This window comes from Acinonyx jubatus, chromosome B4, assembly GCF_027475565.1.
Source record: "Acinonyx jubatus isolate Ajub_Pintada_27869175 chromosome B4, VMU_Ajub_asm_v1.0, whole genome shotgun sequence".
Classification (NCBI taxonomy): domain Eukaryota; kingdom Metazoa; phylum Chordata; class Mammalia; order Carnivora; family Felidae; genus Acinonyx; species Acinonyx jubatus.
In genome coordinates, this window is record NC_069387.1 from 30,127,454 (window position 1) to 31,225,195 (window position 1,097,742).

General features: G+C 39.1%; 1 protein-coding gene and 1 non-coding gene across 30 annotated transcripts; both read right to left on the minus strand.

Annotated features, from left to right (window-relative positions):
• Positions 1 to 269,094: 269,094 nt before the first annotated feature.
• PARD3 (par-3 family cell polarity regulator) lies at positions 269,095 to 934,627 on the minus strand. Of its 29 annotated transcripts, none has more exons than XM_027073787.2 (25): positions 934,377 to 934,627; positions 815,594 to 815,695; positions 667,092 to 667,272; positions 626,223 to 626,401; positions 606,296 to 606,427; positions 564,896 to 564,987; positions 562,334 to 562,417; positions 538,117 to 538,242; positions 536,629 to 537,014; positions 531,684 to 531,823; positions 529,069 to 529,197; positions 526,653 to 526,691; positions 511,170 to 511,358; positions 509,634 to 509,804; positions 500,594 to 500,753; positions 493,698 to 493,887; positions 488,365 to 488,516; positions 487,268 to 487,312; positions 481,425 to 481,652; positions 467,233 to 467,464; positions 437,965 to 438,075; positions 423,416 to 423,658; positions 290,803 to 290,923; positions 277,403 to 277,530; positions 269,095 to 271,113 (listed from the first exon to the last, which is right to left on the minus strand). In XM_027073787.2, the coding sequence occupies exons 1-25, from the start codon at positions 934,494 to 934,496 to the stop codon at positions 270,717 to 270,719; spliced, it is 4,077 nt and encodes a 1,358-aa protein (XP_026929588.1). In that variant the 5' UTR covers positions 934,497 to 934,627; the 3' UTR covers positions 269,095 to 270,716. The 29 variants fall into 29 exon arrangements, with proteins under 29 accessions (XP_026929588.1, XP_026929597.1, XP_026929591.1 ...); XM_027073796.2 differs by having other exon boundaries at positions 488,455 to 488,516; positions 500,603 to 500,753; positions 934,377 to 934,626; XM_027073790.2 differs by having other exon boundaries at positions 488,368 to 488,516; positions 500,603 to 500,753; positions 934,377 to 934,626.
• LOC113603769 (U6 spliceosomal RNA) lies at positions 284,724 to 284,829 on the minus strand. Its single transcript, XR_003425456.1, has one exon. It is a non-coding gene; the product is annotated as a U6 spliceosomal RNA (small nuclear RNA).
• Positions 934,628 to 1,097,742: the final 163,115 nt, after the last annotated feature.

The window sequence follows — 1,097,742 nt, forward strand, 5'->3', positions numbered from 1 at the left end:
GCTAAAAGGAATCAGAAGGCAGGAGACAGTCCATGAAAGGTGCCCATTTGGTTAGCACATCATGTTAGAGAGGTAGAGCTCTTAAATATGTTAGACTAGTGGTTCCCACTGGATCTGAGAGATTAACAGAGTTGCCTGGATAACCTTTTCAAAGTCTGCCTTCCAGCCTTCTCACTTGCCTTCTTCAATTCTGATACGTCTCTATATGACCAAGCTAGTGTGTGTGTGTGTGTGTGTGTGTGTGTGTGTGTGTGTGTATGCCGGTCATACTTCCATCATTTTTATTGTTTTCTCCAGAATTACAAAGTACCTGTGTGGACCCAAATGAAAAGCTGCTTCTTTATTCATGGCTGGATGAACTGATTTATCCATACATTCAATGGTATTTATTGAGACATTGTTTTAGGTGTTGGGAAATAAACAGGACATACAAAGGAACCAAATAAATGAAGGATATTTCATTCCAGTCTAAATGTAGATTTATCTGGAACCTAAGCTAGGACATAAAGAAAGGTAAGGATCATGCCTAAAATAATCTATATGATGGGATATGGGAAATGATGATAATGCTCATCACTAATAATAACATCTTATTAGTGCCCTAACGTTTATAAGATTTCAATTGTTTTGAACTATTATCATGAGGAATACCATCTGCCTCCATTATATGCATCAGTTTATAATGACATGAATGACTAATTATCTTACACGTGTATATGTGTGATCTTCCTGTGCAGGTTATAAATCCTACAAAGGCAGGTACTGCATCTTTTATTTCTTCATCTTTTATAATGACCATCAGTGTGGTCAGGTCAAAGTAGGTACTAAAATATTGCCTCCCATTTATCCAGGTCTTACTTAATAGCTTGCAAATACTTTTTATAATGATCTCATTTGATTTTTATAATATTTTGTTTCTGGATTTTAATGGTGAGAAGGGAGAGGTTCACAGAGGACACATCATTTATTTACGCAAAATCACACAATTAGTGGGAAGCAAAGTCCTACATTTTTTTGTTTTTTTTCTTTTTGCCTAATGCCTCTTTTCATCGTACCATGTGGCTCCTCATATGCTGTGTATGTGTATCAGACTTCTCAGGCATATGATATGTCAGATGTACATCAAATATCTATTTATATACTGTGAGAAATGAACTCATTTTGGGGAATTAGGGATGAAAACAGAGATTAGATTGCTTGATACACATGTCAAACTGCTTATCTTTGGGTAACCAAGATGGTCTGAGAACTGTGTGAGCAAAGGCAGAGACGTACCTGTAGCACAGCTGCAGATTAGAAGACATAGTGAACTGCATGCATCCGTAAAGTAAGTCATGGGAACCCCGAATTGAAATGAAGACAGAGTTCTAGCATCAAACACTACATCTGAGCGTGTGTCAGCATAGTGCTGTGAAGGATGATAACAAGGTGAAGTAAAGAAGTTATTCCAGGGTCACCTGGTTGAATAGATTGGTAGAACACGTGACACTTGATCCCAGGGTTGTAAGTTCAAGCCCCACATTGGGTATAGAGATTACTTAAAAATAAAACCTTAAAAAAAAAAAAAAAGAAGCTACTCCATCCCAGCATGCTCTTTTTCCCTTCTCCTTGCTTTTCTGAAAATGACATGCCAATACCAGTATAGGGCTTTCTTCTTCTTTCATGCTGGAAGCCCCCAAGGCTTGACAGAATATGTCAATATGTCTACAGAACACATAGTCTGTGTCTGATTATCAAGCAAGAGATGTATAAACAGCTAAAGCTACCACCGACTCTAGAACTCACAATGGGGGACAGAACACAAACAGACTATGTTTCCATTGCTTCTGAACACCACACGGTTCCAGCTAGACTGAGCCTTATTTGTTGGCAAACGCACGCACAGAAAGTCACTCAGGGATTCATGTCTTGCTTTTCTACAATTTGACAGCAAGCATCAAACAGCAGCAATGTCAGCCATGGGACATAACTTTTATGCCAATTTCAGCTATGCCCTATAAAGTTTTTTTCTCAAATCAATAAGGTCACAAAGACCTTCGCCTTCAATAGCATGGCTTAGATGTACAAATTAAAATTCCATTTCCTGCATTCCCTCCATTCATAAGGAGCAATTAAAGTAAAGTATCTAATATACTCTATGATGCTGGCAAGGACATTAGTTTTCATTTGCCTCAATGGGCTATGCCAAAATATCTCTTTCATTTATTAAAGCCATTTGCAATTGCCACCAACTTTGAGCTGAATGGCATCCCAAGGCCAAATTTGTTCATTCATCCACTTGTTTAAAGAAATACAAACCATTAGAGGAGCCACTGTTTGATAAATCAGTGGCAGTTCCTTATATTAAGCATCTTTATCTGCATATTGAAACAAAATGCAGAGTAAGCCTCTGTAGAATATGCAAAGCTGTGCCAGCAGCTGTGGGAATATTGTTCTGTAGTTTTAGCTTATGCTCAGGATACTGAGAGTATGACTACCCCTGGCCATACACCCTCAGAAGTCACTGGAGAGCATCGAGCCAGTGATCTCAGGAGTAATAGGAGCCCACCCTGCCCCCCTCCTGGACTGCTGGTTATCACAGGATAGGAGACAAAAGAGAACAGCCACAGTATGAAGCTGGCCAGGAAGAAGGCTCATGGTTTTACCTTGTTGGAGGCAAGGAAATAAATGTACGTTGATTGGTCTGCTACGTGTCAAGCCCTTTCACATATATGATCTCATTTATTTCCCATGACAACTATATCAAGCAGATATTATTACCCCATTTTGCTGATGAAGAAACCAAGTGTCAGAAAGTAATTTGCCCAAAGCCATAATGCATGTAAGCTATAAAACCAGGCTTTAAACCTGAGTGTGGCTTACTCTGGAGCCTCTTTCTACTGTAACAGTTTTCATGTAAACTCAGTAAGTCATAGAGAAGCACTTAACATAGTACCAGAGTAGCATAACAACTCTAGAATAACACCTATGAACACAATGTGAAAATGTGGGTAACAAAGTGGAGAAATATACATGGCTTTCCAATGTCATCTTAGATAGAGGAAAAAAATAACATTTTTTTGTATATTTCTTTTAGCTCCAAATGGCAGTTTTGGTGGATGATAACCAAACACACTATTTTAAGGGTAGAAGCTGGGAAAGAGGATCTATCAAAAACCTGTACTTTATGGTGATTATCCGAATGGTTGCCTGAAATAAAATCCGTGTGATAGACCAGATAGAAACTGCCCAGCTTCTGGGAACCCTTAAGATGGATCTGATATGATTTGTTTAAAGTATTTGTTAGTTAAAATCATATAGAAAACCTACTAGGTTATATTTCTTAAGAACAGCGGTCATGTCTAATTTATCTTAAATACTCAATGCCTCTCATGCACCTTGGTGTATATTGGGTGTTTATTAAGTACTAGGTTTAGGGAAAGAATGTTAGCCAAGTTAAACTTACCATCTGAGAGTTGGCATGGTCTTAGCTGGCTTGGCTAATCAGGCCTATACTGGAAACTCACCAGTTGAGTAAGACGAGAAGCAAGGACACATAGCCCCATTTCACCATGGAAGAACTTAACATTCCAGCCCAGGAAAGACATACTTTTTAAAAACTATATACTATAAAAAGCAGATAATAATAAAGTATGGCTGAGAACTAGCTATATAAAGAACTTATTATGCTTTTCAGCTCACATTCTTCTTTCTTAGAGAAAGAGGTCTCTGATGCCCAGACCCTTCTCCAGAGAAAGTGGGTAAGTTTCTATGATATGCCCTGTCCTCCTGACTACTAGTATTTCATTCAGGATAGGGAAATTGGGTGACCAAAGCCAAACTGGGCCAGTCAGATTCTTCTCTGTGGGAAATGAGAATTTTCAATCAAATCTCTAATGGGGTAGGAGTCCTTGCAGCTCAATAACAAAAGTGACACTCTAATGAGGACATTTACATTGTCTTGTCGCTGAAGTCACTAGAGCTGCCCTTCTTTCTTCCCTTCTGAAGTTTTACTTGCCTGGTTCTTTCTGGAATTCTGTGATAAATCCCACCATCTTTCCAATAAATTTCTTCTTTTGCTTGAGCTACTCAGAAGTGGTCTCTATTACTTGCAAAAGAAACTCAACTGATTCCGAAGTACAGATAGATGGCTCTAAGAATTGGTGTGGCCAGAACTGAGTTAGTTGAAACTGGAAAGAAAACAATATGCAAAGTTGGGCATAAGAAGGAACATTTCTGAAGTACAACAGAGTCAGGAAAGCAAGCCAAAGTGGACCAAGTGGCTTGTATAACAGCACAGAGTCAATTGGGAGTCAGCAGCAGAGCTCCCTTACTGGGAGAAACACAGGATCCATGCCAATATTCAAGAGAAGGTAACAGTGATGGAGGAAGCTGGTCAGATATTTAGGTTAAATTAAAGGGTATTTGGGGGTGGGGCGTCTAAGGCTTTATGAGGTAACATCTGTTTCTACAGGTAGATACAGTGGCAACTTTATGCTATAGCTTGATATCTCAGAATATTGCTGGTTTTGCTATATGAAAGGATATTTAATAAGGAAAGTCTTGACTACAACTTTAAAGTCAGTAGACTTTGAGGGATGAGTGGGCCTGGTGTCTGTCACCAGGCAACTGAACTCCTCTGGCAACATGGGATTGCTTGGTGCTCTGACAAGGCCTTCCATGCCATGGCTCCAGACCTCCAGATCCCCCTCGAAGCTGGAACTGGTCAAGGTCTGGATGGGGCAGTCATGTTCAAACCCAGCACCTCTCCAGGGAAGAGAGGTCACCTTGAGCCACATACCAGCAATGTGGGGAAATGACTTGATGTTTAGTTTTCTTTTGAGAGGTGCAGACCAAGCATTGGTGTGCCCTGAATGATGGGTGGGTCTAGCCAATTTCGGTGTCAGGGTCAGGGAGTTATGCACATGGGGACAGCTTCTGTGGGTCTGGCTTCTTGAGGTCTTCATCCATGGCTGCAGTTTTGGGGCTCAGCTCTCTAGTGCTGTCAGCTGAGAAGAGTATGAAGATATTGTCACTTTTACCTATTAAATCTAGTGGAAACCTAGTGGAAGCAAATTTAGTATATTTCATATAAGACAAATTTGGTTCCAAGGCCCATTTTTCATGAACCAAGTTAGTACATGTCACAAGCCCAAGAAATATATATAGTGTGGCTCTTACATCATATCTGTTCCTGGTGTACCTTCTATTCAGTAAAGTCTCCCAATAAGACTTTTGAACTCTGCTAGTAAACTTTCTTAACCTAAGAAGTTGGAGGACAGAAAGGAATTTTGAGATTGACAGCTGAGTATATTTGACCAGTCGTATCCTATGCAATTAAAAGTTGAGTTTGATGTAGAACATTGCTCATGATTTTAAAAGCACTAAAAGAAATGATCAGTAACTATTCTTCAAATGATGAACAATTATTTTCCTTTCACTGGTTTTCAGTGACTACAATTTTTGCTAAGAACTAAAGATTTGTTCTATAAAGTTAAGTGCTAAATAAATCAAATCAGGCTCAGTTCCTGCTCAAAGGAATTTGATTAACAAGTTTTCATTTACACAACTCTCTACCTTTTTTTTTTAGGTCAGAATCAGAGGTGGAGTGCAGAAATACCCCCAGAAAGTCTCCTGTCTTGGTATTTGCAAGTTGCCACGAAGCTCTTAAAGTATCCTGAGAGAGGGTTCAATACATTCCGTGACGTTTCCAGTGTACTGTAGGTTATTAATCCCAACTTAAGTCTTATTTTTAAAAAAAGATTCATTTATTCCTAGTCTCAAGTTTCACACTGGGCTTTTCCATTGACCACAGAAATGTAGCAATAATCTTTGCCTAAGCCTCTGAAGAAAATATTAGGCATCTGAAGCAGAACTATGAATAATAATAGCTCTTAAGCAACAAGTTCATCTTCATAACACATCTCCCACCCCCCCCACCATCAGCTTTCCCAAATCCTTCCAAGGCATTTGGAGCCTGTCTTTTATAATTGTTGCTCTGAGAAACAAAATTCATCCAAGTTGCTCTTGTAAAATTAATTAAAACGGACATGCTGTGGAAAGCATAGACAAGACTAGAATTTCTTTAATATAAATGCTTGTCATGATAACATTTTCTATCATGCCATTATGACATCTTCCTTTACTTCTTTAAATATTAAAAACTAACTAAAGGAAGTAGGCTTTTAGTGGAAAAAAAAAAAAACAAATCATACCAGCTATGTTTCTTATCACTAAGATAAAGGAGGTGGTGGGCTGAAATTTTCTCACCTCTGTCTGATGGGATAAAAATAGCACTAAATAGAAAAGACAAATCTCTATTTAATAAAAGAGGATTATTAGTAGCAATCAATACAAAAGAAATTATTCCTGAAGACCAATGTTAGGCAAATCATGGTGAGCAATACAGAATAAGTGCTTCTACTAATTTACCTGGGGAGTAAGAGCTAAGAATATGGCACATTAACTATGCAATCAAAAACATACAATACTTTCTGAAAGTGGGCATTATTCTTTAGGTTAAGATAATTGGGAAAGGATTAAGGAAGAGAGGAGTAGGTCTTCACATTTGAATGTTATGTTCAGAGTCAGGGAGAAATGGAGGGGACATTCAAGAAAAGTGCAAGACCCATTTAGTAGAGAGTGAATAAACCATATGGATTCATTTATTCACTTGATGAATATTTACATAAATGCCAGCTTCTTGCCAGGATTGAGCTAAGCATGCAATAACGAGGACAGTCATAAACCTCAAGTAGCTTCCAGTTTAATGGTGGGAAACACACATGCACAGAAAATTACAGAATAATGTAGAAAATGCTGATAGGACGGAAGAGCTAGGGCATTAGGGGGGCACAGAGCAGGGGAAAAGTAAGCCTATTTTAGGCAGAGCAAACCACACCACAAAGGTACTTCCATCTTCCTGGAGCAAGGGATAGATTGGGGAAAAGGAGACAGTCCCAATCACAAAGGGTCTTGTATGTCAAGGCAAGTACATGAGACTCTGTCTTGTAGGCTATGATGACTGAAAAACTGTGGAAGGGAGGGGGTTTGGTGACATGTCATCTTGCAGAAATGACATTGCCAGGAAGTTGGAAGGACGTAAATGTTGGCAGCTTCCCTCAAGTGAAGGAAACTAGTCAGGAGACATGACAGTGACCCGAACCAGGATGTTCACTCTGGGGTTGGAGGAGAGATCACAGAGTAGTGGTCAGGGCTGAGCTCCTTCAGGAAACTGAGCTGGGGACACTTCCATCAATACTAAAGGGTGGAAAAGAGGAAGCATTATGTGACAAAGAGACAAAAAGGAAACATCAGAGTAACAGAAAGAAAATTAGGAGGAAGAAATATCATGAAAACCAAGAGACGAAAGGATCTAAAGAGAGGGTATAGTCAACAGCGTAGAACACTATGGAAAAGCAGGGAGCCTGAATGTGTAGCATCTTAGAAATCACGAGGTCCCACTCCTCCAGTGTGCTTAGGATGAAACAGAGACCCAGAGAAGTTAAGGCACTTGCCCAAAATTACACAGCTAATTAGGAGAGAGCTGAGCCCAGAACTCAGAAGTCCTGACCCTTGCTATGCTGTTTCTGCTCATCAGGCTATACCTCTGGTCTGATTGAGCCCAGTCTTCACAGAATGGAAGTAAGGCTTAGAAACTAACTCAAGGCTACATGGAAAGAGTTTGAATGGGAAGGTTAAATATTATTCTGAGGAATGAGACTCACTGAAGAGTTCTGAGCAAGAGAGGCTTCATCATGAAAGATGGATTGGGGGAAATTTTATGCAGTACTGTTTAGGTTCAATGTCCATATTTTTCCCAGACCAGTCATAGATTAGGCAATTATGAAATAATTGCTTTCCTAAATAATTGTGTTTTGTTGAATCAAACTCCTTAATTCTATCAGAAATTAATAACCAATAAGTAAGTAGAATCACAATTATAAATTGAGTTGTCTCTTGCTTAGGTCCATCATACCATCTTAAAAATATCTGGAAATATGAGAATAGATCCAATGATATCTGGAACCACTGAGGCTTTAGGTCAAGCCCTAGTGTGGTCTGAGTACACTATGACCCATCCATCCATACTTCCATATTTCTGTTAAGATCAACAATTAGTGCCATATGGAGATGCATTATTTTAGACAAGTCCTTCTTTTTCTGATTTTTCTTCTTTACCTATACATCTTTTAGAAAGATGAATTAAAAATGGGATGCCTGGGTGACTCAGTCAGTTAAGCGCCCAACTCTTGCTCTTGGCTCAGGTCATGGTCTCAACGTTTGTGAGATCAAGCCCCGTGTTGGGCTCTGCTCTGGCAGTGTGGAGTCAGCTTGGGATTCTTTCTCTCTCTCTCTCTCTCCCTCTCCTCACTCTCTCTCTCACTCTCAAAATAAGTAGACTTATAAAAAAAGAGAGAGAAGAAAAGGAAGATGAATAAAAAAAAAAATGACATCTTGGGCTTAGGAAGAAAGCCATAGGAGAAATGTCCATGACTGGGGGCAGGCTTTCTCCTAGGGAGTTGCCATTGCATGGGCTGGTCGCACTGGGTCCAGCCTAAGCCATGGGCTGAGGTACATCAGGGTCTGCCAGAAGGCACAGGAGCTCCAGCAACTCCATCCTCTCTCTTGGCTCTGAGCTTCACACTTTTGAGATTCTTAACAGCCTAGATAATGGTCTGTCTCATAGGTGACAGTACACTGGTGGGTAGAAATTGACCTGACACTACTAAAGCCCCAAGGTCCCATGGTCCCCAAAGTCTGATTAGGTGGTTCATTGGAAGACTAACATCAAGTGACGGAACACAGAAAAATGTCACACTTAGTGCTTGAAATTGATTTTAGGGTCAGAGCAACCTGTACTCTTGACCCTGACTTTTAACCCCCTTACATCTTGCTCTCCATCTCTGCTGTTATTATGATTGTGCAGACTCGGAGCAGAAAAGACAGCTTCACTTTGCATGGGCCCAGGCAGAATACTACAGTGGGACTGTTGCCCGGCAACAGCAGCCAGAACAATTTGTTTGGGGAGCATTTTGAGAATGATTACACTTGCAGGGGTGGGGTGGGTTGGTCGTGTGTCATCTTCTTTTTTTTCTTCCTGTGCTACCTATTCCTGGATGTCGTAAATATTCATCTGAATTTTGCATATATGAGGGGAAAACGTTATTTAAATGAGCTTGGGAGGGTAATTTGCTTGGGTGCATCACCGCACTCCTTTATGTGTTGCAGGCAGACTGCTGCTGAAGGAGAAAAAGCAATTCTGTGACCATTATTGACACAGATGACAATGCCGTGCTGGTTTGTTTCAGTTATGTAGAACAATGAGAGGAGAAAAAGATGCAGTTTAGCTAAGGCATTTAGTAAATTGTTGGTAAATGGTGAGGACAAAAGCTCCAGCTAAGTCATCAGGCACATTTCCTCTCTAATGTGGCTGCAGTTACTCTTCTGGCCTCCTCTGTCCCCCAATCAGAGAAGAAAACTTCCTCTTCCTCTCCTTTGGTGATATCAACACATTGAAATACAGCACTTGGCTAAACCCTGGAGAACTGACTTTGAAAGGTAATGGGAAGAAACATTTCCTTTCAAAAGGAATCTGGCAGCCTTGAAGGATTTACAGCACGCCAATTTCAGATGAGTCAGAGTTGGGTAGGAATTGCAAATACTTAAAAAATCGCCGGTGTCAATATTGCCCACACCCCTGGAATATTAATATATACACACACCCACGCACCCCCCTGGAGATGTGTTTATTTCACAATTCACAAATGGTAAAGGGACCTTTTTTGAATTGTTTCTTAGGGACTTGGGAGCCAGCATTAAAATTGTGATTCTTCCAAATGCTTTCCCATATGCCTTAAATATTCTCATTCAAGTCAATTTCTTAAGTGCACACACATTCTCTGGGTCTTAGTGACCACCTCCCTGCCTCACTAAAGAGAAGCTTTTCCTGAGGCTGTTGTGTCCTCTCTTGGCTATGACTTGGTCAGGAGCCTCTGGCACCATATGGCAGAATTCGAGGCTGTATTGCCAGCCAAACACAACAGTTGTTTATAGGGCACAGTTAGTTATGGTTTCTATCTCTTCACCCTCAGGGAGATGTCTATGGATATATAATAGGTCTCTGGGCCATCTGACAATATGGGTCCCAACGCTATGGGACTTCTCGTCCAAAATTGCATTCAAATAGATATCCCATGTAAAGGATTCCCAACCCTGGTCTGTAACCCCAGATCCTCAGGTTAATTTGGGAGGCTGTCCTGCAACAGGAGGCAGCCTTTGGCACAGAATCCTGTAAAGCTCTTTCTGTTTTCTGGCTTCACTCAGGAACATGAATTAATTACAGACTTTCATTTTTAGGTGAGGCCACTTCAATATCCAGGATTAACATGTGGGTAGAAGGGTAAACAGTAAGGAGGTTAGAGACGTACAGGAGAGGGTATTCCGAAGTGAACTTGTTCTTCACCTTTCATCATTGGACCTGGTACTGGGTTAGAACAATAAGCCCCTCAAAGTTTCAGACTGGACATACCCTTCAGGATGGCCGTATTTGCATCAGCAAATTTTCGTTTATTGAAAACCTGTTACATGCATATATAACCCAGGTCTTGCATATGCTACGGGAAGCATAAAATGCAGACTCCTTCCTCAAGATTGCAGCACACAGGACTTCTCCTGGCTTAGAGGAGAGAATGTCAGCCTCAGGCAATTGTATCTGCACTCACCCAAACACTGCAATAGCAACTTCAGGCTCCATGATGAGAAAAGGTACTTCAGATCGGAGAGAGTATCTCACTCCCTTGAAAACACGCAGCTTCATTTGCTTTTACTTCCCCTTGAAAAATGACCTATGTCTTTTGATTCAAAGTTTACATCCAAGAACAACCCTTTTCTTTTGCTACACCTCTAGGCAAAGAACATATGTCACAAATGCCATAGCCATATTTAGACGTTGTCTGCCGTTCAGCTTCACTGAGTCCGCCGCCAAGTTACCTTTTACATGGCAATTACTCATGAAATCTGAACGCTTCTGCAAATTAGTGTTAGGTTGCTTTCATTTCCCAATTAACTGCCCACCTGCTATTATAAGATTCAAGTTAGTCATAGTCAGCCTTTTCCCCTTCAGCCCTTAGGAAGAAGAAAAAAAAGTACCTAACTTCTTTATGCAGAGAATAATTAATGTGTGAAATGGTCCACCAAAGGCAACAATGAAACATGCAACTGTGAGTATATTCAAAGAAGAGCCAGACAAGGAAGAAAAAAATTCCATGATACAAACATTAGACAGACAGGTGGATGGGTTTGGATAGACCATATGGCCTCCTTCTGTCTTGAAATGTACTGTGAGATTATATTTTGCAAAATCCCTTCAAGAACCAAGTTGATTTCTAAACAGTAAATTATGGCAATGAAAATGCTTATGACACCTTAGCTATGTCCATTATTTCAATGTCAATTTTGTATTTCTGGGGATATGTTTTCAAGACCGTACTAACACACTTGTCATACAGTAAATGAGGTGGCAGAGGGTAAGGTGGAAAGACAGGGAAGAAGAATTTAGTCTTGTTTTCTTTTCTCAAGAGAAATGGATATGTACTTTCCAAACTCACAGCAGAGGAAAACACCAGTGCCCCATTGCAGCCTGTGGAGACAACACCGTGATGCGAATCCAACGCATTGAGCTGAACAAGACATGAAATGCACCAGATAATGAAAAACAGTGTCATTTCTGGAAAACATTTAGAGAATAGTTTTCTCCCCCTCAGGAAGGGAGAGCATATGATTCCCATTCTCACATTATGACAGAAATTCTGTGTGCACTGTATGGAGAGGATTGCTGTCTGAAATTCCAAGAAACCATACATGACGGGGGAGCTACAAACATGCTTCTTCAAGCCCAGTGTAATTGACACCCTGGTTGACAAGATAACAGAGTTTCGACAGCATTTCTGCACTGAAAGAGTTTCTCTTCAAATTTTCAAAAAGCAATTCTTGCCAACAGGTTGGGATACAAGAAATCCACAGCCTTACAGAGCAACTTAGTCTAAGCCTTTGAAGCGTGGTCCATGTTCAGCAACACCACACCAGCCTAGGAACAACAATAGGGTCATTCTCATTGTAGCAAAATGGTACCGCTCAACCACAGAATGTCCTGTCCCCACAAATACTGAGTTCCCTACTAGGGTAGACTCTGGAGTTTATTTCCTGGATGTTGAGCCCTCCCAGATACCATGTAGCACCTGCCATTATCTTTTATTCTTGCTGTCTGCTGCTGTGCCACCATGTCATGCCATGCCAAAGCATGAAAAAGTTGCTTTACATGAAAAGCTGCCCATGATAAGGTGGTTTAGGGTGACTGATCTTTCCACCAGCATCTGAAGACACTACTGATACCATGACATTTCTGACTTGGTACCAAAGACTGCAGTGGTCACCAGAAATGCAACTAACTGAAGGCACCTGCAAGGTGCTACTGTGCCATAGCAAAGACACAGCAAAGGCCCTTTTGCTGGAATTGTTTCATGTCCCAACAATAAGCTTAAAGGGAAAAAGTGTCCTCCATCCACACGGGTTCTGTGCTACCATGTAGGCCACAAGGCCAGATCTCTCTTAGGAAACAGTTCTTTCCTTTGTCACTCAATTCCTACTGTAGCTTCCTCTTCCTAGGACTGATATTTGAACCCTTGGGGGCTTAGATGAGTGAAATTAGAGTGACAGATATTACGGTGCACATAAAAATGCTCTTCCATGTGCCAACACTCTGTCTCTCTCTCTGCCTCTCAAAAATAAAGAAAACTAATAAAATTTTTTTTTTTTAAAATGGGGCACCTGGGTGGTTCAGTCGGTTGAGCATCCGACTTTGGATCAGGTCATGATCTCATGGTTCGTGAGTTAGGGCCCCACATTGGGCTTTGTGATGACAGCTCAGAGCCTTGAGCCTGCTTCCATTTCTGTGTCTCCCTCTCTTTCTGCCCCTCCCCTGCTCACATTCTGTCTCTCTCTGCCTCTCAAAACTAAAGAAAACTAATAATTTTTTTTAAATGTTCTTCCATGTGCCTCAATACATACTCTGCTTAGGCCAAGACTTTTCCTGGGTGATTCCTGCCCATCACGTGGCTAGATGCCTGGCGGTCACATCAGGAGATCTCTGAACATGGTCACCTGTAGAGCCAAACTGGGGCCCCATATTGCAGCTTTAATAGCTGAACAGAGTAATATTTCTACATTCTACATTCTTTGATTTTCAGTGTTATGTAAACCAATACTAAGTATACAAGTAAGCAGGTGTTTAGATGATCATACCACAAGTGCAAGCAGAATTCATGAATCTATAAAGTGGGATTTCACTTTTTCTCTGTTCTCATCTTGTAGATAAGATTATGGAAGAGTGTTGGGAGGTAACATTCCTCCTGCACTTGGGAGAATCACATTGTCCTCAGCAGAGAGAAAAGCAAGGAACATGATACTAAACATAGAAAAAAAGCAGGGAGATAGTCAGATGGTCTTATCTATCCTTTGTCTATTCTCTACCCGAAACTAATTTGGACTATAACTACATCACGACAACATATTGGCTACAAAACATTAGGTCATTTAAGCAATCATTTTAGCTATATCGGGCCAAACAACTGGCTTGACCCACTTTTTTTTCCCCCACTAAACGACTGATTCATAGATTTGCTTGGTTCGTTGGCATGTGATAAACACACACTAAAGTAGATTCCAGAAGGAAGTCATCACCAGTCTCAACTTAAAAATATCCTCTTTCTTTTTTAATGCATCGAATACAATATAAATAATTTTGTAGGCACTGTTATATGTTTTCTCAGTGCATTTAATCATGCATTCCATATGGCTGAAGAAATAGGAAGCATGTTTATAATCTTTCAATGAATATGATAGTCTTCTAAACTTATAAAAAATTTTCTTCTAAACTTATAAAAACAAGTTCAAATCTGGATAAAAGACAAATCTCTTAAACTGTATCCCATTATGAAAATGTCAACAGTATAAACCTTCTTGTTTTACTTTATAGCTTAGAGTTACTGCAGCTACCCAAGATGATTGCAATCAATATTTGGTAGAACATCAACATAGGAAAGTCGGCCATCCTTCAGACCCAGAAAACTGAAAAAAAGTGCTACGTACCCCTCCCAACTAAAAAAACAACCTGAAGTGTTACACTTCCGGGTTCATCCTGAGGTTAGAAACCTGGAGATAAGCAACTCTTCTGAAGTATTTATAGCCTCTCCAACATTTCCTTGCATCACTTTACAAAACAAATTCAATAACCAATACATCCCCAGAAAGAATATCTATGTATTGCTTTTTTGGTTTCTTATGAATTCCAGGCCTTTAAGGATATAATTAAAACACTTCCACAAAAAGAAAGCCCAAACTGAGGCAGCTCCAACCCACAGCGGCCTGTCTCCTCGGAACCTTTAATTACTCTGTTTAACTCAGTGCATTAAACAACAGCCGCCTGTTATTTGGGAACTGTACTGTTTGGTGTGTGTACAAAGACGCACCTGTGTTAAACAATACTGGGTTTTAGGGAATGGCAGCTCTTCCCACACTACAAACATGACAGATCAGCACTTCGCCACCTTGGTGGTGTCCCAGGATGTGAAGATTTCAGTGATTGGAGCACAGAAAACTCCCACATTTTTATAAACTACCTCAAGAAGTAACAATAATTTTAATTCTCTTAGCATTCTAGCTCATGGGTCTAAAATACAAGCTTTTAGAAAACAGGGAGAGTTGATGCTAGCACAGTCCTGATAACAAAGTGTGCCAATTCCCAAAAGATTGGGAATCCCTGTAATGAGCCATCTATCAAAAAGTAGCAACTTTATTTGGGAGGCCTGCACCAAACAGTGGTTTCTCAAATCCTCCATCATTTCTGATTTACCCAGAGATATGGGCTGCCCTGGGTTACAGAACATAGTTTGACTATGTCAGCTAGGTGTCTGGAAAAGTCCAGAGGTTGTGGGGATAGATTTCACATAGAGATCCCTCTGTGTGCATCCTGACAGAGTGAAGGCCTTGGAGGAAAAAATAATTGTACTAAAACATAATCATTTGCATTTTTCCACTCCCCTTAAAACACTGAAAGCACCAACCAGAGTGCTGTCTTCATGCTAAACACTGCGAGAGACGCTTGAGATGAGAAGCCTTCAAATGTGCATTACAACCAGGGGCTGGCACATATCCATCATTGGTTGAATCTTTCATTTCTCAGCTACTCTCTGATGCCTAAGTGTGAAAAAGTCAGTATGCCTGAATTGAATTTTTAGATTGCTTTACGTCAATACACATTTGTTTGTTTTCAAAATCAACAACAAATGCAACACTAAATACTTCTGGCTGCTCAATTGTGCAGCTTTGCCTACGGCCGTGTGCTAACATTCCCCTGCGATCAGGGGGCTCCTGAGTGGAGCCAATGGCGCATATAGAATTTCAATCCAATGAAGTGAATTAACTGATAAAATATACCTGCTCTCCAGTGACTTACCATCTTCCCTACAGAATAGAAGCATCGATGTCTGCACATGTCTCTGGTGTGCATGTGTGTGTCTGTACACCCAGGCCAGAGTTTCCACATTGCTCAGAACCAGATAAGGAGACAGTCGTAAAGAGGAATGGATACACAGCTGGTGCACCCAGGTCCGTCCACGGCTGCCCGGTTGAACTGAAACCCAGTGTGTTTCAATTCAAACTTCCGATTTTGAAGTTAAGTTGCAGTTTGTACTACCCGCAAGCTGGAGAAAGTTCTAACCCCTCTGAAAAAGCAAGCATGTGGGAAAAGGTTGACTGGATTGAATATCAGAATTTTGTTTCCAATTAGTTCCACAAATCCCATGGATATAGCATAGAGTTAAAAAAAAAAAAAAACTAGAAATATGCAAATGTAAAAAAAAAATCTATCACTTAATGAAGACAAAATCCTTCATGATTTCTGAAAAGAATTTCTTCCTAACCGAACAGTGAAAGAAGTACCAGCTGTTCTTACTGAGTGAGGAAAAGTTGCTGTCCTCGGATCCTGGGGAGCACGCCCACTCCCATGGGAACACCATAATGGACGCAACTGCCCTTCCTGCTAGTTTGCCCTGGGAAAGATATCAGGATGACAGACTTCAGCGTATTAATTTAGGTTTTAAAGACTTCCATTCACTCCCTCATTCAGTCAGTCGACTATTCTTTCTTTCTCTGTGTGTGTATCTATAGATGCCTCCTAAGTGCCACCAGCACAACAAATAAGGGGAGGGGTGAGATTTAAAAAAAACTTTCCATTATTTTCTTGAACTAAAGTCAGGGAAAGTTACTGCCTATAGATAGCTGAAGAGAGAAAAAGAAAGAAACTAAAAGCAGAAATGCAAATGTATTCCAATTTCCTGTAGTTTCATTACAGCTAGAAAAATCTGACCTTCAAGTTTGAAGCCCTAACATTTGACCATGGACTTGGTCATAGTCCACATGGTCAAATAGTGAGAAGTTACCTAATATGAGTGTTTCCTACGTCCTACATGTCAGTGATTCCACTCTTAGATAATAACCTGACTAGGGACAGTCTTCAGGGGACACCTTTCCTTTGGGGCACCCAACTTTATGATACTCACACTCTCTCATTTTCCCTGCATACGATATTGGCCACAAACATTTAAATTTTGTGGGGAGGAGCACCTAGGTGGTTCAGTAGGTTATACATCCGACTCTTGGTTTCGGCTCAGGTTGTGATCTCACAGTTTTGTGAGTTCAATTCCTACATCGTGCTCTGTGCTGACAGCATGGAGCCTGCTTGGGATTCTCTCTCCCTCCCTTTCTTCCCCTCCCCTGCACATGTGTGTGTGTGGACCCACACGTGTGCTCTCCCTCTCTCAAAATAAATAAGTAAACTGTACGGGGAAAGACTGTATGGATGTCATGTTAGATAATCTGCACTTATCTATTTTATATTATGAATCTTTTCCTGACCAACTAAGGTTCTACACCCAGGAAGTAAATCCTCATTAGTCAGAGGTCATTGTGGTCCAAGAGAATTTGACTGCCTTTTTTTCTGAGAGTACATTCTCTGTGGTCTCCAATGTTTGATCATGAACATACAAAAACTCCTGGTGAGACACAGGTAGCTGATGAGAGGCTGGTGTGTGCAGAGGTCAGTGGAGTATCCTGATGCGTTCAGGATGGGGAAGGAGGGGAAGGTGGGGCTTGCAACATTAGTTTCCTATAGCAAAGTACCATAAACTGGGTAATTTAAAATAACATAAATTTATCTCCTCACAGTTCTGGAAGTCAGAAGTCCAAAATCAAAGTGGAAGCAGGGTTAATTCCTTCTGGGAGTTCTGAGGAATAATTTGCTCTGTGTTGTCTCCTAGCCTCTGGTGGCTCCTGGTGGCCCCTGGCAATCTCTAGTGTCCTTGATTTTATATTTTAAGTTTATTATTTATTTGGGGGGGGGGGAGAAAGAGAGAGTGCAGGAGGGGCAGAGAGAGAGGGAGACAGAGAATCCCTAGCAGGCTCTACACTGTCAGTATGGATCCAGACTCAGGGTTCAAACTCACGAACTGTGAGATCATGACCTGAACCTAAACCAAGAGTCAGACACTTAACCAACTGAGCCACCCAGGTGCCCCTAGTGTCCCTTGATTTGCAACTGCATCACACCAATCTCTGTCTCTGTAGTCACATGGACTTCCTCCCTCTGAGTGGGTATCTCTGTGACTCTTTTTCTAAAATGTTTTTTAATGTTTATTTATTTTAGAGAAAGAGAGAGAGATAAAGTGAGAGCAGGGGAGGAGCATAGAGAGGGAGACACAGAATCTGAAGCAGAATCTAGACTCTGAGCTGTCAGCACAGAGTCCAATGCAGGGCTCGAACTCATGGACCACATGATCATGACCTGAGCTGAAGTCAGACCCTTAACAGACTGAGCCACCCAGGTGCCCCACTGTAACTTGTTTTCTAACAAGACTATCAGTCACGTTGGATTAGGAGCCTGCCCTACTGTCCAGTATGACCTCATCTCAACTAATCACAATTGGAAGTCCCCTATTCCAAACAAGGTCATATCACAGGTAGCAGAAATGGGATGTGAATCTTTTTGGAGGACACATTCGTCCCACAACAGCTGGCAAGGTAGATTGTAGTAAAGGATCTCTGTTTACAAGTATTAGGTATAATGTTAATACAATTCAGTAGGCAACACAAGGGAACTAGGGAAAGACTCAGGACAGGTAACAAGAGAGGTGAAGCCCAGAAACTTAGAAGGAGGCCACTGAGGCAGTCCAACAGAGGAGGTGTGGTTGAAGCAGAGGCTCACCATAGGGAGTGGAGGAGAGGCTGTTCCCGCCAAAGTTTCAGTCCTATTTGCCAGCTTCACAGAAAGGACATTCCACACAGAGCCACTGGCGATGGTTTGGACCTAATGGTCTGCTCATCACACTTCCAAAGTGTAAAGCTTGGGCATCCTTAACTCTCCTGTCAGACATATAGTTTCACAAGATCACTGGACAGGCTGGACCTACAATTGTCTACATGTTTATATGGTATCTTAAAAGACACAGACAAAATAACAGTAATATTTTCAATTAATAGAAGGAAGAATATGGCTTGTTAGTAACTCTGGGGTCTTGAGAAACTCCAGGCAGAAGGGGCCCTTCAGAGATGAGATGACCCTGACTTGGGAAAAAGTATGCTTGTGTCTTCTCAAGGCCACCCTGGGATGGAGGAAGGCACAGGGAGTGAGAAAGGGGATCCCATCTGGCTGGTCCCAGTCTGGAGGTGGCCTTTGCTCTTCAGCAGGAAGGAGGAAACAGTATCCATGGGCGGGGGAGTGGCCTCTGGGGGTGGAGCTTCCACTGGAGACCCACAGATTTGCAGTTGGTAGAGAGGGGGATGGGCCACAAGTACATGTAGACTGAAGACAGTCTGAGGCAAAGGGCCAGAAGAGGGAATGTTTTATTCACAAGAACTCCTGTCTCCTCTGTTACTCTCCAGTACTGCACTCTATTCAGCATATGCTTTTCATCAATTTGTGTGGGTGGAAACCACCGAAGAAAGACATTTTTTTAAAGTTAGGAAATTATCCAGGAAGGGAAAGCTTCTAGAACTTGTCGGTGCTGGCTATCATTTGAACATCATGCTGGGGTTTAATTGGTGGGGACAAGGGTGAGACTAACATCATTATTTGATGTGAGGAATTCAACAGGGCCAAATAGTGGTATTAAACACCAGAGCACATTACCTTCGCGATGAATACCTTCCTGTAGATTCATCCTGCTCCTGTGCCTTCTTGCCACAAACTAGAGATGGAATCTTCCTTGTCTCTCATCATAAAGCACATTGTTTTTCTTTTAATTGTGTTAAATTTGATTCAGGTAACAGAATTCTGCAGGCTGCCGACTTGTGTGAAAAGTAAGACAGCTGTTTTTATGTGTTAAAAAGAACTTGGATCGACAGTTAACATAATGTACTGTGAACATTTTTCCCCACTGTGGGTAGATAAATATGTTTGGCTTGAGCTTTTATATCTCTAAATTTGCACATATGTATCGATATGCAATGAGCTGCAGAGACCTAATTGTCCACAGAGTAGTTTGACAGCTCACTGTTCAGTAGTAGGACGCTCTTCCCCTGGGTCAATCACCTCCAGAAAGAAAAAATAAATCTTAATTCTTTTTCCTTTCAGCCAATAGGGACCACTCCTGTGTTCTGTTGATAAGATGTGGACAGACCCTGTCCATGAAAGCTCATGTCAGGACTGAGCACGAGTCAATGCTCATGGCCACCAGAGAGCACAATGGTGATCCAATAGCAGGGAGATCCAGAAACACAACTCTCTCCCCACCATGGGGGAGGGGCAGCTGGCAGACTGGAAAGCAGGCCTAGGAGAGGGCTGGCAATAGGCAGGAAACTGACCACACTCTTTGAATTTTCAAAATGCCCAATGGGAGGGCAAAAACAGAAGAAATAAGCATCTGCTAAGATCAAATGGAAAAAAAAAAACTTCAGCTTTAAGACAAAGGTCTGCCATATGTAAGGATCAAACAAACTAAATGGCGCACTGCGGAAGAACCACTCACCCATTTAACAATATCTGTAACAACATGTATTGATCGCTTGCTGTGCCCCTTGCTCTGGAGAAACTTTTCTTTACCTTTCTTTCAAAATATATAAATAACAAATAAATACTGTAATGAAGTAATAGCAAAAAGTAGTAAAAATTAAAAGTAATGAAATTGAAAGTAATGCATACATAAGTAAAATATATAGGTAATAAATATTTTATCCAAATTTTAAACATAGCAAATAAAGCTAAACTTCCCTAAACCCACCCTCCCCCACTACCCCTAATTTCTGACTCAAAAAACTGCATAAAACACTAGTCAATTTTCTCTCTTTTTTTTTTTCCAGAACTTTTCCTTATAAACACACACACATACACACACACACCACCAGGACATATATCTGGTGGGTAGCATTCAATATATATGATAGATGCTATCCTACTATGCATATTATTCTATCCTTATAATTTTTCGTTCCAAAAATATACATTTCTTCTATCTTTCCATTTCAGTATATATTGATCTAACTTCTGCAAAGTATTCCATAATGTGGATCCAAATAGTTTATTCAACTATTCCCTTATTGTAGATGTTTACGCTGCTTTTAACTTTTGCTATCACAGGCGATGCTGAAGGCACCAACTTCCAGCTGTGGTGTATTAGAGGCCCACTACTTCTGTGCTTGCCAATACTTGATACTGTCTCAGGGCCTTCACGAACAAACTAGATAGCCTCATCTGTGCTGGGTGATTTGGTCATTCACTTACTAAAAGGCAAAGAACAGAAAAGAAGACGTCCCAGGGTCCACACAACTCTGACTCAATGACAAAGAGTAAGCATGTTCTCGGTGATGTTTTACAGAAAGATCACCTGGGGTAGGCATATTTTTAGAAAATATATTCTCAGGGATCAGTGACCCACTTCAGAATTAGTCGGGAAATTCACCTCTCCCAAGTTTTTTTGTTTGTTCGTTTTTGTTTTTGTTTTTGTTTTTTTCTAGTATAAATCTGAGTACCATGGGAAACTCTTGTTATTTTAAGGCTCTTTCCCAAGGATGCCTGGTCATAACGTGGGCCTGGCCAAGTGCTGGGCTCCAGGGAAAGAGAGAGATGAAAGAGACACTGGCTGTCCCTTGACAGAGTGACCAGCCAGAATCAATTACCTCCCAACATAAGCCACAGAGAGAGAGACAATGGAGTCCATCTTGCTGAGGAGAAACAGTGCTGTTCATGTGGACACCTCCCATGCAAGTTCTGAGTGCAATTATATTAGTAAATGCCTAAAGTTTTCTTATCACTAACATTGCCAACTGTTTCACCCTCAAATACCTCCTTTTCCTAGTTTGTCTTACCAAGTATACCTGGATTCCACAGCACCTACCTTTTCAGATGTTTTGTTTGAGGGCAGCCAGGGGAACCAGCAGCTGTAGGAGTGGGGGGGCTCCCTCCAGCTCTGAGAATACTGAAATAATTAAAAACAGAAAAGCAATGTTCATTTGTGACCCAGAGGAAAACAGATATATGCACAAAGTGACCAATAACTCTAAGTCACTGCCCTCCTTTAAGCTTTAAACTAGCCTAGACTAAGATATCCACTGTTTAAACTATGAAAATCAAAAGAAAACCAACTATCTCTTGTTGTAAGGAGAAATCACAGGCACCAACTTTATAAATGAGCATATTACTTAAACTGGTACTTAGGTACTGACTCAATTAAATTCACAGGTGGTAAAATCTGGATGTTCTGTAGACAGAGCAATTTATCTATAGATGTTCACGTTTTGCCAAAAATAGAAAACAGCATCTTCTACAGACGCTCTTCCCATGTTAGTTCTCATTTTTGTAAAGATTAATTGCTTCATCTAGTAGACATTCATTATCCTTCTCCCCCCATTCCGATAAGGGATCCCCTCCCGACGTTGGAGGGGAGAGCAAGCAGTTCACTTGAACCTCCAGGGGCAGCTGGGGAAATGAATGAGAGACTCAATGAGAGACACAGCCGTCTGCATAAAGTTGATATATCCAGCCAGCATCTCAACTGCCACCATTGTTTCTTTTGCCCACTAGAAGCTCATTGTGGATGAATGGGCCTTTCTCCAGGGTCCATAATGAACTCTGGGCAGGTGGAGGTAAAATGAGCTCTGGATAGAACCCATGGCTGCCACACTCACAGAGTCTTGTGGGTGCCAATTGGGACGATACCCATCATAAATTGCAATTGCCCATTATGATAGTCCACCCTCGCCAAAGGAAACTGGCTACAAATCAGCAGCTCCTGGCATGTATGACTTTGAAAAACTGACCTAGGATCCAAACTTGGATTGCAAAAACTCTCATAATCTTTGACCTAGTAATTCTACTACTACACAATATTCCAAGAAAATGGTCTATTTGTCTACACACAAACACATCTTTATACAAGCATAAAGATAAATAAATATAGTAAGATTGCCCGTTAAGGGTTATTTTATACTAACAATTGAAAAACAGTCAGACAATGGAGTATTAGTAATATTAATTTTGAGATATCCATAACATAATAATCTGTTCAGTCTTCAAAAATCATGTTTCTGACATCTAGTTAATGTATGGTAAATGCTCAAAATAGAAACTAAGTGGAAGGAGGTGGGCATATAACTGAACATTTAATATGCTGCTAATGAACTTTGTTTACATGGATGTGTATTTATCTGTCAACTGCCCAAAATGTTTAAAGGTGGTAGAATTATACAAAATTCTACCAAAATGTTCCTCTTTATATTCTGTATTTTTCCAATTTTCTGATTATATTTAAGTAGAAAATAAATATGCCTTTAAAAAGATTTCAGTTTTACAGATGAAGATTTGCTTTTATCTCTCAGCATCCCCTGCAGACATTTACTCAACTCCTAATTACATTATTTTAAAAAGTGTAAACTCCAATGGTCTCAAACTAGCCTAAGTCTTTCGTGAGTCTATCATAAGGATACTTCAAGATCTATGGAATTTTGAATTTCACTTTATTAATCCCTTAATATTACTCTTGAAACATTTAGCAGGGTCAAACATCCCTTTACCTAGAAAGCCAGCAAATGAAAACAGTCTGGTTCCCTCAAGTTCAGATAATAAAAGTAGTAGTCTCAACGAGTTACAGCTTTCAAATGTTTTACTTATGTCCACGTATTTGTACTCTTCATAAAAATACCTGCAAAGCCAGCAAGAGGAACATCTTAAAACAGGAGGAGTTTGGGGCGCCTGGGTGGCTCAGTCGGTTAAGCCTCTGACTTCGGCTCAGGTCACGATCTCGCGGTCTGTGGGTTCAAGCCCCGCGTCGGGCTCTGTGCTGACAGCTCAGAGCCTGGAGCCTGTTTCAGATTCTGTGTCTCCCTCTTTCTCTGACCCTCCCCTGTTCATGCTCTCTCTCTGTCTCAAAAATAAATAAACATTAAAAAAAACAACAGGAGGAATTGCTTTAATGTTACCCAAATTGGGGAAAATTCAGCTGCAGACTTTTGCAAACATATCCAAGGGCCATCGACTGTATTTGTGACTATAAGTTGCTTTTCAATTTAATAAGTTGTTACCTATTTTAAAACTGCCTCTGGGATGTACATTGATTGGTAAATTAATTAATATTTAAATTCCAAGCTTACACAGTAAGAAAATGGTTAAAAAAAAAAACACTTGTCATTTCTGAAGGAAAAAACAAAGTTTCTAAATTTATTACCTAAATGTTCTCTGGTTTCTTTTTTCCCCCTCTTCTTGTTTTTGCTTCTCAAATATCAGTGTTAAGTTCAATAGTGGATCCAAGAAAAAGCATCCACTTTTTTCTGGAACAAAGCTGCCCTCAACAGAGTGGGGAAAGACTACACACTTTCTCTACAGAGTCCACAGCTCTAACCCTCCTTCCCTACCCTTGGTACCTCTGGCCCTGCTTAATTCAAGCTTCTAGCCTTTACCATTTCTTTCCCCAAAACCCATGAAAACTCTGCTTTCAGAAAAGCCAAAGCAAACAAACAAAACCCTGAAACAAATTCACTGTAAGTACAATGATGAAGGAGGGACAGTTAAATTCAAGAATCGACTGATGAGTAGGGGGCAGTTTTGAGAGGAGTAGGGGAGGGGAAGGGTAGAGGGGGTTGGAAAAGAACGTAGGCAGTGGCTGTCCTAAAACTGCACTGTCTAATGGGGACAGCCTCCCGTGACTCCAGGCAGGTCTAGCAGAAGCATGGTAAGGCAGGGTACTTGTGCTTTCATGCCCGGAGCCCTCGTTTGGATCTTTGGGAACCTTGAACAAGCGAAACTCTTTGAGCCTCTGTTTCCTCATCTGTAAAATGGGGAGATTAAGCAGAATTCTGTTCCAAGAACCTTTGCCCAGCACCTGGCACACAAATAAGTGCTCAAAACAGCTAGTGTCATGATGATGCTAATTATGGCTATTTTATATTTGCAGTTACAAAGGGGAAGAAAGGAATTTTCTCTATTCCTATGGAGAAAGTGAATTCTAAACCCCCAGGCCACTGCTTTGAAAGTTATGAGAAAAATAAATATTTTTATGCTTGCAAATAAACCTTTCTTGTTGCAAGAAAACTGTATCTATTAATAAAATAAAAAGCATGCATATCTTTTACCTTCTAAGGGAAAGGCCTAAACAAAGCAAGAATGAAAATAAAATTGGGGCCACTCCCAAGAAGAGTACTGTGATTCTTTTTTTTTTCTTCTGTTGCCCAAAATCTGCCACTGGTAGCTAATCTTAGGATGTTGAGCCCTTGGAGCCAACACCTAATTTTCTGTCACCATACTTTTAAAATTCCACAGAATGTGGCCTTGTTCTCTTCTGAACACGGCAGCTTTGGCTTTGTGCATAATTTATGACAATGATCACATCCAGCCTTTACTTAGGGCTGTGGTCTTTGTAGCTCTGCTCCCAGTCGCTAACTTGGTCACCTGTCTGGCCCGCCTCATGGGCCAGATAGGCTTAGTCCAAACCAGACTTTGGTCCCTGACAATCTTCTGTACCTAGAAGGGGCTTTGGTCCTCAAAGTAAATACATGAGAAGAGATCGGGGAGGGGAAGTAAAAGGAACTGATGAAAGAGAGTGAAGAGTGGATATGTGACATCTAACTTCCCATTTATAGATCTAAAATAAGCTTTCTGGATGGTTAGATCCTAAAAAAGATGACACAGTTACTGACTGAATTTTATTTGTAGTCAGGTGACACTGGAACTACTCATTTCATTCCATTCCCTTCTTTCCTAGGACCCTTTGGAAGCAAAGGAGTGAGGCATGAAGCAAACGCTGAGAGAATGCTGTCTCTCGTTGTCTTTTATACAGGCTGGGAACCCTTCAGCTCAGATGCCACTTCCCAGAGCCCATCAATGATGAGCTCATGTCAGACAAGCAGTTTACTCTGGGGTTAACGTAGCATTTGTAGCAACTCCAAACATTTACAATAGGCTGGAGGCCTTCATATAAAGCACCTTGTCATTTTTATTGCCTCTCTTTAAAAAAAAATATTTGCACAACAATTTTTATTTTATAAATAGATATATTTTGCTTGTAGCAAGAAAGGATTATTTGCAGACACTAAAGTATTTATTTTTCCCATAACCTTCAAAATATTGGCCTTGGGTTTGGAATTCACTTTCCCTATTGGGAAAGCAGGATAGAGAAAATTCCTCAAACTCCACCCGTGAAGATAAACAGGCCAGTCTGGGAGCCTGCTTTTAGCACCACAGGTCATGCTGGTGTCTCGGCCTTGCCAGAGTGGAAAGGGCACATTCTTCATTCTGTACATTACCCTCTCTCATTACCATGCTTCCCTTCTGAAAGAGCCCAGGATGCCCACATGTACTGAGGGTGAGAAAAGAATCCGAAAAGACTAGCTGAAAACTCTCCCAAGTTGATGCAAAAAGATAAAGCAAATCAAAAGGAATCAAAAAGCTAAGCATGTTACTGTTAGACTTTTAAATATGCTATTGATATCAGAAGGGTTTTATTGCAATTGTCTCCTTAAACTTGGCAGGGAAATATTAATCATTTGATGCTAAATTGGTACAGATTGTTGAACAAATGAATGATACTAGGCCCACATGGTGGTGAATCAAGACAGAAAAAGAGAGATGAGGGATAGAGAAGGAAAGGAGAAATTTCCTTTTCACAGGCCATTTAAAAAGCAAATCCAGGAGCACCTGGGTGGCTCAGCCAGTTGGGCGTCCAGCTTCAGCTCAGGTCACGATCTCACGGTTTGTGGGTTCGAGCCCCACATCAGGCTCTGTGCTGACAGCTCAGAGCCTGGAGCCTGCTTCAGATTCTGTGTCTCCCTCTCTCTCTGCCCCTCCCCTGCTTGTGTTCTGTCTTTCTCTCTCTCTCTCCAAAATAAGTAAACATTAAAAAAAAAAAAAAAAAAAAGCAAATCCAGTAGGTCCTGGTTATTTCAAGCCTCAATCTTTGGACTCTTGCCTCCCTAAGTGGCAAGTAGTTTTAAGAGCTTAAAAACGCTCGCCAGACCCAAAGATAGAACTTACTCTGGTATCAAGCAGCTTTTAATAGAGGTAAATTCAGGGAAGATTATGACCATTGCATAACGTCAGGGCTTTCGGTATCCACTTGGTTGTCATTTGACGAGCTGCCAGGCTTCCCTATCATCACTGGGCACCAGCAATCACAGTCCAGATGTGGAATGGTGTGCATGGGAGACCATGGCTCTGTTTGAATGAGGCTTCATGAGTGAGACTTTACAATTTTCAATCCATATGCTTCCCAGGTGAAATGGTTTCTCTCCTACCTCCCAACACAGACTTACCAATCCAGGTCTAGAGACACTGTGTTCTGCTTTCTTGGGCTGTTAGCCTAATGGTGGAGTGAGGGAAAGCCAGAAACCCATACATACACAGACAAGCAGATCGAGTGGGCCAGAGAAATAGAAGTCTGTTTGAGAAAAATGTGCCTTGGAACATGCTGTTTTTGCACATCTTCTATTATCTGGTCATCTTACATAGTTGAGATTGTCAGTTGTGTAAATTTTAAATAGCAAAATCCTGAACCAACTATCCTGGACCTGTTTTGCCTTATGATTATACTGTTCAAATGTTCCCTTGTCACTCAGTCAGTTCCCCATTAAATTTTTTAATTGAACATCTATGCACTCAGGTCAAAACATAAAATACTACAGGGCCCCTAAGGATTGATGAGATATGGCCCCTGCCATCACAGACCATGGCCTTACCAAGCTTGCTGTTTATTCTCTAGAAGAAATCCCTAAATTCCCTCTCCCTCCAGTCAAAGACCACTTGTATTATTTTCTTAAGCAGTCTGAGACTTTTGTAGTCATCTTATTCAGTGTGAGTATTAAGCCATCACCAACCTTCTTTATCCACCCATGACCCCTAGATGGGTTTTTCTTTCAGATCTCCAGGCCATCATTCCCAGTCCACACACTCACTGCTTCAATAACAATGGCCTCCTCACATGTCTCCAGATCTCAGGAACCACCAGTTACCCTGCCCAGATCTAACGGATTCATTTTGCAAAACTTCCAATTCCATCATACCACCTTCCTGAAGAACTCGCCAAAATTCTTTGCTGCCTACAAGATCAAATCTAGATTTCTCTGTGGGCACTGATGTCAAATTAAGAGATGTGGCATAACTAAAATAATTTAGCCAGCAGAATTCCCAGCCAGGTCTGGATGTGTTAAGTGAGAATCACATTTGAACTGGCCTCACCTGCAGTATTTGGGGCTGCATTAATTTTTGTGAGTGGCAGCCCACCTTTGTGCATATAAATTGGGTAATTACACTAGTAAATTGGAATTTTTGCATTTAGAATCAGCACCTGTAAATAACAGAAGGCTGGAGAAAGAAGGCCAATTGAATCCTTGGCCCTTAATATTTGAAAGCAGAGCCTTGTAGACAGCTTGCAGACTGAGAGGTTTGAAGGGACCTCACAGGAAAAGAGTGGGAATAAAAAAAAAGAGTACCTAACCATTTTGTTTGTACATTATTTTCTATTTAAAGATAATAATGTAGTGCAGAAAAGTTGAAACAGGAAAATTATATATTTGGTTGTCTCATCTCAACTTCCAGCAGAGTAACAATTGTCAAAATTACCATACTTGTGTTGGACATAATTTGTTAGAAGTTGATGACCTGAAAGCTCACATCTACCCCAAGACCTGAGAGTAACGCTCTGTAGAGCAAAGCAAGCTTTCTGTCTCTCTGGAAGGAGCATGGATGGCAAAAGGACTTTGTTGACAATCAACTTTGTCAATGAGCTATATTTGTAAAACGCCATCAACAGATATGTAGAAATATCTTTGTGCTGATCTGGAGTCTCTCACTTCACCTCCCAGAAACTCCTCTCTGCCATGAAGAAATTGACTTATGTTGGCAATGAAACTGACAATGCCAGAGTGCCTACAGTGCACTGGTGATTTACCTGTTTGTATCATCTCATCCTCATGACATTGCAGGTTAGACATTATCATCCCTGTTTCCCTGTTTCACAGATTTAGGAAACTAAGAGAGATCAAATAACCTATCCAAAGTCCTTTAGCCTGTGAGTGGCTTAACTGGGACTCAAAGTCAGTTGGTCTAGGTAAATGATCCTTAACCAGAGATGAAGAGCTAGAAGGAGGCCTATGATGTCTTCCAACTATGCCCCTGGGTTGGATGCCTAGGGGAAGGGAGGTGGCAGGCAGGACAGCACAGCCACTGTTACCATGGGGAACATGTCTCATTCCTCAGTGATGTTACTGGGCAAAGAAGATGGGAAGCCCTTCAAAACTCTGGCGCTATATGTCTCCCCACCATCTTTGAGGTCTCTTTCAACAATAAAACATTACAGTGTTTTAATCAATAGTCATGAAGTTTAGGTCATTCGGGGTCTGTGGACTTGGTGTATGCAGCATTGGATCTCTAATGTTGTTTCCAAAGCCAGCACTCATAGCAGTGTCACTGGACTGAGAGAGTAGAAACAACTTCTTGAACAAGATTCCCCTACTCACCCGGACATTGTGCTCTTCTACATGATTCTCTTTTTTAGATTAAGGCATCACTGACATTTGCTAAAATGTAAATTCAATCTGGAGCTTAACAAGCTCAACCATTAACATCCTTTGCAAGCTTTGTGCTTCTACATACACACATGCACACATGCACATACACACAGTCCATGGCAACTAGATTTAGCTGATTGGATTATTTTTAATCGAGTGCAGAGTCCTAAGGGGGCAGGCAAGAAAGCAAGTCAGTTTTGATGGAAAATGAGATCAGAGGAGAAACAGAGCCCTGGGCACTTCCTGAGGTGCCATCAGGGTGGGGGCCCCTGGGCAGCCAAGAATGAGAGTGGAGGGAGGGGAACCGGAGCCAGGAGTCCTGAAGGAGAGAGCACACCCTTCCATATCCCAGCCCTCCCCAGAGCTGCTTCTGAGGAAGTTCCGGTCACCTATTCTATGACCTGACAGACTGAGCTTTCAGGAGTTGGGCTTCTATAATCCATTCTCTAGACAGCTGGTTCTCTGCCAAGAAAGAAAGAAATGTGGTCACTGTAACACCTATGTGAGGGCTGTGGCTTGTGATCCAATTGCTCAAGAAAGTTTACTTATATGCTCTTCCAGCTCTTAAAAGCCATCTCCCACATGTGAGTGGGGCTGAGTGTGTTTACAAATATCCCAGTTCTGACTTAGCCATGTTTTGTCAGTGAAATCCTTATTAATGGCACTGAAGAGCAAAATTCGGCCCTGGCAGGGGAATTTTGACCAACTATTTATTGGAATAGTTAATGCTACAAGTGTTTGATTGTTTGTGGGCCTTGAAGGTATATTTAATTTCAGTAGTCACGCTTATTTTCTGCACAACACACTCTCCCAAGGAAAATAAAACAAGACATAGACCAAAAAGCTACTCCAGAGCTCCAGAAAATTACTGGAAGAGATGCCATAAATATAAATCAGTAGTTAAGTGAGACACTAATGATATTTAAAATTATGGCAAAGAGTGCCATGAACTCAGCCACACTAGTGCCCATGCACTGGTTAACTCTTTTGACTTTCCCAACAACCAAAGGGGTAGGCACCAATATTATCCCTGTTCTATGGATGAAGACACTCAGGTACAGAAAGACTAAGTCTATGGATGAAGAGGCCGACGTCCACACTCACACATTGAGTCAGAGGTGGAACCGAAATTAAAACCCAGGCAGCAGCCTCTGTGTCCTTACCTTCTCAAGGTCCAAGTAACACATGGCGAATCTGAGCTAAGTCATCTCTTTGGGGTCCTGCAGCTCTGATGTTCCACAGCAGAACATCCATTCTAGCAGGAGTGGGGACAGATGTATAAAATTAGACGATAATGTCAGTGGTCCAGATCTGTGTTATTCTATGTCAAATAATGATATTAAAAACTTCCAGAAGATCTAATTTTTCACTTTTGTTCCACTTGTTTGGTATGTTAGAGAAAATTGTTCTTAAATTGTGGGCTTATAGCTGATGGAAGCCCTTTTGTCATAAATAGCCTAAAAAAACAACCAAAGGGGTCAAAAAAAAATAAAGACAAAAACTTATGAATGGTTTTAAGGTTTATCTCTGGGAATGGAATTTTAATATATGCAAGATTTCTGATATGTCTGGGATATTTTTTATATAATTAACAAGAGATCTTCTTTCTTCTCCCCAGAGAGTAAATGAGTGCTGGAAGTACCAGCTATCTTCGGAGAGGTTTATTCTACCAAGGATCTATTTTTCTATGAAAGTGAGCTGTTCTCACCTGTAAGAAGTGGTATTGCCCTGAATGTACCTGACAGACTTTGAGATGGGTCAAGCAAGTAGTCACTTAACACAGACCTCAATACATATTATTCACATAGAATTGTAGATAGGGTATGAGTTGGGAAAGATGAGAAGCCTAAACTGTATCTGAAAACTCACTTAAAATAATAACAATGCTATCTTCCTTTATAATCAGGCAGTATTATTTTCTAAAGAGGTTTTGAAATAATCTTGTGTTTGACTATACTCAAAGTTTGTGCTCAAAAACGGCAATAACATTTAGTTACTGTGTTACTGCGAAATGGAATCCAATTTTGACAATAGCCCTTACTGGCACAGTGGCCTTTCCATAAACCATTAACACTGCCCCCAGGCTTCCATGGACTAAAAGGCATCATTTGTTCTTTTAAGTACTGGCACTTTGCCATATTTTCTTTCTCAAACTTCAGATTCACATGTCTGTCTGGTGATGGGTTTTCCCATTTTCTTCTCCTTGCTCCACACTGATGTGCCTTGTCCTATGGCAAGCTTTTTTTAATTGACTCTCAAATGATCTTTAAGGTAGCTTATGAAGTGAGATCCTGGGACTTTACATGTGACCTCCATCTCTTATAGCTGTGTATGAATTTTTAAACAGCTTTGGAAAAGATGTGTATCTGTGTGCGTGTGTGTGTGTGTGTGTGTGTGTGTGTGTGTGTATAAACTAATTCCAGCATCACCCAGAGACCTTGTATTCCCCAGGCCTCCAGCAGCCTCAGGGTATGTTTCCTATTAAGGATTTATTTGCCTCTGAGAAGTGATCTTTCTGGCCCCTGAAAGAGGTTCTATGCCCATTTAATGCCTGTTAGAAGCTCCCTAAGATTGGATTGAGCAGGTGGTCTCAGAATACAGGTTTCAATGCACATTATTCATACAGAAAATAAGATCAGAGCTGAGAAAGTCTAGTTTTTAAGATAGGTAAAAACGAGTCAAGTTGTCATTCTGGGTTGACCTTGGACGACTCATTTACCCTATGTCTTCACCCCTCAAGATAATATAGGGAAACAGTTCCTGCCCCCTTCCTACCACATTAGAGCATTGTGTAGGCTTTTGGAGTTTTTCTGTATACTTGCCTTGGAAATGTAAGAATTACTGACGTTATCATGATTCAACATTTACCAGTGGCCGTGTGGGAGATGGGCATTTTCTGGCTGACATGCAAATAATAATGGATCCAATTTGTCCCACGTGCATCAAGTCACCTCCTGCTGATAAATAGAAGTCCAGGAGTTCACACACAAGCTAGCTTCAGGTAAACCATGGATTGAACTCTATTTTTAGCAAATAGAACTCTGCCAAAATGTGTCATCAAGTGAAAACCTCTTCCAGACTTTCTCACCCGTGGCTCCTTTGTGCTCACATGCAATAGCAGTACAGATTAAGAAGGTCACTTTGAGCCACATTAAGTTATAAAAGAAAACTCCAGCCCATGTGCCAATGGCCATACAAATCCAAAAGTCAGTGTCTCCTCCTGGGCAGTAATCTATCCAACTGTCTCCTGGGCTTTCTCACCAGGAGGCCTCACCAGCTGCTCAAAGCTAACACAGGGACAACTAAGCTGATGCTTCTTTCTGCTAGGCACCCCACTTTCCCCACACAGGCACACACTCAGTCTGAGGCAATTACAGGCAATTTTACTTTCTTCAGCAAATTGTCTCAATTTGGTTGTTTCATGTTTCCTGCCACAGCCAAGCTCCCGCCTATTGATTCTGATATATGTTTCACAGAACCTCATTTTCATGCCTGTCACTAGAGTCCAAATCCAACATACAGATTGTTCTCACTGTGAAGAAGACAGTGTCTCTTCAGCAACCTCTTCAGGTCTTGATTTCCTGAGAAAACAGCCCCTTTTCTCCAGATTACATGCTAAAATCACCACTGTCTCCTTTCAATCCCTCCATAAGCTCATCTGGGACATTTTTCATATCAGTGCTGAAATGGCATCTTTTTCCTATGTTTCTTGACTATCTGTATGTCTCTGGGCAGCCTCTCTGTCAGCCAGACAAATCCTCCTGCCCTTGCAGGCTGTCGCCAAGCTTAATTTTAGCATTTCACAAATTACAGTAAGTCCTGCTAATGAGATCAAAGCATTCATCCCTGCATGCTGGCCAGACTTGAGATGATTCTTCTTGACATAGCAAACAACCTCAAAAATTTCTTATGAGTCAGCTAAGGAGCAGTGAGTCATGCGAAATCATAGGACAAGTTCACACATTCAAACATAATGACTCGGAGGATCACTTAACATGAAAGTCATGTTCATACTTTGGCTGCCAACTCAGGCAGGGCTGAAGGACAGACTTCTGCAGAAATACCTTTTCAGAGAGTATTATATTTAGGCCATCCCTAAACACTTTCAACTGGGCAACTGTGGCCTTTGTCATGTTAGTAAATTTGGTCCTTTTGATAAAGAAGCCCAGCATCTCCAAAGCCCAAACTGTCTGGTCAGTCCCTGTCACCTGTTACTACAGAAATTATTTTCTCAAGCTCCTTGATTGAAAAACAATCAATTGAATTTTTCTATAAATCTATATAATCTTATCTCTTTCTGCTTTATTTATGCCACTAATCTCTTTAGCAAAGAAATTATTTCTTTGTATCACCTTTTTATTGCCCTACTTTGCAGTTAAAAAGTGGTTGAGAAGGCTTCTTGCCTCTTCCCAACAGCATTTGGGAGAGTAACATGTATGCACAATTCCTTCCTGGCTCTTCTCTTTGAGTATCTCTGGTATCCCAAGAATTTAAATGTTAGGGATGTTGACAAGAGGGCTGACATTTCCCATCCAAAGTCTGGAAGGAGATCAGTCCTGTGAAATAGACAGGCTGATCTTCAACGTTCACTGGAGTTATGATTAAGGGAAAGTCTCAGAGGCCAAGTATTATCAGGTAACAGAGGTGACCTCAAGGACCAATATGGGCAGTGAAAAAATCAGAGAAGTTGGTTTAGTTCTTTTTTCCACATTCTCTTCCTTCATGTAGAAATGTGGAGAAGGTGGATCATTTGCTTTTCTTCCTTCCACCTTATCTCCTACATATTTTATTTATTGTCTTCTTATAGATTAACTTTATTACAGAAATACTTTAAAACTCCAAATTAATTAAAATTGGATTAAAGTCATATGAATGATGATTTCATCAGGTAACAGAGGTGACCTCAAGGTCCAATATGGGGCTAAGGTTTGAGAAGACAAGAACCATCACATTCCAGCACTTTGCACAGTACTCAGTATGTAGTCATTAAATATTTGTGTATTAAATGAATAAACAAAGGAATGGAAGAAATCTACTTCACAAAGTTGAGGTAAGAATTAAATGGGATGACTGTTCTTGACACAGAGTAAATATTCAGTACTTTCTCCCTTTTTCTCCACAAAATAGCTAGAGACAATTCCCTCTATCCCATACCTCCAAGAAGTTTTTATAGGTAGCAGGTCAAAATGTTCAATTCATTACTCTACTGGTCCACCAAAAATATTCAGCAAGCAAGGTCCAAAATGTCCTTGAGGAGAGTCTGAACTCAGGTTACAAAATCGGATAGTACTCCATCCTTAGCTCTGGAACCCCCCAGAATTGTCTTAGCAAATACCTCCATGTAGGAAGGATGTTTTCAAGATAAGTCTCCCTCCCTGATGAGTGAGTGGTCACAGCTAAGCACCACTCAGCATCTCTTCCCATGGCTGCTTCTGCACTCACTGCCTCATGTTCCAGAGAGAACTCTGAAGAAAGAATACATTTCTGGTTTATCTGGTCAGTAACAAAAGTTGAGAAAGAGAACGATATTGGATAATTCCAGGTTACACTATATTTTTATATTAACTATAAACTGATATCTTCCTGAGATGGTCTGAGTACAATCCTTATCAAAGATGTGACAAGAAACTTTGGACCTTTTGAGTTCTTTCCATCCCTAGAGATTTTTGAACAAATTTTTAAAATCCTCACATTAAAAAAAAAAAAAAGAAAAAAGTAATAGCAGGGCCTACTTCATTCCTCCACTGGAAAGCTTTCTCATTTGGTAGGACACAGATTATTATCTAGCATACATTAATATAGTTTGGCCAAAAGAAACGACTGTTAGAAAAACCTTTTCCATTGAACACCTTAAAACAATCCCAACCAATCTCATAATTTTCCTCAAATAAAATACCAAGACCAATTGAAAGTTTTCTTTAAGTAAATGACAATTCATTAAAAAGTAAATGTGGAAGATTTAATATTTTTATTCTAAATATTGGAATCAGTATTTGTATTTAGAAATTAAAAAGAAATGAAACTATTATATAACAACTTTATTTTTTTCCAATTGAAGTTTCACTGATAGATTATATTTGTAATACATATATATGCATAATTCATATCTGTATATATAATATATACTATTCATCTTACATGCTCAAATATTAACATTCTTAGTTGAAACTTTGTCATCAGATTTAAGTATCATTATATACTATATGTCACATCCTTCTCTAAAAGCCTATTCAGATACCAGTTGCTATAATACAATTCAATTCTGGAGCTCACCATCTGGAGTTAAAAGACACAGTATGCAAGACAGCCCTTACTTCAGATGCCAGACACAAGTGGTATCCCCACGCCACCTGTACTTTTGTCCAACTGACAAACCCAGGGGGTTCCCATGACCACCCCTCAGGTTTGATAAGTCACTAGAACAATTCACAGAACTCAGAAAAGCACTACACTTACAATTAATAGTTTTCTTATAAAGGATAACCAACAGGACCAGCTGGATGAAGAATCACACAGGGAAAGGTCCGAGAGGGTCTTTAATGCAGAGCTTGCATGTCCTTTCCGTATGGAATTTGAGTGTGTCACCATTCTAACACATTCATGTATCCACCAACCAGGAAGCTCTACTGAGCTTCAGTGTCCAAAGTTTGTAATGGAGGTTATATTACATAGGCACGACTGATAACTTGATCTCCTGCCTGTCTTCCCTCCCTGGAGGTCAGGCTGCCTCAAAGCCCCAACCCTCTAATCACATGGTCTTTCTGGTGACCAGCCCTCATCCTGAGCCATCTCATTAGCATAAATTCAGGTGTGATCCAAGGGAGTCATGAATAACAAAGATCCTCCTCTCCACTGGGAAATTCCAAGGGTTTTAGAAGCTCTGTGTTAGGATCTATGGACAAAGACCAAACAAAGTCTTTACTATACAACAGAGCCCAATGACACAAAATCAAACACAGTCAAGTAAAGCAATTCTATACATAGCCAGGTACATGGTTTTCTTATGATCTGGCATGAAAGAAGTGTCAGTTTTAGATCATCTATAAAGGCAAAATGAGTTACTTATCTCCCTAGATGTGCTTCATAATTATCGACTCCCTCAGCTATATCTTTAAAATTTACATTACCTAATTAAGACCCCTAAAAAGCTACATGTGAAAAGAAACTTGGCAGCCATCAGCATAACCAAGTCATGCAACTTACCATCACTAATACTGGGACAGTATACATCATGAGACTTCTTATATGCTGCACTAAGAAGGATACAACATCATTTCTGTAGCATTGGTACTCAAAATTCATAACTTGAATCTATTCATGAGGAAACATCAGTTAAACATATACTGAAGGATGTTTTACAAAATAAGTGGCCTGTACTCTTCACTAATGTCAAGGTCATGAAAAACAAAGACAGACTGAGGAATGGTTCCAGAAAAAAGAGATTAGGACAAGATAATGAAAGAAAAAGTAGTCCTGTGACATTATCACATCAATTGATGCAATATGTATATGGACTGTGAATCAAATATTATTGCAATGCTATATTTCCTGATTTTGGTAATTGTATTGTACAGTGAGATGTACACATGTAACAGGATTTGCTTATTCTTATAAAACATACATCAACATGTTTAAGAGTCACCATGATGTGTCTGTACCTCTTTTGCAAATGATTCTCCCTGAGAAATAGGAGGGAGTTTTGGTAAATGATAAGACAAAAGGGGTAAAATGTAAGCAATAGTGATTTTCTTGGTATAGGGTATATAGAAGTTCTTTGGACCATATTTATAACATTTCATTAAGCTTAAAACTATATCAAAGTAAAAAAGTAAAACAAGACATGTGTGAAAATGGAAAAGATGTGTAATATTGCAGAGAAAACACATAACTAGACTAAAAGAAATACAGAAAGAGATGCTATGATTTTGGTACCTACTTTTTTAATTCTAACTTTGGAGATCTTGATAAAAAGATATTCTCATTTATTATCTTCATTCTTAAGATTTTTTTTGAAACCTTTTCTCAACTTGAATTTCTGTGTCCCCATTCTCACCAAATGGGGAGTATTTTTTTTTTCTTTTCATCTTTCTTTTTTCTTTTTTACTGGTTTTCATTTGGAATCCTGTACTTTGCACTGAAGGAAACACAACATTGAACAAAGCATGTTTCCTACTCGATAAGCCTATAATTTCATATAGCAGATAGGCTTTCTCATATTCAACTGTTTACATGTGATAAGAATTGAAATATTAAAAGTGATACAAAGTGTTATAAGAGCACGTGAGTCTGAGGTCCTGCTGAGTTTTGAGATGAAGGGAATTGATAAGGGAAGAAGAAGGTGGAAAGCCATCCCAAGGCATCTGGTCTCCCCCAGCTCTGGGCAGCCCTAACAAACCCTATCACTACCTTTTGCTACAAAGGAATGTTCATATTATTTCCACAATATTTCTTTCAAAAGCAATTGTTGATAACTTAAAGTTGAAAGAAAGTTTCATAATCATTTCCTCTTCTATTTTTTCCTCCTATGTTCTTCTTTCCTCTCTGCCCCATGCCTTGGCAGAGTAAATACTAATTATTCACTCAACAACCAGTGGGCAAGAATTGGAATTTAGCTTTGACTTCCAATGAGCTTGGGCAGTACAATCCAGGTTTCAGTTTGGCTAGAATCATAAGCAGAGAGAAGCAAATCCCGGCTCAGGTAAGAATGAAATTTGGTGGAATCAAGAGGAGATTCTTCACTGGTTTGGTTGAAGAAATTTTCATGCACCAAAAGTGAGCACCATTTGCTATTTTTCCATATATCAAAGTAGAGTCCCTGGAAATGAACTGAGAAGTCAGAGATGGTCGGAATAATTCTCTTTTTTTTGAGAGAGAGAGAGAGAGAGAGAGAGAGAGAGCATGAGCAGGGGAAGGACAAAGGGAGAGGGAGACAGAAAATCTTAAGCAGGCTCCACACTCAGCACAGAGCCCAATACAGGGCTTGATCTCATGACCTAAGCTGAAATCAAGAGCCAAATGCTTAACCAGCTAAACCACCCAGGCAACCCAGAATAATTTTTGATGTATAAGTTTTAATGCCATAAAATCTGACCCAGAGAAAAATGTTACATTAGTTATATTGTTTAAATGGGAGACTCCAAATGGATCCCCATAATATATAGTCTACAAATCCACTCTAATCCTTACCATTCCTCTCTTTGAGAAACTACAGAGAAACAATAAATGACTGTGATATGTCAAAAGAGCCCTTGTTCATCCTGTTCTACGAGCTTGAGGGTCCATATATTTTTCAATAGTAGATGTGATCTTTAGAAATCATGATGCCTCTATGTGATTTTTCCACACCCATTGAGATAGCTCCGACCAACTGATATAGATTACTTGAAAAAGATATAAAAGAAGTAGAAGTAGTACTTTTATTTTGTCAAGATGGATGAAATCAGACTCCTTACATTTGGTACTATCATGACACAAAAGGAACAATTTCAGCTTCACTATATTGCAGAAAGATTTACGTCTGGAAAGCATTCTTCCTTCCCTTGGGCAAGAACACTTGGAATTATTAACAAAAATTCTGTGACTATTTCTTGGCCAGAATGTTTTTTAATACCATTGGTCTGGTTCAATTGATTAAGGGGAAGAAAAAGCACTTTCATTTAGATGGATAGGTAGATAGATAGATAGATGATAGATAGATGATTGATTGATAGATAGATAGACAGATAGACCCAGATACCAAGAAAGGGAGGGAGAGAGAGAGAGACAGAGAGAGAGAGAGAGAAAGAGAGATGAAGGGAGATTTTTTATAATTTAACCCCAAAGGGGCTTTACATGCATATTATTATACTTTTTGCCATTACATGCTTGGAGTAATTAAAAACAATAGTTTCTCATTGTAAATATTGCAAAGTTCCAATGTAATTTCGTGCACTTGGAAATTGTGTACTTACAACTATCCAAGAAAGACACCTAAAGGTAATATGAGCAGTGTGACTCTGTGTTTATTTGCAGTTAAGATGACCAGGAAAATTGAGGTGAAATATTAATCACACTCTTTTGACACACAGTAAATTCAGTTATAGCACAGTCAAGCATTCAAGAGATTAAGTTGGCTAGTTGTTGACCTAAATATATTCTTTTTCATGGGAGTCTTCAAAGGATATTAATTATCTGAATTCAACTGGCTTGGAAGCCCCTTTTTATAGCCCTTGCTTTCCCTTTCTCTATCAAAAGCCAAATTGAAAAGGGAGATGAAGGAAGTTAAGCACACTAATCCAGTTTAAAGGCCCTGAAATCAATGAAGGAAATCATTAAGCAAAAAAACAGTCTTTTGGGGGGCATACTAGAGGTGCTACTTAAATATATAAATTGAACTCACTAAGAACTTGTGCTTCTGGACTAACATCTTCACCTAAGGAATACCCATCAATATCCTATTGCTTCTAGCCTTGAAGTGCATGGGTCCCTTGTCCCAGTTTGGATGCCTTGCCATTCCACCCAACACCAGCCCCTCCCTCTTCAAATTAATAGCCTGATGAACTTTTCTTATTATTCCAGACATTAACTGTTGATTAATTTTGACCATCTTTCATATCTGATTTAAGTCCTCTCTCTATACCCTTTTGTTGTTGTTGTTGTTTTTCTTACCTCTTAATGCTTGACCTTTTCAAGACCCTGTATAAAAAGACATATCACCTCTAATACAGTGATTCTTGAGTAATGCTAGGGGTAGGGGCGCTGACTCTCCTTACCGTGGTCAAAAATCTGCCATATAACTTTCGACTCTCAAAATCTTAACTACTAATAGCCTACTGTTGATTAGAAGCCTTACCGATAACATAAGCAATTGATCAGCACATATTCTGTATGTTATATGTATGATATACTGCATTTTTACAATAAAGTAAATTAGAAAAAAGAAAATGTTACTAAGAAAATCATAAGGAAGAGAAAATACATTTACAGTGCCATACTGTATTTATCAAAAAAAAAAAAAAGCAGATATAAGTGGGCCCGTACAGTTCAATCCACATTGTTTTAGAGTCACCTATACTTTAACCTTCTTAGTTTACTCCCCTGAAAGCCTTACCACACTTTTCTTGCCTTTTTGGCTTTGCTTCAACTATCATTGTTTACAGTGAGTGTTTTCCTTCTCTGATACTTCTTTTCCATTTTTTTTCTCATCTATTGTGACTTATAACTCTATGACCATATTAAAACCGTGGTATATTTGAATGCAGGTTGTATGAAGAGAGATGGATAAAAGAAATTGCTTTATGGCATAGTATGGGGTTTGGCCTCCATGTATGCTCTTCCCAATGGGCTAGCTTGAAAGAGGCATCTCCTTTCTACCATTTTCCTCACTTGATTAGTTTATTCTGAGTCCAAAACCACAAAGTTGGTTAGACACACCCCAGAAAGAAATTTTATGAATTATTACAATTTTAAAAACCCAACATTTTATGTTTTTTATTTTTGTTTTTGCAGGGGAGTGAAAGATAATAAACCTTAAATTAAAGACCATTAAAAAATGATTTCTCCAATTAGGCAAATTGGTAGTGCCTATTCCTATTAAATATCCTTTGGGTCCCAACTTTAATGGCATTACAAGAGACAGCAAAATGAGGCACTTCTTTTCCACCCACTCAAGCTGAGAGCAGGAAGAATGTATTTTGTTAGTAGAACTTGTTGTAAGTCACTGCTAAAGGGAGAAACTTCTTGGAAGTTTGTCATGGTAAATCAATGTATTTGTCATGGGTTAAATAATGGCAGAAGATACATGAAAACCTGATGCTGATCGCTAGGTTACAAATGACTTGCAGATGTTAAAATGTGTTTCCCAGTAAAAAAATAAGACAAAATGCCAGGCTGCCTGGCAAAAAGGGACTAGACACCTGCCTAAAAACAATGAGAATGAAAATAAGCAGCAACAAGCGAGATATTCCTGAAACTTCCTTCCTAACAGCTAACAATAGCCCCTTCCATATTCTTTTTTACGTGAACTACAAATTCCTAGACTGAATGCATATAAAGTGTGTACTTGTAATTTTTTTCTCAGCACATATGATATGTACTTGTTTGTGCAACTTTTATGACATTGTGATTTGTAAGGGACCTGTTTCTAATGGTCTCATTTCTATACCAATGCAAAGCCTTTCTTCAGAGCAGCCTCAAAGGGCCTAGCATCAGGCTCCAGGTGATTAGCTGCTGCCTGTTGGCTCTTCAAGTTCATCATGCAGATTCAGGAGGATTTTTATAATGTGATAAATGGTATTGTGATAGAACCTCCGGTTCTCTTCCAGTTTGAGATACAGATCAATTTTTAAGTTGGATCATTTCTCAAAAACAGGCCACAGAATTTTTTTAGGAGGCATCTAGCCCAAGATTAAGGAGGTACAGGTCACCCACTGCCAAAATTAAGTTTATTTCTCAGGTCAAGAGGCAAATACCCATTACCTTCCAGAATAATCAGACCTCTCTGAGACCCAAGTTTCATTTTTATAGGCTAGTCTAATGAATGGATTAGTCAAAGGATTTGCAGACTCTGGGAGCACACACAGGAGAGAAAATGGATTATGAAAATCCACAAGGATTAATCAAACATTCTGAATTTATTTTACTCTGAATGTTGTAAAGACATCACTGTGACATGGTTCAAGATGCACTGAAGTTACACTGTGTGAATGTGCAATTTTGACTCAGAGACCAAAACAAAGAATCCTTTTTAAAGTCCTTTTAAAATAAATTTAGGAAAATACCAATGTCAGTAAACTATCCAGAGATGGAGATTATAGTTAAGCATTAACTATTAAAAGAAATAACCCTTCCGCACCCAAATAATGGGAAGTGGCATTTCTTTATTCATATGTGTATACCTTATTTGTGCTTTGAAAGGATTTCAATTTCTAGTAGCAACTGATGTGGGGACTTTTGTAGTTTGGGTTAATATTTATTCTTGAAAGATTTGTTTTGGTTAAATGTGAGTTAACCGTATTTAAACCTATTTAAAAGATATAATTAAAATAGGATGTTGAGGCCAAACATTTTTAGAGTCTATTGCTTGGGCAGTTTAATTTTATGCAAAAAAAACCCACAAAAAACAAAAATAAAGCCCATTTAAATACATACCTGCTCAAAGAATAGCCTTGTACAAAAGATCATATCTGAAATCAAATATAAGTTTAAAAAAACATGATAAAATGATACATCATTCATTACTCTTGGTATACCTATAATGAAATAATGAATATTTATACAATAAAATGATGAAACAGAATAGAGATAAGCATGTGGTCATTTTTACTTCCAGCCTCAATTAATCACAATCATTCTTAGTAAAGCAATTTTCAGGTGAAAATATAAACAGATATAAAAAACATTAAAATGAAGATATCCATAAATTTGTTCATATTCTCCTATGGTGCACAATGCATAATAAAAGTACACATGCAAAAATGAAACCAGCAACTGAAAATTTTCTAGAGAATTGTCTTATTAAAATAGTCTTCATTTACCACATTTTCAAAATTGAGTGAAGGGGTAGGTTGTTTATTTTTTATGTATCATTTGTAAGGAATTTTGTGTCATTTGCTTCTATCAACTCAAAAATTCAGAAAAGCTATGGCTTGTCTGGGATATTCTATGGCTTGTCTGGGATATTCTTTAGACCCATTTCCTCAAATCGCATTCTCTAATAGCTCTTCAAAACATTGTCTTTTTCAGATTATCTATTTTACATTATTTTTGCTTAACATAAGATACAAATTATATTTAAGACACTAAGATAAGAAAAGATTTTACTTTCTCCTTAAGTGTAATGATGGGATCATACTTCAAATTTTTCTCAAAACAGAACCAAAGTTTTGGGCAGAGTCCATGCATGAAAATTGGTACTTATTTCATCGCAGAAATTTTTTTATTCAGTGTAGCACATGTAAGCAAAATCACTGTTGTGTGGCACTTGACTCTATTTTGTCTTCAATTCTTGGTAGAAGATTCCTAAGTTGGCATTTCCATCAAGAGAAAACTACAGAAGCATTCTGACCAACATTTTCAGGAGTCCCATCAGCTGTGGTTTCTACAGAGCAATGTTCTTGGGAAATGTTCTCTTGGAACATGCTTATAGTCTTAAAGAACTGGCATGGTTCCTGAGGTGGCTTAACGAGTTTATGGCCCAATCTTACAGAAGAGGAAGTCTTGATAAGATTTTGATATTAGTGGAATAAAAAGCAAAACAAGCTTTTCCTGTGATCAGTCCAATGGAAACATAAGACTATTTTTATTTATTCCATTTTATTAACAAAGACTTTAAAAGGTTTTGTGTACTCTAATTCCCCTAGAAACACTGTGAGATTGATAAGAATTTCCATTAGGTTTTATAAATACTGAAGTGGAAGTAGAATGTCTGGCGTAGGGGGTCCACTCACACTTAAAGGATCCTCATGAACTAGAACAGCCCTGGAGACGTGTGCTAACCTAATGGCTGTGTTTTCATAGGAACACACTAAGCAGAAGGAAGAGCAGCTTGAGAGCCATAGGCAGTGGCTTCTCGTGTAATCCGTGCAATTCCTTGCTGCCTAGAAGGAAGCGGATTGGCCTGGAGAAGAGACTGGCTTCTGAAAAGTAAAAGAAAATGAGAGGGGAAATCGATAACCAGAAATCAGAAATGTCTCTTTGGGCTACTCCTAGTCCCCACTCCTGGTTAGATGATGCATCCTCTTCTTAATTACTAATGACCAATCCTGGTTAAGGTGTTAATCATGGCTCAAACACTGACCTCTTCCAAACCTTTTAAGTAGTGGCCTTTGTGGACCAAATGGCCATCAGAGCTCAAGGCAATAAATTAATAACAACAACATGTGCTGAGTACCTACTATAGGTCAGAAACTTCACATACTCTCTCCCTTAAACTTCATAATAACCCTACTGTCAGGGAGGAAGACCTTCCTCTGTCCTACTGTCCTTTGAATCAAACTGACACAAGACAGTAATAGGAGAAAATCAGATTTAATAGCTGGAAGTACATATGGGAATTCACACAGACATGGAATTCCAAAGACGATGAGACAACCGCAAGCTTATTATGTGAGCTAAGGAGAGGGTTTGGGTCTGAGGACACATAGGGAAGGAAGGCCATTAGCCAGAAGATGAAAAGAGAGGTTTGAAAAACAAAGCTTGCCCTATTATGCAGATAAGTTTCTTAGGTAAAGGAGAATCTCTATTAGTAGCTCTCTTCTTGGTACAGGCTCTCCTTTCCAATATAAATTTAGGCAGTGTAGGGGAAGGGAGAGAGCTTTTCCTGAATCTGCTGGGTTTGGGTCACTTTTAGCTCAAAATGATCTTTATACCAAAGTGTCCTATCTTGGGGGAGCCTGCCCTGGGCCCCTATACTACTACATAAGAATATTCTCAAATGTTCCCTGTTATGGTTTAGAGAGGTAAGGACTTTGTCCAAGGTCACATAGCATGTAAGTGGCAAACCTGGGATTTGGAATTAAGTAGGTCTGATGCCAAATCCAATGTTCATTCCACTTCACTATGCTGCTCCATGATAAATCTTCAGAATATGGAGGAGAAATTTTTTATAAAGGGGTCCTCTTAATACACCTGCATTTTCATCACATAGATAAGAGCCTACATGGCTGACTGTGAGGCCAAATTTCTTATGAGTGCTACTCAGCTTGTTTTCATATTGCTTTACCAAATCCAAGTAGAGGCTATTAAGCCATACGTGACCTAGAACACATCCCTGGATAAAAACAACTTTATAATCACCACTAGATTAAAGTGGGAGTTTATAAGACTCAGGTTGCCCCAAACAGGGAGTTTATTTGGGTCAGTTTGGTAATGCAGGGACTTGCTGCACTACAATAGATTTTAACTCCCCTGGCCTGTATTGGCTATGACCAGGAAAGTCATTTATGGCTTTTCCCCTCCCACTATAGTGTATGAGAGACTTCCCACAGGAGATAACCTTTGTCTCATCTTCTAATTCCTTGCATTTAGTACATTGTATAAGCTTCTGTTACCTTGATTGTGTATTCTGCCCTACTACCCCACCACAAGCTTCTCCTTGTGTATAGCACTTGCTGGGTCTGTAACACTCTTGTTTATCTATTAATTCATCCAGTAAATATTTATTTTCTACTAAGTTCTTGGTACCAAGGACACAGGCAATGATGAAGACTTGGTTCTGCCCCCAAGTTTTTATCTCGTATTCCTGACCATCTTGGATGGTCAAAATCTGACATAGAGCCCATTACACATAACCAGCATTATGGGTCCCCACCAACCATAGGCTTGGATGTGGGTTTAGGTATGTAAATTGATAAAAGGTTAGTGGTCATTTCCAAAGCTGTAAAGTGCTATAGGAAATAACAGACTTCCTATTCCAAGAAAGGCCAGTCTCTCTCGAAGAATGTGGTTTCCTCTAAACATCTGGGCTTAGATGATTAAAGAATTTCCCTAATCTTGATAAATTGCTCCTTGGTCCTGGATATTCTATACATGGTTTTGATAGCATCTTTTTGTCTGACAGTAGAAGGGCTTCTGATTCAGAATGGCTTGGATTCACATGGTGGATGATTTTCTCTGGAAAATGAAGAAAGGTGATCTGCTTGGTTTCCTTTGATGCTTTTGGACAAGACAGATGATTATCCCGGGTCCAGTGATTCACATGTGTGGGAGGCTTTCCTTTGTAGTGAGGAGTTTCTTCCAATGTTTTCCCTGAATCAAGTTTTATCTTACAGTTCCATCTCTAAGCTGAAATTCCTTGTGAATGAAATGAAGAAACCCATGGCTCCTGAACTGTATGATCCTGTTGGCTACTTTAGTATTAAAATTAGTTCTTGAGCAAGAGCTTTAGGATGACAATTTGCATTAATTATCACATCTGAGATTCTTATCTTGACCATTTACTAAGTCTAATTATTCCCATTTTTGTATTCAACCCAAAACAGAAGGAAATGATATAGCAGATATAAAAGTTTCATACAAATTACTTAGACCAGATAAATGATTTTTGAAATATGCTTTCTTTTTTTTTTTTTGCAGTACAATTCTTTCTTCTAGTAATACTAAAAATCAGTATATAAAACACATAATAGAATTGTTCTTATTGAAATGGAGAAATATTTTTCTTCCATTTTGTCCCTGCTTTCTTTCCACTATCTATGTTCCCCCCTCATCATGTAGACACCTAGAAGGGTATGCATGGACATCCAGAAGCTGAATTTGAAAATCATAGCACTAGACTATCTACTTCTTCAATTGCTTCTAGCTCTAAAATTAATGCACTGATTCCTAGGTCAGCCACAGGCTTCTGACAATCATGTCTTTCTAATTCTGCAATTTTCCAGATATTTGGAATCTGCATTTTTGTGTAGAGTATAATTGCCATTCCCTACACAATGTCAGTTGTTCTTTTATCATATCACGTTAGGTGTCCTGTCTCCTGACCTGCCTTCATAAGACTGTATCTTTCACAGAACTAAGCATAAATTTAGATATAGCATACATTTTTCAGTTTATAGATAGTTGGGCCCCTACAGTTGAAATGCTGGTAAAGTCTGGGAGGGCAAGATCATGTCTGTCTCCCTCACCTTTATGGCCCCAATGGCATAATAGGTGCTCAATAAATGTTTGTAGGAAGAATAGATTAGTTTACATTAATGTGCTAAAAATGTTAATTTTACCTAGTTGTTTTTCTAATGTGTGTCACCTTATGCTTTGATATTTTCATCTGGAAAATGGTATCTATTCCATGAGGTTACCGAAGAGATTAAATGTGAGGGATGCATAGCCTTTGGCACAAAACAAGCACTTAGTCAATGTTTGTAAATAAATGAAGAAAGTCACCTTTTACATAGGCTAAGTGTTTGAATTTACTGAATTTTTCATTTGCTTTGTTATCTTAATATGGTAGAGTTGTTTTGTTTTATTGTACCTGGAAATCAAAATAATCAGAAAGCAGTAATAAATTTGCCTTTTATGTAATTATAAGTGTTAAGAGGGTTTCTGTGGGAATAACTTTTACTGGTGGAGTTGTGCAGAGATTATAAAATAAAGTGTTTTACAATGGAAATAGCCTTTTTTTTTATTTAATTCACCAACAACTCAAAAGCAGCTGCAGGCAATTTTCTTATGCCCCCCCCCCAAAAAAAAAGAATTGGCCTCAAACGAACCAAGGAAAATTTTAACCCCAAAGGATAATGTTTTGGAAAGTTTCAATGGAGTGAAACTTGGGGTTACAATAGAAATTTCATACAAACCTAACTGCAGCTTACACTAAAGTGAATAACATAATGCATACTGTGGTACCAACTTAATTTACTCTGTAATTCTACCAGACAGCAAACAGGATACAAACAAAAAGAACGGTGACGCCTTTTTAAATGAATAGCTGGTAAGAGAATATTGACAAAGGGTATTTATCAGCAAAAAACAAGAAGTGGGACCTATATGTATCTAGTTCTTTCCTGTATTCCTTTACAAGGTATTCATTTAAAAGGAATTTGCTATTCTCTCATGTAGTTTACTTGTCAGATGGTACAATTACAGTTATTTCACAGAGTCGATTTTCTGTTACATAATCACATAGACTTGTGTCTAATGCAACAGAAAATTGCCAGGGTGGAATAACTTTCAGGTGTTAGTTGACTCTAGGGGTTTGGAGTTTGCTTTTTGGCCACAAAGTTTTATTTTTGTTCAAATCTCAACCAGAAGTCTTGGTCCCAACACCACTCAGGAGAAGCACTCTACGTAGCTGTTAAGAGAGTTAGCATTATAGTCAGAAGAAGTTGGTGTTGAAATCCAGTGCCACCGATTACCCACCATTTATTTGTGTTCTGCTGCTGACACACTTCTTGATGAGACAAAGCTGCCTTTTATTGCTTACTGTGGCGAGGGAGAATGCTACCTTCGAAGAGCTCTATTAAGGTCTTGGAAGAGAAGGTCAAGATTGGATGTTATTGAGAATTTAAAGTTTGGCTTAAAGGTGAGCTTTTCAAAGCTGGTCCTTGATAAGAAGCAGGAAAGATCACAAAACAAAAGTCCAGGATTAGTGAAAACAGTGAAATGAAGGTTTTAAGATGAAGGATTCAAAGAATTTTATAGCACAAACTGTGGACATTTTCCACTGAAGAGGTGATAGATCTTGTTGGTAAATTCCTGAAATGAACAACCCAAACCTTTGCCTGACAAGAGGTGCCTCAGAAGAGTAAAATAATGCTAATTCTACACTGTTAATAAACTTCTTGAAAATAGCACCATGCCTCAATAATGGTCTGTGCCACAGAACCGAACACATGGCATGAGCTCAAGGAGTAGCTGTTGAACAGAATGAGCTCCCCTTTCCCTCCCTAACCCCCCTTATTCACAGGCAGAGGGTAGAGCCGCAGCTTAGAAGACACCGTGTTTCCAAGGACACGGTGAAGCTGTATCTGCTTGACATTTAAACAATTTAGTCAAATTCAATCTAAAACTGAATCAGTCCAGATGTCTTTAATTGGGGAGACAATGCCTAAGCCTTCTAACAATATGGGTTTGGGAAACATGCCTTCAAGACTTGTTTTCCTTATATCAGTCCCACTAAAATAGTAGGGAACTGGGGGAAGGGAGTTCAAGTCACCACCAAGTACAGAAGACTCAGGTAGTCCTGCCCAGAAAGAGGCCTTACTGTGGATCAGAATTTCAACAAGAGTCGAATTGACTGCCCATTAGACTTATTTGCAAAGGATTTCCTGTCATTGCACATTCTCCCTGAAAGGCAGGTCCTTGATGGGGCTGTGGTGTAAGCAGGATGGAGTTGTTCCCCTCATTAGAATCTAAAATGTCCTGGGAGAAGAAAAGAGCCATTGTGTCCAGCACACCTTAGTCCTATCTGGTCTCTGTTCATTCCTGCCTATTTATTTCTCATGCTTTCACTTTCTTTTTTTGAGGCTCCTTGGTATTATTCCAGCTCTTAATAGGCTACCTTTTGATGTTTTCCCAAACAAAGCATCCTTTGTGTCAACTGTCAAATACTTACATTTGACTTTGCTTTTTGGACAAATATGAAGAGACCGTTTGAAATTTTTTTAGTTCTTTTCATTATTTTAAAACAGCAATTAAGACAGCAACCAGAACTCTCTTGTGCTCTATTGGAAGCAAACCCATCATACTCAGCCTTCCCTATAATTGAATTATTGAAGCTTGATGTCATTTTGGTTTCCATGCAAGTATAACCCTTTAAGAGCAATTTCATCATTTCTTAGGCCTGATAACTAGTCCTGGTGCCAATTCTCTAAGGTACCTGAGATCAAATCTTACAAGTCCATAATTTCATTTTCCTTATCTGTATTATATCATTTCTTGCTACATAACTGCTTTTAACATTGTTTGTATTGTCTTTATTATATCTGCAAGTGAAGTTAATAAAACTTACACCATTAAAAATTCTTGGAAGATTTTAAAATCATTTTTGTAAAACAATTTTAGCATGTCTGGTGGAGTTGATTTGGCTCTCCCAAGTGGTATTATAATCACACCATTCCAAAGCATAATATTAATTCTTTACATGTTTCTTATTAATTAGTTTGTCTTGTGATCAAATTTGTTACTTGCTCTCTATATTTCTGTAAATCTAAGCCTATCAACAACCATGTTCTTGACATATTTCCTGTACTAACCCTTTGGAAGAGTCCTCGGGGTTGAAAAATCCATCTGTTGTCTTCTAGGTAACCAATTTTCATTATAATGGAAAAATACTAATTATTTTAATTGTACTAGTCCTCTGATGGAAACACCAATCAGTGGCTCTGGAAGTAGTCTGACCTTCTTGGCTGGCTGTTGGACTAACAGTCCTGTTATTATAGAGAAAAACAGAATCTGGGCTATCATTTTAACTCAATCTAAAAGGCAGAAAAAATGTTCTGCAAATAATGGAAGAAGATTGTACTGTCTTGTGACTAGTTTCCAGGAAACCAAAATGCACATCTGTTCCTGAAGACTTTCTCTTTAACTTTCCCTGAGCTCTCAGAAGCCCCATGCAAGAGGACAGGGGCAAGAACCTCACATTATGCACAAGCTGCTTCTGTTATCTACCACTGTATTAGCATTTAGGGGAGCCAATTAAGTGACCAGTTGAGCTATGGCAAATTATTGAATGAACTCTGCTATAGCCACAAGTGTTTTATGAATTCAATTCAGGCAATTGTTGTGATCTGAGTTCGTGAGGGATGAGCTTGATCTGAGTTCGTGAGGGATGAGCTATACTCAGTCTTCAAACTAATTGTTTAAGTGCAGAATTAATAACTTGTGGGACATTCACTGCCTTGCAAATCAAATCACAGCACTCCATCTCTATTTGGGATTTAATGAAAAATTCCATCCTTTTCCGCCAGTGCACTCAACCTCCAACAATTTTCACATATCACAAATTAACTTTTTTTTTAATTTCTGAACAAATCTGTTTCTAATCTTTAAGACTTGCATTCTGACAAAAAGAAATTTTTCTCTGATTTTCAGTGGAATAGTAATATTCCAACTGAGTGGAGGTCTTTCTATTACATAAAAAGAAGTTTCTCACCACTTAGTGAAATGTAGAGTCAAATGACAGTTCTCCAAATATCACCAGTACTATGTTAAACGAACAAAGCTGAGTTTATTGCTGTGAAGAAAGAATACCACCTCCACAGGGCTTTGATAGCATCTTGGATGGGAGAGACAAGTTTGGATTTTACTGAGATTTTTTAGTTTGGTTTTGTTGGGGAGGGAAAATTTTCCCTCTATACACTTAAGTTTAGAAATGGAGGTATGCAAACTAAACTGATAAAAGGTAGATTCGCAATTAAAAAGACGGAGTTTTATCCACATAAGTAAGTAAGAGTTCAAACAAATTTTGACTACAAAAGATGGCTAGAATTTGGGACTTATACACCATCTTAATAGGGGATGAGGAGGGAAAGAAAAGGCATTTATTGGAAAGCAAATATCCATTAGGAAAGATGAATGAGCTTTCCTCATTCATAGATGTGAGAAGTAGTAGTTTTGCGACTGTCTGTCTAGGTGGTTTCTTATACCAGTACCGATTTCTGACTTCTTGTGTCTAGTGATAAGTCAATCTTTTAGTTGCAAAACTCCCAGTGAAGGGCTTTATGATGGTGGAATTATTCGGGGAAGCTCTGCTTTTAGACAGATAAGGAGAGTTCAGAAAACAACATAAAACAAAAACAAAACAAAACTCTCTACAGTGGTGTATTCTGGATCCCTTCAGGTTTAAGGTAAGTCTGTCTGTGAGGGGGCAGCAAAGGGGAATACATGATGATGACTGAGTAAAGCTCATGATGTTTAGGGTTAGCAGGAAAGACAAAGAGAGGAATTTTAGGTGAAGGATTCCAACTTGGTATGAAAACTACGCTTTCTGTAGAAGAGCTGATAAGTCCTGTAAATTGTTCCTAGAGCAAACAATTATGTGATGTGCCTGGAGAAGACTCTCCCACAATAATAAAGTTATGCTAATAAATACAATGAAATATTAAACTCAGGTTAATGTGGACCGTAGGCTGCATGAGAGTAGGTGGTTTCTGTTCTCACCAGTTGGCATGCTGGACTCCTGCAATTTCTTTGGCTTATATACCAGCTGGTATAGTCTTTGTGTCTGCCTGCCTTTGGCAAGAACCTTTCAATCAGTATTAATTGCTTCTGATAATAATTCCATTTGTATTTTGAAAAGGTTGACCTTCCATCCCTTTATTCTGATCTGGAAATGTTCAGACCACTTAAGCTACTTTTTACACTAAACCTTCAGGATTTTACTGAGATCCAGCACAGAAAATATAAAACCACCTCAATGTGTGCAGTCTCTCACTGATCTAAGACTCTGTTGTCTTCAGTTATGTCTCCCGGCCTCTCACATAGTGGGTACCCCAGAAATATTTCATAATTTCCACTTCATGTACTTCTAAACCCCAAGAGCGTTACCCTTTCCAGTTTATAAAACTTTGAACCATATCAACATTCCATCAAAATAATTCTAAAGAGGTACAGTCTTCTGGAAACAGTAAAGAGGAACAGGCTGGGCATTGCTGGCTCACAGGACCCAGGCCAAATTCTAAAAGAAGGAAGTCTGATTCTAGCAATATGAAGTGTATCTTTCTCCCTCTTCTGACTTCTCCCGGTTGCAGACTTGATCCGTGTTACCCCTCGTCTCCTCACGATCTTCCAACCTGAAGCTAGATTCAGATCCTCCTTTCTCAGCTTGATTTTACCTCCTTCAGAAGCAGAATTACCTTCCAGTACTCAGGAATTTGCTCCGGGATAAGTTACTAATAAACCAGTTGACTGTTCCTCTAAGAGAACACATTCGTATTGTATTGGGGGGGAAAGGCCCATTTCCCCCTCCTGTCATGTACTTGTAACACCTTGACACCATGTCTGGGGATTCCTCACACCAAGCAACTCTGTGACACCATCTGGGTGTCCTACAATTTAACTCCGTTCTGACACTAAATGCCTGCAGATAGTGTCAGATCCCATAGGTTAGGGGTTCACCCCCACTTCAAGTGCTAATCACAGTTAGTAGGTCCCCAGGTTGCCCATAACTCTGTCCACTTGGCTACAAATCAGAGATTCCCACAACCCTCTCCTTGAGTTCTAGTGATTCACTAGACCACCTGATAGAACTTGAGGAAACACTTAAGTTACTTCACTTCAGTTTACCAGTTTATTACAAGGTATGATGGAGGGATACATACATAGGGTAGGGTCTGGGGGCAAGTGAAATGCAGGAGCTTCTGTCCCTGTAGAGTTGGGGTGCACCACCCTCCTGGTATATGGATGTGTTCACCATCCTGGAAACTCCTAAAATCCCATACCATCAGGATTTTATGAAGGCTTCATCATGTACCTACCATCAATGAGTAACTCCTCTCTCCCCTCTCTGGAGAATGGGAATAGGGCTGAAACTTCCCAGCTTCTAATCATGGGTTGATCTCTCTGGTGACCAGCATCCATTCAGGAGTCATCCAGGAGCCCACTCAGAGTTGCCTCATTAGACAAAAGACAGTCCTGTCACTGGGGAAATTCAGAGGGATTTAGGGGCTCTGGGTCAGGAACTAGCATCAAAGAGCAAAGAATAAAAGGTGCTCATAGTGCTCTTATCACTTAGGAAATTACAAGGGTTTCAGGAGCTCTGTGCCAGGAACCAGGAGCAGAGGCCAATATATATATATATATATATATATATATATATATATATATATATATATGTATATATATATGTATATACATATATATATTTTTTTCTATTATCTGACACATATGAAAACAAACACCCTCAATATCTTCATCAGACAGAAACTCAGATACTTTCAGAGACCTGAGCTGGAGCTACTATAAGTACAAGCAGGACTGCTGTATATAGGTGTATGAATTGTGCACTGCATAATATAAATTGCATGGTACCCCACAGAGTTGCTCAGAGACTCTGTCCCAACAAATATTTCGGTGGTCCCTCAAATGACATGGTATAGATGAGTCCACGTAGCCTTGAATTCACCATAAACAGAACACATGCTTTGCTTTTCTACTAGTGAAGCTGGATGCAAATGCACTGATTTCCACTCCCTTTGTCATTTTGAAAGATAACTGGCTGGCTTCTAGGGCTCAGAACCAAAATCTTCTGTATGAAATGCTCATGTGAGGGAGAAGGAACTTTTTATATTATCTGTTACCTTATATTATCAATAATATTCTATATATGTCTCAATCCATATGAGTTGGGAGTAGGCAGGAAGAGGCTTCTCAAAATTCTATGTAGAATGGGGAATTATGTGTGATTTCAAAAAGCTATAAGATAGCTTTTTACATATTCGGGAAAAATTATTTTTGGTAACATAATCTGAAGAGAGCAAAGGTTGACAAAATCTTCCTTGAGGGTGATAGACAGAAGTGATTCTCAGGCAGGTGGGATGTTCTCCTTCGGGGAACATACCCTTCACAGGGAAGATAACACTTTTTTTTTTTTTTTTAAGCAAGATGAAGCATGGGTTACAGAAGAAACACTCTGTAAGCTTTCATGTGTAAATTAACCTCCAGCAGGACTAGAGCTCATATTTGCAAACATTTCAAAATTCTATCAGAACATAGTAATAAAAAATAGGAAAGAAAGCAGATTTGCAATCAGACAAAACTTTGACCCCTACCATTCTTTTGCTGTGTGGTCTTGGACAAATAGCTTAACTTCTCTGAGACTCAGTTTTATTATTTTAAACTGGGATTAATTAGTAGTCATTATCACCTAGAAAAAATGCTATGTAAAAATAATGCACATAAAAAGCAAACCCCAGAAAACACTCACTAGATGGTAGCTATTATTATTATGGCCATCCTGAACATTTTAAACCCCCTTTTGATTTCATAAGGGTTACCTGAACTGTGCCCATTCCGAAGGAAATCAGAGATCCTGAATCTGTCTTCTGTGTTTTAGTATTTTAATTTGAAATGCAAGGGACATTTACCTCTCTCCATTGTGAGAGAAAAATCACCAGCAGCTTAGCCTCCCACCAAACCAGACAAAAGAGACAAGTAAGAATCGCTGTGCTTCCCAGATGCCCTCATGGTCTTTGTAGGCCAGAGAGTGAATTTCTGAAGAGAGAGATTACTGGAAGCCCTGGAGTAGAGAAGAGCCACTGGGCAGAAGAACCAACAGGGTGCAGTTATGCCCATATTCAAGGTGCTACCTGTAGGACATAGCTGTGGAGCATTTTCCAAATCCAGACAAAAGGGAAAGATACTAAGCCAGCTCAGGCTCTATCTGTTTGACTCTCAACGCCCACCCATATTCAAAGACAGCCAAAAATCTGGGAGTTTTGGCATGATAGAGATAAAATACTCATTTTTAAATTGAATATTTCACATTTTTATTTGGATGTTTGACAGCATGTACTTATTTATTTATGTATGCCCTACCTACTTCCCCAAAGGGTTCGAAATGGCAACATCATAAAGACAGCCTTAGGTTATAATTTGCTCTAAAAAACCGCCAGCACAAGCCTTACGAAAACAGGGTTTGGAGAGAAGGAGTTATGGGGCTTATGTAAACATAACAGCATTAATTTAAGTAGTAAACTAAAATAATAAACAATATATTAGGCATAAAATTGAATCTGCAATTGTATCTTAAAGTACCAGCATAAAAACAATAATTTTAACCAGATGAGCACACTCTTCATTATAATAAAATTAATCTGCAAGCCTATTTGCATTATTCTACATGTTCAACACCAGCACAATTTCAAAAGCAGGCTTCCTAAAACTGAGGTTATTAGCACACTACTCTGGTCAAATTTGGCCAGAACACAAACTCAGTGGGTCCTTAGTAAGAAAAGAAAGAACCCATTTTATGCCACACTCAGTCTAAGGTTCCATTCCTTCACATAATTTGTATATAGAGCCAGAAAAGGAAATCACCAAATAAGAAATGGCAACCATAGCAGTGACAGTCACCAACACCTGTGCAGTTACCACAGGCCTGACACTTTAAATACATGGAACCTAGTGGCCCTGAGAAAGGGCCTGGCCCCGGCCTAGTCTGGGCTGGGAACTCAGTGTCATTAGATCTTCATGATCATTATTATACTTCATTAATAATAAGTTAAAAACGAGGAGGTGGATGAGGCTACAAACTACGCAAGCATGAATTCCAGCCTGCAGTGTAAGTAGCACCTTGGCAAGAATGCATTTTCTCAGGCTAGCACACCCAGCCCTTCATCTGATTGTGAGTTTGTACACAGTGGCCGCCTTGCCACAATGCCACCAAACTCTCCTGGCTCACATACCTCTAGCTGCCTTTATCGAACACGTCTCGTGACACGCCAGGCACTGCGTGAACTCTTCTGTCTTCACCACAAGCCTGTGAGGGAGACATGGGTGTGCTTGCCTTGAAGGGGGAGAAGCTGAGGTTCTGTTCCTCAGACCACATGCAGCATAGCCAAGTGCCTTCCTCTGGGCCCCAGACACCGTGCTCATAATCGCCCCACTGTCCCACCCTGTTGTAACATTCTCGTGTGTTCTTAAATTCTTACTATTCCTTCATGCAGCTTCTTATTCCCCATACCAAGGGTCTGTAATGAAGTAAAACTCACTGTCAGATTTTATTATTTGTCTTGTAAATAGAATAAAAACACTAAAATCTTGGGCCTGATGTTCAGTTCTCTGGTATGTACCCCTGGGGGAGGCCAAGCCAGTCACTACCCAAATGACTCAGAAAAATTATCTGACAACTGCCAGGCCAGATTTTGGTGACCAGAATGTAAGCACCCTCTTTCATTCATTGGTAGGCCCCATTATGCTTCTAAGAGATTTTAAAGACAGTACCTTACACTATAATTCTTCCAACAGAAGCTAAAACATGTGCATATCCCTGTGCTTCGATATAGTAAGTATGTATGTTTTACAAATATTAACGGAACAGACTCTGACTTGATTGCATCGAGGCTATGAGAATGTTGGTCACAGCCTTCCTCTTCATCACAAGCCAGCTCAGTGCCTCATGAAATGGAGAGGGAATGACAACACATATGAGCCTCAGGGTCACTTGAATTGAAGTTCAGTTACACTCTAGAAGCCCGTTCTCAGCACCAAATGCATTATTTGTAATAATCACACAGAACGCATTCAGTGTTAAACCCCTTCCTGATCTTCCTTCTAGTTTTCCAAAGTCCTCTGTATTAATGTAGTCAATCATTCAGCAAAACTTTGAGGATCTGCTAATGTTGGGCAACATGGTAGGGAGAGTGGGTACAGAGATGAAAACTGACTGTGCTCACCTTCAGGGGCTACCCCATCTGGTGGGGAAAAAGATGAGAAAAACATGAGTTGTGATCTGATAAGGAACGAGCCAGGTGCTATGGGGCCACAGTCAGGGAGTGTCTTTCTGAGAAAGGCAGTGCAGTCCCTCCTCACCCCACCAACAACCCGAGTCAGCCCAGGCATCTGCCTCCTCCCTTTCTATCCTACGTGCCAGGAGCAAGACCAAGGGGACTAGTGCTTCCACAATCTGAGCATCTACATAAGCACTCGGCTCAGCCTCCTCAATGCCAGAAAAATAGGCCACGGGACACAAATCCTTCAACTTCTTACACCTTACATACATTTGTCACATTCTGGACTCTTCTTCCCCTGGGCCCCTCCATGGAGCCCTGGGCTAGCATGCTCTCCACCTCCTCAGGGCACCAGCTGCATTCATAGTGCCCCATCCCAGTTACCCAGCCAGAAGACCCCTCCCCCAAGATCTCGCTTTCACAACCTCCCATTGAATCAACCACAATGTTTGGTTAAATTCCTCTCTTTTCAGACATTTCTCTTGACTACCTCTTGAAACTGCCCCTTCATCTGCGAAGGAGTAACCACATGAAGTCAGACCACATGACTCTTCTTCTTAACGTATTTCAGTGATGCCCGTTGTTTTTGTATTGGCTTTCAAGGCTTTTCATCATGTAAGTCCTGCGTATTTCCAAGGCTTCAAGCCTGCCTATTTTCATTCAATGGTTTTCATTTGACCTGGCCTTCTTCTCACCACTTCCCTTTCCAAAAGCTATGTTCCAGAAACCCCAAAACGACAATGGCCCCCTTTTATCCATGGTTTCACATTTTGCCATTTCAGTTACTTCAGCCAACCCACGACAGGAAGCAGATGACAGACTGTCAGAAGGCCAATAGCCCAATGGGGTGCCTGGGTGTCTCAGTTGGTTAAGTGTCTCACTTGGGCTGAGGTCATGATCTCAGGTGGGTTCGAGCCCCACATTGGGCTGTGTGCTGACAGCTCGAAGCCTGGAGCCTGCTTCAAATTCTGTGTCTCCCACTCTGTCTGCCCCTCCCCCACTCACACTTTGTCTCTCTCTGCCTCTTAAAAATGAAAAAATGTTTAAAAAAACTGTTTAAAGAAATAGCCTAAGGCTCTGTCACTCACCTCACTTCGCCTCATCATGTGGGCATGTTACCATCTCACATCATCACAAGAAGAAGAATAAGCACAATAATATATTTTGAAAAAGAGAGAAACCAGATTCACATAACTTTTCTTATAGTATATTGTTACAATTGTTTCATTTTATTATGTTGCTGTTAATTAATCTCTTACTGTGCCTAATTTATAAATTAGATTTTATCATAGGTATGCACGTATAGGAAAAAACCTAGTATAGACAAGGTACTGTCTGAGGTTCCGGGCACCCACCGGGGGTCTTGGAACATACCCCACTTTGGACTAGGGGCACCACTGTATTTATAATGCCTTAGACACATGATGCTTTTCCACATTCTTGAAGCATTGTTTCAAGTTTTTTGTCCGAATTATCCTAGACTCCTCCCTCTCTTTCACTTTCATGACCCCTTGGTCACCACGTCCCACAAATTCTGTGTCTAAAAAGGTCTTGTAACATGGCACTTCTATATCCGACCAAGTCCTGTTTGCCTGCAAAATTTCCCTTGCAGCACCCACTCCTCTGGGAACTCTCCCCTGGAAGCTTTCTTACAAAGCTGCCTTAGGTGGCTGTTCTTGGTCTTTATTTTCACAAAGAATGACCTCGGCCTGGTTAAGTCCAGCAATGGGCTCTTTGGGGAAGTGGTGACCTTTCTGATCGGCAATCTCTGTGTCTAGGGTCTACTGTGGTATCTGGGACATAGTAAACCTTCAAATTGCTGCAGAGTGGCTGGGTGAGGTAGAATTAGGAGAAATAATGGAATGAAATGGGGAAATTTTGGTTCTGCTGACTTTCTGTGTGCCGCCAGCCAACTTGTGGGTTTTTAGCTTCTGTTCTCAGGCAAGAAACATAAAAGGCCCACACTCACCCAAGGTCTCACCCAACCTCTCCTTGGCTTCTATAGCACGTTTTTTGTGTGTCCCTCACTGACCACTGAAACACTACTTAACTCAAAATTATAAAGTAAGAGAGGCAGACAAATTGCATACGGTGGAGAGAAACTAACATGGTTTCATATTTTCAGTGTGATAGTTTCAAGTAACTATCAAAGCAAAGTAACTAAGCCAGTTACCTCCTGATCCCAGTTGCCTGGATCTCCCCTAGGTTCTGGAGGTGTTTGGGCTGCTGACAGAATCCCTCCATTCACACTCAGTTCTAGTCTTGTTTATACTGCAAGCGTGTTTCCTCAGCTTCTCTCCTCTCACCCTGTTCTCCTTCTAACTTGTCTACCTCACACCACATTGGTACCTTGCTCTCATTTTGAAAACATGTTGATCCCAATGCCTTTCTATCATTTTCCCTCACAGACTCTGTCTATCAGACCATACTCCTGTGCATCATCTCTTTGAGGTCTTCAAAATACTTGGAAAATACTCCTTATAAAACATAACTCACAGTGATGTTGGCTATTTCTTTCAAAACATTCATGCTCTACTGTTTACATTTTATTTCAGATACTTATGTCTAAGGGTGGAGGAGACCACTTCTAAATTCAATCGACTTTTAAGGAAATTGTTTTAATAATCTCTCACTCCATTGGTGAGGGTGGGATTCCTTTCCCCAGGTGATGGGGATGACCAAACACAGGACACCTGACATTGGACAGACCAGATCAATAACAATTTACCAGCCATGTAACCTTACAGCCCAGAGAAAGAGACACCATGTGGCACACAGGGACACACAGGGGTTGCCACTTGGGAACCCAGTGAACAACTAGGGTGCTGTGGGAGGCAGGATTTGAAGTATCAAGAGGGTGAAGTGACCCCTGGTTCCTGCACGTGGATGTGACTGGCTTGTTTGAATATTTCCTCAGGCCACCAGGGAACTGAAACTCACTGTTCAGGAATAAGCAGGAACTTGCATGACCCCATGACATGGAGATTTGTTTGGCTAGGGGACCTTAACCCCAGGAACAGGGTGAGGAAAGGAATTTGATGTTAGGCCATTTGATGCCCTCCTGGTTTCCTCAGATGACAAAGTATACATAATATTGGGCCTTCATTTTAGACCTTACACACAAGAATGGACATATTACCTAAAGAGAAGAGGAAGCTAATCTGGTACCATCAGGATCCAGCATCTGCAAAGTTGCAGATGCAATGGGAATGCTGCCTACCCTCTACCAAGAATGATGGGGCTGCATGCAATCACGGCCCCCTCATCCTCACATCCTCTTTGTCTCCAAAAACACCATGAGACCATAATACGGGTGGATTCTCTGTTGGTGAAGCTGACCTGTCTAAGTGTAGATAGGTACTAATTGTCATGCTCCATTTGTACAAGAGACTTGTCTCTTGTACATTTTTACGTGTTTTTTCTCCAACTATTCCAGAATTTGTTTTTCAGATATTTTTACTGCCTGGAAAACTCAGCTCTCTAATATTGGGAGTGAGCATCCTCACTACTTTGATTCCTTCTTGCTCTCATCCTGGATGTGTCAGTCTTGCCTTTGCAAGCAGTGGATAAGTGTGAGCCAGCGGATACTACGTGAATGCAGAGGGAGCAGTTGGTTCCATGCACATGGGCCGATTTGTGTTCTTAGGCACGGTAATCTGCATTTATTTTCCTTTCAAAGAATACAGGCTTTTTTAAGCATTAGTCCTTTTCCATGGATTTTTCTTTGGGAATCTGAAAAGACAATGAAAAGCTGCAGCTGAACTGTGGGAACATGTAGGTTATGCTGTAGAAACATGTGCCATTTCCTTCCTGCCATTTTCTCCCCTTCTAAAGAATAGCAGCTTTTCCCATTGTTGTTTTTGAACGTGGTTGCAAGGGTTATCCTGAAGTACCATTTATGGTGGCCTCCCGGCTGGCCGAAGACTTGTGGTAACCACTATTCTTATAGGCCATATCCTGTCATTGATTTTTACATAGAACTCCCCATTGATTTCAGTAGGGAGCTTTTCCCTTAGATCGATGGCAGGATATAGCTAGTGACATTAAGCATAGATAAAAGACCCTTGAGTTAACTGTCAACAGAGTTAAAATTTAGATGTAAACTCATTTAACAAAAACTGGCTTTCAAAGCTTCATTTCGAAATGCCTTTTTCTACCCTTAAGGCCAATGTAGATAAGATTTCTTATTCCCAAATCATCATTTCCTTACATTTGTCTTTTTGCTTTTCATATTTATCAAAATCACATTCTCATTAGTACCTGTAATAGATTTTTAAAAATTTGATTAAAAAAATTTTTTTAAGAAATGTGGTTTTTGCTCTCAAACAATATAATATGTAGTAGGAAGAAAAGATGGAGATGCATATAATTCTAATACAAAGTGGGAGAAAAACAGAGAAAGAACAGAGAAGGGCAAAAGTATTTCAAACTCTGGGGTATTAAGAAAGATTGTATGATGGATACAGGTTCTTAGGTAATGGAGGTTAAAAATTAAAAATTTGACTATCCAAATTTTCTGACAATATGTGATACTACATATTTATCAGCCCTATTGGTATCACTTATATTTCAGGCCAGAAGTAGGAAATCACCTATAGGCAGAATGGGCTCTTTCTGGGGTAACCTCACTCCCCAGTATTCCTGGGAGATCACAGTTGCCCCTGAGTCTCCATAGTAATTATTAAGGACACCCCCTTATAGTCTCAGAAATGACCCTGTTTGGTTGATGAACTCCACGAGCACACTGTAAGCAACGCTGATGTCAGAATCATGCTTAGTTGTAGCAAATCAATAAATAAGAATGGAAAAGGGGATGTGGGGGACACTGATGTGCCCATCTAGGGTTTAGAGCCATGGGGGCCCCAGGCTCTGAGTCCAAGATTAAGGACAGGGCAGGCAGTAAGTACTTGGCAGTGTGATACCCAAAGTCATCTGAAGTGGTGGAGATGGGCATTCTGCTCTGCTCCATGATCCTGTGTTCTTTCCATTCTTTTCTCTCCTCCCTTCCTCCCTTCCTTCCTTCCTTCCTTCCATTCTTTCTTCTTTCTTTCTTTCTTTCTTTCTTTCTTTCTTTCTTTCTTTCTTTCTTTCTTTTTCTTTCTTTCTTTCTTTCTTCTCTGTCTTTTCCCCCCATTCTCTGTTTTTCCCTCCATCCCAGAGCTATCAGCTGCTGGATGGTTATTCCTTACGACATCTCTTCTGTGTGCCTGAACTCCAAGAGCATTCAGAATCCGGACAGATACCACATAAATGTGATTTCCAATTTTCTGACAAACTTCTCATTTTCGGTGCAGCAGGTAAGAAGTCTGGAAGTCATCACTCCATCCTAGCAACAAGTAAAAGGCTGAACCAAGAGCAAAGAATCAACAACTCTTCTTAGAGCCATTAGAGGCATGAGGTCACAGGACAAAGCCCTCCCCCCCAGATTAGAGTTAATGACAGGCAAATAAGAACCACAGTGCATGGGAGCAGAGACCCGCCAATCAGCAGCTCCAGTGGGAACCAGTGCCTGGTCAGGGAAACCTGAGCTGTAATTGGCTGGGCTTGAACTGAATTGCTGGAGGGTCAGTGTGGACAAGTCTGAGTTGAAAACTCCAGGGAGGCCTGGTCAGAGAAGGGTCTCCACACTTTTGTGAGTTTTACCTCCCAGAGCTCTACTAGGTCCTCACAGTGAATGGCAGAGTAAAGTGCCCTTGGCTTTCCACCATGGAGGGGAGGGGGGGGACATTCTGCAATATTCCAGAGCCCTCTGTTCTATTAACAAGGTCTGGCCTCTGGGGAAGCTGGTTTCCCAGAGCTTATGTGTCCAGGCTTCATCAGGACCTAACTCACCTGACCAAACACCAACTCCATCTCCAACCCATCAGCCTATTCCATCTAAGGGGAGGAGATAGAGACTGAGAAGCACCTGTGAAGTTCACAGTCTGGAGGCTCAGGTTCACTACAAGACTGAAACCTAATCCTAGCCTGTAGAACTGCTCCCCCACCTCCCACCTCCCCACCACACCACTGAAGACCGACTTACAAGCAGTTCCTTTTACTTAGTACATGAGTCCAGCTGTCAAGTGACATCTGACAAATTTGCTGACAAATTTCTGAATGTAACCATATAAAATTGTCTTGAAGTTTTCATCATTCTGAACAACTTAGGTTGTAGCCAGTAACTCTGAAACATTTTTCTAATTATGTGGGGGATCATGTCGGGTTGATTCATGCATATTTGAAATTGACATTAATCTCATTCAAACATGTTTAATGAACAATCATTAAAATTTGATATAAGTAGACTTCACAAACCTATTCCATTTTTAACAAAGGAATAGTGTAGATAAAATGTAACACAAAATAGAGTAGCTTTGCTCTTTGGACCCAACAACATCTGATTGACAGATTAAAAAGATTCTATCACCCTAGTGTTTAGAATTTTTTCTTTTTTTAGTTTTAGGTGGTTTCTTTATTTCCCCCATGTTCATACACGCAAGTAATGAACCTCAGATTTTACACAAAATAAACTGCTTATGCTGATATTCTGCAAGTGAAATCTTAATTTTGAGGAAACAGCTATGAACACAGGCAAACTTCTACTTAATATATTTCAGACATTTGGCTTCCAGAAGCTTCAGATAGTAAAGGGAAGTTTATAACTCTTAAAGTTTATTTTTCAAGAAACTGAATTGTATGGCTCTTCTGTCTCCTTATACTCACTGTCTCTGCCCACCAAGTCTCTCTTTTGTACATCCAGCAATTAGGAATGGGCCTGGATCTGGACATTCAGATGCAAGTGTGGCATTTGGATTTAGCCTTATTTGTAAACAGCATGATTCACAAAAACCCATGTGAATAACAAAAGGAAGCAGACAGAGCTGTGTGAAGCTTTAATTAATGTGAAGCTAACCCGAGGATGTGCAAACTGTCAATTTTTTCCTGGCTGCTTGGGAGGCAGTGGCTGATGTGTCAGGCCTGATTCAAGAACACTTTGCAATTTCAATAAAGCAACAATCATGCAAAAGATTGGTAGATCTGAGAAAAGGTATCACAAATGATCACTCTCTTCTTAAGAATTACCCTCTGGGTGAAGACTGAAGAAAACATGCTCATTTCCCCCAATTCCTTCTGTGCCAGATAAAATCATTAGACAAGATTAAAAACCCAGAGGGTGGGAATTGCTTCCCTACGAGAAAAGTCTTTCCATTTCTCTCCCAACCACCATGCTTCCTGCTGGTGTCCTGAGTGGGCAGCAGCCTTCCCGCCTCCTGAATAATCCAGTTCGATACCTGTCTCCTTCAGTCTGGCTCAGAAAAGCTCTTCAGTCATATCCAAGCTGTCCCAGCTTGTTTTCAGCCCAGCAGACAGGGGTTCTTAAAACATGAATTAAACAGTTCTATTATAAGTAAGCCCCTGCATAAGCAGTTTACTGAGGGGCTGAGGTGGGGAGGGTATAGCTTTTTTATCTTTCCTTCCAGTTGTCTGTATTCAGCCTTAGATCTTCACTTTCATGTGCACACACATACACACCCATAACACACTCACAAGAAATGAGAAAGGGCTATCTGGAGTTTTGCCATCACCTCAACTGGCTGCCTCTATGCATTACTTACATCTGTGAGCCATGGGTGCTATCTGGCACATCTTTCTTGATTTTCTTCGGAGCATATGTTAAGATGGCCATACCTTGCCCTCTCAGCCAGATGTGGCCCTGTGATTCGCTCTGGCCAGTAAAAAGAATAAGAGTGCTGGAGTTCCTTCCAGAGGGAAGCTTTGAAAGCCAGTACACACACTGCCACTGTCTCTTTTTTCCCTCTGCCACAATGACCAGCGATTTGTGGCTGTTTTATCAGACAGAGTCCTGGAGATAGGACAATGCAGAAGATTCAAGGGCACAAACAGGAAATATACCTTGTTTTTTTAAACTACTAAGACTTAGGGGTCACTTGTCACTATAGTTTAACCTTGCCTCTATGGCTGATATACAAACCTGACAAATCTTATGGATTTCTAAGAAATTCTCATGCTTGCACAACCTAGCTTGTTACAAAGTCCCAGAGACCAACACTTTCCTTGTGTTCTGTCTTTGAACAGCATTGATGGAAGAATCCTGACATGCTAGAGCTAACACGAACTCCCGCTGGTTTCCATAACTGCAAAATGTTTTTCAAAAGCTGCCCAAAGCTTTTGACATAAGATCTGGGCTGCGCACCTCTGCAAAGAAAAAAGGTCACTTTAAATGTCCATACCTTTTGTTTTTTGAAACCAACTCTTGGTCTTTACCCCTCTCCTACCTGAACTTACTCCCTCATAAATTCAAATAAGATAACTAGCCCATTGGACATTAATAAAGACATAAGGCAGCCTATCCATTTTGGGAAATACACACTTAGTCATCCATTTCTGCACCTAACTCTTCATCTGCCCCCACTTCCAGGAATTATTTCTGTTGAGAACAGCAGTTATTCATTCTCCATCCCCCGATCTTCCTTGGCTGAGCCATCTCTCAGCTCCTAACAGGGTGATTTGAAACACAAACCCACTCAGGAAGTGGACCAGCTCTGAGCACATGCATTGCTGCCTGGTTTCTTCCACGTGCCCTCTGCTGGGGCTGCTCTGTCAGCATCATCAGCTACTGGTTTAGGATTCTCGCCTTCCATCAGCTCACAAATAATAAGGATAGTGTCTCCAAATGCGGTTTTCTGCAAACTTTAGATATATTAACCTAAAGTAAAAATAACAAAAACAAACAAACAAACAAAAACAATCCAATTGATTATGCCAGAACCTACCCTCTCCCACAGGCTGAAAAAAAAAAATCAAAAACTTAAGGGCAAAAACATATAGTGACATGGAAATATGGCATTTACATGATAATGCAGGAATAGATTACATTTTTCACCGTTTTACCTGCTAAGGATTACAGAGCGGGATAATCATTTGCACAGCAAAAGAGAATCATATTTAGATTAAATATGGAAGTTCAAAAGATTGATGGAAATCTTTTGCTCATTTCAAAAACAAAGACAACAAAAGATACCAGAACATACCCTTGATGACTGGTGAACATTTCCCACCTAAATAACTGCTTTTCATCTCATGTCAGGGCCTTCTCTGCTGAGACCATCTGTAGAATGGATTAGATTATGCCAACTTGTTCTGCAGACATTTCTGCTCAGGAAAAGTAACCCCACACTTCTGGTGAGGTGCCTCTTCTTTATGCGTCTTTATGCTTCATGGTAAGTAAATGCTCACTACATCCATCTCTTGTATGCTGTTCACGGGGTATAAGGCCCGTCTGACACCCTTATCAGACTGCGCATTCCTTAAGGGAGGGACCATGTAGGATTTCATTGTTGTGTCCTTGGCAACGAGCATCGTGCCTGACACAGAGCAGATATTAGGGCTTCTTAATGATGCCCCTTTTGAGCATCCCAGGCTCTCCTGCTAGCAAGGACAGGTGTCAGGGCAGGCTTACAGTCCCCTCACTGAGCTCTCCTCCCAAGTAGGAACATGTCAGGAATGGGGAAGAAACCTTACCTTAGTTCTCACCATTTAGGGGTAAGTCAGGAGAACAGCCTATCTACTCATCACCTTATTTGTTGTTTTTTTTTTTAAGTTTTATTTGTATTTCTTTATTTAGAGAGAGAGAGAGGAAGGCACAGAGAGAGAATCTCAAACATGCTACACATTATCATTGTAGAGCCCAACGTGGGGCTTAAACCCACAAACTGTGAGGTTAGTTGAAGTTAAGAGTCCAATGCTTAAATGACTGAGCCACCCAAGTGATTAGGCCTCAAGCCTAATCTAATCATCATCTTAAAAAGTTCTACAGTAATCACAGCAAGGAGTTCCATTCCTTTATCTTAAATCCTGACCTCTAGGGGAAAAAAAAAAGAAATATATGTATCTTAAATATATCTTATATGTATCTTATACACACACACACACACACACACATTTGTTCTGCATTTAACAGATTAGAATCAAAAATACACATGCATACCGCTTATCAAAGGCTTCCCATGAACTATTATAAGTGTTAAGGCCTTCATGATTTGAGCCTTAGGGCCCAGCTCTCTGAACCCATCCTCTATTCCCTTTCCCCATCCATCTCACCCCATTTGCTCATTCTATTCCACCTCCTTCCTTTCCAGCTTCCCAGCCTTTTTTCTACTCTCAGCTCACACTGAGCACATTCCAAGTCCAAAGCCTTTAAAACACAATGTTCCCTCTGCCTAGCACACACTTTCACTAGAACTTTGCATGGCTCACTCTTTCCCCATATTCTTGATGCTTCCTCAGAGAGGCCTTTCCAAATCACCCCGTCTCTCTCACTTTCTCACTCTTGATCCCCATCCTGGTTTGCTTTTACTCACAATATTCACGACTCCAGACCAGTCAATTCTCCAATTCTCTGTACACCAACTGGGTGTCCTACAATTCAAATCTGTTTTGACACTAAAGACCCAGAGTTAGCATCAGACTCCATAGGTTGAAAGGCTCAGTTCTACAAGACTGCCCTCACTTCAGGTGCCAGTTGCTAGTCTTGTGTTCCTAGGTTACCCACACTTCTGTCCAACCTGTCTACAAAGTCTGGGGGTTCCCAGAACCCCTCCCTCCTTTCAGGTTTGATAATTTCCTAGAATAGCTCATGGAACTCAGGAAGGCAGCTTACTTACTACTGCCAGTTGATTATCAAGGATACAACTCAGGAACAGCCAAATGGAAGACACACATTGGGCAAGCCATTGGGGGGAGAGGTACAGAGCTTCCATGCCCTTTCCAGGTGCATTACTCTCTCATAACCTTAGTGTGGTCACCAATCTGTAGGGGGGTTTTACGGGGATGGGGGGGGCAGTATTATGTAAGCACAATTGATTAAATCATTGGCTGTTGGTGATCAACTCGATTACCAACCCCTCTTCCCTCCCCAGTTAGGGATTGGAGCTGAAAGTTCCAACCCTCTAATCACTCCTTGGTCTTTTGGGATTTACCTCCATCCTACAGTTCTCTAGGGGTTCTCAGTCACTAGTCATCCCATGAGCACACAAGAGATACTCTTACTCTGAAAAGCCCAAAGATTTTAGAAGCTATACCAGGAACCAGGGACACTATTTTCCCTGACACTGAATGCAATGACATTCATTATTTTTTGTTACCCATTTCCCTGTTAATTGTCAGCCTTCTCCTACTAGAATGAACACCCATTAAGGGCCAGGACTCAGGCAATACTCAACAGAACACTTGCTGCCTGAGGGAGTGAGTGAGCAAGTGAGTGAGTTGAATAAACCCAAGGCTCGCAGAGTAAGTGGTTGCTCAGAGCCACAAGACCTGATATTTTGACACTTCCTTCCAGGTTCTGCCTCTAATATGGAAGGTAGGCAAACAAGAGTTCCAAGTTATTTCATTTTTAGTCCAAGAAAACTGAAAGTCCTTTATCAGTACTTTATTCATTTTCTAGGACTGTCATATAACAAAGCATCACAAATTGGTGGCTTAACACAACAGATTATTCTCCCACAGTTATGGAGGCAAGAAGTCCAAAATCAAGGTGTCACCAAGACCATGCCTCCTCTTAAGGCCCTTGGGAAGAATTCTTTCCTGACTCTTTCCAGCTTTTGGTGGTGCCAGCATCCTTGGTGTCTTTTGGTTTGTATCTGCATGCTCCAATCTCTGCCTCCATCTTCATATGTACTTCTTCCCTGTGTCTGTCTGCATATCCCTTCTCTTCTTTTTGCCTTTTCTAATGACACCAGTCATTAGATTAGGACCCATGTCATAATCCAATATGGCCAGGCTGACCTCATCTTAACCTGACTGCATGTGTGAATGTATCTATTTCCAATAAGGTCACATTCACAGCTACTGGGGTTAGGACTTCACATCTCTATTTGAGGAAGACAGTTCACCCCAAAGTGTTGACTATGTTATTCACAGAGAGCATATGGATGAAACTTTAAGAATAAACTAGTCATTCTGCCTGTGTCTTGAATTCAGGCCATGGAGTCCTTTGCCCGGGTCCACAGGCAAAGGAGCCTCCACATTGTATCTTTCTATCAAGAAGCTCATCAACCTCAGGCACAAGGAGTTTTAGAAGGAACTGCAGTAGAGTCTGTGAAATCTTTATTAAGTACCAAGGAAGGGGATAAACAGAATACAAAGATGTATTACATGATAGAAAACTGTAAACATTGGTGAGGAAACTAGTGTTTTTAAGAAGGCTAGGATTTTAGAAAAGCAATGGGTCCAAATTTTTAACAGAAGAACAAGCCAATTTAGTCTTAGCAGTAACAATATATTTCCCAAGTGCACACATTTCTGGAGCATAAATGTGAGAAATGACCCCGGAAGCTCAGATAGCAAGTGGCTATCCCCTACACACACACACACACACACACACACCTAAAACTGCATCCCAGTAATGCCAAAATCACCAGATGATAGTGTAAATTCAGTGAACAGATATTTTTTCTATATGATACCAAATGTCTAACTGTCATGTGTTTGTTGTTGCTGTTTTTCTGCAGAACTAATAGTTTGACCTGGTGTCATGCAGAGTATATGAGAAATTAGGGTTGTGGCTGTGTTTTCTGGCTGTCCCATAGGATGAACAGGCTCAGGTTCAGTGCAGCCAGTGTTTGAGGTTCCACCTTGACCCTACTCAGGACTGCAGAAGGCTCGCTTTTGTCCCTTCCCTGCACTGACTGCCATGGAAGGGTCATGTGAACAGCACCACAAAGACTGCTCAATTATCAGGGGAGTTGTGGATCTGCTGAAAGACCAAATTCAGCAGAGGGTGTAAAGTCCATGATTATTAAATGTGAGAATGTGTTGTACTCCTAAGCAAACTGGCAGCTTGAGTTGAGGCTCATGAGAAGTTACTGAGAAAGGACATGCCATCTATCTCTAAGATTCCTGTAACTGGAAGACCTTAGGAAGAGAAATGCATTACATTTGGCTCAAACGTGCATTCTCCAAAAATAAAGTGTGCTTCCACATAAGGTAATGAGTGTCTAATTTTTTTTAAATATCCAAGCATCAACTGTCTAAGATACTATAAAATGAATTCCCGTAAAATTGTGGAAGACAATCTCTCATGCTCCTTCCAACTCTAAAAATACTGTAACATTGAAGACTTATTTCAGTCCCAGAAGATTTCAGATACACAGATATTTCAAATTCATTGAAAGATCAGAAGAGAATAACATTATAAATGAGATGGAGGGAATTTAATCATGGATATAGCATACAAAATGAGCAGCTGATTCTCTGAAGCAAGGATAGTAGGGAAGGAATGGTTGTTTTCACCTTCAGAAGCTGATCTGTCTGAACAGATCAATTAAGAGAGATCAATTTCAGAGGGTGGCCATAGGGCGGTGTGTCAGAGAAATCAAGGCATTCTTCCTCTGAAGGAGGCATAAGAAGCTGAACTTTCTTCAAGCATTTATATACTATAGCACTGGTTCTAAAACTAAGGAAGGCAGTGTCTGAATGGGGTGGAGACAGCAAACTGGGTTTAATTCAGGAGTCTTTTCAAATGCCATGTGCTTATCCTATGGAAGAGGAGGACAGGAAGCAGATGGTAGGAATGGTGATCAGGCAGTACCATGTCTGAAAAGGCTCCTCAGGTGACTGTAATTATCTTACCTGTTTCAGAATCATATCACATGAACTGGAGTCAAAATAATTCTCTTTCTTTTCCATCTACTATTGTTAATGATTTTTCCTCCAAACTTGGCTTCACTTTTCATATTGCCTGACTTTTCTTCTGCGTGGTAGGCTATTACAGAAATCACAGTAACAATTTACTCAGTAAAACTGTCTTGGCCAAGTAAAAAGGTTTTTTTTCCCCCCTCAATTTTAAAAACTCTACTAATTTGTGGTGATAACAATCTTTCACATCTTGAGAGTTTGGAGAAGAAATTCAAAAATATATGATTGCCAAAAAATGTGGTAAATTCCCTGTTGTGTTGCTGCACAAGTATGAATTTACCCCAACCAGACCTCCCATGTTTAGGGACTTTCCTCAAACCCCTTGACTTTTTAAGATTATGAAATGTGCTCTGGGTACAACTCCCTTAAGTATCCACACCCTCCCACTCCATGAAAGAGACAGAACATCTGCTCCTCAGCTCTCTGGGAAAGTATATTTAATTATTAGATGCTTTCCTTTTCAAAATGGTGCTGGTTCACTTTTCTTTTCTTTTCGTTTCTTTTCTTTTCTTTCTTTTCTTTTCCTTTTTTCTTTTCTTTCTTTTCTTTTCTTTTCTTTTCTTTTCTTTTCTTTTCTTTTCTTTTCTTTCTTTTGCTTCCAGGGCAAAAGCAAAATAAAATCAGCCCTTTGATGTTTAAATCAGATAATAACATCTGTATCAATGTAAATTACAGCTAATAGCATAAAAGTATGTCTTATATACTTGCTGAGAAGCAAGAGTCAATATCAGGCTGTTGTTTTCTCAGTATCCATGCAATGAATTTACTTTAGGAGACTTCTAGAAGCAAGGGATGCTGAAAATGGGACGGTGGGGGAGCAGAGAAAGATTATGAAATCTTACAGACTCGATTATGGAAACTTGCAGAATCTTATCCACATGATCTGCTTTTGTTTCTCAACCCTAGCAAAATCTATCAGAAAAGTGTGCACGTGTGTGTGTGTGTGTGAGAGAGAGAGAGACAGAGACAGAGACAAGACATGATATTGAGGGAGACAGGGAAAGAAAATAAGCATGCGAGTCTTCCTGAAAAAACTTAGTGCCTTACATATCATGTTATAAAAAGACTGATAAAAATGCGAAGTAGAGGTTTCACTGGAATAAGGAGGAGAAGGAGAAGGAGAAAAGTGAAGCAAGTGTGGGTCTGGCATCATTCACACTTGAGCAACAACCAAGGACCAGTATTACCAGCTTTTGTTAGGAACAAAAGTTTTTGCAGTTTTGTAATTTTCCTAGTGTCTTATTTGTTTTAAATCCTCCTCCTTTAAAAACAAACAAAAAAGAGCGAAAAAGAAGTTTGCTTTTGTTTTAGCAAGAGCAGGAGAGGACAAAATTTTCAACTCAGTTCAATCAAATGAGTATCTTGCGAGCCACTTCAAAGCCAGACAAGAGTTCCTGCCCTCACGAAGTGGACATTTCCTTGAGAGACATAATTGAAGTGCTGGAAAAACGCGGAGTCGGGTATGATAGGAAAAGATAGGATTCAGTAGGCAGAGAGGGAAAGGTTAGGACCTGAGGTCCTTGGGTGGAGAAAAACACATATTTTGGAACAATGCTGGGAGCCTCAGGCCACAGCAAACCCTCTCTAGCTTAAGGTTCCTCTTAAGAATGTATCAGACACCACCTACTCCCCCTCAGGTTTCCCTCAGGAATCTGACAGAAGATCTAACTAAAAATAAGCAGTAGACCATACAAGGTCTGACCCACAAGAATTGATATGTCTGGAGGCCACCTCTCATGCAATGGAATGGAGCCAGTCAGGAATGGACAACCCAGAACCTAGAGTTATCCAGCCAATAAGGGTAGAACCTGAGAAGGAACAAAGGGGAATGTGGGGGGAGGGTGACCAGAACCTTATAAAACATGGACCCTTGTTTATTGTCTGCAGGTATTCACTTTCCAATGCCCCCTCTCTGCAAAGAGAGCTCTCCTACTATTCTTACTTTCTAATCATATACTCCAATGAACTTTTGTCTGCTGCTCATTTTGTGTCCACCTCTTCATGCCTGGAAGCCTTGAGACCAGGAACCCCAGGTAGTGAGTTAAAGAAGCCTGCAACAGGACGGGCTGATCAGGGATGCTTCCCAGAGAAGGGATGGCCACAGGGGCTTCCCAAACTCAGCTGCTCTTCAGAATTTCCAGGGGAGCCTTGGAAAGGGCAGATCCCAAGACTGCTCTCTGGATCTGGGGAACTGGAATCTTAAGAGAGCACTGTGTGTTTACAAGTTTCCCAGGGTGACAGCACAGCCTGCAGCAGCTGGGCTCTTGCGGGAGGATGGAGCCAGAAGGGGAGGGGAAGTGAGAGGAGCACTATGCAAGAGGAACCCAAACCCACTCTGCATGTGACTGGAGCTCAGGGATGGAGGCGAGAAAGCAGCCAAACTAGGAGGGGTGCTGTGCGTCCAGCTGTGGAGGCTCAGGTGGTGCTAGGAAAGGGAGGTGGCACCTGGGAAGGAGGAGGGGGGAGCCTGAGGTCTGTGGGAACAGAGAGGAGAGGTGTCATGGAGCCCTCCCGGAACCACATCCCTCTCCAGGGGTGGTAAACAGCCCAGAACCAGTTCTGTGACCCTGGTTGCCTTTTTTTTCATCTTCCACACCCACTTTCCCTTTTATCTGTGCCCCCACCATTCACCACTGGAGAAAAGAGGGGAGGTGCTAACAAACGTGTTGTTGATGTTCAGCTGGTCACCCCCACTTTTTCACCTGTGCAAAGAGATATGGACACAGCTTCACCAAGGAAGAAAGTGAGTCAGCCCACACTCTTTTCCTCTTTCCACTGGACATCTCTCAGGCTGCCCTGCATGACTTCTTGCTCTACTTAAGGCTACTTTAGATACTGTCACTTGTAAGTAAATATTATGGGTTTTTTTAACCCCCTTCCCTCTGACAATGGTGGTACCCACATACCTAAAACATACCACGTGACCATATACATACTGTCCTCCCTTGTAACATGACCATATCCTCAGGTTGCAGATCTCCCTGCCTCTATCAGAGGTAAAATGTCGTAACAATCTGAGAACATGCAACAGTAAAGGATTGTCATACCAGAGAGAGAAGGTCGAATGTTCAGTCTCCCCATTGCAGCCAGCCTCACCTACCTGCAAACATTCATGGTCACTTAGTCCAACTAACGAAACTGACAGTCAGGAACAGACGTCAGTGGGAAGATTTAATAAAAACATTTAGTGGTAACAGGTCAAGAATAGATCTTTAAAAACCACAAATTTCTCCCCAAGCCTCTGTTTAAATGACTACACTTGCACTAATAAGAAGTGAGGTTTCCCTAAGCAGAGGAAGTGAGAGAAAACCAAGCCCTCAATAAGAAAGGTGATTGTCTTTACCAGTAACCACATGTAAACTAAACTGCACTGGGGGGACGTCGTAAAGGCATTTCATTTCATCCAACAGGTTTTTAAACAGGACTGTCATTGAAAGAATTATCCAGTGAGCAGAATCTCAACTTAAACATACGTATAGAAATTGGCCAGCAGATCACTTCATTTTCCACGCAGATTCCTGTAGCTGTTTCTGGTGTTCCCAATTTTAATAAGCCTCCATGCGTTTCTGTAAAGAGAATCAGGGACCCAAGATAAAGTGGAGAGGGATCAAAGAATGACCCAAAACTTTGTTTCCTACTCTGTGTCAAACCTAAACAAACGATTTGAACCCCGAATCAAAAGATAGCAGAGTGTCAGTATCCCCTGCTCAGATTAGTATTTTCTCTTAAAGCCATGTCAGTATGTTGGAAAGAGCATTCATAGGTTGAAAACATCTCAAAATCGAGAAATTTATTTTGGTGAAAGAAAGCTTTATAAAACAAAGGATCCCAAGGGATATGCAGAAGTGTCTTTGCATTAGAATCTTGTTTTGGAAAAAAATAAAAACTTAAATGTGACTTGAGTTGCTACTCTAAGGCTGTCGCTTAATTTGTTGAATGAAGCCGGATCCAGATTAAAAATGAAGCAATTCAAAATACAAATCTAAAAGATGGGCTTCTAACTGAACTCTCTAAAAAAGACAAAGCCTAACACCTAACAAGTTATTCTTCCTAGGAGATGGAAAGAAAAACTGAGCAATAAACAGAAACAGAGACATATAGGAGAGAGTAGGAAGCCAGAATATTCTGTTACCCATGGGCAGGTAGCTTGTCTGTGTCTCACACTTCAACTGAATCCAAATTCTGAATGTATAAGTGAAATAGAATAAGAACTCTTCACTTGGGTGTTTGATATCATCTAAAGCTTGTGAATATGGATTCAGAAACATCTGTCTTCCACATCATCTGTCTATGGCTTGCCTTAGACTAAAATCTTGGGTGGAACTAATGGCTCCAGTCATGCAAGCTGATGCCTCCAGGGGTAGGAGGTGAGAACACAGAAATATTAATACAGCCATCAGAGAAACGACTTTAAGCCAGCAGCTGACACTGTTTAGTCTCATTGACTTACAAGGACTGGCTAGTTTTAAAAGTGAATTATGAAAGTGGTTAAGGGCTAGCTTGAAGAGAATGTTGGCAGGTATCAAAACCAGACTGCTTGTGGCCACTTCTAAGATTTCAGTTGACATGAGTTTGTGGTTGAGAAGTCAAGAGGGCTCCTGAGGAGTGAGAGTTCAGCCCTTTCTAGTCTGGTGCCAAATCCAAGCAAGGCATGAAAACCAATTTTTATACAGTCAAAGGCACCGCCAGTATATAAAGTTTTATAATCCGATGTGTACTACATGATCCTTGCTGTTTAAATTTCCATCATGCTGAGAATTGCAGAATGGAAGTCACTGAATGAGGGGGGCAAGTCTAGACCTGCTCAGGGCCCAGGGGTTAGAAAGTTTATGTGAGTAATTACTTAGGCTTTAAGCCTGAATAATTCAATATCAAAATTGGGGCTGGTCCTAAAGACAGAAGCCAGGGGACCAGGAAGGCCAGAAAGAGAGGATGGCATATGGCTGTTTTCCGGGCTCCAACACCTCAGTGCTGTGAGGACTCACCACATTCTGTACAAATCAAAGGAGCGACAGCTATGTGTGGCCTGTCTGTCCACACTCTCCTTAGAGCAGACATTCTGTGCCATCAATGCAATAATCTTCACTCTTTTAGCTCTAAAGGCAACTTAAGTAGATGTGGCTAAAATCAAAAGCATTTATATTGTGTTTACTAGAATTGTGCTTTTATGAAACACTGATATGCTAAAGCATGCCAGTTTAAGCTCCCCAACCATTGCATCAACAGAGCCTGAACAGTCAGAATGCTGTAATGGTTAAATGCACAGCTCTGGAGTCAGCTGCCTGAGATCATAGCCCATATACAACACCCACATAGCCATGTGACCTTGAACAAGTTTCCAAACCTCTCTCTGACTGAAGTTTTCCAAGATCTGCCTTATAACATTCAATGAGGAAAATAAGGTATGTATCTCATGCAGTAATTATGTGAGCATTAAAAGCAATAATTCATGTAAAGTTTTTCCTCATGCATGGGATAGTGTTGGATGGTCTGTTTTTATGAGATCCTATTTGTGCAGAATATAAAAAGTGAAACGGTACCAGAGTTGGTTGTGAATAACAGGACTCCTCTTTGCCTCTTTCCACCCTCTGAGTCCTGCTCTGAGCGCCAACAGCTTTCAGCTTTTTAGCTGATTCTTTTGACACTGCTTCCATTTTCCCAAATACTATGATTCAATTCAGACCTGATATGCCAATTCCTTATTAAAATAGGTGAGAATTTAACTCTATTATATTAACACACACACACACACACACACACACACACACTCTCTACCTTTCTATTCCTCACCCGGCTCTAATGTTATACAACAACTCTGTCTACATGCAATTATTGTTCACAGCTGAACCACAGAGTGAACTATAACATTTCCATATATATATAATAATTGCCTCAGTTGAGTTAGTTGGCTGGACTTGTTTTCTATGCCTTATCACTAAATTGTTCCTTGACAGGAATGGAGGGGAAGCTTCCTAATATGGCCACATACGTCAAGAATACTAATATATTTTTGAGTCATCGCTACTGAAGCCTTCTGTCTTCCACACTAATCTGTTTTAGTTTTACTTTGTGCACAACTGCAGTTTTGTGCCTTCTCTTCATCCACCTGGGAACCTATTTTTTCCTCTTTTCTGTACAAGATGCAGTTTCCTCCTTTTTCTTGATTTATTCTTTTGTATTACTAGAACAATCCTTCAGTAACTTCCATAGAAAGGATGTATGATTTAAAATTTTCATATGTTTTTAAACATCCTCACTTTTATTTGTTAATTTGGCTTGATAAAGAATTCCACGTTGGAAAATATTCTAACAGAATTTTAAAGATATTGTTATAGTTTTTCCAGCTTACATTGTTATAACTAGTCTGATTCAATTCTAAAACTTGTGTGTGTGTGTGCTTTTATGTGTGTACATTTGCATATGCGCATGCATGGCGCCGTTTGGTTTGGTTTTTAATCTGTAGAAACTTCTCTGTATTCCTCTGTATTTCTCTTGCTCTGAAATTTCATAACACTGAGGCTTGGGTGTTTTGTTTTGTTTGTTTGTTTGTGTTTATAATTTATTACTTTGGAACCTCAGTGTAGAAACTCACGTCCTTCAGCTTTGAAAATTTTTCTTGAATTATATCTTTGGTAATTTTCTCCTTTATTCTTTTTCTTACTAATTCTTACTAATTAGAACTCTAACTAATACTATGTTTTACTTACTGGATTGAGCTTCTGTTTTTCTTATCTTCTCCTCTTATAGGAATAATTTTTGTACTTTTTGAACAATTTTCAAACTCAGTTTTTGCCTTTGTATGAAATGTCTTATTTTAATTTTGCTATACTTAATTTCCAACAGCTCTTTTAAGATTTCCTGTTGCATACTGTTCTTGTTTCATAAATGCAGTGCCTTCTGGGACACCTGTGTGGCTCAGTCAGTTAAGTGTCCAACTCTTGATCTCAGCTCAGGTCTTGATCTCAGGGTCATGAGGTCAAGCCCCACATTGAGCTCTGTGCAGTTGGGAAACTTACTCAAAAAAAAAATATATATATATATAAAAATATAAAAAATACAAATTAAAAAATAATAATAATGCAGTATCTTCCATGTTTCTCTGAGGATCATATTTATTGAACCCTTTGCTTTGTTTTAGTTTGAGTTTCCCTTTCTTTTTCTTGTTTGTTTTTGAAACTTTTCCTTTTTTTCTTTTCTTTGCTTTGGGTTTTACCTTTCATGTTGGAGTCTCTCCTAGAGAACTGGTGATGCTTAGCTGTCACTCATATTTAAGAGAGAGGAGCTCGAGAGCTAATTATAAGCTCAGTGTGCCTCAGTGGGTTTTATGCGCTTTGTATTCAAGTGCCAAACAGGGACCAGTCTTTCCACTGGATGGTTCCAAATATCAATATCAACAGATCTTGTTTTCTTGGGCTACTTTCTCCTAAAAGAAATCTTCCAATGTCCAGTTACTACATGGGTGCTGGGGACCCCTTTAAGGGAGGGAGCTGGGGGAGGGAGGTGCATCTCTCAGGAAGACATACTCGCCAAATACCGTCAGCACTACTGCAACATACTGTGCTTTTAGCTGCCTTTGGCAAACAAGAATCTAGGTTCTTTGCTCCAGTTTCTTTGAGAATTTTTTTTAAGTTTACTTAGTCTGAGAAAGAGAGTGTGAGTCAGGGAGAGGCAGGGAGAGTGAGAGAGAGAATCCCAAGCAGGCTCTGAACCGTCAGCACAGAGCCTGACACAGTGCTTAAATTCATGAACCCGTGAGATCATGACATGAGCTGAAATCCAGAGTCAGACTCTTAACTGACTGAGCCTCCCACGTGGCCTCTCTGCTCAAGTTTGTCTACAGAGACTGCCCCTACCTCCTGCTCAGGTTGCCAGGAATAGTTACCCAGCTGGGTGTGAGTAGGGGAGACAGGTTTCCAACTACTCCATAAACAGAATTTCCAAGCCTGCTGACATACCTTTCCTGCCAACTCTAGAACCTGTTCCAGATTCTATGAAATAATAAAAGGACTCATTGTCACCCCTCTCTGATAAGTCTCCTTCTGAGTCCCTCTCTGCTTCCCATCTTCTGGAATTTCATTGATACTTCTAGTCCGCTCTTTGACCTCTCTCAGTCTGTTTTTCCCTTTGGTCTTAAATCTTTTAAAATTATTTATGGTCAGCTTTGGAACACTTAGGAGGGAAAACAGTCAACCATGTGTATTCAGTCTACCATGACATTTAATGATGTTAAATATTTTACATTCATTTTTATCAAGGCATAATCATATTATTAGCTAACATAGCTATCATAATAACTATTGTTCAGGTCCTCTGGTCACTGTGAATATAAACAAATTAAATGAAGGAAACACTATTGGTGAAAAGTACAAACATGGGCATGTTTTGTGTATCTCAGCCTGGCTTTTAATAGCTCAGCAACAGAAAATTCTTTCTCCTCCCTCTCAACTAAATTGTGTCTCTTTAGTGGCTTTTCCCAAACTTTCTGGGTTCCTTTCCTGCAGTAACATTTCAATAGGCCTCCTGATGACATTGTGACCTCCCACTGACCCTCTTGCTTCTTGCAAGTCCCTTCTCTCACAAACCTATCTTGGTATGTCCACATTTCTTTTCACTTCTTACTGTTTCCAAGTGCTCTGGTTGGCTTTCCCTTTGTTCAGGTCATCAATAGGTCTTGATAATTCAGTTCACAGATCACTGACCCAGCAAGGTCATAACTGAACTTCAAATGAAATCCTTTTAATTGTGGCATGTGCTCCTGAGCTCCTCAGAGAAAAGGCTCTGTGTGGGGGTGAAATAATGCAAGAAGTAAGAACAAACTACTGCTTTTCTAAACATTTCCAATAATTCCACAAGCAAGCAGTGAAGGAAAAATTGGTATATTAACTCTGGAGGGATGTGAACCCAGAGTGTTCTATGATGACCTGAGGCTGTTAGATAAAGTGCTGGAGCAAGGTCTAATGGACCTCATGGTCTGTGTTGGATTGTACAATTGGTAGAAGGAAGGATGACCTCTCCTCTTCGTAACTTGGAGTTGTTCAGAGGGACAAGCCAAATTCCTTTCTTTGCCTGGAATATGAATTATTGGCAATTCTCCCTTAGACCTTTGGATACAAAGACTCAAATTCCTGAAGAAATCTTCAATTTCCATTCCTGTTTCTTTCCATCTTTCTCTCTAAGTACCTGCCTAATCATCCTGCAGAGAGAACTGGAATTCTGACTGCAAGTGAAACCTCTGCTCTGCTGAATGTTCCCCTTGACTTAGGATTCTTCAGCTTATTTATTTATGTGTATTATAATACAGAGATGTAAGTGCCCTTACCAAGAATGCCATGCACTGAAACCTCTGGTTTTACGCAGAAACTTTCAGCCCTCAAGTGAAAGGGCAGGGGGGAAAAATGTAAGAAAATAACAAAGGCACAACACCACCACAAAGCAAAAGTACAGGGCGTTGAGGTGACATGTGCAAAAGGATGATTGTTTGGAAACTTCCTTTCTACCAAGAAACAATTTCCTATAAGACCAAGCTAGGGAAAATATGCAGTTAATCATCCAGCATGTGAATAAGGTTAAATAATGGAATAACTTAGGTAAAGATGCTATAGTTGGCTGAAAACCTCTGAATGGCAATTGTTTAATACAAAAGAAATACTGGCAAAGTCTTGAGTCAGAAATTCCTGGTTGATTGAACTCTCCATTCCCACTGTCCCTTAGCAAACCTCCCAGTAAGCTGAGGAGGTTTGCCAGTGCCATGAAATATTTTGGTTTCATGGAAGATTGTTTATCTTGGCTGCTAAAACTTTACATGTCATCCCTTACCTTCTCTTGGGTTGAAAAACACTCAACTCACAGAAGAGATAAGAGAAGTTGCCCTTTGGAATAAAAACAAAGAAAATACATTTGGATTTACCAGATACTTCCTAGAATGAGTGAAGACTTGCATGCTCCTTAAATGTCCCCTCACCATCTGTCGCTTTCCCCAACTTTAACCTCCTCCAAGACAGGTTTTCTTAAGACTGAATGATGGGAATTTATACCAGCCTCAGACCACTCAGGATATGACCCATTTTTTTTTTAAATAGAACAGACTCCTTTGCCCAATCACAATACTGAGTTCATTATAATTTCCACCATCAATACCCAATTGTGAATAAAATAATAAAAATAACAGAGTAGTTTATCACAGAACTGACTTCCAAATAATTCTTTCATCCACATTTTTTTTTTCTGGTAAATACAGGACCTTTGTAATTTCTGTAGGAAAATTGAAGTGATTTATGTAAAATAAAACATGAGAGGTTTAATAAGTTAGGAGGAATCATAACCAATGAAACAAAAAAAGTGACAATGTGGGGGAAGGCATTTAACTAACTAGCCCTGGTTAAATATGCCAATATGACTGAAGGTTCTACATCTTTCCATAAGTGATGATTTTAGGATATTTTAAAGCTTGCACCACCCTCACAACGATGCAGCTGCTGTGCTGTTTTTCTTGGCAAGCATCAGGATCCTTTGTGGGGACTGAACAAACCTGAGCTTCGAAGCAGAGCAGCTCTAGAACCAGACTGCTGGATGGTTCTCCTGAGAGTTCAAATATTTGAGTAAAAAATATGTGTAAAACTCACTTCTTGTTTGGATGCAAGGAAATATGGACACTTAACCAGGTGTGAAAACATGGCTGAGCTTCTGTAAATGTGGTGTTGGGTATCTCTCATCTCAAGGGATGATGGGAAATGAGCCTTCCCAGGCCACAGACTCTTGGCAGAACAGTTCAGTTCTACAACACTCACAAAGAAGTGTCCATCTCTACTTTGTTGACCTGGTTTCCTTAGGACTTTCAATTAGGAGTGCATTCCTTTTCTCCCTTTACTGTTTTCTGGTTTAGTCCAGGTCAATAAGCACCTGAAGCTTTTTGGACAGCAAATAATAAGCTTAATCAGCCTCCTGATGAGTGAAAATGCTCTCGGAGTCTTACAGCACTTGAGCCTTTGGCATTTTCCTATTCAAGATAAGCCTAGATAATATCTGGGATCAAATGTAGTTGATGAGGTTTGAAGTGCCCAAATGCATACTCCTTTTTTTTTTTTCTTTTAAAGAGAACTTAGCCCAATTACACTAAAAAAAAAAGTAGACTATTAAGTACATGGTTTCCTCACCAAAAACTTCTCTATTTAAAAAAAAAAATGTTTTCTTTAGAACTAAAATATAAAAGTGGCAAGAAGTTTCTTCAGGAAAATTCGTTGCTTATGGGATGCAGAGAGGCTAGGAAAAGAATATTTTAACCTGGCAAACAGCCGAAGCACACAATCTTAATATCTGTAGAAGTTACTAAAGTCCTTAATTTGAAGAGGACTGAGAGAGAGAAAAAAAAGAATAGTTTTATAGGAATAAACAATCCATAAGCAATGCTAGGTGACCTTTTCAGAAACATAACATCCATGACTTTCTTTGGTAAATTAACTTTGTTCGAGTTACTCTTCATAAACAAGAGAATGCCTTAACCATTCATTTTAACTTACTGTTGTTAAAATTAAATCCATATTTCTAGGGTGTTCCCTGCCCCCCATCTATCCTTCTGTAGCCTAAGTAGTCCCAGGCACTCTGCAGGATTCCTCATGCAGGTGACTTGCAGGAGACCATCACTTTTCCTGATTACTACATCATCATTCAGTGCACTGAGGTTATTGTCCTTTCAACACGTATTTTACTCCATCACTCATCATGAACAGATAGATGAAAACAAACACAAGTCAAATACATTCCTCATGAAAGAACTAAGAGTTCCCTTTTTCTAGATATGGTCTCCAAGCCCCTGGATGGAACCAAAAGGAAAGATCTGAGTCATCCTGTAAAAGGGGAACTTGTTTCAGTAAACTTGGCAACAAAGCCATCTGCCCGGAAGATCCACTTTCTGTGGCACCTGACTTGCGTTGTCCTTGCCTAGCTACCCCTTTCAACTTCTGTTGCAGGCTTGCAAGGATGACTTCCTCCCAAGCCAGTTTCCTCTGCCTCTGAGCCCCACCCAGCCCATGACCCACTGTCTGGTCTACACATGGCCGAGGCTCGCCCAGAAGTATGGTTGCCTCATAACTACTTCATAATGATGTTAAAAGTATGTTGCCATAACGTAGTGGTTAATCGGGACAAAGTGTAAATCATCTCTGTGGCACCGTGGGGAAACCAGGGAATGACACACATCCTTGTCAAAGGTCTGCCAACAGACCCTGGAGATAATATAAAATGAGTTTGAGTTTTAGACAAAGCGAGTGCTGGTTTGAGAAACAATGCAGTGTCATGAAGTCCCTGTCAAATAATGTTTCAATTCAAATAAATTTGACTTATTCAGTATTAGATATCATAGGAACCCAGAGAGAAAAAGGTCATTTCTGACTAGAAAATTTGGAAGGACTGTATGAAGAAGGTAGCACTTGAGCAAGATTTTGAAAATTGTGCCGAATGTGGGTTCCTCACAAAGGGGTGTGGGAAGGAACACGTGTGAGCCAGAAGGAACAGTACCAGCAAAGGCATGGGGCAGAAATGGGAACTGGTGTAGCAAAGAGGGTAGGAGAGAAGCTGGAGAAGCAGCCTGAGGGCCCTATCTTGGTTGGTCTGACTTCCATGCCCAGGTAGGTAGACTATTCTCTACAAAAAAGACTGTCCTTGATGGTTTCTGGGCAGGAGATTGTCATAATCAGAGCACTGTTCTTAGAAAAAAATGAAACTGACCAGGCAAGTGGCTTGGGTTGAAGAGAGGAAAGACAGAAAGCAGACAGCAGCTGGAAGGCTGATGCAGTAATCCTCAAGTGAAGTGAAGGACTGAGTCATGGATGACAGTGGTGTTAGAAGTAAGGGGAAGACGGGAGAAACAACAACAAAAAAAGCATGAGTCAAAGACCCGGATGTAAGCTGGACCTGAAGGGTGAACAAGAAGAAAACTACAAGGTCACATCGAGGTTGCAAGCCCATGTGACCGGGATGGCTATGTCACTAAGAATGGTCACAGGAACTTGTCTGAGATATAGTTCACTTAAAGGAACATGCAGATATCTAAGTCCAGCTAGCATATGGGGGACTGCAGGAGAAAAGAGAGCTAAGAGCCAGAAATGGTGATGGGGCAGGGTCTGCATAAGGTGGGACCCCAAGACAATTAGCATACCATTGCTCACTTAATCAGTATCAATTAATAAATATCAACTAATAAGAGTGGAGAAGGGGATAAATATATCAATATATATTTATAAGCCCCACTTGTAGCAAAGATTGAACTCACTGAAATTCAGATACAGATAAAGGCTGGGAAGTATAAAAGACCTGAGGAAGTAGGAGCTCTAAAAAGCTTAAATTGAGAACATTTCAGCAGTCTAGAATTTACTTAATAAAACGGCATCTAGGTGGCTCAGTCAGTTAAGCATCCAACCCTTGGCTTAGGTTCAGGTCATGATCTCACAGTCACGATCTCATGGTTGTGAGCTCAAGCCCCAGGTTGCACACATGCACTCTCTCTCTCTCCCTCTCAAAAAGCAAAAAATTAAATTAAATTTAAAAAATAAAATAAAATACACATACCAGGATGTAATTGTATCATAGAACATAACTTGCATTAATGAACTATAGCAACCACTCACAAAATCCAAGAATATTTTTTAAAGTACCAAGAGTACTGCTTTACTCAATAAATTATGTAATCAAAATGAATCTATGGCATTCTTCTAAAGTAGTGGAATTTCTGAATCCAAGAATCCAGGCACCCTGCCGCCAGAAGTGGCTCATTACACAGGAAATCCAATAGTTTGAATCTCTCATTGAGAACAATGCTTCCGTTCATCAACTGTTGTACATAGTTTTTTTGGGGGTTTGTTTGTTTGTTTTCCTCCTAAACTAGCAACATGTTGTAGCAGCTAAGTTAGAGACAATGGTTGTTTCTCCAGACACTTAATTTCTTTGTCTCTCTCATTTCTTGAGAGGTTGGGTGCTAGTGGAAGATAAGTATGTGTACTTGTCCAAAAATTTTTCAGTAGCAGGAAAGAAATGGGAAGGGGTGCCTGGGTAGCTTAGTTGGTTGAGCATCGGACTTTGGCTCAGGTCATGACCTCACAGTTCATGAGTTCAAGCCCTGCATCAGCACGCTGCTGTCAGCACAGAGCCCACTTCGAGTCCTCTGTTCCTCTCTCTCTTTGCAGCTCCCCTGCTTGCATTCTCTCTCTCAAAAATAAAGAAACATTTTTAAAAATCTTAAAATAAAGAAAAGAAATGGGGAACAGTGATAATATCACCAACGTTGTTTATGTAGCATCCTTACTTGATAGAGCTGAGAATGGTCTTAGAATTATTTCATTACACCACTATACATGGAAAATATTATAGTGTTCGTGTTATAGATATTTTAGCTTGGCCAATAAAACTTTCTGTACTCTACCAATAAAGCATGTTACTAAGATGTCAACTTTTTTTTTTTAATTTTAATTTTTTTAAATGTTTATTTTTGAGAGAGACAGAGACAGGCTGTGAGTGAGTTAGGGGTAGAGAGAGAGAGGGAGACACAGAATCCAAAGCAGGCTCTGGGCTCCGAGCCATCAGCACAGAGCCCAATGCGGGGCTCAAACTCACGAGCTGTGAGATGACCTGAGCCTGAGTTGGAGGCTCAATTGACTGAACCACCCAGGCACCCCTAAGATGTCAACTTTTAAACCTGAGTCTCCTTTGGTCAGTTCTTTCTAAACTTTTTTGTTAACATTTATTTTTGAGAGAAAGATAAAGTGTCAATGGGGGAGGGGTAGAGAGAGAGAGAGGGAGACACAGGATCCGAACCAGGCTCCAGACTCTGAACTGTCAGCACAGAGCCTGACATGGGGCTCGAACTCGTGGACCGTGAGATCATAACTTGAGCTGAAGTTGGATGCTTAACTGACTGAGCCACCCAGGTGCCCCTGGTCAGTTCTTTCTAAACCCCCATACCAAATATATCATCTGAGATGATTTTCACCAAAGTTCCCTTGGTCGCAGAACTAAACAGAATTAATAATTTGACGAATCCCAGCCTTTCGTTTTCAAAGAAAATAATTTTGGTACAGGAGTGATAGCGGTGGGGGTGGATGGAGGTACAAAGGAGGGAGTGAGCTGGGTAAGCAGAGATGGGAGGTGCATTGCCATATGCAAAATTTAGCTCTTAACTATAAATAAATAAACACACAACTAAAAAGAAAAAGGATATTCTAGTTCTTTCAGTGGAGTCCAGAAATTTGAGTTACTCCTCACCTTTTCTCAAACCAGCTGCCAAAGATAAGGTAAAATGAGTTCCAACTAATGGAATTCATAAATCATTTGTTAACTATGAACATCATTCCATTTCAAAATTCTTTTGTGTGTGGTTCTCAAACAAGTTGGAAGCTAAGGCATTTAAAATACCTCCCAAACAAGTTGGAAGCTAATGCATTTAAAATACCTCTCAGGAAATACTGTCCTTTCTTCACGGCCATAAACCCTTGAAGGAAGGAGGAGATGAGGGTCTAACCATTCTGCCTTCCTGGTCCACCAAGGGGCTTTCCCACAGGCAGACGGTAGCAGAGACAGGATCGGTCCCTGTTTTGAAAAGGGAGTTAGCAAAGGTGAAAAAGCATAGTTCAGACACCCTTACAGTTGGTCCTCATGTATTCATGGAGACCTAGTTTTGTGAGGGATTCAGAAATGAATAAAACGCAGTCCCTTCCCTCAGAAGACTGGCTCAAGGGAGGCACTTGGAAACTGCCCATTTGTTGCCACTGTTGGAAATGGTGGGGCCAAGGGACTTCTGCTCTGGGCGCCCTGGGCTATTGCAATGTTCCTACTACATCCTCTTCTCAGCCTAGGTGGAGTGACTGCGCAGAAGTATGAATTGCTTAGTTCGTCTTGGCCCCTCCCCTTTCTCTCCTTCCCGGTGTTGCTTGCTGTCCCTGCCCCAGCCATGTCAGAAATCCTGGCATCTGGCTCAAACCATCCCCCTCTACCCCCAGGAAATGGTCTGAAGTCAGTCATTCAACAAGAACCGTCATGTATTTCTCCTGTGACTAGAGCACAGCAATGCATCTTTAAGAGGAAATTGTCACTCTAAAGTAAGGCGGCTGCTTTTCTTATATGACTTCTTGAAAGCCATGTCCTCCATTTCTATAGAGCCAACACCACCTCCACCCATGGCAAGAATTTAAGTCCCAGTGATGCTTTCACTCAAGACTTTTGTCTTAGCTTGGGCTGCTATAACAAATCACCACACTGAGTTGCTTGAACAACAAACATTGATTTCTCACTGTTCTGAAGGTTGAGAAGTCTGAGATCAAGGTGCCAGCATGGTCAAGTTCTGGTGAGGGCCCTCCTCCTGGTTTGCAGAGAGCCACCTTCTTCCTGTGTCCTCCTGTGGTGCACAGCATGTCTCTTCTTATAAGAGCACTAATCCCATTCATGAGGGCTCCACCCTCATGACCTGCTTACCTTCCAAAAGTCCCACCTTCTAATACTATGGCATGTGGGGAGGGGGTTAGGATTTCAACATATGATTGGGGCAGAAGGATACAGGCAGGGCATAAGCAGATTTGTTGCCACTTAATCTCATTCACAATTGTGAGTTGGTGAGTGGGGCAAGGATTTTGGAGACAACGCCCTTCTGGATCCTTGAGAAATCACTCCATTCACTTGATCTCATCCACTGTTCAACCTCTGAGCCTGCACTATCTCACACTATTGTTATGGTAAGCAGTAGCCACTGTGGTTGTTTTTATTTAAATTATTTAAAATCAAATAAAATTTCAGATTTCAAATCTCAATCACTTTAGGCACATTTCAAGGGCTCACTGCCTGGAACAACAAAGAACATTTCCATCTTTGCAGAAATTTCTAATGGACAGCACTGCTGTGAACCTATATTCAAACCATGGCTGAGGATCACTTTCAGAGGTGAAGTTCATGTAACAGCAATTTATTTATATAAAAAATTGGCCACAATAAAAAATTTAAACTATAATTATGCAAGACAATTTACTCTTCCACACATAAAAGGAGCAGAGACAAGGTTTCCATTATACACCAAAGAAAGAACATAAAGACTTCCTAGATACAGTTAGGACTGGACTGAAATGAGTTAGAAAACAAAAAAGCTGATCTTTCAACAGACTTAGTCTTTGGAGATCTATGTAAAGAGGTACTTCATAATTATAATAATCCTCACACAATACTTGGAAATTCACATAACTATTTTAATCTGTATATTGTTGCTTCAGTGTCTAATAAAAACGCATATGGAAAGCCTGTGGTGTTAAAATTTTATATATCACACACAAAGCACAAGAAAACGTCTACCCAATCAGTTACAGGGCTCTGAAGTACAGAAACCAGGAGTGAAAAGACTAGCATTCAGTACAAAGAAACATCATATGACAGCCACTCATGAAGACCCTCCCAGTATTCTAGCAGCTGGGGAACCTTGTCTTGCCTCTTAAAGCCCTAGTTGGTGCTCTCTTTCTCCTTAGCAGCAGAGTAGTGGCTTTTCCAGACCGAGAATGTTCTTGGCCCTTTGCTTTCTGCGGGCCTTCTCTGCAGCTTGCCAATAACCCGGGGAGTGTAGGCTAAAGCAGCTGTGAAGGTGGCAGCAAGGTAGAGCTGTGAATTGCAAGCCAATGAGATTTTGAGAATAACCAGCTTGGTGGCTGAACTTCAGAAAGAAACATTTCCATTCCTGAAACTCCTCAGCCCAACCCCAGTCTGGATCCCTCTCTATGTGTAATCCATCCCTTCATAAATGACAAAATGCAGAAGGCATAAAGGAGGAAGCCAAACATGAATTCTAGAGGACTTCTCTGCCTCTTCCTCCCTGTTTCACCTAATTCCCAAAACTAACTCCCCTTCCCCAGGAAAGCTCACACTGAGGGCAGCTTACCACTCATGGACACAGAGAATCAGTCCTCCATTTTGAGCATGAGCATGAGCAAGGATCCCGAAGATCCTTGGTCTGTCCTACCTACAGGCCCGCATCACACTAACTGTCCTGGTACCCCAACATGAAACCTGACGACTGACCTTTTACAGCTGTAGCAATCAGTCAACACATACTTATTGGCACCAGTTATGGACCCAAACTCCTTGCCTTCATGAAGCCTCCAGACAGAAGTACTTTCTTCTTAAAATGAAAAAAATCTGAGAACAAAAAGTGATATACAGTCACCGAGGCTTTAGCCACTGATGGCTGGGTGTTTAAAGTGGACAGTGCAGGGAGATTTTTGAGGGGCACAGGAGGCCATACTTGAGTGGAATGGCCATGGTGTTAGAGACAGGGAAAGGAGAGGGAAAAGTACCCTGAAGGTCAAACTTGGCATAGCTGTCATTAAGTTCCTGGCTTGGGCCCTCCTCCATTTCATCAAGAAGTTTCTGGGAGTTAGTTACAAGCATCTTTCCCTTCCTTTGTTTTCTCCTTAATTTTGTTCATGGTTTCCTCAAATACTTTTACTGAAAGGGTTACACTGAGAGCATCCATTAATTCTCTAGAATTCTCATGTTAATATACAACTTCTATAAATGTAATATTTGTGCCTTTCTGAAATTCATGTTACAACCTGGCTTCAATGGGATGGTGTTAGGAGGTAGGGTCTCTAGGAGGTGGAATAGGTCCTGAGGGTAGAGTCATAATGAATGGGATTAGTTTCTTTATAAAAAAGGCCTCAGGGAGCACCCTTGCCCCTGTCTGCCATGTAAAGACACCAAGAAAAAGCAGCTTTCTATGAACCAGAAAGCAGGCTTTCACCAGACACCAAATCTGTCAACACCTTGATCTTGCACTTTCCAGCCTCCAGAACTGTGAGAAATAAATTTCTGTTGTTTTATAAGCAACCCAGTATATAGTATTTTGTTACAATGGCCTGAACAGACTAAGACCATAGCCCTAAAACAATACACCTTTCTCCTTATCATACTCTACTCAGGACAAGAAGTAGCATATCGTCTGTGGTATCAGCTTTAAGATGGCTCTCATGCTTACAGGGAGAAGGGTCAGAATAAAGCCGACTGGTTGGGAGGTACCCCCAAGCACCTTCTTGTCTTCCAGACTGGATGGGAACATCGTATTGGAAACTATAAGCAAGTCTGAACATGTTTCAAAGCTTGCAGGCAGAGGTAGGTTGGATCAGCTACAGAGCTGCTCTATGACACCAGTAAGATGACAGTTTTAATTGCACTTGGTGGATGAGCTAATTATGGTCAGAAAGTTAGCACTGGGGTTGCAATGAATGTCACATTTTTTTTCTGGGAAACACAGCACACAGGTGACATCCTTCTGCAATTCAAGTGTTTCTTCAAGAGTTTGGAAAGATATTTAAACCAAAAGAGTTCAAGATAAAGGGGAAGGGCGAAAAAAGAGTATCTGTGTGTGACTGTGAAGGTTGAGTGGTGAGCAGGAAGTGGAGTTCAAAAGAGGTAGAATAATGGCTCACAAAAGGCAGCAATAAGTGGGAAGAAGCAATTAATTGGATCAGTCTGTTAAGGCTCAAAACAGTCTGATAGAAAGACGACGTAATATCCTGATTCCCAAGTCAGGATCCCAAATCTTCCATATGACTAATAATTAAAGCCAGCTCTTGGGAAATAAATTCTTGAATTTGTATATTCAAAAGGGAGGATGCAGTTAGCCCTTTGACCTTACTCCAAACTTTCTTGTAGGGGGTAAATTCTGTAAGATCCTCCAGAAACTGTTTGGAAGCACTCTATATAACCGTGACGAATTTGAGGTCCTCATGAAAGGTCCAGGAAACAGCCTTCACTTCCAAATGTCCAGCCACATCCTACACAACCCCCAGAGTTTGCTTTTGAAGACTCAACTGCTAGCCTCAGCATGGACGTCAGGAAGGTTTACTGACGATATTGTTGGTTTTTGTATTTCTTTCTCCATTTTTTTTTTTTTTTTACCCAACATTTATACTTGCAGGGACACATATACATACACTAACGCCACCAAGAATCTTGGCAGAAACAGGAAAGCTAGTTCCACTATGGTGAGCAGTGGTGAAAAACAGGCCAGGGGTTTGGACGTCAGAATGAAAAGCAGATGCACTCCCAGCCAGCTCTCCCTGACCACTCTCACCTGGGCAGAACCCCAGGCTGCTAGGGGAAGGAATGACCCTGGTCTCTGTCAAGAGTTACCAGTGTAATTGTGCTCAATGTAGATTATTTTCATGTTGTTTTTAACCTGGATAATGACCCTGCCTTCACCTTTGGGGAGGCTAGTTATCCAAATCTGTGACTAAGAATAAAGTAAGTGACAAAAAAACCATTGAAGTGCTTGGCACTGACAGTTGAGGAATAAATAGAAAAAAGTCAAGGGTTCTTCTCTCTCCTAAGGATGAAAAAGGGAAGCATAAAGTGGCCCCAATGTTAGGAACAGTGGAGGATGAATTGCACCGTTGGTAAGGTGGCAGAAAATAGGCCAGCAGGAGCTGAATGCCATCACCAAGGGCAGTATGAATGAGGGTTCCATGTAGAGAACAGCGAGAAGCAAGGCACCAGCAGAGACCAAACCAAAGGTTTAAAGAGCACAGGGAGCAAAAGGCGGCTTCTGGTCAGTGCTCAACATCCTTTGGAATCACCTGTGATCACACCTGGGGCAGTGGTGGGGGAGAAGGGCCTCTAGCCCCAGAGACTGATTTAGTAGGTCTGGGCTGGGGCCAGTTAATTTGCATGTCTAACAAACTACCAAGTGGTGCCAACACTTCTGGTACTATAGATAGACACATTTCTGTAAAACAGCTGGATTGAGGGGCACCTGGGTGGCTCAGTCAGTTAAGTGTTCGACTCCAGCTCAGGTCATGATCTCATGGTTCGTGAGTTCAAGCCCTGCATCGGGCTCTGTGCTGATAGCCTAAAGCCTGCTTTGTATTCTTTGTCTCCCTCTCTCTCTGTCCCTCCCCAACTCACACATTGTCTTTCTGTCAAAAATAAATAAACGTTAAAAATTTTTTTAAAAACAGCTTTATTGATATTCAAGACTGAAATATTACAGGAAACTCAGTCTCCATGTTCCTTTAGCAGGCAGTGCAAAGGCATATTCGGTTAGGTGTCCTGGTAGAAAATAATGTTGACTTGCTTACAGGTGAGAAGCATCAAATCTGTCCAGTGGAGCCCATGTTCCCACGAACCAGGGGAGAGGGTTCACTACCAGGTGTTGGCTCTCTGTAATGGAACCATCTCTGTCATCAGGGTCCTACTGGGAAAAGTTTGGTTCAAATATACACACAGCTTTTTGAACACTTCTATAAATTAATGGAAGCTCGTTGTTATTCTATTATTGTTTCTTCGTGTTCTCAGTCTTTAAGACAAATCGAGATATCCCTGCATGTTATACCAGAGATTTTTCTCCCCTTCTTTGCAACAATGGTTTATATCTAGGCCTATTAAAAGCCCTTGGAGACTTCTGCACACCTGTCAAGAGAACCAAGAATCACATTAGCTCCGGAAAGAGAGCTGAGATTGTTCAACGCATTGGCTTTCTTTGGTGTTGGACTTGATTTGGTGGTGATGGAATGAGGCGCTCTCAAAGGGAAATTGCAGGGATATACACAGTACTTTCAACTGAAAAAGTCAATGACTCCCAGACAGGTATATTCTGTTTGGCCATCTAAAAACTGTGTCCCCGGGTGATCTGAGCAAAACAGCCACTTCAGCTATTGGTTGAAAAGCCTCACTTCCACTGTAAAACCATTTCAGCACTTGTTCATTAAATTTAAAACATCAAAGAGGATTTGCAAATCTGGAAAACATTTATGAAAAATTTAAATGGGGTGTCACTTTGGCAGTGTAAGTGGCATGAACTGTTTGATTTTCAACTATTTACAGATGTATCTGACTCTGGGATTAATACATATATTTTCTAAGAGAAATTGGGTATGCAAAGTTTTGACCAAATTGACCTAAAAAACAAAAAATTAGTTTAAATATATATAATGTGGACCTATTCTCTTGTACATTAGTGTGTCTTTCTGTGTGTGAGAAAAGAGACACATTTTTTCCAAATTTGTAATTTTTTGTAGCTCTTGATTACCAGAGATTCTGCATCAGAAAATTTAAGAACATAATGTTCTATCCTCATTTTTGTTTGGAATTCCTAAGTTCCAAATTTGCCAAATCCTTTCTTCCCTAGTTGATATTTATGTTTGGGAACTTTCTTTAAATAACTATCTGGACACTGGTCACATAAGACAATGCCAAAAGACAATATGAACTGGGAACGTATCTGGCCCTCTACAAGTCTAGAAGTTTTCTTAAATACTGTTTTTCTGCTACAGATTCCAGTAAATCAAAGATTCTATGACTCAGAGCTTCAACCCTTGGGTGGGGGGGAGGGGAAAAGGGAGACAGTTCAACTCTTAGCCTAGAATATTTTGGAAGATTGTTTTCTGTAATTCATATTTTAGTTGTTATTTATGTCACTTCTTACCCTTAAAATGATTTGATGTGATTTACGTAAGCACATACAATACTTGTAAAATGAAGCCGAGAACATGAGGAAAAAGAAAAAAAAAAATAATTGCCGTAAGTACACTTCACTAGAAGTCTGCATATTGGGATCTGCACTTTCTAGCAGCCAATCCAGAGAAAGAAACACTCTTTGAAACTATTTTCAAAAAAAGCAGTTGCTCGGGAAAAGTATAGTTGGTCCTGGTATTGGTACTAGTAAGACTTGAGTGAAAATTTTTTACATGGGACAGTGCAGGGCAAATACTGTATAATTTTCTCAATAACTTTCCTCCACAATATATTTATGACTTTTTAAAAACTTGAGTTTTATACATTCCTCAGTGTAGGCCAATGGCTCAACCCTAGAGAAGAACTCAGCAGAGAATGGCATGAGATGGTAGCATAATGCGTTCCAGAAAATCAGGGTACCCTCATCTGGCTTTATCAATGAAGAACATTTCGTGCATTTAACAAAATGAACAGGCTGCACGTCCTTCAGGCAGTTTTCCTGAAATACTATTGTCTCAAAAACAAGCCTTTGAAAAATGTTGAACAATATCACACAATCCTCCTCCTGCATTCCACTTAGGGAACTTTTAAAAAATCCTCTTTAATGGTATTTCTCAAATCTCAATCCCATGTCTCAGTCTTCACAAAGCTTCTCCCTTCTCACTGACCTTGGTTGGTCATCATCACTTCTCAATCTCCTTCAGTCCAGAAACACCTTGGGAAGATATCTCAGGACAAGTTGGAATAGTTTAGATAGAATAAAGTTTTAGATTCCTAAAGCATACCTCCGACTTTAAAAGTGTTGTTTTGGGGGCTTCTGGGTGACTCAGCTGGTTTAGCATCTGAGTGCAGCTCAGGTCATGAATTCATGGTTCATGAGTTCGAGTCCCACATCAGGCTCTCTGCTGTCAGCACAGAGCCTGCTTTGAATCATCTGTCCCCTTCTCTCTGCCCTTCCCCCACTCTCTCTCTCTCTTAAAAATAAATGAACATTAAAAAGAAAATGTTACTTTCTTTTTCCTACCGAAATAAGTTGTGATATCTTTGGATCTCAACCTGCTTTTACAAACATCCTTGCCCCTTGCAAATTCTGCACTTTCCCAGAGCTTTTTCAATGCTTGAACTGTTTCCTCTTGTGAGATCTCTCTCAGATCCCACCTCATGTTCAAGGCCAGTCAACTGTGTATCCCTCATATCGATTAGAACAATGTGTTTCTCAAAGTTGGAGATCAATTAATATTGAATGAATGACTGAACAAGTGAATGAATCATGTCAGAATTTTCTCTTGGCTTCATTACGCAGGAAAGTAAGGGTTGTTTTGGGTTTTTTTTCTTTTTTTTTTCATTATTTTTCATTTATTTGACTTAATCCTTTCAGGGGAAAACAGACTTTATGACCAGCCTTGTCACTCCTTAAAAACCAAAGAGAAAAGCTTTCCTATGTGATCCTTCCCAGGAAACAGAAAACCTTTCAAGTGAGCCACGCATTGTATTCTCTTAAGGAAGCCTTGTTTCACACCACCAATCAGAGCATCTGTGAGGGCAAGCCTAGTCGTGACACAGGGAAATCCACAGGTTAGGAATTTGCTCAAGAACTTGAGACCAGGCAGCTTCAGCATGGGAGCTATAGCTCAGTTAGGAAAGAGGCACGGGCGCTCAGGAGCATCATTCACTCTTCACCTGCCTGCTATTACAGGTGCAATGACACCACAGGACACTGTGATTTATCAGAGGAAAATAGCCTGGTAATAGGAGGAGAACTAGGCCTCATTAAGATGAAGCAGTGTCTGATATCCTTGAGTCAGACAAAAGAGAATATGAAATTGATGTGGTCAGCACTACCGCCAAGCTGCATTTGAAAAGAATCAAACGAAGTGGCAATTGACAGCACTTTAGGAGGAAAATACCCACAAATGAAACATAAGCTTGTGGAATGTAAACCTCTCGTTTTAAATGCGTTAAAATATGACTCTGCATTTGATTTCCTTCCACAGTGAGATCATTCTGAGCAAATCTATAAAAGGAACAAGGTGTGTACATTTAATATGCTCCTGTCAGAGCCCTACAGCAAAGGGTAGTGGTAGGATTAATTTAATTACCAAACTCTCATCATCTTAAAATAAGTATGGGCATGTTTCTAGTGCTGGAAAGACAAAAATGTTTCATGAAAGAAGGACAAGAGAGAACTCCTGACTTGGACAGCACTGCGGCCCTGGCCACAGCCCTCGAAGATCCTCAGCCATTAAAGAAAGGGGATATCAGTTAGCCAATGTCGCTTCACTTTCTGCCACCTCCCAAACCGCAGGTAAGACGAGGTATTTGTTTGAGGCACCCCTAAGCTAGGGAGCCACGCAGTCTGTAAATATGAATAGCTTTTATTCAGGTGAAAGTTGATGTTCTGGAGTTGCTTCAAAAGAAGACGGTCAACATGGTTTTGTTTGAGAAACAAATGACCACTAGGAGTCTTTCTTCTATATGGTATTGCTTGCTTTTGTTTCTTGTTATTTACTGATTGACAGGAGAAAAGTTGATTTTTTTTTTACCCCAAAAAATGTCTTTATTCATGTTTTCCATGCAAATCTTCCAAAGACACTTTACCTTATCTCCCACTCAGGAGACCATCTCCAGCCTTTTAAAATCCAGTCTTTGATGTTTGCCCCTACCACTACTATATTTCTAAAATAGCCAAAAAGCAGCATTGGGCTATGGAGACTTGCAGCTCCTTGGAGGTGCCCCCAGGGTCCAGTCCATACTGGAGACCCAACCTTGAGGTGCTGCCACAACCTTAGGTCTTGTGCTCCCTCCTGGTTACGATGTTCCTTCTTCCTTACCCTAGTTGTTATTTTTAATTTTTTTTAATTTCTTAATGTTTATTCATTTTTGAGAGACAGAGTTTGAGCAGGGGAGGGGCAGAGAGACAGGGAGACACAGAATCTGAACCAGGCTCCAGGCTCTGAGCTGTCAGCACAGAGCCTGATGCGGGGCTCAAACCCATGAACCATGAGATCATGACCTAAGCCGAAGTCAGACGCTTAACCGACTGAGCCACCCAGGTGCCCCAGTTGTTAATTATTTCTAAAGTAAGAAATTTACGGACTTGAAATAAAGTGAGGCCACATTTTAAAAAGCATGAACACATAGCCTACTTCTTAATTTTAAAAATATCAAGTTAGATACATCTATATGTGATAGATATTACAGTTTTTAAAAATAATTTTAAAAAATAAAAATAAATTTCTTGTGGTTAGACTATTTCTCTAAAAAACAATATTTCTGTATAGAATAAATATTTGGAGAGCATCATCTTATTGGACATACAGCTCTTCCTCAGTCAACTGTGACAATAATAATAAAGGGTGCAGTCTGTGCTGTGGGAAAGGCAAAGTAAACCAAAAAGTGCAATATGTTCCTGGCAGAGATTTGCTTTGAAACATGACCTTACATAATTGCAAAAGAGAGAAATACTTTCCCATAATTCTTTAGAAACCTACCTCATCTGAATGGTTGATTTAAAATTAAGAAACAATAGATTTTTCTAATTTGAATCCTACTTCTTAAAATAAATAAGTTCTTCCAACAGGGCATGTGGCAGTGTGGTTAAGGGTAAAACAACGAATGGACCATGCAGAATTTCAGTTCTCTTTTTATGTTTATTTATTTTTGAGAGAGACAAAGAAAGAGAGCAAGCAGGGGAAAGGCAGGGAAAGAGGGAGACACAGAATCCGAAGCAGGCTCCAGGGTCTGAGCTGTCAGCATAGAGCCTGACGTGGGACTTGAACCCACGAACTATGAAATCATGACCTGAGCTGAAGTCAGATGCTTAACAGACTGAACAACTCAGGTGCCCTCAGAGTTTCAGTTCTGTTTTGCGTGATCAGGAGTTACTTCCTGAAACTTTCTGATCCAGCTATCCCCACTTACCAGGTGAGATTCAACAACTGACTTCTCACAGACTGAGAAAATTTCGCAATAATAATAAGAAAAAAGCTTCTCTTGAGAGATTCTGAATGTTGTGAATACTGAATTCAAGTCACAGCATTTACACCTTTTTAAAGAATCTTCTTAAGGGATTTACCTTCCCAGCCTCGACCCTCCTGGCAATTTTTTTCTAAGGAGAATTGCAATAAGCAAGAAGGTTAATTTTTTTTTTCCAGATCCTAGGAACAAAATAAATATGGTATATGTGATGTATAACAGGATGGGAGGAAAAGAGCGAGGAACCCCACATTGCCCTGCTCCAGACCCCTCTGCAAATGCACCCCTATAAGATTCCTGTAGCAGGCAAGGCAAAAAGGCAGAGTTTACTCCAAAAGCGATTCTAGGCTTAGAAAACAAACAAGCACTGCAAAAAATCACAGCCCTTTAATTTTCATGAAGAAATATGAACATTCCATTGTCTCTCTGTTTAGCATACAGCAAAGACTTATTTGTTAATGAGTTCTGTTTGTGAAGGAGATTTTGTATGCAATTTAGAAAAAAAATGTGAAAACCCCACAAATAGAAGAACCATCATTTCAACATTAATATAATTCTCTTTCCCACCCATTTCTCACAATCATGTACTCTTGATATATTTAATCTTTTGCGATGGTTCCCATAGCAACTCCTCCTGGTAGTGGCTGAGCTGAAGGCTACTGGAGTCTTGAAACCCAGCCCTGCCCTGGGCACTTTTTTTTTTTTTTTTTCTTTTCTTTTCTTTTCTCTCTCTTTCATTTATTTGTTTATATTAAACCTTGGGTATCTTAGAACTGTCCTTGTGTTGGCCATCAGAATCCTGTCAGAGATGAGAACATAAGGCCTTTTAAGGACAAAAGATGTGTTATTTTTGTTGTGTTTCATTTTTTGGTTTTCAAAGCAGAGGCCCTGATTCGTTTAAATCTGCTCTCCATCACCACTTGCAAATTTCCTAACAGCACTTCCAAACAGGAGGAGAGGCTCCTCAAAGAGGCATTAATTAAAATGCATCCCTAAAGAGTGAAAACATCACCTCTGCTCTGCCCTCAGTTCTAGGGTGACCAGGAAAACAAGATGCTGAAAATCCTGTATAAAAATTCATGGGGTGACACAAGCTGGGTGTGCAATGGCAGCATTGGGACCGTGTAATGCTCAAGAATTCAAATGGTAGGACATACTTCTCATTTCCTTCCTGCAATTTGTTTCTCTGCCCCCAGATAATACCAGCTCTGAGGAGTGGGCTTGGGGACTTGAAAATCAAATATTATTATTAATCACTGTAATTACTTTTCTTGGCCCAACTGTGGGGCTGGAAAGCAAATGAAATTCTCTTGAGTGCTGTCTTAACTGAAACATGTTGCTGAGCCATGATTACCTCATCCTTAGTCATCTTAAACTAGAAAGAGTGTTACTGCAAAAAAATTTCTTCTAAAATGTAACTGAGTCTGCTTATTTACATACTCAACTTATAAAAGACACAGCACTTTTTCCTAAAGATGAAGATAAGTCTTGCCCCTGACTCCCAAATGTCCAAAAGATGTCAAGTCAATAAAATGAGTTTAAAAGTTACTTAGACACCTCTGCGGGAGAATACATTTCTGTTTACCAGTTGAGCAAGATTAAAAGTTCAAAGTTAATAATACTTAAACATCTTGTTTGAAATTAGAACAATGATACTTCTAATAACTTGGTGGTAAATTCTCTTTTCTGATAAATGTACATCTGGGCCTCAATCGTTGCAAAACTCTGTAGGGTGCCATTCACATTGGAAAAGTCGTGGTATTTATTACGACCATTCTCCAGCAGATGGAATTAAAGTCTTTTGATCTGAAACAAACCAAAAACAGCATATTATGACAATTTTCTGTGAGTGGAAGGTAAAAAATCCTGAGGAAAGTATACCTTTTTCTAATTTACACAGAAGCAAATACTAACTATATTAAACGCATTCCATTTAAAGCCATCAGTATGGGCTACAGTGCATACCACAATATTTTGACTGAGATTTATGGTCAGATGAAACTATTAGTTATTTTTGTGCTATACTCAACAATGATTTGAAATTGTTTAAATTTTTCAACCAGCAGATTTACTATTAGCCAGTCAAGTTTCAGACCACATGAATGCAGTATTTTGGCCATTTATTAAAATGTCGCTGTGACTTAGCCTTATGGGTGGCACAAAACCCCAACTTTCATTTTGTGGTCTAGTTTAGACACCCTGCATTCTTATGTAATTTGGAGCACATCCTTACCCATCCAGTCTAGTTTCTTCACCTAAAAAAAATTATTACAGAATTCCTAAGATCTCGAATATATAATTGCATTGTAGTTAAAGACACACAGCCTTAAAAAAAATAAAAAGACTTGTATTTTATAGGACAAATGGTAGCATATGCAACACTCAAATCAGTCAAACACTATTTTTTGGGGGGGAGATATATATTGAGGTATAACTGACATATAATAAACTGCACATAATTAAAGTGCACAATTTGATAAGTTTTGATTTATGTAATACCCATCATCACCACAATCAAGGTAATGAACGTATCCATGACCCAGATAAATTCCTCATGTTCCTTTGTCATCCCTTCTTCCTGTCCTACCCCTCCTCCATCCCCATTCCAATTCCCAGGCAAACACTGATCTGCTTTATTTCACTATAGAATTGCCCATATTTTCTAGAATTTTATAGAAATACAGTTACATAATATGAACTCTTTTTTTCATCGAGCTTTTTTCACTCAGAATAATTGTTTTTTCTATTTCCATGAGAAACTCATTACTAGAAATGTTGGATTTGAATCCATGAAGACCACCATGTGTCTTAAGACATCTGAAGTATACCCTCATCGATTATTAACAATGTATTTTTCTGTTGATTTTGAGAAACGCAGTATCAGAATTGTCTGAATTTTAATAAAGAACAATATTATGGGAGCACCTGGGTGACTCAGTTGGTTGAGAGTCCAACTCAGTTTCGGCCTCAGGTCATGATCTCAAGGTGGTGAGATTGAGCCCCATGTTGAGCTTCACACTGAGGGTGGCGCCTGCTTAAGATTCTTTCCCTCTCTCCCTCTCTCTCTGCCCCTGCCCTGCTCACACACACTCTAAATAAATAAATAAGAACCATATTATGAAATCAAGTGAGAAGACCTCAACTACTAGAAGGTAAGGACTCTTAGATTTCTTCTGTCTCTAACGCCTTAGTATTTGTTTTACTTAACAAGCAATAGTCACTGTTTTTTTAATTAAGATTTAAAAAATCTTGGGGCACCTGGGTGGCTCAGTCTGTTAAGCGTCCGACTTCAGCTCAGGTCATGATCTCGCGGTCCGTGAGTTCGATCCCCACGTCGGGCTCTGGGTTGATGGCTCAGAGCCTGGAGCCTGCTTCCAATTCTGTGTCTCCCTCTCTCTCTGCCCTCCCCCGTTCATGCTCTGTCTCTCTCTGTCTCAAAAATAAATAAACGTTAAAAAAATAAAATAAATAAATAAATAAAAACCTTTAATTCCAGTGTAGTTAACATACAGTGTGATATTTGTTTCAGGTGTATATAGTGATTCAACGATTCCATACATTACTCAGTGCTCATAATGCTAAGTGTACCCTTAATTGTCTTCACCTGTTTCACCATCCCCTACCCACCTCCCTCTGGTAATCATCAGTTTGTTCTTTATAATTGAGAGTCTGTTTCTTGGTTTGTCTCTCTCTTTCTTTCTCTTTTTTCTTTCTTTCTTTCTTTTTCTTTCTTTCTCTTTTTTTTTCCTTTGCACATTTGTTTTGTTTCTTAAATTCCACATATGAGTGAAATCATATAGTGTTTATCTTTTCATATAGCATAATTCTCTCTATCTCCATCCACATGGTTGCAAATGGCAAAATTTCATTCTTTTTTGTGGCTGAATAATATTCCATTATATATATAATATTCCATATATATATATATTCCACATCTTCATATATATGTAATATTCCACTTATTCATATATATATATATATGTGTGTGTGTGTGTGTGTGTATATATATATATATATATATATATATATATATATCACTTCTTCTTTATCCATTCATCTATCAATGGATACTTGGGCTTTCCATAATTTGGCTATTGTAAATAATGCTGTAATAAACATTGGGGTGCATGTGTCCTTTTGAATTAGTGTTTTGTATTTTTTTTAATGTTTGTTTATTTTTGAGAGAGAGAGAGGAGGGACAGAGAGAGGGAGAGACCAAGGATCCAAATTAGGCTCTGTGCTGACAGTATGAAGTCCAGTGCAGGCTCAAACTCATGAACAATGAGATCATGACCTGAGCCGAAGTGGGACACTTAACCAACTGAGCCACCCAGATGTGCCAGTGTTTTTGTATGTTTTGGGTAAATACCCACTAGTGTGATTACTAAATCATAGGGAAGTTCTATTTTTAACTTTTTGAGGAATCTCCCTACTGTTTTCCACAGTGGCTGCACCAGTTTGCATTCTCACCAATAGTGCATGAGTGTTCTTTTTTCTCTATATTCTCACCAACACTTGTTATTTCTTGTGTTTTTTGATTTTACTCATTCTGACAGGTGTGAGTGATATCTCATTATGGTGTTGATTTGAATTTCTTTGATTATGAGTGATGTTGAGCATCTTTTCTTGTGTCCATTGGCCATCTGGATGTCTTTGGAGAAATATTTATTCATGTCTTCTGCCCATTTTCAATTGGATTATTTGTTTCTTTGGGTGTTGAGTTGTGTCAGTTCTTTGTATATTTTGGATATAACCCTTTAATGGATATGTCATTTGTAAATATCTTCTCCCATTCAGTTTTGATTGTTTTCTTTTCTGTGAAGAAGGCTTTTATTTTGATGTAGTACGAATAGTTTATTTTTGTTTTAATTTCTCTTGCCTCAGGAGACATATCTAGGAAAATGTTGCTACTGTTGATGTCAAAGAAGTTACTGCTTATTTTTTATGATTCTTATGATTTCTAGGTTTCACATTTATGTCTTTAATCCATTTTGAATTTATTTCTGTGTATGATGTAAGAAAGTGGTCCAGTTTCTTTTTTTTGCATGTAGCTGTACAGTTTTCCTAGCACCATTTGTCGAAGAGACTATCTTTTCCCCATTGGATATTCTTTCCTGCTTTGTCGAAGATCAATTGTGGGTTTATTTCTGAGTTTTCTATTCTGTTCTATTGACTTATGTGTCTTTTTTTGTGCCAGGAATATACTGTTTTGATTACTATAGCTTTATAATATAACTTGAAGTCTGGGATTGTGATGCCTCCAGCTTTGTTTTTCTTTGTCAAAGTTGCTTTGGCTATTTGGGGTCTTTTGTGGTTCCATACAAATTTCAGGATTGTTTATTACAGTTTTGTGAAAATGATGTTAGTATTTTGGTAGGGATTGCATTAAATCTGCAGAGTGCTTTAGATAGTATAGAAATTTTAACAATATTTGTTTTTCCAATCTATTAGTATGGAATGTCTTCCCATTTCTGTGTGTCATCTTCAATTTCTTTCATCAATGTTTTATAGTTTTCAGAGTACAGGTCTTTCACCTCTTGGACTAAGTTTATCCTACATATTACTTTCTGGTGCAATTGTAAATGGGATTGTCTTCTTAATTTCTCTTTCTGCTGCTTCATTATTAGAGTATAAAACTGCAACAGATTTCTGTACACTGATTTTGTATCCTATGACTGTACCAAATTCATTTATCAGTTCTAGTAGTTTTTTGGCAGAGTCTTTAGGGTTTTATATCAGTCCCTGGTAGGTTTTGGTGGAGTCTGCATATAGTGAAAGTTTTACTTCTTCTTTACTAATTTGGATGCCTTTTGTTTCTTTTTGTTCTTTGATTGCTGTGGTCAGGGTTTCCAGTATTATATTGAATAAAATTGTTGGGAATTTACATCCTTGTCTTGTTTCTTAGTATAATGTTTGCTGTGGGTTTTCGTATAAGGTCTCTATTATGTTGAGGTATATTCCCTATAAACCTACTTTGTTGGGGATCATGAATGGATGATGTACTCTGTCGGATGCTTTTTATCTGATCTTTGGAAATGATCATATGGCTTTTACCCTTTCTCATAATGATGTCATGTATCACCTTGATTGATTTGCAAATATTGAATCATCCTTACAGCTCAGGAATAAATCCCACTTGATCATGGTGAATGAGTTTACTTAATGTATTGTTGGACTCAGTTTGCTAGTATTTTGTTGAGGATTTTTGCATATATGTTCATCAGAGATATTGACCTGTAGTTCTCTTTTTTGTGGTGTCTTTATTTGGTTTTGGTGTCAATGTAATTCTGTCCTCATGGAATAAATTTGGAAGTTTTTCTTCCCCTTCTATTTTTTTGGAGTAGTTTGAGACTAGCTATTAACTCTTCTTTAAATGTTTGGTAGAATTTACCTTTGAAGCTGTCTAGTCCTGGACTTTTGTTTGTTGGTAGTTTTTGGTACTTATTCAGTTTCATCACTAGTAATCAGTCTGTTCAAAGTTTCTATTTCTCCCTCCTTCAGTTTTGGTTGTTGTTTTTTTTTTGTTTCTAGGAATTTACGCATTTCTTCTAAGTTGTCCAAATCATTGGCTTATAATTTTTTATAATATTCTCTTACAATTGTTTGTATTTCTGTGGTATTGGTTGTTCTTTCTCCTCTCATTTGTGACTTTTAGTTCTCTTTTTCTTTTTTTTTTCTTTCTTTTTTTTATGAGCCTGGCTAGAGATTTATCAATTTTATCGATCTTTTCAAATAACCAGCTCCTGGTTTCATCGATCTGTTCTATTGGGTTTGGGGTTGTTTTTTTGTTTTGTTTTGTTTTTTTGTTATTGTTGCCATTGTTGTTTTTTGTTTCTTTGGGTTTTTTGGATTTTTTATTTTATTTTTTTTTGTTTTGTTTTCTTTTTGTTTGTTTTATTTCAGTTTCTATATCATTTATTTCTGCTCTAATCTTTATTTTATTCCTTCTGCTGGTTTGGGATTTCATTTGTTCTTTCTTTTTCCTTTAGATATAAAATTAGGTTGTTTATTTGTGACTTTTCATGTTTCCTGAGGTAGACCTGTATTGGCATAAACTTCCCTCTTAGAACAGCTTATGCTGGGGCGCCTGGGTGGGTCAGTTGCTTAAGGCTCCAACTTTGGCCCAGGTCATGATCTCACAGTTCATGAGTTCGAGCCCTGTGTTGGGCTCTGTGCTGACAGCTCAGAGCCTGGAGCCTGCTTCAGATTCTGTGTGTCTCTCTCTCTGCTTCTCCCCCCACCCCTTCTCTCTCTCAAAAATAAATAAACGTTAAAAAAAAAAAAATAAGAACAGCTTGTGCTGCATCCCAAAGATTTTGGATCACTGTGTTTTCATTTCCATTTGTTTACATGTAATTTTTTTTTCTTCTTTGATTTCTTGACTGACCCATTCATTGTTTAGTAGCATATTTAACCTCCAGGAATTTGTGCCTTTTCTTGATTTTTATTTGTAGTTGATTTCTAGTTTCATAGCCTTGCCATCAGAAAAGATGCATGGCATGACTTCAATTTTTTGAATTTATTGAGACCAATATCTAATCTATTTTGGAGAATGTTCTTTGGGGTGGAATGTTCTGAATATATGTTAAATCCACCTGGTCCAGTGTGTCATTCAAAGCCACTGTTTCCTTCTTGATTTTGTTTGGATGATCTGTCCGTGGGTATAAATCGGGTGTTAAATCCCCTTTTATTATTGTATTATTATAGATTGGTTCCTTTATGCTTGTTATTAACTGTTTTATGCATTTGAGTGCTTTCATATTGGGTGCATAAATATTTACAATTGTTATATCTTCTTGTTGGATTATACCCTCTATTATTATATAGTCTCCTTCCTTGTCTCCATTAAAAATCTTTGCTTTAAAGTCTATTTTGTCCAACATAAGTATTTCGGCATAATTATATTGAGTTTTATCCATGTTCTTACAAATATTGATCATCTATTTTTTTTATTGCTGAGCACTATTTGATTTCATGGAGATTCTAGAGTTTATTTATTCATTAACCTGTTGAACATTGCAGTTGTTTCTAGTTTGAGATTATTACAAATAAAGCTCTAGGAACATTTGTGTATAAATCTTTGCCTGATATATATTTTCATTTCTAGGAGTGGCTGAATCATCTAGAGTAAGTGTATCTTTAACTTCTTAGGAAACTGACAGATTTTTTCCAAAAGTGTTGTATGCACCTACATTCCCACCAGCAGAATTGAGAGCTCCAATTGCTCCACGTCTTTGTCAACATTGGTATCATCAGTCTCTTTACTTTTGGACATGCTAATCAGTGTGTTGTGAAATGTCATTGTGGTTTTAATTTTCATTTCCTTATGTTCAGCATATTTCCATGAGCTTACCTACCACCCATATATCTCCTTTGGTGAAATGTCTATTCACAATTTTTCTTCATTTTGTTTTTGGCATTTTATCCTCTTATCATTGAGTCTTGAAGCTTCTTATGTTCCAAATATAAGTTCCTTAGCTGATTTGTGATTTACAAATATTTTTCCTATTGATGGCTGTCTTTGCATTCTCTTTGCAGCCCTTTTAAAGAGCAGAGCTCTAATGGGGTGCCTGAGTGGCTCAGTTGGTTAAGCATCCAACTTTGGCTCAGGTCATAATCTCACAGTTTGTGAGTTCGAGCCCCACATCAGACTCTGTGCAGACAGCTTGGAGCCTGGAGCCTACTTCAGACTCTGTGTCTCCTTCTGTCTCTTCCCTTCCCCTGTTTGCTCTCTCTCTCTCTCTTTCTCAAAAATAAATAAACATTAAAAAGCAGAGTTCTTGAGTTTATGAAATCTAACTTTTCAAACTACTTTCTTGTATGGATTACATTTTTGATATCATATGTAAGAAATTTTTGCCTGACCAAACATCACAAAGATTTTCTTCTATGAATATAATAATTTTCTTATAGAAGTTCCATGTTTTTATGTTTTATATTTAGGTTATATGATCCATTTAGTGTTGATTTTTGTAAATGATGCAAGATGTGAACTTGTTCATTTTTGCACATATGGTTGTCCAATTGCTCCAGTAAAATTAGTTTGAAAGACTATCCTTGTTTTCACTGAATTGCCTTTGCAATCTTGTCAAAACTTCATTGACCATATATGTACGGTTCTGTTTATGTACACTCCTCAAGATTTGTCTATTTTTTCATATTTTTTAAAATTTATATCCCAAGTTGTTATCATATAGTGCAATAATGATTTTAGAAGTAGAATCCAATGAGTCATCCCTTACATATAACACCCAGTGCTCATATCAATAAATGTTCTCCTTTATGCCCCATGCCCATTTAGCCCATCCCCCCCACCCACAACCCCTCCAGCAACCCTCAGTTTGTTCTCTATATTTAAGAGTCTCTTATACTTTGTCCCTCTCCCTGCTTTATATTATTTTTGCTTCCCTTCCCTTATGTTCATCTATTTTGTATCTTAAATTCCACATATGAGTGAATTCATATGATATTTGTCTTTCTCTGACTGACTCATTTCGCTTGGCATAATACACTCTAGTTCCTTCCATGTCATTGCAAATGGCAAGATTTCATTCTTTTTGATTGCCAAGTAATATTCCACTGTATATATATATATGCCACATCTTCTTTATCCATTCACAAGATTTGTCTATTTATCTTTGCAGTTCCATCAGGTTTTTTTTCCCTATAATTTGAAATTCTGTTATTAAATGGATTAATACTTACAATGGGTGTATTCTATAATGAATTGACCCTGTTATCATTATGAAATGACCTTCTATATCACTACTAATATCCTTTACTTTAAAAATGCTTTGGCTGATACTAATATAGCCATCGAAACTTTCTTATGATTAGTGTTAGTGTGATATATCTTTTTCCATACTATTACTTTTAACATAATTGTGTCTTTATAGTTAAACTGTATTTCTTTCATGCAGTATGTAGTGATTCTTATTTTTTGTTTGTATTTCTTTTTTTGTTGTTGTTGTTGTGTTATGTTTTGTTTCTCCATCCAACAATTTCTGCCTTTTAATTGGAGTGTTAGGCCATTGTGTTTTAATGTAATTACAGATATTGTTAAATTATGTCTACCATCTCATTATTTATTTTTATTTGTCCCATCTACTTCTTTCTCCTTTGTCCCTTTTTCTTTGTTTCCTTTTTGATTCAGTATTTTAAAAATTTACTCATTTATTTAAGAATTGTTAATTGAAATCTACTCTGTGTCAGGCATTACTCTAGGCTCTGGAAATACAACAGTGAGTAAAAGAGAAGAAATCCCTGCCCTCTGAGACCTCTTCTTCGGCTGGAGAGATAACAAGGTGACCAGCATGGCTGGACAAGATGTGCAAGGAGAGAGTGGACAAAACTGAAGAGAGAGTTTCAATCAAGGGTCAGATCACATAGGGCCTTATATCATGATAGGGTATTTGGATTTTATTTTCGTTGTGATGACAAGCTACTGACAGGTTTTGAGCATGAAAGTAACATGATCCTGTTTACATTTTAAAATAATCACTCTGGCTGCCTTTTGGCAAAGCTAGAGTAGAAGCAGGAAGTATAATTAGGAGGCTATTGCAGTTTTCCAAGAGAGAGAAGGATGGCTTCGAGGAGGATAAAGTTGTTCAGATGGTGAGTGGTTGCATTCTGCCTATATTTTTAAGGTAAAACTGACAGAACTTCCTGAGCAATTGGATTGGGGAAAGGAAAAAGAGAAACCAGGGATGATTTCTAGGGTTTTATATTAACAACTACATGAAAGCTGGTGCTATTTACTGCAGACGATTAGGTTTTGTTCTGGACATAGTAAGTTTGAGATGTTTATTAGATATTCAAATGGAGAGATCAAGTAAGAAGTTGGATAGGAGCCTGGAAGATGAGGTGGAAGATCATGCTAGAGACAAATTTTTCAGTCACCAGTGGGCTTGTGTAAACTTTTAAGAAAATGTTTCAATTGTGATACTCCAAGGGGTAAAATTCATGTTCTTCTGCTGCAAATACGGTATGTTTCTTTGCACTCAAGTCCAACACACAGACTCTGTTAGTGACGGTTCTTTTGATCACATGCAACAGAAACCAACTCTGGATAGCTACAGCAAAAAAGGATATTAATTGAAAAAGATTTTTCAATACAGTCTCAGAATCTAAGGAATATTAAAAACTATGACACAGAAAAGGCAGCAACCAAAGCCAGACCAATGATCTCTGTGATAAAAGTTTGAGGCATTATTATTAATAAAACTCAGGTCCAATGGCTTTAGGCCCAGTAGAGTCATTGCAATGCTCTAAAAAGCCAGGAGAAGGGCCATCTATTCTCCATCTGTTAGAAAAAGGGATTGAACAAATTCTTGCTACTCAAAGCATGGTTCTTGGATCAGAGCTTTTTGGAAAGCAGAATATTAGGTCCCACCCAAGACCTAATCGATCATAATTTGCATTGCAACAAGATTATCAAGCGATTAAAATACATGTTAATGATTAGGAAACACTGAACTAAATCATCTTCCAGCCATAAAATTCTCTGATTGTCTGAATTGGGCATACGTGTTCATACAGTAGCTATATCATGGAAGGTCTTTTGGATTCTTATCCAATATAACTTTAGAATTCCTTGTTAATTTGTTCATAGTGTTTTTTAGTGCTTTCTGTATAGCTTTCTTGTTAGTTGCTCTGAGTATATATGACATATCTACGTTATGCTCATCTATTCATGCCAACATTTTTATCTACTTCCAGTGAAGTTTAGAAAATTTAGGCCCCTTGAGCTTCCTTGCTTTTAAATATTATTATCTTAAGTATCAGATGACGTTTCAGTTTTTGTTTAAGTCATCAAATTTGATTTCTTTTTTTTTAATTTTTTTTTAACATTTATTTATTTTTGAGACAGGGAGAGACAGAGCATGAACAGGGGAGGGTCAGGAGAGGGTGACACAGAATCTGAAACAGGCTCCAGGCTCCGAGCTGTCAGCACAGAGCCCGACGCGGGGCTCACGGACCGCGAGATCATGACCTGAGCCGAAGTCGCCGCTTAAGCGACTGAGCCACCCAGGTGCCCCAAATTTGGTTTCTAAAATTCATGAACAGAAGGATGGTATATTGTATGGCCATCTATTTCTGTTGTTCCCATTGTTCTTGCTGATGATTCCAAATTTTTTTTTTATCATTTCCTTTTTGTTTACAGAACTTCCTTTAGTTATACCTTAAGGGTAGGCCTGCTAGTGACAAATTATTTTAGTTTTTCTTCATCTGAGAATATCTTTATTGCCCCTTCATTCCTGAAGGATAGTTTCACCCACAGAATAATCATGGTTGACAGTTCTTTTCTTTCAACACTTGAAAAATGTCGGACTGCTTTTTTCTGGCCTCCATGTTTTCAGATTAGAAATCAACTGTCATTCAAATTGGCATTTCCCTTGTAGGTAATGTTTTGTTTCTTTCTGCTTGTTTTCAAGATTTTTTTCTTTGTTTTTAGCTTTCTGAAATTTAATTATGATATCCTTAATGTGGATTTTTTTTTTTTTTACTTTATCCTGTTTGCAGTTTGCTCAACTTCTTGAATCTGTAGGTTTATTTCTTTTGCCACAACTTTTAGCCATTATTTCATGGCATGGTCATACTTGCTTTTTCTTCTCCGTCATATCCACTCTACTATTGATCTTGTCCAACTAGTTTTTGTTTCTCTTTTTGCATTGTTTAGCTCTACATTTTTCATTTGGCTCTTTTTTTCAATCACTTTAATTTATTTTTTTTTTTTTTTGCTGAAATTTTTTATTTTTTCATTTGTTTCCAGAGAATTTATAATACTTTGGTGAAGCATTTTTATGACGACTATCTTAAAATCCTGGTGCTTTGTATGTAGGTGATTTTTTTCTTTTATCTTGGACATTTTGACTTTTATGTTAGCAGACTCTGGGCCTTATTTAGATCTTTTATGATGGCAGGCAGTCACCATATTTAGGTTTAGCACACAGGCCCTGGCCTGATTGTGTAATCTATGGTTCCAAAGACAACTTAATTTTCAGAGCCATAAGGTTCTATTTTGTCTGCTGTTTTCTACTGGTACTGCTTAGAATGATGGGGTATAGTTTACCCAAACCCACTATAGTTTATCTAGTGTGTCTGGCAGGGAGAAAGGGATTACCTGTCCAGGAGAACAAGGAGACTTCCTAAACCAAGTCCTTATTGTGGTGGGTCCACTTTCATAGTGCCACCCAGCCACTCAGGGTCTTTGGTGGAAGGTGAGAGGGAGTCTCTGGCTTAGAGAGGAATAAGAATGCCTCCTGGGCTAGCCACTTTTTGCAGTGGGATCTCCCTTGCTAATGCCTTCCAGCATCTTTGGTTAGAGAAAGGAGGCTTGGGTCCCCAGTGAGGAAGGTGAGCACTTCCCCTGAACACTTATCATTAGCAGGGCTCTCAGTTAATCTTCTTTGCTGGTGTTCTGAGCTTGCCTATTGTTGCTGGCAGGATTCTCACTAAGTCTAGGAGATGAATTAGCCTTCCTAAAGCTAGTTACCTGAAGTTGTGGTTCAGAAAAATGCCAAGCCTGAGTCCACTTCTTCTGTTAGGCAAGACGATTGTAAGATACCTCGATGCTACTTTTCCTGTAGCCCTGAGGTCCCTAATCAGTTGCCTTCCTTTTTCTGCCATTCAGAGTTCTCCTTTGGTTGCCTCTTACATTGTCTCCAGGGTTTATATTTGTACCTAAGAGGGACAAAAGAGTCTATATCATTTTGCCTGGACCAGAAGTCTTTGAATTGTGTATTTTTTAATTGATTCTATTTACCCCCATGTTTTCTTATTAGTTATAACTCTCTGCAGCATTATTTTTGTAATTATTTTAGAGCTCATAGTATAGCATACATACATCTTTACCGTATCACAGTCTACACTTCCCGTGTAGTATAACCTTACAACAGTATACTTCCATTTCTCCCTCCCAGCCTTCATGCTATTGCCATCATACATTTCATTCCTACATATGACATACACTCCACAATACACTGTTATTGCTTTAAGCAATTGATTATCTTTTCAAAAGATATAAATTATAAGAAAAATCTTTAGTATCCAAAAAGTTGCCATTTCCTGGGCTCCTCATTTCTTTGTGTGGATACAGATCTCCATTCGGAGTCACTTTCATCTGCTTAACAAACTTCATCATTTGTTGTAGTGTAGGTGTGTTGCTAATAAATGTTTTTACCTTTAACTGTCTGAATAAGTTTTTATGTGCCTTTATCTGGCAAAGATGTTGTTTTCACTGGTGAAGACTCTAAGTTGAGTCCTAGTCTTTGAGAATTTTAAAGATGTTACCCCACTGTCCTCTCATTTGCTTTGTTTCTGGGGAGAAAACTGCTTTTCTTTGTTCTTTGCATTTAATGTGTCTTTCTACTCTTACTGTTTTTTAATATATTCTCTTTTTTAATGTTTTATTTTACTTTTGAGAGTGAGAGAGAGAGAGAGAGACAGCATGCACACGAGCAGAAGAGGGGTAGAGAGAGGGGGGGACACGTACTGACAGCAGAGAGCCCGATGAGCTCAAACTCATGAACCATGAGATCATGACCTGAGCCGAAGTCAGACTCTTAACTGACTGATCCACCTGGTGCTCCTAGTATATTCTCTTTATCACTGGTTTTAAAATATTTGATTATGATGGAACTTGGTATTGTTTTCTTCATGTTTCTTGTTTTTTTTTAAGTTTATTTATTTTTTAGAGAGAGAGAGCATGAGTGGGGTAGGGGCAAAGAGAGAGGGAGAGAGGGTATCCCAAGCAGGCTGCACTCTCCGCACTCAGTCTGACACAGGGCTCAATCACACGACTGCAAGATCATGACCTGAGCTGAAATCAAGAGTCAGATACTTAACTGACTTAGCCACCCAGGTGTCCCCATGTTTCTTGTTTTTAAAGTTGCTTGGATCCATTTGCTTATATTTTTCTTCAAGTTTGGAAATATTTTGGCCATTATTTCTACAAACAACATTTCTGTGCTACACCAATTACACAATATTAGACCTACTAAAATTGTCCCAGAGCTCATTAATGGTCTCATTTTTTTCTTGCACTGTTTTCTCTTTGTTTCATTTTAAATAGTTTCTACTGCTTTGTTTCCATGCGTACTAATCTTTTATTATGCAATGCCTAATCTGCTGCTTGCCATATCCTGTGTATTTTCATCTCACACATGTAAGCTTCATCTCTAGAAGTTTGATTTGGTTGTTTTTAAAAATATTTTGGGGGCACCTGGGTGGCTCAGTCAGTTAAGCATCTGACTTCAGTTCAGGTCATGATCTCAAGGTCTGTGAGTTCAAGCCCCACATCAGGCTATTTGCTGACAGCCCAGAGCCTGGAGCTTGCTTCAGATTCTGTGTCTCCTTCCCTCTCTGCCCCTCCCGTGCTCATGCTCTGTCTCTCTGTCTTTCAAAATAATAAACATTAAAAATTTTTTCAAAATATTTTCTATACCTCTACTTAATACATTCATTCTCTAGTTTTTGATCACATTAAATAGAGTTATGATAACCATTTTAATATCCTTGTCTACTAATTCTATCATCTTTATTAACTCTGAGTCCGTTTTGATTTTTATCTTCTTTATATTTTGTACCACACTGTTTTGTTTTCTTTTTCCTAATGCCTGGTAATTTATGATTGGATACCAGATATTGTAATTCTTACCTTATTGGCTGCAAAATTTTTCTATAATCTTATAAATTGTCTTTTTTTTCCTGGGATGTGGTCAAATTAGAAATAGTTTGATTCTCTTGGGTATTGCTTTTAAGCATTGTTAGGCAGAAACAGTGGAGCATTATGTCCAGGGAGAATTTTCCTCACTACTTAGACAATACCCTTCTGAATACTCTACTCAATGAACCATAAATTATGAGGTTTTCCACTCTGACTGCTGGGAATGGGCATTATTGTAGGCCCTAATTGAGCTCTGTGCATTTTTCATTCATATCCTTTTGACTAGATCTTCACCAAGCATGGGTAGTTTCCTCATGGACATGCACTGATCACTATTCAACTGGATACTTTTGGAGAACATGAAGCAGCTCTCCAGAGCTCTTTCTCTGCAACTCTCTTCTCTGACACTCTGTCCTATTAAATCCAACCCCCTCAATCTTCCTATGCTTCTAGGCCCCCCTTACTTAACCCAGAGAGTCTACTAGGCTCAGGTGTGGCTTCTCTTCCTTGCATCATAGCCTGGAAACTTTCTCCACACAATAAGCTAGGTCATTTTGGGATTCATCTTATTTGCTTCCTATGTTTCAATTGTCTCTTTTATTACCTGATGGCCTGATGTCCAATGTCTCATGAACTTTTCTTTGATATATTCTTATGTAGAAAAGTAACTAGAAATGAACAAGAGTAACTGGGGGGATAATATTTAGGAGGTATGTCCAGTAAGACTGGGATGGTACAGTAATGATGGGGAGAAGTGGATAGATTTGAGAGATATTTAGGATGTAGAACAACAATATTTGGTGACTGATGGTCTGTGCAGGCATGGCAGAGGAGGGAGAAAAAAGTGTTACCAGGTGCCACTGGATGTGTGGTGCCACTAACTCGCTGATGCAGGGAACTCTGGAGGGGGAGCTGTTTCGGCGTGAAATAAATTCAGTTTGGAAAATGTTCACCTTTATTGTGCTGGCAAGAGTGTTTATGAAATGAGGAGGAACCTATTAAAATATAAAGTTAAGGGAAGAAATAGTGAAAAGGAAACTAGATTATAAAAAATAGAAGTAGAAGAAAAGAATAATTATCATGCCATTCTATGGGACTTTATGGATCATTTCTACTTTTATTTGTAAGGCCACTAACTTGACAATTAGAAATGTAGAAGTTTCCCAATACTACATTATATGCTAACTAACTTGAATTTAAATAATATCTTGGAAGAAAAAAAAAGAAACATAGAAGTTTCACTGACAATACTATTTCTAATGTGTCAGTAAAAAATAAAAATGTCTTCAACTTCTGGTTTTAGAAGAATGTTAAAGATGCATATTAATGAGGATATTTCATAATGAATTCCTTACATGTTGTTACTTTTACATAACTGAAAAATCTGGATTCTCACCCTCAGGTTTCTGTGTAATAAACTGCCAAATTCTATCAAGAAAACACTGACTTCAAATGTGGATGGCAAACTGATGTCTGGAGAGGGGAAAGCATTGAGCCAGATTGACAAAGCAAGGTATGAGAATTCATCTCAGCACTCAGAGAAAATGGTGGGCTCGGTTGTAACACATCAAAGAGAAAAAAAGGAATCTTATGGTATAAACTGAGAATTTCCAAATAGGTGAAAAATAATTATTTATACAGAATTCCCTACAAAATATTCACTCCACTAATAGTAATAATAAAACTAACATTCCTAATTCTAAAATCAGAAGTTGAAACCATTTTTATTTTTTATTGACATGTTAAAAGCAGACAATTGTTTCAGGCTGTGTCTAAATGATCTGATTATGAGCCAACATCATAAGTGCAGACAGTTTTAGGCAGGAATAGCAAACACCTGCTGAACTCACCATCATGTTTAATATTGTACTGAATTTTGAGATATAAGATCACAGTTTAAGTACTTGTCTAACAAAGCAGCATCAGGCTTAAGACATTGACCTTTATTTGCCTAAAACACATAGAACACTCTCTCTCCTGTCAATGAGCATAGCTGTCAAATGCTCTGTGCGCAGCCACTAAACACTTCCAAGATTGCAAGTTGAGGCATGGATATTAAGTATACATTTAATCAGCTGGAGAAGGTGAGAAGAAGCATTACACTGACTAATTTCAGTAGTAACTGTAATGGGCTCTTAATTATATTTAGTGTCTGGTAGATTCATTCAGTTGCTGATTGCAAGACATAGTGGCAAATATTGAGCAGTTTACTTCCCTTTCTAGATGGTGCACATTTTAAAAAGAAATCCACATTCTCAAATCACGTTACTGTGGGTGTAAATTGGGAAACATCTTTGGAGGGCAATTTGGCAACACCTATCAAAACTAAAGTGTGCTTATATTCCCTTTGACCAAGCAATCTGAATATGAAACTTTAGTCTAGAGATAATTTCACATGAGTGCACAAAGTATGAACAAAGATAGTCATTGCAGAATGGAGGACAATAGCAAAATATTAGCAACAGCCTAAATGTTCATCAGCAGGAAATTGGTTGGATAAATTATGGCATTTCCATGCAATAAAGTGCAGCTATAAAAATGAGACAGTACCTCTATATAAACTGATTTTGAACATTTTCTGAGATACATAGATATGTGCAGAAAATCAAATAGAGAGCAGTGTGTAATACACTACTATTTGTATAAAGGAGGAGGAGTGTAAATACTCTGCATATATACATGTATGTTTGTTGAAAGTTTACACAAGAAGTGAGTAATCATGGTTGTCCATGGAAAGAAGTGGAAATGGGAAATGGAGGGGCAAGGATGGGGAAAACTTTACTTTACATGTGTATCCATATATTCTTTATATGCTTTGAATATTTTACTATGTAATATATAAACTATTGAAAAATTAAAAATTAAAAATCCATCAAATATTTAAAATTACATCAAAATCCATTATAAATTTTAACATAGCTTCAGGAAAAAAAATGCTTGCTAGAAGATAGAGTAGAGGTACTTAAGAATGCACCAAATCCTGTTAAAATGGCATATTTAAAGGAAATTAGAAGTTTCTGATAAAACTAATGATCACTAAAAAGAAATTGGAAATATAGAAACGAAGGAGTTAGGATATTTTCCTTGCTGGGCACATTAGCTTCAAATTCTGAGGGAAAAATTATGATAGCTTCCTGACAAGGAAAGACAAACCTGAAAGTCATTCTTCTTCTGTTGCACAGCTCAGACCCTCTGGTTAGCCAACATTTTATCAATAAACAGGTTGGCCTAACCAATAAGAGAAGGAGAATCAAGAAAATGAGAAAGGAAACAATGTGAAATGAAATTGTACATGCACAAAGGAGTATGTTTACTGGAATAAAATATTTTACCAGAATAATACCAGTCTATTTTAAAAATATTTTGTCGATTTTTCTATGAAATGAACTATAACTATCTATCAAAAATGACCTTCCTTTGCATTATGTTTAAGTTTGTGGAAGAAGTTAGGGTATACACAGTATATGCGATAAAATAGATTATGGGTGTAGCCACCCCTAAACATCCATACAAAGTTTTGTAGCCAAGGGGAAGAATATCTAGGCTACAGAGTGTACTTCTTTGTTAATTTTATTTGAAGATATAAAATCTAAATTTATAATTATTGTTTTGCATTTATAAATATTAGAAACTTTGTTAAAACTTCACTTTATATCTTGTAAAATATTTTTTTAGTGATCCTGTCTTTCCATGTCTTAATGTATCAAGGGAGTGTTTTGTTTCGTTTGTTTTGTTTTGTTTTTAATTAGACCAAAAACATGGTGTTTTGTTTTCCCTTTTTGGCCACTTTTAACAATTATAAGCTGATGGATTAAAAGACCTGAGGAGAGTGGCCATCAGTTAAAGAAGCAAATCACCAGATTGAGGACATACTTCAAACATCAAATTGGCCTGGTCATGAATTGTCAGGGAGAAAGTCACTTCTCAGATCAACAATTGTCTTCATCATAGTTTGATCAAATTCCACGGTTGTTGGATATTTTCTTGGGCGGATTCCACTCTGGTAGAACTTAACTCACTCTAAATGCAACTTATGAGAAGATTAAAAGCATATGCTCTGTAACACTCACAGGTGGCTGCATCTTAAAAAATGGATGCTGATGCCAAAGACAAACAGCAATTTCCATGGAAGAAATACAAGGACAGAAGAAAAATAAAAGCAAGACAAAATAAAAGGAGAGCATACATCAGATGATAAAAAAAATGTTCATATCTGCTGTCGGAACAAAGTCCTTTCCTTCTTGCCCTCTTCCCAGCCCCGACAAGGATAGCTCTCCTGCAGACCACAGACTCAAGTCCCCCTTCCAGTCACCTAATAAAAACCATTCTTGGGGTGCTTGGGTGGCTCAGTTGGTTTGGCATCAGACTCTTGATTTCGGCTCAGGTCATGATCCTAGAGTTGTGGGTTGGAGCCCCATATTGGGCTCCACGCTGAGTGGGGAACCTGCTGGGGATTCTCTCACTCTCTCTCGTTCTGCCCCTCTCCCCAACTCATGCTCTGTCTCTAAAAAATAAATGAATAAATAAAAAGAAACAGTCTTTAACACTTTGCTCCCCTTTTGGGTATGTCTCAAGCATTCTACCCTGATCTTGAGAAATTCTTCACCCCACCTGGTAGCCATTTATGGAACATCTCCATACATGTGGTTTGTAAGACAGAAGATGAGTAATACATGATTCATCATCAAGCTCACTGTCGAGTAAATGTTTTGCAGCTCTTGACTCTGAAGCTAGAGCTCAATAAAGTAGAGCAGGCTTCAACACAATCATCTTTACTCAAAGGTCCTACCTGTTCTACTAACTAGCACTTTGACAAACTGCTACACTGAAGGATCTCCTCTTACTTTAGTTTTTTTTTGTTGTTGTTGTTCACAGATTTTCGGCAGCTCCAAATAGGGGGTATCTGGTATTTGTGTTGCTTTCTGTGATTCAACTAGGAAATGCTTTATCAGTGACATGAGGAATTAGAAGTATTCTTGCAAAACTCTCTCAGCCCTACAGTTGCATAAATGTATGACTCTGTCTATTGGGTAATGTCAGAGTGAAGCCATACTAAATTAATCATTCATTGATTCTACCACATATTTATTGAGTGTTTACTACATGTCAGATGCTGAACAAGGCCCTACAGATAAAAATGTGAATAAAAAATAGATACAGCATTAAAATTGCAAATGACATTGAATATAAGTTGAATGTTGAATGGAACTAACAGGTATAGAAAGAAGATCATGTAAGTAAATAACTGGCTAAAATAAGGATGACTATTGCTATGGCAGAGATATGCCTTCAATGGTGGAGTAGCGCAATGGAAGGAAACCTAAGACTCAGGGTCAGGGAAGACTTCTGGGAGCAGGTGGATCTTAAGAGAAATCATGTAGGACATATGTGAGTCTTCATCACAGAAGAGAGGGCAGATAAGAGAGCAATCAGAAGTAGTGCGCCTGTTCTAGAGAGAACAGAACAATGTGACCAGTTTGTCCCCTGCTTTGCCCCACTTTTAACACACAGCCTGCCATATCCTGTGCCATCAGTGACACTGATTGAATAAATAAGTGTACGATGAATAATGTAGTTGTTTCATATATCTGTAACTGAGTCAAAGAGCAGGGGAATGTTAAAGGATAAGGATTTTTTAATAATAAGAAAGTCATAAAGGGACCTACACATCTCTTGGAAAGAATTTGTAGTTTATTCTACAGGCAACAAGAACCTATAAAGAATTCTCTGCAGAAACAGACATGGCAACATTCATCATCATTTTTCCTAAGCATTAAATGCCACATAGTGCCTGCTCTTGCTTCAGTCCTCAAGACTATGTATGACAGCCCCTGGATGTATAGCTCTCGGGCACTACTGTGCTGGCACATCCTTGTTTAATGGAATCTTTCTGGAAGGAAACTCAAAAGAATGAGTATCAGACCATATGGGTTGGTACTGAGTGCAGACATATTCTCGATATAATACCTTGGGAAAGGAGAGGCATGGGGTCTGGGATTTTACCTTATGCACAAGCCAATCAGCTTATTACTATGTCATGGATGTTCACAGAAAGCACTTTCCTGGGTCAAAGACAGTAGACCTTATTACAGCACAGCAAGTAGCATTAGTACCATGTATTTTCATTGGTTCCCGTGCCTCCCTAAGTCTCATGGACCCTGATGGATACTGCGCACACAGCAGGATACTTTATAACACAGCTGAGGGACACAGTTTGGAGAACTCAGCCAGCCTGCTCACTGTCTAGTGAAAGATGTAACCTTATGACTTAAGGTTGCCAGCCTCACATGCAACACTGAGCACTGGCCCAGTTAAAGAGCCATTAGAGTCTTCTGTCCAGCAGGATGTGTCAGAGCATGAGAAACCCAAGAATGGTGGTCTTTCTTTCCAGGAGACATACATTTCACACCTTGGGGGAAAAATGAAAACAATTTAACTAAAATTAGTAATTTGGGGTTTTCTTATACCTTCTGTAGGTATCCCTCTCTTCAATGACAGGCTGAGGGAGCAGCACAGTCTGCTGTGTATTTTGTTCTTCTTGACTTAGTAACAGTAATAGCATAACATGTTGTATTTATGGAGCACTGTGCATGTACCTCATGTGAATCATCTCATTTACTCTTCAAGCCCCATGTGATAAGTTCTATTGACTATCATTCCCATTTCACAGACAGGGCAAGTGAGGTACAGAGGTGCTAAGTGCTTGTCTAAGGTCACTTACATAGCAGAGCTGGGTTTTTAGTGCAAATCTGACTAATGGAAGTCTATCCAGAAGCTAGAAAGAAAAGTGTACATTTCAATATTATAATTTTTTTATAGATCTTAAAAGACCTGGCCAGCGACTAAAGGAGATTAGTAGCATGCATGATGTCTGGCAGAAAGGGAGCAGACTAATGATTCATGACTCCAGGGTCACAGAAATTCCAAAGAGGATGTTATTTGGACATAGCAAAAACTCCTTCAAATCAAGTACCACCTCCTTCAGGGCATATGAGACCATATTAAATTTAATTTTAATTCATTATGTTTTGAATTTATTTTTCAGTCAGTAATTATTATTAATCATAATAATGATTATTGCCATTAAGTCTTTATTTTTTTAATGTTTATTTTTTGAGAGAGAGAGAGTCAGAGTGCAAGCAGGGGAGGGGCAGCAAGAAAGGGAGACAGAGAATCCCAAGCAGGATCCAGGCTCCAAGCTGTCAGCACGGAGCCTGGCACGGGTCTTGAATGCAAGATCATGGCCTGAACTGAAGTCAGAAGCTTAACCAACTGAGCCACCCAGGAGCCCCACCATGAATGCTTTAAACTCTAAACAAAATGTAATCCATTTATTCAGGAGTTAGATTTGATTGTGCAATGGCATAAATCTCAAGCCCTTCTGTAAAATATGAAGAAATGTGCCTTTAGCATTCTGTGTAAAAGTGTTTGGTTAAATATATGTGTATGAGAAAAAAAAAAAAGGTTGATCCCTAAATAAAATCAAAGTTCTTAAAGGAAAAAAAAATGAGAGCCCACTCATTGTTTGGAAAATATTCTAAAGTACCAAATTGTTATTTCAGGACCTGTAAGCACATATTTCTGGTTCTGTTAATTTTAATGCATTTAGTCCTATAAATAACAAAACAAAACAAAACAAAACAAAACCTTCTCTTTAAGTAACCAAGGTGGTCCTGAGGATAGTCATGCTTTTGCCACATAGGAATTGCAAGTCAAGTTCTCATGCTTGAGAACTCAGGGTGGTGAGTAGGATAGAGATTCTCAGAATGGAGAGGTGAGAACCACAAGTGGATGAAAAAGTCTAATTTTGTTAGAGGTTATGTTCAAGGAATACACTGAACATATCTCACAATAAAGATGTGCCTCAACCAGGGACGTGACTGTCTAGGCCTACCTGTGACTAGGGCCTGGCCTGAGTGAGCTTCTCATGAGGACAGGTCACAGGTGAGGGTGGTTTGACCCCTGTGAGACAAGAGGCATTCCTCAAACGATTGTGCATTACCTAGGACAGGAATCAGATTCATTATCAAAAATGGGATTGGGGAGCCTAGGTGGCTCAGTCAGCTAAGTGTCCGACTTCCACTCAGGTCATGATCTTACGGTTTGTGAGTTCAAGCCTCCCATTGGGCTCTATGCTGACAGCTCAGAGCCTAGAGCCTCTTTCAGATTCTGTGTCTCCCTCTCTCTCTGCCCCTCCCCTCCTTCTCTCAAATAAATAAATATTTTAAAAAATGGGATTGGTGTGAAGACAGGGAAGTAGCAGCTTGGTGCTTCTCTATTCAGGGGTGAAGCGGAGGGTTATAAAAGGATCTTGGGGACAGCAACAGAGTAAGACGGTATAAAATGTCCATTGCATGGGTTCAGCACCTGTGTATCTGGGCATCTTTCAAGGGCTAAGCAGTTCTCCTCCCAATACGAGAGCCTAAAAACCAGAAACACCATACTTGGCAAAATAGAAAGACCCAAAGCAGGAAAACATGAAAGAGGGAGACAGATTTTTAAAAGGCTGTTCACCAAGGTTCTCAGTTTCCACACCTAACCCACTGGATTTGTCATTATTTATAACTTTTTTAAAATGAAACTCTGTACCACTGCGTTTGGGAGGACAAAGTGTGTGCCCTGGAGGGGAGGATAAGAGGCACGGTCTACTACATGTACTTCAAGAGGTTATGCTCAGGGTGCCTGGGTAGCTCAGTCAGCTGAGCATCTGACTCTTGGTTTTGGCTCAGGTCGTGATCTCAAAATTCATGAGATCCAGCCTCTGGTCAGGCTTTGCACTGACAGCATGGAGCCCACTTGAGATCCTCTCTCTCCCTCTCACTCTTTCCCTCTCTCTGCCCCTCCCCTGCTCATGCACACTCTGTCTCCTTCTCTCTCTCTCTCTCTCTCTCTCTCTCTCTCTCAAAATAAGTAAATAAACAATAAAAAAAAATAGTTATGCTCAGTGACAAAGATCTGATTCCAACTAAAGAAGGCTTCTCCAGGAAGGGTGTAACCAAAACCTTGAGTACACATACAGTTGTTTAGGCACTGAGATACATGCAGGTCAAAAAGGACACACATGTATCTACTGATATCCAATAATGTGAAATCTTTGGAAAGAACTTCCTCATCTCAGGTGAAGCCACCATGCTATCACTTCTTCACTACCCCACCTTAACTGTGAAGCCCTTCTTGTCTGGATTCTTCATTCAATCTCCTTTATAGTTCCCTGGTTTCTTAGGTGAGGACCTTGACAGTCTCTAGTTACTTTAGAAGTACCATTGTAAAATCACAGGGAACAAAGCTAGCGTATGAAGCCATGTAGATCTTTGGGGGAATTTTTAGTTGCTTCTTTGTCTTTCTTTCTTTCTTTCTTTCTTTCTTTCTTTCTTTCTTTCTTCTGTTATTTTTCTTTTTTTTTTTCTTTTGAGAGAGAGGGAAAAAGCATGAGCAAGGAAGGGGCAGAGAGAGAGGAAGAGATGATGGAATCCCAAGCAGTCTCCACAACCCACCAGATGCAGGGCTCAACCCCACATCAGTGAGATCATGACCTGAGCCAAAATCAAGAGTCAAACACTTAACTGACTGAGTCACCCAGGTGCCCCTAGTGGCTTTCTTTTCTCTTTTTCTTTTCTTTTCTTTTTTTTTTGTTTACATTTCATAACATGAAAAATAGATTAGGCTCTTAGTTTAAAGTATTCAGGACCAAAATAGGAGATAGGTACCTTTCCTCACCTTTAGTTGGACTCACTGCCATTTATGGACAGTACTTAGCATTAAGAATCAGTGAATTATATAATTAACACCCCAGAAAAGCATTCTTATGGCTGAGAGGATTCTCACTGTATGGAACACCACATATTTTTAGACTATTCTCACATGCACATGTCAATGAAAGAAAACAATCACTGGTAACATACCACAGGACAGCTCAAGGGCAAATCAGAAACAAAACAGAGGCACAGGATTTTATAACCAGGGGCTGTCACCTTATTATTAGTTGTACATGTTGCTGCCTACCATAGAATCCATTTCAGAGGCTTTATTCCAAATTCCACATTCTAATTAGCCAATTATTTATCACCTGGTCCAGGGATCATCGGCAAAGAAACTTTGGATGATGAAGTAACACCTAGAACACCTGTCTTAGAAATCTATTTTTTCCTATTTAAGAAAAGAGAAAAATATCTACAAGTATGAAGGGGAGAAAACCCAGAATATGTTAATGACTAGCTTCCAAGTCAAATCACTTAATTTGGTGTTACATGTGAAGTTAATTTCAGTTTTCTTATGGAAGAATAAGGCTAATGGAAGGTTTACCTGACATTTCTCTCAGTGCTGCGAGTTCTTTCCCTTGCCATTTCTCTCTGGCAAACGGCTGTACACCATTGCTTTCTGAGCACACGTGGAGGCAGTTGCTTCAGCACAAAGTTACCTTTTGCTGAATGTAAGCAGCTATCCATTAGAAAAGACAGATTTGGCCCTGCAATGCTGAAGATGGGTGTCTAGCCTCAGCTTCTCTAGCAGCTTGCTGGGTGACCTTGAAGAAGTCATCCCTTCTCTGGGGCCTGATTCTTGATATCTAATTGAAGGGGTTTGCTCTTAACCCCCAAGCCCCATCCTAATACTATGTTCTGTGGTTATGGGAAAGTACCAGCCATGGTGAGAATAGAGAACAGAGATAAGAGGCTGTGGCCAGAAAGGAAAGTAGCTCAAGCTAAAAACCCAGGCCAGCAATTTGATCCAAACAAATGGCAGGTGGTAGGATTGCAAGAGCCTAGGATTTCAGCTTCACAGTTCCCATCCCAGATCTTGAAGAGCCAACATCTCTAGTCTTTCCTCCATTTTGGCATCTCTGACTCCCAGTTGGCCCTGAGACCAACCATTAGCTCATGTGCCCTTTCTTCCCGTGTTGCTTTTCTTTCATGTTGACATATCAATAGCATGGTGAGTGAAAGGGCCAAGAAAAAAAATAAAGATAATTTACAGATATGCAACAATGAAATAATGAGGGGGGACAAGAGCTCATGTCACACAGACATCAAAATCCAGGAAGCACAGAGGACCACCATTAGATTCAACAAAAACCGACATTCAACAAGGTATATCACGGTCAAATTCACAAAATACTCAGGCAAGGAGAGAATCATGAAAGCAGCAAGGGAAAAAAAGTCAAGGGAAGACAGATCAGGTTTCCAGCACACCTATCCACAGAAACTTGGCAGCTAGAAAGGAGTGGTGGGATATATTCAAGGTGCTGAATCGGAAAAATATGCAGCCAAGAATTCTTTATCCAGCAAGGCTGTCATTCAGAATAGGAGGAGAGATCAAAAGTTTCCCAGAAAAACAAAAATTAAAGGAGTTTGTGACCACTAAACCAGCACTGCAAGAAATTTTAATGGGGACTCTCTGAGGGGAGAAAAGATGAAATATATATATATATATATATATATATAATGACCAAAAGCAACAGAAAGGATCAGAGAACACCGCTAGAAACTCCAACTCTACAATCATCATAATGGCAATAAATTCATATCTTTCAGTACTCACTCTAAACGTCAATGGACTCAATGCTCCAATCAAAAGACATAGGATAACAGAATGGATAAGAAAATGAAATCTATCTATATGCTGTTTACAAGAGACCCACTTTAGACCTAAAGACACCTTCAGATTGAAAATAAGGGGATGGAGAACCATCTATCATGCTAATGGTCAACAAAAGAAATCCAGAGTAGCCATACTTATATCAGACACTCTAGACTTTAAAATAAACACTGTATCAAGAGATGCAGAAGGGCATTATATCATAATCAAGGGGTCTATCCACCAAGAAGACCTAACAATTGTAAACATTTATGCGCCAAATGAGAAAACACCCAAATATATAAATCAACTAATCACAAACATAAAGAAACTCATCAATAGTAATACCATAATAGTAGGAGACTTCAACACCCCACTCACAGCAATGGACAGATCATCTAATCAAAAAATCAACAAGGAAACAATGGCTTTGAATGACACACTGGACCAGATGGACTTAACAGATATATTCAGAACATTTCATCCTAAGGTAGCAGAATATACATTCTTCTCCAGTGCACATTGAACGTTCTCCAGAATAGACCACATACTGGGACACAAATCAACTCTAAGTAAGTACAAAAAGATCAAGATCATACCATGCATATTTTCAGACCACAATGCTATGAAACTTGAAATCAACCACAAGAAAAAGTTTGGAAAAGTAACAAATACTTGGAGACTGAAGAACATCCTACTAAAGAATGAATGGGCTAACCAAGAAGTTAAAGAGGAAATTTAAAAGTATATGGAAGTCAATGAAAATGATAACACCACAACCCAAAACCTCTGGGACGCAGCAAAGGCGATCATAAGAGGAAAGTATATAGCAATCCAGGCCTTCCTAAAGAAGGAAGAAAGATCTCACATACACAACCTAACCTTACACCTTAAGGAGCTGGAAAAAGAATAGCAAATAAAACCCAAAACCAGAAGCAGACAGGAAATAATAAAGATTAGAGCAGAAATTAATGCTATCGAAACCAAAAGAAAAAAAAACAAACAAACAGTAGAACAGATCAATGAAACCAGAAGCTGGTTCTTTGAAACAATTAACAAAATTGATAAACCACTAACCAGTTTGATCAAAAAGAAAAAGGAAAGGACCCAAATAAATAAAATCAAGAATGAAAGAGGAGAGATCACAACCAACACAGCAGAAATAAAAACAATAATAAGAGAATAGTATGAGTAATTATATGCCAATAAAATGGGCAATCTGGAAGAAATGCACAAATTCCTAGAAACATATACACTACCAAAACTGGAACAGGAAGGACGAAATAGAAAATTTGAACAGACCCGTAACCAGTAAGGAAATCGAAGTAGCAATCAAAAATCTCCCAAGAAACAAGAGTCCAGGGCCAGATGGCTTTCCAGGGGAATTCTACCAAATATTTAAGGAAGAGTTAACACCTATTCTCTTGAAGCTGTTTCATAAAATAGAAATAGAAGGAAAACTTACAGACTCTTTCTAAGAAACCAGCATTACCTTGATTCCAAAACCAGAGACCCCACTAAAAAGAAGAACTATAGACCAATTTTCCTGATTAACATGGATGTAAAAATCCTCAACAAGATATTAGCTAACCGGATCAAACAAAACATTAAAAAAATTATTCACCAAAACCAAGCAGGATTTATACCTGGGATGCAGGGCTGGATCAATATCCTCAAAACAATTAACGTGATTCATCACATCAATAAAAGACAGGACAAGAACCATATGATCCTCTCAATAGATGCAGAGAAAGCATTTGACAAAATACAGCATCCTTTCTTGATAAAACCCTCAAGACAGTAGGGGTGGAAGGAGCATACCTCGAGATCATAAAAGACATATATGAATGACCCCACACTAATATCATCCTCAATGGGGAAAAACTGAGAGCTTTCCCCCTAAGATCTGGAACAAGACAGGGATGTCCACTCTCACCTCTGTTATTCAACATAGTATTGGAAGTCTTAGCCTCTGCAATCAGACAACACAAAGAAATAAAAGGCATCCAAATCAGCCAGGAGGAGGTCAAACTTTCACTCTTTGCAGATGACATGATACTGTATAGGGAAACCCAAAAGATTCCACCAAAAAACTGGTAGAATTGATTCATGAATTCAGCAAAGTTGCAGGATATACAATCAACACACAGAAATTGGTTGCATTCTGATACACCAACAATGAAGTGACAGGAAAAGAAATCAAGGAATTGATCCCACTTACAGTTGCACAAAAAACCATAAAATACCTAGGAATAAATCTAACCAAAAAGGTGAAAAATCTATACACTGAATACTCTAGAAAGCTTATGAAAGAAATTGAAGAAGACATAAAAACATGGAAAAAGATTCCATGCTCCTGGAGAGGAAGAACAAATATTGTTAAAATGTTGATACTACCCAAAGCAATCTTCACATTCAATGCAATCCCTATAAACATAACACCAGCATTCTTCACAGAGCTAGAACAAATAATCCTAAAATTTGTATGGAACCAGAAAAGACCCCGAATAGCCAAAGCAATCTTGAAAAAGAAAACCAAAGCAGGATGCATCACAATCCCAGACTTCAAGCTATACTACAAACCTGTAATCATCAAGAAAGTATGGTACTGGCACAAGAACAGACACTCAGATCAATGGAACAGAATAGAGAACCCAGAAATGGACCCACAAACATATGGCCAACTAATCTTTGACAAAGCAGGAAAGAATATGCAATGGAATAAACACAGTCTCTTCAGCAAGTGGTGCTGGGAAAACTGGACAGTGACATGCAGAAGAATGCACCTGGACCACTTTGTTACACCATACACAAAAATAAACTCAAAATGGATGAAAGACCTCAATGTAAGACAGGAAGCCATCAAAATCCTCAAGGAGAAAGCAGGCAAAAACCTCTTTGATCTTGGCCGCAGCAACTTCTTATTCAATACATCTCCGGAGGCAAGTGAAACAAAAACAAAAATGAACTATTGGGACCTCATCAAAATAAAAAGCTTCTGCACAGCAAAGGAAACAATCAGCAAAACTAAAAGGCAACTGACAGAATGGGAGAAGATATTGGCAAATGACATATCAGATAAAGGGTTAGTATCCAAAATCTATAAAGAACTTATCAAACTCAACACTCAAAAAACAAATAATCCAGTGAAGAAATGGGCAAAAAACATGAATAGACACTTCTCCAAAGAAGACATCCAGATGGCCAACTGACACATGAAAAAATGCTCAACATCACTCATCATCAGGGAAATACAATTCAAAACCACAATGAGGTATCACCTGACACCTGTCAGAATGACTAACATTAACAACTCAGGCAACAACAGATGTTGGCGAGGATGCAGAGAAAGAGGATCTCTTTTGCATTATTGGTGGGAATTCAAGCTGGTGCAGCCGCTCTGGAAAACAGTATGGAGGTTCCTCAAAAAACTAAAAATAGAACTACCCTATGACCCAGCAATTGCACTACTAGGCATTTATCCACGGGATACATGGTGTATCCATGGGATACCACGGGTGTGCTGTTTTGAAGGAACACATGCACCCCCATGTTTATAGAAGCACTATCAACAATAGCCAAAGTATGGAAAAAGCCCAAATGTCCATCGACGGATGAATGGATAAGGAAGATGTGGTATATGTATACAATGGAGTATTAGTCGGCAATCAAAAAGAATGAAATCTTGCCATTTGTAACTACATTGATGGAACTGGAGGATATTATGCTAAGTGTAGTCAGAGAAAGACAAAACTCATATGACTTCACTCATATGAGGATTTTAAGAGACAAAACAGGTGAACATAAGGGAAGGGAAATAAAAATAATATAAAAACAGGGAAAGAACAAAACAGAAGAGACTCATAAATATGGAGAACAAACTGAGGGTTACTGGAGGCGTTGTGGGAGGGGGGATGGGCTAAATGGGTAAGGGGCACTAAGGAATCTACTCCTGAAATCATTGTTGCACTATATGCTAACTAATTTGGAGGTCAAGTTAAAAAAATACAAAATAAAATTTAAAAAACGAGCTCGTGTCATAAAGGAATCCAAAGCAGACAGCGTTTAGACAAAGCACAACTATGAAGCAGAGCTATAAGATGCCCTCCATCTTTCTGATGTGTAAATCTCAGGAAATACCAAGAGGAGAATGAGTGAGGGTGCCCTAAGCAGAGAGCCAGCTCAGGCATTCCCAAGAATGATTGAATAAATCAAGAAATGAAGGGGGTGGGGGAATGCCAAAATCAAGAAGAGAATATATTACCAATTCCCATGGGAAGAAGCTGAAGTCTGGTGCTGGCATTATTCAAATGCAGGCGAGTCAGGGCCTCAGAAAGACATACCAGAGGGAATATCCACCAGAGTCAGATGACTAGGCTGCATGACTTAACAAGTCTTTCCTTGTTTGTCTATTTCTGTGCATGGATTAAAGCCCCTGTGAGGGTCCTAGAGCTCCAAGAACAAGAACAAAATCGGTGAAATTATTTCAGTTGATAGCGATTGGACGTTGGTTTACGGGGATGGGTTAACAAATTGTTAGTGTGGGCAAACAATGTAGTCAGTTGTGAGTGTATTCTGTCTGCTCACACTCAAGTTGTTCATTGCCATAAAAGCAAACTGCTTCTTCCCAATCAACACAAATTTCATAAGAACATTTGGGTCCTTGTGGGATATCCAGGTGGTTATGTTTGGGGAAGGAATGCATTTTACATCCTGTCCATCTAGCTAAACATAAGAATGTAACAGGATTTTTCTGGCCTAGATAACAGAAGGAGAATATTCTGACAAAGACCACAGCTCAGGACAACTGAAGGTGGTGACAGTCTGTGGGCAGTGCAGCTCTGGTCCCCTCCATTGTAAACAGCTCCTGGGTGCCCTGCTATGAAAGACACTGGCAGCTTCATTCATAGTATCAGAGAACAGAGATGAACGCTGGAGCTCATCCAAATGTATTCCTATTTCTCCCAGAGGACAGTATTCTGTGACAGGACAGTCTCCGCCTGTCCTCTGCGGGGAACTCCCACAGCGATATAAAACAGGTTTGCAAGTGAATTTTGCTTTGAAACTGAAGCACCAAAGAAAATAGCTATCGAAGCAAAACAACACAAGCAACAACCCTGAGCCCTAGGTCACCTGCTCCCCACTTCCCAGAATGGATTTTTTTGCTTCAGTTGTGAAACAAGTTGGTTTCTAGTTAACAAGGATTCTGGATTCATTTTCCTTCCAGGTTCAAACCAAGCTTCACCGGATGGAGTTCTTAAATTCTAACAACTTTTCTGCGGGAATAGGGTATCCTCCAGGATAAAACCTGACCTCTTTCTTAAACAGCATGGATCCTAATGAAAGGTTATAAGAGACTATAAAAATAAAGTTCCCTCCCTAGAAATTCAAACTTTTTGCCCAGTAATAAAATCAAAAGGAATCAGACTGGCTATTTAAAGTTTTCCCTGGGTTCATTAGAGCTTCAATATCATACCTACTGCTGAGCTGATGACAGGTGGGGATTTTACAGAAATCAGTGGATCCAATTAGCACCAGGGGTCCACAAGTCAAGCACTTCCAGGCTACAAATTATTGGTGACACTTCTAAACACGATTGACAGCTGAAGCCAGGACAGCCTTCTCTACACCTTTGGAACATGATTAGGGAGCAAATACCCTACCCAACTTTTCTAGTCTACTGTATAAAAAAAAAGAGCTTATAAATTTTGTTGTTACGCCCATATGCCCAGAAGACTGGTGTATCTTTATTCTTCTGCACTTACATTTTGCACTTTCAGGAATGTATTTATCCAGGCACCTAGACTGTGTAAAATGCATCATTGTGATAAAATTATATAGCTGTTGATTGATGACAGAGTCACTTCTAGACTCTCCTCACTCTGTAAAATTTCAGATACATGTCTTTCAATAAAGGCATTAGCATCTGCCACTGTTTTAAACTGGTCATTCTTAAACTTTCCATAAAATAGTTGTGCTCCATAAGCTGGGCTAAATATCCCACAAGTAATAACCAATGTCCAACACAAACCATCTAGGAAAAAGTTGTAGTGAATGACTGTCAAGTTAACAATAATCATGGTTTTCTCCATATATTTTTCTGATACCCTTGGCAATTTCTCCCCACGTGTCTGTTAGAATACATTGGCAGCTGACAAATGGATGAACAAATAGCAGATAGTCAAAGGGAAATTCAGTAATGACTGATCCTGCTGGCTCAACAGCCTGTTTCTTTTCCCATGCACGTGTGGGTTCATGGTTGTGGTTTTATATCACAAATATATAACATGTTCCCATTAAGTCTTCCAACTTTCAAAAGAGGGGTGACATCACCAGATGTGTCTGATAACAGCTCAACTGTTTAAAACTGTGTGTCTACCTTAATAGGAGGAAAAAATAGCATAAGCACACTCTATATACTTGTCAGGGACTTGAACTTTTTTTTAATGTTTATTTATTTATTTTGAGAGAGTGTGTGTATGAGCAGGGTAGGGGAAGAAAGAGGGGGGAGAGAGAGGATCCCAAGCAGGCTCCCCACTGTCAGCGCAGAGCCTGACATGGGGCTCAAACTCACAAACCGTGAGATCGTGACCTGAGCCAAAACCAAGAATCAAATATTCAACTGACTGAACCACCCAGGCACTCCAGGGACTTGAACTTTTAACTCATTGCCTCTCAGAGGTGAGCAAAATTCAGTTGAGAAAAACAAGACTAAAGGATATGTAGTCTATCCCTTTCTCAAGAATCTAAAGCAGGGGCAAACTTTATCTGTAAAGGACTGGCTAGTAAATATTTTAGGCTTTGTGGGCCATATGGTCTCTGTCACAACAATGTAACTCTGCTGTTGTAGCACAAAAGCAGGCATAGAAAATACTGTATATGAATAAATGAGTATGATGTGTTCCAACAAAATTATATTTATGGACACTGAAATTCAAATTTTATGTGATTCTCACATGTCATGAAATATTCTTCTTTTTCAACCACTTATAAATGCCAAAAAAATTCACATTTGACCCACAAGCCATAGTTCGCCAACCCCATCCTAAAGTCTAGCTGGTTTAAAATGCATTCTTCCCCAGTGGAGAATGGGGTACCTGACTTCCTCATTTTGGCCCTTGGATAGATTACATTTACTGAATTGGCTTTGCCACAGGTTCATGAAACTACACAAAGGAAAGCATAAGACATGGCAGATGAACTTCAAGATTGGGTTTCCCAAGAAGATGCTGCCCAGAGCATCATACACTGTCCTATTACAGGAGGTATCACTTCTCTGGGGTTCTGATCATAGAAATGACTGGACTCCTTTGAGGGGCAAGTGGCTTATTGCAAAGCATCATAACACTGATAAATTTTCCTCTTTAACTGCTAGCAATTTCACAGGCCAACATATGCTGTATGTCCCACCTTTATCTTATTTTTTTAACCATTTTTTTTTGTTATATTGCATTCCTCACATTTAAAACACTATTGTATCATACAGCTTTTGATAATTAGTCCAATACGGTAGGGTACAAATAAAATAATACACATAACACATGCACATTATACTCATATTGCTGTACTTAAAATTATTGACAATTTATTAATCAAAAATAATTTGTCATAATGTTCCCCAAATAAACACTGTGACAGGTGTGTAATCAATGAGACCAGAGGTATTCTGACATGTCACAGCTGAAGAATTCTCTCTTTGAAAGCAATTTTAGGCAATAACCCAACAATGCAACAGATAACACGTGGCATTGCTTTGAGTAAAATACTATCTAGCACTGAGGGCAAGGAGGTACAGGACTGCTTGTTCGAATGACAGATTTCTGGGCTCCACTTAGAACCTCTGGATCTTCCTCTCCATGCATAGAACATGAAAATCTGCTTTTTAAATGAGATCCTTGGGGAATTCTTTGAAATGCCAAAAGTTGAATGACATCACCCAAGCTCTGCTAAGAACAATTTGAAAAACATTGTTCTGGGCAGTAATGCCAACTCCTGGAGAATTTAAAGAGAGGGCTAGGGAAAGAAAGCTATCTGGAGGACCTGGTCAGGTTCTTGGTGTGAAAACAGAAGGTCCATGATGAACATGGCCTACCGGACCAATTTGTCTGTGTTTAAATTCTGGTTCCACAAGGTTTGACCTGTGTAACCTTGGGCAAATGACTTAATCTCCTTATCAGCACATTCTTCATAATCTATATCCTTCCCTCCTTGGAAAATGAGGGTTTTGGTGACAAGCAAGTCTTGTTGGGAAGATTTTGTGAGTGTCTATAAAGTATTTAGAATAATACCCAAAATTTTCCTTTTTTCTGTTACCTCTCATCAGACACTTTACTATGACTTTCCTAATGCCTCCTCCTATTTCTCTTGCCCTCTTCTCTCCTCTTGTATTCCTACTCTTCATCTCTGTCCTCTTTGACACCAAAACTCAACATTGTAGCAGTGGACAAAGGGAAACTGTATCTTTATGGTTGAAGGTATCAGGATCCAGTTGAAAACATTAGGAGGAAGACTGCAGGGGAGAAAATCTTTGTTACCTCAAAGCCATGGTGGAGACCCCACAAAATGGAGTGCAGTGTGCAGACTAGGATTAATTGAAGGCACTTTCACTTCCACAGTGGGTTGAGCTAAATTCTGACGATACCTTAGGCCAAGAGCAGTCATGTGACATACAGTTTGCATCCGGCCATATCCTCACTGCCCCTAACAGCCCAACAGCCATGGTGCCAATGTTACCAGGAAGAGGTACACGCTCAACGTGCATCATCTTTTAATGCAAATATACATTAAATATTATAAGCACATTTCAGTTAGTAGCTAATCAGTTCAAAAGGTTTTACTCACATAGAGTGTCTTAAAATGTAGTATTTACATGGTAGTATTGTGTGTATATTTTTGTACATGTAGTGAGAGGGAGTGACAGTGCCCCAAGGTGATAAAAATTGGTTCTTGGGAGGCAACACAATCTTAGTTATTATAATCACTTGTGGTCAGACAGAGGGCCACACTATAAAAACAGATGTACAGTATATCTGAGGTATTACAATTTCATGGGGAAAGGGAGCAACCAAGAAAAATGCCTAAAAAAGCTCGGGAGAGGGGAGGGAGGTTATTAATGGGGAAAAAAAGATTGAGAAACACTATTTCAGTGGAATAAACAGATGCTAACTTGGTGGCAGGAAAAACTCAGGATGTTCAGATGAAAGAGGCTTTAAGGCCGAGCATTAGAATGATACTGATGCCTGCTAAAGATTCTGGAGGGCCTCAGAGCTTCTGGAAGACATCATAATTGGCAAAAGTTTCCAGATTAGCTGCAGGATGGGGTTAAATTGAATCAGTGCATAGTTAAGTGTAGTCCATTGTGTTCTCAGTTAGATCCCAGCCTGATTCTGAAAAGCCTTATCACTGGAAACAGAGATCACTTCTTAAAAGAGAGAAATCCACTGTGTATTCTTGAATTAAAAATGATGCCCATGAATTCTAAACTATAACAAGAGCCACAATAAAAATGACTGAGATGCCCAAATTCACCTAATCACACATTCTGGCAGGACTTTGCAAGCACACACACTACACAAAAAAATGAGTGTGGAAGCCTTACTTCTCTCTGCTATCCGTAAATAGGAAAGAATGTATGAAAGGTCATGATCAAGTTGTCGTAATTTTTTTTCTGTTTCATATTTTCACAAAATGTACATTGCACTCTAGAGAGATCAGCTAAAAAGTTAGTTTATTAAAATAAGATAAAAAACAGAAGTTTAAAAGAACATTATTAATATTCTGTTCAAATCATCTCTTGATTTCTATTTTGAAGGGCACTGCAAGACAGCTTGATTTTTATTTTGGTGAAGAAAAATAAAATGACTCCTTTCCATTAATCAAAAGGAAACGTAAAAATAGGTTTCACTAGAAGCCACTGAAAAGTTTGATTTTGTGGAAAGATAAAGAATATCATGAGAAATATCGCAATCAATTCTGAAAAACTTAATTTTGTTCCTCCATAGCTTTTCAGCTACTGTGATCTGCAATCCCAAATGCTTCTTTGAGTGATTTTGTTTCATCCCACAGAAGAAAATGAACTATTTAGCTCCACACTTAATGGCAAACTCCATTTCAGCATACGCATTTAGTCTCGACTCCAGCAGGCCCTGATCAATACATTTGGTTATGAACCAGAGGCCCCTTTTTGCAGCCCGAGATCCTCACTGGAGATAAAGAACTGAGAGCTGTCACTGATTTATGCTCTCTCAGCAGGACACTGACAGGCGATGCCCCAGGAAACAGAGTAGAAAACCATATGAAGGCCACCAACGGGTCCTTGGGGACATGCTGACCAGCATAGACCGCGGAGCAGACCTAAAGGCCAACACAAGAGCTCCCTGCGGTAGCGCTGTAGTGCTCCGCGTGAAGTGTGCACTCTGCATTGAGCCAGAGCGCTTCTGGGAACCACGACTTCTCTTGAACTCAGGCTGAGGAGCTGGCTCCCGAGATGGATCATGGAGGTGCTAATCAAATAGGCCGCTGCCCTTGTGCCTCTTGGCAACACCCTCCAGCTTGCTTGGACCGGCAGCCGTGATCTGAGGAGTCACTGCAGCTGCATCCCTTCTAGTATTTGGGCCCAGCCTAAGATACCCTACAGATGGAACACGGAGCAGGGTACGTGACAACAGAGAAGTATTGGTGGCAGAGTCCTTATCACAGGCAGCCCTCCAGTGTGACAGTTCTGCAGCTTAAGGCTCAGCTGTATCTCACCAGACAGGTATGGGATAACGCAGAAACACTTCCATCTTCCGAACAACAAAGAGAACAGGCCTTACAAATATTGTGCAATTTTGCTGGCGAATTTAAAGCACGTTAAAAGTTTTGAGAGTAGCGACAGTGGATCAACCAGATACCTGAAGCAATAGGAAAGAAAAAAGAATGAGAGAAGTAGCAGTCGGTGACATTTTCTCAGCTAGGCATGGATGAGCCACTCAGGTCTAGAGGGTGAAGGAATCTGAGTTCCTGAATTTATACTTTTGTATCTTCTGAAGAGAAACCACAAATAGTTTTTAAAAATAAATATGTATGCACAATACTTCATAGAGGATTGGAACAGAGAAGTCAAGCATCCAGAAGCTTTAAGTTAATACTTGGCTGATAAACAGAAAGAAAATAATTAAGGGAAATGACATGTCTCCAGGAAAAGCTGACATGAACCACTGACATTTGAGTTCAAAAGGAACTCAAGAGAGACAGGCATCGAGCATCCGAGACAAAATGACCACAACTCTCTGAGGCACCTGCCCATCATTTGTTAACATGAGCACACAGAAGCCATGTTTCTCTTGGCAATTTCATACAATATAAACTCTCAGGGAAAAACAATACTGTTTAAATTAGATAATCCATGTGAGAGTGGCCTGCACACAGTAGGCAGTTGATCAAAGTTCCTTTCCTTCCTGATACTGGATAGGTCAGCTTGATTATTTTAGACTGTATCCATCCTGCATACACAGGCACTATTCTATAGGGAAAAGATGGCCAACAACAAAATCTCCCTCAGCTCTCCCAGAAGATCTGCACGTATTTACTCCAACACAGAGGCCCAAACATTGCCCCTCTAGTTTTGAGATGAATTCTGAGGAGAAGCATTATTCATTTGCTGCTGTTCCAGATAAGCCATTTGAGATGATATTTCACAGTTTTTCCTTGCCTTGTTGTTCTGGTTTTGTTTTTAATAACAACAGCTGTGCTCTGAATCAGCTTCTTTTTGTTCCTTTTAAAGTGACTGGAATCTGGGGGATTTGAAAGATTCTTCTTCCTACCATTGATCAAAGATTCTTTTCCCTGAGAACTGGTTTACTCCCTCGCTGTACATTAATCAAATCCTCCCCTTTTCTCAAGCGCCAGAAGTGTTTTTCTTCCCTCCCTCCAGCTTTCAGTCTGACTCCACATCAGGAAAGTTGATGAAGTGGCTCTGTTGTGAGGGAGACCCAGAAGAGCTTTCATCTCAAAGACCACAGATTCCACGTCCTCAGTCAGACCCGTTTACTAAACCGTCAGGCTTCCAGCCCCTCCATTGTGGGCTTGGAACCAGCACCTGAGAACTGGCAGCGACCAACCTTGTGTGTCTGTGAAGTGATGACCTAAAGAGGGACAGTCTCCTGTGGGACATGACCCTTGAACACACATCCAGGGTCTTTTTCCAAAGGACAACTCTTCACTTTCTTGGCTGTCAGCCTGTCTGCCATTTGTCTTCAGTGCGTCATTTTATCTTTTGCAGTAAATTTTTATTGGTCATCTATAATTCTCTTAGACTTGAAGCTCTAATTAGGAATCATTTTGGTCATATAAAGCTTTTTCTGTCTGAGTAGCATTAGGTAGCCATTATTTCACCTCCACAGCGAATGCCTTATTGGATGCCCAACATTAACATTCGGCTTCCTAATCGTATTTGAATTGCCTGCATTTGTGCTCTTTCTGGCTGAGCCAGTCTTATTCTGAGAACAGTCATTCTAATTCACAATGAATAAGTAAATAAATAGCTAGTATTTGTAAAACCAAAACAGTGTGCTGGTCCTTTAAGAAGAACGCGGCTCAGAAGTCTGTTGCCTAGCAACACCAACTAACTTTGCTCTCCATTTTCCAAACCAGTTGATAGCCTCCTGTTGGTTTGTCAGCCTTCCAATGTAAAACTTTCCCCTCCTTTTTAAAATTAAGAAGGAATGTTAGGCTTTTCAGTTTTCAGGGAATTGACTTTAACCATCACTTTTTTCTGAATTCCGTAGTAACCCTGACTTCCTGGTTCTCAGTAGGTTCCAATTTGTTATCCTTCCTGGATAAAACTATGTATTCTCCATTTAAGCACTATATCTAAGAACAATTTGCATAGTTCCCATGAAAAGACACAAGCCTCAAATAGAAGTTTAATTGATTTTACTTAATAATAATAATACCAGGCAATTAAATGGCACTTTATACTCTGCAAGGTGCTTACCTTGTCCATCAAGTCATTTAATTAAAATGTTACATGCTTATCCAAACTTCTCTGGCTTATGACAACATGCTCAAAAATTTTCGAACTATGGTGAAGAGGTTCGTGGTGCTGTCTTTGCTATTTTGCTTTAAAGGAGGAGACAGTATCTGGCGACTAGGCTTTCACATGGTAATTGTGGCTTTTCCATCTCTAGTCTGGTCAAAAATCTAGAGGAAAATCAAAACCAAATCTTTCATCTGTTCCTTTTTTTTCCCCTCCATCACTGAGCTCCATTTCACAGGTGATAAGCCTTGCTCAGAAGACCCCCATTTCTCTCTCTTCTTCAAGCACCACCTCCTCTGGGTCTTTGCAGGGAAGCAATGTCACCAGCTGCAGGGAGAGCTGCCTAGCTGAGGAGGCTCCTGTGCTCACACTTACCTTGATGCCTTTTTCTGGCTATTCAAGGTCTTTGAAACTTCTCTAGACAGAAAGTAAAGAGACTCTGACAAAGCATCTCTTTATATTTTACAGCACAATCGCTTTCAGTGCCACAATGACCATGTCAGCTGTGTTTACTGGTTCATGAGTCTTAGTTTTAACTCTGGCCCTTCTCAGCAACAACATTCACTTCGCGTTGGCTTCACTTTGACTCCCAAATCGGGGGCTAGTGTTAGGATTTCAAAAGCACAGTGATTTCCAGTATTTGTTAGATGAGTCAGGGAACACTTTTCTATGAGGCTGGCCCAGGTAAGGCAAAAGAAATGGCCAAGTTTAATGAAATCACTCATGTCTTGTCTCCGGTAAAAATACTCTACAGAGCCTTGGTCTTTGCTTTTAGAAATTGGAAATAACTTCAGCATCACCCGTCATAAAAGCCACTCAAATAGTCAATATAAAAATGTGAATACATTAAATTAGATGAGGGAATTTTCACTTCGAAGGACTGTGTTTAGACATCAACAAAATGTAAGAGAAACAAATGAGTCCTAAAATATCTACATCCTTTGGCAGCTGTATTATTTGGTTTGTGTTTAAGGATATGTGAATATGTAATTTTTAGGCTACAAATATGGAATATAAAGAAGTAGAGAAGGAATATACCTAAATATGCATCCTGACTTTGCAGAGTGCTTTCACTGACCAAGTAAATCTTAATAGAAAGTATGTTTCTTTTTCATTTCTTTTTTTTTTATTCTTTCATACCAGAAAAAGGATTTCCCAAGAGTGTTTCTCATCCTCCTCCCTTGTTTTCACCACAAAAGGTAGTTAGTCTAGTCATCACCTCTGAGGGGTTCATATTGTTGGAAAATGAAGTCAAAAAGTGCCCATACATATACAGAGGACAGGACTATGCCCCCAAGTGAATGTCCTCTGGCCAGAACATAATGTGTGGGATACAAACTGACATGAAACACTAAGGCCCTATTTCAAAAGTACTAACAATTTCCAGGTAACCACAGTGGAAGATGAAACCCAGCCCAGGGCTCCTGTCAACATGGGGTCCTAGGTAACTAGTCAGCTCACACACCCATGAAGCCCACCTTGCCTGTGGCAAAGGAAGCCCCTGTCATATGGGGCTGGAACTTCAAGAGACACACAGACCAGGCAGCCAAGGAGAGGCTTTTTGATGGGAACAGAGGTGAAAAAAGTGACCTGCTACTCTCCCTCAGCCTCCTCACTGGCTGCTCTTTAGTAGTAGGTAAGGCTTTGGGGGCCAAAAGGAAAGGAAAAGAACACTGATCAGCATCAAGCTTTACATGGGATGGTTGTATTTAATAGCTACCATTGGATTTAACTATGTGACAACATTCTGAGGAAGATATGCAATTTAACAGATAGAAGAAACCAAAGAACATTAGCAAAATTCCCAAATTTTGCAACTTGAAGATGTTAGTGATTGTATTTGAATCCCGCTCTGGCTTCTCCCACAGCTTGGCCCCAGTGTTGTCCTCTGTAAGTTCAGGAAAACCCATTCCTAGTAACCCTTCTTAGCACTAGAGGTACACCTATTCAGTAAAGTGAAGGAGGAAAATGAATGAGTGGATATGTATGTTGATTGAAATAGCATGCCTGTGCTGCCCTAATCTCTTGCCTGCATATTCCTGGCTTTCAACATTCAGCCTTTCTCCAGGAGCCCAGTGTCTTCTCTCTCTTCTGGTTCCCCCATACCCCCACCTTGGTGCTCACAACCTGCCCTTCCAGACAACATCCCAAACCCTGGACCTTTCCCAGACTTTCTTTCCGTCAAAATCTCACTATCCCACATCCCACTCATGGAAGGAAATGTTGTGTGTCAAGTTAACTAATCGTATCAACACATTCATGAGTCAATACCTTAACTTGACCTCCCCCAAAATGTGAATAATGTGTGAATTTTGAGGCTTTACACCTAGGTTAATGAGGTGAACTTTTTTTCCCTGAAGGATCATTTTATGAACCCCTCAGATTATATCTCCTATAGTGGGCCAGTAGTCAACAGCATTTTTATCCATATAATGCAAGGTAAATGGTTTAGCCATGATTATCAGATTTATAGGTTAGGTAACAGGTTGTAGGAAATAACCTCAGGTATCACAGAGCTTTCTCAGACAGCAGCGATAAAACACTTTACATCTGATCTGTAATATCCTGTATCCTGTTAAAGCTAGCCCTGCAGTGAACAAAATTGTCACTTCTGCCAAATTTCATGGTCAGTGATTCTGTGATATAGAGAAATTTTCAGTATAGATTAAAATGAAATCATCAAAGGCCTTACACTGATGACCTATGACAGACTTGAACCGTCTCTCACAAAAAGTACATTCATAACTCAAACCACTTCACTATGGAGTCCACTAAAACAGTGTAAAACTACTTGGGAAAACATTCATATAAAAACATACACAGTATCGTCAAACCCTCAGTATTGTCCTTATTGGATACCACATACTTTTATCCCAGGGTTCCTTGATTTTAATATTTCAAATGTTCATCTTAGCCAAGAAAGAAGCTACACTGTGTATTGAATCTGGTACATGCATGAATTTCCAACCATTTGAAAAGAATAAGCTATTTAGTTATAATTTGATTTGGGAATTTGTGTTTATATTTGGATTGGGAATATAATCTAATCCTTAAATTGAAACATAGTTGTGTGTTCTGTTCTAGGAAATGACTTCTAACAAGATGACCAAGCTATACTCTGAAGATCTGATCCAGATGAATCCAGGAGGAGTTTTCTGGTCTTGTTCTTTCTACTCATCCTCTGCAGGATTTGACATTATTTGCCCTCTTTCGAAACTCTTTTTTCCTGACTTCCATGACACTGTACTTTATATACAGTAGTTAATTTTTATTTCTTTTGTCTCTTTCCCCTTTGAAGTTCCTTTTCCATCCTTCTTTCTTCCAAAGGCCAGCCATAGGTCTCTCTCCACCTCTTCTCTCCATCCACCACAGACTAACTACTTGTCACAATGTTACCTCATTTCCTTGACATCAAATCTTTATCTCTAACTCTAATCTCTACTAACTTAAAATCTTACATTTCCAATAATCTGAACAGCCTCTCTTCACCATGAACTCAAGAACTCTGAAACAAATCTCCAAATGTAGAATATACTGTTTAGGAGATAGAATGTTCCCTGTTATTGGAGATATCTATCCTTGTGTTGAATGTTCTCTTGGCAAGATGATGTAGAGTGGACCTGAACACTAGAAGTAAGGTTGGACTAAATAAGCTTTAACTAAGGTCCCATCAACAGTGATATTCTATAATTTATTACTCTTTTCTCCAAACAAGTTTCTTCTCTTGAAATTTTTTCTTGTCTCCCATACTCAAAATCATGGGATCACCATGTGCCTTATTTCCCTTTTCCCTCCATCTTGAATTAGTTGCTAAGCTCTATTGATCTCCTACATAACATTGTTGGATCTCCCCTACTGTCCATTCCCCTCACCCCCAGAGCCATATAGCCGCAAAATTAGGTTGATGCAACTGATGTCTTTGAGCTGAATCTGGGATGACACTGGAACCAAAACTTGTGTAGCGTTGTTTGTTTATGTTTGTTTTTTACCAGCAGGTAAAGACTCTTAGAGTGGGTTGGAACAATTTTTTTTTTATTCAAAATGAACATTAACAAGGAGGAGAAAAGAGAAAATATGGGGGAGGAAAGCAAGGGGGAAGGTGGCCTCACAGCCTCTCCTCGGTCCCCAGCTGGCTGTTCTGTCTTCAGAACAGGGGCTGGACTCTGCCTCTGAGTCTACAGCTCCCTGCCTCAGAAGCAGAGAGTCAGCTTTGGTAGGTTTCCTCCCACTCCCTAAAAAAACTAAACTCTCCAACTTGCCCTCACCATCCCCAAACTTCTTGCATATTTAACCAGATTCAGTTCCCCTTCTCACCAGAAGAAAGGGAAATATCTTTTCATTGTACTTGGGAGCCTCATATAAAACTCTACATCAGATTTCATTTTCACTCATTATCCCACCAGACTGTTTATCTCACTCTTAGGATACTGCAATTGCCTTCCAGTCTCTTTGAATTCTTAGCCATAGTGTACACTGATACCCGATTAATCTTTATAAAATATTTGTTTGTGTTTATTTCCAACTCAAAAAGTCTCCATGAATGATTTCCCTTTTCCCACCGAACAGAGTCCAAAATCTTAAGCCTCCTAGTTAAAGCCCTCCAAAATATCTTTAACTGCTTTTCTCCAACAAACTCTCTGCCTACTCCAGTTTCTCTCATGATCCCTGACTACCATGATGTTTCACTCACTCTAACTTGGCCACAATCCATCTCAATGAATGGAAGCCTTGCTGCCACCTCCCGTTATCAAGATTCTGTGCATTCTTAAAGACCCAACCAAATTTATCCTTGTTTCCTAAGCTTCTTCCCCAGTTTCAATCAGAAATAGTCCCTTTCTCTTTATCTCCTAAAATTGTTACATTAAGTATATGATGGTGTTTCATGCTCACAGTATTATAATTACCATGTTTGTTTGATTTTAGCACATTTCTTAGCTTTTCCGGTAGTTTACTTCCTGGAGCTCTAACTAATATTACTTTCTGTACATCACAGTATTAAATACTATCTCAGACACAGTAGGCTTTTGAAAGCTTCATTGGTGAACTAAATTAATGAATGAATAAATCTTCCCTGGCAACAACTCTTGCTAATAATAGACTTCTTTCTTAAACAGCTACAAATTTTGTTCTGTCAATATTCCTAGAGAGAGGCAAGTATTTTGGTTTCAAAAGACTTCTATACATAAACAAATAGAGTTGAGATGTGGCAATTAATTATAATTATAATCAATATTAGTTACTATCAATGGTGAGTGCACAGTTCTTGGTTTTTTAAGTATAGTACTTAGGTAGACTGGGTGAAAGCAAGGTTTTCCTTAGATAAATTCATTCACAATTATACCAGGGTAGCTATATATGTATACTCCTATCCTACCATTTTTAGGTGCAATTAGCAAGCTTCTCTGCAACAAAATTTTTATACCACCACTAAGTTTAAAATGTCAACTTAAGTCTAGGCAAAACAAGACACATGAAAACACATAAACTATAAATGAAACAAGATCTTCACAATCAACTCTACCAAATGCTCATGTGACTTTTATTCCACCTTTGGAAGATTCACCATTTCTGTTTTTTGGCTCTGGCATACTGATAAGAGAAGTAGGTGTTCCCTGAGAAATTCCTAGGTACCCATCTCAAAGATATGGAAGTTTATCCACTGTGATAATACCAATTTGAAAAGAGATTTTTTTAGATGCTACTTGTGCTTGATGAGTAAAGAACCATCCATCTGGCATCAAAGTTGGTATGTTCAAAATGCCAAAATGTTTCTATACATTTAAGACACAAATGACATCCAGACCAATCATATTGCTTGATTTTTTTGGAACAACAGTGTGAATGATGCCATTCCAGAAGCAATTCAGCCACACCTGGACACTTTTAGCATCCAGGGTAGGAGACTGGTTATTTGTCCAAGCATCTGACAACAGCCAGATACTGCAGTAAATTTTATGAATAAAAAGATGGACAAGACATGGCACTAAGTAAATTCTCAATCTAGGCTGAGAAATAGACATCTAAACTAGCATTTCACATGAGGTAGATATTTAACAGACGCATGCTCTAGGTGTGATAGCAAGACACAAAGGAGGTGGCCCCAAACTCTGCCAGGGAAGCAGTGAGAGAAAAAGAGTTGAAGAGAGGAGAAGAGATTACAGATTGCTTCCCCCAAGAGGAAACACAGAGTTGGATTGTGAAAAATGAGTAAGATTTTGTCAAATGAAAAGAAAGCCGTTACAGGTCAAGTGACTAACATGTCTAAAGCATGGGGAAAAAGAGAATGCTTTAATATGTACTTTCTAAATCATCCAAAATTAAATCGTGTTTAGTATACCTGTAACATCAAATGAATTACATTTTAGTTATTTAGAATTTTTCAATAGTGGTATTCCCAGATAAAGAGATTTTTTTTTAATTTGTTGTTTTATTTATTTTTAACCAGAAAGCTCTAGCGGTTTTCTATGAAGACATGGATTCACTATGACCTGGAATGTCATTGGTGTAACCTTTACTTTTCATATCTAGAGCAATCATAAGGTTGCTGGGGGAGAGGTGAACCAATGTCCATATATCCCAGTGAATAGGCATTGTGTGTGAGTTAACTGAATGAGCTCTGTCAATAGATATGCCAGGAGACTATGCTTATTTTACATGAAGAACCCTGACTGTGGCTTGACCCTGGGGAGAGCACCTGGTGTGGCATTAGTCACTCTGAATACGGCTGCAAAGAATATGCCTTGGTACAACCTCTCAGGAAAGAAATCTGGCAAGGTGTATCAGAAGTTCAAAAAGAGTGGTTCATTCGTTTGGCCCAACAATCAAATTTCTACATTCAAAATGATTCTTGTGGACTAAGTTATCAACAAAAAGATTATTAATGAGGAATTCTTTGTTATAATAAAACAATATAAAAACAACTAGGAAAAACTCTATGGTTCAACAGTTAGGTTATGATTGTATAAATTATGAAACATCTATAAATAAAATCAGCCTTATTTTAAAGTGGTGCCTATGAAGAGCTTAAGGCAAGAGAAAATGTTCATGATATCATCCTGAATCAAGAAAAAATAAGTACACGACTGTGTGTGGAGGGCATGATCTCTATTGGCCAGTGATGGCTCCTGCTGGCTTTGCTATTCCTGCATTCTCTCACTCTGTGCCCAGCTCTTGACAGCAGTTAAACGCCCGGTCTAGTCTGTGTGTCAGTTACAAGTGACTCACGTGGAGTAAGCACGGCATGAGTATTTTTCGATGAACAAATTAACTGTGTAAGCAGCACATAGGTACTCCCTTACTAGGCATTTAACATGTGGATGGATTAAAGGTACAACCCGTTAAGAGATAGCTCTGATTATTAGTTTCTCAAGCACACAGTAGAATTTAGAGAATGATGTACACAAGATTGTTTATTTCCTTCACTACCTACAAGTCCCTACAAAGAACTCCTAGGGGCAGGGAGTGTGAGCACAAGCCAAGACTCCCTCTCTTCCCCCACTACACGCCCCACCCCCAATTCCCTTAGGGAGTCACTTAAACAAGGCACTATTCCCCAGGTTCTTTCTTCCAGCTGGGCTTTCCCATTCCAATCGAGCCTTAGGTAAAATATTTACAAGGTAACAAAAAAAGCTTCTATTATGAAGTGGACCATCTTTTAGCATAACTACAATGTGCTAAGAGTCACTGATTTTTCTCAGCCTTATGAAAGATCTCTTTTTTTGTGTAATAACTTATAACCTATATGGCTGAGTGCCCATATGGGATTGAGCATGTGAAGAAGGAAGAAAACCCTGTACTATGATGAATACTAATACCTTGTGAAATGACTAGGTGATTTCTATACCAAGATATCAAGAGTGCTTTTCTCTGGGCAGTTATGTAACAAATAATTTTCTATTGTATTTACACATACACCTTTGCTTTCCATTTCCTATAGTTGGCATATAAAAATTTTAAAAACATGAGCATTTTAAAGCTACTTGACTGCATTCACTAACAGTTTTCATCATCTTCCTTTATTGGTCCACAGGCCATAATTTAAAGAAGAAAATTAAGTAGCAATTAAGACAAACCCTACAGAACAGTGTTTTGTTTGAAACCACACCAAACCTAAATGGAATATCACATCATACTACTCCATGTGCTTCAATCAGATCAATCCTCCTGGATTATTTTGAGGTAGCACACAGTTTGTACACTGTTTTTCAAGCATTTGCTTTGTAAAGATTCCTCCCAATCTCCTTTGATTTCCTGCAAATTAACTCCTCTGGAACAGTGAGTCTAAAAGCTCACCACAGCCCCTCTCCTTGAAATTGCAGTTCAGTATTTATTAAGAGATCTGGATCTCAACACTAGGAAAGGAAATCGGAATCTCAGGCTCAATGATGAAATTGAAATTGATAATTACTATGGGAAGCAAGGTTAGATCTTTATGCATTTTGCTGGTTACTAGCCATTGAATATACACCACTTTGGGAAAGCAGAAACACTTTAGGAGGCCATTTATATATTTGTTTACTTACTTTATTTAGTTATTTATGTTACTAAATACAAGTCAGTTAAGCTTTGATCATGTTGCTGACCACTATGAGAGAATCAACAAATAAATTCAAAAAAGAGCAAATGCAGGGGCATCTGGGTGGCTCAGTCGGTTACGCATCCAACTTCAGCTCGGGTTGTGATCTAATGGTTTGTGAGTTCAAGTCCCACATCCAGCTCTGTCTGCTGTCAGAACAGAGCCTGCTTTGGATCCTCTGTCCCACTCTGTCTCCCTCTCTCTCAAAAATAAACATAGAAAAAATAAAAAAGAGGAAATGCATATTCTCTCAGTGTACAGTTCTTTGTATCTTATGTGCTGTCATTGTGCACTGCCTATCAGTCACAACCATCTTCCTTAGCTGCTCCCACCTCTTCAGATGCTCACTTTACCACAATCCCCGCATTTTCCGGTTCCCAAGGACAGGCTCATTGAGAGAGTGCACTGTGTTAGAAAGTACGATTTGCCTAAAAATGAGATTGCCATCTTGCTCATTAATTTTACATTACCATACTGTGCTTCCATTGATGTTATCACAATGCTTTCTAGAGCTACTTACTGCGATGACAAAAATACACAGATTGTTCTGTCATTAAGAAGAGTAAACGGTTTTCTGAGTGATGCAAGGAAAGGAAAACTTCTATGATGATTTTCTCTGGCTATCGCAAACAGTTCCGTGCTTACAGTATGTGTTTGCAGGTAAACAGTCCTGTGCACTATACATTGATGTATTAGAGCTACTTCATTGCTCTTGTACTATTGAACTGTTTAAGATGTCTTCCTGTCTTTCAGACTGTTGGCTTAATGGCATATAAATAAAGGAAGCTATTTACATTGTTATAAAGATGCAACACCATCTCTATTTGCTCTCTTATTCTTAGATCATTAAAAAATGGGTGAGAGGGACACTGGGTGGCTCAGTCAGTTATGTCTGATTTTGGCTCAGGCCCTGATCTCACAGTTTATGGGTTCGAACCCTGTCTGCTGTGCTGACAGCTCAGATCCTGGAGCCTGCTTCGGATTCTCTGTCTGCCTCTCTCTCTCTGCCCCTCCCCTGCTCGCACTCTGTCTTTCTCTCAAAAATAAATAAACATTAAAAAATGGATGAGAAAGGATGGCCATAGTATACTTACTAGCATGGTTGTTTACATGTAGGACTTACTAAATCTATAAATGTCAATATACAAAAAAATAAAATCACCATAGAACTCATTTTGGAAACAAAAATACTAATTTTCTGTGGAAAAAGCATTGGACTGGAAATCGGAAAAAGGGCTTCAGTTCCTAATATGTCACTTACTTACAAAACTCTATGGGCAAGGGCAGCATGTTCAGTTTTTAAGAGCCTGGGCTTAATAAATAAGATAGGCCTTGGTTTGACCAGAGACTTCACCACTTACACCTGTGCGACCTTGAGTGAATTACTAGCTTCACGTTTCTTTCATCTATAAAAGAGAGAGAGTAATAGTATGCCACTCATGAGGCTGTTATAAATATTACATGCGATAATACATGTAACATGCTTAGCATAATATTTAGTATATAGATAATAATATTCAATTAAAAATTGGTATTATTATTATCATTATTATTTTAAAGACATTATTTCTGGGCAGCAAATTCCTCAGATCTGTAAGATAACTCTATGAGACATATCTGAGGGCCCATCCAGTATAACAGTCTATGATTGAGTGGAGTCTGGGTGGCTCAGTTGGTTAAGCATCTGACTTCAGGTCATGATCTCATGGTTCATGAGTTCAAGCCCTGTGTCAGACTCTGTGCTGACAGCTCGGAGCCTGGAGCCTGCTTCAGATTCTGTGTCTCCCTCTCTCTCTGTTCCTCCTCCACTTGCACTCTGTCTCTTTCTCTCTCTCTCAAAAATAAATAAAGATTAAAAAAGATTTTAAAAAAAGTCTATGATTTAACTAGAGAATGACTATATTTACAAGATAATTCCTCACAAAAAAGATTCAAATGACAAAAATAACACCAATTTATTCACAATCATATTAACCTCTATTTTAGAAATAGAAGATAGGTGAAGATCTGATAGGATAGTGTGTGAGGAGTGAGATCATGCTTCTCTGTATTTATTTGTTACTCTTTCTCGGTAGACTTTAAAGTTTTTGGAGGCAGGGATTGTGTCTTATTTATCTTTGAAATCCCATGTTCAACTCATTGAGGGATTTAAAACATATAAGTGAAGGAATGATTTGATGAAAAGAACAAGCTGCCTAACATGTCTAACTTTGTGAAGAATATAGTCAAGTATTGACACTTAGAAAAAAGTGAGATGGAAGAGGAAAAAAAAAACCTCGGCTGAAACTTGTCATTTTAGTTGAAATAGCCCAAGAAAGCCTCACTGAGGATGTGACCCATGAAGAAAGAGAAGAACGCGAGGGAATGACCCACTTTGATGTGTGAGGGAAGAACTTTACAGACAGAGGGAAAGCCGGTGCAAAGGCTCTGATCCAGGAGTCTGATCACTGTGTTAAAGGAGTTAGAAGAAACCAGTGTGGTTGAAATGGGGCAAGCAGCAGGGAGACAGGCAGGAGATGAAGTTGAGGAGATAATAGGGAGGAGGGACAGGGCATGTAGTCTTCCAGGGCCTTTCAAACACTTTGGCTTTTACTCTGCGTGAACAAAAAAGATTGGGGAGCTTGAGCAGAGATGCGGCATGAGAGGATTTGTTGATTACTTTGGCTGCTGTGTTGAGTGTAGTTGGGGTGTGCAAGTAGAGGAGGGATATAAAGGATATCAGTTAGGAAGCTATTGCTCTTAGAAAAGCGATAGTGGTGGCTTGGACCATCACAGTAGAACTGATGAAAAACAGTCACAGCCACGATCAATGGTGAAAGTAGAACTGTAAGATTTTCTTGCAGATAAGATTTGGAATAACAGAGGAAGAGAAGAATTAAAGATGAGCAACAGGAAGGAAGTAGTGTCCATTGGATGGGATGTTAAGACTATGAGGAGAACAGGTTTGAAGGGAAGTAGCGAGACCTTTGGTTTTCACTTGTTTGGTTTTATGTACACAGCAGACATCTAAGTAGAATGCTACACAGAGAGCCAGATGCAGAGTCTGGAGTTCACAGTAGAGGTTACAGCCAAAGGTATAAATTGGGAATGATCAGTGAATAGATGGTATTTAAAGCTATGAAACTGAATGAGATTATAAAGCCAATATACACATGTAAAGAAAAGAATGATCTGGGGTCTGAGCCTGAAAATACTTTAATGTTTAACCCTAGAAATGTTTGCACCTAAAGAGGAACCAGTGAAAGAGTCTAAGAACTGGCTAATAAGGAAGGGAAAAAAGTAAAGTGCAGAGGATTAAAGTCAAGTCAAAAAATACATCAAGAAAAAGAGTATCGACAACTGTGTCGAATGCTGCTTGTTGGTCCAGTAAAATGATGACCAAGAATTGGCTGTTGGGATTAGCAACATGCAGGTCATTGGTGACCTTGATAATGCAAGCTTTGGCCAAGTGGTGTGTACACGAGCCTGATGAAGAGAGTACAAGAGAGAATGAGTAGAGGGAAACTGGAGTGTGTATGGGGAACTGTCAGTTTCTTTTTTAAAGAAAAGGTGAGAAACAGAGTGGTCCAATAAAGGAAGTGGTCTCTAAAGAAAGGTTTGTTTGTTTTTTTTTGTTTTGTTTTGTTTTTTTCTAAGATGAGAGAAATAGTCACATATTTGTGTGCTGACAAGAATAATCCACTGGACAGGAGAAAATGATGATGCAGGGGAGGAAGACCAATTCTTAGACCAATTTCCTAGTTTGAGAGAGGATAAGCTTTAGTGGACAAGTGAGGGAGTTGGCTTTAACTAAAGATCAGTGACAGGTCCTCTATAATCTTCAGCCATAAAGATGAAAGAGAAATGTGCAAGTTTAATCATGTGGTTCTGTATTTTCATTTTTCTCTAATGATGAAAATAGATTGACTTTTTTTTAAGTTTACATATGACTACTAGAATATCCCTGGAGTTATTATTCTAAATTACTGATGTTATGGAAATAATTTTAATTCATCAAATAACACTTTCACCTGACTTTTTAGGAATGTATCTATTGCCTGAAGTAAATTACTCCTAGACAATATAGCTCACTTGTGGAATCAGCCATAGAACAGTGATTTTTGAGAATAGACTTCTAAATATAGATTTACCATATAGCTTATGCTCTGTTTATAACAGAAATTTGAGTTATATTTGTATATTATCAAACAATAGTCTTTAAAGTCTCTTTTGATTGCTTTCCTCAGAATGCTAATAGTCCCTATTGCATATGTCATTTATTTAACACTTTATCAACTGGAACCTTGTATTGTTTATTTCATTTTTGTGTGATATACATGTGTTTGTACACATATCAATGAACATATTATTATAACTAAGTGTAGAATATGGGCCACATTTGCTTATATATCTGCTTTACTGGTGATGACTGGAGCAGTGACCTAAAGCAAAACCAGGAAATTTCTGAAGAAGCATCCATTGTCATATAGTTATAAAATCAGAGGTATAAAATAAATATAAGCTTGAGTCTATGGAGAAGTAAGTCTCCTGGACTCCTAGAAACAAACAAGCCTATACGCATTCTTCAAAGGAGAAGGAAATTTCCAAAAACTAGTATCAGATCATTTTTAAAAACAGTATCTTTCTTTTAAACATTGGGCAAAAAATGTTTGCTGGGGAAGAGAGAACCTGAAAATAAAATTTCTAGAACTATAGATCTTTCATTATAAACCTCACATAGAGAAACCACCCTCCCGTGAGTGTGAACAATGAAAGGTTTTCATTGGCATACTACTGCAGGTAAAACTTGTATCAACTTTTTTCTTTTCCATAAGGCTGATCTTCCTCTGCATAGTAGATCTTCTCTCTCTGCTGTAGGTTTCTCCAGGGAGTCATACACCACCTTACATGATGGTATTAGGCTCATGAAAACACTTGAAATATCCCTGTTAAATTCAATTTTCACATAGAAATCTTCTAGGGATAACAAATATTTTTGTGGATTGCAATTCCTAATTACTGGAGAGTGCATGTTAAAGCAAACCTGTGGGAAATATTATTTGCATTAATAAACTATACAGTAAAAATTACTATGTTAATATATAGCTTCTTAAAATGTACTAAAAGTGATACATTTTATTAACATTTATTAGGCATTGCTTTATTGGCAAAAGTTACCATTATCGAACAGCTGAGAAATAAGGAAAAACAGAAAGAAAAACTTTTATGTCTTCATCCAAAGTCCATGTCCCAAAATAAATTCATTACCATTTTATTATATCAGCAGAGTAAACAATTTTCTATCTAGCTGGGATTTTATAGTACCTGTTTTATCACATAGTTTTTTTGGCATAATTAATAATATAACTTAAACAGTCTTTCATGTCATAAATAGTTTCCTAAAACATCATTTCTAATTGCTGCATCAGCATACAGATAAACCATAATTTATTTTACAAATCCTCTATCATTGACCATTAATTTTATTTCTGATTTTTCATTATTATACATGATGCAGAAATATTTCTATGAATAAATCACCTAAATCTAAGGCTATTTCCTCAGATTAATTTTATCAAAGTGGAATAAAGAGTCTAAGCACTATTATTCACATCATATATGTATGCCATATATATACATACCATATACATAAATATATACATATATATATAGTATAAATTACTCGTTCTCTCTATAGATTCTGCATATATGTTCCGTACATAGATTCCGAACTCTATGTTTCATCATAGAGTGTGAGAAAAATACTGTTCTGTCTGTAATCTGATTATAGTCAGGAAAAGTTTCCTCTAAAAAACAGAACAGAATTAATTCTGAAAAATTTGACAGCTAAAGATACTTCATTGCTTTAATTCACATTTCTTTGAATACTGGTCAATTAAACTTCCTTTTTTCAAATGTTCTGGCTATTTACAGTTCATATTTTGGAAGTTCTTGTTTATATTTTTTCTTTGCATGGTTCTCTTTCTATTGAAAGAGTCTCCTTTTACTTTTCATTTGTATATTTATATTTTTAGGGTATCAGTCTTTGCCTCTCTCACAGGTGCTAAATAATTTTTAATTTCCCTTTAATTGTATCAAAAGGTGTTTCTTGATGTACTCGTTTTTTTTAATGGTCAAATCTATTGGTTTTCAGGTTAGCAAATATTTGTATCTTGACTTCCTGGCATCCATTTCCTTTTCTTGGCAGCCGTCCAATTTTCTTTCTCCTCTCCCAATGGATAGAGTCAGGTGGGACTGTAATTAGAAGCCTCACCTCTCTTAGCCAAACGGTGGATATGTGATTTAAATTTAAATTTAAATATGTGAATTAAAATTCAAATTTTTAGCTGAGGAACAAAGAAACTGAAAAAGGTTAGAAATCATCCAACTCTAGGGGAAGTGCCCTGACCATACTGCTTCCTGCTACAAAATCATTCCTGTAATATGGATATCCTAGTCTCCAAGTTCTTATGGTAACCACCATCCCCAAGCTTGCTTGTTCCCAACCATCCACTCTGTGAGCTCCTGATGTTAATGCAATGACTATCTTTATCCTTAATGAACCAGTCAGTGTAAGCAGGGCTATGCCAAGGTAACAAAGACTCCGACAAACCTCACCCGGTTCATTTCTCACTCAAGGTCTTGCTGGCAAGAAAGTTCTGCTCCTCAGAGCCACTTAGGACCCTAGCTAACAGAATTTAAATGTTTGTCCATACCTCTGGGCCAGGGAAAATAGTTAAATCCCTCTGAAATATTCTGCCTAGATGTGGTACACATCACTTTGTCATTGGTCAAAGCAAGTCACATGGCCAAGGCAGGTGTTACAGAGGCAAAAAAGTATTAACTTTCCCAAAGGAGAGATAGAAAACATTTGGAAACAAAATTACAGTCTCCTATACTCAATTAATCAGAGAGGTTTCCTGCTGTTTATAATCAAAGGACCCTTAATGATACATTTTGAAGTTCTACCTTTGATATTATGTTCAGAAAGACTTTCCTACCACTAAAATTATAAAAATATTCCTTGAAATTATACTCTAGATTTTGAGAATTTGGAATCCAAATTTCCCTAATTGGTGCTGTATTTGAAAATTAAAATAATTCTACATAAGGGTGCCTGGGCATCTGGATGGCTCGGTCAGTTAAGTGACCAACTCTTGATTTTGATTTTAACTCAGGTCATGATCTCATGGTTCATGAGCTCAAGACCCACAACCATGCCGGGATTCTCTTCTCCATCTCTCTCTGCCTCTCTCTGCCTCCCCTCTCTCAAAATAAATACATAAACTTAAAAAAATAGTTCTACATGGTGATGCCAAATGCTGCATTATAATACAGCTTGTAAATTCACAATACACATTAACATCATTTTTAGAATTTTTGCAGTAAGGAAACCGGTTTAATTTCATTCAGTTTGACACCTCCCAAACTTATGTAGCCATAGAACTACTTTTTTTCTTGTTAACCATATTAATAGCCCACTGGTTAGTGTGTTTGTTTGTTTTTTAACACATTTAGAAAATGCTGTTTTCTCTCATTTGGAATTTATTTTGTTATCTGGGAGGTAGAGTCCTATATTTTTAATCCAGAGTTAACCAACTATTTTAGCATCATATATTAAATAAATTTCACTTTACCTAGTAATATGTTAACTCTATTAGATACCTAATTTACCCAATACTAGGGTTTGTTTCTGTGGTTCATATTCTGTTTCAGTGATGTTTCTTTCGGTTCTAATACAGGCAATATATTATAATCTTCAAAATTCTGTTGCGTTTACCTGTTACTGCAGTTCCTCTGCTACTCTGTAGTAATTTTTCCCCTTATTTTCATTCACCATTCCACAAAACTGCTAATATAAGGGATTGTGATGAGCAAAATAATATATAGGTGAGTAAGACAAGAGTCTCTGCACACTTAAGCCTTATATTTTAGGAGGATGTACAGTCATTAAGTGGTTAATTACACCATTACAACATCATTAACTAGGATTGTGATACATTCCGGAAGGAAGTATTCAGCCATAAAATTAAACAAAAGGAGTGTACTGAAATCTTCCTTGAAATACATGATGTTGAACTTGTGCTTAGAGAGAGGGAAGACTTAACCAGGTGAAGAGGAAGAGAAAGAGAGATTCAAACAGAAGGGCTAACAAAGACCTTGCTTGAGGTGCAAACACACTAGCATTCTGTGAACTAAAATCCCCTTCCCTGGAGCATGGTATGTGTCAGGCAAAGGAGCCAAGATGCAACTGGTGAGGTCAGACAAAGAGGGCTACGTTACAGCACCATGAGAAGAGAGCTTCTATTTTAATAGCAGTAAGAAGCTATGGAAGAATTTTAAGCAGTGGAGCTGTAAGAGCAGATATTTCTCCTGTTATTGGTTAAAAAATAAAGGAGGCAGTAGTCAAAAGGTGGACCTTTTAGGAGGCAATCCCAGAAATCGCAGTTGCCTGAGTTGCAGAAGAGATGATATGATGTGGAGAGACACAGAAAATATTTAAGAGAGAAAATCAATTGGATTTGATAATTTATGAGATTTTCCCAGTTCAGTTCAGAATTCAAACCCCATGGGGATTTGATTAGGATTGAATTCAATCTGTAAGTAGATCTGTGGACAAGTGATATTTTATACAACATTTATTGTCTCTAACCAGGAACATGGTTTGGTTTTTCATTTATTCACATTTGCCTTTCTGTTCCCTCAGCAATATTTGCTTGTCTTCTTCATGTAAATCACACATATTTCTTGCAAGGCTACCTTTCAGAAGTTGGGTTTTCTTGTTGCTGTTATGAGTTAGAATCTTTTCCCAAATGTATATATTTTTTTACCTGATTGTCACTTTCGTACACAAGGAAGATTTTGGCTTTAGTGATTATTTTGTATCTCACTACCTTGTAATCATTTTCATATTACATCTATTTTTTTCCTAGTTGATTATCTTGGGGTTTCTGCAGATAATGATTACTTAATTTCTCCTTTCCAGTGGCTATACCTCCTTCTGCCAAACTCCTTCTCCAACTTACTGCATAAGGAAGAAGTTCTAGAGAGGATAGAAAATATTCTTGTCTTATTCCTGGCTTTAAGTGAAATACAAAGTGGATTAGTTTCCGAAGAACATTCCACAGGATTCTAATATATGGTTACACAAATAAAGGATTCCAGGGTCGAATAAGCTTGGGAAATGACATCTTGAACAAAATAAAACTGATTCCTTGATTGCATTTGATTTCTCAGGAGCTTTCACATGTTAGTGTTAATTTTGAATATCAAAAAAGAACCTAGTATATAGCAGTTTCCAACTTTATTTGGATATAGATACCCCCAGTATCTTTCAGGACCCCTAGTATCTTTCAGGACCCATAATTGTAAAACACAGATTTTTTAAATGCTGCCCAAGTATTTCATCACTGCTTTTTTCTAGACTGCTTTGGTTGGAAGTGAGGACTGCTCAAAGGAGTTCATTTCCCCAGTCTCGGTCCCAAAATCTTGGGACGGGCAATCTTTTGGCCCAACTAAGGCACAGGAATTCACTCCACCCCCAGACATGGGACAAATCCTACACACATGTTCTACAGGGCCTATCCTGAGATTGAGAAGGGTCAATCCTCAGTCCTCCAAATTCTGTGAAGTCAGGCCACCAGGCAAATCATCTTTGTCCTCCAATCATGGACAAATGAGGGTTATTCAAGAGATGTCTAGAAAAATCCCCGATGGATTGCCTGGATATGTCCTAGATACCTCCAAACCCTTAGACATACTTAAAAACTAAGGATTAAGTACTTTAACCTCCATTTTATTCAGTGATCTATGCCTCCAGCATTATCTAACCACGTGATACATGTCTGGGGCTGAGTGACAATTGTATAATTGGGAATAATAAATATTGGTCTCTGTAGTGATGGCACAATTCTAAGTGTAGTCCCTGTCCACGTATGACAGTTTTCCAAAAATTCAACCTTGGTCTTTTAGAATTAAAAACACATCATCGTCCTTCACTTAAGATGACATTTTAAAAATCGCCTATCAAAGTAATCCATCTACAGTATGAAGTATAACACAAGTTGAATCGATGTGCTAGGAGAAAAATATATACCTCCACCATTGCCTGATGAGGAAACCTACAGGTAAGTTGATGGACTGGCGAGCTTCACAAACGCACCCTTCATCTACAAACGGGTGTGCTTTTTAAGACATTAACCATCTGCAACAGTGTTACAACAGCAGCCCTGGTCTTTTTTTCCTAGCTCCTAGCGACTTCCCTATGGTGCATGTTCCTGCAATTACACTCGGAACTCAAATTGTTTCACATCCAGAAAGCCACAAAATATGAATACATATATATACTATATGAATAACCAAAGACATTGCTTGAATAAAGATATTTTTATTGCCACTCATTAAATTGCTATGTTTGAAATGTCTCAAACAAATGCTTTGGAACAGTGTCATGCCAAACGTTACCCACACAAACAGAAAGGCAACTCAGCTTAAAAAAACAAAGTGCTAACAGCCACCATGCTCTGATTGGAGCCACATGGTACTCCGGGATGCCATGTGCTGCCTTTTCCACCCAAATTAACTTGGAACATTTCCTCCTGAGGGCCCCCCTCTCCCATTTCCTTCCCCCTCTGATTTAGAACACATTCCAAGAAACTTGAATGCTCTTTATCCTTTACCCAAGCATAAAGGACAATGCAAAATGACTATAATCAAATACAAAAAGCTGGTTTATTTAGAATCCCTGAGCTATCAAGACTACATTTTACCTGTTCGAATAAAGACCCACCTAACTACCAGCCACAATGGTGTAGTTAATTGGCAGGAAGATTATTTGCCCACCTGAGGGCATATAGCCCAGGTGGTGGCTGCCCAGAGCCCTGGGTGTGGGGGTGCAGCCCTCACTAGGAATTCTTGGGCTGCCGGAGGCTGCCGAAGCAGGAAGCCTGGGGATACTTCTTACTAGAAACACAGTTTGGGATAACACAGCCCTGGCACCCAGGGTAAAAAGATGAAATGATGAAAACACATTTTACAGAGGAAGAAACTGAGATATGAAGTTGATTTAGCTTGTCCAAGAACCCACAGCTCCTAAGAGGTGGAAGAAAGAGTAAGATTGAGGCCTAACAGACCTGGAAGCCCAAACTATGTCTGCTCCACCACTGGGGATCCCGAGGGCTGCTCACAGTGAGCTTTCACTGTAGCATAAGAAAATATCAGATCTCAGTCACAAAACAATAAAACATTTATTTCCTTGGATGTCAAATTTGCAATACTTAATAGTTTAAAAACAGAGTTTTACTTTAAAAATAAAACCCCTTTGCCTTCCACTTGACTTAGAGAAAGCCCCTGTTTGTTTCACTACAGCAGTGCCTCCTAAGTGCCACTACGTGGACCATGACGACATCCCTGGAAGGTATTTTCCCCATGGAATAGATGAAAAAAGTGTCTGAGGATAACCAGGACACTCATTTAAATGCCCCCGTAGTTGGTAGCATTCGCTGCAAATGAGCATCCTGTAAGGATGATGCCCTGCTCTTGCAACTTCTGAGTGTAGATCACAAAGCTCTGAGATGCAGTAAACCAGGGCCATATACTGAACGCTCACAGGAGCACGTGTGACATTTGCACGTCAATTCTCACCATATTGCGTCCCTGCCCCTTGGCCTCCTGCAAATGCCTGGACCTTTCCTGCACTTCAAGCAAAGTTAGAGGCTGCTCATCTGTTGCGAAAGAGAACTCAAGGATAGCTACTCCAAGCCAAGAAAACATATGGTCTAATTTCCTGGAAGAAAGAATGGAAGGAAAGGGTTCAAAGAGTTCTCGATTTATTTTTAGAGGAAAAATGTATTGAACAGGGTAGTGAGTTGGCCAAATTGTTTTAAAGGATAATTTTAAAAGACAGGTGTGCTTGACCAGGTGCAATGTTTCCGGAAACCAGATCTCACCTAAAAAAAAAAAAAAATCTTACAAAGGAAATGCATGTCAATATGTCATTCCCTTGACATTGGAAGCGATAAGGTTAACCACTCGCCTCACCACCTCCTTTTCCTCACTCGCCTCCATCCCCCCACCCCTGCTGAAACCAGACACAATGTGGGACAGAGGTCTATAAAATGAATAACCCTTCTCCCTATCCACTCAAAGGTACAAGCATTTCAAACCCTTCCCATTACCAAAACATAACATAAAAACACAAAAGCTGTGTGTGTGTGTTGGGGGTGGGGGGGAAGCCTAGAGAATACTCAGAGAGAAAGAGCCAGCTGCAGGACCAAACAAATAGAGAAATAAGTTCCCAGGCCATAATCACTGATGGCAGGGATATGAAGAGTAGATGGGGAAGGCAAAGCCTCCTTGAGAATGTTCATTAAAGATTTGGTCCTTAAGGTGAACTTGGAGTAAGAGCAGGGGCAAAGGATGAGGATTTCCTCCAGCTGGTTAAAGACCATGCCTCCCAGAGTCAAAAGCAGAATTGTGAGACCTACAGAAAAACAAATCTGGGGGGGGGCTCAAACCGGAGAAACATGGGTTGGATGCTAAAAGAAATTGTTCTCATACTCAAACTAGGCTCAGCATTCCTACCAATTCAAGGTAAGAAGAAACTGGATTTGGGGTGGGGGGCAACCAAAATCCTGATAAATGGTAGTATATGGATTGGAACACAGAGCAGTCCATTTGTTGTACAATGACGCTTGACTAGCTATACAGAAACTGTATAGAATCCTCATTCCCCTAGTGGGTTCAGTCATCAATTGTTGCTGGTATTGTTGTCTGGAATCAAGATGGCTATCTTACTTGGGAGGGCTGGCTCTCATAATAAGGATTCTATGACCCCAGTGGGGAGACCAAGTGGGTAGCTTTCCTGATGAATAGCCCAGGCTGACTTCAGTCTGCATGTGCTACACCTGACACGTAGACAAATGAGAAATGTGCATTTTTAATAACTACATTACATGTTTATTGCATTTTTAAACACAGTCTTAGATCATGGCCTTTCTGCCTCAGCTGTCACCCCACAAGGGCCTGACGCCCTTTGCAATGGCCGCTACATGCCAACCACAGTTCTCAGAGAAAGACCTCTCTGGGGGCAGAGACCATGGCTTGTTCATCTTTGTAGCTCAGATCCTCCCCCCGGGCTACTCCCCCAATTCCCAGAATGGTGGCTTACACAAGACTGGCGCTCAATAAATATTTATTGAAGTCAATCTGCCATAACCTTCTTCATGCTAGCACTTTGACAGTGCTAAACATCTAAGCCAGTCATCTTGAGAATAACAAAACTGTTTTCCTAAGGAGGAAGCATATTTTCAATTGACACTTGTGAAGGTTTTTTTTCTGATTATAAAAGTAATACATATTCATTATAGAAATTTGGAAAATTCAGAAAAGCATAAATAAAAAGTAAAATAATAATCGCATCATCTACAAAAGAACCACTGTTAACAATTTGGTGCTTATTCCTCCAGGTTTCTTAATGTTATGCCTCTATACACATATATTACAAAACTGAGATCATAGGGATTACTATTTTTAATCTTTTTAACATAACTTATGAGCTTTATCATGCATGTCCTTAAATATTCTTGAAGAATGTGATTTCTAATGTTTGCAATGTGTTCTACCATATGGATGTTCCAGTATTCTATAATTTAACCAATTTCCTTTGTTAGGTATTTTGGTTGTTTTTAATTTTCCACTATTATAAATAAAGCTTCAGTGAACATCCTAGTACATAAATCTTTGCATCCATTTTAATTATTTCCATACGTGAAATTTCTACAAGTGGAATTGTTCAGTCAAAGACTAAAAAGCAAGACTATTTTGAAGATGAAAAATGATATGCAGGCCAGGATCTAACTTTATTTATTTAAGGAGATAAGGCCCAGGTAACAACCTCTTGGTCTCATGGCACAACCCCTTTGAACCCTGATTTTTTTGGTTCGTGGACCAAAAAAGTCCATTTTATGAGAAAACTATCTTCTGTTGAGAGTTGCTACCACATCATGAAAAGAGACTTGGCCTGAAACCAGACAGGCCTCTGTCCTAATCCTGATATCTCCATTTGTTAGCCACATGACTTTGGCCAATGCACTGAGAATGAAGTCTCAATGCTATTTAGCTACCCAATATTTGTTTTCTCCTTCATTCTTCTGTCAGAACCCTGTTTTTTATTTGGGGAAATATTGTTCTTTAGTGAATTTATGACAAATTTCCCTTGCAGCTGGGTGTGGCTTTATATATGAGTACTTAAACATAAGATGTAAGGGAAAATTGGAGTCTTCTGGGAAGATTTCTTTTTGTCCAGCTTTATCAATATCTAGTGGTCATATAACATTGTATAAGTTTAAGGTGTACGATCTGATGATTTGATGCAAGTATCTATTGCAAAATAATTACTGTAATAAGATTAGTTAATACAAACATGCCTGTGTGGCTCAGTCAGTTAAGCACCCAACTCTTGGTTTTGGCTCAGGTCATATCTCACCGTTCATAGGTTTGAGCCCCTCATCAGTCTCTGTGTACAGAGCCTGCTTGGGATTCTCTCTGTCTGCACCTCCCCTGCTCACTTGCTCTCTCTCTCTCTCAAAATAAAAAAAAAAATAATAATAAGCACTAAAAAATATATTAGTTAGCACATTCATCACTTACCCTTTTTTGAATTTATGGTAAGAACAATTAAGATCTACTCTAGCAACTTTCAATAGAACACGGTATTGTTAACTATATTCATCATGCTTTCCATCCTCTGATAACTGGCAGTTTGTGCCTTTTGACCAGCATCCCTTTCCCCCCCAGCCTCTACTCCTCACCTCTGGCAACCACCAATTCGTTCTCTGTTTCAATGAGTTTGGAATTTATAGATTCCACATACAAGTGATATTGTATCTATTTGTCATTCTTTGTCTGACTTATTTTACTTAGTATAATGCCTTCAAGTTTCATCCATGATGTTGTATGCAGTAGGGTTTCCTCTTTTAATACATTTGTCCATGGATGGACACAGCCTGTTTCCATGTCTTGGCTATTGTGAATAATGCTGCAATACCTTTTCTAATGACTGGATAATATTTTTCTATGTGCATGTGTATATGCACACACAAATGTGGCATTTGTATGATTTTATATATATACATATATATGTTTTTTAATATTTATTTATTTTTGAGAGACAGAGGCAGAGTGTGAGCAAGGGAGGGGAGAGAGACAGAGAAACACAGAATCCGAAGCAGGATCCAGGCCCTGAGTTATCAACACAGAGCCCGATGCAGGGCTCGAATTCATGAGCTGTGAGATCATGACCTGAGCTGAAGTTGGCCACCCAACCAAGTGAGCCATCCAGGCGCCCCTATATATAATTTTTTTTACCATTCATCCATGGATATACACCTAGACTGTTTCTATGTTTTGGCTATTGTGAATAATGCTGCAATGAACACAAGAATGTACATGTCACTCTCTCTCTTTTTTTTTTTTTTTTTGGTTGAGGTACGATTAGCATTCAACATTATATTAGTTTCAGGTATACAACCAAATGATTCAGTATTTGTATTTATCAAAAAAATCACCACAATAAGTCTAGTTAACATATGTCACCATACAAAATCTTTTTTCTTATAATGAGAAGTTTTAAGGTCTACTATCTTAGCAGCTTTCAAATATATAATACAATATTATTGACTATAGTCACCATGCTGTACATCACATCCCCATGACTTATTTATTTTATAACTAGAAGTTTGTACCTTTTGACTCTCTTCACCCATTTTACCCACCCCCCCACCTCCCAGATACCTCCTTGAGACAGTGATTTCATTTCTTTCAGCTATATATCCAGAATTGCGATTGCTGGATTATATGGTAGTTCTACTTTTAATTTTTTAAGGAACCTCCATACTGTTTTCCATAGTGGCTACACCAAATTACATTCTGCGAAGACTTCTTAAAAGCAGGGATAGTTGGAGAAAAAACCTTTTACATCCCTTCTTTCTGATGCTTGGAACTCAGATGTGATGGCTGGAGCTGAAACAGTCATCTTGGAATCTTAAAAATGAAGTCACACTCTAAGAATATTGGAGAAGAAAAACTGGTTCCTGAATTAGTTGTTATACCATGAAGTTGCTACATCTGCCCTGGACTGACTCATTCACACTACTTTAACTGAGAGAATAAGCCCCATTTGATTAAGTCTGCATTGTTTTTAGCTTTCTCTTACAGGCAGCCAAGCCTAATGCTAATTGATGAGAGTACCTCTACTACATAGTCATTGTGAGAATAAAACAAAGTGATTTATTAACACGTCTGACATACAGCAGGCCCTCAATAAAGGCTAGGCCCTTTTTTATATAGTAATATCCAGTTTCTATTCCTGGAATATGCTAACCTTGTGCTGACCCTCTCTCCTTTTCCCTCTTCTTTCCCAGTATGAAACCACCAAGGACGTCCTCCTGACTTCAGGTTGAGAATTTTTCCCTTGTAATCTCAGCAGTCTACCTTCTGCCATAAATTTCTCCTTCTCTCACCACTTTCTGCCTCCTTCCTTAAAGCCTAGCTTTCCATTGATTTACTGGGATTTCTGGACTCACACACCTCTCTTAAAAATACAGAACCAATTCTGATTTTCCAGCAAGTAACCCAAAAATTTACTTCATATTTCTCATCAAGACATAATCATTAATCATACATTGCTCCAAATAGCTATCACGTACTTGTGCCTGAAGTTCTAATTTATAGTTTGGATTACTTCACAGATCAGATCTGACAGATTCCCTGGTCAGAAGAAAGTCAGAAAATTGTCTTCTCAATTTGGAAACCAGAAAGATAACTAATTGTGCCTTTGAAGTACTAAGGATTCATCCACCTCTCTATCTACAACTTTCTGTTGGTGAACTGGGGATCTGAAACTATAACCGGGGGAGGGCTTAGCTCCTGAATGGTTGGAATTAAATTAATTTAAGCAGGCAACAAAGTGACTTGACCAAATTTGACTAGTTGTTAAAAAGCAAAACAACTGTTTGAATTCAAAGACAGACTTCAAATTTGTTTGCCAATGTGTGCACAATTAGAAAAAGTACTACATTATATTTACCATGGCATAGTGAAGAATTAAAAACAATTTAAATGCAGCAAGGGATCAATAAATTACATTATAACCATAGCTATCACCACCAGTTATAAAATTTATGTTTATAGAGTAGAAAACAACAAGGATAACTTTTCTAATATTAGGAGGAAATGAAATACACAGATGGCATAAGCCATATGACCATTCTGTCCATCCTTGTTACTGTTATCTGCTGATTTTTTCAGTTAGTCTCACACATTCACAGAGCATGCTGGCACCTGTACTGCCACATTTCTCTCCACCTTCATTCTATTCAATCTTCCTGGATGGCATGATTGCCCTAGGATAACATACATCCACTAATCTGATATATGGTATTTCAATTTCTGGAATTCCAATGACCTTCTGTCCTACTTAGCAGCCTACTTTCACCATCACTCTGGATATTATTTACAAAAATTCTTTTGTCTTCTAAATATGATACCTTATCTATTGACTAAAATCTCCTATTATTATGGTTTTCTTACATTCTCACTACCCACACACCTATCCTTTAAACTGATTTTTCCTCTAATCCCCTAACCATGCCATTTTACACCCTGATCAACTCTTTTCCAACTTCTCTTTTCCCTTTCCAGGCATTCTACCTATTATTCTCCAGAGATCCTTCAATTTTCTGGTCCCTTTTCCACCATCCCTCCTGTCCTGTGAAACTCCAACATTGGACTCACCTAAATATCAGAATCCTTTGATTCTATTCCTGGACTGTGAAGCACTACTGGAGACATCTGCCCATTCATACAGACTTGTATCCACTCGTGGTCCAATCTCTCCTGAGCCCAGTGTTGTCATTCTGAAATGCTCCTACTCCTAATTCCTTCAGGAAAAAAAAAAAAAGGAGAGGGGAGGGGAGGGAAGGGAAAAGAAAAGAAGAAAAGAAAAGAAAAGAAAAGAAAAGAAAAGAAAAGAAAAGAAAAGAAAAGAAAAGAAAAAAGAAAAGTTCCTACATTATTGGTGCTTTCTTTTTCCCCTCTCTTGCTGGCTTCACTGGCAGCAGAGTGTTTCCTCTGTCTAAGCTCATCCCTCTCTCCTTCAAGCCATCTTGTTCCACTCCTGGGACGTTTTTCTACCAATTACTATTAATCTTTGGAGCTTTAGCCTTTTTTGTTGGCATTAAAACCACTCAGTTTCTTCTATCTCAAAAAATATGTTTATATTTTATATCCATTTCAGCTGCCATCATTTGTTTCCTTTCAGAGCCAAGATTTTAAAAGAATGATCAACACTTGGCCTCAGTTTTTACCTTTTTTTGCTTACCAACATCCCAAATCTGCTTTTTACCCCCAAAACTGTTCTTTCCAAGATGACTAAGTGAACAACTTCTTGTTAAAATTAGTGGGAAAATTCTCATTTTATTCACTACCATGTAGATATTGATTATTTTTTTGATTGGTTGTTCCCTTGTTTTTGTTTCTTTTTGTAACAGCTTTATTGAGATAAAGTTCACATACCATGTAATTTGTCCATTTAAAGTGTAGAGTGCGTTTTGGTTTACTCCCATAGCACAATGTCTGGCATGTGGCACATCTAAATTCCTTTGTTTATTTAACTAATATACCTTGAGTAACTACCGTGTGCCAGAAACTGTGCATCATGCTGGAGAATATAAAAACAAGAGAAACATAATCTCTGCTGTCATAGGCTATTGTGCAGTTAAAGTATGGAATAGATTACTATGGACCAAAATTAAATCTGTGTTCTTCCCACGTTGTCTTAAAATTTTTAATTATAATGACAATATATTTCAAACAGTTTTTAAGAAAGTTGAAGAAAAAATTAAATATAGTTAGACCTTTATAGAGCACTTACTGAGGATGAACAACCCTAGAATCTGTGAGGAATAAAAAACATGTGTGAGACCTGGCTCGCACTGTGTGAAAGTGTAAAGGTTGGTTGAGAAAGGGGTAGACAGACATATACACAGATAGCTCTAATTCAAGGCAGTCCATGAGAAATGCCGTTATAGAGGATCACACAGAATACTGAGGTAATTTAGGGTAGGGCAGGATTACAAAGAGAACATCATGTTACCTTAAAGAGGTTTCTGCTCGTGCCCACCTGTCTGGCAACTTGGGCTGGGACAGCCTCCCAGATTCAAATATCTGTGCACCCACGAAGCATTTTCATGTGCCTGCCCACACTTATGGGAAGATAGTGGCTTTAAGAGTGATTTGAATGCTGGGCTTCTATGAATATGCAAAACCTGGGGATGGATGGGTTTTCCATTTCTGATGATGGGTAGGTTTTCTACTTCTTCTGGAATATATGAGATCAGCACCCCATGGCAGGAAAAGAAGCTGGGAACCATCTATTTCAAACTTCCACTCAGGGCATCATTTGTTTGGTTTTTCAATCTCTGAGCTTATGTCAGTGCTCAAGGACAAGTGTCCTTTCAACTCTACCTTCCAGTAGATCCTTGGATTTTTGAAGTTACCCACACTTAAAGGAGAAGTAGAAGAAATGAACATTCAATTAAATGTAACTCAAACAATCTGTTTTACCAAAGCAAGTTGGTCATAAATCAGAAGAATAGGTGCAGTCCAAATTACATAAATGAGACAGGAACTTGGCAACAGCCCCATCTTGGCAAGCTGTCATCCCAGGTCCACACAAGGTCAATATGGTAATTCATTTCCTGAAATTACTTAATTCCGCTGTCTGTAACCAAACTGTTATTTATCTTCAAGTACAGAAGCATGTCATTTCAGGTAAAATTGATATTTGGAAATCCAAGTTTACACTCGGGTGAATTATTACTATACCATAAGGCTGATTCCTTTGCAGAGGAACATTTATTAAACATTCTAAAATAGGATTCCATTTACGAAAGAAAAAAAAATATTTTACACCACCTTTCCCGGATCATAACAATTACATGGAGGTGGGTATATCTCTAAAGAAAAACTTCCCACTCTGGTCAGCAGATAATATTTGTGCTAAGGCAAGTTCCAAAGATTTGAGCGGCTAAAGTCTTGATGCTGCCAAAACAGATTGCTGGAGGTCAATTTTAACTTCCTTTCAAATTATAGTAATTAATAACAGATTTTTTCCTGTTATTGACCCAGGCATAAATGCAGTCTTGAAAAATAGCCAAAACAGATCTACAGGATGCCCTAAAAGAAAGCTTCCCTCTGTGGTACCAATATAAGCCTTATTCCAGATTTCTGGCAAAGCTTGGCTCAGTTGCCTTCCTCCAGCAAAGTGGGCCTACGCACACTATAAAATAAACTCAGAGAATGTTCAGCAATCTGCTGGTGGAGGTGCTTGTGAAGTGAGCATCTCTCCCCTCCGTAAGCTGAAGTGTGATCATTTCTCTGTTCACCTCATTTGCATTATCTAATGAAAAATGCACTATGTTGCACTATATTTGAAACTATGAATTTATTAGGCCATTGCAATAAAAAGTCAGACCCAGTCTGGATGTCTTCAGCTCTATGCATGTTGAATGAAACAGTATAACTAACATACACCTTATTTAAAGATGTTGATGTAATGCTTTATCTACTTACAAAAGTCCATGCATTTATTCAATAAACAACACTACGAAGATAAGGTAAAGACCTTACACTTCAGTAGAAAGAGAGAAACTTGGAGTAGAATGGAGGGCCAAACATGCTCTAAGACAAATGGATGGAACCTCAGGAGAGAGATTGATTTTATCTTGGGCCAGAGGATGGATGAACTCTCAGTATATTTAATGTAAAAAGTTGGAAAGATAATCTAAACAGGTTGACTCTATGAATGTCATTCCTTCCTCATTCAAACATGAAAGCTTTCAAATGATGATATCTATAGTAGAGATACAAATATGTTTTCCCCCCTATAATTGAAAGTATGTTTGGAAAACTCAAGTGATGAGTTACACTGAAAAATCATTTTTCCAAAAAAGAAAAGGAGATCTTATTTTGTGCAGATGCATTACATGGGACAGACTTCCTATCCGCATAGTGCTCGCCTTTTCTAACGTAAGTTACATGCTGCAGGTGAGCTGATGACACTTTCCCCTTTTCTCTTTTGAGGATGAAAATGGCAGCTGTACCTAGCACAAGGCATTTCCATCTGTATGCATTAAACTAAGCCAATTTAATTTTTAGGATAATAGGACTTTCCAAGCCTTTAAAGCTAAAGAAGAGGGAAAAAGACCATCTTAGGCTCACTGAGATTCTGGAAGTGATTTTTCTCTCTTATGTGAACTATTAAGGTAATGGAAACTATCGATATCACTGTATTTACTCCATAAGATCCTGTCTTATAATTGCATCTGAATGCATATTATAAGAAAGGAATAATAAAAAGTAAAGTGGGATGATCTGTCAGTGTTGGAGCTAAAGAAAACACACACTTCACTGCAGACTGGGCTTCTGTGTGGAGGGTTGTGAACATCAGAACATATCAAAGGGATCAGGAGCAGTCAGCAAATCCAACATGTTGAGTATGTGGGAAGTTGTTCTGTGTTTCCTATGGAAAGGCACAAGCAGAATCAATCAAATTGGGCTTTAATTAGGACACGAGTCAATCAGGAGACTAAATTCTAAGGCTAATTCTAGCACTGTCCAAAACAAAAACACCAAAAAAAAGCTCAATTAGACATTGTCTTCTGGTCCTCAGCTAAAACTAAAGCATCTGCCTAATTAGAAAAAGACATCATTCATCCAACACAAATTAGGAGATTCGTCCATGAAGGTTGCATGCAAAATTATGTGAGGATGGGTAAGAATTTCTATGACTCTCAAGAACATGTTTACAGAATTATACAGCCTTTGATGAAATTCTCATTGCATCCTGCTTGCAGGGCTGTGTGAAGGGAGTTATCCTTATCTTTAAATGAACAAATGCCAAGAATATCCCACCCCAATAGCCTCTCTCAGCAGAGCAAGAAAATGTGTAATTTTTTTGACTGAATGCACATTTAGCTTCCTTTTTTCTGAGCTGATTATATTTTCAAAATTCATTTTTTATTGAATTGGTCCAGCTTAAAATTTAATTGGCTTCATATAAGACAAAAATAGGTCTTAGAACAGTTGTGCTGAATTTAAAAATGCAAAATTAGAAAAATAAAATAATATAAGCACATTTATTCAAGGGTGTGAATTCTTTCCCACATCTTACTCTACATGTACGTGGTTTGATCCAGACTTCACACCTATCGTTTTAAAGGTGTCCAGAAAATTGTTACACATGTGACCATCTTAAGCATCTTATCATTTGTTTTAGAGGCAGTAAGGTTATCTACCTTACAATTCTGCATTTTAATATGAAGAAGGCCAGTGCATACAGTCACACATTTACCAAGAAGTCATCAACTAAGAACATCTATTAAGGATCCACCTGCACATATGGCTGTATAAAGTGCTAAACAGAGTCACCTGTGTCTGAGGAAACTGAAATGTCAGTGCCTGCAAACAATATAACACGCAAAGATCATATTTTGTTCACATGGAATTCAGTTTTCATGTGTAGACTAAATTTGTAATGCAATATTTTACTTTTTCTTACCAGAATATTATTCCCAGAATATCCTTAAGGGGCAAAAAGGCATGTAATATTCAGACTCGTCCTTTTTTTTTCAGCTCAAATTGCACTCTTATATTAAGATCCTAATAGAATGACTATGTGAGCAATTATGTCTCTAGTTACCTATGATGGGTTGGTTAAAGCTCTTGTACTCCTTAATTATGAAAGATCTGTCCTTATTTGAGAGGAAGTCAGGATACTTCATGTGAATCACAGCCTCAACCTAGAGAAGGGCCCATCAGGTGAAAGGTCATGGGAATGACTCAATCCCCGACACAAAAAAAAATGGTAAAAATGGCCCACCCATGACATCTTCCTACCTTGGGGTGCCTGGGTGGCTCAGTTGGTTAAGCATCCAACTCTTGGTTTTGGCTCAGGTCATGATTTCATGGGTTCGAGCCCTGCATCAGGCTATGTGCTGACAGTGTGAAGCCTGGGATTTTCTCTCTCCCTTTCCCTCTCTGACCTCCCCTGCTCATGCTGTCTCTGTCTCTCTCAAAATAAATAAATAAACTTAAATTAAAAAAAAAATCCCTCCTGCCTCTTTGCCAATTTCCCTTATAGAATGCAGCCATAAGCCCTTGAGATACTTGGAAAGGAAAATATTCTTTCTCCAATATTTCTGTGAAAGATTGTTACAGGGCAAGAAATAGCTGCCCTTGTAGGCACTCCTGGCAGAGAATTTGGTGTAGGCCAACTTCACATGGAGAAGTTGTGACATCCTTCTTCACTCCTCATCTCCAAGTGTCTTTCTTGCTCTAAGCACCTCTCTTTTCTTAGATTCTAAAGTATACCTCAAATCCCCTCCTTCAGCATGGTCTAAAATCTAGAATGCGATTCAAGCATTCCAACCGTCTTTATCCCTTCCAGAATAAGCCTCAATAGAATTTCTCACCTTTTTCATTGTCAAAATTTCCAGTGTTTGCCCCTTTGCCAAAAAAATGCCGTAATGCTTGTATTCTGTCCATTCTTTTTTGTTTGTGAGACATTGAACATCCACACTGAATCAGCAGTGTTGACATGTTGATAAAGCCAATCAAAGCTATATTCCACCTGCGACTAACTGCCCCACCCTCTGCTACTGTTCAGCAGCACAGGATTTGAGCTGCTTTTTATCTAGAGATGTCCAGTGATAGGACAAGTGGAGGCATCCCACAGATAGTCCATCCAGGGTTCAGCTTTGTGTCCTCAATAACCCTGAAGAACAGGGTCTACAGTAAATAGCTACAGGAATTGTTCAATTGGTATGGATAGTAAAATTGAACAAACAGAAGGAGATGCATCATGACAAAAAATAATGTGCATATCTCAAGAGGCACCTGATCTGTCTCTATTTCTGTAGCTTCAATACTAGCCAACATCCATCTTGAGTGAGTCAGTTGCTTAAAATAGAAAATGCCTAATTAAATATGCACTAACCCATCCACTTTGCTTTACATTTTCATCCTTCTCCCCTTCTCCTACATCAAAAAATCCCAACACTGTCGCTGATGATTCTAGAACCTTCTTCCCCTCACTCTACCCCTGCTCCTTCAGCGATGCATCCACCCTCACCAACCATGGACCTTGTCAGAGACAGCTAAAGGCAACAGTTGTATTCCATCTGCTGAATATACAAGAAATGTTCTAAAGACACTTCAGTTAAAAGGCATTGGCTAGCTGAATATATGTGAGAACAGTTGGGAAAGTTGTATATGAAATATAGCAGGGAAGCAGTTTGGAGAGGCCGAACCTAGAAAGGTTCTCTGGTGAGAACCAGAACAAGTAGACATGTATTAGCTCAACCAGTTCCAGAAGGCAGTCTAAGCAAATGAAGAAGATTGGGGGTAAGAACCATGATTAAAATTTGGTTCAAAGTAGTCTTTGCAGGCTGGTGGTAAATAGGAACGATAATTTAAGTACCATTTGGGAAATGTGATATGAACATGAGTGAAGACAGTTTTAAATGATGACAATTTTCACCTCACTAGTTTAAGTGGCAGATATTTCTTTCCTGGAAATCGTATTTTTATGTCTATTCCTAGTTCCTGGTATCTGATTAAGAGCAATGAAATCAACCAATCTTAAATTGTGCTAAGTACTGTTTAGCACTATGTTGCTGTGCAATTTATTATCTGGGTCCTCTTTACCACACTGGTGACAGAAATGCAGCTTGCTTTGCTGTTAACATTGTAGTCTAGTCCATTTTGATAAAGGATAGAGCCTGTAATGAACTCCAAAAAAGGAATGAAATTCATGTTTTTATGGTAAAATAAATGCCTTTTTATCTTTTAAGCCAAAAAGACTCTTTCCCAAAAACCTTTTAATTTCATTCAACTCTGAAAAATTATCCCATTTCCTTGTTCTCACTGGAAGATGGTATTTTTATTTAAAAGCTAATGTAGGCACTTTGATATCTCAACCCAAGTCTCTATATCCTGTGTCCCAGCAAGCGCTACAGTGCAGTTGTGATGGTTACAAGGCAGCTCTTCATCTCTTCCCCATCTACTACATGACTCGTCAGCTCCTCCAAACAGCCCATTCTCAGCAAAATTCAAGGATACCAGGAAGATCCCACAGACTAAAATTTCATTCACTATAGAATGTGAGTTGAAGGGAACCAAAGTGTCATTAAAATCCCCATAAAGGAGTAAACCCTATCTACTGATATTTACTTTGTGGTAGAAAATGTTCCTAGAAATCAATCAAAAAACAACAGTAACTATTTGATGATGCCTGAACTAAATGGAAACATCATTGGCTCTACTTAAATTTTGTCATTATCTCAAATCTCTCTGGACAGATTAATTTTAATTTGTGTGTGTGTGTGTGTGTGTGTACAACTATAGATTTCACAAAGCACCTGATGAAAAAAGAATGGCATGAAAAGCATCATGAAGCCAAAGAATACTAGAAACTTCTTAAAAATTTTGAAGTTCCTGGACTAGACAATGTGCTCAAATTTTCCCCTTTACTTTTTAAACAAAATGCCACTCTGTCCGCATAATACCCAGTTCTCTTATTTCTCCAGCTCTCACACAATCGCCTCATACTTAGCAGAATACACTTTCAATATGAACGAGAGCAAAATAAGATGCAGATCATTCTGGCTCTCTCTAAAGATTGCCACAAGCACAGGACTTTAGGGTCAATGCCTGGCCAAGAGGGAGGGGTCTTCTCAGGTTCAGACATCAGGACACAGCGGGTGGCCCTGCTGCCTCTCTGGCCACTACAATCCCTGTGAAATAGAGTTATCCTGGAGAATGACAGATTAGCAGCCCTAGAGGCTACAGCCCAATGCTGCCTCCAACAGACAGCGGGGACCACGCAGAGGTAAAGGAAGCCACAGCACCTAATCTGTGACCCAGAGAAGCTACTCTAGGGAAAAGGAGCAGCCACATTTCAATTGGGTCAATATTTGGTCTTCGTTTTCAAAGGTGCTCTCAGGCTACAATAGTTTTAATTCATCTTTACTTTTGTGTGGGCTTTGGTGGAATAAAATGTGAGGCCATTTCCTGCAAACTGGCTTAAAATGATAGGCAATTTCAGACCATCTCAGCTGGCATCAGTTGAATAAACATTTCCCTCATAAGAAACTTTTGCCTTCCTATTCCATGTCATGAGTTGTGTTCATTTTAGAATTGAATCCCTTTTAAGGAATACACTATCTGTCTTAGGATCCATTTACCCTGACAGAAAAATGACAAAAATGTCAGTAAAAGTGTGTTATCCTTCTCCAATCATGTTTTTGGGTCTCTTAAGTATGAAGGGTTCTGATAGCTGATACATAATGATTATTTATAAGGAGAACAGAATCTGGCCCCTGGGTCCAAGTAACATATACAAAATTAGATGACCTTATCAACTATTTGCATCTAGAATCAACAGTTCTCCCAATTGGGCCTCCTTCCCAGTCTGGTTACCTGGTCTGTTAATTGACAAACACTGTCAACATTACCATCCCCTTGTTAATATCCTGCCTTCAATATATAAGATGAAACAAGGTGCTCTTTTTTAATTCTTACTGCTCTAAGGCAATCCATGCACTTGTATTTTGACTAAAAATGTCCTCCAAAACACTTATCTAAAGAATCTTCTTCTCACTTAGACACTAATATGTTAAGAAACAAAAAGTCAAATCTTTGCATCAAATATTTATCTGAGTTACACTACGTGAATCACTGAGGCATGACACCATGCGTTATTCATTGATTGCATGCAACTTGGGAAGGGTCTAAATGACACAAAGACAAATTGTTAGTGTTATTTGGGAGAAAGAAAAGTGATACACATCTAAATGTCTAGAACATAAAAAATACCTGACAAAATGTTCCTTTGTATCCCGATTTTTGTCCCAATTTTACCTAAGTAAAGTTGATTTACTGAGTAAAGAACAAAGCAGTTCACCACTTTCCTCCCCCACAAGGGATACACAAGCACAGGGACAATTACTTTGGTTTTCAAGTTTTGTACATTTTGGCAAATGGATCACAGAAAACCCTTATTTATTCCATTTCCATTATCTAGTTAGCTAGTGCTGGGTCCCTTTAGGAAAGGAAGTATTGAGAAAAGTCATAGAAAATGAGCACTGCCAGGGAGGACATTTGGCCATCTGCCTATTAAATTACATTGCAGAAAGAAACAAAAGAAAGAAAGAAAGAAAGAAAGAAAGAAAGAAAGAAAGAAAGAAAGAATAAAGAGAGAAAGAAAACATGTCCAATATTTTTGCCATAAGCATCTTTGTATAGACATCTTTACTGCAAGCATTTTTGCCACAGACATTTTCACTGCATAGCTAATTGGCCATTTTGCCAATCAATGGAAGATTAAAATAATAATAACTGGTTGTCTGTTCCATTTGATAGTTTGGTTTCATCAAACTGGTTGACAGTTTGGTTCTATTTCTCCACTGACGAGGTACACCCCATTTGTATATTATATAAACTCTAGCCCTCACCATAGTCTATACAGTGGCTCAGACATTTGAACCCACATTTCCCACAGAACTTTGGAAAGTCTATCAATGAACATGCTACAATACTCCAAGGCCAAACAGCGTAAAAAAGGCTTTCACAGCACAATACAAAGCTCAGTTACAAATCTGCATCTCCATATTTGGGAACTGATGGGAGGTATCTTCATTAATGAAGAAAGAAATTTTAGGGAAAAAATAAAAAGTGCAACGCCAGATGAGGAGACAAATCTGCAACCATAAAAAATAAAGTATAATACTATAATGAGAGACTTTGAGTGCTCATGTACAATCTACAAAATAAAATCAATTATTTGCAGTTTTGCCATGAATTTACACTACACATTTTGAATGTATTTAAATATTTCACAATAAATTCTTATTATTCATTTTTCACATTTCATTATGTCCTTTTTAATGAATGTCTCTCTTATTTTTCATGATTTTACCTTTTACAGTAAAATTGCCTTACGGCCAATTAGTTATGCAGCAAAAATGTATGCCACAAAAATGCTTGTGGCACAGATGCTTATGGTAAAACTCCCTAGAACCGAAATAAACACCTTTGAATGAAATAAGCCACTTCCGATATGTCAGACAAACATAATGCATTTTGTTCACACCTTTTCTTATAACAGGTTTCTTTCAAAGGTAAGGTATATTTTTACACAAGCAATTCTTTTTAAGATCAGTAAATGCTGAGTTAAAAAAAATCTGCAAAGTACCTAATTCACATATGGACATTTTAGGAGGGGATGGAGTTGGTTAGACTCAGAAGACATTCAGCATTTTCTAAATGCATACCAGTTCATCACTTCCCTCAGGAGGAAAGGTGAAAGCTGGCTTGCATTTTCCCTTGCTGTAAACATCGGTGTATTCATTTTCTGAACATAAAATAATAATGATTTATAATAGCATCCCCTCCTGGTGTAGAATCTATTGGCTAGAATCATGTTACTAATGGAATTTAAGCTATTTTCACTTATTATTCATAGTAATACTCAAGTTCAGCTCCAGGCAAAATTGTTAAGTAGGCAAAACTTATCTTTGGTGACTTCCTCTTCAGTAGAAATTTCCCCTGGTGAAGAGAGCTAGACCCATACTTACTAAGGAGTTTACAGCTAATACAGCAAAATATTCAGTATTACCTCTTCTGGGAATATTTGCACACTAATAAGGGATTTTTAACATTCCAGGAAAAAAGTGACTGTAAATTTAAGATTTTAGGTCCTAATGGCCAGCCAGAGAAGAAGTATTTGGTCCAAAAGAGCTCTGTGTAGCACTCTTCATTGTCTACCATGCTTTCCTGTCAATATGGAGGCTGACTTTTGTAAAAACAGCAAAGCACTCAATTTTAAGCATAAATCTAGCTATTACTTATAAGTATATATTATTTTGATTCAACATTGTAGAATAGCACTTTGCAAAATGTTATAGAATCTGGTTATGAATGTTCATTCCTGTTCTCTATGCTTTCTCAAAATACAGAAAGCAAGACGCTTAACACATTTTGTTCTTTGTTTATCTTAAAGGAAATTTCCATTAACTAAGGAAGAGAAAAAAAGCAATCTCACTAGTCTCTTACTTACCTTATCTACAGATGTCTCATTGGTGAGAAAGAACAATACAATTTCCATGGGTCTGATGAACAAGTCAGATTCTCCATTTTCAGAATCATGCTTGGAGAAAAAAAAAAAAGCATTAGAATGAAATGAATTTGGGACTAAAAACAAGAGTTCCAAGTTCTACTTGTGGAACTCCCACCGTGAGATCTTGAGCAAATCACACCTTCCTGGGCTTTGGGTTTTCAACTAGATGAAGGACTAGATTTCAAAAATTCCTACCAGGACTAAAAAGCGTCTTAAATTTAAGAACACCGCAATAGACAAACACAAATAAGAATCCATTTGAAACCTCAACTTGGAGTTACAAAATATGACTTTAAATATTTGACTTACTGAGCTTAGATGACTCAATTGGTTAAGTGTCCAACTCTTTTTTATTATTATTTATTATTATTATTTATTTTTGAGAGAGAGAGAGACAGAGTGCAAGCAGAAGAGGGGCAGAGAGAATGGGAGACACGGAATCCAAAGCAGGCTCCAGGCTCTGAGCAGTCAGCACAGAGCCCGACATGGAGCTTGAACTCACAAACCTCAAGATCACGACCTGAGCCAACGTCAGATGTTCAACTGACTTAGCCACCCAGGTGCCCAAGCATCCAACTCTTGATCTCAGCTCAGGTCATGATCTCACAGTTTGTGAGATCAAGCCCCTAATCCAGCTCTATGCTGACTGTGCGGAGCTTGCTTGGGATTCTTTCTCTCTCCCCCTCCCCCTCCCACAGTCGTTCTCTCTCTCTCTCCCTCTCCCTCTCCCTCTCCCTCTCCCTCTCCTTCTCCCTCCCTCTCTCTCTCTCCCTCTCAAAATAAATAAATAAACGTTAAAAAATAACAAGTATTTGAATTACATAGAATAATGAATGGCATCCTATTTCCTCTTCCACAACTTCACACTTGCACCTATTACATACAGCCTTCCTATTATGATTCATTAAGAAGGAAAAAATCTTTCTTCCTGATTTCGTGAAAGGCCCATTTTAAATGTAATTCAGATCAAAGTTTTCTTTTCTGTGTTGGGTGAAATTACGTAACTAACTCAGAAATAGGATTACAGAATGGGTAAGATAATAGCATTTCCAATAATTAATGAGTCTGGTTGTCTTGGTCTATGCAATAAACATTTCATACAGATCTGTATTTATTCTGTAGTCAAATATAGGCCAAAATGAGACAGAAGCTGAATAACAATTTTGATTTGTACATCATAGTGGGGGGAAAGCCCTGCCAATAGCACTGCTTAGCCTTGTTTCTATGAATTGCTTAATAACACTTAAGTGGCTTTTGAGAAATCGGATTTTCCCCACTTCTCCTCGGGCAGGAACCAGAAACAGGAAAAGCTCTAAATACAGTTAACAGAACACTTTCCTCCAGACTATTTCCTGAAGCTGAATACAGATCATAGGCCAGGTTGGTTCCTTTATTTTAATTTAACATCATCTTCAGATGAACACTTTTTAATAACAGACTACTGTTTGAGTCTCTGACTTAAGTAGTGACTATTGATTGACTAGTTAGAACTTCCGTGTGTTATGAATTGTTCTCTAGAGGTGATGAAATGAGGAAATCAATGTTCTTATTTGTGTTTATAGTCAGTCTACAGAGTGAATTGGATCTTCAAACCAAAGGATATTTTAGAATGCCATTAGTTAAGGAATAAAGTTTTTTAAAAGCTAATCATATCAAGGCAAATGTTTCTCAAAATATTCCTAAATGTTCTGAAATCGGTGATGAATGTGAAGAGAGTCAGCCTTCAACCTGTTAAAGATAACTTTCTTTAAAACAGGAATTGTCGTATTGGTCATTGTTTCCTTGCTACCAAACATTTGCAAAGCAAAAGCCATCTGATGAGTAAAAGCATGGGCTTGGAGTCATATAGACTGGTTTAGTCCTCTCTGTGTGATCTTGGGCAGGTGGCTTAGTTTATCTAAATATTAGTTCCTTTTTTTTAGAAAGTGGAATAATAATAGTTCTTCTTCCTAGGATTGTAAGGAGGATTAGATAAGGTAATGTACAACATGATGTCTGGCTTACAAAAGGTAGCATCATAAATGTTGGATTACTACTGCGACTACCTCCACGACTATTAGTAGCACATAGGAGGTAGATACTCAATAAATGTGGATGAAGTGAACTTTGGAAACAAGTTTACAGACGTCTGCTGCTCCCTGGCCTGTCCCTGGTGTCTCTTCCATGTCCCATCCTCACCCCCACTACTCCATCTTCAATCATTTACAAGTCGGTAGTCCAAGCCAAGCCGTTGTCTCTTGCATTTGGACCTTTGGTATTAGTTAACTGGATATGTTCCTCCAACTGGATTCACCTGAGCCTTTCTTTGTACTCGTCCCATGAAACTAACACTTGTCAGCTGACCTCATTTCTGTGATCCATGACCATCAATTCCCTGGATTTAAACCCTACTTTGATGTGAATTCCTTTTGTGTTTAAATCCTAATCATGCTCAGCTTTAATCCTCTGTAGGCTCATTCTGTCTATAGTGGCTAAATCTTGGGACGCACTTCTACCTTTGATCTTCTAGTTCACTATCATCCATTCTCTTCCTCAAACACAGCCAGTGACAACTCCTCAGTTCTTCAACATTCTTAACCCTAGCAATATTTGTTCACACTCCACTATCCAGATTGGGACCACATCAGTACTCCGAAACACTCCCATTTCTACAAGTCTCCAACTATGAAATCCTATGCCTTCCTGTCCTTTAAAGTGAGGTAAAGAGTCCTTTACTCATGAACACTTGTATCTAGACTTCTCCCTTTTCTTTCTGGCCTTATGGTCCTTCTATCCTCCCTTACCTCCTTCTCTTCTTCCCTCCCCAATCATTTCAGTGAATTTCTTTGCAGAATCTTCAGCTCACTTGTTTACTTGTCCATCTTCTCACATTGTGAATTTCTAACTTTAGGTAGACCGCCATAGCCCTGCTTTTTATATTTTGATCAGAGGAATCCATGGAGTGAATCCCTGAAAACATATATGATTTCCCTTTATTTGATACTCTGCTTTTCTCGGAAGTGTTTTTATTTATCTTTAATTTATTTCTTATCACCATTCCTAAAGTTGTCATTTATGTCTTTAAAACCTACCTTCGTCCTGACTTTCATAGGAATACTTGAACCTCTCCTTAACATACATACACACGCATGCACACATTCACACACATTTCTTTAATGCTTATTTCAAAAGAAGTATCTCTTCTTCTTTGCAAAACCAACCCATCTCTCATGTCCCTAAGCAATTCTTTCTGCTTGTTGTTGATTCTATGTAAATTCATTATTTCTTTCCCTTTCTATAATTTTTTCTTGCCAGAATCAGTTTCCTTACTCTTTGCAAAGTATGCTCAAATCTGCCCATTACATAACTTTTCTTTATTTTTTAAATTTTGTTAATGTTTATTTTTGAGGGAGAGTGACAGAGTGCAAGCAGGGGAGGGGCAGACAGACGCACACACACAGAATCCCAAGCAGACTCCAGGCTTCAAACTTTCAGCACAGAGCCCGACTCAGGGCTCAAACTCATGAACCATGAGATCATGACCTGAGCTGAAGTTAGACACTTAACCAACTGAGCCACCCAGGCACCCCTATATAACTTTTCAAAAGTTTAAAACATCATCTCCTCTTATGACTACTCTATTTATCTGCCATCATCTCTACCTTTCTAACAAGAGAAGTCTACATCTACCAATCACTCATTCTTCTACTCTTCCTAAAACTGCCTACACCTTCCGTTCCAGAATCATCTTCCGTCTCAGAGATAATGAGCCATGAGTTCTCCAATTTCCAGTTCCCATCCCCTTGATTTCTCTACAGCATTTGAAAATATATATCGTTCCCCTTGCTCCCACAGTGCTTCTTTGCCCCTTGCTCCCACAGTGCTTCTTTCTTCTCTGTCTACACTTAGATGATTTCTATTTCTTGGCATTCTCCAAAAATTTTATTCTTGCTCCTCTTATTTCTCTTATTCTTTCTTTTGGCCATTTTATCTACTTCCACCACATCTTTGAGGGTACTGAATATATGCCTCAAGCCCACACCCAAGCTCCTGATCATAAGGCATAGCCACCTGGGTGTCCCCAAACCTCCTTATTTACAACAAATCAAAGAGCTTTATTCATATATCTATTTGGGAAAGCTGATAAGAAAGCCCAGATGTTTCTCCTTTGGTGCTGGTGAGTTCAAATTACATGCAAAAATCCTTTCAATGGTCTTACCCTTTAATCACCATAAAAACTTCAAGTCACGTTCACACATCCTTGAGAACTGCCTTGTTCTCCCTCATAAAGCTTCATTATGTGAGTAATTACATTTCTTATACCTCTTGGTGTGTGTGTGTGTGTGCACGCGCGTGCATGTGGCATCATCAGTCTCGACATCAAAACCAAATTTTGGGGGGCACTTGGGTGGTCTAGTCACTTGAGCATCTGACTCTTGATTTCAGCTCAGGTTATGATGCCACGATTGTGGGATCAAGTCCCATGTCAGGCTCCATGCTGAGCATGGAGACTTCTTAAGATTCTTTCTCTCTCTCTCTCTCTCTCTGCCCTGCCCTCCCTACTTGTGTGCTCTCTCTCTCTCTCTCTCTCTCTCTCTCTGTCTTTCTCAAATAAAAAAATAAATAAGTGGAGCGAAGATCCATCCTGGTTCTGCAGAGATGTCATGACATTTACTTTATTAACTTTCTATGTCTTATTACAAATGTCTAATTATTCTGCCACCCCCAAGTATTACCTCATTAAATTCGTCCAACATTCACCATGAAGCTCAGATACATTTTCTTCTCACTTAGAATATTTCATTTTTGTCTGTTTCCTCCCAAATAAAATTTTTGATCAAGAATTCAAAACCTCCCATGACTGAATCTCAACCAAAATATATATATTTTCTATTCTCCTTAAGGTACTATAAAATTCTACTAAATGGTACCATCTACCTTTCCTCAATAATCCCTGCATTTTCTACAGTTGGCACCTTGTTTTCATTCTATCCTGCAGATTAGATTGTCCTCATCCCTTTGCTTCCTGTCCAAATCCTAACTGAATAGATTAGCTAGGATATTTTTGGTTGCAAGAGATATGGACTCTGTCTCAGAATGGCAAAATGACAACATAATTTATTGGCTCAGATAATTTTAAAAATCCAGGAGTATTTCAGGCTTTGGGTGAGGCTTGATTCAGAGGCTCATACAACATCCTCAGGATCCAGTTTTGTCCCTCCAACTCCAAGTTCTGTAATAAATCTAGCCCTATGACTTCACAATACTCAGACCAGGGAGAAAGTGGAAGGTCTTTTCCCAAAGTTCCTGAAAAGCTCTTGAATTTATTCTGATTGGATCATCCTAGGTGACTTGTTAACCCTGGAACCAATAAGAGCTAAAAGGAAGAAAAGTATTGAATAGCTCTAGCTGGGGTTACATGTTCCATCTGTGGAACAGGAGGCAGAAGGCCACCCAGACCACAGGCACCAAGAGTGGGAAAAGCCTGGATTCCTCCAGGAATCTATAGATGTTACAGGAAGAAAGGGAAATGTGTGCTGGGAAGGAAAACAATAAATGTCCACTAGATTATCTGTCCAGACCCAGCTCACAGGAGGGAAAAAAAATTCCAACTATGTATGGTGATGGATATTAACTAGACTTATTGTGGTGATTAGTTTGCAAAATATGCCCATATTAAATTGTTATGTTGTACACCTGAAACTAATATAATGTTATATGTCAATTATACCTCAATAAAAAAAGACACAGCTCAAATTTCACTTCCTTAATGTATAATTCAACCATCAACACTGAAAATAATTTCTTTCTCTTCTAAACTCCTATCATATTCTTGTATCTACCTTTTTGATAATATCTGATAACACTGTGCTTTGTACATGACATTTCTGCAAACTCCAAGGGCAGAGATCTTTGTACTTGCCACTCTGTGCCCATTATAAATAGCAGGTGTTTCATAAATGTTTATTAAAAGATAAAACTCCCCAATGAAAGTATTAGAATCAATAATAATTTTCATTATAATAATGGTTATTCCATATTCTTTTTTATAATTTTACTAGTTATTCAACTTTGCAATTAGTCACTCCCTCTGAGAAAAGAATAAATAATCACCTGCAAAAGCTTGAAAGGTTTGACTAAAGTGCAGGTGAGCTTATAATATTCTCACCTAAGGGTATATATCAAACTAGAAGTGGTTTTCTTTCTCTTTTTCTCACTGTATTCTCCAAAGGAAAATGGAGTCATTTTAATGGACATACTCATAAGCAAAAGCATACTGCTATAGGCTTACAAATAACAGTAACTGCAAATATACCCTTAAAAACTTCTTGGACATCTTCTGATCTTAGCCAAGTGAAAGCAGCAGAATGTTAATGAGAAACTACCTGCATAGTACTTCTGGTAGGCAAAATTTCTTCCTGGGAACAAAATCTCTCCCACACTCCAAACTCTACTGAGTGTAGGGCAGACCAGGGAGGGAAGCTGAAAGAGATGGCTTCAAGGGAAGACAGAGGGAGCACCAGGGAACTGAGGCTGGACGTGCTATCTCCCAACTGACTGCTGTTCCTCTTTCCATCGTGAGCAGTCATGTCTCAAAAGGTTGGTTGGGTGAGCAAGAGCCATGGTGGGAAAGAACGCAGAATGTGTGGAAGAGAAATGACCAAAGGAAACAAGTTTGTGTAACTAAAGGTTATCTTCTTTAATTATTGTTACAATTAAAAGTATAAAACATGCCAAATTAAATTATGAAATGTCCAAAAGATCTAAAAAATCATTGGTGTATCTCCCCCACAAAGCTAAAATAGCCACTAAACTTTTATTTTTCTCTGTAAAATAAACATCATTACTATACCCATTAATAGGATAGTGGCTGGTTTTAGCTCTTGAGGTAAATATTTAATCACAAAGGTGTATTTTCCATTCCATCTTGCCTTATAGTTGATCAGAGTAACACCACTTAAAAGTGTGTTTGAATTCCTCATGTGACCATTAACACACTCAAACACATTTTCTAATTTTCATTACAAATTATCACAAACACTTTAAGTGGGTTTTCTTCCCAACTGGAAACTCTATACATGATATTTTAAGGTCCTTCCCTTATATCAACTAGCCTAGGAGCTAGCTGTAAACAATGTGAACAAGAAACAGACTCATCAAAATCTTTAAAAAGTTACTATTTTGGTTAACAACCTGTGTTCCCCTCCTTTACCACAACAGACCCTCCAGGTCTCTGATGACATTTGTTATTCTTTGAATTACTGGGAGTGTGAGGTAGCATTCTGTTAATATTCTTTATTAACTATTTTGAGGTTATACATGTTATCAGTTTAAATGACTAAATGAGTTCCAGCGAGGAGAGAAGAGAATAAGACTTTTATGGGCCATTTTGTGGTGTTCTTTGTTTTTAATTATTTATAAGGCTAGTAAAATATATGCTCAATGTTGTGATTTCAATCAGAAATACAAGTTTCCTCTCATTGCTGCATGCCATTACTTCTTAGTTCAGTGAGCTTTACAGAATTTCATTCCATTTAAAATAATCTTATCTTACAAGTAAAAGTGACAGCTCTGAGTGAAAGAAAGACATTTCCTTGAGTATAAGCAGTAATTATTTCCATTTTTCATTAAAGTAACCCATTCTGTAATAAGGATCAGAGGAAATAATTTAAATTATAAAATAAAATTGCCATTAAAGTAGAAATGAGCTAATAGAAGGAAATATATAAACAAGATGAATACACTTGAAAATTTAAAAACAAGCAAAAATAAACATAAATAACAAACAGTTTGCATTTCTAAAATACCTTGTATCTAGAAACCCTAGATATTCAAGATTCTAAGATTCAAAAGGAAATGAACAAATATTTATAATCCATGGGGAGAATGGCAAAAGAAGATAGTATTCCCTCCAATCTTCCACAAAGGGAAATAGAATCAAAAAGGAAAACAAAAATTCAAGGAGTTTTTTCTGCTGTGCTCTTCAAACTTTAACATTCTTCTGAGAAGTGAGTTTTCTTTGAAGATATTTTTCTCTCAGTGGGTTTTCTATACTCCAAGAGCTCCCTTGGATTGAAGAGTAAGATAGGCTGGGTGTGGGGGCCAAAATGGTAATGTGTGTGTATTTTGGAAGGAATACACTCTTTTCTTACTCTGATTCATTTTTCTTCCTGCTACAGTGTTTCTGAGAGGCGGTCAAAGGCGGAATGGGGAGGCAGGAAGTAAAATCCCTCCAGTCTAGCTATGGACACCTCCCATGAGTGACTTCAACCCATGCCAAGCTCATCTGAAAACGGAGAGGAGACCTGGAAACTAGAGCATTGCCTGGCTGTGCCAGGTGGTAGCTCTATAATAACTCAGTCTCCCCGTGGCATTTTATCCCCATAGGCCATGACATACCTTTATTACCAGAATAAATTGTGAGTGTACTTTTTCCCACAAAGTAGAAACTCTGGAAATATCTGAATCCCAGGTTAATTTTATTTAAAAAAAATAGGAATCTGTTTAAAAAAAAATCTCAAAATCCTCATTCAGGATTATGGAAATTTTATCTGTTGTTCTGGGTATACACACTTCCTAGGGGAAAAAATGTTAAAGAAAACAGTTCTCCAAACAAAAATGAAGGCTGATTTTGAGCATTCCGACCATATGTGGCAAGTGCTGTCACATCACAAAGCACTGCCTCTGCCTGTAAGGATAGAGCTGAAATGCCCTGTCAGGCACCAATTCAGACTTGAGGGTCATATTTCTCACATGCGAGCTTGGAAAAGTCACTTAACTTCTCTAGGCTTTAAGTTCCTCATCTATGAAATGGAATTAAATTAGATAATGTAGCCTGGCACATAGTCAGTGCTCGCAACTGTTCTATATTAATTATTAATCCTAGCCAGCAATCATTAAGAAAAACGGAGGAACACAGGAATTAAGGTTAAAAACTTAATGAAAGAAAAAAGAAAAATGGAGGAAAGAGGGGACATATTAGTAATAAAGAAGCAAGTCTCTCTAGAAACAATTTTAAACTCACAACAAATTTAAATTGTATAATGAGTAGTTGATCTTCCTCAGCTCAAAAGGAACTGAATGTAACCCTTCTAACTGCAGTATCAAGTACAGGGGGCATGATAGATAACAGGCATAGGCTCAAATGCTTTTTTAATTTTTTAATGTTTATTTACTTTTGAGAGAGAGAGAGGCAGAGAGAGAGAGAGGGAGACACAGAATCTGAAGCAGGCTCCAGGCTCTGCGCTGTCAGTACAGAGCCCAAGGCGGGGCTTGAACTCACAAATGGTGAGATCTGAGACCTGAGCCAAAGTCGGATACTTCACCGACTAAACCACCCAGGCACCCCAAATGCTTTTTTTATTCTCATTATGAATTCCTCCAGATTCTCATTAACTAATAGAAAAGGCAATCTACAGAATGGAAGATAATATTTGCAAATCATATATCTGATAAGTAGTTACTATCCAAAATGTATAAAGAAGTCATACAACTCAATTTCCAAAAAAGATGATATAGAAAATCCAATTAAAAAATGGCAGAGGACATTTGCAACAACATGGATGGAACTAGGGTGTATTGTGCTAAGCAAAATAAGTCAGTCAAAGAAAGACAACTCTCATATGATTTCACTCATATGTGGAATTCAAGAAACAAAACAGATGAACATAGGGAAAGGGAAGCAAAAATAAGATTAAAACAGAGAGGGAGGCAAACCATAAGAGACTCTTAAATACAGAGAACAAACTGAGGGCTGCTGGTATGGTGTTAGGTGGGGGATGGGCTAAATGGTGATGGGCATTAAGAAAGGCACTTGTTTGGATGAGCACTGGGTGTTATATGTAAGTGTTGAATTACTAAATTCTATTCCTGAAATCATTATTTCACTATATGTTAACTGACTGGGATTTAATTTTTTTTTCTAAAAAGATAGATTTAAAAAAATGGCAGAGGAACTACATAAACATCTTTTCAAAGAAGACACACAAACAATCAGCCAGAACATGAAAAGATGCTTACCATCACTAACCATCAGGAAAAAGCAAATCAAAACCACCATAACAGATCACCTGTTAGAACGGCTGTCAAAAAAAGACAAGAGATAACAAGTGTTGGTGAGGATATAGATAAAAGGGAATCTCATGCACTGTTGGTGAGAATGTAAATTGGCAAAGCCTTATGGAAAGTGGTATGGAGGTTGTCCAAAAAATTAAAAAATAGAACTACCATATATTCCAGCAATCCACTTTCTGGGTATGTATCCAAAGAGAATGAAAACAGTATCTCAAAGAGATATCTGCACTCCCATGTTTATTGCAGTATTATTTATAATGGCCAAGATATGGAGACAACTTAAGTGTCTACCAACAGATGAATGGATAAAGAAGATATGATATAAAGAAGATATGATTTCATACACACACACACACACACACACACACACACATATATATATATGTCACAAATATAATGGGATATTATTGAGTGATTAAAAAATAAAAAAGAAATCCTTCCACTTACAACAACATGGATGGACCTTGAGGGAATTATGTGAAATAAGTCAGACAAAGAAAGATAAATACTGTATGATATAACTTAGAATGTAAAAAAGACAAACTCACAGAGAGTCAACTGGTGATTACCAGGGGCTGGGGAGTTGGGGAGGAGGGGGAGATGTCAGTCCAAGAGTACAAACTTCCAGTTATAAGATGAATAAATCCTGGGGATATAATGTACAGTGTGGTGATTATAGTTAATAATAATAATACTGTAAGTCAGACAGAGAAAGATAAATACCATATGGTTTCACTTGCATATGGAACCTAAAAAAACAAAACAAAACAAATGAACTAACAAAGCAGAAACAGACCCATGAATACAGAGAACAAACTGATGGTTGCCAGAAGGGAGGGAGTGGGAAGATGGGCAAAATGGGAAAGGGGAGTGGGAAATACAGACTTCCAGTTATGAAAAGGCAAGGCACCGGGAATATAGTCAATGGTATTGTAATAGTGTTGTATGATGATGGGGTGCCTGGGTGGCTCAGTTGGTTAAGTGTCCGACTTTGGCTCAGGTCATGATCTTACAGTTTGTGAGTTTGAGCCCCGTGTCAGGCTCTGTGCTGACAGCTCAGAGCCTGAAGCCTGTTTCAGATTCTGTGTCTCCCTCTCACTCTTTCCCTGCCCTGCTCACTCTCTGTCAAAATAAATAAACATTAAAAAATAAAAATTAAAAAAATAGTGTTGTATGATTACAGATGGAGGCTACACTCATGAGCATAGCATAGAGTACTCCAATCACTGTATTATACACCTGAAACTAATGTAATATTGTGTGTCAATGGTGCTTCAATAAAAAATACTGTATTGTCAGCTTGAAATTTGAGTAGATCTTAAATGATGTCACCACACAAAAGAAATGGCAATTATGTGATATGTGGGTGTTAGATAATGAATGCTATGGTGGTAATCATTTTACAATATATATCAAATCAACATGTACACCTTAAACTTACACAGTGTTATGTGTCAATTATATCTCAATAAAACAGGGCAGAAGGAACCCTGTGAGTCAATCCCCTAGATTCCCCTATTGCCTATGGAAGGCTGTGGTTAGAAGGGACATTACCTCTTCTGACAAGGGAGGGTACCCAAAGAGAAACCCAGAGAAAAGCCCGAGGATTGTAGGCATTCCAACTCATCTCTCTTATACATGTCTGCAGCCTTGGGCATGTCACTTCTTTTTTTAAGCAAGGCTCTGCTTCATCATCTATTAAATGGTGATTTTAGCAGGCTCTACTTCATTGGTTATTTCAAAGAGTAATATAAACTCTAATGCTTGGCAAATAGTGGGCTTTCAATAAATATTAGCTGTTATTTAGTAATATTGCTTCTCTCCTAAATTAGAAAATCTAGACAGACTAAAAAAATATTTTTTCCTAATAAGGTCACTTCAAGGATGCTGATCTTGGCCCCAAGCCTCCCCATTCCTGGACCTACCACAGCACAAGCCCTATACCAGAGTGGCTACGTTTCACACTACTTTCTTTTTAATGTTTATTTATTTTTGAGAGAGAGAGAGAGACAAAGTGTAAGCAGGGGAGGGGCAGAGAGAGAAGGAGACAAAAAATCCAAAGCAGGCTCCAGGCTCTGATCTGTCAGCACAGAGACTTGAACCCATGAACCATGAGATCATGACCTGAACTGAAGTCCGACTCTTAACCAAGTGAGCCACCCAGGTGCCCCAGACACTTTCAAGTGAGACATCACTTGCCTTGTCTGAAATTTGAACAAGGAGTGAGCTCCTGGCCTTTGGTTATAAAACAGTACTCACCCTGTTCATTTTAGTACCACCTTGACCCTTCCCACAAATCCTTTCCCTCTCTGGCTTGCATGCTAACAAGGATGTTCCACTGTCTGGCAATACCTAGAGCCACCATGACTTCAAAGTGAGGAGGAAAGCACTGTAGCTTGAAGCTGTGTTATCTTTTAGCAGATGACTAGAGTCCAGAGGCAATAATCATTTCAAACTAGCCAGGAGAGGGAGAGCGAGAGAACTATAATAACATAGTCAGGTAGCGGTTTCTACCTTATCAGCCTCAGCAGATGTAAACATGCGCTGACAATACCACACCAGAGGGTAGGATAAACGTGGAATTAGAAAATAACCACCTTCAGGAGATAGTGGGCTTCCAAATTCGATATGCAATTGTAATATAGATAACATGGAAAAACAGATAATAAATACAGCTTTTAATTCAAACATGACCTTCAAAGAGCTTTTCCCTTAGAAACACAAATGAAAGGCCCCGAACCTTTGAAAGAGCAGATCCAAACAATAAGTATCCTCCCTAGTCCCCCCCACCACAACCTCATCCCCCGATGCAGGGCACATGGTAGACCACTCTTCTCAATAATGGCCTCGCAGCATGCTTTTATCACATTTTATCACATATTCTAAAGTTCTTTATCACATTGGAAAGATATGCTTTCTTTACCACATTTTATCTCATTCCAAAGGTATCTTATCAATATTCACTGGGCGAGCCTGCGAGTATTTCTAAATGACAGCACAGACCAGTATATGATAAAACGGGAACATTGCTGTCACCCTGATGAGCTGGTGAGATACACGGAATGTGGCCAGCCAGAAACATTGGCTGGGCTTGAATGAAGTGTCAGGATCATCTGTAACGTGGCAGGGGATGATGCATCACTGAGCCCAGAGACCCTCCCAAAGATGAAGAGGACCAAGCAGTACAAGGTCAGAATGGTCAAAGCCCCTGTAGGAGTGGCTTCTAATGGCAGCCAGTGTGTGCTACCCACTCTCCTTGAGAGGTGAGTGAGCCTCCACATTGACGGTTTCTCTCCTAATGCCATATTTTATGGGTGCCAGAGCATTTTATTTGAGCTGAACTACAGAGTGCGGGCCTCTCAAGGATCATGTGGGTTCTTCCCACTATGACATTGAAACATAAACTGTTTCTGTTCCCTAACAGTTTGTAAATCACATAGAAAATCCTTCCATAGAAGCCCCTTCGGTGTCCTTGATGTCTCAATCACTCTCTCTTCTCTGTCCCATCTCTGGTTTCCATTCTGGGATTGAGCATTTGTGTCTTCTGTAGAAAGCTCTCCATGGGATAAGAAGGGCAAATATGTAGCTTGCTTTCTCGAACAGGCATTCAAACATTCAACCGCTTTACTAATTTCCAACAGCACTGTCAAACATAATTTTTAAACAAAATCATATGCATGGTCTGGTTAAGAAGGACTGTTACACAAAGGACTTAAATTCCAGCAAATGTAACAAGATACACATTCTCATTTCTGAAGTTAAGACCTAAAAAGAATTCTGTGATTAATAGAAAACCATAAACTCGATCTGTAAAAAATAATAAGAATTTGAGAGTAATAATGAATATATTAATTGATAGAAATGCAGAGAAAGTGATACTGTTTGGAAAACTTCCTAATCTGATCAGTCAAGTGCTTGTAGACCAGGTGCAAAACCAGCCAAAACGTTGTAATGTTACAGATGACCTAGAAGGCAGGTCAGTGACCCCAATAGACACCAGGATCCCTTTTGCTGGACAGAGGAATAGCAATTCACAACCAATTGAGCGGAAATTATTTCCTCTCTGGGGCAGTTGAACTAGCATAACAAAATCACGAATGCCATGACTGGGTTAGCTTAGATGTTTCAAAAACAATGCTAATGATGTCAGGGTTGCAGGGTCAAACCCCATATGGGCTCATTGTCTTTGGGGAAGGAGAAATGATGTTCCATGGCCAGGGTGGCTTCAGGAGCAAATGTCTCTGTTCAAATGGGGACCCAACACCAGGACTTCACCAAACCCATCAGGACTTCTAGAAAGGCAAGCAGTTCAAAGGACAATGTCTCTCTTCCTAATCATGCCCACTAAGTATGATCCCTGAAACAAAGACACAGGCTGTGATAGAGTCTTATCAAAAAGAATACAAAAGGACAGGGCAATGATATGTTTTTACCTTATATTATCAAAGAAATCAGAGGGAAGAAAATTGAAAAATCAGGGCCAGAAGCCTGATTGCTTTAGGAAAAGGGTCTCCCAAAAATAAACATCTGATAGAATGATCACTAATGATCCCTAAGAGGAGAACAAGAACAATTTTAAAAGGCCAGTGTGGTCATACAATTTGCTCCAAAGAAAGGAAAGTCTCTCACAGGTGCTTCTGACATTCAGTGAAACTCACTATGAGGGGCCCATAACTGAACTCCAAAACCTTAACACAGTCTCCCCATTCCACCATTGACTTGCACAACCACTTTGCAAGATAAGGCAATTTTAAGAAACATGGCCCTTTCTTTTTGGATATGATGCATTCTAAGTATAAAGCACAATTGCCATTCAACATATGACTGGACATAATGAATAAGCACAAAATTGTAAAGTAACTTACTTATCCTATTTTTCAGTTCTTTCTCTGCATCATTACTAATTAAAGATTAACTACCACTTCTAAATAGAAGTTTGGTGAGTCAGCTCCCGGAAAACAAATTATTTCAACAGCAGCAACATCAAAGAGCTGACAGTTTAGAATCACCACCAGTTCAGAATTCAACTCTTTTCTATAAGTATGTTTAGACCATGCTTTCCTGCCAGGCTGCTGAATGTGCCAAAAACAATCCTTAATTCTATTTAAAAAAAAAATGAGAATATGGAAAGGGACGTGTTGGCTGCCCAGGCATTAAAAATGGCTAGGTTGGATTCTGAATGCTAGCTTTCCTCCAATACAACATTTACCAGCAAAAGGCCATTCTTAAAAATGTGAGATAGAACTGATGGGGATGTCAGAACAAGCAATGGATATAAGGGAACAGAATAAGATTTGATAGCGAAGCATGAGAAATCTGTTAATTATGTCTGTGAAAAAGTCAATAATTCAAACCTCAGTTCCCCTAAAGGATTACCCCTATCTTCAGACCTACAAATAAATTCTCTGATATTTTGCATAGCCTTGATGATCAAGATGTACTATGGGAAACAACACAAGCCCTCTCTCAGTCCTGGGCCATCTGATGGTACTCCAATCAGAAACTGGTTGGGGGAACACTACTTCCAAATTAAAGAGACCTTCAAGACATAGGCCCAGAAAGCAAAGCCAACAGAGAAATTCAGACACATACCTTTATAAATCAAAACTATAATTTGATGAATATTCTTCAAATTGTTTTCCTTGATAACATAGTTCTAACTCTAATGAGGAGAGAAAAGGTCAACAGCCAAAAAGATAGTGCTGACATGTCAGAGGCTCCAAATAATCAACCTAAAAACAAACAAAAAAAAGCCTAGGTTTAATAAGGAAAATGAGAAATGTACTTAAGCTTCTCCTGTTTTATTGTAAACTGAACAATTCACTCTCTTAGCATCTTACTGACTGTCTGCTAGATACCTGGACAGAGTGAGGCTTTCTACAAAGGACTCAAGCCAGGAAACTTTACTCTATGCATGCTGACCCATCTTGTCCATCAAGCCCTTCTGACTCATTGTGTCCCTGCCATCTGACTTCTGCCTCAGCTTTACTCCAGTCCCTTCTAGGAATGTGTGATTGTTGACCTGATGTTCAGGGAAGACAGATAAGGAGCAGAAGGGTTGATTCTGGGTCTGGCATCCTACACAATGAAGTCTCCTAATAATCTTCAAGTCTTTTTCCTGACCAGCCCAGCCCAAAGTCACTGCTCTCTTCCTTCCTTCCCACCAGCTCTTATCTCTAACATTCACTTGTACCCTAACTGGTAGACTAAGCTGGCTGCTTATGTAAATGTATCATTCTTTTAGTGTGGACAGTAATCTAGTTGACACAGGTACCATTAAAATGCGAAAACATAAGTGATTAATGTCACTCTCCCAACTCCACCCAGAAAAATACCTTGTATAGTAAAGAATCAACAAATATCTGCTAACTAAATATATATATGTAAGGCATTTTGTTAGATAGCCAAAACTTCATTACTCAACTACAAAGTCAGGTATTGAAATTAGTTGATCTTTAAATTCCTTTTGAACTTTAATTGTCTATGATTCTTGTTCATTAATTTGCAATCAAATTTATACTAAGGTTTATCTTTGCACAATATATAAGAAAAAAGAGTTTGCTGGGGTGCCTGGGTGACTTAGTCAGTTAAGTATCCAACTCTGGATGTAAGGGCTCAGGTCATGATCTCACAGAGATCAAGCCCCATGTCAGGGTCTGTGCTAACAGCACGGAGCCTTCTTGGATATCTCTCTCTCTCCCTCTCTCCCTGCCCCTACCAAAAAACAAACAAATAAACTTTAAATAAAAAAAGAAAAAAAGTGTTTACTGATGAACTAATAGAGTCTAACAAACAACACTTGGAGACAATAGTTAAGCGAAAGTTTTTGGTTTTGGTTTTGTGCTTCAGGTCCATCTGTTTGGTTCAAATTGATAAGTTCATTATAAATCCTTCTTACTCACTTTAACAACTGTTGCCTATGATGCTTTAAAACAATAAAACTATATTTATTAAAAATATAACCTATGGCTCCGTGTCTGGATTCCTGAAATGGATTTTACCCCACCTAATTAGTGGCAAAGTCAAGCTTCAGTCACTGATTCATTTCCCCAAGCCCTACAGCATTTAAAAAATACTAGAAGGGGGAAATATCCAAACCATCTCACTAAATTGGTTATTCAAGTTGCCATTTTTTTATCTGCAAAATCTAATTGTTCATTCATAGCCAATTTAATAAGTACCAACTAAGAGGCTATTACTTTTTCAGGCATCGTACTACACACTAGAGCCAAGAAAAATTTGTGTCTAGATAACAATTCAGGAAAGGTAGGCAGAATTATGCAAGCAGCTATGATTCAGTGTCCACATGATACAGAAGACTAGAATGCTCTCCTGGCATCAGGAAAATCTCGTGAAAGAGAAGCTATCCCAGGTGAAGTCAGAAGAAATAGTAGCAAGTAGTAAGAAGTGATAGTTTTGTCAAGGCATACTTTCTAGGCAGTAGGAACTGGTCATATAACACTGAGGAGGTAAGAAAGAATATGTTGTTAGAGCAACAGTTTTAAGTTTTAAGCTGACCTGGAGTACAAGGGTATAGAGAGGGGAGAAGTGAAGTAAAAAAAAAAAGAAAGAAAGAAAGAAACCAACACACCAGAGAGATGAGCAGTCATAAGATCATGCCAAGATCTTGTAAGCTATATAATTTACCTTCTGGGTAATGGAAAAACCCACCAAAATAAATGATGAAAATGGTATAAAGTTGTAGTGTGGAGAATAAATGGAAGGTGGTCAAGACTTGGCACAAAGAGAAAAGTTAGGGCACAAGAAGTTGGTATTCTGGGCCAGAACAGTTCTGGAAATAGAGAGAAGTGGTTGGACTTCCCAGATATTGAAGAAACATATTCGGAGTCAGTGATTGGTTGAATAGGGGGTTAGCAGGTGGAGAAGTGGAGGATGATGGTCAGTGTTCTAACTTAGGTAATGGGTATATAGCAGCAGTCAATGAATGAGAAGAAAGAAGATGGTGGTTTTGTGGGGGCATGAAGGGGATGAGTAGAAAGGGCAAGAAGATAATATACTGAGCTTTCATGTTGTTGAGTTTGATATACCTGTGGAACAACCATTTGGAGAGGTCCAGCAATTGGCCATGTGCTTGTGAAAACCAGACAAGATCTCAGACTTAGAGGTTGGATGTCATTGGTGGATAGAAACAGAAACCTCAGAGAAGGAGAGAACAGAGACAAAAACCTACTTAAACAATAATATTTAGTATTGGAAATAATACTAAATATTGGAATAATATTTAGATTGGAAAAAGAGGAAGTCAGAAAGAGGACTGAGTGGGAAGAGTTTGAGAAGTAGAATGAAAACCAAGTGAGTACAGTCCCATAAAAGCAAATGAAGAGAATATTTCAAGGAGAAAACTATTGATAGTGCCAAGTACTACTGATAAATGAAGATTAAAATATTACCATTGTTTTTTTTAATTTGTTTTAAGTTTATTTACTTATTTTGAAAGAGAGAGAGAGAGAGAGAGAGAGAGAGAGAGAGAGAGAATGAGTGAGGGAGGGAGGGAGGGCAGAGAAAGGGAGAAAGAGAGAATTACAAGCAGGCTCCACACTGTCAGTGCAGAGCCTGATGCAGCACTTGTGTGACCTGAGCCAAGCTCAAGAGTCAGACGCTTAACTGACTGAGCCACCGAGGGGCCTCAGGACCATTAAAGGACAAAGAGATCATTGACAGCCTGGCTGAGAACAACTTAGCAGAATGATGGTTGAAGGTCAAGTTGTAGAGACCTCCAGACCTCTCTGCAGTGCTATAAGCAGCCAACCATGGTTGCCCCCACTAATTTCCATTAGTATCTGGGTTCTGGCATTCTGCTGGCTTCCTTCTTCCATCCCAGATGGATCATTTCTTCAATCTTTTTGCTTCCGCTCACATCCACTGAGCATGAGCACCCTCCAAACTCCAGCTCCAGACTGCTCTGCTCCTTGGCAACCCCCCCACCCCGCCCTGTTCCTCTCTTTTCCTCAACCTCAGTCAGGAATGCCATCTTCATACCTCTATGGCTTCCATGGTCAAACCTTAGCTCCTATAGCTACCTCCCAAGTCTCTGGATCTCCTTCCCTCCCTTCCTCCCCTTCACCTCCCTCCCTCTCTGTCTCTGGCAGAGACCTCTGTGCCTCACACCACAACCACAGTTATCTGTGTCCTTTGCTTCACCTCCCTCCCTCTCTGTCTCTGGCAGAGACCTCTGTGCCTCACACCACAACCACAGTTATCTGTGTCCTTTGCTTCTGTACTTTCATCAACTGAAAGCATATTAAACTCAAGATCACCCAACTGAACTCCTTCTTCACTGGCCTCCTCCTCTTCCCCACCCCTCAGATCCTCTATTCTCCCATTTCCCCATTTCAAAACAGGGAAATAATTTTTCACTTCCTTCTGGTCCATGCATGCAATTTTTTGAGAAATCACATCTACCTTATTTTCCCAATTTTACTAACATCTTTCCCTCCTTCCATTATATATCTGCCATTCTAGTTCAGGCCGTTCTTATCCTTTCCAATAGTAAAACAGTTTTCTAATTAGTCTTTTTACATTCTGCCTCTTGAATATGCTATACATTTTGGTCTAAGGTTCAACTCCAATCATGTTTATCCTGCTTAGAAACTTAATGTCTCCCCATTGCCTGGTGAATTAAGTATACACTTTTCTGATGTGCCTTCAGAGCCCTCCATAACTTGACATTTTATATCCTACCTTTCCATGTACTGTTCTGCTACCTTCTCTGTAAGTTCCAAGCCATGAGACTACTCACCCTTCAGCAAATTAAACCCACATTTCTCACCTGGCTTCTGTCATCTTGCTCCTCTCTGGAAATCCTTCCTTTCCATGAGGCCCATGTCCAATGTTATCCCCACCCACCGTGAACTCCCTTTTAACAATACCCCAAAAGATTCCCCCATAAAAAAAAAAAATCCTCACAGTATTTTTATTGTACATTTCTTGTGGTACTCACTGCTTCTATTTTAATTACAATAATTTGTATCTTGAAATTATCACCCTCTACTCAACCCCAAATCCCTATAGGTCAAATCTACGTCTGCTAACCTGGCAGGTTTGGTGGGAAGTAATTGTCTGTTGGCAGTAATAAATGGGATTCCATTGCATATGGGTAAGCATTTGTTAATAAGAGTTAATTTTTCCTTTTCTAGTGGGCATCTAGAACAGAGGTCCCAAATTGGCAGCTGGAGGCTGAATCTGGCCCACAGATGTGTTTTGTTGAATCTGCAGTTATTTTTTTAATTGAGTCAACATTTTTAAATGGAATATTTTATATAAAATGCCAGATTCCAGCTTCTCTGAAAGTAGAGTATTCTGGCAACAGTGAGCATCCATGTTCACTTCTGACAGTAAGCAACTGAAACTGGGGCTGGGGCCTACCTGCTCCCCTTAGATCCATGTGTACTGCTCACTTCATTTCACTCCCCAGCTCTCCCTGATCCAGCCTCTTCATTGATGTTTCTATTGTGTCCCATGAAAGCATCTGAGATTGCAACCCCTGGTCTAGAGTCCTTGCATGGGCAATCTGTACACCCTATGTTGAACCATGTTTCTAGTTTAGGACTGTTTCTGGAATCAAATTTGAGGGGTAAATGAATAGAATCACGGCATTCATTTTCCCTTCGGTGACAGCCCCCATCCTTGTCTGTACCCTATAATGCTCTCGGGTTTCCAGCTGGAAAACTCTTCTGTGTAATGTGCTATGCTCTTTTCTCATCAAAATGTACCTGCTTTCTAATGCAAGCTGGGTGATTAACATGTGTTCCAATGTTAATGAATTAATAATGATATTTCCTGCATGAGTATAAGTATGACAAATCTGTGTCAAGAAAGATGTGCTACACACACACACACACACACACACACACACACACCATGGCAGACATCACAAATCACAGTTCCCTTTCCAGCTATTCCAGACAGGTCCTCAGAAATTATCTCAGTACAGCACTTCAGGAAGCTGCCACCAATGGCTTAGAGCTTGCACTAAAGCAGGCACCCTGCATCCTTCACATATATCACATCTTTACTCACACAGCAGGAATGAGTGGTGGACAGAAGAGGTATCATCATTTTCATTTTGGAGATTAAAAAAAAAACTGATTCCAAGAAATCTGTTGCTTGTTCAACATGAAGTAAGATAAAGGTATTTGAGATAAATTTAAAATCCTGCCCTAGGAGGATTTTTCAAAATCAGTTCCCCTACAGGAAAGGAGAAGAATGACATCATCTCACCAGGAAAAGATTTAGAGATTTTAGTTGATTTTAACTCGAAAGGAATAAAATCATGATGTGGCTCCCCAAAATTTCATGCAAACTTGGACACTCACATAGCAAAGGCAGTGATGTTTCTGCCCTTTCAATATTCTTAGAGCACCTGTGGTGACCACTGTAAATATCCTGGTTGCTTTTAACAGAAATAAATACATTGGAGACAGACAACAGGGCATGAGAAGAAAGGTTGAAGGGATTGGGGGTGTTTCAGGAAAGAGAAGAAGCAGTAATCACATAAAAGATACATGAAAGTTGACCTGGACTCAATAAAAGAAGGACATGAAAATGAATACTGTTGCTCACTTTGTGATCCTAGTTATTAGAAATATTCAAAGTTTTAGGAAAATTTCATACACTGGGTACATAGCCTTAACATTCCTTTCATTGCTAGCATTCTGGGCTTCCATGTAAGGGTCACTTAGCTAGGAAGGGCTGAAGCCAAATTTGCTGATTCTTGGTCTGGCACACTTTCGTCCATACTATAAGCCTTCTCAGATAATATATTTGCATTTTAACAAAGAACATCAATGCCTCAGAGCAAAGGAATGTGTATGTGGTGAATTTGAACAACATGACAAGCCAGAGCAATACAATTTCTGCTCCTTTATTTTACAGGGTAAGTTATCCTTAGTCCTCATATCATACCTCACATCTTTGTGTCTTAACCTATACATAAGCTCAATCCTGCCAACAAAACTATAAAATGCCAGGATATTTGCCTTCCAAAGAACTCACAAAGTTTCAGGGTAAATTTAGCCACTAACTGTAATCTTCGGGTGCCTGGTCCTTGGCTTTGTGTCAATAAATAATCCACATTGGGGGGTTTTGGCCTACCTTTGTGGTGTCTGGGTTTGTAGGAGTAAATCCACAGACTAGGGGGCGCTGTGCCAGGGTGGGAGTGAATCCCATAACAGAAAGTTATTACAGTGAATGGGGCCTGTGGACAGAGAAGCAAGACCAGGGCTCTCCCCAGATGGACAGGCCTAGATCTGAAAAAAGCTGAGCCAGAGGGCAAGCAAAAGAGCACATCACTGGAAGCACCAATGAGAGTACAGTGTTATTTGCTTCTTTTACTACAATTTGTTGTGGTTGGACTTTTACTGAGATATAACTGACATATAACATTGTTTTACACAACATAATGATTTGATACACATATATACTGCCAAAAAAATTACTGCAATTAATTAACATCCATCTCAGTGGTTACATTTTTTTTCTTGGGATGACAACTTCTCAGATCTACTCTCTTACCAACTTTCAAATACATAATACTGTATTGTTAATTATAGTCACCATTACCTCCCCAGAGCTTACTTATCTTAAATTGGAAGTTTGTAGCTTTTAACTACTGTTACCCATTTCCCCCACCCTACCCCACACACATCTCTGGAAACCACCAATCTGTTGTTTGTTTCTATGAGCTTGTTTTTTGTTTTTTTATTCCACATGTTAGTAAGATCATACAGAACTCATCTTTTTCTGACTTATTTCATTTAGCATCATGTCCTCAAGGTCCATCCATGCTATCACAAATGACAGGGTTTCCTTCCTTTTAAGGCTGAATTATTTCTAATATATATATATACATATAAATATATATACATATATATATGTGTATATATAAATATATATACATATATATGTATATATAAATATATATACATATATATATATGTGTATATATATATATAACATTTTCTTTACCCATTCATCCTTCAGTGGATAATTAGGTTGCTTCCAAGGCTTGGCTATAGTAAACAATGCTGCAATGAACATGGTGGTACAGATTCTTTTCCAGACAGAGATTTCATTTCCTTCAGATATACATCCAGAAATGGAACTGCTGGATCATATGGTTATTCTCCTTTTAATTTTTTGAGGACCCTCCATACTTTTTTCCACAGGGGCTGCACCAGTTTATATTCCCACCAATAGTGCACAGGTTTCCCTTTCCTCCACGTCCTCGCCAACACTTTATATTTCTTGTCCTTTTGATGACAGCTGTTCTAACACGTGTGAGGCAATATCTCACTGTGGTTTTGGTCTGCCTTGCCCTGATAAACAGTGTTGTTGATCACCTTTTCATGTACCTGTTGGCCATCTGTATGTCTGTGCCTTTGGAAAATGTCTATTCAGATCATCGGCCATTTTTTAATTAGATTATTTGGGGATTTTTGCTATTGTGTTGCATACGTTCTTTATATATTTTGGATATATATCCTTTATTAAAATATTTTCTCCCATTATGTAGGTTGCCTTTCCATTGTGTTGATAATTTCCTTTGCTGTCCATATTTTTAGGTTGCTATAGTCTCACTTGTTTATTTTTGACTTGTTGCTTTTCCTTTTCAGTGTCAAACCAAAAAATCATTGCCAAACCATTTTCAAGTTTCCTCTACAATTTTTATGGCTTCAGGTGTTATATACAAGCTTTATGTTCATTTTGAGTTGATTTTTGTGCATGGTGTAAAATAAGGGTCCAGATTCATTTTTTGGTATGTGACTGCTGGTTTTCCCAGTACAGTTTACTGAAGAAATTATTTTTCCCCATTGTACATTCTTGGCCCCTTTGTCATAAACCAATCAACCATATATACATGGGTTTACTTCTGGGGTCTTTATTCTGTTCCATTGATCTGTGTGTCTGTTTTTATGCCAATACTATAGCTTTGCAATATAGTTTGAAATCAAGAAGTGTGATGCCTCCATCTTTCTTCTTTTTCAAAAATTCTTTGGCTATTTTTATAGTACCAGAAAAATTTGGAATTCTTTTCTACATCTGTGAAAAATGCCATTGGAATTTTGATAGGTTTGGTTTGAAATTGTACATCACTTTGGGTAGTATAAACATTTTAAAATATTAATTATTTTGATCCATTAGTACAAAAAATCTTTCCATTTACTTGTGTTTTCTTCAGTTTCTTCCATCAATAGCTTATGGTTCTCAGTGTACAGATCTTTTACCTCCTTGGTTAAATTTATTCTCAGTTATGTTATTATTTTTGATGAATTGTCAATGGGATTATTTTCTTAATTTCTTTTTGTGATAGTTGATTTTTAGTGCATAAAAATCAACTGATTCTTCTATGTTGATTTTGTATCCTCCTGCAACTTAATTGAATTTGTTTTTTGGTTCTAACACTTTTGGTAGAAACTTTAGGGTTTTCTTCATATAATACTATGTCACCTGCAAATAGAGACAGTTTTGCTTTTTCTAATTCAAATTGGATGCCTTTTATTCCTTTTTCTTGTGTAATTGCTCTGACAAGGACTTCCAATATTATATTGAATATAATCATTGAGAATGTTTCTGATATTAAAAAAACTTTCAGCTTTTCAGTAATATCTATATTAGCTGTGGGCTTATCATATATATGACCTTTATTATGTTGAGGTATCGTCTCTCTATAGCCAATTTGTTGAGAGTATTATCATGAAAGGATGTTGAACTTTGTCAAATGCTTTTTTTGCACATATTAAAATGATCATATGATTTTATTCTTCATTTTGTTGATGTAGTGTATCATATTGATTTGTGGATGCTACACCATCCTTGTATCCTTCAAATAAAACCCACTTGATCATGGTGTACAATCTTTTTAATGTATCATTGAATTCAGCTTACTAATATTTGATTGAGGATTTTTACATCTATGTTTATGAAGATATTGGCCTATAATTTTCTTTCCTTGTAGTTTTCCTGTCTGCTTTTGGTATCAGGGTAATGCTGGCCTTATAAAATGAGTTTGGAAATATTCCCTCCTCTTCTACTTTTTGGAAGAGTTTAAGGAAAATTGGTATTAATTCTTTAAATGTTTAGTCCTGGAATTTTCTTTGTTGGTAAAGTTTTGATTACTGACCCAATCTCCTTACAAGTAGTTGGTCTGTTACAGATTTTCTTTTTCTTTATGATTTGGTCTTTGTAAGTTATACATTTCTAGAAATTATCCATTTCTTCTAGGTTCCAATTTTTGACATATAATTAATTGTTCATAGTAATTTCTTAGATTTTTTTGTATATGTGTGGTATTAGTTATAACATCTTCTCTTTCATATCTAATTTTATTTATTTGACTCATCTCTTTTTTCTTGGTAAGTCTACCTACAGGACTGTATATTTTGTTTATCTTTTCAAAAAAATCAGTTTTTAGTTTCATTGATCTTTTCTGTTAGCTTTTTAGTCTCTACTTCATTTATTTTCACTGTGATCTTTGTCATTTCCTTCCTTCTACTAACTCTGGGCTTAATTTGTTTCTCTATTTTCTAGTTCCTTGAGGTATGAAGTTGTTTATTTTAACTCTTTCCTTTTTTTAATGTGGTACTTATTGCTATGAACTTCCCTTGTGGAACTGCTCTTGCTGAATCCCATAAGTTTCAGTATGTTGTATTTTCATCTTCATTTGTCTTCTTATTTTTTTTATTTCTCTTTTGATTCTCATTTGACCCAATGGTTATTATAGGCATGCTGTTTATTCTCTACATATTTGTGAATTTCCAGTTTTTTCTTGTAATCTATTTCTAATTTTATACCTTTGTAGTCAGAAAGATCCTTTATATGATTTCAATCTTCTTAAATTTATTAAGAGCTGTTTTGTGGCCTAAGGTGATCTATCTGGAGAATGTTCACATGTACTTCAGAAGAATGTGTATTCTGCAGCAGTTGGATAGAATGTTCTGTAAATGTCTGGTAAGTCCATTTAAGCCCAATGTTTCCTTATTTATTTTCTGTCTGGATGATCTATTGTTGAAAGTAGGGTGTTGAAGTCACCTACTGTTATTGCATTGCTCTCTATTTCTCCCTTTGGGTCTGCTTATACTTGTTTTATATATTTAGGTGGTCCTATGTTAGGTGCTTAAATATTTACAAAAGTTATGACCCGTTTATTATTATATAATGACCTGACCTTCTTTGTCTCTTTATTACAGTCTTCATCTTAAAGTATATTTTATCTGATATAAGTACAGCTACTACCCTGTTTTCTTTTGGTTTCCATTTGTATGGAATATCTTTTTCCATACCTACATTTTCTGTGTGTATCCTTGCATCTGAAAGTGAGTCTGTTATATACATTTCTGTCGTACATAACAAGCTGTATTTCTTTTACTTTTATGATTCTCTCCTTGTCTTAAACTTTAAGTTTAATTTTATTGTGTCTCAGGTTGGGTTTCTGGATTCATCTTTTTAAAATTATTTTTTATTGAAGTAAAATTAACATAGCGTTATATTAGTTTCAGATGTACAATATAATGATTCAACAATTCTATACATTACTCAGTGCTCATCAATATAAATGTACTCTTAATCCCCTTTATCTATTTCATCCACCTCCTCCCCAGTCACCTTCCCTCTGGCAATAACCAGTTTGTTCTCTGGCAACCACCATTTTATTCTCTGTATTTAAGCATTTGCTTTTTTTGTTTGTTTTTTTTTTCTGTTTGTTTTGACTTTTAAATTCCACGTACAAGTAAATTCATATGGTATGGTACTTGCCTTTCTCTGACTGATTTATTTCACTTAGTATTATATGTTCTAGGCCCATTCATATTGTTGCAAATGACAAGATTTTATTCTTTTTTCTGGCTGGGTAATATTGCATTGTATGTATATACCACATTTTCTTTATCCATTCAACTATCAATGGACACTTGGGTTACTCCATATTTTGGCTGTTGTAAATAGAGATGCAATAAATATGGGGAGGCATATAGCTTTTCAAATTAGTACTTTCATTTCCTTTGGGATGCTCAGTAGTAGAACTACTGGATCATATGGTAATTCTATTTTTTAATTTTTTGAGGAACCTCCATACTTTTTTCCACAGTGGCTGCACCAATTTGCATTCCCAATAGTGCACAAGGGTTCCTTTTTCTCCACATCCTTGCCAACATTTGTTACTTTTCTTGTTTTGATTTTAGCCATTCTGACAGGTGTAAAATGTTATCTCATTGTGGTGTGATTTGCATTTCCCTGATGATTAGTGATATTGCCTATTTGCCATGTGTATGTATTCTTTTTAAAAAAAATGTCTACTCATGTCCTCTGCTCACTTTTTGATAGAGTTATTTGAGATTTGGTGGACTTTTTTCGGTATTGAGTTGTATAATTCTTTATATATTTTGGACATCATCCCCTTATTGGATATATCATTTGCAAATATCTTCTCCTAGTCAATAGATTGTCTTTTTGTTTTGTTGATAGTTTATTTTGCTGTGCAAAAGCTTTTCATTTTGGTATATTCCCAATAGTATAATTTTACTTTTGTTTTTCTTGCCAGAGGAGACATATCTAAAAAATATTTCTAGAGCCAATGTCAAAGATTGCTGCCTGTGTTTTCTTCTAGGAGTTTTATGGTTTCAGGTCTCACATTTGAGTCTTTAATCCATTTTGAGTTTATTTTCATGTATGGTGTAAGAAAGTGGTCCAGTTTCTTTTCTTTTTTTTTTTTTTTTCTTTTTTTTTTTTTTTTTTTTTTTTTTTTTTGCATGTGACTGTCTGGTTTTCCTAGCATGATTTATTGTAGAAATTGTCTTCTCCCCACTGTATATTCTTGCCTCCTTTGTCATAAATTAATTAAACATCTATGCATGTGTTTATTTCTGGGGTTTCTATTCTGTTCTATTAATCTATGGATCTATTTTTATGCCAGTCTCATACTATTTTGATTACTACAACTTTGTAGTATATTTTGAAATCTAAAATTATGATACCTCCACTTTTGTTTTTCTTTCTAAAGATTGCTTTGGCTATTTAGGTTGTTTTGTGGTTCCATACAAATTTTAGGATTATTTGTTCTAATTCTGTGAAAAGTGTTGTTGATATTTTAATGGGGGTTGCATTAAATCCCCATTGCTTTGGTAGTGTGAACATTTTAACAATGTTGGGTCTTTCAGTCTATGAGCATGGAATATCCTTACATTTATTTGTGCCATCTTCAATTTCTTTTATCAACATTTTAGGTTTGGAGTACAGGTCTTTCACCTCCTTGGTTAAATTTATTCCTAGGTATATATTATTTTTGGTGCAATTGTAAATAGATTATTTTCTTAATTTATTTTACTGTCACTTCATTATTAATGTATAGTAATGTAACAGATTTATGTATATTAATTTTATATCCTGCAACTTTACTGAATTCATTTATCAGTTCTAGTAGTTTTTTGGTGGAATCATTAGGGTTTTCTAAATATAGTATCACATCACCTGCAAATAGTGAAAGTTTTACTACTTCCTTACCAATTTGGATGCCTTTTGTTTCTTCTTCTTTTTTTTTTAATCTGATTGCTCTGGCTTGAACTTCCAGTACTATGTTGAATAAGAGTGGTGAGTATGTATATCCTTGTCTTCTTCCTGATCTTAGAAGAAAAGTTCTCAGTTTTTTACCAGTGAGTATGATGTTAGCTATGGGTTTTTTGTATATGGCCTTTATCGTATTGAGGTATATTCCCTCTAAACCTTCTTGTTGAGAGTTTTTACCATGAATAGATGTTGTACTTTGTCAAATGCTTTTTCTGCATCTAATGGGATGATTCTATTATTTTTATCCTTTCTCTTGTTAATGGGATGTATCACATTCATTGATTTGCCAATATTGAACTACACTTGCACCCTGAAATACATCCCACTTGATCATGGTAAATGATTTTTAAAAATGTGTTGTTATATTCAGTTTGCTGGCATTTTGTTGAGGATTTTTGCATCAATGTTTATCAGAGATACTGGTCTGCAGTTTTCTTTTTCTTTTTCTTTTCCTTTTTCTTCCTCTTTTTGTAGTGTATCTGTTTTTGCTATCAGAGCAATGCTGGCCTTGTACAATAAATTTAGAAGCTTTACTCCCTCTTCTATTTTCTGTAATATTTTGAGAAGAATGAGTATAAATTCTTCTTTAAGTACTTATGTACTTCTTTGTATTTATGTACTTATTGCCATTTTTTTTACTTGTTTTATAGTTGCATTTATAGTCCTCTCTATTCCTTTCTTCTTCTCTTGCTCTCTTCCCTTTCATGAAGTCATCTCATTTGGAACCCTCTGGGATCCCTGGGTCTGGATGTGTGCTTCCCCAGGTTCACTGTTATTTTTTTAAATAAGCTTTCTGTCCTTTTCTCTCTCTTTTCTCCTTCTGGATGCCTATAATGCAAATATTGGTCCACTTGCTGGTACCCCATAAGTTCCTTAGGCTATCTTCACTTTTTTCATTCCTTTTTCTTTTTTGCCTCTGACTGGAAAAATTCTATGGCCCTGTCTTCAAGTTCATTAATCCTTTCTTCCATTTTATCCAGGCTGATGTGGAACTACTCCATTGAATTTCACATTTCAGTTATTATATTTTTCAGCTCTGTTATTTCTGTTTGATACTCTCTTGTGTTTTCTATCTCTTTATTGAAATTCTCACTTTGTTAATGCATTGTTTTCCTGACATCAGTAAGCACCTTTATGATCATTATTTCGAACTCTTTATCAGGTAAATCACCTATCTCCATTTCATTAAGATCTGTTTCTGTAGTTTTATCTTATTCTTTTGTTTGGAACATATTCTTCTTTTTCTTTGACTCATCTCCTGAGATAAACCTTATTGTTCATTCCATCTCTAGCTCTTGGTTGTCGCTCACATTTTTTGTGATTATCCAAGCTCTCTTCTTTGTTGTTCCTAGTAGTTGAAGGTATGTCAAAATATGGCAGTGTCCCAAAGGAGAGAATCCCTATCAGCACTTGGATGTAAGCTGATTAGAAAATAGACCCACAGGCAGTAGCATTTAAAATATGAAATTATGCTTCCTTCAGGTAAAACTGGGAGATTGGTGTTCTGTCTGTTCCCTCTGCATTATGCCCTGATGGGGAATGGTATTAGCCAGTAAGGAACTTTTTCTTTGTTACAGTCCTGTGGGGCCCATGAATTGAATACAAGCCCCACTGGGTACCAGAGCCATGTAATCAAGGGCTGTGTCACTTGGATGACAGCCACAAAAGCCAAGGCACAAAATGTGTGCACAAGCTCCTTGCCGGGAGATACCAGCTACCTGAAGCAGGGAAAAGGGAGAACATGGAGATGGCTCTCCCTGGCCTCCTTGGTCTTTCAGGAGGATCACTAGATGTGTACTTAAAATAGTATCCTAACACTTAGGACACAGCTTTTAAGTTATACAAATAGGCATCATTCAGAGAAAGACTGATAGATGGGCATTTCTTTCTGCTTCCTCCGCACTGCACCCTGGAAAGACATCCATGGCAAGAACTTGCAAACCTGTTAAGAACTATTTCTTTGTTTGCTATAGTCTGGTGGATTTCCTGAGTGCAAAGCTTTCACATCTAGGTGCATCTTAAAACTCTTGCTTAAACATTCACTAGATGTTGTGTTCAAACCCTTCTTTTTTTAGGGAGAAGTTGGGAATTAGGAGTTTGTTTCAGACTGTATGCCACTGTGTCAAGAATGGGGTTTATGGTGAGAGTTGTATTTCAGTTTTTTCTACCCATTTCAAAGTGTTTTTTTTTCTCATTCAGTTGATGTGTAGGAATCACTTAGCTAGTTTCTGGATTTCTTTCAGAGAAAATTGTTCCATATATAGCTACAGATTTGGTGTGTCCATGGGAAGATGGGAGTTCAGGAGCCTGCTGTTTCCATCTTGGATCAGAGCTCACAGGCACATTTTAGAAACCATGGTCCCAAAGTCATTTTAATATCTTAGAGGAATAGAATTACTCCATTAAAAATATGTTGTTTGAGTTGCCCGTGGCAGTCCTATGCTATCTTTGTACTGCTTGGTCCTTCCTCACAGCCAAGGTACATGATGGTACATAAATGATGAAGCTGGGGCCTGGGAAGGCTCAGAAGGGCCCTAGAGATAAACTATCATGCAGCTTGCACCTGCAGCCTAAAAGGATACTCCAAGAAATCAGACAGTAAATAATGTAACATGTCACTCAGGAAGACCCCACAGAAAACGACACTTCACAAAAACAAGATAACTAGATAACTAACTGTAGCCCAAAAGAAGCATAACCAGGGGCTATAGAAAAGAAGCTTTAGTGAAGCAAGACAGCAAAGGAGGAAACATTAATGGGATATTATTGCTTTTGTATTAACATTGGGAATGGAGTTAGGGGATGGTCAAATGTATAGAGTTTTCTGAAATAAGATATGGCAGGCAGACCTGACAGTCATCCTGAGGAATCAACACTGATCTGCATATGGAGGCAAAGTTCTGAGTCAACCAGGAGGTTTGGGTGTGCTTCCTGTGGGGTCAGAAGCCAAACCCATAGCAATTGTAGTCCAAAGTTTAAAGGGAGGAGTTAGAGAATATGTCTGCCAGGATTGGAAAGAATGTGACAGCTCAAGGACAATTCTGACCTATCATAATGGAAACCATCCCTCAGATTCAAGGACCTTCTTTACAAATTCCTAGTCACAAAATATGTTGTCTAAGTTCTCTAGAACTTAATTTGAAAATGAGCAATTACTTTTTACCTTTCCAGAACTGAGATGTAATAAGTACATCATGGCTAGTGTATATGCACATGTTCACATGGGTCCCCATGCATGTGCGTGAACACACACACACACACACACACACACACATACACACACACACATTCACATCAATACCTTTTTACTTCCTGGTATTCTAAACCAAAATATGGCTCAACTCCATAGCTTGACAGAAACGCAAAGAGGGGAAATTAGAAAAGATATTCCCACATATCATAATCTGGCAATACTAATCTTACTCCAGTCTACCTTTCTAGTGGAGTCTAAGTCTCACCTTCTGATACATTTTCAAAAGTGGTAAAAAGCACACATCCCCAGAAAGCAGATACTTCTTTGTTTCTTATGTGGCCATGTCCTACAAAGAACCATATGCAAGGGGTTGCCTATTCATGTCTTTTAATGATTCTGGTGAGATACCAAGTATCATACAATCAGTGCAGAGATAGCAGATTTTCTGGTCTGTGTTCTAAGATGTGCTGCATCCCTTTAGCATTTTAGGCTTAATCCACAGAAGGAAACGGGCTAATGGCATCTACTTTCACTTAAATATTAAGCAAATAACTTTGTCCAAAAGCAAACTATAACTGAAAAATAAAAGAAAAAAATGTTGCTTGTAAAAAAATTTAAAAATAGTGATTAATGGACATACTTAACAGGGTATTGCCTACATTCATCTCTGTCATAAGTTGCCTTGATAGCTCTTAGAGACCTTTATCTGTGTTAATTTTGAAAGAGATTATCATGAGAAGTATGTTTTGAGACGTCACCTTTCATTTCTTAGGACTGGGTGGTAAGCTCTCTAGGAGTGTAGCCTGAAGCTTAATGAAGATGCCACCTCTGTGTCACTGCAGCCCAGAGGATTGGAAAACATTGCTTTCTCTTCTCTGAACAGAAAATGCCACTGTTTCTTCCAGTGCCACATTCAGGGGCAAGATCAATGTCTAAGAGTCAGGCTTGGGTAGTAACTCCATATTAAATGCTTGACTGAATAGGGATCTTTCTAATCAGCTACAGTAGATTAAAAATCCCCTTCTAAGGATACATAGAAAAACAGAACTGGGTCTCAAACAATCCATACACTGTCTAAAGAAGGGACATGAAGTCAGCTCTGAGTAATCTGGTTGGATTAGCTGGCATGACCCTAGAACCCTAGAACTCTAATGAAGCTCTGTCATACTTTGGAGAACTGCTATGAGTGACAGAGAACTTAGGTTTAGAAGCGTGTAATCTTGATTTTCTTTCTGAGTGTCTTCTAAAGTAATGCAGATTTTTGTATACCACTATTCAGCTTATCTAATAGAAGTAATCTTATGGACCAAAATGTTCAAGTGAGATGCATGGGCCCACTACAACCTATAAGAAAGTTATAGGAAACAAGATACAATTTTAAAGAAAGAACCAGAAAGAAAAGGAAAGGACCCAGCGTGTCCAATACCCTCCTGATGCTTGGCATCGATGTTTGCTTCCATTGTGCTCTTTGGTTGATGGAACCAACCAAAGTTTCTACTGGAACTTCCAGTAGGCCTATCCACACACATCTATCACCACACTTACAGTCACCATGCTGTTCAGACCAAATCCCTGAGTCATCATCTAAGATGGCTTTGTTAGAAGCAGAGATGGATCCTTTCCCTAAATGGGACATTTAGGAAGTGGTAGCATTTTCCATCCAAACAGCAAATAGCTATTATACAAATCTTGATTCAACATGAACATCACAGTTATCTTTTCCCTGTTGGTTCATAGATTCAGGCCTGTAATGACATTTTACCGACTATTGATCCAATCCCCTGATGGAAAGGCATGGTCATGTGTTGCCTACTACAAGTCAAGTGCACTGGTAAGCACTATGACAGAACTAAGGTTTTTGTGACTTTACCTATGATAGAACTGGGACTCCAATGGGTATACATAACTTATATAGTGTCCCAGGGCAAGTAAATGTCTGAACTAGGGTTCAATTCTGGGTCTGCATGATTGCAAAGTTCATGCTCTTTCCACGTAATACTCATTGCCAACTGGTTCACTCTAACTTCACTCTGAATGGAGAAAAGGCTAGGAAAAGAGAATGGAGAAGAGGAAGGAAGATCAGGAAGACCTGAGACTGAACAAGCAAACAATGTTCAAGACGGGAGTTAGGGAACTTAAGACAAGAAATCCAGAATCCAAACAAAGATTGTCAGGGACTGTTGAGCAGAGTGGGTCATGGAAAAAACATGGCAGACAAAGTGTCAGAATCCCTGCCCCAGGGCAGGATTAGTTGGTAACTGGACACACAGCACAAGGGAGAGACATAACCCTGATGCCGAGACAACAGACTGCCCCTGAGACCAGATGCTTTCATTCTCTTCTCACCTTGGTCACACCAATCCTCAGTAAGTCTGGCCTAAAGCCCTACAGGTGAGAAAAATGGGAAACAGCTGACAGGCTAGTGCGTGAAGGAGCAGGGAGCAGACCCTCTTCTCTGGCAAAGCCATTCCCCTGACAGGTGGCAAGAGAAGAGCCTGTTCCCAATCAAACCGAGTTGGATGGAAATAGCTAAGATGAAAAACAAACTCGATGTCATCCCTTCAAAATCTCCACATGCGGCGGGAAGCTGCTGCTGAGCTGGACCTTGGTGGGAGAGAAGGAAACCTTCCCAGTTGAAAACTGACACATAAATACCCATGGCCAGCTCCCTACAGGTAGGAGAGTCCTAGATCCAGATGAAATCCTGGCTCATAGAATAGTTATGATAATGATAGCAGCAACATTTATTGGAAACTCCTTATGGCCATACACTTGGCACACATGTCTTTATTTTGGGCCCCCAACAATGCTGGGGTCTCCTCATTTTACAGGTGAGGACCCAGTGGTCCTCAATGGTTAAGTGATTCACCCATTATAAGGAGAAGCACACACTTCTATAGAAGAAAGTCCCAACGTGTGACTAGAATATCAAATTCCAAAGCCTATGCCCTTCCAACTGCAGCCTATGATGGTATTCTTCCCTAACCAAACAGCAAAACCTGGGGTGCAGAGCAAGAGGGGCACAGACCCTATGAGTGCCAACTGTGTACTCACTGAGAAGCCTCCCCTCCACCACACACACGATTTTTATATCAAACTTTACAAGATTTCCAAATCTTTTTATTTTTTTTAAGTTTATTTAATCATTTTGAAAGAGAGAGCAGGGGAGGAAGAGAGAGAGAAAGAATCCCAAGCAGGCTCTGCACTGTCAGCTCAGAGTCCCTCACAGGGCTCAAATTTACTAACTGTGAGATCATGACCTGAGCTGAAATCAAGAGTCAGATGCTTAAACAACTGAGCCACCCAGGCATTCCTTCTTTTTATTTTTAAAGTGACCATATACATCCCTGTCCTCCCAAAAGATATATTCTAAAACAAATTTAACTGGAAACACAATTTTTAAACAAGAATATAAGGTAGTTCCTTCACACATAGCTTGCTTAATAATCTTTTCTCAGAATTTAAGATTTTTAAAAATGGAAATGTTTTTTAACTTCAAAAAATAACACATCCATTTTTTTTTAATTTAGACAATGTATTTACAGTTACTAGATCCAAATTTTTGAACCAATATTTCTCCATTATTCTAGTTGAATTCCATAATAGTTATGGAATAGTTATGGGCAAATTTTACAGAAATATTCCCAGCTAACACATTTAATCCCCTGATTTGGGGCTAGGAATTGTGGGATCCACCAGTCAAAATATGTTACTTCTGTGCCAGAGAAAAAATTAAAAGACATTTCCCCATACCATTAACCAGAATGTAGACTATTTAGTACATTGGCCCTATCAACAAAACAAGAATTAGAAAGCTTCACATGAAAAAATAAATGTATTTCACTAGTTTATCTAAAAAGCTCTATTTTCAATTCTAAGTACACTGTATCTTTCAAAAATCTGTTTTATTGAAGTTGCTTTAAGGGTACATACACATTAGTTGGTCATTCTTATCAGTAATTTTACTACCAACACCAGTAAGACTCTTCAAAGAAACTCCCAGAGACTTTTGTGCCTAAAAGAGCTTCATTTACTCAACTGAACTGTCTTTGTTCCCAAATTCTCTTCCAAATAAGCACAGAAGCTGAAAACAACATCAGAAAAATATCCTGGAAAAATGGTTCACAACATTCTAATGGGTTACAGATGGGTTGGGAACCTTCCTGCCATTTTTATTGTTTGCTAGCTTCCTTTCTTCTGTCCGGAGTTTTATTGCTTGCTTTCCTTGTTAGCCCCCTTGATGCTTGAATTAACCCACTGAATCTTTCCACACCAGTGGGCAGGACCAACAACCCTTTGCCCTCCAGCTGACTGAGAAGGTCCTCAGGCTTTGGATTGTATTTCCACAATCTGGAACAGAGGATATTTATATTAGTCAGGCCTAGAGAGGTGGTTAGAAAGTATATTTCTGTAAAGATATTAAACTTACTTTAACAACAACAAAAAAATTTTAAGTCTCCACAGTTAGAATAATGTCCTTGGAGACCAGGGAAGCTTATCCAGATCAGCTTTATTAGGTCGAATATCAATCAGTAAAGCTCAGGCTGCCAGAGGATTATTATGTTAGGAAAGTAAGTCAGCATGTTAATGGTTCTGCCTGTTAGCAGTGTTAACTGGTTCACAAGACTGAGAAGGCTTATTATCTGACACTTGTGTATCCTTGCTGAATTTGGAATGCGACAGCTCAAATCCAACCTAAATTAACTACGTCAGGTGTCGTGGACTTGGAAATAAAAATTGATGAACCCAAACAACAGAAGACAAGATGGAGTTTGGGAAGTATACTGGATCAGGAACCAGAAAACTTGGATTCAGTCTCAGTGGCCACCTCCAGGTCTGCAGGAGGCACCTACATTGTGTTTGCCCAGCCTTCATCCCAGTTTCTACCAGGAAATGCTCATCTTTACCATTCCACCAAGTGCTTCTGGTGGGGCTGTTGATGAGATGCTTGCTGTGTGTGACACAAGCCACCAGAGTTCTGCCCTAGGACGTCTTACTTTGAACTAAGTGACCGTGGCTTTCTGTCCTATGCAGCAGGATCTGGGAGCCACCATTGGTCCTAATTCATCCACATGCAAGCAGCAGTACGGTAGGAGGAAAATAGGGTGCTGATGCACCGAGAGCTACAGATGAGAATCAGAAAATCGAAAAACTGTCCAGCTCCAGGTCCATCGTTCTGAGACCTCAATCTGAAGTTGCTCATCCCATAGTTTGAGTTCATGAGCCACTACATTTCTCTCACACCTGAGCCTACTTGATATGGGTTTCTTTCACTTGAAATTAAAAAAAAAATGACTGATGGACAAGAATGCTATGAATTAATCTCTCTGGGCCTCAGCATCTTTGAAAAATTTTAAAAGCACTATATTGCTGGGGATGTAGGTTTCTCTGTTGTAAAAAGGACCTGAAATAAAAGTTTCTTGCTCACAGATAAAACTTCAAAGCTTGGCTTGCCACTCTGCTCTGTGCATTTGTCAGGTGCTCAGTCTCTTTCTCTCCAAGGGTGCCTACCAAGGAAATTATTGCACAACCAGGGCAGGGATTTGTTGCTATTTCTTCTTGGCAGGATTTGATCATAGTAAGGGACTGATGACCATGTGTGTTTCTCATTCTTCCCTCTTGTGAATGGGAGTTCTTACTGTCATTAATCTACACTCACTATCACTATATGATAAGTGTAAGGAAGAAACAGATGACTTGTCTTTACTATGTAAAGAAACCTCATTTAGATGTGATGGAGATGACTACACATCCCCCCCCAGAGATCTTAGACTTTGAGCTGGGTGCAGGGACTCAATGGTACATTGGGATGGTCTCTCATGCACAAGGGCTGGGTGTGGTCTATGAGGGACAAAATATGCATGTGAATATTTGAGCAGCCAAAATGTATATGTTGATAGAAATGGCTAATAATTCCCAAATATTTCCTTATTAAGAGAATATCCAGTTTTTATCTGGGTGGACCATTGCAAAATAAATAGTGCATATCCCTGGCTCCTTGCATCTAGGATGCCATGTGATCAAGTTCTGGTTAATGGGATACAGCAGAAGTGACATGCTCACCTCTGGATCATGCTCCAAAAGAGAGAAGTATGCCTTACTCTCCCTCTTATCCTCACTCCTGATAGCAGATATTCTGATGGGTGGTAAACCATCTTGGACAGTGTAGATGCTAGCAACCCTTTATGGACAGTGAGCAATTAAAACAGGAGGATCCTGGGCTCCCAATACAGTAAATCTGCCATATCAGACATGGACTGATAGGAGAAATACTTCTGTCTTGTTTAAGCCACTTTCCATTGGTCTCTGTGAAGGCAACTAGATGCTATTTCCTAATATCACAACTATGTAAATACATATCCAAGTAGGTACTCATTTCAACTTGAAGTTTCTAAAAGTCAAGGACTGGGGCCAATTTCCAATGTGAATAGGAAACTGTGATGCATGCTGGAGGCAAAATTTTGAGGGTAAAGATGGGTAACAATGCTTTTGTCTGTCCTTCCTTAGTTCCTTGGGGCAGCCATGCACTTGCCTTCTTCTTGGAAACATCCCCTTCCCAGGATCCCCCTCAGTCTTGCCATGCGTGAAAGGCACTTGTTGCCTTGGTCTCACTGAGGCCAAGCAAAATTTGAAGTAAGCCTTCTCCCATAGAATCAGATCACTAAGGACATAGGTGTGCTGCTGGTACACAGCAAACTGATAGGGCCTCTGCACCACTGTGACAGAAATAAGCCGGGGGTAGTCCTAGGAGCAGGACTGATCTTCATGTCCCTACACCCCCTGTCCTACCCCATAGTCCCATTGTGCACCAACTAAAGGATTAGCACCTAACTCACTTGGTTAGCAACCCTGACTCACAGGGTTACCAGGATCCTGCTTCAAGGATAAATCTAGTGTCAGTTCTGATTTATTGGGCCCCAGGTACATAAAGAACTAATTGCTTTGAATCATCTTTGCCTATATGCCTATATTTTTCCATCCACCTGCATGATCAGGCCATTCAAATGAGTTTCCACAACTGAGTGTCTGCTTAGTTCCCCTGCCTGTTATTCCTTATTCCCACTGGAATTGGAGCTCTGTCGTCAAGCCCATGTCCTGATACCCTGCCACATTCTTGAAAATTTCCTTCCTCTTTGGCACTAGATGGGTCTTACCATGAATGGAAGAGACTATTAATACCATTTCCCTGCCTTCCACTTTGACTCCTATGGCCAAGCATAACTCACCATATGAGAGCCCATTCACAGACACCTACCTAACGACACTTGGGGATGTTATATAGATTGTATTTGAAAGCCTTGGAATCAGGAGACTTGGGTTCAAATCCTAGTTCCAACACTTAAAGTAATGAATGTGGCCCTGGAAAAATTAATCTAAGTTTCAGTACCCTTATCCTCAAAATGAAAAGTATATTGCTTATTTCATAAGCTTGTAATTAAGAATTGAATGCTACATAGTAAGCAGTCGAGAAATGGTAGTTGATCTGTGTACCACCATATCTGTGCTCGTCATCCACCAGGATATTACTCTTCAGCTATCAAGCTGCCTCTCAACAGTCAGCCTTCACAGGTGAAATATTCTCCTTGATCCATCTGGTCCATCCTTATCATACCTGACAGTTTTGCCAACCCCCAGATAAGTGTGCTCAATCCCACCAAAAGCATGATGAACTTGTTTATTGTAGGTCCTCAGCACATGTTTATGGAATCAATGAATGAGTGAGAACATGAATTAAATATGGTGCCAATATCTATTTTTTTCTAAATACATGCGAAATATTTACTATAAGCAAAGACCTGCTCCAATTGTTGTGGGGAGTACATGAAGTTGGGTACCCCCAAGGCATTCATCATCCTCTGTCCCTCAGTGTCATCATCAGGAAGGATAGGATGAGTCAGTTGACATATCCTCTCTTCATCCTCCACACTCCCATCAACATCCTAGAAGTCACAGGAAGAGAACCACTACAAAGGACATTCATACCCGCTTCTGAGTTCCTAGGATTAACCCATCTCTTATGCTCTGGTGGCCTCTGTGGTAGACATGAGTCAGTCAGAGCAATCTGTGCTCCCTCTCCACAGAGGGACTGACTACCTCACTCCCTGCACTCATGGAGGCCTGCCCCACTGAGGGGCCAGTCAGCAGGGAAGAAGGAGGTAAAAAGAATATGAGTGCCACCATGAGCTCCCCTGCAGGGAAGGAATTTCCAGGCTCTGGCACAAAATCTAAGAGCAGCTGCTCCTGCCCTGGGAACAGCGCTGGCCTCTGGTAGAGATAGAACTGAGAAAATATCAGAAGGGGAACATTCCCTGCTTTTGGACTTACAAATATGCCACCTGTTCCATGAACTGGGACAGGTCCCATTCCATCACCTCAGAGCCTCACCCCTCAGCACAGCCCTAGAATTTAGAACAAAGAAAAATGTTTATTTGGCTTTGCTCCAATGATTATCTCAACCTTGCCTTGAGGATCTGCATGCATAGATAAAAACCATCTCTTTCCCTTTGTTCTCCATTCTCAAGTGTAAGTATCAAGTTCTGAAGACTATTTACATCATTTTGGAAAGGGGTGGTAACCAAAGTAAAGTTGTGAAAGGCTGGAGTAACCAAGGAAAAAAAAGCAATGTGATGAAAGAGTGAATATTGAGATAAATAGAAGCATTAATCCTGAAAGAACCGGTTGGTGGTCTTACATAACAAGCAAAACACAGGCCAAAGACACCCTGTCGGGCCTATGGTTCCAAGAACCCTTCTTCCTATAGACCTACAGATGACTGAACTTGGATCTGAGTACATCATGGAAAAGTCAGAAATGCTATCAAAATATTCCACAATGATTTTCCTCCTCAGTGGCTACAAGTACAAGCAGTATCCATGGAGAGGCTCCAACCCATCAGGCCTGTGGCTGCTAGTTCAGAATTTCCCTGTGGATGTTCTCTCCCCTCTTCTTGCTCACACAGCCTCCAGCCACTGGGTTTGCTCCAGGCAGAGCCATGTTCAGCAGACTGTGTCCAGCAACTTGGCCCTCCAATTTGGCCTAGAGGGCAAGCATGTCTGGTGGGAAGATAGGAGATTAGTTGTAGCTAAGGAATCAAGGCTTCCCTAGAGCTCTGTCCACCTTAGGCCCAGACCTGCATTTCAGTATATTCTATAAGTCAACTGAGTGATAAAACAGAAGAAGGGACAGCCATGATTCGGGCACTTAACTTTATTCATTGTAATAATCGATTAATTGCTATTGCATATTAGCCTTTTTCTCTGCACCAGTTACATTGATTTTTTAAGGATAAAGATCATGTCCTAGTCATGGTGACTTTCTGCACAGTGTTGACCAGAGTGGCAGCTATGTGTTCGAATATGAGTTTGAAGATGGACACACAGATTTTGAGTCTCTCTTTTCAGTCTAGTTCACCATCCTAATTGTCCTCTATGTATGGAAATATGACTTCCATTTGTGGCAAAGGAGCATGAAAGATTGCCAAAATTTTCCCTGCTGCAGAGCTTCTCTCTGGCCAAAAATGACTCAATCAGGTCTTAAGCAAAAGACCTGGAACGTCTGTCACTTCTAGGGGCCTCATGCCAAGCACAGGATGTAAAAAGCTTGCTTCTTATTCTTGCTGCCCATTTCTTATTCTGCAAAACATAAAACTCCTTTCCACTCTCAGATGACCTTCCTCTCAGAAGCACAAAGGCACTAGCTCACTTTGGGCTCAGCTTTGCCAATAGTCACAGATTTCTGCACCATGGTGTCTCCTCTCTTTCCCTGGAGAGCATCCCAAACTTCCTCTCACCTTGGAATATTTTGGGCACTGGGAACCGGATAGGGATGACAAAAGGAAGGACTCAAAGTAGCTGAGCTTCCTACTTTCCCTTCTTCCTTGCTACCACTTAACTTTTCTTTGGCACAGTAAAAGTAGAACCTAGGGTAATCATGGCAGTATCTAGCACATAGAAGATGTTCTATAAATGGCTACTGAACTATTTGGCACAAAAACACAAACTGGGATTGATTTTCAAGCATTACTGAAAGACTGTTAGGAAACTACCTTCCTTATAGGATACCTCCTGGAATCATGTTAAGTCAGTAATCATCAAAGAATTATTTTCCTATTAGTTCAGTTAAACTCAGAAAACATCCATTGAGTGACCACCATGTACAAATCTCTGTGCCAAGCATAAGACCAGGATGAGAAGGATGCAGTGTTCACCCTCACAGAGCACAACTCTATTAAAAAGGTGTGTTGAGACCCACTGCCATGATTCTCCACAGACGTGGGGTTGGTGGATGGAGGCAGGGCAAAGTTGATTTAAAAAGTGATGTTTTCCTGAGTTTTGAGTGAGGCTAAAGATTTTCTTAACTCTTGGATGTGTGCACGGTGTGGCTAGGGGTGTTGGGGTGGAGATTGGTGGGGGCTGAGTAGGGTAAGTGAGGGTAAGAAAGAACCAGTGCTCCCAGCAGAGGAATACCATGAGAAAAGGCATGGAGGGTGGAGACACATGGACTTCAGTGGATGGTGAGAAGAGGCCAAAAGCGCTGAAATGATGCTATGGTTTGAACAGTAAAGGGCACCGCACTCTGCACTTGGGAGACATCCTGGAGGCCCCTAACTGATTTTACATTGGAAATGACCTGATTACAACTGTGTTACAGAAAAACTAACCCTAGCAGAGGAGTCTATTTCCCCTGTTGATGAACTACAAGAGACTGAGTATCTACTCTCACCTCCAATACCAATGTATAGGCATAAAAATGGCATTGTGACAAAGAAAATTAAAGTGCCTACAAATGTGCCTATGTAAAGGTGTGTGAACTGTCCTGGCTGAAGAGGCCCCTTAGCCATGTATGGGGGTGTAAACAGCGTCCCTTTCCCCTTTATTGCCCAGCTAGATGTCCAGAGCCCCACATCTTTCGCTTAAACATGTTCAGGGACATTTTAGGGAAGCACTCCACCTGGGGTTAATTAACCTGGAAGACACTGGGGAGGGGGCACAAGCCAGACCTCCATCAGCCGAGCAGCTGTGGGAGGGCAGGCGGCTGGGGCTTGTTCCAGGTGAGGCTGGGTCATGAGTGCACTGCTTGCGCTGATGTCTGCTTGCTCTCTTCTGCTCGTGGGCCCTCCAGCCCTTCATCCATCCATTGCCTCTCAGGGCACAGACATCTGTCCTTATGCAGGAGGCTGAGGGACAGAGGGACGAGATGGAGACCTTGCTCTTTCTCATGAGGTTCTCACACAATTTTACCTAGGTCACCTCCTTGCTTTGCTCATGAAAAGAAAAACAATCCAAACAAAGGTTTATTTTTCTCTGCTTTCCTCTTTTATTTCCCCTTCAAGAGCTCCTGGTCACAGAATAATCCAACAGCCTCAATGGGGGACAGGCCAAAGTAGAAAAAAGAAAGCTAGAGAAAAAATGTTTCATTGTTTCATATCTCAGAAATATCCTATAGCAAAGGGATTCTTTTAATGTTGTTGGGTTTTATTAATATATTCACTATATGCATGAAATGCAAAATCCTTGAAATGCATCAAATACCTTCCAATAGGCTTATAAACTTAACCCAAGTTACCAGAGCATAGGTATTTATAGACCAGTAGATACTAGTAAATCCATGTGAATCTTAATTAATACAGTTACATTTTCACACAGACAAAACTTCAGAGTGCTTATTACAATCATTCAACCAGCTGGCTGGTTCCTCCTCAACGACATCACTACTCTGAATAATTGTACATATAAAATATTTTAGCAAATCATTAAAAAAAAAAGATCTTGAGATACAGATAAAATTCACTTCATCCCTCATCTGTAAATCCTAATCCAGTCTAAGTATATTCACATCTTTTAAATAGTCTCTTTAGGCCCTTTAAGCTTTCTAATCTCTTCTTTCAAAAATTTACTCAGTTCTGAAAAATGTTTCTCCTGGCATAATACCTGGTCCTGTGATTCTTGCCCTGGACTTCTACCAACTCTGGAGGCCCCACCTCTGGAAACCATATCCCTAAGGAGCCAAATCTGTTGGTAAAGTCTCTGGGATGCCGTAATACTGTTCTCGCACTATATTTCACCTCCTGAAAAAATGCCAGAAGGTTTTATTTCTGTTCTGCTAAATGACATGGTTCAAAATGTTTGAACAGGATCACCCTAAGTGTGGTCTACCCAGGAACCTACCTCCGACAGTGACACAAATGCATTCACAGCATGACAGAGGTTGGGTTTTTTGTGTTTGTTTTTGTTTTTGTTTTTGCCTTTCGATAGATCATTTTTAGATAGACTTTGGATCCTCTCCAGGTTCAGAAGAAACTTTTTTCAGGAGTAAGTGGGAGATAGTGAAGTCATCTATTGAAGATTTTTGCCCTGGCTTTATTTTTCTAAAATGAATACATATATTTTAACAACTTCTTCTGCCTGGTCGCCCAATCCAGGCTTTTTTTCTGATGATTAGAGGAGAATGGTCTGAGAAAGACACCTTTGACTTGGTCTCTTTTCATTAATTGAAATTAAAGAATGCTGTATGTCTTGCCATTTTTTAGTATGCTTGATTTTCATCTTACACTGGTCTTTCCAAAATGATACATAAGTGTAGTTATTCACATGGTATGGTGACAGGTAAGAAAGCCCATATTCACTTAAAAACATTTATGCACAAGTAAGTGTTTGTGTGTGTGTGTGTGTGTGTGTGAGAGAGAGAGAGAGAGAGAGAAAGAGAGAGAGAGGGAAATTTTTTTTTTGCCTCAAAGCCCATAATTAATGAATCACTCACTTGAAATTAAAAAATGTATATTCTTGACTGTGAAAGAAAAACTTTCGAAGTATACTTCTAATAGGCCTAACTGATAAGGTTATTTTTTTCTACAAGTATCAGAATCCCCTGGGATGGTCTTTAATACTACAGCTTTGGGTCCCTACCCCAGGCCTACAAAAGCAGAGTCTCTGATGGAAAAGGCCAAGGATCTGGGCTTTTAACAAACACTCTATTTTTAAGAACCCTAAAGTCCGAGAGACATTAAGATTAAATATTAAGAATAGCTATTATTATCCTAGTCTATGTAATCTCTCCATACACACACACACACACACAAAAAAAAATCCTGGGGTCTCCCAAGACTTACTCTTTATGTGGACTTGCATTCAAAAAACAGTCTGATTCCAGAATCCACAAAAATATTTTACAACAGACATCATGACGATGGCAGGGTGTGAGCCTCACAGAATAATTTACACCAAAAATATTCCCAACTATCCTCTTTAGGAACCTCTCACGTTCCTCCAATTTTTCTACTCTCAAAAAATATATGTATCTGTTAAAAATCTTTCCCTCTCATGCACTGAAAAACAAAAGTTACAAGAGAAATCTCTGGGTAGTTGAAGACATGTGAATATGAACTATGTATAGCTCATCTTATGTTATTACAGAATTATTAGTTTAGTTAAGTGTGATAATAGTGTGATTGAGCAAGTGATGTCTGTAGTCTTAGGAGATATATTTAGGGGTGAGGCACCATGGCATCTTCAACTTACTTTAAAATGGTTCAGAAAAGAAAAAGCATATATCTGTGTATCTGTGTATATATGCGCACACACACACACACACACACACACACATATATATACACACATACACATGTGAGTATACATACATATGCACGTGTGTGTGACTGAAAGCAAATGTGGCTAAATGCTAATGATTGGTTAATCCAAGGTAGTTATATTATCTTCTATTTTGTAGATTTTAGAATTTTCAAAATAAAAAGTTGGGGGGAAAAATCTCCTTCTGTTTTTCTTGCTGTGCTGTCCCGCCTCCGACACCCCATCACACACACTGCCCACCTTCCACCTGGAAGTGACTACCACTTCCATGACCACATCAAACCACACAGTCCGAGGGCACCATACATTTCAGGCTTCCCTCACAAGCTGTGGAAGCAAGTGGAAGGATATTTGTCTGCTCTCACTCTGATTGTTTTCAAGAAATTCCAGCATATAAGATTCTCCACCTACAAAAGCCCATGCTTTTGGTATGCTTATCATTTAGTTTCCAACTAACAGCTAAGTGAAAAATTCCAGAGCGCATAGGAGTCCTAAGGGCATGGAGAACTAAAATCCTGCACATAGTACAGGATACTATTGGATCTGATTGCATTTTTAGATGGCTGTGTAGAGGGCACATTGGTATCTCTGGTCTAGACTGGCCATAAGAATTCTCAAGAACAAATATCTTTCATTTACCACAAAACCTACTCATCACTGAAATCCTTTTTCTTCCAACAACTGTTCTCCAGTACATTCTTAGCATGATATGACTAAGTATAACTGTCTTTGAAAGGCCAGAGAGGCAGTTTAACAGTGTTCTAGAAGGCATCCTGTCATTTACACCTGTCAATTGCTGCACTTTAGAGATCTCGGGAACGACAGGCCCAGAGCCCTCAAAATCAAGGGGGAAAGTGAGACATCGCATCCAGCAGCCATTCTGGGATAGTACATTACAGACAAAATTCTAGCTAGAATTTTGTGGAGTTTTTTGGAGCTAAGCCAAGCCTCATCAGCAATACCGTGATAAATGTCACTATAGTTAAATGCACTCTGATTATGTGTGTGATACCAGAAAGCAGCACCTCAATGTAGAACCTCACAGGAGGGGTTGGGTTGGGGGAAGGGGGGCTAAGAGGGCTGCAGTTTGCAGTTTGCACTGGGGGGTGAACTAGATGACAAGAAGCAAGAATTAAAATGAGACATAAAAACTAAAAGAGATGCTGCACCTGGGAGAACAGACACTGCCCTGAGCCCTCCCGCCAGCGGCATTTCCGGATTCCTTGTGAGGAGGAGTTTAGAAATAAACACCAGAAACTACTGGCAGCATGAAAAACTGCCCCCCAAAGATATCCAAGTCCTAATTCCCAGAGTCTGTGAATATTACTTTTTACAGCTAAAGAGACTTTGAAGGTGTGACCAATCAAGGATCCTGAGATGGGAGGATTACCCTGGATTATCTTGGTGGGCCCTAAATGTTATCACAAGGCTCCTTATAAGAGAAAGGCAAGAAGATCAAAAGAGAGAGGAGGCTCATGTGATGATAGTAGAAGAGATTGGAGTGTTGCAGCCACAAGCCAAGGCTAAGGAATGTCCGCAGCCTCTAGAAGCTGCAAGTGGCCGGGAACAAATTCTCCTCTGGAGCCTCCTGAAGGGACCAGCCCTACTCATGCCTTGATTTTAGATCTCTGACCTCCAAAACTATAAGAGAATAAATTTATGTTGTCATTAAATCTGTGGTTCATTTGTCACAGTGGCATCAAGAAACTAGTGTATTAGTCCTACACATGTTTACTCTGTGTGGTTAGCTAATGGTGGCTAAATAGCAAACTGCAGCTCTCATGTCACAGTGTAGGCCAGCATTTCCCATAAACTCCCCACACTCAGTGTCTTCATAAAATTTTGCCTTAAGAAATTCTATCAAGAATTGGTATAGACTACAGAGCACTCTCTGGGGGTGTAGGCTCTCCCCACTATCGCAACCAAGGCAGCTCCAGCAGCAGGAGGAAAGAGCTCTGTCAGGGCTCCCTTCTGTAGGGGTCACCATTGTGACTTCCTTTCCTGGCTCCCACCTGACCCCACCGCTGAGGACATCATGGGATACTGGAACTGGGGATGGGTGGGGACTTAGGGTTGTTTAACAACAGGGCTCTTAACAAGCCAGTGAGAGACAGTCCATCTAATAGAAATGGAACAGACACACGTGCATTTGAATCGTAGTTTCACAGGGACTGTCTATAAATTCTGAGCTTCTTTTTTATCTGAAAATCAAAAAAAATACTTCTTTCTGACTAGCTTTCTTGTGCGGATGAAATCATATTATGAAAAGGCCCTGGCATGGTAGCTCTTCGGAATGTTGTTATTAATAACAGGTGATGACTTCTTTGAGCTCATACAGACTGTTACTGCCAGGAAGAGGGCTGCTTCTCATGTCCCTCACCTAACACGAAACCATTTCAGGAGGCCCAGGCTGCTTTGGACTACTTTGGAGCAGCTAGGTGCATCACCTCCCATCAGTTTCTCCGGCTACCCTCAACTGCTGCCTGGACAGCCCTCAGTCAGCCCTGAGTCAATGTTTGCTCAGCACCAGCTGTGTAACACAGGAGGACAATTCAGGCTGGGCTAGGGGATGGAGGCACTTGGATGAGCCAAACAATGCTCTGTCCTCAAGGAAATTATATAGTGTCTGGATAAGAACAGAAGTGACATTTACGGTGTAGAGTGACTGGAGAGCCAGAAGAGGGGCAGCACGAGGTACCATGACCAGTTCATGGACAGATGAAAAGCTTCAAGAGGGCTGTGGTTTATGTGGGCCCTGGAGTTGGGCAGGACTGTGACAGATGATAGAGAGACAAGGAAGAAAAGGGAACATCTGGGGCCCACTTAGACAATGGCAAGCAGTCTGCCATGGGTGGCACTTAGGATAGTAGACATGCTTATACCCACCCTACTCCAAATACAAATGTCATTCCTCAGTCAAGAGAGTCCTGCTTTATTCTTGGTGGTCAATGCAGTGCACTGAGAAGGGCAGAGTGCTTAAACCAATGCTCAGCTGCTCCTCTAGATTGAGCCAACAGATAAATGTGGGGCTGATTTTCACTCTTAGGGGAGGAACAGCCTTATCTCCTTCTCTTAAACAAATTGTAGAGCCAGCAGGTGCCCACTAGCATGAGGAAAGCCCACAAGAGACACGTGTGGCTGGAAGAAGTCATCCGCAGGAATGCCTTGATGTAGAGTTCTACAGAGGGGCTATGCCAATTTCTGGGGCAAACCTAGACTCTTGTTTCCCAATTCTGGGAATTAGAGAGGCCTGCTGACATGGACTAGGGTCTTTTGGCTATCATCTGAGACAAGAACAGAAGCCACAGATGCCAACAGGAAGTTTACAAGAGGGAAGCATACCTGTGCTGGTAACTAAAGCTTAGTCAAGGGCCTGAGGGTCCTGGGAGATGACTGGTCCCAGCAAGGCAGGAGCCTAATGAAGGCAGGAGCCTTTCAACTTAAGAGGCTAGCACAGTGCACTGTTTCAGAAAAAATGCCTGCGGGTGTAAGTATGAACTAAAGGGGCAGTAATCTTGGAGCCAACTCAATATGGAATATACCACTGAGGCATAATCAGGGATCCAGACTGGGAGGCCTCCCCCAAGCCCTACCAACAGAAGAGGAGCATCCACCAGACAGTGCAGGACCATTCTTCTGGATGGAAACAACTTTCTCCTGAGCAGGAAAGAGGCTGTACTAGCTTAGTTAGAAAAAGAAAAGAGTGTTTATTACATTAGTATGTGTTGGTCAGAAGGGTGTTCAAATACAATTTCAGCACACCACTATTTACATGCAGACCTGTATCAATGAGATCACATTCACATGCTAAATTCCTAGCAAGTGTTCATCATGGAGGGTGGGAGCCACCCAGGTTCTGGGATGCTTTTTGATGAGGACATTGATGAGCAAGTTCTTGTTAAACATCTTAAAAGTCTTTTCTAGAACAGGTTCTATGTAGATTATATTAAATTCATAAGTGAAATCCTTGTCAATTTGTCTCATTTATATTCAATCCTGATAAAGGTCCCTTTTCTCCACAGCTTCCTGTCATATTTTTTAATCAGATAATTTAACATCAAATTACACTGGTGTGGAAGAAAGCAGATGAATATAAGGGAGACTGGGCTAATTTCAGTTGGTCTTCTGAAGTTCAAAACAGGGCACTGGATGGAGCATCTGGGAGTCTCAAATTCACCGAGATCAATAACTGTACTTTCTCACTAGCGCTTCTTATCTCCAATCTGTCTCCCCAACTGAACCACTTAGTGTGATCACAGAGTGAAGGATGGCTTCCCGGACCTTTCAAGTAAGGTCCTTGTGGGACTTCTACTGTGAGCATTGCTGTCAGAAGGAACTTCAGGGGAAGCAGTGGCAATGACCTGGGGCTGCTGACATAGGGGGCTCTGTCTCCCCATTTTGCCAGGGAGACACAAGGACAAACAGCTGTTCTGGCCATGTCTGTGTATATGTAAATATCGATATACTCACACTTAACTCTGAGAGAGCAGTCGGGCCATCTGCCACAAATTCATCGTGTGTCTCAACTGTATAGTCAGGGTCACAGATGGAGATGGAGTAAGCACCGGGCATCTTTACCCCAGTCTCAAGCATGCAGACAATCCCAGAGCTGAATTTTTGAGCCTTTGAGGTTTTCTCATCACACTACTACAATAAATGGCACAATTCAAATGAAATGTTGTGTTACTATTCCATTGTTCTAAATGGGGCGAGGAAGTGCCAAAGTGTTATTAACAAGACAAGGTTGAAAATGCCCAGACAATAGGACATCCAGAAACTCTTTCCCTCTCTTGTCCAAAGCTGTTCTCTGAACACAACCACTAACTCTCCCTCTCAGATCCAAATCAACAGCCCATTGAAAAGATTCAGAACTCAAAGACAAAAGTGAAGAGCCAAGTATAGTCCCAAAGAAATCCTATTATGCCTCCTCCTGCTCTCCCTCCCTCCCCCACCTCAAAGCTTTGCTGTCTTAGCTCGTCTGTCTTTCCCTGGATTCTCAGCACTGCTGCCTCGTTTCCATAGAATCACAGAAACCAAAGCTAAAGACTTTGCATGATTTTTTCCTTTACACAAACCCCAAAGGGCAAAATGTTACCAAGCTCATACTCTTATATCTACAACAGACTTTCCTGAGGAAGTTGGAGCTGAGCACAGAGTCACATGTGATTATTGAGTCCTGTCATAGATATTGGAAAAAGGCATCAAGGTTGGCAGGTATAAGATGGCCATGGTAATGTTTTCTCCTTCCAAAGGAGCTTTCATGCCTCTATTCAGTTCTCATTTTCTGCTCAGGATAAGAAACCTCATGTTCATGTACATTTCTGAGCACTCTCATGATATACTCTATCTATTACTAATACATAGAGCATACTCCAAGCAAAGAAGCATTCAGAGAGATGGATGGGGCAGAAGCCAGGGAAGTAGGCAAAGTGCATGAAACTTTGCCCTGTCTGTTCCACAAGGTGACCTTGGAAGGGGACTCCAAGTACAGTTCCTAGACACATGCAAGCAAGCAGAAAGCCAAATGTTCAGAAAATGATGATACTTCAGAGCACCTGCCTTGGAGCATTGGCCTCCTGTGACCCAGTTATAGGCCTTACCTTCCTTTCCCCAGACCAAAAAGCATCTACTTCTTGTGCCATTATTTTGGGGTCTGCCTTGATTGGCTTTACGGTATTAGAAGAGACCTTGGTTGCATTTGAACACCTTTAATACCTTAACAATAAGAGAATTGCTTAATGATATAAATGTAGGGCACTGAAAGCTGGCCAGTGTGAGAAATATTTAAAAACTCAAAATAATTATGGTAGATGACCATCAACTGCCTGGTGCATTCTTGTGCTTATTCGTAAGCAATAGAGAAATATTAAATTGATTTTCTCTATGTCTTCCCATTACATTATTTATCTTTCAGAGATAGGAATGACAAGTCTTTAGGAGGTGCATCAACTACGTAGAAGATAGCAATAAGAAATTGTCCCCAGACCCTTCCATCTATCAGTCTAGCCATGTGTGTATGTCACATGGCTAAAGACAAGTCCTTCCTGCTGGACCAGCTCACTAGGGCAGCTTGGCCCACTGATCCTGTCCACCAACAGGGAGCAGATTTACACACGAAGAAGGAACACTTATCATGAGCTGTCCAGTTTCAAAACTAGGAGTTTGCTTTTCACACCCGTCCAAAAATCACGATCAGACCATATTGATCGCTTCTCTAAGGATCTCTTCAAGTGATTCTCTAGACACACTTCACTGAGCTGGATTTAATTTAAGCACTTTGCTATCTACAGATCCTATCAACTTAGTTTTGTGAAAATTATGACATTAAGGACCAGCTTCCCTAAGGAGTTTTGAGTGCTGATGTTTCTGATGTCTTGAATTTCCCCAGCTCGAGGAAGGATTTGGGTAAGTCTGCCCCTCCTTTTGAGGTGAACCCTGCATTGCTGTCACCTTCCTCATCATGCCATATTGCCACCCAGATTTCTCTTCTTGACAAGCCTGAGACTACATACCCAATATTAACATATTCCATTCAAGTAGGAAAAGCAACTCCCCTGTCTACAGAGAGAAAGAAATGAAGCGATTTGAAGGAGCCATACACCTTTCCTACTGTTTTTTTTTTTTAAATCATCTTTGACACCTCTGGAGAAGGTCATTGTAGCTAACATCTGCTGGCCTGATTCTTTGATTCGTTGACAGTGGGGCAGAGTGGGAATTATAGGTGTGCAGAGAAGATATATTTTCAACCCCTTTATTTTCCTGAAACTATTTCCTCTTATCGTGTGAATGGAATTTTAAAAATGATATCTAAAGCACAGCAGGAAAATAATGTAAATCTAGTGCTGGGAAATTCTTCCCTCCAGGTACCATTCAAAAGCCACGCTCATCTCAGTGAAGTTCCGGGGGTTAGGGACAGTTGAGAAGCCACTTGCTCTGCCTTATCTGATGACAGCAAGGAGAGAGAAGAGAGTGTGTGGGAATGAGCACTGAGACCATGAGCTCTGAGCATGGAGCTGTGAGTCAGCCCTGGAGCCACCCACTGAAAACAAGCATTCAGCCTTGTTGAGATGATATCTGGAGGTGTGTGTAGGTGGATCTTGTGTTTCAGATGCTTTCAGAGTATTTTGTCATGTCATTTGTTCCATTAAGAATTGCTTAAAAGAAAAAAATAATCCAGGAAGCTAACGTCAACAACTAAGAGGATTTTGTTAATACCCTTCCTTCCATTTCAAGTGGCAGTGCCTACATCAACACTTACCATACATCAGTAATGCTTTTGAAAGGAATTATGCAAAAACAACCGTCAAAGTTCCTATTATTTCGGAAGCTTTTTCAAACATCTACTTTGATTTCACACTTCCGAACACAAGTAGCCATGACCATATTTTGAAGTGGAAGCCCTGTTCTGACATGGATGAATAATATTGCCATGAAACAAGAAGCTGGTATGCAACAAAGCATAAATGGGACCTGGGAAAGTGACTTCTGTAAGAGGCCGTCTTCACTCTAATATAATATGTAATGTGGGGCAAGCCTGGATGACTCTATAACCCACCCAAAAGGGATGTAAAGCTCTTAGGTACCGATAGGGGCTGAAAGTTCCCTTAGGGATGGGATGGCTGTAGTAAGACATAGAAAACACCAGAGGTGAAAATGAGGTTGAATCAAATGGTAGTCTTTTGGATGACACTTACACTTTTTTTTTTCTCACCAAAAACTATAGTGTTATAGTCTTTCCACACTGCATCAGCAGAAGGCATTGAAGGGTGTGAGTTTTATTTGTTTGTTGGATCTGAGAAGTGAAGACCAGAGAATAGTAACAAGCAATAAAAATGCAACTGATGAACAAGGTGAAGCTGGGAAAGGAAATCTTTGCTCCTGATGGTCATCTCAGAGAAAATGCAGAGGGTGTTTCTCCACTAGTACCAAAACAAGAGCACCCTACTGTAGGTCTGTTGTGGTTTCTGTCTCATCCTAGGGATGGGTTTGAAACTAACTAATCATTGGGGCTGATTTAAACTAATTGGGACAATCTTTCAAACTAAAGAATGGTTTGTATTCCAAATCATAAAAACCTGGTATGGTCTTTCCCATCTCTTCCTTTTACTTAACTATCAGTCGTAGAGTTATCAGATGAAGCAGAGCAAGGGATGGAAAGAAGGAACCACAGTGGCCCAACATGGGTTGAGGAAGCCAAATAAATAAATAAATAAATAAAAATAAAAACAAAAACAAAAACAAAACAAAACTAAACAAAAGCCAAGGAGAGAATATCTGCATATAAGAGTTGCCTGCAAGTGATGTCAGAGTTCAAGCAGACCAGGAGGTCATCCACATGAGGGTGGGGGAAGGGGCAGCAACAGTGGCCCAGCTCAGGGGATTAGAGCCCTAGTGGGGTAAGGGGTACCCATGTGAGGATAGCATCAGTGGATCTCACAAAGAGATTGATCAAGTAAGCAAATGTGTTAAGGACAATAAGATTCAGGTTTTTCACTGCCTGAGAAGGGAGTTACAAATAAGGAAAGAGAGGAAACTAGAGTGAACCCCATGGTATTGGATTGGAATTAGAGGTATTGATATTGGGGTTTTCAGAAATTATGAATACATAAATACATGTAAAGACATGGATGTAGCTATAGAAGTAAATGTGTGTATACACATATATGTATTTTTATATATGTGTGTAGTTATATGCACACATATATATTCTATCTTTGTTCATGGAGAGAGCAACATTCCAAGAGCAATAAGTACACCTAGAACCCAGATATTGGCTTCTAAATACTCTTCTCCACTAAAAGGAACCAGAGTTCCTTGGAGAAATAGGTAATCCCATGGCCGGGGAAGGGAAAGTAATAATGACTCAGGAAAATCTAATTATGCCAGAAAAGAAGGAAGTGTTCAAATAATGACTGGGGACATGATAAAGTGTAACAGAAACCAGTTTAAAAATCCAGGAAAATTAGAGAATGAAAGTAAATAATGTTAGTAATAGATCATAAGCCAATCAATAAATAAAAACATGAATCTATATTGATACAAAGAGGCATCAATTGGAAGTTTATAGAATAACAAGGTATTCACATAGTTTCAAATTGCTGTCTTCAAAATACTAATTGCAAAGAGTAAAGGAACAAGTTTGATGTGGAGAAGACTGGCAGACACCATGATCAAATATCTAAATGAATCATATCATTAATGGGACAATCTGAAGTTGTGTAACTCCTGGTAGGGTGCATTGAGAAGAATACAGCATCACCTTTGATATTTCTAACAAAAATGCATGACCAAAATCTAATTATGAGGACATATCAGACAAACCCAAACTGAGGGGCATTCTACATTATACTAGGTTGTCATCCTCAAAAATGTCAAGATCTTAGTGGGTGATGGGCATTGAGGAGGGCACCTGTTGGGATGAGCACTGGGTGCTGTACGGAAACCAATTTGACAATAAATTTCATATTTAAAAAACAAACAAACAAACAAACAAACAAACAAACAAACAAAATGTCAAGATCTTGAATGTCAAGCAAAGACTGAGAAACTGAGACTGAGAGATTAATGTGGCATAACAATTAAATGCAGTATATGATTTTGGGTTGGATCCTTTTGCTATACAGGCCATTACTGGGACAATAGATGAAACTGTAATGAGGTTGGAGGATTAGATTGTAGAAATGTATTGTTGTTAATATATTAATTTTGATGGTTGCATTGTGGTTTTATAGGAGAATGTCCTTTGTTTGTAGGAAACACACGCTGAAATATTCAGAAATGATGGAGTATTAAGTTGGTAAATCTATCTCAAATAGTTCCAGAAAAATAAAATACTGCATTTGCAAATTTTCTCTAAGTTTGACATTCTTTCAAAAAAATGTTCAAGAATCTTTCAGGGAAAATAAATTCTACAAAGATTTTTGCATAAATTAATAAAGCAGTGGGGGCTTTCTGAATAGTAATTCTAAGCTTTACAACAAGTATAACAGAATTATCTAAAGAATTTTTCAAAGCATCTATATACACACACAAATACCACATGCACACACACACACAAGGAATCATTCAAATTTAGTCACTGATCCTAGATGAGTAAGAAGACACTGATGCCAAACCAAAAAACTGGCCTGTGGTTATATGTCCACTATTGTGACACAAATAAAGAGTTCAAACCTTTCGAGTTAGTGAAGAAAAGCAATGACTATTTTCCTGTTGATATGATACCCAGATTAGTACATGAGAATGATAACCTCTTTTGTAATTTACATGGTTAATTCTCAAAGTTTAGGTCAGCAAGTATCAGGTGCTTAATAAATGGCAGAATAGACATTACTATATGCCAGAAGCTGTTGTCCCAAATATGTACAACAACATAGCAAGGCATATATTAATGGAAATATAATTACCCTCTAAGTGATAATAACCTATCCACCTAAGGCCCAGTGAGGCTGAGACTCTTGCTCAGTGTCACACAGCTAGGAATATTGTTAGTGCTTTCTCTTCCCAACCCTGGATAGAGGCCAGATTGCCCTCCTTCTCTAGTACCTTTCACTCAGTTCGACAAGCCCTACTCCCTAGGTAGAAAAGACATAGAGAAAAAACATAGAGGGATTCTCAGTGTGCCATCAGTTAAAAAGAAATCCTTTCTCCCAACAGAAAACTTTTGAATTGAGTAAAGTCACTTCAGTGTCAAGACACATTGCTGTTACTCCAACCTGGGAAAGAGACTGAGAGTATGGGTCTACCCTTCCCTGCAAATGGAATCACACAACAGCTCTGGGTGGGAAGCTGAGTTCTGTCTGCTTCCCAGCCTAGAAGAAGAGGGAAGAGACACACTTGTCCCCACTGCCCATTCTGGATTCACTCTGCTTTCCCTCTAACTCCTGCCATCAGTCCCAGTCACTGCTGAAGCTCAGAGTAAACGTGATTGGACAGATTTTCAAGACCTTACTCTCACCTGGCTTCTTTATCCAAGCAATTCTAAAGCCTCAACACATCAGATCTTTCTATAGCATCTGTAGCTAGGTTACATCATTTGCAATTTTATGAGATGTACTTACATTAGCTATCAGCAAATTTCCAAAGGAAAACCCCAATTGCTGTTATTTAAAAGAAGTCTGTAAACTGGATACAACTGGATTTCAGCCCATATCCTCAGGTCCCGATTTGATAGACACTATCCCTTAACAAACTAGTAATTCTTGGATCTGCTCAGGTTTTAGAGGATCCCATCAAGTAAACAGGGGAAAGAAGTGTTGGGGCTTTGTAGGCAATGTGAAATTGGAAGAAGTGCAAAAGGTTAAGTGATGCCAAATGGGCTCAGTTTCAGTGGTTACCTCCCAGAAATGAATGGTCCGATTCATACATTCAACAAGTATGAATCAAGAATCTGCTACATATCAACACTGGTCTTGCTTCTGGTCTTGCATACACAGAGAAGAACATGACAAGCAAAATCTCTGTCTTATGGAGAATCAATTGTTCAGTCATTCACTCAACTAAATGGTTATTAGCTCATACAATATTCCAAGCACTGGGATAACATAGTTTGCTTACTTCTGGCTCTCTCATCTGTAGTTCCATCCAGCTGCGTAGCTTTTGAGGCTGTGTTTGTCACCCAGGATCACCTCCTCTTGTGTGATATGGCAACAGTACAGCAATAGTACAGAAGTCAGGAGTTGACAATTTTGATTTCTAGCTCGAAGAAAAGCACAGTGATACCAGATGCCAGAATCATGTAAAGCTTTCGAGGATTTCTTTCATGAAGAGCAACTACAGAGGAGTTGTACAGGGTCACTTATGAAAATCAGGCAGTCTCATTTACTCTATATGGATACTAGCATCACCTAAATGTAAAGCTTCTAACGCTCTGGTAAGCAAAGCTAAGATTGGACTCCCTTCTGCAGTTTGAATAGAGTGAAACCCACCACCAGCTGGTTCCCATGGCCAATTAACTGGCCAGCCTGTATCCTGTCTGGGTGCAGTGAGGCAGCTCTCAATGAATTCCACTATTTTTATGGCAAAGGCAAACTTCTAGAGTTGTCTGGGATTTATTTCAGACCTTCTTTATGATGGGAAAGTAAAGCCTCCCTATTTGTACAAGCTACTGCGTGTTTACAGAGGGATTCTAAACATACTGCCAACTGGACAGCATGGGGTTGGCCTAGTTTCGAAGAGAATCTTAATTAGTAACACCAGCAAAAATCCCATTTGGACCAAAATTTCATGTTCCAAAAGTTTTCATCTCAATTCCCCTAAGGCTTATGGATGACTATTTCTGGAACGGTCTAGTGAAGAGAAAGAGAATCCAAAACCATATATTTATCTCATTATCAAAGTAAAAAATTCAGGCAACTCCAAATTCACAAGTTGTAGCATGAGAATGAATTCATATAATCACTGTGGAACCCAAAGAGCTTTGGGTTTCTTTGAGAGGTCCTTCTACCTTAGGAAAGAGTTTACCAAGAACTTCTGTCTACTTCCTGGAGACTCCACGGGATCATTTCTCCAAACCCGCCTGAAGAAAGGCATCTTCAGTTAGAACAACTTATTTGCTCTCTAGGTCAACATTTTTCAAACATTAACGTACATCTGAAATATCAGGATGTCCTGTTAAATTTCACATTTTGATTTAGGAGGCCTGGGATGAAGCCTGAAAACCTACATGCATAAGAAACCCCCAGATTATGCTGATGCTTCTGGTTCATGGACCACGATTTGAGTAGCAAGGTTCTTAGTTAATGACTATGAGTGTGAAAACTTGGTACCACTTCACTCAGAAGTAAACTAAGGTGGAGCATGCAGTGCTAGAGAGCACAGTGATTAGACTGAGCAGACTGGAGGAAGAATGTACCCTGGCTCCTGAAACAGCCTATCTATGGCTTCTCCCAGCCTCTCATGAGAGATGTCTACCAACAACATGCCACCTACTCCCCAGCAGTATCACTTCCAACATCTTTTCCCCACACCCATCTAGGGCTGCTTAAACCTATGATGCTGAAAAATAGGGGATCCCATGTGTAACTTAGCTTTACCAGTTAGAGTCCTACTTTAGGGATTTTCCTCAAAAAATCAAACAAAAAATCAGCAAACTTGCTGACTTGTCTCACTCTTCATTGAACTGATCTGCTTTGAAGAAGGGACCTGTTCTATTTAGCAGGGCCTGTATGAAGAGTCCTCACCTAAGACTTGAGGCTGTTGGTATCTGTGGCTTGAAGATTTCCAGTACCTTTTCTGTTCCCTACATGTGACTGACTTGCAGGTTGTTGATTGGGCAGCCTTGCAAGTGGCAGATCTGACTTTGTACATGAAGGAATTGCTCTTCATCTTCACCCCTCATTCTCCTCCACATATAACTATTTACTAACTAAAAGATGAAGCTCTTCAAGTAAATGTTTTCTTTTTTTTTATTTTTTTTTTAACGTTTATTTATTTTTGAGACAGAGACAGACAGACCACGAACAGGGGAGGGGCAGAGAGAGAGGGAGACACAGAATCGGAAGCAGGCTCCAGGCTCTGAACCATCAGCCCAGAGCCTGACGCGGGGCTTGAACTCACGGACTGCGGGATCATGACCTGAGCTGAAGTCAGATGCTTAACCAACTGAGCCACCCAGGTGCCCCTAAATGTGTTTTCTTAAAGGAAGCAAGGATTAAAACAAAAATAAAACGATGGATCTAGGGGAAAAAAAGAAAAGAAAATTAAATTAAATAAGAGCAACCATTCATTAGTGTGTTCAATGAAGTGAAATGTAAAACTGCTGACTGATTTTGGTTTGGGGTTCTGCTTCCATAGGGGAGTCATGATGCATTTTGCTTTACTCACATTGCTGGGCACCAAGGAGATAATTCCAGTTGTGAGGACATGAACCTGCTGTGCAGCTATGAACACCTAATTGCATTGCCAATTGAGACGACTCCTCTTTGGATGTTTCAGAGATGTATATTCTTTAACTTTTTTTAATGTTTGTATTTATTTTTGAGACAGAGAGAGATAGAGCTTGAGCAGGGGAGGGGCAGAGAGAGAGGGAGACACAGAAACTGAAGCAGGCTCCAGGCTCTGATCTGTCAGCACAGAACCCGACGCAGGTCTCGAACCCACGAACCATGAGATCACGACCTGAGCCAAAGTCTGATGCTCAACTGACTGACGCACCCAGGCACCCCCAGAGATGTGTATATTCAAAATTAGTTTTTCCTGTGTGTGAAAGCCTGATATATAGAAATAATACAGATCCATGTTCACTGGGAAATATTCTGAGCTATAGACCTTGCTACTCAAAGTGTAGTTTGGGGATCAGCAACAGTGTTATCATCTGAGAGCTTGGTAAAAAAATCAGTATGTCTGGCCTACTCTTACACCTACTGAATCAGAATCTTCATGTTAACAAGTACTCCACGTGAGTGGCAAATGCATTAATCTTTGCAAAACAATGCTATAGAGTTTCAGTGTTTACATAACATGATGTTTGGGCAACTCTCATTTGAGGCAAATTTGCTTGCTCAAGGAAGCAATTCTGGAACTGCAAATGAATGGGCCTCATAGCTTGCAATGCCAGCCCACAATCTCCAATATGGGAAATAAGACCCAGATGCCCCTTTCAGATAGATTCTTCTAAAGAAAATGAAAGTTTTGTTTTTATTGGCACAGAAATTCTAAATTATCTTTTAAAATACTTTCTATGTTATGGAGCAACAAAGTGTAAAAAAGTTTATCTTTCACATAACTGCCTCTTGTCTTAGTGCAATAGTCTTCCTCTCCTGCTGACCATTCCTGAAGCACTTCTTACATTGGTCATTTCCCTGCTCCAAACTATGAAAATAGAAGTGCATTCCTATTTTGAAGAATGATAATGCAGGTTATTTGGACCAATAATTCTGCTGCAAACAACTAAAATGTGCTAAAATTTACTAAAATAAACTGTATTCTTAATGATATGATAAGATAGAAATCTGCAGGCCAAAGAGGCAGGTAAAGACAGAAGCACTTTTTCCTGGAAAGCATTTGCCAATCTGGGCAGATAATTTTTATTTTGATATTTTGTGATAAAGGAGAACACAAATCATAATTCAGACTTTACAAAAGGTATGGTGGCCCCCAAATGGTGGTGGCCAAAAGAGGTATTTTAGGGTAAGAGTGAACCAGAAGTAAACAAAACCTAAATATTTTCATCCAGGTTCATACTACCTCAAGCTTTACCTTTGGTTTAAATGTCATACTGGTAATGCCTCAGGGCACTTTGCTGAAGCAAACACAAGCTCTTTATGGAGGAAAATACCATCATGGTAGACCTCAAATGATTCAAAAAAATAATTTTCATGGGCAATGACTAGTACTCAGTCAGAGATAACCTGGCAAACAGGAAAGCAAGACACCATAAGCAGGGACCAAGAGAAGCAAGAGACTTCAGATATTGGGATAATCAGAACATAATTATCAAAAGAATGTTAATTATATTTTAAAAAATAAAATAGAAAATGTTATCTAGAATGTGGCACAGGAAAACAAAAATATGGAGAAAAGGACAGAAGTAAGGTTAAGATGCATAGAAAACAGACATAATATCTAATATCCATTGTATTTGGTATTTCAAAAGGGTAAAACAAAGAGAAGGGGGAAGAATCAATATTAGAAGAAATAATAACTGAAAAGTTTCCAGAATAATAAAAGATGCCAAATTATCAATTTAAGAACAGTAGATCCCAAGTAGAGTAAATAAAAAGACTCACATCTGCATACATCACAGTAAAACTTCAGAAAAATTAAAGGCAAAGAGAACATCTGAAAACAAATAAAAAATGAAAAGGATGCAGTTAGATTGACAGCTGACTTCTCAAAAGTAACATTAAAAACGGAAAGCCGATGGAAAATATGTTCATATACTAAAGAAAATTATTGTTAATGTAGAATTCTATAGCCAGTGCAACAATCTTCCAGACATGCAGGTAAAATAAAAATGAATAACTTGTCACCAGCATACCTTCATTAAAGGACATCCTAAAGCAGTACTTCTCAAGTTTTCTGTGGCAAAGGACCAGGTTTTTTATTTTGTATCTTTTTAAATGTCCAATCTGTCATAGACTTGGTCCTTTGGTTTATACCTTGTTCAACAAGTCCAGTACAATAATCACATACTTGGATATTGCAGCAATATCAAATCACTATACAAGTTTTAGATTTTCACTTTCTGTACTTGTCTTGTGGTGGACTGGTAACTGACAGTTTGCAGACTGGCAACCATTCTGTGGACCACACTTTCAGTAGTATAATTTTAAAGAATGAGCTGTAGGCAGAAAGAAAATGTTCCCATATGGGGTTGTCTAAAATACAAGAAAGAATAAAGAGCCAGGAAAATGATCTGGTTGAGGACACACTAGTAAGAAATCTGAATGTCAAGTTTTACATGGGAACAATTTTACATCTCCTTTTAAGTTAAATGAAACTGAGCTGAGGGGGCTCTTTAAAGCAGTTTGCAACCCTGCTTTGTATGACAGGAAAGAGTGAATCCCATTGCAAAGAGAAAGGGGTGGGGTGACTTCTTCCTCTTGTTAAAACCAAATACATTATATAATCATGCACGATCTCTTAAGTCTTATTACATTTTCCCAACAATATAGGTAACTGTGAAAAACCACTTGAGAAAATTACCCCAGAAAAGCCTACTAAAACAAACTTTAAAATCAACTATATTGTCTCTCTTATATTGTCATGAATAGCAAGCTCAACTAAACTGTGGCTACAGTGTTTTCAGGTAGAGATCCAGTTGGGACATGGCTAGATCAGGAGAAAAGCTTCTTTTTTGATTGCTTTCATAAATAATAATGTCAACATGTAAAGGAAACATTTATAACTCAAGTCTAGTATACTTTAAAATACCTAGAATTTAAAAATAAGATTCCTGGGGTGCCTGAGTGGTTCAGTTGGTTAAGTGTCCGACTTCAGCTCAGGTCATGATTTCATGGTTCATGGGTTCCAGCCCCACATTGGGCTCTGTGTTGACAGCTCAGAGCCTGGAGCCTCTTTTGGATTCTGTGTCTTACTTCTCTTTCTGCCCCTTTCTCACTCACACCCTGTCTCTGTCTCTCAAAAATGATTTTTATTCATTAAAAATTTAAGGGGTGCCTGGGTGGCTCAGTTAAGCATCCGACTTCAGCTCAGGTCATGATCTCATGACTCATGAGTTTGAGCCCTGTGTCTAGCTCTTTGCTGACAGCTCAGAAACCAGAGCCTGCTTCAGATTCTGTGTTTCCCTCTCTGCCCCTCCCCTGCTCAGACACTGTTTCTCTCTCTTTTCTCTCTCTCAAAGATAAAATAAACATTAAAAATGTTTTTTAATTAAAAAATAAAAGATTTCCACTGTTGAGTACTGAGGAGTTTTTTACTCCCAAATAAATCAGAAATTGCATTCCACTATTTCATGTCTTTTATATGAGTATCAAAAAATATATATTTGAATCTCATTTTTTCTTTTCCCTATCTCAACTAGTTAATTTATTTCTTCTTTTTTATCCTCATACACCACCCCTACTTCCCTACCACTCCACACTGAAAGCCATTCAGTTGTATTTCATGAGTATGTAATCTTATAAAATGTGTAGTCTTACAAAATTCATATTGTTGTTTTGTCACAGGTATTTTTATTATATGCAAATAGTGTTGTTACGCATTTCAAAAATCTGGATGCCTCATTTAATTGACTCATAGATCCACAAAAGTTAAGTTTGACCTTTGAAATCAAATCCATCCTTCCTTCCAGGATGCCCTTGCCCTTACATCCTCCATATGAAAGACAGGATGGATGTCCAGCATGGCTCACTCTTGAGTAATGAGGATTTCCACCTTGTAAGGGGGCCAATTTCATGGTGATGGTCAAATCCATTAAAGGTGTCTTCCTTCTGGGCTAACATGTCAACCTAAAAGCCGCCCATCATATGGACTCTGAAAGAGGACCCACTACAACACTGTAACACAGTGGCTATATCACCAGGTCATCATTCTGCCATCTAGTTTACCATGCTGAGATGTAGGAATTGGGTTTTTAAAGACCTACTGTGTGACTTATCTTTATTAGCTTTATTTCCCTCATGTCATTTCCAATTCAGAAACCTTCCTCAATTCCTCTGTTTCTGCTATGCTACAGTGCCATTTCTATCCTGGCCCCTTACACACAATCCCTTTCTCTCACACCTCCCTTATGCATACCTGCTGCTAGACTCAGGCACTCTCTTCCATGTGTCACATGTTCACTTTGCTTGTTCCTGCCATCACAGCTTTGTTCACACTGCTTGTTTCTCCTGGCACCTTTTTTTCCCCTTTCCTCCAAGACTCAGGGCAACTTCCATTTCCCCTCTGAAGTGTTAGAAACACACTGAGGGAAGAAAAAATCCATGGAGAAAAGCAGGTGAAAAAAAATAGCTCCAATATAAGAAGCCTAATGTAGTATGTGCCCATGACTGCTCTGTATTGGAAGTGACAGACTTAAGCTATAAAAAAATGTAATATTAAACTACCAAGTAGCTCATAGAATCTACGTTCACAACTAGAGAACATGATTTGGCAAATGAACTGGAGGGTAGAGAGTGGGAGAAAGAGCCAAAATGGCATCATTGGATGCCACCATCACCACCATATCCCTGCCACTGGTAGGTACTCAGCACCATTGCTGGCTCCCAAGTGAGACTGGTGCCATTGGACTTCTTCCATAGATGCTTTTTCAACTGTTAGTCTCTTTTTAACTCACTTCCTGAAAGTTCAGGATCCAGACAACAGCGTCTGATTCCCAGGCCTGGGTCTTCTACCTATACCCCATTTGTCAGGAAGTGGGGAGAGGGAATAAATGGTCTTTGGAAACCTCCTAGTTAGAAATGAGGTTCTACCTCCCACCAAACTTCACACAGTTGGACTCTAGGCAGCCAGAAACTAAATGTTCACAACGGCAGTTAGAAAATTAACTTATTCTTTTTGAGGTGGGTCCACATTTCCCAGCCCAATGTATAATACACAATTGGGGGAACTTGGGAAAACAATCTCACATAGGATTCTTGGTTATAGAGGGAAAGCCAAAGATCTGCAGCTTCTTGAAAATATCTTAATTCCCTCAAAAAGAAACTTAAAATATTTACTGTTTGATGATTATAAACAAGAAGTATCAGCAGCTATGTGAGAACAGGGACTGTAGTTACTATTTCTCTTATGTTTATTGATATCAGATCAGAGTGGAGCAGATTGACTTTCAAGTCAATCACACAGAAGTTTCCATTGCAAAGATGGTTTCTTATTTTTCTAGCTCAACCTACATGAACATCTATTATCATTTCAGACCTTTTGCATGATCCTCTCTGGGAACCTAAGTAGTTAAGACCCACTTGGTTTCTAGTGAAGTGAAGTTCTCAAGGCCCTCCTTGAACAAAACCAAATGTCACTCTTGGGAGAACACCCAGAAATACCTCCTGCCACTGTTTACATAGTCTGGTGCTAGTAAGGCGTAAGATGCTCAGGGATCTATCTTGGTCAAATGGCTGGGGGGTTGGGGGTAGCCCAATGAGCTGCTATTGGAGGGGTCATTTAGGAGGAACTGGACTGTGGAACTAGTTCTTCCCACTGCACTGCGGCAGGCTCCAGGGGATGCATTATCGGCTGGAGGAGGAAGGAAAGCAAACTGGCACAGGGTCCACAGGGTTATACCAAGAGAGCACAGGGGGTTCTCCAACCAGTGGTCAGCCTCAGTCTCAACAGGTGAGAAGAGTAAGATGTTGCTGAGAGTGTTGTGTGCTTAACCAGCACCAAACTCCCTGTTTCCCTGGTATCAGCATGCCCACTCTAGTCGGTGCAAACATGTGCCCAGGTGAGGGTCTATACGGTCTCACCACTCTTGCAGTTAGAAGTGAGCAAAGGAAATATAAACGGAGACCACTCCATAGGATCTCTGTGAGAGCCCCCCTAGAGCTGCTTGTCCTTTCCTTTTTTGTTTAGAATACAGACATAATGGTTAGAGTTCCTGCAGCTATCTTTTAAAGCTGAAGATCTGAGTCATCCTAAAGTAAGCCACACAGAAAGATTGAAGGAGCTTGAGTTTCAGTGACTTGAAACCCACCACAGGAGTCCTGGACTGCTTACCTTCAAACTGGTTTGTTTGTTTTATGTAAGTGAATGAGTACTTAATTTTATTATGTCATGTATTTAGGTCTCTGTTAGTCTGACAATCCTCATTCATACTGTGAACAGAAAAAAGCAGGGGACAAGAGAAAGTCAGAAGCCCAAGCAGGGCGGCAGTTGCAAATGGCAAGAGAAGGTTAGTAAGAAGCAGGGCTTTAGCCATCACCCTGTGTGAAATGGGAGGCTCTCCCCCCCCCAGGGTCCCAGGGAACTGGGCTGCCAGTCATGTCACCCAGATGCAACTTAATCTAAGGAGCTAAACAACATCCAGTTTCCAGAATTTGTATACACAATGGGAACTGAGTTCCAGGAACAAATAAAAGTACAGTTATCAGGACCAGATGCGGCCCACAGTTAAAGCTGCATGAGTAGCAAAAGGGATTTGATGCCAAGTTCTTAAACCCCTCCCATCTCGAGTCAGAACTGGTCCAGAGACCAGAGTGAGGGCCAGCGTGAGGGCAGATGACAAGTGGCTTCACCCACGATGAGGCCCAGAGATCATTCGTTTCAGGCTTGGTTAATTCAGGGCAGTAAGTCACCAAGGACTGAGGTCTTTCATGCCCAGCTCAGTGGCACTCCACCTCAGCCTGGTCCCCATGGCCCCAAAATGGCTGCCGCAGTTTGTAGCATTATATTTGTATTAGTGTTTTTCTCTTTGACTTCTTCTTGTATCTAATTTGGCCAGAATTAGGTCATATGAGCTGGCTGCAGGCAAGAATGCCAAAATAAATATTTGCCATTTTTTGAGCCTTTTGTGAGAAGTGGCTTCTGCCAGCAAAGGAGGGGTTGGAAATCGATGTTGAGTAGATAAGCAATTGTATCATCATGAGGAGAGTAGCACTGCTCTAGAAAAAAGGAATAGCTGTAATTTGAAGCCTGAAAAACTATCCAGACACCTATGTCATGAGATTTGCCAATATGTTTTAAAAAGGTGGGATAGAAAGAATCTGGTGTTTTCCTTTCCTAATCTTGAAGGAATCGTCAGTCAAAGTGCACTCCGCTATTGTCAGCCAAGGGGTGGCCATGTAGTCTTAGCACTTAGAAGTGACTTCAGGTGTTACAAGTCACTCAGAAAATCTTCCATCAGCCCCCCACCTCCCCCCTCCACAAAATACCCCCAACATGTGCTTGCCATTGTACATTCTGACCATATAACCCCCATAAGTCTCTCATACACAGAAATTCTGGATCTGCCATTTACAGCAATGGAACAAATTTATCTCTCCTAATGTTTGAATCTCAAACAAATAATTAAAATGTAGCAAATGGTTGAAGCTACTACATTCAGATTTAGGTGTCTTTTAGGTACCCTAGCACATGTTCTTCTGGATCCTTGGTTATTCAGACATTTTTTTTAAGATATATGAGTCACTCAATATCATTTTAATAAACTCCTTTTCAGATTAAGGTCAGCAGAGTTGCTGTTGCTTGTAGTAAAGAACCTTGACTGTCACAGATGGAATACCACCTGCTAGCCAGGCAACAGAGAGGGGATATAACCCTCACTTTAAAAAACAAAAAACAAAAAACAAAAAACAACTCTAGTTCTAACCACTAAAAGATTTTTAAAAGCCAACTTTTGAACTATTATCATGTTATTCAAGCCACTCTTTTCACACAACAATCAGCCCACCAAGGTGAGAAACAAAACATCTGCTTAAGGTCTTGCACTAATCGACATCTTAAACTTGACTATGCTTATATCTGATTTCTTAGCAAATAGGTACGCACCCAATCTTGCAGCCCACTATACCCGTGTGCTAGAAAATTGCCTGGCAAACAATGCATGAACCTCCTTCTGTCTCTAAAGTAAAAGAACACATTAATTTTATCAGGGCATTCAGAGCCAAGATTATTTGTTCGCTTCTCTCCCCTCCCCTTAGAGATTTGGCCAAACAATGACTCTGGGTTGTGAAAAAGAAAACAGAGAGCAATTACTGTTAGGAATATTAAACTTTAATCTTAGCTTTTTAAATGACTAAAGTCCTTTCTCCAAAGAGATCTTCAATCAGGTACTTGTTCTGTTACAAAAGGAACCAAGGATGCCTCTGTTAAGCAGGGATTATGAGATAAGGTCCACAATAGACAGCCAGCCCTATTGAGGTAACAATATTTCATTACCCTGCATCAAACTAATGCCCCATTATAATGATCCGATCATTAGGATAGTGGCTCATTCAGACTAATAGCCCACAGAATATCAGTCTATAAAACAAAGCCAAGGTCGGTTACAGGCATAGATAGCACACTACAGGGCCATGTCACAGCTATAAGGAGGGAATCTGGCATTTGCAATCACAAATCAATGCCTCAGCACCTTGTGAGGAAAATCTGGAAAGGCACTTGCGTATTATGACACGCTTGTTTTGAGAAATGGTCTGATTGTCACTTGGGCACGGTGCTATCCCCCCGACATCTGCATGGTCTATTATCATACTAGAGACACTCAACCCAGTATTCAATTAAAAGAGGGTCTCTTAGCAACCAAAACAATATTATTGTGCAGCCGAAGGAAAAGCATCAGATTAGCAGAAAATCCAGATTTCAAGTTCTGAATCAGGACTTCCCTTCCTGCCAAACATGGGTTCTGTCCTTGATGCAAAGAGTTCTCCAACATTCCACATGGGCTTTCCTCCCTGGCCACAGCATGGCTGGTATTCTTCAGTGGGTGGGTGCTGGTGCAGTGCCAGCACCAATACTGGAAAACAGCCCAAGGCCCACAAGTGGCCAGATGGCCAGTGTAGTGGTGTAAGTGACCCAGAAGTCACTGTCCCAGAAAGACCTGCAATGCACTCACTGTCACAGAGAAATATTCAAGGTTCAGATTGTCCCAGCACAATCCCAGGCCTCCTTGTACTGTCTATTTCTGTAGGCACACCCAGCCCCTTGTGCTTCTCGACACCATTTTAGTGGATGTAACATGATGTCCTCAGAGTTCTGCTCTTTCCACAACTTGAATCCCTCCCCCAGGGAGCTGGCATCCATCCTTATCCCAACGGAAACTTGCTGGGACTGAATTGGAATGACTGTCTGGAAGGAGGGACTTGGCCCAGTGTAATTCTTCTGCATGAGGGTCTGCGGGGGCTCTGAGTGGGCTCTGGGTGTAGGGAAATGATGGGAAGGACTCCTCGTGTCCTTGTCTCCACCTGCCACTCTAAACTCAAGGGTAGGGGACAAAATAGCAGAAAGGCACTCCCAGATCCTTCCCTGAGCACTGAGTTTGGTGAGACATCACCCATCACATGTTTTCAGAACAACCTGTGCTTATTTTTGTTATTTCTTGCTGTGGTAGCACCAACCACATCTTTGGGTATTGAAAATGCCCAGAATCTGTGCTTTGTGAGAATAAGAACTTTCCTTAGTCACAGTCTATCCCCTCTGTGTTATACAATGCCTGGCAAGGAAAAAAAGGAAAAAAATTAATTCACTTCATCCAGGGCTCAGTAAGGCTGTGTTGAAGGGGACACAGTGGTGTTCTCACCCTCTAAGAGCTTGCAACCTAGGAGAAAGTGGGTTGTGCCTGAGTACAGAGGTGGGGACTCAGGCACCCACCATGGGGGGCCAGAGATGCCAAGGCCAAGGAAGAAAGGGCTTGGCCAAGACCCTGAGCTGTTGTTTACATGTACTCACAAGTTGAGGAAAGAAAGCAGTGCCTCCAAAAGAGGGAAAAATAAAGTGTGCTTCTTTCTTCCCTCCAGAAGAGCCCTGTAAACACTGATTGCTTAAATATTCACTTCTGACATTTTATGTCTTTCTCTCTAGGATGCCTTTGAAAACGTCAACTCAAACTAAATTAACAAATGAGGGAATTGGCCATTCCCCTTGGCAGGGGGCAGAACAGTACAGGGAGCTCAGGCCTCTGGCTCTCTGACTCTGCTCTTCTCCTGCTCAAACTTGGGCTCACCCTGGGGCTGTTGCAACATGGCTGGTGCAATTCCAGGTTTCATGCCAGACAGGGAGGGTAGACTGAATTGTGTCCCCCAGACTCACATGTTGACTCCTTAGCTCCTAATACCTCAGAATGCCACTGGATTTGGAGATATGTCTTTACAGAGGTACTTAAGGCAAAACAAAGTCATTAGGGTTGGCCCTAACCAGACTAGTGTCCATATGAGTTGAGACTGGGACACAGACACAGAAAGCAGACCATGTAAGAACACAGAAGAACATGGCCAATGACAAGCCAAGGAGAGAGGTCTCCTCCTGCTGACACCTTGACCTTGGAATTCTGGCCTCCAGAATTGTGAGAAATAAATTTCTGTTGTTTAGGCCAGTCTGGTACTTTGTTATGGCAGCCCTAGCAAACCAATACACATGGCTGCATCCAGAAACACAAAGGGCACACTCTCTCTTCCTTGAAATTCTACCCCCAACAGACTTTGCTTCATGTCTCATTGGCCAGGATCAAGTCTCAGACCCTGTCCTGGTCAATCTGACAAGACAAATAGGATTGCCATCACCAGATTACAATGCTCAACTGAGATGGAATAGATGCAGGAATGTAAACCCCCAGGGTCACTGCACAGCCCCAGGAAGAGCAATTCTCTCTCTGCTTCTCTGTCCTTTACCACTTATACCTAGGAAATAGCAGGATAGAAAGACTCCAAATGTGGGGAATAGACCATAGTACTACTTATTATGGTTGAGTGTATTTCCTTTTTAAGTTCTTAAAGTCTATTTGATTTGTGTAGCAACCAACAATTACCTTTTGTAATCAAATCTGATTTATAAAGAAAGATATCGCCTCTACAAAAAAAAAAAAAGAATCACTCAACATTTGTCCTTTGAGATCACATGGCAAAACATTCTTTGTCATCTGTTAAGTAAGGATCACCTGGGCTGTTCGCAGTGTCTTGAACATACTTGGTACTTAATAGTTGAATGAATATTCCTGGTTACTTTAAGCACCTTGGTTTTATGAGAAAAAGGAAGACTTGAATGAAAATCTGGGCAATGTTTGGGAACCAAACAGAGCCAACCAAAGCTAACCAACAGAATGAAATATTCAATTTTATTCCTCAGCAATAACTATATCCAGAATTTGGTTTGTCCCTCTGCCCAGAGGTGACTATATAATTTCTTTGCAAACGGGTTGGGAATTTTGTAAATTTGAGGGAAGACATCAGTTATGTTGTCCTGCTATCACCACATACATCAGTGCTAGAGTTATCTACCCCAGAGCCTGCCTCACCTATAACACTCACTAAAAGGAAGTCCATAAGGAACCACCTTTTAAGTAATACATCCCTTCTCCACAGCCCCATTATATGGTGTTATCAATAGACAACAAATCCACAGGCAAGCCAATATCTCTGCTGGTAAATTATGTCCACCTTGGATGTGCTAACCAGATTTTTTGAGGGAGAAATCTGAACTTTTAAGCTGAATCAAGTTAGCAGCAAGAACAGTATCTGAAAGGACATGAAGAGACTGCTCCCAGAACAGCAGATTCATTGAAAGGGTGAAAGGAGCTGGGAGGTAGAGTTGGGCTCATGGCAAGCCTAGTTCTGAAGACGCAGGAACCAGAAGGTTCAGATCAGGTGGACAACATGGTGGCCCCGTTCCAAAATCAGCTCCAAATGCCACACTCTGACAAAAATGTTGCTGCTGCTTACACTATTGTGGGAAACCTTCAGGGATTTTTCTTTAGGGCAGTATGTTCTTTTGGGTAGCCCCAAATGTGCCATGTTTTTCTCTTGGTAATGGATTTACCTTTACCCCAGAGTTATATACAGCCAAGTTTTATGCATGTCGTTTGTGAATCAACTGGCTAGAGAAAATGATTATGTCCCTGAGCTTCAGTTTTCAGATCTGTGGAATAGGAGTGTGGACACAGATCACCAAGGTCTATTCAAGTGCTAACATTCTGTCACCATGATTTTCACCAATATTTTCTCTTTCTCCCTATGTCTAGACATGAAGAAATCCAAGAAAATCTTCCAGGAGGATGTGACCCTTTAAAAGGCAGATATTGGGAAACTTGATGGAAAACACAAAATTTAGAAATCACAGCTACTCCCAGCAATATCAGCCAGATTATTTTCTTCCTCTGCTTCCCTGCCCCACCCCTGAGCTTCTGGTCTTGATCCAGCATTGCAGGCCACTCTTCTCTCGTGTCCTTGGCTCTCTTCTGGGCATGAGATGGTTGGAATTACTTTCCTCAACATCTCCAACATGGGCTGTGGGACAACATGCCAGATTTCAAAAGGACATCTCACCACGGGAATGTGTGATTACAAACATAAACTTTCAATTTTCCGATTTCCTCTGTTAGGATATTTCCCATAAACCTAATCCCATGAGTACAAATACAAACTCACAAATTGAACCAAAATTCTCCCGAAGAAGGAAGCCAGGGAACTACGGAGAAAATAACAAAGAGAATGGTGGCTGTGCAAAAAGAAAGCAGAATACTGCTCTTGGTTCAGTGCTTGGAAAACTCATGCCCAGTTCCTTGGCAAATCAGACCTCAGTATTTTCTGAACAGACACATCTGGCATGCCTGTGTTTTCTTCCTAATCTTCTTTGGTGTTGGCTGCTCCTGTCGTTCGGGTCCAAGGCTGAGGGTGGGGATTAGACATAACAATCTGCCCTGTTTTGGAGGCATGTTGTGGGGCACACATTTGCTCTCTCAATCACCACATTTTCAAATGCCTATAGAAATGTCAGGAAAAACGAGGTTAAAAAGGTCTCAGAAGTAAAGGCTGGTCAAAGGGAAATAGCAGGAGTTCTTTATTTCCCTGTCTGCTTTGCTGGGCCACTGGAGTATAATTATGCAGTCGGATGCAGGACAAAGCAAGGTGGGTGGCTGGCCAGCTTAAAGAGGAAAATGTATGCAAGGCAGGCTTTGGGACATGATGTGAGCTGTTTTCTGTAATCCTCCTCACTGACAGATGCATACATTTGGGAAGGATTTGGTCTTGCAAGGTAGATAGAATTGAAACCTCTCATGAGGAAAAATGATAAAGGAGCAGTGTCTATAGCTCACCACCTTTTCTAAGAAGAACCGTTTAACAAAAGCACCAGCCTGGCCTCCATATTATGTGACTACATGGCCGCCAGTGGGCTCAGCGAAGCTTCCCAGCATGAGCCATCAAGGCTACTCTTGCTCTTACCATGCCCACGCTGAGCTGGTGGCCTGGTGACTGGGCAGAGGTGGCAGTCAGGGGCTTCTGTGACTGACTGCTCCACTCAGCTCTCAAGACCTTGGGGTCCCTTACACTCAATGGCAGACAAAATACATATACCTTTTATGAGGATGTAGAAGAAATGGAACTCCCCTACCCTGCTGGTAGGGATGTAAAATGGTTAAATCACTTTGGAAACAGTATGGCAGTTTCTTAAAAAGCTAAACACACACTTACCATAAGATCCAGCCTTCCCATCCACAGGTATTTAACCAAGAGAAAAGAAAGCTACTTCCATGCCAAGATTTGTACATGAATGTTCACAGCAGGTCTCTTTATAATAGCCCAAACCTGGAAACATCCCAAATTTACATAAACAGGGGAATAAACAAATGGTAAATCCATACAGTGGAATAGCACTCAGCCAAAAAAGGGAATGAACCATTCATATATACAACAATACGGATGAATCTCAAAATAATGATGCTGAGTGAAAGAAGCCAGACCAAAAAAAAAAAACAAAGCATGCTATATAATTTCACTTATGTAAATTATAGAAAATGCAAACTCATTCATAATTAAAAGAAAGTATATCAGTGGTTGCCTGGGGATGGAGTGGATGGCAGGAGGGCATTACCAAAGGGTGTGAGGAAAGTTTGGGGATGACGATGATGGTGATTTCACAGATGTATACACATGACAAAACATATCAGTTATATCCTTTAAATATGTGCAATTTATCGTACATCAATTATGCCTCAAAAAAGCCATTTTAAAAATATACATGTCTTTTACACTTTTCTGCAATCACCTCTGTTTTTTTTAATGTTTATTTATTTTTGAGAAAGAGAGAGAAACAGAGTGCAAATGGGGGAGGGGCAGAGAGAGAAGAAGACACAGAACTTGAAGCAGGCTCCACGATCTGAGCTGTCAGCACAGAGCCTGACGTGGGGCTCGGACTCCCCAACTGTGAAATCATGACCTGAGCCAAAGTCGGTTGCTTAACCAACTGAGCCACCCAGGCGCCCTATCCTGTTTATCTTTTAAGATGCAACTTAAGCAACCATCAGCTTCTCCTTTCTTGGCCACTGCCACACACAATCGGTCTAGGCCAACTCTGTGTTCCTTGTTGCTCTACAGTAACACTCATTAGGGCATTTTTAAAAAGGATTGATTAGCTTGTGTGGTATTAAACATCAGGGCTCCATCTTTCACATTTGTGTCCTTGGCACCTACCATGATACCAGGCACATAGATATTCAGTGACTGTTGAATAATGAATAAATAAAAGAATTTAAAATATTTACCGTGCATCTTCTAAAACACTAAATACCAAAGTTGGGATATAATACATGCTTATCATTAAATAAAGAATGGATGGATGGATGGATGGATGGAGATGCACTGGCATGACAATCCCTGAGCCTATAGCATCTGAAGCTGTATTTCCCCATAACCTGGAGTTAGCCTCTTCTGACATCTCCCCTTAAAACCTTCTCAGTAGATGTAGTGTCCCAGATAAGCATCCCAGATTCCCTACTTTCTCCATATCAGGCATCAGTAGATCCAGTCCACTCCAGAGCTTTGTTTCAATCTCTCTTGTGACACCAAGACTTTTTCCAGGACTTTCCAAATCAATATGTCACCTGGAGAGTGTTCTACTTTGTCATGGTGCTAAGTGGGGGGAAATGGAATAAATTATTCCAGTCGGATGCCTTCTTTTCTTCCTAATAAACCCCAATTTCCCAAATTATAATTAAAAGGAAAATATTAGAGCACAAACAGAATTAGAACATTGAATTGCTGTATTCGGTGGAGTTTCTTCTCTAAATCCACATCAATAGGCAATTTAACAATAGGAGAAATCTCAATGGGAGTTCAACAGATGAAATTAACACAGCACACAGCTCTGGACTAAAATATTTCTTTGCCCATGTAATTGCTTGCAGCCACCCTTGTGTAAAAGCCCCCATCAGATTACAGGATTTGTTGTATGTAAATTTAAGACTAAATGGCTGGTAGCACCTTTCAGCTCTGCGATGCTGGAAATGAGTTTTTTAATAGGAAATTAGATTAGTAATATTTTAGTCAACAAAAATGTGGAAAAATTCTGCATAAAGATGAGAAAATCATTCATGCAAGGAGACTTTTAGAATCAAGAGTGAACAATTGTTGAAATTTGTGAATGGTTATTCACAAAAGGATTCCTCTGCACTTCTTCTGGCCAAAGTCCAGGGCAGAAAAAAAAATGATTTTCTTCATACCTTTATCACCAGATTCCAGTACAATTAGTGTTCTGGATAATGGCAGGATAGTCCCTTCCTCCACAGCTCCCTACAGTTTGCCTATAACCTGGGAACTTAAATCAGCTGCAGGGCAAATAGAGTGCCTTCTGCATGTGAATGTATGGGATATGGGCAGGGATGCATCCTAGAAACATTAGCATGTGGCCCCTGCAAGGCTGAGTGGGGACACAAAGTGGGAAGGGTGATAGGGGGAGGGAAGTGGAATCTGTGTGTTTGGTCTCCTTGCTCCAGCAAATGTACCTGGCTGGGAATGGACCTGGTTCCTAGAACCAGGTCCAGGCAGGCCTTACCTCTGGTTCTAGGCCAGCAGTAAAGGAAATTTGACACCAGGGTCTCTCTCACCCCCGGAAAAGTGGACTTGGAAATTTAGTACAGAGCCTGCAATCCCAGTGAGGAGTACAAAACCAAGGCAGAGAGAATCGTACTTAAGGGCCAGGCACAAAAGCCCCAAGTGCCATGTTAAGGAGGAAGACCAGAGGTTTCTTTTTTGGAGACAATGCCTAGAAAGATCACTTGAGCAGGGGAAAATCTAGGTTTTTTGGAGTATGAAACTCATACAATTAAAGGAGTTCTCTTTATAAAAGAATAGAAAATTGTGAATATCCCACTGGGCACAAGGTCTTGGAAGGGTCCTTGCAAGAGAGCAGCCCTGGAGCTTAAGCTTCATGAGTTCTCCTGTTAATCTGCCTCCGCCCACAATACATACATGCAAAAAGCGGGAGAAACTGTTTATGAGTCTGTGACCCATGGCTGGGGAGAAAACTACAGCAAGAGATTGGTTGTTTTTCTGCACTGAGGTTGGGTGATGTGGGAGTGAGTGTGCAGAGCACTGGTGTTGGGGTCTGGTCCCAGACAAGGAACATTAAACTAGCTGGAAGTAGCCTGTCCAGCCCTCCTCCACTGGAAGCAGGGAACACATGGTGTGTGTCCTGCCAATAGGCACAGGCCTGAAAAATGCTGTGACCCTCTCTTCAAAATGGCCTTTCAGAGAGCTTCTTAGAGGGAGCATGACAGCAGAGGACTAGGTCGAATCAAAGGGCCAGAGGAGCCTGAAGAAGGGGTTTTTGGTCTCCCCTGCTTCAACTGTGCAACTCTAAGGACCAAAATAGAATATTGCTGCATGTGATGTGCTTCTATAAATTCAGACTTCCTAGCTACTTTCCAGAATTTCTGATAGTGGAAAATAGCCTTAGAATTCCCACCTTCCCAAACATAAGCACCTACTAGGGACCAAGCATGATGAGAGATACACTACAAACATATAGATTGGCATGTCATTCAGGTAATGTTTTCTAATTTTTTAATGTTTATTTATTATTGACAGAGAGAGAGAGAGAGAGAGAGAGAGAGAGAAAGACGGAGCATGAGTGGGGGAGGGGCAGAGACAGGGAGACACAGAATCTGAAACAGGCTCCAGGCTCTGTCAGCACAGAGACCAACATGGGATTCGAACTCACAGACAGCAAGATCATGACCTGACCCAAAGTTGGATACTCAACCAACTGAGCCACCAGTCACCCCCAGGTAATGTTTTTTAAATTATGTAATTCACTTGAAGGGAATAATGCTTCAGGCACCTAATGGCAGGTCAGATTTCAACCATAGGAGAAACCACATTTGAAAGGGGTCCATAATTTAAATAGTGCTCCATAACAAATTACTCCCCAAATGGTATTTGCTCTCATAGTTTCTGTGAGTCAGGAATCTAGGTGAGACTTCACTGGGCTCTCTGTTTCAGGCTCTCTCAAGGCTCCAGCCATGATGTCAGCTGAGCTGGGATATCATCTGAGAGCTCATCTGGGGAAGACCTCTCCCTCACACTGTCGCTGGCAGCATTCAGCTCCTCACATGCTGGATAGAAAAGGCCCTTGGTTCCTTGACAAATGGGCCTCTCAATACGGTAGCTTGTCTTCTCAGAACATGCAAGGAGAGCCGAAGAGAAAGTGCCAGCGTGATGGAAGCCACAGTCTCTGATAACTGAATTGTGGAGTAGACAACCCATCACTTTTGCTGTAATTTATTCATTAGAAACAGGTAGGTGGGGATCATGGGATGCCATTATAGAAGTAGCCTAGAACAGGTCTCTTTCCTAAGTTGAACACTTCTTCCCTTTCAAACTGCATCTTAAGAGAGGAAGAAAGTGGTCCCTGGCTGCCTGGGGACTGCTCTAGTGAGGTTCTTCTCTGCCCTGATGCACCAGCTGCTCTGAAGGACAGTGCGTGGCCTGGGCTGGGAACTGCCTATGGATAAGCCACTGAACCTCTCCTAGTGAATCTTCCTCTGTGATAGGAAGATAAGGTATGCCTTGCAGAAACTATGAGGAACAAATGAGTTTGCGTCTACATAATGCCTGATCAGTAACTAGTATTCAATCATTTTATTTCCCTTACACATGTTTTAAGGTATTTCTTGTCCCTCTGACAGAAAACATCACCCATCCTGTCCTCTACCTTAAAACTGTTCTGGGCTCCCTCCTGTGGCTACCTCCCTCACCTTGGAACCCACACCACTTTCCACCTATTCCACACATCTCAACTTTGGAGTTCAATCAATTAACACTCTAATGGAATATGGTCTTTTATTTTGGGCAAATAATGTTCCCTAATGTTTTCATGTTTAAAATGACATCTCCTCCTAAACAGTTGGCTGTTTGAAGGTAGGAACTGTGCCCAAGATATTTTGTTGTTTTTTTAATGTTTGGCACAGAATTCAGTCCATGATGCCTGCCCAATTGCTGAACTGACTTATCCCTCAATCAGAATGAAATTGATCCTATCATGTTGACTTTCTGCACTGCTGTTAGGTGAGGAATTATGCGATTGACAAGCTGACAGCTCCCCAAAGAGTCTGGACTTGCTTTAAGTTAATCAATGAATCAAGAACATTTCAGGGAAACCACCATAAGAAAAGGCCCTTAGGGGGATACAAAAACACACAAATACAGTCTTGGCCTCCAGGAAGCCAAGAGACCAATGAGAGCAATAAGATGCCAGCACACAAAATCATTACCAAGAATGAAGAATTAAGCATAAGAAGTGCTCAATGGAATATGTAATTGAAGAGCTCTGTGTGGAGAGAAATCATAAGCCTAGAGCAGCTGGAAGGAATTTTATATCAGGAGATGGAAACTGAGTTGGACTTTGAAAGGTGAGTAGGATTCAAGAAGGAGAATGGCTGATGGTGAGGGGTGGTGGTGGGAGATCTTCTGGTCCAGAGTGACATAGACCCAAAAGTCAGATAGGAATGCAGGATGTGATGATAGGAGGTAAAGTTTAGAGGTGGGATATAATGAGAGAGAAGTCTGGAAAGGTAAGTCTGGGTCATAGCTTCAAAGCCAGACTAAGAAAGTTGGACATCTTTTCATAGACCATGAGGATCTGCGAGCTCCTTGAACTGCAGAATGGCTTGATAATGTTGGCCCTGAAGAAGGATGGCTGGCTTCAAGGTACTGGAAACTATTCAGATGGCTCTGAATAGTCTAGAAAGTCACCCCTTGGTCAAACTGGTCCTAACCACCAGGGACTATTAGGGCTCAGAATGTTTGTGTTCCTCAGTGCTTGTGTGTCTGCCTAAGTTGGACACTGCTTGCTCACAGTTGGGCATTACTTCTACATGCTGGTCTATTTTCATGCAGGGAGCCCTTCTTGTTGCAAAAGAAACAAAACAAAAACAAAAGCAAGAAGGAGTCATTTGAGAATTCTTGCAACATCTGTGCAAGCTGGGTAATGGACAAATATTCTTACCTGGGACCATACCCTCACTGAGCTGCAGAATCAGGAAAATTAAAGAATGAGTAGATTTAATAGGTTTTTTTAGTGTGTCCCCCCAGATAGTACCCAATTGTTCCCCATAGTATAGAATTAAATTACTCTGAAACACTACTACTTCCCAAGAAACCAGATAATCTTAATAATTTAAGAAACTTAAAGAGAATAATAAGCTTCAAAAAACAAATTATGATTTTATAGTTATTTATGAAACTACCATACAAACATGTGGGGAAATCCCTTAGAAGCATAACAAACCCAAAAAATGAGTCAAAGTAAATATCCTGAATGCATTCATCTAATCCTCAGAAAGCAACAGTGCTATCAGTCATCAGCAGGCCCGGCCAGATGAGCAAGCTCTTCTGGGAACAACAGTGGTGGTTTCTGCTCATAGAGTAAAAGTCAAATCCTTAATCCTGGAAAGATTATTGGGAACAGGGTCCCAGCCAGTGCAGGCACTCTGAGTGCATGATAAATTGGAGACAAAAACTTCCAACAGTAAGTTTGTGTAAAAGTCTTCTGCTGGAGAAAAGGAGGAAACAGGAAAGAAGGACCAGTGGATGGGGGATGAAGAGCATAGAAATGATCTGTTCAGGATATAGTTTTCTGAGCATCCATGTAAAATCCCTTTTGAGCCCCTTGGATAGAAGTGACGACCATAGGAAAAACCTAAGGAGATAATTTCACAAAGGAATAATCTGTGAAGAATAAAAACTAACATTTGGGGGGCACTTACTATGTTCTAAGCATGGAAATAAGCCATTGCATTACAAGTTAATCCTTTAAGCAACCCTGTGAGGTAGGTACTCTTACTGTCCTTATTTCACAGAGAAGGATACTAAAGTTTGGAGGGATTAAAGTCCAAGATCACCTAGTACTAAGTGGCAAAGCTGGGATTCAAACCCAGATCACCTAACTCAAGTCCAGTCTCTTTGACATTGCAGTAAATTGTATCACAAGCAAGGCTAAGAACAATTCCACTCAGATCAGGGCAATCAGAGGGGAACAGTGAGCCTCAGTGGGTCATTGAGGGCTCCAGAAAACCAGATTTTGGGCACAAGCATTGGTGAATTCACAGAGGGCACTAGCAGCAGAGGCAGTGGCTCCCTGGGTAACAGACAGGAGCAAGGCAGGCTAAATGCAGACCTTGAGAGAGCAGAGGGTCACAGAGATCCTGGGGCTGGGAGCCCTCAACATTAGATGGCAGGGGAAGAGACTGTGCAGGGAGGTGACAGAACAATAGAAGAGAAGAGGGTCCAGGACAGATCCTGGAGGAATACCACTATATCAGGGATGAACAAAGGGATCCCAAAATCAAAACTGAGAAGGAGGGGGGTCAAAATTCCACCAACCCAATTCTATTAAAACATGTTGAATTTCATTTAGGGATAACTCTCAAATACAGTCACTGAAGTTCAGGATTTTATTTATTTATTTATTTATTTATGTATTTATTTATTTTTGAGAGAGAGAGAGAGAGGTTTCCAAACAGGTGCCAAGCTCAGTGCATAGCTCAACATGGGGCTCGATGCCCTGACCCTGGGATCATGACCTAAGCCGAAATCAAGAGTCGAGCAACCAACTGAGCCAGCCAGGCTCCCCAGGAGTATTTGTCTTTTTAAGTTTCTCTTTAGAGTCATACCAATATCTCTTTTCTTATAACTTCCTCTCCTGCTCTATTATCGTTTACAGAAAATACTACATAATTGCTTTAATTGAAAAAAGGAAAATTAAAAAGTCACTACAGGAAGAACATTTTTAAAATTCCTTTATTTATTTATTTTTTAACGTTTATTTATTTTTTGAGACAGAGAGAGACAGAGCATGAACAGGGGAGGGGCAGAGAGAGAGGGAGACACAGAATCTGAAACAGGCTCCAGGCTCTGAGCTGTCAGCACTGAGCCCGACGCGGGGCTTAAACTCACGGATCATGAGATCATGACCTGGGCTGAAGTCGGACACATAACGGACCAAGCCACCCAGGCGCCCCCTAAAATTCCTTTAAATAAAGTTTCATACAAAGCATTCACTCAACAAACATTGAGTGCCTACTACAAGAAAAAAGCCAGGAGCAACCAGGTTAATTTCATGGTCAATTAATTTCCCAAAGTCAACCTATCAGAAGTGATGGATGTAGTGCCCTTGGGTGCCATCTGGGGACAGCAGAGTGTCATCCCAGCCTGGGGTTCATTTGGAAAGAGGCAATCTGAGCTGTTGGGTCAAACCAAAAGATAATGGAGCATGGGTCACCAAAGAAGGACCTGCTCAGGGTAGAAGTAAAGCCAAAGCCAGAAACAAGCCTAGAATACATACGAGGATTAAGCAAATCCTGATGTTAACTGGATGAAAAGAACAATATGGAGATCAAGGCATCAGAATCATGTCTTGGAGCTAGCCTAAGATCAAGAATACAGGATGCTCTAATGGGGTATCAAAGGGCTCCAACTATTTTTAAGACAATGGCCCAAAGTATCTGCATTTGAATGGACCTGATTCTGCTGTGGCATGTGGATGAATCACTTTATAAAGTGTTGCAACATGCCTTTGGGAATTTCACTTTCAGATTCACCAAAATGGGATTTAACATGTGTGTCGCTAAAACCCCTAGTATTCGTGGGTTTTTTTTTCCCAGCTGATGGTCTCATTTGCACAGTAAAAGCCACAGATCTTAGTAAAAAAAAAAAACAACAAAAACAAAAAAAAGTTTATTTAAAAAAATGGGCAAAGAGAAGATGCATGATGATTAAGTCGGACTAAAGGATACAGCATCTGAAAGGACAAAAACAAACAAAAAACCAGTAATGGATCCATTAAAGTTACACTGTGACAACAACCAGAATGTGGATTCTGGCAACAGATACTCCTTAATGTAGAGATTTCTTTAATGTAGGCTATTTAGCATGCCAACGACCTTAGGCCTTTGTTCTCCTTTGTAAGAAACTTTTAATCAGAGAGGGAGTAGCATTTCTGACCATTCAAGTATGATCAATACATCCACCTGTGCCAAGAGGCCATCTGCCAAAGCCAGCATTTTTGCCAGTCTCTCCAAGACTCGAGTGGAAATTTGGCACTCCTCACCAGAACATGACTTTTTGACGGTCTCCTAATGGCCAACATTATTAAATAGTAATCATATGGCTCTAGACTCCTAGGCTTCTGGTTATCTCAAGATTCAAAGGGCTGCATAAGGGCCAGGTGCCTGTTCTTTGTCCCATCTCCATTTTTCTCCCAAGGATGAGCTGGGAAACTTATACCCCAAATGTCCATTGTGTTACACAAGTTCTCTATATCTCTGGCTCACTCTCTATTTGAACTCTAGTGAAAAACAGTCATCATGTGGACACATGTTAAAAAAGTTGTGATTTGAGGCATAAATGGGAGGAGAGAGACCCTGGGCTGATCTTTGCCCTGTAGAGAACATCTGTAGCCTACAGGTATCTCCAATGTTCCTTCTTCACTACAGTGTGACTCTTTAGCCTAGAAATCAATCACAGCTAAGTGAGAGCTCTTATTTCTGGGATTTGTAAAAGCTGAACTTTTAAACAATTCTTTTTCTGATTAAACTTTAAAATCTTTCAATAAAGGCCACTCAGAAAAGATCAAGCCAAGAGTTCATCATAGCAAGGGAACTTTCACTTATTCTAGCTACTGAACCAGTGATTAAGAAAAGGAGTTTCCAGGAGCAGCTGGATGGCTCAGTCAGTTGAGCATCAGACTTTGGCTCAGGTCATGATCTCACAGTTCATGGGTCCGAACCCTGCATCAGGCTCTGTGCTTGACAGCCTGGAGCCTGCTTCAGATTCTCTCTCTCTCTCTCTCTCTCTCTCTCTGCCTCTCCCCCACTTGTGCTCTGTCTCTCAAAAATAAATAAATGTTAACAAAATTTTTTTAAGTAAAGGGGTTACTGAACCAACCTGAGGATTTAGAAACTTTGGGCTCCTCCTTTTTGCACTTAGCTTTTTTCAGAAAAGGGAAACAAGAACCTCTTCCAAACCTCTCCCACACATACTAAGTTGCAGGTAGTTTCTCTATTACTTTCTGCAGTCTAGGTCGCTGGTCAATTACAACAAATTCCCACTGACCAAGGGGGTTTGGAGAGCAGCCAGACTAATTTTGATCAGTTATGCTTACCCATAGAGCACGGAATGGTTACCAGTTAGGAAGAGAGAGTTTTTTCCTAGACAGGAGCCAATCTAAATATTGGCTTTAAATTGGCAATAACTTGGGGGTGGGGAGGAGCAGCCATTTCAGATACAGAGTAGACTATTTGCTACTCCCAATCTGTAGGTAAGGAAACTCAAAATTTTGTCAAAAGTCACCCAGTTGGAGATGGTTTTAGAGCACATCTTCTTTCTCTGGGGCTTCTTGCAACATACCACAAAACAATAAGACTTTATGAAAAGAGAATGGTGAAATGTGGCGCTTTTTATCATTCTATATCAACATTTCCAACTTCAGTTATTACTCTTAATAGTAAGCAATATCAGAAAAAACATCTTCACTTCTTAGAACTTTCATGATCTGCACAGTGTTTTATTGAGAAAAAATGAACCAGATAGTACCCCTCTGTCTTGCCATTCAGTCTCAACTATGTTCTAAGACACACGAACTGGGTAGGAAGATATCCCAGGCAAGAGGAGGTTAGATCAACACAAAGTCTAGTGAATGATAGATAGAATGCAGATGGTTCTGGAAATCATCATGAATGGAGAGTTAACCTCAGATCTGCAACCCTAAAGGTGAGCATCTAGGATTCTCTACTAATTCCCCAGTGTAGTTGACTGAGGGCCCTTGCTCCAAGTCCCCTTGAAATCCACCCATGTCTCTGTAACAAGACCATGCTTTCCATGAGCTTCTCCCAGTCAACAGTGCAGCATAGACACTAAGCAGACTTGTTCTGGGTCTCTTCTGATGGGTGACTTTGGCACAAAGACTCCCCATGGGCCTCATCAAACATTCCCAGAACTTCATGTAGTCTACGGCCTTTCTTTCTCCCCTCTCTTCCTCACAGCAATACATCATGGTCTGATGTCTCTCTCAAGTTCCCTTGGCTCCCTCCCCATCACCCCCCACCAGCATCCCCCTCTAATTCATCTATTGTACATCCAAGCTCATCTTGATGTCTGCCCCTCAGAGACCCAGACTAAGGCACACACTAATCCACTGAAAGAGGATCATGTCAATACACCAAAGACAAAGTACATAAATGTCATCACCACCACCAAATATTCTGAGCAAGTCATTCATTAATCTCAAGACAAACCAAGTTGCCCTCCAAGAAATTCAGTTGCATTTCTTTGGGTTTCTGCAATATCTGATACTGTACAGCCTTCCATCTTTTAGTTAATCTTTCTATCCATCCACCTGCATATGTTGTGCAGTTAATTTTCCTGAGATGTTGCTCTTATCCTACCTCTTCCCTGCTTGTTCTTCATGATGGCTTCCCCAGACATCCTCAAATCCATCCACTGGGAGCATTCCTCATGAGTCAAAAGTGACCCTGGTGTCCTGGTGTGAAGACCATGCCTTCTTTCCTTCAATGGGAGTCAAGAGGAGGCATAGGCTCAGAGTATGTCATAGCTTCCCCAGATCTCTTCACATCCATTTATAGGGGCTAAGAGAGGGCCACAGACACCTTCCCATCTATACCCCAAGTCATGGCTTTGCCACCACAATGGTCCATTTTTGCTGTTTATGGCAGTCATTGCAAGAGGCCCTAGATTCCCAGGGCACCCCTCACCCCTCACATTCTAATCCCTAGAAAACTCTGTACATCTGCTATTTTGTTCTCAATTCCACCTTTTTCATTTTAGACACCATCCCCAGTGCTTCAGGAATTCACTGAATGCAAAATCTGCATTCTCAACCTCTGCTCTGAATCCCAACTATCTGGGGCCCGGCTTCCCTACAGCCAGCACAAGAAGAAGCAGTTCACCTCATGCACCTCGCAGTCCTGGATTTAGAGCAAGAGTAGGCCTCTTCTGGGGTGCCTTGGTGGCTCAGATTCTTGATTTTGGCTCAGGTCATGTTCTCATGGTTAGTGATATGGAGCCCTGTGTTGGACTCTATGCTGACAGCAAGAGGTTGCTTGGGATTCTCTCTTTCCCCCTCTCTCTCTCTGCTCCTCCCCTACTGACAGTCTCTCCTCTCTCTCTCTTTCTCTCTCTCTATTTCAAAATAAATAAACATTAAAAAATAAGTGTAGGCCTCTTCCTTTACTCCCATTACACTGCAAGCCTGCATTTTCTCCTCAAAACTCATGTCTTTGGACTCCACCTCCAACCCAATCACCCTACATGGGTCTTATCGCATCCTGCCTCACTGCCACTTTCACTGGTGCTGCTCCTGCCATCCTTTGTGTTGATGTCAGTATTCACAGTGATAACATCTGTGCTTCTCTGTGCCTTACACACCAGTCTTCCAGTTATCACTCATGTACCTTAACCACTCTCTCTGGGATTCTTCACTACCAACAACTTCAGCCCGGCCTCCATCTGTCTCTATAAGACTCAGCACCCCTGCTTTCCAGCCTTTGCACAAGTGAGACCTTGTGAGGCCTGCCATGACCCCCAATCAGTATGGCGACCAGCCCCACCCTCTACATACATACCTGCTCATCATATGCGGCTCATTTCCCCTCGACCACGCATCACTTTTCTTACACTCTTAACATTTACTTATTGAGTCGGTTGTTTATTGTCTGTCTCCTCTCACCGCCCACCCCACTCCCCCAACATACACTCAAACGTAAGCCAGATGAGGGCAGAGGTTTTTATCTAATGTATCCCAAGCTCCATAAACGGTGCCTGACACACTCAACAAGTGTGTGGTGAATTAATGAGTAACTGAATGCTCAAGAGTCTACCATTTCCCCGCTATGGGCCCCTGGTGTCTACACCTCTCTGCAGCTGGCTCCACCCTGCCTCGTCCAGCTCAGGTGCCCATGCCTGTCTCCACAGAGCTGCTCACACAGGCTAAGCCCCACTTCTGCAAGTTGCACATGGTGGTTTTTCTTACACAAGTCCTCCTCCCTCCTCTCCCCTCCTCAATGCCACCCTTTCATGGAAACACAAGCCCATTACCCACCTCCCCCCTGAGTCACCCTGACTCACCTCAAGCCAGGTGACCTTCCCTGTTTTGACCTTAAATGTCCTCCCACAGCCGTGGAGAAGGCCCGGGTGCCCTGGGGGTTCAATAAACACTTGCTGACTATTGCCATCACATGTGACCAACTCCAAAGCCAAAGAGTGAAAAGACAAAAGCTAACTACAAAGTTTTGAAAATTTTTTTAAATTTAAGAATAATTGTTAAAGTGATTATCTTTATTTCAATGGAGACACAGAAAAAGAAGTAAATACAAATCCTGGTCCAAACACTCAGTGAAAACTCTTATTAATATCAGGCGTATTGTTTCCCTTCTTTCACATGTACACATATGCACACACTTGTGCGTACATACATGCAGATGTGTGCAGTCAGGCTGGGGCACAACCTCACGTCCCACTTTCTTTTATTGAGCATTATGTTGTCATCTTATTTCTGTGTTGGTGAAATGTATTTAGAAGCATTGGAGAAACTGATAACATAGCGCCACATTTTATACCATAATTTACTTAGCTTTTTCCCTATTTTTACATGGTTAAGTCCCATTTTCCTTTTATAAACAATGTTTGTTTTTTTAAAAAAAATCTCTGTCCACTTTTTGGGCTGTTTCATTAGCTAGATTCTAATTAACATGCCTAATCTAGCTAGCTAGATTCTAGAAAATGAAACCTCAATGTCACAGGGGATGAAGTTTCCAGGTTCTTGATATATTGTCAAATTCTCATTCAGCCTTCAGAACCCTTCAGGTCTCAGCTTACATGTCACTGTCCCAACCTTTTGCTGTCCTCAGCTTAACTACCTACCCTGCCCCCACCTCTTGCTCCCAGCAAATTTGTTTTGAGAGCTCTTGTCACAGTTTAACATACTACATTTATTAGTGTGTTTATTTAATTAACGTTGGCTTCTGCCTTTGAACTGCAGTTTTTATAAGAATATCAATGTCTTGTTAGTTCACCAGTGAACACACAGTGACACACATTGGTATACATTCACCTCTGAATGAGTGAATGAATGCGTGAATACATGTATCGTCAAGACACAGGTGCACATGGCGTGAAGCGAGTTTGGGGATTTGGACTGCAGAGAAGCGGGAAGATACAGCATTGCCCTCAGGCAAGGGGGCCCATAATGTTCCTTGCAAGACTCTTCCCTCTCAGCATCTGAGAAGTAGGTGATAATTAGAATTGAATGTCTACCACCCCTCAGACCTCAGCTTTGCTTCCCTTTTTCTTCAGACCTCAGCAGCAGCCAAAGACTTCTAGGATTCCCTTATTGTGTAGTCTGAAGTCCCTAAAGAGCTTTGCCCAGTGTCCACCTGCTTCTTGTCCTAATCAACATGCCCAGCCTTTTCAGAGGCGGTTGGTTTTTGTTCACACAGCACATATTTTGGGCTTGGAAATGGGATAGGTGTCTCACTCCTTACTGACACTTCCAGGTCATGATTCCTCCTTTCTCCATAACCTCCCACCCCACCCCCAACACACACACACTCCTTTGAAGCTGTTAATTAGATATAATATGTGTTATTTCACTCTTGGTGATGGTTTTCTATCAATCTCCATTCTGTGAAGATTTTAGCACCGGAATTGCTGTCTCACAACCATATTTATTGTTGCTGATTTCAACACCCACGAAGAAGATCCTACTAACATATTGGTCTCTCTGTTCCTTGACTGCCTCACCTCCATTGATCTCGTCTTCTGCCTCACAGTCACACCTATCAGTATTCCCTCCAAAACTCTCAAAGTGCCCACTCACTGCTGACTCCAATTCCCCAGCTCCAACCATTCCTTGACCGGAATCCATTGACCAACATTGTTTTGTGTCCTTACCTGACTCCTGTCCTCACTTTTCTCCTTGTCCAGCTCTGATCACGACTGTGGAAACTCTCTTGCTTCTCTCTTAGCCACCCTCCCCTGACAGAACACTAAGCCTGGCCCCCTTACCGTGCCATGAGTGTACCAGGCACTCTGCTGCCTCAGGAGTTTGCACTTGCGGTTCCTTCTGGGCATGCTCTTCCTTCAAACAGCCACGTGGCTCCCTCACCTCTTCAGATCCCTGCTCAACTGAGATCCCTGTCTGCTTGAAGTAGCAGCCCCCTCGCTCCCTTTTCATTTTCCATCCCACAATCCTCCTTTACTTTCTTCCTGCCAAGTTTCACGCTCTGTTATATAGCTATTCCCCACTAGAACGCAACTGTAACATTTACTGGCGTATTCTCAGCATCTAGCACAGCACTTGGCGGACTACGGGAGCTATAAATGAATGAATGAATATGAGATAATTATCTTTCCTAAACTGACTCCACATTCTACATTGCACATTTCAGGCCATATAAAGTGGCATCTTCCTTAAAAATCAATATTGGGCTCTTCATGGCCTTACAATTACCTTGAACGAATCACACAAACAGGATATCCGCGATTTTCAATTAATCCAGAGGGAACACCTAAAAGGACTGAAGATAGGCAGCAGAGATACTAGCATAGTATATGAAGTAGCCAATCAGAGATAAGAAATCCCTGATGAGCCATCCCCTACAGAATGGAGAGAACATTTCCTGGCTTACGGGAAGGAGAGCCGGAGCCAAGGGAAGTGCCTCATTCAGCTGGATTAGTTATTGGAAACTCGTTTCCTTAGGCCAGCCAGTTCTTCCAGACACTGAGTCTGTGGCTGTCTATGTCTCTTCTCTAGGGGCAGGGGATCAGAGGAGAGGGGACTGGAGCATTGGCCGCTGGCTCCTGCCTCACAACCCAACTGTTCATTTAAAGGAGCAAGGAACTGAGGCTAGACAGGGCCCTCTCAGGGGAACCCCAGGGAGCGTCCCCGGCAGCACTGGGCCTGGGATGCTGCACAAAATGCCTGCTGCTCTGAAACATCTCAGTGGCTGCCAGTGTTTCTCTCTGAGATGCTGAACTGTGTTTGATTAGGATCTTGATTGAAATAAGCCACTCGTTTCCTTGGGAATGTTTCAGAGCTAAAAGTTTCTTTCCATGCATAATTAATATTCTACCTCTTTGAAGATAAATTTTATCTATCCAACTCTATAAATGGATCATTTCCCCCTGGCTATTACTATGTCGTCTCCTTAACAAAAATAAGATAAAATACAAAGAATAATGATATGTAAAGAAAAAAAAATCATCACTAAAAATGATTTACATTTTTATTCCCAATGCGAAAGCTTAAGAATGTTTTTAATGCATGTCCAGCTTGAAACCCACTGCACATGTCTTACAACATTTCGTAACAGGCTTTTCCCATCTGTGCTGAAAACAGCTGATGATTTAATGCAAATTGTTATTGTTTCACAATCTCCCAGTGATCTTTTCTATTTTGTTTCAGGATTTGGGGTCTCTTTTGCATCTGCTTCAGAAATGCGGCTGCTAGGATTGGCTTTTTGTCGTGGCCACTCTGTGCTCCACTATATCCTCTTTTCTTCCTATTTCAGATACTAATTTTATCATTTTTTGAAATTGCGCTGTCTTCAATTTCATGTGACTCTTTTCTGAACGTTAAAACCTGGCTTAGTTAGGAATGAATATCTTCTGGTCTAAGAGATTTAAATAGTGAAGCAGAGGACCCAAAGCATGGAACAGTGGTTATCAACAAGGGAACCAGTGGGGTCTGCAAATCCACATGGAAGCCTGGCATGATCTATTTCAGTAAATATTTGAAATTTAAAACACACTGGCCCTACAATGTGAATAAACCATTTTGTTTATGTCATGTAATGTATATGTTTACAATATGTGATATATGCATATGGAATTTTCAAGTATATGTAAATGGCATGGTGGTTACCAAATTTATTTTCAAGACATTACTACCTTCATCACTCTTTATACATTATATGGTGTTTCTTTTCCCAATCAATGAGTTATCATTAAGTAAGGACCTTAAAATTGTTAAAAACAAACAAACCTCTACTTTTGATACAACTTTACACCGCAAAGGTGGGCTGCTGTCAGAACAATGGGTTTTATGTTCTGATGGAGCTGCTCACCAACTGGCAAGCCATGAACTCTGGGAGTCTCAGTTTCCTCATGTGTAGAACTGGGCTCTCATTTCTCTAACCTGCTTCACGGGGTTTGGAGACTCAGAGAAGATGAGAAAGTTGTGCAAAATTGTAAAGTGCTACATGAACAAATCAAGCAAACAAAGTGGAAGCCAGGGGTGGCCTGTGTACTCTCATTGCAGGTTCAGATTTTGTGGAATCTGAATCTGTAGAATCTGGTTGCCTGAATTAGAGTGGGAGTTCCTTGGGCTCAGATGGGAGTCAAGCCAAGCAGATAAAAGGAAGGAAAGTTTGGAAATGGAGTTGAAGGTTGGGGCACGTGTAGGACAAATTCACTCTGAGGCTTCACAAGGCAAGTTCAAAGGTTTGCATTACTCCAAAATACCCCCCATTCATTGGCGAGCCCTAATCTGACCTGTCTCTGGTTGTTATGTTAATGTCTTCACCCATTTCATCCCAACATAAACAGCGGTGATAGTATGTTGCCACTGACAACTAGAGCTAAATAAAAGCAAGTCAGATATGAACTGAACCCTGAAACCAGATCATTAGCCAAGGTCACGACTGGTTTAGAAATTTGTGTTGTTTTCCTTCCTGTCACTTGCCAGCAATATATGGCACTTTTCCCCCTTGTAGTTTGCAGTCGGCTGGGCCCTGAGCCATGGAGACTGTTTTTAATGGCAAAATCTTCAAAGTTGTACTTAAAATATTTGCATCATAAAATCCTTCATGGGAGCCAAACTTCAGCTTCGGGAGGAGCCTCCTAGCAAGTGGCAAACTTGCCTTCAGAGACCGGAGAAGGGCTCCTGCCACCAGCACCACCTTCCAGCCGTTGATCTGCTGGGGCCGACGACACCCCGGGAATAGAGTCGGAGCATCATGAGACATCCACAGTGTCTGGGAACAAACTCCAAATGGCTTTTCTAAGCCAACAACAGTGTGAGGTGACTCAGCAGTTAGTTGAGCAATTCAGAAAAACGTGTTTTTCACACATTTAATTGATCCTGTGAGCAAATAAGCGCTGAGGATGAAAGATGAGTAATTGTTCAGTCTCGCCGTGGGAGGGCTCTATCCTCGTTTCTTGTACTTTCCTCCTGTGTCCAGTACGGAATGGATCTTCCTGGGGAGTGACAGGCCAATGCACATATTATTTGCTTTAAAAAATTTAAAATCAGAAAATAAAAACTTATATTTACATCTGAATTCAGAAAGGAAGAAAAAAAAATCTTGTCTTCAGCAAAGGATGCCTGATCTTATAGGACTCATAATGGCAGCCTTTCAAAATGAAATTCTCTAATATGGGGTTTAGCCTACAGAAATGAGACGTATGAACACAGGACACCCATGTATTTTTTACTTTGCTGAATGGGATATGAAAACTCGAGGAAGAGGAAGAACAGGGGATGAGCACTGGCTGGGAAGATGGTGAATTTTGGAGAAAAGCACCCATCTAATGGGAAATAAGTCCCTTCTACATGGAGTTCAATGACACTCTCCCCCCTTCCCCATGAGATTTAAGGTAAAATATCAGTTTCTTGTTAAAAAAAAAAAAAGCTTATGCTCAAAATTATAACCCTCATCCTCCACACATTAAAAAAAAATTAAATTTAATTCAACCAGCATTGTGATCTAATCATTACTCAGAGCTGAAGGTGGCTTTCCATTATAGCATCTCCGTCACTCTCACTTTCTGACCTGTGAACGTTCTTATTAGCTGCCTTATTAAGATGATATCCTGTGTCTGAAGTAAGAAAAGAGGATTATCTCCTTACCTGACATGTCACCAGTGGAGTAATCTTTGTTAAAAAGAAAAGGAAAGGAAAGGAAAGGAAAGAAGAGGAGAGGAGAGGAGAGGAGAGGAGAGGAGAGGAGAGGAGAGGAGAGGAGAGAAAAAAGAAGAAGAAAAGAAGAAAGAACTGAGTTACATAGACATTTACATTTTTGGCACACTATATGATCCACAGAAGACATCCATAATGGGATATACTTAGAGGTAATTAGATGAACCTTAGTGACTTATTCTTCCAGGACGAGCAAACAAAACCAGAAGCAAAGTACTATCTGCTTCATCTTAGGTTGATTTTAACTGGGGCAAGACCTGGGTGTCAAGGACTCATAGGATGAAATAAAGAACACATTAAACTAACCAGAAAAATATAGAATTACATACGCGTTTTACATGTGCTATATATGCCCATTACACTCACATGCAAACACGTGTACTTTCTAATAAAAACTATTGGAGAAAGGAGGGAAGTTTGGAAGATGGTGGCCCTATTTGGGTTAATCACCAGCAATGATGTGAACAGAGAAGCCTTGTCCCTTCCCTCTGGCCTTGTTTTCAGACTCATGTGGGAACAGGATCACAAAAGCACACTGCTGGCCAAGTGGTCAGCTCTGTTCACTTATTTGCTGCCCTTCTTCAAAATGGGTTTGCAGTTAAATCAATTGCCCCCACTCAAAGAAACAGAAAATTCGTTTGGTTTATGGTCCTTTATTGGATACATTTGACTTCTGTGGCAGAAGTGAGAAGCCAAGGTGCCACTTTCCTTCCTATTAGTGGGACAGCCCTATCAGCCATGGGATGCTTTGACTTCTGAACTGTCTTTGGTCTAACCAGCCACAGGGAGAAGAGATGGGTGATAGTGTTTAACTTACATATGATACAGAGGTCTTATATCATATTATCTTATAAACTAATTATAAGTATTTATAAGACTTTATATAACCTTGATGGACTGAGTGGTGATAATGTAACCGTGGGACCATCTTTACTGAGGGACAACAGAGTCACTCCGCTCCCATCCTCATCTGAGTGTGGGCCTTGGTGGTGCCACTGACCCCCTTTTGTGACTTGGGACTACCCCCCCCCCCCCCCAAGGCCATAGATCCCAGTGCCCATGCTGACTACCCTTGGCCTGGCTCTTGCTGTAGATATGCTCTTCCCGTGATCCTGCCGGGGCCTTTGGAATTGCTCTGGAGCCAGAGGTCAGCCATTTGGACAAGACTGCTCTGTAGAGCATGTCCCCCTTCTGTGCTGACTCATATCTAGTCCTACTTCTCTCAGTGTAGCTCAAATTGTCAGTTTTAATCTACAAATCCCTTTGTGATTGGGGTCCCCCAACATACAATATTACCTCTCCTGCTCCACTTCTCACTGTCTGTTGAGATAAACAACCTGTGAGTTTTGGCATTTGCAATGGGCCTCCTGGTCAGTGAGAAAATTAACAAATCTGTCCATCTTCTCTTTTCTACTTCCCCACACCTCGCATGCATATAAGAACCAAAGACGTGCCATTTTTTTGGCTTGCTACACACCTCTCATAACTAATCCTGAGGTGACAGAATTGGATTTAGTGACAGGCCGAAGGCTGCTATGACAACCAGCTGATGCAGGCACCCCACACGGAGGGAATTTGCAACAGGTCTGTGCAAAGCTTGCCCTTTGCGGGAGGCGGGGGGGTGGTGGTGGTGGTGGGGGTGCGCACAGGGATATTTGTGCGCAAGACGCATCTAGGGTAGATCTAGTGCCCTTTATGCCTTCAAAGTACCGTATACATATTAATGCATCTAAAAGATATAGCAAAGCCTCATTGTGTAATTTGGAAATAAGAACTGGCTGGTATTGAAAGTGGAAAAGAATCTGGACTTTTCTCTGGGCTCATGGTACGCAAGGCTAGGACTCCCTCAAAATGTTTGGCTTGCTGAAATGATCCAGAGGGAGCAAAGGAAAATAATGGGAATATTATGTAGCTTTCTGAATAATTTTTCTTTTATTTAGCTGTAGAGTATTGGCTCCTTCAATTCCAAATTCCCCAGGCTTCTTTTGGCAGCCTGGGCCTTCCAGTAAACTCATTAAGCAGGTCCTTTTCTCTTTCTTGTGCCCTCCTCAGGTGTTCAAGTAAGCAGTCAATCATGCACTTCCATCTCTGCACACAGATATAAGGAAACTTTCAACTTTTTCTAAATACGAAAAAAGAAATCACATCTGCTAATATACTTAAAAAAAAAATAAATGAACAACCCAAAACCCAGCTAGGAGTTTCCACAGGAGCACTAGAGACACCACAAAGAACAGGAAGAAATATGCCTTTTATTAGAAGTCTCATATGTACAGGGAAAGCTGTTTCTCACAGCTCAAGGAAGGCTGTAAGAAAAAGCTGCTGTCATCCAAGGTCACTGTGCTTACATTGGTAACACCATTTAAACATTGCCACACATTATGAACACATAGAACCATATAACAGAAATGCAAAAGAGACACAGGTACGTGTGGACACTTCACATATTTTCTAAAAACAAGTGGACACAAAAATACAATGTGCCAGTAAAAAAAAAAAAAGGCATATCGGTACATGTCTTTTTTTGTTTGTTTTCTCTTTTTTTGTTAATACATGGTGTGCTGAGCTTTCATCTCAAGCTTTCTTCACATCGGGATTTGCAGGCACTTTAGCAACCCAGCCATGGTTCACAACACATGACGTTCAGACGGACAGCTGAAAACACAGGAGCAATCGAGGTCCTTGTGACCCCCACACACATTACAATATTGACATGAGAGCAATCTTTTGTTACCACTGTTTGGTGATATAACAGCTTTCCCCTTATCTGTCTTCGTTTTGTGGCAGAATTATCTAGTAGCATGGATGGCATCACCAGGCAGAGATACAGCATCTGGGTGTGCTAGACAAACGTGATTTCCAACTGACTTTAAAAACTGTAGCAAGCCGATGAGTTTTTAGAATCCCAAAACGACCGTCTGATTTATCTTTGTCTCACTCTATGCCCTTCCTGCCAACCTGTCAAACGAAAACTAATTAAAATAATTACTGGGATGTTGTGGGCCAGAAGCTCATCCTGGGAGAATTCTTTTCTTAGCTACCACCTCCCACGTCATGATATGCACAGGGCCGGTGGGCAGGCTCCATTCTTCCCCAACCAGAAGTCACTCCCTGTCCCTCGTCCCCCACACAGAGCTGCACTGACTCAACACACGTGTCAGGAACATGACCGAACAAGTGTATTTATAAACACAGACTACAATGATCGCTTTATTGGTAATGTCGAGTTATAAGGCAGTTGCAAAAGGACCCCCATGATAACCAGACAGTGTTGGATATGGCTTAGCTTCTTTACTAGGATGAAGGAACTTTCCTGTTGCAAGGAGCTGGGAGAGAACAGGGAAAACCACACTGATTACAAAGTACCATAAATGACTGTGCTGTGAAGTACCATAAAGCCCCAATTTCTGGTGTATGTCACCCACTTTGATCCACCAGAGATTGGGATGTCGCCTCACATCAAAGAAAACCGAAAGGGGAGAAGGAGGGATCAATATCACCTTCAACTTCAAGGTAATTTGTCACAAGTTGTAGGGGGCTGTAACATAAAGCCATGAACATCTCATGGGGGAGGTGAACATTCCTGGTACTCCAGAGAGGTGCAGAGCATGTGAATGCCTCAAACAGATGATTGTCAGATGGTGGGAAATCCTTCCATGAAATAGACACTTGAGACATAGTGGCAAAGACATTAAGGCCTTCCATTTCTTCGCCCATACTGCTTAAAGGCACTGATACCAACAAACAGAAAAATTCCATAGTACCATCAAGGTTTTAAAAAAACTCCCAAAATACAAGTCTTCATAAGAAAATGTCCTTTATTGCATGACATGAAGTCTCCACTCTTCTCCTGTTCAGGAATAGAAGGGTTTCCCTTTCTCAGGAGTCTGGAGTCTGTTCAGCCTAGCGACCTGAGAAGGGGAGGGGGGCACGTCCTGCCGGAAGGGCCCCTTGGGAGGGGTGTAATTGGGGTCCTGGACTTTCTTGTATGAGTCATAGTTGTTAAGCCCCTCGGGAGGAGGAGGCTGCTTCTTCATCTGTTGCTCTTTCCGCCTCTGTTCCTGGCGAAGGAGCTCCTGGGTCTCCAGCATCACCCTGGCGTTGAAGCCGTGCCCGCCCAGATAGCCGTTCCTGGAGCCCTGGTAGCTGGAGTATCTGGGGTTCTCCTTGGCACTCTGGAAGCCTTCCCCAGGGGGGTAGTTCTGCTCCCAGGAATCCTGGGACACAGAGCTGGCGTTTTTCCTGCTTTGCCTAGAAAAGCAAATCCCAAAGGTTAGTGTGAGGCTTGGGAGAAGGGGAGAGAGAGAAAGGAAAGGGAGAAAGGAGGTGGGGGAGGGGGGAAGTGGAATATGCATTTGAACCTCTCAACCAATAGTGCTGCACTGCATTCGTGTGTTAGCCACAGTGATGCGGGCTGGAGGATTAACACAGGACTGTCCTCAGCAAACAATGGCTAAACAGGACAGAGCACTGAGGGCTTGGGTGGCTATCCAAAAGTAAGGGTCCTCCTTCTGTGTCTCCGTAGGTACTACTGATTCTGCATAGGGTAACAGTACCTCCTGCAATTCAGACACACTGGCAAGACTCTGTACGGGGGTATTAGTGATCTGGCAGCTTCTACCCCAGCAGGAATTGCTCGTTTTAGAATGTTACAATTCAATCCTAAACAAGCAAAACAAATATTTTACACAGCTGCCACCATAATGCCCGAGACACTAGCTAATAGGAAGTACATGTAATGGATTACAATATGAGTTCAGTTATGAAAGATTTAAGTCTAGACTCCTATATGATTAAAAATGCAACAGGCAGTCCCTTAAAGTCCTGGCTTTCGAGATGTATACGTCAGCAACCGACACTCTCCAGCATATATGCTCATCAGGCCTGTAGAACCTGGGAAGTCTGTAAAGTAAGCACTATTTTCCTACACACCATACCCTCCCTGAAGGCAGGGATAACCTACTTAACTCCCATTCTGTCACTCCAGGATAGGGAAATAAATCAGAGCCATATAGAAATTTCCAAGTCTTAGCACTTCTGCAATAAAGTTGCACATCATTTCAGGAAACATTATTGTTTTGAAACATCTTTAATTTACTATCAAGTCTCTAGATGCTTTTATGAATTTACAATAAGATTGGCTATGATAAAATAAAACAATTTGTGCCAGAAAGGAAGACATGTCCTAATTTTTCGCCTTAAAAATGGAAGAGAGGAAGAGAGAATTGAGTAATAAAACAAAATATATTGCTCCATTTATCAATAAGAAAATCATTTGGCGACAGTATGTATTGCTCAGGCTTTCACATCAACACACACAACATGACAGGATGTTCAGAAAGACTCTGAAGGGAAAATGCGATCTATGCAGACACTGGGGCTCTCACAGGAATGAAGCATTTGCATTTTTGAACATTGAGAAGTGCCATCAGTATGGTTTGGGATGAAATCTCCCCATTTTCCACATGGCCTTAAATGTAGTTGGGGGTGTCCAGCATCATCTCTGGATATGACTGTGATTAACTGAACAGTGTCCAGTATCTTTATCTGGTTCTCTTTTAATGGGAATCAGACCATTCGTACAATCAGCCCAGGCAAGAATCCTTAGATTTGATGGAATAGTTTATTTGCCTAAAGCACTGATTATCTTCACTTAAAAAGTCATAAATTAATCTGCCCAGGGACATGAATGATGGAAAGTGCCAGCACGAAACCAGGGATTTGACATTAATCATGAAACTTTAATTAAAACAACGAACTTGTTACTGATGTTACAGCAACAAAAGTGGAATTCCTTCATGGGTTAGTAATCAATTTAAAGATAACCAGAAGTAGGCCACAGAAATTTCACCTCTTTTTCATCCTTAGCCTACTGAGATCCACTAACCCTCTCCAGCCCCCAACCCCCAACTCTATAAAGCCCAAGGCTTCGCTCTATGGCTCTCATGCACCGTAAGCTGAGTTTTGAATCATTTCAGGAAGACAGAGTCTTTTTTTATTTAAACACATCAAGAAGTCACTAAAGGTTTGTTAGGGACAGAAATTATGATGATGTGAAAGAAGAATTTCTTGTAGCTAAAATTTTCTTCAAACTAAGCCGTCTAGAGGGAAGAAAGAAGACCTCACAGAGGGTTGAAGTAAGATATGTGGGGAAAGAACATATACATAGATACAGGCACACAAACACATATATACACATGTTTCCGTGGTAAGTGTGGTATCAACAAGCTCTCAATTAAGGAGAGGACAAGAAATGATCAGATCATAGAGAAACTCGAGAAAAGAGCAGACAATGAAAGTTTTCTACATGATGCTTAGGTTCAGGTAGATAGAGATTCCAATCCTGTCTGCCACTTGCCGGCTGTGTGACCCCAGGAGGGTTATACTGTTTGGGCCCAAGTTGTCTCATCTGTGAAACAGGCCAGATATCTAACCTCAGAGGATACAGGGAAAAATAAGTGAAATAACACATGTAAAATACTTAGAAAAGTGTGTCACACAGTAAATGGCTGACTAATGGGTGCTGGAAGAGTAGTTTGAAGGCAAAGTCACTTTGTCATCAAAGATTAGCCTCTGGGTTTTGGGAGACATCTTTGTGACCAACGGAAAACAATAAACAAAATATTAGCTTTCCAGGGTGCCTGGGAGGCTCAGCCATTAAGTGTCCGGCTTCAGCTCGGGTCATGATCTTGTGGTTCGTGGGTTCGAGCCCCATGTGAGGCTCTGTGCTGACAGCTCAGAGCCTGGAGCCTGCTTCGGGTTCTGTGTCTCCCTCTCTCTCTGCCCCTCCCCTGCTCATGTTCTCTCTCTCTCTCTCTCTCTCTCTCTCTCTCTCTCTCTCTCTCTCAAAAATAAATAAATATTAAAAATTTTTAAATAAAAATTTAAAAAAATATTAGCTTTCCATCCTTTGTGAGAAGGATTGGGTAGAAATCAAGAAGCAGGGAGAGGCACCAAAGAATAACTGAAGAAGCTTCTCTAAGTGAAGACAACTCCACTTTCTGAGAGACTGGAAAGAAGCTTTTTACTGTCCCATGATTGCTTAGTCAAAGGCCACAAATAACAACAGCAGCAATCTCTGTTCACTGAATTTCTTTATAACCAACAGACAGGTGTGTCTGGTCCTAGAATGAGCCTACTAGAGTTTTCTGAATCCACTCAGGGCAAATGCCCTGGTTTGGCAATAGCTATCACTTAATGATTGTAACTGCTTCCAGTATGGCTTGAAGACCACCATCATGTAGACCATCATCTTACACCAAAGACCCAATGCCTCAGGAAAGCAATTTAGTCACTAAGGTGAGGAGGACATAGAAGGATGAAGAAAGATATAAATACCAAGGCTGACAAGTTGACAAGCAGCTGAGAGACATAATAAATGGCCCTGGTGGGGAGACCATGTCTAGGTGCGGAAGACAGAGGGGAAGTGAGGTGTACAGAGCAGAGAAGTCTACCACCAACAGATGGGAAGCCATGGAGAAGGAAAGATGAAGAGCAAATGGAGAGTCAGCAGGAGAAGAAAAAATACATATATTTCATAAAGGATCTTCAGTAAGTCTTTCTATCAGTGACTGTAACTGAACATGCTTCTACTCAGTTTTAGAGTTGCCTTTTGAACACTAAGACAGTAATCTAGAAATTTTAAAAGGATTAAAGAAAAGAGAGTAAAGAAGAAAAAAGAATAAGTAGTTTAGGAATAAAAAAAAATTTTAAATGAGATTTAAGTGTGGGTCCTCTCAGGTCTCCTTTCCTCCCGAACTAGTGATACGACTTGACTAGCATCCCTTACCGACATTTCAAAATATAATTTGAATTCCGTCTATAAGTTGGTTATTCACAGTGAGAATTTACACACCACTTCGGCTTGTGTACGTCCCTTCAGTTCAGACCCCTTTCTCTAGTGCTACTGGTACAAAGTCTTGACCATTTGTTTTATTTTACGCTCCACTTTTCAAGAGAACTTCTGTTGTGTGTGAAGTCTTTTTGGTATTGAATGCCATACCAACTTGTTTAGACAAAACTCTGCTGTCAACATCTGAAAAGCAGAGGTCAAGGGTCTTTGAAGAATATCACATGTCAGAAATCTGGTTTTGACTCAAGCCCATGTAGGTTCTTGCTATCTCCCTCTGAGCTCCTCTTTGGTCTTGTTACCTTCCTCCGGATCTCCGCACACAGCCTTTGTCAAGTGGTGCCTAAGCTGGGTGTGGCTCAGCATTCCTAAATCTTCCCACAAATATACACTCCCATCCAGAAACTGTTCTCTAAAGGCAGAGAACAGGCTGTAGGGACCTCCCAGACCTCTTGCCTGAAACAACTTTTTCATCGTGGGATTTCTGCTTTTGTCATATCAACACAGAATAAAATGCCTAGTAGTAATAAGGGGGCTACGCTGAACCCAGAGGGAGTTTTTATTATTTAGGGAAACACTCCAGACGGCAGCAGTACCAGCAGCAGCAACCCTCCCTTCCATGAATTAGATCCTTCTACCAGGTGCTTCAGAAGGGAGAAGGGGAGCGAGGAAGGGCAGCCTAGAGGAGGAGGTGGAAAAGACAGCGGAGCATCAGTTTGGAATATGGAGCTACCTGGGAACACGACCAGGAGAAAGTCAGTGATCCCTCTTTGCCCTCTTCCCCAGGACTGGGACCCTGGCGGTTCTTCTCACGCCAGGCTGTGTACACTTCTGGGCCCTCACCCACCATCTCTCCCACTTCCCTTCCTCAGCCTTGTGCATTTCCCACCTCACTCCACCTCTTACATGTGCTTTCTGATATTTCTCCTCCATTTCTTATACTCTCAAACACAACTAAAATTTATGAAGTCAAACAATTTGCCAATCAAATAAGATCACAGCCCCTGCACAGGCAATGTCATTCGCATAGGCCGTGATGTGCTACTGACCGTCAGGTATGTCAATCCATCGACCTGATCACACTCATCCATCTGATGGAAAGCAAGCCAAATAGGCAGGGTGGAGGGATTTTATACAGAAGAACCTTTATGTATAATCCTGGAATGTTTCACATTTGATGCATGGGGCTGGTTCATACAGCGGCCATCTTCCATATGCTAAGGGAAGTAGAACGCAGAGAGGAACTTTGCACCTACACCCACTGACATTCCAGACTTGGGAACCAAAACCCTCAGTAGCAATGAGCCTTATGAAATCAGGGTTTAGGGAACGGGCAGGTATGGGTTTGAATTCTGGCAGAAATTATGGACCAGCTGTGGGACCTTGGGGGAAGTTACTTAATTTCTCTGAGCTGCTTCCTTGTAAGATAACATGTTCAAGGTCCTGTCCAGACCTAAATTTCAGTGACTCTTACCCAGAGTGGGCTAAATAAATATTCTCCTATGTGAAAGAAAAAAAGCAATTCTCTTATTTAAAAGAAAAAAATAATTTAGTTTTCAAAGGAGATAGAGCTTTCTAGATGAAAAAAGAACAACTGAATGAACAATACTACAATACTAGTAAACTACCATCAGGAGAATGACGCTACTCATCCTGGTAGATTTTCATTCACACCCTCATTCCCTTGTCTGATCCACGTCAATGTAGCCAAGTCCCTCGCTGTTATTATAGGGATTATTTAACATTTACAGGGACTCATCCTTATTAAAAATTAGAAGCAAATCAAGACCACTTTTGTATAGGTCAGTCAAGTTTACACAGAGAAACATTGCCTCCACACTGCTCTGCTCAAAATCAAAGCAATCTACTTGATACAAACATGGTAAGTGGATTTTTTCCACCAAAATGTTTTTGTCACCTGGTTTTGAAATAGAACAAATGCCTGTAAGAATTGTGATTATAGGAGTGAATCATAGGAAGTTTGGGAAGATGAGTATTTTTAAATAGGTACTTTTATTCTTCACTGTGCAGGGAGGAAATACTCAGATGGGAAAAGGGCTATCATTTCAGGGTATTAGGGCTCGGTCACCTGAGTGCTCTCCAGGCCTTTGGCAGAGAACCCGTGGGGCTGAGGTACCTCCTTGGGGGGAGCACGGCAGACACCCCCCCCCCCCGGGCTAGTCTGCTCATGAGGTGGGCATCCCTGGGACTCTGAGGATCCGCACTGAACAAGTGTAAGGATGGCAGGAGAGCAAGAGAGATCCTACCTGGGCACAGACCGTGGAGCACCGTCCCCCCCCCCTCCCCCCCCCGCCCCGTTTCACGGAGCTCTGGGTTTACACAGCATCAGACACTCTAGTCACCCCACCAGCCAGGCAAAATAAGCGTTAGCTTTCCATTTTTCAGATGAAGAACCCGTCCGGTCCGCGGCCACCTGGGAAGTAGAAGAACCAGTACCAGAGCCCGGGTGTGACCCCTCAGCCCGATGCTCCTATGGCAGATCATCTCGCTCGCGGTTAGGGAACTTGGGGGTGACAATGCCGGCCTCTCCTGCCACACTTTTCTTTCTTCCGGGGGGCTTCTTTCCAGGGGTCAGATGGGGGGCAGGCTGAGCAGCGCCCTCTGCCTGCCGGCTCCCGCAGGACGAGCGCGTGGAGGAGGGGCTTCCCGCGGGGCCGGGCTGGGACTTACCGGGGCAGGGAGCTGTACTGGCGCTGGGCCTGCTGGAACCCCTCGCGCTCCTCCTGCCGCTGGCGCTGCATCTGCACCTCCACCGACACCGAGTGCCTGCCGCTCTGCGCCGCCGCTCTGGAGTTGGGCTGAAGGGCAAAAATGCGACACGCTTAGCGAGAGAGGCAGTCTGGCTATCATGTGGCCGGCCGGTGGGCCTCATTCCGATTCTTAAGGATTGACCTAGAAACATGTTACAGATGTGGTGAGTTTTTAAAAAGCCAACTGCAGTTTTCCCAAGTGTGAGAAAAGAGGTTATCTATTTGCTTTTATGAGCCCCAAATAAGCATCTTAAATTTTGATTATGGCTTCAGAATGGTCTGAAATTGAGAGGCCAACTTTTCTTTCTCTTTTATTTAATGTTTATTTTTGAGAGAGAGAGAGCGAGCGAGCACAGGGGAGGGGTAGAGAAAGAAGTAAGGGACAGAGGATCAGAAGCAGGCTCTGTGCTGAGAGCCGTGAGCCCGATGTGGGGGCTCAAACTCACCAGAAGATCATGACCTCAGCTGAAATCAGACCCTTAAGACTGAGCCACCCAGGTGCCCTGAGGGGTCAACTTTTCCAGTCTTCCTGATGGTTTGGTAAATACCAACATTAGACACCAGTTTGCATCCCCTGTATATCCAGCAAGTACAGGGGAGCAAGGCTCCTCAGGAGAGCATAAGATGCCAATGTCAAAAATAAATAAGTAAATAAATTTTGCTACAATAATTCACAGAAGTGGGAAAGTCCATGGGTGTGCACTTGCAAGTTGGCTGTGCTGGTGAATTTTCTCAGCGGTTACCTATTTTAGGCTAGCAGTAGGGCTACAATAGAACTCATTCCCCTTCTCCTAAGGGGTGATGGCTAAATTCTGAATGGAGATTCGTTGACATTAGGCACCGTTCGCCATGTATAGGTCTCCTCCAACCCAGGGGTGGCAGTCAAATGGAAACACTCATCAAAAGAATAAACCCTAACAGCTAACAGCTAACAGCTCCTTGAATTGGTTATGAGACAATACATTTTCCCTTACTTATTAGGAAATGGCATTTTTACCTAGGTTAATTATACCCTATAGAGAAATTTCTACTCCTTCTGGCTAAATACTTTGGTCAGCAGGTCATCCACTGATTGCTGCCTCTCAGCAAACTCAGATATTTGGTTGTGTATATTGTGCCATGCAGATCAAGCCCCTGTGGATGCTTCAGCTTCTCACTGACAGTTTTTAGCTTACCTTCTAGATCTGCCCTTTGAAAATGAAAGTTGGTCTGCTCAAAATAGACAACGATGCCTCTAACTCTACAAAACACCCAACAGTGGTTTATCGTAGCATCAGTGACATTCACTAAGTAATCCTTTTTGGCACTTGCTAACCTCTGCTCCCCTTTGTGTGACGCAACATTGTGCAATAGGCATATTCTGAATGAAGAATGCCTCTTAAAAACAAGCTATCGATTTTCTCTCGTAGACACCAATGGCAGACTTTGACTTGATAATAGTTTCCTAAAATAACAGTCTTTGCTTTCATTTGGAGAGTTGTAAGGTAGCATGTGGGCTTGTTACTTAAGGAGTGGCTCCTGTGGTTGGCTTTTGTGTGAACAGAAAGAAAGCATCATCTATTGTTCTCTTTCTGCCTGGCCAGCATTATCTTATTTGTAGGTAAGCAATAATAAGGATTATATGGGGCAAAAATTTCAAAGCATATGGGCATAGTCAGTGGGCATATTAAAAATATCCCGATACAAAAATAATGTGTGAAGAGATTAGGCTTTACAATACCCCAGTCTCTACTAGTGGATGTTTATAACCACACTCACTGGAACAAATGTGTGTTCTGAGACCCGCTCCACAACACCGTTCAAATAACACATCAGTGGTGCCTTGAGCGAGGAAAACACTTTGCCGAGTGAGTTCTGCTTATGTAAACAAAGCGTCAACCAATTGTTCATCAACTACATTAAAGAAGACAGACATTTTCTTCTATTACACTTGATGAGGCTGGCCAAAAAGAAAACTGAGCGGCTCTATTGTTCAGGGTGAGGCTTGGGAAGCTTGAGAGAAGCCACTGGACAGAGGGAAAGCAAAGCAAGAAAATACTACACAATTTTCTTTCCACCCTCAAAAAGAACCACGTTTCCCTTTCCTTTTCACTCAGTATAAGCTATATACATGTGTCAAGCAGTCTTGAGAGATCTGGCATTCTGCAGCAGGATTTAGTAATGGGCTTCTTAAGCTCATGCTGTTCTGTGACACACTGCTTGTGGAGATGTGAAAAGAAAATGCAAGGTCTTGTAGACATTTCAGGTGTATTTTTAAGTTGTTTCTCCCAGAGGCCTGAAAATTTGATTGACAGAAAAAAAAAAAGTTGAAAGGCTTTTGTTTCCTCAACTGTGTGTTTTCTGACACTGTGCACCTCAAACCTTATCCATGGCAAGGACCCAGTTGGATCTTGATGAACTCCAATAATAAAATTATCATCACACAGGATCTGAAAACTTAACATGAGTGAATGAGTTTGGTATTGGCAAACTGACATATTTCATACTAGTCTGCCCACTACGATGACTTTTATTCCATTTCTTTTTTCAAAGCATGCAGAAGGGTAGGTTCTTAAGAAGAATTCCCCTTATCTTTAAGATGAAATGTTACTGAGCCACAGATCTCAAGGAAGATTGTATACATGACCAGCCTAGAGCAACACTGACGTAAGTTTATCCTGGCAAGTTTTATACTTGGCCCGAATCAAAAATAACCTGATTCATGACTTCAATGACGTTCTCATAAAAATGTAAATTGTGGGAGCAGTATTATAATCGACAATCCTGACTTTTAAATACAGTGGTTTCCATCTCTATGGCAGAAATAGAATAATGTGTCTGGAGTCCAAAATAATAAAAATAAAGAAATGAAGAAAGGTAATTTGTAACCCCAGGGAGAAGTTCATGTTTTCAAAAAGAACAGCATTAACAGCTACAACCACAAAGTAACATATATACAGGGAAACACACAGGTAAATTATAATTGTAATAATTCTGGAGATCAAGGGGTGCCTGGGTGCCCAGTCAGTTAAGCGTCTGACTTCAGTTCAGGTCATGATCTCACAGTGTGTGAGTTCGAGCCCTGCGTTGGACTCTGTGCTGACAGCCCAGAGCCTGGAGCCTGCTTCAGATGCTGTGTCTCCCTCTCTCTGTCCCTCCCCCATTTGCATTTTGTCTTTCTCTCTCAAAAATAAATAAACATTAAAAAAAATTTTTTAAATATTAATTCTGGATATCTTCCAGGCAATAATAGCTCTGTTTTCAGAATACAAATCTCAGATGACCTGGCCTTGTTTATGATGAAATTTGTGACAAGCAATGACCTTTTAAGTAAAAAAATTGCCAAGGCTGGCAGGGCCATAATAATGTAGAGGTAGTAAATAGAAATAAATACATGGTTATCTGTTACACAGTACACTGGAGGACCATGATATGTAAATTTCTTCATGGCTTATGTTTAAAGCCACAAGCGAAAACTATGCATGTTGCTTTTATAAATGAGCTGCAAAGTATTGGTCTCTATCATGATTATGGAGAGATAGTATTTATACAATACAAAAAATTATATAAAGTTTGGGAAAGCTACACAATTTGGCTATCACTTATTAGTGTAAAACAAAATATCAAAAATCAGATTTCATTAACTAAACATTTTTCTCAGTTAAATAAAATCATTCTTATTTTTCCAAAATAAGAATATAAAACAAAACCGTTAAGACTAAAGAACAAAAATAACTATACAGCATACAAAGTGTCAGTACCATTTAGAGCCAGGAATATTGGAAGACTTTTAGAGCTTAATCTATGAGTGCATGTGTCACTTATGAAATAAAATTCATTACTCTTTTATTAGCATTTATAGAAAATAATTTTTAAATACTCTAATTTTTCTTCACATAGTGTGTAAGCATATGTGTGTGTGCACCTGTATATCTTCACATATACACACATATATGTACTATTCTTACAAATGATACTTTTGAGTTTTCTATTCAAAATGAATAAAATTTTCAAATTTTCACCTATGTTCAAGGGCACATATGGAAAACAAAAATAAGATACAAGTTCAACTGCTTCAGAGGAAAAGTGATGATAAAGATAATGATGGTGACAATAACTAAAAGGACACATCCACCTGAGATTTGGAATTCCTATGTTGGCAATTCAAACTTGCTGTAACCCTAATATAAATTCCACATTCTGATAAAATGGTAATTTAAAGATTTGGTAGAGGGTAGGAAGACTTTTATGCCATTGAATCATGTAAAAAGCATAAACTGTTCACTCTGTTTAGAAGTGGCAACTGCTGGGGCGCCTGGGTGGCTCAGTCAGTTCAGCGTCCAACTCTTGGTTTTGGCTCAGGTCATGACCTCACAGTTCACAGACAGAGCCCCGATCTGGGCTCTACGCTTACAGCATGGAGCCTGCTTGGGATTCTCTCTCTCCCTCTTTCAAAATAAATAAATAAACTTAAAAAAAAAAAGTGGCAACCACTAAGCTTGGTAATTATTCTGTATAGTAGATTCATTTACAACTTTTAATCAAAACAAAATTAACTTTTGTCTATACATCCTGCCTTCACAACCTTCCACCTCTATCCCATCACACAAGATACTGTTACAACTATTGATCGAACTCTTGTGGGTTCTGAATGTTGAAAAGCCTAATTGCTACTAATGATGTGAGTAATGCTTGAAAAATCTGCAGAGCAAACCAGTTTCCCTCATAAAATTTTCATAAATACATGTTTGTTTTTTACACACCGTTTGTCTTTCTCTCGTCTTTGCCAACCAGTGTTTGGATCTACTTTTCCCCCTCCTTAAACAGCAGGTATACTGAAAATTGCAGCTCTAAAAATAAGCCAGCCTTCTAGTGTCCCATGCTAATGATGACCAAAGGCAACTTCATTCATTTCTACTACCTGAGGTCTCTGCCGGTAGCACAGCCCATGGGTCATGGAGCCTTCAGCTGGGAGATGGGTCATTGGAGCTAGAAGAAAGGGGTCTACTTTGCAGCAGCACAGAGGCTTTTGCCATGAGTAAAGGGTCCCTGTTTGCTTGCAGGAATGGCTTTCTCCAGGTTGATTTCCAAGGGAGGTGATTTCCACCCAGTTTGAACTGCAAAGCTATCAACCGAGAAGGCATTTTTTGAGTAAAGGCATGGAGCCCCAATATAAGGAAATTACAGGAGATATCCTTGAAGTCTTAGGAGAGATGAAAACAAAAGGATAAGCATCATTTTCTCAAACTTCCCAGGTACAGGGAAGGCAATCCAGGGTTTCAGGGTGGCTGTGTACTACAGACTGGCTCTCTAATTAAAGCAGACAAAACCCTAAAAAAGGGAAGAGGAGCCATTAAAAGTCCCAGACAGAAAAATGGAAAAAAGGACAGACCTTTTTTTTTGTTGTTGTTTAAAGACAGACAGCTGGGAAGAAAGCTTGGGGGAGAAGAGGGTATTCACATCGCAGAGGATCAATTTTCCATCTGAAGGACTAAACTACTTTGAGTCACTACCAACCTGGGATGGAAAGGATTTAGCAATATAGCTATTAAAGGCTCCATTATCCCATCTATCAACCGCCTCAGCCAGCAAGTCTCCTTGTGGGCAACACTCAGGTATCTGCAAAGTTTTAACAGCATACTGTACTTATGTCTGCAGCGTGCAATTTAATTCTTTTAAAAGCAACACTAAGTTCTGTCCATATCTGAGCTCTGTGATAATAACCCTAACCTCAGCTATTGTTCCATTATCTTAAGAAAGATTTAAAGCAACTTGCTGCTTTATTTATGCTGCACCTGGCATTACATGGTGAAGAAGTTGCTTTTTCTCCCCTCCTCCTCCTCCTCCTCCTCCTCCTCCTCCTCCCCCTCCTCCCCCTCCTCCTCCTCCTTGTCATCTTCGTCCTCCTCCTCCTCTTCTTAACCAACTTGGGAGAGAATGCACTTCAGTTATGGAGCTAAGGGAATTTCCTGGGCCTCTGCTCATCTAAAGACCCTTTGTGCCACAAATCAGCTCCCTCAGGCCCAAACATTATTTTGAACAAAAGCCCAGGAACAGGTGCATTCCACACTGCTAGGGTTTAGGGAGAACATTTTGAAAATGGATGAACTGAAAAGGGCTACTTGGATGAATTTTCTGCAGCATCCCTCTCTGTATGTAAAGTAATTGGCTCGGATCTTCTATATGATACATCTGGTCACACTTTGTGTGTGGCATTTCCAACAAGCATGACAATTTCAACTAATATGGACTAAGAGGGACACACAGCTTGAAGACAAATATCTGGTTCCTTACAACTAAAATGACTGCAAACCATTCCAATGGGTGAGATCATAGTCTCATCCTTTCCAAACAGACTGACCTTTTAAGGTCAGAATACACACAGAAAAAGAAAAAAAAAAAAAACTAAGATACTCAAAGCTCATTTTGTAAAACAGATAATAAAAACCATAGGCTCAGCTACATTTTGAGGCTCTTATTGAGGCAGACAAAACCTTATTAAGGCAACAAGGAGAATTAGTATGAAAGTTAATACACTAAGAATTATAGTCACTTCAAGCTCATTTATATGATCAGTAGAAAGGAGAAAAAACAGCAAGATCCCAATTGTTTGAAAATTAAAAAAAAAAAGAAGAAAGAAAAAGAAAAGGTCAACTTCTGACCCACAATTTAGGAAATTATTCCATTCCTAAAGTAATCAGCCTGTCATCCAAATAATTCCCTGCTCACTCATTACAGGAAATGATAATACAAGCCAAGTGCTCAGTCTAAAGTTGCTATGGCATTTTGATATACAACACTTTGGCCTATGACCTTTTGTAGGTGAGTTTCTGGATGTGTAAGATTTTCTCAAACATTTTTCCTAACATGATTGTTCATATTAAGTAGCTGGCATGGGAATGTATGCCAACATATTCACCACCCCCATTAGGAAAAAAAAATCATATAAGGGGACCAAAATGGATATCAAATCATTTCTACATCTCCCAATGAACAATATCTACAGCTAAGAAGTAGGAAATGCTCATTTAGTCTCAAACTTGGACATTTCACATGTAGATACAATGTCACCAGCCAGAAAAAAATCCCATCAATCTTAGTTCCCAAATATATGTTTCTCTCTTTCTCAAAGTTATGTATTTAAAATATATTCCAAATTTAACGAGGTGTTCTTTCCTTTCCTTTCTTTTTCTTTCCTTTCCTTTCCTTTCCTTTCCTTTCCTTTCCTTTCCTTTCCTTTCCTTTCCTTTCCTTTTCTTTCTCTCTATATGGAATGCTTCATGAATTTACATGCATCCTTGTGCAGGAGCCATGTTAGTCTTCTTTGTATCCCTCCAATTTTAGGATATGTGCTCCCAAAGCAAGCACTGAGGTCTTCTTTCAGGCCTTTCCTAACCACCCACAATTTATTTGGGCATGGTTCCTCTGTGTTTAATACTCCATGCATACCTGTATCATAAACTGTACAAAATATTCTTTTCTGTTGTATCAGTTCGACTGTAGGGCTCTAAGGATATTCTTTCTTCCCCATCTTTGTTCTCTAGCACCAGACACACTGACTGAACATAGTAAGCACCCAATACATCTGATCAATTAAATAACTAACTAAACAGCAATGCTGCAAATATGCTGGTTTGAAATCCACATTCCCAGGCAAAGTCAGGTGGCATTCCACTGCTCCTCATGGTATGGTATGGAGACTGAGAAAACCCCTGCAGGGCCTTGCAGGCTAGAACTCTGTGTTTGAGAACCATTTTCATATATACTTGCTTTTCTCCTTCTGGTAGCCACTGTACTCTTTCCTCTTTTCAGCCTTTCTGTGCAAAAATACATTGCTAGGGATGTTTACCACACATCAAAAAAGAATCCTGCTTCAAGTCAATCAACATGATATATCATATCAATAAGAAAAATGATAAAAAACATATGATCATTTCAATAGATACAGAAAAAGCATCTGATGAAGTACAACACCCATTCATGATAAAAAACCCTCAACAAAGTAGGTTTAGAGGGAACATACCCTAATATAATAAAAACATTCTATGAACAACCCACAGCAAACATCATATTCAATGGGGGAAAACTGACACCTTTTCCCCTAAGGTCAGGAACAAGACAAGGATGGCCATTTTTATTCAGCATAGTACTGGAAGTCCTAGCTACAACAATCAGACAACAAAAAGAAATAAAAGCATCCCAGTTGGTAAGTCAGAAATACAACTTTCACTACTTTCAGATGACATGATACTATGTATGGAAAACCCAAGATTCTCTCCCTCTGTCCCTCCCTACTCACGCTCTCACGCACACTCTCTCTTTCTCTCTCTCAAGAAAAAAAAAAAAGAAAGAAAAAGAAAAAAAGAGAAGAAAAAAGAAAATCCAATAGACCCTTCCCAAAAGCTATGAGAACTGATAAATGAATTCAGTAAAGTCACAGTATACAAAATCAATGTATAGAAATATGCTGCATTTGTAAACACTAATAATGAAGTCACAGAAAGAGAAATTAAGAATACAATCCCATTTGCAATTGCACCAAAAACAATACCTAGGAATAAACTTAATTAACCAAACAGGTAAAAGACCCGTACTCCAAAACTATAAAACATCGATAAAAGAGATTGACGATAATACAAAGAAATGGAAAGACATTCCATGCTCATGGATTGGAAGAACAAATATTGTTAAAATGTCCATACTACCCAAAGCAATCTACACATTTAATGCAAACCCTGTCAAAATACCAATAACATTTTTCATAGAATGAGAACAAATAATCCTTAAATTTGTATGGAACCACAAAAGATCCTGAATGGTCAAAACAAGCTTGAAAAAGAAAAGTACAACTGGAGGTATTACAATTCCAGACATCAACTTATATTATAAAACTGTAGTAATCAAAACAGTATGGTACTGGCACAAAAATAGACACATAGAAATGTAACAGAATAGAAAACCTGGATGTAAATCCACAATTATGTGATCAATTAATCTTCAATGAAGCAGTAAAGAATATCCAATGGGGAAAAAGACAGTCTCTTCAACAAATGGTGTTGGGTAAACTGGACAGCAACATGCAGAAGAATGAAACTGGACCATTTTCTTTCACCATACACAAAAATAAACTCAAAAGGGATTAAAGACCTAAATGTGAAAACTGAAACCATAAAAATCATAGAAGAGAGCTCAAGCAGTAATTTCTCTGATATTGGTCATAGCAACATTTTTCTAGATATGTGTCCTGAGGCTAGGGAAATAAAAGCAAAAATAAACTACTGGAACTATAAAAACTATTTTATCAAAATAAAAAGTTTCTGCACAGCAAAGGAATCAACAAAACTAAAAGGCAATCTACAGAATGGGAGAAGATATTTGCAAATGACATATCTGATAAAGGGTTAGAATCTAAAATATAAAAAGAACTGATGCAATTCAACATCCCCAAACCAAATAATCCATTTAAAAAATGGGCAGAAGACATGAACATTTGGCCAAAGAAGACATCCAGATGGCCAACAGACACATGAAAAGATGCTCAACATCACTTATCATCAGGAAAAATGAAAACCAAAACTCAGACCTGTCAGAATGGCTAACATCAACAACACAAGAAACAAGTGTTGGCAAGGATGTGGAGAGAAAGGAACCTTGTTACTGTCGGTGGGAATGCAAACTGGTACAGCCACTGTGGAAAATAATATGGAGATTCTTCAAAAAGTTAAAAATAGAACCACCTTATGATCCAGTAATCACATTACTGGGTATTTACCCAAAAAATACAAAAACACTAATTCAAAGGGATACATGCACCCCAATGTATCTATTGCAGCATTATTTACAATAGCCATATAATGGAAGCAGTCTAAGTGTCTATCAACTGATGAATGGATAAAGATGTGGTATATGTATAATGGAATATTACTCAGCCATAAAAAGGAATGAAATCTTGCCATTTGCAACAACATGGATAGAGCTAGAGAGTACAATGCTAAGCAAAATAAGTCAGAGAAAGATAAATGCCATATGATTTCATTCCTATGTGGAATTTAAGAAGCATAACAGTTTAAGAAACATAACAAATGAGCAAAGGGGAAAAAAGAGACAAACTAAGAAACAGACTCTTAACTACAGAGAACATCCTGATGGTTACCAGAGAGGAGGTAGGTGAGGAGATGGGTGAAATAGGTGATAGGGATTAGGAGGGCACTTATTGTGATGAGCACTTGGTGTTGTATGAAGGTGTTGAATCTCTGTCTTGTACACCTGAAACTAATATAACACTGTTTGTTAACTATACTGGATTTAAAATAAAAAACTTAATTAAAAAAAAAAAGAATCCTGCTTTAGGAAAGCTGGTAGGAAGAGATTAAGTCAATTATGGCAAACAATATAAGTAGATTAACATAATTCTGTCATGTTGTTACATGGGAATGACTCAATTTACTTGATCATCTAAAAATAAATGTTTTAGGGGCACGTGGGTGGCTCAGTCGGTTGCGTGTCCGACTTCGGCTCAGGTCATGATCTCATGGCTTGTGAGTTCTAGCCTCGCGTTGGGCTCTGTGTTGACAGCTCAGAGCCTGGAGCCTCTTCAGATTCTATGTCTTTTTCTCTCTCTCTCTGCCCCTCCCCTGCTCACACTCTGTCTCTGTCTCTGTCTCTGTCTCTGTCTCTGTCTCTGTCTCTCTCTTTCTCAAAAATAAATAAACATAAAAAAAAATTTTAACTAAATAAATAAAAATAAAAATAAATGTTTTAGAAAAACAATACCTTTAACAGTAATGTTGTTGCAGAAACACAATTAGAGATTTTTTAAGGTATTATATCTGCTGAAGTTCTTATATAACATCTGAAAGTTAGGCTAGGATCGACTTCATGGGGAGTTTTTACTCTTGGATGGTGGTTTCATATGGCCAGTTGGCTGCTCTAGGCTCCTCCTTCCTTACCTGAACAGAGGCAAAGTCCTTCAAACTAGTACTGCTTTTCCCATTTTTCTATCTTCTCCTTTCTCAAAATTATCTTCCACAGACCCCAATTTGGTCACTAAGCCCCTTAATCAAAACGTTTATAGGTTTCTGCCCTTGTATAGAGTATATTGAGGTGTTGGATTTTAGGAGTAAAAAGGACCTCAGAGATGATTTAACTCTAGATCACTGCTTCTCAAAGTAACATGCTTCAGAATCACCCCTCCAGGGCTTGTTAAAATACAGATTCCTGGGCCTCACCCAGATCCAGGAGGTCTGAAGGGAGCTCCAGGTGATGCTGATGGTGCTGGTCTGTGGACCACATTTGGAGAAGCTCTACTTGTATTGCTTTACCTGACACATTCAGCTTTCTCTTAAATTTTCATTATAACAAAGGGTTTAATAACTGACACTCAACCATCTGCTCTAAGTCTCTTGGTTTACCATACAAGAAAACAGTCCTGAAGAGCTAGGTTGCTTGGCCAGTGGGCCAGTGTTCTGTCCTCATACCATCTTTCTTCAGCCTTCCAATCTAGCATTGAAGGCTCTGACTACATTTCTACCTTTATCTCTCCTTCCCTACAATATAACCGACCTCTCAGTTCTGTGGCAGTTGGGTCCATACCCTTTCCAAAATAAATCAGGATCTTTTTTTTTTTTTTAACTGTAAGCCTTTTCTAACACCACTCTTCCTTCTAACCTACCTTCCCATATACCTAATGTAATTATAATCCCAACATTTTGAACTGAACTCATTAACTCTTTGGACCTTAATCTCTGTTCTCTCAGGAACTCACATGGATGGCATATCTTTGACCTCAAATCATCATGAACTGTCCCACCTCCAAGATCCAGGAGTCCAAAAAATATATTGTTTTGACCACAGCCCCTAGGCTTTCGAACCCCTAGAGTACTGACCCTTCTTGCATCCTCCCAGGCAATTAGGATATACGTCCCTGAGCTGTACTCACCATCCTACCCAGAGTGGGTGATGCTCCACCTGCCTCTTCCCCAGGCCTCCAGAGTACCTTCCTTGACTTTCTGCCATGTCTGACTCATTAATCCCCATTGCAGAAGTAATCAAAAATTATTTTTCTATTCCCTCTAAGCATTTTTAGCTATGGTCACATTACCATGTTGATCACTAATACTCTCAGCTAGAATTTCCTATCTCAAGTAGCCTGTATGTTCATGTCTAATTGAGTCTCCCTCAAGTTTCCAAAGATATTCTTCAAAATTCCCATCATCGGGGGCACCTGGGTGGCTCAGTCGATTAAGTGTCTGACTTTGGCTCAGGTCCCGATCTTGCAGTTTGTGGGCTTGAGCCCCATGTTGGGCTCTGTGCTGACAGCTCAGAGGCTAGAGATTCTGTGTCTCCCTCTCTCTCTGCTACCTTGCTCATGCTCTGTCTCTCTCTCTCAAAAGTAAATAAACAATATTTTTTTTAATTCCCATCATCTCTAACACCCCCAAACCTACCCCAATGCCTCTCATTCTCAGCAGTGCCATCATCTCCAAGACAAAACACAAGAACAGAGAGAGCACAAGTCCGGGGCTGGACTGGGGAGGATTAGCAAGCCACACTGTGGAATTTGGACTCTCTCTCTCTCGGGCATTGAGAAGCCATTCAGAGTTCTGTTTTAGAAAAATCACTCTGGGGAGCCTGGGTGGCTCAGTCGGTTAAGCATCCGACTTTGGCTCAGGTCACAATCTTACATTTTGTGAATTCAAGTCCCACGTCAGGCTCTGTGCTGACAGCTGAGAGCCTGGAGCCTGCTTTGGATTCTGTGTCTCTGTCTGCCCTTCCCCTGATCTCTCTCTCTCTCTCTCTCTCTCTCTTAAAAATGAATAAACTCTAAAAAAAAAAAAAATCACTCTGATGGCTGTGAGGAGGATAAACCAGAACAGGGATATGGGCAGATAAATAAGAGGGATTCAACAAATACACAAAGGGGATAAGGGAGAATAAAGAATCAAGAATTGCTTAATACTGTACTTTGTGTATAGTAGATACACAATAGACATGTGTTGAACTAATTTATTCTGGCTCCAATTCTGAGGAAAATGTATATAGAAAAATATTTACTAAACTTAAAAAAAAAGTGCATAGCTGAGAGCAAGAATCCTTTTGCTATGTCTTGTCATAAGGCGAATAAAACTGATTATGCAATGGACAGATGGTGCAACAAGATATAAAATGAAATTAGCAATGATGCAACCCAGATGGAAATGAGGGAAAGGTCAATATGTTAAAGGTCAAAGGAATTTGGCTCCATCTTGTCTTGTTTCATAAAGGGCTAAGGTCACAGCTTGGGGGCTCTTACTGCAGGGAAGTTGTCAGACTATTCGCTGTGCTGAAGAACCAAATACTCACCCAGGGTTGTTCAAAGCTATAGGTACGTCGCCGATCTTCTACATCTTCATCCTGCTTTGCTTGCTGAAATTCTTGCCGTAGACGCTGTATCCGATCATGGTTGCTAGGAGTTGATCTGTTGCTAAAAGAGAGAAGGGGCAAGAATGAACACCCTTCAGAGATACAATCTGTGAATGGCAGTTGCTAGGGAAAAAAAAATGGCAGCTTGCTGTGAGAGGACACTGTTTAAGAGGAAGTGAATTTATAAAACAATATTTGGGCATTTAAAAGAAGTTTTCATTTTGTTCTTATGATTAAGACTTACTGAAGTTATTTCAGGCAGATATTCAAGAGGGCAAGCGGTATTTTTAGACATTCCTTTTTTATGCGGTATTTTAAAAGCCTCATTTCCTTTCTGTAATCTGACAAGGTGTTGGCAGCCAAATTTTTTTGGAAAGGACATTGCATTACAAATCAGAAATACCAGGGTCCTGTCCTAGCTCCTCCACCTTCTTAGACGAAGGCACTTAATTTGAGTTGTGGGATTTTTTCATACATATGAAGTGGACATAATAATCACTTTTTCTCTGAATATCATACATGTAACAATCAAGTAAGGTGACAGCATACACTGTAGCCGTACAAATGTGCAGTATTGTTTTCCTAATGCCATGATACAAAGTTCCTATTTAGGAGTTATCAAAGGTCTATACACAAAATGCAGTTTCTTACAGCATAAATGAAAAGCATTTTAAAAATAACTTTGGATGGTAGTTGGATTTCATCAGTTATTTAATAGTAATGTTGCCGTTTTTTTTTTTTTTTTTTTTTAAAGTAGGCTCTGCCCCCAGCATGGAGCCCAATGCCAGGCTTGAACTCATGACCCTGAGACCAAGAACTGAGCTGATATTAAGAGTCAGATGCTTAACCGACTGAGCCACCCAGGTGCCCCTGCCTTCTTCTTCTTCTTCTTTTTTTTTTTTATAGTGTTAATCTGTTTTATCCTCACCAAAAGCTTGTAAGATAGGTACAGATGGTAGTATTTCTCTCTCTTCCACACACACGTGTGCGCACATACACATGTAGAAACTGACATCCAAAGAAAATAAGTGACTTGTTTGAAGTCTCTCAGCTGACCAATGGGGAGGCGAGGCTGGAATTCAGATTATTCTGGTGTCCAGTCCAGCCCTCATTTCACTATGCCATGTTGTATCACTTAGTAAAACATATATCAGACTCCAAAGCCCCTGTTTTATAAAATCATACAGATTTTAAACACAGTATTTTGCAAGAGTTGTAGAGATGGCCAAAATCAATCTTAAATCTCATGGCACTTTTGGTCTATGTTACTCCCTGAGGACTAAGGCGTATCCTATCAGGGGATTTATTCAAGCGTATTAGGCACATGCTGTCTCCCCAAGAAAACATCAGATTCCTTGAGGACAAGAATCAAGCCTTATATTTATCATATATGCTCTCCAAACTGCTAGCAGAATGGGGAGCTGTAAGCTATTAGAAGACCAAGTCTCTTCATTGAAAACATGTTGCCCTGGTTATTTGGTGTGAATCTGAATTTTTCTGGCTGCCCACCCTCCTGGGTAATGTAATTTGAGAGATGTAGCTTGTAAAGAGAAAGTCTGTCATAGTAGAGTATACAAAAATCTCAAATTCATATATGTCTTGACATAATTCTATGCCTTTTGAAGAATTCCAAAGACTTAAAAATCGCAAATTGAAAATATTTGCATATAGAACCACAATATTAATATCTTCCAAGAATATGGGATAATCATTTAAACTATGGGGTAGATCCCTGTCACCTTTATGTTTCTATTAATTTCATTAGAGCTTCTGGAACATCCTGTCAATACTTTCAATTTGATTATTTTCCCAGTCAATAAAAGCTTGCCTTCCCTTTGTTCTTCCGACAAATATTTTGAACTGATTGCCCTAAGAACATTAAAGGTTAATGGGCCTATAAAATGTGCTACTTGGCATGATGCTTCAGTCTACATTTGTATACAGCTTAAAAGTGCCCCACCATACTCTTAAGCAGGTTGTTACTGGCTTTTACTTTTTAAAATTTTTTGTTTATTTATTTTTGAGACAGAGAGAAACAGAGCATGAGTGGGGGAGGAACAGAGAGAGAGGGAGACACAGAATCTGAAGCAGGCTCCAGGCTTTGAGCTGTCAGCACAGATCCCGATGCAGGGCTTGAACCCACAAACCATGAGATCATGACCTGAGCCGAAGTTGGACGCTTAACCAACCGAGCCACTCAGGCGCCCCAAGATTGTTAATTGGCTTTTAAAAAACATATATGGCAGCTTATAGTTTTGAACACAATGATTTTCAATAAAGGCTTCTCAATGTTAACACCCAATCTCTGGAACTCCTTGCTCTCCATGTGAAACAGTGGTAGTATAGGCATGAAGACAGTTCATAAGACAGGAAAGTGAGCATTCATTAACCTCATCGCCATTTCTCCAACTGTGCCTTTTTTGTTCCTGGAATACTTCTTCATAGCTTCTAATAGAAGGATTATAGGAGGCTTGACTGAAGAAGTATTTTATAGGTCTAACCAGAAATATTTCCTATTATTTTCATGTACCATTGCGAATTTTAACCCTATAATTATTAAGTTCATGAAGTCCAAGCCATTGATGAAAATTGATGTCCTACTATTTGTAGTTAATTGAAAGTGCAAATCTCCCAACAAGGGAAGTTGACCCAGTGTCCTTAATTCTAAATTCTGGTGACCTTGATGTTTTTCACAGTATAAGCCAAGTTCTGGAAGTCACTTTTGCCCTTATTTCAAATCTCAGCAGCTGGTGATACACTGCTTCACTCTCTTTTCTTTTGCTTCCTTTCTTCCTCTGCTCTAGAGAATGGCAACCAACTTGCCTAAGACTAGCAAAGCCACCCTAAGGGCTGAAATTGAAAAACAGGCTGCAATGGTTTTCATGATTGATGATGACTTCCAAAGACTGGGAGACCATCAAGCATCCTTGGGGGACACCAGTTGGCAGTCTGAAGGTGAAATCCTGGCTTCAAGAATGAAACCATTGCAACTGCTCACTCTGTTTCTCAGGCCAGTGTACAACAGGCCAATAATTCACACTTGGACTTCTAAAGTTCTTGGTTAGCTCTTCTGCCAAGACAGCCAAAGGAAATTTTAAATATTCATTAGCATTAGTGGCTAATCCCTACACATCCCAATCAACTTATATTTAGGTTCGTTGCCAACTTCCAGTTGCTCATTATTTTTCTGTGTGTGATGAATATAATAAAGATACCATGAATCGATCAGATGAGTGAGAGAGACTAAATCATAATTTCTACAGAAAGGAGGGATGAAGACAGGAATTATAGAGATGCTTTATTTTTTATAAAGAATCCACACAGACAGACATAAGACAATTTAAGTCTAACACTAATTCAGCCTTCCCTTGCACATTGTTTTTTTTAGTTTTAGTCCAGCTGGAATTTTCTTTTATACTTTTATGCGTGTGTGTGTGTGTTATGTGTGTGTGTGTGTGTGTGTTTATATATAAATTTTACACTAAGTGCAGAGGGTTTGTTTTGGTTCAGTGATATCTGGGAGTCTTTCTGACAGCACTGGCTCACACACTACAGAGATTCCTAATCCGGCATGCACAGTGCAGCCCTAAATGATATGGAACTCAAATCTTTCTCATCCATAATTACCATGGTGATTGTACCCTCTCCTGGTAGAGGTAGATCACACAGAGGACTAGGCTCTGCAGCCTTCAGAATGGACCACTGCAATGTGCTTTGCAAAAGTAGCTGAGGATACCAGTTCATGCTAACTGCAGCAAGGATCCTATTTGCAGGTAAGGGCCAAATCCTGTCCTGCACCTGTGCTCCACAGGCCATGCTATCCAACCATCTCCTTAGGTACAGTGAATGAGAAGAGAAACGTCAACAGTCGTGCTCGTGTATACATAGTATGTGTATGAGACTCATCCAGAGTGCTTGTTTAAACCTGCTGATCGACTGAGACTCACCTAGAGAGATTCTGATTCAGGCAGTCTTGTGCAGGTCCTGGGCATCGGTATATTTTTAAAAGCACTGCAGGTGGTATACGGACAGTACTTTGAAAACAGTTCAGCCTGCAAACTTCATGGCTGGGACAAATTCCAATGCCTATGGGGCAGTTAACTAAAGAGTGAACGAAATTTGATGGCTGTGGCAGTACCCATGTACATTCTGTAACAAATGGGAGTAATATGCTAGGTCTAGAAAGGGAGACCCTTACTCGGTCCCAGTAGATTGCTGTCCTGAAGGGATGTGAGCCTGGTGTTGCCTTCTAATTTTTTTTTTAAAGAGAAGTCAGAACTATAGTTTTCTCCCCTGCTGCCCAAATTTTTAATGTTGGCTTACTTTATTTTTTTGGTCCTATGCGAGACAAAACAAAAACCAAATACCAAACAGGTCTGTGGCCAGCTAACTTGCAACCTCTATTTTGTATTCTGTAGATGTTGCCTGTTTTATATGTTGCTTTTCTAGGCTATTTACTTCCACTGCACCAAGATAAGGCCAGTGATCCCCTAGTAACAGGCCCAAGAAACAACTATTTTTTAAAAAAGACAACTCAGCATTGTCCATACAGTCCTGCCTCTCTTAAATTGTTTGCTCCTTCTGATCTAAGCTTGGGTGTATTGCCCTACAGGCTTGAATTCTGACCTATCTTTCCAGATGAGCATATGCTGAAAGAGAAGAGTTTGTGATGTGACTGATTAATTCTTTATGGACTAAAAATACCTTAACATTTGCATTTTTAATTATGCAAAAGGAATCTGGAAAACTGGAACAGAGGCCATAGCTTGAAGAGCCAGAATTCAATAGTAGGGATAACCAGAAGGTATCATCTTGGTATACACTATCTTTTCTGCACAAAGAAGAAAAACATGAAAGGGAAAGGAGAAGGTAGACAGAAGGGAGAGAACGAACTGAGCCAGGCTTTCCATGGTGCCCAGAAGGGAGAAATGATTAAGATCTCTAGTATAAGAAAAGAGAGGAAGGTAAATTCACTCATATCTTTCTTCCTGTAATATCCTCTCGTTTCCTTTCCATCTTCTGATTCTTCCAGCAAACACTGTTTCAGAGTGTTTATAACTTACCTCCACATGTGTTTCTCTTTCTTAAGCTCATGCCTTCATCACAATCATTTAACACATATATATTCTGTATGTCACGTCCCTGTGGCAGGGTAAGCGGATCTGCAAATGTTTGTAATGGACAGATTTCAAAGTGGCCCCATGATCTCCGCCTCCAGGTATTTGCATCTTTGTCCAACGCCCTCCCCGCCCCATACCTGGCCCCCACCACTGAGTGTGGGCAAGGCCTGTGACTTGCTTCTATCCAGTGAACTGTGGCAAAGGTCAAGGAATGGATATGATTACATTTGTGTGATTATATAAGAATGCAGTGTCCATCTTGCAAGTCCTTATCTCTCTTTTCTGGCTTTGAAGAAGAGAGCCACCCTGAATCCTACAGCTGTAAAGAACAGAATACTGTCAACAACTCCAGGAGCAGGGAAGCAAGTGCTTCCCTAGTGGAGCCCTCCAGTGAGAACCCAGCCTGGCTCACCCTTTGATTGCACCTGGATGAGACCCTGAGCACAGGATTCAGCTGAGCCATTGCTGGATCATAGAAACTGATCCATAGGATCTGATATAATAAGCTGTTAAGCCTGTGTTAACTTGTTATGCATTAATTGAACTAATACCCATTGATGTTGGCCTTGGCCATGTGTCTTGATTTGGCCCACAGGATGTTAGTGGATGTGATGCAAATGGGGGTTTGAAATGTGATTGCACAGTGGGTCTGCTTTCTTGTGTTCCACTGCAACAAAAGACAACAGAAAGATAACTCTAAACCTCCTTCCCTTAAACACGCACATGCACACACCCCCCCCCCCCCACCACTATCACATCACCTTAGATAATGTTGGGGGAGGGAGGTTGTACATACTTATTAAATGAAATAAAGTAGCCTAGAAGCACAAAGACCTATGCCTTACCCACTGTTGCAAAAACATGTTGGTTAGAAGAGCAGAATGTAAGAGAGGAATCATATTTTATGAATGAGCTTTACCACTACCATTTATATGGTTAGTCACTCCAAAGTTCTAGCCTCTGAGAAAAATTGCAGAAAGTAAATACTATTGCAGAAGATGTCCCTGAAAGATGGTTACTGCCAGATCTTAACACATGAAACCAATCAAATGTGCTTTGCACTGAGCACCAGTATATAGCCAAGAATGCTCCAATAGAAATCTACCCAATTGCTTAGAGTGACTCCTTAGGTCAATCTCCCCATCACTTCACTCAAAATGCCCGTTCTGGCTCTGTGATCTCCAAAAATTAGTCCTCATGAAACCGAAAGCAGCAATGTGGGTGTTTTCTTAGGGTCTGGTGAAAATAGACCTGCCAACCAGGTCATTCGGTAAAACTGAACTCAAGGGCTCACTCCTTGTTTCTCTTCCTGGTAGAGATTGGTGACCTGCCAGGATCTGACACGACTTATGAGGAGATATTCCTGGTTCAAAACTGGCTTTACTTAGCCTACCCAGAGTTCAGGACTTAGCACATGTCCCTCATATCCCCATTTACTAAAGAACAGGCACACAAGGTAAAGATTTTGTTAACCATATCAGCTTTTATCCTCAGCCTTTTCATTTTTGCTACATACCTCTCAGCCATAGCAATTTACTTTTTGGCCTAAGTACAAAATTCTATCCCAAATGCTACTGAATTTCACACCTGCACTTGGCATCCAATTACCAGAAATGCAGAAGGACATTATTCTTTTCCCAATTAAAAAAAATAAAGAGTTAATTTCCAAATTCTATCTGAGATCCTGGATATCATGCAACTCCACACTCGCAGCTTATTCCCGTTGAGGTATTTCCAGCACTCCCCCAGGTGTCACATGTGTACACCAGAGGGGGACCCTAGAGCTTTGCTGCTTAAGGAACTATTTCTTCTCCACCTGCTAGCGCTTCAATGTCCTACCGTCTCCCAGACTCTGGGATTTTGCAATCAAGACGTCTGAAACATCAGTATGGTCTGCATCCCAGCACACTTAGGAAGGAGAAGATAGTAAGTTAAAGCTTCCAGGACACCGCTTATTACAAGTAGAGACCATGTTTTCCTGAACTCTGGCTCTTCTGAGCCTTTGATGATGTCTTTAGATAACTCAACCTTCACAGGATGTCCCTATGTTTTGGTCCACTTATTTCAGGGAAATGTATCTCTTTTTTGATTTCCTTGGTAGGTCCACAAACAAAAAAACTAAAGATCTACTACATTGTATAAACAACCCTTCAAGTTTAGCATTACTTTTCAAAATATTTTCACTAGAGAAAAATTAAAGCACCTTTCCCTTCTTTGTCCAATTCCTTATTCTCCTTGCATCCCTAGAAAAGGGCAGACTTTTCGTCCCTTTATTCATATCAACGGCAAGTCTACAATTCAGCCATTTCATGGATGTCACTTGAAACAGACACCAGGGCTGGAGAAGGCAAAAAGTGACACTGGAGAAAACATATGTAGGGCAGAACTGTCACATAGTTTTAGAAACAGGCAGCCAGCAATGACCACAAGCGTCTCAGATCATTAAGCAATGTCTTACTGTGATGTCATGCACGGATGTACAGAGTTGTAATCCTTTCAAAACAGACAGATTGTCAGCATGATAAAGTGGATACAAACAAGTTCCTGAACAGTGTTGGGGGGAGAAATGTCACTGAACGAGAAAGGGATGGTAGCACGACTACTAGGGGCTGGTGTCATTTAGAGACTACAGGTACACCACATTCTTCTCCCTTAGTGATTTCTCTCTACTGATTAGCAATTCCATAAACTATTCCTGATCTTGTAATCGCCAGACAAATAGTTATAATCTACAGATGTCAGAACTGAGTTCTTAATTGCTGTAAATTAGTGAGCAAACACAGGTTTCTCATTAAACCCATTACACCCCGTATGTTAAAATGGAAAACTTGTCATGTGTTTTCTTTCTTGGCACTCAAATCAGGAGCATTCTTCGTAAAACCCTAGGTGCAGAGAAGCAGAGTGATATTGCCAGGGAGTGTGTGGCAGGATCCTGTTCCTGAAGGTGTATTTATTCCTGGGGTAAAAACCTTCCAATGGCAATGGCTTTGTTGACTCAGTTTTAATGATGAGCTACATTGCACCTCTATCTTTGTTTTCTTAAGATGGAGTAAAGTGGTGTCACCCCTCCGTGAAGGCTTTTGCTTTTCTAGGAGGAACCTAGAGTGCTTCCTCCCACAGCACTTGGGTTTGCCTCCTGTTACTTGTGCAGGTGAAAAAGCACAAATTGATAGATTAAAAGGGATGGGAGGAAGGAGCAGACCGAAATACTGTGAAAAAGCATAGCTGAATTTTCATATTAGGCAAGCATTAGTCTTCTGGCTAAGAAGACTAGGGCTTTCTACTCTGGCTCTCTCTCTCATACTGGAAGATTTACAAGAAATGGGGGAAAGGCTGGGAGGGTTAAACCAAGAAATGTATCAATTACTAAACTACAAATAAAAATAGCTCCTCTGCACAAGCTTCATTAAGTTTTATCAGCAAGTATCTTGGGGTTTTACACTCAAACCACAGGTCATAAATTCACAGTAAATCCCCCATATGTTCACCAAACACCTGAATTCAATTTCTCTTCTGGTTGTGAAGCAGGAATATGGTGCCCCAATTAATTATGCATGCAAAGTTAGTTTCTAACAAGGGGAGATTTTTTTTTTCAATGCTGATGGGTATTTATAACATCTGAAATTTTGGGATAGAGGTTTCTTCAATCTTAGCAATTTTATACTGGCACATAGGTATAAATTCTCTTCTGGGTTTGAACAGTGAAGAAATAAAGTTGGTAAACACTTTGTTATAATGTTTGCAGTTTTCTATAGATAATCTCAGACATTTGTGAGATGTGACGATGATCTTAATATTTACTTTAATGTTTTTAGATAAATGTCGCTGTGGGTATGTACAAATCACTATGAATTATAGAGAAAGTCTAAAGTGAGGCTAACTGGCTATATTTATATGTGTCTATACGTACATGTGAAATTAGCTACTTAGGAAATATCATGTCATTTTCAGTTTATTTTCACAGTTTTGCTCATCATCTGTAATATGGAAAGAATTATGAGAAACTTATGCAAATCCCAAAGGCACTCACTTTCCTCAGCTGATAAAATTCATTTTCAGATTTTGACACCCATGATTTGTTGTCCATTTCACACCAATTTCAGTGTAATAAATCATAACAAATTAAAAACATACAGCTATGTTCTCTGGGTTAAAAAGGTAGTCACCAAAGCTGTTAAGACAGCATTTGCTTCTGATGTGATGAGTCACACAGAGGGTCACCTCTCTGCATCAGAAAGACTCAAGCCTGGATCTCACCCTGGGTCCCAGTGTGGTCATTTGGTAACAGGGCTATCATTTTATAAGCAGCAAAATCTCAGGAATGTACCCCTCGCCCCATTTTATTACTATCATCACTCTTCCTTATTAGCCTGTCACTGGTCTCAGGCAGGAGTGAGAAAAATTTAGCTTTACTCTTTCGAGGGGAGTTCCTCCAGCTACAAAGAACACACACGTGCACAGACATACATAATTTCAGGACCCAACAATAAATACACAGAAAAAGACATTCTATTGTGAGGCCGAGGTCATGTTTCCTGACTAGTAAATTTCACAGAAATAATCCAAGCTGTTTTCTACCCCAAAAGATTGCAAAATCTATTGCAGTCACACCTTCAGTGAGGCATTTGCTTAAAACTTGGCACAAAGTAATACTGTTTCACAGGCTTTAAAAGACTACCAAAGAAAAACTAATTATCAAAGTTTTCGTTTCAGAAATCACGTTCTCATAAAACTTCCCAACAAATGAACTTTGAGTATCATGAGCCCAAATGTTAGAGCCTAATACCCCAGAGATGGTTGGAGAAGCCAGACTAAACCTCCCGAGGCCCCTAGAGGAGAGTGGGCGAGGGCAGTGGAGAGCAGTGAGTCTTCCTCACTCCCTAGTAAGCTACTCTACGTGCCTTGAAAGGAATAAATGTTTTCCAGGTAAACTCACGAATTTAAACACATTCTTGAAAATCAAATGTTATTGCCTATAAGAAAACACATATGTCATTTCTCTGCACAATGCAAGACGCTGTTGTAATTTGGGGCTAATGCCCCAAGTGTACTTACTTTTCGTAGATCGTGTGATTTTCAGAAACTGTCTAATAAACGGCAAGGACATATATAAGGTATTCTAATAGGTTAGAGAGTTGAAGGAAGTTTATGGATTATGCTATTCTTTCAATAAAACCACTGGGGATATAAAGGTTAGCTAGTTGTGACCCACAGCTGAAGCCTGTGTTTCTAACTAAAATATACATTTGTGTGTCTGAATAAAGAGCAAAGGAATTCAACATTATAAGTGAAAATTCTGGAGAATGAAAAGAAGAATGAAAATCAGGAGTACATTATGAAAATTTGAAATAAAACAGCAATGGAAATTCAATTACAAAACCTGATGGGTTTTGATGACAAAATAAAACGATTATCATGTTCCTTTTCATATTAGAGAGATTTTATCATACAAGCATAGAAACTAATTATAGAACCATTATTTTAATTCTTTAATCATGAAATGATTACATAGAATTCAAGGATAACATTCTTTTGGTTTTTGCATTCTCTGTCTTTAATGACAGCATAATTGCAAAATACTATACGAAACTAAGCTATGTTTTTTTTTTTGAAGATAAAAATTCCAATGCAATACAGTGCTTAATGCTCAAGTCAATTCTAAATTATGGATAAATTCTATATGGCTTTCCTGAAATGATTTAAAATGGAAAATAACGTAATAGGAGATATAGTGCCTGTGATTTCGTGACTGGCTAACTCTGAAAGGTTTTTGAAAACTAGAATAAAAGCAGAAACATATACTTACTGGTTTTCTAAAAAAACAGACATTGAATGTGCCCAAATGAAGAGTTTATACATATCATTGATTTTAAAACATTTTCAAAGATCATTGGAATACTTCTACTGACTGATAGTTTTTTTACATCTATTTATGTTCTTAATTAACATCATAATTATTAGCTAATAATTTTCTAGGTTTTTATTAAATTCACGATTTGGCCATGTCCCAACTTACAAATAATTTATCTGGATAAAGGAAATAAATGAGATGGAAACATCAATCAGTTTGACTTCCCATTTCATGTTTAGTTAAACTGTTATGAGAAACACAAAAAGTGTGACCATATTGATTTGGAATTATTGACAAATTCCGAAAATTGCTTGCATCATTGTTTTGTAAATTACACTTTTTCAAAGTAAAACTTGCATATACATAGTTGATGTTTTTAAACACTAAAAGTCTTAAAAGATTCTTCTGCTTCCTCACCTCTTGTCCCTCTGTCTACCCAGTCCCAAGATAAACACTTTTAAAGCTTTTCACTGTTTTCTACAATAATCCTTTTTAATTCAACCTGAGATACTCAGCCCAGATCAATCATAATTCCTGGTTTGTGATACAGTTTGCTGATGATTCTTGCATGGATCACTTTCTTCCATATAGTTAGTGATTTTTAATACTGTACTCAATATTATTAAAAGTAAATTACACAAAAAGTTTTATTACACAAAACAAAAGCTAGGGATTTAACAAACTCTCATATCTAACTAAATACCTCTGGTATTTCACTACATATTTCTTTTTTTAAATTATTTTAAATGTTTATTTATTTTGAGAGAAAGAGAGAGAGTGAGGAGGAGTGGGGAAGAGAGAGGGAGAGACAGAGAATCCCAAGCAGGCTCCATGCTGCCAGCACAGAGCCCAATGTGGGGCTTGAACCCACAACCTGTGAGATCAGGACAAGAGCCACAATCAAGAGTTGGACACTTAACCAACTGAGCCACCCAGGTGCGCTGCTGTTTTTTTTTTTTTAATTTAAATTCAAGTAGTTTACCATATACTTAATAATAGTTTCGGGAATAGCATTTAGTGATTCATCACTCACATATAACATCCAGTGTTCATCCCAACAAGTGCCCTCCTTAATGCGCATCACCCATTTAGCCCATCCTCCCACCCAACACCCCTCCAGCACCCTCAGTTTGTTCTCTGTATTTAAGAGTCTCTGATGGTTTGCCTCCCCCCCTCTTTTTTTTAATCTTATTTTTTCCCATCCCCTATGTTCATCTGTTGTGTTTCTTAAATTTTACATATGAGTGAAATCATATATTTGTCTTTCTCTGGCTGGCTTATTTTGCTTAGCATAATACTCTCTAGTTCCATCCACGTTGTTGCAAATGGCAAGATTTCATTTTTCTTTTTGATCACTGAGCAATATTCCAGTGTGTGTGTGTGTGTGTGTGTGTGTGTGTGTGTGTGTGTGTATTCATTCATCAGTTGATGGATATTCACTACATATTTCTGAACAATTTTAAACATTATCTGTTGACTTCCTATGAAGGTAGAGAAAGCATTTGCTTCCTTGCAAATTGCAATCCCAATGTTATCTCCCACATCCTCCTGAGTAATAGCACAGTTTTTAAATAAATTATTTGTATTAACACTATTTATATAAATATTGTTCATTACTAATTCAAATGGAGCACTATGATTATATTTCCTTTCTTCTATGACATTCTTGGTTTTTCTTTTGCTTCATTTTCTTAGAGCCTAATTTTTTCCACCCTTGAGAGTCAAGCAGTTTTAAGTTCACAGCAAAATTGAGAGGAAGGTATAGAGATTTCCCATAGACGACCTGCCCCCACACGTGTGTAGCCTCCCCCATGATGAACATCCCCCACTAATGTAGTACACTGGTTACAACTCATGAACCTACATTGATCCAACATTATTTCTCAAAGTCCATAGTTTACATTAGGGTCTGATCTTGTTGCTGTGTATTCTATGGGTTTGGACAAATGTATAATCACATCTATTTATCATTATAGTAACATACAGAGTATTTTCTCCATCCTAAAATCCTCTGTGCTCTGCCTATTCATCCCTTCCTCTCCCACCTGGCCTGGAAACTACTGATCTTTCTACTGTCTCCATAGTTTTGCCTTTTCTAGAATGTCACATAATAGGAATCACATAGTAGAAACCTTTCCAGGTTGGTTTCTTTCATTTAGTAATATGTATTTAAGTTCCCTCCTGTCTTTTTATGGTTTGACGACTCATTTATTTTTAGCTCTAAATACTATTCCATTGTGTGGATATAACACAGTTTATATCCATTCACCTACTGAAGGACATCTTGATTGCTTCCAAATTTGGGTAGTTATGAATAAAACTGCTATAAGCATTTGTATGCAGGGTTTTGTGCTGACATAAATTTTTAGCTCTTTGGGGTAAATACAAAGGATCACAAGCGCTAGATTTGTAAGTTGTGTTTAGTTTTGTAAGAAATTTACAAATTTCTGTCTTCATTTTTGCATTCCCACCAGCAATGATTGAGTTCCTGTTGCTGCACATCCTCACCAGCATTTGATGTTGTCAGATTTTGGTCATCCTCCTAGGTACGTAGTAGCATCACACGGGAGTTTTAGTTGGCGTTTCCCTGATGACACGTGATGTGAAGCATCTTTTCACATGCTTACCTGCCATCTGTGTACCTTTTCTGGTGAGGTAACTCTTAAAGGCTTCAGTCCATTTGTAAAATTGGGTTGTTGGTTTTCTTATTGTTAAGTTTTAAGAGCTCTTCGTATATTTGGGATGAAAGCCTTTTATTAGATATGTCGTTTGCTAATATCCTCTCCCTCTTTATAGCCTCTTAATACAAATTTCCACATAATCAAACCTATCATAGTTTATCCATTCCAATTTTTTTCCTGGAGCCCTTCAACTCAAGTGTTCCTTCCATGCTCCAATCTGCACTGGCTCTCTAGTTTTCTACACAGTGGAAGTTCTGGCACCTCCCTTCATCATCATCCTGGGATTTGTTAGAGGATACATTCTGTAGCTCTCTAAAAGAAGATGTATTGGAAGCAAAAAACAAAACAAACAAACAAAAACCAAAAACATGTATTTTTACATGCTTAAACTATCACCACTTATTGACAGTTTGGTTAGATATAGAATTGCAGTTTGGAAACATTACCCTTCAATGTTTGAAGGTGTGGCTTCATGGTCCTTCTAGGTTCCAATGTTGCTGTTGAGAAATCTAACATTCTGATTCCCAACTCTTTATTGCATATGTTTTAAAAGGATCATCTCTTTATTTCTGTTATTCTGAAACTTCACAATGCTGCTTCCTTTTAAAATGGATTTTTCAGGGCACTAGTTAATTCTTCAACTTAGAATCTTAAGTTCTCCAGTTCTGGAAAACTTTCTTCTGTTATTTTTCTGATAATATCTCCATCATTATACCTCTTTTCTCTTTCTAGAAAACATATTAGTTATATGCTGGACCTCCCAGAATGAAATTTTGATTTTTTTCTCTCTTTCCCACTATATTAGTTTTTTCTTATGTCTCCTGTTCCCCAATAAACCTTAGAATTATTTCTGTTATTCTTTTAGAATTTATACATATAAATTACTTTTTAAGAATATTTATATATTAACACATTACATTTATATATTTTATATACAGTAATATATATGTAAATATGCATATATATGTGTGTATGTATATACTTTAAAAAATATTTCTATATATATTAACTTGAAGACTAAATTTTTAAAGCATTGGGTTTGTAATCTACAAAGCTCCAAATGTAGAGTAAATCTTATTTTTATGATTTAGCCAATTCCTCCAAACTTTTCTTCCCCAAACACATGTGCTGGCATTATACACCAAGTAGTTTTCCTTTCTTTGACATGTAATGAAATTCACAGTTTGACTTTAGATGTTTACTATACAAGTTTACTCCCACTGCTCAAAGTGGTGATTATGATTTATAATTTTTAATCCTCTGTTTCAATATTTGCTGGCCTCTACTCTTAATTCTCCTGCCAAATACTGACCAGCTGCCACTTGAATCTCTTAAAAATTATCCCACTGGTGCTCATGGTAGAATGTTTCATGACTTTTCGCACAGTGCAGTCCTCACCATAGCTACTGAAGCATAATTTGAGAATATAGGCTGAGGTTCCAGCCATCCCCACCACACACAGAGCTGATGCCATTTTCTAAGACAGAGCATAGTTCTATAGCTAATGCGTATGAATTAATATAAGCAAACTGAACCTAGTATAAGATCCTGGAGAATCACAGTCTTAGAAGAACCAACTGATGTTCTGATTAACTAAGAGTTTGCCAAAGGTCTTTTTTGTGCGTTTGTTTTAATCCTTGAGTTTAAATATCCTTCTAGAAAGCACTAAAGTGTCTTCCATTTTGGAGAAAAGGAATAATGGATACCACTTAAGTTTTTTAGGAAGTTTTAAGATTCTCATGACCTTTAGTTCTCATTATTGAGTATTTGACTAGAAAAAGGAAACAACTAAGCTGAATCTTATTCCATCAACTACAGGATAATACCCAAAAGCTCTTTTGTTTTCTCGCTGATTTTTTTTTTTTTTCCTACAAACTCCCATAGCAGCACTTTGTAGGCATCTACCTCTTTCTCTTAAGAGTGTAACTTGCAGGGGTGCCTGCGTGGCTCAGTGGTTTGGGCATCTGACTTTGGCCCAGGTCATGATTTTGCTGGTCCCAGGTTCTAGGCCCACATTAGGCTCTGTGTTGACAGCTCAGAGCCTGGAGCCTGTTTCGGATTCTGTGTCTCCCTCTCTCTCTCTCTCTCTCTCTCTCTCTCTCTCTCTGCTCCTCCCCCACTCACACTCTGCCTCTCTCTCTCTCAAGGATGAATAAACGTTAAAAAAAATTAAAAAAAAAAGTGTAACTTGCAAACACATTGGCTAATTGTGGATCTGTCTGGTAGACTTCTAGTTAATTGAGACTTTTTGTATCATATTGCTTACACATGATTTTAAAATTATACTGCAGCGGCAACAAATGAGAAGATCTTTATTTATTTTGGGGCATAGGATTTACAGAAGAGTTTCCCTTCTCTAGTTTGACTTTTTCTCTATTTGAGGCATTTTCACATAAAAGTGTGAAAAAAATCAATAATACTGACTTCCAGATACAAGCTGTTTAAAATATGAATGAAAAAACCCTTTGACCTTTATAAGTTGATTCATACAGTCAAATTTTCACTTCTTTCTGTCTAAAATGTTGTTCAAATACTTTGACACTTCACTTTTAAAATTTTTATTTTTATTCTTTTATTCAAGTATGTATTAACATACCATGTTATATTAGTTTCAGGTATATAATATAATAAGCTTCAATTTTTAATGCTTCTCTTTAATTTTTAAAATTTTATATTAAGTCAAGGTAGTTAGCATACAGTGTAATATTAATTTTAGGTGTACAACATAGTGATTCAACACTTCCATACAGCACCTGGTGCTCATCACAAGTGCCCTCCTTAATCCCCACCACCTATTTCACCCTCCCATCAGTTCTCTATAGTTAAGAGTTTCTTAGGTTGCCTCTCCCTCTCTCTTCTCTTTTTTTTCCTTTGCTCATTTGTCTTGTTTCTTAAATTCCACATATGAGTGAAATCATATGGTATTTGTCTTTCTCAGACTGACTTATTTTGCTTAGCATAATACACTCTAGCTCCATCATTCTTTTTTATGATTTTCATTCTTTTTTATGACTGAAAAATATTCCATTATATATATTGAATCTGTAATCTACAAAGCCATATATATATATATATATATATATATATATATATATATATATATATGGCTGCTTCTATAATTTGACTATTGTAAATGCTACTATAAACATCAAGGTGCAGATATCCCTTTGAATTATTATTTTGTATTCTTTGGGTAAATACCTAGTAGTGTAACTGGTAGATCATAGGGTAGTTCTATTTTTAACTTACTGAGAAACCTCCATACTGTTTTCCACAGTGGTTGCACCAGTTTGCATTCCCATCATCAGTGCAAGAGGGTTCCCCTTTCTCCACATGCTTGCCAGCATCTGTTGTTTCTTGTGTTGCTGATTTTAGCCATTCTGACAGGTGTGAGGTGATATCTTATTGTAGTTTTGATTTGCATTTCTGAATAAGTGATGATGAGCATATTTTCATGCGTCCGCTACCTATCTGGATGCCTTCTTCAGAAACATGTCTGTTCATGTCTTCTGCCCATTTTTTAATTGGATTATTCATATTTTGGGTGTTGAGTTTTATAACTTCTTTATATATTTTGGACACTAATCAGATATGTCATTTGCAAATATCTGCTCCTATTCCATAGGTCCCTTCGTAGTTTTGTTGACTGCTGTGCAGAAGCTTTTCATTTTGATGTAATCTCAATAGTTTATTTTTGCTTTTATTTCCCTTGCCTTAGGAAACCTATTTAGAAAAAAGTTGCTATGGCTGATGTCAGAGAAATTCCTGACTGTGCTTTTTTCATTGTTTCAGGTCTCACATTTAGGTCTTTAATCTCTTTTGAGTTTATTTTTGTGTATGGTGAAAGAGAATGGTCATGTTTCATTCTTTTGTATGCTGCTGTTCAGTTTACTCAACACCATTTGTTGAAGAGACTATCTTTTTCCCATTGGATATTCTTTCCTGCTTTGTTGAAGATTAACCACATAATTATGGGTTCATGTCTGGGTTTTCTATTCTGTTCCATTGATCTATGTGTCTATTTTTATGCCAGTACCATACCGTTTTGATCACTAAAGCTTTGTAACATAACTTGGAGTCTGGAATTATAATGCTTCCTGCTTTGCTTTTCTTTGTCAAGGTTGTTTTGTCTATTTGGGGTCTCTTGTGGTTCCATAAAAATTTTAGGATTATTTGTTCTAGTTCTGTGAAAAATGCTGTTGGCATTTTGATAGTGATTGCACTAAATGTGTTGACAGCTTTGGGTAGTATAGATGGTTTAATAATATTTGTTAGAACAACAAATAAAGTCTAAAGCCAACAGAAGGAAGGAAATAATAAAGATTAGAGCAGAAATAAATAATACAGAAACTTAAAAAAAAGAACAGATCAATGAAACCAGGAGCTAGTTCTTTGGAAAAAAATAATAAAATTAATAAACCTGTAGCAAGACTTATCAGAAAGAAAAGGGAAAGGACCCCAATAAATAAAATCACAAGTGAGAGAGAAGAAATAACAACAAATACCACAGAAATACAAACACCTGTAAGAGATTGTTATGAAAAACTGTATGGCAACAAATTGGACAACCTGGAAGAAATGGATACGTTCCTAAAAATATATAAACTACCAAAACTGAAATAAGAAGAAATGGAAAACTTGAACAGACCACTAACCACAAAGAAATTGAAACAGTAATCAAAAACCTCCCAGCAAACAGAAGTCCAGGGACAGATGGCTTTACAGGCAAATTCTACCAAACATTTAAAGAACAGTTAACATCTATTCTTCCCAAACTATTCCAAAAAAACAGAAAAGGAAGGAAAACTTCCAAATTCATTCTATGAGGTCAGCATTACCCTGATACCAAAACTGGATAGACACCACACAAAAAAAGAGAAATACAGGCCAATACCTCTGATGAATATAGACACAAAAATCTTCAACAAAACACAAGCAAACTGAATCCAACAATACATTTAAAAAAATCATTTACCACGATCAAGTGGGATTTATTCCTGTGTTGCGGGGGCGGGGGGGTTCGATATCTGCAAATTAATCAACATGATACATCACATTAACAAGAGAAAGGATAAAAACCACAGGATCATTTCAATAGAAGCAGAAACAACATTTGACAAAGTACAACCTCCATTCATGATAAAAACCCTCAAGAAAGTAGTTTTAGAGGGAACATCCCTCAACACATTAAAGGCCATATATGAAAAACTCACATCCAAGATCATCCTCGATGGGCAAACGCTGAGAACAAGATGAGGATGTCCACCCTTACCACTATTACTCAGCACAGTACTAAGAGTCGTAGCCACAACAACCAGACACAAAAAGAAACAAACGCCATTCGAATTGGTAAGGAAAAGGTGACACTTTCACTCTATGCAGATGAGATTATACTACTCATAGAAAGCCTGAAAGACTGCAACAAAAAACTGCTAGAACTGATAAATGAATTCCGTAACGTCACAGGATATAAAACCAATGTGCAGAAATCGGTGACATTTCTATACACCAATAACAAAGCAGCGGAAAGAGAAATTAAGGAATCAGTCCCATTTAGAATTGCACCAAAATAATAAGATACCCAGGAATAAACCTAACCAAAGAGGTGAAAGACCTGTACTCTCAAAACTATAAAACGCTGATGAAAGAAACTGAAGATGACCCAAAGAAATGGAAAGACAGTCCATGCTCATGGACTAGAAGGACACTTTACTAACTTAAATAACTTTGTTGGGGAAAATAACTCAATTTAACATGATTACAGATTATAATAAAGATTTATTTTTCTTCAACAAACATAGGATTTTTGATCTTTCAATTACTATCAAAGTGCTGGGAAATAGGTAGAGTAACTGCCTAGCCAGGGTGCTACTGAATCATGAGCAGAAGGGGTAAAGGTCACAGGAATTCAGGTGCACATATCAAAACCAGCTTTGATGCCTGAACGCTCACCAAGGCAGGGGTAGTGCCAGCTTATACCTGAGAAAAGAGGAGAAAGGAATGGAGCAAAGCATCTGTTAAAACTCAGTATGATCCTTTACCAGCAGATTGCAACACTGTCTTTCCTGTATTTTTACGTTCAATTGATGTCCAAATACTAGTGTGCAGGGAAGCTAAGCCAAGACCAAATAGAACTAATTATGTGTGCAGCAGCAACAGAAGCCCAGAAGGAATCTAGTCAGAGATAGACATGGACATTGATTTAGATCTAGACACAGGCAGAGATGTAGATATAAATATCAGCAATAACATAGATATTTATACCATAGAAGCAGTTCTGGATATTTTCTGGAGTTGTGCAAAAAAAAAAAAAAAAGAAAAAGAAAAAAAAAGATTTAGGAAATATATACAGACATCCCCTGACTTATGATGGTTTGACTTTAATGATTTTTTCTTTTTTTTTTTACTTTATGATGGTGTGAAAATGATAAGCATTCAGTAGAAACTGTATTTTGAATTTTGAATGTAGATCTTTTCTCAGGCTAACAATATGTAGTGCGATGGTCCCTTGAGATGCTGGGCAGTGACAGGGAATGCAGTTCCCAGCCAGCCACGTGATCACGAGGACAAACAATGGAGAACGGCCATCGTGCGCCCTTACACCATTCTGGTTTTCACCTTTAGTACAGTATTCAATGAACTGCACAGGATATTCAGCACTTTATTATAAAATAGGCTTTCTGTTGGGTGATTTTGCCCAACTACACACTAATGTAAATGTTCTGAGCACAGTTAAGGTAGGCTGGGTGAAGTCTGAGGTTTGGTAAGTTAGGTGTATTAAATACATTTTTGGCTTACAATATTTTGAACTTAAAATAGGTTTATCTGGACATAGTTCCACTGTAAGTAAAGGAAGATCTGTACTGAAATATTACCCGTGTGTGTCACAAGCCAATTATCTGACATGAAGGTATATTGAGACTCAGAAGTCACAGGCCTCAGTAGATATCATTTTGTTTTGTCTTTTCTCATATTGTAATGTCTCTACAGACTGGCACAGATATTGTTTCATTTTGATATCATAATAGTGTCTCCATGGATTTTGGCTGACATTTTGTTTTGACATTATGCTACAATAGACCTCCATTGACATTTCATTTTGTCACTGCAACATTGTTTCTATAGGTTCCTGCTACATTATTTTGTTTTGACATCAAAAATGTCATCTCCACAGTCTTGGCATGACATTATCTAGAGAACTTTATGAAGAAGTATGGAATCTATGGAATAGATGGATAAAATGCAGAACATCTAATGACCTTGAAAGTGTATTTGATTAACACAAATCTACATGAAACAATGCAAATTTGCCAAATTATTTCCATAAAGTCAGTAAGGTTTCTTATAACATGGATTCAATTAAGGTGTTGATTTTCCATTTTTCCAATAAAACGAAACCATACAATTCCTTTTTATGTCAAAACTTTCAGAGAAGTAATCCTGTATACTTTTGTTGGCAGAATCAAGATTTTTTTTTTTAAATTAATATGGTCTGGGTTTGTGTGTGTGTGTGTGTGTGTGTGTTGTAAAAGGAACTAAAATATAAGAAATATGTATGAAGTATATTTCATTGAATTCAGTATTCATTGATGGTGACACATTTGACAAATCTCTAAGAAAGGAAGAAAATGCTGCCAATTAAACTGGCCTTGGTTGTAAGAAATATCTTGATATTAAAGATTTTAAATTGGGAAAAATTGTGTGTCTTACAATTGATAAAAAATGGTAGTACTATGGAATTTGATAATATCAATTTGCCAAAATGGCAATAAAAATAATTGATGATAGTTTGAATATTCTTAAAAACCCTGAACCTTGAACTGGTTTGGCAGTTTTAGGTATAAATTGTTGGTGACTTCCCCGAGAGAAATCGAAACAGAATTGTTCCTTTATGTCTTCCCTTTCCTTTGGGGATTTACAAAATTCTTTATGAACATTTTACTATTCATAATAAGACCAAGAATATTGATCAGAAAGCTAAATACCTATAGGTTATATTAAATTCCCAGGAAAACATTTTTATAAAAAATAAAAAGTTCAGAAGTCTGTATGACAAATGGTTATAATGTGAACATTTATGTTTTTGGCAACCCTATATTTGCAAACATTATTCAATTTGTTATGCAATTTCTATTTTAGAAAGTATATATGTAAGATATTACTACTAACATATAATGCCAGAGAAGGTATTATATAGACTCTCTCCTGTATTTCCATTTTTCACACAGTTGATCATAATAAGAACACTCGTGAATCTTACATAAACCATTTGAAAATGGTCATTTTGTTACACAATTTCCCTTATACAAGTATGTAAGTTGAAAATGACTTGGAAGTTAGTGAAAACATTTCTCCAGATGAACATATATTTTCTTTAGTTACAGAGTAAGGACTTATGTTATACTTTTTGCCTTGGCTACAGGAACCTCTGAGGTAATGTTCAAGTATAATTACTCAAACCAATTTCCTAGTATACCTTTTATCTTTTTGTGTCCTTTTAAACTTTGACAGCTACTTTTACAAACTGCTTCAAACAATTTTTGGAAATTAGATGGTTGTAACTCCTACATGAATAAACTTTATGTCCTAGAGGGTCACAATGACCACTCTACTAAGTATGGAATATAAAGCTTAGGATTCCTTCCTTCCTTCCTTCCTTCCTTCCTTCCTTCCTTCCTTCCTTCCTTCCTCCCTCCCTCCCTCCCTCCCTTCCTTCCTTCCTTTTTACAGAGAGGAAAAGAGAGAGAGAGAATCTTAAACAGGCTCCACACTTAAGCATGGAGCTTGGCTCCACCTTAAACAAGGTGGGTCTCGATCTCATGACCCGAGCCAAAATCAAGAGTAGGACATTAAACTGACTGAGCCACCCAGGCACCACCATACTTCTCTATTTTGAGTAGTTACTTCTGATTCTTCTAATAGAAATAATAATATTCATGTCATGTGTATGTAAATAGTATGAGATCTGGTATAAGAAAGCCTCTAACCCAGTGCTGAGCACAGAATAGACACTTCATCAACTCTGAATACAATGAATTAAAATGATACCTCTACAGAGACACAGAATAGGTTGTTACAAATCCATGCCTGCAGTTCAGGAGAGAAGTGAAATTGAAGATATAGCTTCAGTGGTCATCAACATACATACAGGCATAATCTAGGTTGTGGGAGTGGATCAGATCACATGGAGCAAGCATATAGAAGAAGAGGGATGAGACTCTGTGATAAATCCAACCAATACCCTTACAAAAGAACTGTTCTTACTTTTCACAGTGGTTATACAATAGCAATAGAGAAGCAAAAAAGAAGACTGGGTTGCTTATGATGTGGGGATCCCACGGGATATAAAAATGTGCTGTTTGAGAACGGGCTATGCTGCTAAAGGCTCACTGCAGGGAATCCCTTCGAGGTCCCAACACAAACTTCTCTGCTCCCTCCAGGCTGGGCCTCAGGCTTGTGATACCTGGGCTGCTGGCAGGCAGCATCTCTTTTACTGGTGACAGAGTCTTTCCTGAGGGGCTGTTGATCTGATTCCTTTCATGAGCTCTAAGGTTTCGCTAACTGAAAAAACTTTAAAGAAAATTAAAATTTTAAATGAACTAAATATGACAGCTGTGATGGAACGTTGTCATGATTACCCTAAGTCTAACACTCGAAGATTAACCTTCCCATTTTCCTGATGTTAGATTAATATTGTGACTGAATATGTTCCTTATCCCACCTGTAGTTTGGCTAACTGTTCTCATGAAAAGAATAGAAGAGACAGTACAGGGTGTGTCCCTCTCTGGACCAAGACATGTGCTCACTTTTATAGTCTTTTTGTAGATGAGCTACTTAGTGTATGTGGTTTCTAAGTCCCAATGGATACTAGAATGAAAGAGAGATTTTTTTTAAAGCTGATTGGACATCTTCAATTAATTTAATAGCAACATCAAAAAACTTTGAGGAGCTTTACTTTTTGTTCTTGTAACTTAGAACCATGATTCTCTGCAGGATCTTAGAAGTACTTAAAATATTAGCAAAGGTTTCACCAATAATACAAGTCTGATTAATGACAAAATGGGGCACAAAAAGACAACAAGCTTTTGAATTTTTCAGAGAAATAACGGGATTTATTAGTAACTGGGACTGCAGACTACGTTTGGAATATCAAGATGTTTGGCCTTGCTTTGAAGAGATGCCTGCCATTTTGCAACATTTTAAATAAAATTCTCATTCCAAAAACATGAATAGCAAAATTTCCAGCTAAGGCTTCAGTTTGACTTACACATTTACTATCCTTTTTGAATGGCCCTGGGGTGGGGGACTGAAATCCTACTCAAATCCATGAACCAACTTCAGACTGAGACACGCTGTTCACATCTTGCCAAGTCATAACTGACAGTATAGTGAGTTGAAAAACTTAACCTTTAAAAAATGCAGGCATTCTCTACTTTTCACCACAATGTGAAACCACAATATAAAGTGGATCACATTCTCCCATAGGAGCAATGTTATAATTGGAGGTTATGTTTCTGACCAAGGAGCTGGCTCAAGATGACTTCATGATATAGCAACAATGGAGCACATAAACAAAGACATAATAACTCTAAATCTTTATAGTAATGCTGGTAGTAAAAGTAGACTGCTAGTACTATAAAATAAGTTTAAATATAGTCTATGTGCAACTTATACAAGATTCTTCACAACATATATATAGTACGAAGAAGTTTTTAGAAATTGCCAAGAAAAGAACATGCCAACTAAACATCATGATACTTTTGCTTTCTTTTCTTTTAAACTTAAAATGGCTTTGTGGAAAACTACGACCAGATTTTTCTGAAGAGAAAGAGGCCCATCTTCTAGTTAAACCCTTTAATTTTACCCTGGAGACCCAACATGCATTTTACTAGACTTTTCACAGGATGGTCCTTTTACTTTGAGAAAAATTCCCTGTAGCTAGCAGACTTTCAAAAAAAAAAAAAAATCATGCCATCAACTTTAGAACTATTCTGAAATGCTGGAGCCAGGACACCACAGATTGTTTAATTATGTGTTTGAGGGTGTGTTGATCTCCATCATGGCATTTAATATTTTATTCAAATGCCATTTTAAAAAAATGCTGGCTTTAAAAAAGGAATATTTAATCATTCCCCAGATAATTGATAGAACTGGCATAGAACAATATCCAATCTGTACTTGGACTATTTGCCCTTCTGTCTTCCAGCTCAGACGTGGCTAGGGAAAGCACTGAATGGAAGGTTAAAGGCAAAGAAAAGGAAAATTTAAGAGTTAACTACACAGTATGGAAGGAATGACTGGCCACTCAAAATCTCATGCTATAGACGATACTCAGTGATCACAAGGGTCATTGCTTTTAGAATTAACGAACATTCAAATTATAAAGTAGCTTTGAAATCATTGAGACCAACTCCTCCACTTTATTGATGAGGAAACTGAGGCCCGGGGGAGTAAATGACAGGTAACAAGCTAGAATGACAGACCTAGGAGAATGTAGATATGTGGATATTTAACCCAGAGCCATTCCAGGCTAGCTCATGTTTTAACATTCTATTGCTCAAATCTTCTGATACAAAGACATTGGGGGGAAAGCTTTCTAATCTGTACCACACTTGAATTAAGAGATCTCTCTCTCCTTCTCTCTCTAACACATACATGTATATATAATAAACTTTCAGTTCATAATATGAATATAAAGTAACATGATACTTTTTCATATTTATTCCACATGGGATCAGTCAATTGATGTGTTTAATGTATACCATTTCTAAAAGAGTACCATATTTGCTGTATAATAAACACAGAAATAAGAAGAAAACTAGCATTTGGCCAATGTAATTCAAACCTTCTAAAGTCAGTCAAATTTATACAAATCCTTTGTCTAAGATGTATTTTTGTTGGTAATCAGTTCAGCTCAAAGTCTTGCAGAAAAGAAAAATTAAATATTAATCAAAGTCCAGAGAATTTTAAGTGTCTATTCCATTATCTTAAATGCAACACTAGACAAACCACCAAAGCAAATCTCCTTCCCCCCTTATCTTTCAACATAAATAAGCTTTTTAGTCTTTTCCCTGATGGTATAACTCATAGCAAATGATGACACTATTTACAGTATCTGCTTTAAAAGGGCATAGCTTCTATTCCTATTTCAATTAAAGCCATTGTGCAATTATGCTTTCAAGAAACAATTAACAGAGGAAGAAATCATTTCCCTCACTCTAGCCTTTTTAGAGTTGGGTGGTGAGTACCCTTTCTTACCACTAGTGGCTTTGAAGCAAGTATTTAATGTTAAGGTTCACTTCCTTGGATGTAAATTTTGGTTTTAGTTGACACTAAAAAGAAACATCAATTTATTAGGAGATAAAACTTGTTCTCTAGTAATGGAGCAGCTGCGTACATAAATTTATTGCAGTTTAATGTTCTCACACATAAAGCAATTAGAGTTTTCTGACAGACAGACTTGCCACAGAAATGACAGTGTAGACTGTGGTGGGGACGGTCTGCAGGATGGGAAACTATAACAGGAGTCTGTGATGACAAACTCTCTGCGGAAACATAAGATACTAATATGCTTTGGGCAAATTCAAGTGAAAGTTTCTCCTCGGTGAGTGAGTGAGAAGAGATGCTGCAAATCTTGTAGCCATGGAGAATCCCCTCAGCACCCACACACTGTGGCTTTCCTGACAAGGGGCTCACGGAACAACGCCTGGAATGAAGGCTGCACGGATTCTGAGCCAACGGATGGAACAGACAATCCAAGCTGGCATCACCTCATCAGGAAGGCACCACCGTGGACAGGGGAGCATTAAGGTTACTTCCAAGTGCTGAACATCTGGGCCACACCTATATTGTAAGAAACTAAAGCACATTTGCTCAAGAGTCTGTGCACCTCAGACGGCGTCCCCGTCTTTCATTTTTAATGTGCGAGAGACAGGGTGGCAGAAGTGGGGGGGACATCCTCCCGGCATCCCAACTACACACACAACACCCTGCCTGCCAGTGTAGTGGCTACCCTCAGGTGTTGGTCCTCACTGGTTCTGGTTGAGAATGAGTCTTCCCAGTTACTATGGGAAGATTAGTTAAGACTTAAAACCACTATAATATACTTCTGTAATTTGTAGTTTTTAGTGACAGTTACCATGGTTATTTATGAAGCACCTATTAAATGCCAGGTAATATGCAAATTGTTGAGAATATGTAGATGTGGAAAACTATTCCTAAATTCAACAGTCAGCTAATGTAATAATAGATAAAGTCTTAAGGGAAAGTAAATTTGTGTGCATATGAAGATAAGAGAAGGTAGGGACCAACTCTGAAGGGAAAGTGGAGGCCTAGGCCAGATGCATTTCCAAAATCCCTGCATTTGGGCTGGGCTTGGAGTGAGGAATCAGTGTGGGCTGTGCTGAGATATCAGACCACATGAAGGGGAGGCAGCAAGTGGTTCGGGGTCCCGGTCTGGATGGAGCTGCTGTGGTGTCCAATCAAACATGACAGACTGAACTCCTACATGAGGCCAGATCGCTTCTAAACCCCCTCTAAAATGACAACAAAGAAATGAAAGTCTTACAACCACAAGGCTAAAAGAGGATGACAATAGAGGAGGCCACAATAAATAAGATTTTAGAATCTTAAGCATCTGACTCTTGATTTTGGCTCAGGTTATGATCTCACGGTTCGTCAGTTTGAGCCCTGGTCGGGTTCTGCGCTGACAGGACGGAGGCTGCATGGGATTCTCTCTCTCCCCCACTCTCTCTGCCCCTCCCCTGCTCACGTGCTTTCCCTCTCAAAAATAATAAACATTAAAAAAAAAATAAAAATGTGTGTGCATACACATAGGTATGTGTATATTTATAGTTATGTTTTGGACTCCCATGGCAGCAGCAAAGAGCCAAAGAAAGGAGTCCTGTGGAGTCATGGCAGCCACTGGTGGACAAACAGGTCCTCTGGGAATTGAACATCTACATGCTGACCATCCTATTCAGAATTACAAAGCAGATGCAACACTGTTCATCCAAGGCGATTGTTTTACAAAAGCAGGACAACAAAATACAGCCATTCAGCACAGTCTAAAAAGGGTTGCAGCTCACACCTCTGACCTGCTTCCCACTCTGATAACTGTGCCCATGACCAAGATGCAATAAACAGGCAAGAAACTAAATGATTACATTTCATATTTTATAGAGCAGCCACAAGTCTTCAATTCTGCTGAAAATCCACAATTTCAAATATTCTACGTCCACAAACAGACTGCATGTGGTCAAGCTAGATGTCCCAGCTTGTAAGTGGGAACTAACGGTCAAAAGGGGGTAAGGGGTTAAAAGGAAAGGGCTTCTTTGTAAGTGCTCCTTCAAGAAAACTCAGACGTGATGGCTGAGAGTTGCCAGTCAAGGTTCTGCATGAGGAGGTCCTGCTCCTGGCTCCCACACAAGTCCCCAGCAGGAGCTGGCTGCTTCTAGCCTGTGAGGAACAACCTCCCGGAAGCCCCACTGGGCTCCAGCTCACCCAGCTGCCATTTCGATGCTCTTCTCATTAGACCAAACCACCACCCAGGCACTTACTAAATTCCTCGTATCTTGGGTTTACATGAATGGGAAGAACAGCTTCTGCACATTTAATCTTCTTACTATAAATACTTAAGTGAAGAAAAAAGGTGACAATGAAGGCTCATCCCACTCAATTTATTCCTGTTAGCATTCTTTCAGCGAAAAAAAAAAAGGAGGAAAAAAAAAGCAGCCCTTGAGTCCTTGAGTATGAATGTAACATGAAAAAAACCTGTGCTGAATCATGAACATGATTATTATATGAAAAGACTCAAACTGAATTTTAAAATCTCATTTTATAGCTACTTATAAATCCTGTGAATGGTTGTGCATTGATCTTCAGTGAACTTTACACAAGAACATACATTATCAAGGGCAGAGATTTTCAACTTGGTGGGGAAGATGAGGGTGACGTGGGGCAGAAAATTCTGGTTTGGACAAGGCAAGGTCCCAAGAATGAAAATACCCCTTTTCTGCCTGCGTAAGATGCATCTACTCCCACCAGCCCTCTGTGCTGTCTTATACTCATGCTACGTTGCAGGTGCCTGTGCACTGGACCGGTCTCTCTCGAAAGACACAACAAGCTTTTCAAGGGGAGGGACCTCATCATATTCATCTTTGTGTCCTTAGCCCTGATCCCAATGCCAGTCAAGTAAATACTCCATGAATTTGTTGAACGAATGAGGGCCTCTGATCTATGTTTTCCAGGGATGAAAATAGATCCCATTTTCCTTAATTATCTTTTACAAGTAGTTATAGTCTGTGTGTGCAACACAGAACATTATGAGCACATATACAGCATTTCCCCCTGTAAAACCAACCAGAAAGGATTCCTTCCACTCAAATCTGCAGATTTCACAATAAAACTATTTCCATCATATATTTCCAAGATTTCCAAACTTGTGGCTCATACTTAAAGATTTGAGACCATAATATGGCTTCTATGTAGGATTTTTCATGGTTCTGATACCCATAAAAGGATGACATAAAACATGACGAAGCAAGTGTAGTGCTACCATGGAAATAGGCATTGGAAAATTAGAAAAAGAATTCTATTTATTGTGCTAACTATAATTCTAACCCAGTATTATTCAGACTTGAACACAACCCACAGTATTTTACATAGCAACCAGTGCAAATGTACATAAATATATATATGTATAAATATACATATATATAACTAAAGTAGAGATTATGAAAAAAAAATTTCTGTATCTAGTATACTCTGACATTATCTATTCTACCTCACTCTCTTTAAAAATTGTTGATGTCAACCTGCTAAGATGATTTCATAACCTGACAATGGGAGGTGACTCATGGCTTAAACCTAAAAGTTGTCCATCTCTCATTTCTTTTCAAGAAAGAAATTGTGGAATGATTCAAAGGCAAAATGGAATCATTAAGACCCAAAGGTAGACAATAACTTCCATGGGAGAAGCTAAAGACCCTAGAATCTTATGGATAATCTCTCTTGGGTTTCTTCTCTCTCTGGCTTCTCCACTCCTGTGGATCTCTTGGACAGCTTCCAATCTCTTCTATGTCATACTGCCCACATGCTTAAGAACAGGCAAGATGCAGGTGGGGCCCAGGAGAAACAGAAAAGTAGCCTCTGCTCAGGCCTGACTCTGGTCAGTCCAGGTTTCATTCTGAAAAGCAAAAGGAAGCCTAGAAACTCTCCTGAGATCCTGTCCTATGTGCCACAGTGAACTTAAAACGAAACCAGGTCCCAAACCTTGGCTAATAATACTGTGTAGGTGCTATGTGTCCCTGTGAATATCCCTCTACAACACTGTCCAACAGAACTTTCTGTCATGATGGAAGTATTCTACATTGGTGCTGTACAGTATGGTTACCACTAGCTACATGTATCTATTGAGCACTTGATTTGGCTAATTCAACAGAGGAACTGAATTTTTTATTTCAATTAATTACTTGAAATTTAAAGAGTCAATTTCAGCTGGTGGCTTTTATATTGGATGGTGTAGCCCTTGAACCTATTAAAGATGTGTAGAGTTGGTGAGGTTGAAAGACTTATGGGGAGGTAAGAATTTGGAGATACTGATTATGATCGTATCATTCCATCTGATACTTCCAAAATTCAGGATGGAATTGTGGCCTTTGGCATTCTCAAATCTTGAAAGAGAAACAAGAGTATATGGAACCAAACAACCATAGAGTTTCAAGTGTGGGATTCTGTCACTGGTAATAAGCAATCCCTTCCAACTAGACCCATGGGAATAGGTGCTATACAAACAGCTGCATGTTCTTTGAGGGGTAGGAGAGGCAAGAATCTAGTTCATTGTATGGTTTTAGAAAGACCCAAGTTTAGATTCTTCTCTGTCACTGGCTGGAGGACCTGGAGCAAGTTAAAAATGTTCTTTTTAGTCTCTACAGCTGGTGATGGGCTGTTCTGAGTAGTAATAATTTGGTGTAAGGGAAGCACTCAGTGCCATGGTTTAGGGTAGGTGATTGGCTATTCAGTGTATCCAATAGTGTACGCACACAGGCATATATGCAAATAACCCTCACTCTAGGATAACTACCAATTAGATTACATAGGTAGAAACAAGGCTTCTACATCTGTGTAACTTCTAGAAAAGGGTAGGGTAATCTGAAAATTGTGGGAGATAGGATAATAAATCCACACTGTGAGTAAATTGTCAAACCTCCAATCTGGCTGGCCAAAATCCGAAGGTCTCTGAGGTACCTTATCCATTAGTTACCCACAACAAAAACAGCTAATACAGCTATTTAGCTCCTTCCATACACTAGACACTCTCCTATGCACCTAATCCTCATAGTTCTAGAAAGTGAGTACTATCATGTCCATTTAATAGATAAGTGAGGAGAGAAAAGGAAAGATTAAGTAACTTGTCCAAGATCAACAGCTACTAGGTAGCAGGACTGGGATTAAAATGGAGTACACACTTATAATCAGTATACAATGCTGCTTTCACGTGAGGAGTGGGTTCTCTACGGACTATAGTCAGTCATCTTAACATACTCACCCTGGAATTGTATTTAACATAAGATAGCATATTAATAGCATCAAGGATACAAGAGTAGGAGTGAAAAATCATAGATGGCTACATGAAGTCTTATAAAAACAAAGTAAAATAGTTTAACAACCTGAAGTTATTGGATACAAGTGCAATCAGTTCTTTACATCTTAATAACCCAGCGAAATAATCAATACAAATAGATGACCTAGAACCATCAAGTAAGGTTTAATTATCATTTGAATACATTGCTGAAGAAGTTAAGGAATCATTAAATATACTTTAAAAGAATCCCCATTAAATACTAAAGATAGCATAGAAAAATATTTCGGTTTTTAAAAGTAGCAAGCTTTGATTATTTGGAGGATTCACTATATTCAATGCATGATATAGTACTGCAAATTAACAAGACTTCAATCAACAAAAAAATTGATCTCTGTGTTCTCTAAGTGCTTATACTGAAAAAAGTGTGTACAGCTTGCTGCAATCAGTAGGCACCGACACAACAGTCTTCAAGAGAAATGCAGTTTCAACATTGCTGTTGGGTACATTTTTAAAAATGTGCTAAAATAATGGGCAATTGAGGCATTCTGAAATTAGATCTAACAAGGTGAGTAATTGCTGTGCAAGTCACACTACATTTTGCAGACTGTGTTCTCACACTGCACAAGATGCAGAGATTGCCTTTAAAAGGTATAATCTTTTGTAATCGTTTTGTGGTGTTCAAAGCAATTGCTTTCCAGTGGTAAAAGAACACAAGAGAACAATGGTGCATACCCCCAGACTTCTTGCTGACATGTAAACTCTGACCATTCACACTCTGCCATTATTGACCAGCTGGACTAAAGGATGATATAGCCATTAACTTACTACAAAACTCGTCAGAAAAGGAGTAAAATGCGTTTGGGACCTGTTTCTAGTATAGAGGCCCAAGTGAGGGAGCATGTGGAGGACGACTTAATCATCCAGGTGAGGTTCATTTCTGGGCCAGTGCAAACTAAGGAGAAACATCATAACAGAGAGAATTGAGTTAGCATGAATTGAGAAGTAATACTCAATCGAAATTCAATGCCAAGAGGGTAAGGAATGGATCCATTCAAACATTTCTGTAGTGTACAGTGAGTGAAAGGCACTGTGCTACCCTGATGGGGATAAAAAGATGAATAAGACATGGCCCCTAGAGAAAGAAAGATACGAGATTTTATATATATAAAAATATGTGCTGATGATTAACTAGCATTGTATGATGTGCTAGGAAGAAGAACGAGGTGTACCTGGATTGAGTTAAAAGTTTGCAACACTCACCTGAATTCTGACTTCGTGAAATAAGTTGTAGTGATTAGTAAGGAAATTCCAAGAAAAGTTGACAGAGAGGCTAGAAGGACCCCACAAGTAACGGAAGTGCCCTCTGATGAGTGTTGAAAGCCAGTCACATACTACTGGCAGGACTGTGAGAATTCAGACTCATCCCCCAAATCTGGGGTGAGCTGCTCAGTTAGGGGCCACGACCACATGGGAGTCTGAAACCCCATCATTTCAGAGCTGGAAACATTTCCCAAAACCAGCAGGTAGAGTTCTAAGGAAATGAGGGGCACAGAAAAATAAGAACTGCCTAAGACTCCATTAGTGTAAGTTAATTGAAATGCTTTTGTGATTATCGGGTGATTTCATGTGACTTCAGAAACAAATGATTTGTCACCCACTAGACTCAAGATGGTGGGGTTTAAGCCCAACAGCCCAAACTGCGTGGGACTCAGAGCAGATGCACCTGGAGGGCCAACCCCTTATCTTGGAGGTTAAGTCTGGGGAGAAGACTGTGTTCATGGACACTCTATGGACTGGGATAGGAAATACCCACAAAATGCAGGATTGCCAATTACATTAAAAATAGAGTAATCCATGCTAGTGGAATCAGTAAGATTTCTTGGGTAAGAAAGCATGTGTGTAGGATCTTAAAAGAGAAGAAGACCTTGAAAAGGTCAGAAAGGGCATGAGACCACAGATAACACAGGCAAGATGCTGTGGATAGATTTTTTTTTTTTTTAAAGGAAGGTCAGTTTGGCTGGGACACAAGATGCCCAACTGAAGAAGAGTGAGACAAGAGTGGGAGACAAAACTAAAAAAGACATGGGGCCCAAATAATTTACAGTGGGATGGAGAACAGCTAGCAATCTTTTTCTATCAGTGGCCAAATAGCAAATATTTTCAGCTTTCTGAGTCAAACAGCCTGTGTCAACTATTCAACTATACTTCTGTCATGCAAGAGCGCCACACACAAAGGCTAAACAGATGGTGGGGAAGTACCTGGGTCTGTGGGCCATGGCTTGCAGACCTCTGTGTTACAGGACTTCAGAAAGCTGTGATCTGCACATGCACTGCTTGAGCTGCCAACCATGCATGCGCTGCAGTGAGCCCCCACCCCCACCCCTGCAACCCCACCCCTGCCACTGGGACAGGGATCACTTAAAAAGTGAACCTGTACTGAGAAGTGATTAATGAAAGCACCACAGACTTTGGTCAACTTGAGGAAGGCAGTGAAGAGCAAATCACTCATACAGCCTCTGCCTAAAGCAGAGACATAAACAGCCTTTTACTCAAACAAAGAGCAACCAAATAATGAAGAAAAGGATGGATGGCCATAAAAAACATTCCTTCCATTTCTGACTAAATGGTGGCAGATTAGAGGAAAAGTTTCTGTTTGTCTCAAATGTGGACTTTTTTCACTGAGTTGTTAGCAGTATTAAACACGTGGAAGCATGATCAGTTTACTCTTGCAAGGGGCAAGTGCATACAGCCTCTGCCCGCGAGTGCCAGGATTCCTGTGACCTCCAGGAATGAACACAAAATGGGTAACTCCAGGTCATCCAATACCATTGGAATACACTTCTAACAACCTGTACTCTATCTGAATATTCTAAAGCTTTTAATGAATAGCCCTTGTTGAATTATTCTCACCAGAATATAAGACAATGCAATACAACAGAATCAAGGTCACAAGTAGAGGTCTGAATGAACTATAGACTTTTTTTCTTTAATACTTTGAGAAACATTTAAGCAAATTCCAATGACAACTTCTGCGGATGTGTTTTACAGCCACGGCTGAAGACAACCTGTATTTTAACTGTATGCAAACAATCTAACACTAACATGTAAAAGTGGTTTTTCTTTTTTCAAAATTCATAAAGTATGACTTTAATGTCCCTCCTGGTTGGACAGAGATGTCACAGATACACACACAGTACTTTATTTCCACAGTTTTTTGGTATGGGTTAAAAAAAAGCAACTAGACTGCTCCTGGATAGGAAGAACAAATATTGTTAAAATGTCGATACTACCCAAAGCAATCTACATATTCAATGCAATCCCTATCAAAATAATACCAGCATTCTTCACAGAGCTAGAACAAATACTCCTAAAATTTATATGGAACCAGAAAAGACCCCGAATAGCCAAAGCAATCTTGAAAAAGAAAACCAAAGCAGAAAGCATCACAATCCCAGACTTCAAGCTACACTACAAAGCTGTAATCATCAAGACAGTATAGTACTGGCACAAGAACAGACACTCAGATCAATGGAACAGAATAGAGAACCCAGAAATAGACCTACAAACGTATGGCCACCTAATCTTTGACAAAGCAGGAAAGAATATCCAATGGAATAAAGAAAATCTCTTCAGCAAGTGGTGCTGGGAAAACTGGATAGCGACATGCAGAAGAATGCACCTGGACCACTTTCTTACACCATACACAAAAATAAACTCAAAATGGATGAAAGACCTCAATGTAAGACAGGAAGCCATCAAAATCCTGGAGGAGCAAGCAGGCAAAAACCTCTTTGATCTTGCCTGCAGGAACTTCCTACTCAACACGTCTCCAAAGGCAAGTGAAACAAAAGCAAAAATGAACTCCTGGGACCTCATCAAAATAAAAAGCTTCTGCACAGCAAAGGAAACAATCAGCAAAACTAAAAGGCAACTGACAGAATGGGAGAAGATGACATATCTTCTTGCAAATGACATATCAGATAAAGGGTTAGTATCCAAAATCTATAAAGAACTTATTAAACTCAACACCAAAAAACAAATAATCCAGTGAAGAAATGGGCAAAGACATGAATAGACACTTCTCAAAGGAAGACATCCAGATGGTCAACCAACACAAGAAAAAATGCTCAACATTACGCATAATCAGGGAAATACAAATCAAAACCACAATGAGATACCACCTGACACCTGTCAGAATGGCTAACATTAACAACTCAGGCAACAACAGATGTTGGTGAGGATGAGGAGAAAGAGGATCTCTTTTGGAATGCTGGTGGGAATGCAAGCTGGTGCAGCCACTTTGGAAAACAGTATGGAGGTTCCTCAAAAAACTAAAAATAGAACTACCCTACGACCCAGCAATTGGACTACTAGGCATTTATCCACAGGATACAGGTGTGCTGTTTCGAAGGGACACATGCACCCCCATGTTTATAGCAGCACTATCAGCAATAGCCAAAGTATGGAAAGAGCCCAAATGTCCACTGATGGATGAATGGATAAAGAAAGTGTGGTATATATATACAATGGAGTATTACTCAGCACTCAAAAAGAATGAAATCTTGCCATTTGCAACTACATGGATGGAACCGGAGGGTATTATGCTAAGTGAAATGAGTCAGTCAGAGAAAGACAAAACTCATATGACTTCACTCATATGAGGATTTTAAGAGACAAAACAGATGAACATAAGGGAAGGGAAACAAAAATAATGCAAAAACAGGGAGGGGGACAAAACAGAAGAGACTCATAAATATGGAGAACAAACTGAGGGTTGCTGAAGGGGTTGTGGGAGGGGGGATGGGCTAAACGGGTAAGGGGCATTAAGGAATCTACTCATGAAATCATTGTTTCACTATATGCTAACTAATTTGGATGTAAATTTTAAAAAATAAAAAATAAAATTAAAAAAAAAACCAAGTAGTAGCATTTCTATGACAGACTGATTGAATTCACCCATTGTGAAGTTATCAAGTCACTAGCTGGAAAGTTTTCAAGAAACTGCTGACCCTTGACTTCAACCAACTGGATGTACGTTATTTAAAACAGATAACTTTTTTTTTTCTTTAAAGATTCACCATAGCTCATTGATATCCCATCCTACAGTTCTTCAAGTTCTTTCCGAACACAGACAAAAGAATCACCTTTAATTTAAACTCATTTCCCCTGATTTTGGCCTTCATAAGAGTAGGAGAAAACTAGTCAGACTCATCCTTATAACACCCTTGTGTTTCTGAGAATAAGAACAAGGTCTTCACCCAGTTTTCTTTTTTATAAGCAGAGTAAATCTCTGTTCTGTCACTTTTACATGGAGCCTCTCTCCCATCTCTCCGGTGCTGCCCGTTAAGCTTGCCAGCTCTTCCCCCTTTGCTATGCAGACACCAAATTTTACTTTGGCCTTCCTTCATACCTGCAGCATGCCAGAACATCTTTACATTAAAATCAGCAAAATTAGAAATGTTAAAAGCCAGATTCATGTGTTCACTGAAATCTTACTGAACAGCTCACATTTTATAAAATGCTGTGTGGGGGACAAACTTTATCAAGGCCCAAGAGGAAGAACTGTTGTGGTTGATAACCCTGTCTTTGTGTCTGTGATTTCACAGTCTCCTCCTCCCACCTGCCAACACACCTCCCTCTCTACCTTTGCTCATTCTGGATGAGTAATTAGGACTTCACTGCCTGAGTTACTTCCCTCTTGTATCATTCAATGCCTCCTTCATTGCTGGTTGATTTATCTCAGCTTAATGACCTTTCCTTGACCTTCCTATTCAACTGAGTCATAAATACCAAGTTCCATTTCTACTCTTCTATACCCAACATCGCACGAGGGTCACTGACACTCCACTCTCACTTATACCGTCTTCTTAACATCCAGAATTTGGCTTCAGTGGCTCCCACTGCAATCCCAAATGATTTTCTAAAAGTTTAATGCCATGAGTGGCTTCTTTTTGGTCTTCATATTTCTTGCAAACATCGACCCTGCCAACACTCTTTCTCTTGGCTAAAATGTGAATTCTCTATATCTTGGGGAGAAAACCCCAAACTATGACTCATCTGTCATCTCTTCAGCCATCCGTAGACTGGTCCATCCTGTGACAATTTTCATGCAGGGGAATCTACCTCTCCAGCTCTGACTGCTCTTAAAAATCACATCCATTAACATAATTGCCTGATGGGTATCTCACCTGGATATGCTGACAACAGTTTCAACCTGTTAAATATAAAAAGGAAATCTTTCTCCCCAAGCCTTCCCTACTTCTATTATCCCTAGATTGGTAAATGCTCTCACTTTGTCTTTAAAAATCAGCCACTTTTCTCTTTCTTTCCCTAATCCTTCCCTTAAATTCAATGAGCTGGACTCAATGGCATGTAAGTAGGAGTAAGGGATTTTACTTTATTGCTGATAAAATATTAGCTTTGAAAACAGTTGTTCTATTGGATAACATTAATTGGAAAACAAAATTAAATTTAGTAATAAAGCTTAGTGTGTGCCAAAGCATGGACTGTGCTCTTTCTTAAGAAGTATTGATGAATGTTAATTCTTTCCCTGAGTCTCAAGATAAAATTCCATTTTGAACTGCCAGATGGAAATATCAGAAATTTCACTTGCATTAAAAAGAGCTCAGTAAGCCTTAAGGACTCTAAGCCCATGGCTGGGACAGAAGAGAGGCCACTTACAAAACACTATGCAAACCCTTTCCTCACCCCCACAATACACAATCTCTAATTCTCCCCGAAACACTTCTCTTTTAAAAACACAAAGTAAAAATAAATCTTAAAGATCTTGGTAACCTGTGTTTTTCTCCATCTCTAGTTAAGGAAAGGTGGCTGGTATGATGCAATATCAACATTCTGCATATTCCATCTGAAATGATACACTCTGTCTGGGTCACTATTTGCAAAACAAAACTATCAAGATAGTTAAGAGAGTGATTTGTGAGAATAAAAAAGCATGACCAATTTGTCTGGGCATTAATGATGTAAACCTGGTGTACCACTAAAGATTTATACCCACTGCAGTGCGGGTTCAGTTTCTTCACTGTCTTTAAATCTGTTGCCAGCAGGCCCGTGTCTGTGTGTCTGTCTGAGAAGATGGGCGACAGGTAAACTTGGCTGTCGAAATCTCCCACTTATCCACAATGGCCAATTATATATTGTTCACTGATAATTATTCGTATATCTTACTTCCAAAATGTCTGACTATCATAAAGTATCCTTAACTCAAAATTATACTGAACAACTCAGGGTCATTATGAACATCAACCACCATTGCTCGAGTCCGCCAGCATTCACGTTCTGGTGTGTGATGGGTTACAATGCTGGGCTGCATGGTGTGCCACACACAATTAGGCTCTCAGAAATGCCTTTTCATTATAACAGTCTATGTGAGGAACACTACGGAGTGATTTTCATGAAAAGGTGCTCCATAAATGACAAGACTTTTTCATTCTCGAAAGAAATACTAAAAAACAAAAACAAAAACAAAACAAAAAACCTCAAGAAATTACTCCTATGTTTGTAGAAAATGGAAAAAAGTAATATTCAGGTAAATGGAAAGAAGTACATCTTCTGAGATGAAAAAAAATTAGAAAGCACATAGCAAGCAGAACTGACTAAACTACAAAAATGTCTTAAGGGCAGTTTTTCCTTGATATATTCTAAACTTATTCTACCAACTTCAAATAGAATAACTTGTTTATACTTAAACAGGTCTCCAGTCATGGAAGACCTGTCATAAGACCTATTAATTTCTAATTTGTTTTCTAATCTGATCATTTTTATAGCTACTTATTTGTGTCCTCTGGTACAATAATAGACTCTTGGTACTAATTGAAATATCCACTGACCCTGTGTCCTAAAATCACGTAGCACCATTAACAGAAAGGGCTGCCCTTTGGCCTTTACCCCTCCCAGGGGTGCAAGAGTGTTATGTTGAAACATGGATCTTTTGAGCAAAGGTCATGCCACTAGTAATGGCTTGATGTGGGGTTTTTCTTTTCTTCTTTTTTTCCTTAATGAAAAGGCCGGGTATCTGACAGCACTGTAACATGTAAGCTATCTTCATTTTATAGCTTTGGTGTCAGTTACCAAAATAGAGTTCTGAGATGTATAGCTTACATATTGAATAAAAGATGTCCCCTCCAACGAAAAATGTTAATAATTTAATACATGATGCACTAAGTTTTGGAAATATTTAGCATTATTTTTATATTTGTCATGGGAGTTTAGTAGGCAATTGTCTTGCTGTGAACTTTGATTTAAAATGGGGTGGTTATTTATTTTTTTTCTGCAAAATTATGTCAGTATAAAACATGTCATATTGAACTCTAATTTTAAAATGAGTTTCTGACTTGGGTTTTTTTTTCTTTAATCCAGAGAGCTGAGAGTATGTTTTTGGGTTATGCCAACATATCTTGCCAAAGCGTGGTTTTGATGTTAAATATTCAAGCCCACACATAGCTATGTGGTTCCACTTAGCCAAACACTTCCTAGGACATCAGGGGAAATCTCCAGGACAGGCATACAATTTGGTAAGTCATCACAAGGGTGATGTGCTTTACTCTGATTATCCTGACAGGCTCTTCCCTGCACAGGGGTCCCTGGCTCTGAAAAGAGCATCTCAAATCAACAGCTGTGTCCTGATGTTTTGCCACCCTGTGTTCATAAAACATGATGTTTGCTTTTGTCTTTTCAACACCCAAACTCCCACTTCTGAATCTTCTTTCATCCAAGAATTCCTAACTAGTTTGGGGCATTCATTATGCCATACAAAATCCTTTCACGGTAATTCTGGGTGTTACTGTTATCCTAATTATCTGTAATACCGACAAATCCACTTTCTATATTGGATTGCACCATGGAAATGCACTTCACAGAACATGCTTTAATGCTACCTAGAAATGTCCACTGCCTTGTTGATGAATAAAAGACTCTGAAATGTATATATGCTGCAGAATCTTCTCTGTTCTGCATTGTGCTTTTCACATTAAATTTTGGTGCAGAGCTTCTCTTTCTAAAATGCCTCTGCTGTCTACAGACTTTTTCCTATGAGTCAGAATTAAGTTCACCAGCTATGTGTTTTGATCAATTTCAGAAAAACTGGGGTGAGGTGTGTCAGAGAAAAGAGTAGCTGCTGAAAATTCTGTTTCTACATATGAGGCACTGCAGACAATGCAAAGAAGAGCCGTGCAATCTTTGCTTTCAAGAAGCTTACAACTGCGGGGGAAGACCAAATGCAGAACAGAGTGCAGGAATAAGTTTGGTTTCCCATGATGTTCACAGAAGGACACAGAACACAGCATGGGAGAAGACCCAGAGGAGAGCGGAAGGTGAGAAAGGAAGCTGAATACTCTGGTGATAAACTCAGGAGTTGAAAGTTCAAGTTTTATTTTTACTCACAAATATAATGAGAAACTTTTGGAAACCCTAAGGAGATGACACATGATCCAAGGGATGGATAGAGAACACTTTGAGGTGGCCAGCTGTTCCCCCTCTCTACTGGGGACCAAATGGAGGAAAATGGGCATTTTGGGATTTAGATTAGAGCAAAAGAATACATTTCTGACAGCGAGACTTATTAAACAAATAATGGAATAGGTTACAGAAGGAAACTGTGAAAATGTCATCTGTGAAAGTCTTTAAAACTGGGATGTGTTTTCAACAAGCTAAAGAATGGAGTGAGGTATGGAGCATACCGGTCTAATGGAAACCACACAGCATTACCTTCCAATGACTGAACAAAGCCCCTTTGGAGACATCTGCTTGGGATTCTTTTTCTAGTCATGATGGCCACAGTGAGCCACCATATTCCTTGACACAGCCTCCTCAAACCACTGTGGGTTTGTGCCAAGTGGCCAGTGGAGAGGAGCCCCTACTATACTCAGAGAAGCAAGGTTCGGCTTCCACATGACATGAATCGACAACACTAGATTCATTTGCAGAATGCTTAACAAATTCAGTCCACAAGCTCAGATTTTAAGTTGGGCATCACTAGAAGGTATTTAGCATTTAAGAGCTGGTTTCAGGCACTGCTTGAGTCCCAGGTTTATACATTCAACAACTTTACTGAGTATTTCCTTTGCCATAGGTGGTGGGCCTAGTGGTACAGAAGGCATAGTCCCTGCCCTGGGGAAGACAGGCACAGAAACAGTTAATTATACACCAGAAACACAAATGTTAGGATAGGGGTAAGCCCAGGATATGTGGGAAGCACAGATGGTGGCTGCCGCCAGAGACAGAGGGCAAGGGAAGGCTCACAGAATAACGTCGGGGGATCCTGGAAGGAAAGAGTCAGGGAGCTGATGACAGAGGAGGAAAGCTTTCTTTCTAGAAAAAGGGCATGGCATGTTTGAAGGTATTACATGCCACAACAAAAGATGATCATGTGAATGCCTACAGCAATGGGGAAGCTGGCAAAATCACCATCTTGGCTAGCATTTGCTTTCCCTTCTGGCACCAAGGTTGCTTTTTAAAATATTTAAGTAAGACCTTCAGCCTTGATTAGAGCATCTGTCATATGAATATGTATTTACTGGTTCCCAGGAATAATGTGTTAGACATGGAATTCAAATGCCCTTTCGTTTATCAATGGCCATTAAAGAACCATAATCAAGCCAAGTCCTCTTACCTAAACAAACTCACTACACGTAGGGACAGAGGTCTAAATAGAAAACATGATTCATTTGATCATTGTTTTCTCTCACCATAAACCCTCACTCTTTACTCATGACATATATTCTCATGTGTACACATACAAAAAAGGTGTCACAATGAATAGGAGTCAATGAGGCTCGAAGGCAAGCTTTACCAAGAGGCAAAAAGAAGCTTAATGAATTTTCAAGATTCTCTGGTTATACATCAGCTCAAACTATAATACTTGAAGTAGAGGTTTTTAATCCTGTCACCCACGGAGGCTTTCCTAGCAACCACGGGCAGCACTTTGTCCTCTTATCCTTTGTCAGTGTCACTAAGAGATTGGCTAACACTAAATATGGACAAAGTCTGCAGGGGTCACAACCCAGATATCTCACAAATGCAACTGGAAGAAGAAAGGGAGAGAAATGTTAAGGTATGGTTAGTAAAAATATGGATTCTGTCTATGCTGTGTGACATACACATGTCCCTGTTTCTTTGCAGCATGCGAGACCACACAGTCACCACCCTTTACTCCTGTCAAAGATGTGTAAAACAGAAGCTGTCTACTCCTGGAATCTGCACAGATCCTCTTCCAGCTTGAGTGCTGAACCCAAACCCTGACTTCTCTGGGGTCTTTCTAATGCCTTCTTCCCATTTCTCTTTTCCCCATCTCTCTACCCATATGAAGGATTTACTAAAAGACTGAGATTTTTTGGACAGGCAATTGCTGTTCTAACACAACCTTCTCAAGGGTTAAGTGTAAATGAATCAGAAACATGTGGCTTAAATTTCCCACAAAATTGAATTCATATGGACTTAGATATAAAAGGGAAAATGGGTGTCTTTCAAAGCATGGTTTGAGTTTTGAAAGACTCCAAGTGCTGGGAAAATAGTTTAGGTATTCACTTAACTTAGAGCTATGGCCAGGATCATTCATCCATAATACTACAGAACTTTGTTCTATCAAGTAATGTGTCACACTCAGAGAAAATTACATATAGAGCAATTAAACACCCACGTTCACAATTTTGTAACGAGCTCCAACAGAATTAGATGACAATGGAACACTAAATGCTTAGTAAGAATAACTGAGGAAAGTGACGCATTGAATGTGCATGTGTGTTATTTGGGGATCTTGTGAAAATGCAGATTCTGGTTCAGCAGGTCTTAGGCGGGGCCTGAAACTCTGCACTTACAACAAGCTCCCAGGTGATGCCCGTGCTGCAGGTCCATAGACCACATTTGAGTAGCAAGGACTTGGGTCACCCATGCTGCGTGTCACCGCTCACCACATAAGTCATTTTACATTGTATTACATATCTCCAGGCTTCTGGAGATTCCTATTTGTTTGGTGACAAATAAATAAATATTCAAGCAAAATTACATAAATGGGAATTAAAACATGCTGCTAAAAAGGTATAGATAATTGCTGTGAAATTTACATAACAATATCCACTGATTAGAAGTAATGAGTAATGTATTCATTATTACACATGAACAATGAAAAAACAAACACGAAACAGTAAATATTCATCATTACCAGCTCTGCTACTACTTTATATCCCATTCCAACTGGGAATCCTTTCATAAAATCTTCCAAGTCACTTCAGACATCAGAGATACAGCCTGTTTTGAATTCAAGCACTTTTTTGTTTACCACATGACTAATTAGTAAGGAATCATCTAGCCCTTTTGCATGCATTAATCTTGCACATATGGATGCCTTATTTTCACAAGGAGATTTTAATCTCTGTGAGGGTGTGGCCTTTTTCCTTTCTGAACACCCCAGAGTCCCTCAACATGCTTTCTTAGTGGACTATGGAACAAACTGCATGCCCTTTATAGGTAGAGAGTACTAGCAAACCTCAGCTTAAACTGTTTCAAGGCTGATCGCCATACCCATCTCCACAATGTTGGAATTCATGCTGTTCATGTCGTAATAAATCCAGTTCCATTTGTCAACTGGAGGTAGGGGTTGAAGGCAGGGGATGGATGTTGGAGGTGGGTAAGGAAACATCCGATGTTCTGAGAAAACATTCAATACTCATCCACAAAGTTTGATGAAAAATTTGTAACTTCTTTCCTCCCCCAGGGGTTGAATGAGCCCATTTTTCATATATGCAGCATTACAGGAAACTTGTTAAGATGAAGAATGTTATCATTTTCCTCTTGGGTAAACTTAGCAGAAAAGCAGCTTACTTTTACGTATACCACACACACACCACCACAATGGAAAAGCTAAAAAAAGTGTTTATCAAACCCTCCAACTTCCAAACCATTATTCTCCCTCTCCTAGCAGGAAGGCATATATTTAACTGCTTCCCTAAGGGCAAGGTCATTCCCAGGTTCTGGAAAAGCCACTCATACACCCTGCCACTAAAGGAGCCACTGGGTCACTGTTCTTCATTCTCCACATTAGAGCACCTGGGCTCCAAATATAGGAAGGTCTTGGTCACAGCAGAGGAAGAAGGGCAACAAGTTGGCATGGCCCAAAGAATCCTAGCTATCAACTCTCATCCCTGCACTGAGTTCTTCTGCAGCCAAAGCCCCAAGGCCATAAGCCCCCATCATGAAGGCAGCAGCACAGAGATTCTGATGACCCTCTCTGGCCAGAACAGGAAGCATTTCCTCCAATCAACACATTACATATGGTTGGTTCTGGAAGCAATGTCATATGTGGCATTGGCTGGGTGGGTGGACCATTAGATCTCCATATCAGGTATGTCACCAAGCGTAATGAAGGTCTCCAGGAGAGTGGAGGCCAGCTTACACAGGCCCAAATAGAAATAAACTTGTGCTATCTACTCAAGAAGGATACCTCAAAATGAATTTTTTGAAAGAAATGGCTGTCATAAATTCCTCCTTCAAATATTAGGTAAACAGCAAGTGCATGCACAGCACATGCTAGGTTAAGTTTGGGGAGAGTGTTATGATTTTTTTCTTATTTTTTAACCAAAGGAAATTTGCAATCATGATGGGAAGACAACACATACACATATAAGCAGTTAAACAGCTTTACAGAGCCAAGAATATTAATACAAGACATGTTATGAAATGGTGTTAATTATAAGAAAAAAGAGCTTGAGCTGTGTCCTGAAGGTTGAGAAAAATGTGTAAAGAAAGGGGAGAGGAATAGGAGTCCAGACTGGCGATGTGTAGTTACGAAACCCTGAGGCTCAGGACACAGGGAGTCAACCCATCTGGCTGGTATGAAATGGACAACATCAGGTGGAGATTTAGGTGATGGTTCAAGTAAAAATATTATCAAATGAAAGAATTTGGATACCATTTGGTAGGTGGCTGTTTTTCAAATGATGTTTCTCCGAATCCTAAGATTCTACAAACATGACTAGATATTCTCAATGATTAATTGTAAGAACATATAAATGTAATACTTCTGACCTTAAAATGAAATGTTTCCTAATAAAGTAAAATTGTTTTGATTAGTCTTATATACTAAAATTCTGTGTACAACTTTATTGAGAAAAAAGGAATGACCTTGATAATAGACAGCTACCTTTTCAGTTATCACAGAAATGAATGGCACTAGTTAATTTGAAGCATTTTATTTATAATGCAAATTCACCTCAAGATTAATTTAAAATTCATCGTATTTAGAAAATAATACAAATGCTTAAAATGTAATGCTGGAGTTCCCAGTATCTATAATGGTAAAGTTACTAGCAATATCATTATTAAACGTATCAATCTGGCGTCATTGCCTTAGCTGATGAGGACTAACTGATCAGAGCATGTGTTGTTAATGGGAATTAACAGCACATGGTCAAAAAGAATTGCTTGCTTCCCCCCACCATGCATCCTTGTATATACAAAATCCACATTAACTTCATGGAGAGCTAAGCATCAAGCAGGGCTGGCAGATGATGGGCTTTGGTCCTTGATGACTCTAAAGAAAGATATTAAATTCAGTTTTGCAGCTCATTCAGAAAATTGCCCTAATAACTTGGAAAAGCCCCGTTGATGCTTTCTGCTGGTGGGGGGTGGGGGTGGGGGGGGGGGTCTGTGGGCCTCCGCGCATGCGTGCATGTAAGCGGATGTGCGTTGTGTCTGAACCAAAAGAAACCATGCCAGCCATAAAGGAAATTAAAAACAAACTTAAATATGCTTCCATATGCCAGTGCAGGGGCCTCCAGAGACTTGATCATAAACTTGCACATTTAAATTGTCTACATGAATTTTTGATTCAAAAAGTGCACTAAGCAATTTTATCAGCACAATCACATAAAATAAAATATATTTTCACTTGGGGAAAAATATTCCTCAGGCAAGAAATGGGATTTTTTATTTAGACATCCAAATATCAATTTATAATAAATGAATGTTCTGGATTTTAAAAAGCCTAATAAAGCTACTACTTTCCCTTGTATTAGAAGGTAATATAGAGTGAATAATACAGGAGATACAAGAAAGGGAATTTAAAACAATCAATTTTATGGGATGATTGAGAATTTTAAAGTAAAATTATATTAACAATTTAAGTGTTAAATCCCCATGTGTCAATTCATTTAAATCCCCTTATATTGTTAAACAGAAAACATGTGTTTAAGCTACTCTATTCCTCATACTTACACTGTTCTCTTCCTCTCACTCCATTAAGATAATTTTCAAATAGTGACTTCAGTTACTGAGCATCCTTCATACACTAGTGGAGAACAGTCCACAAATACATAGTATGTGATTCAAATATTTAACAAATATGTCTCTCTGAAACTTTATTTCATCTTTTTGGACAAAAGTGATCTATTTGGCAGGATTTTAAACCAAGGTGTCATTATAAAAAAGGAGGCTCTTCCCATGCTCCTAAAATGACTAGGTCTTGCGTGCATATGGACTTCAGTGGCCGCCACTTCCCTTCCTTGATTTATTAGAGCCAGGAAAATAAAAAGAGTTAAATCGATTTCATTTTAATTCCAATTAAAAAATGCACGAGGCAATCAAATGGAAGCCACAGACTTCTATGCCAAGAGGATGCAAAAATAGAGACATAAAGTATTACTAATATGTAATGTTGTTAAGAAAAAGTTTAGTGAGCGTAAATAACATGGGGGAAGGGCAGAAAAACAGAAAAGCATTGGTGATTAAGTTCATAAAAGTGCTTGTTAGCAGGAAGTCCACTTGTTTATTGAGAGACAGCCTCAATTAGCTGATTGTGGAAGTGGATAATTTGTTTATTGTTTCCACTTTGAGGAAAGGTTTTCTTACGTATTTCCAACCAAAATAATGGGCCCAGTGGTGTTGTGTTTTGTCTCTGGGGCAACTCTTGCCACCTGTACCCGTCACTGCAGCCCCCACCCCCACCTCCTCTCAGGCTTGCCAATCAGTCTCTCTAACACCCTGGGAAAAGCCTTGGAAGGGGGCTGGACTTCTGGGGTAAGGGACTTAGGTGTCGAAGAGGCTGGTGCAATCAGATCCGGAAATGACTACAATTAAAAGACAAAACCAAAAAAAAAAGGCGGGTGGAGGTGGTAAGCCCTGATAGAGGGATGAAAGTCAGCCAATCATAAAACCCTACATGACAAAGGAACTGAATTCACAGGGCTTTCCCAGGTTACAAGATTGTCAGTGGAAAGAGATTTGTTTTTTGCTGTCAAAACCCCGTCCTAGTTGGATTGGCCTTGAAACATGCCCATGCCACTCTTAGCTCTTATTATCAAGGTCCTGATCTTAAAATCCAAGGTTAGTATATATAGGTGTGCTGAAGACAATAAAGTAGCAAAAGGACTTATAGTATTTTAAAAAAAAACAAAAACACAACAAATATTTAAAATTGCCCTCGGCAGAGCAGAGGTTGAAGGATGCAGCAGGAGATAACAGCAGCGATGTGCACTGTCTGACCCTGGACCTAGTCCACTCCCCCCACCTCCCCAGGCAGCCCTGTGCTGTTATTCTTTAGGGGGGGTGGGGAGCATACTTGGTCTCAACCTCCTTTAGAGATGGGCTTTTCATTCATGATCTGATGGAACAAGAAAAAAGAGAAGACAAATACCGCAAATCAACTTGACAAGTATTCATCAACCAGATTTCAAAATGTTGAAGAAATGTCCTTTCTTAGACATTTTGTCCTATCTTAGACAAAATAATTAAAAAAAAAAAAAAAGAAGAAGAAGAAGAAGAAAGAAGAAGAAGCCATCCTTCATTCTCTTGCGTTTGGTCTGCTCACTGGGTTGCCAGCTTTCAAGCCTGACCCTTCCCTGATATCCACTTATTGTCCCCAGACCTCAGCCCACTGGGCAATTAGAACACAAGAACTGCTTTCCAACTGCCTGGATTTAGTCGAATGCATGATCAAGGAGTTCCCTTGAAAGGGCGGTAAGCCTGCACCAGTCTCGGTAACATCACAGACGCTTTAAAGATCCTGCGACATCGCCCTTGCAGTTAACAGAGCGACACCAGAAAGAGGGAGTTCTTGCTTCCTTGGCCCTCGCCCCTCAATCTGCTGCACGCCACATTTCTTTCCCCTAGTGGGAATTTCTAGCCTTCAGCCATTTTACTTTCTTCAAGTGCTTCCGACCTCATCAAGTTATTTACACGAGTTTCTATCCTTGGTCCTGGGATGCACTATAATTAAAAAACATAACCTAAACCATACACACCAATGACTGAGAAGCTACTTTCTACTGGCTCTGCAATACAAAATAACATAAATAAATTTTTTATGCTTGACAAAAGTGACCTAATTAGAACAATCCATTTTTGGCTGCAAATCTCTGTAAATTGCGCGTTTACCGAGACAAGGAGATAAAAGATGCACTGCAAATAAGCCAAGCCTTCTCTCATAAAGTAACTATAGGAAAGTTGGTTTCTTTTATTCATAAATCCAAGTTCAGCAAATGGAAATCCTAAGAATTCAGTAACAAAAGGGGAGATTAAGTCAAAGCGTTCCAGGGAACAAGTCAGCTCAGTCAATGGGCCACAGCATACTTTCCACCAGACCAGAAAGACATGAGTGCCAACATTTTTTTTTCTTTTTAACAAGATAATGAATTTTAATCTCTTTGTGAAAAAACAAAATCCATGAGAGATAGCATGCTTCATAAGTACTGACCTTCCCTGTGAGAATTCCTCCTAAGGAAAAACAGGAATTAAAAGAAACCTCACGAGGGCACCTGGGTGTCTCGGTCGGTTTAGCATCTGACTTCGGCCTAGGTCATGGTCTCACAGTCCATGAGTTCAAGCCCCACATCGGGCTCTCTGTTGTCAATGCAGAGCCCACATCAGATCCTGTCCCCCTCTCTCTGCCCCTCCCCCACTTGCACACTAATGCGTGCGTGCATTCTCTCAAAAATAAACAAACAAAAAATCCACACATACACACACACAGGAAAAAAAAAAAAAAAACCTCACATCTCCTCCTTAATGGTTTCTACTGACTTATCTGCAATCACAGTGTAGAATGGATTGGTCTACACTCATCATGAAATGTTAAACCTTGAAGCACAGGGGTTGGGGTTTACAAAGAGATGGACATTAGCCAAACCGAAAAAGAACACTTTGTGGTACAATGAAGGGAAAAACGGTTTGGTGATAATGGATATAGCAATTTTAACTTTCCATGCTTTGTACAGCAGTCCACGGATGCAGTGCTTTTGAAATTTTAACAAGAACCGACTACATTATTGCAACTATTCTACTAATGATGGAATGGAGGGTCACAAAAGACAAATGATTTGGTGAGGATGTAAAAGGAAAGAGGCACTGGGGTCAGACAGCCAGGCAAATACAGAGGCCCTGCCCGCAAGGCCTCACCTCCCCAGGAACTAAAGACGAGAGAAAGCAAGGAAAAACACGAGAGAAAGCAAGGGAAAACACCAAGAAGAGGAGAAAAGAGGTTGCTATTTCTTCCAGACTTCTAACACAGAAATAACACATAGGAAACTCATTTTCAGCAAGTATGCATGCACATACCACATAGTTTGGGGACTGTATTTTTAAATTTACTGCAGGTCACAGAGGCCCTAAGTAGAGGTATCTATAAATAGCATGGAGATCTGGAAGGATAGCCCTCTGGTGGAACATTCTAGCTGTGTGACTACTGCTGTTTCACAAAATATGTGTGGATATGCTGCCATTCTTCAACTTGAGAAAGCAAAGCCTCTGAACGCGGAAGGCAAGGGGCAGAGAGAGTGGTTTCTATCACTGTGGTAACATGAGAAACCAGAGTGTTTCAGTGGAGGAAACGCAAAGCTTCATATAAATCAACTCAAAATGTAAACATACCACTTAAATATTAATCAAGGTAATTATAGAAAAACAATCCAGAAAATCTCTGTAACAATCCAAGATAAATAAATGTCCCCAGACTGAAATGAAATTCAGAACTCATTTGTTCCTAACATAACTTGACTTTCTTCACTAACTCCTACCAAATACCATATGCTTCGCTACAGCAGTCCTAAATGAAATTATCCTGTAGTTGTTATCAAATTCTAACCCAGCAAACCTACACAAAACCCATATTCAAGTTTATGAAAGGGGAAGACTAAGTCCAAGGCAAAAAAGCAATGAAAGCAATCACAATATCCCTCAAACAGAACCACATTATATTTGTAATAAAGTCTGTTTCTCAACTGCTTCCTTTAGGAATGTGTAAAAGAAGAACAGGCACGCGTGCAGGTGAAACGGCGCATTTTAGCCAGACTGTGCTTAAAACTCCTTCATAATACAGAATGCCAGTAACATAGGCAGGTAATCAGGAAGGGTAGTTCTCAGCATTTACAGGGAGTAGAGTCTCTCTTGGGTGTTTGAGATGCAATTTTGTTGAGGGAGCGTGGTCAGAGTGGGCTCTCACAAGACGAGAAAGTTGAGTTCTAAACAACAAAAAGTACATTATATGGTGCGTTGTGGAAACAGAAGGGCAGAAGAAACAGCAAATGCAAAGGCCCTGGGGCAACAACAAATGTGCATATGGAACAAAAGAAAAGTCTCTGTGGCAGAAGCATCATTAGCAAGGGGAAGACTGTCCAGCTCAGTGCTTGATACTCCACTCTGCACACTCAAGATTACCAGCTTCCTTTCTTCTCCTGAACTCTTTAAAATTGGAGGAAGGGGGGCTAGGCTAAATTATCCAAGATTATCACCTAGGCTCTAATATATTTTTGGTCACCAGGGAGGCAACTAACACAGGAATGTACTTGCTGTGTAACCTGGGCCAGCCACTTCACCTCTCTGAGCCTCTATGTCGCATGAGGTAATTACTACCATCTTGATTGGATTATTGTGCTATTATATTGTGTATATATACATACATATACACACACATACACATACACACCTGGCACACAACTGGTGTACAAAATTACTCCTGACACAATATAAATACTCCTGGCTTTTACCAGTCTGTTTCAAGACTTTCTCTAGTGGATTTTGTTTTAACAGGTCATTAACTTCTTGAGACACTTCAAGCTAAAGCAGTAGGACCAATGACAAGAGCGACCAATTATAAACACTGATCAGTCAGCTCTGAAGTCTTAACTCAGTGGGAAGCCATGATCCAATTAACAAACATTTGGTTTGTGTATCGCTGTTCGAAAATATGCATCTGTACAATGTCCATTTAATAAGTTAAAAACATTGGTCTGCTAAAATTCAGACACAGATCCAGACTGAGCGCCTCACCATCTCCCCACCTCTTCTTCATGCAGAAGAAATACCTTGCTGTCAAAAGGTCAACACAACCAAAGTCCATCACCTTAATTTGTCCTTGTTTGTCAGTATGTATCCAGTAGATAAATACAAACTTTTCTACCATTTACAGATTTTCCTTCCATTATTGCCTCAGAAATCAGGTAACACCAGAAGTCGACGGCTCTTAACAGCAACAGGTAACAAGTCATGTTTTGGAACCTGCTGACATCTGGTTACAAGCGATTGCTCTAACTTCATAACTCAGGAAGTTCCTACAGGAAACATGGTGTTTGACCTCTATGCAAATGACTCTGGGTACTTTCAGAACTCAGGATTGACATTGCATTTGAAAGCCTCAAATAGAGGCACAGGCTCCAAATTTTAAAACTAGGATTCTTCCAAAGGCAGGTTAAGGAGAGAAAAGTTGCACAGCTGGAAACAAGATTCATCCTTAGAAATCACCGCAACTTATCACATTAGGGTCAACTCAGTGTGTCAGATAAGAATTTGGTGAATTTACTTCAGCTAACACTACTCTCCTTCTGAGTACACATGGCTGGTGAAAAGCCAGATGTTTTCAATCTGTAAAGCTTAACACTACCGCACAGCAAAACCAGCTGGCAACAGCCTGGAAAAAAGTGTGCGTCTTGCTGGGAGAAATCCCAGCTCTGGAGTGTTTGATCTTTCACACACACCAGAGCTCTCCCCTTCCTGAGTCCACTCCTATGTCACTGTCCTGACAGCCAGCTCCTGCAAGGATGTTGGGAGCAATAGCATCATCTCATTCTTTTTCTAGAGCTCAAAACTACTTGAAAAATATATATACATTTTTACCCCAAATAATATTCTCCCTCTATACTAGTTAACTGGAAGGTAACATAAAAATGATTTAACCACCCGCACCGAAATCATTTCATTTCATCCGAGTTACACCTTAGTAGAGACACATGTGTGTGAACAGAGAATACTTGGCAATAATGCACATTCCATTAATTCTTATAAGTTGGAAAGAGCTAGATTGAAGGTGGCATTGGCACTAATCTATAAAGGGCATAAGCACAAATGATCTGCATTTTCTGAAAATCTCATATAGTGGGAATCTATTCTAGGAAACAAGTGTTCTAACCAATTCCTAGCACTTCCAAAGTACCCATCTGTTCCAGGTGATACAGGCCAGAAGATCACAAGCACATTTTGTCTACTCAGGACATGCATTTGAGTGTCACCAACAAGCAGCACTTTGGCTAGCTTCAAACTACACTTCTAATGAAGGAAGGAAGGAAGGAAGGAAGGAAGGAAGGAAGGAAGGAAGGAAGAGAAAACTGCCACATTTCTTTAAAAAAAAAGGTTAAAATTTGAACTTTTCACAATTTCCAACAGTCCTTCTAAGAGGCCACAATTAATAAAATTTAACTATATACATCAATGGGTTATTTTATGACACAGCATTACTATCTTCTATGCATAGTGTGTCTTTCTCATAAGAAATTCAAGTACATAATGTTTATTGGCAAATTACATCCAAATTGCAGAAACATTCCAATGATCCTAACATCTATGTCAAATAAGCAAACTGGGGAAATGAAAATATTTACATGCCATGGAGAGAATAAAGAAAATAGCACTGAGCCGCTAGACCATGAACAGGCAGTTGTTTTTCTCTTATACAAGTCCTCAGGGATAATCCCAATATCTAACAGGGAACAAAAATTCAAAAACATGTGTTTATCAAATAAAGTAGTGATTGAGTGAATCAATCAGTCAATCAATCAATCAATGAATCTTTGAATTGACTATTCGAACAGCTACACGAGTACTGACTTCCAGTATGTTCCAGCTGCTGCATGTGCTCATCTACTGGGCACAGGTGAACTGAGCCCTGATCTTTCCTCTGGGCTCAAAGTACAAGCAGAGCTCTGAAAATGAAGAGAGCACAGCAGGAGGCAAAGCCGTCACAGAGCCCGCTTCATCACAAATGCCTGGAATCACAGGAGAGAAACAAAACTATTGTTGATAGACCTCTATCCCCGGTCATAATATCCAGGTTTATTTCCCACACACAGGCTGATCAACATTCTACCTTTGTTGTTCTTTCTCATAAAAATTCCACTCCACATCCTCGGCTCCCAAGCCCGCAGTGTTCTCTAACTTGCATATCCACTCTGGCAAGAATCACTGGCCCTCCTTCATGATTAGTTACCGATGGCACCCCCTGGCTCACGGGGGGCTTAGAGAATTAATTAATGTTTGCAAAGTGCTTGTAGATCCACAAGCCAAGGGGTATTATATAAATGCAAATTATTAGCATTATTCTGTTCTCCAAAGGGGCAGACTGCCCAGAGCACTTATTCATGCCTTATAAGAAAACCAAAGTCTCCTTAACTAGGTCTTCCTACGTTAAAGGGACTGTCGATTTACAACCCCAGATCACCATGTCTGCATATCAGCCTGTGTTCCAGGCCCTGAGGCTGTGGGTTGTTTTTTTTTTTTTTTTTTTTTTCTTTCAAGGAGCTATTTTTGGACCCTTGGTTCTTCTGCTCAAAGCCTGCAAAAGAGATCAGAACCTATCATTAAAACAAATCTCACCTCCAGAAAGGAGTTTCACATCTCACTTTCTCATCTTTGGAAGAAGATAAGACAGAGGTCTTGACTTTTTAGAAAGTTCACTGTGTCCCTTGGTGGGACCCCAGAGGCCCCGGCTGAACACCACTTTGAGTGATTACATTCTGCTCACCTCAGGGTCTCCTGCTGCTCCAACCGCATGTAGTATTTATTGCTGCTTCCTGCCCTTGAATGTTTTGCAGTCTTCCCCTGTTCTGTTTAAACAAATGCTGTGTTTCACCTGTCATAGCCCTATCCTTGGGAATGAACGGGAACAGGACATTCGACACCATGGCTATCACTTCTAGGGCCTAGAATCCTGGTTTATTTTGTTAATGGAGATTGGATGAGCTATTAGTATATCACGTTTACACATGTAGCTTCTGCCTTTATCTCTGTTATTTTCACTTTAAACCTGAGAAAACAGTTGGAGGTTATGTAAGCATTACCCTGGGTCCTAATCCGCAAATATCTTTGGCAACTTTTATTGGTCTTTGAGAATTCCATTCCTTTGTACTAAAGACCATGGTCTTTCATATCACGTCATTAGTATTACACAATATTAGGAGCAAAGCTGTCAAAGAGATCTCCAAACACATTTAGAGGAAGGAGAAATGGCTTTAAATTAGTCTTCCTGTATATTAAATATGGAAACAAAAACAAAACACAAAAGGAAAAGAAAGAACAAATAATTTCAAGTAATTCCTTCATTTTCTGGATGTTTACTGAACTAGTACATGCAATACAGACATGGCATTGATTTTCAGGATATTTTTTACCTTTCACATTTCTGCTCTAGGACATAACTTTGGTAGGAAGGGGATAGGGTGAGCAAGGACTACAACCTACTCAGGGCTTCATCTCAGAACCAGAACAGCTACAGGGAACACGACAAGCCCTGAGCAGGCAGCAGGTAAGGAGGAATAATAGAACTGAAAAGTAAAACGACACCTTACATATTATATTACATGTGTACCTATGTGCATATACATAGATATCATGTAATAGTTTTCCAGTTTAGAAAGTGCTTTAATATCTCATTTAATGCTCACAGAAACCCCATGAGTGAAGTATTGTACTCCTTTTACAGATAGGAAAACTTTGCCCCAAGGAGCTGGGTGACTGCCTAAGAGTGCACAGCCAGTCAAGGTGCATATCCCAGGAAGCTGCCAAGAACTGGAGAAGGGTTAGCCTGCACACACTAACTCCAAGGATGGGCAAGGTGTGAGAAAAGAGAGAGAAGAAACACAGGAGGAGTGTGCTGGATGAAGGTTCAAGTATAGATGACACAACTTTCATAGAAACCATCCAGCTTCTAGAGTGCCCCAATCAGAAAGGTCTCCAAACACTGGGACTTGCCATGTACAAGTTGACTATGAGCTGGGAGTCCCATAACTGTTGTGACCTTCAGCCACAACTCACTGTTGTAAGGTCCCCTGGACTCTGACAGCTGCTCTGAGAGTCCTTTTGAAAGAAGTCATCACAGAGACCATGGCTGACCTCAGATTTTATGCCTCAGTTTCCCTCTCATCAGCCTAGAATGAGCTCGTGCTCCCAGAGAGCACTGAGTGAAGCAGTGGAGGAGGGTATAAACAGAGACCGCCTTAAGGGTCCTTGTAGATCCACCAATCTGTGACCCATCAGCCTCTCCTTCCTCTTTGCTGGAAGACCTCGCCACCTCCCTTCTCACCCTTAGCCCTTCTGGGGCCAGTCCCTTCCCTGCTGTGTTCCCACGTCTGATGTCTCACCTCTCTACTCCAACCCTTCCCAACGGGGCTGCGACTGTCTGTGGACAGAGGCAGGGCTTCATTTTTCTTGGTCTTCCCCGTAGTGCTAATTCTAAGCCAGACATTTCAAGAATGTCTCAACTAGCTCCTGAAAAAAAAACAAACAAACACAAACCATGTCCTTTTCAAACTCATCTTTCCTCTCTCCCACTGTTTAATTGATAGTGTGAACTCTATTCAATGCTCAAGAACATTACCTTCTGGAGACAGGGCACTGGGCAGGCTGATAACAACGAGTTGGGGTTTCAGTTTGTTGGTGTGGGAAGTCTTGGGCCCAGGCTTTGGGTGTTCTGTGAGTGGAGGCGGTTGAAGAGCTGGCCTGGAAAAAGCTGCTGAACGCCTTAACATTTTGCCATTTGGATGTGCTACAACAACAGCAAGAGGCACCACATTGGGCAAGAAGCGTAACACAACATCTCAATGTTAGTTGAAGGGCTTCTACGATGACAATTCAGGGAACTGTCGTTTAAAATTCCCATCTGTTAGAATCATGTCTTAAAGTCCCAGGCCAAGGCCCACACATTCCTGTACCCTCCACAAGTACAACAAAAACAGATGCTTGGAAGCTCCACTGGGGAACAAAGGCAAGGCTCATTCCTGGTGCTGATTATTTTCTTCTGCATCTCTTCTCACAGAAAAAAAATATCAAACCACAACATTCATCAGGACATTGCCTGAAAGGGCAAAACAACAAATCCCAGGTTGGAAAGCCTTAGCATAGGGAAGCCACAAAGCATCTCCAAAAACTGCAACAATTGGGGGAGTACTATAAGCCTTGCCTCTGAAATGCTTCACACCTTTATGTCCTTTCAACGATTCTGGTGTCCCCATGTTTGCAGGGGAAATTGACTCACGACATTCACTATCTGCTATAGCAAACTGCTTTCCAACTGAATGGTAATTGACAGTATGTTCCTTCTTTTTCCAGGGCAATGCTAACTATACTCTCCAAAGTAAAGCCATATGCTTTGTTTTTCAGGTATTTAAATCACTTTAAATCAACTTAGCCAATCAAAGATGAACCATATATTATCTTTGTACCATGGTAATGAACAACTTCCTGTCACCCTTGCCGGAATGGGAAAGCCTGTTACCTGGGTAAATTCGGCTAAGAAAGGAATACAGAGCTGAAGATAATTAAAGTGCTTTAGACCAGTCGCCAATTGATTTTCCTCTTGTAAAGGTAGCTCAATTGAAATGTTCAGAATAAATCATGTGTTAGAATTATCTTCTGAAGTAAGAGCTGAGAGCATATTGATTAATAATTATTTGCACTAACAGACTCAACTAAGGCAATATCATCAATTACCTTAAAAATTGGCTCAGATCAATCACAATGGAATCATTTGAGTTTGAAGATTCATTGTCTTCTGCTTAGTATTTTTAAAGAAATCAACAGAGAGGCAGGGCTCCTGAATGGAGTCCTAAGCAAACACTGCTAGCCTGTTTAGAATGATTTGTGATTATTCTGAATATCATATTGACCTAGACCTTTTAACTGAGTAATGAGTCTCCCACGCTTCCACTGAGTAGGAGGTCTCCATGGTAAACAAATGTTTTCCACATATGAAACAGGATAGATGTGTACAGTGCAAGAAATGTACTGCTGATGATAAAACACAAAGTGGGTCAGAAAGTAATGATCCGGGAGGCCAACGAGCCAGTGATGTGCACACATCCAAGTTTTACCTACCAGATCCACGCATATATATGCCCAATATATGCCCATTTACTGAATGACACCTACAGAGCAGAAATAAGAGCACCGAGAAGTACCTTCAACCTAGTACATTCATGCAACTGAATGTGATTTGAATAACGACACCACTCCAAAAGTGTTTAAACACAATCGGGCTTACTCAATCTTACTGGCTAGTTTTTGGCAATAATGTCCAGTTCCCACTCCCTGACTCCCCAGAAATGCTCCACTCTGCTGCCAACACAGGGACTCCAAAGTCCCAATGTGACCTGCCACTCGTCCCCTCACAGCCTTCCTGGCACAGCACTAACTTCTGTAGTCCCTGTCAAGCGCCTCTGCCTGACTGATGACCCTGGTGCTCAGTGTGGTCTGTAGACTTCTGGGGGTCTCCAAGATCCTCTCAAAGGGTCCATAAGGTCAGAACTACTTTATAATGATACTAAGACGTTATTTCCCTTCTTCACTGGATTAACATTTGCATGGATGGTATGCAGTGGGCAAGGGAGCTGATAAAACAGCTGGAAGTTTGGCACCAATCAAGGCAGTAGCACCAATAATCCTGGTGGTCATTGTATTCTTCCCCTCGAAGCACTTGAAGGGAGATAAATGCAGGTTTCACTTGGGCATACCCTTGATGAAGCAGTAAATATTAATTTTAGTAAATCTTGCCCCTGAGTACATACCTTTTTTTTTAATGTTTATTTTATTTTTGAGAGAGGGAGAGAGAGAGCAAGCACGAGCAGGGGAGGGGAAGAGAGAGAGGGAGACGCAAAATCTGAAGTAGGCCCCAGGCTCTGAGCTGTCAGCACAGAGCCTGACATGGGGCTCAAACTCACAAAACGTGAGATAGTGACCTAAGCCGAAGTCGAACGCATAACTGACTGAGCCACCCAGGCACCTCTGAATCTTTCTAATGTTTTGTCAGGAGAAACCAAGTACACATAAAGCTGTTGTGTTATACACCAAAGTATGTTGTCTGACTCAAGGAAAAGCACGTGTGTGACTGAACTGTGAGCCGAACTAGTCATTTCTTTTCACAGAGTACCATTTTGACTTAAAAAGAACAACTGACAAAAACCTGTTACTCAGACTTAGGTACTTAAAAGGCATTTTGAATAGCAGAACAAAAAGTTTATCCCTGAAAGTTTTAGTTTTCACATCACAATGGCATGTAAGAAACTATCACTTTTCAAGTTTGGATGTAGGAAACACAATCAAGGTGGACTGTCTTCATAGGCTTTAAACAAAACAACCCAATGAACCACATCAAATACAGAAGCAGTTATGAGAATCCAGCTGTCCTCTCTCAATGAGCCAGACATCAAGAGCTTTCTAAAAATGCAAGATGATGATCTTCTCACTTTTTTTAATGTTGAAGAATAGTTATTTTATATAAACATGTATCATTTATAGTAGCATGTAATAGGTTTATTTCTGTTGATTTTTAAAGGTCTTAGTAAGTAATTTTTAAATCCCTCAATTTAAATTTCAAATACAGTAAATATCAATAGGTATTTACCCACAAAATAAACAAAAAGCTCTTTGAGGCCCTCAATAATTTTTCAGAGTGTAAAGGGATCCTGAGACCAGAGAGCTTGAGAATCACTGATCTGGTCTTATCCCTGGGCACCTTCTCAGCCAGTGCAATTCCTGCCCTCAGGAGCTCACAGCCTAATACTGAGGCATGCCAGGGAACAACAATTTACAGTGCTGTTTGATGAATGCTGTAACCAGAGGCCCTACATGCAAGCAAAGAGAGCATGACAAATTCAGGCCTGGAGGAGGGAGAGGAGAGGCCCCGCTCCCCCACCCCACCCCACCCCACCCGAGGAGCAGGAGGCAGGGGAGGAGGCTCCCAGGCAGACACAGAGGATGCCGGTGGGCAAGGAGCATTTCAGGCAGAGAGACAGCAGAAGCAACGGCATACACATAGGCATGGCCCCTCACAAGCCCTATAGTGCAGCCAGCCAGAGCAGAGACTGTGGGCAGAAGAGAGTGAAATGGCTAGCAGGGCAAGTAGAGTCCAGACCATTCCAGATCAACAAAGTTGATGATGGACCACCAGAAAAGCCTTTAATCAGGGATGTGAGAGAGGTGTCAGGTTTCAAGCAAAAAAAAGTTTTGTCAATGATGTAAAAAAGAAAGGAGTGAAGAGGCACGTGATGACGAGAGGCAGGAGAGCAGGTAGGAGGCTACCATAATAAGTTCAGGTGAAAAATAAAGCTTTATCTGGGGCACTAGTGATTTGGGAGCAGATGGGGGCAGGTCATAGCATCATTACCCAGGAGAGACCTAGAATTGGGAAGGAGCCTGTCTGGAGGAAAGTTTTCGAATTGAATTGGGGTGCGCTGATGGTGCTGAAACATGGGACCTCCAGGAAAAATACGAAGTGGGCAGCTAGGTATATTCCGTGTGGAGGATACGGCCATCACACCAATCACTGGCTGAGACTGCCACTTAAAGTACCAAGGAATCAGAGAGACAGAGGAAGAAGGGCTCCAGCAGACAGGAAGGTATAATCCAAGGTCAACACAGAAAACATCCCCTGGCCCAAGGAAGACACAACTATGACTCTTTAGATTGAACTTGAACCAACTTGTTGGAGATTCAAAAACAGACCAGCCAGAAGATGCTTTCCAATTCACAATATCAGTGGCTCAGTATGTGGTCCAGGCTCAGTGGCAGTGATGAGCATGGGGACTGAGGCACAAGGGGAAGAGAGGGTAAATGCAGATAGGCACTGATTTGGAAGGATTTCTGCCCCTGCTTGAAAGAGACAGCCAACCTTCCAAATGAACAACGACAGTATCAGCTTCACCTCCTGGTTCCCATGTCAGACGCAGACAGAGGAAGTTTGGATGAGAGGACCCAAGACTGAGAGAGTTTTATATATTACATGTGATGAAAACTGTTTCCCAACAATGAACTAATTTTATATCTGAAGCCAGGAAACAGATACTCTGGGCTAAAACTTGGATGCGTTTGAAATCTGAGGACTTGGTCTAAGCACACAATCTGGTGGAAAGTAAGAGCTCTTACCATGTGAATGGGACTTAGCAGAACGCTTCAAACTCAAGCATTCAAAATCTAGCACGAACTACTTTCCTGTTTTTCCATCTGCCCTTTAGGTTGTTGCATCTGGAGCAGGAACAGCGCTACTCTTACAAGATAGTTTATGTCTTCTCAACACAGATCTTCAACTTTTCAATAATTTCATTGCTGCTTTATGCTTTGCAAAGAGATCTTCCATTTATTTAAACCAAAGGCTTTTTTAAAGGTTTTTTATTTATTTTGAGAGAGAGAGAGAGAGAGAGAGAGAGAGAGAGAGAGAGAGAGAGAATCCCAAGTGGGGATTCTGTGCTGACAGCACTGAGGCCAACATGGAGCTCATTGTCATGAACTGCGAGATCATGAGCTGAGCTGAAATCAAGAGTCGGAGGCTTAACTGACAGAGCCACTCTGGCTCCCCTAAACTAATTCCTTTCTTCTGTCCCAGGCAGGACTGGAAGATGCCTGAAACTGCCAAAAGAATCAAGAATGTGTCCACCTGAGTGGGGTAACTGCATGGCAGGGGGTTGTTGATGGAGTGCACCTGCATCCTTCCCATCTTGCACAGAAAATCTTCGGATCCAGGAAGCACTAGCTGGCTCTTGTCTGCGTGTCTCAAGGCTTTGGATGAAGCCATTACACGGAAGTACCACAGGGGCTCCATGTGAATGGGACAGAAACAGCCACATCACTACCATCCTCATTCTCAAATGATGACCACCCCTGCCTCTCCATCTGGGTTAGAGGCATTAAAACTAGAACATATTGTTGTAGCATTCGAACTTTTAGGTTAAACTCAGTTTTAAAATATAACTGAACCAGCGTGAGCCCCTAAAACTGATTTTTGAAGGAAATGGGAATACCGCTAAGGACAAGCCTTCCCTGAATCATACAAAACACCTTTTGAATTAAACAAGTAATTCTTTCCACTGAAGTATCTAATTTGAATTTAAACATTTCTTTACATGCTACCTTAATTAGATGCACGTTTCTCCCAGCATCTTAATTTTATGCATTTTACACTTCTAAGCAGCTTGCTAGTGAGGATTGCTTATTTGCATTCATTTACATACAATTTGCAAGAAATGTTGAAAAACCTAGAAAGGGAGAGATTGTAAATTCATGGATTTTTTTCCCTAAATAAAAATGTCAATTCTATGAGGAAACAAACAGTGCATTTTTCCCTTGCTTACCTAAAGTGCTTTCAAGACTACTTTTAATATTTGTACACACAAAGAGATCCATTTAATGAATACTGGAGTAGGAAGATTTTCCCCTGCAAGTTAATAACAATGATGAAAAAGGCTCCAAACTTCTAATCGCCTTCTTAATAAGAACATGAAACATTCTCAAGCAGATGATGCCTCCTGAAAAATATTATTTGCAAAGTGCATCTTCTCATACAATAAGGACATATTTTATCAATTCTACTCTAAAGATTCATCCAATTTAAAAACTATTTCTTTTAGCAGTGGGTAGTTTATTCTGTATGACATTCACTCTAGTTAATTGGATTTTCCCCACATCCCTCTCCTCTCTTGAGCTTGAATTTATATTCACAATAATTCTGCCTTCCTTACAGAAGTGCTAACTGAAGCTAGAGGACCAGTTTGGGACACTCTTTGTGTCAGAAAATTTAGTCGGTTATTTTTTTGGAGATGGAAGTTCTTGATACTTTCCTGGGTTGCAATGCCTTGTATTTCTACTAACATCACAAAATATGGGGTGCTCCTCTCCTTGTGATCTTGAACATGAGCTTAAACAGGGCTCTGGGAATAGGTCTCCTACAGCAGCCATTTCTGCAAGAACAGTAGAGGGAGTAAAATGGTGGAAAACGCTTAAAATATAAGTGCTTTCAACATTAAAATTTTATCTCCCTGATTTCTTTGGAACATGATCGGGAGCTCCCCCACCCAAGCTTCATAAATAACTACTGCACTTACAGAAGGCTCTCCCCTCTGCATATTGAAAGTAATTTTAGGTTACTGATCTTCGCTTCATGAAAGAAAGCCGCCTGCCCAAAATAAGACATGCCTAGGCAAAATTAGAGTTTTGACATTCTTCAAGTTGTAAAATAATGTTATCTGGCAGATGGAGCTTATCCTTGAAAAACAGTGGAAAGACTAGGCATAGAAGTTGCCTCTCTGAAGCGGTAAGGGAGGCAAGGGGCAATCCTGGGAGGTGCAAGTTCCATCAGACTCCAGGAGCTTCCTGTGTGGGCTCCGGCTGGTCACGTGACTTCCCCGTGCCTCCGTCCTCCTGATGTAAAACCAAGATCGCACAGAAAAAGCAAAAACAGATGCTGCACTTGAGACGATCTCTCTAAAGTAAACAAATTAGGGAATTTATACATCAACTGTGGTCTCTGGAAATCAGTGAGAACTGAGTTTCCTAAAATAATTCAAGAAATCACGATGAATACCCTATAACATGCGAAAGCTATTTTTTTTTAAGCAAACACTTTTTTCCCTCCATTCTCAAGCCACTGTGAGGTGGATGATGGAGGACACACTGTGGATTGAGGATGATATGTATCTAAATTAGCACCTGTAGTCCCTGAAGAGTACCAGTGGGACTGTAGCACAAGAAACACTATTTTTATCTAAATGCTTAGGAAAAGTCTGTCTTTGTAAACTTCACTTTTATAGCAGGAGTGATTACATATATTAGAGAAAGGTCTGGTGAACTTATCCATTAAGTTATAATTCAACATATGCTTATTTATAAAACAGACTTGCTACTTTTGCTGTAGCAGAATAGAATAATTGAATAATGAAATGATCCTCCATCCTAATATTATAACACCCTAAATTGTCTTCAAATATCTCTAGATGTGCCAAAACGATTTCTCTATGCTAACAGGAGACTCCAAATTGCTTTATGGTACAAATAATATGCCAAACAGTGTTTTAAGGAAAAAACAGGTCGATAATTAATCCAACAGAAGAACTGCAAAAAGGTTGAACACAATTGATCCAATGTTTGTGGTTTCTACTTTAAATTTTCATCTTATTTAATCCCAATCTTAAAATAAACTTGATTTTTTTTATGTGCCCATTTTTATTTAGTCTTAGACAAATAAGATCCTCAGCACTGACGGTGGACTTTCTTTATCCCACTGAGCAAGGTGTCTGGCTCTTTTCCGTTCAAGCCCTGTCTGGCACTTGGAACAGGCATTCTGTGACTATAATGTATATAGTAAGCAGTGCACAGAATGCTTGCTATGAATACACACACACACACACACACACACACACACATTAAGATACAAAGTGAGTATTAACTGACAGTACATGGTGACATGCTAGGTGCTTGTCAGAGAAAAATTCTTTAAAAGAGACAAATGATAAGCATAGACTTCAAAAGCAAACATTTATAGTGTGTTTATGTTCTGGGACAGGAGACACATTTACCATTCTCAAGAAATTAGCTCCATTTAGACAGGATATATTTATATAACTAAGAATATCAGACATCATATGTTACATAAAAAATGAGAAGGGACAGAAGGTGCCATAAGAAGCAACACTTAGAAATGTATTTAGAGTCATGTAGATGGGCGCAAACACCCCAAATGGAATTTGAGGAAGAGGTGTGTGATGTCAGCAAATGGAAGAGGGCGGGCTCTATGTATGCACACAAATGAATACATATTTGCATCACCCACGAGCAGAAAGCTTGCCACTCATTAGCTACAAAATCTTGGGCATGCTCATTCACCATCTCTTTAAACCTTAGTTTCCTGATTTATGAAATGTGGATAATAATAGTAACTCACTGTGAAAGAGAAATGTAAAAACCGACGGAATGCACGCAAGGCGCTTACGTGGTACTTGGTGCACAGACTATGCTTTCAAGAAATATGAGCTATAATAGAGCTGATTTACATTAAACTTACCTCACCCCCTCTTAGCCCAATTATTCATTCTTATGTCATTTAATTTGTTCTCATAATGACTTTTCCCATCCCTTTAATCAGTCTTGTTGCTGGCCTGGGAGGCCCCTTGTCTACACTTTCTAGAAATAAGTGACCCAGACGGAGTTCAGCATTGAAGTGCTCCATGGGGTTACAGACTATACAGTGACTCCATCTCAGCTTTGTGACATAATGCTGTATCTAGAGTGCATTGAATTGTGCTAGTCTCTACCCCATCAAATCTAATCTAGGAGCACCGTAATTGGGAGTCACTTTTACAATCACCTTTATTCTTACTATTTCTGCATCTCCTTATATTGTGTCCTAGCTCTTGTGTTTTTGACGACTTTGGATAAAATACAGGATGGTCCTAACTCCCACCTTATGTTGAACAATGTATGAAATACACAGACTTTCCAGGGAAGCTTTGAACTCATTCTGTCACATGACTTTCATGATAGTGGCATTTCTTGTTACTTACTTTTGACCTGTAGTATCTTTTAAGTTAATACTTTGTAATACTTAAGTTAAATACTTCGTACACTTCCTGTTCTGATTGCTAATGAAGATAAGAGGAAGACCAGAGCTAAAGCCAATTATCTGTGTAACATCCTATGAAGTGCCTCTGTCAGCTAAGTCTTTTGTTTTTGAGGTTACCATGTAATGTGAGCTCTGTTCATCCACCTTATGAAATGGCTTCTTGTATCTGGAAACAGGTAGACATTACACTTTATGACCTTGTGCTTTCCCAACTGCACTCCCTAGATGAGAAAATATTCAGCTCCGAACTAAGTTAAATTAATTTGAATAGTGCAGTATCTTCAAACAATGTATTCTATTCCAAATTTAAAGTGTGTGTATATGTATAGGGCATGCATCCGCAAACACACACACACACACACACACACACACACACACACACACACACACACACCCCTACATAGCTCATAACTTGGACAATTTTTTGCAGTGACCATATACTATGTATATATTCTTAGGAAAAACACTTGCTTGTTTTTAAGATTCAGTTGGCTTCTGAGTATTCACAGATGGTCTGAATGTTGTAATTACTCAGTCTGAGGGACTGATTGGCCCAGGGCTGGAATGAACCCTCAGCCTCCTGGTTTTTGTCCCACTGGCACTCAGTTCAGACTGAACTTTTAGGACGATACATTGTTTTCCTCTAAGAAAAAAATAGAGACCACCTGTCTGCCTACACCAAACAAATAAAAGCAACAAAAACAACAACAACAAAACCAACCTCCAAGTTCCTGGTGTGTACATACTCCTTTGTGGAACCTTCAACAATGCAAAAATCATTAGTTTGTGTTTAACTACTTTAGGATATCAAAGTTGCTCTAGCCTTCACTCTTACTCAGACCAGATACTTACTGAGTGAATACCAAATCCAGGACTCCAGGTTAACACATCAAGGTACTTTTTTTTTTTTTTAATATAAATCATCTAGTTGTCTCCTTGAATTCTCCCCGCAGTTTACTGTGTAACCCTACCTCCTACCACGAAGAATATGAATTTGTTATTATGTAATGAGATGGATGAGACATTATCTTGGACCTTGATGTCCACATTATTCCTCTTCACATTAGCAATGACGGCAGCAAGTTTTTAGAAGATGATGCAGTAATTAAAATTGTGAAAAAATTCTATAAGCATAATTACTGACCAAATTAAAATTTTCTCAATGTTCTTTTTTTTTTTATTTTTGAAAGAAAGAGTGCAAGTGGAAAAGGGGTAGAGGGAGAGGGGGCAGAAGATCCAAAGCAGGTTCCGTGCTGATAGCAGCAAGCCCAATGTGGGGCTCGAACACACAAAGCATGAGATCATGACCTGAGCTGAAGTCGAATGCTGAGCCACCCAGGCATCCCCAAATTAAAATTTTAGATCACTTTATTTCTTCATTATCAAAGAACGCTAATAAATTCAGATTATAAACAGAAGATAAAAATCACTGGTAATCCTGACAATCATGATTTTAATGTTTTGGTCTTTTGTTCTTATAGTCAATATTTAGTGGAAGGTTTATCATATTTCAGTAAGTTTTACCAATTTACCAATTTTTAACTAAAATTAATTTGCAATCTAGAAGAACAACCATTTGAAATCACTGGTGGGCATGTGCATATACACAGGAATATCTGGAGATCTGTCCTGGAGGCATCTTGATAGACCATGGTATCATCTTTATTTTTCTTTATGCTTTTCTACGATTTTGAATTTTTATAATGAACACAATTCCCTTTATTATTTAAAAAAAAAGAACTATTCTATTTTTTGTTGAAAATTTTCACTGGCTGTTATTTTGTTTTATGACAGTCAACTGAACAACAAATACACCCTGATACTCCTTTATAGATTACAAAATTGTCAAAAGCAGTTAATTCCCTCAAAAGGTGTCACAAAGTAGGCAATTACAAAGGGAAAGCAAAATTGCCAGATTAAACCCAGACCAAGGATTTATTTGGGCAGTGACCTGATAGCTACGAACTCACCCTAATATGTGTGTCCCCTACTCCACGCGCAGAGGGGCTCCCTTAATAAAGACTGACCTGCAGAAGCCACAGACAAGCCACACACAGAACTGGAGAGAGAAGCACTGCGTGAGGACCAAGAGGTAATAACAAGTGCTCTGAGCAGGTGGTCCCCTGTGGCTGGTTAGCTCAGGCAGAGCTGAGTTAACAAAGCCAAAGTCATGGTTTCAAGCGGGTGACCAGGGAGCTTTGCTTGGCTCCAAGGCCATTGAGGGCAGTCCTAACTTCAGTTACCTGTCAGCAAGGGCGGGTCTGTTGCCTTGAGGAAATACGAATAATAACATGAACAGAAGAAAGCATTCACAGTTTTCAAAATTCACCTTTGGACCAGGTGTATAGAACAACAGCATCTTCCTTCTTCCTTTTTTTCATTTTTATTTTTTTTTAAGTTTTATATATTTGTTTTGAGAGAGAGCATAAGCAGGGGAGGGGAAGAGAGAGGGAGAGAATCCCAGGCAGGCTCTGCACTGTCTGCACAGAGCCTGATGTGGGGCTCGAACTCACAAAACGTGAGATCAGGACCTGAGCTGAAATCAGGAGTCAGATGCTTAACCGACTGAGCCACCCAGGCACCCCCTCCTCCTACTTTTGAACACAGAAGATGCAACCGTTCTCTTCTGAGTGACTAATCAGAACGGGTGAATCAACTGGGTGCAAAGAAGGGTGTGAGCTTTTAGTTACAACCTCCTAGGTTCTGTACCAAAGAGTATTCTTCAAGTGCGAGGAGCAATCGCATAGCCCAACAAAAAGTCGAATATTATATCCATGAAAAAATGGTCCAGTGATGCCAGGAGATTACGTGTATATCCTGAATTGCGCTGAGGCAAGGAAGTAATCAAGACAGCCAATGGTAAGTAAAGGCCTGCTCAAAAAAAGCAGAATTGTATATATAAACTATCCTTGAGGCTATGATCATGTAGATCTTTGTTATGAATGGTGATGATAATGGTAACTAATTGATCTCTAGCTACGTTATCAGCTTATATTCCTTGTCTCACTTAGTACCCCAAGCCCATGGGACAGGGAGAACCACGACTCTTTTTCACAGCTTAGAGAGGCTAAAGACCTGGCCTAACGCCACCCAGACAGTTAGAGCCCCTGTGAGTGCTGGCTTCCAGATCCCCCTAACAACAAAAAGGAAATCATACATTTCCTGTAGACAGTTAATACATTTAGGGATGCGTGGTATTTGCTGATGTGGAGAAGAGGTTAGAGGAAGCTGGCTGCTGCCCTGTGGAATGCTTTTTTTTTTTAAGTTTTTATTTATTTATTTTGAGAGAGAGAGAGAGAGAGAGAGAGAGAGAGAGAAAGAGCACAAGCAAGTGGAGAGGGGCAGAGACAGAGAGGGGGAGAAAGAATCCCAAGCAGGCTCCGCATTGTCAGCACAGAGCCCAACATGGGGCTCGAACTCACGAACCGTGAGATCATGAACTGAGCCGAGATCAAGAGTCAGCTGCTCAATTGACTGGGCCACCCAGGCACCCCCGCCCCATGGAACTTCTGCCAGAAACTGAGGGAGTTAAAACCTCACAAGAGTGAAGAAATGGGTCAGGAAATGCATTTGTGGCAACACATGGGATCTATCTACTTATTTGTTCATCTCTGGTTGAGGAGTCTTGGTCTGTATCAGAAAAAGGAAACTGTTAACAGCCTTCCGTCACAGGGCTTAGTACTTATTGTCCGAGAAGGTATCAGTCGCCCATCAGGTATCAGGTGCTGGTCCGACTGCTTGGCTTGATGTATAATAAGGAACCGGGGCTAGCTGGGCACTGAACATCAAGAGATACCAAGTAGTAACAACAGGAAGAAGGGGACAAAGCATTGGTCACCAGGCCGCTGGCTCTTCCCACACTAGGCCTACTGCCGCGTCATGGAACAAAAGCTCACACGTAGACACCAGGGCTCCAATAGCAGATGGTTTTTCAGCTGGCTGCCGTGGTCAACACAGGCATGTAGATGAGTGTGGCTGTCCCTGCACCCGCCTCTGCTATTTCATGAACAGGGTAGACGTGCAACAAACTCTTTGGCAGCTTCTTGGCAAATCTCCCCTTTCCCTCCCTCCAGGACACGTGTGGGTGCCTGTGTGTGCATGCGAACACACACACACACCTGCCACATCATCTTTATAAATGGTATCTGTTCACAGGGAGGCAGCCTGGAATGGGAACGGGGCAGGATTGAAGACAGAGTCCTGTCTCTGTCCTCATGTACTATGCAATCGTTCCAAGTCTCTCATTTCTCATCTGTCAAAGAAGGATGTCCACTCATCTACTCTGAGGGGGCTCCTGGGATGAAGTAAAGGAACCTGTGTTACATACAGCGAGCAGTGTTTGGCACACAGTACACTAAAAGAAAGCAATTCACTAATATTATTGTTAGTAGCTGCTCCTCAGGAAATGCTGATAAATCAGATCTTATGTCCACTGTGAGAACCTTCTTGAAAGAAAACAGGTATTCTCTCATTTTTTAAAAATAACACTTTATAACAGAGGAAGATCCTTATCTCAGCATACATACAAGTTGACTTAAATAAATTAGTAGAAAATCAAAGAGAAATTAAAATTGAGTTTTTGGAGGCTCTGAATGTTAAAATTCATAGTTATATATGCCAAAAAATGTCAATTATATTGTAAAAAAAATGAAATGAGTGTTGATACATGAAGAGATTAAACAAAAAAGAAAAGGAAAAAATTAAAATGAATTAAAAATAAAAATAAGAGAAATTTAAACAATAATTTAAAAAGCAAATGAATTTAATAATTTTAGAAGTAAAATGCATTTTACTACAGCAAGAATGAATTTAAAAATAAAATGACCTGATTTTTAAAGAATGAAATTTAATATATTTAAGAGACTCATGTAAGCATCCCATCAGGATACAGAGCTCTCGATACCCTAAAAATCAAATGAGGAGACATGGGGTCTCATCTAGCAACTGAGTGCTGAGTGCTTACTTCTGCTGATAACTGCCCTGGGTGCAAGAGAGACAAAGTTGAACGACAGGATCCCTACCCCAGAACATCATTGTGTTTGGAGAGAAGGATCAGAGAGCTTCTAAAATATTTTAGACTTTTCAAGCATGTTTGGTACACATCCTCTTTTCATCTGACAGATGAGAGGTGTGAAGAACTTACTAAGATTGAGATCCACTCTTTGGAAGAAGAAAACATCATTTCTTGCCCAAACATCATAGAGTATAAGTGAGGATGAAAACAGAGGTACAGAGAAGTTAAGTGACTTCACACAGCAGATCCAGAACCAGGGCCACGGCCTGTGACCCAAACCACTTCCCAATGTATCTGCGAACTCAGTAAGATAAACCTCCTCTTCCTTGTATTTCAAGTGATGCTTTTGCATATTGCGGCATTCATCAAATTTCATTGTAGAATCCATTCTTTTTATGAGTTTATACTCAACTTAATAGGAGAAGAAAAAAAGAAAAATAGGTCTAAATATGTTTAACATGTCTCCTGGTAATAGTTAAGGCACAATACATGGATCTTTTTCTCCTATTGTTATTCACACACGAGAGACAAGTGGCTTAGATCCAGAAAAAAATAAGATTAGCAAATCCACTCAGTGACAATGGCCACCTGAGCTGGCAGTAATTGAGAATGCCTGGCATTCTGAGGGTCCAGAGTTTGTATCCACTGAGGTCTGCATTTGAATACAACCCAGTGGGCATGGCTCCCTTTCTCTAGTGTCACCTTCCCCACCACCCAGGCCCTGCTGCCAGCTTCAGTTCCAGTGACACATCTCTAGTTTCTCCCTCTGCCTGTGCCAAGACACCATGGCAGTTTAATGTCTAAGGTCATTTTTGGGATGGGTATAATGCAAAAGAGGGCTCTGTTTCTTTCTGCCTCTACCAAGAGATAGAACGACAGAACCCTCCAATGTGAAGCAAGTGTTCCCAGAGTCAGAGAAATCACTGCCCCCAGTCCACTCACTTGAGTTCTGCTGATATATCAGTGACTGGGTTTGCTATAGTATAAAATATAATCAAGTTATTAAATAGGGATGGTGTGAAAGTGCTGTGCTCATATGCAAGAGAAGTTTGGGAGATAGCTGATCTATTTTGGAGAATGCTTTGAAAGAGTTCAAGATTTCTCTCATGTTCTAATTAAAAGTCAGTGGCAGCTCGATTACAGTTGGAATATTCATGAATTGAAGTTCTATTCCATCCCTTGATTAGAGCTCTCTTTATAGTAAATGTATTGACTAAGCCTAGATCTCACTTGGGAAATGGAAGGTTGATGCTATTGATAGTATTGATTTCAATGATGGATGAAAGTTAGAAGAGAAATCTGAATTAATTTTCCAATTACCTTTTTTAATGTGGACATTAGCCAGAATATGATTTTTCTTCATAAGTAGAACAACTGTTTGTTTAGCAAACTTTGGATTTGCTTCTCTTATATCTAATTACAAGCTCATTAATTTTTATGATCATATTAAAGAACTCCAATAAAACTTTCAGTGACTCAAGGGAAAGGTAGCTTTAGACAGTCAGCCATAATGAAGCAAAACAATTGTACTGGCATCATTAGGACAAATGTAAGGCATAATTTGAGTCTGGGGACAATAATCTGCCAAAAAAAATTAAAATAACACACTGTAAATGTTTGCATCATAAGCACATTTCGTCAACAGCAACCTCAGAGCTCCAGTGAAATCAGTTTGATGTGTTATGTATTTAACAATGGAAAAAGTCTTTGATTTTGTATTTCTCAACTAGGAGACATCTGATGCTGGAGTTATTGGAACTTTCAGGTGCAAATCAGCAGGAGCTGAGATCTTGAATACCTGCTTATTGAACTTGCCTGATCTGACTATATTGAGTCTGTTATACTGATATCTGAACTTGAGTTTAAAAATACTCTTGAGCTGACCTAATCTCTAATAAAATGCTATATTTGGCCAAGTTTAATGAGCAAAAAATTTTCAATGTATCAGTAAAGAAATTAAATATTCAAATACTTTTGTAGTGTTTAAAAAGGTTTTTTAAACATAAACTCCCTTCCAACTCTATTCTCTTGATCAGTTTTCAAAAGTAAATCCATGAACTATAATCACACATGACTCTTACGAGGTATCAGACACAAAGACAAGGACACAGGCTTGGATTTTGGAGAAGGATGCCAAGCCCTGAGGAACTGAGGCGAGAGGGCAGGAAAAGAGGGCACGGTGATAGAAAAGGTAAAAGTGGGGGCAAGAATGGAAACAGAGACCAGGTCCTCAAGAAATGCAAAGACTCACCTCCTGATACTATTCCTCAGGGCTCCTCACTTTTTGAACCTCATCTGGGGCCCAGGAAATGCAACAGATCCCAAGGATTCTCTGGCTTGTTTCTGCTGTGGCTGTCTCGACTGGGAGGAAGCAGCACACTGTGGTGTGTACTGTGTATAGAGTCCCCTCCACCCCCTGGGGCTAGGTATCTGAGGGCTGCTGTCACCAAACCCCACTGGGTCATGGCTGAGGACCAATGTGAAGGTGGGGGTAGGCAGGGAGGGAGGAATGGAGGTGAAAAATCCCTTGCTCGGGTATACAACCTGATAGTCAATCACATACATATTTCACTGGATTCTTACTTCATTCTCACGAAGACAGAAGGAGGGTTGGAGGGTCCAGAAGCAGGTGTGAGAGGAGGCTGCTGGGTGACAAGGAGCAAGCACTCTGCCAGATACAATGGCGCAGAGACAGCAAGTGAAAAGAACAGGGCTGGACAAGAGACCCATCACTGCTGGCTACTAATGCCAGATCTGTAGTACGTTGGGGTAGGAAACGAGACTTAAAAGATCTCAGGTGTCACTGGTCACCATGACAATGTTCCAGCAAACCCAGCACTGTCAGAAAATAGGAAATGGTTACCTTTGCCTTGGGTGAGCCCCAAATGGCCCCCTTATGCCCTTCCTTGTGCTACTGAGATTTGTCAAGCTCCTACTGGATCCAGGCTTTGTCCTGTTTGTATGCTTCTGGAGGAAGTTCTCTTGAATGTAGTCAGAAAAAATAGTGGTACCACCCTATAATTCAAAAGGCTCAATAGCGGACTCTACAAGGTTTCATCAACCAACAGGCACCCAGGTGCCACTTCCTTTGTGCCCAGCATGAAGCCATCATCTGTCATGGTGTGTGCATGACTGCAGGTATGTTAGTCTGTGTATTTGGTGAGTCTGAGGCAGGTAATGCCTCCCTGTTTGTAATTTAATCAGATAAACAAGATTTATTAACCTTATACCCGCAATTTGCTCCAAAAATATATTTCCTCTTTATATTATACAGAGACTCATGATTCATTAAGATTCAGTCTTCTGATTATCTCCCATTCAAATGGCTGTTTTGCAACTCTTGGGTTAAAAAAAAAGTAATAAATAAAAATAAGCACAGCAGCCATGGTTTTCAGTAACAGCCTTACACTAAGTGCTGGAGGATATAGCTGATGTCCCGCAAGCTAATTTAATGTAAACAAATCAGCGTGGAGCAGAAGTGAAACCCCAGCCCTGGGGTTCCTGGTAAAAGCATTTCCAAGGTGGGTGAAGAACAACTGCCCTCTGCCCCCAGAGGTAGTGTCAGAGGTCACTGCTTCTGGGACACCATGGATTGAGTTTCACTTACTCAGGGCAAAGCTGCTTACATAAATAATGCCTGCAGGCGCTGAAGGGTTAAACGCACATACCACCTTCCTTCAACCAAGAAAAGATGATTTTCCCTTTTTTTTGTAACAAGTCCCCCAAAACATGCACTAATAAAGACACAGTAAACCTAATGGGGATTCTCAATTGCTATTTTTCAAAAGTGTTTCTTTCATTTTAAATTTCTTAATCCCAACTTGAAATAAAAATAACCAGTATAATTCTAGTTCTTAAGGTGATTTAAATTCCCTTCAGAGTGGACACGGAAGCATTATTAGTAAACTCTGAATGGCTGATGTAAAAAGAAAAAAGTGTGCCTCCTGTCCTTTTTCAGAAAGTAAAAATTTTATGTCAAAAGAGGCCATGGTCTAACTTTGTATAAGAGAGGAAAAAGTAATGAGCTCTCTCTGGACAAAATATGCCTGGGATTCTCACGGAAAGAACATACTTCTCCAATTTTTCAATGCTTAAATATTCTCTATGGTGTAAAACAATTCTAAGTACTTTTGCTAATTAATGAGCTGCTTTTAGCTATAAGTCAGCAGAACTGCATTTTTTAGAGACACATAGCCATGAACATAAAATTTACCTTTTTTCTTACATGTATCATCTTTTTAAGAATTCAGTCGCCATCATGGACACAAGTCAAATCAGGAATAATGAGCCGTTCTCTAAAGTGCAAATAATAGCATTCATTAAAGAAGTATTTTAGCAAAGAAAAGTAACTGACAATAAGGATGACGTATAAGTGAAGATTGCCTGCAGGTGGCCCCAATGTGGGAGGCTGAGCTGAATTACAGAGGTTTTGCATATGACTGTTCAGTTGTTCAAGATGAGAACAGTAATATTAGTGAGTTCTCATAAAAATAATGCTAATGATATCCCTCTGTCCTCTACCTTCAAATCCTTGCCAACACCACTGGGGTGTGCCAGGCCTTTAAATTCATTTTTAACAAGACTGTTTACTAATATACCACACCTAGTGGCACAGGCACATTGACAGAGGATTTCCTGGGAGTCTCATTTTGCACAGGGTGAAAGATAACGGATAAGGCAGTTAAGAGTCATAGCAAGGGTGGCAACAGGAATGCGTGGTGCATGGCAGGCCTGTTCCCTAGTACTCCTCCCTCAGGGCAACAGAGCAGTGAGCAGGAGCAGTGAGCCCATCTCCAGCAATCAGACCTTTACTGCCTCGATGCTTCAACAGCATCCACCTTAGAGCTTCACATACAAACCCCAAGGAGCCAAAGGCCACCAGAATGCCAGGCTGCTCTGTAGCTACCAGCGGGGTTCAGGACACGCTCTCTGGGCGCCTTTCAGATGCTGACAGACATAGGTTTTGATATCTTAAAATTGTAGGGGCGCCTGGGTGGCTCAGTTGGCTGAGTGTCTGACTTTGGCTCAGGTCATGATCTCACAGTTCATGGGTTTGAGCCCCGCATCAGGCTCTGTGCTGACAGTGCAGAGCCTGCTTGGAATTTTCTCTTTCTCCTTCCCTGTCTGCTCTTCCCCTGCTTGTGCTCTCTCTCTCACTCTCTCAAATCTAAATAAATAAACAGTTAAAAAATTGTAAAGGGATTCTGTACTTTTTTTAATGAACAGTGACGGTTTGAAACCTCTGTAAAAAACAGACCCTTTAGCACTTCTCCAAGAACTTAAATATCTCAAGTTCCTTAAACTTTCAGAAACATGAATATTTTGACCAAAGGACAAAATTAATATTATTTGAGGATAACCACTTTAATGCACCCCCCCCGCAAAACAAAGGTAAAACCTTAATTCTGTCATTTAAAATGAACTAGAAGAGGGGGATAATGACTTCAAATGTTCTTTCCACATCAGTAACCTAAGAATCCCTGATTCTTTTAAATTTCATTTCTCGGGTCAAGAGATGAACAGCATATGAATGTCCTGGTTGTTTTAATGAAAAACAAACTTCAGTTCGTAGGAAACATCTTCTCATCAAGAAGTCTAGCAGAATATTGGTTGGGCGATTATTTGTCAGGATTCAATATTACTTCTCTCAATGTCATGCTATTAAACGTTCCAGAAATGAAGAAGGGGTAGAAGTCACATGGAAGCATGATCAGTGCCAGTGTTAGAACTTGGGCAAGGAAGCGTTCTGAGCAGCAAAGCATAGCTGATTCTGTCCTTTGTGAAATAATATTAATATTAATGTTAAATACTAACAGGGAGGAGCTGCCCTGGGAGTAAAAATTTAACACCTTTTATAAACAGGGAAAATATTTTTCAACTCCATTTTCTTAACTAGGAACAAAGATGCTGGAGTCCGAGAGACATGGGTTCCAATGGGTTCAAATGCTAACTCCACTGCTTGGTAGCTCCGGGGGCTTGGCTAAGCCATTTCTCTAGGTCTGTAAACATGCTGTGTACTGCAAAGTGTTTTTGTTGTTGTTGTTGTTGTTGTTGTTGTTGTTTATAGTGTCCACTTCACAAGGGTGCTGTGAAATCTGAGGGAATGTATACAAATTCTTGCAAGAGAAAGCACTTAATAAATGTTAGTTATCATAATTAGTTATCATTAACATTATCATTTTAATCACAGAGTTGTGGTAATGATAAAAACTGTATGGGGTAAGATGTTTATAGACAGAAATCCAAAACAGGTAACCAGTTTATCATTCGTGCGTAACCTTCACCCTCAGTTGCCAAAAATCCTACTTAGCGCAGATTAGATTCACTGACTTTTTAACATGTATCTTTCTAAAAGTATCCACATATTGCAAGGATAGGAAGAATTTTTTTAGAAGTTATGTCAAATTGTGAACATTCGCATGATATTGTCTTGGTGTGATATGTGCAAGGCCAGGACTGAGGATTTCCCAACACATAACATAAGAAACTATCTTGCATATCTCCTCTGTTACCACGATCAATGTAAATATGAGTTGTGTGTGCATCTGTCCATATGCGTACATGTTGTGCATATGTGTGTTCGTGTTGTGAGTGGGAAAGAGAGGAGAAGCTGGAGAAATAGCAGTAGAGTTGACCCTTAAATAATGTGGGGTTAGGGTGCTGACCCTGTGTGGTTGAAAAATCCATGTATAACTTTTGATTCCCCCAAATCTTAACTACTACTAGCCTACTATTGACCAGAAGCCTTACTGATAACATAAACAATTAACACACATTTTGGGTGTTGTATGTAGGATATACTGTATTCTTAAAGTAATCTAGAGAAAATAAAATGTAATTAAGAGAATCATAAGGAAAATACAGTTATAGTCCTGTACTGCACCCCAAAAAATCCACATGCAAGTGGATCCACACCAGTTCAAACCATGTTGTTCAAGGGTCAGCTGTACTCAGGTTTTATTTCTTTCCTCTGTTCATCAAGGCTGTGGTTTAATCTCTCAGTGATATGTTAACATAAATCAGAACTGTTCTCTCATAGGTGGATTGCCCCATATATGTTGCATGTAAATGTTGGATAAGAATTTGATGAGACCAGTGGAGATGGAAAGATTTCTTGTAGGATACCATCCCTGCATTGAAGCCTATGACTTCTGTAGCATCTGGAACAGCTCAAATTGTTACAGCTTTTCTATATACAAGGAAGAAAGTTATACCCATTGGTAGCAAACAAATAATTTATCATTCTCTCTTGCCTGACATAATAGATATTAATTATCACAAACCTGCTACCTGAGAAGATGCTGTTACTGTGAAACAGGAGTGACCTCACCTCTGCATCCTACCTCATTGCCATTACAGCCACAGCCTGGATTCATTTCCCGGGACATGCAGTGGGCTGGGATGATCTCAACCATCTGATTCCTAAGAAAACTACAATTCAGCCCACAATACTATTCAGAAACAGACAATTGCTTTTTGGCCTAATTTTTCAACATAGTGTGACAGTATGGGGTATGGTGCCAATCCCTGCTGTGATCTGGCTCCCCCCCAATTTTAGGAGGTGACAATGTACTGTTCCCTACTTGCTATACCAAGGTCTTTACATGTGTTATCTCGTTTAATCATGCCTACTTCACCCGGTTGTCATGAGAACTGAGAATGCATACGTAGCTCTTCAGCCTTTGACCTATGACTGGCACATTATAAATACTGATAAATGTTCATTCTCTTCCCTTGACCCTTAATTCTTACACTTCTGTGAGGTCAGTGTAATTGCCCCCAACCAATAGATATGGAAACATGTCGAGGGCCCTAAAGACAGGAAGTGGCTGAGTAAAGCTGTAGGCCCAGTCTGGCCCATCTGACCCCAAAGTGTGGGCAGGTCCTTTCCTCTCTACCAAGACACCTTCTACAAAGTAGGTGTTTCCTCTTTAAGTTCAGAGTCATGATATCGGGAAATGACTGTACACTTAGAAATGCTCAGAATCTGGGGAGGGCGTGTAAGCAGACAGGAGAGAGGACAATGGCAAAGCCAAAAAAAAGAGGCAGTAATAAGAAAAAAAGAGCAGGGAACATTGCATTTCCTCCTTTCCATCAACGGGAAAGGCCACTTTGTGTTATATCATGTAGCATGTTATTTATTTAGAGTTTATAAAAAAAATTCTTTTTTGCTCCTACGTATTTTTGGCCTATATTTTGCTCCCATGCATATTTCTGCCCATTCTACTTAAGTGTGCTCAAATCACTATCACCTACCTTAATTTATGATGCTATCTGTTGAGCCATACTGGGAAATCAGACAATTGTAATTAGTATTCCTTCCCCATACTTTTATTTCCCTACATTCCTACAACTTCACCAATATATATTAAAAGTATCTCAATAAACTCATGCCAGGATTTGAAGTCCTGTTAACCTTGGCCCATTCTTCTGGATCTTGTGGCTGTCAACACCTCCCTAAGCCGCCTTCTGTCTTTTCCATTGTTTTAGCCTGATCCCTGGTGGCAGTCTCTTTTAGCCCAAATTGGCATCATGATTTTGTTTTCTGTTTTCTTTTTTCCAGCTTTGTTTCCATCATTTAGAAGTGAGAATACTCTGCTTGGCTATGAGGACTACAACGATATTCAGAAATGAACCTCACTTAGGGAAATAACTCCCAATGTAAAACCATAAAATGTTAAAACCATAAGGCAGACAAGGCCAAGACATGCCTTGTATGTCCTTTAGCCCCTCATGCAATAGGGGATGGTGGAAAGTCGGTGGGAGAGTTTACAGGGGGTGCCAGGGAGAGGCTGCAGCAGTGGGGTGACAGCGCTACGTTCACAGTAAGAGTTTAAGACGCCTGGATACAATCCTTTAGCTAATGGGCTAAGAAAGGCTGTTCATGAATCAAGAGTGACACCATACGGAGGATGGACTGGAGAGAGGAGAAATTGGTGACTAAAACCAACTAAGAAGCTCTTAGCAGAGTCCAGGAGAGAGGTCTTCAACAACACTCCCACCAAACGGTAGGTTCACAAGAATCCTGAAAGCCCTGTCGTTCCTCTTCTATTCCACCCTTAATTAAATTAACCTAAAACTTCAATCAATGGCTTCTCTTATGCTCTTCACTCCACTTTAGGCCCTTACAATCTGTCCCATTCCCCTACCAAGTCTTCCATCAGACGAAGTCAACCTTTATTTTGTCCTCACTCCCTACATTCTACCCAGACATAGAAAACTTACTGGCCTAACTTGATTCAAGTCAATGATTAAATAAGTGTTTACTGAGGATTCTAAGTATATGGTCTCCTGTTTGGTTAGGTTCTGTGGGGGATATGAAGAGGTCCTCAAAGGATTCACCATCCTGGAGTAGAGATAAGATGGGTATGTAAATAAAAGAGATGAGGACAAGGTACCAGCCCTTGGGTAGCTCACAGGGTGAGAGGTGAAGCAGCCAGTTCAACCCCACATTTTCGGACTGTTTCATTTGACAATGACAAACCACCGGCTTTCTTCTGTTACACATTTTTCAGCTTATTTTGACTTTTTACAGGGTAACTTTTCATGCTGATTTTTACATATAGACTTTTTTGATTAAGTAGAGTGCCTTAATTTATACCTCTTTGGGGTCTACAAGTTGGGAGCAGGTGGGTGTTTATGATTTCAGAGAATCATACTAAAGTCACTGGCATTATCAATGTGGCTACACATGCAATTCCTATGAAAACGGTTGGTAATTCTTCCTTCCACATCACAGTGACAAGGTAAATTGACCACAAAGACCTCTACAGCATCACACAATGTGAGTTGGGGGTACCTGTTCTGTGCACACAGGAGAGAATGGCTCATGAGCCTCCTCCCATCAGCCCTCCTCCTTGTTGCCACCACCACTATGTAAATGGGAAAAAATGTTTATATTTGGTCTGTCATATAATGAATGCCTAAAAGTACCCTCCCTATATGGAGGGCCTTTCACGAGTCTTTCTTAGGATAAGTCTAATATCAGAAAGTGGTATTTTGAAGGTAATTGGGACCTTCATATGATCAGGACTTTTCAATTAAAAGAAGACTATGACATGAGTCTTCAGCATTTCAAACAGTCTAGGCAACTCCCCAAACCTAAAATGATCAGGCCTGGTTTCCTTTAAGTATCAGGCCCAGTCAGGAAGTTAACCCACTCGCTTTGCTAACAGATGTCATATTAGCATTAATTGTAATGGCCCATTTTACTTATTAGGTCCCTCTCGCCTATTGGCATTCCAGGCACCTTGCATAAATCCTGCAATAAAGCCAATTAAAATCCCATTAAAAGATAAAACCTAAAACTATGCCAATAAATGCTAAATACATTTTAAATACATTCATTTTGTATCACTCTTGGAAGATATAAAATGGAAAAGTACGGTGTAAATGTTGCAAAGCCTTATTGAGGACAGTACCAATCTCAGGAGGTCAACCTGGAAAATACAATTAAATTAGTAAAATGTGCCCTGACTTGTTACATTTCCAAGTCTGGTTTTCATCAGCGCTGTATTTAAGGGATTTCCTAAGTTTTATATGAAACTCTGTTTCTACCTGTAATAAAGTAAGGAAGATATTTCTGAGATAAATGTGTATTGAAAAATACATAAAATGCCATGATAGGCAAGCTGAAATGTCACTTTCAAAAATGTATCCTTTCATCCAATTCATACCACATAGGTCTTAGCAGAGAGCATAGAACTTGCTTTCTGAATATTTCTTATAGGAATAGGGAGTTACATTTCACATATGAAACAACTTGTATGAACAGATGTAAAGAGCTGATCCATCAAGAATTTTTTAAGATTTCCACCTCCATGGATTAAAAAACATCTTTGTTACTCTCTACAGAAGTATGTAAACGTAGGCTCAACTTGTATCCTTTCTGTAATGTTTGAAGTAAAGTAAGAGGTAAGAACCTTCTAAGAAAAGTGATACCTCCTTTAACTAAGAAGAAAGAAAAGAAAAACAAATTATATTCTAACTGTAAATAAGTGCTTAGTAAAGACATGGCGGGGGGAGAGAAGGCGAGTCACATATTTTAAAATAATACCTGAAATACTAGTATCCAAGAACAAAATAATTATCATTGGGTGATGACATTTGTGTTTTCCACTGTGCTTTTCTGTATTCTCCATGCTTTTTGCATTATAGATGTAATATTTAGCATTAGGAAAGTAAGTACTCTCTAAAAACATACGAGTGGGTATTAGAAATACAAGAAGGCAGTTGACTAAATCTATTCAGTTGGTCCCAGAAAAAAGAAAACAAAATATTCGCATCAGATGGCTGACATTTATTTCTTACATTAACTACATTCTCTCATTTGGGCACAGCTGATGGTCTAAGATGGCTCCATACCATTGTTGACGTCCTGCCACCCAGTTCAATACCTTGATGTAAATATTTAAGAAACACACATGAAATTGAGTAAGTGGGTTACACTGCTTTAACAATAAGCATTCATAATGCTATTTGTACTACTACCTGCAGAGAATAACACTGGATGATCTCTTTGGAAATTTTATAAATGGAACACTGTCAAATTTATAAGCAACATTTTAGACAGCAAATATGTTGCTTGGATTTTAGCAGTCTTAAACACTGCAAGCAGCTTAACCTTATCTCCCAGTGCCACTGCCTTCCTGGAGTAATTGATGCTTGGAGTCCCCAATTTCACATAAACCAGGCCACTGTGTTATTGTATACAGCAATCTGACTGCTGGCAGAGACAGGAAACTGCACTGAACCCAGATCAATAGACATGTCAACAGTAAGCTGCTTAATCTAATTCGGCCTATCTCATCTCAGGGCACAGAGTTTGCAATTTTGCTGTTGGGTCCCTCTGGCAGGAAATGGTTTGGAAAGTTTAGTCTTACGAAGTTTAAGTGATATGCTTATCCTTCAGACTCTTGAATGTTTATTCAGCAGAATAGCTGTTTTAAATGTTTTATAAATGGCAGTAATGTAAACAAGGCACGTCTGACTTCCCTCACATGTGAAAACTATAATGGTGATCTCTTTGACTATGGACATAGAGATTAACACTACAGCCAATTACACTTTAGAGGAAATTGCTTTGGTTCACATGTTCTGGGTTAATGTCTTCTTTAAAGTCTATCCCCACCTTAACCACTGGCATTTTTCTGAGAAAAAGAAACTATTTGTTTTGAATAAATACTTGTTTCTTCTTTAACTATATATTGGGCAAATGGCTTCTTTAGTTATGATTACCCATCAAAGCATCATTCTTGTTCCTTAGACTCGTGTGGGTGATCAGGAATTATTTCCAGCATGGAAGATCAGAGTCTGAAATCCAGGAATTCTGGTCCTCCTTCAGACATCACCCTCGAGGGCTGGCATAAGCCACCTCACTGCTGTCCCCTCCCTGGGCGCTCGCTGGCTCTCTCCAGCAAGGCAGAGCTAGATACTACTGTCATCACTTGGAAGACAGTGAGTGCTAAGTACTTGATACTGCCTGTAGCACTGGTTCATGCTGTCCTTGATTTATCAAAATAAGAAGGGCACAGATCGTTTTCCACACTCGTAAAAAGACTCCATTTGTATAAGACCAATACTTCTATAAACCTTTGGAAATAACAATTTATTATCACTGTCATCCTTAAAGTGACTTTTGTAATAGGTGATATAATCCTACCTTATGGAAGGAGAGGACAGGGAGTATGGGATGGAGAAGGAAGGCATGGAGGGCAGGGAGGAGGGTAGAGGGCATGGTGGATGGGGATGAGGAGGACAGGGAGGATTAGGGATGCAGAAGGAGAAAGACGATGGGGATGAGAAAAAATGAATTTGTTCTCTAATCAGTGGCATCTGAGAATAACACATCATAAAGATATTTTAAGATTAGGTCTCTGCTTTTGGATCTTGTACTTAACTAAACTAACCCAACATTTTCTAAGGCCAGTGAGGAAGCCATGCCAAATATGGGCTGAAAGGGAAGCTCACAGAAGATGTGAAGCATTCAAGAAATTTCCAACCAAAAGACATGAGAGTTCAATTGGAAGAAATCAAGTCAATGCTGGTGGCCAGTACTAAGAGCCCTGAAAAGTAACAATTCATGATGCTTATGAGATTCAGTAACAGTGCAGTGAGGGCCCAACATTTGGAATGCCTTCTTCAGGGGGGAGACAAGGTGGACAAGGGGACATGTGAACAAGCTAGTTCCCAAATTCTAGTCTCCTGAGGCCTTATGTGAAGCTAACACACAAGACCACTTATCAGGGTAACACATGCTAGTCCATCAAGGACAAAATAACTTATTAAATACTAGACACTGATGTTGAACAATTTGCTTCATTGGTAGGTGCCTGAATTTCAGCACTGTAAGACAATTTTTATCAAAATTTCATTTGTTAAACCTCACTTTTTATTAATCTAAAAGAAAATGGTGACAAGCTAGGATTTGTAATGATGAACTTTTCTGCCTTATAGAAAGCATTCAGAGTAACACCCCCCCCCCAAAACAGACATTAGAAATATCAACAGCAAAAATATAAAAGAGTTATAAATGTAAAACAGTTATTTTCAGTGGAGCCCATCACAATCTGAAGTGATTCTCTCTCCAATCAAGAGTATTTTGGTAGGGGGGCACCTGGGTGGCTCAGTCAGATAAGCGTCCAATTCATGATTTCAGCTCGGGTCATGATCCCAGGGTCGTGGGATGGAGTCCTGCATCACACTCTGTGCTGACAGTGCAGAGCCTGCTTGGGATTCTCTCTCTCCCTCTCTCTCTGCCCCTTCCCCTGCTCCCCCCCTCCTTTCTCTCTCTCAAAATAAATAAACATTAAAAAAAGAGTACTCTGATAGGAAAATTTGTAAAGCAAGTATCAAAATTCTCTCTTCATGTAGTGAGTACTGAAAGCCCTGACAACAGAGAAGACAGAAGCTAATGTTGCTGTGTGTGTGCATGTGGCACACTCATACTTACCTGGCCGGGAAGTGCTGTTCTTATTTCTAACAGATAAGCAAACAGTCCCAGAGGCTAAACAGTTTGCTCAAGGCTGCATGGCTAGTGAGCAGCAGACCCAGGATTTTTATTCTGAAGGTTTTTTCATAATTTCTTTATTCTTATCTCATACAGATGCCCAGGCTGCGCACTGCATAAGCATGCCATACTAAGTGGGCGCCATTTGCATCACAGACAATGTCAATGTGCAACTGTGGTGACGATTTTATGGCAGGTGACAATAAGTATGCTGTTTTAGTAAAATGCCACACAGAGAGGAAATAATGATTCTGGAGGAAGGGGTGTCTTTTCTAACAGGTGCAAAAAGGGGTCCTGGAGGCCCTGACTGTAGGGGTATCCAGTTGAGAAGGTGAAAGAACAGAACTGGACCAGATAACACACCAGAAAGCTTTGGCTGTCTGCCCAAGTTCTTGCTGCACTTCAGCTCTCCCGACTCCCAAGCCCATCAGTGAACACTGAAGAAGCAGTTGGTATTACGGCAGTAGGAAATGGCAGAGGTGGGCCAAAAAAAGTAGCTATAGCATTCACAGACCTAAAGAAGGAGGCCAAGCCCACTTTAAATGTTCACCTAAAAAATCAAAATCCACTGGGGGCACCTGGGTGGCTCAGTTGGCGAAGCATCCAACTTCAGCTCAGGTCATGATCTCACGGTTCGTGGATTTGAGCCCCGCATTGGGCTCTGTGCTGACAGCTCAGAGCCTGGAGCCTGCGTTGGATTCTGTCTCTCCCTGTGTCCCTCCGCTGCTCGTACTCTGTCTCTCTCTCTCCCTCTCTCAAAAATAAACATTAAAAAAAATTTTCTTAAAAGCAAAATACACTCTGAAGGTTTAGGAATTATTAGTTCCCCTTTTCAGTTGGGTCTGCCCATTTAAAACAGTAAGGTCAAAATGAAAGGATCTAGTAACCTTTCTTCTGGATCTCTAGATAATCTCAGCCTCTCTTGTTCTTCAAGGTTAATCATACAAGGCAATGCTAGGAGACTTATCTCCCAACTGTCGGGAAGGCAAGGCAGGAGGAAGTGTTGTACAATACTTCCTGAGAAACTGAGAAATAATATAATGACAAATCCTATTATACCAGAAAAATAAGAATTCTAGGAAAAAAAAACTGGTTCCATTTATTTATGGTACATGTTCTTAATTAAAGAGGAGAAAGAACCCTGAAGAACTATGCCGTTAGCTCTTTCACTTTAGCTGGAACATGCATCCCCCCTAATTATGAAACAAAGCGCACCTTTATGCACCTGGTGACTTTCTGTGCCACAGTGTAGTGTAATGTACAAGGGGGATTGTTTTAATAGGGCTGGTAATGAGATCTGGGTGGAAAGTCTCTCTGTTAATTTAGCAGTCCTCCTGAGATGTTAGAATTCTAGTTTGCAGGTGTTTTAAAGTTCCTCACCAAGCATGACCCCAGCCTGCCCCCTACTTTTGACATCAGGTGTTAAATATCACCTGAAAATCTCTTCCTCAATTTTTCCTCCTCAAAAATCACTTCTATGCTCTTCTTGCCTCTTTGACAGCTGAGTTTCTTTTGATTTGCCCAGTACTATCTAAAATGTTATTAAATTAATAACTTGATGCTGTAATAATCCATAAACCTTGAAAACAAGGCTCTACAGACTTTAAACCTGTCCCATCAAAGGCATCTCAAATAGCCAGAACCGCGTCAAGCAGCTGCTGTCACTTCTTGACCTTTTTGTTTAAGGAATACATCAGTCCCTGTAAGCATACTTAAATAAATGACTTGCAAATTAAAAGAAACATTTTTATGATTCACTGCAGTAGCTTGCTTTTTGGGATACAAGGTTAAAAGTGAACAGTAAACCTTTTAAGGTTATTGAAACTAAATTATTAACGCTGTGTTTCACCTTCCTTTTGTCCTCTTTATGGCGCTCTCCCTGATTACTCACTGCGACTCCACTCCTACAAGTTGTAAATCAAGTGAAAAATCTTTAAAGCACAAAAACAGCTGATTAAAATGTTCAGCCACAGGGGAACTACAGAGATGATGGGGAGGGACACACTGCACTTTTTTTTTTTTTTTTAATATGAAGCTTCTGATAGCTTTTGAAGAAATACGTTGTGAAAAATGCGCACTTTCATGTCCAGAAGTGAGCGAAAGGGACAGTCCCGCTTTTGAAATCCATTTGCAACCTTCAAAATAATGAGTACGTTCTTCCACTTGGATTGCACCTGGTACCTCACACCAGCGTGCCTTTCACCTGCATGGTTTGATGCTCAAACGTGAACTGCCTCTAATGGGGCTGGTGACTCGTGGCAGACGAAGGGATTCTCTTCATCCTCTGATTAGGGATGACTGACAAAGCTCTGAAACCAGAATACGGGTGGGGTGGGAGAGTTGTAATGTAACTGAGGAATGCCGAACTCCATTCTACCTATGTGGGGCCTCGATCTCCTCAGTTGTAAAATGGGTTGATGACACTTTCTTCTCAGGTCATAGTTGTGAATATTATTTGCACCTCCCATCACACACTCAATAAAATATTCATCGGGTAACTAATGCTTTCCACGTCTTATAAACAGTTTGGGTTCGTTAAGTGTATTCTGATGAATACAGCAAGTCCAGTCCTGTCCTAGGCACTTAGCACATCACATCTGGGATTCTAGGAGGTAGCTCCCAGCAGGGAGAAATGGAGTGGAGTGAAAGCAGGGCCAGGGGGCACCTGGGTGGCTCAGTCAGTTAAGCATCTGACTGTTGATTTTGGCTCAGGTCGTGATCTCAAGCCTTCTTGGGATTCTCTGTCTCCCTTTCTCTCTGCCCCTCCCCTTCTTGTGCACTCTCTCCCTCTCTCTCTCAAAATGTGCTCTCAAAATACATAAAAAGTAAACATTAAAAAAAAGAAAGAGAAAGAAAGAAAGAAAGAAAGAAAGAAAGAAAGGAAGAAAGAAAGAAAGGAAGAAAGAAAGAAAGAAAAAGAAAGGCAGGCAGGCCAGACTTTAGGGGACAGACCACAGGACTCCACGTGGTCTGACTGAAGGGGCATGTGGAGTCCCTTAGTATCCTTCCTTCCTGAAATGCTGTGTAAAACATCTACCATGAGCAGGGCCAAGCCCCTGGTGCAGCCTGGGCAGAGGGCTCTGCTGTCACTGTCCTGAAATCCTTACTAATTTATCTGAACTTGTGTTGTAGAAGTGGAGTCTGATGGGACCACGGAGTGCGTGAGGAGCAGAGATCCTGCAACGCACATGTGCTGTGTGGTTTCTCTGCGCCCCATCAGCCCTTACCATTCTCGATGGATGGTAGGCCTGTGACATGTGGGAGTCCAGCCGAGGTGCTACCACCCCAAGGGGCTGCTCTTCCCAGAACCTACTTTGGATGCAGAAGGAAGGCAGTGGTGTTCCGAGAAACAGAAATGAGCAAGGAGCCCTATCATATCCTTTCTGACTTGTGTTCATTTCCATAATTAGCCAAACACACTGTAAAGGATGGCACAGACGGAAAGGGAAAGATGGAGTGACCTTTCACTCCTTCCTTACTCGACAGTAAGTCAAGGGTAGAGAATGAGTGGAGTGTGGGCTTATCAAGAAGAGAGTATCATCAGTTGAGTTAGTTTTGTGTGACGTTTCACTACTTGGTTGACAAGGCAGTACGTATGCATGTATGAGCTATGAAGCACAAATTAGGTCATTTCAGTGATTCGGCATGCAAGTTAAATGCTTTTGCATTTGTATTTAAAAGTGGCATTAATCCCAACAATGTGAATGCGCTTAGGACTACTGAGCTTAAAAATGGTTAAGATTGGCAAATTTTATGTTACGTGGATTTTACCATAACAAAGAGAATGGCATTGCATGCTACAAAGATGAACGGTAAAATCCATGCTGATAATTTAAAACTTCAATGTTTCTCTACTTAGAACAACATTCCATAGTGAATTAGAAACCTCATGACAGGCCAGAAAAGAAACTGTAAAAGAAAAGAAAAAGCTTTCTATTTTTATACCTTTAACAGCACTTTTTTCTTGCATTTTAAACAAAGGACCTAGAGTTTTCATTTTGCACTGGGCCTCACAAAGTACGTAGCTCAAATTGAGCATGAGTCAGTGATCTGAGTGGAAGTCTTTGTCCCTGGCGTGACCTAGGCAAACTGAGGCTTGCCCAGGAAGGACCAGGAGCTGCCCTTCTTGCTGAACGCGGCAGAAATAGAGCACACGGCCCCTCCTCCAGGAGACTGACAACATTGGGCTCCGACAGGGGAGACACCGTAAAGATTTGGAACCCTCTATATATGCTAGTGCTCTGGCAATAAATGTGATAACAGAAGCAACAGCCACAGCAGCAGCTTTCTGGCATAACTAGGATAATAATATATTGAGAGAGGGAGAGATCCATCTGGTGGTGGTGAAGGGAGAGAGTTGTTCCTTACCTTCCCGAAAGCTATCCCAGGTCTGCGAGCATCTGGGGTGTCCAGAAGGAGCTTGCCAGAGGCCCAGGATGGACAGCATTTGAGCTCTGGGGACAGAAGCCACCAGCAAGGCCCTTACCTAACTTTTAATCCTGAAGAGAGCTCTTCTGCTCACACAAGCATTCAGAATCCATTGCCTCAGTCTACTGCTCCAGTGTCTCAGCTGCACCGCTCCTTCTGGACTCCAAATCACACAGGATAAATCCAAGAAAGTGAAACAAGACACCTAGCCCTCCAAAGCACCTGCTACCCTGGACAGCTCTCATTTAGGATCCTCTCCACTCCCATCCTCTGTGGTCCTGCTAGGCTCTCCTCTCCCCTATCTGACCAACAGCTCTCTGCTATTCAGATGCTGAAAGCCTTTTGGGGGCTCTACCATGTGCCTAGAATTACTGACCTTTGTCTAAATCATCTCACTGGGAACTCCTAACCATCCCCCATAGTGTATGTTATAGGTCTCCTGTTTTAGATGAGAAGCAGGTTCCCAAAGATTGGGGAGTGCATGTGATGTCGAAGAGAAGCAAGGGGCAGAGTAGCACATGCACCCACACCTGCAGACCAGACTCCCATCATCTCACAGTTCTCCTGGGTCATGAGGAAACACCCAGGCACATCTGCACTATGAAACACTATAAAACAACTGGCTCAGACTCTATACCAGCAGCACCGTCAAAAGAAATAAAAAGAGGGTGAGGAGAGAAAGAATATTTTATTTTATTTCAAAAAAAAATTTTTAGCGTTTGACTTTATTTTTTTGAGAGACAAAGAGAGAGCATGAGCAGGGGAGGGGCAGAGAGAGAGGGAGACACAGAATCCGAAGCAGGCTCCAGGCTCCGAGCTGTCAGCACAGAGCCCGACGCGGGGCTCGAACCCATGAATGCGGGATCATGACCGGAGCTGAAGTTGGACGCTCAACCAACTGAGCCACCCAGGCACCTCAAGAAGAAATATTTTAGATGACAAGAAACTGAAAAACACATTGCAATGATATGCATAAAACTTAACTGTATCTTCGATCCCAAACTATACTAGCTGGGGGAAATTGAATATGGATTATATATTCTATATTATTGAATCAATATTAATTTATTGGGAGTTATTTTTTTAAATTTTTTTAATGTTTATTTACTTTTGAGGGAGAGGGAGACAGACAAAGTGTGAGCAGGGGAGGAGCAGAGAAAGGGAGATACAGAATCTGAAGCAGGCTCTGAGCTGTCAGCACAGAGCCTGATGTGGGGCTCGAACTCACAAACTGTGAGATTATGACCTAAGCCGAAGTCAGATGCTCAACTGACTGAGCCACCCATGCACCCCAATTTATTGGGAGTTAGTTTTTTAAAAAATGGACCAGAGGAGGAGAAGGCTTAAGGGGGAAAGATGAATGGAATGGGAGACAAATCTGACTGTATCTGTAATGTTATTTGTCTAATAAGAAATGTAAAGCATACATACAAAAAACTCAAAGCAAGGAACACTATATGAGGCACATAAAGCTATGGAGAGATCATACAGGCTTAACATGATCAATTTCAAGTCAGCACAGAAGTAGTTAAAAACATTAACAACGACAGCCATTTATTAGCTTATTATGCACTAGGCTCAGATCTACACAACTCCTCCATATTCTTTAGTTAGCCTTTAAACCTCTCTGCGACAGACGTGAACCCCATTTCCACAAAACAGGAAATTGGGGCTCAGAGATACCATGTAACATGCACAAGGGCACACAGCCCAAGATTCCAACCCAGGACTTTATGGCTCCAAATCCCAGCCTCATCGTTATTCTAAACTGCATATTTTAAAGTAGATGAAAGGTGAGGAAATAAAGGTGGATATTAAAGAGCTTGTTCTGAAACCTTGAGAATATACTTGATCCCTACAGTTTGATAGGATCAAACCTCTGAGTCGGTCAGCCTCAGGAGGGAGAAGTCTCATTCTGAGAGCCTATGCCAAATCCTAGGATCATTACTGCCCTTATATTCCTGTCTCGAGACAACAAACCTTAAGAGATTGATAAAAGCTTTTCATAAGACATAGTTAAGAAGATCAATATCCAAATACATTGCTCACTGAATCCTGCTTAAGTTGACAATATGGAAAGATTATTTCTCAGCTGGATTTGGGAAAATCTCACAAGATTTTGCAGAGGCACATGGGGAATTGGAGCAATATTACCAGTATTTCTTCTTCTTTCATCAATGTTTTAAACACATTGAAAACTCCCCTTGGGGGAAGAACCAGGCTGTGTGTGTGTGTGTGTGTGTGTGTGTGTGTGTGTGTGTGTGTGTATCTTCCACAGGACACAGGGCAAAGAGCATAATACATACTGAATCCTCAATAAATATCTGTGAAGAAAGTCATTAGAATCTCTCTCACCTGATTATAAAGAAATATAAACAATCTCTTATTGCAGAAAATTGAGGATAAATCCCTGAGGCACTGGCTGTGTGGTCACCCTGTGAGTAGAAACACTGTGCTTCAAGGTGCCACAACAGGAAGTATAAAGGACAGGGAGATGGAAGCGGGTGCATCTTTGCAATCAGTAGGGACGATGAAAGCCCTCAGCAGAACAGAGAGCAGAAGGACTGCGAGTAAATAATAGAGATGGAACCGGCCGTGCGTCTGCTGTCATCTGACGGTTTCCAGGTTTTCATAGATATGCTATTTCATTAGGGCTGTAGCAGTTATCCATCACCCTGTTCAAGCCCCATCAAATCACTGTCCCTTTGCATGTGTCTATCTCCAAAAGCTACAAAGCAGCCCTGTAGAAATCTGGGTACTGTCAGCTAGAATGATTTATTCCTTTTCCTGAACAAGCTGGTTCCCTGGACTCTTTTCACGGTGGTTGTTGTTTCAAATGCTAGCGGGTTTAAAATTTGGAAAGACACACACACACACACACACACACACACACACACACACACACAAATGGAGAGGAAGAGGGAGATTTTCAAGTTTCACAGAAGGGGATATTTAATTAAATTCAACCCAAAATATTTTAGGTTCTACTATGTTTCGAGCACTGAGGATAAAGAGATAAAGAAGCTCATATTCTGGTGAGGGAGACAAACATAAGTAGATCATGACAGTAGAGGGTTCTACGTTTAACACTAGACAGAAGAACAAAGAGATAGGGAAGGAACAAGTTCTATCAGAGTAGAGAAGTGAGAACACAGAAAACATCACAAAAAACCTTAAGTATCCAAGACAGGTTCCATAGGAGGAATGGAACTTTGTCATGCAGTCTTAAGTATTTTGACTTCATTATTATCTAGGACATCCATGTGTACACGAGGTGACTTCAGCTCCTTACTCCTCACACCATACACAAAAATCATCTCAAAATGGACCACATACCTGAATGTAAAAGCTAAAACTGAAACTTTTGGAAGAAAGTTTCCTGGAAGAAAACATAAGAAGAAATCTTCATGGCCTTGGGTGGAGGAAAGAGGTCTTAGATATGACACATAAGTATAATCGTACAAAGAAAAACTGATAAATTGGATTCATCAAAATTGAGGGCTTTTGTACTTCAAAAGACATCATTAAGGAAACTGACAAGTATCCACCAAAGGAGGTAAGGTAAAGAAAATGTGGTGTGTGTATATACACACACACAACAAATTTATTCAATCATAAGAAAGAAGGAAATCCTGTCATTTGTGACAGCATGGATGGCCTTGGAGGGCATTATACTCAATGAAGTAAGTCAGAAAGAGAAAGACAAGTACCATGTGATCTCACTTATATATTGAATCTAAAAAACAAACAAACAAAAACCTGAACTCATAGATACAGAGAACAGATGGGTGGTGGCCAGAGGTGGGGGCGGGGGGATTGGCAAAGTGAGTGAAGGTGGTCAAAAGGTACAAACTTCCAGTTATATAAATAAGTCAGAGGGATGTAATGTACAGCATGATGACTATACTGTGTGATAATTTTGAAATTTGCTAAAAGAGTAAATCTTAGAAATCCTCATCACAAGAACAAAAGTGTAACTGTGTGAGGTGATGGACACTACTAAATATGTTGCGGTGATCGTTCTGCAACAGATACATAAACTGTTATACTGTATACCTGGAATTAATAAAATGTTATATGTCAATTATATCCCAATTAAAAAAAATGCTAATTGTAGACTGTAGGGTGGATATTTGGGTATTAAAAAAAAAAGAAAGAAAAGGGGAGCCTCAGTGGCTCAGTCAGGTAAGTGTCCGACTTCAGCTCAGGTCATGATCTCACAATTCGTGAGCCCGTGTCAGGCTCTGTGCTGACACCTCAGAGCTGGGAGCCTGCTTTGGATTCTGCATCTCCCTCTCTCTCTCTGCTCCTCTCCCACTTGTGCTCTGTCTCTTTCTCTCAAAGATAAACATTAGAAGTTTTTTCTAAAAGAAAAAATTGACAAGCCATAGATAGAATGGGAAAACTATTGGTAAATCACATCCCTCTTAAATGATTTATATCAAGAATACATAAAGGACTCTTAACAACTAAATAATAAAAAGCAGGGGCGCCTGGGTGGCTCAGTTGGTTAAGCATCCATCCAACTCTTAATTTCGACTCAGATCATGATCTCACAGTCATGAGACTGAGTCCCACATTGAGCTCCATGCAGAGTGGAGCCTGCTTAGGACTCTCTCTCTCCCTCTCTGCCCCTCCTCTGCTTTCTTGCTCTCTCTCTCTCTCTCAACAAATAAATATTTTTTTAAAAATAATAAGAAACCAAGTCAACCAGCCTTATTAAATCAGAGTCAAAATTTATGAATAGTTTACCAAAAAAAGGTACACAAATGGCTAATAAACAAAGGTGTTCAACATCTTTAGTCACTAGGAAAATGCAAATAATTAAAGTCATAATAAGATAGTATTTCACACCCATTAGGATGACTATAATTAAAAAAAAAAGACAATAACAACTGTTGATGAGGATATGAATACATTGGAACTCTCCTATACTGCTGGTGGGAATGTAAAATGGTACAATCATTTTGAACAATGGTGTGGTAGTTTCTTATCAAGTTAAACATAAACTTACTTTGCAACCCAATAATCCCACTCCTGGGTATGTGCCCAAGATAAATGTGATGTGTCCACATAAAAACTTCCATGAAAAAATTCATAAGAGCATTATTCACAATAGCCCCACACTGGAAAGATCCAAATATCCATCTGCTGGTGAAACAAAATGTGGTCTATCCACACAGTGAAATATTATGGAGGAATAAAAAGAAGGAATTATTGATATATACTACAATACAGATAAACCCAAAAACATTCTGCTAAGTTAAAGAAACCGAATGAAAAGAGATACATATTTATTTTATAGTTCTATTTGCATGAAATTTGAAATGTCCAGAAAGAGCAAATTTAAAAAGACAGAAAGCAGGTAAATGTCTGCTGGAGTTACGGGGTGAGAACAGGAACAAGGAATCTTTAGGGGATGCTGGAGATGTTCTAAAACTAGATTACCATGATGGCTGCACAACTCTATAAATTTACTAAAAATAATTCAATTGTACAATTAAATCAAGTGAATTTTATGGGGTGTAAGTTATCCTTCAATAAAACTGTTAAAATTACTGGTTAGGATGAAGATAGGAAAAGGCAAAGATTTTTAGAGAGCTTAACAGTGGAATAGTCTGGTGTGTGCTAAATATTTTTAAACAAATGAGTACAAAACAAAAGAATGAATAAACACCACGTCCCTGATTTATGCCAATACTGTCCATTATGTGAAACTCTTTTCACCTTTTCCTCTGTTATCCTCATGGGCTTTTGCACCTAGAGGGTAAATCTGGGATTATTTTGAATTCCCTCTTCTGTTTTTCTTTTCTACATTCACCTTACCCTGTCTGGGATTGCTTGTTTTTCTTTTTATATCCAAACTACCCAAGTCTCCTGGTGTCTGATTCTCTTGAACCAGATAAGACGAAGGGGTCTACCAGCTGTGTTTCCTAAGCACCTTTGTCAGCCACAAAACCTCCAGACCCCTGTACCCTCTGGTCTGTTGCCTCAACCCCCAAACAGCTACTCCGATCCAAGTGAGTGGGCACCCAACGTTCAGCCTCTCACATCAGCTACAAGACTCTTTCCATTAGGCATGCCTCTGCTTCTCACTGGAGCTGTTTGTGTCTGTTCCTCCAAATATGGCTTCACACTATTCTTTTTAAACACATCCCACGACTAGTAAGCTTAAGTATAAGGCCCCTTAATGGTATTATTTTGCTCTTACTAATATCTCCCTTTGTTATTCTTCTCTAGTTGGGGTGTGTGTGTGTGTGTGTGTGTGTGTGTGTGTACGCACATGGGCATGTGTGTGTCTGCAACCATATTAAAAACTCTAGATCACAAACAATGTCCTGCCCCATCTTTCTTATGTTCTTAACATACCTAACTCAACTTTGTGTTATTTTTGTTGTTGGGCAATAAACAAATAACCAAAGGAAGGAAGGAATGGGGTACTATTGCAATAAGAAATACTTCTCTTATTGGAAAATCGTTGGTCACCTACAAAAAGTTTAAGCAGGAACTACTCAATCACTACTCATTACTCATCATGTGGCTCTCATGTTCATTCCTACTCACATTTGGGCAGTCTGAAAAGACCACAGCTTTAGTTCAGATTTATGCTTTTGGCCAGCTATGAGGCAAGATAGAAAACTCAAATGCATTAATGGGAAATATGAATAACCTTTCTTTGGCAGGCTCTGGGTAGGCCCTGAGCTGAGGAAACAACTTGGCCTTTTGGCACTATTTAATACATTGAGCAACCACAAATCAAAGACTGTAACCAATGAGGAAACACATAAAATAGAACATAAACCAACCCAGCCACAGAAACCAGGAGAGCCTCAACCTGTCCGTTTCCTGAACTAAGAGAAATACATGAGGCGCAATCCAGTACAGACCACAGCACCGCCCGGTACCAGAAGTGCTGTATACCTGCTCCATCTTGCCCTCTGTCTCCACCCCAGACTTGCTCTATTAAGACAGACTTCTTTCAAATCCGTGTTGGTGAAGCGAGGCCTTCTGTTTACGTTTATCAAGGACAATAGTAAACAGACACTTTGATATAGCTAAGATCAAGGTATTCACTTAGGGAAGAACAGATCGGAAACCCTCCATGTCTAGCAATTCCCTCTGGGCACTTGAATACAGACCTGGAATATCTGTATCTCCTCCAAATGATGCTCTTTTAGTCAATTTCATACTGGAGATGTCTTGTCCTATTTTGGCCTTTTACGTTTCAATGCAAACCAGCCACCTGGAAAATAAGAACCCTATCTTCTGTTCTCCTTAAAATGACAAGTTTAGAAAGCAGAAGGGCAAGTGTGCAAGCAAAAACTTAAAGAACAAAACAGAACACATACACACCAACTCTTGCAAGGTTGCTTGCTCCTCATTCTTAGGTTACTCTAGCTATACCCAAAAGGAGATGCTCATTCCTGCCATGAAAATCTGTCAAAGTTTGCCAAACTAGATTTAGAAATCCATATACATACATACACACAACAACATTTCTTGAAGTGAAATTACAAACTTTACTCTTACAGGAAAAAAAATATATATGTTACATGAGTTTTTTCCCTTTCACTTGACATATATTTTAGCATTATGATCCTAAAAGACAAAAAAAAAAGTATTTATTCAGGAACTATTTGTTATGAAGAATCAGCTTTCAGTTGCTGAACTTTATTATTTCCAGAAGTCACACCAGCTGGAAATGTATTAGTTACCTCTGAAGGTCATAAAATTTCAATCAATTTTAGAATGTCAGGGCTGTCTGCAGCATATTCCAAAACTCAACATTCAAAGTGGCAGTTGCGGCTTAAAGATGATCATCTTTCAGGTCCATCACTGACTTACACACTTTTCACAGGGCGGAGATACACAGAAAACTTGTCTATATCAAGTGCCTCCTCTGGAAAGTCTCCACCACTCTCTCTAAACAGCCGCCCATTGTTCTCTGACTTGGGCAGACTTTGCTTTAAATCTTCATTTTTTTTTTTTTTTGAGCCTCTCTTGCTTGTTAATGCCCTGACCTTGGCATCTGTGCTCAAACGACAGCTAATGTGATCTGCTCCAACAATGCTGACTATTGGCAAGGAACATAAGCATGCTCAGTGATGTCATTGAACTCATTAGGGATATATTTGACATTTTGGCCCAAGAGAACATACTTATTAAACACAACCTTAGTGAACAGCAGTGTGGCCTGTTGATAAGTAAAGTAAGACAATGCATGTTTTGTCTTGCTATAAAAATAGCACTTTGACCAAGAAATAGGATTTCTGCTCTTGTCTCTCTAATTATGGTAGCAAAGCAAACTAAAAGGTAACTTATGTAAGGACAGATGATAATCTGAAATTCCCAGTGTTATGTTAGACATTTTACAGAATCTAATAAAGGTCCCAATATTAATCAATCATTTAGCAAGCAATCCCTTTTCCAATCCTGACCCAAGAGCAGAAGCAGATGTTACTGTTGCTGAGACAATATTACTTGAGAAAACACCTTATATGTATACAAAGCAACATCTCAATTATGATTTGAGCATAGATGGGATATTTATGGACTGATAAAGCTCAAGATGTTGGCTTCCAGCAACTCCAATCCATTGCAGTTTTATCACCCTATCTATTCGGTGAAGATGGCTTGACCAGGACATGACAGACAGGAAGGACAGCTGGAAAAGGTGCCAGGAACACTGCTAAGCTTTGGCACCAGAGAGGAGACCTACAAAGCTTAGGAAACCTGCTAAAATGCAGCACTGTAGGCCTCGCCTTTTGGCACTAAGGAAAGGCAAGCCTTTGATTAGATCCTAAAAGAACAAATATTTCCTGAGATTTTTTTCAAACAAGATTACTTTCAGACATGCGAGTGGAGTCTTCCTCATTTACTGAGCTGTGTGACTTGAGGAGGTTGATGATGAAAATCACAGAGTAATGGATGCCGTGCAATGTAAACAACTACTTGTTCCTCAAATTATAATGTTGAGAAAGCAACGTGGAAGAATGGTTGGGATCTTTGTCTCATGGCAAGTATAGAATAAATGCTAGGAACAAACACTCTCCAAACTCTAATACGTTAGCGTCAAGTAGGAATAAGCATTTTTTGCCTAGCTCTGCTTTGGGCCCTGAGCTGAGGAGATAATTTGGTCTTTCTGTCCCCTCAGGAGACTCTCTGTTATGATGGAGTGTGCTTGCCTTCTGTAAACTCTTCCGTCTTCTACTCCATCAGGTATGTAGCCAAATGTCTTCATGTGGCTAAATCCACAGTCATCACTCTGTCCACATCTTCCTCCTCTCAAAACACCACTGAAAACAGCTGACCACTGCCTCCTTCCTGTCACAGTTTACACTATTACACTCTCTCAACTTCCCTTCTACTATTCTTTCTATCCTGTGTTAGTTTCCTTTGCTCTCTCCCACTCCTGACTGATCTCTCAGCACTGGAGAATCCCCAGGGCTCAGAATAGACTTTCTCTCTCTTTATCCTCTTCCTACATGGCACATCCATTTCCATAGTCTTAAAAACCATCTGAAAGTTGATGATTCCCACATTTGTGTCTCCTCTGACCACCATACTCACATATCCAATGGTTTATTTGACATCCCACACTTCACATGCTCTAAATTCAACACTTCCATTTCTCCCCACACCTGCCCCTTCTTGATCTATCTACCTCAATAAGTGGTGCCACCCTACACTAAGTTGTTCAAGTCAGAAGCTTGGGAGTTCATCTTGACTTCCTACTCAGAGAAATCAACCCACAACAGCAAGTCTTCTTGGTTCCAGCTCCAAAATCTCTCTCAAATCCATTCATTTGCCATCCTACTACCTATTCTAAGCCCCCATTTGTTTCATCCCCTGACCAGTGCAACAGGTTTCCTGCACCTGCTACTGCCCATGGTGCAGGGCATTAATCCACTGTCTCTGCTCCACAGCCACCGTTTTATGCTTGGCTGTGTGTTGTCAGAGCTGCTTTCTGCACTTACTGTCTCTAGATACTTCCGTTATCTTTTTCCTTTTCTAACCACTGCATAACCAAGCCCCTTTACTAAATCCCACCTGTTTGAAATACCCAATATAGTTTGTATTCCTGGATGACATACCCACCTTATGATCCATTTTCCACATAGCAGCCATCAAGATATTTTAAAATTATAAAGCAGACTATGCTCACAATCTAAAAAACACTATAATGGCTCCCCCATAGCGCTTTGAATAAAACTTATCTTGTAAGCTTTGCCTAGGTAGGTTTGATTTCCACATACCTCTTTGATTTCATCCCATACCACACTGGCTTCCTTCCAGCTTCTGAAACAGGATGAACTCTTCCCTGCCTTTCACTTTGTTCATGTAGCTCCGCCTGCTAGTCCCATGTCTGACTTCCTTGTGTCCTTCAGGATTCAGCCCAAATGGCATTTTCTCAAGAAATCTCTTTCCTCCTAAAGAGGAGGAAAGCACCCTAAGTCCCTATCACAATTTATAGTTGAATATGTATGCAGTATGCATTATTACAATTATATGATATATATACATACATATATATATATGTGTGTGTGTGTGTGTGTGTGTGTGTGTGTATTTAGTTAATTCCAACCCCCATGATTATAAAAGGCAGGGACTTTGTTGAACTCACCAATGTGTACCCAGCACCATAATCTCAATATATATTTGTTCAATGAACAATGAATGTAAAAGTAAATGAATGACCAGCATTCCTACTATGTTTCTATAAATGAATGATTTCCAAATACCACAAATAATTTAAAAACCAGAAATATCTCTATTTTTTATAAAGAATGATTTGCAAGATAAATTAATAACATACACACACTTTAGGGAGAAAACCACTTAAAACATACTAGTCCATGGTGGATTCTTCAGAAACACTGCTTTATTTACTCACTGATGTACTATATGTAAATTTTTATTTACCAAAGCAATTTCTCCAAGGAACTCCATGAATCTGAAAGTAATTAAATTACTATTAATTTTTTTTAAGATTCTATAATTTAGACCACTAATTTAGTTTGGTCTTTTTCCTACTTAATGTGAATTTATTGAGTTTTGCTGAATTTTCTGCATTCATTTTTTTAAAAGATTATTATGTTATAGAAATATAAAAATTCCTTGAATTCCATTGGTTGAAATATCACGAGTTTTTCTAATAGTATCAAGTCTAGTGTTTGGTGCAACAGGGAAGAAGCAGACAAGAGAGCCACAAAGTCAGCCCAATGCTGCACTAAGCATGAAGATGACTTGGGTTAGAGTCAGCTCAAGAGCGAGGAAGATTCTAGGCATTCTTCCATAGTCTCCCACTTTGACTTTTGAAAAAAACTTGTTCAAACTGTTTGCTTTTGTCATGTTGTCTCCTACTCACAGATATTTTTGTGATGGATATTTATATATTGGGTATTTGCACAATATTACTTACACCTGGTCACTATTCGTGGATAATATGCTTTTTTCCAATTCATCTATGTGTTTATAAAATGCCACATTAACCACCACTGCTGTTTAGTTACTGAGTTCTAATGATTGATATAAACAAACAAATGTGCGTGTGTGTGTGGATGTGACTGGCATGAAAGCAGATTGTGCCGAGTTCTGACTAATGATATTCGCCTGTGATCTTATTGGTCTAAATCTGAGTCAGTGATGCATATTTACAACAGTGACGGTCACCATCACTGCTTTTACATTTACATGTCTTTGATATTTTACATAGTATTAAATGATTTTGATTTGTTTTAAGAAAACGTCTGACAATATCCATTTCAATGTATTTTCCAGCTGAAGTGCTTCCAAACACAATATTTCCCTCTAAAAGTATTCAACCATGTAAGAACATTCATATACTTTTACAGGTGTTTACATTAGTGGAGACTTGATACCAAGAATATCCTGCACAACTGAAGGTTGCTAGTAGGACAATGTCATCTATTTCATAGTTGGTGAAATAGTAAATACTAGAATCTTGGAGATTATGCCCAATCCAACCATCTACTGAAGTATGAGGCCAGTTTTAGGGTGTGTGACGGCTATGATAGGAATAATCTATAGTTCATGATGTAGGGAAACAGGGTGAGAGACACAGACTGGAAGGTTAATGACTAAGTTCCACAATCTAACACCTACTGTCCAGTGACACAATATCCATCAAAGAAAACCTATCTATCGAGCAATAGATACTATACTTTTTTTAGTACCCACTTTGCCTCCCTACCTCTAACCCCTCTTCAGTTTCCAGGGATGCCTGATCAGTATAGTTTTAATGTCATTTTTACTAGAGTTTTCCCTCAATTATAATAAAGAACTGGTCATTTATTTAACTATGTCAAATAAAGACTAAAAATAATGACATTTTCCTATAATGACTATATTATAGATAATTAAAAGATTAATTATTAAAAATATTCTCTCACCTCTAGTAAAGTAGACGCCTTTTTTTTGTGTGTGTTGGTTGTTTTTTTCTGTTTTGCATTATGTAAAAATTGTCTCAAACTTTGACTGCGTTTGGAACACTAGCTCATAGGAAAAAGTGGTTCTAAGACCCGTGGTGATGCTCAAAGACTGAAAATGTTAACAAATACCAAAATTTCTGAACCAAGGTAAAATATTCAAAAGTTTTAGTGGGATTCTAGAAGGAATGATGTGGGACAGACTTTCACTATTCCTTTAGCACCGATCAAATCTATTCTCCAACAGGTCTGAATGATTTCCATTATGCAAACATGTTATTGGCACATGTCTGTGGCTCTTTTCAGCAAGAGGGTTATAGGGGTGGGCTGAGAATTAGGAGTCTTCAAGCACTGGGAAACTTGAACAATAATTTAGCTCCTGGAAAACAGTATTCCCAGTATTTATCATAGCTGATGTTAAAATAATGTAGAATTAAATGTTCTACGAAAAGAATTTTTAAATTCCTATTAAGAACAGAGAAGTTGTAGCTGACAGATGTTGAGGTCAAGCCACGCAGCCTTTTACAGCTAATACAAAACCTATTACAGCACTCAGTACATAGTGTTGGTTGTCAGAACGAGCATGTGTCTTTAAACTCTTAACCACAGATTAGAGGCTTGCTTCCTGAGGGTTTTTAGTTTCTTTAAACAGATGGTCCAAAGTGAAGATGAAGGAAGCTGTTTTGATCCATTGTGTAGGTACAGAATGTTATCTTTGTTTTGTTTAAGCATTACACTACCTAGAGTTAAATAATTGGGTGACAATTCTCAGCTTTACTTTGAAGTTAGAGCACATGTGGATGGAATGTTTGGTAATTTTCTTAGCGTATTTGCATAAATGTTTACTCTCCTGCAAATATGAATGTAAATACAACTATTCTCAGTGCTTATGCAGTTATTTAAGGGATCGGCATACTTCTATACACATTGTTTATTTATATACTTTTTCATATAACTGTGATCTTTTATAGAAAAGAGAAAAGCTGCTGTTTTGCAAAGTTTACAGATAGGACAGTGCCTTATTCAAGTTTCCATACAAGATCTCAAACAGCTTTCAAAAGGTATAAAGTAAATCCTCCTGATACATCTTTTGATCTTACAATGAACACATGAATGTGAATTTAACTCTGAATTTTTGTTATTATGAGCATGTGCATATGACATTATTCTGATATACATTATAATCTGAAATTACATTGCTAAGATAAGAAGGCTCAAAGTAGTCCTTCTCCATGAACATAGGATTAGGAATAAAGAACACTGTCTTTCTAAGCTTAGCATTTGAATGCAGTATTTGATATGCCTCTCCTAGCTTGGCTTCACAGGGGTAAATGGTGTTTCATCAGCCCAAATGATTGGGAAGATGGTTCATGAATTTAGTTTATGAATACTGACACATCTCAACCCACAAATAGGGATGTAACACTGCATCAAAATGGAACTAAAAGAGGAAAAAGAATACAGCAGCCAATGAAAAAAATCTAGATGAGTTGAACAAAGGCACTTAATTTAATAATGAAAACCACTCCAACGCACAGTGTACTGTACTATACCTCTAGCCATTTAATTATTAAAATAAATGCATATTCAGATGTTTCCCAAAGATGCTTTCTTTCTCTTTCAGATTCAAAAGAACGTCTTTCTAATCCAATACAATTCTTTTCACTCTGCATTTCAGCAGCTGTCTTTCCTGATTTCTAATCAAAGCTGATGATAACTGGCTTTGGCAACAGACTGTAGTATCCCAAATGAGTAATTAAAGCTATAAATGTGCTCACTTCTTCCTCAAAACCCAGGGTGCATTTCATAGCCTAACAGATTCAGGCTCAACAAGGCTCTCCTGGTTTTTAAATTCGGTCGGGATCTTTAGTGCATTAATAAAGGAAAGGCCGAGGTTTTGTGTGAGCATTTTTCAATAGCCAGTTCCACTTAGACAATACAAATGTCAGTAGCATGAACAAACTCCTTCGGTCTGCAATATCTCCCACACATATGGGCCCAGGAGGAAGAAGCTGGCAGCCAATAATAGGCTTATACTAAGAAAGAGAAATATGGAAAAAAAGAGGATATGGCATTTTAAAGAAAAACATAAGAAAATATTTTCAAAATTAGAGAAAACTCTTAAATTATGCAGAACAGAACATTTTAAATCTCTACCTGAGAAACAGTGGTCAAGGGAAGAGATATATTCACTCTGAAATGGACTCTACCTTGAAAGGATATATTCATTTCTAACTTACCTCATCCCCTATAAGAAATATGAACTCATAAAGCGTAGAAAAAAGTAACAGATAGATACACTGGGTCAATGTAAAGCCTAAACGGCATTTTCTTTCCAGCTCTTAATAAGTGCATGTTACAACCATGAAAAAATGTAGGTTTTTAAATATATGTAATTCAGAAGATAAATTTGACATATCTTAAAAGGGGAAGAGACCTTCATCAGAAACAGAGATGGGTATTTTTTTTTAAATCCAAAATACCAGAAACTGTTCCACATTTCTACATGTTTTTACTTATATGCTTAACTGAATGAAAGGGAAGACTCAAAATAAGAAAGGTTTACTTTAAATTAAATCGAACAACTTTTTATTGAAGGTCATATGCACTCTTAAAGTACCCTGGTAAACTACTCAACTCTGAAAACAATTTCTTTATCTCATACCACCCTGAGGCCAGCAGCCCAATGAGCCCTGAAAGGGGATAAAAAATACGAAAATCTAGAAGAGTAAAGCTAGCCACAAAGAAGGAGCACTCTGCTCCTGGGCTTCTTTTTGAAACAGCCGGCTGGAACATCAACCTTTAGCAGAAGGTCAGATCGAAGAGGTGGGAGAGGCCAAGGATGAGATGGGCTAAGGGAAATAGAAGCAACTTTTACTTTCAGGTGGAAACTCCTAAACCACCTTTTATAAAACCAAAAAGTTCTTAATTTGGGATTTGTCTTAAATAGAAATGCCCTACCATCTGCTGGTACTATTATTTTAAAATAGAGAAAATGTGCATTTTTAGAGTTTAAAAATGTTTTATTGATAAAATACAATTACTTTTGTAATTTGCAAAAAATCGCAGTAAGAGAGAGCATAGTGCATTTTAGGTTGTTAAAAGATCCTGGAAAATGGATAAATATAAGCAGCAGCTAATAATCATTGAGTCCTTACTATATACAGGTGCTCTTTTTGGTTCTTTATGTGCATTATCTCAATTAATTTTGTGACACTATTTAAGGCAATATTACTGTTCCCTTTTACAGATGAGAAAACTGAGGCTCACGCTGTGAACCCCAAATTGGTCTGACCAAGATAAATACATAAAATGAAATATTGTAGCCATTTAAAAAAATACTTTTGTAAGAGAATATTTACTGGCATGGAATGATGTTTGTGACATAGTAAGTAAAAAGGCAGGTTATTGAAGAGTCATGTATAATATGATTCTATTTTTAGCTCTGAATAAGTACACATTTGTAAATATCGACCTGTGTGTGTGCCCCTAAGAATATACTCTAAAATGTTAACAATTATTATTTTGGGATGAGATCTTTTCCTTTTTTGCATTTTCTAAGCTTTATACAAAAAAGTATTACTTTAATATTAAAATAATTTTAAGATTTAGTGAAAGGAAGGCCACTATTAATGTAGTTAATTCATTGGTAAGAGTTTCCAGAAGCTCTTCAACGCATATTAAAGAACTTTTAGAAGGCATGCAAGAAGGGTTAAAAGCAAAATCTTTGATAAGTATTTATTTATTTATTTAGATAGTGTGAGTAGGGGAGGGGCAGAGAGAGAGGGAGAGAGAAGGAAATCCCAAGCAGGCTCTGCACTGTCAGCATGGAGCCTGATGCAGGGCTTGAATCTATGAACCATGAGATCATGACCTGAGCCGTAACAGAGTCAGATGCTTAACTGATGGAGCCACCCAGGTGCCCCTGATAAAGAGGTTTTTAAATACAGCTGAGGCAAGGTAGGATTTTTGAATTTGGTGAAAAGGAGGTACGTACTTTAAAAATCTGGAACAGAAAGCACCATAAGGAGAGGACTCATTCTTGCTCCTGGTAAGGACCTTCTCTTGGTGGCACACCTCATAGTCAGATAACTGCCAGCCAGCATGATTTTCTGAGAGTAGGTAAGAGTACTCACCATGCAAGGGGAGGGAAGCCCACACTCTACATACATACATGCATACATACATGCATACCTATAAACACATAAACATCCATTCATTCATGTATTAATGTAAATATACATACATAAACATATATGTATGTTATGTATATTACGTATGTACATGCATAAAACAAGAATCAGCTAGCACCCACTGCAGCCAGCCACCACACAGGCAGACAGGACAGGTAGACAGGACAGATGGGGTCTCTGAGCTTATAGAGCTATATTCAGTAGGGCAGAATTAGAAATAATAAAACACATAAATGAATAGGGCAAAATGAGATAGGGATATATGTATGCAAGCATTAAAGAAGGGTCACAGGCTAGGGAGGGACTGGGGGGTGGGGCAGCCTGAGGCTTTCGACTGGGCATACGAAAAGACCACTCTGAAGAGTGAGCCTGTCTCATGTCAAGGTCCAGGGCAGGGCATGCAGCAAACGAAATGCCAGGTGCACAGGAACGAGCTTGGGAATACTCTCCTTGGCCAGTGTGGCTGGATGAAGGGAGTGCTGGGGAGCAGCAGCCCAGGGCAGTGGTGTCCCTGGCCGCAGTGAGTTCCGCCAGGCAGGCCTCAGGAGAAACAGAGCAGAGCATCCAAAGTGCACAGAAGTGAAAAGGCGAGGCTGCATCAACAACAGCAGAAATAAAGAAAAGAATAAAAGAGGAGTGGAAAGCAGCACCGAAGTAGATGAGGACCAAAGAAGCAGGCAAACGGAGTGAGTGCTTAATGCAGAACAGGGTCAACGTGTCTCAGTCATAATTGCAATGAAGAGACATTAGGATGTCTAATAAGACTCTGCAACAGTCACACAGCTCAGCCACAACCACCGGGGCCAGTGGAGTGATAAGGGCGACATGGAATTCAGGGATAAGGGCGAAATGGACCTCCATGTCTGGCCAAGAGCATCCTTACCAACCTCTAAATAAGACAGGATGGTCAACAGTGCAATTGCGCTGGCACTGTCTTCTCACAGATAGCTGTAACTACCTAATGTAACTGTGAAATCAACAGGTTATAACTATACAGTACTTATTGAGCTATTATTAAAAACAAATCTTTTTTCACTTGAAGTCCAATTAGATCCTTACCTGGGTATTGCCTATAACAGAAATATCTAAGTCCAGGAATATCCACAAAACCACCAGTACAGTAAGGTGTACTCTACTTTTCAAAGTTGTTGCATCTTCGAATTAATGCATTTCCTCAACATCACTCTAGCAGTCACAGAAGAAGTCACAGGACAGGGGTAATTATAACAGTATGAGACACACAGGTAGACCTTTATATCTTTAAGTATGCTTTCACAAATAGACTTTATTTCATCAGTATAGCTTCCTTTTTGCAACTGGCAGACAAAGTGTGATTCTGTCTGTTTTATAAATTTGTAAAAGACTACTGATAATCAGGTGACTCACACCGGGCAGCACACCTATGTGAGGGCAGTGGTTTCTGGACTCCACATCGGGTGTTTCTGCCACAGGAAAGATAATGATACGCAGCAACCACCTTCGTCTACACCCCCATCCCTCAGCTCCCACTTCTGTAAAAGAAGAGGCTGTTACACCAGGTCCTCCTAGCTCTACAATGGTAGAAACCTATGATTCTAAATAAGTATTTTTTAACATAAAATTTAATGAAAACCGGTATTTCATCACCAACAAAAGCAACATTACAGCTGTCAAGCCATTACTACCCCTCGACGTTGGAAACTGAGAAATGATTACCACTTTAAGGACCTTGTTGAAAAGTGAGCACATTAAAAATAATTTACAGAACCAATTCTCTGTTTGCAGCCACAGTTTAAGAAACAAGAAAATGTATTTGCATTTCTATCTTGTTAATTCCCGTGTTACGCTGGTGTTACTAATAACATAAAATATTTAAAATTTGTGTTACACACAGAGCCAATTATAATTATCTAGTGAGAAAACGATTTTATATGGGAATCTAAAAATAATCTATTTTACCACTGCAACAGATCACACACATTATGAAATAAATTCTATTGCCAATTAATGTTACAGTGGTTCATCCACTGACAGTCCAAGTTTGAAATGCTCTCATCCCAGCTGATGCCCACATTCACAACACATTACTCAGAAAACACTGGATAGATACAAAACTGTTATTATGCATATGCAACATATATTAAGTATGTTGCTCAATAGGTCATGTTCAGGGATTATCTCATTTTATTTACTCCATAGTTTGGCCAGTAGTTGATATAGATTAAATTCCATCTAAAATTAAGCCCAAGATTTTATAATGTGCTAAAACTAAATGCTTCTTTACATAATTGTAACTCTCATTGAATTTTCAAAAGGGTTGATTTATTATATTTTTGTCATAGTTTTTAAAAAACTTTTTAGTGTTTACTTATTTTTGAGACAAAGAGAGAGACAGAGAGAGAGAGAGAGAGAGACAGAGAGAGAGAGAGGAGTGGGGGAGGAGCAGAGAGAGATTCACATTCAGAATGTGAAGCAGGCCCCAGGCTCTGAGCTGTCGGCACAGAGCCCAACATGGGGCTCGAACTCTCGAACCATGAGATCATGACCTGAGTTGAAGTCAGACACTTAACCGACTGAGCCACCCAGGCGTCCCTATTTCTGTCATATTTTTTACCTACACCACAATTAAGTATATCTAATACTGCAAGCAGGCATTATGCCAAATGTTTTATCTATCTTATCTCATTTATCCTACACATATCTACAAGTTAGTGATCATTACTATTTATTTGTATACAGTTACTTCACTGTACAGATGAAGGAATAGAGGTAGTTTCCCAAATTCACAGTGTTTAACTTTGAGAGAAACTTATGTCAGTATATAGTCCTTCTTTGTGGCTGACCAGTTAAATTGATAAACGTGCTAGTAAGTTTAATATTGTTTCTCCTGCACCTGGACTTTAATATTGGAATACAGGAACAGGACACTCCTTCAGACAATGTTTAATTACCAGCGCCTTGCTTAGAATTTGAAACTAATTGGAATAGGACTTTGTTTAGTGTAAACAGACATCTCAAAAGACGCTGATTAAGGAATAATGTGTTTCTTACTCAGGAAACATTTAAAGGAAATCAGCAAAATGTTGTGCCTAGCTAAAGGTAGGGCCCAGTAGTGCCTGAATATCTGCACAGGAAGAAACACAGACAAGAGTAGAGATATTGAAGGGTCCTAAAATAACCTGTACTCTTTGTTTCCTTGGGATGCCTCGCCTTGAATCCAGCATCATCAGCAGAAGGATATATCACGGTCACTGACTTAAGAAATGTATCGAGAAAAAAGATTTGCATATATTATAAAATACACATATGCACACCTCTTTATCAATAGTGAATTAGAGTTATTTTGTCCTCGCAAAAAAAAAAAGTATAATAATGGATTTGTAAGGTGATTTATTCTATTCCATCATTGATATGTTACTGCAAAGTAATATATAACTAACTTGTATAAATTAAATCATCTTTACATGCCATAAGTCACATGCCATATAATCACCTCAAATCAAATCATTCAATAACTTTAAGACAAATTTTTTTCATTTATTCATCCTACATACCACATTTAAATTCTCCAAAAATGTGCAAAAGCATTTGCAGGGTATAAGAGTGAATAAGGCCCTTATCCTTATCTTCTTATAGGAGAAGTCACCCACAGACAGAGTGATCACAACATCCCTATGCATGAGCCGGCTTTCTATCTGCAGTGTGAGTCCTAAAAGCAGCTCTCAGGGAATGCCTTAATGATTTCCCACCATCACTAAAGAAGACATCCAGAACATGAGAAAAAATGGAAATCATGAAAAGGGTACAGGGGATACAGATAGCTTCTGACACTACTATACAAACACTTAAGGACATCTTAGTAGGCAAGAAAATTGTTTTGAATCCAAGGAAAAGGAGAGGTTCATTCTAACTAGATGTACTGAATTTGCAGAGGAAATGGCATCTAGAGAATTCGGGTTTTAACAATGGGAATAAAGAGAGCTGTATGCATCAGTTTCAGACTGTTTATTTTTTTAAGCTTATGTGATGGAGAATATGACAGAGAAATGCTAGACATATTCTGGGATAGCAAAGAGCCTAGTATGATTAGAGTTTTAACAAGGACAAACACAGAAGATTAAGACTGTGGTGGTTCACCAGGAGGAGAATGCCACTCTAGAAAGTTTGGACTTGATTCTGCAGTGAGTCTTTTTGAGCAGGAGCAATGCCACCCAAATTAGACTTTAGGAAGGTGACAGGACAGGACTGTGTAAGACAGATCACAGATCATTGAGAGGGGCATGGAAATGTAAGTGCTGCTACTTCACTATACCAGACAACGGATAATATATCCCTGAGTAAGGATAATGAAATAAGTGGGGACGAATTGGTTAGACAGACAGTACAGAAACAGAATCAATAAAACCTCATCACTAGATATGGGGATGAAGGAAAGGGGTGGGGAAGAGCACAGGAGATACGGAGGATGATGGTAAAAACAGCAGAGAAAGAGGGAACACCGTGGTGACTATGGTTTTGATGACACAGATGACACTAGATCTGTTAACCGTTGAGTTTGTGCTACTGTCAGGATACGCAGAGAGGCATGTAGGAAGTAGGGCTGGTACTCAGAAATAGATCAACTCCACTTCCAATGACCTTGGGAATCCACTACATAAAAGTGACAGCTGAAGGCATGATAGGAAGAAAACTGGATCAGACAGTAGGTACTTGAGAATTACAACATGTTGGGGATAAAAGAACCACCCCCAAAGGGGGTGGTCAACAACAAAAACATGAATTAGAGCATATGAGACAAAGGAAGAGCGTCCTGTTAAATCCAATGTGAACACCTTTCCAAGATGGTGTGGAGGAGTGGTCATCAATACTAAATATTTCAGAAAGAACAAGTAGGAGAAAGACTACACTATGGTCTCCAGGTTTGGCAATTTGGTCATTTGCAAAGAGTCTTAATCAAGTGGGACTGAAGCCAACTGTGAGTGGTTTAGAAGTAGGACTGACATGAGTAGAATGAAGATACTCTCGGAAGAAAAAATTTTTAAATATGTTTTAAGAATTTCTTGGGGCTCCTGGGTGGCTCAGTTGGTTAAGTGTCAAACTTCTGCTCAGGTCTTAATCTCATGGTTCATGAGTTCAAGTCCCACATTGGCTCTTGCACTGACAGCTCAGAGCCTGGAGCTTACTTCAGATTCTGTGTCTCTCTCTCTCCTTGCCCCTGTCCCACTGTCTCTCTCTCAAAAATAAATAAAACACTAAAAAATTAAAAAAAAAGAATTTCCATTTCTGGGGGTGCCTGGGTAGCTCAGTTGGTTGTGTCTGACTTTTGATTTCGGCTCAGATCATGATCTCAGGGTTCATGAGTTCGAGCCCCACATCAGGCTCTGTGCTGACAGTGTGCAGTTTGCTTGGGATATTCTCTCTCTCTCTCTCTCTCTCTCTCTCTCTTTTCTCTCTGCCCCTCCCTACCCCTCTCTCTTTCTCTCAAAATAAATGCATAAACTTAAAAAAAAAAAGAATTTCCATCTCTGGAAATAAGAGTATAAGTGGTGTAGTTACCTTCTTATTTTAAGCAACTGGAAACAACTATTTTCAGAAACTGGGGATCACAAAGACTAGAACTAGAACTAGAACTGTTTTTAAGAAAAGGAAACAAGTGAGGTGAGCCCTACCCAGCCTCTCTGTCTGGCAGCCATTCCCACACTACAGTGCAGGGAGAGGAAAACAAATTGTACCGTAGTCACACAGACAGAATATTGAATTGGGGGAGGCTAAGGTGGTCAGAATTTGTGGGACAGATTTTCTGAGAAGAGAGATCTATGCTAAGAAAGAGCTGCAGAAATCTGCTTGAGAACACCAAACTGTGCATGTGTCAGGTAAAACCCACAAGCCCAGACAGGAACAACTTCTGTGAAAAAAATAATTCCCAGTAAGATGAACAATTTTGAGCTCGCTCTCTCTTTTTTTAATGTGTTTTGTTGTTGTTGTTGTTGTTGTTGTTGTTCACTTTGAGAGAGCATGAGTGGGGAAGGAGTAGGGGGTTGGGGGGAGAAGAGAGAATCCCAAGCAGTCTTCATGCTCAGCATGGAGCCCAACACAGGGCTTGATCACACGACCATGAGATTATGACCTGAGCTGAAATCAAGCATCAGATGCTTAACCAACGGAGCCATCTAGCCACCCTTTGGGTATTGGGAGAGTTTTCTCCAGCTGAAGGAAGAGACCTCATGGCATACCTTGGCTGAACACACTGAGTAGTCAGTCAAGAAGGGCCACATCTTGGAAATCAGGCTAAATTAGGCCTCAGCAAGAAGGCTACTTTGGACACAGCCTAAAAGAGATTTTAAAGCAACCTAAAAACAAGAAACAATCAGTAAGTAATTTAACTGCCTGCCAGGAAAGATCCAACACTCTTAAAAAATAGAACAAATCCAGCCCTCAATATAATAAAATTCAACATGTCTAACATCTGATTAAAAAAAATTATTAGACATAAAAGGAGGAAAAGGTGATTTACGAACAGGAGAATAATCAGTCAATAGAAACAGACCCAGAATATATAGTGATGGTGGAGTTAGAGGAAAAAAGGCTTTTCAGAAGCTAATTTAAATATAATGCATATGCTCAAGGACATAAAGGAAAGCACAAACACTATGAGGAGAAAAATGAAAGATGGAAATCTTTTGATGGTACCAAGGAAGCTAGGGATACAATGAATACCTAAGAATGGATTAGGTGAGAAGACCATCTGATACTGTTATTTCATTGCTGTACACAGGAATTAGTGGTATCATGACTCAGAATGATTTGTACACTGAGCCTTTTATACAAATGAGAAAAGCACAAAGCCATCCTATTTAAAACATTATGTTACTGCTGAGTATGACTCAACTCCCCTGTTTTACGTTTTTCAAGGGTTAGAAGACCATTCAAAGCCTGTAACCATGTATCCACAATCAACTGATTTAGGGTAGTTTTATAACATTTTTAGGCACCCCTCAACCACACAGAATACATTCTTTTCTAGACCATTTCACATACTCATTGCCTACAGTGCTTTGATGCAACAAATTTCCAGTGACTGGTGAATGATAATCTGCACTCTATCTTTTAAGAAGGGTATTTATATCACTAAGAGCTTGGAAAATGGATCAGTTCAAAATAAAACATTTTGCTAACAACTTTCATGGTTCACTGGCAGAGAAAAGAAGGCTTATTAGCTTGGCACTCTAGATATGGCCTTGTCCATATGGTAAAAAACATACCAGATTTTTAAAAAGTCAATCAAACCATTCTGGTCTAGCTATTAAAATAAACAGCATGGTCAATAAAACTGGTTGTGTTATTTAAATCCGTCTGTTATTCTCCCAAAAGACTAGGAGAGCATTACCATCAGAGATTGGATCTGTATTTCTCTTTTAGCCCCAATAGCTTCTAACACGGATCATGATGCTTGGTTATGAAGAACATATTTTCTAAATATAAAAACCGGGACACAGCTGACATATGGTCTAACAATGGGACAAAAAATTTAAAATACAGATGAATTTAACGAGGCCCACAGAGGTTAAATAACTTGCCAAACATCCGAGTAAGTGGCAGAGCCAAGACCTGAATCTAGAGCCACACGGGTCTACTACATCACCCCGCTGCACTTGCTCATGCCTGCTTTCACATGTCGAACAAAAGCTGAAAAGCAGGACAGGCAGGCTGAGAAGATCACGAAGATAAAGTCCAGTAAAGAGACACTGTACATTCTATCTTCAAGCTTCGTCCCAGAATCTTGAACAGTCTCATATGCAAAGAATAGAATTCTTGAAATACACATCCTCACACCAAGCAAGTCATGTTAACATTAATATGTAAGGATAAAAAGTATTTGATGGAAAGAGTTATCAACAAACATTCCAAAGGTAAGCAAAGGGTAAGGAAGAGCTCTGGGTAAACAAGGATTAATAATTTTTCATGGGGGCTAAAATCTCTTAATACATACGCATTCTTTTAATGAATTCTCCATAAGTAGATATTTAGAGATCAATTGGTAGCTCATTAATTTTTTACAAATATTTCTGGAAAAAAATCAATCTGGGACACAAGGAAAGTCAGCATTAAGTTTTCTGGGAAATATTAAAAAGGGAAGGTCCCAATCCAATGAAAATATTTATAATTCTGTACACATATACATTTTACCAAATTTTTAAGTGCACAAGTTTTTATTTCTTAACATTTAGCAATTTTTGCTCAGTATACAAACTGTTACAGATCGTGAAAGTTAATAATATGTACTTCATACAAAATTGCTTAATGTTGCTATAGAAGACAAACATATACTATTTCATAATTAATCTGAAAAAAATGAAAGTACCTATCCATCTACTTATTTTTTTCATTGCTAGCATTAGCTTGTCAGAATCTGTGCTAGGCACGTTTCAATGTTTTAGGTTAGTTACTTCCAAAAAACCTAGGACCTATCTATGCATTTAAGAAGAGGTACTTGGAATTTGGGGTTTTAAGAGGTTCCAATCAGATTCCCATGCTCTGTGTGAGCTGTGTCTAACTGTGATCAGTCACATACAGTCAATGAACAATTTAAGAGGAAAGAAGGGCTCTTTTCTGCACATGTATCATATTCACATGAGGGCCCATCTCTTAGTTTCACTGTATCAGAGCAGTGCTCCCTAGGTGGCAGCACAGAAGCCTGGGACAGTGCCACTACCTGAAGACATAAGCACACTGAGCATCTGAGGACAAGTGCAAGTCTGCCTCTAAAGCAACCAGAGAAATGTTTTTGAAAATAAGGTATATGCACAGATCGTGATCTCATCTGCTGAGTATGCCACACACAGGATTCTTTGTTCTTTCAAATTGATGGCATAGTCTAAGAATGTGTCCAAATTATTTACTTCCTGACTTTTGCATATGATAAATCAGTCCTTGGTCTCAGAACATAACAGAAACAGAAGAGAAAATTTGCACGTTATTATCAGCTGTTCAAATGATGAAAGAAAACTGTCTAAAAACATGTGTGTTCACAAGCGTGCACGTGAGTGTGTGCACGTATGGCACTCCACAGCCTAGAACTCTTAGCTTTAAGTACAGTTAAAAAAAAAGTGGGAACAATTAGCAGCCTTGTGAAGAATGTTGGAAACATCTTAACAGTGTCTCAGAGATGAAAGAGTATAATACAGAATGAGAAAAAGAGGGAAAGTTAAATTATGTCTGCAGTCATAATGAATCAAAGCCCAGAAGGAGGTCTGCAAATCAGCGGGTTCTAATGAAATATTAAGGTAAGTGATTATTGATGAAAAATGAATAAGCCTTTTTGATTTCGGCAACCTTTAAATCACACCTAGCTAATTAAAACAACTCAAACGCATTCATTTATTCCTTGATGGGCATTTAGCTATCCTTGGATATAATGAGACCTCATTTTGTGAGGTATGTGTGTAGCTAATCCCAGGTAAATGGACAAAATGTGCCAGAAAAAAACATATCATAAAGGAAAAAATCTATCCCCTTCTCATATCTGATTGATTGTTTCCAAGATGGGAATAAAAAAAATAAATAAATCACAAGGGACATTTCCTGTTTACCATAAATAAAACATCAGTAATATTCTCTACTACATATTTATTAACATTGAACCTTATTTTAATTAATTATCATATAATTAATACAAGACATTTATAATACTAATATTATGCAATTACACGGTAGTTTTTATTTAAATGTATCACGGAGCTATTTAAAATGGCCTTATCATGCCACCCCACATTCTAGGAAGAAAACAGTAAGTAGCCTCTGCAAAGGGAGGGGGATAGAATCACCCACGAGGTGCATCACAAGCTATAGGAGAATCTGACTCCAGCCCCAGGCCTGTGCCGTCTTCATTCATGTTCTCAAATACCATAACCCTCGTTTACTTTAGTCTCCTGCTTTGGAAATGAATTTGTGGCTATTCAAGTTAAACACTGCACCACATTAGTGTAGATTAAGTTGCTTCCTAATTACAGAAATCAATCAAATGTCCACAGCAATGCACATTTCAGCACCAGCGTGTAATGCAAAAAGCTGCAGACATCAATGGTACCATCAGAACAAAAAGTTGAGAAGCCTACAATAAATTTTTACGCACAAAAGACGCTTAAAAAATACAGAAGCATCATATATCATGCTCACACAAAACAATTTGTGCAGCAAACTTTTTAGCTTCTAAATGTCCTTAGAAATCAAGAATAGATGATGACGGTGCTGGCCGGTAGTGGCAGTAGCATAATAATGATGATGTTGATGACAGTAATAATAACTGCAACACGCACTTACTGGACTTTTTCTCTGCGCAGGCAGTGTTCAAAGTGCCTCGCATGTAGTCATTCATTTAATCCTCACACACATATACAGAAAAACCCCAATGGGGTAAGTGCTATAATCATCCCCATTTTTCAGGTGCAAAAAGGGAGGCACAGAAGGTTAGCTGGGAGAGCTGGTGGGAGAACTTGACCTGGCCTGAACCATACCTAGATCATATCTACCTTAGTGTATCATACTGCATAGTATCGTATCACATCACCTCTCTCTCTCAAAATTATGTAAGCTGTAGCAAACCTGTCAGAATTATGGATCTAGCATAAGCAAAGTGACTTTAACAATTAAAATGTTTAACTACATTGTCCCAAAAGAAATTCCACACTTCTTTCCTAAAGCAGGCCCTCTCGACTCGGCATACAGTTTACAGTTTTCCTTCTCATACGCCACGTCCCACAAAGTGCCTCTGCTGTGCTGATGAGGAGTGTGGTTTTATTCATTCATTCATTCATTCAGCGTATTTGAATGGCTGTGTGCCAGGCCTTGGAGTACAGCCATGCACAAAATAGACAAAGAATCCCACCTGAAAGCAGAATGTCATGCTAGTTGTTAGAGATGGATGACAAACAGCATTTTTAGCATATGCCTATGCCCTATCATAACATCATAAGCACTAGTAAGAAAAATAAAGCAGAAAAGGTAATTAGGAAGTACAGGCAAGGAGGGGAGAGCGTGGCAATTTTAAAGTATTTGTATTTCCTCATATTAGCCACTTTAGTCGCTGCTGGTGGCACTGCCTGCTCCCAGCCCCCAGCCACAGCTGCTGCGGGGACAGAGCCAGGACCCCTCGGACGCAGCTGAGCCCCTCACAGGTGAGTGCTCCTGAGTGTGGCATTCCACACAGAAGCACCTGTGACTCACTGCAGCGCCTCCGATGCCCCAGAATTTGCCTGGAATGGTAAACCAACTTGTTGTCAACAGGCCTGGCTTCCTTGCCCTGACTAAATGTCTTCCCAGATGTCTGGTTGGTAGTAAAAGTTCAAGCATGAAGGCCACATGGGAAAACTCACCCTGGTGGCCATATGCGAGCATGGAGAGTCCAGGAAGCACTCAAAAAAAACATCAGCCCATGAGAAAGGGTGATGCCTGGTCCTGTGTGCCTGTCATTTCACTTGTAAACGTTTTCAAGAATGCGCTAGATGTAAAAGTGGGGACCTGATGCTCTTATGCAATTGCTGTAAAGGATGTCCCGGTAAAAACCCAGAGTACCTGCCCTTCAGCCAGCACATCATTTCAGTTATGAGTGAGACTGTAAACCCCTCGGTCAGCAGGAATAACACTATGCCTCCATCCAGTTTGCCCTAATCTAGTATAAAAGCTGAAGATCTTATGGAAAGACCAAGGGAACTCAAAGATGTGCTAATCTTTTAATTTTTTTAACATTTATTTATTATTGAGAGACAGAAAGAGACAGAGCATGAGCAGGGGAGGGGCCGAGAGATGGGGAGACACAGAATCCGAAGCAGGCTCCAAGCTCTGAGCTGTCAGCACAGAGCCCGACACGGGGCTCGAACTCACAAACCGCAAGATCATGACCTGAGCTGAAGTCGGACGCTTAACCGACGGAGCCACCCAGGCGCCCCAAAAATGTGCTAATCTTTAAAAGAAACAAGGGTAGCACATTTTTGGATCATCTATTTCAAGGATGGATTACTGGGACTTTCCCAGATGCAAATAAAATTCCTTAAAAATAATATCAGAAGGAAAATATTGACTAAATCATGACTTGACGAGATCTGCCAGTGTTTCTGAACTGGTCTAGCAAGGTACTCCAGGTCTAGTAGGTGCTCAGCAGATACTGCAAGGGACTAATGATCCCATCTCCCGTGATGGTCCAGAAAAGTCTAAAAGCCTGGCGATATTGCAAACCACAAGCCAGTCACAGTCAAGAATGGCCAAAACAAGAATTTTAGATTCCTCAAATGTTTAAAGAGATACTATATGAAAGGCATATTCTCGCAAACCTACTTTGGATCCATAAGGTCAGTATCACCAACCACAGCTCCCACTCATCGCACCTGAATCCTGGACCCACGCTCAAAGAAACGACTAGGTGACAACCTAACAGGGGCAGAGCTTAACTTTGTTATCCTGTAAGGCCTTAAGGCCCTACCTAATTCAAGGTTCATGACACCAAGGGCATGCTTTACTTGCTGAAATCTATAAACATTTCCAAAGAATCAAACCAGAGAGAAAAGCCACAACAATTCTGCCAGTGGCTTTTTAAAAAATGTTTATTTATTTTGAGAGACAGAGACAGAGAGAGACAGAGAGCGAGTGCAGGGGTGGGGCAGAGAGAGAGAGAGAGAGAGAGAGAGAGAGAGAGAGAATCCCAAGCAGGCTCCATGCTGTCAGCACAGAGCGCAATGTGGGGCTCGATCTCACAAACCAAGAGATCATGACCTGAGCTGAAATCAAGAGTTGGTCGCTTAACCAACTGAGACACCCAGGTGCCCCTGCCAGGGGCTTTTAGGGGCAGAAGGTATTAAAGAGTTTACACAGTAAATGTTGACCATATTTATTATTTACCAGGAGTATATATATAAATTCAGCACCTTAACTACACTGTCAGTCAAAACTATATATATACACACATATATATGTATGTGTGTGTGTGTATATACATATGTGTGTGTGTGTGTGTGTATATACACACACACACACATATATTTTAAATATATATATTATTTATCAAAATCTTACAATATTTTCTATTCATTTACTTTTATATTTTTATTTACCTTTATATTTTTATGTAGAATATACAGGCTCTGACCCACTTAGAATGCAACACAAGCACACTACCTCTTAGAAGCCCCTCCTTCCCTTAATTTAGTCTATCTTCTCAGCATCCCATTTAATTCATAGCACTCTATGTGCAACATATTGTGTGCAGTCTGTCAGGTAACACCGAAAGGGAGGAACCTGGGAGGTAAATTACAAATGTCTGTATCCCAAACATTTCCACAATTCTCAGCACCCAGGGGCGTCCAGAATAACTGCTGGGGAGGGGCATGAACAGCCACAGAAGTGTAAGATGAATATGGACAAAATCTTTGGGCTTGTTCAAAGAGTTCAAGCCCTTGAATATTTCACAAGGCTTAAACATACAAACAAAAGGAAAAAAGGAAATGGAAGAAAAAGAGAATAATTAGAAACAAGTATTTATCCTCAGCTTTAGTTTCTGTTAAAACTAGGGTGATTTTTAAAAGTTATGCTAATGCAGCTTGCAAAACCCAAAACAAAACTCTTCTGTACCAGAATTATAATTATACAGAATTTAAGTCATTTTAGTGGATCCTCCCTTCCCCCACAGGCCACATGAGGACTTTGTGAAATTTAGAGAAAACCCTCATTCCTCAAGTCTCTGACTGCCAACTGCCAGCAAATCACCATAATTGTCCACGTCCATAATCACTACTTTGATGGTACTTCTAGGAATTGCATAGTCCCTAATTCGTACAACTGATACCCTGAGTCCCACAGTACCCCCTAATTCTACTTGCATTTCTCCCATCCCCTCCTCAATCATGTTTAAGAACTCTAAGTGACATTAGACTTAAAACATTAGACTTTAGATTTGGAGTGAAAATTTTACTTTACCATTTCTCTGCCTAAGTGCCTGATGCAGATCCAATTTATTACATAACCTTCCAAAGACTAAGCAACTATTGCTATTCAAACTTTGTACCTGGTATTAAATGACCTATTAAGTAGCAAAGCAGAGACCAGAAAAGAGAGGCAAAAGATAACTGTTATTTGGTTGTTATGCAGATTTATTTGGGAGGAACCGTATTCCAGTCATGATAATCAGTAAGTTCTGGAATGACAAACTTTTCCTTTTAAATCACATTTTTCTTCATGAAAGACAAAAATATACTTCTATTTTTTAAAATATATTTCAAGGACACCTGGGTAGTTCAGGCAGCTAAGCATCCAAATCTTGACTTAAGCTCAGGTCATGATCTCACAGTTCCTGAGTTCAAACCCTGCATCACGCTTCACACTGTCAGTGCAGAGCCTGCTTGGGATTCTCACTCTCCTCTCTCTGCCCCTGACTCTTAAAATAAATAAACTTATATTAATTAATTAATTTACAATTCCAGAATTATATGAAGCCAACATGAAACTATAGCAGTATTTTTTGTTGATGGGTGGTTTACAATTATGTTGGATACCACTATTAATAACCTTTGAAAATCTATAAAGGTATTTGAAGGGAATTTAGAATAATCATTTTCTATTCTGATTGTGTTTAAATCAGCAAATGAATCTCATCTAAACAAAATTTAGGCAAATTTGATTTATTTGATTTTAGAATTTAAAAACTCCATGGTAAAGTTTACCTAAAACTGTTAGTCCTTCATCTGAGTTGTTGGATGTGCTTTAAAGTTCAAAGTATGGTATCTTTGAACACACTCTTTAATTCAGACTTCATCCTATTTCCTCTATTTGGACTGACATTACTCGTCACTTCTAAGTCACTACATTTTAGTCTGAATTCATGCACACCCAGGAAGTCCTCCAGACTCTTGAAGGTAGTATTCATTTCATTTAGATAACCTGAGTTTTTGTTATGAGCTGGGTTCAGTGGCCTGCTGGTGTTTCCTTTGCCCCACGTGCAGTTGGGCACCAACCTGGGAAGGTTAACATCACCTGAGGCTGGGCTAAGCAAACCTCTCTAAAGGGTAACCAAGAATTTCAGTTAAAACAAGGGTAAGAAAATTCAGGCTAAGGTTAGTTTTTTTTGCCCAATGATATCTGTTCAACTTTTAAAATTATAGCAAATTTTTAAAAAGCTAAACTGAAAAGCACCCACCATCCTGAGACGTCACCAAAAGGAATTACGAACGAGACAATTACCAAAGTATTTTCTTTTGAGAACAAAAGTTTTCAAAGCTCTGTATTCCTAAGGATTCAATCATGTAACCCCTGTACAGTCTATTAGGTAGGACTAATAATAAAAGACATACACTGATACAGAAAATTTAGTTTTAAAAATATTTGTATTACAGAAATGTATATAATATACACTCATTCATTGATTCATTCATTCTATGAACATTTATTGAGTCCTTTGTATGCAGTTTCAAATATATATTCAAGTAATTACTACACATTCATAGACCATATGAATTATCTACTTATTTTCTGTTCTGTAACAATACAGTAAGTTTAGAATTTCCACATTTCCATATATTCATCTATGTTAGTGGAAGACACTAAGGATTTCCCAAACACTTCCTTGGGTGGAAAATACAACTAACACATTTTTTTTTTAGGTTTTATTTATATAAGTAACTTTTACACCCAATGTGGGGCTCAAGCTCACGACTCTGAGATCAAGTCACATGCTCTTCTGACTGAGCCAGTCAAGCACCCCCAACAAACATATTTTTCAATCAACTCCTGCTGCTGCCTAAATTACACAAAATCAACCAATGAAGAACTAATGGAAAGAGAGGAATGAAGCAGCAAATAGAGACTAATCAAACACTTAGTCTGGGGGTTGAGAGCTGGGGGTGCCTGAGGAAAAGCTCTAGAACATCTGGGAAGTTAATTTAAAAATGGCTTTTGGATTCAGGCCTTGATAAAGTCTTCCAAAAAGTTGAAAATGCATCTCACAACAGGGCTCCACATAAATCCTCATGAATTTGTATTAATAGTTGACTGATATTCCATCACTGTTCAGGAGCAAGAAAGAAAATAATACCAATCTAAGACCACTCTACACCAGTAAAATTGGTACTTGAATCCATGGGTTTGGACTGTCTACAGGACAGAAGAGCCAGGTGGTTGGGACAAAATTAAAAGATGAGTTATCATGCCAAGTTGCATTTAAAGCAGGATTTGGAGCTTCTGTTAGAAGGCTAAAATCAAATGAAATACCAAACAGCTCAAGCAGATTTTGACCACAGTGTGGCTAGCTCGTCATCAAAGACACAAAAGTTCAGTGCCTTGTGAAGGGAAAGACATTAAAACAAAAGCAAACACACTGTGCTGGAAGATTATTTGTTCGATAACTACCAAGGTCTAACATAGTTTTCCCTTATCCTCATATTTCTGCAGAATATTTAAACTTTCTCTAAGGCTAAAATAAATATATAAATAAACAACCCCCATTACACATTACTTCTACAAACAAATTGTGGTTTCAGGCAATGTTAATCAACAAAAAGAATTAAACAAGAAGTCTTTAAAATTAGCCATGACCTTATTTATGGCTTCATTAGTTTCAAGATTTCATTTGTTGGGTTGTTTATGTCACCTCAGCCTTTAATTTAATTGCTGCATCTCTAACTATATTAGAATAGCTTAATGAATGGTGATTGCTTGTTTTTACCCACCAAAATTTAACATTTGCAGAACATAGAACAACCAAAGAACCATTTAATTCACCCATGTATTTCATGAAGTTAGATTTATACTTTTAGCAGATCTTCTGTTAGAAAAGTCAGATGTGAACGAGTATGACACAGTCTGATGTAATTAGGAATGAGGCTGAAATGGGAGGTCTTAGAGGTCCATAGACACCATGCCAAGGGCTCAGATGCATCATGGGGACAATGAACAGCAATAAAATAATTTTAACCAAGGGAATGAGATGTCAGCTCTTTATTTTACATAGAAAACTCCAGGTATTGGGAAAAGCAGGGATTTGAGGAGAATAGGACTGGAGTGGAAGCAGGGAGATGAGTTAGCAGACTCAGAGAAAAGATGTGGAATTATTTAGAATGTAAAATTGGTAGGCCTTGGTCACTGAATGGGGGGAAGGGTAAGGAGGCTGGCTGCAAAAGAATGGTTTATGTGTTGAGGAAATATATGGATGGTGATGATATTCTTTGAGATTAGGCCCATGAAACTAGAAGAGGTGAATTTGGTTTTGGATAGGTTGGGTTTAGGTGCTTGAGAGACACAGGAAGATCTGCTCCTAGCTGGTAGTTAGCTCCAAGGATCTGGGGCTTAAAGAAGAGGACTGGGCTAGTGCAGATTACCCATCACCAGTCCCATCCAGTAGTTAAAACTCTATCCCAAAGAACCACATAGGGAATAGCAGTGGTCCAGAGCTATTTCCATTAGCAGGCAAGGAGAAGAGAATCTTAAGATAAAAAGAGAAATGGAGGCAAACCATTAAGAGACTCTTAAATATAGAGAACTGAGGGTGCTGGAGAGGTGTTGTGTGGGGGGATGGGCTAATAAGGAGGGCACTTGTTGGGACAGGCACTAGGTATTATATGAAGTGATAAATCACTAAATTCTACTCCTAAAATCATTATTACACTATACATTAACTAACTTGGGTTAAAATAAAATTAAAAAAAATAAAGATATTCTGTCTTCTTGAACACAGTCAGTAATGTCTCTTACATTGGCTGTAGCAATGTTATTCTAGACATGTCTCCTGAGGCAAGGGAAATAAAAGCAAAAATAAACTATTGGGACTACATCAAGATAAAAAGCTTCTGCACAGTGAAGAAAACAATCAAAAAAACTAAAAGACAACCCATAGAATGGGAGATGATATTTGCAAATGACATCCGATAAGGGGTTGGTACCTAAAATATATAAAGAACTTTTACAACTCAATACCCCAAAAATAATCTGATTAAAAATGGGCAGAATATATGAACAGACATTTCCCCAAAGAAGATATCATGATGGCCAACAGATGAGAAGATGCTCATCATCACTCATCACCAGGGAAATTCAAATCAAAACTACAATGAGATATCACCTCACACCAGTCAGAAAGGCCAAAATCAACAACACAAGAAACAACACAAGATGTGGAGAAAGGGGAACCCTCTTACACTGTTGGTGGGAATGCAAACTGGTACAGCTACTCTAGAAAACTGTAAGGAGGTTCTTCAAAAAGTTAAAAATAGAACTACCCTACGATCCAGTAATTGCACTACTGAGTATTTACCTTCAAAATACAGAAACGTTAATTCAAAAGGATATATGCACCCCTAAGTTTATTACAGCATTATTTACAATAACCAGATTTTTAAAGCAGTCCAAATGCCCAATAGATGAATGGATAAAGAAGATGTGATATAATATACAAAATGGAATATTATTCAGCCATAAAAAAGAATGAAAGCTTGCCATTTGCAATGACATGGATGTAGCTACAGTGTGTAATGCTGAGCTAAATAAGTCAGTCAGAGAAAGACAAATACCATGTGATTTCACGCATATGTGGAATTTAAGAAAAAAAAAACAAATACACAAAGGATAAAAGAGACAAAACCAAGAAACAGACTCTTAAGTACAGAGAATATACTGATGGTTACCAGCAAGGAGATGGGTGGGGGATGGGTGAAACAGCTGATGGGGATTAAGAGTACACTTATCATGATGAGCACCATGTAATGTACAGAATTGTTGAATCAGTATATTGTACACCTGAAACTAATATAACACTGTGTTAACTACACTGGAATTAAAATTAAAGGCTAAAAAAAAAGAAAAAAAAAAGAAAAAGAAAGGAAGGAAGTCAGAAAGGAAGAAAAAAGCCAGAGAGGAAGTAGGAAGCAAGAGGTAGTAGTACGATACACAGAAACTCAGAGGACAGAGTTCCAGGAATGCCACCGAGTGATCCCAGGTGGAAAGAAGAGGAGTGTTTATTGGCTCTAGGAGGCCATTAGGAAACTATAATTATATTGTAGTTCTGGAGGTCAGAAGTCCGAATGAGATGGGTTTCACTGGGCTAAAATCAAGGTGTCAGCAGTGTTATGTTCCTTTTGGAGTCTCTAGGGGAGACTGTTTCTTGCCTTTTCTAGCTCCTAGAATCCACTTGCTTTCCTTGTCTGGTGGCACCTTCCTGTCTTCAAAGCCAGCAGCACAGCATCTTCAGATCTCTCTGACTCTCCTGCCCCCTCCTTTCACTTATAAAAACTCTTATGATTCTATTGAGCCCATTGGGATAATCTGGGAAAATCTCCCCACTTTATGATCCTTAACTCAATCAGATCTGCAATGTTCTTTTTGTTGTACAGAGCAACACATTCAGAGGTTCCAGGAATTAGGGCATGGGCATCATGGAGGGGGAGGGTAGACTGCAGTGTCTACCACATGAAATGCAGGTGGTAAAGAAATGTGGGAAGGAAGACACAGCCGTCTATATCAAATCTAGATTAATCTTTCAAGAAGTTTGGATTAGAAGAGGAAAAATAGGGCAGAAAATAGCTAGAGGGTAAAAAATGATTTTTTTTTAACGGCATGATAAAGATATCTGCATGTTAACCCACTGTGTGGGAGAGTGAGCGGAGAGGCACAGGCTGAAGAAGGGGCTGAGGAGGACTGATGGAGCAGGCTCCTTGCAACGTAGGGCTGGGGCTGGAAGAAGGAGAGTGACCTACAACAAGCAGGGAGAGAGAAGGAGCCTGGGCTTGGATGCAGGTATGTGGTAGTTTTACAGGAGAGGCATGTTGAAGGGAACAACAAAGTTTGGGACATTTCCTGAGGTGAATGGAGCTGGCCAAGGTCAGAAATGGATAGCTTAAGGGCCCTGAGAAGGGGCCACGGTAGAGCACATTAATTAGCAATGGCACCAACATGCAAAACTCATGATGACAGGAAGATTTACCACCTTTGAGCACTGCTTTCTCACATTTCAAGAAAAGCAAAGGTGAATAATACAAAGCAAATGTAAGTAAATAAAGTGGTATTGACTTTCTGAAGAGCAAATACAACTTTGTGATGTGACCCAACATTTTAAAAAGAGCACGTGTTTAATAATTACCTATATCTAAGAAAATTCATTTTGTTCTATGTTTGTCAGACTTCCCTTTTGACACAACTGGATTTCAGTTTTAATGGGGGGAAAAAAACAAGTTCACAAAGGTCTTTTCTTTTAAAATCCACATTTTCTTTTTAGTGGTAAAATGCATGCAAAAAGCATATGATTATGGTATTTATGTTTCCATTAAGGTGTCCTGAACAAGCTGGGGGAGTCTAGCCTGCTATTTCCCTGCTATTTAGATTTACAGCGGCACAGTACCTATTTTATTTCAATTATACTTGAGGACAATGCACTCTTGGTGGCAAATGATTGCATGGTGACAGTCAGCAAATGCCCATTAGAGTTGCCTTTCTGTGGAGTTTTAACTACAGATTCCGGCATCTGGATATAAAAGTATGAATTGCCTGGTGTCCTCAAGTAAATAAAAATACTATTGACCAACATTTCATCATTTCTTTATTAGAATTCAAAGCATACTAAACTTTTAAATGGGAGTTGTTGAACTCCCATGAAACTTTTGGTAAGTGTCAAGAAACCCTGATTAAAGTTTATGAATATCACACCTGTAAGTTGACCTTTTAAATAAAATGACTATTTAACCATAGGTTAACAATGGACATAAATGATTGCCAAGATAAAGTGGTGCCCATGGGGTGCGTCGGTGGCTCAGTCAGTTAAGCATCCAACTCTTGCTCTTGGCTTGGGTCATGATCTCAGAGTCTTGAGATCCCTGCTTGGGATTTTCTCTCTCCTTCTCTCTCTGCCCCTTCCTTGCTCATGTGTACACACACACACATACACGCTCTCCCTCAAAATAAATAAATAAACATTTTTTTAAAAAACTGTGCCCAATACAGAAATTATAAATTAGTTCACAGCTTTACTGTTAATAGACCTTAATATACTAACTTATATTAGAGTTCCAATTTCATTTTATTTGTTTGTTTTCATTAGCTCAAGAAAAGTGCTTTCCAGGGGCGCCTGGGTGGCTCAGTCAGTTGAGCATCCAACTTCAACTCAGGTCATGATCTCGCAGTTTGTGAGTCCGAGACCCATGTCGGGCTCTGTGCTGACAGCTCAGAGCCTGGAGCCTGCTTCAAGTTCTGTGTGTGTGTGTCTCTCTCTCTGCCCCTCCCCTGCTCACACTGTGTCTCTCTCTCTCAAAAATAAATAAACATAAAAAAAAAAAAAAAAAGAATAGTGCTTTCCAAAGGGTGAATGGACTAACGGTTGCTTTACAGTCAATTGAGGTGCTTGTTGAAAATCTGGGTTCTTAGCCCTCAACCAGACCTACTGACTCTAAATATCTATGAAGGGAGGGCCACAAAACTGCATTTGTGAGAAGTATTCCAGGTTCTTTGTATACATGCTGAAATGTGAAAAATCACTGTTCTAGAATGCAGTCTGTGACAGTTCTTAAGATCATGATTCCTGCCTGCCTGCCTTGCCTGAAGATACCTTAGTGTAAGTAGAAATGCTAACATTTTAGACAAGGTTTTAGAAATTCAAGCCTCCACACCTCCATGGAGCTTTGCAAGCTTGGAATCAGCAAGAATTTCATGAAAGTAGAACACAAAGAACTTCAAAGAATTCCAGGAAAGCGCAAAATGAAGTCCTTCAAACTGTCAAAGGGCTGAAATCAGTTGAGAGATCACATTCTTACAGGACTATCCCCTGACGTACTCTCAAATAAGCCATTTTTACAGTACCCAGCACTTATAAGTACTTACATTGAAGAAGGACTCATTCAGCAATGGCTTATACTGAACCCAGGAAGTCCTAATTTAAGGAGAAACTGTTCATGATGTGATGTATAGAGAATACTTAGAGACCAAGCTACTCAATGACTAAAGTGGTATAAGCAGAGGTACGTGCACACACTTTTGCACGTATGTTACGTATAAGGAATAAAACTTAGGTCAATTCATTTCAGTGACATTCTTTGCTTGTTCCTGCAACCAGGAGGGGATGCTGTGCTTTCCTGAGGAAACGCCCATTTCCTAAAAGCAATAGCAACATTAAACATTTAAATAGGGCTTACAGTGGAGTAGGCATAGTGCTAAATGCTTTATATGCATTAACAGACTTAGTCCTCCATAAGCCTGGTAAAGTAAGTGTCATTATTATCCCCACTTCACAGATGAGGAGAATGAAGCATAGAGTTTATACAGCTGATGGTAGATGAACCAGAACCAAACTTGGGCAGTGTGCCCCATAGTTCAGGCTCTTATATGTTACATTCTACCACCTCCTACTCTATAATAGGATTGTTGATAGAGGTTAGGAGTTGCCAGGAGATAATGGTGTATCAGAGTGAAGAAGGATGTCTGCCAGCAGACATTTGATTGATAAAGTTTATTTAAGTAGAGGCTAAATAAAATGAAAAGTAGAAGAGCTAATTGAGCATCAGTGGACACTTTTGCCCACTACTTATTTTCACAAAGTACTATGGAAATGAATTGACCAGGGGATAGTCCTCCAATAGATAGCCTTGATCTAAGGGTGATCATTCCCTTTGGGCTCTTGTGTGTAACTTACTAGACTCAGAATGCTATTTGGCTCCATGAAACAGAACCTTGATGGAGGGTGACTTAAATGAGGGGCTCAGTTATACAGGTGACAAAAAGGGTGGGCATGCTAGGACTAGAACAGTGTTTCAAGGGGCCAGGTTGCGTCTCTCTTCCTCCACATGGCCATCATCCTCAAGAGTGTTAGATAAACCCCACTTTGGAGCGTTCATTCAAGTTCTAGGCAGGAAGAAGGGAAAATGGCAAAGGGAAAAAGCTGAGTTGATTCCACTTTTTTCCAAAAAAAAAACCAAAAAACCAAAAAACTGCTTTATAGAAAGTTCCAGCTTAGATCCACTTCGAACTCATTTGCCAGAATGTCACATGATCACCTTTCACTGCAAAGGAGCCTGGGAAATTGAATTCTTATCTGGGCACACTGCCAGCCTGAACAAAATTGGGATTCTATTAAGTAAAGAGGAGGGGAAGAATAGGTATTGGTGAGGCAGGTAGAATGTCTTCCACAGTGGAGAGAAATGTATCAGAAAGCACTGGATCGGACTCTCAAGTACTCTAGCCAGCTGAAGATACAATGACCAACAGGAAATACAATCTTGCCAAACAAATAAAGCATCATGAATCATTTACATGGCTAAATCTTTGAGGCCCCTGGTTATAATCAGGATAAAATGTAACTACACCACTGTTTTTGTGATTTTAAGCCTTGTTATTCATATAAAACAGAAGGGAGGGGTTGGCTTCTCTTTAGCAGCAATCCAATATGAAAAGGCCATTAATAAAAAGGCATTTATAAAAAGTAGTAAAAATGACACTGTAACCAACACATATAGTCAGATGATAGTTCATGTGTGAATCAAATTAAACAAGCATAGAAATATTTCCAGATGTAGTATGAAGGTACCTTGTAAAAGAAGCATTTTATAAATAATATGTGGAAATTGAAAAAATATCCTATTTTGTCATCAAATTCACAGCATTTAATGAATTATCCCTGGCTATTTCCATGCAGAACTATCAGATCCACATTTCTGACTATAAGATCAAAACAAAATGATTAAGCAATGAAACTCAGAATACTGCTTTCTTACTGAACAATCAAAATCCCAGAAATACATGCAGGCTACACTTCAGATTGTCGACTGACTACTATACTCCCACAAAATCCAAAAATTTGAATAGTAAAGTTGCACCGGTTCACCAATTGGATATTTTGGTGAAATCCAGTGAACTGATGGGAGTTTCTTTATTGGCTATATTCTTTGTACAGGAAATACACTCTGAAGAGTTTCAAGTTTTATGATTTCATTCAAATGATTATTTTTAAATTAATATAATCATTTCTAGATCGTCTTATAAGTGTATTATTTCACTGTCTGGATTTAAGTCAACAAACGTGAAGGCACCAAGAGATGGTTTTTTCACTGTCTCAAATTACTGATACTTAAAAGAAGGTTGGACTTCAGGCGTAATTGATTCAATGATGCACCATACAGGCCAAAGGTAGCTGGGTACACACACGCATAAGAACTGCAGAAATTTTGCTGAGGAAAGAGACAGGGGAATGGAGTCAGCCCTGGGCTTGTGGGGGTAGACAAGCAAACCCAAATGAACCTGCCATGGAGCAGCCACGACCGTATTAATGATTTGTGCAAGAGTTTGGATTTTAAAACACATTATTGGTCACATTAAATTAATGTTGTTCATTTGAATGTAATGGTTTTGCTGTTTTGTTTGTATTTAATTTGTAAAGATGTTTGGTTTTATAGTTGTATAATGGCTGTAAACAGAAGGAGTTTAGTCCTATTTTATTTTTATACATATTTAAGTAACATTATAATCAAAACTATTTAATTCTGTACTGCAGAATGAAGAGATTGTCCTTTAAAAAGAGTCTCTATACTACTCAAGTCTGGGAAACACTTTTAAACCACTTTATTTCTGACAGAAAAAGACAATGGAGGTGATACCATTATTTCCAAGCCAAATTCATACTCTGTGACTGGTTGGTAAAGATGTACTTTACAGGTGCAGTAAGTCCCAAGTTCTTGTATTACTAATATAATTTCATAATGGTGTTTGATGGACATCTTGTCCTCTGCAAAAATAAGAATTGCAGAAAACTAAAAAGTTTCTGTGATCCTTTTTAAAGAAAACAATAAGTATATCTCTCCTGAGTTGGCAGTGCCTTAGAAATTCTCTAGTCCAATCACCATTTGGGGGCACAGATGCAGAGAACTTAAGGTCCCCAGTGGTACACAGCTGTCAAGGCCATGCATGAGTGAGGCCGAAAGGGGCTTTTGAATATAGTGATATCTATGATGTGATTTCTGAACTGCTCACTGTCTGGTCTGACTCATCCCCAAGACAAAGCGTCCTCTGAAATGTTTTGCCAAGAGGCTTTTTGTTTTTGTTTTTAAAGTTTATTTAGTTATTTTGAGAGAGAAAGTGAGAACATGTGTATCAGTGGGGAAGGCGCAGAGAGAGAGGGAGAGAGAGAATCCTAAGCAGGTTCTGTGCTGTTAGCATGAAGCCCTATGCAGGGCTCAAACTCATGAATCTTGAGATCATGACCTGAGCAGAAAACAAGAGTTGGACACTTAACCAAATGAGCCACCCAGGTGTTCCCCAGTGGCTTTTTGATGGAAATTAGTGAGGAGGCTGAGTTTTAGTGTGGGGTCAGCACGGTGCAGAGCCGAGACCACAGGCAGGGATGCTGAAGCACAGTAGCAAATGGTGCTCTGAGCACATAAGCTCTTTTGAAAATTTGCAGACATCTTCAAGGGAGATTTAGACTCTTGCAGGGCACTGGATTTTAGACTGGGGTTTAAACAATCGTTTCCGGCCCTCAGGGACTGAAGAGATCCCTCCTGACTCCCATCTTCCATGGCAGGTGGGACTCCAAAGCCATGTGAACAAACCACTATAAGAACATCCCCTACTTTACCAGATTTTTAAACTAGATGCAGAAGCTGTTGGGAATGATTCATATTTTTATCAATGATCAATACAACATTAATTTTCTTTCAATTCTTTCGAAAGTTACCAATAAGCAATGCCAGTGTTTCTGCTGCCCTTTCTCCCAAGAAAACACACTCGATGGGACATTCATGGCCTTCAAGTGTGATCTGCCCTTCTACACACAGCTTTTACAAGTACAGCAAAAAAAAAGTAAGAAATTTCTTAAGAAAATGTTACTGTTACTGATAATGAACTTATTCTTTGAATCTTGACACATCAATGTTAGTTAACAAGCACTTTGAATCTTCAAAGTGACAACACCAATGTGGTTTAAATAAACCATAACCTTCCATGTTCACTTATATTACTTACTCATCAGGGTCAACATCAAATAGATTTTCATAAAACAATGAAGAAAACCTAAAATCCAGCCAAAAGAAAGAAAGAGAGAGAAGAGAGAAAGAAAGAAAGAAGGAAAGAAGGAAAGAAGGAAAGAAAGAAAGAAAGAAAAAAAGAAAGAAAGAAAGAAAACAAAAATAATCTGACTAGATAGAGTTTTACCTTAACATCTGCTTCCCCTTTTGCTACTCTTTAAAATGCTTCCTTCTGGGTTTGCTGGAAGCTTACCTGTTATGTTTGCAAACCTCTATTAAAAATAGCTGGAAGTAAATAACTAAAACATAGGCTGCTTGCAAAATGTAGCAGCAAGATAACACGTGTGTGCTACAGATGAAATAATTCCAACTCCTCTGCCGTTTTGCAGAGGTCTATAAAGTGCAGTACCAGAGACCAGCAGCACAGCATCGGACCAGAAAACTTTGTAGAAATGCAAATTTTAGGCACTACTCCATTCCAGGTCTACTGAATCAAAAGTCTGGGGAAGGGTTAAGCAATCTGTGTTTGAAGAAGCCCTCCAGGTCATTCTGATGCAGGCTAACTCTTGAGAACCACACCTTTTAAGTGAAACCTATTTTGAATGTTCAAAGCCTAGCTCCCCTGGAAAGCAATGATTATAAGAAACTATTATAATGCATGATGAGATTAGCTATTGTTTATGACAATAACAGGCATATGTTTCAGTTAAAAATGAATAATTATTTTCTTCATGAACTAAACTTTATAAGGTGTTTGACTATATAAATGGAGAGGCAGAAAAATAGGTTTTTTAAATGTTTCAGAATTTGAAATAATATATAGCCATTAATAAAAATATAGTCAGTTAAATTCTGAAATAAATATGTAGCCGTTAATTGAGAGTCAACATTTCATTCCTTTGTGCTATACTAATATACATAATCACACCTATGATCTGCGGCTATTAACAAGCAATTTGAAGACTGACTATATTAAACATCTCATTCACTAATTCTTTCATAATAGAAAATCATGTTACCAAAAAAAAAAAAATAGGTCCTTTAAATCATAAGTCAAACAAATCACGGCATTCTCCATCTGTTTAATTACCATAACTAGAGGTGCTGTTAGCAACAAAAGGAAATTCAGAATTACAAAGTAAAGGTTAGTTCTCCAGTCTGAGACCATTTTAAGAACAAGATGAAATATGTTGGAATCATTAGAAAAGCTGTCAAAACCTCTGCTCCTCTCCCCATTAGGCTTTGATTTGTGTAAACTCAATATTTTTAGACACAACGGCTTTCTAAAGGCCATTAATAAAAGGCAGCCGTGGTTTGAGAATTGATGAACAATCTACTCCCTTGTCAAAAACTATATAAAAGTTGATTTGGAAGCAATACCTTGATTGCTCCTGCAGCCTACCTGTCTACAGACGAAGGTTTGGAATTCCGTGGCTTCTTCACTTGGGCATACAGAGTATCCATCATATGCCCTTCTCTTGGGCTCTGGGGTCTGGTGTTGAGAGCCACCGAGCCTTCGTAGGAAGACATTCCCCCATACAGCAACTCATCAGTACAACCCAATGTCCGATGAAAATCTTGGATTTCAGCATAGTCACGCTCTCGAGCTTGTCGCTCTCTAAATTCACGAGTTTTGGCTTGAATCCTGTAAAATTAGAACCAAGTTGAAACAAGAGAAACTATGTCTTTTCTAAGAACTGTATATACAGAAATATTCATCAAAATAGGTCATAAAATATATTTTATTTCATGCATCTATAAGAAGATTGATGGTATAAACAATGTTATATACATTTTGGATTGTCAAGGTAACGTCATGCATGCTCTGAAATAATCACTTCAGATAGCTTTTGTTCACGTCAGTAAGGCATAGTCATGGTTTACAACTTCATTTAAATTGTCACTTATTAATTAGTTTAAGAAATTCGCCAGTAACAGATAGTTTTTAGGCACCCACTCGGGTCTTACTCATGAATTTTTTTAAGGCAAGAAGTGATTTTTCTTTTTTTTTATTTTTATTTTTTATTTTTATTTATTTTTTTTTCAACGTTTATTTATTTTTGGGACAGAGAGAGACAGAGCATGAATGGGGGAGGGGCAGAGAGAGAGGGAGACACAGAATCAGAAACAGGCTCCAGGCTCTGAGACATCAGCCCAGAGCCCGACGCGGGGCTTGAACTCACGGACCGCGAGATCGTGACCTGGCTGAAGTCGGACGCTTAACCGACTGCACCACCCAGGCGCCCCAAGAAGTGATTTTTCTTAAAGTTACACACTCACACACATGCTATATATTTATATATTTATGTGTGAGTGCATAATGTATACATCTTACTCATTATAAATATACCGTACACATTCAACATATTACAAAGCCTAAACATAATCCACACCCATAATTTCTCTATTAATGGCAAAAGAAGATCTGTTTAATAACACCAGCTTTGATTTTATGTGATGTATACAGAATTGGCAAATCCTGAGATTAAGGACAAGAAGGCATGCATCCAATCAAATTCTAAAATAAATCTTGAGTGTGTTATAACTAAGAAACAGATCATAAATAACCACTTTTACTGAAGATTGTTTAAATATTTCCTAAGATTTTATTGAGCTACTTGGTAGAAAGGCCTTTTCAACCTATAATATACTGATATAACTTATATCCTAGGTTGATTTCAGCTATCTAAAAATAATTAAACTACTTTCAATAGAATTTTAATGATTTTTGTTGGGAAAAGCATTTCCATTAGATATTTACAAATTTAAATGTATACTTAAAAGTGAAGTCTTATTTATATAAAGTAATATTTTAGACTGTGCTTAACATTTCATGACAAAGTTATTTGTTTTTATCATATCTGATGCAGACCACTGCTAGCATAAATGACATAAATATATATACAAAATAATACAGAAAAGATACAAAAGCCACAGAAAGCATAAAAAATTAAAAAACAAACAAACTATGGACCAATATCCCTCATGAATATAGAATTAAAAATCTTTTGCAAAATATTACCAAGTAGAATTTAGCACTATGTAAAAAAGATTATATAACATGACCAAGTGATGTTTATTGCAGTAATTCAAGGCTGGTCCAACACTCAAAAATCAATCAGTGTAATCCAACCTATTAACAGGCTAAAGAAGAAATCACATGATCATATGAATTGATGCAGAAAAAGCATCTGAAAAAATTCAATACCCAACATGACAGAAGCTCTAAAAAAACTAGTAACAGAGCATAACTAACTTCCTAAACTTGATAAAGAGCATCTACAAAAAACCTATTAGTAACATCATACATTATACATCATGGAGAAAAACTGAATCTTTTTTTGATTTTAAATATTTTATAATGTTTCTTTTTTTGAGAGAGAGAGACAGAACATGAGTGGGGGAGGGGTAGAGAGAGAGGGAGACCCAGAATCCAAAGCAGGCTCCAGGCTCTGAGCTGTCAGCACAGAGCCCAACACAGGACTAGAACCCATGAACCACGAGACCATGACCTGAGCCCAAGTCAGATTCTTAACAAACTGAGCCACCCCGGAGCCCCAAAAACTGAATCTTAAGACGAGGAAAAGGGTAGGGATGTCTGCTCCCCCATAGTGCTGGAAATTCTAGACAGTGCAATCAGCCTAGAAAAAGAAATGGGTGGTACACAGATTGGGAAAAAAGAAATAAAACGATTCTTATTTGTGGATGACATAATGATATATTTGCAGGTCTACATACACAGAAAACCCCAAGAAATCTCAAAGTTTCCTAGAACTAAAGATCGAGTTCAGCAAAGTAACAAGATACATCATTAATACACAAAAATCCATTGTATTTCTATATGCTGTCAATGAACATGGATGCTGAAATTAAGAATATGATGTCATTTACAAGCACTAAAAAATGGAATATATACATAAATATACAGATACACAGATAAACTAAAGTTGGTTTATAGATATGTATAAACATATATAGATAAATCTAACAAAACATGCATACAACTTGTATGCTGAAAACTATACAATGTTGATAAAAAAATCAAAGAAAATCTAAAACATGGAGAGATTTACTGTGATCATGAATCAAAGACTCAACATAGTAAAGAAGTCAATTCTCTCCAAGTTGAAATCCAGGCTTAATATAATTCCTATAAAAACCCCAGGAAGATTCTTGCAGATATAAACAAGATTATTTTCAAATTTATAAAGAAAGAAAAAGGATAGAGTAGCTAAACAATTGTAAAAAAAAAAAAAAAAAGAATAATAAACTGGGAAAAATCACACTTCCTGATTTTGAGATGGAATATAGCCATGGTAATCAAGACTATGTGGTATCTGTGGAGGGACAGATACACAAATCAGAGGAACAGAATAAAGAATCCAGAAATAGCCAAGTATGGCCAACTGATTTCTTTTAATTGTGCAAAATCAATTCAATAGAATAAAGCATTCTTTTCAATAAATAGTGCTGGAACAATTAAATATTCCTACGCAAAAACAAAAACAAAACAAAACAAAAAACAAAGCACCCTGAATTTAAACATCGTACGTTATACAAAATAACCCAAAATGGATTACAAATTTAAATGTAAAAATGTAATACTATAATACTTTAGAAGAAAATCGTCAGGACCTAACACTTGCAGATAATTCTTAGAAATACCAAAAGCATCATCCATAAAAGAAAAGACAAATAAATTCAACGTCACCAAAACTAAAAGCATTTCCTCTCTGAAAGGCTCTAATAGGACAATGAAAAGATAAGTACAGACCAAGAGAAAATATTTGTAAACCACATATTTGACAAAGAAGTCATGTCCAGAATATATAGGGAATACCTAACACTCAACAATGAGAACAACAATCCAATTAGAAGAGCAAAAGACAAGAAGCAATTTATTTCTCTGAAAAGTATATGCTGATAACAAATAAGCAGATAAAAATGTTCAACAACAGCAGCCATTAGGGAAATGCAAATTACGACCAAAATGAGCTACCACTACACACCTATTAGATCAGCTAAAAAAGTGAGAATATGAAATGCTAGCAAGGAGGCAAGGAAACTGCATCTAACATACATTACTGGTGGAAATGTAAAATGGTACCATCAGCTGGAAAACAGTCTCGCAGTTTCTCACAAAACTAGACATACACTTACCATTCCATTCAGCAATTGCACTTCTGGGCATTTATCCCAAAGAAATAGAAACTTAAGTCCATGCAAAGACCTGTACACAATTGTTCATAGACACTTTGTTTCTTATATTCGAAAACAGGAAATAACCAAAATATGCAACAATAAGTGAATGGTCAAGCGAACCAAAGTATATCCTTATCAAAGAGTACCACACAGCAATACAAATGAACAGACTATTAATATACACAGCAACTGGAATCAATCTCAGGGGCATTATTAAACTATGTGGGGGAAAAAAGTCAATCTCAAAGGTCACATGTTATAAGAATTCATTTATATAGCATTCTCAAAATGACAAAATTATAGACATGGTGAACAGAACACAATGGGGTGATGGTGATCACGGTGGGGTTTAGCAATGGTGAGAGCAGGGGGGTGAGTGTGACCATAAAATATTAGTATGAGGAAGATCTTTGCAATGGAATAGTTGTTTCTTAATTGCATGGGTGGTTACATGAACCACACATGTGATTACATGACACAGGACTATGTATACACATGGCACCAATGCCAGTTTCCTGGTTTAGATATTGTACTATAGGCATGTATGATGTAACAGTTTAGGGAAACTGGATAAAGGCTACACAAGACTTCTTTGTACCGTCTTTGCAACTTCCTGTCAATCAAAAATTAATCCAAAATAAAAAGTTTTTAAAAATCCAGAAAGTTGTCACACAGCATTGCAAGCAAAATTTGCATTTTTCTCCCTTGGTTTCTTCTTACGTCAAGGCTATCACCATTATGCCAGTCTTGTTTATCTGAATTTTGGAACTGCTAGGTCATTTTTTTCTAATTTCTTTTATTTCCCGGCTATGAAATGGAAGTACTTAAATTCACCTAGCTTAGTGCTCCTCAACAGGGGTCCAGTGATATTTGAGAAAGGATAATTTGTTATTGTGCACAACTTCTTATCGCTGCATGTCATCAAGCAGTGCCCTCAGACATGGAGGCAAGCAAAAACGCTTCACATTTTCCCAAAACCTCCCTAGAAGGGCCTTATTTCATGAGGTGAAAACCAATAACTTAATTTATAAGAGACTACTGAAAAGTTAAATTTTTTTTAATCAGGAAGTGTCCTAGATTCTAATAAATAAAAGTCCCACAGACATAATACCCATAAGAGAAATAGTAAGTCAAATTCTAATGTCAAATTTAGCTAAATTTATACTAGAATTCTTATTATAGTCTAGTCTACTTATTCATTTAGGAGTGATTATAACAGTCAAGGATGTTATTATAAAGGCTGATTACTACTAACTATTAGATATTCATGATGAAAAGTTCATATAAGTTCAGAGATAATTTTATTCTTTACATCGTACTGTCTTTTTGACTCTGTATTCAGGCAGGAAAAACTACAGAAGAGAGAAATTACTTCTTTCTTCAACTCAATGGGATATTATTTGAAGCTCATTTATGGTCACTTACACTTTACTACTATATGTGATACCATCAGACAATCACCTAACTACAGGTAATATCCAGGGTGACTGGGCATTCACATAAGTCTTGAAGTTTGGGAACCTGTAGAAATTTGGAGGGCTACCATAGATATAAAGCCAAACTCTCCAAATTTTAGGAGAACCCCCTAAAATCAAAGACAGTAATGGATTGGTTTATAAATGAGTGGACCCTATGGTAGCTGAACTTCAGTCCACTGAAAGTAAAGAAAATCCAGCTTACTTATGTTAGAAAATGCAGCCCTGTTAAGAGAAGAAGCCACCAGAAAAAGAGAATGTGAACATTCTCTTTTCAAGGGAAGCACAAAACCTAAATAATCTCCCCAAACTTCTTGCACAATTGTTTCAATATATTATTGATGGGCCCTGGAATTGAATGCTCTTTTGTTCCAAATTACACAGAAACTAATCTTCATTTTGGGACTCAATTTCTATCAAGTCAATTGCTCAGAAGAAGTGCTCAACAGTAGCATGCGGTACTATTCATAAAGCCCAGTCCCATTTGTTTTCTTTTACCCAAATTTGTACATTATTACTAGTTGCCACTAATCATTGAATCCAATAAACATAGTCACGTCTATAGCACCGTCTAAAGGCATTAATTTTTGTCTAAGCTCCAATAACATATGAACTTAACATTTTTATTGTTTATCTTGTCGTCACCAATGAATTTATCCCCAAGCCACAAAAGCTGTTTGCATCCCTCCTTTCTTCCCTGGCGGCTCACACTTGTGACGGAAACCTCAGAATGAAACTGCAGCATACCTGTGGCTCAGGAAGTGGGGCTAGTGCCGCAGCAGGCTAAAGAATCTGGTTACCAGCTTGGACTAACATGCATTTTCAAGTTCATCCTAGGAATCATTGCTAATGAAGCCTGCTGCTGTGCAAATGGCACTGAAAAGTAGATTTTTAAAACCAGGAACACACTATGGTTTGTGAATTGTAGTGACAATTCACAGTCAAATTAACAAATGATTTTCTTTATTATATACTCTTATACTTGAATGTCTTGTTTATTGTAAAGTGAGAAATGGGACTTTGGAACGCAACCATGTTATATTTACATATGATATATTTTCATTGTTTCTGGACAGATTTATATTAGAAAAGAAATATTTGGATCAGGGGAGAAAATATCTTTGGCATCTTAATGAAAATAATATAGTTTCTTAAGGAAACTTAAAAAAAAAAAGACAGTGATTATACTGCAGTTCAGCCTTTAATAGTTCCAGATGGTCAGTGCTATGAAAGGACACCTCTTCTATTCTTTTATCATGACCCTCAGGTCACAAATTATCTCTAAGATGTGAGAGCCATTCGTTTTTCTGAACAGTCAGGTTGTTGTTTAGCATTGTCCCTCCTATTTATCTTGGGCCAAACTTCAGCGATGACAGAAGTAACTGATTAGCCCAAAACTTAGCCAAAGAAATAAATGTCTATTGCTGTAAGTGTTTCAGATAGTCCTTCATAGTTATACAAGGGAACTATTCTGAGAGCAGACAGCCGTAGTGACTGAGTTGATGGGCAACATCATCATGCACTATTTTCCTGCTCTTGAAATATAAACAAAAACAAAACTTTTAAAACTTTGTAAGACTTTTAACAAGTGAAGAATTTATCATATCAGTCTGTGATGTTCGAACATAAATATTCTCACCCTTTTGGTAAAAAAAAAAAAGAAGAAAAGTATCTTCCACTATGATAATGAAATTGCCTTGAACCTGCATAGAAAACAATACACAAAATAATGTAATATACTAAATAAAGTAATAAGGTTAATTTCTTTCCTGCTGTCACTAAATTCATGCTAACAGTCTCTCTACAGCTTGACATCAATTAATGATTTTAATTCTAGACTCTTGTCACAGTGTTCACCACCTTTTTCTCTAATTAAAATGGATGATGCATGATGAAGACACACAAGACTTCTGTTCTTGTAACATTTCTATTCATTAGGATTTTTTGCTTTTACAATAAATGGCTTTTAGCACTAATTGCAGTAGAGTAAGATGAAAATAACTGTTTTATGACTATTAAGTATGGCTTTCGTATATACAGAAAAGGTACAGGCATGAGAATCACTACCAAGTGACCAACTCCTCAGGATGGAAATCAGTGGTCTACTTAAATCCTAAATACGTCACCTTCAATGTAACAAAACTTCGATACATGGAACAACCATGGTGCATTTTTTTGAACACTCCAAGAAATAGAAATTGACCTTTAATAATGTTAATAAAAATGCTGTAAATGTCTACAGAAGATAAAATATACTAATATTAGTTTCCCAAAAAACATTAAAATGAATGTTGCATTGCTACATATCAGATAGTTGTTAAGTATCTTCAAAACAATGTTTAAAACCTTGCAATCAACTCTTTTGGGAAACATTTTATCCCCAACTTATTGGCCTGCCATCCAGAAGCCTCATTCTGGGAACAAAGATCTTTTCCTCACAGTGTTTCCTCTCTCTGAAAATCAGTATTACAGACATTCATCAAATAAAACCTAAATGCATGGCAGAATGAAATTTAAACTACAATATAACTGGAAGGAATGGTTCAGTTTAATAGTAGCTTGTGGTCAACTGAATGAATGCTGTATTTGCCCCTTCAAACACCTCATCAGATGGAAGACTTCAGAAATACTGTGGCTCAACTCCTCAATCCATCAGGCAACCCCACTACATAAATCCCACAACTGGCTCCTCCCAATACAGAAGCTTCCAATTTGGCATCAATGCCAAACTCCGAAGAGAGGGACAATATTCCACTATATTTCTTACTTTGAAAACAGTCATCATTTTAAGTGGGATTTTATCTCTTGGTAATATTGAGGTAAAAGATAACTGAGACGAAAAGACTTCCATATTCTAAATGGGTCCTGAAAAAAAAATTCATGACTAGGACCAACTGTTTTGAAGGTACATTTCCTGTTCAAGGGAAAATGGCAAGTTGCACAAATCCACGGTGGAATCGTACAATAGGTGGGGAAAAGTTAAGCTTCATCCCTTAATACTAAAAGGGAAACGATACCAGTTTTAGAATATTAAGTGGTGGTTCGCCTGGGTGACTCAGCTGGTTGAGCATCCAACTCTTGGTTTTGGCTCACAGTCATGGGATTGAGCGCCACATCCAGCTTTGTGCTGACAGCAGAGCCTGCTTTAGATTCTCTCTCTCTCTCCCTCTGCCCCTCTCCCCTGCTCATGCTCTCTCTCTAAAATAAACATATATATGTATATATGAATATAAGTGCATATTTGAATATATACATATATGTATATATTTGAATATATACATATATACATACACATATATATGTATATACATATGGCTAAAAGTTGAAAAAGAGATAAAAAAAAACAAAAGCATTCATAGAGATACCACAAATGACTAACACAAAACCACAGAATCTAAGGAGTTAGAAGAACACCTCCTTCCTATGAGCCCCTGTGCCTACATATGGGTGTAGAATTTCTCCACTTTGCTAAATACCTAAGTTCTTAAGAACTAGATCTAGACTCCAAATTACCATCTCTGGAGAGTGTTCATTATTAACTCTAGCCTGTCAACCTATTACCTTCCCAAAGCTCTGCAGTTAGCCATTTTCACATTGGTTGTATTGCCGTATATCAATTTTGTAATGTTAACAGACTTAAATCTTTTCTCCCTCTTAACAAAGGTAAGGGATCCCTGAGAGAAGGAAGAACAACATAATACAAAATTTAGACCATCATATGGTATGTGTAACATATTGTGAAACGACAAAAACTTCTTCTTTATGCTGACTAATGAAACACTAGAATAATTTTTCACAAACCAAAACACACACAGTCTTACAGATATTCATCCACTCACATTATGTTCTGACTTTATGAGTAACGAAGCACCTACAGTTATTTCCAACTCAAACAGATGCTGCAATGCCAAATACATCTAAGACGGTTCTCATCAAATACAAAACTGCCTTTTCCTACTCCAGTTATGTTCTCTCAACAAAATCCATTCCAAACACACACATGCACGCACACACACACATACACATGCTCAATATTGGTCTAACTAGTGAACTTCCACATAGTTAATAGACTGTTTAAAATTTTTGTTCACCTGCAACAATAAATTTTTCTAAAAAATGTCTGATGAAACTAATTTCAGTGATTAGAGGTGATTTTTCTGAGGGACTGAAGAGGTCAGAGAAAATATGGAAAATTCTGCTACAGAATAGAAAAATGTAGATTTTCTAAGAGGTTACTTTTTAAAAGTTAAGCTTTGTTCGAATGACAATATGTGATCTAAATGCAAAGATTATCCAGGTTACCTGGGTTCTACGGTCAGAATTCAGGGAGCCTGAATACTAAGTTTGAAGCCAAAATGAGTAAAAATTTCTCTTCTCTTTCAGATACACAGGGAATACACCTATTACTGCTTTATTGATTGTTTCTCCTGTAATTTCACAAACTTTTCATCCATGCACTTTAAACACACTTTACTACTACATTATAATATTTTTAAATGTTAGCTTAAATGTTAACTTCTGCATCTTTTGAAAAGGATCTTACCAACTAAGAAACACCACAAAAAAAGTTTCTATCAAAATTTCAAGCAATTACACAAAGCAGATATTGGAAACAACTGGTAAAACCGAAAAAAGAAATGCCAGTGAATGGGAACCATATGCAGAAATGCCACACAAAGTTGCAAAATGATGCACCGAGAACTGGGTGTAGCACGTGCCGCACATACAGTTTAATGGCCCCAGTACTGGAAACACGAGCTTTTAAGAAGGATTATCTCTTTGAATAATGGAACATTTCTAGCCATATATTTCCTTAGCAGATTTATAAATATCCTTCACATACTGGGAGAATTTCATAAGAAATTCACTTAACTTTTTCATGTCTCCACTAGAATCATTCAGTCCCCTTTAAAATACTTCCAAGAACAACTTACTACATAGATACAGATAAGAATATCAGAACAGAATATCCCTTGCTGAGTAATACAAAATGCAAGCCAGTTAGCATCATATATATAATAGAATGAATAACATATGAAGCAAATATTTCAGAGTTGAGGAATCTGGCCAGATAGTACAGAGATTTCATCTTTCAGACCTTTTTCCTTCTTTCTGTCCTTCCTTCCCATCCATCCATCTGTTCATACAGACTTGACCTTGTTCCAGAAAAAAATTTAACATGGTTTTCTAAGAATGTACAAAAATGCAAAATAAATCAAAATGAAAATAGGTTTAGCTTTTTGAAAGTATGCATGTGTGGAAATACATATTTTATAGGAAATAAATTGGAAAGGCATAGTCTAGTATGTTAACAGTGATGTTATTACAGATAAATTTTTATTTTCCGGGCTTAAATTTATGTTTTTTCTTTCAAATTGTGAATAGATTAAGAATTAGAATACATTAGATTTAGACCTTAAAAAGGTACATGTTTTAAACAGGTAAAAACATGAGGGGAAGAAAACAATGGAAAATGAAAGACAGAACAGAAATAAGATGCGTAAGTAGACAAAACAGAAGCCATGAAATATAGACAGATCACCAACAGTGGTTCTACATTTGCTCATGATTCTGGGAAACAATCAACCTTGAGTTCCACAGTCAGTTAGATGAATGAGCTGGATATGGCTGACCCAGGAGCCAATGGTCTTTGCCAGTATTTCCCAAGTGACTGGATTCTGAGATGTTAGTATTCCACAGAAAACAAAAAGTGAAGGGGGATGTTCTGTGAATAAATGAGTTAGGAAATGATGAATCTCTATTCATATCTTGGTAACTCACAAGGTACATTAACATAATTAGAGTTTTGAGATATAATGGAGTAAAGAAATATGCATCAATTGGCTTAACCAAGTGTTTCTCAAAGAGATTTGCATTGTGGAACCCTTTTTCTACTGCTAAACATTGTTTGGGAAACTCCCACACTACACTGTTCAATATCAACCTTTAAAGCCTAAGGGGAGGTACCACTGGAGCAAAAATACAATAGAAAGCCAAACATTACTTCGGACACTTGGTCACCATAATGGAAGCTAAGTGAGCCTGAAGTTACACAGATCATTTAATTAAATATATTCTATTAGGAGTTTGAAGCCCAATCTTTCTGTGGTGGAAATGAACCAACGGGGGCTTTGTCCCTAGGCACACCTGAAAGACAACCCAATAAGAGGCAGCAAGCACTGAATTCACACCTTGGCTCCAAATACCAATCACTCTGCTTCATTTCCCCAGCTAGCCCAAATGTGGCCAACGGCATCTCTGAAAGGCAAGCAACTAGGTTTAGAGCTTGGAGTCAGAAGTCAAAATAGCACATCATGGGACAAGCTAATTTTACCCTTGGCATTATCCCCAGACTCCCTGCTTCTCAGGAAGAGAGCCTACACATGCAGTCTCAAGTTGCTTGGCAGGGCAGGGCTAGTAGAGACAGAGGACAGATCTATGCTGGGCTCTTCCTATGTGAACAGCATTTATTCAAGACTCCATCTCCCAAGGATGATAGCAGGTAGAAAGGAAAGGGGAGGAAGTTAGCAAAAATGAAATCAAATGTAATCTCAGACCCATGCTCAGAAGAATCTAATTTACTTTAACTATCTAAATAGATCTTAACCTGGTAGGAGAACACATTTGAAATGACATTCATTGTCTTTTCAATTGTTCCATATTTATATCTTGAGTCATATTCAGGCTTCGTGGATGTGTATGGTCAAAAAACTATTTTTTGGATTGGGACATGTCATAACTAATAACTAAAGGATGTCAGGTTTTCTATTTAAAAAAAATTTTTTTTTACATTTATTTATTTTTGAGAGAGAGGGTGAGCTAGTGCACAAGTGGGGGAGGGGCAGAGAGAGAATGAGACGCAGAATCTGAAACAGGATCCAGGCTCTGAGCTGTCAGCACAGAGCCTGATGCGGGGCTTGAACTCCCAAACCGTGACATCATGACCTGAGCAGAAGTCAGATACTTATCCAACTGAGGCGCCCCTGGTTTTCTATTTTCATATGAAATCACCCAAAATAATTTTGGGAATTCAAATAGCTACAGTGGTAAATAATGTTAAAAGAGATGCTTCACTACTAATCCGCAATGAGTAAAGGCTATGATGAGAATATAAGCAGCGGTTTATTTATTTTTATCTATTCCTCCACTCAAATTCTTCCCAAAGAAGTTGCAATTTGCATTCTCCAACAAAGCACTGCCAGTGCCACTGGTCAGAACAGAAAGGACATACAAAAGGTTTGCCTTATCCAAATACCAAACACTAAACGAGCCCCACTTATGTGATTCACTAAGTCTCATGCATTCACTTGCTCTATTACAAGATCCATGAGTTTAAATAAAACATACTTATAAAAACTGTTCCTGAAATACAAAGTCAGAGTATAATAGTTTCCTTAAATTATGAAGCTAATTGATTTTTTTTAATGGACCATTCACTGGTTCCTTGACCCTAAAAGATTTTTATTCTAGGCCTCCTGCACATTGTAAATTCATTATGACCAACCTAGTTCCCAGAAGTATTGCATCATTAGAGGTACAGAGATGGAGATTAAAAGCAAAACTGAAAGTGAACTGTGCCTTAGGCAAATTAATAATACAAGTGAAACCATTATGTAAAAATCATTGTTTGGCTGTAAAAATTTGACTATGCATAATAACAAGTATCTTGGAAAATGGTGATTGAATTCTGCACTGAAACACAGTAACCATCTTAAACTGGAAGAAAAGAATATTTCAAATAAGAACAATGGTACAGGATACATGAAGCTATCCCCTATAGTTGGCATCAAAATAGAAGAGAGGTATAATGTTTCTATTGCTCAGATTGTTCTCTAACAAATCACATATTTGCCTGTGGATAAATCTGAGTACATACATTTAGTTGGTATACGCTCTCTTCCTTTAGGGACAAGAAAGACTTTTAGAATAGAAGTTTATAGTACTGAGCAGTTGAGCACCATATTATATACACTAAGGAATATTGTGTGCCTTGGCCTGACAACAGTGAGCCTATTAATAAGTTTGGGGATCCCAAAATTGAAAAGGATCAAAGAGTCCTAGAAATTAAGAAAATGGAAGGGTTTAAAACAAAACTGGAGAAGTACCAGAAGAAAGAATCTAGACTTGCATCATAAATTAAAAGTCCATACTTTTCCCCCCTTGTATATTTAATGTTCTGAAAAGCTACAAACAGAGAATCAGAGTAACTATCTTAGCCCCAAACCTCAGATATAGGAGAAAGATGACTGGAAAAATATCCAAACATTAATCTCTTGTAAAGAAAACCATCATAGATTATTCTTTCTAGTTCTTTCATTCATTAAGCGTGAGATTGAAAGTACCCTGACTCTAGAACTGTTAGCAAGAATCTGGAATTGAAGGTGCTGGACTCTAATCTTAGTTATGGACAATATTTAGTCTTTCAGCCTTGAGCCAGGCACCAAAAACTGCGTCGTACCCCAGATTATTCAGAGTACAACAGGCATATTATCTCTTGCTGCGGCACCTCTGAAAATGTGAAGTGATGATACAGAGGGGGCTCCTTATGAGTCTGCAAACTCTAATGACAAAAATGTGAGGTGGCTTTCTCATCCTCGGGGAAGGACAACAAGAGAAATTCTAATCACTTATCAAAATGGGTTTCAATATCTGTTAAGGTAACTTTTCATTCATTTTACTGGTTTTCGGGTTCTTATGGAATGTCTCAACAAGAGATAACAGTCAAATTTAAGTGGAAAATTTCACAAAATATGATAGGAAAATAGAAAGAAAGAAACAAATGTCTCGTTTGAGAGAAAAACAACATAGCCCAAAAGCAACAGTCTCTTCAATTGTTGTTATAAATCAAAATATTTTAAATGAGATATCAAAATTCAAAGTTTTATTCCCAGAGAAATAGTCTTAAAAATTATTATAAAATACTATAAACTCATAAATGAATGAAACAGAATTGTAAATATTTCTTTGTGATTTTAAAAGTGATTATAAGTTCAGTCTTAATGTTTATTTAATTATGTTATTATGCTATTAATGTTATTTAATTTATCTAAACTATCTCCTAGGCAAAGATCTTAATTAAAACCATTTAAACTCACTTTAATGCCTCAAATAAACACATGATTTTTTTCTTTGAATCTTTCTTTACATTGTATTTATTCCACAGAAACACTAAAAACCATTGGAGTACAAATTCTTCACATTAGATAAAAGAAAAAAGAGTGGAAAAGAAAAAAAGCTCTATCTGACGAGGGTTAATCAAATGACTGAAGTCTACCTCTCCTGCTCCTGCTTCATTCGTATCCTCTCCTCTTCTGATGTAAGGGAGTCCTGTATTTTTATTTTACCCGTTTTCTCAATCTTGTCATCTTTTCGATGTTTGCCAAACCTGTTGATAACAAAAAATTCTAACTTGTCAATATATACAAAATGAGTTTTCATTCTTTTGTGACAAAGACATATGTACTCAATGAAATGTGAGCTTCCTCAAAACGAGGGCCAAAAGGTCACCTGCAAATCATGATTTTTGCCCAATATTAATATTTTCAATCAATTTATTGGAATTACTTTTAATCAGAACTTTCCAGAGACAACCCTTTTGAAAATGGCCTCAATACCCATTTTTCTTTTGGCAAAACACAAATAAACAACTTCATAGTTCATCCTTATTGAACAAACAATAAATGTATAGGACTGAGTGCTGAATACTTCAAATGATAGAGGCCAAAAATCTGCATTAGAATGGGTTTCTCTTAAGACTAAAGAATGGTAATCCACAATCATCTATTTAATAATCTCTCCATAAACAACTATTCTTTACTTTCATAGTCAGGTTAATTGGAAACATTCATCATAGTTTAAAAACAGACAAACAAGGCCATGTTCACAAGGTTTAAAGTACAAAGGATAATTTACACTGCTATAACACTTTGAGCTTATTAAATTGAAAGCTTTAAGGCATTCTCATCAAATACTATTCTGAAATCTGATGAGAAGCAATTGGTGAATGTGGAATCTATATCTGATCAAAAACAAACATGAGGAACATACACATGATTGAAAACCAGTCCACATAAACTTTCACAGATGGCCGCTGAGCTGGGCAGCTCTGTGAAAACACAAATACCCTCTCTGGCATCCAACGTATCTCAGAAGCCTAGACTTGCTATCAATTCTTTGTCCTGTTCTGTTCCTTTTCTCTATAAAAGACCATGTTGTCTGAACACGTGCTCATACATGTACTACCTACCCTCAAATAATACTCATCTTAGTGATTTGGTCACCAGATATTTCAAAAAAGAAACCTTTTATAGATAGTTCTTCAACTAAGCAGTCATAAATATATAAAATATGTTATTTATTTCTGAAGACAAAGTAGGAATCTGGCTTATGCTGATAATCATATCACAAAGGAGAAGAATTAAAAAAAAGGGTAGTTGAAAACTGATATAAAAGAGAAAAAAGCACTTCAACTAATGGCTTGGTTTGTAGCATAGGTCTTTCTTTTATTAATATAAATCTAATTTCAAATACGAATTTACAGTATATGGGAATGTACATGTGTACACAGGAACATCTCATACATTAAATAGTAACACTGTTCGCAAAGGGGTTTATAAATAAGAAAGGGACATGGGGCGCCTGTGTGGCTCAGTCAGTTGAGCCTCTCACTCTTGATTTCAGCTTAGGTCATGGTCCAAGAGTCTTGGGATCAAGCCCACGTGGGGCTCTGCACTCAGCGTGGAGCCTGCTTAGGAGTCTCTCTCTTGCTCTCCCTCTGTCCCTCTCCCCCACTTGTGCTCCCTCTCTCTGAAATAAATAAAAAAAATAAATAAGAGGAGCATTCTTTAAATGTTAAAAAAGAAAAAAGTTAAAATACCACCACCATTTCTTTAATAATTATGTATATTATTAGAGAGCATTCAAAAGTGCCTATAAAATTAACTTTTTTTTTAAATTAACTTCTATAAAGCAAATCTATCCTTAAATTATAATGGTATTTAGAAATTGGAAGATCATTGCAATTGCAAAGAGAAAAAAAAAAATCCCTAAGAACTTGAGCCCGGAATATGACCACTTCTTGCAAGGGATAAATGTACTATGCTTTTAAAACTAATAAATATAAACCATTAAAAATAAAAACTAAAACTTTCTCTTTCCTTTATTTCTGTCAATATATCAATAATGCCTAAGAGTAAGGCATAATGACTGACTTTATAGAATGAATTAATAAATAAATGAAAGAGTGAACATAAAAAACTGATACATCTCAGTAGGAGCCAACATCTAAAACATAATGTTCATTCATTTGACAAAAATATATTAAGCATCTACAGGGGGTTCAGGGAAGAGGACAGAGCTGGACAAATTAATTTGAGCATCATCAGCATGTAGATGGTATTTAAAGCCCCCATGAGTTCTCATCCTGAAAATTCTGCAACACTGAGGCATCTGGAAATATAAAATGTATCAAATTCTAACATCAAGAAAAGTGCAAATTCAAATCTAAACATATGATATTTACTTATAAGAGGGATTCCTAAAGAAAAGTAAATCATTTTAACCATTTTTCAGTTCATAAATATCCCTCAAATGATGCAACATTGCCATATTGACCTGTTTTGTTTTCCTTTTTATGTTTTTTTTTTTATCTTTGAGAGAAAGAGAGAGAGAGAGAGAGAGAGAGAGAGAGAGAGAGAGGCAGAGAATTCCAAGCAGGCTCTGCACTGTTGGCACTTGAACATGAACCATGAGATCATGACCTGAGCCAAAATCAAGAGTCAGATGCTTAACTGACTGAGCCACCCAGGCGCCCCTGTTTTGCTTTTAAAGAAGTGTTTTGGTTCACATTCTAGATTACATATATTCAAAACTGTATTTTATTTAAAAACCACTATGCCATGACACAAGATATATAGTTGATCCTTGAACAACATGGATCCACTCATACCCAGATTTTTTTCTATAAATACAGTATACTACTATATTTCCTCTTTCTTATGATTTTCTTAATAACGTTCTCTTTTCTCTAGGTCACTTTATGGTAAGAATACAGTAGATAGTACGTGTAATATGCAAAATATGTGTTAGTACATTGTTTATCTTATTGGTAAGGCTTTTGGTCAATAGTAGGCTATTAGAAGTTAAGTTTTAGGGGAGTCAAAAGTTACACATGGATTTTCATCTGCACAGGGTATTGGTATCCCAACCCCCGTATTGTTCAAGAGTCAAATGTATATCTCTTTGTACCAAGAGGTACACTTTAATCTTATAAGAGATCATGTACATTTTCTCTTTGAGTTAATAATATAAGGGAAAAATAAGAGTGGTTGACTTTTCTATGTTTAGATATTTTTTTGGTACCAAACCTAACATTGAGTTTAATTACCTAGGTTAGATATTTATTTTTTAATGAACTTGGTGCTAGTTTGTGGAGAAAGTTTCAGTTTTATATCTTTATCAAATTTCAACTTTTCTTCTAAGTATACATGATTTAAAAAAAAAAGTGTATCCTGACTCATATTTAAGAACTGCTTTTTTCTCACTTATTTGATATTAAAATATTTCCTATGCTGCCTCTGAATCACCAGAATATATTATTTTATTACTTGTAAATTTATTAAACTGTTATAGTATACTTCCTTTTTAAAAGTATAAATTCAAGATTAATATATTAAAAAGTAAAGAAACCATAGATAAAATGTTTATAGGTTTACATTTGGACACTTCCCCTAATGCATGGTTTAGTTACTAAATTATGTGATTTCTTTAAGGCGTACTATAAAAGCACAGCATAATACTTTATAATTGGGATAAAAATGAATCCCTCAGCTGTAATTTTTTGACAGAATAAAATAAAGGCTATAGGTGAAAAAATATATATACCAACAACTCTAGAGTGTAAAAAGAAAAAGAAAGTAGCTCCACACTCATTCATTCATTGCCAATACATTGTAGTGTTCTCTTAATTTATCAGTTTAATTCTTCCTGCAAAGAGGGGTGAAGTCACTGAAAAATTTGAGCTATACATGTATTCTCAAAGTCAGTTTCACAACTAAAATCAGTAATTAACCTATGAAAACAACTATTCCATAGCAAGCTGCTTAAAACTTGGAAGACATCAATTACATTTATTTTATTATCTTTTATAAGCCACAGATGAATTTCAAATGGGTCACTTTCCAAAGAACAGCAAAGCTGAAAAAAATATTGTACTTGGTATGTCCAGGGAGCAAACCCATTCTCAGCAAAGAATCGGTTTTAGGAACTGCCTTCTGACTAACCACCACACATGCTCAAACAGAAAGCTCTACTATCCAATGGGTGTGACCCTGGAACAGAAAGTCATCATGGACCCCAGCACCTGGGGAAAAATCTGCTAGTCATATCTTAGGGTATATTAACATAGAAGAATGACTTTAAAAAAAATAAGAGACAAAAATAAAAATATAAAGCTTGAGAGAAAAAGTTGATAGAGAAAAATGTCACAGGTCCTTGCTATATGAAGAAAGTACAAAAATGCCACCAAGCCACTAAAGACTCCTTCACAGAAAGATACAGTGGATGAGCCCTGTCTTATCAGAGTAAAATTGATTGTAACATTTCTTAAACATATGGCTTTCTTCATAAAGAATACAGCAGTGTTTTCATTCAGCTAAAGTAATCTCCAAGTAATCTGCTAAATGGGTTTTACTATGACGCGTTACAAATGAGATCATTGCTGTCTGCCAGATCGGCCACATATATTACTATAGTAAAGAATAATGGGCAAAACATGCACTTGTTGATGAACGGGAAAAGAAAAAAAAATCACAGGATTGTAACAAAATTCTCTTCTTTTCATATAGAAAGAACTGTCGTTAAAATTTTACTGTAAGAGTTTCATGCTACTAAACCATCATTTCAGTTTTTAATAAATTAACCCAATTCTGTCTGCAGTATAAATAACATTGAAATATCTTACTATGTTTTATACTGCTAATAAAATTAGAGATCCTCAGAAAAAATTATGCTGAGTGATATCATGCACAGCATCCTGCTATAAATAAAATAAAAAATATAATTGGATTTGTAATGAAATGGAGTTTCCTAATATCGTATTTGAAAACATGATACAGTAGAAGTCTTAAAAATCTTCTGCCTTACTTAAAAATAGATGAACACAATAACCAGCACCAATTATCTCGTAAGCTTTGCGGAATAATTTTTGAAATAAGATTTTCTTCAAAAAAAAATCACTGAAATGTCACCTAGAAATCTGGTATTTCTCACAGCTAATTACCAAGGTCTTTCCATCTAAAGAGGGCTTTGCTATAATACTTGCCTTACTATTTACCCTAACAAGCATGTAGGTTACGTGATACTGCTTGCCTGGGAGAGTGTTGAAATGGTTCAAATACAAATTTAGTGTCAGTGACTAGAAGCCACCCATCCTCCCTGAACATCTGACTTCAAGACTAGAATGGTCAACATGGTCATCTAACTCATTTTGCCCCTCATTTCTAAATATTTGCACCATCACATGATTCAATCACTTCCTTTCTCCGGTAACTCATTATTAATATAGGAGTTGTTTCTGGAGGACACAGCCATTGTGCTATCCTGTCTTTGACCACTGTGATGATGCTGCCATTTACCCTAAAGATCCTTGAGAGATACCAGCTGTGCCATGAGTCGGATTCAAGATTCTGGGCAGCAAAATCGAATACCCTATACTGTGTTATTCCTCTATTCCAAACTCTCGGCAATGCCTCAGGAACATACCATTCACTCAAGTCAAAGCAAAATAATGAGCTGTTAACACTATTCCTCTATAGTCTTTTGTGTCATACTTTTCCTAAATGGTTTTTGATCCAAGTTTCTCTAGAATATCTTTTCAATTGATTCTGGTTCAATCTTTTTTCACATTCTTGGTATTAGCATTGACTTCTCTCAACTCATCACTCTGGTTTCTAACACAATTATGAACTTATTTCTGCCTTAAAGCCTTAAACTCTTCTAAATTTTAGTTGAAAAAAAATCTGGCCATATATCTTTGTAGACTGTTTTATTGCAACAATAAGATTCCATACACACTGAAGGAATATGTACACGTTTCTGCAAAATCAAAGTTGAAAGATGGTCACCCATTCAATGTCTGTATTTGACTAACAAGGAAACTGAGGTCCAAGAGGTATGCAGAGCTGCCCAAAGTCACACTGCAAACTAGGAGAAGAGTTCAGGTCACCTCATAGCTAGTTTAGGAGATTTCAGTGGGCCTGTGCTTGGATACATCTAGAGAAACTGAAATTCTCAGACCTACAAAGTTCACTTTGTGTAAATCCTAAGTGAGACATATAATTGAACACCTGTTGAATGCTCTTTTGATTACTTAATTACATTTCACTAGAATTTATTGAATTTTTATTACATACTTTATCTCATTGATTTTCACAACCAGCATGTGAGGTAGGTGTTATCATCCTCCTCTTTAGGGGAAACCTCAAGGGAATTTAATGATTTCACAGGCCATATAGCAAGTAAGTAGCAAAGCCAGACTTCAGACCTAAGACTCTTTTTACCACACCCAGCCACCTCAAAAACTTGAGGAGCCAAAGACAGTCAGTTACCCTTATGCTTTTATACTTACAGCAGCTGGTTAAAACATCTTTGTTGAAATAAATAAGATAAATCTTGCATTTCCTGCAGCAATGAGGTCCAAAGGACAGTGTTCCCAAATGGAACTTGTCTATGAAGACCAGGAATCTGGGGCAAGGTCAAGAACTGATCTCAACCATTGGAAAGGATCATAAAAACTACCCACATACCCAGGACACTGCCAATATTTCTAAATGCAGTGATACTCCATAAGCCAAAATTGTCTGTACTGACATATGCAAATACAGCCAGGCAACAGCAGAAACATGTCAAACTGTCCGAACCCAATCAGAGGGTAAAACAGCAAGAATTCGCTGCATGCATTTATCTTTTATAATAATGTGGCTCATAGTTTCTGGCCCTATTTTTTTGTGCCTCAGCCTCCATTTTATAAATAAGAAAAAAACAAGTCACTTCTAATATGTCCTTCCCATAGAGGATCTTACATATTTTAGTGACATTTTAAGAAATCGCTACCATGATAGCATACTGATTTGCTCAGCAGTAGATTGTGGCAATGCTGGATGAATCAGGGAAGAGAAGGCTGATTATGAAAAGCAGAAAGCTCCTATTTAGGCAAAAAACATCTTGGTAATCAACAATGATGAGAAGGGAGGCTTAGAAAGGGTACATGACAACTTGATAGTGCTTTTATAAAATGGGATGCAGTTTTAACTTGGTGGAGTTTAGCAGGGGTTCTCTTTAAAAGGAAATTCACAAACTTGACAACCATTATTTGATTGTGTACAGTTTTCATCAGTGCTAGTCTGATTAGATTTAATAAACTAAATTTGGGTTGCCTGACATCCAGAAAAAATAAGTAACTTTTTTTTTTTTAAAGAAAATATAGCTTCTACTTAACCAAGCTAGAACAGCCTTTAGACATGCAGTATACCCTTAATGGACAAGACACCCTTTTCAGGACTCCCATTAAGTGTCCTTATATGTGCACTCTTCCCCTGGTTTAGCCTGCGTTATCTAATCAAGGATGCACTGATATGTCTAGTAACCCGACACTTCAGGAGTCCTGGAAGGATATGGAACAAGAAAATATTAAAATGACAATGAAGAAATTGAACCCAGCATATTATCAATTTTAATTTTACATGAATCATTCTAAATTCCAAATATCTTACAAATAAAACCCAACACCCCCCCCCCCCCCCCCACCGACACACACACTACCATAGAATCTAAATGGAAAGACTTAAGGAAAAAAAAAACAACAAGCAAACACAGTAATCCTTCAAAACACAAGATAAATACATAAATGACTCTGAAATAATATTTATAACCTATACTTAGAGCCATTCAAGTAAAATGACAGAAGATGAGTGGAAGTATATCTTAATTATAACGTTAAAGCTTTTTAGGCATCAGCTATGTCATGGATTGCATGACATATTTTCTGTAGCAAATAAATTCCCTTTGTAAAGAGGGGTCAAATAGTAATTACTGTTCCTTCCATACAAAATTTTTATAAGGCTTGATACACCTTATTTTTTTCAACATATACCCACATAGGTAATCACACCACACAAATCCCATAACACCAAACATGGAGATGCAAATAATATGCAAAGTGTATTTTTTGTTTCCCCCTTAACTACAACTTTATAATAAATTATACATATATAATTTATATATATATATATATATATATCTCACATCTAAAATAAACATACACATACCTAAACATAGTAACAACAACACATGATTCTGATTTTTCTAAATGCTTAATTTGGCATTGAAATCAGCCATGTCCACTTATAACGATTTTGAGAGGGCCTTTCACACAACTACTTCTCTAGATCCTTTCTTTACTACTATACTCCTAATTCTTGCACTGTTCATTTTAATGCATTATTGTTTCATAATACAATACTCCAAATTGCAAATTACATTTGGCTCAAGAAGTGATTATGAAAAATACTATCACTGCTGCCTTTGCTCGAATAACTCTGATAATAATGAGGGATTGATTGAGCTCTAAGCAGCCCAAGTGATGAGAAGGGTCAATTTGAACATTTCTATTAAGCTTCTTTTGTTAAACTCAAGACTTTGCCAGGTCAGAGGCAAATAATCATACCCTACATCTGGTTACCATGGTTTTCCTTTTCCTAAAGCGTCAGAACAATTTAGCAAGTGGTACTGCCCCAAAGGCAGTCCCCATAAGAAATGCTAATAAGACCTAAGTCAAAAAACACATCTATTCAAAAGGATACTTGAAAAAAGAAAAAGCACAGGGTAGAAAGATATTTTACTATCCACCTTTTTTTCTATTAGGACAAAGAATCAGTTGCATTTAGTAACAAAGATAATCATAATAATTTCTGTTGTCATCTGCCTATCTGATACTCAAATTGCATCCAGGTTGCAAACACTTATGTGGCAATGCAAACACATGCACAATTTAAGAATATCTCTTTTGAGTTGGAAATATTCACCCTCAATTAAATATGCATTGCAATTCAAATTCAAAGTTCTAACTACTGATAGGAGATATTTAGCTACAGGTACAGCTGAAACACTCTCAAATATGTTCTATGCTTCTACATTTACAGAGCAGATGAAAGTGACACAAACAGAAAATATGGTCATTGAAGTTTGGGGGAGGGGAGGGGAACAGACCTTTGGTATAGCTCCTGGAAACTTTGAAAGATTAAAACTTCCCCAAAGATCTCATTATCTGTAAAGTTAAGGTGTCAGTCAGCACTTTTTTCTGTTGATGATAGGGAACAATTTCTGTTGATTCAAATCTTAGAGAATGCTCTCTACAGAGTAAATTAAGAGGCGCAGACGTTCATTTTTTATCTTTTGCATATTCAGATTTAATATTAGGGAGCCGACACATTTTATAAGGCCCAATAGAAACTCTGCAGGGTGCGAGCTGGAGGCCACGCCTAATTCTTGGAGCAGAAAAGAGCCAGCGGATTCCCACAGGCCTCCAAGCCAAAACCCACTCTATCTGAGTCACACCATCCTCTTAAGGAACATAGGACTAAAGGTCACATATTTGGGTAAACTCAGTGTTCCTGCAGCACACCTGGGTCCTGATGAGTATAGCACATACAGAAGATGACCATGTGACACCACAAAATGGCAACAGCTCTTCTCAGGAAAGGTTCTTTACTCTTCCGTGCTGTGACTCACTCCCCCAGGATGCACAGCACTGCCTATTATTTATGACTCAACGGTAGTTCAGAGCGCAGCTGGTAACTAGGATCTAAAATCTTGGGACAGTTTCGGGGACAGAGTGACAAGGGCTTAGAACAAGGAGACATGCTTAGCGTCTCATCTCCAATCAGCCCAGCCTCCATGGGAAGGGGAACATGAAATTTGACAAATGGCAAACCACCACATTTTTCCTTATTTGACTAAATAGTTGAACAAGCGTTTAAATATAGAACTTGTTGATCTGTGCACTGGCCTGGAATTCCTCTCATCCCAGCTTATTTCCATCTCCTAAGAGCTGTCTCGTCTGCACTGCCTGCTGTGTGGTCTGAGGCTCCACGCACTCACTGGAGAGTGCAAGCCAAAATGTGGAGGTCCGTAAGAGTGTGCCCTGTTTGTCCAATAAACCGTCCTGGAACCAGAGCCAATACCACGGATATCAGTTTAAATTCTCAAGTCTCCCCAGTTACGTCTGCTTTTACAGGATATCATTATGCTGCTTTTCCTTGGCTGAGGTTTGAAACTGTCTGGCCTAAACTAGTGTGTATAATCATGGGGTATTAGCAAATCTCACTTTGTTGAGGATAGTATATAATATAAATAGATCTATTTCTACCCCCAAAGGATAGAAATAACCTATACATCTTTTTTTAGCAAAGCCACTCAGAATACCTATCTAGAAGCTAATAAACTAATGCAGGAATAATTAATCTAAGGGAAGAGAAGCCCATGAGAAAAGAACTTAATGAATAACATGAGCTGACAGACGTACAACATCTTAAAATTCCAAAAAGGTTTCCACACAAATTCTTTCATTTAGTTCTTAGAGGAACATGAGAAGGAAATGTGTGAAGAGGAACCTGAGGCTGACGGGTTAAGTGTCAGAGGTGTTAGAACTGGGTTGGGAAGAGACAGCTTCAAATCTACATCCCCAATTCTTTCTATCACAGAATACTTGTCTCCCTCTTAGACTGACCTCAGCCTCTTTGAACGTCTCTTAGGTTGTTTATGTTATTTTATATGTTGGCAGTTCACAAAGTAAAATCTGTATTTATTACACTGAAATCATATTAAAAATAAATTTTAAGAAGGATCACTCACTATGTAAGCATCTTCAATGGTGAAACACCACATGCGTTGTAAAATACTTGAAAGTTTTCAATGTAATTTTAACTCTTAAGCATCCACTAAGACACTGGGGCAGTGTTCCTCCATACAGAGTAAAAACTGAAATAAGCTGCCGATGGGGGATCCAAGGACAACCGAGCATGAGATACTAAAGCATTTGGGTAGCTTATCTGAAGATCAACAATGCAAACACATGTCACAGAGCAGTCAGTGTGGGTAGGGACACAGTTTTTTCAACTGTGGCATAATTGAAATTTTGGCCCAGACAATTCTATGTGGAGGTGAGGTGGGGGTGGCGGGCTCTCTTTGGCATCATAGTGTGTTCAGGAGCATCCATGGCCTGTACCCACAACATGCCAGTGGCACTCCTCCCTGCTGGTGACAACCCAGTGAGTCATCAGACACTGCCAAAAGTCCCCTCTGGAGCAAAACCCTGGGGGTTGAGAACCACTGGGCTAGGGTTTAAGATAAACAACTAAGTTCAATGCAATAGCTTCATTATTTACAAAGAATAAGAAGAGGGCTCAAAGGACAGTAAAATCTATGTTGGTCCTCACCCAAGAATGCCCCATTTATTTAAGGACTACTTCCTAAACACTGAAGAAGGAAGTCTCTTTCTACTGAGATGGTTAAGATTGAAGGCAAATGACAATCTAAGTCCCAGAAAATAAGATCTAGCATGCTGTAACCCAAGAATACATTTGGGGAATGTATCCATAAAAATGGCACCAAAGTCAGTATAATCAACATTAGTACACTGATTAAGAGCTTGTACTCCAAAATCAGAAAGATGTAGGTTATCTGAAGTGTTACAATTGGCACTGTTAAATAATAAAAATATTATCTCTAAAAAAATAGTAGCAAAGATTAAACACAATCATGTTTTTAAGCTCTTGGCAGAAATCATCCCTCAATATAACAGATATGATTTTCTAACAAAAATACCCATATACTCATTCCTTCCTCCATTTCTAGGTAGCTCCTCTAGGCTAAGTTGGTAAGACCATGACCATTTCAAGTGGTAGATATAATAAGGTTTTCTAGTATTTGTGGTCCACTGCCTGTCTTTTTGGCTAAGCCAAAATGATCTGGCCAGTAGTGGCTGGTCTCGGCCAGCACAGTAGAATGAGGGTGAACAGCAGCCCAGTGCTATAAAGCAGCTCCAATTTCAGAGGCCTGAGGCCACCTGTCTTCAGAAACAGTGACTCATAGAGGTTTCCCAGGAGCAGACTCACCATAGCAGGTGCTGCCTTTCCAATATCCATCCTCCTTTCCCTCCTTAGAAGTAGAACCCTGGTTTGGCAGGGAGAGGAAATGTGCCTAGTTGACATAAAATTACTTTCCCTTGGTTCCTTTGAGAATAGGAACAGAAGACAGAAGACAGCAGTTAAGAGTGTAAACATTTGCAGCCAGGTTTCTGGGTCAAAAATCCCAGCTTTTCCTCTTCCTGGCTATGTGGCGTACACAGTCACATGACTCACTCCGCTTGGACAACACACTTAACCTCTTTGAGCCTCAATTTCCTCCTTAGTAAAATGCAACCATCCTCACAGGTTTATATTGAGAATGAAAGGAATTATACATTCGCTCTGTACTGGCACATATAGGCTCTCAATAAATACTATTTTATTCTCATTGTTATTGATAGATTGTGGCCATAGAAATTGATATGGGACTTCAAGAATGATTGGTAGAAAGGGGGCTGACTCCACTGAAAGTTCCCCTTTCCCTTTCCTGCCTCTTTTGCTTAGAATTCTGATAAGATGGCTAGAGTTTTAACCATGAAGTGACAACAAAGGTAGAAATACATGTTTAAGACAGTTGTGTTCATAGTGGCATTATTCACAAAAGCCAAAAGATAGACTCAAACTAAATGTCTATTGATGGATGAATGGATAAACAAAATGTGAGTTACATGTACAGCGAGATAGTGTTCAGCCTTGAAAAGGGAATTCTGACACTTAACAACATGGATGAACCTTGAGGACATGATGCTAAGTGAAATAAGCCAGTGACAAAAAGATAAATAATGTATGATTCCGCTTATATGAAGTATCTAGAAGAGTCAAATTCAGAGGAACAGAAAGCAGAATGGTGGTTGTTATGGGTCAGGGAGGGGAAATGGGTTTGGCATTGAAAGGATATAGTTTCGGTTGTGTGAGATGAAGAGGGTTCTGGGGGTGGACAGTAGTGATAGCTGCACAGCAATGTGAATGTGGTTAATGGCCCTGAACAGCACACTGGAAGGCGGTTAAGGTGGTAAATATCATGACTATTTTACCACAGTTAAAAAAAAAAATGAAAAACATAGTAAAGATGACTGAAGGGAGGCAGGGACTTTGCTGACCCTCTGAACCCACCATGCAAGCCTTGGACTGCCAATCTCCAGACTTGTTTTAGAGACAAATGAGCCCTATCTCGTTTAAACGACAGTTACTTGGGCCTGTGCTACAACCAAAACAATATTTTACAGATAAAATCATGGAGATAAGAAGGCAAGAAAGAGTATTTCATACATTTGGCTTTCCAAACAGAGAAAAGGAAAATATATTATTTGCAACATCTCTGTAAATGATCCCATCTTCACATCCATACTTCACTATTCAGCCCCCCAGGTCCCAGCAACTAATTTACTCCGAAAGACGTCACCCTCAAAGCCCATCCACGGTGGCCAACAGCCTTTCAAGAGCAGAACTAATTGAGACAACTGAAAATAACCACCCAAATGAAGCCTCCTCTCTTCAGGCCAACACTGCTACTCCTGCTGAAAGACTTTTAGTATGAAAATGAGAAGAAAACAACATTCCATGAGTCGGAAATGATTTGCATTTTCTCCTCATTGTTTCTGATGTTATTTGGGTATTCTACAGTTGGTGACTAGAGACGCCTTCATATACTCTCTTTTATTTTGGCTGTTAATAAGTGTTTTCTCTCTAAATTAGACAGCTGCCCATCAGCTGCATGTAGACACAACAGCAGAGGACACTTCTAAATGAAAAGGCATTTTCCCATTGTTGACCAGACTACCTGAAAATAGTAGGAGTATTCTGCTTTAGTGAATTACATAGTTGCCATTGCACGAGAAAAATATTGTTCAAAGAAATTTTGCCAGACTAAATAGATAGGGGTCTACTCTAAGAGTAAAATCATAAAATCTTTACAGTAAAGGTAATAAGACCCATATAGACAAAACTATATTTAAATATGGGACCTTTCCAAAAAAGAGTTCCATAGGGAAAATGTTACATACATTTTTCTCTATTTGTTCATTAAAATTGATAAGGCAGATCTAAAATCTTAGGAGTAACCTATTTAAAGATCGTAATGGTATCTATGACCAAACAATAGCTAACTAGCTTCATTTTCTACTTTTTAAAAGATAATACTTGGTTTATAATATTTTATTATTGAAAATATAAAAGAAATCAAAATTGTGTCACAGCAGGAAATACATCTAATTCTCTACTTTCATGGGAAATATATTTCTAGCAAGAAATCTAGTTGAAATGATTTTGAACGCAACAATGACTATAAAGTGCATAATACATAGAATGATTGATGATATTAAATACGTCTGTAAAAAATAATAAAAAGGTTTTAAAAATGATGCAGATAGGCAGAGCACAGCGAGGAACCCTTCAGAAAAGGCAACAAACTAAAAATAATGGGCACACGCTCAATATATCAATTTCAATAGTTTACATAAAGCATTAATGGTTTGAATGTATCCACAACTTTATATCCCCTTGGATAGAACATAGAAGATGAACAGTGTTGCCTTGAAACACAAGATATCTGTAAATTGCAGTTTATTCAAGGTTTTTTTTTAAGCTACAGGAATGGAGGCACACATGAATCTCGAGAAAATTGGTTCTGAGAAACACAGTCTGAAAATGTATGCAAGTATAGACTGAGGACTCCTACTTAAATGTCACAATTTTAAAAAAGGCTTTAAAGAAAAGTAATTTTAAAGCTGGCATTTTAAGGAAGCAAGCTATTTATCTGACCCAAGTACTTTTCTGGTTTTGTAAACATGAGAGAAAATTGGAAATAAGGTATTATCATAATTTAGAGCAGCTGATGTCATCGGGATCACACCTACTCTGGTCATATGCTCAGCAGTGACATACCTGCCAACACGTAGAGGAAAAGATAAAGCAGAGAGAAGGAAGGAGAAATCCTCTCACCACTGAAGGAAGTGATCCCATAGTCAACAAAACCAATCATTAAATTTGCTTCTCTTCCAAGTTATATTTTGGTAACAATTTACTTAAAAAAATTAATCCCTCATATTCTAATTTATGTAATTCTTTGTGAAAATCTGCAATTGGTATTAATGTGTCACTTAAAAGGTTATTGCTAGAAAATGTAGACATCTGGCAGGTTTTTTGTGTGTAGAGAGTATTGGAAAAAAAGAGCTTGCTTCTTAAAACAGGAAATAATATATGATATCCTTAACTTAGAACAAGAATTATGTCAAGAGATTCTGTCTGTACCGGCATCACACAGAAACACTAAAGTATACGATGTAAAATAGGTAACCATTCAAAATTGGTCCAGCGACATCTACTGATGCTAGTAATTCCTTTGCAGCCAAGGCCACAAGTCCTAGTGACTCCTCAGCAGAAACACTGTTGATCACATCCTTCTAATTAATAAAAGACACTCTTGTCTTGGCTTTAATGAGCATAATCTTCTGGTTTCCTTCTATCTGCAGCAGATAGATGCACCAAAAGCTTCCTATGTCACCAAAAGCTTCCACCACCCCACTCCCCACCCTAAGCTGCCCCCAATATTTGAAGGGTCCTCAGAGCTCTGGCCTTCCCTGCTCCTCCTTCCCTGCACCCACACATCCCAGACAGCCCTTCCATGAATACTACCATGGTTTCAAATGTCACTTTTTTTGTCTTGGACTTCAAATCTCTACAGCCCCTCTCCCTCAGCTGCTCACCAGCGACCCCTACTGGGTGTGTCACAGACAAGTGCAAGTCAGAGTCCCTGTGTCCCATTTTCTCCAAATACCATGTTCCTCCAGGGTTTTCTAGTCAGTGTAGCACTATCAATCCAGTTCATCAGGCCAAAACTGTAGGAATTATTTCTTAATGTTTTTTCTCTCTCATTTTTTACATCACCAGGACCTCTAGATTCCTCCGGAGAAACACATATCATATCTCTGTCCCCAAGGCCACCACCATGGCTGGTCATCATTTTTCTAACAGCTGCCCAGTGGAGTTCCTGGCACACCCTGTGGGCCCGCTCTTTAGTCCACACACTGCTGTTGAAGCCATCTTTTAATTTTCCAAAAAATGTAAATTTATCAAGCCATTCTCTTCAATGGCTTCTCTTTGTTCTTAACATCAGGTACAAACTATACCATGAGTCCATTATGAGCGGCCACCTGCCTCCCTAACAGCTCCTCCCCCCCATCTTCTCCCCACCCAACCTCAGCCCAGCCTTGCAAACCTACAGCATTTCTGCCACCTAAATAGTATTTTTCAACTGGGCATTGCAACCCATTGAGAACATAAAATTGATTTGGTAGGACTCACCTGGCATTTTCAAAAAAAGTGAATTACAGAATAATAATAGTAACATCAAGAGCAGCTAACATTTACATAGTGCTTTCTTTCTTTGTATGAGGAGGAGTTCTAAGGTGCTTTGTACATATCACTAATTCACTTTAGCTTCAAAACAATGGTGTGAGGCAGGTACCACTCTTATCCATACTTTACAACTGAGAAAAGTAAAGCACAAAGAGGTTAGTTAACTTGCTCCAAACACAAGGCTGGTGAGTGTACAGCTGGGATTTGGACCCAGGTGATCTAACTTCAGAGTCCAGGCTCTTAACCACCACCCGCTGTTGCCTGCCAGCAAGGCACATCACAGCACACTACATAGAGGAAGGGCAAGTATTAACTCGGTGAAGGGTTTGTCTCAGTTGCTTGTGTGTGTGCGTCCTCTGGGTTGCAAGGTAAAATAGGTTTCTTACTGAGGATCATGTCAAGATCCCGAGTCCCACTGATACAAAATGCTCCTTTCCCCCAAAACCCCCTTGAAAAAGAGAACTCAAAGCACCTTTTGGATTTCGTTATAATGCCATCTTCTGGAGGGAGATATTCTGACTCCTAGTCTGGGCTGGGCACACTCGCCCGAAGTCCCCCCTCCACAAGGGCCACCGTGGTGCTGCCTCATCTTCTCAGTTACACCCAAATCCCTGGCACCCAGGATGGTGCCCAGCATACAGCAGACCTCCAGTGAACACTTGTCAAATGTATAAATGAATGGCTTTACTTCAAAATTACTAAGAAATCACATATACTCCATAACCAGCCTTGAAAAAACTCCACTTGCTCACCACTAGAAACGATTTTGCCAGGTGAGCAGTGAAACCTTCAGAAGTTACCTCACTCCCCTGGTTATTCTTTGCGTAAGGCATGTGGGTGCATGTTTTCCTGGGCTTGCCTCAGAGCACATACTACCACAGCTGGCAGGGTGAGAGAAGTGGGGACCGGATATGGTGGGAGAAGGAAGCGGTTCCCTGGAGCAGTGATCAGGGCCAGGAGCCCACACCTGGCCCACCTCAGGAAACCAGCCCTTCCTGTCAGGAGCACCCATGCAGGACATGCACAGTGTCAGGCTACACTTCACAGGCTGCAGACATCCTTGGTTCCAGATCTGTGCCTCTCACCTGCCAATTTGCAGAGGAGCAGTGAAAGTTCATCTTTAATAGGATACTTATCATTAAGTGCTGAATATGATTCCCCATCAGGAGATTTACTGCTCATTTGCAAATACACTTACCTGAATGTTGGGATGCATCAAACCAAATTTATTTTCAGGCAATCACCTTTCCCCCAGTGTGGCTAGGACAACTCAGGCGTATAGTACACAACATTCTACGTCAATGATTATCAGTGCTTTGCCACTATGCTCTAAGCATCTGGCTGTTGCTATGTTCTAGAAAGGTCACCAAAGGAAAATGTCCATCCTGTTAGAATACCTTTCTACAGTGGGTCCAAAGTTTACTTTCTTAAAACTTGCAGAATCGACCTAAGATTAAATTGATGCTATCATTTCCTCAAAAAAAAAAAAAAAAAAAAAAATTAACACTATACCCTAAAAAGAAATACAAGAAAGAAAAGAAAAGAAAACTGAAATTCTAGTAAACCTGGGATGCTTTCCTAATGACTAAAGTAGTTATAAAAGCAGGGACTAGATAAAAGATTATTTTTCTACAAGCAGCAGTGGAAATGTGCCAAGGCCAGGTATGAGGATCAAGACAGACACAATGCAGGTGCCTGAGAGGCAGGCAGCCCCGAGCCTGACTTGTCTCCCAAGAGGAAGGGCCCTAAAGGCTGAGCCATGGTCTCTGGCACATCCAAGGATCTGGCAAGTTTGCTGATCCAGGTGGCACTGACGGGGCATGGGAGAAAGTGACAGAAAGTACAACACATCAGAAGATTCGCAGAGGAAATGAAGACTGTGAAAACATTCTGAGAAAAAGAATGGCCTCATGATTATTTTAACAAGGATAAAAGGAAAGAAACAGCAGCAGTAGAGCAAGATCTGAGATACAAGAAGGTATACAGTAAGGGGAAAATGAGGGAAAAACCAGTAAAGGACTTTAAGCATTTATAGGACTATATGGCCATCTTGAAAGAAGAGAGCAGGGACAAAGCTAACCTTTTTTTTTTTTTTTTTAACTCATCACTAATATTCAGGATACAATATAGACAGGTTTGAGGGTCAGGTGTGGGGGAAGAAATGTGGCAACTAGTAATTTTTAAATTAACAGTAAAATTCCTAAGTCCTTAAGAATTATTTTGGGAGAGAAAGGACCATAGACAGAGGATGCTAAGAAATCAAATAGGAACAAAAATTAAAAGTCATGCTTAAAGGATACTAACTTCCACATTTCCCAGTTATCAACAGGAATCTCTATTTTTTCATAACTACCATAGCAATGCCACTTCACATGATTAACCTCATAGCAATCTTGGCTCTCATACAGGGCTTTAGGGCAGCAGAACACATTGGAAGAGACTAAGAAGGGTGAGGTGGTCCAGCAGAGTGGGTAGGAACATGGCCCTAGGGGTGGACCAATGTTCAAATTTAGTGTTGCTCTACTTTGGCCATCATTACCTCCCTGAAACTTTGTGTTCAGTTTATCCATAAAATGGAACTAAAAAGAGCACCTACCCTACAGGGATATTAATGAAGATTAAATGGGTCATAGAAATAATGTTCTTAGCAGACTGTCCACCAATATCAACATTCTATGAATGCTAAGTGCTAGCCAGAGTACTGGTGAAAGTACAACACATGAGGAATGCCTTTTCTCTTTAGGGAAGTCCTAATGACCAGCATGTTACCCAACAAAATCAGAAACATGTGCCAAGAGGAGATAAAGGGTAACTCTCTTAAGAGTTAGAAACAGAAGAGTAGAAACAGAGAAACCTTTATACAAGAAGTAGGGATATTACGCGGTTAGCGTCAGTTCAGTTCAAAGTCCCTGTTCCTTTGGACAGAGAATTGTAAACTTGTTCTTTTATTTGCTTTTTTTTTTAAGGACTGAAATTGTTATGTAAACCAGAGAGAGAGAGCATTTTCACACAGAAGAGATGTAAGTTATAATATAAATATTCAAGGTGGTATTGAAGGAGAAACTAATGAGGTACAGTTGTCCCCACCCCCAAACTACACTTAAAGTAAGACTCAGGAACATCCCAGGCCCCTGGAGCGGCTGGGCCCTCAGTGCTCAGCTAAGGGTCCTCCCTCTAGGGCAGGTAGGGAAAAGAGAAAACTCCAGAGTGCCATCTACGGGTGGTGGCACCTGCAGGTGACAAGGCCTGTAAACCGATGTGGGCGTGGTCTTCAGAAGGGAGGGGGCCTTTCATCAGCTCATTCTCTGCAGCTGTTGCTTGGGAAGCTGGTGAAGAGGAAAGCGAGGGTTCTGACTTCCGTTAGGGACAGAATCTTACAGCATCTCCTGAGCTTGACATTTTAAGGTTTAGGAAGGCATTAATAGAGCAAGTTTAGCATTTGCTCCTTGCTTGCTTGCATCTGTGACCCCTCCACTATACAACCCAAAGCCTGAAGGTTGGGGACTCTTGGCATGAAGGATTTAATTTGGAAATTGTATCTTTTTTAAAGTCTGATGTAACAGATAATACTTAAATCATTGATAGCTACTAAGAGCAGGGAAAATGGTAACTTGAACAATAAACCAAAGGACATGATGTAGAGCGTGAAAAGGCCTGCTCTCTGGGGACTGTTTGCTCAGTTACAGGCAGGCTTCAGAAGTGACATCATCTTCCAAAGATGGGAGCAAACACCAGCACTGCCCTGGTGTGACCGCTTGTCAGAAATCGCAGAATTACTCCAGGTAGAAATTCCTCACATATACTGTCACCACTTACATTAGGAACTTTATTTATTAATTCATTCGGCAAACACATCTGAGTCTGGATTTCACCAGAAGCAGATCCTGAGACAAGGATTCGGGGCAGTGGGATAAGGGAATGGTAGGGAGTGGAGACGTGACTGGGGGAGGGAGGAAAAGCAGCCCAAAAAGAGTGTTCTCAAGCCAGTTACAACTGTGGCCCAGGAAGCTCAAGCCTGAAGCAAACCCTGGGAGCAGGTTGGGAGGGGCTGCTTGGCCTTCCCACCTGGACCGTGCACAGGAATCTCTAAGGCTGTTGGGCTGCAGATTCTGATGGCAAGAGGTCTGGGCTGGGCCTAGGATTCTGCATTTCCAACAGGTTTCCAGGTCCTGCTGCGCTCCAGGTCTGAGGACCACACGGCCTGCACGTTATAACCGTACGGGCCACAGGGAGAGGAGTGCTTTCACAGTGGCTTCGTGGGTCATTGGCTGATGGCTGCTCTGAGGCAGTGTTACTGCAAGGGCTTTTCTGGCGGTCCTGCACAAAGAAGAGCTTCCTTGCATGGCCTGAGAGGTCTCAGGCATAGAGGCAGAGCTGGGCTGGAGGTTGGAGGAAGTGCTGAGGGCATACGGGCGACCTGGCATCTGTTGCACTAACTGTGCACCAGGCTGTCTGCTTGGGACATAGAGAAAAAGGGTTCCCAATCCTTGATGGCTGTCAACCAATGATTAAACCAAGTGTGACACATCAGGTATTAGGTGGTGGTAAGTGCAAAGGAAAAAAGTAATGCCAAAAAGTGGGAAAGGAAGTGTCATGGTGGGAGGGAGTGATGTTTGTAAGGTTGGCCCATTCCCCCGAAAGCTGACCTTCGTCAACCTGTGGGTATCTGAGAACAGATTGTTTTGGGTAGAGAGATGAGCAAGGACAAAGACTCGAGTGGACCTGGCAGTGGAGGGAAGAGAGGCCAGTGCAGCTGGAGGAATCTTAGCAAAGGCCAAGAGGAGAAGGAAAGAGTTCAGAGAGGCTGAGGGTGGAAGGCAAGTCCTAGAGGGCCCAAAGGTGACTCTAAAGATTTTGACCTTTCCTCTGTATGACATGGAAGGCTGCTGGGGGATGAGCAGAGGAAGGCAAGGACATGACTTCTCTCTGCAGTATTGAGAATGTATCGTAAAGAAGCAAGGGGGAAGCAGGAAAAGTGTTGGGGGGTGGGGAATGCAGGAGGCAGAGGATGTGGGTACTGAAAAATACCGGGGTTTTATAGAAATTATAGGCCAAAAGGGCTTTTGCTTTTGTACATCAAAACTGGATGTGGAATGTAAGGAAAACCTAAGAGTCAAGGATTACTTGAAGGTTTTGGACCTAACCAAGTGAAAAAACACAGCTGCTATTATCTGAGAGGGGAAGACTGAGAGGAACAGTTCCAGACACTATTTGGACTGAGTTGGGATCATGTCAAGTGTCGACGGTCAAGTAAGCACATGAAGAAGATGTAAGACCCATAAATCTAGAGTTCAAAGAAGATGCCCAGACAGGAAATGTGAATCTGGGCGTCATCTGCCCATAGACTGTATTTAGAGTCCAGAGGCTCTGTTTCTTAAGCATATAAAAACTCTGTGTTAATGAAAAGAGAAAAAGAGAATAGAGATAAGACCTGAGTTTGGGGGCACTCCAATATCTGGAGGGCAGAGCATGGCACAGGACTGGCAGAGGGGATGGAACTAGAGTGGGCAGAAAGGAAGGCAGAGAGCCCAGCAAGGGTGAGCTCAAAGAAGAGCAACAGTCAACGTGCCAGGTGCTGTGGGCGGACCAAGGTGAGGTGACGATGCACAGGGAAGACTCACCAATGAGGAGGCCCTTGGTGACATACAAGAGAAAGGCTGTGGAGCCAAGGGGGATGAGGCTTCACCAAAGGGAGTTTAAGGCAGAACAGGAAAATGGAGACAACAAATACAAACTTATCAAAGGGTTTGTTATGATGCATCAGAGAGAAATGAGGTAGTAGTTGAAAGAGTAGGGAGGTTAAGGTGGACTTTCCTCTAAGATGGAGGAAATAACAGCAGAGTGTGGGACAAAGTGAATGATCCAGTAGAGGAGGATTACCCATCATAGGGATTACCCTATGATGATGCCGGAGAGGGAGGGTGTTGCTAGAGCAATGTGCCAGAACGAGCAAGAGAGGATCGGAACGGCTCTACGGGTATTGGCCTTAGCTTAAAGCACATCCATTCTAAAAAGCAAAGAAGTAGAAAGGTTAACAGGACACATGGCTATTTGACTATGATATGAAATTTAATCCAACTTTAGTCTTTTGTTTCTGAATTGGCTATTATTAAACAGGTCACAGGAAAGCCATCTAACATTCAATTATGTAAGAGGTCACTTCCCCAGTGAATTTGTTAAAAGAGTATTTGAAAGAGTGAAACAATTATCTTTATATGATAATTTGTGGCTTGACAAAAATATATTTAGGAATACCAGGCACTTGGACCCATTATATTTAATGTGACAGATATAGAACCTCTAATGGTAAACAAATAAAAACATTCAGAAAGAATATTTCCAATATATGTTGCAGTAAATGTCATTAGCCTGGCCTGTCTTCCAGTACATTTTTCAATGGTGTGATAGTTTTTATTTACCCTGTGTTATTAGAGAGCGAATAGTCACTAGCCTTCAATTTTCACATCAATTGCAGAGAAAAAGATTCCATTTTCTACACCGTCTGGAATTGAAATTGACTTAGCATCTCAGAACTGTCAAAAATTTCTTTTACGAAAAGGTTTGCTTTACGGAGACTATAAAGTAGGTGTCATCCTTGACACTCGTGTTCTATATTCATGCCACAGGTCTGTGGAAAAGAAGCGTTAAAGAACATCAGAAAAGGTCTCAGAAAGGCCTCGCCGTCATGCTTGGTGCCTCCTCTGGCTTCCTCGCAGTCAACTGCAGTGCTGTCGATGTCAGAGGTTCTCTATTTAAAACTGCTAACAAGAAAGAGAAGAATTCTAGAAGAATATGAGATCAGCTACCCTAGAACTTGTCTCTGCTAACAGGTCCATCTGACACTTATTTTCCTGTGTTAAAAACGGGAATCTCTGTTTCCATTCAAATGAGAAGCATACATTAAGTCCTTGGGATTTACAAATTCGAAACTTATTCCGAGGAATCCCCCCAGCATGTGTACTCATACAACGGGGCTGGTCTCTGTCCTGCTAACAAACAGGAAAACAAGTAAAATTATGCAAACTCTATCTTTTTGAGTTCTTTTTTTTTTCTTTCTATTACAAAGTCCTGTGCCTGCATTTCATAAAGATGGGCAGACTTTTCCACAGGTGCAATTTAACTGCATTCCCTAAATCGCCAGCAGTTTATACAGAATGCCATTTAATTTTACCAATGTGAAACTCGTCGCATTAATCCGCAGGGCAATTAGGCCTGAGCCATAAAAATCTACGAGCCTCGATATTTCCGACATGAACAAATAAACACTGTTATGGGTGCCTCCTTTCTGTAGTACAGGTGAGGGCTTTTGCCTGGAGGGTCTCGGGGTGAGGCCGGACTGCAGCTGCTACCAAGTCTGAGCACAGTTCTGTCCTCACAGGCACACACCTCAACTCTCAACACCCTTTATTAAATGGTTCTCTGTTTCTTCATCACATTTATTTTTAAGTGGGATACAATTCCAACATTCGCAGAGAATAAAGCTAACTAGGTGGAGTCTTATCTGCAATTTTGAAGATGTGAAGAATGGAGAGATTGTCAGTTAAGGCTTCTTATAAGCAGAAAACTTCATTCTAAAGTATGGACAGTCTCAGATCAACCTGCACGTTGACAGAGCTGTGATTACATCACTTGGTCAGGCAGACTCTTGCCAGAAACATTTTTATAAAGGAGTGTGTGCTCTCAACTCCCTGTGGTCTCGGCAAATCTCAGAATTACTATTTGCCAAAGTATCTCTACTTTTCTCCAGGAAGGACTTGCTGGTTCAGCCACCCCCAAGCACAGATAAGGGAAGCACAGATATTGTCCTAACCCCCATTGTTTATTTAAACCCTGTAACCCACAAAGGGACTAAAAAGTACCTTGCAAACTGGCAATTTGGTCATCAACTGATGGGTGACAATCCCAACCCACACACCTCACTACCCTCGGACTGCTAACCCACCACCTGCATGTGTCCTTAGCCACCGTGTTGTTTAAGAAATCAAACTAGTACGTTACATCATCTTGAAAGCAGATTCCAACATCTGATTGGTGTGTGCTGATGATTTCTGAATACGCCAGCAGCTAGACTATGGTTTTCCGCTATGAAAAGGGGCTAATACAAATGATAAGAAAAAACACTCTCTGCCTTTTCAAGCAGTAATTTAAACCCCCAAGCTTGAAATCAAGATGAAAAAGTTCCAAATTGATTAATATGGAAATTACTAAACCATCAAAACTGCTGATGTCGTAAACAAAATTCGTCAACAGCCACTAAGAATTCATTAAAAGTAAATTTATTGTTTGCTTTAAAAATCGACTGTGCAATATGTGCTTCTCAAAGACCTTTTTGAATCTGGTTTGTTGTTCATCTCTTCTCAGGCTTCAGTTTGGCAAGGCTAAATGAGAAACACGGTATAGACAACACAGTTAGTAAGTACAGGTAAGGGAAGCAACAACAATTCCTGTTTGTTATTCTCCCAAAGCCTAAAGAGTGTAATCCAAACTACAACATTAAGTTTTAAAATCTGATCATGTTCTTTGTGTTCGGAAAACTACCATATTCTAAAAGGGGAAAGAGAGCAGTGTATCTGATTTCAACCAAACAAGGTTTCAAACTAAATTACCGATTTCCTCTAACAGAACTGAATAAAACAATGCTGCAGGGACACAGGTAATCATTTTAAACGTAATTGGAGGATTCAATTTTAATGGTAATATTGCAACATTACTTTGGCTTTAGCCTTCCATAGTGATAGGTTCTCAGCTCTCACATATGGACAAAAGCACAAAATAAATCTAAGCGGTACAGAGTAAGGTCAAGTCTAAGAACCTTTAGTTTTAGCGTACACACAATTCCACGACACTCAAAAGAAAACAAGTCTAATCTTTCAGGCAAAGCAATATCAAATCGTACTTGAGGGCTGGAAAAAAGGACAACACATAGTTTTTCATACTTACTATCTGAGAATATTGTCCTAATATGGGGTTTTATTATCTTGTGGATTATTTCCATTTAAAGATGGAAACTAAGGCAAAAGCATGTTGCTGAACAATGCTGTGGCTTTTCTTTAAAAATGAACACATTTAAAATATTACATAACAGATCTCTCCCCTTCTAAAGGACAGAGTTGGTTCCTTCCCTCTTTAGTGACTATTTCATAGAATTGCAGAATTCTCAAAAATATCTTGGAATAAATATTCACTTTGAATAGCCAAGTATCTGAGAATCAAACATAAACAAAGAGTCAAAATGCTGGACCTCCCTCTGCTCTGTACTTTGCACAATGATTACATTGACAAGTCATGTTTACCTATTTTAGTAAGCACACTCAGGTTTCTTAGCTACAAAGCCATTTTAATTAAGGCAACAGGAGGTCCTTATGTGCAAAAGAAGATGTAGCATATATAAGGAGAATCATACAAACATAAAACACTTTACATTTGTTATGCAAATTCACATAGATTTGAATTCGCGATTTAAAACTTACATTAAGACAGCTTTTGCACTCCATATAGTCCATAATTTAGAAACAGAAGATTGATTTATATGATTCATAACGTTCTTTACTAGAGCTGTTTATCAATAATTAAACCATCTTTGGGACCACCATTCCGTGTGTGAAAACCATGACATCTGTTTATCCCGATAAAAGTACTTATTCAATGTGCATGGTTTCCTCTGGTGCCGTTTTAAAAATAGGGTCCATATTTTTGGCCCTCATCAAATTTGACCTCAAATCACAGACAATTTATAGGGATAGGCATACAGTATGTGTGTTTGCAGGGACCATGGAGGGAGATGGTTGGGAGAAGAGCCCATGAGCCTGTTTTTGAAGGAAAACATATTATTACTTTTTCAAGCAACTAAAGAGAAAAAGTTTATATGCCTAGAAAGCTAGACTCCCAGTATCTAATGTCCCTGCCCCTTAGCTCTTTCTTTGTTATCTGAACCAAAAAAACAGAAACAAAATCATAACAATAAACACACAAATGCACACGCACATCTCTGCTTTGTACTTCAGGCCTACAGTGGGCAGCCGCACTTGAAAGTCCTTACAAACTCTTCTAAGAAATGTATATGCACATACACATTTTGCTTAAGCTATTTAAAAGCAATACTGCAAAGGAAATCACACGCTATTTCCTTAAGAGAACAAAAAGAAAGGAAGAGACTAATTTTAAATCCGGACTATATTCCCCTATGTTATTTTAAAAAAGAAAATTCTATGTAAGAATCAACCTGAGAATGTATTAGTCTCAAAAGGATTCAATAAGTATGGAAGGTAGTTACAAAATATTTTGAAAAATCTAACAATCCTTTACGAGTCTTCTCTAATTATTAAAACATAAAATAATGGTATGAAGGAAGGATTAAGAGCCAATTGTCAGACAAAAAGCTTATTTTATGTTTAATAAATTATTCTCAGAGCATTTTGAAGAAGTGTTTGGCAAGCTTCAGCCACTTTCCCAAGGATGGAAGCAATGGTTTGCAACCAAATGGAAGACAGCCATGTTCGAGGAAACCAGACATGATACTGAGACTCTGCTTGAGATATATTCCATTCTTCACTTGGTGGTGTGTTGATCTCCTAGGAGAAGTAACTCTGTTTTGTGGAACTTGTACATTTCCATGGTATGGCTGATTTTAAACTGGCAACACAATGTCGTAAAGGTGGAGCTGGGGAAAGCTGTTTATGCACCAGCATAAAGTGTTAGCACCATGACAGTGCAAAAGGGGTAGATAACCTTGAAAGCAGAGATCATGATAAAATGTGATAACATAATTAGGAAGTGGTGAATTCTGAGTATTGCTTTTGATTTTTATGAAACTTATTTAATTTTTATAATGGCTGTGTTTGGCAAAATTTCTAAACATTGAGCCACTGGTTCTCACAAGCCAACATGGGTGGATTCTAGCAAACCATTGATTCTACGTTCCCAGAAAGGTATGAATATAGTGATTTTCTTTAATAGCTGCTCTTAAACACTGGGAGAATACAAGCTTATTTTTTAGTAAAACAAAAAACAAATTAAACAAACAAAAAAAACCTTTAGCTCCTGTACCTAACCAGAGAAGTTGGTTTTTGAAAATATGCAGGCCTTTGAAATTACAAATGGGTCAACTTCTTAATCACAAAGCTGGCTCTCACTACAGGTTGCAGGTATAATGTACAGAATTTGATCTAGAGAAAACATCATATAGTATTTTACAGAACTTTTAGCAAAAAGGTGGTTGTTGGGTTACTAGCCAAGATCTCTTTGAAACATACATGTCCCCAGGCCCTCACACTCTCCACTCCTCTGGCCGCAAAAGGAAAACATCTACCAAATGGCCTCTCTTATTCTGGAGTTGTATGTTACGGAAAAAAATAATTTGTAATGAAATAATTTATAACATATTTTATAAAAACAAACCAGAAATTTTCTTATTTTTTATTCCACAAGAAGAACAGATCACTAGGTCTACCTAAGAACTGTTGGCTGATGAAGGAAAACTAACAAGCCATTGGCTTTCAGTGAGACTTCAGGAGGGCACTTGGATGAGACTGCACTACTTGTTGAATGTGTAAGTCTCCGGGAGATACCCTCCCCTTTCGTATTCTCTCATTTAAAGAAGACAGTAACATATATTCCTTAAATTTTAAAGGATGGGCAATGGTCTTCTGTCTGTGCATTAGGTAGGGGCCAGCCTCGGAGCCGTCAGTTTGCATATACAAAAGGAAACACTCCCTGGCTAACATAGAAACTGAAATAAAGTGGTAGTTAGAGCAATTTCATTCTGTAAGTATTCTTGGACATGGAATATAATGAAGAAAGATGATCTGACTGAAAACACATTCAGGAGTAGTATATAAACAAGAAAAACTCTAATGTAAAACTATGAGAACCCCAGTGTCCTGAAGCATCGGAGATGGAAATCTCATTGTATTTAGATTAAAGCTAATGTGGCTAACAGCCCAGGCTTTGTGTTACCTACCTCTATAGTTACTTCTTTCAGGCACTCGATTTAATCAGACGTGTACAGAGCACATCTGTTGTGTGGTGTGGCCTGCAGGCTGTGCCCTGAGTCCTCAACTTTGCAGGCTTGACATATCTTTAACTCCTTGAGTTATTGAGGTCAACCTCAGGATCATAAATCAAGAAATTCCATGAAAATAAAAATTCTTGTTCCCATTTTGCAATTAAAAAAAAGTTAAAAGGAAGGGATTCCTAATACAGGGTAACTGCTTTTTGAAGAGTCAAGTGGCTCTGCTGTATGTTTTCAATTTCAAACCATCATCTTGATATGTTTAGGGGCTTAATTTATGGAACAATCAAGCAATCTTTATATTTAACATTAAATGCCTGAATATTATAAATCACCTTAGATGAACATTTATGGGGGAGTTTCAGTACAACTTCTGAACAACTTGTCACTTTTACTGTGTAACAATGATTTGTAAAAAAACGATATGCTAAGTAATCCCAGAGTATAATTTAGGGACACAAAAACAACTGTCAGGAAACAGCCAGAGACTACATTTAATGAAATCTTTACAGACTGAAGTAATAAGTATTAAATTAATCAACACAGCTTAATTGAAGCTCTATTTGCAACATTTTTTATTAGACTTGTTATTAATGAACCTTTAAATGCTACCACTAACTTGAGTTCTATGTTAAATTTAAATAATGAACCATTGTTCACACACACAAAAGAACAAACACTGCTTTAATAGCCCTTTGTCTCCATGGGGCTTTTACTCTTCTGCATAGCTAAAATGAAGACTCGTCCTTTCTTCCTTTCAACAGTTATTTACATGGTTGGCAAGATCTCATCTTTAAGGCTGCTAAAACGGTCTGAAATAACTAAAGCAAAATTCTGTACAAATTACAAGTATAATAGCGAAGACTGAAAATGAGAAAAGATTTGTGGTGGACCTCAGAGATAATGTTTGCAAGTCTGTGCTTCTCAAATTTAGTATTAACCTCACACTCACGTATGTTTAGCGACCATCTGTTTTGGGTTGTTGAAGACTTACCTGAACATGTCTCCCAAGCCCTTCAGCATGCCCTTCTTGGCTTTCATTTTGTCTTTATCCTTGTCTCTATCTTTCTTCTTCTCTTTTCCAGCTTTATCTTTTCTCCTATCCATCTTATCGCCTTTCTCTTGGTTTCCATTCATGTGTCTCTCCAAAGAATGCGAAGGCTGATCACTGGCAGTGGATACAGACTCTCTCCCTGATCTTGAACTTTCTTCTGTGTCTTCTTCCACTTGGAAGAGAAACAAACAAACACACAAACAAGGATAAGGAATACAGTGAACCAAAAGAACAAAGAGAAGGAAGCTAAAATACATGGGAAGATATTGCTTTCCCACATTTTCTACTGCTGTACAGCCTGCTATCAACCTGGACTGCAATGCTATTTACTTTTTTTTTTTTCACTTTTTATTTATTGAAATAATCTCTACACCCAACTCACAGGCTCGAACTCACTACCCCCAAGATCAAGTGTCACATGCTCTTCCAGCTGAGCCAGCCAGGCGCCCTTATGCTATTGGCTTGTGAGGAGAATGAGAACAGAACATGTGATGTGGATGATTACCATGCACAGGGTATTCCTATGTGAAGATCATGTGCCAACAGAAAGAGAGAAGCCGCTTCTGGCCAGATGCTGATTCACTTGGGGTAACCTCCTCCTTGATATGCAGCATGCAAGCTGGAGGGATTAGTAGGCCCTTGGCACACAGCATAGACCCCTCTGGGTCCTGTGGGCTGGATTTGCAAAATGCAAAGAAAACAAGCAGTTCCTCAAGTGCTTCCTTTCCTCATGGGGACAGATAAGGTAGATCTAATCTGGCCCCTCATTAATTTGTGAAACTGTGCCATTCGCTAGTAAGCACACCAATTTCAGCACAAAGACTTCTTTCTTCAGGCTCCCAAATATGTCCGTTTGTGATTTCTGAACAGAGAAGACTGATCTTTACAGTTTTTGGAGCTTCTCCTTATATTGTCATCAAATAAGATCAACATCATAAGCAAATGCAATTATATCTTCTAATCCTAAATAACTCTTCATGTCCATCTACAAAGGTGGGTAAAGTCAGGAAAATGTGAAAATCAATAACCTCACACTCCCCTGAAGTTTGCAGATACAAAATTTACTTAGTGATAATAATATTCCATTCTTTGAACCAGCACTTAATAAGCGTATGGTCCAAGGGAACTTCAATACCCCAAACTTTTTTTTTTTTTAAATTTATTTTAGGAAGGCTCCATGCCCAACATGGGGCTTGAACTCATGACCCTGATATTGAGAGTCACGTCCTGTACTGACTGAGCCAGCCAGGCATCCTGCTACCCTGAACCTTTTAATTTGAAAGAATGACAAGAAAACAAGAGTAGGTTTCCACCTAGCAAAAGAATTTTGAGAATTTCTCTATTAAAAAACAAATGTATATACTAACAGCCACTATCATAAATCTTTTCTGAGATTGGTTGCCTAAGATTTTCTTCCAAATATCATAACAATGATTGGGGATTCAGATTGCCCCTTGACTTCTGAGGTCATTTTATTCTTGTATATCAACAAATAAAACGTGAATCGACGTTTTTGAGCTTCTTCTAACACAGAACCAAATAGAACAGTTAAGCCTCTTCTCAATATTTCACAAAGAACTGACCTCTAAGACAAGTAAATGTATCTTCAAGTGAAATTCACGAAGTCTAGCTTCTCCACCACAAAGGGACAATTCAGTTAGTAATAGACAATATGAAAGTATAATAAGACCAGTTAAAACAAACTCAGTATTCTGCTATTAAACCATCACAAATCTGAGAAGTGACTATCAATAATGGCATGACCACTGCAAAGTGATAAAGTTTTTTTTTTTTTTAAATGCCAGAGCTACTTAGGATAATACCAAAAAAAAAAAAAAGTGTCCAATTCCTTTTGTTAACACATTTAGTTAGCCATGAGCCAACAGGGGCACATGGGTGGTGCAGTGGGTTAAACACTGACTTTGGCTCAGGTCATGATCTCGTAGTTGGTGAGTTCAAGCTCTGTGTCAGGCTCTGTGCTGACAGCTCAGAACCTGGAGCCTGCTTCAGATTCTGTGTCTCCTCTCTCTCCCTGCCCCTCCCCTGCTCATGTTCTGTCTCTCTCTCAAAAATAAATATAAACATTAAAAAATTAAAAAAAAAAAAACAAAAAAACATGAGCCAACATATTTCTCATCCCAGCAGGTCATGCCTTAGTACAGCTAAAGAATAAAAGCATCACCATGTCTAAATCCGGAAGGTACTTTGGAGGTCATTTAGACCAACATCTTCCATTTCTTGCTGAGGAAACAGAAAGGTTTGGGACCAGCACAGTCCCACTCTGGGGCTCTTCCTAGTCTCATGTCCCATACGGTTGTACTTCAGCAAGACTTTCATGCATTTCTTTCATCAGCTCTGTTTGTGATTGCTCAATTCCATGCTTCATACAACACATGTCGAGGTCATCTATCACCCACTCACTACACAGTCTGTCCAGAAGATAATTCCAGCAGTCAGCATTGTATTTCAGAAACCTATTGTCAATCCTGTGTATTCATTTAATGCTGTGACTTGTGGCTCATGTTGATGAAATCAATCAAGAACCTAGATCAAACGTACACAAACTCTAGGACTGATTAGCAACCATGAAACTGATTTTAGAAAGGTCTGCCTCCTTCTGCACTGGGTTATCTGAATTGTGAACCATTCTCCTGCTCCAAAGGACATTGGTAATTTTTTTTTTATTTGCTTTTCTTCCTGTTGGTTAATTAATATATAAATGGGAATGGTACAGATTTGATAAAGGATGCCAATTACAACTTTCAGATGGGCATTGCTAGTTAATGCTTTACAGTATTTCAGTATGCTCTATTTACAGTATGCTTTCAGTAGCCTTACAAATAAATGCTGAGTTAAGGCTGTAATTGTTTTGGTCTACACAGAGCAGGGAAAGAATATCCTGGTCAATTAGCCCAATGACTTGCTGATTATATGCAGCCTTTCCAAATGTGACTCTCCCAAAAGAATATAAATATAACTTTAGCAGGCTTAAAGCATCTTGTCACACACCCTTACACTTGGCTCTGTTGTACCTGATTGCCAACTGCTGTTTCAACCCTTTGGGAAACAGGTGTGGCCTTAACTTTGAGATAATCGTCCAAACCATTATAAAACAATTCTCAGAAGTTCTCAGGAACTATAAAACCCAAGTTTATTGGTATACTCAACAAAGATAAATGGGTGCTAGTGAATTTTCTAAAATTCCTAACATCCAAAACTCCTTTTATGCATACTTGCATAACTCTTTGTACAAACTTTTATTATTGTACTTCCCATCTGACATGATTACAAGTCTGCCTCTCATTCTCTAACTTCTTCTAAAATGAGGACTGCCTGGCAGAGAGCAGCTGCTCATAAGAGGTGGTTCAGATGAAAGACTACCAGTAAACCTGACTCATGACTTTATCCCAACTGAAGTTTTCTCCAGTCTCTGGGTATCACTGTTCTTCGAGTTGCAGAACAATACCTATTTTCCTCCGATCAAGCCTGACAAAACTAGCCACACCCCAACTACGGCAATGTCGGGAAGGCCCACTAGACTTGGTTTTGCTCTAATCAGTTTGTACTATTTTTCATGTGATTACTGTTAGTGCTATGCGGATTGTCTAATGGATTTTATAACCCTCTACAATATCTGAAACTATAAACAAAAAATGAGCTCAATAAATGTAAATGACTTAGTCTTCCACAGCAACCATTATCATAAATCATGAATGGAAGTATCAGTAGTGGTTCTGCTAGTTTTCTGCCTAATAGTTTTGGCAGAAGTACAAGGGCATATGTCGGCTCTTGGCTCGGTAATAGAATAAAGGCAGTGCCTTCACAACTGACTATATGCTGAAGTCATATTGGTTGCCAATTCTTTTCATAGGCACAATAATTTTCTGGTGTATGCAATACAACTTATTTTCTAAATTGGGTGAAACAGAGAAAATTAGTATTAAATTATTTATTAACTTCGGGTTTTGTAACCTCATTTTATAAAATCAAAAATCCTAATTCAGTTTCCTGCCCCAAGCAAGTGGACTGTTTTAAAATGATACTTGCACATTTGAGAATTCTTTATGCTTATTCTGAACATTCTAATTTAGATAATACATTATCACAGAAACTCTTCTGGGGGTGTACTGATTTAACTAATCCCTTTGAATGCCAACTAATTAAAAATATTTAGCAATATGTGGCTTCATATGTACAAACATAAGATGTTCTTTTAGAGTATCGTAGTATATATGCTTCAAACTCTAAAATTATTTGATAGAAAAAAATAAGTATCTCTCACTTTGCCCTATACCTATGCAGAATTATGGTGATTATCCAAAGCTTAAATAAATTGGTTAGGCATCTTTAATTTTTTAAACTATGTATATTCAAGGTCACAGATATACTGATCGGGTTATTTTTTAAATTTTTGCAGCCAATGTTTGTACATTTAGTAATATTACCTTTATAATAAAGTACATAAAATATTTTTATTCCCTTAAACTTAAAGGAAACCACAAAAAAATTCATATAAATATTTTTTTAAGTAAGAAAAGTACTGATAATAGGAGTAAGTGGCTTGATCTATTGTGTTCCTACACTAAATTACAATGCAAGAACTAATTATAAACTTATATTTAGATAATCTATTTTAAATGCTGTGTTTTACATTTTTTTCTCTTGAATTGTGCTCATCTTTAAAGATTATTTGATTTCATTTTGCAGATAGCCTACACAAGGGAAGATGATTATCTTCTTCCAAACAAATAGAAATTTCTATTTTTGCCTAACATTTCTATTTTATCCTGCTCCATACACTGAAGTGTGCCACGTGATTATTTATAAAGGTAGATACTGTTAGGTATTTCCTTTAAGAAGGTATAATGTGAAGATGCTTATGTCTCTTTAATGCAGCATAGTCATTCTGCAATTAAAACACACCTAATTACCATGTTTTCAACAGATGCAAATGCAGCTCAATTAAAATTCTAGTCCATGTTACAAATTAAGCTACTTAATTCTGCAAGGTATCATGTTAGGACTGGGTCACCAAGAAGTTTGGAAAAGATTGGGCACTTATATGTTAATGATTATGGAGAAAATGACTTTAGGTTTCAATTGAAACTCAAAGTTCTGCAGCTCATGCCATAAATAAACACTTCTATCTAGTTATCACAAACATTTTACTGTCAAAAATTGACTCTAAATTACATGGTCATGAGAGTCTTTTCTCCCCCATTGAGAAGCAATGCTACTGTTGATACTGTAATGATCTCTGTGGGTTGCTTATCCACAATACATTCCCCCTTTCTCTTTCCTAATAGAACTCTGATCGTGTTCAGGAATGCAATCTAGCTCCAAGGGGTTAACTCAGTAATATACCAACCTATGGGTGCCTGCTGCTTGATTTAATGGACCAGTGTTACTAGTCCAAGAATGGCCCCATCAGCCATGTTTGGGGAGATGGCTCACTCCCCTCTGTTGGATATGGACAGGAAAGTAAAAGGTCTCTGGGCCTTGCAATTACCCTCTGGATAAGCTGAGTTGTGGATATTGCAGCCAAAAGGGCAGGAAGATGTTGGATCTTTGCTAATACCACTGGACTATGAAATCAGTAGTCCTCAAAGCTGCCCAACTCCAGAGCTCAGCAATGAAGACAGTGCATTTCCTCATGGTTAGAGCTGGTCTGCGTTGGATTTTCTACTAAACGCAGCTGAAAGCATCCTAACAGGTACATTGTGTAAATCAAACTTTAGAGCAGCTGTGGAATATCTACAGTCTATCACAAGTGTAAGAGTTAGCAGTTAATGTAGAGCTGGGTAGCTGTGACAACTTTGCTAGAATTAAATGATTTGTTCAGACTTCCTACTAGAGACAAATAAATTGTTCAATAGATAGAAACAGAGAAATACAAAATGAAAATGATAATATTACTTCTTAATCATCAGTAAATAAGTTCTTTCCTCTGAGGGCACAGCTCAAAGAAGCATCATTAAGTATTTGTTGAGTGAATGACAGAATGATTGAACAAACAGCCAATCACATGAAAAACTATCCTTTACTGCCCTCCATTTAAGAAGGACTACTGTAGGTATTAGAAATACCTAATGATAGGATCACATACTCTTAATTTAAAATTTATTTTAGAAGACAAAAAATTAAATGGAATTATTGCACACAGTATGACTAAGTCTTCAGAATCTATCTTCTTAAAACTTAAAATGAGTAAGTTACAATAAGACATTAGTAATTGGAAAATTTCACTGGACTTAGCAAATCCACTGACCCCTACCAACTTCTATGGATTAATCTTAGGTAACAAAACAAAAGCAAATGTAATAAAAATAAATTGAGGACTGTCAGACTTCCAGGCACTGCAAAGTCCTACACAGGATTCAAGAACTTTGGGGATATAAATATTATTTCTGTTTCTTATTTAAGTTGAATATTTTGACTTTGGAAAGGAAGAAAGATGTGGAAAATGAACAGCTAGTGATACAGATGGTGTCGAATAACAGGATCTGCTTTTCTGGACTCTGACTTTTAACATTAGAATGATGAGCTCTTGGCAATGGAAAAACTTAGCTTTTTCAGAATGTTTAAAAAAAAAAGCTGGCATGAAGAATGAAACATGAAGAATTAAGAAGCTTTTATACTCAAAAGTGGGGTGGGAATAATAACTGACATGATGAAGAACCAAGAATATGACCGTGAAGACAGATGAAGGAATCATGTGACATTCAAAAGTGGTATCAGAGAAGTGCTTTCAGCAACTGGGGGACAATTCAAATAGTAAATAGATGATTCCAAAAGTGCTCTATTCTATATGTATATTCATTTCATTAAACAAACAAACCAACAAAAACAGCTCTGTTTATGTTGGAGTGAGGAGTGGGTAGAAGGGTAAAAACCATTAAGATCGCTCTTCCAAAGAATTTAAGACTTATACTAAAAACCATTCTTTGCTTCTACTTTATATTCTAAACTTCTCTTTAATCATCCCTCCAAATGAAACAGGTAAAATGCTCCTGAAGATACTGGTAGAATGTCACCTCCATTATCCTTCCCTTCCCGAGAGAATGCTACAGAACAAGTACAATGAGGGTCGTACCCTCAATTTTCTGAACCTTGCACATTTCCTTTTGGCATCTAATTGATTTTTACATTCAAATGATGGTCCACAGTGGATATTGCTTCCTCTCCATGGGGACAATGTACAGTGAAGCTCCAGGCTTTCCTTTCAACAGACCGAATGGATTGGCTACACAACCAAAATGGCAGCACTCACAATTCTGTTGGAACTTCCACTAAAAATTTTACTTTTAATGAAGGAGTGAGCTTTGTGTCAACTGTATATTTTAACAATACATAGAAAATTATTTAGTGTCAAAGAAAGAGATTCCAGGTCACTGCTCTGACTCTTAAGTGTGTGTGTGTGTGTGTGTGTGTGTGTGTGTGTGTGTGTGTGACAAAATACAAAATAAATAACACAACAATGTACAAATGTGATAAAGTAGTAAATGGCTAACAATGCTCTATTTTGCTATTTATTGAGAAATCAAAATGACTGTCCCCCAAAAGCCAGTGTTCTTAACTACCAACCAATCCATATTGGGGAATCCACAAAAATTTCTTGATGCTAAAAAAATGCTTTACAGTAAAAAGTCTCAGAGACATTCTGTAAAATCAGGGCTTTAGAAAGTCAAGGGAACACTAGATTGCTTGGGAAACAGTTTCCTGAAGAAGTAAGATAGTCTAATGTACACATTTGAAGGCAGGGGCAAAGTCAAGGATAGTAAGAAGATACACTTCGTGGAGAGTGCATGGTCTGGACAAGAATGAGCATGGAATCTTGAAGTACTCGGAGAATAAGAATGTGATTACAGAGTTTACTCAGCAAATCTAGAGACAGCATGACCAATTAGAAGATCCTAACAATAATTTCAGATATTAAATAATGAGGGTTTCAGTTAGATTGAACAGACGGAGTGAAATTAGTAGATTTCATGGGGAAAAATTAAGAAAGCTTGGTAATGGAGTGATTACACAGTATGATGATGATTCTAAGTTTCAGAGCCTGGAAGTGCTAATGAGAAAAAAATCACATCATCATCATCCATCTTTCTGTGTGAAATGCTAAGCGTGTAAATGCATTTTCTTACTTTTCTCTGGCATTGCCAAGCATCATTACTCACCTGGATTATTTCATTACTGACATATAACTGATTTTCTTGCCACTGACACTGCTACTTACCATCCCATCCCTGATAACCATCCTCTATCCTACAACCCCAGCACTCCTACTCTTAGTTGAAATTCTTCAAATGTTCTTTAAGGTCCTTAGTATAAAATGCAAATAATTTAAACAAGGTTGTGATCTGTTTTCCATTTTCATCCTAAATCTCATTCCTCATTATGCTGCCACCTGCACTATATACATCAACCTTAATCCAACTATGGCAATCCAGGAAAGGTCACTGCTCATGATGTTTCATATACTCCTTATGCATTGCAGGTGTAGACCACTCAAGCAATGGCAGTTATCTCTACCAATACCTTGTCTGGGAAGCCGTCCCCCCCCTACCTACCTATTTGCTCTAATTCCACATAGGCTAAGTGGGGAGCCCAACTTTTGGTGCCATGGTAACCTGTGTGTTACAATGACCCTTAACCACATTACTTCTTAAGTATTGGTTTATCCACTGGGTTGGACTACCCTGTGCCCCGCAGGACCTTATAGCCTAAAAATCAGATTTTAGGTGCCACAACTCATTAACACACACTTAAATACTTTAAAGTAGTTTCAGTGTGAGGGGCTTTCCCATTTGGAAGTTTAACCTTCTAGAAAAATCACAGGACTATGAATCAGGAAGTATGTACTCTATGATTCAGTTTCCCAAGTATGCTCTTGGTCAACTATTTAAATACTTTTTCCTTATCAAAAAAGTGTTTGAAATGAGGATTCTATAATTCAAACACTTCCTATGTGACTTTTCATTGTACTTTTAGCTTAAGTTAATTTTCCCCTATGGAAAGAAATGTGAGGAATAGCTTTGGCTACTTCACATGCTTACAGCCATACTGCATTGAGAAACTTCCTAAAATTAATAAAAGCTCCTTCTCTTCAATTGCAGGTGATATTTAAGTATACAAATTGGCTTAAAGGCTGGGACAGGCTATTCCTGTTCCTAGCATTTCAGAACAAAAATTTTTAGAGATCAGCATCCAATTGTATATATTAATCAAATAGGAAATCTTTTACAAAGTACTCTTTGAAACCCCTATCCTGAATTTTGTCACAGATTTTCTATTTTCTAATGGGTTTTGCTTAAGATAAAATTAGGCCTAGTTTGCATATTTTGCTCAAATAACTAGTGATGAAAGTGGCTAGCCGTGTCTGGAATGCTGATGGTAGAAAATTGAAGATATCAAATGCAACATACTGTTTTATAACTAATAAGCAAAAAAAAATTACCCTAGAATCTCTCATCTTAGCTGATTTACCACCATAAATTTACCTTCTTCAAATCTCCTATGGCTAACCTAAGTTATGTATATTTTAGAGCAATGTCCTTTTTTATCTCCTGAGAAGAGTGCTATAAGAAAAGTGGGCGAGCTACTCAAAAGCAATTTGTCTACCATGGCTTGTCTGTTCAAGGCATGTAGTTATCACGTTTAAAATTACAAACTGCATCTATCTTAAAATCAATAGGTACAATTAATAAGACAGTATTTGATTTCATTGTGTTTCACTTCCTGACCCCAACAAAAAACTGTTACTGTACTGATAGGAAGACTTACAATTTGGCAACTTTTAACAGGAAAAAAAAAGGGGGACCATATATTTTTCAAAAAGAAAACAAAGCAATGTTATTGCATGTATTTTCTTGGTAGCAACAGAAACTGATTTATTATGGGGGATGCAGAAGCCACTTGCTGAGATCCAGGCAGGGTATGTAATTTGCATAGAAAAGGGAGCAGATTGTAGATGCCCTGACCTGTCAAGCACAGGTAGGGCCTCGGAGATAATGGGTCCCAGAATACAAAGCTCCATCTCGATCCAGACAGACACACACAACATGGTAAGGCCAGATGGATTAAATGAGAGACAAAAACGCTGGCTTCTGCCATCTCCACAGGAAGAACGTAAGTGTTACAGAAGATGACAGATACCAGATACCACATGGAGGCCGCCCCAGTCTCTTGGCCCCCATTGTTGTGCCCATGCCATGATTTCGACACTGCTGAGAAGAGGCAAGCCTGTTCTGAGCCATAAAATATATTCACCAGGGAGATGCTCAACCCAACTGACAAGAGCAACCAACCATGCCTATGCCTAAGCATCTTACTTGTGAAGAAGAAAAGGGGTAACTTGGGGTAGATAATAGGAGACTGGGGCAGTGCTTTAATCCAACTATGGCAACCCAGGAGCCGTCTGTCCTGACCACGGGCCTTGGCCCACAGCCTTCCAACAGCAGCCCACCCTCCATCTCCACACATCTCAGGCACACCAATAGAGTAACAAAGGGACTGTCTGTCAGGTCAGTGGTCCTCTTTTCAGAGCAATGCTCCATAGTAAAAGGGCATGTTCATCTCCCCCGGTGGCTGTGATGGAGTCATACCACAGCACAAGAAAGCACCCTCTGCTAGAATCCCACGGAGCACAGACAATGGCGGGATACTAGACTCCCTGGCAATGAGGGACAGCACGCTCAACAGCAAGGATGTGGAGGACAACCAGAAACAAGAAGGTGGACCCTCGGAAGCCATAAGGACAGGAAGTATGCAGACCAGGCCTTGAGAATCCAGAAGCCAGACTCTGAAAAGGACGGTGTTTAGGGAAACAAAGGAAGAGCTAACTGAGCTGGTCTTTCTCACAACTGGAGCCATAGAACACCTTTTCATATCCAGTCATATGTAAAGGTGCCTAATGATCACCAGCAGAAACACCAGACCTGAGGGACTTTTTTTTAGACTTTGCTTAGGCATCAAAGGTCTAGTACATGCAGGCTCAGTGTGGAAAACAAACAGGAATGATGAAATGACACCACCATCCATCTTACTGCATACTGAAAGTCTCTCCCCCCTTGTCTCCACATGCACACAATGGTGCTAGCTAAGCAGGAGCTCACTTATTGATGTCACGAATATTCAGAGTCCTGTGATTTGCCAGACACTGTGCTTAGTTACACAGGAATAAAACAGTCATGGTGATGTCGTCTTTTGTGGACCCTATAGAAGGTGAGAGAGCCTAGCAGGCAGGAGTTAGATAGGTAAGTGAACAGGTACACAAAATCATGGAATGTTACAACTAGAAAGGACCTCAGAAACCATCTAAATCATCTGAACCAGAGATTTTCAAGGCTTTTCTAAAAACATTGCAAACTACCCTTTTCTAATATTAACATTTACAGAGAACCACAATGTAATAAAAGTGACTTTAAAAACCCACAAGAGTTGAGGCAACAGAGTGGGGACAGCAGGGTAAAGGGTAAAGCCGGTGGCTCTGCAGAGTCCCTGCTACTCAGCCTCCCCCTGACTTCTGGACCCCTCCAAAACCACAGAGCCTCCCCTCCTGACCAGGCGTCACAATGCACAGTTTGAAAAATCCATGACCCCATTGTCCAAATCTTCAGTTTTACAACGAGGAACTTAATGCTCAAGCCTTTTGGGTAGTTTGTCCAGAATCCCAAATTCATCAGAAAAACATGGACAAGGACTCAAGTGGCCTGAATTCCAGTTCAGCGCCTGCTGTAACTCACTGGCAGGGTCTCAACAGCTCACATTGCAAAAGTTTGAAATGTACAACAGCTGCCTTTTTTTTCTTTTCTGTTTTTTTTGTTTTTTTTTGTTTTTTTTTTTGGTATCCAGATTTCAACAGACCGGTCTGGGGGAAAAATTCTAAAATCAGGACTTTTGGAAAACACAGCACTCTGGTTGTAGGTACACACATTCACAAGACTCTTTCTCTTGTCCAGAACTTCAGCTTTGGTTTATAAAACATAATTTGTCTATTTGCTGAATGAAAAGTTGTAACATAATGTAGTTAAATCAGTTATTTCAAATTAGAAAAGGAAACTAAATTTTATATAGGGACAAATTTAGATCCCTATCTACACTGGTGAGAAACTCTGAAGGCTGTCCCCATTACAATTAAAAACATGTCTTATATTGAGATATATTCCATCTCCTGATGCATTTGAAATGAGTGTTATATATGAGAAAATTACATTTTATGAGGGAATTTAAACATTTTAACCAGAACAAGGAAAAAGTTCAAAACCATCATATATTGTAGAAGCTTAAAAAAAACATTGAAGGTTCAAAGTACTATATCTCTTATTAAATACACCCCCAGGACACACTGAGGCACGATGCTACCATAGGAGGGCTGCACAAATGATATTGGTTAGGATGGAAAGGAACCACAGAGACAGTGGGGAAAAACTTAAAAGGGTGGAAAGCTCGTAGGACTCAGGATCTTGGAGCCCAGACTTGGCAGCAAAAATAGGAAATATGTTCTTCATCTGGCAAGAATAGGCTGTATACATTTGAAAGCACTGACTGGATGGAGTGAAAAAACTCCATCCAGATTCAGATGAGGAATTACGTAAAGGGTCGGAAAGGCGCAGTGGGGTATAGCCATCCTCTCCCCGAGTTTTGCTTGGAGTGCTACATCATGGCCACAGTATCCATCTTTCCAAACACACTATATGTGCAATAGGCAAAAACTACCTAATTTTGCTTTAAACCTCCTCAGAATGTGGGGCACCTGGGTGGCTCAGTCGGTGAAGCGTCTGACTTCAGCTCAGGTCACGATCTCATGTTTCGTGGCTTTAAGCACCACGTTGGGCTCTGTGCTGACAGCTCAGAGACTGGAGCCTACTTCGGATTCTGTGTCTCCCTCTCTCTCTGCCCCTCTCCCGCTTGTGCTCTTTCTCTCAAAAATAAATAAACATTTAAAAAATATATAAATCTCCTCTGAATATGATTTTTATTTAAAAATCATTTTCTTCCCCACCACAATCTTCCTTAGGCATTTGTGACAGAAGCAGTTCACCCAACAGTTAAATTTCAAGTAAATTACAATCCACTTAAATTATCTCTGGTTTCTGCTTGAACTTTTGTGCAGTGGTTATCTCTAACTTTTCTAACAATGGATAGATGCATAGAGTCATGTTTGAAGTTAAAGACCAAAAGTATAAAGTAGTAATTATGAACAATGTACACTAACCAACAGTTTTTACCATTAGGATTCTTAAGTCTTTTCCCTTTTAAGTAAATATACTACTAAAGATATTTTCCTGATTTTTAAAACGAACAGTTATTTTTATGCCATGAATGTTTAATTATAAAGATAGCTCCCTGAAACGTGTTAATATAAATGCTACTTTTTTCTCAATATTCTATGGAAAACATACTGCTCATTTATATTAGCCTTTGACTTTCAACAATCTTGACTTAAAATATTTTGCAATTTTGAAATACACACATATACAAATATCTTGCCAGCTCAGATCAAGGAAAGCAAGAGTAATTCATAAAACAGAATAGGTTTTCAAAATCATAGATTATTACATATATTTGCTGGAGAGATCACATTATAGCAGTGGTTTTCAAACATTTTGGTCTTAGGATAGCTTTAAACTCCTAAAAATTATTAAGGACTCAAAATAATTTTTATGTGGATTATCTGTAACAGTATTTACTGATCTAAGACTGAGAAGATTTAAAAATATTAGTTACTTTATAAAAAACAAAATTAAAGGTTAACAGAAATTATGTTTTCATAAAACAAGGACTGTATTTTCCAAAGACAATGAGTGAAAACAGTGGCACTGTTTTACATTTTAGCAAGTGTCTTTGCTATCTGGCTGAAAGACAGATTCTTCTATCTGTTCTGCATTCAATCTATTGCAATATCTAAAGACTTGTCTCTAGAAAACCCAAGGTGTACTTGTGAGAGAATAAGGGTAAAAGGATAAATGACATCCTATTATTATTATTATTATTATTATTATTATTATTATTATTATTTAGTCCTCATTGATCCCTCTGGTACCTGGAGGGGAACCCTAGAGCATACTTGAAGAATTGCTGCTCTGTAGAGCTGTTTGTAACTTCTATTCTTTCAGAAATTATAAACTTACACGTCTCCATGCCTTCATCATCATCATCTACTGCAGGTTTATCATAAGACTTGTCAATGGCAGCTCTGAAGCTCTCATTGCATCCCCTTCCTCTGATTATTCGTGGCCGTGGGCGGTGGAAAGGAATATCCCCATTCAAAGTCACCTCAGCGACTGCTGTCTGCAGACTCTCTAGTGAGCTTGACTTCTTCAGACCCAGGGACGGTCCTACATCTCTGCTGGGGGAACCTTGGAGGTTTACAAAAATTAAAACGTTAGTTAGAATTAATGGTAAAAGAAAGAAAGAAAGAAAGAAAGAAAGAAAGAAAGAAAGAGAGAGAGAGAGAGAGAGAGAGAGAGAGAGAGAGAAGAAAGAAAGAAAGAAAGAAAGAAAGAAAGAAAGAAAGAAAGAAAGAAAGAAAGAAAGAAAGAAAGAAAGAAAAAAGAAAAAAAAAAGAATTGGTGGTGAAACTGATATCCCTGAATATCTACAGATTGCGGAAAACATCAGGGACATAAATAAATTATTCACTCAGTGAGTTCTAAGGTGTGGATGGAAATGTTATAAAAATAAAGGAATGGTAAAAAAAAATAATAAAGGAATGGTAACTAATTTTAATTTTTCCCAAATATATATTAAATTTGGTTTATTTTCTCTATCTTCTTAGGAAAAACTCTAAGTTATTAGTCTCCATGTTTAGCTCAAGAGATAAAATTTTGGTCAAATCATTTGCTCCAAGTATGTAAATAATCTAAAAGAAGCAGAATAACCCAGAGCTCACTTGATGAGAACGCTAAGGTAAGCAACCAACAGTAAGCTCTATAACTTAACAAATCATTTTTTGATAGTTTAAGATTATTTACAGTAGAAATTAAACTTTCATCTCAGTGAAATCTCTTCCGCATCGTACTGCACGTTCACACAACTCAGTAGGTAGAAAGAGCACAAAAGACCACATGTCACCAATATAATTAGGGCACCCTGGCAACAGGCAGGAACCTGAACCTGGAAAATATTAATGTTCTATTGGAGAGAATGATGGAAGATTTGAATAGAAACAAATTACATAAGGGCTCTCACTAGAGGGAAGTATAGGAGAGACCACGGAGCAGAATACAAGTCCATACATCTACAGGCTTGGGAACGATATCTGCTTGTGAAACAAGCAATGATCAAAAGGAAGAAGAGTTCACAATTAAGAAGAAAATTTCACTAGACTGGCAGGGGAGGGCTCAGGGAATTAACAAGTTGGCTCTGTTTCTTGAGGATATAGGGCAGGATGGCCTGAGAGAATACCAGCAGTACCAAGCTTTAAAAGGCAATCAAAATGGATTTCTTTAAGCAAGAAAGACAGCCTCATCCATCACTGCCTGACCTAGCACTCAAAGGCAGATGAAGTTGGCCTCTCGATGACTGAAATACCAGCTTGGTACCACCGCCTGGGCAACCCAGGTTTTAGAATTAGCTCGTCACTTAGACTGTTAAAAAGACAGGTACAAAAAAATGAGAAGGTAGGAGAGAGCAGGTAGTTTCTCTCTACATGGGGTCATCAAGCACATATGTTCATCAATAATTAAGGAGTAGCCTGGACATGTTATCATGTAGAAGGCAAATAATTATGACACGGGCTTTGCATGGCTCAGAGTACAAAACAGAATAAAAGATAAACTGAGAGTCAAAACAAGAATTATCTTTTAAAGATTCATTTACATGTTGCACCTAATTTTCGCAATGGGGTAGCAGTTGTTAACTTAGAATAAATATGTCAAAAATGTAACATAGGCAGAAAGGCAGACAGATGATTCTAATGAAGAAATAATATTCCATCAATTATTGTGCTTGGAAGAAAAAGATGATTTATTGAACTTTCTCAGTGCAGGATCGTATATATTTGATTATTTTATGACAAAAATTCACATGAATTGTTTCTTCCCAGGATGATCAATCTTACTTTTTCTCTTGATAGGCACTATAATTTTTGACAAGTTCATGTTCTAATACTCTAAAAGTCATGTCACAAGAAGGAAAATGAATTTGGTTCCAGGACTAAACAAAGAGTAAGAAATCAAGGAGTCAAACAGAATAGGAAAAGATCACTTGTGGGCAGGGACATTTACTTTATACTTTCAAGAATTGCCACTAGGAAAATCTTTCTCCAAATAAAGCATATATATCAATTTTCATAACTACCAGTTGTATTTGAGTTCTATAAACTCTGAGAAGGCAAATATTTGACACTTTATTGGGAGCATATAGGACATTTGTATATACATATGTATGTGTATTCATATCTATCTATCCATATTTTTCCAATAAAGATTTCATGCTTCATGTAAAGATTTTCATAAAAACATCATTTTTTTCTTCACAAAACATTAGCTGTACTCAAAGCACTAAACATTTTAATAATGAATTTCAGAAATCGCATGAGTATTTACTACAATAAATGTATATCTATATATAATGCATATAAATATTTATGTATGTATATATAAATACATATATATGTGTATGTATGCATTAAAATACATAAACAAAAGCAAATCTGGTAAAAAAATGATGAAACTATAAATAAACAATAGATATTCTGTAAGCATAATTTAGGACTTACCTATCTACTCTTCTCTCTGAAATTTTAACACTGTATTATAACATGTTCGTGATGATGTGTATTGTGTAGACAGGAAATCAATGAATTATTGCATCTACATTAATGTATGGTTGAAAATCTTCATAGTAAAAAGTTATACAAAAAGTCAAAATTTGTAATGTGTGAATCTACGAGGGATCAGCAAACCATGGGCCAAGTCCAGAGAATCCATTTGTTTGCATGTATTCTGTGGCTGCTTTCATGTCACATCTGAACTAAGTAATTGCTACAGAGACTGGTCTGCAAGGCCTACATTATTCACCATCCAGTCCTTTACAGAAAGAGCTTGCTGACTTTTTATCTGTAACAAGGATATCAAATATTTAAGTATGATATTTGTCAAAGAAACTTTAATGAAAGTTTTATTAAATAATACCTTAAGATCCCTGAATGAGGGCTACCGAGACCCCTGACATTATAAACTTAGCACTTTATTAGTGGTGAAAATTAAAGATGTCTTTATATAAAGTATGGGCTAAAAATTAGTTTTATTTACACACACACACACACGCGCACACACACACGTCTTTTAATTGTAAAATAATATTCTAAAGCTCTTTATAAATCTTTTGGGTCATTAGGATACTTTGGTTATTTTTTATATTCAAGGATTAAACTGTTAGAAACCCATGGGGCATCTGGGTGCCTCAGTCGGTTAAGTGTCCAACTTCAGCTCAGGTCACGATCTCATGGTTTGTGAGTTCGAACCCCACGACGGGCTCTGTGCTAACAGCTCAGAGCCTGGAGCCTGCTTCGGATTCTGTGTCTTCCTCTCTCTCTGCCCCTCCCCCACTTGTACTCTGTCTCTCTCTGCCTATCAAAAATACATAAAATGTAAAAAAGTAAAAAATTTAAACTGTTAGAAACCCAATTCTCTTCTTATTCTTGTTCTCTCTTTTCTTTGATGAAGAAAATCCTCCCCTCCTCCTGCCCCAAATATCATAACAGATCCTTAAATCCAGAAATAGAGGGGAAAATCATAATCGTACTATTTTCCCTAGGCCTATTTTTCTATTCCTACCTAATACCCCACTTGCCAAAAAAAAAAAAAAAAAGTAGAGGATGTCTTTTGCAAGGGCGAAGGGAAATGGAATTCAATTTTCATTATGAAAGGCTTATGGCTAGACAGATGATCTAGGCTAAAATACCACTGTGACTCTACCAAAAACCTTTGGACTAAACTGTAAAATCATGATCATCTTAGCAATTCAAGTGAAGTGAAGAAAGAAAAATAACTGAAAATCTGTTCACTGTCTAATACAGCAGGGTGGAAAAGATCCTTGTTAGATATTTTATTCATGTAGATTTAAAACCGATAGACTAAAAGGTACTTTGGTGTCTATGCAATAATTTTTTGTCACAAGCTTTTCCAGTTTACTTTGGTAAGATAGATTGTACACAGTGGGTGGCAGGGGAGAAAAAAAGAAGAAGCTCTTTTTATCTAGGATCTAACATTTTAAAACACAATAAAAACACAAGATTCAATTAGATTATAAAATCTGCCTTCTCTCCATGAACATTATTTTACGTTTTCAGTTAAACTCTGGATATCTGGATATCATCATTATTTTTTTTTAATTGCAATAATGGTCTTTTCCTTTTAGTGGAAGTTAGTTAAATAAATAATTTCCTGACTGTACCTAACTGGCGTAGCATATAAAGTCATGTTCTTTAACCTGAGCAGTGTGAGTTGGTTTTTATGAACATTAATTTGGACAGGGCTTACTTCTTTAAAAGTATTGAATGTTATTAACTCCAAAACTAATTACTCATTTGCATATATGAACTATCAAATAGTTTTTCTTTAGCCCTGTTTCAGAGTTTGAGTGAATTTTATGTTTGATCAGAGAAATAACTACATAATAAGGGCTGAGGCTATAGTTAATTGCCTTCCACTATAGTTAATCCTATGATTTATTGGATGTAATTTTCACAATCTATCTTTTTACTCTACAGAACATGAAAACTTCAACCATGTCCACAATAATCTTTACACATGTATATAGATACATATTTTTTAAGGCTAAAATTAATTACTACTGCAGGTCAAAAAGGTGAATTGAAGCTAATTAGTGCTAAGTGATATGACTACATCATACTGGATCTAGAATAATTAAAACACTATTCCAAACTTATAACAATAAATCATAAATGTGCCATTGTACAAAATACATTACTTTAATTATACATGAAGACGTTCCTGTGATTATTTTCATAATATAACATAAAAAGTAAAATCTAATATAATGAAAAACCCAGTTCAATATAATCCATTGATTCTACACAATGGCAGCATTTTAAACTTCATTATTATTATTTTTTAATGCTTATTTACTTCTGAGACAGGCAGAGAGAGAGAGAGAGAGAGAGAGAGCGCATGAGCATGGGAGGGGCAGAGAGAGAGGGAGACACAGAATCCAAAGCAGGCTCCAGGCTCTGAACTGTCAGCACAGAGCCTGATGTGGGGCTTGAACCCAAAAACCATGAGATCATGACCTGAGCCAAAGTTGGAGGCCAAACCGACTGAGCCACCCAGACACCCCTAGGCAGCATTTTAGAAGCAAGCCCTAATGAGTTAAAACAAAACAAAACAAAACAAAACAAAACAAAACAAAACAAAACAAAAACCTTTGAAATAGGTTCACGTCAAGATAAGGAAACTTATGCATTACATTGTCTAACTCAATGTCAGACAACTACAAGCCAATTCTTGCATCTGAAGAAAAACTGAGGTTTTCTGAACAATGAAAGACAGCAATATTGGATTCTGTCATAGAGTGAAAAATATTTATATTTCTGCTATTATCCTTCAAATCAAAATCACCAGTTTGAGAACCATTATTTGGATATCAAGCTAGATCCCTAGTAAATGACTTAGACACTTAAGAGTTTACTAGAAGAGATACTGTTTTTAGGATTTTGATTTTTATTTAATTGCAACAAAACATTCCTATACAAATATAATTAAAATCTAGGTTGTTTTAGCATTTTTGAAACACTAAATTATATTTCCATTTAGTATGTACCACCCTGATAAATTCCTTCTAACAGGAAATTTTTCTTTTCTTGTACAATGTGATTTCCTAAAAATGAAAACATCCGTGCAAGACTGGAATATTTATGTTTACATGCAATATGATTGGCAGCTCTATAATTATGATCAGCTCCTTGGACCACAGTTTCTATGGCAACAGTCTAACTGTCCATTCTTACCTGCTTTCTGGTCATCCACTGTATTGAGTTTAGTCTCGTCAGCTACTGTTAAAAGGTAAATGTATACTGGTTAGCACAGTTAGTCCCCACAGCCCAACATGCTTCAACCATTCCCGGATCTTTCCAGTTAGGTGATCATTCTTAGGTAATATTTCATGCAAATAATATGAAACATCAAGCAAACATTCATAATCAAAAAAAGGGGGAAAAAGCAGTGTCTCCATGCAAAATGCCAGTCATTTCACAGACACGTGTGTTATTTATAAGTTAGCATATCATAATTAGCCAAGGCAATGCATCGCCAAATTTTTGTTTTATGCATGTGATAAATTAATGCTTTTAGTCTTGAAGTACAAACAGCCACCAGAGAACAGCATAAATAAGTTTCAGCTGATTAACAAAGTTTTTAAAATCATTTGATCGGTTTATAGATATAATTAATTACTTTACTTTTTTGTTTGCTTTTTGGTGGATTTGGATTTAAAAAGAGACACTACCTGATTGGTGTTTGATTGAACAACTATGGTTATTTTCCTCCTCTCATTTGCTTCCAAACACTTTCTACAATAAATATTCTCCCGAATTATTACTTTAATTAAATGCCTTAATTATCAACACAGAAGACTTTCTATTAAATAAACCTTAAAGAATAGCAACGAAATGAAGTATATCATGAAGTAACCAAATTCTAGACATGGATTGAGATAATGGTTTCTCTCCAAAACTTCTCCTTCTAGTTCATGAATCCCACAGCCAACCAAATATGATTTCAAAAAGTTGGTTTTAAACATCCAAAATGTTAAAACACTTCATCTTCCAAATAAAGATGCATGAACATAGCATGATATGCATGTGTTTGTTTCTTTGATTATCAGGAAAACATATATTTTAACATATTGCACATTATGTAAACATGCCACTTATGAGAAATATGGTTATCACAAACTCAGAGAAAAACTAATTTTTGCCAAATTGCCACATTTCACATTTATTTTTTCTATTGCTTAAAGTAAACAGACATGTGTTTGGGACTATCAATTTTAATCCGAAAGCATCTAAACCTTATTTAGATAAAGATTCATGGAGATTGTACTCACTACCTAAATCCATGCTTTTTGATTTTCGCGTTTTAACGAAATCCAATTGACTGGCATCTGAAAATTGCTTTGTGCGTTTTTCTGACATACTCTGGCGTCCAAATCCTTCTCGTTGAAAAGCAAGAACTGGATCAACATCTGGACTCAAAGAGCTGGTATGAAGAGAAAGAGAAACATAAAAATATTTACTAAAAAAGAGGACATCCAACTTTAGGAAAGATCATATATGCCCACATATGAAAGTTATATATATGCATATTCCCCAGAAATGCTGAAACAAAAATATAGTCCATTGAAAAAACAACAACGAAACAACTGTAGCTGAATAGGAGGTGATGGGAAAATACAAAATTAATTTAAGTGTAAAGTCATTCTTTCTCCATGTGAGTTCTCTCCTCCCTTATTTCCCTCAGTTTCTTCACTCTGTTCCCTAATACATCATTATTTCTAAGTGACTATCAAAAATAAGCCTGGTATATTTTAGAAAATGGAAGGATTGAATATCTGAGGAAAATTTTCATATATGAATACAAATATTGACAGCATACAAGGGGCTCTATGAATTGTAATCAAATAGAAGTTGTAAAATGAGTATGTCTTTAATCTTGGATGTCAGAAACGTAGAAAAAAACACCTTTGTGGCAGGTAGTTTCATGAGAATGTAGTTTCTCAGCAATATTTATTCAATGGAGAAGAAACCAACACAGCAAATCTTTATGAGAACCTATTCTAAGGTGTTGTGCTGGGTACCAAAGTCAGGAAAGGAAAAGAAGAAAAAGGTCTCTGTTATCTACAAGTTCCTAACAAAAATACTACAACAGAAGGACCGAGCCAATGCTGTGGATGCACAGATGGGAGAACGAACAGTACTGGAGGGACACAGGAGACCAGATGACATTTGATTTGGGTGACACCAACACAGAAGTCCAAGCAGAGATGAGGAGGCACACAGCAAACCATTGGTAACAGGACACAGTTGGAAGTGGAAAGGGATGACACAGCATCACTCCTATTCGTAAACTATCTGTGAACACTTTAAAAAGGACCACAAGGGGGGCATGTGGGTGGCTCAGTCAATTAAGCATACAACTTCAGCTTCAGTCATGATCTTGCAGTTCGTGAGTTCAAGCCCCTCATGGGGCTCTGTGCTGACAGCTCAAGAGCCTGGAGCCTGCTTTGGATTCTATGTCTCCCTCTCTCTCTGTCCCTCTCCAGCTCATGTTGTCTTTGTCTCTCAAAAAATGAATACATGTTAAAAAAAATTTTTTTTTAAGCACTTCTAGGTGTTCTGACCAGAGTTCATACAATAAAAATGGTTTTTCTCTGTGCTGAGCACACTAAGTCAATCGCTCTTTTGTGTCAGCGCCCTGCCACCTTCCTTACCTGGCCAGGTAGGAGAAAATCCTTCCACAGCTAACTAAACATACTAAGAAGGTCAGTGGCCACTGCCACCATGCCAGCAGAGTTTATGACAGCCTTCCTTATGTTTCTGATGGAAGCAAATTTCTCTCGCTTTTATGGCCGTAGAGAATTACCATCCACACAGGTAAAGGAAGAGTGATCTGGTTTGGATATATATCAAAAATGTAGCTGCAGTTTACTGTGCATGAAATGATAGTTGGCTCTTAGAGAAGAGCTAAATCCAAAATTGTGAAAAGAAAGACATCAAGGAAAATGCTTTGCTGCCAGGTTAAGTGACCTGAAATGTTTTGAGCCTACTGTATTAATAATGCTCAATAAAGAGAATAGCAGCCTTACCCACCTTAAGAGGCCAATAAGGGAATTCAAGGACATTATGTAAAAGCACTTTGTAAACTGCAAACCACTATACAAGGTAAGTGATTATCACCCCACAAAGACTTCCTATCTCAAATTATCAATATAATACAAATTATAACAGAGATGGGGTCCTTAAAAACACTCAAGGATTCTGAACAGCCTTTCCCAATCTTTTCCACCAAGTACAGAGTAGGGCCCCTAGGATGACACAAGATAGGTGCCCCTTACTCAGAATTTAAGGAAGCACTTTCAGGCTCAGGCAAGTAGAGGGTCAACACCTGACAGTAACTCCTTCCCTACATTTTGTATCCTGGTCACTTGGCTTGTCTCACCCTAGTCCTGGCCCAAGTATTGAGAAATTAGAAGATGTATCCTACAGGCCCAGAGAGTTCACCAAGAACAGTTTTATTTTGTAAAAGACTATGTTATATCCTAATAAATGTTTTCTTCTTTGTACTATACACTTAATCTTTTCATTTTTTATATACCATATTTTTTCTGTAAAACTTTGAATAAATTTGGTGTACTAAGAAAAAGGGTCATGTTTATCTTGAAGCCTTCAGTGCCCCTCCAACATATCACTATGATTACATACTGTGTATACATATATGTGTGCATGCATGTAGGTATTTATAGCTATAGCATACATTATATATATAATTACACATTGCTCATATTTCTTAAATTGATGTATGCTTATATATTATGCTCTTGTAGTAGTAGTCAGGTACTACTATGCTTACTATAGTTTGCTTATAATTTCCAGAGCACATATACCCCAATTAAAAAATACAGTCCTAGGGGTGCCTGGGTCGCTCAGTTGGTTGAGTGTCTGACTTTGGCTCAGCTCAGGATCTCACAGTTCATGGGTTGGAGCCCTGGGTCAGGCTCTGTGCTGACAGTTCAGAGCCTGGAGCCTGCTTCGGATTCTCTGTCTCCCTCTCTCTCTGCCCCACCCCCTCCTACTCTCTCTCAAAAATAAATAGACATTTTAAAAAGTAAAAAAAAAAAAAAAAAACAGTAAAAATAAAATGCTAAAAAAAGGAAAAATATAGTTCTAGAAGTAAAAATTAAAAACCCATAGAAGAACTATGATGCAATTTTGCAAGAGTAAACTCTATATTATCTATTTTCAATAAGAATAATTATTTCATATGTTGAAAGCTGATCTTTTCAATATTCTGCTCATGAAATACATATTTAATAGAAATTATTGGTAAAAGCTTGTTCAAAGAAATACAAATTGTTGGTGCTAATGTTACCTAAATACCACACATCAGCATATTTTTTAAACTAATGTCATATCCTTGGAATGATGTTGTCACTAAGATTAGAATTGCCGGTTTACCTTGTTTCTCCTTAAAAACACTATTAACGTTCCCTGAAACAATTAATGGAGTGAAAAAAGTATATTCTACATTAACAAATTAAAAGTTTAGCCATTTTACATATTTAGCCTTCCACAATTGTGCAGTGAACTGTAAACATACACAATTTAAAATGTCAAATGAGTATGTGTGTTAATAAGTCTTAAAATAACTAAATATTTTTAAACCATGACATAATTAATTCTTCCCTATCAATATACCCATTAAACTAATTTTAGACACAATAAACAGTACACTAGAATATTTAACAAGTTAGATTGCAAAACTGACAGCTGATTCTTTAAAGAATGTAACCATACCCTGACCCCCCAACATTATTAAAATTCCAGTTATTAATCCTGTCTTATTGCCCTTTTGTTTTCATAACATTTTCATCAAGGATTAGGGAGATATTGTTAGGCTGGAAAAGCTTACATTTTCTGCTGTGATTCAGAACAGCTGCCATTCTTGTTTGTATAACCCTTCATTCATATTCCTTTCCTTGCTCCACTTTCCCCACAGCAAAATCACACAAGTCCTTACCATTTTATGGATGCCCTTAGAGAAATTAATGCCACAATCTATTCCTGCTAGTTACTTATTTATTTTCACCAATACAGTGCTTTCTAAGGCCCCAAACAGATCTATTCCTATGACCACCTCCACAATTCTCATCACGGTGGAGATTCAAAGGCTTTGTCCCTAAGTTGAATACTACAAATATCTAATCCTTACTTTCCCTGTTGTTGCTTTCACTTTCAGAAACAGATACAAACTGCAGCAGTATGTGGAACAGCATCTGTGGATTTCAAATGGAATTTGACTTTATATTGTATTTTCCCCCTCTACATTGGACCAAAAACCTCATTCAAAAACAAGCTAATATCATGCAGGCTTGAGTGTCACTCTATTTCTACATCTTGTGTTTTCAATAAAAGACAAGAAAGAAAGAAAGAAAGAAAGAAAGAAAGAAAGAAAGAAAGAAAGAAAGAAAGAAAGAAAGAAAGAGAAAGAAAGAAAGAAAGAAAGAAAGAAAGAAAGAAAGAAAGAAAGAAAGAAAGAAAGGAAGGAAGGAAGGAAGGAAGGAAGGAAGGAAGGAAGAAAAAGAAAGAAAGAAAAGACAAAGATGGACTCTTCAAGGATCCAAATAACAGGTGGGACTATTCCAAGAGAACATCTGCAGAATTCACAGGTGAGTGTGCTGGATGCTTGTGTGGTTTTGTAAGGAGCGGAGAGGAGGGCTGGGGAGAGGGTAACTTTGCTAAGATCACCACTATAATTGTTAACACAAATCAACGCCGGGCCCCCACAATCCTCCTATCTGATAACGGATGTGGCCACAAGTTCGGGTAAGAACAGAAAACAGCAATGGGTAAGTGGTAAAAGATTTAAATATCATTTTGCTGATGTATTCATGGAACACCCCAGAGAAAGGGCAATAAGAAAATTCTGGTATAACACTTCACATGGCTTTGTTAATTATCACTACAACCTCACAAGGTCATCTCTAGAAGGGACTTGCCTTTTGGCTTCTGGATGTGTATAATTACTAGGCATGCAGATTGTGGCACACATCCACATTCACGTGCCACACATTGGCTCAACAATATCAAATGCTTTATTATGTTTTGGAAGATACAGGAGAAAGAAACAGCATTAGGCTGCCCCAAAAGTCATAATGTTAAAAGCAAGCAGGAAGCATTTTAAATGGCAGGGTGACAGCACTATAAAAAGAAAACCTTTAAAAAGCTTCTTCCCACTCCCTGAACATAGCAGCTATTAATTTGGCCAAAGTCATCTAATTGTTATAAACTTTCAGTCACCTCAGAGATCTGCTTGAACTGATTTAATAAATAATAATCATCAAATTAAAACAGATCTAAAATAATTAACAATGAGACTTAAGTGAGTAGTTTTTTTTTTTTCTTTTTTGGTTAGTGGTAATTTTGTTGTAGTTTTGGCTGAATTATTAAGTACAGCCCTGTAAATGCTAAAACAATGGGGCAAGATTACAGAGTTGGTGGGAATCTTTTATTAAAAGAGTGATTATTAAGAGTATTAAAATCATGAAAATAGGACACTGCCATAAAAAAATTGATTAACTGCACTTAATGATAGACCATTTAAACATAAAATGAAGGTGATTGCAATTAACTCATGTTTTCCAACCCCGGCACGTGATCTTACCAGTCTGCTGAATCACTGATTGCAGCCTTAGCCCATGCGCCAGCGTCTGTGGTCACAAACCCCACGTCATCATGGGAGCTGGAAGATGACTGGTCAGAGAGATGTGGAGGAAGCACTGGCAACCTGTCATCTTCTATAATGACAGTGTCATCTTGGGGCATGTTCACTGTGGGGGACAGCTGGTATTTACCTGCCCAGTGGAAAAAAAAGTAAGAGAAATTCTAGATATCCATCTAGATATCCATTATGTGTATTCATGTTAATACTTTACAACACTAGAAAAACTCTACATTTCCAAACATCTGCTCAACCTGGTGGAACAACATAGAATGAAGGAAATTTATTTTTCATAAATAAATGTCCAGCAGAGGCCTCAAGTCCGCTCCCTCCTCTGACATGGCAGCTATGTAGCTCTCGGCACAGTATTCAATTTCGCTGGTTTCAAGTTTCCTAACGCCAAAGATGATCTCCAGAATGTCTTCTAACTTGAAAATGCTACACAGATTCTAAGTTGCAAAAGTCCTTTGAAAAATTTTACCAGGAAATTTATAGGGAAGCCCTGCAGACTTACATCAATCATTCACCCATTCATTCACTGGGACATACCACATAGCAAGTATGTAAGAAAGACTTAAATCTCGGCCCCCAAACAGCTCACACCCTAGAGAAAGAGACAGACATACAAAAACTGATAAGTGATTGGTGCTGTGAAGGATGTGCTCAAAGTACTATGGCATTCACTTGTGCTGTAATTGCCTGGGTAGCTGAAGGCAGAGAATGCTGGGGATCTTAACAAAAGTTAACATCACAGTCGGGCTTTGAATGATGAATATGATCTTTTCTGCTAGGAGAAATGAGGACATTGATTTTAGACATCGGCAACTACATCATTAAATTCATGATGGAGAAAAGCTCACAGTGCATTCTGGTGACACTTCAAAGATGAGTACATGCAGAATCAAGACCTTGTGGGGAGATGGCAAGAGTGATCTCGAAAAGATTAAGATCTAACTGCCTAGGGGCGCCTGGGTGGCTCAGTCGGTTGAGCGGCCGACTTTGGCTCAGGTCATGATCTCGCAGTCCATGAGTTCGAGCCCCGCGTTGGGCTCTGTGCTGACAGCTCAGAGCCTGGAGCCTGTTTCAGATTCTGTGTCTCCCTCTCTCTGACCCTCTCCTGTTCATGCTCTGTCTCTTTCTGTCTCAAAAATAATTAAACGTTAAAAAAAAAAAAAAATTAAAAAAAAAAAAAGATCTAACTGCCCAAATTTTCAGGCCGAGCCTGTACATTTTCATTTATTCAATTTGGATATAGCATTCTTGGTAAAGAAAGACTCTCTACTGTCTACGGTGATCAGTTTCTTTCAGGAAAATCTGCTCAGGTGCATGGGTCAGCATGACAGATGTTTATATTTCTTGGGACAAAATTATGATTCAAGTCGTGAATCCTTAAAGATAAAGCTGGGGTCCAAATGATGCCATCTTCCTCCCGAAAGCACCCATACTTCTTCTGGCTTCCTCCTCAAAAACTGTGCCATAATTTTGAATAAGAACTCATTGTGCAAGGCTTGGGTCCAAGTGGATATGTCATGAGAGGCCATACTCACAGAAACAAACAACACAATATGATGCAGGCCCACTGGCCTGGCTCTCTCAACAAAGCAAGAATTGACAATTTCCCTGTCACTTTACAGCAGGAGGGGAAAACTCTCATTTTAAGTCCAATATCCCAATCTGGTAAGCCAGCTTTACTGGCTCCTACCCAAATAAAACGGATTGCTGTATTTTCCCTTCTACAAGCACCATTTTATACTTTACATGGAGCCCACTTCGGATTCTGGGTCTCCCTCTCTCTGCTCTTCCCCTGTTCACACTCTGTCTCTCTCTCTCTCTCTCTCTCTCTCTCTCTCAAAAGTAAAAATAAACACTTTAAAAAATTAAAAAAACATAAAATAGCACAACAGCAACATGTGGAGAGTTTTTAACATTTTAACATCAGTCTTAAGATCTAATTTTTAAGATAAACATTCATAAGAATGTACAAATGATGATTTTTTTGTTTTCACATTATTTTGGCAATTATGGGATGGCATATATAGGCTTGAAGGATTTTAAAGATATATATCATTCTAGACCTTTAACAAAGGAAACATTTTAGGTTGATACGTATCTTTCCAGGACAACCCATAGAAGAGGACGTGTTAGAAATTTCAAGTGTATTCATCATCTAGCACCAACTACTTTATTATAGAAATACTATATGCTCACTGAAATATCAACACAGCTTTTTATCAAGGAAAACACTCTGTTTTGATTTGACATGTGTTCGTTTTGAGAAACTGTGAAAACTAGCAACTTTTTATGAATGTTCATGATTATAAAGCAAATCAAATTTAATATTTCATTGTTTTCCTCTCCTGAATTCAAATCACTCATTTACTACTTGAGTTTTTGGACTTTAGTACAGAAAGACAGAAATCTGTCCAAAAAATTATCATTCACAAATAAGGTTGGACATTCTAGTACTATTACCAAAAGAAATATGTCCTTCTCAAGACATACTTTTTTTGCCCAAAAAGTGTACAGAATGACAAAACCAGTTATGCCTGACAGCTCACCACTGACAAGGCACGTGTCACAGCATTAAATGCCAAGTCCTCACAAAGGCAAAATTTAATGAAAGGAAAAATCACGATGTAATTACAGTGCACTCGTTTTTAAAAACAAAAACTAAAACTCCTGGGTTTACACAATATATTCTGAGAGACAGCCTAATAAGCAATATGGAACACTGAATGGCTCTTCATATGACAATCCTTTTTTATAATATGCTGTTTTGAGTAGAAATATTGTACCGTAAGTGATCCAAAATTTTAGGCATAAATGGCAAGAAACTTTCCTAATAGTAAGAAAACAATTTAGCTTTTTTCTCTCACCCATGATTCTGGGGGCTAATATTTCAAAGATTTGAGAATTCACATTTTTCATCAATTTCCCACTTCTTAACATGCTTGCCAGGAATTGCGGTTTCTGAACCTGGAGGCAGGAATATACAGGGAGTAATGGACAACTCAATTATCAAACTACATGTTTAACAAACTCCACCTAAACAATACCTCTTAATGATGTGTGCTGGTACAGGGCACATCATCAACGTGAAACCTTCCAAGGGTGACTTGAGAAGCCTGTGATCTGTTTTTAGATGGATAAATATTCCTCCTTCCTCAACTAGTTAACCAACAAACTATAAACTAAAATTTAAACCAGTCAATATCTTAAAGAGGAGTGAAACAATGAGATACAGATGATTGGTCACTAAACGTTTATTCATTGGTACATTTACATAGAAGGCAACACCATTAATGACACTAGAAACAGATGAAAAGTTTTCCAGTGATTTGACTCACAATAAAAACGACATTAATGTTCCATTTTTCTGTGTTGAATTTCTAACATGATAAAAACATGCTGAACAAAAGTATTATTTAAACTCACCACAAATCTATGAATATAAAAACTACTGAGATTAAATTCTAACATGAATACACCAGATTTGGGGTTGCCTTAAAAAGAAAATTTGGGGAAAAAAAATTAAGGTTCCATGTCCCCAAATGTCAACTTGTGATGTATTTGGGCGAGAGTGTTGGTTAAATTAACCATGCCTCTTATTGTTTTGTGATTATTAGATTAAGATAGTCCAGCAATTTGTAAAAAAAAAAAAATTTAAGGCTTTTGTAAAAAAGAAATCGTAGGTAGGATCTCCAGAGATTTCTTTTCGATGAATATCCGTGATAGTGGCAAGTAGGTCCATACAGAAGACATTTGAAGAAATCTTGCCTTGGTGACAACTCTGGTTGATTAGACCACAAGCTAGGAGGACCGATGAAGGTTGAAGTAGTGTGGGACTCGGGACTCAGAAAAAAACACATCCCAACTGATTTAGAAACACAGAAACCTTGTGGCTTCAGACTTGTCACTTAATTTCCCTGATCCCTAATTCCTCTGAACAGAAGATAATTCAGTTGGAGTAGATACCTAAGGTTATTTTCAAAGGTGAGGTTTTGATTTTTAGATCACTTTGTTTGCCAGAATAGAACAGATTCTGGAGGCTGCCTAATGTCTTTTGCTTAAAGATGTAGATATTTATAAATTGATGTTAATAAAGAATGGATGTCACTAATAGTTATTGTGTGGTCTCAGTATTCCCCAGAGAGGTCTACTTTTAGAAACAGGAAATAACCAAAAACAACATAAAACAAAAAATCACCATGGGATCTTGTGACTTTGTTCCTTTATCTGTTAAGTGGGAAAGTGTGGCTGATGACCCCTGACATCCTTCCAAGTCTAACATCTCTTCCTATTTTGATCTATTTTTTTAGAAGCTTCCCTCCTGAGATGTGTTCCCACAGAAATGAGTTAGAAAGCCGCAAAGCTCCTTTTTGGTCTAGAGTCTCACATGATGAATTTTCACAGGTGAAAACTCACCCTGTTTGCATAAAATTAGTCATTTCTTAAAGTAATAAGCTGGAATTTCAATACAAAGCTCTAGTTGAATCATAGCAGATCATGAAGTAAATACCACCATGTCCACAAGTGTGTATGTAGGAGTTATTCTAAACATACAAAAGACAACCTGTAACCACACAAGAGCTACCTGAGAAACTTCCATGTACCTAGGTAATGTGCAAATCAATACATACTAGCGCGAATGATTTAGCCTAATAGAATTCAATGCTCTAGTATCTTATATTTGGTACCTTGTTTTGGCATTTTCTTGTCAGCTAACATCTTTTCCATGATTTCTAATTTTAGCAAACTATTTGTTTCTTAGGGTCGCTGATATTGGAATAGGGAACGATGAAGACTGAGGAATTCTCAAATTTGTAAAACTCAAGACATGGGATCGGGTTACGCATATACATTTCTCAGGGCAAAACTATACAGGATCCCTAGTTTCCAGTTTAATGTGTAAAAGCTAGCTTAAGAAAATATCTAAATCATTCAACATTAACTTGGCCTATCATCAGAGGGTAAAGAGTCTGCCACCCCCACTCCCAAAGGGCATGCACAGTACATCACAGAGCACATAGCTGGGAGGGAAGTGCTGCCCAGGGGAAAGCATCTGGAGTCTGAAAAGTCCATTCCATTTCTAGCAGGGGGAGGGGGAAACAACAGTAATACGAACTGAAGTGGACTAATGAAGCCACAGCTAACAAAATCAGGGCAAACAGACTATGAAGAAAATGACGGAATCCTTAACCCATATAGACAACATTTCAAAAGGTCACTAGGTGAATTTTGGGGTTTTTTGGTTTTTTAGTTTTAGTTTTTCGCCTTCCTCTGAAGCATCAGGGATTGGAGGCAGGACGCAGGTTACAGGAACTGGTGGACCAATGGTCTGATTCAGTATGGCAAGTCCTATGTTCCTATAATAAAGGGGAAATTACAGCGTATCACTTTGTATGCACACAGATCCAGGGACACATGCACTCTCTTTCTCTCTCAAGGGTCTGAATTTTCATCAGTGAAAAAAGTATTTAACAAAGATAAAGTTTTACACCAAAACCAAGAAAGTATGGAAAATTCAACAGCAGTGAAAAGAGTGATCATTAATAAGCAAAGATTAATGTGGTGAACTATGTACAATGTGTGTCACCGAACAGGTGTAGAATGGTTTTTAGTATCCTTCCTCTACTTCCATTTATGCCAACCTGGCAAAAGGAAAAATATTGACAAAGTAAAAGCAGAAGGCTGGCAGGTCTAAGTTCTATGTGCAACAGAATAAGAAATTGAGAATTTATCAATTTTTCCAAACCAGAAAGCTAGAAAGTCCAAAGGAAGAACAGAAAATTCTATTAGCTTTGTTTATGTGTTTTTCCTGTCTTGCCCAGAAGAGAGTTCTGTGTATGCAGAGATTGTGTCTTTCTCATTTTTGTATCTAGAGCAATAGTATACACACAAATGTCTTGTCAATAGCAGGCTTTCCAGAAACGTCCACTGATGAATGAAATAAATTCTTGCTCCAATGAGGCTTCATAATGGAAACCTGATTTGTATTAAATCTTCATTAAATGTATCAAAATGGAGTTAAATTTAGGGTTTTACTTGGGAGCCTTGTGACACATACCAGCGATAAAAGTGTTTTATGTCAGGTGCTATTTTAATCAAAACAGTTTCGTAGGTTTTAAATTTGAGAACTCTCACAAGTTAATCCCAAGATGAGCAACTCAGTAAATCCAACCACTCCTGTGGCAAAGCAAGTCTTTATTAACTGGATCTGTTAGTAGAAAGCTGAACCGCTGCAGAGCAAGCGCTAATGACCTCATTACCCACTGGGGCCGTGCAGACAGCACGGTGTCGCATCTAAACAAAGGATGCAAAAAACTAGCTTCCAGATTTTAAAATGAGGGCTTTGAAAAAGTAGAGATGCAATTAAAAAATGGTAACATCCTATTAAGCACATACCAAATAAATGCGAATATTTCATATACATGCAAATGTGTAGATATGTATTTGTTCCTCTCCCTCTAAACAGTGCTGCTGTGGGAAGAGATTCAACTTTTGAATTCTTCTTGCCCCACACTACTACATTTTGATTTCTTCCTAAAACCTGGCTTCACTTCTTATTTCAAACAAGCTAAAAATATCTTGATCACTGAAAATATTACCATGTGACTCCTTTCTTTTCTTTTTGCCCCACACGTTACAGGATCTAAAATTCACTTAACAAAATCAATGTATTGATTTACTCTCTTCACATTAACACTTCCTGGATGATTATAATGAACCTACTCTTTTTCCTCTTGAAAACATGGGCCTCCTTTACATTAATATTACATTAATAACCTCCCAGTGAACCAGGAAAGCATAAAAATAAGTTGTGATAAACAGAATTTTACCTGACTCACCCATTATCCTACTGAGTGCAGCATTTCTCGTGGGTGATTCATCAAGCCCCTCAATCCCACTGTAGAGGGAATGGGAGATTCTTCGTTCTCGATCATCCAATACTGTTTCAATGGGCAGCTCAGGTCCAGAGGGGCTCCCAGGTGACTTCAGCTATAGAGAAAAGGGGGCAAGGGAAAATCAGTACTGGAGGCCCATTAGCAGCATGGGGGAATTATAACAACTTGCCCAAGGCCTGTATCCAACTGGGTACCAAATGAACTAGAACTTTTCACCCTGTACCAAAATAATTTGTGATGACAGCTCTGCCTAATGACCAACTTTCCGTGCCACTTTACACTGTGCCTCCCATGAAGTTCTGTCAGACTGCAGCCATTGGAGGAAAAATATGTATATTAAAAGCTTTTTTTTATAACTTATTTTGCTGCTTATTTTTTCAATTTGACTGTTAGTATCGGTTGAAGTCAATTTAAGTTATGGTTTAATTCAGAATTCTTTATGAGATGTTGCTCTGCACAAAGGATGCTTTATCAGAATGGAAGCTGGAACTCAGCTACATGATTTAGACCTATGGTAGGTAAATACACCTAACAATTAGCACACATCTCTGCGTGTGCTGCAAGAATTACTGCCTACTCTACAAGACCTCAAGACCACTTGTGAGCTTGGGTGTCTTGAACAATTCAATGAGCCTATATTTCTTTGGCTAGAAATTGGGGAAAAAAATCATTCTATTCTCTTACTATAATCTTAAATATAAGGTAGTAAGTAACTGAAAAAAAAACACTTTAACAGCAGACAAACAATATAGAAATAGGGATCGAATATTCTAATGAAGCAAAGATGTGTATGTCACAAACACAGACAATCTACTAAGCAAAGAATATAGGTCAATTTTTATCACCACGAATGAAAACAGTATGTGGCATTCTTTAAAACAGCTGTGCCTCCAAGTCAGATTCTTCACAAAAATAATATGAATAAGGAACCTATGTTCATAAGGCCTTGAAACAAATCTGCTTCGAGGAAGAACAAAGCACACTTAACTGCAGTCGTCCAAATGTGGGCTCTGGGGTTAACCCCGTGGACTAATATCGCGTGACGCTTGGTGTTGGCTTGCAGCCAGAGACAAAGAGGGCTTGGCGGGAGGGTTCTGGGGGGAGCAGCACAACACGGCAAAGTGGGAGAGAGTTTGCACATTCCAAACAGATGAAACCACAGCCGTTGCGGTTCCTTCATCTGAACAAATTATTATTTCTGTTAGAAGCTATCATCTGTTTAATATAAATGAGATATTTAATGAAGTTCCGAATTGTAGACTTATCTCTCCCAGTTTGATAAGCACTGGGGAGATTTAATGCATTGAAGGGTCAACACAATTACAATTGGAGGCACGTCAAACTGCAGGAGCATAATCAACTCGCAGCACTAGTGAATTAGACTCAATAAGGTTTAAATTGTGAAATGAGGATTTGTTTTATTAGTTTCTTTTTTTTTTAAATTGCAGATTACAACTGACAGCTTTACAGAAAAGTAGATTAAGTATTCAAGGTCTCTGATGTAAAAAAACAAAAGAACATTTTCTGAAAGAATACTGTGCTTAAATTCCAAGGTACTTTGGGAGGTAAAAACAAAAACAAAAGCCGATACCCTATGCCTTTAAGAACAAGTATGTTTGAAAATTTTAAATGAGCACATATATTAACGAGACTTGCTATACAAGTCTCTCTACAAGACCTGCTTGCTGTATAATTTATTTGATCATAAGACAAACAACATATTCTCACATTTGCTTAACAGATGCATTTCATTGAACCATACAACTGCAATCTTCTAGATGGTAAAATCCTTGTACAGCTATTCATGAGAAATCCCTAAATAATCTAAGAGGCTATTTTAGAATTTTAGGAAATCAAATAAAAATTCCATTTAGAAAATAGCACATGCAGGCTTTCTAGAAAAAAAAAACCAGTAAGGTGCCTGTACAGAAAGAACCTCACACTTGAACATTTCATGGGAAAGAGTCTTCATGTCCCCTACCTCCCTAACCATGTCTAATTTACATCTAAAAAGACAGATTTAAATGAAGACATCAATAGCCTACTACATAAATATTTAACAGAGGATACAATGCCTTTTAATTTCTTTAAAAAAAAAAAAGCCTGATTGGGGAGCACAGTTTTGTTTTAAATCTTCTGATGATTTTGTTGTTGTTGTACGAAAGCCAGTTTAAGAACGAGAAACATGCCACTGTGCCACTATGGCAGCACAGACAGGCAGGGCCGCCTTCAGTCCTGAAGAATGGCCCAGAATGGCCTACAATCTGGGCCTCTCCCAGGCCCTGCAAGTCTCCTTACGTAAAAACCTTATCCAAATTAAACTTCATTAGAAGAAGAAAGGCAAATAAAAGATCTGCAATTTTCACTTTGTAACTTGTTCAAAGTGCAAAAATGTTCTTCAGTCCAACTTCAGTGCCGAGTAGGGGTAGTTGTGCTGGACCCCCCTCAGCTCCATCTCTAGAAACACAGGAAAGCCTATCCACCCCTTAAAGAAAAATTAGCTCTTGGTTGTAGTAAGATAACTCACATTGGGTAGGAGTGGATATGGATACAGTCATTCTCTAACGTAATACAGACATGTCTATCACAGGTCAAAAAACAGTTTACACTCCCTGTCCCAGATTTGTTTTACTTTGTGGTCATCGTCCTCACAAAATAAAAAGCTAAGTGAATAATAAAGATTCATGTGAATCAATATTTATCATAACTTCATTTACAAAGGTATAAAATTAGGAATTACCCCAATACTGAAAAACAATGTAAATGTAATACTCTCTTAGATAAGATACCCAAACAATGATATATTGCTTTTATAATCAGAAAATACAAATGCTATTTAATAACAAAGAAACTGGATATTGTCCAATGAATATGCTTTTCATTATATACTTGGACTACCTTTCTGAGGAATAGTTAAAATCCTGGCTTCTTTTAAAAAGCTAATATAATTTCTGTGGGGGTTAGTAAATTCTCACGTTCATGTAGGTAAGCATTAATGGGTCAAATGAGGTCTTTCACATAAAGAAAATGTATCCCACCATCTTGACTATAAGCCTTGAAAACCTGGCATAGATATGGCCCTAATCTTCTACATCAAACTTAAGACTGAGTTCTAGTTAACAATCTGCATACTCTTATTATTCGATATTTCAGTATTTATGGGCTTATTCTATTTTATCCCCAATGCCTGGCACAGAGCAGGTACTGGGTAAATAACTGGGCGAATAAATTCATTTCCAAGTAAACGACTCAGATTTTCCTCAAAATGGTTTGGAGATTTATACATGTGAGGCCATGTGGAAGCGAGCCTAAAGCTGAGGGCACAGTACAATGTTGAAATACAGCAACTGAGCCTACATTACAATTCTGTGTTGTGGAAAGTACAAACATCTGAAGGACAGGTAAACACAAAACAATGAATAAAAGGGCAGGCTTGGGTTTTGGAGAAGAGTGGCCAGTTTAGGCTCTGCTATCAATCAGGACAGCATTTCAGCTCCTCTGTACCCTGCTCTGCCACGTGGGCAACAGCAAGGATCAGAGCGGTAATGTAAGTTCCCCCAAGTCATTCTGCCTGTAAGCAGCACACCCAGAATGTAAGGGAAGGTCTGATGCTAAAGCCCATGCTTTATTGTATGCTGCCTCTTAACACAACCGGAATACAAAGTGCCTGAACAACACAATCACAATCAATTAGGCCCACTCACATGCATAAGATGAATGGGCACCCTGCTTCTAAATTACTTTGCCACTACCTTGGCCTTGCAGCCATTAAGCAAATCGTTTGACCTTTCTGCATTTATTTCTTAATATATAAAGTGAAGAGAGCCATAAATGATACCTTAGGCCCCTTCCTATTTTAATATGGCTTTCTAATTCTAAGAGGATTAAATGTACAGAGAGAACTCATTTTAAAGTAGTCCTTGATGACTAACTAGATCCTTCAGCCTGGGGTGTAAGACAAAGCTCACCTGGTCCCATTCTCAACAAGTACTAAGGCAAGGATTTGTATGAAATCACGTCTAACACCGATATAATGAGATGACTGTAAGCTATGTTAGACTGCAGTAATTTCTAAAATATTAATTTCCTTGGGACATCTACAATCAGCATAATTCTCACACACAGGTTACTTTCAATCCTCAAGGGATGATGTCAGGTATTTACTCCCTATCTCCTTCTAGGTCCTCAACAAATGTGTCCTTTGTGATGATACCCAGTGTTTCTGCCTCTTGCTTTATGTATTTTTTTTCCAGTGGAAAGAATGTCAGGACTTACAAAATTTGTCTCCAAAAAAGTCAATCCATCAATCAGGAGCACAAAACAAGGGAAAGCCATTTTTCTCTTTTTTCCTAAAGAAACAATTATTGCTTATGAGATGTTTTAAATGTAGTTAAGCAAGAACATTAGATCCAAGGAAAGCAAAGGAAATTCAGAATCACTGCCAAAATATTAATTTGGTTACCATGCCTGATGTTTTCTTTTTTTTTTTTTTATTTAGAACTTCAGTCTTTAATATTAACTAAGTTATCTCTTCTTTTTTTCTATTCTATTCTATTCTATTCTATTCTATTCTATTCTATTCTATTCTATTCTAATTTTAGACGCAGAGAGAGAGAGAGTATGAGCAGGAGAGGGGCAGAGGCAGGGGGAAAATCTCAAGCAGCCTCTACTTTTCAGTGTGGAGTCCAATGCAGGGCTTGATGACCTGAGCTGAAATCAAGTCAGATGCTCAAGCAGCCGAGCCCCCAGACACCCCTGTTAGCTCTTCTCAAAACACAAGACTCTCCAGGATTATTTCCCTTATCATTCAGTTCATGCTTAGGTGTCTACTCTGGGTTGTACCTCAGTGATGGAGAGAGAGAAACATGACAGATGGACAACATCTTGGACATCTCAGAATTTACAGGCCTCATGAAAGAAAACCAAAAAGGGAACTATGACAGCGTAAATGCTGCTAGGTGGAGGCAAGTACTCGCACCCCGGAAACACCCCGGTGAGAGAAACTAAAATCTAAAGGCTGTCTTTGTGAGGACAAGGAGCAGAATGGGCTCATGGGGAAAACTTGGAGGTGAGAGAGTATCATGTGTCTAAGAAAGTGCAAGGAGTGCTGAGTAGCTCAAGCAGACTGCACAGGAAGTTTCCACATGTCCCAGTGGGCTGTGTGATGGAGACGGGCATCTGTCCTGGACAGGCTGAAAACGTCCCGAAGGGATATCTAGATGAAAGGGACATGAGCAATTTGTTTTGTGAAAAAACCTGCCTTACTGCAGTGTGGAGAATGGACCAAGGAAGAAATCCCTGTAGAGGCTTTGGCACTGACCCCAGCAAGACCATGGGCCTAGAGTGGGGCAATAGCAGAGCGGCTGCAGAAGAGTGGGTTGAGGAGAGAGAGGTTCTGGAAACAGAGGCGATAGAGACAGGAAAGGCATTTGAGAGGTGAAGAGTGATCCCCCTTCTCCATCTTCTACAACTGAAAGAGCAGTGGTGTGGTTTATAGGGTGGGGGGAGGCAAGACAGGATAGAGGAAGCCAGCAGCGTTGGGGGCTGGTGAATGAGGTGCCTGAGCGACAAACCAGCAAGTATGGGCAGTTAAACAGAGGGATCTGGAACTGGAACAGAATTCTGAGCTGGGGACAGGGTTATGGGAACCATAATAGCATCACTGGTACCTGAAGATGTCCCAGGGAGCATGTGTGGAATAAGAAACACCCCAGGGAAAGCTTTGAGAAGTACTAACAATAAAAGAACAGGCAGAAATAAATGAACCTCAAAGGAGAGAGAAGAGCCAGAGGGAAGGAGGAGAAAAATGGGGAGAGCAGGTTAAGAAAAGATTCAAGATGGGTGGTGTTCCAAGATTCCTGAAAGGCTGAGCAAAAGAGACTGAGAAACCTCTTCCCAAGAACATCTCCAAGTGTGCTGTTCAGTGAAATTCAGGCGAAGATGATACCTAGAGTGGAGAGTTGACAAAAAATGTTTGAATAAAAATATTAAGATAATATATGACACTTCCTTCATACAAGAAAAGGGCAAGGAAAGAGGTAACAATGTACAATTTTCTTTTGCAAATTCTCATCTTCTCTGGCTTGAAATTAAGTATGCAAACCCTTGATTTAAGATGAGTTAGTAAAATATAATTTTGTGATGTTGTCAAAGACCGGACTCTGTGGCTGACTAATAGACCCAGAAGGACAGAACTCAAAGCACATTATTTTGGCTTGAGGTTCATTCATGACAAGATACCGTATGCTTATATCAATATTTACTGTAACACAATTTACACATACTCTCTTGTAATTCAGAGAGATGTTTTTCCAAAGGTAATATATAATATAAGTACAACAGCAGCAAAATCATGTCTTATGCCTTATGGGAAGCTGAACTGAGCTCTTCTGTCTTCATATAATTCTTTAGTTAAATCCTGTCAGTACAAAAGGCTTCTCGGTAGTATTACAAAGAAAGCACAGCACTCATGATAAGATTTTTTTTGATATAATTGTTTTATAAGCTTATACCCTCCTAAGAAATAGTAATAACCAGCAATGTATGAAAATGATACCATAAGGAATATTGAATATTAAAGTCTATTACTATCTATTGCAGCTGTTCCCTTACTTAAATCATTTCATTCACATAAATTCATATGCAGAAGTGAATGAGACACAGAAATATTTCAGTGGGATTCCAATTTCATGTGTTTTACAGGACAACAGGGAATAAAATCAGTGCTTTTATCAAAACATTTTCAGGCTGGTACAGGTTTGCTCTGCTACTGCTTGGGGAACAACGAGGAACCATCTGAATCAGGGGAAAGCATGTCCAGATTCAGAATGCTGGTCTTCAGTGATATTCATATGTTTTCAGTGTCCCTAGAACTCTAATCCAATGTTTATCTGTCAGGGAAAACTTTGAGAAGGTGTTACAAATTCTGATTTATTTTAAGAGGGACTGAGAATATGATATATTCTGCAGCAGAATTTAAGTTCTAGGAGAGAAGGAGCATGGTATGTTTTTAATCACTGCCATATGCCAGCGATCTAACACACTTCCTGTATATAGTAGATTAGTAGATGCTCAATAAACGTCTGCCAGAGAATACTGTCCTGTGAATGTGAAGTCCTTCAGGTTTAGAAAAAGACCTAATAAAGAGCAGTATACTTGTGAACTTACTGTGGAGACTTTTCATTTAGCACTTCAAAGGATCTGCATTTTATTTTTTTAATGTCTATTTATTTATTTTGAGACAGAGAGAGAGAGAGAGAGAGGGAGAGTGAGGGAGGGAAGAGGAGGGACAGAGAGAGAGGGAGTTCAAACCCACAAACCATGCTATCATGATCTGAGCAAAATCCAGAGTCGAACACTTAACCAGCTGAGCCACCCAGGTGCCACTATGGGACTTATATTTAAAAAATCATTTAATAATTTTTGAGACAAAATAATAAATTTTGGCATCAAATACAAACTCTACGTCTCAGGAAAACCATTCCAGTAGGCTACTCTGAGGGATTAACATTTATATTTATATTACGAAAGTGAATTTTTATCTTATGAAAGTGAATTTTAAGTTAAGGTTCAGTGTTCCCTTGTTACGGAAATTAACTCTTTATTGTTAACAAATTCTCCATTTGAAAAATAAAAACAATAAAGAAATAATAGTCAATAACCTTTCCAAAACTGGTCACCTCAACACTGAGTACTCAACTTTCATTGCAAAATAGGAATATACTACAGGATGGCATGAGTGGTCAAGCAATCTGAATAGTTCCACTTTATACATATAACATAGATTTTAAAATTAAGAAAAACACTTAAACCATTTAGATATAATTTTCAGTTTATATGATTTCCTAGGCACTTCCTTTTAGTTGATTTAAAAATGTAGGAAGTTGACATGGTGCCTGGGTGGCTCAGTCGGTTAAGCATCAGACTTCAGCTCAGGTCATGATCTCACTATTTGTGGGTTCGAAAATCCCCTCATCAGGCTCTGTGCTGACAGCTCGGAGCCTGGAGCCTGCTTCAGATTCTGTGTCTCCCCCCCACCCTCCCTCTTGTCTCTCTCTCTCTAAAATAAAGAGACATTAAAAAAAATTATTTTTTAATGTGGGGAGTTGAGCATTGATTAAAAACAAAAACAAACTCTACTTTTTTTTAACAAGCTTTGCTCTATAAATTCTCAGCTCCCACCTATTTCCTATGGATGGCACATAAATTATAACTATAAACTTTTTTTAGGTTTAATATAATCACATAAATATATAATTCCTGTTAAATTGTCAAATGCCCCATTATGCAAGAAAGTATGTTTCTGCTTAGCAAGTTTTTACAATTTGGGAAAACATGATCATAACCTTCAAGAGAGGATATTCTTCCTACTCGTTCCTAACTACATACCTGCTACATGTATTCAGAGCCAGCCATGGCACTGTGCAATAGATATCACTGAAAAAGCATGCAGTCAAGGGGAAAATATTCAACCCTTTAGTAAAGGAGAAAGGAGACACAGGAGAATAGGAGGGGAGACTTACATTTTTGACAAGGTCACAAGAGAAACAGACTCTCCCCTTTCAGGGGCTTTGAAATAAGCATCCCACTTTGATAAATCAAATGAACTAGCCATTATTTCATTGTTTCTCTCTCCTAGGAACAACACTACTGAACAGAAGAGAAACTGTTGGCTCCCAACAGGAAGGTATGGCCGTTTTCAAAAAGAGAACCAACTGAAGGTGTTTTTAAGATCCCAGTGTTATTTGTTGAGCTGGAGACAGAAATACTAGTGCACACTTAGGGATATTTTGATCACATATTTAAGAGAACAAATCATAGTCCACAGACAATGCAATAAAGAGAGCAAAGATAATTTATAGTGTTTTGAAGCAAAGTCCCAGAACCTGCCATTCTTTGTCCAATATTAGGACAAAAACTTAGTCTTATTACAATTTCAAATGCTAGAGTCTTCTTTTCATTTTTTATACTTTACCTCATTGCACTTGCTTATTCGCCTTGCAACAATGAGCTGGATCATTCCTCGCTTGTTCCCTTCAGTGGACATAGACCTTCGGAGGGTTTCCATGGCATCTTGGTTTGTCTTGCCCAACAGGGATTCTCCATTCACTGCTATCAGTTGATCATTCACCCGAAGCCTTCCATCCTGGGAAGAAAACAGGTAGAAATAAGTGCTATTAAATACACTGTTATAAAAGAAGTTGCTTTCTCTTTAGTTAAAAAATAAATAAATAAATAAATAAATAAATAAATAAATAAATAAATAAATAAATACATACATACATACATACATACAAGGGGGATAAAAAGAGGCTTTAATCCTAATGGATTATGCCCAATTGAACACGAGCACAATAATGTCTAAGCAGCCACTGCAGCCTGTGTCTATTTCAATCATTTATACATTTGTAAACCAAGTCATTATCATAATCTGTTTACCAAAATAGCATACTAATTTAAAGGACACAAAGTGATTACTTTCTTGCTTCCAGAGACACCCATAGAGGTTATTTACAACCCAAGACAAGAAAAAGCTCAAGGCTGTTACACAATTGCAGAGAGGTGCCCCCTTAACAAATAGCCAGGAAACTTTCTCCAGACTGGGGAATAGTCTAGGTGATCCATAGTCAGGGAAGGAGAAGATGGGCTTTACTGCAGGGCAGCTCTGTGCCAGAACCTCCACTAAGTCTTTGCACAGATTATCTTCTTTCAACTATAAGGGCTACGGGTTGTAAATTCTGTGAGACCAAAAATGGGGACTTGAAGCTATGATTTCATCCCCAAATGAGAGACCACCAAGATTTCTATTAGTTTGATCATGCATGGGCTACTATGAAGAAAACAAAAGTGTTACAGGGTATCTGAATATGTTGCTCCAAAACACACCATTTTGGCATAAGGACTATTTTGAGCTGAAGGCAACTGAAAAATGGCAGATGGAGAAGGAGCTCTCTGTTCTTCCCTTCTCTGGCTAAGTGCAGGGCATAGAGTTCCTCTTAGGAAAATGTCTCCTTTCCTCTCTCAAACCAGTAAAAAAATGACCCTCATCACGAGAGACACAGAGAGCACTGAGATTAGTCAGCCTACAAAACAGACCGTACAAAATAAACCTTATCTTCCACTAGTTTCTGCCATATATTTACCGTCCTACAATTTGCCACCCCAAAGCCCCAACCCCCTTTTCCTCGTCCAATCACTGCTCCACAATTCATTGCCCTTTGCTAAAATGGTATCTAGTTTCTGAGTCTAACCACTTCTTTAGGTTTCTCTTTTCTGTAGAACCCCTGTATGTGGAAAATTTTAAATATTAACATCAATAAAATTTGTGAACATGTTCTGTTCATCTGTCTTTTGCCAGTTGAATTCACAGGCCATAGATAAAGAACACAAGAGGGTAGAGGAACAAGTATTCCGCCCCCACACTGTGTATATGTTTCCAAGATAGGAATAGGGTTGTACTTAAATATTTTTGTTAATGTGCATAAGCTGGGTAAAGTTAACATTTGCTTACTTTAGATGCTGCTCCTCCATTAATAATGGACTTGACGAAGATTCCCAAATCTGCATGGTTCTCTTTGGACCGGTTACCTTTGACACTGACACCAAGACCCGCTGATCCTGAATCATTAAGTGGAACTTCAAACGTCAGAAATTCCCTGGTGCCATCAGGTGTGAGAACAATATCCTCATCTTCTGCTTTCTAGTAGGAAACAAAATTGCACAGCACGTTATATTCCAATGTTCCTTTCTCATAGCTATTTTTAAAAACTGCTAATGAGCAGTCTGTAATCCTCACACACAGTATTTCCACCAAAGTTCCGTGACAAGATCCATGATAACTGCATCTGCACCCCCTCCAGATGATTCCTGGAACCAGCTGTTAATATTTTCATGTGGCACTTGTTTCAATATTGAAACAAACTCAAACCAGATTCTGAGAAAAGTAGGGAAAAATACAGCTGAAGACTGAAGACATGTAGACTCCTAGAATTTGGGATCTTTTTTTTTTTTTTTTTTTTTTTGGTCTGTTTATATATCCTAAACCACAAAAGTAAAACAGTTAACAGCAGGAATCAAAATAAATAAATACAACTCATTTGTCTTTTTATTCACCAGGAATTTCTGATGTTATTAACAGTTTAATGTTCACTAATGCTATATCATTTTATTTGCAAATAATAAGTTGTGATGGTACAAAGTCAGCAGAAAAAGGTATTCATTTTCAGAGAGCCACTAGAGAGCTTTAACCTTCAATATCCGTGAGATAGAAACAACATTAGAGAAAAGCTTTCCACAATACCGTACCATACATAATACAGCTGGGGGATAATATCCAAGCAATCCAGCTTAATTAATTAGTTGCATATGCAAGCTTTGATTTCATAACTGTAGTCATCACTGAATAAGAAGACTGTTTCAGAACACAACACATTGAAGACACACCGACTCCTGCCCATTTCCCTAAAGCAGCAAGAAGAAACGAAAGCTGAGAGTATAACCTGATGAGCCGCAGACAGACAGCATGTTCGGTCATCAAAATACTTGTACACACCAGGGACAGAGCAGTCTGTCTTCTGACTTCTCCCAAGTAATCCCACCCATGACCAAGACTTTAACCTCTTATATCTCTACACTGCTCATCTTCAAAGCGGTAAGGACAGAATTCTTTTTCAAAGTTACTATTTCCAACCACATAACAGCTATGTGGCACAGAGCCTTCAAATCACAACGAAATGCCTCAGCTAGTCCTAAAACACATTCTTGCTCTTCTTTTTCTAATTTTGAAATATTTCTCCACCATGCACCTAGTCACTAAAACTGGAATGATCAAATTATAATTGAAAACTGGTTAAACATCTAATGGTACATAATTAGGCTAGACTATCTAATGAATCCTTTAAAGTGTGCTTTTAAAAATGGCTCAGTCACACGTGTGAAAGTAACCTATTGCAGAGCAATGGGGGTAGACTTCAACTTTTTTTCTGGGTCCCCAAATTTTTTTTAATTTTTCTAATAACAATCAAAATTAATAATTTTTTTTAATTTGGAGATTTAACATCTCCACCAGATGTAATACTCTTTGTAAGTATAGCATTTATCGATAAAAGATTATTTTTTAGATTAGCATAATCCAAATGATATGTTTTTTTAAATCTCCAAATCCATAATAATGTGATTTGTAAAGTAACATTTCTAACTTACTAATATCCAGTGTTAGCATTTTATAGTAAGGCATTCTTTGTGCCATCTTTGCAAAAGACAACCTCATAGTTGCCAGGACAAGGTATGTTTCAAAAAAAAATAAAATAAAATTACTAATATGTCAAAAACAGGAAAACTATAAAAAATGCAAAATAAAAACAACTTGAAAAGATACGGGCCATTGCTATGTTTACTATATACAAAAAAAATACATTTCAGTGTCAAAGTCAAAATCAAACCTAAGCCTGCTCATTATAAAATTGTTCATATTTAAACTATTTCCAGAGAATAATCAAATAAAACCAATGTATTGGGGAGAAAAAATATATCAAATACTCATATCAAAATATTGATGTCATAGCACATATTTACCATGTTAATACTATTCTTACTAATACTAATACTATATATCTATTTTGCTTTATAAACTTTGTATTCAGATGGTTCAAAACAACTAAAAAGTACTAAGAAATGACTTTGTGTGAATTCATACAGCTATCTCAATATAAAATCTGTTATAAAAACAATGTATAAACAAATGTTGATGTCTGAAATACAAAATAGTATCAAAACACACCATAGCCTCCTTCAGAATTACTTCAAATTCAGAAGTATTTAAAGGCAAAACATACTTTCTGAATCAGAACCAGTATTTATATTCCTGGAAAAGTTGCATTTAAAAAGACCTAAAAACCAAAGATAGTCCTTAGCTGGGCACATTTAGGTCTGATCATTGAGTACATCTGTTTGCCTCAAATCTGGAAGGTTCTTAATTGTCATTTACTGATTTAGATCTTCAGTTTGGCTTTTTAATGTTTACTGATTTTTACATTTCCATAATGTTTTACTAAGGCTTAAAATTCTCATTTATTTTTCTACTTGAAAAATCAAGATAAGGAGCTGACTGAATATATGAAGAAAAATTTTAATCAAGGTGGAATCATTTCCTGACATGCCCTACTCTGAACCTGTCTTAAAGGAGACTATTTTCTCCACGGGAAAGTTTCATTTATTATGAAAACTGCAGGATGGGAATAATATTCTTTTTCAGCTTTCTTATCAAGTGTTAAGTCATTATTATCATTAAAACATTTAAGTGAGAGATTGTACTTTCCTTTGATATTTCATTATTAATCCATTTGGCTCTTGACATAAGACTGAAACTAATGCCAGCGTTTAGAACTTAATTTTCTGGCAGCAAAATGTTTTAAAAAAATTTTGCTCTTCAAAAACCATTTTAAATGCCACTATATTATAGAGAACTTTTTTTAACGAAGTTTTCTAATATGGAGATCTTTTCATTCTGATACAAAGGAGAAACTAATTTTCTATCACCTTGATTGTTTCCATCCGGATTCAACTGTTTCTTGAAGTCAAATTCTTTCAACAAAACACAATAAATGTGTTTCCTTTAATTTGCCTCTCAAGCCATTTGTACGTGACCATGTCACTCAAGCTCATACGTCCCTCACGTACACACGTATGAACATCCCGAGTGTTATTTTGCATTAATGCAACCTATCATTTTTTCCTTTACCTAGTACTCAAACTGGCATTATGGCTTAGCATATTAGAAGTAAGAAGCCTGCTGGATGGGCACTATGAAAGCTATTTGCTTTCCCACTATCCTCAGAATAGCAGAAATACTTATATCTGAAGGGAGATAGAAAAATAGCCACAAGTGTGCAGCACCAAGGCCCAGACAGGTTCCCTTCTTCCCCAGAAAATAGTCCCAATAGCTGTGGAAACAGCTGGCTCACAGGTCCCTTTGATCCTGGTTAATCTGAAAAAATGGGTAGATCTATAAGAGAAGAAATAAAAGTTGATTATCTTTAAGTAGTTGAAAAATAATCATGAGCAGAGTCATCTCTGGGCTTCAGTATATTAAAATACTAGTAAGAGAACACAAAATATTATGAAAAGGGGCAAAAGAAATAGGATATATATGCATGTCATATGGGACCATAAAATTACAGATGTGAGTCCAATAGCTGATTGCAGGCTCTGAAATAAATGACTCAACAAACATTCTACCATTTGTGAAATAAAAGGAGATAAATATAATAAATATATAAAATCTGCCTTCAATGCCTGCTAATATATTGGTCATTGGCCCCAGTTCCTGATACAGAGCTCCAAAAACCCTTGTAATTCCAGGTAAGAGTGTTTGACACAGAACTCCTAAATCCCATGGGATTTTCTGGATGTTAGGGATATCTTTTCTAATGAGGTGACACTTGGTGGGTTCCTTGGTGGCTCCTGAATGGACTCTTATCACCAGAAGCCATGATTAGAGGTTTGGAACTTTAGTCCAAGCCCATTCTCCAAAGAGGGAGAGGGGCTGAAAATGGAGTTAATAATTGATGAGGCATCCATAAAAATCCCAAAAGTATGGGGTTTGGAGAGCTTCCAGGGTGATAAACACATCCATGTACCAGAACGGGGGCACACCCCAACTCCAAAGGAATAGCTCTTGAGCTTGAGGACTTCCAGACTTCACCCTGTATATCTCTTCATTTGGGCTTTCCATGTGTGCCCTTTAAAATATTCTGAGTGGGAGCCAGTCTTGTGGGCTGAGTCCTTAACTTGTGAGGTCTAACACTAATTCCAGAGGGTATCAGAAGTACATGGTGTGGAAAACTCACACATTGAGTGTGAGCAGAACGGCAAGGTGTTTTGCTGCTCATTTTTCCACTATAATTAATTGACTTCTCACTCCCTTTTCCATGGAGTTAGTACCATTATTACACAAAACTGATGAAGTACAAACAAAAAGATGAACACTGCCACATCAAATAAGAGAGATGTGAACAAGGAATACATTAAAGAAAGATAAGTGGACCAAAATAATCACCATCATCATCATCATCGTCTACTTGCAACAAAGCTTATCAAACTGCTGAAAAAAATTTGTTTTAAGTAATGAATCTAAGAATGCAGAAGGTATGGTGAAATGGGCACTTTCTTGCACTACTGGTGAAATATAAAAAGGTACAGACATTTATAGAAGTCAATTTGACAACGCTTATCAAAAGCCTCTACATTTTGTTTATCATTTAACCCAGAAATAGTACTTTAGTAATATGTCCTAAAAAAACTACCAGAGGTCAGGAACAAAGATTTAACTGTTCAGATGTCCACTGCTTTAATAGGACAGCTAAAAATTAAAAACAACCTTTACATATGATATTAAGTAGATTAACACTATTCAGCTATTAACGTGTCTTTAGAAAGTGTCCCATTTGGGGGAAGAGAAAAACATTTATGACTAAGAAATTGGGTTTTATCCTGTGAGCTTTCTTAACTTCTAATACTTCACCCAGTATAAGCCTTGATATCCTATTTTAATAAATTCTTTAATGTCTGTCTTCTCAGTAAAAGCATTAGGAGGAATATATCACTGTGTCCTTCTGCTTAGGACATAACATTCATTACCTACATGATATGTGCCAAGGACATGATATATATTAGCTACATCAGTAAAGAAGAAAATCATTTTAAAAAGTACACATCAAAATGGTGGCACTGAAGTCACATAATTGCAGGTGATTTTTCCCCTCTACGCTGACTGAATTTCATACTATCCACTATACACTACTTTTTGTACTATAAAAATCCCACTATGTGCCATTTCTTTAATTTCTCTTGCTCTTCAAAACCCAGTGTGGGAAAGAAAGGATAGGAGGATGGTTATACATGTTGGGCAGGAGCTGGTGCCCAGAGGGGAAATCTTATGGTAGCTCTCACAAAACCATTATGCAGTAATGCAGAACATCATACTCTCAAGCTAACAAAAGGCTTACAAAAGATTACATTTATTCAATACAAAGAGCTTAAATAATATGCAGTTATCACACATAGGAAGAACGAGCTCTTGTTTGTAATAAAAAGAGGAGGATTTTTTTAAAAAGAGAAGTTATCTTGGTTTCATTTAGTTATTGCACAAAAGAATAGCCCTCCAAATTTCTTTAAGTTATACATTTCAATTTATCCCATATGTGTGATGAATGTTTATACACAGTATCTGTGCTGATATGTTAAGGTTAATTATTCTTATTAGCAAAGTCAAAATGTCACATCTGGCCTTCCTGTACTCTATTCCAAATCAAATGGTAGACGTAAAATAAGTAAAATCTAAAGAATTGATTTGCTTGATTATATAAATACTGATAACAAAATGTTTTTTTTTTTCAGGGGAAATTAGAAAGTATTTTGTTTTTTTTTTGTTTTTTTTTAATATAAGAAATTTATTGTCAAATTGGTTTCCATACAACACCCAGTGCTCATCCCAAAAGGTGCCCTCCTCAATACCCTAACAAAATGTTTTTACAGTTATTAATCTATAATGTCAAGTCATAAAAATCTTTATCAAATTAAAAAATTCCACACAAATCCAAATTGAGGCACATTCTCAAAGTAACTTGTTCTTCAAAACTGAAAAGATAAACTGAAGAAGTGTTCCACATTAAGGAAGACAAAAGAGACATGACAACTAAATTCCACACATGGTCCTGAATTGGAAACCAGAGCAGAATTTGATTCATATGAATTCATTCATTCATTCATTCATTCATTCATTCATTCATCTCTGCTTGCAATAGAGAACATTAATTGGGGCAAGTGGTACTACAATACTGTCAAATCAATGTTAGTTTCATGATTTTGGTAACTCTAATGTGGTTACATAAGAAAATGTCCTTGTTATTAGGATAGACACAGTGAAATATTTACAGATAAAGGGGAATTACATCTACAACTTATTCTCAGTTCAGAAAAAAAATATATATAGTGGGAAGAAAAGGAGAAAAAAGTAGACAGAAGGGGAGTGGAGGATGAAAGATAATTATGTATCAAATGTGGTTAAATAATAACAATTGGGGAATGTGGTGAAGGGTATACTGGAAGTCTCTGTACTATTTTTGAAAGTCTAACATTTCAGAATAAAAATTATATGTAATAACTAATCCAGAATAGTTTTGCTATACCTAAAACACTTTTCATTTTAAAATAGATATTTCTACCAATATAAAAAAATAACCTAAGAGTTCAACAGCAAAGAAATCATATAATAAATTTAAAAAATATTAATTTTATTACTATCCACAAAGGAGGATAATAAAAAAATAACTAAGATTTCTCAGGGAAAGCACACCAAACACTAAGGAACCCCTATCTTACTGTAGTAATAGTAAGAAATTTCAAATGAATTCCTTAAAGTTAACACAGAGATTGACTGTACAAAATCATTATGATATTTGTAATATCATGAAAACATTATTCTATCCCAACTTTGGAGAAACATAGTTTTAAAATAAGTTTGAATTAGGGCATCTGGCTGACTCAGTTGGAAGAGCCCGAGACTCTTGGTCTCAGGGTCGTTAAGTTCAAGCCCCATGTTGGATAGAGAGATTACTAGAAAAAAATAAATTAAAAAAAAAAGTTTGAGCCATTTAATTCAAGCTTTTTCCTTTGAATTATAAGTTTAAAATAAGTTTGAGCATTTAATAGAATAAGATGTTATAAAATGTTTTGTGACAATAGCAATATTTGCTGTTCAAAACCAAACAATTAAGGTCAACATAGGATTAGTATATGATAGTATATTTCTCCATCAAAAAACTCAGAAAAGAAAGTTTTTGTATACTTTTATGTGTTCTCTAGAGTATCAAAATTAATTTACATTATAGGCCTGCAGAAGTGCTTGATGACGAGTTTAACACAATGAATTTGTATAAAAATATTGATGGAGATGTAATGAACCAAAATCCTCTCCCTCCTTATGCTTCCTCTTTGCTTTGTCTGACTTAAGTTTTTTTTTTCTTTCCAGCTTTTTTGAGATATAATTAATATATAACATTGTGAAAGTTTATGGTGTACAATGGGTTGAGTTGATATACTGACATTGAAAAATGATTACCATATTGAAAAATCATTAGCTAACACCTCCACCCATCACATACTTATATATTCTTTTTGTGGTAAGAACAGTTACGGTCTATTCTCTTTGCAACTTTCAAGTATATAATTATTATACTACTTACTATAATCATTATTCTGTACATTAGATCCCCAGAACTTCTTCATCTTATAAGTGGAAGCTTACACTTTTTAACCACATCTCCTGGTTCCTGCCATCACCCAGGCTCTGGTAAACATCATTCTAGTCTGTTTCTATGAGTTTGGCTGTTTTAGATTCCACCTATAAATGATATATAATATTTGCTTCCGTGACTTCTTTCTTGTACTATAATGCCCTCAAGGTCCATCTGTGCTGTTGCAAATGGCAGGATGTCCTTCTTTCTCGTGGCTGAGTAACATTCCATTGTGTGTGTGTGTGTGTGTGTGTGTGTGTGTGTGTGTGTGTATTACATCTTCTTTTTCTATTAATCTATTGATGAACACTTAGGTTATTTCCATATCTTGGCTATTATAAAAAAAAAGTTACAATGAATAGGGGAGTTCAGGGATCTCTTTGGGATCCTGATTTCAATTTCTTTGCATATATACTCAAAAGTGGGATTGCTAGATCATACAGTTCTATTTTTAATGTTATGAGAAACCTCAATACTATTTTCCATTGTAGTTGCACCAATTTACATCCCCCATCAACAGTGCACAGGGTTCCCTTTTCCCACGTTCTCCCGACACTTGTCATTTTGCTTGTCATTTTGAAGATAGTCACTCTAACAGGTGTGAGGTTATTCTTGTGATTTTGATTTGCATTTCCCTGATGATCAATGATGCTCAGTTAAAGGCCAAACAAAATAGAAACATAGTACTTTTTTATGGATCTCTTGATCATTTGTATGTCTTCTCTGGAAAAACTTCTACTCAGTTCCTCTGCCTATTTTTAAATCAGACTGTTTGGATTTTTTGCTATGGGGTTGTATGAGTTCTTCATGTATCTTGGATATTGACCCCTTATCAGATGGATGATTTGCCAACATGTTCTCCCATTCTATAGGTAGTCTTTTCATTCTGTTGATTTCCTTTGCTGTGCAGAAGCTTTTTAATTTGACATAGTTGCATTGTTTATTTTTGCTTTTGGTGTCAAATCCAAAAAATCAGCAGCAAGTCCAACTTCAAGTTGCTACCCGCCCTATCTTCTCGGAGTTTCATGGTTTCATAAATCCACTTAAATCTTTAATCCATTTGTGTTGAAATTTGTGTATGGTGTAAAATGCAACTGTAGTTTCATTCTTTTGCATGTGGGCATCAAGTTTTCTCAACACAACTATCATTTCCCCATTATATATTCTTGGGTCCCTTATCATAATTAAATTGGTCATATATAGATAGGGTTATTTCTGGGCTCTTTATGCTGTTCCATTGAGCCTGTATATCCCTTTTTATGCCAATACTTTACTGTTTTGATTACTGTAGCTTTGTAATATAGTTTGAACTCAGGCAGTTCAATACTTTATTGATCAATACTTTATTGATAGTTTATGATCAATACTTTATTGATACTTACTATCAAGTAAATAAGCTTCTCAGAGGCAGTGTAAAGACTCTAATTTAGCTGTTCTCTCTTAACATTACTTTGGCTGCCAGGGGTCTTTAATAGTTCAGTGTGAATTTTAGTATTGTTTTTCCATGTCTGAGAAAAAAACGTCACTGGGATTTTGATAGGGATTGCATTAAATCTGTAGATCACTTTGGGTGATCTACAATATGGACATTTTCACAATATTAATCCTTTAAATCCATGAGCACTGAGGACATTTCCATTTATTTGTGTCACCGTCAACTTCTTTCACCAATGTCTTACAGTTTTCAGTGTTCGGATTTTTCACCTCCCTGGTTAAATTTATTCCTAAGTATTTCATTTTTTTGATGCTATTGCAAATGGGATTGTTCTCTTAATTTCTTCTACGGTTTTCTCATTTTACAGTGGGGTCATTATGGTAGCATTTACTTGGTCTACTATAACCATTAGTTAAATGAACCTATTAATGATGATGCTTATTATCTAGCTCATTAAATCTCTAAATCAAGACTAAATCTTCTGAAGGTAGCCTATCAAGATGCCTCCTGATCTTCAGGGAGGTTCTCAAAGACTCCCCAATGTTTCCCTGCAGTTTCCGTAGAGAGAACCCATTAACTCTTTTAGAATGCATTTTGAATTCATGACATTAGGCATGGACTATATCTTATCTTTAATGTCTAGTATCATCTCTAAACCATATTATTCTAAAGTCCTACTCTTATCTAATAGCCTTGAATCTGTTTAACATAAAATTATATTTTGGGGGTACCAGGGTGGGTCAGTCAGTTAAGCGTCTGACTTAGGCTCAGGTCATGATCTCAGAGTTCATGAGTTAGAGCCCTGTATTGGGCTCTGTGCTGACAGCTCAGAGTCTGGAGCCTGCTTCAGATTCTGTGTCTCCCTCTGTCTCTGCCCCTCCCCCACTTGCACTCTCTCTCAAAAATAAACATTAAAAAAATTATATTTTGACATGGATCTTACTCAAGAGTTCTTGGGGGCTCAGTAAGCAAGTTTGCATTAGTCCTATTTGAAGCCAATGAAGAAACTGACACTTTGGTAAGTTAAGGCCTTCTAGCCAGCAGGTAAATCCAATAACTCATTGTGATGTTAATTTTATATGTCAGCTTATAGGGTGTTTTTGAATGAGATTCATATTTAAATTAGATAAAACACAAGCCTCCACAATGTGGGTGGAGCCCATTCAATCAGTTAAAGGTCAACCAAAACTCACAGGCCTTCCTGAGCCAAGAGATTGTCCAGGAGACTGACATCATAAGTCATCTGCACCAGTGGCTCTCCAGGGTCTGCAATCCGCTGACTGAAACACTGCAGATTTGGACTTGGTGGCCCTGACAATCACACTAGATAATCCGTTATGCTAAAATCTCTTCCTAAACACAGACGTATCCTATTAGTTCCATTTCTCTGGAGAACCACCGTGACTTAGTACACCCAAGTACTGTCTTGTCCAACCAGGACATCCACATAAGAGTGCTTTCTATCAAGTAAATAAACTTCTCAGAGACAAAGGAGTATGTTCAGGGCACAGAGCAAGTGACACTGAGCCTCTGTTAAATATTTTGGCATTTTGTTCAATCCTGAATGGGTAACTTGAAGCTAAAGTTTCTAATCTTAAAAAAGGACTTCAACTATTTCCATTTTTACCTCAATCTGTACTTTCTGATAGATTAAGTTCTTGTTTTCAGCTTATCTCTTAACTGAGGCAAAAGACACAGTGGGCAAATCATGTCCTCATGGGAACCAAAACTAGCCCCTCAGGCAATAAGGACTCCCCTGAGCCAGCAAGACCCAAGTGTGACTGACCCCAAGACAATGATCAACTAGACATTCACTGCCCACCTGTATGTGTTAGAGACAGTCAGTTAGGTTCTAACAGAAGACCTGGAGGCCAAGAAAAAGGAAGTCAAGGCCAGCTACTGAGAAAGTCAGTTGCCTGTCCTGGCAACAATCCAAAACAAAACCACAAGAAGCTGGATCCAACCAGATAGGCCCAAGATGGCTGACAAAGTAGGCCAGAAACCCCTGACCAAATAAGGAAGAAAAGGCTCAAAACCTGCTTCTGAGAAATCCCCACCCCAAGTAGTGAATATTCCACACCTTCAATATAAGATAGAAACCCAACCCCCAGGGCACTCTCACATCTTGAGAGGATACTTTCACTTTTTTTAGATTTTTTTTTTCAAGTTAATTTATTTGAGAGACAGAGAGAAAGAGAGCCCAAGTGGGGGGAGGAACAGAGAGAGAGGGCGAGACAGAGAAACCTAAGCAGGCTCCACACTGTAACCACAGAGCCTGATGCAGGGCTCAGACTCACAAACCAGGAGATAATGACCTGAGTCAAAACCAAGAGTTGGATGCTTAACCGACTGAGCCACCCAGGCACCCCAGAGTATACTCTCACTTTAATAAACATTCCTGCTTATGTCTCTCGTATGCTCTATTGTTTCTGTCCTGGAATTCTTTCTCATAACAAGACCAAGAGCCTTTGGTGCCATCTTTGGGACAGGCTGGGTTGAGGCCTCAGGGCCTGTGGTCTCTCCAGTTCACCCAGCAACACTTGTACCCACCGACCTTTGCTCCACATTTGCCTTATATAAACCTAGAAGTATATTCAGCACTTTGGAGACAATCTTTGAGATATTAGCCTACTGTCTTCCTGGTGTTGGCCTCACTGAAATAAATCCCTCTCTTGTTTCACCTCCAGCCGTCTCTCTGCCTCTGGATTTTGTCAGGAGCAAGCGTCTGAACCTGGTGTATTTGGGACCCAAGAGCTACATGTTCTTGTACCATTGCACCCTGGCTACAATCTGCTGGTCTCATTAATTAAGATGATATTTAGAAGACAATCTGCTGGTCTCATTAATTAAGATGATATTTAGAATACGTACAGAAAACTTATATCTCATCAATTCAAGAGGTCTAGTAGTCACTGAACTTACTCAACATACCTTAATGACATATTTTCAATTTCTCAGACTAAATCAGTTATGGGTCATTGTAATAATCAACGAACAAACGATTAATTGAGTTTTAGGACCTATCTATTCTCGAGGTGCGTACAATTACATAAAAGTTTAAATAACAAATATCAGAGAATTTCAAGACTTGAATGAATTTAATGACTTGCCCTCAAAAGGTGCAAAGAGAAGCAGAGGCCCAGGAAGTCAATTTTTTTTAAGTTATAAATGTAACATGAAGCCTTAAAAAACCCAAAATGGTATTATATTATATACATAGTAAGAGCAGGAACAAAGGCACAGATGTGAGAGGACACATTAAAAACAAAACAAATAAACAACAACAACAAAACACCAAGAAACGGAAAAGAAAATATTTAGAAAAAAACCTGGGATTTCTGACTCAGTTCAGAAAACCCTCATTAGAAAAAATTTCCATTGTAATCAGAAATCAGACCCACATACATATGCATATAACTTCTTTTGTTAGTGATTGGATTGTCATTTGCTGGGCAAATTTTCTCCTGAACACACAAGACTAGTGGGTGAGAAGTGGAATGAAATGGACCTTGGAATTCTCAGTGGAATACTCCATTGAAAGCCCATGTCACTTCTTCCCTTTAGTGATTGAAAAGGTCAAGACTAATCATCAATTTCCCCACCAGGACTGCCTAAATGTTTTCAGAGAATATGTCTATCTTTACAGCTTACAGCAAGATTTTGTCTCACACTGTCCTAGACCTTAACAGGTGGTGATTATGGGCAATGCCCCCAACTCCCCCCTGCCCCAACACACTAGAAAATCCTCATATAACTTTTGATTCCCCAAAAACTTCACCAATAGCTTACTGATGACCAGAAGCCTTACCGATAACAGAAACGGTCGATTAACACCTATTTTGTGATATGTATTATACACCGTATTCTTACAATAAAGTAAACTAGAGAAAAGAAAATACTATTAAATAAATCATAAGGAAGAAAAAATACGTTTACAGTACTGCACCATATTTATAAAAAAAAAAAAAATCCACATATACATGGACCCACGCTGTTCAAACCCTCATTCAAGGGTTAACTGAACTTTATGTGTGAAATCATTCTGTTTTGCTAAAAGCTCTGTAAGAAGATTCTAACAATAAAGGGGTGGTTATTTACTGACGGTCACATTGCAAAATACTTCCCCTGTTTGGCATTTACCTTTTCACTATTTCATGGTATGGTTACTGCTATACAAAAGTTACACACATGCACACACGCGTGCGCGCGCACACACACACACACACACACAAACACACACATAAATCTATTTATCTAATGACATTTTGGTTTTGCCCTGCTTGGACAAACATTCAGTACCCAAAGTTAACAGAAATTTTTCACATATTTTTAATTTATATTCTTGTTTACATATTTTTAAATGTTTTTAATATTGTTTAAGGTTTAATTTCATAACCAACTGGGATTTACTTTGGTGTATGGTGAGAAAAAAATGTAACTTTTTAAAGTGAATAGCCAATTTTTTAAAACATGAAATAAACCATAGTTTACCACTATTTTGAAATACCACCTTTAACATATACATCAGGTCTGTTTCTATTTTGCTAACGTGTTCAAATGTTCTCTTTGTCTATTCCTGTAACAAATATCATGCTATCTTAAGAATTTTAGCTCTACAGTACATTTTGCCATCATTATTGCCTATGAAATAGTACAGATCACACTTGTGCCCAGTTGAAATTCTTTAAAATCAATCTGTCCAATTTCCCCTACCATTTCCACCTACTCCCACCATATTCATACACAAATACCACTGTGATTTTGATTAGTTATCACTGACCAACTGATTTTATGAATAAAAAACTATGACTATAAATTTTCTATCATTCATATTTCTGAACGTGTAATATTTTCAAGGTTGTTTACTGATTTTCCTCCGAGGTCTGACTTGTTAACCATGATTGTGATTATAGAATATTTTAAAATAACATTTTGTTTATTAGATTCAAAGTTATCTGTTTATGAGTATGTAAAGAGAAACCAAACCTGTTAACTATGTTATTCAAATTCTTCACACTCTTATTTTTTTTTCCTACCTACTATGACAGTTTTGAAAAATACACACTAGCATCATCCACTGGAGATATGGTTTTGTTAAATTTTCCTTGTACTTAGAAGAATTTGGGAATGATACGCTTTTATGCCATGTTGTTTGATGTATAAAGCATCATGACTGTTAGAATTTCTACTGGATGTTATGTGTCAATATAAAACATCCTATCTTTTTACCCCATGCCAGGCAACCACACTAAAAACCATACTTTCAGAGACTGAAAAGGCTGATATGGCAATCCCTACTTTCATTACATTAGCATTGCCTGCTAGAACTCAACTTACTCCTTTATTTCCAGGTCGTATTAAGATTTGTCTAACAGAATAGAACTAGGTTTGCATTTTAATCTCAGCTGTGAGTGGTTACTTTTATTAAGAAAAATTACCTGTTATAATATGCTACATTAACTTATAAGTAAAATACTTGTAATGGCTATAAGTTAATATGACAACTAATATGTTTAGCCTAATTACAGATGTATCACTTTATTTTTTCTGTTTATGATACTTTTTTTTTAAGATAATTAATTCTATTTTTTTTTAAATTTTTTTTAACGTTTATTTATTTTTGAGACAGAGAGAGACAGAGCATGAACAGGGGAGGGGCAGAGAGAGAGGGAGACACAGAATCTGAAACAGGCTCCATGCTCTGAGCCGTCAGCACAGAGCCCGACGCGGGGCTCGATCTCACGGGCCGTGAGATCATGACCTGAGCCGAAGTCAGACGCTTAACTGACCGAGCCACCCAGGCGCCCCTATGATACTTTTATTGTGCTTTCAGCCCTCCCTATTTTTTCTGTGCCTGAATCAAGTCTTCTTTTTTATTTATGTTTTTACTTTGTAGCCGCTGAAAATATAACATGTCACAACTCATGAAGACTTTTATATGTATGTCAAACTACTACACTTACCAAATTTTGGTCCCTCTTATTGTGAAGGTGAACACCAAACTATTCTAATGTCTCTCTCTGTTCTAACCCTGTTTACCCAAAGGAAATCATGAAACATCATCCATCTAGGGTATTAACAATAAGTCACCTTAAGATGAGACCAGTTGGGAATTTAATGTATCTATAGATACTATGTAGTACTATGTAGTATCTATTGTGAGTGAGGAAGAGGGAGGACAAGTAACTTCATATTTAATTAGTCAGAAGTTAGTTCCATTTATCTCTTCAACATCTCTGCATCCTGCAAAAGACAAAGCTCTTACCGTTTCTTTTGGAATCTGCATCTGGCTTGGCTCTGCATTCTAGAAGAATTGAAGAAAAATATAAATACAGACTGACCGAAGCCATCTTCAACACACAGGGACACAAAGCTTGACTCTACAGGAAATTTTGCTGGTTCTTAAATTCCACAAAATATAAGGCAGGTGATTATATTATGGCTGATGTATTACTGTCTTCCAAACTTTCACTGATGTGATTATATTATCTTATATGTATGTGTGTGTGTATGTGTGTGTGTGTGTGCATGTGATACAGTTATATTATCTTGTGTGTGTGTGCGTGTGTGTTAAGACATTTTCCTAGATGTAAATTCTGACTCCCTCACTCACAGTATATCATGAATTTATTATTTGGAAGAAAACAAATCTCACCAGACTGCCTCTCTATTCGTGGCACTGTTTCTAATTCTGTTTTTTGCATTTCCCAACTACGTCAAAGTTATGAGGTATATTTTAATTTGATAGCTAGACCAGATAATAACAGTCTGAACCATAAGTATTATATGATAAATACTACACCGGTTACAAATGTGATGTGTTTCATATATTATAGAGTTGCTTTAATTAGATAGATATTTAAAGGTTGATTTATTTAAAAAAAAAAAAGGCACATATTGATAAAAGTATTTTGTTTTAGACACAGAATTTAAACACAGACACCCCAAACAGAGGAAAAGAGTTTTGTTAATTGGATTCAAAGATCATTTTAAATGCAATCCCCCACTTTAAGTTTTTCAGAATTATATTCTTTGAAATCTTAAAAAGCAGCTGCAACATGAATAATAGACTGACGGCCTACTGGCTCACTCCTTAATGAAAAGCTCACAAGCAATAAATTAAATAACCAAGAGAAAAAAAAAAATAAGCAGCAGAAGGGGAAAACAGAAGCCTGGAAGATCAAAATTGGACAAGAAGAACCTGAATAACCTTAAGCTGGCTGCCTGTTGGCACTAAGTCTGAGAAGGGCCCGCTGAAGAGTGGTGTTTGAGCTTTGGCAATCTGATGATGCTAACTATTACACAGGCTAAGATGTACCGAGGAAGAATTAAAGCTTCAGCAAATCACAGCTAAAGCCTAGTATTTTTTTTTAAGTGCTCATTTACAATTTAATAGAGACATCTCCAGATTTAGGATCAGGTGGCATTTTAAGCACAAAATTGGATAACAGTGGGGGGAAAATGGAAAACTGAATTTAAATTCAGAAATAATGCATTCAACATTTTAAAATAGAAATAAAGACATTTTTATAATTTTCAAAATCTACTTAAAACACAAGTGTTCAGTTTTCAGCCCTATCACAATCTGAAATTCCATGAAATCACAGTAAATTTGGGTAACCTGGGGATGTAGTATTCCTACACTGAAATATATCTGGCTTATGATAAAAAGAAAATTTTAATAACCACGACACATCCATACTTGAAATATTAGCATAAGAGACTTAAGGCTCTTATGCCATAAGAGACAGGGCAAATTTGGGAACTGGGCCCCCTTAAACCTTGACACTCCAGTAGATACAGATTAATTGTTGCAGACAGCCTAAGAACTAACTGAAAGAGATGTCAAATGTTCTAATATGGCCCAACTCAAATCTGTTTTGAAATATTTAAAATACCACTTGTCCCAGAAATAAAACAATTTTCTTACCACATCAAAAGATAAAAGTGATTCCTCCAATTATGTTGTTTTTACACAATAAATGAAACCTGGCACTTTTTGCAGAAAAACATTCAAACTATGTCAGTTTAGTATACATATTTCATTCACACCAATACTATGTAAATACCTCTTGAATTTAGACATATTGATACACATATAAAAAATGAAATAAATAGCAAACAAATGCCTTTTTGTTTCTGTGTCATTCCAAATAAGGTCTATATTAGTAATTGATGGCCATGGGACTCAGTGCCACTCAGGACTCCTTACTTTCAACAATAATACTTTAAGGTACTCTTTTCATACAATAGTAAGCAAGAAGCTTCATTTGGTTTAGCTAAATGCATTATGAAATCTGAAATATGAAAATTTGTCATATGTAGTGGAGAAGATGGCACGTTTTCAACACCAGCCTTTGAAGTGACAGTTATGAAATAATCAACATCTCTGTATTCAATCAGTCCATCTGAAAGTGTTCAGTAATAAACATGTGCTGTCCTAGAAAATATCCATGTAATTTGATTTTTAAAGACCCCTACATTCAAAATTGTGAATATCTATTTCCAAAACTAAAAAGAATATAAGAAAAAAAATGCTTATATTCAGTTAAGGCTGAAAGATATATAAAACATATACACTACTTGGAAAATGTCTTAGTAAACATGGGCCATCAGGTGGCTAGTCCAGATCCCTGGCTCATGTTCATCAGAAATCATTCATCTGCTCTAAATTTACACACCAGTTCCCTTGGGTGGAAGGCATCTTCTTGGCGAAAGACCAGAAGGCTCACGGTCCCTTCCATCTTGGTGCTTCTCAACAGGGAAACAACTTCCTCTTGGGATTTGCCTGCTAAATCGACTCCATTTACCTAAAACAAATAAAAAGTTTTCAGCTGCAATCCTATGCAAACGTAAGACAGAAGAAAAGACACACATCGTAGAACCAATCATGTCTACGATGGAGCACAATTCATTTCATGGTAAATTCTTCCATGATCTGCTAGCCACCAGGCTGTTGTGGTTAACAAAGAAATATAGACTAGGTATCTAGAAGTGAGCCAGGAAGCAGTAAATCTTTTAGTGCTCTTTAATAAACCAAAAGCCACAGCTACCAGAGCACTAACAAGTAACAAGCAATAAACAAGCACTATATCCAAATTATCATGTTAACACAAAACTTACTGGCTTTGAACTGAGATATCTTGATGGCCTTGTGTATCATAGATTTTCTTATAAGAAAATAACAAGGTTATAGGGGATAGTAAAACCACACTAAAATTTTTTGGTATAACTTTCAATGAAATTTTACTGAAAACTATGAAGATAATTTTTTATCCCTAAAAGGCAAGCATTAAGGAAGAATGCAGAATGATAATAACATTTTTGAAGGGGTAGCAATAGTTTGAGGTAGCAATACCTCAATATTTTTCAATGGTTTAAGAGAATTCTACCAAAACAAAGAGATTTAAAATAGCCAATTCCTGAGGAATCTCATCATTTTGATCTTTAAGAAGTATAACATTATCAGATAGCAGTATACACTTAAAAGAAAAGTGAAAATTTCTTTTAAAAACTATTCAGTATTCACTTTAGACAAAAATAAAATTTTGTCAAAGGCAACAAAGTATATTATTTAAATTGTAATATCAAAATATCCTTGTAGTTAAAATATGTTTTGGAATCTTTCCCTCTCCACCAAACACAATCTACCACCACTCAATGTATGCTAGTAAGTGAATGCGTGAAAGATTTAAGAATAATAGGTTTAAAGAAAGGAAAAATTTCCAGGTAATAAAAAAATTACTGATTTGATACTATTTTTTTTAAGATATGCGTTCCAATTTCCAGATGCTCAGAAAAACTGCTCAAAAGATTGTTGATATTGTATAGCTACAAGTACAAATCGTGGAAAGTTAGGCTTAAAATGTTTGAAAATGCAGTTTCAAAGAAAGCTGACAGCTACAGAAAATAAAACCTAACTCTAAAGAAATACAGGTTGGAGGTTCTTCCCAATGTTCAAAAATAGAAATACTGCCTTTGTGATGTGTTGAGAGTAAAGCAATTATGTGAGGAAAGAAAGCAAGCAAGAAAGCAAGCAAGCAAGCAGGAAAGCAAAGGAAGGGAAGGAAGGGAAGGAAGGGAAGGAAGGGAAGGAAGGAAGGAAGGAAGGGAAGGAAGGAAGGAAGGAAGGAAGGGAGGGAGGGAGGGAGGGAGGGAGGGAGTGGGGCTGGTGCAGGACACACATTTTTGACACTCAGAGGCAAAGATGACTAGATTCAAGTCCTGTGTGAGCTTCCTACTACTTAAAAAAAAGCTACAAATGCAAATTTGGACTAATACTACTCAGTTTACGCCCCAAGGACAAGTGGTCCTTTCTGGAAACAACACTCTAAATATAATTCATACTCAGACTTTTCCTTTTATTTAGATTGTATCAGTGCCCCTTTAAAAAATGGTGTCACATGAACAATACGACCAGGAAAGAAGTAAGATTTAAGAAATCTAGGCCCAAAATGTGGACATAGAAAAATCTGAAAGGCAATCCTTTGCTCAATTACTTTTCAAGAAACCTCAATCTGCAGAATTCGAAACTACATATGAAGTTATGAGTAAAGAAGAAAAGGTAATGCAATAAAAATGTCCTCTTAACATTAGGGTTTGAATACTAGTTAAAATTAGGAAACACAATATATGCTGCTAAGAATACAGACTATGTTCTCGGAAGAAAACGCTAAGAAAAATGACTAGTAAGATTTTTTCAACCTTTCTTCCTTTTATTTCTATATATACAAATGATCACACACACAGAAATTTCTATGTATGTTTACGTATGTCTAAGATGGTCTCAAAGACCGATGAACTGAAACTCCTGAGGTACAGAAAAGGAAATTCTGAAAAACTATTTTCTTTCTGACATTTGATTTTTATGTCTCAATTCATTCTCCATGCTGCCATTTCAAAATTTCCTCTCATCAAGACACACTGTTTTCATTTATTACATTTGTCTGTGTTCTGATTACAAACTAGATATCATTTCTATATTACCAGACATAAATTTAAAGCCATCTAGAAATATAACCTAACAGACACTGTACTTACATAATGACAAATGTTATCTCATAAACCAAATGTCTGAGTAACTAAAAATTTATGAGCAAATTCAATGAAAAGATATTTCTCATCAAATAACATAGAAAAAGTAGAAGTAAAGCAGAAATTCACTGTTTTATGATGTGTACTTCTGTTAAAATATATAATTTATTTTCATATTTATGAAAATGTGACAAATGAACTGACCCTTAAAAATGGAACTTTTTAGCACTCACAGCACTTTTGACTTTTAGAAGTCACTCACCTCTATAAGTCTATCTCCTGCCTTGAGTCTGCCGTCCTGGATGGCGGCCCCCCTGGGGAGGATGTTTTTCACATAAATTGGAGCTGAGCCACCTATTGTTACATCTCGGGAAGTGATGCTGAATCCCAAACCTTCTGTACCTAAACATATAACAACAACAAAAGAAGTAAATGAGATACCTTGAAGTTCACAGGTGTATGGCACATAAAGGATTTGTTATTCTCTAGTGTTCACAGGGGCCTACATTGCTTTTAATACCATAAAGATTTTAATAGCTTTTTCAAAGTAGACTAAATTATGGAAGCTTTAAATGGTTTATACTTCAAAATTCTTTAATCAAAGAAGAAATGTGAATCTAGTCCAAGATAAATGAAAGGTAATATACAAATACCACAGCTAAACGTTTTAAACTGGCCTGAATGTTTCGTGTGAAATAAATTTAACTCTCCATGTGGAAAAAAATTCTGACACAATCCACAGTACCCCCAAAATCAATCATTATTGTACAATACTGGTATCCAGATTTAAAGGGTAGGAGATGAAGCAAGGAAAGAGAAAATGATCAGGAGATGGAAAAGAAATAGGGAAAAGAGAAGTTTTACTAGATACAGATATCAGAACCTCCCAAAACTGTAATTACAACAATTTACTGACAGGACCTAGATTTGTTCACCTAAATCTCACCCTACATATTCTCGATCAATCAGTAAAATTTTTAAAATAAAATACAAAGGCAAATTATCCAGTGAAGACCCCATCTCTGATCATAGTTAACAAGTCTACAGATCATCATATTATGTTTAAAAGTACTGAGGGGTGCCTCATGGCTCAGTCAGTTGCGTGTCTGACTTCAGCTCAGGTCATGCTCTCATGGCTCTTGAGTTCGAGCTCCGCACTGGGCTCTATGCTTACAGCTCAGAGCCTGGAGACTGCTTCAGATTCTGTGTCTCTCTCTCTGCCCCTCCCCAGCTCATGCTTTGTCTCTCTCAAAAATAAATGAACATTAAAAAAATAAAATAAAATAAAATAAATAAAATAAAATAAAATAAAAGTACTGAAATTAACAAGGCCTTTATGAACTACTGCAACATTCCGTAGAATTTAAATTCTAGGTTCTTCAAGCAGCTTTCTTGATAGGCACTCATAAGGGCAATGCAGTGCAGAAAAAGGGTTATAGTTACTAGAATCAACAGAAAACAAGCCAAAATGAGCCAAGAAAAAATGTAAAGACTACAACAAATTTCTAATGAATCACACAATTTTTATAACACTTCTAATAATGATTAATTTCTACCTGAGCTTTTTAAATGTTTTATTAATGTTTATTCATTTTTTTGAGAGCAAGCAAGCAAGCGAGTTGGGGAGGAGCAGAGAGGGAGGGAGACACAGCATCCAAAGCAGGCTCCAGGCTCTGAGCTGCCAGCACAGAGCCCGATGTGGGACTCAAACTTATTATCCGCAAGATCATGACCTGAGCCGAAGTCAGACACTTAACCGACTAAGCCACCCAGGCGCCCCTTTAATTTTTTTTTAATGTTTATTCATTTTTTTGTTTGAGAGATAGACAGAGAACAAACAGGGGAGGGGCAGAGAGAGAGGGAGACATAGAATCCAAAGCAGGCTCCAGGCTCCAAGCTGTTACCACAGAGCCTGATGCAGGGCTCGAACCAACAAACCGTGAGTGAGATCATGACCTGAGCCAAAGTCAGATGCGTAACCGAGCCACCCAGGCACCAAAACCAGAACTTTTTAAAGTTAGTCTGGGAGCACCCGGGTGGCTTAGTCAGTTAAGTGCCCAACTCTTGATTTTAGCTCAGGTCATGATCTCATGATTCCTGAGATGGAGCCTCACGTTGGGCTTTTCCCTGACAGTGTGGATCCTGCTTGGAATTGTCTCTCTCTCCCTGCCCCTTTCCTACTTGCACTTGCTGGCACACACTCTCTCTCTCTGTCTCAAAATAAATAAGGAAATATATTAAAACATTAAAAAATAAAAAGTTACTTTTTAGGATATTGGTTTCCATTTCAGTCAAAATGGTACTAGGAGAAATATTGCTCATGTGGGAAGAATAAAGAGCTACATAAAGGTGAATAATCTGCAGAAGAATACACTAACTTGGTGCAACACTCAATACGGAACCATAAGCAAGAGTATAAATCTGTAAGTAAATGATTTGAGTTAGTAACTGTGAATGAAAACGTGGCTTAAAGAAGAAACAAAGCTGAAATGAAGGGAAAAAAATTACATTCTGTTGTTATACCTGTAACAAAACCTACCCTACATGTTTTCAAGTTCTTATAAAACATTCATTTACATCAAGTCTGAAGTCACTTTAACAATGTGCCTGGACTGTTAATTTTTGAGTCTTACGTGCTGAAGACTTGAATGGCATCTTGTCTATATGAAATTTTCCTAATTATTCTTCTGGGATGTTTCCATATGTCTCTGGCTTTCATGAAACTCTAATGACTTGCAATAACATTTATTAAGAAAGAATTCTAAATTATTCTCCTTTCATAATATTAATTTGTATGAACCACAAAGACTGACTGTTACATGAACCTCAATACTATTAAAATATCAGCAATAACCCCTAAATCTGTAAGCTAAAAGTCCAGGCAATGACCTTTAAAAGAAAGATAAATAGATATCAATTTTCATTTAGCAAAGCCAACAAAACATTTTGCACTGACTGAAACAGATTACTGACCTTCTCCTCTGACTTTATTAAAAAGCTAATTTCTACAAAAGAGCAGGGTACTTGAGAATGGCAAAATGGCAATAAATATTAAGAAATCATAATTACGGAAGCAAGTACATAAAGGGCTATCCTATTTTGTCATGTTATATGACAGGGTTCCTAAATTATGCCAAAGAATCATTAAAATGAAGGCCTGTCTTTTTAGTAAATAGAATTGAACTCAGTTTATGAAGAACTATCATTCAAAGCATGTCAGTTCACCTTGGACTGAGTTTAAAATTTAACACCAACACACCCTAAGTTTTTGATGGACTTCATCAAAATGTTAAAATGTAACAATCCTAATTGGTAAAAATCTTAGCAGCTGGCTACAATGAAAGCATGTTCAACTCTCATACAATCATTATTTTTAAAATATGTATTCAGCATTAATGGAAGAGAATCAGCTTTCTTCACTCTCATTTATCATAAACGTAATTTATTTTTCAAATAAAATTATTTCTAACTATTGACAGAATACACAGTTGGTTTCAGCCTTTTGTCATACATTCTCATAGTAAATTAAAATGAAGATAGAGCCATGAGGCTCTATATCATTTAGAATCCTCAAAGTCAGAAAAACATTTCAAAGAAAACCATTGTTTCCATTTTTCTAATCTTGATGATTGAGTGCAGTCTTTCTCCATTAGCTGTGTCAATGTAATCATATCTTTTTAAATGCTATTAAAATAAAACTGTTAATTTTTGTGTTCAAAGGAATGCTTCTTTTAGTGGCAAATAAAATTTCACTTTATCTAAAAGTTCATATTGTTTCATAAGTTGTTAATATACAATTGTGTGAAAAACCATAATTAACTAAATGAATACGCCTGTCAGTGTACAAGGGCAATGGTATTTATAAACTGATATCTTTATGACAAGAGCCAAGTAAAATATTTTCCCTTTGTTGAGAGATCCCAGGCAGAATTTTATCTTTTATACAATTCCATTTGTGTTTCTTAACCTGTTTTTGCTTAAAAAACAGGGCCTGTCATTTGAGTAGAGGAAAAGTAAGACAGGATCTGATATTTATCTCATTCAGGAATTAACAAAGCTAAACGGGGTTTATGCTGATATAACTTTGCATTTGTAAGAGGTTTCAAAGTGGAGTAAAGCTGTCAATTCCTGATCATGTCAACCAGGTATCTGGAGCTTAAAAGTCAGTAACCAGAAATAAGGAGTTTGTGGTTCACATAAAGTTCAATGAAAGAATATGATTAGAAAGGAAACAGGAATCTCAGAGTTTACATCCTTGTAAACCTTGCTCCAAATGGAAAGAAGAATGGTCTAAATGTCAGGATATGGAAAATGTTCTAGTAAGAATCTGCTGCCAACAGCCATGTGACTTAAGGAAATCACTCAATATCTCTTGGATTCATTTCCATCCAACTGTAGGAGTTGGTTGAGCTCACAAAAAGAAAAAGATTCTTTATGACATCATTTTGAAAGACATGATTTAAAAATACATCAAAATGTCCAGCTAAAACGAATGATTAACAGCAAAAATGTACCTTGATGCCTCGAGGGGACAGTGTTTGGAAATCAGAAAATCAAGCCTACTAGTCAGCTCTGAGTGTTTGAGAAGAACAAAATGGAAAAGTATGCTTCCTATATAAAAAGATGCATAGACTATGGAATGGATACTTAAATAAATTAATAGATGTAAGATGTATGTAATAAAGAGTTGGCAAGTCTCATTAGAATTTCCCTTGTCACCCTAAGAAAGGGAAGTAGTTCAATATTCTGGAAAAGTAGGAGACAAGGAGCCAATGGAACTACCTGCTTGGTGAACCTACTTTCTACCACGAACCGCTACAGCTCCAAACCAATCAATCACTTGCCCTTGCCAAAATGATCGGGTTGAAATGGAGGAGCTCTAAAGTCTTCTTTGAGAGCTGTATCTGAATATCGAAGGGGGTCATCTAAACAGGCAATTCCTCATTACTGTTTTGGGTTTAAGAGTAATATCCTGAAAGCAATTACCTCTGTTACCAAAAAGTTTTACTGCTACCTTCTTCACACAAGCTTACTTTTAAGACTTTATTCTCTGAACTTTGTATGTTAATTCTGAAATAGCAAAATGAACCTGAAAAGCATAAGAAATACAATTTTAAATATTTTTAAGTGATTATATCAGTTCTTTCACAGAATAATGGGTTGATTTTTAAAATAAATTCCACAAAACAAAACAAGGAGGTTCATACCTTTCTTCAGCTGGATGTTAAGCCTCTTGCCTATTTTTTTGGTGTTGTAACCACTGCTTACATTGGTACTAAATATATTTTGGGTTGCCGGAGCTGGAGCTGAGGGCGGTTTTCCGGAGGGGTGTGTGCTCTGAGGTAGTAGTCTGGGATGAGGGTCTATCTGCTCGGGCGGGTGGTTCAGTCGGGGTGTTCTCTGCAGGGCCTGAAGGCCTGCACTGTTCGCACTCCTGTTCTCGATATACTGGCTGTCCGGACTAAAGCGGCTTGAATAGTAATTGTTCTTCTCACTTTGGGATAGTTGTTCATACTGCTCTTTATTTGCTGCAGGAACCACATGGAACCAAATGATGGGGGTACGCATGGCTTGGCGAAACATATGTTGTGCTCTGGGTTTGAGAAAGAATGGAAAATTAGCAAAAGGAGACTGGCAGACTAGGAGATATTATGAGCTTAATTAAGTACACTAATTAAGAAACAAGAACTGATAGACTTCGTTGAAACTGAAAAACAAAATTCTAATATCCCATTTATCAATCAAGTTTGTAAGCTCTGATAAAAGAATAGCTGTTTCTCCAAATACAAATTTCTCATTCTCAAACTAAAAATGACACAACTGTCTACAACTGCAGATAAAGTACTATAATCTCAATCACAAATCATTAAATAATAATTTTAAGCACAACAGAGGTGTTATACTTGCGATAGGAATAGAAATTAAATAGAATGTTGTCTCTATGATGTTATCCAATACATTTAAAAAATAAATCAAAGGGGATGACTTGAGTTCTTGAAGAAATGAATATACTTATAAATACACTTAGAAAACTATAGAGAGCAACTATCCATTATCAGCAAAATTAATTCAAGTCTGTGTATGCAAAGATCTCAAGAACACCGATGTGACTCAAAATATGAAAAGTTTTGGTCCCAGTGCATTTCTGTCACCAACCTGAGAAACTGCTCCAACTCTCACTGGTTCCCGACTCAGAACATACACCACGTCCTTCTGATTTCTGCTCACTCCTGCCTTGTTTTTTATAAGACCTGGACAACTGTCATCTTTTTAATTGAATGAGGACTTGAATCAGGATAAAGAAAATCTGAGTGGACCACACTGTGCTCACAGGAGCTCTCTCCGCTTATCCATACGCAGTCATGATGTGCAACAAAGTTGGAAATGTGAGTTAAAGGATAATAAAAACTAGCACACTGGCAAATTTTCCAAAAGGTGAGGAAGTAGAAAAATTGTGAAGTCAAAATCGGACCCACATTATTTTAAGAAGCACTCTATCAGTCAGAGGGCATTTTGAAATATAGTCTAATAGTAATTACCTGGAGTTTGATTAAATTTTTAAAAGCTAGATAACAGCAGAAAATACTTCTCTCCAGGATAAGGACAGAGGCACAGACGTGGCTAGAAGCGTTGCAATGCGCTACACTGTCTCGTGCCGAAAGCACAAAAGAACAGAATAGCCGGCATACACTTACTGTTCAAATCTTCTATTTCGAAGGTCGCCATCATTAATCCTGACAATGCAATCATTCTCATGAAAAAGGTTTTCTTGTTCAGCTTTACCACCTTTCTCCAATCGTTTTACTAATAACCCCAGGGTTCTGGAACATTAAGAATGCAAATCATTACACATGTAATATTTCTACCATGCACAATGCCCTACTGCTTTAATGCTGGTACTATATTTACAAAGACTTCCTGATAAAGAAGTGTATTAAATCGTTATCAATACATTTGAAAATAACACCAACACAAAAAGCACAACGGTATAAATGATGTGTAGAAATGGATCCTTTCAATAAATGTAAGAAATTGTTTCCGGCTTGTCAGGATTATGTTTCCGAAACAAACCGTGTACTTCTCTCCACGCTTAGAAATGCTTCAAACAGAGCTCGCCTGATGGTTCAGTGGATATTGCAGTGTGGAACATAGATGAGTGTGTATTTGTGAATAGCTTTGGCTATTTCGGTTTTCTGTTTGAAGCCAGCCAGTACACTGCGGACGGCAAAGCCCATCTATCTCTCTGTGAAAGCGCAGGTAACGAAGAAAGGTGAACCTCACCACATTGTGCATTTGTGAAGAAAAATAGGAAAGTTTCTGTTCTTGGCATCTGAATCTGATAGTTCCTAATATTCTGAATTTCAACATCTTGTTAGGTCTCCCAAATGCAACTAATTTGTTGCCACTATTTCCATTTGAAAACAAATAGGACAAAGCCAGTGGCAGCTCAAATAACATCAGTCACCTCTTAACATGGGCTCAAATGGCAGGTTGAAAGAAAAGCCTGAATGAACTTAAAAGTTCTCCAAAGAGACCAATAGGGAGATAAAAAAGCAAAAATTATTACTGTCACTTGGTCTAGAGCACTAATTTCTTGACTGACGGGAAGGACAGTCTAGATACCCTGGGACAAGAGGCAAACATTATATGGCAGAGTACAAGGAACATGAATCTTCACCTACTTCTGGTGCTGTGACTGACTTGATAGTTCACATAAATTATATATGATAATCATGTTAAAATTTTTATGACTCTTTGGCCTGTCCAAAGCTTGGGTCTTCTTTCATAATCCTAATATTTAGAGATAATATCCATAGCGATACTAGAATTTAGAATCCTGCCAAAATTAAAGTTGAAGACACCACAGTTTTTAATAGCCTATATATATTCTATTGGAATATTCTATTGGAATATATTCTATTGGAAGATATAGATCTTTTTGCTGTGTCCTACACAAACTTTCCAGGAAAAAAGCCAAATAGATAGCTTCCTCTTTTAAATGTTTACAGTAATTGTTGTTTGTTCTGTGGCCATTTATCTCGCTCCCCTACAATTGTTACTTATATATATACCCTACTATCCTTACTGGTACATTTTAAGCTACTGGAAGATAGACAAGATGGGATTCATTCAGCAAGGCACACTCAAGCACCTAGCTGGTAGCAAGATCATTAATGAAGGAAAACTGAATGAGTTGAGCTGATACAAACAAGTCTCATGTTTCTAACAAACTTTTTGCAAAATAGAATACAATCAAAGGGAAATTTAGATTCAGATTCTTTTTTTTCACGAAAATGTCATTTACACCAAATATATGACTGAACTGAAATAAACTGACTTAAAAACAAAAGTCCTTTTTCACTTGTTACTTTGCAGCTTAAACTTGTTTGTTTCATGAATATTTATTGAATCATACTTTAACTTCATTTTAATTTTTATTATTAAGTATATTACAGCATGTTTTACTATGGTCAAGTCTACTAACATGCAAAAATAATCAGAGGAGATAATATTTAAGTTGTATTTTTCTTAATTTTTTGTAACGTTTATTTATTTCTGAAAGAAAGAGGGAAAGAGACAGAGCATGAGCAGCAGAGGGGCAGTGAGAGAGGGAGGCACTTCGAATCTGAAGCAGGCTCCAGGCTCTGAGCTGTCAGCACAGAGCCTGATGGGGGGCTCGAACTCACGAACCAGGGTAGGATGCTTAACTGACTAAGCCACCCAGGTACCCCAGAAGAGATAATATTTAAATTGCCTTTTGTAATTTTAACATTTGATGATTAGTACCTACTAGTATAAGAGTCTAAAAAAATCTTAGTGACTGATAAAAACATTATTACACAGGTAATTTTTGGTTACTTACTACCATATACTGGAATTAAACAAATACAAAAATTCTCTCGGCTCAAAGGTGAGAACAAAGTATACTGACATAGCCGTACAAGCACTTAACTGTCTGAGTCCTATGTGGAAGGAAGAGATTCCACAATATGCCACCAATAATTAGGTTATGTTAAAATGTCATCATGCCCATGATCTGTCTCCCCATACTTCCCTATTTTCTTAGTGTGTTTTCTACGTGCAATTGACTAAGGCATTCCATGCAATTGATTGAGGTATTCAATGACAACACATTATTATTATTAAGATGTATCTATTATTCTGTTGAATGAGAGAAAATAATTTGAGAAATCAAATTAAATCAGTCATTGGTAGTATGAGAAGTAGAAAACATTTTGGCCACTTTACCATCAAAGCAAACATGTAAAAGGACAGCTTGAAGGAAAAGATGACTCAGCCACCACAGCCAATCATAACATAACCAGATATGTGGTGCCACACCTGTTGCTAAATTTCTCTATAGACCAAGAAAGCTATTCCACAGTGCATGCATTCAGTGTGCAGTAAGAGTATGCCCTACCAAGCATCACTCCAGTTAGTTAATTAGTTTTTAATCGGTGAAATCATGAATGATTTTTCAATATGGTTACAATACTCCTGCAATCAAAAGTGACTAATAATTATTAGGTTCTTATGTACTCTGAAATTTGTTATATATTCTAAATAGCCCACATATTTTTAAAGAAACATATCTATACACATATATAGACAGATTACGTTTAATGAAAATTGTTCAGCAGTTAACTATTATTGATGATTTGTTTAAATTTACAAATTTACCCCAGATAGATCCTTTCAGTATTTATGACAGTTTAAAATAACACAACTTGGAAATCTGTAATTTAATTCTACAAGTGGCATCACTATTTTTCACAATAGGTCTATGGATTTGTATTCATCTAAGTAATCATTTTTCTTTTATAATCTACTCCCCACCCCCCCCCCAGCCAGGAATCACTCTAGAATAATAATTCAAAGTAAAAAAGCATGACATGCTTCATTTATTGAATGGCTTGTCTTTCTAAGTCCGCATATACAGCCTAATTCATCAGTAATCCTAATATACAGTAGAAAATGTTATAAATCATAAATAAATACACCATCACATTTACATGGAATATAAACAGAAGTTTATTAAAAGAGGCTTTTACAATCCAGTTATTAAAATAGCCACAAAAATCTCAGAATCCTTTTTCTCGGCACTCAAGATTAGGATACTGATGAGGGCAGGGTTGGGAGGGGTGGAGGATGAACTTCACCCTGAGTAACACAGCAAGTGATCAGGGAATCAATGGAACAGACTGAATTAAGGAGAAGTTAGTAGCCTGCTGATTTCTAAGTACTTGACCACACTATTAGAATCATTCTCTCCAAAAGGATGGATTAATTTAAAAGTAAAGTGGTACAATCTGCAAAATTATCTCATTTGCTTCACTAGGTGAAAATGATTACAAAAGGAATGGGAATGATCAAAAAAAAAAAACTTCACAAGAAAATTGAACTGATACCATAACAGCAAGACTGAGAATGAAAAGTACCCTCTGAAGGGAAATCATGGGTAAGTGATAACACTTTCATGTTCCTGAAACACATGAGAGCAAGCATGGAGATTTCCATACCTCCCACTTTCAATTTAAAGCCATCTCAAACTGTATAATTAAAAACACATGTTAGGTATATATTTTGCAAATTCAACCAGCAGCCAGTATTTGTTCTGAAGTGATGAAGAACTGACTGCCTATGGTGTTGTGGTTCCTTTAACACTTTTTAGAGAAAATACTCGAAGCTAATGAAATTCCGAGCATTTTGGTATGTCAGTGTGCTAGGACAGAGAATAGTTCTTCTTCTAGGAAGTCAGTACCAGAATTCCTTATTGGGGACAACCATTTTCCAGAAGTCACCTTGCACAAGAAAAAAAAAAAATACATACATATATATATGAAGAAGAAGAGGGAAGAGAGGCAGCCAGGTGAGCTCTACTTGGAGGGACCAGCCCAGGAGCAGAATTGCCTAGGTGGATTGTGCTGACAGACACAGAAGAAGAGACATGGTGGATGGATGAATGTGGCAGGCAGACTTATGAAAGCGTGTCTGTAGGGTTTAGGGGGACAGAAGCAGAGACTCCTGCACCTCGTGTGCAAATCTAATGTAAACCCTACTTGGCACATATGCTTTCTGAGCACATAGATTTTTTTTTCCTGATAAATCTGAAACATCTCCAGGCCTACCCCCTTTTCCACTGTTTCCTATATATATTTTTTTAATTTGGGGAAAAAACACTATGTCCACTATGTACGAAACTCACTTCTGAATAACTTCCCTCCAATAAAAATATGCAAATACACAACTATTTCTTTAAGCCTATCCTCATGGCTCTTGAGCAATGTTTCTTACCATGGGGCGGGGGGGGGGGGGGCGGGCAGTGCAAAGAAGAATACAGAAAGCAAAGCCATTGAAATGCAGCATGATTTGGGATGTATAATTAGAAATTCAACTGCTTAGATTATATTAAGGATTGCACCACTACATTTTCACAAGGTTCATTAGCCTAATTATGCACTTAATTAAAACAAACTCAGTCATACATGTTAACATTTTCAATTCTAAGTATAAATTACAACCAATGATAAAACTGAAAATAAGTAACAAAGGTTTTATTGACATCTAAATTGGCAAAGCAAGTCTGAGTTTTGCTTTGATAATGTAAACTCCCACAACTGCCACCCAGTTGTATGGGCATGATCATAATTCATCTTAACAAAAGCTGACACAGTATAAACACCACAACCATACTGAAGGCAGAGTGGGAGTATGCAGAATGGGATTCCATCAATAAGACCCTCTCAGTTCACTGAACACTAAACATGAGGGGCCAGAAATTATCTACATTTGATCCCTGAGAACCACAGCCATCTTCATAGCAGATACAAACAGAAGAAAGTTCAGAGAAGTTCCAAGTTTAAAAAACAAAATCTTTGCTTTTTAAATCTCTAATAGGTAAATAAAAATAGAGAAGTCTTTCAGCTTAGGGCAGAAATGACAAGCATCATACTTCTATATTTAAAGAAGCAAGATTTATTGAAATGTAAACTATACTTTTCTACCTAAAACAAAGGTATTATTGTAATCCTTTATTAGAACAAATAAGCCTAGAGCTAAGAAAGCACAATTAAAAACTTTCAGATAAAAGCTACAGATTCAGTTCATGAAGTTACATTGTGTTTTCTCAGAAGTAATGAAAATTGAATACTCAAAGTTCAAGAGCATATTTCTTTGAAAAGTGATAATTTCAAAATTCTACCATGATCTGAAATATACACACCTTGCATAAAGCTTTCCTGACTGAACTAGGTTCCATGAAATTCAAATTGGCTCTATTTCTTCATTAACATATATACACCCAATGAACTAAACTAGTATGTACAGTTGACCTATGAACAACGTGGAGTTAGGGGTGCTGATCTGCAGCACAGTAAAAAAATCTGCACATAAGTTTGATTTTCCAAACGCATAACTACTAATAACCTACTACTGACCAAAGCCTTGCTGATAATGTAAGTCAATTAGCACATATTTTGCATGTTATATGTACCGTATACTATATTCTTAAAGTAAGCTAGAGAAAAGAATGTTAACAAGAAAATCATAAGAAAGACAAAAAATATTTACATACTGCACTGTACTTATAGGGGAAACAAATCCATAAATAAATGGACCTGCACAGTTCAAACCTGTGTTGCTCAAGGGTCAACTGTTTTGCAAATCTTGAATATATGACAGCAGTAATTCTCATCTTGGATTCAAAACAGAAGAAAAAAGTGATCATTTTCTACTATTTCATACACTAATCAGCACCTATCTAAACAAACAGAATAATCAGCAATATGGAGGAAATTCTAACGCACATGACAGGAAGATCAAAGGAAGATAAAATATCATTTTTATTAGCTGTCACTGCCAAGTACTCTGCTAAATGTACTTTACATATATGGTGTAATTTGCATATATTTTCCTATTTAAGCCATACAAAGTCACTGGAGTGTCCATCCCTCAGATGTAAAGACTAACGCTAAACAAAGCTAACTTGCTCCCTTGCTAAAAGTCAGAGCTGAATTCTGTCCCAGTATCTCTGGCCTTAAATGTTGAACAGTTCCGAACAACTCCTCTGCCAAAAACATAAAGATAACATGTGGTCAAGTTAGTCACTGATTGACAGAAAGGTAACACAGCATTTCTAACTAGAAATTCTGAAAAAGAAACAAACTTCTTGTTTTTGATGTATTATAAAGCAAAAAGTCCAGGGGAAAAAGTCATGAAGAAAAACTTTAATTCAGTAATTGAAAGGATAGTATAGACCCTTCACCTGATACTGTAAATATTAAATTGAAGATAAATGGTTGAAAAAAATTCATCTATAAAAAGTGAGTGATTAATAAGGCAATACCAGCAGGAGCCATTTGCAGAAAGCTAGAAACATACAGAGACGCACACAGACACACATACTCTTCCTCCTTCCCTCCCTGTCTTACCAAGGAAGGGCTGCTTTTCCAAAACTAGATTTTTCCTTTAAGTCTCAGGATTGACAATCAAACGAAGAAGAATCCTGTGAGTACTTATTACTAATTGGAAGATGTTAAATGAGTTTGTTTTTTTTAATTTGCTGCCTTCTGGGAATTCCTGAGAATTAGGGGTGTGTGTTGGTAGTTAATAACATAGAGTTACAATAGAAAGACTTTCTTATCTACCAGTAAGTGGCAGTGAAATTTTGGGCTCTTGTCTCCCTCTCCAAATATTACGAATAGGAAACAGAGGAGAAGGAATTTTAGATATGAAAAATATTAGAATCGAAACTCCATCATGGGGCACCTGGGTGGCTCAGTAGGATAAAAGTCTGACTCTTGGTTTCAGTTCAAGTATCATGAGTTCGAGGCCCCACATCAGGATCTGAGCTGACAGCACTGAGCCTGCTTCGGATTCTCTCTCTCCCTCTCTCTCTGCCCCTATCCCACTTCTGTGAGTGCACTCGCACATGTTCTCTCTCTCTCTCTCTCTCAAAATAAATAAATAAATAAATTTAAAAGAAAGAAAGAAAGAAAGAAAGAAAGAAAGAAAGAAAGAAAGAAAGAAGAAAGAAAACAAAAGAAAGAAAAGAAAGAAAAGAAAAAGAAAAGAGAAAGAGAGAAAGAGAAAGAGAAAGAGAAAGAGAAAGAGAAAGAGAAAGAGAAAGAGAAAGAGAAAGAGAAAGAGAAACTCCATGATGGCGGGCATTTTTATCAAATTATGGCCCACAAGCCAACATTAAGACTAAGCCTGCCACCTGTTTTTGTAAATGCAGCTTTAGTGGAACATAGCCACACTCATTTAGTTATACATTGCCTATGGTTGCTTTCATGCTACAATGACAGAATCGAATGCTTGCAGTGGAAACTCAGGTGACCCACAATGCAAAAACATTGAATATCTGACCCTGTAAAGGTTTTGCCAAGCCTTGATCTTCCCTCCACCTAGAAACAAGAACACTGCCTGGTAGATACCAGATCTTTAAAAAAAAAAAAAAAAAAAAGGCGTGGGGGGCGGTGGGGGGGAGAATCCAACAACTTCCTTGACAAAATAAGCACATCCATATAACTACTATTTGCAAAAGAAAAGGTACTGTGATAGAACACTCCAAAGACCACTGGCTTAATAATAACCAAGAATGTATATAAATGGGAAATATCCATTACAGAAAAGACCCAGAAAAACAGACTGCATTTTATCAAAAACAATATGCTTTGCCACACTTTTTTCCACAAGGGAAATGTTGTAGAATTTCCACTCTAAGTTAGACTGTAGAGTCCAAGTAAAAGAATAATTTTTTTTAAAATACAATCCTATTTCTTAAAAACCTTTAACAATGTCTCCATTATTTTTAGTGAATGAAGTCTCATAGGTCACTCATAAAGTGCTTTCTAACAATCCCTCCAGTGCTATCTTATAATACATTCTGTTTCAAATCCTTTACTCGTTAGTTCTTACCAAATCGTGCACATGTGTATGTAGCATCTTCCTTTCATATATTCTCTCCTTGGGAAAGAATATCTTTCCAGAATGTCACTAGAATAACTCCTATATTTTCTTCAAAGAATCTAGCAAGCTCCATTGCTTCACTGAAGGTTGACGACAGCATTCAATATTTCCATACTTCTGCTAAATCCCTATGGCACTTGTGCATATAGTTCTTTTGAAAATGTAGCATGGATTTTTTAATAAACACATTTTTCAGTTGGAATTTTAAGTCCCTTAAAACCAAATTTAAATCTTATAATTTCATAAACCCAACTTCTATAGTATATAATTTTTTTATCTTGCTTCTTAAATACCTAGCATTATCAGCCTCAGAAAAGCTCATTAACAACAATCAAGCCAGGATATTTCTCTATATCTACTATAGCAATGCCATAGCTAATATGGATAGTCACAGGTTCATACACACTTTTACTGTGTAAGCATTACTGAGTAATACCTATGGGTTAAGACCTAGGAATATAAAATATATAAAACACAGTTTTCTGCCAAAGGAAATGACAATTATTTGGCATAACCTTCGTGAAAATAGTAGCATGTGTGATTTAAATAAGAAAGTTATGTTTGACTTTTAAATCAGGAGGAAATCAAATTATATGTGCGAAGTTAAAATTGATTTCAAGGTAATGAAACTGTGTAAAAGAGCTCTGGATGGGAATCAGTTTATTTTATTTTTGAATAATTTACAAGATGATGACTAAAGTAAAACAGTATAACAAGGAAGGAAACAATCAACAAAACTCAGAGGCAAACTATGGACTGGGAAAAGATATTTGCAAATGACATACTATATAGGTTTAGTATCCAAAATCTATAAAGAACTGATCAAATTCAACCCTCAAAATATGAATAATCCAATTAAAAAGGTCAGAAGACATGAATAGATATTTTTCCAAAGAAGACATGCAGATGGCCAACAGACACATGAAAAGATGCTCAACATCGCTCATCATCAGGGAAATACAAATCAAAAGTACAAAGAGGTATCACCTCACACCTGTCAGAACAGCTAAAATCAATGACACAAGAAACAACAGGTGTTGGCAAGCATGTGGAGAAAGGAGAACCTTCTTGCACTGTTGGTGGAAATGCAAACTGCTGCAGTCACTCTGGAAAACAATATGGAGGTTCCTCAGAAAGTTAAAAATAGAACTACCCTACTATCCAACAATTGCACTTCTTAGTATTTATCCAAGGAATAAAAAAAATATGAATTCAAAAAGATACATGCATTCAATAGTTGTAGCAGCATTATCTACAATAGCCAAATAATGCAAACAGCCTAAGTGTCCACTGACTGATGAATGCATAAAGAAGATGTGGTTTATATGTACAATGAAAATGTTACTTAGCCATAAAAAAGGATCAAATCTTGCCATTTGTAATGATATGGATGGAGACAGAGGGTATTATTCTAAGCAAAATAAGTCACAGAAAGACAAATACCATGTGATTTCACTCATATGTGTAATTTAAGAAACAAATGAGCAAAGAGAAAAGAAGAGGAGGAGGAGGAGGAGGAGGAGAGAGAAAGACAAGCCAAGAAACAGACTCTTAACTATAGAGAAAAAACTGATGGTTACCAGAGAGAAGGTGGGTGGGGAATGGGTTAAATAGGTGATGTGGATTTAGAAGTGCACTTGTGATGAGCACCAGGTGATGTTTGGAAGTACTGAATCACTATATTATATACCTAAAACTAATATTAAACTGTAAACTGGAATTAAAAAATAAATTTTAAAGAAAAAAGAAAAACAGAATCAAGGGGAAGATAAAACTGTCATTTCCATGCATCTATTTGTGTCTCTATCTAGGTACTGAGGAAGTGGTTAGGGGATAAGAAGCCATATGCCAAGTGTCACTGATGCCTCCAATCAAAAAACACCTTCCAGTTTTGCTCTAGAAAATAGTAGGCCTAGCAAGATCCTTATTCAAAAAACTTCATTATGCCTCAGGCCATAATAATACTTAAGTGGCTATAAAAATTTCTCTAACATTGACTTCACATTTTTTCCTGTTTTCCTGAATTATATTTTTACTTGAGATGTCCTGCATTGTGTGTTTTCTCTTTATGATATATAATTCACATCCTGCATTATTTCTTAGACTTTTTGGCTTTGAAATCTAAATCAGAAGGCAATACTGACAGATATGGGTCACTTTTACAAAAAGAAGTATTCAGGAAGTGTTCTTCAATTAGCTGTATCTTCAAAATTGAGAAGGCTCAAATAAGACTGGAATTTTGTACAAGTGAAGTTATTCTTGGAAATTTCAACTTACATCCATGAATATGTATTCTTTTATTCCCACTAGATACATGTGCAATTTCTTCACAAGTTCCACTTAATTTCTTCCTTTCTGCTATACTACATTGCTTAATTTGCCCTTTCAGCCACCATGGAGCTGATGTAGCTTCCTTTATAAGCTGTCATCACATTTGAAATCATCTTCTGCAACAAGCCAGCTTCAGTTACCTAATTCAGACAATTCCTCCTCTATCAATTCATGGAGTACCTATCATATATCAACATTTATCACATAATTACAATTGTGTGATTTGGGGCCATCACTCCATCTTGGTTGCAGATCCCTAGAGAAAGACTATGTCCTGTTCATCTTTGTGTCCTAGCACCTAACTCAGGAATTATCACACGGTAAAACCTTAGGAAGGTTTCTGATTGAATGAGAAGAATCTAAGTGTAAACATTTCAGAGAACAAGGACCATGGGTGTCTTTGCCTCCTCAAGATTGATTTCTATGATTTTGAGCAGCCTGCCTGCATTTTCTCTCCCAATGAAAACCTAAATCTGAAGAACCATTACTATCAAGTCAATGAGTAAGCTTAAAAAAGCAACATTAAGTACTGAGAAAAGAACAAATATTTCTTTGTTCTTTGTTGTTTCCCAATATCAAAACTGGTAATGTCTAAAAAGAGTTTTCAATTGTAGAATCTGATTTTCTTAATCTCTTTGTCCCTTATATAAGAAAGTTGCACAAGACAGTCTTTGTTAAATGCCAAATCAACCGAGATTAAAAATGACTCAGGGGGGGTGTCTGGGGGGTGCAGTTGGTTAAGCAGCTGACTTTGGCTCAGGTCATCATCTCACAGCTCATAAGTTCGAGCATCAAATCAAGCTCTGTGCTGACAGCTCATAGCCTGGAGCCTGCTTAAGATTCTGTGTCTTCCTCTCTCTCTCTCTCTCTCTCTCTCTCTCTCTCTCTCCCACCTCCTCCTCTCTCTCTCTCTCTCTCTCTCTCTCTCTCTCATAAAAAAATAACATTTAAAAAATGTTAAAAATGACTCAGCTATAAAACAACTTTTAGTTCTCCAAAGGGATACTTGTCTACTTGAATGTGTTCTGTATCTCTAAACACCATGGTAACCAGTGGATTTTGTGAAATTGCTTCCATTGAATTAATCTATACTACATTTACTTATCTATCTTGTTTTCCTTTTGCTCTAGGCTTTTCATCTATTTATTTTATCCTAATATCCTTTCACATTAAGGGAGGAAATGTGTAATAAATTACAGAAAATGGCATGTTTATAATTGAAATACTGGTTAAGTCTCATTTAAATGGGAGGGCAGGAAGCGGTTCAAGAAGACAGCATAGGAAGATCCCGAACTCACCTTCTTCCACAGATACCACACATGTACAGCTACACATGGAAGAGTTCTCTCAGAAAAGGACCTCAGAACCAGCTGAAGAGCTACTCCACAAGAAAGGACAAAAAGACCACACAGAGACATACTCTTGCCAAAACCCCCAACACAGTGACCCACAATTGGGAAAAAACTCAAAACACAAAATACAATAAAAACATATATACATAAATCAGGACAAACCTACACACACACACACACACACACACACACACACACAGCTACTTCCTGAGGAGCAAGGGATTTGTGTTCGATGCTAGGTACCAAAACCCTCAGCGTCTAAAGCAGAGTGAGGAACCCCCAATATCTGGCTTTGAAAGCCACAGGAATTACATTAAGGAGAACCACAGGGCTATCAAGAACAAAGATTTCCCGATTAAAGGGCTCACATGTAGGACCCAGGTCACAAAACAGGAGTTTGAAAAAAGTCTAGACCACAGGTGAAAGAACTTTACTTGTTAAACTTAAAGTATCTACCAGAGGGGCAGAAGTCTGCTGGTATTCTCTCTAGGGACAGAATACTAGTGGATACCATTTTTATAAACTACTTCTACATTGCTCATGCCAGTATTGGCAGGTGCCATTTTTGTACCTCACTCTAACCAACTAACAGCTGTGGGAGAGCAACACCCCCTCCCCACTGGCCAGCACATCTAGGCACGGCAGATGAGCAGACTCATGCCTTCTACCCCTGGACCCTGCCATAGTTGAACAGGAATGTGTTGTACACACAGGGGATGTCCCTTGCACACCACACTTGGGTGGGGTGGGAGGGTTGGGTTTCTGGACTCCATAGAAGTGAAAGTATTGGACAGATAGCTCAAAAGACAACCAACAACAAGGGTAAGGTTAAATGTTAAGGTTCATCTCCTATACAGAGTAATTCACAAGCAGAGGGAGATATAACTGTTTTACATAATACATAAAAACAAATACAGAGAATGAAGCAAAATGAGGAAACAGAGGAACATGTTCTAGATGAAAGAACAAGATAAAATCCAAGACAAAAACCTTAATGAAACAGAGGTAAGTAATTTATCTGAGAAAAAGTTCATAAAATGCTAAAGTCAGAAGAAAAATAGATCAACAGACTGAGAACTTCAACAAAGAGACAGAAAACTATAAGCAAATACCAAACACACTTCACAGAACTAAAGAATACAATAACTGCTCTGAAAAATTCACTAGATGGGATCAAAAGGAGGTTAGACAATACGGAAAAATGGATCTGTGATCTCGAAGTCAAGGTAGTGGAAATCACCCAAACACAAACAGAACTTCAAAAAGATAAACAAAAAGTTTAAATGAGAATAGATTCAAGGATCTGTGGGAAAATATCAAACATGCTACATTCATATTATATGAGTCCCAGAAAAGAAAGAAAGAAAGAAAGAAAGAAAGAAAGAAAGAAAGAAAGAAAGAAAGAAAGAGGCAGAAACTTATTTGAAGAAACAACGGCTAAAAACTTCCCTAACCTAGAGAAGGAAAAAGACATCCAGGTCCAGGAAGCACAGAAAGTCCCAAACTACAGGACACAGAAAGACACACTAAAACACATTGTAATTATCAAATGTCAAAAGTTAAAGAGAGAATTTTAAAAGCAGCAAAAGAAAAATAACTAGGGAAACTGCAGATGACTACCAGATGACTTTTCACCAGAAACTCTGCAAGACAGAAGGAAGTGGCATGATATACTCAAAGTGTTGGGAAAAAACAAAAGCAACTTCCAACCAAGAATACTCTACCCAGCAAGGTTACTCCGAACTGAAGGAGACAAAGTTCAAGACAAGCAAAGGCTAATAAGGTAATTCATCACCACAAAACTGGCAATACAAAAGAATTGATAAACAGACTTCTTCAAGCTCTGAACAAAAGGCCATAACTAGAAGTAAGAAAATATATGAAAGAAAAAAGATCATACTGATAAAGCAAATATAGAGTAAGGTAGTAGATTAACCACTTATGATGCTAGTATGAAAACAAAGTAGTAAAATCAACTGTAACTGCAATAATTAGATAAGGGATACACAAAATAAAAAGCTGTAAAATACAATATCAAAAACATACAACACTGGGGATGGGTAGTAAAAATACAGTGCATTTGGAATGCCATCTAACTTAAATCACTATCAAAATAAATTGCTACACATACACACACACATACACACACACTCTTATATATGAATATCATGGTAACCATTAAACAAAATCTTAAAATACACACAAAAAAATGAGAATATCTAAACATAAAACTAAAAGAAAGTCATCAAACCACAAAGAAAGACAGCAAGCAGGAACAGAGAACTATAAAAACAACCAGAAAAAAAAACTAAACAAAATGGCAGTAAGTACATATCTATCAATAATTACCTTAAATGTAAATACTAAATCCTTCAATAAAAAGACATAGGGTGGCTAAATGGATAAAAAGAACAAGACCCAGGGGCGCCTAGGTGGCTGTCAGTTAAGCATCTGACTTCAGCTCTGGTTATGATTTCACAGTTTGTGAATTCAGGCCCCGCATCAGGCTCTGTGCTGACAGCTCAGAGCCTAAGCCTACTTTGAATTCTGTGTCTCCCTCTCTCTCTGCCCCTCTCCCACGTGTGCTCTGTGTCTCTCTCAAAAATAAACATTAAGAAAACAAGAGGAAGATGGCAGCACAGGAGGATGCTGGGCTCACCACGTCCTGCTGATCACTTAGATTCCACCCACACCTGCCTAAATAACCCAGAAAACCGCCAGTAGACAAGCAGAATGGATTCTCTGGAGGCAAGCGCAGACGAGAGGCCCACGGAAGAGGGTAGGAAGGGCGGAGAGGCAGTGCGTGCTACACGGCCTGGGGACTGGCGTGAGGGAGCCGGGGCGGAGGGGCAGCCTGCCAGACAAGCAGAGCCACCCCCACCCCCCACCCGGAGTCTGGCTTGCTAAAGCAGAGGGGCTGGACGGAGTGTGTTCTGACAGCAAGCTGGACTTAACATCTGGAAGGTTATAAGGTAACAGCTCTGCTCAGAGAGCAGGAGGGCTGGAGGACAAGGGGAGGGAGAGTTGTTGAGCCCCGGATGACAGAGCTCAGCTTGGCAGGGAACAAAGGCTCTCGCCACCGCCATCTCCCTCGCCCATCCCCCAGCTAAAATCCCAAAGGGAACAAGTTCCTGTCAGGGAACTTGCTTGCACCGTGCAAACACCCAAACCTGTGCTTCTGCGGATCCATCCCTCCAGCAGCAGGTCTGACTCCCTCCCGGTGCCGCAGGGCCCCTCCCAAAGCGGATCTCCAAAGGAAAAGCCAGCTGAGCCTGCCCCTCCCGCCCCTGTGCACCTTGCCGATCCACCCCAGCTAATACGCCAGATCCCCAGCACCACAAGCCTGGCAGTGTGCAAGTAGCCCAGATGAGCCACACCACCCCACAGTGAATTCCGCCCGTAGGAGAGGGGAAGAGAAGGCACACACCAGTCTGACTGTGGCCCCAGTGGTGGGCTGGGAGCAGACATCAGGTCTGACTGCAGCCCCCCCACCAACGTCAGTTATTCAAAACAGCACAGGGGAAGTGCCCTGCAGTTCCACAACACTCCAGGGACTATCCAAAATGACAAAACGGAAGAATTCCCCTCAAAAGAAACTCTAGGAAATAGCGACACCTAATGAACTGATCAAAAACGATTTAAACAATATAAGAGAAAGTGAATTTAGAATAATAGTCATAAAATTAATCGCTGGGTTTGAAAACAGTATAGAGGACAACAGAGAATCTATTGTTACAGAGATCAAGGGAATAAGGAACAGCCAGGAGGAACTAAAAATGCTATTAATGAGCTGCAAAATAAAATGGAGGCGACCACAGCTCGGATTGAAGAAGGCAGAGGTGAACTAGAAGATAAAATTATGGAAAAAGAAGAAGCTGAGAAAAAGATTAAAAAATCCAGGAGTATGAGGGGAAAATTAGAGAAATAAGTGATGCGCTAAAGAGAAATAATCTACACATAATTGGTATTCCAGAGGAGGAAGAGAGAGGGAAACGTGCTCAAAGTGTACTTGAAGAAATAATAGCTGAGAACTTCCCTGATCTGGGGAAGGAAAAAGGCATTGAAATCCAAGAGGCACAGAGAACTCCCTTCAAACGTAACTTGAATCGATCTTCTGCACGACATATCATAGTGAAACTGGCAAAATACAAGGATAAAGAGAAAATTCTGAAAGCAGCTAGGGATAAACGTGCTCTAACATATAAGGGAGACTGATAAGACTCGTGAAAGATCTCTCTACTGAAACTTGTCAGGCCAGAAAGGAATGGCAGGAAATCTTCAATGTGATCAAGAGAAAAAATATGCAGCTGAGAATCCTTTATCCAGCAAATCTGTCATTTAGAATAGAAGGAGAGATAAAGGTCTTCCCAAACAAACAAAAACTGAAGGAATTCATCACCACTAAACCAGCCCTACAAGAGATCCTAAGGGGGATCCTGTGAGACAAACTACCAGAGACATCGCTACAAGCATGAAACCTACAGTTATCACAATGACTCTAAACCCATATCTTTCTATAATAACACTGAATGTAAATGGACTAAATGCGCCAACAAAAAGACATAGGGTATCAGAATGGATAAAAAAACAAGACCCATCTATTTGCTGTCTACAAGAGACTCATTTTAGACCTGAGTACACCTTCAGATTGAAAGTGAGGGGATGGAGAACTATCTGTCATGCTACTGGAAGTCAAAAGAAAGCTGGAGTAGCCATACTTATATCAGACAAATGAGACTTTAAATTAAAGGCTGTACTAAGAGATGAAGAAGGGCATTATATAATAATTACAGGCTCTATCCATCAGGAAGACCTAACAATTATAAATGTCTATGCGCCGAATACGGGAGCCCCCAAATATATAAAACAATTACTCACAAACATAGCAACCTTATTGATAAGAATGTGGTAATGCAGGGGACTTTAATACTCCACTTACAACAATGGACAGATCATCTAGACACACGGTAAATAAAAAAACAAGGGCCCTGAATGCTACACTGGATCAGATGGACTTGACAGATATATTTAGAACTCTGCATCCCAAAGCAACAGAATATACTTTCTTCTTGAGTGCACATGGAACATTCTCCAAGATAGATCACATACAGGGTCACAAAACAGCCCTTCATAAGTATACAAGAATTGAGATCCTACCATGCATACTTTCAGACCACAATGCTATGAAACTTGAAATCAACCACAGGAAAAAGTCTGGAAAACCTCCAAAAGCATGGAGGTTAAAGAACACCCTACTAAAGAATGAATGGGTCAACCAGGCAATTAGAGAAGAAATTAAAAAATATATGGAAACAAACGAAAATGAAAATGAAACAAACGAAAATGAAAATACAACAATCCAAATGCTTTGGGATGCAGCGAAGGCAGTACTAAGAGGAAAATACATTGCAATCCAGGCCTATCTCCAGAAACAAGAAAAATCCCAAATACAAAATCTAACAGCACACCTAAAGGAAATAGAAGCAGAACAGCAAAGACACCCTAAACCCAGCAGAAGAAGAGAAATAATAAAGATCAGAGCAGAAATAAACATAATAGAATCTAAAAAAACTGTAGAGCAGATCAATGAAACCAAGAGTTGGTTTTTTGAAAAAAATAAACAAAATTGATAAACCTCTAGCCAGGCTTCTCAAAAAGAAAAGGGAGAGGACCCAAATAGATAAAATCATGAATGAAAATGGAATTATTACAACCAATCCCTCAGAAATACAAGCAATTATCAGGGAATACTATGAAAAATTATATGCCAACAAACTGGGCAACCTGGAAGAAATGGACAAATTCCTAAACACCCACACACTTGCAAAACTCAATCAGAAGGAAATAGAAAGCTTGAATAGACCCATAACCAGCAAAGAAATTGAATCAGTTATGAAAAATCTCCCAACAAATAAGAGTCCAGGACCAGATGGCTTCCCTGGGTAATTCTACCAAACATTTAAAGCAGAGATAATACCTATCCTTCTCAAGCTATTCCAAAAAATAGAAAGGGAAGGATAACTTCCAGACTCATTCTATGAAGACAGTATTACTTTGATTCCTAAACCAGAGACCCAGTAAAAAAAGAGAAGCACAGGCCAATATCCCTGATGAATATGGATGCAAAAATTCTCAATAAGATACTAGCAAATCGAATTCAACAGCTTGTAAAAAGAATTATTCACCATGATCAAGTGGGATTCATTCCTAGGATGCAGGGCTGGTTCAACATTTGCAAATCAATCAACATGATACATCACATTAATAAAAGAAAAGATAAGAATCATATGATCCTGTCAATCGATGCAGAAAAAGCATTTGACAAATTTCAACATTCTTAATAAAAACACTCGAGAAAGTTGGGATAGAAGGAACATACTTAAACATCATAAAAGCCATTTATGAAAAGCCCACAGCTAACATCATTCCTCAATGGGAAAAAACTGAGAGCTTTTTCCCTGAGATCAGGAACACGACAGGGATGTCCACTCTACCGCTGTTGTTTAACATAGTGTTGGAAGTTCTAGCGTCAGCAATCAGACAACAAAAGGAAATCAAAGGCATCAAAATTGGCAAAGATGAAGTTAAGCTTTCACTTTTTGCAGATGACATGATATTATACATGGAAAATCTGACAGATTCCACCCAAAGTCTGCTAGAACTGATACATAAATTCAGCAAAGTTGCAGGATACAAAGTCAATGTACAGAAATCAGTTGCATTCTTATACACTAATAATGAAGCAACAGAAAGACAAATAAAGAAACTGATCCCATTCACAACTGCACCAGAATCATCAAATACCTAGGAATAAATGTAACCAAAGATGTAAAAGATCTGTATGCTGAAAACTATAGAAAGCTTATGAAGGAAATTGAAGAAGACATAAAGAAATGGAAAAACATTATGTGCTCATGGGTTGGAAAAATAAATATTGTCGAAATGTCAATACTACCCAAAGGTATCTACACATTCAATGAAATCCCAATCAAAACTGCACCAGCATTCTTCTCGAAGCTAGAACAAGCAATCCTAACATTCGTACGGAACCACAAAAAAGCCCGAATAGCCAAAGTAATTTTGAAGAAGACCAAAGCAGGAGGCATCACAATCCCAGACTTTAGCCTCTACTACAAAGCTGTAATCATCAAGACAGCATGGTATTGGCACAAAACAGACACAGACCAGTGGAATAGAATAGAAACCCCAGAACTAGACCCACAAACGTATGGCCAACTCATCTTTGACAAAGCAGGAAAGAACATCCAATGGAAAAAAGACAGTCTCTTTAACAAATGGTGCTGGGAGAACTGGACAGCAACATGCAGAAGGTTGAAACTAGACCACCTTCTCACACCATTCACAAAAATAAACTCAAAATGGATAAAGGACCTGAATGTGAGACAGGAAACCATCAAAACCCTAGAGGAGAAAGCAGGAAAAGACCTCTCTGACCTCAGCCACAGCAATTTCTTACTTGACACATCCCCAAAGGCAATGGAATTAAAAGCAAAAATGAACTATTGGTACCTCATGAAGACAAAAACCTTTTGCACAGCAAAGGACACAGTCAACAAAACGAAAAGGCAACCAACGGAATGGGAAAAGATATTTGCAAATGACATATCAGACAAAGGGCTAGTATCCAAAACCTATAAAGAGCTTACCAAACTCCACACCTGAAAAACAAATAATCCAGTGAAGAAACGGGCAGAAAACATGAATAGACCCTTCTCTAAAGAAGACATCTGGATGGCCAACAGGCACATGAAAAGATGCTCAACGTCACTCCTCATCAGGGAAATACAAATCAACACCACACTCAGATATCACCACACGCCAGTCAGAGTGGCCAAAATGAACAAATCAGTAGACTATACATGCTGGAGAGTATGTGGAGAAACGGGAACCCTCTTGCACTGTTCGTGGGAATGCAAACTGGTGCAGCCGCTCAGGAAAACAGTGTGGAGGTTCCTCAGAAAATTAAAAATAGACCTACCCTATGACCCAGCAGTAGCACTGCGAGGAATTTACCCAAGGGATACAGGAGTACTGATGCATAGGGGCACTTGTACCCCAATGTTTATAGCAGCACTCTCAACAATAGCCACATTACGGAAAGAGCCTAAATGTCCATCAACTGATGAATGGATAAAGAAATTGTGGCTTATATACACAATGGAGTACTACATGGCAATGAGAAAGAATGAAATATGGCCCTTTGTAGCAACGTGGATGGAACTGGAGAGTGTGATGCTAAGTGAAATAAGCCATGCAGAGAAAGACAGATAACATATGTTTTCACTCCTATGTGGATCCTGAGAAACTTAACAGAAATCCATGGGGGAGGAGAAGGAAAAAAAAAAAAAAAAAGAGGTTAGAGTGGGAAAGAGCCAAAGCATAAGAGACTGAGAACAAACTGAGGGTTGATGGGGGGTGAGAGGGAGGGGAGGGTGGGTGATGGGTATTGAAGAGGGCATCTTTTGGGATGAGCACTGGGTGTTGTATGGAAACAAATTTGACAATAAATTTCATATATTAAAAAAAAAAAGAAAAGAAAACAAACTGAGGGTTGTTGGGGGGGTGGGCTAAATGGGCGAGGGCATTAAGGAGGGCATTTTTTGGGATGAGCACTGGCTGTTATATCTAAGTGATGAATCACTAAGTTCTATTCCTGCAATCATTATTACACTATATGTTAACTAACTTGGATGTAAATTTAAAAAAATAAAAATTAAGATAAAAGAATGCAAAAAAAAATTTAAAAAAAACATTAAAAAAAATTTTTTTTAAATCCTATTAAGCATCTTATCCAACCACAACAGTATGAAAGCAGAAATCACCTTCAAGAAACAACTGGAAAAAAACAAAACACATAGAGACCACACAACAGGCTACTAAACAACCAATGGATTAACAATAACAAAAGAAGCAGCCAAAACCAAAATATCTGGAAACAAATAAAAATGAAAACACAACACTCTAGTCCATATTACCCAAAGCAACCTACAGATTCACTGCAATCCCTATCAAAATTTCAATGGCATTTTTCACAGAATTAAAATGAACAATCCTAAAATTCTTTTGGAAGCACACAAGAACCCAAATAGCCAAAGCAATATTAAGAAAGAAGAACAAAGCTAGAGGCATGATGCTCCCTGATTTCCAACTATACTACAAAGCTATTGTGATCAGAACATTATGGTACTGGCACAAAACAGACACACAGATCAAGAAAACAAAACAGAGAGGTCAAAAATACATACATATTTACATGATCAATTAATTTATGAGAAAGGAGGCAAGAATATACAACAGGGAAAGGACAGTGTCTTTAACAAATGGCATGGGAAAACTAGATAGCTACATGTAAATGAATGAAACTGGACTGCATCTTAAGGCATATGCAAAATAACTTAAAATGGATTAAAGATTTGAACATAAGACCTAACGCCATAAAAATCCAAGGAGAAAACATAGGTGATAACCACCTCGCCATTGGTCTTAGTGATATTTTTTGGATTTGACTCCAAGGCAAGAACAACAAAAGCAAGAATTAACAAATGAGAGTATAGCAAATGAACAAGTTTTTGCAAGTGAAGGAAATTGTCAACAAAATGAAAACGTACTGTGCTAAATAGGAGAGAATACTTGAAATTCATATTTTACAAAAACAGCTAATATCCAATATATATATAGAACTCACCCAACTCCAAGGCAAAAAAATTAAAAATGGGCAGAAGATCTGAGTAGACATTTTTTCTATAGCCAAAAGGCACATGAAAACATCCTCAACATCACTAATTATCAGGGAAATGCAAATTAAAACCACAATAAGATCATTTCACACCTTCCAGACTGACTAACCCCACCCCACACACATACACACACAAACACAAACACACAAAATACCAAGTATTGGTGAGGATGTGGAGAAAAGGAAACCTTCATTCACTGTTGGTAGGAATTAGTGCTACCACTATGGAAAACAGTACAGAGGTTTCTCAAGAAATTAAAAAAAGAACGACTGTACAATTCAGCAATTCCACTTCTGTGTATTTATCCAAAGAAAACAAAAAAACTAACTGGAAAAGATATATGTACCCCTATGTTCATTGCAGCTTAATTTACAATAGCCAAGATATGGAAGCAACTTAAGTGTCCATCTATAGCTGAAGGGATAAATATGTGGTATGGGTATACAATGGAATACTACTCAGCCATTAAATAGAAGAAAAACTTGCCATTTGTGACAACATGGATGGAGCTTCCAGGTACTATGCTAAGTGAAATGAGTCAGACAAATTCCCTATGATTTCACTTACATGTAGAATCTAAAACACAAAACAGATGAACAAACAAAACAAAGCAAAACCCGACTCACACATAAAGACCGATGGTTGCAAGAAGAGAGTGAGTTTTGGGGGTGGATAAAATGGGTGAAGGGCATCTAGAAGAACAGACTTCCAATTATAAAATAAATAAGTCATGGGAATTTAAGTCATGGGGAATACAGACGATATTATTTATTAACTTTGGTGACATGGTAACTAGACTTATCATGGTGATCATTTCAGAATGTATATAAATGTCAAATCACTACATTGAACTCCTGAAACTAACATCAATAATACTTCAATAACAACAAAAAATGAAATACTGCTTCAAAGCTGGTATATACACAAGTAAGTCCCATTTGTGAAAAGTTACATCCCACAGGAAGGTAAAGGTACACTAATATCAGGAAGCTATAATCCACACAGTTTACCTTATCTTTTTTCTTTCTACTCGTAAAATAAGTGAAAAAAGATTTAACTTTTGAGATCATTTAAAATTGTATTCTTTAAAGGAAATAAAGGCAAAGTCCATTTTGAAAAAGAACTGTGTTTAAACGCAAGTGCCTTAAAGAAATTTCAATGCTTCTCTAGAGTTTAAAAATAAACAAAGAGAAGGAGGAAAAAAGAGAAAGCAGTCAGAACTCTGTGAATATAACACCACCTCAAAATTCAAGGTGAAGTTCACAGCTTGTTATATAACACTAACTGTCAAGCCTCTTACTCCAGCAGAGTTCTTGGTAAATCAGTTTCAGCTTCCAGACATTCCATAAAGCCTGTGCTCTACCAACAAGATGAAATCTGGAGTCACCACAATTAGGACAGTGGTACAATACTCAATCAACAAACTTAAGTAAATAATTGAATCACACACTTATCACTGACATTCCATCTGTTTTTTACACCATGCTACATGCTTGCAATTCCCTGGCAACAGTGAACTACAGATGTGAACTACATCTCAAGTCACTGGTCTAAGGCCATCTGCCAGCTTTCCCCTTTCTTGTCCCAGTGTAAAGGAAGTTAAAAAATAAATAAATATAATCATAACAATAAAAGAAAGAATGAGAAGCCAAGTAGTTCATAAATAGATTTCACCAGGTAATTACTGGATGGGATTTAGGAGAGTGTGTAAGTAAACTTCAAGCACTTAACAGTTAACAGCTCCAGGGCAAGGATGCAATGCCCGTCACTTGTTGTTAACAGAGGACCATCACCCTTAGTTGCAGTATCAATTCACAATTTAATAAACATATTAAAAGAAAAATTTAATAAACCCAAGGATAGTTTTTTTCACAGAAAAAAAGGCAGAAGAAAAGAAACTCATACAACATTTGAAGTTTTTAAAGATACGCATTCTATAAATTAATGAAGTCATTAGCCGTACAAAATTTGACATTTGAGTGTGTAGAGATTGAAAAAAGAAGGAGCCACAAGTCGCATGGTAGGAAATAAATCTATAGCTTATTTAACTTTCACAAATTTCAAACATAATCATAAAAATCTTTCAAGATTAAAGAACTAAATAAACATAAATATGAATTTAACATGAATCATTCCCTAAGTTACCCAGATAATTTTTATTGGATAAATTTTTCCAGAAAACTGCTTTAAGCTCTCCCTTAATTTTGGAAATTCAGCTGGAGTTCTGACTCTAAAGTGTGTCACCAATGTACAGCAAAGTACAATGTTTGCAGGGATGTGTGATGACCAATAAAATAATTAGAATAATTTAAATGCTTGATTTCTTCATCAGCCTGAGTGCTTTCCATGATTATGATGTATACGTATGAAGTAGCGAGTGCCCCCAAATGAAAATGTTCCTATTAAGCATATGCTAAATCAACACCACTCTATATCTGAGCATAAATGAAGATAAAACACTCAACATTATGATTCAATTAAAAACCTCCAAGATACGTTACCTGCCGCCTCGAGCACTGAAAGGCACTACATGGATTCCCAGAGGCCCTCCATCGTTGGGGACTTGTACGAGCTTTACCATATCACTGTGAGACAATGATGAATGAGGGAGCATGAACATGTACTGTAAACAAACCAAAACCAAACCAAAACAAAACAAAAAAACTGCTACAACACAGACACACAACAACAAAAGAGAACAAAACGAAAATCCCACCAAGCACACACACATACATGTACACATTCTGGAATAGAAGCATGGTGATGAAAGCGACATTAAACACTACATACCTGAACACTAGCCTGATGGCATGCAGAGAGAGCAATCAGCAGAAATAACTACATTAAAATGACACAGAACCATTTCTCTCGGACCACACACTCTTCTATGTGTAATACAAGTACACATTTTGTAAGTCAGAACTCTAGATTTCCATGAAAAATTTTCCATCGCAGTATTTATTTCAAGGACAATATAGATTAAATGAGTAAAAGTGTTTTGGCTGCAGAGCACATTAAAATTTACAAAGTGCTCCTGCATATGTCACATTATTGCTCCTTCCAATAACTCAATGAGGTAAAAGCTTTTGCTTCTGTAGGTGACAGTCCACATGTGATCCAGCCATCTTTACATCCCACTGTTCCACCATAATTCAGTCACCATTTCCTACTTCTCTAAGTGTAACTGCAACGCAGGGTATGAAACTCCTTTCTCAAAGCCAACAGGTACCTGCTAAAAATCAAATAATTTGGGGGCGCCTGGGTGGCTCAGTCAGTTGGGCGACCAACTTCAGCTCAGGTCATGATCTCACGGTTTGTGAGTTTGAGCCCCGCATCAGGCTGTGTGCTGACAGCTCAGAGCCTGGAGCCTGCTTCGGATTCTGTGTCCCCTTCTCTCTCTGCCCTTCCCCAACTTGTGCTCTGTCTCTCTATGTCTCTCAAAAAATAAATAAATGTAAAAAAAATTTTTTTCTAATAAAAATCAAATAATTTTCATGTGTTTGTAATTGAGCTTTAAAGTCATGAAGAGATATAGAAGTAACATGAAGTTACTTCTATTACATAACTAAAGTACTTTACTATTAATATAATAAGCCAGAGTTTAATGAAACTGGTTTAACTTAAAGAATGTAAATTTTCTAAACCTTTTATGAGATTTCACTTCCTTTATAGATTTTTCCGTGTGTGTGTGTGTGTGTGTGTGTGTGCACGTGTATGTGTAGTGCACAGAAATCTAAGTAGGTCTTATCTGACAATTTCTGAAACTAGTATTTCAGTTAAATATCTAGTTGAAGCAATGTGGACAACTATAAAGGAAAGGCTAATTCTTCAATTATATTACATAAATAAACAATAAAGTTATGCTACATAGTATTAATGTCCTGACTATATAATATAAAGACTAAAGAAAATTCAAGATAGTGATATCAAACAAATCAAAACAAAATTGAGAATACACGCATATATTTAATCACATACACTAATTAGGAAAAAATTAGAATCCTGCCATACTGCCAAAATATTTACTAATGTAATACTATTCAAGTGAATTTTTAATTTTTTTATATTTTCATAGAATTTCACATCTTAGATACTTAATATCATTTGAACATCTATTTAATGATTAGCTTGTCAATTGAGAATATAACTTATAAATTTATCTTATTCCACATTCTTTCTTAAAAGAACTAGGACATGGCAAGTCTTCTCAAATGTAACGGAGACTGCTGGTTGCTATCTGTCTAAACATAACCTGGTTCTCGAAACTATTACTCTCACTGACAGCAGTTTTTTGAGAGCCTTCCCTTGAAACACCAAGAGAAGACAGAGTTAAGAGTTTAAATGTTGATAACTAGGCCCTTTCAACTTTTACCCAAAGTCAAAAAAAAATTTCAGAATGACTGCCCTCCCTGGTCTAAACTACCAAGGGAAGAAGTCCTAAGAACACCTTCCATTTAAACATGCCAATATTTAAGACAATTGTAAAGCTGAAATAATATAGTAAAGTTTTTCTTCTTCCTTTTATACCTAAAACCATGTTCAAGGTCCCTAACCTATGATTCGAATTTTTCAACAAACAGAGATTTCAACAAATCTCTCAAGAGACATTCGATTTTTCCAAATCAAAAAAATATATACTAACATGACTAATGCTTACATGATCCAACTGGGTTTTCAAGTAAAGTAGATCTACACATCTGTTTTTAATTTAGCAAAGTTGAGGAACGAACAAATGACCAAAACAATGACATACAAAGCAATTTGAAAACAGTTACAGTGCTGTTAAGATGACATTGTCAATCAAATACTATTTTATATTATAATTTAATAGTATTTGCCAAGGCATGAAACTCAGGACAGAACATGTGAATTTCCATGCTATACTTCTTACATTAGATAATTAACTCAATAGATGAAAGATGCTCTTTGGAAAACAAACCAATGCAACGCATGGTTTTAACTAAGCACAAACATTCCGCATGCCATATGCTTTTGGAATACTTGCTGCTATCAGTGATGCTACATGTATATTACAAATTCAGTTAAAAATATCAGTAACTTACTCCAGAGAAAAGCTGGGTATATTCTCCAAACCGGTATCAGCATGTCCAACAGGTTCAACACGACTGTTGTCTTCTTCTGTCCCATCCTCATCCTAGAGACACACAGCACAAATAGAAGCACACTCTGTGTTACATTTACTTCCATAATGTGAAAGGAAATTGGATAAAACTGGATTTTGATAGGCATTATGATCATGTTAACTGGGTCCTTCCTCCAGAGAGGATGACCTTTAATGATAAGATGGGTAGATGTATATGAAAAGCTGTATTTTAAAGTAAGTTTCCTGAGTTAGCATACCCCAGGAAGTGGGCAAGACACAACTATAATAAGAAAAGAACTTCTACTTATGTGAACTTTCTTAACATTTTTATTTCACTTTTTGGTGTATGTTTTTGGAAGTAATTATACATTACTACAATGTTATATTAATAAATAAATGTATAGGATATAGGTAATACGTTTAACATTTTTACTAATCCAAACAGTTGAGACCATTAAAAACCTTAACAACTACCAAACGCTTCAAAGGTCCCCAGTTCTTACTAAACCAGATTTGTCAAAATGAGCATGCAGTATGTACAACCCTAGACTCAAATCCTTCATCCTCTGAAATTTCACATAAACTTACCCTAGGCCAAATGTCTGATTATGTACTTCTGTTATGAAGTACTAAGCCTAGAAAAAGGTACAAACAGCAAAATAATCAACCACCATTTTTGTTCTCCCTTTTAAAATGAAATATTATGTAAAAGTTATGGTCCCACATGTTGTAGAAATTGGGTAAGTATGCAATACTACAAAACACGAACGTGGAATAAATGTGATGGCTCATAAAAATAAATGAACTGCCACTCATGGATATGCTTACTTTATAACCTTGGCCATTGTCTTTCAATTAAAGAGTTCACTAACAGTAGAGTTGGCTTTTCAGGATCATTTGAATAATGGTAAACATGCGTGACTGATATCAGTGGTCTTATTAATCAAATTAGTAAGACTTGGAATCTCTAACCATAGTCACTAAGAGGCTTACCTTAAATATTTTGCTAATAAAAACAAAATCATCCCTAGAAATCTCTGGGGTATTAAGTTTCAAACACAAAATAATAAAATGTATTTAATCCGTTTCTTGGAAGTTTATACATATAACTTATATATACATGTAATTTGTTAGTCTATCCTTTCTTCTACATATAAATTTGATAACAGTGATTTTCTATGTGAATTTATTAAACCACCTATATAGGAGTTCACCATTAAAGATAAATTTTATATTTTCAACCGTGTACTTGAGAGACTCATAGAAATTTAAATGCCATCAACAAAGACACCAATCGACAAAATGATAAGCCAAGGCCCTAGGTTCCACACACTGTTAAACAATATGTTAAATTCTTCAAGCACTATTAAGGCAACGCAGAGCAGTTGGTAATACCCAATTGACATTTCCTCTGAGAATCTGCCAAAATAAGAAGCTGGATGCACCGAATTTTTCTGTAAGTTGTGGATAGGTTCCATGTGTCCTCAGTGGTGGTGCACTGCATGAAACCAAAGTAGTTGAAGATTGATGATCCTATGTTTTAAGAGGCTCTAATACACACTTCTTAGTCATCTCTTACGTACAAGCACACAATACATTACAAAGGTTAACCAGCATCTTGAACCTGCCTACAAACCACACTTCACATGTAAACAAGAACTCCTACAAGTATGCTTTTCCATTGGCAATGAGGATAGGGAGGAGAATAAAGTGTTTATAAATTAGATGGAAAACATAAAAATAATCTTTCAAGTTAAAAACATTTTGTTTCAGGATCCATTAATAATTTACACACTATGAAATGCCACCATAATGTATAACCAGTGAAACACCTAGGTTGTACTATGAAACAGCCACATAAATGAAATGCCCCGAACTACAGTGATAAAACAGTAGCTGATAATTTACACATTCATTGTTCCCATAGTGGCCATTATCGGGCCCCCACGAGCATGTAGAATATTATTTCATGCAGCTGCATATGGTGTTCAGTTTAGATCACAACATTCACTGCCCTGAGGCTGAGCTGCTATTGCTGTGGGAACCACAACTTAAAATTTCCCAGCTTCAGGATGTGTAAATATCAGTTCCTGTATTGCTTTATTTTGTTGTTTTGTACTTCTAAAAAGCTGTGATTGAACATACTTGCTTTTAGCATGAGTTATTTACTGAATTCCATTACACATAGAAAATGAAACTATTATTTATCCCAAATCAATATTAAAGGCCTAAAATAATAATTCAAACTACACAATGTTAAAAAATTTCCAGGTGAGAAAATATATTTCTTATCCTTTCCCTTCTCTCCATTTTATAGTAGAATGTAGCGGTTAAGAGCCAGGTTTCAAGAATCAAACAGATTTGGGTGTGAGTACTCATTTGCCAATTTTATATCCTTAGGCAATTCACATACCCCTTTTGTATTTCTATGTCTTCTTCTGTAAAACAGAAACAATAAAAACATCTTCTTCTTAGGACTATTGAGAGGGATAAGAGAATCCATAAAATAGCCATAACATGGTGCCTAACACATAGTAATTGCCCAATAAATGTTAGCTGTTATTGAAAAGAGAAATAAATAATAAATGACATAAAACATACCTCAAATAAATGATTCAAGGCAGTGTTACACAACTATAATTTAAGAGTATATATTCATCTATTCATACCTTATACCTTGCAATACAAGTTAATATTAAACATACTACCTACTCAAATAGAAAATGTATCATCCACATTTCAGAAACGTTCATAAAACCTGACATTTGTTGTGCTTTGCTATATACAAAGTACCTTCATTATAAAAGGTCTTTGAAATGAGAAAACATGGAAAATATAAACAACTAAATGCAGTACACAATCAAATAAATGTCATGAGGAGGAAAGCATTATGGGTTAGGTTGAGGAAATTTGCAGAGAAAAAAAACTAGATGTCAGGAACTGTGAAGAGTCTATGGTTTTGTCCTACATGAAAGATCCTAACTTAGCCTGCATAGCTTCATGGATGCTAGCAGAAAAAATGAGACCCCTGGGTCAGAGACAGAGGGCAGTTCATTACAGCAGTAGTCAGAGTATCATCCTTCTATGCACTGGTTTCTCCAGTTGAAATTCTCACAAAGTGATGAGAAGAGAACCGGGGAACACTGGCACACACAGAAGGAACCTGAGCTTAGGGGACCCAAATACCTTACACAGGCAGTAATCATGTCTGCCCATTGCTCTGGAAGAGGACACTATACCTATCTACCAAGGCCGTCTGCGGTATAGACATCCTTAAAGGGAAAATCCCGGACAAAGGCCTCTCTCTGCTCTCAAGATATTCAAAAATGGAGGAGAACAATGGACAACACAATTTAAGCATTGCCAAATGGTAGCATTTGTATGATTGCTAGCAAACCAAAAGTAGAAATATCATTAACAGATGCTCTATGATAATAATGCCTTCTTTTACAAATTTTTCTCATGTTTATTTATTTTTAAAGAGAGAGTGAGTGAGCGAGGAGGAGTGGAGAGAGAGAGAGAGAGAGAGAGAGAGACACACAAGCAGGCTCTGTACTGGGGCTCGATATCAGGAACCATAAGATCATGACCTGAGCTGAGATCAAGTGTCAGATGTTTAAACCAACTGACCCACCGAGACACCCCAACAATGCCTTTATAAAGTAACGTGAAATTCTACTCTATAATAAAGTCATACCTTTCACACTAAAAGAAAAAAATTTTTCAGTGAATTCTGTGTTCAACCAAACAACTACAGAAAAATCAAGAATGAAATTTGAAACAAATGCAAAGTCTTTACTTCCGACGGACCCTTTCATAGGAAGCTATTTTTGGATGTGCACCAGAAAAATCCAAGAAATTCAATAAAGCAGTGGACAGAACTCAAGGAAAGCCCCAGCATAAGGTGAAAAGACAGCCCAGAGAAGCAGAAGCCAATTGTGATTAGAGCAAAAGGATAGAGAAGTCTGGAAAGTCAATCTGCATGAAAAAAAAAAATAAATTAATAATTGGTCTGATGTTTTTGAACATTTGGAGAATATTTTGACAGACCTGATGGAGAATGTGGGGGGAATTTTTCAGAAATATACAGATAAAATAAATTTTGAAAAGGTCAAAGCAGTGGACTCCAGGAACAACAAAGGAAAATGTGTAGGAAAGAATATTTCATCAGAGTACCTACTTACTTATGCAGTGAGCCACAAGTTACTATATAACGTGAGACTCACTATTACTTTAACTTAGATGATAGGGAGAAAATGGGGACATGGAAAGTAAAAGTGGCATAAAAGGAAAAACCATCTTCCGCAGTGACAAGTCAACAGATGTTAATAACTGGTAACCAGGAAAAAGCAACATAAATATTTTATTTAGAAATATGGGAGTAAATACCTGAAAAAAATATCTGCATGAAATAGTCCCTCTGAGGAGACAGACTGGGAAAATCAGGAGGAGCAGAATAGAGAGTACTCCTTTTTTCATTAGAAACCTTCCAGTATTGTTTATATATTTTTATTCTGACTACATGTTTGAAATGCCCAAAGGACCTAAGCCAGGAAACCCAACGTTCCAGCAAGGCAGCATTCCGCTTTCATCTTTGGGAGCAGCAGACCACACGGCTATCCAGGGGCTATTCTTGTGGGTCCCCGGTCCACAGCTCAGGTGCAGGAAAGGACACACATCAGAGGATGGCAAGCATCACCCTGGCTTAAAAGCCTCACGCCTCACAAAAGCTGGTACCTCAAAACAACACCATGCGCAGAGCGGCTTGTCACATATTTATAGTTTTTTGAGTCCATGTGCAATTTACTAATCAGAGGTCACTTTTACCATAAAAAGATAGTTGATGGAAGCCTTTATCAGGTTTTCAGAAAAAAATAGCCCCCAAACCCCTAAAGTTTAAATTCTCATGCAGAAGAAGGGAAAGATTTTGTTAACCTTTTACCTACATATTGTATTGACTAAGCAATTTTTTTAAAAGATGGAGGAGCTCTAGTCAAAGGAGAGAAAAGAATAAGAGAAAATGAATACTTGATAAGCTTGGCTGAGGAGAAAGAGTTTTAGCCCAGGTTTGAAATGTGTATTAGGCAAGTGAGGAATAAAGACATATGAATTTATTTGTTCCCTGCTTCTAGGAAAAATTAATTATCTTACTCTCTTCCATACTATGAATGATATAAAGGCCAAGCCTCACTTGAAAAAGCCTCAATACAACCAATGGACGACACATTCTGAAATCACAAGCACTCCCATGAACTATGTGTTTAAGAATACTAAATTTGGCTAAACTAATGATCTTTTTAATTTCAAATATTATCTAGTTGTATTTCTTCCTTCTTGAGTATTAAATATCTTCTCCATAGTCACAGATTTAATATATGTGTGTGTGTGTGTGTGTGTGTTTTCTCCAAAAACTCAAGTAGATATCATTGCGAAGAAGTAAAGGATTTGTAATTGGAACACTTAAAAATTGAATGGTGCTTCCATTGACCACCACATAAAGTAAGAGCAGAAATTTTGTAACTGGTTTGCTTATAAAGCAAGGAAATGAAAAGTACACTTTCTTCTTTACAGTAACATGATAAAACTTTATCTAGAAACCAATCACCTATGTCTATATTTAAAGTCTAAGTTCCAAGGAATTAAAGATTTTGAATACATATGCCTACAATTTTAAAAAATAAGGTATCACTTTTAAAACATCTTATTAAAAGAACTGAAGTTATTTTGCCTCCTTAAATTTCCTGCACCCCTATCTTTGATCTTTATATTTATGAAGCACAAAAGGAAATGAAAGTTCTGATGTTATCTTGTTAAACAAATTTACAATATTTTTCAAGTGTTTTTATTATTCTTAACAGTAAAATAATTTAATGGGCTCAATTATATTGCTACAAAAATGCTCAACTAAACAGTCTTTTTCACACTTCTTCGAGTGTCTCTAAGACTTTCCAAACTTAATGAGAGTCATGTTAACTACTAATGAGCTACAGCACCCAAAAAATATTTACTTGGATGTTCACAGCATGAATTAAATCACTTTTTTGGGGGATCACATTTGGCAAAATATAATTCCAAGGAGAATCTCTTTCCATGTCCCCTAAGTATCGCAAATACAATTCCAGAAGGCTTTTGTGTTAATGTTGCCACACTTGATTAATTGGTCAAATCACCAGGGAAAAGTAATTTCCCATCACATGTGGAAAACAATTGAAAACATCTGGGGGAGGGGACCTTCTCAACTGAAAATGATAAAGCTATGGCAACCTCCTAAACAAATAAAATCAGGAAATGGGTAATATAATTTTACTTCATGATCATTATATTCCACTTGAGTAAAAACATTTATGAAAAAAGCTAATTCAAATCCTTTAAGAATAGACAATGCTAGATAATAAGACCTTTTAAAATAAAAATATTTTTCTTGTACTTAGAGGGACATTAATAACCGTTCTACTTTTAAATGTAATACAGTTCATTATAACATAAACTGTACTCCACAGAACCCAGAGCTCAACACCAAATAACCGTGGGCTATATTAGGAATTACTCAGTACCTGTGATGTTAAGTATTAAATGTGAGCTTCATCCCCTCAACAGGATTCCAAACATTCTCATCTCAAGTTAATACTGATCAAATGGAATGGCAAACATAGTATTTAACACAGCCCATGAAATTTTCATTTACCACAGAAATGAAACATTTCCTGTCTTGGAACATACACAACATGACTCCACACAACCCAAGGCAAGAGAAGAGTCTGTAAAAGAAGAACAGATGGTGCTGATTTATGAAAGCTATCTCACCACAGACAACAACAAAAAGTATGTATCTCTGCACCTGTTACATGCAAAGTGGAATCTCAAAATGAAGTTCCAAAATGGAAGTCTGCTTCTTGTAGATTGTTAGAATTTCTAGGCATAGAGGAATCGTATTGAAAGACATCTGGTCCAATATCCAATCACATACTGGAATCTCTTCCTTCACTTTATTCTTCCTTTTTTCCTGTGCCCCCATGATAAGGAAGCCCTTATATATTACTCCTAAGCATCACTGAATTCAATAACTAATCCCACCTAGCATCACCTGACTCACTCCTATCCATGTTTATCCCAAACAGATGACCACTCAAGTATATGTCACCACTTCAGCAATACGGAAGCCACCGCACTATTTATAGTTACCCCACCACACACTAATGGCCAAGCAGCCCATTACGTGATAAGATTTTAATCAGCCTAATCAATCTGATTTCAAATGGAGCCTGCTTACCAGAATAACACAATTTGTTTTCTTTTGAACATTCCTGAAAAAATACTCTAATTTATGAATTGTTGAAACATAAGGACTTTGTAATCTGACCATTTTGCCTTTCTAACAATAACATTCTAGTCCTTATTGAGGTGACTTTTTTAAATGTTTTATTTTGGAGGTGCCTGGGTGGCTCAGTTGGTTAAGCATCCAACTCTTGGTTTCAGCTCAGCCCATGATCTCACAGTTCATGAGTTCAAGCCCTGCATCAGGCTCTGCACTGCCAGAGCTTGGGATTCTCTCCCTCACTCCCTCTCTCTCTGCCCACTCCTCTCAAAATACATAAATAAACTTTAAAAAAATAAAATAAAATGTTTTATTTTGGAAGTAAGTAATACCTGGGTAAATAAAAAAGACTTATCTTACTCATTGGCTATTAAAATACCATATTTTTTAAAAATATAACTATTTTCATTCAAAAAATTTTCTCTTTGGCTTAAAAATGATTTCCAAATTAATATCTGATTAAGATAGGAACTGAAATAATTTTAAAATAAACTTTTGCTAGTGATGAGTGCAAATCACTTCTTGAAGAGGCAAAAAATACATTTTATAATGTATAATAAAAAATAAAAATGATAATTGCTAATACATATCGAGGACCTATGATGTGCCCATTAGTAAAGAATCTACTTCTTTAGTCTTCAGTACAACCTCCGTTTAATCCTCAACATTGCCTTTAAGCATATTTCAATAAATAAAATATAAGGGATTTTTACAAATTATGTACAAAAACTTTTTTCCAAACATAAGCAAGCAACATGCCCACATAGTAAGTCCCCAATGACATGTACACAGTGCAGTTTGGATAACAGACCTGTGTTGCTGACATGCAAACTATTTGCTAATAAGATTCACTAAACACTGTACATGAGAGCACATCTAGAGATATACTGGACACACCCAGCACATGCAGAGCTACAATGAACCACTGACCTGGGAAGGAGACCTGCCTCTGCCATGTCCTTATTGATGTCACCAAGCCCTGCTTTCCTAATCTGAATAAAGGAAATAACTTGGTCTGTCTCAGAAACTGCGATGGGCTCACAGAAATCACTACATGCAAAGCACCTTACATATAAAAATAACATTTTTAGAGAAAAAAGAATGAATTTTACTAAACATCTAAAACACAATACAATCCACATATACACTCTTTCATTTAATCTTCACACCAAGGTAGGAATTTTCATTACGAGGAAATTAGGCCTAGAATAGATTTCAGATTTCCCTGCAGTGGGTGAGTTAAAATTTTGAAAATGAGATCTGTGATTCTTGAGTTTTGTCAAGGTTTTTCAATATATTTTACTCAAGGAAGAGTGACCTAAAACTCTTAAGTAATGCATGTGATCCTAGCCAACTAACTAGTTAGTGTCAGGGCCAGGATCTGTGACAACAAAAAATATAATAAAATTTATGTGGCAAAACAAATATTAAAATCTGAACATATAATAAATGAACTTTCATACAGAGTGACAATTACTATTAAAATTGGGGGGGTCCATTTTAGGAGAAACATAGAAATAATGAACATCAGGAAATGTTATCAGTGGTTATATTTAGGTGGCAAGAGTATAAATGATTTTAATTGTGTCTTTATAGCGTTAAGTATTTTTACCACGAGCATAAAATCTTCTTAAAATAATGAAAGGCTATTTTTACTATTTTTTTTAAACTTACAGTACTTTTATACATTAATTTTTATTATATAATATCACTATATTAGAATTTCTCTGAAAGTGACTTTGCAAAGAATCAAGTGCCTAAAAAGAAAATAGGACAACATAGGGCAGTACAACGATGGGATTACTCACTGGTATTGATATATATTATATTTAATCAGTCTTAGAAATCAAGCAGAGAGATTTTTTTAAATCAATGTTTGGGTGTAGTATTCCAAACGGCAGAAGAGATTAAGATGAGAAAAAGACTTATGAAGATGCTGTATAAAATAAGTGAGATAATGAGAAGAAATTTCAATAAATCAGAATCAAAAAAAGAATGGAGGTAAGAGTGAAGAAGTGACACATCAAAACAAGTTCATCACTGGGCTCTGTGGTCCACAAGTACTTAAAAGGGTTTTCAATAGGGACAAAGATATATATATATTTTACCCTGCTTTATATATATATATATACCCTGCTATATATATATATATATATATATACACACACACACTACCCTGCTTTTCTAGGTGATACATATTTCACCATTATTAATTTTGAAGGGCTTATTAAGAAAACATATAGTAGTCTCCAAAGTTCTACACCTCATTATTTTAAGTTGTTAATAAGCAAGTAAAGAGTAACACATGGGTCCTATAACAAATCCACTCATGTAAACATGTATCAGAATGTGTACTGGTTTATTACTTTCCAATGCAATATTATAATTTCTGAAATGAAATGTAGTCATTAACTTACTTGAAACCAATAAATGGTTTCAATAAAGGAAGCAGCTTTAAAAAAAATATTTTAACCCAATTTTCTAGTTGAATTCAATGAAGCAAAAAATTGTTGGTAGATTTCCTAGGGATCAAGCAATTGTATTCTTGTAAACAAAATGAAATCAATTATATGTTTGATACAGGTACATAGTGATGATTAGTTTGAATGCTCAATTTTAAATAATGGTTCAAAAGTTTATAATATTAGAGATTTACAATAATAACACTAATTAGGTATCCACTGTTGCATTGTCTCTAATACCCAGAATGTGGTACAAATGCCAAACAAAAATTAAGATATTAAACAAATACACTAATTTAAAGTATGAAACACATATTATAATTGGTATGGCACCTTAGACAAGTGGTTAAAAACATGGATTCTGCATGATTCTGACAAATGTACCTTCTTTATATCTCAAATTACTCATTTATAGATTGGGAAGAGTAATACTGTCCATTGAGTTTCTATGAGAATCATAGGAGTTAATTAATGTAAAATACTTGGAATACTGTCCCGCTATGTAGGTGTTTGCAACCTCCTTCTACATAAGTAAAGCTAAATGTTGATTTATAAAATATCTTTTGGTTTTAAAAATAAGTCTGTCTTCTATCTTATACAAAAGTTTGGTTAAAATCATCAAAGTATGGCATGCTCTCCAAGAACACAATGTATTGATACAAGAGGAGGTCTCTCTTTTCCACCTTACATTTGGTATTTCCTTCCAGTTTTTTGAAACCATATAGGTTTTGTTTACATAATCAAGTAAAACATATAAATGTTTTAATTGATGTATTTTATTTCAAATTGTACAGAACACATTTTTAAATGATTTAATATTTCATCAATTCACTTATCATAGTATACTTTTCAACTCTGGTAATTATAGATCTAAATTTTTATGTTTATTCATTTTTGAGAGACAGAGACAGAGAGAGACAGAGCATGTGTGGAGAAGGAGCAGAGAAAGAGAGGGAGACGCAGAATTTGAAGCAGGCTCCAGGCTCCAAACTGTTGGCACAGAGCCCAATGCGGGACTCGAACTCACAAATGACAAGATCATGACCTGAGCCGAAATCAGTAGCTCAACTACCTGAGCCACCCAGGAGCCCCTAGATTTTAATATTTAGGATTATGTTTTTTGAAAGGAGTCTGAAACAGAATGCTTCAAATGACATGATCATTTTAAAAAGCTTAGTGCTAAATTATTTTCTGAAAGGACCAAACCAACTGATATTTTTACCAGCCTCATATTAAACTATACATTTCACAACTTTTTTTGTCTGTACTAGAAGACAATTGTCCATCAGATTCTTGCATATTTGCATGTCCTGAGAACACAGTATCTCCCTCCCAAGGAGGTAACATAACCTCTCCTATAACATAACCCACAGAGCCTGCAGGCCTCATATCTGGGCCACTGATGACACTTCCATGCGTTTGGGGACTGAACCAAATATGCTGATGCCTGTGCTGCTGGCTGTACTGAGAATAAAGAAATCTTTCATCTCTGACCCTGGAGACTCATGTCCTCCATCAGCATCCATGAAACTGTGGCAGGCTAACTAGTTAGTTTAGAGGATAAAATTTTAGAGCCTTCTCGGTTCTTGACTGGCTACCCTAATACACGTGCACACACACACGCGTGCGCATGCATACATACACACACACACATGCACACAGCCACCTCTTAGGTAATCCAATCAACAAGAAGCCTGGTTGTCATTCTAGTTTGAATTTAAGATTACTAGTGAGACTGAATATTTCACCACGTTTGTGGTGCTACATATGCTCTTTGTAGGTTTTCTATTCATTTATTTATCAGGACCTTGTGCTTTCTATGAATTTTAACAAAACCTTTATAGACTAGTAATATTACTCCTTTAAATGTCATATAGATTACCAATGTATGGAGCATGCTCACTTTGTATAAAATGAAGGTGCTGATAAAAAGGAACAGTACTTTATAAGAGCAATTTTCTCCTTTGTTTTCCTTCTGCCTTTAATAAGGACCCTTTCCTCACTTCCTATCACCTTTCCTTTCACCCATGTCCCCACAAATACCACTCTCTGCTCTAAGGTACAACCTTTAGAAATATTTCCAACCTAAAATGGTCTAGAGGAAAGAACTATTTAGAAGCGGTGACTGCCTAGAATGTCCATTTCAACACACTCATTACTAAAATTTCGTGAATCAGAGAAATGAATTAAATGCTCAGAGATCATTTCATTAGATTTAATAACCATATCATTTGCTTTTGATTACACAATTTGATCCAATTATGTCAGTACTTTTGGTTTCCTCAGGTTGTTCCCTTGGGATATAATTAAATCTGGAATTCATGATTTGCAAATGGACTAAAAAACTTCATTTTGTATGAAAGACGGTCTTATCAATATTTACCAGAAAGATATGCTTTCAGAAAAAAGAAACTCATCACAATTTTTAGCATAAAATGATTGAATAAATGATATTTAGGACAAATAAAAATATAAAATACAACAGATACTAGTGACTTTCAGTTACAAAAATAAAAGGTTTGAAATATTTATTTAGGTCATACTCAGGGATAGTAACTGTTTTACTCTTGAAATATTTACTTCTGAAATTTCTAGTAAAAGAGCATCAAAGAGGATTATTTGTTTTCCAAGTAATACACCAGGTTGTTCAGACTACTAGGAATAGGAACTTTCCCTCTTGAAAAGAGATTATTAGTAGAAAATTGACTTTGTAACTAATAACAGACCACAATGAATTTTAAAACATTAGACAGTAAGTATGTTTTTAAAAAGCCACAACACCTATCCATTTAATACCATGACTCTAGATGGTAGGCCTGTTTATGCCTGTGAACACTGTGCAGTATCTTTAGATAAAGAAAAGGAGAGGGAAGTACATTCAGAAAACTTTCACACTTTTTCTGTAAAGTCAGCTCAGCCTTTGTTATTCAGATTAGCTTTTCAAGGGTCAGAGCTACCTTTTTTCCCCTTATTCCAGAAATCTTCTGAATACCAAATACTATTTCCCATTCAAAACCCTGAATCTGTCATTAGGCAATTGCTAAAATAAGTCTCAAAGCTCTCTCACCCTGATTCTTCTTTCTCTCTGTAATCCCCACTTGCCTGATTCAGATGTCTGTATCAGCAGGTTCCATTTCTCAGGCTCTGGTCAACTCTTGGGCATAAAATGTGAAACTCACTCCTCATTTGGCCACACCACTTTGTCTCTGTTCTCTATCATTGTGGAAATCACTTTTACATATGAGACCTCTTTGTAAAAATGGAATTGCAGGGAGTTTGGGGGATTCATAAATATTCTTTAGGGTAGGAAGTCAGTAGTAATACAATTCCATCTTCTTAAAAGAATCATTAAACTATGAGAAAAATTGTGGCATTAGTAATAACGTTGCCAAGGTCAAAGTTGTTGAATCAAACATATTTGACTAGGTCAAAGACACGTGCACTTCCAGACATTTTTCTGACAGTTTAAAGAAATGCCATCAAGATACAAATTATATTTTTAAAATAGGAGCACATATATTGTACTCCACAAGCCTAATGAGGGTCTTGCTATGTTGCAGGTGTCTTCTCAATGCACTTAAAATTCTATGACACCTTTAATAAAACACCCCCAAAGAACACTCAGCCTTGTCTTGTGTCTCTGATAGGATGGAAAAATTTAAACCAGTTTTAAATCACATCCTCAGGCAAAATCCTGAGATATCTCTCAAAGCAAGCCACTAAGAAAGCACTGGGAAATTGTAACCTGACAAGACCTACCCCAATATCCTTCTAGCAAATCTTCCAGGAACTCATGGAGAGAGGGGTGGGCATCCTGGCAAAAGACCCACACATGTGGACATCCACATGGGATAATCAGAAATTTGACCACTCAGGTTACAGAAAAAAATCAACGCAATGACAGACTACCAAAGCAGTATTTTGGAGGGATAACCACAAACTTCCAGCAATTGGTGTGAAAATGTGATAGAACCAGAAGTGCACTGATAAATGTCTAACAAGTGGCTTGAAAACAAAAGACCTAGTTCGTAGTCTTTGCCAACACCTGTGATACAAATACCCCACCCCACCAGCAGATTTCAAGCTACTAACATAGTGTCATTGAACAGAGCTGGGAAGACATCCCCACCATCAGGTAGGAGCCAGCTCTGGAAGTGATTACTAAAGTAGTCTTGAGTACTACTAGAAAGAAAGGAGAGTTCTTAGGAGATTAGTAAAGAAAATTAGTAATATAAAGTATCAACACTCCTTTTGACTTAATCATACTTGGCCAGATTACTGCTTAATTTTGTTTTAGATCCTAACAGGGATATTCATATATCAGATGTTTAAATCTTATATGAACCAACCAACAAATGAATTACTATCAACCAATGAATTTATAGCAACAATAAACCACTCTAACAGCAAAGGATCATTCTTATCTAAAATCAAACACGACTTACATAAAAAGCCAGTGATGAGGGGATTAGACACTGTAGGGCATCTGGTCACTTTTGCAGCACCTCGATGAGACCTGAGAGAGGGGCCCCCTTGGGCGGTTCATGACGCTGGGGTGTAGAGCACAGGCTGCACTTCACCCCAACTATCTCCCTCAACAAGGCACTCACCTAAATGCAAGGCCCTCGAGCATAACATTTCTTTTTAGTGTTTAATAATTACACCTGTTAAGAGCATACATTCTGAACAAAACATTTGATTTTATCTTATGGATATTTTAGTTAAATACTGAAAAACTACCTCAGAGGATAAACATGAGTAGAAAGAGAGAAAACATGTATCAAGATTGGTAACATTAAATATCTTCATGAATGTGCCAGGGACTATACATATGTGCTGTTTCTGTTCTACAACTAGAGAATTCCAGCTCAAACTGGTTAAGTAACCCACCTTTTGTCAAACAGCTGTCAATTCACAGAAACAAGTGTGTACAAATAAATCTACCATAGTCAGGGCACCTGGGTGGCTCAGTAGGTTGAGCATCCAAATCCTGATACTGGCTCAGGTCATGATCTAGTAATTTGTGAGGTTAAGCCCCACATCAGGCTTTGCACTGACAGTGTGGAGCCTGTTTGGAATTCTCTCTCTCTCTGTCCCTCGCTCTCTCTCTCTCAAAATGAATAAACATTTAAAAAATTAAATAAAATAATAAAATAAAAATAAAATAAAATAAAATAAAATAAAATAAAATAAAATAAAATAAAATAAATCTACCATAGTCAAAAGGAGAGCATCCTGAGGGCAGGACAGGTTATCTGTAAAGAATACAAACACACCCATTACCATCATCACAAGGTGTAAATATGAAATGGAGTTTGCCTGGTGAAGATCTCACAGGGAGGGAAGGAGCAGAGAACCCGCAATCACCCAGCTCTTGTCATGTCACAATCAGATGTGCACCACTGGAAGGGGTCCAGGAGAGTAGTCCCACTCCCACGACTCCTTGCACATTTATAAGGTGGGCTGGGAAAGAGGCTGCACAGAATATCATGAATAATGATCAGTAAGGGCTTCCTGGTCAAAATGAGCCAGGTCAGAAAGCAGTTGGCACAAATGAGCAGTTCTTCCAGTGAGCAAACTCAGAAATTCATTAAGCATGAATCCACAGTCAGGTTTTCCTCAGGCATCTCTGTGCTCACACCTAACTCAGTCCTGGACTCCAGTGTTCTAAACTTGAAGCTTGGTTCTCCTGGAATATACTGGACTACTAACAAAAGCAACCTACGACAACATGAGTTTGAAACCATGGCCAGACCCGGCAGATATTAACATCAACATCCATTTTCTGGAGACAGGATGCAGAAGGTGAGAATATAAACAAATGGAAGAAGCTAGCGATGAAACAGCACCCGAGTTCTGTGACCTTATATTTCTTAAGTAGAGATCATATTTTGGGACTGTGAAATATTTTTTACCTCATGAACGGAAATGACCACATTTGGGTAAGAATAAATTCACTTAGCAGTATTAAAGAAAATGTAAAGAACCTGCATTACATACAATTTTCTTTTCTTAAAAAACAAAACATTATTTTCAAATTTTTCAAGCCTACAAAAAACTGAATAAACATATTCAACACAATGTACCTTTCATCTAAATTCACTAATTACTAACATTTGTCTTCTCTCTCATATATGTTTTATTTTTGAACTACTGAGATTAAGTTGCCATAGATATTCTTAAAGTCGACTTGAACATAATGAATTATTTTCAAAGAGAAAACAGAATCCAGTTATCTAAATTTATTTTGAATTGGGAGAAATTTTTGTAAGGAACTGATAGAAGCATATGTATGTCTTACTAGTTTTCAATTACCAACAGCATTTATTTTGTTTAGCTTTTCTGATGTTCACAAAAAAACAAAAAGGAGAGTATTACATTAAAATTGCAGAAGACTAGAAATTCAGGACTGGAGATTCCACAGGTATTTTTCAATATAGTAGAACTAAAATACCCTTGAATTAAGACTACAAAGTGATTTTATAAAAGTCTCCACATGGAGAAATGACCAATATCCAACCTAGAAGGGATAAGGTTTGGATTTCAGAGTATGTGAAAAGTAGCAAGGCAAGCCTAAAATCAAACATAAAATAATATATAACTTTTGTTTAGTAAAAGAAACTTATTGAAGTTTTTCTTAATTAAATCTATAAAAGTAAATCAGTTTCATAATTGTACATTTTCAAATATGTGGATGTACTGTTTCTATTAAAAAAAAAAAAGTGTAATTCTACCTGCCAGACTGCTGAATGATGAACTTTGAGATTTAATAAGTAAATTTTTTAGAGTTTTATCATGAAACTCTTCAAGACAGTAAAGTGCCACGGATGGTGCTTATTATATGTTTATATATTTATTATATATTTACTTTGGACATTACCTGCATTCCCAATGGGAACGTGAAGTAACTGTTGTTCTACTATACTTAATTTTTTCTATTATATGTGGGAGCAAATAAATTAAAGGTGAATTTAAATATCCATCATTACCGTTCCTTAGAACACTACTTTAATCTGTTTTAGAAATCTTTGATTTTCTAGTCTTCATGGAGTAACTACCTTTAAATCATCGCACTTGACACAAAGGTGTTTATCTGGTCATGTTCTGTTTTCTGAAGGCAAGTGATTCCAAGCTTGTCCCAAGAGTGCATTAAACTTTTTAATAAAGACACTATGCATTTATAAAAATAAATATACAATATAAATTGATTAGTCTTAAATGTCAAAATATAATTTTAAATTAATACACTAATTTTAAATCAAATAAATTTAAAGAAGATGTTGGATGTTGAGGGAAGAATGGGATAGAGGTAATGCAAAGAAACATTATTTAACGCAAAGGAAATCAACCCACCTTAGTTTTGGGGTATATGTGTCTCTTTAGCAATTTTTTAAAAAAATGGCAGTGTTTCCCCATCATTAAGTCTTCTCATAAATGATTAAACTAGTGCTAAAGTACACAGAATAAAATATGAAAATCCCACTTCACCCTTACAATTTTATTCCAAGTCACCTCTTTAGAATTAACCATTGCATGCAATTTGGGGAAAAAATCCCTTTAACTCACTTTTTATTTACATATAATCTTTATATGAAATGAAACATATATATTCTGTGAAACTTGTTATTTTCACTTAACAGTATGTCTCAAAAATCTTCCAGTATCTATACAGATATTTTTATCAATTGTTTCAATGGCTGTAGAGTATTCCATAGTACAAATATAAAATAATTAATATAGCCACTCCTCCATTAATGGACAACGATAGCTTGTTTCCAGTATTTTACTACTGTAACAATTAGCACTTAATGTGCAAACATTTCTTTGGGTAATATTCCCATTAGCAAAATTCTGAAATCAAAGACAGATACTGCCAAATTCACTTTCAGAAAGGCCTCGTTTCCATCTGTAGTACATGAGTCATCTACCAGGCCACATCATTGCAAACACTTGATATGACAAGTAATTTTATATTTGTTAAACTATAGCCAAAAAAAAAATCAATATCTTGATTTGCAGTCCCATAGTTCCTAGTGAAGGTGAGTATCTATTTATAAAAAGACAACTACTCTTTCATTTTCTTTGAAAATGAATAAAATAATTTTAATAAAAAGGGCTTAATTAAATGAATACACTAGAGTGAAGAACTCTTACTCCTACGCATTTTATTAAATAATGTACTCGGATCAATAGCACTCAAAGTTTTAACAACCAGTTCATGTGTGCAAGCAGATGGTCAAAACAAGTGTACGAACATTAAGAGAATGAAATAGATGATCAAATGGCTCATGATCATGAGTCCAGAACTCAGTGAACCTCAACTATATGTTCGCATCTGCATATGTGCCCCTGTTATTTTTATTTGCTATACAGCATCATGGCCACATATCTGACAAAGAACATGTATCTTTTCTTTGACCAGGAGATGGTCATTGTGTAGCACAGTTAGTAACATATTGTACATTGCATGGGTATAATAATTCTTGTGGAACTGAGTCAAGACATATCACAAGCACACATTCAGAGAAAGAAGATATGCATTACACCAGGTAATTTAAAATGTGTATTCATAACATTTAATCTAGTATTAACTCCTACCATTTGGCCTGTTATCTCAAATGAGGACCCAAAAATATAGGTCTCAAAAATATATACAACGTTAGAATAATGTTAACACTGGACACGAATTTTGTTATTCTTCAATCTGTAATTTTAAAATACAAAACACAATTTTTCTTTTCAAAATGACCCTAAAGTTTAAAATGAACTATTATTAGTTCTCTATATTATCAGTTTCTATGAATAATATCTGAAAACCTAGTATCCATCCTATTTTTTTAGTTGAGATACAGCTGACATATAGCATTATATTAGTTTCAGGAGTACAACATAATGATTCAGTATTTGTATATATTGTGAAATGCTCACCACAATAAGTCTAGTTAACATCCATCATAACACATACTTACAATCTTTTTCGTATGAGAACTTTTAGGATCTACTCTCTTGGCAACTTTCAAATATACTACACAGTATTATTAACTACACTTGCCATGCTGTACATTGCATCCCCATGTTTTATTTATTTTATAACTGGAAATATATACCTTTTGACCACCTTTACTCTGGCAACTAACACACTGTTCTTTGTATCTAGCAGTTTGGTTTTTTGTTTGGTTTTGGTTTTAGATTCCACATATAAGTAAGATCATCATATAACATTTTTCTTTCCCTGTTGGACTTGTTTCATGTAGTATAATGCCCTCAAGGTCCATCCATGTCTTCACACATGGAAAGATTTCCTTATTTTTTATGGCTGGATAATATTCCATTGTATACGCCCACACACATGCATGTGTGCGCACGCCTATGCCTGCACGTGCGCACACACACACACACACACACACACACACACACAATCTTCTTTATCGATTCATCCAGTGATGAACACTTAGGATGCTTCCACATCTTGGCTGTTGTAAAGAATGCTGCAACGAACATGGGAGTGCAGATATCTTTTCAAATTACTGTTTTCCTTTCCATGAGGTTTTAAACTTAATTTATGAGTATATGAATCTCTACCCCTTGGGGTAGACAGTGGGTGGTCTGATGAAGTGAGAACTTGAAAAAAACAATGAACCCTTTTCCTACGAGTAACTTCATAAAATAAGATATGTTCCTTATGAATTCAGGGAAATCTCATCCATCTATACACTTATTTATTCAACGACTAAATGCCTATGATGTGCCAGGCACTGTCCTAGGCATATGGGACATGAGTGAACAAAACACAATATTTGTTTCATCCTGGAACTTAATTTTAATAGGCAGGACCAAAAATGTACAATAAACGTAATAAGTAAGTAACTTACATGCATGTGAGAAAAGGCTACAAAAAACCAAAGTAAAGTAAGGGGAGCTGGGGACAGAGACGTGGGAAACGCAGGTGGGGCAGTTAGTTGTAATTATAGATGGAGGTGAAGGGACGGGAATCCGACAAAGACCACAGGAACCTCCTCTCCAAGGACAGTTAAGGAAGGAGTGTCTGGGGAAAGAACATTCTAGGCAGAGGACCGGAGCAAAGACCCAAACAGAATCTGTACATTCAAGAAACAGACCTTACAGACTTCCCAAAACATATCCAGGGACACATACCCCAATCCTGGGAATCTCCTAACCCATGGAGACTCTATCTTTGTCTATGCAGTTCTAGTAAACTAAACAATGGTATGGATTTTAGACAGAGAGACCTAGATTTGGATGCAGATTTTTATACTTGTTTTGTGACCTTTACTAAGTCATAGGACTTTTAAGACTTCTGTCTCTCATCTAGAAAATGGGGACAATAATGCTAAACTCTACCTCATAGATTCTATATAAGGACAGTGCATATAAACAGCTCAGCACTGGGGTTCTAATGTGTGGCATAGTGATCAGAGTCAACACCACTATATTATAAACTTCAAAGTTGCTAAGAAATTAGACCTTAATTGTTCCCACCACAAAAAAAGAAATGATTAATTATGTGACATAGAAGAGGTATTATTTAACACTATGATGTTAATCATATTGCAAAAAATAAGTATTTCATATTAATACCTTGTACTTCTTAAATGTACAATGTTATATGTCAATTATGACTCAATAAAAAATAAAACAAATAATCTCCTACGTTAAAAAAAATTCAACAGAGTAAAATTCAAAAATTATCCTAAATACAACACACACACACACACACACACACATGGATAGAACAGAACAGAACAGAAAAGAAAATAAAAGAGAAGAAAAGAAAAGTCAGCCCATATTTTTATTACTAAAATTGTTTTTATGAGAACTGGAGTATCAAGAAGTTAAATTATGGAAAGATTACTGAGGTTTTCCAAGGCACCTTAAAAATCACAAGGATTTTTTTTTTTAATTCACAGAATTGTTACTATACTTCAAATATTAACAACCTGGCAAATTTATAACCACACGGGAGATTGAAAAGAAACCATGAAATTGGCCCAATTTTTATCTTTTTATTTGTAGGAAGTCCCTAAGCAATATTATTCCAGCAAAAAGCAGGTCACCACAGACTGAAGGTTAATCTTTAAATTCTCTTTTATTTTGAAGCTCACATATTTCTATATCTACGAATGTTATATAGCATAAGATATAATGCTTTATACATTACACGTTAGCAGAAAAAGAATAGGTGAAAAAAGTGAAAAATTGATGATAAACCATTCCATCATCCCATTATATAGAGCAATGCATGTATAAGGTAAAAAATAAAATCACAACCCATAGAAAATATGATATTTTCTAACAAACAAGCATCTAAAAAGTTCCTTGGTATGAACAGGGATGTTAATAGTCAGAATCCCTTGGGAAAACAATCGAGCCCAAAGTTATTTAATATATTTATAGCATATCTGTGAGAAGAAATAGACAATAAGATATATTCCAGTAACACAAAACCATTTAGGTCAGTAGAAACCAGAAGGGTCTGAAAGACTCCAGAAGGAACTAATCAAATATGAAGGATGATGAAATCTGGCTTATTAATGCAAGGTGATCTTGATTCTCTTTAACTCTACATTTTGAGCAAACAGCCCTATTAAAGGAGCAATGTCTTCTTACCCTCAGCAAGCAACTAGGCAACAATCCCTCCTTTCATTTAAAAACAAAACAAAACAAAACAAAACAAAACAAAACAAAACAAAACAAAACTCCTCCCTCCTATTTCTCTTCCCATTCCATGTTTTTTATACCTCCCATTAATTCCTCAACCTCCTAGAAACCTGATGCATGTCCCTCCATTCTCCAAAATGTAGTGAGCCACTTTTAATGTCTCAATCATAGAAAATCACATCTTGACTATTACCAAGACCAACGGGTTCCTCCTCCCAGCTTCTATCAGAGTTCTTCTGGCTACCTCTACTGCAACAGCCTGGGTTGAGGACATTATTTCTTATCCTCCTAATGCAGCTATCTCTTCCCAACCAGTTACTTCAGTGGTTAAAGAAACATGTATTCTGAAGTGATGTAACAGACTCCACCCCTTTTCTTCATGACCAATATTGTTTTCTCCTATTACATATTCGGATACTTACACAATCTGGACTTAAATTCTAATATCCAACTGTCTTCACATGAACACTAATCCCTCAACACACCACTCACCAACAAAAATCACCTCTATTTTCATGTTGCCTTAACCTTGTTCTACCAGGTTACTGCTATAGTCCTTCAAGACCCAAAGTGAATACTGTTTATCCAAAGCAGTCCCAGTGTTTTGGGGTAGAGTCCCTGAACACCTGCCAAGCTGTCACATCCACGGCAGTGTTCACATAATGCCTCTCACCCACTTCTGTTACTTCATTACAGGCACAATGAGTGCAGTCCTCTTTTGACGTCATGGAGTATAAGGTATCTGAGAGGAGGAGTGGATTATTTTAGTCCATACTGAGCACGGATGCCTATAATCAATACTATAGAAATATTTAACTAAATAAAAACAAAGGGGAAGTTTTAGTTTTACATTTCCAAATGTAGAACAGACTGGCTATGGAACCAAAACTTAATGGTAAATATACATGTTGTTCAAATGAATGTTCCTCTTTGCAAATGTGCCTGACTCACAGTATAAGAATGGAGGAGGCTGTGATTAATTTCTAGTTAAGAGACTAGTCACGTCATGAAAGGGAAGAGAATGACAGTGATGCAAGCCATGTAGAGGTTTGGCGGCTGGGGGGGGGGGGGGGCGGGGAGGTTGGAAGCTGTATGGAATACAAAGGAAGAAACAAACATCCCATATTGGCATGTGGAAGCAAGGGACAGCTGGACAGAAAGTCAGAATATCCTGTGGCAACCAGAGATAGCAGTGAAAGAGAAGACAGGTAGACCAGGGTCCTGCAAGGTGAGCAACTACCAAAAATATGGATTTAGGCAATACAATCATCGCATGATATACTTCCATGTCTGGTCCAACCTTTAAGACAGGAAGCCTAATTGAAGAACCTCTCCCAGCTCCCCCTGACTTCAGTTATTATGAAATTTTTAAGCCAGTGTGATTGCAGGATTGTTTTTATGAATGGGCCTAGTAAGATTAGAGACAATGCAAAGAGTCCAAAGTCACCAACTCTCCTTGTCCACTTACAAATACCTATGATTGCTTCATTGTTAAAAATACATAGAATTCTACAAGTTGTTTGTATTTCTAAAAGTTTTGTTTGGAAATGAAGGACAGAAATGCACAAATTTATTATTCAAAATAAAGATGAAAGTGGTGTTGCCCTTCACTGTTGGGAAGGAAAAAGGATACCTTCACATAGAAGCGTCAGGTAGAAAGCTCCAGAGCCAGCCAATAGGACAAAAGTACCAAGCAAGAGTATAGACCAGGGGCTCCAGTGATTCAAACCACAAAGGCAGGAGGGGGGTGGAGACAGAAAGAACAAAGACTAGTTTTTTTCTACATTGTAAACACACAAACACACACACACACACTAAAAGTAACTATGGAAAAATCAATGAAAATTTGCTAGCAATGCAAAATGTCATACCACAGTAGGAAAAAATGGCAGCCCATGATAAAAATGGTTAAGAAAAAGAATGTACAGTAAGTTACTTCTTTAGAAGTCAAAGGATATAGGGGTGCCTGGGTGGCTCAGTCAGTTGGGCGACCAACTTCGGCTCAGGTCATGATCTCACAGCTGGTGAGTTTGAGCCCCGAATCAGGCTCTGTGCCGACAGGTCAGAGCCTGGAGTCTGCTTCAGATGCTGTGTCTCCCTCTCTCTGTCCCTCTCCTGCTTGCACTCTGTCTCTCCTCTCTCTCTCTCTCTCTCTCAAAAATAAATAAACATTAAAAAAACAAACATAAAAACAATTTTAGAAATCAAAGGATACATATGGAAGTTTTATTTTAAAATAGTCTAAAAAAGATACAGTTTTAGTTTCTAGCATCAGACTAAAATGCTTGAAAAATGTAGCTTAATTTGTAAAGGTTCTAAATAAATTTGAAATATAAATTGTAAAAATTAATGCCCTTATATTTAAGAGCCAAAAGTAGTTACAGCATAGAACCTGAAAAAGACTATTAGTTTGAATGAGGAGAAGAAAAAAAAAATTAGCAAAATCCTAGAAGCTGGGCGATGAAACTTTTGTATAACATAAGTGCTGGCTAAAATATCCATAAATTGAGGTAACTAGAATATACTCATGAATTGAGCCTCTAGTTATATTCACTTCAACTTCTTTGAATTTAAATAAAAGATCAACCTACATGAGAAACATCATAGCCACAAGTAAATAACAATATATACAAGTAAGTAAAAAATCTGTTTTACCTACAAAAGAGAAGCTTAGCCATAATGCTAGTACTTCTTCATAAGATATTGAGAAACACCTTATTTGAAGTGTTTATAGTTCTACTACAATCAGAAAGATATGCTGATGTATATCTTGGCTCTTGGCTACATTTTTGCATCATAGGACTTTAACCACATATACAATTATATGAAAAGCATAACCACCTAATACAGGTGAAAAATACAAGGAGAATACTGATTATATACTTTAAAATGTTTCAAATACAAAAAGCATAATCTAAATTTTTTTACAATAGAAAAGACTGTTGTATGTAACTTACTTATTATTCTATCCTACAAGGCCTTATATTTAAAAATAAGAAGCCAGTTGAGTTCCTAAGGATAGAACATGACTATTGAAAATTTATAGCAATCAGTAGGACAGGGTGAGTGGCAGAGAATAACAACAAACTTTAAATTAAGTTTTGATTACCACGTTATATAATTAAAATAATATTTACTGAATATTGAGCTAAATTATTTTACTAAAGTCCACAACATAGGTTCTTTTGTCTACCTTTTTACAAATAAGAAAATTAAAACAGAAGGAATCAAAGTGACATGACCAAGATCACACAGCTAAGGGCAATAGAAATCTAACTTTTTCTGGGTCAAGAGCATAAGCTGTTAACCACTATGGTGTGGTCATTGAAGTTTCTGATCAACTGTACTAACTAATAAAGAGGTAAACCCCCTAATTGCCCACATAAGGAAATGGCAGCTCAGAGAGGTCAGGCTAATAAATCCCTCAAGGAGTGAATCGATTCTAAGCTTTCTGATTGTGGGCATACAATACCATTCACTCATAGGGTTCTATACACAGAGGGAGCCCCAGACAATCTTGCACTCAAAAGTAATGAAAATAAAATGTAAATCATGTGATAAAAATGGATTGGTATTTTGTGGAAAGACCATTAACTGAAAACCTCAAAATTTTATCACACTCCCTTTTTTCCAGAGATACTTTTACAATATTACTTTCCAAAAAGTGGCCATTTCAATCTAGGTTCTGCTACTCCTAGAAACTAAAGATTAAGAAGCTTAGTCAATTTTCCACTTAAGAAGTATGAACGAGGATCCAGTTTTGGTCTACTTGATTAATATTTCTGATTCAACCATTCCATTTCTAACCACAGCTATGTCTTACAGCAAGCATCCAGTGCACACATGATTAGAGATTTATTAAGTAATTAATAACACAATATTGACTCAAAAAGTTGAGGAACATCTGATCAAAAGGAATAGAATATTTATGTAAAGGGAAGGAGTAGTAGTCCGTCCAATAGAGTACAGGATATGCATGAGATCATGGTAGGAGATGAGGCCTAAAAAAGTTAAATTAAATTTTGGGTTACAGAGTACATAGAATACCAAGCTAATGAGTTTAATTTTAAATCAGAGTGCAGTAGGGAGCTTCTTCATGCTTTTAAACTTTGGGGGTGATGCAATATAAGTGGTGGTTTGAAAGCTAATCCAAATAGGAATACGCAGAATTGACTAAGGAAGAAACAGATGGTAGAGAGAAACAAATATTACATCAGTCCGGTCAGAAGGAATACGCCTGGGATGAGAACAGGTGCTAAAAAAGTAGAAAGATATGCATATATGCAAGAATAAAGGTAGAATATGTCATTGCTGGCAACAGATAAAACATAAAGGAAAAGAGGGAAAAAAAGTTTGAAACATGGGAGACTCATGGCAAAATTAAAAGAAATGAGAAGGTCATAGACAATTATAGAATTTTCTGGTTTAGGAAATACTTGGGAATTAACTACTTACAACTTCAAATAGGGTGAAGGTCATTCCGGCATACAGGGGCTGTGATGTATTGCACAGCTAGATGGAGAGTCAGCTCCAGAGAAAGGAGTTTCAACCCACATTGTGCTTTAGACTAAAGACCACTTCCCCTCTTCTTGGGAAGAAGTGGGACAGTAGTTCAAAGACATCCAGGACAGAAGCAATCAGCTGGCATTTGTAGGTAAGCATAAGGCTGGAGGGACAGGAACAGACACTAAATGTTCACACCAAGAAAGAGCACATGAAATGTCACCTAGAGAAATGACCTGTGTACATTCAGGCAGAGCAAAAGACAGACATTTTTCTGTAAATACTACCAGTGAGGTTAGAAACAGAACGTCAGAGAAGCCAAGGGGGAAGTCTTCTAGGGATACAATAGATTCAAAGTGCTAGTTCAGCCACTAACAGCAGGAGAAAAATTGCACAGGTACCTTAAGAAAACATTCTCACCATCAATAAAAATTCCTTGCATATTTTACCATTTCCAACATATGTAAGAAAATGAGACACAGGATTCATATTTTTATAATCCACAACAAAATTAAGTTAATTAAATAATAACGTATATACTAACACAGCTTACTTCCTGGTCAAAAGAGAACCTTTTAAAATTCAAATAGTCATTATACTGAGGCATAGAAAATACATCAAATCCCTGCCTAAGCCATCCATGTGCAGCATTAGACGACTAAATTAGCAAAAAGTTTAACACACAGCTCAATGGAAAAATCTCTTTAAAATAACAAACATATTATTTTGATTTGAATGGAGACCTATTTTTCTTGGCCAACCTACAAAAATATGTTTCTCTTTCTCAAAGTTCAGGACATTAATGCCAAAGTCTCAGCCAAAGGTTTATAAAAGTATTAGTGAATTGGGTCTGTTTATGATTAAAATACAAAGTTCTCAGGAAAATTAGTCCCTCCAGGGACTTAAGATATGAGTAAGTCCAAAAGCCTAGATTTCTGCTGATATAATCTAACATTCTTTGCCCTCCCCTCAAACTTTCTCCAATTTAATCTGGAAGAGGCTCTTGAAAAGTAAAACATTCAATATGTGAGGAAAGATATACTATCTACGAAATTAGATATTCTTTATCAAAATGCTTGCTATAAAAACGTTTTAAGAGAAGAACATTTTTAGATACACAAATCACAGGCAGTTAGCCTGCTTACAATTACAAACGTATTCCATAAAAGTATGGTACACTTAGATGTAAACGTGACAGATATCTAATGCCACCCGAAGTTTGGTGACACTTCCCTGAGAAATAAAGGAAGCCCTGAGACAGAGATATGGGCCTTCCTCTCATTAAAGGGAAAGAACACCACAATTAAAAGGAAGCCTGTAAGTGCTCCAGTGGAAAAGGAGTAAGAAACTACTACACGCACTTTACTTCGGTTTGGGCAGAGGCATGTGTGTGGACAAGGTGATGGTTGCAGGACGCAGATGTCAGGAATAGTCTCCTGAGCTGAGAGCCACCCAAGCTGACAGCAGAAGAACAGGACTTAGGACGAGAAAAGGGAAGAGTCGGCCAGCTTGTTCACGGGGCCTGTGATGTGATGCTCAAGAGAGGAGTCTGGATGCCAGAGCGAGTTCAGGAGAGAGACAGCAAGCAGCTCAGCAGGTCAGGGGAGGAAGGTCAGGAAGAGCCAACCATGAGAAAAACACCAGCATCAAAACTAACGTTTACTGGGTGTTTATGATGTGTTAGGGACCATTTTCAAAGTTTTACATGAATTGTCTCATCTAATCCTCATGATCCCCTGAAATACGTCTTAGAAAGTTATGAAACCTGATCTGAAGCTTAGAAACCTCAGGAATTTGCTCAGCATAACACATACTATGAAATTCCAACCCAGGTCACTTTGACTTTGAACAGCTAGCTGTTAACCATTTCAACCCTCAGTGATGCTGAGGATGGTCAAAGCCCTGAAGGGTATTAATCTGGGTCTTTTTCTCACATCACTCTGATGCTGTTGCAGGGACCCACGAGAGAGAGGATGGCAGCCTGAACATGGGAAGGAGAAAGGGGTGGAGTGCAATGAATAGGCTTTTGAGAGACATTTAGAAAGAGAATCTCCAGGACAGGAGGTCCAGTGACAAGGAATAGCAAAAGTGAGGAATGATACTCAAAATATCAAGGTTGGTCAATGATACAAGCAACAGGATCCTAGGCTATATTTTCCCTTTAATGAAAATAGGCTCAAGGTAACATAATAATCAGCACATTCATATGGCAACACATGCTCATATTTACACAAGACTTTTCTTGGAGAGACTTAGATTCTATATCAATTTTTGACAACTATAGCATTTAATAAATCAGAACTTTATCTATGTTTAAGATATAGAAAAACTGACATAAAGTATCCCAAACCATGCATCATGGAACGGTAAAAGGCCTTTTGAATAGGGACATACATTCCATCTTTCTAAGCACTTACATGTAGCTTCACAAATATTACCATGGTATCTGTAATTAATATAATATTTATTTTTACTGTGTGTGTGTACACCCATTTCTAGCCTACATATTGATGCTATGAATAAAAAATTTAAGACGGAAATCACTGCATTTATAGCTATCTCTGATACTTTCACTTGCAACTTCAGATGTCAACATCTTACTATCTTAACTTTCTGAATACCAGGGAGAGAGAAATTTGGAAACAACAAGAATAATCTAAACCAGTTGCTTTGCAGAGTAAACTAATCAGTACATCCAGAGATAGTTCTGATCAACCAGGACTTCATGAACACTCATCTAAGCCCTTAAATGGTGGAACGATGAAAGAGAGAAAGGATGCCTGGTCCTAACAAGTGACAAAAGAATAAGGATTTAAATTGTCAATAATCTTTCATGTAATGAGAAAGGGTATAAATGACACACTATATCTGTTGGCCAAAATTCTCAAACCCTCACACAGACCAATTCTGCCAAAATAAATCTTTTATCTCAAGAAGATGAGCCTTCAGTGAATTCCAGCAATCAAGGACAACACAGCGTATTAAGTTTGGGAAGGAGCTGAAATCTTTTAAAACAGAGTTTTATCTTAATATACATAGTGTAAGGCATAATGAAAAAAATGTTAACATAGAAATAAGTTACAACAGCACTTCACCTTGGGGTACGTTAAAGGGAGAAAACACTATTGATTCCAATCTTACAGAATTTGTGTGTACAAGTTAGTATTCGTAATCGATCATAAAACCTGCACCTTTCAAGAAGCATTTAGTGAGCCACCCATTTAAAAAATACTTGTCCTTTCCTGTCCCATCAATGAACTCATTTGCATTCTAGCAAATTACACAAATAAGAACAATTATAGAGTAGTTCTTAAATAAGAGAAGAGAGGGGAGAGGAAGTAAACATGGGGAGATAGTGAGGGGAGAGTATACGGTAAAACTAATTCATAACAGAAAAGCATATATTAAATATCTAAGATCTAAAATATGAAAAGAGGGGCGCCTGGGTGGCTCAGTTGGTTAAGTGTCTGATTCTTGATTTTGGCTCAAGTCATGATCTCACAGTTCGTGAGATGAAGCCCCACATCAGGCTCTGGGCTGACAGCATGGAGGCTGCTTGGGATTCTCTCTCCCTCTGTCTCTGTCCCTTCCCTGTGCTCATGAGCACTCGTGCTCGCTCACTCTCTCTCTCTCTCTCAAAATAAATAAACATTTTAAAAACCTTCATTTAAAAAAATAAGATATGAAAAGAATGCACAAGTTATATCAACAGTGACAAAATCCTTCAGAAAATCTAATTTATGTGAATCTTATGATTTAACATTAACAAAAATGTTATTTAGAAGCTTCTGAGAGAACTGAAGAAAAACATTTTAAAATTTAGTTATCAATTTTCCTATAAGATTATTGCAGCAAATTTATTAATATGTTATACTCAACATATTACAAATACATATACAACAATGTAATTACAAATACATATACAACAATGACAAATAATTTTAATAAACATTTATCACTTAAAATGTATTTTTGTAGGTTTTGAACATTTCCCTATATCCAAAGTCTGAGAGTACTCACTCAACCCCCAAAAAACTGGGGGAGGGGGAATGTTAGGGGGAGAAAAAAGTTATAGAAATTAAAGTTAAGTAAGGAAGTAAACATTGACCAGAAAGAAGAGAGCAGCTGAGACATTGCTGGTTAATTTACCTCTGAGCAAATTGTAAATGTGTGGACTCAATTCTCTAAAAGAGCAACCAGAATTCCATCCACTCCCAAACTTTTCCTTTTCATTAGAGAAGAGAGAGAATTGAATGGACTGGCTCCCTGACAGGAGAGGAAGCCCTTTTTCAGCTCTATGCTGGCCACGGTGGCCAACCGTGTCAACAGCCTTCTGCTTTAGAGAATGTGTTAAGGGAACTATTTAAAAGCATGTCTAGTCACTTTAAGAGATATCACAGAACATCATGTTGCAATGTGAAGTGACAGAATGAACAGGGATCTCTTGGGCATTCATTACTGGTGGGAGTGTAACTTGGCCCAACATCTACTGAGATCAGTTTGGAAATAGCCATCAAAATTACAAACGCATATAGTCCTGTATAAATGCACAAATGTGCTATTTCATCTTTGGCATCTACCCAAGTGATACTCAATGCAAAATGGCTTATATACAAAGATTTTCCACTACAGTATTGTTTGTAACAGCAAAGACAGTAAACAATCTACATGCTCATCAGCAATGGCCCATCTATACAAAGGAAGATTATTAAACTGTTTCAAATATAGACACTTTTAATGTTCTAGTATGGAAAGACTGCCAACCCATATTAAGCAAAAAAGATCAAAGCACAGAGCACCTGGGTAGCTCAGTAGGCTAAGCATATGACTCTTGGTTTCAAATCAGGTCATAATCTCATGGCTTTATAGGTTTGAGTCCTGCATCTGGCTCTGTGCCGACAGCGCAAAGCCTGCTTGGGGTTCTCTCTCTCCCTCTCTCTCTCTGCCCCTCCCCAACTTATGCTGTCTCTGTCTCTCTCAAAATAAATAAACTTTAAAAAACTAAAGCACAGAATGTGGTAGATAGTGTTTATATAAATACGTGAAAGGAGAATAAATTTTCACATTTTCTTACAAAAGAATGGTACTACTTGAAAGGATCCACGAGAAACTAGTAACAGTGGTTACACCGCAGAGGAGCACTAGGGACTGGAAAGCACTATTTTGTGTATCCACAGGAAACGTCTGAATCTAGAACTATGAATATATGACTTTTGCAAAAATCAAATAAGTAACATTTTCTAAAAAGGAAGAAGGAAAAAAAATCATGTTACCAAATTCATCCCCATACAGTCCATTGAGTTACACTGTCTTCCAAAGTAACAGGGAAGACCCTCTAATTCTAAATGCTCATCTCATTTAGATGTCTAATGAGCCCTGAGGATAGGAATGAGCAAGGACAGCTATCACCATCAACTTAAAACCAATTAAATTCTCTACAAGCCTGTGTAGGGTTGTCTTCCTATCAGGATCAATTCCTTTAACTAAAAAACTTTTTGTGTAATTCCATCAGAAACAAAGGATATTTCTTCTGTCTTTGAAACTAATTTCTAAAATTCAATTTCATTTCAAATATCTAATTCTATCCAATGTTCATTAAAAGAGAAGTTTTAGTATGAGAAGTGAATGAGAAAAATAATATCAAAAAGCTACAGACTAGGTACAAGAGGCTAATGGTAGATCAGAATTTATCATATCCATACTTTATATACATGTGAGAAAAAAACTCCATTTTTCCTAGAATAAGTAAATTTATCTCTAAAAGAAAATTAAATTTTGCCAGCTAGGGGTCCTAGAATAATGGTATAACTCACATTCATTCTAATGAAAATGAAAAACCTCGAACTCTAAAAGAAAATTTTAAAGAGCAAAAAAAAACAGCTCTCAAACAAATGAAATAAACACATTCAGAAGAGAATATTAACTTATTACTTTCAACTCAACTGCTTATAAACTATTAAATATAATCAAATGGTTTGTTCAAATATTGTTTTCTTAATTAAGTGGAAAATTTGTCACTTCAGTTATGAACACAAAGAGTAATTTAATATTTTCTGATAATTCAATATTTTTGGAACTAATAGAATTGACGGCTATGTCAGGCCCATAACAGCATTCTGGGAGGCCTTTTCTTTCCTGTGTCTCACTAAGGCTCACTGAAGTCACGGTGGCTCTTACCCTCTACTACCACCACCTCGTCTCGAGAGCCTTAAGACACTCAGGTGTCTACCCAGGGCTGCTGTACTCAAATCTAATTCAGCAGAAATCATTAAGACACATCCAGCCTGTTGGTAACAGCCTGATAGTGCTCACCTTTTACCACTTAAATCCATGTTCAATTACAAGACATTCTCAGAGAAAGATCAGAAGTGATTAAATAAATTGGGGATAAGGAAGGCTGTGCTCTCCATCATATTATCAAGTTCTCTGAAGTAGGAACATTGCTTGACTGAGCTTCGAATTTCCCCCCCATTTCTTAGTCCTTCAGTCTGAAAGAATTTTCTAGTCTTGCCATGTGTCGATGCTAAGTGACAAGCAATGATGGAATCAAACAACGACTCAAAAGTCTGACTGTTCTTATAAGGTTTACATATGTATATGTCTTAATATTTAGCAGGTTTTCTTCAATTTACTTATAATCTGCAATTTTTAGCTCATAATTAATGAAAATCACAATACTGTATCAAATGACATTATAAAACCTAGACCACCTAACAACGAATCTATCCATAATACAGGGTATCAGAAAAGGTGAGGCCATTATAAACTTTTTATTTGCAATTTATTGCAACACTTATTCACCCAAATGTGCATCAAGGCTTACTAAGAGCTCCAAACAAAAGTAAACAAGACAATGCCTGTGCCATTTTGGTGCATGGAAACAGTCATAAACATTCTAAAGAATAGTGACAGAGAAAACAATAATGAAGGCAGCAGGCATGTCACTCTCTTTCAAAGATGGGGACTAGGGTGACCTGACACATGAAAGATGAGAAGGAACCAAATCTGTGAATTGGGAGGGCCAGCAAGCCAGAGGCCTGTGGGGAAGAGGTGTGTGAACTGAGCATATATTTGCTAATGGGAAAGATGGAGCACAGTCATGACTGCATAAAGAGGAGTTGAATAAAATAGCAAAGTCCTAAGACTGAGAAGAGACAACAGACAGAGGACAGGTGAAAACGGGCAGCTTTTGAGAGGCCTGGGAACCTCCTCCCAGGCACGAGGAGGGAGATTTGTAAAAGGTAGTGGGGCTGTGAGTAATATTGCTTCTATTTTCCCAGGGGCATGTGACGCTAAATCGTAGGAGGGCCGGTTAATGAATTACTTTGGAGAATTAAAGAGATGACCAAAGGTAGGAAGAGACATTATGCTTCTGCAAAGGGTTTAACTTGATTCCAATTGATATTGACTTTGCAATTTTATCTTACAATCTAGAACTATGGTATTTGTACAAAAAGAAAAATTCCTCAGTTTTCCAATCTTATGAAGTTTGATTTATCAAAAATAAAAATATTTCAAAAGCTGTATGTTTTTACTGTGATGAAACCCAAAAGGCCACCCTAAACTCCCCTCCCATACAATCAGGGGTATGTTGTGAAAACGTGTTTCTTTTCAGTGCTTTAATTTCCTTAGAATTTGTTGGATATTAAAGAAAACTCACAAGTCTTCTTTCAGCCACAAAGCAGAGGAAAAAATGGATCACAGGTACACAGACCCAATGAAAATACTATGGGGCACATATTACCAGACCTCAGTGGGGGGACTAAGAACATAAAACCATTGGGCAAAAATCCCTACCTAGATCATAACAGTCCAAAATTAAACACGGCTTATGAGTGATGCCATTTGTATAGGCAGGCTTTAGGAAACAGGTAGTGAAAACAACATACTGTAAACTGAAAATGTTAACGTAATTTCTTAACCAGTATTTCTGAAAGAATAGCAGTTCCACTGTTCACTGAACACATAAATAAAGACCAAATTTTCAAAAGCAAATGACATACAGATTTGTGGGAATAAAGCGCATCAGAGTATAAAGCATGCATTCTTTCCATCGTCATACTGAATCGCATAGCTCACAACAAAATTCTTTCAGACCACCTGCGATGAAAATATGAAAAGGCACCTGAGTGTCATAGCTAAAAATGAAAATGTATCTTTATCCAGAGTGCATGCTCTAAACATCTGGTCCTGGCAGCTGTATTCACAGGCAAGAAAATCATCAGCTACCAGCAGATTCCCCATGAAGGTTAATCCACCTACCACCAAAGATGTTTCACTGGGTAGAATTTCTGTCTCACTTCCCTGCTGCTTGCAGGCTTTTAGCTCCATAGGCCAAACAAGCAATAAATAGGGCCAGGCATAAAGGGACAGGCGAATTGATGAGGACCCTCTAAACTGCACAACACATTCCAAAAGCCAGTGAGTCAAACAGTGCCTTCCTGACTCCATTCACACGACAGAGGGACGGAGATGCTTAGCAAGTGGCCAAGCAGAAGCCCTTGTAAGGCACTTAGCATTCTTAAATGGTATTCTTAGATTTAATTGTATTTAAACCACACGTGCTTGCCAAAAGCAAAAGGGAATATAAAAAATGGACACAGACACAGAGATTAGCGCTAATGTCATTTTTGTGTCAGATTATGTTCTTCAGAAAAGAACCAGAGATGATTTAAAAAGATTAAATTTTATTTTAATTCTGATAAGATGCCATAGAAGCAAGAATCCAGTTCTAAAAGGCTGATGGGAGCATTAGAAATACACGAGGGACGAAAATGAACCAGCCCACCATACCAAAGGGCACTTCCAATATGCAAGGAGAAAATGCAAGGAAAAAATGGTCACTCCATACCAGAGAGAATTATTGAGGTGTAACCAGTAAGTCTATTCTTACCTAAAATAAAGATGGGGGGAAAGTAACATCTAACAAGTGCCTACGATACACCAGAAACTGGATCTCCATTTTACATGTTCCATGTCACTTAGTCTTCATACACAGAGCCAGTTATCTGCCAAATGGGTACCATTTTCTCCATTTTGCACACATTGAAAATGAAGTTTGCTGAGATCATACAACCTAAGGCCACACCACTGGTGAGTTATGGGTCAGACAAGAGGACCCACTCACGGGAGGGGCAGGTTTCCTGTCCTGAACACATGCTCTGCAAGCTCATGGTGTCTTTTTGCCACTAAATATATCTAAAGGTAAAATGCTACTTATCACTTGGACAAGAAAAGAGCATCCAAAGTGGTCCTGATTGTGGGTGACAAGGCTCCTCAGGAAATTAATGTGTCCTTCTCAGAAGAACGTCTATCAGGGTCCCTGTGCTCTAGTCCTGTTCTTCTACTCGATGATTCCTATTCACAGTTCTTTGATAATAAAGCTAGACATTATGAAGGGCTGATGGAAAATAAAACATCACATACATGCAGGATGCTTCCATCATGTTTTAAAACACAAATGATTTTAAGATATGTATTATAATAATCAGCTTATTATTAAAGCACAACAAAATCTTTTGGCATTAATATAGCCAGGTGACATGAAAACTTTTTTCCAAGGTTGTTTTGGTTTTATTTTTAACATTATTGTGAATATGACAGGTTTCTGCTATAAGGAAAATCTCTGGCATTTTATAATGAAACTTTAATTTTAAAGCAATCTTGATGTTTTTAGTTTCTACATTTGCTGTTGTTGAGGTAAACACAATTATGTTTGCTTCTGCCCAAGTTCTGCAGAAGTTTGTCAATTAGGAAATAATATAAATAAATTCCCTTCCTTTTAATAGAGAACTATAGAAGTTTAGAATTTGGAGGCAGAGGTCTTTGATTATCTTTATCCAGATAACCCTAGCAGTCACTTGGTTTCTCAGTGTTTATGGGCTAAAGAATTAAATAAACACACACACACACACACACACACACACACACACACACACTCCAGGACCTGGGTTCTAGGCAGCACCAGAACCTAACCTTAGGTCCCATGAGGAGGCAGATGCCAGGAGACCCTGCACATGCCCCCATTAGAATTTCTAGAGCTCTTCCATGTTTTAACAAGATGACCCCGTGGCCAGTTCACTGACTGGTTTACAGCTGTTGTAATCAGATTTCAAAGGAAGCCATCTCCTAATTTTGTAAAAAAAAAAAAAAAAAGGATGATCATTTCACATTTGGAAACTGACTACTTATGTCATCTGGATGGTTCTAAGGTGTCAGTGAAATGAGTTTGTTTGTTTGTTTCCATTTAGAAAAGGCTATTAAGCACTTGGAAAAGGATCTTCCCTTATGCAGGCAGATCAGAGGAAAAACCAACTTCGATGAGAGGTATGGAAGCAGGACCCACAACCTGATCATCCCAGACACTCATCATCTTATCACTCCAAGGTAACATAAACAACACCTAGTACCACAATTACTTATTGACAAGCTTACTCATTTTTTTTTAAACCACCCACTCTTGTGTAAAATCTGGGTAAGCTTAAAATGTTTCTTCACTACTGTGTGTCTACTCACATGCAAAATAGGCTCGAAGTTTTAAAATTTATTATTGCCCTAGATCTTCTAAAATTTGGCCTTAATCATAAATTATAATAAAAAGCAAAAATGAAACACGTTCCTAGAAACTTACCTTTTCCATGACTTGCGAATGTATTCATTCTGTATCATGTGAATAGTTATAAAGAGCAAATTTTTTCAAAAGTTTAAAAAGTATCAGAATAAGCAATGCTGAACTATTCTTTTTTAAAAATAAGACAAAAGGAATTTCTTCTCAAGCATTATTTTATTTAAATATGTTTTCTATTTAGAAGTGCCAGGCTGGCTCGGTAGAACATGTGACTCTTGACCTCAGGGTCATGAGTTCATGCCCTACATTGGATACCAAACTTAATTAAAAAAATAAATAAAATTTAAAAATAGGAAAAAATATGTTTTCTATTTAACATTCAGATATTTTCTATTTCTCATATCTAGGACTCAACTCAGACCAATGTAAAAACAGACACCATCCCTACATGAGTCACCTTCGTGTCAGAAGGAATAAATATCAGAAGTCAGGGATGTTCTGTTCCTCATGAAAAAATCTGAAATGAAAGCATCATGGCTGTAGATGGTGACAAAAGTGCATAATATGAGAAGAAAAGGCACTGTCAGTTTTCCTTAAACTGATGGCTTTGAGATTCTGAGACAACACGGAAGGATGGGGACAGGGAGACCAGGGTACAAAGGAGAAGGTGGAGCACAGTCATTGTCACACGTGAACTATGTCATCACCAAGCATTTAAGGTAGTTTTCCTCACAGTTTGCCTCCTCTGGTATAATATGCCAATTAGACAAAGTTTTTGCTTGATGGAAAAAACCCTAAAACACGGACTTTTCTCTAAAGGTCAGGGCAGCCATTCCCTTATAACAGAGCTTAAGTGGCGGCTGGAATGTGCCTTGCACCTCCTTGCTATTTCTGTTAATTGGCTTCAGGCCTGTTCACCAAGTCAGGGTAGTGAAAATGGCAGGCTCCCAATTAGGTTAAATTTCCCTTAGGTCCCTCTACTTTCAGGCCTTAAATTCTTCCAATAATGTATTGTAAATTTCCTGCCTCCTCTTTTGTGGAATTTATTAGTTGCAATAAACTGTAGGGATAGAAGAACAAAGTCAGCTTATGATCTATTATCTGCCAATATTAAAATATAGTTACAAAGAGTCAAGGAAATGGTAATGATTAAAAAGAATTCAGATTCTTCAAGCATAGCCAAACATCAAAACTAAGGCTTTTGTTGATTTTTTTGTTGTTGTTCCTTGGGTCTCAGAGTCAAAATTTCAGAAGCATGAAAACTTTTTTCAAGGCAATACAACAACAACCCATTTAGTGTTGAAATCCTTTGTGCCTCTTCTGAGATTTCAGAAAAAGTAAGTCCCAAGATTCTACAAGAAAATGATGCTCTTTGAAAGATACACAGTCTGAGATACACCTTCTGAGAGGAACCTGATTCAAGTACAGGCTATTCTCAATTAGTCACTGAAAAGCAGGACTTCTGTTTCTGGAAATCATGCTAAGCTTGACTCCAGGTGCTTCCTGGTGCAGAGCTGTAATAAGACGCACACCCTACCTTTGATTATATGAGTGTAACTTACCAATATTCTAAGAGAGTGAAAGATTCAATATCCCTTTATATAGGATCAATCTCACAAAAAGAAAGACACAGCTTCCAGAGGTGCCTACTAGCTCAGCATTTTAAAACACTCCCTTGTGCTTTTCATGTCTACAGTTTATTCCCACTGGCAAAGCAGACGTGGTCATAATTGCCTTCAAAAAGCAGAGATAATGAGAGATGAGCAATCTAGGAGGAAATAGAGCAAAAACAAAACCACTGAAGGCATATAAAATCTAGAACTCTGTTCACCTCTCAGTCCAGATGGCATAATTCATGGTAGATATTTCCACCCCGGTGATCCCAAACGGTAAAGGCAGGGGGTTGATTTGTGTGTTTTACCATATAAAACATTCTTTTCTCTGTGTAATGCTTGTCTGTTATTATATTTTTAATGGCAAAAACTAAGGAGAAAACAAGCCACAGAAGAGACATCAGGCCATTAAAGTCAGACGACTCATGTGGAACTGTTAAAAAAATAAATTCACAATTAAATGAGACTATCTGGACTAGATTTACAGTGTGTCCAGCATAACCTATTAGTCCTCTCCTGCCCACACAATTGTACTTACTTTTAAGAAAACTTTTAATATGTATTTTGTGTTGTCTTTGCTGTTCTTATCCAGTTAAAATAGATTTCAGTCTAATTAATTTTCCTGCTGATGTGAAATGGCCAAATTTAGTGAATGGATCATCATTTTTTAAATGTAAGCCAAGGAAGATGATGTTTTCAGGCTCAGGCATCAATTAGCTAATATCATTTACATTAAACTACATAGACTAAGGAAGTACTCAATTTTTAGAAAACCTGCTTATTGTGGAAAAACTGCTTCAAATAACTTCAACAGAAGAAAATCAAGCCTTGGTCTTTTGAGAAAAAAACTCGGTGGCTTCTCAATGCAACTATTTTGCGTAAAAAGAAACTATTTTATACCAAAATTACAATGAAAAGCTATACTACTTCCTTAAAAACAGGTCTACAACCACAATGGTAAAAGTTACGTTATTAGAATATAATTAAATATATCATACTTTAGAAACTCTGGACTGCCATTTTTTTCTCCTAATCCTGTAATAAAAATAGTCATATTTAGCATATTTAGCTAACTATATGTCCTTTCTTGCTTTAATGGGACCCTGACTATATTCAGTGATCAGCAACTGCGTTTCAGGAAGACAAACCACCATACCCACACCCCCAGCTCCAGATCAAGCTCACCTAGTCTAAACCAACAACTCCCTTCAATTTAGAAATAGACAAGCAATTCATACAAGGCTAGACAACAAAACATGAAAGGTATCTGTTTGGGTGGGGGGAGGGGCTTGTGGGAAAGGTGTATTTGCTTTCAAAAAGAGCCACGCAGAATAAAAAGGAACTATTCCTCTTCTTCCATGCAAGCATGTGATGGCTGAGGCTCTACAGGAAAGGACAGACTGGAGCACACAGCCAAGGAGGCACTGTGTAGTGCTCCCAGAAAATGGAAAATCTGGATCCCCAATGAGGTTCCCCTGAATCCCCAACTGGCCTTTCCTCCAGATTTCTTATTAAATGAAAAATGAGTATCTTCTTCTTATACAATCGAGACTTTCTGTTCTTGGCAGCCAATTTTTTTTCTCTAACAAGTGTATTAACACCCAGTGTTTATGGCTACCAAGCAGATAAGATTCTAACCCCTTGGCAGGTATAACATCAGTGGATATAGCAGGTTCTAGGATTATACCCATTCAATAAATGAGTATACCAGGTCATTTATGGTAAATAGCTGGCAACCAGCGAGTCTGACTCCAGGCCCAGGCTAAACTATCTAATTCTTTAAAATATTTACTTCAAAGAGAAAATGTAATAATGACAACAATGAGTTTAAAATCTGTTTAAGAAAAGAATGTTTTTCCTAAGTAGAGCTTCCGTGGTTTTTTAATTATTTAAAATTATTTCCATCACACAATGCTTATATTCTAATATTTATGGTATGATAAAAATCAGCACGTTTGCGATACCATCCCTTGTTTCAAAGGCAAACTGGACTTTTGTACTATTTCATATTCAAACACACCCCCACACACACAAAATTATTTTAGGAGGCTTCAAACATACACTAAGATGAATTAAGTAAAACATTTCAGATTTCTTTCCAATGTCATCATTAATCTAAATTGAAAAACAGCTATTCCAGTATCTAGGCAACAGAATTATTAACAATTTTAGAAATTATTGAAACAAAACATTCTCTGAGCACTCACCTAGTCTTCCATCTATATGAACTTTTTAGAGAAAATAAGTGACAAAGTAACGAAATAAGTATGTTTTTGTTTTGTTGTTGTTATTTTTCAAGTAGCTTCCACACCTAGCACGGAGCCCAATGTGGGGCTTGAATTCGTGACCCTGAGACCAAGACCTGAGCTGATCAAGAGTCGAATGCTTAACCAACTGAGACACCCAGGCACCACAGTTAGTGTGTCCTTAACATAAAAAATTATTAAAACTACAAGGAAAACACTAGGATTTCCAAGAAAACACTATGACTAACAATAAAGAATTAAGACTTTATACAACAACACTATAAAATTTATGTTTTACACTTCAAAACTTACCGGATAAATTCTCAGTCTTCATATGAAGTGTCTTAACAGTGATTGTTTATTGCCAGGATAGGAACCAGTTATTATATTGAGTGATAAACAATTCTGATTTCAGGAACTATAGATGGCTATACTGTGGAGTAAACTGAGCAACTCTAAAACCTTACAAACCTAAAATAGTTTATTGATATTTATGAAAGGGTCAAGTCCCTGAACCTTACAAAACAATCTAAATTCTGAAATGCCACTATAGCATATTTCTCTTCTAAAGTGAAGTCAGGTAAAACAGAACATTTTAATTTGCGTCATCAGGTCCTTTGACTTATTGCCTATCAAATAAACAGAAGAACCTATAAGTGGTCTTGAAAGTCAACTCATAAACTGTACTGTTCACTGCCAAATGTCTGTGTCTCAACAACATAACAAACTCTGAAATCAGGATACTCCAGAATCTATGGCAAATATTTGTAACCACTTATGAGAAATCTTTGACTGGGGACCACCACAGAAATAGTCTACAATTATGTTACACAAACTCTGACATACAGCCTGGAATTTAAAGTTTATTAGAATAATTTACCTTTAATCATCATTGTGATGCAGGGAAACATCTTTTGGAGTATGGGCCAGGAAGTTAGGTCTATGACACACATAGAAGGATTAATTTATGTTACCTGTTCTTGCTTCTCCAGCCACTTGTCCACCATTGGGTGACTGGCACTCAGAGATGACCGAGCATTGTCTCTCTGAAATTGGTGCGACCAGTTACTAGTATCCCGTGGAAGGCTTCTGTAGTTTTCATCTTTCTATTCAAAAAGAAACAAAAAGGTGTCTTGTAAAAAACCAGACCTTGCAAATTAATGATGTACTTGGGTTTTTCAAAAGTAGCAGAAAACTGATTCTGCATGTTTAAAATATTTTTTCTGAGTTTATACAAAATAGTTGATTGAGGACATTTCACTCAGATTAGACCTCATGAATATAGTCATATGTCTAGGATGAGGGAGTCTAATGACTATAGCAGGGAAGGAAGCCACACACATATGCACACAATAAACGAAACAATAGACCTTGTACTCCCTCCCAAATCAATCTCCCCAGGCCAACCAATTACATGCACCAGAAAATGAAAAGTATTTCTCTCCAAGATTCTTATGATCTCTCAATCATGGAATTTTCCTTTTGTCTTCTTTCTACTCTTACAATAATATTGGGAGATACTATCTATAATTCACCAAAAATGTTTAAAATAAGAAAGACTAATGAATTTGCTCCTTATTTAGATCCTTGTAGTTGTGTGACTTTGGGCACAAGACTTAAGATTCTCTGGACTGTTCTGTTACCTACTTCACAAGCTAGTTGTAAGCATTAATTTAAATATAAAGAAAAAAATTTATCTCAATACATGGTACATAATAGATACATAATAGTTTACCCTAACATGCATATGGCAAGTGAGGTCGTTACATAAAAACCTAGTTAGTTGATAAATGTTTAATAGTCCCAAAGCAACCAAATGCTATTTAATTTTTGTTCTTTGAAACAATAACTTATAACAATTTGCTTTGGCTTTTGGACTGCAAAACTTAATTTCAATGTTCTAAAAAGAAATGAGAAGGCGAGGATAAGTCAGAGAAGTCAAACTTTTAGTTCAACGATTAAATCTAAATATCTCCTACAAGAACAAATTTAAATCTTAACCTCACTTTGACCTACTTACAGCAGTATCCCACTTTACGAGAAGTACCAAAATATCCTCCTTAATAACTTTGCTAAGGGTAATATGGCTGTATACATTATACACATGACTGATTCTTATCCTTCATTACTTAAGCCCTATGAGCAGCGAATCCATAGAAACAAAGAAGTGTAATACAATAGGTTGGCATTGTATAGACCTTAGCCAGAGACCAAGACGGTGTTCTCTGCTCCTTCATAAATTCCATCAGAGAACAAAGCTTAAAAATGAATTGATGGTGTTGGACCTATGCCAATACTACGGCATACGAAAAATCTTTTTAAACCTATAAATATTAACCAGTATAAACTTCAGTATGAAACTTTGTAAGTCTTTCTTATTAATTAACCTACAAAAAATAAACTAAAAACTTGATAGCATTGAACATTAAGGGCAACTAATTTTTACTAGAAAAACTGTACAGGTCTGGTTACAGCAGTTCAAGAAAGTGTTAATGGAGCATAGAACTGCAAGCAAACGCGCGCCCGTGCGCGCGCGCGCGCGCGCGCACACACACACACACACACACACACACACACACACACACACACAGAATGCTGCAAGATTAGGATCTTGCTCCGCCGCCAGGAATTAGGGACTCACCCTATTTACAGGAACATGGAAATGGTAAAATAAGTGGAGGACATAGACAAAATCTAAAGAAAAGAAAAAAGCAACTAAAGAAACCAAAGCTCACTGTATCTCCAAATACTAAGATCCCTGCCTTAAAACTTGGGCATGATAGTTTCAGAACAAAGCAAAATTATCTGACTTATAAGAAATTCAAGTAAGTCAGAGAGGGTAAATTTACCAATGACAGAATCATAGATGTCCACAAAGTGAAGAAGGATTAAGAGTCTGGAGAAACACAAATAAAATTTTGATATCAAGGATCTTGGGGCTGCTATCATGGACTAAAGACCTGGCTTCTCTATTCATTTTCCACCATTAGAGATGATTATTACACCAACCCTTTACTTTGAAAATGAATAATTAAATAGAAAGCGTTAAAAATCTATTCTGCCTTTTCAATAGGAACTATATTTCGGAGAAAGCAACAGTGCCAGTTGATGAGGGGAAGCTTGTCATTTCAGAAGAATGCCAAATAATGGAAACCGAATAATGAATACAATTAGAAAAATCACCGCATTCAGCCCCTAATAAGTTATTAATCAATGGATGCTAAAACCTGTTAGGTGAAGAGTTGATAGTGAGCTGCAAGTCTGCATAGTGACAAAATACCACTTGCAAAGGGAAAAATAGATCTTTAAAATGAAGAAACCGGATGATGCAAAATCCTCACTTTTTTGGTGTCCAGAAGCCTGTGTGTGACTGGGAACCTCCTTTTGATTCCTTTTGAATCTGCATCATTATTCTTCTTTACTGAAATGGCCCTTATTGACTCTACCTACGGTCTGCTCACTACTCCCTCGTTAGCCCAGCTCAAAAAGTGTCTAATTTCTAAACGTCCCTCCCGACAACTTCTAGGCATGGGTCACCAACACTAAACTTTTTCCTGAATTCATGATCTAAATTTCCAATAGACCATCCCAAAGATGCCTCCAAATCAATAGATCCAAACTGAAACTCGCTTCCTCTCTCGATTCTGGCACTCTTCTGAAAAATATTCATCATGCTCTTCACCTCTTTCAATTTGTCTCTCATCTGAAATGAGTACAGCAGCCTTGTAACTGGAGGCTGGTCCCAGCCTTAGCCTCTCCAACAATGTTCTCTACACTTTCCACAGAGGATTTTTCTAAAATGTGTGTTGCAACACATCACACACGGACAGACACTACAGGTAGACCAGAGGAACTTTCACACAATCACACTTGCTGTGTCACAGGCCTCCTCATCTTCACTTATGATCTTTCTGAACCTAGCTTCCCATAACATTTCTTCTGTGAAATTATCAGTGTTTAACACCCAATGCAACTGCTACTTTCTCTAAGAAGCATTCCCTGACTCTCTCTCAATAGAACTCATAATGTCATGCTTTTTGTTACCACTACATTCTAATTTTACTGCTAATTATAGTTCTAACTTATAATTTAGTTAATTTTTAGAATTGTTATTTCCACTATTACAGTGAAACCTAAACAGAAGATCACCATTCACCTTTAAACTCAAGCACTTAGCTCAGTAGCCTGTACCAACATGGAAGGCTTTTTCTTGGATATTTGTTGTATGTCCTATTTTCACATGGTTCAGAATCCCAGACTTTTCAAAGAACATGTCTACGAGTTGTTTTAGAAACTGATAAGGGCATGCTTTCAAAAGGCATCATTTTCACTGAAATATAATAATTGTACCTTTAGGTGTACACTACAAGATATATACCACTGTTATAGGTCTATTTCAATTTAATGTCACACCTACAATATACAATATCTGTGGATAATATGATTACTTCCAATTGCATCCAAAAAGCAGTGTGACATTTCTCCTTTTACATCAATTATGACATGTAATTCATATAGCAGGCCACCACAAGGTAATCTTATTAAGGGAGATAAGGGCTAAAGATAAAAAAAAAAAAATCTGTCCTTTTGAACTCCATCCGAAAAATTCCACAGTTTTATATTCATAAAATCAACTTTGAGTAGTTAATGGATAAGAAAAACAAACTTGATACTAACCTCTCATAATAAAAAAGTTTTTCTAATTCAATATTGTTATGGTAATGTCAATAATGAATTCAGACATTAATTTATAATGTATGAAAAAGTCCAGTTGAAGTAACCTTAGTCATGATCAAGAAACTGAAGAGTTTTTAAAATATATTAATCACTATGTAATATATATTTTACTTTGTTGATAGTATCATGCAGGTACTACCAGCATTTCACACATGTTCTCCTCACAATCCAGAACTTTGGATCAGGTTCATACAAAGATTATAGTCCTACAAAGTTGTGATTCTGTATTTACAATGTGATTGCACTAGTAAACATCAAAACACACAATATAATTTCTCCTTAACGATATATGCTTGGATATTCATGATTTCCATTGAAATGTACACAGTGCATACTATTTTCAGCTTAAAAACATTTATTTCAGTGTAAATGATTTTAAAAACCTGGTAGCCTGAACTATGTCTATGCAAGATTATCTATATGCTTCATGGATCAGACTCTAGTCAGCTACAAAAAAGTCAACATTTTCCAAGTTAAGTGTATTTGTAAAATCTACATTTCCCAACCTAAAGGGAAAACCAAACCAACAAAATTTTTGCCATTAATATTTTTGCAACAAGTTAGAGCTGTATTTATAAAAACTTGGAGAATGTGACTTTAAATCTATTTCATTCTATGATCAAATTAGTGCCTCAAAGAAAAAAATTAATGCCTCCATTCCATACATTGGTGAACTTCAAAGCAAAAAACAGAAATCCTTCTCTTCAGACTTACAAAAATCTATCAGTAGGACCAACATACAAAATCCTAACGATTATTAAATTTGCTAATGACAAGAAATAACCTATTATAGTAAAGCCACTACTACCTTATCTAAAAATTTTTACAAGAAAAATACCATAAGGAATTAATCTCCCTTTTAATTACAATTTTAATCCTCCACTTATGAGGCTGTCCCAAACAGCCTCTCAGCTTTGCTTTCCCTCTTGCCAGAAAAAAACAGATGTTCCTACTGTGATCAGGGATTTTCCTTATCATCTAAATGTACTGCCATATCATCAGGTGTCAAAAAGCCACCCAGGCTGAGAAATGCATATTAATTTGCTACTCCCTGGTAGCAGTACCCTGGTTATGCAGTAAATCTCTTCCAGGGCAGAGAAAGTAACTGTCCTCTCTCCCCCAGCACCCCTCCCCAAGCCAATTACAATTCAATAAAGAGAAACCACACAGAACCCACCCAATGCCTTGGGGGTAGAAGCTTATTCCTGGCATACTAAGCTCCAACTCCAAGGCTTTATCTCTCAGAAACAGCCACTTAGCTGATGGTCAGATTCCTTGGCAAGCCTACATCCCATGTTGCAGAAATATGGGAATATTTCATGAACATTATAGAAGTAACAGATATTTCTATGTTAGCAAAAGAAACCCAACTACAGTTCCACTTTGTTTCAATGAAAAAACTCCAAATACCTTTTTAAAAATCATTAGGAATTGTGTCATATATTGACATACCAAACACTCAATGCATATAAATTTCTTTTTTGTACCTTCTATGCATCCTATGGATTCAAACAGTCCCATGCAGTTTTCAGATTTTAAATTTACAATTATTTTTCAAATCTGTAATTCTGGTCAAAGAGAATTCCATTTTCTGCTTTATCATTTTCCCAAGAAATGATACACACACACACACACACACACACACACACACACACAAAAGAAACCATTTTCAGGATGTCTAACCTGAAATTATGAGACAAGTGAAATTAGTAATTATGACAGGATTTTTTAATTACATGAAGCTTGCTAAAATCATCAGTAATCATATTGTTGATTCAATGTGGCAGACCCATTCTCAGTCTCTGGGGAGAGTTTACCTTGTGTGCCTCCTGATGGCTACACCAGAGCATAACCTTGGAAGCAATGCCAAGGCTAAAGCATAGCAGAAGATAACAACCATAAAATGGTCTATAAATAGGATTTTTCTCAATGTACTTTTCTGACCTTCAAATCATTCTCTAGATAATGAGAAAGAGAGAAAAGAGACAGAGAGATGTGGGGTTGGGAATAAATTGACTCACACAAAATTTACAGATTCAATAACCAACCTGTAGATGAAGGCAGAAAATTTGGCAGTCCCTATCAATTTAAACCAACTACATGCCTGTGGAAAAAAATTTTTTAAATAAAGAACATAAGATTTTATTCCAAACACAGTATTATCACCACTTACCCTAGACACATGGCTATTTTGAAGTGTAATGAACTGAAAAGGCATTATTTGAAATCCATGGTGACCAATATCCTACACGGAATGCCCCAATGTAGTTGAACTGAAGTCAAGCAATTCATCCCCTATTAGCTAAACCCATATTACGTCTAATTCCTGTATATATAAATAAGCATAAATACTGGTACATAGATACATCCTACTTCCCTTTTGGATAATTGCTTACTTCCACATTCATAATCATTAATGAGAGCAGTGGAAGAGACCAAAAAAAAGAGTATGTGTTTATAAACTTGCTCCTATTCCGAACAGAACTATGATAAGACAAAGAAGAAATTCAAACATCCATACATTTTTTTGTCAAAATAAAATTCTATTAGTAGACTACGTATCGTTACTGATAGTATCATTACTGACACTAATTTACAAAAGTGTGGTACAATGTGTGACAAGAAACATTGGATTATACTACAACTTTTAAAAATTTAAACACATTTATTAGAGCATCTCTGTGTCTCCAATTTCATTAAGTAATATATCTTTTATCTTAAATCTCTAATTTTCTTTCTAAGCTGAGTTAAATTTTGAACAGGAATTAGTAACAAAAATTGAAAATAATTTATCCAAGCAGATTTTCTTTTTATTAATGTACAAAATCAAATTTCCTATAATATACATCAAATTTTATTAGTTTTTTTCTTTGAAATGTTAAAAGTACATCTTAAAACTCATTCTGACCTGAAAAATCTGAACTATAATTTATATCTTTTTCAGGATTTCTGACACATAGCTTCCAGATCATAGAATTACATTTAGATCAGTGGGACACTCAAAAATCCTCAATATGCTAGGGAAAAAAATTTATGTTTGGAACTCAATATAGAAAATACACATTTGAAAATTACAATTAATTTGCAAATAAGTTTCCTGTCACATAGTAAATCCTTCAGGTTGATAGGTTGACAAGACCACAGGTATGACGTTTTAGTTTTATTTCACAACCTGCAAATGGCCAGTGCCTTATTAACAGTCTTAATATCAGATAAGAAAAATAGCCCCCAGAACATGGATCTGCATTAGGCTATGGATCTGATATGAAAATGGGTTGGCCAAATATGTCAAAGAGATGCAGGTTTTACAGCGGCCATGATGTCTCCAGGGGTGACCATGAGAGCACAGATTGCTCTTAAGCCACCAGATCTGTTCATGAAGCCGACAAGGAAATCTAAGAGGAAAAAGATCAGCAAACCTCAGCCTCTTACAGCCTGTTTATTTGAACCAATTTCTTCAATTGTTTTTATTTTAATCTATTTCCACAGTTCAAATGCTATGAAAAACTTTAGATACAGAATCTGAAACCTGGAAGGAAAACGCAGAGAAGATCCAGCTTAACCTCTTACTATCTAGTAAAAGCAGACAGAAGTTGAGAGGAGTTACAACAAATGCTTGGTGGAGATGAGGAGGACTAACCAGTTCCCATGGTTATACCTACCCACTTTGCTGCCCAATTTCTGAGTAATGAGACTTCCAACCCTCATTCTTGATCTAACCGGGAACTGTAGTTTGCCTGGGTAATGATGGTAACTTCTGATATCTAGCCATTCCTACACAAGGATCCCATCCAAACAGAAAAGCATCTACTGAGTTCTTGTATATAAACTAGGGGCAAAACCATTATATAATCTTGAATCACAACTTATATTTACATGAGAGATGGTCGACTCATTGATAAATACTGCATAGTCTTAGGAATAATCAAGAGTAAAATGTTTGCTTTAAAATGGTTTTAAATTAAAATGATCTCTTTCCAGGTATAACTGGGATTATCTCCTTTATATGATGAAAACATCTGTAAAAGCACAAGGAGAAGGTAGCCTAAGAGGATAGTTTAACTTTTTTCAAATATGAAAACATTATCTCCATATGAATTCTGAGGAACTAAAGAACAGAACTAAAAAGGGAAGCAGTAATAACAGGAGTTCCTGTTTCATTTCGTGCACAACACTTCCTAAAAACCAACACAGCCACCTAATTGCCATACGGCCACAAGCATTCCACAATCAGCAAGTATAAGGAATAGAGAAAACAAGAGCACCATTTTTTACACTGTTCTTTCAACAAAGGCAAGTGGATGAGAACAAAATAAAATATAAATATTACAGATCAGGTAACATTTTGAAGAGCCTGGCTCATTTTCCAAAACTACAATAAAAATGAAGAGCAACAGTTGACTAATGCTGCTTGACTCTGAAAAACAAATTTAAATCCAAAACAATTTTAAAACATTTTAGGAAGTGCTACATATTTTTTTATTTTGACAGCAAAAAATACCTATTTAGATTTCATTTTCTTTCAAAGACATGTAACTTTAAACACTTATATCGCCAAACTAAAATTATAAATAACAATAGCATTTTGTATCAGGATCAATTTGTACAATACTAAGAGAAGAAGGGAGCAGATGCCAGGGGATGAAGGAGAGAAAGTAAAATACTTACAGTAGTTGCCCAATTCTAAAATATCTACAGTCTTACATATTATCTAAATGTGTGATGTAAATCTTTTATATTTACCTAAATGATTTTCACCTTAATTTCAAAGAAATAACTAAAATTTGAAAATCGAGATACTTGCACCATATATAACTAGTCTACCAATGTAAATATTAGTACTTCTTATATTATCATAACTTCAATGAACTGGGTAGGTTAGCAGAACAAGTGAGTAAATTTCTGTGCAAGTCCCTAGGTGTAGTCGACAATCTGACTTTCTTAAAGTTTTCCCTTAATTGTGAAATTGTCTCCTCAGGTAAATCATCTCCACAGAGACATTTTTGAAAATGTAGAAAAACTAGTTTCACTTATCATAATCCCATCCTACTTAGGCTTCTCATACAATAATAATGACTTTTCTGGAGAATCATCTCCTCATGAAAAGCATTTAGCATAAAGAAATTGATAGTTCAAACTTCTAAACAATTAAGTCCTTCTGTCCAACTCCATCAGTGGAAAAAGCATGTTCTCTAAGCCAGATATTAATTGTCAATCAAACTATTTTTGTCTCCAAAGTATAACTGCAAATCATAACTTTAGAAAATGTGAGGGGCACCTGGGTGGCTCAGTTGGTAAAGTGTCCAACTTTGGCTCAGGTCATGATCTTGTGGTTTGTGGGTTCGAGCCCATGTTGGGCTCTGTGTGGACAGCTCAGAGCCTGGAACCTGCTTCAGATTCTGTGTCTCCCTTTCTCTCTGCCCCCCCCCCCCACCCCCGCTCGTGCTTTGTCAGTCTATCAGTCTGTCTGTCTGTCTCTCTCTCAAAACCAGATGGACATTTAAAAAAAAAATTTAAAAAAAAAATGTGATTCTGTGAAATTTTAGAGTAATTCCTGTTGAAACTCCCCTCCTTTGCCTCCCCCAAAAACCTTAACAATCTCAATAACGTGACAACAAAACAGTGGTTGCACTAGGATGTCTCAATAAAACTTTAAGGACAAAGTGGGAGTATCCAGCCATGAGAATGCAGCATGTTTAAAACTGGTAAGTGCTTCTCAAATTCAGAGTTGTCATGGGGAAGGGTACCAACCATCAATCAGTACTTAATAAAATCAGTTGATAAATTTTTATTATAACTCATTTCCAAAGAGGAAAAATACATTTCAGGGAATGACCAGGTGTGCCTGAGGGCTCAAGGAAACCTGTGGCTGAATCCTAGTTCTGCACATTCCAATCACCTGCGCATTAACTTTCATCTATGATTTGCAGCAGAAACTGTGGGTGATGCAATTCACCTTGTAAAGCTGGGTTTTAAAAAAACTTGGAAAAAATTTAGATTTACTGAAAAGTTGCAAAAAAAAGTACACACAGTTCCTATGTACTCTTCATGCAACTTCCGCCAATGTTAACAACTTACATAACCTTGATATACTTGTCCAAACTAAGAAATCAACATTGATACAATAATATTAACTAAACTATAGATATATCTGCAATCCATCCATTTTTTTGTCACTAATGTCCTTATTTCCTGCCAGGATCCCAAAGTATATTAAAAATCCTCATATCTCCTTAATCTCCTCTAATCTGAGACAGTATTTCAGTCTTCCCTAGTTATTTATGACCACAATATTCTTGAAAAATACTGGTCAGGTACCTCATAGAATATTCCTCAGTTTTTGTTTGTCTGAAGATTTCTTAGGATTACAGTGGAGTTATGAGTTTTGGGGAAAACTCCACTGAGATGATGTGCCCATCCCATCATACCATTTCAAGGGTTTATGGTATCATCATGACTTATCATTAGTGATGTTAACCTTGATCACTTGGTTAAGATGAATCTGCCACTTCTGCACTCTAAAGTTAGTATTTTCCACATACTCAATCCCCTCTTCTTTGGAAACAAATATTATCCTCCAGAGCAGAGGAGTTAAGGGGCGCCTGGTTGGCTCACTCAGTTGAACATCTGACTTCAGCTCAGGTCATGATCTCACAGTTCATGGGTTTGAACCCCATGTCAGGCTCTGTGCTGACAGCTCAGAGACTGGATCCTGCTTCAGATTCTGTGTCTCCTTTTCTCTCTGCCCCTCCCCCACTCACATTTTCTCTCTCTCTGTCTCTCTCTCTCTCTCAAAAATAAACATTAAAACAATTTTTTTTAATTTTTTTTAACGTTTATTTATCTTTGAGACAGAGAGAGACAGAGCATGAACGGGGGAGGGTCAGAGAGAGAGGGAGACACAGAATCTGAAACAGGCTGCAGGCTCTGAGCTGTCAGCACAGAGCCCGACGCGGGGCTCGAACTCACGGACCGCGAGATCATGACCCGAGCCGAAGTCGGCCGCCTAACCGACTGAGCCACCCAGGCGCCCCTAAAAAAAAATTTTTTTTAGTGAGCAGGGGAGTTAAGCTTTCTGGAGAGGGAGTATTACACATATTATTTAGAATTCTTCTGTAAGAAACTTTGTCCCTTTTGTCCCATTTACTTTTCATTTAATCATGTATTAGTATCAGTATAGTCTTATGTATATTTATTTTGGTCTCTGGATTACAATCCAACTATATCATTATTTACTTTTCTGTCATTTAGCTGTTTTGAGCAATGCACAATAAAATATCAAGAAGAGGGCTGCATATATAAATTCTCAGTAACAACAATAGTAATATCAATCATAAGCATTACAGAAAATAAACACAAAAAATTCCTCAAAAAAAGTGACACAAATGGAGATCAGTTAATAGAATCAGATTATCAGTAGAGATATTAATGAAGCTAGCATATTTTTACTTAAGACGAAGATGTTAAGATATAATGTAAACTTACAGGTTTTAAAAAATTATGCCAGCCATAATAAGAAACACATGCTCATTATTCTTATATTCATGTATGCATTGCATAATAGATCTAGAGGAGATAAAAATGAAAAGGTTATTAAGAAATATTTTACAGTTTAAAATATTCAGCGAAATGAACATTGGGGAATGTATAAAATCTGTAAATACGTTGGGATGTGGGTGGCATACTTGTCAAAATCATGGGATTTGAAACTGGAAAATCTAGGTTCACATCACAACTTTATCACTGAACAGTTGGTTTAACTATTAGGTGAGCTATTTAAACTCTTAAAGGTTTTGGGGTGCCTGGGTGGCTCAGTCAGTTGGGTGTCTGACTTCGGCTCAGGTCATGATCTCACGGTCCGTGAGTTAGAGCCTCGCGTCTGGCTCTGTGCTGACAGCTCAGAGCCTGGAGCCTATTTCGGATTCTGTGTCTCCCTCTCTCACTGACCCTCCCCTGCTCATGCTCTGTCTCTTTCTGTCTCAAAAATAAATAAATGTTAAAAAAAAATTAAATAAACTCTTAAAGGTTTTATCTCTTCATCAATAAAATGGGAACACCAATAATACTTACATGTTAGAGGGGGGGATAATGGGATATAATGTGACCCATCAAGCACAATGTCTGGCAAGAAGCAAGTACTCAAAATACCTTGGCCATCATTATGTGTAAAGATCAAAAACCTCAAAAATAGATATAGGTTAGAGATGGGAGAGATGGAAAACACTTCTACCTCCACACTGTGAAAACCTTTGCCTGAAATGCATTTCTCCAAAGGAAGGCCAGAACTCATGCCCCGAGAACACATGCAAATTAAAGCCAAAGTTGCTGAAGCAGCTAGAAGGCAAGCAGCAGGTGCCCAGTCCTGGGCACGCCAATCTTACGCTTTTCTTGTTAACAACAGGACATGAAGTGACTGCATCCAACTTTGTGACTTGAAGGAACTAGGTTTGTAAGCTGAAGTATCAAAAATTCAGAATTGAAACCAAGTTAAAAAGATGAATAAGGTAGAGGCGTCTGGGTGGCTCAGTCAGTTAAATGCCTGACTTTGACTCAGGTCATGATCTCAGTGTTGGTGAGTTCAAGCCCCACATCATGCTCTCTGCTATCTGTTTGGAGCCCACTTTGGATCATCTGTCTCTGTCACCCTTTCTCTGCCCCTCCCCTGCTCACTCTCTCCTTCTCTCTCTCAAAAATAAACATTTAAAAAAATTATTAGAAGGATGAAATAAGGCCAAAAAACTTTTAAGTATATAAAAGTCATGCAAATTTTTGTTTAATATAAAATGCAATTTCCTAGTCCTCTCCCCCAACTCAAGAAAAACAAGAGTAATATACTCATTTCCCTCTGTACTCTATGTAACTTTGAGGGTGTTTAATAAGGATGGGGACATTACTTTGGTTTATATTTCTGGAGTGGTTTGTGAACTCTAAAAATACCACAGTCAGGCTCAAAATTTTTCTCAGTGGCACCTTAGATTTGTATAACTTTGAATACAAATTATAATTTACAAAGCAAGCGAAGACAGATTATATCCCTAAATGTGACAGAAATAGATGAGACTAGGTTATTAACAACTCCGACTAGGGGAGCTTGGCAGTTAAAGCTGGCCTACTGTAGAAATGATTATAATCATCACTTACTAAAAGCACACAACTGTATTGTAGTCAGATGAAGATCTTTTAATTTGCAAAACAGAAAGGTGAAATATATAGTTTCAGAGGCCTTTAACAGGAAATACAAATGTTGCAGCAAAATAGTCTAACAACTAAGTCTCAGCTGGATCTCCCTTGAAGCTAATGCCCCAGAAAATTAAACATAGCTATAGGTCGCTCACAGAGGAAACATGTGGTTTCAAGGAATGATTTTATCTCATCCTTTGAGGTTTTTAGATGATTATTATAACTAGCTACCATCTATGGTTGGCTCATAAATACCAAAAGATAGATAACGTTTTTCAATAGCCAACAGTCAAGTGTACTAGCCTGAAAATAAAATAGTATATTCGAATTTACCAATATGATTGGCCTTACCCATTAGAAAGAATAAAGGAGAGGCAGAGACCAAGAAGCCGAATGGTTGAAAAGGGGATGAGAAAGCACACAAATAGGTCAATGTAGACGATGACTCTATAAAGAATGAATGAATGAACGACCGGGAAGCAGCTATGGTAGACTACCATGAAGTAGGAGTCAATGTTAATTGCTAATATACTGTCAGCCTGGCAATTACCAAAGTTTTCTGACTGAATAAAACAAGGAGTAGGCATTTTCTGAAGATTCCTTGTGACTGAATTAGCATTGGTGACTTCATACAATACTGGGAATTTGGTGTCCTGGCTCTGTGTATTCAAATGCACTTTACTAAGATTGGGGGTAGGGGGACATTATACCAAGGAACAAGAGACAGGTACATTATTGGTACCATAGCTTCTATTTAGAAAAAATATTTCCTATTCTAGTTTGCCAATGACAGGACAGGATCCACCATCTCAATAGGTTCTTGTAATACTTTTATTTAAAACTCAACAAAACTCATTTTAATTGATTTTCATTTGAAAATGATAAATTTGAGCAATCTAAGTGTGAGATTCTATTCTGCCATGATAGAAAAATGAGCCTAAAAAGAAGACATCTCAAAAACCATAATACTCTTATTTACCCTATCTTAACAGGCAAAAATAAACACACTTTTCCTTTTCAGCTAGACTCAAGTTCTAAAAAAAAAAAAAAAAGACTGTGCCCTAAAACCAGCAAAGCAGCTTTAAATAAACACACAAATCTCCTGACATGGACAAAGGCACCCATGGCTATAAGTGTGTTTTGCCTTCTAAAGTTCACAGGTGATTATGATGCGCAGCCAAATGGGAATTATTAAGCTATACACTAAGACAGTAAGTTCCAGAACTCAGGAACAGTACCCCCTTGCTTCTTTGTTTTTATATTCTCCCTCATGCCATAGCTCATCCCATCTAGGACTTCTCACAGTGCTTTATAAAACACAAGTACTTGACACTTTACTAGTCATGAACTAATGAGAAATGAGTATCAGTAGCTTTAAAAATACTCATTTCCTTGGTCAAATAAGCCTACTTCAGGAATCTGTTCTAAGAAAATCATCAGAGATGTTAACATAAATTAATATATAAGGATCTTTTCTGAAGGTTACTTCTAAAGGCTACTTATTAGAGCAAACAAACAAACAAAAAAAACCTGGCAAAGTATAAAAGTCAAGCAATAGGAAAATCACCAAAGAAAATGAATAAACACCAACTACAAGAAAAAAAATCAGTATATAAAAGAACATTATGCAAGCTATCTATATTTATGAGACATGGGAAAATGCTCTCAATATAAGAAGAATTAGGGGAAAAGGCAGGAAATTAAACTATACTCATTGGATGATTCCCCACTGGTAATAAGGACAGCCACCAGCTATATGGAGCTATGCTCCAGAGTTCCAAGTTAATACACTGAACTGTCAATATTACTCATCTACACAATTCCAAATTACTTACTTGCTTCTTTATATTTTTCATTACTTTATAAATGCAAAGAGAAAGTAGTAGTATTATAAGAAAAACACTGTTTTGGGAATCTTAAAATATACTACAAAAATGTTTATGTAAATATTTTTCTAAAGCTAGAGGAAAGAAGATCCTATAACTCTTCTCATGGAACAGAAAGGGAGGTGACAAAGACATAATTAAGACAGCAACTCTTCCAAGAGTTTGTACATATCAGGAGGATGGGAAACATAACAAACATGCCAAGCAACTAAATCAAACAAATAAACCCAGGGTGTCAAAAGCATTCCAAGGTCTCTTTTAAACAGAACTCTTAAAAATAACACAAATTTAAAAGATACTGATGCTAATATAATGTGTTCTCTTATCACTTTCTTCCCCTTTCCCTAATAGGTAAGAACGTCTCATGGAACTAGCCAAGATATGCTTTTTTTATGATACCTTTGTTTTTATCTACTTAAACAAATTTTATTTTGTTGGAGGTGGGGGGAAGGAGCAGATCACTTAGAAAAGTAACAGCTCTCAGTATTTGGGGCAAAGGAATAATTGCTTAAAACCAATACACAATGAAATAATGCATAGGCTTTATCCTTGAACTTCATGGTAGGCTGATTCTGATAAGTGCCTCATTACATTGTTCTTGATGGAATGAATCAAATGCTCTCCACATACTAGTTAGACTTTATTTGCAGGGACAATGCCTTAATAAGGGTGACCAAAGAGGTGGCAAAGTGATTTAAGTATTCACACTGATTGAAATACTCTTTCCCAAGATGAAATATTAAGCACGTGTAAAATCTCAAATGAAAATACATCTTGTAGCAATATACCTTCCATATTAATTATGAGTAAAATGTTCTCTAAAAGAGTTGAAAAAGGCAGTCAGCCACAAAATGTTGGGAAACAGGAATGAGACAATGTTCCCAAGAACTTTTTTAAAAGCCAAGACTCTCTTTTCTTTTATATCTTACTTCCAAATCAAAGTATGAGGAATTTTAAGAGATCTAAAAGCCCATAGAATCTTTGTCCTCTCCAAGCTCTCACCTGGTTGAGGTCTCTACAACACCAAAATCTGTCTTCACTGGCCTCTAAACTTTATAGTGGAATGACTACTTTAACTGGGAAGACTTCACCTCCCATCTTGGTTTTGAATCCATAGGAGCGAGTTCAGCATCATTCTAACATACCAGAATGAAACTGCCTACTTCAGAAATAAGAGATTTCAACTGATTGGTGACATTATTGTAAAATTGTTTGTTTTACTTACCAACTTGAAAGAATAGAAGCCACTTAGCTCTGTAGATGAGTTATACAAGTATATCAACTTATTTTAGCCATTAGAGATCAATGGATCACAAGACTATGAATCGTCAACTCCTTTACTTCCATGCATTTACACAGAAAACCTAACTACCACATACTCGTAAAGATTTATCATATCTTGAAATTGCCCAGCAACAGGTGAGCTCTCACAGCCTCAAGAGAAAGAAATCAAGTTAATACTTATCAGCAAGTATGCTTTCTTCCAAGTATCCTTTCTGAATACTGAAAATACAGAAAGTCATTTTATAACTGAAAAGAAGATAGCATTTAGTCCGATGTACACATACAAGAAAGAAAGAAAGAAAGAAAGAAAGAAAGAAAGAAAGAAAGAAAGAAAGAAAGAAAGAAAGAAAATCTCTCAGATTATAATTCAAATAGCTCAAAATTGACAGCAAGTTTAGAAAATGGGTGCTTGAAAAGTAAAACGAATGATAATTCAAAGGACAAATTCATTACACATTATCCTTTATGTGTGTTGAATGTGAATATTATTTCCTCTAAAGATATGTATGTAGGGGCACCTGGTCTGACTCTTGATTTTGGCTCAGGTCATGATCTCCCAGTTCATGAGTTCAAGCCCTGCATCATACCCTGTGCTGACAGCATGGAGCCTGCTTGGGACTCTCTTTCTCCCCTCTCTCTCTGCCCCTTCCCTGCTTGCATATTCTCTCTCTCTCTCTTAAAATAAATAAACTTATGTATGTAAATCAAGGTCTTTCCTATGAGAAACTGTGGGCATTGGCTACATTAAATGCTGCCCCATACAGAAAAAAACTTGCTGAAGGGCACCTGGGTGGCTCAGTCAGCTAAGTGTCTCACTCTTGATTTTGGCTCAAGTCATGCTCTCACAGTTCATGACTTTGAGCCCCGCATCAGGCTCCACGCTGACAGTGCAGAGCCTGCTTGGGATCCTCTTTCACTGCCCTTCCCCTGTTCATGCTCTCTTCCTCTCTCAAAATAAATAAACTTAAAAAAAGAAAAAAAAAAGCTTGTTGAGTAAATAACCATTTTTAAAACAAAAGTGCATTCAAGTTTATCTCACAACACTTATATTTATAATGTGAAAAAAATGGAAATAGTATAAATATCTAACAGTAACAGAATTATAAATTATAGTATATTCTAGAGTGAGATATACTGCAGCCATTAAAAATATTTTCCAATAAAATTCACACCAGGGAAAATCACTATGATATGAAAAAAATATATAAATAATACGAATGCAAATATGTAGACATAGCATGACTCCAACTCTGTGGGGGTGTATATATATATGTGTGTGAGATTATGTGTACATGCATATGGTGTGTATTCATTAATATCTTCATACTGGTTGTTGCTGAGTTTGTTCTATTGTACTAGAGTTCCAAATGTTTGACAATGATAGATATAGGTTATTTAAAACAAAAAGTCAGTGAGGTTACTAATTGGCAGTGCGCATCACAATCCTCTCGCAGCATGCGGCCGAGACCGGAAGGCTAAGGTCCATTTCTTAAACCTCCCCTGCAGATAAGGATCTGGACACAGACAGCATTCTGCACATTTGGAAACAATAGCCTGAAATGTTAATGATGCTTATGAAACAGGCTGAATTTTCCTGGGCTGCTGCTGGTGGCAAGCCTGGGTATGGAGATAGATGATGGAGTTTTCTGAGGCATTTCTGGGTTCACTTCCAAGCTTCACAAGTGACAAGAGACAGGGTGAGCACACCCAGAGACAGGGTGCTAGCATCTATAGGCAGATGCAGGGGGCAGGATTCCAGGTTCCTGCCCCGCAGCCTCTGCTTCTTTCCTGGGCAGATGCACCGTAGTGCATCGTTCAGATGGTCCTCAATGATTTTCTGAGAAAGCACTTCTCAGTATTAAGTCCTCTCATGTTAAAATAGCTACTGTGGGGGGCGCCTGGGTGGCTCAGTTGGTTGAGCATCTGACTTCGGCTCAGGTCATGATCTCACAGCTCGTGAGTTCGAGCCCCGCGTTGGGCTCTGTGCTGACAGCTCGGAGCCTGGAGCCTGCTTCAGATTCTATGTCTTCTCTCTCTGCCCCTCCCCCACTCATGCTGTCTCTCTCTGTCTCTCAAAAATAAATAAACATTAAAAAAAATAATAAAAAGTAAATAAAATAAAATAGCTACTGTGGTTCTGTTTTCCGCAAGTGAAGCTGACTCACATATCTAACATGCTGAAGGAGTTAAAAAGAAAACCCTGTACCTCAATGACTTTTGACCCACTATCTTTTTTTTTTAAATGCTTATTTATTTTTGAGAGAGAGACAGAGAATGAGTGGGAGAGGGACAGAGAAAGAGGGGGACACAGAATTTGAAGCAGGATCCAGGCTCTGAGCTGTCAGCACATAGCCTGATGCGGGGCTCAAACTCACAAACCGGGAGATCATGACCTAAACCAAAGTCTGATGCTTAGCCAACTGAGGCACCCAGGTGCGCCTGACCCACTAGCCTTAAACAATGGGAAAACCTTTTTAATAAGTAATGAATTTTTTTTAATTGCCAACTTGACTTGTTTATATACTTGTAAATATCCATGTAAATTAAGTCTATTTTGAACACAAATTAAATGTCATGAGGCATCTTCATAAATTGGATTCTGCTTCTTCGGATGGTCTACTTCATGATAAAGCATTCTAAAATTTCAAGCTAATCTCAATGACAAGATACTCCAATTTGATTCCTCATCAAATACATAATAAAATATTTCAGAAGAGTAAGCCTAACAGTTAAACGCCTATTCCAAAACATTAGCAACCACAGTACACTGTGTTTTCCCGGTAGATTCTTCTCAGTTAAGGTACTCTAGGTACTCTAAGTATTTTTCCCTCTAAATGAACTACTACAAAGAAGAGTTTGTAAAAATGCAACACCAAGTTAAAAAAATTTAAAACAGGTATTTTCACATAGATGCAAAGGATAAATCAAGCAAATCATAAGCTATATGCATTTTAATATTAATATGTAATTAGTATAGTTCCACATTTCTCAATATACATGATGCTCAATTGCTATCTGCATTGAAAAAAAATATTCATTCATTCATTCAACAGATATTTACTGACACTCAACAGTTTCAGGAGTGAAAATGACAAACAGTGCTTAAAGCTCATCGAGTAAAAAGTTAGAGGTAAAACAGAATAGGATGTTAAGAGTTCTATAGGAATATATGACGAAGAGCATTAAGAAACAAATTGAAAAAAAACAGAATAAACTAAAATAAAGTTTATTTTTTAGACTAAATAAATTAGATCACAGACTGAAATAAATTAGGTCAAAGAAGAAAATGTTATTAAGACCAGACAGTACACTTCCATTCTGTAGGAAGATAAAATTGTCAATGGAGCAGTTAGAATAAATGACTGTGGAGTCCACTTTCATCCTTAAAAGTCCATAATGTTATAATTTCTTTAATGCACCTCATGAATCAATACGAATATCTGCTTATACATGTGTAAAATATCTTTGTAAGGACATGCAAAAAGGTAATGGTAAGAGGACTGCCCCTGAAGAAAAACAGGATGACTAGTTTTTCTTCAAAAAACACAAAGGACACATTGCATGTCAGAAGTTTTCATTTTTAATCATAAATATATTATCGATTCAAAAAAATGGATACATACATAAATGTATAAATAGCATGAAATTTCTCAGAAACTGCAAGGGCAACATAAAACAGGAAGTTATCTCGACTTTGACGGAGAAGTTGATAAGTACACACACAAAGGGCCATAGTGAAGATGGGCTAGAAGCAAAGGATCCAGTCAACAGTTGACATTCATCATTGATACTAATACAAAATAGAAATGGTTACCTTCCTGTCACAGGTTTTAGGGCTAGCAGCTGTGTTTTGCTTAAGGAAGCCAGCTGTTGTTGACCAGCGTGTGGGGTTTTTCCGCGAAGGCTCTTCAGAAGAAAAATTATTATCACTAATGGAAGTTGAAAGGCCAATTAAAGCTGGGTCACTGCTTCGTCGGACATGAAGAGGCATATCTATAAATACAAAAAAGCATTATATTTTTTAAAAAGATAACTAATGTCTGAAAACTGCATGTTAGGATAAAGGTAGGGAAATCCAAAAAATTAAAGGATAGAGTAACACTTTTAAGGTGACAGTGGGTCAGCATTCTAAATAGAGACTCCATTAGCTCCTTTAAAGCACTTTTCAGCAAAAGAAAAGGACTACGTATGAGATAACCTGCTCTGGAGTAAGACTGCCCAGGCTCCTAATTGCACTTCACCAAGTTGTGGTTCTGTGCAAGTTGCCTGACTACTGTCTGCCTCTAGTCCCTTCCTATGTGAATGACCATAGAATAGAAACTTTGAGGGTATCTTGAGGTCTAAATGAGATAAAGTGCTTAAAACAGTACCAAATATTTTTAACTAAAATATCATATTCTAAAAGATAAATAACAATGTATCCGTGGAACAAATTTCATCTCACTTTTAATCATATCTGGATTAAAGATACACAACCTAAACTGTTTGGTTGTCCATTAAAGAATTCTGTTAAGTAAGATAATTATTTTCTTCAAGGAAGTACTATCAGAAAATATAGAACATGAACATATTCCTTATCCTTAAATGGAAGTCTTGAAAGCAATTGCTAATACACAGGTAGTGTCTGCAATATACTCGCATACACAATTACATGAAAGACAGTGTTTTAGCAATTGTATTCACATAAAAGAGAAGTCTGTTTGCAACTGTTATAACACAATCATTAACAAGCTCAGGCTAATGTTTGTATCAGTAGCACTGAGCACATCTTAGCAGATACAATCACTGGTACAGCAGAGAAGGAACAAGTCTGTAACACTGGGAATGAGAATCAAAAACTCCACTCATCAACTGAGCAAAATCGCTCAAAAACATAATAAATATAAGACAAAAAATTCAGCTTAATTATGTGAGAGATCATCTGTTTTCAAAAACTAGAATGCAAGGTAAATATTTATAGAAAGTCTCTAATGAAACAGCTTTAATGGTGGTGTAAACTCAGCATTTACTCTATGAAAACCATTTTGGGAACACGGATGCATTGATCAATGGTGTGGATACATAGATCCTAGACAATACTCAACTAAACACAGACTATTTATACACATTGAAGGTGATATTTAAACCACTGTCAATCCAATAGTCTCAAAGATGTTAAAGCAAATTAGAAATGATCAGAGAAAACAGAAGCATATCAATCGTTTAACACTGCTTTTAACATATGCTTCTACATCATGAGGATTTGATAATAATAGAGCCTGAGGAACATCACCAGAAAAAAATATGCTGAACATTTAACATTGTTAATTGTTATCTTAATTTGCTGGGAGTAACACATGAAAATTATTAGAGAAAAATAATTTCTAATTTTTAAGTCTAAGTAAAAGCATGTGACAGCCCTTAACTACTTACATTGCACCCAACAATAAAACACACTAAGAACTATATAGTCATTTTCAAAACAGGTTCACAAAAATATACATCTAACAATCTATGTGTTAACACTACAATGTTTTTACTATAAAAAAAACTTCCCTCCCAAATAACAAAATTGTTCCCATCAAATCAAAAATGTAAGCAGAAAAGCAAAAGAAGGAGGGGAAGAAAAAAAGAGCTCTGGAAAATAATACTGCTTCTTGGATATGAGTTCTGTTGCATTCCAATTACAGGGGTGTTATTAATTTAGCTGTTAAGGAACTCTGCACACCTCAATTTCTATGTGTGTGTATGCATGCATGTGTGCATTGTGTGTGTAAGTCTAAAGGAAGCACTACTCACAAGAGATGGTCTTTAAAAAACAGTACAGAAGTAACGATCAAAAGTTCTATCCACAATAAAACAATCACATAAAAGTATATTTCAACCCCAAAATAAATTCAAGAACTATATAGTGTCTCTGAATTTGCTTAGACAAAATAAAACAGCTTACTATACCTGCTTTTCAAAATATTTCCCAGAAAAAAAATAAATTGCATATAGGATGCAGTTAAAATAAAGAGGACCATCATCTTCTGATGGGACATGATCACTGTGTTAATCTGTTAGTCTGAAACAGGTAAAAATAATTAGCCTTTTACCTCTGGTATCTACAACTCCTGAAATTGTAGATGTGGGGGGAAAGGGAAACTAGAGAGGAGGTAGGTGACAGTGGAGACTGCAGACCCTATGGGCTGTCCCTTCTGGGTAGATGCCAGGGCACTGGACCAGGGCAGCATTTACATAATTGCAGGGTGAGGGACAACCCAGGAGATGCACTATTTAGCAGCCCTTCCTGTCAGTTCTTTGCACATTAAACTTTGTCTTCATTTTAGTGATATCCATAAAAGGAAATAATAGATAGGATAGAATGGGTCTTTCACTTGTACTACCTAGTAACCAAGTACCCTTATGCAATTTCAAGGCTCCATTTTCATTTCTGTCCACTGTCACAGTCAGGAAGGTGTCCTAGGCTTGAGTACTGGGCTAATGAGAAAAGAACAGAACTCAATTTAAAAAGTAAACAATGTGTATGTAATTTAAAAAATGCCAAGTAGTATCCTGATCATCTTGAAATCAAGGTTTTCCTGCAGTTCGATGTGTTGAGAGAACAGAACCATCATAGTGCATGCCAGCAGCATCACTAGGTCCAAACGCAAAGACCACATGCACACAGTGGTGGTCTACACTCATGCTGCCTGTGATTAGACTCAGCAACACACCGCTGTCTCTCACACTGATGTGGTAAGCTTGTATTTGCATTAGTTTATAATTTCTTCTTGGTTTTATGGTTGCGTGAAAATTATGGGCATTTTTATACAGTTTATACACACACACACACACACACACACACACATACTTTACTTAAGTAACCTTATATTAGAACCACTGACTTAATTTGCAATGATGTGAATTTTTTTTTAATAAGTTTCTACATTAGTCATAATGGAGAAACATGTGACTCACTTTACAGATGAGTAAGCTGAGGCTCAGCAAGACGACATGAGGAGCTCAGGAACTACTTCCTGGCCAGACCTTCAGGCGCCCTGGTCGGTGCTGAATCACCGTCCAAATCACGAAATTAGTTCTATTAATCAGCAATTCACTGGAAAACAAATTCCATTTCCAGCTACTTAGAGATACATGTTAGTCTCAATTTAGTAAAAGGGAAGTTTTGTTGTTTTCTAAGTAGAATTATATACATTGAGAAGTCATACACTGATTTTAACTAATACCATCATTTGATTTCAGAAAGTTAAAGAAATACTACGTTAGTTATACATAGAGATTGAAACAGCAGCCATCCCAATTTCAGACATGTTAAAGAAAGAAAAGCTTACTGGTTAAGTAGAAGTAGTACAATGGTAAGATGTTTTTAAAAATTTTTTAGGTGGTTATTTCTGAGAGAGACAGAGACACCAAGCTGGGGAGGGGCAGACAGAGACAGAGACACAGAATCTGAAGCAGGCTCTGAGCTGTCAGCACAGAGCCCGACACGGGGCTTGAACTCACAAACTGTGAGATCATGACCTGAGGTGAAGTCAGACGCTTAACCAACTGAGCCACCCAGGCACCCCCAATGTGTAAGATGTTTAAGTATGCCCCAAAGGAGACCAGCGTAGACCAATGCTCTCCAAATTTTGATCTCAGGACACTTTGACTTGAAAAATTACTGAGGACCCCAAAGAGCTTTTGTTTGTGTGGGTTATAGCTAGGGATGTTTACCATATTAGAAGTGGAAATGAAAACAATTTAAATATTTATTCCTTCGTTCATTTTTAACTTAATAATAAACCCATTATATGTTAACATTAACAACAGAATTTTAGAAAATTCTATTTTACAAAACAAAGCATATTTAGTGGGAGAGTAGCATTGTTTTACATTTTGCTTGAGAGATGACATCTGGATTCTCATCCTTGCTTCTGATTTCAATGTGCTGCAACATGTCAAGTATATGAAGAAAAAAAGAATACCACAAATACTTAGCTGGAATACTATTTTAATAATCTTTCCAGAACTATAGATACTCTTCTTTGATACCACACCAAAACTTGACAAATGACATTTCTCAAAGGTTAGCTGCAATATGGAATGTAAACTTCTTATTCTTTGCACAGTAAAATCTACTTGTCTTATACTTTGAATGGATCTTTTACTGATGAGAAAATTCTGTAACATTAGCTATTTGGAATGTATTATTGGCTTACACCACTCTTAGAAATGTTAATATATTTCTGCATATCAGAAAATCACGTATGTGAATATTACTACCAATTCATGAGAAAAGTCATTAAGTGTTGGGAAGCTATCATATTCATGGCAGAATATATGTTTTCCAATATCTAATTTTCAGTAGAAGGCTTACATGTTTTCTTTGGCAATAAATACTGTTCGTTATTTGCCACGTAATGCAGGCTCACTTCATTCATTTTCTAGAAACTGCCAGATACCAAAGTCTAAGAACCAGTTTTCCGTCTTTTTTCTTTTTAAACGTTTATTTATTTTTGAGACAGAGAGAGACAGAGCATGAACGGGGGAGGGTCAGAGAGAGAGGGAGACACAGAATCCGAAACAGGCTCCAGGCTCCGAGCTGTCAGCACAGAGCCCGACGTGGGGCTCAAACTCACGGACAGAGAGATCACGACCTGAGCCGAGGTCAGCCGCTCAACTGACTGAGCCACCCAGGCGCCCCCCCTCTTTTTTTTTAAAAAACAAAACAAAACAAAAAAGCAAAAGAAAAAAAAGACAGACAAGTGGTGTTTCATTAAAAAATGGTTACCTCAGCTTATAAATGCAAACCATCACATACAAGTTTTTCTCAACATAACCACTAATCTTCAATGCATAGAAGTACTTTATGCCTACCTACCACTTTAACAACATATTAAATTGTGTACTCAAAAGTCATTATTTAATCAGAACAATCATTTTTGCTGCTTCATTAAGGACAGCAGATGGAAATCGCTTTGTTTCTTAAAGTGTGAGCATATTGGGTGGAGAATACATTTGGTGCCACCATCCTGCATTTTACCCATCAGTGCCTGAGCACCATGGTGCAGACTATCAACCCAGTGAAAAACACAAAATATATTTTGGTAATACTATGAAAAATAGTCTTGCCCTAACAACCTTGTAGAAATGATCTTAGTGGCTCCCAAGGATGCACAGACCTCACATTAAGGACTGCTGGCCTAGACTGGTGGCCATTGGGCATGTTGGTCCCTTGTCCAGGCCTCAGTCTCCTAACCTTTACAACCAGAGCTTGCACTAATGGGATAAGAAATTTTTTAATGACAAAAAAAGATGTCATTCCAAATATGTTCATATACTACACTAGTGATCACCTACCAAATCTCATCCTAATAGAACTTATAACAATTTATAAAAAATGAACTAGAAAAAAGATAAAACTTTTCCAAAGCAGTATCTATAGCCATTATCAAGTGTCTCTAAATGGGTTAAAGTATTACAAGCAACAGAGGAGAATGAAAATACATGAATTGTAGGTAATGGGGTAGAAGTAGCCACAAATGGCATGTGGTCTTTTGCCAAGTTGAACCTGATTACAAAGGAGATCACTAGAGGGGCGCCTGGGTGGCTCAGGTCACATTATCACGGTCGTGAGATCGAGCCCCGCGTTGGGCTCTGCGCTGAGTGTAGAGCCTGGTTGGGATTCTCTCTCTGCCCCTCTCCTACTCGTGTGCACATGTGCATGCTTTCTCTCTCTCTCAAAATAAACATAAAAAAAAAATAAATTAAAAAAATAAAGATCACTATAAACATTTGGCCTTATCAACAAAATGACTCACAAAACACAACTACCTGGTTCATCTGACAGGCTTCCCATCTTTCAGGGTTCTGATAAAACATATTATACAAAGAATGCAATTTTGTCATGGTCTCAGAGGAACAGAATATGAATACAGCCTTTTCCTCTATGGTTTGCCCATGGCCTATCTCAGCAATTTCTGTTCTTTACAGTAATTAGAAATAATAGAAGCTTCTTGTTTAAGGTAATTTGGTCATTATTATTACAATTCCTCATCCTCAATTTTAGGAAAATCAATGCATTTAAAAACATGATAATAAACTTTCTCTTCCCATAATCTTCTGATTTCTTTAATATATAGATTTTCTAAGTATATCCTCTGAAATATTAAAAAGAAAATTCAAAGATGAGGATCTTCAATAATTAAGCTGCTGGAGGGAGCACACAGGGACTGGTGCGATGTCACTGGGTCCAGGACGATTGTGGAGGCTGTTTGATGTGTGCATTCCTTTGAAGAGTGGCTAAAACAGCAATCAACCCTCATCACAAGATTTCAAATTCTCTGTGTCACTAATGTACTGTAAATATTGATTTGCCTTTCTACGTAAGGTGCCTTTTAAATAAGTGGAAACTGGCAAATCTAATAATGAGTTAGAGCAAATACTAAAAGGGCAGACATATACATTTTTAACTGTTAACTATAAAGCCCCTACTTCTAATCAACTTTCTCTTCCTTCTCTTCTTTCATTCTCCCAGTGATTTCTAAATTCTTTAACCACTCAAAGCAGTGAATAAACCTTTTCCAAGAAGATAGGAATAAGCCGTTGAGGTAGTTAATCAAATCTAAAAATAATATGCAGTTACATACGTTCTATTAGAATTTATGATGCAAACAGCATAATTACTCTTCATGTGAAATGAAGACCATCTCCCCAATCTTCAGGGCAATTACACATTTTCTAAAAACACATCTCACAGTGAGAAGTACCACGTTATTAACACATGCCATGGGGATAAAAAACCCATCATCAATATTGCAAAATTGACCTTCCAATATATGCTGCCCTTTGTATAAAGGTGCTTCTCATGTTTCAGCGACTGAGGAAAAATCCTTGAAGAAATGTGTGGAGTGCAAGGCACAAAATAAGCTCTAAAAAACAGTGAATAACTCAGAAGGATATAAAATGAGTCTTATCAGCCTGTTATTAACTATATATATATATATATATATATATATATATATATATATATACACACACACACATAAAGAATAAATAAAGAATATTCTAGTTGGAAGGTGCCCTAGAAATAAACTGAAACATCACATTCACAGATGAGTTCACTGAGGCCCAGAGAGGTAGTTTAAGGGCTGGGTCAAAGGCTACCCTGCTCCTCAGTGACCCAGCTGTACCTAGAATACTTGTTAATTGACTCCCTGCTCTGTGCACTCTGGACAGGACCACACTGCTCTCCTGGGAGAACTGAGGCATATCAAATCCACAATATGCTTCTACTTCACTGGAGAGAACACGTGATTTTGGGGAAAGGTTCAGTTTAAAACACATTTCTCATAGATAACAGGATATTTGCAATGGTTCCACTGAATCATAGGACACATAAAAGAAGGAAAAAGAAAGTCAATGTCATATAAACATTCTCAAAGGAAAACCAAGAATGTTTCTGAAGCATGTTAAATTTGTAATTTTGGAATTCTCATTCAGAAACTGAGGATATAAACACCCTGACCAAAACTCTCCAAATACTCACATGAGTACAAGTGGGGAGATGTGAATAAGACAGGTGGGCTGTATTAATGTTAATATTGGTATGATATAATACTACAGTTTTTCAAAATCTTGCCATTGAGGGAAACACCAAAAGAATCTCTCTGTATTACTTCTTACAACTGCATGGGATTCTGCAATTACCCCAATTTAAAAAATAATCATAAAATAAAAAAGCCTTCCCAAGAGTTAAGCAGAAAATCCCAGGTGAGATGTCTCAATGTCAAGGACCACATTAATCAGGACTTAAGGAATCTTTCCAACACTATTTTCCATAATACTCTTCTCAGGACCCACTACTCAGCTGCCATACACATCACATGTACCCTGTCGACCCTCCACACTGATGTCTCCTCCAACACACTCCACAGTGCAATAACTCCATGCCTCACCGGCTCCAATAACTTATACTGGCCAGCAACTGCCCTCCATCCACCCACATGGCCCACTGTACAGTGTCCTAACTCCTCAAATCCATCAGATCCAGTGTTAGTATCCCAGCAGCAAACAGTTGGCTGATTCAGAAAGGGGTGATTGAGAAAAATCTAAGGAAGAACTGCTTACAAATATATGGCAGAATTAAGGAAAAACAGCAAGAGATGAAGTATCCATTACACTTTTACCACACCAAGGCAGGGGAGATGTGGCTTTCACTGCAAGGGTGGACACAGCTCCCAGCAAACCACAGCCAGGCAGGGAAGGAGTGAGGCCCATCCATCCTTCCTACGCTCCATCAGCACCCGGCTGGTGCATCTGCCCCTGGCCCCCACCAACCCAAGCACGAACAGGAAAGCACAGAGTCTGACTGCTACTAGAGAGGCTGGTCCTTACCGCATGAGGCAAAGTGGACCTAAGGAACACAGAGACTATGTAGCTCGGGATTCTACCAGTTCCTATGCCCCTTTCTCCCACCGCAGTTTGTTTCCACTGCTATCATGTCAGCCAGCCATTAACTCAGAGGACAAGTATTCACCCCATTCATGGTAACTGCCCACTCTCCCACCCTCCCTGCCCCCCAACGCACACATGAGCGCGCGCACACACACACACACACAAAGTAGAAACTAAAAATGTTTTAAAGTTGGTTAACATATATCAGTCAGGAATAAAAAATTTCCCAATTGTTAAAGATGCAATTCAGGGGTTCCTTACTTGTCTCTGAGGGTGGAAAAGAGTGGTGATGGTATGTGAGAAAAACAGGCTTCAGAGGTTAAAAAAAAAAAAAAACAAACACAAAACCTTTCACTTTTATCTTTCTGTATCCTGGAGGAGAGAGAAGGGCCTGGCTGGAGGGTGTTATGTAAATAACCAGCTGCTTACAAAAATATGCACTGGCTACTGATCCTGTATATAAAAACTCAGTGTCCCCAAATCCTTTGCTAAGACAGTGACATCTCAGGGAAAATAGTTCTGCCAGAATCCTGAGCACCTGCCAAGAGCCCATCAGGGAGTGTTCAGGCCAGCCCAAAGAGCAGCGAAAGCAAAACTCCACAAAGGTGGTTTTTTCCCTTTTATCTAATTTTGGTGTCCCTTTTTTGTTTTGCTATGGCAGGTAAATGTCTGGCTTACTTCAATCAACAAACATGTGTGAACATTTGTTAGACACTACTATTCTAGAGATTTTAAAAACTAATGACTATAGAGCCAAGGGTTTTTTGAAACTCATTTATTGTGGAAAAATCATTCCAAGTGAATCTTACTCTCTGAACATTCAAAAGGGAACAAACAGTCTAACAGACCACCCCCTGCCCAGTGATAAAAACCCACTAGTAAGAGGAAGAAAGTAAAGGGAAGAAGAGTGATACATACAACAAGGTGCCCTGATGAAAATAACCACAGGTGGGGAGCAAACTGTTTGAACAACTGGCACCTTTCTTTGGGAGAAATTTTTGGCTTGTTTTTGTACTTTCAGAAAAATACCTCAATGAGCAATGAGGGGACTGGAGTTGAGACCATCAGAATGAACTAAAAAGAAACAATGAGAGAAAGAAAAAGAAAGACAGAGAGCAAGGGCATGGACCCAGGAGCACGCAAGCAGGCAAGAGCTAGCTAAGCTATGTTCCTTCAAACATGAACAAAATATCTAGAGATGATAAAGAACACAGGTGGGAGGTTACTACGTTATGGTTATAGATAATGTTCTCCCTCACACGATGTGGCCAGTGGTACATGTGTCATCTGTCTATTTCCATACATCCAATGGCCCCAACTAGAGGGTAAGATCCATGAAAGATCTTGATAAGATAAGGCTGCTTCATCGCTCCCTTTTTCTTTAACCCACTGTTATTTACCTTCCTCCCCACCCGTCCACTAAAATAGCTTTTGACATAGAACACCATAAACCTTGTCTTTGTTAATAGAGATTTTTGCACACCGCCTCTCCAGGGGGGCTCCTGGTAAGCAGCAGGGACCTGGTCTCTTCCCCTAGAGTCTGCAGTGCCGTGGGGAAGGCAAATTATCTGGCCCTTTAGAGTGGGATGGTGGGTGCTTCAGGAGAAGAATAGAACACTACCAAAACACCTCAGAGGGGCACCTTTTTAAAGAACATCAAGAGAAGGGACAGCTACATTTTCCTTACTGTCCTTTTAAACTCTCTTTGTGCCTCCTCTCTTGGAAAGCCTCTGACCGATTCTTCACGACTGAGGCACTCCTCTTATGGGCTGCCTGTTCCTGTCATTGCATTTGCCACGCTGTCATCGTTAAGTCTTAGGGTCTGCATCCCCACTAGCACACAGCTCCTAGAGAACAATATTGCACTTTCACCGTCACAATCCCTTAACACACATTTGCTGACCCAACAAAGAAATGAATGACTAAGACATCAAAACTGAAGTTTTGGGTTTGTCTAGTTTTGGAGTGGTTTGGGAGCGGTGATGGGGGTGTTTGGCAAGTGGGATAAAGAGGAAAAAAGAAGACACACAGTCAAAGCCTGCAGAGGCGAAGGCCAGACACCTAAATTGTAGAGAATTAAAAGGACTGCAAAAAAGGCAGCACAGCTGAAATACAGAGTTAAAGATGTGACATGGGAAAGATAAAGCAAGGGAGGTACCCCTAAAGGCACCAGCATAGGGACCTGTAAGTCAGAGACTCTTCAAATTTAACGTGCATACAACAAAACAGGGGATGTTGTGAAGATGATCTGTAGGTCTTAGTTCATGGAAGACTTCAAATTCTGCATTTCTGATGTCCCAGTGACATCCATGCTGCTGGTTTGACTGCACACTTTAAGAATCTAAGGAGCAGGGCTATGCTATGCAAAACGTTTCTTTAGCTGTGCTAAGAAAATCTGGACTTCATAAACCATGGGTTCACATAATTTATCAGTTTGATTTATTCTTTCCCTCCAGTCTTGCTGGTGCCTCTCCAGTTTGTCCTCTAGAAAACCCCCATCACACCTTTCCTAAGCACAAACCAAATGTCATGACTTGGAATTACTGGCCTGGTGGGGTCACAGTACCATTGGAGTCAGTCCTGGCATTTACCCCTGATCTGAGCAACACTTCTCAAGCCTCACACACAGATCCAGCTGCAAGACGGTGACTAACGAGAAGGCCACAGACTTCTCCAGGGCCTCCTCTACACCCACTCCACCCCTCTGCACCCTCCAAGGTCAGCCTTGAAGGCACCTCCTTCTCTAAAATCCAAAAAATCCTACAGCGTAAGTGATGTCAGGCTTTATGTTAATTTCATTGATAACTAGTACTTTCTTACCTGTCTTCCTCATTAATTTTAGACATTCCACCCATATTTCCCAGTCCAGCAAAAGGCACTTAGGAAATCTTTGTTGAAGTGTTATTGTATCTCTATCCTTTTCACTTTGATTGTCTTAAGTATTATAGGGGCAATCTTTTTAGCAAAGAAGAAACAAATACCGGATGGCCAGAGAAGACCAAATAAAAAAAAAAAATGAATTTTTGCTCAAAAAGTTCAAAGAATTGCTCTTTCACATTATGGTTAAAAACTCTGTAGCTAGAATCCCAACAACATTTTACTTTTCTTTTTTTTTTTTTTTTTTTTTTTTTTTTTTTTTTTTTTTTTTTACTATTAACTTTGCACTATTATCCTTCATGAGCATTTATTCCCATATAAGAATATGCAAGTACAAGCAAATCTAAATTAGTTCTTCACATATAATTTTATATGTATAACTATATCAAATCCCTCACAGCCCTTTCATTTTACCAATCCAACTCAACAATCATGTAATTAAATTTTGAAATTATCAACTACATCTGACAAGTAATTCATCTTTCAAAAATGGATGTTGATTATTGATTGCATTGAAGATCATCTCTAAATGCCCTTCTCCTTGGACATTTGTCTTCTGTTATTTTATTAAGGACTCAAGTACCTCAAAAGCTGTCAAGTTAACTTTTGATAAGCATTATTCTCCCTTTCCTTTATTATTATAACCTTTATCCCATAATACTATATAAAAGTGTCATATTTTCCCCCCAAAAGGAACTGGAGATTGAATAATTTCATTAGCCTATTTTGTGTTATGGAAGGATCTACTTTCAAAGTCCCCTTACTTTACTACATTTTTATACTTATTTCACTAGCACATCGACCATCACCAACTACTTCACAAAGGCAATCCTTTACTTAACTCTCAGAGTCTCTACACTTTATTTTGGTCATTGATAGGCTTTTAATCTTGAACTTGAATCTTGATGGTATTAAAAACTGTATACGTATAGACCAAAAGTCATTCATTCAAGACAACTATCTCTTGAGCACCCACTAAGTGCTAGACATGTAGTTTCCTTTGTTTCTGGTACCAAATAACTCCTCAAGGATTTGACATTTAGTGGTAATAGAAGAGCAATGGTTAAACAAGTACAGATGACGTCACAAGGTGATCAGCATTATGAAGACAAATGAAACTGAGCAAAGGATCAGGAGCTGCTGGAAGTTGAAGAAATGCTATTTGATACTGGGGAGTATGACAGAAGCACTTCAAAAGCATTCAAATAGCTCATTATCCACTTTTCTGTCTTGACTGTTCCAGTTTCAAATTAATTCCTTACCACAGAGCCTTGTACATACTGGCTATTAATAAAGCCATTTGGCACCAACTGGTTGCTCCAAGGCGGCAATAAGACTTCATGGTTCTGGAACATATGGCTACATGTCTGTTTCTATTACCTTCAAAGTGCAGAGATCTTTCATAGCTAATCTAATCCATTCATTCTTGTCCTTAAGGAAAGACTAATATAAAAATAAATACATCCTGATCATTTATAATAAACCAATTAAGTTCATAACTACTAACATATATTAAGCATTTACTACGGGTCATGCATGTGCTAAAAAACTTAACATATTAATTGATCATGCCTCAGAACAAGGCTACAAAATGAGTTATATTATTATTCCCATTTTTTTGGTATGGAAATTGGTGTTGCAGGGGTTAAGACATCCTGGCTAAAGTTAACCTATCAATAAGTGGTAGAGACAACATCCAAGCCTACTCAATAGTTGGGCCACAGAGAACACACTCCTCTCCAATAAGCATGAAATCCTAGAACACCAAAAACTTAAAGACAAGGGCTCTGACTTACCTCCAATTTTCTCACCAGTATCTACCTTCGTGGTCATCTCACCTTGGGCCAGCAGTAAATGCGTATGAACTGAACTCACTCACACTGAACCTCAGAGCTGAGAGGAGGGTCACTGGCAAGTAGTAGCCAATGACTCATCAAATGCTGGGGTCTTGGCAATCGTTGTCCACAGGTGAAAATAAAGGTCATAAATGAATTTAAGAATGAGACAAGTTCCCTTTCACTAAGACTTTCATTTAAGAGCTCTTTCCTATCTATGCCCCTCCTATATTTGACTACAACAAAAGGTCAGAAGACGGGTCAGTACTAAAAGATCTCCCCATGGGGCACCTGGGTGGCTCAGTCAGTTAAGCATCCGACTTTGGCTCAGGTCATAACCTTACGGTTCATGGGTTCGAGCCCTGTGGCAGGCTCTGTGCTGACAGCTCAGAGCCTGGAGCCTGGTTCAGATTCTGTGTCTCCTTCTCTCTCTGTCCCTCTGCTGCTCACATTCTGTCTCTCTCTCAAAAAAAAAAAAAAAATTTAAAATACTAAAAAATAAAAAATAAAAGATCTCCCCTTCTTCACCTCACATTATGCATATGCTCTTTGAGTTATATCAATGGTTCTAAATCTGCACTGGTCATTAAAAGAATCTGGGAATGATGCTGGTTTCCAGATCACCCCCCCTCCCCCCACCGCCCGCAATACTGAAAATTAGATCAAGGATAAGGCCCAGGGACTTTTACAAGCTCTCTAGGCAATTGTGACACACAGCCAAGATTGGGAACCATTGCTCTAGCTAGACTAGAAAAGCACTGCATATCAATCCTAAGACAGCTTGTTAAAAATATAGATTTTTGATTCAGCAGATCCAGGGTGTGGCCCAAGATTCCGCATTCCATCAAGTTCCCAGATGATGCTTTGGAGTAGCAAAGCCCCTATCTGTGACATCCAATACAGGCGCCATGAACCACACTGGTTAAATTCAGTCCCTCAGTTATTGCTGCCTCATTTCAAGGATTCAGCCACTACATGGGGTTAGTGGCTACCACAGTGTAAAAACACAAATATCTCTGAATTTTTTTAAGTATTAAACAATTCTGTAGGACACCGAATTTAGCTACATAAAAATACAATTAATCACTAATTTTACACTCTCCATTTTATTAATTTTTAATCACTAAAAAAGAATAAGATCTGAGGCAATTCTACTGCTTCTTTTTAATTTTAACTTCTTTTTAACTTCAATGTTATATACAGAGAATAATTTTTCAACTTATCAGACATAGAGCAAATAATATATATTTTCTAAAATCTCATTGGATTTTTAATGTAATATTTTCATGTTTATGTTTGCACATTTTAGGAATCATGATATATGTCCATGACTCCCCAAAGAAGTAAATAAATATTTACACAAGAATTTTTTATTGAAATGCTGTATTTGGAACTAACTCACTGTGACAATTCAAATCCTACTGCAAATGCATACACAAAACAGAAAATTCCAATAATAATCAAGGGGAAAAATCCTCTACTTATTATTTTAAGAAAACCAAACAATTGCTTGGCTGCTTTTTAATTGAGGATATAAAGCACTTTAATATAGATAAAAGACTTCTAATAGTTATTCCACTTTTACAAATATAGAGCCAAGAACTTTACCCATAACTCTGACAGCGTTGACAACCAAGCAAACAAAATTCTACCCAATAGTAGTTTCCTAGGCAACAAGCACAGACACAGGCCAGTGGGGGGAAAATGAAAACAAGAAACGGCACTGCAGCATTTCCAGTAGCCTTGAAAAATACATTTTAATTGTCAAAATGTCACAAAGACAACAATATTGAAAATCATTTCATTGAAAGTGACTCAAAGCAGAATGCCATTTTCATTACAGCAAACGAGGTGTGGAAAACTAGAAAAATTAGATTCCCTTCCTTTGCTCTGAATTAAGTAGGGATGGTAATCAATCTTGTTTGATTTTACGAAATTTATCGGCATTAGTACAGATTCTAATGTGTGTCCTTAGTTTTCTCTGGAAATGTGACCATACACTGACTAAACATACAAGAGTCCCCACGGGATTGGCGGGGACAGGGGGACAGCAGGGTAAAGTGTATCCCTGGGCCACTACTATTAGGAAGCTCATCCAGGCATAGGTTTTTATTCAAACAGTAAACCATACATTTCAAAACACAGGTTAAAACAGCACTGGGCTCCCCATCTTCTCCCTTGGCTTTAGTTTCCTCATCTGTAACAAGAAGGACATGGATTCTATCCTAAAAATCTGCTTGACCCTAACAGCTTTTGATTTTTAGAAATAAAACAGAGAAAGGCTATACTGTCTAGAAACATTGCTTGTAAAATGAATGCTCTTTCCTGGGCCATTTTAAAGCTTTTTCTTTAGGGGACCTACAGTCTGACAGTTAACCTTTAGAAAACAATATTGGAGAAGTCCTAATCCATGGCTATTACAATGTGTAAGTTTTACATCATCTTTTGCAACCATGATGACATAGCACAGCTCTCTATGTCAGGAACACTTACTTGGCTTAACAGAAATGTGTTGGTTGCCCTTAATCTGCACCTTCATACAGTGTGTTACCACAATCTTGTGAAATAGTCTATATTTTCTCCAAAACTGTCTTTTCAAAGGCTTAGTCAATTTAGAAACTTAGGTCGGATTGATCAAGTAATTCAGACAAAACTACCAATTTAGTAGCTTCAGTAGCAAACATCACTGAAATGTTTTTTCTGATAATTTACCTCTCAATGATTGGTAAATAAAAGGAATAAACAGCAAAATGGGCTTCCAAGAAAGAATACATTCATCACTTTTTTCTCTATCTTCTCTATCAAACAAAGCAAGATTAATATAAGTTATTTCCCAGAGGCAGTCATCTGCCATTGAACTCCAGCAGATCCATGTTAATGTTTTCATGAATCAGGGGCTCTACTGGAGTGGCCTTAGGTATCTGGATATACTCGCATGGTCCCTCTTTTTCTTATACACTTGTTCTCATATGAAAGCTATTACAATGCAAGCATGCAAGTTATAACAGAATACCTTGATAATTCAAAAGTAAAATGAACTCCAAGAAAGAGCAAGCAGCACCTATGTTGGTAAGTACATTCTTGTGAAATTAATTTCAGTTCACTTCTATTTGCTTTCCTTTTTGCTTTTTATCTCACCTCTCTTACTGTTTACTATTGACAACACTGGACACCAACAGGCTTCCACAGAAGTAAGGTCTTCCATGCATGATGTGAAATCAGCTCAAAGAAATTTAGCTTGTGCGTGAACGGGGTAGGGGCAGAACGAGAGGGAAAGAGAAAGAGAGAAAATCTTTAGCAGGCTCCAGACTCAGTGTGGAGCCCAAGGTGGCTTGATCTCACGACCCTGGGATCATGACCTGAGCCGAAATCAAGAGCGGAGGCTCAACCAATTGAGCCACCAGGTGCCCCTAGCTCAAGGAAAATTTAAACAACATGGCCATTAAAAGAAAATAGGAAAGGCAAATCCTAAGAGAATCTCATGTAGATGGACTAAAATTGTGTACAGCTGGCAGAAGTCTGACAAAACTTGTGTTTGGTCGGGAGAGTTCATAAGGAAGGAAATATTAAAGACTGTTCTTATTTCCCTTTTCACATTAGCTGCCAAGAAGTAAACCCAAACGTTCTGTGGACCTGAATACTATGTGATAGATGGTACACACAGTTAACATTTCTTTTTCCTTTGTCTTGGTTTTCAACTTCAACTTATATTTTCTTTTTGCACAACTCTCTTATTTTTTTTTTCTGATTACTGCTTTTGTTGTTATTTTAGAGATCAACATAAACCCATATTTACTAGATAATACAGTATATATGTTACAATACTGGATCTACACAGTATCAACTACATATTTACACAAAAGAGAGTAAGCTTTGAAGTACCCAAATTAACAGGATACATACAAATGATTTATCTTCACATGTCTAGAACTTGAGTGTTCAAAAGTGTATGTGAAAGAAATTAATTAATTGGGATTTATTTATTCTAGGCATGTCTTCCAATTATGTATCACGCATGCACTTCATAACAGGCCTGGGACAGAACACTGCTCTTCCTTTATGGGGAGGTGGAGAGGAGCGTAACATCAAATTTTTCAAACCTTTGAAACCTCCCATTTCAAAAAATCTCGCATACTGTTAAAGAAAATTATGGGTAAAAATTACCATGACCTAAGTGGAGGATCTTTACAAGGTATTAAATGATGATTTGACAAACCACATTCTTTTTGTACCTGCATTTCTAAAAGGAGAAAGCAGAAATTCCTTTTGAAAAGAAATAGTATTCAGTATCTTTAAAAATTAATCATAGATTCACTAAGAACACACTGCCTATCAGAAGGCTGGCCCTATCTCAAAACACATTTACTGAATTAAAATACCAAAAATACACATTAAATATTTTTATACGACAGCTAAATCACTGGAAAAGACCAAACAGAAAAAGAATGCCTCCTTTACTTCTCATCTGGTTAAAATTTGAAATGCTGATGTGTACCACTGGGGACACATGATGCTGAGTGCATTGCCAGGTCTGCTGCGGAATGCCCCAGAAAGGATAACCATCAAAGAGGGTCTAGGAAGACAGAAAGTCACAGCTCATGTTTATCCTTACCTTTTCACACATAGACAGGCATAGACATGATATGAAAATAAATGCCAAGAATGATATGAAAATAAAAAGCCAAGGAAGGGACGCCTGGGTGGCTTAGTCGGTTAAGTGTGTGACTTTGGCTCAGGTCATGATCTTGCGGTTCTTGAGTTCGAGCCCCGGCAGGCTCTGTGCTGACAGCTCAGAGCCTGGAGCCTCCTTCCGATTCTATGTCTCCTCTCTCTCTCTGTCTCACCCTTGTTTGCACTCTCTCTCAAAATAAACAAACATTAAATAAAAATTAACCAAAAAAAAAAAAAAGCTGAGAGGGAGGTTATACATGTTTTTAATACAATCTTCGTCAGAATCTGAATATTCTCTTACCCCATTTACCCAATCCACTCAGTGGCTAAATACAGGTAATCAAGAGATCCATCTGCCTTTTACGTTCTCTCTCCTTCCTCCGCTGACCTACGTGAAGATGCTCCTCACCCCACAACTACAATTGTCTTCAGTGACCACCTGTCATGCTCACCTTATTCTCCTGTTTGTAAAAAGTGTGACTTGTCTGTGCTTGACACAAAGGATTTATAGAGGTTCATACCATCTCATCAGAAAAGATTATTTTAAATTTTTGAGAGTCGGTTGTTAGAGCCATTATTAAAAGTTAAATTATATAAACTTACAATTAAGTAAATTATATTAAAAACAAAGAAGACAAATTCCCAAGACACTTCACTTACCAAATATTTTACATTTTATCATCTACCTACGCTCCTGACGCACTTACTGCACCTGCGTGGTGGAAATGCGCTATAATGCTGTGCTACAGAGCATCTCTCATGGGCTCGGCATGCAGCGACGTGACATGACTAAGAGTATTTACACCAGGGAAATGGACAAACGCCACAAAGCCACATCTGTTTTTGGTCTTCAGAGATTCAGTTGTGAAACATTTACCAGCACACCAGCGGTATAACCAGACAAGCTCCCCAGGCCCCTGGACTCACCAAAAGTACGAGGCACGACAGGTCCAAACAGCAAACATACGGAATCAGGAAAGACCTATCAGAGAAACTGTTACTTCAGCAGCGTTGTGAAGGAGAAGCTGAGGTTAGCCAGCTGGGCAACAAGGACAGAGAAGAAGCTTTACCACACCAGGAGAAAACAGGGTGCTTAGAGTTCAGCAGGCCTGTTCCCAAACAAGAAACTCCAAGGGAGCTAGTTACAGGGTCAAAAGAGATAAGGTTGAAAAGTCAGACACAAAACACCTCTCACAAACCTTAACAAAACACACTAACATTCTGAACTGTGTTAAAAAGTATCGAGAAGCTTTTGAAAGTTTTAAAGGCATTGGGGCAGAAGAGAGAGATGTGGATCTTTCAGCAAGCTGAATGGACAGAAGGGCTGCCCAAGAGAGAATGCAGACAGGTCACCCAGGAGACAGGTCTCATAGCTCCACTCTTTCCTGACAGTATAGCACAGTTAGCAAAAACTGTGTGAGCATGCAGCACAAGAGTGGTTTTATTTATGTACCATTTAAATGCATGCTCAACTCCACTAATATAAACATTATCACACACATACAAGAAATGATAACTTTTCAATTATGAGATAATAAACTCAAAGTGTACACAAAGCTCTAATATTATTTCCACACTTCCACGATTACACATCCTGCTTCAGACACGAAGTGATGCCAACCTTGTTAGATGAAATGTAGAATGTAAGATCACTAGGACGTAGTGGAGACCATGGGAGCCACAGCCATATACTACTCTCAGGGATGAGCAAGTTTACACTAAGACACACGAGGCTAGGGAAAACCTCTCCAAAACTCAGCAACCCAGGCCATGATCAAATTTCCTCAAACCATGCCTACTAAGGACATCGCAACAGTTTGGCACAATTTTCTTGCCACACCATTTCATCAGGGACAAATATAAATGTTAAGCTCATTAACTGAGATGTCGTTTCTTCTTCACTACTTGAACAAAAAAACTAAGCAAGCAAACAAACAAAATCTTAAAACACTGGCTACCAGTCATTATAAAAATGTCCTACAAATACCAGCACTGCGGTAGGTCTGTGTTCTGGCATCCCACTGAAGGCCAAGCAGAACCACCCATCAATGATTCTGACACCTGCCAAGTGAGACCTCATCAAGTGCACAGCCATAAGTGCCCAAGGGAACATTAGTCTTACACTTACTAAAATGTTCATCACAATCCCAATAAAGGAAAATTGGAATTGGCATGGAGAATGCATGTTGATTGCTTAGTGCCCTTAAAAAGATTCATCTCTCTCCAGTTGTGGAATGAATGAGTCACAAGGATAAAAGGCACAGCATAGGGAATACAGTCAATGCTATAGTAATACTGTTATATGGTGACAGATCGTAGCTACACTTGTGGTGAGCACAGCAAAATGTATACACTTTTCCAATCACTGTTAGGCACCTGAAACTAATGTAACATTGTGTACCAACATTGTGTAACACTGTGTACAATACTTCAATTTAAAAAAAAAAAAAAAAGGAAGCAGCAACATACGCAAAAATTAAAAACCTCAGGGAGGGGGACTTAGAGGAAGGTGGTCAAAAGTCCCCAACTTCCAATGATAACATAAATAAGTACGAGGCATGTAATGTAGGACGCAATGACTATTGCTAACTGCTGTGTGATATACAGGAAGGTTTGCAAGAGAGTAAATTCTAATAGTTTTCATCACAGGGGGAATTTTTCCTTTTTCCTTTTCTTCTTTCTTTAACTTTTATTACACCTATATGAAAAAATGAATGTTAGCTAAACCTATTGCAGTAACCGTTCTGTTACCTATGTAAACAAAACAGCACATCGTACGTCTTAAACTTACACAGTGACGTGTGTCAATTATTTCTCAACAAATCTGGAGAGAAAAAATCAAAAGGAAAAAATCTGAACTCTCAACTAATCACTACACTTTCAGACATCACTTTGAATACTGAAATTAGACCAGGATGCTCTTGATTTTAACTTACTTTTAAGCTTACCAAAATAAAAGGAATATACATACACAGTGATTTCTGAATACCCTTTCCTATTAACAAGACAAGAATGCTTAAGTAAGGGGCACCTGGGTGGCTCAGTCGGTTGAGCATCTCTTGATTTTGACTCAGGTCACGATCTCATGAACCGTAAGATTAAGCCCCACTCTGGGCTCTGTGCTGACAGTGTGGAGCCTGCTTGGGATTCTCAGTCTCCCTCTCTCTCTCTGCCGCTCCCCTGCTCATACCCTCTCTCTTTCTCTCTCTCAAAATAGACATTTTTTTTAAACTTTCTAAAAAAAGAATTTCTTAAAGAAATAACTGATTCCAGGTATGGGGCAGAAAGTATGTAAGATGAATACATTGCCATTGCAGAAAGCAAGCATGCTCTTATCAAAAGCATTCAGGGGCCAATCTAAATAACTGTCACTATTACAAATATGGCAATAGGAGCACCAGTAAGAACATTAATGCAATAGACTGAAACAATAACTATGTTAATGTTCATAAGTTTTTAATGACACATTTTTTTCAAGAGGGAAGAAAAAGGAAAGAGAGGGGCGACTGAGTGTCTCAGTCTGTTAAATATCCTACTCTTTATTTTGGTTCATGTCATGATCCTGCATTTCGTGAGATGGCGCCCTAAGTCAGGCTCTATGCTGACAGTGTGAAGCCTGCTTGGGATTCTCTCTCCCTCTCTCTCTGCCCCTTCCTTGCTCATGCTCTCTAGGAAAGAAAGCAGGAAAGAGGAAAGAGGAAAGAGGAAAGAGGAAAGAGGAAAGAGGAAAGAGGAAAGAGGAAAGAGGAAAGAGGAAAGAGGAAAGAGGAAAGAGGAAAGAGGAAAGAGGAAAGAGGAAAGAGGAAAGAGGAGAGGAGAGGAGAGGAGAGGAGAGGAGAGGAGAGGAGAGGAGAGGAAAGGAAAGGAAAGGAAAGGAAAGGAAAGGAAAGGAAAGGAAAGGAAAGGAAAGGAAAGGAAGAAAAAGAAAGGAAGGAAGAAAGAAAGGGGGGAGGGAGGGGAAAGAAAGAAAAGAGAAAGGGAGGAAGGGAGGAAGGAAGGGGAGAAAGAGAGAAAGAGGGAAGGAAGGAAGGAGGGAAGGAGGGAAGGAGGGAAGGAAGGAAGGAAGGAAGGAAGGAAGGAAGGAAGGAAGGAAGGAAGGAAGGAAGGAGAAACAAGGAGGATTTTAGCCAAGAAAACAAACTCATTATTCTGAAAACTGATAAAGAAAGAAATGGAATTAAGCACTTTGTCTCTCTTCCCTGTGCAAAAGCTACCACAGGGTAACAAACTCGATGACAACACAAAAGTTCTCTTTATAGGAATATTTTAGCTAATAAGTGGAAGACAATTAGAATATCAACATGTTGCCAACATTAAAAAAAAAAAAAGGCCATCCAAACAAAAATCACCAGTGCTGCTAATACTGCAAAATGAGAAACCACCAGACTTTATGCATCTCCTGATAGAACCATACAACAGGACCTAGAGATTCCACTGTTGGAAAATCAAAACCAGAATCAAATCAAGACTTTGTACCTAATACGGGGGACACAGGAACACAGTTGATACCACAGGAATGGATTCAGCAAAGTCCAGACAGAGAAAAACCACAGGAAGAAAAACAATTAATTTCAATAAATAAATCATTGTGTGTGTGTGTGTGTGTGTGTGTGTGTGTGTGTGTGAAATTCAATGTGTAAATTTTCTTTGGATACTGATTTAAACAAGCCAAATATGAAACCACGTTAATGAAACAGAGTAATTTTAATAATATTACATTGCATTAAGAAAATACTATCATTTCTAAAACAGTATGGGATTATGCAAAAAGTTTGCATCTTTTAGAAATATATACTGAAGCATTTTCAGAACAAAATATTGTGTAAGGTATGGAATTTCCTTTGAAATCATCCCATTTGATATACTAAACATGAAGCAAGATTGGGCATAAATTGATCCCTGTTAGACTGAGAGGTGAGGATGTATGTCATTATACTGCTCTCTTTAGTCTTATATATGTTTCAAATCTTCTGTAATAAAAAAATTAGCAAAAGAGAAATCATCTTGCAACATAGAAAACTATAAAGACAAGCGAGAAATATGCAATGTAACAATACTGAACAATAGCCTTTTTTCCCACCTAGGGTTAATTTTTTTAAAAAAGGAAAGCTGACTAAAGTTACATATTCATTGTAATGATTTCCATGATATTTACTCTGCTACAGCTGAATGAATCTCTTTACAAGAGACTGCGCTGACTTCACAGAACATGCATTTGGAAGAGGCTCTGTTTCACTGAAAAGACTTCCTAAGTCAATCCCCCTAAAATGCTGTTTCGCAAAATTTAAACAACTTTTAAGATGCAACAAGAAATTACTTCAATTATTTCAACAACACGATTAGTGGGTCTACATGTGGCCTAAACCTCATTTAAATTAGGTGTGTCTTAACTCTGAAAATGCAAGTAACAAACACTACTGTAATCAGATTTCTGACACTTTTCAGAAAAATAAAGCACATTTGAGCATAATCCAGTTACAGAGACAAAAGGACTGTACCACACCCACACATACTTAGTAGATCTTGTCAGGGAACAGTGGAGTGATACATGGGAACTAACGATTAAGAAAGGTGAAAAATATTCTCATGTTTTTAAACTATGTTACCAGAAGATCCTCAAAGAGACAGTACTTACCAATAAGATTAGCAGAGGAGTAGACAAAATTTTCAAATGTGAGGAGCATAAAAATTAGAAGCTTGCAACCCATAGGAATTAAAAGGAAATTATAAAAAGCAGTGAGACGTACACAGAAAGACATCACTATTTACGAGTTTCATCAGATTAAGAACTTTAGAAGTCTCTGTGTGTGTCATGTGTGTGGCGTGCATTTATTTCAAGGACAGATTGTATGAGAAATAAATCAAGAAGGAAAAACTAGGTTAAAAAAAAACTAGGAAATAAAACATTTCATTTATTAGAAAAAACATTGAATTAATCATATAGAAAAAAAGTCCCATTAGATAAACAATATCTTGATCTTATATAGTATTCTTTAACGTTAGCATTATATCCTTTAATATAAATATTTACTTTTTCAAGTAAAAAAAAAGCCTACATAAAAACTCAGGTTTAAGTCAATAAAAAGGAGTAATACTTGTGAATATACAAAAATAAAGACAAAGAATCACTGCAACACACACACACACACACACACACACACACACCCCTTTTCCAGACACTTTTAGTACACCACTGTAATGGCAGTCCCGACTCTTGCATAAGATTACACACCTCGACATTTTCCATTACCTATGATGGTGAAGCATCATTTACTGTACATAAGTAAAGCAGAAACAAGGTCTGTAATACTCAAGCTCCAGAGATTAAAGCTATGCTGTGGTTGTTCCTGAATTTGTTAAGTTCAAAAATGTTATTTTTATTTTTTTCTCTCTCTCTATATATATACTCTGTCTTTAAAATTGGTAAGGGAGGGAGGGCATCTGGGTGGTTCAGTCAGTTAAGCATCTTGCTCAGGTCATGATCTCAGGGTTTGTGAGACTGAGCCCTGCATCAGGCTCCACACTGACAGCACAGAGCCTGTTTGAGAGTCTCGCCTCTCTCTCTGCCCCTCCCCTGCTCGCATTCTCCCTCTCAAAATAAATAAATAAACTTAAAAGAAAATAAAGTTGGTAAGGGAAAATAACCACAACTATAAAATGGTCTATAGCTAGCCCAAATGTCTCCCCTGAAGCAAACAAGGCTTGTACTTCACAAAAGCCTTGATCTTCACAAAAATGCAGCAATTGAGTTGGCCTTCATACTAAAGGAAGTGAATAAAGATGGATGATGTAACTACAAAGCAGAGAGCAATCATTTTAGCTGTGTTTTCAGTAGACATTTCTTCTAATTAAGGATCTCGATTTCTACTCTAATAGAGCACTGGCCACTAATCATGCATACCCAATTGAGGATATAGATGTAGGAGATTATTTGTGATGTTTCCATATAAATTTACAATATTGGGGAATGTATATTCAATAGAAAATATTATAAAACACTTCTTCAGCGTAAAAAAACATTTCTCATTTCTATTAAAGGAATGCTAGCACCACTGTGAATAAAATTAAAAGACCAAGGATACATTTGGACTTGGATCTGTAGAAATTATATTCAAAGATATGAAAAGTCTTTCATCACATTAGATTATTTAGAACTTGTGTTGAATAGACTGTCCACCCCTCCAAACCATCTGTGACCAAGTCCATGATTTATGTCCTCCCTCGTGACGCCATTGCCGGTCTCATGGGACTGAAAGGAAATGGGAGTATATTTCTTGAATGCAAAACATGGTGCCAGTTGCTGCATAGGGATGGAAATAAAGATATGATTCTTTGCCTTATCACAATTTACAAGCTAGAGAGGTACACAGTAGCCACAAAATAAGCAAAATATAAAGAAACAAAAAACAGAACAGGGTGGTAGGTTTAAGAAAACTTAGTTCTTTATAAGATTGGTAAATGCCCAAGAATCTACTTCTTTATGATCAAAATACGAAAACAAGGTGAAGTAATACAAAAAGGGGGGGGGGCCTTTAGGTGAATATGCTTAAGAACAATCATTAGAACTAGTCTTCAGTCACTTTAAAGCCTCTGTTCACAACAGAATTATTAGCAACTTCTAAAATGGCTCAAGAATGGAATCTGATATGGAGGTTAAAGAATGAAAATTACATCTGATATTTACAAGTACCATCAATGTCTGTAATAATCCTCAAAGTCATTCTTCAGATCCTTTCAGGAAGGTCTAGAACATAACTAAAATAAACATCTACATAACTTTTGAGACTTAAAAAAAAAAAAAACATAAGAAAGGGAAGAGGGAGAGCTTCAGCAGGTTAAGGGAGAGTACGTGTCAGACAAGGACATTGCCCACAGTCTCCAGTATTCACAAATTGTACATTTCTAATCGAAATTTCACACTTCCAGCATGTCAATAATTTTATGAAAAATTATTTTAATTATACAAAAGACATATTAAGCAAATTTGTTACTACAGATTATTTTTATCAAGCAAACAGAAGTACATAACATTGGCTAGAGTTATTATTTTTATAAATATTGCTCCATTTGGCCCAACCAAATAAAAAATGGCCTCAAAAATACTTCTAATGAGGTGGTTGCCCCACAGTTCATTATTTTCCTTCCCTATGTACTTAAAGCAAAATGCCATCCCATGAATATTTTTAGGTCAGATGCTCATTGTTCAGAGAATAACCTGATCAGGAAAGATAATGCTTTCATACTGAAACCAACAGAAGTAGTATTTTTTTTCACACTACTCTACAATATTTAAGTATATGCATATTGTGGTAGGCAGAATAATGGCCCCGAAAGATGTCCACATCCTAATCTTATCAACTTACATGGCAAAAGTGCCTCTGTCTGTGTAACAAAGGTCAAGGCTTTGACATGAGGAGATTATCATGCATTATCCAAGGGAGCCTAATGTAATACATGAGTCCTTAAAAAGGGAAGAGAATGGCAGAAGAAAAGAGAGGAAGATCTGACTGTAGAAGAAGTCAAAGAGATACAAGGTTATTGATGCTGAAGATGGTATAAGGGGCCACGAGCCAAGGAAAGCAGGCAGCCTTCAGATGCTGGAAAAATTCAAGAAAATGGATTCTCCCCTAGACCTTCCGAAGAGAGCACAGCCCGCCAACCCCTGGGTTTTCATTCAGTGAGATCCCCATAGCACCCTGACTTTCAGTACTGTAATGAAGTTTGTGTTGTGTTAAACCACTAAGTTTGTGGGAATTTGTTGTAGCAGGAATAGAAAACAAATCCATATGTATAAACAGTCACATACATATACACAGAATTACATACACACTGCTCTTCAAACATGGGGGAGACAGATTATGTATTAATTCCATTTAAGCCAATATTCCAGAGATGGCAAATGTTAGATGAGGAAGAGAAATGAAGAAGGTGGACTGGTAACGTTTGTGCCTGGAGCAGAGACACAGACAGCAGGCCCATACATACCCCTGGCCACCTGGCTCTCCCTTTCCCCCTTGGAATAGATGCATGATCTCTCCAGCTTTCACTATACATCACAGACCTGTATTCAGAATTCAGTGCAGTTTTTTCCTAGGATTCTTCATTCACCAGCGACTTTGTTTATGCATCCTATTCCCAACCCCCTTATTCTGGTTACAAGAGAATGGGTATTATCAAATCTTAGTGTGTACTCATATTACTTATGCAAGCTGATCACCAGCTGGTTTTTGTTGTACTAAGCCATAAATCTTTGGGCTGTAACATCCCTGCCAAGCAATGGAATACTCTTTTCCAACTCATTAACACAAGTTCTATATTTAAAATAAATACTTCTCAAGCTGCTTAAATAACAAATTAACTAATGGATCAGGCATGGCACAAACCACATTTTAATTAAATTGATGATAGGTTGAGTAAACCTAGTAGTACTCTTTTGAAATACCCTTTGGTTACTGCTTTTTCCATCTTATGGTTGTTCTGAGGCTTCCTAGAACTGATCCTATGGCAATTTTCATCTTTAAACCTAGAGATCATCTTTGTAAAATGATTTATTTTCGCGAAGTTACTCTTGCACTCCTTCCATACATAAGTTCACTAACTATCAGCTATGTATACATATACATATACTCATACAGACGTATGTGTATTTTTTTCTAATTATTACCAGGGTACCATTCTATGAACCAGAAGATGCTGCTGTATAATGTGTTGGGAACACAACTGCAGCACAGGCCACAAGCTGGTGTAATTTTCCCATTTATCCTTTACTCTGTAAGAAAGAGCTGAAAATAGTGGTTGCTCTACACACAGGATAGACAGAAAATGTAGGCTACAGAAAATGTTCTACAACTTTTGGAAAGGACATAAATAAAAAGGCGATCCATGCCGGGAACACACAGTGGGACAGTCTTTAAGGTGAGGCAAGGTCAACAGCTTGGACTTGTGAGACAAGAAGGAGAAATCCTAGGTGAGGGAATGGAAGCATAATCCCCTTTATGGAGTTATGAAAATTCTGAATTTGTTTACATGCAATCAAATACGAATATGAGGGAAATAATTAAAGGAAGCATCAAACATAAGACACGAAAGAGCTGAATAAAAAAGATCTCTTTGAGAGAAGGCACTATCAGTCCTTTCTCAAATGTGTTCCTCGAGCACAAATATGCCCACATGCACTTACACATCATGAGTCATACTACGTGCACACACTGTAACAACCAGATTCTTTATGAAGGAGAAAACCTATTTGCTAAAATGTAGGGAATGAACCGATACATGAAAATTAATATACTATTAATTTATAAATCAATATAAGTGAATATAGTAAATGCAAAATAGCATCAAGAATTAATATACTGATTTACACTTAATTTTTTTTTCTTTAAAACTTGGCCCTCCACATGTACCCCAATGTTTATAAAGCTGCACTTTCGACAATGGCCAAATCATGGAGAGATCCAAAATGTCCATCGACTGACGAATGGATAAAGAAGATGTGGTTTATATATACAATGGAATACCACTTGGCAATGAGAAAGAATGAAAACATGCCATCTGCAGCAATGTGGGTGGAACTGGAGGGTATTATGCTGAGTGAAATAAGTCAGTCAGAGAAAGACAGATATCATATGTTTTCACTCATATGTGGATCTTGAGAAACTTAACAGAAGACCATGGGGGAAAGGAGGGGGAAAGATAGATACAAACAGAGAGGGAGGGAGGCAAACCCCAAAGACTCTTAAAGACAGAGAACACACTGAGGGTGAACGGAGTGAGGGGGAGGGGAAAAATGGGTGATGGACATTGAGGAGGGCACTCATTGGGATGAGCACTGGGTGTTGTATGTAAGCCAATTTGACAATAATTTTTTTTTTTTAAAGGGTCCCTCATAGAGACTACAGCCTGTGCATTCCAAGAACAAATCAGAAGGGGTTAAAATACCAAGCACCTTGTGTCTTTTGTGTGGCTTCCTTACAGTCCTTCACTATGTGGGACTGACAAAATGATTCGGAGATATGGAACCCATCTCCAGCTGGTACAGAAGCAAACACAACTGGGATGCAAAGCCATTTCTGACACTAAAAGCAATGAAAAAATAAATAAGCAAACACAGTCTGAAGAAGCAAATAAGAGATCTATATCAAGTGCAGCAAGAAGAGAAGGATTTTATCTGCCAGGCTTTCATGGTGACAAAAATCACCCACAATATGGGTCTCTCTGTGGCATGCGCTAATAGAAAAAAGAACGTACATACCTGGTTAGAATGGGAAAATGAAAAAGAAACCTTGCTTACAACCTAATCTTGTAATATAATATGTTCATAAAATTATTTTCTCTGTGCATTACTACCTCTAATTGCCCTTTGGAAATGGGCTTCCTTGCTTTGACTTAAAATGTACCTTCTTAATATATCCATAGCTACATTACCTTTACAAGTTTTCCAGTGTCAGTAACTATTTCTGCAGCTTATAAACAGACCATATAATTGGGTAGGTAAGGTATATTCCAATACAAAAGCAATGGTACAAGACCTCAGGGTCAAGTACAAGATACTAGCCAAAGACAAAAAGAAGGGAGAAGGGAAGAAGTATTCAGGCAGTGGGGAAGAAGTGGGGGGGGGGGGGGGCGCAAGTCAGTAAGAAGTGTTCTTCTCTCAGATTTCAGCAGGTTTTTGACAGATACAGAGAGTTTCATGCACAAGGGGTCCAGTTCCACAGAGTTTGGGTCTAATTTCAAAGGCAATTTCTGGTGGAGCCTATAACTCACCCCCTCCTAAAGTGCCACACAGAAAGGTGTGGAGGTCCTGCCTAGGCAGAACTGTGGGCCCCCCACAGGCAAAGCTTTTCAGATGAAAACACTGTCCAAGGATCACCTGCTAACTGTAGGCTAAAAGTCCTACTGATGACATGGGGCAGAGAATTTCTAAAAAATAATACTCCTCTGCCTAATGGACTAACAGTCATTAAGTGTAAAATATTATATTCCATATGTGTTGAGATTTGCCAAAAATTAACCACACAGATGTGGTTAAATAATGTAAGGAGCAAATGTTTACTCTGCTTAAAGATAACTCAGAAATACTGTTGCCTGATAGGAAGCACAAAGATGCTTTGACTCTAAGTGAGGTGTTGGAGATGCCACAAAGAAACCAACAAAGGGATCTTGAGGGAACAGTAAGGGTTCATACATTTTTGGCAGTAACTCAGCTTGTCTTGAACATGAAGCTCCAGCAATGGCTATGCCATAAGCACAGACGATGTTAGTTTACATAGACTAAGGTTCCCAATGGTAAAAAATAGGGGAGGTGGGCCTGGATGTTCTCTAGGGGACTGCTACAATTCTATAAAGATATGAAAATCTTTTTCAAATGTCCCTTACACAATATACAGTAATATACTGGCAGTCTCAATGGAGGAGAAGCCATGCACATGTCTAAATGTTCATATGCTCAATGGAAGGTAAGGATTCTTTTGTAAAGTAAGCAGATAATAAATAACACAGTACATTGAAAAGACTACAAAGTTACTTTGGAGTGTTGCAACATAAAGACCACAGATGAAATGTTTCAGTCCAATGAAGCAAGTGATCACTTATCTTTTATTAGTGTATTTTAAAACCTACTATTACTTGTGTTCTGATGTGTGGAAAATGTATTTTGTTCCTTTTTTATGAGTGACGCATTTCACAAGTTTGAAAATAATTTCACAACCAAAATCACCATATGTTGATTGCTGGTTATTTAATTGGAAAATTGACGGATAAAAATAGGCACCTTTGTGATACCAAATATCAATGAAAAAAAAAAAAAGATTTTATTTATGGTATTTAAATGTGGTCCTCTGGAACAAACAAGCAGGTTCGCAGACAGTGTGCCTGCTGCTGAACTGCTGTCGCCTGACAGCCCATCTTATCTGCCAAATTGCTCATTAGGTTTGGCAATTTTCACCTGCGCCTCCAGTTTATATTTCAGCAGGGAATAAACATCAGCCTGCTTCTACCATCTTCTGCAGTGAGCTTCCAACACCCCTCAGTAGCACAGTCCCCGCCCAGCTGCAGTCCTCCAAACACCCACCTTGTGTACACACCATTATTTTCAAAATGTCAATTTGGCTTCCAGCTCTGGAAGCTAGCTTACCTTAAATAAGGCAAAAATAGGAGAGAGAATATGTAAAATAAGCCCCACATTACAATACAAAGTGGGCTAATAATTCACTTCCTTTTTTAAAATAAAAAAAGAACACATAAACAATCTGAATTTAATTTCAAAAATGCTCATTTCAGGGACTGCTTCTGAGTGTGGCACAGGTGACAAGAGAGCAGTGAAGTAGATTCTTCTTCCAGTTGGTCCTGACCCATCCAACCTTTATTATAGATCTGAAAGGAGAATACTCCAATTTATAAATAAACAATAGAGGTAACGTGGCAACCAGAACAAAGAGGGAGCTGAGAGTACTACCCAGCTCTCTGTCTGTGCCTGCTTCCACTGATCCCTTCCAATGAGCACTCTGACATTCAGAGGCAGATCAATACACAAAAAATACAAAAGAGATACTTTGTGGGCAAAAAGCAACAAAGATATCAAACAAAATGTCTGAAACCCCATAAAACAACTTCTGATGGAATACTGTTTTTCATTTTGCAGAAGTAAAATATTCACCACCAACCCTGCAATTAGCTAGAAAATTACAATAATTACAGCAATTTTGTATCCCATCTCCAATCCAATTAATAGATATATGACCTTGTCAACATGTAATAATCAGATTGCATCTACAACAAAACTGGATGAGTTTTATATGCTGAATAGAACTTGCACAGTAAGAAGTTAATTATTTGAAATACCGAGAATACCATTTGTATGCCATGCTCCACTTCACAAGTTAAAAGGAAATACAATAGGAATATTATTTCTATTTTTCAATATATATTTAAATCAAATCCGGAAAATAGTATTCTAATACCAGTTCATGTTAAGAGAATAGATTTCTAAAGCAAAGATCTTGGCTCTCTTGGCAAGGCAAAATCAATGTGCATATGCTTGGGCAAGAAAAAAAGTGAGATCAAGAAAGAAAAGGAAAGAGGTGCTAATTTTAGGATACAATCCTTCTGTAATAATTATCAACATTTCTTTAAGTTCTAAAAGTTAGGAAACTAGTAAAATCTTAGTAATTAATCAAACAGCACTATTTAAATAAAATTTTGCCAGTAATGGATAAAAACTAACTGTAAAATTGACACAGCTTAGGGCACTTTCACAACATTTCTATAGCAATACCATTTCCAGAAATTTTACAATTATTAGGGCATGGGCCAGTTCCAAAGGAACCTTGAATCTTCAGTCTGAATTTTCCAGAGTTAATACAAAAAATTTAGCATTCTGGGGTGAAAAGGAACCTGGCATGATTCTAAGATCGGACTTCCCTGGAACATCTGACCTCCACAAAAAGTCTTCAAGAATGAGAGGGGAGGGGAGGCGAGGGGAGAGGGGAAAAGAAATTACTAGACTTGAACTCAATTATCTATTTGCACAGGAAATGTGTGCCCCTAAACACATTAGGTCTCTCTAAGCCTGGATTTGTAACACTGACAATAGATACAGTTAAACATGTATCACGGAATTGTGAGGTTAACAGAAAACAGTCCCAATCTGACTGTGTACTGAATAGAGGCATTGTGACCTAGTAAAGAATATATGTCCTATAGAGGTTCCTGGATGGCTCAGTTGGCGGAGCATGTGACTTTTGATCTCAGGGTTCTGATTTCAAGCCCAACATTGGATAATAGAGATTAGAGATTACTTAAAAATCTTTACACACACACACACACTTAGGGTCTATAACTTCTCAACCCTTTTAAACATCCATAAAGTCTGCACTCAAGAGACAACATTATCATCATCACTACCATACACTCTTCTGTTATCTAGTGCTTATCATGTGCCCTGCACTGTATTAGGACTTTAAAGACCTGATTTACTACTCACATCAATCCTGAGGCCAGTACTCGCAGATTAAGGAATTGAGACTGAGAGATTACTAATCTTGCCCAAATGTTCAAACTGCTGGGACATTGCCTGTAGTCTTTCTAAACCATGAATCTACTACTCTGTACTACTGCTTAGAAAGGAGTTTTTGCATAGGAAGTTCATGTTAAAAGGATAAAGTAAAACAGACTCCCTCCCCCTCAAACTTACCAAAAGTCTGGTTGGGGGAAAAAAAAAGACCACTTACACAGGGTCTGGTATTTGGTTATCTCTAAATCGAAGTATGTACTTTTGCCTGAGAGGATGCAAACATCATCCCAGAAGTACAAGTACACCAAAAGCTCCAGGGACTTGATGTCAAGATCTTCAAATTCCATTTGCATCTTTCCCTAAAATGGCTTATTGTCCTTAAAACAAAGGTTCAAGGTGAAATGCTGGCTCTTCCTACCCATTCTCCCTTGTCAACAGCCCTAAGAGCTGATATATCCAGGATGCCTGAGGCCCAGGACTCACAGGACTTTTAGAGGCCCAAATGTTTTAATTTCTTCTAAAGTCAGAAGGAAAACCAAATGAACTTTTAGAATTAAAGAAAATGTCTTAAGTTTTTCTCACATCATATGAAAATACTTGGAGATCATGAAAATTATTAAATTTTACATGACAGAAAAAATAAAATACTGAAATATTTAAAGTTATATGAAATATAAAGTTTATTATTGATATTATCACGGTGAGAAGTGTCCACGAAAGCAAAGCAGCAAGTCTAGGAAAGTCATAATGATTCTCTGAACAGCTCTTCTACTTCACAGGATTAAAAAACATGCACACATGCACACACATTTAAAAAATAACAAAATAAAAAAATGTGTGTCACTTATCCTGAATCTTACAATTGACGAGATATATATACCACTGCACACAGAAACTTCCAGGATGCTAAACAAAGGTACGTTCTGATACAGTGGCCTTGATGTTGAGAAAGTAAGTGACTCAGGGTAACAAATCCTTCTGCCACTCAACTAATTTCTAGTTCATTCCTTTCCAAAAAAATGAAAGGAAGAAATGAGCCAGTTGTCTTTCCACTGATACATCAAAAAAATAAGTTTTGATGAATAATTACTAATTGATGTTGGGTGCTTAATCTGGGAGAAGTAGAAGAACGGGTAACAGTGCCTTAGCAAACTCTATCTATGCCCTTCCACTCACTTCTGTGAACAAGACTTCTCAGATAACAATTTCCTATTCTAGAAAAATTTAATATTTTTCAACAAGTGTACTAATTGGGTATACTATGCATTTATAATAAAAATAACTTCTATAATCTATGAGATGACAAATACCCATTTGGCCAGACTATACGTAAAACTGAAAATCTACGGGTGCCTGGGTGGCTCAGTCAGTTGAGCATCTGACTCTTGATTTAGGTTCAAGTCATGATCTCATAGTTCATGGGTTCAAGCCCCACATTGGGCTCTGTGCCAGCAGTGAGGAATCTGCTTGGGATTCTCTCTGCCCCTCCCCTGCCCTTGAGTGCACGCACTCTCTCCCTCTCTCTGTCCCTCTCTTTCTCTTGCTCTCTCTCCCTCCCTCCCTCAAAAATAAATAAAGTTAAAAACAATGAAAATCTACCCTACAGTCTGCAGAAACCAGCCTTACAAGCCATTCTACTATCTAGAGTAACGAGTCCAGGAAATTAGACTACGATCTGCAGCAACCAGTTCAGGAAGCTGAGCAATAATCCATGTAACAGCCCAAAATAACCAGGACTTCATTAATAACTGACAGCTTCCCTAATTCTTAACTCTGCTTTCAACTTAAGAACCAACAGAGGAAGCCAAATATGTCCTCTTAATCAATCACATAGGGTACTCTGCTTCTGGGTAGCTGCCTTACAGATTCTCTGTGCCAACAGCTTCCAGTCAGGGCACATCTAGACCCTCCCCTTTGTTTTACTATAAAGCTTCCTCACTTCCCTGCCTGTCTTGGAGCCCCAGACGCAAGTGATGGTGGGGGAGTCTCTTGCCACAGCAGGCTCTAAATAGTTTGTTCTTATTTCGATGTTCTCATTTATTTCCACATTAATAACCAAAATATTTTATACATTGCATATTTATGCTATGTTCATCACTATGTAGCAATAACAATCAGTATATCTGCATTTTATGAAAAATTTAAGAGTTAAAATTTGGATATATTTTCTTAGTTTCAGAGAAATTTGAAAAGATGACTAACCAAAGATATTCAAGCCTAAAAATATATTGGGTTAAAATTCAGAGTTACATTAAATGAAACAAAGCTGAAGAAAAACTGAAATTAAGTAAACTGTGAAACTGTTAAATAAGAGCACTATGCATGTGTTTCCTTGAAAAAAGTACACACACGTTTATTAAGAATAATTATAAACACATATGAAAACAGAACAGTATACTGAATCCCCATATAGCCACTCAGCTACCCATTCCTCACTTACCCAGCCTGTTTATTTTGAAGCAAATTCCAGATATATCATTTCCAACAACCTAACTCAGTATGTATTACAAAAAGATAAAGACTTTTTGGAAAATAATTTCAATAACATAGCACACGTAAAAGGAAATAAATACTTTCTTAATATCAAATGCTCAATCAGTGCTCAACTCACCAATTAGCCTACGACTGGTATTCGTTTGTTGTACTGTTTCATTTAAATCAGGCATTAAACACGATTCATACATTATGACTGGATGTTGTGTCTCTTAGGTGTCTATTAATCTGTGTTCCTTTCTCCATCTCTTTCTCCTACCTTGCACTTGACCTATGGAAGAACCTGGGTCACTGGACTTCTATAATTTCCCACAGTCTTGACTTGACTGATTGCATCCCTATGGTGTTGCCATGCTTCCAGGTGTCTGGTATTTTCTAGAAAATTGGCAGTTGGATCTAGATGTTTGATCGGATTGAAATTTAATTTCTTTTGTCAAGACCACTTCATAGTATTATATTCTTCCATCAGGAGGCACATGATACTTAGTCCACTCTCCTTAATTTATTATCTTTTTTATATTAGCAAGTAATTGATGATAAGTACATAGATTCATTATTTCATCAGGAATGGCAAATTAGTAATATTCTAATTCTATTATTACTTTGTCACTTATTGGCTATGATACTTCTATACAAAGAAACTTCCCTTTCATCTACTACTTAGTTACCCAATAATACTATTCATACAGGAAAGAGAGGAGAGATACCTAATTCTTTAATTCTTTTATCAGTTTCCCAAATAATAAGTTGATCCATTAGTATCCTTCACCTTGCTTGTTTACTTATTTTTTTAATCTTTTAATGTTTATTTATTTTTGAAAGAGAGAGAGAGACAGAGCACAAGCAGGGGAGGGGCAGAGAGGGAGGGAGACACAGAATCCCAAGCAACTCCAGGCTCTGTGCTGACAGCACAGAGCCTGATGTGGGGCTGAAACCCATGGACTGCAAGATCATGACCTGAACCGAAGTCACATACTTAACTGACTGAGCCACCCAGGCACCCCATCCTAGCTTATTTACTTATCGTCATTATGAATTCAAGAATACATTGCTATTTACTAACCTTATTAATGTTCTAATAGTCTCTCCTGTGCCAGTGGGAACTTCCATATGACTCCTGGGCCCTGCTGACACAACTCTAGTAATCTTTCATAGCTTCGTTATTTTCTTATGTGGCAGGATGATCCAGAATCATCTCCTACATTTCTTCCCTGAACCAGAATTCAGCCACTTCTCCATGAATTTCCAAAAGGACAGTTCTGGTCCTTTTGAATGGAAAATGCAATTCCCAAAGTACAGTCTAGATATCAGGGAATGTTCAGTTATTGGGCTGGGGCATTAATTCTAGACATATTCAGTAAATGCATATAGAATCTTCCCTTCCTTCCTCCTTCTTTATTTTTATTTATTTTTGTATGTGTGTGAAATGAAACATACCATAGATTCATTATATGTCCTATTCAAATTGAGAATCATGGGGTTTTTATGTATTCTACTCTAAGTTGTATCTGTATTCCTTTTCCTCTATACTCTGAATCCTGAATCCTCAATGGCACAAGAAATAGAATTAGAATATTATTATAATTCTTCATTTCCTCCATCTCATAATATCCACCCAACAATCTAAGACTAATGGTACCAATGTTACCAACAACAAACTGTTGCAAGGTTCGTTTGTTTCATGTTTTTTTTTCCATCTTCCCTTGGTGGTACAAATTACTAATATTTATAGTTACCTGAAATAGTTACTCTTGGATGACTGAGCAACCAACTGGACATATAATTTATGTTTACTTATGTCAAATGATTTTTAAGAATTACTATTAAATTATTAATAGTATTAAAATTTGATTATTAACTACATAAAATATAACATGCTTTGAATGCAAACTATACAAAACAAGAGGTTTTAAGTCAGCCTTGCTTCTATTCCATTTCGTTCATCTTATTCTCTCCATTCCCTGCAGGTGCCTATTCTTTATGGTTATCCTTTTATTACTTTATTTCTTCAACCTAAGAAGATTTTTATATGGTCTTTCACTATGTGGTCTATTTTATTTACTTTTTCATTTTTTAAAGCACATTTTTTGGAATTAAAAAAACTTATTTTAGTGTTAATATTTATATTTGCACTGTTTGTGTAATACTGCCCATAATTCCCTCTATTGATTACCTTCTATGAGGAATATCATTATTAGCTAGTCATCACTTTTTGTCCTTCAGTTTAAGGGTATTATTCAGAACACTGTTCAATATACTAGGCTCAAGAAAATTTTTATCAAGTGTTAGTTTTAATTTCTCTTAGATAACTGCTATTTTGACCATAAAGACGATGATTCATTAATTCAGGGTTTCTCTACCTCAGCACTATTGACATTTTGGGCAGGATAGTTGATGTGAGGAACTGTCCTATGCCTTGTAGGATGTTTGGCAACATCCTTGGCCTTAATCAGATGCTCATAGTATACCCCATCTTTACCAGTTGTGACAACCAAAAATATCTCCATATATTTTCAATTATCCCTTGTGGGAAAATATCACTCATACCTGAGAACCACTAATTTAACTAACTCAAGGTTCTTGCTTTATATGTATTACAAGGACAAACTAGTGTCAACTTATAAAAAAGCATAAAAAGACCTGAATATGAGAATTCTGTGTATTAAATCCACCTAAGCTTTATCTTAATTCGCAAACTTAATGTTCCCTGTTTTACTCAGAAAAAAAAAATTGTATACATCAATTCTTCATGCAAAGAAGTAGAGGAATGAATTCATTCATAGCAAAACTTGGAAAACATATAGAGTTATCACTTTCTTTCTCTAAGTTTAAGTATTAGGAGTTTATTTATCTGAAACCTTATATTAACCATGCACTTAATTAGATTTGATTATTCCCAAATTCCACAAATTTCTATATATCATTAGATTCTTTATTTCCATATTTGGAAATCAGGAAGACCACTAAACATAAATTCCTTGTTGACAAGGATGAGGCCTTATTAACTCAACTCTGGACTCATCACCTATCACAATGCCTGGCCCATCATAGTCCAACTCTTGTACTATGTTTGAGTGAGTGGTATTAATACAGTATGACCAATCATCTTAATAGACAGGGGATTCGTATATAATGGGTAACTTTTACATAGTCACTAAACCTTGTGTTTAGTAGATGCTTACCAAACACTTGCCCAGGGGCTGCCCAAACAATAAAATCTAAATAAACTTAGCATATAAAATTCAGAACTGAAAAGTAATATTTACATATTCTCCCACTGATGGCTATAAGACATTTCAAATGGTTCAAATAAAAGTTCCTTTTCTCAATAAAGACAAGGTAAAAGAGAGATTTTGTGTTGAAAACAGCATTTAAATTTTAACACAACAGGACCAGCCAAATGTGGGTGGTGGTGGTTAAGAAATGTTGCTGAGCGAAGAACAGTCAAAAGACAAAACTTGATGGAAAGTATGCCATTCAAATTCTTCTTAACATAAAGACAGCATTTACCTTTCCTCCAACACTTTTTTAAGGAGCAGCTACATTAAAGGCATATCCGGCTTTATAAAACACATGAATAAAAAACTACAACAACAACATAAGAAAAAGCTCTATATTTAATTATGTATATTAGGGTACAATTATTCACATAAAGACACTATTTTCCAAATATCAGGCACCTGAATACCTATAGTATTATTTAATTAAAAATTTACTTTAAAGTTTACTTATTTTGAGAGAGAGACAGTGTGTGCGTGCATGAGCAAGGGAGGAGCAAAGAGAGAGGGAGACAGAATCCCAAGCAGGCTCAGCACTGACAGCCTTAAAATTTACTTTAAATCACATTTGGGCAATCTACTTTTTATAAATGGATTTAGGGGCACCTGGGTGGCTCAATCGGTTAAGTGTCTGACTGTTGATTTCTGCTCAGGTCATGATCTCATGGTTCGTGAGATCGAGGCCCATGTAGGGCTCTGCACTGACAGCGTGGAGCCTGCTTGGGATTCTCTCTCTGCCCCTCCCTCCCTCACTCGCAGTCTCTCTCTCTCTAAATAAATAAATAAACATTAAAAAATATAATAAGTGAGTTTATTCCAAGCAATCACTAAAAACACGGACTTAATGAGCTGCTATACAACAGAAAAAGTAACTAGTGTACCACTTACATATTTCCTTGCATACCATGCCATGCATGGCACATACCTCACATTTTGAGGAATGTTGCCTGAAGTAAATCCAACAAGGTTTTTAAAATAGCATATTCATGTAGTAATCAAATGTTACTTCCACAAAATTAGTTTAAAAATATGTTTATACATGCATACAAACCTAAATTTTATAAGAATAAACCATATATTCTAAATACTATCTAACTATATTCTATTTAGGATTCTGTGTATTATTATAAAGATATTATAATATAATATATATAATTATAATTATATATAATTACATATAATATATTATATATTAATATATAATATAAATTATATATATAATATAATATTATATATAATTACATAATTATATATAATATATAATTATATATAAAATATATAATATAATATTATATATTATTACCTATTATACACGAAGATGTACTAAAGACTATTGGCAGAATCACACAGCACTTGAAAAACTGCAATGTTTCTACATAAATGTGACTAAAAGATAACAATTTTTAACTTATAAATTTATTGAAATGGACCTTCTTAACAACTGCTCAATTATAAGATTAGATAATTACAAACACTGAATTTATTTTTAGCAAAAGTTCTCCACTTTTCTGAGTAAATCTGTAGGAATGGCAGACAGAATTATTCAGGCAAATATTCTAGAACTTGAGCACTCTATGACCCCAGATTCCTAATATAAACTCAAGAAGCCCTGTATTTTCCTTCCTGCGGAATGTATTCTAACAGCCACTCTTCCAAATCTCTGAAGATAACTCTATCCCTGCGGTCACTTCATCACCTGCTCTTTAGATAGAGTTCAAGTAATGGCTGTATCCAAGTTGATTATCAATCAGAGATGCTATGCTCTGATTCACTGTGAGGCCTTTGACTATTTCCTATTTGATCTAACATTCAGAAGAAATACACGGAAAGAAAAATTCAGGTAATATAACTTTACAGTTATCCTTACTTACCTTGAGCAAGCGATTAAAAGTCTACCAGTCTAAAGTAACATAAGCCTAATATATTAATGTGTGAAGAATCTTGACTACCTCTCCAGCAAAAGACATTTGCCCAGGTCCTAAACTTAATCAACAGATAACGAACTCCATTTACAGGAGCATGGCTGGATAACAAGAGTTGGCATCCCTGCAAATTACGATGAAACATGCAGAGAAGAAAGAGCCTTCACTTACTTGCACGAAGGACTGAAGGTGTCACTTCAATCTCGCTTGTCGCTTGGTAAGGCTGAAAGGCGGAGACACTGCTGGTGCCCAGCTCACTGCCAAATACCTCTGGACTCTGGGTGCCCGTGGAGCTGGCACTGGTGCCATCACCTCCATGATGTGGATCTTGCTCATCAAACACTGCCACCAGCTAGAAATGGAAGGTAAATTTGCATTTATAAACAAAGGCATTTATAATTGCTACCAAAAACTTATACCACATCGGACATAAATCGATAGAGAGAAATACTGCTATCTAAGCACCAAGAAATGTTGTGTCTTAGGAAGCCAAACTTCAAAGAAACAGTCTTTCCCTGAGTTTTGATGGTTTACTTTTTTATTTCTCAGTTGTGCATTTCAAATCCAAAACTCTAAGGATGAAAAATAATAAAATGGTTTTATATCACAGAATGCTAAAGGAAATAGGGTCGATTTAAATCTTTTTGTAAATGATATACTAAGAGGAAAAGAAAATGGATTTTTATATGTAATGCATATGTATGATATATAGTACTGTACATACAGCAAAAGGTAGAAGGTACCTTTCACTCAGTAGGAAAGAGTATTAAAAATTATACATGTGTCTGCCCATGTCTGCATAAGAAATATAGGAAGGATAAAAGACAGTTATCGCCCAGAAGTTACTAAGAACAGGGTTGAAAGAAAGAAAATAGGAACAATGAAGGAGGTAGGAGAAAAAAGAATTAAGTAATTTTAGAAAACTATTTTCACTGCTTAATCTAAGGTTAGAGAAAAAAACAACTTTCACATAAATTTGTTTCTCACAAGTGCATGGCTTACAAATTCTCACACTATTGGGGCGCCTGGGTGGCGCAGTCGGTTAAGCGTCCGACTTCGGCCAGGTCACAATCTCGCGGTCCGTGAGTTCGAGCCCCGCGTCGGGCTCTGGGCTGATGGCTCAGAGTCTGGAGCCTGCTTCCGATTCTGTGTCTCCCTCTCTCTCTGCCCCTCCCCCGTTCATGCTCTGTCTCTCTCTGTCCCCAAAATAAATAAACGTTGAAAAAAAAAAATTCTCACACTATTAGACAGACACACACACACAAGTAATGAATAAGAAAGAAAAATATTTTGACTAATGAAAGTCAAAATTCTCACTGTCAGAAACAGAAATTACAAATAAGGAAATAAATTCTGTGATGTTAGATTGAAATTACAGGCATCAATATAAATATGTGGTTTTGTAAGCGGGCAGGTAGACTGACAAGATAGGGATGGATGAATGTTAATGCATGTGTGGTTCTTAGCCCTGCCCACTGAGAGGTCCTAGAAGCGATCACACCGTGTGAAGGAACACAAGTGCCTGAATCTTGGCCTCTGATACCATTTTCCAATAAATGAACAAGGGCTCCCTAGAAAAATAGCTGATTCCAGGGTTGGGGCAGAGAAAATGATAGATGGGCCTGGAACACCTTGGCAATGCTAAAAAGTAAAGCAGTACTCAAAAGTGAAGGAGGCACATCAAAGGGAATCAGGTGTGGGACGTCTGGGTGGCTCAGTCGGTTAAACGTCTGACTCTTGGTTTTGGCTCAGGTCTAAATCTCATGATTCTGTGCATTTGAGACCCGCACTGGCCTCTGTGCTGACAGCATGAAGCCTGCCTGGGATTCTCTTTCTCTCTCCCTCTCTCTCTGCCCCTCCCTCGTTGACACTCTCTCTCTCAAAACAAATAAATAAACGTAAAAAAAGAAAGGGATGGTGTCTGGGTGGCTCAGTAGATTGAGTGTTCAACTTCGGCTCAAGTCGTGATCTCAGAGTTCATGAGTTCGAGCCCCACGTCGGGCTCTGTGCTGACAGCTCAGAGCCTGGAACCTGCTTAGGTTTCTGTGTCCCCCGCTCTCTCTGCCCCTCCCCTACTCACACTCTGTCTCTCTGACTCTAAGAAATAAAAAAACATAGTTTAAAAAAAAAAAATCAGGTGCCAACCAGAAAGAAGTCCCAATGGCCAAAGCTGAGACAACCTGTAAACAAGTAAATAATAATACAGTTAGATTTTAGCTCCAAAATAAACTAAATATGTGTGAATCCATGATGATATAAGTAAATCTTTGAAGAAATCATTAATGGTGGAAAATAGCTCTTCCACACCATAGCATTGCAATTAATAGTTATAGAAGAAATGATGGAAATAGAAGAAATCACCAAGCAATCTCCGCAGCAATAGTTGTTGCAGGCGAGATCACCAATGGAAGCTAAAACTACTGGGTGAGAATATGATGAGAAACAGGATATTTGCAGATCTCAAAGTATCTCCCCACAAAATACTTTTTAATTAAAAAGAGAAAAATAGTATCTTTGCAGGGGAGAAACTTGCAGAAACCACTTTACCAAGGTTAACATCACCAGTAATAAGTCATATCACCCTCTGATAAAATGCAGAGAAGGATATAAAATTACTTCTGTGTGATTCCTGCTGAAAATGTGTATCTTTGATCTAATCATCAGAAAACATCAGATATATCCAACTCAAGGGGCCTTGTATAAAATAACTCTTTAAAAATATTAAAGTCATGAAAGTCAACGAAAAGCTTATGAAATTGTGGAAGTTGGAAGAGACAGAGCAGTGTGCGGTCCTTGTCTGGATCCTGGGCTACAAAAAGGACATTAGTAGAAAAGAGACAAGAGGTGCATGGATGGCTCAGTCGGTTGAGTGTCCTACTTCAGCTCAGGTCATGATCTCAAGGTTTGTGAGTTTGAGCCCCTCAATGGGCTTGCTGCTGTCAGCATGGAGTCTGCTTTGGATCTTCTGTCCCCCTCCCCCTCTCTCTCTGCCCCTCCCCTGTTTGTGCTCTCTCTCTCTCTCAAAAATAAAAAAACATTAAAAAAAAAAAGTCATACATGTATAAATCATACATTTATATATCATACATTTATAAAATCATACATTTATAAATCATACATTTATAAAAAAAAAAAAAGACAAAATTCAGATGAGGGCTACAGACAGTATTGACTCAATGTTACTAGTTTCCTACCTTTGGTAATTGTCCTACAGTTATGTCCACTATTACATTAGAGGCGAATGAAGGGTATGTGGAAACAGTCTATACTATTTTTGCAATTTTTCTCAAATATAAAATTATTTCAAAACTACAATATCATAATACAGCATTACAAAGTACCATGAAAATTAAAATTCAATCTATTTCTTTTTATCACGAAACAGTGGCAGTCCTTGAAAATCTCAGAGTAATGAAGATCTAAAGACCAGTCGTACCTTGTTGGTCATTCACACTGCAATTCTATGCTTGCAAACTAACCTTGGCTTCCAAGGAAAGTGGAACCATGACTGACCCCCAAAATCCCCACTCCTTCTACCTCCAATTCAAGCTTTTCCAATGTGAATAGTCCTATCAGTTAAAGGAAAGTAAGAGGAATTTACAGACCATGGTAAATACTTAATCATTCCAATCTTTATTTCTGAGAGACTATTGTCATTTTGAGCAAATGCTATTTCCATGAACATTTATATACCATCAATTAATTGATAAGACAAAAAAAGAAAACCTAAGGTCACAGAGACATGTAAACAAACATGAAGCTCAGAACCCTGCTGTGGCATCATATATAATTAGCTGATTAAACAACGTGGAGGGAGGTTAAGTGGTAAGAAGAAATTAAAGTAGGACAAATAGTTGGACCACTCAACCTTACAATAAGCAATATAAATGGGAAAAGAAATCCTTAGCAGTTAAAAAAATGGAAAGGTGTTTGTATGTATACACTGAAGTTTCCATATACAGAAACAAAATCAGCCTATTTATCTGACACTGACTGGCAAGAATCTCCCAGGATTAGTAACACACACATTCTACTAGATCAGGGGTCAGTAAACTATTGAAAGATCTAGATAGTAAGTATTTTTGGAGCTGTGCAATCCATGCAGCCTCCCTCACAACTATTCTACTTTGCCTTTGTAGCATAAAAACAGCCACTGGCAATACATAAATAAATGAGCATGGTTTAAATAAAATAGGTTAAAATAAAACTTTGTTTACAAAGCAGGTGGTGGACCAAATTTGGCCCACAGGCCATAATTTGATAACCCTGCACTAGAATGCTCATCCATCCAGTAACAACCAATTTATAATTTTGAACTTGCAAAATAAAGCTAAAAGTCAAGGTACCTCAGTAACCCTGATAAACTAATGATATCCATTTTAAGCTCTTCACTGAGATTCTGAATTTTCATCCTTGATTTTAATATCATAAGACTTCTCACAAGGTGTGTGGCTTAATATGCATTTTGAAGATATTAAACTCTGACATTTGGTGTTTAATTGGAAGCAAATGAAATTCAAGTTTTGTTATTAACTTTTTACAATGGTGTGTTCTCTGAAGAATCAAGTCCTTTCTGCAAACTGAAAATGGAGATTGCAAATTACAAAGAACGAGTCTTTAAATGCCACACATGGAAGAACTTATACATGTATATTAGTTTCAATAATTATCTCCCGCATTTTTAGAAAACACAAGTATTATGAAATCTGGACTGTGTCACGAACAAATGCTGTTTGAATTTCAGTGGCAGAATCACAGTTGGTGATTTGCAATATGCCAATAACATACAATTTCCACAGCTTTCTTTTAAACCAAAATTTAAGTGCCAGGTGCGGATATGAAGTAATTTTGTGTTAAATTGGGAAGGGTATATAATTTTAGAAAATCTACTCTGCAAGAATGCATATAGTAGCAGAGCAAAAGAAAACGAGACCTTCACAAAACATCACATATTAAAAATCTCTATCATGCCCTTCAAAAAATTAAGGAAATGTCTGCTTTTAAATTTGTGAAACATGACTCATACCCATATTTTAACAGATGGAATCTTTGCTGCTGTCCATGAAGTAAATCAGTTTTGAAAGTTCATTTTTACTTTCAATAGTTATGGCTTAATCTTTCTTCTGATCCATTCATCAGTCAAGTCTCCATAAAAACAGACATGCTGAATTTAGGGTAACACCCACACTTCAGGATAAACCCACAGACAAATAAACTCCAAACTTGGCCATACATTCCTCACCTACCTCAGGACAAATCATTTTAACTCAGAAACATTAGAATCCTCCAAACTGTTTTTAAAACTGCACAGGCAAACACTTATAAGCCCCCTTTAATGTTAAGGTACAATCATGTGCTGAGAGCCCAGAACTGCATGTAACAAAGAGGCTAAGAGCACAGGATTCAGAATCAAAGAGACTTCCATTCCAAACTAGCTCTGATCTTACTTTGTCGGTGGGTGTTGGTAAATCCACTGGCCTCAACTATCTCTAAGCCTTATGGTCCTCATATTGAAAAAGAGAATGGTGGTTGTGGTAGACAGAATAATGCCCCTTGTTGCCCATGCCCCAAACTCAAGAACCAGTGGATGTTAACCTTCCATGGCAAAAGGGACTTTAAAATATGATTCAGGGGCACCTGGGTGGCTCTGTCGGTTAAGCATTCAAGTCTTGATTTCAGCTCAGGTCATGTTCTCCTGGATTGAGACCACATCCGGTCCATGCTAACAACACGAAGCCTGCCTGGGATTTTCTCTCTCTCCCTCTCTCTCTCTCTGCCCCTCTGTCAATTGCTCTCTCATTCTCTCAAAGTAAATAAAGAGAATAAAATATGATTCAGATGAAGGACCTTAAACTGGAGAGATTATCCTGGATTATCCTGAGAAGGGGGTAATCACACAAATCTAGTAAAGTAGAAAAACTTTCCCAACTGTGGTCAGAGAGAGATGTGACAATGGTTAGACGCTACATTGCTGGCTTTTAAAATGAAGAAAGGGGGGCGCCTGGGTGGCTCAGTCGGTTAAGCGGCCAACTTCGGCTCAGGTCATGATCTCGCGGTCCGTGAGTTCGAGCCCTCGCGTCGAGGGCCTGCAGCCTGTTTCAGATTCTGTGTCTCCCTCTCTCTGACCCTCCCCCATTCATGCTCTGTCTCTCTCGGTCTCAAAAATAAATAAACGTTAAAAAAAATTTTTTTTTTTTTAATGAAAAAAGGAAGCCATAAGCTAAGGAATGTAAGAAAGAAGCCTCTGGAAAGCAAAAAAATGGATTCTCTCCTAGGACCTCTGGAAAGGATCAGAGCTCTGCTCACACCTTGATTTTAGCCCAGTGAGATCCATGTCAGACTTCTACCCTACAGAACTGTGAGTTGGTCAATTTGTGATGTTTTAAGCCACGAGTTTCTAGTAATTTGTCACAGCAGCAATAGGAAATTAGTACAGTGCCCTTGCCTATCCTCCTAGATGTGTTACGACAAATAAAGAGATAAGGTATATCCACTGTCAGAACACAAGCACACATTCACCACTAGCTATTATTAAGTTACACTGTGTTGGTTGATAAATACATACTTTTGTAAATTTGAGGATCATTTTTTTAAATTTTTTTAATGTTTATTTATTTTTTAGAGAGAGAGAGAATGCTCATGCACGTGGGGGAGGGGCAGAGAGAGAGGGAGACACAGAATCCAAAGCAGGCTCCAGGCTCTGAGCTGTCAGCACAAAGCCCAACGCAGGGCCCAAACTCATGAAGCACGAGATCATGACCTGAGCCGAAGTTGGACACTTTACCGACTGAGCCACCCAGGCGCCCCACTCTGTGTAGAACTTTCTCTTCTTTGGGGTACCTGGTTAGCTCAGTCGGTTAAGCCTCTGACTTGGGCTCAGGTCATGATCTCACAGTTCGTGAGTTCAAGCCCCACATCAGGCTCTGTGCTAACAGCTCAGAGCCAGGAGCCTGCTTCGGATTCTGTGTCTTCTTCTCTCTGCCCCTCCCATGATCATGCTCTGTCTGTCTGTCTGTCTCTCTCTCTCTCTCTCTCTCTCTCAAAAATAAATAAACATTAAAAAAAATTAAAAAAATAAAAAATAAATAAATAAAAGTTCTTTTTTTTTTAACTTTTTTAATCTTTATTTATTTTTGAGAGGGAGACAGAGTGTGAGCAGGGGAGGGGCAGAGAGAGAGGGAGACACAGAATTCAAAAAAGGCTCCAGGCCTTGAGCTGTCAGCACAGAGCCCGACGTGGGGCCCGAACCCATGAACCATGAGATCATGACCTGAGCCGAAGTTGGATGCTTAACCAACTGAGCCACCCAGGCGCCCCTGAGGATCAGTTTCAAGAGTCACTGAAGACTGAGGCAAAGCTCTACCACACACCAACAATAAGAGGAGGGAAAACACCCACACATACCAAAAAAACAAAAACCAAAACAAACAAGCAAACAAAAAACAAGAAAAGGAAAGGAGAATCCTTGCTAGAACAATTCAACATCACAACATCACAATAACCACACAATGCATTTCTTTGCAGGTGCCCTACATCCTCCCCTCAACTCCTCACACAAAAATGGGGCCGCTTTTAGACTTCATTCCACAGAAAAGAAACCTAGGATTCAGAGAGATTAATATGACCAGAATTTAACTATAAATAAGTACAGAATGAATCTGAGAACTGGAAATAAAATCTATCCAACTTCAAAGATCCTTTTTTTCTCACAAACCTCCGGCCCCTGGAACATATAACATATTGACAGCACACCCACTGGGAAGCTGCAGACTAGAATCATGTATGAGTCTTTGAATAGGATTCTGTTCATTCTTGATTCACCAAAGGTAATAACCCAACTTACCAAATTAACATAATTTTGATACCACTACCTAAAACTGTCTGAACATATCTGAGGGAAAGCAAGATAATTTTAAACCATTCCATGCTGGTGATATCATCTCAGTTTTAATCAGACAAGCTTTTTTAAAAGAATCCAAAGATCTTACAGGTTCTGTCTTCCTACAGGAAAATGGCAGGTGACTTAAGTCAAGTAGCTGTCTACGTGAGGTCTCAAAACCCTCTAAGTTCAGACCCCACACAGCCTCAGAAGCCATTTCACCGCCACAGCCTTTGAATTATCTCTCCTTCTGCCTCTGTTGGTTTCTTTCACATACAGGCTGAACATACCCAGAGGGAGTTGATTGTGATGGGGCTCACTAATGTCCTTTGTATACTCAACATTAATACAACAATACAATAATACACCAAACTATTTGGCTTTGAAATAAAGACTTGTAATTCCTCAGAAAGGCATCACATTTTTAGCCCTGGAGAAAATCCAAAGCATGTGGAAAAATACTAAAACCACAATGAACTTGAAGATGTCTATAAGACTCTCTCTTCACCTATGGAACATGAGTGGCTTCAGTGAGTAAGCCAGACTCCATGGAATCCTTTGGTTTATAGTATCAAAACAAAATCAGCTGGGGACTTGGGTGGCCCACTCGGTTAAGCATCAGACTCTTGATTTCAGATCAGGTCATGACTTGATTTCGGCTCAGGTCATGATCTCACTACTATGAGATAGAACCCTGCATGAGGTCTGCACAGGGCGTGGAGCCTGCTTAAGATTCTCTCTCTCCCTCTCCCTCTGCCCCTCCCTTGCTCTTTCTCTCCTTCCCTCAAAAAAAAAAAAAAAAAATCAGCAAGAAACACAAAAGAGGAAATGCACTTGATTGTGCCTCTGGTGGGGAATTATCCACGTTTCCCACATTTTTCAATATTTTTCCTGACACAGTACTTTGGTGATGATGATGATGATGATGCCCCAAAATAATGAGGTAACACATAACTCTGAACAATGGCAGGGAGGTTTCATCGGCAAATCTGGCTAAAATAATAAATGTAACAGAAACAAAATGCAGTGCAAATGTGAGAGCTATAGCACAATGCAGTAAATTTCTAAAAATTAATAATAAAAATCAAGTGATTAAAGACACATGTATTTTCTAACTGAAGTAATAGTGTTTCAAAATATACAATTCTAAGCTCCCCTATTCCAAAAACGACTTTTCTTTCCTGCAGGTCAACCTGTGAATTTCTATAATTAGGGTGACACATATCAATAATTCCAATTTCCCCACCCCCTTTAACTCAGGCATGTACTTTTTTAAAACATGGTAAAAATAGATCAAGTACTTGGGTTCCTGAATTCCCCTTTATCCATGCCTTTAAAAATGAAACAAATAAACAAAAACCTTCATTTACAGTTGTTTCCCATAAAGCACATTTAAATAACCTATAACACATATATAAAAGAAGAACAGATACTAGCATGAGTATACAGATTAGCACTGTATGTAATCTACACATTAGAAGGTAATCTACTTAGATAAATATTTAATAGTGCTGTTTTAAACAATGTATCACATAGAGGAGGGCAACACATTCCCATTGCTACCTGAACAATCAAGAAGACCAACACCATCACACACCCCTACCTGTCCGCGCTGAAAGGTTACCTGTCCCACAAGAGCTAATAGCATCCTTTAAGAAAGTCACAGATACCTAAAAAGGCACTATGCTTCATCTGGAAATCTCAGTGAAACATTCAGCTATGATACTCCCCAGCTTACATTTCAGAGCTGGGATTTAATTCTGCTGTCCCTCAGGATGATACACTCTATCACCCACTGAGCCTTCAGAGTAATTAGATTCCCAATTTAAGAGTAATGTTCAACTAATAGCCTTGAGTATGTCAACCACAAACCACAATGAAAATATGCAAATACTGTAGCCATAAGCTCGCTGACCCACTTGTCAAATATAATGTAAACACCTCTCCCTCCCATCCCCATCACCAAGTGCCACTGCTCTGTTTGTACCCGTCCATGAAGTTACAACTACATTACACTACTGTTTAAGTGTTAATAAAAAGTAAGATTGCACAGTAAGATAGAAGAAAATAACTCTGAAATTGGTTAATCACATGTAGATAGGTTGATTCCAAACTGGAGGAGGTGGCATTTGTTGTGACTTTATCATGAACACATGCAGCTTTCGCTCAAAGAGATGATGGTGGGTAAAACTGGGAAAGAAGCCATATGAACCTCAGAATTAAATGTAATGATGTAATAACTAATTATTATGTAGACATGAAGGAAAAACTATTAAATCAATTTGTAAACTTTCTCATGACTTAACTTACTTTAATGACATAGAGACAATACTAAATCCTTAGTCATTCTCTGAGCCTTACTTGCTTACTTCATTAAAAGCTCATTTAAATAGAGCTACTGTTTTACTGGTTGAGTAAGCAGAACAATAGTAAAAGAATATATTTGAGCCAATGATGTTTTATAATAGTAGTAATACAAACTATACCAATGAAAACTAACTCACTGCAGGATAATCTCAAGCTCGCCATTGAAAAACTTTAAATGCTATATTCGCAAGATTAATTCCGTGCCTCATCAGCATTTCAAGAATTAAGTATATTTTATCTGATGGAAAAAAAAAAAAAAAAGACTTACAGCTTTGAAAGGAATGCTAAAATGACATGTGCATGCTGAAAGCTAGCCACTTTTCTTCTGGCTAAGCTAAGAATGGCAAAGAGCCAGGGGTCCTTGCCCCACACGGCACCATGAGAAGAAGAGACCTCAAATCCACCCAAACTTCCAGCTCCACAGCTTGAGATTTTAGAGGCAGCTCATCTATTGAGCCTTCCCCACAGTGCCCCTCTCCCAGTCTTCCAACCTATATGGAAAGTAAGATGTGGAAATAAGATTCAACAACAAGGTGTTTTAATCTGTACACAATTTAATGCTTAACTACTAATATGTGTTACATATTGATTCAAAAATAGCTATTCAGGAATAATACTCAGGAACAGCTGCATTAATGAACAGGAAATGACAGACTTCCTCAAGAGTAATGTCTACTATAAATGCCATGATCTGGGATGTGGGGATCTAAATTTTAAAAAATAAAGGTTTTATTAAACAAAGTCAAACATGGAGGAAATGCGGCATAAGGAGACAAGCCAAAACCATACACACATAGCCTTTCAATGTCTTGCTCTGAACTGTAATCAAAAGATACATTACCATAAGCCACAGCACCAATCGTGATGTTATTTGAGCTTTAATGAGAACATGATACGTCCAATCCTGGTCCCACAAAGATGTGCCATTGCCTCCTTCACTCCCAAGTCTATTGTGGGGAATAAGCTTAGGAATTCCCTGAACTTGCACAGATGGGTTAACAAGGCATAAAGAATTAGAAAGCCACAGGATGAACACACCCAAGTTTGGGTAAACAAGATTAGGTAAACAGGGCAAAGGCCCCCAGGTATAGGAATAGGAAATCTCAGGATGAAAACATCTAAGATTAGGTAAACAAGATTTAAGGGCGGAAGCACCTTCCAATTTAGTACAATAGTAGAGAGCTGCTTTCACTAGAAGGAAAGACAAAAAACAGGTAAACAGGGCTATAGACAGGAGCAGGGCAAAGTTGCCCAGAGCTGAGCTAATCAGCAAAAGAAAGGTGCCTTGTTGACCCTGAGGTAGCACACTCGGATCTTTCTTGTCCCCTAGACCAGTTTAGGTAAACAAAGGTGGGACCTCATGTCTGCTGTAAACAACCTTCCACCCAGCACCAGAATTGTGTTTTGTATTGACCCAAAACCCTAACACCACATATCTTCAAAACCCCCTTTCCCCCACGGCCATGAGTTAATGTTCAAGGTTTCATTGTCTCTTTGTGCATGTCCATCATGCTTGTAAGCCTTCTGATCCTAATAAAAACAGAGCAAGGACCCTAATTGGGGCTCTTGTCTCCTCCCGGACATTAGCCTCTCTTGCATTTCAATCCTGCCTCTTCTCTCTTGCTGGACAAGAGAGAACTCCAGACCCAGAGTCTATGACAGTCTATGTCACCATCCTCAACTCCCCCCCAATTCCTGACCCAGACGCCTAATGGATAAGAAGCTGCCGATGTGATTCCTCGGCCCAGAAACACAGCACCATAATTACACTGCGTAGGATCACAGAGTCTTAAAAAGTAAGAGCTTATGCCCTACTCTCTTGTGCATCTGTATTTCTGCCTCCATTTGGTGAGTCCACCAAAGCACGGTTGGGCCCTCTGGTTACGAAGGTGCCTTTTAGTTTTACCTCCTCAGCCAGCCAGGTACATTAAGCCAGGGCCTATTCTGCTGACCTGAAAACCTTGTCTCAATGTGCCCAAACCACTCCCAGCTCCTCCTTCCACCATACAACTAACAAAATACAAATGTTGACATCAGAGAAAAGGAGTAGTCCTGTGGAAGCCTCCAGTTGTTACTGCATTCTCCTAGCAACTCGCACCATACAGCTCTGTGCTGGAGTTTGTACCAGGTACTTTCTGGCACACAGGAGCCATCAGCCAGTCAGTCTTTCATCAAGTAACACCATCTCACAGAACTTACACAATCACATCCTTTCCCTAATCAACCCATCACTGATTCTATTGCTGAACATATGACAAATGACTCATCACTAAAATTTTTTGCCACTCAAATCTTGTGAACTATATATAACACTTCATTATTATTATTATATTATTATTATTATTATTATTTTTGGCAATCAGTAGTGGAAAACTTCCCATCCTAAAATAGAAATTTGAAGGATCACTTCCTCAGTTCTAAATTTTGCAAATCATGTTTAAAATTAAAAGCACAAGAAAAGAAAATTTGGCTGTGGCTCCAGTCAAGTGACGCAGAAAACATCTCAACACAGTTTTCCACCTGGAGAAGGTGCAACAGAGGCAGGTAAGTCATCCTCTCTGGCATTTAAAGACAAGATAATGTTCCTACTCAAATAACCGGCCTTGTTTCCAAGGCAACTTGCCATTTGTATAGGGAACTCATGGGGGGGGGGGGGGGGGTCAGTAATCCCTTACCTGCTGACTTCACAATTTGAAGGAGACCCCCACTGATGTCTCAGCTTCCATCTAAAAGCATCATCAGAAAAAAGTGACTCTAACTGAAGTAAAGGAAGAAAGGAATTCAGATGACTCTATTAAGACTTTGGGGAGCTGGGGATCTAGGGAGAAAAACAGTGCCCTAGGAAAAACAAGCTAGAAGAAATGGGAGTTGCTGTTTAACAGTGATTTATTTTCCAGTGAAGGTGCATAAAATCCCACTACTTCTGTTCCCTCAAAGTTCTGAATGAAAGTTCAGTTTACACTGATACATAATAAGAAGTCACTATTCATTCTGACAACCACAAGCGAATATTAGCAAAAGATCAAAGTTCAATAAATTTGTTTTGTAAAATATAACGTTAATGTTACATTACAAAATGCCTTTCAGTTTAATTTGCATGCAAAAAGGATAAGTGTGATTTTTAAATATCCACCCAGAGGCAGAGATGAAAAACTTCAAACATTTTCTGACTCCTTTTTGCTACACTCATTATTTCAATACCTTCTACAAAGGAGAGATAAAGGTGTCCTTGACATTAGCCTAAATTATCTTCAGTATGCAACACAATGCTGATTAAATTAGGCTCATTTTAATGAGTTGGTTTTAATAAACCAACTGGCAGGTTTATTCAAAAAGTAACTAAATAATGAAATTCTTTATAACAACTCTTCATTAGTATAACCTGTTTCAGCAATTTTTTTTAAGTGAACACAGAATAAATACTAATTGTATGTCAATCCCTTCTCCCTCAGATTTGACAGACAAAAGAAATAGCAAGTTAGACATTTTCCCAATTCACACAGCAGTTTAATACTGAAACTTAATGCAAATCCTTTGAAATCTAGTACCATCTGACAGATGTAGGTAGTCAAGGCCAAAGAGCTTGGAAACCTTCGTTTTTGTGGAAAACCTATTCTGAGGAATGCCAAAGCCTCTGCTTTCCTTTAGCTTACTGCTCACACACAGAAAACGACATCATCCGTGCCCCGGAACAGTGGAAGTGGAGTCCTGTTTAAGCTGTTGTTTGCAGTGCTCTCCACTCGTTTCATTACCATAAGGCTGTGAATTTTGAATTGGCTCCCCAAAATTAATAAGGCTCAGAGAGGTGATTCACCAGTTGTATGATCCTGGGGAGATCCTTTTTTATTTTTATTTTTTTGTTTATTTATTTTGAGAGAGAGAGAGAGAGAGAGCACACACATGAGTGTACATGTGCACATGCTGGTGAGGGGCAGAGAGAAAGAGAGTGAGAGAGAGAGAGAGACAGAGAGAGAGAGAGAGAATCTCAAGGAGGCTCCACCCTGTCAGCACAGAGCCCCACGCAGGGCTCCATCCCACAAACTGTGAGATAATGACCTGAGCCTAAATCAAGAGGGGCATTTAACCAACTGAGCCACCCAGGAGCCCCGACCTTGGGCAGTGTGAACATTCTGGGTCTCAGCACTGATAGGGTTGTTACATACCCTATTTAATTCTGACAAACTGCACAGAACAGTTTGCAAATAGCAAGTACTCAAGAAATGTTACGTATTATTATTATTTGAGAGAGTTTCAAGAGACTGAGGCTATCAACAGAGGAAGATGAAGGGCACTGGGATGAAGTTAAACCACATGAACTGTACCCTGAAAACTGTGGGGCATCCTTACATGCACACCAGTTTAATTTGCATTCATTCTGCAGGTTTCAAGGACTATGAAGAAAGGACGAGAAGGTAAACAAAGCTCCTTGGTCCGACAATGAAGAAGTCATGACGGGTAGACTAACAGAAAGGTGGTGGAGTGACAAGAGAAATAAAAAGTGTAATTATTAAAATGCAGAATTGAGGGGCGACTGGGTGGCTCAGTCCGTTAAGCGTCCGACTTCGGCTCAGATCATAATCTCACAGACTGTGGGTTTGAGCCCCGCATCGGGCTCTGTGCTGACAGCTCAGAGCCTGGAGCCTGCTTCAGATTCTGTGTCTCCCTCTCTCTCTGCCCCTCCCCTGCTTATGCTCTCTGTCTCTCAAAAATAATAAATAAAAACGTTAAAAAAAAATTTTTTTAATGCAGAATTGAGACTTACTTAAAATGATTTGGTACATGCTGGGGCTGGTACTATGAAAGAGGGGATCAATCTGAAATGTTTAGGTTTGTGGCTTGGGTGACTGGACAGAGAGCAAGGACAAGGACAAAGAAGTCTGGGATGAAAAGTGATGCATTCACTTAGAGGTGAAACTATCCTAGCTCCAGTATCCACTTCCCAGAAGACAAATAGAAACGGGAGTCTGTGGTGCCAAGGGGAGTTCTTGGCTAAAAAAATATAAATGGGCAATGCCAGCACGTAGTGGTAGCTGACGCCATGAGTTTAGTTAAGGATCCCAATCTGAACATGGAGCATGTGCAGAAGTCAGGACCAAAGCCTGAATAAAGCTGAGACTGCAGGTTTCTCTTCCCTCCCTCCAATTCCACCTTTGAAGAAATCTGGGAAGACCAAAAAAAAAAAAGAAAGAAAGAAAGAAAAGAAAAAAGAAGTAAACCAAAGGCAACAAGCTTTCATAGAAACTGGGAGGGTAAAAGCATGATGGAGTAGGAACCAGTAGTAGCTAAATATTATCAAGGAGGTATATTAAAATATTCTCAGGAAGGTTAGATCAATGCATATTTTCAACGTGGGACCTAAAGTTATTTCACACCAATACTAAAAATAATTTCAACAATAGGAGATATTTTAAAATAGGAAGAAACTTAAGTTTTAGTCCACTGACGAGGTGAATAGACAATCAAATATTTGTTCAAATAACACTGAGCAGATTAATTCATCTTTACAACAATAAGCTTAACAGATGAAGATTCTGTAACCAGTTCTTGGGTTTCTTGTGAAAGGGTCAATTTCATTAATCTTTTGCTCCTGCCTAAAAGGTGCCCCAATAAACACATGTTGAACTAATATCACTTATTCTATATCTTTTGCAATCCCTCTAAAGAGTGTAGGCATGTTACTACAAGTAGCTAGTGTATTACAAGCCCTCTGGGCATCATCACCTAACCTCACACTTTTGCTTATATCCAGAAAATCAAGCTCTTTTCACAGCCTACAAAAAGAGAGAGAGATTGTGGCTTGTACATTAGTTCAAGGAATACCAATTCCCCATGCCAGAGTCCTCCTACTTTTCAATCCTCTATGATCCAGATGTAATTGTTCTGTGAAGCCAAATGTATGTTTGAAAGAGGCTGAGCCTAGAATTTCAGGAAACAGTAGATTAATGCAAAATAAGAGCCAACTCCTGTTGTTATAACCCCTGACCCCTCTGGTCTCTGGTTTCTACCTGTCTTATGGTACCATTTCTGATAAAGAACTTTGCACCTGCTTAGAAGGCTACCATTCATCACCTGTTTCATTTACACTTATTCTTTCACACCCTGTTGCCTAGTATGTGCCAAGAATTGTGTGACACACAAAGCCATGAACCTTCTCCACAGAAAAAAATGCATAGAGGCACCGAAGTCTGGATATAGTTTCAGCAGATTCACAAACCCCTGCTTTAAGATAATAAAAGAGACTATTAAAAACATATTTTCTGATATTCAATTAAATAGCAACACACATTTCTTAAATTCTATTACATCACTCTGACACCACAAAGTTACATATTAGCAGAGTATAAATCTCTTCTAAATATTCTCAAATTCTCTTTATTTTTACCTTGCAGTATTCCAGTTTGTTTTTCTGCTCTGTCTTCCCATTTTGCTACATAAGTGTTCAAAGTTAAAACCTAGAAACAAGGAATCCCTTTACATCGATTAGAAGAAAAATAAGAGTCATAACACAAAATCCCTGGGTATTAAAAAATGTGATTATGATAATAGCAGCAGCAATAGCAATGGAGTGATATTAATGGCAGTAGCTACCATTTGTTACCACTACTGTGTTTAGACCTATTACCCATTATTTTATTTAATCCTCAAAATACACACAGTACTACTATCATATCCACTTAATACCCAGGGAAACTGGAAACCCACAGGGTTAAGTTCTACCACCACTTCTAATGGTAGAACTGCCCAAGTGTACTTGAAGCCAATGGCTTTACCTGGAATCACTACATGACACTGTCCACCATACAACTTCCACCATGGCCAAGAACCAGAGGGCCCAAGGATGGCCACATCAAGGAAAAGGAGAGCCACAAGTCTTCATGTAAAGGGAGACCTAAAAGATAAGTGCCAAGAGACACAATCTGTGTGTCACTTTTCGCATAAACTCAGCCTTCCCTAAACATTTACATCTAACAGAATAACAAAATAGCCATCTGCAATGCTACCTTTCAGTACAAATGCTCAGCTTCAGAAGGTACTCAGCAGGCTGCCATGAGATGGTAAACACCCCAATTTCCATGAGGAACTGCATTACAATTTCAACCACACCACACAAGTTAGCTTTTAGGAGATGATCTTAGACAGCAACAACTGCCAGTGTTAGGAGGTGTCGAAATACACAAGGGAACGCTGAGAGCCTACAGAAAGAAGTCAGTGCAGGTGAACTGGCATAAAAGAGCTGAGGGACAGAACAAGGTGCAGCCCTCAAGGACAAGTGGGCTTTTTCAAATGAAGGGTGGCAGAAGAAAGCTAAGATGACAGTATCTGAAGTCTGCAAGATGTTGGCTCAAATCAAAGCTCTACCACTAACTAGCTGGGTGGCACCGGGCCAGTTACCTCTCTACGCCTCAGTTTCTCTTCACCCAGAAAATGGAGGTGATAGTGATGCCAACTTTTGTGAAGCTGTGATAAAACTCGTGAGGCTCTTATGAGCATACCTGACTGAGCCTGTAGGTGTAAATGCTGAGCAAGAGAACAGGCCCAAAGCCAGTGAGCACAAGAGCCAGTGGTGGCTGATGTTACCGTCTTCATTGGAAGCCTCATGTTCTGTTTATTCTGAAGACTAAGTGTATTACTGGGCAGACTAAGTGTATTACAGAGCTTAAAATAATATTAAGTTCAGCAAAAATACCACTTAGCAATTTAGAAAAACTCTATGTGACTAACTAGCTGCTTTAAATACATTCCTACATTTCTTCTCCGTAGGTCTTGGAGAAGTCTAACGGTATGAGAAGAAACAGGTAAAGATGGGTAAGATTACAGCTTGTAACACAGAAACAAGACACAAAAAGTGCTAAGGGCTGGGAACTGGACCAAGGGGCTTATCAGAGAATGCTATCTCTGTGCACGCCAAACCCAGAGCCTGTGGGACACAGAGCACTAGCTACTTCCTGTAACAGGGCTACAGAAAAGGCTCTGAGACAGGCCATGCAATGGAAGGAGTTTCTTCCGGTGTCTTATGTGACTAAGGACAGCAACAGATATTAAAAAGGAGCAGTGTTAAAGAAAAACAATTTTAAAAACTAATATCCAATTTGTGGTATCCTGAAAATATATTTAGGTTTTAAAAAGCCAAATCTGAGCACACTTAACTCAAAATGCTCAATAGTTTGTTGGTATTGGCACAAAAACACTTTTCATTCACAGATACTAAACCTGCTGGGCAATTACCCTAACCAGTTTTAGGTACACGAATTACATCAGTGTTTTGTTGGTGTTTAAAAACAATATGACAGTGAAAGTATAGGGCATTCTGTAGACAAAAGGACAATGAAATGTTCCAAAAATACTCCATCCCAGGTTCTTCAAAACGAATTCACTATGGTGCCAGTTACACCATTCAGTTCAATCCCCAAGTTAAAACCTACATTTCCATAAATTGGAGCCAATAAATAGATCGTCAGCATAGCATAAAAACATTTAAAATATTCAGGGAGTTTTCACTGCTCTCCTCAAATACAGAAGTATATATTAAAAAGTATTTAAATCACTGAGTGTTATGTCTTCAAATCTACAGAGACTCAAAAATTTACAAAACAAGAAAATCTGGAGAAAAGCTAAGGCTACATTAATAATCACCCCCACAATCTAGGGAAGGAGTAATGGAGTGGAACAGTACTTCTTCTCTATACCAATATGTCTCAAATACCATCAACCTACGAAGCAGTCATGAGGAATAAGGACTTAGCTCATTAGATCATTAAGCATTCAATATTCTAAAGATATTATTAGAAAAACTATTGTGAGACATTATAAGGAAATATAGCACGGATCCATTATTTCCCGTTGATCATCACATTTCCTTGTTTAAGGTCCTGAAAAGCTCCCATAATCTTTTAGAAGAGTGTCTGCACCAGAATACCAACCACCACTGGGGAATCCTAAATTCCAGATTCCACTGTTCATGACTGAACCTCTGCAGTGACACTCTGGTACCTCTGGGAGGGCACCGTGGTCTCAGAACATCACCCTGCTCTCCTCTGAGGAAGTCAATATAGTCAATACCTTGGACAGGAGACAGTAGATTTAAAACATAATATGAATAACCAAAGGAATGAAAGAAAATGTAAAAAGTAATAACAGTACCAGAAGAGCTACCATAGGAAACTGTAAGCCAAGACAAGACGACACTGGGTATTCACAGACTGGAGAGCAGACCAATCTAGACTGTGAGCACTGTAGGGTCCACATTCCTCATCAATAGTTTTATCTCTGAAATCATAGAACATGCTGAAAAAGTCTTAATGACCCATACGCTAGAAACTGCTCAAACAATAAAAATCACTCTCACACAAAAGACACCCCACAGACCACATACTACTGAAGAGGCATAAGAGCAAATACACAAGAGGCTATTGCTGAGACATTTAAAAACAGGTCTTACATTTCTACACACTAACCTAAAAGAGAGGGAAATAGAGGCTCAAAAACTGGTCAAATTAGTGTTTATTTTAAAACACAAATCTGATTAGACAATTAACAACAAAGTTGCCAGAAATAAAAACAGACTTCAAGTAAACAAATCATTAATAGGCTGTTGTTTTTTCTATGGAAAAAGAACATTATATATAAAATGCCATCACCTAAAAACTGACCTGATTCAGTCCTGTCAGACAGTGAAACACACTTAGGCAAGTGGTAATTTATGAGGGGAAAAAAGTCACTTCACAAACTGTGACGTGTTTCCAAGTGTAATAAATGAACAAAATGGAATATTGCACAAGATTGAAATCTTTAATACTATTCATGCAGAAAGGCTGAAATTAACTTCTATATAATATTGTTAAAGTATAAGTTAAATTCACTCAGTAGTTTCCCCTCATAAAAAGGTAATATTAATGGAAAAATCCCTGAAATTAGTGATTCAGAGCTCCTGGTGTCAAATATTCCCAGTGGAACCTTAAAAACTGGTAGAGAGTCAGGAAATCTGTGTGTCCAGCATGTGCGTGCACTCTGGGAAGACTGGCTCAATGCCTCCCGTTCCCTAAATGGCTTCATTTCCGGATGCTAGCACTAGCTGAAGTCCCTCAGATATATGCTCACTGATAAAAAAAAAAAAAAAGACACAAGATGCAAGAGGTGCGCAAAGAAATGGGTGATGACTGACTGATAAGAGTACACGTGAAGTACTGGAAAGAAAAGAAGCTTTGCAAAGACACAAACATCAATATCCAAAGTCCTGTGTGGACATGCATTTCTACTGCTGGAAATCGCTATTCAGAGGTAGCTGTCAGTTTCATTCCATTTCCTGGGGTATGAGCTCATAGGGCTGGACTTGAAAACTTGTGGCCTCTGTACCATCATTGCATGGCAGGCTACAGCAAGCACAGAGTAAAAAGAGCAGCAATAGAAGGCTGTGCAGAAAAGGGAAGAATCAGGATCTGCTGGGATGAAACACCGGGAGAGGTGGGGCCAAAAAGCTGGGTGGGAAGAAGGAAGCACAGGATGAGTCTGTAAGGGGGGAGGGAGTCACAAGGCAAGAGGCTTCTGGAAAGAAGAGCCACCACACAAATGCAGGAGCCATGTGACTCTCCTGTAGGGCAGTCATGATCCCAGTAGGATAACATGCTGAGTTTATTCTCTTTCATATGGAGAAAGCAAACACACAGGCTCTTGCAGACATGAAGTAACAAATCTTGATTTGCAAACAAGTAATACAGCCTCACAATGCCTTTTCCACAATTCCAAAATCAAATGGCTCCAGAAACAAACCTTTTCTTCATAAGTTAGTAAGAAAGTACATTTGCCGGCAAAAGCTAACCTGAACTGATGTAAAATTGTGAATAGTAAATAGGTGAATACTCACATGTCTAAATCAGATTCTAAAATCAGAAAAAACTCTGGATTCTAATGCCTCGCCATAGGGATTTCAGGCAAGGTATTGTGGTACTCTCAGTGCTGTGCTGGAGTGGTTCTGGCTCTCAAGAACTGATTGTTAAGTTTTCAGGACTTCTGTGAGTACACTGCCAGCAGAGTCATTATTAAAAATTAAATTGTACAAATTTACAATGAAATGAACTAAATTAAAGTAAAATGTAGCAAATACTTAAGACTCATCATCACTTCTTAATTACTCTCTTTTACCTCATGTATGGTCTAAAAGTTATTTATGTCCACTGCTTCTGTACAGGAGAAACACTCTAGAATGGTATATGACTGTGTTTCCCAGCTCCACACTCAGTGACATCACACTGGCTTCCTGAACTAGGCCATGGCAGAGTACTTACATCACAGAAATTGGCAAACACTACATTAACAGTGGGTTGTTAAGCATTTGCAAATCCACCAGTGCTGGAGGCTCTCTTGAAACTATGAAGACAAAGATGAATTCATGACTACCTTGAGAATCTTACATTTAGAAATGTATAATAGATCAATAGAGGCCAAAATTTGGAAGCCAGAGTCCAGGAAGCAGAAGTTTTAAGAACCACAGCACCCCCTCCCTGCTGTTTGGTTTGCCATTAGGTGACAAGCCCTATAGGCAGGCTTCTTCATGCTGGTCTTCTACCCCAGTCCCAGTGCATTAAATTAGAAGTTAAGCTCCCAACCTCTAGCATGCACTCAAGCAGGGATTGTTGTCCATTTTATTCAATGCTACATCCCAAGGGCCTAGCCCAGTGCCTTGTACACAGTAGGTACAGAGTAAATATTTACAGAAGGAAGGAAGGAATTTTCCAAAGCACCATGTGGTTCAAGACGCACTGTATTTCAGTCCCATAAGGTAAGAGAAATTGCCAGTCAAAGAGACCATCTGTTAAACCTCTTCTAGTATGAGAATTCACTTGGGGGGGGGGGGGGGGGTAGGAGGTGGGGGTAGGTAAGGAGGATGAGTACTCCATTATATTCATAAAGACAGAAGTATATAATATTTCCTTTACTTTCTGGTTTAAATAAGTTTTTGATTGAGTCTGAAATTTATTATTTGCAATATTATTTCTATGAAAAAATAACAACGTTCCAAATAGTTTATTTTAAAATGAAGTGTTAGAACACAAACCCATTCCTAAGTTGGAGACATCAACCCTGTATTTACAGTCACCATAGCAACTTTTTCATCAAGCTCTCAGAGTCTTAATCTTACATAGAGGTAAAATCTTAAAAAAAAAAAAAAAAAAAAACACAAAACAAGACACCAAAAAACCAAAAACACTACCATTCAAAACAATTAAATAATCAAAAAATCCATAAATACATATTCAAAATAATATAGAAAATGCAGAAGCTGATTTTCAGAAGATAATATTTCTTTTCAATCTTAACACATTATTTATAAGGCACTTGGAAGATTTCATATTTATTGCAAAAGAAACCTTCATCCTGCACATAACTGCAGTATAATTGATATTTCACACATGGTATTTGCATAAGAAATACAAATGCAAAGAGAAGGGAAGGATTTCCAACACTTAAGCACCTAACATTATAAGTGCTTCCTGGACAGAAATGAAAATTTAAATCTCTCGAATCTGTAGTATGAGACTCAGAAAGACTTCCACCCCAAGATCCAAGCTATATTCCTAAAGGATAACAAAATTGTCTTGTTCTCTGAATCCTCTTCAGATGAATTCTAAAATTACAGGAAACTTTCAATTTGAGCCTTATACAAACAGCTATAACCCAAGTTGGCACAACCCTGTCATGCAGTCAGCATAACGTTTGTCTCCTGAACAAAGGCGGCCATAAGTTTAGACCACACCACTGAGGATCTGTGTTGCGTGTCAGCTGCCACATAACTGGGACGAGGGCCAGTAAGCAGTTCTGGTGCCTCGACCCCAGCTATTTTTCAGAATCATCGCTACATATAACATGCAGTGGAAGCCTGTCTAAACAACCTCAACCTTAGTGTGCCTCACTTTAAGAAAACCCACATAAATGAAAACAGCAAATCTTTATCCCACCTATAGTTTTAAGTGACTACTAAGTGCCATAGGGACATAATCCACCCAGAAAAATGTCTTTACTATGTTTTTAAAACAAAATGGTATAGGGGTGCCTGGGTGGCTCAGTTGGTTAAGCATCCAACTTTGGCTCAGATCATGACCTCATGGTTTGTGAGTTCAAGCCCCACATCAGGCTCTGTGCTGACAGCTCAGAGCCTGGAGCCTGCTTCAGATTCTGTCTGTCTGTCTGTCTGTCTCTCTCTCTCTCTGCCCCTCCCCTGCTTGCAGTCCGTCTTGAAAATAAACATTAAAAAAAATTGTTTCTTAAATCTTACAACATAAGATGATAAGTGAGGAGGGGAAGACCAGGAAGAAAAAAATAAAGAAGGAAAAAGACCAAACCAGGAAAACACGAGCAGAAACTGCTATTCACCATGCATGCTTTTCAAACCACAAAGCAACACGGAGTTTTCTTATTGGATGCTGCTAAGCGTGCCACCTGCAAACTGTTCGCAGACAGAGGCCTTAACAGGAAACGTCAGACTGGTGAAGGACAGGGCACAGACAAGCTGCTATTTGCTTTTCACACTGCTGAGGAAGAGAGACCACACAATACAACAACAAACTGTAAAGTTCTAAGTTAAGGATTTTGTTAAAAAAATTTTTTTAAATCACAGGTTGATAAATGTTAGTCATTATATTTAAGAGAATCGTAATTACATTCAAACCAAAAGTTGCTTGCTGTCACTAATGAGATCTCAGAGCGTGCGAATTATTTCAGAAGCAGCGGCTAGTATCCTAGGATGCATTTTTTTTCATCATGTGCATTAAGCAGAAATTTTATCAGAAGGCCAATTAATAGTCAATGTAATAGCTTTGTGGAAGGAGTACTAAATTAAGTGTGTCAACACCATGTATTTGGTGCCTGCCCCTGTCTCACACTCATCAAGAAAATTACATGAGTGACGCTCCATTCCCAGAGATGATTCTCAGATCACTGGCAACTCACAACAATACTGGGTTGACAATTCCAGTTGTTTTAAACATCTGGTAGAAATAATGCCATTAAAAGCTTAGTTCCTGCAGATCTTTCATGAGTAAGCTAACACAGAAATTAACTAAAACTCTCAGCCTAACATTATTTAAAATTATGTATTTTAAAATTCCAAAAATATACATACATATATAATATTCTGAAAACAAATCCATTCTCAAATGAACTTGATCCATTATAAACACATACAGAGAGTCCACATCAAAGGAAAACAACTTTTATTAAGTAGCTTTCATTAAAATTAAGCCAATATTATATGCATATACTAAAATGTTATCAAACTCCTCAAAAATCTAGATCACTCTAGCCCTAAAATAACTAGTTAATTCCAGCATTAAATTTCTGTAATAATCCAAAGCAAATAAAATTTGACTAGAGAAATGGGACTAGGTGATAATAAGTTTTTCCCAGAAATGATCTAAATGTTGTCCATGCAGGTGGTTAAAAAGAAAGGGTTATATAAATTTCCTGGTTCCAAATAACACCTGCCCTTATAGTATCCTAACCCAGAGGTTCTCAAAGTGTGGTCCCTACCGCTAGCATCATCTCCTGGGAATTTGTTAGAAATACAAATATTCAGGCACCTCCTCAAACCTAAGATGTCAGAAACTCTGGGGCTGAGGCCTAGAAATCTGTGTTCCTGCAAACTTTCCAGGCAATTCTAACACAAACTCAGGTTTGAGAAACACTGCCCTAACATCCTAGAGACAGTAAGATGAGACCAAAGGACGAGAGCAGAGACTAACTGGAGTGTTTAATAACACATATTGTACTAAGCAACACCCATGATTTAGCTTATTTACTCTTATAATAATTTTATGATATAAAATTATTCTCACTTACAGTGGAACAACACTGGCTTGCTGACATTAAGTAACTAAACCAAAACTCTGAGAGGCAACGTAAAGCCAAAGTTTACTGTTAATCACTAATATTTGCCCATAGGCAAGGAGTATTTCTCTCCCTCTCTGCCCTCAGACTAGTGAGTTCACCCACTCAATAAATTACGTAAGATTTTAGGAAATGAATAGGTTCTGTTCATTTCAGTCTTCTATCACATGTGCTTCAAAACCACACATGTGTTGATGCCATTCCACTCCTCAAAAACTAGGCAGGGCATTCACTTCAGATGGCCATTTGGTTTCTCTTTTATCAGTTCAAATTTGTATTTAATGGCTTCACTAAAGAATAACTTACACATAGCCCACCTCACCATCCTTGCAATTTGATCACTTCTTCCTGAATCCAGGCAAAGGGTCCATAGCTGGTCCATCCCTAAGCAAAACCAATTTCCCCCATCTAAAGGGACTAGTCGGGGAGACAGAACATAACAGGCACTCTGGGAGTACAGCCTCTACCCCACACCCTCTCAGACCTCTGGGAATGAGCAATGTGAAGGCCCAAACACCACTGCTGGCACTTGTCGACACAGAAAAACACACGGACAAGACATCAGTAAGGATCTATCCACATGGATGTTAAAAGGAAAAATATTTATAATGGGTCTATTAGAAAGCTGGCAAAATACTCTTAACTGTATACAGTAGGAGACATGTTAAATCACTGTACATCCACTGCATTTAAAACCTATATAACTATTAAAATACATATCAATAGGCATGGAAAGAAAACCAAACAGTATACACCAGAATATTAACATATTCTATTAAATATTTAATATTGCAGAATTACAGGGATATATTTTCTATTTTATGCTCTTTTGTTTTTCACCTCCTTACAATATTAGCGAGTTTGTAATGCAGAAATATATGATACATTTAAATTAGAAATTAATACAATATATATACGTTCTGTCTTTTTAGAAGCTAGAAAATTATCAGCATATATGTTAATATTAAAGTAATAATGAAAAGCAATCTTAAAGTTTGAAGTTAACAATTTATATTAACAGCCAAAATGTGGCACGTTTTAATGAAACTCACTATTACAAAACTCTGAATATATTAGATGAATACATTTTTGTACAAAGAGGAAAATTAAATACTTTGCAGATTATAGCAATTACCAATAGCCATCTCATCAACAAGTTTCAGGGTTCCACTGGGAATAAATACATAGCTTTTATTTTCACTAGAATTAACTGAGCTGCTTTCCTCTTCTTTCATATTGTTTTAGATATTTAATTTATTCTTGCTGTTCAACATAATGAATGAATAATACATTAGAATTCAAGACCATCCTAGAAGGACCCCTGACAGCCAGATAAAACATGGTTATTACTGTCAGAACACAAATGAAATAATCTGAAAAGACAAAGAATTATTAGCCCACTGTCTAGTTTTCAAACACACAAAAGAAACAGTTTTTTTTTATTTTAAACTTACTCTAAAAAGTTATTTTAACTCAATTTAGTTATTCAATATTTGATAAATTTCCTAGTCTAGAATGGCTAATGAAACTTTGAAACCGTCATGCAAATTTACGCAATAGGTGACATTATTGAACAGTTCATCAAAAAGTTAGGGGGATATTCCCATTGTCCACCCATTCAATTCAATGAACATAAGCAATTTCTAGTAATTTACAACAGGAAATATATTTAGAAACAAGACTACTTAATCTGCTTAGTTTCTGTATTTTCATACAACCATTTAAAAATAGAACAGTGGGGATTTCAAAGTCAGAGATACACAGCATTTTTTACCATACATTTTAAGCATAAACAACATAAATAATCTGCCAGAATCACACCACATCATTTTCCCCCTTGGGAAGATTATAAATGTTACACATACCATATGTATTAAATAATTATGACTGGAGATAATCACAGCACACATAAAACGTATGCATCACTGCCAAGAATTTGTCTAGAGATTTATTACATTGAGACATACAGCTTTTAAACTCTGTAAGGAAATCACATGTTTAGCTCTTAATATCCCACAGAAATGATAACCAAGATTGGGGGAGGGGACAGTACGCACTTGGGTGAGTCTGCAATCACACGGGTATGACTGAGAACTTTCTTCTTACAGCATAATCTGACATCTGTTGCTCAAGTGGAGGCTCAAATTAATGACGAGAAAAAAAAACACAGTGTGCAGAGGAAAAAACATATTGCAGGCAATGACTATGCTTAAAAATGGCTAATTAACCAGTAAATTTTGACCATCAGTTCTAGTAACTACTGAAAAATTACCCTACATTAAATAAAAAATTTCCCATGACTTCATAAATGTTGTACTTCTATGGGTTCTAAAGCTAATGACATGGTGACAGACAAGTTATAGAAAAGGGTTGCCGTCCTCAGGCAACTCAATTTCTATTGATCAAGCACACAGTCCTTCCATTTGATGTTTAGGTTATATCAGGTAACCAGCCTATAGTTTAAAAACTTATTTGAAAAAGCAGTAACATTTATGAACCTTCGATACTCAATGTTTGTAAGTCAAAACTCTAACTCTATTTTTATAACTCATTTCCTACAGAAGTCTGTCCTCTATTTAAAGTAGCATGAAATTCATTACAAAGATAGAACGATAAGTGATGGGATGAGTTTTGTTGGTGGTGGTGTTGTTGTGTTAAGGTGGTTTTCTGCATTACGTCGAAAGCTAGCCAAACCTTGAAATCCACTGATGCAATTTTGCCTTTTCATTACATTGGCTGCTATTTTAGCAACAAAATATTTATACCTCCTAAAATACATTGAACTTCAGCACTTGTTAGAGTTGTATTTAGAAGGTTTTATTATTTTTTTGTAATTGTCATCCTAGTATCCTCAAACAGGAATACATTTCATTGAAATACTATAGACAGAAATTTTATTTAAAAAGGTGAAATCACGGGGCACCTGGGTGGCTCAGTTGGTTGGGCGTCCAACTTTGGCTCAGGTCATGATTTCACGGTTCATGAGTTTGAGTCCCACGTAGGGCTCTTTGCCTGGAGCCTGCTTCGGATTTTGCGCCCCCCCCACCTCTCAAAAATAAATAAACATTAAAAAAATTTTTTTTAAGTGAAATCACTATGCATTCATCTTTTGATGGATGATGTTCTTTCACTCACTCCTTCTATTGGAAAGGTAGCCTGCAGTACTCTGACCTCTCTAGAAGAAGGTTCTAGTGACAAAGACTAGACAGAACAAGTATCTGAGCCAGTCAACACTTCTGCTTCCTCTGGGTGACCATGCCCAGACAGTTCAACAAGTAGATACCATCTCACAAAGAAGAGTGCACTCTGTCAACAAAAATCACGCTATCTTCAATCAATGTTGCCAAGGATCTAGTAATAAGGCAAGAATTTTTGCTGGACCCTCTCACAGTTAAGCCAACTTAGTGAAAAGAAAATCCCACAAGCTCTGTGAAATCAGCCATGGTTCATTTGTTGATTCCTTAAAAAGGCAGTTGAAGTACCTGTCTGTGCTATGGCTGGATGCACTGACATACACTGAGGAAGACACAGTCCCTGTGTGTCACCATATAATATGCAGATCATTGCAGAGACTCTCTGTCTCTAATGTGTTGGAACTTATACCACATATAGAAACTGAATCTTTCCCTTACATTATGGTGAAACATAAAAAATCTCAAGGAAATCATGTCCACAGAGGCTTAAAGAAAAAAAATGTCCCTCCTCAGGGCTTATATATTTTAAAATCACTCCGTATTTGGAGATAATTAGCATTTTTTTCCAATGCAGAAAAAAAGAAATCTTTGTTGTGTTCTTTTAACTATAATTATTTAAAAATAAAACGGCAGGAGTACGAAAAATTAAATTTTTTCACCTCAAAAACAGAATGTTTTTCATCAAATAATCCATTCATTTGTACCTAGTCACTACTCTTACAATGTTTCTGGACAACTGCAATCTAAAACATCATAAGGACAATGTATTGTATTACATAGGCCCTTCACTTTAGAACAAGAGCTCTACTCATGTATGTCAACTTAATGCCATGAGTACTAGAGAGATTCTCTCACCATTATTGAGCCCTCCAGAGCCCCAGCTATAAAAATATGTTAGAATTGAATATCTTCTTCAAAATGCATGCAAAAAAGACTGGCCCTAAATCAACTGAAGATATATTAAAAAAAAAAAAGTCCCATATAAATTATGTTAACACACATTGAAATTTCATAGCCCAGTATTTATAGCCAAGCCAAATCACAGAAATTTGCATAAATAGACCTCAAATGAGGGTGAGAAATGTTCACATTCTGATGTACACAGCTGACCAGTTTGGTTTCTCTGGGAAGCAAGGTAGGATGACATGGCCACCAACAACAACAGCCGACCCTGGGAACTGTTTTTAACTAACTTAGCAACCACACAATCAAAATATCTTAAAAGTGACACATATCCTACACAAATAACAGTTTTCTAATCCACTGAGTACATTCACTTACTCAAATATACACAGGTAACAGAATCTAACAGTTTGCTTTAGTATGAAAGAGGCCGGGACTTCTGCCCCTACATCTAGCTCTAGGCTTAAGGTATATCAAGAGAGCTGAGAAATTTGAACCAGTTACATCTACACACTAAAAATACTAGGGGCGCCATTTTAAGCAAAATACTAGGGGCACCAGGGTGGCTCAGTCGGTTAAGCATGTGACTCTTGATTTAGGCTCAGGCCATGATCTCATGGTTTTGTGAATTCAAGCCCCATGTCGGGCTCTGCACAGCTGGCAGTGTGGAGCCTGCTTGGGATTCTCTCCCTCTGCCCCTCCCACACTCATGCTGAGTCTGCCTCTCTTAAGCAAGGAAGGGAGGGAGGGAGGGAGGGAAATATTAAGGAGGAGTACTAGAAGTAAGGCCCAGTGAAGTGTAAGTCCCCAGCCACCCAGCTCTGGACCAAGACCCAGACACCAAGCAAGGATCAGTCAAGGCAGGAGGAGCCATAACAGTTCAGGTGGGCACAGAAACTTCTCCACAAATAAGCAAATATTATAGCTTTGGTTTTGGTCACATAAGGATGATAGGCATCAGAAACATCAGCCATAAATGGGGAGAGAGGCCAAACCAGTCTGTTCCTAAAGGCCTTTCCAAGGCAAAGGAAGGACACCACAGGCAGAAGGAACTGTGACTTCACCAGGATTGTTTGATGCATTTGGGAGAGACAAAAATCTCTTAGAACAGCAGAGCAGCAATGTTATTTTAATGTCACCCCAAACTTTGCTCTTTTTTTCTTTTCTTTGGCCGTGCTACAAAAAAGAACTGCTCATTGAGACCTGAGGTAAGAGAAAGACACCATATAACTGTGCATATTCAAAATTGTGTCTTGGGCAACAGTGTCTCTAAAAACACCTATAATCACACTTTGGACTCAGTGCTTCACAAAATAAATTAAAAAAAATTCTCAAGCAAATTATCATTTAAATCTTAGTATTCAGGAATCAAATATTACATTGAACTGACTTTAAGCTTTAAGGAGCTTTAGGAAATGGACTGAGAAAGCACTTAAAATGTCAAGATAACTATCATTAGAATAAAACAGTAAAACCTGCTGAAACTTTATATCAATGATCCCTTGAAAGGACTCTTTGCCCTCAGATAAAGCAGCAAACACTCAAACATGCTATAAAACAACGCTACATGATACAACGAAACAAATGCACTATGTGACTGTTCTTTAAAACAGACTGACGTACACGCTGGGTGATATTCTGGTGAGAACTGAAGACAAGGGTGGGAAATCATGATGAATCAACCTTTCAGCTCTTATCTGCAGCCAGGTTCAGAGCCGGGAAATGACAAACCACATGCTGCACTGGTTGCCAACAGGGTTCCTGGGTTCAAGCCACCAAAGGGGCATATGGACGGGAAGCTCCCAGGTCTCCTCTCCAGTCCACTGAATCCGAGTTCCCAGAGTGGGACTCCAAAGGAGCCATACAAAAAAATGGCCTGGGGCCGTGATTCCCAGACAGGTTTTACAGTCGGAGAAAATAAGGCCTTTGAAGGTCTTTGAACAACAACAGAATAATTGCAAAAAATGGTATATTGAATAAATGAGCAGTCTCCGATGAACTACAAAGAGGTAAAGAAAGATAAACGGGTGAATGTAAAGGAGGTCTGGCTCAGTGGAACACGCTCAATGTGCCCAATGCATGTTTTCTATGGAACATTCTAATGACAGCAAATTACCATGAAAGAAAATTTGGGAAGAAAAAAAAGCACAGAACAATAAGCAAGAGACAGAAAAGCTTATATTAATCAAGTATCTGCGTTTTGGAAGAGAAGTCTTGTTTTTGTTTTTGTTTTTTGTTAACCCCACTGGACCAAATGAACTGTAGCACATAAACAGGCAATGTTTTGTTCCAAAGAGGAGTAAGACCCTCACCATAACATTTACAATACTACAAAAGACTATCAAATTCTGGAAGGCAGACCCAGTGGCTGGCATCCTGAGGCTCTGGTGAGGTAAATACTAAAACTGCCTACACTGTTTTATGTATTTTACTGCGAGACTATTGATGCATTTAATGCACAAATGCCAGCCATTCCAGGCCAAGATACAGAAACTTCGTGTGGATGTGCTTTACGGTAATGTTGATTCCAACATTTACCAACCGTCAGCTATTCTAGTGCCAATTAGCACCTTAAAAATCATGTGTAAATATTTGAAAAACATGTTAGCAATTAAAGGGAGGAAATATTCCACATTAAAATCAGGAAGAGGTTTTAGGTTAAATACTAAAAGGTAACTGCATTCTCAGAAAACCCAAGTTTCGCAACACAACACAAAATGCTATGAGCACTCTCAACCAAAAATACAACATGTAGATCCTATTTAAAACTCAGTAAATGCCAATTATTATTTACTGCTTCCAAAGCTAATAGGTCCTCTAATTGAACATAAGAGGTTTTAAACTTTGTGCGTCATTAACTTATACTCCATGTTAGTAATAAAGTGTTAACAAATGCTCTCAGTGAACTAAGAATGTGAACAATTCTGAATAAATACAGCCTAGGATCTTTCCTTCCCCTAACTTTTTGCCTTTTCTAAACAATAGGAAAAGGTAGAGTGTCCAGTTTGACTTAAATTCAAGCTTCTAAAAAGAAGAACATAAATCTCTCATAATGTAAAGACTTCACATTTTAAGCAGAATACTAACAGTTCAAAAAGAATCTTAATATAAACTGAAAGAAACTTAATATACCAAGTTACAGTTAAAGCCAATGACAATAGCTCTTCATTAGGAATCAGAATCTCACACTATTAGGGCCATCTTTTAAATTATTGAGACTTAAAACTGGAACAGAGGCTATTAATAGCAGGAATTGATATATTCTTATTAAAGCCACACCAACTGTTCAGAATGAGAAAATTAAGCAAAAGCATTCATTCATGGGGAAAGTCTAGGAAACTAATAGTAAGATACTTAGATGGCACTGAGTAAAGGATTTGACAATGTATTAATTGACAGAAAATGGATAGTCTTTTGAGAACAGTTACTGGAACATTACCTTTCAAGACATGGACGATGTGGTCCCAATCCGTTCAAACAGAACAGTGCCACTGTTCTATTTAAAGAAAATATTGTGAAGTTTTAGTTCTATTTTAAAATTCAATTAGAAAACAAAACCTTGTACTTTGCATGTATGGGAAAATGATCTCCCAGGAAAATTTTAAATCAGAAATAACTAAGAAACAAAGAAAACTTTAGGATCACAGAATAAGAAATACTTCAATTTTTGCTTTAACTATTAGAAAGCCTTGAACAGGGGAGCCTGGGTGGCTCAGTCGGTTGAGCATCTGACTTCTGCTCAGGTCATGATCTCACGGTTCATGACTTGAGCCCCATGTCAGGCTCTGTGCTGACAGTTCGGAGCCTGGAGCCTGCTTCGAATTCTATGTCTCCCTCTCTCTCTTCCCATCCCTTGCTTGCACTCGGTCTCTATCTCTCTCAAAAATAAATAAACATTAAAAAAAATTTTTTTTAAAGAAAGCCTTGAACAAAGGAAGTGAATTACGTAACCTCCATGCCTGAATGTGTATCTTACTATCCTTACTTTTCCTAATGCTCTTAATATGTTTTAGTCTTTTGTAATCATAAGGCATCTTTATAAGGCCAATTCATCCAAGTTCAGGTGCCATCCCATTCCCTGAGGAATACTCATCTGCACACCTACCTACATACCACCCATCCAAAGGGGCAGGCCCCTGGCAGACATAGGTTTTCCTCATGACTGTTTCATGACCCCCAGCCACTGCCAGGATATCATCGTTGTCACCACCCTGCACCATACCCTTCTAGCCGAAACTGATGACATCAGGGTGGGACCTTTGATCTAAACTGGTACAACTGCATTATCTCTCTAGAGATAATGCAAGTGGGACTGAGAGACTGCAGGAGGCTAGAACTATGATACTGAAAAATTAGTGATGTGAGGCCGACAAATTAGAAACATGGAAATGGGGCAAAGAATGCTGCTCTCAGGAAGGAAGAATGAAGAATTCCAGAAGCAAGCAAGAAATCAGGGACCCAGAGAGGTACTTTTGTGGTTCCTAATATAACACCTTTTTAGTTCTTGTTCCCATTGATTTCCTATGCCAGTGAGGTATGAAGAACAATTTCATTCTTTTCTTCTTAAGCTAACGTGATTTCACTATTGTCGTGTGGAACATCAAGAAACTAAATCGAATATACTCTAACATCCTACATGCGACAAAGATTTAACATCTACAACTGTGCTACCACACTTCAATTCCTTGGCTTACGATAATTTAGATCAACAAAATTATAGGGTTTGTTTGTTTTCTGTCCATACCTGTTCCAATCATGAGCTTCAAGGGTTATTGACTAACCCTCCCCATACACTCTTTTCCTTCCAATTAGCCCACTGTCTTTACGGTGCTAAGTTCAACTTCTTCAATATCTACAAAAGGATACTGCTGGCTCCCAGACTGTCTCTATTCCATACAAAATCTCTCTAGACACACACTTACACCTGATCACATCCCACCACCAAGCATGGAAGGTCAAGGAAGGTATAGCGTTGCTTTGATTTTCTCTCTCAGCCACTTGCACAGCAATGACCAATGGATGCAGCAGTTCCACCTGCACAGAGGAAGATCCATCACCAAACAACAGTCACTCTATGGTCTCCTTTTCTCCACCCTTTCCAAAGTGTTCTTATTAGAGCGTGTTTTTATCAGAGTGGATTGGGGCAGAAAAACAAGTTAGAATCTACTAAGTTACTTGAAAAAGAGGGATTATGTTTTGTTCAGTTTTGTAGCCTCAGTGCCCAAAACATCATATAGGGTATAGTACACGCATAGAAAATAATTAGCAACCAGAATTACCAGAAAATATAAAAGGTATGATGAAAGTATTATTATTATCTTGCCAGGACTGTTTTACAATTAAAGAAGAAAATGACTGTGGTGTTACTCACTGTATATAATAGATATAGATAAACCAAGACCTTTCAAATGTGCATCCTTTATAAGATAGATGCTCAACATTTCTTATCTCCTACTTAATTTTGCATGTGGATTGCACATCTCCTTGCTCAAAAATATTAAGTAAATCATTATATCTCTCATTGCTATATCCCAAATCCCTCTGCCATTGCAGAGGCTCATTAATACTTGCCCATTTCAAAACCAATCTGAGTGATGCTGTTACAAACTTTTTGGTAGCGATTGGTCTTAATAAAGATTCTGCTTCATTGTATTCGCCATATGAATTATAAGCAAGAACCATGTAGTAAACTCTCAAAATTGCATTGTTCTTTAGAACAACTGAGAAAATAGTTATTGTTCCTATTAACTCATTTCCTTGAGAATGGGTTCTATCTCCTTTCTGACAGTCCCCTTGACTCTGTAACACTACACTGCAAGGGGGTAAAGCTGACCTACTACAAAGAAAGGGTCTGCCTCAGCTTCCATTACACAATGCCCTCCCCCCAAAATGTGAAAGACTATCTTTTATTCCAATTAGGCTGAACTGATGATTAATTACATAAAGGCAGGCTGCTTCTAAACCCACACAGTTGCTATTTCCTCTGCCTGGGATAAAATCCTCCCTTAGAATTAAAAGCCTCTCTCTCTCTCTCTCTCTCTCTCTCTCTCTCTCTCTCTCTCTCTCATATTCCTGCACCCCTATGCCAAATCTCTCCCTCTTTTTAATTCCTCTGTCCTTCTTCATGTCTTTTTAGTGTCAGTACCATACTCTGCCTTCTATTTCAATTACTCATACACATCTTACCAGAGCTCAGTTTGATTGAATTGATTTTATTGGAAAAGTAGTATCTTTCATTGATCCAAGATAAAAAGACTTGTAGGCTAGCTAATACAAACTTGTTACTGTTTCAATAACCATTCCTTGGTTGGAATGCCTTGACCAATGACTTGTAACAGCTAATACCTGGAATCACTCACGCATTTTTAGGCAAGGGTTACAAACTCCAGAGAATTACCCGGGCACATTTCTTAAGTCCAATTTTACTTTAAACTGTAAGCTTCTAGAGCTTCCACAAGACTGTCTAAAAGGAAAGTGAAACACTGAGATGTGAATTCTGCCCGAGTTGCATTCATCATCAGTTAGAAGAACAGACATATCAACCAAAGAGAAAACCCAATTGCTACCTTTTTAACATCCCAGCAAATCAAGATTCCTTAAGTGAATACCACTCGTCAACGCCACAATTTCCTCTACAAATGATCATTCCGAAGTTTAATAAATGGAGTTACTCACCCAACAGAAAGACACACAATAACTGATGAAAAGGATCACTCCCAGGACAGCAATGAAATCTGACCTTCCTTACTCGATGAGAATAGAAGTGACTATAACAACAAAAATGCACTTCAGAGGCTTCTTCAGCTCCCACTTGTCAAAGTGAAGAAGAGCACAATAGATGTCGTTTTAAATGATCCTGGGAGCAGAACTCAGATTGTTTATGTTATATGGAACCAGGCATTTAACATGAGTCTGTGAAGAGAGAAGTTTTCTTTCTTAACAAAGTCTCTTTTATTAAGTAAAGGATTCTGCAAATTTGAATTAGAAGCTGATATTTGTCGTGTGCCTTAATTATCAGCATCATAAAATCCAGTTCATTCTACCAAGCACACAGTGTCAGAGTCATTCAAAATACTGGTAAATGTCTGGCTTCCCAAGAAAAATTACTTAAGACCTAACATAGGAAAAACCATAGCTAATCATGACTCCTGAAAAAAGAATCAGAGCCTAGAAACAGCATTTGGGGAGACTCTCCTGGACTGTAGAACACAGATTTTATCATGCTCGGAATATGTTTTCCAGTAGGCTCCGTACTGGGGTATTGGTACATATGATATTTCTCAAACCCAGAGCATCCACTTTTCAAGAGTAGGCCATTCAGAGAAAGTTAGATGCCACAGAAACCTGTCAAAAAGCAAATATTTTTATATATGTTCTCATTCTAATGCTTAAAGAGTTTTACAGGTTTTTGTTTTATTTGTTTTTGTTTTAAGTTTAAGGGGTTGTTATGTGCTTAGGACTTGATTAATGAAAAAAGGGCATAAGCCTAGTATAGAGGATGTCACAGAAAACTAAAACCATCTACTAATGAAACTATGTCTGTTTTTTGGTTTCCTCTATGTTATATACATCTTCACAATTTTACTTTGATAATGAATGCAATTCCTCTCTTTGAGAAAGTTGGTGTCAACAGATGCAAGATCTTTATTTTAAAATTTTCAGGAGGGCACCTGGGTGGCTCATTTGGTTAAGCATCCGACTTCGGCTCAGGTCATGATCTTGTGATTTGTGAGTTCGAGCCCTGCGTCGGGCTCTGTGCTGACAGCTCAGAGCCTGGAGCCTGCTTCAAATTCTGTGTCTCTCCCTCTCTCTGCCTCCCCCATGCCTATGCTCTGTCTCTCTCTGACTCTCAATAATAAATAAACGTTAAAAAAAAAGTTTTCAGTGAGACAGAAGCCTTCAAGAAGGACTTACATCCTAAAATCTGGTTGAGGAGAGGGAGCGTTAAGGTAACAACAGAAAGCACAACATGTCCACTAACTTCATATTAAGGCTTTTTCTTTTGAGATGATGGTGCTAAATTATGATCACGTTTTCATGAGTTGCAAGGAGAGCTAAGGGAATTAACTGTCAGCACTTCATTTTGATCTGTTGAGGTATTTGGAACTCATACAGCATTTTCATGCCAAAATAACAGAATTCTAGATCAAATTAGTCTCTGTCCTTTCCCTCTGGGCATGTACTCAGGCGAGGGCTCCCTCAAACCACTGTGTGGGCTAAGATTTTAAAGCAAAAAAAGTCTTAGTGTAATTTTCCTGTAAACAGTAAAAACAGGTTTTCCAGTAAAAACAGGTGTCACTGCCACTCAGCACCAAGTGTGCAGCAGTTGAAGGAACCGGGACGGGGGGCGGGGGGAATACTATCTTGGTTACTCCAAATGTCTGGTGCAAACTACACCCTTTCAGAAATACCCAGGGTGGTGAGGTAAGGAGGAATGATAGCAAAAAATCCCCTTTACCACCATCCCAAATATTACGTGGTAGGAATAAATTACTCCAGCTTTACACTGTCTTCACCATGGCAATCACAAAGGTGAAATGCTAGGGATCCTACCTTGCTGAGGGTTGACCAACTGCTTTGCATTTGTCCTTGAATCCCAAACCAGTATTTCATGTGTGGTGCACATTGCAGAAGCCATGCTAAAATGTCATTTTGCTCACCAGACGTTCTAGTCATCAGTGAAGTGCATTTAAGACCATCAATTGGCAGTCTTAATACAGACATTAAGGGCCCCACACACCTTCCCCATGGCATCAGAAGCACCAAGCTCACACAGATGTTTACTCTGCAGGTCTATTCTGTTTTCTGTCTTCCAAGTCTCTTGTCAGAAATTCTATGGGAAGATTACCATTTTAATTTTTTAAAAATCTATCATTCCCATAAACGTTAATAGCACTTTTTAAAAACTTTTTTATCTTTATTTATTTTGAGAAAGACAGAGAGAGCATGGGGAGGGGCAGAGAGAGAGGAGAAAGAATCCCAAGCAGGCTCCGCACCGTCGTCAATGCAGAGCCTGACACAGGGCTCAAACCTAGGAACCGTGAGATCATGACCTGAGCCAAAGTCAAGAGTCAGATGCTTAACTGATTGAGCCACCCAGGCGCCCCAAGACCACTTTTTTAAATCAAGCAGAACATAAATAATTTCAAACAAATGAATCATCGCCTTCTGGAGGAAGAAGAGGCGCAAAGAGGAATATGGTCTTTTAAGCTACTTAATGATTTTTATTTAATTTTTAAAAAGTCCATCTTTCCATGAACACCAGTTAATTCTATCCTGTACTAACTGTGACACTACAACCATTCATCCTTCTAAATACAACCATATTTTGTACCACCGTCCTCCCAGTTACCCAGTCTAAAAGCTTAGTAATATATGAAGTTTAGACAAAAATGAACTTTTGGGGTTTTTATCATCTTGAAAATTAGAGTTTAAACATTTGTTTTAGAAGGAGTTGATAGAGTCACAGGGCTAAACAAAAGTATTTATATATTACTGCACAGGATATTATGAAGCATCTCACAAATTCTATATCCAACTTATATTTAACAAAAGTGAATTCACTGTGAAAAATTTTGCTAATATGAGAATACAAAACACTATGTTTTAGGTATAGAATCTGTACCTAAAATTCATACCTGTCTTAAAAATAACTAAAGTAAGTCAGTGTTACAATAAAGATTAAGAACATCTAATATCTTGGTGCCTGGTGGGAATAAGAAATTGCATGTTATAATGGAAAGAGCTTAAATTTTGGAGGATCACAAATCTGTCAGCAATTACTGGTTCTATCACCTTGGACTACTGACCTTTTCCATTCATGAAATGAAGTTAATGATTTCTACTTCAAAGGGTTTTTTTTTTTTGAGGAGATATTATATATATCAATTAATTCATCCTCTTGTAGGTAAATTATATATACCGAATACCCAAATAAAAGGCTTTTTATTCATACATAACTAAATGCTATTTTCTATTTAAAAGCATAAATGCTACAACAGAAAATGTCCCTTAACTCAATATCTTTTCCATCCTCCATCGTCACTACCAGAACCTCAATTTTTTTCAGGGAACTATTTTTCTCTGCCTGGCTATGTGACATTGTAATTTCATTTCATTTTCAGGATTTGCTTAAGAAAGGGCAAAAGACTCAATTATAGCCCACAAGTCATCAGGTGAAGTCTTCTGTGGGCCTGGGGAGTAGGTTTCCAACTCACACAGCTGGAATGTGTAGGAAAGAAAGGCTGTAAATCCGTGAGCAAGCCCACATGCTGAGAATGACAAAAGGAATCTGGTCCTTGAGAACACTACCGAATTACCTAATAAAACCCCACCCCTCATTCTGGAATATGTAATAATGCAAAGTACACATTCTCTGTCGTTTGAAGTGAATTTTCTATTATGCATATATATTGATTGAGTAGACATATTTTGTAAGAATATGAAAGTACGTTTTATTATTACAGTCTATAATTGTAAGTTATCAATATAATTTTCATATATTTATGGAATAAAAATAACCAACACTTTTCAAATGCTTACTATAATTCATTTCTTACAACAAACTTCTGAAGTAGAGACCTCTCTTATCCCCATTTTAGAGACAGGTTAACTGAGGTCCAGAAACACCAAGTAACATGCCCACACACATAAAACTATTAACAGGAAGCCAAGACTAAGCTCTGGCAAACTGGCTCTCAAGCCCACTCTCATAATGTTAAGCAATACGGTCTATCAAATAAATAACCCTAAAATAAATTTAGACCATTAGTAATATTAATTGTTGGCCAGAAACCTAAGATAATTTATTGTCCAATTATACCCAATTATGGGAGGTAGTTTAATTATATCAAGACAGTTCTTCATCTGGTCACTACTAAAGACCATATGGCCAGATAAAAGACATAATAATAAAAAAAAAATCATATTTTTCTTAACTCAGTAAACAGCTTGCTCTTTAACAACTTTATGTTTTAGATCATTCTTAAAATCTCCGTTTTTAAAGAATGACTTCGATGGATAGTATGCCTGGGAACCTCTGCTTTAGGTAATTATCTATATGGCATTCAAAGGAGGGGACTGAGGCCCTTCAAGATCACATGAAAGCTTACAACAAAGGCTCATCGCTGGGGGTGGGGCTGGGGAAGAAAAGCAGATAACAATCTCCAAAAAGGGTAGGATTCAAATTGTCATGATTACATTTTCATAATTTGTCCTATTTTCTAAACAGTAAAAACAAAAACAAAATGTCATGATTCTTACCAAAGAAAAATTCAATACTGATTTTCAATGATTAAACATAGTCCAATTAACTGACAATTGATACTCCAACTCCATACAGTCCACTGATCCTGGGGTCACCCCAAGGAGAAAGCAGGGAGCAGGAAGGGGGTTCTTCTTAGGACACAGGATCCAAGGCTCAGTCAACAGCCCTTGCAAGGGGAGGGGTGGAGGGCAACAGATGGGGGGTGGGGGTAGGGAGGGTGTAGGAATAATGCCCAGCCCTATCAACACCATAGCACATAATGAAATTTGCTATCTTGCAAAACGTTTTGAACTTTTTCTTCCCAGAGACTAAAACAGCACATGCATTTCTGAAAGTGATATGAACACAAAGCACCTCTGTGCACCATTTCTACACAGTTCATTAAAAGCATCTGCAGGGGCACCTGAGTGGCTCAGTTGGTTAAGTGTCCAACTTTAGCTCAGGTCATGATCTCGCAGTCCGTGAGTTCAAGCCCTGTGTCGGGCTCTGTGCTGACAGCTCAGAGCCTGGAGCCTGTTTCAGATTCTGTGTCTCCCTCTCTCTCTGACCCTCCCCCGTTCATACTCTGTCTCTCTCTGTCTCAAAAATAAATAAACGTTAAGAAAAAAAAAATTGAAAACAAAACGTATTGAAAAAAAAAGTATCTGCAAAGTGGGGCACCTGGGTGGCTCAGTGGGTTAAGCGTCCCACTTCAGCTCAGGTCATGACCTCACGGTTTGTGAGTTCGAGCCCCACATTGGGCTGTGTGCTGACAGCTCGCAGCCTGGAGCCTGCTTCGGATTCTGTGTCTCCTTCTCTCTCTGACCCTCCCCAACTTGTGCTGTCTCTCTGTGTCTCTCAAAAAAATAAATAAATGTAAAAAAAATTTTTTTGAAAAAAATAGAAATATAAAAAAAAAAAGCATCTGCAAAGAGGAAAAACATGTATCCTTTCAGAGGCTTAATCCTACAGCAAAACACAGATTCTCTAACTCCAAAAACAGATCAAAATCCTTAAAAAGTAGGTCATGGTCATGACTTGGCCCTTTCTGACTGGCAAGTGCAAAGACATCCTGGGGGTAAGGGGTCAGGGGGTAGAGACTCAGAGGTGTGACGAATAAAATGTATGGTACATATATTACTCAGGGAATGTAATGAGAACATCTGACAAAAAGTTGTGGAGAAAGTGGTATAAAAATGATCATAATGCAGAATTCACCTGTGTTATCAAAACAGGAAAAAGCAGGTTTTAAATGAATTGCATATTTCCCTTTTCTAAATGCATCTTTGCTTTTACGCTGGAAAAAATCTCCTAAAAGTTCCACAGTAGTTCGTTTATAGTATCCTATCTAGATACTACCTGAACAAATTAATCCAAGCGTTTCTACAGTTGTCACTATCTGTTCCTGCAGCAGGCCAAACAAAGCACAAGATGCTGATCTGATTGCTGTTAAGGCCAATATTGCTGTAAGACAAGAACATATCTTTAAATGTTATTATTAAAACTCTTTTTCGAATGTACTATTTTATGGGATAAAAATAAATAAAATATTTCTAAAACTGTTCAGATACTTCCAGGATTTTTTAAAATGTATTTTAGGATACAATTTAACTTTTCCTACTATTAATAATCACTTCCTCTATAAAGACTTGGAAATAAAGAACAGTATTAACTAGTTCAGAATGATCCCTACACAGGAAACTAATAACAGCACAATAGCTGTTAGTATAGTACATCGCTCAAAGAAAACACGAGGTTAACGGGATCTTGTGGAGCTGGAGAGGACTGCTAGGTAATATGCAGGAGAGGAAAAAAGTATCAATAAAGTGTAAGTATCAACATCTGTAACGTTTCTGCTACACTGTGTACTGAATTACTATGTGTTCTGAAAATGAAATACTCATCTACTAATGTCTTAATAAAAACTATATTAATATAGACAAACACTAAGTTTAAAAATAATGATAAAGAAAATGGGAGATGGGTATTAAGGAGGGCATTTGTTGTGATGAGCACTGGGTGTTGTATGTGACCATGAATCACTAAATTGTACACCTGAAACTAACATGACACTATGTTACCCAACTAGAATTTAAATAAAAACTTGACACATAAAAATATATATTTAATTAAATAATGATAAAGAATTGAGACTTTTAAATTAAAATATTAAATAACGCTGTGTATATATTATAGATAGACATATAAATATGAATGTTTGCTTGGGTGTATATATATTATCGCTATTACAAAATTTTAAATCACGAAGTCATTTCTGAAATACTTTAAAATGTTGAGAAAACAGTGTCCTTTGGCAGCATTTTCTTCCTACACTGATATGCCTTGACATTAAACAAGTGGTCTGGTCAGAATTTCAAATATTCAGAGGTTAAATTTATCCATACAGCACTTCTCACAAATCATTAATTAACACAAGTACAGAGAGATGGAAACATTAGTTATGCACTTTGACAATTTAATCTGATTTAAAATTTTCCAGTGGCCTTTAAAGTAGTACTAGCATTATTCATTTAAACAATAAGAGTAAAATAGGAAGACCAGAAACCAGCAGTTACAGCTGGACACTAAGCTATCAATATTTTACCAAGAAGCCTTGTACAATAGACTTGACATTACCATTTCCAGATTTATGCTCCAGCCATCTGTCCTCAGGATTGTGTGATGTGTGTGACTGTTGTAGTCTCTAGCTGGCAAGCATGATTAGTTTACTAAAGACACATGTTACAGAGTTCTATATTCAACAAAATATAATGGAGTTCTGTCCAATGGAGAATTACTGATAGCTGGTTGAGGAGGAAAACCAACTGTTTTCCATCCGCTTTGCATTTTTCTTTCTGTGGGGTAATCAAATACGCCTGCTCTCTCACCTTTCCCTTCCACACTCCATCTGTGACCACCCTGAGCAAAACTCAGGTCAGTTATCTATGGTTCCTAGAGAACAGAGGAGTTTTCGTAGACAGTAACTGTCTTCAAGAAATTCACCAGGCAGGACAAAATCCACCCTTCAGAAGTTAGTATTACAAATGTGAATAATGTTCTCCACCATGATGATCACATTTTTATATTCAACCAGTCTTAATGTTCCCATTACTGGCAAATGAGACAGCCTTTGAAGAGGCTTTAATTCATTATGATTTTAAACACTTTTGTTATGAATCAAAACCTTATTCATTTGAGAGTGTCTGTGCAATAAAGAAGAAATTTGGTCTCTCCGATAATTACAACCAAAAAACCACAAATCTTATTTAAAGGATTTTAAAGAAGTAAAAGATAAAAATAAAAGGTTTTTTTTTAAACTTTAGAGATTATTTCATAAATAACAAAACTCTGAGGTCTGAGAATAAGACCATTATAACAATTAACACTTTAATAGCAGTCTCAAAAGTAAGGGTGGCAGGGCCAGGGGCTGACTCACTCTGTTCTCAGACTCAGCAATTTGCAAGTTAAAGAACACAGGAGCCAGACAGGAGAGCTAAACTGGATCTCCAGAACTCGCTCTCCGTCTGACTTCAGGCAAATTAACCTCTCTGAACTTCAATTCCCTCAGCTGTTAAAAGGATGCACTCAAATGTCAATTGCCCAATTCCCTTTCCTAACTTTTCTTGTCTAATAGTAGTGAATATAAAATGAGTCAACTGACATAGACTTAATTACATCTGCAGTGTGTATTATTACCTCCAAATAAAAATGTGAATAAAGCATCCAAAAAAAAAAACCGTAGTGTGATTAATAATTAATAGGTGTTAATATTCAAACCTAAACTCACCACACTATTCCAAAGTTCTCTTCATACTACCTAAAATACATATATAAGACTTTCTAATGCCAGATAAACAGTATTTTATAAGTAATATATAAGGAATAACTACATTTTCCTTCAAAAAAAATCATTTGCAGAATTCTCCTAAGCAAAGACAGTAACACAATATTAGCCAAATGCAAAATAAGAAAAACTTTATTGCATGAAGGTTTTAAACCTTCATAGAGAAACTGTAGAGAAATGCAAAACTGGTCTATATAAAAACAGGGGTTTGGGGAGGAGTTGATCTCATTACCGCAAGAAAATTTACAGAAGACATTTAATTTGGCTTTCATTTTTAAGTATTTTTAAATTATGAGGGGAAAAATGACTCAAAATAAATTTGCAATACTTAAATAAAATACTGTTATAGTGAGTTATTTTTAAAAGGTCAACACAAGATCACTAAATGCTACCAAAACTTTTGAAAAACCTGCTATCAGAAAAAAAAATGTGAAACTAAGGTCATCCACAGCTGTTTAAATAAGGATTAACCTACCATTGGTTAAATAAGCCTTTCCTTCCTACTCGAAAACTAGTAACAATAGGTGAGATTATACATATTTTCCACATCATTACTAAAGATCTTGCTAAAACAAAAATAGTAATAGGTGATGTCAATGCTACAAATAGACTTTTTACTTCCCTCAAGCAGGAACAAATTAAATTTTCTAAAAACAGGAAAACAAAATAAAATGCATGAATCTAATCCTGTTATAATTAAAGAATTCTCAGTTTTGAATTCCAAAAGCTGCTCACTTTCCCGGTTATAGCCAAAATAGTCAAAACTATATTAAAATGTCTACCTGTTTGAGTTATTTCATAAACACAGTGCCGCAAACTGTGCCGGGTCACAACACTGCTTAGCAATGTTCTTCTTCTTCTCAGTGGTGAGGACGGGATACAAAGAAAGATTCAGGAAAATTTAAGATAGGACCTTCTGTTTCTTTTTCTATTCAAAACTCCCAACAGCTGGTTAAGTCCTAGATTGTGAGGGGGCATAGAAATTTATCCTTACAGCTAGATAAATGTGAATTAAAATTGGCACTCCTCTTTAGATATGCAAGTGTTCAAATCTGGGAATCCAATGATGGGTAACAACTCAAAAATAGGTTTTTGAACTTTTTATCCTAATGCCTCAATGGTGTAAAGCTCAGCCTGTCACATGAGGCATGGGAGTTGTGGTTTGCTCCTCACCAGATCAGACTCAAGTTTAAATGCTTCGATAATATTGATGTCCTTAAAAATTACTGAAAATTCCATGGAACTTTTGTCTGTATGCATTATCTCCATCAATATTGCCCATTTTAGAAATTAAAACCTAGAAAATTTTAGAACAAAACTCACAAACACACTGAGAGCAATGATGCCAAGACACCCTTGTTAGCTTCTAGAAAAATGCACTGCACGCTCTAGAGAGAACACGGGTGGAAACACAAATAACGCCTTATTATTATGAAAAGAGCTGTGACCCAAAGCACCTCTAAGACAGTTCTGAGGACCCCAGATGTGCCCAGACCACACTAAGAACCACAGTGCCTTGTTGCCATAAAGCCACATAAAATCACCCTCCTGCACAGCATAGACAGATGAAGCATCTATAGTCCTACAAATAGGAAACTTTAAAAAATAATAATAATAATATTTTAATTGATTAAAAATTTGACAAAGATTTATTGAGAATATTACATTTCTTCTTGAGTAGCTAGAAGGATAATAATGATTAATACAGATGATGATATTAACAGATTAATGATGGTGATGATATGAATAGCGAACATTTATATTGCACTTAGTACAGGCCAAACATTGTTCCAAGTCTTTTATGTATATAATTCATTTGGTCTTTACAACTCTTTGAGGTAGCATTAAGCACTGTAAATCAGTTACCATAAAACAAACAGTCACAAGGCTTCCTGTTCAGCATGAGGTAGCAACACTAGCAATAATTTCAAATGACAAAAGCAAAATTCTCATATATTTAGGAAATAAAGCAAACTACACACCAAAGAATAATAAACCAAAAGAACAGATGGAATTGAAACTTTTGTTGAAGAAAGCAGTGATTGATTCAATTAAGAATGCTAATGTCCCTAGTATAATTGAGCCATCAATTCAACTTTTTGGAACACTGGGTTGTGAAATTACTCTCTTGTTTAACGTAGGAATTCAGCTCTGGACCGATTTGATGTGCATCATTTACACAAGGTTAGCTATTTAGGTAAACAACAATATTTGTTTTGGGTTTTTTTAGTTACCTAATAGGAAAAATAAGACTCCAGGTTGAGTGAGGCAATGCAAACAAATATCACTATGTTCTATCCAGTAGGAAATTATTTGTCCTTGCATTAACCCAAGCAAACATGAATTTATACAAAGAAAAAACAATTCTCAAACTGTGATAAATATAAATATATGGAACTCTGAATTACTAGAGCAAACAGCTATTAACTCTAAATGCATTCCATAAATTTTGACACCTTGAAAATATTAGATTCTCTAAGAAAAAGATTCATTTTAATAATAAAACTAATTGATACAGGGATTCTTCAAAGAAAGAATATGATTTCAAAAATTTACAAAACGGTAAAATGGATTATTAGGTAGTAAATGAATTAATCTCAAACTGATTAGCATCAAATCTCATTGTGATTTTGTTACCCTCCTGTTTGTTATCTGTTATGCAAGACCTTAAGAAATTGTTGTCTTTCTTTAGAGAGTGAGAGAAAGAGAGAGAGAGAGAGAATCTAACTACTAGTTGTTGTATTAATAGTAAGTGATAGGGGCACCTGGGTGGCTCAGTCGGTTGAGTACCCAATTCTTAATGTTGGCTCAGGTCCTGATCTCGTAGTTGTGGAATCGAGCCCCAGGCTGGGTGGGCTGCACATAGAATGTAGAACCCGCTTGGGATTCTCTCTCTCCCTTTGTCTCTGCCCCTCCACCGCGTGGGCGCGCGCGCTCTCTCTTTCTCTCTCTCTCTCAAAATAAATAAGTACACTTTTTTTTTAAGTGATAGTGAATTTGTCTAAGCTAATGATGCAATGTAATATTTATTTGGGTGGAAGAATTTTTTAAATAATAGTTTACCTTATAACCTACCTATATCCCAAAGAAGTCACTTAAAGTTTTCTACCTTATTTAACATGTTTTGTAAGGGCACATCATATCATATACTGGTATTAAGATTTCAGAGGTTTAAAGTAGCCCTTATAGTTAAAATCAGGAATTTCAAGGATCTGTTATAGCTGTGGCTTGGAAGGAATTCACAAAGTCAGGCTCCACGTAGTTTCTGAATTGTATTTGTTTCATGCATACACTTTTCCTAAAATGTCATCAGGGAATATAACTTTAAACAACGAGTTCTTCAGGAGGAGCTATGTCACCTCCTGAGGAGGCTATGACATCATGAAGGCATTTGCTTTCCAGGTAGGTCATGCTTGAAATTTATATTATGGAATGATATTTTTATTATAAGTTACTTCCTTTGTACTTAACTTATATTTTGATAGGTCACCAATTAGCCTATAATATACATCCTATACATGTTAACATTACAGATTAATATAATATATAAGAATTTTGGGACTTAATTTTTCTATTATTTATTACATTTATAATTAAGTTCTATTCTCTGCGAAGTTGATCTAATGATACCAAAAAGATAAGTCACAAAATATTTATTATTAAAGGGGGATATTGGGTCTAAGGATTAAAAACTACTATTCTAAATACTAAAAAGTATGTATTCTTAAAGATCTCAATTATGTCAAACCTTCCTAGATTCCTCCCTCAAATTCACTGTTACATTAATAGACACACTGTTCTTCAAGATCGTGACCTGATCATCATCAGATCAAGATGTCTGTCCATGATTCCTATGTGTCCTCTGGGTCCTTGAGAACACAATACAGCATGATCCACTACAGAGGAGACAGAAAGTCCTCTCCGCATTTTCCAAAAATCAAACACTCATTCATGCAAAATTCAACATTATATAACCCAAAATAGGGATCTACCCTAGTGAAAAAATAGGGTACTGTGGCTGTAAGCTCATTAAAATAGCCTTTCAGACTTTGTTTCCTCAAATGAGAAGTGAGAGAGTTAAGCCCAATTAGCTACAAGACTTTTCATGACTCCATGGATAAAGTATCTGTGCCAGTGCTACCTTTAGACAAGGAATAAGAGAACCAAGACTTGGATGCTCCCTCTTCCTTTCCATAAGGACAAATATTCTCTTAAGACAGAAACGTGATAAACCTACAGGACTGCTATGAATTCTGGAATAAAACATTTTCAAAGATTGCCAGCAACCAAGAGCCAAGTCCCTAGACAACCCATTCAGAGCCATCAGCCATTTGGGTACCACTGACACTAATAATTTTATCCAGAACAGTTTCTACAAGACTCCTTATATATGAACATGTTCATAAAATTAAAAAAAAGATAACTTCAATGTGTTTTAAAAGAAATAAAATTCTGGGGCGCCTGGGTGGTTCATTCAGTTAACCATTCAACTTCGCCTCAGGTCATGATCTCACGGTTTGTGAGTTCGAGCCCTGCATCCGGCTCTATGCTGACAGCTCGGAGCCTGGAGCCTGCTTCTGATTCTGTCTCCCTCTCTCTCTGCTCCTCCCCCTGCTCACACGCTGTCTCTCTCTCAAAACTAAACAAAGATTTAAAAAAAAATTTTTTTTAAAGAAACAAAATTCTGAGAATGCACAACTTTTTAACAAATCATATTTCACATCCCAGAGTATTTGTTATGAGATCTTGTATATACTCTCCAATAGACTTTAAACTCTTAGAACATAGTAAAGCAATAGACTTTTTCTTGTTCCCTTAAAATCGGCTTTAATGAAAAGCTTTGTTACACAGAGATGTGATTTTGGATTCCATCTTCTACTCTTATACACAAAGGGCAGACTCCATGTAATTTTGTGCAATCTGAAACCCCAGACTCAAGAACTCATAACTTAAGACCTCCTAACTTAAAGGAGTAATGCTGGGGGCGCCTGGGTGGCTCAGTTGGTTGAACGTCCGACTTCAGTCAGGTCATGATCTCACAGCTCGTGGGTTCAAGCCCCGCATCTGGCTCTGTGCTGACAGCTCAGACCCTGGAACCTCTTTGGATTCTGTGCCTCTCTTTCTCTCTGTCCCTCCCTGCTTGTGCTCTGTCTCTGTCTCTCAAAAATGAATAAATGTAAAAAAAAAAAAAAATTTTAAGGAGCAATGCTTTTCAATCATGGCTGAGCATCATGGCACTTGTAAAAATTCAGGTATCTGGGTCATTCCCAGTAGGTTCTGAATCAGTATAGGCCTAGGAAAGCTGAGGTGGCTTCCTTTTCACTAAATCAGAATCTGTAAAGAGCAAACGAGGGAATGAGCATTGCTTTTTCAAGCTCTGCAGTTGATTTTCACGTGTCGTCTTGAATAAGAACCAGTACTAAAGATGTTTGACCAGAGTAAAAGGTAAGGTCTCCCCCTCAATCTCGATCCATTAATTTCAACTGATAATTAATAAAATATATTATAGCAAAAGACATTATACATACACAAGCTGGCTTAAGTGCTATCAAGGACCAGAGCTACAGATCCCAAGCAAAAGGTACTGCTTCTTGCCTGTGGCCTCTCTTCCTTACCCCAATTCTACCCATTCCTACCTCAGGGAGGTATTTTGTTTGTTTGCCTGTCTAGCTTTCTCTCACCAGCAGTGTTCTCATTTGTTTCAGCTTTTAAGAACTCATAACAGTTAAATCAGAGTATCTCTAAAAATGAATTCAAGTCAGATGAAATCATCCACGAACAAACATTGCATTCATTACATTTTAGGGCAAGACATTTTTGAAGACAGCTATCTGACAAGAAGCTGGGTGGGTGGGTGGCAAGGGGGGGGGGGGGGAGAAACAGACAAAAGCGTCTTTTGGACCATATAAAATAGGAGGTGACCAGATGGTGCTGATTTCCATTTTACCCCTCTATCTATCCCCAACTTCGTGTCTCCCCCTGACTGCACTAATCAGAACTCTATTGAAGGAGATGGCTGTATGCATTTATTGGAAACCAAAGAAATCACTACAGAAACAGTCTCCAAAACCCCAAGATAATCCTGTAAGCTGACCAGTGTCAAGATCTGAATACTAAAACATACAAATCCAAAATTAGATACCTCTATGATAATTTTAGTTACAGTGGAATGTGTTAGTATATAGTTTCTCTGTATCTAATACATAAAAATGAAAGGAAATCTAGTTTTCAACATCATACTCCCACTAAAACAACCTGCAATCAATTAATGTTGTCAGCAGCAAAACTCAATTTTCTCCCCTGCATGTGGAGGTGAACGTACAGAACAGATTGATAATCCCCGTTGCGAGTGTGGCTAAATGTTCCTAAGCAACCTTGCTCCATCATCTTCTCTGACAAAAACAAGGGAAAGAGTTTGAACTGCAGGCTGATGGAGCTCTGAATACTAATGACGAGGCAAGGAGGAATGCTTCATTCCTGACTTTGGAGAGAAAAACAGAAGCAGTTTCTAGTTGTAAATAAATTCTAATTAAACTTAGTGCTCAGCTCATGCAGCTGAACCCATGCCTGCAGAGGAAGTTCCTTCAGTGACTGGCCGTTCATTCATGTGAGCTGGGCTCATTAATACACCTGTATTTTTAGTTTAGCAAATGATTCGTTGTGTGTTTTCTGGAAATGACTTGGGGGAGAAAACCTTCCAAACATGCCCATCTATTTCCTGTGGAATTTGTTTAATCCTCTTCGGAGCATTTAGACTGACAACATTCTTAAATTAGCATCTTTGCCCAAGAGACCTTTCTAGTCACATGCACTGAACTATATATGACAACCCAGAATCAAAATCAAAAACGTCTCAATGGCTGGCCATGCTGCTGAACACCACAGCACACAGGAGAATGAACCCAATTTGAGTGAGAATCAAGGATAAGTTTTTCTCCTCACACCCTTTTCTTTCTTTGCCCAAATCCATCACTCTTTTATAAGATGAGTATCATTACTTATCTTCCCTGCCTGTAAAACAAGAATGAGAAGTAATTTTTCCCAATAAAAACTCCATAGAACTACCAGAAAAATTACATGTATTTTTAAAGTTTTTTAAATCAGAGTGTTATGCTGTTCAGGGATATAAATCATTTATTTATTGTGTCAATTGACACCAGAATAAACTTTTTTGTTAAGTTTATTTATTTATTTTGAGAGTGGGGGAGGGGCAAAGAGACAGGGAGAGAATCCCAAGCAGGCTCACACTTGTCAGTGCGTAGCCAACATGTGACTTGAACTCACCAACTGTGAGGTCATGACCTGAGTTGAAATCAAGAGTCAGGCACTTAACTGACTGAGCCACTCAGGCACCCCCAGAATAAACTTTTTGAAAAATTTAACACTACTTCAGAATACTCCAACTATTGTGCAATAAAAAAATCACAGAAATTCGTGAAAAAAATTTTTAAACGAAAAAGCTTTTAAATAATCATATTCTGGGCACACCAAAACAAATTCTATTGAGAGGAATTTGACAGATTTTTTGTAATAGTCAAGCTATGAAATATTCCCAGTATTGGTAAATCTTTATTTCTTATTTAAAAATTCTAAAGGGTACCTGTGTATCTCCATTGGGTAAGCCTCCAACTCTTGGTTTCAACTCAGGTCATGATCCCAGGGTCATGGGATCGAGCCCCATGTTGGGCTCTGAGCTACGCATGGAGCCTGCTTGGGATCTCTCTTTCCCTCTCCCTCTCTCTCCCTCTGCTCCTCTCCCCCACCGGCTTGCATGTGCACATATGCACTCTGTCTCCTCCCCTCCCCCTCCCGTTCCCTGGCTTGTATGTATTCTCTCTCTTTCTCAAGAAGTTAAATATAAAAAGTCTTAAAACATGCCATTTGTCTTAAATCAAATGAGAAGGTATTCCCATGGCAAAGAACAATAAAATCACCAAAGAATACGTTTTAATAAACAAGAGCAACTAAACTTTCCCAAGTGCTATGCTTGTCATTCAGATCCATGATCACATTTTGACCCGACAACTCCAAGATGAGTTCTATTAGCCCATTTAACATGTAAAGTAACCAAGACTCTGGGGCTCACGTATCAAATACTTGGTGGAGCCAGGATTCAAACCCAGATTCCTGTGTACAAAGCCTGTGTCTTTACCCACTCACACTCAACGTTTCCAACTTTTCAAATGCATTCAGTCCCTGAGGTAACATACATACCTTACATTCTAAGAGTATTGGTATGTACTGAATTACATACACTAATCAGACTTTATATGGACACAGTTTTTATTTTCTGATTTTTCATTATCACTTCAGGCTGAATTTATACTATTCATAGGGAGAGGTACTGAGGTAGAAGGAAAGGGGAAAATGTGCTAAGCATATACAATTTCAAGAGATCTAAGCAAGAAAGCAAATTATTAAACCACTTTAGTAACATCCCTTTCAGTAAGCCCTGACACCCCTGAGCACCCTCTCAGAAAAGCAGGAGTCAAACTAGCTGTGGTATCCCAGGAGCCTGCAGACCACTTGGCCTTCCCACAACCTACCCTGGATGGCCCTGGTCTCCTCACCTGTGAAATGGGTGTTCTGCTTCACAGTTTTTGTAAAGAGTAAATGGAAAAAAAAAAAAAAAAAAAGTAAAGAGGCTAATTAACTGCCAGACAGTAGGCACTAAATTGTAGTTACCATTTTCACTAAAGAAGTTCATTTTAAATCTCCTAGTCACACATTCTTGATGAAATCTCAAACAATGCTTCAATATGTTTACTAAAAATTATAAAATGAAATTTCTTTTTAAAAAGTTGTCTCTAGGGGCACCTGGATGGCTCAGTTGGTTAAGCATCTGACTCTTGGTCTTGGCTCTGGTCATGATCTCATGGTTCCTGAGATAGAGCCCACATTGGGTTCTGTGCTAACAACATGGAGCCTGCTTGGGATTCCTCTCACTCACTCTCTCTCTCTCACTCTCTCTCTCTCAAATATAAATAAACTGTAAACATAAAATAAAAAGTTGTATCTATTCTTCTTCCTTTTTCTAACCCTGGCTATTCTCCTTAAAGACTATTTGAGAAAACTCGGAATCTGTCATTCTTAAATCTTTAAGCTTGAAGTCATGGTCAAGCGTGGGCACACATTTATACCACAGTTCAAAAAGTAAACAAAGATTACAGTAGTAAAGTCACTTACAGATACAATGTGTTCAGGACACTTTCCATAACTTCAGAACAATGACAGCTGCAATAAAATGATACATACAGGGGTGCCTGGGTAGTTCAGTTGGTTGTGTTCGACTCTTGATTTCAGCTCAGGTCATGATCTTGCAGTTCGTGGGATTGAGCCCCACGTTGGGCTCTGTGTTGACAGCATGTGGAGCCTGTTTGGGATATTCTCTCTCTCTCTCTCTCTCTCTCTCTCTCTCTCTCTCTCTCTGTCCCTCCCTCCCTCATGCTCTCTCTCACTCTCAAAATTAATAAACCTCAAGACATGATACACATACTATTTGAATATTAATAAAATTGAATGTTATCGAGGAAATTGATATGATTATTTTCTGACCCATAAGGTAACTCCTCTACCTTTTCTTTTCTGACTCACATGATCTAACACATTTATCATTTAATTTCTAAAAGAAAATATACAACATGGTTAGAGTGTAAAAGTACATTTTTCTGTTTCAGCTTTTTCCCCCACAGAATCTAGGTATCATGTTAAAAATTAGCTTATGTACTTGAACTCCTAATATATCCTTAGTATCAAATATTTCTTGATTTAGATTCCTTTTAAAAAGCTAATAATCATTGCATTTCTTAAATATGATATCCTTAAATATACATTAACATTTATGTGGGATTCTTGGGGAAATATGTTCTAGAATTTTTTCTAGCTTATTTTTTTTAAAAAGCCATTGCACAGAGGCTTAGAATTTCAGAAATAGAAGAAAACAGTATTTTAACTCAACCTCTTATTTTAAATGGAAAGATACTGGAGGACTGATAAGACACATCAATTTGTCTGATTTTACACATTGTACTTGATAATAGGAAATCTAGAATGAAGACCCAGGTCTTTGAGAAAACAGGACTTGCTCTCTCCTGATGCAGAGCCGAACCTGATAAAAGCAGATTGTGGGAACGAACCAGAAATGCTAGTGGTAAGAGGCAGTGGTGGAAAGGAGGGATTTTGCTGGTTATGGATGAGAAATAGAATCTCGCAATAACATTATGGGCAATCCCTCAAGTTAAAAACTACTATTTAGCATTCCTGACAACCGAAACAAGCACGGGTTGATTCATTGGCTACGTAGAAGGCACTCTTTGTAACACAGCAAGCTGTTTTCACATTAGCTCTACAACTAAAGGAATATAAAGAATAAAATGCTGATATTAACTATTTAAAAATTTACACCAACAACCAAGGAATTCCCCAGTAGAAATATAAAGACTTGCTAGAAGTTTCATTATGTGAATTTACTGCCAATTCAGTTGTCTTAAAAGTTGTGCTATAAAACATATTGTCCTTTGCTGTTCCAGATCACATTCAAAAGAAATAATAACTTTCCTAACAGTGTTTCTGGAATTTTCTTCTATTCTCTAAAGCCAAATCTTAGGCTCTTAAAAAAAAAAAAAAAAAAAATGGTGAGCTGGCATTTTTCCCATTGTTCTCCAGGCAATTTTTAGTTCCATTAAAGAATAAAGCGGGAAAAATCGTATATGCTATGCTAGCATCAAGTTGCTTACATTTCCTCCTGAAGACTGGAAATAATGTGGAAGTCAGAAGCAGTACAGAAAGCTAGTGTTAGGGTACTGGTTAGAACATGACTTGTGAGAACAACTATACTCTTCAATATCCTCTTTTATCCATTTGTTTAAATAATGTGATTGTTCTAATATAAAGGCATCTATACATGAAGAGTAGTCAGTCACAAAATCTTAATCATTATAAACCAACTGATACTGCCCAAAACAAAGGAACTGATTGCACTGAAGCATCCTCACTGCTAACCTGTCGTGTTATACGCATCTGTGACTGAGACGTGCTTACACCAACATCCGTTCTCCTCTCCCTCCTCCCTAAGGAAACCCTGATTTTTAGCTGAGCGGTCATGCACTTGCCTTGCAACAAGCTGTTTTCACATTAGCCCTACAACTAGAACATGATACAAGCAAGAAAGCTATGTGGCACTTCATAAAACCATCCTAAAAGGAAAACCAGGTGTCCTTTTTCTTCCTTACTTTCTGCTGTCTGGAATGTGAACCTGATGGCTGATGCTCAGGCAGCCCCCTTGGACCATCAGGACATGTGCTAAGGATGACACCAAAGTGAGGCAGGTATTTGGTTCTCTGACACTGGTTCTCATACATACCAGCACTGGACTGCTGGCTGCTCGATTTCTTTTACGTAAGAGAGCAATAAACTTTTAGCCTGTTTAAACATCATCTTAGTAAGGTAAAAGATTTACCAAAAAATATTTATAACAAGAGATTTTGGGTTTTCCCTTAATGTTATTCAATTTAAATCAAGTTTCAGCATATGCCGGTAAAACAACAAAACTAAGAATAAAATACAAAGTTGTCCTTGTGAAAGAGATATCCAAAGTATTCTATTCTCAAAAGTTAGACAGTCAAGAAAGCTGCTCTTAAGTGACAGAACTGGAGACACACACGCCCCCTGCTTTCATTGTTATGTGGGGGTTTTGTTCTGTTTTCAGCCTTTTGAAAAATGACTGGGATTGCTACTCAAATCATTTCAGGAGGAGCTTTTATTATTTAGAATCCTTGTTACTTCTTTTCCTCTGAGTTCCTGAATGTTCCACCGAACAGTTAACCAGCCAAACCTTCTAAATTGAGGCAACAGAGCTCAATCAATCTGCTCTTAGAGTTAGGAAATAAACCTTAAAAAGCATAATTAGGAAACCTTCTCTTCCAGAGGTCATGCAGAGAAGAAATATGAGAATATATGTGAATCCACTTTGTAAACACTAAAGTACAATACAAAATATATTAGTGTTGATTCTCTGTTAAAATAATCAAGAAGGGAAAAGAACATTTTCCCTACTAGGAGAATGTACTTTGCAATTTCTTATCACTTTAATTTTCCAAAAGCTTCTATAAAATTAATGTTTTTTTTAAATCCATGTAAATTAGGGGCTAATTTTAATTCCTTCATCTCCACTTCTTTAATTCATATCAATAACACAACCATTTCCAGATCTTTTATTTGAGCCTTTAATATACATAAATCATACAGTATGACAAATTCTTAGTATCATTCAGGTCCTAAAACCTATGCTTGATAAACAACTTTAAAGACATGAAGGTGCCTGGCATGCTCACTCATTTTTTAAATTATTTTTCAAATTATTAGTTCTGCTTGGTCCAAAGTAAACATTCATTTGTGGATGTGAGGCTCTTTAAGTCAAAAAGGCAACCCATCATTTCTTTAGAGACTTGAAATTGTACCCTCCTCTTTGCTCCTGTAGACACAATATCCCTGACTGCTTCCTAAAATGAAGAATGAAGTGACATCTCAGAATACTCCAATGCAAAGTTTTTTCCAGTGTAGACGAAGAGCTTTGTGCTTAGAACAAAGACCCATGGGTTTCAATTCCATCTCAGACACTTACTATCTTGAACACATTTGATAAGACATTGCAACTTCTCTACTTACTATCTTGAACACATTTGATAAGACATTGCAACTTCTCTAAGCTTAAGCCTAAAGGTGTAAAATAGAGACAGCATCTATGTACGTGCATTCAGATGCTAGTTCTTTGGCCCCACTTCATCTCTTCTCAGCATCTGTGTTCAGTACTTAAGAAAGAGAGCTACATAGTGCCGAATCAAAAAGTTGAATATCCTAAAACTTCACATGAAAACAAATGCCATCTAGCTCAACAAATTTTCATGTGTGTCTCTACAATGTAAGTCTAATTTTTCTTTATTTTCTGTTTATTTTCTCCTTCATTTTGCAGTACAAGTTCTTGATTTGCTCAGTCACAATGCCATCTAATGACAGATAGATAACTAAGCTGACAGAATATATAATAGTATTCCGAGATTACTACTTCATTTTTTATCATATACACTAAAAAACTTAGGTCAATTGCACTTCAAGATCATATCTAATTCACATAACAGTCAATGCTTGGGATTGTCATTCTACCACCTATCTCCTAATATAGTCCTCTGGTCACTAGGTTTTCTCCCCTATTAATACCACAGATTTGATGAATTCTTTCCAGATACAGTAGATAGCTTTGTGCAAAGTAGTCCATTTCACCTTTTGCTTTTATACTAAACTTGCATGTTTGACGTTAGAGCTTCATTTGCATGAGCACTCATAAACAAACAAACAAAAAAGATACCCGATTCTCTATTATCTGTAGATTTCATTAATATACTGCTTAGCTAATTCTTCCAAATCATTAACAAATATATACACATTATCTTGAGATTCTCTTCAATTTGATATGTTTTCAATAATCATTACCTCTCTGGACAGTTTAATAAACATTTACAATTTCTTTACCCAATTCAGTTAATTTGGTATGTGAGAATTCCAAAAAATTGCTTTCTCAAAATCATGATATTTAACATCTATAGTCTTGTTTTTAATCAAGTAATTCTATAAAGCTATCAAGGAAGGCAATCAGGTTTTTGTATGATGGTTACTACTTTAAAGTCTTTGTTTCCATTATCTTATAGATATTTACACATCCTTGATAATGTTATTTCATCAGTCTATTAGGAATTGAAATTAAACGAACTGGATGCTAATTTTTCTTTTTAAAACAATCTGCTAAATTTCCCCTGCTAATTCTTTATTGTTTCTAGTACTAAAACACACCATTTTTTCCTAATATTTCTTTTTTTGACAAAACTCTGAAAGCTGATAGACTACAGATAGCACCAACTCTGTGGGAAGTTAAGAGAAGATGACCATGGCGTATGAGTATGATTTCAGATCACTGACCACACATACCTCCTATCATTCACATTGTTCTGCCTTCATTGCTTACAGCCCTGAAGGTTTTTGCCTTTTGTAAAATCCCACATTATATAATTTTTTATAAGGTGTTTAACAGTGAAAACAGTTTGTTGTTTGTATGAAATGAGGGGAGGGTTGCTTGCTTTTGTTCATTTAAGCCTAAACTAACTCTAGGAGATGGATGGATCACCATACAGGCACACGCACATGCACACGCACACACATACAACCACACACACACACCTGAGTCCCTCTAAAGAAAGGAACTGAATGGCTTGGAGACGGTGGTGTTACTTACAACTTTTAAATTTTGAGATGTGTTAATATATCACTTATTTAAAAATTCCAAACTGAGAATATCAGAATTTTAAAGCACACACACACACACACACACACACACACACACACACACACCTTTCCTAAAATCCCATGATATTCAAATATTCATGAGAGGAAAATAGATTATTACTATCAAGTAACAATTACTACTTGAATACAGATTCATTTTCAGCCCCAACTGAAGGATACAGAAATAGGACACCTGGAAATGAAAATATGAGAAATAAGGTAGATGGAACCAAGAATATAAAAGAAATAATGACCCTATGGAAACCTGATAATTTTCTTTGAAATAGTTACTTGATTAAAGGAACTCAGTATCAAGGATTTGGAAAAGCACCAAGAGGCAATCTAGTAGGATGAGTAGGAATAGACCTCAGACCATTTTCATCATACCTCAAATTTCTCCTTGGGCTAATCTTAAATGAAAACCATTTCCTTGGCTTCCAGAATTATATGCCTCCCAGTTCCCCTAAGGTAAGAGAAGGGAGGGAGGAAAGAAGCAGGAAAACAGGGATACAAGCCCAAAGATGTATGACTCAGCACATCAGTGTGCATGTTTTCTATACAGAAGAAATTGACAAATCCATGTGGTATGTTTAACCCAAGCATTTTAAAATCCATGTCTGTATTATTATGATAATGATCTTCACTTCAGAAAAATGAAATCAATTTTGCTTCCAGAGTTAAATACTACCATTAAAAAGCAAGCACAGTGTTATCTCAAGGACAAGAAGAATCATCATCATTTGGCAGAGGAATTCATGTGTCACAGCCTAGATTCCTTTAAAACTTTCCAAAGGAAGGACAAGTTATATATAATAACCACTGTGGTGTGGCTGGTAATATTCTGTTTTATACACAAAGATAATTAGAGTGACAGGACCAACTTGCTTTATTTATAGCTCCTGCATGCTAATACTTCCCCATGTTCTGAGAGGAAGCTTTGTGCAAACACTGTGTAAAACCATGATTAGTTAGAAGTATAAGGATTTTATCACTGGCCCATAAAAGTAATCATTTTACAAACGAGTGTGAATAAGTACCCTGAGATTATTTCCATTAGAACTCTGACACCAGCTCAGGACTGGCTCTATGGGCTTGCCACTGGTATATCCCAACCTGTTCTGTGCTCCACTGTGTAGTAAAAATTCTTAATCATTTTTGAGCAAGAGCCCCATATTTTCATTCTGCACTAGGACCTGCAAATCGTGCAGCCATCCTGGTCCCCTTCTGCAAGTGTAGTGTGAGGTCAGAAGCATCAGTACAACCTGGAGAATTTGTTGGATGCTGGTGCCAGGCTCCATGCAAAACTTATTGAATTGAAATATGTATTTCAACAAGATCCCTACGATATCAATATGCATGTTAGAGTCAGAGGAATACTGCTCTATTGCAAGTAATCCTATATTAAAGTACAAAGAATTTCAAAATTTCAAATTTCAAAATTTCCATGCTATGCAGGGTACATGACAAATGGTTCAAAAATACTGTGAGCTTAAATAGTAACTATTGAAGTATTTTGTTTTACAGAAATCAATATAAGAAGTTTGGTCTATCCTTCCCTTAAATTTATTTAATAAGACTTTTAAATCACTTAAAAAAAAAAAAGGCAGTACTGTTACAGGTTATTTGTTTTCCCCACCAAATTCATTATGTTGAAGTCTTAACTTCTAGGACTTCTGAATATGATGTATTTGGAGGAGGGTATCTTAAAGAGGAAATTAAGTTAACATAGGTTGTTAGGATGAACCCTAATCTTCTATTACTGGTGTCCTTTTAAGAAGAGGAGACTGGGACACAGAGACCCACAGAGGGAAGACCGTGTAAAGACAAGACGGCCATGTACAAGCCAGGGAGAGAGGCCTCAGAGGCAACAACTCTACCAACACCTTGATCTTAGACTTCCAGTCTCCAGAACTGTGAGGAAGTAGACATCTGTGGTTTATGTCACCTGGTCTGTGGAACTTTATTGTAGCCACCCTAGCAAACAGATACAAGTACATTTCAAAAAGAGCCAAAGCAAATCAAAATATAGTTTCTTTCTCTTTCTGGCAATATCTATGAACTGTTTGGCAACTTTCAATTCACAATTCCATTAAGGGGGAAATTGTATCAAGTATGTTTTTTTAAAATTCTCCAACTGGCCTGACATCAGAATCCCCAAATGATTCTATGCACAGGAGTAATATGTCAGTACAGCAACATAGATTATTTCCTCATAATTCCTATGGTAAGCACCTAGGAAAGACACAGGAAAATGACACGAAGTCATCTTAAGGTGGCCTAATACTAACATCTATTTCCACTATTTAGACAAATCGTAAACATCACTCAACCAGAATAACTTCATTCACTTACAAAATGTATTCATCAACTTATGAAATTTCATACACTACTTTTCCATGAAAAGCCAACTGCCATTCTCACTCTGGGTTGTACTAACACAGATATAATTATAGCTTATATGAAAAACAATCTCAGCAGAACACCATTCTCAAGTCTTCTGTTAATCTCTTCCCTCTCACTGCAGATGGGCAGTGGGTAACATTAGCCAGAGGGGTTCATATGCTCATGGCAACTGGGACTACTCATCAACCATTTTCCAAATCTAATTTACAATTAGTGCTAAAGGAGGAATAAGGCTCAGAACGTCCACTCAAAGAGTCCTAGAAATTGTAAGAAATCAAATGTGTTTGTTTTTGTATCTATTTTTGTTTTAGAATACATGAGGTGCTGCCTGGGTGACTTCTCTGTTTCCCCCTAGTTTCCAATTTTCTCCTTGGGGAACAGCAGAAAGAAAAGACACAATCATTTATTTGAAAATTATGATCATGAATAACCCATTATGACTGTATTTTCATTGACTCATAGTATAATTGTTACTTATAATTTTAACATTGAGGGGGAGGCATGTTGTAGCTGGAAACTCAACTAAAGAAGAGCAAGGAAAACTCTACCTTTGATTTTTTCTGTTAGCCAAAAAAGAGGTCGTCATCAAGAACACCACTAAGCATCCCTGTCCAACAAGGATCAAGTTTAGACTTTTCCTGGTTTGCAGAGAAAAATCATTCCTAAAATGGTTCCTGAAAGGAGAAACTGTAAATGGGAATGTCCACAGAGGACAATGGGAATTGTCCACAGGGAATGTATCCCATCCGGTCTCCTACAGAAATCCAGTCTCTGTAAAATGTACTTGAGCTAATCTTTAAACCCTATGTCTAGGAGTAACTGGATTAGGGCAAGACACTTCAGGCAGAGTACCCAGGTGTCTAAAAGCAACTCTTTCTCTCATTACTGTGTTCATGTATTAAATCTCCCCCATTCCTCCCTCCCTCTGCTGCTGACCTCACAGCCACCCGAAACTACTGCTACTGGCCCAGAAATTGGTGTGTATGGCAGGATAGCTGCAAAACAGGGACAGGAAGGAGAAGAAAATAGCCCACACACTATTCTCATGTCCTGACCCAGGGGCCCCCTGGTCGTCATGAGGACGAGCTGGTCTCCAAGCCCCTTACCACACTCCACTTCTTTCATCCACCTCCAGTAATGAAATACCCATTTTCGAGCCTGGACCTTCTTTCAAAGAATAAATAAATCTTACTTTATCTCCATATGTGCCCAAAGGCTCCCTATTACCTAACATTCAGCAAAAGTTTATGATTAATAAATGTGATCTTTCTGGGGTTTTTTTAAATTAAATATAAATGGGATGAAGTAGGGGAAGGAGACACAGAAAATTAAGTGTAAATGTCTTCATTCACTCTCTCATCGAACCAACATTTGAGTATCTACCATATGTCAAACACCATTCTATACACAGGGGATGTCACAGTGAGCCAAATAAAGATGTTACTCGCATGAGCTCACATGACACTAATAACTTGGTATCAGTAAAGTAAGAACTTAAAAAGGATAAAGTGATAGATAATTACTTGTTGATCAGGAAAGATGTCTCTGAGTGTCAAGACTGAAGTCAAGCCCCAAGACAAGGAGGAGCCCATGGTTCTAAAGTTGAGGAAATAGAATTCTTAGCAGCAAGACAAGCTAGAGCAAAGTCCTACTCTAGAAACAAACTTGGTAGGCTCAAAGAGCTAAAAGAAATCCCCTGTGGCTAAGGTGTAGGTGAGTAAGGTAATATAAGGAAGTTTGGGCTAGGGTTAAGAATTTCTCAACTCAGTGTGGCCAAGCTTAAAATCTGAATGTGTCTGCTTCAAGGACAAGACAATATAGTCACAATTACAAGAAACTGTACTCTATGTTACAGTGGGCACAAGATGAAGTGGATGGTAACAGGACCAGAAACACTGTGCCAAGGGAAAGATTAGCAATGACCTGGGACACACAGGGACAAGATACCCAATATACTCCAGTTAGCAACATCATAATTAAGTTATTCACTCCCAGATTCCAAACTTTCTCTTTCTAGCTTTTAGTCCTTTTAGTACAGACCCAACCTTTAGGAACCCCAGACTATCCACCAAGAAGAAAAACTCTTATCCTCAATTCAAGGCTCTTCATGACAACCCAACTTATTCTTCCAGATTCATAAGGCCCAGTGAAGCATTATACACTCACTCTTTGTTCATACTAGCTGGAATATGCCTGTATTCTATTACCTTGAATAGAACTGCCGTGACAAATTCCATGACAACAAGAGGTGAACCCTCCCTACTCTAAATCACCTGGGACATCAATTTTATCTCGCTGGATGGCAACTAAGACAAGGATAAAAGTTACAACATGGATTGAGTAACTAATGTATCCCTTTGACCAAAATATAATACTAGGATGCATTCTGTTCCATTAGCTTTCTATTAAAATGTTCCACAGAACATTCAATAGAGCCTCTATGCAAGTCTACCATGTTCTAGGCAACACATATGTAATCATATTTAACTCTCTCAACTCAATGACAGAAGTATAAAAATACATATTTTGCAAATAATGAACTAAGTCTCAAGAGATGAAGCTGGCCCAAAGTAACACAAAAAAGACAGTGTCCGAATCAGATTTCCCTAGGATCTTGGGACACTGCTTCTTCCTTCTTCTCATTTCCATTATACTCATTCAATAAATGGCAACTGAATACTTACCCCGAGGCTAGAAACTGCCCTGCTCCTATAGATGCAAAGGTGAATAAAATGAAAAACAAATTGAAGTTGCATCCTACTGTAACTTTTTGAAAGAAACGGGGAGTGAGAAAGATGTGATTATGTTATTAATGTGGATTTGAGGCAAAATGCTATGGGGCAGAGAGTAGGGGTTAGAAGATAATAAAAGAGCAGTAAAAGAGGAAAATGATAGATGGCAAAAGTAATGTGTGCATGACAGAGGTTCATAGCCTAAGTAATCAAATTAGAATAAATTCTGAACTTGCTGGAAAATAAAATTAGGTGCATATACACATATACATACATATGCATATATACACATATGTGCATATATATTTAAAGATTTTTAAAAATTCAATAAATAGTTCTTAATCGATCACTACCTTTTATAGGATATGTAAAACAAGAAATGTTACAATGACAGACGCAAATAAACCATACTGATATTTACCATAGCATTAATACACACTGTTATGATACAGAATGTGTATCATTTATAATCACATCTTTAGATTAACTAGTATGTGCACACACACATACACCTTCCGGCACTGGAACCTATAAATCACTGAATACCTCAGAGCTATTAGAAAACATTAATTCAATTCCTCAAGCTAAATTACATTTCACAATTTCCATCAATGGACTTGAATAGAACCTTGAGATGATTAATGTTTTATCAGCGATTACCCAGACAGGGGAACAGAGAGCCTGCCATTTCGAATTTAGAATGTTAGTTCAGTACCACTGACGAAGTAAAGACCCGAGCTATCATTTGTAAGAGCATTATTATTTAAATTTAGTAAAAACTTGAAAAAGTTTAACTTATTTAGGAATTCATTTCTGTCATCTAAGACTTGATACTATTTTTTTGCTAGAAGCCAAGAGACAGATTTTAAGAAGCCTTAGAAATCTCAGGGCTAAAAAAGATGGATAATTCTTCTATGATCTGAGCTCCAGAAAGGAATATTGGAGCACGGTTTTACAAGCTTCTGCTACTCAGCTGTTTGAAGCTAAACCATTCTTCATGGATTTACATTTATTATAGCCTACAATTATGACTCATGTCTCTTCCCAAGCACTCAGACTATACCTTCCTTTTCCACCTCACAGAGAGCAAAGAAAAGGTTTATTGCTTTAATAGTCAATCGTGTGCCCTAAGGACAATACAGAGCACAGAGACGTGTTCTGTTAGTAAAGACTTTCTGTTCAATCAAAGCATGCTATTTGAAGGCGCTAATATGTGTGTAATCAATTTGTAAAAACAATGTCTTTGAAATGACCCACACTTAATTTAATGACTATTACATTTAAACTCCAGCTTCCAACTATTTCCAACTTCTAGAAAGTCTTAATAATATTGTATGCAGTCACTTCAGTTATACAAAAATGAACTTAGATGGGCTTCTCCAAGATTTGTCCAAACTCTGTGACCCATTTACACAATTATACATATCACTATAGCCTGTATTGAATAAAGTTCTTCACTCTCAGGCTTTGCAAGAGACCAGAAAAACTCAAGAATGCAGACTAAGTAATCTCAGGCATGATAAAGATAAGATTAGCCTCTCCAAGAAGTCCTTCTGAAGGCATATGAGGACAGTAAAAGGACAATGGGCTTTAAAACAAGTCAGATCTAGGCTTTTATCCTAATACTGGCACTTCAGATATGGGGCATCTTGGTAAGGGGACTCTCTAGGTTTTAGTTTCCTTATAACTGAACCAGTGTGGGCTGTCTGCCTTTAAAGTGAGCAGTGTTTAAAATACCTAGGGCAGAGTTTTGCAAATAGTGGACACATAGTAAAGGATACTCTCATTATTAATTTGCATCAAAAACACTAAACTTGAGGTTGGAGTTCTACAGTTGAGGATATATAAAGAATTTCTGAGGCTTAAAAATATTCTTAGGCTTAAAATATTCCCAGGGCGCCTGGGTGGCTCAGTCAGTTAAGTGTCCAACTTTGGCTCAGGTCATGATCTCCCATTTCACAAGTCTGAGCCCCATGTGGGGCTCTGTCATGACATCTCGGAGCCTGGAGCCTGCTTCAGCTTCTGTGTCTCCCTCTGTCTCTGCTCCCTTGCGCTCACGTGTGCACGTGCACACACGCACACTCTCTCTCTCTCTCTCTCAAAATAATAAATAAATAAGTGAATATTTCTTTAAAAAATCAAAATATTCCTTAAAAATAGCAGGATGTCAGACGCAGACCACAGTTTGTGAAATTCTATTTTCATTCTTCTGTTCTAGCTTTAAAGAAAGCAAAACAGCCACTGATTAAATTTTAAATAGTCATTCTTGAGGGATGGGGGAGAGGGTAAGAGATTTACTTTTCCCTCAGCATGGCAAAGATTAATAAGTTGAAAATACTAAATAGTACACTACAATACAAATTTCTATTGCAAAATATTGGCATAAGTATTTACTAAATGTTCATTCAGAGTTTTAAAGAAATCTTCTGGAAACCTAAAAATAAAAGATATTTTGCTTGAAAGTAGATGTTTAAAATCTACTACAAAGTACTACAAAATATGACTACATTCCATAAAATACCCCACAAAGCACAATGTCTCCAGTTTGGTTAAATTTCAAGTTGATTTCACTACATTTTCTTATTTACATTCATGTGTATGCAATGGCATTCCAAATACCAATTACAGTGATGTTTTTCAGTCTTATCAATCTAAACTATTTTAAGAAAGGAGGGTGGTTGATACTAATAACTTAACACCTTTTAGGACCAAAAATAATTTATGTATGCTGTAGTATAATAAATTGATCTTTTCCAGTGAAATGAACACAAAATAGAATTTCATTTTTCACTTAGTTATCTCAATTAGAGAGTTCATTATTTAGGTTAAAATATTCTGTCTCATTTTGTGCATCAGAATTATCTTGGTTTTCTTTTTCCTTCTCTTGTTCAAATGTCAAATAAATGATGAGGATAAAAACTTTATTTTATCCTTATGTTAAATACCAATTCTTTCCATAAAAAACAAAATTTTGTTTCAATTATTGCTTTTGTTCCCAATGTCTAAGACACGTTAAATACTATGGAGTCACTATAGATGAGGTGAGATTTGGCACATCAGAGCAGATAACCTCAAGGCACTCAAATTTTCAAGCAACATTCATCTAACCCTAGTTCTTACCCCTTTTTTGAAAAATGTGCTTATTTGAACATTGCTGCATAAGAACTTTCCTTCTCTTACATATACACAAATTTACAAAGCCCTTAGAAAATGTGAACTCACACCACAGATGCCTAACCCAATTCCAGAGTTAGGAAAATAACAGAGTAAAGGGGAAGGTAAGAGCACGTGCATCCTTTAGTGCAGCAATCTCAAAGAGCAGCAGAGGCTTGCACTGGCAATTTTTAAAATATTATCTCAATCTTAAATCTAGAGAGAGATTGCTAAAGAGAGTAGGGACTTAACTAGCTTTAGGCACATAAATAAGAAAACGCTCCCAGCTGTAGAGTTTTAAATATAGAGAGGGTAAATTTTACACCCCCAGAGCCAAAGAAATTCTAAGGATGTGGTTTTTCAGAGAAATACTGAAAACCCCAAAAGTCTCTAGGTTCCTAACAGAATGGTCAAGGAAAAAGTCCTGGGTTGTTAAGCTGGAGGAAGGAATAAGTTAGTAGCTGATAGGCATTCCAGATTGTACTAGAATAAGAACAGTTGAGAAGGATTTGCTCTTCTCAGCAGCACTGCACGTGTGGTCATAGCAGAACAGGGCAGCAAAGGCTGCTACAAGAACCCGAGGTCCTCAGAGGTATTGCAAATGGACCTCCTCCTCTTTGTTTAGAACTTCTTAATCATCTTTTGGTTTTGCTTATATTTATATAACATATACTTCTGCTATATATTATATACTGTAACATCATATATTTGTACGCTATTTTTTTTTTTTTTTGGTCCAAAATTATCCCAAAGTTTTACTGGGACAAACAACTTGTTTAGAAAAACAATTTGCACTATACTGTGACTCAAAACATTGCTTCTGAGGGAAAATAAGAAATAATCTCATTTTTTGTGTGTGGGGAAGATACAGTTGTGGTAAGCTGCGGTACAGGTACACATGTGGAGAACAGAGAAGGATAAAATGAAGTCTCTGGGCATCGAGACCAGGAAAGGCACTTTCACCAGTCACCCTGGCCCCTTTTTGATTCTCTGGTGAGCTAAGGTGGGGAATCACTGTCTACGTAGGCATGAAAGCTTCATGCCTTCGTACCTTCAGTAAGCAATTAATCTTAAATAATTGCTCTTGAATGAACACGTGATTCCAATTTTTGCCATTTGGGGGTCAATTACTATTTGTTTAGTTATGATTCTAAAGCAGTGACTCTCTTACAGACCCTACACCCATCTAAGAACCTATCAAACCATAACCCATGAACTCCAAAATCACTTTTTTCAGCTTCAAAGACCTTTATCTACTTTAACAACGAACTTAGAAGTAACAACTATTACCCACAAATGTCTGTCTACAAGAGTTGAAAAGAAATCCTTAGCCAAGAACTGCAAGATGTATTTAATTATGCACATATTTATATCATCCACTCAAAACATTGAAAAAGAGAATAACTTCTAGTATGTTCTGAAGAGCAAGAAGGAAATCTCGGAAATTCCTGCAGAAAGAAGGTGAGCCTTAATAAATAATGCCTATTGAAAGGAAGAACACAAAAATACAATTATGAAAACACACATGACAAATATAGGTAAATTGGAATTTTAAATACAAATCAAATACCAGAACATGAAATTGGCACCAGATATCAGATTGAAAATAAACTTTCAGCCGTATTACAAGGAACTGTCCACCTTGGAATAATATGTTTTAGTATTTGAAAGTAAAAAACAGAACATTAAATTCATGTAACATTGTAAGTTTCTAAATCATTTTCTTGATAATATGAGAGTTGAAAAAATTAAGTAAGGATAGAAAGAATGTTCATATGTGAGGTTCTTTTTCCAAAGTATGTATTAAACTGAACTGTTATCAGGCATGTTTCAGTCTACAACAGGACTTCAAGAGTAAACTGGGTTGTACCCCAGCACCCCAATACATTTGGAAAGAAAAAAAAACACAAACAAACCAGGGCGGAGATCTCAAGCCATCAGTAAGCCCTGGGGTTACCAAGAGTAAAGAATTATGAACAACTTCCAATATAGGGCACAATGCTGTTGCCATGGTGAGCTAAAATTGCAAATCTGAACACTCCCCAGTGTGCCCAACATGAAGGCCTAAGATCCTCAGACAGCTTAGAAGGCAGGTTTTCAGGATCCAGACGCAGCCCCACTGCTCCAGCCAGCACATCTACATCCAGAACCGCACACTGACTCCAAGAGTTACTGACACAGGGGCACCTGGGTGGCTAGGTCAGTCGAGGAAGCTGACTCTTGATTTCGGCTCATGTCATAGTTTTCATGAGTTTGGGTCCCTAGTGGGGCTCTTTGCTGACAGTGTGGAGCCTGCTTGGGATTCTCTCTCTCCTCCCCTCTCTGTCTGTGCCCCCCCTCTCAAAATTAAAATATAATAATAATAATAATAATAATAATAATAATAATAATAATAATTAATAATAATAATAATAATAAATTTTAAAAGCTTTAAAAAAAAAACAAAGGAGTTACTATCACAAAACCACGTCACAGCCTCTGCCAGTGTAAAATACTACTCCCTCCACCAGGAAGATCCTTGCCCCTCCTTCTGTGGCAAAACTGAGTCAACATTCAGGGGTCAAGTTCAAAGTCTTCCTCATGCACCTGGCTGGCTTGGTGGGTACAGCATGTGACTCTGGATCTCAGGATTGTGAGTTTGAGCCCCACATTATGTGTTCAGATTAGTTAAAAAAATAATAATAAAAATAAAAAAGTCTTCCTCATTCACCATCATCCTCTCTCTCTCTTGCTTCCACATACTCCCAAACAAAATAAGTCCCAGACACAACAGGATTAAATATTCCTTTACTGTTACCATCACTATACTCTGTGAGCATGACTCCATCCTAATTCCTAGCATAAGTATGGCTTAGAATGATGACAGCTATAACCTAATTCCCCACTAAATGCTAAAACTCTGTCTTAGACTCCACTATATACCCAGGTCTGAATACAATGTCTGACACATTAGGAGTAAACAAATGATAGCTAATTTCATTCAGGCCAGACCTGATTCCATGGCTCACTCCATGATCCAAACTTCCAGTTATCACTCAGCTTCTATTACTTATTAACTCATCATAGACATAAGTCAATATAATGTATATTAACACTTGCACTCAGTGGCAGGTTATGCCAGAACAGTCATTTATAACTAAAATATAAACTGCCAGGCTGGTACTGAAAACCCTAACTCCCACCAAATCTCAAGAGATACCTCATACTAGGAATACTGTTGTCTTCAAGTATTTATATAAACCAAGTCTACTTAAAATTAAACTTGGACAATAGCTTTATGACCCTCTTCAAATTAATGTCAAGAACAAACAGCCAATGACTGAAGGGCACAGAATATTTACTGAATGCACAGTTGAACCACAGTACTAGGCACTGTGCAGAGATCATCTAATTTTACATCAATAATTTTAATAATCTTATGTAATATTACTTTTCTAATTTTTGGGTCCTGAAATTAATATCACAAACAGTAAGGCCAGAACTCAAGCTGAGGTCTGCAAGATTTCAAAGTCCATTCTCTTTCCACTATTACATGTTCGTGAAAACACATAAAACCGTGTTTTAACTTATTTAACCGTGTAATAAACTTTTTTCAAAGGTCTTCATGGAACTTCCTTAATCTGATAAATGGTATCTACAAAAAAAACCTAATTTTTAATGGGAAACTAGACACTTTCCCCAGGATTCATGGGCAAAACAAAGTGTGTTCAACATTGTGCTGAGGTTCTAATGAGTGGAAGAAAACATGAACAAGAAATAAAAGGTGTAAGGATTGGAAAGAAAGAGTAAAACTAATATTTACAGAAAAAAATGTGTAATGTTTAAAATGAAAAAAACAGTATCAAGTTTATGTTATTGTAAGTTATCAAAATATATCCACTGGTAGACATGTGTAAGAATGTTCACAGGAGATGTATTCAGAATAGTGAGAACTGGGCTCAGGTGAGGATGAGGAAGATGGTCTGCCCCAGGTACAGGCAATTAGGAGTAGATACAGAGAATTTTAAAACAATTTGGGGGGGGTGGGGTGCTGAGTGGCTCAGTTGGCTAAACATCCAACTCTTGATTTTGGCTCAGGTCATGATCTTACAGTTTGTGAAACTGAGTCCTGCATCAGGCTGTATGCTGACAGCATGGAGCCTCTTGGGATATTCCCTCTCTGCCCCTCCCCTGCTCTGATCACGCTATTTCTCTCTTTAAAAATAAATAAACACTTAAAAAAATTTTTTTAAGTTGGCTCCATGCCCAACATGGAGCTTGAGCTCACGACCCTGAGATTAAGAGTCACACACTCGGAGCACCTGGGTAGCTCAGTCAGTTTAGCATCTGACTCTTGATTTCAGCTCAGGTCATGATCTCACAGTTCATGAGCTTGAGCCCCACATCAGGCTCTGTGCTGACAGTGCAGCCTGTGTGGGATTCTCTGCCTCTCCCTCTCTCTCTGCCCATCCCTGCTCACTCTCTCTCAAAAATAAACAAACATTTAAAAAAATAAAAATAAAGTTGCACACTCTACTGACTGAACCAGACAGCACCCCAAAACAATTTCTTTTTCAAAAACACTAAAAGTTGGGCTCCTTTTTAATATCACCAGTTACGAGCAATTTCAAACCATACCGATGATAAAACCTGTCCCAAAGAATCCTTTTATTGGTCAAAATTCTAAATAATTGTTACAGTTACTATTAAGGTATTTTTCTTATTCAAATTAGTATATATTTTTTGCTTATGCCTTAGTAAACACTGTTTTTCACCTGGAGGTTAATTCGGAGAGTTCCAGTTACAGAGGTGGCCCACATCCTCCCGTGGCTCACCTCCACACACACTCTATAAGTTCCTCCCAGTGTGAAATCATTCAAGCTTGCACCAGGCACACTGTTTCTCCAGTCCCTCTGGCATTACATGGATTTGAATTTTTAAAATAATGGCAGAGTTGTTGGAAGAGTAAAGAATTATGGCCTAAGTTATTTCAGTTCTGTCATTCTATGTGGGCCCTTGGACTTTTCCTTGGTGATTAACATTTTCCAACTGTGGGGACAGCATTTGAAACTTGCTAGAATGATTCCTAAAGAAACAAAGACATTCTTGGAACTTATGAAATGGGTTTTTTATGATGCTCTGCCAAACTTATATCTATGTTCAAGTCTCTTCCTAAATACTTACTTATATAGAGGTCGTTGTTTTATGTGAAGGAAAATTTTCAAAACTAAAGTTATGAAAAAGAAGTGCTCCTTGTTGAACCACATACAAAGACAGATTAACAAATCTGACTGTGCTGTCTACCGAACATGAATATAGAACATAAATTCTGACAAAGTAATTGATCAAATGGGAGAAGACCCAAGGACAGAAACAGCGATGATGTTGTTCCTCATTTGCTGTGACTGAACAATACAGTCTTCGCTTTCCAGGAAAAACTGAAATGTTACTAAAAACTACTCATCCGTTTCTTTTTCTTGTAGTGTAGTCTTTTTAATTGACATGATTAAACATTGGAAATTCACGAAAGGAAAACTTTCACTGCATTTCTTTTCCGGCAGTTATTATTATGTGTTTCATGTCATAAATATTAATGAAAATTATTTGGTTGTATAGTAAGGAGGTATAAAAACGGCCTGTGCTGGAGTCAGATACTGTAGGCACACCACTGGTTTGAAGTAACAACCCCAAGATGGAAATAATCCAAATGTCAAAAAAAGTGGCATAATCATAAAGAATGCGACACAAAAGCAGTTGCTGCTGTACCCAACAACCTGGATAAACCTTACAGACATAATAATGAGCAACTGCCGTCAGAAACAAGAGCATGCAAAACATATTATTCCATTTCTGTGAAGTTCAAGAACAAGAAAAAACTAATCCACAGTGATGAATCAGAACACTGGGCAGAGGTATTATTCTATACCTGGGCACAGGAAATATTCTGTATCTTAACGGGGGGGGGGGGGCAGTTGCATGGGTTTATTACATAAAAACTGTTCAATCTTTCAGCATATGTACACTGGATTTTTTAAAGATCTTCCCCACTGTCCACATATGCCTACAATTAACAAAAGAAACACTGAGGTCCAAAAATGTAAAACATGTATCCAAGATCATTAGTACTTGAAAAAATTTAGATACAGTTAAAAGGAGTTGACAAACAATAGTGCTGTGGTTTTTAAATTTCAAAATATTGTACCCTTTAATGTGACAGATAGCTTGGTAGAGAGAGGTTAATGCAAACAGAGTTAAGTAGTTAAATACCAGAGCAGCAAATGGCTATCAAAATTAAGTAGAGTTAGGGGCACCTGAGTGGCCTAGTCGGTTGAGCATCCGACTTTGGCTCAGGTCATGATCTCATGGTTCGTGGGTTCAGGCCCCGTGTCAGGCTCTGTGCTACCAGCTCAGAGCCTGGAGCCTGCTTCAGATTTGTGTCTCCCTCTCTCTCTACCCCTCCCCTGCTCACATTCCGTCTCTCTCTCTCTCTCTCTCTAAAAAATAAATGATCACTTAAAAAAAACATTTTTAATTAAGCAGAGTTATATAGGACTTGAGAGAGTATATCAGAAAAATAAATGTTGTGTTTTGAAAATTATTCTTTGTTGGCAGCTTGACAAAGTGTCCCAGAGTGAAGCCTTGGGACAATGGTGCCTTGGTGGGCTGCAAGTTCAAATTAGAAAGGACCACCTATCTAGAATTTTGCAGCTCTGGTGTTAATAAAGTTGCTGCCTTGTCTCCCTTAAGAGCTCATCTTTGTCCGTGATGGCACTGTGCCCTTGGCAGAGAAAACCCGACACATTCCACGAGCCCCAGGGGTTAGTACTCTTTGCCCAATGACAAATCTGCAAAGATTGTCCCTTCTGCCTAGTTCCCTCCAAAATAATGCAAAAAGGAATACAAACAATAAAGGAACACGTTGAAAAGTGGATACTCAGTTCAGGAAGGGGCATTTTCCCCGGTGTTTAGGGAAAGGATCTCCCCAGTCTATCAGAGTTCAGAACTCAGAACAGAGCCACAATTATCAAAGCAATCAGCAGAGAGGAAGAATTCCAACAACTCATTTATTTGCCAAAGACTTCATGACCAGAAGCCATGTGAAGCCATAATGTACATCCCAGCAGAGAAGGTAGAGAAGGGGAAAGTAGAAGGAAGAGAAGGGGAAGTGAGGATGAGATGCAAATAGGAAAACATAAAATATACATGCAGCAGTCATGGGGAAAAGAGAGGTGGACAGATGCTAAGCTGGTTTAGGCCATTGCTCTGAGTTCAATGAAAGGCAACGACCAAAGGCATGTTCACAGAGAAAACTGTCCAAGTGCCCTTGTCCCCTTCAACACCCAAATCCTGGAAGAGTGTGGTAACAGTGAAAGGTATCTTTAGTCCAGGACACTTCCAAGAACAAGAAATTCAAAAACTGTCTCATATCCCCCCACAAAACTGCTACCTTGAAGTCTTACCAAAGGGGCTGATTCCCTCATTTCACACAAAAAAAGGGCCCCAAGAGCAAAGGACAAATGCCCAAATGAAAGGCACCTGTGGGGGTTATGATACTGTAACCACTCAATCAATAAATGCAAGTAATTTCTTGTCAGTCTTGCTAGTTTTCAGAGGAGATTATATATGGAGAGGCATGTGGGTGGGCATCTAAAGGTATGTGTTGGGGTGGGAAGGGAAGACGATAAGGAGCATGGGTCCTCAGACCCTGGCAGAGGAACCAAGAGAAAGGAAGAGCAGGACAAAGATGAGGCTGGAGTAGAAAACATGCCTGAGACAATTTCCTTCATCGAGGTAGCAGGCTGTGGAGCAGGATTTCCCACCATTTCTTTTGGCTAACTGGTTTTTCATGGGCCTAAGGGGTAAAGAAGCTACATTTCTATAAATGTTAACATTATCAATAGGACAGCCCTGACACAGCTGGGACATGTAAGGAGTCGTCCAGATTCGTAGATAGATGCGTTATTTTTGTGGCAAAAGACAAACTTGAAAAATGTACTTCGGCACAAATCTTAATCTTTGGGGGCCAATCTAAGTTCCTCAAAAGGCAGTACCAAGTTTTCTCCATTAAACAGATTTTGAGACTGACAGACCTTTGCCCTATCCCACCCACAAAGCCATTACTCCAGATACATTAAAATCATAAAAAAAAAAAAAAACCTCCATCATTTTTCAGATAAATTCACAACACATGCAATCCCAATTTGCAAACAACCCTCTAGGGTACACATAAATGTGCTAAAAACCACAACGCTTCATAGCTGTATCAGAAATAATAGATGAGAGCGTTCCCAAGATGAGGCTTAAGTGATGGGTTTTGTGCCAACAATAGGAATTCTTAATGTGTAACAGCTAGAAGAACAGTTGAATAATTAAGTAACTTCCTGGGATATTGAGAGAAAAAAAAAGTATAAATGGAAAATAAACAGATTAAAACAAAGGATACTCCGTGTGGTACACAAATTATAATAATTATACAAATTCTGAATGGCATTTACCCTAGGTGATACCTGTTTCTACAATCCTTTTTCTGTTCCAAATGTGTTGAGAACAGGGAGGAAGATAAGTTCATCTTTTGGCACCTATCAGACATTTCTGTTTGTGTCCTTTGGTACCCCTGGGAGTTCATTCTATAGTCCGTGGGAGGGCCGGGGGTTAACCAGCAAGGAAAAATCCAATTCAGAGACTTAGAACGGACAAAAGCTAGGTCAGTCCTGCCCTGCTCTGCTCTCCACTATTAGAACCAAGAGAGCACTGGGAGAGTAAGAGCAAGGCAGGCTTCATGGGAGAAACCCACTTGTGCATTAGCACAGAGCCTCACACTTGACTGAATCTCAGTTGTTAATGTCTTGAGATTCTTAATCCTTTTTTTTTTTTTTTAACAAAGTGCCCTGCACATTCATTTTGTACTGTGCCTCGCAAATTATGCAGCCAGTCCTGAGTAAGAGTCTGGTTTGTTCTTAGGTGCTTCCTTGTATTAGAGGCTACTATCCAGATTCTTCCCTCCACTAACGTGCTGTGTAGGTTAGATTGAGTCTCTGTTCAGAAAAGAGAGGACAGGGGGAGGAAGGGGAGGGAGAGGAAGGGGGAAGGGGAGGGGAGGGGAGGGGAGGGGAGAGGAGGGGAGGGGAGGGGAGGGGAGGGGAGGGGAGGGGAGGGGAAGGGAGGGGAGGGGAGGGGAGGGGAGGGGAGGGGAGGGGAGGGGAGGGGGAGGGCAGTAACTGTCCAAAAACTGGCTGGACATAGCAGGAACAGGACACTCTGCAAACAACTAAATCTTTATGCAGACAGTATTAACAGAAATCTACCCTTAGAGGACAGCTAGGAATATCCCCAAATAAGCCAAAGGGTCACATACAGACTTGTATTAATCATCAAAGGGAAAAAAGCATGTCTGTACAAAGATAAATATGAGGAAAACTCTAAGGAACTATTATGCTCATGGTTGAACTACATTCATTCACTAAATATTTATGGAGTTCCTAGAACACACTAGACATGTTAGAAATTGCTTTGTTATGTGACAGTGTTGGTAGTGGTGGCATTTTTTTTTGTTTCAGTCCATAATCTGTATTCATTCTGAGTAAAATAAAATTGCTAAACACTGTATATGATTGACTGTGGGTTTTATAAAATGTGGTACCCAACAGAACAATTTAAAAAATTCTCACAGCTTATGATTACTGAAACTATATACAAGGCTTACTTATATGGCAAGTTCAGTTGACTAAGCTGTGTGTGTGTGTGTGTCTGTGTGTTGAAAGCAAACTTGGAAATTTTCAATTCTTCCATGATTTTAGTAAGTAAGCAGCACCCACAGAAATATATTCAGGCAATGACAGAAATGTCAATGGCTTTCTTTTTTTTTTTTTTGAGAGAGAGAGAGCACACATAAGTGGGAGCAGAGCGGGTGGACGGTGGGCGGGGAGTGGGGGGGGGGGGGGGGGACCAGAGGATCTGAAGCAGGCTCCGTGCTGAGGGCAGACAGCCTGATGCGGGGCTCAAACTCAACAAAGGCTGACACTTAACCAACCGACTGTGCCACCCAGGCGTCTCTTTTCTTTTTCTTTTTTTTTTTTTTTTTTTTTTAAAAAAAGGTCTCAATGCTAAAAACATTCCAGTCCCTGAACAGCTTGAGAGAGTTGAAAATAGTCTATTTTCATGATGCTTGCCAAACTCGGTCTTAAAATGGAAGAAAATCGTGCATCTAGAATTAGGCAAAATAAAGACCAGTTTATTCTTACATTCATTAATGCTTAAATGCCTGCAGAAAGTAAAATTCTGAGGTTGCTGGGAAAATTAATAATAGCTTTCAGAGGTATTCAGTATTTGCTAGTTACTTATAAAACACAAGGTAATACAAATATGTGTTTTCCATCCCAGTTGTGCACATGATAATAGACATTTTGGTCACATAACTTTGTCTAACAGCGGAGTTACTTCACAGTAGATGACTGTAGTCTTCAAACTAAAAAATGGAAATAAAAGAAGCTAGTAAAAATGTGAAAAGTTTCTGGAAATACAAAACATTTTACAGAAAGCACAACTCTTACAGAGACATTATCTAACCCAAGCATTAACTGAACCAAACCAAAAGGCAGAGCAGATTAAATACAAAGACCACAGTACAGAAAGGGGCACGGAGCCCTCAAGCATGGAGGAAAGCTAGGGAAACCAGCATGAGGGAGTAATTTTAGGTTTTACTAATGCCTTTTCAATTTAATTTCAAACATGGCCAGAAAAATTAACTTGGCAAATCACAAAATTAATACCATTTTGCAAATTCCTTCTTTACAAACTTCTAATAGGGCAAGTCAGAATAAAATTATAGGCAATCCAGAGAAAAATCTGGATCTTGGGCCAACCACAAGAATTCTGCCACTCCTGAGGTCCTAAGGTCCAACACACTTTCATAATGAAACTGTGGGGGGAGGGGGCTAAAAATTGATAAATTCATTTTAATCCATGTGCATGAAGATGGAATATAGATTTAAAGCCTGAAATTTAGAATATAGAGTCTCAAATATAGTATGCATCTACAGAGTGTATAAGCTGTACCTAAACATAGGTATAAGCTAGAAATGTGTTTATAATTATACATATATACCCAAATATTTCAAAGCTACGTTTAAAATGCATTAAAAATACAAAAATTGAAAACAATGTAACATAAAAAGTCCTTTTTCAAATATACCCCCAAATCCTGAAATAAATACACATTCTTCCTATCAGGCAGAGAGAAATTATCCCTTAGGAAGAAGACAACCGTGATTTTACAACAAACCAAAAAACAACCCTGAGACAATGAAATGTTTAAGAAAACAACTTTAAGCACTTTATGCACTTCTTCCAAATGATCATTATGGATCCAGAACAATGACAACAGCGAAAGAGGTATGCATGGTCCTACCTCAACTTTCTAGTAACTGTTTCCCTTGCGCCAGCCATGGGACACTCTTATGATTCATTTCCTTATCGGGAAACGTGGGGCAAGCATTCCTACCCCAAAGGGCAGTAGAGACGTTTAATGAGATAATAGATGCAGAAAGCTTTTTAATTCCAGTGTCCAGTACTGGATGTGAGGAATGGAACAGTTATTGCTAATCATCAGAGCAACGGAGCAAGAAGAATTTCATCCTAATTCTGGGAGAAATAAGAGTAAGTAAGGTTTGCCTGTGAAATGACCAAACAATGGTCAGCTGGAGGACAGCTGAAGGGGAGATGATAAAGTACTTGGCCAGCCAATCAAATAAACTACACTAATTCATCTTAAATAAAAATTAAATTAAGCTTTTAAGGTAATGTACAAATTCTCCAAACAGCTATACAAAACCTAAGCCCACACAGGTGACAATAAATCAACCAAGGCTACTTACTGTACAAATATTAATAAATATGTATGTATACTCCAAGTCCAAAACACAAAATAATCTTTTTTTCTAAATTTAAAGACATGCTCAGATCCAACCCACAACTGCTCAATCACTGCAAGCATTTTAAATATATAATATATATATAAATATATATTATAAATTTTTGCACTTTTATAAAAAAGTATAAAAGCATAGGAGAGTGAACAATACACAGGAAAGCAAAAGTGCATCCTGATTAATGTGTGTGCGCACATGTGTGCTACTGACCCCCTGCTTTCTTTCTGATTCAGCTCTTAGTTCTCCCCTTTCTTGGGTCTAATTTGTGAAATGCAAAGATACATAAAACCTTATTCTCATTAAAAAGCAGTCCCAAAACTTTTATGGCTTGAAATTTGAGTTCAACAGCATCTGTACGATTACAAAGTATATCTTGTAGTAACAGAGCAACGAATCACAAATACATACCAGTAGCACAATGTTAAAATCATTAAGTTTTATTTCATTACAATCCACTTTCTGAAATGCACGTGGGCCAGCATACAATTAATCATAATTATTCAACCCACAGCGTAGCACCACACAGCATCAAGAGGATTAGCAAATGTGTGGCCTTACTTTTTCTGCCTGTTGTAAGACAGAAAGAAAATTCAGACAATATGGCACCACAGGAAAAGGGCAAACAGATTCATTTCCTGTAGAATAAAGGTTTAAAAACAGTTTTCTGTCCAATAGTCTATGGACTCAGCTTTCAAGTTTCTGAGTTTATGGAGTAAGCCATTTCAGGTTAATGTGCAAAAACCATTTTGCATCTTCTTTTAAAGCTCTGTTAAGTTTTATTTTAAATTTGCTTTTTAAAATTATGTAGCATCAGAAGCTGTGGGTTTATAATGTCAGGCAGACCCGCTCATGAACCAATTTATACAAGTTACTAAAACTACGGCAATCACCAAAAACATACTGCGAGGCCATCCTTACAGGAAAAGTTTATAAACACAGAAACATGAAGAATGCACACTCACACACACATACTCATACGTGTGTATTTGCAAGCCGGATCTAGGTCTCAAAGGCAAATAGCTAAATTAGGAGAAGGGAAAAAAAACAAAAAACATTTGTCCTCCTTTAAAAATTGTTTCTTCTTGGAAACAGTGCTACTGATATTTTTAAGTCAACCAACATAAAAGTCATTTGAGTCTATGACCTCTCTCCTTTTGCTCCACTGCCTGGGACAGAAGGACTAATTCTCTCCCAGGAAGGGGCAGGAACCTCTGGGAAATTATTTCAGAACCAGCTCTGAAGAAGAGTTAATAAGAGCTGAATCTCTGGAGATTGCAAATTTGAGAATATCAAGAAGTTCTCGGTGAGTAGTCAGAAGACTAAGAGAAAAAGAAATAAAAAAGTGTAAAGTTCAAAGAAAATCAGGGTGAGACAAAAAAAAAAGAAAGAAAAGTATATAGTTCAAGAGTAACAAAGAATGATAGAGTTTATTAACAAATTATCTAAATGTCTCACAAATATTTAAAACATTTTTAATTCTGGTTGATATTTTCACTTAACTTTTTAAAAAGGAAACTGTTTTAAGTATATTTCAATTTGTCTATAAATAAACTAGTAATATGGCCTGTAAGACCAAATTTTTCCCAAACTGAAAAAGCACAAAACACGAGTGGCGGGAATAGTTTTCATAAGATGGGTTTTGTAAATTTAAATTCACAAAACTGACAGCCACCTTCAAAGATTAAAGGACTATATTCCAGGGACTCAGAGAGCCTGCAGAGATCAAAATTATATCTTTAAATTATTATTTTTAAGCAGTTTAACTTCTTAGTTTAGATGCAATCGTGAGGGATAAAATGTACAAGAAACATGATTTAGTTTAAAATTTTTGGGGGGCGCCTGGGTGGCTCAGTCAGTTGGGCGACTGAGTTTGGCTCAGGTCATGATCTCGCAGTTTGTGAGTTCGAGCCCTGCATCGGGCTCTGTGCTGACAGCACAGGCTCCTGTGCTGACAGGAGCCTGGAGCCCGCTTTGGATTCTGCGTCTCCCCCCTCTCTCTAACCCCTCCCCTGCTCACGGTCTGTGTCTCTCTGTCTCTCAATAATAAATAAATATTAAAAAATTTTAAACATTTTTTAATAAGAAAACATTTTAGGGGCACTTGGCTGCCTCAGTCAGTAGAGCATACAACTCTCGATCACAGGGTCATGAGTTCAAGCTCCACGTGTAGCTCAGAGTTTTATTGAAAATTTAAAAATAATAATTAAAAATAAATAAAAAAGGAAAACATTGTAAAGTATTAACTATGCCCTCTCTATAAATATTGGTACTCAACTATATTTTTTGGTGTAAAAATTATATTATTACAACAGAGGACCCTCAAAATTATGACCTTGCTAAAACATAACCCTGGAGCAATCAATCATCAATCAACTCCTCTTGTACCTCTTAAAATTCAGGCTTCCTAATCTTTATTTTAAAATGTTATGAAGTTAGCACACAATTTTATTTGTTTGGTAAGGGCTCAATGATGTTCCACTAATAATGACCTATAAACAAAGAACAGAATAAAATCCAAAGCCGTTTAACCTACAAACTCCCAACATTACAGAATGCACAAATGTCCAAGTTCTTTAGAAATCCTTAGTTTGTCTGAAAATTCAGTGAGTCCTTTAAAACCCAAAATTTTCCACCTCACTTAAAATAGCTTTTCACAACTCTTGGTGACATGAAGTGACATCTTGCACCAGTGAAGCTGGCATGTAAGAACACTTCCGTAACAGTGACAAAGTAGTCACAATTCATGTAGAAATGGGAAAGTGACATCATAGAAAAGGAAGAACAGTGCTCTGGTAAATGCCTGTGAATCTATTTTAAAAGAAAATGGACCCAGGAAAGAACAGACCCAAAATGAACTAAATGTATGTTTAAATCAGCAAATAGATGAGCCATTTCAAAACAGATGACATTTCAAAACTTCAAATGTCTTTTTAGGTGTGGTATGTCCATGACTGGTTATTTCCAGTTGGATCTCCGAAATATTAAACACTCCATGCCTAAGATCACATCATTTTTCACCTACTCCACATTTCTGTCTGACAGAGGCGTTCACTTTCAAACCCACTTAAGCCATGCACACCTCACCCTCCGTATTCAATCACATGTTTCACACCTCACTGCTAGACTAATATTGCAGACCAACCACAATATGGCTCCAGCCTCCCTTCTGGAGGCTGCTACTTGCTACCACTCTCCCAAAGTCTGCTATTGCCTCCCAGAATGCCTCACCAGTCCTGTAACCCAGTTCTTCCTACTCCACACCCCTCACTGCCTGTCTACAAACACTTTAGGATCTGACTCAACTCCAACCCTACCTGGGTTTTGCTGTTCTGTCCAGCTACAAAGAAGATGCTGGCACCTACAATGTTTATTGGCACTCAAATACTCATTGAATGAATGAATGAATGAATGAACAGTTTAAGAATTCTGAATTTCATTATCTATTTATAGTCTGTTATTTTCTAAATTTTATTTTTTGATTTATATTTTACCACCACAGTGGGATTGGGAATACCCAAGCATATGTAGGTATCTCAACTGTTTAAAAAAAAGAGGTGGGTTGCCTGGGTGGCTCAGTGGTTACGCTTCCGACTTCAGCTCAGGTCATGATCTTGTGGTTCGGGGGCTTGAGCCCCACGTCAGGCTCTGTGCTGACAGCTTGGAGTCTGGGGCCTGCTTTGGATTCTCTGTCTCCCCCTTTCTCTGACCCTCCCCTGCTCATGCTCTGTCTGCCTGTCTTTCTGTCTCCCCCTCTCTCTCTCAAAAATAAATAAACATTAAAAAAATTTTGTAAAGAGAGGCAACAGGCCCAAAATGGACTCACTTGTACTAAGACCACATCACCAAACCAGGACTTAATATCTTACTTAATTACAGTTTCTCTCGTCTGAATGGGATACTGCCCAATTCATGAATCATTGAATAAAGCCAGTAAGATACTTAAAATTTATTCAGTTGAATTTTTTTAAGTTTATTTATTTATTTTGAAAGAGAGAGAGAGAGCACATGAGAGAGGGGCAGAGAGAGAATCTCAAGCAGGCTCCACGCCATCAGTGCAGAGCCTGACACAGGGCTCAAACCCACAAACCCCAAGATCATGACCTGAGCTGAAATCAAGAGTCAGACGCTTAACTGACTGAGCCACCCAGGTGTCCCTACTCAGTTGAATTTTGTTTTTGTTCTTTTAATCATGTTCACATTCCTGAATCTCCCCCCACTATACATCGCCCTGTGACTCACACATTGTTACAGGAACAGTAGATGTTCAAATATTTAATGGAGTCTCAGAATCTAAATAGCATTTCAAATCATCTAGTTTAACTACCCATTGAAAATCTTAGAGTGCCCTCTACGATATTCACCACGCCCTCTGCTTGAACTCCCTCCCTCCCCTGGCTTGCTCCAGTAATCTTTGACAGCTCTGACTGTAGGAAGCTCTTCCTGACACAGAATCCTTGCCTCTTCCTTGCCACTGTACTGCACAAGCTTATCTCTGCTTCTGCATGACAGAATGAACTCCTGGGTTTATCCCTTCATCTATTCATTCAGCAAATACTTCCTGAATGCCTCCTTACGACTGTCTGTATGCCAGGCACCAGGAATCTTCCGTACATACACACAGCCACTGTTACCACCTCGGCAACCACTACCATGGTCCTTGCTCGCATGGGATTACAAAGCAGAAATATATGGACGCTGTTCAGCAAACTACCGACGAAATACATCCCCGGTTCATCAACCACTGGCACACAGTATGATCCTACCCTCCTTCAATCATCTCGGCTTCTTACTCTCAAATGCCACCAATTTATTAACAAAAAAAAATTTTTTTTCCAAGAAATCACTGCCTGCATCCCTAATAACCACGATATGACTCTTACTCCATCAGCAACCCAAGCAGCTAAACTCATGCTCATGATGTCAGATTCCATTCATATTTTCATGCTTCTTTCCCATTTACTTTATTCTGAATTCCCTGTCACTGGAAAGCAAGAGGTTTTGGAGAACAGAAGTTCCTGCTCCTCCCTCCTCCATTCAGCCTGAACCAGGAGAACCCACTGGACAGACAAAACCTTTCATAGATCCTCCATACATAAACTAAAATCAATATTAGCATAAATGTATCATTACATTCCAGAATATATGTCATTTCTTATTTAAAAAAACAACTGAAGAAAACAGTGAGGATTAAAACAGTTAAGTCGAAATTGGGATAGAGCATTACACCAACCTCGAACCCAATTTGTTTCTGCATTTCTATTCTGCTTACACATTATCAGCTTAAAACTCCCACAGATAAACAGATGAAAGCTCACTTTACAATTTCAGGACACTCTTTAATTAAAGCAATTCAAAAGCTTGAGAGAGAAGTGAGAAATTTCTGATTCAAAGTTGAATCACTAACAATGAACCAGCTCTCATTCCTTACTAAAACTCTCTCTCTCTCTCTCTCTCTCTCTCTCTCTCTCTCTCTCTCTCACCATATTGCCAAGTATCACACAACTGAATCACCTGAAACATTTCTGACATTAAGTGAGCCTGGGGGACAAGTGCTACCACAGGACAGGGAATGGTACACATTCGCCGGAGAAAGCCAAGGCACAATCTCAGCCTTCCCTCAGCAATGATGCATTCAGAAAAACCTTTGAACAGAAACCTTCTAAGGTTTGCACAGAAAGATCTAACCCAGCAGGTCACTTCCAGCATGGAACACTGGGGCATGCATATCCGTGTACTCATTGGAAGTTAAGAACACCCTCAGAAACTCCCACGACAGAACCCAAACCCCTGGGTTCACAGGATGATCTGAAACAAGTAGCACCTTTACCTTCACACCCTTTCACAGGTCTCATTACATTGGTTTTTCATTTAAATACTGTACTTTCTAAAGAGGCACACATAATGGGTCTCTATACTCTAGAAGTCTTTATGGCGGGCTATTCTGAGCTGGACAAATGTAATCATATTGTTCACAGATTAAAAAAAAATTAATGTCAGGTTTTTCTATTAACCCTACCCCAGTACCAAAATTGAATAAAGATTGTGTACCTAAATACACTCTCATTTAAAATGCATGCAGAGGGTGCCAGGGTGGCTGAGTCAGTTAAGCGACCGACTTCAGCTCAGGTCATGATCTTGTGGTTTGTGGGTTTGAGCCCCCTGTCAGGCTCTGTGCTGACAGCTTGGAACCTGGAGCCTGCTTCAGATTCTTGTCTCCCTCTGTCTCTGCCCCTCCTCTGCTTGCTCTCTATCTCTCTCTCTCTCTCAAAAATAAACATTAAAATAAAAAAAATTTTTTTCAATTAAAACAAAATAAAATGCATGCTGAAGGGTGTCTGGGTGGCTCAGTTGGTTAAGAGTCCAACTTCAGCTCAGGTCATGATCTCGCAGTTCCAGAGTTCGAGACCCGCATCGGGCTCTGCTGACAGCTCAGAGCCTGGAGCCTGCTTTGGATTCTGTGTGTGTGTGTGTCTTTCTCTCTCTTTCTGCCCCTCCCTGCCTTGTGCTCTTTCTCAGTCCCTCAAAAATGAATAAATGTTAAACAAAACTTTTTTAACAAAATAAAATAAAATGTATGCTGATAGGGGCACCTGGGTGGCTCAATCTGTTGAGCATCCAGCTTCAGCTCAGGTCATGATCTCATGGTTCATGAGTTCCAGCCCTGCTGCAGGCTCTCTGCTGTCAGTGGAGAGCCTGCTTCGGATCCCCTCTCTCTCCCCCTCTCCTTGCCCCTCCCCCGGTCACTCTCACTCTCTGACTCTCTCTCTCTCAAAAATAAATTAATTAATTGGGAATGCAAGGTGGTGCAGCCACTCTGGAAAACAGTATGGAGGTTCCTCAGAAAACTAAAAATAGAACTACCTTACAACCCAGCAATTGCACTACTAGGCATTTATCCAAGGGATACAGGTGTGCTGTTTTGAAGGGACAAATGCACCCCCATGTTTATAGCAGCACTATTAGCAATAGCCAAAGTATGGAAAAAGCCCAAATGTCCATTGGTGGGTGAATGAATAAAGAAGGTGTGTGTGTGTGTGTGTGTGTGTGTGTGTGTGTGTGTGTGTGTATACATACACAATGGAGTATTACTCGACAATCACAAAGAATGAAATCTTGCCATTTACAACTACGTGGATGGAACTGGAGGGTATTATGCTAAGTGAAACTAGTCAGTCAGAGAAAGACAAAAATCATATGACTTCACTCATATGAGGACTTTAAGAGACAAAACAGATGACCATAAGGGAAAGGAAACAAAAATAATATAAAAACAGGGAGGGGGACAAAACAGAAGACACTCATAAATATGGAGAACAAACTGACGGTTACTGGAGGGGTTGTGGGAGGGGGGATGGGCTAAATGGGTAAGGGGCACTAAGGAATCTACTCCTGAAACCATTGTTGCACTATATGCTAACTAATTTGGATGTAAATTTTTAAAAATAAATTAAAAAAATAAAATTAATTAATTAAAAAATAATTTAAAAAATAAAATGCATGCTGATACAATAAGTATCCATCCCATAGCGCTCAGGTTTACCTAACATTCTGTGCCCATTGAAGAAAAAGAGTTCTCAACACACCTCAAGCATTAATTTGCTCATTATTTTTCATACACTGCTTCAAATTCACTAGAAGAGTCAGATACTCCTAAACGTGGCCACTTCTCTACTTGTTTTCAACTACAGAATCTTACCTAACCCAAATCAAGCCTGTATTACAGAGGACCACATTCCTTGCTGAAAGCAAAGCATAGAAATTCTCTAAACAAGGCAGCATTATACATCTATTAGAAACAGATATAAAGAAAAATACACTATGGAACTTAATTTGGAAAACACTCAAACAGAAATCCAAGATACCCATTTACTCTGAAGAACTTCATTTTTTCTGATTTATACATTTTGTAAAACTTGTATATAAGTATAAATTTTGGATTTGCAGATCAACACTGTTTTAAATTAAAACCCAGAGCTCCAGATACCATGAATTAACATATAAAAAGGGTAGCAAATAAGAAAACTATACGTTTGGGGCACCTGGGTGGCTCAGTCGGTTGAGCATCTGACTTCGGCTCAGGTCATGATCTCACGGTCCGTGAGTTCGAGCCCCGCGTCAGGCTCTGTGCTGACAGCTCAGAGCCTGGAGCCTGCTTCAGATTCTGTGTCTCCCTCTCTCTATGACCCTTCCCCGTTCATGCTCTGTCTCTCTCTGTCTCAAAAATAAATAAACATTAAAAAAAAAAAAGAAAAGAAAATTTTACATTTGAAGGGAAATTTCTGAAATATGTTTGAAATTTCTGAAATAATTCTACATTATAACTTTCACCTAGAAACCTAGCCATTTCAATTTGTTTTTAAAGATGAATTAGAGAATATCCATTACAAGGAACATTTTTTTTCTCCTTGTATGGTAGAGAAGAAAAAGTCACATCAGAGATAAAAATGAGTTTGTATCTGTAAGCAAACTATTAATTACAATCAGCCCCATCGGCCTACATAAAAACACTGAATAAATGACGGTTACGCGAATATACTGGATAAACTTCAGTCAGTTGGTTTTAGTTTGTTTTACAAAAACAAGAAGCCTTTGGAAAAGAAGATTGTTTTGCTAGAACAGAATGCGTGACAGGACTTGTACTGTGTGGTTGTGCTTGTTTTGGTTTGGTTTTTGTTTTCTTAGCGCACAGGACATTTTCATATTAATATCACGTCTCATAGTCCTCCTGAGATGATCACTGGTGAAGAGTGTGAACCCTGCTTTTTCAGGAGCTGCTTCATTGATTTTTATCTATTTTTCCCCCTGACAAACGGACAGTGGTGTTGCCCGTCTTCGGCCCTCCAGCCGTGTGCAAGAGGCTGCGGAGTCTGCGGGTCACATGAGAAGCGCCAATGCTCCCGGCCCCTGAAGGCAGACTAAGTAAAGTGATGACACAGGAAAACTCTCCCCCAAGAGTGCTCTACAAAGACACACATGAGCATATGGAAATAGAAGCTGGGCTTCGACAGCCTGCGAGTGAAAACCGATACTTGCACGCAGCTGTGTTGTTAACACACGCAGTAGAAGCCGCAGAACACCACCCAAGGCTGTTCCCACAAGTGAAGGAACTGCATTTCACCACCGTCTGACAACATCTACTTATAGCAGACCTGATTTCTCCAGACACGTGATTATTTATGCACATTAGATATGCATTATTTAACAGTGCTACGAAACCGAAACAGGACTCTTCCATGCATGTTTTAATAGGCTATCAAACTTTTCCCCCCAGATAATTATGTTCTGTTTTAAATAACTTAAGCCTTCAACTTTAATCAAAAACAAGGCATTTGAATTTAAAAACTCTGGGACAAGAGTGCTTTACCATCTTAACGAAACAGGTGGTTGAAAGGGGAACTAGAGGACTATGCTTCCCACAGTTGACCCAAAGGAGCCAGAAGACATTTTTTTTAAGTTTATTTATTTATTTTGAAAGACAGCACAAGTGGAGGAGGGGAAGAGAGAGAGAGAAGGAGAGAGAATCTCAAGCAGGCTCCATGCTGCCAGCACAGAGCCTGACGTGGGGCTTGAAGTCATGAAACCACGAGATCATGACCTGAGCTGAAATCAAGAGTCAGATGGACACTTAACCAACTGAGCCACCCAGGCACCCCCAGAAGACATTTCAAGTGGACACAACTCAGCAATCCATTCTTCACCCCCCAACTCCAGGCCCGGCCTCCTCCACACAGGTCTGTGGCACAAGCTTGGCCCACACTCACCCATCCTTCTCGCACTGGCGACCACACGCTGTCTGGCCCACAGAAGCTGCATACAACCGTGCACCCACTGCCATTTGTGCATTACCTTCTGTCAGTGTCTTACACCAGCGCCCAGGGCCCACCATCGTGCAGTGACAAATTATCTCAAGACTGCCTGTATCCTCCACTATAATGTGTGTACCCCCATTGGTATAGGCAGGAAAATGTATGAAGAAAGGTAAAAGACCCTTTCAGTTGGAAAAGTAGCCTTTGGAACATAAGCCACAGCTTTTATATAATAAGAATCATATTTTGACCCCTGCCCCACAACTGTGAGGCAACAAGAACTCTTTGAAAAGGAACCTGGGTAGAAACCACAAAGAAGAGCATCTGTGGTGACTAAGGGCAGAGTCTCCTCAGACAGACTTATTTCTGCTCAAAGCCACAAAATGGGAATAAACAGCCCCACTTTGTATACTGAAAACAGAAAAAGAGTAAGCCATGTCACCCCAGGCCAGGTGAGACTTCTGGGGTGCCACAGGTGCAGCCAGAGGCCAACACAGTCAGCCAGACCCACACTGCGATGGTGGGCCTGTGCCCAGAAGGGAGCACCCTCCCCCTCCCCACCCCAGAGGGAGACCCAGGATACCCAGAAGGACAGGTCTTCATTACAGCTCCCCTCTGGGGCTGCCTGCAGACAGGAGGAGGATGGTCAACAGGCTGGAAAGCTGACACCCCACCCTATGCAGGCCCCGCTAGGAAGCAGGCTCCCAGAGAGACCTCATGACGGCAGCTGCTCACCTTGCTCCATTGCACAAGGTGAGGGGCCATCAAGGCACCCCGTTTTCTAGGACACCACACCCCCACTACAGTGCAGAACTGGGCCTCCCACCTGATATTACCTCAAATGCAACCCAGGCAGAGGCTCAGGGCACACTGTGGGGGGATGTCAGCTTCTCGGGGCTCAGGCCAGGGGTGTGGGTCATCAGCCTTCAATGAACATGTATCAACAGCTCTCAGCTCTGGGCTGCAGAGTCATACAGGAGCTATGAAGGGTGACCTCTTATGGAGTCCACAGCCCTTTTGCCGTGCTTAGCCATTACGATTCCATGGAGACTTTACTACGTATTTCTGAATTTGGGGAGTGATTCATATGCATCTGATATTTTACCATTCTCATGAAGGCTCCTGGTATTTCTTATGAGTAGGGCAAGTGGGAATTATTTTTCTCACATAACAAGATTAGGTCACTGGAGATCAGGAAAGAGCCTACATAACATATTTACCAAGCACCATCTACATACCTGGCACACTTCTTGGTGCAAGCCTTGCTTACTAGTAAAACACAAGTCTGTACCCTTTCCAGGTACAGATCCACAGCCAAGTGCCTGGGCTTGAAGAATCTGGCAGAAGATTCACACACCTATGGCTTTGGTCTCATACCCAAGCCGACATGATGTATCTGGAGAAATCCACATTTAGTTAAATCTCATTAATGAGACCTGAATGGGAGGCTAAGTTAACTTCAAATTCTGAAAACAATGAAATTGAGGAGATTCCAAGTAAAATTAAAAATCAACCTTACCAGGGCCATATCTTAATTTGGGGTAAGTTCTTAAGCCTAAAACAGAACAGATGACTAAGATCTTGTCTATTCAATACCATCTTTCAAAATCTCTTCAAAGTATCCAGCAGTGGGACAGATTGCTTTTGGTTTGATTGCCTACAACATGCATGTGTTGAAGGGTCATAATAGACCACTCCCTCCTCCCCAAAGAAAAGGAATAAGGATGTATAAATATTGGAATTACATTCAGTGCAGCAAGATGCACACTGGGGCAGCCTGAAGGAGCTGGGACTCACAAAAGCAGACTCACAGCTCCACTAAATGCTCATTTTCAGATGTGTTCACTGAGTGAAATGGCAGGTGCACTGGCAGCCCCTTTAAAATCACTTTCTCTTTGTGTGTTGCTTCCTTTCTCTCTCTTCCTCCTCTCTCTGTGTGGGGAAGTGTTCTCTCTGTCTGTTTATCCGTCTCTAATTCTCATGCTCTCTCTCTCTTTGCGGGAATAAAACTTTCCTTGGTAATCTCTCTTTCTAAGGAGGATAAAGGAAGGAAACAGAAACAAAGAAAACACACAAAACAATTGGACATTATTCCATGATTCACTCATAACTCTACATTTTGGCAGTGCACAGTCTCAGAAACCACTCACAGAACATGCATTACATACGTTACAACTGAAATGTATTAAAGGGGCGCCTGGGTGGTGCAGTCGGTTAAACGTACAACTTCGACTCAGATCATCATATCATGGCTCGTGAGTTCAAGCCCCACATTGGGCTCTGTGCTGACCTGCTTCGGATTCTGTGTCTCCCTCTCTCTGCTCCTCCCCGACTTGTGCTCCATCTCTCTCTCTCTCTGTCTCTCTCTCTCTCTCTCTAATAAATAAACATTTAAAAAAGGTTTTTTAATGTAAAATTAAGAAGAAAATGTTTACTGTCTGAGGGCCTTAAGACATATTTGTATACAAACATCTGAAAATTACCAAGGAAATGACAAACACATGAGAAGAACACAGCCACGACCCTCACATCTAACGTATGCAGATGTCCTATAATTTCAGGACAAGTTTGTATCAATAGTTCCTTCTTTCTCACTCCATCTAAAAATATAAGTGACAAAAAGTATATATCCAAAAAAGCCAATGTCACAACTAATATAATCAACACTTACACCCATTTATGAAGCCTAAACTATCATGTGCAAGACTTCCTAGGCTCAGATAATGACATGATACCTGACCTTGGCCATTATATTTTATACGACTTCATTTTTTAAGCCAAGCATCCTTCTGAATTATATTGATCTGAGATGCCCATCTATTATGTATTGAATTGTGTCCCTCCAAAAAAGACATTCAAGTCCCAGACCCCAGTACCTCAGAAAGTGACCTTATCTGGAGATAGAATCTAAGTTAAAATGAGGTCGCTAAAGTTGGCCCTAATCTAACATAACTGGTATCCTCATAAGGAGGGAATATTTGAACACGCAAACTGAGGGGAGAGGGCATGAAGGGGGAACACCCTGTGTCATTGGAAGACTGGACAGACACAACTCAAGCCAAGGAACACCTGGGGCTCCCAGAAGCTGGTCAGAGGTGAGGAATAATCCTTCCCCAGAGCCTTCAGAGGGAAGTTGGCCCTGCTGACACTGATTTCAGATTCCTGGCCTCCAGAACTGCGAGATGATAAATTTTTGTTGTCTTAAGTCATCCAGTTCTTGGTCTTTTGTTACAGCATCCCAACAAAACTATCCGACCATCCAGAAGCACTTTGACTAAAACAGGTTTTCAAGTTTCATATGGGAAATGAGACAACTGATTTCAGGAGGAAATGAGGGGCACAAGTGGGCACACACAGGTTGCTGGGTCAGGCTTTCAAAACAATCTGAAGCTATCAGCATACACACTAGCTGGCTCTCTGTGGCAAGGGTGAGGGGGGGCCTGCCTTCTGATCTGAAGCCCACACAGAAAGGGGTGCAGTTCACATGCTCTGCCCTCATCCGCCCCACTCTCCTGGGACCTGCATAGCCAAGATTCAGGTACTAATTCTTAATGAACATGGGGTCTTCATCCATGCTATTTGGTTACATTTTCCAAAGCCTGGCAACTTTTTCCCCAATCCTTCCCCTTTCCTATGGAGAGGTACTGCACAGAAGCTTACACAGCATTTGCTTTTACTAATGACATGACAGAAAGATATATCCGATGGTCTAAACTCAAGCTAATCTTCTGATGCATCTTTACTCCAGGGTGTACAAGTAGCTCAGGCAGCAGAGACCAGTGGTTTTGTTTCTATATTAAGTAAAACCTGGGTGGGACACCTTTAATATGTTAATTCATTCAACATCTATCGAATACCCATTATGATTTGGGGCAGGGGTCGGCAAACTTGTCTTGTAAAAGGCCAGAGAGTAGGTTTCTTAGGTTTTGTGAACCATGCAGCCTCTGTCACACTACTGGACAATAGCCACTGCTATGGCAGTGAAGGGCACGGACAGACAGTACATACGGGGATGGGAGTGGCTGTGTTCCAACAAAAGCCAGATGTGGCACAAGGGCCGTAGTTTGTCAAGTCGACTTAGATGTTGGGGGTACAAGGCAGATCTGCCCTTAGGAGGCTCTATCTAGCCTGAGATACAGAGACTGACAAGCAAAGGGCTTTGACAGTCATGCTACCCAACACTAATGGGCATCATCGATGAGAGAGAAGGGGCCACACCTGTGTCCTTACCATATAATTTTCGTAAGGGGGACAGTAGAAAAATTGGAGGCCAATCAAAAGGAAAAACAAAACGGAAAGGAGGGGATAAAATGAAGAGCTAGAACGAAAAAATGCTTCACAGATGGAAGGGGGTCACGGGATAGCATTCAGTGTCACAGGTAACATTAATATTATTTGCCTGTATATTTCAAATATGCTTTTTAAAAATCCCCATGAAGAGTTAAGTGACCTACAAATGGGTAAAAGAATAGGTCTTTAAACCCTCTCCCAAAAAGGGAAAAACAGCGTGTTAAATCCCTCCTTCACCACAATCCCTACCAGCCATCGAACATGGTGGAGTTATGAGGTGAGAGTAATGTACTTGATTGGCGCTGTAATGAAAAGTCCCCAGGCAGAAACACACATTCCCCATACCCGTGCACTGCGGACATCTATTTTAACAAGGCTGTGTGTGATTTACTGCCCCTGATTCTCATATTAAACATTTTCAATATCTTTTAGCAGTTTGATAAAACCTGTTAAAATTAAATTCCAACCACAATGCACTCATCCACACCTTAGGAAGCAAAGGTTATACTAATGTGATCTCTCTTTATAGCCCTTGCCAAAAAAAAAGAGGAAATCTTTTAGACTACATGTACCAAAGTAGTAATATGAAAGCACAAAGAGGGATTTCCTCCTTAATTTACACACACACACACACACACACACACACACACACACTAAGGTCAATGAACACAGATTTGGGAATCCTCTCCATTGCTCAGAACTACTTACTGCAACCCCAGAAAGAAAATCACCTCTAATCTGCTACAGGAAAATGTCACAGAGAGGCCCTCAGCTGGACACATTTCATACACAGATTGATCAAAATTAATATTGCATTGCATTATTTGAGATCCATTAAAAAGAGACCACCCAGTAGCTCAAATGTTTGAGATAAAACACCTCATATGGTTGTCATAACCTTCTGTCTAGTGACTTATTTAAAACTACAAGTACCAAAATATTTAAGACCCTTGGCTTTCATTAGGAGATTTTAAATATTTTTTGAAAAACTTGTTTTCCTGAGGTCCACAGTCCCAAGTATGTATTCACCAAATACTACAGACTGAGGATATTTAGATGTCGATATGTAGATACTTAGGTAAATACCTAATGCATGAGAGAATTAAAAACAGATCCACGCAAGAGCGTCCACTTGGCCAGCCTCACTTGGTTTCTATGCCCCACGTAAATGAGCAACTGCTGCTGAGGTTCCCCAAGTGCAGAGCCCATCAGACTGGAAGAGGGTGGGAAGGAGGGAGGGAGGGGATGAGGCAGGAGAGCTACAATGGCAGACACAGCAATGATAATCCAGGATTTTAGAAATTAAAATTATTTCAACTCTCTGTGGACCCTGAGCTTAGTCAACATGGAACTGGTTCCCTGAGCACCAAAACTAGAAAAACAGATTTCCTTCTGCCATGCTCTAGACCTTGATTGATTCCATGGAGGGTTATGCCACAGTCACAGCACCCTGCCCGATGCCTGGGCCCTGGCTGCAACAAGGCACAGCTCTCAGATCCAGTTCCCAACCTCCAAACACATGGCCAACCACAGCCACAAGCCCAGGCCTGAGCATCCCAGTCCACACTCTGCCTCCCTCTGTATGGACACACTACAAGGAACAAACAAAGATCCTGACTTTTCAATATTCTAATATTCCAATATTCCAATAACTGGCTGAAACAATCTGTGAGACAAAATGTCTTTGTGATCAACTTTCTAAATGTACCACTCAGCCTCACCCCTGCTGCCCTCCAATCACCAATCCAGCACTTTTCTTCTAAATTTCACCTGTGTGGCCTGAAAAGGCAAATGATGTCAAGGCAAGTATATGGATCAGGCTATGGTGAGTGACAAGGGACAACTGCAGAGAAAATATTCTGGGGACAAGCAGTCAGCCTGACCCTTAGGAGGGGACAGCGGACGAGGGGGTTGGAGAGCTCCGTTTTCTATCATGCAGAGTCAGTGAGGGACTGACATCATTTGTCCACCCACAGCTTGCCCGGGGAACGGACACTGACAGCATCATACGAATGGCCAAACAGGCAGAGACCACATGCTGCTGTTTGGGCTCCATGTGACACACAGCTGGTATACATCTGGGAATACTGGGCCCTTCTACTTAAAATTTTTTTAATGTTTATTTATTATTGAGAGAGAAAGACAGAGTGTGAGTGGGGGAGGGGCAGAGAGAAAGGGAGACACAGAATCCGAAGCAGGTTCCAGGCTCCGAGCTGTCAGCACAGAGCCCAACGCAGGGCTCGAACTCACAAACTGTGAGATCATTACCTGAGCCAAAGTTGGACGTTCAACTGACTGAGCCACCCAGGTGACTGGGCACTTCTATTTAAACATCAGCATGAGAGACTTAAACATTCACGATGCTATCAGTTAAAACAACAACAACAAAAACAAAAAACAAAAAAGAAAAAATAATCCAGTAAGACCTCAGCAACTGGTTCCTTGCTGACTTTACCTATCCCATATCCTGGTCTCCTCCTGTCCCCGCTCACCTGTGCCCAGCCTCAAACCCCACAATCATGCCACAGGAGCCAGTGCACACTGTACACCAGTTAGGAGACTGACGGGGCACTTGCCCCCAAGTGCTCACGGCTGACTCAGAAAGAGGGAACTAACTTCAGTTTCAAGGGGCTCATACAAGACGTACCAGAGAACAAAATTAAAAGGGGGAAGGGTATAAATAGTCTGACACAGACAATTGTAGATAAATGCTGCCAACACTAGCTGCTCTGGCATGGACACCAGGTGGATAAAACTCAGAAATGCTGCTTTTTAGACAAATTAAAAATGGGTTGGCTAAAAATGTATGTTTTCAAAATGAGAATCTTAAGCAGTTAAAAGCTAATTATACTGATTACACACAAATACAAATTGTTGGGAGCATATAGTTCTAGAAAACAGACCTAGCAAGCTATAACGTCGTAGAAACATTTAGAATATTGACACTAACTCAAATATAAGGAGCCAGGGGCATTTGGGTGGCTCACTCGGATGAGCAGCCAACTCTTGATTTCAGCTCAGGTCATGATCTCGTGGTTCATGAATCCAGCCCCACATTGGGCTCTGCACTGACATCATGGAGCCTGCTTGGGATTCTCTCCCTCTCCCTCTCTTTCTGTTTCTCTTCCTCTCCTGCACGCGCATGCGCGTGCTATAGATAGATAGATAGATAGATAGATAGATAGATAGATAGATAAGATATATAGATAAAGGGGGGCAGGGGAAGGGAGGGAGCCAATTATAATTTTTGCAAATTTTCTAATGCATTGTTTGAGTGCCTTTTTGCTTCCTATACCATCCCAATTGTGAATAGATGCCTGTGGCTAATAGAGGCTTTAGGGAAGGCAACTCAAAGCAGCAGGGTGGAGGTCTAAGAGGGGAGCCTGAGTTGGTGACCAAATAACTGGGCTGTGCTCTGATGCTCAGAAGTCTGGAGTTGGAGGTTCCAGCTTTAAGATTCTGAATAAAAGGTTATTATTGTATACCTGGGGCACCCGGCTGGCTCAGTCAGTGAAGCACGCAACCTTGGAGTCATGAGCCTGAGCTCCACGTTGGGTGTTGAGATTACTTAAAAAAATTAATAGAAAATAAATAAAGTTACTACTGTAGATCCTCATCCCCAATTCCAAATTGAATTGCATTTGCCTCTCTCGTTCCAGCTCAAGTTCTGTGGCCTCCCCCTTTCTCATTAGAAGAGTAATTGGTAACACACATAGGCAACTGAAAGCTAGAAAACGTTATAAGGGGATGATGTTAGCAAATGAAACTCTTTCCCTAATGGAAACAGGACTGGGAGAGCACTGAAAAGAGGAAGTGGCATGGGAAGAACCACAGGAATACATCCAAAGCATCTTTTCTTGTGACCAAGAAAATAGGGGAGTTGTAAGAAATTATCCCCTAATTACTAAGGAACTGTTAACAGATGAAGTCAATCTATATTTGCTGATGCAGAAACATATCCAAGATATATTGGCAGAATATTATGTATAGCAGGAAACCATTTGTGTGTGTGGGTGTGTTTAAAATGCTCATATATGTACAGAAAAACTCTGGAAGAATGCAAGCAAAAAAAAAAAAAAGATATTGTGTTTTCCCTCCAGGGGAAGAAAAGGGTGTGGTATTCAGGGCATTTTTATTTATTTTTCCACTTTACACATGTGTCTACTTTCTTTTTCCAGGAGTATGTACTACTTTTCTGATTTAAAAAAAAAAGGAACAGATTTGAGAGTAGGGCAGGTGCAAGGTTTTTCAGAACTGTTCCGTCTAATAAGAAGAAACAAAAACATGGCTAAAAGTCTCTTCACATGCACAATAACTAACTGAAAACAAAAGCATCTCCAAATGAAACATGGAGACAGTGTCATTGTTTGCAGAGACCCTAAAGTTGGTGCTTTCAAATACATTACGGATTGAATGAAAGCTGCAAAAATACCATTTCAGGATTGGGAGCCTTTTCAATTTGTTGGGTGATTTCTCGTTAAGATTGAAGCTGTAGGCCTGGGAACAAAAGCCATCAAAAAGTAAGGAGGGGACATCCTGAATATGAATGAGGTGAGGGCAAAGCTGGCCTTGCTGAAGGCAGCAGTCTGCACCCAGGAGCACAAAGGTGCTTTAACGTCTAACGCCCAGCTTGAAGAATGGGTCCTTCCTCTGGGGCCCAAGTCGTAACTCCTAATTGGAGCACCAGAGCACACTCAGAAACTTCCACAATGCCCCTATTGAAAACACGGCTCCAAACACAAGAGGGAGAACTGAGGCCCGTGGAAGGGAAGGGATTTGCTACAGCCTGAGTGTCACAGACTGGATAAAGGTTTCTCCCCACTGGATGCTTGCTCTCCACCACACTGCTTATACTCTGTATTAATTACACAATGTGAAAGGCATGGAATTTCAAGTTGTGATAGCCAGAAAGTATTAGTCTATTTTTGCTGAGGGCAGCTCCGGGTACCTTTCTGGGCAAGAGGCACTGGCAGGACTGATGAGGCTAGGGAACCTAGGGCCACACAGTGGACACTTGAGTCCTGACTCCTCCTTTGCCAACATGGGAAAATTTCTAAACTTTTCTGTATGGCCTGAGTGACCTCAGGGTGAACTGAGGACAACAGCCATAAGGAGGCCCAACTCAAGGGAGTTGTCAAAGGCCTAAGCGAGACACTTAGAACATGACCTGGGTCAGAGTCAAGACTCAAAAGTAGAGTGCCTATCATCTGAACACATCGGTTGAGTCTGCTGCTGATTCCTTGAGGTCAACTAGCATGAAACAGAAAATACTGTCTTAATTCTTCCTTTTTTCTATTATCTTCAGGGATGATGTAGAAAAGGACACAAAGAAGTGAGCACCTGCTGCTATGTACCACATACTCTGCTGCACCTTCACAAATCAACAGAACAATCTTCACATGAGCCCCATGGGTGGCTCTTCTACAGACTAGTAGATGAAACCCGGAGGGTTCTGGAACTACCCAAGGTCACATCAGCGATGGCATGGCAAGCCCAGGCCTGATGGGTACAGAGCCTGTACGCTCCCCGCCAGATTGCATTCTAACAGTGGGTGTTTGCTTCAAATGATGAGGAGAATGGCTTTTCTCAATTTACTGTTCTCAAAACACACACACACACGCACACACTGTCTGCCTCTCTCCCTCTCTGTCTCTTGGTCTCTCTCTAATTCTCTCTCCGACAGTTGTTCTTATTCTGCCTGAAGGAAAAACTTATGCCTTTGCACGTGCTGAAGGCCTTCGTCAGTTGAAGCCAAAGCAACAATGAGCCCTAAGTCCCAGGACATCAGCACACACACTCTCCCATCCTCTCCAGCAAGACTTGGCATCTCCACACTTGTTTATCCTACTCTGCCCTCATCTCTACATCACTTTAGTTGTCCCAGTCCATGTTGGCCTGCACACCATGCCACATGAGTGCCACCTTGTCCACCAGGGCCTGTGGCAGGCACCTCCTTTCTTGCTGACCCTCCATGGGGATACCCTTCCTCTGACACTTACACACCACCCGCTCCTTGCCTGACCTCACCATCCAGCTCGTGAGAAGCTCTGAAAGCAGAAGACAAATAACTGAGATGGTTTCTGCCAGGCAGAAGGGAAAAGAAAACTCAAACAGGACCTCAAGTAATTTCACCAAGAGTCAGACTAATAGTGATGCTGAAGATAATATGCCAGTTCCCATCAAGCCTGATGCTGTCAACCAGTTAGGAGAATAAATTAATTTCTTTCAAAACGGGCTATGTTTGTGCGTTAATTTGCCTGCATGCTGGAGTAGAGAATTAGCACATAAAGAAAACAAAGGTAGGGCGGGGTGGCAGGGCTGGTTCAGAAGGTCCTGATTGCTGTGACAGAGGAGCAGGAAGATCGGTGCCAGAATGTCAGTGCATGGTTTGGGAAAAATATGTTAAACAGGAAAACTAAGGAGGGTGGAAGAATTCTGCAGTTGCTCACACTGTACAAATCTATCAGACAAATGTCTGTCAAGCCTTATCACATTCAAATCCCTAAGTTACGCAATAAAAAGTTGAAAAAAGGCACGAAGCCCAAAAGAAAGGAATCTAAAATCGAGATGGCAGTCTAAGACACAAGTAACACAAATGATATAAAAACAAATCTAATACTATAAATGACACTCCTTTGCACGAATATAATAGCTAAATGCTCTGATTTTGTGTCTGCTTTATTTGCAGAAATCAGTAAAGTAAACCTGTTAACAAGGACTCAATCAGGTACTATGAGCACAGTTTCTTGTAAGATGGATAAAGTAATCAATATGCCTTTATTTGCAAGTAGTTTTCATTCTATTCAAAACAAAGATGAAGCCAGAGAGCAAGCTTTTTTCCAACTATTATTTTTATGCCTCAAAACTATTCAGGGAATTTTTACAAAGCTTGCTATCAAAGGCCTGACACTGAATTTGAAGGTTCTACAATGAGGCATCCATTAACATTATAGCTTACCCCATCCACAAGTGTTAGTCTTATACAAGTGATCGAGTGTAGCAGGCCTTGCCGTGGAGACCAATCACCAGGACTCCAGAATTTCCCGGATCGTGTATTTGAATTCACTACAATGCTTTGTCACTGGGGGTTTCTGTGTTCAGTAATAATGTGCTTTGTTCTCACAAGTGCCCCTCGCACCTGCCAACTGAAAAGAAAGCCGCAGAGACGTTTGCTGGAGAGTGTGCAGTCGTGCTGCCCTCTAGTGGATGCTGTTGGCACAGTATTTCTAAAGAAGGACCGAGAAAGCTGGTAGAACAGTACAGGAAATAGAGAAAAAGCCTGACCCAACACGGATAAAAGAAAAATGGATACAGAAGCTAACCTCAGAAAATACACAGTGATCTCCCTTAAAAATTCAGTGGTATTTTATGGGCATCAAATAATCAAGTTTGCAGCCATGAGATGTACTCGAACTCAGAAATGTATAGATACATTCCTTTAAAATTTTACATACTGAAAAACTTATACAAAAGTGTGTCTGTATCTATACACGTACATATATACACAACACACACACATACATGTACCACACCCTGCCAATCATATACTAAAGAAAAGAGGGGCAATTCGAAGTCCACAGAATATAATGGCTGTGTTAGTCTGGTAGACAAAGAATACAGAAAGATAATTCAAATGCTGTGGGAAGAAGGGAAGGTGGAGGGTAGACTTAACTAGGCTGTGTGATTCTCCATTTCAGTATAATCATTTGCCAGGATTCAGAGTAGGAAAAGAAATAATTAAAATGTAACAACAATTATAATCTCAACAGGAAGTCATGAAGCCACCAGTAAAAAGAGGGGCTTTCTTTTTTGCTATATATTAAAATCACACCAAAATTAAATTTGATTCAATTCATAGTAAGATTTCCTTTATAAAAGTCAAATCAAATGGGGGAAGGGGCAAAGTGAGAATCAAGCCACATTTTAGTAATCGTCCCCATAATATGTTAAACTACTCTAAGTAACTAACTGTAAAATATTCAGTACATCTAGGTAGCAGGAAACTGTTATATCTTCTGAGATACCTTAAAAATGCTATTATGACACCTATAATAATTTTCATGACAACATTCTAAAATAAAATCTAACTATTTTCACGTCGCACTCAGACCTATTTCCTCTGGGAAGCACTGCAGGCTCAGCTGCCAGCAAGAACATTCAATCACAAACTGGCAGTGCCCTCTGCTGGAAAGTCTGTGAATCACACTCTAAATACGAAAGTCTACTTTCATTTCTGGGTTATTTTGAAATAAAAATATCACAAAACAGCTCAACTATTTAATCTTAGAATAGTCAAAGCACTTTAAACACTTATACTTTCATAGGGTGTGCTTTGATTCAGAAATCAGTTATAAATTGAGTTCAATCATCCACAAACATCTTTGTCTTTGTTAGTATTTATGATTTATAGTTCGCCCTCTAGGGAAAATTAAATTAAATTCTTTCACAATTCGTCGAAGAGAAATACAAAATATGAAATATGCCTATGCGAGGTTATATCAAAGAATATTTCTTACTAGGCCTAAAGTTCTCTTGCCATTAGCATAATACTTAAAATTTTCTCCAGTTTCAAATGCATTGTAATCTTTGAAAACAATATACGATTAGGCATGAAGGTAGACAGGTAAAAATGATACAAAATCTCGTTTTGAAAAAGCGTGCATGGGAAAACACGGTGTATATTATGACCACTGCTCTTTTTAGTACACACAGGAAAATACAAGAAAAAAAGAGAAGACATCCTTTTAAAAACAGGACTGGAGCAGGCCCTGCAGCAGCCCTCCCATCGGTGCAGTGGAGGGAAACAGAGTGGGAGCCAGACCTCAGCTCTACCGTGGAGTAGGCAAGGGGTCTGGAGCCTCGACTTCCAACCAGCCAACCTAGCAAGGTTCTGATGAGAATCCACATTAAGTACAGTGCCTAGCGCAACCACTCGACAAACACTAGATTTTATATGAACATACAGAGAAGACAGATGTTCCCTCCTCTTCCCTCCCAAAACCGTGCAAGGTTCTATAGCAAGGGCAGAAGTAAACCCCATCTCCTTGGATTGCCATCTCCTCCCTCTCACTCAGTTTAGGAAAGGCCACGGAAGGCCACACAATCAGCACTGAGGATGCCCCAAGAAGCAAAGCAGCACCCTTGCACCATCTTGATCACGGTCCTTTGGAAGATGTCAATACTCTGTGAAGCTAGAACTTAACATCACCTTTGAAAAGGCATTTTTACCTATCCAAATTTTAAATTCACACTCCCTTTGACCTAGCAATCCCACTGCCAGTCAGTATTCTCTGCAATATATTCAAACATATCACTGAAGTGTTGTTAATTATGGAAAAGAGGGAGGAAGGAGGAAACAGAAATTGTGATATATTAATAAACAAGGAATACTTTGGGACCATCAAAAAGAATAGAATGTGTCTAACATGTACTTTTCAAGAAAGACGTCCAAATGACACATTATATTTAAAAAGGAAAACTGTAGGGGCGCCTGGGTAGTTCAGTCAGTTCAGCGTCCAACTTCAGCTCAGGTCATGGTTCGTGGGTTCAAGCCCTGCATCAGGCTCTGTGCTGACAGCCTGGAGCCTGCTTCAGATTCTGTCTACCTAGCTCTCTGCCCCTGCCCCCATTCATGCTCTGTCTCTCTCTCTCAAAAATAAATAAACATTAAAAAAAATTTTTTTAAGGAAAACTACATTAGACTATATAGGTTGTAGGCTTATCTGTACATTTAAAATCTCTGGAGGTATCTTCCCAGATAACCCCCCAGAAAAATTGTTATTCATGACTAATTCTGGGGAAATATGGGTAGAGATTGTAGGGTACCTCTAGTTTCATCCTTTCAGTATTCTGTGAGCTAAGGCTTCCTTACGACGAGTATACTATATTTTATAATTAAATGAACTCCGATATTGAATTCTTACTTATGTTAAACACACATCTGAGGCCAATGAGGAAACCACAGAGGCCAGAGCTGCAAAGCAATTCAATCAACTGGGTCTTTCTGCAGGCACCTGCCAGCACTTGGAAAACAGGAAGAAATCCTGAAAAGCCTGTCTGAGGGGTTGGTTTTGGCCTATTTGGCTTCTTCGGCAAGAAGTCATGGTCCTGGGCTCACTTCTGCAAAGGTGGAATCTAAGAGTATTTGAGTTCTGAGTCATGGGGCCTCTGGGCTATCCTTAGAGGTTATATCCTGGAGACACTGGTAACAGTGGTAACATACCTGGTAACAGTGAAGGAAGACACCGGAGGGCTTCATTTAGAACGAGTCCCTGCCCTCTTCCCTGCCTCCCCACACACACACCCTATGCTCCGAAGGGCCCTGGGCCCGGCAAGTTCATGGGCACATGGCCAGGAGGAGCTGGGCAACCACCCCCCACACAGCTCTTCCCCTCTGGGTCTGCCCCTCATCTGGGAAATGTGCTCACCAGTTGGTACTAGGTGCCTCATGAGAACAGCTCAGCAGCTGATTGCTGACCGCGATAGTCAGCAACATAACGTTACCTGTATGTGCATGGTTTGTCAGGAAGGGAGAGAAGGAGGGAGACATGCCCCTGGAGTGCTTCAAGGGGAAGAGAAGATGCACTGAGGTCACACTTCCAGCTGCCCCTGAGTGGACACCTCCAAGAGCAACAGCTTCAAGCTGTCAAGCATATAATTTCTTTCTTTTTTGAGAGAGAGTGAGTGAGCAGGGGAGGGAGGGACAGAGTGAGAAAGTGAAAATATTAAGTAGGCTCCACTCTCAGAGTGGAGCCTGATGCAGGGCTCAATCTCACGGCCCTGAGATCATGACCTGAGCGGAAATGAACTGAGCCACCCAGGCTCAGTTACATTTACATGTCCTGTCAAGTGTGTGTGTGTGTGTGTACACATATACATGCTCTAATAGCATGACTTCAGCTCTATAACAGCAAGATTCAGTTGTGCAATGATCACAGTGTGAACTCTGTTGTGGCAAGTATCCTTTGCACTGGTGTTTGCCTAGTTGCATATATAGATGTTAGAAGCTCAAAGCAATTAGTCAAAAAAAAGAAATAAAAGGCATCCTACTTGGAAAGGAAAAAACTGTCTCTTTTTAAAGATTTAATTTTATATACAGAAAGCCCTAAAGACTACACACACACACACACACACACACACACACACACAACCAGAATAAACAAATTCAGTAAAGTTTCAGAATACAAAATCAACATACAAAAATTAGTTGTGTTTCTATACACTAACAACAAACTATATGGAAAAAAATAAAGATAACAATGTCATTTACAGTGGCATAACAAAATAAAATAAAATAAAATACTTAGGAATAAACTTAACCAAAGAGGTGAAAGATCTGTACACTAAAAACTGTAAGACACTGATGAAAGAAATTGATGACAACAAAATAACTTGGAAGATATCCCATGTTCACGGATCAGAAGAATCAATATTTTTTACATGCCCATTGTACCAAACCTCATCTATAGAGTCAATGCAATCCCTACCAAAATTCCAATGATGTTTTTTCACAGAAACAGAAAAAAACAATCCTAAAGTTCATATGGAACCACACACACACACACACACACCAGAATAAGCAAGTAATCTTGAGAAAGAACAAAGCTGGAGGAATCACACATCCTGATTCAAACTATACTACAAAGCAATAGTAATCAAAACAGTATGATACCAGCATAAAAACAGACACACAGAAAAATGAAATAAAACTGAAAGCCCAGAAATAAACCCTCATGTACACAGTCAACTAATATTTGACAAGCGGGCCAAGAATACTGAATGGGGCAAGAATAGTCTCTTCAATAAACGGTGCTGGGAAAACTGGATATTCATATGCAAAAGAATGAAACTTGACCCTTATCTTACACCATTCACAAAAATTCACTTGTAATAGACTTAAGACTTAAATGTAAGGCCTGAAACGATAAAAATCCTAGAAGAAAACATAAGGGAAAAGTTCTTTGATACTGATCTTGGCAATGATTTTTTGGATATAATACTATAAGCACAAGCAACAAGATACGATATCAACAAGTGGGACTATATCAAACTAAAATTCTTCTGCACAGCTAAACCCATAATCAACAAAATGAAAATGCAACCTACAGAATTTGAGAAAATATTTACAAACCATATATATGATAAGGAATTAATATCAAACACACATAAAGAGTTCCTACAATCAAAACAACAATGCCTAAACAAACATTTTTCCAAAAAAGATATAACAAATGGTCAACAGGTTATATTAAAAGGTGCTCAACAACAGTAATCATCAGGAAAATGCAAATCAAAACCATAGTGAGATATCACCACACACCTGTCAGAATGGCTATCATCAAAGGGACAAGAAATAACAAATGCTGGCAAGAATGTGGAGAAAAGGGAACCCTTGTGCCCCACTGATGAGAATGTAAACTGGTGCAGTCATTACAAAAAACAATATGGAGGTTCCTCAAAAAATTAAAAATTGAACTACCAAATAATCCAACATTCCCATTCTTGGGTATCTATCCAAAGGAAATAAAATCACTATCTCAAAGAGATCACTACAGTCCCATTCCAGCATTATTCACAACAGCCAAGATACGGAAACAACCTGATTGTCCACTAACAGATGAATAAAGAAAATATGGTATACATGTGCAATGAAATGTTAGTCAACCATGTGAAAGGAAATCCTGCCATTTACAAAAACATAGACAAACCCTGAGAATATTATACTAAATGAAGTCAGAGAAAGATGCATACTGTATAACCTCACCTATACGTGGGAATCTAAAAAAGCAAAACTCATTGAAACAGGTAGCTGATTGGTGGTTCTCAGGGGCTACAGAGTGGGGGAAATGGGTGAAGGTAGCCAAAGAGTACAAACTTCCAGTTATAAGATGAATATGTTCTGGGGACCTAATATACAGCATGAGGACTACAGTTAACAACACCATATTGAATATTTGACAGTTGGTAAGTGTGGAGATCTTAAATGTTCTCACCACACACACATTTTAAAAAAGTTACTCTGTGAGGTGATGGATTTGTTAACTAACCTTAGTGTAATTATTACACAGTATGTAAGAATATCAAATCATCATGCTGTACACCTTAAACTCACACAATGTTATATGTCAATTATATCTCAATACAGCTGAAAACAAAGAGTTCAAGGGACATCTGTACAGTGAGTGCATAAGATAGTCTATGCACACAATAGTTCTACAGAGTCTAACTCTGTGAAAATGCCCATCACTAACTGAAATACAAATAAGTAAAATGGGCAAAAAAGCCTTCTCTCCTTGCGTTAGTTTGTGCTTTGACATTTATAAATATGGTACCCCCTCATTTTCCTTAATTTAGGGCTGCACACTTTAATTTGTTTTCATTTTATTTGTTTTTGAGAGAGAGAGAGAGAGCAAGCAGGGGAGAGAGAGAGAGAGAGAGAGAATCTCAAGCAGGCTCTACACTCAGCACGGAGTCTGACACAGGACTTGATTCCATGACACTGGGATCATGACCTGAGCTGAAATCAAGAGTCAGATGCTTACCTGACTGCAGGCCTACCCGTTTTAAAAGAACGTCATTTCTCATGTAAATGTAAAACAGAATTATAAAACACAAAAAAGTATAAGACTCCACAAAGATGAGAAACATACATGATGTGTGTGTGTGTGTGCGTGCGTGTGTGTGTGCGCGCACCAGATTTTTGTTCTATTTACTGCCTGCGTAATTTTTTTAGGCTGCAAGACACTGCAAAGCTGTCCACAGTGACTGGATTTTGAACTCTGTGACAAACAAAATTCAAAACCATTTCTCTGTGCCTTTGGGGGCTTCCAGAGTCAAAGCTGCCAGCTACGCAGCCTAGTGCCTAAGACGTCAGCCCAGGAGAGACACCTGCCGTGCAGCCGGAAACTGATAAAACATGCGGAAAGACCCAAAGGGCACAAAGTCTTTGCCCAGCTCAGTGGGAGCTTTCCAAGCCTAATATTTTAAAACTGCTTCACACAAGCGGCGGCTGAGTCCCGAGGGCCTTGCTGTGCGCTACGACAATTTTCTGATTGCTGTGACATGAGTGTGGGACTATCTTCTGGCACCGGCTGACACGGCCACGGGCAGCTGAAGAAGTGAGTCATCTTCACAGGTCCAGGCGCACGGAGTGCTTCACATCACCAGAGCCCTCGGAATCCTGGAATTCTTCCTGGCAGCTTATTTCCAGAACAAAACTACAGAATAAGGATAAAAGATGTACCCCTTGACAATCTGACCACACTTCCCGAAGGAGGATGTTTTGGGGGCACAAAACCCCCATGCAGCCTTTGCGTGCGGCCACATGACATCTTCCCTGACAGGGATCAGACGTTCATTTAGGGTGTGGAGATCCACGAGGACAACGGCATTCTCGGTGACAAGGAAACTGGATTTCAATTTCTTACATAGTTTATGAATTTTAAGAAATTCATTTGCTGAATAGGTGAGGTTAAAAATACACGCTGTGAATGAGTAAAATAAAATACGTGTCCTTGCGGTGCTGGGATACTCACCTAATTTTCTAAGAGCGGCATCTGTTAGGATCAGACCGGCAGGGAGTCTGGTTCAAAGAAAAGGGCACTAAATGAAGAGCCAAAATAACAGGATTCTAGACTCAGTGCTGCTACTAAGAGCAACTAGGGATTTTTTTGTAGGTGTGTGTTTTCACTGGGACATAAAGAAAGCAGGTGTCTGAAAGTAGAAATAGTGGCCCTGGTAACGGGCCTGCCTTGGGCTCCTGGTCTCTGTCCGCAGAGCTCAGAGGAGCCTCTGCCCAGCCCCACGGCATCACCATGAGCCCAGCACCACTCAGCTCTCTCTGCCAGCCAGCTTCCTCAGCCCCTGCAAGGCACCCAGGATGGGGGGGGGAGCAAGACAACCGGTTGGAGTCCCCGTGTTCCCCGAGGGCCTGATGCCAAGGCCCAGCTCCGCCTCTGGAGCTCCAGCCACAAACCTTGCCCCATGACCTCTGCCAGATGGCTTTGAAGGTGATCCAACAGTCCCTTTATCTGTACATACTGAGGGGGTGGGGACAGCTGGCAGGCCTGGCACTGCCTCTCTGCACTGAGCACAGCCTGAGCGCCCCAGCCCTGTAAACACTGGATCAATGAATGCATAGAAACTTCCCTAAGAAATGACAAAGAAAAGATGGGGAAGGTTACCAGCTAACAGGTTTGTTGAGCAAACTACAAAAATGTATTACTTACATCTGACATGTTCTAATTCATTCCTGTTATATTGTTAGGATATATTTTGCTATTAAGAATAAAACTGTAGGCTAAAATCTGAAATGGAAAAGATAATCTCTTTAATTGGTTAGCCTTCTGGAAGATCTCTAGGATAATCCCAACACCCTGATAAAAGTATACAGTATAGCAACTAAGTCATAACACCCCAAAACACAGTAATGGGGAAACAAAGAATTTTTCATGAAAGAAGCAAGAATATGGTTATAACTTCTAAATCTTTACAGCCAAAGATAAATTATGTTTTTCTTAAATAACTACCATCAAAGACCTGTCATTTTGTTCTTAGATTAGTACAGATGAGTGACTATAAGTAGCCAAACTTTTTCTTTTTCGGTAATCATAATTAAGTCCAGGTACATGAACAACAGATTCTCCTCCTTTGCGAATAGTTTAAAAAATAATGTACTTTTTTATTGAAATTTTGCCCTAAAGCTTTCTCTGCTATCCAAATAATTTCCCAACTGCATTTCAAATTAAAGTTTTCATCTCTCTCCCCTAGGGTGTTCTGCATTACAACATATTTTAATATGTTTAAATGATAGCACCGTTATAAAGTGTTATTTCCCATTGAAAATGGTCATTAATATCACTTCATACCTCAGAGAGCATAATAGTAATCTGCCAATAAAACAAAGTAGGATCATCATCCACTAATAACCTGAGAGGGAAGTCCTGCTAAGATTTTATGTTTACCACAGAATATTCTTCACATAAGCACACTCTGGTCATTACTTGAATGGGAATATTTCCTGTGTCCCATCTCTAATTCAACAATTGCATGTTCTTTTATATAATTACTGTCCCCCTCTCCAAAGTTCCACACACCTGTCAGGGTCCTCTTTGACATCAGAGCCATATGTTTTCCACTTAGGTATTCAGTTTTTTTTGGAAATGTGCAAGTATTTGTTTTTATTTCGGCAAAGAGCTTTATTAATTACTCATTCACCTTGTTCAGCAGCACACACTTTAAGAAAAGGAAGAGAGGCTAAGTTGCTATAAATAAAGAAAGCTTTTTACATGTGGAACCTTGGGTTGTCTATACCCAACCTGAATCTTTTTTTTTTAAGTAGGCTCCACTCCCAACATGGGACTCGAACTCACGACCCTGAGATGAAGAGTCACGTGCTCTACCGCCTGAACCAGCCAGCCGCACCAACCCGAATCATATTCTGAACAATCCATTACTCATCCCTTCCTGTGTATACCCTCCCATTCTCCACTACTAATTGTGAGCAACAAGCCCAAGCATAAGCTCCTAAGGGGAGGGGCTCTGTCTTCACTCAGTGCCACACCCCAGCATCAGTCAGAGCACTTTGGAAGTATTCAATATACATTTACAGGGGTGCCTGGGGGGGTTCAGTTGGTTAAATGAGAGACTCTTGATTTCGGCTCAGGTCCTGATCTAGCGGTTTGCGAGCTTGAGCCCAAGAGTTGGGCTCTGTGCTGACAGTGCAAAGCCTGCTTGGGATTCTCTCTCTCCCTCCCTCTCCCTCCCTCCCTCTCTGCCCCTCCCCCACTCATGCTGTGTCTCTCCCTCTCTCAAAATAAATAAACTTAAAAAATACATGCACAAGGGGCACCTGGGTGGCTCAGTCGGTTAAGTGTCCGACTTTCGCTCAGGTGATGATCTCATGGTTTGTAAGTTCGAACCCCGTGTCAGGCTGTGTGCAGACAGCTCAGAGTCTGGAACCAGCTTCAGATTCTGTGTCTCCCTCTCTCTCTGCCCACCCCCCCCCCCCACACTCTGTCTTTCTCCTTCAAAAATAAATACACATTTAAAAAATGTTTTGGGGTTTTTTTTATTTTTTTTTTAATTTTTTTTTTAATTTTTTTTTCAACGTTTATTTATCTTTGGGACAGAGAGAGACAGAGCATGAACGGGGGAGGGGCAGAGAGAGAGGGAGACACAGAATCGGAAACAGGCTCCAGGCTCTGAGCCATCAGCCCAGAGCCCGACGCGGGGCTCGAACTCACGGACCACGAGATCGTGACCTGGCTGAAGTCGGACGCTTAACCGACTGCGCCACCCAGGCGCCCCTAAAAAATGTTTTTAAAAATACACACACACACACACACACACAGATGGAAGAGTAAATGAATTAAATAAAGAAGGCCACTTCAAAGTTTCTGCCAGGCAAAACTTTCACAAGGTCAGCAGTCCTATCCATACTATTCCACAGATTTCACGTTGTTTTATACTCTTAAACATAAACAGTATCAGGGCAGTAAACACAGAAACCTTAAAGATGTCAGATTCTCTTCAAGCTCACAGGAATAGATCGATGCCCAATAGAAAACCCAAAAGATCTGAAAAGTCCTCTTTTCTTGACACAGCATACTAGACTGACTTGGAGCATTAATTTCCTGGTTACATTTCAGCTAAAACGCAAGCAAGCACCACACAGTTGTGGTTGCTAGCACCTCTGAGGGAAATCCTAGGGTGTGTCAACTCTTGAAAATATTCAATCAAGAAATGATAAACACATTTGGACACCTAGCTTTGTGCATTCTGGAACTGGCAGCCAGGGGTGAGGCATGTAAGTGCTGCTTCAGGGGCTCCAACTGAAACACCAATGAACAGGGTCAGAGGACAGGGCCATGAGACGTCCAGTGTTCCAGTACTCCTCTCTGTGCACAGAAGATGTACCAATTCCAGATAGAAACCCAACATGCAAATCACATTTAAAATACTCACGAATATAGAAAAACTTTCTTCATCCTAATTTTGCCATGTGGCATGCACATGGATCTGAGGGCTGCATTTGATTTTTATAAACAGACCAAAACTGCATGTAATGCTATATCATCTTAAAACACACATGTGAACCCAAGATTAAAAACCTATAAAGCCAAGCTGAACTACAGAGCGACTGTAATAAATGCAACAAAGTTAAGTCCGCTTCAAAGGAATTCATAAAAGGAACTCCAAAAACTTTCATGAATGTTTTATAGTTTATTTTTAATATTGATGTATTTCATCTTAAAACAAATGCCAAGAGCTGTTGTGAACACTCCTCTTTTCATGTTGGTGATGCCGTGAGGAATCTTTGAAAAGACCAAGAACACCGTGTGATACTGTGAGATCTAAAGAATACTAGGCAGGCCGAGAAATATACATCCCCACAAGTGATAGTCTTAAAAGGGCCCAGCTATCTCAGATGGCTGCTGACCACTTCTACATGGGCTGAGATTCCTTCCTCCCTTTGGGAAATGGTCAGAATAAACTTACTGCAGTCACTGACAAATGAGTCCCCCAGAATAGGAAACTAGGATCACCAGTTTTAAATCTGGCTGCAGAGCTATGTTCGCTAAGCAGTAAACAGACCAAGGTCAGCAGCTTCCTGACCCTCAGGGTTTACCGTTCCCAACCAGTGGCATCTGATAGAAAACTGCACAAGGAGTGTGCAAAGGCATCACGTGAGCTTTTGTGTTTGCACATAAGTTGTAAAGCCCAGAAGACCAAATGTATCTTGTGGGTGATGAGTTCAAGTGCAAGGGGAGCTGAGTGTCTGGGCAGGGAGGGAACCCTAGAGATGAAATGGAATTTTTTTTTTAAGTTGCTGAAATATCAGAGAAAGCCTAGCAAACACTAAGAGTCTTTATTTAGGGTTTGCTGTTAGAGACTGTCTTCATAGTCATTTCACTCATTAACATAGGTGTTACCAGCACTCAGGTCAGAAAGCACAAAGGAACACTAAAAAGAAAAAGTAAAAATTGGCACACTTGATCACACCTTGTCTATTCAACCTTATGTTGGCCAAGTAACCTGAGTCACACGCAGTGTGTGTGTGAGGAACTGTGTCTATCAGTGTGCAAGGAGCCATGGATACCAATAACACGTGCCTGGCATCACTTGCACAAAAATGAGTTTTTTGCCCTAAATGACAAAAATCAATACAGTGAAAGACTTCCCATGTATTTTGCTGGTCTGAGTAGAGAATGGCACACACTTTCTCTCAACATCAGAATCTTTCCCTTATATACTGAGCATAACAAACTCTTGATCCTTCTAAAAGGGCATGTTACCAGCTACTCTCTGTTCCAAGAACTTCCTCTCACAAAACAGTCCCCCACCCCCCACACACACATCAGGAACTGCAAAGACAGAAGTAGCCTGCACATACAGACAAAAAGGACTACACGAGGAACCAGGAAGTTCACTGCCTGGAGCCAGGCGTCAGACACAGAGGTGCCTCGCCAAGCTGAGGATGGGGCACATCCTGAGACTCCATCCTGCCTGAGCCTTGAGCTCCCCTCAGGGATAGCCTTCAAGGAACCCTGGAGAACACTTCAGGTACGGCTGATGGAACAGTCCCTTCTTGAGCATGGGTCCTTTCTACAAAGCCTACATACGAGCTGGAATACCTCCAACTCCCCCGATTCTGAGGCTGGCACAACACTGAGATCACCCTCTGGCAGAGACATGTGAAAGGATGAAGCCAACAGCTGTATCTTCTAAAGCCAAGTGATCTCCCATGACTAAGACCATAAACACTGCTGCGGGGTCACTAAAGGCAAAGCCAGGGAGGTTGATTCCATGAGCAATTTTAATACTGTATGCTTGTAAGAGACATGGATCTTAGTAAATGTGTGTTATATTAATTACTTTAGACCCTTTCATTCTGGAAAAAACAAGATGGAGGCCTGGGGAGCACCCAGAACACAGTGGGCTGACCAATCACTTATCTCCCGAACACAATTTAGATTTCAACACACCCAATCTTACTCCTGGCAAACTTTACACTTCAAAGCGTGATCACTTGATTAATGGCTGGCCCCTACATAGAAGTTCTATGGAGCGGATGCAGTATCTATTCTTGCTTGACAAATAATCCCCTGGTCTATGTACCTCACCCATGCCAGCAGCATTTTTTTCCTCTAGGTTCTCACTGAGTTCCCAAGCAAGCTGGCTGTAATTTGTGTGGACACATGCATGATTTAGGACACACAGGCCACTTTGCTAGTCCACCACTAGCCATCAAGGAGCACGTCAGTATACGTCAATGATCTGGGCTGATGGCTAAGAAGAGTGAAATGGTGGCCCAAGGAGCTTTTATGCCTTTTTTTTTTTTTTAAATCCTGTTTCCTTAGGGGATTTGAGGAAAAGATCTCTCCTCACTTTCCTCCAAAGCCAAGCACTGGATCCCAGAAAACAGGGAATGCACCCAGTTTAAAAAGTCCTGCTGAATTACCAGGGGTAAAGACCTGACAGAAATACCAAGACTCCGAAATGGCCCAAATCCTTCAAGTTGTAGATAAAAGCAGAGATATGGAAGGAGCTAGTAGACAACCTGGCATAATGACCCCACACTTACAGGGGTGTGCTGTGTCGGGGAAAGATTATGTCTCACTTGACTAGCACAGAGATGTACCCCTCTCACCGAGCCTATGGCTTCACTGGGAGATCCCACTGGAAAAGACATACATAAATTCTAGAGAATGAAACATTTTCATGTCCAAGGCAACTATGCAGATTCTTTAGTTGTAACTGGAAGCTTCTGGATAAAGTAAACAACCATGTGAGTGGGCTCTACTTTGGCTTGTTACATAGAGATTTGTATTTCAAATAAAAAGTCAGTAACTAAACCAAATGGCATGAAGAGCTGGGGGGAACATTAAAACAGAGGTGCTCATTTAAGTGACAAACCTTACAGCTCTGAAGCTGGACAGGGCATGGCAAAAAGCAAAAGCAAAAACAAAACACACACATTTAAGAGGGGAAAAAAATGTGTTAGCCTTCGTCACTTTTATATAAGCACTCATAATCAGAAAAATTATATTTGGGGTTAAATTACAAGGACTGCATTCTTAGGAGGAAACAAATTATGTTCAAACATTAAAAGGGAGACAATATTTGGAAGTTAGAACCACTTAAGCAAAAAAGCCTCAGTTTCTGATCCCACTTGGTGGTCTCCTGGTCAGCACAGATCCCACTGGCCCTTTCCTTCCCACATTCCCTAACAGCGTTTCCTCAGACCCCTAAAGAAATATGTTAATCATGTTTAAGACCTGACAAATCATATCTTTTCATCTTTTCCCCTGTTTTGACAAACTTTCCTTCCTCTGGGGGGAAAAAAAATGCTCCCACAAAGGAACATAAAAATAGCATGTGTGACCTGAGACCATGAACCGAAGTTTGGGAGGACTGAGGAAGACATTCAGACCAACAGCACACCACTTTGTAAAATGGATATGAAGGCTGAATTTCTGACCTTTACAATCCCAGAGGACCTTGAGATACCCCTCACTGTGTCCACAGGGGTACCTGGTCTGTGAAGGAAGAGTCTGCTCTCTATGACGTACCGCTTGGAGACACAGGGCAGAAAGAAGCGAAGAAAGGCATTTATGCCTCTGTATACTCAATTACGGTAGAATTCTTATAAATTGCTTCATGTTAACACAGAGGAATGAGTTAACAGAACAATTCACACCTTGTCATTATTAATTGCTCTAATATTAAACTGACAACCTTTATAAAAATATGAATGTGATGACATGGCTCTAATAGGGATTATGTGAAAATAAACACATTTGGTGCCAGTAAAATTGTGAAAAACAGTTCAAAGAAGAATCATAAAGATAAACTTCACTAGTGGCTTCTGGGAAAGGATATGCAAATCCAAAAAACACTGTCAATGATAATAGTAACATGTACAAGGTGCTATCATCCACCAGGCACTGTCTTCACCCTCACAACAACCCCCTTCTGATATGGATACTGTTACCGCCACTCTGCACTTGTACTGAAAAGCTCATCAACTTGCCCAAAGTCACACAGCCAATAAGGAGCCGGGCTGATTTTGAAACCAAGCCATTTGAATCCAGACTGTGCTCTAGAATCCAAGATGCAGAGCCTGCCTTTCTATGGGAAAATACCTGTGACCCTCAATGGAAAAGGAAATGTACCACGGATGAAAAACAAAAACGGAGCTCCATGGTTCCACAAGAAGCCTATATTGCTAAATCATATCAAAATGCAAACCAATCCAATCACAAAACCTGTTTACTTCTTCTTTCTCCATTTCTCTAGTCTTATCCACCTTACTAGCACATGGTACTCCAAAACTCAACTCTGATGTCTGGCTTCCAAGATCTTCCATTTTATGCCTGTCCCCAGGCTATTCTCTAACCCAGACACTCTGCTGTTACAAGGATAAAATGCACATCTCCACATCTATGCTTTCCTTCATGCTGATGTGCAAAACATGTGCTGACCCTCACCTCCTTTCTAAAATCACAATCTGTCTCTGATTGCTTATGACGGTATCCATTTCCCTCCTACTACACAGCAACTGCCTTACAGTGAGAATCATAAAATTAAGTGATTAAAAATTACTTTGTATTCTTTCCTATTATGAAACTAACAGAAGAGAACATGACAAATTTTTTTTCTGAGCCCAACACTCTAACCAGCATTTGTTGAGAACATTTGCAATTCAAACCTGTTGTTAAGAACACAGCCAATTGTCTTATACAAACACGGGATTTTTGTGTGCTTTAACACACTCACTCTGCAGTCTTACCTGTGTTATACTGTTCAAAAGAAAAGAAAATTCAGCCTCTTATCAACCCATTACAAATTCCTAAAACATGGAATTTGAATTGTACATAACATAAAGACTTTATATAAATCTCTGTTCTAGAGCCACCTGCTTAACTTTTTCACACTGCACAGTGTTTGTCATAAGTATTTCTAACATAATAGTTCACATCAATTTCTTTGTGTGTTTTATCTGTAAAAGACAATAGGCATTGCCCTAGCGTGGAGCAGGGGTCATGTGCAGGATATCACCAAAAAATCTGCAAAAGAGAGCAGAATGCATAACAAATAAGGGAATGAGAACTCGGAAGAATATAGTCCTTCTCACTTTTTAAAGATAGTAATGAAGCTGCATTACATGTTATTCTACCAAAAGCCCCGGGAAGGACAATACAGGGAGTAGACACAAGGGGGAGCCAGTGAGTCCATCATAAAGCTAACTGGAGACTAGGAAATTTGCTTTAAAAACCAAAATGTTCACTGAACAGAAACTTTAAATTCTATGAAGATAAACCACAAGAACAGGAATGAGCAAAGATTAACAAGAGAAGCAGTAAAAGAGAGGAGTAAAGAGTAAGAGATACACAGATTCCCTATGCTCCTCAGAGGTGAATTCAAATACCAAAAGGGTTTTTTCATGTAATCTTCAACATGAGCTCAAAAACAAACATTCAGAATGATGGCTTGAAAACAGCTCTCTCACACAGTAATAAAATGTCAAAAATGTTCATGACATATACATTGGAACTTGAACAAAAAATTAAAAACAAGAGTATTTTCTTTAAAATTCCCTTCCTTTGTCAGAATTATTTACCACTTCATATGCCACAAGAAGTATTTTTGGGTGGGTTTTTTTTTCTTTTAACCTTCAAAAAAAAATTTTTAAAACCATGTGGAGCATATTTCTGTTGAATATTTTCTTGATGTTCCAGATAACTGACCTTAATTCTGGGGACTGTTCTATGATAAATATATTGTCAGTAAAGATTTAAATATTGGTACTAAAGATGTAATTATAGATGCTCAAGTTTTCATACTATTGAAGCACATTAATTAAAACTTGGCACAGTTGAAGGAAATCAGGGAACAAATGAAAAGAGAGATGACGTGTATTTCATATTGAGTGTAGCGTAATTATTACCTCTTTTTGATAAAGATGTTCCAGAGAAGGCACTAGGGCTGTGCCTGTAATCACTTTAATCATCATTCAATACAAAAGAACCAATCCGTCAAAATCCAAGGGGATTTGCTTATTGTTAGGCTTTTAGAAAACTCACCAGGTATTTCCAAATGCTTCCTAATGACAATAATTAAACATCTGGTAATGGTGACCTACTTGTGGCTGCTGAACTTCCTTGGATACTCTTTGCCATTAATTATGTACATGCTGGGAACTGAGAGAGAATTTACATTATGAATAATAACTCAAGACCACAGGAGAAGTCAGAAACCGACAGGAGCAACTCCCTGCTGTCCTGACTGCTATCTGTATTAAGGCCTTGTTAGCGCTTTCAGATTTGGGAACAGATGCTACATAAAAATTGCAAAAGCACCAAGCTAAGGCATGCACTCAAGCTGGATGTAAACATGTTGTGAGGAAACAGCCTTTTATTAAACATTCAAAACTGTGCCCAAGGTGGAGAATAGCCAAGCTGTCACATTTCTACATTTCACTCTGTAAGGAATTATGTTCTGATGCAAACTTTGACCCTAAACTTTTGCAAATGATGACCAGGTCTTTTAGATCTTTGGCAACAGCGCAAGTAAGAAACGCCAGAGCAAGAAACTACACGCATTTTTAAGCAACATGTCTTCGTTCCTTAAATCTAGGGGTAAAGAGAAAGGGAGAGAAAGACAGTAATAATTAAGACAAAGAGGTTTGTGGCAGTTTGAAATTCATTTCATAATAGAACTTTTGTCCAGAATAATTAACAAATAAGCCATTTACATCTCATTAAAATCGGCTGACATCTATTATTCTAATTACATCAGCATCTTTCCCAAAAGCCACAAGACTTCAGGAACTGACATATCATGGCTGCCTCCTACTTTGAGCTTCATTTAGCTCTTCTGGAGACCAATAAAGAAAGTGGCATCATTCCGTTTTTTTAAATAGATTGTTTAGGTTTTACACCTTTTAGTAAATATGTGAAAATACACACTAGAACCAACTAATCAATAACTAGATATTAGTTAAAATTAGAGTATTCCTTAGAATAAATTTACGAAAATTATTTTATCATTTAATTTACTGAATCCTGAATATCATTTAGTACACAAAATACAGTGAGGATCCAGGAAGGCAAACAGAAATCATGATAGAGAATTTAATATAAGGAATCGGGCAAACAAGCAAACCGCAGGAGGCACCTACACCGTGAAGCTGGAGGGCCAAGAGAGGAGAGCAGGGTGAGCAGGACCTAGAAGGTTGGGGAGGGGTCCTCAGAGGAGAGGTGCTGCACTCGGGCTGGGATGTGGGGAGCTCAGCAGAAGGACCCCATGGAGCTGGGGCACTGCCCCTGAAGAGGGCACTGCCAGGCTCTGCTGGTCCCCTCAGTGCTCGCGGGAGGGGCTGAGCAGAGCGGGTACCGGGACCTCTGAGCAGGGAGTGCTCAGCTGGTGTCCACATCTCCTAGCAGGCCTGATGAAGCTGCTGTGAGGGCTGCCAGAACAAGAGCTGAAACCCCACGACCAGTGCTGGGCAGTGCTGACAGAACAGCAAGCAAACCAGAAAAACAACCAATGCCGCCCCCCCCCCCCCCCCCCCCGCAACAGTGCTTGCTGATACGGAGCAACTGACAAGGCCAAGCGCAGAGCAGAGCGGAAGGAGCAGAGTCAGACTTGAGAAATATAACAGCTGAAACCTGGCATGTTAGCAAGGTGCCTCGATCTCCTCTTCCATGGGACGGAGAAAACACCAGAACCCGTTCACGGGGCAGGTATCGTCCAGGTTGTTACAAGGCACAAGGCATTTATAATTGTGCCTGGCAGAAAATAAGCACTCAAGTTATACATGATATTATTCTCCAAGAATTTATTTAATTTCTACAACTTCATTGGTTAGAATTTATCCACAAGATGCACTTCAATAGTAAATATTAGTGCAATACAAGAGCACACATAAGCATCGGCTTGGTCTACACTCTAAGGAACCTCGGGAATCCTAAAAAGTAGACAGACATTAAAGAGTGAGGAGTCAGGAGACCTGTACCCCACAGAAGGCTCTGTCTCCTAAGCAAATCGACCAATGCCATCTGGGCCTGTGTTTCTTCCATCAAAAGAGGGAGCCAGATAAAAATTATTTCTGCAGTTCCCTCCAGTATTTAAAGTTTTTACAATTATAAAAGCTCTTTTAAGTTTAATCTCAAATGTAAAACTAATTTCTAAAAGTCCTTGATTTTAATTAAGGTTTATCAGAGGACAGAAACTTGGATGAACCAGACACGACATCTACATAAATGCCTACATGATTTTTCTCTAAACATGGACAGTTAAAGCTTAGAATAAAATTTTAGAACATAAAGTACATTTTAAACATGGGCTTACACAGATGTAAAATACTATGCACAAGGCTTCCGGCCGCACCGCAGCCTGGTTTACGGGGGGGCTCCTGCGGAGGTGTACAGGGCGGGCCTGCATGGCCACATGCAGCAACCCCAAACGTACAGCTGAAGTGCATAGCTAAACTGGGCAAAATGAAGATGCACGTGAAAATAGAGTGTATCCGTCATTCCCTCGCAGAGTCAAGGACACACCAATGAACATAATGACAGAGATCCTCAGGGTTATAAAGTAGAGGGCCAGCAACCGTAAGGCATCCCTTGACTGACACTGCCAACACCAGACCCAATCAGTATGAAGTACGATGGCAATTCTTGTTCAGCAAGAATGCAGAGAGCTAAGCCACTCAACAGAAGCTATGCTCGGATATTTCCAGACTGGAAAATTAGTTTAAAACATGACAGAGAAGTATTATGTTCTATTACATTTTTAAAGCATTTCTTTATGTTGTTGTATCCAAATTTGCCCCTCATGTTTGATGCTGGCACTGAAGAATGGAATCTGTTGATCTAATGAACTGGCAATTTAAATAAATGTAACTTTTAAAATTGAATTGACAATAGATATTCTTTCACACATTACATCACCTGCCAAAAGTCACCTTTCACAGGTAGCAGAAGGGCTACGATTATGACTGACTGAACTGGTAGAAATAACAGGCCTGTGTATAACAAAGATGTTTTCATCTTTTTACATAACATAGTCCTGAAGGACTATCTTGAAAGATACTGGAAACCTCAAGTGAACACCCTACTTCTTAACTGAAGCTATAGTTACTCTACGTGAGAAACAAGAGACCAAAAGACATATTTCATAAACCCAACATGCTGACAAAGCTAATTCATCTGGAACTAATGGAGGCACAGTTTATTCTGAAGTAAAACCTACTTTCAAATATCCTAAAACAAATGCACAAATAAAGCAACCTTGGGACAGAATACATTGAAAATGTCAACATTTTTTATCGAAAAATCTGATGAAGGTCCTGTATTTTTTCCTAAAACTGCTGATAATTGAGGGAAGGAAAATGAACTGGCTCAACCACCCCTGAGGAGAAAAGTCATGGTAGAGAAAAGTGGGGTAACCTATTTTCTCTGGGGGTTAGAAACAGGAAGTACATTATTAACGCATATTCCCTGCAGAGAATAACGGGGAAAGAAAAGACAAGGAACACGATTTCTTTATCTCCATCCAGAACGGGGCCCGGATTGTGGTGCACAGGCCTTTCTCGAGGTTCAGTGACTGAGAACGAAGCCATCTAGGATGACAGTTTCCACAGCTCGGACACACGGCTCAACCACTCCATCAAGGGAGGGGCTCTTCTGACAGTGAAAGGTGACAACATAGACAAGAGGCTTTGGCCTTCAGATACACACTCCAGAGTGGAAGGTGGAGTATTTTCTGCAATTGGAGGTGCCTGAGGGTCCTAAACATAGAGCAGTACAAAGAGAGAGGCATATGTGATCCTTGCAGTCCTGCTTGTGAGGTCCCCATCCCCTGGGGAGAGTCAGACTCCGTCCCTTTGCCCACAGCGTGTGTCAGTGTGCCCAGGCTGCTGCGGGCAGAGCACCACCTCCCTCGCTGTACTAGAGACACATCTGACAGGCGAATGAGGTTTCTACCTTGTCTGTGCTCAGACAGCCCTCAGCTGACATCTCTGAGTGGCAGAAAGGAACCGCTGGCCCTCTTTCTCTCCACTATGTTTTCCTCATTCTCAAAATGCTTCCTCTACTTCCAAACACCTGGTTGTGGTGGGCAAATACTGATCCAACAAACAGGCACCCTGAACACAGGGCATCAGCTCCCAATTTATGAGCTGCCCACCACACCTGAGAAGCTCCAGGTGTGTGGGACATTTTTAAGAACTTGCATCATTTTTCTACTTATACACAAAACTTCTCATTTCCCATCTTTCCAAAAAGAATTCTTTCAATATATTTAGTTATGTCAATGTCTGTATCAATAGTAAATGCAATGAAAACTTTTTTCATAGTCAAATTAGTGGTTATTAGAGTCTGTCATTCCAGACAAAGCCATGAAGAGGTACATCCCAAACAAGTCTTTCTGCGCGAAACATTGAATACCTTTTTCTAAATCACTGCTGAGTTTTTAAGCACACACTGACCTACTCTTCTGTGATGCCTTACAAAGAATTTGCAGACAGTACAGAACTTCTTCATGAATTATACAGTTTATGTGCATGATATGTAGATGTATACGGGTGGAGACAGAGACAGACAGACAGAATGTCCAAAAGAGAAAATGGGTACCTTTCAAGAAAGGCATCCTACTGCAGAGGGAGCCACATAAATAAAACCACAATTACCAGAAAAAAAAGATTTTTTAAGTAAAAAGAAACTATTTCATAAAAAGAAAACCTGGAAATGTTTCCTGTACTTAATATAATTATGAAAGATTTCTAGAATGTATTTATCAAAATTAAGTATACCAAGTCAAATGAACCAGAGGACAATACACTAAAGAACAAATTCTCAGGGCGCCTGGGTGGCTCAGTCGGTTGAGCGTCCAGCTTCGGCTCACGTCATGATCTCACAGTCTGTGGGTTCAAGCCCCACATTGGGCTCTGTGCTGATGGTTCAGAGCCTGGAGCCTGCTTCAGATTCTGTGTCTCCCTCTCTCTCTGCTCCTCCCCTGCTCATGCTCTGTCTCTCTCTCTCCTTCAAAAATAAATGAAAATATTTTTTAAAAATTTTTTAAAAAAGAAATTCTCATGCACCACATAATTTATTTATCGCTGAATAAAAAGCCCACCCTCAAAAAAAAAAAAAAAAGAATTATGTATAGAAGGTACATTACTAAGGCGTTAATGGTTTTTAAACTCTCATATGTGTATTCATGCAATATATACCACTGACTCCAGTTACTGTAGATTCCTAATACGACACCAAGTGTCTAATAATATCCATTTCTCTATGCTATTTGTCAAAACTCAAAAGTTAGTTCAGTATTACTATTAGACTCTAGATGGCACTAAAGGAATAAGTCAACAAGACTGAATCCACTAATAGACACGAATGGCTTGTTCTACTACTGTCCACTGGAGGGTGCCTCTCCTGTTGTACTTCTGCCTCTGGGCTTGCTCACCCTTCCCTCATCCTTCAAGGCAGGAAGCCATGGGGGGGGGGGGGGGAGGGGAGGGCGGTTGGAGAACAAGACATGACACAAAATATGGAATTGATGGTTCCAAAAACAAAGATGAAAGTTCTGAATCAGACCTCACTTGAACCAAATTTGAAGCCAGACTTTGATTTGGATACCAAACTCTTCACCCTCAATAATAACCAATATATTCCAGATCTTTCAGAAACATTCTAAACTTAATTATAAATAGCTAGTCCTTAATACGATTATTGACACAGACTGAGAAATTGGTTTGGAAATTCAAGAACAAAACCTAAACATTAAGATGAACACATATCAAGGGTAAACCAGGCTGGAAGAAGCAATCTTCCTGTTAATACTAATAGGACAGAAACAAGAATTCCATTTCTAAGCAAGAGTGACTATGCTCCAAGTATCACTGCAGAGTTTCATAAAACACATTTATCAACAGCCAAAGTACCACCACTGTGGAGGCTAGTGGTGAGACCAATGGTGCCTCACTCTGCAATGGCACTCACTATGGCTACTTCAAAAGCAGTACAATAATTTGAAGATACCTTGTTGTCATCTGATTCATTGTTGAGCCATGAGAACATTATGCAAAAAAAAAAAAAAACCAGACAGAGAAATTCTTAGGTGACACTCTTTGCCATTAAAAAATGCAAAGTGATTTAAGAACCATTAAAGGACTCATATATACATGGAATGGGGCAGACCTAGGGTATTCATCTTTCCAGTCCAGGCCAACTGGACAAACTCAAAGACTGACAGCCCAACCTCCAGCCTCGGTGGACATGGTCTCGATAAATGAAACAGAATGTTAGCTACCGTAGCTGATGTTCATTCTTAAATTCCATAGGAAATACTAATTATATTGTGATGATTTTGTTAAAAGTCATACATCATAATAAGCTTTATTCTCATTTGTGGGGCCTGAAAGGAAAAAAAAAAAAAAAAAACCTCCTGTTTTAATGTTCTAAGTCATCTAAAAGGGAGTGAGAAGCAGAGATGTTCTGAAAACCAAGGAAAGAAGGAGGTGCAGAACATTAACACTGCCACGTCTTCTTCTTTATCCTTTAATTTCCTGGATGGATTGATGATGGATACAGATTTTCCTCAGGCAGCCTGGGATGGCTAAGATGGAAAGATGTGTCAAAGAGTAATTGCTACTTGTCCATAGAGCAAAAGCAATAACACAGCTGAGCAAGATACAAGTGTTTAAGTCCTCAGCTATAAGTGCAAGTGAAAACAATGAAGGCTGGAGGACAGAAACCACATCTCAGGCAAACTTCTTGGCCATATGAAAAAAGTTCAGTTTCTACCAGCATAAAAACACCCTGTAATGGGTGTAACAGGATTTTGTAGGTGCTCTCTACCTGATACGACCTGCTCAGCGTAGGTAACTGTTCCACAGCCAACACATTCCTGCTACATTCCAGGGAAGACATGAACTAGAAAGTATCCTTCACAGTTCACATCTCTCTGAGTAACCACAAAACCATAGAAGAGCAAAGAGAGAGAGAAAAAGAGGAAATTCTCTTCCTCCAAACCTGGCTTTACAGAATTTTCATCACTGTGACTAACACAGTATAGAACTTCTGTCCATTTCATTCATTCATTCAACAAACACTGAGTGCTTCCTATGGGTCAGGCAGCCTGTCCTAGCTGTCACAGACACAGTAGTGGACACAGCAGATAAACCAGTGGAACAAAAAAAGGCAGAGAAAAAAACATGTGCATCTATTAACAAAACTGCATGGTAAGAACAAAAAGGTGATGACTGACTTGGAATTAATGAAAAGAAATAGGATCTTTGGCAAGAGACCTGTTTTCCCATATTTTGATGATTTGAATATTCAAAGCATCAGCATCAAAATGTGAGTTTTTAAAAATATTTTACTTGAGGTATGTGAACTTTTCAGATGGTCTTCAAAATACAGGTACAAAAACATGTTCCGAAGTTATTTATTAAAAATTTGGCAGGGCGCCTGAGTGGCTCAGTCAGTTATGCATCCAATTTTGACTCAGGTCATGATCTCACAGCTTGTGAGTTCAAGCCCCACATCAGGCTCTGTGCTGACAGTTCAGAGCCTACAGCCTACTTCAGATTCTGTGTCTCCCCTTCTCTGCCCCCCCACCCCCACCACTCACACTCTGTCTCTCTCTCAAAAAATAAATAATAAAACTTTTTTTTTTTAATTTTGGCTTTTGGGCACCTGGGTGGCTCAGTCAGTTAAGCATCAGACTTTGCTCAGGTCATGAACTCATAGTTTGAGAGTTTGAGCCCCACAGAACTAAAGCACAGAGCCCACTTGGGATCCTCTCTCGCTCTCCAGCTCTCTCTTCTCTAAGAATAAAACATTTTTATTTTTTTTTTAAGTTTATTTATTTTGAGAGGGACAGAGACAGCATGAGTGGGGGAGGGACAAAGAGAAAGAAGGAAAAAGGGAGGATCCCAAGCAGGCTCCTTACTGTCAGCGCAGAGCCTGATGCGGGGCTCAATCTCAAGAACTGTGAGATCATGACCTGAACGGAAGAGTTGGACGCTTAACCGACTGAGCCACCCAGGCGCCCCAAATAAAACATTTTTTTAAAAAGTTTTTTAAAAATTTACCTTTCAATCCTATGGGGAAATAAAATTCTATGAAGAATTAAAATGTATACTATATGACAAAGCTACTTATATATCCTACCAAAAGATTATACTAAAAGGCTATCCAAAGTTAGACAACTAAAGAATAACTGTTTTGTGTCATGCTTTGTGTTGGGGGCTAAAAGATTCCTTTTTTCACTGTTTTTTTAAGTATAACTGACATACAATATTATATTAGTTTCAGGTGTACAGTGTATTGATTTGAAATTCTATACATTACACTATGCTCACCATGGTAATAAGCATAGTCGCCATCTGTCACCATACATTATTACAATATTATCGACTATATTCCCTATGCTGTACTTTTCATCTCCAAGACTTATTTATGTTACAGCTGATAGTTTGTAAGAGAGTTAAGTAGTAACCAGGTTAGAAATTTTGATCTTGATTTTTAAGTTCTGAACCAAAGAAAGGTAGCTTACCATGCTGTTATTGCTGATAAAGACTATCTTTGGCATGAGAATCTGGACAGCAGTTAGTGGCTACACTCCCATCTCCTACCTACCTCGCTAGCTACAGAGGCTCCTTCAGAGCATGGTGGATACCTTCACAAAGACTAACACATAAAGACCAGCCAACACAAGCATGCTGGCTCTCCAAACTGCCAGCCACTCACGGTCTCTGAGTCACTGTGCTTCTACTCCTACTGGAGTGACCTCATATAATATGCTCAATTGCCATCTTCATAAGTCCCTTCACTTTTCCAGAATCTAAGTTTCTCCACCTGGCAAGGTTCAGTGGTTCAGGTCAGACTCACCTGGGGAACTCTGCAGGAGAGACCCACAGGCTCCCAGAAGTGGAGATTCTGATTCAGCAAGTCCTGAGGGGTGAGGGGGCGGGGAGATGGAGGCCGCATGTGTGTTTTACAGTGTAAGTATCTTGTTCATCCCATGGTGAAGAAGTCCTCAATTAAATGACATCAAAATCAAATCAAACTGTAAAAATTCTGAGGCCAACTCAACAGCACCTGATCCAAGAGGAACTTTGTTGCTTGTTTTGTTGAAGCTTTCAACTTAGCTTTTAAGAGATAGCCAAATGCACTGAAGGAATGGAGATCATTAGCAATCTAAAGTTTTGTGTAACTGGGCCTCACAGAAAATACACAAATGCATTTTGTCTCCTCATTTTTCATATGGTTACTTTAACAATATTAAAGCTTACAAAAGTGAGACCAGAACGACTCATCAAATAACAGGCACCTGGCTGGATGAATTGAGTGCACCTGTCAATGGCTACTCTTTCAGAAGCTACCGACACCCGCAGTAAGAATCACCATCTTCAAATCAAAAGCACTAAGTGTTTAGGCTGCATCACATGTAAGACAGTTGTTACTGGGTGGGTCTATATATATTATTTCAGTTACAAAGTCATAGGTTCAATCAAAGGGAAAAATGCATGCTATAGAATAGGTTACAGATTTTTGCTTTTAAGAAGTAGTGTTAAGGAGCTCAAATGTATAAATAGATATTTGAATAATGTAAAAATGCCAATTTCAGTAAAGAAAAATAAGTACAACGTAATACACACAAGTCAAACTTTCAATTAAAAGAGAATGATTTAAAAACCTACGGCGTGCCTGAGTGGCTCAGCGGGTTAAGTGTATGACTCTTGATTTCAGCTCAGGTCATGATTTCATGGCTCATAAGTTGGAGCCTCGATGGGACCCACAGTGACTTGGGATTCTCTCTCGCTCTCGCTCTCGCTCTCCCTCTCGCTCTCCCTCTCGCTCTCTCACTCGCGCTCTCTCTCTCTCTCTCTGCCCCTCCCCCCCAACACCGAACGTGTGCATTCTCTCTCAAAATAAATAATCTTAAAGAAACCTACTTCCTCAAGTAATACACTTGTGTCTTCCGCAATGTTCAAACAATTAAAAAAGTTTTAAGTTGCTTGGTGCTTGATATTTTAAATATAATGGGGAAAAATTAATTTTTTACCATATATGTCATAATAATATGTATTTCCAAACTCCATATTAACATTAAAATCAAGAAAGTAAAAACGCTTAGGGACTGATGTTACCATATAATGCTGCAAGATACATTTAAACATGGGGCTTGGTAGAAATAGAAAAGGGTAAAATGCTTGCCAAAATATGATTATATGTATTTCCAAATCAAAAAGAATTGATTGTTTAAGCATGAAGTCAATTTTTCCAATCATTATAAAGATCGGCATTAGCCACACAAGCTATAACTGCTGTAAGAATCCAGAAGTTGCCTTCCTAAGGGGAAAGAGAAGTAGGTCATAAATTTCAAAAACACGTTTTATGGTTTTAGAGATACAACTCTAAAATCAACATATTGCTGGAAAAAAATCCTGGGTTTAGTTACATATGGCTTTTATTCAAAAGGTTAACCACTCTCCTTTTCACCACTTACACTATTATTTATACATACTTTTTTCCCCTCTTTCTCACCCACTCTTATGATCAAGAACAAAACTGAAGATTTTTAAAGCACAAATCAACATAAATTACAGTGCACTTAATTCACAACCGAAAACGATAAACAAAAAATTTACCACCAGCTGAGCACCCCCTCTAACCAAGCAGCTCCATGCTCCCATGTGGCATACACACAATCTTCTTTTCTGATTTTACAGACAGTTCCTCACTGTGATCGTGTATAACCATTAGGACATAATATACATTATATTCCCTCACTGATCAACTGCATCGTATCTGCTCTGTTTTAATCCACTCCCTGTGGAAGAACTGTTGCCTTTCAAAATATATATACTGATCCTCCAACTACCTAAGTTTTTTTATTCAAAATGAGAAATGTTTCACACTGGTCCTTCCAAAATTTGGTAGCCGATGCCTGTCTTGGTCAGTATTATGATGTGGTGAGATGACCATCTGAAGTAAGGGATATAGAGAAAGGATAAAGCTACAGACCCTGGCCTCACTTGATTCTTTCTAGAAAACTGTATTTAACAGTCTTTTTTTTAAATACCTTTAAGATAACAAATTCCATGACAGGAATTCATCACCTTCGTGTATTTCACCTACATGCACTTCCCTGTAATATTTAGGTCTTAGATGCTCTGAATTACTCAATTTTTAAATCCACAATTATCGCAGCAGCCTACTTTAAACCTGGCTGTCATTTCAGAACAAATTCTCTTATTAAAGAAATGTCAATGGAGAATTGACATTGGAGAACTACAATTAACACCTAATGGCCGACACAACGTGCCCCCCCCCAAAAAAAAATAACTAAGGAGAGCCTGCTTCCATGCAAATCAGAAATTTCTCAAACTAGGATACCATGTTTTGAGAAGAAAATTTATCTGACCTCAGATAATCTGAGGGTAGCAAATAATTAACGTTTGTATTTTTTAAACTACTATTTTGAGTACTATGATCAGCACATTTTCACCTAATTACATGGGGTAAAGCTAAAGTTAATATTTAAAAAGTTACAGGCTACTCTTGAAAATATGATTTTAAGCTTAGGAATTTCACATTAATTGAGGTGGGAAAATGCAAGAATAAACAACTTTTGTAACATAAGAGTAATAACAGATCAAATTCCATAATATTTTAATATCTACACAACAATGTCCCAGAACTTATCAAGAACACATTTCCTTCCATAGGGTTAGGGGGATGGGCAAAATGGGTGAAGGGAAATGACAGATAATAGGCTCTCATTTATGGAGTAAGTCACGGAGATGAAAGGTACGGCACAGGGAATGTAGTCAGTGATACTGTAATAGTGTTGTATGGTGACAGGGGTACCTGGGTGGCTCAGTCGGTTAAGTGGCCAACTTTGGCTCAGGTCATGATCTCGCTGTTCATGAGTTCGGGTCCTGTGTCGGGCTCTGTGCTGACAGCTCGGAGTCTGGATTCTGCTTAGGATTCTGTGTCTCCCTCTCTCTCTGCCTCTCTCTCTACCTCTCTCTCTCTCTCTCTCTCTCTCGAATAAACATTAAAAAATAGTATTGTATGGTGACAGGTGGTAGCCACACTTGTGGTGAGAATGGAATAAAGAACAGAGCTGCTAAATCACTATGCTGTACACCTGAAAATAATGTAACATTGTGTGTCAACTATACCTCGATTAAAAAAACAAAACACATTTCTCCTTTACATCTGGATGACATTAGTAGCCAAAACTATTTTTCCAGCTATGATTAGGAAACTATGCTGATAAGGAAGGGGGGAAAAAACAACTCTTCCAAGTTGTCCATACACACTCAATCACTCTCTCTCAAAAGAACAACCTGTATTATGACCACTTTATAAAAAAGGAGAAGTGTTATATATTCCCAAGTTGTTAAATACTCAAGCAGTTTTCTACTGGCATTTAACAAGAACATATGTTTTAATGTTTTATGACCAACAGTGTCGTACTTAGAATTATACCAGACATATTTGCATCTTCTCATGGAAAAGAAGGGCCACATCTATAATGAAGAGAATAGGGGCGCCTGGGTGGCTCAGTCAGTTAAGCGTCCGACTTTGGCTCAGGTCATGATCTCGCAGTCTGTGAGTTCGAGCCCCGCGTCGGGCTCTGTGCTGACAGCTCAAAGCCTCAAGCCTGCTTCGGATTCTGTGTCTCCCTCTCTCTCTTCCCCTCCCCCGCTCATGCTCTGTCTCTCTGTCAAAAATAAATAAACATTATAATGAAGAGAATAACTAGCATAAAAACACAACTGTGTGTGTACAGAGCTAGACTCCAATTAACATTCTTCCACGTGGCTCTTAACAGAACATGGAAAATTATAAGAGAAAACACGTTAGTACGTTATCTTCACACACACACACACACACACACACACACACACACACACTAGGTAGTACAAATTCTAGAATGTTTAATAGAAACCCCACCAAATTTCTTTTGTTTACCTGGGGATAATTATCAAGAGGGTTCAAAATAACTACCTTTAGGCCCTAAAGTATCAAGACAGCATTATTTTGAATTCTGTGTATTTTACTTATAAAGGAAAGGCTTTTTGATAAACTGTAAACTGTATATCTAACTTAAGCTTTCTTTTTGAATTTCAAAAAGTCATCTAACTTTGAGTTAGTTTTTCCACCATTAAGCAACTTTGTCAGAATGCATCATTCTGCTGACTTCTACATCTAGATTGTAATTCTCTATAAAATCAAGATCTAGAAGGCAGCATACACAGATCGATAGATAAATAATCACACATTAGTGTTGAAGTAAATGAGTAATCCACACACTGACTCATGCACACATCCTGATGCATGAATTTCTGCCATTTACTTCAAAAACCAAGTTGTGTTTTTGCTGGCACAGATTTTTCAATCATACATGCTTTAAAGTCAAATCCCTTGCCTTTTAAGCCCAGATAAGTGCCCAATATATGGCATTTCAGCTTCTCTTAGCTTTCTTTTCCATTTAATACGTGATCTCGATTCTCCTCACAACTCTCAGAGTATATAACCCCACCCCTCAAAAAATATACAAAACAATGATTCTGAAGCTTATATTTTCTACAGAAACCTTTGCTCAAGCAAAGTGACATACAAAACTGAAATTGTATATGGCTGCTTAAATGTCACACACTGACATCTACAAAAGAAATGTTCTAAGAAGGAGATGTATCTTGCTTGAGGGGGAAAAAAAAGTGTCTTTCTTTTTCATTAGTGTCACGTACTGTCACACACAAAATGACCCAGACGCTTTGTGCAGAAGGTCTAAGCAAGCTCTTCAACTACACAGCCAATGTCCCCATGCACCCTCCAAAAGACTGCATGTCATCTTTAAGATGAACAAGTAATATCATTTTACCAGACAGGGTGGAACTTAATCATTTAAAAGCATGTTTACGAGAGCAAAATACCATGACTACTATTACTACCCCTGGAACTACAAGCAATTAGAAGCAGTTTAGGGCAGGAAGTTAGAAATGCTCAGCAAAATTTAATTAAACAAATTGGATTTTGGCAGAGAACTACACCCTGCTTCTATAAACAGTGCCATGGAATCCTTAATGACAATACAAGGCACTCATGCTGAAATTCTCAAGTATCGAATGCCAACACATAGGCCTCCTCCCTCAAGTTCAAGCAGAGTTTTAAATTCGATGCTTCTTCAAGAGGGAAGAGAAAGGATTTTGCCAACTGAATCAGTACCTTTAATTTCCTCATTCCTTTCTGGTATTATTTTCTGTACACTCTACATAGAAGATCTAATTTCTTAAAAACAGGTTTTACTCTGTGTTCTTAACACAAACTATATTGATCTGAACATAAACAATGTCACACTGAAATGGTTCAGGATTGTTCAGAATTCTTAACCAACAAACATCTATTATGGCTGTGATTTCTGCTGGAGGAAATACATTAGAGATTTGGAATGTCCCAGGACTTGATTTCTTTCTGATATGTCAGTATTCTCCATAACAATAAAGAAAAGCAGAGTAAAAGATGAAACTAAAAGTACTTAAGATTTAGCAGATATTTGAGGAACAAAGTAAGTGTAGAATGGATGATATAAAACAATGTCCAGTATCCACTTCTATAAACCCTTGAGAGATGTTCCAAAACACCATCATTCATAAACTCACCAGATAAATATTGGGCTACATTTGAGCTATTAGAATGAATTAGTTCTGAGCATTTAACTGTAATGCTGAAAACACAATTATTCACCCCAGAGCGACATGGATATCATTTAATGGAGCTCAAAAAGAAACATTCTACCAAAAGACCACTGGGGGGCACACAACCCATGGCACTTGTCCAAATATAAAGGAAAAAAAATATCATATTTTATGTGATTCCTTACACATTTTATGTGTAATTTTTTACCAATTGTTGCTGATAATTGAAAAATAGCCTCAAAAACAATAACATTTAAAAAGGAATCTTTTCATGTCTAATACTTTCAAAAGACACATAATGCATTATCTGGACAACCTAAAGTTATATACTCAGCACAAAAATAGTAAAACAAAACATCAAGAAAGCACACAGAGTCTGTTCCCATCATTTATATTTCCATTCAGTAGCCTCAAAGTATTTTTTAGGAAAAATAAATTTACTTCCGAACAAACAGTCTTCTGGAACACTATTTCTATGAAATTATATAAACATTAATTCACTTTTACTCTAATATTTTGTTTATGCACAAAAGACAACTAATCCTTTCAGTGAGATGTTAGGTAACATGCGTGTCCTCCTAAAACCATATTTTGGTAGAAGATTTCATTTTGGTAATCAGAATCTTCTGATAACATTACAACTTTGTGCTGTAACACCCAACAAGTAATTTGAACCCATGTAATAGATCAATAAACACACACACAAATAATAAATACCACAAACAGATTGATGGCACAGAAAACAGCAATATGATTTTGTAGCTATAAAAGAATGTTCAAAGTAATCAAGGAAATTTTTCAAAAGAATATTAAGGAATAAACACAAGGAATGTTACTTTCAACTCCACAGAAGATTTAAAAGGACCAGAAATCTCTATACCAACCTGCCTTTTGCTGATTTCTGAAGTAGCTCTTTTGAGGTTTAAAGACCTTGGAAACCTCAGTGCCTTCAGTGAATCCTTCCGAGAGGTACCAGAAAAAGAGTAATACTTCTTCGTGTGTTTCCTCTTCAATTTGTCCGCCATCTCAATCCATTAAGAAGGCAAACTCCACAGTGACGTAGATTCCAAAACTAACTACAGAATAAAATGATGCCCAAACACATAGCCCCCAAAATCCAAATATAGGACCTGTGTTTTACTCAGTCCTCTAGAAAGGGTAAGAAATTGAAAATAAGTGGACAATATAGGCCAGAATCCTTTCCACATATGTGACCCTCAATGGAGGCACAAACTTTGCATATGGCAGCATTGATTCCTGGTTCACCAGGGAGTCCAGAGACAGGTTCCACCACACCAAATGAAAACAACCTTCACCAGTTAAACAGGCCAGGGATAGTGTGTCAGGAGTAAAACAGGGTGTAGCAACTCACCTTGGAGTCAGCAGGGTGTGAGTAAACACACCAGGTTCAAAAGAAGTCTCCTTAACTCATTCCTTGCCAAAACAGACAGAAGGCTAAGGGATACTATCAAATCACAACTCCTACTTCAAAACAGGAGCCCTCTTAGCACAACTATTTTTCAATCTCCTTGAACATCTTCTTTTTCCAATGAAGGAGAAATGAAGTTATCAAGTCTCACATATCCAACTTTTTTGGGGTGCCTCAGTGGCTCAGTCAGTTGGGTGTCCAACTCTTGATTTCCACTCAGGTCATGATCTCACAGTTCTTGAGATCAAGCCCTGCATTGGGCTCTGTGCTGGCAACATGGAGCCTGCTTGGGATTCCCTCTCTCCCTCTCTGCTCCTCCCCTGCTCTCACTCCCTAACTAAATAAATAAATAATTTTTGAAAATATATAGGACAAAATATTCACAGGAAAAATGAATTAGGAGTCTGGAATACCTCTCCTCTGTCCCAGAAAGGACAGAAAAAGTGTTTTTATGTCCCTTCAAAAGACAACAAGAGCATCTTTCCCTCACTTTATCTCAGGTCTAACAGAGGTGAGGCTGAGTGTGAGAAGAGATCATGAAAATAAGATACACAAGAAAATGGAGAACTGGGCTTCCAGTGAGTACTGAACACTATGAATATTTGCAACACAATTAATACTTGTATCACTATTAATACTAGAGTGTCACAAAACTCAATGCATTAGGACACACACAAGCCTAATCCAATGATTGACAACTTAGTACATTCAATGCAATATTTTTTAATTTAACTAATAATATTAAGAGTTTCCTGTATTTTTAATAAGCATACATTATTTTTAAAACATATATACATACCAAATATTAAAGAAACTACATGACCGAACATTAGCCTATACCAGAATATCTCAGCGATAAATAATGCAAATACAGGAATTTTAATGGTGAAATTAAAATTCACCATATTCAAATCACAATATTGGGGGCACCTGGGTGGCTCAGCCGGTTAAGCGTCTGACTCTCGGTCTCAGCTTAGGTCATGATCTCATGGTTTCATGAGTTTGAGCCCCACATTGGGCTCTGTGCTGACAGTGTGGAGCCTGCTTGGGATTCATTCATTCATTCATTCATTCATTCATTCATTCTCTCTCTCTCTCTGTGTCTCTCCCTCCCTCCCTCCCTCCCTCTCTCTCTGCCTCTCCCCTACTCATGCTGTCTCTGTATCTCTCAAAATAAATAAACTTTAAAACTAAAAATTAAAAAAAATAAAGGCAACAATATTTAACAAAGACTTATACATTGCAGTGCTGTTGGAAGTGTCATCCCAGTCTCCAGTGAAAAACAGAAATAGAGTATGCTTTTGGAAACTCTTAAACAATTTGAGAGAATTATTTTATATCTGTTAACTCTGAAAATAGATAAAAGCAAGCAAAACACAAGCCAATTCTTTCTTATAATTAATTTCCATTGCATTTTACATTGTATTGGTCCACCACAGAATGAAAAACAAAACAAATCTAGTCCTTCACCAAAGCAGTTTGAGGAGCAGAGATCTATTGTGTTAACAGGTAGGAGGGAGACTATCGGAACTTAAGAGAGGGAAAATCAAAACCAGCACTAGGGATTCAGAAAGCATTTCTGGTCTGGAGACTGACCTGAACATCCCTCCCACCTTAACTGCCTGAATATTCCCACCTACATATGAACTATCTCCTGCTGTGAAAGTACTTGGAATTATTTTAATTTATCCTAGAAAAAAAGATACAACCAAATTATAGAAAACTTTTAGCTGAAAAGTATTTTGTTAGCATTAAAATCTCTTCCTGTTTTACAATGGATCCCTGAAGGTAACCATTCTGTATTCATTTCAGTATCTCAAATTCTGTCTGGAATGGAAGAGATGCTCAATAAACATATCTGGACTAAATTAAAGAAAATGATGCTGTTACAGAAAACATTAAATGCAGCTTTTAGTCTCGAGTTCCTACAACAGAAATCTCTACAATTCTTGCTAATAACAAAATGCCCGAGAAAAGTCATCATTTGACTGTCCCCTTAAAAAGAAGTGGTTGTTGGGGTGCCTGGCTGGCTCAGTCGGTTAAGCATCTGACTCTTGATTTCTGCTCAGACCATGATCTCACTTTCTGAGTTTGAGCCCCACATCCAGCCCAACAGGGACTCTGCACTGACTCACTCTCTCACTCTCACTCTCTCTCTCTCTCTCTCTCTCTCTCTCTCTCTCTCTCTGCCCCTCTTCTGCTCACACTTTCTCTCTCAAAATAAACATTTTAAAAAGTGTTGCTTATCAATTTTTCGTAAGTAAACAAGTCAAGTAATATATGAGACATTCCAATGCAAGGAATATCAGAATTCTGAAATACAGGATAGAGATTCTAGAATCCCCTCACTCCAGGTAAATTTCTGATTTTATACTATGTGCTTTTATTATATTAACTAAGCTCTTCTTGGGGTGGCAGTCAAGTGAATGCCATCCAACAATAATGGTTGGTTATGAAACTCACAAATTTCTAGTGGCTTTTGGAGTGTGATTTTCTGTACCTATATTAGAAATAATGCTACCACTATCTTGTGTCTGAGAAGCAATCTCTCTGCACTGTCTCTTTATAACCGTTGACACTCAGTTGTCTTTCTCAAAAACAACCTAAATCTAATTTTATCTTACTTTCATTCAATGGTGTTGATTCAGGAGAACTTGAGTTCCTTTTCCACTTTTATATTAATTTTCCAGTTAAAATTTATTAGTATTTTCCATCATAATCAAGGCAAGTGTTAACTCATGGGTGTGTACCACAGGAAAAAAAAAACCAACAAAGATTATGAGGTTAGAATTATTGCAAATTTTTGCAACCTGGAAATGCTATTTGTCACATGCCTTTGAACTCCATCCATTCTATACAGTGGTGATTTCCAAATTCTTATCTCCAACTCTGATCTTTCCCTTGAGCTTCGGACCTACACATCCAATCACCTACTGGACAGCTCTATTTGGAAGTCTCAAAGGCACTGCAAAATCAGTTAAATGTCCCAACAGGAAGGAGACTTGACTGCCCCCAATCCTGTATCCTCATTCCACTCCTAAGTCTTCTACTTCTTCTATTTAAATGAACCTCCCCCAGTAAGTGGAACCTCCATACCCCTTACCCCACTTGCTCTAGTTACAACTCTAAAAGTCACCCTTAATACTTTGTTTGCTTTCATTCCTCACAGCCTGAAATCCTAGAAATTCTAACTCCAAACATATCTCAACTCCATTCATATTTCCCCAACTCTACTTGAGGTTCAGCCACCATCATCTCTTCACTGGATGCCAGTCTTCTCACTGGTCTTTCTCCCCTTTCTTGCCCACCCACAACACAGTCTTCCCAAAGTAATCTACAAATATATATCTAAATATATCACTCCACAGTTTGACAGTTCAAAGGCTTTTTCTTATTTTTAGTATCAAGTCTCAAATTGCTTAACATAGCTTTAATATCCTCCCTTTGTCTCTAACTCCACCTATTTTCCCTCTCCCAATCGCCCCCTGCATCCAAGCCGCACTAATTCCCTCTGGATCCATGAACACCTCAACCTTTTTCCAGTTCAGGCTGCTGTACATGCTGCTCTTTCTGCCTAGAGTCCTCTGCCTGTAGCTGTTCTCATCGATTGAAATCCAGCCCACCTGACTCCTCCTGAGGGCTGGCTTTACCAACGTAGGTTAAAGAACCACTCCCACCTCACCTATTCTCTATCACACCCGAAACTCACTCCCCTTAGTCTATTTCCTCATTACAAGGAGAGCTCTGCAAGATCAGAGACCCCTCCCCCATACATCCTCAGCACATCCAGCTGTTTGTCAAATATATTAGGGACTGAAAGGTATTTATTGAATAAATGTAAGAAAGATAAAATGAATGAATCAGTGAATCTGTAAGATCTTCTTAACCTTTGCTCAAACAAAAGTTATCATGGTAGTTTGATATATGAACAAGGGGCATCAATACACATGAATTGTGGTACAATTATACATGACACTAAGCTCTTGACATTTTAATAAAATTTCACATAAGAAGGCTTAGTAATCTAACATAATTAAAATATAGTTAAAATCCACATATTTACTAGCCAAACTAACTTCTTTCTCCAATATCAACTGAGAATTAAAAATGTTTACTATTTGGAAACAAGCAGCAGCCCAAAGAAGTGAAAGAAATCTTTAAGTATAGGAAACATATTTGGTCTTCCCAGTTTAAAAGTGGCACGGGACCATATCTATCTTGCAGCCTTTATATGAGATGTAACCATATCCCGCTATAGTGTGTACTATAGTGAGGTTGAATTATGTTTAATTTTCTTATTTACGCCTGGGTGGCTCAGGTGGTTAAGTGTCCAACTTTGGCTCAGGTCCTGATCTCATGGATCATGGGTTCGAGCTCTGCATCAGGCTCTGTGCTGACAGCTCAGAGCCTGGAACCTGCTTCAGATTCTCATTCTCACTCATTCATTCTCTCTCTCTCTGTCTCTCTATCTCTCTCTCTCCCCCTCCCCCACTCATGCTCTGTGTCTCTGTCTCTGTCTCTTTGTCTCTCTCTCTCAAAAAAGTAAATAAACATTTAAAAAATTTAAACTAAAAACAAAAATTCACCCATTTCTCACTGCCCTCCTTGTACCCATCAATCTATTCTCTATGTCTGTAAGTTGAGGGTAGGGAGATGTTCTCTATTTTAGATTCCACATATAATAGAGATCATATGGTATTTGCCTTTTCCTTATCTATTTTACTTAGCAGAATGCCTTTGAGGCCCACCTATATTGTCACAAATGGCAAGATTTCATTTCTTTATTCATTCATCCATCAGTGGACAGTTAGGTTGTTTCCATGTCTTGGCTACTGTAAATAATGCTGCAATGAACATGCCAAATATATGTTTTTGAATTAGTGTTTTTGCTTTCTTCAGATAAATGCCCAGAAGTAAAATGGCTGAATCATATGGTAGTTCTATTTTTAATTTTTTGAGGAACCCTCATATGTTTTCCATAGTGCACCAATTTACATGCCCACAATGAGTGCACGGGGGTTCCCTTTTCTCCACATCCTCACCAACACTGTTATTTCTTATCTTTTTTTATAATTGTCCTTCTAACAAGTGTGAAGGGACATCTTATTATGGCTTTGTATTTCCCTGATGATTAATAAGACTGAGCATCTTTTCATATATCTGTTGGCCATCTTCTATCTTTTTAGGAAAAAAGTCAATTTAGGGCTTCTGCCGCTTTTTTAATTAGATTGTTTCAGGGGTTTTTTTGTTTTTGCTGCTGAGTTGTATGAGTTCTTTATATATTTTGGATATTAGACTTATCACATATATGATTTGCAATTATTTTCTCACATTTGGTAGGTTGCCTTTTCATTTTGTTCATGGTTTCCTTTGCTGTGCAGAAGCTTTTTAGCTTGAAATAGCTCCAAAATATTTTTAGTTTTATTAGTAGATTTATTCTGGAATTATACAAGGATCTAAGAGTACAAAGCCCTGCCAATTTTCTTCTTCCCCCAATATAAAATCCAGGCGGAAAACAAATCTGGTACTTTTTATATAATCTGTATCCTTATGAATACTTGTGTGAATGAATAAATGAATGGATGATCTTCTGTATCATATATAATTATTTCTTTGAAATTATTCAGATAATATTAATGAAAAAGAAGAAACTAAGCTATCCATCGTCCTCCTTTTTTTCCTTTGCATGATAATGTTTTATTACATACACAAAAAGTTGAATTTTACATATTTCACTCAAGATACAAAAGGGAAATTTTAAATAAATATTTTTAAAGACACAAATTGTTATAAATCACTTTTGGTAGCATTTACTCTGGAGTGCTTGTTTTGAGATGTGCTATTTTTCTGGAGAATTGTCACTGTAGACCAGGTAATATTTTAAAACTGAAAATAAGGTCTGCCTCCCCACCCTCTACCCCCACAGCTGTATTGAGATATAGTTGACATACAACATCGTATAAGTTTGAGGTGTAGAACGTGTTGATTTGATACACCTATCTATTGCAAAATGATTACTACCTTAGTGTTAGCTAATACCTGCATCACATCACATAATTAACATTTCTTCTTTGTGGTAAGAATGTTTAAGATCTATTCTTAGCAACTTTTAGCATTTAATATAGTATTATTAACTATAATCACTATGCCGTACATTAGATTCATCTTAAATTTGTACCCTTTAACAGACATCACCTCTTTTCTCCCAGCTCCAAGACTCTGGTAACCACAATTCTAGGCTCTGTTTCTGTGAGTTCAGCTTTTTAAAATTCCATATGTAAGTGAGATCACATAGCATGTGTCTTTCTCTGACTTATTTCACTTAACATAATGCCCTCAAAGAGTTCCATTCGTGTTATCGTAAATGGCAAGGTACCCTTCTTTTTTATGGCTGAATAATATTCCACACATAGAGAGATGTGAGATCTTCCATATCCATTCATCTGTTGATGTACACTTAGGCTGCTTCCATACCTTAGCTATTGTGAATAACACTGCAATGAACATGGGAGTGGAGCTACCTCCACGAGATAATGACTTCCTTTAGATATATACCCACAAGTGGGATTGCTGGATCATATGGTAGTCTATTTTTAGACTATTGTTTTCCATAGTGGCAGTGCCAGTTCACTTTCCCCCCAACAGTGCATGAGGGTTCTCTTTTTTCCTACATCCTCACCAACACTTGTTATCTCTGCTCTTTTGACGATAGTCATTCTAACAGGTATGAGGTGATAGCTTATTGTGATTTTATCTGGCATTTCCCTGATGATTAGTGATGTTGAGCAACTCTTTATCTTATATCTGGTTGGCCACTTGTAAGAGTTCTTTAGAAAAATGTCTATTTAGTTCTTCTGCCCATTTTTTAATTTGGATTTTTTGTGTTTTTGCTATTGAATGCTATGAGTTCTTTATACATTTTGGATGTTAACCCCTTATCAAATATATTTTTTGCAAGCATTTTCTCCCACTCCATTGGTTACTTTTCCACTTTTTTTTGATGGTTTCCTTTGGTGAGCAGAAGCTTTTTTACTTGATGTAGTCCTACTTGCTTATTTTTGCTTTTGTTGACTCTGCTTTTGATGTCAAGTCTATTTGTGTTTTGTTTTGTTTTTTAACAATACAGTCCTTGTTGGCTTTCAAACACTAAAAATTGAAACTGGGATCTTCACTGTTTTTCTGTTCAGAAAAATATGCATATTGATAGTATCCTGGAAATCCTCAAATGCCAAGGATTCGGAAAATAAATAATGTATTTCCTCCAACAACCATTACTGAGTACATATTACCAACCTCTTTTCAAATTGATAGAAATGTTAAATTAAAAAAAGGCAAATGAATATAAGTATGATAGAAATTTTTTACAAAAAACATCTAAGATAGTGTGACTTGTTTTTAAATCATTAGAAACTAGTACTAAAAGAATGAATGCTAACTAAATTTAACGATGGTGGTGGTAGTGATGTGACCATGATGATGACAATTACCACTTACTGGGGCCTTATTTTGCCGAAGAGCACTGAAACCTTAACACAAATTCCCAGATTTAAACTTAAATCTGGTACACAACCTTATAGGTAGGTACAATCATTACCCACTATTTAGAGATGAGAAAACTGACATTAGAGAGATTAAGTAATTTGCTGAAGCTCATAAAGTAAAAAAAGTCATGGAGCCGGGATTCAAACACAGGCAGTGTGGCTTCTTACCCACCAAACAATATGTCCATCTTTGATGAAGTAACATAAAAACAAAGTGCACCAAACCAAGGAACCAAGCCTGGCCTACAACTAATATGATAACTGAAAGAGTGTGAGACTCTTTCCCCTACTTTTTCTGACTCTGGGTGCCCCTACTCAAGCAAAGTCTTGGCTGCTTTCCCTAGGAAAGCTCATGACCAGCCAATATTGTGCAGGCTGTCCCCAATTTCAAAACTAATGCTTGCGAAGAGCCTTTCCAATAGAGTGCTCATGCAGAAGGCTGAGCCCCCTTCTCTGTTCCTTCTACAAGCACTCCATATCACCACCACCTCTGCTACACCTGGCCCTGCACTCCCCAACCCATCCACCCACAAATCAATGAGCTGTGGGCAAACCAGTACCCATAAAATATTTAACTGTTGGGAAACAATCTCTCTGAATTAATTAATTAGCATTTGGTGCTCTACTCAGCATTTAATTTAAATATTTTCTTCTTTAAAGCCTAACTAAAATAACTCCATTTAGGAGGAAATTAATCAAGTCATCTAGTTACTGAAGTCTATTTATACAAATCACTTCAATTCCAAGTTACCAAACTCTTTAAATCAGTCCTTCCCTATGCCAATTCACATTAAAGTTTAAAAAGATGATCCTATTCTAAATCATATTTAGCAATGCCTAATGCTTCATTGGAATAGGAAGACACATATTGGAATTAGGGAGACACAGAATTAAGGAGACATTACAAAACAGAACATCAGAAAACCCCCAGTTAATCACATACTCCACTCTCAGTGATAACTACTGATACTTTTCAGTGTGTCCCTTCAAGCTTTTTCTGACACACATAATTATTTCTACTAAAATTAGATGGTATTTCATATGTTGGCTTGGACTGATTGTCGACAAATTTGTATCTGATTCATGAGTTTATCAGCACTTCAATTCCAAACACCAACCCACCTCCAAAGCAATCAAAGTCACTAAATCAAGTCTGAATCCCTCATCTCCCACCCTGTCCCAAAGCTGGCCTCCTTGCAGCATTCCCTGCCTTGCTGAATAGCCCACCTCCAGGCTTTACCGAGTCAATCTCTCTCAGATCCACCTCCTCCCCACCATCTGCACCTGGTCCAGCCTCCATCAATCCAACACCTCCTATGGCAAAATGTGCTAACTGGTAACCCTGCATCCACTCGGCCTCCCATGCACACATCCTCATATTGCAGCCAGGGAGACACTTCTCAAACGTAAATCTGATCACCTAACACCCGATTTTCATTCACCTGCTCTTCAGATTCAGCTTGATCGTATTTTTTAGGCAAGTCTTGCTTCACCCTGACTTGGTTGGGGTACTTTATTCCACCTTCCATTGGCACCTTTCCTTTTCTTCAGACCATTATTTGTTGGTAACTCTACACTTCATTTCTGAGATTAATTCCAACTCTCACAATACACCATGAGGCCCCAGAAAGGAGGAACCACGTTTATTTTTGTTTCACACTACATAACACTGAGCATGATGCCTGGCACATAATAGGTGCTCAGTAAGTTGGTTAGACTAACTAAAATTAGGACTAATAGTGTTTTTATCTTTCAAAGGAAATTATTACATGTGCTACATTATGGTGATGATGATGAGATCCCAGTTCACAAAAATTCCCACACGTTTAGTAATAAGTAAAGGAATGTATTCGTAGACCAAGTCTTCAGCAAGAAATTAAGTGGGGAAGGGAGGGGAGGATGAAAAGAAAGTTATCCTAGGAACTCCTCAGCCCACTCCTATCTCCAGGACATGGACATTCTAAAAATAACTGACCTCATGCTGAAAGTTAGTGTTTTGGTCTTGACAACAAAGGAATAAAAATCTCAAAACTTTCTCTTATCAGACACTTGTTTGGCTATGATTTAAATAAGGAGAAAAATCAAGTCTTTAAAGAAATTAAAATTAGATTTGTTGTTATTATGAGCTGTGAGCTCTCACTGTAATTTAAGCAGCAAGCCATTTCTTCACAGAGCAAAGTTTATTAATGCTTTAAAAACTCACTTTGGTATCACCAGATAAATTCATTTTAACAGTTCTTATTCCAGATCCAAAAATATGTTCTCCATTCTCATCTGAAGACTGTACAGACTGTGACTGCCTTCAGTATAAAAACAACAGACTGCTTCTCTCCACATTATCAATAACGAGGGCACAGAATGTATAAACGCCCTTTTTAAAGTACAAATGTACATGTTTCCCACAGATAACCAGGATACGCTTGTACCATCACCTCATTGGACACTGATTTTTTTATGGCTTGATGCCAAAACAAGTAAAATAATGATTTACACATAGTTAGCAAAAAATAACACCTAAAACAGTAGAAAATAATGCACTTTTAAAATTAAAGCATGTTCCTGGAGCGCCTGGGTGGTTCAGTTGGTTAAGTGTCCAACTTTGGCTCAGGTCATGGTTTCACGGTTCGTGGGTTCGAGCCCCACACTGGGCTCTGTGCCGACATCTCAGAGCCTGGAGCCTGTTTCAGATTCTGTGTCTCCCTCTCTCTCTCTCTCCCCTCCCCTACTCATGCTCGCTTGCTCGCTTTCTCTCTCTCCCTCAAAAATAAACATTAAAAATTAATTAATTAATTAGTTAGTTAATTAATTAAAGCATGTTCCTTACCTGAAAGTTGTGCCATGCATATATTTCAAAAACAAGATTTACTACAACACGTTTTGGCAATACTAATAGAAAATATCTAACGGGGCAGTAATATGAACATAAGAGCCACAAAAATGACATCAGTTTATAAGTTAGAAGCTATCTATCAATGAAGAGAATGAAAATGTGTGGTATGTGCCTCTGTACTAGCTTTATTCTACATGCAGAAATTAGTGCTTGCCCATGATTCCAATAAATTTTTCAAGTCTCCTTTTCTCAACAGGCTGAGACACTAGCCAGACTCCCCCCAGAAAATATTGGGTTCTTCCCAACCAGCAGCAGTCCCCACAACAATCCTCCGTAGTGTCTGGCACCCAGTGTCCACTGCTCAAGCTTGTACAAACTTTCAGAAAGAGTTTAAATTGCTATTCCATTCAACCCTTCCTCCACAAAGAGCAAGGAACAGATAATGGAAGATATTTCCCAAGGTCAGAACCAAAATAGCACACACATGACATCATTCTTGATCAAAACAAAATGACACCCAAGTGTGACAAAGAAGATGCTTGCTACCACATCTTATGTCACCTTCAGCACCAAAGATACAAGAAGGAAGACAGTGACGTGTAGAAGAAAAAGACATTCTTCCTGCTGCTCACGCACACAAGAGTGCCCTTCTCCCCAACTCTAAGCCTTTCACCAGTCTGCCTGAAATCTCTGTTAACATTCTCACAGTTAGTCTCAAGCAACTGCCATGCAAAGGGAAGTGAATACAAAACATTTTTATTCTGTAATCTATTTGGAAATTTCAAGTTTTACTGTAGTACATGGAGGAATGACAGGAGGGACCTAGACCAATTTGAAGAGAACTGCGAGAAGGTTCACTAAAGTAATAAACAACGAAGACCACACTGGAAGGAAATTCAGACAACAAATGGCTTGGCACTTGGGAAAGCTCATAGAGACAAATGCATTACAGCTGTTCTAATAGGTGCTCTAGATAATATAAAAACCATTTCAGGTTTTCATTCTTTGGCAAAATGTCAGTTGAGAAAACAGAGAATTAGATACTAAGAGTAAATAAAACACCATGACAGCATACACACTCTGATTCTCTGTTCCCTTTTACTGGGAAGCAGCAATGAAGTGATAAACAAATCAGGGCATATTTACATGCCCAAAGTAGATCTAGAATATTGTAGGTCTTAGAAAATCAAACCTACTCCAAGAAGCCAAAACAACCCATGCGGATACCATTTTGAATAAACTTGGGTAAAATCCTAGTCATTGGAACCATATAGGCACTAAAAGAAAACTTCTTCAGTGCTGTGCATTAAACTCTAATAATTAAAGGATAATGAGCAAAATCAGGTACTAATTAGGTACTTCAATTTCTTTTGCTAGCATTTGAATTATTGCCTCTTAATCTAGTATCCCTCTATAAAAAATAATTTTTCATAATTTCACAAACTCACAGTGAGCAGGTATATCATTTACAGTTTTGAAAGAAACTTCCCCACTACAGAGACTGATGGCAGGGCCACTGAAGCACAGTCTCAAAGTTTAGTGAGCCTGAATACCATCTGGAGGGTTTATAAAACACAGATGCCCAAGCCTGGCTACCAAAGATCCTGCCTGCCTAGGCTAGGTATCTGCATTTTAAATATGCACCAGCACATTTTCATTAAGCAGGGCACTTTTAGGGGAATTTTATTGTTTAAAAGAACTGCAATGCCTGTTTTAACCTAAAAGCAAAACAGGTGTCAAAATCCTTACTCAGAGTAGCTGCCAAAAATAGTTGAAAACACTCCAGGATGATTAAATCAGAGTCAAATTTCAGAGCCATGGAAAGGAGCCATACAACTGACTACATGCAACCCTTCAATCTGAATAATGCATCTGTCAATACCATAAATGTAAGTGCTGAGATTCTGGATTATTAATTATATTTTTTATAGTTACAACTTCAAATGGGTCCTTTAAGAAGCTCATTCTTAAGGGCATCTCATGGTTTGTGAGTTCGAGCCCCGTGTCAGGCTCTGTGCTGACAGCTCAGAGCTTGGAGCCTGCTTTGGATTCTGTGTCTCCCTCTCTCTGCCCCACCCCCACTTGCACTCAAAAATGAAAATGTTAAAAAATATAAAACATTCTTCTTCAGGTTAAAGGATCTTTTAACTTGAATAGGAAATACAATAAAAGATTCTAGAAAAATGTAGATTTGGGGGCGCCTGGTGGCTCAGTGAGTTGAGCATCTGACTTTGGCTCAGGTCATGATCTCACAGTTCGAGCCCTGTGTCAGGCTCTGTACTGACAACTCGGAGCCTGGAGCCTACTTCAGATTCTGTCTCTATCTCTCTCCCCCTCTCTGTCTCTGTCTCTCTCTCGCTCTCTCTCAAAAATAAGTCAATAAACTTAAAAAATGTAGATTTGTCATCATCAAATTCACATAATATAAATATAAAAATTAAACACAGTTTATTAAGTATCCTCTGATTTTAATATGCAACTATTTTAGAAGATCATTCAGTTTGTCTCTTCTTCCATTCTTTTGTGTGACCTAATAGTTAATTGTGTTGAAAGAAGAGTATTATTTTCCGTTCCTGAGTAACAAATTACCCCAAAGACCTAAACAACAGTATCAACCACCTTAACCTAAGTGATTTCTATAGAACACTCACTCCAACTGCAGAACGCACTTTTCAAGGACACACGGATCATCCACCAAAATGCCACATACTAACCCTAAGATAATAGCACATTTCAAAAGATTTTTTTTTAATCATACTGCTGAACATCTACATCTCAATACTCTACCTATTCAAAATGGGAATACTGTGGAGAAGGTATTTGCTGGTTAAGGTGCCGAGAGGAAGGGTGAGAAACTGTAATGTGTCATAAAGCATGACTGCAGGTGCTGAGCGTACATGAGTCTACTGAGCTCGGTGTTCTCAGGAGCACTGACACAGCCCCCTTCCCACTGACACAGCCCCCTTCCCACTCATACAACAAGCCAAAGTCCACGGAGGGTTACTCCAAGCAACACGCCAGAGCGAGGCACACCACAGAAGCATCTTATAAACTAATTTTTATTCACTCCATTCAAAGGCCTAAAGTCAAAGCATGAAGCAGGTTCTGCCTCAAGTTGGTATCATCCTCAGTCTGTACACAATCAAAAAGGAAACACAGGAGGATAAATACAGGCGTTCTTAGAATGCAAGAATGCCAAAGACAAAAGTACGCAGATGACCACCTCAGCTTTCTCCACAGTAACTAACTAACCAACCAAAACAAGTACCATACCAGAGTCCATAAATTCGTAACATGAAATACCATGTGCAGCTATGTTGGCATAGCCATGGTTAATGAGCATGGAAATATATTTACAATCAACTCAAAGAGAAAAGGCAGGCTACTATGCAATCCTTTTTATTTAAAAGAAAAAGAGCTGTGTCTGTATCTAAACAAAAAGAAGAGTCAGGATGCAAAGCCCACTCAAATAACAACAGGGATGAGCTTTGGGCAGCAATGGGATCACAAGTGATTACTTCCTTCTTTATAGGTTCCTTTTCTTCACAAGAAGCTATATGATTTTTATATCAAGGAAGGAAGGAAGGAAGGAAGGAAGGAAGGAAGGAAGGAAGGAAGGAAGGAAGGAAGGAAGGGGACAAGGAAAATATTGAAAGATTAATACAACCTAGTACATCTCTTTGTAATATTGTGGCTGGCCAAGGGCACCTGTTTGAATTCTTTATAAACCTTGACCGTTGCTTCAAGCTTTGAAGTGCAACCACATAATAAATTGACTATAATTTAACTCTCTAGATAAGTGAACTGCAGGAAAAGGATTTGAGAGTCACCTTATCCCTGGCTCACTGAAAAGCCCAAAACAGAGAAGTGACACCAAGAGAAATAGCAGCAAATCATAAATGGGCAGAAAGTTCTGCATTTTTGACACAGTGTGTTCCTGGACCACAGGAGCTACAGGGACAAATCCTGCAATGGCAGGTGCTAGTAAATCAAATATCCTTGAATTTGCACACCATTTGATACATGAAATTTTTCATCTTCCTTAAGATTTCAAGAAAAAATAGAAGACATCCACCAGTTCTGAACCAGGCACTATGCTGTGAGAAAGGAGGAGTAGAGAAGACATGATAGCTGCATTTAGCCAGCTCCCAGCCAAGTCCTCCAAGAGGGAGGATGAGGCAAAGGGTCAATGGGGGGGGGGGGGGGGGCAAAGGGGGAGGGGAGGAAGAAGGGGGGGAGAGAGAGAGAGAGAGAGAGAGAGAGAGAGAGAGAGAGAGAAGAAGAAGAAGAAGGAGGAGGAGGAGGAAGGGAGAGAAAGGGAGGGTAAGAGAGGAAGGAGGAAAAAGAAGGGGAGGAAGAGGGCAGGCAGAGGGAAGAAGGGAGAGAAATCTGTCCAGGAAAAACCAGAGAGAGTACTAGATAACTTTGCCAGCTTCCAACCCCATGATGATACATTCTATGTACAGCTGGCAGCCCTTCCCTAAAGTGTGGCCAAAGGCTGCTCAAGCCCTGTCACCTCGTGACTTCTACGTGCAGAGCCAAATACCCTGTCACAAATTCTTAAAATACTGAATGTTACTTCTTTTCCTCCTCCTCCTCCTCATTCCCTCAAAGAGCACAGACAAAAGGGTGGGTGCAAGGAGGACACTAAAGTGCCACGTTCACAATGCCAAAGTCACATACTACACTGAGGATGGCATTGCGGTGTGAAAGCCCACCAAGAGCAACACTGAGGAAAGTATGGCTTTCTGAAACAGAGCACACACCGGGAGGAGGCCTGGGATGCACCTGCCCCCTCTGCAGCTAGTGTGCTGCACAGGCCAGCTTTTTGGGATAGGCCAGCGCTCGGATAGAACTCAGAGACCTTGCGTTATCACACACTGAAATGGACCTCTGTTGTCAAGAAAGATGTCAGGTTTGGTTAAAACAAAAGGAAAAAACTGGCACAGGAACTTCTTAAAGATACTTCTATTTAAAAAGCTACAATTTTAAAATTCCAAGACATAGTAAACCTAATAATGTCCAGGTGTCAAGAAAAGCATTACACCCTACAGTTCAGGGTAACGAAGTCTCACAATACATCATGAGTGGCCCTAAGGTTCTTTAAACCTGTGTCTCAACAGGAAAGGAAGTACTCCCATCTACCCGCTCCCTCTCCAATCTTCACTAAATGCATCCAGAGTGCCTTCCCTGGACGTGAACTCACTCTGTCTTTATCATCTGCTACATCACAGAGGGTGTCATCAAGGTCTAGTATTCCTCCATCTCCATGTTCAAGTCTGTGCACCTGTATCCAGTAGTTTGGATCCTGTAGAGAAGAACAGAAACACCAAATACAGCAAGTTAGCATCACCAAAGGAAATGCAACAAGCTAAACTGTGATAATTTCTTGCCCATAAAAGGGAATCAACAATATTGCAATTGATTGAAAATTCAGGTAGTCTCCTGTCTCTGCTGTTGTCAATTTCTCTTTTATGATGGACTTAAGCAGACTCTTTCCTTTGGCTGAGCTGCTGAGACATTGTTATAACAGGAACTACAGAAACTAGCACAAGTCATTGCATAAAAAATATTGGTTTCTTAAAGTATACTCGGTTTCCCATTGTCCACCACAAAATAATTTTTAATCCTCTCAACCCAATCCACACAGATATTCTAATAAGCAAGCAACATCTATCACATGTCTGAAAAACTCATGTCACAGCCTATCTGGGGGAAAAAAAGGAGGTTGCTCAAAGTAAGCCCTACAAACAGGTGTAAATATATTAACACAGAATAATGCTGACAATGCCATTAGTGAGCAAAGCAAGCTCAGAACAATGTGTGTGATTGGAGTCTATTTTTGTAAAAACAAAGCTAGATACAACTGTATACATACATATAAAAATATCCCCAAAAACACACACCAAAATGTTCAGTGGTTATATCTAGGGAGTGGGATTGAGAGAAAAGGAAGATAGAGGACTCCATTTTAAATTTTGCACACTTCTTCACTGGGTGTGTGCACACCTGAATATGTATACACACACATATAAACACACACATATGCAAACACCCACACATACATATCCATACACATGATAATATAAAACCATACTTTAAAATAATACTTGAGGGGCACCTGGGTGGCTCAGTTGGTTAAGCACCAGACTTCAGCTCATGTCATGATCTCACTGTTTGTGGGTTCAAGTCCCACATTGGGCTCTATGCTGATAGAATAGAGCCTGGAGCCTGTTTCAGATTCTGTCTCCCTCTCTCTCTCTGCCCCCTCCCCAGGGTTCCTGAACCCCAGCCTATATTGACTGACTCACACCTTGAGGCCAAGGAATTCATGTCCATAGGAAGCCCTCCAAGAGAATGTCTAACACCTAAGGATCACTAAAACAAACACTTCTAAAAAATATGGAATTGTCAATCCTTGTCACTTTTTCACCAGCACAGAAAGCAGCTCAGACCCTAATTCTCAGTTATTAAACATTACCATAAAAACTACTAGTGCAAATAGCCTATAGTTACTCTGCACCCTCATTTGTCTGGATTTCTTTCAAAGGAGTCAGTACTCAAATTGGTTGTTCATCTAGAACACAGAGAGACTAAATTTGTAAAACACACAGCACACATCTCTCCCTCCTCTCTCTCTCTCTCTCTCTCTCTCTCTCTCTCGCTAACACACACACACACACACACACACACACACACACACACACACACACTGTGGCATCCAGCTTCATTCTTGAGCCTTGCTCTGCATGATTCCCTGACTACAATGTCCTCCAGAGAGTCCTTAGGGACACCTGTTGCTATGAATCCAGTAGTGCTCCAAAATGTGTCATTTCTACATTTGTTGAGCCATCAAAGAAAAAAGTCCCAAAACGAACTATATCCCTACTCTTCCTTACCAAATGGCATTAACCCTCCATGGGAAACTAGGAATAATCAATATCCTGCAGGTGAATAAAGAAAGCTGTACCTTAACCATCATTCCATAGCCACTTAGAACAGGGCCATCCTGCCTTCCTCTTCCCAAGGAAGCTGTAGGATGACCTAATCAATTTAAATATCAACATTCATTTCTAAAAAACTTGCATACACAAAGAAGCAGACTGACCTCCAAAATGTGACTTATAAAACCTGCTCTTTAAGCTTCCCAATCCTCCACACTCGCTCCATATAAGGTCATAATCTACAGCCTTTCCAGAATATTTTTAGCCACTCCTTCGAAATAAGTTCCCTCCTAGCAATTTCTCAACCTCTTAACTTTTGTATTTTAGAACTTGCTGTGGTCCAGCCTTTCTCCATCAGTTAGTTCCCCTTTCACAGCCTGTATTAAGTCCTGCATCACTGTCTCCCTGCCCCCCATGGAGGCCTCCACTCCTCGGAGCCCCACCTTATTGTTCAGGCTAACCCTTCTGACCCATCACGACACCCCAGTCATCATCTCCTAGAGCCTTTCCTGACCAGAAAGCCCCCAAGACAGGTTAGAAGTCTATCTCTAGCCTCACCATTAATGTTTCTGAAAACCATAGCAGTATGGAAAATAGTACTCAGTGTAAACGCTGAGCCTTTAAAAGCTGTTAATATATCTTATACAAACTAAAATAATAGTACAAAACCTTCTACTGACCCTACTTTACACTCCAGTCACTCTACCAATTCTCTGATTCTCTTTACAGTGTAAGTTTTTTAAGATTTGATGTCTAAGATTCTTCTTCTCTCATAATCCTGTTCCAGTGAAGCTTCCTCCCCACCACACTCCCAAAAATATCCATCAAGGTTACCAACTGCCTCCATGTTGCTTAATGCAATGGTCCATTCTTGAGACTCATTGTCCTTGGTCTATCAGCAGAATGTCATACCACTAATTATTCCCTCCCCCTTCAAATACTCTATAAACCTGGCTTATAATCTTTCAACTATCTGATCAAGGCTTGTCTAATTTTGAGATCCAGCTTTGTCTCCTGCCTCCAGAAGGGTCCTGATTCAATGGTCAGCTATGCCAAGCAGCCATGACAACACCATGTCAAAACACTTATCAGGCCAGCATTTATTAAATGCCACTCCATAATACGTGAATAGAAACTATCTGGAGAGAAAACACTGAGTAGGAAATCAGCACTAATCCCAACAGAGCATACTATAAAAAAAAAAAAAAAATCAAATCTAAGCAGGGCACATAAAAACAACCTCTTCCCACAAGAGTATAAAATACAGGAAGGATATGTTTGCCACTGAGAAATACAATTCCCTGCAACAGTAGTCTCTCAGGAGATTTTAACTGGCTTTCATCAACACAATCCTCTATCAATAAACAGAGGATTTGCTGTATTTTCAACAGAATAGTGAAGAACCCATAGGGAAAACTTTTCTTAAAAAGAGCATATTTGTTGACTCTACTTTGGTAGTTTACACTAAAAAGTTTGAAATATTAATAGCAGAAATCATTGTTGTCCCAGCTACAGAAACTTAGAAATGTAATTGAACAAAGAGTTGTGATAAGACACTTAAAAATACCCATAAACACTAATTCTACAATAAGTATACCTGTCATTAGGTTAAAAAGCAAACGTGACACAACACTCAATTAAAAAAAAATAAGAAGAATCTGTCTCACACAGGGTGTGTATTTTAAAAATAACCAAAGATTTAAACACTAACAACAATAGTACCATGACAACCAAAGATCCATTACACATGAGCAAGAAACGAGGAATGAAGTTCATCTATCAAGTGGATGAGCAAATGCCCTGGCCAGGCAAGGCTCCCCAAGGATGGGGCCAACCACAGAGAAGAAATCTGGGGACAAAACCACATGAAGAATCACTGCTTCTCACCCAGACTGAGAACAGGGGCAGAGACCTGGCCTAAGTCTGGAAGGAAAGAAGTGGAGGGAACATTTCTAAGATAGGCCGAGAATGAAAGCACAGGCATAATTTGATAAAATGCCCATTGCAATGGATGCTGGTGCCCACTGTATTCCAGGACACAGTAAGAGAAAACAGTACCAGGAAAGTTCTAATGAAACACAGGCTCCATAAAGAAATATCTCTAGCCCTTTAGAGAGAGCATCATCACATTGTGCCAAAGAGCCATGAGCTTCTGTGAGTTATGACCTGGTGGAATACACACCTGCTGCCTGTTTCTCACCCATACAAGTCTCAAGAAAAGTATCTGCAATTAGCAACAGCAATACCCTACTCTTGCAATAACTGTGCAAGTGGTGATGGTCTGTATCCTGTCATGTTTTCAAATGAGAATATATATATGTACATATAAGACCATGAAAAGATAACGGAAAAATTATGTTGACTTAAAAATTAATTATTTACTATTTGCAAAGCACTGGATCAGGGCAAAGCAACAATCGTTGCTGTCAGAAATTAAAACTTATCAGGTAAGACATAAACAAGTTAAAAAGAGGTAGACCATGTGTCATAAGAAAAAGAGACATAAAAATGCACTGAGTTCAGAGGAAGGCAAGATTAATTTTGCTTGGAAAGATTCAGGAAAGGTTTACAATGAGCAGGCTGGAGGAAGGAAGAACATGAACTCATTCTCAGCAGAAGGACAGGTAGGAAGGGGGGGGGGGCAAATGTGGGCAGCAGAGTTTATTCATTACATTGTGAACATAAAATTGGCTCCACAACAAAAATGGCAGGTAAAAACCTCCTATCAAAGAGACGTATTCTGCCTCCATCCTGAAAGCCCACTGAAACTGCAGTACATACATATTCATCAAGGTATAGCCCCACAAAAAAAACAAAGAGAACAGAGGGAGACCAGGGAACACAAGTGCCGGAGGCAGGCCAGAGAAAGCGAGCCCCAAGCTGACCATGTGGAAACCAGGCAGCAATGTGACTTCCTCGGTAGGGCCCTACACAGCTCTGGAACTGGGGAAACCAAGTGCCTCGGGAGACAGGAATGAACATGGGTGGAAATACACCAGGATCAGCCTAAAGTCTCTTTCAGAAGCAAAGTCCCAGTTTTCCCTCCTGACTCCACACAGCACCGTGACGGCCCCAGCAGCATCCTGGAGACTTCCTCTCCAGAGAGGGTATGACGAGAGGTGTGAACTGGGGGACCGAGGCAGAACACCTGCAGAGGTACTTGAAAATGGGAGGAGATGAGTGAACATATACATACTGAATGCTAAGAAATCCAGCTCTCTGCTTCCACTTTTTCCCAGAATGCTGGCAGCTGGGTTTAGGCCACCTAGACAAAAGGCTGGAAGATCTCTCCCTGGGCATCTGACCACCTGAAGACAAAAGACCAGGTGACCCTCCTGTGCAGCTCCAGCTTTCAAGCCCTTGCCCATACCCTGTGGTCTCTGTTATAGTCAGCACTTCTTACTCAGCCAATAACAGAGGTACAGACCCTGAGGAAAAAAGCTCGAAGGATGGACTATAGGCCAAAAAATAGAAAACACACATTGAGAAAAACAGGTTGTATAAAAAGAAGACGGTCACAAAAAATTCAACATTGATACCCTAAGAGTTCATGTTACAGCCAGATGGCAAAGGAAGATGAAAAGGGAGGGAAAGAGAAAAGGAAAGAAATTGAGGAAAACAAAACAAAACGCTCCTAGAAAAGTTGAAACCACTGCAAGTAGAAAGTCATTAGAAGAGCTAAGAAGAGTTGAAGAAATCTCCCCAAAAAGTAATGGAAAAAAGAAGATTATAAAAATGGGTAATAAAATAGAAGACCAGTCAAGTCAAGCAGCTGAATAAAAGAAGTTCTAGAAAAAGAGAACTGAGAAAACAGAAAAACAACAGAAAACCATTCAAGTTAGTTCCCCAGGATGACAAGAGTTTCCATTTTTAAAAGGCCCTTTGAGAACCCAACACAAATTATGAAATCAGGCATACAACAAGGCATATGAGAACAGAACAAAAAAGACAAACAGAAGATAAAACAAAAAACATCCAGAAAGTAAAATACAAGTACCACAATGAATGGGTAAGGAATCAAAACAAGTTTGGCCTTCTCAAGAGCAACACAGGAATCCAGAGGACAGTGGTGTTAATACTGTCTTCAAAATTCCTAAGAGAAATGGTCCCCAACCAAAAATACTACACCTCATCCAACAACTATCAGTAAAGTGGAAAAGTAGAAAAAAATTTTTTTAGAAATGCAACTTCTCCAAAAATTACTCTCTCTGCACCTTTCTCAGGAAAGTACTGGAAGATGTGTTCCACAGAAATAAACCATGAATGAGGATGGCATGGCATATGAAAATAGGAGACAAAACACAGAAGAGAACTCCCAGGATAATGGTGAGGCTGATCCAGGATGTCAGCTGGGCACCGGGTGTGGAAGGTAACCAGTCCACATGGGAGCAGCCCAGAAGCTCCAAATGAAAGGTCTTCAAGACGAAGCTGAAAGAGTATTCACTGTAAATACTAAGATGTTACTTTATTTAAAAAAATTTTTTTTTAATGTTTATTTATTTTTGAGACAATGTGAGAGACAGAGTGCAATCAGCGGAGGGGCAGACAGAGGGAGACACAGAATCTGAAGCAGCCTCCAGACTCTTGAGCTGTCAGCCCAGAGCCTGACGTGGGGCTCAAACTCACCGTGAGATCATGACCTGAGCCCAAGTCGGATGCTTAACTGACTGAGCCACTCAGGCGCCCCCCAAGATGTTACTTTAACAACTGGCCAACCTGGAATAGAACTGGTTGTAAATTTATAGAAGACCAAACAAAGGAAAAAGCATTGTTTATTTCAACAGAAACACAAAAGTTGTAAGGAAAATGTCATCAATGTATCTCTCATACACAGTTCAGCTCTGAGAAGCTTTTAATAATGAAAATAATGTGAACATCAAATATTTAATCAAATTTATAACTAATTTCAAGGGAAGGAGGTCCAAAAAGTGTGTGTGTGTGTGTGTGTGTGTGTGTGTGTGTGAGAGAGAGAGAGAGAGAGAGAGAGAGAGAGAGAGATCTCAGACAGAAACACAGCCAAGTAATGGCTGTGACAGAATGGAGGCAAAGCACACGTGGAGCAGTGAAACAGGGTTAAACCTTTCATGTTATGTCAGAAGATGACAACAACAAAAAAAGAAGTAACATAAGAAGTCTACACAGAAATATGGAGGTAATATCGAAAGAATCAAGTGCAGGAGCTGGAAAAGTCCACCTCTCAGGGAGCAGGTGCTACTCTTTTCCTAAAAATCCTAGCAGTACTCTCTGACTATGCACATCCAGGATGTTAGGAAATGAAAACACTGGAGAGAAACAGTTTGAAAAATTCCTGAAAATAACAGGGCACACAACCTGAAGTGGGCATTCATCACTCCTATCAGATAGTTAGCTGGGCAAGACAAATGCAGTTAATGACATAACAAACAGAAAACATTTCATTTTTGAAGTCAATAGAAGACTACAAGCAATAGAAATTCTAGATTCCCCTGATAAGTATCTAATTTACTTAAGCCCAAAATATTTTAATATTTATTTATTTTTGAGAGAGAAAGGGTGTGAGCTGGGGAGGTGCAGAAAGAGAGGGGGACAGAGGATCCAAAGCAGGGTCCCTACTGACAGCAAAGAGCCCAGTGTGGGGTTCAAATTCACAAACCATGAGACGTGAACCAAAGTCAGATGCTCAACCGACTGAGCCACCCAGATGCCCCCAAAACAAAACATTTTTAAAAACTGTTCTATAGTTCTTAAAAAAAAAAAAAAATGGAGGCGCCTGGGTGGCTCAGTCAGTTGGGCATCCAACTCTTGAATTCGGCTCATGATCTCCCAGTTCATGGGATCAAGCCCTGCATCAGGCCCTGCACTGACAGTGCAGAGCCTGCTTGGGACTCCCTCTCTGTTCCTCTACTGCTCACTCGCTCTCTCTCTCAAAATAAATAAACATTTTTAAAAATGAGTCATCGGTATTTCAAAATAGTCATGATACATGCAGTTTTGACTTTACCTACCTTAGCTCCATTTCAAAAACGCTTAACCTTCCGTATAAATTCAAACCATAGGACCCATTTTCAATTTTGTTATAATAACACTGTTGACATTAAACAGATTTTTTCTGTAGAAAACACAGATGGTCAGAAATCATAGCTGATGCTGAACAATAAAATAGCGACCTCTATCACAATGAGGGATTATCTACTATTTAATGGCAAGTGCATTCCTCTGCCTCCCACTTTTCCATCCAAACCACACCCCACACCCATACCACCAACCTCACCTCCACAACATAACACAGAGCAAACCACAAACTTGATGCCTTCCTTGAAGAATGACTGGCTTCATTTAATATGTCAATCAAAAAAGAAAACAGCAGCATGAAACCAAAGGTGAATTCCAACCTCATGGAAAGAACTTTCTGGCATTTTGTTTGATGAGAATACATAATCTGTCAGAGTCACACATTAGCCTAGAAATGTGGGAAATTGGCCCATTATTGACCTCTACTTCTGACACAACTTCCACAGCAACACAGAGGTCACTTTAATCATGGCTGCTGCCCCAGTCCCTGCACCCCTCCATAGAAACAGAGGAAGTGTGGAAGGTAGCGGGGACTGTCTTGGGACAGAGCCAGGGCCAGAATGAGAACCACAGTAAACACCAGCTATATTTGCATTATGTTCCACAATTTTAAAAATGTACTCGTGCATTACCCAATGTGGTAAGAGGGTTTACAATCTTCGCTTTCAATGAGAAAATTGAGACACAGAGGGAATAAGCTAATAAAAGGTCACAATTAATAAATGCTGTTGGCCAGGACTCCAGCCTAGGTCTGCTAATTCATGTCCCTGCCCTTCTCACACCCACATGGATGCTTCTCAAACAAAAGCTGTCTTCTTGGTATAGCCCCTCCTCCCAATCTCTTTGTATTTTGCACACTGTAGAGGTATGAAACATATTCCTTTCAATAAAAACTTTTCTACTGTTAAAAAAAGTTTGAAAAACCACTCACCTTAATGTTACATTACACGTTCTAATCTCATCCATGATTTAAAGCAGTGGTTCTCAAAGTAGAAGTCCATTCCAGCATTATCACCTGGGAACTAGTCAGAAATGCTAATGTTCGGGCCCCTTCGGCCCTACTAAATCAAAATTTCTCAAGGCAGGCCCAGCAACCTAGGCAGGCCCACGAGTCCTCCACGTGACCCAAAAGCACAAATTCTGAGAACACAAAATTTGTGATTTAGAATTGGGGGTAGCATAGGGGCTGAAATACTTCGAATTTCTTCTACATGATTACATATCACGTTTTGCTCATAAATTCATGGGTTTAAGCTTTTGCCCACACTTCTTAAATCAAACAGATATTAGTTACTACATCTTAAAAGTGGTTACCCACACACACACAGTTCCTGTGATAACCATATAGACGAATTTCTTCCCTTCGTCTCTTGTTCCCAATAATTACCTCCCAACTCATCTCACTGCTTCTAGACTCCTATCTTTTTAGTCCTGCCCTGCATCTAGCTACCCTATCTTTCTTCACAAAATACCCATTTCCTCATGTCCCTGTTCCGTGACAGCAGTCATTTGTAGTGACTCATCACATTCTGAAAGGTTAAAATCCAACATCTCTGTCCAAACACAACTCTCCCCAAGCCTGTGTTTCCTGGCTTCCCTTGGCTCCAGTCTCTATCCTTCAGTCCTCCCAGGCAGGCCTCAGTGCTGCCTCACCACATCCAGGTCTTCAACTGTTGTACTCACTGAGAAACCCCAAGGACCAGGAAAAGTGCCTGAGACAGAATAGATGTTCAGGAAATATCGGTTTTGCGAATTAATCCTTGTCTTTGTTCACTCTATTCCACACATCTGGAACACTTTCACCCCCTCAGCTCCAAATATGCAAATTGTATATACCTTCCCAAATCTAGGTCAAAAACCACCTCCGCTGTGAAATGCACTCCAACCTCCAAGTATTTATCTAGACCATATATTTGTCACTGTTTACCTCTAGATAAGTTCCCTGAAGGCAGCAACCATCACCTTTTTTTTTTTAGCATAGAACAGAAAACAATGTACCATATTGTATAAATAATTTGTAAAAAATAAAAGTAATAACCCCATTAGATAAAAACTACACAAGAGTTTCTCAGAGAATACAGTCAACAAACACAGGCCTGTGCTCTCCTAACTGCCATGGGCATGCTGCGCCATGTCGGGATCAACAGCCACCATTCACACCTTATCTTCTGACTCCCAGAGCTGGCTCAGGAACGGCTGGATGGTTGTTCTAGCTGATATCCCAGACAACATCTCAGATGTGGGGAAAGAAGACTTCCAGGTACTTTTCCCCTGCAGTAAAAACAAGCCCAAATTCCAGCATAAACACCTTCATCCTCACCCACACAGGTGAGTTTCCAGCATCACTGGCCTGAAATGCCAAGCAGAAGTGAGCTGAAGCCTGGATAAGCCTGCCTATAATGTAGGGAAAGGAGGGCAAGACGAAAGCTCACCTCTGTTCAACTTGGCCAACCAAGTTCTCACCTCTCTAGTCCTGGTGAATGTAAGAACACGCAAGGCCACGGTGGGGTGGGAGTGCTGTTACCTGTTGAACTGGAAGTCAGTGAACCAAAGGCTTTTCTAAAGGGCAGGGAAATGTGAACTATTGTAAATGCATTAGCTCCCAGCCTAAGTCCCTGAAAGACAACACAGCTCTATAGGATATTTGCCCTGGGACTGAACACCTCCATTTACAAGCCCTGCAACCATGAATGCTATGAAAGCAGACACCTGGCCCTTGGCCCTCCTCTAGATCCACTCCATTCCTCCACCCTTACTCTCCAAAGGGCAGGTGAGGGGCCACCAGGTACTGAGCACTTCCTGTGTGCCAGTCATTCACAAGCCTGTGAGGTCAATGTTTTCAGCTCCATTTGTAGATGAGAGGTCTAAAGGACTACACAGGAAACTTGTTTAAGACCATCACACATGTAATTCAAGTTGCAGGGGAAAGGAAGCTCAGATATCACTCAAACTTCTAAAGTCCTGATTTGCCCTTTTTGACACATTTGTCTCATGCAGGAATATCAAACAGGCTTGTGAGGGGTACAAATTTGGAAGGAGAAAAACAGACCAAGATAAAGTCTTCTTTTCTTTTTTTCTTAGAATGGAAAAAATGATGAAAAATATATCACCCACCAATTAATACACTCGACTAACTTCAGTATGAGGAAGTAGTGCTTCATACCACGTTATCTACCAAAAACACACAGATTTAAGATGCACTTCATTCCAGTCATGCACCAGGCGATGCTGGATTAAAAACTGTAGGAAAAAAAAAAACCAATCCATACACATTAAAATAGGGCCTAGGATACCTCAAGGTAGAGACCCACCGTGTGGCCACAGTGGCCCTGAACACATGTGCCGTTAAGACAATAACTACAATATTGTGTGAGATCTTTTAAAGATAATGAAAATGTTAATTTTTTTTAATGCTTACAAAAGAAGTAACCAACCTAAAAAATCCTTAAGGTTACTCACCCAGCCCAACACAAGAAAAACCTACCCTCGCATATTTACTCTCCAACCAGCAAACAAGAGAGGCTGACTCAGACCAGAAAGAATTCCTCTGACCTGGAAAGAAAACCTCACTGCAATATGATAACTCTAAATAGCTCAGAATTCTAAAACAAACCAACAAAAACTTGACCCCAAAGCAGCTCTCAACTACCCCCTCATATTACTTAATCCAAAAACCACTTCCCAATTTTTCTTAAACTATCTCAAATCACTTTAAGGTACACGACTAATTCCTCACACCTGGCAGCACCAAACACGACTGAATCAGAAGAAATATTCCTAAACATACAGGAGAGGAGACCACAAGGAGTGAATTTTGACAGAGGGCTTGCACCTACCTCCAATCTCCTTCGGGGGCCTGGCAAACAGTTATCCAGCTGTACCCTGGGACCCCTATACTCAAGGCCAGCACACCCCACACTGCATGGGGTCTGGGTCAGAGTTGCACAGCACCACAACATCCCAACACAAGTATGGCTCCAAGGCCATGGACACCAGACCACAGTGCTCAGAGTGGGGATCAGACCACAGCCACTCAGGAGGGTGGAGGGGCCTGTTCCCAATGTCTCCTCAGGACTACTGATGCCAGAGGTGGGGCTTCCTTCTCCTCCCAGAATACTCCTATCATCAGTCAAAGGAGGCATCTATGATGATATCTTCAAAAGATTTGCCCAAGACAGTGCTCCTGAGTCTTATTACCATGAGCATCCCTGCAGACAGGAATGTGTGTCAGCTTTTGGAAAAGATTTTCAGCAGGGAAGGGAGCAATATAGACAAAGGCTGTTTACACACACGCGCGCGCACGCACACACAAACACCAAGCTATAAGCTAGTCAGTCCATGGGATCTCCTCGTCACTCAAACTTGTTATAGCTTGTTTGTACCCTCCTGGAAAGCCATCTCTATCTCTTCATTTGTGAAACCCTTACTCAACTTTCAATCCCTGGCTAATCTCTCTTTGCAATGTCAGTCCTTAATCTCACTTCATCTTTTGCTCCTATCTCTCCACAGTACTCACAACAATGTCTTGAAGATGCGCATGTTATATAAATTTATCACTGTACTGAATCTGTGGACATTATCCATTCATTCAAATATTTATGGAGCATCTATCATATGGCAGGCCCTGAACTAGGTACAAGAGCTACAGCAGTAAAGTTCCCTATCCTCTTAGGATCTATAGTCTAGCATAGGAAACAACAGAGACTCTCTCTTAAACACAATCCTCACACCCAAGAACATCCAGTGATATATATTACTGGTTATCTCAAACCAAAGATCAATTTGTATTCCATTATTAACATATTTGTTTAAAAAATTTTTGGCACTTAGATTTTTCCTGGAAATCCCTAATGTGACTCAAGACTTTATGTGGGCCCATCTGGTCAATTTCAAATACATTTGAAATGGGGGAGTTTTTAAATAACAGCTCCAAGATACCTTATGAAATATATGTAAAGATTATAGTAATGCCGTACGATTTCTTCATTCCTTAAATGCACAATTAGTTCTCTGTCCTTATACAGTTTATAAAGTTTTCCTTTATAAGGTATTTGAAATTTAGGTACCTGTGCCTCCAATTTGTTCCTTCTAAAAAATTATGGTACATGTGATACATACCATCTAAGGAAAAAAAAATTAAGCAGCACAATCCGAGCACTAAATTAGAAAACAGCAAGCACAAATATAGTACTACCCCTGTGCTTTCCCTTTCCATAGTTTCAGTTACCAGCCACCAACCACAATCCAAAAAGAGATGATCCTCCTGACGTACTGTCAGAAGGTTAGGATTAGCCTAATGCTACATCACAGTGCCTACATCATTTACCTCCCTTCATCTCGACACACACGTTCTCACCTCACATCATCACAAGAAGGGCGAGGACGGTACAATAAGATATTTGAGAAAAAGGGAGGCCACATCCACATAATTTTTAGCACAGAATATTTTTATACTTGTTCTATTCTATTATTGGTTATTGCTATGAACTCCTACTATGCCTAGCTTACAAATTAAACTTTATCAGAAGTATGCCTGGACAGGAAAAAACCTAGTGTGTCCAGGGTGTGGTGCTGTCTGAGGGTCCAGGCATCTCCTGGAGGAGGCCTTGGATCCTGCCCCTCGAGGAGAAGTGGGGAGTGTCATCCAGCTAATCTGTACTATCACTATTCTGTAGCATACTTGAAAGTAGAGTTTCTGATAAAAATCCTGCAAGGAAGCAAAGAAGCAAATTAGTTCTAAGGAAGCTCAGGCAAAATATAATTACACAAGTAGTAATTAAAGTGTGAAATGGACTACCTCAAACAATGAGAGTTGTTAAGTGTAAACTTATCCGACTGGGGTGAGGGGAAGAAAAAACAGGAACAAAGCCAGTTTGTGAAACTTTAAAGATGCACAGATAGAGTGGCCGCAACAAGGAACCAGGACTTTGATGACAAAGGCATCTAGCGGGCACATATCCTGTCTATCAGTGGCCACAAAGAAGGGCAATAAAATGGCTCTACGAGCTAAGTGGCCGGACATCGCACAAGTCATTTCCTCCTTGTGGGCACCCGAGGCCTTGTGTGTAAAAATGAAAGGACGAATCATCCCTGAGGTTCATGTGTTGCTCAACCTGTCTGTGATGCTGTATCAGGAAAATTCAACACACCCAGGCAGGTTTCCTTTCCTTAGTGGAAAGGAGACAACCATTCCCATGACCACCATAACCTGGTCTTGAAAACTCATAAAATTAAAACCAGCTAATCTTCCCTACGACATTCTCCATCAAACATGTTTATAAAACACATGTCCCTGCAGTAGTAGAGTATGAAGCTCTATAGACCCCAACCCCCTGAAACAGCTTCCCAAAGTGGAGAGCCCAGGGACAGCGTGGGAACCAGAGCTCCGCAGGTAGCAGAGCCATGACCCCATGCAGACTGCTGGAAGGGTCCTGCCAGCAGGACTTGTCAGGGATATGAGAGAACATCCACATGGAGGCCTCTAATGATGGAAATCATTTCTGCACTCACTACACACTTGAACAACTGAAGACAGCAAGATGGCATGTCACAAACTACCAGTCAGTTAAGAACTTAACACTCTGTCTGAAAATGGTTGTATTTTAGAATAAAGGGGGGTCAGCCAAGTCTGAAAATGCCCCTGTTCTCCAAGACTTTCATGTCAATTTGGGGAGGCAAGTCATAGGTACGTGTAAAGTTCACTGACAATACCCAATTATCAACATTAAATGCCACCCAAGTTGTACAGGAATTACAAAAATTCAGAAAACCCTGAAGACAAAGAACACTTCATGAAGGAATTATTTCATTACAATTGGGGTAAATCTTAGGACAAAGGCAGGAAAGCCAAAACACACATGGCATGTTTGAACAACAGGGGATGAAGCCTGGACATGACACCGATGTTCAGCACTTGTCTTTTTACTTTATTCATTCTTTTCCTCCAGGGCAGTGAAATGCTGAGCTGAGCTGGCCACACAACATCCCTGCCAGGGCTGGGCCACAGCAGAGACTTTCAGACCTGCACAGAGATCGCTAGCTCAAGGCCCAACCTTAATGGCATCTCAAGTGCCGTGTACTAAACAACTATTAAAACGAGGTAATATGGGGGCACCTGGGTGGCTCAGTTGTGATCTCGCGGTTCGTGAGTTGGAGCCCCACATAAGGCTCGGTGCTGTCAGCGCAGAGCCTGCTTTGGATCCTCTGTCCCCATCTCTCTCTGCCTCTCCCTGACTCACTCTCTCAAAAATAAAAATAAACATTAAAAAAAAAAAAACAAGGTAATATGTCACCAACAGAAGCAGCAAATGTGAACTTACAATTTGAGATTTGAAGAGAAAAATGTAGTCTAAAAGACCCCAATCAAATTTTTTTAATTCTAAAATTTTAAGGATTATGTGATTATCTTGGAACTATATTCTCCCCCAACCTTTTTTTTTTTTTTTTTCCCTCAAGTTAAATACTTTCTGGATAAAATTCTCATTTCTCACATTTGTTTAAATGTTCCTTAAAACATTCCCTCCAACTACTGGAGCAGATCTTCCTGTTTATCAAAAGACTAAAATAAATAGCAGGTCAACAAGACCAGACAAGGAAAACATAAAACTTGTTTGACAGCTGAAGCCACCACTGTGTTCATATTAACACAAGAGAGAGAAACAACCCACCCTTTTGGTTAGCCCTGTTCAATGTCATGCAGTTATCAAGCCCTTCTTACCTTCTCACCACTAAGACATTTCAGGCCAATCTGAAATTTAGACAAAGAATCTAACATCAAGTTCAATCACAGCTGAGTAATGAATATTACATATATGATTTAATTACCATAAATTTAGCACATCCATTTTATGTGAAATATAATACCAGAGCCCATATTTACTGAAACTTTATGATGCCAAAAGAAAAGCAAAGCCCATATGGTCTAAGTGAGTATTTGTTTTAATGCAAAGCCTCCGGTTTCATTCTTGTTTGGGTCTGTCCCACAGTCACCTGACATTCCTGCAAAAACTTACCTCTGTTTTGGATGGACGTGCAAACAAGGGCTGACACCCAAATTTCACCAAATTTCAGTTCACGGTGCAAGGTGACTTAGAAAACAACTTCTCCTTCAAATAAATAAATATAGTGTGGATCATGGACACTTTTTTTTCTTACTTTGGATTTAAAAAAAACTGCCTTGGAGATAATACCTTTTCGTACCATGTCAAGAATTCTTCTCAACTCATCTGAAATAAAACTATACAAGTATACACCACAAGTCAGAGAAATGTTGCGAATTATTTAGTAAGGTGAAATCTATCATAACTTAAATAACTTGCCCTTAAACTGTCACTCTCATTTAATGAGAAGCCACAATGTTATGAAGCAAAAGAAAACACTTTTCAGACTAATTAGAGGGCATTTATTAAAACTCTGTAAAACCCTGTATGACATAATACCAGAAAGGGAAAATAAACATTTCAAGATGGACAACTGCTTTATTCTAAATTTACACCAAATAGTTTAAGTACCCTTGAAAAAGTTTACTAAGTGAATACAATATTGAAGCAAAATTGTACATAAATCCTAAGCAATGTCACACCCTTTACAAAGACCAACGGCAACCAAAAGAAATCAATTCCAAAGCTAAGGAGATTGCACTGTAAAAATAGCAGAATTCTAATCTTCAAATTAAGTTATTTTCCTATATCTCCATGCTGTCTTTGAAAATAGTCAAATGACTAGAATCAAGTATAAAGTAAACCATGTGAGAAAAATAATAGAGGCTAATACCGCAGGAATGCTTAAACGGCATACCAGATCTGCCAGGACAGGGAGTGAGGACAGTTAAGGAATCTGACCCTTTTCCCCCATCCCCATTGCAGCTGGCAGGCCCCTACCCCTGTGAACATTCTGAGCTGGACTGAAGAGGAGACTGTGAGGAGGGGCCTGTCCCAGAGAGTGCCCGGTGCCCACAGTGATGGGCTCAGTGACCAGGGTGCACAACTACTCCCAGGGACACCAAGGGAGCAAGGCATTGCCGTTCCACACTTCAGATCACAAGCACTGCAGCAGAGGCAACTCCTGGAGTTGTCAGATTCCAACCTTTTACCAGTTAGGACAAAATTAAAGAAGACAGTGAGAGATCTCAAAAGGAGGATGATTCAGTATCAGATGGAAGGAAGATATAAATAAAGCATTAAATGTCACTGCTAATCTGAGTTATACCAAAAAATGTATATTTGGGTTATACCAATACTTCCAATCAAGCACATACTAAATTGCAAATATAGAAATTCTAACACTAGAAAAACATCAGCTTTATTATTTTCTAGATAGCAATAAGTAAGATCTCAGCCACCACCATCCTATCATCCAGTCTTGCCCTTTCCACTGGATGTCATCTGTACAGAAAACAAATTACAGTTTACCTACTCTCAGTTTTAATATAAATTAGCTCAGTGCTTTTGCACAGGGCCGGTCACTGTAAGCTACACTCATAGGAAACCTCCATGGAAGTGTTATGACTAATAAGGACTGAAGAATAGGCCTGGCTGCTTAATATCAGGAGGAAGCAGGTTAACTTAGATTTAATATTCAACACGGTGCCCCCTGAGATCATTCCATCTCCCTCCTCACATCAGGGCACACAGTGGGCCTCACACTTCCTGTGCACACTTACCGCACAAGTTTCTCACCCAAGCTCTCAACAGTGCTTAAGACCTCAGTCTCAAAACCTTTTAACTTCATATTGCTTGCCTCCATATTTAGGATATCACAAAGCATTTTTAAAACCCCCTTCCAAAACAGATAATTGTCTTTACAAAGCATGGCTAAGAGCAGTGTGTTAATATTCCCATTTGCCAAATGCATATATTGACTTGAAGAGGTAGGGGATGCCCTTGATTCACATGAATCCAGTAAAACCTTAAGGTGAAAAGCAATCAATTATAGCTGAAACACACACACGCATGCACACACGCACAGAGATACACACTCCAGCAAAGTCATTATGCCTATTCTGGGGGATATGTACCTTAATGAATCCCCAAATTTTAAAGTCAGTGTCTGTCACAGATAAGATGGTAAAATCCATCAACTTAGATGACTATATATTTCAAGCAATCTTTCAAAAAACAAAAGGTATCAGGTATTAATCAGATCACAGTAATTAATCTTAGGTTTACTACATCAGAAAACTTTTTAAACTTCCTATTTCCCACAGCTAGTTCCCCACTTGGGGGGGGGGGGGACTCAACTACCTCATAAATTTTGCATTATCATAGCACACTGTGTTTTAAAATATGCTCAAGTATCGATCACAGTGATGCAGCAGAGGCACCAAAGGCCCTTGAGTTTGGCAGCTCAGCAGGGACGCAGAACAGGGACCAGCTTCCTCCACAGGGGCTGTCTTACATTCTAGGCCCCACAGCAAAGGGGTGCCCAGCTGGAAGCCAGGCTTTAGAGTTTCTCTGACTCTCAAGTTCACCCTTCCCACTTCTGTACTTACACAGTGATGGTCTGTGACTACTATTAAAACCCAAAGCCACCAGCAGAGAGCACTCTATGAGCACAGAGGTTCCCTATTCTCCGTGGAAGGAAACAGTCCATCCCATCAAGGCAAAATGCATCTTAATTGAAACTTCACAGTCAGCGTGGGGATGGTTTAATCAGAAATTAGAACAAACTCATGTTCATGAGAAAATACGCAGGCAGTTTGAGAATGTTGCAAAACTAATGCTATGTTGCTTAAAATATTCCTCTCTATAAAACAATCTGGGGTGGGGGGGGGGGACACAATACAGTATAATTGGAAGCTGCATCATGATCTCTGGCTTTCTCCATGCAATTAAAATGGCCTTCCAAATCATGCCCATTTTTAGAAGCTTGTGCAAGCATCCACTCTCTTGTAATGGTGAGCACAGTATTGTTGTTTATTCCCCTTCATTTCTCCTTCATGACTAGTTTTCTTCCAAAAGCTCACATATTTCTATATTTGCTAGTAAAATAGTTCTATTTGTTAGCAACTCTCTAAGTTTGCTAGTAAAAAAAAAAAAATTAAAATATAATAAACTGACCTGTTCCTGATCTCAAAAAAATATTTGAAATAATTTGATTATCACCGCAATAAACATAGCACATAGGACCACAGGACATACTAGTAAAAATATTAAATTGTCCATAAATCAGAAAGCTGACCAGACTTGAGATATTTTTGTTTTTCTCTTCACTGCCATGCTATTGATCCTGAAGACAAAATACCAAAAGGTGGGTGGTAAGGGTGGGGAGAGCTCTGGGGATATGTCAGCCTTGCCATGAGCCATGGTAGCAGAGGTTTCCATGAGAACTCCCACACATCACACAGTCTGCTGAATGCCATAATCCAAGGGACAAAGATGGGCAGTAGAGCAAATGCCCAAGCTGTAGAAATGCCAACACCATTAAAATCATTTTCTTGAGGTATAATGGCTTGTTAATCATAAATATGAAGGAAACACAAGCCCATTCAGCAAAAAGCAAGAAGCTTGGAGCTGAGGAGAAGAACCTAACCCCACCGGGGCAAATTACTTAACCTCTCTGTGCCTTAGTTTCTCCAGTGGAGAAATCTGAGTCACAAGAGAACCCAAGTCATAGAGGTTAAAAGGATTACAGGAGTCAAAACCTTCTAAGCAGTTAAAATAGCTCAAGACATTTAGTCATTGCCCAGTATTAGTTACTATTATTATTAGCCAGAATTTTCAAAAAAAAAAAAAATCCCTTCCTCAACCATGTAGGTTAATATTGCACACCGTAAAATCTACTCTTTTAGTGGCATAAATATCTAGTGTCAATCTATCTCAAAAGGGAATGGGGGTAAACACCAGTGGCTCTCAATCCTGATTCATCAGAAAAAAAGCTGGACAGCTTTACTTACTAACTACCACCCACCCACCCTAACCCAGAACCAGAAAAACCAATTGAGAAATCAAAGCGACACTAATGTGCAACCAGCATTGGGAACACCATCATTTCACACCAGGATTATAATTCAGTATCAAGTTACTGCAAATGGGCAAATTCTCCAGCATAGCTCAAACATAATTTGCTTGATGTGGACTGATTCTGCTATGTTGAGTGAGTATGCTTGTGGTTATAAAAAATAATAATAATAATAAAATAAAAAATCCTTTGTTCTCAGCCATGTGGCATCTAAATGCACTATGTGAGCATAAATTTCTCTGGATGGAAATTTGGTCAAAGTTTTTCCCAGCTTTAAGTGTCAGTATAGATAATAAATTAGCACCTCATGGATTTCTGCCTAAAAATATAAATATCAAATGTCTCTGAGCCAGATGTAGTATAACTTCCTAAAACTTCCTATAGCTCTCAGCTACCACTATTTTCATACTTAGGAGTTAGTGGCTTCCTAAAACAAAAGCTTTTGTCTCTCATATGTATAGGAAAGGGTAGCATTATGTCTTTACACTCCCCTCCCCGAGCACAGACCTAAGAGGGGCTTCTACAACCACACAGTGTCTCAGAGCCCTCAGTGGCAGGCATCTGTCCACTAGTTTCTGCAGACTCAGTGGGAATCACCCCTAATCCCTGCTTTGCCAATAACTAGATATGTGAGCTCAGACAAGTAAAAGCTCTGGTCATTTCACCATCTGTAATAATAAAGGGGATCTAAGGTCCCACCACCCTTCACTTTATACTATCCTTTGAGCCCACAAAAACCAGACCATCCATTCCCACTTCTCATTCCAAGAAGTCAAGTTTTAAATACTTCGGCACACAAGTCCCAGGCTCACATGCCTACGGGAAATGAGAGAGTAAATGAAAGGGGCGGGATGGGTGGGTTCCTGCAGAGTGGAGAGCAAAAACCACATCTAAAGGAGCAGTTGCTCCAGGCATGCAAGAGTGTGAGCTCACTCCTGCCCGGAAGCTCCAGGTCTTGGGAAAAGCTGCACGCTCTGATGTTTTATGTGGCATCTTCTCATTTGCTCAGGCTGGTTATGATGGACAATATCTGTCTGCTGTCCAAACTACCTCTCTCTGCAGGCAGGGTAAGCCACACGGGACCCGAAGCAGGTCCTTCCTCCCAGATGGCTTAAGCCTCAAAGCTCAAAGAGCTACCACCTTGTACTTTATAAAGAGGAGGAAATTTACTTAACCAGAGCAAATCTGAACAAAGCAATAATCTATAACTATACAAGTTTCTAAACATGATGATTCATGGGCACTTTGAAGCTTTTCAGATTTTCCTTCTGTCCCTGATCTTTCCTTTCTCCATTCCAGGTCCTACACACTGCTGCCAGAATAAAATTCTTCCAGCCCTGTTATTAAACACTCTCTTGTTTGAGAATTAAAAGCAAATTTCCCTATTGTGTATGACAAAAGTATTCAACCCAGCCCCCCACGCACATGCCACTCCATCCACTCCCTCCACCCTCTTCACTACCATTTATTGGACACAGCCTGTGGGCGCCTGACATCTAATAAGAGATGTTCAGCAATGTTAACACAGACAACACAAGATTCTTGCAATGCATTCTGGATCAAAGATCAAGTTTACTAAATCTATTTTATTAGATTCTAAGTGTTTAGGTCTGTATGATGGATCTGTAAGGGAGCAATACAGAACAAAAGCCCTTCATTCTCCATTATCCTTGGTCTAGTTAAAAATCTACCATAATAAAAGTTTTTAGAAAAACTTCAGGTCTCAAATAATTAACAAAATTATTAAATACATTCACATATGCTTTAGGAAACCTATGCATTAAAACACAACAAATAAAATTTCTAAAAGACTCTGACACTGAGTAAGTGTCATTTCTGAATGTTTTCACAGATTAGAAAAAGCCACATTTAGTAGCCAACTGGCCCCCAATCTTAAGTATTTCCGCAGATAATAACAGCATAGAGCACTTCACAAATAAAAGTAGCAAAATTATCTTCAAACCTGAAACATAACCTAAAAGGTAAGTATTAAAAGAAGGAAAATATGCACCTAAAGATGCCTCTCCACTTTAACATACAATGTTATATTAGTTTCAGGTGTACAGTATATTGATTGAACACTTCCATACAGCACCTGGTGCTCATCACAAGTGTACTCCTTAATCCCCATCACCTATTTCACCCATCCTCCCATCCCCCTCCCCTCTGGAAACCATCAGTTTGTTCTCTATACTTAAGAGTCTGTTTCTTGATTTGTCTTTTTTTTTTCCTTTGCTCATTTGTTTTTTTTCTTAAATTCCACATACAAGTGAAATCATAGGGGATTTCTCTCTCTCTGACTTAAGTTGCTTACCATTATACTCTCTAGCTCCATCCACGTCCTTGCAAATGGCAAGACTTTATTCTTTTTTATGGTTGAGTAATATTCTGTTGTACATATATACCTCATCTTTATCCCTTTATCAACCGATAGACACTTGGACTGTTTCCCTAATTTGGCTATTGTACCTAATGCTGCTACAAACATAGGAGTACATGTGTCCCTTTGAATTAGTGATTTTTGTCTTGTTTGGGTAAATTCAAACATAATAATCCTGGATTAGAGGGTAGCTCTATTTTTCAATTTTTGAGGAACCTCCCTACTGTTTTCCAGAATGGCTGCACCATTTTTCATTCCCACCAACAGTGCACAAGGGTCCCTTTTTCTCCACATGCTCTCCAACTTGTTATTTCTTGTTTTGTTGATTTTAGCCATTCTGGCAGGTGTGAGGTGATATCTCATTAGAGCTTTAATTTGTATTTCCCTGATAGTGATGAACATCTTTTCATGTGTCTGTTGGCCATCTGGATGTCTTCTTGGGAGAAATGTCTGTTCATGTTTTCTGCCCTTTTTTTAAATGGATTATTTGTTTTGGGGGTGAGTTTTATAAATTCTGTATATATTTTGGATACTAACCCTCATCAGATATGCCATTTGCAAATGTCTTCTCCCATTCCATAGATTGCCTTTTAGTTCTGTTGATTGTTTCCTTTGCTGTGCAGAACCTTTTTATTCTGATCTAGTCCCAACAGCTTATTTTTGCTTTTGTTTCCCCTGACTCAAGAGACATCTAGAAAAAAAAAAAGTTGCTATGGTCAATAACAAAAAAATTACTGCTTGTATTTTCTCTTCTAGGATTTTTATGGTTTCAGGTTGCACTCTAGGTCTTTAATCCATTTTTAAAATGGATTTTTATGTACGATGTAAGGAAGTGGTCCAGTTTCATTCTTTCCACGTTGCTGTCCAGTTTTCCCAACACCATTTGGTGAAGAGAATTTCTTTCCATTGGATATTCTTTCCTGGTTTGTCGAAGATTAATTAACCATATAGTTGTGGGTTTATTTCTGGGTTTTCTATTGTTACATTGATCTATGTGCCTATTTTTGTGCCAAGTACCATACTGCTTATATTACTACAGTTTTGTAACATGACTTGAAGTCTGGAATTGTGATGCCTCCAGCTTTGTTTTTCTTTTCCAAGATTGGCTTATTGAGGTCTTTTGTGGTTCCATACAAATTTTAGGATTGTTTGTTCTAGCTCTTGAAAAATGCTGTTGGTATTTTGATAGGGATTGCATTAAATCTGTAGACTGCATTGGGTAGTATAGACATTTCCACACTATTTATTCTTCCAATACATAAGCAAGGAATGTCTTTCCATTTCTTTGTGTACACCAATTTTTTTCATCAGTGTTTTATAGTGTTCAGAGTACAGGTCTGTCACCTCTTTGGTTAGGTTTATTCCCAGGTATCTTGTGGTGTTTTGAGCAACTGTAAATGGGATTGTTCTCTTAATTTCTCTTTCTGCTGCCTCATTATCAGTATATAGAAATGTGACAGATTTCTGCACATTGAATTTGTATCCTGTGACTTTACTGAATTCATTTATCAGTTCTAGTAGTTTTTTGGTAGAATTTTTTAGGATTTTCTACATATGGTATCAGGTCATCTGCAAACAGTGAATGTTTTACTTCTTCCTTACAATCTATTTTCCTTTTATTTCTTTTTGTTGCTAAACTGCTGTGACTAGTACTTCCAGTATTATGCTGAATAAAAGTGGTAAGTGGACATCCTTGTCTTGTTTCTGACCTCAGTGGAAAAGCTCTCAGTTTTTCCCCAATAAGGATGATGTTAGCTGCAGGTTTTTCAAATATGAACTATATTATGTTGAGGCATATTCCCTCTAAACCTACTTTATTGAGGGTTTTTTTTAATCATGAATGGATGTTGTACATTTTCAAATGCTTTTTCTGTGTCTACTGAAATGCTTATACGGTTCTTATCCTTTCTCTTTATCAGTGTGATGTATCATGTTAATTGATCTGCAAATACTGACCACCTTGCAACCCAGGAAAAAATCCCATTTGATCATGGTGAAGGATTTTTTTAATGTATTGTTGGATTCAGTTTGCTGTATTTTGTTGAGGATTTTTGCACCTATGTTCATGAGAGATATTGGCCTGTAGTTAGTTCTCTTTTTTAGTGGTGTCTTTATCGGGTTTTGATATTAGGCTAATGCTGGCCTCACAGAATGAATTTAGAAGTATTCCTTCCTCTTATTTTTTGGAATGGTTTGAGAAGACTAGGTATGAACTCTTCTTCTGGACTTGGCCTTTTAATTTTTGGGAGTTTTTTGAATACTGACTCAATTTTTTGATGGTTAATGGTCTGCTCAAGCTTCCTATCCTTCTAGGTTATCCAATTTGTTAGCATATACTTTCTCATAATATTCTCTTATAACTGTTAGAATTTCTGTGGTGTTGACTGTTATTTCTCCTTTCTCATTTGTGACTTTCAGTCCTTTCTCCTTTTTTAATTGCTAAGTATGTCTAGAGATTTATGAATTTCATGGATTTTTTTCAAAGATCCAGCTCCTGGTTTCGTTGATCTGTTCTATTGGGTTTTAGTTTCCAAATCATCTATTTCTGCTTTAATCTTTATTTCCTTCCTTCTGCTGGTTTGCATTTTGTTTGTTCTTTTTCTAGCTCTATTTGGTGTAGGTTAGGTTTTTTGGAATTTTTCTTGCTTCTTGGAGCACCTGAGTGGATGAGTTGATTAAGAGTCTGACTTTGGCTCAGGTATGATTTTACAGTTCATGAGTTGGGATCCTGCATCAGGCTCTGGGCTGACAGCTCAGAGCCTAGAATCTGCTTTGGATTCTAGGTCTCCCTCTCTCTCTATCCCTCCCCTGCTCACACTCTGTCTCTGTCTCAAAAATAAACATTACAAAAAAAAAAAAAATGTCTTGCTTCTTGAGGTAGGCTTGTATTGCTATAAACTTCCCTCTTAGAACTGCTCTTCCTGTGTCCCAAAGGTTTTGGACCATGTGTTTTCATTTTCATTTGTTTCCATGCACTTTTTTATTTCTTCTTTGATTTCCTAGTTGACCCATTCATTCCTTAGTAGCATCTTAACTAACCTCCATATATGTCTGGTCTTTTCAGATTTTTTCTTGTGGTTGACTTCTAGTTTCATACCATTGTGGTCAGAAAAGATGCATGGTATGACTTCAACCATCCTGAATTTGTTGAGGATTGTTTTGTAGGCTAATATGTGATCTATTCTGGAGAAAATTCTGTGTGCACTTAAAAAACAATGTGTATTGTGCTGTTTTAGGATGGAATGTTTTTAATATATGTTAAATCCATCTCTTCCACTGTATCACTCCAAGCCATTGTTCCCTTGTTGATTTTCTGTTTAGATGATCTTTCCATTGATGTACTTGGGGTGTTAAAGTCCCTTGCTATTATTGTATTATTATCAATTAGCTCCTTTATGTTTATTAACTGTTTGATATATTCTGGTGCTTCAATGTTAGGTGCATAAATATTTACAATTGTTATATTTTCTTGTTGAATTATCCCTTTATTATAATACAATGTCCTTCTTGTCTCATTCCCATCTTTGTTTTACAGTCCACTTTGTCTGACAGAAGCATTGCTACTTTGGCTTTCTTCTGACACTGCATGATGGATGTTTCTCCATCCCCTCACTTTCAAGAAGTAGGTGTCTTATCTAAAATGAGTCTCTTATAGGCAGCTTATAGATGGGTCTTGTTTTTTTATCCATTCTGTCACACCATGTCTACTGATTAGAGCAGCTAGTCCATTTACATTCAAAGTAATACTTGATAGATATGTATTTATTGTCATTTTATTATTTGTTTAGTGGTTGTTTCTGAAGATTTTCTCTGATCCTTTCCTGTTTTTCTCCCTTTCATGGTTTCCTGATTTTCCTTACTGATAATATTTGTATTTCTTTCTCTTTATTCTTTGTATATTTATTAGTGGTTTTGATATATGCTTACCATTAGGTTTATGTACAACCCCTTCTGCATATAACAGTCCATATTAAGTTGATGATCACTTAAGTTTGAACCCAGTCTTTACTCCTCTCCTCCCCATGTTTTAAGCACATGTTGTCTTAATGGAAATTGTTTTATTTTGTGAGTTCCTTGACTGATTTTTTACAGATATATCCATTTTTACTGCTTCTGTTTTTCCTACCATCATATTATCACTTTTGGTCTCTCCTTTCCACTCAAAAAGTCCTGTTTAATATTTCTTGCAGGGCTAGTGTAATAGTCATGAGCTCCTTTAGTTTTTGTTTATCTGACAAACTCTTTTTATCTCTCCTTCTATTCTGAATGATAGCCTTGCTGGTGAGAGAATTCTTAGCTGCAAGTTTTTTCCCCTTCAGCACGTTGAATAGATCATGCCACTCTCTTCTGGCTTGTAAAGTTTCTGCTGAAAAATCCCCTGTTAGACTTTTGGGGTTTCCTTTGTATGCTACTATCTTCTTTTCTCTTGCTGCTTTTAATTTTTTTTACTTTATTTTGCCACTATATTTTGCCAGCTTAATTATAATATGTCCTGGTGTGGATATGCTTTTGTTGATTTTGTTGGGGGTCCTCTGTGGCACCTGGATCTGGATATCTGTTTCCTTCCCCAGATTAGGGAAGTTTTCAGCTATTATGTCTTTAAATAAATTCTCTGCCCCTTTTCTTCTCTTCTTGGACTCCTATATTACAAATGTATGTTATTATGTTTGATGGAGTCACTGAGTTCCCTAAGTCTAGTCTTGTTTTGCATAATTCTTTTTTCTCTCTTTTGCTCAGCTTTATTACTTTGTATTACTCTGTCCTCTAGGTCATTAATTTGTTCCTCTGCTTCTTCCAGCCTGCTGTTCATTCCATCAAGTGTTTCTCATTTCATTTATTGAGCCCTTTATCTCTGCTATGTTATTCTTTACCTCTGCGTTAAGGGTCCCACTCACATCTTCCATGCTTTTCTCAAATCCAGTGTGTATTCTTATGATCACTGCCTTAAATACTCCATCAGGCATATTACTTATATCTGTTTTGCTTAGATCTCTGGTATGGCCTTTTCCTGTTCTTTCATTTCAGATAAATTTCTCAGTCTTTTCATTTTGTCTAAGTCTCTGTGTCTGTTTTTGTGAGTTAGGAAAGTCAACTACATCTCCTTATGAAGAAGAGGTCCTACAATGCCCTGCTGTGTAGTGTCCCCTGTTCCCCTGGGCCTGGCATTTACAGCAGTGTCTCCAGTATGTCCTGCATGTGCTCTGCTGTTTTGTTCTGGCTGCCTTATCCTTCAGGCCAGTCCTTTGCAGAGGATCTCTTTACCTGTTGTGAGGGCAGTGTTTGGTCCCTGGCCTGAAGGTGGCACATTTTAACTACGTGTGCTCTGGTCTGCTTGTGAAAAGAGACCTCTTGCCACTGCTACCAGACTGAGGCTCTGCAAAAGTGTCAAGTGGGGTGATGCAGTATGAACTGGGGTTTGGGCCAGTCTTCTGGAGGAGGGGTCCCACTGCACTGGGACAGAGGCAAGTGAGACTGGAAGGGTTGTTCCACCAGAGCGCAGGGGGTAGGGGAGCAAGGTTTGGCGTAAGCAAGTTAGGTAGTGAATGTCAGTGCTACGCTGGTTCCCACAGGTGGCCCTGCATTTATGCTGAGGGGCAGGAGAAGGAAATGGCACCAGCTAGTTCCTTTGTTCCCAGAGAGGTCTCTCTGTGAATGCTGCTTCTCTGGGACATGCTCCAAAATGAGCAAATAACCTCCCTACTGTGCACCCTACACACTCTTCAGATCACCGCTTCCATGCTATATACCCACAAGTTATTTGTCTGCCTTTTTTCCAAGAGTAGTGTAATGCCCTCCAGGCTCTATCCCAGCCTAGCCCACTGGCCTTTAAAACTCCAGGCTTTAAATTAGGCCCACTGGTTGCCAGAAGTCACAAAAATCAGCCCATCACACTTTCCAAGCCAGTTGCTATACAGATTCATTTTCCGTGCATACTCCCCTGTGTGCTAATCTGTCTTTTGCCCTTCACAACCATGGCTCCCTCCCCATTGCAGTGACCACAATCAGTTTCTTTCTCAAACTCTGTCTCTGCACTTCCTACCTTCTTTAATGTAGCCTCTTCTCTACCTTTAGTTGTGGAGTTTGTTCTGCCAGTCTTCAAGTCAATTTCTAGAGTACTTAGGATGATTTCACAGTTATCTAGTTGTATTTGTAGGATGAGACAAGCCTCCAGTCCACCTACTCCATCACCATCTTCCAACTGAAAACTGGGGCCTCTCCACTTTAAAATGATTCACTTTCATTTTTGCTAATGCTTAACTAATGAGTTAACAGTACATGTGTCACACTGTTGCCTATTTTTAAGTACTCCTCAATCATATGATGTCACTGTAGGCTACAGTAACATATCTTTACTGCCAAGTAAAATACAATCACTCATATACTTACCCTTTCTTTTTTTACTACCTAGAAGCAGTAAAGATTCCAAGTTTTTAAGGTACATTAATGCTTAAAATAGTTTGTCTTATTTAGTGTAATATTCTGGATTTTCACATTAGGCAAATCATCAAATAATCTACATATATAAATCCTTAAAATGGGATTTATAATCCTTATAATATTATGAATAAAAAACCCTTATGAGAATTTAAAGTATTCACATGTAAAATGGAAGCTAAACATCTTCAAATAGCATAACTTGATTTAATACAGAAGAATCTGCTACAAAAAGCGAATCTGACAATTGTATGTACAAAATAATTCCCACTTAATTAAAAATACACTAGGGAAGGGGCACCTGGGTGGCTCAGTCACCTAAGCATCGGACTTTGGCTCAGGTCATAAACTCACAGTTCGTGAGTTCAAGTCCCACCTCAGGCAAGCAGAGCCCTGCTTCAGGTGAGCCCCAACTCCCTGCCTCCCTCTCTCTCTCTCTCTCTCTCTCTCTCTCTCTCTCTCTGCCTCTCATGGGATTTGCGCTCTCTCTCTGTCCCTCGCTCACTTGAGCCCTCTGGAGGAGGGGGGGGACACTATGAGAGTTACACACAATAAATTAACTTCATTATGCAATGAATTGTCTCCTCAAGGAAACTAAAAGTAATGTGACAGCAGCCCAAGTAGATCACTGTGCTTTGCTCCTGGCTGTTATGTACTCATCTGTGTTCCATCCCCAGGGAGAGATTAAATTTAGAAGGATGGGGGAAAAGAAGAAAAGATGTTCTGATAAAACCCACATTCAACATTCCCCCTTGCCTCCCTTTTGTCAAAATCAGGAGCTCTTCCATATGTGTTTTAGACAATTTGAATAGGTTTTCTAATCTGAGTCAGAAATAAAGAGCAACTCATAAAGAATTTTTAGTGTGTTTCTTAAAATGCTCGATAAAATAATTTCTCAGGGCTATCTCCTGACCTAAGTGTTGTCATTCATGAAGCATCTTATAAAGACAAACCATGCTTTATCTTATGAGATGTGCAATACTTAGACACCTGTCAGCTCTAATCTCTTAGTTCATCTTTCAGAAATTTTGTACTCCTAGACAAATAAATGCACAGATGCAGGAATGCCAGACTGTTGAAAGTGAGAATTTCTGAGCCTGGAAATTACATTAACCTATGTCCAAAAAAAAAAAAAAGAAAGAAAGAAAAGAAAATTTGAAGTTAGCAAGTTTTCCAAAAAATATGGTAAATATTTCAAAACATTCAACTACTTAATAAATCAATGGATGACATCCATATTCTACCTCACTCCAGCTAAAAAATTCTAAGTTAAGACAGAAAAGGCTCAAGGCATCACATTTTCATATTTAACAGGAAAATCGTCATTCCACAAAAGAGTCTTTCACCCACTTATGAAATTATCATCCTTAAAATATGTATACATATTACATAAAAGACCTACTGCTAAAAAAAGAAATTTCAGTAAGACAAATCATATTTCTATTATTTTTTGAATTGCCAAAAAAATGAAAGTGATTTTGTAATTTGAGGAAGGAGGCACTTAAGTAATCTGCCTTCAATAGACTAAAATTGCCTCCTATTTCATTACAGCTTTGCAGTCAATCAAACATGGGAGGGATCTCCCAGACCCCCTCCCATACAAAATACTCCAGCAAAGTCACTGTGAACACATCAGCCTGCATTACTCCCACATCTCAGCCTCAAGTGAGGTGCCATTTCATTCTTAGTCCAATTTGTCTTTCCTTTTCTGGCTAGAATAAGAAACAAAAAGGGTTTCAAGTACACATGGAAAACTTACTCTGATAACTATAAGCTGAGTCATAAAGGAAATCTCAATAAATTTCAAAGAACTGAAATAATACAGCCATATGTTCCCTAGCCACAAAATTAAATTATAAATCAATAATAAACATATTTGGAAAATCTCCAAATGGCTGGACATTAGAAAATTAAGGAGTATACTTCTAAATAACTCATGTAAAATAACTCACAAGGGAAATTAGAAATTATTTTAACTGGGGCACCTGGGTGGCTCAGTCAGTTAAGCGTCTGACTATGAGTTTCAGCTCAGGTGATGATCTCATGGTTTGTGAGTTCGAGCCCATATCAGGATCTGTGCTGACAGTGCGGAGCCTGCTTGGGATTCTTTCTCTCCCTCTGTCTCTGCCCCTCCCCTGGCTCACTCTCTCTCTTTCTCAAAAATAAAAAAATAAACATTTAAAAAATATTTTAACTGCATAATAATAAAAATTCAACATACCACAATCTGTTAATTGAGGCTAAAAGTCTGATGGGGAATTTATAGCCCTAAATGCTTACATAAGAAAATTAAAAAAGGCTTAGAAACAATTATCTAAGTTTCTGCCTTAAGAAGCCTGAAAAAAGACAAGCAAAATAAACCAAAGAAAGAAGAAAGGGAATAAAGTGCGAAATCAATGAACTAGAAAATGGACAAATATAGAATATGAAACAAGCCAAAACTTAGATCCTTGAAAATCAATAAAGCTGATAAATCCCTAGCAATATCAATCAAGGATAAAGAGAAATCACAAATTATAATACCAGGAATGAAACAAGGATATCACTACAAATCATACAGATATTAAAAGGATAATAATGGAATATTATGAGCAACTTTATACTGATAAATTTGACAAGATGAAATGGCCAATTCCTGGAAAGATGCTAATTAACAAAACTAATGCAAGAAGATTTAGAATTGAATAACCCTATATCTGTTTTTAAATATAGATTCAAAATTTAAAAAAAGAAAACTCCAAGTTAAGAAGGCTTCATTGTTGAATTCTCTTATAAACACTTAAGGAAGAATTAATGCCAATTTGATATAAACTCTTTCAAGAACCAGGAGCGAACATTTCTCAACTCATTTTGAAAGGCCAGCATACACCTATTTAAAAATCATGGTTTCTTGTGTTTTTTTAATGTTTATTTTATATTGAGAGAGACACACAGACAGACAGACAATGTGCTGTGTGCGTGAGCAGGGGAGAGACAGAGAGAGAGGGTTAAAGAGAATCCTCCAACTCTTGATCTCAGCTCAGGTCATGATCTTGTGGTTCATTAATTTGAGCCCCGCCATCAGTAAATCTGCCCTTACAGTGCTTGATTTTACCAACTGTGAGAGAAGATCATGACCCCAGCCAAAATCAAGAGTTCTACTCCTAACCAACTGAGCCACCCAGGTATCCCAATAATCAGGTTCAAAAATCAGATAAACGGGGCACCTGGGTAGTTCACTCAGCTGAGAACGTCCAACTCTTGATTTTGGCTCAGGTCATGATCCTAGGGTCATGGGACCAGGCCCTGCATGGGGCTCCCACAATGAGCATGGAGCCTGCTTGAGATTCTCTCCCTCTCCCTCCCTTCCTCTCTCTCTCTCTTTTACTCCCCCTCCCCCACTTGTGTGCTCTGTAAAATAAATAAAAATAAAACCAGATGAAGACATTAAAATATACATATTATCTCCCTCATAAACACACAGAATTTTTTTTTTTAAGTTTTATTTATTTTGAGAGAGAGAGAAACAGAGAGAGTGTGCACAGAGGAGGAGCAGAGAGACAGGGTGAGAGAATCCCAAGCAGGATCTGCACCATTAGCGCAGAGCCTGATGTGGGGCTCAAACTCAAACAAACCATGAGATCATGACCTAAGTCGAGATCAAGAGTTGGACACTTAACTACTGACTGCACCACCCAGGCACCCCAGACATAGGACTTTTTAACAGAATATTAGCAAATTACATCTAGCAATATATAAAAAGGAGCAGTCAAGGACACCATGCCATTCTGTCCACTGCCACATTTTAAAGCCTCTCCCTCTCTCTTCCCAAAATCCAAATCTTTTGTTTTTTAAAGGATAAATGAACTGAGTCTGGAAATTAAATGAATTAATGTGTTTCCAGATTGAAAACTTCACTAACATTATATTGTACTCTACAGTTACAAATTTGCATAATGCAGGACTATTTTTGGATAATAATCCAAAGTTAAGAGCAGAAAAGTTTAGAAAAATAAGATGAAGTCAAGAGCAATATTCAAAATGCACTCCATGAGGTTTCCAGATTGGCTGTGAGAAATCTGGCAGTGTAAGCAAGGAGGGAATGCCCTTCTCTGATTACTGTAATCACTCCTGATTCATAGGACATATGTCCCATCCAAGTCGATGCCTCAAATCATAGATATATATATGCTATGTTTTTTCCTATACATGCATATATCTATGTTAAAGTTTAACTTATAAATTAGGCACAGTAAGAAACTAAAAATAATAATAAAATGGAGCAAATATAACAATGCACTGTAATACAAGTTATGTGAATGTGTGTCTCTCTCTCAAAATATCTTACTGTATTCACCCTTTGTCTTGTGATGATGCGAAATGATAAAATGCCCCTGTGATGAGATGAAGTCAGGTGAATGCCAGAGGCACTGTGACGTAGCTATTAAGCTACTAATGACCTTCTGACAATGCATTAGGAGGAGGATCATATGCTTCCAAACTGCAGTTGACCATGAGTAACTGAAACCATGGAAAGCGAAACCAGGGATAAGGGGGGACCACTGTGCATACATTTAAGAAGAGAACCACAACTGTATCTATTACCAGGAAGAAATTTCTTTTGTGGTTCTCAAAGAGAATGCCGTGTTAAACACAGTAAACCATGTCCTCAAAATCCTTTAATAAATCCAGCACTAAGTCTCATATATACACTTATTTTAACATTTCCCAATTAAAAAGAGATGCCCTAATGCCAAAAGCAGTGGGGGAGGGGAAACAGCTATAATTTGATCTGGTTACACAGCCCTATTACTGTAAACTACAAAACTCTGTTCTCCAAACTTAAGAATTTTGCAGCCATGAATTTCCATAGGCAGGGACTCTGTATTATAAAGATACTTGCATCTCCAAGAATGTATACATGATTAAGTGGTCATTATAAACATCTATAGAATATGCTTTGAGCTATTTCTTTTAACTTTTTTCTCTCTGCTTTGTCATGGCCTTCTGATTTTAAAAAAAATGTAAAAATTTAAAAAAAATTTTTTTAAATGTTAAAAAAATATAAAATTATGACCATCTTCTTTCAGGAATTCTTCTGTCAAGCAAGTCTGAATTTTGTGTTTTATGCACAGAAAATGTATTCTTATATTCTTATTCCCCAGTTACCTGATAAATTTCACTGTTCTTACCTGGAAAGCTGTTCTTTCACATAGTCTTTTACCTTAGACTTTTACACTCACCCTTTATACTAATTGCTGACATTGATAGTTATAAAAGTTACACTTAGGCGCTAGTGCTGTCTAGATATCACAGTACCTGAACTACTGCCCCAAGTTTATTCAGAAGCAACATAAAAGCCTATAGATATATGTTCTATGAAATTAATGTCCTTCATAAACCACTTTTTAAGCCATACAGAATATAAAACAATTACTTGCCATTAAAATCACAGAACCTTAAGTGAATACAAAGACGTTGGAGGTGGTAAATAACAACAGAAAAGTTAAGGCTCAAGATCAAATAACAACTGGCTAGCAAGAGCTAACCCTGCCATCTCCTAACTACTAGTTCAGTATTCTTCAGCATGCCACTGTTTTGCCAAAATCTTTATTTTTAAGTTAAACCACAGGGAAAGTAAATACTGTAATGAATCTGCAAATATTTATAAGAGGGGAGGCAAAGAAGTAAACCTACTATAAATCCAATGAGACAAGTATCATGGGAAATAATCCCGTGGCTCGCTTTTCTCAGCTTCTCAGAAGTGATAGATTAAAAATAAAAGGAAGGAAAAAAATGTGCAAGACTAAATCTCAAAAATAGCTTTTTGCAAAATTAATCATAGCTATTACTCTTTCCTTGAAAACTAGACAGCAGGGTATTTTCCCTGTCTCTAATTCTAAAAGACCCCACAACAGAGCTACTAGACAAAAACAGTATTCTGTGCCACCACTGAGATCTGCAAGCTTATGAATATGTTAAACCACAGAATAGTCACAAACTACGTTAAGTATATAGTCAAGCCTGCAAAAGATTTCACATTTTCCTTCTCAAGGAAATATAAAAGCTATAAAAGAGAGGACATTCTATGGTTGAAGGTCTGCACAACCTTGTTCTCCCCTTATGTCAATACAGAATGTCTTTGAAGGCTCTTTTGGAGTATCTTGATTTTATCTTTAAAATGCATATAAAATTTGCCACTCACTACACAATATCTATATTTGTCCTAATAAAATAAGCCTGAGCCTTCCAATAAATGGGCAACCATCCCTGACAAAACCATACCTTTCCCCCTCGCCCCACAGTGTTCATAGCCAATGTGAGACAGGCCACCAGGGCCAGTACAACAGCCCAAGGTACCTGAGGGAGAACCATCCATCTTTCAGCACCAGGCAGACAAAAGATTCCAAGGAGGAGTCCTCTGGGAAGACCCTGGTCTAGGGTCTCTTCCCCAGTTCCCATCCATTCTTTGGCACTCCCTCTCCCCTGCCCTCTGGAGGAAATAAGGTAACACTTCAAGAAAGGAGTTAACTGGGAACAATCAATGAAACACAGGTTCTCAGGAAAAACACAGGTGCTGGGCAATACATCTCTATCAACTACAAACATAAGAGGCTCACTATTACAATGAAACATTTGCTTCCCTCTTAGACTTTATATCAAAGTGCAAAAATAACACCATTAATCATGCACAAAGCATGACTAACCAAGTCATTGCTAACCAGTCATTTCCTGATTGCATATAGAAGGTGAACTCCCCCAGAATCACTGCCGGCAACTAACTAGTAGTATCAGAAATCCCATTTAATCACCCTCCAAAGGGTTCTTTCTCTTCAAGATAAAATTTTAGAACAAGAAAAATTTTCTTTAGTACTAGTTGTCTAAGATTTTAATGCAAACATACTTATTTCCATGTATTCAGCTTAAAAAAAAAAGACCAAACAACTAGTGAGAAGCAAGATCATAGTTTTTATCAGCTCTCTGTTCCGGTAAGCAGATTCAAACTGAATAGAAATGATCTTTCTCAAAATCCCTACTATCACACTAACTACAATCAACAAAAAGAGTAAATTATGTTTCTGTAAAGGTAAAATTAAAGTTGTTTTCCACTTAACTTCCCATTGACTAAATGAATCCCATAAATCGCAAACCATCACTTATTCAGAAAAAAATAGTATAGAGAGTATGTAAGCAAACCATGTGCTCTTAAAAATCATAAAGAATGAATTGCAAAGTATATACTAATCTCAATTTATAATTTAGTAAGTTTATTTCTTGGTGCAAAAAATAATACCCTTTAAAAACTTTTATCATAATGCAACAGTACTATCCAACCCAAAAAAGTAAATACATGACATGTCAACAAAGTACTTCACAAAAGCACTCAGATAATATGCTTTTGCATTTAAAGAGCAAATTCCCATCAGTGAAGATTTGCCCTGAATGTACACAGAAATATATGGGCACTTTAGGCTAAACATATGAAAAGATGCTCAACATCACTCATGATCAGGGAAATACAAATCAAAACTACAATCAGATAATACCTCACATCTGTTAGAATGGCTAAAATTAACAACACAGGAAACAACAGATGTTGGTGAGGATGTGGAGAAACAAGAACCCTCCTACATTACTGGTGGGAATGTAAATTGGTGCAGCCACTCTAGAAAACATTATAGAGGTTCCTCAAAAAGTTAAAAATAGAACTACGCTACAACCCAGCAATCACACTAGTAGGTACTTGCCCAAAGGATACAAAACTACTGATTTGCAGGGTCACCTGCACCCCATTGTTTATGGCAGCATTATCAACAATAGCCAAATTATGGAAAGAACCCAAATCCCAAATGTCAATTGACTGATGAATGGGTAAAGAAGATGTGGTCTATATATACAATAGAATATTACTCAGCCATATAAAAGAATAAAATCTTGCCATTTGCAACAATGTGGATGGAGCTAGAGTATACTATGCGATGCAAAATAAGTCAGTGAGAGAACAAATACCATATGATTTCACTCATATGTGGAGTTTAAGAAACAAAACAGATGAACGTGTGGTGGGGCAGGAGGGAAGTCAACCATGAGAGAGGCTTTTAACTATAGAGAACAAACTGAGGGTTCCTGGAAGGAGGTGTGGGCAGGGGATGGGCTATTAAGGAGGGCATTTGTTGTGATGACCACTGGGTGTTATATGTAAGTGATGAATCACTAAATTCTACTCCTGAAACGAACGAACAAAAGAGAGAGAGAGAAAAAAAGAGAGAGAAAGGGAGACAGGGAGGGAGGAAAAAAGGAAGGAAGGAAGATATATATGGGCACTTTAAAAACAAAACAGATACAGGGGCACCTGGGTGGCTCAGTCGGTTGGGCGTCCAACTTTGGCTCAGGTCATGATCTCACCATCTGTGAGTTCAAGCTCCGTGTCGGGCTCGGTGTTGACAGCTCTGAACCTACAGCTTGCTTTGGATTCTGTGTGTGTCTCTCTCTGTCCCTCCCCCACTCGTGCTCTGTCTCTCTCAAAAATTAAAAACATTAAAAAAAATTAAAAACAAAACAAAACAGACACAAGACAAAAACTTTAGAAATTGGCTCTCCACCTGGGGGGCAGGGGTGAGGCAGGGAAGAATTTAGATAGCTTCCTCCCCAACATAAAATCAATTCCAGATTAACCCAAGATTAGATTCTAAATGTTTTGCTTTATTATTTTTTAAGTATTAAATTTTAAAATATAGAATATATTTGCAGTTAGGACGAGTAAGGTCTTTTTAGCAAGACTCTAGATATAAAACCACAAAGCCAGAAACCTAAAAATTTCTATAGAGTATGGAATGGTATATATCATTAAAAAAAGTTAAATAACAGAAAAAAGACAAAGTATATTTTCAATATGTATCACAAAAAGTTACTATTATAAAGGGCTCAAAAGAAAACCCAAAATTAAAAGGGATAAAAATAGAAAATTCTGAAGAAAAGATATAAACTAAGAGAAATTAAAATAATGATGATATACATATTTTTTACTCTCAAAATTTTAAAAATCAATAGATAATTTGGTATTCACAAGAGGCAGAATATACAAGTTATCTTTTTTAGTGCAATTTGTCAATATCTAAAAAATAAGATGTGTACTTCTTTTGCTCAAAGCAACTCATTTACATTCTGTAGGAAAAATTCCCAAAGAATGGATCTGTAAAGATAGTGTAGCAACAGTTATTTATAGCAGAATATTAGAGAAAATATTAATCACTATGTTTAAAGAAACATTTACAGGGTGCCTAGGTGGTTCAGTCAGTTAAGCATCCAGTTAAGCTCAGGTCATGATCTCATGTTTGTGGGTTTGAGCCTTGCATGGAGCTCTCTGCTAACAGCTCAGAGCCTGAATTCTGCTTCAGATTCTCTGTCTCCCTCCCTCTCTCTCCCCCCCCCCACTCATGTTCTGTCTCTCTCTCTCAAAAATAAAACACACACACACAAAAGAAATGATTACATAAGTTATGGTTCCTCCATACTGTGAGATACTATGAGCTTTGCAGTGATGATTGAGTCCCAATGTAACCAACAACAATCTTAAGTCTCTGCCTTACCTCCCCCACTCCTCCTCCTCCTCCTCAAATGATCGGTTCCAACTTGACCAATCCTCTTGCCAGCCCCCAAATTTGGCTTATACTTCAAGCATTCCATCTCCCTGATTTAATCATCAATGTCTATCAAATTCTACCTAACCTTATCAAATAAGCCTCAAAGATTTTGCCTAATAAAGTACACATATGCAATTATTTATTCAGAAAGATTCTCACCAGATCCTTTATAATAGGGAAAAAAAAGATTCCAGTTTTTTTAAGTTTATTTATTTATTATGATAGAGAAAGAGAGTGCAGGAGGGGACAGAGGGAGGGAGGGAGGGAGAGAATCCCAAGCAGGCTCTGCACTGTCAGCACAGAGCCCAATGAAGGGCTCCAACTAAGGAACCGTGAGATCATGACCTGAGCACAAACCAAGAGTCAGACCCTTAACCAACTGAGCCACCCAGGCCCCCAACAATCCAATTTTGTTTACTCATTTCAAAGTAAGTGGCAAATGTCAATATACTTTGCCTAATCACTTCAGCAAGGCAATACATGTAGTATAACCCTGATTTTTAAGTAAGATATTTTTATATGGTGTTTATATAAATATACATGTTATTTATATATTTTATGTGCCATTTCTGTAGTAAACATTTTTCTTGGAGTGATAAAATTATAGATTTTTTTCTTACGTGTTTTTCCCCAAATATTTTACACAAGCAACTTTTTAAAAATCATACCCAGAATGAATGTTTGAGAGGAGCGAAGTCCTAAAGAATAAATAATCCAAGAATTGCTTTCATTTTCTTTTCGTCTCTTCCCTTAAAACAGTACATTGTGCAAAGAAAATGCAATATTTGCAACTGAATACATATCCATTCATGTTTTTGACCCATCAGTTAAAGCTTTCCCTTTCTTTTGCTTAAAACTGAAAACAGAACAAGACAAAAAATAGCCTGTGCTGATGGTATTATCTAATTATTATTCTAAATTCTTCAATAACATTAAACCCTTGAACAAAAATTCATTGTTAAGTTAGACACATTGGATCTCATTTATTCATTCCAGCTTTCCCTTGACTACCTACAAGTGGAGAGTTGCAGAATGTAGTCATCTCTCCAGGGCCTCATACTACCACCGCATTCTTTATTACAAAGAAAGTGCCTGAGGCCAGTGTTTTCAAACACTATATAAATTTTATATATATATTTATTTTTTTTTACAACAAAACCCTGCATTACACACATTCACAAACAAACAAAAAAAAAACCCCTATCAGTCTTACTACTTGTGCACACAAATATTTTTAATTGTTATTTAATGCTAGTTTTATCCACTAATGAAACACATTCCATTTACTTTGGAACAGTTTTCTCCCACTATTGTATTATGAAACTATCCAAACACAAAAAGTTGAAAGAATTATACTACGAACACCTGTCCACCCTTACATTCTACAATTAACCATTTGCCACGTTTGCTAGATCACAAACCTATCCATCCATCCATCCCTCTACTCACCTACACTTCCATCTTACTTTGTGATGCATTTTAATGTAAGCTGCAGACACCAGTACACCTTTCTCCAGTCACTTCTGCATGCATATCAATAACTAGCGATCAACATTTGAAATACTTTTTATTTCAAGCATGTTTTCTTCCTTTTAGTAAGGCCATAACAGGAGTTAAAATTTTATGTAGAAACAAAAGTCCCTGGGCCCCATAACAGTCCCCTCCACTGAGAGGATGTACTCTCCATGGGGAAAACCAAAATAGACTGCAGGTTTAGAGATCTAGAGCCAACCATGCACACTTAAGGGTTGCTCCCCAGAGACCAGTTCAGCCCTGGCCTCCCATCCAGCGACATCAAGCTGCGGGCAAGCAATCAGTCCTCTGGAACCCAGCCAAGGCATGGCATATGAAGAAGTTAGATGGACCAGACATAGCTCAGAGCTAGCTGAAATCATGCCCATGATAGGCATGTACTTTCTGACACTGTAATTCTCTGTGCATTTCTTCTCAAATATTTTATTGTCTTCTAAAATGAAGGCACCCTCTCTACAGCATTTAATAAATACAAAGCATTGTTTTAATTCACATATGTGGTATAAGACCTAAAACTAAGACCCAAAATTATGTGCTGCCTTGACATCTGGAAAACCAGGAAAGTCTCAGATGGCCTAACTGCAAGCTCCCCTCCTCAGTCTGATTGCACGGTCAAAGTCTCCTACCCAAACAACCCTCCTGACCACAGGACCAAGCGCAGGTCCTACTTATCTCTAAGGAGCAGGCTTCAGTTCCCGGCCACCCCACAGAACAATTCTCACAAGCTACTCATATCCTCTTGTGGGAACCAGAGGTCACCCTACCCTCTTGATACTGCAAAGTCTGTCCCCCATAGCCCCTGCTAGTTTAGTCTGTTCCCAAGCACAACCCCCTGATTGACATGAAGCATTCTCCTTCATGGGCTGGCAGTATATGTGATATACAGTTGCACATAATAAACTGTCATCAAGCATATCTGTCTAATGTCAGGTGTCACGAGTTTGGTCATCCCCGTAACCCTAGGGCAGGAATCCCTCCCCTCACCAATGGAAGGGAAGAGGAAATGATTAAAACAAAATATTCATTTTTAATGAATGCATCCTGGGATGCATTTAATGATGACTGGGAAGAAAGACAACTATTATAATTTCAACAAAACATCAAATTTTTAAAAGTTATAAAAATAGAAAATTAGGATGTAATAGTAAATGGATACCAAATTTTGGCCTTTATGGAAACAAAAATATATCGCTGGTATCCAAAACTCAGCGTGGCTAAATGCAGCTCTCTACAATCCCTCCAAACCCGCTCCTCCCTAGACTTCCCTAATCTCAGTGACAGACACCACCATCCACACAACTAAGCATGTAAGCCAACTGCATGAGACAGTGTTTCCTATTCACTTCCGTAGCCAACACCGAAAATGGGGAGTACGTGCTTTATGAATGTTTGTGGAGGGGTGCCTGGGGGGCTCAGTCGGTTGAGCCTCTGACTACATCTAAGTTCAGGTCATGATGGCATGGTTCCTGAGATCAAGCCCCACGTCAGACTCTTCACTGACAGCACAGAGCCTGCTTGATATTTGTGCCCGCTCTCTCTTGCGCGCATGTGCTCTCTCTCATGCGCGCTCTCTCTCTCTCTCTCTCTCTCTCTATATATATATATATATATATATATATACACATACATATTTGTAGAATGATGGGTGACTGAACAGGAAAATTGTTTCCTCTGAAAGCCTTACCTTTCATGCGCCCCTAAGTGCTTATAACATGTGCTTGGTTAAACTCAATTTATAGTTGATTTTTCTCATTGATAGAGTGCTAAAAGAAGATGGAAATGAATTGCTTAAATAAGTAATTCTGCACTATTGTCTATACTCGTTAAAAAGTGACAACTACAGACAAGAAAGTTTAAGGATTATTTTGAATTGTAAATAGGTTACTTTAGACATTACAGGAGGTTGGAATCAACAAGACTTGTAGCCATTGAGACTGTCCACTATACCAACTGAGAACATCAAGATCAAGATCTAGTCATGGAAATGTGGCTGGTGAAAGACACAGAAAGAAGCAGGGGTGCATGGTGTTGATCTGATCCCAAGAATTCATTCTACACTGTGTTTATTTTATGTAGGTGATTGAGCTAACAGTTGTTAGGTCAAAGATATCTCACTCATACAATCTGCCTTTCACTTTATAACAGAAGCCAAAGTTTATTCTGTGATTATGTGAACAGGCAAAGAGGATTTCCTATTTCTATGCTCACAATAGTCAAAAGCAGAAAGCTCTTCTCAAGGTACTTCATTCCATTTGCCTTCAAGGACTGTCAAACCTTCAACCCTGGCCCCACCAGGGACTGAAAAGATGTTTGTCACAAACATCACTGAATAGCACTTACACCAAGGCCAGAGAAGTGAAAGTCATATCCTCTTCCTCAACAAGCTTATATGTGGACAGGCAAAATCATAGCAAGGCAGCCTGGATACACACTTAAGCAAATAGGAAGTCTGGGACAGGCTGCAGGGTGGTTCACAGCACAGTGACCCAGGCAGAGCATTTGCAATACAGGATGCACCTTGGCAAAGGGCCAGGAGGAAGGCAAAATCAGATGTGGACGACTTGTTAAAGAAGCTGAGACTGTGAACATCATCCTAAAGCCTAAACATACAACGTTCTCAAATATTTTCTATTTTATTCTTTTGAATGTCAGATTTAACACATTAAGAAACACAACCCCCCTTCATAAGCATGGACACGTGCACAGGCATGCACACATGCATGCACATGCATGCGCACACACACACACACACACACACACACACACACAGGACTAGTCATCCTACATGACACACATCTATAATTTTAAGGAAAATACTTTTATTAGATAGCTAGAAGGAGTGATTAGGCTTTTACAAGTACCATTGGTCCTGGGAAAGCTGGTACTAGACCCATCTGGTCATACAAGTACAATCCCATCTTTAATCAGCTCCATGGCACATCGAAACTATGTATTCAAAACTTCATTAAAATGGAAGGAAGACTATTGCCACTTCTTACAAAGTACTGCTAATTTTATTTGTACATACAAAGCATTTAAAGAACACATTACTACAAAACATGAAACCAGAACAAGTACAAATGGGGATATTCAGTAAATGGTTATGATTGATATGTCTGAATGAAATATTTACAAATGGAAGGAGACACTACAGCTAGCAGAAGGTCACTCTCCCTTCCATCCCCTTAAAATTACCAATCACTGATACATACATAAGTTTATATTAGAATACAGTGGACCACTAAATGTAACATAATACCCTGGATTGGATCCTGAAATAAAAAGAGAAGATTAGTGGGAAAGCTGGTGAAAACCAAATTAAGTCTGGAGTTTAGGTAAGAAAAAATACCGTTGTTGGTTTCTTACTTTGGCAAATGAACCATGGTAAGATGTTAGCAAGGAGGACTGGGTAAGGGGTATAAAGGAACCCTTATCTTTGCAACTTGCCTATAAAATCTAAAACTGTTTCAAAACTAAACGTTTATTTTTAAAATGCAGTTAATAGTGGACCAAAGGCTGTTCAAGAAAAGAGAAAGTAATGAACCATTTCAAGTACTGCTGAGGGTCTAATAAGATAAGTGTCCAATGGCCTTATGTTAATTAAATGCTGAAATCCCATAGGTGCTGTGAGAGAGGGCATGGGAGGCTGTAAAAGGCCTCAGAAGCTCTGTCCCAGAACTCCAGTTTCTGTAACAACCTCTCCTCCTGTGCTTACAAGGATCACCTTCCACTATTACCAATCACCAAGTCTAACTGCAGCGATGTTCCAGAAGTTTCTAGAGTGAATCAGAAGATCCTGACAGCTTGTCCTGAACTTAGGAATGCATCCTAAATTATTTATTTTACTGGTACTAGGATGTTTAATAACGTGAGAGCAGAAAACCAAAAGTCTACTATACATTGTTCTCTCTTTTTATATATACGTTGTTCTCTTAACGTGAATCCTATAACCAAACACAAATTCTACACATATAAGATCTCTGTACATATAATGGAAGATATTTATAAGACCCTTAGTGGGAAATATTAGAAATTAGGAAATGATAAGTCACATAAGACCTCAGAATGAGCAAATGGCAAGCAACGGAAGAACAGGGGGCATTGACCACCACCAGGGTTCACACTCCCACACACTGGCACTGCGTGCACACTCAGAGAGAAGCTAGAGGGAGGGAGGAAAAAAGTCAGATGACTTGAGCTAAAGAGAGAGAGAACACAAAGATGGCAGCTAGGGAGAGCAGCCCCCTCCCCCTGCCCACCCAAAGAGGTGAAAAGAAGGAAATATGAAACCACTGCCAGAGGAAAGAGAGGCCCGCTGCCTCTTCCAAGATTACCACCAGTGCAAGTCAGGGCTGGGAGGCAGATGCATCATATGGGGAAAAGCTCCAAGCGGGGTGGCAGGAGAGAACTGTAAGAGCTCCCCTAGATCCTACGACAGCAGTTAATTCAAGGAGACACAGATGCTCTGAATGCAAAATGATAAGAAATGTATCAGTGGATCTGGCCTCCCTGTAAACAAATTTACCATTGGGGCTCAGCTTCTTTCATGACCCAAGTATCTCAAAGTCACCAGCTCCTTTTGAATCATCAGCACTAGACAACTTCCTTTGTCAATTATAACAAAATGGAGATTTCTCATTGTTCCTGACACAACTGTAAAAAGTGTGTTCAGAGCTGAATTGTTCTCTCGGCCCGCCCCCCTTCCCTCCTACTCCCTCCACCTGTCATCTCCCCAGGTCTCCTCCACTCTCATGTCAATCTGTACTGAAGCTTCAAAATGTCCCCCTCACCAGCCTCTTTTATACTGTAAGAACAACAAAGGATGTTCCCTCCCCTCTCCTCCTAATGATTCAAAGCCTGAATCTTTATTCTGAGCCAAAAAATAATAATAAATTGACATCTTCCTTTTTCTTAGATCCAGACTTCACAGAAAATCAATTAAATCAACCAATTATACGAAATATAATAGGTAAACGGTACTTTAAAATATTTAAAATATGAAACTTGACTTTTGAAGTCACATTTCTCTAGAAACATCACTATGTCAATAATCTGGTGGGCACATACTACTGTAGATGTCTCCAATCGCAGACTCTTGAGTTCAATTTTTAATAAAATACAAGGAAGTACAAATGAAAAGAACTTATTTACACAAACTTTTTTTCCAAAAAATGAATAAATATATGGCTTAATGGAACTGGCCTTTTTACAGATGGGCAGAACAGACTAATGGCCTACTCAATATATAGGCTCAATAATGGCCTATCTCCAAACAATAAAATGTCAAACTTAGAAATAAAGTTACTGCTGTTTTCATAGGGCAGATATTAACTTTTATTTTAAGAGAAAACTTTTCATGAACAAATAGAATAGCTAATTCCCATCTGTGTCATTTTTTGGACACCAAAAATTCTCATAGTTTTGAATGGCCCCAAACATGCCTCCGAATCTGTGCAGAAGTGACAGTCCCTGTTCAGATGAGTACAGCCATCTGCAAACAGCCCAGAAACTAAGCAGAACCAACTGTCAGCACAGAAACTCTTCCCACGCTGGTCAGTGCCATCATGGTACTCATGACGCTGGGGTGAAAGAGTCTTAGATCATATTATCCCGTATCATGTTGGAAATCAGTATGCTATATGTTTCGTTAAGAAGTCTCTTAGTTTCACAGAAGCCAATGAAACACATACAATACAGGGAAGCTAACAAAAGTTGACTAAAATGCTTTAATCCAAAAAATAATAACTGTTTTTTTGTCTTAAAACTCAGAAGACACTTCTTAAGAAGTCTAAATCATTAGAAATATAAAAGCTGGAGTGCATGGGTGGCTCAGTCGGTTAAGTGTCTGATTCTCGATTTTGGCTCAGGTCATGATCTCGTGGTCCGTGAGTTCGAGCCCCATGTTGGGCTCTGCACTGACAGTGTGGAGCCTGATTGGGATATTCTCTCTCTCACGCACTCTCTCTCTCTCTCTCTCTGCCCCTCCCCTACTCATGCTCTCTCTCAAAAAAAAGTAAACTTAAATAAAAGAAATATAAAAGTTTACAAAATTTATGAAAGCACATAACACTATGGCAATTTCCTAACAATCCGGTTCAGTGACAATACTTAGTAGCAATAAAACATTTCCACCACACCATCCAGCACAAGAACTGCCTTTTTAGTTTTCAAGAGGTTTTTACCTCCATTGTCTCAACCTCCCCTTAACAACCTGGGGAGGAAGAAAATGCACATGATCCCCAGTGTCACGGATGTGCAGAGTGAGGAACCACAAGATTAGCTGTACCTACCACCACACTAGATCTCCTGCTTCCCAGCTCTTGGCTTGACTGTCCCTAAACAACATCACCTCCATGTGTGGTCTTCATCTCACAAATCCTACAGCCCAAATTCTTTACTCCTTTTCGGTTTCCTTGTCCTTACAATGTCTTGGCAGGTTATGAGTACACTGTATCACAAGATCAAGGGTCATTACCTTGACCTGAAAATCACAGAGAAGTTCATAGATGATCTGCTGAACCACTTCCCACCAGACCACACCTCTCCCTCACTGTGTGAACAGTGAACATGATAGAGCACAGGGAACATCCAGGCCTGTAACACTCACCACCAAGGAGTGACATTGGTGAGAACAGAGTGCATTCCTTACTCACTTTCAATTTTTAAAAAATATGTATTTTTAAAACTAATTTTTTTTTTTTTGCAAGAAGAAAGCAAACAATACAGGCAGGTCTCCCTGTGTCCATAGTGAAGAGTCTATAACCAACAACAGGGAATGGCAACTTGCAACCACCAGAGACTGTGGACCACGCAGTCCTGCCACAGGCTCTTCACTGAAAGCTAAAGCTTTGGAGTCACACAGTCTCAGACTCCAAGCCCCTCTCAGCCACTTATTATATCACCAAGTGGAAACGTCCCCTTGTATGAAATGAAGATATCACCGAATTCAATGGGCCATAAATCCACACGCTGACAGCCTAATGCATTGGATTTAGTAGATATTCAGTTAAATTTTATTATCTTCTCTTCATTGTTATTTTTTGATCATATCTTTCTCCCAGCCAGAAAGCCACTGGGAACTTCTGAGTTCCATGGCCACATGCACAGAAGGCAGCCAGTCCTGGCAGAATCCTATAGCAGGCCACAATGTGCCTCTACTGCAGTCCCCACGAAAGGCAACAGTTTTCTAGGGAAACAGACACCACAACTTGTTGATAGCTCTAGTCCTCTTGACTGCACTGCTCAGACCAATGACCCATCACAGCTTTGTCATCTTGGAAGAGACAGTGGTGACACAACTCCAGACAGGCCTCCCTGAGAGCCCTGATGAACATACAACTGGATGTCGGATAAATCTACCCTAACAGGACCCCAACTCAATCAGCACCTGCCACACACGGGGACACACCTCACGCTTGCCTGTCAAAACAGATAGAAATCTACACTAAATTTCAGATCTTGAACTCTCAGGCCAACTCATGCAGAGCACAGAACCACAGAGACCAGTAGCCAATTCCCCCCCTATCTAAATCTCCTCTCTCTGAACCACACAGACATCCCAACTAGTCTTGACAGATTTTACATTCACCACTGACTGACATAAATGAGTATCTGAAGTTGAAGTGACTTGTTCCATTTCACATGAAGATTCAACCTGCATATCAGCTGTCAAAAATCAATGCCAAGGTCGGAGGAGGGAAGAGGAAAACAGAGCTGATCTGACAGTGCTGGTAAGACACGTGAATGTGTGTGATTACCCTGCACCCTGCTAGGGGCATGGTGGGCCCTCCCACTGCTGCCCTTTCCCTGCCATATATAGCTGCGCCAGGCATCTGGCACAGACACCCGCAGCGCTCACGGCCGCCTGTAAAATTGCTCAGAGTAAAAGCATGTCTCTGCTAGTCAGAGAGATCCCCAGATACTCCGAGCCTGTGGAAGAAGCAACTAACAGCCAGGCCTGGGCCAGTCCAGAAATCTCAGCTGCTCAGACTAGTCAACACGAGCCCCACTCTTGCATCTCACTCTGGTCCAATGGCTCTCTGTGCTGTCGCTTAGAAATAATAATAAACGCAGTGCAGTAATTTTACAGTTAAAAGGCAACTGGCCAGACAGCTCTATTTCTCCTAACATAACTCATGTTAAGGGGAGATTTGCATATTCCCTGCAAATCTAGTAATATTTACTATGAGAAATCCTAGTTTTTAAACATGCTCACTAGTAAGAGGAATTCACTAACAAGGACAGTTCATTAAGCATCTCAAAAGTAATAGAGATTTTTAAAAGTTACCCTAACATTGGGCTGTTTATAATTACCTACCAGGATTGAAAGAGTAACAGGCTTCTTTCACCCTGAGAGAAGACACTGGTGGCTCCATCACAGCCTGCCCTACAGCTGCTCTGTTTTTATGTCGGGTTGTTACAGCTGCTATTGCCCAGCCGGTAAGCTGGCACAAACAGGCAGCTGCCTACCAGCAAATCATTGGGATCTCTTGATTAAACCTTCAAATTGCTTCGCTTTGATAACCACTTTTAAGGACAAATGACAACGAATTATAGTCTTTCCAGTCAATGATCAGAACAAGGCTGGGTTGGGGATGAGGCGAGGGGTAGCTGCCTCTGAGGCAAAATTTAAAGGGGTGCCAAAATCTCACTAGTCATGACAAGTGTTTTAATGTGACATTTTTTTAAATCAAAGTTAACGCCCCAAATCCATGATAAACACAATGTCAACATTTTAAATAAAAAGAGGATCACTTAAAGGTTCTGACTCATAAGAGGGGAATTTAGAAAACTGTTCACCAAGAGTTCATCATAATCACAGGTCGCCCTGCTCCCCTCCAGGGATCAGAAGAGAGTCAGTCGGCTTCAGGGAAATAAGTGTAACCCGCCAGAAGACCCAGCCACTTTCCAGAGCTTGCCTCTTCGCGGCAACCTTCTGCTAAGGGCTACTGCCCCCCTCAATCCTCCACTCCAGACAATGAGAGACTAGACAGCAGGAAGAAGCTGAGAGAAGCTGAGGTGGGAAGGACCCTTCCTGTCCTCCCAGAGGCACCCAGTGTCTGTCCTGATCCCAGAAAATAAACAATAACCACAAGACCAAACTTGTCATTACACAAATGAGAAAAAAATGGGACTAAACTTCAGAAATGAATACATACATGCACTCTGGGCCCATCAATTATTAGTGTAAAGGCCTCTGAGTCCCACCCAGGGCAGTCAGTGCACCCACCAATCCTGGAATGAAATGTGTCATCCAAGGGGACTCAGCAATCATGGACATGCCTTCTACTTCCACATCTTCAAAAATTTTTAATATGTAATTGTGAGACAGTTATTAACCTTTAAATTTTTCTATATAAAAAGTTCTCATTTATCCTTCCATGATTATTATTCTTCAAAAATAAAAACCAGAGGAGTAACAAATTGGTAGTCTCTAATATAATAAAATTTCCAACAGATTTGCCCTGATTTAGTAGGAACAGCCTTGGGAATTTATATATGCCACTTCATAAAATTTAACTTTTTTCAAATATATCTAATATTTTAACCCACCGGAAGACATGCTTAACCATCATTCCATATTATACTTTCAGTTCGAAAACCAGAGAACTAAAACTTCACATCTTTTTAAAAGGCAGATCAAAGTTTTACATTATGTCTAAAGTCAGTCTAACAGTTTGCAAACATCAGAGATCTAGCACAAAAACCCACAAATGTTCTCTATCCCAAAATGACCATAAAGTGACCAAAACATTTTTCTTCAAGTACCAAAGTTTCTCCCTTTCTGTTTCCCATTATAAGAAATAACTATAAAATGCATTTTTAGGGGGGTTTTTTAAATCACTTTGGAGTTAGCAATTGATATGCACATTTTACAAAGATTTGCAAGTTCCAACACAGAAGTCTTTGCTAAAGTTGTCTTTTATAGCACAGGCTGAATGATCATGTGTGGTCTATAATTCCTCTAATAAGCTCCCATAAATGTTACCTTTAGCATGCAGCATCTCATTTGAGGAGACAAGTAATAGAACCTTGAGTTTTCAGATGAGAGAGAACTCCCAGGCTCCTCCCCCCTCAATGCTAGTGATCCCCATAGAAACGTGCTTGCCAATAAGTGGTCCCATCACAACAGCCCAGAGACATGAATTCCTGCCACCTAGCCAAGAACTCCAGAGTCACACATTTTTAAGTTGAATCCTGCCTCTCTCACCTAAAGCCTCTGTGAGATTGTGCAAATTACTTGACCTCACCAGGCCTCATTTTATTCTTCTATCAAAATCAGGATAACACTGCCTACCATCATAGAATCAATGGATAATAAAAATGCATACAAAGCCCCTAAACTGTGATAAAATTAGACAATAAATACCTGTGTTCATCTCCTAACAACTTATCAAAAGTCTGTCCATTAAAGGTACTTCTCTAAGCAGCTCTGTGCTAATAATTCACACAGAAATGCTGTTATAGGCACATGCACGTGAGTATTTTACAAACACTAAAAGATTAAGGATTCTAAAAGCCACCCTGTACCAAATTAACCAAATTAATAAACTTCATGTTAAAACATACAATTCCTTTAATAGTTTCTTCTGACTGAGAAGGAATACTGAAGCGAGGCTTCTTTTTTCTCTGGCACAGATAAAATAATCTTCCACGTAATTGCTATCGGCGAACTTAGTGACCTTGTGTTTTGCAAAGGAAATAGCACAGGAGGCTCTAAGAATAACTCTATTATCTAAAACATTTTCTGAATACTATTTTTAAAATTGACAAAATTACTGACAACGTAACTTGCCTTTAAAACCATGGAAGTCAAATGTCTCAAATTTAAATTGGTTTCTAAAAACTTGCAAATATGCCCAAAAGTAGCCCAACATTTTAGCCAGCTTTATATAAACTGGTGAAAAATAATTATAAACATCTGCAATAAAAACTGCAAACTTCACTGACTTGACTATTAAAAAAGTATGAAAAAAACTCAGAAAAACAGTTATCTAGGTGCCCAAATTTCCTTTCTATGTTAAGTTTTAGGTCTCCAGGATTCTCCCCTGAAAAACAGGAATTTATTTACTTCTATTAATGAGTCAATGGAAATTAACTTATGAAACATTAATAAGTTTCTGTGACATTTTTACTAAATGGGAACCATATCCTCCTGATAAAAGGAGAATAATCCTTAGTTTTCACTAGTATCATAAAGGTCAAAAATCTATTCATCGGAAATCAATGTTTCCATTGTTTACATTCTCTGACTAGTTTGCTATGGGTTTTTTTTGTTTGGTTTTTTTTTTTTTCCTTAGCTTTAAAAAAAAAAAAAAAAAACAGGAAAACAGAGTTAACAGAGAACAGAGAGAACTCCAGAGAAAGGCACTATCTCTGGGTGCCAATCTCTTTCCCACATGGACATTTTTCTTAAGGATCTATCACTAGTCCAAAGCTTGCAGGATTTTGTATTTTAATAAGGGAGGCATTTCCTCCTTTAAGGAAAAAAAAAAAAAAGCTAAACATTGGTATGAAGGCACAGTCAGATCTTCTAGCAGTAACTTTCACTGCCACCTATATCACTCAACTAATCATGAAAACATTCCTATGATCATTCCTGCTTGCTAAGATTCTCACTGAGCTTTCAGGGGGCTTCCATGATACCTGGCCAACTCCCTCAAACTGAGTCCCAGAGAGATGGCATCGTGGTAAGGAGTCTGGGGCTCAAACAGGTGGCCCTGGCTCTTCTCAGAACACCTTCTTTCCCAGACCCAAAGCAGCTATTTTCATCATATGTCCATCACACCAGCCTTTCCCCATAGGAACTCACTTAACCAAAGGTTCCATGACCAACAATGACTGAAAAGCCACCTGGAAAGATGTTGAAACACGTTCATAATACAGCATGTGAAAGAACATGAGTTACAAAAATAGCTTTTATAGGATGGTTCTGCAGCAGACACAGCAATTAACTGCCTCAACTCTTATTCCTAAATCCCTCCATCCCTTGCTATCTTCGCCTACGGTGACTGGAAAAGCTAACATCTCATAGGCACAGTTTCAAAATCCCGTGAAGCTGGGTGTGGCCATGTGATACAGTTCTCTAACCTAAACTGGATTTGGTAGAAGAGCGGGGGAGGAGGGCAGAAACGGATGTAGGGGTACCACCTTGACAATGCATTTTCCTGTCCTGCACATCATGGAAAACAGAATATATGAGAGAGTCGTCTAAGCCAGCCAGCCACACAAAAGTTGCAATCCACATCTCAGCCACCAGAACCCCTCCATACTGCACAGATTTGACACTCTGCTCTCTGCCACAGCTGTACGCTGTCCTCAAAAATTCCCTCCCTCCTCTGCATATACTCTATACCTCAATCAGAACAGACCTGCCCTGCACCCTGCTTATAATAGTTCACTTGTATAAAACTCTTCCATCTTCAAGTAGCAGCCTCTCTTTTCCTCCCCCTCTACCAGAAAACCTAGCTCAACTCCACAACACTAGGCAAAACCACAGTGAGCAGGGACTTTGTTCATCCCTTAATATACACCTGAGCACCTGCTCTGGGCCAGGCACTATTCCAGATACAGGGAATGCAGCAGTGAAGGTAGACCAAGTAGACTTCTTCTAAATCCTATGACAGTTTGTGCCTCTATGACACACTGCTAACAGGCAGCCTGTACTGCACTAATCACTATGAGTCTTTTCCACAAGCATTTACAGAGAACCCCCAATGTCACAGGCACATCATGAAAGAATGTTATCTCCCTTGTCTTCATCATGTCTGCCAGATAGAACACTGGGCCTGATATACAAATGATTATTGAACACTCACTGAGGAGCACCTGAGTGGTTGAGCGTCCAACTCTTGATTTCAGCTCAGGTCAGGATCTCATGGTCATGAGATCAAGCCCTGCATCAGGCTCCACACTGGGATGGAGCCTGCTTAAGATTCTCTCTCGCTCTCGCTCTCGCTCTCTCACTCTCCCTCTCCTGCTCATCTCATTACTCTCTCAAGAAAAAAAGAAAGAAAGAAAGAAAGAAAAAGAAAACGGAATTAAAAAAAAAAAAAAACCTAATTGAATCAACACATAACACCACAGTATTGCAGGCAGCCCCTCAACCTGGACTTTAATTTTCTTCCATTAAATTTCCCCAGGACTTATCCTCACAAACTCTAGTCCTATTCTCTTATTCTCCCCATGTACTTTTGTTTTTAATTTATTTTCTCTTTGTCTGTTTCCAAAATTAGAACAGTTACATGTTTTTTGTGGTAGACCTTGATATCCTTATTCCAAAAACATTATTATGTAGTCTAGCATTCCATTAGCTGGATTCTAATTAACACCACTATTATTTAACATTTTTCTGGAAGTGCCAGCCAGTGCAACTAAGCAGACAAGTATTTGCCATAAATACAGAAAGGAGACAAAATTATCATTATTTGCATTTGATAAAATTGCATAGCTGGCAAACCCGAGAGAATAACTTGAATTATCATGAAACTTAAGATAATTCATGAAGGCATTAAAAATTAATTTAATATAATAAATTAATTTAATAAAATAATTATTTTCCTACATATAAAGTATAGCCAGTTTAAAAACAATGAGAAAAACCTAACAATAGCAATCAAAAAAGGAAACGCTTAATAAATGTGTTGAACTTACATGATCATGATGTTTAAACTTTAAAATTCAAAAATGAAGACGTAAGTAAAAGGGAAGCTGCTTATATCCTTGAATATTTTTCCCCCTCGGTTAGAATTCACTATTTTAAAGATGTCAATTCCCCCATTTATAATTACAATGCATTCCCAATTAAAATATTAACAGGATTACTATTTGTTTTGCTTTTGTGAAATGGGTCAGCTTTGGAAAAATGAGTCTGAACTTATAATTTTTAAAAATAAACATGGAAAATTAAGGAAACTTACAAAAGCAAAAAGCAATGTGGAGATGCCTTATCAGGTTTAAAAACAGTTTGGGACTAAGAAAAGAATAAAAAAATAAATGAAATAATACATAGAACAGAGAAAGAGTCAAACATACCTTCATCTATGGAACATATGACATTTCAAGCAAAAGCAAAAAGAAATGATTTTTAAAAGAAAAATGGTCTAGTAATTCCATTTTACAAAGCTATAGTCATACTTGTAGTATCACCAAAATTGGAATTCTCTCTCAATCTCTCTCTCTCTCTCTCTCTCTCTCTCTCTCTCTCACACACACACACACACACACACACACACCCACATAAAAGCCTAGAAGGAATGCGATGCAGAAGACAATTACCATGTTTACACTTGGAGGAGAGGAGGTAGGGGCAGGAGCCTTTATGTCCTCTCTGTACTGATTAAGTTGTCTAAATGTTTATAATTTCTATGTCACTTTGGATTATTCTTGAGAGTGACATAAGAATCATTTTTCTTATTTACAATCATTGTACTGTAGATTAGAGGTGGAAGTCACATACAGAAGCATGGGCTTTGTCATCAGACACAAACAGGCTCAAAACCCATCGTTTCCATGCACTGTTGACCTGATCTTGGAGAAGCTGTTTATCTTCCATAAGTCCATCCCTTCATGTGCAACATGAGGACAATACTTTCACAGAGTTGTTATAAGTATTAACTGCAAGAAAAATACTCGGCTTCATACCTGGCACATAATCTCCTAATAAATGGAAGTGGTTGCTGTGCTGATGCCTACAGTTAAAATAGCAATACCACCCCGATTTCACGTGTATAAGACATGAAGATAAAGTTGGTTACACATCTGAGACACGTGATTCTCCTAATTTGTTAATCTAATACTTTTCCCAGTACACTACATTTTAGTCATATTTTCTTAGAGAATGACAATGTATTTTTGTGGAAAATTTTTCTGTAGGACAAGAGAAATCCAACTTGTAAGGTGTCTGTAAACTCTAAAGTACTAGTGGGAATGAGCTTACCAGGAGAGAACAACTCAATCTCCTAATCACAGTTAGCAGACTCATATGATAAAGGCCATCTCCCTTCCAGCCCAAGTTCAACTAACACCACTCGAAAATAACTGATTCAAGTCAGTGTGTTGTCCACATTCCCAGTTTGGCCGTAAGCATGGGGTATAACATAAATGAACCCTGTATTTAATTTTTTTTATTTTTCTTTTATTTTTATTTTTTTTTTTTTTTTAAGGTAGACAGAGTGTGAGCAGGGGAGGGGCAGAGGGAGAGGGAGATGCAGAATCTGAAGCAGGCTCCAGGCTCTGAGCTGTCAGCGCAGATACCGATGCAGGGCTCAAACCCATGAACCACGAGATCATGACCTGAGCCAAAGTCAGATGCTTAACTAACTGGGCCACCCAGGTGCCCCTAAATGAGCCCTTTATATTACATATGTGGTAGACTTTTAGGAAAAGTCATTTATTTGCCCCTGAAACCATAGCAAAAGCTAATAAACTCTTTCAAATACACACATTAACTTAAAATTAATATATATGTACATACACAAACACATGCATGTATGTGTGTATGTGTATATATATATCTGAAGCTAAGGCAGAGCTGACTGACAGAAAGACCAGTTCTGGCAACTGAGAGTGTGTTGTGTGATCCAGTGTAATCACCTACAACAAATACCTCAGTGCAGTGGAATCTCTTTACAAAAGAGTAAACAAAACGCAAGAGTCAGACCATGCATACAATGACTTACAACGGACAGCTGCCCTTAATCAGAAGGGAGATGTCACTATCTGTCACACAACTTAAACTACAGAGACTGGCATTCAGTAATTGTCAAAAGACAGTGGTTACTCTCTCCATTTGCAGAGAGCCAGAGGCTGTCTGAGAACACCTCAGCTAAAAGCTTCTGTTTTAAGGAAGCCCGTCTTTACACTACACCAAAACAGTAACAGGGATTGGTCTCAAAGTCAGAGTAGAAATTCTTTCTTCTTCTACCACTACCCATTTTTGCAAATGGTCCACTGTGGGAGGTTTCTGAATGGAAGAAGACAGCCAGAGCAGCATGCAAGCCCCTCCTTGACACACTGGGCCAGCCCACTGGGGTCTCCAACATCGGGGTTCATCCTCAGGACCAGCCCTCACAGAATCCAGCCGGCCTCCAGTAGCCATAGCCATGTGTGCAAACGAAGCTTCTCCTCTTCACACACACACCCAACTGAGGAGTTGAACCGGATGATACACAACCCAAGGGCACTTGGACTAACAAATGGAAAAACAAACTAAGAGCCCAGGACACCCTTGGAGAAGCTGGCAGCCAAGCTCCAGGCAAACCTCAAAGAATAGCTGAATTGGTGCCAACCTTGAACCCACGGGGTGCCACATCTGACTGAACACACCAATTAGTTTTACCTTTAAAATCCTCCAATATAAAACCAGATGACCACAAGTAGAGCATTGGAATATAGCCATTTAAAATGTCAAAGTCAAAGATCTAAGTCAAAGATCTAAGTCTAAGATCTTACCACATGGAGTGGTAAGTAACATAGAAGGTAACTCCATTAAATAATACAATTATTACTAACTCTGGTTAAATAATGCAATTTTTTTTTAATATTTGTTTTGAAAGAGAGAGAGACACAGAGTACAAGTAGGGGAGGGGCAGAAAGAGAGAGAGACCCAGAATCTGAAGCAGGCTCCAGGCTCCGAGCTGTCAGCACAGAGGCCAACCTGGGGCTCAAACTCACAAATGGCGAGATCATGACCAAAGTTGGAGCTTAACCAACTTAACCACCAGGCGCCCCTAAATAATACAATTTTATATTTTACCACTGCGTGTCAAAATACCAAATGTGATAAAAGCTATTTGCAATAGTTGTAATAGGATACCAGTCAGAGCATGATGAATTTTTAGCAGACGACTGGAAGTTTTAGATCAAGATGGAAAGGCTAAAAAGAAATTTTTTAATTCTCATTAAGTGGTAGTAAGTTTGCTTCTCCTCCCTTCTCCCTTAAACTTAACCCAACTGAATGATATTTATACAGCAGTTATTTCACACCATAAAATGCAAGCTTTCCTGAATATGGTTAAAACATTCTTTTAGAGCATGTGGATTTCCCTGAATGGGCATTTTTAGTTTCCAACCTACAAAATCTTCTGCTAATCACTGTGATCTGGGCTGAATTACTTGGTGGAACCCTTCATCCAAACACAAGACTATTTAACCCATCCCTCCTCAATGTCCCTACTTGTTTCCCGCAACTACTGTCTTAGACTTATTCCCAATACTCCTGACACCTACCTGAGAGGAGACAATGCCCTACCAGTGTATGGGAGACAGTCGTGTGCACTCTGGGCATTCAAATGCTTGATTAATAAACTATAAGAGGACATTTGCTCCAAATCTTTGTCTATATCTAGACCAGCAAATCTAGCACCAACAGAAGCAGAGAATCACAGGAGAGCATGCTGTGGAAAAGCAAGACCACAAAAGGGATCTCAAAGTGGAGAGAGAAGGGGCTGGGGGGGGAGGGCAGAGTACAAGGGAGAAAAAACAAACTTTAAAAAGAAGCAGATATTTCTAATCTAGGATACATTAGAAAATATCTGAAAATAGGAGTGCTTAGGTTTATTGCATCTTAACAAAACAAAAATGGTCACATTTATAATGAAAACCTTCAAAGGGGGCTTCCTCTGAATAACACAGTGTAAGGGGTTTTTATGATACTGTGGTAAAAAACAAAAAATAGTTGTTGTAGGAATGACAACAAATAGGTTTTTGTTTTTGTTTTTTAACGTTGCTGGATCATCAATTTATTGAGAAATAACAAGCATCTGTTCGGAGCACTAATGAAAACTCTTCCAAGGTATAATGGCTATTTCTACAACCCCTGCCTTAGATGACCTATCTTCTATCTTGTTCTTTACCTCCAAAAATAATCCAAATTCCCTAAAAGCAAGGACCATATTTTATATTTACCTATTTTCTATGCATCCACATGGCTACACATGACATACTCAAATACTTTTTTGTAATAAAGCATATTTTGTTGCAATGAATCTGTCCTTTTCATACTATTTATACCCTTGTTAAAAGTCACTGATTTCAAAATCAGGCAAACTTTCTTTTTTCATTTCCTGCTAACATCTATAAAGTCTGGACTTCTCTGAACAAATGACACAAGCTAAACTTAAGCCATGCCAACTTCAGGGGCACCTGGGTGGCTGAGTCGGCTAAGCAAGCATCCAACTTCAGCTCAGGTCATGATCTCACCAGGTCATGATCTCAGTTCATGGTTTTAAGCCCCACATCAGGCTCTGTGCTGACAGCTCAGAGCCTGGAACCTGCTTGGGATTGTGTGTCTCCAGCTGTCTCTGCCCCTTGCCCGCCACCCCCTCACTCTCAAAAACAAACAAACAAGAAAACAAAAAGCATGCTAACTTCCAAAAGTCAGACTGTTAGCTTATAGACAGTTTCCTTTCTTAAACTACACACAAACATCTTCTCACAAATATTCATAGAAATAACCCACTTCCTTTTAATAAATGACATTTATGAGGAGCTAAGAGCAGGAAGACACACTTTAAATAAGCCACAGATGTCAACAGTAATGAGAACGTGGGTCATGCTTATTAGCAAACACCCCTGCCACTGACTGCAAAGATGCAGGACGACGTGCAAGAAATCCCCCAAGCTCTGGAACAAATGAAGGATTTCCATCAAGGACCTTTCAATCAAGGTCCTTAAAACAAGCATAGTGGGCCAAAAGCAAAAGGTTTCAGAGGCAAAGGAGGGAATAACAGCTTCAATAATAACTGCTGGGCCTTTCCTGCACCCGACACAGGAAATCCTCCCTTCAAGAGCCATAATTGGGAAATTGGGACTCATTGCCACTGCAACCTAGACCTGCATCTTTGGTGATAACAGATAACCTAAAATGACCTCTGAGGTCAGCATCTGTGAATATTTCTCAGCAATTTTCTAAACAAATGATTCCCAAGAATAGTCTCTCCCCAAGAATAAGAATAGTCTTATCCCCAATGTGGGTAAGAATTGGCATTAAAATGAAAATGGAGATGAAGGATGAGAAAAAACAAACATCCCACCCTAAACATGTACAGCATGCTTTTTTCCATCTTTTCCTTTCTGTCCTGGTCAACTAATTACAGAACTGAAAAAATGGTGACAACACCTAAAGGGATCAGATAGTCATTAATCTCAAGACTCGAGACTGGCTGTGTTCAAATGCCTCAAAGAGAATGGCGGGAATTATACTCACTGGCTCCTCTTGCTCTATCTAGTCCTGGGGACTGATAGCTTTCCACATTCAAGGAGATGGTCAAGGTCAGTCATCAGGGCTCAGAGAGGTACACCTCACTCACAATAAGTAAAACCAGCAGAGGGACAAGGCTCCTAACCTGGACTGACAGCCCTGTATGCATAGACAATACTCCTCACTCTACTTATCGCCCCCACTCAACACCACCAAAGTCACTTTTTTTAAAAAACGTGTATTTATTTTGAAAGAGAATGAGTGTGCACACACGTACAACTGGGGGAGGGGCAGAGACAGGACAGACAGAATCCCAAGCAGTGTCCACAGTGTCAGCGTAGAGCCCAACACAAGGCTCAAACTCATAAACTGTGAGATCATGACCTGAACCAAAATCAAGAGTCAAATGCTTAACCAACTGAGCCGCCCAGGCATCCCAATTTCTTTTTTTTAATTTTTTTTTTAACGTTTATTTATTTTTGAGACAGGGATTGACAGAGTATGAATGGGGGAGGATCAGAGAGAGAGGGAGACACAGAATCTGAAACAGGCTCCAGGCTCTGAGCTGTCAGCACAGAGCCTGACGTGGGGCTCGAACTCACAGACTGCAAGATCATGACCTGAGCTGAAGTCGGATGCTTAACCGACTGAGCCACCCAGGCACCCCCCAGTTTCTTTTTTTTTAATGTTTTTTTAACATTTATTTATTTTTGAAAGACAGAGACAGAGTACGAGCAAGGGTGGGGCAGAGAGAGAGGGAGACAGAATCCTCAGCAGCCTCCAGGTTCCAAGCTGTCAGTGCAGGGCCCGATATGGGGGCTCAAACTCACAAACCACAAGATCATGACCAAGTCGGAAGCCTAACCAACTGAGCCACCCAGGCGCCCAGGAGCCCCAATTTCTTTAATATTTATGAAAGAAAATATCTCTTTGACTCTTTTAGTAGGTATAATTTCTTTTTTTTTTTCTTTTGGACCAAAGCCATTTTTTTAAGTCCGTGATGTCATTTTAAATCCTTTACTTTTAAGCTTGCATTTGTATTAAAACTTCCTCACTTCTAAAATACATATTTCCAGCTTATCCGCATGATCAATTCAAATACAGTAATCACAGTAACAACTGAAAAAAAATTAAAGTCTGCACCCTCACCTAACACAGTATCTAGTCAATGAAACTCACAAAAACAGTGAACTCAAGCTCAGCTTGGAAATGTTTGCATTACAGTTTTAAAATCAATCACACGGGGCGCCTGGGTGGCTCAGTCGGTTAAGCGTCCAACTTTGGCTCGGGTCATGATCTCGCGGTCCGTGAGTTCAAGCCCCGCGTCGAGCTCTGTGCTGACCGCTCAGAGCCTGGAGCCTGTTTCAGATTCTGTATCTCCCTCTCTCTGACCCTCCCCCGTTCATGGTCTGTCTCCCTCTGTCTCAAAAATAAATAAACGTTAAAAAAAAAAATTAAAATCAATCACACAAATTTTTCTGAGTGCCGACCAATGACCCCACCCTAAGCTAGATGTTATGGTACAACCTGCCCTTCATCTATCTACATGTCTCCTCATCCACTCACTGAGACTCTGAAATGATCTCTAAGAAAACAGTATCTCCTGAAAACCACTACAAATTCCACCCCCCAGACAAATCAGGACCATGCCCAAGATCCTCATCCCCAGTTAACCTTTTAAGGGACACATTTTTCTGACCACTGTTATAAAATGACAAATAAATGATGACTCATTTTGCCCTTCCATTGGAAAAACTTCACTGTCGGTGCTTCACGATGTTGTTCTAAAATACTCCCTTTGAAGATAAAGCTGCCTATTGAGACATAAAAATTTTAGGCATGAAATTTAATTTCCTAAACCAATCTCCTTATAGGCAACTCAGTTATGAGCCCACTTTTGACCTTTACTTCTAAACTGCATCTCTCCTGGGCCACCTGGGTGGCTCAGTCGGTTAAGCATCAGACTCTGGCTCAGGGCATGAGATCGCAGTTCATGGGTTCGAGCCCTGTGTCAGGCTCTGTGCTGACACCTGGGAGCCTGGAGCCTGCTTCGGATTCTGTGTCTCCCTCTCCCTCTGCCCCTCCCCTGTTCACGCTCTGACTCTTTCAATAATAAATAGATGTTTAAAAAAATTAGACTGCATCTCTCCTGACCCCCTTCATAAGCACTGTTTTTCTATTGACTAATACCTACCTAAACTATGAAATGCTAGAAAACGTTATAATTATCTACATGGGCCACTTTAACAAAACCTCACACCATCAGGTCTCAGCATGGACATGGGTAAAGCTCAGCTTGGAAACGTCTGCAAAACAGTTTTAAAATCAATCACACCAATTTTTCTGAGTGCCGACCAATTACCCCACCCTAAGCTAGATGTTATTTCATGCATTTTTATTAACCTTCAGCAAATCTCTTTAAGAAAAGTGGTACTCTCCCCCATCTTACAGGGCAGAAAGCCCAGGCTCAGAGAGATGAAGTAATTTTTCCAAGTAATGCAACTAGAAAGTGGCACAGCATCATTCTGAACCCTCTCCACCACACTGTACTACATGTCATGATGAATTGCAGGTGAGTAGCTTTGAAATAAAAGACATTAGGGGAGCCAAGTGACACCGTCATTGTTTCACCTGCCATTTGCTTTTTCCTCTATCATGTCATTCTCTCTACAGAACTACACCTAATGATGAATCATGTTCTAGCTGTGGCAGTCAAGCACCATGAACCTTCAATAATCCCGGGAGCATTGAGTTTGGATTAATTTCACTGTTACTCATTCACAGAAGGAAAAAAAATCCCTAAGAACAGCTTCTACCTACAATGCAAGAACTGGAGAGTCCAGCCCTACCCCCTAGAAGGGCACACCTTGAACCTTGGTAACTGTAAGCTGGTGCTGGGTGATAAAGAAGACTTAACAATGCTGGAAATCCCCTACTGTACAAATTGTAATGGGTGTGATCGAAACAGCTAAATAGTCATGATAGAAGGTTGTGTCAGACAGAATAAGTTATGCAAACAAAAGATAAACAGAAGATGATTTTTGATAGTTACTGCTGCCCAAGAGGAGCTGAAAGGGGGGGGGGGGGGGGAAAGGAAAGAAAAGCTACAGAATCATAGGCACTGGACATAAATGAGAACTACAATAAATGAGAAGGAAATACTACTGCTTCCATTAATCAAAACTCAATACAGAAAATAGAAATAATTTAATGACCACTGAATATTAAAAATTTAACCATTATTTTTTTCATACGAAACCAAAGAAATATACTTCTGCATTGAAAGGAACTACAGCATAGGCTTGGCAAAGGATTTTAGTCACATTTTTTTTAATTTTTTTTAAAGTTTATTTTTGAGAGACAGAGAGAGACAGAGCATGAGCAGGGAAGGGGCAGAGAGAGGGAGACACAGAATCGGAAGCAGGCTCCAGTCTCCACACTGTCAGCAGAGAGTCAGACGTGGGGCTCAAACCCACAAACCATGAGATCATCACTTGAGCCGAAGTCGCACGCTTAACCAACTGAGCCACCCAGGCACCCCCTTTAGTCACACTTTTTAATCTCTAAATTTAGGACATAATTGGTCTATCACCTTCAAAGAAACACTATGTATAAATTTAATCAATAAATGTTTAGTGTCAACTGGACACAATGTACTGCAGAACTGTTTCACAAGCTGCCCTGCTTAAAAATATCATATCACTGGCTAGAATTGTCCAGGTTATTTCCACAAGCAATTGTCATCTGTCAGCATCTCTGCAAAAAGGGAAAATAAACTTCTAGAAAATTCTGCCTCAAACATTCCATTTAAGGATGATACACTTAGCAATCAAACATTCAATTGAAAGCAAGTGAAAACCATGCAAAGAAAAATTATCAGTATAAAAAAAGAACTGAGAGAGTTGACTTAGGGGCAGACAATTAACACTCCTTACCCAAGACTAAAGCAAAACTCTTCAGAGCAAACAACATGTTAAGCACAAGAATGTCAGCCAGCATAATAATGTTGAGGTAAGAACTAATATTAAAGAGGATTATGGCATGAAGGTGCAGCCTCAGTGGCAATTCACAAGTCACTTATGCATATAAGAAATAAAAGAGAGGGGCACCTGGGTGGCTCAGTCAGTTAAGCATCTGACCTTGGCTCAGGTCATGACCTCACCATCCGTGGATTCAAGCCACTCATCAGGTTCTGTGCTGACAGGTCGGAGCCTGAAGCCCATTTCGGATTCTGTGTCTCCCTCTCTCTCTCTGCCCCTCCCCCGCTCACTCTCTATCAAAAATAAATAAAACGTTAAAAAAAAAAGAAATAAAAGAGAGAATAGTCTTATGGTTTAATGTTCTAATGTAGTGAGAAGCTCTGCATAAACCACTGAGCTTTCTGCTTTCTCTCTACTTGAAAGTTCAGCTCAGAACATTGATGAATTAAAAAAATACTTCATTTTCCTTACAGTGAGAATTCTTTATTCAGTTTCACAAACATAACTTTACCCAGCAAAATCTTGTACACTGCCATGAGGTATTCAGGATTCAACTGGTTTTACTGTAATTGCAAGTTTTAGCAAACTATATAAGTTAACTGAATGTGCTAGGCAGCCTTTAAACCACCCCCCATGATCTCCATCTTCTGGTTTTAATGCCCCTGTGTAATCCCCTCCCCTCATCTACTTCTAATGAATATTATATAGCAAAAGTGATGAGATGTCACTTCCAAATTGGGTTAAAGAAAGTATAAGGTTTCTGTTTTGGGGGTTCAGTGGCTCTCTCAGATTATGGTGAGGAACGGAGGCCTTCTGCCAACAGCCACATACGTGAATTTGAAAGCAGATTCTCCAGCCCCACGTGAGCCTTCAGATGACTGCAAATTCATGAGAGTGAACCAGAGACACCCAGCCAAGGCACACCTGAACTCCTGGCCCACGAAAACTGTGGGTTAAGAAGTGCCTGGGCTTATGAGCCAGCAAGTTTTGGAATAGCTCCTATTATGTAATAAATAAATTACATAATTAGATAAACAATATACTTATTTTTACGTAATAGTTTGTCACAGAAGATATAACATTATTTGGGCATAAGGTTCAACCAAAAAAGACACAGGGGCATGTGGGTGGCTCAGTAGGTTAAGTGTCCTACTCTTGATTTCGGCTCAGGTCACGATCTCAGTTTGTGAGATTACACCCCACGTAGGGCTCTGCACTGACAGCATGGAACCTCTTTTGGACTTTCTCCCCCCTCTCCGGCCCCTCCCAACTCTCACACACATGCATGCTCTCTCTTGCTCTCTCTCAGAACAAATATGTTTAAAATAAATAAATAAATAAATAAATAAATAAATAAATAAATAAATAAATAAGACACAAATGCATTCAACTACCTAGTCTGAAAACAAAAAGAACCCAAATTTAAAACAAAAAAAAATCCCATACATATTCTGGTATAGGGTAGTTTAAAACCAAGCAATTTGCAGTTATTATTTTTCTACTCTTAAAAATGATCAGTGAAACATTTTAGAAATATAGCCAAATTATAAAATCCTAGGAGATTTCCTGAGGTAAATAATGGCACAGTTCATCTACTAATTCACATGAAAAGATTCCAGCATTCTTCCCATGACACTTAAATGAGGATATTTCCCTAGAGAATCAATGTTAAGCAAAGACAAATGCCTTCCTTCTATGATATCTTTGTAGGATTTTATGTTCTGCCGTGCACTGTTCTTCTCCAAAGAAAGGGCTATTGCTTTCTATTTAAGAAAAAGATGAGTCCTAAAGGAACCAAGTGCTGCCACCAAAAGAACTATGTTTGTCATGATAAAGGAACCAGGAAGGAAGATGTCTCAAGGACGGCATTTGAAAAAGTGCTTTCACACATATAAGAAGCTTGATATATGCTGCTTGAGAACCCACGAAATGCATTCACATAACATATACATGTATATGTACACACTCCACAAAAGAGGATTCAGTTTTACTTAACAAGGCTATTTTGAGGGTGTCTGGTGGCTCAGTCAGTTGAGCATCCAACTTGGCTCAGGTCATTATCTCACGGTTTGTGAGTTTGAGCCCCACATAGGGCTTGCTGCCGTCAGTGCGGAGCCAGCTCCAAATCCTCTCCTCTCTCTCTGCCCCTTCCCCAAAGTGCTCCCTCTCTCTCTCAAAAATAAACATTTAAATTAAAAAAAAAAAAACTTTTTTAAAGAAAGGCTATTTTGATGTCTTAATTTAGACTCCTACTTTAATGACACTGAAACAAGTTCATCTTCAAAAATGAATATAATAAAAATAGAAACCTCAAATTCTGCTTCCAACCCTGATAGTTATCAGTTCAGCCCTCTAACAGACTCAGGGGTCAAAACCCTATAACAATTAGCAAATGATTTCACTAAACATTTTGCAATTGTCTAAAGTTTCTTTCTATCTATATGAGTTTAAATACTCAAAAAAAAAAAACCTCTTAGGTTTCACAAAGTAACTTTGATATATTAGAGACTGGCAGCAGGAAAAAATGATTTTGTTGCTGGTGAGGAAACCCTAGCTATTCATCCTGGGACTGTCAGGGCTCAACACTCACAGAGAAGAAAGCCAAAAAGAGGACTTCTAGAGCTCTTACATCTACTAAGTAGCAAATCTGCCAGCTACCACTCAAAGCACTCAATCTGTTTCCTTGCAAAAAACAACATACATCTAGGGTATGTTATGTTTTCAAGAAAAGGAAAACACTGCTCATCAAATCGATATTATCATATTGGTTCAAACCAACACTCTACACACTGAGAATTTTCTCTCCAACATGGAGAGAACTAAAGAACAGATTCCATCATGAGGTGTGTGTCCCCCATCTTGGTAGTTGGAGGGGTGGTACTACTCTCTGGGAGGCACTTTGGAAATTTTGTGTGCACAGTGGTTGCAGGGTACTACTATCACTTAGTGGTAGAGGTCAAGGAATACTAGACAACCTGCAACATGTGGACAGTCTCCCATAAAATAATAACTTGTCTTCAACTTCTGAGGTCTGAAGATCCCACCAGACACTCAAGTAAGTAACCAGTTGTTTATAAATTTCCACGCCTTGAGCTTAAATCTGTTTTACACACAAAGTATTTTTGTCCAGTTTTAACAGCACTCACTATTTCAGGAATGAAGTTACCATGCCAATTGAGGGAAAACTGCCTAGAGCTTTCTAAGAGCTGGTCACCATTTTGGAAAAGCCTATGACTACAGCAGTGCTGTTTGTGATACTGAGTGGCCAATGTCCACACACGTTCATCAGCTGGCCATTGCATTCCTTGTGACCACTGGGGAAGGCTTGGTGAAGGAACAAGGGCACTCTCTGGGCTATTAATGTGACTTCCTGTGAATCTATCATTATTTCAAAATTAAAAGCAAAAAGTAAAAAGAGAGATGTTGAGCCATATAGGGTTGAGATCCATCACTCCAAACCCATCTGCTATAGGATAGGGCACTCCATCCACTCCACTCCACCAAGGCCAAAAGCAATCTTCACCTCATTTAAAGCCCATTCCTAACCCATCTGCTACAAATGAGGAAATGGAAACCTAATGCTGTGTCTAGCCAAAGGCCAATGATATATTCAGGAGATAAGACATGGGTACTCCAACCCATGTCTCCTAGTTCCCAATTCAATGCTTATGCTAGAACAGACTGTGTGCTTCTCTGCCACCATATTTACTGTGCAGAATGACTCCCAAACTCTAGTTTTCAGGTACAGCTTTTTTTTTTTGCAAAGTTTAAATAAAGTCCATTGACTTTATCCCCTTCTGACACATATTTACAAATTTTTTTTAAAAATACAAACAGAGTAATCTCCCTGGATTTTCACTTTCAGTTCATGCAGCTATCACCAATTGGCTGTGGTTCCCAACCCTTTCCAATCCATTTTCTCCAACACAATGAGGCTACTCCTATCTGCCTTCTTGAGGACTGAGAAGCATCACCATCCTATACTCTGGGAAGCCCTGGGCTACCCCAGGCCTTGGTTATATATCATCACAGGTTTAGAATTCTCAAGAGATCTAATAGAAATTTCTTTATCAATAGGGGTCTGTCCACAAGACCTTCAGGAGAATGAACAACCTAGGATTCCTTTGAAACTTCTGAAAGAATATCACCTAAACCTGGGTTGCTCAGTAAAGACAAGATCTCCTCATTTATAATCACTTGACACGTTACAGCCAGCCTATCTACTTTAGCTGGTGAATGCAATCTCCATGAATGAAAAACAATGATCGGAAAAAATAGTTTAAAATAAAAACTTTGTAACGGTCCTTATCTTTGAGTGATGCATAGATTAGAACTTATGGAAAGAAAGGATAAATTTTCTGGGATTTACTCTGAAATAGTCTGGCAAGGGCAGGGGAAGGTGGGGAAGGTAGTTGCAAATAAAATAAAATGGGCATTGATATGGATACCTGAGGGCTCATTACTCTCTACTTATGTTCAAAAATGTCCATAATGAAAAGTTACCCCCCCTGCCCACACACACACACACACACACACACACACACACACACACACACACACAAATAGCTTGAGGCATGCTGAGCACAGGATGGAAAGAAGTAAATGGTGGGAGCTGCAAGAAAGGGAATGACAGCAACACTGAGTGGGGGCAGGGCAAGTCTTGCTGCTCAGTGCTGGCTCCATGCCACATTTTTCTGAGATAGGACACTTCTAGATGAGCACCTTGCTGTCTTGAAATTTTATTATATTGAGTGCACACTGCACTCAATCGAGGCACTATCGGATAAAAACGAATTTATTGTCATAAATACACTACACTGGCAGTAACACCCTTCCCCTTCCAATCAAGTTGAAGAGTCTGAGAGGGTGAGATGAGCATTCACCATTCTTAGTACACCGCGGCATGAAAAACACCTATTTTCCAATTATTAGAATGACCCATTCTCCCCGTGTTTGGTATCATACAGACAAAAAGCAGTACCTAGAATTGAGAAAAGAAACGTATTTGCCCAAAGAAAGTACGGTTCAATTTCAACACATTGGTTTTCTAATACCTTTATTAAACATCTCTATCCCACATGTATGTATGTGTGTGTGTATATATGATATATATATCATATATACATATATGTGTATGTGTCAAATATATATATATATAGGCTCAAACCTAAACAAGATGTCCAAAAACCTGCACTTTCAAGCTAAAGCTGTGCCTAGACATCACATGCCTCCCAGAAAACAGCTAGCTCAAGTAACACCACAGAAGGAGAAGCAAAGCCGAATCAGGTGGACCACCATAGGTTTCCGCAGAGCACTTCCTATTAAGATCTGGCACTTCTTCCAGCCTTTGTTCTTTGTACTTGGGCAGTGAGAGCCCTTATATCCCAGATGATGATGATACATTAACATCTCTGTAGTGGTTAGGAGCGGGAGGCATTCTCCGCACTTCTCATCTATCCTCACTCAATCCTAAAAGTAAGTACTATTATTACACACCCTCCCCCACTCCCATTTTACAAATGAGGAAATGGAAGCACAACAATGCTAAGTCATTTGCCTAATAGTTACACTGGTCTTAAGCGACAGAACTGAGTTTCAAACCCAGGCAAGCTCACAGGCAGTCCATGCTTTAACCATGGACACCACCACTCAACAGTCTAAAGAATGCAACTATATTTAACTGAAATTACAGCTTTCAGTACTATAATCAATAGGTCATGTTAACTGTTTTTATTAATGAATCACTGATTACCTAGGCAATCAAGACATTGTAATTGCATTGGAATAAGCATGTGGGTTAACCAATATTGAGTTATTCACATTTTATTAGCAACATTTTATCAGACTTCTTTGTAAGAATCTATGTAGCCCCTTAGTAAGGGAAAATCACCCAAAGCTGAAACAAGCAGGTCAGACGTATTTGCCAAGGGAAACACTTCAAGGTACAGGAGCAGATTAAAATGCTCTGATTCAACAGAGACATCTGTTCTGCCATAAGCGACCATCTGCTTCATATCCCAGACAGCAAAACATTTCAATAGGAAGTGTCAAATCTGACTCCTAATCAGGAAACAATTATCTGCATTTGCTACTGGCCCCAAAGCTAATTTAAAATTCCTGAGGCAAAAGTTAATGGGGAAACCACAGTACAGGTACATCTTCTAATGAGACTAGATACTGGCCAAGATTCCTACCAGCTCTAACATTTTAAGTATTTAACTGACCAACAAAATATACAACTTAAGATGTCAGATGAGAGATGTAGAAAAAATTTTCAGAGGAAAAAATGGAGTATGGGAAACAAAGACATTTGAGTGAAAGACTCAGTGGCCTCAGAGTAAGGAGTTGGGGCCTGGAGCTGTGGGTGAGCTAAACGTCCCTGACCCAAAGGGTCACAGACAACTGCCCACACCATTACAAGGTATTTTTAGGATAACTAAAATGACTTTCAGAAGTTGACAAAGTGAGCACTAGAGCCGGTTAGGATGTTAGGTAAGGTTTGATGGAGGACTTAGGCAAAAAACTGAGTTGCGTCCTAAAGGCTCAACATTTCCTCAGACCAAGACTGCAGGCGAAAGGAAGCCTTCCTGGAAAGGAGCAGCGGCTCACCAACGCAGGTGGGGGCACCTGGGGTGTGAGGAAGCGGAACTCCGTGCAGACAGTCTGGGAAAGCAGCTTAGGGTGAATCGGATGGAGGGATGAATGTCTGCACTTGTTTCCAAGGCAATAGAAAGCGTCTGGAGGTCATTCAGTGAACATATATTCAGCACCTATTATGGGCTGGAGCCCAGGGATTTAGTGTGAACTAGAAAAACCGAGGGCTTGTTATATCACAGAGCTTGGATTCTACGGAACAAGACAGAATCAAAGATGTAAGATAATTTCAGTTGGTAGGAAGTGCATTAAAAAAAGTAAAAAGAGGGACGGACAGGCTGAGTGCTACCTTAGCTAGCACAGCAGATGGCTAATGCCCCACTCTGCTTCTCTGAAAGGTGCTTTCTGGGCACAGGGAAGAGAGGAAGAAATGCTGCTCTGGAGGCAGAAGGGATACCAACAGGCTCCAGAGCAGGTGCGCAGCCTGAGAAGACTTAGCTCTGTGTCTTTATGATTCAACCTCATTAAATGAGCTACTAAGAGGCTACTTCAATAATGGCTTCATGTTGGGGCACCTGGGGGGGGGGGGGGGCTCAGTCAGTTAAGTGGCTGACTTCAGCTCAGGTCATGATCTCACAGTTCGAGAGTTCGAGCCCCGTGTCAAGCTCTGTGCGGACCGCTCAGAGCCCAGAGCCTGCTTCGGATTCTGTGTCTCCCTCCCTCTCATGCTCTGTCTCCCCCTCAAAAATAAATAAACATTTTAATAAATAATGGCTTCTTGTTAATACAAGGAGAAGCAGCATTTTGAAAAATGGCATCAAGCTGTCTTTGGGGTTTTGGTTGACAAACTGTTCCAATCCTGTTGCTGTTGAAATCCAAAACACTGCTCAATACAAGGTCAGCAGGGGACACCCTCCATCAGGAAAAGTTTCAGAAAGCAGAGAGCAGCACGATACTTTTTTTTTTTTTTTTTTTTTTTTTAATGTGTGCTTATCTTTGAGGTAGAGAGAGACAGAGCATGAGCTCTGGGGAGGGGCAGAGAGAGAGGGAGACACAGAATCCGAAGCAGCTTCCAGGCTCTAAGCTGTTAGCATAGAGACTGACTCGGGACTCGTACTCATGAACCATGAGATCATGACCTGAGCCTAAGATGGCACTCAACCGACTGAGCCACCCAGGCACTCCATAATATATTTTTAAAAACAGGAAATGATCGTACTTAATGTGACTTCCAAATTCATGAGAAGGAGAAAAAAAAAAGATGAAAATACAAAATGTTATCCAATCTCTCCATAAGAAGCATGAATTTTTCCTTCTTTTAATTCTTCATCAACTTAGCCTCTTTATGCTGTGGGTTCCATCACTTAACTGCACATATGTGCTCTAAGGACTTTCTGAGGTCCAAGTTTCCCATATATAGCCCTAGCACTGTTACTCTGAGAGTATCATAGACAGAATGAAAAAGAGAATGGAGACCTGACTTGGCCCTGGCCCACTTTTTCTCTCTGAAACGGAACAGTGGAGCCAATGACTGGGTCCCTGGCTCCCAGCCCTGGCTGAAGCCCTACACACATGCCACCACCTGCTGAGCATAATCAGGGTGTGGCTCCACCCCAGGCACAGTGACAGAGCTCTGATGGGTGCGATTACCCTAGGTATAAACAGGTAAATATCTAGTTCCCAGAACCTGAATTCTAGTTCTTTGCCAATCTCAGTGCACATGCTTTACTGCTCAACACATGCAGGAATACTCATATTCATCACCTCCCTTGCAAGGTTTCCATCAACAAATCCCCTTGACTTCTGCCTCCTGCCAAAGCTGAATGAATTCCCTCACCCACAATATCTCAACCTCACATTGATGTCACTGTCCATAAATCTTCCTCTCCATATAACCACACCTCTGGCCCACATTCTGCTCCATAGGTGCAGCATAGCACCTATGCTACCTGCATAGGTGTGGAGGGCACAGTGGAATCTCAGGACTTCAGTACGCTGGACTTCCACTGTCACCACATACCACAGCTCTCAGACCATCACTCTGACCAAATGTGTCACCCCTATACCAAGTTGTCCCTTAAAACACTGCCTTCAACTGGTTTCACCAAAAGCCTCTGAAAACCAAACGCCAGATTTAGCATCAACAAAGAATGCAGTCAGCCCCACATTCATCTGCCTGCCCCCTATGCTCACGTTCACAGCCTCCATTCTGTAGGAGCCTCTCCTCTTTAAAATGGTGAACAAGAAGGGCACCTGGGTGGCTCAGCCAGTTAAGTATCCAACCTCGGCTCAGGTCGTGATCTCAAAGTTCGTGAGTTAGAGCCCCGTGTCGGGCTCTGTGCCAACAGGTCAGAGCCTGGAGCCCGCTTTGGATTCTGTCTCCCTCTCTTTCTGCCCCTCCCCACTCACACTCTGTCTCTCTCTCTCTCAAAAATAAATAAACATTAAAAAAAACTTTTTTTTTTTAATGGTGAACAAGAACTAGGTCCACTTTTTTCCCACCCTCCAAAATTTCTTCAACAACTTTTCAGTTAGACTCTGCCTCAACCATGGACACATTCTTATAATTATTATGAGTTCTGCATTTGGGTATCTGCTATGATTTCAACAGAAGCTGTTGGGTCCAGCACATGACTAATCTTTATCATGTACCTTCAAATGTCTAGTGCACTGGATACTCTAGGAGTGCTTTCAAATAATCTATCTGAAGGCTTTTTTGCAAGTATTAATGCATGAAAATAAATAGGCCATCAGACCCCTTTCCATAGTCCTCTGCCATTTTCTGGGTGATGTGGGTTACTTTACAGCTCTAAGCCTCACATTTCTAATCTGTAAAATGGGACAGGGGTACAACAACAGTATCCACCTCCTTCAAAGGTTGGCTGTTCTGCCATATAAAACAGTAATCACAACAGTTTTCATTTTACTCCCCAAAGCCCACCCCAACTTCACTATCCACTCATTTGACATCTGTTCATCCACTCATTTGACATCTGTTGAGCACATACACAGTGGGGTGCAAGATGAACAGGAAGTTGGCTCTCAAGGAGTTTAGGGTCTAAAAGGATGTACATGGGTAAAAATATGTATAACATGTTATAGTATAAGCACACTGGAGATGCTATGGGACCACTAGAGAATAGCAGGGCTGGGTGAATGATGGCGGGGGAGGGAAAGGGGCTCTTAGAAAGGGTCGGTTAAGTCAAAAAAGACTTCCTAACCAAGCAATCATGGAAACTAATGGGCAAGAGAGCAATAACAGAATACAGAATTGATCTCTTTTCCATTAACTATTTCAACTCTAAAAGAATTACACAAATGAACTGGCCTCAATTTTTCTCAGTTCTCTCATTTTAAAAACAGAACAGTACTTTCAGCACTTTGCATACCAAGAAAAAAATCAACCAAAATGCTCCAAGTATTCAAAGGTCTTTAAAAAAAAAAAATAGGTTATACACCAGAATAGTCATTAAACTTGACAGACTGATTACTGATAATTTTAAAGAATTACATTGAACAAATATCTTTAGTGTAAATTTTTTCTTTGCATAAAACCACATCTAGTGTTCTTAAGTTATACACTTTTATGAAATTCACACACACACCCATAACCATTCCATACTTATGAGAATGATAATTTCCTTTAATGTGCCTTCTAATTAACTTGGTAGATGCTAGCTTGAGCAGTCACAATTGCTATCATTTATGTTCAAAGAGCACTAGTTTTGCCCCAGTATATCCACTTCTAGATTGACAACATCCATTTGTGTCTGAAATTGGTTATGAGCCCTAAGTGCCTCTCTACCTAAACCTCCAGCTGCTGAGTTTCTGAGGCTCTTTTCCTAAATGACATTAATTCAGGATGGGGGGAGGGGGAATCCCCTGCTCTAGTCCACCCCTACCACCAAAGCCAGCTTTATCTTGTTAAAATACAGCCCCTGTCACTTAATTCCCATGCTCAATAATGTCAATGGTTCCCAGTTACTTCCTAAATTAAGCATCAGCTGATGGTACTATATTCAAGACCCTCTACTACATGATCCAGTCACTTTCCAGCCTTGTCTTCTACTCGCACCTATATTATCCAGTCAAATCTTTCCTTCACCTCAAACACAGGCCATCCCTTCATTTCTGTGGTTCGCCTTGGTATCCCAGCCAACACGCCCACACATCTGTGCTTCTATTAAGATCTGTTCAGTGCCGTCTCCCTCCAAAGCTTTCCCTGGTTGTGACCAACCAATGATCATCTCTCATGCCTTCAAACTTCAAAAGTACTATCTCTGATTAAAAGTATCATTTCCTGATATTCAAAGTACTATATTCCTGAACTAATATTATACCTTTAGTCTTTAGCTAGTTCATAAACACCTTGAGGCACAGCTTTGAAATCTGACTTATCCCATCAACCCCTACTAAATACCCTGCACGCAGAGGTAATCTGAATTTGATAAAGTAACTTTCACCCCCAACTTTTCATTATAGTGGCCCTGAGTGTCATGAGGAACAGTCTGTAGGTAAAAGAGAGCCATGGGTATTTTTGAACAGGTGAATCATGTGATTGCAGCTGCATTTTCAGACGATCAAGGTGGCTACCAGAGTGGAAAGCATCAGACCTAGAGTCAAAACTCACTTGCTATCTGGGGCACCTGGGTGGCTCAGTCCGTTAAGCCTCCAACTTCAGCTCAGGTCATGATCTTGCTATCCATGAGTTCAAACCCCCACATCAGGCTCTGTGCTGACAGCTGAGAGCCTGGAGCCTGCTTCAGATTCTCTGTCTCCTTCTCTCTACACTTCCCCTGCTCTCTTTCTCTCTCTCAAAAATAAACATTAAAAAAAAACTTTTTTTAAACTGAATAAGCATGTAACTTTGGACACACGGCTCACACACACCCCACATCACATACCCCACCCTCTACCACAGGAACCTTATCTAGAATTTTTGCTCTGAGAATAAACTTGAGAGGGCAAATAAATCATCTCTCAAGTTCCAGTTCCAATCTCCTGTTGGTGACTGTCTGCGAAGATACAAGGTTACACAGAGACTCCAGGCAGAGATTATATTGTCAATCCTCAGTATCCACCACAGACCCGGAAAGCTGGGTAGCAACATGAGGGCTTGCATTTGCCATCCCCAGACCCTATGATCTTTAAGGTCTAGTATCATTGGATTTGGGGAGGTTTTATGATATTCTCCTGAGAACTCAAACCCTAAAGGTTTATGATGTTATTCTGGAATAAAGTTGGCATGAGCCTCTGGGAGATGAGAAAGGAGGGAAGAGGGAAGGAAGAGAGAAAAGAAATGGAAGGAAAGGAGAAAGGTATGAAGGGGACGGAAGGGAAGTAAAGGGGAAGTAACAAGGGAAGTGAAGGGAGGGACGGAAAGGGAACACTGGAAGTGAGGAGGACCGGCTATTGAAATTTGTCATTTTACATATCTGATAAAGGGTTAGTATCCACAATCTATAAAGAACTTACCAAACTCAACACCCAAAAAGCAAATAATCCAGTGAAGAAATGGGCAGAAGACGTGAATATACACTTTTCCAAAGAAGACATCCAGATGGCCAACAAACACATGAAAAGATGCTCAACATCACTCATCACCAGGGAAAAACAAACCAAAACCACGCTGAGATACCACCTCACACTGGTCAGAGTGGCTAAAATTAACAACTCAGGAAACAACAGATGCAGACGAGGATGTGGAGAAACGGGAACCCTCTTGCACTGTTGGTGGGAATGCAAACTGGTGCAGCCGCTCTGGAAAACAGTGTGGAGGTTCCTCAGAAAATTAAAAATAGAACTACCCCACAACCCAGCAATAGCTCTACTAGGAATTTATCCAGAAATACAGGAGTGCTGATGCACAGGGGACATGTGCCCCAATGTTTATAGCAGCTCTTTCAACAACAGCCAAATTATGGAAAGAGCCTAAATGTCCATCAACTGATGAATGGATAAAGAAGATGTGGCTTATATATACAATGGAATACTACTTGGCAATGAGAACGAATGAAATCTTGCCATTTGCAGCAACATGGATGGAACTGGAAGGTATTATGCTGAGTGAAATAAGTCAGTCAGAGAAAGACAAATATCATATGTTTTCACTCATGTGTGGAAGTTGAGAAACTTAACAGAAGACTATGGGGGAAGGGATGGGGGGAAAAATAGTTACAGAGAGGGAGGGAGGCAAACCATAAGAGACTCTTAAATACACAGAACAAACTGAGGGTTGATGGGAGGGTAGGGGAGAGGGGAAAATGGGTGATGAGCACCGAGGAGGGCACTTGTTGGGATGAGCACTGGGTGTTGTATGTAAGCGATGAACCACAGGAATCCACCCCAAAAACCAAGAGCACACTTTACACGCTGTATGTCAGCCAGTTTGACAATAAATTATATTTTTAAAATAATAATAAATAAATAAAATTTGTCATTTTAAAATATGTAAGCATTTGTGATTTTAATCAGTAAACTAAGGAAAAGTAAATTCATAATATGTTTAGAAGTTTATGTTCCCTTGATCAAATGTTCTGACCCTTTCAAAGCAAACATGAATTAGAAGTGCAGATGCTGTGGGCGCCTGGGTGGCTCAGTCGGTTAAGCATCCAACTTCAGCTCAGGTCATGATCTCACAGTCTGTGAGTTCGAGCCCCACGTCAGGCTCCGTGCTGACAGCTCAGAGCCTGGAGCCTGTTTCAGATTCTGTGTCTCCCTCTCTCTCTGACGCTCCCCCATTCATGATCTGTCTGTCTCGGTCTTAAAAATAAATAAACGTTAAAAAAACAAATTTTTTTTTTTTGAAAGAAGTGCAGATGCTGAAGCCATTCCCAAGGCAATTGTAACACAGGGGTAGACCTGGCACAGCTCAGCTCACCCTAGTTTTTCGACTTGACATCGCTCAGCCTCCTGGGTTCATTTTAGAGGGAAAGAGCAATCATCACACCCACAGACAGGATAGCAGTGAGTTTAAGGGGGTCCCATGTAACACAGTCCCTGGCACATAGGGCGTGCACAATTAACGTGTGCTACTACTGCAATCACCATTATGAAGATCATGACTGTGCAATCAGGATATTTCTGTCCATGTGTTGGTGACACAAGACAATTTTTTAAAACAAAAAATATGCAAGACTGAGAAAGAAAAATAATGTCAGCTAGTCCTAGCCATGTAAGTCTTACAAACAATCGCTGGCTTTTCTTTGGTGTCTGGTTTCGATGCCAGCCAAGGAGCAGCTTTCACTCCCTCTTTTCAATTTTGTGGTGTATTTTATGAAGCAACAGGTACTTAGGCAAAGACACACACATGTCCAGGCTGGCATATTTAAAAGAACTGATCTGATAGAATGAACACCCTGTCCTTTTAGGTGGAAACAAAGGAATTTTTCCCCAGAGTGAGCTCATACTCTGTTTAATGGAGCTTCACAGAAATACAGCAAATTAAAAATGACACTCTTACCTAACGGCCCATGGGATAAGCCTACGAAGGTCAGTCACACCTGCAAACATCTTCAGGTCAGCCCTTGGCAGTTTGTTAGGGAGGCATGAATCTCTTCCCAAGGAGGAAATACCAAGAAAGTTCTTCGGTCTGGAAGGCAGGACTGCCTACTTTCAACCTGACTAGCAGAGTTCAAGGATGTGCATTTAAGGGTTTCTGCTTTTTCTAACAACTCCATGATGCCTGGGTCAGTTCTACAGCAGAAGTACATTAAAGCCCAAGTTCAACTCACATTGGATTATAATGCCTGCAACAAGATAGACACTCAAGCCTATTTGAGTTTAATTAATAGACTAAGTGAATACGGTTGGATACAAACAGGATCAAATGATCTATCAGGTTTGCAGCCCATCCTCACAAGGCAGCCAGTCTCTCTGGAACCCTCTGTGTTGGGGCAACATTTCCCACATTTGCTATTGAAGCAGTTGCTAAAGCAGCTGGCAGGCAGTCTGGCCAATCAGCAGCTGTCAGTGCTAACAGAACCAGGGTGCAAGGAGTATGTTCACTGCATTAAACAATTGGCTCCACATGTATACATATGGTTTGGTTGTTGCCACTAAGAATGGATGACACTAATAACCTGAGTGTGTAACTCTTCACAATAGCCAGAATTTCATGTTTGAATGAAGGAAATTACAGTAAAGTTGCCAAAAATTGAATTGTTCCTTGATTCAATTATACTAAAAATGTAAATGAAAAATAATTCAAGTGTTTATTTTACCAGAACTTAAAAACATTTAATATTCGGAAGATGGACCCACAACTGCACATGTCAAAGACACAGTTCAAATTCGGCATACTTATTTTTTTAATATTTATTTATTTTTGAGAGAGAGAGAGAGAGAGAGAGAGAGAGAGAGAGAGAGAGAGCGCGAGCAGGGGTGGGGCAGGGAGAGAGGGAAACGGGAGACAGAATCCCAAGCAGGCTCCACGCTGTCAGCACAGAGCCTGTCTCAGGTCAGGGCTCAATCTCACAAACCATGAGATCATGACCTGAGCCAAGATCAAGAGTTTGACACTTAACAGACCCAGGCCCCCCATATACATTTTAAGAACTCTTAATAAAAAGCAGAAATCAATTTAATTAGGTCAGCCTTTTTAACGCACACTACCAATAAATTAAAAGTATATAAAGTACCTTAAATATAAATGACAAAGCAATAAATAGAGTAAATTTTTCCAAAAAGCTCAAGGAACTTCAGTGAAAATGGATGTGGAAAGCTGGACTAATTTTAAGGCTTTCTTGACTTCTTTTTAAAATCAATTTCTCTATATTTCCCTTCCTTTATTTAAAATGCCTATTTATAGATAGTTCTCTAAAGAGATGTAATCAGGAGCCAACCTCTCAAACAAAGAAAAATTCATTCTGTACCCATGATTACTTTCTTAAGCAGCTACAATCACTTTGCTTCAAATCATTTGGCACCAAAATATGACAGACACACACTGACGTTTTAAAATTCACTAATCTAATTCCAGTATTTTTACAGGATATTTCATTCCTGTGAAATATCTTATTCTATTTGAAATAAAAGAAACTATCTGAAGCTAATAAAATAAACCCTAATTTTTTCCTTGGGTCTGCTCTGAATTGCAGCTTGCCAAGAATCATTTGGAAACATACTGTCTTTTGCAGCTATTATGAAGCAATGCTGGTTTCTTAAATTCTGGAAAGTTTAACTATGCAAATGTCAAGTTTATTTTCATTGGTAAAACTTTACTAAGTATTCATATTTCTATAGTGCAAGCTCAAAAAAGTGGGGAAGCGGGGCGCCTGGGTGGCTCAGTCGGTTGGGCGGCCGACTTCGGCTCAGGTCATGATCTCGCGGTCCGTGAGTTCGAGCCCCGCGTGTGCTGACAGCTGAGAGCCTGGAGCCTGTTTCAGATTCTGTGTCTCCCTCTCGCTGACCCTCCCCTGTTCATGCTCTGTCTCTCTCTGTCTCAAAAATAAATAAAACGTTACCAAAAAAAAATTTTTTTTAAATAAATAAAAAATTTTAAAAAAGTGGGGAAGGTATTCTTTTTGATGTTTCAGCAATAAGGACAGCACAGAACAAACAAAATCTGCCTTCACAGCAATATTAAAATAACACTAAAAACCTGGAGCAATGATGTTCCTTTCAGCCATCAAAAAGTGAATTTTCAAAGTGTGTAATTTAAGTAGAAGCAAACTTTCTGCATAGCTTTACTGCTCCTGATCACTGAAGGTCCAGTGGCATCAGCATCACCTGGGAACCTGTTTGAAATGGAGACTCCCAGTCCCCACCCCAGATCTGCTGAATTAAAATCTGCATTTTGATAAGATTCTGCAGTATACACATTAAAGTTTAAGAAGAACAGCTCTAGAAAAGTATGGCATTAAAAAGTTTTTAAAAATCTTTAAATGAAATGTCAACTGAGAAGCAGTAACTCATGAAAGCAGGCCTCCACATGTGGCAGGAATAAAACCCCCTAAGTCTATATTACCTATATTATCCAGTTGACAAAACTTGCACACCAAAAATAAGGATTTACAGGGCCTAAAATTATCCTCAGACTTCAAGTCAGGGCTGTCCTCAAAAAATAACACACGTAATTATCACAAAAGTGGATTATCATAACATCAAGTTTAAGGGAACCTGCAGGCTAATTTTGTGGTTTATAGATAAGCAAATTGATATGCAAGGTTACAGAAATGATTCCTGACATGAAATTGAATTATTGAATAATTCTTTCTCTCTCTCTCTCTCTCTCTCTCAGCCTCAACTCTATATGGCATCTTTGCCTCCTTCCTCCCACATCATATCAGAAGCACCCATGTGTCTTGCATTAGCCCTTTCTAGTATTCCCACTGGCATCTTCCTACATATTCTCACTACTTCCTTCACTACCTAATGTAACAACACTTACCATAGGTCTTCTGCCTACTCCCTCTCCATAGGAAATCCATCCAACAGGTCCCTGCCAGCACAGTCTGCCTAAAATATCTTCAAGAATCTCACCCCTCCAAACCTTCACTAAAATAAAGAACCCATATGATTCACAGCAAAAGACAATCTGATTACAAAATGGGCAGAGGATCTAAATAGACATTTTTTCCAAAGATGACATACAGATGGACACAGGTTTATGAAAAGTTACCCAACATCACTAATCATAGGGAAATGCAAATCAAAACCACAAAGAGATACCACCTCACACTTGTTAGAATGGCTATTATCAAAAAGATACGAAATAACAAATGTTAGTGAGGATGTAGAGAAAAGGGAACCCTCATACACTTTGGGTGGGAATGTAAATTGGTGCAGACACTACGGAAAACCATTTGGAGATTCCTCAAAAAATTAAAAATAGAACTACCCTATGATTCAGCCATTTCACCGGAATTCCCCCAGGTTCACTGCAGCGTTATTTACAGCAGCCAAGAATGGGAATAACCTGAGTGTCCACTGATGGATGAACGGATAAAGAAAATGAGGTGCATATATAAAATAGAACATTACTCAGCCATTTAAAAAGGAAAACAAATGCTGCCTTTTGTGATAACATGGGTGGACCTTGAGGACGTTACTCTAAGTGAGATAAATCAGACATAAAAAGATACTGTATGATCTCACTTATATGTGGAAAGGAAGGAAGGAAGGAAGGAAGGAAGGAAGGAAGGAAGGAAGGAAACGAACTTCTAAGAAACAGAACGGATTGGTGATTGCAATGGCAGAAATTGGGGTGTAGGCAAATGGGTGGAAGGTGGTCACAAGGTACAAACTTCCAGTTATAATGAAGTCCTGGAGATGTAACATTCAGCAGGCTGACTACAGTTAGTAATGCTATAGGGTATATTTGAAAGTTGCTAAGAAAATAGATCTTAAAAGTTCTCATCACAAGGAAAAAATTGTAACCATGTGGGATGAATGTTAACTAAACTTACCATGGTGATCATTTCATAATATACACAAATACACAAATACCGAATTATGATGTTGTATACCTGAAACTAATTTTATATGGCAATTACATCTCAATTAAAATAACAAAAACTTCACTGGACCCCCTCTTCTTACAGAAGACAGGAGAAATTTCCAAGTCTGTATGTGAGATCTGCCACATGCTTCCCTACTCTACCTTCCAAGACCACCGACAACTGCCCCCTGTTGCCTCTGGTCTGAAAGCTGAGGCTCACCCCACCTTACAGATTCCAACTGCTCAGACTTGTCTCCTGACCTGAAATTCACTCAAATACTGCCTTATCTTCAGGGCCAAGTCCCACTTCCTCCATGAAGCCAAAGCTACAGAGCTGTGTCCTTTTTCTTAAGTTTGTTTGTTTGTTTGTTTGTTTGTTTGTTTGTTTTAAGGAGGTGAGGAAGGGGCAGAGAGAGAAAGAGAAAGAGAGAGAAAATACCAAGCTGTCAGCACAAAGCCCAATGCAGGGTTTGAACCCACGAACCATGAGATCATGGCCTGAACCAAAGTCGGATGTTTAACCAACTGAACCACCCAGGAGCTCCAGAGAGTGTGTGTCCTAAAATAGTCCTGAGAGAATTTACTTTCATGGACATTCACTTCACCCTCTTCTCTGGTACTGTTAAAGAGCTACCATAAGATCCATCAGGGTAATGACTATATCTTAAATCCTTTTAAAAGAGAAGCCCACTAGGGGATCAATAAATATACTGGGCAGTATAAGTAATGACTGGTTAAGCCTGCAACAAAATTAATTTCTTCTAAATTGATAACAAGACCCTACCTAGTCAGTAAAAATTGGTAAACTGCTTCTTTTCTAGAAAGGAAAAAGAGAATCCCTCATTGAGTTTTTAATATCAAATGTTATATTCATAAAAGTAGTGTGTCCCTCACTAATTTTTAAACCTTAGGTTGTACAATACACCAATTACTACATTCTAGAAGCCGAGCTTGCCTTATTCTCTAAAATACACTAGAGCCAGCACACCATGTATCTCTAAGCACCTCTCAAAGTGCCAGATACCTAAGTGCTCAACAAATACTTGCTGAATCAACAGATGGGGGTTTCCCGTTTTCATTTATCAGGCAAAGAGACTACAGTAAGTAAAGAACCAAATGAGCAAAATAAAAAAAGGAAAGCTGAAGAAATGTGGGGAAAGAATCTACCCTAAGCGGGACTCAGCTCCTCATTCCTTCTTCTCCCCCTCTCCCAAAAAGTAAATTTCATTAAGTGATGAGATCCTTTAGTAGATGTCAATTTAAATGTCACTACACCATGAATGACCAGTATGCCTGCTGTCGCAAGTAACCCTTGCACTAAAATACACACATCAAACACAAACAGAAATGCAGAAAATGCTCTACTAATGCTTTGTACATACACTGGTTCCTAACTAAAGAAAAACAAAAACAAACACAGCTATCAAAAGCTTCCATATAGTTTTATCAAAGTCATACTTTCCCTATCAAGTCATTTTAACTCTCTTCTAGAACAATAAGGAAAATATGTACAAATAAAAAATGTAAGTGGGAGGGGCACCTGGGTGGCTCAGTCAGTTGAGCAGCTTTGGCTCAGGTCATGATCTCGCAGTCCGTGAGTTTGAGCCCCACGTCGGGCTCTGTGCTGACAGCTGGGAGCCTGGAACCTGTTTCAGATTCTGTGTCTCCCTCTCTCTGACCCTCCCCCGTTCATGCTCTGTCTCTCTCTGTCTCAAAAATAAATAAACATTAAAAAAAAAATGTAAGTGGGAGGTCACTAGTGTATGGAGTAAATATGCCCCCTTTATTAGCTAAAATCCACCTGTATTGCATAAATAAGCATTTCTGCCAATGTCAACCTTCATCCATAAATGTGTGATCTTAATATTTAATGAGGATTGGTTATCTTTGAGAAATGTGTACTATAGAAAAAGGGAGTAAATACTGTATATTCCCTAAAAGCACGAGCCATTGATATGTCGATTACAAATACTTTTTCACATGTTGATATCAAATGACAATATCAAAAGCAGGACAGTACCTTTGCAGATAAAGTAAATAAAAATGATCCAAAGCCTTAAAATAAGGAGTAAGAGTCAAAAACATCCGATGATCCAAAGACTTACTCTAAAACACTTAGGGGAAAATGTCTATTTCTACATGGTTCCATAGCTTATATTCTCATTAGAGTAAGCAAGCTGCAATAAATACCTTTGCAAATACAGACACACTCAGCAGATGGAATTTGGGCTTTAAAATGTGACCTTAACATGTTCATTTAACGACCAAAATTACTTCTCATTCATACCAAGGCACCTAGGAAAGCCATAACCATTTACACAGCAAACGAACTACTCACAGAACTAGGCAGCACACCAAAAGAGGCTGACACATTACCTTGGATTAAGAATAAAGTCATGCCAGCATCTTATTTTCATCCTACCATAGCCTTATATAATTCTTTAATGTTCTCTTTACCTTGATGGAGATTTTAATTATAAACAAAAAAAAATAGAAAAAACACTTCTAAACCCTCCACCCCTCAACAAATAATATTTGGGCATTACCTTAGCTATAGCATGTTTAACACTGTTGAAATTATAGTGTTCATTTAACTTTGTACCTTTTCTCACTTAACCTCGCCTAGCATAACCTTTTATCACGTTGTTATATAGTTGTTAAATCCATTTAATGGCTACATATTATTTCTTCTAAAACATAAGGTGTGGCTTATATACCATTTGCCTATTACTGGACCTTTGAAGTTACTCTGTTTTCGGATTTTAAATAATGCTGGCAAATATCCTCACCCATAATTTCAATTTCCAAGGGATAAACAATATCCCAGAGGACAGTATTCCAGAGGACTGGTTGAAAGTGTATGAACACGTTTGTAGATATTGATAATCCTTCCTAATTGCTTTCCGAAAGAGATGTACACTTTTGCACAGCACCAGCAGTGTCCAAATGCAACAGATCGCTGTGCCTTCACAGCATCACGTGTATTAACATTTTTTGTTTTTCCGATTTAAAAAAAAAAAGGGTAACATTTTAATTTGGTGGTCTTTGAATACGAGGCTTATTCAATGTTTTTCCATGGCTTTTTACTGGTTAATTCCCTCCTTTGTGAAATGCCCATTTGGGTCCTTTGGCCAAGCATCCACTGGGCTCTTAACGTTCTTCTCATTAGTCTGATGGAATAAAAGTGCCCCATAAGTGCCTTGCATTTTCAATTAGAAGCTTTCATATTAGAAGAAGAATAATAGAGACTTAATTTCATCACTGATCAGTTGGGTAAATGTTCAGAAGTAAACAACATGTTTCTACTCCCAAGGACTCCCACTTCTAGGAAATAAAATGTGCTTTAAACCAGTGGCTCTTTATTTAACACAGCTCACATCTCTCAACTGCTATTATTTTCTAATAGAAAACAAACTCAGTGACAAAAAAAAGAACTGTCACTGTATAAACAAATTAATGAAAAATATACAGCTACTTAAAAATAGGTCATGGGTGATTCATATTTGAATATCAAAGCTTACCTGGCATAAGTTCCCATTATTAGAAAATTACAACCCCCAAATACTACCATTAGAGTTTGCTACTTCCTGTGCATAAAGTGCATCACTACACCCTGGAGATCTGCCCAAAGAATTCACAACCAACTGCATGGAGTCACCTTTCATGAAAGGCCTGGCTTCTAAAATCAAGCCAAGAGTAAGACAAAATTATCCTTGAAAATCATTTAAATAGACCACACAGAACAGCACAGTGCTTTTCTGAGTACTGCTTTCTCAGGAAGCCCAATACTGCCAGTTTTTCCTGTCATGTTAGAACAGATTGCTGTTTCTTTAGTTGAAATCCAGAAAAAAAAAATGGGTCTGGCTTATATTTAAGGAAATATTGAATGAAGAAAAAAGATCTAATTATTTTTAAGCAACACTTATAGTTGAATTAGCGTAAGTTAAATGCACATGATAGAATGCCACTGTAAAGTGATAATTACGAAACCAAATGAATTTATAATTTAGAAGCAAAACAAAAGCAGCAATTGAAAACCATGACCAACTCAAGACCACACTGAAATAATACTGATAAAACAGCCTTCTCAAAATTTACTTAAATTAAAACTATGTGCACAGTGTCACTGTTTTGCAACCTTGCCAAGTACTAGAGGACATCCAGACTTAAGAATACTGAACTCATGGGAATGCAAACTGGTGCAGCCACTCTGGAAAACAGTGTGGAGGTTCCTCCAAAAATTAAAAATAGATCTACCCTATGGCCCAGGAATAGCACTGCTAGGAATTTACCCAAGAGATACAGGAGTGCTGGTGCATAGGGGCACTTGTACCCCCATGTTTATAGCAGCATTTTCAACAATAGCCAAATTATGGAAAGAGCCTAAATGTCCATCAACTGATGAATGGATAGAGAAGTTGTGGTTTATATATACAATGGAATAGTACTTGGCAATGAGAAAGAATGAAATCTGGCCTTTTGTGGCAACATGGATGGAACTGGAGAGTGTGATGCTAAGTGAAATAAGCCAGTCAGAGAAAGACAGATACTATATGTTTTCACTCATAAGTGAATCCTGAGAAACTCAACGGAAGACCAGGAGGGAGGAGAAGGGGTGGGGGGGGGAAGTTACAGAGAGGGAAGGAGGCAAATCATAACAGACTCTTAAATACTGAGAATAAACTGAGGGTTGATGGGGGCTGGGGGGGAGGGGAGGGTGGGTGATGGGCATTGAGGAGGGCACCTGTTGAGATGAGCACTGGGTGTTGTATGGAAACCAATTTGACAATAAAGTTCATATTTTTAGAACAGAATACTGAACTCAAATCTCACACAACTTTTTATTTACAGATACAAATTTCAAGTAACTCTTGAAAACAAATTGTAAATAACTCAACATTTTATTTAGATTTTTAAAAATGAAAGTATGGTTGTATGAAATGGAAGAACCCAAGAGAGGTTCTGCATTGACATTTAAGGCCTGTTGGTAATTATGCTTTGAAAATCACTGCTTTGAAGACAAAGGCCAGCCAGAAAAGGGAAATGTAATTTGAGGGAAAAGTGATGGAATTTTTTAAACTCCAAAATCTTTTATTTCTGGAAAGTTGTACAATACAGAAAGAAGTAGCATAGTACCCAGTCATTCAAGGTTAATGTGACAGAGAAGCTGCTCAAACACAACAGTTCTGTAGCTTCTCTGTGCCATTAGACCAAGACCAACCATCAAAAAGAACAAATGTCTTTGTAAGACCAAGACCGGACAGGGAAGCGGAAAGCAAGGATGCCAACTAAAGTTACTCTATGTTCAAAAACTATATTGCAAGAGGGGGTGCCTGGGTGGCTCAGGCAGTTAAGCCTCCGACTCTGGCTCAAGTCATGATCTCACAGTTCATGAGTTCGAGTCCCATGTCAGACTCTGTGCTGACAGCTCACAGCCTGCTTCAAATTCTGGGTCTCCCTCTAACTGCCCTTCCCCCATTCACACTCGCTCGCGCTCTCTCTCTCAAAAATAGACACTGGAAAAAAATGTATTACAAGAGGACATGCTTTATGTACTTGTGGGAGCATGAAATTTGGGTACCAATAAGAGGGAAGCAAATGGACAAAGCACTGCCATTAGAGGTTGCCCCTTACTGTCCAGAGAAAACAAAGACACATACATTACTTTGTTAACCACAAATTTGTACAGAATCAAGTTGTAAGAGGAAACCTCTAGGTATCATTCTAAAATTTTAAAAGCATAAGAATTCTTGACTTGCCTCTGAAGAAGCAATAAAAAAAGCTCTCATCCTCAGTTTCATTCTTCTTAATTAATAATACTTTACTTTTTCACAAAATATAGGCTCATTGGAGAAATTTTGGAAAAGTATGAATAAAATCAAATTCATCCATAATTCTGTCCAAAAAAGAAGTAGGCAGTCAAGTAATAAAGAACCGTGGAAGAAAGTGAGAACACAACTTTGAAACTAATAACAAGACAAGGGAATGATAAACACAGCAGACACCATCTCTACACTGCAGAGAACTAATTTTGAGAAGTCTGAAAAATATTTATTACACTCTTAAAAGAGATTGCTGCTTTTGTGGCCCCGGAGACACTAAAATATGACAATCTGAGAAAGACAAGACAGCATCACCCAAAGCAATTAATCTAACTGGGTAGCTCAGTTTTTAAAACAATATATCTAAAACTTGGAGAGGTAGGCACATGGCCACGGAGGAAACAAAAAATGTATGAACCACAAAGAACTTTGTCAGGAAGATAAACCTCAGAATTAGCTGAAGCGCATGAGCATTTTTTTTTATTAGTAAGTAAAGGAAAGTGAGGTTCTAAGCTATATTTGGAAGAAGGAAAAGATAAACTGCAGTGTGGAGAATAGAGGCTATTATTAACCAATCATATTTTCTCTTGGTCTTTTATAACAGAAGAACTTGAAACTAGAAAAGGAATAACAGTGTGAACAGAAAATTAGTAGCCTCTCTGTCCCTCAAAAAAAAAAAAATTAAGGAGAAAATTTCCAAGGCATTTTAGTGATCTTGTGTCATTCCCCTACTTTAGAGCCTTCAAAGACTCCCCACTGCTCATGAAAGCAGGGACAAATTGCTCTGCTTGACAATAAGACCCTCCTCCAAGCTGCTCCCTCCACCCCTGGGGTCTCCTCCAAATCCCCCTCCAACGTCAACCTCTCTGGATGGTCTCTTCCTCAACTCCAGGCTGGAAAAAGTTAAGAAGGTCTTCCCTGTGTCCCCATGACATATTGTACATGTGTCCCCTATATCATTTTCCACATTTACTGTGATTGTTTCCCCATGGACTGGGGCTGGAGGTATCTTCACATCACTAGCAGCAGGAACACAGTAGGAGATGTTCATTTGTTAATCAACTAATGACTGATTCCCTGAGGAATAATCATGCGACTAGACAAGAGATCAGAAAATCAAGAGGAGCAGTGAACTGCCTCTCACAAGGATGTGCGAGACCTCTACCATGCTACCACCACATGCGTGGCTCCAAGTTAGAGCTTTATTCTCCAACATCCCTCAGAGGTAAGCAGTACCAGGCCTTTAAAAAAGAAAAGAGGGGCGCCTGGGTGGCTCAGTCGGTTGAGCGTCCGACTTCGGCTCAGCTCATCTCTCAGTCCGTGAGTTCGAGCCCCGCGTCAGGCTCTGTGCTGACAGCTCGGAGCCCGGAGCCTGTTTCAGATTCTGTGTCTCCCTCTCTCTCTGACCCTCCCCCATTCATGCTCTCTCTCTGTCTCAAAAATAAATAAACATTAAAAAAAATATAAAAGAAAAAAGAAAAAAGGAAGGGGAGGGGAAGGGGAGGGAAGGAATAAAATTGCCACTCAGTGCTTGAGTAACTTGACTGAGGTCCCACAGGTGCCAAACCCTATGTCCATAAGCCTCCAAAATTTATTCCAGAAGCAGATTCTAGTGAACTCTGTGAGCATTAGCAATGAGTGAGGACACTGTCCCCAACCTAGGATCATTAGGGCCAGGTTCATGAAACTAGCCTCCTCTTTTGTACAATATGGTTGACAAATGTCACAAAGTACTTTTTTACAATTTCCCAAGTTACTATGACCATATCAAGTGGTGACATTGAATGAATCATAAGTATACTTGGGCATTCAACCAGGTCAAAACCGTATGTACAAACAAGAACTAGCAACTTTTTAACTGGGAGATCAAAGTACCTTTTCATTACTGAATCCAGAGCTGAAACAAAACTCACTAAACTCAAAGCTAGCATGTATGGCTTTGGGCAATACATTTAAGCTTGGGGATCTCAAGGTGTTCACCTGTAAATGGGCAAGGGAGTGGGGAGGTGGCCAGGTAATCTCTAGGTCTGCTTCTCCTCTAATTTTAAAACCCTTGAGCCAAGGACAGACATAAGACAACAGCTGGTTCAAATCCACTTGTCTGCCAAGTTGTCAGCAGTAACACTGTGTCGCCCCAATCTCATCATGGGTCCTTGGCTTCGAGAACTGGTGGTAATCATGATGGAAAGGGGAGAGACTAGATCTGTATTGCCAAGTGGCAAACCACATGAATTAGCAAGGGTATATGAAGCAAATATCAGGCCAACACAGCATTTTCCAATAAGAACTGTTGACTCCTATAACTGGCTGCTTTCAATGGTACTCAGCGCATCAGCACAAGCATTATCTCCCAGCAAAGTCACGGTGGAGAAAATATATCTACACTGTTCACAAGATCTACGTAATTAGAAGCAACCTCTTAGGTTCCTTACTACTCTAAATTCTATTTTATGAACTATATGGGGAGTTGTATGGATGCTGAACCAATATAAATGACAAATTAAATTTTTAATGAAGAGTTTGTTCTTTTTTAAAAGACCTAATCTGATTTTCCTCTTTTTCTTTTCTTCTCCTTCGTCTTTTTTTTGAAAACCCATCTCCAGGGGCGCCTGGGTGGCTGAGTCAGTTAAGGTCAGATTCCTGGTTTTGGCTCAGGTCATAATCTCATGCTTTATGAGTTTAAGCACCACATGGGGCTCCATGCTGATGGTGCAGAGCCGGCTTGGGATTCTCTCCCTCTCCCTCTCTCCCCCACTCTCTGCCCCTCCCCTGCTTGTTCGTTCTCTCTCTCTCTCAAAATAAATAAAGTTAAAAACATTTTAAAAACCTATCTCCATTTCATCAAGTTTCCTCAAAATGAGGTAAACCAGTATATTTGTTCACAGAGAAGAGCCAAACAACAGCTAAGTGACAAAGTTGTCAGATTCTGACTTAGAAAAAACTAGCATCCTATAGCATACACAGCATATGTAATCAATCAACATTACTATGTGTAAAGTTACAGTTACCATCCAAATAACATAAAGCAACTCTGCAGAAAACAGTTTCTCAACTTGCTACTAGGAAGTCACTGGATTAACAACTTCTATGAGTGAGGCACAGACAGTTCAAGCAGAAGACACTCATTTGCTATAAAATTTCAATTATGTCTAAGATAAAACTGCAACTACTTTCCCAATGAGATTCATGAATTAAAAAAGAAAAACAACATGGCTCTCTCACTATTGGCACTTTCAGGAAGATACTCCCATTTCAGAGAAATTCCCAAACACAGGCAAATTCTTGTGTGGTTTTCTTGGGTCCCTGTCTTCTTTGGATCCCTTCTAGCTGAGGACCCAGATGCTCAGAAATGAACAGTGACATTAATGACACTGAGCGACATGTGAAATTAACATTCCCCTACTTCTCTCCGTCATCTTCTTGCCACAACAGATGCCTTATGCCTGTTGGTGACCCCCACTGAAACACTGGGAAGTTCATTTTAATTCTATATCTTTTATGTGAATGGTTTTAAATTTGTTTTAATGTTTCTTCATTTTGAGAGACAGAGCGGGGGTGGGGGGGGGGGCGGGAAGGGGGAGGGGGGAGGGGCAGAGAAAGAGGGGAACACAGAATCCCAAGCAGGCTCCAGGCTCTGAGCTGTCAGCACAGGGCCCAATGCAGGGCTCGAACTCACGAGCTGTGAGATCATGACCTGAGCTGAAGTAGAATGTTTAACCCACTGAACCACCCAGGTACCCCTTATGTGAATGGTTTTAAAGTTTTCAATACATATTTATAAAATATTTATTTTGCCCTTGACCTAACCTAACCTCAAAAACTGATCACCAAATCTTCACCTGGCTCTCTATTTCTTCGCCCAAGACCTTTTCAAAAACAGAAGTGTGGGTACAATTTGTTAGGTGCTTTGTGAGTATTCTCTGTAAGTCCAAGTATTACTTTATGATAGAACTCTTGGGGATTTAGCTCAATAGCTTGCTTAAAACATTTTGGGAACAATGTAGACTATAAAATAACAATGTACGTAATAAGGTGCACAAGCACTTCCCTCACACTATTAATAAATTTTTATGGCAATTTTTTCTGGGGATAAACATCTAATTATTACAAGCCTGTAATCAGAAATATGTCGTATGAGTCCTATCCTAAGGAATTATTTCTTGGAGGTTATCGAGAATCACAATAGGAGGAAATCCTGCTCTGCTGTTAAAACTCTACTGGGATTCATTAATAAAATCATTGCTAAGTACAAATTTAGTCGTCTTTGGTCTCATGCCTATTTTATCCCCAGGGACAACACTATGCCCCTTCTTTTCTCCTGTCACAGTTTTTACAGAAGCCGTATTTTGTAAAATAAAAAGGGGGAGAGCTGCAGTTCAAAATTGCTATTATTTTCCTGTACTGTTTCTCTGAGTAAAACAAGACTTCTAAACTAACAAAGAACAATAATCAGTGCAGATGCAAGATACAATACACCGTAATAAGGAAATACTGAACACTAACATTCACAAGGCCACACATAAAAGGAGCTGAAACTCAATGTTAAGGCTAAATTGCAAGATAATATTTCACACAGCTGTGAGCGGAACATAAAAGCAACTTGAGATTTCCTATATTTGAAGAGATGTCCTTCCGCCACTTGTTTACTTTGTACTTTTCTAGAACTTGGGGCACCCTCCAGCCCACGCTTCTCAGTTCCAGCTCATCATCCAAGTAAAGGTCTGCACCACTGGGGCATCCCTCCCCACTAGCCCTGTGGGAGTGCTCCCATCTGAGCCCCCACAGAGAGGCTCACAGGAGCATTAATCTGGAATCTGGATGACCCCAAGCATTTCTAAGGGCCTACAACAGCTGCAGATGCCGCTAGCTGGGCAGGAGAGACACCCTCTGCAGAAGGCAGCTGTGGGACTCTCCTCACCCCTCTGACCAGGACGGCAGTCCCTGGATGAGCTGTGGTGCTTGGCCAGGGGAAATGGTATTTCCTGTCTGTTCTTCAGTCACTTCCCATTCTTATTTATTGGTTTCTAGTGGTTTCCACAGTCAGGGAAAAAAAGGGCAGAATCAAGAGGACCGCCAGATTTCGGCTTTCTTTCATAGCTTGCCCTTGATTCAAAAGGGCAGTTAACAAGAGAAAACTTCCAAAACCAAGAGTCTGACCTCACAAAAGGTTAGTATTATTTCATAATACAATGTTAAAACCAGGTTGGATCTGATTCTCTAAATATCCCATGCCTTTTCCTATAAGACTTTACCTACAATTATTTGTTCTTGAGTAAAAAAGGGCTTCTGGGAGGAAAAGTTGGGGGAGGGGAGTAGAACAGAAATTGACATTTCAACTGTACAGTGTTCAGCACTATAATCTAAACAGAGTGTAAAAGATACAAAATATCACTACTGACCCAGTCTAACCAGTTCTATAGAGTAAAAAAAGCAACACGAACTAATGAGAGAACCCTGAGCTGTACTAGATAATCCAGAACTGAACTATATGGATTGAGCAATCACACAGTTAACTGTAGGTTCTGAACTTTTTAGAAAAAAAAAAAAAAAAAACAACTATATAATTAATGGAATTTTCTCTTCACAGTGCTTAAGCATTCTAAAAGGTGACACCTAATCTGGCACCTATTGAGAAATTATGACACAGTTGCTATAACTTTTAGATATTTTTAACTCGTGAAGAGATCAGAGTAAGGGAATATACCTTAACTCACTGCTACCACATAATGTTCCTTCAAATATCATCCTAGCTAGCTTCTGGATCCAACTACATCTAAGCAAAAGAAGGCACCAACAAATTATGGAGGCCTGATTTAACGACAGAATGTAACCCAAACACATTTGATCAAGCAGTGTGAGATGCCCTTGTACTCATTAAAGATTTGGAGAAGCTGGAGGAGAGCAGAGACAGCACCCAGTCTCCTCCACTGAGTGCTGGAGTCAAGTTCTAGAAAGGCTGCCCATGGAACCCTGAAGGAGGACCACAATACCCCCACGGGGAACCAGGCGTGCTCAATCAACCCCGGAACACACAGAAGAATCTTCAGTGAGAATCCCTCCATGTTTCATAATCTCAAATGTTAGGATTAGCTCTACGCCTGTTCTGTTTAAATAACCACAATTTTCAGTATGACATGGAAACATTTGAAGAGTTGACCACTCCACTTCTGGCTGATCTGAAGACAAGCAATGCCAAGAATCACTTCCCTTACACGTGTTCTGTTGCCACACTCACCCAAAACTTGATGAAGTTTCATTCATTTTCCCCCTATATGCCAACTTTATTCCAAGAAGGACTTTACGTGAGCATTTAAACCTCATTTAGTTTAAAACGTTTTTAGGAATACCCTCTTTGTCAGTGTGATAAAACTTGAGATTTGGTTGAATCAAGTTGAATTTATTTTAATCCAAGGGACAGTAGGTAAAAAGCATTAATTTGAGAGTTTAACGTTGAATGACAGAAATACCATGTAGAAGTTTTATTTTCTAAATATTCGCTTCAAAATGCATTTAAACTTTTAAATATTTCTCACTGACTAATTTTAATTTGGATAATTGCCTCAGGATGTGGGTGTTATTATTTAAGATTATAGCAAGTTCTTTAGCACATTTAAAATAAAAGCAAGAGATGATGCAGTCTGAATTTATCACAAAAATACACCCAATCACATTATTAAAAAAACTTTAGAAACAAAAAGGAGGAGCCACCATATTCTATCACTCTAAAATAAGCATTATTATTGGCTTAGTATGTTTCCAAATCACTTAATGCATTCTTTTAACTATTTGAAAGCATACTATATATACAAAATGTGAATCCTGGGGCACCTGGATGGCTCAGTAGGTTAAGCATCAGACTTCAGCTCGGGTCATGATCTCACAGTTAGTGAGTTCAAGCTCCCTGTCAGGCTCTGTGCTGACAGCTCAGAGCCTGGAGCCTGCTTCAGATTCTGTGCCTCCCTCGCTCTGCTCCTCCTCTGCTTGCTCATTCTCTCACGCTCTCTCTCTCTCTCTCTCTCCCTCCCTCTCCCTCTCTCTCTCTCTCTCTCTCTCTCTCTCTCTCGCTCATATGTGTGCACATGCATGCACTCTCTCTCAAAAATCAATAAATGTTAAAAAAAATCTTTAAAATGTGCATATTCTTAAGTTTATTTATCTTGAGAGATAGAGAAAGCAGGGGAGGGGCAGAGAGAGAGAGAAAGAGAATCCAAAGCTGGCTTTGTATCAGCAGCACGGAGCCCGACATGGGGCTCCAACTCACCAACTGTGAAATCATGATCTGAGCCGAAATCAAGAGTCAGATGCTTAACCAACTGAGCCACCCAGGAGCCCCTACAAAATGTGCATCTTACAAGTTATGTAGGAAGCTGCCAGTTTTATAACCATCATTCGAATATTTAAAGTATTCTAAAAAGTTAATAATAGTCATCTAAGTCATATAAAATAAACAGCAACACATAAAATTGAAGAAAGAAAATTCTAGCCCCTTGTGAGATGGTAGGAGAAAAAGGACCCACATGTTTTAAGATGTTTTACCCTACCTAATGAAGATCTGGATATTAACAAAAGGGTGAGTCTAAGTGGAGATAAGCTTTCTCCTGGTATTTGCAAGTATACTTTTTAAAACACTTTCTTCCCTTTTCCATTCCCGTCTCTTCTATATAATCTTGTGGAACTTTGGGAAAGTATCTTAAACCCCTACCACACTGCACTGTCAAGTGTGGACACCACTGTTTGTGGGCATGAAAACACTCTTACGTGCATCACAATAATAATGTGACTAGTATTCGTCTCAATCGTCACCTCTAAATGTCCTCTTTGAAAAGTTAGTAGCAGAAATCTAATCACCAACTAAGTTCCCTCACTGCCTCCAAACTGCTGGAAATGGTTAAACTGGATATTGGAAATTTATTTAATTTATAGGAATAAATATTAAACTTCCTCATTTGAGACAGAAAGTTCTAAGGACTTTTGTGGGGAAAATAATTGCTAATGCCTGGTAGGAATACTGTTACTCTTTCAGTCCACATAGTGAAGCTATGGGACGAGATGTTAAGTTTCATTTTTACTGACACAAATGAGAAATTATTTGATCCTTTTAAAAATGAATGGTTCTTAGGGATTCTGGGTGGCTTGGTCAGTTAAACGTCCGGCTCTTGACTTCAGCTCAGGTCATGCTCTCACAGTTCATGAGTTTGAGCCCCACATCAGGCTCTGCACTGACAGCACAGAGCCTGCTTGGAAGTCTCTCTTTTGCCCCCCACCCCCCCGCCCCTCTTCTGCTCAAGTGCTCTGTTTCTCTCTCTCTCAAAATAAATAAATAAACTTTAAAAAAAAATTTTTTTTAATGAATGGTTCTTCAAATCTCCAATGACCTCAATCACCAAAAACTTGCACAAGTATCACATAATTATGCTTTTGAAACCCCAGAAATCTAAATTCATGATTTCAAGTTTTGTCCTTATTTCCTTAATTTTGCACTTTGAAACCCATACCCTGTAGAAGGTTAGGATAACCCAAATGACAGTCAACTATTTTCTGTTCTGGTCAAAGCTCTGACCCATAATCATTGACTAAAAGACCAAATGACGGCATAACATTCAATGCCGGAGTAGCCCAAATGAACAAACAATACCCTCAATGGATATGAAAATATCTTTTCCAGAAGCATGGGCCTTATAAGGGAAATGGCAAGTGGTCTATTAGGAAATGGCAGAAGTCCTCTGACATTCTGAAAGGCATTGTAAATACCACTGCCACCTGAGAAGACTGACCAACAATTTATGAATGGCAATTGAAAGTAACTAGTCAGAGGCATCTCCTTACTTCTGGGGATTAGAAAGGAATGGAGAGGCCTGCCAGTGTATGACTAGGAACAGCATATGAGATCCACACGCTGATCCAATTAATGTGTCTATTTAAATAACATGCTCTAAAGATCCACTTAAAATTGATCCATTTCTGATGCTTACTGCTTATTTCAGATATTTTTAAAACTTAAAACTGAGTTTGATGACTATATTTCTTCTCCAATATGTGTGTACAGCTCTGTTTTTAGAAGGCAGAAAATGTCATGTGGATGACAAAGAAAAAGCAACTAGGATGCATCAGCAGTTGAGGTGGAGCAGACACCAAAAACTGGTACACAGCTGTAACGCCTTTACGAAGTTCTCTGAAACAATTAGCCTCAAAATTGTCAAGTAACTGAAAAACCTCTAGGTCTTTTATATCTTTTCTCAATCCTTGGGAGCCGTCACAAAAATCCCAGTAAATCTATTACGTACCTCAAGAATACAAGGTGAAACCCAGTCCATATGAATAGTACTAAACAAGTACATACTAACCCAAATATAATAGATAATAAGGACAAATTCCTCCCATATACTGGGGGACAGTGCCACAGACACAAAAGGACAAGATAATGATTCCAAAATGGCAGAATCTTAACAAAAGACAGGTGTTGTTCAGACAACCAGATGAAGTTATTTGCCTCAGTCAGAAAGTGAGTGGCCACACAGATGTGGCATGGAAACTGCTAAGAGTAGATGCACTTTACACCTGGTCTGAACAAGGTTTGGGAGCATGCTACATAAACGTAATGCCATTACTTAGCATTTTTGTGTCTCGTTAAAGATGAAAAGAATCCCTGAAGACCAAAAAGGCAAAGGAAATGTATGTCTTTTTTTTTTTTTTTTTTTTTGAGAGGGAGGGGAGGGGCAGAGAGAGAGGATCCGAAGCAGGCTCTGTGCTGAGAGCGGCAAGCCCAGTGTGGGGCTGGAACTCACAAACCACGAGATCATGACCCGAGCCGAAGTCAGAGGCTCAACCAACTGAGCCACCCAGGTGCCCCAGAAATGTATGTCTTAAAGCGGACAGAAGATAGACTTCATAGCCATAATCCAGTCAATTAGCAACAAAGTTGTGAAAAATGTCATCCCATAGCCAAAACACACAGCAAACAGGCACCTGACATACACTGACAAAGCACCAACAGGCCAGTCTCATCCCCGTGTCTGGAAAGACAGAAGTGGGCCATGTGGAAACATGGGAAATTATCTAGACACTAGCAAACCTCTGAATTCCTCTCTGCATAACATTCTCAGGAAAGGGGTTTTGAGCTATTTTATACAGAATCCCATCCAAGGAAGCACTTTGTGTCTCCCTGAAAGTACAGAACACATTGATGTAGTTACCTTTTATCTCCCACTTCATCACTCTGCTCCATTAACATGGAAGGATCTAGACGTTGGACATAAGATCACCCACCACCACCATGGCACCAGCTGCCAACCGTGGGCCAAACTCTAGGTCAGGCCCTTTACGTATGTACCTCTCATTTAACCTTCAAAGAGAAAATACAGGAATGACAGCCTAGCCAACAGATGATCAAAATGAGGCTGGAGCCCTCATTCCTGGCCCCAGAGACTCACAGCTACGACACTGTCATCGACTGACCCACAAGGCATCCCCAGCAGAGGCAGGAAGCAACTTCCCATGCCAGCCAGGTGTATGCTGGTGCAACTTTTCCGGAAAGCAAACTGGCAAAATATATAAACTGAGAGCCTTTAACATGTCCATGACTTCCCACCCAATAATTGTACACTTAAATATCCAAACTGTGGACCACATCTTAAGCACTGAGATCACTATGATATTTTTATATGGTAAAAAATATGGAAGCATATTTCCAATAGGCAAATAATTAAATATGTATATATCTGTAAAACAAAATACTATACAGTCTTTGAGTGTATTATGACAGTTTGTAAGGACATGGGAAAATGCACATATATCAAGTAAAATAAGTAGGAACAATTGTATATGAATCTTCACTTCCACTGTTTAAAAAAGTACCTGTGTTTATACAAACACAGACCAAAAAAAAAAAAAAAGAATGAAAATACTAACATTTTAGATTACTCTGGATGGTGACATTATGGGTGAGACTGTCTTCTATAAAATCATCAATGCATCCCAAACTTTCTATGTGTTCTACTATAAACGATTAATGCTTAACATTTTTCAAGAAAATGTTCATCAGGCTCACCCAAACCAGTGCCTCCTGTGCTCTGGGTGCTGACTCATGAACTACAGAGAGAGTTCATCTGCAGGAGCAGATTGTCTGAAACACTGTGCAGCTTTGGGTTGGGATAAAACTTGTCATATTCTTGGTTAATTATTGATGAATCGGAAATTGCCTCATTTCTTAAAGACTTATGTGCTTTCAAAGGCAACAGCAACACTCTGAAGCCTGTAATCTGATGTGAGCAAGCAGTTTCTAGACTGTAATAGGATTACTTGTGGTGTTCTCATTCAAAGGATAAAATCCAATAAAATAAATTGTAGAATGTATTTGTTTAAATGAAACACTTGCATATTGTCTTCCACTTCCTCCACCAGCACTAATTTACCAATCAGTCAGATCCCCAAGGAGGCTTGCAACAGTAATGATGCTGATGCATAAACAACTGGGAGGGAGCGGGGGAGGAAAATTATTTTGCTGGCAATAGCACAGAGAAGCCATGACAGATTAGCTGAAAGTGACAGAAAAAGGAAATGTAGAGCCTTTGCCCTCCCCCATAATAAGAGGGGGACAGGAGGGTAGGCAAGATCTTCATTGCCCTGATCTACCCCCTACCCCACTGGAGCACTCACTTCTCTCCTAGTCACTACTGCTGAAGAACCAGCATTCGTGCAATACAGTGGTTATAAGAGAAATGAGAGAAGATAAGAAAAAGGGGGAGAAAATTAGAAAATGAGAAAAGAAATGAGAAAAGAAAAGGGGGAGGGGGGAAATAAAGAGTATCCTCTTTAAAATGAACCAGGAAAATTCAAGTTACAGCTGAGTCAATACAAAAAAAAATTAAAAAATAAAAAAAGATGAAAAGTTTTTCCTAAATATTCCAGCAATGAAAACCAATATAAATAGATTTTTTTTAAAGATTTACTGACCCACATAAAAACTGACTGCATGTCTTTAATTCATGGATTTATATAAGAAAATAATTTATTATTTGAAAGACATCCTATGACTATAGAATAAACCCCAAGGCTTCTCCTGGACAACTCTGAAAAATTCCTTCCATCCCAGCCTCCCACATGCACTCACATGCATGGATGTGGTGTATGGATGCACACGGACACATACTCAGATGACCCACACATGGACACACACCACACGGAAACACACACACTTTGCTGATAATGTCAGAGCAACAGAAAACATAAAATAATCCCACTGGAAGAAACAAACACGAGGGAGAGACTAACTCTATTTTAAAGTGCTTCTTCCTCTATTCACTAGGGCAATATAAAATATAATTCTTTTCAGGGCGCCTGGGTGGCTCAGTGGGTTGAGCGTCTCACTCTTGATTTCAGCTCAGGTCAGATCTCACGGTTCATGAGACCCAGCCCCGCACTGGGCTCTGCGCTGACAGTGTGGGGCCTGCTTGGACATGGCCTTGTTATAATGTTCTATGCCACTCAGAGAGGCACAGAAGTCTGTACCTGTCACCACAGAGCAAGAGCTCTGCAAAAGGCCACCAGCCAGTTCAGACCACCTGAAGCTAAGTCTGGGCGGCCCTGACAGTCACAAGCAGAAGCAGCTGGCCTGAGTCTACATGACCCGAGCTGAGCATCCCTCAATGCTCACTGTGCCGCTGGCAACCGCCAAACCAAGGCTTGCAAAGCTGCCAGCCCACTGCCAGTGCAACACCCTGTCAGCAGTGACAGTGCCACAGCGGCCCTAGCCCTGCCCTCTGCAGGCAGCACATCAGCCTGGGCCGGCACTTCTCAGGAAGTTGTGGTCTAAGCCAATGCTGCACTCTTGATTTAAAGGCCAAGTTCTTCAAAAGAACTGCTTCCACCTGCTTGGGAGGAGACGAGAACGAGGGACCTGGTGAGGTGGGAAAGCGGGAGACAGGCCAGTGCCACTTCACACCACTCAGTGAGTCCCCAGGGCGCCTCCTCCGTGAAGGGCCTGGGAACTCAAAGATGCCATCCTTGGGCTGCATGTGGGCGTCCTCTTGTGCTTCCTGCTTTGACAGCTTCATGGGACTTCACCTGAACTCTCCAGACGCCTCCAGGATGGATGGGTCAGTCCCTGCAGAAGGTGCATTCGCCCCACACACTCTGCACGGATCTCTGCCTTTGCCTGACGCTAGGGGTGGAAAGATCCGTGACGACAGAACACAGTCCAAAGGGTCTTCCCAATTCTGAGACAAAAGGTGAGTAGTGACAACGTTGCAAATACCCAGTTCAGGCTGCCACTTCACTTTCCTCACTCAGCTCAAACACGTTTTCGTTAATACAGCTGCACCTGTTCTGCCATTATCTACGTTCCACAGATGCCACTGCTCGGAGTACAGCTAATGCAAAGAAACACACCTTAATATTCATTCAGACCTAACTATGAAAAATAAAAAAAAAAAAACTTTTGGCCCCACACAGCCAAAGGAGGATTTCTTAATCAACTACCGCATTAGTCATAGTTGCCCTGCAGTTGTCAAGGACCCAGTTTTTCCACAAAGGATAGATTTCACCCTCTTTTATCCACTTTATGGACAAGTCGTCCGCCACCTGGAACTTGCACATCCACCATAATCTTTATGGTGACATGTAAGCACAGTAAACCCACCATGTCAAGCCACAGTTGTCAGCAGCGTAAGGCAGAGAACACTATGGATTTTTCATTGGAGACAGGCAGCTAGAATGAGCACCACACTCAGAAGCATTTAAGAAATCCCTCCTGATGGTATCAGCTTACTTTCTCTTAAAAGTTCATCCACTTTTAATTATTTACAAGTAATAAAACATTTAATAACACAGTCAAAATTATTGGGGTAACATCCTTTCAAAAAGCATGTGTTAACGTAATGATTCCTTGTATCCCTTTTAATTTGATTTATCTAACTTTGAATCTCTCTGGACTGTGGGTGGGGAGTCAGGGAAGGCACCACTGGGCCATGCCTAGGGCCGTGGACCAGTGTGGCCCCAAGCAATGGTATGTGGTGCCTAGAGGGAAAGAAGCCCAGGGCCAGGCAGACAGCCCTGAATGCCACCTGCGGAGTGTGGGGGTACTGTAATGGGAAGCCTGCTAAGCATTGGGAAGCAGCAATGGGAAGCCTCCTAAGCATTCTGAGCAAAAGAGCATAGCTCTGGCAGCTGTGAAGAAAGAATGGAAGGACCAAGGTGAGACGGAAAACAAGGGGAGAGACTCCCAGGCCAGCGGACATGTACACAGTCAAAGGAATTGGGAAACTCTGCACAACTTTGGGGAAACAGAGGCGTCAGCTCCATCACTATGGGGCAGACCGAAGAGGGGTGCAGGGAGATAAAGGAGAAGCCAGGCTGGGGTCTGTTTTCAGGCTGACAAATTTGAATTTTACTTAGAAAGCCATGCAGAACCCATGGACTTCTCTGTACTAGAGAGTGCCGTGAGGTTTACCCTGGTGGAAATACATAGGGTAGGTCATTTCACATGGGGCAGATGTTCATGAACCAGGAGCTAGCCATAACAAATTCTGGCTGAAGTGCCTGATGCACACCGATTTTGTGTAAAGTGTCTCATTTTAAGCAAAACTGAATGAATGTAAACAATACCACATTTAGAGCATTACAATGGAGTTGCCTCTTACTCAGAGTTTAGGCTCTAAGTGGCAGGGATGGAACAAACTTGACATACAATTAAATTATCCTTAAAAACGCCATTTAATCACCCATAAGCACAAGGAGGTGCTCCCACGGCTGGTGTGGGGGCGGGGAAAGGGACAGATACCACAGGGTTTCACTAAGGGGGCAGCGCTGTAACTGCCTTCACCCTTTCCACTGTCTGTTTTTGCTGAGCGTGTAGGATTTGATCCATTAAAGGGAAACATGCCTGTGATGCAATACTCATAAGCTTTTACCAAAACAAATAAGCAAAACACATTAGAAAGATAACCAGCACTCCTTTAAACATGGCACTTCTGGGGTGCCTGAGTGGCCCAGTTAAGCATACAACTTCAGCTCAGGCCATGATCTCACAGTCATGGGTTCAAGCTCATGAGACAGCTCATGGGTTCGAGCCCCACATCGGTCTCTGTGCTGACAGCTCGTAGCCTGGAGCCTGCTTCAGATTCTGTGTCTCCCTCTCTGCCCCTCCCTGCTCGTGATCTCTCTCAAAAACAAATGTTAAGGGGCGCCTGGGTGGCGCAGTCGGTTAAGCGTCCGACTTCAGCCAGGTCACGATCTCGCGGTCCGTGAGTTCGAGCCCCGCGTCAGGCTCTGGGCTGATGGCTCAGAGCCTGGAGCCTGTTTCCGATTCTGTGTCTCCCTCTCTCTCTGCCCCTCCCCGTTCATGCTCTGTCTCTCTCTGTCCCAAAAATAAATAAACGTTGAAAAAAAAAAAATTTAAAAAAAAATGTTAAAAAAAAAATTAAACATGGCACTTGTCAAATGGTATATAATTTAAAATATTACTGACAGACAAAAGTCAATCTCCACCATTTTCCGGAATCATATCTAAGGAAGATAAATTCATAATCAAGTTCTAACCAGTACGTGGATTATTAGAAGAATTCCCTCTGAACACTACTCCCTAGCAGGCTGATGAAACTACTTCATTTCCTCATCTGTACATGAACTTGAGGGGTACTCTGGCTTATTTACCTCAGAGGACATTCCAATAAAGGAATCACAAGTGGCACAAACACTTTGAACTTCTTAGAGATGATGCCACATAAATGTAAGGTGTTATTACCATTATCTCTCTCTACTGTAGAGCCTGGGAAAGGTGTCAGATCTTTGAACTCATGAATGATGAACATAAACTACTTCTTAGGTTTGTCAGCTTCAAAAGTTCAGGATATACAGTTTACGACCAGCACCCAGGCCAAGAATAGGACAATTTTAAAACATAACACAAAACAATTTTTTAAAAAAACCTAAATGTTTACTGTTACATGCAACACACACACACACACACACACACACACACACACACGGACGCACGACATTCATACCGCAGAACAAAGATGGCCACAACCCACACTAAGAGCTGACCTCCTTGCATTAATAAGTGAAGTGGACATCCCCTCCCCTGGAATCCAGGCCACTTAATGACTGGTTTGGCATGCAGAAGAGAGGCGTTAATGATGCTGTGCTGGCTTCCAGGCCTAGCACTTAAGAGAATGGCAGTGTCCTCTTCCTCTTAGGACACTCTCCTTACGAGCTCTGAACCACAGCCTGAGAAGTCCAACTACCGCAAGACCTCCATGCTAGAGACACTATGTGCAGGTGCTCTTGTTGTTTTCTTTTTTTGTTTATTTATTTGAGAGACAGCAGGTGACTGTGAGTGGGGGAAGGGCAGAGAGAGAGAATCTCAACAAGGCTCCGCACTTACTGCCACTGCAGAGCCCAACACGAGGGTCAACCCCACAACCCGTGAGATCATGACCTGAGCAGAAATCAAGAGCTAGACAACCGACTGAGCCACCCAGACACCCTTGTTTTCTTCTTTTTTCTTTTTTCCATATACTGTTTAATAACACACCATGGAATATACATAGAGCAATGCTGGCTTCAATGAGTATTAAAGTGGCCTTTATATCAAAACAAGGGCTGAAGGGCATGGGAGGTAAGCTTGGGAAAGAGAGGCCTCATACTTTTTTAGACTGAGATAGAAAATTTGCCTACAGCAATTTACAAAACCAAAGGGCACACAAATCCCTCCCTCAGAGTAACAAACACTCAAACGCATACAATGTTCCTAGGAGCGTGTGCACAGTCTTCGGAGGGGTTGGGGGACCATCCATCATTATACCCTGCCTCTGCTGCTGTGCCCAGTCCCAGCTGAGCCCAGGCTTCCAGCCAACCCCACTGAGTACCACACCTGTGAATGAAGCCATCTAGGACCCTCTGGACCAAGTCATCTGCCAGCTGAATAGCCCCACGTAACCCCAAATGGAGAAGAATCACTCCACTGAGCCCCAATGAATCCAAATTTTTAACCCACAAAATCATGAGACATAATTTAATAGTTGTTGATTTATGCCATTAAGTTTTGGGTAGTTGGTTATGCAATAATACCTAAAAAGACATTAATTTTCAAAAAACATTTTTACTAATCGATTTACAGTTAGGTGCTATTTGATACTGCTAAATAACATAAAAAATTCTTACATGGGCATTGCTCTCAGGGCTACACAATTCAGTGCTAGGAAGTTCTTGTAGTATATATGAAGGCAATGTTTTAAATATTACAAAGAACTGCACTCTGCAACTCTGAAAGCACTTTTGAGGAAATTACTTCCTGTTGTAATCACTTCTCAGCAGTTATGCCACAAACGCTGTACGCACAGTGCTAGGTTCTCAGCTTACTAAATGCACAGCACCTCAGGGACACAGGGGAAGACCTGCAATGGCCTCCAGAGGGTGGCTATGTGAGCCCAACCTGACAGCTCAAGCAGTCCAAAGGATGGCTGGCAAGTTCTGCGTGAAGAATGACAGCTTGGGAGACATCACAATTCTGGACTTCAAATTATACTACAAAGCTGTAATGATCAAGACAGTATGGCACTGGCACAAAAACAGACACATAGATCAATGGAACAGAATAGAAAACCCAGAAATAAACCCACAGTTATATAGCCAACTAATCTTCAACAAAGCAGGAAAGAATATCTAATGGGAAAAAGGCAGTCACTTCAACAAATGGTGCTGGGAAAACTGGACAGCAACTTGCAAAAGAATGAAACTGGACCACTTTCTTACACCATACACAAAAATGAACTCACGATGGATTAAAGACCTAAATGTGACACCTGAAAGTTATGGTTGAATGAAATCCTAGAAGAGAACACAGGCAACAACTTCTCTGACATCAGCTGTAGCAACTTCTTTCTAGACATGGCTCCTGAGGCAAGGAAAACAAGCAAAAATAAACTGCTGGGACTACATCAAAATAAAAAGGTTCTGCACAGCGAAACAAACAACAAAATTCAAAGGCAACCTACAGAATGGGAGAATGACATATTTGCAAATGACATATCTGATAAAGGGTTAGTATCCAAAATATATAAAGAACTTACACAACTCAACATCCAAAAAACAAAGAATTCAATTAAAAATGGGAAGAAGGGATGAACAGACATTTCCCCAGAGGCATTCAGATGGCCAACAGACACCTGAAAAGATGCTCCACATCACTCATCATCAGGGAAATGCAAATTAGAACTACAATGAGCTATCACCTCATATCTGTCTGAATGGCAAAAATCAACAACACATGAAACAACAGGTATTGGCAAGGATGTGGAGAAATAGGAACCCTCTCACACTGTTGGTGGGAATGCAAACTGGTGCAGCCACTCGGGAAAACAAGACAGAGTTTCTTTAAAAAGTTAAAAACAGGGGCGCCTGGGTGGTGCAGTCGGTTAAGCGTCCGACTTCAGCCAGGTCACGATCTCACGGTCCGTGAGTTCGAGCCCCACGTCAGGCTCTGGGCTGATGGCTCAGAGCCTGGAGCCTGTTTCCGATTCTGTGTCTCCCTCTCTCTCTGCCCCTCCCCCATTCATGCTCTGTCTCTCTCTGTCCCAAAAATAAATAAACATTGAAAAAAAAATTAAAAAAAAAAAGTTAAAAACAGAAATACCTTATGATCCAGCGATCTCACTACTGGGTATTTATGCAAAGAATACAAGAACACTCATTCAAAGGAATACATGCACCCCTATGTTTACAGCAGCACTGTTTACAATAACCAGTATGGAAGCAGCCCAAGTGTTCATGGATTGATGAATGAATAAAGAAGATGTGGTCTATACATACCATGAAATATTATTCAACCATAAAAAAGAATGAAATCTTGCCATTTGCAACCATGTGGATGGAGCTAAAGAAGATAATGATAAGTGAAACAAGGCTGGTCAGAGAACGACAAATACCATAAAATTTTATTCATATGTGGAATTTAAAAGACAAAACAAACAAGCAAAGGGGAAAAAATAAGAGACAGAAAGACAAATCAAAAAACAGACTCTTAATTATAAAGAACAAATTGATGGTTACCAGAGAGGAGGGGGGTGGGGCAGGTGAGTGAAACAGATGATGCAGACTAAGGAGTGCACTTGTGATGAGCACCAGGTGATATATGGAAGTGTTGAATCACTATATTGTACATCTGAAACTAATATAACACTGTATGCCAAGTAAATGGAATTAAAATTAAAACTTAAAAAAGGCTTGGTCACCTGTTCACTTTTCCCTACTTCTAGTAATATGCAAAATGTATAAAAACATAGGATATAAGGAGCCATGTTGACAAAAAATAACAATGCCATGTTGAAGATAACAAAACTGATCCATGGGCAAGCAAAGCCTCTGACCCACATTCAAGATGATGAGGCCTCAGACCAGAAGCACATATTTGCCAGCATCAGCCAGGCCACCTTGGCATTCTGGTACGGGGGTAGGAATGGGTCAATGAAAATATTCCAAGAAGCAGAGTACAAAAGTGTGTAAAAGGAATCAACTACTGGCTTTGAAAGTGTGCCTATGGGCACTGTTTACTCTTTCTCATGGAAATGAGACATCCTAAAATGCAAGGACATCAGTTTGTCATAGTGCAGTAATTCACAGTACAGGCCTTGTGGTCAGAGGGGTCTGCCTAAGAAGGCCAAGCCATCATGCATCAGATGTGCAACCTTCTGCAACCTTCTTACCTCTTTAGCCTGAGTGTCGGCACCTATAAACTTGGGATTGCATCCATCCTCCCCCAAACCATTCTATTGGATTAACATATACACACACAAAGCACTGAGCTTAGCATTTAGGGCCTGATACACAAAATGCCCCATAAGTGCTAACCATTACTGTTGACAATAATGGTATTACTACCACTATTTCCTGATACCACTTGTTTCCTGATTTCCTCCTACCCCTCTGAAACTCCTCAATGAATTGGGGCTGAGAAAACACGATGGGTATCACAGTTAAAGGTATTTTCTCATCAACTCCCCAACAAGATAGGCAGGTAAATAGTGCCTCCAATACAGCATGTCTTGTGCAAGAGCTTTCGATCATCAGTGCTGACCTAAAAAGCTTAATAGCATCAAAAGCAAAGACTAAGCTCAAAATACCACTCCCCTGCATCTAGAAAGCAGGGTAGTAAAAGCAGCCCAGGATGCAAAGCTCTTCTGCCTCAACCTAAAGGTCTGAAGTACACCGTCCACCTACCAACACAGACTAAGAGCTAGCTCAAACTTCCCAAGATAGTAAGTCAAATGTTCTTACAAAAGAAAAAAAAAAAAAAGAAAGAAAGATAAATACGTGAGATGAGGGAAGCACTAACTCAATGTATTAAGTCAATGGAAGCTCTTCACGGTGTATATTAAATCATTACATGGTACACTTTAAATGTAATTACATTTTTTGTCAATTATACCTCAGTAAAGCTGGAAGAAAAAAAAATACTCCAGAGTGAGTTTCTCTACAGTTTTGTTATAAAACAGGAAAGTTATTCTGGAAAGTTTTTGAAAGCATTATTCATCACTTTCACTAGCAAAGCACAGAAACAAAGGAAATTGTGAAGGGAAGAGAGATGTATAAATTGCAATTTCCGGTGCTGCTACATCTCTTTTTTGTCCTGCATGAAACAAAAACTCAGAATTTCAAGGGCCCTCATGTGAAACAATGTTTATAAACAAATACTGGAAGGGATCAAAGCCAAAATATGAACGTTGCACAATGAGATAAAGTTTTATTATTTTAATCACTACCTAGCAACTTCCCTAAACACATATGGAGAGACGGAGGAAGCATTATTTTAATAAGATGTTTAAGGTCCTCAAACAGAGAAAAATAACTTTCAATATTGTGATGGGGAAAACAGAAATGAGAGGAGGTGGTCCTCTTGAATACAAAGAGCATTGTTGGTAACCTGGCAAGTCTGACACAATAATACTGCCATGCCCACAACCTGAGCAAGTCTTCAAGGCACCACTCCCTATTTAGTATGATAAATAGGTCAGCTCTTGGGTGAAGTCTTCAGGTGATTGGACTGGGTGCCTTTAGATGAACTAAAGCATTAAAAGTTGCATCAATCTGTCAATCCTTATAACTACCTACCTAAGCAGAAGACATTCTGTGTTCATTTATTGCTGATCTAGTTCCTTAAAATCACCTTCTTAAGATCCAGAGAAGAGTAAAGAAGTAGTAATGGGTGCATGAATTACAGAGAACTGTGTACTAAAGGATTAGAGAGGTCACAAAAAAGTCTACTTTACCACTTTATTTTATAACTCAGATCATCTCTTTGAGCTCCAAGGTATTGTCAGATCTACTGCTAGTTAATAAATGCTAGAGTTCTTCAAAACGTGTCTGCATTTATAAGTATAAATATTACTTATAGTTTTATTCTTTCCAGGGTTCAAAAGATATTTTTAAATGGAAAATGTATAACCAATGTCTTTTAAAAATGAGCACAAATTTTACATAATTTCCTTGGATTCAGCAGTATGGCAGCCACAATTTGAGAAAGTAACAAGGTCTAATAGTAAAAATGAGAAAGTAAAAAGCCAACCAGGCTAAGAAAGTTGGACAAACACATTTCTCCTTGATCTGTAAGAGAATCAGCTTTAACACTAGATGATCAGAACATTTGTTTTTCTCGATTTCCAACTGATTCACTAATAGATACTAATACTGGAATTGCTATCGTACTTTTACAAGAAAAAAAGTGGCCCTTTAACAAATTATCCTGGAAAATGACACCTGGCACCACAAATCAAATAAAAATCAATCACTTTGTGAATCAGCCATTATAATTGTGCCTAGTCTATGTTTAAAACCTGAAGAAAAAGAATAAGATCTAATATTGGCTAAGAGTCTGTTACATGAGAAGTAGTATTTACATTAAGTCACTTAATGTTCATTACTGCCACCAAAAGATAGCATTCCCAAACTACAGATGGGAAAACTGAGGCTCACAGACCTTGTGGGACTTGCCAAAGTTCAAAACTACTGGAAGCCAAAACCGAAAACTGGAAAAGCTATTCCACAATGGACATCTTGGAAAAATCTAAATCAGTGTCACTGGGATTTCATTTCTTAAATCGCAGAAGAATGTTTCCATGATTTTTTAGGGAGAACAGTTTCACCACAAATTCAAGTTCCCACATTCAGCGCGGTTCTAATGAGGATGGGAAGAAACAATTTAGAAGAGCTGATTCAAGTGAGCCTTAATCACTGGCAACCATTCCCAGCAAAAATGAAAGAACAGTTCAGCTAATACCTACTCCATTTTACCCCTACAAGGTTTTTGGTTTTTGGTTTTTTTTGTGTTTTTTTTTTTTACATTCTCTCCTTGAACCCTAACAACCTCATGAAGTAGGTGGCACTAGAAGCCAAAGATCCTGAGCTCACACAGGTTACCCTTCTTACTCTTAGATACACAAATGATGTACTTGCTCTTCTGAATCCTGGTCCAGAATGTGTCACTCTCATGTGCCTGCCTCCTAGGACAAAAAGAAACATCCATAACCAAACTTTCTACCTTCGGTCAATTGCGTTTTTATAAACATTTGTGTTTTAAAAAGATAAAATTGACCGCATCACAGAAAGTTCGGGGTTTTATTAGCTCTCCAAGTTTCCTTGAAAAAAATACATTCCTGAGAGTAGGTGCCTTCAAAATTTTAAATATACTCATTTCATGGTTCTCACTTACAAATGCTGAAATACCACCATCTGCCAGATGTAGTTGTTTAAACAGCTATCAATCCCAGAGATGCACTTTCACTAATAGATCCTCTTGATTTGTCTGAAAGGTTTTTTCCAGATCTCTAACAAAGCAGTAAAAGTACCAAATCCTGCATTCAACTTTAATGGATTCAGTGATTAGTCATATCCTGTGTGGTGGTACATCAGGAACCAATATCCTGTACATTTTACCTCCCTCTTCTGCAGGTGCTACTGGCTGTAATAAGAGAAATTTCAGTTAGAGTATAACCCTGCTGGGCAGAAACCCAGCTAACTATTATTCACATATGACTTTGCACACTAGGTTTCAGAATTATAAATTATGCATCTTAAATGCCTTTGTGATAGAAGAAAGTTTGTTCCCTGAAAAATAGTTTATTTTTTAATTCTAGATGTAATGTTCAACTTAGAAAATTAGAACACAGGCATAAAAAAATTTTCAAATATTTTCTTAAAAGAAACAGAAAAAACCCAGTCTCTTGTCAACCACTTACACAAAAATGGCATCATTTTCATCTTTTTAATCTGTTAATACAACATATTTTCAGTATTTAGTAATTTTAGGTTTTTGAGATATGCAGCAAATTATTTTCTGAAGTGTCAGAGAAGGAAACACTGATTTTATTGTAGGATATCTTAAACAGGCCTTTTCAAAAATATAAACCCTATAGTATAGATTAGTTTTCTAATCTAAAGGGATGTGACACAAATAACAAGAAAAACCATACACCAGAAAAAAAATAAATAAATCTGAGTTCCAAAATATTAAGTCATACAGAATCTGAATTTTGAAAAACATCAAAAGTGGGAAAAATAATATTGACCTGGCTGTCATGTCTAAAACCACTTACATTTATATTGCCATAAAAATAACTTCATGAACACAAACATGTATGCATATGAATACACATATCCTACATTTAGTATTAGGTAATATTATATAGTTATACTTCGCAAAAGGAATAGTGTTATTAAGTCACTTCTGAGCATGTAACTTATCCTAAAAGACACTTATCTTGAGATGGTAAGGAATTCTGAAGGACACTCCAGGCAAAATATATCGTAACTTCCAACAGCATGTGTTTGACCTAGAGTCAAGCCCCATTGTTTCAAAGTTACAGAAGCAAAGTATTTTCACAGAAAGGGTGGGTGGAGTAAGAGATTCTGCACCCTGTCTGCTCCTCTGAAGAGCCACTGCACATCACTCATATCCCACAGTTCCACGAGCACCGTATCGAACAATACAGACTCGATACGACGGTCTCTAGCTCAGGGGACTGGCAGCGGGAGCCCAGCCAGAATATCTCAATACGGGAAGATGAAGACGGGAAAACAGAGCCTCACAAAGCTTGTGAGATTCGCCAAAGCTCAAAATGTCTGAGCACCAAAACCAAAAACTGGTAAGGCTTTTCACTATGGACACCTTTGGAACCTCATGAGCAGCCTTCACTCAACAAAGGCAGCTGGTGAGCTAGGCAGGAAGGAATCTCTGGCTGAGGGAGAACAGGTGAACAGTCAGGGGCCCCTTTAAGGAGGGAGAGAGGGTAACAGAAAGAGCCCAGGGGACCTGGAGGCTCAGCAGTCAAGAACTTACCAGACAGCAACAGGACAGAGTGGGCAGGCCCAAGAACACAGGCCTCACACACCATAAGGGAAACTCCTCAAAATAGACAGTGTTCACTTGAGGTTTCTGAGCACCTCCGACACAGAAATCCATGTTTTACAAGGACTCACAGAACTATAAAACACCTAAAAACTGAGCTGTGTTCATAGTGACTTATGTAGTCTATATTTTAACATCTTTACTGAGATGGAATCACAAACCATAAAATTCACCCATTTAAACTGTACAACTTAAAGGTTTTTAGTATATTCACAGAATCATATGATCATCACCAGTATCTAAATTTAGAATCTTCATTACCCCCAAAACAGACCCATTAGCAGTCACTCTCCATTACCCCCAACCCCCAGCCCTAGACAACCACTACTCCACTGTCTCTACATATAGCCGTGCCTACCCGGGTCATTTTGTATATACAGAATCATACAACATGTGGGCTCTTGTGACCGGCTTCCTTTCACACAGCATAACGTTTTCAAGGTTCATCCATGTTGCAGCATGTGTCAGTATTTCATTCTTTTTTATGGGTGAATAATATTCTAATGTATAGATAAACCGTATTTTGTCCAGTTGATGGACACTGGGATTATTTCCGTTTGGCGGCTATTATGAATAATGCAATGAACACTCACATACATGACTTTTGTGTGGACATGTGATTTTATTTCTACCGCACACATATTTTATAGTCTAGTTTTAAGAGAAAAAATTAAATAATTGACATTTCAAGTCATTTGGCTATGGAGCTTCAAACTTTGTTTCTAAGCTCCAATATCAGTTGACAGAGGAGAAAATAATAAGCAATAGTAATATTTAATGGCATAAATCACCTAAAGATGGCAAGCCAGACATAAGACACAGAGCTATGAAAAAAAAAAGTGATTTATACATACTTCTTCCAAACAAAATTTTAAATGACTAGAAGACAAATATATATATACACATATATATGTACATATATACCAGCTTTATAGTATGTTCACAGAACTCTGCATTTCTTTTCATAAAGCTTTTTCCATTTTCCATGTAAAACAGAAAGACACCAAAAACAGGTAAAATCATATAAATTTACTGATTCCCCTACCTCTACTGCCACTGACCTTGGTCCAAGCTAGGAGTGTTGTATGAGTGGCCAAGTAGGAGGAAAGCACAGTGTGCAGACCTAACCAACCATTTTACCATGAGGAAAAGAACTGTGGAAATCACCTACCTGGACCAGTTTTACACATTTCTTCCCATCTTTGAAAAAATACAGAGGTCTCCAAACACCTCCTGGGTAATCAACATCACTAAGCTGCATCCAACTCTACAGGGAGGTAAAAACCTCCCAGGGCAAATGGAGGACCCGCCTACAGGTTAGTGGTACAAGTGAGACTTGAAATATAACCTCTGTGACCAACGCATCCGGGTTCACCATGAGCCAAGAAGCACTTCACATCAGCCAGACTCTCTCTGTGAATCTCAGATCCTAAGCATTTCTATTTACTGCTGGCACCTACCCAAGGATCCAACTGACAGAATTAGAGGCGCCAGACCCAACATAGGTATGTTTCAGGGCCAGATTCCCACACTGCTCTGGCCACCTGCCTTGAACCAGGCCCAACGCAAACCCTATGACTATCCCTCTGCTTGATCTGAAAACAGACTGGCCTCCTTCAAAAGAGCTGACACAAAAGAATAACTTCCAGGTACTCCAAATCACACTAAATCTTAGCTTCAATTATAATGTTTGTACCAATATGCCAAACACACCAAACCCTAGAGTGCTGGTCATAGTCTTCCAAGAAAAAGTATATTTTTTTGTGTAAGAATGTGTGATGTGTTTATTCTCCACTTTTTATTTACTCCAACTTTAAGATTACTATGCAGAAGATGTTGCTTATTCAAGTAAGACTGAGGCAAGGCCACAGCCCCCAAGCATTCCACCCGGGGTTGGGGGGGAGGGGGCGGCAGAGCTCAGTTCTGTTCCATAGATAAGCACACTAAGTAGAAGTATGAGGTGGAGAACCTCAAACAGCTTGGGAGGCAGGGCCAGCCTCCCAAAGATGGGTCATCTGAGCTGAAGCTCAATAAATGAACAGACGCGGAGGGAGCAAGCATCCCAGACAGAAGAAACAGAAAACACCAGAGCAAAGGCAGGAAAGTGCAAGCAAGCCCAAATGGGTGGAGTATGGGATGGGGAAGTCTGGTGAGGGAGAGTCTGGAGGCAGGAGTCCTGAAAGGGGCAGGCTGGAGGCAGGAGGGGTCCCGCAAGGGACAGGCTGTGCTGAGGTGGCAGGACCTGGCCTCTAGGGAAAGCAGGTGCAGAGGCCCTTACACAGAAGAGTAAAATGAGATTTGCATTTTAGAAAGATCAGCCTTTCAGATACACTGCATTTCTTTTTCACCTTTGAGAAGGTAGAAAATTTTAATAAAACAGTAACATTTACTTCATTTCACTATGTTTATGCTTGCTTCTATTGTCATTCACACTCTGCAACAATATAACTGTTTTCCTAAAAGTTTCAATAAGCTTGTAAATGTGTCAACAGTTATATATGTATTTGCAGGAAAATCTCACAGCAACTGTTAAGATTTTTCATCAAAACCATGAGTTGTATGGTTTCAGTAGTCAACAGTTCCCCGCCCCACCCCTGCCAAATAGAGAAGAGCACATTTTCAAAAGTGTCTGTAAACTCATGTTTGTTTTTTTAATAACAAAATGATTCTAATTACTAGGTTTCCCTGCCTCAGTGACAGAAGCAGTGGCCCCAAAGGCCAGAGGCCACAGAATAAAGCCAATCACACACACACACACACACACACACACACACACACACACACACACACACACTGCTCTTCTGACTGCAGTACTGTTTAGGCAAATATTAACACTTTTACCTAATCTTTAATTGAATTACCACTGCCTTCTTAAGAGGCAAAAAACCAAACAGGAATAATAGGATACTTGGGAAAGCTTCCCAGGAAGTAAAGCTGGTGAGTGAAACAGTAGTGATTCAGATCCAGCCCTGAAGAGTTTCATATTCATCATCTGTCCAGCACTCACATCAACGCTGCAAGGGAGTAGCCCACTTTAGTCATGAGCAAAATAAAGTTCTGTAGGGTTCATTTGCTCAAGGTTAAATGGTAATAAAAAATAGTCATAACAATAATAAATAAACCTATGTCTCTAAACCCAAACCAAAGCTCCTACCACCCCCAAGAGAGGAGGACTATGGGGGAAGCAGTGAGTTAAGGGGTTCCTGCAATTCCCCTCCCTCACTTTACCCTTCTTCCTCTGTTACTCAGCACTCAGCTAGCAGCATTTAGACTGAAGGCAGATCCCATCCAAAGAGCTATTCCAGACATCCTCCCAGAGGACCACTAGTCCCTATTACTACCCTGCCCAAATAACCTAGTCCTTCCTGTACCATCAAACTGGGTAACATCCCACTGGTCAAGCCCTGGCATTCAGAGTTTTCCTCCTGATCCTGACCCACCATCTTGCATGAATGCTCCACAGGAGCCAAACTAGCCCTGAAAGCCTGAATCACCTGGGATCACAGTTTCCCTTCATACCATCCCCTCCTTTCCACCTCTCAGAAACCCAGCAGATGCTCTCCAGATTCTCATGCCTGGACCCCACGGCAGACCTTGAGAACCAAAACATCTTAGCCAGGCAGGTGCTTTTTGAGATTACTCTAGTACCCAACTAGGAAGCACTTGCCCTACAGTAAGGCTAGCTGTCCCACTCACTAAGCCCAATACCAACCCTAGTGACCAAATGGGACCCCCCCCAACCCAATGCCATAATAACCACTCATGTCTCTAAAATCTGGAATCAATTACTGTCTCTAACACCCTGTTGTTAATTAATGCTACCACCTACTATTATTGTTTTATGTACCCATCTTGTCTCCTAGGTTATGTTCTTCTTGAGTGCAAGGATTTTGTCTTATAGTTCTCCATAGAACATAACATTTTGTACACAGCAGCCCTTCAAATACTAACATTTTTTTTAATTTTTTTAATGTTTATTTATATTTGAGAGAGAGAGGAAGAGACAGAGCATGAGCAGGGGAGGGGCAGAGAGAGAGGGAGACACAGAATCTGAAGCAGGCTCCAGGCTCTGAGCTGTCAGCACAGAGCCCGACAGGGGGCTTGAACTCACAAACCATGAGATCATTACCTGAGCTGAAGTCGGATGCTTAACCGCCACCCAGGTGCCCCTAAAATACTAACATTTTTTAAGCAAGCATGAAGACTTTCTCCTAACCAGATTTAGGATGTACAGCAGGAAAAATGGGAAGCCTCGGGGCCAACCTTGATTCACTCAAAATTAAGGAGTGGCCAGCAAAGAAAACTCCAGAAACCAAGGGCACCACACTAACAAGTCACTGCAGTTGGTGCTCTGTAACCTGTGTCCATCAGGATTCAGGGATGAGTCAGGCTGCAGGCACGAGAAGAACGAACAGACACATACACAGCAGCCAGTCCTCCGATTCCAAGCACTCAAGAAGAGTGCCTGCAAGAGAATTCTCAGTGTCTAGCAGAACACCCTCCTTAGATAGGGTCAGGATGAGGATGGGAAGACGGAGATGGAAAAGCCAAAGCATCTTCACTCGTCAGCGATCATAAGCAGAAAAACATTTTTTCACTAGAGGAAAAAAAATGCTATGACTAAGTGTAAGCCTTCAAATATCTGCTTATTGAGGACATTTCTGGTATTAAGTCACACCACTCCACTGCCCAGAAAAATTGATTTGTTTAACCTGAAAACAGCTCAAATATAATGCCAAATATAATAGCCCCACCACACTACAAAACGCTTATAGCAGAGAAAGCTTGGGTGACTTGGGACCTTTATTCTCCCTTTTCCATTCTTTGGCGGGGGGGGGGGGGGGGGGGCAGACTTAGTTGATTTTTATTCAAAGCCACAGGATCTTTCCACATTTTCCCCACCAGACAGGGGTCTGTCATGCCACATGTCACCTAGCAACTCAAAACACCTCTCCACAACTACCCAGCTACCCAATTCTTCATACAAAATTTATCTTATCCTATTAAACAATAAGGGATAAAGAAGAGATAAGAGGATAAAATTTACAGCAAGTCTTAATATGTTTGCTTCATAATCACCTTAAATAAAATGGGAGAAATGAGAAGAAAGACTGAAGTTTAATCTTAACCATTACCTAGCAATTTCAGAAGAAAAAACACAAATGAACCTAGAAGACACTCAGACTCTTGGAACATCTGAGAGTCAACAGTCTTGTGACTCAATGATGAAACTTTGTGTACTACAAAGCCCATCTTAAAATTCACCCACTGAACTGTGGATTGCACTGAAAGAGACTTTAAATAATTTTAGAATGCCCTGACTCATCTCTGACTCCTCCCTCTCATTCATATCCAACTCCAATGCTACCACCACCCTCTGAGAATCATCCTCCCTTCCTTCTCCACCTGGTGATCTCACACTTACCCTCTAAAAACTTAGCTCACATGTCCCTTCTCTTAAGGATGCCTTCCCAGACTCTCATAAGGGAACTGCATTCCCTTTTCCATGGTCCCAGGTCACTATGGAACAACTACCACTAATATTTAAAAACACTAGTCCAAATATATTACCAAGGCTCCTCAGTTACATCTACCCAACATCCCAGATGCTCCTCTCCTCACCGCCCAATCATGTGCCCAGACACACCACTGGTCTCCTTCACTGGAAGGACCATGGAGCCTCTTGTCCTAGACTCTCACATTCCAATTTCCACAAAGCAGCCAATGGGCCCCCTACATGTCCAGCACCCAGAACAATACCTTGGACACAGTAAATGTTTAAGAATTTCTGTGGGAAGGAATGAATGATTCAATCAACCAAATAACTACATTTGTATCTCCCAAACAGCCTTTTTTAACCAAAGTCCATTGTGCGCATAACGAAACAGAACTCATTTTAAGCATGTAAAACAAGTAAAATGAAAGGAAACGTCCCTCACCTCTCCCTATTCAGTAACTCAGGCACACCACAGATTATGTATTATTGTATTTCTCTTTCCGTTCACAACTTATTTTGGTTTCCGAAGTACATATACAATCTGTTTACTGATTTAGAACATTTATATCATAAACTGCCATTCATAAACAGTCTTTTTAAATGCTAAATGTAGATGTGGAGAGCATGTTTCTTTCCCCTTGTCAGCAATGTAAGATAAACGGATGCCAATTTCCACTAATTTTATTTGATTTTCAATAACAGTTCAACCAAGTGTAAGGAACGTTTTAGAGCAGTTAAATAAAGTCAACACCTTCCACCATTGTGTCAGGTTCCTAAATGGCCCCAAGATTATCTTGAAAAGGCCAAATTCATGCTATTCTTTCCAATATATACTAAAAATCAAACAATAGCGTAAAAAAAGTTTTCTCCCCTTAAGTTCAGAGAGAACCGAAGGATGCTGCCCCCAGCACCCTGTATACACCCAGAATGGCAAAGCCACCGTGTACTGCCTCAACGCCCACAGAAGCTAGGGCTACTCCACTACCGGGAACAAATGAGAAAATGCTTAAGTGACCTTGCTGTCTCCACAAAACGTTACTCTACAGCAAAGGAGATATCCTCAGGTGCTTGACAGAAACTTCGGAGGTGTAGGCTGTTGTCAAACACAGACAGCCGATAAAACAATTTAACAAAATGCCTTTTCACTTCTGACACATTGTAGAGGAACGCAGTTGAGTGGAGACAATGTTATCACTCCACGAAGAAAAAGGGAAATCTACTCCACTCCTAAATCAGACCCTGGCTCCGCAGCCCCGGCACCATATGGAACTAGTTCCAGATACGTAAACGCTGAAGTCCTCGCAGGAAAACTTTTAATGCAGTGACTGACTGCAGGGTTGTGCGTTTTCAAGGAGCGCTGCACGCCAGCCTCTCCTGCACCGGGATTCCGTGCCCCGCTAACGTCCGCGAGCCGGCGGAAGCGGGGGTACCCCTGGGGGCAGCCTTCCCGACCGCGAGCCGGCGACTGTCCCCCAGCAGCCGGCCGTGCCCGCGGGCGGCTCCGAGGACAGGGCTGGCGCTCCGGCTCGCTCCCCCGCCCGGGCGAAGGGAGAGTTGGAGCACAAATGCGGCCGCTCTCCGCCGTGTGTGGAATATTTAAACTCTGCTCCAACCTAAAAAGTTCCCTTTCCCCAGCCTCCGCCGCGGGGCCTGGGAGCGGGGAGAGGCCTGAGGCTGGATTTCAACCGCCCGCAGCCGCGGCCGGGAGAGAGGCGTCCGGCCAGGCTTCGCCCGCGCCCCCCGGAGGGCTGGGCTCAGGCTCCGCTCCCAGGGCAGGCTCCGGAGGGGAGCCGGTGGCCGGAGCCCCGAGGGAGAGGAGGGAGGCGCTCGGCCCGGGAGGGGCCGTGGGGTCCGGCGCGCTCACCCGGGGCTGCGCCCGCCCCGCCGGCCCGGCCCGCGCCCACAACTTTGCCGCCCGCGGCCCCGGGGCGGGGGGCGCCCGCGAGGCCGGGCCCGGCCCGGCCGCCGCACTTTCCCTTTCCCCGCCTCCCATCCGTCTCCCTCCTCCCCTTTCCAGGAAGCGCCATATTGATCCCGGCGCCTTCCCCCTCCTCCTCTTCCTCCTCCCTCTCCTCCTCCCTCCCCCTTTCTCCCGCCCCCACCCCCCGCGCCCCTCGCGCCCCCAGCCCCTCACCTTGGCGATGGCCTTCCGGTAGCGGGTCACCGCTTGCTGGATGAGGCTGAAAACTTTCATGTGGCCGTCGCCGCACGGCACGACCACCCGGGTCCTCCCGAAGCACACGGTCACTTTCATGCCGCCGCCGCCGCCGTCGCGGGCCGGCCCGCGCCCCTCGCTGACCGCGGCCGGAGCGGCCCCGGGCCGGGGCGGCTGGACGCTGGGCGCGGCGGGGCCGCTGCACGGGCGCGCGGGAGGCTAGGGGCGCGGGCAAGCGGCGGCGCCGGGGGGCCGCTCGGCTCGCATGCCCGGCCCGGCCGCCCTCGCCTGGCCCGGGGCTCGCCTCACCTCTCCCCGCTGCAGCGCCCGCAGCCTCCGGCCACCTGTTCGGCGTCTCGGCGCGCTCGGCGGCGGCAGCCCGGGGCTGTGTGGCGCTCGCGCTCACTCGGGGCCGCTGGGGGAGGGGACGGCGGCGAGGGGAGGGGAGGAGGAGGAGCAGGGCCGGGCACACAACACCGCGCACATGCGGCAGGGGGAGGCGCGGCCCGGTCCCCGCGCGGGGCGGAGCGCACGGCCGCAGCCCCACGCCCCCGCCGCCTCCGTCCTCGGGGCGCGGGCGGCCGCGGGACCCCGACCGCACTGCCCGCCCCTGCAGGCGGCCCTGCGCCTGGTCCGGCCCTGTCCCCGCGCCGCCGCGGAGGTGGGAGCCCGGAGCGCCCCTCCCCCCGCCCAGCCGACCCCCCGCGCCTGGGCACGACGTCCCCCACCCGCGCCCCTCAAGCGCCCCAGCGCGCTGCGGGGCTGCGCTCGCCTCGCTGAGCCCCTCCTCGAGGGCGCCCGCTCCACACCGCCCCCCCCGCCCGAGGTCTCTCCGGAACCCACCCCCTTTCTTTGTCACTTTTAATCCCCTTCCTCCGGCTAAGGGATTCAGGAGAAATCGTTTCTAGAGAAAACACTTTACTCTTGGCGCCGCGGACTCAACGCGCGGAGACGCTTAGGGAGGGGCCGTCCCCACGTTCCCCCAGGAGGACAGGGACCGGGCTGGGCCGGGGTGTTCCAGCCCAGGTTTCTCCTCCCGCGGGGGCCCTCGCGCGCGGACGTACCCCTCCGGCCCGCAGCTTGGCAGGGTTTATGCACTGGCTCGCTTGTTCGGCTTCAAGGCCGGGCGGAAGTTGTTATGCGTTAAAAACAAAAATTAATCGGCTGCTCTGGGGAGAGGTTGGTGAGGCTTTGACTCGACCCAGCCTTTCTTCGGAGGCCACACTATTTACCTTGAAGTTTCCGGTGACCCCGTGATGACCCACCCGCTTCAACACGTAGACCTTAAACATCCGCAATTCAGATAATTTTATTTCTTAAAATTCTGCAACATACGCAATCCTAACGCAGATTCGTGAACAATAAATATATTCCGAATGCCTTGGGGCAAAGCTGTGGAAGGGGATCCCCACGATGCGCCGGTGCTTAAAGCGGGAGCTTAAATCCCAGGAAAAGAAAGCGACTCCGTAATGAGTTACATGCATGCGGGACGTGAGACATTTTAAAACAAAGTAGACCGAGTCAATAAAAGTCATTGGCGCTTGTCTCTGTCTTAGTTATGAGCTATGATTCCTTAACAACTATGTGTCCTTGTGTTTAAAGAATGGCAAATGTCAGCAAAGAGTCGTTGTTTGCCCATCTTTCCCAAACCATACTAACTTCATTTTTGCCCGTTGTACCTAGCATATGTGAAAGCAATTAACAGCTCCCTTGAACTCGAGTAGAACTTCCTGCATTTGGATCAGAAAGAGCAGGTGATCGTCCATCCCTCCCATTTCATCTCCAATTTTAAAATAAGGAAACAAAGAAATCATCTACTTTCCAGAATCCCAGCAGCTTCCACTGCTCCACACTGCCCCAAGTATAGTTTGTCATAAAAAAACATTGTACATCCACTCATCTACAGCCCTTGACCAACATATCCAATCATCAGTCCTAGCAAACCAGTGCAATAAGTAGGCACTGTGTGTCATCATCACCGTCTTGCAGCAGGATATTGACTGAGTGTTGAAGTTGCTCGCCCAAGGCCACAGAGAAATCTTGAGGCCGGCCCAGAAATAGAGTCCAGGTTTCCTTATACACATTCATGGGAAAGGGTCATTATACTATCTGGCTGCAACGTTCCATATTTCTACCCACTAATTAAGTTTGTGATGGTTTGTGACTATCATAACATCTCATGCAGAGGTGTTCTTGCTTCTTGTACTAATAGTTGGATCCACAACAATTACCCATAATTGTAGATGTTGTTTCTGTTTTAATGCATTGGGGAGGGAGGGATATATTAGTTTAGGGGGGGGGAGGGCTTCCTCAAAATAATTCTGATTGCAAAATAAGTTGAAGAATAGCTAGAGCACATCAGACACAAGTCTCTAGATTCAAATCCTGACTCCACCATTTACTAGTGCCTTAGACTTGGCACTCAATCTCTCTCTAGCCTCAGTTTTATCAGCTGAAAAGTGGGTTGGTGACCTCCATCTGATCAATTATAAGGATTAAATAAAATAAAGCATTGACACTTAGTACATGCTACCACATGAGAATGTGTAGTATAGTCCAGTTGCTGTAACATAGGTGAAAAGTAACAAAGTCAGGACAGGATAGCAAATGATGATATTGGGGAAAGGAAGAACAGGGGCAGAAGAAACCCAGGACTCAGAGAAATTACTGGACTGCTCATAGAGCAGCTCAGTGATTGGACCAGGGCTCCTGACTCCCAGGCCTACAGGTTCATTTTAATTGGATTCCACGTGCAGTTAGAGAAGATCTTCCGTGTGGAAAGTACTGGCTAAGTATTACAGAATTATAAAAGTGAGTAAGAAAAAGATAATATAGAGGTTAAGATAAGACAGCTATTGCAAGAACTGTAATTGAAGATGTTAAACACTATGTGCCAACAAAGTGTTAATGGTAGTCCTGGGATGGGAGGTCTACCTTCATAAAAGAGGCATCAGAATATACGCGTAAAACTTTATTCACATCAATTTTTTCTGTTATTCAATAGTTAAGATTTAGACAATTTTTCAAAAATATGATTCATCGGATTAATAATTAAAATGTTTATTCAACTAACCAGATAAAGCCTTAAAGCTTTATTTAAATCTACCTAGTTTTTTGTAGATATTGTGATTCCCTTTATTTAATAATTGATGAAAAACTAATGCTGTGTTATTTTTGGACACCAGAATCTTGGGTATCTTGAGTCAAATTCATAAAATTGCATCACCAAATAATGAATCTACTCACACCAATGTGCTTACCTAACATCTAACCATGAAGATACTTTGGGGCCAGGCTTCCTTCCCATCTAAAGTGTTCAGCTTGACCATATTGCTTCTGGCCTGAGGAGGCATAAAAGCAAGCCCAGTCCTAATGAGAAGCAAAATCATCAAAGTCAAGGGTGGGATGTTATACAAATATTTTCTAGTGTGTTTACTCTCTTAAATTCAGCATATTTCAGGTAAAAAAAAATTATAACCCTTATCTTATTTGTACTCCTTTACAGTTGATTGGTTCAATTGGTTTTAAAAACCTCGGAGAATTCTGAGAATTAATTGGGATCCATCTGGGCTTTGTGCCTATCTGCAAATGAAAATGAGCAGGGCTGACCACCTGGACTATAATCTCACCATAACCAGCAGCCTGCACATGCACCGTGAAATAGATACACACACCACCTGTGTAGGAACAGTATCCTATTACCCAGTATCTTACCCTTAGAAAGTGAATAATTAGGAATTAACATGATATTTACAAGAGTTTTTAAAATTCAGTCATACACTGAAATTGAGGTTATCTCCGGGATATTTCACACACATATCGAGTGCCTACTCATAGGTAGTATACTTCAGATCATGCTAACAATTTTGTATGCCTAGCCTCACACAGTTCAGTCAAAGAGAAGTGGATCAGTATTCACCAAATAACTGTTGCCCACCTATTTTGATACCAAGCACGGCACTGTACGCTGGATATGTAAGTTCATCCCTCAAAAGGTGTTCAGTCTCATAAAGGTTTCAGATGTGAACAGGCAGCCACTAACGTATGGGGCTGTGGTGTTACCCACAGGAAGTGTTCACTCCCTCTGGGAGGAAAGAGAGAGAGGTGGAAGCAGGCCACCTAGAGTAAAGCAGTCAAGAGAAACATAAAGTGAACTCCATTTGTAACTTTAAAATCTTCAAGGAGCAGCAGATGAAATTAGTTTTAATTATATATTTTTATTTAACCCAATAACACTAAATATTACTCTTTCAACATGTAATCGACTTTGTAAAACTACTAATGATATTTTTCATACATTTTTTCTTATCAATTCCTCATGACCCCATGAGTAGTTTCTAGTACATCTCAATTTGAACCACCCTCCATTTTTATTCACTCATGTATGACTCATTCATCAAACACTGACTAATTTGTATGCATCCAATCTCACGAGAACTCAATGGCTGCATGTGGCTCATGGCTACCATATTGGACAGCACAGCTCTGGAGGATGGGATTGCTGATGGCTGGAAGCCACATGCACAGTCGAGGAACTTACAAATGGAGTGAGCTCTTTGAGGGCAGATCCTGTATATTCACAGCACTTCCCCAGAATTGCTCTGGGAGGGGAAAAAAACAACTTCTTGACATAGATATGATTCACATAATAGTATAACTGTGTTTAAGAAAAACTGCAAAGTTTGGGGGAAATAAGAACTGTGTTTGGGCTCAGTAGAGCCTCCCTGTTGTGCAACATAAACATACGTCTAGTAACAGTGGTTTTTCTAGTGAAACATGAGCTCATATGAATTGTATGGGTGAGAGAAATGGCCAACGAAAGGGGAAAAAACAAGAAAGGAAAAAGAAAAAGAGAGGAGAGGAACCTTAATGATCCTCTAACCTGCTGAAAGCAGTCATCAGACATGAAAAGTACAGGGAGTGGCTTGGTTCACAACAGAAGTAAATTGTACAGGACAGGGCGGGCCCTGCCAGGCTTCCGCAGGCCATCTCCTTTTCCCCCCACATCCAACGCTGTGTCCTCACCCCAGAGGCTAGTATAATCCAAATGGCTCCAAATGGCACCTGACTCACCAGCTTGTGATTACAGGACAGGGTAGTATTTACTTTTGTGCCCTGACCACACATATCCAAGTCGTCACCTTCGAAATATTGCAGGGTCGCCTTCAACCAATCCATCAGCTCCTGTCACTACATTCTTGCTCTCCTATTCCAGTTTCCAGAAACAACAGTGTCAGCACTGCACTGTCGATACAGCCCATCTTGAAAAAGCCAGAGTCCAGGCTGAGATCACCACTTCTAGATGCCCCTGGTGTCACCCAGCCTCAGAGATTCAGAAAAGGCCAAACTTCAGAGACCCAGAAGTGGCTGTGTTCCTTGCCATCCTTTTGACCCTTGTCATGATCCACCACCCAGAGGCCAGGTCCCCAGTCAAACACCTTCCCAGGCTCCGACACCAAAGAACAAGGGAGCTTGTTGATGAAGTCCATGAAGATGAACCCACCAGGGCACAGAGCAGGGTAGAGGCTGGTGCAACTGGTGGTATTAAAACTCAACTCCAGTAAAGACCAATCTGTAGAAAGATCGAGCAAAGCAGTCTAAGCCACTTACTTTCTGGTGGTCCAATTTGACACCAGGCAGGATTCAGAGTATCCAGTGGTGTGGAGAGGGGTTTCCATGAGATGCTTTATAAACACCAGTCCTTTCAGCTGCATCTTTGAAAGCAAAGTTCGGGGTCAATGTCTAGAATACTGACCTTCTAAGTTGCTAGGGAAACCAGAGGTACATGTAGTGAGATTGCTGCTGTTTGTGGAATTTCAGAGTCTGAATCAGGATTCTCTGTTGGGTAAGAGACCATTCTGCCTTCTCTCCAGTGTGGGCATTGTTCTACCAGGAACATAAAGTACTGAACATCTTTGTTTGTTTGTTTGTTTGTTTGTTTTTACTCAAAAAGACTTGGGGAAAATGAGGTACAAATAGGGGCAGATCGAGGGAATGATTTTAAACATTTCTTAAGAAGTAGAATTCTCACTCAGAGGACACTTAATGTTTGACAACTAAAGGAAAAGGGATGAAATGAATTAATAAAAAGCCTCACACCAGTGCTTGGATAAATCTCAGCCTGAGAGACTTCTGCTAATGTGATATGCACCAGCTTTTAAAGACTATTTAACAAATGTGGCTAAGCAGTTTCATTCAGTAAAGAGAAAAAGAAAAGAAAACGCATTGAGATTGGTAATTGGAACAACATGCTTTTTCTTGACCCTGTCAAGATCAAATGGCTGAAATTCTCAAATCCTGAAAGAACGAGGATGAGTAAAGGAAAAACTCCAACTGGAGTCACTGTGGTAAAAATGAAGCAAACCAACAAACCATGTAAGGCCTTCTCAGAGTGTGTACAGGGCCAGGGTTACCTGGGTTACCAACCTGAGACCCTGTCAGGGCCCCACTTCCCCACCATGCCCTGTCTCCAGAAGGAGGAAAGTCCTTTTCCCCTAGAGCCAGACCTGCTCATGTCAAAAGGAGGTGAGCAGAGGTGAGGCTGCTTTCCAATGAAGCCCAGTGCCTAGGGCCCCTGGCATTCTGTGCAATAATTCAGATATGCTGGACCAGTGTGTGTCCAGCCTTGCTGATCCTCTGTACCTGCTTTTGAATGGCTGACTCATCCTTCCCTCCTCTGTCAAGTTCAGTCTGTTAAGCTAGGAGTTCGATTTCAAAAGCTCTCTCTGGTGCTTTGGAATTTCATCTATTCAGTATCTAAGCAAAGGCTACAAGCTTGTTTCAGCTGGGGAGGCTCCTTGGGTGAGCATGACGCAGCGGGCCCCCACCTCGGACCCACAGGTCATGGAAGCAAAACACTTTTTCCAGACGAAACAACAGACTCCCTGCCCTCATCCAGTCCTTCTCTCAAGTGGGTGCTCTTTTGAGCCAGACCATGTCATTTTCCCCTCCAAGTCCCAAAGTGCTCTCTGTCTTTTTCAGAAACAAAACCAAAGTGCTTACAATAGTTTATAAAGGTCTACATGGCCCACCCTCCATCTCCAGATCTTTTCTACTATTTTCCCTGTTCACTCCACCCCAAGGGCCCTGGTCTCACTGCTGATACTTAAACAGGCGAGTAGTCTCCTGCCTCAGGGCCTTTGCACTTGCTCTTCCTTCAGCTTACAATTCTCTTCATCCCCATATCTGCTTGGCTTCCTCCCTCACTTCCCTCAGGCCTCTGTCCAATGTCACTGTTGCATTTCCTGACCACCTAACATAGGGCAACAGCAGTACCTTTTCCCTGACCCTCTCTGTACCCCTCACTTCATTTTTTTCCACAGCACTTATCAACATCTGACATATTATATACTTGTGTGTTAATTAGTTGCCCATCTCTTCCAAAAGAATGTAAGCTCCCTGAGAGTAGAAACCTCTTCTATTTTCTTTGCCACCATGTCCCTGGTGTGGACAATAGTGCTTAGTCCAGCACAGGCGCTCAGTACAGATTTCTTGTTTAAATCTGAACCACTACACATGACCAGCTACACATTTGTCATTTGGGGAAAAATATTTTTTACCTAGTGGATCTTTGGCCCTATCTTCACTTCAGAACACAACCTTGTGAGGTCAATGTCATCATGGTTCCTTATTATTATTTTTTTAAATGGTAAAGGCCAACTGTGTGCCTGGCACTGTGCTGGGCAGATACATCCATGGTGGGTGGGCCTACCCTCTCCATGGTAGAGAAGGGCATGTACTTATGAAGGCGCAGCTGTCCGTCTAGCTCCCAGGCCAAATCTGACCCATCACCTGTTTGTGTATGGCCTGTGCCCTGAGAATGGTTTTTACATTTTTCAATGAGAAAAAAAAAATTAAAACAAGAATAATATTCTGTAACATGTGAAAATCACAAATTTAAATTTTAGTGTTCATGAATAAAAATGTATTGGGACCCAGGCATGCTCACTCATTACATATTATCTATGGCTGCTTTTGTGCTACAATAACAGAGGTGGCAGTTGCAACAGAGACCAGATGGACCACAAAGTGTAAAATACTTACTATCTGTCTATTTACAGGAAAAGTTTGCTGACTGTGGTTTAAAGCAATGCACAGTGATTAGAAGAGAAGAGGCAGTATAGTAGAAACAGACTTTGGCTGGAAGCAAGAAATGAGACTTCTCTTTCCACATTTGCCTCTCATTCTTCTGAGACCTTGACAAGCAAATCTCTTGGAGCTTCCATTTCCTTATCTTTTGTGGCAGATATACGCTAAAGCAAGTCCCAGGGAAGTATACCCTTACATAATCCCCCTTGTGTATGGACACGATCTGTGGCTTGCAAACAGGATGGGATGCCACTCCCCTAGCAGACTAGAGAGATTCCTGATGGCCTTGAAAAACCAAACTGCCATGTTGAGCTGCCTATGGAGAGGGCCATGTGGCAGGAAACTGTGGGTGCCTCCAGAGCACAGCAAGTGAGAAGCTGAGGCCCTCGTCATATGAACTCCAGGAAATAAATTCTGCCAACAATTCCATGAGTTTGGAAACAATTTCTTCCCTACTTGAACCTCCTGATGAGAACGCGGCCCTGTTTACACCTTGATAACAGCCTATGAGGACCTGAGCAAAGGGCCTAGTGAAGCTGTGCCTGGATTCCTACCCACACAGAAACTGTGAAATAGCAAGTGTGTTTGCGTTAAGCCCACTACGTGGGTGGCAATTTGTCACGTAACAATGGAAAACTAACACAGCTATTCAATAAAGTCTTTGAATTGTATTTTGAAATACCTGGAAATTATAAGGTTCCTCTTAACGCTGTGTAGCCTGATGCTGAGAATCATGTAGGCCATTAATTAATATGCAGATTCCCATGGCTTTCCCCCTGAGATTCTGATTCAGTTGGCATAGGGTGGGGCCCTGAAATCTGTATTTTGAATCAGCATCCTGGTCAATTCTTACCATCAATTAAGTTTAGAAAGTACTGACTTCGTTGTCATAAAAAATGAAAGAAGAGTCAGCATGCACTGAAGCAGTCAGAACCGAACTGACTAGGGCCTTCAACAATGGAGGAGGAGTGGAGACATTTGCATGGCAGACACTCCATGCTGTTCTTGCACCTCCATGCTGGCCACTTGCTGTTTCCTCTACTTAGAATACTCATGTCTGACTGAAAATTCCAGTTAATTCTCCAACATTGCCTTCTTCTTGAAGCTGTCATCAAAATCCCTTGGAAGGACACTTCTCCCACTTCTGGGCTCCCGTTAGATTTGCATATAATTCTATCATTCATTCAGCTAGTGTCTATTGAGTGTCTACTAGGTGCCAGGTGCTACTCTAAGCTGTGGGAATATCGCCATGAGCAAACAGAATACAAATCCCTCCCCTTACTCAGCTTATATTTCAGTACCTCAAACTATACTCTTAGAATGAGTGTTAGTTTACAGCAGTGGTTCTCAAAGTGTGGTTCCCTGGACAGCAGCATCAGCACTGCCCAGGAACTTGCTTGAAATGCAGACTTCTAGGTGCCACCTCAGACCCACTGAATCAGAAACTCTGGGCATAGCACCCAGCCATCTGTATTTTTTAAAGCCCTCCTAATGATTCTGATGCATGCTAACATTTGAAAACTGTTAGTTAATAGTTCTGTCTCCCAGTTACACCCAGGCCTTCCAAGGTATTCGAGTATCCTACTCACCATTAGCCTCTAGAAACTCACGGAGAAAATGTATTTAATTCATGTGTTGAATAAATGATACAACTGATGACTAAATTTACAGTCATCCTTAGAGGATATGGGACCCAGCATACTGGAGAACGAACTCAAAATAAATTATATGCCCCCCCTCAGTTTTATGTTATAGAAATCAAGTTAAAACTAATGTCACAAATCATTTGATGCAAAGTATCTCAAAAGCTTCAAAATGAATACTGAATGCAACCTAAGAGGTGGCTGTGGGAAGTGGAGTGTGGACCTCCTTGCCATGGATACACAAGAGGCTGTTATGATCTGTGTGTGCATGTATCTGTGCATGTATGTGCATGTGTGTGCACATGCATGTGTGTGTGCATGTGTGTAGACATGCATATGTACACAACCTCCCTTTGCTGCCCTGGGTCTCACTCAGCCCAGCGAAGTGTGGAGCCTTCTTCCCCGCATCCCAAGGGTGGTTCCCTTTGAGGCAATTCAGGCAGGTGGTCTCATTGAGCAAGAGCAGGAGGCAGGATGGCCCAAACCCTTTTGTGAAGCAGTGATAACCAGACGGGCCTTGTGGAAGTGGAGGATTTTTGGAGGTGAGTGGCTGGTGGTAAAGAACAAAGGTATTTGGGGAGATCCACTAAAGGTATGCCTTTCGTGCAAAAATTTCACATTTGTTCAGTAGCCAGTGAGGAATCTTGGAAGGGCTGGAAGTACAAGGGTGGGCTAGTGAAAGTGTCTGGTGGGGCAAGGACTGGGATCCTCTGAGATCGCCTCCCAGCCTCACTATCAGGCCAAAATGGTAACAAGAGGTGATTTGGGGGGCTCCTCCCTCCCCCACAGCTAGAACTTAGGATAGCACACCCAGCCCAAATGGAAAGTATCTCCCTCCCAGGACTGCACCACCATCAGCTGCATGGGCCTCTGGCTCATTCTGCTGCCCTCCTATGTGTGACCATTGTGGTCACTGCCTCCTGGGTGTGTCCACAATGTGTCCACTGTACCACTTCAGCTCACTCTGCCTGTGCCTCGCTGGGACATCCTGATGCCTCCCAAGCCCTGGCAGGAGCCCGTAGCTTGCTCATACCCCTCACTTGCCACAGCTAGAGGCTGGGATGGCCATGTTTTTTCCTAGGCCCCTCGGAAAACTTGCCCTGGGCCTAAAGCTGGCCAGAAGAGAAAATGGGTGGGGCTATGTAGGCTGTAGCACTTAAGCTAGCTCATTTCCCTCAATGTCTGTACCTCACCAGCCCTGGAATGACACTCACGCTCCCTCTTTTCTTCTGCACTCTCTCAGCATAAGTGGATCACAGCCCTGGGTCCTGCTGCCTGAGCCATCCGCTTCCCTCTCCTGACAGCTAGCATCCCTTTGCTCACTTCTGCACAACCAGACATCACATGCTCCAAAAGCGAACTTGTAGATCTTGAGGCTTTTGCAGGAAAAAATGTTTATTTACTCACTCATCTTTTATTGGGAGATTAGTATTTTTCCAAGCATGATGCTAAATAATGATTATAAAAAGGTAAGATATAATCTCTGCCCTCAAGAATGTCCTTTCCTTGGGAAAGAGGGGACTGGAGAATGATGTGAATAGGCCTTACAACACAATGTGCAGCTTACCATGAGAACACAAAGGCTAGAGACCTCTGTGGTCAGATGTGGTCAGACAAAGCTTCCAGAAAAGGATAATTTTAAAAATGGACGATTGGCAGGAAGCCACTTAAAAAATGACATGTTGCCAAGTGGGGAGGGTCGAATCCATTGAAATGGCTTGTGGATGGATCTGTGAGTTCCTCTAGGAGAGAAGTAAAAAGACCCAGTGTGGAATAAAATGAGAAGGAAAAATCAAAGCCAGCTGAAGTTTGGGACAGCGATGTTGGAGAAAGATGGGGTCATTAGTGGGTGTGGAATTCAGCAAGAATATGAGCCTGAATTCGGGTGGGGGAAAAGATGAGGTGTCAAATACATAGAGATTCCAATGTTCAGAGAGGAAAATGGAATATAGTTCAACAGACTGTTGTCACTGCAGGCTGTATCATGTCGTGTCCACTAGGGCACCAGGTGCAGTCCAGTGGGAGGGGACCAGGAGAATATTTTTGACAGCGAAATATACTTGAAGTACAGCACTCGGTATTGTGAAACGGGAAGAATATGGGACTTAACGCTAAAAGATTTGAATTTGAGCCTTTCCTTTACCAGCACTGTTGTTGGCCAAGCTAAGTAACCAACAATTATGACACTCTGTTTCTACATCTGCACAATGTAAATAATTCAAATGCATAACTCCAGGGTTGCAGTAACAATCAAATGAGATCATTAAAATGAAAATGCTTTGTGAAATGTAATGCATTCTACAAATGTTAGCTATGATGATTGCCATTTCATTTTTCAGCTTGCTCTCTTTCTCACCAATAATATTTTAGCCATGGAGATGATTTTCCCTCTGATATTTTAGATGGGCACATTTATCATAGTGGCTTTTCTGATTACAAAAGTAACCATGCTTTGCTTACATAATTTGAACACAATGGAAATGGATAAGGGAAAAAGTGAGCAGTTCCCTGGTCCCACCCCCAGAGATAACCAGAGTGGGCACCTCCTCTTTTGGGATGGCTCACCTTGTTTATGAAACTACTCTTTCCACAAAGCACAACAAAGAAATGTAAGACAAGCCACCATATTTTTGTTTCCCTCTGTCCCTTTAAAGTTTATTCAGGGCTGAGAGGTTGGCAGGCTCATTTTCTTACTCAGTTTTTAGGGCCCGGCCTGTCATGCAATCACAAAGTATAGGATCCGTGGGAAATTAGGCATCCAAGCAAGATTTTATTCATCCATCCAGCCTTTGTTCCACGGAAAGACTTTTCCCTTCCTGAAGACGGTGGGTCTGGTTTTCTTTTTCTAGTTTCCTCTTCCTTACTTGCTCGCTTGGCAAAGTCAAAGGTTTGGGAAGAGAGGCAAAAGAGATGCACCTCTTTCCTTGGCTGCTGACTAGGGCTCTCTGAGCAAAGGCTTAGGGCCAACACCTTCTCTCCAAGGTGTTTCTGAAACGTCTTGGAAGGTCCCTGCTGGGCCCTCAGGCCTAGGTGATGTTTCCTTCTTCAACTGGCTGGAGCCTACTTCACCCCGCAGGTCTTTGAAGATCCACTCTTCACTCAGGAAGCCCTGGCCCTCCCTGGCACTCCTTTTGGACTCTAAATGGCTTAAGTGGCTGCAGGCTGGCTCCCTTTCCCTCTTAGCCCGAGGGTCTGTGAGAAAAATCACACACATTCCCTGTCCATGAACCTGAATCAATGGGAGCACAGCCTCCACTTTCTCTGCCCTGCCGCAGCCTCGTTAGCTTTCTCAGGTACAAACTGGGCACCGATCCTCAGGGTCCCCTAACTCAGAGAACACAAACCCCAGTGTCTTTGGATGTCCGTCCCCCTGGGGCTTCAGATGAAGGATGTAGCACTTCCCCCACTCCTGGCCTTCAGTAGCAGAATCCTTCAAATAAATTTCCTCACAAAGCCTTCTTTATCTCCACTTGCTTATATTCCCAAAATGACAAAGAGGATCCCAGCACCTGTTTTCAGCACTGACCCTGAAAATTCATTCAAGGCAGCCCGTGTCACACTCCATTTGGTACCTGATGTCTATACCATACCTGGATGATTCAGTTGAGACTTCAGTTGTAATGCCCCCATTCATGTATGAATATATATGGAAAGACAACTTTTAACCAAAATGTTATCATATAGTGGATATAGTTTTGCAACTTTTTCATGTCAGTACAAATACCTCCACCTCATTCTCATAGATTATTATCGTCTAGATAGCCTATGGCCTATAAATGTAAATAAATTCCTTGGTGGTTTAAGACAATGCTTCTGATAGAGAATGGTCATCTAAGCTAGGTTTAGGCTTGGGCGGGGCAATGGGTGGTGATTAGGGTCCTGGGCTGGGCTGGGCTGCCGTGGGTGGGTAGAGTGGCGGGTGGTAAGTGGTGGTGATGGAGGTCACAGGTAGCAAGACAACATTCCCTGAAGGGCTGTCATTAGAGGAGCTGCTCCGCACAACTACACCTGGTCCGGGGAGTGCACTGAGAATTTAACGTACGGAATGGCGACTGAAGGTGCAATCTTCCTACCTTTTCCCAGGTCCTAGATCCATATCATCATTGTTCGATTGTGCAAATGCATCTTAAAAAAACACTTTTATCCTCTAGGCCCTGCCAGTCTCCCTTTCTTTCCCCCCACAATGCTTGGGTTGGGGGAAAGACAAGGTAGATAGGGAATGCTCATAATTGGGGTTGATGTTGAAGCAGGAGGAAGGATGTTACTCAGGAGAAATGGGGAATATCAAGAAATCTGAATGGGGTGAAGTGGGAAAGGAAGCAAGAGCAAATACTTTAAATCATTCTAATTCTTGCCTCTCTTTCCTTTTCTTCCTCTGACCCACTACATCCAACAGGGATAGGTGAAAGTTTTTATCTTAGCTCCAAAATTACAGAGCTTAGAGAAGCAAGCAAACAAAAACTTTACCACTCACAAAGCACCACGCACGACCATGATCACATCTCCTGCATCATGTTCATGTCTCTGTCACCATGCAGCTCATCGAGGGTGTTAGTCATTAACTGATTGTCAGAGGTTGCAAATATCCAATGCGCATGTGCAGAATGAAGGTGCAATCTCTTGAATGGGTGGGTTTTCATGGAAATGATGCTGGAGAACAGCTCTCATCTCAGGCAGAGCTGTTCACCAGGGAGGATCAGCCAGTGTCAGACTTTTGAGATTGAAGAGGGAATCTGCAAGGTGATGCAAGACAGGTGCTTCAGAAGAGAAAGATTTCAACGTCAAAGGATTAAGAAAGGCACTCAGGAAAGCTGATAACCCTAGAGGTGTGTTTTTGTAAAACAGTTCTTTGTCTAATCAGACTGTAAAATCAGCCACGAAGCAAAGCATTCTGTATTATACAATTGTGTCAACAAAGTTCACCCCCACCCACATAAACAATTCATACATTCTTGGCTTATTCTAAGACTTGGTCCATATTATCACATGATATAAGCTAAACCTTCTTTTTTTTTTTTTAAGTTTATTTATTTATCTTTGAAAGAGACACAGAGAGAGTGCATAAGCAGGGGAGGGGCAGGGAGAGAGGGGGACAGAGGATCCAAAGCAGGCTCCAAGCTGTCAGCACAGGGCCTGACACGGGGCTCAAACCCACAAATTGCGAGATCATGACCTGAGGCGAAGTTGGACACTTAACCGACTGAGCCACCCAGTCACCCCTAAATCTAAACCTTCTTAATACAAATTAAGAACTGGAAGGGGGGTTCACATCATCTAGTTTCACTTTTCCATACAAATTCCAAACATTTAAAAATTTACTTAATGTGAAATTTTGTTCTGCATTGGAAATGGATTTCATTTAAGTAGCTCTTTACGCTCAGAGAAGGGCCTCTTATATGGCATATGTGCACAAAGAATAGCATATTTTCAACCTTCAGGAATTGATCATCCCCCAGGTTGGTGTTAAAAATGGAAAGAAGGCTTTTTCAATCAGGGGTCCAATCTAATAAAATTCTCATTCCCTCGAGCTTTTGATGACCTAGATACGAGGAAGCTCAGTATGAGTCTTAGCTTTCCACAAACACTTCCCTTCAACCCGGAAGCAGTTCCACTCCTGAACATCTTTTCTGCACACCAAGCTCCAAGAGAATTATAAAGGAAATGTAAAGTGGTAAGAAAAAAAATACAGTTCTTGTTCTCAAGCAGATTGTGATACAAACTTGAACATTTACTTGTGAACTCCAAATAAAGAGCCTTCAGAAAATATAAACAACCTAAACATAGCTTGCTAGAACTTGTCCTGAGCAGAAACTTATTCCTACAGGACATTTTGTTTTCAGGCAATGGCTGGTATGTGAAAACAACACTTGCATGAGCACGGGTAACCATTTTAGTTGTGGGAGACAAAATGTAATAACTTCAAAAGGGAAAAAAACCAGGTTGCCTCTAAACAAAACAGTGTGACAGGTTCCCAGTATCTTGGCAACCATCATAAACAGCTAAGCCAGGGCATTCTATGGTAGGCACTTAGGGCCTGTGGGGTTTCAGGGACACACAGGACAGAGGGGCACTGGGAGGTGGGGCTTCCCAAACCTGAGTCTGGACATCACCGCACACTTTGCTATCAAATGGTCTGGATCTGGATCTTAGATCTCTCACCTTTCATCACGAATGAATGAAACTCTTTGAGCCTCAACTTCCTCAGTTTTAAAAATGTATAAAAAACAATACATTTTTCTTTTTTTAAATTTTTTTAACATTTTATTTGTTTATTTATTATTGAGAGACAGAGAGAGACAGAGCATGAGCATGGGAGGGGAGGAGAGAGGGGGGGATACAGAATCTGAAGCAGGCTCCAGGGTCTGAGCTGTCAGCACAGAGCCCGACGTGGGACTCGAACTCACAAACCACGAGATCATGACCTGAGCTGAAGTCAGATGCTCAACCAACTGAGCCACCCAGGCGCCCCAAAAAACAATACATTTTTCATCTGGGGGTTGTCCGAGTGATAAACTAAATATAGCAGTCGAGTACCTGATTTACAGAAAGTGCTCAATAAAAATAGTTCTCTTACCATTGTCATTATCATTATTAGGAGTATTTATTTCATAGTCCAGAGTTATGGAAAAACTTTGATATTTTTTCAAATCGAACTTTTAGTAAACTGAATTTACTAAATTGAATCTTCGTATTGTCTTGATAATAACTCAAATTCTATGTTTCTTTTCTCCTCTTGTCTTAAGAACTTTGATCCCCAAACTGCATATCATATTTTCCTTTCTATTAAATCCTTCCCATTGACATACAAACAAGTTCCAGAATTTCATATCTTGAACATAAAGCAAAAACAAGACCCAAACACTTTCCCCATGTGCCTACAGAAAGTGATCCCTCCAGAAAATGCTTCTGTTCCTTTGCTTCTCCTTATAGCATGACTTTGCAAAGGACTGGTTTGGTCCTGACATCTTCACTCTCCCTTCTCATTTTCCCATAAACCTTCTCAAATCATATGCCTGTCTCCACAATTTCACCCGAATTCTTCTTGTCAAGATACATGTAACTTTCTTGTTTCCAAACCCAGTGGTTTCTTTTTTTTTCTTTTTCCCACTTGATCCTTCAGTAGTTTCCTTCATACCGTTTCTTCCTCTTGAAGCATTTATCTTGGCTTCCATGATATCACACACTTTGCTCTTTCTCCTAACTTTCTGGGGGCTCCTTTTCTGCCACCTCGGTTGGACATCTCAAAACTGAAGAGTCACTAAGTTTTGGAGGACCATAAAGATCTATCCCAACATCTTCTCGATCTCCCCTGACTACCCAGATAATCCCATCAGCTCCAGGACTTTGACTCTGATAGATAGATATAAAGGTAGATAGAAGGAAGGGGATAGTTATCTGGTCCTGACATTTCCTCAGATTCTCAGACTCCTATTCCTGTTTACAAGACATTGCCTCCTAGATGTAGAAAAGGCACCTGAAATCTAAACCCTGGATGCCCCACCCCAACCTCATCCCAAATCTGTTCCTTAACCAGGCTTCTGGATTTCAGCACAACAGTGGCATCACTATCTGCTCGGTTGCTCAAGCCGTAAACCCTGAAATCACCCTGATCCCTCGCTTCCCATCACAGTTAGAGTCTGTGGAATCCACTCCTGGTAATTACCCTGACTCTACCCTGTTCACTGTGAGTGCCACCATGCACAGATTATTATCATGCCCACGACCTACTATCAGTCTGCCTGTTTTCACTCACCCTCCCCACCCTGCCCCCCTCCATCCCCCACACAGAAGCCAGATGATCTTTTTAAAAATACGAATCACATTGTGCCAATCCTTTTTTAAACACCTAAATGACTTTCCACCACACTTAGAATAAAAGCCTCATTGGATCCTGTGAGACCCTTTATGATCTGGACACTGACTACCACTGCCCCACATTTATCACCCACCACACCCCAACAGCACTGGCCTCTCTTCTGTTCCTCTGCTCTGCCTTGGGCCTCTGCTTTTCTATTTCCTCCATCCAGAATCTTGATTTTTCTCAAATGCTGGGTCCTCAGACAGGGCTTCCCTGACTGCCCAAAGGGAACCCCATTACTCTCTATCCCATAACCTCTGTAGAGTATTTGCATTGCATGTACATATAACTACTTGATATTTTCCTGTTCATTGTCTCCTCTCACCAGAATGAGGGCCTCACAGGGAATGTCTTATTCACCGTCCCCAGTGGCCAGCACAGACACAGCATTTGATAACTTTTGTGGATGAAAATGTCATCTATCGGACACCTGTATACAGATACAATCATTAGCAATATCAGCTGTAGACTTGTTTTAAATGTTCATTTATTTTTGAGAGAGAGAAAAAAAGAAAGGGAGAGAATGGGAGAGAAAGAGGGGCAGAGAGGGAGGACAGGGGATCTGAAGTGGGGGACAGAGGATCTGAAGCAGGCTCTGCACTGACAGCAGATGCGGGGCTGGAACTCACGAACCATGAGATCACAACCTGAGCCAAAGTGGGACATTTAACTGACTGAGTCACCCAGGTACCCCTTGCTGTAGGATTTTGATCCTATACTTCTTTTAGGAATGGAAATAGGGATGTTGGTAGTGACATGTTCTTTTCATTTAAAGGGAAAATCCACCAAAAAAACGCTAAGTAATTTTTCTGACTTTATTCATTTTGAGAGAGAGAGAGAGAGAGAGAGAGAGGATACATGAGTGGGACAGGGGCAGAGAGAGAGAGAGAGAGAGAGAGAGAGAGAGAATCCCAAGCAGGCTCCATGCTGTTGGCTTGGAGGCTGATGTGGGGCCCAAACTCACGAACCATGAAATCATGACCTGAGCCAAAAGCAAGAGTTGGATGCTTAACCAACTGAGCCACTCAGGTGCCTTAAAGTAATTTTAATATATATGTCCCTCTCTCTCTCCTCCTCAGGGTTTATACAATATTTCAAGGCAAAATTAAATAAGCACAAAAAAAATGAATAACACAGGAGTTTACTCTTTTAGATGATCCTTGTTAGTGTTTCCCAGAACTCCCTTCTCCAGGTATGGTCTGCACTCTTCTAGTGCATGTGACCAACCAGCACCCGTTGAGCCGTCCTGGGTGCCAGATGCTTACCTATGGAGAAGATGCAGATGAATGGTAATCTGCCTGCCTTCAAAGAGCTCTCCAGGGAACAGGAAGAACAAAAACAGAGTGTTCCAATCAAAAGTGCTCCTTGTAACCCTAGAAACAGGGAGAGGGTAACTTTGAAGTCCCAGGCAGGGATACCTAGTCCTGTCTACACAGTTCAAGATGGGCTTTCTGGAGCTGGTACAAGTGAGCCATGAACTGGGAGAGGGGGGTGAGCAAGGAGCAGCCAGGCCAAGGGACAGCAGGAGCAATGCCAGACCCTTGAGACTTTAAGTACATAGCAGGTGCATGAATAGAACTCCACAAATAACAGAAAACAACAACTCAAACTAGTTGTATTAGTTTGATAAGGTTGCCATAATAAAGTACCACAGGCTGGGTGGCTTAAACAACAGAAAGGTATTTACTGTCAATTCTAGAAGCTAGAGATCTGAGATCAAGTTGTGGGCAGAGTGGGGTTTTCCAGAGACTCCCTCTCCTTGGCCTAAATATGGCTGGCTTCTACCGGTGTCTTCACATGGTCTTTTCTCTGTACTGGGTTTATCTAATTCTCCTCTTCATATAGAACACCAGTCAATGTGAACTAGGGTCTACCCTAATTACCTTGTTTTAACTTAATTACATCTTGAAAGAGGTGCAGTCACATTTGGAGATACTGGGGTTTAGGACATCAAAATATGAATATGGTGAGGGGGTGCAAAATTTAGTCCATAACACTAGAAAACAAAGAAGGAAATTTTATTATAGAGGGACCAGGATGTCACACAAGAAGAACGCAGCTGAGCATATGAAGAATGTCTCTCTCCATCCCCCCTCAGTCTTCCATCTCTGCTTCTCTCTCCTTTATGTAACATTTTAAGAAGAATAATAACCATATATGTACCTGTGCCCTAAGAAATGGATACTTCTTAAAAAATTCTGGTTTTCTTTTTCAATGTTTATTTATTTAAGAGATAGAGGGAGAGAGAGTGTGCACACACAAGAGGGGGAGGGCCAGAGAGGGAGAGAATCCCAAGCAGGCTCCACACTCAGTACAGAGAACACAGGGCTTGATCTCATGACTATGAGATCATGACCTGAGCCAAAATCAAGATGCTTAACCTACTGAGCCACCCAGGTGCCCCAGAACACTCTGTTTTAAGCAAGCCCCTTCCTAATGGCTTCCACTCCTTCTCTTGCTTAGATTTCATGTCAACTACAATTTTTCCCTTTTTTTCCCTTTACTTTACTCTCTAAGTACATATCCCTACCTAGAGCAATATATTTAGTTTTGCCTATTTTATACTTCATAGAAATGAAATTGTATAGTGTATAGTATATGACATGTTTTCTTCATTGAATACTATGTTATTAAGATTCAAGCATGTTTAGGGACACCTGGATGGCTCAGTCAGTTAAGTGTCCAACTCTTGGTTTCAGCTGGGGTCATAATCTCACTGTGGGTGATTTCGAGTCTCAAGTGGGGCTCCACGCTGACAGTGTGGAGCCTGCTTGGGATTCTCTCTCTCCCGCATATTCTCTTTGTCTCTCTCTCAAAATAAATAAGTAAATAAACTTTAAAAAAAGATTCAAGGGTATTTATGAATGTCGCCATAGTTTATTTTCATGCTGTGTAATATGTATGACCAACTAACCATTGTATTAGGTGTGGCCATTTGGGTTGTTTCCAGTATTATGCTGTTATGAACTTGACTGCTATCAAAAAAAAAAAGACTGCTATGGATTTCTTGTATAAGTCTCCTGGAGTACATGTGCTAGAAATACTCTGGGACATATTTATTAGGGGTAGAGTTTCCTAAAAAAAATTTCTTAATGTTTTTTTATTCCCAAGAGAGAGGGAGAGAGAGACAGAGAGACAGAGACAGATTGCAAGCAAGGGAGGGACAGAAAGAGAGGAAGACACAGAATCATAAGCAGGCTCCGGGCTCCTGTCAGCAAAGAGCCCATGGCAGGGCTTGAACCCACTAACCCGAAATCATGGCCTAAGCCGAAGTTGGACACTTAACTGATTGAGCCACCCAGGCACCACCTAGGGGAAGAATTTCTTATTTGTAGGTTCTACACACGTTGACCTCATTAGTCACTGAAATTATTTTCCAAAGTGGAAGTTTCTATTTTTTTACATTCTTTCCAAGACTTAGTATTGTCAGACTTTTTAAATTTTTGGTGAGTGTGAAATAGAACCCACTGGTGGTTTTAATTTTCCTTGCCCTGATTGCTCAATGAGATTGTACACCTTTTCATCTATTTATGGACCATTTGTGTTTCTATTTCTGTGTAGTATTTTTTCATGCCTTTGCCCACTTTCTATTTTCTATTGGGTTGTATTGGGCTGTTTGCCTTTTTCCTATTGGTTCACTTAATTAATTTATATAGTATTTTGTCAATGATATGTGTTGTAAATGTCTTCTCAGTTTGTTACTTGTCTTTTTTACCCTCCTAAGTTGTCTTTTGATGAACATTTTTATTTTTAATATATTTAAATTTATTATCATTTTCCTTTATAGTTTGTGCTTTTGAGTCTAGTATTGAAAGTCTATACATACCTCTAATTTTTTAATTTTTTTAATGCTTATTTATTTTTGAGAGAGAGAAAGAGACAGACAGACAGGAGGGGCTCAAACTCACGAACCTCGAGATCATGACCTGAGCTGAAGTCAGACACTTAACCGACTAAGCTACCTAGGTGCCCTTAAAGTCTATACATACCTTAAATTCCTAAATATATTCTATTTGTCTTGTAAATTTTTTCAATTTTGCCTTTTGGTTTGAAGTCTTTAATTCAGGGGCATCTGAGTGGCTCAGTCAGTAAAGCGTCTGACTTCCACTCAGATAATGATCTCACAGCTAATGAGTTCGAGCCCCACATTGGGCTTTGTGCTGACAGCTCGGAGCCCAGAGCCTGCTTCAGATTCTGTGTGTCCCTTTCTCTCTGCCCCTCACCTGCTTGTGCTGTCTGTCTCTGTCAAAAATAAATAATATTTTTTTAATGTGAAGTCTAATTCATTTAGAATAGATTTTTAATGTGTGAGGAAGCAATTCAGCTTGATTTTTTTTCCTTCTGTATGGATAGAAAGTTGGTTCAATAGCACTTTTGAATTTTCCATTCTTTTTTCACTGATCTGCTCAGTCATTAACAGAGTTTCCATATTTGCATTAATCTCTTCCTGGGTTTTCTTTCTCTTCCATTGGTCTGTCTAACCTTGTGCCAATACTGATGGTCTTTATTACCATGCCTTTGTAATAAGTCTTTATATAATAAACCAAGACACTTTTTCAGCAGTCTCTTGACCACTCTTTGCCTTTTGCACTTCTTCATACATTTTAGGATCATTTTCTCAATTTCTAGGCAGGGAGGGATGGGGACCTAGATTTAAAATGAGTTGGTCTGAAGCCCAGGACTATACTGTCAATTAATCTTTGATAAAGGAGGAAAGAATATTCAATGGGAAAAAGACAGTCTCTTCAACAAATGGTGTTGGGAAAACTGGGCAGCAACATGAAAAAGAATGAAATTGGACCACTTTCTTATACCATACACAAAAATAAACTCACAATGGGTTAAAGACCTAAATGTGACACCTGAAACCTTAAAAATCCTAAAAGAGAGCATAGGCAATAATTTGTCTGACATTGGCCATAGCAACATTTTTCTAGATGTGTCTCCTGAGGCAAGGGAAACAAAAGCAAAAATAAACTATTGGATCTATATCAAAATAAAAAGCTTCTTCACAGATAAGGAAATAATTAGCAAAACCAAAAGACAACCTATGGAATGAGAGAAGATATTTGCAAATGATATATCTAATAAAGCATCAGGATCCAAAGTATATAAAGAACTTATATAACTCAACACCAAAAAGGCAAATAATATAATTAAAAAGGGACAGAAGACATGAACAGACATTTCTCCAAAGAGAATATACAAATGGCCAATAGACATATAAAAAGATGCTCAACATCACTCATCATCAGGGAAATTCAAATAAAAACTATAATGAGATATCATCTTACACCTGTTGGAATGGCTAAAATCAACAACACAAGAAACAAGTGTTGACAAAGATGTGGAAAAAAAGAACATTCTTACATTATCAGTGGGAACACAGGTACAACCACTGTGGAAAACAGTATGGAGGTTCCTCAAAACATTAAAAATAGAACTACCATATGATCTGTAATTGCACTATTAGATATTTACCCAAAGAATACAAAAACACTAATTCAAAAAGATATATGTTTATTGTTTATTGCAGCATTATTTACAATAGTCAAATTATAGAAGCAGTCCAAGTGTCCATCAACTGATGAATGGATAAAGAAAAAGTGATATGTATACACAATGGAATATTACTCTGCCATAAAAAGAATGAAACCTTGCCAATTGCAACAGCACGGATGTATCTAGAGAGTATAATGCTAAGCAAAATTAGAGAAAGAGAAATACCATATGATTTCACTCTTTTGTGGAATTTAAGAAACAAAACAAATGAACAAAGAAAAAAGATACAAACCAAAAAATAAAGTCTTTAAGTTTAGAGAACAAACTGGTGGTTACTGAAGGGGAGAAGGGTAGAGAAATAGGTGCAATAGGTGAAGGGGATTAAGAGTACACTTATCATGATGAGCACTGAGTAATGTATACAATTGTTGAATCACTATGTTGTACACCTGAAACTAATATAACACTGTATGTTAACTATACTGTGATTAAAATTTTTTAAATAAACATTAAAACAAAAAAAAATTAATGGTCTGTATAGGAACAACTGATACTGAATCTTGCCATCTATAAACACAATACATCTTTCCACTTATTTAGAACTTCTTTAATGTCAATACACAAAGTCTTAAAATGTTTTCATAAAAAGCTTACTTATTCTGGAAGATTTCTCTCTTGTTCCTTTATACTTTTGCTACTACTATAAATGGCATCTTTTTCAAAATTATATTTTCTAACTACTTCTGATGTATAAAAATGCAATTGGCATTTGTGCATTAATTTTGTATTCAGCAACCTAGCCAAATTCTCCTATTGATTTTCATAATTTTTCTATAGATTATTTTGGGTTTTCTATGTTGACAACTGTATCATCAATAAATAATAAGAGGTGTATTTTTTTTCTTTCTAATCTTCATGTGGGGGACATAGACAAAAAATACTTGGAGTTATAATCAGAAAACCTTGAGATTTGTTGGGTTTAAAGGATGAGAGAAAGGGAAGAATCAAGGATATTTCCTTTCCCAGATTCTATATATAATGGTAGATGGTGTCTCTATCTTGAAGACTACATAAAGAAAAACACTTTAAATGAAATAAAAACAAATTATATACCCAGACCAGTCAGATTTTGTTTTAACCAGTATAGAATTATGAACTTGTATGAAATGGAGTCAATGTTCTTAGTTTTTACCATCACCAGCTTTTGTGAACAATATTGATGGTGTCAACGCTCTATATTATGTGATTGCACAATACAACATCTATAAAATGTAACCATGTCAGTTATTCCAGAATCTTTGGAAAATAAATATATCATCACCATACTACCCACAGGTCTCCCTTTAAAACTTTACTGAATCACTCATGATATAGTAAAAATGTTTGCAGGAGCACCTGGGTGGCTCAGTCAGTTAAGCGTCTGACCTCAGCTCAGGTCATGATCTCGCAGTTTGTGAGTTTGAGCCCCATTTTGGGCTCTGTGCTGACGGCTTGGAACCTGGGGCCTGCTTCGGATTCTGTGTCTCCCTCTCTCTCTGCCCCTCCCCTGCTCATGTTCCGTCTCTCTCTGTCTTTCAAAAATAAATAAATGTTAAAAAAAAAAAAAGCGTGTAATTTATTCACTGTTGATATTATACATACTTGGAGGTATTTAATTTAATTTAATTTAATTTTTTAAGGTTTATTCATTTTTCAGAGACAGAGAGAGACAGAGCATGAGGGGGGAGGGGCAGAGAGAGAAGGAGACACAGAATCCAAAGCAGGCTCCAGGCTCTGAGCTATCAGCACAGAGCCCAAAGTGGGGCTCAAACTCACAGACTATGAGATCATGACCTGAGCTGGAGTCAGATGCTTAACCAACTGAGCCACCCAGGTGCCCCATGAAGGTATTTAATTTTCAACGGTCAAAAATTACTCTCCTAGGGGGCGCCGGGGTGGCTTAGTTGGTTGAGTGTCTGACTTCGGCTCAGGTCATGATCTCACAGTTTGTGAGTTCAAGCCCCGTGTTAGGCTCTGTGCTGACAGCTTGGAGCCTGGAGCCTGCTTTGGATTCTGTCTCCATCTCTCTCTGCTCCTCTCATACTTTCTCTCTCTCTGTCTCTAAAAAAAAAAAAAAAAAAAAAAAAAAAAAAAAAAAAAAAATTAAAAACATTTTTTAAAAATTACCCTTCAAGAAAAGGTGAAAGATTAATGGGGGTCAGGGAAAGGGAGCCAATCTTAGATTAGTGAATATATGTTTTTGGGAGGGAGGGGGGACTGTCCTTGGGAGGATTCTAGGGATGTGGAGGGGAAGAGTTCTCAGCAGTTATTTGGAAATTTCCTTAGAACAGAGCATGATTTCTCTAGTTTATTGGGGAAATGAAGAAGTGGAACATCTAAAAAATTAAAGGTGTGGAGATCTGAAGTAGAAAATTTGAGGTTTGGGCCACCTGACTGGCTCAGTCAGTGGATTATGTGACTCTTGATCCCAGGGTCACCCACATTGAGTGTGGAGATTACTTAAACATAATATAAAAGAAAAAAAAAACGAAAGAAAAAGAAAATCTGAGCTCTGCCTGCCTTTGATATCCTTAGGCCAATCAAAGGAACATAAATAAATCAAAAATCAATACTTTCTGTTTTTAAGAGCAACAAAAAACCTTGACAGAACTAAAACTTTTAAAAATTATCTGGTAAGAAAATAGGTTCTTGGTTTTTTTCAAAATATGTACATTTACAAAGAATCTATCACAATTGCAAAAAGAAAATTGCTGAAGAAGCTCCTATGAAAGTTAGACAAATATTCAACCAAGATCACTGTTCGAAAAATTAAAGTAATTGATCTGCTTCCTCTTGGGAGAGATCTTTCTAAACAGGTTTGCAGGACAGTGATGGGTCTTGGGGATATGACAATCTCATGGTATAGCTTTCCGTACATTAAAATAAGAGTCAGATTTCACATATGCCTTGTCTGAGAACCCTAGTCAAATGGAGCAGTTGTCCAAAAGAAAAGAGGCTTCATCTCATTCCATAAGGATCGGTTCCACTAACGCAGCTTAATTTGAGATAGACACAAATTATACAGCCATAGTTTCCCATGTTAATCATAAAACATTTTCCAATAGGAAAAATAACATTTTTAAAAGAATGTAATTGTAACTTTGGTTTTCTGCTAATATAATTCAGTAATAAGTTAGCAAATACACAATTTCTGAATTACCTGATAGGTTGTATGGGATGATTATTAAGGTCTCTTTAAGAGCGTATGGCTCTAAAACTATGAACTTTTCGTAAGGAATTGGTGTAACTTATAAAAATCACTACTAATAAAGGACTCTGTTTAGTGCTATGTCCTTCTTCACTTGTGCTACTGAATTATAGTCTGAAGACCCCCACCCAGACAAAAAGAAGATGGTCACGCACTCAGCAAAATTTCACCACCTCCTCTTCCCATCCTGTTCCTAAATAAAAAAGGACTGACCAATCTGTGCAAATGGTGATAGGTGGAGCGTGATTTTCATTACTTGGAAGGGCCCAAGGGTTAGGAGATGACAGGAAATCAGATGGAAAAGGTGGATGGTAAAGCTTCATCACATAGGGAGCTTTAATGCTGTAAATCAATGTGTTCAAAACTGAACCAAAAAAATCACTGAAGCAAACCCAACAGAATACAGTGGTGTAACAGAACTTACCCTTGATTTTCCTTTGCCTGAGCAAGAAAACTTAAACATATCCAATTTAAAAGGAGTCTTAAGAAAAAAAAGATAGCTCACCACAGGCTGCAATTTGTAGCTACCTAACATGTTTTTATCTCTTTAGTGGTAAGTCTGTGCCTCTCTAAACACAGTATCATTTACATATATCTGATTACTTTAAAGAGATAAAATTGCCCTGGAGAATTAGGAAGGCTACATAAAAATTAAAGATTAAAAACTTATATTTATTATTTCATGGCCTGGGTAATTCTGCATCATATTACTTACTCCTAAAAAAATTATTTTTATACTGTGCCACAGGAAAAAATGGGGTATAAATACATTTTACTTTAAAAATCATAATAGCACTGTGCGCTGGGGTCAGGGGGGCGTTGGGAATGGGGAGCAAGGTGGGGGCATGGAGGGGGTTGCCTGCATGGGGTCAGCGGCGGTCCGGCAGAGATGGCACTCAAGCAAGGGTGTAGAAGCGAGAGGTGACACCGCGACCATGCTGGGGACACGTGTGGGACACTGTCCCCTGTCTATTCTGAGCACCCAGGTGCCTATGATAAATGACATATCCATCAACCCATAGTCTTCAGACTCTGCCATTTGAAACCAATGAAAGATCTCTGCTAGTAACCAAATGAGACCTGATGAAAAGGAAGGAGGAGATCCAATATGGTGGAGAAGTATGGGGACCTGAAATTCCCTTGTCCCTCAAACACAGCAGTATTGAGGCCAAAGGGCTATGAATTCTAAAAGCCCAGGCTGCAGAGTGACAGAGATATCTCCAGGGACCCACGGGGACAACCTGGCACGCCATAGGTGCTGATTGCAAACTGGGAGAGATAAAACCGGCAGCGTAGGCACAGATGGGAGGGACCCCCTTCTTCAGAGAGACAAAAGGAGAAGAAAGAGAGGCTGGGGAAAGCATAGGACTGTATATGGACAAAAGAAAAACCACGGACGGGGACGGACAAAGATCCAATCTCTAACTGCAGGGCTTCCCCTGGACTGGGTCTGGCTGCCCAGTTCACGCACCTGGGGAGGAGGGGAGCCAGGCCCAGGCTCTGAAACTACTTCAGAGACACAGTCCGCAGCGGGAGAAAGCAATCCCCTCCCTGGAGTGCTGTAGGAAGAAGGTATATAACCATTCAAAGGACAAAGAATCTGAACCAGGGTGCTCAGAGGGGGACCCTTTAAGACATTGGGGTTTAAATCACAGCCGAGCGCCAGGGAGGTGCGGGTGTTGGAGGAGCGGGACAAACTAACTTGTTCACACCCACGACACTGTGAGGACAGCCTGAACAGAGTGGTTTGGGACACCTGGTCCGTGGAGGAGAGACTGTAGTGTCACCATTTTTCTCCCCATCACCACCAAGGTGGGGCTTCAGGGAATGGAGAGCAGGCGGGACCTACCTACACCAAACCACTCCCCTCTGCGCCTGGTAACTGGAGCAGGATTGACACTGACCAACCAGGCAGCCCCTCCCCCAGACCAGTGCTGCCACCGGTTCCAAGGCACACAGAGGTTTTGCATTTCCTGATTTAATTCTTGGCAATTCTTACTATATATGTATATTTTTTCTTCATTTTCTCCTTATTTCTTCCTTCCCCTAGTCTGTTTATTCTGGTTGTTGGTTTTGTTTAAACAGACATATATAATCTATTATCTTTATACCTGTTCTATATCTCCTTTTTTATTTTCTTCTCTCTCTGGATCAAGCCATAGAGTTTCTCGGCCACTCAATTTTCTTTTCTTTTCTTTTCTTTTCTTTTCTTTTCTTTTCTTTTCTTTTCTTTTTTTTCTTTTCTTTTCCCCCACCCTGTTGTTTTGTTGTAGCTGGTGTTTTGGGGTTTTTTTTTTGTTTTTTGTTTTGTTTTGGTTTTGGGTTTTTTTCGGTTTTTGGTTTTGGTTTGTTTGTTTCTTGTTTGTTTTTTTCTTTTCCAGGGCTACTTCAATGAACAAATCAAAGCACACCTGGTGGAGGGTCCAAAACATCACTACAAGTAGGGAGATAAAGCAACCAAAGTTGCAACAACAGAAAGCAAGTAACACGCTGCAAAAAACACCTCCTGAAGGGTCAGGGCCTGGACAGTGTATGACCCGTCCTCACAGGTCCAGGGCACATAACAAGCTTTTAAAACACATAAGGGACAGAAAACTAGCCAAAATGATGAAATGGAAGAATTCTCCTCAAAAGAAATTCCAGGAAGAAATGACAGTTAGAGAATTGCTGAAAACAGATATAAACAATATAGCTGAGCAAGAATTTAGAATAATAGTTACAAGATTCATCACTGGGCTTGAAAAAGCATAAAAGAAAGCAGAGAATTTATTGCTGCAGAGATCAAGGAACTAAAAAATAGTCATGATGAATTAAAGACTGCTGTAAATGAGGTGTAAAATAAACTAGAGACAGTGACAGTGAGGACTGAAGAGGCAGATGGGAAATAAGTAAAATAGAAGATAAAATTATGGAAAGAGATGAAGCCAAGAAAAAGAGAGATAAAAAAAATTCTAGACCACAAGGGGAGAATTGGAGAAGTAAGTGATTCAGTGAAACATAATAATATCTGTATCATAGGAGTTCCAGAAGAAGAGAGAGAGAAAGGGGCAGAAGGTGTACTTGAACAAATCAAGCTGAGAACTTCCCCAATCTGGGGAAGGAATGGACATCCAAATCCAGGAGGCACAGAGAACTCCCTTCAGACATAACTTGAATCTATCTTCTGCACGACATATCATAGTAAAACTGGCAAAACACAAAGATAAAGAGAAATATGAAAGCAGCTAGGGACAAATGAGCCTTAACCTAAAAGGGAAGACACATAAGGGTAGTAGCAGACCTATCTACTGAAACTTGGCAGGCCAGAAGGCAGTGGCAGGAAATATTCAATGTGCTAAACAGGAAAAAATTATGCAGCCAAGAATCCTTTATCCAACAAGGCTGTCATTCAGAATAGAAGGAGAAATAAAGGCTTTCCCAGACAAACAAAAACCGAAGGAATTCATCACCACTAAACCAGCCCTACAAGAGATCCTAAGGGGAACACTGAGTGTTGCAAAGACCACAAAGGACCAGAGGCATCACTACAAGCATGAAACCTACAGATAACACAATGACTCTAAATCCATATCTTTCAATAATAACACTGAATGTGCATGGACTAAATGCTCCTATCAAAAGATATAGCATATCAGAATGGTTAAAAAAACAAGACCCATCTATTTTTTGTTTGCAAGAGACCCATTTTTTTAAATATGAAATTTATTGTCAAATTGGTTTCCATACAAAGTGCTCATCCCAACAGGTGCCCTCCTCAGTATCCCTCACCCACCCTCCCCTCCCTCCCACCCCCCATCAACCCTCAGTTTGCTCTCCAAAGAGACCCATTTTAGACCTGAGGACACCTTTAGGTTGAAAGTGAGGGGATGGAGAACCATCTATCATGCTACTGGAAGTCAAAAGAAAGCTAGAGTAGCCACACTTATATCAGACAAACTAGATTTTAAACTAAAGCTTGTAACAAGAGATGAGGAAGGGCATTATATCATAATTATGGGGTCTATCCATTAAGAAGAGCTAACAATTATAAAGGTTTATGAACCCAATTTGATAGCACCCAAATATATAAAACAAGTAATCACAAACATAAGCAATCTTATTGGTAAGAATGTGGTAAGCAGGGGACTTTAATACTCCACTTACACCAATGGACATATAATCTAGGCAGCATATCAACAGAGAAACAATGGCCCTGAATGATACACTGGACCAGATGGACCTGACAAATATATACAGAACTTTTCATCCAAAGGCAGCAGAATACACGTTCTTCTCAAGTACACAAGGAACCTTCTCCAAGATAGATCACATACTGGGTCACAAAGTAGCCCTTAAGAAATATAAAATAATTGAGATCATACCATGCACATTTTCAGATCAAATGCTATGAAACTTGAAATCAACCACAGGGAAAAGTTTGGAAATCCTCCAAATGCATGGAGGTTAAAGAGTGTCATACTAAAGAATGAATGAGTCAACCAGGCAATTAAAGAAGAAATTAAAAAATATATGGAAACAAATGAAAATGAAAACACCATAGTCCAAACCCTTTGGGATGCAGCAAAGGCAGTCCTAAAAAGGAAAATACATTGCAATCCAGGCTCATCTCAAGGAACAAGAAAAATCCCAAATACAAAATCTAACAGCACATCTAAAGGAACTAGAAGCAGAACAACAAAGAAACCCCAAAGCCAGCAGAAGAAGAGAAACAATAAAGACCAGAGCAGGAATAAACAATACAGAATTAAAAAAAAAAAAATAGTTGATCAATGAAACTAAGAGTTGGTTTTTTGAAAAAATAAACAAAATTGATAAACCCCTAAACAGACCTCTCAAAAAGAAAAGAGAGAGCATCCAAATAGATAAAATCACAAGTGAAGCTGGACTTATCACAACCAATCCTTCAGAAATACAAACAATTATCAGAATACTATGAAAAGTTATATGCCAACAAACTGGACAACCTGGAAGAAATGGACAAATTCCCAGACACCCACATACTAACAAAACTCAAAAGAGAAGAAATAGAAAATTTGAACAGACCTATAACTAGTATAGAAATTGAATCACTTCTCAAAAATTTCCCAACAAATAAGAGTCCTAGGCTTGCTGGCTTTCCAGAAGAATTCTAGCAGGTATTTCAAGCAGAGTTAATACCTATTCTCAAGCTGTTCCAAAAAGTAGAAATGGAAAGAAACCATCGAACTCATTCTAAGAAGTCAGCATTACCTTAATTCCCAAACAAGACAGAGACCCCATGAAAAAGGACAATTACAGGCCAATATCCCTGATGAACATAGAGGCAAAAATTCTCAACAAGATATTAGCAAATCGAATTCAACAGTATATCAAAAGAATTATTCACCATGATCAAGTGAGATTCATTCCTGGGCTGCAGGGCTGGTTCAATATGCACAAATCAATCAATGTGATACATAACATTAATAAAAGAAAGGATAAGAACCATATGATCCTGTCAATAGATGTGAAAAAAGCATTTAACAAAATACAGCATCCTTTCTTTATAAAAACCTTCAAGAAAGTCGGGATAGAAGGAACATACCTAAACATCATAAAAGCCATATTACGAAAAGCCCACAGCTAATATCATCCTCAATGGGGAGAAACTGAGAGCTTTCGCCCTGAGATCAGGAACATGACAGGGATGTCCACTCTCATAACTGTTGTTTAACATAGTGTTGGAAGTCCTAGCCTCAGCAGACAACAGAATGAAATAAAAGGCATCCAAATTGGCAAAGAAGAAGTCAAATTTTCACTTTTCGCAGACGACATGATACTCTACATGGAAAACCCAAAAGACTCCACCAAAAGGCTGCTAGAACTGATACATGAATTCAGCAACGTTGCAGGATACAAAATCAATGTACAGAAACCTGTTGCATTTCTATTCACAAATAATGAAGCAACAGAGAGAAATCAAGAGACTGATCCCATTTACAATTGCACCAAGAACCATAAAATACCTGGGAACAGACCTAACCAAAGATCTGTAAAAGATCTGTATGAAGAAAACTATAGAAAACTTATAAAGGAAATTGAAGAAGATACAAAGAAATGGAAAAAAAATTCCATGCTCATGGATTGGAAGAACAAATATTGTTAAAATGTCAATACTATCCACAGCAATCTACACATTAAATGCAATCCCAATCAAAATTGCACCAGCATTCTTCTCAAAGCTATAACAAACAATCCTAAAATGTGAATGGAACAACAAAAGACCTTGAATAGCCAAAGTAATATTGAAAAAGAAAACCAACGCTGGAGGCACACAATCCCAGACTTTAGCCTCTACTACAAAGCTGTATTAATCAAGACAGTATGGTATTAGCACAAAAACAGACACATAGACCAATGAAATAGTATAGAGACCCGGAATTGGACCCACAAATGTACGGCCAACTAATCTCTGACAAAGCAGGAAAGAGTATCCTATGGGGGGAAAAAAACCAGTCTCTTTAGCAAATGGTGCTGGGAGAATTGGACAGCAACATGCAGAAGAATGAAACTTTCTTACACCATACACAAAAATAAACTCAAAATGGATGAAAGACTTAAATGTGAGACAGGAAACAATCAAAACTCTAGAGGAGAAAGCAAACAACAACCTCTTTGACCTCAGCCACAGCAATTTCTTGCTTGACACATCTCCAAAGGTAAAGAATTAAGAGCAAAAATGAACTATTGGGACCTCATCAAGATAAAAAGCTTCTGCACTGCAAAGGAAACAATCAACAAAACTAAAAGGCAATTGATGGAATGGGAAAAGATATTTGCAAATGACATATCGGATAAAGGGTTAGTATCCAAAATCTATGAAGAACTTACCAAACTCAACACCTGAGAAACAAATAATCCAGTGAAGAAATGGGCAGAAGACATGAATAGATACTTTTCCAAAGAAGCCATCCAGATGGCCAACAGACACATAAAAAGATGCTCAACGTCACTCCTCATCAGGGAAAAACAAATCAAAACCACACTGAGATACCACCTCACACTGGTCAGAGTGGCTAAAATTAACAACTCAGGAAACAACAGATGCTGGCGAGGATGTGGAGAAGTGGGAACCCTCATGCATTGTTGGTGGGAATGCAAACTGGTGCAGCCGCTCTGGAAAACAGTGTGGGGGTTCCTCAAAAAATTAAAAATAGAACTACCCTATGACCCAGCTATAGCTCTACTATGAATTTATCCAGAGGATACAGGAATGCTGATTCATAGGGGCACATGTACCCTAATGTTTATAGAAGGACTTTCAACAATAGCCAAATTATGGGAAGAGCCTAAATGTCCATCAACTGATGAATGGATAAAGAAGATGTGGTTTATGTATACAATGGAATAGTACTTGGCAATGAGAAAGAATGAAATCCTGCCATTTGCAGCAATGTGGATGGAACTGGGAGGTATTATGCTAAGTGAAATAAGTCAGTCAGATATCATATGTTTTCACTCATATGTGGAACTTGATAAACTTAACAGAAGACCATGGGGGAAGGGGAGAGGGGGAAATAGTTACAAACAGAGAGGGAGGGAGGCAAACCATAAGAGACTCTTAAATACACAGAACAAACTGAGGGTTGATGGGAGGCTGGGGGAGAGGGCAAAATGGGTGATGAGCATTGAGGAGGGCACTTGGGATGAGCACTAGATGTTGTATGTAAGCAATGAACCATGAAAATCTACCCCCAAAACCAAGAGCATACTGTACACACTGAATGTTAGCCAATTTGACAGTAATTATTTTAAAAAATGAAAACAAATAAAAATCATAAAAGCTTAATGTTGTCTCTTAAAAGAAAATAGAAATTTAGGATTTTCTTTAAGATAATATTTCATTCTCCAGTCTTAATTTTTTTCTACATCTAAACATATTCAAAGCCTTTTGGCATAAAACAATAAAAATATTGAATAAAAGGGGTGCCTAGGTGCCTCAGTCCGTTAAGGGTCCGACTCCTGATTTCGGCTCAGGTCATGATCTCATAATTCGTGTAGTGCACAAGCCTGCTTGGGATTCTCTCTCTCCTTCTCTCTCTCTGCCCCTCCCTGGCTCACACTCTCTCCCAAAATAAATAAACGTTAAAAAAAAAAAAAAACTCAGAACATTGAATAATGCATATATGCTTTAAAAAAAAAAAACAAAGTAAGAGTTGTCTTTTGCATGTGAAGATGTCTTTGATATAAAATAGGCTGACCTGTTAGAAGAGCACTATAGGAAAGTAAGTGCAGAGAGACTGAGGAAAAAGTAACAGTGAAAATATGAAGCTCGAAGACCAATTGTATTATCACGGAAGAGTGACAGTATGGAGAGGTGGATTTGGAGTCAGACTCCCTGGGTTTGATTCTGCCTGTGCCATGATCTTGCACAAGCTAATTAACTTCTTTGGGACTCTGTTGGCTCATCTGTAAAATAATATATAAGGAATAGTAATAAATGCTTACATCACAGGATTGGGAATAAGATGAAACGAATCAGTAAGGCCCTTAGAATATTGCCTGCCCAAATGAAAGCATATGGCTGTTCATCCACTCATTCATTCATTCACCAAACATTTAATGAGCATGTACTACATGTTGGGCACTACTCTAGGTACTGTAAAGACTTCAGTGAACAGAATAGATGAAAATCCCTGCCCTCATGAAGCTTACATTCAAGTGAGGCCCAGACAAACCCTGATACACTTTGAAGATAGAGAGTTCAGTAAGGGTTAGCTATGATGATAATAAAAGTAATCATCACAGAGTTTTGTACTGACTGAGCTTATGGAACATGATAAAGCATCTGAATTTAACTGAAGAAACATTCTGTTCCCTGTCCCCGCGGTGAACTGAACACACATCAGGAGCAGGTGAAGGTGGCTTGTATCTGAAATGCAGGAAAGCCCGCCACCCTGGGTTTGTGGAATGTTCTCAGGGCTCAGATCAGTCGTGCTCCCTGTTTTTCAAAACAAGACTGCCTGTTCAATCTCTGCTCCCTTGTGTCATTGTGTCATCCTGGGGCTCTTTCCGCTTCGTTACTTCAGATTACATCCAGGCACTTGACTATGTTTTTGTGTTTGGTTGTTTTTCTGCTGCTTCCTGGATTTCTGTCAGCAATCCAGTTTTACAAATCGCTTGGCTGAGATCTGTATTTGTCGTCTTCCTTTGAAACTGTGATTCACAGTGTACACCCTTTAACAGAATCCTCTCAGCCCGCAAGACTAAAAAGCTTGTTTCAAAAACAAATTGCAGAGCAGGCTGCCTCCGCAGGGCTTTCACGCAGCACGCTCAAATGGTCAGATATAATTAAGACAGCACATTCAAGATCTCTATTTTTTAAATTAGCCAAAATGTTTTTAGATGCTGATCAGATGATGATGTCACTTCACACCTCCAGGGTGTTGGAGACAACTCCCGTCAGCTGAGAAAACAGACTTCAGATTAAAGAAGTTGTTGGCCATCTTCAAAGTAGCCTTAGAATTTGTGTATGACATATTCAAATTGGACTTTTTTGATTCAATATGAAAAAAGTGATGATCACAATAGGCTTATAGGATCCTTGGTTCATAAACTTTTAATTCAGGACAGAACCTGGGGACATCTCTTCTTGTCCCATTCTCCCATGTGTAAGATGGACCAATAACAGTATTTACCTCTTGGTTCAATTTTGGGGGGGTAAACGAACACTTATTGCCACACCTGGAGCCGAGTAAATGTACAACGGAGTTGGCTATTATTGTTATTTATCACATACCCTGTGCTCTTTGCTCTTGCCTGAGGGGATGATAGGGTTACAATAACAAAGCACTGTGTCTATGACTCTGACCTCTGGCAGAGTTGTAAGAACCTCCACATTTTGTAGATTATTCTCCAGGGTTCAGAGTCCCTCAGGAGTGTCACGGATCTGTTTGAGAAGTGAACCCTCTTGGCTGCTAGAGAGGAGACGTCATGTTCCTCCCTCTGGCCCCTGAAGCCATCTTGGATGACTGATAAGTCTGAAAACGTTCTGACAAGGCCCACACAACCCAACCCATCCACCCTGTCCTGAGACCACCTTGTTCTAGGGAGTGTCCTAGGGAGACATGTGTGAAACAGGCCTTTCATGTTTCCACCTGCTCTACTCAGTGAGCCAGCACAAGTGCCTGGGGGATGTGGTCCGGCTGTGGAGAGCACATCCTCTCCTGCCGGGGGCCCTTTTCCCTCCAATGAGTTATTTGCCTAGGATTCCTCCATCACTCAAACAAATGGACCCTCATGGATCTGCTCAACTGCTCCTCTGAAATCTGGGAATAATTCAAATTTTCAAACTGAGATTACTTCTCGATATTCAGGGAAGGCAGCAACAGAAGTGAAGAGCAAGGTGGACATGGGTCCCAGACTTAGCTTGGCCATGTACAGTCATATAAACATGGGCAGCTCCTTCACCACCCTGGTTCCCCCTCTCTGAATTGGGGGTGGTCATATCCCCATCACAGGTCTGTGGGAAAGATTGAACGCACTATCCCATGTGAAAGGGTTAGCTCCATGCCAATTGCTGTTTGCAGCAGTTCCGGGCTCCTCGCTTGGATCCCTGCTTCCAACAGATTGTCCAACTCCAACCAGATTTTCCTAGAGCACTATCCTCGGCAAAACTGTTTCTCGTTCATCACCCTCATCCAACATCGCAGGACCCTGCCATTCCCAGTCCAGAAACACCTCCAGATTCTATCTATCCTTCCTCTCTATCTCCACTACTAGTCTTCCTTCAGACCTCAACAAGGAGCCCCAGAAGCACTGCAACAGCATCCTAACTCAACCTGAATTCCTGACCTGGCCCCTTTCCTTCCTAAACGTACTCCACACCGCAAAGGTGCAAAGACAGTCTACCAGTTCACCCTCACTTGCAGGAAATGGCAAAACTCAACACCTTGGAAAGACATAAAACGCACTTCACGATCCCCAAATCTGCATGTCTCTGCCCCCAAAGCCCCTTGTTTACATGTATCTGCATTGTCCTAAGCCCTTTATTTTTATTTTTTTTTAAGTTCATTTATTTTTATTGAAAGAGAGAAAGAGAGAGAGAGAGGAGGGGAGGGCCAGAGAGAGAGGAAGAGAGAGGGAACCCCAAGCAGGCTCTGCACTGTCAGCACACAACCCAATGTAGAGCTTGAGCCCACTGAACATGAGATCATGACCTGAGCCAAAGTCAGAGGTTTAACCGACTGAGCCACCCAAGTGCCCCTGTCCAATGCCCTTTGAAAGAATCTTGCTGGTGGGGTGCCTGGGTGGCTCAGGCAGTTAAGCCTCTGACTTCGGCTCAGGTCATGATTTCATGGTTTGTGAGTTCGAGCCCCACGTTGGACTCTGCTGACAGCTCAGAGCCTGGAGCCTGCTTCGGATTCTGTACCTCCTTCTCTCTCTGTCCCTCCCCTACTTGTGCTCTGTCTCTCAAAAATAAATAAATGTAAAGAATCTTGCTGGCTCCTGCAAGCATCTCCCCTCTGTTTCACCATTCCTTCTGGCTGCACAGAGTTTATGCCATGACCTCTCACTCAGGTGAGTTGTTTCATAAGCTTCTGAGACCTGATCCTTGGTGGTTCCTTTGGAAATGAGTTAGTAGCCTCCCTCTGGGTCTGAGCACCAGGGGTGGAGGTAATCACTACTCTCACCTTCTACTCAGCCCTGAAGAGTATGCCTGGACAGGTGGGCCTACCCAGCTGAAAAGAGAGGACACCATGCCCTGGTCATCCCAAGATCACCACAAGATCATGACCTGAGCTGAAGTTGGATGCTTAACCAACTGAGCCACCCAGGCGCCCCCACAGCACCATATTTGGATGTTCCTACAATAGTTCCTACATATAGTTATATGATGGATGGATAAATGAATGAAAGCTGGAGTTCTATGTTCCCCTTTTGGATAAGTCATAGTTTCAAGACCTAGTATTCAGGGTAAGTAGAAAATAGTTCTTTTCCAAAGGTAAATTCCCAAGGATGTGAAAAAATTTTTCAGATAAATCTCATACTGATAGCCTGAACTTGAGAAAGTTTTCTTTCTTTTCTATTTGGTTTTGTGCATGGGGAGCAGGTCCTTGGGCATCTGACAAGAAGGACCGGCTATTACAGCTTGGAAGGTCACTGTATAATGCAAATCTACACCTCTGGGCCAACTCAATAAAATGCAGAGGTTCCTGCTATTTTAGAATTTTAGTGAAACAAACTGAGGCCTTGAGAACAAATCTCAGGTGGGTGGGAGCGTCTAGACGGTTCAGTGAATTAAGCCTCCGACTTTGGCCCAGGTCATGATCTCACCCATCGTGAGTTGGAGCCCCACGCTGGGCTTGCTGCTGACAGCACAGAGTCTGCTTCGGATCTTCTGTTCCCCTCTCTCTGTCTGCCTCTTCCCCACTTGCTTGCTCTGTCTCTCTCTCTGTCTCTCAAAAATAAATAAACATTAAAAAAAACCCACAAATCTCTGGGGAAATGGAGAATAATTTCTAGCTGTGGCCCTTCCTCAACAAAGTACATAACACACTGCAGAGAAAGAGATTTAAAAAATTTTTTTAATGTTTATTTTTGATAGACAGAACACAAGGGGCAGGGGGAGGGGAAGAGAGAGGAAGACACAGAATCTGAAGCAGGCTCCAGGCTGTCAGCACACAGCCCAATGCAGGGCTAGAACCCGCAGACCATGAGATCATGACTTGAGCTGAAGTCCGTCACTCAACCGACTGAGCCACCCAGACACCCCTCAGAGAAAGAGGTTTTAAACTTGTCAAATAAATGATATAATAGATTAATGTTATTTTTTTAAATGCTTACTAGAAGACAAGCACTGAAAGTGCTTTATTATATGAATTAACTCATGAACTCAGGACAGTCATGATATATGACTTAAATTCTATTATTAACCCCACCTACAGGTGAGCAAACTGAGGTGTTTGGTGCAGCATTTGATTCCAGTCTGATTCTTAGGGGCCTGGCCCTTAACCTTATACAAACAAACAAACAAATAAACACAACAACAAAGAGAGGGAACCATTCTTTATGAGAGAACATTTGAAGACATTTAAAATCAGTCTTAATATTGTCTACCACAGCATCACTCTTTGCTTTGTTTTTATTTACTTTATTTTAATTCCAGTAGAATTAACACACAGTGCTATATTTGTTTATCACTTTTTCCCAAATAGTTTAGATCTTTGGCCCTAGAGTCTGTGGACCTTAAAGCCTCCTGAAACGGACTCCACCTGCCACACACACTGGGAGACAGCATGAGTGCAGGCACAAGGTATCCGAAGACCTGAGGGATGTCCTCCCAGGAACCATAGCAACACAAGCTCATCGGTCAGCAGGATGGAGTGGGAGAGGAAAACCGTAGCCAGCATTTTCGAATTCATCTGTCCAAGGACCACTCTGGGCACTTCCTGGTTCATGATGGAGGGTCTGGACAGACCAGACCCCAGAGTGCCTGCTGCCCAAACCCTATGAAGTTCACCTCATTGCCTCTGTGCATTTCTCTATATTCAGTTCCTTCAGGGAGAAAAAAATTTTTACCTGCTTCTTTGATTCATACCTACTGATCTTCACAAAAAAGAAGAGTCCGTAACTTATAAAAAGAAAAAAGGGAACCATTCCTTTGATTCAGTTCAGTAGACTCAGGGGTGGGCTGCCCCATCACCTCACTGGGAGTCTCACTGGGGAGAAGAAAGACACAAAACTCCAGTGGCCACCAAAGTAGATGAGGGGCCATAGGTGCTAATGGATACAGAAGCTGGAACAATGTTAATGGCAGGATATTCTAGTTTATCTTAAATGCCATGTATTTATCACTATCTAAATACCATGTGTTTAGGGTCTCAGAAAATCCAATTTGCCTGTTGGATTAAAAACCAAATAGGACACAAGGATGTGAAAGACTTCAGAAGCAGACCTCTTATCCAATTTTCAAAATAAAAAGCACCACACTTGACTTGTGGAGGGCAGACATGACTCCGAGCTGCCTCTGAAAGCAGCCAGCTTCTCACGGGTGTGGCAGGGCTTGCCTTCTGTGCTTACATGTCCTGAGAGGCACCAGCCTGCTCCCTGAAACCCAAAGCCACACAATGTCAACACACTACTCCTGTGTCAATATTTGCTCCGGAGAAAATGTCTGAAATGCCTCTACAACCAATTTTCTAGCAGGCGGTAAGATGAAAAGGAGAATTAATGCACATATTAAAAGATTTCTTATAAGAGCCTATCCATCGCTGTGCTGCCTTCATCGAAACACTTAATGGCTTTTTCCTGCCTCCCTCTCCCTTCTGTGATCCTCCCACCCAGCTTTGCTAATAAAAAGCATTGTAAGTCTTCAGCTCTGCTGGCAAGGAGAATTAAATTGCTATTTGCCACCTGGTGTTGTCTTACTTAACATATTTCCAAATTGCTCTTAAATCTCCCTTTGGAATTCTGAGTATAAATACTAGAAAGAAGGAAAGGGAGTTAGAAGAGAGGACAGAAAAGGGAGCGAATTTGCATAATTTGTTAGCTTGTTTTGTAACGGGCTCTCGTCTTTTTTTTCCTCTTTGCTTTTATCTCCTACTCATCTCACTCAGTTGCTCTTAACATTCATCTTTTCCACTCCTTTTCAATCTCCACAGTTTTGTTCAAAGAAGAAACACATGTTTTCCTCCTGACAAAATCATGCTTCAGAATGGGATGGACTGAATGTTTCTAATTGATTTTGATTCCGGAAGCTCTGAGATCCTGCCCACAGTCACTCTTTTACAAATTTCAGGGTTCCTTTTCTCCTTTTCACTCATTTATTCAGCAAATATTTGTTGGAAATGTATTCTTGCCAGATGCTGTGCTCTTTTCTTTTCCCACCTCTTTCTCACTTACTTTCTTTTTAGTTCACTTATCAAAATTGCCAAGGGTGAGTAAAGTAATAAAATTCAAGAACTCCCTTAACAGAGCAAAAGTCCATTCTTTGCAACTCTAAGACACTCTTCCCTCTGCCTCTTTGGGTACTAAAATCAAGAGTTATAATGAGCAAAAAGTCCTACAAGACTTATCAAACTACAAATTCTTAATTTCTATTAAAATGAGTTACTTTTTAGTGGCAGGACAGAGTCATCCTCAACGATTATTTAAAGTGATGTTTGCATTCTAAATGGAGTTTCTATTTGCTCTCAGAGGCCCCGTGGAACTGCATTTCATTCATTATAATAGCAACTTCCTGAACCTTCAATGAACAACAAGGAAAAAAAATCGGTTGACAAACCAATAACTATTGCAGAATCCATTTTAGGGCCCCTTGGGGAATTTATTACCAGAGAAAAATGATAGTAGGACCCACAGATGGAAAACAAACCACAATAAAGTGCCACACTTCACTGATGAATCACCTAGTCATGGGAATGAACCCAGCCATGGACATACACCAGGGAAGTAAACTGTAGGTTCTGAATGAAGAACTGGACAGACTTCAGGTTGGGAAGGAACATTTTGGGCATGTTTGGGCTTATCCTGTTAAAGAGAGGTGTAAGATGTTCAAAATTCAGATTATTCAACTCAGAGGGAGAAGGTCTGAGTTAGCTGAGAATTAAGTGCAACATCATTTCTGTACTTCTCCATAGAGGGCAAATTGGTATCCCTCTAACTAAAGATGATCTGGAGAGAAGAGGCCAGAGTTTTTCTGCTTGTGAAAAGCCAGAGAAAAGGCCTTGGTGTTGAGAAACTAATAGATGCTTGGGGGCATTTGAGGCTTGTAGTAAGGAGCAGGGAAATGTTAAAAACGTAATTAACATCTGTATTCTAAGTAGCAGCGAGTACAGGTTAGAACAGATGGTTTCAGGAACCATAAAAATAGCCTGAGATAGTCTGTAGGTGGAAGAAAGAGCTTTCATACAGGGGAGTGACAAGATACTATAGTAAACAGTTCATTAGCATTTTCTTTTCTCTTAACCTTTGCTATAACTGGGTAGTTTGGACATTAATAAGAAGGTGACTCATGTATTGTTATCTAAATAAATAATTTCTTTGAGAAAATGTACTTGTAAATGTAATGAGTGACATATCTGTGCCTCTCCATTCTCTACATCCAGAAGTAAGTCTAATCTCTGTCAGAAACTATTCATAAAACAGCCCAGCTCCCTGTCCAGAAGCTACATATTGTATAGACTATCTCACAGGACCATTGTGCCATATGAAGTCTTTCACTGTGAAAATCTCACCATACAAAACTGGCAGTTGGTAAAACTGAGAACAGGGATCAGCTCATATATAAAAACCAATTCAAAACGTGTCAGCAAAAATACAACAGGAAAGGGCCCATGCAGTTAAGTAAAACAGTTATGCCAAACCTAGTAGAACCACTTGCTTTCAAAAGACTAAATTAGGAACAGCAAAGAATTCACTGATTCTGTGGACCTTAAAAAAAGCTGAATGTTGGGGCACCTGGATGGTTCAGTGGGTTGAGCATCTGGCTCTTGGTTTCTGCTCAGGTCATGATCTCACAATTCGTGAGTCCAATCCCAGCATCAGGCTCTGCACTGACAATGTGGAGCCTGCTTGGATTCTCTCTCTCTCTCTCTCTCTCTCTCTCTCTCTCTCTGCCCCTCCCCTTCTTTCTTTCTCTCTCTCAAAATAAATAAACTTAAAAAAAAGTTAAATGTTATCTGCTTCAGAAGCACCTTGAATTTTGTAGAGAGAGGAATAGAGAAAGGGCAGAGTGCTGAGAGGAAATATTAATTCAGATCTGCTCTTGTTTTTCTACTTCATAAAGTGGATTTTTCGTCATAAAGGAGGATTTTTGAGTTTGCAGTAAGACAGAATGACATTTCAAATAACAAAACCAAAACCAAAACGAACAAAAAACTTTTTACCGTTTAAGACAGTTATCTAAGTGTGTTCAGCCCTCATTTCAAGTTAAATGTCTAAAGTTGGTTATTTTCCTGTATCAGCATAGATCTTGTCCCAAATGCTTTCTGTCACCATATTCTTTATTTATTGACAATGAAGTTTATAAATACAGGTAATGATAAGGGAAAACTTAATGAATTTGATAACTAGGAGATTTTTGTCTAGAAAATTCCCTAGCATTTTAGCAAACTAATGTGCAATTAAGTTAGAGCAAATTCCCAAACTATATATTGCCATCACTGGGATTTGATCCATTTCTTAACCTGCTAAGACATCTGACAACGTACAGATGTTATTTTATTTTTACCTTTGATTATTCTACAAGTTTTTATTTTTTATTCTTATTTTTATTATTATTTTATCTTACAAGGTTTTTTTTGTTCTTTGTTTTTGTTTTTGAATTTTTAAATCTTTTTAATATTTATTCATTTTTGAAAGAGAGAGAGAGAGAGAGAGACAAAGTGTGAGTGGGGGAGGGGCAGAGAGAGAGGGAGACACAAAATCCTAAACAGGTTCCAGGTTCTGAGCTGTCAGCACAGAGCCCAAAGCTTGAACCCACAATCTGTGAGATCATGACCTGAGCCCAAGGCAGCTGTTCAGTAGACTGAGCCATCCAGGTGCCACTATTTGTGTGTGTGTGTGTGTGTGTGTGTGTGTGTTTGTGCATGCATGCGTGTGTGTGTGTGTGTGTGTGTGTGTGTGTGTGTGTTTTAACTAGGCTCCATACTGAGCCTGAAATCATGACCCTGAGATGGAGACCTGAGATGAGACCCAGAGTCAAGCACTTTAACCAACTGAGCCAGCCAGGAGCCCCTATTCTACAAGTTTTTAAATTTGATTTGCAATGTGATCATGGTAGCAACAGGCAGATGTTAGTTTGGTGTTTGATAGGGGAAAAAATTTCAACTGTAATTAGCAAGTGGTACTTCTTTACCAAGTAATACTGAAAATTTGAGAGTCAAAAAACCCAATATAGTATTTATTATCCCTGATACCACTATCTGTCTTTGTAGTTTTTGAAGAGCCTTCAGAAGAGCTGACACTATTTCTTGAAGTATGACAAGGTGTTTGGAGACTGAAAGCAAGATAGAAAGACTCTAGTGGCCAGTGTAGCATAAGCAGACACACAATCATTGGGACAGACCCTTGAAAGACACTCCTCTCTCTCTGTTGGGGGCACGGGTCTCCTGGGGTGTCCAGTAGCCCCACAAGAGGAAGGAACAATGTTACAACATGAAAAAAGAAATTGGGTTTTGGAGACTTTATGTGATTTGGTCAAGGTCAAAAATTTTCAAGCAATGAAGTGGGATTGGAGAGGGGCACTCAGTGCCCAGCCCCCTCCAAAACCCCACCTCACATGGTGGGGGTTGTGGGTGACTGTCTTTTCTCAGAGGTTGCTTGTGTTCCACATAAGCAAAAACAACAATGAAAGAATATGAAGAGGGGAAAACAAAACTGAGAAGGAAAAAAGATTGTTGTTTTTTTCCTGTCCCAAACCTTTTAAAGCCATGTAAGTTTTATGGTAGCTTGACCCTATCATTTTCTATTCTTTGGCATAAAGGGAAAATGGACTCAGTTTGGTTTGCATCAGGAAATGAGTTTTGTTTTATCTGGATTTTCAAAATGTCCTGATTCTATTCAAGGAACATGCTGAGGTGAAATATAAGGAGTTTCAGAAATTTGATAAAATTTAGTGATATGTGACCAGTTTAATAATTTGTAGAATTATGGTTACCCACACTCAGGGTTGTGGATAGTTTTATGGCCATGCATTACAGTCTGTAGATTTCTTTATTCTGTTTTTAGATATTTAAAAAAATAAGGACACGAAGCACAACAATATATAATGAATGCAGTACAGGAAACAGACCCAAGATGAGGTTGTGTATTCATTGTTAGGGGGGAAAAAGCATTCCTATTACCAAGAACTGTAAGAGAAAACAGCAAAACTATTTGGGCAGGAGCAGTGCTAGACCAATAGCTAAGGATATTTAAAACTACTGAGAACAACATGGCAGGTGGTGTCCTGAGGGACGTGGTCCTGGGAAGGCAGCAGTGTTGATGGATAACATTAAACACTTTCCAGCTCTACCCTCTACCACAGTGTTACATAAACTCCACTAATGTAGCAGATACCATAATTTAGGTTGCCTATTTAGGTCAATGACTTTTTTAAATGCCTGTTTCAAATTTGAACAACTTTTAACAAGTACAACTTTCAGAGAGAATATTTTTGTTTCCTTTTCACATCAAAGCAAATGCATATGTAATGCTAATGAAATCCAAAAAGTGAGAGAGCCAGAGGTGGGACACTGGGAAGCATATCCATATTCCAGCATATCCTAGAAAGCAGGAGCATTGCAGAGGAGTAGGGTCTATGAACTCAAGAAGGAGAGCCAATGTGCCAAAACAACAGTGGCACATAGTGAGCATTCCATACATAGTTGTTGAATGAATAAATGATTGAATCAATACACGAATAATGGCACATAATGGAAATGTATTCCTTATATCATGATCAAGCTGTAGAGATTAAGATAAAGAGAGGATTATAGTAGTAAAAGTGAGTTTAAGTATATAGAATATACTTCACAAAGCATATGTAATATGCAATATTATATATTATATATATATAATTTATGTGTGTATTTTTAAACACAACAAACTGAACAAAGGATTACATCAACAAAGATGAGGATAATGTTTATATTAGGAAGACTAAGTATTTTTTAAAAGCAAATATTTCCTAAAGAAATTATAATATGGTAAAATAGAATAATAAAAAAACACATGTGTTCTGCTAACAGCCCATATTAAAATAGGCTAAAATGCAAAATAACTTTGGGAAGAAACTAAGCCTTTGAGCAGAGATGGGTAAAGCCAACCAGCAACGTTCCTATTTGGCCAGTCCCTCAGAATGCCCATCCCTGGAGGATAGGGCAGCCCCAGCCAAGAAGGACAAAACAGGTATGTGTTTATATAGACAGCCTTGGACAACATTGGCAAATCATAGTAAGAGCCTTTACATAGCTAGCAATTTATGGTTTGAAAAGAACCGTATATAGTGCTTCTCTATATGGTTCTTTGCAAATGTATACCTTTCAAATGAAGAATCGTATACAGCATTTCTTTTGATCCTCAAAGAGATCCTGCGAGGTCTACAAGTATAAAAAACTGGCCTTCGGAGCAAAGACTTGACTTGGGTCACCAGCCATCATCAACCACCAACCTGTGCCATCAGCCTGCACCCCCTGGCTCCCAACTCTGTGCTTTGCCCAAGACTCCTTCCCTCCCTTCCCACAGAAAGATTGCCTTTCCCCAGAGCATCCAGGGCTCTGGGCTTTTGCTCCCCTCCCCTGCCTTGCTAATACTATACACAGTCATTTGCTGGGCACGTTCTTCCACTTCCAGGGACTTTGCTGAGGCCCACAGGTACTATTAGTATCACCACCGACAGATGAGGACACTGAGGTTCAGAGAGATGAAGTAACGTGTTTAGAGTCACTTAGCCAGTAAGCGGCAGAAGTAAGGGACACTGCATGGGCTTGCTTTACTTTGGCAACACCAGACCTCTTCTCTCCCATTACCTGTCTTCCTTCATTCTTTCTGTTAGTATTATTGAGCAACTTCTATTGTTCTAGGCACTATAGATACAGCACAGCATAAAATACTATCCTTGCTGTCATGGAGCTCACATTCTGATGGGGGAGTGGGGAAGAGATGAAACAAATGAAATACATAATAGGTGATAGATGCTGAGAAGAAAACCAAAGCATGATAAGGGCACAGAGAGTCATGGCCAGGGGTGCTATGAGAAGGGTGGTCTGAGAAGGCCTCAGTGAGGATGATATTCCAGCAGACATTTGGTTAAATGAGGGAGGAGGTCATGCAACCACCCAAGGAAGGCAGTTCAGGCAGAGGTCTCTAGATGCAAAAACCTTGAGGGTGTTCTGGAAACATCAGGGGCGGCCATGAGTTTGAAGCCTGAGGAGGGGGATGGAAGAGAATGGCAGGAGGAGATCAAAGAGATAACCAAGAATCTGGTCATGTATGGCCCTATCAGCTAGATAAAGATTCCCTCCACCCCAAGAGGTGCAGGGGAGTTTTGAACAGAGGGGGTTGTCACCTAGCCTGTGCTTCAAAACCTCTCTGGTGGCCAGGCTGAAAATAAATTGCAGGTGGACAACTGCCATTACAGATAGGAGGCCACTGAAAACCTCAGGGCAGGGAGCCGGTGGGCAGTGGGGGAGTGATAACTGGAGGGAGGGTTCTTTCCTTGCAAACTAGAGACAACAGCACTTCTACTGGATTGGGTGTGGGTGTGCAAAGAGGAGAGGTCAAGGAGGTCTTGGCCTGAGCATTCAGCTCAACCTTAGCTGCACATTAGGTCACCTGGGAGAGATTTAGAAATCTGATGTCTAGACCGCACCAAGTACCAAAACTGACTAGGAACTCTGAGGTGAGAGAAGGTGCCAAATTTTTAAAGCTCTCTGGGTGATTCCAATGTGCAACCATGGATGATAACCACTAAAGATGGAGATGCCATAAACTGAGATGGGGAAGCCTGGAAAGGAGAAGGTGGCTTCTCTCCATTTTCTCAGGGACCCTGGTCCTGGTTGCAAAGCTGATGAATACACCTATTATTAGTATGGTAATGACCATTAACTTGTTAACATGTCAGTGTGCTTGGGAAAGCTGCAACTCAGCTTTTTCAGACAGTGCTTTCGTCTAAAGTAACTACTGATTCTTAAAGCTGCAAGTCATTTGATCCTCATTGGATCCATCTCTCATAGAGTCGCACTCACGACATTGTATTATATTTACTGGAATTCAGGACCCATCCCCCCTACTTGTCTATAGGTGCCAGAGGTCCCATGGATGCATTTGGTGAATGGATGAAGGACTCCGGGTCATGTGTATTGGTAGCCCCTTGGGATCAGTTGGCCTGAGAAAGGGGTTCTCAAACGTTCCTCCTAAGGAGGAGACAGGCGTAGGCACAAACTCAGGGGAATTGTGGGAGTGCTGAAGGACTCTAATTTGTACCTGCTCTGGGGTAGGCAATGGATAACCGACCCAGGGTCAAATTACAGCACATGCCTGGTCAGAAAGGAATACATTTTAACAAGGGAAGAAAATATATATTATGAGCAGAACCAGAAGCAGAATATGGCAGTAGAAATTATATGAAGACAGAATTAAAGTCGGCACAAAGAATTTTCTATTAAAGTCTAGCCAAATGTTTGTACACTACCAGTTGCTAGATAACAGCTAGGGATATTTTAGGAAGGTTCCTACTTTGGTTGGAAATAGGGGGACCCAGGGCTCTCCATTTGCCTAAACTGAAGTGGGTGCCAGAATGCAGGGAACTGGGGAAGTCCCAAGCTGGTTTGTCACCTGGGCTGGAAAGTTGAACCAAAGATTTGTACTTAACTAGGTGCTCAATAAATATCTGTCAAGTGAATCAAATTTTATGATTCTAGGAATTTTTTCCATTTGTAATTAGTGAATAAATTTGTTGGGTTTTTATTTGTGGGGAAAGCTTATATTAAGAATTATTTAGTTTAAAGGGGAGTCTGGGTTGCTCAGTTGATTGAATGACTTCAGCTCAGGTCATGATCTTCGGGTTCGTGAGTTCGAGGCCCATGGGGCTCACTGCTGTCAGTGCAGAGCCCAGTTCTAATCTTCTGTCCCCCTCTCTCTCTGCACCTCCTCCACTCTTGCTATCTCTCAAAATATAAATAAATAAAACTTTAAAACAAAAAGAATTATCTAGTTTAAAGTAATAGAACCCATCCAAGTAAAATGGAGCTCATGGGAAGGTTATAAAGGACTCGCACAAATTAAAAGTCAGAAAATCAGGCAGGCCTTAGGGGGGTGGGACAGGGAAGTGGAAAACTATTTGGAAATAAGGTCAAAGTCACTCCCTCTCCACCTCCCTCGTCCTTCCCTTCCACTTCTCCCTCCCCCTCTTTTCTCTGCTACTCTGCCTTTTTAACCCCTTCACTTACACTGGGCTCACCATGGCCTCACCCAAAAGAGTCTAAGCCCTAAATTAGCATAACCTGTCTGTTTTGACCATCACAGCAAATTAGCTCAGGCCCTCCGTTCCACATTCCTGAGAAGCAGTAGCTGATTGGCCCAGGTGTATCAGGGGCAAGATCCTGCTGTGTGTTGTGCTATCCCTTCAAGGACTGTGGAAGTTTCTCTAAGTTTAGAATAATGGTTACCTCTGGTGGGAAGGGAAGGAGGGTGTGGTACACAGGTGGCTTCAACTACTCCAGTTTGTGTGTATTTCTTAAACTCCATGCTGGGTTTCCTGGTGTTTGTTATATTATTATTTTTAATGTTTATTTATTTTGAGAGGGAGAGAGAGCAAGCAAGCCAGCATGGGGGTGGGGAGAGAGAGAGGAGAGAACGAATCCCAAGCAGGCTCCTTGCTGCCAGAACAGAACCCGATGCAGGGCTCAAGCCCATGAACCTCGAGATCACGACCTGAGCCAAAATCAAGAGCCGGCCGCTCAGCTGACTGAGCCACCCAGGCACCCCAGGTATGTAATGTTTTAATACCATTTTGAATGTCTGAAAACTTTCCTCAAAGTTTCAAAATAAAAAGAAGGGGCTCTTCTTTAAATAAAAAAGAAGATGCATAAAACTGCACGGATATAAACGCATACATTATCTACCAATGGTCAGCTCTTAATAAGATTATTAGGTAATTTTCTGTTAATCCTTTGGTTCTCAAATTCTTGCCTTGTTAACTGATAGACACGGCTTTATTCAGGAGCTGGTGATTCATTCATTCATTCATTCATTCAACAAATGTAGATTGAATGCCAACCATAAGCCAGGGGTGGTGGGAATGCCTGGGTTTACAGAAAAAAAAAAAGAGGGCCTGATTCTGAAACAAGGAGACAGATACAGCTAGGCAATGCTTGGAATGCAATTCTATTGTTTTTAAATCTGAAATGAACTTCGATTTGTAAGTTTCCCACAGTTACTATATAGGAAAATTCCAGTTATTCAGGAGACAATTGTCTTTGCATTAGCAAGAATCACTTGAGTGGTCCTTCTTGGTAATGGAAAGGCAAGGAAGTCAAAAAGCACTCGTGTGGGTATGCCAGACAGAGCTGCTTTTCCTAATTCTGCTAGGCATACTGGGGAGGTGGGCAAATTCGAGTGGGGGACATAGAACTTCCTGGGAGGAAAGGGAGGGAAGACTTGGCTGTGGGTACTGTGTTTTAGAAAGTTTCAGATTTTTTTTTTAAGTTTATTCATTCATTTTGAGAGGAAGAGAGAGAGTCAGGGAGGGGCAGAGTGAGAGGGAAAGAGAATCCCTAGCAGGCTCCACACTGTCAGCACAGAGACCTACACAGGACTCGAACTCATGAACTGTGTGAGATCATGACCTGAACCTAAATCAACAGTCGGACTCTTAACCGGCTGAGCCACCCAGGCGCCCCTAGAAACTTTCAGACTGAGGTGCCTTCAAGAGAGCCGCCGGTAGAAAGAACATCAGTATCAGGGTATGAGGGGTGTCTTAGGTCTCCCTCCAGAAACAGACACTGAGGATTCATCAGTAAGTGGTTTCCTGAGCAGGCAGCGCCAGGGGAGAGGGGGAGCAAGGACTGACTGGTGGGGAGGGGGGAGGGATATGCTTCCAGGCAGTGTTCCCAGAGGGTAACTTCAGGGGGATCCCACTGGCAACTCTGTAGTGTAACCTGCCTACCCTCTGAAGTGGGAGGGAGGGATCCTAATGGATCTCAGCAGAACCCTATCATTAAATGCCACAAAAGAGTAATGCTGGCCAGTGAGCAGGGTGTGGTGCTGGGGCTTGTGTGGTCACAGGGTGGGTAGGCAGTTGGGGTCTAGGAGCTAATCTCGTCCCAGCCTGAGGCTAGGCCAAGGAGCCAGGCTGGACATGCCCATTCTGACACACTGAACCCGAGAGTGTAGTCTGGACCTGAAGGCAGTGGACATTGATCTACCACAGTGTGCAGGTCAGTTTATTTCTTCCTTTCCCCCTTCTTTCTTTTCTTAAAAATGTTTGTTTATGAGAGAGAGAGAGTGCTTGTTGGGGAAGAGCAGAAAGAGAGGAGGACAGAGGATCTGAAGCAGGCTCTGTGCTGGCAGCAGAGAGTCCGATGGGGGGCTTGAACTCACAAACCATGAGCTCACGACCTGAGCCGAAGTCAAAGTCGGAAGCTCAACCAACTGAGCCACCCAGGTGCCCCTACAGGGTCAGTGTCTAACAACGGGAAGCAGCAACAGCTAAACAACAACAGAGTGAACTACAAAAGTAATCAGAAGCTCCAGATTATTCTTGTCAAGGTATTTGGGATCAGGACTAGCCTCCTCAACCTGAAGATCCTTGAGGTTATTGGACAATTTGATGGGGGAAGAGCCTCACCACAACCCCAGGCAGGGAATAAGCTTCCTGGAAGTCTGGCAAGTAGAAACTAGAACCAGTGCTGACATGAAGGATGAGGCACCGTGACTTCATTTTCACCCAAGCTGGTGAAGCAGGTCGTACCAGTTACACACCGAAATAGGGAAATAATTTCTCATTATGATAAGTGCTATGGCTATAAAACGCAGGTTAAGATGAGAGAGAATAATGGGAAGTTATGGTTGGACTTGGAAAAGAGGGGGTCAGAAGCCTCTCTAAAATGTGGTATTTCAACAAAGCCTGAAGGAACCAGTAGTGTGTGTTGGAGGGGGAGCTGGTAGAGGAGAACCTTTACAATGAAAAGGTGTGTGCAAAAGGCCATTTACTCTACCTGGGAATCCAAAATAAAGTGAGTATGACCCTGTAATAGTAAGTGAGGCGAAAATGGCTCCAATGAGGCTCAAAAGAATGGCTGGGGCCAGGCCACAAAGAACCCTATGAACAATAGCAAGGTTTGTGTTTTTTGTTTTTGGTCTCCCCGCCCCCGCCCCCCCCCCCCCCCCCCCCCCGCCGCCGCCAAAGGATCATGATCCTCCATCCATTGAAGGAATTATAGCAGAGAACTGACCTAATAAAACCTACCTTTAAAAAAATTGCTCAGGCTGTTGTGTGAATAAGACCATCATTCAAAGATCAGATTACTTGGATTCAAAACCCAGTTCTGCCACCTACTAACTGTATGATGAGGGCTGAACCACTTAACTTCTCTACACCTTGGTTTTATCAACTCCAAAATGCAAATAAAAACGGTACCCATTTTATTGGGTTATTATGAGGATCGAAAGACATAACATTTTATAAGCATTTTCACACATAGTAATCCTGGCACATAGTAAACACCCCATAAATGGTGGCCGATTTATGTTTTTTTATTGTGCTATTGTTATTACTGTTTTCAGTAGGAGGAGAAGGCTATTGGAGTCTTAGGAGACAAATAGCAACCCTATCTTTCCCTTCTGAGTTTGGAACCAATTGAGAAATAAGACACAGAAGGTAACAGAGGGGTATCTATTGTATCTTACTGATACCTACTGTGTACCTACCATATGTATCTCTCACTGATAGTGACAATGAACACAAGCAGAGGAAAGCTTGTATTCTAGCATGGGTAAGGGTAATGAGACATGGGAGCAGAAATAAATAAATGCTTAAATTGGTAAGTTATGTTGTGCTTGAGAAGGTATCTCTCTTATTACTCATATTGAGAAAAGGTGCCTTTGATCAGCAGTCAGACCATCGTCCTCCTGCTTCCCCCTAATGAGACAGATTTACACATCTAATGAGAATACTGAGAGACCACAGCCTCTCCCTACCCCATCATTTCAGGGCTTTGGCTTCCCCTATAGCTTTCCATATAGAAGATAGAAGACCAAAGCTGGTCATCTTTCTTAAATCAACTGTAATGAAATGCACCCATTTAAAGTATGCAGAAAGATGAAGAAGAGGGTTTTGTTGTTTTTTTTTAAGATTTTATTTTTTAGTAACCTCTACACTCCATGTGAGGCTCAAACTTACAACACTGAGATCAAGAGTCGCACATTCTACTGAGTCAGCCAGGCGCCCCACAGATAGATGAGTTTTGACAAATTTCTACATCTGTGTGTCCATCACCACCACAATCAAGATATAGAATACTTCCATTACTCAAAAAAGTTTCCTGAAACCACTTCGCAGAACCCCCAAAATACACCCAGACATATAATTTCTTATAAATGTAATTTATAATTTCTTATAAATTATTTCTTATAAATGTATAAGACCTATAATTTCTTATAATTTATTTATAAGAAATAAATTTTTCTTATAAATGTAACCATATCATATGTACTCTGCATCTTGCTGCTTTTTAAAAATTTTTTAAATGTTTATTTATTTTTGAGAGAGAGAGAGCACGCACGCATATGTGAGCAGGGGAAGGGAAGAGAGAGGGAGACAGAGGATCTGAAGCGGGCTCCACCCTAACAGCAGAGATCCTGATGCGGGGCTCAAACTTACCACTAGATGATGACCTGAGCCAAAGTCACGCTTAACGGACTGAGCCACCCAGGCACCCCAGGATCTTGCTGCTTTTGCTCAGCATATTTTTGAGACTAACCTAAGTAGTTTTTTGTATCTATTGCTGAGGAGTATTACATTGTATGGATATACCACAATTTGTGTATCCATTCATCAGCTCAGGTTTGGGCTATTTGGGAATTGCTTCCAGGTTTGGGCTATTATGAATGAAGCTGCTGAGGCTATTTGTGTAAAAGTCTCTGTGAGCATAAGTTTTTATTTTTCTTGGGTAAGTGCCTAGGACTAGAATTTCTGGGTTATATAATGAGTATATTCTTAACTTCATATGAATTTGTGAGCTTTTTCCCAAAGTGACCATACCATATTTACATTGCCTCCAGCAGTGTGTGAGAGTTCCTGTGTCTGCATGCCCATCAACATTAGATTTGGTCAGTCCTTTTAATTTTAGCCCTTCTGGTGGGTGTGTAGGTCTATTTAATTGTGGTTTAATTTACTTCTCTGATGACCAATGATATTGAGAATCTTCTCATGTACTTATTGACCATTCCTATGCTTTTTTTTTTTTTTTTTTGGTAAAGTGTCAGTTCAAATATTTGCCCATTTTAAAATAAGGCTTTCCCCCTCTTCTCATTATTAACATGTATGAATCTTTTACATGCCCTGGAAACTCATTCTTTGTCAGCTATATGGATTGTAAATATTTTCTCCTCTCTATACACTGCCATTCATTTTTAAATAAATTTTTAAGGAAAGATATTTTTTAATATTAATGAAATACAATTTATCAATTCTTTTCTTTTGTATTATTTGCACAAAATACTATTCCTATCTAAGGAATCTTTATGTACCCCAGCTAAGCATGGATTTTCTTCTAGAAGTTTATTTATTTATTTTTAATTATTTTTAACTTTGTTTATTTATTTTAAGAGAGAGCATGAGTGAGATAGGGGAAGAGAGAGAGGGAGAGAGAACTCTAACCAGGCTCTGCACTATCAGTGCAGAGCCCAAGGTGGGACTCGAATTCATGAACTCTGAGATTACGACCTGAGCCGAGATCATAATTATTGTCAATGAAGTAAAAGAAACATGCTTTCAACAAATGATAATCTTAGCAAACAGAAAATCTCACCAGAGATATAGATACATTAAAACACACACACACAAACACACACACAACTAAATGGAAATTCTAGAACAAAAAAAATGTAATTTCTGAAATAAAATTTCATAGGTAGACATAGCAAAGACTAAATGACATGCAAGATAGGTCAATACAAATTATCCAAAATGAAGAACAGAGAAAACAAAATTTTAAAACATTTAAACACTTAATTCAAGGACCAGTTAAGTGATATCCAATGGTCCAGTGTTTGTATAATTGAAATACCAAAAGAAGAAAAGAGAGGGGGCACCTGGCTGCCTCAGTCATTAGAGCATGTGACTCTTGATCTCAGGGTCATGAGTTCAAACCCCATGTTGGGTGTGGAGGTTACTTAGAAAGAAAGAAAGAAAGAAAGAAAGAAAGAAAGAAAGAAAGAAAGAAAGAGAAAGAAAGAAAGAAAGAGAAAGAAAGAAAGAAAGAAAGAGAGAGAGAGAGAGAGAGAGAGAGAGAGAGAAAGAAAGAAAGAAAGAAAGAAAGAAAGAAAGAAAAAAGAAAGAAGAAAGAAAGAGAGAAAATGGGCAGAAAAAAAAAAGATTTGAAGAAACAAATGCCCAAATTTTCCTAAATTTGATTAAACATATAACTTTCCAGATAGAAACTGATAAACAACCACCACACAGAATAAACACAAAGAAGTCCCTGAGGTGCATCCAAGTCAATATGTCGAAAGCCAAAAATAAAGAGTATTTTGCAAGCAGCAAGAGAAAAACAACATATTACATACCAGAGAATAACAGTCCCATTTCCACTGACTTCTTATCAGAAACCATGGAGGCCAGGAGAAAATGGAAGAACATTTTTACAGTGCTGAAGACAAATTTTGTCAACCAAGAATTTTATACTCAGTGAAAGTATCTTTTAAGAACACAGATGAGATGAACAATTTCCAGATAAAGTAAAATAAAGATGACCCATCACCATAGGACCTGGGCTATGGGAAATCCTAAAAGAAGTTTTTAGACTGAAGAGAAATGAAATGAAGCTGCAATCTTCAAAACAGAATGAAGAGCAGTGGAAATGTTAATTACTGGTTAATACTGGGCTATACACAAAAGCTGGGATTCCAAAATCAGACAAAAACATTATAAGAAAAGAAAACTACAGACTAATATCCTTCATGAATAATGACAGAAATCTTCTCTTTTTTTAACATCTATTTATTTTTGAGAGAGAGGAAAACAGAGAGGAAGAGGCATGAGTGGGGGAGGGGCAAAGAGAGGTGGGGACAGAGGATCCAAAGTGACCAGCAACAAGCCTGATGCAGGGCTCAAACTCACTAATCATGAGATAATGACCTGAGCCAAAATCAAGAGTAGGACATTTAACCGACTTGAGTTAAACATCATACCCTGCTTGGAGTTCACATTTGATTAACACCCCAAAAATTAGTCAATATAAGTGATCATTTTAATAGAATAGAGGATAAAACCACATTACCATTTCGGAAGAGGCAGATAAAGCATTTGATTCACCAAATCTAATTTCCTATTCAGCAAATCAGTAATAGAAAGAAACTTACTTCAACCTGACTAAGGTCCTCTGTGGCAAACCTATAGCTAATATCACACTCAACGGTGAAACCTTTATGGAAAGCTTAATGATTTCTACCTAAGATTGGGAACAAGGCAAGGATGTTCATTCTTACCACTTCTGCGTTATATTGAAGATCCTAACCAGTGCAATAAGTTACAAAAAAGAAAGGAAAGTTATAGAGATTAAAAAGAAAAAAAACTCTAAGAAATCTATAAAAAAATCAACTATATTAATAAGTGAATTTATCAAGGTTGTACGATATAAGGTCACTTTTCAAAAATCAATTGTATTACTATTGATTGACAATGAATAATTAGAACACCAAACCTTTTTAATTAAGTTTTTTATTTTAATGCTAGTGTAATTAACATAGTGTTATATTAGTTTTGGGTGTACAATATAGTGATTCAACACTTCTATACATTACTCAGGGCTCATCATGATAAGTGTATTCTTTAATTCCCATCACCTATTTCACCCATCTCCCACCACCTCCCCTCTGGTAATCATCAGTTTGTTCTCTATAGTTAAGAATCTGTTTTTTTGGTTTGTCTCTTTATTTTTTCTTTGTTCATTTGTTTTGTTTCTCAAATTCCACCTACAAGTGAAATCATATGGTATTTGTCTTTCTCTGACTGACTTATTTCACTTAGCACTGTGCTCTCTAACTCTATCCCTGTTGTTGCAAATGGCAAGATTTCATTCCTTTTTATGGCCAAATAATATTCCATTGTGTGTGTATATATATATATACATACACACACACACACCCCATCTTCCTTATCCATTCATCAATTGAGGGACACTTGGGCTGCTTCTATATTTTGGCTATTGTAAATAATGCTGCAGTAACATAGGGGTGCATGTATCCCTTTGAATTAGTGTTTTTGAATTTTTTTGTTGAACTGTTTGAATTTTTTGTTTTGTTTTGTTTTGTTTGTTTTGTTTTTGTTTGTTTCTAATAGTAGAACAACAAATCTTTTTTTTTTTAATTTTTTAATGTTTATTTATTCTTGACAGAGAGAGTGTGTGTGTGAGCAGGGGAGGGTCAGAGAGAGAGGGAGACACAGAATCTGAAGCAGCCTCCAGGCTCTGAGCTGTCAGCTCATAGCCTGATGCTGGGCTCGAACTCAATAACTATGAAATCATTACCTAAGCTGAAGTCAGATGCTTAACTGACTGCACCACCCAGGTGCCCCAAACACTAAATCTTTATAGTTATAAAATAACATCAGAAACAAGAATAAAATTAAAGAAATGTATAAAAGACATGTATATTGAAAACTTCAAAACACAGCAAAGGGAAATTACTGCAGAGCTACATAAATGGAGAGGTATGACATGTTCATATATTGGAAAACTCAATATTATTACAATGTTAATCCTCCCTAAATTGATTTGTAAATTAAGTGCCATCCCATTTGGAATCCTAATATACTTTTTTGAAGAAATTGACAAGGTGATTTTAAAATTCATATGGAAATGCAAAGGATAAGAACAGCCAAAACAAATTTGAAAAAGAAAAACGCGGGATGAGCACTGGGTGTTGTACGGAACCCAATTTGACAATAAATTTCATATTAAAAAAAATAAAATGAAAAATAAAATGTACATCTATTTGACTTTTATCCTGGTTTGCAATATTTGCAAAAATAAAAGTGGCTCTGATTCTCAAAAAAAAAGAAAAAAAAAAAGAAAAAAGGAAAACAAGGTTAGAGAACTTGTACTGAGGCAATACTTTTTAGATTTCTCAGTGTTCTTGTACAGTCCAAACCTCCTGAACAACAGAAATAGATGTGCTATAAAGATAGAGAATATCGACTCTTATCCCCAAAGTTGTGGGTGTTGAACCTGACAGATTTGTCTCCTTCACGATAGAGCCATCTGCTCCTATTCAAAGAGTAATGAAACTCTTTATTGCTTCTGAAGCTGAATATCTACATTCTGAAGTAAGGAACCCTTCCTTCCTCCCCCAAACAGGGAGAAGATAAGTTCTCTCTTTCTCTCTCTCCCTCTAAGGGGAAAAAGAGGAATGGATATTCGTGCTTCTATTTTGGAGGGCCTTTCCTGTGGTGCAACCTTACTGTCTGTGTTGGACACATCTGGCTGTCCTCACATCATCTGTGAAAGTGATACTATGGCCACTATTAAATAGTGAGTAAATAAAGGTGCAATCATTATCTATATATCTGTGTATCTATCTACCTAAACTATATTTATAAATATAAAGCTTTGAATGTAAGGTAGCATCTCAGACTTACAGTTTCTGGCTTAACACTATCTGCTTTCAAGACTTAGTATAGAGCTAAGTAATCAAGATAGTGTAGTATTGCAGTAAAGGTAGTCATTTAGATAAATGAACCCACATCCCTATAGCCAATTTATTTATTTATTTTTTGTTTTAAATGTTTACTTACTTTTGAGAGAGAGAGAGAGAGAGAGAGATACAGAGCATAAGTGGGGGAAGAGCAGAGAGAGAGAGGGAGACAGAATCTGAAGCAGACTCCAGGCTCTAAGCTGTTAGCACGGGGCTCAAACCTGTGAACTGCAAGATTATGACCTGAGTCAAAGTTGGACTCTTAACCAACTGAGCCATCCAGGCACTCCTATTTTTTGTTTTAATCAATAGGCTTCATTTTTTAGACCACTTTTGGGTTTACAAAAGATTTATTGCAAAGTACAGAGAATTTCCACAAACTCCTTCTCCCCCCAACACATAGTTTCCCCTCTTATTTACATCTTGGACTAGTGTGATACATTTGTTACAATTGATAAACTAGTATTGATACATTATCATTAACTGAAGTCCATAGTTTACATTAGGGTTCATCTTTATGTTCTATATTTTATGGGTTTTAGCAAATATATTGTACATATACATTTCATAGTAATACAGAAAAGCTTCACTGCCCCCCAAATCCCTGGTGCTGACCTATTTGTGCCTCTCTCCCTTCCCCTTGGAACCTACCAGTCTTTTTCCTGTCTCCATAGTTTTGCCCTTTCCAGAATATCATCTAGTTGGAATCACACAGTATGTAGCCTTTTCAGATTGGCTTCTATCTTTTAGTAACTTTCCTCCATGTCTTTTCATGGTTCCATAGCCCATTTATTTTTAGCACTAAATAATACTCCATTTTTCCAGATGGACTGCAGAATATACATTCACCCACTGAAGGACATCTTGATTGCTTCCATGTTTTTGCAATTGTGAATAAAGCTGCTATAAATATCTATGTGTAGGTTTTTGTGTGAACCTAAGTTTTCATCCCTTTTGGGTAAATACAAAGGTGCGTGATTGCTGCCTTCTAGAGTAAAAGTATGTTGTTTTAGAAACTGCCAAACTGTCTTCCAGGCACGGTACCATTTTGCATTCCTATCAGCAATGAAGAGAGTTCCTGTTATTTCACATCCTTGCCAGCATTTGGTGTTGTCAGTGTTTTGGATTTTGGCCATTCTAGTGGGTGTGTGGTGATATATCATTGTTGTTATAATTTACAATTCCCTAGATACATATCATGTCGAGCATCTTTTCATATGCTTGTTTGCCATCCTTACATCTTCTTTGGTGAGGTGTCTGTTCAGACTTTTTGAATCATTTAAATTAGGTTATGTGCTTTCTTATCTAAGTGTTTGTGTGTTTTGGATACTGTTCCCCTGTGATCTGTGTTTTGCAAATATTTTCTCCCAGAGTGTGGCTTGTTTTCTCATTCTCTTAATAGTGTATTTCACAAAACAGATGTTTTTAATTTTAATGAGGTCCAAGTTAATGATTTTTTCTTCCAGGTGTTGTGCTTTTGGTGTTAAATCTTAAACAGTCATGACTAAATCCAAGGTCATCTAAGATTTTCTCCTAAGTTATCGTTTAGGAATTTTAGAGTTTTGTGTTTTAAATTTGGTCTATAATCCATTTTTTATTTAATTTTTGTGAGGGATGTAAACTCTCCACATGGAAGGCTGGAATTGCGTATCTTCCTTCCTCCAGGTTGATTAGGCTCTGGTAAAAATAATTTCCATTGAAGGAGGGTCTTGTTTTTTGTTTTTTTGTTTTGTTTTTTTTTGTTGTTGTTTTTTTAAAGATTAAAAGTATTTTATTTTATGTATTATTATTATTTCAATATATAATTTATTGTCAAATTGGCTAACATACAGTGTGTACAGTGTGCTCTTGGCTTTGGGGGTAGATTCCCTTGGTTCATCGCTTACATACAACACCCAGTGCTCATCCCAACAAGTGCCCCCCACCATGCTCTTCATCCATTTCTCCCCTTTCCAGCCCTCCCCCCATCAATACTCAGTTTTTTTCTCTGTATTTAAGAGTCTCTTATGCTTTGTCTCCCTCTCTGTTTGAAACTATTTTTTCCCTTTCCCTTCCCCCTCCCCCTATGGTCTTCTGTTAACTTTCTCAACTTCCACACATAAGTGAAAACATATGATATCTGTCTTTCTCTGACTGACTTATTTCACTTAGCATAACACTCTCCAGTTCCATCCATGTTGCTACAAATGGCCAGATTTCATTCTTTCTCATTGCCAAGCAGTATTCCATTGTATATATAAACCACATCTTCTTTATCCATTCATCACTTGATGGACATTTGGGCTCTTTCCATAATTTGGCTATTGTGGAAGGCACTGCTATAAACATTGGGGTACATGTGCCCCTATGAATCAGCACTCATGTATCCTTTGGATAAATTCATAGTAGCTCTATTGCTGGGTCATAGGGTCATTCTATTTTTAATTTTTTTGAGGAACCTCTACACTGTTTCCCAGAGTGGCTGCACCAGTTTGCATTCCCACCAACAATGCATGAGGGTTCCCACTTCTCCACATCCTCGCCAGCATCTATTGTTTCCTGAGTTGTTAATTTTAGCCACTCTGACCAGTGTGAGGTGGTATCTCAGTGTGGTTTTGATTTGTTCTTCCCTGATGAGGAGTAACGAGCATTTTTTCATGTGTCTGTTGGCCATCTGGATGGCTTCTTTGGAAAAGCGTCTATTCATTTCTTCTGCCCATTTCTTTACTGGATTATTTGTTTTTAGGTGTTGAGTTTGGACAGTTCTTCATAGATTTTGGATACTAACCCTTTATGTGATATCTCATTTGCAAATAATTTCTCCCATCCTGTCGGTTGCCTTCTAGTTTTGTTGATTGTTTCCTTTGCAGTGCAGAAGCTTTTTATCTTGATGAGGTCCCAATAGTTCATTCTTGTTTCTATTTCCCTTTCCTTCAGAGGGAGACATGTTGAGCAAGAAATTGCTGTGGCTGAGGTCAAAGAGGTTTTTGCCTATTTTCTCTTCTAGGGTTTTGATGGCTTCCTGTCTTATGTTTAGATCTTTCATCCATTTTGAGTTTATTTTTGTAAGATAGTGGTCCAGTTTCATTCTTCTGCATGTTGCTGTCCAGTTCTCCCAGCACCATTTGCTAAAGAGACTTTTTTTTTCATTGGATACTCTTTCCTGCTTTGTCAAAGATTAGTTTGTCATACATTTGTGGGTCCAATTCCGAGTTCTCTATTCTATTCTATTGGTCTATGTGTCTGTTCTTGTGCCAGTACCATACTGTCCTGATGATTATAGCTTTGTAGTAGAGGCTAAAGTCTGGGATTGTGATGCCTCCCTCATTGGTTTTCTTTTTTCAACATAACTTTGGCTATTTGGGGTCTTTTGTGGTTCCATACAAATTTTAGGATTGTTTGTTCAAGCTTTGAGAAGAATGCCAGTATAATTTTGATAGAGATTGCATTGAATGTGTAGATTGCTTTGTGTAGTGTTGACATTTTAACATTATTTGTTCTTTCAATCCATGAGTATGGAATGTTTTTCCACTTCTTTGTGTCTTCTTCAACTTCCTTCATAAGTTTTCTGTAGTTTTCAGCATACAGATCTTTTACATCTTTGGTTGTTTTTATTCCTTGGTATTTTATGGTTCTTAGTGCAATTGTAAATGGGATCAATTTCTCAATTTCTCTTTCTGTTGCTTCATTATTTGTGTATAGAAATGCAACCAATTTCTGTACATTGATTTGTATCCTGCAACTTTGTTGAATTCATATATCAGCTTTTTGGTGGAGTCTTTCTGGTTTTCCATGTAGTGTATCATGTCATCTGTGAAAAGTGAAAGTTTGACTTCTTTGCCGATTTGGATGCCTTTTATTTCATTTTGTGGTCTGATTGCTGAGGCTAGGACTTCCAACACTATGTTAAACAACAGTGGTGAGAGTGGACATCCCTGCCGTGTTCCTGATCTCAGGGGGAAAGCTCTCAGTTTTTTTCTTTTGAGGATATTAGCTGTGGGCTTTTCATATATGGCTTTTATGTTGTTAAGGTATGTTCCTTCTATCCTACATTCTTGAGGCTTTACAGACAGGGTGCTGTATTTTGTCAAATGCTTTTTCTGCATCTATTGACAGAATCATATGGTTCTTATCCTTTCTCTTATTAATGTGATGTATCACATTGATTGATTTGTGAATATTGAGCCAGACCTGCAGCCCGGGAATGAATCCCACTTGATCATGGTGAATAATTCTTTTGATATACTGTTGAATTCGATTTGCTAGTATCTTGTTGAGAATTTTTGAATTCATGTTCATCAGGGATATTGGCCTGTAATTCTCATGTCATGGGGTCTCTGTCTGGTTTGGGAATTAAGGTAATTCTGGCTTCATAGAATGAGTTCAGAAGCTTTCCTTTCATTTGTATTTTTTGGAACAGCTTGAGAAGGATAGGTATTATCTCTGCTTTAAATGTCTGGTAAAATTTCCCTGGGAAGCCATCTGGCCCAGTACTCTTATTTGTTGGGAGATTTTTGATTACTCATTCAATTTGTTTGCTGGTTATTGGTCTGTTCAAATTTTCTATTTCTTCCCATTTGAGTTGTGTTAGTGTGTGGGTGTCTGGGAATTTGTCCATTTCTTCCAGGTTGTCCAGTTTGTTGGCATATAATTTTTCATAGTACTCTGATAATTGTTTGTATTTCTGAGGGATTAGTTGTAATAACTCCATTTTCATTCATGATTTTATCTTTTTGGGTGCTCTCTCTTTTCTTTTTGAGAAATCTGGGTAGGGGGCTATCAATTTTGCTTATTTTTTCAAAAAACCAACTCTTAGATTTGTTGATATGTTCTACTGCTTTTTTGGATTCTATTATGTTTATTTCTTCTCTAATCTTCACTATTTCTCTCCTGCTGGCTTTGGGGATTTGTTTGTTGTCTGTTTCTAGTTCCTTTAGGTGTGCTGTTAGATTTTGTATGTGGGGTTTTCTTGTTTCTTGAGATAGATCTGGATTGCAATGTATTTTCCTCTTAGGACTGCCTTTGCTACATCCCAAAGGGTTTGGACTGCATGTTTTCATTTTCATTTGTTTCCATATATTTTTTAATTTCTTCTTTAATTGCCTGGTTGATTCATTCATTCTTTAGTAGGATGTTCTTTAACCTCCATGCATTTGTAGGCTTTCCAATTTTTTTCTTGTGGTTGATTTCAAGTTTCATAGCATTGTGATCAGAAAATATGCATGGTATGATCTCATTTCTTTTATATATATTGAGGGCTGCTTTGTGACCCAGTATGTGATCTATCTTGGAGAATGTTCCATGTGCACTCAAGAAGACTGTGTGTTCTGCTGCTTTTGGATGAAAAGTTCTGTATATATCTGTCAAGTTCTTCTGGTCCAGTGTATCATTCAAGGCCATTGTTTCTTTACTGATTTTTTGCCTAGATGATCTGTCCATTGTTGTAAGTGGAGTATTAAAGTCCCCTGCAATTACAGTATTCTTATCAATAAGACTGCTTATGTTTGTGATTAATTGATTTATGTATTTTGGTTCGTTCAAGTGGGGAGCATAAACATTTACGATTGTTAGCTCTTCTTCATGGATAGACCCTGTAATTATTATATAATGCCCTTCTTCATCTCTTGTTACAGCTTTTAAAGTCTAGTTTGTCTGATATAAGTATGGCTACTCTAGCTTTCTTTTGACTTCTAGTAGCATGATAGATGGTTCTCCATCCTCTCACTTTCCATCTGAAGTTGTCCTCAGGCCTAAAATGGGTCTCTTGTAGGCAGCATATCTTGTTTTTTTTTTCTCTTTCTTTCTTTCTTTCTTTCTTTCTTTCTTTCTTTCTTTTATCCATTCTGATATGCTATGTCTTTTGATAGGAGCATTTAGTCCATTTATATTCAGAGTTATTATTGGAAGGTATGGATTTAGTGTCATTGTGTTTTCTTCAGGTTTCATGCTTGTGGTGGGGTCTCTGTTTTGTAGTCTTTGCAGAATTCTACTCACAGAGTCCCCCTTAGGATCTTTTAGGCTGGTTTAGTGGTCATGAACCACTGGTCAAAAACCAGTTTTTGTTTGTCTGGGAAAACCTTTATTTCTCCTTTTATTCTGAATGACAGCCTTGCTGGATAAAGGATTCTTGGCTGCATATTTTTTCTATTCAGCACATTGAATATTTCCTGCCACTCCCTTCTGGCCTCCAAGTTCCAGTGGATAGGTCTGCTACTACCCTTATGTGTCCACCCTTGTAGGTTAAGGCCCATTTGCCCCTAGCTGCTTTCAGAATTCTCTCTTTATCTTTGTATTTTGCCAGTTTCACTATGATATGCTATGTAGATCTATTCTCGTTAGATCTGAAGGAAGTTCTCTGTGACTCCTGGATTTGGATGTCCATTTCCTTCCCCAGATTAGGGAAGTTCTCAGCTATGATTTGTTCAAGTAAACCTTCTGCCCCTTTCTCTCTCTCTTCTTCATCCAGAACCTCTATGATACGGATATTTTTATGTTTCATTGAATCACTTAGTTCTCTAATTCTCCCCTCATGGTCTAGTGTTCTCTTATCTCTCTTTTTCTTGACTTCATCATTTTCCATAATTTTATCTTCTATTCATTTATTCTCCCCTCTATTTTCTCCGTTCACTATCACTACATCTCGTTTATTTTGCATCTCAATTACAACATTTCTTAATTCGTTCTGGCTATTTCTTAATTCCTTGATTTCTGTGGCAAGTGATTCTCTGCTGTCTTCTATGCTTTTTTCAAGCCCAGTGATTAATCTTATGACTATTATTCTAAATTATTGTTCAGTTATATTGTTTATGTCTGTGTTGAGCAGTTCTCTAGCTGTCAATTCTTCCTGGAATTTCTTTTGAGGAGAATTCTTCCATTTTGTCATATTGGCTAGTTTTCTGTCCCTTATATAGTTTTCTGTTTTAATAGTTTGTTATGAGTCCTGCACCTGCAAGCACTACTATATTAAGAAGGGTCATACACTGTCCATGGCCTGGCCATTCAGGATATGTTTTTGGAGTATGTTTCGTGCTCTCTGTTGTTGCAACTTTGGTTGCTGTATCTCCCTACTTGTAGTGATGTTTTGGACCCTCCACCATGTGTGCTTTGATTTGTTCATTGAAGTATCCCTGGAATTTTTTTTTAAAAAGGGGAGTTGGTCATGGAAGACACCATATCCCATACAAAGAGAGAAATGACAGGGGTGGGGGAAAGGAAAATAACAAAAATTGACCAGGCAGAGAATCAGAGAACCTATATGGCTTAGTACAGACAGTGAGAGAGGAAAATAAAGAAGAAGGAGACACAAAAGAGGTGCAAAAAGAATAGATTAAAAATGCCTGCTTAAACAAATCAACAACCAGAATAACCAGACTAGAGAAGGAAGAAAATAATAGGAAAAATAGGAAGACAAAAAAAATATATATGGATATAATAAGAATTGATCTAGAATCAAATCAGAGAATGCAGAACCACTGAACTGATATCTGACAGTGCATTGGAACCAGTGGCTGCACTTGTCTGAAGGAAGGACTGTCTGGTTGGTCACTGTCAGTCTTGCTCTGGTAGATATGCAGTTACCAGGTGCTGAGGGGCATGGTTTGGTCTAGGCGGGTCCTGCCTCCACTGTGCCAGCTGTCCATTCCCTGAAACCCCACCTTGTTGGTGATGGGGAGAAAAATGGCGACACCCCAGTCTCTCCTCCCCCAACCAGTGTCCCAAACCACTCTGTTCAAGCTGTCTTCACAGTTTGTGCTGGTGCTAGCAGCATGGTTTTTTTTTTCACTCCACAGTCTCCCAGACACTCGGCTGGGATTCAAATCCCGATGTCTTAAAGGGTCCCTCTCCTTGCACCCCAGTTCTGGGGTAATGTCACTCCACCAGCCAGCTGACAAAGAGCCTCTGGCTGGGTCTTTTGTTCTTGGAATAGTTATTTGCCTTCTTCCCATACCACTCAAGGGAAAGGATTGATCTCTATGACTGTGCCTGGGAGCTAGCTACCTGAGAGCTAGCTACCTAGCCAGGGGCTGGCTCCCCTCCTCCCAGGCACAGGAATAAGGCAGAAAAAGCCCCGTAGTTAGAAATTGGTTCTTTCTCTATTTTTTCTGTTCCCTGATCTGTGTTATTTTCTCTCATCCAAATACAATCCTATGCTTCTCCAGCCTCTCTTTCTCTTCCTTTTGTTTCTCCACAGAAGGGGATCCCTCCCTTCTGTTCCTACACTGCCTGTTTTATACCTCCCAGTTCTCAATCACACATCTATGGCCTGTCACTTTGTCCCCAGGGGCCCCTGGAGATGTTTCTGTCACTCTATATCCTGGATTCCTGGAATTCCAAGTCTTCTGGCCTCAATACTGCTGTGTTTGAGGGATAAGGGAACTTCGGGTCCCCCTACTTCTCTGCCACATTGACTCCTCTCCCCCAGGAGGGTCTTGTTGAGAAGAACAAAATGCTCTAGGCATATTTCTAAAAGGAAATGATTCAGGCTTTCAGGGTACTGTGACCTGTTAAGAAGGACATTTGGTGGGCTAGGAAGCATCTGCTGTCCTTTGTATTACACAGCATGAATGATTTTCTACACCTTTAGCAGGCAGCTTACTGTGTTAGCACTGGGGCTGGGGAATGGGGCCAGGGATCCTGTAGTTTCTGGTATTTCTACTACAGCTTGTTGAGGTAGTTGTAAAATTAGCATATTCCTAGGAGTACCTTGTCTAAATCATGACTGCCTAGTTCTCAGTTCATACTTGACTATCCAGTATTTCAGGGATTTCTCCCCCTTTGCGATGAACCTGCTTGAGTACATGCTTTGAGCACAGGTCTTGGTGCCAAGAGTTATTGGTTAACCCACAGCCCTCTCCCTACCCGCACCTGAATGGAGTGTGTCCCATGGGCCTGACAGGGAACCCAGCGGACAGAACGAGCAGTCACTACCCTTTGGAAGAAACCTCCTCAGGCAGGGTTCCTGTCCCAGGAGGACTTGCTCCTCTATGGTTTGAATTCAGCTGTAAGGGAGTGCCGTCTTCCCAGACTTTCACCTCCTGCCAGGCTTGCATGTGGACAAGTATGAATGTCCAAATACTCACCACCAAAGGATGTTTAGATATGTCGGCTGGTTTGTGCTTAAGTTATTCTGTTCACCTTTCCTCTCACCAGGGCTGTGGGCTCTCAGGCAGCACACAGGCAAAGAGTTACTTCTGTTAAAAGTAAGGAAGGATGGGAGACCCGTGTGACTCAATCAGTTGAGTGTCCCACTTTGGCTTAGGTCATGATCTTGTGGTTCGTGAATTCAAGCCTGCATAAGGCTCTGTCTCCCCCATTTCTGCCCCTCCCCCATTCATGCTCTGTCTCTGTCTCTGTTTCTCTCTCTCTCTCAAAAATAAATAAACATTTTTTTTTTTTTTAAGCAGGGAAGGTTGGAGGTGAGAGCAAGAATGCGGTTTCAGGGAAAATTTTCAAGGGAAAAAATCAGGTTTGTATACAGAAGCAAGTTAGAAAGCAAAGAATTGGGAGCTTTTCATTATAAATAACATTATGAAGAATTGACAGCAACCTCTCCTAGATCCCAGATATACCAGGATTAGAGGAGAGAAGGTACACTTCAATCACTCCGGCCAGGACACAGAATGAAAGCCAGCTTGCAGAGGGCAAGCTCAGACCTGCACAGGCTTTCCCTGGCTTTCCCTTTTACTGGCAGGTTATAGTAGGCTCTGCCACTTTGAGTAGAAGAAAGAAGACATGCAAATTAGAAAAACAAGAGATCATTCTAGAATATCAATATCAAAATCTGGGCTAGACATACATTGGAGATATAGTCTGATCAGAACACGTAAGGTTGTGGCAGGAAACAAATTCCACTTTTAAAACAGCAGGACAGTGCCTTTATTTCTGAGTACTTTGATGGCTCCACCATCTTAACAACAAAATCCAAAGACACTTTAGGATTGGTGGATATGTATCTTAAGCCCTACCATTTTCAACTCATCAACAAACTTGAGATAAAGAAATGTTCACCCAAGTTTAAGCCATAAGAGCAAAGATGAATAAAATTGACTTCATTCCACTGGAATGTCCCAAGTTCAATTCACAAACACAGGGGACACCTGGTTTAAGATAAACTTTGTCCCCAGGAGACACATTCATGGAGAGTCTTGGCATCCTTAGCTGGTGTTAGGACTCCACACTCTGATGGGCTTTGGAGCCTCCCCTGTGACACTGGAGTGATGGCAAAAGCTCCACACCACAACTTGGTCAAGTGCATGAGGCATGTTGATGAGGAGGAGGTTCATATCAGACAAACAACACAGTATAGCTAGTGGCCCAGGGGGAGCCCTCAAAGGCAGACCTCATGTCCCTGGGGCTGAACCAGGCATCTCAGGCATGTTCCTTGTAAGATGTGTGAAATAACAGGGATAGAAACACCCACACTTTCTGTGGAAGTGGAACAGTTAGAGTTCACTGAGCCCATCTTAACAAGGACAGAAATCCTTCCAAAGCAATGTGGAGAAATGTCAACCAGTGTAGCACACACCACTGCTTGGCCAGCCCCCACTACTCGCTGTTTCTTCTTTGCCAAGAGAGTCCTAATTTTGTCATGGTGTCCACATATCTGCTCTGTGACTTGTGGATAAAGTTCATTGTTTTAAGCCAACCCTAATGGTTCTCTTCCCTGTGGCAGTGATTTATCCAGGAGTGTCCCTGTGCCCATTTCTGGCCACATGTGCATTAAGGGGAGGTCTTCTAGGGGAGGAGGAAGGAATTCTAAGGAAATGCTTTGTTTCTAAAAAGGGTGATGAGTGAAGGAGCAATCATTTTCTTCTACCCATGTTGCCATATCTGGATGTGAGGCTGGGACTTACAGCCATTATCTTGTGGACATGAGGTGAACTAGCCAGAATTCACACTGAAATTGGAAGAGTAGAAAGATGGAAAGAATGGGGTCCCCTGAGGACAGTGTTGAGCCACTCTCACAGCCACCCTCCTCTAAACCTCTTGTTATGATGAGTAATGTATTCCCTAATTATTTTAGACAGTGAAGTTAGGGTTTTCTGTTACTTGTATCCAAAAACATTCTAAACTGATAAGAAAGAAAGGAAGAAAAAAGAAAGGAAGAAAAGAAGGGAAAAATCAAGGAAGGAAGAACAGAAGGCTGGGTTCCTAAGCAGAAATGCTTGTTGCACCTTAGGTAATGGTCCAGACTATTTAAGGCAAATATTTCAGTCCAGTAATATAGGAAGTAGAAACCCGGTACCAACCTCACTAAACTTGCACACCTAACTCAAAAGTACATCTCCCTGTTTCTATTTTTTTTCTTTTTAATTAATTAATTTTTAAAATTTAAATCCAAGTTAGTTAACATTTAGTGTAATGATGATTTCAGGAATAGAATTTAGTGATTCATCACTTACATATAATATCCTTTATTCATCCCAACGAGTGCCCTCCTTAATGCCCATCGCCCATTTAGCCCATCCCCCCACCCAACACTCCTCCAGCAACCCTCAGTTTGTTCTCTGTATTTAAGGATCTCTTTTTGTCTCCTTCTATGTTTTTATGTTATTTTTCCTTCCCTTCCCCTATGTTCACATGTTTTGTTTCTTAAATTCCACATATGAGTGAAGTCATACGATCTTTATCTTTCTCTGACTTATTTCGCTTAATATAATACACTCTAATTCAATCTACATTGTTGCAAATGGCAAAGTTTCATTCTTTTTGATTACCATAATGTTCCATTGTATTTATACACCACATCTTCTTTATCATTCATCAGTCAATGGACATTTGAGGTCTTTCCATACTTTGGCTATTGTCAATAGTGCTGCTGTAATCATTGGGGTGCATGTGTCCCTTTGAATCAACATTCTGTATCCTTTGGATAAACACCTAGTAGTGCAATTGCTGGGTCATAGGATAGTTCTATTTTTAATTTTTTGAGGAATCTCCCTACTTTTCCAGAGTGACTGCACCAGTTTGCATTCCCAACAGCAGTACAAAAGTGTTCCTCTTTCTCCATCCTCGCCAACATCTGTCATTGCCTGAGTTGTTAATTTTAGCCATTCTGACAGATGTGAGGTGGTATCTCATTGTGGTTTTGATTTGTATTTCCTACTGATGATGAATGATGTTGAACATCGTTTCATGTGTCTGTTAGCCATCTGGACGTCTTCTTTGGGAAAGTGTCTATTCATGTCTTTTGCCCATTTCTTCACTGGATTATTTGTTTTTTGGGTGTTGAGTTTGATAAATTCTTTATAGCTTTTGGACACTAACCCTTTATCTGATATGTCATTTGCAACTATCTTCTCCCATTCCATCAGTTGCCTTTTAGTTTTGCAGATTGTTTCCTTTGCTGTACAGAAGCTTTTTATTTGGATGAGGTCCCAATAGTTCACTTTTGCTTTTATTTCCCTTTCCTTCAGAGACATGGTGAGCAAGAAATTGCTGAGGCTGAGGTCAAAGAGGTTGTTGCCTGTTTTTGCCTCTAGGGTTTTGATGGCTTCCCGTCTTATGTTTAGGTTTTTCAACCATTTTGAATTTATTTTTGTGTAAGGTGTAAGAAAGCAGTCCAGGTTCATTCTTCAGCATTTCTCTGTCCAGTTTTCCCAACACCATTTGCTGAAGAGACTGCCTTTTTTCCATTGGATATGCTTTCCTGCTTTATTAAAGATTATTTGGCCATACATTTGTGGATCCATTTCTGGGTTCTCTATTCTGTTCCATTGATCTGAGTGTCTGTTTTTGTGCCAGTACCATACAGTCTTGATGATTACAGCTTTGTAATACAGCCCTGAGGTCTGGAATTATGACGCCTCCAGCTTTGGTTTTCTTTTTCAAGATTGCTTTGGCTATTCAGGGTCTTTTCTGGTTCCATACAAATTTTAGGATTGTTTGTTCTATGCTGGTGTTATTTTGATAAGGATTGCATTGACTGTGTATCTTGCTTTGGGTAGTATTGACATTTTAACAATATTTGTTCTTCCAATTCATAAGCATAGCATGTTTTTCCATTTCTTTGTGTCTTCTTCAATTTCTTTCATGAGCTTTCTATAGCTTTTAGTGTATAGATCTTTCACCTCTTTGGTTGTTTTTACTCCTGGGTATTTTATGGGTTTTGGTGCAATTTTAAATTGGATCGATTCCTTGATTTCTCTTTCTGCTGCTTAATTATTGGTGTATAGAAATGTAACTGATAGAAGTACATCTCCTATAGGAACCAGTGTAAATTAATATAAATGAAATTTTTATATTCCCAGAAGATTTTGCTTCTAAATGAATCAGTAGTTGTTCATTGGCCAAATAGTCTGCACATAGCCTGCGGGGAAATATCAAAGGAGATCAAGAATTATTCTCTCTGAAAAACATCAAGAAGCCTCAACCCGTTTCCTTGTAAGAATCAAGGAATCTGAGGTTTATAGTAACCTTGAAGTTCATTTAAGCATTATCTCTCTATTTCTTAGATTATAAAACCCAGGCAGGCAAACTGTTTTAAAATCTCACAGGCCCAGAGAAATGGAAGGCACCTTGAAAGTTACCCCCCAATCCAACTTCCCATGTGAGGTTGGATGATCCTGCAAGTTTACCTATCCCACATCCCAGGCCTTCTGCCTGCCAACCCTGTGTTGTTGTTCACTCTGTTCACTGGAAAGAAAAAACAAAAACAAAAACGTAAAAGCAAGTCTGTATCAAAAGGACACTTTCACAGACCTCCCTACTACATTTTGGACACATTCAGATCTATGTCATTTGAAACAAAGTCACTAATCACGTGTATTAGATGTGAATTGCATTTGCTAATTCAGGTATATAAGAAATTTAACACTTTTTCATTTCTCCCCCTATATTTGAATAGATTACTTGATTAGAGAAATATAATTTCTGATAGGAGCCCCACCTTCATCTTGTATCATCAAGCATTCTCCAGGCTTTGAATCCCTTCGGAGGACTTGCAGCCCCAAAGGCTAAGTTTGAAACTCTGAAGCGGGGCTTTACTTAAACACTTTGAGGGTCTGGTAGGGCCCATTGACCCCCTTCTCAGAAGATGTCTGTAAGTGTAAAACCAAAATGCATACATAGGATTAAAAAATAAGACAAATATATAGGAATACATTTGTCAAAATATTTTAGTTGTTACATAATGCTTCTTTTTAACCCATTAAGTAATCAGATCTAGCAAATGAGTCTAATGACTACCATAATTTCCAATGAGTGTGAATGATAATTAGAGATGTCTGCAACTACTGTCTTGTGATACAAAAACATCTGTGATCTCTATTAGTAACGAAGTAAAGAAGTCATTATTTCTGTGGTTTGTTGCAACACTCATAATTGAAGGAAATGTCAAATTTCAGTTAGAAGCTATTGAAAATACAGATATGATATTTCTCCCATCCAATTTCATGCAATTTTTTAATTCTGTCCACAGAACCCTCCAACTAGTCCATCGTCCCCAGTTTAAGAAAATGTGAGTCTAGGGGCACCTGGGTGGCTTAGTCAGTTGAGTGTCCAGCTCTTGATCTTGGCTCAGGTCATATCTCATGGTTCATGAGATCGAGCCCCATATCAGGCTCTCTCCCCTCTCTCTTGGGATTCTCTCTCTCCCTCTCTCTTTCCACCCCTCCCCCACTTGTGCTCACTCTCTCTCTCTTAAAATAAATAAATAAACTTAAAATATTAAAAAAATGAGAATGTGAATCTAAAGACTTTTCTCTACCTCTCTGCTATATCATCTTTGCCCAAAGCCATGACTGTAGCTGACCAGCTGGGGAAAAACCTAAGAATCAAAGGAAGCTCCCCAAACAAAATTTTGCCCTACTTCAACTGGGAGCATAGCCTAAGCAGCTCACTGGCTGCTGAGCACACACTCAGTATCCCAAAGTGAGGAGGCTCTTCCTCTTCCCTCCTGTTACCAGTGTTAGCAAATCTGCTAATGGACTTTGGGTTCAATGAGATGAATCGGCCACATACATTGATTTCTTTTCCCTTCAGAATAATATATATATTATATATATATATAATATATATATATTATATATATAATATAAATATTATATATATTATATTATATATATATTATATATATAATATAAATATTATATATATTATATTATATATATAAAACGACAAGGACAAAGATTTTGGTAAAGGAGACATCAGAAGAGAAAAGATTGGAACGTGTTTTTGACAGCTAATGGAGGAATGGTAGATAATTGAGCAGAATGAAAGAAGACAAATGGGATTAGCAGCTTGCTTTGCAGAGGGGAAACTAGAAGAGAGCTCCCATTCTTTCCACTAGACCCCTGAAAGGCTCCAAACCTGAAGACAAAGAGGTGGAGTTCATGCCTCCACCCCCAGAAATCAGAGGTCTGCCCCATCCTCCACCAATGCTCCACTGTCACCTCCCCAAATGTCAAGAGAGCAGAAATTTATTCTTTGGAGGAGATAATTAGAAAGGAAACAGGGGGTGAGCCTTGGGTTTGAACATAGGCATAGTAAGTCTAATTCTTCAATTGAGGTCCTTCTTTCCTAATCTGCTTCCAAAATTCCAGCACCATGCCCTCTGGCCCCTGGAAAGGAAGAAGGGAGAGAAATTACAGGATTCTTCTAATGAACTGAACATGCTGACATTTAGGGGTATCTCCAATGAAAGGCCATCTGTTCGTCCAACAGAAAAGCTCCTGATTTGACAAGCTTCCTTAGCAGAGAGCTTCTAAAGAACTTTTTGAGTGTCTCACTCTCAGATATGAATGCACAGGCAAGGAGCATGATACTATTTGAGGAAAAGCTCCAACACAAGTTTTGCAAGGCCTCAAATTTACCTCCCTTACATTCTTTCTCAAGAATGAAGGATTTTCCCCTCCAAATCAAGATCATAGATGAAGAACAACCTTCAACCCAGGAAATGAGATTCAACATAAGAAAGCAGTAAGCAGTAAAGGTGATTCTATAATGACAGCCTTGCCCAGGCCAGTATTGATTGCAACAGGAGAGTGAAGGGCTCTGGAAGGAAGATTTCCTCTGGGCTCAGGGTGGGGAGGGCAGGAGGAATGGAATTGAAGGTTTAACTGGTTTCTTTGACCATGTGGAAAATAGTACTGAGATGTTTATTACCTGTTAGATAAAGCTTGTGGATCAAATTAGGGTGAAGTTTGTCAAAAGCAAAACAAAACAAAACAAAACAGTCAAAAAGTGATTATTTCAGGAAAGATGGAAAACTTGTGTAAGAAAAAAAAAAGCGCAATTACAGCAGCACACCATATGGTTCAGCAACAAACGGTATTTGAAAGGTCCTAATCATACTAACGCGATGAGTATAGCTTCTCTTAAGATACAAATGCGTGGGAGAGAGGACAAGCAAGGGGTGTTCTATTAGAAATACTCAGCTACTAGAATCAGGAGTCAACAGAAAACGTTCTCACGTGATGAATTAGAACATAGCAGAGTGAGTACACTGTTGAGAAACACGAAGGTAAATAGGAGAAAGAGCTAGAACTGACTTCTGAAGTGCTGAGCTCTGGGGCGGAGGCTGGCTGGCAGTGACACCACCAGCCTAAGCGCCTGTGCCCCTGTGCCCAGGTCAGGGAGGGTGGTGACTGTGGGGCGCTGTGGCCACAGGAGCGGGGTAGCTTCCTCCCCCACAGCATTTAGACAGTTCGCAAGGAATCGTAGAAGTGAGTGGAAGGAGAAGAGGAAATAAAACGGAGGTGAGGATAGGATGGGCGGGGCGGAGAGGGAGAAAGGCAGGAAGGCACTGAAGACAAGGGGCGATGAAAATGGAAAATAATGTTTATAGACATTGAATGTATTATGGCTTTACTCTAAAAGGACAACAGGTGCATTTACAAGTCTGTTTCCCTTACAGTGATAATAAGAACCAGCAACTCTCCCTCTATAGGAGCGTGACCTAGGATCCCTTCCAGTAGGGTCAAGTGCAGGTTGAAAAATCAGGCAAACTGCTGAATGAGGAGAAAACCGGCTGGGAGTCATGGGTGACATCAGGTGCAGACCGGGCTCTCACAGTCGCTGGTTGTTGGAGCCTGGCCACCCTCTGGGTGTGAGGAGGAATGGGTGTCAGGAATGGGAACACACATGTGTCAGCAGACACGGGTGGGGCGTCCAGTCTGGTTCCAAGTGGGCAGGGGCTGTCAGAGGCCACCATGCCCAGAATGGACTACCTGTTCTGGAAATCAGCTCTCCCCAGCTTTCTCTCGAGCCCCCCTGACTCCTAAGAAAGAGCCTTACATTATAAAACCCATCATATTGGAGAGAAGAAGGTAAAAGTACAGTCAACAAAATCAAATAGTCCTAAGACGATACATACTTGGCCTTGGAAGGTATCTTTTATTACTGTAATGGTCTGCTTAATAAAATATTTGTATTTCCTCAGGAAGCAGGTGATTGGCTCAAAAGTTAAATTTCCTGTTTCCCATAGAGTAGATTTTTTAAAAATAATATTTTTTTTTTAAAAAAAGGTAGATCAGTCCAGGATTTGAAAATATTTGTTCCTGGAAAACTACCATATATTTCTCTTCCTTGTTGAGGTTGTCAGCATTTCACATAGTTTGTCCTCTCTTCTCAGGGGTAGCGTCCTCTGAGGCATTGTTGACTGCCCGTGGAAATATGAAGCAATATGACAGTAAAAACAGTAGCAGCCATTCATATTCTGTATAATATTCATCATATCGAGGTGATCCTGCAAGTTAGAAGTTAGTCTCTACTGAACAAACTGAAGCTCCAAGGAACCGCGTGACTCTCTCAAACTCACCGAGGCAATAACCAGCCTCACCCTGAGCAGTATCTCTTTCCCAGGGAGCCTGTGTGGATATTCAGGTGGAGAGGAAACTGTGCCAATCACCAAATTCAAAACAGGCTTATTGTTTGTTTTTCTTCTAGCATCAGGAAAGAGAACTAACCAGAACTCTCAGTTCTCCTTTCCAAATCTGTTCTCTGAATGGGTTTGTTCAAACATCAGGGCCTGAAATAGATCTTCTGATAAGTAGCAGCACCATGAGCACGTGTGTGGCAGGGGAGTGGTACCTGGCCTTATAAAATCATGCTTTTCTGTTCCAGGAACGTGACATATATCATGTCATCTCCATCAGGGTAGGCATTATAATGTTCATTTCATAAATAAGGAAACAAGAAAGTTAATTCACTTCCCTAAGCTCACAGAGCTATGAGCAACCGAACCTAGATGTGGAGCCATGTCCATGGCTGTGTGAAGCGAGTCCGAGGGTGGGGCTTTTGCATTTAGCTCGTGTGCACGTGCATGTGTGTATTTTCTGATTTTATGGCTTGAGAAACAGTGTTGTGTCCAGTCAGAATATCTTCTCTGTGAGAGGAGGGAAGATTGAAGAAAAGTGGGATGACAAGGCAAGAGACCAAATTCTCCACATCAAATCTCAGCCCCAACATGGACAGTCTCACCACCTACCACCTGAGACCGCAACTCATCAGGCAGATGCTGCTGGAAACCAGGCAGCTCTAACCAGGCTCAGAAAAACAAAACAAAACAACAACAACAAAAAAAACGCTTCTCCCCAGCCCCCCAGTGGGGAGATGGCTGCCCCTACCCCCACTTCATTAGCTCACTTTGTAACAAAAGAGTTTCAGATGAAGCTCCTATAAAATCCTGGGCCACTTAGTGACTGCAAATTGCTAACAGATGTCTCTTTGGTTAGACTACAGTCACATTCCTGCCAACAATAAAAATGAGAGGTTAGAGAACAGATCATTTTATTATCACATAAGGAAAACCAGCCAATTGAGTGTTCATGTTTTTCAAGTATATGCGACATGGATTTTGAAATCTCCTGGCAAAGGGACTATATGTTTATAGCTAAAGAAGGCCTTGGCTATTAGAGGCAAATCCTGTGCATCTGAATTTTATTCATTTGAAAACAGAGTAAACTAGAGTGTGTTACAGCTGCATCGATACACATTAGGACAGGGGAGTTTTCTTCTACATTTTATTTAGGGTACTTGAGTGGCTCAGTGGGTTAAGCGTCTGACTCTCAATTTTGTCTCAGGTCATGATTTCATGGTTCATGGGTTCAAGCTCTGTGTTGGGCTCTTTGCCTTAGCACAGAGCCTGATTGGGATTCTTTCTCTCTACTCCTCTCTCTGCCCCTCCTCAGCTTGTGTTCTCTCTCTCAAAATAAATAAATAAATAAACTTTAAAAAATATTTAAATATGTTATAGGCCATTCCAACATATTTTATTGCTAAAATTTTGTCAGAGCCTAAACCATTTCCTTATTTGTTCTTATTCTATAATGATATACAATAAATTACAGGATTTCAGCTAAAAAGATTTCAGCCTACATACATAGGCTATAATTTTTCCTTTTGTGGATAATGGGTAGAACTTTACATTGCATATTTTTACTCATCAGGCTTTCAGTGTGGTTATCATAAGATTTCTATTTAAAGAGCACTTATTAGCCTGGTTAAACACTCCTAAAAGTGTCAACTGTCAATAACCTTTAAAATTAATCGGCTGACTTTGATTAGGGGTCAGCTTAATTTAGCGATTAGTCTGACCATATTGTCTTTTATTATATAAGAAAAGTTTGTCATAAACAACATTCCTCTGTATAATTATTTTTGCCAAGAGCAGTAAATACAAAAATCAAAAACCATACATTTCCTGATTCAGCTCCAACCATGGGGATGGCAGCTAAAAATGTCTCAACTTGTAATGAAATTCAGATCCTCAATGTTCATCATTAAACCTGAAGAAAAAGATAAACATTGCAATTTCAAGAATTCCAATGGAGTTATACTTTCTTTGTGCTGTTCAAATGTACATATTTGCTAGCTCCTTTGTAGTAGGAGGCTATGAAGCTCATAGAAAAAAAAAAAATGACCGTATTTCCAACTAGCTAGTACCAGAAACCTGAGGGCCTAAAACCCTTGTTTTTGTTTGGTTGTACATGGCTGTGAGCCACAGAAGATTGCAGAGTGGCCTGGGCCTGCCACACATAAATTCTGCCCCCTATGCCTTTTTAATCCTGAGGCTTTGAGTGTTTGGATGTCCCTCTGCATTTAATCATGCAAATGAGAGTCTCAGACCTGGACGTCTTGGATGAAGAGGTTTTCTAGACTAAGCCGAGTACACCACAGCCTATTCCTCCCACGCGTGCCACACACCATCCCCTCCTCAGAGGGATGCCTCGCAGTGACCCAAGCAAAGAGCAGGGACCTAAAATCAATCAATTAGCCAGTCAATCAGTCAGTCAGTCAGTCTGTGTTTACCAAGCATCTGCCAAGTGCCCACACTTGCTCTCTAAATACCATCTCTGGAGATATAAGATGAGTGAGCACAAAGGAAGGTCTATAGCATCACCACAAAACAAAAACAGGATTTGCTGACTTAGGGCCAACAGCCTAATTTAAAAATAACACAGAATAGCGCAATGTGAGGAAGACATTCTGGGAAAGGTCTGATGTTCAGAGGAGAAGAATGAGTGGCCACAGCGTGGCAAGAGCAGCCACATCCTGGCATCAGTGGAGTGGGGGTCGGTAGTGCTCCCCCTGCACCAGGCAGCCCCACAGCTGCCTGGCCTCGAGGTTCTCCCCTCACCAGCAGAGCCCAGGCCCCACACTGCAGGCCAGCCCCAGCCAGAAAGTACTAGGGGAGCTCTGCCCCATGCCACAAAGCAGAAGGATCCACAGGATAGCTAGCTGGGAATGATCTGGGAATGGAGAAGGGAGTGGAGAACAAAGGCAAATGAAGTGTAAAAAAACTAAATTTCCTTATAACCTGCAGACCACTGACAAATACTAGAAGCAAGCACAGTATGACATTTCCCCAAGGAATGCCCAATTGTCTTAATGTTAATGCTTTGCTAGAGGAAAAAACCAGTGGTTAAGGGATAGAGATCACAGTCTTGCAGGATAAGAGTTTCTATCAGTTTGCAACTGTCTTAATGACTTACAAGGAAAAAGCAATCTTATCAATAGCCAAACTTCTGGAATCCTATAGATTCAATTTCTTGGAACCCTGACGTCACCCTCCCCTCCATAGGATAGAAAATCTATAATCAGTCACCCGTCACAACCCCATTGCAGCTCTTTCTGCCCACAGGTTCCTGTCCCCGTGCTTTAATAACACCACCTTTGTGCACAAAGACATCTCAAGAATTCCTTCTGGACTGTTGGCTCCCAACCCCAACATTTCAAACCACATCAGTGAACCTTAGCAAACAGGCTTTGCAACTATTAGCTTCTAGGAAAGGTGACAGTTGAGAAAAGTATCTTGAGGTTTGAACTTCCAAAATTTTATTTCAACTACTAACTCAGGCTGTTTGGCTGACATTTAATTAACTCCTCAGATTGAACTCATTGGGGCAGTGTTCAGGCACTGTCATTGCTGATGACAGCCAGAACTTGGACTTTTAGCTTATTAGTGCAACCTCATTCTGATGGCTGACCACCTGGTCTCATATGAGAGGGTTTGGCTTGTGGGATCATTTGGAAGAGTGAAAGGGACAATTTATTGCCCTTGTTGATTAAAAATTATCATTTCATAGTCTTATCCCAATGTTTTTTCACATTAGCCTCCATATGCCCAATCTACTTCTGCATAATAAAGAAATGCACACGGAAAATATTACCTGAACTCTTAAAAACTCAGTACTGTTTATCATTTTATGTAGATGATCAGGTTTCTTCAAGCACCTCTTAAACAGAGTCATAGAGAAAATAATGTAACATCTAGAGAAATAGCACTAAAATTTTCTGGAAAGTCATCTTAATGATGTCTACTTGCCCCTTTATGCCAAACTCAAAATTTGTTTTACTTTTCCTGTCACAGAGTATGTAGGAAAAATCTCCTCTATGTTCTAAAAGTGTATTCTTGCCCTGCCTGCCCTGAACCCTTTAAGATGCAAATGCCTCTCTGTATCCAGAGGAAGGCAGATCTCACAGACAAGTACTTCTTGAAGAAGTCAAAAAATGAGTCATTTTTACACATCCTTTTCTATTCCAAAAACTAGTTATTCATGGAAACAGGATATAGCTGGTTCTTAGGGAACAAAAACATATCAGCATGGAAAACCATTTAGTGAAATATGGAAAATAATGGAAACAAAAATTGATCCCCAAGTAATTTACATCTAAAGCAATAGTAAAACCAAAAACAAACCCTCAGAATTTGGAGGGGGTGCTCTTTTTATAAGCTCTGCACAAAAAAGAAAGGTGGGTACTGGATGTTAAGTTTGTTTCTATATCAATGTTTGACCACCTCACAAGGAGAGAAAGATCTGGAAGGAGTATCCTTTAAAGAAAATAGTAATCCAGAAGATAATAAAGCAAATTATTCTCTACTCTAATTGAATACCTGGATTCCTACATACAATGTAATATACTCTCAGATTCTTTTTTTTAAATTAGGTTTATTTATTTATTTTGAGAGAAAGAGAGAGTGAGAGAGCAGGGAAGGGGCAGAGAAAGGGAGAGACAGAATCCGAAGCAGGCTCCATGCTGTCAGCACAGAGCCCCATGCGGGGCTCGAACCCACAAACTGTGAGATCACGACCCGAGCCAAAACCAAGAGTCAGATGCTTGACTGACTGAGGCACCCAGGTGCCCCTACTCTCAGATTCTTAAAGGCAGGACTTGAAAACTCTAGCTTATAAACCTTTTGCCAATTCTTTCCTTCTGTCGCCCAGGTGAAACAGCAGCATTTGACGGCAGAAAGAGGTACTACCTGGAAACCACCCTATCTCCATAACAAGTGGCATTTTTGTTAAATTCATTTTCAATTTTTACTCAAATCGGAATTCTTTTAAGCTTGTTCCAGTTCTGGTCAGGCCCTGAAATTGTTAGTCAAAATCAATTTGTTGAGCAGAATTATGTGTTCTGAGTTTTGATACTGTAATACAAGAAAGAAAATAAGGACAGGATGAATGTTTTTAGGACTCAGGATCTGAATTTATTCGTCCCACGTCAGATGTGTCTAAAGATTGCCTCTGAGTGGCACAGTGTGGATGTTTCTGCATGTGTTTAATTTCTTGATTTCACTAACAGCTTGGATTTTTTAATAGTGCTTCTGACTCATTCACATGTGGTTGCCTGATATGTGCCCACACACCATTTGCTCACAAATATGTCAAAGACCTAATACACCAAGAGCCTTGTCCTGAAAAACCTGGGCCTAGATTACCAGGAAGCCATTCTGGCCATTTTAATATCTAGAAGCTTCCTCATCTCTAGGCTCTATGTTTCAGTATCATGTGTGAACATGGAATCCTCCCTTATGAACATGCAAGGAGCATGTTTGTCTGGTAAACTCTGAGGTAATGTTAGGGATTTTTTTTTTTCTTTCTGAGTGCTCGGATTAATAATCCTAGGGAGGATTATTCCAAAGTCTTCTTATCCCCCGAAGACAGCCTTTTTTATTTTAATAGATTTTATTTTTTATTTTTAAAACTTTTTTTTAAGTTTACTGATTTATTTTGAGAGAGAGAGAGAGAGAAAGAGAGCACAAACTGGGGAGGGGCAGAGAAGGAGAGACAGAATCCCAAGTAGGTTCCATAGCATCAGCACAGAGCCGGATGCAGGGCTCAGACTAACAGACTGAGATCATGACCTGAGCTGAGATCAAGAGCCAGACATTTAACCTACTGCACCACCCAGATACCCCAATAGATTTTATTTTTTAGAGCAGTTTTATGTTCATAGCCAGATGATCAGAAAGTACAGAAATTTCCCATTTACCCCGGTTTCCCACACATACAGCCTCCCTACAAACAACATCCCCTCCAGAGTGCTACATTGTTACAGTCAATGCACGAATGTTGACAACTCATTGTCACCCAAAGTCCATAGCTTATATTTGTGTTCACTCTTGACATTCTATATCTATGTGCTTTGACAAATGTATGGTGACAGATATCTACCACTGCAGTGTCATATAGGGTGGTTTCACTGACCTAACAACCCTCTCTCCCCTAACCCTTGGCAACCACTGATCCTTCCAGTGTTTTCATAGTCTTGCCTTTTCTAGAATGTCACATGATTGGAATCATACAGTGTGCAGCTTTTAGATCAACTTATTTCACTTAATAATATGCACTTAACTTTCCTCCATGTCTTTTCATGGCTTGATAGCTCATTTCTTTTTAGCTCTGAATATTATTCCATTGTCTGGATTACAATTTATTTATCCATTCACCTATCAAAGGACAAGTTGATTGCTTCCAAGTGTTGGCAATTATGAATAAAGCTGCTATAAACATCCACGTACAGGTTTTTGTGTGGACACCGGTTTTCAATTCATTTGGATAAATATCAAGGAGTGCAATTGTTGGATTGTATGGTAAGAGCATATTTAGTTTTGTAAGAAGCTGCTAAGCTGTCTTCCAAAGTGGCTGATCCATTCTGTATTCCCACCAACAATGAATGAGACTTCCTGTTATTCCACATCCTCCTCAGCATTTAGTATTGTCAGTGTTTTGAATTTTAGCCATTCTAATAGATATGTTAGTGATATCCCATCATTGTTTTAATTTGCTATTCCCTAGTGACATAAACTGTTCAACATCTTTTCACATGCTTACTTGCCATCTGTATATCTTCTTTGGTGAGGTGTCTGTTTGGGTTTTTTGCCCATTTTTTAACAATAGAGTCTTTTGAAATCCAGTTCTTACCCTAGTAGATCATAGGTGCTAGAGAGAAGCAAAGCACGGGGAGGTTACATATGGGGGCTCTGGAGGCAGACTGCCTGGATCTGAGTCCCAGATCTGCCCCTGTCCAGCTGTGTACTTTGGGCAAGTTACATTGCCTACCTGTGCCTCCATTTACTTATCTGAAAAATGGGAATAATATTGGTAGCAATTACCTCATAGGTTGTTGTGAGAATTACAGACATCAGTGTCATTTACTTAGAATAGTGCCGGGCACACAGTGTGCACTCACTGAGCATTTGTGTCCCTCACAAACAGACAAAGGAAGACATTGCCCAGGATCTGCTCCATCAACATCAATCTCCTCAAGATTCACCAGTCATAAGTGTTTATCAGTTAAAAGCATTCTTCTAGGTTGCAAATTTTAATCATCTTATCTCCATTTGATAACTGAGGGAAAACAATGAGCCCAGGTGGGACAGCCAATGAGTGGCAGCATGGGGGTGGGGAGGGGGTGGGTGAGGGAGTTGGGGGGTCCTGACCTCAGGACTAGCTACCAAGTCTAGATTCCTAATCACTTCCAAGCTCCCTTAAGCTTTGCTTTTCTTTTCTTTTTTTTTTTAGTTTTTGTTGTTAATGTTTATTTATTATTGAGAGACAAAGAGAGACAGAGCATGAGTATGGGAGGGGCAGAGAGAGGGGGAGACACAGAATCTGAGGCAGGCTCCAGGCTCTGAGCTGTCAGCACAGAGCTCGATGTGGGGCCTGGACCCACAAACCTTGAGATCATGACCTGAGCCGAGGTTGGACGCCTAACCGACTGAGCCACCAAGGCACCCCAAAGCCCCCATTAAGCTTTTAACTAAAAAAATTTATCTATTGATACTGACATCTATTAGGTCAACTATGTGAGACTGCTGATGTTGGACCATTTTTTGCCTTAAATTTTGTCTGGTTTACCCTAGTAGTGAAAAGGTTCATCATTTAGACTATGATGCACAAAGAGGACACCTGACAGCTAGACCCCCATGGGGCTCAGGGCAGGGCGGGGTGGGGAGAAGACCAATACTGTTCACTTCCCTGCTTTGCAAAGCAGCTGCTGTAGGCCCACCCAGCTAAACACTGCATGGGGTGGGGCTCAGCCATTCGGAACTCAGGAAGACAAATTTCCTTACTATCTGAAAAACTATGATTACTGTGCTTTCAAAACTAACTCTGAGAGCAAGAACCATCCTATTAGATATCCTATAAATAGTATTTGGCTCATTGTGAAAGCTTAATAGATATTTTAGAATTAGAAGAAAAGTCATAATAAGTCCCTTGTTTCTGAAAACAGAAGCACTCTCTGGCTCTTGCTGTCCCTACTGCCCAGCTCTGATGGGTTCTGAAATGCTCAGATGCAAACGGTGCCCACCGGCTGCCAGAGCAACGGGCAGGAGCCCTCTCATGTCAGGCTCTCTGCATTGGCCAGCCTGGGGCTCTCTTCTACTTTTCTCCAGGGAATTAATAAGAAAGTCCCACCACCTTCTTAAAGGAAGCCACTTTACTTCTAACTTGGGTAAGAATAGCTGGAAACTCTGGCATATTATTATATCATGTCAACAACACCATTTCAATCCTGTGATTGGAAAAGTAGGTGCTTGGGTATTGGCTGAGTCTCCCAACTGGCTACTGCAGCAAGACAAGTGTATCAAGCATAGTTTCTGCATTTGGGGGCCCAAGAATCTACTCAGTGAGACATTAGACCGCACAGGGGCGGTTAGAGAAGAGTGCGCTTGTCACTCCTGAGTGTCACATTGCATGGCCAGATGATAAATTCAGAGGCGATCAGAGAACCCTCTTCCAGAGGAATGGATTGCAGCTGGAACAGGGAGAGTAGGATCTGGAAGGTGGCTGGGAGAGGGGCACGAGGATAACGTGAGGAAGGAGGTGGAGGAGGGAAGGAAGGGTCATGTTGGGGAGGAGGGGCGTTTGAGGGAGACTGGGGACTCATGCCCATGCAGGCAGAGAGCCTCCAAGTCCTCCAGGCTCAGAAGGCCACCTGCCGTTTGCACTGATGGACAGGTGTCAGAGCCCACCTCCTGGGACCTCATAACAACCGTCTCAGGTACGTGTTGTCGCCGTTACGGGTGAGGACACTGAGCTGCATTACTCATCCACAATCACACAGCAGGGAAGAGGCAGAGTCTGGACACAAACCCAGGTGCAAATCCCATGTTCTTCGCCTTAGCGTCCTGCTTAAAGAGGCTGCCGGCCCCTCTTCCCTGCATGTAATCCGCTCACAGTGGTAATAATAGCTCATGTATATTGACTATTTCATCTGAATGTACACTCTTACGTAATGGTCCCATGTCTGTGACTTCGATGTGACTTATGCATTAGACTTTCTCTTTCCAAAGACAATACCAAATTATGGGAGGGTGACATTAAAAACGTAATGCCCTGACAGTCAGCCACTGCTGAGAAAAAGCCAACCTGGTCCTGGGTAGCCATGGTGGAAAGGCAGTCAGGGCAAGGGGATCAGCACCAGAGAAGAGTGGAATGAAATGTTCATATGATACAATGATTATTAGAGGAAGGACGCTTCCCACATTCCTGGACTTGAGCCATGCTTCAATTAGCAGAGTTTTTACAGGAGCCACAGAAGCGTATTAACCTTGTGACCGAAGGACTCGCTCAGAAGTGGGTTCTTTCTCCACACTCCCTGCCTCTGTGGGCGACTGGTTTCATCCCTTAATACCCGTCATGAAATGAAATATGTAAAACAGTAACCAAATCACTGACACCAGATGTGATGCCAAATGCTCCGAATTACCCAAACAGCTGAATCGGGGCAGACAGCCACACTTTCCCAGCTTCCGGCCCTGGAAAATGACCCTGTGGGGGTCTCTGCGGGGGCTGCAGCTGCGGCCAGCACCTGACAGCCCTGCTGGGGGAGCCCTGCCTTTCTGGGCCTGCCAGCTTGGAGGCTATCTGGGATGGTGACCCCAGGAGGCTCCCTTTCAGCTGCTCCCCTCTTGTGTCATCAGTTGTTCTCTGGGGTTTATCGCCTCCTGATAGGACTTCACAGCTGCTCCAGGAAAGAGCGCTGCCCCCCCCCCCCCACTTACACTTTCTTCTCATTCCATTTTCCTGAGAAGGCCGATTCACCCCCTAATCATTGCATAATCAGTCTTATCAAGATAACTAATGAATTTAAGAGTCGAGGAAGTCCCGGTAGATGTTACTAAGTGCCGACTGCTCAGAAATACAGCTGTGTCTTCTGTGCATCCTCCCTCATTTTCCATCACACCGAAAATATGACGGAGCAGGGGCTTTGTTCGGCTCTGCGCAGCTGCCTCTCACGCCGCACATCAAAGGAGGTGCAATTCCACCGCGTCTCCCAGGCCCGCGGTAAGTGGCATGTGAGGGGGTTTGATGGAACAGTCTGAGTAAGTACTTGCATCTAATGAGATTCATTCTTCATTTGTTCCCACGCGCTGCAAGGTTTGGCATCTGACAGAATTATAATGCCATAACACTCCATTTTAATTACGGCCAATGGCAGCTGGCACCCCCATTCACAGCCCCAACTTTGCGATAATGCTATGCAATTCGCATGTATGTATTCCCTCCTTGAAGATGGGAGCATCATAGTTGGCTTGTGCTTGTCTGACTTAAACATAAGGAAGGTAGTAACAAGGGCCCAGTTTGCAGGATCTGTTATCTTTTGCTACTTCCCAGGTCCTGAGACCCCAAGGTTTTATAAAAGCCCACTGAACCTCATGGAGCCTGATCTCGAGATGTGGTTCCTAATGCTGCATAAACAGGCTCCTTAGACTTGCATCACAAGCCCTTTGGAATAAAATCAGACCACAGCAGGATGATTACAGGTAGAAAAAAAACAACACAAAAATTCACTCTTTTATTTATTCAATGAACAAATGTAGACAATAAACAATAAAGATGGCAATGTGTAGAATGTCTGAAGGCAGTAATAGTCATGAAGAGAAATAAGTTTGGATAAGGCATACAGAATGTTGGACTGAGGTAGAGTTTGCTGTTTTCTGTTATTTGGCCAGAATGCCTGACTAAAAGGGTGACATCGAGGACTGTCCTCCAGGACAAGGAGAGTCACACTAGTAGCAGCAGGAAGAGTGTTCAGGACACACACAAGGATCCTAAGACAGGAAGATGCTTGGCATGTTTAGGGAAGAACAAAGAGGCCATGTGGGTGGAGTTATGTGAGAAAAGGTGAGACTGAGGGGATGAGGCCAAAGAGAGAAGAGGGACCACATAACAGATGGTAGCCAGGGTGAGGATGTGGGCTATTGCCTGAGCTGCTTGACAGACCAATAGGGTGTTAAGCAGAGGAGAGGAAGGCCATGGTCACATCTTCACAGGCTCACCCTATTGCCATGTCGCGAAGAGACTGCTGCAGGCCAGGGCAGAAGCAGGGAGACCAGTCTGGAGGGTAGCTGGGGCCGCCATCACAAGACACCCTAATCCAGAAGGCTCAAAAACAGAAATTTATTTTCTTACAGCTCTATAGGCGAGAAGTCCAAGATCAAGGTGTTGGCAGGTTGGCTTTCTTAAGCCTCTCATTGGTTTGCAGATGTCCACCTTCTCATCGTGTCCTCACATGGCCTTTCTTTTGTGCTCACAACTCTGGTATCTCTTACAAGGACAGCAGTCTGACTGTATTAGAGTCTCACACTTAATGACTTCATTTAACCTTAATTTAACCTTTTCTTTAAAAGCCCTTTATCCAAAGATAGTCACATTGGGGGTTAGGGCTTTGACAAATTAATTTTGGAAAGATACAATTTAGTCCATCACAGGAAGTGACTGAAATAATGCCAACAAAAGATGCCCATGCTTAGACTATGGTCACACTAGTGGAGAAGAAGCTGGATTCGGGCTCTTTTTCTGAAGATTGAATTAGACAGAGCCATATCTGCACCAGTTTTCATGAGCATCAAGAGTGAGTGGAAGGAAGACAATAAATTATAAACGCTGGAAAGAAGATAAAGAATTAGGGGGATGATTTTGAGCTCCTCTGGTTTTTAGCTTCTTGGAATAAGGCTGTCATTTTTGAAACTGGAAAGTATTATTAAAAAAATAAAGAAAGATATGTTAGTTTTTTATTGAAGTATAACATGCCTTCTGTGAAGCACACAGATCTTAAATGTACAGCGAGATGAATCTTTCCAAAGGCACCCACTCACGTAAATACTGCCCAGATCTAGACGCAGAACATTTCTGGTAAACCAGAAGTTCCCTCATGCACTCTCCCAATCAACAACTCACCTGGGGATAACCACTATTCTGATTCTAACACCATGGATTAGCTTTACCTGTTTTTGAACTTCATACAAATGGAATCAAAAAGTGTGTATTTTTTGTATATATTAATCCTTTCACTCAAGATTATATGCATGAGGTCCATCTGTATTGTTGCACACTGCCAAAGTTTACTCATTCTCACTGCTGGGTTAGTATTCCAATGTATAAGTGTGCCACAGTTTACTTATCTAGTCTACTCCAGATGGAGATTTGAGTTGTTTTCATTTTTTAACCATTATAAATATAAATATAGTTGCAATAAACATTCCTATATATATCTTTTTTGGGGCATATGAACTCGGTAGGAAAAACATCTTTTTTCAGCAAATAAGAAATTGTTCTCTCTCTCATTTAAAATTAGTCCCCTTTCCTTTTTCTGTATAAGATCTTGTTTAACACACACAAAAAGCACTTAACATCACCTCAGGCATGATCGTGTTCAGAGATTCACTGGATCTACTTCATCCCTGCTCAAGAGAGCCCATTCTTAAGTTTTCAGGTATTGTGCAGACTGATTGCTAAATGCACACATTATTTAAAGTTAATTTATATAAACTTGAATTCATTCCAAAAAAAAATGAAAGGGAAGGAACATTTCCAAATTTATTCTATGAGGACAGCATTGTCCTGATATGTAAGTCAAGCACTCTACAAAAAAAGAAGACTAACAGACCAATATTCCTGATGAATATAGATGCAAAAATCCTCAACAAAATGCTAGCAAACAGAATTTAATAGCACATTAAAAGAATTATACATAATGACCAAGTAGAATTTATGCCTGGAATATAAGAATGGCTCAACATATAAAAATCAATTAATGTAATATACCACATTAACAGAATGAAGGGAAAAACTATGTGATTGTCTATATTGAGGCCAAACAAGGCTTTGATAAAATTCAACACACTTTCATGATAAAAACACTCAAAAAAAAAAAAAACCCTACCTCAACATCATGAAGGCAATTTGTAAAAAACCCATAGCAAACATACTTCATAGTGGAAAACCAAAAACATTTCCTGTAAGATCAGGAACATAGATGACCATTTTCATCAGTTATATTCAACAGTGCTGAAAGTCATAACCAGAGCAATTAGGCAAGAAAAAGAAATAAAAACATCCAATTGGAAAAAAAGAAGTAAAATGATCATCTGTCCACAGATGACATGATCTTACGTTTAGAAAACCCTAAAGATTCCATGCATACACATACACATACACACACACACATGCACACATACACACACTTGTTGGAACTAGTAAAATCAGTTGTGTTTCTGTACACTAACAATGAATAATCCAAAAAGGAAATTAAGAAAACAATTCCTTTTCCAGTGGCATCAAACTCCTTTGCTGAAGGAAATTTAAAAAGACACAAATGGATGAAAAGACATTTTTTGTTCATGGATTGGAAAACTTAATATTGTTAAAATGCCAATACTACCTGAAGTGATCTACAGATTTGATATAAAAATCCCAACGCCTTTTTTTTTCTTGCAGAAATAGCAATATCCAACCTAAAATTTAAATTCAGGGAATTTCAAATAGCCAAAACAATCTTGAAAAAGAAAAACAAACTTGGAGGTCTCACACTTTCGGATTTCAAAACTTATTACAAAGCTACAGTAATTAAAACAGTGTAGTACTGGCATAAAGATAGACATATAGACCAATAGAATAAAATAGCCCAGAAATACACCACTGCAAATATGTCCAACGACTTTTGATAAGGGTGCCGAGACTGTTTAATGGGAAAAGAACAATCTTTTCAAGAAGTGCCATTGGGAAAAGTGGATATCCACGTGTAAAAGAATGAGGTTGGACACTTACCTTATGCCATATATAAATATTAACTCAAAATGGATCTAAGACCTAAAACTATAAAATGCTTAGAAAAAACACTTAAGGGGAAACACTTCATGACAATGAATGTGGCAATGATTTCTTGGATATAACTCCAGAACCACAGAAAACAAAAGTAAAAATAGAGAAATCGTACTACATCAAAATTTAAAACTGTGCTTCGAGGCACACAATCACCAGCGTGAAAAGTCAGCCTATGGAATGGGAGAAAGTATTTGCAAATCATGTATCTAAGATTAATATCCAGAGTATATAAAGAATCCTTCAACTCAGCAACAAATCCCCAAATAGGGATGCCTGGGTGGCTTAGTCAGTTAAGTGTCTGACTTTGGCTCATGTCATGATCTCATGGTTTGTGGGTTCGAGCCCTGTGTCAGACTCTGGGCTGACAGCTTGCTCAGAGCCTGGGGCCTGCTTTGGATTCTGTGTCTCCCTTTCTCTCTGCCCCTCCCCCACTCACACTCAGTCTCTCTGTCTCTGTCTCTCTCTCTCAAAAATAAATAAACATTTAAAAAATTCCCCAAATAACCCAAATAAAAAATACAAAGGATTTAAATAGACATTTCTCTAAAGATGATATACAAACAACCAATAAGCACATGAGAAGATGCTCAACATCACTAAAGATTAGGGAATTATAAATCAAAACCACAATGAGATTTTACCTCACACCTATTAGGATGTCTATGATCCAAAATATCGAAAATAATGAGTTCTGGAGAGGATATGGAGATTGAAACCCTTGTACACTGTTGGTAAGAATGGCTACTATGGAAAACAGTATGACAATTCCAGAAAAAAATTAAAAATAGAATTACTATAGGGGGTACTGGGTGGCTCTGTCTGTTGAGCATCTGACTCTTGATTTTGGGTCAGGTCATGATTCCAGAGTCGTAGGATAGAACCCTGTGTAGAGCTCTGTGCTTTGCATGGATCCCTCTGCTTGTATGCTCAATCTTTGTAAAAAAAAAAAAAAAACAAAAGAAAGAAAGAAAAGAAAAAGAAAGAAAAAAAATACTATTAGATCCAGCAATTCCACTTCTGAGTGTCTAAAATAATTTCAAGGGTCTTGAAAAGATATGTTACTGTCATGGTAATAGCAGTATTATTCACAATAGCCAAAAGGTGGAAGCAACCCAAATGTCCACCTATAGATGAATGGATAAATAAAATGTAACATGTACATATGATGGAATATTATTCCTTAAAAAGGAAGGAAATCCTGCCACCTGCTACAACATGGATAAACCTTGAGGACATTATGCCAGTTGAAATAAGCCAGTCACAAGACAAATACTGTGTGATTCCATTTATATGAGGTATCTAGATTAATCAAACTCAGAAACACAAGATCTTCTTCTTACTAAAATGTAAGCTTCACAAAGGCAAGAACATTCTCTCCTTGGTTCACAGTCTTATCCCCAGGCCTAGAAATTGTCTGGCACTCAGCAAATAGACAGTCAATAGGCACTCAGTAATAATTGTCCTATGAACAAATGAAATTTCAAGTTCATGAACTCACTCTCCACTGAGCATACACTCTGCTGGTGTATGAATGCCTGTATGCTTTCATGTCTGAACACAGCACACATGCTGATTGTACTGTACATAGCACATGCTGATGAGATGAGAATCAGCCTGCTAGGAGCTACTCAGAGAGGGCCTGACCAGTCCTCATAAACCCAAGTGGGAGCCAACTGGAGAAAGGCACTGAGCTGGGCAGGCTGAGAGACACCATTTTCCGCAGGAAAAGCCTCATTGGAGAACTTTTTAAAAAACAATTCTTGAGGAAAGAATACAGGATTTTTTTAAATTAATCATTGTCCTTTGGGTACCAAGTGTCAAAGCCAAGATTTTTCCCTATTTGTTTTCCTGTGTGTGGTTTCAGATCAGCAGAGCAAGGTCATTATTGTCACTCAAGAAACTGCCATTGGCCAAAAGGACCATCTCTTCTTTTTTCTTGCTATTGACCCCACTGATAATACACTCTGCTGGTGTGCAAAAGCCAAATAATATTGACCCTATTTATTTCGACACTTGGGGGAATCCAACACCTAGACACAATGGGCGTGAACAGTTTCTGAAAATACGGCAGGCACCATACAATTAAACTTCATATACAAATTGTAAAGGGGACAAAGTGTTGGATATCTAAATGTCTTTATAGGAGATTAAACGGAAAACCAGTATCTTATTATAGTAGCTGAAAACAGCCCCTGGGTTTTATTAGGCAGAGTCATAATGTCCTAGAACTTGAGCCAAAGCAGTTGTACATAAACCAACACTGTTTATCTGCCTTCAGTACACAGAATTTATTTCCTTCAAACTGAAGAATATCAAGATGGAGATGACGCTTTTAGCAGCAAACAGATGAGCAGCTGGACTCTACTCAAACCAAACTACAACCAATAGGATCTTCTAAACGGTGAGTCACAGCATGGTAACAATGGCCTTTCTAGGAATTTGCCAGTCCTGTGCTTTAGATTTTAGAGATCTGAGGCAAAATTAAGCAAGAAAATTATCCTTAGGAAGCTCCACAACCACCATAAGGTCTTTCTGTGTGTCTCCCCGTAACCCCCCAACAACTAATTTGTCTCCTTATTTCAGCCCTTCACATAGAAACATTATGCTTTCCCCACTAGCCATCAGTGTGTTTTTCCTGCTCCCTTCCCCACTTTTCCAGGTGACAGCTAGAGAATATCATCTCGGAATCTGAACTAACAAGAGCTGCCTGTTTAATATTACCCTCCTGTGACCACACATTGGTGTTTTCAAGGCACCTACTCCAGAGTCACTAAGAAACCCCAGAGAAGGATCTTTAATGGAATTCCCCACACTTGATGGGGGTGTGGATAAGAGATTGGAGGTAGGTGGGCTTTAGATCCACTGAAACCCAGAAAGCCGCCTCGTCCCACAGTGTTGAATAGCCGGGCAGCTTTCTTCTGATTAAGGCTGCAAGGCTAGATGAAGAGGCAGAGAGACCTGGAGAAGGGGAGAGGGTACTTGCCTTTCAGTTTTCTGCTGGGATTCATTTGACACAGTCTAACCAGCCCAAAAAGGCATTTGCTATTCCAGTAGCTCCTCAGAGCAGACCAGATGAAGATGAGGCTGCCTCTTCTAAATACTTGGTCAGCCATTACTGTGTGGGAGGTAGACAGCTAGACGGCCGTGTCTGGGAGGACGGTAATTTCACCCAAATACATTCTCTGAGCAATTTCCAAGTGCAATAGGTTTGCAACCTCTCCTTTTTAAATGTATGCATTGTAGGCACAAAATTGTGGTAGCCCTGCTTCTCAAATTTCTTGATCAACAGGCTGACAATGGACCAGTGCTACTGATGTGGATTGTTAGCATGGGCAGGGCACAAAGCTGGTTCGACCTTGACTAATAGTAGCTGTTTTTCAGTTCCATATAGATAAGGCAGCAGAGGGAAGTTTTGACCATTTTCCCTCTTTGGCCCAAACAGACACTGCTTGTGGGGTGATCGTTTAATTTCTGAGCAGCCTGCAGCAGCAAGGTGAATTCTAACATCCAGTGATGTTCACAGACAACTCCATCCCTGAGATCATCCTTCCTTTGGCCTCTGCTGAAGCTCCTGTACCAGGGACACAGACCAGAACTTTTATACATACTTCAAAATGCATGGAAACCAGGCATAATGATGCATCCATTGTAGGAACATCCACCTGAAGAACAAAGTAGATCTTCTACCCTCATTGTATAGTTGAGGAAATGGAGACAGGCAGAGAGAACAATGGTGCAAATGACAATGATGATGAACAGTGAGAATTTCTTAGGGGAGAGGTGACTACCAGCCATGGATGTCCTACTAAAATAGGCTCTACTTCTGCCCCAACACCTCAGAGGGTAGCTCTGCTCCGAGCCACCCTCCTGAATATGCAAACCTTATTTATTTATCAATTTTTGATCAACTTTCAAAGTCTTCATTAGCTGTCATATTCTTATCTTTAGACGCTGTCTTTTGTTCTTCATTTCCTGTCCTGTAGGGTCAGGCCAGCACAAGCTCCTGGGACCCAGATCAGGACAAAGCCCAGGACACTGATAACTCCCTGGTGAGAAAACAGTTGTTGCAGAGGTAGATAAAATTATGAGTTTTCTCATTTGTGGTCCTGAAGTGCTTATTTTGTTCAACTCCTTTAAAAATGGAAGAGAAAAAGCCTCTCAGAGAGCCATACTTTGAGAGGAAGAATAACCTTCACTCTAATGGGCCCATTGCTTACATGAATGTGAGTGTCCTCCCTGGTAATGACATTGGCCCTTCCCCTCTAGCGCTGAGCTCCCTATTTAGCTGGGGCCATCTCTTCCTTTAGTTTTAGTTCAACTTTAAAGTGAAGGTATTAGTTTAGATAAATGATGTAAGGTTTTGTAAATTCAGCTTTGCAACAATCCACATGATTTGTACATTCCTGTACACAGAAGCGCTTAGTACCACAGCCAGGGCATAAAAAGTGAGCATGTCCTTAAAAGATCTGTGTTCAAGAGGCACACAGATTAGTTATAATGATCCAAGAAGGGTTTTTATTGTTGTTGGGAGGTTTGGTTTTTTCAATGCTTTTTGTGAAACTTTTTTTTTTTTACTGAAAACTGTAAGAAATATTTTAGCTATAAAGGGAAACCTAGAAATAACAAGAAAGGTGTTCCAGGTAGGTAATCTTGATGTAACATAATCATAGTGATACTGTGAGTCTACTTTCATTCTGTAGTTATCTGGATTAAGAAGGGTGATTGGGACAAGAGACCAACCGTTTAGAGATAAGTGTGAATCTGTCATTTCAGGGGAATGTGTTTCTGAAATAGTGGGCCACCACATATTGGTCAATTACATTTAGTTTTTCTAACAAAACTGACTTTAGAGTCCCATGCCCTCTATTCAGACAAATGAGCTTATTTGTAGAGCCTTAGGGTGAAGCAGAAATCACATTAGTAACCATTTATTCTCTTATTCATTCAGCACATTTTGAGTCCCTATAATGTGCCAGGATATAGAAGTGAACAAAGCACACAGAGTAATCAGGGGCACAGATAATTTAAAAGTTACATAAATCAGTTAGAATTGCAAAATGTGATAAGGGCTATCAAGAAAAAGCAAAAGGTATGTTAAGAGATTATATGGGGATCGGATATGGGGAGTAGCAGAGGAGTTAGGGATAGTTCTCTGACATTTAAGTTGAAATTTGAGGGATTAGCAACAGCTGGCCAGGCAAAGCATATAAAGAAGAGAGCCCCAGGCATAGGGAACAAGCATGTGCAAAGACCCTAAGGTGTGTTGAGGAACCAGGAGGAGGCTGGTATGGCTTGAGCATGGTTAACCCAAGGAAAGTGGCTAAGGGAGAGGCCATGTACACAGCAAGAGAGCACATTCGGTCCCTGAGATACTAGTGAAGGATTTGTTGTTTCATTTCTGATGTCATGGGGATCTCTTAAGGTTTTAAGGGGTGGGGCATGCTTAGATCTGCTTTCTAAGTCATTTCTCTGGTTTCTTTGTGGATGAGAGTGGATGGGATGCGGTTGGGAAGAGACACCAGGTGAGATGAGACACTGAGTTAGGATGCTAATGCAATAGTCCAAGGAAAAAATAGTTTCTTGGACTCCACAGAGGCAGTGGAAACAGAGGGTGATTGACTGGAGTAACATGGATTTTGGAAGTGGAATCAGTAGGACTTGCTAATGAACTGGCTAAGAGGGAGAGGAAAGTGTTAAGAACAGCTCCTTCTCCTATGTCATGAGAGATGGGGAGGAGATTGCAGGGTGAGGGAGAGACAAAGAGCAGAATGTGGAACATGCTAACCTTGAAATGTCTATGAGATATCCAGGTAGAGATTGAAGGAGGCAGCTGGCTGTGTGAGCCTGGAGCTCAAAGAAGAGGTCTGGGGACATACATTTGGGCCTTGATAGCACGCTGATGGCATTTAAAGCTGAGGAAGCAGATAAATTCACTGGGGGGTGAGAGTACAGTGAGAACAGCAGATGGCCTGGGACTGTGCTGTGAGCAGAGGTTGTCAACAATCAGACAAGAAGGAATGGGCAAAGAGACTGCTGCCTCAGATGTGTAAGGGCGAGGGAGGGAGATGCCAGCAAGGAGGGGACACCTCCACCGAGTGGCACTGAGGAGTCATTCAAGCGTCCATTCCATTGAGCCATGTGGTGGTCCCCGGTAACCAGTCTGGGCAGTCTGTAGTGTGGCTGGTGTCATGAGGTGCCCTAGAGGGCAGGAGGAAATGGAGACATTTGTTTGTAAAGAGGAGAAGGAGGGAGCTGGAGGGAGAGTCTTTACCGGATGGGAGATAAGACAGAATGCTTGCAATGTTGAGGGACTTCTCAAGGATGCACTTAAATCTGGGATGGGCATTTGGCTTGTCTGGAAAAGCCTGGTCTAATCCGAGCCCCATCAGTACTGTGATGTGTGATTTCCCGCAAGCGGGCTGGAATCTGGTTAAAGCACCTCCATGCTAGGGTTTAGTGCTGTGGAAGGTGCTCTGGTCACTAAGGTCATGGCCTCAAATTTGACTTTTGCTTCCCCTCACTCGCTGCCCTGGCAGCTGCCAGACTCTGTCAATTCCATTTGCAATGTGTCTCCTTTCTCCAGTCTCTGCTGTCATCTGTGCTGAGGTGACAAAAGTGGAAAATGGGAACTTAACAAGAAACTGTTGGAATATCTGTTTGAAGACAAAGAGAGATTCTAAACTATATTCTTGAAATCTTAAGAAGAAAATCTGAATTTACTTCCATCCAAACTTCTTTTGCTTTAAGTGAATTAACTATTAGATCTTTCCCCTTGAGCTGTATGTCCGTTTCTTATTCTGCCTTCTCTTTAACAACAATATTAAAAGTGGTTCCAGAACAAACAGAGGTGGTTCTGTGACTGAGGCTTATGATGGCCATTTCGTTCTCATTAGAACTGGCCAGCTGACTGTATGTAGATGGCTTCCAGAAAAAGGTGCAGGAGCACCCTCCTAGCTTTCTGGGGTGTGCACAGAAGGAAAGAGCTACTGAGGCCAAAACTGACCTCTCATTTCAACTATGTGGATTAGCCATAAGTGAAACATTTCGGAGGGTAGAGGAGACTTCTCTTAAAACATGTAGGTGGAAATAAGTGTTTTAATAAACTATTAGGTTGAACAGACTAGTTTCTGTTACTAAGGACCTGGTCCTTAAACTTTCAAAATGTTCTGCTATGGAAGCACCTACTTCTTCTAGCCTAGACAAAGGCCTGACCATGAACTGCACGAGTCTGTGGAAGGATGTGAACAAATGCAGGGAGGTCAGGGCAGGGGCAGCCAGAGCCTCCAAAGGTCGCTCTGGGTGGGGAGAGGACACACTCCAAGCATTTAGGGACAGGGGCAGCTGCACTGGGACTCTAAATTTGTGATCTAGAGGAGCACTTTCAAAGATTTAGCTGCATGCTATTTTTCATTTTCAGAGCTTTGGAAACATACTGGAAATTTACAAAAAAACAGACAAGACCCTAGGCTATAAGTGATACCACACAGGGCATTCATTCCTAAGGGCCTCCCCGATGCTTCGGGACTTGTCCTGGATAACGCATTAAGCGTGACTTAGTGCACTACCATTCACTCCCTGAAGTCGTCTTTAAAATGTAATCCAAGAGATAATTTTTCATCTAACTTAAAACATTACTTGTTTAAGCAATAAACACTTTATCAAGAGATAGGTATTAGAGTAGATAGCAATAACAACATCATCAAGAAATATGAAAAGCCTTCTTCAGCAGCTTGAGCTGACACATGCTTAATTAGGGACGTGAGTGATGGTGACCCTATGCATGATGAATACTGGGTAGAACTGGTAACAGTAGTTATAATAGCATGCCATGATTTAATCATTTCTTCTCTCTTCATGAAAAAGGTTTAAATTAGTTAATTTAAGGGCGCCTGGGTGACTGAGTCAGCTAAGCATCCAACTTCAGCTCAAGTCACGATCTCACGGCTTGTGAGTTCGAGCCCCACATCGGGCTCTGTGCTGACAGTGCAGAGCCTGGAGCCCACTTTGAGTTCTGTGTCTCCCTCTCTCTCTGCCCCTCCCTCACTCACACTCTGTCTCTCTCTGTTTCTCTCTCTCTCTCAAAAATAAATAAACATAAAAAATTTTTTAAATAAAAAATTTTGTTAATTTTAAAGGTAGTATTATATTTATCTGTATTTGTATCTGTGTGTGTAGATAAGTAGGTAGATAAGTAGATGAAAGTAAATCTATTTATTTATTTATTTATTTATTTATTTTGAGAGCAAGAGGGGGGGGAGGGGCAGAGACAGAGGGAGAGAGAAAATCCCAAGCAGTCTCTGCATGGTCAGCAAAGAGCCCAACACAAGCCTTGATCCCATGAACCTTGAGATCATGACCTGAGCCAAAGTCAGACACTTAACTAACTGAGACACCCACATCTCACAGTAAATGTAATTTTTCAAAAAGTACTCTCACTTCCTGGGCTGTTCTTGGTTACTATAACAAACAGATTAGGAAAATTTTTCTTTGAGAAAAAAATGTAAATTCTAAATCCACATGAAAGAGCATAAAGCTTAATTCATTGTAGATAAGATTTAAGTATATATATATAAATATATATATACTTTTATTAACTATTAACTATATTTTATTAACTATTTTATCATATATATGTATATATATATACATATATATGCGTATATATATACATATATACGTATGCATATATATGCATGTATATATACATATATATGTATATATACGTATATATATGTATATATATATACGTATATATATGTATATATATATATACTTTTATTAACTATGGTTACTTTTGGGAATGAATATGAGGGAGGAGGCTTCATGTTTTTCTTCACATGCTTCTTCATATATTCCTTTATATATACTTCTATAGTTTGATTTTTTTGCCCCAACCAGGTATTTGAAAATGGCATTGTATATTTTGAAATAAAAATGGTATTTTGGGAATGATATTGTATATTTCTCTCATAAACTCTGGTCATATAATATAGGAGTGCAAGACAGAACAAGTGAAGAGAACTAAGACAAAAAAGAGAAAATATATGGGGCACCTGGGTGCCTCAGTCAGCTAGGCATCCGACTCTTGGTTTCCACTTCAGTCATGATCTTACAGTTCATGGGTTTGAGCCCCACATCAGGCTCTGCACTGAGGAGCCTGCTTGGGACTCTCTCTCCCTGTCTCTGCCTCTCCCCCATTCACACTTGCCCTCTCTCTCACTCTCTCTCTCAAAATAAATAAAAAAGAGAGAGAAAACATAAAGTAAAAATAAGATTAAGAGTAGGTTGTTTGGACAACTTCAGAGAACAACTTTTTAAGCATCTTAAACTATTTAGAAATATGTTACAAATTGTCCTTGACAATTATTTAGGGCTAATTTCTACAGAACCATTTCTAGGCTACTTAAATTTCAGTCATTTTGCGCTGAAGGAAGGTCTAAAAAATTGTAAGCCATATTGTTCTTTTGCTTAAATTCAGCTGAAGAAAGATGTGGGACTAGAGCTGCTGGAGCCATCTTGCTGCCATCCCAAGTTTGAGAATGAAGCCAACATGGCTTCATCCTTTGCTGACGTCACTGGAGACCATGCATCAACTCAGGATGGACTTCCATAACTGAAGTCAGTTACCACCATTCCCCTTTTCTGTGTGCTTAAGAGTTTAGCTGTCCCACTGACAAAACCAAAATACCTTGAATTGTTGGCTCTCAGATGAATAGTTGTGGATTATTTTTATTACACTTTCAGTATTCCTTAAAGTTAAAATGTACAGACATGCTCTGAGCACTGCTCCTCTTCTCCCCTCCTGCGCTCTCACCCTGAGTCATCTCCCACCACCTCCAGCTATCAGTGCATTCGACCCCATTCTCTTCCTTCTTGGACACGGACAAGGAGCGTGAAGACAACAAGCTCAACTCCTGTTGCTGATGTCCGGGGCCATGAAGAAAAGATGGTAAATACTTTATACTCAAGTCTTCCCTACCTGTGCCCAGAGCAGGTATTACTAACAAATCATAACTTTCTTCTTCATTGAACCTAAAAATTCTTAATTAGTGCTCCAAGAAGCCATTCCCAATGAATCACAGGAAATACAGAAAAATGCCCTTCACTTGATTCCCACTGCATAGTGCCCACAACACTGAATCCTCCACTTAGTGCCTTACCCTTGTGACTAGACCTAAGGCCTTGACTGTAATGCACTTCACCTACTAGCTCCAACCTTCCATTTCTCAAGAGGAGTTTTCTGGACTTGACTTCTGGAACATAGTAGCCCACTCCCTTCCCTGCCCTGGGAAACCTTATTCTCGTGTTGCCCTTCCCCGCAGAGGAGCAACGTGACTAGGGCTGTGTGGTGTGGCAGCCGCTGGGGGTTTTGCTCAGTCTCTGTGCATTCCTGCTTCGTGCTAGTGCACCTTCCTTACTGGAAGCTAGAACCAGAAAGGACACTTCTCAAGCTCCCTAGCAGTTAGGGTTTTAGATGAGATTTAGGTTCTGCTAATTAGATGCACCCATGCAAGACTTGAATTAAGAATGGAGCTACACGGCTACACCGGGGTAGAGGCAGGACACAAGGCTGGTATGCGCTGTAGTCCAGCCAGGCAGTTCTGGTGCCAGCTGCTCCAGAGGCCTCCCTGTTCTGCAGGTGGCTTCCTGTTGTGGCAGGACCAATGGCTGGGATTAGCTGGAATGGCCTTGGGAGCTAGAAGCATAGTGCAGAATCTGTTTCTTCCAGCCTCAGAATTCTTCTGATAGCCATCTAATACTATTATCTAATACTATTAATGTATTCATAGTATTAGAAATACTATGAATACTAATAATATTAATAAATAATAATAATATTAATAAGGGTAATAAATCCCTTCTGCTTTACCCCCGACTGAACATGACGCACTGTGGAAAGGAAATATGGTAAGCCTTCAGCAGCCATTAGCCAGAAGATACATTTCATATAGGAGAATACAGAAGGTTATTTAAATAACTTATTTTGATTACTATAAATAAATAATTATTTCTTTTAAAAATGGGAGAATTTATTTGTAGCATAGGAAGAAAAAATATGATAATTTTAAACTTAGTCACAGGAATACCTGCTACACTTACTGAATATTTCTGTTGAAATTTTTTTCTCACTATGTTCCTATCAAAATATGACCATCACCACCCACCAAATCTTAGGCAGAAGATGCTAAAAGACACACTAGACAATGTTCTTAATTCCATAAGAAAACTTCAGCATAATAAATATCCATGGTAAGAAGGCAGTACTGCAGATAAGTTTAGTGAAGAGAGATGTTTTTCTCCTGATAAAAATAAAAAGAAGATAGAAAGGGGAAACAGAGTAATTTTACAGTGGAATAACCTGATAAAACTAATTACCCCGAGCCATATGATCAAAGGTTAATTAGCACTGGTAAATTATATCAAGAGGGTGTACCCTTGATATGATGTGATCAGAACTGCACTTGACCTTCTTCCCAAACCCCATAACCCCAGTTTAATCACAAGAAAACCAACAGACAAATACCAATAAAGGGGCATTCTACAAAACACCGGACCAATACTCTTCAAAACTGTCAAGATCATGAAAAACAAGGAAAGTCTGAGAAACTGTCATAGCCAGAGAAGCCTAGGAAGACATGACAGTTAATATCAGTGGTATCTGGATGGGATCCTGGAAAAGACAACAGACATTATTTTAAAAATAATAAAAAATTTTTAAAGGGAATCCGGGCGCCTGGGTGGCTCAGTCATTAAGCATCTGACTTCGGCTAAGGTCATGATCTCATGGTTTGTGAGTTTGAGTCCCACATCGAGTGGGCTTGTGCCTACATAGGGTGAGCTCAAGCCCTGCTTCAGGTAAAACATGAGCCCTGCTTCAGGTGAGTACCCCTTCTCTCTCTCTCTCTCTCTCTCTCTCTCCAAAAAATAAATAAATAAATAAACTAAAAATAAGGGAATCTGAATGCAGTGTGGACTTTAGCTAATAATGATGTATCAATGTCGGCTCATCATTTGTGAAAAAAATCTCATACTAATGTAAGATGTTAATAATAGAGGAAACTAGGCATAGGGTACCCAGAACTTTATGCTCTATCCTTGCAACAATCTGCAAATCTAAAACTTTCTGAATAAAAATTTTATTGAGAAGAAAATGAGATTTGTAGCTATTGTCGTAAAAGAAAACTTACCAAAAAGGCCAGAATGAGCCAGTGCCTGGATATTCAAACTCTGAGCAACTTGCCATTATCTTCATTGAATTTTTATAACAAAAGCAAGCTTGAAGATGCCTTGAAAACATCAAGTGAGTTAAAAAGCAAAAGAGCAGGGGTGCCTGGGTGGCTCAGTCAGTTAAGCATCCAACTCTTGATCTCAGCTCAGGTCTTGATTTCAGTGTTGTGAGTTCACACCCCATGTGAGGCTCTGCGCTAGGTGTGAGGCCTACTTTAAAAAAATTTCATTGCTCACTAATTCTGAATGCACAATTTACTTAGTGATGATGGCACATTTCAGTGTACCTTTTGTCTATATTGATACCTACCAATAATGTTTCTTTATTTCAATTACTGTCACTAGGTTTTAAGTGGAAATGTGTACACACACACACACACACACACACACACTAATTTTAATGGATGACTTAGCTACATTGTCTCTGGTATCACTTGTGTGTATGCGTGCGCAATAGGAACTGGAAGGAACATAGAAAGATTTTTCTTACGGACATCTTTTACAAACTTGGCTTAGAAAATAACCCTCATACTAAAATGAGGCCCATGCAGATGTGATATGTCCTTGTGTGGAACGCATGCATATGTTCTGGGATCTACATCTTACTAGATGACTATAAAATAACAGAATTTTTATCATCCCAATCTCCGTCCAACTCACTAAGCTTGCACTGGCTGAGATCAAGTCAATGCTTATAGTATTGCATGCCATGAAATTAGTAAGTTTGATTTTATTTTTAACCCACCTGGGAAAGGTAAAATATCTTGAAACTTAAAAACTCCAGTCGGTAAAAGCAGAATGGAGAGACAGCTGGTATTCTTTCCAGAAACTTTACTTGAAAAAATGCACTTAAAGCCCAGGTCAGTCTGCAGCTGTTGGGCCAACCCTGCTTGAAATAGGACTGACCAGAATAAAAAACACGAATATCTACTCAGAATAGGAGAGGAAGAGAGAGTAGGCAAGGAGAAGGAACAGCTATTTATATAATCTTCCACGTAGCACAGTGTGTGAGCATGATAGGTATCCCATCCCACAAGAAATGCGAAGCAGGCACCCTTTATACATTAGGTAACAGGCTTACAGAGGTTAAGTTGACAGGAACCAGCAGCTCCTAGAATCAAACCTAGGTCCATCTGAGTCCACAGCCTCTGAAACTGAAAACCAGGACCATTCTTGCTGTGTTGGCACTCAGTGTGAATGCTTGGTAACTACTGTTTGATGAGAAAGATTCCTGCACCTGTTGAAAAGGTATTTTTTCAGGGCGCCTGGGTAGCTCAGTCAGGTAAGTGTCCAACTCTTGATTTCAGCTCAGGTCACGATCTCAAGGTTCGTGGATTTGAGGCCCGAGTCAGGCTCTATGCTGAGCCTGCTTGGGATTCTCTCTCTCTCCCTTTGCTCTCTGCCCCTCCCCAACTCATGCTCTTTCTCTCTCTCAAAATAAATAAATACACTTAAAAATTTTTTACAAATAAAAAGGTATTTTTTGTAATCAAAGGCTTTGGGGGATCTAAACAGAGGCCTGAATTTCCGTCTTTGCAGCGCCCCCTGTCCTAAAAGTCATGCCCAGAAGTCTATAGTGGGGCCTTCTGGTAAGCTGAACAACGTTGAACTGTAAAGTTCTTCTCCCTGAGTTTTATTCCAAGGCGGCAAGCAAGATGTCATTCATAACTAGCTCCCAGATAATTGCACAATGTCTGTGTGTACCTTACAAACCTGGTCTCAAGCCATGTAGATACGTGCAGAATGAAGAGTCTTGACATGATGGGATCTGCCACTGCCTGCAGGACTACTGCCACCCCAAAGGGGATGATTGAAGATAACTGGATGGGCCGAACCAGAGTTTTGTTTGGTGATCACATGTGGACATAGCCCTCAGAGAGCTAGAGCTTAAAGATCTTAAAAAGCCTGGACATTTACATGTGAAACAATGTTTATTTGTTTTAAATGTTTGCAATAGATCTACAGATAGAGCACAGCAGATTTTATTGTGTTTTTGGAAGAGAACATGGATGTGAACTATGACTACATAAAATTAAAACAAAAGCCCAGAGAGGAGAAAAGGTAGGGTAGAGAGAGGCAGAAGGAAGCCCTGTGGCTTCTCATGAAGCCCTTCTATGCTATTGGAATATTTAAAAAAAGGGTTTTTTTAATGTTTATTTATTTTTGAGAGAGACAGAGACAGAGTGTGAGTGGGGCAGGGGCAGATAGAAAGGAAGACAGAATCCAAAGCAGGCTCCAGGCTCTGAGCAAGCTGTCAGCACAGACCCCGACTCAGGGCTCAAACTCACAAACCACGAGATCATGACCTGAGCTGAAGTTGGACGCTTCACCAACTGAGCCACCCTGGTGCCCCTATGCTGTTGGAATATTTTAAACCAAATGCATATACTATTGTGGCAAATTTAAGTAATATATTAAAGACATGAAACAAGTCATTTATATCCACCCAGAGTCCCATAGCAAGCAACAGGAAGAAACCTGGGCCTTCAGAGTCTGGTGATTGTGTCTCCAAACTTCCCCTAGGTGTGAAATGCTTTCTGCTTCTCACAGACAGACGCTGTGTAAACACCCATTATGTTTTTCTCTTACTCCCTTTCACTGAACGTTGAAGTTGCCAGTTACTTTCCAGCCTGTTTCAGAAAGTTTAAAAAAATAAATACAAGAGCACCCCATTTGAAGGGGTGAACTGGTGTCAGTCCTCATAGTCAAGGGTTGGCAGAAGCCAAGCTCAGGGCCATCTCTAATCGAGAATGTGGGAGGCACCATGATTTCTTACACGGGGCATATTGGACTTTCTGGCCTTAGAGGAAGAAGCTGTAGGGGTTAATTCCTGCCCTGAAACAAGTAGGTGCAGGCCCAGGCTGGACAAGTGGAGAATGCTCCTTGCTAAGGGTCAGGCAGCTCACCAAGGTCACGCTCCTCCCCCCTCTTGTCAGAAAGAATATTTTTTGTGACCTTATACAATTTTAAATCTGCTTCGTAGAAGGTTTTTCCTGGAAGGGGGGATTCTGGAACAAGAAATGTCAGTGGTCTCTGCAGGAGATATCAGAACATGGTGTTCCAGTAACAGTTCTTGGCTACAGCCATGAGCTGTCAGGCGTCCTGGGGTCCCGAGTGGGGCTGCCAGAAAGATGAAGTGGCCCTGAAGCCAGGCTGCTTGCGACAGGCATCCTGGGAAAGTGCTCTCAGCAGGCTGAGGGCGGTACCGGGGAGGACATCGAAACTGCTGTTTTTCTGGGTAACTTTCTTCTTTTCTTTACAGGCAAGACCCAGGGAGACCACTGAGACTGTTAGAGAAGCCCACATATTGTTTTTCCAAGGGGTATTCCAACCCCAGAAGAATAGAAACTTTCCCTGTGCCAAAGGAAGCCTTTCCAGGTACCAGCTGGGAGGTTAAAAGGCTGCGTTTTTTCCCAAGTGAAATAAATACCCCAACAAACTTGTCTTTAAAAGTATCTTTTAATACTTGCAACCTTTGCTATGAAAAATACTGTTACAATGTAATTTTCCCTTAGGGTTTGTATACTCAGAATGCAAGACTGTTTTTTCCTTACAGAATTTGCCCACAATGAAGAGCGTGCATGCCCTGTAAGGTGGCCCTGCGGCTCTGACTGCAGGATCCAGCCAGTCCTGGGCCTAATTAGTCGCGGGGCTAATTACCTTTAAAGTAAAAATCTTTCTTTAAAGACAGTTATATAGGGACACTTGCGTGGCTCAGTCAGTTAAGCATCCGACTCTTGGTTTCAGCTCAGGTCATGATCTCACAGTTCGTGAGCCCAAGCCCTGCGTCGGGCTCTGCACTGACAGCATGGAGCCTACTTGGGATTCTCTCTTTTCCTCTCTCTCTCTGCCCCTCCTCTGCTCATGCACACGCATACTCTCTCTCTCAAAATAAATAAATAAACTTTAAAGACAGTTACATAAACCAATATTAAAGACTGCTTTATTTCAAAAGATTGAGCTTCCTGGAAAGAAATGTAAAGAATCATGCATTTATTCATTTATTCAATGAATATTTTATGGGGCAGCAACCCATGGCAGGCCTATTCTCAGGCTGGCAGAGTAATGAGCAGCACAGACAACAATTTCTATTGTCCTGAAACTTGTGTTCTCACATTCTCATGGCAGAAGACAGACAATAAATAAGCAAACAAGCAAACTGTATATGCTGTTAGATGATCACAGTGCTATGAAGAAAATAAAGCAGGAAAAGGGACAGGGTGTGTGTGGGGGTGGGGAGGCTGCAATTCTAAATATGGTGGTCAGGGAGAGCCTCACTGAGAGGATGACCTGGACGTCTCGGGAAGGAGAGGGGTGTGTGTAAATCCATGTACTAGGGTGAGGGAAGATGGCGTCAGACAGGGGAAGGGGGGGAGCTTGTGATGTGGCAAGGAGGGGAACATGGACATTGTATAGGGCCTGTGGGCCATCTTAAAAGATGATGGCTTTTCTCTGAGCAAGAGAAGGAGCCAAAGGTGCTCTAACAGAGAAATGACACTCTGTTTTAGCATTAAAAGCATTGCTCTGGCTGCTGTTTTCAGAATAGACTGGAGGTGTGGGTGAGGGTGGGGGTGGTACAATCCAAAGCTGGGAGATCAGCTGAGAGGTTATTGCAATAATCCAGTGGCCTGAGTCATGTTGGTGATTAGTAGGTGAAGTCTGGAGGAGAGAAGCAGAGCAGTAACTGAAGGGGCTTGTGGGCCAAAGACAAATTCTCTTCTGGGCGGGTGGGGGGGGGGGGACATTCTACATTGCATTTATATGCTGAAGAGATGGAGGAACAGTGATGAAAACTTAACCATTGTTCATTCCCTCACTGGCTGACTACTGATTAAGCCTTCCCGTCTTCATTTAAAGACAGAAGTCCTTCTCTCCTTTCACCTATCATACTGGGCTTGCTCCAAGCCACCTTTGCAACTAAAGCGCCCATCCTGGTTATAACTTTCCCCATGTGTCCTGCCACTTCTGAATGATGGCCAGCTAATCTTCAGGGAGTGCTGCCTGCCAGGCTCTACCTCTACTGATTGATTTAACGCTCAGAACAACCCTATGAAAATGGTAACACTACTGTCCTAAATTGTAGGTGCAGAAGCTGAGAATCGAGTTTAGGTAACCATCTAAATTTGTGCAAAAGGAGCTGGGGTTTGGCCCTAGGAGGTAGTTTCTGAAATTCATGGTTTTAACTTTTACTGACTCAGGGAGAAGAAACAGGCTTTGTTTTTCAGACCTTTCTCCAAATGCTATTGGCTTCTGCCCCTTATTAGAGCATCCTATTTTCTCCCCAAAGTAGCTCCACACCAGCCTTATGTGCCCTATGACTGTTGTCCATTCGGAAGTGTCCTTGTCACTTATCCTTTTTGAGGAAAGAGACTTAAATCACATCCATGTGACCTCTTTCCACTGCCCTCTCGTTGCTAGGTTGTGTGAATGAGTAATATCGCATTCAGTTTTTCCCTTGGGATCCAGTGACATCTACATCTTGCTTTGGATACAAAACAACCAGGTACAGAAATCTCACAAAATGCCAGAAAATGTACCCATTAAGGGCCATTCTGTCCTTCAGGGAAAGGCATTTTCAAACACAGCAGCAGGCAACTTGAAAGGCACTTCCTGTCTGACTGACTTCAGAGGCACTTCAGCCAGACGCAGACTTGGCCCCGAACACAGGCGGACTGCGCATCTTCACGGAGGCCTATCCTTTCCCTATCCCTCGAGGAGGCTCTGACGCCACCACACATGGCAACTGGGGCACAGCAGCAGGTATCATCAGTCAGCATCAGGCAAACGGGATTCCAGAAGAGGGGGCCTGCTGGAAATGTGACCCATCATTTCACTGTCTCTGACTCAATTCCTCTTCCTTTACCATTACTCCCACCTTTTGTTCTTTGTGGTTTGCAGTGCTGTTCTCTCTCCCCCAGGGTTCCCAGGTGACAAATCATGAAATGTCTTTTGGCGTTGATTCAGACACCATTCAGCCCTCTCCACTGAGCAAGATTTCATTCATTGTCAGTTAGCAAGGATACCTCTTCCCTCCTGTCTCACACCAGAATAGCATGAAAAACCACAGGTTAGGCAAACGTGGTCCATAGACCATCCACCTTGGCATTACCCAGGATGACTCCTGATCCCATCCCAGGGGTCCTACTCCAGGCTGACAGAAGCAGAATGGAAAGGGAAAAGAATCAGACACTCAATTCTAAAAAGCTCCCTGAGTGATTCTGATACACACAGAAGACTGAAGACCAGTCACCTAGGATATGCCTAAAGAGAAGTAAAAGAAAGGGGACCATTCTAAGAGTTCTCCTGTCTCCAGGTCCAGAGGAGAGGGAAGCTAGGGAAGTCGAGCACATAAGAAGGAAAGCTAATGGGGAGATGCCTGGTTCTTCCTTCTGAGTCCTGCACTGTCCTGTTCCCAAATCCCAGGTGAATGCGCTCTAAGGGAGTGTGAAGCATGTGCATTTTCACTCCAGACCCAAGGTGGTTTAAACATTCAGCTCACTGAGGAGTCTTGGGCCACATACATGGTTTTATATGGTTAGAGAGAGAGAGACCATATACAATATATATTGACAGAGAGAGAGAGAGAGACCCATTTATCGAATGTTTATCATATTTCATTATCTCAAGTGTTTAGCCTATATTTTCTCAATTTTCACCCAAGCTCTGCAGTTTCACCATTTCCATTTTACACAGAGGGGAGTGGAAGCTCAGAGGTTGAGTAACAAGGTCAAGATCATACATTAATGAGTAGAGAAGCTGAGGGTGGAGGCTGGTTTCTCTCATTCCAAGCCTGCGTTAGTTCCATACTTGGTGCTGCCTCCCTAAATCCAGATTCACTCAAGGCTAAATGTGGGCATTGGCAAGTGTGAACGCATTCATTTCCATTCATTTCCGAGGGAGCCACGCATAACGACAGTATTTGTTTTAACCAGCCATCACATTCTCTCCCCAGTGGGAACCCTCACTTGGAAATGCAAATTAAGATTTAAAAGCTACTTACTGAATAAAAGACAGAACAAAAGAAATCTGATATCCTTAAAGGATATCCTTATCAGGTGGACAAACTGGGAAACAGCAGGCTCCGTGTGGGGACGCCTGTCCCTGCCCTGCTGGAGGACAGGAACCACCATTCTGACGCATCCGGCAGTCAGCCAGTCAGCGGAGAACCCTTATCCTGATGGCTTCTCCCTTGTGACCACATTTTCACAGTAGTGATTCAGTTTCCCTTGTCCTGTTACAGTTTAAACAAGTTACAACTCATGGCTTATTTGGCATGGGGTACCAGGCAGTTTTAGTTGCCTGCTGCTTAAAGGAACCTAGGGAGCCTCCTTGCACATCCCCAGACAATAGAGGGGAAGCATTTTCTGTGGGAAATGGTAAGTTGTAAATCTCATTTGCAGTAAATGCATCCAAGTAAATCTCAACGACATTGGACCTTGCTTGGCGAGCTCCCATAGCCAATGGGCAATCTAATTTCCTTCAGTCTGTGATGGCCACTGTTCACCACTAACAGCCATTGTTTTTGGTTTAGGTTTTTGATTCACTTTAATGATAGTGTGTGCTCATATTATATTCGACAGTATAAGAGGGTGTTTTAGAAAAGAAACTCTCCTCCCACCTGACCTCCTGACCTCTGACCCACCGTTGACTCTTCCCAGGGCAATGGGTTTTTTCCACTGTTGATGCATATTTAAACTGAAAGTAACAATGTGTATTTCAGGGGCTCCTGGGTGGCTCAGTCAGCTGAGCTTCGGACTTTGGCTCAGGTCATGATCTCACAGTTTATGAGTTTGAGCCTTGCTTTGGGCTCTGTGCTGACAGCTCAGAGCCTGGAGCCTGCTTCGGATTCTGTGTCTCCCTCTCTCTCTGCCCCTCCCCCACTCATGCTCTGTCTCTCTCTGTCTCAAAAGTAAATAAACATTAAAAAATTTTTTAGAAAAAAAATGTGTTTCAAAAAACAAATTATATTGTGTGTCTAGATTAACATAGACATTTACTAAATGCTAATCCATTTCTTTGTCAGCCAGCTCTTGGCCTCTGTACCGTTTGTGAAAGGCCGCCAGTAACTTGGAGAGGAGGCAAAGCTCAGATCCATTGGACTTCCTGCAAGTAGATCTGACAAAAAACTTGGTATAGGAAGAAACTGAATTAATGGACAAAATTGTGATTTTAGATTAAGTTAGGATATTAGGAACTAAAATTTCATTGTTTGTTATAAAATTATTAGCACATGTAGCTATTTAAATTAAAATTATTAAACATTTAATAAAATTAAATGTAATTAAATGTGCAGTTCCTTGGTTACCTGAGCTTCGTTTCAAGTGCTCGCTAGCCACATGTGGCTCATGGCTACTACCTTGGACAGATCAGATCTAGCATATTTTCATCATTGAAGAAGGCTCTGTTAGCACTGTTGTAGATAGCCCAGAAGCTTTGCCCTTACTAGTCTCCCATAGGGATGGCTCAGGAACCATTCTGTGCTTCTTACAGGCTGATGATTCTCCACAATCTGCTTCACCCCCAGGTGCCAAGCCTAGTTTCCTCTGCCTACAACATTCATTCCATCCATTCCCACCCACACTCTTTGCCCAACTAACTCCAGCAAGGTCTCAACTTAGAGGAGTTATTTCCTCCAAGAAAGTATCCCTCACACCTAAAAGTCTAGATTATGGCTGCTCTTTTTGGTGTCCTCATGGCACCATCTGCCCTGTACTTTCCCCCATCACAGCATCATATCACTATGTATTATTAATATCTGCTTGTTTGTCTGTATCTCTCACCGATCCATTCACTTATTTGCTTAATGAACACTTACTACTTTAAAAATGTTTATTTATTTATTTTGAGAAAGAGAGAGCGAGTATGAGTGGGTGGGGGCAGAGAGAACGGGAGAGAGAGAATCCCAAATAGGTTCCCCACTGTCAGCACAGAGCCCGACACAGGGCTCAGTCTCACAAACCGTGAGATCATGACCTGAGCTAAAATCAAGAGTCAGCCGCTCAAAACAACTGAGCCACCCAGGTGCCTTGACGAACACTTATTTATTAAGTGCCAGACACTGGGCCAGGCACTGGGAATTCTCCAGTGACAGGCATAGCCTTTGTCTCACAGAGCAACTGTACTGTGTGAGGTATGAGTCACAGTTTATTCTAATTTAGGTGCTTAGCACACAGTAGGGGGCTCAGTATGTATTTGCTGATAGGATGAATGGAAAGTTCTTCAGGAATGTGCTGTTCCATCTGGTGGGGGCTGGGACACAGATAATGTGCATAGGTTTTGAAATCATCAAAACCTATGATTACTGTAGCAAGTTGAATAGTGGTACCCCCCAAAATTCATGTCCACCACAACCTCAGAATGTGCCTTATTTGGAAATAAGGTCTTTGCAGATGCAATTAGCTAAGAGATGGGCCCTAAATCCAATGAGTGATGTCTTTCTAAGAAGAGGAGAAGACACATGGAGAAGACCACATGAAGATGGAAACAGATTGGAGTGATGCATCTACAAGGCAAGGAGTGCCAAAGATTTCCCTGGAGCCACAAGAGCTGGATGGAAGATGCAAAGAAAGATCCTCTTGTAGAGCCTTCAGAGAGAGCACAGCCTATCAATGACTTGATTTTGGACTTGTAGCCCCCAGAACTGAGAGAATACATTTCTCTTCTTTTAAGCCACCAATTTCCGATAATTTGTTACGGGAGCCCGAGGGAACTATTACAGCCACCAAATGTATCTTCATGGTTGTCTCCATACTATGGGATGGTATGCCCCTGTTAAGAAGAACAACATGGGTCAAAATATTCTGCCAGGAACACTCTCCTGATACGGTGCTTTTGTTTTTGTTTTGCATATGTAAGATATAGTCCTATCTATGTAAGAAAAGGATAGCATTGTATGTTTAACGTGTACTGTGTGTGCACTCACACTTAACAGACAGGAAGATCTCCAGAAAGATATCGCAAACTTTCAATAGTGCTTAGCTATGAAAAGTGGAAGTGAAGAGCAAAGGATATAAAATGGAGGGAGTTCACTTTTTACTCCATATACTTCGGCATTATTTTGATTTTTTGAAAGCAATAATCTTGTATTAGTGTTGTGATTTTTTACACCATAAAAACAGCGAAAAGCATTTTGATTAGCAGACAGTCACAGTTCATCTCACCTGTACAGCAGCTCATTCTTACCGGGCCTGTGTCTGTCTCACCCACTCTATTGGCCAGGAATGTGGCCAAAAAAGCTTGGAACCACTGACAGAACACATTTCCCTTTTTGTTTGAAACAATTTGCTTATCTGTGTGTGTGTCAGGGGAGGAACAGGACAAACACAAGATGACTAACGCACCCCATCCGTCCTGCAACCTGACCAGATCCTACCAGGACTCAAGACCTGAAGGGGCTCTTGGGCCACGGGCTTACTGGGTGCTGTCCGGTGACTTTGCCCTGGCCAGGCTCCCCCGCTTCCACCACAGCCCCACCCACCCACGTTTCTCCCTCGTGCTCTGCCCCTCCCTAGGCCCCGCCCCCCTAGTCTAGGCAGGTGGGGGCCAGGAACCTGGGAATAGTGCACTTTGTCTGGGTGCTAATCCTGGCAGTGCATTTGGGGTGCACCCATAATTCTTATCAAGACCCTCCGGGGGCAGCTGGGACAGGGGTTCCTCTGCAGACAGAGAGAGTTGCAACTCATTCTCCGGAGGAGTTAAGCAAAGATGGAAGGGAGCTTGGGCTCAGCTCGGAGTGGGGTGTCGTTTGTAAAGCATTTGATGACATGAGGCCCTACATCTCCAACCCCTTTCGCGTCCAGGGAATGCCCGGCCTGCAGCAACACCCTTAGGAGATCACCTAATGCCAGGTGGGATAAGAATACGATGACAAATGGCATCCCCCACCCCCTTCACCCGACCCTGGCACGTACAACCCCGTCACCCTTAGATCGCCCATCCTTGGGCTTGGGTGGGCACTGGGAAGCAGGAAAAGGACCTCATGAAAGAGCAACGGTGCAGGCCTGGGCTCGGCAGAGGGCCGGATCCACTGCCTGCTCTGCTGTTTCTGTTGACTTCAGAGGAGAGTATGGCCTGTGCACCATGCTGAGCCAGAGGTGAAGACCCGGTGGATATGCCTCCCAGAAGCCTAAATGTAAGCAGGGAGAGGCAACAAGAAGACTTCTCCCTTGTATCACAAGAAGTTATACTCGCGGAGGAGCCTGTGCTTTTGGAACCAGGAGGTCCGGAGACACAGTTTGCCTTTTCGTTGTGAGCACTTCCAGTCTCTGTGCATTCCTGACTCCAGAGGAGAGAAACGCAGGCTCTGCTCTGTGCACTATGATCACGTAGGCTGGGGGAAAGGTTTTCCTCACCCACCGCTCCGTGTGTCTGAGTAACTGCAGGGTCCGGGCCCAAAGCTGAGCCATTCCGCATTTGGATCGGAGTCTATTGCCTGTGCCTTGTGGAAAAGCTGCAGGCCCCATCCACTCTGGAAGGAAGGATGAGGATGAACCACTGATCCCAGAATGATGGTCAGAGCATTCATTCCTGCAGACATCCCTGTTCAGAAAGTTCGGGGAAAATCCTTCAAAAACTCTGGCACTCACCTTTGTCGTGAAGTAATTTTTAAAAAATGTGAACAGAGCTTTTTGCATTTCTCTGGTAAGTGATTGCTGTCCTAAAGCAGTCATTCTCTTGAACTGAGCCTTCTTACCTCAGAGTCAGGGTCAGAGCAAGTAGGTCCTCCTCAGAGAATGTAGGAAGGCTGGCACAGGGAGCCCACAATGGCTGCTTCCAGGCCTTTTGGTCTTTGGCATATGTACTCGTCCCCTTTCCTCACCTAACTGGACACTGAGGGGCATCTAAAGGATCACTGAACTCAGTACAGTTGTATGTAGCACATATGAGTGTCAAGCATGTCATCAATGAGCTGGTGCCATAATATGCATTTTTATGTTTCCAACTTTGTCATTCTTTAATATATGTCCATACTATTTCTCCCCTTTTAGGTTGTAGTTAAATAAGTGAACAGTCAAGGTGTTCTTCTCCCAGGGGCGCCTGGGTGGCTCAGCCGGCTAAGCATCTGACTTCGGCTCAGGTCATCGTCTCACCGTTGGTGGGGTCAAGCCCTGCATCGAGCTCTGTGCTGACACCTCAGAGCCTGGAGCCTGCTTTGGATTCTGTGTGTGTTTCTCTCAGTGCCCCTCCCTAATTCATGCTCTGTCTCTCTGTCTTTCTGTCTCTCTGTCTCTCTTGCTCTCAAAAATAAACATTAAATAATAATAATAATAAAAGACGTTCCTCTCCAAGTTGGAAGTCATCACAAACTTCAATAACAATCTCTCCACGCTCCAATTAACTTCAGATTGCCACAGAAAGAAAGATATTTTGGAGCGAGCTGGCCCTCCGCAGTTCCTTCAAACTGCAGAAGACTACATGCATCGTCTACTCATGAGACCGGCCTCACTTGCAAACCTGGAAAAGCACATACAGCTTTTCCCATGTTAGAAAAAATATTTTAATTTACCATCACACTGAAATTGTTTTTAAAGATTTAAAAGGTGAGGATGGTGATAATTAAAGGTGCTAAAAAGGAAAAGAGAAAAGCCTAATGAGCTTTCCATAAATGCATCTATAAGACAACAGATTCAGCCAAGAGACTTAACACTAGTCTGCAGTGTGTCTGAGCCACAGCCCATGTGGGGAGTGGCTGGGGCCTTCATCCTTGCAGCTATATTATGTTGTTCCATTAGGTAAACTGAGGCATCGCACTGATGCCTCCAACATATATTCACCAAGTGCCAACCATGGACCAGGGACTATTCTAGAGTTTAAGGAAGCATCAGTGAACAGAAAAAAGACCCCTGCCATCAAGGAACATACATGACAGCAAAGGGAGAAAAGAAACAATAACTATAATAAACAGGCAAATTGTAAAGTATGCTAAAGGTGATAAAGGTTATAGGAAGAGGAGGAGAGTGGGATAGGGGAGATCTGGCACTGTTTCTTTTTTTTTTTTTTTAATTTTTTTAAGGTTTATTTATTTTTGAGACAGAGAGAGACAGGGCATGAATGGGGGAGGGGCAGAGAGAGAGGGAGACACAGAATCGGAAGCAGGCTCCAGGCTCTGAGCCGTCAGCCCAGAGCCCAACGCGGGGCTCGAACTCAGGGACCGCGAGATCGTAACCTGAGCTGAAGTCGGACGCTTAACCGACTGAGCCACCCAGGCGCCCCTGGCACTGTTTCAAGGAGAAGGTTTATGGGCACAGGGTTGCCATCTTCAATGGGAATAGTCAGAACAGGCTTCACTGAGACGGTAGATTTAGGTGAACACTTGAAGGGGTTGAAGGAACCAGCTGAGTGAATAACCTGGAATGACTAGAGCCAAGTGTGCCCAGATTTGAGGACAATGGAGGTCCCTTTGGCTGGAGCAGAGTGACAGAGGGGAGTGTGGAGAAGGGATGGAGCAAGAGGCAAGGTACATGCAGTGTGTGGGCACGGGGGCCATTGTAGGACCTTGGCTTTTACTGAGTGAGGTGCGGCCATGGCAGGGCTTGGAGCAGGATAAGGATACTATCTGACTCATGCTCTGAGAGGAACACTCTGGCTGTGTGGACAATAGACTTAAAGAGGACCAGCCCAGGGGCAGGCTGACCAGAGAGTCAGACAATGCACGAATCCAGTGCCCCACTCCAGAGTGACGGGGGAAACGGTGAGCTGTGGTAAGATTCTGGATATGTTCCGAGGGGTGAGTCAAAAGCACTGCCTGGTGGATTTGGATACAGAAGGTGAGATAAAGACAGGGGTCAAGAATGATTCCAAAGTTTTTATCCTGAGCTAGTGGAAGAATAGTGTTGCCATCCATTTAGGTTAACCGTAGTGTCAGAAATTATCCATGTAGCATTGTCTATATTCTTTGGTAACAAAAGGCTGCAAGCTTCCTAGGGATGCTTGTAAACTGAATTTGTCTGAATCATAAAACAGTATATACCGTATGAACCAATACCACATGCTTGTAGCCAATTGCCAGGACCTAGGAAGAAAAATTGAAATGTAAAGACTATTCCTGACTCTTGAAAGTATATACTAAAGAATGCATGGTACATGATTTTTTGAGGAAGTAATTTCCAGAAATTTTCTTTCTACCTAAACCTGGTCATAGAAGCTACTAGATGAGCAAGAGATTAAAAAAAAAAAAATCACATTAAGAACATTCTTCAGTGTTTGAAGCTACATATAAACAGTGACAACAATCTGCATCTTTTAATCTGATTTTTAAAATGTAACCCATTTCCCAAATGAAAATACACACTTGGCCTTTTATGACAAATGCAGAAGATGAAGTACACTCCAGAGCCCAGATTTTCCCTTTTGTAATTGTCTGTCAGTGTGAATACAGAATGATAGTAATTTTCTATAATGTAGAGTATACCCTGAGGGATGGCGATTCTTTTTTTATTCAGATCTAACTACACATGGAAAACATTGAAATAAGTTAAAAACATTCAGCCAGAGATGGTCAATTTAAGGAGGAAATAAAGGATATAAAGATTATTCTGAAATAATAATCTTTTCTATTTTAAATTTTTTTAATTCTATTTTTTCAGAGTAAAATATAAAATAACACAACACTCAGTCCCTGAGTTGGTAAAGTGAATCCTAATGTACTTATGTAACTTTAGCTGTCATTCCTCAAAATACAAATAAACTACACCAAACTCTAGGAGCATATGTGGCTTTAGGTGTTGGTTAAGTACAGCTGATATGATTGTCAAAATTATTAATTTGTCTAATAGTCTTCACCTGTGGGTTGGGAAACTGTATTCAGTACAATCGTACATAGTGCGGGTGAATGTCAGACCTGTAGTTACATGGACTATTGATGTAAAATGCATTTTTATATTTCTGATTCTCTTTCTTTAAACATGCAATATACCCTTTGGACTAGACTTTGGGAGACAAATACCCAAACCCTCATTAATTCTGTGTTTCACTCACTTTTCTGGTTGGTCTTATCTGCCCTTGGCCAGGTGCTCAGTCAATTCTTGTGCTCCTGTGAGGACCCCAGGGTCATTCTGTCCCCTGGGAATCACAGCTACACATAGACTGCCCCTTCAGTCCTCTGGAAGGAGTGGACACGGTGGGCCCAGAGCTGAGAAGAGTGAAACCAGGGGCAAGAAGAGGAAATGAAGCTGTGCTTAATTAAGCAGAAGTCTTTCCTGAAACTCGTCAAGTTATGTCTCCATTACATATACTGTTTCTCTCTTTTTGAGTACCTGGTTGGCTCAGTCAGTTAAGTGTCCAACTCTTGATCTCACCTCAAGAATGATCTTGATCTCAGGGTTGTGAATTCAAGCCCTGAGTTGGGCTCCATGCTGGGTGTGGAGCCTGCTTAAGAAAACAGAAACAAAAAACCCACAAATGTTTCTCTCAGTTTTTGTCTTGTATTTACTGTCTTTAAAACCAATTTTCCTCTCCATCTCCCATTTCCATGTTATTGTCTTAAAATAAATATCAACCTATTGTAGGTGCAGATACCCCACGGGAGTAGACCTGGTTTCTGTGAACACAACTCAGTTCTAGGGACTTCCTGGAGTGCTCCAGGCTGGTGGGCGTGTGAGCTTTGGAAGAAACAGACCCAGATTTCAATCTGGGCCTTGCTGCTCACAAGCTTCAGTACTAACTTGAACTCCCATTTCCTCATTTGCAAAATAGGAAAAAGAATACCCGCCCCTCTTGGCTGTGAGGGGTAACTGAGGTATTTGCCACCACATGATACCCATCCTTAGTAGTAGATTGTTGCCTTACAGGGTCGCTTGGAGGACTGAATAATTAATAATTGCTAAGCATTTTGTAAAGTCCTATAGCAGCTTCATATTATCAATTTATTTGGACTGCTGGGAAGCACTTTCAGTGGAAGAACCTAGAAAAGGTAAATTTCTCTCTCAATCCCCAAGTGCCTTGGACTCCCAGGAAACCACTCCTACCCCTGAACGCAGGTCATTAACCAGCACAGTCAGCAGTGAGGGGAGCAGCTCTGGGGACAGTGGCCTGGGAAGTGGGTTCGTTTGCCTTCCCACCTCTTGCTCTGAGGCTTGGTGTCTTGATCTAGAATTTAAAAAATGGCAGAAGTCACTGCAGTGGATTCCAAGGAGTGTGGGGTGCTCCTCATGTCTTCAAGTAAAGGCCCAGAGCAGCTACTCAGAAGAGCTGACCTTGCTGAGCTGGCCTCTGGTCCCAGGCACTGACTCAAGTCCTACCCACCATCTCCTCTGGGGATCCAGAGAAGACTCCTCACACCCAGGCCTCCCCAAGACCCCGGGGAACAATGACAGAGGAAACATTTCCAGACGACCAGAAATTTGATGGCATCGGCAGACACAGTCCTTGACAAAGACATAATTATATGGGGCTTGATGACTTCCCTTTCTCATTGTAAAACAAAAATGGTAATCATCCAAATTGACATTGTTGGCCAGGGAAAGTACTGGATGAGGGCTCCTTTCTCTGGCCCTGGCCAACTGCTCACTGCTCTGGGATTTCAAGCTACAGAGAGAGGAGCTCAGCCCAGTGGGAAAGCCCGCCTGGGGCTGTCTCCCCTTCCTTCTTCTCATTGCTCTGTCTGCCTGGCCCAGACTGTGCTCCTGCACTCCAGGCCTGAGCTACCAGCCTGTCTCCTGACGTCACCTCTGCCAGCTGCTGACAGACTGAAATTTCACAGGTGAGCTAGTACATAGCAGTGGCTTTGTGCCGAAGGAAGACCGTGACTCTAGGTCTACCTCTAGTGCAATGTTGAGTCTAGAGCAGTCATCTTTTGTATTAATTTACACGTTTAGCCACTAACCCAGTAATCAAAAAGTGCCCTCAAAGCCACAAAGCGTTACCCAAATATAAAGTGGTATTTTGATTGCTGTAGCAGCCTGTTGGAGTTAGACAGATGAGTTCTGTCTGCTGGATTTCTCAATCTCTTTCCCTTCGAAAAGTGTGTGCTTTTAGAGAATGCAGGGTGTGAGCTTATTTTTTAAGTGCAGGAATTTCAAATCATTTTATTTTTAGTATTTCACAATAGCACTTGAAATAGGTACCTGGGGGTGTCCTAAAGCTGGGGCTGGATTTAACGACCTGGAAAGTAGCATAACTAAGGCTGGGTCCAGGCAGACTTGAAAATCTTGTTTGAATTTTTGTTCATACTCTCTCCATAAGCTAGCTGTGTAGTCACTCTCCTGTTTTTTTTTGTTTGGTTGGTTGGTTGGTTTTTTTTTTGGTTTTTTTTTGTTTTTTTTTTTTTTTTTTGCTTTGGGGGCCTGAACAAGAGAGGGATGGGTAGGAATAAGGGAAAAGGACACAGGGGATTTGATACACATATCTCCCCTTCAGTCAGGGCCTCGGGGAACATGGCTTTTTCTGATCTATTCTCAGCTTTGCAAACAGGACCCTGCTTTCTCCTTCCCCTTTGAGCCGTGTAGAGGTACCCATGAGTGCAGTGCTTCTTTATTTGTTCTAAGAATTGCCCAGGAGAGCCTGGGTGGCTCAGTCGGTTAAGCATCCAACTTTGGCTCAGGTCATAATCTCACAGTTCATGGGTTTGAGACTTATGCCTGGAGCCTGCTTCGGATTCTGTGTCTCCCTCAGTTTCTGCCTCTCCCCTGCTCATGCTCTGTCTCTGTCTCTCAAAAATAAATAAACATAGGGGCATTTGGATGGCTCAGTCAGTTAAGCCTCCGACTTCAGCTCAGGTCATGAGCTCACTGTTTGTGAGTTTGAGCCCCGTGTCGGGCTCTGTGCTGCCAGCTCAGAACCTGGAGCCTGCTTCAGATTCCGTGTCTTCCTCTCTCTCTGCCCCTCCCCTGCTCTCTCTCTCTCTTTCTGAAAAGTAAATAAACATTAAAAAATAAAAAATAAATAAAATAAACATGAAAGAAATAAAAAAAAAAATTGCCCAACTCCCCAGGAAAAAGTCTGAATCCACAACCCATCCACAGTGAGTCATCAACCACCAAGATGTTCAGGATCCAGGGAGCAAGGAAGATATCTGCTTATGTGTAGGTCTCATGTCAGCATGCTTCTTTTTAGCTCTTTCTCTCTTAAAAAAAAAAAAGTCTTTTTTTTTTATTTCAGGTATGGGTCACACTCGGCACTGCTTGGTCAGTCTTCATTCCTGCAAGTCCCTCTCCTCAGTGCTGCCTGACTTTCCAGGGCAGTATTGTGAAGTACAGCTCAGCTTCCCAGCCTCATTCCCTGGATGGTGGGTGATGGCGGGAAGCAGGGAGCCCACATCTCTCCAGAGCTTCTCTTGCTGTGTGTGTTCCGGGAGTCCAGGTCTGCCTGACCAAGCCGAGCTCCCAATATCTGGTGTCTGGGCTCCTGGCTGCACCAGGGTACCCCTCTGTGCTGGGTCCGAGGCCATGGGGCAAAGAGGCACTCTCCCTCTGTCTCCTCCCAGCCTTTTTCTTTCTTCACTAAGGCTCTCATCATTTGCAACAATGTTTTTGCGCAGGGAAACAGGTTTCCTCAATGTTTCATCTGTGTCCAGAAGTGCACTTCAACAGATAAAACACAATGGGCATCAATGACAAACTTGCCAACAATTCAATTTGTGAATAAAAGAGTAACTATGTGAGGTGATAGAGAGTAATTAAATATATTATGATGATCATTTCACAACACAGTAAAACCTTGGATCGCGAGTAACTCGTTTTACGAGTGTTCTGCAAGCCCAGCAAACATTTCTAATAAGTTCTAACTTCATAAATGAGTGATGTCTTGTAATACAAGTATTACGTGACACCGAATGTCACATGATCACAACTGAGCCAATGGTTCTTGAAATTCCCTTTGCTACACAAGGGCTTTGGATTATAAGTATGTTTCTGGAACAGATTATACTCGCAAACCAAAGTTTTACTTATATACAAATATCAAATCATTATGTTGTACACCAAAAATGAATATGATGTTATATGTCAATTATATCTCATTAAAACTGCAAGAAAACCCACCTTAACAAAGCGTGAAGTTGCTTTAGGAGATCCTCCCTTGCCCTGCAGATTTCATCAAAAGCATTCCTGCAACTTCCCCTGACTTCTCTATGTTCCAGTGTGGGATCCAACTGGTATGGAAGCCAGACCTGTGAGGAAAACTGAGGCTGCCCATGGCCGGTTACCTCCCGTGTGTCCATTTCCGTAGGTCTCAGAACTTTCTTCCCACCCCAATTCTGTTCCCTTGCACTGAGGGCCTCACACATCACAGAGGTTCCCACACCATTGTGTTTGGCTGAACTTTAGCATTAGGCTGGTTGTAGTTTTGTTTAGCTCCAGCTGCTATAACTATGCACCTTAATGTGCAACTTCTTCCTTCGTCCGTGGACACCTATCCCTGGCAAGACTCAGTCAGCTATCTGACTAAAGACACAGTGCAATTACAGATGACTGCTTCTAGGATCATCAAGCTTCAGAAGGATCGTAAGGGGGTGCAGGGAAGCAGGAATGTTGGGAGTCTGGGCTTCTAACAAGACTCTGGGGAAGAAGGTACTGGCTTTCCAAATGCCCTCCTTTCTGAAGTAAAGACATAGTCATTGCTTACCCTTGACTTAACTGTAGCTAGCAAGATGGCTACTCCCAGCCCCTTAAAATAAAGGAGCAAGATAAAACCCAGACCTTCAGATAATTTCCCACCTACCTCACCTGAAAATGCCAGCTCATCCTATTAAACAAAAGTACTTGACAATGACAGAAGTTCTCTAAAGATCACAAAGCCCCCTTTTACTTTTAATTCTTTTTATCTTCATCGAAGTAATTTGTATACTCAGCTTCAAAACCTAAAATTTGTTTTAACAGCTCCACGTCATGTAAAGCTGCCTCTCCCAGACTGTTTAAGCCTTTATGGCTCCCGGTACCCTTCAGGCACGTGTGAGGTGGGTTCTGCCTGGCACCTGAGTGTCCCCACACCTTTGATTTGGAACTGAGCAAGTGGGGAAGGAGACAGGGTGCAGGGCTGCATTTTGCTGGTCAGGTTGTGGCAAGGAGGTTGGACCCGCTGCTGACAGCTGGGGCAGTGGCATCAAGGTGGCCGCCACTGGTCACGGGAGAGGCCATGGCTCCCTCAGTGGCTGGTTCTGCAGTCCAGTTCTGGGAACCACTGTAGGAACATGGCCTAGAGTCTCCCTCTTCAGACCTCCCCATGACCCTTGGAGCTCTAGCTCTTCCTTAATAAATTGCTGTCTTCTTACGGAAAAAAGCTAGAGTAGATTTGGTTGTCTCAACTAAGAATCCCAACAATAAAGGATTCCGGGTTTACAGTGAAAACCAGCAGCCCCTCCCCATTTAAACTAATGCTTCTGGTACATGTTAACTTTAGAGCCAAGGTTTTTACAGGATCTTGAGACCTTAACACAACCACCTATTCCTATCATCCCTTTTGCTCTCCAAATATATTTATACATTTATATGTTAATATACATATGTTTATGCATTAACAGTCTATTTTATATTAACTATGGAAATGTTTACTATTTTTTTAATGTTTATTTATTTTTGAGAGAGAGAGAGAGAGCGTGAGCAAGGGAGGGGCAGAGAGAGAGGCAGACACAGAATCTGAAGCAGGCTCCAGGCTCTGAGCTGTCGGCACAGGTCATGACCTGAGCCGAAGTCAGATGCTCAACCCACTGAGCCACCCAGGCGCCCCAGTGTTTACTATTGAGTTGTGTACTGTATGTTTGCTTTCTCATAGAACTTTTATTTCCTAATTGTTTTTAAGTTGCTTAGTTTTTTAAGAAAAAAGGAACGAAAGAAGAAAGAGAGAAATCTGTTCTTCTTTTCAACACCCCAACAGATCCAGCAATGCCTGCCCGGGAGGAGGATGTTTACACAATTCACCCAAGATGCCACAAAGAACAGACAGCAAAGGTGCAATGAGAGCACAGTTTCAGTGTTCGGAAGTGGCTTGCCACCCTCTGTGTAAGCATATTTTTAAAATACACCCAAATAAGTCATAAGGTAAGCAGTCATACAAGAGACAAATTCCAGAACTGAATTTTGTTCAAACAAGATGATGGCAACCAAATTAATACCAGGCTCTTTTTAAAATCTTTTAAATGTTTATTCTTTTTGGAGGTGGGGGAGGAGGGCCAAAGAGAGAGGGAGACAGAGGATTTGAAGTGGGCCCTGTGCTCACAGCAGAAGCCTGAGGCGGGGCTAGAACTTATGAGCTGTGAAATCATGACCTGAGCCAAAGTCAGAAGCTTGACCAACTGAGCCACCCAGGTGCCTCTGGTTAACACCAGACTCTCAACGTCCATTGACTCATGATGGTACTTTCAACTATTCTCAAAAATGTTGAAGAATTATAAAAGTCAATAACATGGAGAATGTGGTTTTGCTGAGCCCCCCTTTCTTTGATTTTCTTTTAGGCTTCAAATCTTTATTTTTATTGATTGATTGATTTTAATATTTTATTGCTTCTTAAAAAATTACCAAGGGAAGAAATTGGCCCTGGATCAAAGTCAAATAAGACAGGAGCAACTAAAGTAAAAATGTGTTTTCTTAACTCCCGACCATCATCACCTTCCCTACAAAAGAGTGTGCTCCCCTCGAGATCTTCTTAAGTGGTAAGACGCATGGCAGGTGATCACCTGGCCAGAAGGCAAGAGAGCATGCTTGTGAAGCATTAAGCCCTGATGTGAGAGAAACCTGAGTTCAAAGTCTTGCTCTGCCATCGAGTAGCTGAGTGACCTTGGGCAAGCTCCTTGGGCTCAGAGCTCTGACCATCCCGTCTCCAGCACATGGGTGATTGTGATGTCTATCTCATAGCGTCACCTGAGTGCATCTCACCACACCATAAACCCAGGACTTTGGGACTCCCAGAAACCTTGCTCTGCTGACCACTCAGCAAACAAAATTCAGCCTGCTCTTCTCATTCCAGCTCTCGTGAAGGGATTATAACTTTTAATTTGTGTATACTCAAATTAGTTTTTAAAAGAGCAGTAGCAGAGCACCTGGGTGGCTCAGTTTGTGGAGCATCCTAGATTTCGGCTCAGGTCATGATACCAGGGTTGTGGGATCCAGCCCTGTGTCAGGCTCTATGCTGAGCATAGAGCCTGCTTAAGATTTTCTCTCTCTCTCTTCTCTCTCTCTCTCTCTCTCTCTCTCTCCCATGCTCAATCGCATTCCCTCTGTCTCTCTCTAAAAAGCAAATAAATAAAAATAAGTGAACAAATAAAAAACATGAGGGGTGCCTGGATGTCTCAGTCATTTCAGTGTCTGACTTTGAGTCAGGTCATGATCTCATGATTTGTGAGTTCGAGCTCCACCTCAGGCTCTGTGCTGATAGTTAAGAGCCTGGAGCCTGCTTTGGAGTCTGTGTGTGTCTCTCTCTCTGCCCCTCCCCTACTCATGCTCTCTCTCTCTCTCTCTCAAAAATAAATAAACAGTGAAAAAAACATAAAAAACACTAGTAGCTTTATAGAAAATAGTCCTAAGAAAGCCAAATCCTATGTATCAGTAGTGGAAGATACAAAAAAAAAAAAAAAAAACAAACACCATCAGAAAGTGATGGTACTTAACCATGAAAATCAAAATTTTGAGTAAACTAAGGAGTAGAGTTTTAGCTACGATGTCGCCTTGGCACAAGGGTGTGCACATTCTGCTCTATAAACAGAAAAATAAACACAGACGGCAATTTGTGGAACTCTTCTCAGCAAAGGCTCTAAGTAGTATAAGAATTGCACATGTGAGAAATATTACTGAAAATTAGAACTCTAATTAACTTGTAGGGTGAGGATAGTCACAGAAACCATGTGAAACCAGATGGAAATATGCATAGCCAGGAATCGCAACAAACACTTCCTTAGCCAAAACTTGCATGGATTACAAAAGTCTCCAAAAATATCCTTCAAAAATCCTTTCCTGATGACTGAGGAAATTGCCAGAGAAATAGGAAATCCTTGAGAAGTTGGACAGATGGTTGTGCGGAGGTCCAGAAGAAGTGAGGACAGCTGATGTGAGTGTCAGGATGGCTGCCCAGTGACACACAGGGACGCCTGAGGTACAGCTCTGATGTTTTAATGTCTGCCCCAAACCACCCTCAGTGCCCGCTTCTCAGCCTTTCCTCAGCCTCTGGTGCAGTGGTGTTCCCTCTCACATCCTACCTCAAGTGCCCAGAACTTGTTTCTGCCAGCCTTTTTCTGTGCTTATTCTTGGAAAAGGATATGACTTATGTGCACCAGTGTGGACAAGTCTTTCACTTGCTCTCTAACAAAACCTAAACTGCGGTCACAATTACAAAGGCTTATAGAAGTCCAGATTTTTGTGTAAGCTTTTCCTATTTTTATTTGTTAGCAACCCACCAGTTTCCTTTTTTTTTTAAGTTTATTTATTTATTTTGAGAGAGAGAAAGCACGTGTGAGTCCGGGAGGAGCAGAGAGAGGGAAAGAGAGAATCCCAATCTGCTGACAGCGCAGAGCCTGACTTGGGCTTAATCTCACAAATCATGAGATCATAACCTGAGCCGAAATCAAGAGTTGGACGCTTAACTGACTGAGCCACCCAGGTGCCCCACACCCCACCAACTTCTGTTAAAATACATGTCCACGGACAGCATTTGGCTGACAGGACACAGAGAAGGCCATGTGCAGATGGAAGATTGCAGTGATATGTCTGTAAACCAAGGAACACCAAAGATTAGCCAGCAAACCACCATAAGTCCAGGAAAGACAAGGAAGGATTCCTCCCCACAGGTTTCAGAAGGAGCACAGCCCTGGTGACACCTGGGATTTTGGCTTCCATCTTCTAGGACTGTGAGAAAATAAATCTTCTAGGACTGTGAGACAATAAATCAACTGTGAGACAGCAGTGCTAGCAAACCAACATAGATTTTGGTATTTTATGTCCTCTGAAGCATAATGTTAGACATAGCTAAGACACAGGGGGGTATCTTTGCACCCCATGTTGGTGACCACCAGCTGATAAGATGGCCCTACTCAAATGGCCTCTCAATGAAAGGGAGCACAGGGCCGTGTCAAAGCAGTAGAAGTCACAATTGTGCAGAAAGTCACCGAGCAAGCATGGGTCTCTGGGAGCCAGTAGGATATTTGGCATCATGAAGTGACTCAGAAGTAAGTTTGATTTCTATGTGCTGAGAGAACATGGTTCTCTCCAAGGACTCTGGTCCAGACTCTACCACGGATTCACTTACTGGACCCAAATGACACTGTAGGAAGTGCACCCCCATTGCCATCTGCCCCAGACAGTTCAAGCCCACCAGAGATGGTGTTGCGTGTAATTCAACCCACCCATGGAATTCAACATGCCTTCAGAATTCACTCCCACCTTCAGATAACGGTCTCAATGAAAGTAACTGGCTTCATGGAAATAGGGTTTCTGGACTGACAGCATTTTCACCAAATGCAACTCTGAGTTGGATCCAGGTAGATTCACCTTAAAAGGACAGGACAAATCTGGCGAGAGCCTGAGTCAAAGGGCCTAGAGGCAAAGCGGATTCTCAGGGCTGCCCTGCATCAGGCTGAACTATTCCTCAAAGTGGACACAGAAGACACTCATGGGGGAAACATGGGTCTGTTGCTGAAGAGTGAGGAAGGCAACCCAGAGGAGCTGTATGGGATGGTGATGAGGTCCAGGCACAGTGGGAGCCTCCAGGATGACGTGGTCTAAGGCAGGAACCAGGAGAGCGGATATTATTCTGAAACTGGTATGCAGGACAGGGTGCTCAAGAAAGAGGTGTGACAAAGCAAGCATGTGGTGTCCTTTTAGGTTCTGATCTTGTGGCCCAGGAGTGAAGGCCTGGTTTAAAGACAGAGGACCAGGACCAGGTCAGAGGTAAAGAGAAGTGGGCCCCTTGTCTCCTCTCTACAGCGAAGGAGGATTCTCTCTGTGTCCTTCACAGGCCAGAATGCCAGAGAAAATACAGAACACCCGGTTAAACCTGAGCTTTAGATCAATGCTGAATAATTTTCAGTGTAAGTATGCAAATACTGCATGGGATGTATTTATACCAAAGATGTATTCATTGTTTATCTGTAATTTTGATTGAATTGTGTCTTGTATTTGTATTTGCCAAGTCTGGTAACCCTATCCCAGGCAACAAAGAAAATACCTCCTGTGGCATCATACGTGTCATCAGTACTCAATAAATATCCACATCCAGGAGGAAAAATCCACAGGGCTGCAGAGAAAAGCAGGACTATTTGAACAGGCAGAAACATGGTAAATTAAGCTCCTCTTCCTGCCTCAAACAGCTTGAAGGTCATGGTGATGACAGCACTTTAGAAACTCAACCCAAACAGTCCTTCTTTTTTCCAGACCAATTCCTAGTAAGTTGCAGGAGATTTCAACGTCTTTTATGATTACTAACCAAAGACACCATCTTGAACATAGCTTGCAATGCCAGGAACGTGGTTTGGGTCCAGGCCCAGTGCAGTTTTTCCCAGAGCTATTATAAGGAAGTAGTCATGAAACAAAATGAATCCGCTATGGTTGAAAACTGTAGTGCTGACCCAAAATATTTCTAATGTGTGGAACTAGCTGGCAGGCTGAGAGCTTGAGAAAACAAAAAGAGCTGTTGGCTGCTTTGAAATGCCCAGATCCTCAAAGTGTGGCTTTTCCTTCATGCTATTAGCTGGGTTCCAACGGGCAGAGGGCCAGGTTAGGCACTTCCAGTGGGGGATGTGCTGGCAGACACAGGGATTGGCCTTGACAGCTTCATTTGGAGGATGGGAAGGGGTGCAGACAGAAAGACGGGACAGGTGGGATGAAATGGCCACAGCCTGTCCTTGCCTGGGTGTGGCCTTCAGAAGCTTCACTGTGTGGTCCACATACCCAAGCCTTTTACTCCCTGCAACAACTCTGTGACATCGGCATGTTTTTTTCCATTTTCCAGATGGGGAAAGTGAGGTTTCCTAAGTCATCTGGTGGGTTAGAATTCAAGCTCAGCTGCTTCCAATTTACACTGTATGTATGTATGTATGTATGTATTTATTGCATAGATAATACACTCACATGGTTCAAAATTCAAAATGCACTTAGGGATAGAGTGAAAAGTCTGTATCCCTGGGTCCCAGGCCCCTAGCTCCCCTCCAAGGAGATGATTGGTATTGTCCATTTCTTCCATGTCCTCCTAGAGAGGTTTTAGAAATATATGTCTTTTGCTTTTCTTTTTTTAGACAGATGGTAGTTTACTATACACACTATTCTATTCTGACTGAAACCAAGCTCTTTCAGTCCCCATGTAGTGATCTTTCTTTCTAAAAACAAAACAAAAAGAATGATTTCCCATTAAAAAATATACTACATTTAATAAACTAAAGATAAATGGAAAGAATAAAATATCAACTCCCAGAGGCTGCTGCTAACACTTGGGTAGCTTACTGCAGGCTTTCACAGCTGTTGCACCACAGTGCTCACCTCTTTGGACAGAATCAGGGACAGGAGGATAATGGGAAGAAGAAGAGAAGAAGAAACAGGAATACATAACTTGTCCAGAGTGTGTGAGAGCAGCAGGGACCAGGAGAAGTCAGTCTAGAAAGGATGTGAACATTTATTCATCTCTTTGAGGAATGTTTTTCCTTTTTGAGTCCCAAGTACCTGCTCTGTGGGAACACAAATCCTATAATAAAACAGACAGCAAGGGGAAAACAAATCAACACCATTTCAATGCCATGTGATAAGTGTTAAAACACTTCCCAGGAAGCCTGGGAAGCTGAGGAAGCCATAGGATAGGGTGGGTGTCAGAGCTGGCTCCCCAGGACAGACACACCTGAGCTGAACCTTGACCCACCACCTGTAGGGTCAAGCCAGGTGATGAGCTAAGGAGGCACACTCATGGAGAAATGGATTGCAAAACTTAAGATTGCAACAAGAATGGCAAGAGACAGGAAGGGACAGGTGGGGAATATTAAAAGAATTTTGGCTTTATCTTCAGCATAACACGAAGCTCTTGAAAGTCTCAAGGCTGGAAATTGACAAAATTGGATTTGCGCTCTGACAAAGGCCAAGTCTGGCTGTTGGTCAGGAAATACATTAGCAGTGGACATAGTGGAGGGGAGTTTGGAGACTAGAAAACTAGTTAGGGCACTCTGGCACAAACCCAGGTGAGAGAAGACAGTGGCATGAACAAAGACTGTGGTGACCCTCAGGAAGGAGAGACTTGGGTGGACATTAAAGAGGTTATAGATGTAGATTTGGTGACTGATTGGGGATAAAATGGCTCCCAGACTGAGACTTGGGCATTTCTTGACTCAAAATTCTGCTCTGGCTCAACATTTTTCCACAAAAATGTTTAGGCTTCTGAGCTTGGCATGCAGACCCACAATGACATCATTTCAACCTTCCTTTGTAATTCTCTCTCTTTCTCTCTCTCTCTCTCTGTCTCTCTCAACTTGTACTTGAGCCACAGTGGAATGCTGGTGATTCCCCAAGCATGCCCTCCCTTTGCCCAACATGTGTGTCCTTCTCCACTCATCTGGACTTCCTGAAGCCCCTCTCATCCTTTAGGCCCAGGTCAATGCCACCGCCTCCAAAAAACCTTACCAGACCTGCCCTTCCCTTCCTCCCTCTACTCAGTTGGAACTAATCTCCCCCTCTAGGCTCCAGTAACACTTTGCTTCTGCTGAAGCAAGCACTGTCCATCTGCTGAAACACTCACCACAGTCTACATTTCAGTTTTTGCAGAAGTATCTTCTTTGCACTACAAAGTTAAAGGCTTCTTGAAGGTAGGGAACACAATCCTCTTGGAAGCTCAAGGAATTATTGAATTGAAATGAACACTCACTGGGGAAGTTCAGAGTCAAGATTTGTGAAATAAAGGACAGGGGCACCTGGGTGGCTCAGTCAGTTAAGTGTCTGACTCTTGGTTTTCACTCAGGTCATGATCTCACAGTTCATGAGTTTGAGCCCCATGTCAGGCTCTGCACTGTGCAGAGCCTTCTTGGGATTCTGTCTCCCTCTCTCTACCCCTCCCCTACTTACATGTGTGTGCTCTCTCTGTCTCAAAAATAAATAAACATTAAAAAAAAAGAGTAAATGCATTCTATATAAGAAACCTAGCTAGAGAGTTTTGGAACCTTCCATGCATGTTACTTGGCAATCTCCAGAGCACCCCTGGCTGGAGCCCCTCACTCTGTGTGTGGTATCCTGGGCAGTGAGAAGGGTAGGAGAGAAAAGGAGGGGAGTGATTAGGAGAGAACTTGAGAGAAAGAAGCAAAGGGCAAGAAGTGGCTTCAGTTCAGTTTGAAGTAGTTCAGTAGTGGAGAAGGGGAATTAAGACCACCAAAAGAACTACCAACTCTTTACTCACTCACTTATTCACTCATTCAAGCACTTAGTGAAGGATAGGAATCAAAGGAGACACAGACAATACCCTTAAGGAGTTTACTGTCAACTGTGTGGAAACAGAGAAACCCACATATCTGTAATACAAATGCCATAATAAAGGTGGAAAAGGCCATTGAAGGATTTCCAGTCAAGAGCTTTTAACTCAGATGGAAGAGATCAGGGAACATGGCATTGTGATTGAGCTTTGAAGAATGAGCAAACTTTTTTTTTAATGTTTATTTATTTTTGAGAGAGGGAGAGAGAGAGAGAGACAGACAGAGCATGAGCAGGGGAGGGGCAGAGAGAGAGGGAGACCCAGAATTTGAAGCAGGCTCCAGGCTCTGAGCTGTCAGCACAGAGCCGGACTCATGAACTGTGAGATCATGACCTGAGCTGAAGTTGGACGCTCAACTGACTGAGCCACCCAGGTGCCCCAAGAATGAGCAAACTTTTGATCACAACAGGCTGGGAGGATAGTATGATGAGAGCAGAATGGAGGAGACTGGTAAGGAGGCCATAGCAGCAATCTCTGAAAGAAGTTACAGCATTAAGGCAGTAGGAGTAGACACACGGGGACAGAGAACTTGTTCAGGAAACCTTCAGCTTTTTCTGAACCAAGGCATCCAAACAAGACTCAAGAGAGATGGTAGAAATGGGCCCCAAGCATCATAAGAGGAGGATTTTGTAGTGTCCGATACACTGTAGAGATGTTCTGCAAGTAGCACATCATACATGTCAAGTGTGGGTGGCTCAGGGGTTGGAAAATTCCAGCACAGAACCCCCGTCTCTCTTCTCCTCTCCTGGAGTTTTCAGTGCAGGTGAGGTGGGTCCACCCTCATATACCAGCTGCCTCTGAGGTAGCCACTGTTCTGTTCCCTCTCAGACTCAGAGACAGGACAGGGCAGAGGCTGAAACACACCTGAACTCCCAGCCCTGTGAAACCTGCCCCTGAGCTTAGTCCCCTGGCACACGTCCCCAAGGCCGTGTTAATACCAGCCATGTTGAGGAGGTATCATCCCACTTGCCTGATTTCTGAGAAACCTGAGGCCCTGAGATTTTAGGTTAGCTGCTTAGGGCCTCACAGCTTACAGGAAGTAAAGGTCAATTTTGAACTCAGTGTCGAGTCTGATAACATAGTTGATACTCTTTCCACATGTCCTGCACCTTCTGATCAGACGAGGGGAGGCAAACAGGGGGAGTGGAAGAGCAGCAATTCCACAGCCAGTCAGTTCTCATGGTTGTCACACGTTTTGGTCACCTTGTGCAAATTACTCACCTTTTCTAAACCTCAGTCCACACGCTTGTGAAAAAGGGATAATGACAACCACTTCAAAGGGTTGTTTTGAAAATTACATTATTTTTTAAATGTTTATTTATTTTTGAGAAAGGGAGAGAGAGAGAGACAGACAGGGCATGAGCAGGTGAGGGGCCAAAGCGGGGTAGAGAGGATCCAAAGCAGGCTCTGTGTTGACAGCAGAGAGCCCAATGCAGAGCTTGAACTCACAAACCACAAGATCATGACCTGAGCCGAAGTCAGATGCTCACCCAACTGAACCACCCAGGCACCTCACATTATTTGTTAAAAACAGGGGGGGAAATACAGGTACCCTATCACAGATCCTGGCACATAGTAGACACTCAGTTCAATTTTGCTTACTCCCCCTTGCTTTTCTTCTTCAGATATCCTCAGTGCCTCCTTTGAGAAAGAGCATGGGAGAATAAAGTTAGGGAGAATATCCACGCCCTAGCACTCTGGGTAGTATGTCCCAGAGGCCAGTCCCAGAGGCCAGAGAATCCTGAAATTCTGGATTAGAGCTCATTCACAGGTGAAGAGATGAGAACCCAGGAAAGAGCAAGGTTGTTGCTAAGTGTCACATTGCCAGTCAAGGCAGAGTGAGACCATGCATCAATAAAATGACTGTGATCACTGAGCCTCTGCCATGTGATGGGACCTTTGAAACTCTGGCCATGCAGGGTGGTCCCAACAGATGAGGCACTTGCCCTAAAGGAGCTCGCGTTTCAGCAGGGAGACTAAACTACAAGCAAATAACTGCTGAGATGAGGAACCCTGGGAGAGAAGGGGACTCCCATCAAAAGGGTGACTTGAAGACTCAGAAATGAGAAGGGATCCCAAGCACAGGACAGACGAGAAAAGGAACACCGTTTTTACTGCAAGAGAGAAGGACTAGAGGAAGTGTCACAGCTAGGACTGGAGGTTTGGGGCCTGGGAACTCAGGGCGCCTCCAGCTGATGGCTTCTCTGTGTGGAGTGTTGACTTTTCTCCAGCTCAGGGTAGGCTCCTCCTGGTTACTTTGGTTGTTACTTGAGCACATTCATCCATGCTGCTACACATTGTTGTAGTTCATCACTGATTGCTTTCAATGAATACAACTTTCATTGCATCTCTTACATGAATATGCCACCATTTACCTATTACATTTGGGTTCTTTCTAGTCTTGGGCAATTTCAAATAATGCTATGTGCATCCATACACACCTTTTTCATTTCTATGAGCATATCTGGGGGGAGGGTATATATCTAGGAGTAGGATTGCTGAGTCACAGAGTATGAGTATTTTCACTTTTAGGAGACAGTGCCATAGTTTCCCAATGTGATTGTTGCAATTTACTCCCACCAGTAATGCATAACATTTTCATCCTGGAATGGTCAGTTCCTAAAATTTTTGCCATTCTTGTGAGTGAGTAGTGGTCTATCATTGTGATTTAAATTTCTATTTCCCTAATTACTAATGAGGTTGAGTGTCATCTCAAATGTTTATTGACCATCTGGATTTCTGTTTTTGTAAAGTTCACTCTCTTGCCAATTTATTGTTGAGTTATCTGCCCTTATTGATTTCAGTACTTCTTTCAATATTCTAGATTTAGGCTCCTTTGTCAGATGCCAGGATCTTCTCCCAGTCTGTGGCTAGCCTTTTGTAGTCTCCTCATAGTGTCTTTTCATGAACAGAAGTTCTTAATTTCCATATTTTATTTCAATATTTTCAATATTGAAAATTCAAATATTTCAGTATTTAGTTCAATATTTTATTTTATTTTTATTTATTTTTTAAATGTTTATTTATTTTAGAGAGAGAGAGAGACAGAGTGAGAGCGGGGGAGGGTCAGAGAGGGGGAGACACACAATCTGAAACAACTCCAAGCTCTGAGCTGTCAGCACAGAGCCTGATGCAGAGCTTGAACCCACAAAGGGTGAGATCACGACCTGGGCCCAAGTCAGATGCTAAACTGACTGAGCCACCCAGGTGCCCCCACAAATGTATCAACATTTTAAAAGAGTTTTAGTGTTAAGGCAAAGTCTTGAAGATATTCTTCTATATTTTATTCTAAAAGTTTCATTGCTTGGTCTTTCACATTTAGTCTACATTCTGTCTGGGATTGACTTTTATGTTTAGTATGAGGTGAGAGTTGAGTTTCATTTTTTCCTTGTGGATGACCATTTGCTCTGGGATCATTTATTTAAAAGTGAATCTTTTTCCCACTGCTTTGCAGTGACACTTTCGTCAAAACCAATGTTTGTGTATATTCTAGGGCCTGCTTCTGGGATCTGTATTCTATTCTCTTGCTAAATAAATTTACAGCATTGACTCAATGTATAATTTTATAATAAGAGCAAACCTTCCAATCATAACTTTTCTTCAAGGTAGAGGGTTGATTATTGTTGGTCCTTTGTATTTCTATATCAGTTTTAATCACCAGATTGAGAAAAAAAAATCTGTTGAGATGGAATCACATTCAATCTACATATCGATTTAGGGAGATGTAATATCTTCACAGTAACTGACTACCAATTCATTTATATGGCATATCTCTCCATTTATTTAACTCTTTTTAGTTTCTTATAATATTATTTTGTAGTTTCTATATAGAGATCTTACATATGTTTTGTAGGATTTGTTTTTAGGTAGTTTATCATTTTTATGCCTTTATATATGATACTCTTAAATTTTATTTTTCAACCATTTGGGGTTCAATTTTTGAACACTGACTTTGCATTCAGTAACTTATCAGTTCTAATAATTTATAAATTCTCTTTGATTTTCTAACTACATAATAATGTTGCCTTCAAAAATGACACTTTGACCCTCTTTGCAGTTCTTATACTTCTGATTTCCTTTTCTTGATTTCCTGCACTGGCCAAGAAATGTCATATAGAAATGGTGGGAACAAGTATTTTTGTCTTGTTCCTAACATCAAAGGGAAAGCTTTCAATTCTTTACCATTAAGTCTTTCATTTTCCTGAAGATTTTCTAGGTTTGGGTGTGGGTTTATTGGTTACTTATCCTGTTTATACTTTTTTGGTCTTCTAAAAACCGTGGCTTGATATCTTTTGTTAGTTTTGGAAATTATTCAGCCAACCCCCTTAAAACATTGTTTCTGCTCCATTTTTCTCCTTTATTTATGAGATTCCAATTAAGCCAAAATTTAGTCCAGCACTAATAGAACCTGCTACAACAATGGGATTGTTCTAGATCTGTGCTAGAGCTATTGAGCATTTGAAATGTGGCTAGTATGATAGAGGAACTGAATTTTAAATTTTCGTTTAGTTGTAATTCATTTAAATTTAACAAGCCACATGTGGCTAGTGGCTATCACATTGAGCAGTATATAGTTAGAACTCTCCAACTCTGTCATAAATATCTCTTACCCTCTGTATATTCCATCTTTCTGATCTGTCTTCCAGTTCCCTAATTTTCTCTCTAGTTGTGCCTAATGTATTATTACACTCATCTCTTTTCTTAACTTTGGATATTTTGTTTTTTAATTATAAAATTTGTTCTTGTTTCTTATTCTGGTTATTGAATTATTATCACTCAGCTCCAAATTTACCCTGTTGGACTACTCCATGAAAATGGATCTTTCTCTTTAAGTATTTTCTTTCTCATGCCAATTGGCACCAATGTTTTCTTAGTAGAGTGTGCTGAAGAGACATTCAAAGAAAAGGGTTTTGCTTCCTGGTTCCAGTGTACTAGGCTAAGTAGGCTCTGACAGAGCACATGGCTTTTCCAGTGCAAAGATTCTGCAGCGAGTGTAGCTTCCCCAGCAGATGGCTCCAGCAGAGTGTCTAGTTCTCTCCATCCTGATAGTTTTGTAATAGAGCGTCTCTAGCGGGACACTTCCTTGTAGACGGCTTTCCCCAGCACCCTACAGGGCAGATTTCTGGCAACTTTCAGAGGGTGTAATTCTAATGAGTTCCACTAATGTAGCACCACGGAGATTTCTGTATCCATTGATACAATCCTTTTTAAAATATGCAGTGTCATTTTTTATAGTCTATTCCTAGTGTCTGTTGTTTGTGCTGATTCTTGTTTATGTGCCTCATCCCCTCATTATGTTTGATTTTGTGTTGGTCATACAACACAATTAGCTATAGAAGTTGTGTTGTGACAAAGCATAGAAGTTACTCTCCTCCAGGCGTGTTTTGCTTAAGCTTCTGCCAGGGTCTTAAACATACTAACAATCCAAAATTACTTCAATATAATACCAATTGATGTTTTCTGGACAATCCAGAGGACCTGAGAGCAGGCTACAGGTAATATCTTGGTTCCTCTATATTTTCCTTTACTTTCAGGGTGCAGCCCTTGCAGGCTTAGTGCTGAGCACAGGGAGTTACATGAGGTCCTCACCACTGGCCACCTGTTGAGTCTGATGTTTGTTCCTTCTAGCCCCACAGTGCTCTTTGGCTACCCAGTCACCTCTTCTGGGCCAGCAAATATCTTCTAGGCAAAAGCAGTCCCAAATGCTGGAACTTAATTCTCTGGATTCCTATCTCAACCTAGATCTTATCCTTCTAACTCTCCACTATCTTTCTAATTTGTTAATGCTTCTAGGAAGATTTTTTAAAAACTTTAAAAAAAAGTTGTCTAACTTTTTTTGCTGGCTTCAACAAGAAGATTGGGATATTAGGTAGTACAGCTCAGAATCAACAGTAGAAGAGAGTCATTATTTATTCTTTACTGAAAACAAAGTCTTATGTACCATGAGCCATCTGTTGGCTTAGTTCGTACTCTGGAGCATCAGTTCACCCAGGAAGCTGTCTTTGAACACCCATATTCACCTTCTATAATAAGCTGTACATTTTTAATTATCTATTTAATCCTATTAGACTGTTAGTTACTTGAAGGCAAGAACTGTTTCATATTTATTCTTCGTATCCTTGGTGTTCATGGACAGCTTGCACATGGGAGGTGTTCAATAAATGTTACATGAGTGAAGGAATGATTAATAATGGCTTTGTTCTGATTTCTTAAATTTTTGACATTTCCTCCAAAACACTGATCTTATCCTTGGGAGCAAGAGTTCAATCTATTCTTCAAAAACTGAATTTTAAAGAAGACTTTAGAAACTTGCTCAGGCTTGCTGTAGACGCCTTTCTTCCTCTTTCTCAGAGAGCTAATCTCTGCTTCACTGAGGGCTTTTCTCTCCAGGTGTTCATGTTTCAGCAAGTCAGGAAGCAAATGATTAGACATGAACTTGGCATCAAAAAGAAGTCAGCCTGGGATCACAAAGTGGATTTTTTTAAAAATGCTGTAATTTTCTTTAAAGTATTTTGGGAAGGATAATAGGTAAATGTGTGTTGTGTGTGAGGGGGGTTTTGGTTAAGATGCACTTAAGCGGAAGTCAGTTTCTTTAATCAAGAACTTGCTCTTCAAGAGTGGTCAGCTAATGAGGCACCTGGGTGGCTCAGTTGGCTAAGCATCTGACTTCAGCTCAGGTGATGGTCTCACGGTTGGTGAGTTGAAGCCTTGCATTGAGCTCTGTGCTGACAGCTCAGATCCTGGAGCCTGCTTTGAATTCTGTGTCTCCCTCTCTCTCTGCCCCTCCCCTGCTCACACTCTATCTTTCTCTGTCTCTCAAAATGGAATAAACATTAAAGAAAAATTTTTTAATAAAATTAAAAATAAGAGTGGTCAGCTAACATTTAATTGAATAGCCACACAGCAGAGTCAGTTACTATAAAAACTTCACCATATGTTTATATTCTCTGGATTCTTTCTCCTTACATATATAGATATATGTACTTTGATCAATAGGAGAGTCTTTTTACTAGAAAAGTGAATGTTATAAACAGGTTTTCATTTGAAAATTAGTGGCTTTCTACACATTATGATGGGGATGCCCTGTTGGCTTAGTCAGTAGACCATGTGATTCTTGATCTTGGGGTCGTGAATTCAAGTTTCATGTTGGTGTAGAGCTTACTTTAAAAAAATAATAATAATAAAAGAAACAATAAGATGGATGTCAGAAATGGGCTGTTCCCCCACAAAGAAACCATCAAGCCCAGTTTGTTTTACAGGCAAGTCTACCTGTTTGAGGAATAGATCATTCTAATTTATAAAGATTTTTTTAGAGAATGAAGAGGAAAGATTACTCCCCAACTCATTTCATGGGACTTCAATTAAAAAAAACAAAACATTAGGGGGTTGCCTGGGTGGCTCAGCATATTAAGCATCTGACTTCAGCTCAGGTCATGATCTCATGGTTCGTGGGTTTGAGTCCCACATCGAGCTCTGTGCTGACAGTTCAGCCTGGAGCCTGCTACTCCCTGACCTCTCTCTCTGCCCCACCCTTACGCACTCTGTGTCTCTCTCTCAAAAATAAACAAACATTAAAAAAAAAATAGTCTCCTTTAAAGTCAGGAAGGAGACAAAGACGCCCACAATCTCCAGGTCCATTTAACATGTCCCAGCCAGCACAATAAAGAAAGTCAAGTCATAAGTATTAAAAGGGGGTTAAATTATAATATTTAATGATGATATTGTTGTCTCATAGAAAACTAAAAGGAATTAAAAAAAAAGAAAACTAAAAGGAATTGACAAATTACTATATATAAAAAGGAGAGAGTTTGGCAAGGTGATGGATATCAACGTATAAACAGCAGTACCATTTTATTCACTGGCAATGTCCAATTGGAAAATTGAACTTTTATTTCTGTATTTCTGTATTTATTTCTGTATTTCTGTATTTATTTAATTTATTTATTTATTTATTTGTTTGTTTATTTATTTATTTATTTATATTTTGGAGACAGAGAGAGCCTGCATGATCAGGGGAAAGGGGCAAGGGAGAGAGAGAGAAAGAGAGTGAGGAAAGACAGGAAGATAGAGAGAGGGAGAGAGAATCTTAAGCAGGATCCATGCTCAGCACAGAGTCTGACATGGGTTTCATCCCAGGACCTTGTGATCATGACTTAAGCCAAACCAAGAGTCAGATGCTCAACCGAGTTACCCAGGCACCCTGAAAATTGTGCTTTTAAAAAGACACTGTATAATAGTAACAAAAACCTAGAAAAAATCTAATAAAAGATATGCAAGCACCATACAAAGTAAATTGTACAACTTTATTGAAAGCCTTTTAGAAAGACCCAAGTAAGGAGAATGTATTATGTTTACGGGCAGGAAAGTTTAACCTAAAATTGTCACGATTCACATAATGACCTATAGATTTAATGCAACTGTCATCAAAATCCACAACAGAGGGGCGCCTGAGTGGTTCAGTCAGTTAAGCATCTGGCTCTTGATTTTAGCTCACAGTTCATGAGTTCAAGCCTTGCATTAGGCTCCATGCTGACAGTTCAGGCTGCTTGGGATTCTCTCTCTCCTTTCTTTGCCCTTCCTCTGCTTGCACTAAATAAACAAATAAATAAATAAATAAATAAATAAATAAATAAATAAATTTATTTTTAAAAAACCTACAACAGAGTTTATGTATTTTTTTTAAATATGACAAACATATGAGGAGAGCAAATGTATATTCTAGCATGTGTAAGGAAGAGCAAAGAATATCCATGACCCTTCTGAAAAAGAAGAGTAGAGACATTAGCTCTATGAGATATAAAGATTTATGAGAAAGCTCTGGTAATTAAGATAAGTATGCCATTGGCACAGAGACAAAGTGACCAATGGAATGAAATAGAGAGCCCAGAAACAGATCTATACATATGAGGAACATTAATATATGACCAAGGAGATCATGACAAATCCTTGGGAAAAAGAAAAACTACTCAATGACAAAAGATAGGTTATCTAAATAAATTTTAAAAAAAGGAACATGGATCTCTGCTGTAAAAATATACCTGAATAGATTAAGAACGTGGATGTCAATAGGAAAAAATTTAACATTTAGAAGAAAGCATAGGTGACTTTTTCTAACTTCAGAGTAAAAGATCATTTTAAAATAAGACCTACTCTACAAAATACTTGACCAGTACTCCTCACAACTGTCAGGGCACAAAAAGCAAAGAAAGACTGAAAAACTGTCCTATACCAGAGACTAAGGAGACATGACAACTAAATGCATTATAGTTTCCTGCATAAGATCCTGGAAGAGAAAAAGGGCATTAATGGGAAAACTGGCAAAATCCATATAAAGTCTGGAGCTTGGTTAATAGTAACTTCCCAGTGTTGGTTTCTCCACGTTAACAAGGAACCATGACCACGTAACATAATTGTAAAGAAAGTGGACACTGGTGAGGGGTATACAGGGACTTGCTACTCACCATGAGTGGCTAATGAAACTCCTCTGTAAATCTAAAATTATCCCAAAAGAAAAATTCTATTTTAAAAATAAATAAGACCCAAGAATCTCGAATGATAAAATATTGATTAACTTGACATTGATAAATAAGAACTTTTTTCATCCAAAATACTTCAAATCGCTCATTGATAGCTGTTTGTAACTCATGTATTGTAAAACACTGGGTATCTGGGGATTAATTATATTATACTTTAGACTTCTATGTGTTTGAAATTTTCCATAATAAAAAATAAGATCACAATTACAAAAAAAACAATGGGGCACCTAGGTGGCTCAGTTGGTTGAGCATCTGACTTTGGCTCAGGTCATGATCTCGTGGTTCATGGGTTGAAGCCACTTATTGGGCTCTGTGCTGACAGCTCAGAGCCTGGAGCCTGCCATGGATTCTGTGTCTCCCTCTCTCTCTGCTCCTCCCCTACTTGAGCTCTGTATCTCTCTCTCTCTCTCTCAAAAATAAGTAAACATTAAAAAAAATTTAAAAACATAATTCTTAAAAAAAATTTTAAATAAAAAAAATAAAAAACAAAAAAGATCCCCTAACAAAAGTGAAAAGACAAATGACAAACTAGAAGAAGATATTTGCAGTACATATTACTGACAAAAAATTACTACCAAATATACATAAAGATCTCCTAAAAATCAATAAGCAAGAAAATACAACCCCATAGAAAATAGGCAAAGGGTAAGAACAGGCATTTCAGAGAACAGGAAACACGTGGGGGCCAGTTATGAACGAGGAGCTGCCATCCCTACTACATGCCCAGGAAGACATTTTAAATTCTTGGGAGAAAGAATTTCCTTGTCAAAACCAATTTCCTAGCCCTGGTTTCTAAAAGAGGTCACTGTCGTGAGACCATTTCCTGACCATATTAAAATATAAATATCTGTTCAAGATGGGAAATTTGAGTATAGCTTCCTAGACCAGGCTACCTGGAAGGGGGTGGCTTTGCTGGCAGAGGTTCCCATGCTACACTGACCTGTGACCAAGGAGACAGTCCTGAGGGCAGCAACCTCCACAAAGCTGGTGTTGGTTCCCATGGCTTCCAGGACGCTGCAGCGTGATGCCCGAGAACACTCCACGGCAGCGTCTGCTGTTATCCCCTGCCCGGGAGCCTGTCTCCTTACACCAGATTTCTCAATAGAAGGATGGTCCCAGGATGACCAAACTGCAGATTTCCTCTCGTCCAAGACATCTCTTGGGCCACACTTAAGGAAGGTGTATTCAACTGGTTGTTGAAAAACCACCCCAAGCCAAATTATTTCCTGAAATTAAATCAAAGTGCATCCTAGATCTGCCAGCTTGTGTATTCCACACATTAGGAAGGTGCCTGCATGATGATTCTGAATCATTTATGGATCTGTTGACTCAGCTCTTTCTTTACAGCTGTGTCTTGAAGTAACTCCATTTGGGCATATCAGACTCGGCTTTAACATTGGCTTTCTCTTTGTTCTTTTCAAAATATAATTGGAAACCTCTAAGCCAACATGAGAATTTGAGTCCCAGTGTGATGAATAGGGAAAAAAAAATCAGATCTTCTCTTTATATAAGTGGCTGGTTCTAGGGCTGAACTCAGAAAGTACAGATAAGCTTGAAATATCTTGTCCCAGAAAATGAGGGACTGCTCTAAAAGTGATGAGAACGTGTCAAAAAGACACAGAGATCCGTTTGAAGGAATTCACGCTGGCCGAATTTGGGACAATTTGAACATCAAAATAATGATAGTAATGAATTATGATCCTTTGAATATAATAGGAAACTACAAGCCCATGCAGATACAAGTAAGGGAATATATAAAAGTTTATATATACATAAGGGAATATATAAAAGTTTAGTGAGAAACAGGATATTTACATAGTTTCATGGTTTTCAATTCCAAAGGGAAAGGAGTCACCTTACAGTCTGCCTCTGTCAGCTCAGGCTGCTATAACAAAACACCTAAACCAGGTGACTTATAAACAACAGAAATTCATTTGTCACAATTCTGGAGGCTGGAGGTCCAAGATTGGGGTGCCAATATAGTCGGGTTCTGATGAGAACCCTCTTCTGGGTTGCAGACTTAGGACTTCTCGCTGTCTCCTCACATAGTGGAGAGCAGAGAGATAAAGTCTCTTGTGACTCTCATGAAGGCACCAATCCCATTCAGGAGGGCTCCACATTCATGACCTCATTTAATCCTAATTACCTCCCAAAGGCCCCACTTCCTAATACCAGCACACTGGAGGTAGGGTTCAACATAAATTTGGGGAGCACACAAATATTCAATCTGTAACACCATGTTAGTGTAGTGATCAAAGGCAACATCACCTGTTAACAAATCAAAACCTTGTGCCACCTGATGGAATGGCATCACTTGTGCAATATTCCAGCCAAAGATGCATAGTAACCAAAGATACATCAGATAAACCCAGATTGAAGAATATTTAATAATGGAATAACTGGCCTGATAATGCTCAAAAGTGTTGAGGTCTTAAAAGTCAAGGAAAGACAGGGACGCCTGGGTGGCTCAGTTGGCTTAGTGTCTGACTCTTGGTTTTGGCTCAGGTTATGATCTCACGGTTTTGTGAGTTTAAGCCCTGCATCGGGCTCCATGCTGATAGTGTGGAGCCTGCTTGGGATTCTCTGTCTCCCTTTCTCTCTGCCCCTTTTCCAATCACACTGTCTCTGTCTCTCTCAAAATAAATAAATAAACTTGGGGCACCTGGATGGTTCTTTCCTGGTCCATGAGTTCCAGTCCTGCATTGGGCTCTGTGCTGACAGCTCAGAGCCTGGAACCTGCTTCAGGTTCTGTGTCTCCCTCTCTCTCTGCCCCTCCCCACTCACGCTTCGTCTCTCTCTCTCTTTCTCTCTCAAAAATAATAAACATTTATAAATAAATAAATATACTTTAAACAAATCAAGGACTGAAGAAACTATTTCAAATTGAAAGAGTCCATAAAAACATGGCAGCTAAATGCCCCAGGTGATACTGACCTGGATCTTTTTGTTATAAAGGACATAACTGGAGCAATGGTTCAATTCTTAAATGGAGTTTGATGATTGGGTGGTAGTACCATGTAATGTTAATTTCCTGATTTCCAGGGGTTTATTGAGGTTGTGTAAGGAAGTGTCCTCATTCATAGGAAACACATGCTGAAGTATTTACAGGTAATGGGGCATCAAGTCAGCAATATGCTTTCAAATTATCCAGAAAAAAAGGTTTTTTGTACTGTATTCAACTTCCCTCTAAATTTGAGATTGCTTTAAATAAATGAAAAAGATGGGCATCTGGGTGGCTCAGTTGGTTAAGCATCGGACTCTTGATCTTGGCTCAGGTCATGATCTCATGGTTCGTGAGATCAAGCCCTGCATCAGACCTTGCACTGACAGCACAGAGCCTGCTTGGGATTCTTTCTCTCCCTCTCTCTCTGCACCCACTCAAAATAAATAAATATACTTAAAAAAAATAAATGAACAAGAAAGAAAGGAAGAAAGAAAGGTCATAATGCTCCACCACTGTGACGTGGGAAAAGGAACAAAAGGACAAAAATGTCCACATATCACGCTTAGCATGTAATTTGTAATTACCATGTTTTGCCTCACATTTAAGCCAAGTTGTGACGTTAGCTAAAGGGACTGTTGGGGGTCATTCTCCTGTTTACCCTATTCATCTTCCCGTAGTTACCACTGGAGTAAAAGCGAAGAGGTAATGGCTTCAGATGACTGACAGATGAAAATGGAGGAAGAAATGTTCCTAACTCCTGGGACCTCACCAGGGAAATGATGAGACTTACATAAGTACTCCCTGTAGCAAGGGTTAGGGGTCAGTAGGCTTGGACTGAGGCCACTGGGAGTGGGGGAGGTTTCCTAAGCCTTTGCTGGTGGGGCTGCTGGCTCCACCCAGACTCAGCTGTCCACTAGAATGGCACTTCCCTTCACATCCCAGTGGCTTCTGTAGAATCTGGCAGTTCCTGAACAGCAGGAAAGAGGGGGGAAAGAATTATTGGCTGAGATCTGCACCATCTCCCCTCTTCCATCACCTGCCTTTGCAAACAAGAGTTGGAGAGCTGAGTGAAGCAACAGATTGACCAGCTGAGAACCTGATGCTGGGCCAAGAGAGGCCCTCTGCTCAGGCCCATCCCAAGTGATATGCCATCCTGGTGAAACTCATTTCTTGAAACTTCCTTTATTTGAGGAAACACCAATTTCCCATTGGGTGTTTTTCAAAAAGTGCCCAGACATCTAGGAACCTTACCTGAGTGCACACAGTTTTCTTCTCTTGCTAAAGGGAAGAAGATGGGAGAAGAGGTGTATTCAGACTCTTGAGTCCCTGAAAGCACAGACTACACCAAATATTGTCCTTAAGATCAATTTCATCCTTATTGGAAACTGCACAAACTGCTCTGGTGTTACTGAGCCCAAGACCACAGTCCCTTTCAGAAGTCAGGCCTTATACCTTGGCATGAATCCAAAGTTTGAATCAATCACAGGCACTGAGGAAAGCTGCAAGAAATAAACTGAGTAGATATGCTATGCATTAGGCGGAGTCTGCATCCAGAGTCTTTACCTGCAAGGAATCAAGTGTAGCAGTGGATGAAAGTTTGATGAGTAATAGGATATTTGACATAGACTCAGAGTATACCCCCACAAATTGCTTCTTAATTACAACGGGAAAAATAATAACTACAGTGGAGAAGTCTGGAAGACCCCACCTTAATGTGAGTCTAATCATGAGAAAACATTAAACAAGCCCCAATTGAGGAAGTTAATGCCCTGAATTAAAGCCTGACTATGATGGAATGAGCTGGCTCTAGTCCTAGTCTGGGTGAGGCAGACCCTGCAACATGGGCATCTCAGTCAAGGTTGTTAGAGAGGACTTAGAGGATTTGGGCCCTGATAGGGTGATTTGGAGGAGGGCTTAAGAAAGCAGGGCTTTGCTTTGGATTGGATACTGTCAAGAAGCAGGACTAAGTTATAACTGGGCATCTTAGTAATCTCTATGAGGAGGTCAGGCTAAAGCTGTAATTGGTGAGGCAGCAGTCACTCATACTGGTCATAGAGGGTAGTACTTGGTGTTTGTGATTTTGGCAATGGTCATGTTTTGTCTGTGTTCAGACATGATTATAGAGTGGTTTTGTTTTTGTCATAATCCAGCATGGTCAGAGTGGCCTCGGTGCTGTTGGTATTCTGTGAGCCTGTTGGTATCCCACAGGAGAACACCAAGACTTTCTTGTGAGTGCCCAGCCGGCTCAGAACAACCCCAGGGACTGATAGTAGACACTCAGAGCCTGGTTATCAGGGGCTACTTTTTCCTCCTTTTCAGAGACAATCCACAAAACCGACTCCTACCTTAAAAGTAAAGTCACGAAAGACAAAGAAATATTGAGATGTCTTTCCAGGTTGAAATAAACTAAACAGAAATGATAGTACATGATCTGGGCTTTGATTCTAGGTGAGAAAAGTATGGAATTTAAATGTGGATTTTTTTATTAGATAGTAGTGGTATGTAAATGTTGGATTTCCTGCTTCTTATTATTGTTCCATTCTTATAAAAAAGAATACACTGAAGTATTTAGGGACAAAGGGGGTTAATGTCAGCAACTTATTCTCAATGTGTTCAGGAAGAAAAGATGTTTACATAGAGTAAATAATAAATCAAATTGGGGAAAATGTATATAATTGGTGTATCTGAGAAAAGGGCGTAACAGTGTTCTTAGTACTATTCTTATAACACTTTTGCCATGTTTAAAATTATAAGAAAATGAAACTCACCAAAAAAAGGTAAACCATGAACAAATGATCATTTTTTTCTTAATTTTCTTCCCTCAAAGAGCAGCTAGATCTAACTCAACAGTTAGAGCCTCAGAGTCTTTACTTGCTTGAAATGTGGAGGATTTGGGGTGATGGTTTCTCTACTGGGTACAGAGAAGAGAACAGAGTTGGAAACTTTGATCAAGTTTCCGCATCACTTTGCTGTTTGTCAGCTTGGTAATTCAGCCAGAAGTGGGACTTTAATCATTGTGTGGGTCCACGAAGATCACATAGACCATATTCTTTTTTTTTAAGTAAACACAGAAAAAGAGGACTGGAATAATTAAAGTTTATTCGTTAACGGGCTTCATAGAAATGTGAGAACAAAGTGAGATGATGTTTCTGAAAGAGTTTTGAAAAGAATATAGGACCATGAAAGTGTAAGATATTATCCATAATAGACACACACTTTTTGATTAGTTTTTGTTTTGATTTTTGTTTTTAGCTCAGATGAATTTGGTACAATTACCCTCATGTTATTTTTTATTTTTGCTTTTTATTCTTCAATAATGAAGGCATGTAAAGTTATATTTTTTCTTTGGAATAAAGTTTTGACTGTATCCTATTTTTTTGGCACAAAGTGTTCTAGAATCTTTAGTTTTGATTTTTATTTATTTTTGAGGATGTTTTCCTTTGTTTTTAAATATACATAGTAAAATTCACTCTTTTTCATGTACAGTTCTATCCATTTTAAGAAATGTCATCTAGGGGCGCCTGGGTGGCTTGGTCGGTTAGGCGTCCGACTTCGGCTCAGGTCATGATCTCACGGTCCGTGAGTTCGAGCCCCGCGTCGGGCTCTGTGCTGACAGCTCGGAGCCTGGAGCCTGTTTCAGATTCTGTGTCTCCCTCTCTCTCTGCCCCTCCCCTGTTCATGCTCTGTCTCTCTCTGTCTCAAAAATAAATAAATGTTAAAAAAATTTTTTTTAAAAAAGAAATGTCATCTAACAACCACCACAATGGAGGTACAGAGCAGTTTCATTATACTACTTCCTCCCCCCAGATAGTTCCTTTATGTTGCTACTTGTAATCAAACCCTCCACCAAGTTTTAACTCCTGGAAATCACTGATCACATAGACCATGCTCTTTCTTTTTTTTTTAATAATGACTGATCTGTTCTCCATCCCTATAGTTTTGCTTTTTCCAGAATGTCATACAAATGGAATCATAAAGCATGTGATCTTTGAGTCTGGCTTCTTTCACCTAACATAATACATTCAAGATTCATCCACATTGCTATTTGTATCAATAGTTTATTTGTATTGCTAAGTTGTATTCCATTGCATGGATGTACCCTAGTTTGTTTATCCATTCAGTAGTTGATGGACATTTGGGTTGTTTCCAGGGTTTTGCAATTATTAATAAAGCAGCCATAGGGGCCCCTGGGTGGCTTAGTCGGTTAAGCATCTAACTTAAGCTCAGGTCATGATTTCATGGCGTATGAGTTGGAGTCCCACGTTGGGCTCTGAGCTGGTGGCTCAGAGCCTAGAGTCTGCTTCAGATTCTGTCTCTCTCTTGCTCTGCCTCTCCCCCGCTCATGCTCTGTCTCTGTCTCTGTCTCTCTCAAAAATAAACATTAAAAAAATTTTTTTTAAATAGCTATAAATATTCCCATAGAGGTTTCTTTGTGAACATAGGCTTTAATTTCACTTATGTGGGTCATATGTTAAGTATGTGTTCAACTTTATTTATTTTTTTTTTAATTTTTTTTTAATGTTTATTTATTTTTGAGACAGAGAGAGACAGAGCATGAATGGGGGAGGGTCAGAGAGAGGGAGACACAGAATCTGAAACAGGCTCCAGGCTCTGAGCTGGCAGCACAGAGCCCGACGCGGGGCTCGAACTCATGAACCGTGAGATCATGACCTGAGCCGAAGTCGGACGTTTAACCGACTGAGCCACCCAGGCGCCCCTAGTATGTGTTCAACTTTATAAGAAACTGCCAAAAAGTTTTCCATAGTGTCCATGCTATTTTGTTGCCACCAGCAATGTATGAGAGTTGCAGTGGCAATGCATCCTCACCAGGACTTAGTATTATTTTATTACTGTGATGGAAAGTGTTTCTTAATTTCCAAGTTTTTAAGATGACTTTAGTCATCTTTGTATTATCTATTTTTATTATCTACTATGTATCTAATTGAATTGCTATGATTGGAACATAACCAGTAAAATTTCCATTAAAAAATCTTTCTTATTTGAATATAGTTGGCACACAATGTTACATTAGTTTCAGATACACAACATAATGATTTGAGACGGTTATACATTCTGCTCTGCTTGCTGCAAGTGTAGCTACCATCTGTCACCATACAATGCTATTAAAAGTTCCATATATTTATTACCCAAGGGATACAGGAGTACTGATGCATAGGGGCACTTGTACCCCAATGTTTATAGCAGCACTCTCAACAATAGCCAAATTATGGAAAGAGCCTAAATGTCCATCAACTGATGAATGGATAAAGAAATTGTGGTTTATATACACAATGGAGTACTACGTGGCAATGAGAAAGAATGAAATATGGCCCTTTGTAGCAACGTGCATGGAACTGGAGAGTGTTATGCTAAGTGAATTAAGCCATACAGAGAAAGACAGATACCATATGTGTTCACTCTTATGTGGATCCTGAGAAACTTAACAGAAACCCATGGGGGAGGGGGAGGAAAAAAAAAAGAGGTTAGAGTGGGAGAGAGCCAAAGCATAAAAGACTCTTAAAAACTGAGAACTGAGGGTTGATGGGGGGGTGGGAGGGAGGGGAGGGTGGGTGATGGGTATTGGGGAGGGCACCTTTTGGGATGAGCAATGGGTGTTGTATGGGAACCAATTTGACAATAAATTTCATATATTGAAAAAATAAATAAAAGTTCCATATATTTAGTTACAATTTTCTGTTATTGATCTTTCTCATATGTATTTAATTTTTCATTGAGATATACCTCCTGTACCATAAAATTATTGATATATAATTCTCATACCATAAAGTATTCAATTAATGGTTTTTAATATATTTACAATGTTGTGCAACTACCACTTCTACCTATGAAGATTTTTTATTTCTCAAAAAAAATCTCCAAAACCATTAGCAATCATCACATTCCTCCTTTGCCTAGCCCATGATAAACTAGTCATCTTTCTGTCTCTATGGATATGTCTATTTTTAACATTTCACATAAACAGAATCATAATGTGGTTTTTTTGTGTGTGTGTGACTGTCTTCTTTCACTTAACATAATGCTTTCAAGGTTTATCCATGTGGTAGCACGTGTTAGAATTTCATTCCTTCGTGTGGCTGAATAATATTCTATTCTCTGGAATACTACCTTTTATGTATTCATTCTTTAGTTAATGGATATTTGGATTATTGCCTCTTTTTTAGGGTATTAATTCATAATACTGCTGCTATGAACATTTGTGTGCAAGTTCTTCCATGCATATAAGCTTTCAATTCTCTTGGGTATATACCCAGGAGGGAATTGTTGGATCACATGGTAATTCCATCTTTAAATTATTGAGGAACTGATAAATTTTCCAGAGCAGCTGCACCATTTTACATTTCCACAAGCAAAAGGCTCCCATCTCTCCACATTGTCCCTAACACTTGTTATGGTAGCCATCCTAGTGGGTAGAGGTGATATCTCATCTCACTGATTTGCATTTACCTACCAACAAACGATATTGGGCATCTTCTTCATGTATTTATTGACTGTCTGTATATTTTCTTTGGAGAAATGTCTGTTCAAATATGGTGCCCTTTTTAAAATTGGTCTTCTTATTTTTTTCCTTTTTTGGGGGGGTCTTATTATTGAGTTGTAAGAGTTCTTTATATATATTTTTGATAGTAGACCCTTATCAGATATATGATTCACAAATATTTTCTATCATTCTGTAATGTAACTCTATACTTTTTAAAATTAAGTTTTTAATTGTAATTCTAGTATTATTAACATAATGCTGTATTAATTTCAGGTGTACAATATAGTGTTTCAACAAGTCTATACATTACTCAGTGCTCATCATGATAAGTGTACATTTTAATCCTTATCACCTATTTCACCCATCCTCCACCTACCTCCCTTTTGGTAGCCATCAGTTTGTTCTCTATAGTTAAGGGTGTATTTCTTGTTTTGTCTTTCTCTGTTTTTTTTTCCTTTGCTCATTTGTTTTTTCTTATATTCCACATATGAGTGATACCATATGGTAGTTGTCTTCTTCTGACTTATTTTGCCTAGCATTATACTCAGTACCTCCATTCATGTTGTTGTAAATGGCAAGATTTCATTCTTTTTTGAGTGAACAATATTCTATTGTATATATACCACTTCTTTTTTTAATATACCACCTGTTTTTTTATCCATTCATCTATTGATGGACCCTTGGGCTGCTTCCATAATTTGGCTACTGTAAATAATTCTGCAATCATCATGGGGCACATATATCCCTTTGAATTAGTGTTTTTGTATTTGGGGGGTAAATATCCAGTAGTGCAATTACTGGATCATATGATAGTTCTATTTTTAAGTTTTTGAGAAACTTCAAAACTGTTTTCCACAGGGGTTGCACCAGTTTGTATTCCCACCAACTGTGCACAAATGTTCCTTTTCCTCCACATCCTCACTAAAGCTTGTCATTTCATGTGTGTGTGTGTGTGTGTGTGTGTGTGTGTGTGTGTGTTTAGTTATTCTGACAGTTGTGAGGTGATATTTCATTGTGGTTCTGATTTGAATGATGAGTGATGTTGAACATCTTTTCATGTATCTGTTAGCCATCTGGATGTCTTCTTTGAAGAAAAGTCTGTTCATGTCTTCTGCTCATCTTTTAATTGTATAATTTGTTTTTAGGGTGTTAAATTGTATAATTTCTTTATATATTTTGGATACTAACCCTTTATTGGATATGTCATTTGCAAATGTCATCTCCCATTCAGTAGGTTACCTTTCAGTTTTGTTGATTGTTTCCTTTGCTGTCCTTCAGCTTTGTGGAAGCTTTTTATTTCAGTGTAGTCCCAACAGTTTATTTTTGCTTTTATTTCCCTTGCCTCAGGAAGCATATCTAGAAAAACATTGCTACCACTAATGTCAGAGAAATTATTGTCTATGCTATTTTCTAGGATTTTTATGGTTTCAGGTCCCACAATTAGGTCTTTAATCCATTTTGAGTTTATCTTTATATATAATGAAAGAAAGTGTGGTCCAGTTTCATTCTTGCTATCCAGTTTTCCCTACACCAATTATTGAAGAGACTTTTTCCCATTGTATATTCCTTCCTCCTTTGCCAAAGATTAATCGACCATATAATTGTGAGCTTATTTCTGGATTTTCTATTCTGTTCTCTTGATCTATGTATCTACACTTATGCCAGTACCATAAAAATAGATTACTATTGTTTTGATTACTACAGCTTTGTAATAAAACTTGAAGTCTGGAGTTGTGATACCTCCAATTTTGTTTTTGTTTTTCAAGACTGCTTTGGCTATTTGGGGTCTTTTGTGGTTCCATACAAATTTTAGGATTGTTTGTTCTAGTTCTATGAAAAATGTTATTGGTATTTTGATAGGGATTGCATTAAATCTGTAGATTGCTTTGTGACATATAAACATTTTTAAAACTTTGTTCTTCCAATCCATTGGCATGGTTTTCCATTTCTTGGTGTTGTCTTCAATTTCTCATCAATGTTTCATCGTTTTCAGATTACAGATAATACACTTCTTTGGTTAAGTTTATTCTTAGATATATTTTTTTGGTGCAACTGTAAATGAGATTGTTTTCTTAATTTCACTTTCTGCTGCTTCATTATTAGTGTATAGGAATGCAACAGATTTCTCTACATTGATTTTTGTATCCTGCGACTTTACTGAATTCATTGATTAGTTCTAGTAGTTTTTTGGTGGAGTCTTTAGGGCTTTTGATATATAGTATTATGTTATCTACAAATAGTGAAAATTTTACTCCTTTACCAATTTGTACGCCTTTTATTTCTTTTTGTTGTCTGACTGCTGTGGATAGAACTTCCAGTACTATGCTGAATAGCAGTGGTAAGAGTGGACATCCTTGTCTTGCTCCTAACCCTAGGGGAAAAGCTGTCAGTTTTTTCCCCATTAAGTATGATGTTGACTGTGGGTTTTTGATCTAAGGCCTTTGTTTGTTGAGGTGTGTTCCCTCTAATCCTACTTTGTTCAGGGTTTTTATCATGAGCGGATATTGTACTTTGTCAGATGCTTTTTCTGCATCAACTGAAATAATCATATGGTTCTTATCTTTTCTCTTGTTAATAAGATGTATCACATTGATTCATTTGTGAATATTGAACCACCCTTGCATTCCAGAAATAAATCCCACTTGATTGTGGTGAACAATTTCTTTTAATGTATGATTGGATATGGTATGTTAGCATTTTGTTGAGGATTTTTGCATCCATGTTCATCATAGATATTGGCCTGTGATCATCACAGATATTTATCTGTGATGTCTTTTCTGGTTTTGGTATCAGAGTGATACTGGCCTCATAGAAGTGTTTGGAATTTTTCTTTCTCTTCTATTTTTTGGAATACATTGAAAAGAATAAGTATTTTTTTCTTTAAAATGTTTGGTAGAGGAGTACTTGAATGGCTTAGTCAGTTGAGTGTTTGACTCTTGATTTTGGCTCAGGTCATGATCTCATTGTTCATAACATGGAGTCCCATGTCAGGACTGTCTCTCCCTTTCTCTCTGCCCTTCCCCCACTCAGGCTTTTTCTCTTAAAATAAATAAACATTTAAAAAAATAAACGTTTGGTAGAATTCACTTGTTAAGTTGTCTGGTCCTGGACTTTTGTGTTTTGGGAGTTTATTGATTACGGATTCAATTTCTTTACTGGCTAGGTCTGCTCAAATTTTCTATTTCTTTCTACTTCAGTTTTGGTAGGTTATATGTTTCCAGGAATTTATCCATTTCTTCTAGGTTGTTCAATTTGTTGGCATATAATTTTTCATAATATTCTCTTAAAATTCTCTTTTTTTTTGTGGTGTTGATTGTTATTCTCTTTCATTAGTGATTTTGTTTATTTGGCTTTTCCCTCTCCCCCCTGCCCTTTTTCTTTTCTTTTCTTTTCTTTCTTTCTTTCTTTCTTTCTTTCTTTCTTTCTTTCTTTCTCTGTCTCTTTCATCTTTCTTCCTTTCTTCCTTTCTTTCTTCCTTCCTTTCTCCCTCCCTCCCTCTCCCTTTCTTTCTTTCTTTCTTTCTGGTAAGTCCAGGTAGAGGTTGATCTTTCCAAAGAACCAGCTCCTGGCTTCATTGATCTTATCTATTGCTTTCTTTTGTTTTTAGTTCCTATATCATTTATTTCTGCTCTAATATTTATTATTTCATTCCTTGTGCTAGCTTGGGGTTTTGTTTGTGGTTCTTTTTCTAGCTCCTTTAGGTGTAAGATTAGGTTCTTTATTTGAGATATTTTTTGCTTCTTGAGGTAGGCCTGTATTGTATAAACTTTCCTCTTAGAACCACTTTTCCTGCATCCCTAAGATCTTGGATTATTGTATTTTTATTGTCATTTGCCTCCATGCAGTTTATTTATTCTTTAATTTCTTGATTGACCTGTTCTTTAGTATCATGTTATCTAATGTCCACATATTTGTGTTCTTTCCAGATTTCTTCTTGTGGCTGATCTCTAGTTTCATACCAGAGTTGTCAGAAAATATGCATGGTAAGACTTCGATCTTGAATTTGCTGAGGCTTGTTTTGTGGCCTAATATGTGATCTATCAGGAGAATGTTCCATGTACTTTGAAAAGAATGTGTATTTTGCTGTTTTAGGTTGGAATGTACTGAATATATCTGTTAAATCCATCTGGTCCAGTATGTCATTCATAGATACTGTTTCCTTATTGATTTTCTGTTTGGGTCACCTGTCCACTGGGGTAAGCCGGGTTTTAAAGTCCCCTATTTTTATTGTGTTACTATCAATTAGTTCTTTTTTTTTTAAATGTTTATTTATTTTTGAGACAGAGAGAGACAGAACATGAATGGGGGAAGAGCAGAGAGAGAGAGAGGGAGACACAGAGTCTGAAGCAGGCTCCAGGCTCTGAGCTGTCAGCACAGAGCGGACGTGGGGCTCGAACTCATGGACCATGAGATCGTGACCTGAGCCGAGGTCGGATGCTTAACCGACTGAGCCACCCAGGCGCCCCTCAATTAGTTCTTTTATGTTTATTATTAACTGTTTTATGTATATGGGTGTTCCCATGTCAGGCATATAAATATTTACAATTGTTATATCTTTTTGTCGGACTGTCCCCTTTATTATTATATAATGTCCTTCTTTGTCTCTTGCTGTAGTCTTTGTTTTAAAGTTCATTTTATCCAATATAAGTATTGCTACTCTGGCTTTCTTTTGACATTCATTTGTGTGATAAGTGTTTCTCCATCCTCTCATTTCAATTTGCAGGTGTCTTTAGGTATGAAATGAGTTTCTTGTAGGCAACATATAGATGGGTCTTGTTTTTTTGTTTTTTTATTAAAACCCATTCTGTCACCTTGTCTTTTGATTGGAGTGTTTAGTCCATCTACATTCAAAGTAATTATTGATATGTATTTTATTGTTATTTGTTTTGTGGTTGTTTTTGTAGTTTTTCTCTGATCCTTTATTTTCTTGCCTCTTTCATGGTTTACTGGCTTTCTTTAGTGATATACTTGGATTCCTTTCTTTTTATTCTTTGCATATTTATTACTGGTTTTTGATTTGTGGTTACCATTTGGTTTGTATATAACATCTTCTGTATATAGCAGTCTACATTAAGTTAATGGTCATATAAGTTTGAACCCATTCTTTACTCCACTGCCACTCCCCAACGTTTTAGGTATATTGTGTCATGTTTTACATCTTTTATTTTATGAATCCCTTGACTTTTTTACAGAAATATTTATTTTTACAGTTTCTGTGTTTTTTTTTTCCTTTCCATACTCACATTTATGGTCTTTCCTTTCCACTCAAGGAGTCCCCTTTAATATTTCTTGTAGAGCTGGTTTAGTGGTCATGAACTCCTTTAGATTTTGTTTGGGATACTCTTTTATCTCTTCTATTCTGAATGATAGCCTTGCTGGATAGTATTTTTGGCTGCAGATTTTTCCCTTTCAGCACTTTGAATATATCATGCCACTGTCTTGTGGACAGCAAGTTTCTGTTTAAAAAATTGCTGATAGCCTTATGGGGTTTCTCTGTTCTCTTTTCAATTGCTGCTTTTATTTTTTTTATCACTAATTTTTCCAAATTAATTAATATATGTTTTGGTGGGACCTCCTTGGTTTGATTTTTTGGGGGATCTCTGTGCCCCTTAGACCTGGATATCTGTTTCCTTCACTCAGTAGAGAAGTTTTCAGCTGTTATTTCTTCAAATAAATTTTCTGCTCCCTTTTCTCTCCCTTCTTATTCTAGGATCCCTATCATGTGAGTGTTGTTATGCTTGATGGAGTCACTGAGTTGCTTAAGTCTATTCTCATTTTCATAATTCTTTCTCTCATTTGCTAAGTTTGATTAATTTTCATTCCTGTCTTCCAGGTTATTCTTTTCTCTGTTTCCTCTAACCTATTTATTCTATCAAGTGTATTTTTAATTTCATTTATTGTGTCCTTCATATCTGATTCGTTCCTTTTTATTTCTTTGTTAAGGATATCACTGATGTTTCCTACCATTTCTCAAGTCCAGTGAGTATCTTTATGATCGTCACTTTCAATTCTTTATCATGCATATTACCTATATCCATTTTTGCTTAGGTCTCTTGCTATAGTTTGGTATTGTTCTTTCATTTGGAACATATGCCTCTGTCTCATTTTGTCTAACTCTCTGTGTCTTTTTCTCTGTGTTAGAAATGTTAGCTAAGTCTCCAGCTCATGAATGTCGTTATGCAGAAGAGGTCCTGTAGTGCCCTGCAGTGTCCCCTGTTCCCCAGGAGCTGGCACTTCGGGAAGTGTCTCTTATGTGTGTTTCATGTGCCCTGCTGTTGAGTCCTGGCTGCTTTTTCCTTCAGTCCACTCATCTTCAGAGCCTCTTTTTGCCTGTCCCTGACCAGGGTGGGGGTGGGGGGGTCATTTTAACAAGTTGTTCACTGGTCTGCTTGCTAAATGAGACCTGGTGCTGTTGCCACTGGAACGGAGGCCCCACAAAATTGCAGGTCAGGAATCCCATTGTTGGCAAAGTTTGCACCAGTCTTCTAAGGGAAGGGCCCCACAGTGACAGGACTGAGGCAAGTGTGACTAGGAAGGGTGAATCCAATGAAATGTAAGGGGGCAGAGCTTGGTATAAGAAAGTTTAGTAGCAAGTGTGGATATTGTGCTGGTTTCTGCATGTGGTTGTGTGTTTATACTGGGGAGTAGAGGAGGGAAATAGCACCGGTCAGCAACTTTGTTCCTAGAGGGGTCTTCTCATGATCTCTGCCTCTCCAGGACACACTCTGAGATGTGTAAATTACTCTCCCTCCACTATGGCCCAGGTATTTTGTTTGTTTTTCAAACTGCTGCTTCTACACTGTATCTCTACTGCTCTTTGTTGTAGTGTCTCTTCAAGGGCAGAACTTCATGTCCTAATGCCCTTGGGACTCTCCTAGAGCAAGTCCATCAACTTTTAAAATTCCAGGCTTTAAGTCCCACTAATTGTAAGAGCTCACAAAATTCAGCCCTTCTTGCTATCAAAGCCAAATGTTATGGGGATTCATCTTCCTTGTGAAGGCTTCCCAGTATGACAATCTGTTTTTGCCCTTCACTGCGACTCTCTCTTCCTCCTGACCACAGATGGCCACGGTCCATTTTGCCCCAAAACAACATCTCTGCCCTTCCTACCTTCTTCTATGTGGCCTTTTCTCTACCTTTAGTTGTGGAGGTTGTTCTGCCAGTCTTTGGGCCAGTTTTGGGGTTATTTACACTGATGTGAGTGGTATCTAGTTGCATCCATGGGATGAGGTGAGCTTAGGGTCTTCCTACTCCACCATCTTCCTTAATAACATCTTTTATCAACTCTATACTTTCCTGATGGTGTCCATTGACAGAAAAAAAGTTTTAAATTTTGTTGAGATCCAATTTATTTTTTCATTGGTTGCTTATACTTTAAAAATATTTTTTTATGGTTTATTTATTTATTTTGAGAGAGAGAGAGAGATAGTGAGCATGAGTAGGGGAGAGGCAGAAGACAGAATCCCAACCAGGCTCCACTTTGTCAGCATGGAGCACAATGTGGGGCCTGAACTCACAAACCATGAGATCATGGCCTGAGCTGAAGTCAGACACTTAACTGACTGAGCCACTCAAGTGCTCCTTTTGGTTGCTTATGCTTTTGGTGTCCTATCTAAAAAAAAACTAAACCAAATTGTTGCTTAATCCAAGATCATAAAAATTTACACGTTTTTCTTAAGAGTTTTATATTTTAAGTTCATACATTTAGGTCTTTCATCCATTTTGAGTTAATTTTGTATATCGTATGAGGTAGGAGACCAAATTCATTCATCTGCATATGGATATCCAGTTCTCCTAACACTGCTTGTTTGGAAGACTATTATTTCCCTGTTGAAGAATCTTGGCACCCTTGTCAAAAATCAATTGATCATAAAATGTAAGAGTTTCTCTGGTCTAATTTTCCATTCCACTAGTGGTTACCATCCTACACCTAATACAGATAAATAAATATTTACTACTATATATAAAAACGGAAACACAGTACAAACTACTTCCTTCCACCAAGGCGTTCCTTTCCCTCACTAATAAGATGAAAACTTGAGAATGCTTTAAGTACCCTATTGCCCCTTGACCCAGATTGGACCCAGTGGGCCATGGCTCTGATCAGATGGTTTGGTGCTTCTAGTTTCCAGCTATTATCAGAGCTTTGCTTATAGAATTGTTTCTGTTTCAAGATCCTTATTTAGCATTTTTGTGATCCATTCCTAGTCACTCTATCATCTTACTGTATATTGCACTACACACACACACACACACACACACACCAGTTGCCATGATAACATGACAAAATGCTGCCACTCTGGTTGGAGGGACAAAACTTCACGTCCCCAAATAGTAAAAACTCATCCTAATACTAGAATGTCTACATTTCTTACAAAGAATGCCCCTATTTGCCAGAACTCAAACCACCAGAGGAAGGTAAAGATCTCTAGGAGAGCACTGTGGGAAATGTTTGTATCCCCAATCCTTGCTTCCTCCCAGTGTCCCTGCCTTTTCCTAATAGTCTCCTGGGCTGATCCTCCCACTTCCAGAACCATTCAGATTGTCTCCTTCCAAACAGAGCTCAAGATTTGTGACCTTACTCCCTCAAGGCAGATAGAAAGGTGGCTTGCTGGGTTCAACTGGTGGAAAAGCAGAGGCACTCCGAAATGTGGGAGCCCTTCCAAAAAACCAGTTTGCACAATAAACAGGAACTTGGACTTCTTAAATACAGAGGAGTCTCTAATAGAGAAAGTTTAGACACTGAGGTAAGTTGTTTTTGGTCAGAAATTTTTCCAGACTCCTCAATTCACAGTGGCATAGAAACCTTTAACCCTGCTTCAGTTCTAGAAAAGCACAGTTTTGGTTGCTCAAGCAGTTTCAGCCTGGTGTCAAGAAAAAAATGCCCTCAGTCCTCTTCTGAGGAAGAAAAACCAAACAACAACAAAACAACAAACAAAACACGTAGCTTTTGCTGTCTCTCATGTAAGCAATCCCTCGAGAGATTCTAGAGGTTCCTTGCATTTGGCTCACAAAGGGAAAACCCAGACCATTTATACTCTAACCTGGAGAACTGGAAGTGTCTCCTGGGGTATTTCTGCTGCACATGAAAGACAAAGCTATTTCATTTAAGCCAAAAACATAAGGAAGGGGATTTTTCAGTGTGAGAGGTTTAACTATTTGATTGTTAAGGCCAACCTAACTCTATGCATTAATTCTGGGAACTACCATCTCCAGGTCCCCAGTACATACACTCAACTGTCTGTCCTCCTTGTTTGGAATCAGAGTATAAGAGAAATAATTTTCCCTGGTAATCTTGTTAGAATGTGTCAGGCCAGCTTGATTATCACCCCCGTAACTTGCAGTCTCTCCAAGACTATACCTCTTTTGCAGGTATAGTCCCATTCCAGCCTCCAGACCAAATCCCTGCAGTAGAAAAGGTATATAGTCCAGACTGCTAGTTCAGGGTTGTCTGGTGTCCATTTCTGATGAGTGAACTTCTTCCTATCTCTGAGACCTTTAGGCTCCACTTGGGTTAACTGAAGTTTTGCCTTGCTTCTTGTACTTAGACTTCTGTTATGAAAATGCTGGGCCTTGGCTTGCACATTCCAGGCTCTAGAGCTGGGCCCTAGCTCTAGAGAGCTAGAGAGCTGGGCCCTAGCTGACATCTGCTAACTCCTTTGCTGATGCAGCTTCTCTTTGTCCATATGAATCAGTGTCCCTTGCCTCTAGTCATGCTGATATGCTTATCTGCAGCCTGCTTCTTGATACATAAACCTGCTAATCTGCTGGATTACTGTCATTGTCCCTGATGCAACCCATCTGCCAGATTCCAAATATGCTCTGAACACACAGCCAACAAGTAGAATGTGAAAGAGATGAGTAAAGAAAACTCCAAGGTTTGGCCTGAGAAACCAGGAGTTGCCATCAACGGAGATGGGCAAGCAAGCTATATGTAGAACATGTCTGAGGTTGCTGGAGGAAGAATAGAAGTTGTTTTGGATACGTTAACATAGAGATATTCATTATCAATCCAGCTATGGAGATGGAGTTGGTCATTGGACATACACCTCTGGAATGTGGGAGAGAGGCCTGGACTGGATATTACTATTTTGGATGTCATTGGTATGTATAGAGCATTTAAGCCATTGCACTGGGTGAGATCACTAAAAGGTTGATGTAGACAGAAAAAGTCTAAAAACTGAAGCAAGAGACACTCCTACATTAGAGATTGAGGAGGAGAGGAAGAATCAACAAAGAAGGCTGCTTCTTGGAAAACCGATTGCCTTTTTTTCAGCAAATAATTAGTAAACATAACTATAGATGCATGCTAGGATCTAACCAGAGTTTTTCCTCTTTGTGAGTTTTTTTTTACAGTGTGTGCCTCACTTTACATGCAAATAGGATGCTACATACTCAGCATTGGCCAAGGCCTTTTTGTGTAGTTCTGACCATGGACTTGGGTTTGCTAAGTCTTCCTCATTTTCTCCTGGTTTATGTGGGATCAGTAATATGCATTTTCATGAAGATGTAGCAGAGGCAGAAGTGAAGACATGTCCAGAGAGCAGTGCAGTTTATAGGCTCACATCAGATAGAATACAAGGTTTAAGAACAACCTTCTATCCAAATATACTAACCAATCATACCTGTGGGTGAGCATCTGGCTTTTTGTGTATGTATTCTTTATCTGGTAAATGGTGATTCTTTGGGAAATATTTTCTCTTTTTAAGGAAAAATTGGAAAATTTCGTGTTTAGTTGGCTTTTCTATGGAAGTGTAATCTCCTAATTAAAACGTAAACTATTTAAAATATTAAAAGCCCCCCGAAAATTTTTAAACAAACCCATTTAAAAAACACATAAAAGGAACTATATTAATTTTCTTGGGCAGCCATAACCAAGCACCATAAACTTGGTGGCTTAAAACAACAAAATATATTCTCTCACAATTCTGGAGGCTAGAAGTCCAAAACCAAGGTGTTGGTGCTCTGCCTCTTCCCTGTTTCTGGTGGTTCCCAGCCATCCCTGGTGTTCTTGGCTTCTTGCTGCACTATTCCAATCTCTGTCTTCACATGGCCTTCTCTCCTGTGTGTGTCCAAATTTCCATTTTCTTAGAAGGACACCAGTCACTGTATTAGGGCCCACACGAACCTAGTATGACCTCATCTTAACTTGATTACAACTGCAAAGACCCTATTGCCAAATAAGGTCACATTCACAGATTCTGGGTGGATATGAATTGGGGGAAGGGGACACTTTCCAACCCAGTAGAGTAAGAGTGAACTTATTCCATATGTAACTAAATACAAGTTATTGTATCATTGTCATAAAAATAAAAAACACATGCACGCCCATCCCAAAACAAAGAAGCTAACAAAGTAAACACTTACAGAAGAGGACTTGCCCTAATTCTGAGTTATCACACCTCAGTGTGTGCCTCTAGTGTATTTTCAGAAACCATAGCACTCTACTACTGTGTTCCACTGGGTCCCAGGAGATTCCTTAGTTCACCACTTGCTTGCCCTTTTATGAGTCATCCATGCTGGGTTTGACAGTCTACTAGGGACAAAAATGAGTAAGGTAGCTGTCTGGTTCTTCCCTTCTTTTATCTCTGCTTCACAGAGAATCCCAGATCAGTTGCCTCCAGCATTTCCACTTGGTCTCAGAGCTTTGGATCTAATCAGAATGGATTTAAATTACTGGGCCAGCAGTGAGCCTGCCTGATTTTTCCAGAGCCAGGCTTGACCTCCTAACTGGGCAATCTCCTAAGGAATGCAAACCGGCTCCCTCCATTCAGACCTGGGTCAATGTCAGTGAAAGCATAAAAAAGAAAGCAAAAAAGTTGGGGTGTTGGGCTATGGACACTTCTTCCTTACTCTGAGTACCACTCTTTCCTGTACTGTGGAGCAGTGGACAGGGCAGTCCCAACCCGGGTCAAGCACATAACTTACAAGTGGAGAGTGACTTCTTCTTATACCACATATTTCCAATTTACCACATGGCTGAAGATCTTCACCTTGGCTGTCAAAACTTAGAAATAATTATTTTAAAACACACAATCTAAACAAGGCATCTCAGATGTTTACCTCATAGCATAGCACTGATTTGAATTTTGTTGCTCCAGCACATTTAGTGTTCAACTAAAACAGCTTTGTTTTTTCTATTCAGCATTCAACTTTTCCTTTAAGGTCAGAGTACGTCTGCTGCATCAGTGGCCTCCTTGGGTCAAATGTTAGGTACGATGTATTCGCTAAGCCAGTCAATTCCTACTAAAAGTAGATCTTTGCTTACATCTGTATCTTCTTCCCTAGGAGACAAACTAATAGGTAAAAATGCACTCACTTTAAAAGTTGGGGCTCTCAGCAGATGACTGAGTGCTGTGCTAGGGGTAGTCTCACGAGCTACCTAACCCAGGCTGCTTATAAAGGTCATAGAAAGTTCTTCAAGGAAAGTATCAATCTGGCCAACCCCCTAACTTTACCTGCTCCCAGGATTGCTAACTTCAACACAAGCTATAATTCTTTGACTACTGTAACTATAAATAGTAAGCTACTAAAAATGGAGGAAAAGAAAACAATAAACAAAAATAGAAAAGCCCTTTATGTTCTTTTCCACAAGTTGGTTCCCAAAAGTTCCTTCTTTTTTGCTGAAAAATGATATAGTTAAGCTTGTCAGAAGAATGCAAAACACAGATCTCTCCCTCAAGGGCAGTGTGTAACCAGTAGCTGACAAAGATTTCTGAATATTAGAAATAATCATATGGCAGATTAACTTCTGGCTCAATTTCTCTACTTTAATGTGTCTTGCCTCAAAGTGGGATAACAAAGACCACCCACTTAAGCACAAAGACAAATCTTAGAACGTGTATAAACGACTATTCTCATGCTTTTCCATTCTTGTTTTTGTGATTCAAAATGTAATACGTTTTTGTGATTCAAAATGTAATACATTTGTGTGGTAATAAATGTTTCTCTTTGATCACATTTAACCTGGACATTGTTAATTCATGGCACAGAGTCAAAGAAATGAGAATGGATCAAAAAGCCTCTAGGTAATAGTTTCTAAGATTCAGGAGAGGAGCACCTACGCAGTAGTTTCAGACCTGTATAGCCAACGGCCTGTTACATTAGGTTATCTCAAAAGCACATCAGATGCAAGGTGTTATAACCAAGCTCATTATGTTCCTCTTCGTCTTCCAAAGTTCTCCTAACTCACTGAATCAATAGGCCATCTTTGACTCACCCCTTTCCTCCCTCATTCACCCTATCCCAACCCATTAAGATGTGTTATCA

Bases quoted from the DNA above. Each gene is read 5' to 3' on its own strand.
- PARD3 (XM_027073775.2), bottom strand. From the start codon at position 827,524: ATGCCTCCTTTGACTGATGATAGGAGTATTCTGGGAGGAGAAGGAAGC. The intron at 564,988-606,295 runs GTAACATAAATT...GTGTGTCTCTAG, and splicing joins GGCTGGAGAAGCAAGAACAG to GATGAGGATGGGACAGAAGA. The intron at 493,888-500,593 runs GTAAAATTCTGT...TCCACTGGGCAG, and splicing joins TAGGATAATGGGTGAGTCAG to GTAAATACCAGCTGTCCCCC.